Source organism: Lissotriton vulgaris, chromosome 2_2, assembly GCF_964263255.1.
Source record: "Lissotriton vulgaris chromosome 2_2, aLisVul1.2, whole genome shotgun sequence".
NCBI lineage: Eukaryota > Metazoa > Chordata > Amphibia > Caudata > Salamandridae > Lissotriton > Lissotriton vulgaris.
In genome coordinates, this window is record NC_141688.1 from 153,554,936 (window position 1) to 154,708,368 (window position 1,153,433).

At 44.4% G+C, this 1,153,433-nt stretch overlaps 2 protein-coding genes across 3 annotated transcripts; both read right to left on the reverse strand.

Moving 5' to 3' along the window:
• Positions 1 to 105,076: 105,076 nt before the first annotated feature.
• On the reverse strand, positions 105,077 to 674,542 carry BBOX1 (gamma-butyrobetaine hydroxylase 1). 2 transcript variants are annotated; one of them, XM_086959483.1, is made up of 8 exons: positions 674,474 to 674,542; positions 631,072 to 631,508; positions 582,238 to 582,352; positions 359,199 to 359,397; positions 226,998 to 227,103; positions 172,506 to 172,702; positions 148,854 to 149,020; positions 105,077 to 108,877 (listed from the first exon to the last, which is right to left on the reverse strand). In XM_086959483.1, the coding sequence occupies exons 2-8, from the start codon at positions 631,456 to 631,458 to the stop codon at positions 108,714 to 108,716; spliced, it is 1,335 nt and encodes a 444-aa protein (XP_086815609.1). In that variant the 5' UTR covers positions 631,459 to 631,508; positions 674,474 to 674,542; the 3' UTR covers positions 105,077 to 108,713. The 2 variants fall into 2 exon arrangements, with proteins under 2 accessions (XP_086815609.1, XP_086815610.1); XM_086959484.1 differs by lacking the exon at positions 105,077 to 108,877 and adding an exon at positions 125,619 to 125,732.
• Positions 674,543 to 992,963: 318,421 nt separating this feature from the next.
• Positions 992,964 to 995,501, reverse strand: FIBIN (fin bud initiation factor homolog). The gene has a single exon (XM_086959485.1). The coding sequence runs from the start codon at positions 995,114 to 995,116 to the stop codon at positions 994,499 to 994,501; it is 618 nt and encodes a 205-aa protein (XP_086815611.1). The 5' UTR covers positions 995,117 to 995,501; the 3' UTR covers positions 992,964 to 994,498.
• Positions 995,502 to 1,153,433: the final 157,932 nt, after the last annotated feature.

Sequence of the window (1,153,433 nt, forward strand, 5' to 3'; positions counted from 1 at the left end):
GCTGAGTTATTTAGGTATACAGAAGAGTATTATTTAAAAATTTATATTTTAAAAAGCAAAGTTATGATTTTTAGTTATCTAGGTTGTAAAGTCAGAAAAAATGTGAATTGGTTTCTGGGAAAAGAAAAATTGGAAGTAGTAAAATGTTATCCATACTTAGGAAAAATATTTACAAATAGGTGCTCAGCTAATAGACATATGGATCATTGCAAAGGTAAAGCGATTTCACAAGCCTTTGCAATTAATCGTCTGTATACATACTGTGGGAAAAGACATTTCTCACACATTATTTAAGTTTATAAAATAAAGATTCCACCAAGGGGGCCCCAGAGAGAGAGGAGGCAGCACAGAGCACTGCTCAGGGCCCTGACAAGGACGGGGGCTGGGGGCCCCAGAGAGAGAGCAGGAGGCAGCACAGAGCACTGCTCGGGACCCTGACAAGGAAAGGGCTGGGGGCCCCAGAGAGAGAGGAGGCAGCACAGATCACTGCTCGGGACCCTGACAAGGACGGGGGCTGGGTGCTGAGGGCCCCAGAGAGAGAGCAGGAGGCAGCACCGAGCACTGCACGGGACCCTGACAAAGACGGGGGCTGGGGGCCCCAGAGAGAGAGGAGGCAGCACAGAGCACTGCTCAGGACCCTGACAAGGACGGGGTGGGGCTGGGGGCGCCAGAGAGAGAGGAGGCAGCACAGAGCACAGCTCGGGACCCTGACAAGGACAGGGGCTGGGGGGCCCAGAGAGAGAGCAGGAGGCAGCACGGAGCACTGCTAGACCCTGACAAAGACGGGGCTGGAGGCCCCAGAGAGAGAGAGGAGGCAGCACAGAGCACTGCGCAGGACCCTGAAGAGGACGGGGGTGGGGCTGGGGGCCCCAGAGAGAGAGGAGGCAGCACAGAGCACTGCTCAGGACCCTGACAAGGACGGGGGTGGGGGCCCCAGAGAGAGAGCAGGAGGCAGCACAAAACACTGCTCGGGACCCTGGCAAGGGTGAGAGTTGGGCCCCCAGAGAGAGAGGAGGCAGCACAGAGCACTGCTCTGGACCCTGACAAGGAAGGGGGTGGGGGCCTCAGAGAGAGAGCAGGAGGAAGCACAGAGCACTGCTCGGGACCCTGACAAGGATAGGAGTGGGGGCCCCCAGAGAGAGCATTCTCCAGGGCAAAGCTCATATGAGAAGGGATGAGGCAGCAAAATGGTGCCCTCAGGTAAACACTCTTGTTAGAAGCACCATGTGGGCATCCGTAGGGGGGTCAAGGGGGCTGAGAAGGGTTCAAGGCATAGGGGGAAAGGGTGCAAGGTAGAGAGGAGAAGGGTGGAAGGCAGAGAGGAGATGGGTTCAAGGCGGAGAGGAGAAGGGTGCAAGGCAGAGAGGAGAAGGGTGCAAGGCAGAGAGGAGAAGGGTGCAAGGCAGAGGGGAGAAGGGTGCAAGGCAGAGGGGAGAAGGGTGCAAGGCAGAGGGGAGAAGGGTGCAAGGCAGAGGGGAGAAGGGTGCAAGGTAGAGAGAAGGGTGCAAGGTAGAAAGGAGAAAGGTGCAAGGCAGAGGGGAGAAGGGTGCAAGGCAGAGGGGAGAAGGGTGCAAGGCAGAGGGGAGAAGCATGCAAGGTAGAAAGGAGAAGGGTGCAAGGCAGAGAGGAGAAGGCTGCAAGGCGGAGAGGAGAAGGGTGCAAGGCAGAGGGGGAGAAGGGTGCAAGGCAGAGGGGAGAAGGGTGCAAGGCAGAGGGGAGAATGGTGCAAGGCAGAGGGGAGAAGGGTACATGGCAGAGGGGAGAAGGGTGCAAGGCAGAGGGGAGAAGGGTGCAAGGCAGAGGGGAGAAGGGTGCAAGGCAGAGGGGAGAATGGTGCAAGGTAGAAAAGGGTGCAAAGCGGAGGGTAAGAAGGGTGCAAGGGGGAGGGGGAAAGGGTGCAAGGGAGAGGGCGAGAAAGGTGCAAGGCAGAGGGTAGAAGAGTGCAAGGGGGGTGGTGATGAAGTAAAAAATGTGCCCCCCCTTAAAACATGTTCTGCAGATGCCCATGGCAATGCACACTACTTTGTGAGAGAGAGTAGAGTGAGAGAGAGAGTGGAGTGAGAGAGAGAGTGGAGTGAGAGAGAGAGAGTAGCGTGAGAGAGAGAGAGAGAGAGTGGAGTGAGAGAGAATGGAGCAAGAGAGTGAGCGGAGCAAGAGAGAGAGTGGAGCAAGAGAGAGAGTGGAGCAAGAGAGAGAGTGGAGCAAGAGAGAGAGTGGAGCAAGAGAGAGAATGGAGAGAGAGAGAGTGGAGAGAGAGGGTGGAAAGAGAGTGGAGAGAGACAGTGGAGAGAGAAAGAGAGAGAGAATAGGGAGAGAGAGTAAAGAGAGAGGGTGGAGAGACAGTGGAGAGAGAGTGGAGAGCGAGAGTGGAGAGCGAGAGTGGAGAGCGAGAGTGGAGAGCGAGAGTGGAGAGCGAGAGTGGGAGAGAGAGAGAGAGAGAGTGGAGAGAGAGAGAGTAGAGAGAGACAGTGGAGAGAGACAGTGGAGAGAGACAGTGGAGAGAGACAGTGGATAGAGATACAGTGGAGAGAGAGAGTGGAGAGAGTAGTGAGAGACAGTGGAGAGAGACAGTGGAGAGGGACAGTGGAGAGGGAGAGTGGAGAAAGTGGAGAGAGAGCGAGAGAGAGAGCGGGAGAGAGAGTGGAGAGAGAGTGGAAAGAGAGTAGAGAAAGTAGAGAGAGAGAGTAGAGAGAGAGTGGAGAGAGAGAGTGGAGAGAGTGGAGAGAGAGAGTAGAGAGTAGAGAGAGACAGCGAAGAGAGAGAGAGTGGAGAGAGAGTGGAGAGAGAGTGGAGAGAGAGAGTGGAGAGAGAGAGTGGAGAGAGAGAGTGGAGAGAGACAGCGGGGAGAGAGAGTGGAGAGAGAGAGAGAGTGGAGAGAGAGAGTGGAGAGAGAGAGTAGAGAGAGTGGAGAGAGAGAGAGAGTGGAGAGAGAAAGGAGATAGAGTAGAGAGAGAGACAGCGAAGAGAGAGGGAGAGAGTGGAGAGAGAGTGGAGAGAGAGAGTGGAGAGAAAGAGAGTGGAGAGAAGGGGAGATAGTGGAGAGAGAGAGAGAAAGTGGAGAGAGAGAGAGTGGAGAGAGAGGAGAGAGAGGAGAGTGCAAGGCAGAGGGGAGAATGGTGCAAGGTATAAAAGGGTGCAAAGCGGAGGGGAAGAAGGGTGCAGGGGGAGGGGGAGATGGGTGCAAGGGAGAGGGCGAGAAAGGTGCAAGGCAGAGGGTAGAAGAGTGCAAGGGGGATGGTGAGGAAGTAAAAAATGTGCCCCCCCTTAAAACATGTTCTGCAGATGCCCATGGCTATGCACACTACTTTGTGAGAGAGAGTACAGTGAGAGAGAGAGTGGAGTGAGAGAGAGAGTGGAGTGAGAGAGAGAGTGGAGTGAGAGAGAGAGAGTAGCGTGAGAAAGAGAGAGAGAGAGAGAGAGAGAGAGTGGAGTGAGAGACAGTGGAGCAAGAGAGTGAGTGGAGCAAGAGAGAGAGTGGAGCAAGAGAGAGAGTGGAGCAAGAGAGAGAGTGGAGCAAGAGAGAGATTGGAGCAAGAGAGAGAGTGGAGCAAGAGAGAGAGTGGAGAGAGAGTGGAGAGAGAGGGTGGAAAGAGAGTGGAGAGAGACAGTGGAGAGAGAGAGAGAGAGAGAGAGAGAGAGAATAGGGAGAGAGAGTAAAGAGAGAGGGTGGAGAGAGAGTGGAGAGAGAGACAGTGGAGAGAGAGTGGAGAGCGAGAGTGGAGAGCGAGAGTGGAGAGCGAGAGTGGAGAGAGAGAGTGGAGAGAGAGAGAGAGTGGAGAGAGACAGTGGAGAGAGAGAGTGGAGAGAGAGAGTGGAGAGAGAGAGACAGTGGATAGAGAGAGAGTGGAGAGAGACAGTGGAGAGAGAGAGAGAGAGAGTGGAGAGAGAGTGGAGAGAGAGTAGAGAGAGAGAGTGGAGAGAGAGAGTGGAGAGAGAGAGTGGAGAGAGAGAGTGGAGAGAGAGAGTGGAGAGAGACAGTGGGGAGAGAGAGTGGAGAGAGAGAGTGGAGAGAGAGAGTAGAGAGAGTGGAGAGAGAGAGGAGAGAGAGTAGAGAGAGACAGCTAAGAGAGAGAGAGTGGAGAGAGAGTGGAGAGAGAGAGTGGAGAGAGAGAGTGGAGAGATAGAGTGGAGAGATAGAGTGGAGAGAGACAGCGGGGAGAGAGAGTGGAGAGAGAGAGAGAGAGTGGAGAGAGAGAGTGGAGAGAGAGAGTAGAGAGAGTGGAGAGAGAGAGAAAGGAGAGAGAGTAAAGAGAGACAGCGAAGAGAGAGGGAGAGAGTGGAGAGAGTGGAGAGAGAGAGTGGAGAGAGAGAGTGGAGAGAGAGAGAGAGATTGGAGAGAGAGGGAGTGGAGAGAGAGAGTGGAGAGAGGGAGAGAAAGTGGAGAGAGAGTGGAGATAGAGAGAGTGGAGAGAGAGAGAGGAGAGAGAGGAGAGTGTGGAGAGAGTGGAGAAAGAGGAGAGAGTGGAGAGAGAGAGTGGAGAGAGTAGAGAGAGAGAGTGGAGAGGGTGGGGAGAGAGCGTGGAGAGAGAGAGAGAGTGGAGATAGAGAGAGTAGAGAGAGAGTGGAGAGAGAGAGATTGGAGAGAGCGTAGAGAGAGAGAGAGTGGAGAGTGGAGAGAAGAGAGAGAGAGAGTGGAGAGAGTAGAGAGAGTGGGGGAGTGAGAGAGTAGAGAGAGTAGAGAGAGAGTAGAAAGAGTGGAGCAAGAGTAGAGAGAAGGGAAAGTATAGAGAGATAAGGGAGAGAGAGAGAGAGAGAGAGAGAGAGAGAGAGAGAGAGAGAGAGAGAGAGAGAGAGAGTGGAGAGAGAGTAGAGACAGTGAGAGACAGTGGAGAGAGACAATGGAAGAGAGCCAGTGGAGAGAGAGAGAGTGGAGAGAGTGAAGAGAGTATAGAGAGTGTGGAGAGAGAGAGAGAGTAGAGGGAGAGAAGGGAGAGTAGAGAGAAGGGAGTGAGTGAGAGGCAGTGGAGAGAGAGACAGTGGAGAAAGAGTGGAAAGAGAGTGGAGAGAGAGACAGTGGAGATAGAGTGGACAGAGTTGAGAGAGAGAATGGAGAGAGAGAGATAGAGTGGAGCGAGAGTACAGACTGACTGACTCAGAGTCTGAATACTGACTGACGGAGAGACTGACTGGCTGAGAAACTGACAAAGAGAGAGAGACTGACTGACTGAGAGAGACTGACTGACTGAGAGATAGAGAGACTGACAGAGAGAGAGAGACCGAATGACAGACAGACTGACAGAGAGAGAGAGAGAGAGACTGACAGACTGAATGACTGACAGACTGACTGACAGAGAGACTGAATGACAGAGAGAAAGCGAGACTGACTGACTGAGAGACATAAACTGACTCATTGAGAGAGAGAGAGAGAGAGACTGTGATGGAATTGGGGTCACAGTGTGCATGAAGCTATGCAATGCCTCTTAAGATTGCTATTGTCTACTAAGAAAAATGTATTATCAAAATGTGCTCTTTGTAGTTCCATCTGGTTTTGAAATACTGCATTGTCGCTTTGTCTAATGTTTTAAAACGGAACGAGAAGGAGCAGTGGATGCACTTTTGTCAAAACTGAATGATGAGTGAGCCCGATGTATATCATGACAGGCGTCTGCATCAGAAAAGCCACCTAAAATTGGGCAAACTTCCCTGGCGTACTGATGGCAGCGACCCTGTAATGAATGGACCACCACTTTTGATAGCCTGCTGGCAGACTACGCCCAACCTTTAACTCCACCATCCAGTGTTACTTATAACGGCTGTATTGGTGACATTGGCATAACAATCACCCCGCATCCCCAGCAGTATGGCGGGTCGCTGGCCTGAGAGCTCTAGACTGCACGGAGGATCGGAGGGGGGCCCTCTCCATGTAGTTTGCAGGGGGGCCCCCTCAAGTTTCGTTACGCCACTGGCTGGAGTAAATCTTATCGAGAGGCAGCCCTTTCACGCCGACTGCTTGCGGCTACCTATGTTGGAAAAAGATGCTAGGGGATGCCAAATCTTACTCTTGCTCACATTTCTTAGGCCTCACGAGATAAAACTCCGCCACGCGGGGATTTGCGGAATTTGCCCAAAACTCTGCCTTAGTAATGAGTCTCCAATTTCAGCCAATTCCGCTGGTGGAATGAGACATTCCTCCCATTCCTTCTCTTTAGTAATTGGGAATTTGTGGTATAGATAAATAGACTCTAGCAATACGATGACCATATGTGGGTGGTAAGAGAGAGTACTCAACCAGTTCTCTATATCCACTTCTGTGTTTTGTTCCATTATCCCGAGTGGACCAGTCATGCAGGTTCTTGTGTTTCTGTCTGCAAAGTTGGTTGTGCTCCGCAGCATCCACACACCTCCCCCACATCCTTCTCAATGAACATAGAAAAAACAATACAGTCTGGATTTGGGAAACTGATAAAAGAATAATTTTGCCACATCAGTGTTTGTTTGTTCACCTGTGTTTGGACACACATCAGTGTTTGTTTGTTCACCTCTGTTTTGACAGGGACAGTAGCGCACAAATCAAGTAATGCATTAGAGATAGACTAAGTGGTATTTTATGTTGTAATTTGTGCATCTGTCCTGAAGTTGAAACAGCTTTCTCTTTCTTAAATTTAGAAATAATGAAGGAAAAAACACTTTTTGTAAATCGTCCACTTATTACGGATTCCAATAGTTGCATTTCATTTTAGGACCTACAACCCAAATTCACTAGGACGCTAGCTTTAGTAGGAAAAGTGATGTCTAGTAATGACAATCTAAACCACGAGATGGCAGCAAAACCTCAAAAATATATATCGCGAAACATTACAAAGTACTGTGAAAAATTGAAATTGCCTTTTAAGATCAGAAATATTACAGAAGAAACACAGATGCAATATATTTTTTGCTTCACTACCGCACACGGAAATGTTTGCTCGATTAATGAAAAAAGAAAGTACAACCGAACCCATAGATGGACATTTATGTGCAAGTGCATAGTTACTACTTTCTGAAATTCGGAAACAGTACTGGAAATATTCCAGGACAAGCTGCGCAAGCGCACATTTCCATATGTGCCACTGAAATGTCATGGGCCTCATTTATGAAAAGTGACGCATCGCTGCGTGAAAACAGCGATGCGTCACTTTTCACTGCGCACTCCTTGCGACACCAATGATGCCTCATATTTAATGTATGACGCATCATGTCGCAAGGACTTACAGATTCGTCAGTATTTCTGACGCATCTGTAAGCGCAAAAGTGACGCATTGCTGGGGTGTGTCACAAAAGTGACGCAACTCCAGCAATGCGTCCTTTCACATGGGGAAAGCCCCATGTGAAAGGGCTTGTGCCAGTCTTACGCCTGCTGTGAGGCAGGCGCAAGATTTTGACGCAACAGCATCCTAAAAGTGACGCAGTGAAATCTCATAGATTTCACTGCGTCACTATTACGAGGCTTTTTGCGGGGGAACGCCCCCTCTGCATACATTATACCTGACGCAGGTATAATGTGGCGCAGGGGTTTAAAAAGTGACGCATCTATCTAGATGGGTCACTTTTTAAATATGGCGCAACAAGGCGCATTTTGTACGCCGCTGGTGCGTCACAAAAAGTGAGACACCGGCGGCGCTAAACTGACGCAAGGCCTCATAAATAAGGGCCCATGTGACTAATGACAAGGGCCTCTGTTCTCCTCAATGGATTTATCGAGAGTGGATGACTCTGTAGAGAGGAAGTAAGCTCCCTGGGCAAATGCACACTGTTTATTCTTTTTTTCATAGGTAAAATATTATTCCCATGGAGAACTTTCCCTGACAGCATATGGAGGAGTCATCTGTTTACCCCCTTGGAACAGAGTTACTCCACCAGTTCAGGAAGGCCCTCAAACGTACATGTTTCTCTGCACCCATATGTCAGCCTTCCCTGGCGTGAATTCCTGGCGTGCTTTACAAAGGTAAATGCATGCTTACACGTAAGAGTGAATTTACCTTTGTTAATCAGGCCTTCTCTTTTCACATGTGGTGACATAAAGAAGCTTTACTGATACAACATAACTTAGCTTTAAAGATAAAAGTGAAGATATGCATTGCCCTTATTGCTGTTCATAAATTTATAGTTATTAATCTATCAAGCAGAGACTTGCCTTTATTTGAACTAAATTAAATAGAAAATCACATACAACACAAGTCTCTAGTCACTTTTATACTTCTTATTTTTCATACTAGAAGTTGTAATGATAATTTGTCTGAGTGATAGCAATTGAAGTAACATTGTAGGCTGACTTGACGGCGGAGAAGTAGTGGTAAGTTGAAGTAATAGCGTCAAAGTAATGGTAAGAAACCCATAGGTGCGTGCTCTGCCTATAGGTGGCACCTGCATCATGCATCATGCACAGACCTGTTGTGTTCTGTAACTAGTTTCTGTGTCTCTGGGGTGTGATTGCAATGTTATGTTATGTAATATTATCTCGATTTGTAGGGCACCCTTATCACCGGGGAGGGTACCCTGGCACCTGTGAACAGGAGTGCTGACGTGACTGGGGCCGACTGAAAGAGCCAGGGGCCTTATTTATGAAGGCCTTCCGTCAGTTTTGCGCCGCCGGTGCGTCACTTTGTGACGCACCAGCGGTGTAAAAAATGCACCTTGTTGCGCCATATTTAAAAAGTGACGCATCTAGGTAGATGCGTCACTTTTTAAACCCCTGCGCCACATTATACCTGCGTCAGGTATAATGTATGCAGAGGGGGCGTTCCCCCGCAAAAAGCCTCGTAATAGTGACTCAGTGAAATCTATGAGATTTCACTGCGTCACTTTTAGGACGCTGTTGCGTCAAAATCTTGCACCTGCCTCACAGCAGGCGTAAGACTGACGCAAGCCCTTTCACATGGGGCTTTCCCCATGTGAAAGGACGCATTGCTGGAGTTGCGTCACTTTTGTGACACACTCCAGCAATGCGTCACTTTTGCGCTTACAGATACGTCAGAAATACTGACGTATCTGTAAGTCCTTGCGACATGATGCGTCATACATTAAATATGACGCATCAGGAATGTCGTAAGGAGTGCGCAGTGAAAAGTGACGCATCGCTGTTTTCACGCAGCGATGCGTCACTTTTCATAAATGAGGCCCCAGGTTTTCAGTTTCTTCTGGAATTCTAGGATGAAGCTGGGGCCTATGATCACCATTGCACTAATCATTTTCTAAATAGTTTCTTTATAGCAAATCACAATGATTTTGCACGTGTGTGTATCTGTGTGTGTTTAAATGTGATTTTTGCTCCAAAGGTGCTTTAGAACATACAATGGTCTCCAAACTTCTGTTGACTTACGCCATAGGTGATTGTACAACTGAAAGCTCCTGCTGATGTTGCAAAGGAGAATTCTGTAGCCTTTCCCTGTCAAACATCCTCCCAGTCCGTCCTAATTTACTGAAACAACACCCCAGGAACTGATTCTCCACAGCAAGACTCGACCACCTATACATATGATTTAATGAAGGCACAAATGGTAGGCTTTCGGTGTGAACAGATGGCGCCTAGATTGGGGAGGGGCTGTTAGGAGCCATAATAGGTGTGTAGCAAGAAATAATGGGCCTCATTTATGAAAAGTGACGCATCGCTGCTGAAAACAGGGACTCCTTTGCACACCAATGATGCGTCATATTTTCAGTATGATGCACCATGGCACAAGGAGTTACAGATACGTCAGTATTTCTGACGTATCTTTTTGGTGCAAAAATGACGAATTGCTGGAGTGTGTCACAAAAGTGACGCAACTCCAGCAATGTATCCTTTCACATTGGGCAAGCCCCATGTGAAAGGGCCTGCGTCAGTCTTACGCCTGCTGTGAGGAAGGCGTAAGAAATTGACACATTTGTGTCCTAGAAGTGGCGCAGTGAAATCTTATAGATTAAACTGCGTCACTTCTTTGACCCTTTCTTGCGTCAGAACGCCCCCCCCCTCCCCCCCGCTTACATTATACCTGGCGTAGGTGTAATGTAGTACAGGGGTTTACAAACTGATGCATCTACCTAGATGCGTCACTTTGTAAATATGGTGCAACAAGGCACATTTTTTATGCTGCTGGTGCGTCACAAATAGTGACGCACAGGTGGCGTAAAAGTGACGGACAGGCTCATAAATGAGGCCCATAATGCTTATACCCCCATCTCACCAAGCACAGGTTGATTCCTACCGGAGGGCTCTATGAAGGCCCCAATGTTAGGCTGTGGTGTGCTCAGATGGAGGCTTGAGGCGGGAGGGGCTGCTAGGGGCCATAATTCGTATGTAGCAAGAATTATAAAGCTTATACCCCCTATCTTGCCAAGTTTAGGTTGAGTCCTACCGGAGGATTTGTGCTTCCCAGACCTGTTAGGGAGCAGGTACTTTAAAGATTATTGCCTGTGGTCTTATGCCCTTTATGTACTTTAATCTTTATAGCCCATTGGCTGCCAGATGAGGCCAACAGGCCGGTCTTATTTTAGCATTACTGTATCATTTTTGTGTGGATGCTTACTTCGTTTAAGCTTGTCATGGGCGTCCTTTAAATTTGTGGTCAAACTCTTGACGATAGCGCCTGTGTCAGGAGGGGATGTTGCTGCTTTTTGCACTTCTAGCACTTTAGGTTCTACTATGCACCTTACTTTGCATTATGCACCTTATAAAAACAACGGTTAGGCATTCATGTCTTAGGAGTCCTATTGTTAGTCCTTACATTGGGAGGTTTCCCTAAATCTTGTTGTTACTGTAGGTGGGCCAGGGGGAGGCCCTCTGGTATGATCCTGCTCCTTTGCACTTTGTGCTTTACAGGACTCTGGCTATGTTATGGGTCTTTCATATGGAGAGAGGCAAGAGGCCCTAGTGGAAGCTCGTCTACGAATAAGTGTGATGCATTATGTTTTTACATTTTAATCGACTGGTTATGTTAAATGGCTTTATGTATAACTTTTTAAAAATCGTTTTTATATTTATGGTTTTTATTAACTAATAAACTTAAGCTTACTACTAGACATGATTTACCTGAAACGAGATTTATTCCAGATATGTAATTACAGCTACTTACTCCTAGTCAAAGCACATATCTTCTATCCATTCCCAAAATAGAATTGTACCGAAGCTGCATCACCAACATGAGATGGTACAGAGTCTGGAAGCCACACGTGCCAGCTCTCAGCCATAAGCAATCTCTTCACTCAACACAATCCACAAGTACCATGCACACCAGCCTCAATGCTTCGAAACATTCCTCCATACACCCAGATGTACTCACAACATATCCTATTACTACAATCTACAATCTCTTATACACAATCAAACATCAGCCTACCTATGCAAGCTGAGGAAATCACCTCCTGTCAACCCAGTCACCCAGTTCGTATATATAAATCTGTATTATTTGTTTGCAACTTTTATATCTGTCCTGAAGCAAGACTTTAACCTTGAAAATATTGAATCAACCTAAACATTGTTCTTTTCCTCCGCTATTCTGTTATCCTACCTCCAGGAAATATTATACCCTCTCCGATCTCAATGGAACAAAAAACTATTGGAGGGTTGTATTTAAATGTAAACTAATTGTACAGTCTCTAAATCTTTGAGGCTGAACCTGTATACCACGTATGTGATCAAAAGGCGTTTTATTCATGATTTACATAACAGCACTTATCAAACCACCTACTTCAGATTTTCATAAGAAGCAGAGACACTTTCATCGCCCCACCAGACAGGAAATCTGTCGAGAAAGAACCAGCAGTCCTGACATATTCGATTAATCCTCCTTCTGTTAATAATGGATTTAGGACATTTAAATTGGCTTCAAATGAGGAGATAGTTAGAATGTTGAACAGTTTGAAAAATTTTTGTCTGTGTAATTGTTGGACCTGGCCCTTTTTGCAGGGTTATCCCCAACTTTTTTGCTTTCTTCCCCTTTTTTTCTGACCTGCTTTTGTTGGCTTTAGGACTCTGGGCACTTTACCACGTAGAAGCTCCCATCTCTAACAGTACTAATATTTGATCAGATGCCATTGAGTAGTTTTGAATTTATCTGTACAGTGGGAAACAGAGAAACAGTCATGAGTTGCAACAGAAACTAATCAATGCATTATAAAGAGAAGATGCCATTCAGGCCTGAAATCGTTCATCTGCCCCGAAGCAGAATTGGCACCACATATATGTGGATTACCACGACAGTCTACCATGCACGCCTGCTACGTTGAACATTCACCCTGGCTGCAAATGGAACTCTTATAAGTACATACAGATTTATATGTCGCACAGCAGTGCTCCAGAGGGAGAAATTCTGAGCCACAGTTCCTAACTGATGTATTGCAAAGATTTGCAACCCAAATAGGTTTCAGAAACTTTACAGTCCCAGAAAAATTGTTTTATATTTCGAAAACTTGTCTTTTCTTATCAGATGTGTCTTTTTACCTTTTTTGTCTGATTAAAAAGGATTATATGAACTGGAACACAAACTGCACTCTTGAGTAAGTTTACACATTTGAGAAAGTTTACTGCTTTTCCAGTATTCACAAACTGCAGTTTTGCAGGCACTTACACTTTTATAGTAAGTCCAACATCACATATGGTCAACCATTAGTACTGCAACACACTCCCATACAAAAATGATGAAAATATGTTAAATAAAACTAACATTATATTAACATTATTTTTCGGAAGTTTAAATTAAAAAATAAATCACCACCTAAAGAAAAAAAAAACAGGAATAATTATTAAAAGTAACACATACAATTAATTATGATTACTTTAATAATGTTTTAAAAATGTATTGTTACATTATTTATTAAATTCAAAATAGGTTATTAAAATACTTTACAATAAATAATAAATATGTACTACTTTTATATATTTTTTTTAAAAAAGGAATATAGATTTATTTATATATTTAACTAGTTTAAGGAATTTAATTTTGCCTAATAATATTTTCCAAGCAGTTGTATTTTCTGTCCCTAGCTCCATTATTTTCATTGGGAGGGTGTTGCAGTTCCAGTTGATGGTCATGTGTAGTGGTGGACTTACTACTATGTTTTTTTTCTTTTTTTAGTAGTAACTTTGAGCCAGATGTAGGTAATTCTAATTTACCGATTCTAAAATACAGAATTTTACCGATTCGGTATTTTAGAACCGATAAATGCTATGTAGGAAAAAATTCGATAAATATTACCGAATTGGTACGATTCGATATTTACCAAATCGGTATTTACAGATTCAGTAATTCTCATTCATTCCTGAGGCCCATAGGAATGATTGGGATTTACCGTATCGGTAAATACCGATTCGGTAATGGGGGAACACATTCAAGGGTGGCAGGGTGTCACATTGACACCCTGTTTCACCTCTGAATCGTGCATGTGTGCACATATGGCATACATACATGCCCTAAGGGCATGTATGTCTACCACATGGCACTTTTGAAAATTCACAAAAATGCTTTTCCAAAGGCTTTCGATATTTACCACCAACTTTTAGTTGGTTGTAAATACCGTATCCTTAACTATGCAATTCACTCATTTGAGTGCTTCCTACATTGCAGATTCGGTAATTTACTGATTCGGTAAATTACCGAATTTGTAAATTGGCCACCTACATCTCAAAAGCCTAATACTGGTCGGTAACGGCCGAAATTCGGTAATTTCGGCCGTTACCGATCAGTATTAGGCTACCTACATCTGGCCCTTAGACTCGAAATTTGTGAATACCGTAAAGTAGTAAACTTACTCAAAAGTTAGCCTTGTGAATCAGGTCCTTTGACTTTTTATATTTGTTGTGCCCAGGGCCGTTTCTACCAATAGGCTAAACTAGGCTGCCGCCTAGGGCGGCAAAAGGAGGAGGGCGGCAGAAAACGTGAGCTTGGGATTCGGAATGAGTCATTTTAATGAGTACCTGTACTTTTCATTTAAAGCACTGCTCACATGCATCTCAAGGAATGCTGCAGCGGGTCCTCCCTTCACCCACTTTTGTGAGCGATATATCATGCTTTTTATTGACCCTATTACCTGCATCGCACTGTGGGAAAAGCCACTCTGGTCTTCTCAGCTGGTGGACAGAATTCAGACCATTTGTCCTAATGCAGCCTTCACGATGACTTTAGCGCCCAAATACACAACGTGTACAACAGACTGTTCACAATAAAAGCCACACACTTCCAACCACACAGCCTACAGGCCGTAGCCTACAGCTCACGTAAGCGCGGGTTTCAGTGCCCTCCTGGCAGTTGAAAACCAACATAAATATTGCAACATAATAAAATACAACACAAGCATGCACAGACGGCCCAGGCTCTACAGAGTAATCGCTTCCGGGGCAGCAGAGGGTGAATTCTTCATTGGTCTGTGTCTTTTCCGGAGCGTGCTGTTTATTGCTAACCAATCACACAATTGTATGGGGCAGTGCAACCAAACCCCAATTCCCTCCCAGTACCGACCATGTCAATCAGAATAAACCAGATTTCCGATTTCCTCTACCTGTCTTCACTTATTTCAAGGCGGTTAAAGTTCTTCGTATATTGAAGTGGGTCAGTCGTAAGCAAGGCGTACGGATTTTAAAGATGCTCTTTATCGGACGACGAAAGGTAAGAACACTTTTGGGAACATCAAACCGCACCTGCTGCGGCAGGGTTGTTACGTGCGAAACTTGGAATTATTTTGACAACATCAGTGACAGGTATTTGTAAAGTGGAGAGTAAAGTGAAAAATCCCAGTGTAGAGTCAAGGGCTTAATTTGTCGCCTGTTCGTCTCTGAATGATGTGCAAAAGGTGCCTAGAAAAAAAATCCAATTATTTTCATATTAACAACTAATCGTGTGAGTGGGCGTGGTGCTTTGAATGCCTTTGCAAGGCGTTTGAGAATCTCATTGTTTTTACCTTAGAGAGTGTCTACACAGCACTTTAAGCAGCGGCAAGTGCCGTTCGTTTTTTTTTTTTATCGAAATGTGTGGTGACTTAGCTTTCATTTCAAATTCTTTTGGTAAAATTAATGATATAAATGGAGCAAAGCAAACATCTGAAACGTGCATACAGTGTTATAAATAGAGCAAAGAAAATGTGTCAGACAACTATAACAGTATGGAGTTTGACACTTCTGTCCATGAATATCTTCTTTTGAAGTACCCACTGTGGATTTTACTCTGTCTAAAAGTGGAGGTCAATTTCCAACCAAACTGGGAAAGATTTTTCAGTTTCCTAATTCCATATCACTATTAAAGAGTGTTTTCTGGCTCAGAAAAAAATTCGCTCCATCAGGGCTATCTTATGCTATTAAGTGAGGGACATGTTTAGAAATATAATTAACAGATTCTGCAAATTAAGACTTACTTAAGCACTTCTATATTCCTTATTTTCTTATTGTACCTGATTGGATGACTTGTTTACCTCTTCCTTATTATCCATAATGTTTGTTATATGCTGTTGCTTTTATTTTCGTCACATCTTGTTGACATATGTAAAGCGTTCTGACCCTCATACGTGTTACAAAAACTGCTAAACAGTAATGGGACACAAAGTTGAAATAATGTGGAGTATTGCCAGCTATACACGGGGGAGGTGTTCTTTGGGTTTAGCGTTCCATTTTGGTCTGTGACTGAGGCATGCAAGCCTGGTATCATTAAGAGGCCATGGTAGTAAAAGGGAGGGGGCGGCATTTTTCAATTCTTGCCTAGGGCGGCAAAACACGTAGAAACGGCCCTGGTTGTGCCAATTAGTACTCCGATCACATGAACCAAGAAAATGTAATTAAATCTAGGAGAGAAAGCCTACAAACTGTTGTGGTAAACCTAGTGGATGGGGTCAGTCAAGTTCTCAGTGATTAGCTGGATTGGAGAGGTTTTGCTGGAACTTGTTCAGCAGTTTCAGGGCGACTCAAAGATCGAGCCTGTTTCTAAATTTAACAAAACGTGTTGAGCAAGGAAAGACAAGACACAACATATACAGCATCTGATGCCATCTAGTGGCATTAGCTGCCTCATAATCATTATTCAGAACAAGTCTAATGTAAAATCTATCAATAAATCTGTCAATCTAAATATGCAGCCCTGAAAAAGCACAGGGTCTGGGGCAGCCACGGCCGCTGCAGAGCGGTGGTGCCGGGTGGGGGTGATTTCAAGAAATTACCACGAGGGAAAATTAAATAAATAATTATTTTTCCTTCCTGGTCGTCTCTCAAAATCCACCCTCACCTGGCCCCTGCTTTACCTACAGTGGCTGTGGCTGGTCTGGGGAATCAGAAAAATGCCCCCCCTACCACCTCCTTAATGATGGCCCAGGTGATCAGGTGCTTGCCCGTTTAGTGCCATAAAGGGCAGGTGGTGCTTACAAGGATAAGGTGAAAAAACAGGCTTCATATTCAAAAGGAAACATGAGTGGTATTTACAACCTGTTGTACCAAGATATCCTGAGATATGTGAATCGATTTTAGGCTAACTAGAAACTCAAGTGAAAGAGGCAGGCTTTTGGGCACTGACACTAAAATGATGGTGGGTTAATAGAAGATATTTTGGAAATGTATCCAATTAGATCGCTTTGCTGTGACCCGTAGTAAAGACTTTGCGCTCTTTCACTGGTTCCTAGATTTTCGATTGAGTAGTATGGCCCTGTTTTTATGCCTACAACACTGACAGCCCCAATAATCTAATTCATTCTATAAATAGTTTATTTATAGGTTGTAGAGACCATAAACCCTTCGTTTAAATAAAAACAATAGCTCTTACGCCCTACGTACTACAATTTGTCAGGACACAAAAATTTAAAATATGAAAAAATTTAACCAAGGCACCAAGATTTGGCATATTAATTAATTAAACACACTAATTCCAGCATCCCCACAAAGATCATCCAGGCTGCTAATAACTGAAGCAATGCATTTTCGCTTTGCATTATGAAGTGTTGAATACTTACATAGTCTACAATTATAGGTCTGGCACCAATTCCTGACCTTTTCCTCATTTCCCACAGAGTCCCTACGTGTTTTAAATCAGAATTGAGTAAAATCACAGCTGGCAGCTGTATCCACAATCATATCTCGATAGATAGCTGTAATGCCAACTACATAAGCTTTGCAGTATTGAATAGAGGACAATTTCCTCTACAAAGCACTTGTAGTGGTGGTGTAGCCGACTGAGTATTTCACACTTATATCACTGAAAAAATGTCTCAAAGCGGGCAGCTAGTTTCACAGTTCTACTTATCACAGGTCCCTCAATTGCTACAGCTGGGTCTTAACTGGCGCCACACTGATTTCAATTCATAAAAATCACACATCAGGATATTCAGTTTAAGTTTAGAAAAAAGCTCAAAGGAAGCAAAAGCAAAGTAATTCACCTAATGGAAACTAGCTGACAATCAACATGCTCTATGAGATTCCATGCATAGGTCCTCATTATGAGCCACCCAGTAAATGGGCTGGATTTTCCCTACCCCTGGAGATATTAATAACCTGGTTACTCCAGAGGTACAGCACATCTGGCCATTGTGAGTTGAAACCTGGGGGCCAGTAAAAAAAAAAAGAGGAATTTTTGGGAATTGGTAGTTTTAGGTCTGATTCCCCTGGTGATTCCTCATTTTGGGCCACACTTTGGGCCATATTATCAAGAAAGCTAAAGTGGCGATAATGGGCTTGATAATATGCCCTTGTGAATTCCCATAGAAGCCCAGGTTCCGGTGTTAACCTGGGCTTCTATGGGAATTCACAAGGGCATATTATCAAGCCCATTATCGCTGCTTTAGCGGCAGTTTCCTGCCGATAAAAGTGGCGATAATGTATCGCCCCTTTCTTTATAATATGGCCCTTCATTCCAGAGATTTTGCATGTTCGTAGCAATTGACCTCCATAAAACTCAAATGCTCCTATTTTGCCAATATGTATTCTAAATTTTAATAAATCATATTTCAAGTACCAATCTGAATAAGAAAATAGTTCAAAAAGACACGTTACGATTGACAATTTAAATATTTAAAAATGAATCAATATAACAAACGCTATTCAAAATAAGCAAACACTTTCTATCACATATAGGAAGATGATAACACCATAAAAACCATCAATATATAGACAGCAAATAAATAAACAAAATCATAAAATGAACATTACCTATTCAATAACCTTAGTTAGTCAAATTAAATAAAATTTTGAATTTCATAGCTTAAATTGTGGTAAGTGAATTGATGATCCAAAAATACAATCACTAACAAAAATTGCGATAAACAAAAAGCCCCCACAAAAAAGCAAAAATAAATAAGAGAATAATAGAACATCCAATCCGACTCCAATAACCCAGGAAAACCTTATTAAACCCATGAATATAGAAACATTAAATAAAACTTTCAGGTACGCAGTAAAAACAAGGAAAACATAAACTATAACTTTTGTTAAAATATAACTAAATTTGTTTTCCTTCAAAATGAATACATAACATTTAAGTTAAAAATATCATCAAACGTTAGCAAAATAAAATCTATAACAGGAAAAAACACCAAAAAAACACAACCCTCTTATGAAACAATACACAGAAAAAAAGCACTACATCAATGTTAAACAGCTGCAACAGACATATAATTACTAATAAACATAACATTTCACAATAGCACTTCACAATAACTCATAATATCACAAACTATCCAACACATGCTGCTACACTAAAAAGAATAAATAACAACATCCAACTACAAAAATTAGCCCAAGGGCCGGATGTATATATTGGCTACATCACAATGGTGATGAAGCATCCCAAGATAATGTCTCACTCACCAAATTTAAATACACGCAGATCTTAGGTTTAATTATGGTGGAGATTACTCCATCTCTGCCGTGATTAAATCCCTCCTTAGATGGGCAGAATTAGAGGACAGTTTTCACAGCCCATCACCGCCACGAAAACCCTGATGACAATGGGCACTAAAAACTATTGAAAACCATGGGAGTGGACTCTCATTGCTTGGGTGCATTTTTTTATTTTCATAAAGCAAATTTCACTTCGCAATTTTCTGTTTGTGTAAATAAAAAGGAAAACTGTTTGGTGCATGGATACATCATGTTGATGGACCCCTGCACCAAACTGTAAACAGCATTGACAGGAGGTGGCATGGCGGTGGTCCCTGCCAATGCTTTTGAAACGACCACCAGCCTGTGGTTTTGCGTTTCCTGCCAGAAGAAAGCCATAGGATTATGGTCCATGCATTGGTAACCTCTCGGCTGGAGTATGCCAATTGCCTCTACCTGGGGTTGCTTGGCTACCTGACACGCAGGCTGCAGATGGTTCAGAATGCGGCTGCGAGGCTAATCCGCCCCACACTTGAGACAGCTTCATTGGCTCCCAGTGGCCAAAAGAATTGAGTTTAAGGCACTCATGCTCGATTTTCGAGCCATTCATGGCAAAGACCCAGGCTACCTCAGGCTGAGGCTTAGACTATATCGAGAGGAGCGGACCTTGTGATCAAATCAGCAGCGTCTTCTCTGTGTCCCACATTTTGCAAAGATGCGACAAGGGGTCAGGTCCTTCACAGTAAGGACTGCCAAACTATGGAACACCTGTGTTTGTTAGAAACGGAACATGAGTTTAGAAAGGTCCTAAAAACCTGGCTCTTTAGGCAGGTGGGAGTAGTCTCATGAGGTGCTCAAGTCTCTCTAGTCTGTTTTGCTAGCACCGGGACACCGCAGTTGAGTTAGCCGTGCGCTTTATAAATGGCCATTGATTTATTGAATGAAATGAAATTTGATTTGTAGAGCGCATGGCTGCCCGAAAGCGTCCCAGCGCTTGCTTAGGGAACCTGTCCTTGCATTCCCCTGCGAGATAACCCATTACTGGGCATCCCCAAGGTGAAAGCCAGGCATCCCGCTGCGAGGGGCCATTGTGGAGATTAAGCAAGCTATTGCCCAGAGTTACAGAGTGGGACTCCATGATTGGAATAGGCACCGAGGCAAGAATTGTCAGGTCCGGGGAAATTTGAGCCCAAGACCCGCCGAGGCGGGGAATTGAACACTGGTCCGGGCCACACCTCTGCATCAGGGTCTGCCGCTCCAACCACTTGAGCCACACTTCTCCTATTGATTGATTCATGGCGTCACATCGGATCACCATGCTTCTACCACACGGTCAAGTGCTCATTTCCAGGCCATAGCCATGCGTCATTTGGCTAACACTAGGGCCAGATCCACAATCCTTGTACCAATTTATGTGTTTTAGGTCTGGGGAATAACCCTAGAATACAGGTTTCTAATGTACCCGGTAGAGAGTGCCCTAGTGTAGTGTTCAGTGCCTCAATCACCGCGTCCCAAAACGGACACATCTGAGAGCAGCCCCAAACCATATGTATGAAGTTGGCGTCCAAGTGTCTGCCTTGTTGACAAGCCTGGGGCCCAATGCTGTATACCACTTGGATCTTATGCAGTGTCATATATGTCATGGGCAAATAATTAAATTGAGTACATTTTAATGGCATGTTTTTAGGAAAAGCCAGCATCCTGCACCATTCAGGGTCTGTCATCTCACGTTAAAAGATCCTTTCCCGTCTACTCCTTAGGTTGGATAGTAAGCTTGTGTCATCTCCGAAAGATATCAGTAAAACAAGGTGACCAGTTGTCTAGCAGATCCCAGTGAGACCAACAGCTGAAGGACTGCATGAGACTTGGGTACGTCCTCAGAATGTTCATGTCATAGCCTTGTACATAAGGAATTGGCCTGGCTGTAAATCAGACTGAGCCATCAAGTCCTCCATTGGTAAGAACGTGCCCTGTTGATATCTGTCCCCAGCCATCACCAGCCAAGCTTTAGTCCAGGCCGACAGCTGTCTGGCTGTAAAACAGATACTGTTTCACCGTGAGGGTCCCACCAAAGGAAGCGGAGGAGCATACAGTGGCATACCCGCTGTCTTCAGCACACATCTGCACCAGCATCTCAAGGCCGCTGACAGTAGCAACCCTGGACACGTGATCAACTCCACCTGGCACAGCAATTTCCACAGAAGGTTTCCCAAATGGGTTGATTGGCCCATCGTTCCCAGCTACCCCCTGATTCACCCCACAGTGTAATTCACTGGAGCTGGGAAGCCAGGAAGTACAGTTCAAAATCTGAGATGCCTAGTCCAACCTCCAAAGGGGGCCATCGGAGGACAGCCAGTGATACCTGATGACAACCGCTATCCCATATCAGGTCTCGTAACAGGGTGTCCAATTGTTTAAACCAGGAGATTTGCACCCCCAGTGGTAGGCTGACGAAATAGAGAAGCTACGGGAGCATAACCATCTTAGACACCTGGATCTGGGCCATAATATAAGACTTGAGAGCACCAAAAAGGTATGCAAAACTATAAGGACCGAAGGGCTTTCCCTAAATTACCTTCTTGTAGGTCCTCCAGTGAAGAGAAAATCTGGGGGCATATTAGCAAGAACCTCGTTAAAATTATCGCCATTTTAGTGGCAGAAAACTGCCACTAAAAAGGCGATAAGTGGCTTGCTAATATATGCATTATAGAATTCCAATAGAAGCCCAGGTTAGATGTCCTACACATCTAACCTGGCCTTGTATTGGAATTCTATAACGCATATTAGCAAGGCCATTATCGCCATTTTAGCTGCAGTTTCCTGCTATTAAAACGGCAATAATTTTAGCGAGGTTCTTGTCAATATGCCGCCTGTAATCTTAAATAGGGGAAGGAGGTGGGGGTCCATGTTAAGTCCAGAGGGAGGTCCGGTGGATGAATTGCACTAGGGGCACCAGGAAAACATGTGTCTGAGCTCCATTAACTATGAGTCCTGACACGGTCTCAAAGTCCTTAAAAATGTCTTGCGCTTGTGTAATGCCCATGTTACCATCTCTTAAATAGAGGAATATATCATCTCTATAGAGACAACAAATGTGTTTGGTTCCATCGATCTCTATACCAGAACCTCAGCCTTCCTGTCTAAAGAGTTCTGATAAGGGCTCAATGGGCAGAGCAAATAACTAGGGGGATAACGGACACCCATGTCTAATGCCTCAATGCATCCCATATTGCGATGAATATGTGTTACGGGATACAGTCGGAAAACCGCAGGCTCAGTCACGCATTGTCCGACATCACAAGCGTAACCATGCTTGCCTTAATCATACATATGCCTTAACCACGCATTTGGTTGGTTAAAGCATAAGCATGGTCTAGTTTCTGGCTGGCTGGCGGAAGCAGGAAGAGGAAGGATTGGGAGAGGATGTGATACAATAAGGTAAGTGGGATTTTGCAGGGCGGGGGTAGTTTGTATGGGTTGGTGGAAGTTTTCAGAGCTGGAGGTCAGGTAGTTTTCAGGGCTGGGGGGTCTGGTAGTTTTCTGGGCTGGGAGGGTCGAAGGAGTTTTAGGGCTCAGGGCACGGGACCGGAAAGGGCAGTTTTCAGGCTGAGGGGGCAGTTTGACTGGGGCAAGGAGAGGTGGGGGTAGGTTTGGGGGGGGCTGGTTTTAGGGCTTAGGGAGTAGGGCTGGGGTCTGAGTAATTTTGAGTAGGCTGGATTTTAGGTCTTAGGGCAGGGGACAGGAAAGGGGCACTCTTCAAGCCGAGGGGGCAGTTGGGCTTGGGCAGGGGGGAAGTAAAGTTTAAGGGGGTGGAAGCTGGTTTTAGGGCTCATGGAGGGGGGCTGGGGTCAGAGTAGTTTTTTGGCATTAGGGGGTTGCGTTTTAAGGATCAGGATAGGGGGTCTGGTTTAGTTTGTAGGGCTGGAGCAGGTAGAATAGACTGCAGGAGGTACACATTTTAGGGCTCATGGCTGAGGGGCAGGAGTGTGATTTTTACCAAACACGTCCCTTTACCAATCACCCACACACAGAAGAGAACAGAAGTAACTTAAGACAAAATCCTAAACGTACTACTTTTGGTATTCACAGAAGTTAGGAGTTTGTCTTAGGACAAAGTTAAGACAGACTTAAGACAGACTTAAGATAAAATCCTAACTTAAGTTTGTCGTAAGTCTGTCTTAAGTTTGTCTTAAGTCTGTCTTAAGTTTTCTTAAGTCTGTCTTAAGTCTGTCTTAAGACAAACTTAAGACAAAATCCTAACTTCTGTGGATACCAAAAGTAGTAAGTTTAGGACTTTGTCTTAAGTTAGTTCTGTGAATCAGGCCCAATGTCATGGTTAAGATCGCATGGTTCCAGAAAGTGTTGATGAGCCATGCGGTGTTCCATCACACAACCATGTGTTACCAGCCTTGGTTGTGTCGCTGCTTATCTGCGGGACTAATCTGGGTTTTTCCTATTCGCGTGTTTGTTCTGTTGGTTAAGTGCCACCCCACACGTATTCTGTCAATCATTTAACTCAGGCCTAAATTGCAAGATATGCTTGACCACATATTTCTTACTCTGGGTTGATGGACTCTGGGTTGATGGAGAGGTCATATCAAATGATTTCAACGACAGAGATTTGATTTTGTTTGCATGCACACGTATCATTGCTTACATCTATATCAATATTAAACAAATATATTCTAATGAATAGAAAACATCTGAATCCAAGTAATGTAAGAAATTATGTGTTTGTTACTGAACAGCATTTTGGGAAAACTTGTAAAACTACAAATACAAATGTATGTACAATTTTATCATATGTGTAATTGTAATAATTCTGAAGGCAAACACTTTTTTTTTCTTGGAGAAAAAAATCTATACCATTTGCAACATAATGCATAGTTTAGAATGGTTTTATGCTTAAAGAGATGTTTAGAAAATGTACATACAATCAAATATAAAAATTGATACTTTACAAAATGATATGATTAAAACATTATTTATATTGTAAATTAGAGTAACTTTTTAAATGGACAAAAAATACAAATAAATGCTAACAGTTCATGGTTATAAAATGAACTATTCCTAATATAAATCTTAGCCACATTGCAGAAAGTATTATACTCAGGTAAAGGCTGATCTAGTAATCCCACTCCAAATGTGACCACATTTGAGGGTCAGATTTACTATTCGCACTACAAACTGAAGCACACTGGGGAATAGGTTAGAGTTTGCGGGTTCATTTTCCTACTCTGCTTCCGGTCCTAATCACATTGAAAGTGTTGGACTTTGCATGGGGTCATAATTACTATTCCAACTCTGAACCTTACCACACTGGGAAAAGTGTTGGACTTGAATTACCTACTGCGTTGTGCTTACATTTACCATTAACATTCAAACCTAACCGACTTGGGGAAAGTATTGAACTGTGAAGAAGTTGGTCAAATTCACTATTTCTACTCTAAATTGTTCAAATTTGGGAGTTTTAGGTTTATTACTTCCAAACATTAGGAAAGTGTTTGTGTTTGGGGTTAAAATGCAATGTTCCTTCTCCAAATTAACCACATTGGAAAAAGTGCTGGACTTTGGGGTTTCAGAATTACTCTTCCCACCCACTCCAAATGTAACATAGCATAACATGTGTATTTGTAAAGTGCAGATTCAGCTGTAGGTATCTTGGCACTCAATACCAGATGTGTATTGTTACCCAACTCAATGGTACTCACTATATCGACCTCCAATGGATGAAAGGCTGCTTGGGCCCACCAGGATTTGAACCTAGGACCATGAGATCAAACATAGGTCTCTGCAGTAGATGCATTATTCCAGTGAGCGGCCAGATCCAGGTAGGAAACAACATTGGAGGGGAAATTGTAGGACTTTGGGGGTTCAGATTTACGATTTCAGCACCAAATATAACCTCATGGGATAAAGTTTAGGCAACTGACCCTTGGAGTCTACTTCTCTTCCTGTGTCAATAAGGAGCAGGTACTAACCTTCAGATCTCCTCACAGCTCGCAGGCAGCAGATCGTGTTCTTTTCTAATCTTCGCAGGTACAGTAAGTTTTCTGAGGAGGTGTCTTGTGATACCACATTCATGTCTGGCACCAGCTCGTGGATGGGGGTGACTCCTGGAAACTCCCTAACTAATGGGGTAAAAGTTCCAAGAAGCAACTTAATCCACCTTTTCAGCAGTTCTAATCTGACCTACTGGAAACAACCCTAAAATATCCCCCCATTCCAAAAAAACAAGATGGAGAACGCTCCTCCTCTTGACAAACTCTCCCTGTTCACTCAGGGGAGTAACAAGTGTAATAAGAAGTCAGTGGTCATTTGAAACCAGTTCTGGGCATAGCATTCCCCCAACTGGGTCTGGTGTTAGCCTCACCAGGGAGGGCAAAGCCATACCTCTTTGAAGTAATTTGAGTTTCTGTGCCCAAGTCAGATGGTCGTCCTGCCAGGGAACGAAAATACCTCTAGACTCCCAGGCCACGATCTATGCTCCATGAGCAGATTCCACAGCTCTTTCACACATAATTCAGTCCAAGTATGGTTAGGCAGTCACCGGAGAGCTTATGCAAATTAACCTCCAGCAGCTTCAGGCAGGGTAATGGTAACTTTTTAAAAGTTGCATTTCCAATATATTTGACACAAATCCGACATCACCATTAGATTGCATTTTTATCAAATATAAAAATAAGTGAATATAGTCTGTAGCTGAAACAGGTCAAAAGCTATAGATTAAAGTAAATAATCTAAACTATGACTCTTCCTTTGTACCAGTTACAGCCTGATCAGAAACAATGTCAATTTGAGCCTAGTCACTGTGGTAACATGCAATTTCTAATGTCACTCATGTTCCACTTTTAAATATTATACACCCCAATCACATTTTTGAATAGTGATTATAAAATCATTATTAAAGTCCTATATCAACGAGTCACAACTTACGTATAAGATTAAAAAGGGTATATTTCCAATAGACAGCTATTTACAGGCACTCATTTTGTAGCAGAGGCAATTGATTATCTTTTTTAGATACAGAACCCTGCTGTGATCAATATACACGATGCAGAATAGTCTTTAGACCTTGTCAGCAGGGAAACTTTGATGGATGTTAACAAGAATGGGATTTCCCTTCCAGGTGCAAAGGATGGTTGCCGACTATAGAAGGAGTCAGCGGTGACTCTGATAATTAATATAATTTAGCAGAAGATATAAGAATTATTTGTGGGACCACACAGGGCAGTCCCATACCTCAAATTCTTTTGTGATGTTGATTGAACCTTTGGCCATTACACTCAGCAAATATCCTAACCTAGCATTAGGCCATCCTTCTGTAGCTACAAGATATACAGTTTTAGAAATTATAGCACATGTATTTGGCTGGAAACTATAAAATATATCCAAATGAAAATAACGTATTATTTTTGAACTATGCTTCTTCATAAAAAAAATTAATGTTTTGTAGAAAGATTGAATTTACTCCTATTTATGCTCATAGGAAGGGGGCGTGACTTAACTGCCTAAAATGGCTGCCTCAGCTTAGTGTGGCTATGAGATCACTCTTTGCATCGCTACTCTCATCGCAGAGCAGAGGCCTTGCATTCAAGTGAAGACTCTGTAGGATTCCGGGGCCTTTATCAGCGCTCGACAAATGCTGGTGCCCATCCATGTAAGGCGATAGTTACAGAGGTTACCCACCAGCACCGGTGCTTGGCTACATCTCTGGGCCATGCTCCCCTACTCCATAGGAGATGGAAAGTGGGGTCTTACCTCACAATTGTAGCACCAGCTTTTTGGAGACCCCTCCCGACTGGAGGGTCAAAGCCAGTGGTGCAGGGAACACCTGGAATCTACGGGTTCTCCTTCTCAATATTACGCTACCCAAGAGACCAGGACAACTTCGCTATGGAGGGAAGTAAGTTATTTTATTAGCTCGAGCCAAGGACAAGGTCCCAGAATGGCACTAAGACAATTCTACGGAGACTGCTGCTTCACTCCGCAGTGCACACACAATTATTGCACTAGCCACACCCTTTACACAATACAAGTTCCTCATCAGACAAATTCCTCATTGACCTTCACCCACCTTTCCCAGAGAGGAGTTGGTGGTGCCCAGACCCCCTTAGAGGGCATCACAAGGGCCCCCTTTGCACCTGGTGTTCAGACTAGTCTGGCCATCCCATTCTTCTGCATTTGGGGTCCTGACGCTCACGCTGCTCAGAGAGTTAGGCTTCTATGATCCGGAGCTTTTCCTACCTGTCCCCCCAGACTGACGATGGCGAGACCAGGAAGGTGCATCTGTGTCATAAGCTACCTACATGGATCCGAGAGGATTCCAATGGGGGGCAACACTAGTTCCCATATCCTCCTGAGACTTGACCTCGGTGAATAGGAGAAGACACTGCATTGGGTGACAAATTCCAGGGGGAAAGGTGTTGGGATGGAGAGAGTGTGAATAATCAAAGATGTTGTGGCAACAGGCATTCACACCAGTCTGATGAATGATACCAGCATATATGGTACCTATAATTAAACGAATAATAAAGCTGTAGTCTAGGATTAACTCTATCTCTTTTCAAATCTCAACCAACAATTAGTTTTGCTGTTGTTTTGTTTTCATATAGATTGTTTGTAGAGGCCCCTTCATCAACATTCTCGAAATTGTAATGAGTATGATTTCAGCACTAAGCCCACCAGCAAATTTGAATGGGGTTAGCTCCAACCACGTCCTCTCTGGCAGAGCCCTGCCTACAGTATGTACAAGTTGAACAAAAAAACTGGTTACCTTTTTTTGCAGCACAATGTTGCAACTGAGCTCAGTGCATTGTAAAAACATGTCTGTTAATGCATCTCTCCTTTTCTTCTTGTTCTTTTTTCCATCAAGGTGCAAGACTAATGCTGGCCGTTCTTAAGAGTGAGGCCAAGTTTCTGCTCACTTTGGCTCCTGACATCCTCTTAATTGGGCATCTTAGCCAGGCCAAAACATAGATTAGGCTAGTTACCTACTTCTACTAGCCAGTCATGTCCCAAAAGTTGTCGTAGTTTTGCAACTCTTGTGTCGCCTTCCAAGCCAGTGGCAAAGCAAGTGGCCACCTAAAGGACCCCTTAATTCGACTTCCAGTGGATGTAGTTCCCTTTGAAAGGATAGGGGTTGTTGTTGTTGGCCTCCTTGATCCTCAATCCGCATCAGGGAACAGATTTATACTGGTGCTAGCGGATCATGCCACCAAGTACACTGAAAAAATTCCCATTAGGAATGCTCCTGCAGTGGCTAGGCCCACCATTGGTATCTTTATCAGAGTGGATTTTCGTAAGGAGGTGGTGTCAGACAGAGATACATACCTCATGTATGGCTTCCTGAAAGCCATATGGGCTGAATGTTACTGGCATACAAGTTTATCACTCCCTATAATCCACAAACTAATGGTTTAGTTGAGAGATTCAACAATACCATGAAAGGTATTATTGGTGGACTGTTAGGAGATGGGATGTCTTACTGCCATGCCTGCTTTTCGCCTACAGTGTAGTCCCCCTTTGAACTTCTGTTTGGTCATCCTGTAAAGGGACCATTGTGTCTAATGATGGAAGGCTGGGAGAGACTTCTCAAAGAGCCTCAACAATCTACAGTGGACCATGTTCTTGTCTTTCGTTCAAGGTTGGCTGGATACATGAAAAAATTATCCAAAAACCTTGAGGCCAGCCATGAGCTCCAGAAGCTTTGGTATGACCAAAAGGCTGCACTGATGGAGTAACTACTGGGGCAGGAGGTAGGGGTTTTGGAGCCTGTGGTTCCTAGGGCGCTCCAGGACAAATAGAATGAGCCCTACACTATCCTAAAAAGAAAAGGGGAGGTCACCTATCTGGTGGACTTAGGCTCTTTCAGGAACTCCAAGAGGGTCATCCATGTAAACAGCCTTAAACCTTATCATTACAGGATTGAGGTGGCTATGCTGATGTTCACTGATGTATATTAAACAAAACAACTGCCAGTACTGCTCAAAACAATCTAAATGTTTAGCAACGAACAATAAACTAAATACTGTCCTGCAAAGACTAGCCGTTCAGTCTAAATTAATTCTTCAAATCAATTTATTTATTCCAATTTTTTCTTTTTACAAAATTTAGTATATTTCACATTGGTTTTTGAAAACTTAATTGGGTTTATTTACAAGGAGTGCTCCTATTTATATGTGTTTCTATATACAACAGGGTGTAACAAAAGTAATATCAAGGGAGGAGGGGTTATTGGTGAGGAATCGAACATTCATTTCACACTCATCCACTTCCAATCTCATGCATTCTCAAGATGTGGTCAAAAAGAAAAGGAAAAGGAAGAATTTAAAGAAGAGGTGTGTGTGAGCGTGGCCCTACCCTAATTGTTTAGAATCTTTTGGATTAGGCAGGGGCACCTAGTATATAGTCAAACTAATACAAGTATTTTTCACTATATAACAGCCATCACAAATAGTTCTTTTACAAAACATCCATAACAGTATGATTGGCTAACAGATAAACACACACAAGGTTGACACGTTTCAAATCCCCCAAGTATGGGGATAATCCTCAGGACCAAAGAAGAAAATGAATCTGACAAGATAAAAACAAGCATTCTTACTATCAAACATATACTTAGCGATCTTCAAATTAATGCTCAGTCTGACACCACACTGAAGAAATACCTGTGTCATCTAGTTGTGTGTAGGATCTGTGGATGGTAACAGAGAGGAAGATAGGGACAGTCAATTTAAAAAATCCCCACAGAAAACAGAACATGAGAATAAAAAACACATTGTCTCGAGTACTCACTATTTTATTGGAGGACACGGGTCTAGAGAGTGTCTCAACACTTCTGAATTCCGTTTGTTTGAATGCAGGAAAGCAAAGGGGATGGGAGGGAGTTTTTTCAAAAAATGTTGCCCCTTTTCATTCATTTATCTGCACGAGGGGAAGGAATCTGAAAAAAAACACAATTCGTCCATTGGAAATTTTGGTTGGGTGGTTTAAAAAGTTAAAAGTCCAAATCAAAGGAATAACGTTGATGTTACAAATAAAGCGAACATGGTCAAGAAGAACCGATAAACCGATTTTTTCTATTGCAGTGGACCTGCTTGAGAACTCAAGATGTTTAGATGAAACACTGTTTGTTTGAAACATCACATTACGGAAACGGAGGGATGTAAGCCCGTTTTCGAGTTAGGTTTGCTCGTGTAACGAGCCCTTTGTACACCACAGAGATTACAGCACTGACCCAGAGTCCCTGAGTGGACACAGCGCCGTTTGGACGAACCAGGGGACGCCAAGCACCGCCACCAGTCGCGCCGCCGCCTCGGGACTCCAACTCCCGACGGGCTCAGCGGCGGCGCGTTCCCCGACGCGTCATACGCGCCGGGAGGGGCAACATAAAGTCGGAAGCCCTCGGTGGAGCGGGGGGAGCCCTTTGTACACCACAGAGATTACAGCACTGACCCAGAGTCCCTGAGTGGACACAGCGCCGTTTGGACGAACCAGGGGACGCCAAGCACCGCCACCAGTCGCGCCGCCGCCTCGGGACTCCAACTCCCGACGGGCTCAGCGGCGGCGCGTTCCCCGACGCGTCATACGCGCCGGGAGGGGCAACATAAAGTCGGAAGCCCTCGGTGGAGCGGGGGAGCCCTTTGTACACCACAGAGATTACAGCACTGACCCAGAGTCCCTGAGTGGACACAGCGCCGTTTGGACGAACCAGGGGACGCCAAGCACCGCCACCAGTCGCGCCGCCGCCTCGGGACTCCAACTCCCGACGGGCTCAGCGGCGGCGCGTTCCCCGACGCGTCATACACGCCGGGAGGGGCAACATAAAGTCGGAAGCCCTCGGTGGAGCGGGGGGAGCCCTTTGTACACCACAGAGATTACAGCACTGACCCAGAGTCCCTGAGTGGACACAGCGCCGTTTGGACGAACCAGGGGACGCCAAGCACCGCCATCAGTCGCGCCGCCGCCTCGGGACTCCAACTCCCGACGGGCTCAGCGGCGGCGCGTTCCCCGACGCGTCATACGCGCCGGGAGGGGCAACATAAAGTCGGAAGCCCTCGGTGGAGCGGGGGGAGCCCTTTGTACACCACAGAGATTACAGCACTGACCCAGAGTCCCTGAGTGGACACAGCGCCGTTTGGACGAACCAGGGGACGCCAAGCACCGCCACCAGTCGCGCCGCCGCCTCGGGACTCCAACTCCCGACGGGCTCAGCGGCGGCGCGTTCCCCGACGCGTCATACGCGCCGGGAGGGGCAACATAAAGTCGGAAGCCCTCAGCGTCGCGGGACGCGAGCGGGACGCCCGGGGGCTAAGCCCGGGCGAAGGGCGGGCCCTCTACGGCCCTCCAAGGCCGGAACAGGCCGGGCCGGGCCACCCCCCTTAAATTGTGTCCCAGCCCACCAGACTCATAACTATGGCCAAAACAGGAATTGAAGCTCCATGCATGGGTGAAGGGAGCATAATCTCCGGCCCTTTGGATAAATTTTTCACCAAAGTTAAAAGCGACATTGACAGAGACCTTGCCTTGGCAGAGAGGCGTATGTTAAGACGCCAATCTATTGAGCTACTTAAAAACAACGCACTCATACCACTTCCGACACCCATTCCCGAGCTTAGCCCACTAAATTCTACCTTGAAAAACACGCTAGAGGATTTAATGAATACTGACAACGTGCCCTCGCTCTTTCAATCCTATTTTCCCCCAAACAATGGATCTCTGCATTCATCCCCTCCAAAAACGGATAATTTCACAACCAAGGCGTCCGCCGACCTTATAGATTTGGTTACGCCAAATCTCCCAAAAATAGCGGAGTTTGTGGGGCCTGATATAATAGACATTCCTTCCTCCCAGGTTTCCCCAAAGATTTCCATGTTCCACCCTTCCCCAGCGGTAGTAAAGTCAAATAAAGTGTCTAAAGGGAAACAGAAATCTAAAAAGAACCAGGTTATCATACGATCCCCACCAAATAAACGACGGAAAAAAATGCTAACAAAAAATAACACCAAAACTCAACCCTTGGCTAAGGACATACTCACAAAAGAACTACTACAAATTGCAGAAGGATTACCAAAACCACCACGGGAAAAATTAATTTCGTGTGTCCCGCCCACAATTAAAGACTTCGTGGATGCCATGGAACATCTTGTAAAAGCTTTATTATCACCGATACTCGAGAGAGTGAAAAGAATAGCTACTGAACTGCACACTCTCTCTGAGACTTTGACCCAAATCCAACAAATAAAGTCTGACCCCATGTTAAAAATTGGGGAAACATCCAAACAAGAAGTAAAAACAAAAACAAATACATTAAAACCCAATACCACCAAAATAGGGGGCGGGAAATCTACTGGTGAAAAATCGATCATAGATCAGATTCCAAAGAAGCAAACCCCGGTACTAAATCAAAATAATGCCCAAACGTCACCTCCCATAAAAAAGTCACTACCAACTCAAGGAACAGTTCCTTCTTCAAAAGCGCCTCCTCACACGCAGCCAAATGCGACACAAATAAATTCTCTCATTGCCTCAGCAAAAATGGGTAATAACACTCCTACCCGGGAAAAAACCAACCCTCTTCCGTCACAGGATAAATGGCCACGTAAAAGATACGTTGATCTTCCCCCGGCTGCATCGCAAAATGTTATTATACTAACGGGGGTCGCACCACTATCAAGCATAGGAGGCTATGAAAATCACCATAGCCTAAAAAATAAGGTGATTTTCTGGCTCAGGGAAAATAGGCCCCTACCCCCCCATATAAACGGGGATATAATCATGGTGAAAAGAACCAACTGGGTTGGTATTCGACCGAAAGATATTGATGGGGATGTGGTCATTATTACCTTTAAAGATCCTAGGGTCATTCCCCACATCACAGATTGGTTCTCGGGCCTCCATAAGGGACCGATTTTGCCAAAACCCTTAGCATATTTCTATCCAGAACCTTTAATGGCTTCAAAGACACATAAACCCTACTACCCTAAACACTCATTTGCGCAGCATGGAAAAAAACATCCTATTCCGCCAGTAAGAGACCAGTCATTTTTCCCCCCAAATGATCCTTTTCTACAGCTTATTCCACACTTTTATCCACAGGGAAATGTCAACCGCCCCTCTTTTTTCCATTCAAATTGGAACTTACCATGTTACAACTTTTTTGAGCCACTTCAAGGGATGGAGGATGTAGAATGACTCTCTCAAGAGAAGCAAGCAAAGGTTGGTTGTAGGAGACCTGAGAGTATTATCGCTCATCCCAATCATACTCAGGTTACTCACGCAAGGGGCCCAAATAAAAATTCCCCTCCAATTCGGGCAATAAATGGTTGCCAATCCACTGATAGGGGCAAAAAGAAAAGTCTAACTTCTAGTCCCATCAGTACAAATCTCAATTCATATGCAAATAATAATGCAGACAGGAAAAAAAACCCTAACTTACAGTTCCTATCGTGGAACCTAGCAGGACTTTATTCTAAAACTAGTTTACCGGATTGGATAAAGTTAGTCAACGAATTTTCAATCCTTTGTTTCCAGGAAACTTGGGCGATCTCTCCCATCCACCTACAAGGGTTTAAGACCTTCCACTCACCGGCCGTAGCGATCAAACAGGGCAGACACAAGGGGGGTTTATGTACCTATATTAGTACAGCAATCGGCCACAGGGTCAGAAAAATACTATTGAGAGATTCCTTCCAAATAATAGTACTGGACATTGCCCCGTCATTGTCATTGATAATTATCAATTTCTACAATAACCTCCCTGTAGATCAACTGGAGAGAGTTATGCACAATTTACATCAGGCCTTGTTCAGGTTCAAAGAAAAAACGGGTGGAGAGTCTGCAATTCTCTTAGCGGGCGATTTAAACTGCCATATCTGCCCAAACACAGAAAGAGATGCCTGCGATATCTATGATACTTACGCTTCAGACCCTGGTACTTCTACCTTCAGCCATTTCATGCACACAAAATCAGGGGATCTTATTAATACTTTTTTGACCTCTTTTAACTTATACCTGGTAACGAGCTCCTGCAGACCCCATGCCTCTCTAAACCAACCTTTCATGGGAGAGGTAGGAACACTATCATAGACTTCTTATTCTTTTCAAAAGCACACGCGTCGCTATTACTAGATTGGAACACACTGGACCATCTATATAGTGACCACTACCCCTTGACCATGATCATGGACTTATTGGGATCATCGGTGAGTTCTAACTCACACAAAGATACCTACAAACAACCAATTATGCTGGGAGCCAAAAACGGTTACTGTCTTAAATGGGATAAAATCAACCCAAAAAATCTCCTAAAGAATTTAGTCAACAAAAGGAGGGAGGAGATTGGCACTTGTCTCTCAATTAAGGAGAATCCCGAAAAAGTCTGTGAAGCTTTTATTAAAATTCAGGGCACCCTGAAAGAACTTTTAACGAGACAGTATAAAACAACCACATTTCTTCAAAATGGGTGGTTTGATTCAAAGTGTACAAAGGCGTTGAATTCCCTAAAGAACCTGCTGCGTGCCCATCCCAAACCTCTTTTAGAAGTACGCCAGGCAAGAAAAAAATATCACCTAGCTATTAAACAAAGAAAAAGGGAATTGAGACAGGAAGCATGGCATAACTTGGTGGAAACATCGAAGATAGGGGATATGTCAGCTTTTTGGAAACTCATTAATTCCCCTTTGCCATGGGTAAAAATGCCAGAGAGGAACCTGGACATGGCAATAGATGGAGAGATGTGGGCGGACCATTTTCAGAACCTCTATAATAAACCAGCATTTTTAAATTACTCTAACCGTGATCAATTTCCTATAACTTTAACTCAGGACACTCCGTTCCATATCTGTTTTTCACTAGAGGAGGTGGAATCAGCTATTAAGGAAAGTCCCTTAGGGAAGGCTCCTGGACCAGACGCAATCCCTGCGGATGTGTATAGGGCAGAGTTGGAGTTCTGGGCCCCCCTGTTGACCACCGTACTTAACTCTATAAATACCACAAAGCTCCTGCCAACCTGGAGAGAGGCCATAGTAATACCTATCTTCAAAAAAGGAAATAGGAACCTTCCATCGTGCTATAGGCCAATATCCCTCCTTGACACCTTAATGAAAATTGTTGGACGCATAATCCTCAAAAGATTAACAACCTGGATAGAGGAGCAAGACGTATTATCGAAACTACAATACGGCTTCCGGTCAGGCAGAGGTACAATTGAACAGGTCCTCAATTTACATCTAATCAAAACAAAATATATTGACATTAAAAGGAATAGTCTATATATAACATATATAGATCTTACCTCTGCTTTTGACTGTGTCATGCATGACCAACTATGGGACACTCTAACCCAGCTTGGGATGGATCCACCAATCCTTCTTTTCATTAAGGCTTTGTACCATGAGGCAGGAGCTAGAGTGAGATACGGACTGAGGGGAGAGTGCTCGCCACGTTTCACCATCAATAGAGGGGTCAGACAGGGGTGCATTTTGGCCCCTCTGCTTTTCTCCCTCTATATAAACGCAATTGGCGAGCATCTGAAAACCTTTGAGTGCGACTTCCCCAAAATAGGAGGCCAACCAATCCCAATTCTGCTCTATGCGGATGATGCTGCAATCATATCTCAGACAAGAATGGGCCTACAAAAGGCAGTATCAGCCTTCACGACTTTTATGAAAGACAGGGGCCTCAAAGTGAACATAGCAAAATCGTACACCATGCTATGCAATAAAAGACAAAAAGCCCAATGCCCCATTTTTATAGAGGACCAAAAATTGGGGACAGTAGAAGCTTTTACGTATCTGGGAATCTGTCTACATAGAAAGTTAATGTGGAAGGCTGCAATAGAGAAAAGGAAACTGGCCTTTGTAAGAGCGATTGGAGCCCTCCGGGATTTTGCTGCTAAGATAGGGGGCAGACCTGTTAAACAACTACTAATTATATACAGAGCTAAATGTGCATCGACTGCTATCTACGGGGCTGGCCTGTGGGGCGTGGATAAAAACATCTCAGCAATACAAACTTTGGAAAACAAATTTCTAAGGTATCTCCTTGCTGCCTCAAAGGGAACCTCTGTATATAAAATGCACATCGAGCTGGATCTCCCGTATATAACAGATATCATCAAAACGGAACCCCTCCTTCTCTGGCACAAAATTTGGACTACTCATGAGACTGCCTTTAATAGAGAGGTGCTACAAGACATTTTTAAATTGGAAGGGGCTAAACATTTTAAACAAACTAATTGGCTGAACTATGTGAGAAATCTCTTTTTTGAAATCGGTCGCCAAGAGTGGTTCATAGATCCACTTTTACTAGAAAACATCTCGCGAAAACACCTGAGAAAGACCTTAATGGACCACTTGGAAACAGTCAGATGGAATAAACAAAAAATTTCTGACCCCATCCTGGCATATCAAAGGGCGACACCTATTAAGGGGCTTCAATTATACCTATCATCAGACATTCCATGCTATTCAAGGATGTTACTTACTAGATTTAGAATGGGCTCCTTTTTTCGTTACGTAACATTCCCAGAATCCAATGACTGGTCACGGATTACTTGTCTTTGCCCCTGTGACTTTAGTTCACAACAATCAAACATTCATACCATCCTCTTTTGCAAGTACTATGGAGCTTTGAGGAAAGCCCTTTTATTACCCTTATTAAAGAAATGGAATATTCGGACATGTAAAACTGCTTTTGAGCGTTTAAAGGAACTTGAGGATAAGGAGGTGATAGCCATAGTAGAACAGTTTTTAAAGTTAGTGATAAAATTTAGGAAAACTTTGGATTGAGACTGGTGATATTGACCAACGCCTTCCTGTCGTTTAACTGTCTTGTCTAAATTTATATGTTTTTAACTTTGCTGGAAGCTTCGTATAGAATTTTAAACTGAAAGATTTTTTAACTAATTATTATATAAATGTATTTTTATTTTTAATTATGTATATGAGGCATGCTTATATGATATTTGTCTAAATATCGAATAAAGCTTATTTTGAACCTTGAACCTTGAGTTAGGTTTGCTCGTGTATCTTAAGGATTGAATTTGGCACCTTGTTTGCCAAAAGTATATTGCACAACAACGCGTAGCGTATCTCCTGATAACATTTTTGTCAAAGTAAGCTAAATCATATTGAGTTTCTCTCACCTTCCTCGAGTAGCAATATCTCTTGTGAGCGCCGGTTTAGTTTTGCTCCGATTGCCATGTTTCCTTGAACTCACGTGTTTTAAAGAATGCGAGATCCTGCATGGATTCTGGGAAATGTAGTAGATGTTCCTTTTCACAATGGCGAAACCCATTTAATTCATGGTTATCAACACGTCCTTTTGTGTGTCAATGGATTTGATCTTTATAGTATAAATATAAAAAAAACGATAAAATTGTGCGAAACCATTAGGCACGATCTGAGGGTGTCCTTGCTTTCCATATCAGCAGTTAACAAGTTTAAGTAAACAAGGTTGCAGTTTACTATTCTATAATGATTCCAAAAATCGGTTTGAATGTCGCCAACCATTAATTTGCTGAGAAGTTCATGGCTTTGATGTTGTAAACTGGGCATTTGACTTAAACGCTCAGTGGAGAAGTGTGGCTCAATGATTAGTGCGGCAGACCCTGAAGCAGAGGTCTAGCCCGGGACCAGGGTTCAATTCCCCGCCTTGGTGGGTCTTGGGCTCAAAAATTCCACGGATCTGATAATTCTCGCCTCGGTACCTATTCCAATCATGGAGTCCCACTCTGCAACTCTGGGCAATAGCTTGCTTAATCTCCACAACGGCCCCCACAACGCTAAGGATGCCTGGCCTGCACCTTGGGGGTGCCCAGGAGTGGACGCCTCACAGGGAAAGCCAGGACGGGTTCCACAGCGGTATTCGTACAAGCGCCTTGAGACCCTTGCGGGTGAGTAGTGCGCTATACAAGTATCAATTTACATTTACATGTAAGTAAAGACTGTACACTTTGAGGTATGTGCCTGTAGTGTCTTTAGGTAGATCCTATTGAAATCAATTCACAGATGGTAAAGTTCTGACATTTCGTTCAGTTCATTAGTTGTAGTGTTATATTTCAAAATCAGTAATGCCTCGCGCTTGGACAATCTTTCTTCAATATCGCCACCTCTTGGGTCTGGCTCAATTTTTGATATTACTGTCCACTTCAGGTCGGTTTCACTGTGTGCACAGTCTATCCAATGTTGGACTAGAGGTGCAGTAAGGACGTTTTGGCGAATCTGTGATTTATGTTGAGCGATGCGTTGTCTGATCTCCTAGTACGTTTTGCCTATGTAGAGTTTTTTTACAAGGGCAGACTATACCATTCTTTGTTTTACAATTCGTGAACCGTTCACTGATGAGCATCAAGAGGAAGACAGCGAACCTCTCCCTGACCTCCTCTCTCACAACCCCGAAGATGGGTCAATGAAAGGAGTTGTCTTTTTGGACTCCCTCTCTGCCCAACAGCAGGCTGACTGTAGGCACATCCTTCAACAGTATGCTGATCTCTTCTCTTTGACTCCTGGTCAGGCAAACAGTGTGAACATGATGTGGACACTGGGTACAGCCTACCTGTCAAAAATAAAATCTACAGTCAGTTTTACCAAGTCAAAGAGAGCATCAAAGCTGAAGTAAGGAAGGTGCTGTAATTGGGAGTCGTTTAACCCTCTGATAGCCCCTTGGCCAGCCCAGTTGTCTTAGTCCCCAAAACACATCCCAAGGGTGGTAAAACCAATCTAAGGTTTTATGTGGACTATAAGGGCCTTAACGCAGTAACCAAAACAGATGCACACCCAATTCCTAGGACTGAATAATTAATTGAGAGGTTTGGGGCAGACACATTTCTCAGGACTTTTGATTTGACATCAGTGATCTGGGAAATTGGTCTGAGCCAAAGAAAAATCTGCATTCTCAACCCCAGATGGGCATTATCAGTACACTATTATGCCCTTTGGACTAAAGAATGCCCCTGCCACCTTCCAAAGGTGAGAAAAGTCCTTGCTGGGTTGGAGACCTTTAGTGCAGAATATATTGCTGTCTTTAGCTCCACCTGGCAGGATCACCTGATCCACCTTAGAAATTTCTCTGAGGGCTCTGCAGAGTGCAGGCCTCTCTATCAAGGCAAGCACATGCCAGATATGGCAGTGCTCAGTTATAAACTTGGCCACCAAGTCCAACCCTTACAACCAAAGATCCAGACACTTGTGGACTGGGTAGCACTCTAAGAAAAAGCCAATGAAATTCAACGGGAAGGTGAGCTGTCAACATGCTTTTGACACTCTATAGAAGCGATCTGCTCAACATCCATTCCAAAACCTCCAGAATATTTTAAACAGTTCATAGTGAAGACATGTGCCTCTGAACATGGGATAAGAGTGGTCCTATTTCAAACCAATGATGATGGACATGACCAACCTGTTATTTTAATTAACAGGAGGAGACTGTGTTGAGCAGCTTTGGAGTGCCATTGGTGAGGGAAGCCTTTGCTGTGGTTTGAACACTGAAGAAGTAGAGACCATACTTGTTTGGCAATAGACTAACATTGAGCAACCAACGGTTTATTCCACCCCGGCACCTGGCCACCCTAGTGCCGCTGAAGGTGACCTACTGGTGCTGCCTTTGACCGTGCCCTGTACTCACCTCAAGTCATGGAGATTAGTCTCGTAAGTCTCAGTACTTTACCTGAATGCTGTCATTGTTTTTTTCTCCCCTAGGGCAACATTGCCGCTTCTGAAAAAACATGGACTAAGTGCTGACTGTTTAAAAACAAAAGTATTTCTCTTGCAAAATGGCATTACCTGATCGTATTGTTTTGGTTGCCTATTTGTATAAATTGGTATGGATCTCCTTATTGAGTCATGTGCATAATTGTTTGACTATTGTGTGTATTTACAGATGTCTAACACTCCTCTTTAATAAGTCTAACGCAGCTAGACCAAACTAACCCCCTAGAAGAACATGTTAGGATTGCTAGAGAAAACCCTTGTCCACTCATAAGGGAACCCCTGGACTCTTTGCACAATATACCTCATTTGGTATATCATATAAAGTGCCAGCGTCCTATACAAATAAATAATTGGTTGAAAAAAATGATGATAAAGATGAATATAGCACCTCTATGTCTACTTCTCTTCTCTACTTTGCCATGTATTATTTAGCCAAAAATTATGGTAATCCAATAAGCTCTTTTTTATGGAGCAAAATTAACTGAGAAGGAGTATTAAGAAATCATGGGCTAGATGTAGATAAATAGTATTTATCGATTCGTAAATACCGAATTTTACAGATTCAGTATTTACGAATCGGTAAATGCTATGTAGCTAATAATTCGGTAAAAATTACTGAATCGTTAAGATTCGGTATTTACCAAATCGGTATTTACCGATTCGGTAATTGCCATTCATTCCTATGGGCCTGGAGGCTCATAGGAATAAATGTCAATTACCGAATCGGTAAATACCAATTTGGTAAAAGAGGGAAATTATTGAAGGGTGGCAGGGTGTCACTTTGACACCCTGTTGCACCCCTTAATTGTTTATGGGTGCACATATTGCAGACACCTAAGATGGGATAAACACTCATTTAAGTGCTCCCTACATTAGGAATTCGGTAATTTTCCAAATCATATTAAAGAAATCGGTAATTTACCGATTCCTTAAATTACCGATTCGGTAAATTACCGAATCCTTAATTTTGGCCCCCTACATAAGAAAAGCCTATTACCGGTCGGTAACGGACGAAATTCGTTAATGTCGGCTGTTACCAACCGGTAAAGGGCCACCTACATCTGGCCCTAAGTTTGCATATTGATTAGGGTGGATTAGCACACCTGGATTTCCAGGACTATTATTAATATTATAAATCTGAAATAAACTATTATGATAATTATTTCTGATACCTAATCGCAAAAAAACAAAAAATTACACATTTGATATTTTTAAAAAGGAACTCCTTCATTCAAAATGAATGTTATCGCACACTGAACTGTTTGAAAATGCAATATATGCAGACATTTAGATAAAGGGAAGTTAAGTGCTGGAGCTGGGATGACAAAGGTAAAATTGGAAATTGGTATTTGAAGGGGTGCCTAGTCCAATGGGACCACGTAGCTAATAAAATGGAAAGCCAGGTGGGGTGGTATAGATTTTTCTATGTACAAATGATTACAGCGCTACATGATTTACCCTAAGGAGATATAAAACTCTCCTAGCATCACAGAGACTTCAAGTTTTCAAACGAAACAAAAAATACGAGTACTGGACAAATGGGGCAGAAAATATTCCAATGTAAATAATACACAGGATGAAATGAGGAATAGTTTATTAACTAAAAAGAAAAGAAAGACGGATCCTGGGATAAATCTTGAGATTCATAATAAGGAATCCTGGCATTGCCATAAAGCACTAAGGAGGAAATTTTAAAAAAATGCAGCTATTTCCTAAATGGCTCCTTTCTTACACTCCAGAATAGCTTTGAACGCAGAATGCGAATATCCCAGATCAGTGTTTGCTACATGGTTTATATCCTCTTGACAAGTCCATATTGAGGCCAATTTAGTAATTTTATATTTACTTACATCAACAATATGGTTAGACTGGTTCACAGAATGAATTTAAGACTCAATCCTAATCTTACTACTATTTTGGTATTCACAGAATGCACTTACTACTTTTGGCATTCACAGAATGAATTTACTACTTTTGGTATTCACAGAAGTTAGGATTTTGTCTTAAGTCTGTCTTAAGTCAGTTTCTGTCTTAAGTCTGTCTTAAGTTAGACTTAAGACAAAATCCTAACTTCTGTGAATACCAAAAGTAGTAAATTCAATCTGTGAATGCCAAAAGTAGTAAGTGCATTCTGTGAATATCAAAATAGTAGCAAGTTTAGGACTGAGTCTTAAGTTCATTTTGTGAGTCGGGCCCACTATAAATAACTCTCCAAATATTGCTAGTGTATTGGTATGTTCCAGACATCTAGGTTTTACAACGAATAAACTGAGTAAATGGTCTCTTATTGCTATTATGATAGCTTGGATTATCATAGTTCAATTTTGGGAAGCGAAAGATTCTCCTCAGTACAACATGCTAATTAATAAAATGAAAAACATATGTTAGAAGGTAAGAATGTATTTCAAAAGAATACGCTTTCTGTATACCTCTGATAGATACAACACTCTCCGGGCAGTTTGTATCCTTTGTATCCAGTATTGTAAATATAGATGATTGAAATAATGAAATGTATACGTGTAACTAAAAGTATAAAACAATTGCATCTTTATTTACATTTATTAGAAGCCAATTAAAAGGACAAAAAAAAAATGATCCCTTCAGCCTTGCATAAAAGGATCACCCTGTAAGGGGCCTTGCCAAAGGGCCTAATTTATGAGGCTGTGCGTCACTTTTACGCCGCTGGTGCGTCACTTTTTGTGACGCACCAGTGGCGTAAAAAATGCACCTTGTTGCGCCATATTTACAAAGTGACGCATCTAGGTAGATTTGTCACTTTGTAAACCCCTGCGTCATATTATACCTGTGCCAGGTATAATGAATGCAAGGGGGGCGTATTGACGCAAGAAAGGTCGTAGAAGTGACGCAGTAAATCTATGAGATTTCACTGCGTCACTTCTAGGACGCCGTTGCGTCAAAATCTTGCGCCTGCCTCACAGCAGGCGTAATACTGACGCAGGCCCTTTCACATGGGGCTTGCTCCATGTGAAAAGACGCATTGTTGGAGTTGTGTCACTTTTGTGACACACTCCAGCAATGCGTCACTTTTGCGCTTACAGATACGTCAGAAATACTGACGTATCTGTAAGTCCTTGCGAAATGATGTGTCATATTGTAAATATGACGCATCATTGGGGTCGCAAGGAGGGCACAATGAAAAGTGACGCATCGCTGTTTTCTCGCAGCAATGCGTCACTTTCATAAATGAGGCCCCATAAACTGGGCTTCTCTAATCTTCCCAAACAAAACTAACTACGCTTTTCATTTCCTCTTTGAGGCCTGGGGAGCAGGTGGAATGCAGCAGCTGTGTTATTAAATGTACACACAGATAACACCAACATGCTATGAGAGCCCACTGTCAGGACTGGCGGGGCAGGGCCCACCAGCACCCAGGTCACGCAGTGGTTTCCGTTGCACTTCAAGTAGCAACAGATATGTAGAAGTTGTAAGCACATAGCCTACTTCTCCCAGGTTACCAGATAACTTCATGAAACTCATTATGAAAATCAATATTTTCTAATGAGTCTAATTGCTTTGGTAGAAATTAACTAATCCTGCATATCCGCTTGTGCAATAGATTGTTAAAGGAAATACCAGAAGTACAAAATGCTGAATGATGGCATAAGCACTTCAAGGAAATATGCCATGTTCTTTTTCATGTTCTGCTACCCCTTCTTTAAAAACAAAACAGGCACACATTTTTTTATTCCTGCTCTATCCTTTCCGAGCTCAGAAAAGATATTTTGATTGTGTCAGAACTTTCATTCTAAAAGCTTATCAAATTAAAACAAGAGAGTGTAAACAACTTTGAGTACAGAAAGACTTAGATACATTATTTTGAAATGTGATCGGTTTTGGTGCATCAGTTGGTCAATATCAATAAATCTCAATATCTGTTAATAACTCCAAGTCTAAGTCATCAACTTTATTCGATCAGTAGACCATAAAAGCACAATAAAACCTCATTTGGGGAGTATCACATGACAATAAAATCATATTGCAATCGAGTTATGGTGACTGCACGACTCTTTGGCATCAAATAATGATCAAATATCAAACAGGAGGGAATGCCCATGATTATCAAATATTAAAATATCAAGAGGGAATGTTCATAATCAGTGCTTAAATTGTAAAATATTAAGTGCCGGGGCCTTGACCAGGAGGCCACTGCAGCTTCGGCCACCCATCGCCCTTCTCATTGCTTGCCAAAACAAATACTAACCATCTGTGTCGCATGTAAATGCGACGGTTCAGATTATTCCAGGTCCCCTAAGTTAAAGGGATGGCGGGGGAGGCAGGTATTAGCAATTTGAGTGCATATTGTAGTCCTAAACTACCGTTGTTCTGCTTATCTCTAAATTAGATGAGCAGCGTCACCATGTGGTGGACTGTTCTAAGTATGGTGTTGACATTTAAGTGCCGGTCCTGAGCACCGGAAAGCACCGGCTCAAATTAAGCACTGTTCATAATGCAATCACATGTAAAATATCACTTTACAGTGGAATTGTATCACAATTTAGTTTTGAGAGCTATACCCCCATTGACAATGTTGTCGCTTTGCTATAAAATCGCATCAACAACATACTATGCTTGTCATGCCCCCATTTAACATAGTGCAATTATAAAATTTTAGGAAGTCAAAAACAAATGTTCATGTTTAAAAAAAATCACTCCTTAAATCGATATGCATATTTCATTCTCAATTTCAGGGCTTGAGTAATAAAATTAAAGACTAAGGGGTATAATCACAAGGAGGTGTGATAACTACTGCAAGAGTAGTGTAACACAACTTTCAACATCGCAGCCTATCAAGAGAAAATAACCCCGGGCCAACGTGGAATTCACAACAAGGTGGTAGCATGCAATAGACACTAGATAATGCGCCAAATATCCACGTGGAAATCAATGGCACGCCCCAACAATACGGTACGCAAACGTAAGAAAACATGTGATGAGGCCAACCGCAGGACAAAAAGTAGAGGAAAACAGCCACAGGCCTGCTAATCCCACGCATCTGGCAGGAAAATGCACCATAAAAACCATAGATAAAATACACCAGAAACAAGCCAAAGCACACAGCAACATGGATGAACCCTGACGTAGCGCAGAGGCCTACTCAAACCCCACCTTGCGACTACCAGCAAGGAACAACGGAGAAGAGGGAGAGGAAGACGGGGTGCAGACCGCAGGAAAACAAGACCAGCGTCACTAAGGTAACAGAACACTACCAGCAATTGACCCACAAGCAGAAGAAACCAGCACCCCCAAACAGTCACAATGTACACTGCCAGACAGTCTGCATGCAAACTAGCACAATGCGTCAACGTATATGGCAACACAAAGGCAACACACACCTCCCCTTCACATCACAGAGGGGCACACAACACCTGCAGCAGAGCACATAATACAACGCATCAGTGATGCCGGAGAGGACCACCACATTGTCGATACCGACGCCTTACAACAGCCCATGGATATCCCACGTAACCCTCCACCAGGACCCAGACACCCAAGATACTCAGAGCAGAACACGGTGCCTGCATCAGACTACAGAGCAGAAAGCACCCGCAGGCACAGATGGCTCATGACACTTCACCCATCCACACATGGCACCCCTATGGCATGTGTCAACACGTCAAATGGAGGTGGCCTAACAGGTGTGTGTGGCGGCCGAACTGATATAATGCGAACCAGGACACATACGTATCGGTCTTTCACCCTACAGGGTCCACCCACACCCCACAGAAGAGACCCACGCTGCCATAGAGACACATGCAGATGCACATGCACAGCACAGGACCACGCCCAGGGGCGTGCAATTTGCTGTCACAGACCCATGTTGGTCCTGTGTACGATGGCCCTGACCTCACCCTCACGAGTGGAGTGGATGACGACAAAGCTACATGTCCAAGCCCCAACCCGCTGCCTCTGGTGACATGTCTGCATCCGTGGTACGCCGCACAATGCAAAGTCGCAGGGGCCGGGGAATACATGCATACCACAAGACCACAGGGACACAAGCAGAGATCATGTCATACTGGTTACGGGCACATGCGCCCGGCCACTTTATTGGCAGGGCCACATGTACAGTGACGTCTGTGCTGGATGTGTGTGGGGTGAGTGTAAGCCAACCCGCACAGAATGTCTGGTGTTGGCAACCACTTGGACATTGGACACCAGTGAAGCACAAACAGAAAACACATGCAATACAGAGTCAACTGATGAGCAACATGGGGTGAGCCGGATGAAGTCCAGAGGACATCCAACATGCAAACAGTAGTGTCCGTGAGTCGCAGTACACTGGGCTGTGGACATTAGAGATGAGTGTGCTCATGTGCAGAAAAAGTCTTGGATTGTGTCCCTTCGATATATTCCTGATGCAGGTGGAGTGTGTCAGACCTGCATCATCTTCACCATTAACGTCTCAGGGCCCCCAAATTGTTATAGGTGACATACCTGCGCAACCACTTCCCAGCACAAAACACAATCAGCTACAGACAATGGCCTGTAGTGCACTGAGTCACTGGGACCTGGCCGATGATGGCATCCACGACAGGCCTGAGCAACCACGAAGTCTGTCAGGACCACCACTTCAACTCTGGCAGATGGCGTTTGGAGGTGGTCCTTGCAGTGGTGGCGTGTGCCTCCTGCGGTGATGCATCACCCAGGCAGGTCTTTACTCGCTTTGGTGTGTGAGCCCTGGTGGGACACATTTGGGCCCAGAGGCTGCGTAAAGCACAAGGCCACAAAGTCATGGCGTTGATGAGCCCAAGGCCCTCGCCTCAGGGGCCAGCCTATGTCTTTGGAGAAGGGTCCCGGACTTGACCAGCACCGAGTTAGTGACCCCGGATTCACTGCATCTAGCCACGGGACGGTGACTTGCAGGGCAGTCAGATGGGCCACACGACCTGAGCGGGTAACAATTATTGTCCGAGGTGTATGTTTCTGAGTGTTTCGGGGGACAGTGGAAGGTGGCCTCCAGGGCAAGATGCCGAAAGGTTTGATTTTATCAGTAAGCAGCAACTAGAGGAGTGGAATGTGACAGCCTGTTGCCACCACCAATTCTGTATCAGCTGCATGGGTCTGAAAACTGCCTCCTAGTCCATAGGCTCAGAAATCACCACTGTTTGACCAGAGAGTGTCCATGAATGTCGGGAAATACAGTTAGTGGCACCGGGGCTGAGTGAGGATGTAGACTGCGATGATGTTGGTACACTGATATGGACTCCGCCATTGATGAATCATGACTCTTTGACCTACAGGACCACAGTGTAGGCCGTAGGCAGTGGTCAGCAGTGGCCCACACCTACGTTACGTTGGTTCACGATGAACAGCGCTAGTGGCACCAGGGCAGTTGTCGGTAGTGTACAAACACTTATGTAACGATAATCCTTTTCCCTCCGCCAAGTTCAAAGGCGACATCCTCTTAGGCCTCTCCTTGCGTGCAATGATGTGTAATCTGCCTTTGCATACTAGATGTTCAGTTCCAAATCTGTGGCCTACTCGAGCACAGCCTAGGCCGAGAGCAGTGTTGGCCGGAGGCAACGGACAGCACGGACCATTCACCCAGTGACGCCGGCATCGGTTGGTGACCCCGCTATCCTGCATAGTTCAGGTTCAGTGGCACCACGTGTTCAGTCACCTCCGTGACGGTGACCCGGCTTTCATCTGGACTGAGCCGCATCTTCCTCTTACTCCTCTCCATGCGTCCATGGGTGTGGACTCTGCCATTCGTGATCCGCGACTAGGTGCTGGATTTGAGACCTACTGCTCTGCAGGGTTGTCCTGGACCCTCATTCCCAGTTCGCCGGATGGCGTTGGACAGGGTTTGTGGCAGCAAGGCTTGCCGGATGGAGTTGGACAAGGTTTTGAGGCAGGATTTGTGACAAGATGCACATATGGCACTATGGTTCACTGATCGAAGAGAGTCTCGGGCTTGGAGCTTACATTGGCTCGTGGTGGGCCCTCCATGGCACACGGTGGTGTTGGATGCAGATTAGTGTGGCCTGGCTGCGTAGGGTTGGCCCCTGATTGGCCCCTGATGGGTTTGTGGTCTTTTGGCCCGGGATACAGGAGCACAGGATCTCAGGCAACTCCGCAAATGAGGACTGTGTCGGCCTTGTGGCGGGTTGGGATAAGCCGCCCTGGCAGAGATGTTGGGCTTTCCGGAAGACGACAACGCCCAGGGCTAAATTCTTTTATTCACACCTCTACGCCGGCCTGGCGTACGCCAGCCCATCCCACTCTGCTCACGCTTACGGGTAGGACGTAACAGGCAGGGTTTTAGTGTCACACAGCAGTACAGGCACAGTTCCTTTTATTTCCATTAGGAATGATGTAATGCTCAGGGCAGTGTTCTCCTTTTTGATAATCAGAACAGTTTAATTTAAAGAGTAAAAATAAAGAGGGGAGAAAGTGGTCAGGCTTACAGCGAACTCAGCCTCCTTACTACAATGAGCAACCAAGAAGAGTCCCACTGTATTCAAATTGACTATCTTCCCAGTAATCCTTATAGTTTTTAAGAAAATTAATACGTTTTCTTAAAATAACCCTCAGCCACTAAAGTGTCCCAGGATGGATTGCTTCATGATTGGGTTCTTCTGGACCGCTGTTGGACGGGGCGTGCTACGAATGACGGAGATGTGGGAGCACTTTCTAGGGTGTAGACTATAAAGTAAATGATAGTATAACAGTGGCAGGGTCAGACTAGTAAGTTATAAAATTCCTGGCTACGTGGGAAATCATGGGTTTATTTTATCCTATACCTAGTATTCTTAAAAGAAGATAGAGGAGAAACAAATGTCAATGTGTGTGCGTCTCACGGTCAAGATGTTTCAAGCCTATCCCCTAAGGCTTTTCATCAGGACCAAGTGAATGATCACATGTAGCACTCCTATTATGAACTCTACTTTGGTCTTCTTAATACATTCTAAGGAGCGAAATGCACGCAATACAATACCTAATTGGTATTTTTTCTTGTGAAAGATCTGGAAAGATATGACATTGCATTATACATGTCAATAAAGTTATATCCAAAACACATCACCATGTGAGGAATAAACTTGATATATTTGTCACTGGATTTGTGGTAATCCTAACATTAGCAATGATGATGTGGTGCTGCCCTTAAAAATATTCACAAACAAGACAGTACAAGACATATAACATAAATTAAATTACAAACTCCATGAAGTGTTTTTGCAAGTTGATGGAAGAACCGGGGTTGCTTCTCCTTTTGTGTGTCCATAATGTTTGATACGTCTAGTTTGATGCATGTTGGTGAGAAGATAATCTATTATAGTCATAAAGGGGGATTTGTATGTCAGAAAAATCGCACACACTGCCACTTTTCACCATGACTGAGATTACGGACCTTACCTTTTCAAAGGAAAAGTAGAAAAAATTCTCGCCACAATTTCCCTTTTGAGGGTCCGAGTAAGCAGGAAACCAACACAGATAACACAGACTGCGACGTACTGACTGCACTAAGAAGAACCCAGATCAAGGCAGCACTACATGATCTGATGATGACTGTATATCTGAGGGCAAATGCGGCCACATGAGGTCTTATAGTGAAGAATGAACCATTCATTTTCCAGCACGACAAGGCCTTTAAAAGGATTGGTCATTAATTGCACTGCATGCGAGACTGGCTCATTTATAATATTAAAAACTGCCACTCACATTTCACAGGAACTAAATACTGATATCGAGACAATAGAAGTCCGCCTGAAGAGCTACTTGTCGGTTAGCTCTTTGAAGAAAAGATTGGAAGAACTATACTAAATGATCAATGATTTTGAGAAACGCTCCAACAGAGCAAAATTGAAAAAAGACACCAGTAGTTTAAGCTACGAGCAATTATACCTTTAAGTTTGAGATGACTATGTCCCATCAGGCTGACATCAACACTACAATACAGATGGTGATACGTCGGACACTGGTTTAAATGGCTCTAGCTCCAGCAAAGACAGTGGAATAAATTACCAAGAGGGCAAGGGAGGCAGATGAAATTAGAGGACAAGTGGATGGGGTCCCAATCAAGTCCTCCCAATGTACCCAGTACCTTAATTCTATGGCCCTCCAACTGCACAAGGCCCCCAAAACCTTTCAACCATTGGAACAAGATGCCCTAGTTAGAATACCAACACTACCAACAGAATCCTTTTTTAGGGTCACGCCTGGGCCCCAGGAGGGGGGAACACGGAAGAGGAACCAAGTACACTGGGCAAACAGATGAAGAAGAAACCGGAGTGTCAACCAGGAGCATGACCAGTGCCCAGAACAATCAGGCCACAACAAAAAGACGAGTAGTCTAGTGGTAAATATCGCTGATTACGTCCTCTTGCCCACACAGATGGTAATCCTATAAAAAGGATTGCGATTTGTCCCCACTGAAAGAATGGATACATTCAGACTATGTAGTTAGATGACCAAATACATCAGAAAACTAAAACTGAGGGCTTTCTTCGCTAATAAGAAACCCAGCACCAGAGCACAAGATGACACAGGGTTGAGAGTGAAGTCAACTTTCATCCCTCCAAATGCTTTATTACCAGTGAAGATTTTAGCTTTTGAGAAAGCAGTAATACAAGATCTTGAGGAAATAAACCCACAATGCACCAGAGTATACCACAGCACAACAAAATACCAAAGACTATCAATAAGGGAGCTGGCTAACAACAGTGACTTGGTTATAAGACCGGCAGATAAAGGGGGAGCCATAGTAATTCATGGCTACATGCAAATTAGTCTGACCCTGTTCTTCGTGGGAACAGTCCAGCTCGAACTGCCAAGCCATGTCTTCCCTGGACCGGAAACAAGCTTCCGAGGACCGGTTTCTGGCATTCCAACCGTCTTCAGCCCGGCTTGCTTGAATCCAGTGGCAAAGTGAGCTAGGGACTCAGGTCTGAGCATACCCTGCCACACTTATGGCGGCCAAAAGCGGTACAAAAGGGGGTGGTGATGGACGGAGCATCTGAATCAATCAAACACTCACACCCAGTCAAAAGACCTAGGTTTAATCCATCACCGTTCTTTAGCCCACTCTGCCACCCCAGTTCAGACATGGCTATATGCAAATCAGTCGGACTGTGTGCCTCATGGGAACAGTCCAGCCCGAACTGCCAAGCCATGTCTTCCCTGGACCGGAAACAAGCTTCCGAGGACCGTTTTCTGTAATCCAGCCGTCTTCGGCCCGGGTTGCTTGAATCCAGTGGCAAAGTGAGCTAGGGACTCAGGTCTGAGCATACTCTGCCACACTTATGGCGGCCAAAAGCGGTACAATAGGGGGTGGTGATGGACGGAGTATCTGAATCAATCAAACACTCACACCCAGTCAAAAGATCTGCGTTTAATCCATCACCGTTCTTTAGCCCACTCTGCCACCCCAGTTCAGACATGGTTATATGCAAATCAGTCTGACCTTGTGCCTTATGGGAACAGTCCAGTCCGAACTGCCAAGCCATGTCTTTCCTGGACCGAAGGCAAGCTTCTGAGGACCGGTTTCTGGCATTCCAGCCGTCTTCAGCCCGGCTTGCTTGAATCCAGTGGTGTGGAGAGCATGGGACTCACGTCTGATTATACCCATCCCACTCGGGGGGACAAATGCAAAAAACCGCAGAACAATGTCATACATTCACACCAGTACAGAGATCTGGGCCTAAATGAAAATTTAATTCCCACATAGACAGGTATTTTTTGACCCACTAGTCTGACCCTGCCACTCTTATACTATCATTTACTTTATAGTTTATACACTACAAACTACAAAGTACTCCCATGTCTCCGTCGGTCGTAGCCCGCCCTGTCGCGCAGCGGGGAGGAGGAATCCAATGATGAAACATGGCACCATGGGACACCTTGGTGGGTGAGGGTTATTTTAAGAAAACATATTTTTTTCCTAAAGACTATAAGGATTACTGGGAAGATAGTCAATTTGAATACAGTGGGATTCTTCTCAGTTTAATTAAACAACAGGAACATTAAAAAAAAGTTGGAGGAGCATTCAACTAAATACGCAAAATATTACTCCTAATATTTACAAATAAAAGTTACATTAACACAAAAGGTTTTCTATGAAAAGTCTGCAGTATTTATTACTGGGAGTCTTTATATCTTTATATGGTCTCAAGCAAGTACTGGCATTGGTGATGATTTCCATCATTGTTGAGGTCTGAAGGAACAGACTCTTCTCTGGTAGCTGGGAAAACATGCATACTACCAGGGCCAGCACACCATCGATATTTGCAAGGACAGTACTGGGGCCTCACGCATAACAGCCTGCAGTGTAATTGACTTCATTGGGATGTGTCCATAGTCTCTGAGGAACTTGCACACAGACCATTCATTGTTCACATTTCTCATCTCAGCTATAGGTAGGACCTTGTTCAGAGTTTCCATTAACAATTCAGTTTCGCTGTTGGTTAAGGGCCACATAGGTGTAATCTTTCAGTATTTATTATTTACAGAGTTTAAGTAGCTGGTCAATTATTTTTCTTCAAACTTTGGTACATTGTCTGTAAAAACTTCTTGTGGGAGGCCGTGGATTACAAAACATATTTCTAGTTTGAGGATTACTTCTTTGGCCGTTGTGGACAACACAATTTCAATTTCGAGCTGAGAATACTTGCTGCAGTGGTTATTGACAATAAAATCTAGGTGCAACCGCATGATTAATGGAATGTCATCTCCTATAATTGGTACTGCCAGATATTGTAGTTTCCTTTATGTGGTATGGAAGGAGGTTTGTGATGGTTCGCTCTACTTAAGTGTCGAGATAAGGAACCCATACTTTCTGTCTCAGGCTCATCTTAGTCCTAATAATACCTTAATGTGTCTAATTTGGAGGTGGTTCCAGTTGGGGATTAGCACATGGAGGATGGCAAAGCACATCTGCCTTTAAGAGAGTACTTCTTTTGCATGAGTCTCCAACGTTTTCTCTAGTAAGAGCTACTTTTGTTCAATGAAAATCACCCCAATCTACAAATAATATTAGCTTTGTAATAGGGACCATATAAAACAGAATCACATTAGTAGCCACTCCATGCAAGGTTGTCAAGGGTGATCACCTCAATGAATTATGTAGGGTTGCTAACTGTTTTGTAAGAAGGCTTTATCCATTTGGAATGCCTCTACACTAGAAATAGGATCTATGACAGAATTTCGACAGACAGAATTTCGACCTACACAAATATCGGCGTAATTATATCGATAGCAAAAATATCGACGCCCTATGTACAACATGGTAAGTACCAAAATATCGAAAAAATAATATCGATGTTAAAAATATCGTTGTCAAATATATCGATTTTTTTATTTAAAATAACATAAAAAATACTATAAATAATACTTATTAATTACTTAAACATAGTTAAATATATGTAACAATGGTAAAAAAAAATAATAATACATATTTAATTAAAAAAAATAATTAAAAATCATATATAATATATACTTACTTAACAATAATTACTATTCCCACTCCAGTGGGTGCAACAGTAGGGAAAACTGACCCTGAACCCTAAAAATACCCCTTTACCCAAAAACCTAAAACTGACCCTGAACCCTAAAAATACCCCTTTACCCAAAAACTGAAAACTGACCCTGAACCCTAAAAATACTCCTTTACCCAAAATTAATTAATATTACAATTAAATTACTTCCCACCCTATTCCCCTACAAACCCACAACCCGCTCCAGTAGTAAAACATATAATTTAGTTAAAAATATACATAAATTATCAAATAATTATTCTATTAATCAATTAAAATAATTCATTGCCAATTAATATTTAATAGCAAAATAAATTAATCATTAAAAAATATTTATTTAATTACAAATAAATTACTTCCCACCCTATTCCCCTATAAACCCACAACCCGCTCCAGTAGTAAAACATATAATTTAGTTAAAAATATACATAAATTATCAACTAATTATTCTATTAATCAATTAAAATAATTCATTGCCAATTAATATTTAATAGCAAAATAAATTAATCATTAAAAAATATTTATTTAATTACAAATAAATGACTTCCCACCCTATTCCCCTAAAAACCCACAACCCGCTCTGGTAGTAAAACATATTATTTACTTGTATATATTATTTATTTATAAAAACATATTAAACACATATTATAACAATTAATTTAAATACTTAACTAAAATTTCTAACACATATTAATAAATCGAAATTACTTACATCGATATATATGCTATCGATATAAGTAATTTCGATGTTACTTACCTTAGGGTTGATATTCTGGCCATCGATATTCTGGACATCGATATTCTGTCCCATCGATATTAGCAACTCGATATAAGTGTAAGTCGAAATTAAAAAATCGATATTTTGACTGTTTACCCTAGAAATAAGGAAGAGCCATGGTGCAATTTCCCTTGCCTCCCTGACAATACATGTTTTATCACTCTGTTAGACCTGGCCATCACTGCACGGTCATCTTCAAACTTTCTCCCTTTGCTCTCCTGTTTTCTGAACTCGTTTTTGCTGGCTTTTAGGACTGTGTGCACTGTATCACTGTTACCAGTGCTAAAGTGCCTGTGCTTCCTCCTTGAAACATGTTAAAAGTGTCCTCCACCCGAATGGTGCATTTAATTTACTTATAAGTCCCTAGTAAATTGACACAACATGTACCCAGGGCCTGTAAATAAAATGATAGTAGTGGACCTGCAGCACTTGATGTGCCACCCACTTAAATAGCCTTTTAAAACATATTTCCGGCCTGCCACTGCTGCCTTTGTGCAGTTTTAAACGGACAATTAGCCTTGGCAAAATAACCCCCTTTGCCAGCCAGGCCTAAGCCTTCCTTATTAATAATTATAACTCACCCCTAAGGTGGGCACTAAACAGTCTTAAGGGCATGGTGCACTGTAATTACAATGTTGAACATGTACATTTAGGGGCAGATTTATGAAGGACTTGCGCCGCCGGTGCGTCACTTTTTCCCATGTTAAAAATGACGCACCAGCGGCGCAAGGCCTTCATAAATCTGCCCCTTAATTTTTAAACATCCTGTTCGTGAAAAACTCTCAAATTCGTTTTTCATTTCTGTGAGGCCTACCTCTCTCATAGGATAGCATTGGGTTACCTTATTACATTTAGTAATTAGCTAACTCATGATTGGGAACAGGTAGAAATGTCATTTTTTGTCTCAAATTAACTGTAATTTATAATCCTCTTTAAAGGCAAATTCTGATTTTAAGTCACAATTCAGAAAATGACACTTTTGCAAAAGGATTTTCTTGTCCTAACCATTTGGTGCCTGTAGCCTGTGTCCAGGGTCACATGACTATGAATAGAGTGGCAGTTGGCATGTGTTGATTCCTCCCAGACAGTAAGAGAAAGGGGGATCAGGTGAGGAGCTGATGCCTGCCCCACTTACATTTCAAATGGGCTGCCTTGAGAGGACTTGCAATGAACTTGACACCAGCCCATTCTCACCCTAGACCTCTTGGAGCCTGGGCAGGAAGAACATTTCCAGAATGTGTTGTGTGGCGAGAACTCTAGACATTTCTCCCACTTCAAAGGCTGCCAACCAGGTCTAAATATTGGAACCTCAGACCAACTATTCATTACACAGTTAGAACTCGAAAGACTGCCTTGTACTCAGAAGACTGCCCTGCGGCTACCACTTGACTGCTCTGCTGCTTGAGGCCTGCCTTGATCCTCAGAGGACTGCCCTGCTGCTTGAAGGAGAGAGAACTGTCTCCTTTTTCATAGGAATACCTGAGAGAGTCCAGGGATTCAGTTGGCTGACCTCCTTTTCTGAGCTCCTGGGACACAGTAAGCTCCAGAGACTTTGCTGCAACTGCCCAGCTGATCCCCTACAACTGAACCTGCCAGAACGCTGCTTGCCGCTGCTGGAGTGAGTCTCTGATCCCCAAGAGGTGCCTCCCCAGGTTCTGGACACTTGAATGGCAACAGAGTGCACTCCTCTGGAAGAAGAGGAGAAATCTGAAGTTTTGCGCTCTTTGCAACTGCGAACCGTCCAGTCTGAGTCAAGACTCTGCCGAGGCAACCACCCCTTGCATGAAGCTCCAGTGAACCAGACACTTTGTGCTACAGTGACTGTCAGTCACAACAGGCAACACAAGATTTGCACTTTGCACTACATCAGCGACAGTCCGCAATGACCACCAACATGAAGCTCCAGCAAAGACCCCGATCTTCATATTACAGCGATGGCCATCCACATCACCAGGCCTGATTTTCATGCTTCAGGGACAACCATCTTTGATGCTTTCCTCCCAGCATCCTCGCCCGTGAACTAGACTCTTTATGCTGAACTTCGAAATGGTAACTTTTTCAGCAGAACTAACCTGGTCCCAGTATCCGGCCCACACTCAAGTTCAGTTGATCTGAACTTGAGACTTTTGACCACTCTAGCACAACTAAAGGACCATGTTAATGCTGTGAGAAAGTGCCTCTTTTGACAAGGTTAGCCCCCACTTCTTGTCTGTACATTGATGTGGTTTCAATTGTACTGCACAGGGTCCCTGCCAAACAGGTACCCTGCACCAGTGCTTCTGCCCCAAATGCTATTACCCAATTGGCCCTTCAGGCCCTCTGTCGGTACCTCACAAAAGGTACCTGGGTACCAAGGGCACTGGGAGTGAAGAGGGTTCCCTACTGTCGTTGTACCTAGGTCATGCAGACTGCAACGTCAGACTGCATGGTCAGGTGCAGATAACCTAAGTCAACATGGCAGGATGAGCTTGGTGTCGTAAGCAAAAGAAATGATGGAGAGCCGGTGCAATCTGACGGTGTTGCTCAGAGGGTTCATGTACATGTTGAAGAGGGTGGGCCTGATGAACAATCCTTGGGGGTTGCCGCAGAATATTTTCCTGGGTTCCACGGTGAACGTTAGGAGACAGATTCTCTGGATTTTTCCAGTGAGATATAAAGCAATCCATTTGAGGGTGTGCCCCTGCATTCCGATATGGTGGAGTCTGTTCATCAAGATGTGATAGAAGACTGTGTTGAAGGAGGCTAACAAGTCCAGGAGGGTGAGGGCTGTGTTTTGCTGTGGTCCAGGATGGCCCTGATGTTGTTGGTTGCTGTGATCAGGGCTGTCTTGGTGATGTGATTTGCTCGGAATCTGGAGTAAGGTATCAAAGAGGTTGTTGTGTTCCATGTGTTCGGTGAATTGCCGGTTGATTGCCTTCTCAAGAACCTCTGCTGGGAAGGGTAGCAGGGAGATGGGCTGGCAGTTCTTTGGTTCTGCTGGGTCAGCTGATGGTTTCTTTAGGAGGTGCCTCACTTCAGCATGTTTCCAGTCTTCAGGGTAGGAGGCCGAGGCAATTGAGGTGTTTAGGAATTTCTTGAGCTTGTCGCCAATTGTCTTGCTCCCAAAGGTGAAGGTGTGGTGGGGACAGGGGTCCATGGGGGATCCAGAGTGCATGCAGTTCATGATGGAGATGGGGTTGTGAGAGGATCCCAATGGGTTGGCAGGTGATCGGGGTTGGGGTCATGGGTGTGAGCCAGATAATACTACCAGGGGCAGGGTTTTAGGGCTTCAACTTTTTGTAGATGACTGGAATCTTGTTGTGGAAGACGTTTGCCAGGGTATCACACGGTTCTTGGGAGAGGGTGATGTCATTCTTGGCGGCTGCGGGTTGTAGAGCTAAGTGCTCCTTCACGATGGCGATGAGCTCCTTACTGAGGTTTGTGTTACCTTCTGTGTGGTCTGCTAGGGCATTTTTCTTCGTTTCTTTCAGCAGGCGGTGGTACTGGTTGAGTACTGTCTTGAAGAAGGTATAGTCGTCTATCTCTTTGCTGGCGCACCACTTCCTTTCTGGGAAACCGATTGCTATTGATTACCCTACTATAATTCTGATGACTTGTGCTCCAGCTCTGGTCTAGAGCTTTCCATAACAAATTGGTGCGTACTAGGCATTGGGAAATTTGGGACACACACCTGATACAGCTCCTGGTAAACCAAGATGTAGGCAAGGTACTCAGGACAACACTCCACCAAGAGGCTGTGCCATCACTTAGATTTTTCTTCAGCCTTCCAAAAATAAATGAACAAATAAATAAATTAGGAACATTGTTAAGTACAGCAACGTGACATGAATTACTGCTATGCTCTGCCTGAGTGGTGTTGAACATGTTGAGGGGATCAAGGCAGTCTGATGGAGGTAAACCTTTAGGAAGTGTCTATTTCCAAATTCACATCCATATATGTGTAAGCGTGTGTACTTTCCAAAAATTCATGTGAGGGCATTTATGCAGGGAGGGGTAGGGTCCACAAGCACAAATCTATACTGTTTGATTGGCTGCAGCACATCCACAAATTAAAAAGAGGTGTAGCCAATTTCAATGTAGGCAGCAACTTTTCACTTGTAAAAAGGATGACTGGAGTTTTTGAATTTCACATGTACAGGTAAGACAATAATACTGCCCTGTAATCACATGCACACTACTGCATGCACCAGTTGCAAAGGCCATGACCTAGGTGAGTGTTTCTCTGGATTGCTTGGTCCACACAGCAAGGACAGCACTTGAACTGAAGAAGCATACACCATTTGAGCAGGGTTTTAGTGTCACACAGTGGCACAGGCGCAGTTCCTTTATTTATATTAGGAATGATGTAATACTCAGGGCAGTGTTCTCCTTTTTGATAATCAGGACAGTTTAATTGAAAGAGTCAAAAAAAGAGGGGAGAACAAGGTCAAGCTTACAGAGGACTCAGCCTCCTGACTTCAATGAGCAACCAAGAAGAGTCCCACTGTATTCAAATTGACTATCTTCCCAGTAATCCTTATACTTTTTAAGAAAAGAATACGTTTTCTTAAAATAACCATCACCCATTAAAGTGTCCCAGGATGGATTGCTTCATCATTGGGTTCTTCAGGACTGCGGTTGGACGGGGCGTGCTACGAATGACGGAGATGTGGGAGCACTTTCTAGGGTGTAGACTGTAAAGTAAATGATAGTAAAACAATGGCAGGGACAGACTAGTGAGTTATAAAATTCCTGGCTTCGTGGGAAATCATGGGTTTGTTTTATCCTATAGCTGGTATTCTTAAAAGAAGGGAGAGGAGAAACAAGTGTCAATGTGTGTGTGTCTCACGGTCAAGATATTTCAAGCCTATCCCCTAAGGCTTTTCATCAGGACCAAGTGAATGATCACATGTACCACTCCTAATATAAACTCCACATTGGTCTTCTTAATGCATTTTAAGGAGCGAAATGCAAGCAATACAATACCTAATTGTGTTTTTTCTTGTGAAAGATCTGGAAAGATATGACATTGCATTATACAGGTCAATAAAATTATTTCCAAAACACATCACCATGTGAGGAATAAACGTGATATATTTTTTACTGGATTTGTGTTAATCCTAACATTAGCAATGATGATGTGGTGCTGCCCTTAAAAATTTTCACAAACAAGACAGTACAAGACATATAACATAAATTAAATTACAAACTCCATGAAGTGTTTTTGCATGCTGATGTAGAAACCGGGGTCGCTTCTCCTTATGTGTGTCCATAATGTTTGATACGTCTAGTTGGATTCATGTTGGTGAGAAGTTAATCTATTATAGTCATAAAGCGGGGTTTGTATGTCAGAAAAAACACACACTCTGCCACCTTTCACCATGACTGAGATTACAGGCCTTACCTTTTCAAACGAAGAAGTAGAAAACATTCTCGCCACAATTTCCCTTTTGAGGGTCCGAGTAAGCAGAAAACCAACACAGATAACACAGACTGCGACGTACTGACTGCACTAAGAAGAACCCAGATCAAGGCAGCACTACATGATCTGATGATGACTGTATATCTGAGGGCAAATGCGGCCACATAAGGTCTTATAGTGAAGAATGAACCATTCATTTTCCAGCACGACAAGGCCTTTAAAAGGATTGGTCATTAATTGCACTGCATGCGAGACTGGCTCATTTATAATATTAAAAACTGCCACTCACATTTCAAAGGAACTAAAAACTGATATCCAGACAATAGAAGTCCGCCTGAAGAGCTACCAGTCGGTTAGCTCTTTGAAGAAAAGATTGGAAGAACTATACTAAATGATCAATGATTTTGAGCTACGCTCCGACAGAGCAAAATTGAAAAAAGACACCAGTAGTTTTAGCCACGAGCGAGTATACCTTTAAGTTTGAGATGACTATCCCCCAGATGCATCAAGCATACATTTTGCGATTCCTTATTTGCGCAAAAGAAGGAATCGCAAATAAGGAATCTCAAAATGCATTGCATCAATAAATTGCTAAAAAAATTGCAATTTCTTCAAATTCCTTAATTGCGACTCGCAAATTGCATCCCTGTTGCAATCCTGAAATTGATCTGTGCACATATGTTGCGCACACACATGCCCTTAGAGCATGTGTGTGCACAAAATGAAACTTTGAAAAATGCACTTTAGTGCATTTTTCAAAGTTTTTGCAAATTACCATGAAGTTGTAGTTCATGGTAATTTGTGTGCCCTATTAGCGAAATCGCTATTTTTGAAACTTTGATGCATTGCATTTAAGGAATCTCAATTTGAGATTCCTTAAATGCAAGTAATCGCAATTTAGCGAATTCTCAATTTGCAATTTTTGCATTTGGGATGATGCATCCCAAATGCAAAAATACTGGTCGCAAAGGTGCAAATTCTGAGAATCTTCCCCTTTGCGAGCAGATTTTTGTTAGATGCATCTGGGCCTATGTCCCATCAGGCTGACATCAAGACTACAATACAGATGGTGATACATCGGACACTGGTTTAAACGGCTCTAGCTCCAGCAAAGACAGTGGAATTAATTACCAAGAGGGCAAGAGAGGCAGATGAATTAAAGAGGACCAAGTGGATTGGGTCCCAACCAAGGCCTCCCGATGTACCCAGTACATTACTTCTATGGCTCTCCAACTGCACAAGGCCCCCAAAACATTTCAACCATTGGAAAAAGACGCCCTAGTTAGAATACCAATACTACCAACAGAATCCTTTTTTAGGGTCACGCCTGGGCACCAGGAGGGGGGAACACGGAAGAGGACCCAAGTACACTGGGCAAACAGATGAAGAAGAAACTGAAGTGTCAACCACGAGCATGACCAATGCCCAGAACAATCAAGCCACAACAAACAGATGAGTAATCTAGTGGTAAATATCACTGATTACATCCTCTCGCCCACACAGATGGAAATCCTAGAAAAAGGATTGGGATTTGTCCCCACTGAACGAATGGATACATTCAGACTATGTAGTGGGATGACCAAATTCATCAGAAAACTGAAACTGAGGGCCTTCTACGCTAATAAGGAACCCAGCACTAGAGCACAAGATAACACGGGGTTAAGAGTGACGTCCACCTTCATCCCTCCAAATGCTTTGTTACCAGTGAAGATTTTATCCTTTGAGAAAGCAGTAATAAAAGATCTTGAGGAAATCAACCCAGAATGCCACAGAGTATACCACAGCACATCAAAAGACCAAAGACTAGCAATAAGGGAGCTGGCTAACAACAGTGACTTGGTTATAGGAGCGGCAGATAAAAGGGGAGCCATAGTAATTCCAACAGCAGAGGCATATCGTCGAGATTGTTTGAAACTCCTTCAAGATCTTAGGAACTATGAGCTACTAACTCAAGACCCAACTAAATCACTATGCGTACATATTACTAGAATGACAGTAGAGGCACTTGACCACAATTGTATTTCACAAAAAGAAGGAGATTTGCTAATCAACAAGTCCCCCATAACACCACACTTCTATACAATCACAAACATACACAAGAACCTAACAGAGCCACCAGGACACCCAATTGTGCCAGGCACAGGATCTATACTGGAACCACTATAAAAATTTGCCGACTCCTTCCTTAGACCAATAATCCAACATACGGATACCTACCTGAAAAACACCAAGGATGTTCTCAGACTTCTTCAACAGAGATCCTTTGACCCCGAGACTAAACTGCTGATGGGTCTAGACATCCAAAGCCTCAACATCATCGAAGACGTACTGTTCAAAGTGGACTGGGAGTATCAAACCCCACGAAATATAGTGATGGAATGCTGTAAATGGGCATTAACCAAAAATGTCTTTCAGTTCAAAGATACCCTCTTTCTGCAGAACCATCAGACCGGCATGGGAAACACTTTTGCTCCAAGCATAGCAGGACTGTATGTACACCATCTACAGAAACATAGGATTCTCAGTCCTAGCAACCCTTTCTTGCCCCATATCCAGATCTGGAAGGGGTACATTGACAATATCCTGATTATACAGAAAAGCAATGAAGAAACAGCACACCAGTTCTTAACATGGCTGAACTGTCAAAATGAGTTTCTGAAGTTTACCCGCACCATGTCAAACAAAGTGCTAGTATTCCTAGACCTGAACATCAACTCAGAAAAGTGCAAAAACTACCGACCCATCTCTCTGCTCCCCTTCACGGCCAAAGTCACTGAGAAGATCATTAATGCTCAGCTGACAAACTTTGATGAGAACGTCGTCCTCGACCCTACCCTTTCTGCATTCTGCAGCAACAACAGCACCGAGACCGCCCTCCTCGCCGCCCCAGATTACTGCTGTATGCTCCTTGACCAGGGCAACACTGTGGCTCTCATCCATCTAGACCTCTCCGCAGCCTACGACTCCGTCTCCAACTGCAATCTCACCGTCAGACTCCACGACGCTGGCAATCAGGGAACCACCCTTGACTGGCTCTGCTCCTTCCTCACCAGCAGAACCCAAAGAATCATACTCCTGCCCTTCCTCACAGAACCCACAAAGATCAACTGAGGAGTACCCCAAGGATCATCTCTCAGTCCCACGCTCTTCAACATCTACATGCCCCTCTCGCTGCCATCGTCAGACAGCTTGAACTAAGAATAGTATCCTACGCCAACACAACCCTTCTCATCCTCTCCCTCACAAAGGAACCCGCCGCCACCAGACTTAGCTTCCAGGAAGGAATTGAAGATGCTGCATCCTGGATGAGCAGCAGCTGTTTGAAGCTCAACTCAGTGAAGAAATAAATCCTCATCCTCGGACCCACCCCCTTAGCTTGGGAAAATACTCAATGGACCATCATCCTCGGCATCCCCCCTACCTGCATGGACCACGCCTGGAAACTCAGCATCATACTCGACTCCTTCCTCTCCATGACCTGCCAGATCAACCCCGTAATGTCCACCTGCTTCAACACCCTCCGCATCCTTCGCAAGACCTTCAAATGTATGAATCGAGAAAGACCGTCACCCACACACTCGTAACAAGCGGACTGGACAATGGAAACGCCCTATACGCAGGAATCAACAAATCGCTGCTAGGCAAACCCCAGACAATCCAGAATTCTGCGGCCAGACTCGTCCTCAGCATCCCACAGCATAAACACATCACCCAACACCTGCAAAACCTCCAGAGGTTCTCTGTCGAGAAGAGAGTAACTTTTAAGCTACTCACCCACGCCAACAAATCCTTCCAAAACACTGGACCCAAATACCTCAACAAAAGAATTTCCTTCCACGTACCCAAGAGAAACTTCTGTTCCACCAGCCTCATCCTCGCTGAAACCACATGCATCTGCAGAACAAGAGTGGGTAAGAGAACCTTCTACATCGCAGCAAATACCTGGAATGAGCTCCCTATCAACATCAGATGCTCCCCCAATCTGCACACCTTCAGAAAGAGCCTGAAGACCTTGCTCTTGAGCTGACTCAGAGCACCACCTCTGCTCCCCAGCACACTGAGACTCCCAGAGGGTGAGTAGCACGATTCACAATCCCCTGAAAAAAGCAAAAAAACAATGACACACATAAAACCAACAGCATAAAACTGCCTTTTGGTTATCAACAGCTTCCATCAAAGACTAAGGAAAAATCTCCCTTTCTGCCAATTCCTGAGACTCAGGAGGAACTGCTCAGATCTTAAAGAATTCAAAGAACAAGCAGAGGATTTATGCCACAAACTGGTGAAGAGAAATTACCCTCCCAAAGTTATTGACAAAGCAATGAAAGGAGCCATAGATAACACCAGAGAGGGCCTCTTGGAGGTAATACCAGAAAAACCATAAGATGAAAGACCTATCTGTATTACCACGTATAACACAGCATCTAACCAGGTGAGCAAGATAGTCAACAGACATTGGCGAATCCTGAACAGTGGAACTCTGAATTTTCAAAACCCAATGTTTTCACACAAAAGATGCAAGAGTTTGAGGGATATGATAATACACACCAGACCCTGTAAAAACAAAGACGGAAAAACTTCAAAAGATTCCTCTCTCCCCATCACATGTCACTGTCCATGCAGTAACTACAGTGTTTTCCATTTGACCACCCGGAGAAGAGAATGATCTTCAACAACAATGCCAACTGGGAACAAAGTCTGTTCACGACCTGCAACTGAAAACGAGTCATTTACATGATCACTTGTGCATGCCAGCTCCATTACAATGGAATGACCAAATCACGCATCTGCGAACATCGCAGCAACCTGAATGTGATCGGGCCCAACAAAAGTGTCCGCACTTTACATTGAGAAACTACACAGAGTGCAGGAACTCCAATGGACCATTGTTGAGTAAATCTCCAGTGAACCTCCAGCTATTTAAAAAAAAAACATTACTGGGTTTTTCCATCTGGAAACATACACCAACTGACTGAACGAGGGCATACCCTGGAGCCAATTCACATGATCATGGATCAAGCAAAGGTAAAAACCTTCAACTACATCATGAGAACGACACAGCACATTAATCGCGGAATGGGCACAAATATAGGACAATGAACATAGTCCCCCATAACGACTATGTTTTCCTAAAACAACACTGTTTCTTTCTGACATACGAAACACCGTTTTTTTACTATAGTTGATTAGCTTCTCATCATCATGCCTCAAACTAGATGTATCAAACTTTATGGACATACTTGAGGAGAAGCGACCCAGGTTTCTCCATCAGCATGCAAAAACCACTTCATAGAGTATGTGATTATGTTATATGTCTCGTACGGTTTTGATTGTGAATATTTTTCAGGGCAGCATCACACCATCATTGCTAATGCTAGGATTAACATAAATCCAGTGAAAAATATATTGATTGATTGATTGAAGGCTTTATTCGATAAAACATATCTTACAGCAATTTACAACACAATTAAAAATACGTTTTTTTACAATACCCTATTAAAACATTAATGCTCAGTAAAAACAGACATTACAATTCGACTTAAAGACAGCCATTTAAATAGATAAGAAAAGCCTTTTAGTTCGGATGGACCATGCCCATCCTAAAAAGGTAGATACACCACATAAAAACAGAGTCCGGGTATCCGACTTCAGAATACATAGGGCCTCAATATGGTGCCGAGTTCCTAATTCACGGCATATTGGTTTCAACCAACAATGTCTTGGCACTTCATATGCCAGGCATTCGAACATCAGGTGGGCAACAGACTCAACCCGTGTCGTGCAAACTGGACAGTAAGGTGAGGTCTGAGGCGATGCCTTCCAGCGCGCAGTCAATTCACTTACTGGAAGGGTTCCCACTCTAAATTTAAAGTACAGCGCCCGGTCAGTTGGATTGGCTATGATGTCAAGGTATGGTTCATAGACGGCCACGTCCTTAATCCTCAGGAACTCAGTAGTGGTTCTACCTTGCATCGAATTAGAGTTATTACTACTAGTTATCCAATTCCAATACAATTTCTTAAGAGTGGCCTTCGGGGGAGCAGTTCTAGATTCCCAAACGTCTCAGAGGCCCAACTCACATAGTAAAAATTTAACATCTTTTAACCACTTAATTTGTGACCAACCATGCATTATCATTACCGCCAAAAGACCTTCCGCGTAAGAGGCCAATTCAGGGACTCGCCACAGCCGTGCCCAAAGGAGCAATGGGTGAATTTGGGCCTGATCTTTAATCGAGCGACACCCTATATCTAAAAGCAACGGTAAGGAAGGAGTACTCACTGGGAGAGCCATAAGATCCTTCAGAAATTTATTCTCAGATCTGGCTAACAGCACCGTATTGAATGTGCCCCAGAGTTCCGACCCGTACAGGGCCGCATTCACCACTCTAGCTTTATAGATTTCAACAACCGGGGCGATTGGTTTGGTTGTAGAAGAGCGCTGCTCTTTAAGGAGAGTCCCTACTATTCTCTTGTGGCTGATAAGCATTTTTTGAATGTGCGCGTTCCACTGCATGGAATCAGTGAGGCGAATGCCTAAATAGTCAAATTCCGAAACCCTCTCTAGAGGGACAGAGTTCAATGACGGAGGGCGACCTAATCGTTTGGGTGGGTTCAATACCAAAAACTTAGTTTTGCCTGTATTAATTATTAGACCCCTTTGAGTACAAAAGGCCTGAAAACTATCCAGGAGACTCTGCAAGCCCACAGGGGATTTGGAAATGAGGAGGGTGTCATAGGAGAGTTGGTATACCCTTGCCCGCCAGGGAAGGTGCATCAGATGGAATTTTTAGGAGGTGGTCAACCACTCCATTCACATAGAGCGAGAATAGAGTGGGAGCAAGCACACAGACCTGGCGGACACCCCTATTCACTGGAATCCTGTCGGTTTTTTGCCCCTGCGTGCCCCACCACACCTGGGCGTAATTGTCAGAATATACCGCCACCAACACGGACAGAATATACGATGGCAACCCCATTTCAGTCAGTACCCCCCAAAACCCCTCCCGGGGTACTAGGTCAAAGGCAGTCTTTAAGTCTATGAATGCTAAATAAAGACTGCCTTTGCCCAGTACCACCACCTTCCAATAAAGGAGCATCAATCTAAAGGCCTGCTCAGTGGTCCCTGTACCTGATCTAAATCCGGCTTGGTAGTCGGATAAGATGTTGTTTTCATCCGCCCACTGAAGCACCCTCCCCAAAACCCCTTTCCCTGCGACCTTCTGCGAGCAGTCAATAAGACTTATCGGGCGATAGTTGGCGGGGTCATCCCGACACCCCTTCTTAAAGATAGGGACGACCTCCGCCCCTTTCCATGAATCTGGGACTGGTGCACCATTGTTAACAGCATTAAGTAATAATGCAATTATTTGCCCCCACTCAATCGGGTTTGCGCGTAGCAAGTCACCCGGGATCCCATCCAGCCCAGCTGCTTTAAGAGGCACCAAGGATCTTATAACGTTCTCAACTTGCTTTAGCGTAAAAGGGTGCCCTGGTAATTCCCCTGGTCGGTCGATTGAGTTAAAATGTGACAAGGGCTGCACCTGGCTATCTTCCATGGTGATAGTGCATAGGGAAGAAAAGTGGTCAAACCAGCGTTGACCCGGGATGTTACACATAATGAGGGTGTTATCTGGCCTATCCCTGGTCCTCACCAAATTCCAGAACCCTCTGGAATCTCTCCCTGCACTAGCTACCTTTAGGTCAGACCAAAACCGGTCTTCACATTCTTTTTTTGCCTCATTGATAGTCTGCTTATAATCTTTCCTTGCTACCCTAGTCCTGACCGGGGATTTGCTTTTAACAGCAGCTATTAGCGCAGATTTCTTCCCCCTGCATTTTTGGGTAAACCAGCCCGGAGTATTCTTACTTTCTTTGCTCTCCGCCACAGTAGGATCCCTAGTTGGGACGACAAACAGATTTCCCAATTTCTTGACAGTCTCACAAAAAAGAGCCGCCACGTCGTTTTTTTGTCAAGGAGGGAGATTCCAATCTAGCCTGTGCCGTCCCCAGCAGTGCCCCTATGGCTTGGAGTTTCCCCTCGTCTAATGCAACCCTCCACCATTTTAGCCGTCTCCCACAATTTGAGGGACAAACTTCCTTAACGGTAACTGCTTTAGTGGGCAAGGTCAAGCCGGAGGCCCCTGGCCACAGATGGTATAAGGCCAGGGATAAAGGGTTACGGTCACTGTCTACTGAGGGCAAGACTTCCATGTCATGCATGAATCTCCATAGCTTGAGATCGAGTAGGATGTAATCTATCCTAGAGGTACGATTCACCCTGTTAAAAGTGTGGGCTCCCTTTGTGTCCGAAGTAGTTCTACCATTTGCCGCCCTCAGCCCGAATTCAAGGGACAGAGAATTCAACTGCATAGCCTGTTGGGACCACCTCCTTATCGGATCGATTGCTAAGGGGGGAATTCCTCTTCTAGAGTCCTCATCTGCAATTTCCAGAATGTCGTCCAAGGCAAGGGGTTTATAGGTGCAGTTAAAGTCCCCCACAACAAGGACATACGAGCTAGTAGGACACTGTCTGAGTAAGCCCTCAAGAATTGAAACCGTGGGGGACAAAGATCCTGCCTTAGTACCCCTGGCATAGATGTTAAAGATGTCGAAAGTTAGCCCTCTCTGTGGCCCCCTGACAGTGATTGTTAATATGTCAGGGGAATTTGTTGCACTCTGCACAATTTGGCAGCCCAACGATATATCAACCCATATAAGAAGACCACTCAGAGGCTGAGGAAACTGCTGGTACGTAATACGTACTGTAACCAACCTTGTAACAAGGCTCCCTGCTCTAGGTCTCTTGGAAGATACAGATAGAGTAAGCCTCTACCTGGGTATTCCAGTCAGGTTAGGCCAGATTCCGGGAAATACCTGCCACGTTCCAGCTGAGAATCCTAAGAACTGGAACCGTCAGAGCTGGTTCCACAACGGGCTTGTCCACCAAGGTACCAGCTCGCTGTGGATAACTTCTAGTATTCCCTCACCTGCAACCATCCCTTTGCCAGTTTGCATGAAGCAGATGGCATGAGGTATCTTCTGCCCAGAACTAGGGGGTGGAGGATTAAACCCACTACAGGGGTTAGGCAAGGGCCCAGAGAGTGCACTGACCTCACCCGGCTGACTAGACTTGGGTGCGGATAATAGCCTCAAGGATGTGCACATGTCGTGGTTATAGGCACCACGTCAATAGCTACAGCCCCTCCCAAAGCTTCCAAAGCTTATGCTTGAAGGATAATCCCGATACGAATCATAGCTACTGGGAAAAAAGGTATTCTGTTCTCTACCCCGGGGCTGGTAGGAGACATTCTGTTGTCCTACAAGATTGACATAGAAGTAACTTAGATCAACTGTACCCATACCTGGCCGACCACCCTCAACCTGCCAGTTGCAGATAAACTTTACAACCCTGACATCTTTAAAATTCACGACAATACAGTCCCCCTGACAGTCCTTGTACCTGTTGCCTACCCACCCCACCCTTCTGACATGGAGAATCTGACCCTCCAACCCTCTTGGTAGAGGTCTATTCTCCCTTAGCCAGTGCATGGTTTTGTTTTTAAGCTCCTGATGAGATTCCGATTGGTCTCCCTTCAGCCGCGAACTCCAATTAGCACCTGAACATAAGGCCGACAAGCTGGCGGGAGATCAATCGTTGGAAGTCTTAAGGCACCATTAGATTTTGGGAGGGTACGATGGGAATTCGCCACAGGATTGCATTTATTACTATCCTCGCGACTCATTTAGGGATGTTATTCTGCCTTGGTGTCCTCTGGTGAGTGGTTTTCTTCGACACACTATGGGAGGGGCTAGCTGGATGTTGCCCTCCCGCATTAGACAACTTGGGGCTAACTGCCTGTACGCTGGCGGAGGGTCCGGCTAAAACTGCACCTGGCATCCCTGTCTTAGCTGGCAGAGTTGCATCAGGGATTACTGGCGCCCGCACTATAGCTATGTCCTGGCCCGTCTGCGGGTTTCTACTCTGCTCGTGTACTGCCTGGGAACTCTTGGCGTGTAATTTAATTAGGGATTTAAGAGAAAAGAAGTTGTCCAGAGTATCCTGTTCGAATCTATCCAGCCTCTCAGCCACCGACTTCACCCTTTTCAGCACTGGGAGAATCAGGGATTTTACCAATTCCTCAATCTGAGCTACAAGTGGGTTTGAGGGTGGAAAGCCTAAGACAGGAGTAGGCTCGAAACTACCAATCCGTTCCTGTGATGTGCTGGTATGCTCTAATTGAGTCGGGTTCGTGGGCTGGGCACTTTCTGCAATTTGGTTTGGTGTCATTATCATTGCTTTCTTTCTCCCCTCCCTCCGGGAATTCCCTATATCCAGGGTAGCCTTAGGTTTAAACTTTTTGGCTAAATGAGTTCACCCCCCTTTTTTACAGCTTGTGACTTTCTTCCTTTGTTACCGGGAGAAAGTCTCAAGCCCACTGCTGCCGCTGTCTGCTGATTACCTGGGTGACCCTTGGGTGAGTTTAAATTGCCTGGCTGCACAATGGTTTCAGGGGGGGCCACTGGCATTTCAGGAGGCGGGGAAAAGGCTGGCCTGGGTGGCACTAGCCCATTGAGCCTATCCAAGCTTGCCCTGATGGCACCCGTGTTATTTTGGGTTTGCTTCGGCGATGCCCCGTCTGCGTGCACTATCACATTAGGAGGGGAAACTGTTGGAGCTAAGGGCCCTACGGAGGAATGCTTGTGGTTGGGAAGGTTAAGTGAAAGACGGCGTTCAGTAATAGCAATTTCCTTTTCTAGCACAGAAAATGCTCGGTGATGAGCTCATCCATCGTTCCACTAACACAGCCACCCCCACCCTCCTGAATTTCCCTGACCTCGTTGCCATTGGCATGGGAATAAAGCTGTAGAGAATGGGCCAATGCCCCAAAAAGCAAAAGTAAAATTTAGGGTGTTAATATAGTACAAATATAACCTAGGATTAATAACAAGAGGATAGGGGGGTGGCCCTGCCTGGCCTCCTCAGGCCTGTGACGGCCTTGGACGGTCCCGCCCTTGTCAGCCGCAAACTCCAATTAGCACCAGAACATAAGGCCGACAAGCTGGCGGGAGATCAATCGTTGGAAGTCTTAAGGCACCATTAGATTTTGGGAGGGTACGATGGGAATTCGCCACAGGATTGCATTTATTACTATCCTCGCGACTCATTTAGGGATGTTATTCTGCCTTGGTGTCCTCTGGTGAGTGGTTTTCTTCGACACACTATGGGAGGGGCTAGCTGGATGTTGCCCTCCCGCATTAGACAACTTGGGGCTAACTGCCTGTACGCTGGCGGAGGGTCCGGCTAAAACTGCACCTGGCATCCCTGTCTTAGCTGGCAGAGTTGCATCAGGGATTACTGGCGCCCGCACCATAGCTATGTCCTGGCCCGTCTGCGGGTTTCTACTCTGCTCGTGTACTGCCTGGGAACTCTTGGCGTGTAATTTAATTAGGGATTTAAGAGAAAAGAAGTTGTCCAGAGTATCCTGTTTGAATCTATCCAGCCTCTCAGCCACCGACTTCACCCTTTTCAGCACTGGGAGAATCAGGGATTTTACCAATTCCTCAATCTGAGCTACAAGTGGGTTCGAGGGTGGAAAGCCTAAAACAGGAGTAGGCTCGAGACTACCAATCCGTTCCTGTGATGTGCTGGTATGCTCTAATTGAGTCGGGTTCGTGGGATGGGCACTTTCTGCAATTTGGTTTGGTGTCATTATCATTGCTTTCTTTCTCCCCTCCCTCCGGGAATTCCCTATATCCAGGGTAGCCTTAGGTTTAAACTTTTTGGTTAAATGAGTTCACCCCCCTTTTTTACAGCTTGTGACTCTCTTCCTTTGTTACCGGGAGAAAGTCTCAAGCCCACTGCTGCCGCTGTCTGCTGATTACCTGGGTGACCCTTGGGTGAGTTTAAATTGCCTGGCTGCACAATGGTTTCAGGGGGGGCCACTGGCATTTCAGGAGGCGGGGAAAAGGCTGGCCTCGGTGGCACTAGCCCATTGAGCCTATCCAAGCTTGCCCTGATGGCACCCGTGTTATTTTGGGTTTGCTTTGGCGATGCCCCGTCTGCGTGCACTATCACATTAGGAGGGGAAACTGTTGGAGCTAAGGGCCCTACGGAGGAATGCTTGTGGTTAGGAAGGTTAAGTGAAAGACGGCGTTCCGTAATAGCAATTTCCTTTTCTAGCACAGAAAATGCTTGGTGATGAACTGATCCATCGTTCCACTAACACAGCCACCCCCACCCTCCTGAATTTACCTGACCTCGTTGCCATTGGCATGGGAATAAAGCTGTAGAGAATGGGCCAATTCCCCAAAAAGCAAAAGTAAAATTTAGGGTGTTAATATAGTACAAATATAACCTAGGATTAATAACAAGAGGATAGGGGGGTGGCCCTGCCTGGCCTCCTCAGGCTGTGACGGCCTTGGACAGTCCCGCCCTTGTCCCGTGCTTCTCCCGGGACACTCCCGCGCACTCCCGCGCAGCGGAATACCCGGTCCAAGATATAGAGCTCTCGGCGTCCTGTGGGCGGGGCTGGCAGCAAAGGCGGGACCAGGAAGGATGGGTCTAGCAGGGACTCCAGGGAGAGTGAGTCCAGGCTCGCGCCTGTCACAACCCACACGATGGTACAAAGCGCCACACAGTCCACGGCTTCTGCACTCCTAGGTGAGGTGACGCTCCCGCTGACGCTGCTAAACGAAGCGGCACCTGCGAAGCGGGTGCTGCGAGTTGTGGGTCTGGTCCACTGTCCGTAGTTCTCTGGCGATACTCCGCACCCGGCAAACAACAAAGTAGTAGTGTCCACTGAGAAGAGAAGGCAAGGTGGTTTAATCCTCCCGGCATCCTGTGGGCGGGGCTGGCAGCAAAGGCGGGACCAGGAAGTATGGGTCTAGCAGGGACTCCTGGGATAGTGAGTCCCTGCTCGCGCCTGTCACAGCCCACACGATGGTACAGAGCGCCCCACAGTCCACGGCTCATGCACTCCTAGGTGAGGTGACGCTCCCGCTGACGCTGCTAAACGAAGCGGCACCCGCGAAGCGGGACCCGCGAAGCGGGTGCTGCGAGTTGTGGGTCTTGTCCGCTGTCCGTAGTTCTCTGGCGATACTCCGCACCTGGCAAACAACAAAGTAGTAGTGTCCCACTGAGAAGAGGAGGCAAGGTGGTTTCATCCTCTCGGCATCCTGTGGGCGGGGCTGGCATCAAAGGCGGGACCAGGAAGTATGGGTCTAGCAGGGACTCCTGGGATAGTGAGTCCCTGCTCGCGCCTGTCACAGCCCACACGATGGTACAGAGCGCCCCACAGTCCACGGCTCCTGCACTCCTAGGTGAGGTGACGCTCCCGCTGACGCTGCTAAACGAAGCGGCACCCGCGAAGCGGGTGCTGCGAGTTGTGGGTGTTGTCCGCTGTCCGTAGTTCCCTGGCGATACTCCGCACCTGGCAAACAACAAAGTAGTAGTGTCCCACTGAGAAGAGGAGGCAAGGTGGTTTCATCCTCTCGGCATCCTGTGGGCTGGGCTGGCAGCAAAGGCGGGACCAGGAAGTATGGGTCTAGCAGGGACTCCTGGGATAGTGAGTCCCTGCTCGCGCCTGTCACAGCCCACACGATGGTACAGAGCGCCCCACAGTCCACGGCTCCTGCACTCCTAGGTGAGGTCATTCTCTCGCTGACGCTGCTAAACGAAGCGGCACCTGCGAAGCGGGTGCTGCGAGTTGTGGGTCTGGTCCACTGTCCGTAGTTCTCTCGTGATACTCCGCACCCGGCAAACAACAAAGTAGTAGTGTCTCACTGAGAAGAGGAGGCAAGGTGGTTTAATCCTCTCGGCGTCCTGTGGGCGGGGCTGGCAGCAAAGGCGGGACCAGGAAGTATGAGTCTAGCAGGGACTCCTTGGATAGTGAGTCCCTGCTCGCGCCTGTCACAGCCCACACGATGGTACAGAGCGCCCCACAGTCCACGGCTCCTGCACTCCTAGGTGGGGTGACGCTCCCGCTGACGCTGCTAAACGGAGCGGCACCCGCGAAGCGGGTGCTACAAGTTGTGGGTCTGGTCCGCTGTCCGTAGTTCTCTGGCGATATTCCGCACCCGGCAAACAACAAAGTAGTAGTGTCAGTGCACAGATAATGATGATTTTTGGATATAACTTTATTGACAAGCATAATGTAATGTCCTATCTTTCCAGATCTTTTGCAAGAAAAAAATATCAATTAGGTATTGTATTCCATGTTTTTCTCTCATGAAAATGTATTAAGTAGACCAAAGTGGTGTTTATATTAGGAGTGGTACATGTGATTTTTCACTTGGTCCTAATGAAAAGCCTTAGATGATAGCCTTGAAACATGTTGTCTGTGAGACACACACACATTGAGGTGTGTTTCTCCTCTCACCTTATTTAACAATACCCGGTATAGGATCACATGAAAATTAAATTTCCACATAGACAGGTATTTTTTGGCCCACTAGTCTGACCCTTCCACTCTTATACTATCATTTACTTTATAGTTTACACCCTACAAAGTACTCCCACGTCTCCGTCGGTCGTAGCCCGCCCTGTCCTGCACCGGGGAGGAGAAATCCAATGATGAAGCATGCCACCATGGGGCACTTTGGTGGGTCAGGGTTATTTTAAGAAAACATATTGTTTTTCCTAAAGACTATAAGGATTACTGGGAAGATAGTCAATTTGAATACAGTGGGATTCTTCTCAGTTTAATTAAACAACAGGAACATTTAAAAGTCGGAGGAGCATTCAACTAAATACGCAGAACATTACTTCTAACATTTACAAATAAAAGTTACATTAAAGCAAAAGGTTTTCTATGAAAAGTCTGCAGTATTTATTACTGGGAGTCTTTATATCGCTTGGACAACATAGAAGGAGGATGGATTTTGCATCAGTGAATATTGATAACTTCTTAAGTGGAAATGGTCTCAAGCAAGTACTGGCATTGGTGATGATTTTCATCATTGTTGATGCTTGAAGGAACAAACTCTTCTCTGGCAGCTAGGAAAACATTCATACTACACAGTGCCAGCACACCATCGATGTTTGCAAGGACATAGAATAGTACTGGGACCTAACGAACAGCCTGCAGTGTAATTGACTACATTGGGATGTGTTCATAGTCTCTGAGCAACTTGTACACAGACTATTCCTTGTTCACATTTCTCACCTCAGCTATTGGTAGGACCTTGTTCAAAGTTGTCATTAACAATTCTGTTTCGCTGTTGGCCAAGGGCCACGTAGGTGTAATCTTTCAGTATTTGTAATTTACAGAGTTTAAGTAGCTGGTCAATTATTTTCCTTCAAACATTGGTACACTGTCTGTAAAAACGTCTTGTGGGAGGCCGTGGATTACAAAACGTATTTCTAGTTTGAGGATTACTTCTTTGGCCGTTGTGGACAACACAATTCCGAGCTGAGAATACTTGCTGCAGTCGTTATTGACAATAAAATCTAGGTGTAACCTAATGATTAATGAAATGTCATCTCCTATAATTGGTACTGCCAGATAGTGTAGTTCCCTTTATGTGGTATGGAAGGAGGTTTGTGATGGTTCGCTCTGCTTGAGTGTTGAGATAAGGAACCCATACTTTCTCTCTCAGCCTCATCTTAGTCCTAATGATACCTTAATGTGTCTAATTTGGAGGTGGTTCCAGTTGGGGATTGGCACGTGGAGGATGGCAATGCACATCTGCCCTAAAGAGGGTACGTCTTTTGCATTAGTCTCCAACGTTTTCTCTAGTAAAAGCTACTTTTGTTCAATGAAAATCACCCCAATCTACAAATAATATTTTGTAATAGGGACCATATAAAACAGAATTACGTTAGTAGCCACTCCATGCAAGGTTGTCCATTTGGAATGCCTCTACATTAGTAATAAGGAAGAGCCAAGGTGCAATTCCCCTTGCCTCCCTGACGATACATGTTTTATCACTCTGTTAGACCTGGCCATCACTGCATGGTCATCTTCAAACTTTCTCCCTTTCCTTTCCTGTTTTCTGAACTCGTTTTTGCTGGCTTTTAGGGCTTTGTGCACTGTATCATTGCTACCAGTGCTAAAGTGCCTGTGCTTCCTGCTTGATACATGTCAAAGGGTCCTACACCTGAATGGTGCATTTAATGTACTTAAAAGTCCCTAGTAAATTGATATAACATGTACCCAGGACTGTAAATAAAATGATAGTAGAGGACCTGCAGCACTTGATGTGCCACCCACTTAAATAGTCTTTTAAAACATGTTTCCAGCCTGCCACTGCTGCCTTTGTGCAGTTTTAAACTGCCAATTAGACTTGGCAAAATAACCCCCTTTGCCAGGCCTAAGCCTTCCTTTTTAATGCATATAACTCACCCCTAAGGTGGGCCCTAAACAGTCTTTAGGGCATGGTGTAGTGTATTGACAATGTTGAACATGTACATTTAATTTTTACACATCATGTTAGTGAAAAACTCTCAAATTAGTGTTTCACTACTGTGAGGCCTACTCATAGGATAGTATTGGGTTACCTTATTACATTTAGTAATTAGCTAATTCATGAGTGGGAACAGGTAGAAATTTCATTTTTTTCTCAAATTAACTGTAGTTTATAATCCTCTTTAAAAGTAAATTCTGATTTTAAGTCACAATTCAGAAAATGACACTTTTGCAAAAGGATTTTCTTGTCCTAACCATTTGGTGCCTGTAACCTGTGTCTAGAGTCACATGACTATGAAAAGAGTGGCAGTTGGCATGTGTCGATTCCTCCCAGACAGTAAGAGAAAGGAGGATCATGTGAGGAGCTGGTGCCTGCCCCACTTACATTTTAAATGGGCTGCCTTGAGAACACTTGCAATGAACTTGACACCAGCCCATTCTCACCCTAGACCTCTTGGAGCCTGGGCAGGAAGAACATTTCCAGAACGTGATGTGGAGAGAACTCTAGATTTTCTCCCACTTCAAAGGCTGCCAACCAGGTCTAAATATTGGAACCTCAGACCAACTCTTCATTACACCGTTAGAACTCAGAAGGACTGCCTTGTGCTCAGAAGACTTCCCTGCTGCTACCAATGGACAGCTCTGCTGCTTGAGACCTGCCTTGATTGTCAGAGGTCTGCCCTGCTGCTTGAAGGAGAGAGAACTGTCTCCTTTTTCATAGGAATACCCGAGTGAGTCCAGGGTATCCGAAACCAGGAAGACGGTCACCCAGGCCCTCGTCACCAGCCGACTGGACTACGGAAACACCCTCTACGCCGGAACCACAGCCAAGCTACAGAAAAGACTCCAACGCATCCAGAACGCCTCCGCCCAACTCATTCTGGACATCCCCCGACGCAGCCACATCTCCGGCCACCTGAGGGACCTGCACTGGCTCCCCGTCAACAAGAGGATCACGTTCAGGCTCCTCACCCACGCACACAAGTCTCTCCACGACCTGGGCCCCAAGTACCTCAACGACCGCCTGACCTTCTACACGCCCACCTGCCAGCTACGGTCTACTAGCCTCACCCTCGCCGCCGTACCACGCATCCGAAGAGCCACCGCCGGAAGCAGATCCTTCTCCTACCTGGCGGCCAAGACATGGAACTCCCTCCCCATCCACCTTCGGCTGACCCTGGACCACCTCTCCTTCAGGAGACAACTCAAGACCTGGCTGTTCGAGCAGTAGCGGACCCCTTCCCCAAGCACCTTGAGACCCTTCCGGGTGAGTAGTGCGCTATACAAGTGTTATGATTGATTGATTGATTGAGGGGATCAGTTGGCTGACCTCCTTTTCTGAGCTCTTGGGACACTGTAAGCTCCAGAGACTTTCCTGCAACTGCCCAGCTTAACCCCTACAACTGGACCTGCCTGAACTCTGCTGGCCTCTGCTGGAGTGTCTGTGATCCCCACGAGGTGCCTCCCCAGGTCCTGGACACTTGGATGTCAATAGAGTGCACTCCTCTGGTAGAAGAGGAGAAATCCTGAAGTTTTATGCTCTTTGCAATTGCGAACCGTCCCGTCTGTGTCAAGACTCTGCCGAGGCAACCACCCCTAGCATGAAGCTCCAGCAAACCAGACACTTTGTGCTAGAGTGACTGTCAGTGACAATAGGCATCACAAGATTTGCACTTTGCACTACAGCAGCGACAGTCCGCAATGACCACCAACATGAAGCTCCAGCGAAGACCCCGTTTGTGACGCCCACCCCGATCTTCGTATTACAGCGATGGCCATCCACGTCACCAGGCCTGATTTTCATGCTTTAGTGACAACCATCTTTGATGCTGTCCTCCCAGCCTCCTCCACCGTGAACTAGACTCTTTATGCTGGACTTTGAGATGGTAACTTTTTCAGCAGAACTAACCTGGTCCCAGTATCCGGCCCACACTCAAGTTCAGTCGATCTGAACTTGAGACTTCTGACCACTCTAGCACAACCAAAGGACCATGTGTAATGCTGTGAGAAAGTCCCTCTTTTGACAAGGTTAGCCCCCACTTCTTGTCTGTACATTTATGTTGTTTCAATTGCACTGCACAGGGTCCCTGCCAATCAGGTACCCTGCGCCAGTGCTTCTGCCCCAAATGCTATTGCCCAATTGGCCCTTCAGGCCCCCTGTTGGTACCTCATAAAAGGTACCTAGGTACCAAGGGCACTGGGACTGAAGAGGGACCCCTAAAGACCTCTTACCTAGGTCATGCAGACTGCAACTGCAGCCTGCATGGTCAGGTGCAGATAACCTAAGTCAACAGGGCACACTACCTGAGTGCCATGCCAGCTAGCACTGCCTAACAAATGGGTATGTCACTACTCTAGCAGGCCTTACCAGTCCTAAGGTAGGGTACACTACATCCCAGGAGTAGGCATATCCACATGAACAGATACAACCCTACACTATTGATGTATATTTCTTAATGTTGTAAGTGCCAGGGAAGGCATAGCGAGTACATGGGCTGGAAACCCGACAACTTGAGTTCCACAGCACCATGATGGGTTCTCTTAACACAGTTGGTACCAAAGTACTCACACTGATGCCAGTGTGGGATTGATTGTAACATGTACTCAGAGGGCACCTCAGAGGTGCCCCTTGAAACCTACCGACCCTGGTGTGGGCACTCACTGGCTTTACGAAGCCTGCCACACACCAACATGTTTCTGGACCCCTGGGTGAAAAGCCTTTGCCCTCTGGGACCAGAGCAATGCACATCCTGGACAGAGGTGTCACACCTTATTCCCCAGGATGGGACAGTGCATGAAGGGGAAGCTACAAAGGCCTACCACCTTTGTAATGCGACCCCCAGCCTCTGCGGCTAGCAGCAGATGGCAGCCCCTGGTTTACACCCCCACTTTGAGTGGGAACACCAGTGGGAAAACTGAGAAAGGCTCTGAGGTTTGCCCACCTTTGCCAACTCCACCCCTCAGGCGGAGTAGGTGAAATAAAGCACACTTTTCCCTATCCTCCATCTTGAAGATGAGGGGACTCCTCCAATAAGGGCTAGAAGTATGCCCTGATTATAAGTAAGTGGTGCCAGAGACACATAGAGGCATGTGGGAACTATCTCCCTATCAAACTAAAGGACAGGGCACAAATTCCTAACCCGAGGAAACATAGCACACTGCAGGACATCTCAATCAGAAAGGCGCCGGAAAGGTGCGACTCATACAAACTGCTATCACAGTGGGACCACAAAAATACCGGCAAAAATACTGCTGCCCAATATGATTCTACCTGACTAGTCAGGTGTTGTGCCTGGCTGCTCAAGGACAAATAACTTGCGGACACCACTCTGCATCAATTGGACAGAAGTTTAAAGCACAATAGGAACATATGTTTATGGTGCTGTACCGCATGGGGATGGCAGTGGCATTCTTGCAGTGTATTCGCCTGCTCTATAACAAACCGGTAGCAAAAATACGCAATAATGGTTTGGTTTCAGATCCAATTGACATTTACTGGGGGACGAGACAGGGCTGTCCCCTCTTGCCCTTTTTATTTGTGCGAGCATTAGAGCCGTTGGCATGTGTGATATGACAGCGGCATGCATAGGCATCCCTGCGGTTCCGTCAACGCCCATTGCCCATCTCCCTCAATACAGACAACATGGTCCTATCGGTACGTGATTACGTGATCTGGAAACGCAACTGTCACATTGGTGTTTACCCTTACACAAGTTACGGAACCGCATATATTAGAATATCCTCTGGAGTAGAGCCTGGGGCTAGTCAAACACCTTGAAGTGTCAGTGCATAGGGACCCAGAGACGGTGATAATGCTAAATGATGGGACAGCAATTACTAAACTGACAGAACAAGAGGGTAGATAGATACGTCTGCCCCTCTCACTGGCCGACAGAATAGCGTCATGAAAATGTTCCTTAAAATGTTTGTCAACATCCCCATAGTACTGACCTCTGACTTATTTAAGTTCTACATATGATACATCTAGCATGGGCGGACAAACAATCTAGGTGCAGCTGAGCAGCCCTGACAAAGCCATATGACCAGGGAGGGTTTGGGGCCCCAGATGTGTATTTATATTACCTCTGAACACAAATGCAATTTACATTCCACTAGTATTTCCCTACACAATACCTGCCACACCTGAAAGCGGTGGACGATGCGCATCCAACAACCCTTACAGCAGTGTTGCTATAAGAGCGAACCGAGGTCACCAGACTAGAAATCTATACCATACGTAACACATTGAAGGTCTGGCAGGCACTATGTGCCAGGGTGGAAAAGACACCAATGTATGGACCGGCGCTGCCAATGCAATTCCAGCCAGACATATCAGCAGCCGAAGAACCAAAATCACTTGATATTTTTGCAAAGCCAGAGCTTGACATGCCAGGTGACCTTTTCAGGGATTGGACATTTCTGACACCGGGCGAATTTGGTGCCACACAGCCCCAAACACAGGGGCTATGTGGTGTTTACTTACATTAGAATAAGGGAAGTGTTAAGATCGTTATACTGTAGTAAAAAGCCCCAGCCAGGCCTACTAGTGCAAGGGATTCGCCCTTCTCTGCTTAGAGTCCTTAGACCAATGGTAAGAAGTTGGCACAGAAACTGGAATAGAAAAGACAGAATTTATTAAACCTCTTGAGGTGGAACTACAATCACACAACACCCTTCGGTATAGTATGAGGTAGCACACTGGAGCTTGGTCCTTTTATACACACACAAGGGCTTTAATGAAGGCGGTACAAGGCACAGAGTATTAGTTTCAAATACATATAAGGTCAGACAGAGAGTATGCTAGCAACAAGTGGGAAGGGCTGACAGTAACCTAATTCTGGTGGACATCTCTTGACAGTTACAAGTTAGGGACAGCTGTACGCTTTACTGGGCATGTGCAAAGCAAAGGAGACTAAACACATCTTGTCTCTAGGCAGATTTCAAGAGCAGTTGACAGGAAGGTAGGACAGAGCACATGGAATATAAAATGGCCGACAGAAATACCAAATGCATTCCGTAAAACAGGCAAGATAGTCTCAAAATACTGAATGTCTTCTGCTAATGCTTAATCTAATTGCTGTTAATTTACTACAATACCCTCAGTTTCCGGAAGAGCTGGACACACTAGAAGTGCTACAGATGATGCTAACTAGCACCTCACGTAGGCACCAGGTGACATGACTATACAATGACTCTCAGTGAGAGACGAAGTGTGGCCCGGTGGCTTCTTTTAACAGGTGGAATAAAGTTCTAGACTCACCCAAATCACAGAAGAATTTGGAGGCCTGCTGTGCACTCACAGGGAGACTCACTGCTAATTGCCATGTTAGAAGTTTAGAATAATACATTTTAAATACTCACAACAACATTATCACATACCACTGAAATTATATAAAATTGGTCTCTGTGCGGACTCAAAGTGCGCTAAATGCTGCGAAATAGAAGCAGATTCTCTACACTTAGCATGAACCTGTACACATGGCTGAAGAGAAAATAGACTGTACCCCGCAGCTCTGTCTACTAGGACAAGCTAACGCCATACAGCCAGGAAACAGTAAATTAGTAAGCATCATTATACTGCTAGCCAAGAGACAGGTGGCTATACACTAGGGCAAGAAGGCAGCTCCTAAGGTTGAATAATGGCTGAAGTATGTTGTGTATTGTAGAGATCAATTGAATATATATGCGGAAGAATTGCTGATGACATCAGGACACAAAGACGTTTGGGCCTATCACAGCTTTTCTGAAAATACTGCAAGATGAGAACTTATCACTAAGTTAGGAATAAATGGACTGTGAATCATGAAAGCGGAGGCATTGATGAAGGCAGATGGGTGGGCGCTGGGGAAGTGGAGGAGATACACTATGATGCCAGGAAATTATATGTCAAACTGCCATATACCTACATTGTTATGTGAGTTGGACATGCAATGTTACTAAAAGCATGAATACATTTATTTTTTAATGCATTGGGCTGAGCTCCGATTTTGACCTCAGCACCCGGCTGCCACTGGTGGTGGAGTTTTGGTACTCACCTGACCATTTCCCCATGGAGACCTCTGTTGTCCTTACCTATTACACAACATTGTTGTTTTCCCCATAGGATAACTTTGCACGGTCGACTTTTTAAAGTGAATATTATTTTTTGTTAAAAACTTACTTACCTTATTGCAATGATCTTGGTCTTAAAATAAAATACAAACAAAGCTTATTTTTATAAAGTTGGTGTAGATCTCTTTTTTGAGTTGTGGGTCCATTAAGTTTGTGCAATAAATGTCTTACACTCCTTTGTGTTAGGCCGCTTGCCCACCTTACCACTAATAGAGCACCATGGACTTTACATTGAGCGCTATTCACTTTTCAGGAACCCCTCAACTCTGTGTACGGCATTACCACCTAGTGGAATATTTTACACAGAGCCAGCTTTCTACCGGTGCTTTGTGCTTTTGGCCACTGTACTTACCTAAAAGTTGATCATTCTGGTCTCATTTTACTTATTAAATTTACTTTATTTTTCTAAAATGGTGTGGGATTTTTCGTGGGTTTTGTTCTCCGCTGCATAAATTATTTACACATTTCCTTTAAGAGAATCCTGACTACTTTTTTGTGCCACACTACAAGAATATTAAGCATAGTTTGATTTGGCGACTGTTGTGGTTCATACTGACAGGGACTGTAGTATTTGCTTGAGAGAGCAAAACACCTTCCATCAAAAATCCAATGCGCCCACACATTCTTTAAACATATTTTGCGTACTCAACCATTGGTATCCTAACATTAGCTTCTGAAAATAGTTCTAAAAATACATACATTTTTTTCTCAAATACAAGCTTTTCAATTTAGGTATATATATAATTCACTGAAAAAACCATAGGTTATAGACCATATATAGTTAGGAATTAGCATTTACAAAACCTTATTTTACTCACACAAAACCATTGAAATTCCATGTATAGTTAGTTGCATTAACTATATATCGCGCACCCGCAATCCACTGCTGATGATGTCACATATTACATCATTCATGACATGGTCAGTGACATCACTGATGACATCACTGATGACATCTCAAATGACATCACTGATGACATCACTGATGACAACATCCAGTGACTGTATGTTTCTGTAAAGTTAAAATATGTCTTACATATTGAAGAATGAGTGGATGTATAAGTGTCTGGATGAAGGATTTAGTAGGTGTATCAGATTTGCAATTTTATGAAGACGTGTAATAGCTTGGTATACTGTTGGCGCGTTTTCTGGGATGAAAACACAGCAGCTTGACCCGATGACCTTACAAGCTCCGCCTCTATCTGCCAAGATGACGTCAATAACAAGACGATTCTGAAGAACAACAACCCGCATGGCGGACTGCTCCTCTGTTAAGTTACCTAGGGCGGAGGCAGTTTCATTCACTACAGCTTCAAGTGTTCTAGTTAATCTGCGGATTAGTTTACTATTTTGGACGGGGCCTGTGAAGAAAAAGAATCCTTTATTGAAATCTGTGTATTGCTCCCATGCCGTTTCAGTATAGTCGACAATCGGGAGATCTCTTCTGAGTCTATTCTTTACTAGATTTGTATTTCTGTGATAATCAGGAGGAGCTAGAAAAACAGGTGGCAGAAGGAATGCAATGTAACAGGTACCATCCCAATCTGGAGGTAAGCGTATGTATGCGGTATGGCCACAAACAAAGTAGGAATGACGGGTAGCTCTAAAGGAAGATTTGCCTTGGTCACTGAATTCGACCACAGTAGTACATTTACTATGACCTAAGTGTACTGAACCCTTCTTACTGACACATAATTCACCAGTGACTGGTAATACTGACATAGCAGGGAGAACTGGTGCAGCTTCGGATTCGACAGTAAGAATCATAAGGTTAATTGTATAATTACCTAATCCATAAACTTCATTTTCTAGATCAGTTCCTATTCTAATGGGTAGTCCCTTCTTGTCAGGGTAACAGGCATTAAGCAGAACTAAGTTCAAGTTTCCCCAAACCCAGCTCCCTTTAAAAACAGCAATATCAGAATCTAAGGAATTAATTATTCTAAACCATGCACCACAGGAGCCATTGTGAGTGAACGGGTACGGAAAGAGAGGCAGAACTCCCTTGTATTTCTGATAGGGAGGGAGTCGGCCACATATCCAGCAGTTTGTAGCGTTGTTAGTCTGATGGGAGTGATGTAACATACTAATGAATGTGTTGTTGCGCAGTGCGAGTCTGTAAGATAGTTCGTGGGGAGGTAATTCACTAAAAGAATGTTCGGCAGTGACATTGTAAGCAGATTGTTCACGCTTGAAGATAGGGTAATATATGGGAAGCAATATACTTGCTACAATAATCAGAAGACTTAGAAAAAACATAATCAATAATGTCACTATACAGTGACTACGGAGTGATTTGCAATATGTACGTTTCTTGAGTTGTCTCTCTCTCTCTCTATCTCGATCTAGGGGATACATGTCAGAAATTATTTAACCGATTCACCTAGGGGAGGACTTAAACAATTAAACTGTCTGACTTGCTAGATCGGAGTTTCATGCGGTACTCCTCTTGGGGAGTTTTCTCTTGTTTCGTAACTTTAAAGTCTTTGGTATCGAGGAAGTCTTTGGAGGGGGTGGACGAGTCTGTTTCTGGCATCAGTTCATTGCATTTTTTTATATGACTCGTATGGATCCACCCCTTTCGGCCTTCCACCTTGATAGCGGTCCGTGTTGTAAGAAGGACGGTCTTCGGCTCTTTCCAGCGGGGCTCCAGCGGACTTTTCCTGTCGAAGTTCCTAATTAGCACTGTATCACCGGGACGGACATCATGCGGCTTTACATCAGTGTTGTCAGGAAAGGCTGCGGCAACCTGTGAACGACATGATTGGAGTGCAGACATCAAGGAGGCAAGGTAATCTGTCAGCATATTACAATCAACATCGGTAATTTTCTTAGGCATGGGCGTCCCCCACATATTCGGTGGTCTGCCAAAGACCACTTCATACGGGGATAGTCCTGATCTCGAATGGGCGACCATTCTCATGTAGAATAGTGCAACGGGCAGGGCGACTATCCAGTCGACCCCTTTCTCTTTACAAACTTTAGCAAGGCGAGTCTTTAGTGTCTGGTTATGCCTTTCTACAAGGCCAGCGGCTTCGGGATGTCGGACACAATGGAATCTCCACTGATATCCTAGCAGCAGGGAAACTTGTTTCATGAGTTCGGATGAGAATGGCTGTCCGTTATCTGAGTACACGACATGAGGGAAGCCGTATCGTGGGAAGAATTCTCGAACCAGCTGCCTGGCAGTGGTCGGAGCAGTGTAATCTGGGACTGGATATGCTTCGGTCCAACGGGAAAGTGCACAAACAATTACGAGGACGTATTTGAATCCTCGACAACGGTCCATCTGGATATAATCCATCTGGAGAACTTCAAAAGGGTGATCGGGAGGATGAAATCCACCTTGCTCTACAGGGACGCTTTTACCTGGATTGAACTGACAACAGATCATGCAAGTACGCACTTTCTGTTTTGCTGCTGCTCGTAAGTGTTTGTTGTACCAGAGATTCTGTAAACTGTCTAACATAGCTTTTTCTCCTAGATGTGCTGGACTATGTGCTGTATTTATTATGACTTGAACCATAGAGTCGGGGAGAAACCATGTAGATTTTCCCTTCGTCATCCATCCTTGATCTGTCTGGATCCCTCCTAGTTCAGTCCATTTCTTTATTTCATCTGTAGTAGCATGTGTCTGAATATCGATTACATCTAGTGTGGGATCCCTAACTGTCATACAATGTGTCGGTACTATTGTCTTTGTCATATCAGTTGTCTGGGTGTGAGTCAATGCTGTATGTTTTGCTGTCTGGTCTGCCAGGTCGTTACCCTGGGAAACGGAGTCTGTAACTTTAGTATGTGCTTTGCACTTCATGACGGATATGCCTGAAGGCAGATGTATTGCTTCTAATAGTGCTTGAATGAGGGGACCGTGCTGGATCTTGGCACCGTGAGAGGTCAAGAAACCTCGTTCTTGCCATAACATTCCGAAGTCGTGTACGACTCCGAACGCATAACGGGAATCAGTGTATATGTTAACATTTCTGTTCTTGGCTAGTATACAGGCTCGGGTCAGAGCGATGAGCTCTGCTGCTTGAGCAGACAGTGTATCAATACGATGTGTTTCTATGACTTCGGTTTCAGTGGTCACTGCATACGCGGCCACTAATTCTCCTGTACTTGTTCTCATACATGAACCATCCACGTAAAGTGTCAGGTCTGGATTTGTCAATGGAACATCTGTTAGGTCTCGTCGGGGCTTTGTTACTGCATTAATGATCTCTATACAATCATGCGGGCTGGATCTGTCATAATCGAAGGTAACAATGTTGCGGGGTTTAGAATGCTGCAGCGTCTGATTTCTATGTGTGGCTGGAATAGTGTCAGTTCATAACCTGTCAGTCGTGCTATAGTCAAGTGTTGAGTCTGAGTTCGGTTTAGAAGAACCTCTACAGAATGTGGGACTTGAACTGTTAATTGATATCCTAAAACAATTGAGTCGCTCTGTCTGATTGCTAGGGCTGTCGCTGCGACTGACTTTAAGCACGCAGGGAGCGCCTGGGCTACTGGATCCAATGTACTTGAAAAATAAGCACAAGGCTTATGTGAACCTGCTTGATCTTGAGTGAGGACAGACAACGCTGTACCATCACGTTCTGTAACAAAAAGTGTAAAAGGTTTGCTGTAACACGGTGTCGCTAAAACTGGTGCTTGGCATAAAGCTTTCTTTAATTCTTCAGAGGCCTGTGTATGTTCCTGAGTCCAAGGAAGAGCAGTCGAAGTCGCTGCCTCCTGTGTTGTCAACTGAATGAGTGGTTTAGCTAGAAATGCATACTGAGGAATCCATTGTCTGCAGTACGAGGTGAGGCCTATAAAGGCCCGCACTTCCTTTTGTGTCTGGGGTTGTGGCATATTTACAATTAACTGGATACGGTCAGGAGTGAGCTGTCTCCCCACTTTGGACAGCAAGTGACCCAAGTACACAACTTGCTGAACACAGAATTGTAGCTTCGAAGGAGACACCTTGTGTCCCTTGTCGGCCAGAAAATGTAAAACTGTCAGAGATGCTTGTTCACATTCGGGCTCACTTCGTGCGGTGATCAACAGATCATCGACGTATTGCAGTAAGGCGGTGTTAACTGGCATTTGAATACAATCGAGTTGTCTTTTCAGTGCTTGACTATAGATGCTGGGGCTTTCTGTGAATCCTTGAGGTGCGCGCGAAAATTTGAAACTTCGTCCATTTAAACTGAATCCAAAGAGATATTGGCTCTCTGGATCAATAGGCACACTAAAGAAGGCGTTCTTGAGGTCAATTACAGTAAAGAACGTTGCTTCTGAATCAATGGCAGTTAATAGAGATGAGATGTCGGGAACCACAGGGTACTGTGGAACGATGCATTTATTCAGTTCTCGTAAATCAATCACCAGCCGATATACTGGCGGTGCATTGGGATCAGTACGTTTAAGAATCGGAATGATAGGGGAATTACAGATATTGGAGTCGGTCTCTACGACCACTCCTTGGGCAATGAGCTCTTCAATGATTTCCAGTAAAGCCACTACAGCATCGGGTGGTAACTTGTATTGTCTGATTCGTGGCAAAACAACACCTGGCTTCAGTGTAACACGGTATGGTGTAATGTGCATGCAGCCTACATCGGTTCGGCCTTGTGCCCACAAGTGATCCGGTACATTTTTCAATCTGACATCAAACTCTCGTAATACATAGTGACCCTTGAAATCTCGCAAAAAGAGTCTAACTCCTTCCGGAGAACAACATATCACTGCTCCTAGAGCCTTCAGTGTCTTTATTCCTAACAGGTTTTCTGGACATGATTTCGTGAGTAACAGGTCTGTAACACGTGATAATGGACCCACAGCCAGGGGGACTGGTTTCGATACCTCATTTACGATAGGTTGTCCTGAAAAACCAAGGGAAACATTCTGTGAGCCTGAGAGGGGTGCCCCTGGAACTTCATCATGGCTGATTGTTGTGCGACTTGCCCCTGTGTCAATTAAAAACTTTCTGTCTTTTCCCAATACTTGACTGTGTACATAAGGACCCTCTTGATCTACAGGAATCTCAATAAGAGGCAAGTCAACCTCCCTCTCTAGGCTGTTTCATGTGTATCGTGGGTAATCGGGGTAATCAGATTGGGCATACTGGTACATCTGTTGTGAAACTTGCTGAGTCGCGGCAATGGGCTGTGGCTGTGACTGTGCCTGTGATACCGCTGCGTTTTCTCTCGTATGTGGTGGAGCATGCATAGGCTGTGTATTCTGCATGGGCTGTATATTCGGTGAAGTCTGTTGCTGGACCTGGTCTTGTCTAGGCGGATGCGGTCTTTCCTTAGTTTTACCTGTTGCTATATTATGTTTCAGGACTGTACATTCATGTACGTAGTGACCTGGCTGCTTGCAATAGTTGCATGTCCCTTTAACGGGAGCTGCTGCATTTCCTGTCTGGGCCGTACCCTTTCTCTGGCCGTCGGCTGGAACCGACTGGGCCACTAGCATTTTCATTTTCGTGTCTTTCATGCGTTTCTGTTCATGATCCTGTTCCTCTCTGATTCTGTTTTGATGGTATTGTAACATCTGTAACATCTGGGATGGCGTATTTGCTTGCCATGTACTTTCAACTTTATATACATGGTTCTTAACTGCTATCAGGGAATTCTCTACTAACTTTGATACAAAAAGATGCGGGTACGACTCGCTACTTGGTTTAAGACCACTATTAATAATGAAACATTTCTCGAATCTGGAATAGAAGTCACTAGTATCTTCATTGTGTTTCTGTTTACAGGCTGAGATTGCGTCCCAGTCTTCCTTTCTAGTTGTCAGTAATCTTGGCAGAACCTGTACTATTAATCCTGGTAATGCTTTAGTTTTCTCCCCAAGGCCTAACCCTGGAGTACGAAGTTTTTCTTCGTCTTCTATTTCTGCCCATATAATCTTTTTGTCCCCCACCTCCCATTCTCGTTCCTTAAGTTTCTCGTAGATGCCGGTGGGCAGCAATACCTTTAACATTTTCATGATATCTGCATATGTGTAATCTCCCATTAGTAACATGTCTTTAAGTTCTCTGTGAAAACCTGCAGGGTCTTTATCGTGACAGGGTACTAGCTTTTTCATTTCCAATAGTTCTAACTTGGTCAGAGGTGTGTGTACATACACACGTTTCAAATTATTATCGGTACCCATAACTGGATGTACTTCTCGTAAAGGGTTCTGTCTTTCAAGACGCTCCATATGATACATTTTTCTTTCTGGGGGCGGAGCGGAAACATATTGTGGGCCTAAGAAAGTGTTGAATCTATGCCGTTGTTCTAGAATTATTTGTATTAACTTGGTACTTAGACCTCTCCATCTATCCATGAGTAGTGCTTCTAATGTATCGTGTAAGGGACCTGGATCAGAATGTTGATTTCTGTATAACGTGAGGAGGTGCTGAATCATATATGTACCTGCTAATTTCTGCTCGTCTGGGGATAGGTTCAGAAATGTCTGCGCTACTGTGTCATCATTATATATGTTAGGATTGTCAGCCCATAGTACTGCTGACCGGGCTAGTTCTTGTTCATCCATAGAATTGAGTACATGGTACCCCATTCGTTCTCGAAGCATTTTATCAGTCTCTTGGAACTGATGTTCAGGAGAATTCGGTTTTGATATGCCAGAGAGAAAAACTCTCTTGCTTTCTGGACGAATGCCTTTCCTAAGGTAAGTTCCCTTACCTACATATGCTATCGTATCTGTAGTCTTTTGTGGTTCTTCAGGTACTTCCTCCTCCTCGGAGGAGTCATTCTCTTTTTCTGTTTCGTGTATGTCTATTACTGCTTTTCTTATTTTCTTGTACATGCTTGATATACAATTCTGTCTATCATGCTTTCCCTCGGATATATTTTGGCCCCACTTGTTTAGTGCTTCCATTTCATCCTGTTCTGTCTCTGGCCTATCTCGTTCTCTTATTAAGCAATTTATGAAAAAACGTAATATATATGCTTGAGTGTCAACTTTCTGATGTGCCAGGGCCTCCTTAATACTTTCAGGATCTTCCCCAGTCTGGACAAAATGATATATTCTATCTAGGTGCTCTTTCATTCCTGAGAATAATACTAGGTAATCTGTAGCTTGTCGCAAACGTATTGATGCTATCAACATTCTATCGTCTTTGCCGGGTACTGGATCGTACCTGCAAACTGGAAGCTGTTCTTTGAGTATGTCGAGACGGGGTGATTGGAATGTAGGGTGGTTCTGCATGTCTCTAAGGTGTAATCTGTGTGTTGCTGGCGGGGTCTGGAGACCCCCTGTCGCACCTCCTGAGCCAGAGGCTTGAGCATTATTTCTCTGTGGAGTCTGTATATGTACTTGAACCTGTCTCTTAGTAGGATCAGGCAGAAATGGATTTGGTATCTTAACCTTAGGTGTGAGAAGTGGTGGAGCTGGAGGAGGAACGACAGGCTGTCGGATGGGGGAACTTTGTTGCGGTAATGGCGGGATGTGGTCTGGTGGCGGGTTGCCATCTCCGTCACCGTCAGTAGGCGGGACGTGGGCACGTGGATTGGTGTAATCTGGTGCTACATCGTTTAGATAGGAATTCAGAAATATGTCTTTAGTAGTCCTGTGATTTACTTTAGTTGGAACCAATGGTGGCGGCAGATTTTTCGGTATTTCTGAAGTGGTTTCAGGCCACTAAGTACATGCCATTTACAAGATTGTTTCGTGCGCGGTCTACTTGTTCTGATTTTACTCGAATCCCTTCAGTAACTAATTCGTTTTCTCGGGCTTTATCTGACTCTTCTCTATGTCTGTCTTCTCTACGGAGTGCTTTTTCAGCACGTTTATGTGATTCTTTACGCCAAAATTCTATGGCGTCTTTCTGAGATTGTCTGGCTTTCTTTTTCCATAGTGCTTCTTCTACCTTCATGATGCACTCGGCATCCCATGTTCCGGTAACAGGCCATCTGTGTCTCTCGTCTAGATGCTTAGTATAATCGACCCATAAATCTAGATACAATATGGCATCTAAGCCATGCTTATGGTACATGAAATTTCCAGGAGTGTCCCTAGGGGGGATAGGAATTTCTTCCTCTAGTATCCCTTTCCTAGTTCCTATCTGCTTTAACTTATTGAAAAACGGCATCTTGTTTACTCAGTTACTGAATGCTCAATCCTTGCTACTTAATTCTGAACACAGCTAGTTACACAAAAACACAATAATGCACATTAGAAACAGTCACTCATACCACGACATTTATCACATGAAAGACATTTTGAGACATATATGACTACCCCCCTATACTGGATGTACTGCTAAACAGCACAGATACGCTGCTAAGAACAGTGCAAGAACTGGAATAACGGATATACTGCTGAACAGTACAGATACACTGTCTAAAACAGTGCAGACCGAATTCGTGTACCCAAACCCGTCTTTACCGGATACATAATAATGCACCCGTCTAGATACGTCCCAGCAATGGTACTCACCGGGAAGCACGGAAACAGAAGGCCTCGGAAAACTCGACTGGACTGGACCGGACTCGACTCGACTCGACACGTGGATACTTCGGAAACTGGTGGGCCTCTTGACACCTCGGACCTTGCTTCTTTCGGCTGGGCTCTGGTCGGGATCCTCCGCACTCCTCACCGCCTCGTCTGGGTGCTGATCGCAGACTTCGTCACCTCCGTGGGCCAGAGGGAGATACAGGAAATCCTGCCAGTACGCGTAGTTCCGTCTAACTGATGGCAGGGGACAGAGCTTGCAACGCACCAACCGGCGCGTGGGGTGGGGGAGGGGTCCCTATTCGGGCGCCAGAATAATGTGGTAAATATTTGATTTACCGTCCTAATTTCTATACAGGTAAGTACTTAATCAATAATAACTCAATCGGAAAGAAAGAGGCAGAGTCCGTGGTGTTAGAGTTCTTAGGGGTTTTATTCCTTAAAAAGGAATGGTCAGACCGGATATCATGTTCCTACCACCACTGGGGTGTAGGAAGGGATAAGCCCTATTTTATTGACAATACATAGCTTATATACTTAAGTCACATTATAGAAACCAATACAGTAGGCGTAACAGCTGAGAGAAACAAGATAACAGCATCCACGTGTTAGTAATACGTAATTAGAAGGCGTGAACTGGGCGTGAACACAGAGGTGTGTGCTAGAAACGTCACAGGTAGGTGTCACAAGTGGGTGGTAACAAAGCAGAATCTTGTAATGTCAGCAGAAATCTGAGGCCTGGATGCGCGCGCAGCTGCATGACGTGTGATTGACGTGAAACTGGAGGGTGCAGGGGACTTGACATTTACACTGGCGGAAAGAGACAGAAGTCTGGCATGTCAGATCAACTCGTACTTCTATCATATCTGATATCTGATGTTTGGGAACCATACTATCTAGAGGGAAAGGTCTCTGGGAAAGAAGCTATCCTATACTGACTGTGAGTGCGTGTATAAGCGCCTAAGTGTCTGCATGAGATGCGAGGGGCATGGGCCTTCCATGGTAACAGAGGCTATGAATTACTTGCACGGAGACAGGGAGGCCGGGCCCTTTGCTCTGCAGCTGGGGGGATGTTTACTTAAACTAGTAGGCAGGAATGCATTTTCGAGGAGCGGAACAGATAATTCGAAGGTTGAATACAGTCTTGGCAGGCAGCAGGCTGAGCTAAGCGCCGTTAGCCGCACAGGGAGTAAGGCAGAGGTCACGGGTACATAGCTGGCACAGGAGGGAAGTTACATGCACTTTAAGCTGGTACATGGAGACGGTGGGGTACACGTTAGGGAACATTACTTGACCATAAAATTTATATTTCCTCACTATCATGCACAGAGTTATCTCTTGCTCTAGCAGTAACATTTTTGATTGGTCTTTCCTTTCCATTTAAATTGCTTTTCTTTTTCTGGACTGAAACATTTTTGGGAGAAATACTTTTTTTACTACAAATATTTCTTACGAATTATTATTATTATTATTATTATTATTATTATTATAATTTGATTTCGTGCTCTTACCCGGAGCTTTCTTGGTGATTTCACAAATTTTTTGGGGAGAGGACTGCTGCAATAATTGATGATCCTGCTGTCTTTGACGTTTTCTAGCCTTTCTAATTCGATTCTTAGTTGGCATTTTTCAAATTTTGAAATGATCTGCAGTTGAATCTGTGGAAAAATATAATAAAAAATGTTATTAACCACTATTACTAAACAGTAAAGGAATAACAGTCATCAAAAACTTAACACCCTACTTATTATTTAACATACCAAATCTTTTGCACCACCACTGCGTCACAAAAGTGACGCACAGTGGTACAAAACAGGCATACACCTATCATAAATCTCTCCCTAACATTTTAAATGATTGATTCAGGATGACGATAAGGGGCCTCATTTATGAGGCCTTGCGTCAGTTTTGCGCTGCAGATGCAGCACTTTTTGTGACGCATCTGCGGCGTAAAACATGCGCCTTGTTGCGCCATATTTAAAAAGTGACGCATCTAGGTAGATGCGTCACTTTTTAAACCCCTGCCCCACATTATACCTGCGTCAGGTATAATGTATGCAGAGGTGGCGTTCCCCCGCAAAAAGCCTCGTAATAGTGACGCAGTGAAATCTATGAGATTTCACTGCATCACTTTTAGGATGCTGTTGCGTCAAAATCTTGCACCTGCCTCACAGCAGGCGAAAGGCTGACGCAAGCCCTTTCACATGGGGCTTTCCTCATGTGAAAGAAAGCATTGCTGGAGATGCGTCACTTTTGTGACACACTCCAGCAATGCGTCACTTTTGCGCTTACAGATGCGTCAGAAATACTGACGTATCTGTAAGTCCTTGCAACATGATGCGTCATACATTAAATATGACGCATAATTGGTGTCGCAAGGAGTGCGCAGTGAAAAGTGACGCATCGCTGTTTTCACGCAGCGATGCATCACTTTTCATAAATGAGGCCCAAGGTGTGGCCTATCTAGAGGTTTGTTTGGGCCCAGATCTTTGGACTGGGGTGAATGTGTGTCATTGATCCACATTCGGTCCATCACCTGTTTTGTTTGTTTGAGGTGAGGCCAACACACGGTTGCAGATGAGATTTTTGCTTGTTGAAGAAAGCAAAGGAGATAGTACATGTGAAGGCCTACGAATGAAGTAAGTCATGTCCACTTCACTCTTGAACAAAGGGCAGACCTCTTTTGAATCTGTGGTCACACCTAAACTTCATCTACACAATGTCATTCATAAACTTAGGAAACACTAGTGATGTAATTGAAAAATGTGGAGTTTCTTTTCCTCATTTCAGAATTACATCACCTGTGTTTCCTCATTGACTTAAAATGTCCTTAATACACATGAAAGTGTTTTTTAGATTGCCCTTGCACCATTTTTGGGTCATTTTTAACATGGCTATATAACTCCCATAATCAAAATCTAAATTTGCCAAGCACAGGTGGGAGCATATTTACAAGAAACTTGCCCCATGCAGAAAGCTCTTCAATTTAAATGGGAAAAATAACATCAGAGACACTTAAATGCCTTTTAAATATGCCCCAAACAACCTATGAAGCTCTAGCAGTACATATCCAGAAATGTAATTGATTTCAAAAAATCGTTTTTAAACACAGCATATAAATCAATTGTATACCTACATTCAAGATGAAATGACTGAAAATGTCCTTGACACACATGAAAGCGTTTTTTTGAATGCCCTTGCACCATTTTTGGGACATTTTAAAAAAGGCTATGTAACTCCCATAATCAAAATCTAAATTTGCCAAGCACAGGTGGGAACGTATTTACAAGAAACTTGCCCCATGAAGAACGCTTTCCATTTAAAAAAGGAAAAATAACATCATAGACACTCAAATGCCTTATAAATATGGCCCAAACAACCTATGAAGCTCTAGCAGTACATATCCAGAAATGTAATTGATTTCAAAAAATCGTTTTTAAACACAGCATATAAATCAATTGTATACCTACATTCAAGAGGAAATGACTGTAAATGTCCTTAAGACACATGAAAGCGTTTTTTTGAATGCCCTTGCACCATTTTTGGGACATTTTTAACATGGCTATGTAACTCCCATAATCAAAATCTAAATTTGCCAAGCACAGGTGGGAGCGTATTTACAAGAAACTTGCCCCATGAAGAAAGCTCTTCCATTAAAATGGGAACAATAACATCAGAGACACTCAAATGCCTTATAAATATGGCCCAAACAACCTATGAAGCTCTAGCAGAACATATCCAGAAATGTAATTGTTTTCAAAAATCGTTTTTAAACACAACATATCTGTTTCAGCTTACATGAGAGACCATGGAATGGGCTCCATGTACAACAATATCTTGTGTTACTGCATGCCAGAATGATAAACCGAATATGCAATTACAATTTCTCAAAGAAACAAAATCTATTTGTATATCACTTGAGACAAAGCCACATTTTAAAAACACAGCTTTCTTCATCATTTTCTCCTTAAATCATACTATTCTCTATCTAAATTAAATACATCTTTTCTCACCTTAGCAAATACTTTTTGAGTTTCAAAACAGTCTCATAAATACTCCAAATTGTCTTCAGCAGAACAAAGAGGATGCACTCCAGAGGCTGCAGCTATAGAAAGCACAGAAATGCAGATATTCATTACACATATCTCTCATATTAGCCAATCATAACTCTTCCCTCACTTTTTTCAAATCAAAACCCTTCCCCCCTCTGCCCTCTCTGCCTATTTTGCTTAGCAACCACCTCCTGAAACACCTCTCATGTTTGCAAGTTCACACAACAATGTTTCAATTGAACTCTGAACTCTCAGTGCACCTGCGTATCCAGTGCAATCTTTCATTAAATGTTTTTTCCTTGACCATTCAAATTACATCTTTCAAAGAACACATCCATGCACCCTAACTTTCTGTTTTCAGAAATGGAAATGCACCAATCACTGCTAATGAATCATTAGCACTGGAAATCCACAGTTTTTTTCTTTACAAACTCCTACTGTTTCAACTGCCCATTCATTACCACACTTCATCTGACTGCAGCCCAACCTTCTCTCACCATGTTTAATGTCTGGATTGTTGGACATAGTTACATCTACTAGGCTCAAAGGTATGCTGAGAACAGAAATTTACCTAACCTCAATTTACAAGATGTGGAAATTAAGTGGTTGGGCCAAAGAGGATTAAAATGTCACCAATTGATACCATTGGTGAAAACCTTTATGCATTTGCCAAAACCTGACCTGTTAATTGTGCACTGTGGAGGTAATGATTTGGGCACTTTGACTGGGGTAGGTCTGGAAATGCTCTTAAAGGACACCTTTGAGCAATTAATGGCACTTTTTCCCCAAACTGCCTTGGTATATTCCAATATATGCCAAAGACAGAAATGGAGGTGGTCCAACCAATTTTGTCCACAAATTGAGAAGTCGAGGAAGCATGTAAACAAATCTGTTTCAGCTTACATGAGAGACCATGGAATGGGCTCCTTGTACAACAATAACTTGCGTTACTACATGCAAGATATCTACAGAGGAGATGGAGTTCACTTCTCAGATGAGGGCAACAGAATTTTCATTTTGAATTTAAGACTGTGCATTGGTACCTACTTATAAGTACCAAAATGTACCATAAACACAAAAGCTCTTCTCAGAGCTACCCTACATCTGATCACTCACAATTATTATTTTTCTCTAACTTTTTTCTCTAATTTTCAACAAACTACGCTCAAAAAAGCGCTACCCGGTACGCGAACTGGAAGCTAACCGCGCAAAATTTCTAAAAAAAACGTTTTTTCCCCGCACATATGGTCCTCCTCAGCCACCCTCAGAAAACCTAGGGGGTCAAGATACATCTACCGTGCCCCCTTCTACCCATTCTGAACATTATTTGCCCTCCATCTTGTATCTTGATTCGACCGAAACACAAAATGGTGGACTCCCGTTACGCTGCTGGTTCGCGGACCGGGCCGCATACCGGGAAGCGGTCCAATAAAAAAGGTGGGAAAGTAATTCACAGAAAAACGACTGGAGACACTCTCACCAAATATAGATTAGCTCATACTACATAACAATCCCTTTCATTTTCACAAATTTGATTGAAATTCCATTTAGCCATTAAGCCTGTAGACCTCTCTAAATACCGTGAGGTAAATTACTTCACAAAACACTTCTGAAGTGTTGGAATTGACAACCAATGAAAATGTTACTTTCATTTTCTACTTTTATTACCTGACATTTGATTGGTTATATACCTGAATATATATAAAGGAAGAGAAGAAAACACAGCCATTTTGACTGCTACTTCTTGTTGTACATTACATTTCAATAGTTACCAAACACTTCAACTTGTTTGTGAAGGTAAGTTGTTATTTTTAAAACTAAAGTATATTGTGCACTATAACTTAATATGGTAAACTTTTTCTGATAGTTATATACTATCCCTCTGTAGTAGTTATAGATTTAGATAGACTTCTCTGTTATAGTTATGGATGGAGTTAGGCTTCTCTTGGTTAAATCACATACACTTTTTTATAGTCCTACTTCCACTCTGATACTATACACTGCCAAAAGATAAATTCTCTGATAAAAACTGCCTATCTAAAATTAATCCCAACAGTGCCCTATCTCTAGTAATATATATTTTTTTAATCCAAATTTCAGGCAAAATGGAAAGCGAGCAGCAAGTTCAATTTAAAATTGTACTGGAAGAGAGCAGCCAAGGAAACATTGATGAATTTATGGATGAAAGTAGAGACCAGGAACTACTTCAATGTGTGGAAGCAGTGGATAACCTGCTTAAAAATGAGGACATTTTACACCCTCATAGACTTCAAAAATATATTCAATGACAAATATGAAATTTCTGACAATGAAATGTTAGAAAATTTAATAAATATGAAACACAATCAAAATAAAAAAAAAATGCTTAAAAAATAAAGAAAAAAAATAATCAACAAAAACAACAAACAATTAACATACAGTATTTGAAAAGTCTATCATTCTTTTTTCCTTATAGTACGCTGCCCAGAACGCTTTCCGGTTCGCGGACTAGGCGCTCACCACGCAAAAAAAAAAAAAAAAATTTTTTTTTTTTTGCCCTGCTGAGCCCTTTTAAAACCTCCACATAAAACCTAGGGGGTCAACGAGGATCTACTATGCCCCCTTATGGTAATTTCCCCCTTTGTTTTGGCCTCCTCTTGTCTCTCGATCCGACCGAGAGACAAGATGGCGTCCGCTCCGGACTGTTTAGAATGTTGACAGACACCTGAGAGCCAATCAGCTTCGCATCGCAAAGTTCCGTTACGCGAAAAGTACGCGAACCGGAGCGCAGCCCGGAGCGCTGTTACAGATATATATCTTTTTTTGAACGTTAATTTCTCAAAATCCACTGAAGCACATATATTGAGACCCAGCAAAGGCACATCGGGCTAACAGTCCCTACAATTTTGCCAAGTTTCGTGCAATTCCATTCAGCCGTTCGGGCTAAAAGTGAGGCCAACCGCCCTATGGAAATTAACATGGGAAAAACGCGTTTTGGGACCCCCTTTTTTCTCGGCCCCCCCTTGATGAACCCCCCCATTTTCAGGGGTTGCTCAGAAACAAAATGTGCCATTTTCTTGAACATTTCAGCCGATTCCGTCCACAAACGCCAAAGTTATTAGACATAGAATTTTCAAAAATCCCATAGTGAAAAAATCCTAACTATATATACCTACTGGCGACCGCCAGTAGGTAATAATGAAGTCATGCAAATGCTTGGGATTTAATAGGCTGAGCTGCACACAGCGGCGCTACTTACATGTAGCTAGAGACCTACTAGTAGCCTACTAGCTAATCACCATTGAAGCCTTCTTTATTGCAATGGATAGTTTGTCCACTGCAATGTTGAAACCACACTTTAAACTCTAGCATGTAGTGCAGTTGTTCTTTCAAGACAGCCACCACTTAATATTCCCAATGGTATCCTTGACCTGGGGGAAACATTAATTGGTTACTGTCCCTTTGGCGATATCAGTTAAGGAATAAGGTTGTGAGTAGAGACCCTCAACAATGAGTCTGACATACTCCTCTGTATAACTTGCTTATTCAGCATCAGCAGAAGAGGCTGATTGGTGATGACGGGATAAGTGATCAGTACAATTATTGACAGGTCTGTATAAAAGTTTGAATGATAAGTCTGGTAATTATAAAATGCACTTTTAAACATGTTGAGGCAATTTGGACTGACAACAAGAAAGCAGAGAGCGTGAGGGGCTTGTGGCAATGGATAGTTTGTCCACTGCAATGTTGAAACCACACTTTAAACTCTAGCATGTAGTGCAGTTGTTCTTTCAAGACAGCCACCACTTAATATTCCCAATGGTATCCTTGACCTGGCGGAAACATTAATTGGTTACTGTCCCTTTGGCGATATCAGTTAAGGAATAAGGTTGTGAGTAGAGACCCTCAACAATGAGTCTGACATACTCCTCTGTATAACTTGCTTATTCAGCATCAGCAGAAGAGGCTGATTGGTGATGACGGGATAAGTGATCAGTACAATTATTGACAGGTCTGTATAAAAGTTTGAATGATAAGTCTGGTAATTATAAAATGCACTTTTAAACATGTTGAGGCAATTTGGACTGACAACAAGAAAGCAGAGAGCGTGAGGGGCTTGTGGTCCAAATACGTAAGTAGATACCAGGCAAGCAAATGTGGAAGTGTAATACAGCCCTTTTCAACAGCATTCACCTCTCTCTCAATCTGTGAGCACTGCATTTGGTCAGGGACAGCATTGTGGTGCCTAAAGGTAGCAGCATATACCCGAATCTGGCATTTATGAAAAAGGTATTGGTGGGCTACTTTAGTTAGAAATGTGGCAGCTAGTTCTAGTGGGGAAGAGCTCCTGAATGCGTAAACTCTGGTTATAGTTGGCACCAGTGTTGTGGTAAGATTTAATTTCTGGTAGTCGGTTGAGGCATGAAGCACAATGTTGCACTTGTATCTAACAGGCTATTTTGTCTGTATATCGTTAGGTCATACCTGGGCTATCATCTAGATTTCCTTTCTCCTATTTCATTGAAAGGTGAGATGAGCTCATTTCATATGACTGATATTGTGGGTACGGGCTCATGCTGTTTGCAGATGTTTTAAGTAGTCATAATATCGAATAAAAAATATCGAATGGACCAATATCGAGTTTTTAATATCAAGTGGACAGATCGACTTGCAAAAATATAGTAGTTAAGAATATCAACATGCAGGTAAGAAATATTGATTTTAACGATATCGAAGTTAGTAATATTGCTTGTCAAAATATCGTTGTTAATAATAGCAATTTATTTTTTGTGTTTTCTATGTTAGTATTTGTGTTAAAAGTATGTCTATATTTTGTAATGTGCGTTTGAATTGTTTTAAAATAATGAACTTTATGTTATTTAATTTTTGCGTAATTTAATTTCGTAGCGGCTTGTGCGTTTATAGGGGATAGGGCGGGAAGTAATTTAATTATAATATATTTTTTTAAGAATTATTTAGAATTAATTAATTATATGTTAATTACTTTTTGCGTAACTTAATTCTGTAGCGGGTTGTGGGTTTATAGTGGAATAGGGTGGGAAGTAATTTAATTAAAATTAATTCATTAATTATTTTATTAATTAATAATTGAGTGTGTAATAATTTATATAGTTAATTAAGTTATTTAAGTTATTAATACTTAATTATAAATTGATCAATAATAATGAATAATTAATTTGTAATTATGTTAAATGTGTTAAAAGTGTTGTTATTAATTAGTCATTCATTAGATATTAATTATTAATGATTAATGTGTGAACATGTTATTTGTGTACTTTATTATGAGCCTGTTGAGGGTTTATGGGGGAGTTCAGTGGGTAGTAATTCAAATTTGTATGTAATTTTTTATATTTTTTATATAATATTTCTTAAAAGTCAATTTATATTGTTAATTGTGTGAATTATTTAAATTTGATGGTTAATAATCCTATTGTTAATTGTTATCAGTTAATTAATTGCCAATTAAACATGTTAATTTATTAATATTTTACAATATTGTAGGTGCTGTAAATTCATTTTGAAAAATTTCCACCCGCTATCCAACACTTTCCCTACTGTTGCATTCACTGCAATGGGATTAGTAATTTTACTCTCCCGCTATCCAACACTAACCCTACTGTTGCACTAGCTGGAGTGAGAATAGTAATTTTTACCCTCCCACTATCCAACACTCTCCCTACTGTTGCACTCGCTGGAGTGGGAATAGTAATTTTTACACACCCGCTATCCAACACTTTCCCTCCTGTTGCACTCGTTGGAGTGGGAAAAGTAATTTTTACCCACCCGCTATTCAACACTTTCCCTACTGTTGGACTCACTGGAGAGGGAATATTAATTTTTACCCACACGCTATGCAACATTTTCCCTACTGTTCCACTCGATGGAGTGGGAATAGTAATTTTTATCCACCCGCTATCCAACACTTTCCCTACTGTACCACTCGCTGGAGTAGGAATAGTAATGTTATCCTCTATGCCACGGGTACTCATAGTACGGCCCGCGGGCCAGTGGCAGCCCGGCAAGCCTTCCCTGGCGGCCCGCTGACCTTCCAGACATCGTACACGTATTGTATTTTTAAAAAAAAGGAAATTGTGTCTTCAAACACTGCTGGTTGCTGCAGCGCAAGTCTAAGAGACTCTGCTGTTCTGTGGGGGCCGGCCGCCGGGTGATTCCAAGGATATTGGAGCTGCAGGGGCCTAAGAAGAGGTTAAGTACAGCAAGGCCTCATTAACATACAAATTGTATTTCTAAAGAGCTGTGAAGTGCTCGGGTGGGGCTGTGTGTGCCAGGAGGCTATCTCAGCCCAGGCTGAGACACGCAGGGTGAGGTGAAGAGGATGACAGAGGGAGGTAGTGGGACTTCCCACGTGGCATAAACAAAAGGCACACTTTGCATTTCTACAGACGTTTTGGATAGGTTTGTGGGTGTATGAAAGTGGTTGTCTGAAGGGTGGGAGTGGGCGTATACTTGTGGCTAATAGCACATAATGGAACCTGAGTGGTCATATATAACTTTTAGTGGGCAGCTGTACGATGGAGAATGTGCTATCCTAAGATGTTAGGTGGACGCATCTACAGTGAGTGTGATGGCATACTATAGTAGTGTGTTAGATATGATGAAGTTATTCATGTTTTATATTGTGTTGTGTGCTACATTTTGTTTGAAAAAGTGGGTAACATAGCAAGACTGTATTGAAGTTGTGAGAGGTAAGGTTAACTGAGTATGACAGAACTGTGATATAAAGCAAAGGTAGAACCTTAACTCAATAATTTCATCACTTCTTACATTTTAAGAAGACACTATTGTTAACATATTAGCTACCTTTAATTACCTTCTGACTTTACATTTTTCTGTGAATCTAGGAATTTTTTGTGCATATTTTTTCACTTTTGTGTGCTGGGTTACAATGTTGCTTTTGTGGACGTATGACCTTGTGTAGTTCTACATATATATGGTGGTGGGTGCTTTTGTGTATGTTGGTGGTTGTGTGGATGTATGAGGGTGGGTGTGGGGACTTATGTTGTTACACATGTTTCTGAGTTACATACACGCATTCCAAACTTGCCTGCAGTCAGTGCATGTTAAAGCGCTGGTGCGCTTCCGTTCGAGTAATTATGTTATTGCTGGCAATTCCTGTAGTGAAGGAGTATTGGGACCACTCAGTCCAATGCAGGTAAGCAATTGAAGCTGCCAAAGTATTGCGGTCCTTCAGACAAGCAGCGCTAGTGCTTAGGGCAGTGTCTTTAGAAACTACATTGTTTTAAAAACAGGCAATGTTTCTCAGTCCCGGCGTCGCAATGAACAAGATGCTGGCACTCCCTTTTAAGAGAATTATGGTAATGGTAGCCCCTCACAGATAAATGTGCTGGGGCACTGGGAGGGAGTAAAAGGGAGGGAGATAAAGGGAGAGGGAGGGAAAGGAAGAGAGAGGGAGACAGACAGAGGGAGGGAGGGAGACCGACCGAGGGAGGGAGACAGGCAGAGGGAGGGAGACAGACAGTGAGAGGGGGAGGGAGGGAGAGGGAGACAGAGGGGGAGACAGAGGGAGGGTGACAGACAGTGGGAGGGAGACAGAAAGAGGGAGACAGACAGAGGGAGGGAGACAGACAGGGAGACAGACAGAGGGAGGAGGTAGACAGATAGAGGGAGACGGAGGGAGACAGATGGAGGGAGAAGGAAGACAGAGAGAGGGAGACAGAGGGAAGGAGACCGAGGGAGGGAGACAGGCATATGGAGACAGAGGGAGGGAAACAGAGAGAAGGAGAGGGAGACAGGGAGGAAGACAGAGGGAGGGAGACAGAGGGTGACAGAAGGAGACAGACAGATGGAGGGAGGGAGAGGGAGACAGACAGATGGAGGGAGGAAGAGGGAGACGGAGGGAGAGAGGGGGAGGGAGGGAGACAGAGAGAGAGAGAAAGAGGGAGACAGAGAGAGTGAGACAGACAGACAGAGGGAGACAGAGAGGGAGAGGGAAGGAGTGAGACAGTCAGAGGGAGTGAGAGAGAGGGAGAGGGAGTGAGACAGAGAGGGAGAGAGAGGGAGTGAGACAGTCAGAGTGAGACAGAAGGAGAGAGAGAGAGTGAGACAGAAGGAGAGAGAGGGAGTGAGACAGTCAGAGTGAGTGAGACAGAGGGAGAGAGGGAGAGAGGGAGGGAGAGAGCTAGAGAGGGAGGACAGAGAGAGTGATAGAGAGAGATAGAGCGAGATAGAGAGAGAGAGAGAGAGAGAGAGAGAGAGAGAGAGAGAGAGAGAGAGAGAGAGAGATGTGTGTATGCGGGGTCTGGTGGCTCAGTGGACGAAGGCGTCCGCTACAGGGACCTGTGATCAACCTCATGGTCGCAGTTTTTTTTTTTGCTCTAGCCCTGCCCCCTCCCCCACTGACCCCGCCCCCACTGGTGCGGCCCTCGGACACAAACCACACTGTAAATTTGGCCCCCGAGAGAAAGTTTGTGAGTACCCATGCTCTATGCTATACAATGTTTTCAGTAATTTATTTGTTATATTTAATGTAGTGTAAAATATTACTTGTTAAAAAAATATTTCTTTTAATGTTTTAACATATAATATACAATTTATTTTTATATTTATATTATAGGTTTATATATATATATATATATATATATATATATATATATGTAATTATATTTTAAATGGTGTGTTTTATATTTTATAATTAAAGTTTTTGATTATTTTTTAATATTAAGTTACTATATAAAAAATATTGTTTATTTTTACTTTTACATTACATTTAATATTTATGAAATTTAATATTTTTTTAATATTTTTAAGTATGTTTTACTTAATTATATTTATTATTTTATTAATTGTATATTACTTTTAAGATATTTTAAAAAGTCGATTTTTTTTTAAAACTGTAATATTACCAACAATATTTAGGATTCGATAGTTTTGTACTTATCTGTTTTTAGATAGGAAGTTGATATTTTGTCACTCAATATTTTTTCCTCTATATTGTGGCAGGTCAATATTCTTCTCCTCGATATTATGTCAGTGATCCTTTACTGAGCTCTTTGATTTTGTCGTTGGTTTGTCCGGCCAGGGTTTTGTGCATTGTGAAAATGATTTTCCCTTGTGCTTTGCATGGTCAGCATCAGTGTTTTATTGAGTTCCCACAATACCTGGCCTGCCTTGCTTTTTGTCTGTTAATTTTCCGACTACAGTGGTTGGCTTTTTTAATTCCTGTTTCTACTAATTCTGTTTTCATGGAGTGGCCTGCAAACCATGACTTAATGTGAGCAGTGTGGGCACCCACCAGTTTTTGGGAATTATGTAGAATTAGCATGTCAGGTAACAACAACCTAGTTTGATGCAGGATATCCTGTCATAGTTTAGAGGAATTTCAGCCTTGGATTATCTGCATTCTTACCTCTTTATCTGTATTATTGAATTTATGTGCTCGCAAGGCGTAAATGCAAGCATAGAACATGTGGAGGGGTAAACATGGCCCTTGTTTTGCCTGATGCAGTGTAGGACAGTGGATTATTCTGGACATTTCTTGTCCGGCTGAACCACAAATGTCAAAATAACCTGTGCTTATCCTTCTGGTAGCTTGACACAAAGCAGACCGGCTTAACGGAGAGGCAATGAGTAAAGCATTTAAGCAGCACTCAAACAGGAAAAACCAAACCTATTGAGAAAAATAGAGTGAACGTTAATAAAGAAAATTACCCAAAAACTGCAAGAATCCCAAAAATAGGAAAACATTGTGACAAAAAGGCACAAACCGCTGATACCGCGCTGGGTCTTACAATGTAATTTCTTTGTCAAGTCATCAGAGATTTTTCCCCATTTACAGTATGGACCTTTGCTAGTTGACATTAAGCACTGGAAGGGAGGAAACAACAACATAACATTTCTAACTTGTCAAGCCAATGTGACTCCACAATAAGGTCCAAGAATCACTAAATATAGTTAAAGACTTTTATTTTGGATTAGCAATCAATCCAGTATATATGCAGACCAAAAATAAATTCAGTTAGTGTAGCAGTACAATAGGTACGCTAAAGTTCCTCAGCAGGTTAAGGAGCAATAATATGACATATTAAATTGCAAAAATCACAATTGTATAAACACAGGTTAAAGCAAACAGGTGTTCCATAAAGAAACTTCCCTACTCTCTTCTAAACATAGATCAGATATATGATCCTCTAACAAGGGTGTCTGAATAGGGAGAATATGAAAACAATGTGTCAGCATGATCAGACTTCGGTAGAAACCTAAAGAAAAGAGAAATATGCGTTACCTTTCTATGTATAAAGGAAATCTCTCCCAACAAAGTAAGTGTGAGAACACCAATTTAAAAGTAACAGGAGATTCAAAACATTTGTATCTTTATTGCACCACCAAGCACTGATCAGGTCACTACTTGAGTTCCTCTGCGATATCAACCGGTCTAGGCTCACATCGCATCGAACTTACACTTTAGATCTCAACCTTGAACACCTTGCCATCCTGGTGAATGATGAACAGAAGTCTTCTTTTGACCATTGTTTCTCCACGTTTGCTGTCAAGTTCCCATTTAGGCCTCTCTATCAGCCGTCTAATACAAACAACAGTGAGCCTTTCTCTAGCCGACAAAAATAACGGTAATAAACCTGCAAGTAAAGGGGAGAACATGCTAGAAAGCAAAATCATTGTAGTAGTTAGGCTAATTAAAGCAAGCATTTAGTATGTACTTTGAAAACATGGTTATACATGGTGTTAGCACTAAATATAAAATATGAGTAAAAAGAGTATATGTTTACATATGCAACTATGACTTGAAATGCAGATATAAAACGTGATTAAGAAATATATGCTTTCATTGTTTTAAATAATGTATATAAATCTCTAGTCTGTACAGTGAATACATTTCAGTAATCATTTTAAATCCTTCACACAAGTTAATAAAATTAAGGCATATAGTGAATATAATGTCAAGTGCATGTATATAGTTTGCATTTTGTAAAGTGCGAGGAGGAAGTCTAAATTGGGCTACTCAACTGCCAAATGCAGGTATCTGGTCACATCGGATTGGGACAAAGTCGCAAGTTCAGGCCAACAGCGATGGACTGCAGACCTGAAACAGGACTGGGTTCATCCCACTGGAAATTGTACATTCTGGGTTTGGCTCTAGCCTGGCCTGCAGGACAAATGGCAATCAGGCCCAGTTGTGAGCTGCATCTGCCAGTGACAGGTTAGGCTTCTTCCAAAGTCAGGAATGGATCGGTACAGCCCCCATGGCTACTCTTTAAACTAGAATCATGGCAGGGGCACAGGCCCTCCCCAACCATTCTGTCAGGAAGACACAGTACCCTGTACATCCAGGTCCATTGTCCACTATATGGTTCCAATAGATCATTTCCAGTGGGGGAGTAATCAACAGTTAGGAGGCCCTTGACACATTTAACCTAGGCAGAAACATATCAACTTTCTAAAAGTGTCAAATCTGACTTTACATTTGAAGGATTTTATATCACAATTATAATTAATGTAACAAGTGTTAGCCTAGTGTTTCCAAGCATAATTTAGTGCCTATTAGGTCTAATAAGGTAAACCGGTGTTCGTCTATGGGAGGCCAGCCTTGCCACAGTAAACAACTACATTAAGGGTTTTTCATTGCCAGGACAGGTAAAACATTAAATATACTTGTTATACTTTTAAGTTACTAAACAACACCCTGCCTGTTAGGGTTGTAAGTATTACAATGTAAGGCTTCAGCATATCAAAAGGTTTGTTTTTCCAGACTGAAATTGAGTTTTAGAACTGTACTACAGTCTGCAGTGGCAGGCCTTAGATATGTTTTACAGTGCTATTTTAGTAGTGGCACAATGCATGCTGCAGGCCACTTGTAGCATTTAATTTACAGGCCCTGGGTACAGGTAGTAACATATAATAGGGACTTGTAAGTAAATTAAATGTACCAATCAGGTGTACACCAATTTAACCATGTTTAAAAAGGAGAGCACTTTGCCACGGATTAGCAGGAGTAAAGTGCCCAGAATTCTAAAGCTAACAAAAACAGAGTTCTCTTAAAAAAGGGTAGTGCAGATAAAAATCTAGGCGAATATGACGCAAACAATGGTCATTTCCAACATGAAGTATGGAACTTTAACAATCAGGATTCGTTTGGGTGCTGGACTGTTTTGTGACGGCAGTCAGTGCTGCATTATAGTAGTCAGGCCCAGTGTTAGGCAGCGCCTGAACATCTTATGCACAGCAATAAAAAGGTTGATCCTGCTTTGCCTGAAGGTTCAACTGTTTAATTGCTGTGTTAGTCTCTTGTAGTGCTGTGAGGTAGTTTGCGAAGGGCCATGTTTGCACCTGGTGACAATGGTGTATCAAAATGCTGGGGAGCAAGGCAAAATTGTTACATGAAGTACAGTGTATAGATGATGGAGTTGATATATGGTAATGGTGGTGATCCCTGCACTTTACAAGCAATGCCATCTATTTGTGGACCATATTTCTCATTGTGACAGGTGCACTAATGGACTAGGATTAAAGGCAAAGGCCCGGCACAATCAGGCACACAGAGAGAAAGAGCCATTCCTGCAGCAAAATGTCTTTGATTCACTGTGTTGTCAGTGCCGTGGCCATAAAGCATGTGTGGGTGTCCTCGCAGCTTTGCATGCAGGCTACGGCATGATAGGATAGGCCACCTCCAGGTGCTGTTTGTCACCACTGTAGTCAGTATATGGGCCGCTGTACCAAAACACTGGATGGTGGGACCATGTGCAGCAAGCATTTGACTTACAGGAGAGATGACGTGAGGTGGTCAGCTGCGGACTGCGGACTCTGCCGGGACACATTTCTAATAACAGGTCAGGTTACATGGTGCATTCCCTTGAAAGCACTGACTATATGTTCTAGTGTCTGAAGCTGAAATGTTGGCACTTTGCTACCAACAACAAATGTAATATCTGAAGTGAAATTCAACCAGAACTTGCATTTTTAAATAGTCTGATTTTACCAGCGGAGTGTCATTTTACTGCATTTCAGAGTTGTTTTTCATACAAAATACATTTGTTAATTGTTAACCACACAAATCACATAATGGCATCCAACAGGTCAAGGACCTTGGAATTCACATAATGTCAGGGTGTTATGTAAACATAATATAAGAGCTGTCTGGTCTATCTAGATTTATGACTGGTGCAACATTGCCTAACACCTCGATCAATTCATATAGATCTGACCATTAGTTCCGAAGCGTGCTGTCAAACAGAAACAGATTTCAAAAAAGTGCAATGAAGATAATTTATATTTACATATTGAACAATACCTAGATTAAAATAGGAGAAACTAGAAGATCATGTAAGAAGTTCAAGTGTCTTTGGAAATTATTCACACCAGAATAAGATTCCTGAAAATAATGGAGCAGGCAGATAAAATCTAAACAAATGCCTCCTTGACAAATCAGTGCTTAGCCATTTCATGATGCTATTACTGTCAAGGGGGTAAAACGTCACCACTTCATGTATCTGAGGACAATAATAACTAACTAACACATTTAAAAAATGTTGATTTGTGTGAGAGGTGCAGTCATAAAATATGAGAGAAACATTCATTTTTCTGCATCTTTGAGTGCCTGCTTCAAGCAGCGCAGTCTGGACATGACCACGTCCCAGTCCAGGTAACATCCTTCGAGGTGCCGTTGAGTCTTGCTAGCCGGCTGGTAGCTGCGTCGCCCATGGAGGATTCGCCAGTTGTCAAATGTCACTATTTGTCCTACAACAAAAATAAGATGGGCATACATCATCAATAAACTCTTGGGGATTATAGAAAAGGACACAAAAGGTCATGTAATCACAATGAGCAGTTGTAAGTAGCAGCTCAATGCTTACACAAGGTTTCGAAAATATCCCTTTTAACTTACTTAAGGTCAAATATAAGGATTCGAAGTTCACAACCAAGAACGCAAGTGGACTGGTGCCTCTTATTGGAGGTTTTTAATAATAATGCATTTCAAAAAGGACATGGTAATATTACTTTTTTACTCCTTTCTGGAATATGGATAAACGCAGATAAAATGAGCAAAAATAAATATGGTTAAATACAGATGTAAATGTACAAACAAAATAGATAGTTCTGACCTTCTCATAAGACAGAATACACCAGAATACTAAATAATGCAATGTAGATATGTTTCTTCATATACAAGGCTTGTACGTTAGGATATAGGAGGAAGCAATGATTTCATTTGTATAATGTCAGACCTAGCCATGAACTGTTTTGTCTTGTAGAGAACTAAATAGTTGGGACTAAACTTCAACTTGTACAATGTTTTGATATTTGTCTACATTGTACCTAAAATCTGCAAGGGCTTTTTTAAAAGTAACTTAGACAGTGGAAGCTTTCCGTTCCCATGAAGACCGTTCCCTGATTGGAGGAAGAGTCCGGACTTAAGCAACATTATGTCACTTGTAGATATCAAAATGCCATAATAGTGTGCGTGCCTAGGCTATTGTGTGGCAGACTTCCCCGTTGTAGTGTCCTAGCAGACACAGTCTAGTTGTTCTGCATGTAATGATACACCTAACACCCATCCACCACTGATGTCATGAGACCACGTGACACAGCTAATAAAGAGAGCCGAGCGCACGTGTTCGAGGCTCACTAACCAACCATACATTTGGTGTCAGTGTCGCAGTTATTACGAGTATGCGGGCCTAGGGCCCCACGACTCGACAATGGCGACGAGGACTGGAGGCTGTGTCCACGTGTGCCACAGCCATTTTCGTCGTGGGTGAAAGAGGGAGAGGCCAGCAGGGCGACATCGTGCCCCCTCCCCCAGGATCGGCGCAAGCTGCCGAGTGGCCCGCGGGAAGTGTGCTTTGCCCCGGGCCCAGAGGTCCACATCGAGGTGACCGGGAGCTCACCCTGCACCTAGACCCCAGCGCAGGAGAAGAAGCGGACCGGGCAGTGCCCACCTGCACCGGCCGCAACTGTGCCCCAAGCGGACCGACCGGAGCCCACCCGAGCCGGCCGCAGCAGCAGGGATCCTCACCGGAGCGGAGTGCTGACCGGGCGGAGCCCACTCGCCATGGCCGCAGCGGAAGAATAGGCCCGTAGGCCAGAGGTGAGCCCGGGTACTAAGAATGGCCCCGGGGTCGCGGATGCCAGAAGCGACCCCCCTCATGTAAGCGCACGAAGCGGAGCCCACCCGCATGACATGGCGCATTGCCAAAATAAACTTTAAATAAAGCAGCGCCAGCGGAGCCCACCCGCGGCCTGCCTGAGGTGACGTACCCCCCTACGAACAATGATTACAGCAAAGCCAGCGGAGCCCACCCGCGGCCTGCCTGTAGCGTCTCTCCCGCCGCTCTGAGTGTGTGAAGTGCCGCGGGCGAGGAGAAGAAAGTGAAAGCAAGCAAGGCCGGACTGCAATGACGCCGACCGCTGCTGCCTACCCCCGAGAAAAAGAGTGAGGAGCGCTGTGAACTACGGCGGAGCCCACCCGCACACCAAGAGAGGACCAGCTCTAGCAGCAGTACTGGATCTCCCCCGCCCAGCGCAGCGTAGACACTAAGAGGCTGCTGCGGGCGGAGAGGACAACAAAATAAAGAGCCAGCGGGTGCCGACCAATTAAATATGGCCCATAGCCCCCCTGCCCGTGCGAGGACTGAGAGGCTGCCGGGCAGGGAGGGTGAAGAAAATCGGGAAAATAGCCGCTTTGACGAAAAGCAAATGTGCTCCACCTCCTGGGTCCCCGCAGGAATGAACAGTCTGCAAGCAGCCAGCGCTGCTTAAAACAAAAGGAGAAGCACTAAGTGCATGCCAGCAGCAGCCCAAGGCTAAAGAAAACGACTTACCTGAAGGTGACGTCCTGCTCCTGTCTGAGGGTCAGCAGTGGCTCCAGCCCCGTCCTGCACACTCCATAGCAAAAGCAAGTTCTGCAAGCCCAAACAACATGGGAAGGAAAGTCACCAAGAAGAGGCAGCCTACACTGCCATCTAGTGGACACTGGGCGGTACTGCATCACAAGAAGCAAACAAGCATTGGACAAACCAAGGAAGGTCCCCAGAGTAAAACAGAACTGCAGCAATCAGCCTGGAATAGATCCAATCAGTAAACAAGCACAAGACAGCACAAGGGAAAGCCTACAGAACGAGAACAAGCCTGCAGCAACGCGGACGAAGACTGAGGCCCATCAGCACTGCTGAAGTGATGCCTGTGGCCACAGGTGCTCACTGCAATCGCAGAAGACAACCTCACGCTGGACGGAGAGGGAGAGTCAAGACGTCTACCGCAAGCAGCAAGATTCACAGGCAATCGACTGGAAGAGCGCAAGTGTACCCTGGACGCGGACAGTACAGGACAGCGCCTAACAGAGAGGAAGCCACACCCAAAGCACCAGAAGACGTGCGAGGCAAGTACCCAAGTGTGAAGAAGAAAAGTGCGACACGCAAGTGGAAGAGCGACAACGCCAAAGAAACTCAAAGTGCAAGGAACAAAGCTACACTGAAGATGTATCACGACGGTACCAAGTGAAGCCAGAACTTGCCACTGCAATGCACACTGACGTGCAATGGAAGAGTAACACAAAGTTACCCCACAGCCAAAAGGAGGCGAAGCAACCAAGCACGGTCAACGCCCCAAGAAGCTAAAGAGCCTCACCGGAAGCGCGCACGAGAAGTGCACCCACCAGAGAAGGTCCATGGAGCGGTGAAGGTAACCCTCTGGAAACAGCAGAGCACACGAAGAGCGCAGGCGAAACTGCGCCAATGCAAAAGCACTGCAGCAGAACAAATAGCTCTCCCAACGATCGCGGATAGAGAGAAGACTCACGAAGAGAAAGCTGTCCACCACATCTGGTAGCAAAGAAGATCGCCCAAGAAGAAAGGGATGATCCGACAAGCCAGAGGGGCGCCCAAACAAAAGCCGATCACCAAGATGATCGCCCGTGAAGGTAAAAGAAGATTACCGACCTGCCAAGAGGTCGCCGGAATGCTGACCCGCCAGGAAGGCGCAGCGAAAGTATTCTGCCAAGAAGTCAGGATGAAGATGTCGTGCCGTAAGACGTCCGTGAACTGAGAGATCAGGAGAATGTCCAAAAGAAGACCCGGAGAGACGGACGCAACACTTAGAAGAAAAGAAGTAAAAGGAGGCAAGAGAGAAGAACGTAATGACCGGTCCAGTCACCGAAGAGTGGAGAGAAGACCGTGTCCTAATGACAGGACAAGACCAGACGGAAACTGGCGGAGTGCACGCTGCTTGAAGAAGCCTGGTCAGCAAGACAAAGGAAGAAAGGTGACCGCACCGTGTCGCGAAAAGGTGAAGGGAGAATGAGTGGCACAACGCCATGGAGAAAAGAATGAAGGAAGAAGTCAGACTGTGGAGTTGGAGCAACGCTATGGAATAATACCCGGCCTAGTGGAAACCTGATGCAAAGGGCCTCCGGTACATCTCGTGGCAGGAGAATACCCGCGAGAGGGGCATCCTAGTGAGAAGAATGTCCTTCAAACACTCTATCCTTGCAATGTGAAGCCAAGCTGCTGACAGTGAAGAAACCGACGGACCAGCAGAAGACAACATCATCCTAGTCTAACATCTGGTTATCCTGTTTGGCGTCACCCTCAAAAACAAGATCGTGTGGACTGACCAACACAATTCCGTGGTGTAAGTCCAGAAGCGCACGCCCACCGAGAACCAAGACGTCAAGCCAAGAAGAACTAAAGTTTCAGCAGCAATTTCCATCACCGTCATCAAGCAAGCAGCTGAAGAGAATCATTGTAAATTTGTAATTACTGTATATTTATGTACTTCCTCCCACAGGTCGGACTCTTGTTTTTCCTTAATTTTTATTAAAGTTGGGGAGGAATGTAGTGTCCTAGCAGACACAGTCTAGTTGTTCTGCATGTAATGATACACCTAACACCCACCCACCACTGATGTCACGAGACCACGTGACACAGCTAATAAAGAGAGCCGAGCGCACGTGCTCGAGGCTCACTAACCAACTATACCTCTGGTGTCTGTGTCGCAATAATTACGAGTATGTGGGCCTAGGGCCCCACGACTCGACACCTGTAAGCTCCCGTACTGAGCTATTTACTGAGACCCCTTTATTTCCTCTTTGCCAGATACCATGCTTTACTACTACGGAATGTTCTGACTGTCTCGTTAAGAGAAGTGCATTTAAGTTGCTTTAAGCTGTATGCTTAAACGTCGCAATTTGAGCTTTTTTATGGGTTCAGAATACCTTTCTCATCATAATATTTAAAATAGGGAACTACTTATAGAACACACTTTATGCTATATGTTCTTTATTGTATTGATAATTAAGTGATGCCAAATAAAAACATACCAAATGATTTTACCAAAACCCTTTGAAAATTCCATAAATCTTTTCATTGACTCTTACTTTGATTTGAAGCTCTCATCTTTCCTTGCCTGTGTCTAAGGCCCAGAGACCAAAGAGGCAAGAGAGCGCAGGGACTTTTTTTTATAGAATAAGATGACACAGAAATTCTAATATTGTAAACGAAATATTTATTCTAGTCCCTGCGCCAGCACTGGTGTACAAAAAGATGCATCTAATGTGCTCCTTACTGTACTTCTTGCAATATATTAAACCATACTCTGGCTTGTTAGTCTGCTTATAAATGAAAAGCAACGCCTAACTGTGTGAAATTAGCAAAGCACACTGCAATGAGGAAACACCGAATCTGCTAAAATCAAGTAAATGTTTATTGGAATATCAAAATGACCAGATGGAACAAAATGTCATACACTAGCTGCCAGATTATTACCACATCAAGTATATACGTACGCCAGAGGCCACATTACGTAGATGAAACTAGTATTACCGAATCACAAACAAAGCAGGGGTATTGATGCAATGACGTAATGAGTGACCGACATTTAAAATGTTGATGTGAAACTACACCACTACCAATTCATCCAATCCAATTTTAGGGCTCTTACCTTCCCTTTCCCATCCCATTTTGAGTGGAACAATCCACTGACAACATTTTAGGGCTCTTACCTTCCCTTTCCCATCCCATTTTGAGTGGAACAATCCACTGACAATTTTCCGTTGGGGAAACGAATGTAAAGGTGTTGGGAATACAAACAAACCTGACGATCTGTGGGGGTGCACGTGTTCCAGGTGTACTGCCATGGAATCCACCTATCCACTCAAATGAACAGATTTACAGGTGAACTTCCCATTGTACTTGCAGAATCAGATTTTTTAAGCGTGAATAAATTCATTTATGGGCGCAAACTCTGTTTCTCCTCTTAAATGCTGCTATTTGTGCAAATATATTTTCTCCAACCCTAATTTAACTCTAGCTTCGAAAAAAAGCGGAGCTGGAATGTGATTAAATAATTTGAGTAATTTAAGAGACAATAAAATTGCCCTGAGTCAGAGTGATTCTCCTACTTTCATGTTCAACATTGGCACTACACCAGACAGTGAAAGGAAGGGCTTTTAGAGACCTCAATAGTGTACTACTGTATCCCGTGTTAATACTTGGAACACAAGGAATAATGTACTTTTACATACTTGTAATTATTTTGCTTTGCCCGAACTGCTTATGTTATAACATCTATTAAAGATTTTTTGAATCACAATAGTGATGAGAAATGGATAAAGTGAAGGGGGCACCATAACCACATATTATTTATGACTGACTCGCATCCAGAGAAGTGATCTGGTCAGAGGAGATAGGAGGGGGTCTGAGTGAGAGAGACTCCGCGGCGAATGATTTACAAGCAGTTTCACAAACCTGCTTGAAGTGAGAATTGTAGGAAAGAATTCGCAAAGACGCTATGTATTTGCACCGCATGTCTGCAATCAGCCCTTGTAGGACAGAGTGGGGTCAGATAGCTGTTGAAGGATGGGGGCCCCAGAACTCTACAGCACATAATATGGTGTTAAACAAAATGGTAGGAGGATTTCCAAGCTGTGGACAAGATGTTTCATGTCCAGTCACTCAGAGAAGTGGAGGTCCTTTCTTCCTTAGATTGGTAGCGCTGAATGCAGTGGAGAAAACACAGAGGGCAGGGATGTAGGCTGTAAGAGTGCCTAGTTCCAACTACAGAATGCCACCAATGCATTTCCCTATCAGTAACTGCTAGAAATGGGGGTCTCTAGTTGGCAATGGTTTGCACCTTTGTCCAAATAGGGACCCTTGCTTCTAGTCAGGGAAAGGGGGATACACTTCTAAAATAACCCCTGTTCACCCCCATGGTAGCTTGGCACGAGCAGACAGGCTTATCTCAGAGGCAGTGTGTAAAGCATTTGTGAACACATACAGTAATTCAGTGAAGACACTACGAATGGAAACCAAACCAGTTTAGAAAAATAAGTAATCTTTATCTAAACAAGACCAAACGGCAAAAATCCACAATACAATATCCAAAAAACAAGACTTTCAAACGGTAGGAATAGTTCAGTTGAAGCAAGATGTAAATGCAACACTTTTCCAACAGAGTACCTGAGATGCGTCACGCAAAATAAACAGGGTCGCAGGGAAGGCGATGCGTCAGTTCCTTGCTTCAGGGGAGGCGGCGCACCTGTTCCTGACTGCAGGGGAGGCGATGCATCTGTTCCTTACTGGAGAGGAGGGGATGCGTCAGTTTCTTACTGCGTTCCTGTTACGATGCAACAAGATGGCGCCTCAATGTGTGCCGACAATCCGTTGCGATGCAGCAAAATGGCGGCTTAATGCGATGTGACAATCCGGAAGATGCATGAACATTTGCAGCGGCATGGCTGGTGCTGCGACGATCTTCACAGAGATGCGCCGGGGACTTGGTGTGGATGCGGTGCGCTTCTTCTCCGGAGCTCGGCAAAGCGTCTGGACCAGGTGCGGATGCGACATGCATCTTCTCTGTGACTCGGCGATGCATCGGGAATCGGTGTGGATGTGATACGTTTCTTCCTCGTTGTATCGATCTTCCAGCTCCCAACAACAAACAAGTCTCTAGAGGTCCTAAACAGAAGCAGGCACATCTTTGCAGGTTGGAATTCCCAGCAAGGAAATTCAGGAGAGCTGGTGGTGAAGTCCTTGTGTCCCTGAGACTTCAGACAGGAGGTAAGCTCAGTTTCAAGCCCTTGGCGATCTTCCTCGAGATGACAAAGCAAACAGAAAAGTACTCTTTCTCCTTTCATTGGCAACAAGTAACCACTGAGGGCCAACCACAAACAGAAAACAGCACAGGGGCAGCAATCTTCCTCAGCTTCCCCGGTTCTTCTACTTGGAAAAGGTTCCTCTTCATTTCTCAGAAGTGATCTAAAATTCTGGGATCTGGGTCCCCCTTTTTACACACACAAATCTTGGGTCTCTGAAGGCAGAGAGTGTCTGTACCCAGCCAAAACCAGTTTAGTTCACCCTGGTGCATCTTCCTGGCAGGAGTTGGAGACAGCATTTTTGAAAGCAGACCTGACCCAGGCAGGTGAAAGGAAATCTCCCCCCCTACTCTAAATTCAACTAAGGTCCTATTCAGCCCAGCCCTGACTCATCAGACTTCTGGAGCAGCAGCCCTCTCCCAGCTCCTGTCACTCACAAGCCGGACATGCAATACACAAACCTAGAAGAGGCACACTGGGTGGTTTGGTAAGAAAATACCCACTTTCTAAAAGTGATATTTTCAAACACAGAATGTTAAAATCACCCACACTGAAAGATGCACTTTTAACAGTTCAGGCATACAAAACTTTATTTTCTTATCTTGTTCCCCGGGTCAGTTATGTTCATTAGATGTTATAATCAAACTGCCCATTCTGGCCTATGGGAACAGATAGCCTTGCAATGGTGAAGGCTATCTGTTCCCTATCAGGACATGCCACACACATCAGGGCATGTCCTTCCTTTCACTTACAATGCACCCTGCCCACAAGGGTACCTTAGATCTACCTTAGGGGTGACTAACATGTAGAAAAGGAAAGGTTTAGGGACTGGCAAGTGTGTGCACTTGCCAAGTCGACATGGCATTCCCAGACTGCACACAGGATCTGCATTGACAGGCCTGAGTCACATTTTACAGGCTGCTTTGTGGGTGGCACAATCAGTTCTGCAAGCCCACCAGCAGCATTTGATTTACAGGCCCTGGGCACACATGGTGCACTGTACTAGGGTCTGACAAGTGAATCAAATAATCCAATCACGGAGTCACTAATCCGTTACAACCATTTACAATAGGAAGCACTTGCACTTTGGTACTGAACAGCAGTGCCAAAGCACCCAAAGCATCTAGACCAGCAGAACCATACGAGACAACAGCAAAAAAATGGAAGGGAAAACCCATACCAATGGTGTCAGGTCTAACAGTAACTATGCCACAATACATTTGCTGACTTATCTGCTTGCCTCCCATATCCCTACTAATGTCTACTTTAAAAAGAAAAGTTTTCCTGTCATTCCTCTGAACACCTCTTTTCTGTTTTCCAGGAAGCATGTTCAGAAGACGTGACAAACTTTAATGTTTCTTTCTATTTTCTTTCTTTTTGTGATATGGGTGGAGGTCATTCTAAATGTGTTCCATAGGTTCCTCTTTATACTTTTTCTCGTTTGTGCATTAAGAAGGGTAGAGGGACATCTAGTAACGACTAGTTGAGCTGCAGCTCTTTGCAGAATTATTTTGATATTGGATACTATAATATTCACTGCCCACTGCTAATCTCATCCCATAATGCTTTGCAGGGCCTTTGGTTGGGATTGTTTTTTTGCCATAACTGTGCTTGGGGTGGTCCTAAGAGGATAAGACCACCACGGAATCGTTCAACAAGATGTGCTTTTTGTTTTCAAGGCATCTGCTTGGGTCTCTCCCTAGGTTAGGGGATCCCAAAATCATCACCTCTCTCACTGCTTGCTAATTTTTCAGTTTCACTTTTGTGAAAGTACTATATGCTCTTTAGCATATAAAGATAGAGATACTCATTTTATAACAACTGGCACTTTCCAAGATGCCATTTGCAATTATTTCACAGTGCAGACAAGTACACAGTGCCATCAGCTACGCTACGCAGTACTACGTGTAGTTCAAAGTATACTATGTGCAGCGATGTGTAGTGCTACTACACAAACTACGCCCAGGGTTATGTGTAAGCACTGGTATGGGTCTGTTAAAAGTTATGTGGGAGTGGGTGTATGAAAGGTTCCATGCGGTGCGAGTGAATATGTCAGTGATTCTGTGGAGGATATCATAGGTGAGGTCATCAGTGATATCATGAGTTAAGTCACTGACCATGTCATAAGTGATTTAATATGTGAGATCATAAGCAGGGCATTGCAGGTGCATGAGTTAAGGTTATCTCAGCTAACTATAACTGCTGAATTTAGCTGGTTTTGTATGAGTGAAACCTGAGCCTAACTATAACTTCCGCATAACCTTCATTTTTTTCAGTGAATTTCTAAGTTTTTTTTTATTCCATTTTCTAACTATAACATCTCTGTAAACTTTGGTATTTTTCAGTGAAAAAAAAAAAAAAAAAATATATATATATATATATATATATATATATATATATATATCGACAGGAACTCTGCAATACCACCTCCAATCCCACAGGACCGGCGAAGCAGGAGACAGACCACAGCTTTTCCAGGTGAGTTTTATTTTTCCAGTTTTTCCATAAACCAACCAACCATGACGCGTTTCGGGCTTTGCAGCCCTTGTTCACATGCCATATTTATATATATTTTTTATTTTCACTGAAAAATACCAAAGTTTACAGAGATGTTATAGTTAGGAAATGGAATAAAAAAAAACCTCATACAAAACCAGCTAAATTCAGCAGTTATAGTTATATATATATATATAAGCGTCTTGGAGGTTGCTGCTTTGACCATCTTGCGGCCGCCTTCTGGAACTCCCTCCCTCTTCACCTTAAAACGTGTGGAAACATTCTCAGCTTCAGACACTCCCTCAAAACATGGCTCTTTTCCCAAGCGTTCTGTTGAGCTCCTCTATGCTTCCTCTGATTGATGCGTTGTGTCCCTGTCTATAGCGCCATGAAGCCTCCGGGCGAACGAGCGCTCTACAAATACATTTCAATATCAATATATATATATATATATATATATATATATATATATATATACATAAATATTATATCTATATCTATATTTAGCGCCAGGACACCCACGGGTAACAGAGCACTGTACAAATGTCAAAAATAAATAAATAAATATCCCCAATGGGCATAACGCAGACGAAGCCCACAGTGCACATCTGTAAAACTGCACTCCACAAATCACTTAGAAAAGCTTCCTCGCGCAGCTAAAGCAACCCGTCCTCCTGAGAACATCTTGCTTCACCATCTTTTTTAAACTCACACATAGCACGTAACAATGTAAATAGTAACCACTCACACACCACACTTCACAAGCACTTGACCCAGGTTAGGCCACATGATCACTAACACAGTCACAGAAACATACACACGAGATACGTAATTTCTGACCCTCGTTCTCTATTGCATGGCCTGGTGTTGGAATCAGCTGCAATTAACATGGGCGCTACCGGTCCGTAAACACGATACAAAGACGAATGAAGATCGACAGCGATCATGGGCAATAGACGCTCAAATAACTAGTCCGCTCGCCCACATGGGCCCGATCAAATGTTTCCCAAGCCTAACATTCGGTTGTAGAAGAGGTTGACTTCATTACTGCACCAAGTGCAGATCAAAACCCGCGCAACACCGGCACATGCCGATGACATTGTTCGTGGCTAGCAGCCTGAAACACATACCACATGCAGGAGCCAGTGTCACCACCCGCAAAGGGATCCCTGTCTCCTCACACCAACGCACCCTGTCAAATCCTACACGGTCACAGCGCAGCGCGCTATCCGCATCCATTAGCCAAACCTACCCCCCACCACCACTTGCGTGACCATCCCCAAATTGAGCGGCATTCCATCTAGGCACCGAGCGGGGAACTCATTCGTATACACATTGATTAACAGCGAACGACCATATCGGTAAAATTACGATAACACCAAGGTAACCAACACAACATAAACAGCCTAGGAGCTTATCTGCATGTCTGGCCTTACAGAGACCGCGCGCGCAGGATCCTCATATAACGGCCCATACAAGTCTTCCATGTCCATTACAGCACGTAAATGCACGTACAACATGCACATAACAGAGGGTCCCTGAAGTAAGTACCCAGGAGCCTATTATTCGGTGATTAAATGTGATAAGATTGTGATCATATGCAGCAACCAAACACAAGTATTTAAAACTCCAAATGTAAAGAGTTATTTACATGTCTTTTATTATTTAAACCATGACTTGCACCCTCTTACCTCACACCAACTTTTCCATGTCTATTGTAATGTCACATGTTACCTGGGTCAATCTCCTGACCTCCAATCGGTTACTTTGTTCCACTATAAATGAGCGCACTACCTAGGTGATGACAGATGCAGTGAACAAGGTGGACTTGTCCGCCGAACGTGTCTTGTCGTTTTTTGTGTTTTTTTTGTGTGATTAAAATCCTTTGATCTTTAAACCCACAAAGTCGGTGCCTGTTTTTCGAAAGACGTAAGAACCAGGATTTGATCTATATCTATATATATCTATATCTATATCTACATATAGACATATATATAGATATAGATATATAGTTATTTTGCACAAACACTGTTACCACCCTATACCCCTAGCCCCCCTTCAACCTATAAATCACTTATCCTATATATATTTACCTGCATAGTAAAGGTAGATATGTGGTAAATACATGCATTATAAAAAATGTGTGGTAAATGCATGCACAGTAAAAGATGCTTTTGTTGTACAGCCCCATTCAAGTGATAATTTGTTGGATAATTACACGGAGTTAGTAAATCCAACTCAACATACTTGGGACAGTAGAAACTCTGGGCAGACTAGATTACATACACACATGATTGCCCCATTAGTTCTCTGGTTTTCTGTCTACTTAAACAGCATGAGGATAGAATTATGCTATTACCAAGTAACAACGAAACTTTATTGAAAAAGAATATGAATGGATGGATGGATGGATGTGGATTTATAGAGCGCGAATTTCTGCCCAAAGGCGTCCAAGCGCTAGAATAACCGGGGACCTGCGGAGGGGCCTAACTGGGATTAGTGGGGCAAATTAAAAAGAATTTTTTTTAACTGTTTCCGGAATGTGGGCAGATTGCAATTGGCTCTCAGGTGCAGGGGGAGGTTGTTCCATGCCATGGAAGCGTTGTAGGCGAACGTCCTGCCTCCAGATCTGGATCTTTTTATTCTTGGTATCGTGGCCAAGAAAGTCTGGCTGGAGCAGAGGTTTCTGCTGGGGAGGTAGTGGATAATTAGGTCCCAGGTAATCCTGGGACCCGTATCCCAGAAGGCCTGATGTGCAATGCACATGGCCTTAAACAGAATCCTCTGGCGCACTGGTAGCCAATGAAGGCTAGCCAGCCCGGCCCTCACCGATTGTCTGCGCGGGATGTTAAGCAGCAGGCGTGCTGCGCAGTTCTGCACTATCTGGAGTCTGCGTATGGTATATTCTGGGGCACCGAGATAAAGCACGTTGTTGGAGTCCAGGCGTGATTGTATTAGACCCTGTACAGCCACCTGTTTTGCCTCCACGGGAAGGAGAGGGAAGATTTTTTTTAACATTCTCATGAGTCCAAAACAGGCGGCTGAGAGTTTTGTGGCCTGGGTGCTAAATGATAAGGATCTATCCAACCAAACCCCAAGGCTCTTGATGTTGTTTTTTGGGGTTGGAGAAAGGCCTAGACAGGGTGGCCACAGGGTGTTGGGGAAGTAGGGATCAGGGGAACCTAGGAGCATCAGCTCCGTTTTGCCCCCATTCAATTTGAGGAATGAAGAGGACATCCAGCCCTTGACCTTCTCTAGGCATTCTTTGAGACCGCCTGACGCAGGCATATTAGCCTCCTGCGCCAGTGAGACCACCAGCTGCGTGTCGTCCGCATAGGAGATGATCTTAATCCCAAATGGGTGGACGACCTCAGCCAGTGGCCTCATGTATATATTGAACAATGCGGGGCTCAAAGAGGAGCCCTGAGGGACCCCACACTTTAAAGGTCTACAGGTGGACATAGACTCACCCTCAAAGACTCGGAAGTATCTATCCTCTAGGAAGGATTTGAACCACAGCCAGGCTTTGTCCCTGATCCCGGCGTTGGATAAACGGTGCAGCAAGATGTCATGGCTGACCGTGTCAAACGCCGCGCTGAGGTCAAGGAGGATCACTGCCACTGAACCTCCTTGGTCCAGGATCTTTCTGGACTCCTCTGTGACCATAAGAAGGGCGGTCTCAGTCCCAGGAGATTTATAAATTTTTCCAGAAGCTTACTCACCCATGGGAGCAGGCAGACTGGACGGTAATTACCCAGGTCAGTCGGATCCAGGTTGGATTTCTTCAATAAAGATCTGACCATGGCCTGCTTCCAGGCGGGCGGGACAATGCCGGAGGTGATAGAAGAATTTAAGACATCTCTAATGGTCGGCAGAATGAACTGTGAGGCCGCCATAATGATGTCTGGAGGGGCTGGATCGTCAGGGGATCCGGACTTGACTTTTCGGGCTATGGATTCAAGGGTTACAAGGTCTAGAGAGGGGAAATGGGTCAAGGTAGATAGAGGTTGTGGTGGGGAAGAGATTGAGGTTTCATTGGGTTGGGCTGAGAGAGTGATGTCCTTATGGGGGAAGGCTGAGTAGATTTTATTCACATTTTGATGAAAGAACTCAGCAATGTTATTACAATGGGTGGAAGATTTAGTGATTGGTAAATCGGGTGGGGGTTTTGATAATTGTTTCACAATTTGAAAAATTTCTTTAGGCTTTGATTTAGCACTCATAATCTTGTTCGAGAAGTGGGCAGCCTGAGCAGTTTTAACTTCTGCTTTATATTTGCTAAGTGACTCTCGGTAGAGGGTTTTGTTCTCCTTCGAATAGTCCAAACGCCAGCGTCTTTCCGATTTCCTGCACTGACGCTTCATGTCCCTGAGAGCTTCAGTATACCAGGGAGCAGTTTTGTAAGAGCGTTTTAGCATGACTTTTTTTCTTTGGTAGTATGACATCCAGCGTTTGAGAAATCCAGTCAGCGTAAGTTTGGTAGGCTACGCAAGGGTCTTCATTATAAGGGGGGTGGCTGCTAGCAAGTTTGACGGACCAGTCGTCAATTACGAGGAGGGACGAAGCTCGCATGACCCTTGTGGTGGGTCCAGTCGGGGGGGCTTGAGTGAGGTCCATTCAAAGGGGACCAGTGAGTGGTCTGTCCACGGCAGAGGAATAGGTAGCCCAGCTACAAGGTCAGAACAATTGCTAAAAATCGGATCCAGCAGGTGGCCCTTAACATGTTTGGGGGTCTTCACATGCTGGGTGAGTTGCAGGGCTGCCAAATCGTCAGCCAGGGTAGTGGCTGTATAGTCTGTAGAGGAGTCAAAATGGAGATTAAAATCACCTAACAGGGTATAATTAGACGAAGTACTAGCCCGTTCTGCCAGGCTCGTAGGTAGGCACTCATGGAACTGCTTAGAGGGGCCAGGGAGACGGTAGATAAGAGTGCCTGAAAAGCAGCTATTAGGAGAGAGATCAATGTCAAAGGTGAGGCTCTCACAGCCTGGGATGGTTTCAGAGGTGACACGACATTGAAACCGTTTCTTGTAAATAATGGCTAGACCTCCTCCCCTGCCTTTCGGTCGGTCTTGCCGCGTAATTTGAAAGCCTGGAGGGAGGGCGACGGCTAAGGCGGGGTCGGACTCCGAGGTCAGCCAGGTTTCTGTCAAAAACAGGATGTCTGGCATATGCTCCTCTATCAAAAGTGCAATTTCAGCCTTATGTTTCGGCAAAGAACGACAGTTCAGTAGGAACATATGGAAGTCGTGGGTGAATTCGGCGGGAGGTTTGGGTTTAAGGGAGCACTTACATTTAGGACAGGCTTGTGGTAGAAGATCAACGCAGTAGGGATGCTGCGTACAAGCAGTGACAGGGGGTCTGAGGCTGTACAGAGTTTCCGCATTATAGTGCCTGAGCTCTGGTCTCTGTAATGCAGGGGTCATGGACCTAGGCACGGGCTCGGCGCGGACGAGCGCAGACGAGCTTGCCTTATGCGCGCCTTTGGCGCGCAATCGTCGCGCCCGCTGCGCTCGTCCGCTGCGCTTCCGGTAGAAGCACATGTTTATAGTGGAGGGGCGAGTGCAGGGGGCGTGGCCTCGAGGTGGGCGTGTCCCAAACTCGGCGTGGGCAATGGCGGGTGACTGGGATTTCCAATTCTGCCCTTTCCAGCGCTCGTTTTCCACCCACAAAGGTGCCTGCACACTGTAATCGTGTGTCAGGTTGGGGAGGTGAGTGGTATTAAAAACGAAATTTTTCAGGTTAAAAACAGTGAAATGCGCTAAATGGGATACTAGGGATAAAAATTGGAAGTCAGGGATCTAAGACGTCCAGTAAAAACGGTGAATGTAGGGAAAACTGAGGGAGTGGAAAATTGTACAGATTTGGAAAATGTACAAGAGGAAGGTTTTGTGGGAATTCAACAGAAAAAGAGGGAGAAACCCCAAAGATCAAATGAAGGGAAATTTTGCCAAGAGACACAGCTACTATATAAGGAATCCTCATGTAGTGATGAAAATTATATAATTGACTTTATACCCGTACATAATTCAGAAGGCTTCCACGATATATTAAATCATCAAAAATATATTAAAGTTAATAAACTGTTTTGAAAGTTTTAAAGAACTTAACTCAAAATCACTTGTTGCTGTCTTCTTTGTTTCCGATAATAAAGCCAATTCTGATTACAAAATCACTAGAACAACATGGGTATCTCAGAATGTGGCTCTAAAGATTCTAAATATTAAAGACTTTTTAACTGACTGGGGAATTATAATCAGAGAGCAGGAGAAATGTAAATATCCAACATTTTCTGAGAACTGCCAATAGACAAACAGAATATGAAAAACTGTTGTTAAGCACCAGATTTTCGTACAAAAGTGCTGAAGATAACATCAGATTTGAGAATTTTTAAATCACTGCAAAGAAAATACAGGATAATAATCAGCCATCTGTTGATGCTCCACGTTCAGGGGAGTGGCAGTATCTATACGAGGCCAAGAAGTATTCCTGAAAGGTCTAACATAAGGAAAGTCCAACAAAGTGAGTTTTCCATATTGTCTTGGAACATAGCGGGTTTTGAGCGACAAGAAAAAAGGCTGAGGATAAAATGATGAGCTTTCTACCCGATCAATGTGTAATATGTCTACAGGAAACTTGGCATTCAGGGAATTTTAAATGTAAAATTTTTTACAACATATGAAATCCAGGCAAAAAAAATCTTTGGAACATCAAGCGGGGGATTGTCAACATCAATAAGTACTAAAATATGCGTGATAAGCAAAAAACTTAAAACATAATAAAAATATATATTGTCAGTTATCTTAACACATTTATTTCCCGCCTCAATTGGTGAAAAACAAGTGCAGTTATCAGACATTGAATGAACTGGAAAAAATAATGGCAGCGAACTAAACATGGTAGTATTATTAACGGGAGATTTGAATCAAACTTTGTTGCCCTTGGTGGTCAATCATATAACCAGCGATGAACCAGACATGGCTTACAATATTCCGCGAGTAGTATTTCCTTTACAAAACGAGGCAAAAAAGATTAGTACTTCTCTTAAATACACATATGACTTGTTGACTTGTTGTCTGGCAATCCCTATTTAAAATAAATGTATTATCCAGTCTTGTGGCAAGTATGCTGGAGCTGGGATGAAACCCAGAGAATCTATGGTAAGAATAGGACATATATCATAAAACTCCCAATCTCAAATGAGCGCAATATGAAAATACAAGACATAAAGAAAGAATTCAAGGTTAGGAATTTACAGATAAAGCCGGATAGTGTGGACACCGCCTATGCTAAATTATCCCCTTCGATGCTGATGACGAGCTGAGCTCGTCATCAGCCATGGGGGCCATGTGCGAATGACGAGCTGAGCTCGTCATCTAACGGGGCTTTTTTAAAAAAGCCGCGTAGCGCGAAAATTACCGCTGCAGCGATGAGGTTAAATCATGCTATATCGACTATGAACGAGCGAGCATTTTGGTCCCTGGGGGCCCATGGAACAAATTCATATAAACAGCCAGATGACTTTTTTGTCTCCAGCAATAGGTGGGAAAATCACATAAAGGTTTTACATAAATCATCTGTTATATTTGAATATACAACATCTAATGCGGATGGTTCATTTGCAGAAATAATTCATAAAACAGAAAGAGAACCAGGGGTCTTAGTAAAGGAGCCAGGTCTAACCGATCCTACTCTAATCACAACTGCTGTTAGTTCAGTTGTGGGTATCAAATCACCATTCAGCTTAGGGACATCAAGGGTACATACTAGTGTAACTAAATCAAGAGCACAAGTGGTTGTCAGTGAGACTCACATAAGAGACAATAGTGGATTCACATCAAATGTCTTGCGATGATCTATATTCTCATCTGGTCATCCAAAAAGCATGGGGTGGTCTGTCCCTCGATCATTGGGACCATGTCCACACCCAGACGCTAGAAAAGTCTCAGTGAGTCAAACCCACACACACTGTGCTGACCATGAGATAGATGACAAAGTATGGGAATACGTGCAGTGCAAAGAATAGTGAGTAGTGTGGAGAGATAAAATAGAGTGGTGAAGACAATGGTAACTATGTTTTATTCAAAAGGTTGTATCACCCTCTCATTAAAACTAAGAACAGTGCAAATAGATAGGCAGACCTAAACAAATATCGACTGCCACAAAAAACGGCCAAAATGTTTCAGCCACAAGGAAAAAGAGGTTCCACAGGCTTTCTTCAGGACCTCTGTTCTCAAGGATTTGCTACTGCTAATGTGAATATACATCAAATTAAAGTAAGTGAAAACAGAAAAAGGAAATGAGTGGACTTATTAGTCCATCATCAGCTTGATCTGTATCAAAAGCTGGAGTGGTCTCACATCTAAAGAGAAAGGGACAAACACATGGCTCTCAGTCCAGAATGCACAGCATTAGTACCCTACTGTGTATGAAAGCATTTCAATAGTTCATCACTCACCCAGATTGACCGGGGGCTACGCCTCACCTCTCCTGGACCCTGCTCAGGAAGACGGAGGCCCGCTCTATGAGAGAGGAGTATAAGGTGTCTTGAGTAAAACATTTTGCTCCTAGAGCGTCTCCTGCTTCTACCCAATCCACACCTAATAGTACCTCCTCTCTCAATAGCGCTCATTCACACGTGCCCTAGCTCACTCTCATGGTGCCCTATCACACCCAGTATTATCAATATGACAGATTTACAACATTTCCCATGTTGCTATTCAAAGACCCGTCGCAGAGGTCCATAGTGGTTTAAGAGCCTGCTGCTATGAGTTTAACACATACTCAATTTTGTGTGGGACTATGTGATTTCCTATAGAAACTCACCATTTGTCCAAACCGGGATTAACAAACAGCAACCAAACAGGCAGCCAACCAAACAGGTGCTGAACCCACACATTCCACTTGCCTCTTTTTCTGTCATGCAAGGCAAAGACTCTCTGAAATGCAACCTGGAAATAATATATACAGTCCTGCCTCTTATTCCGTCATGTAAGAAAACGGTACTCAGAATTGCAGCAGAGAAATAATTCATACAGTCCTTCCAGTCCCGACAATGCCATTGCAATCAATACGAACTCAAGTGTGTTCAAAATTCGTATCATACACTCATTCCTTACTCGGCAGACTAACCTGTCTGTCGTTGCCTCGTTGTAGGCACTGAGTCAGGGGGGAGGCACCCGTCTGCTTAGAGAGGAAGTATTTGAATAGTGTCTTCATCAGGGGTGGAGTCTTGTAACACGGAGCGCGCCCACTTCTGAATGCACTCGTTTGTAATCATATCTCACAACTACTTGATTATCATGTCAGTCTTTATGATTGAGTCAAAGTTCATGCCAATGCCCGAGAAGAATATATTTGTGATGGTTAAAACTTAAGGTTTACCCGGGAAGCGTAGCCCAAATCTCGCGAGAGGACCAAGAACTACAAAATTACGTCATCAGATGATGAAATGTAGTCCTATAGATCCTCTGTGTTGTTCAGTAGTACAGAGTAATTGAACACATTATGAGGGTCATTATTCACTCACACAGGGTCAACTAACACAATGTATCAGAGAAACAACCCTTTTTACAGGCTATCCCATGGAATCTCATCATTTAACCCCAAGGAATCAGTAGAAAGTTTGTATATCCAACGTTGTTCTTTGGAAAATAGAAACTTAGAGACATCCCCAGTGTGTGATGGTATAAAGGGCTTTTCTAAGACTGTCCAAGAAAACTCCTCTTCTGTGTGTTTAAACTCCAAGAAATGTCTTGTCAGTTTGGTTACTGTCTTTCTGCATCTGAATGCACTCTTATGTTCGAGCATCCTGAGACGGACCTTACGCGTTGTCATGCCAACATACTTAATAGCACATGGACATGTCAATAGATATATCACATGTGAACTATTACAATTCGTAAAATGTCGCTGCTCCCAGGGACGTTCAGTACCAATCTCAATTTCAGTAGTATGTCTGGTTTGCGGGCACATCGAGCAGCATCCAAATGGATTATGTCCTGATACTGCTGGTAAGTCCCAGAGTGTGCCTATTGGGCATTTAGGAGTCTCCTTAGGGCGTGTATGTACCAGGCGATAGCGCAAGTTACTTGATCGCTTGAAGGTGAATAGAGGAGGTTCCATTTTATCAGCACTAGCATTAACGATACGCCAGTGGCGATTCACAATCTTTTGTACCTGGTTGGACTTAGTACTAAAGGTGCTCACAAACGTGAGTCGGTTGAGTGCTGGCTTCACTTGGGGAGGTTCTAACAAAGATTCTTTGTGGTTATTCGCTGCCCGTTTCCAAGATTGTTTGATCAGGTGTTTTGGATAATTCCGGGCTTCCAACTGTCGGGATAGACTTTCTGAATGTTCTAAAAAAGTCTCTTTTGTGGAACAGTCCCGTCGGACACGGAGAAACTGCCCGTAAGGCAAATTGTCTCGTAGAGACTTTGGATGCTGGCTTCCATATAATAGCAGGGAATTTCTTGCCATTGGTTTGCGGAACAGTTCGCTCTCGAGTCCAGTCGGGGTGGCATAGATCGATAGATCAAGAAAGGACAACCTTTCCTTGCTTATCTCCACCGTAAAGCATAAAAAGCAGTTCTGGTTGTTGAGCCACTGGTGAAACCGTAGGATGGAATCACGGTCCCCTCTCCATATCACTAGCACGTCGTCTATATATCTTTTCCACCACAGAATTGATGAAAGAAATGGGTTGGTGGGTGTCAAGACGTGCTGCTGCTCGAAAGTGTGTGATAGAGTTTAGCCATGGATGGAGCAAAAATGCTTCCCATGCTCGTCCCTGACACCTGAAGGTACATGGTCTCCTCAAATTGAAAGACATTTTCTTTCATCGCAAGCCTAGCCAGAGACATGATGAATTTCACCGGAGATGGGGAGTCCAAAGGTGTGTCCTCCAGGATGGACAGTATGGTCTCTAAAGTCTCATCCTGGGGTGTGGAGGTATACAGGGACTCCACATCAAATAATAATAATAATAATAGGGGGTTTTGTAAAGCGCTTGGTGACGCACAGTGGCGTGTCCCCGCGCTGTGGAGGAGTGCTTGCCGGGAAACTGCAGGGGAGCAGAACCTGTTACCTGGTGAATAGTATTGTTTTTAACTTGGCTCTAAAGATTGGTTCGGATGGCTCAAGACGCAACGCCGCAGGAAGTTTATTCCAGCTTAACGCAGCCAGATGCCTGAAAGATCTTCCGTCCATCCTTGCTTTAAACACCTTGGGCATGGACAGACGCCCCGAGCCGGAAGATCTAAGGGAACGGGAAGGCTCGTATTGAGTCAGCAGTCCCTGCAATGGAAGGGGTGCCCTACCATTGACGATTCGATGGCAAGTGCAGAGTGCTTTAAATTCCACCCTGCTTCTTACCGGGAGCCAGTGCAAGGTCTGAAGAGCCGCTTTAGAGGCAGCCCTTCTGGGTAGTCTGAGCACCAATCGGGCAGCAGCGTTCTGCAAGACCTGCAGGCGGCTCAGATTCTTCTCTAAGGTCCCTAAATAGAGAAGGTTGCCATAGTCCATCTTAGATGTGACTAGTGCATGCACTAGCGTTTGGCGTGCTTTGATGGGTAGAAATTTCAGCACCTTCCTAAGGCTCTTGAGAGTCCCGAAGCAGGATCCAACCACCCGATTGATCTGGGGGCCAAAGGTCAGGTTGGAATCAAACCAGATGCCCAAATTCCTCGCCTCCTGGCAGGGGGTAGGTGTTGGTCCCAGGCATGTCAGCCACCATGCTGACGTCCACGCCGCCTGGCCACCCCCTACGACCAGCACCTCAGTCTTGCCTCCATTGAGCTTGAGGCAGTTGGCGGACATCCAGACTGCAAGATCTTGCATGCACGATCTGAAGTTGTCCGCCGCGAGACTGGGCGCACGTGACAGGGAGATTACCAGCTGTGTGTCGTCGGCATAAGACACCATGCGCAGGCCGTGACTCTCCACTATAGTGGCTACCGGAGCAACGTAGAGATTGAAGAGAGTTGGACTCAGGGATGAGCCCTGCGGCACCCCCTGGTCCAAAGCTACACGCTCCGAATAGAAGTCACCCTGCCTGACTTGAAAGCCTCGGCCAGATAGGAATGATTGGATCCATTTCAGCGCTGCGCCTCTCACCCCTCCTTTACTCAGACACTGTAGCAAGATGGAGTGTGCCACAGTGTCGAACGCAGCGCTGAGATCCAAAAGTATCAAGGCCATAGTTTGACCTCGTCTGCACCCTGCCTGATGGTTTCAGTTGCCATAAGGAGCGCTGACTACGTGGAGTGACGTGGCCGAAACCCAAATTGGGTGGGATGAAGAAGGTTGGTCTTCTCCACAAAGTGCATTAGCTGCATATTGGCCAACTTTTCCGCCACTTTGGAAAAATAAGGTAGCAGGGAAATGGGATGCAGATTGTCCAGCTTCTCAGGGCTTATGTTGGGCTTCTTGCGGAGTGGGAGCACCACAGCCTGTTTCCAGTCCTCTGGCACAGAGCTGGACCGGAAAGAGACATCCAGCAAATGCCTGATGTAGGGTTCGAGTGTCATCAGGCTGTCCCCCAACCGCTTAGGAGAGGCTGGGTCCCGAGGGGAACCTGACTTCACTGATCTGTATATTTTAATTAGATCTTCTGATGAAGGGGTAATAAAGTTGAGAAGCAGGTTTTGTCCAGCTTCCTCTCCTGCTGGTACTGCTGATACTTCCGCGACTGAGGGTGGGACAGGGAAGGCAGAGTAGATCTTGGACACTTTATCCCCAAAATAGTTAGCAATACGATTGCAGGTGGCTACCGAGTACTCTTCCCCTCCTGTCGAGGTTTTCGGGATGGACAGGGATTTGTATACGCTGAACAGTTCCTTAGCTGAGTTCTCTGCACCCAGGATTTTGTCAGCATAATATGCGTCTTTCTCTATCCGGATCTTATTGTGATAAACCCGTCTATTGACAAGATATCTCTCTTTCAACTGGTTATCGTAGGCCACTCTCCACTGTCTTTCTGCACGTTTACAGTCCCTCTTGGCACGGCGCAACGCCTCGTTGAACCAAGGTGCAGTTCTTTGTCTATGGGCCCCCTCCTTTGACTGGCCTAATGGGGCCGTGCAATTCAGGGCAGCCGTGATATGGTCATTGAGCAGTTTGTTTGCCGTATCCGCATTGTCCCCTCCCGGGGGCCCCTCTGCGTTGGGAGCCTTATTAAACTCTGGCAGGAAGAACCTAGCCCATTTACGCCTGGGGTAGTTGAGGGGGGTGGGGTCCGTGGCTTTATGTTTAGGAAGGAAGATAGAAAATGGTACAAGGAAATGATCGGTCCAGGGCAGGGGCACCGGGGAAGCAACCAAGACTTCCTCCCAGTTGGCGAATATTGGATAAATGAAACCAAGAAATCTGATTCTGAGTTATATCAAATCTCTGGTATCAACCTCAAAACATCTTTTGTATCTTGGAGATAGGTAGGCATGGTGCGTACAATCGGCCGTAAAAAATGATCCACAAATTCCGAAAGGGGCTCCAACAAAGAGCCCAGGCCAGATATTATCAGTCTACCCGGTGGGGGTCTTTGGGCTTTGTGCACCTTCAATCAATCAATCATAACACTTGTATAGCGCGCTACTCACCAGGCATGGTCTCAAGGCGCTTGGGGGAAGGGGTCTGCTATTGCTCGAACAGCCAGGTCTTGAGTTGTCTCCTGAAGGCGAGATGAACCTGGGTCAGCCGAAGATGGATGGGGAGGGAGTTCCATGTCTTGCCGCCAGGTAGGGGAAGGATCTGCCACCAGCGGTGGCTCTTCGGATGCGTGGCACAGCGGCGAAGGTGAGGCTTGTCGAACGTAGCTGGCGGGTGGGCGTGTAGAAGGTCAGGCGGTCGTTGAGGTACTTGGGTCCCAGGTTGTGGAGAGATTTGTGTGCATGGGTGGGGAGCCTGAGCGTGATCCTCTTGCTGACGAGGAGCCAGTGTAGGTCCTTCAGGTGGCCGGATGTGGCTGCGTCAGGGGATGTTCAGGATGAGACGGGCGGAGGCGTTCTGGATGCGTTGGAGTCTTTTCTGTATCTTGGCTGTGGTTCCGGCGTAGAGGGCGTTTCCGTAGTCCAGTCGGCTGGTGACGAGTGCCTGGGTGACCGTCTTCCTGGTCTCGGTCGGGATCCATCGGAAGATCTTGCGGAGCATGCGTAGGGTGTTGAAGCACGATGAGGAGACGGCGTTGACTTGTCTGGTCATCGAGAGGGAGGAGTGCAGGATGAAGCCCAGGTTGCGTGCGTGGTCCGTTGGTTTGGGTGCGCTGCCCAGGGCCGGGGGCCACCAGGAGTCGTCCCAGGCAGAGGGTGATGATCCAAGGATGAGTACTACCGTCTTGTCTGAGGAGACGGCGTTCATCCACTCGGCTACTTCTGTCATCCCTTCGTGTAGGTTGGTTCTGGCGGTGGCAGGGTCGTTGGTGAGGGAGAGGATCGGCTGGGTGTCGTCGGTGTAGGAGATGATGTTGAGGTTGTGCTGGCGTGCGATGGCTGTGAGAGGTCTCATGTAGATGTTGAAGAGGGTGGGGCTGAGTGATGATCCTTGCGGTACGCCGCAGATGGCTTCGGTGGCCTCGGATCGGAACGGGGGGAGGCGCACTCTCTGAGTTCTGCCGGTGAGGAATGAGATGATCCACTCCAGTGCCTTCTCTTGGATACCGATGTTGCTGAGGCGTTAAACTAGGGTGCGGTGGCAGACGGTGTCGAACGCTGCAGAAAGGTCCCGGAGAATGAGGTCCGCTGTTTCCCCGTTGTCCAGCAGGGTTCTGATTTCGTCAGTGGCTGCGATGAGGGCGGTCTCGTGCTGTGGTTGGCTCGAAAACCAGACTGCGAGGGGTCGAGGGATCCGTTCGTCTTGAGGAAGGCTGCAAGCTGTCTGTTGACCTTAGGCAGTGTATAAAAATAAGGTACCGTCGGATGGTTTATCTGTAAGAACCGTGCTTCTTGATTGTTAATCCAACCTTCACTCAAGGCCTCTTCTACCAGAGTTTTAATTTCGTGGCTCAATCGAGTAGTGGGATCTTCCGATAAAGGTTCATACGATAACCTCGCCCCAAGTTGAGGAAGGCACTCTGACCTATAGTCAGATGTATCTTGAATCACGATCGACCCGCCCTTATCGGCAAGCTTGATCGTGATAGTGGTATCTTCTGCTAGTGCCCGCAACGCTAAATGTTCGCATTTGGATAGATTTTTGAAGGTCCTGCTCTCATTAGTGCCCCAGATTTTTTTAATATCATCAGAAACCGCTTTCTCAAAAGTGACAACCTGAGGGGGTGTCACAGCAGTAGGAGGTATGAAAGTGGACTTATTCCTCAATCCTGTATTCACGTTGTTGGGGACATTATCTTCCAAGGGCTTATCTTTAAAGAAGTAATGTAAACGCAGTTTGCGGAAAAAGGTAGCTAGTTCCATTTGCAATTGGAAAGGGTCTCCTTCAAAAGTGGTGACATACCCTAGACCTCTATTCGGTACCTTCTCCTCTGTCTCGCTCAATTTCCTCTTGCTCAAATTAATCACGAGGCTGGGTTCTGGTTGTTTGTTGGTTGTTCCTCCTGGTGTTGCTGCGGGTCCCCGCATGAGGCCCAGTTGTATCTTCCCAGTGAACCTGTGGTTGTTGGTTTCTGTTTTTGCCTCTCGACCTGCGTGGGCCAAATCCTAAAAAAGGTTGAGGATTATAGTGTGACTGATAATCTGGATAACCATGGTATGGACCCGGCATGGGCAGTTGGAAAGGCTGTGGAGGGGGAGCCAAATGCCCCCAAGGGGGAAGGGGCCACCTCGGCTGAAATTGTGTCTGGTGTTGACCTCTATTTTGTTGAAACCTGTTGGGCCTACCTCTACTTCTGCCTCCCTGCATGGACGGACCTGTGGTGTCAGTATCACTGCCACTATCAGAACTGGACCCTGAATAGTTTGATCCATATTTTCTGCCATTCTTCCTGAAATCTGGAGCAACATAATTGTCGTTAATGTAGGGATAGATGACATCATGCTTAAATTTCGCCAAATCTTTCTTAAATTTGTCTATCTTGATCTGTAAGATAGAATCTTTAAACTCTTTGTTATGTTTATTCGATTCCTCTTGTTGTTTCTTAAAAAGAGCTGGTGTAATGGTGGCTTTGATCTGTGATTCAAGTATTTGGAATTCCACCTTTTTAGCTGTATTAATGATTAAAATTAACCAGTCTCGCGTGCAGCGCCACGCTATGAGGGACCAGTCTTTCAAAAAAGATTTGTCATTCAAGAACAACCGGGGAGCATTTGTCACTATTAGGCTTGGTGGTGCACAGCCCGCCCTCATGTATTCAGCCATTGTTAGGCCATGTACTATTGTCCGTGACTGTGATTTCTTCAGGGTCAGGACTTTTGTCCATTCATCTACTGTGCCTGCTGATGGCGGAGGAAGAGCTGTCGAGGATAGATTGGTAGACGGAGTCATCAAATGCAAGACCTGCAAATTCTGCCATAATTGATAAGTAGAGTGACAAAGCCAAGGAGGAACCAAGACTGTCAGCCAAATGAGTGCCAGAGCACAACTCAAAAAGTCACACACTTCTTTGAGAGAGCTACCTATATTATGTGTAGCTACAAACTAAAAGGACCCGCAGCCGGAAGCTGCACTAAACAACATAACACCACAGGGAAAAAAAGGGGTCCGAGGGATGTTTTAAGACCTGCCATGGTTCATATCCCCCAAAAACAAGTCATAAAACAGAAAGAGAACCAGGGGTCTTAGTAAAGGAGCCAGGTCTAACCGATCCTACTCTAATCACAACTGCTGTTAGTTCAGTTGTGGGTATCAAATCACCATTCAACTTAGGGACATCAAGGGTACATACTAGTGTAACTAAATCAAGAGCACAAGTGGTTGTCAGTGAGACTCACATAAGATATATTAGTGGATTCCCATCAAATGTCTTGCGATGATCTATATTCTCATCTGGTCATCCAAAAAGCATGGGGTGGTCTGTCCCTCGATCATTGGGACCATGTCCACACCCAGACGCTAAAAAAGTCTCAGTGAGTCAAACCCACACACAATGTGCTGACCATGAGATAGATGACAAAGTATGGGAATACGTGCAGTGCAAAGAATAGTGAGTAGTGTGGAGAGATAAAATAGAGTGGTGAAGACAATGGTAAATACTTTTTATTCAAAGTTCAACATAACATTTTGGAGTGCGATGTCAAAACAGCTGTTTTCACAGGTAATTAAATGTGGAATGATTCCATCTTCCTGGAAAGGAACGATTGTTCATCCAATTTACAAGCGAGGCCCAAAAGTTGATCAGTCCAGCTACAGATTAATAGCATTGTTGGATTTTGAAGGGAAATTATTTTTGAAGCAAATCATCGACACTCGATAATATTGCTTCATTGGCCGTGCTAGGAAAAAACGCAAGCTTGTGGAAGATAATGTGATACGCCTGCTCTGTGAATTATTCCACAGCATTTGAAAAGGTCAACTGGAAAAGGCTTAGGATTAAATTAACAGCATGGGAGGTTGATCCGAACCTTCTACATTTATTATCAGCCTGCATTCGGACACATGGGTCAGGGTGAAGTTGGCTCACAATAATACTTTATTGCCAAAGGCTATTTTCTTTGTATATTGCAGATATAGATTTGGTGTTAAATTCAGATATGGGTGGGGCACCTAAATTAGGTGACAAAAAAATACCATACCTAGCATATGCCGATGATTTAGTTATTTTATCCTTAACGCCTACTGGATTAAGGACAGACAGATTGTTAGTCCCTGAGGCGTGAGCCGGGGACTCTGCATATTTTAAACTGTAATTCTTTTAAAAGATCGTTTTTTGTATTATTTGGTAAACACTCACCCCTGAGCACTTATTATATCCTGTGTATGCTCGCGCTCATTGCGCTGAAGGAGGGGATACTGCAGCTGAGTTGACGCTGCTAACAAAGAATTAGCGCCGCCATCTTAGGTGAGTGAGAGGGCGAGCAGATTGCTTGCTCGGCCCTCCCACCCTGACTGCTATAAAAATACGCAGTTCACGGGCGCTTTCAGCACTGACAGACAGATTGTTAGTCCCTAAGGCGTGAGCCGGGGACTCTGCATATTTTAAACTGTAATTCTTTTAAAAGATCGTTTTTTGTATTATTTGGTAAACACTCACCCCCTGAGCACTTATTATATCCTGTGTATGCTCGCGCTCATTGCGCTGAAGTAGAGGCTACTGCAGCCGAGTTAACGCTGCTAACAAAGAATTAGTGCCGCCATCTTGGGTGAGTGAGAGGGGGAGCAGATTGCTTGCTCGGCCCTCCCACCCTGACTGCTATAAAATGATACTCCCTCCCCGGAAGCGCAGCCGACGGGCGCAGCGGGCGCGCCGGCAGCTCGCCAAAGGCGAGCCCATCTGCGCCTGTCCGGGACCGACCGGGACCAGGGGCCACTCCCCCTGGCCGTTCTGTGGGAGATAGACGGTCATACTGTTCGAGCCTTCTGCATCAGCTTCGGCCATCTATGCTATCTAGCTGTGGCCACTCCATACATCCATTGGAGATCCCTCGTTGCTGCACGCACTGTAAAACGAAGCTAATTGCTACTACCACCGTCAGGTCTGAGGTGAAGGATTACTCTATGTTTCTGCTTAACTGCAGATCTTTAGTTAAACACTGCCTGGAAATCTCTTTGCTCCTAGATGAACACACACCAATGTGATCTTTTTAACCGAGACTTGGCTGAATCAAGACTCTCAGCCGGATCTGGCACAGGCTATCATTCCTGGTTATCAGATAGCGTGTGTAGATCGGTCTCAGGGCAGAGGCGGTGGCCTTGCAATTATCTATAAAGAGAGCTATTTATGCCGCTGCCTGACGGAGGAGATTGAGGATTGCGAGAGCCTTCCTTTCGTGATTGAGTTTTCCCCTAATACCAGTTTTACGGGTATTCTTATTTATCGTCCTCCTGGAACCATCGGACAATTCAACACCTCTCTCCTGTCGGTGGTTTCCCAATTGGTTACTTCCCCTTCAAATTTTACTTTACTTGGAGATTTTAATGTTCATTTTGATAAACTGTCAGACCCTACGTCACTAGAGTTGATGTCAAGTTTGGCTGCCATTCAATTAGAGCAATAAGTTCCCTCCTCTACGCATGAAAAAGGTCATCTCTTAGACCAGATTTTTAGTAATAGCGATCAACTTAAAGTGGGCACTATTAGTTGCCTACCATGGTCGGATCACTTTTGCCTTTACTTGGACCACGACTAAACCTCCTTCATCTACCTTTACATCTCGGAAAATCCGAAATTGGTCCAAACTCTCTGTAGATAATTGGACAAAGGCCCTTAGCACCACTAGACCTTCACTCTCCCATGACCCAACGGTAAATAACAACAAATACAATGACTGGATCACCACCTCTTTAGATTTAGTTCTCCCCTCATTCCTATCTGGGTCTAAGAGGCAGAGTAAATCAGCACCATGGTACACAGAGGAACTTAGGGACAAAAAGCGCTCCTGCAAGAGATTGGAGAGGAAATGGCGCATGACCTACAATCTCATTGACAAAACTACCTACAGGGATGCTATCAAGAACTATAAACTTACAATAAAAACCTCACAGGCAGCCTACTATAACGATAAAATAACAATGGCTTAATCTAAGCCGAAAGAAATATACCGGATAGTTAATTCCTTGATAAAACCCCTCCCGCTCGCGACAGACAACAGCAATTCCTTTTCGAGATGTAATGAGCTGGTTGACTTTTTCTTTCAAAAAGTAAACAAAATGTATCTCTCCTTTCCAGATCCAGCCATAGAATCATCTACTCAACGTTCTGACTCAGCTCTGGACACAGCAATTCCCCCTCGCAACAAGCTAGATTCCTTTCCACTGCTGAATTTGGAAACATTGGAGTCTCTAGCTCAACAAATAAAATCTGGTTCACCGTGTGACCCTGCTCCTCCGGGCTCGCTGGGGTTGGCCAGTGAAACCATTCTTCCTACTCTCATGGAGTTGTTGAACTCCTCCATGCTGAGTGGGATGGTTCCTATGGCATGGAAGCATGCAATGGTACGGGCCTTACTAAAAAAACCTGCACTTGACCCAGCTAACCCTAGTAATTACCGCCCAATCTCTCTGCTCCCATGGGCATCTAAGATCGTGGAGAAGCACATTAATACCATCCTGACTAAATTTCTCGAGGGAAATCATCTCCTCGATGCTTCCCAGACGGGCTTTCGCCCAAAACATGGGACAGAGACTGCTCTATTGGCTGAGGAGGCGAGACGGATCTTGGATCGGGGGGGGGTCAGTGGCAGTGATCCTCCTCGATCTGAGTGCCGCTTTTGATACGGTTCATCATAAAATTCTGTTGAACCGTCTCGCCGACCTAGGAGTGTCTGGAGAAGCCCTGGTTTGGTTCAAGTCTTTTCTATCCGACAGAACCTTCCAGGTCTTTGACGGCACATCCGTCTCAGTGAGCAGGCCTCTGGGGTGTGGAGTTCCTCAGGGCTCATCATTGAGCCCTACGCTCTTCAATGCATATATGAGGCCACTGGCTGGGATTGTTCGTCCGCATGGTATTAACATCGTTACATATGCGGACGACACCCAGCTGGTGGTCTCCCTTGTGCAGAAGAGTGACCTCCAATCACCGCCCAATTTAGCAGTGTGCTTGGAAGAGGTGAGGAGTTGGATGATGAGCTCATGTTTGAAGCTCAACGACGATAAGACCGAGCTCATGCTTTTGGGCCCGGCGGCCCCCTCCACCTTGGAGCTGCTATGGCCCGCGAGCATGGGGACGGCCCCTGCCCCGAGAGATAACATCAAAAGTCTGGGGGTATGGCTAGATAAGTCAATGAGTTTCAATATACAGGCCACCAAGGTGGCGGCACCTGCGTTGGCCTCCTTATGGTGATTAAAAAAATCCTTTTCCTTCTTCCATTTGAGGCCAAGCAGATTATTATACAGGGCCTCGTTCAATCCTGTCTGGATTTTAACAACGCCCTTTATCTTGGAGCACCGGACTACACCTTAAAAAAACTTCAGCTTGCCCAAAATTGTGCTGCTCGTGCGCTACTTGGAGTCCCACGAAGAACTTCAGTAAAAGCTGGGCTAAGAACGTTGCAATGGCTGCCTGTCAAGGACAGAGTAAAGTTTAAATCTCTGTGCATCGCTCATCAGGCCTTCTGGAAAATGGGACCAGAAATCAACTGTTCTTTGATTTCCACTTATCTGCCCAATAAGGCGCTTCGTTCCTCGTCTGCATCTCTGGCTAAGACTCCTAGAATCTTTAAAGCCAGACCAGGACGATCCTTCTCTTATAATGTATCAAGACTATGGAACACCCTCTCTCTGCACATGAGAAGCAATTCCAACCTAACCAGTTTTCGGAAGCAACTTAAAACTTTTTTGTTCCAGTAACCAGAATCTCTGTTGTTTGCCTGAGGGCAATTCTGTTTTTGTCACAGTGCCTGGACGCCTGAGGGCAACTGTAGCGTTTTATACATTTTATTTTCATTTCAATTCATTTCATTACAGCACCAACTGAATCAACTATACACATATAACAAAGTGAATGATTGATTGATTGATTACTAATTTGTCTAAAACAAAAATTGTGACATTTGGACAGTCTACACAATCAAAAATGTGGACTTTAGGAGAAAATCCAATCGATGTAGTGGACCAATATAACTACCTCGGTGTAACATTTACCAAAAAGTTATCATGGTTAAACCATATGGTTAGTAAAAGTGCAAGATCTACAACTATTACAAAATCAATTGGGAGATTCATAAAAATGTTCGGAGGGAATACAATAATTCCATCAGTTAAAGCTTTACAAATGAAAATGATTCAGTTTTTATGGTATGACTCTCCTGCCATAAACAAGAAAGTTATCTTTGAGCTTTAAAAATGTTTTATGAAATGTGCACACCATACTCCATCTACGACAGGCACTCCACATTGTATGATATGGTTGGAATTTGGCCTAAAATCTCTGGAAATGTTTCATAAGAAAAGTTGTTTTAACTATATTATTGACTGTGCTAAGGCCGATTCATGCACACTGAAACATCTAATAATGGAAGAACTCCGTAGTAAAAAAGTAAGAGATCTGCAACTATCAAGTATAATGATGGAAATAGACTCCTATCATCTGCCTGAAATACAGGAGATGAGGCAAATGATCAAGGATGTGCGAAAAAATTGAATACGTAAAACACTAAAGTTAAAAAAGTGGAATTTAGATCTTCGACAAGCCGGGAAACATAAACATACGGGCTTAATAATCGATACGTATACCTTGCCGGCTCAAGAATACTTGGGATGGAATCTGAACAATTATATTAAATGGAATACCTACGGTTTAGACAATTTTATATTCCGATTGGGGAGTTCAAATGGACTTGGAATCAGGCTTTCAAAGATACACAGGTTTGTCGTCTTTGTGGAATCGGCAAGGAAACTCTTGAACATTTAATATGCATCTGCCTGAGGCTGTTGCCTATACGGAGTACATATTTACGCAGCGTGTTTAATAATGCGAAAATAAGAACAACAATGGAGGCTGTACGTTATTGTTTAAGACTCACAGGGGAAAGTGCAGATAGAAGGATAGTTCATTTTTTATAACATGCCTATAAAACATTAAGGGGCCGATTCTGATTCAGTAAAATCCCGTCCGAATCGTTGTACGGAGCCTTATTCCTTTACGAATCGTACGGAGAACCGTACCCGTATGTACGATGTAGTACGATGTGTACCCAATGCAGTTCTCCGTACGATTCATACCAAAGATGTAAAACTCAATGATCCGTATGAATCGTATTCGGAACATGCAGTACGCGACATCCGTACAGTTCGTAGCAGCTTTTTCCGACCAAGCCAGTACGATTCGTGTCGACAGCACTCCGTACGACGCTTTTGCTACAGGAGTTTAAATCGTCCGGAAAACCAGATTTCAGCTCCAAATGCGTATGGAACGGACCCCCCGTGTACGGTACGTACACCTCATCATTGCAGGGGTACGGTGCATCGGGGTACGGTGCGTACACCCCTGGATCACAGGGGTACGGTGCGTATGTCCCCGTGCATACCCCCCATGAATGTAGGTGTACGGTGCGTAGGGGTACGGTCCGTACCCCCCAAGGTCGTACGTGTATGGTGCGTACACCCCCCTGCATGCCCCCCTTGAATTTAGGGGTACGGTGCTTATGCGATAGTGTATAGCTCCGTATGATTTGCTCATACCCGTCGTATCCGTACGAATCGCGTCCCATTCCCCGGTCCGGATCGTTCTTGGCAGGTTGTATGGCATGTTTACCATTCGTACGGTTTACTGTGCAGGTCTATATCGTACGGACTCACCTTTGACTTTCATACGGTTTGCGACTATTCGTACATATTTCGGGCCAACGGATCGTACTACGCGATTCGGACGCATTACTACGAATCGTACGGAAACGGCTTTGAATACGAATCGTCGTACGGATTAGTTTCCCGAATCGGAATCGACCCCTAAATGTTTAGACGGCTTTTACTATATGTATATGTATATAGATGCAAAAACAGGTATCATGATCTATGTATGTATTTTATAGGATACCACGCATGGAAATTATGTGATTTTTAATTCTATTTTTATGCCTGCTTATTCTCTATTATTGTAATCAAATGATTAATGCAATAAAGTATTTATACTACTACTAGTTAAACAGTACTACAAATCTTATTAAAAATGTATTAAAGCAATATTGTATAAATAATGTACAATAAATCTCTTCCTACAAAATCTGAGCCTAGCAGAGAGACTCTCTACAATTCTGCAAGACCTCTTTCATGGTTTACATGGCTTTTATATGGCAGGTGTATCTGACTTTCGTCAGCTGTAAGACAAGGACCATAGGACTATCCCCTTGTGCACATTAGGTTTACCAATTTGCCAATTTGCCAAGAATTCATGATTGATAGCATATTTCTTTATTAACTCATGAAGTTTCTAACTCATTGAGTCAGATTTATCACTGATGAACACATAGCCTTTCCTATTTGTATTGATTTTTCTTTCGCGTTGAGTTATCGACTGTCCTTGATCAGAGTAACACCGATACTCCCATATCCGCTCCTTGACTTGCTTTGGTTCTTCCTTCGCCCTCCCCTCTTGTTAACTCATTTTTGTAGTTATAGTTTCAAGTTGAATTCATTTTTTTATGGAATTGGGTTATTTTTCGGCAGTTTCCTTTTGTGAGTGAATAGTGAGTGAATACCCCATGAATTTTTCACTCGCTGAGTCAGCACTGTGGATAAGACAGTATAACTTTGAACTCAAAATGCACTGGTTCTTCCTTTACCTATTATATATTGAATTAAGGCCAAGATAATGTATATTTTTACTGATTTAAGTAGGTTCAAATTAATGCCACCCAGAGTGCATTTTTCTCATAGCAATGTAGTATGTTATGATTTGCAAAAATTCCCTTTGAGAGAGTGTGACAAACGTGCAACATATTTTAAAACATTACATGGTTTTGTATGTATTTTACTATACTTACATTGGAATTCTCTATCTGCTGAACAGGAGAATATTTTCCTGTGCTGCCTGTTTGTTAACCTGCACCACTCACCAGATACAGTCTAAGGAGACTGCAACGTTCCCGCCGGTCTTGCTGCAGAATCACCCAGGAGAGACGCGGCCAGTGGGGACTCCAGCACTTTCAAGGACTCGGTAAGTTGCGTACTATTCTGGGTGGTGAAAGTTTCACCAACAATGAGTATACCACTCAGGCTACCCATAGGTGAAATTGCAAGACAGCCAACACTGTCTACTTTATCCAATGCCCTTGTGCACTTGGGTGCGTCAGTGAAACTTCGAGGTCCATTCAGGTTCGGCTTACGGAGCATCGTTCTGCCATAAGAACCAAAAAATTGTTAGCACCCATGGTTAAACATTTTGTGGATTGTAACCATGGTCCAGATGACTTCAAATGGCGAATTTGAACAATTAACACCCCAGACACAAAAGGAGGTATGTATATAAGAAAAAAACGTGAAGTGTTTTAGATATTTCCTTTAAATGCTTTAAAAAACGGATTAAATAGCGAAATACCATGGGAAAACGATATTTTTTTAAATCATCAATACCTGCATTCACAGCTACTTAGTTCATTATTATCTTTATTACTGACAGGACTCTTAGTCTAGTTTTATATTCATAAAATTATTCCGTCCCCCTTTTCCGTATTGGCTTTTATATTGCGCGGTCCCCCCTCCTTCCCCGTGCTTCTTTTCAGTTATTATTCATACTTTACTCCTTTATAAATATTATTCGTTATTCGTACTTTGTTTAATCATTTCCCCTATAGTACGATTCAATTGCACCTAAGTAAATACTGCCTATGACTTCTGTGGTTGGTATATCGATTATACCAAATAACGTTTATTTATACAATGAGATTCCGTTACATTCTATGTATGTGCATTATATACGGATATGCCCCTTATTGCACTATGCGAAGGTTTTTCTTCACGAGCCTTCCGTTGAGAGTAATTTCTTCACCTCTATGAGAGGTCATGTGTCAGGTCACGTGAATTCATCCCTGTGTTGTTAACCTCCCACACACGAGTATTTAAGGCCTTGCATTAGAAGGTCTCGTTGATATCCATCCGCCCATCCGTTTCCTGTGACGTAGGACGCCGGGATTCTCAGTTTGCCTTCGATCCTCCATTGTGAATTATTATCCAAGGTGGGCTTTGTTTTGAGCGAGCATTTCTACTTTGTAGTTGCTTGTATTTCTATCAATTGACTGCGCCTTATGTGTCAGTTCAGATTCACCGCTTTTCAATCTCTTTGTTTAAATAGCCCCTTTTTTTACTTTTCATCAGCTTTTAGCAATATCGGTAAAAATCGAAGGCTACACTTGTCGCCAAGACTCGCTAGGTAATGATACTTTTATTATTGTGAGACATAATTTTTTTATTGTGATGTCTGATCTGTAAAGCGCTCTTACGGTGCAAGTTTAATAAAACTGGCTATTTTCTGTTTGTATCATTTTTTCCAGATTTTATCATCAGGCAGCTTGTGTGAGAATCTATAACGAAGCTTTCTTTATACTTCATTTTAATGATTTTGGGGATGATTATGTCGCAAAACTGAAACGTCTAAGGAACTTTTTCAACATAAAGTATCCATTTGTTTCTCGTTGTTGCACTCTTCAGTGCTCATAATGGATTTGCATTGGTTGAGTCCGTGACATAACTGCTCATTTAGAATAAAGTGTACTGATAATGTGGATACTATATCTGCAACAATTAATTAGAGTGTATCCAATTTTAACCTTAGAATTTCCGTTTAGAATTATCAGATTGCAGATTTTTGAATTACTCATTACAAACAATAAGTATTCATGACAAACAATGATTATTGAACCAATTTCTGAATTATATCGAAATCCTTTTTAACAGATAAGGAGAACGGGAATAATAGTTCCATTTTTGAGCTACCTCTGTTATATTCGACATCACGAATTAGACAGCGATTAATAAAGGAGCATTAAAATTAGAACATAAGCAAATCTTAAAACTGTAGTAAGTAAATATCTTGAATTATATATGGTTATTGAATATATTTGTTGTTTTCAATTCTGGTTTATACTGGTTTTTCCTTCCATTTCAGAAAACTTGATCACAAATGTGATATGCAAATATTAATCGTTTTCTGTTGAATTATCATGAATGTCTTTTAAGTAAGTATCCTGTTAAACTGAGATTTGCCCCGTTATTTCGAATAGGGACACTATTTAGGTTAAAAATAGAAGCAACTCGGTCCCTCGCCTATGTGAGCAAAATTGGTTACGGATCTAGATGAGTACTATAGTAAACCACATGTATAGACTTGATTTGTTTATAAGTCTTTCTTGTCCATTTTTGGGAGAATTTTTAGGTTGGTAAAATATGAGTTCTGTTGATATATGTTTCTATAATTGATGTAATAGAATATGTTTTTGTCAATAGAGAGTATTAATGTCATTTTGTGATACATTGAATGTAACACTATTTTACTGAAGGTATTTCATTTCCTACTTTCTTTCTCAGGTAATTAGTGGCTATTCCTGAAGAAGGCGCTGTTTCGCCGAAACACGCGTCGACTATTATTGTGCCACATTTTCTCGCTTTTGTTCTTATATTTTATTTACGCTTTTGATTTTGTTATAAATGAACTGGTTATTATAATATTATGTTTGATGTGCTTTATATTGTATGTTGATACAATTTTTTAACTGATATGTATATCACATAAAGTGTTTTTAAGTACTACAAATCTTGATAATAAAGACAGAACTCTATTTTTGATATGTTAATTCTTCCATTTAACATTGTGTAGACAAGAGCATACAATTGCCTAGGTGTGTTTCTTCTAATAAATAATTGTCCCTGACGTAGGAATTGAACTATTTGTTGATCCGGGGGTCCTTGTTATATACACTCTTTATGGACCTAACCTCAGCTTTCGATCTTGTCAATCGTTCAAAGCTGTGGGCGACCCTGCATAGTATTGGTTTAGATGTAGATTTGATTTCCTTCCTGTCGGCCATTCATGAGACCTCCACAGCCGCAATGCATTACAATGAAGATGGTAGTCTCACAGATTCCTGGGCCGTCAAAGAGGGATTAGACAGGGGTGTATTTTAGCACCCCTGTTGTTTACACTCTACATTAACAAATTAGGGGCCGCTTTCACTTCCAGTTGCAAAGACATCCCAGAGCCGGTACAAAAATGATTCCCACATTGCTCTATGCAGACAATGCCGTTTTAGTGTCAAGGACTTCGAGAGGGCTGCAAACCCTTTTTGTACTGTCTTATTAATTTTATGGACTCTCTGGACTTGGTTACGAACTTCAAAAAGTCACATTCTATGTCTATTGGTTCAGTTAGAGCAAGGAATGCCAAATTCTATTGTAAGAACATGGAATTAATTAAGGTCCCCGCTTTCTCATACTTAAGGGTTCTTTTTGATGATAGACGCTCGTGGGTCACGCAGCGCGTACACAAAAGGAACACATTAGCTCTAGCATCATGGGGCTATAGTAGAATTTGCTAAAAGAATTGGCTCCAAACCACTCCCGGCACTCATGGAAATTTACAACGCCAAGTGTCTCCCAATGGTGACCTAGGTGAGTGATATATGGGGATATATGGAGACGGGTGAAATCCAGGCGGTCGAAAACAGCTTCTTTCATAGACTGCTGTTGGTCCCGGCCTCTACCCCTGTTTTTAATATTCATGAGGACCTAGGAGTCTGTTTTATTTCGGACCAGATTGCGGTTGTCCCCGTAATGTGCTGGCTGAGAATTTGGGCCCAACCTTTCCCTAATTTAAATCAGCTGATCTTACAAGACTGCATTTCACTAAATAAGGGAGTAGAGATACCATGGGCACGCTACATCAAGTCTCAGATGGAATCTCTTGGCTGTCCTGACCTACTTTCGAGCCCTAGAGCTCTGGGTATGTCAGCCATTGGAGACCTGAAGCATAGATCAATGTTGCTTAGGGAGGAAAGGGAACTAGTAAAACCTACAGTGAGAAGTTTTGTCAAGCTGACCTTAGGTAGACAGTTGCAACCGTATTTATCCTATGTAAATAATCCTTACCATTTATTTGCTTTAATTAGATTCAAGCATAATGTGGTTCCCTGGCTACTAGCTTTCCTGAAAGGGTTTTTTAAAGAAGGGTTGTTAAGTCCCTGTGCTTGTGACAACTTCTCTGAACAGAACATCCTCCACATGATATGTTTCTGTGATTTTTATGTATCGTTACGTAGGAAATGTATTATCCCCCTCCTAAAAGGCCAACATTTTGAACAAGTCAGGCCAGCACTGGCATACCTGCAAATGTTGGCATCACCTGTGGTGTGCTTTGGGGTTGCAAGTTATATAATAGGAGCAATCAGGTGTAGGAATAGGCTCATGGACCTGTAGAGTGGACAGTGTTTTAAATTAAGTTATTTATTTACTATTTTGTGTTTTTTAATAATATTCTATATAAATAGTAAATCCTTGTTCAGTGTAGATTCATACTTTATATATTTATTTACTCCCTGAGGACATATTGTGTTGGGTAGTAGTGCTTAACATATGATGGTTTATCAAATATTTTGCTGAGGTGTGAAAATCGGACTAAATTAAATTATGTATCAATGCACTGTTTTGAATCATAATGCTCTCTGTCATGCACTTTGATGGTTTTAATCTAACCGAATAAAGTTAACTTTTGACTTGACTTGACTTGAGTTCATGTAGTTTCCTATTTTAAATGATTGGTTCACTAATGTCCTTCCTGCTGTTAAACCTATTTTAACTATGAAAATAAACTCAAAGTAATCATATGTGACTTACAGACCGAAAATTATTACACATGAATACCTATACATTGAAATACAAAAAAAAGATATAAATAATAGCAGAAGAACTAATTAAAGAATGGACCCAGTTGCACTTATGAGGCCCTATTCTTTCATGAGTGCATAATGACTTTAGTCTTTCACTAATCTTATGTTTGTGTTTGTAAATGGATTTACCCACCCAGTGGCTTTGAAGGAGTAGATCTCCTCATGTGGGATGAGAGTGAAGGTCACACAATGGGTAAGTCTTGGAAGTTTGAGACCACCCACATCATTTGCATTTTTGGGTATTCACAAACTGACCTCTGAGGCACTCCCACTCTGGAAATGGTCAGACATTTACTCCTGACAAGGGCAAAAGTAGACCCCTTTCCTGACAAGTAAGAAAGAGAATCCCTCGGAAATTGGTGAGGATGTAGGGGAAAGGATTTCTCCACTGGAAAAAAATACAATTGAAGAGCTGCTTTTTTTACACACAAGGACCTTGTAAACCAGCTGATGGAGCTGATCCAAACTGCCTCATTGTTCAAGGGGGATGTCCCAAAGCTCCTTTGCCTGTATTCTTTCTAGTGCGATTTTGTGATATTTTTGTACTATAGACTTCAGCTATCAGGGCAGATGTAGCTGCCAAGCCAGACCTAAAAAAAAAATGATCCTTTACTAAAATGAAGATAATAGTGAACCACTAAATAAATAAAAAAAACTGTGGAAATGCAGAAGAGACAAGCTTTTTAAAACAAGTGACCCTAATAATTACCAGGTTTCATCTTGTAACAGAATATATTGTCTGGTACATTCATGAGATTAACAAACTCCTTCAAAGCTGAATAAAATGGTTGAACTTCTTCAATTGGTATGTCGAAGATAGAATCTCTTGTTGCATTATTAAAATTGATGCGAAAGACCTGCTTGTTATCATCCAACCTATAAAAGAAAATCAGAACACATTACACAGTGTGTTGTACATGCTTCAGATTTATGTCTGATGTTTTTGTGATTTACACACTATCACCATATCACATTTGTTTATTTCTTTAATGACTTACTGCTCTGAGGGGCTTTAGCAGGATTTACATGAAACATTATTATTACACACAAGTATGGAGAAATCGAGCAGTACAGTGAAGTTACATATTCTATAAACTGTGAAAGGTAGTACAGTTAGAGTATGAAAATGACAAAGGTACAATAGATGAATTGTGATAGAAAAGAAAACTGACAGTTAGATGGCTATAGCATTTGTGTGCATCCACTGCTTAATTTGTGGAATAAAGAGTGCTGGTGCCAAAGCTCTGCTCAGCAGTCTGCAGCCTGTAAAATTAAACGCTGGCATGGCAAAAACTAAAGGGGATATGTACAATGAAGTGGAGGAGCGTGTCGTTAGCCTCCTGGGCTTAACGACATGCTCTGCCACTTAGGAAACACAAAGCTGCACCATATTTACGAGAATATGGTGCAGCCTTGCTTTACCCCCTAAGATGACGCTAAGTTTAACAACTTAGCGCCAATGCAGACACCCTTGCACCAGAGTCCAAGGGTGTCTGTGTGCAAGGGAGGATTGGTTATGTGTAGGAAGGTGTTCCTTCCTGCACATAAACAATCCTAAAATGTCTTCATTGTACAAAATGGCATTTTTTATAAAGGATTGTTTATATACAGGAAGGGACACCTTCCTGTACATAAACAAACCTTGGCATTTTGCTTTTTCCATGTGTGCTTCACAAGGCAGCACACATGGAAAAAGCAAACACGAAGAGAAATAATGCATTTCTCCTCGTTTCGCCAATTTAAAACTAGGATTTTCCTAGTCTTAATTTTGGCGCTGCCTCTTATATATGCCACCCTTGTACATAGGGGGCAGCTTCAAATACAATGGGTGTTGTGGTGAAACGCCCACCACAACACCCATTGCATTCCCCTTTCACGCTAAACATAGCGTGAAAGGGTGACTTATGTGCAAGGCAGCGTTAAGCCACGTTAAGTGGCTTAACGCTGCCATGTACAGAAAGCAAAGTCCCTATTGCCACGGGCACATCATAAAAAGTGATGTTCCCGTGGTCGTAGGGGCTTGTACATATGCCCTTAAAGCTGATAGCCTAAATCCACCTCGGACCTCTTTAATTCACTACCTGACAATCCCTGCCCCATTATCTCACTCTTGCAGGTTCCTGCTTTCACTTTTTTTGAAATTTTTTCCATCTTTCTCTTCTTACATCTTTCTGTTTTGTTTGTTATTCCCTCTCTTGCTCTAGGGAAATAACTAATGTGGAAAAATAAGTGCACTGTCCCCAATAATAAGTACTAGTGCCAGCCACCAGCAGCAATCCGTTCAAATTAAGCACCATGTGCGTCTCTGGAGTAACTTCAGGTATAATTGAAAAATCGCTTTTTCAGCATTTTCCTGACTGACAGGAAGTTCAATGAGTGGTCAAAATCAAAGATTTAACGATTCTGGTAATTGCGCTAGTTAAGGAACTGATTCAATGCAACATATTTTTCAAATATTTTACAGGTGAAATGTATGAAGTGATTGGCTCTCAAACCTTTTCTTTCTGCCCAGGCTGGTCACTAGAGTGATGGGACAAGAGATTTAGGAAAAGCTGTTTATGTAATGGAAGGTATTATAAATGTAATCACTGACTGAACCGGCACCCAGCAAGATTTGTTTTAACATTTATTATCTTATGCATGCAGCATAGCCAGGACCTCACCTGAATGACAGTGGTTTACATTCAAATGTCTTCAAGAGCAAAGAAGGATTGCATCAAGATGGGTCATAAATACCGATAGTAAAATCTTTTCCAAAATTTTAGCTTTACGATTATCTAACATTATTTCCCCTTTAGTTTCTATTTACCAACATGGCTTTATTCCTGCTAGAGACTCTGCCGATCACATTTGGCGTGTGATTTCTTTCTTGGATTGGTCTCAAGCAACTCGGTCTAATATTGGACTCGTATTTCTAGACGCTGAGAAAGCTTTTGACCGGGTTGCTTGGGGCTATTTTTGGGAAATCTTGTCCAGGAAGGGACTAGGCCAAGGCATTATAAAAGCTTTAAAAACTCTGTATTTGTCCCCTAGAGCGTATATCCGTATTAATGGGCAAATATCCTCACCTTATTAATTACTAGGGGCACCCGACAGGGATGCCCCTGTTCTCCGTTACTTTTTGCTTTTTACATCGATCCTCTAATTAATCGTTTTTTTTGGAACCAAATATTAAACCCATACACTTAGCTAATATTAATTATCGAGTTTTAGCCTACGCCGATGATATAGTGATTACTACTACGGACGTTCAAACAGCTCTACCCACTATTGATGAGATAGCTAAACAGTTTGGGTCCTTTTCTGGCTACAAACTCAATTTTGAAAAAACACAAATTCTTTGCTCAGGAGAAAACCCACCTGCAAACATCTCTACTACTCCAGAGGTCACATACTTAGTAATCAAAATTTCATTACCCATAGAGATGATACCAGAACGTAACTTAAACCCTATAGTAACTCAAATTAATACTTCACTGCAGTGCCTGGATCACCTACACTTATCTCTTTTTGGCAGACTTAACATTTTAAAAATGCTGATTCTACCAAAAGTATTATATCTGTTTCGCATAATACCATTAGATTTTCAACTGCTTTGCTTTAGAAATTTAGAGAGAACTATTTTTCGGTTTCTATGGGGTTATAAACGTCATAGGAAAGCTGCTAAGAAAATGATACTCAGCAATAAATGTGGCGGATAGAATGTTCCTTACTTTCTTTTTTATTATTTTTCTGCCGCTTTGCAATACATTAACCCCTTAATTATGGGAGGTAGAGTGGAAGTGCTTGATTGCCAGACTCCATCAATTTATCAAATGATTATGGGTGAGAAATTTAAGGGCAGCTTTTTGAGGATGGTAGAGCCCAGTTATTACAAGAAAACCAAATATAAGATACTGAAGTCAGCTTTTGGAGTCTGGCAAAAAGTCCGAAAACATATAAAACTGAGGAAATTAAACTTCTACATTCCCCTTACATCAAAGGATCTATTACCAGAAATTTTCTATGATTTAACCATGTATAGATGGCAGCAAAAAGGAATAAGGTATCTGGGTGATTTTTTTTCTAATGACCAAATTGTTTCATTTCAGGATCTAATGAATAATTTCTCTGTGGGAAGAAATGATTTTTTTAAATTTCTTCAACTCCGTAGCTTCCTGCAGAACCATCCTTTAATTCCTCCAGTTAAAACTCCATTGTTAGAGCTCTTGCAAAAAAAACCCCGTATAGGAATTATTTATTCAAGTTTAATGCAGGAATATGGGGATGACTTAGGTCAATGTCAGTTGAAATGGGCTAACAGTTTAGGTATACCCGATGTTGATACTTCATTGTCGATTAAAATGGCCGCAGATTGTCTTATAACCGGGATGATGAAATCCCAACATTTTATGTGTATCCATAATCTTTATTACACTCCAAGCAAAATTGTTAAGTGGAGCACGACGGCAGGTACGACCTGCAGTCGGTGTGGGCTATATGCAGCTGATGAATTACACATGTTTTTCCTTTGTCCTAAACTTTCAATGCTGTACCAACATATTGAAACTTTTTTTCCATTATTTTGAAATGTGAGATTAAGATAACTCCCAAATTGTTATTGCTTGGTATAGACCATACTGTTATTAGGCCAAGACCAATTTCTTACTTTCTTTCTCTCTGTATGGCTGCAGCTAGATCTTGTATCACTAAGGAATGGATTAGCCCGGATCCGCCCACGTTTTTTATGTGGCGGGAAAAATAATTATTTATGTACAACATTGAATCTGCTATATATAAGCTAAAGGGGGTCAAAAAAAGAGCCATGGGGGAAAAAATGTGGGCACCATTTGCCGAGTGAATTTAATTTAACTTATTTTACTGCTTGACTTATTCTTTCCTCTTTTTTCTTTTTTTTTCTCTTTTCCTTTTTCTGTTAAAATCTGTTATATATTTTTAGAACACATTGTGTTATTTTGCTTATTATGTATTGCTGTATTTCCTTGCAATAAAACAATAAAACTTAAAAAAAAAAAAAGATGGGTCAAGGAGTCGAAAATCTTACCAATTAACAAGGTACCGAACGATGATGATGAATGTATATTTTGATGACAGTGTTTGAATTTCTCTAGGACACTGGGGTATGTATTGCCTGAAAAGTTGAGCCTTAAGTTGTTTCCGGAAGGTGGTGAGAAGTGTCTAGAGTTCTGAGGTCACGGGACAAAGAGCTGCAGTTTGAGGCGGCAGAACAAGAAAAGGACTGTCTTTGAGGTTCTGAACTTGGGTGTTTCGAAATTATGAGAAGATCAGTAAGATTTGGGCCTGATGCGTCCATGGACGGCCTAGTGGATAAAGCAGCACAATTTGAATTTGAATGGGACTGGCTTGAGTCCTGAATGTATCTCGTGGAGTAAAGGGTAAATGTGCAGAGTTGACTAGAGAGCGTAGTACCACTTTAAACAGTACTAAAGATGACTGATTACCTCCTGACAAAATGACTAGCAAATGAAACGCTATTTTATTCGTGGAAAGTATGCAATGATAGATTTTGTAATGTAAGGAGGTCATAGTTAGCTGTTTTGCCAATTTGTTGATATGGGTGAACTAGAACTTATTCACTCGTAAAACCAGGGTAATTGGCTGATAGGTTTAGGCTGTGTGAACAGGGAAAGAGCCTTTACAACGAGATCTTTACCATGTTGTGCCTTTACCACGCATTTCTTAGAACGCATCTTTATACCACGTGTATGTTTTTACAACGGATGCCTGTACTACCCATTTAAGGTAAGTTGGGGGTGTAAAAAAATTGTGATTAAGGCATGCAATGTATTTCCTTGCATTGTGCACAGCAAATTTCCCACCTGTCCTGGTGACAAATGGGCTTCAGTGAATGGACTGGCAATCTCCAGGTCTGGAGAAAGTTGGGGTTACATATAAAAGGTGGTAAATGCTTTGCAGCCTCTAGCCTTGGTATTTAGATTCACTAGCCATCTTGCTAGAGGAGGTGGTAACATCTTCTCCTGAGCAGGCATTATTCCCTGACCACAGAGAGCGCTGCCTCTTACCTACAGGGGGTCAGAATCTCATCTGTGGTGGCAGTCAACCAGCACACTAGAAGACTAGTAGGGTTCAGGGGGCACCTCTAAGGGGCCCTCTGAGTGCCTGCCATAATAAATCCAATACTAGAATCAGTATGGATCTATTTAGACAAGGTGTTTGATACCAAACACCATAGGTTTAAGTGAAGCCATTATGATGCAGGGTAACTCATAATGACTAGAGCCCAGTACATACCTTAAGATGGATTCCCTGCTTACTTGCAATATAAATAGAACTAGACATCACAGGGGCATAATTGCTCATGTAGATATGTCCTCACATAAATCATGCCCTAGGGCTCTAAGGCCTGCTGTAGGGGTGATCCATATATATCATATGCAGTGGCATAGCACACAGTGAGTGTGCCAGGTTGTGTTTTCACACATGGTTCGTACCATACCATGCAGTCTATAATAGCAGTCTGCACACAATTTGTATGGGGTGTAGGAAGGTGGATATCTGACTATGGTTGCCCCCAACTTTTTGCCTGATGTTTTGCTGGTTTTTCGACTTAGTTGACCTGGGGCCCTGCTATTCAGGACCCCAGGCCCACTGCTCTCTCTGTAAAATGGCTTTCCATGTACTCTAGGTACATATCTAATTGGATACTGAGTCACCTTATCAGCCCCTGTACAGTGTACCTTAGGTACCCAGGGCATAGGTGCATCCAGGGCCTACCAGGGGCTGCAGCATGTATTATGCCACCCCTGGCTGGCCATCCAAATCTGACACAACAGGCTGATCAATCAGCTGGGGCAAGGTGGTGTAATCACCCTTTGCTTTAGATATAGTATCCCTATATCTAACCCTAAAATGGACACATATCCTCCTATCAGTCACTCCTATGGCAGGCCTTATCAATCCTGAAGGCAGAGTGCTTGGAATTATGTGAGATGGTGCTCTAGCATGAGCCGAGCCTGTCTGCAGCTTTCGGAACCAAGTCCTCTAGCTGTTTCCATGATAACGCTATACCATATACTGTTAAGTGCATTATAATCCTCGCGGTTATTGCCAACTTTGGTATAACATTATCAAAACATGTCGAGTAAGGTGTCATATGAATTGGAATACTACCCCCTCGCCAATTCTGGCGACGGGGGTAGCATTCCACCCTTCTAGAGGGACACAACATGTATGTGACTGTGAACCCCGGTTAAAGTTAACTCGAGCCTCAGCATCACAAAATGGATGCTGCCACCACAGACACAAGTCTGACCACCTGCTGCTGGGAGTCCTTCCAGCGAGGGAGGCTTGGACAAAGGATTTCCTGCCTTGGGAGGTGCTAGCACCACCCCAGACAGGATTTTGTGTATTAGGTAGGACAGGGATGAAAGGAATGAGACATGCCTGGGGCACACAAGGTGTCCCTGTGCATACTCCGGTCTAAACCAGTTCCTGGGGCACTCCTGCCCCAGAGCTGGTGCAAGACCGGACAAAGGATAGGGGGTGTAACCACCCCCCTTCCTGGTCCCACCCAGAGGAGGGACCTAGTCGTAGTACAGCCCCCTTTAGCTGGATAAAGGTAGGAGCTGGTCCCATTCTAAATTAGATTATCCTGAACAACTTTACAAGAAAAAACTCTGGACTTCGACGTGCTGCTCCACAGAAGACTGAAGAAATCTCCCTTGTGGCCAAGGAGTGTCCACCCTGCACAAGCAGGCACCATCAGCGTCCAGCGGCTTCCCTTTGTCGTCTTCCTGCAAGGATCCAGACTTCAGAGCCCAACGAGACCCGGATTCCCAGACCTCTCCGACCTCTACCTACATCTGCAGCACAGCTGAGATCCGTGGGTGCGACGAGACACGTGGGACCGGCCATCTTGAAAGACGCAGCACTTCGCTCCAGCACGACTTCAGAGGTATCCTCGTCCAAGTGCTTTGGGGACTGAGAAGCCCCGACCCCAGGCAGCTTCTGCACCGAAGACCAGCCCTCCAGCATCCACAAGATCTGCGTGGGGCCCTTCTGCCTGTTTGCTGCTCGACGCGTTGTCTGGTCACTTGCCGGCTGGCTAGTGGCCTCCTAGACGGCAAACTGCAAAATCTTCACTGCTGGTCTGGTTACTCCAGACTGGCCCTTGCTCCCTTCCAAAAGAGGAGCACCCCGGACCCTCCTGGTCCACTCCAGACGCCGTTTCCATTCACCGCGTGGGTTGCCTTTGCCAAGGCCTGTTGACTCCGAATCCAAAGCCGACACCGCCGACAGCGAGAGCCTGCGTGGGACAGCTTGTGCCTCCATCCTGGTCGTCGAAGACACCACCTGGTCCACGTGGCTGCAGAGACAAGCGTCCACCTTCTCCTGATCGCGACGACGACATCTGGTTCCACTCCTGGTTCCACTCCAGTCACTAGCTAGTGACTTTGAACATTGTCCCCTCTGCTTTCAGGTTCTTCTCTTCACTGATCCACCTTTGGGTCACACCGGACATCTTCCCCCTGACCGCCTACAGCGTCTTTTCTTTCAGGCTCCATAGACTTCAACGGCGGAACCCGACACGACTTGGCACCTATGCACCCGCAGCCTGTGGGTGAGGTAACACGAGCATTTCTATGCTCAAGGGTAGCTTGACTCTCCTAGTGTCCAGTTCCACAGTCATTTTAGTTCTACCTAGTCAGGATAGTCCGTACTTACCTTTTTCTTGAACTGTACTGTCCATAGACACTGTTACGCATCTCGCGTGTGAGTTCACACTCTGCACACGCGTTCCGTGTGCCTCCTATTACCAACCTAGAGTTAGTATAGCGTGGTCCCAGCGATCCTACAGCCTCTGGACAGCTCAATTCCTATTATCGATTTTCACATTCCACTTACTTAGTATATGGTTTGTCGTGCCCCTAGGGCACCATTGTAAATTGTGCAACTTGAACGTATTTTTCCTAAGAGTTTGTCATGTGCTTAGCCTTCTGATCTCATAAAGAGTTCAGAGGTGTATGTTAGTTAATAAATACTTGTTTATTTTCATAACAACCTGTGTGGTGTCCTTTCACTTGGTATTCAAGGGGTTATATGTGGTAAAACAGCTGGCTTCACATGCCAAAAGAGTTTAGCCTAAGACTGCTTTGTCCATGCTACCACTAGGATAGCTGGTCTATAAGGTTGACTTAAAACCAATCACCATAAGGGTTGTTTGGACTGATACAAGGTGATCACTAGAACTAGTGAGCATCATATATCAGGCAAACGTCTCACATGGGGGTCTCTTAAAGTGGTATAATAATGCTGCTGCCCTTAGGGACTCTCTTTATTACCCATGCTGTAGGTACCAGGGGTACCATTTATTAGGGAATTACGGGGGTGCTAATGTATTTGCCAATTGTAATGCAATTAGACGATCTTACCTTGTTCATATGGAAAGACCACTGGCACTAGGGCCTGGTTAGCAGGGGCCCAGTACACGTAAGTTAAAAAACCTCAGTACCAGAGGCAAAAAGTAGGGGTGACCATGACACAAAGGGGAGCATTCCTATATATAACCTTATAATTAGAAAGCCTTCCAGTGCCTAGCCAATGGTGACTTAGGCTGGGGTCAGATTACCGGATGTATAAATGAATTCTCAATACTAAATGGCTGATCAACTATATCTAAAGTCTATAGAAACATGTACTTGTATAATAACCTCACTGCATCTGTCCAGTCTGCTTATAGTATTCTCAATATAGTATAAAGATATGATGCTGAGATAACTGGAAGAAAGATCAGATGGATGCAGCTTCATCCACTAGAGATTATAAATGACATCACCAACAACATATACAATATTATAATAGCAACACTTATGTGTGCATTATTACATTGTATCCCAGTGTTGTGTGTACACATTTGGCAGTTAGCACTAATGAAGGAGTTGCTTACTATGCCACATCATTGTTTTTGTCACTCTCATGCTTGTCTCTGCTGACCTGTTTAGATAAGACACTGGTATAAGGAGACATGGTAAAAGCACATTAAATTAAAGTATTGATGCAGTGCAATGAATGTGCTCTATAAGGGAGCTGCTAACACATTCAGAAATCAATTTTTTGAATTTGTAAGCAAAGGTAGTTATATATAGATTTACGAAATACAGTAAAATATAAAACATTAATTTAACCATTGTTTGAAAATAACAGATAGGAAAATACCCCCTTTTCCCATTTTGAGGATAGTATGTAAAGGATTGGGACATTGTGGATTACATATCAATAACTGGGACATGTTGGGCACAGTAGCTGCAGCTAATACATTCATTTGCCCGGATCTCAATACTCAATATATTGTGAAACCACAATTCCAGTTAATGAGGCAAACCACTTTGTATGTGAAGAAAAAGCATACTTCTTCCTACCAGATGAGTGGGAAAGCAGCTTTTACTTGGCTTTGCTTCAGATATCTCATACACCATGTATCAGATAGGCCCTTATGAGGAAGGGCTCACTTTTAACCATCTCCCCAACAATCACGCCATAAAACATCACATACCCCTTAAAAAGCTGCCATCCACATTGACATTTCAAATACAAATGTTAGACACCATGTTCTTGAAAAATACTCATACCCTACCTGTATTCTAATGCCTCTCCAAAAGATACCCCAAAACTCCCTCAGATTTCCTATATTATAATGCACCTCCTAATTGTCAGGTATTTACTGCCATGCCCCTACAAATTAGGAGGTCAGGAGGCTCCATAATGTGAATCCGCCACAATAATCTCACTGTCATTTGATGCAACCAATATCTGCTTCCACCAACAAAGCATTCTAACAGCAGTGTATAACAGAATGGCAGATCAGCAGTAGTTGACAAAGCTGTCCTCTCAGTCCTACCAACAGACCAGGAACATGACCACCGTGTTTTTACAGAACATTTGGTTCATCCCAACTTAACCAATAATTACCTTATTACTTCCTACGGGAATATAAAATACTATGCATGCACAAATCTTCAGAGATTGGTGGTGAGGGCACTCCTCAATAAGGGCACTTCTGTTTTAAACTCATCTAAACAGAAATGTTGTCCTCCTTGGACTACCTTACCGCTGAACTATCCTTGACTACAGAGAACGACATAAGAATAAATGCCATTTGCCATCTGCCATACATGTCTAAAAAAAAGTTTTAGGCTTAATGGAGCTTCTTTGATCTTGTCATCTTGCAGGTTGTCAAGAGAGAATATATGGAGATAAGACCCTTTTAATATTATGTTGGTCCTATCCCTATTCAGGTTGCAAAATAAAATTTGGATGCTCTCATCATTATCTGGCTTTAAATAACGATCCCTTACTAAATTGTGGCTTCATTCCTGATCCTCTTAGATCAGGCTACAAAATGAAACTTCTCAAAAAGACTGACGTAACACAAACAGCCCACAATTACAAGCCTCTTCTACCTGGAAAAAACCTTCAAAACCTGTTGCCTGTAAGCTAATCTATAATATCACCAGCTAACACATCAGTCAGCATTTCCAGTCCTGGTTCATACTTGGTGGCATTATTGAAACCTCCTTTCTCAGAAATGGTTATGATAACTTTCAACTCTTCGACAAGGGATGCATATTGGTATATTGTGTTATCGATCTATTACCCTGTGTGGCTCTGCTCTAACTTACTCTTCTTCCTGTCTGTTAGTCCTTTCTCTATCCCCTATAGGCTGCCACTCCTATTTTCAGTAACAATGTTGTTGTGAGGAACTGTATTCACATATGTTGTCTTCTGCTACTCAACTCAAAGTGTCATCAACTTTTGACAGACCTAAATGTGTAAAAAGTGGGAACGTTTTCTCAAAACTCTTACCAGCACCTTTTGTTGTGGCCAAGGTTTCTTCCTCACCTATATGCTTGAACTTTTACATCGAACCACTAGAACTACTGGATAAGCTTGGGATGGCCTTACACCACATTGCAGACAATCTACCTATGGGTGCAGAGCATATATATTGACATGGAAATATCGAACTGCAGTGATATCGAACCAAGCATATCGATGGTTGAAAATATTGAGGTGAGTTTTCTAGTTGTCAAATATATTGAATTTAATGTGATGCAAAAATATTGATTTTGTAAATGTCGATGTCAAAAATAGAGTTGTAAAAATTATTGATTTTTTTCATGGTATTATTTTATTATTAAATTACTATTAGTTATGATAGGATTAATAGATACAAAAAATATGTGAAAAAGTTAGTTTTAGTTTATAGGTGATAAGGGTGGGGATTAACTAAAAAATTGTGTTTTACAATTTGAATATTTTTCAAATTTTTGCTAAATTGTAGGAGTGGGATGTTGGGTTTATAGGGGATAAGGTTGAGGGTAATTTATAATTTTTGGATTAAAATGTAAATGTTAAAAAAAATGTGGTTCAATGTTAGGAGTGGAATGTTGGGTTTATAGGGGATAAGATTGGGAGTCATTTAAAAATGTTGTATAAAAGTTTAAATATATACTTAAAATTTTAAGAGTGGTATATTGGGTTTATAGGTGATAAAGGTGGAGAGTAATTTAAACATTTTGTATTAAAATGTTAATATTTTTAATTATTTTGTAAAATTTAGGAGTGGGATATTGGGGTTATGGGGATAAGGTTGTGGAGTATTGAAAACTTTTTTTTAAAATTTAAAAATATTTATGAAATATTTGAATTATGTATTTATGTTATGTTGTATTTATAGTGGGTATGTTTGTGGTGCATTTTCAATTATTTAATAATGAGAATAATTAAAAAAAAATGGTATAGTACAATTAAATATAATTAAAAAATGAAATTAAATTTTTAATAATTATTTTGTAAATATGAACCTACAAATTTGAAAAAGAATATTGAGTTTATATTTATATTTGAGTACATTTGTCCACATTTTTGTACTTTATTTTGAAAATAAATATTTTGTAATAAAATAATAATGTTTGTAATTTTCAAATTAATTATACAGATATATTTTGGGAAAAATTTCATTTTTTTATTATAAATTTGAAGTTGTAACAGTTATTTATTATATTTTATTTTCTAGCACTTTCTTTGAATCTTTTTACTTTTGGAGTTATAATAATAATTTGTTATGTTTTATTAACCAGCACTTTTTTCTTTTGGAGTTGGATTAGTAATTTGGGGGGTCATTACGATAGCGGTGAATCCGCCACTGGCAGCCTGCTGTGGCGGATTCACCAAGCTGATCTGTCTGCGGCTTTCGACACGGTCGATCATTCCACTCTGATCGACCGTGTCGGAAAAGTTGGAATATCATCTGATGCACTCTCACTCCTGGCTTCCTTCCTTTCAAACCGAGAGCAATCAGTCTCCATGGGCACATTCTCTTCTGACTCCTTTACTCTACCTTGTGGAGTCCCCCAGGAATCCTTGCTAAGCCCAACATTTTTTAACATTTATGTGGCGGACTTAGCGAGGATCATTAAAGATCATCGTCTAGCAGTGACATCGTACGCAGACGACACACAGCTTGTTCTGGCCAATAATAATAATGGAATGGAGGTTGCTAACAACTTCCAAAAGGGAATGTTTGCCATATGTGAGTGGATGAATTCAAACTGTCTAAAGCTTAACTCGGATAAAACCGAGGTGATGGTGTTTGGGAAACTCACCCCTGCATGGTCCTCTATATGGTGGCCGCAAGATCTTGGCCCCCCACCCAATCCTGTTACTAAGGTTAGAAATCTTGGTGTTATCTTTGATAACAAGCTCTCATTCATTCAACAAGCTAATTCTATAGTTTCTGCTTCCTTTTATATACTTAAAATGATCAGAAAAATTCAGCCTTATTTACCTCAGAACACCATAAATACCTTGATTTCTACCTTACTGATGTCTCGAGTCGACTACTGCAATGCACTTATGCTTAACGCTCAAGAACAAGTACTCAACAAATTGCAGCTGGTCAAAACGCGGCCGCACAACTCGTCACAGGCACTCAAAAATTTAAGCCTATCTCTAATATCATTCGTAAGCTTCATTGGCTGCCAATTAGACAGCGCATCAAATTCAAAGCCCTTTGCATCACCTTCAAGAGTATTCATGGAAAGGCACCTGCTTTTCTTAAAGATGCCCTTCATCCCTATCGCCCATCACGTAATCTTAGATCTGCTGATGCAAATCTTCTAAATGTAATCAAAACCAAAAAAGCAACCTGGGGAGATAGATCTTTTGCAGTAGCTGCTGCTAAACTTTGGAACACCATGCCAGCACATCTAAAAAATGCTTCAACATTACTATCATTTAGAAAGCAGCTGAAAACCTGGTTGTTAAACTATTAATTCCCCCTATTTCCGGGCCCAACCTTCAATTTCTCTGTCAAAGCGCCAAGACACCCTTGGGTAAACGTGCGCTCAATAAATTGCATAAATAAATAAATCATCGTGCAGCCACTCTCCGCTTGCCAGATGAGGACGGCAGGCGGTTTGCTGGCGGACGGGAAGTCTGTCCTCCACGGGTCCGACACAGGCAATCATTACGATTGCCTGTCGGACCCACACCGCATCCACAAAATGGTGGCGGTTCCTAGCAGTCACTGGTCGCCAGATTAGGATGCTGCATCCCCACTATCCTTTGTATGGTGGTTCAAACGCCATTTATAGGCTGGCGGGGATGTAATTTGGGGGCGTGTTGTGGGCCCCCCTTTTGCAGGAGCATTTTAGATGTGTACTTGGGGGGCAGCCATGCTGCCCATCAACATTTCCTTACACCATGTGGCAGGCACCGTGTGGTGCCTGCCATGTAGTGCAGGGAAATGCACAACATACATTTTTACCATTGTGGAGGGTGCTGAAGCCAGCAGCATGGGCCCCCATGTTAAACATGCACAATGAGACCACCACAGTGGCAGTCGCATTGTAATTGCACTTGCGGGGCCGCCACCATATAGGCGGCGGTCCCAATCCCTGTGACGTTGGCGGACAGACTTAAGTCCATCCACCATCGTAATGACCCCCTTAATTAGGTTTATTATCCAGCACATTTTCACTGAGTTTTGTTGGCTTTGGAGTTGGAATAGTAATTTATTTAGGTTTATTATCCAGCACTTTCCCTCAGTTTACCTTGTTTTGGAGTTGGTATAGGAATTTAATTAGGTTTATTATACAGCCCTTTCCCTGAGTTTTGTTTGTTTTGGAGTGGGAATAGTAATTTAATTACGTTTATCATCCAGCTCTTTCCCTAAGTTTAGTTTGTTTTGGAGTTGGAATATTAGTTTGTTAGATTTTATTATCCAGCATTTTCCCTGAGTTTATTTTGTTTTGGAGTTGGAATAGGAATCTATTATGTTTTATTAACCAGCACTTTCTCAGAGTTGTGTTGGTTTTGGATTTGGAATAGTAATTTAATTAGGTTTATTATCCAGCACTTTCGCTGAGTTTTGTTGGAATAGTAATCTAATTAGGTTGATTATCCAGCACTTTCCCTGAGTTTAGTTTGTTTTTGAGTTAAAATAGTAATTTATTATGTTTCATTATCCCGCACTTTTGCTAAGTTTAGTTTGTTTAGGAGTTGGAATAGTACTATAATTAGGTTTATTTTCCAGCACTTTCCATGAGTTTTTTTGGTTTTGGAGTTGGAATAGTAATGTAATTAGGTTTATTATCCAGCATTTTCTATGACTTTTGTTAGTTTTGGAATTAGGCATATTATTGTTAATTAGTTATCTCATTATATATTTAAATATGCGGGGAGCCCTTTCTCTGCTTGTGGGGGCTAGATTCTGCCTCCTGGTGCACCCTGGTGGGAACTTTGTCCCAGGGAGAAGACCTCTGCCGTTTTCCTCACTCCTTAGCCCCGAACTGCACGCGCACAGAGCCACGCCGACCCTGGTAAGACTCCAAGTCCCAGGGATCACTGTGCCTCCACCTAGCTGACAGATGTGGGGAGGAGCCATCACACGCCTAAAAGCGTTGTTGTCTTTCCCGCGGCACAGGACACGCACAGGCCAAGAGCGGGCCCGTCCCGCGCCCGTCAGCGTTCAGGAAGATGCAGGGCAGGGCCACCCCCTTGAGCGGCTGCATTTTAGCCTACTTTGCTGCTAAATAAAGGGGTAAGAATTTCTCTAATTCGTATGCCTACTATACCTCTGCCTCTGCTCCAAAAGCCAAGAACATTTGTATGTCCCTTCGACCACATGGACTACTGCAGAGCCACTGTTTGAGCACTACCTTGGAGGAAACGTTTTGTTGTAAATGAACTGGGTGCATAACGGGCGACATGTTTGTATAATTGTGCAGACAGGTGGTTCACACTTTGAGTCTGAGCCCTTTCTGATCCCCCAAGGGTGTTTAGTTACTGTTCTACTAATATGTATTTCTTGTAATGAATGATTATATGTATCTTTTATGGCCTAAACGGCCGAAATAAAGAATTTTGGGATTGGATTGGATTGTTTAGTTACATCTGGGAGGTGGGCAAACGAGGCACCACATACAGAAGAACTGCAACGATACCTGCTGGGAAAATGGGAAAAAGGGTAGCTGTTAGCAAAAACAAAACAACATGTCAGCCCCCAACCACTGCAATAGATAAAATGCTCCAGAGGGCTATTGGAGTGGTGTCCACAGAAATTGAGCGCACAGAAAGAAGGCTATCCCTTACTCCGGATATTTGCATTCAAGAATCTGAGGCAACTCCGTCACCAACCACCACTCAAGCATTGCAGCATAGTTTATTGTCACTTCCCCCTCTGGTTATTCCCCCGTTTCGACAACTGGGGCCCAAGATAGGCAACCACATATTAGGGTGTCTTCGCCGCAGGTTACACAAACCAGGAAGCAATCACATAGGGCCAGTACGCTCACTAATACATCAAATAAAGGGAAACGTAAAGCAGCACCTGGTGTGGGGCCAAAAAATAAAAAAACATGTGCGTTTATTCAGGTTGACACACTGGGACCATAAGTACCAGAACAGTTAAAGGGCAAATCTCAAATAGATAATCCAGGTGCAGAACATCCAACGTGAGTAGATAATCTGATGGCTGACCTTCTAATTAAATTAAGAGCCGCCATCCAAGAAGAAATAGCGCCTTTAGTAGCCCGTCTAGATAGAATGGAGAGAGCTTGGGAGGGCTCAGGAGCTTTAGAGAGGTGTGGCTCACTGGTTAGAGGCGGCAGACCCGGAGGCTGAGAACGGCCCGGGACCAGGGTTCGATTCCCGACGCGGCAGGGTCGAGGACCAGGGTCAGCGGACTGATAATTCTCGCCTCGGTGCCCACTTTGGGCAGTGATCACACTTGGTAACTCTGGGCATTCAGCTTGCCTCATCTCTACAACGGCCCCCCACAGACGCCGGGGATGCCTGGCTTCACCTTGGAGATACCCAGCTTGGGACCATCTCACAGGGAAAGCCAGGACGGGTTCCCCAGCGGTCATTCGCGCCAGGATACTCTGGTAGTAATTGAGCGCGCTACAAAACACCTTACATTTACATTTACATTTACATTTACATTTAGTACGAACTGACCCTGTGACTAGGAACGTAGGGGGAGTGTCTGACACTGGAAGGCAAGATGCTACCCAGTGCACAACTCTCACTCAAGCTGGGGGAGTGCACACAATTGAGATACCCACACCTAGTGGTTTACAAAGGGAATCGAGCACTAAAACTACAACAGTCACCCAAGAGCTTAGCCACAGGGGGAGTACAATGGAAGCAAGTGGAGGGGTTAAGCCTAGGACTTTGAGTAGGAAGGTCACTAGCAAACAAACTGTGCCACGGCCCCAGGTTTCCACTAGTGAGATTAAGGTGACTTCCCTCCCTAGTATAAATCTTCCCTCCGCCTGTGCCCCCTATGTCGCTATAATGACAGGCATCCCTTTAATTGCACATAATTCAAAGGAATCTCAGCTTGACTTTAGGAACAAATGTTTATTCTTGCTCGCAAGGTTCAAGCACTCTGAGTATGCACAGGCGGGGGAGATAATTATGGTCCACAGAGTAGGTTGGCTGGTCGATGCCCGAAAAACTGAAGCAGGGGAGTGTGTCGTTATCAACTTCAACAAGCCTAATACCGCAAGCAGATTCCTATCCACCCCCATTGTAGGTCATCACACACCCACAGGCATAAGCCTTCGCTCGTTGGATTGCTTTTATCCCCAACCAAACTCTGATCAGAAAGGCAATGTATTTCCGTCAATCTTCCCTGCGGATCCCGGTCCCCTCATGGAAGGAAGGTGGAGTAACCCTCACAGGCGCCCTCGGGATAATGTTGCAGTAAACAACAGATATGAAAATCACAAGGAGGTTGACTGACTAGGGGAGGGTCAGCTCACTGGCGAAACTCGAGAGAAACGGCAACCCGATCAATCCACTGAAGAAGGCTGCACTGAGAACGGTGTCAATGGAATTAGCGGTCTGGTATTGGACTACTGGCATAGCACACAAGCAGTGGGTAGGCACCCAAGTGAGGATGCCATTTATATCTTTCCTGACACTCATTTAGGTCGTATCGATAGGGGTGGATCTAGTGTAGTACCTGTAAGACAAGATAGGGTCCAGCAGGTTGTATATCCCTCCCCCATTCTTTCTCCAGGGAGGCACCAATAGAGGTAGTACTGAGAAGCAATGAGCTACGAATTCTTTCATGGAATCTAGCAGGACTGAAAAGTAAATTACCATGTCCTGACTGGGGGTCTTTGTGGACAATCAAGACATTTGCCTATTTCAAGAAACCTGGGCCTGCGAAGAACATCATAGAGTAGGATTTGCCCTTTTCAACATCTTGGTCGCAAAGGGCAGGAGGGGGCGCCCGTCTCGTGGACTCACGATTTGGGTGTGCACGCATCTTGGGTGCAAAGGCAGAGCAGTTGACAACTCCTAACAACAACATTCAATGTGTCTTGCTGTCATTCCCCGACAAGATGAAAATCGCCATAATTAATGTCTATTCTAGACCTGTGATCAAAAGACTAGAATTTGCCACCATACACCACCTTGGCCACTATATTCAAACCCTGGATCCAGCAATTCTGTTGATTATAGGAGGTGACTTCAATTGTCAATTTGAACCTCTAACTGACAATGTCCAGGAAGATCCCTCAGAAGAAGACTTTCATTGGTCAATTCCTGAACCTCAGATCCTCCCAATCAAAGCCTGGCCCCCTTTAGCCATACAAGAATACTCATTCACACTTTCCCACTCACTGAGGGCATGCAATGGACGGACTAAGTCTGACCTTCCTGGTAAATGTACATTCAATCGCGATGGCCATCCCTTGTTAATTGAGTATATTATGGTGGAAACGAGAACGTGGGAGAAAGTCCAAGATTTCTATGTATAACAGAGGCAGGAGAGTGATCATAACGCTCTGATTGTAACACTGAAGAGAGGGAATCTGGGCACATCTGCCATCTGCTCAAACACGGCAACCAGCACCGGTGCTATAGTAGCCACCAATAACTGAAGGAAAGTTAGATTGATCATGTCCAGCAATCTCCCCCCAAACTGGCAAAAGTGTACCAGCTTGCAATACCTATAACAGCCAGAATGAGGGAGTTGAGACATGTGGAGACATCCGTAGAGGACAAAGACAAAGCTAAAAGAATCCATGAGGAGCTAGTAGTAAATCTGGCAGAGGCATTCTACCCGGAACACATCTAAGTGGCAAATAGATCGACCTAAATGCTCCTGGTATAACAGCAAATTCCGCAAAGCAAAACAGGAGCTTGTAAATGTGGTTAAAGGAAAGATAGGCCAAACATTAAGTTAGTCAGAATAAAGCATAGGAAAATCTTGCACCAGAAAAAGAAAGATTGGGAGACAGAAAGGTGAGAGGCCCTGGGGATTGCCCTGAAGGCTAACAATGTCAAACTGTTCTGGAGGCTAGTTAGCTCTGGTGAGGAGGGGGGATGTGCAGCTATGTAAATGTAAATGTAAATGTACAGGAATTTATATAGAGCAAATCACCGAGCGGTTTCTAAGCGCTTGCTTAGGGAACCCGTCCTGGTATTCCCCTGTGAGATAACCCCAGCAGGATATCCGCAAGGTGAAAGCCAGGCATCCCACCGCGAGGGGCCATTGTGGAGATTAAGCAAGCTATTGCCCAGAGTCACAGAGTGTGAACCCGTGAATCGAGTAGGCACCGGAGCAAGAATTGTCGAGTTCATGGACATTTTAGGACTCAAGACCCAGCCGAGCTGGGAATTGAACCCTGGTCCCGGGCTGACTTCTGCTTCCAGGTCTGCCTCCTCTAACCAGTGAGCCACACTTCTCCACTATAGAGCCTAACATAGCGCCCGAAGTATGGGAGTCACACTTTGGGTCCCTGTATTACTGCAAGGCGGAAAGTCACCCAAGCTCAGAAATCCCGAGTAACATCTTGGAGTACTGCCAGGAGGGAGGTTGGGATATTTCACTGATGGAGGTTCGAAATGCTTTAACTAGCTTACTCCCCAACAAAGCTCCGGGTCTTGACCCCTTGTTTATTTTTAAAGTGTATTTCAATGATTGTCTTGCTTTCTTTTAGAAAACTGAACTTGGTAGTATGTGTTTTTAACCGTGTACACACTATGAAAATATAATCATTGTATAAATTGTGTATAAATTTGGGAATTGCCTCTTATGCACTTTTTTGGCCTGAAAGGCCGAAATAAAATTTTACAACAATATTGAAATAAAAAGGGCTTTGTATGTTTGCATTTTTATACATTTTCTTACCATATTAAAAACATTATACAGGTATTTTGATGTAGTTCAAAATGTATTACAAAGTATAATATATTTTTAATCTACATTTCTTTGTACAGTTGGAAAATTAACAATATTTGTTAATGTACATTTTTCATATAGAATTGTAAAATTAACACTATTTTTCAACATACATTTTTCATGTAGAATTGTACACTTAACAATGTTTTTTAACATAAATAATAAAAAATATATATATATTTTTACAACATAATAGAAATGTTGTACTTTTTTGAAGAATAGTCATGTAATAGGAAAGTAAATATATTTATATTTTATTTGAAACAATTACATTTTCATTGTTTATTTTCTTTTGGATAAAAAGTATACATTTGTATTTATTTTTGTAAACAATGTTTTTTATAGATTTTATATAATCGTATTTTTTAATAACATGATATAAAATATATTTGACATATTTTTGGGATATTTTATGATTTAGTATATTGCATATTATTTTTATATAAATAATATTTAATATATTAAATAACTTACAAAAATATATTTCTACATATGTTTTTTCAGCATTCATTGTAATATTTTTGGTAAACTATGCCAAACTATGCGGGCAGATCCAAATCTCCTACCCTTCCGCAAACTGCTAAAAAACCTTCTATTCAACAACCCCCTCTAAACATCTGTACTCTCCTTCTGTCCACGTTCGTCTGCAGCGCAAGGATGCCTCAGGGTAGCTATCGTGCTATATAAATGTTTTTTTTATTTCATTCATTTCATTTCACAATTCTTTGCATATTTTTGGAACATTTATGAAACAATTTCCAATATTTAAAAATATACAAACATTTTTTGGTATTTTAATATTATTTCTCCATTCTTTTCTATAAGGAGTAAGTTTTTTTTTTCATTTTTATTACATGGCCATTTATTTTCTAGTTTCCTAACTTTTCTATCTATCTATTTCAGTTTAAGGTCATTTTGGAAGACAGACCCTTGCGGTTGGGAGCTGCCTTTTGTAGCTTAAGGTTTAAGTTAAGTTTATATTACTTAACTTTTAAGGTAGTTTTAGGGTGGGGTGAGGTAGTAAGAGTGTAGTCAGGTTTGTGAGAACCGTGTTTGTTCATTTTTAGTGTAGTTAGGCGTTGTTTTGGTAGCTTTGTGCTGTATGTGTTTACCGTAGTTTTGGATTAGAGTAGAGTGTTATGTAGTGTTAGTTATGTGTAGCTTAATTGTGTTATGTTGTGTTTATTGTTAATGTTAATGTTTGTGGGTTTGTACATTTTATTGTGGGTGGGTGTTGTTTTATTTATTTTTTGCAGGTTTTCCCTTACGTGAACGGATGGTGGACCTTTTTGTTTTTTTTACAAAAAAGGAAATGTTACTCTGTTTGTTCAAAACAAGAATTTTGATATTTCCCTTCATTTTTCGGGTTTGTTGGAGGGTTTTTTATTTAACACTATTTTTGGGGTTTTTGAGGGTTTTGTAATTTAGAGGATTATGTCATTGGAATTTTTAGTCTACTGTTGTATTTTTGCCTTTTTTGGGGGGGTTCCCTTTTCTAATGGATTTGGTTTTCGATTTATCTTCTATGGATTTATTGGATTTCCCAGATCGACTACAATACATAACTGTAAGTTATTTTTAATTATTATGGGGTGGGAATATTTTTTGGTTATGTTAATTTATTTGTATTTTTTTATTTTAATAATTATAGTATGTCATATATATTTGTGTTATTATTTAAATTATATATGGCAGTTCAAATTATTATTTAAAAACAATTTGTAGAATAATGTTGTTTACATATCTTGAAGTTTAAATGCTTATGGTGTTGGTATTGTTGTTGTTTTAGAGTATAGATTTAGCTAGCATTTCTAAGTATTCTAGACCTTTGGTGTTTGCGAATTGTCAAATTTTATGTTGCAGGTATTCATACACAGTTTTAGTTTGTTTACTTAGTTTAGGGCTGGTTTTTGTTAGGGATTGCTCTAGTCTAAGCTCTTGTTAACTTTGCTCTTTTTTAATAGCTTCTATAAGTTTATGTAGAGTTGATTGTCCTCTTCCAATTGTGGCTTGGAAGGCATTGTGCCACCCTTTGCATGCATTGTTTGTTTTGCCTTTTAGCCATATACGTTCCACCAAGGTCTTTAGAATTTGGGTTGCCTACCGTGCCCTGACCTGCGTAACCTTCCCACCCAAGTATCTTCCAAGTAGTCTAGGGAGTTAGTTTATTTTCATTTGCCTGATAGAAGGGGCCTTCAAGAAGTAGGATGTAATGGTTTGCTACTTCAGTTGTTGGTACATAGGCCAGGGCTAGTCATTACTTAATTTGGTAGGCAAGGTTGCTATTAGTGGCGTTCTCTATAGTAGATTTTTGTAGGTGCCACCAGATACTGTGATTAAAGTGGTAGTAGCAACCTTGTATTGCAGTGTGAATAAGAACAGAAAAGCACATGTACAAATGTACCTTTTGTCAACTGAGCACCCTGTCACTTTCACATTTACTTTCACATTTTGCACTATGTTTGGGCATGAAAGGATCAAAATATTGCTTTCCATTTACAGAGAACTGCAGATCTGACGAAGATAGCAACGGGTGATTATAGTGCAGAATGTGATAACGTAAGACTATGTTATCGATTTGGTTAGTTTTGAGATATTGTGATGAATAAATTGGCCCATCTCAAATAAAGCGGCCATGAAAGGCCCGGTGAAAGTGACATATAAACTATATAAGGAAACTTAGCTCCTGACACTTTGCATGTCATGTGCAGTCCTATTCTACTGCAATGGCATGCTTTTTACTTCTTAATTGTATTTATTGATTGAATGAGGGGCTATGTCACAGATTAATAACTTGATGAATCAACATGATAAAGATGACTCCTTACGACAAGTATGAAGAAGTTACGGTAAATACCAAATCATATATAAATTGCCCTGCCCACTTTATTAGATCTTTCTTTCTAGTTGCCATCACATTGTATTTTGTATAAGCTGCCTTCGCTTAAAAATATGTTACAAGTAATTGTATTTCGCACCTTCTCAGAAATTACTAGTGCTACAACTACAGAAATCTGTTTTTGCTGATTCTCATTTCAAATAGAGGGATAAGTGCAAGATGTAAGCACTTTATAAGAAATCACTTTGGTTTCATTATGGAATCTCGTTATTGTCGTTCCATGTTCAAAACTGACAGAGGATACATTATACAGTATAGATTGAACGAGTAGATATTTAGCAGTCTGAATGTTATATTACTTAGAGGATGCACTGTGTTATTTTTCTCGTATTTCATCATTTAAAGATGATTAGCTAAAATTTGGTGATCTGTTATCAAAAATGTGTATTTTAAAATGTACAGTGTGTTTCAGGTTTTTTAAAATCTTTTATCGCCTAATATTTTAGTTGAGTGTAATTATTGTAATGTTTCTTTTGCCTGATCGACATATCAGGCAAAATAAACTTCACTTGACCTGGCTCGACCACAAGGTGGCAGCCACAGACCATTCTAAAAATAAACGCTCGTTTACAGACATTTTTGTACTACTACAAGAAAGACAAATTGGAAGGGCCCACTGTCCGTTGCAACACGTATATACTTTACAAACGGATGGAATATTTCAACAGAAGTTCATGCCCTTTTATGCATCAAAATATAGTTATAATACTACTTACTCAATAATGTTTTGCTTAGATTGCAGAGCAAAATCACAGTAATCCACTCCAACGTCATTAAAATCAACCAAGGTGGAAGACAGAATGTGAAATGCTTCAGGGTTTTGTTCTCTAAGCTGGTTGCACACGTGAAATCCATCGATAACTTCGCTTTCACCTCCAGTTTCAGATTGCCTTAAACAGTGAAGAAACTGAACCTGCAGCGCATTTAAAATACATAATAAAGACAAATAACATCAGAATTACTGCAGATCTTCAAATATACATAAACACTGTCAAATGTTTTTATGCGCTTTTATATAGCTTGTACTTTACCTAAAAGTGTCAGAGCGTTTTACAATAGAACCAGTTACATTACATGAGGACTACCGAGAACATGGGTTATATACAAGATACGAAACAGAAGCATGCGTCTAAACACAAGGAAATGTTACAATGGTGTGTTCGAAAGATTTGCAAATTAAACTATCAGAAAAGACATAATCTACCAATAATGGCAGGAAGTGAGCACAAAGAATATTGGCAGGAAGTGAGCGCACAGAATATAGAAATAGCATAATAGTATATAGCATAGCATTATGATATACACAGGCAACAGTGTATACAAAAAAAAGTACACGAATGACAGTAAACGAATTGATGCTCGATGGAAGTATACGATGAGCCATTTCATACAGATGGTGCATGTGGATGTACACACATAGCAGTCCCCTTGACTGCAGGCATCAGGGACTGTGCCTCTCATGCATACAATATACAGGTTGTGTCAGACGCACATTACAACAGTTCCTCAAGAAGAAGCAGTAGTCCTTCAGTAGTTTTTGTGCTCTTACTGGAAGGGAGAACCTCCAAAATGGCTCAGTGGCTGAACAGATGGTGGTGTATAGTCCTACCCCAGTTTTTACTAGTTGGGGCATGTCCAGGCGGGAGGAGGAAAGATTGTGTTCCGTTTTCACTTTTAGGAATGCTAGAACCTCCAGTAAATGGTGTGGGAGTTGCGAAGGCGCCTTTATGCAGCCTTCAGCAAACATCAAGGCAGCCACAGGTCCGTCAGGGGGCCGTGGATGCTGTTGCAGTCGGGAATAGTATGCCGCAGCTGTCTGGTGGGACATTGCGGTAGGGGGATTCACCGGATTAACCTTAACTCACAGTGCGGGGGAGCAATTCCCGATCAAGAGGAGCCCAGCATGGGGACACTGCAGCGGTTTCATCCAGTAAGCCCCCTCGAAGCAGCGATGCAGAGTTTCTGGCCACGGTTGGGGAAATGAAGCAGGGTGTTGAAGGACTGGGTTTTCTTAAGACCCAGCGGTGCCAGGGATAACACCTAAAACCTTCGTGGGTAACCTGTTCCGGCGTACAAATGACAGAGACACGGGACACTTCCTTCGGCGTCAAAGATTCGAGGTTTATTTACTGCAGGGAACACAGAAGTCACAGGAAGTACAACACATGTAGGTTCGAGGAGTCTGCTTCAACTTGCCTCTGCGGATCGCTCCTTATATACAGTTTTCATGCATAGGATAACATAGTACACAAAGGTTTACAACTTGGTTCCCATCGTAAAGACCATAAGGGGTTGCTTTCATGTATTCAGGGCCCGGAACATAAGTACAGAAACGTTTGGTAGTTCCCAACTGTAAAAGCACATCTTCCCACCATTAGTACATTCCAATCAGCAATAAACAAATCGAGGAAGGGACAGAAACAGGTGCAGAGGAAGACAGAAACAGTGAGGAGATCGAAAAGGGTGTAAAAAGGGGGTGGTATCGGGAAACATGAGCTGCAGGCATCAAAGGGGACGTGCCTAATGAATGCACAACTGAGACAATAGACCGGCACGGCAAGATGAGCCTCGAGCGGGGCCATCTGCCTTACAGTATCATCCCCCTCATCATAAAGACACTTTCAAAGGAAACGTGTCTTCCGCAAAAGTTTGGGAATCCCAGGGTCGCGAAGCGGACAGCGTCCGTTCGCTGACTACTTGAGGGCAAGAAACAAAATGGATGCCGTATCTAAGATGGAACCCGTGGGCTCGGACAAGGAAACCTACGAAACAAACAAACGGTTTAGGCTAGCACAGCGAAAACGCATACACCCACTAAACTCGTCATTTGCGGTTCATAGATACCAGACTCGACCATATTCGTGCGAGTCGAAAACACCACTTACGATCGTCACGGAACCTCAGACGCTCCTTTTGCCCTCATGTAGGCAAGCACTAGTCGGAATCATAATCGATCTCGATATTCATCAGACCATCTAGATGTTGCTCTAACATAATTCTGTCCATCAGAGTTCCTTTGGTAACAGGCGGCTGTCTTATACAAGTTGTAGCACATAGGCCACATAAGGCAGGACCACACTGCACACAAAGACAACACGTGAACAGGAATGCTACAACAGCCCCGATGATCATCAGAATTTTCCAACCCCAAGTCGACATTAGGCCCCAAAACCACCCAAGTAGCGTCCAATCCCCTGCGTCCACGTGTATGGACTCAGAGATCTTATGCAACTTTGAGATGGCTTGATAGACAGTCGGAGCGTTGTCTGGAATGAAAATACAACAGCTCGAATGGATCACCTTACATACTCCACCTCGATCTGCTAAGACAACGTCTAAAACCATACGGTTTTGTAACGTCATAAGCCTATCCGCCTGACGCTCTGCCGTGATATTACCAAGGGCACTGGCAGTGATATTAGCTGTCGATTCCACCACTCGAGTCAACTGTCTCAGGTTCCTACTATTGACCATAGGTCCCCAAAACGGAAAGAAACCCTTGAAAAAGTCTCCTGCCTCTTGACCGGCAGTGTCCTCTTCGCTAATCACGCCCCTCACAATTCGGGTCTTGTGGTAATCGGAGGCGACTGTAAAAGTCGGTGGCAACAAGTTTGCAATATAACATGTGCCCGCAAAGTCAAGGGGCAACCATGTATATGCACGATCATAACAGACAAAGTACGTACCCTTGGCAGTCAGGAAAACAGGGGAAGAGAGCATTGGTAAGACATACGTCTCAGAGCAAGCACTCTCTCCAAGGTGAGCTCTCGGGCTTCGGCCACGACCTTTTAGACAGAAATTACCAAGGTGGGGTACGATCCATATTGGAGACGAGCTTTTAAGCTGTCTTTCACCTACGAGCGCACTATACTCAACCTCACTCAGATCCCTATAGGCTCGCACCTCTTCCTCTGGGATGAGCGACGGCTCATAGATATCCCTATCTAAATTAGCAATCGCTATTGCCAAAGGCTTGTGGTACGGACCGGGACCAAAGTGTGGACGACGTGGCTCTCGATTGGGGTAAGAATCTAGTGCGCTTCGAAACATTGTTTGGAATGCTCGAGCTGAACCCTGGGAACTATAAGGAAGGACCAAGTACGGAATTCCCTTATCGGTGGTATGTGGCATTAACCCACACACCCAACAATTGGTAGTGTTCACCACCAACTGATGCTGATGAAGGAGCTGAACGAAGGAATTATTCATAAATTCCGCACGTCTAACCTGCTCGTGTTGGGGAAGGATGTAGAAGGAATGAGGAGAAACAGTGGATGTAGGTTCAATCAATCAGTGACACTTATAAAGCGCGCTACATACCCGTGGGGTCTCAAGGCGCTGGGGGGGGGGGAGCCGCTACTGCTCGAACAGCCAGGTCTTCAGCTTCTTCCTGAAGGAGAGGTGGTCTTGGGTCAGGCGCAGGTCGGTCGGGAGGGAGTTCCAGGTCTTGGCGGCCAGGTGGGAGAAGGACCTTCCTCCTGTAGTCGCTCTTCGGATGCGGGGGACGGCGGCGAGGGCGTGGTTGGCTGATCGGAGGTGGCGTTTGGGAGCGTAGAAGTTGACTCGGCTGTTGAGGTAGCTCGGGCCTTGGTCGTGTAGGGCTTTGTGTGCGTGGGTGAGGAGGCGGAAGGTGATTCTTTTGTTGACGGGGAGCCAGTGAAGGTCTCGCAGATGTCCGGAGATGTGGCTGGTTCGTGGGATGTCGAGGATGAGTCTGGCTGAGGCGTTCTGGATCCGCTGGAGTCTCTTCTGGAGCTTGGCGGTGGTCCCGGCGTAGAGGGCGTTGCCGTAGTCCAGTCGGCTGGTGACGAGGGCCTGGGTGACGGTCTTCCTGGTCTCGGTGGGGATCCACCAGAAGATCTTCCGTAGCATGCGTAGGATGTTGAAGCATGCCGAGGAGACGTTGTTGACTTGCCTGGTCATGGAGAGGGAGGAGTCCAGGATGAAGCCCAGGTTGCGTGCATGGTCTGTCGGTTTGGGTGCGGTGCCCAGGGCGGGAGGCCACCAGGAGTCGTCCCAGGCGGAGGGAGAGGAGCCCAGGATGAGGACCTCCGTCTTGTCCGAGTTCAGTTTCAGGCGGCTGGTCGTCATCCACTCGGCTACCTCTTTCATCCCTTCGTGCAGGTTGGCTCTGGCGGCGGCGGGGTCGTTGGTCAGGGAGAGGATCAGCTGGGTGTCGTCGGCGTAGGAGATTATGCTGAGGTTGTGTTTGCGTACGATGGCCGCGAGGGGGCTCATGTAGACGTTGAAGAGGGTGGGGCTCAGAGATGATCCTTGGGGGACGCCGCAGATGACTTCGGTGGCCTCTGACTTGTACGGTGGTAGGCGGACTCTCTGTGTTCTCCCGTCGAGGAAGGAGGTGATCCACTCCAGCGCCTTGTCCTGGATTCCGACGTTGCTGAGGCGCCGTACTAGGGTGCGGTGGCAGACCGTGTCGAATGCCGCGGAGAGGTCTAGGAGGATGAGGGCCGCTGTTTCTCCATTGTCCATCAGGGCTCGGATGTCGTCGGTGGCGGCGATGAGGGCGGTCTCGGTGCTGTGGTTGGCTCGGAAGCCGGACTGTGAGGGGTCGAGGGATCCGTTCGTCTCGAGGAAAGCGGCCATCTGCTTGTTGACGGTCTTCTCGATGACTTTGGCTGGAAACGGGAGGAGCGAGATGGGGCGGTAATTCTTGAGGTCGGTGGGGTCCGCTGTTGGTTTCTTGAGTAGGGCGCTGAGTTCGGCGTGTTTCCAGCTCTCGGGGAAGATGGTGGTGTCGAGGGATGTGTTGATGATGTCTCGCAGGTGGGGTGCGATGACAGCGTCGGCTTTGTTGAAGACGTGGTGAGGGCAGGGGTCGGTCGGTGATCCGGAGTGGATGGAGTTCATCGTGCGGATGGTGTCTTCGGTGCTGATCGGGGTCCAGGCGCGGAGGGTGGTGGTGGGGGGTGGTTGTTCGGTCATGGTGTGCGTTGGTTGGTTGTTGAAGCTGTTGTGTATGTCCGCGATCTTGTTGTGGAAGTATGAAGCCAGGGAGTTGCAGAGGTCTTGCGATGGGGTGATGTCGTTGTTTCCTGCGCTGGGGTTGGAAAGCTCTTTGACGATGTTGAAGAGTTCCTTGCAGTTGTGTGCGTTGTTGTCCAACCGGTCCTTGAATGCTGTTTTCTTGGCGGCGCGGATCAGCTGGTGGTGTTTCCGGGTGGCAAGTTTGAAGGAGGTCCTGTTGTCCGGTGTCGGTTCCCTTCTCCAGACTTTCTCGAGGGCTCGGTTTAGGTTCAGAAGAAGGGGTAGGTGAGGCAGAAGGCAAGAACGACTGTATCATGTAATACACCCCACCCACCAATAGCGAAGAAACAGTTAAGAACAGAAGGAGCACCTGAAACATGAAGCATTTGGTACGAACAATTTGCTGCAACTTGAATCTTTGGGCCTGAGCTTTTTCCAAATCCAACAGCTTAGAGAATGTCATCCTCTAAAACCGTCCGCAACGTTTTTGACGCACTTCGTTCTGTGTAGCAGTAGTCAATCCCCAGGAGTTCCCAGGAACCGACGGTCTCCGACCTAGTGTCAAGACCTACTAACCAGAAGGAAGTACCCGCGCTGCCCTACGGTCCACCCGGATGTAAGGTATCTTTTATTTACAAGTATGTACAAAATCTCCTAACTGTGGAAGCAAAAACACATATATGGAAAAAGACTCACAATATTACAAAAATCACAAGTATACGAATGTGTTCAGACTGAATGGTGTCAATGGGGTAACGTGGATGTCAAAGGAGAAAGCAGAGCTTTTATTAGTCTTTGATATTGGATCGCAGAAAATATCGGCTTCTCCCAGGACGTGTCTGTTCGTCAAACAACTGATCCGATGGTGAGGCAGAGTTCTGCTGATCAGTCGATTGTTCAGATCTTGAGTTTCTCGATGACAAATGTTCAACAATGTCGTCCTGCTGCACTGAGGGCTCTCCAACAGGCTGAGCGTCGCTAAAAGGGACGAAAGTCTGCACGGCTTCTGTTTCGGATGAGGCAATGCCCTTCCTCACCCACAAGTCTGCTGGTAAAGGTATAGGTACCTTTTTAGTATGGGTGGCGTGCACCCAATTCTTGCGTCCTTCCAAACGAACAGCAGTCCTCGTGGCAAGAAGCACTTGGTAGGGTCCGGTGAAGCGGGGCTCAAGGTTGCGCTTCCGTCCAAAGTTTTGTGTCACCACCCAGTCTCCAGGCTGGAGCTGGTGGCCTGGACCCTCCGTCTGCGTCGGCAGTGCTTCAAAGACCTGTTGGTGAATTAACCTCCGTTTAGCAGTCAGATCATGCAGATAGTCGATTAACATTGGATACTCAAGATCAGAATACACACTCGGTCTAGGGACCCCCCAAACATTTGCAGGGCGGCCGAACACAATCTCGTAGGGGCTAAGCCCTACTCGGGAGTGTACAGTCGCCCTAGTTGACAGAAGAGCTAAAGGCAAAGCGTCAGGCCACGAGAGACCAGTCGTAGCCTGAATCTTCGTTAACTTCAACTTAAGGGTGCCATTATACCCTTCAACCAAACCTGCTGACTGAGGATGATTGGCACTATGGAATTTCTGTGTGATTCCAAGGCCCTTACACACACTCTTCATCACACTCCCCACAAACTCACTTCCGTTATCAGACCATACAATCCTTGGCATTCCATACCGAGGAAAGTATTCCTTCAGTAGGATTTTTGCAGTGGACAGAGCAGTGTTATCTTTGAGAGGGTAGGCTTCGATCCATCGGGAGAATGCGCAAACCACAACTAAAACGTACTTCAGGTTGTTGCATCGCTCCATATGGATGAAGTCTAGCTGAATCACCTCAAAGGGACATGAAGGGGGAGCAAAATGGCCAGGAGGTGTAGGGGTTCCCTTACCAGGATTGTACATCATACATATCACACAATTCCTAACCAATCTCTCAGCACACTTAGCAATGCCATCATTCTTCCATGCAGGAGACAACAACTTGCAGATACCTTTCACACTAATATGTGCCAAGCCGTGTGCCATCGTCACAACAGCTAGCACATACGCATCCGGCAACATCCACCTCTTATTCTCCGACAAATCAATCCAACAGCCATTCGCATCCAACTTTCCAGTACTCTCTTTCCACTTCGTCTTTTCAGACTCAGTGGCCTCGTTCTGAATCGCTTTCACACTCTCGATAGTGTCCTCACACATACCAGTCTCTGTAGGCCACCTAACCGAACTCGTCACATACATTCTAGTACTAAGATTCCGGGCAGTCTCCTTAGCAATCTCATCCGCAAACGCATTGCCACGACCAACATCGTCCGTCACCTTACGGTGTGCACTACATTTAATAATCGCCACCTGCTTGGGCAATGTAAGAGCATCCAAAAGATCATTCACGAGCTGTCCGTGCTGAATCTTCGTACCATGCGATGTCATAAACCCTCTCTCTCTCCACAAACGTCCAAAGCTATGGGCCACGCCAAATTTGTATTGGCTGTCCGTAAACACATTCACCCGTTTCCCTTTCGACAACACACACGCTCTAGTCAAAGCAATCAGCTCTGCCGCCTGAGCAGAGTTCTGATTCAATCTCGCACTTTCCACAACAGTACTCAATGTCACCACAGCATATGCAGTCGTTACATCACCATTCGGCAACTTAAAACACGACCCATCCACATACAGGGTCCCATCGGGATCTTCCAATGGAGTATTTTTCAGGTCTACACAACCTTTTGTTTCTTCCTCCGTTCGTAAGTAGCAGTCATGAGGTGCTACTTCGTCTGATTCCATACTGATTGGCAGCAAAGTCGCCGGGTTCAGGACGTTGCAACGTTTTATTTGAATGTGACTTGCCAAAAGCGTCAACTCATACCCAGACAACCTTGCACTCGTCAAGTGTTGAGTTTTCGTACGATTCAAAAGAGTGTCAACTGCATGCGGAACCATCACCGTAAGCATATTATCCATGACCAATCCTGCAGATTGTCGGATGGACACCGCAGCTGCCGCTGTTGCTCTCAAACAACTCGGCAAAGCTCTAGCTACTGGGTCCAAGGTCGAGGAAAAATATGCACATGGACGTTGCTTACAGCCGAATTGTTGCGTCAAAACACTCAACGCACAACCTTCCCTCTCGTGAACGTATAGTGTAAACGGCTTACTGTAGTCAGGGGTACCTAACACAGGAGCCGAACACAACGCATCACGTAGTTCAGAAAAACTTTTCTGACATTCTTCCGTCCATGGTAAAGGAGTTGGAACATCCTTGCACGTAAGAGCCACCAATGGTTTCGCTAGCAATGAAAATTTCGGAATCCATTGCCTGCAGTATGACGTGATACCTAAAAAGGCACGTACATCTCTCTGAGTTGTTGGCACAGTCATTCGAGCAATCGCTGCAATTCTCTCTGGGGTCAACCTTCTTCCCTCCTTTGACAATAAGTGACCTAAATAGGTTACTTCTTGACAACAATATTGCAGTTTAGAAGGTGACACCTTGTGATGTAAGTCACAGAGATGCTGCAACAACGACACCGTAGCAAGTTTGCAAATGTCCTGAGTATCCGCAGCCACCAATAAGTCGTCGACATATTGGATCAAGGCCGCACCGGCTGGCAACACGAACGCATCAAGTTGGCCCTTCAAGGCTTGACTGTATATCGATGGACTCTCACAGTAGCCCTGAGGAGCGCGTTTAAACCTAAAGCTGCGGCCACCAAGAGAGAAACCGAAAAGGTCCCTACTTTCCTCAGCAATTGGAATGCTGAAGAAAGCATTCTTCAGATCAATCACTGAGAACCAGGATGCAGAGGCTGGAATCAGAGTCAGTAGAGCCGTAATGTCAGGCACCACAGGGAACTGAGGAATCACAATTTTATTCACCTCCCGTAAATCGATAACAAAACGATAAACAGGAGGCTTTGATGGATCAGTGCGCTTCAAAATGGGCAGTACAGGGCTATTGCACACGTTTCCCCATGTCTCCTCAATAACATCTTTCTCAATCAAATCGTAGATGATTGCTAACAACGCTCGTTCACCATCAAGGGAGATACGATACTGGGGAATACGTGGCAATCGCACATTAGATTTCAAGTGAACAACATAAGGGGAGATGTCAAGCAGGCCCACGTCATTGGGACCTGTCGCCCACAAAGATGCAGGAAGAGAACTCAATTCCGGTGGAAGCTTATCGATGGATAAGTACATAGCAGAGACAACTCTCTCTCCCAACGTAAGCTTTACTCCCGCAGGAGAACAATACAAAGTCGCATATAGACGTTTTAGCAAATCCAGGCCCAAAAGATTTTCACCACAACCAGTAGTCAAAATCAATGGGGCTTTCAGTTCACGAGGCCCAATGGTAAGAGGCAAAGGGCACGAAACCGGATTGCTAACAGGGGCGCCAGAGAATCCAACGGAAACATTTGTTAAGCCAGACAAAGGTGCGCCAGGGAGTTTCGAATGTATGATGGAACTTTTTGCTGCACCAGTGTCCAACAGAAAAGGCTCAACGACGCCCGAGGTGGCAACTGTGACGTAAGGCCCTCTCTGATCAACCGGAACTGATACTACTCCCTCTCCTTGTCTATGGCTGTCCTAGTAATTACCGTCGTCAGCGTCCTGATCGACGTAATAATCGTCCACATTGTACTGAGCAGATCGCCCTTGCGACGATCCGCGCTGATCGAAACAATTATTAGAGTCAGAAGAATTGTTGGAACGATCATTTTGAGCACCGCGACCTCTACCACGTGATGTCTGTTGAGGACCACCACAACCTCCTCTAGATGAATTACCACTATTTCGATCACGTAAAACTGGACAATCAAATTTCAAATGACCCTCTCCCCTACAATAGGCACACTGATTGTACCCTAACGAAGATCTCTGCGAAGAGGAGTCATTTCGTGATTGTGACCTATTCGACTGAGACTGCGATCGATTCCGTTGTTGCGAATCATTCTGATTCGAACGTGAAGGATACGCTTGCTGCAACAACACTTTAGTTTTGAGTTCTTTCGTCTTTTTATCGGCCCGATCACTCTCCTCTTTCTCTCTATTTTCATAATACTGGGCCGTGGCCAATATTTGAGCAGAAGTGGAAACAGCCCACGCACTTTCTGAATTTCGTAATTTGTTGCTTAAGTCCGGCAACAAATTTGAGACAAACTTATCCACAAACAATCGCTGGCCTCCCTCAGTACCCATATCCTGACCACTATGATCAATGAATGCCTCCTCAAATCTCGTAAAGAAATCGGAGACACTCTCATCCTTCTTTTGTTTGCAAGCGGACAGCTTGTCCCAATTCACCTTCATAGCTGGCATAAGCGTTTTCATTAAAGCGATAATTCTCTGGGGCAAAGCCGCAATTAGCTGTTCCGGCTTGGCCCCACCAACTTGCAAAGCATCAGCAGCCCCTAATGCATTCCAATCACCGCCTAATTCCGCCGCATGGTCTTCCTGACGAATTTTAGCCCATACCGGTTGCGGTACGACATTGCCAAACAACATATCAATGTCGGCAAGATTCATTATCGTAGCATCCACTAGCTGCGATAATTCTTTATAATACCCTGCAGGATTTTTGCGAGGGTCAGGCAAAGATTGCTTCACCTGTAAAACTTCCGATCGCTTCCACGGAAGATGCATCCACACTCTCTGAAAGTGTGGCAGAACAATAGGAACAGCCAGAGCATCACCAGGCATCCACACTGGTGGAACTTCGCGCATGGGATACTGACCAGGCGCTGCTAGTGGTTCCTCAATGTCCTCTAAAAACAATGCCCGAGGCATTATAGAAGGACGAAAGGACAACAACTGCTCGACAGCACGTCGAACATTGGTGCCCACCAACATTCCGCTCGCAAACTGAAGCTGAAGATCAGTCAGAGCAGTCAATACATCGTCAGATGCATCAGCCGATATTTGGTCACGTAAAACCTTACACATTTCTTCAAACACGAACCTTTGTGTCGGTACGTTGAATTGACAAAACGTATCAAGCACCACACGTGGAGGATTTCTAAGGGGGTATTTCATCCAACCCATCGCCATATTATACAGTGTGTCGCGTTCCCTACTACCGGGAAGCTGACTTCGTCTTTGAGGACCGTCCGAACCAGCAGACTCAAGAATAGGTCCAAGAGAATTAAAGAAGTTAGCAGCAACAGAAGGGGTACGACGTCGAACAGATGGAGAAGAAGAGTAACACAACGGGGTAACAAGAGAAGTATCAGGAACAGAAGAGACAGCAGGAGTAACCAGAACGGCAGGAGCAGCGGGAGCAGGAGTGTGAGGCAGTACAAGCGGAGGAGCAGTAGGGACGGGAGCAGGTAGAGGAGCAGGAACGGGTTGCAGAACGGGGACAGGTTGTGGAACAGGAGCAGGAGCAGGTGGAGGAACAGGGGCAGGGGGAACCACAGGAGCTACGGTACCCTGTGCGTACGGAGGTGGTGACTTCAAGAGATAGGACAACAAGGGGTCCTCTACCGATTCCTCCTTCTTATCCGTACTCGTCGGTAAAGCGGGGTAACACTTATCTACAGTCATACGCTGCAATCTATCGAAAACTTCCTTTTCCTTTTCCTCCTTATCTCGCTGGAACTGCTCTGCGTTTCTTACCGTGGTAACAACTCCTTCTCTCTTATTACATTTAATTTGTTTGATTTCTCTCTGTTTGGCTTCTTTACGCCACAACCGAAAGGAATCAAACATGGCTGGCCTTGCTTTTCTCTGAAACAATTTAGCTTCAAGATTGTCTAAAATCGGGGTCTCAAAACTACCATGAGGTGGCCAACTAAGGACACCATCTTTTTTAGTATAACGAACCCAACACTCATTGAATGTAATTGGACCTAAACCGTGTTTACTGTACAGCTCATAAGTTGGAGTTCCAACCGGAGGTATCGGACACGAGTCTTCCAGTCGGGAATCCGCACCACAACTTCTAAAACAACTGAACAAAGTACTACGGCCAGGCATCTTGCACACTAACCGAGTTTCACAAACGTCAAGGGTTATAGGATTAACAATGTCCCTGCAAAGAGCAAAAACCCTTGGTTTTTGGCGACTGCAGACGTCAAATATCACAACAAAGAACCAAGTACTAAGAACCACAAATGCAATGGAACCATGCAACAACTAAGCACCCACAACAAAGGACTCTGGGAGCGACCCACAAATACTTAACTCAAAGATCGATGGCGTCACCAGGAAGGCCCGTCAATCGTCTCGCTGTACCAAGGTCTACGCCAGGCACCAAAACAGGTCTACAGTCAGGGCAGCAGTCTGTCGCAGCCGTCAGGAGGCGGGGATCTTCGCGGGAAAAGTCGTCGGGCCACTCGTTTCGACAACAGGATCGATGAAGCGGGGTGCACCTTCCCTCGGAGATTTCACACGAAGTTCCTCACGATCGTCGGGCTTGGACCGGTACCACTGATGCAGCCCCACGTGGGCGCCAACTGAAGGACTGGGTTTTCTTAAGACCCAGCGGTGCCAGGGATAACACCTAAAACCTTCGTGGGTAACCTGTTCCGGCGCACAAATGACAGAGACACGGGACACTTCCTTCGGCGTCAAAGATTCGAGGTTTATTTACTGCAGGGAACACAGAAGTCACAGGAAGTACAACACATGTAGGTTCGAGGAGTCTGCTTCAACTTGCCTCTGTGGATCGCTCCTTATATACAGTTTTCATGCATAGGATAACATAGTACACAAAGGTTTACAACTTGGTTCCCATCGTAAAGACCATAAGGGGTTGCTTTCATGTATTCAGGGCCCGGAACATAAGTACAGAAACGTTTGGTAGTTCCCAACTGTAAAAGCACATCTTCCCACCATTAGTACATTCCAATCAGCAATAAACAAATCGAGGAAGGGACAGAAACAGGTGCAGAGGAAGACAGAAACAGTGAGGAGATCGAAAAGGGTGTAAAAAGGGGGTAGTATCGGGAAACACGAGCTGCAGGCATCAAAGGGGACGTGCCTAATGAATGCACAACTGAGACAATAGACCGGCACGGCAAGATGAGCCTCGAGCGGGGCCACCTGCCTTACAGTATCATCCCCCTCATCATAAAGACACTTTCAAAGGAAACGTGTCTTCCGCAAAAGTTTGGGAATCCCAGGGTCGCGAAGCGGACAGCGTCCGTTCGCTGACTACTTGAGGGCAAGAAACAAAATGGATGCCGTATCTGAGATGGAACCCGTGGGCTCGGACAAGGAAACCCACGAAACAAACGAACGGTTTAGGCTAGCACAGCGAAAACGCATACACCCACTAAACTCGTCATTTGCGGTTCATAGATACCAGACTCGACCATATTCGTGCGAGTCGAAAACACCACTTACGATCGTCACGGAACCTCAGTGTGGTGATTCCAAGAAAGGTTGGTTGGCTCTGTGGTCAGGGCAGGGGTCGGAATGAGGGAGGAAATCAGTGGTGTCTCCCAGGCTGGAGAGAGGGGGGTTGCAGACGTACTGCTGGGTGCAACGTTGGTGCTGCCTTACAAGCACATTGGATTCAGGGAGAGCTGGGCTTTTCTACAGAACATGCACACAATGATTCACAACACATATGTATGCCTAAATATACAGAGAATCCACATGAACACAGACCAATATATCTTCAAAAAACAATTTTCACAAAATCCCAAAACCGTATTCCAGCAACAAAGCCTAAATACCAAAAATATATAGGCTTCAGTAAAGACAAACAAATAATAAAAGATAACCCTATGTAAAATTGGGCATTGAAACTAAGCCTGGGCGTAGTTTGTGGGGTTCTGCAATGCAGAACTCTGCGAAGTGCAAAAAATATCCACCACGCTACGCAGAGCTTCGCAAGTGGTGGAGTGCGTTAGATAAATGCTGTTTGTGATGATTTTCAGCGTCAGGTGTTTGTCCACGCTGTGCAATCATCACAATTAGCGGGCGCTGCTTCCTTTTGTGACGCTCGAGTCGATTTTTTACTGGTGCCGTAGCTTTCTCTATGCGAATGGGTGGTTTCTCAAAGCGAGCAGTTGCAAGCATACGCGACCATTCGCAATAAGAAATCCGACCGGTCGAGTTGAGAAATCTCGCCGGGAGGTTGAGTTTCCATGCTCGCACCCGCCTACTTGACGTTGACGATCGTGAACAAGGAAACATATCACTTGGAGGTGGATTGTCCTGACTCCTGCTCGCAAACTTGACGTTGAGGCATGCTTGCGAGGAAAACTCTGCAAACTCCGTGAGCAGAACGTAGTTCACCGCCCAGACTTTCATGCTACATTGGGGTAAAGGTGAGGAGCAGGACGGAAGCATAGCGTGGAGTGCACCAGCGGTGTTCAAAATAGTGGTGCGCCTCAAGGGGGCACTGGGTGATTCACTTCACTGGGTGCTGCATCTTAAGGGATCACTTAGTGGTGTGGCTCACAAGAGGACAAGAAGATGCTTTTGAAGTTCTAAGTTTGGGGAACTGCCCCAAGAGAAGAGTTTGCTCTCCAAGAAAAACCTCTACCATATTGCTTGGGATGAGAAGTCACCGATGGGGGGCGTGGCTACGCAGTGAAGCGAAATGGCCGCTGTGTAGTAGAGCTACAGTGGACCCATCCCAAACCCACATATCCGTTTCATAAATCCTGAGCTTCTGTGGAGAAAACTGACAATCGGAGGGCACCTAGACTTCTTCACAGCTAGAACGGAACCCGTAGCTCATTTCGGAGCTGAGATATCACCCTCTAAAGTGCTAGGCCTGCGAGACAAGGAAAGCCGGGAACTCGGGTTACAGCTGATGGTGCGTACGTGCTGACGCAGACAGCTGGAATTTGTGCCTGACTCCGGCCCATCCATCCCAGATCGACCATTCTCAACGACACACCTACTGCATACCTGACCGGGCGGGCTGTCGGCGGGATTGTGGAGAACAGGTGAGGAAACGAGGCTGCGGTGCCTTGAACATCGGACTTGGCATCTTTATTTGAAGGCGCTGAAGATCTGATATTGCACTCTGCGGTGGACATGGCTTGGGGGGCCTTGTGTGTGCTGGAGTGGAGCCTCTAGTTCCCTCACCGGTGTCGCCCCACATGTAGAGCTGGCCTCTGAGTGCAGACCTGGAGCGGACAATCCGCTGGCTGAGACCGAGACACCAGGAAGCAACTGGCTCAGCTGATCGGCGGCCCCATAGTGACGAAGGTGTGGATTGACACAGCAAAAAGTGAGCATTACCCTGCATGGTATACTCCGGTAGGGAGGTGGTAGCACTATTTAATCACCACATGAGCTGAGTTACCTGGTTACCCCTGGCAGGGGCTCTGAGGCGGCGTCCATCAGGCAGCGGAGGCTCACACATCAGACGAGCACTCCCTGCCCATATTCTCCTTTAATTTGGCTGGCATATGACATTCCTTGGTTTCAGCCCAGGGATTTTGGGGCTTTCTGTTAACAACAGCATAAAATAGAGTGATTACCTCTACTAGCAACCAGAAGACCCATCACGAAGTTCAGCAGACTATTAAAGGACTGCAACATGGCCTCCTCACGAGGCCTTAAATTAGCTCAGACAAATAAGTTGGACAAATACACTTTCACCAAATGGAGTATGCTGGAACAGTTACCTAAGCAGAAGACTACTGGGGACCAAGGAAACTCAGACAAAGACCCCACTCTCAAGGATGTGAAAGCAGGCATTGCAGAATTTAAAACCTCCCTCAAGCACAAAATGAACATCTTAACTATTGAGTTGAAGCTCATCAGAGCAAATTTCAACAAAAATAATGAACGGCTTAAGCAGGTGGAGCTCAAGACCAACACTTTGGTGGAGGACGCCTCCCAGATACAAACCGATATTAGCGAGCAACAGTGTTTCCGAAAATTCGCAGAGACTAAAATGGACGATTATGAAGGACGTCTCAGACGCAACAACGTTTGCATTTTAGGGATTCCAGAGAAAGTGGAGGGGGAGGTGGTGGATCTGTTCGTGGAGGACCTCATCCTTCAATATCTCAAACCCAAGGGACTTGGCAAATTCTTTGTCATAGAGTGAGCCCACAGAGTCCCCGGGGGTCGTCCTAAGCCAGGCCCCCCGCACCCGATCCTAGCCAGTATCCTTAACTACCGAGACCGCAACGCCATACTCCAGTGAGCAAGAACGGGCCCTGCTCTGTTTTGAAAACACTGATATCACCTTCTTCCTCGATTTCCCCCAGATGGTCCAGAAGCAACGAAGACCCTTCTTAGGTGTTAAGAAACTCCTTAGAGACAAGGCTCTTAAGTATGCAAAGCTTTTTCTAGCTAAACTTCGAGTGGAAGCAGACGGAAGGGCCTGGTTCTTTGATTACCCAGAGATGGAGGTGAATTCCAGACAACGGAGCCGAGGACACAAGTTCAAGTTCGGGGGGAGAGAGCCAGGCAATATTGGACTCTCTGCAACTCCATCGGAGATATGAGTGACCAGGGTGGAACCTCCGACGAATGCTGTGGTGCAGTATGGCAGCAGTAAAAAGGGGTGAAGCTGATCTGAACATTGGACCACATAATGACAAATTGTTTCCTCTCAGAGCCACATATTGTGCTTAAGGGTGGGGGAAACTTGGGGCATCACACACTCCAATTTTCTTCAATTAGTACTGCATTTGGGTGACAGGCACTCTTCCAGTTCAGTATGGGAAGTTTCAAGTCCAGAGGACAGAGAAGCAGTGGAGGGGGGGGGTTGTTAAAGGGGAAATTTTCACTTGCTTTTTGTTGCAGTTTTTTCGTTGACAGGCAATGTGATAGGCGTGACCTAAGTTTTGAATCTTTCAACTAGGTTTAATGCATACACAGTGGGATAAGGGCGCCAAGGTTCTAAGCTGGAATGTCAACTGGCTTGGAGATAAAGTTAAGCGCAGTATAGTTCTTCAATACATTAAGAAAAAGGGCCCCTGACATTGTTCTTCTTCAAGAGACTCACCTGATAGGCAGCTCATGTAAGGCAATGTGCAGATGGGGGTATACATTAGTGGGGCATGCAGGGTTTACAACGAGTTCCAGGGGAGTAGGCTTTATGCTTAAAAAAACATTCCCCCTCAGTGTAGGTTCCACCTAGATGGATGACAGAGGTCGTTATGTAGGTATCACTTGGTCCTGGGAGGGACGAACCATTACGTTAATGTCTATCTATTTCCCGCCTGGCCTTCTAACTACTACATTCCAGGACCTACGCACCACTCTCCTTTCGCTACCGGAGGGAATTCTTCTACTGGTAGGCAACTTTAATACGGTAGGGTCAGGTGGACTGGACAGCTACCCCCACGTGAATTGGGGCCCTCTAACAGATGGCTGCTGGATTTTCTGGAGGCCATGGGATTAGTGGGTGGCTGGCGTACTTAACACCCTGAAAAGGAACAATACACCTTCTACGCTTCTACTGTGGAGAAGTGTGGCTCAATGGTTAGAGCGGCAGACCCTGATGCAGAGGTCTGGCCCGGGACCAGGGTTCAATTCCCTGCCTCAGCGGGTCTAGGGCTCAAAATTCCACTGACCTGATAATTCTCGCCTCGGTGCCTATTCCAATCATGGAGTCCCACTCTGCAACTCTGGGCAATAGCTTGCTTAATCTCCACAATGTTATGTTATATTAGGTTAATTTCGATTTGTATAGCGCCAAATCACCGACAGGTCTCTTAGCGCTTTCTTTGGGAACCCGTCCTGGCTTTCCCTGCGAGATAACCCCTACTGGGCATCCCCAAGGTGAAGACCAGGCATCCCATCGCGGTAGGGCCGTAGTGGAGATTAAGCAAGCTATTGCCCAGAGTTGCAGAGTGTGAACCCATGATTCGAGTAGGCACCGAGGCGAGAATTATCGAGTCCGTGGACATTTTGAGCTCAAGACCCTGCCGCGTCGGGAATTGAACCCTGGTCCCGGGTCTGACCTCTGCATCAGGGTCTGCCTCCTCTAACCAGTGAGCCACACTTCTCCAAATGGCCCCCCCAATGCTAAGGATGCCTGGCTTCCACCTTGGGGGTGCCCAGGAGTGGACGCCTCACAGGGAAAGCCAGGATGGGTTCCACAGCGGTATTTATACAAGCGCCTTGAGACCCTTGCGGGTGAGTAGTGCGCTATACAAGTATCAATTTAAATTTTTACATTTTACGCTGGATCCCACAGCAGCCTATCCAGATTAGATTACATTTTGACCCTTGGCTCCCAAATCTCACACATTCATGAGATCAAGCACCTAGAGAGCGGTATATCCGACCATTCACCGATACAGGTACATATACTTCTAGATCAGTTTAGGGTGGGTAGAATTGTCCCAATTAATCCCTGGTATCTGCGAAACCCAACATTCGTAAAGAACTTATCAAAACTATGGACACCGATTTTAGTGAAAACTCAGGCACAGTAGACTCCTCCGAGACACTCTGGGAAGCTTTCAAAGCTGTGATTAGGGTAGAAGCTCTGTCACTAATATCTGGGCAGAAGAAGGAACAACAAATGAAGTGTCTAATGTAGAAGACAAGATCTACCGCTTAGAAAGAGACATGGAAACAGCGATCACACAGCTTTGCTCCACTTACTGCAGCTTAAGCAGGATGAATATAGGGCATTAGTTACAGAAAAGGCCGAAGCAATGGGAAGAGAAAGACTCGGTAGGATTTATGACCTATGTGATGAAGCGGGAAAATTGATAGCATGGCTGGATAAACGGGAATAGGCGAGCAGACTGGTCCCAGTTCTGCGGGATGCTAATAATGTTTGTATCCCTGACCCTCAGGACATTGCAAACGGCTTTGCCAGTCACTTTGAAGAGGTGTATACTGCAGTAGCGCCGCACACTGAGGGCGACTCTGCTGAATTGTTAAGGGACATAACGCTCTCATCCCTCTCCTTGACGGACCAGCAACTAATGGATAGCCCCTTGACGGCAGATGAAATAGCGCAGGCGATCAGATCACTGAATTCAGGAAAAGCCCTTGGTCCTAACAGCATTCCTACCGAGCTATACAAACTTAACCCTGATAAATTGGCCATTTATCTTACAGCCATGTTTGAGGAGAGTAGAGAAAGGGGGGAGCTACCCACAGACCAACGAATAGCAAACATAGGGACTGTACATAGGGATGGCAAACCCAAAACAGACTGTGCCTCATACAGGCCGATATCTCTCCTCAATGCTGAGCCCAAGATCCTCGCCAAAGTAATAGCTAATTGACTAGTTAAAATCTATTCTGATCTCGTGCACCCTGCCCAATCCGGTTTTATACTGCACAGGAACACAGCGCTAAATCTGCGCCAAATGCATGGGGTCCTCGGTAGGGCGGACACGATTCTGGAACCTGCTATCCTTGTCTCTTTAGATGCCACTATGGTGTTCAATACTATTGAGTGGCCTTATCTTATTACAGTCCTCCAGAAATTTGGGTTGGGACAGGAATTCATTCAGTGGATCCGCCTTCTATATTCAGCGCCACTGGCATAAGTCATGGTCAATATTAAAAAATCAGACACATTTCCTTTGAGCAGGGGTACCCGACAGGGATGCCCACTTTCCCCCCTCCTGTTTGCTTTAGCGCTGGAGCCTCTGGCGGCGTGGATCAGACGAGATCCAGTTATCAGTGGTGTGTGCTGGTCGCCTGAGTGGGAAGACCGCATCTCACTTTATGCGGATGACGTGCTACTCTATTTAACATATCCCAAACAATCCCTAACTGCAGTTCTAGATATATTGGCTGTGTTTGGCAGATATTCTGAATTTAGGATCAACTGGACCAAATCCCACCTCTATGTCCTGCAGGGGGGTCCACCTGACCTGCCCCGTAATTGTCCAATCCAGATGAGTGCCACGGGTATAAATATTTGTTTTTTTTTCTTTCCCGAGACCCTTTACTTCGATATGGAATACATCTCCTTCCTCCAATCCTACAGTTGAAGCGACATATAGCCAGCTGGAAATCCCTACCCCTGTCTCTCCTAGTTAAGGCTGCTCTTTTTAAGATGATGTCCTACCCCGGTTTTCTCTATGCCCTTCAAAACTCATTTGACACTGTCCCACTGAAATATTTCAAAGAATTTGAACACCTTCAAACTGACCTATTATGGACTTGGGCACCACGAATAGCCTTGGGTAAACTGACTTTAAAATGGTATGATGGAGGCATTAGGCTTCTGGATAGGAGGAAATATTATTGGGCTACCTACCTAGGTGCTATTAACCGCAGCACTTACGGTAACCCTGATGACCCAGGATATCGTATGGAAAGGTGGCTCCTCTGGGGAGGTAATTATAAAACATCACTCTATTCGAAACCTGGCCGGTTACGATTAACGGGCCCTACTGGCCACTCAGTGCAGGTGTGGCACACTGTGAATAGATCCATTGGATGGGCGTGTCGACTGAAGTTGGCCACCCCCCCCGGTGGGATTCCGCACAACTAGGTTACTTATGGACTTCGAAAGGATTCGATAAATGGGACTTGATAGGCATTTCACAAAATAAAGATTGAAAGGGAAAAGATAGGGTGAAAACATTTAGCGCTCTGAAGAACCGGATTAACCCACTTACTGGGTCTCGGCGGCGGGGGAACTGCCCAAATATTCCATACCTTTCATATGTAGTAAAAGGAGACACAGGAGCCTTTGTCTGCAGGAGGAACCCAGATTTATTCAATAGCCCGGGACAAGACAGAGGTGGCTGCTGCTTCACTCTACAGCTTACAAGCCTTTAATACTTTTTCATCCCAGTCTTTTGGCTGTTAGTTCATTGTTTAATCAGGGTAGTGTTTGCAGTTGATAACCAGATCTAGACGATGTTTGTAGATGGTTACCTGGTCAAGGCTTGGTACACAAATCATTCTTCACTCTGCTTTGATCAAGGCTCTGTCTTTTAGGTCATTGTTCAATTGCCTTGATCACAGCCTGATCTTTCAAGTCATTGTTTAATCACCCTGATCAAGGGCCAGCAGTCAGACCATTGTCCAGATAACCTGATCATGGTGTCAAGGATGTTTACCAAGCTGGGAGCAGGAGATGGAAAATAAATCCTCTACCCAGGGTGTGAGTGTCTCGTGGCTTTTAGTTGAACTGCAAAGAACAGGGGGGGTGGGTGTGTGACAGTTCCTGGGCAGAAATGCAGGTTGCAAGATGGTTTTTGTCGTGTCATTTAGACTTTCCTCAGGCAGCAGCAGAAATAACCAGGTGGGTCGTGTGGAAGTGTTTGACACAGGATGGTAATGAAAAAGCAATGGAATCCCAGTACAAATTATGCCGATCAGAAGAACACTTTTCCTCAGCTCTCCAAAATCAATATGAACTGGCTGACCCTGAGCTTTTTCGCTATACTCAGGCTAGCCTTGCTCTAAACTCACTCCTCCTGAAGGGTGCCTCCCTTCCCGAATCATCCCCTTTGGTGGACAAAATTCAAGATGGACACCTCCCAGATAAGACCATCTCTTTAATCCATAATAAATTGATATGTAATATGGAAGACCTTCTCTCTGCACTGAGGCAGAAATGGGTGGCAGACGGGATAGAAATGGATGATGAAGATTCGAGGGAAGCGATGTCCTCTCCTAGAGTGGTGGCTATTCCTGCGCGATTAAGGCTGGTTCATCTTAAAATTCTACACAGGATATATATAACCGGCCCGACTCGTACAGATGGGAAGAGTTGAAACAGGAGACTGTCGCAGAAGGTGTGGGCAGATAGGTACCTTTATGCACATCATATGGTAGTGTGCACACATTCCAACATAGTGGAGGGAGATACATTAAGTCATGAGGGAAGTCCTCACTATCACTATTCGCCCTGAAGCACGTTGATGCCTATTGAACATATGGCAACCAATTGACTTAAACGCACATCAAACGCAGTGGGCCACTATGGGGTTCATGCTAGCCAAAAGAAACATCGCTAAAGCCTGGGGAGCGGCTTTCCTCCCCACGCTGGGGGAATGGAAAAAGAGCATGGACTGGTGTATGTTCAGGGAAAAGACAGTGTATACTTCCCGAGGCTCTCCTAAAAAATGGTCCCGCATTTGGACACAATGGAATACATATTGTGGAGACATCTGCACCCCCGCAAAGTATTGCATTGGATGACTTGCTCCCTCCCTGAAATGTCATTATTATATATAATGTGAATGATTATGGTCTTAAATTGTCAAGCCTTGATTGACATTAAGTAGCTCCTGCAATTGCTCGTGTGTCGATGATTGTTAAATATAAAGGATTATAAAAAAAAAAGAAGTCACCAGTGACACAGGGATCCCTAACATGAAATCAAACCTCACAGTCTTTTTGTGAGACCATAATGTAGTAAAAAGTGGAGTGAGGCATTTCACAAAAAGCTAGTAATTGTATTTCTGATGCTCTACAATGTGATCTGAGACTGACCTGTTCAATGTTATAGACACTATCAGAAAAAATAACTAGGGTACCTCACACATGGCTACATATCGAACAATCTCCGATGGTAGAGATTGATTTCAAAAATGTTCTTTATGCTTGCTATGGTAAGTACCACAAAATGCACAGACCACCAGGTTTTCCGTAGAATCTAAGGGGCAAAATATTATATCTTTTACATGAGAAACATATAAGTTGGTACAGTTTATACCTTAGGCCATGCATTGGTGCAATGGAGTAACCTGGGAATACTTTACATAAACCAAGACTGGTGCAATGGCAAGATGTACCATTCACTAGAGTGCATTCAGAATACAACCTAGCTAAAGGCCAATTGTAGAATGAACGGTAAGACTCCCCTTCACAGATGGGTGTAGTAAGAGATTCCACTCACATGTGGGAGGATGCCTTCTGAGACGATGGTCACTAGGACTTAGGTGTCACCTGCCAAATGGTGCCCTCGCGCAGCACACTAACTGCACTCCAACTCTATTGTGGTACATATGCAATGTGCCTCCTGATAGTCTGTTTGCCTCTGTGCCCAAGTCTATAATACAGCTTAGGCATAGGGACAATGGCATTTCCTAATTTGCAACGTGCCATGCCACATGCAAATGAGAGAACACCTCCTTCAGAACACATGGGGACAAAGTGTGTATAGCCCCTTCTTTAATACTAAAGTGTCCTGGGGATGCCTCTGGAGCAGTTCCATAATATAGCCCATAATTTCATTCCTAGGAGTAGTTGGTTGTGAAACCCTTTACCTGCATAGTGGGACCCTGCATCCTGAACATGAAAGTGTTTTGCAGCTGACTGGTCCAGAAGAGAATTTAGTTCCTTTTGTCCTGAATGGTCCTAGAGACCTATTGTCCTGAGTCTAGTTAGGTTGGAATAGAACTTTGGACCAGCAACACTTTTTTATTGGGATTCATAGCAAATATATAGAAGTTGACTGGGGCTGTAAAAAAACAGCCAATGATCATTTATATAGTAGCGGTGTGACCATAAAAGTATAATCGAGTTGTAATCTTCGGTCTTAAAAAAGTATTCACTTTTTCTTGAGAACTGTTAGAAGACTGTAGCGATCCAGTGGTACTTATCTCAGAGAGACAACACCTGCTCAGATGTGATTACATAGTCTTTCTTGGTGAAAATTCTAATCCTGCAAACATGATACCACATGAGATTCTGCACACCTTCTGAAATCGTCCCCTGCACTTGCTTGAGATACAGAAACTCAGCAAAGGATCAAATGAGATACAGTCCTAATAGCATCTAGCAGCCTTGCCCTCTTCACTGGCTGACTAAATCAACCTCTGTTGATGGATACGTTTGTATTCAAGTTTTTTCTCATCATGAAGGTCTGCCTGTATTTGGTTACAGTGTTCATTCAGCCTCATCTGCTGGGGGGTGGGTGTAGGGCAGAGGTCAGGAGGTGGGGGAGGGGCACAACAGGGCAGGGCACTGCTAGGGCAAGCATTATCAACTCCCTGCATAGTGACGTGGGAGGGGCCAATGGATGCAATATTGCCCATTAGCCAGCAGACCCTGCCCAGACCTTCCCTGGTTGAAAAGGGTGTAAAATCATGCCTTTCCAGACCTGGGATTAATAAGTGAGTCCAGAAACATTGAGCTACTTGTAGTTTCAGGAGGTGGGTTACTGTCTGGAGGATGCTGCTCCCTGCAAATCATATTGAGGACCTAAGAGAACTGGTGAAATCCCTGGTGGGTTAAATATGTGATATAGCAACTTTATGCGTTCACAAGTTGACGCCTGCAGTCTCACCAATCATATCCATTTATAAAGAAAAGATGTTGCTTTTAGTGCCTATTGGAAAAGTTGAACTTATTCTTTCTTTGATCTTTGTAGTTTTTAGGCTTTAGTTTTTAAAACACATGCATTTGCCTTCTACTATAACTCTACACGTATTTCTGACTGAAGTGTCGGTACCGCTCATAACCTTATCATTTTAAGGATTAATTAGAATTTTCCATTCCATTCACCACCTGCCAGGGTGATGGAGTTTCCGCATTCATTTGCCTGGCATTACACTGCCCAACAAACTGACATATCTTTGCTGGGCTCTTTTCACTGACGCTACTATATCACACCTGCTGGACAGTATGTATTTCGAGCTTGCTAAATTTCTGCAAGACAAAAAAATCAATGATTTTGTTGTGCTCTGAAATTCCCCTCAGCATTTTGCTTGTGCAACTGCTTTTTGATCTGGTGTCAGCCAAGATCTTTTTATTTTACTAAAATTATATCTATTATATCTGTAATATATTTACTTAAAGAGGCTTTCAGACATCTATCTTCACCCATTGTTCTGTTGTTGTGTCATTCACCTTTTGCTTCTGCCTATTACTACAGCATACAGCATCAGACAATGGGTCAGCCTACTTCAGCCACTGCATTTAGCACTTTCACAAGGAGCACCTCCTCACACATTAGTTTTTTAGAGCCACTGATTTTTATTTTTTTACTTTCTTATTACTTTAGTGTTGGCTCTGTAGAGGCTGGTGTGATCGCAGGATGTTTTTTTTTTTACCAGAGCACAGGGCAAATTCCAGCCTTATCAGTTCCTGTCTCCTGCCAATGCTGTTATAAATTCCTTTTGAAGTGACCTTTGTTTATCTGACTGTGGCTTTTCACACCATACCAGCAACTCAAATGCACTCTGAATATAAGATCATGCAGGTGCTCTATCTCTGTGACTCTGCCTGTCTTTACTTCTTTCTTACTTTCCTTCCTTCTGTGTTCTTTCTTTCTTGCCTTCCTCTTTCATCCCCGTGTCATTCTTTCATACCTTCTTTCCCTTTTCTTTCTTGCCTTCCTCTTTCTAGCTTTCTTTTTTCTTTTTCCCTGCCTTCCTCTGTCTTTCTAGTTTCTTTCTTCTGTCTTTCTATTTTTGGCTTTCCCTTTCTTTTTTTGCCTTCTTCCTTCTTCATATTTATGTGCTTTCTCTATTTTTCTTAACTTTCTTGTTATTTATAAGTGTGCCTTCCTCTTTCTTTGTGTCTTCATTTATCTATTTCTCTCTTTATAGTTTCTTTCTCTTTACTTATTTCCCCATGTTTTCTTTTTATGCCTTCCTCTTTATTTCCTTTTTGTGCCTTCTTATTTTTTCTTTCCTTTCTGGCCTCCCTCTTTCCATTTTCCAATACCTCTTTTTTCATTTTTTCTTTCTTCATTGCTTTCTTCCTTTCTTTCCTGCCTTCTGTTCTTTTTTGCCTTCCATTTATTCATTTTTCCTGCCTTCATTCTTTCTTTCTATATGGCCGGTATTTCTTTCTTTCTTTCTTGCCTGTCTTTCTTTCTTTTCTGCCCTACTTTCTTCACATTGCTGAACCCCAGTGCCACTACACCTTCTGCACTCAAGACAACTACATTTCAGATTTTTGCACCAGTTGTTAATGCCTTACGTTGAAGTCTTACTAATGGCACAGTATGCATCTAGGCCATGCTAATCCCAGCCCAGGAAGTTGCTTAGACTCCAAATTACTGAAGAATGACTTCAACCGCAGCTGAAAACGTTTGACAATGTAAAAGCAGCATGCCATTGAATACATTTGCTTCAGTTAAGGAGAGTCCCTTTTATTTATTGACTACTGTGGTATCCTGTGGGCCGTAAAGGATAGGAGGTGTTTGAATATCTTTAACATTTGTCTGATGGTGATGCCTTTGTTATAGATGAATTCGAAATATGTATGAAAAACTGGATTTGCATTACTGCCTAAGATCAGCATGGTACTAGAACACTATCATTTTGGAAAGCTTATGCAAACCAGGTGTCTGTGGAGGAGTATATAACATTATATAACATTATTAAGAAAGTTAGCATGTACTTGTAATTTTGGTCCTTCGTGTGAAGAGTGTCTAAGAAACATGTTTATGTAGGGTTATACCATTGATAAAGAAAGGGAATCCTTATGGCGAAAGGACAACCCTTTGTTGAGTAAAGTGTTGACCATCTCTAAGACCTTAGAGCACTCAATGTTAAGGATTATAAAAAGCAACTTCATTGTTTTCGTTGCAACAGTTCATCACATGTAGTCCAAAATAGGGAATATCTAGGGTTGAAAGATACATGCAAAAAATGCAGTAGAAGAAGTCATTTCACAACAAATAATAGATTTAATACAGATAGATAGTAATTAAATGAAGTGGAATATGATCAGGAGTATGATTGTGACATTATAATGTTACAAGTGAAGGCTAATGTGAAGATGGGCCCATAGAATATGTGCATGTTGGGGGTGCAAAGGTGAAAATGTTGATTCAGAGTCCAAGATCACTCTTGTTCCTAAATTGTTTTTCGACAGAGAATTAAGAGGTAAGGTTAAGCTGATATTTGTCCTATGGGGCATGGGGAGAGAACCCATCGAATGTGTGGGATATTTTGTGGATGAAGTTGAGTTTTAAGGGACGTTTACATCGGGCAAATCATATGTATCTATCAGAGGCGATTCCCTTTTCAGCTGGATATATCAAAGAGAGTTGGATGTGTTTTGACCCATAGTAGTCTCCTGCAGTTAGGTTGAGGGAGATGATTGGAGAAGTTAAAACGGGTGTTTCTCCAATTCATGAAAGATGTATGAAAAATTCCACTAGTTTGGAAGTGAAACCGAATGTTGTGTTGTTGATTGTGGTGAAAACCAAATATGAGGATTATTCCTCAATGTTTTTAGAAAGGAATTGGGATGTTTGAAAAATTACACCCATTTCATTCAAATGAAACCGAGGTCTATTCCCAAGTCTTGTAAGGTTAGGGGTGTTCCTTTGAGGGTGAGAGATGAGATATGCCATGGGTTAGAAAGATTGGAATCTGAGGGCATTATTGAGAAGGCTGAAGGACAGAGTGGTTGTCTCCAGTAGTTATAGCTAAAAAGTTGAGTAGGGATGTGAGGCTGTGTGTGGAATTGAGGGAATTGAGTCGTTGTGTCATTGTGAATCGTTATCTGATATTCAATATAGCTGAAATGTTGTCCTCGTTAGGAGATGCCAAGTATTTTTCATCATTGCACTTAACGTCCTCATATCATATTACATCAGTTATCTCAGGAACTAACATTGTTCATCACTCCATCTGGTAGATTTAAATATGTTAGTATACCATTTGGCCTCATATCGGTGTCTTCGGTATTTCAGAGGATGATAGAAGATGTTTTAAAAGGTGTCCCTGGAGTTAAGATATACCAGAATGACGAGCTGTTCTGCTGTTTTTTTTAGCACATGACTGAGGAGAATGATCAATGGTTTTGAATGATCCTTAGGAAACTGCATGGTCTCACGCTTAAGTTGAACAATTTTATGTTTAATGTTGACTGTATAGAGTATCTAGATTATCAGATTTCAGGAGCAGGTATTCACCCCAGGAATGAGTTGGTAAATGAAATTAATGAGATGCCATCACCTACCAACAAGGATGAGTTGGTGAAGTTCTTGGGTATGTCTCAATACTATCAAAAATGTATTACAAACTTTGTGGAGAAGAGTAAATGCATGAGAAATCTGTTAAAAAAGAGGGAGAGATTCTCATGGTTGAGTCAGTGTACAAGGGAGTTCAAGGCACTGAAGACAGATATGTGGAAAGCCCCCAGTCTTTCAAGTTTTGAGCCGGATCGAGAGACCGTGTTGATGACAGACGCCAGTCCAAAGGGCTTTGGAGTGGTCTTAATGCAGGTGATTGATCAGCGGACAAGAACCATTCTATTTATTTCCATAAGTTTGAGAGAGGTGCCGAAATTAAATACTCAGTCATTGAAATAGAGGTGTTGGGTATTTGTTTGGTGGTGAGAAAACTGCAGAGTTTTGTGGGGCTTTGATTTCATAATCAAAATGGACCATAAACCTTTGAGGGAAGTGTCAAAAGGAATTGATGCAATTTCCAGCAGAATATACAAGTGGATCATCACTTTGCAGGAGTTTGATTACAAGGTGATCCATTTTCCTGGGTTGGAGAATATTTTAGCTGATTGTGTCTCTTTCTTGTGTAAAGAGACTAACAGTTGTGACGAAGAAGGGGATATTTTTGGTGGGGAAATATATGAGAAGGAACTTAAGGTGTGTGAAATAACCGGTGGAGCCATATTAGAAGGTGAGTGGATAAAATAATTAGAGAAAGACCAAGAGTTGCAGTAGGTGATTGAGTTGGCGATGCCTTCTGGCTAGGCAAGAATAAAGACTGTGATCAGGTAATGAGGAGCGACTGGGATGTGAAAGACTATTTATTGCTCAGAGTTGGTCTTCTTCTAAGATGCGATGAATTGATTCCGCCAGCAATTTTGATGGATCATGCATTTGTGTTAGCACATGAAAGTCATTTCAAAATTTCCAAGATGAAAATGAGTATTCCGGGCACCAATTTCTGGTGGTCAGGTGTGTATATGATGGAGGATAGGAAGGTAAGGGAAAGTACTGTGTGTCTGGAAAGTGATAAGATTTTAAAATGTAATCAAATAATTATTTCCACCCTGGAATAGCACATGTACTTTGCCATCTGTGAGTTCTGCCCTGCCAAGTGGTGCCAATCCAGTCCTGGGCCCTTAAAAGGGAAGAACCATAAAAATCATCACAGTGATAACTTTGCACTGATTGGAACCAACGCATTGCCCTACGACATTGATGCAGGAGCCGATTTACGACATCGCTTTCATGGACTGTGCAACTCGATGACGGACAGCACAGCTCGAACCGAAGCACTGAATCTTTGACGTCGATGCTTCCTACATCCACAGCATTTTGCCAGTGGGGATTGCGTGAGTCCTGTAGCCAGTCTGCCCTCCATCACAGTCTGCCTGAACTTTGGATTTACGCCTGGTCCAGCACAACCTCATATAACCCTTAAAGCTATTTGTTGGTTCTAAGCACTACTTTATGACTTATGTTTTAAAAATTCATAACCCCGGTTCTACTTATTGGATTTTTGGCATTTTGGTATTGTTTTACTCATAAAAAGATCTATTTTCTAACCATGCATTAAGTATTTTTTGTGTGTTTTAATTGTGTTACTGTATACGTGTGCTGCACAAATACTTTACACATTGCCTCTTTAGATAAGCCTGACTGCTCTGTGCCAACTTACCAGAGAGTGTGCACAGGTTATCTTTAAGGGCCTGTTTACTATCAGACCGCTAAATCCGGGTGGAGGTCCGGTGGCAGTCAGAGCCCGCCGCACCAATAGTCCGACTGCTGTAGTACAACAACGTCATACCTCCATGGCACCACCGCAACCACTAGCGATCTGCAATCCCTGGTGTGGCGTGGCAGTGTGAGGCCATAATATGCTTGTCAGGGCCGCTACTGCCTCGCCAAACATATTACAAGTTTCCTTCACCACCAGGATTTCACTGCGATGTTCATGCCATGAAATTCTGGAGGTGAGGAACCACTTAGGGCCCCATATTGCCTCTAGGACTTTGTGACATGCAGTGGGGCACATGGTGTGCCCCCTGTGTGCATGCACCCCCTTTCCTGCAAACATGGACTTAAAAATCGCGGCATTACACGAAGGGGCTTTGGAGCTCCCATTGCAATGTATTTTTCAAAGGGACTGCCGTGGGAACGCCAAAGGAATGCCCACCAGACAAGCAGATTACTCCTAATTTAGCGGGTGTCCTTTGCTCGAGTTTGGCGGTGTATGAGCAGGGCTGTGGCCTGCCGCTCTGCTCGCGCACTGCCAAACTCATAATCAGGACCCTAGAGTGTATCTAGCTTACCCTGACTAGAGGAGTGATCACTGCGTGTAAAGGTTGTCCACTCTGACAACCTGAAATCACAGTTCTAACATTGGTGGAAGCGGTGGGATAGGACGTGTGTTTCTGTAATACCATATAGTAACTTACTGTTCACTACAACTCTAAACTAAAATACATTCAAACATATTTGCTTTTTCCAAAAGTCTTTTTTCTCTATACTCAATATTTCCTGTAATGTTGGTGGCCTTATCTGGCAATATGGAATTCGAGCTGGCCAATCTGGAGGCTTACACAGTGACCCAGCTCAAGGGATTCTGCCAAAAAGGGAGTGTGTTCACTTAGTGAAGTGCCAAGAAGCTAGAGCTTTAAAAAGCCTTAAGAGCATTGGAAGCAGCCCACCACACCAATACAGATGAGGAGGAAGGATCAGAGTCTCAGAAGGAATTGGAGCAGGACTTGTCTAAAGGACTTGTCATGCAGCCTACTGATGTGGAGGGGGGTGGTAACATCGTTCCAAGATCACTCTCCAAGGAACCTGTTCCAAGAGGAGCTGGAGGACAGGAGGGGAGGGAGGAGAGAAATCTGAAGCTAGAGCTTGCAAAATTGAAATTGCAGAAGGAGCAGGCTCTTGCCAAGCTAGAAAAGGAGCAGGCCCTTGCTAAAATTGAGAAAGGAAAAGCTCTAAAGGAGAAAAAGCTGGCCATGGAAGAGACAAAATGGCCCATGGGCTCAGCACGAGAGACCTGCACATAACAGCCCAAAAAGTGGAGCCAAGTGACAGCAATTTTGGCAGCATGCTTGCAGTGTCCACTGGTGAGTCCAGAGTCCAGATCCACAAGGATTTGGTGCCAGTTATGTGGTAGGGATGACCAGGACGCATGGTTTACAGCCTATGAAGTGGCTCTAAGAGTGCACAAGGTACCATAGGAGTTCTGGGGTGGTAGTTTAAGGAGATATGGTCCACCGTGGGGAGGAAATAATCCTTACAATAGAGATAGAGGACAAGACATACTACACTGTTATGAAGGCCATTCTAGTCAGTAAGTTTGGGTTGACCCCCAAGAGGTTTAGGCTCAGATTCAAGGGCAAGCACAAGATCTCATAACAAACGCGGGTGGATTTCTTGGATTATGTCAGCAAGGCAATGAAGGGCTCGGTGAGGGGCATCAAGGCTGATGATTATTCAGGGATGCAGAGCTTCATTTTTAACGGAGCACATGCTTGACATTTGTTTTCCAGAGCTGCACCAACATCTCATTGATAGCAAGTTAACAGACCCCAGGAAACTTGCTGAGGAGGTGGATATGTGAGTCAGCACCAGAGTATCCAAGATGGCAACCGAGGAGGACTCCCAAAAGGGTTTTAAGGGTTCCCACCAGAAGGAGGGGAAAGATTATAACACAGAGCCGTCTAAATGCCCGCAAAACAACTCACAGGGGAAATAGTCTGATTCCTATTCCCAATGTGGCCACCAGAAGAAAAAATACCCTTACAAAAGTCAGCAAGTGTTCAAAATGAGCACCACCTCCCACCAGAGGAAAGACTCCAGGGGTGGCTAATGTAGTGTTCAGGGGGAGGAGTGTGTCCCAGTTATTAGGAGGGAGTTTAATAGGCTTACCCTAGTGTCCCTTGGGGACAGTGAGATAGTTCCTAAGATCCTTGTGCCCTCAAATACTACAAAGTATAGGCAATGGGTCACCATCAATGGGCAAGGTGTTGAAGCTCTGAGGGATACAAGTGCAGCATGACGGTGGTAAGAAGTCAGCTGGTGTCCCTAGAGCAGGCCATTCCCCATGCATTCCACGAGGTTGTGGTGGCTGACAACAGAGAGAGTCACTATCCTGTGGCCCTTGTTCCCTTTGAGGGCAGAGGCCATGGGAAACCAGTCCATGAATGTAGTCTCAGTGAGATGGATGGGCCACCTGTCTGTCCCGGGGTCCTCTGAGGATGGCATTGGTCGATGCCACTTGCTGAATGGCTCGTAGAAGAAGGACCTGCCAAGAAGGAGTTCTGTAGGGCACAATGGGAGTGTCCAACCCTTGAGGGCATGAGGCAACAGGCTGAGCCCAAGCAGCAGGTGATGCCACTGTAAGTTATCAGATTTAATGGTAGAACAACCTCCTTTACGTTAAGGCTCCTGTGCATGTAGCAACAAGGTCCCTGGTGGTCCCCCAATGCTACAGGGTCTTCCTACTGGACCTGGCTCATGAAATACTCCTGGGAGGACACCTAAACAAAGACATGATGTTTGCATGGCTTGTCCGCCACTTCTTTTGGCCTGGGATCAAGAATTCCTCAGATAAATTCTTTAGGACTTGTGTGACCTGCCAGGCCAATGGGAAGACAAAGCAGAGGCTGAAAGCTGCCACTTAATCCCTTGCCTTGACTGTCGTTGGCACTCCCTATGACAGGGTGGGAATCAACATTGTTGGGCTTATGGATCCTCAGGCTTATCCTGGTTCTGGAGGATCATGCCACTAGGTACCCAGAAGCAATCCCCCTGAGGACCATGATTTCATTTGCAGTGGCAAATGCCCAATGGGAATTTTTACACAAGTGTTTTCCCCAAGCAAGTAATGTCTGACAGGAGCACAAACTTCACGTTTGCATATATGTAATCAATGTGGAAGGAGTGTGGGGTAACTTACAAGTTCTCCACTGCTTACCATCCACAAAAAAATGGACTTGTTAAGAGATTCAACAAGATCCTGAAGTAAGTGATTAGAGGGCTACATGATGTCCTGAGGAATGAGTGGGACATCCTCTTGCCATGCCTGCTATTTGTTTACAGGGAGTTACCACAGAAGCGAGTAGGTTTCAGGCCCCCTGAGATTCTGTATTGGTACTCTATCAGAACACCTCTGAGTTTGGTCAAGGAAGGCTGGGAGCAAGCTCCCAGGAAGATTTCCCACGATGTAGTGAGCTACATGCTGGCCTTCAGGAGCCAAATGACTACGTTTTCTTTTCTTTCCCTTCATGTCCTTCCCAGCCCTGATGAGTCACATCTTCTACACGTTGTGACGAAACACGTGTCAGCTGGCTATTGTCAAATGTACTGATCAAGATTGACTTATAAATCTTCACAACAAGCGATACTTGTCCAGTGACTCTGTGGGTCGGATGGTGATTCAGACACAAAGTAAGCCAATTACTTATGACCAACAAGAAGTAAGCAGGGGAATCCCTCAGCAATCTTTCCTGGCTCAGTGCCACTTACATTACATTTCCCAACCTCAATATTTTCCAATTGATACAGTCAAAGCGGCATTCTTGTAGTCATAGTTTACCCTACACAATTATGCAATAAATGGAAACCACTTGCCTTTGCGGAAAAGGAATAAAGGTGACAATTGTACCTTACACCTCTCTTGTAGCACTTTAGCGGAGGACCAGTAGTGTGTTAAACCAAGGTGCTCTTGGCAATAATGGACAATGTTAGGTCATTATTGGATCAAGGGAAATCAGCCTATGATAGTCGGGTGATTATCTCTATTGGTGACAAGTGTAATTAGATGAAGGGGAATGTGGTTGACTGTCTTTCAGAGGTAGCAGGAAGTCTGCAGATTCACTGTCTAAAACTTAATGAAGACAAAACAGAGACTTTTCTGTTTGGCGGTGCAAGAAAAATCTAGAATGGTTCGTGGTGGCTAACGCTAAGAGGCCATTTATCAAAACCATGAAAGTGGTTACAAATGTGGGCTTTTTAATTGATGATGCAATTTTCTTGCAAGAACAAGTAACTCTGGTATGTGGGATTTGTTTTAGTCTATTACGTATCCTTCGGAAACTATTTTGATGGATCCCAGTTATATGGAGAAGGAATATGTTCCAAACCTTGATTATGAGCAGGTTGCACTATGGGAATTCACTGTATGTAGGCATCTTAGAGTACTTGTTCACATGACTCCAGACTATTCAGAATTCAGTGGTAAGACTTATCTGTAATAAGACCAACCAACTTTGTTGGTTACCAGTTCACAAAAGATTTCATTTCAAGCTAATGTGCCATATGCACAGAGCACTTTATGAGCAGGGCCCAACAATGCCACAGAAGAGAGTTACCTTTCATAAACCCTTACGGAAGCTTCAATCAATCAGGCTTTAATATCATGTAAAAGAATTAAGAAATTTAGAATGGGTGACCACTCTTGTAATTTGTTAGCAGCAACCCACTAGAATAAGCTTACTCAGAATGTATGTGCTGTGTCAGATTTGTTGGTCTTTTGGAAGAAACTGAAGACCTGGTTGTATCCACTTTAGGGTCTCGATTGGAACTGGCAAATGATAAGGTATAGTGCTAGATATCCCTTTTAGAATGAAAATTAGCTCTGAAAGTGCAAAATACAAATACATAAAGTTCACGCTTCTATTATTTTCTATGGGAGAGTGTTCCAGTACAAATGGCTGACCCTGTGTGATACTGTACTTACTCCAAGTCTCAGTGCAGTTTGTGAAAAGCAATGGGATAACATTTTTGTGGGTGGGTGCGTTTCTGCCCCTCCCTAAAGCCTTCGCATGCACGCCTTAAGCCCCATTACTCTTTCCTAAACCACTCCCATTTAAACTTGAGAATGCCTCTTTTCCAGCCACTCCCACGTTTACAATTAAGTATACGTTTGTGAATATTAGTGAGAATCAATCTTTATGAATTGTGACCAATTGTCATTTCTGTTTAACAATACATGAAATAGTTTATTTTGCCACATATAAGAGCACAGTATCCCTTATGTTTGACTTGGCCCATTTTGCAGGGTCATCCCAGAACTTTTTACTTCTTCCTGTATTTTTCCTGACCTGATGTTGGTGGTTTTAGGACTTTGGGCCAGATGTAGGTAAGTTCCATCTACCGATTCTAAAACACAGAATTTTCGGTAAATGGTATGTAGGTAAGTATTCGGTAAAGTTTGCCGAATCGGTAGTATTCGGCAATTACCGATTCGGTAAATACCAAATCGGTAATTCCCATTCATTCCTATGGGCCCGGGGGCCCATAGGTATGAATGGGAATTACTGAATCAGTAAATACTGATTTGGTAATTGGGGTACACGTTCAAGGGTGGCAGGGTGTAACATTGACACCCTGTTGCACCCCTGAATAGTGCATGGGTGCACATGTGGCACACATACATGCCCTAAGGGCATGTATGTCTGCCACATGGCACTTTTGAAAAAATACAAATTTGCTTTTTCAAAGGTTTTCGATATTTACAACCAACTTTTATTTGGTGGTAAATGCCGAATCCTTAACCATGCAATGCACTCATTTGAGTGCTCCCTACATTACAGATTCGGTAATTTACAGATTCGGTATTTTAAGGAATCAGTAATTTACGGATTCCTTAAATTACCGATTCAGTAAATTACTGTATCTGAAATGTAGCCACCTACATCTCAATAGCCTAATACCGGATGGTAACAGCCGAAATTCTGTAATTTCGGGCGTTACCGACCGGTATTGGGCTACCTACATCTGGTCCTTTATCACTGACGTGCAGTACTAAAGTGCATGTGCTCTCTATGGCATTTCAAATTTACCAGTCAGACGACTGATAGCCTGAAAACGGTCCCAGGATGCTTGTTTCCGGTCCAGGGAAGGCATGGCTTGGCAGTTCGGGCTGGGCGGTTCCCATGAGGCACAGGGTCAGACTGATTTGCATATGGCCGTGTCTGAACTGGGGTGGCAGAGTGAGCTACAGAATGGTGATGGATTAAACCCAGATCAGTTAACTGGGGGTGAGTGTTTGATTTGCTCAAATGCTCCGTCCATCTTCGCCTTTTGTATCGCTTTGTTCGCCCTAAGTTGGCATGGTATGCTCAGACGTGAGTCCCTTGCTCACTTTGACCCTGGATTTAAGATAGCCTGGCTGATGAGGGTTATGAACCCGAAACCGGTCCCAGGATACTTGTTTCCGGTCCAGGGAAGACATGGCTTGGCAGTTTGGGCTGTACTGTTCCCATGAGGGTCAGACCGTTTGTGTATTGACTGCCTGGCTTTGGAGTGACAGGGGCTGGGGAGGTGCAGTGGCTCCAGAGAGTCTGGATGAGTCAGTGCTAGGCTGAATAGGCCTGGTCTGCATTTGGAGTGATGGGAGGAATAGCACCAGCACCTGAATAGGGCTGTGCCTGCCTTCCACAACGACAGCTCCGACCTCCTGTGGTGTGTCTGGGGCCAGGGCTTACACTTACAATGGGGAGTGTTGTGTACGTTTTAAGTGCCCCCAGAACTGGCTCAACTTAGTCCAGGGCCCTGTACCAGGGAAGAACAAAGACTTTGTGCACTATTAATATTGCGGCTGTGATCCCATCTCTTTTGAACTGTGTTTACTTGGGAACTGGATTTGAAGAGCTCTCTAACAGGAGGAACCGCTGTGGGACTCAGCTGCTTCCTACTTGGAAGTTGGAGGAGCTGCCCTCTGCTGGGAGGCCCTGTGTGCTGGCCTGCCTGTGCCCAGCTATGCCTTGTGGATGCCTAGAAGTAGAGCGCTGCTTGCTCCCTGTTTGTGCCGTACAGGGGGAGACAGGCTGAGTGCTTCATGTTCCTAAATGCACTGGTGCTTTCATGCAAAACTGGCAAGTGCTGGAGCTCTAACTTTAATGTTCCATGTCTGGGGGCTGGTGGGGCCTTTGCATGCGATGGAAAACCTCGCTGGGCTTCCCTGACTGACGATCATTCATGCCACCCCCACACCTTTGCCTCAGGTGAGCAGTGACCGAGGCGCCGCCGGCCTTGCATTGCAGTGAGGTCTAAGAACTCCGAGGATCCGAAACCCAGAGCGTCCGATCTCCAGTTAGGTGGGCGCAGCTGGGCTGGCAAGCGTTGCCTGGCAACCCTTCTCAACACCGCACAATGTTCCAGGATTAGCCGCCCCGGAAGAGGAATCCCCAGGATGGGGTTCCCACATTTGCCGATCCATGTAAAGTATTGTGGGTGAGGCAACACTCGGGTGGAAGGCCAAGCATAGGAGAAGCAAAGTCGAACGAGACTTTGCTCCGTATCCTGCCACCAGCCTCCCACAGAGGAATCCTGAGGGCTGGGGGTTGAGACCCAGAAGAAGTAGTTTGGGCAGTGGCTGCCGGGGGCGGCTGCCAAGTAAGGCTGGGCAGCCTTCAGCTGCAACCTGCACCTCTCAGACCTCAACGATTGGTGGGTGGGGCTGAGCTTGCTGCCTATTACCGGCTGGACTGCATGCTGATGAGAAGCCACCCTTTTGTTTGGGAGAAAAGGTCACCTGCCAAGGAGGGGAAAAGGGGGCACCTCCACTCAGGTTATATCTACTTTCTGGGCCAAATCTTTACTGACATCTTGGGGCAAAAAGGGGAAACCTCAACGGAGGCCCCCAATTCCTAGATCTGAAAGGAATCTCAAGAACCTACTGTATTCCCTGTAATAGGGGCACAGATTCTCCAGTGCTACACGTTGAGGCTAGGAATTACTGTATAAAAGATAGTAGGCGGGCAGAAAAGCTACACCCAATGCATTTATAGGGATGGTGGATAACACCTGTTTTCCCTTCCTTGGATGGGCAAAGCACAGCACACTATGTCCTTAGGTTTTGATGTAGGCAGGTATGCATTGCTAGTCTTTGCATAATAACTGCAGCACATGATTTATGTGTTCCTAATCTGCTTGTGGTTTAGACCCCGATATATGCAAATTACCAGTAGGTTCTAGTCAGCCTAATATGATATGTCATGACAGTGGTCCGATTAGCCTAATGATTTATGTAAACCCGGTGAAGTAATTAAGTATGGGCGGAAAATTTGTTCCGCTTGCGGACTTTGCGTATTTTCCGCAATTTTGTGATCCGCGAATCGCGCGAAATCAAGGCAAAATCCGCGAATTCGGGAGCGGGACGAATTTTGCTCAGGAAGCAATTACAGGGTTACAGCAGGTGCCCAAGTTGAAGCTAATTTCTTTGTAACCATTTACAAAATGGTTACAAAGAAATTAATTTCAACTTGGGCACCTGCTGTAAACCTGTTAGTGCTTCCTGAGCAGCGATTCGTTGCCTACTTGCAACTATTCTCTGACCCTGCTCTGACCCTCGAAGCAGGGTCAGAGAATAGTTACAAGTAGACAACGAGGCTCCGTGAACAGGAAGCACTTACAGATCTAGATAAAGCAGGTGCCCGAGTTGAAGGTCAAATTCAGTAACTCCTTAATCAGCCCCAAAAAATCGTGCGCTTTGTCGAGGCTGGGCAGGTGTGCTTTCTCCCCATATCTACAGTCGAAAATTAGCTATGATGCTTGATGGAGGCCTTTGCATTTTTGACTTTCATGAGTGCAATCCCCATGCAATTCCTGTAACCAGTAACTTCTTTCTCCTCATCTGCTGCTCTGATCTGTGCCTGACCTTTTATACACATGAGGCATGTGAACTCGCAAAGAAGCCCCTCCCCGTTTGCGCCCCCACACACTAGCAGTGTGCACCGTCTTCCTGCCCTTTACACACTATGATGGAAAGCTCACTCAAGGGACCCCGGCGCCCTTCGGCGCAATGGCAAAGTTAATCAGCCCCAAAAAATCGTGTATGGGCAAGCACCGTAATCGGAGGCAGTTTGAGAGGAGGCGAGACAGTGGCGTCACGCTCGCAAGATGGGGCGGTGATGGGCACGCAGGGCAGTTTGGGGTAATTTAGGGGTAGTCTCATCTAAGAAGAAAGGCTGAGTGCAGGCACCATGGGAAGGGTGCCCGGCAACTCCAGGAGTGTCCTTTCAGTAATCAAGGACCCCAGGTGGCCACTTTTGCCAAGGGGTGGAGAGGGTCAGGGGTTTTCAAGTGGTTACCGCACTGAGAGGGGGCTGTGGGCTCAGGTCGGGTTTGGTCAACTTTAACACTGGGAGAGAGAAGACAGGTGGGTACAGAATGACGGGCTGGCACACGGTTGGGTACAGGTGTGTGTGTGTGGGAGGGGATATGAGGGGCAGTTTAGCACCTAAAAGCGGATTCTTCAAATACATAACAAGCAGACTGCCCAGCCGACAGCACGTGTTACAAAACATAGCAGCAAAGAATTTCAAACACAGTTCATGGGACATTCAGGTACAAATGCACGGCCCCTCGCTACAAGAGGCATGTGAACTCGCAAAGAAGCCCCCCCCCCCATTTGCCCCCTCCCCACACACACTAGCGGTGTGCACCGTCTTCCCACTCTTTACCCACTATGATGGACAGCTCACTCGAGAGACCCCGGCACCCTTCGACGCAATGGGAAAGTTAATCAGCCCCAAAAAAATTGTGCGCTTTGTCGAGGCTGGGCAGGTGTGCCTTCTCCCCATATCTACAGTCAAAAATTAACTATGATGCTTGATGGAAGCCTTTGCATCCTTGACTTTCACGAGTACAATCCCTGTGCAGTTCCTGTAACCAGTAGCTTCTTTCTCCCCATCTGCTGCTCTGATCGGTGCCTGACCTTTTATACATTCGAGGCATTTGAACTCGCAAAGAAGCCCCCCTCCCCCGTTTGCACCCCCCACACAGTAGTGGCCTGCATCGTCTTCCCGCCCTTTACACACTGTGATGGACAGCTCACTCGAGGGACCCGCCGCCCTTCGGTGCGATGGCAAAGTTACACACACATGGTCACTGGAGGCAACTCTTCAGGCCCTACGCAGCTGTAGTGTAGGAAAAGCACTATACATTTACCCAACGAGGTAGCACTTACTGATTAGCCAGTAGAAAGTACTTCAGTTAATTCGCCCATACTTAGAAGTCATGACGAGTGCCAGTGGCACAGTGTCATTTATGTGATTGAGTTCTAATGTGTTTTTATTAACCCTGGGGGTGGGTCGCGAAGTAGCGCTACGTATAGTTACGCGAAGTGCACTTCGCACTACGCGAGCTACTCGTAGAACTACGCGAACTGCGTAGTGCTATAGGAAATGCTGTTCGCAATGATAGCACAGTGCCAGATGCTTGTCTGCACTGTGCAATCATTGCAAATGTCATCTTGCAGAGTGCAAGCGGCCGTTTTCTGCCGCTCGTGTAGATTTGTATTCGAGCAACAGTTTTCTCAACGTGGTCTGGTAGTTTCTCATCGCGAGCGGTCGCGAGCATACGTGACCACTCGCAGTGAGAAATATGACCTCCCCGCGTTGAGAATCTCGCTGGGAGGTTTATTTTCCACGCTCGCGATCGGGAATTTGATGTTGCTGATCGCGAACGAGGAAAAAGTCTGTCTGGGATGTCCTTTTGCTCGCTTGCGGTCGCCAACTTGACGTTGAGGAACGCGAGCAAGCTAAAAATGGCCGTTACGCTACACTATGTGTTTTTGCACTGTGCTACGTGCAATTCGTGTAACGTGTAGTTTCGCAAACTACGCAAGCATAGCATAGTTTTCCGCCCAGACCTAGTTTTTATGGATAATACAAAGGTTATTTTTATATAACCTTGTGTGGAGTTTCTTTTGTGGTGTGCCTAGTGTGTCGCTGCTGTGTGGGTCTGCGGTGCAAACGCATTGTGGGGTTAATTTTATAGCCGAGATATTTCATAGTGAAAGTTGTTTTTCTGCATGTTTTTCTCCTCTGCTGGTGCAGACCAAAGGCATTTATTAGTTAGTGAAAGCACGTGTTATTTCAGAGATAGTGAGGCAAGGAAGAACTGGCAAGGATGAATGGTATTAATGAAGAACAAAGGGAGTGTTACCAGTTGGTACTATCAAACGAAGGTAGGAATCCAAGTTCTTTCTTGGGAACTGGAAAAGTACTGTGGTGTATGAAGTCATTTTTCTCGAATATTCGTTGTGCTTTTTCAAAAGTGACCCTACCTTTTGTTAGTGAGTTTCTCGTTTAGACTTGGAGAGGTACAGCAGTAGGAGATGTTCCATGTCTTTTCGATGAATGGAAAGACGGATTAAAATCATTAGTCGAGTCATCAAATCCTTTTCCTAATATTTTTGTATCGTTGGAACTGAAATTCGCATATGTTCTTTGCTGTACAGGACCAACATTGTAAGATGCTTTGCTCTCCCTTTGGTTATTTTATACTTCTATGCTTTTGAGATTGATATAACAGTCTGCTTTTGAGTTTGTAATAAACCTTTTAACTTCAAACTAATGACTTATTGTGTGGTCCTCATGATCACACTGTACCTCAAGATCTAAATTGTTGTTAACCCCTATTCCTCCTAGGATACTAAAAAGGTCTATTGACCAGATTCAAATTTGAAACTTCTCACTACTATATCTAAAGCCAAAACTCTTTTCCTTTCTATTTTCCACCGTAATGATTTTAAAATGCAGCCCAGCATGAGCACAAAGGTGCCTCATATCATTTCCTTTTTTGCCACAGATGTGTGATTACGGGGCTTAAAATACACGATGCAGCCCTTATATAACATTTAAATTCCATGGTACTGGTACATTTTCTACACCATTTACCATTGCCCTAAAGGGAACGTATGCCAGTTTGGTAAATCTAATGCAAAGTACATTTTACTAGGTAATCATTGGTGCTATACGGATGTATGTCGTTACAATGAATACTTTTACAACGCATACCTTTACAACGCTTTTTTAACAACGCAACATCCCTTACAACGCATGCCATTACAACGCATCTCTAAAAGCTACCTTTACAACGCATTCCACTACAACGCATACTACCTTTACAACGCATACCATTACAACGCATACCATTACATTGCATGTATCGTAAGTATTGGATAGTGTAGGGGTAAAATTTACTATTCTTACTCCAGGGGGGTGCAACAGTAGGGTAAGTGCTGGATAGTATAGGGGTAAAAAATACCATTCTAACTCCAGGGGGTGCAACAGTAGGGTAAGTGTTGGATAGTGTAGGGGTAAAAATTACTATTCTAACTCCGGGGGGTGCAACAGTAGGGTAAGTGTTGGATAGTGAAAGGGTAGTATGTGTATGCGTTGTAATGGTGTGCGTTGTAATGACTGCGGTGTAATGACATGCGTTGTAGTGGTATGCGTTGTAGTGACATGCGTTGTAATGGATGTTGCGTTGTAAAAGTTTTGTTGTAAAGGTAGTGCGTTGTAAAAGTTGCGTTGTAAACATTGTTCCCCATGCTATACTAATGTTAAGCAGTGGTATGGCACATAGCATTCTATATTCTGCAAAACCATAGAGGACAGGAAAAAATGGGGGGAAATACAAATATGAATGGAGTCCTTTTTAACAAGAACCAACTCCATTTTGAGGAGAGGATGTAACCTTACGGCTAGAGGGATCGCCCTTGTAGCTAAGGAACCGGGTTCGAGTCTTGGCAGGGACGCTCAACATCCTGTGATTCTGCGCAAATCACTTAATCCCCCTCCCCGTGCCTAACAAAGATGAATGAGTCGATCTGTAACAAAACTTGTGCTCATGTAAAGCGCTCTGATACCTGATATCTTCAGGTCGAGTTCGCACTATATAAACACTCTAAAAAAATTTTTTTTAAATTTGGGGCACCACTGGAAACGCAGCTTTCAATTTCCTTAATGCTAGAATGGCGTTTGGTGCTGCACATAAATAATAATGTATCACTACAAGCATAATGGTATGTGTTTTTGCTTTATGAGTCTTTTCTCGAAACTGTCAGTAAATGAATCTAGAAATTGTTTTAAAAAGGGAGACGAAACTCTTTAAAATAATCCAAATATACTTCTGTAAAACCATCACGATTCCAGCATTACAAGAACGCGCCGATAACATCTCACATCTCACCGTTCCCTTTTATGGAATAAAGAAGAAAATCCACTCTAGAAATGACTTTCATGTTTCTCCTTAGCCACATGTATTCTCGTATTTTCCTTACCATGAGGCTTTCATCAAGTAATAGTAATATGTGACAAACAGTGAAGCATTTTTGCTGCGTTCTCCTTATCCGGTCGAATGCAAGTAGGCCAAGTGTGGTCGAGTGTTCAGTTTTGCAGAAAAGAACTCGGGTTTCAAAACTGACTATCAATCCAGCACCAGGGGAATACAGCTCAATGGGAACTGCTTCCTTCAGTATCAAAGTTAACCTCCTCACTAATGACATGCACAGTCTTTACATATCCCAAAAAGGAATTCTCGTGGAAAATGTTTCACTTGTGGCTTGAAGTAGATGTGTTTTTGGAAAAGCAGGACTTGGTGGTCTAACAAGAATGGATTTTCCACATAAACCCTAACCAGAGCAGACCATTCAAACACAAAAAAGTTGGCCTCAGAACTGGGAAATGAATGTACAGCCTGTCTCTCTGGCGGTACCGCAGAACAACATCCAAACAGGGGCATTATGCTAACGCCGACATAATTGCTTGTGAAGTCTGAAAAGAAAACTCTCTGAGCAAAAATATGCCAAGATGTAAAAAAAATATTCGTGGGTATATGGAAGAAATTTCAAATAAATGCAACAGAAAATAAATAACTGAGGAGGTTCCCCACATCTCAGCCCAGGACCTGTTTTGAAACTGTTGTTATGATGTTCTATTGTTAGGTCGAATTATTTTTACTTGTTGGCACAGTATTTACGTCCTTAGTGGTTATGCCTCAGTATACGCAAGTCTTGCTGTATTTCTATTTCCCATGCCTTTTTGGAAACATTTTACTATTTATTCATTTTTCCCCTTTTTTTGCTGCTGTATAGTCTCAGCTAGGGCAGTGCGGGTTTGCCTAAGGTGGTGATGCTAAAGCAGTGTTCCCTCAGAAGAGTGAAGATATGTATCAATAAATCAATCACACATAATGTAAGAGAAGGAGCGACCACGGACGCTGCTGCGACAGATGCAGGAGTATGTGTGAGGAAGATTGAAGAGGAGCGCAGATGTCTAGAGGGTTGGTGGAAGTTCATTTGATGTTTGATCTAGGCAGATCGTAAAGGGCATTGTAGGCATTCATGAGGATCTTAAACTGACATCTTTTCTGGATGGTGAGCCAGTGGTGATCTCTCAGTTGGGAGGCGATGTGGGTGCATTTGGGGAGGTCCAGGATGAGTCTGGCTGCAATGTTCTGTATGGTCTTGAGTCTTCTGAGGAGCTGGGTGGAGATGACAGCATAGAGGGTGTTGCCATCAGTTGAGGCGGCTAGTGACCTGGGCCAGACTAGGAAAGTCTTTTTGGTGTTGGTTGAGATCCACCTGAAAATTCTGTGGAGCATGCAGAGTGTGTGGAAGCATGAAGAGGCAACTGCGTAGACTTGTCATTTCATGGTCAGTTTGCTGTTGAGGATGATGCTGAGGTTGCTTGCATGGTCAGTCAGTGTGGGTGTAGGTTCAAGTTCTATTGGGGTTTGAGTTGGAGGCAGTTGTTTCCCACTACGTTGGTGTCGCTGTCGCTGGTTTTGGCATTTGAGGAGTCCTCGGTGAGTGACAGGATCAGTTGAGTGTCATTTCCATAGGAGACTATGTTGAGTCTGTGGGATCTGACGACATCTGCGAGGGGGGTCATATAGTAGTTGAAGAGGGTGGGGGTTAAGGGATGATCCTTGTGGTACACCGCATATGATGTCTTTGGGTGCGGAGGTTAAAGGAGGCAGTCGGATGCTCTGTGTGCATCCTGCAAGATGGGAGGGGATCTACTTGAAGACATCTTGCTGATTGCCTATGGTGTAGGGTCTGTTGAGGAGGGTGTTATGGAGACGGTGTTAAATGTCGTAGAAAGGTTGAGAAGGATCAGGGCCTCAGTTTCTCCACAGTGGAGGAGTGTTCTGATGTCATCTGTAGCGGCGATCAGCGGGGACTCAGTGCTGTCGTTGACATGGAATCCTGATTGTGAGGCATTACGTAGGTGGTTTTGCTCCAGGAATTTGGTGAGCTGCAAGTTGATGGCTTTCTTGAGTACTTTTGCTGAGCAGGGGAGCAGGGAGATCGCACGATAATTGTCAAGAACGCTGGGGTTGTTGGAGTTTTTTTTTAGGGGGGGTCAGACGTCTGGGTGTTTTCATCTGTCAGGGAAGGTTGCGGTGGAGAGGTGGAGGTGTTGAGGATGCTGGTGAGTTGCGTGCTGATTGGGTTTGTTGCAAGGTTGTAAAGGTTGTGAGAGGAGGAGTCGGTGGACATCCCGGAGTGGATGGAAGACATGATGGCTGAGGTAGTGAGGGCGCTGAGTGGTGACCAGATGGTAATGCTTTACCAACAGTCGTGTATCAAGAGGGAGAGAGAGGACCAGATAGCTAGCCCGTGTCCCCGTATTATATATAATTTAATCAAAAAGAGGCTAGCTGAGGTGGGGGGGAAGGGGGTTGTTTAAACAATATTCTAGTTTAGAGGTATTCGTGACTTGGTTTTGTTTTGTCAGACGGTTGTGGCACCTGGTAGGTGTGCTCATGAAGCCCTCACCCACCAACCTAGTTGGTGGCATGCTTCATCATCGGGCCCACCCAGTGACACCTAACGTGTCCCGGGTGTGCTACGACGCCTGGTGACAGCGGAGCAGGTATATCACTGTGTGTGCGGTGAAGAATGTTTTGAATGTGAACCAGTTCTGCGAAGAAGGCACTACAGGTCCACAGCAAGCTCTGGTCAGTAATCCTGATCGACTACTTTGCCTCTTCAATAACCTTGAATAATTAATCCTTTAAACTAGCGTGGTCTTGAGAAGGGAATCCCCCCCTCTCACACATAGATACACTTTAGGGCGTGTAGACACATAGTCTGTATCACACGTCCACTAGTTTTAGTCCTGAAGAAAGCCAGCATATCCATAAGGCACTGGCTGAAACATGTTGACGTACCAAGGACGTGGGAGGTCGTAACCCGCCTCTAACGTCCACCTGCCTTATTTTTAACCGCTGACGGAGACCCAGGTATTAAAGTCTGTCCTCCCTTCGGGTACTGGGACCCCCGCCAAGCCGTTTTAAACTCACATTCAAAACATTCTTCACCACACACACAGTGATATACCTGCTCCGCTGTCACCAGGCGTCGTAGCACACCCGGGACACGTTAGGTGTCACTGGGTGGGCCCGATGATGAAGCATGCCACCAACTAGGTTGGTGGGTGAGGGCTTCATGAGCACACCTACCAGGTGCCACAACCGTCTGACAAAACAAAACCGAGTCACGAATACCTTTAAACTAGAATATTGTTTAAACAACCCCCTTCCCCCCCACCTCAGCTAGCCTCTTTTTGATTAAATTTTAATGCTTTACCAACCTCAGCCTTTTTGGCCAATGCTAGTGCAGGGAGGTGGCTGGCACTAACTGCAGCTATTGACAGAGTGGAGCTATAGACTACTAGGAAGGAAGAATTACTGTTGACCTAAGGACTTCTGTTCGGACATTTATGACCAGCTCTCTGTGCAATTAGATTCTGTATTCTTGGAAGTGTCATTAAACTTCAATAGATTATTTTGGACTTCTAGACACATAGCTCCTAGATTGGCACGGCTCCATATATTTTTAATCAGGCAGTTTACCTTCCAGAATAAAGTCAGTTCAAGGACTAATTGACCTGTTTTAACTCACTTGCACGATATCTACACTACAAGGACCCTCCCCCTCACTGCACCAAACGGCAGGAACAAAAGATCTCCAATAAAGAGACCCATATTGGGTGCCTGTCGGGCATTGCAGCGCCTGCCCGACGAGGAGCAGGCCCATATGATGAAGCATGACACCTAGCTTATTTGGTGTGTGATGGCTCTACTTCCGAAGAGGGACTTTCCCCTCTTGCAGGTTACACATTGTGACCCTGCACATAGAACCTAGTATACTTCTGACTCTATATATCTCCACGCCCTTAGGAACTGCATACCCTTTCTGTGTACAATAATATCTTACTTCCCATAAGGTAAAAGTATTTTTGGAGACCCTTTTGTCTCAGCGCCCCGTTGACGGATAGCCCTCAAATTTCCAGAAAGTAGCTGAGGTGGATGGACTCTTTTCTTGGAAAGTATCATGAAGATTATTCAAATACAAAAACAACAATTGATGGACAGAATGCATAACAATGTTATACATTCACCCCAGTACAGAGATCTGGGTCTAAATCCATTGTTATTTTGCTCACCATGCCATTCCAGTTTGTACCCAGCCATATGCAAATCAGTCTTGATACCCTGCGCCCAATGGGAACAGTCGAGCCCGAACTGCCAGGCCAGGTCCTCCCTGGACTGGAAACAAGCATCCTAGGACCGGTTTCTGGCTTTCAGCCCTCGTCAGCCAGGATAGATTGACTCCCATGGCATGGGGAGCACAGGACCCACGTCTGGGCATACCCGTCCCACTCGGGGTGATAAATGAAAAAACAATCGATGGACTGAATGCTAAACAATGTCATGCATTCACCCCAGTGCAGAGATCTAGGCCTACATCCATCGTTTTTTTGCTCACCCTGCCATTCCAGTTTGGACCCCGCCAAATGCAAATCAGTATTGACCCTGTGACCAATGGGAACAGTCCAGCCCGAACTGACAGGCCAGGTCCTCCCTGGACTGGAAACAAGCATCCTAGGACCGGTTTTGGGGTTTCAGCCCTTATGAGCCAGGATAGCTTGACTCCAGTGGCATGGAGAGCACGGGACCCACGTCTGGGCCGACCCGGCCCACTCGTGGTGACAAATGCAAAAACAACATTTGATGGACAGAATTCAGAACCATGTCATACATTCACCCCAGTACAGTGATCCCAGCCTAAATCCATTTTTTTGCTGCTTATCATGCCATTCCAGTTTGGACCCAGCCATATGCAAATCAGTCTTGACCCTGCGCCCAATGGGAACAGTCCTGGCGTGGCAGTTCGGGCTGGACTGTTCCCATGAGGCACAGGGTCAAGACAGATTTGCATGTAGCTGGGTCTGAACTGAGGTGGCAAAGTGAGCTAAAGAATGATGATAAATTCAACCCAGATCTGTGACTGGGGGTGAGTGTCTGAAAAGTTTCAGCACTCCGTCCATCATCTCCTTCTGTTTGGTCTCTCCATCCAAAGTTGGCAGGGTATGCCCAGACGTGGGTCCCTTGCTCACTTGGACACTGGATTCAAGCTAGCCTGGCTGATGAAGGGTTTTACCCAGAAACCAGTCCCAGGATGCTTGTTTCCGGTTCAGGGAAGACCTGGCTAGGCAGTGTGGGCTGGACTGTTCCCATGAGGCACAGGGTCAAGACTGATTTGCATATGACTGGGTTTGAACTGAGGTGGCCAAGGGAGCTAAAGAATGACTATGGAATCAACCCAGATCTGTGACTGGGGTGTGACTGGGAGTGAGTGTCTTAAAAGTTTCAGCGATCCGTCCATCATCTCGTTCTGTGTGCTTTTGTCACCCTATGTTTGCAGGGTATGCACAGACGTGGGTCTCTTGCTCACTTTGCCACTGGATTCAAGCTAGCCTGGCTGATGAAGGGTGTTACCCAGAAACCGGTCCCAGGATGCTTGTTGTGGTTCAGGGAAGACCTGGCTTGGCAGTTTGGGCTGGACTGTTCCCATGAGGCACAGGGTCAAGTCTGATTTGCATATGGATTGGTCTGAACTGAGGGGGCGAAGTGAGATTAAGAATGAAGATAGATTCAACCCAGATCAGTGACTGGGGGTGAGTGTCTGAAACATTTCAGAGCTACGTCCATCATCTCCTTCTGTTTGCTTCATTCTTCTAATAGCCACAAAGTTATTAGAAAACCCAAATCGCTCTTCCTAAGGAAACTCTGATGTAACTATCACTAGACAGGGAGAAGTGTGGGTACGTGCAAAAAAGTATAGCCTGAGGGCAAACAGTCCTGGCTAATTCCCTCTTCTGACAACCTTGGGTATCACCTTCAGTTGACAAAGAGTCTAGCCAGGCTGTATCCCAACGTACCTAATTTGTCATCTGGAAAAACATAAATACATAAAAATAAAAAATAAACAATGGGATACAAGGTTTCTCTTTCTTCTGCCTTTTTCTCTCCTCTGTAACAACCTGTACAAACTAGGCACTGCTCTCGGTCACTCTGCTTTAGTGCAGTACTTGCTCACCTGACACTGCTGACAATATGAACTACTACCATCAGACATGAGATATCATAGCTACTCCTTTCCTCTGCTGACACTTTAGATATACACTTGGGGAGCCTAACTTGTTGATTAGTTTTTATTTGAAGTCCTATTAGATTGCACTTTTCTAGGGGCATATAGTGGTTAACTGGTCGGAGCACCACATACAGATTTGTGTACACATACCACTGTGATTTTGTATCGCTGAGAGGCGTAAAAGTGTGCAGGCATCTGGTATCAGCATTTTCCATTTAGCAGCCATTTTTACACAATCTAGAAGACCATGAAGAAATGTTCTATGTGGCGGTCCTATGAAAAGTGTAAAATCTGTACCATTGTCCCTCTGTTGTAAAACACACCGGTGGGTGAGTTTTGAAGAGGGGTACTGCAAAACTATTCTACATGTCTGGCATTGATGCTTTATCACTCTAGACTTCTTGCAGAGGAAATCAGTGAACATGGGTTATTTTGTGAGATACACAGCACCTGCACAAATTACCTTACCTTGCACTCTTTGACTGTTAAAAGCAGACAGCTATGACTTTAACTGATAATTATTTGCTATCTGGGCATTATGTCACAACAGTGTAGGGTATATTCATGCTTCTGTCACTACAGAAGAGAGATGCCTTGCTCCCTATTGTGGAGACCAAACCCAGGACATGATTATTCTTGAAACTATTTCTTTCGGTTCCATAATGAAAGTGGCTGAAAAATACTGGTGCCCAGTAAATATTTTTAAGAAACAAGTTATTCAGGTTCTTAAAAATCTGAATAGTAGTGTGTCAAATTCAACCTACCTCATGAATATTACTAAGATAGGTTGCAAATGTTGCAAATAACTACAATTGGAGGCCATCGTAAGGACTTAGTCCCATTTTAGTTCTCATATCCATCAATCAATCAAATGGGATTTATAGAGCTCTACTTATCACCTGTGAGAATCTCCAGGCACTGGAGGGAAGGTGGCATTCTGTTGCAGTTTTGAGGAGCCAGGTTTTCAATCTCTTTCTGAACACCAGTAGTGTTGGTGCTGATTGAAAAGGTAGGAGGAGGTTGTTCCAGAGGTTGGGGGCAAGGTGGGAGAAGGATTTGCCACCATTTCTAGTTGAGGTAGACTGGGCCCTTGTTGTAGAGGGCTTTGTAAGTGAGGGTGAGGAGTTTTAAATGGCAGCATTTGCTGACAGTGAGCCAGTGCGGTGAGGGGTCATGTGGGTCCATCTCGGGAAGTCGAGGACGAGCCTGGTGGGCACATTCTATATTGCCAAGGAGACTGTTTTAGAGTTGGATGTTGACTCCTAAATGGAGGGTGATCACGTAGTCCTTGCAGCTTGTGATGAGTGCCTTGGTGATGGTGCTTCTGGTGTGTGTGGGTAGCCATTTGAAAATTTTCTTCAGCATGTGGAGGATATGGAAGCATGCTGAGGAGATGGCATTCATCTGTTTTTTCATGGATAGATTGCTGTCAAGAATAACGCCTTGATTTTTTGCATGTTCTGTGGGCTCAGGAGGGTGGCCTAGTTGGGTGTGCCACCAGACGTATTCCCAGGGGGAGGCAGTGCTCCCAAATATGAGTACCAGGGTTTTATCGGTGTTAAGTTTGTGGCATTTGTAACTGGGGATGCTGGTCAGGTTCTTGTGGAAGTTGGCTATGTTATGTTATAAACATTTATATCGCGCACGGATACTCAGGAGTGTTATGGCGCACTACCTTACTAGTGAGTTGTGGCTCTGACTGAAGAGATTATACAAAAAGCAGTGTTTTCAGCAGTTTCCTGAACAGCTTAGCATCTTGAATACAGCGGAGTTCAAGAGGAAGTGCATTCCAGGCCACAGCAGCCTTATAGGCCAAAGAACTGCTGCCCATTCTCACGCCGCAGAAGCGTGGAATCACTGCCAGGGACTGTGCTATAGAACACAGGTGTCTTGCGGGCACATCAAACTCTACTAGTTTCCTAAGATAACCAGGACCAGAAGAATGGTACAAAGCTGCATGAGCCATGGTAAGGGCTTTAAATCTCACCCTTTCAGCCACAGGCAACCAATGGAGATCATGCAAATGTTGTTTTATGCTTGATCTGTGAGAGCTATTCAGTAAAGCCCTAGCTGCGGCATTCTGAATAGACTGGAGTTTTTTCAGCTGGTAACCAGGTAAGCCAATGTAAAGTGCTATTGTGTTGGTAGGGTCGGAAGAAAGGGACAGGGTGAGTTAGGTGTCATCCGTGTCCGATATGACGCCCATGTTATGAGATTTAACCAGGGTGGCTTGGGAGGCCATGTAGGATTTAAAGAGGGTGGGGCTAGGAGAGGAGCCTTGTGGGACTCTGCAGATGATGTATTTGGAGCTGAGGAGTGGAGTTGAAGGTGGATGCTTTGTGTTCTGCCTGTGAGAAAGGAGGTGATCCATTTGAGGGCATTTCTTTGAATTCCCTTCTGGTGGAGGCCGTGGATGAGGGAGTAGTGCGACACAGTGTGCATCCATCCTGGATGGACGATCATCCAGCTGAGCAGTCCTGAAAGCTGTAGCCACGCAGGAGTGTACTAGTGTGGAAACATTCACTCCAAGTTCCTACTGAATCCCATTTTAGTGCAGCAAAAAGCTTAGAGCATGATTTCAGCATGGCAAAAAGCTCTGAGCTTGACAAACCTAGTGTATTTCTCGCTTAAGGTGTAACCTCTCTAGGCACAACTCAGCACCTTGACCTTGTAACCTGGAGATCGGGAAATTTGTTAGCCCCACTTTTCTCCAACTGCTGGGAAAGATCCCTCTGGTCACTCAGAGCAGGCTATGATTCCACTTCGCCTTATTGGTGTCAAAGGTCACGCTACTTTTTGTGTCCTTGGAGGGAGAAAGCAGGAGGTCAGCAAACTGATGCTTGTAGAGTGATTCCACTGGGTGCCAGGTTGACCTCAGGAGATTTCTTTCTTCCTGCACGGCCTTCCTGCAAGGTCGCCTTCTTCAAATGTAGTCCTTCCATGCCCAGGGATGTTCTGAGGAGGGGGTGGAAAGTCACCAGTACTAAGCCATGCACTAACTAGTGATTGGAGATTTTTCCCTACCAAAGCTAGTCTACCTTCCCTCCTTATAACCATCTCCTTTTGCAGGACTTTCTCTTTGCCTTACACACAAAAATATCACAAAAGTCTTTAGTGTAAGATGGAATAACCCATCATCCGCAAGGAGAGTCTGATTCTCTGCAACCAACTCCCATATTGTTATTAGGTCTTCTCTGCTCTGGGACTATCCAAACTGCTTCTCTCTCCTCTTTTTCTCTCTTGCTGGAGTTTTGCCAAGTGGTCTAGGAGGACTCTAGAAAATATAAGACGCAGTCCCAGCTGGCATCTCCAAGTCAAGTAGGGCCAAGGATGTATTTTGTTCCACCACCTGTTACTGCCTCCCTGGTGTCTTAGCCATGGTATGTGATCAGTTATTGCCAGCTCACCTGCATTCTTGGGCCAGAGGCTATTTTTCTCTGACAAAAGAGCCATAAATCCTAGTCAAAGAGTGTGCATTATTTTATTTATTTATTTATTAATGCTATTTGTAGAGCGCGTACAATTACCCTTAGGCGTCTCGGCTTTTGGAAGTATGATAAAACTGTTTTAAGCCAGGTATGGTTCAGGCAGCACAAAGTACGTTGTAAAGCTACTTCTCTATTAAAGTTATCAAAAATCTGATTCCAACATTAAAATAGATTTTGAAAGCTAAATTGAAAATTATTTTAAATTATATCTCAAACTGCTCTGTATTGCAAAGTGACGAAAACTGATTTTGCAGGAAAAGTTGGGCAGTTCCTATTTCAACCCCTATTATATTTCACTTCAAGAGCTAGAACTGATTATCTGAGCGATCTTATTTGCACAAGGCCTGTAATTTTGCGATTATTTGTTTGGCAGTCGAAGGCATAGTGGTTCACAAAAGATATAATCATCAATTCCTTGGCATGTGATAAAGGATTAATAATACCCTGGTTAGCTAATGTTAAAAAAGCACGGGGGAATTGGTACTGGTCATGCCTTTTCAGATCTCACCTCATGTTTAGATCTGGATAAGAAATGGGTGAGCTGTTTACTGTTGCCAAAGCTAGAGGAGGCCACTATGAAGGCTGAATCTTTAAAACCAATGGTTGCAACCTACATGAGGTTAAGTGCTGAATCCAGGACAATGACACATTATATAAGGGAGCCCATGAGTAACTGGGAGCACTCTTTATTATGTTGCTTTAAGGCTCACCCTCTTAAATACTTGTTATCCTTCCCAGCTGGTTTTCAACACAACCTCGATCTAAGGACGTGACCGTGTATGGGTACCTCAAAAGAAACAATTAAGCATTTTTTGTTTTCTGTAACTTTTATCAGCTGTTTGCCCAAAGGTAAAGTAAGGCAATACATTTTAGACGTTGTAGCGAGCTTATAATTTTCTTACACAACTTGAGGATGAAGAGTTCAAAATGTGCTTGGGACTCTTCCTTTCTGCAGCCATCCGCTCACGGGAATCAATGTTGTTTTTTTTTTAAGTGATTGTCTTATTCAAGTTTAGGCTTTAAATTGGAGATTTTATCATGTTGTATATGAGTTTATCAAGTCCACTGCTTGTTTTGCCCAAGAATTTAAAATCTGACAGATTAATGTATCTTATTGTACTGTTCTGATCGATTTTGCTGTTTATGCGCTTTTATGGCTGCTCACAGATGCATAAAGAATAACAGAGAAAAAAATAAGAGAGATAGACTGAAGATCACCATGACAGATACAACCAAAAACATCAAAGAAGGTCTTGTTAGAGCACAAGTTATGCTCTATTATTTGTAGGGGTGCATTATAATCATGGGTAGTCCGCACCCATATATGTATCCCGGCTCCTACAGATTAGAGTAGTGCATGCAACCAGCAATGCAGAAGAAGAACCAAAATAGCAGTTGTAATCTTTCTAAGTGACACAATGTCAATGAAAATAAAATAGCCTCCCTTGATAGAAAAAAACAATCCCTAATGGCATTTAGAACTACTGAAATATATAGATTGTATTGACCAAAGCCTTCAATGAAGAACCAGTAACTTTATATGCCTAGAGACTGTAGAAATAAAGATTTGTTCAGTTCTCAGATTACAAACCAACATCAATGTACAGTAGACAGCTAATAATACTGTTGACTTTAAATATGGCATACAACCTGGCTTAAATCTTTGCATAACCATGCACACCCCTCTACCTGGAGCCGCGCATATAACAATTTGCCCACTGCCTTGTACTTACCCCAGGCGGATATTGGAGAGCTGGATAGTCAGTGTGAAGGCTTAATTTCCCCGATGTATAAGCTACATTATTAGCATCGACTTTATCTTGCACTTGCCATGTGTACCTTTAATGAAAAGAGTTGAAAAATGAAAAGTGTTTAGTGCTAATTGCGATGAGTTAAATGCATTGCTTTGTATTCACAAAAAGGATGACCCTATTTCTACTGGGGAACCTAGGTACATACAGCAGAAACACAAAATGGATTACAGGTGGAAAGGTGTAACAAGTTCCATACTTTTAAGTATGTTTTAAAGTAAAAGTTGAGTAGCTTATTTCTGTACCAACGTCCTGAGAAACATCTAGATGTTGTGAATGCACACCAGAAAAAGGCCTCTAAAGGAAAATAAAGAAGTCCACGTATGTGCACAGACCTCAATTTGCATTGATCACCAACACTGAGTGACTGAAGTTTAAACCAGCAACCATGAATATAGGTGAAATAAATGACATTATAAACTATTATGGGAATAAGAACAGTCTTAGCAAACAACATTTTAAAACTGAAAACTATAATTACTCAACGTATGATTTCATGGAAAGGCTCACACAAGTGCAGGCTACATCAATATCTACATGCTCTATTGGGTCATGTTCTACTCTGTGTGTGCCTGCCTAATGTCTGTGCTTTCTTTGCTGCTGGTCTGTCGGTATCCTGATATCCGCCAGCAGACATATGTTGATGATCCAGGGGGATATTTCTGGGAAGTTTGTGATAAACTGCAAAAAGACACACACCTGCCCCAAAACCTTTCCAACTAGTTACCAGATGAGCACCTCTGCAACCGGACTCCTCCCTTATAATGCTGTAATGATGCTGTCAACAGAGCTAGTAAAATGCCATGACAAGGCCAGGCATAATTCAGGTATTTGTGCATTTGTCATCCCAGAATTCTTGAATCCCTTACACTTCAAAGTAACAAAGTGAGAAGAAGTGCAAGGGCAAGGAAACAAGGGTGGTGCCAAAGTGATAACCGACCAAACATCAGTTACCAATGTTAGGCCGTGCGTTTATTGGTATGCCGCGGAATCTCAGCCCTACATGATACTGATGATGACAACTCTAATGCTCATGGTGCTTACTGTGATGGAAGATACGTTGCCATGAATATGTGATATAAATTGCAACTATGTGGAATGTAGGAAAGGAATATGGCCAATGTACAAATAAAACAATCCACGGCACACAGGGGAAGGATATGGACTATAATCAAAACTAATTGTATAATAAAGCAGTGCATTCATGGGTGAGTCATGGGGAATTATTAAAACAAGCGAAATCTAGGAAAGAAGTTGCAATTCATACATGGGGAGTGATGGTGACTGAAGACCAAAATATGGTCAAGAGCTGGTGTGAATAAATGACATGAGCAGCAAGTGTTCACTCCTCTCCTTCATCTGGGAAGAAAGTCACTCCATAGGCAAGTCCAAGAGTTCGATCCTCTCATATTAGCCTCTCCAGCATCGGCTGTAGTGGAATCATTGCAAAGTCTAATATTAGGGGTAAAGTCAGTGAAGCACCTAATATTCTTCATTCACTTCTGCTACTTAAGAATTTCCATACCAAAACTACCCTTCATTCACAATTGGCAATCACTCATTAAACAGTGGAGGTGACTCACGGTTACCCACTCAGTGCTACAACAGGTTGAGGTGATGGTGTGAAGGCCCTGTGCATGGTGCCTTTAGTTTTCTAGCAGTTATTGTTGATATCACTGGGTTAACATTACACTTTTCTCAGCTGAGGGAATACTGTTGTTCATTGTACAGTGGTTGAAGGCACTGGTGATTATTCAAGGACAGTTACTTCACAGGTATATGTAGCTAGATCTCAAAATAATGATTTGGGTCTCAACTTCAAGTGGGATAAAGACAGTCCCAATAAAGGACTGATCATGAAGTGGACCAAACTAGATGCACATGTAGGATGCAGTGCTGGTAGTGAAAGTGGTAGGGGTTAGAGGAATGTCTCTGCTACTCCAGGTACAGTTTAACCACCCACTAGCTCCTTGACACTTGCAATATTGAAGACGGTAATGAGAAAGAATTTTGAGGCAAAAAATTCGAACTACATTAATATTGAGTTGTAAATATTGTGGAATGGAAATATTGAGTGCAAGAATATTGTTGTCAAGAATATTGATGTGAAGGTAAGTAATATCGATTTAAAAAATATAGGTAATTAAGATTGTTTGCAAAAATATAGTTGTTTAAAATATAGATTTTTTAATCAGTGTTATGTATTTTAGTATATATTTTAAATGTATGTCATGCAATTTTTTTGTATAAGTATTGTTTATGTTTTTTAACATATGAGTTAAATTTCTAGTAGTTTATTACATTTAATATAATTACATTTTGCGTCTTTTAATTCCCTAAGGGGATGTCTGTTTATTGGGGAATAGAGTAGGAAGTAATTTAATTACACTATTTTAATGATTATTTTTTATTTAATCATATTTATTTAATTGATATTTAATAGTGTCAATTGTGCTTTTAATTTTTTTGGGGTACATTTTATGTGCTGGATGTGGGGTTTATAGGGAAAAAGGTGGGAAGTAATTTATTTTTAATTAATTAATGATTAGTTGCTAATTATTATTAATTAATTGATAATTAATTATGGTGATTGTGTACCTTAATAGGTGTGGGTTGTAGGGCTAGTCGAGTACAGAGTGGGAAGTAAGTTATTTTTGATTCATTATTAATCAGTTGATAATTAATTATAATTAATTAATTGATAATTAATTATGGTAATTGTGTATTTTTTTAGTTGCGAGTTGTGGGGTTAATAGGGACAAAGGGTGGGAGGTATTTTATTTTTAATTATTTCATAATTAGTTGATAAGTATTCTTATTTAATTGATAATTAATTATGTTAATTGTTGAATACAATTTTTTGGGGTGTGGGTTTTGAGTTTATAGGGGTAAAGGAAGGCGAGTAAATACATTTTACTGAATTTATAATTAGTCAATAATAAAATGTATTTTAATTGTGTAATTAATGTTTTTAAAGTTCAATCTTAGGTGCGGGTTGTGGGGATTATAGGGAATAAGGGTGGGAAATTAATACATTTTAATGAATTCTTATTTGGTTTTTAAGGAATATTATTTGTTTACTTGATAATTAATCATGTTAATTGTGCAACTATTTTTTTTTTTACATTTTAGATGTGGATTCTGGGTTTTGTAGGGGTAAGGAATGGTAAGTAAATCAAGCAATTAATATTTGTTTTTAAATTAATATTATTTATGTAATAATTAATTGTGTTGTATGTTTTTTGGGGGTATATCTTGGGGAGTACATTAATTATAATTAATTAATAATGAATATGTAATTATTGAAAACTAATTAAATATTTATATTAATAGTGTAAATCTTTTTGTAGGTGCAGGTTATGACTTTCGTTGTGTTATACGGTGAGAAGCAACTAAACAAAATGTATGTAGTAATTAATGTTTTTGTTAATAAATAATTTCTAAATACAAATATTTATTTGTATCACAACATTTTTGTATATTATTTATGTGTAGGTATTTCTGATATGTATTTAACATTATAATATGTTTTTAAACAAAAAAATATATATATATATATATATATATTTAAATATTTATATATTATTTTATTTACTTTGTTTTTAAAATATTTGTATTTTGTTGAAGATATCTTGTTTGTTTTTAATGTTGAACTGACTGGAGTAGGAAAAGTACATTTTACCCCTCTGCTATCCAACAGTTTACCTACAGTTGCATTTACTGAAGTGGGAATAGTAAATGTTACCCTGCTGCAATCCAACACTTTCCCTACTGTTGTACTGACTGGAATGGGAATAGTAAATTGTGCCACTTTGCAATCCAACACTTTCCCTACTGTTGTACTGACTGGAGTGGGTATAGTAAATTTCCCCCCTCTGCAATCCATTGCGTTCTCTACTGTTGTACTGACTGGAGGGTGAATAGCACATTTTACCCATCCACAATCCAATGCTTTCCTTACTGTTGTACTGATTGGAGTGGGAATAGTACATTTTACCCCTCCACAATCCAACACTTTTCCTACTGTTGTACTGATTGGAGTGGGAATAGTACATTTTACCCCTCCACAATCCAACGCTTTCCCTACTGTTGCACTGACTCGAGAGGGAATTGCTTTTTTTTAAATTTTAAATGTTGTTGTTGTGTTAAGGGTAGTGGGAATAGTAAATTGTAATATATTTTAATGTTATATTTTATGTAATTTCATATGTATTGTAGTTAGAATAGTAAATCCTATTTTTGTACGGCAAAACATATTTTGTTACTATTGTGTTGTTTTAGGTGGGAGTAATTATGTTTACATTAATTTAGTAGAAACATTTTCACTTTTTAATGTTGTGGGAATTGTATATTTTAATTTGTAATAATTTATTTTATGGTGTAATTTATAAAATTATGTGTTTGATTTATAATAATAATAATATTATAGTTTGCAATATTTTTTGTTTGCAACTTATTTCTATTTACATTGTAAAAAATGTGTTGTTTATTTTTATTTTAAATTACATTGATCCCCTTTTTTAATATTTTATGCTTTGTTATATTTAAATATGTTTACAAATATTTGTGTTAAAATTATATTATTAATTAAAATATATGTTCATATATTTTGTTTTTATATATGCATAATTATATATATATGTGTGGTTGTTCATATTTTAAAGACTTTTGTTGCTGTATTTGTTCAAATATACATTTCCTCATATTTGTTTTATAAATTAAAATTAGTATTTAATTTATGTTTATTTTAATACTTTTAATTATATATATTTTAAATTCGATATTTAATCCAACCATAGTATTGTAAACTATATATTTTTTTAAATATTTTTGCACTTACCTGTTTAAGAATAAGGAGTCGACATTTTTATGTATTATATTTTTACCTCAATGTTTTTTACATCTATATTTTTGTGGTCGATATTCTGTCAGTGAACCACTGAGGACACAGTAAATGGACCTCACCTTCTTTATATATACTAATTTACAACTATGCCTTCTCATCTGTTCTGGAGCGAGCATCTTAGGGCCTATCCTATGTGTGTACCACTGAACTGAATATTAAGCGCCCCATTACGATGACGGGTGGACTTTGTCCGCCCCCAACCGTAACAGAAAATGGGAGCAATCGCCAGAGGTACGGCGGTCCCACGAGGCCAATTAGGATGCGCCAGCTACACTGATGAGCACATTCTGACCTTTAACATTGCGGAGGAATGAGCTGGGTGCAGCTCCGTCCGCAAGGTTAAAAGTGCATGGTTTGCATTGCCATGCACAATGTGACAGGCAACGCGCGGTGCGTACCATAAGTACCCCCCAAGTGCAGCCCCCCACGCCCCTGGGGGCCCTTAACGGGCCCCCAAAGCAATTTCCAACGGCCTTTCCATGGCGGCATCACCTCCCTGGAAAGGCTTTAAATTTGCACATTATAATTTGGATGACCATATTATGCCACAGATCGGCACGACAGGCAATCGTAACGATTGCCTGCCGGAGGAATAGTGGCGGACGGTCTTTCCTTCTGCTGCGGTACCCCCTGCCATACTAATATGGCGGGGGATAAAGCAGTTACAGATGGCGGGCGGATCGCCATCATAATAGGCCCCTTAGTCTGTAAACTTTGATTTGATGGGCTTCAAAGAATAGGATTGCTTGCAGATTTTTCATTTAGTGACATCCAACACTCGTTCTTCAGTCCATCTGGATGTCTTATCACAATAATGAGGTTTTAATATCATCCTACAAGAATATTCATTGCAGAATATTGTGCACCGCTGTAGCACAAGTATGCAGCGACGGCTCGTGGAGGGAGTTACGGTGGGGCAGGAGGGTGGGGAGGGGGAGGGGCAGGGTGGAGGTTGCTAAAAACCGGCATATGGATAATTGCAGGTAAGTAAACAATTTAATTAATAAAACGAATTTCGTAGCTCGCACTGCATTGCATTTTGCGATGCAAGGCGCACTACGAAATTCGTTTTATTAATTAAATTGTTTACTTACCTGCAATTATCCATATGCCGGTTTTTAGCAACCTCCACCCTGCCCCTCCCCCTCCCCACCCTCCTGCCCCACCGTAACTCCCTCCACGAGCCGTCGCTGCAAGTATGTATAATTAACTACAGATTTTGCATTCATAACCCCTCATCTACTATATTGTCTATGAAAATGTGTTACAGTAGGTGTAGATTTAGTACTAGTAACTCAATTCTACTTATCTTGAGAATTTATATCTGCAGTCAATATTCATGCAGGTGGATACTTTTGTCCTTAATTGTGTGAAACAGAACCTAAGTCTAAGACATCCACACATAAATGGCTATTGGTGAGGATGGGCAAAGTAACACGGGTACAGCCACTGGAGTGCTTGAAACACTATAAATAAGGCATCCCAACTGGTGGAACATTAATCGGTGTATAAGGAGGTGATCTTGTGAAATTATGATTCTGGGGAGTCCTACTATGCACTTAAAGGTTTATTTTAAGTTTGGACAGAGTGAGGGCAATTGTGACCTGCTGAATGTTAAGGGTCTGGGTACTTGCTCCCTAGTAAACACATAAACAAGAGATCATTAGAGGTTTTCAATGAGCCCTGGGTGGAATTTCAATAACGCTGGGGTCGTCAGAGTAATTCTGGCAATTCTATGTTACTCTTCAATGTAGAATTTCTGATAATAATGTGATTATGCCTACTTGTGTAATCAGACGTAATTTGGGGGAAACAATCCTACAGAGAAAGCACATTTACGGAACAGTTGCTCGTGCTGCTGCTTATGTTCCATTGCATTTAGCGCTATTTTCATTGCGCAAAATGCATTTGGGTGCATTGTTTACTAAGAAACTAGCACTTAAATGCCAGGAGTAAATTAATGAAAAACTCTACCCCAAGCGCACATTTAGGGTAAAGATGTTTGAGTGCATTATTCATGTTCTGTTGCATTTAGCACTATTTCTTAGTAAAAATGTATGCTCGCATCCATTTTGGACGAGAGTGGGCATTTGTGCACTAAGAAAATAGAGTTAAATGCCGAATTTCTGTTCTTACATAATTCCGTGGAGTCTCACAGAATTTAGAGAGAATTCTGTGTGATTACAATACTTGGAATTACGTGAGTTATGCCTAACCCCATTTTTAAAATAACATCATTATTTAATGTGAATATATAGTTCATCATTGATAATACATTGCAGTAGGGTTACAGGCTCCTTTAGTACTTCCAAAGAGTAAAATAAATACGCAAAGGCATGTTCATACTTTAGAATGGGCCGCAATATTATTTAGCCTGAAAATCAGTTCAAGTAGAAGATTGTGAGCAGAGACAAATGACAACAAACTGTATCCCAATATTAAAATAAATGTAGAAGAAGAAAATATGAAGGGGTTGTGATTTTTCATAATATTATAGAATGATTTAACAAGATTGACATACAGTTAGGGGGTAAGCTCTGTTATCCACATGACATTGAAATCCCTCATAACCGATCGTCTAAACTGTTCTGCAGGGCAAAAATGTGTGCGGCTTCTTTTAAATTAAACAAAATGTCAAGAAACGTTAGAATTTTAAGACGTGGCAGATTTGTTTTTTCTTGAATCAATTTTAAGCTTAGCAGTTAAGGAAATGCGGTTAGGATTCTCATACTTTAGAATATGAAGTCATACGTTAAAAAAAGTATGTACACCATCAGTAAACAGAACCCAGCGGTCGTCCCTTGGATTGGATGAGTCTTAGCTAAGTAAGTTATTTTGATTCCAGGAAGTGAACAGAAGAAATTCAGAACTACAAGGAACCTTCACGGCGAGACGTTTTCAGGTCTAAGCCTGCCAGACAGCTCAGCTGTCTGTTTGCGAAAGTCTGCAAAAGGCTTACTGGGGACAAGTCGATACATTTATTGGAAAGCAACTCTGACTATTGCTTTTCTTTGGCTTTTTGTTTTCACATTCTTATTTTCTTGTTTTCTATTCTATTGTTTTATTTGTTTTCGACTGTTCATCTTGTCCTCGTCCCTTTTGTGGAACATAGGTTGTTTACCTTGTCTCTGGATTCCTTCTTATACCCTTCCACAAGTATCTGCTTTCGGGAACTTTTTAAAAAAAATATTTCTCCATGAAAGTAGTAATGTTTGTAATGTTCTCTGTGTTTTCCACTTTTCCTAGCACATATTTCTTCATAACATTATAAAAATAAAATTGTTCATAACTTTGTCCTTCCAGCCACTCATTCACCTTTACAAACTTCGCCCTTCAAGCATGTCTCCCATGTGCTTTAACTCCATGTTGCACGCTATCTTGAGTTTGCCTCCACCCTCTATATGTTGCCCTGTCTCCGTTTGCTTCCCTACCGCGTACTACGTGTTGCTTCCCCCAAATGCGCCATAATTGTTGCTTTCTCCTGCCCACCCGTGTTGCTTCCACCTGCTCTTCATGTTTATTCTCCTGCCACCCTGATACTTTCCCACCCTCCGTGTTTCTGCCCTGCTTGTTGTTTTCCTATCTGCATTCTTTTCCCCCTGCATTCTTTAATCTACCTGCTTGTGTTACTTTTTGTTTTTTACCGATCCAACTTGAATCAGTAAACAAAAACAACAAAAAAACTTGAGTCATTTTGTAGATGCATGCATGCCTGGTGCATGCTTAGAAAATGCCGCAGCTCGCTGCCTTGGTTTTTTTCCCCTTGTTGATTAACCATTCTGCATACCATTGGAGATGACCCCAGCAAGGCAAAAACCATTGGCTTAGGCGTACTCTATTGGCTTGGCCAGTGCTTATTATTTGCAGCTTTTACTAATTATTGACGTCGTTTAACTTGTTTGCATTGGTTATTTAGGTACCAAGGTTACACAGGTAGTGCTTGTGTACAGAGACTTTAAGCAAGCCTGAGAGTTATAAACAGAGCACAAGTCCTAACAAATGTAGTGGGGGGACTGAACAAGTTAGGCAGTATGCAAGTGACCGCATGACGCGTGCCATCAAAGAACATGACGTCTCAACGTGTGACATTCCATGTAGTATCACAGGAAGTGTCCTCACTGGAAGTGTCACCACAAGAAGTGACATCAGACACTAAGGGGTCTATTATTATGGCGGGCGGAGGCACCACAACGGTGCTGGTGGTGGGGGAAAATGCATTTTTCCGCACACCAGCAGCGGTCCTCACGCCCGCCTTATTAGGATGGCCAAACATAGCCCATTTCCCATCCGCTGCGGTGCGTGGTGCACCGCCATCAAAGTGCGCCTGCCACCGTGGCGGTGGGAGCCAATGGAGATCCACCGTTGTGCAGAATGACGTCCCATCCGCCATACAAATCAGTATCCACCAAACATCCAGTAGCACCGCAGCGGAGAAACCGCCCAACCAGAGACGGCGGAAGTACAACAGTGGAGCGCAAAACCAGAGTACCAGTCCCTTCCACCCATTCTGACCGTAATGGACCCAGCTCTACACATCTTCCCGGTGCTGTACCTGATACATTACCAGCAACTCATGCACCGTCGCCGACAATGCCGCAGGTGCGCACATATACAATCCCACACACAACCACAACACACAACTCCAGGACTGATATGGTGTTCCTGGCCTCATCATACACCGCAGTGGGGACAGGAACACATCCACAAGTGCACCCACACATGTCCTACCTGACACAAAAGCACCCCTCCACATTCGGGACACCCATCTACCGAGATCTTGAAGTAATGTCCCGGTCACGTCATCACAGCGGTGAAATCGTGTAAAATCATGCGCACAATGCAGAAGGCAGGGTCGCCGTCAGGCATGGGCAGTGCGCAAAGACCACAGGGACACACCTCCACCCTCCACACACCAGACCCCCCACAACATAAAGGGACATGCCATGTGCCCCTCCTGTGCTCCCCCATGCACAATAACCAGCCATGTGAGTCCACACCCTGCACCACTCACCAAACAACTAGGGAGACAGCCACAGTAGGTGTGGCTGCAGAGGAACACACTGCATAGAAGCACCAGGCCAAGGCAACCCACACACCACAACACCAAACTCAAAGGCAAGGAAACTGAGTCCAAGCACAAAATGAAAACACACACAGATAATGAACAATCACCCAACTGGACATACAGCCTGCCAAGTCACACAGCCATACCCCACACTGATAGGAAAGGCAAAGTGAGGTGCAAACAAATGGAAGGCCAAGGAGTCAACCACCAAGCATGTGCACATCACATGCATGACAAGGAATATATAACAACACCCTCAGCCCATCAAATCACACTTGGCTGGCACAGTGAGTGAAGTCAAACCACAGTCATCTCAGTGCAAAAACTCAGGGAGACAACAAGTCAACCCATGTATAGGCACAGGGATGAAAGAAAGGGAATTACGTCAAACAGTGAACTGCCACACATCTGAATCCAACTACTTGACAGGAGTATGTCAGCAGCAAAATACACAGGGCTCATTGCAACAGACCATGACTGTCAAACACAAGTATGAATCCACACATATACCACCCCCTCACACCTTCAGCACACAACACCAGTGTCAAACACACCGAAGGGTGCCAATAATGTCCAGTCAAATCACTGACAATCAATCACATACCCTTGAGGGATCCACAAACATCACACATACACACGGAAGGTTAGACCGATGTATGCACAAAAACAACTGTGAAACACATAACTCAATAAAAACACACAAAACCACAACAAGACCAGACATGACTGGTGCAGCAAAACTATGGAAAGGCATTGAGAGCACAGACACAACAGGAGTACAAAACATCATCAGTCAAGAACAATGCACATACAGCATACCACAACACAAAACATTCATGGACACAAACTGGGAGAAATGGGCCTACAAAGACACACAGAAATACATACTACACCACCCATCAAGTCAACATGATGTCATAGTGTACCACATGCATGCACATGCACAAGAAAGACAAGAGACAGCTCAAATATGAGAGGAGGAAACACCAAGGACGCACCAAACACAACTACAGGAACCAGAATGGACTGAAGTACATGTGACAGACACACAAGTAAGGTACAACACACAGCAAAAACACATCTGAATGAAACACACCAACCAAATCATTCACACTGGCATGCAAATACAACACCACACAAAGAGCACCTGTCAACTGCAAGAGAAAACACAGCCCAAGCATTGCACAAAGCCACATCAGACACACAACAGATGCACATGCCAAGAAATCACATAGCAAACACAGCAGCACATCAGGAGATGCACACCAAGCAAGTACAAGGCTACATACACCCAAAGTACTGCATGCATGCCAAGCAGTGTGTGCACAACAAACGTACCTGATCCACACAGATATCAGTGACACACCATTAACATCCACGACAACAATCAAAACAGCACACAGACGACACCACACTCTGGAAGTCAATCAGTCCTTTAGTAAACACACATGCAGCTAACCCAACACCCGTGACTGCTATTTTGCATTCTGGCTCCCAGCTGCCCCGTATTTCTGTGTCCTTTTGCTCCTTGTGCCACTCGTTCCTCCCCCCATTTTTTTGTACCCCTCTTTGCTTCTGCACCACTCGTTTTTCCTGAACTTCTGTGCCCCTTTTGCTCTCTGTGCCACTCGTGTCCCCTTGTTTTGGGCCCTTCTTTGCCTTCTGTGCCACCCGTCTTTTATTGATTTTGTGCCCTTCTGCCTTTACTCCGTGCCCTTTTTCCTTCTGTTCCCTTTGTCATCCCTCGCCACCCCTGCCGCTGTGTCCCCTGTGGCCCAGCCCCCCCTGACTGCCCACTGCCCATTTGCTGCCCCCGCCTCCCAGCTGCTCCTCCCTCACACCTCCCAATATATGCCGTCCGCTGTGTGGCCGCGCCGCTGGCCCGCTTAAGGCAAGACTGTCTGCGCCCGTTCATGCCTGGACCACGCCCAGCGCCAGAACCCCTGGCCCCCGCACACACCACAACACCCGCCTCCGCTATGACTCCAGCACTCTCCACGCACTCAACGCCAAACGATCTTGCACCTGCTGCCAGGCTGCCCCGAAACACACCCAAGGACCCTTCTCCTGCCGGAACTGCAGCTTCACCAGCATCTGGCCCGCCAACCCGCCCAACTTAGAAACCAACTTTTTCAGATGTATCCTGCTCAACACCCACTCTGCCCGCAGACACGCCGTTGCACTCTGGGACCTACTCGACACCAACGCCCCAGACATCACCTTCCTGACAGAGACCTGGCTGACCCCCTCCTCGGCATCTGACATCGCCATCGCCATCCCGGAAGGCTATAAGATCACCCGCAAGGACCGCACCAACGGGGTAGGAGAAGGAATCATCATCGTCCACAGGAACACTCTCAAAGTCTCGACAAACACCGACGACACCCTTAGCACCGCCGAACACCTGCACTTCCAGAACCACAACGACTCCAACACCACCGTTAGAGGCACCCTCATCTACAGACCCCCGGACCCCGACTGCAGTTAAGCGACTAAATTACCGACCTCGTCAGCACACACACCCTCGCCTCTATGGATTACATCCTCCTCGGGGACCTTAACTTATACCTCGAGAACAACGATGACGCCATATCCTCCACCCTGATCGGCAACCTCAGACTCAGACAACTCGTCACAGCACCCACACACTCTGCCGGCCACACGCTTGACCCCATCTTCTCAGCGAGTACCCACGTCTTCTTCGACCACACCACCGAATTTTATTGGACCGACCACCGCTGCATCCACTTCACCTTCCGGAAACCCACCGCACACCACCGCACCCAGCAGATGCCTCGCCGCAGCTGGGGCAAGATCACCAAGGACCAGCTTACCGCTGCCCTCGCCCAGAGCTCACCCGCAGACCCAACCGACCCCGACGCCGCAGCACGCAGCCTCAGACAATGGATCAACAACTGCACCAACACCCTCGCCCCACTCAAGAAGCCCCCCAACACCCACACCAGCAAGAGAGCCAGCTGGTTCACCGAAGATCTCCATGCCTCCAAGCGAACCTGTCGCAAACTAGAGAAAAACTGGACCTGCGTAGGAACACCAGAAAGCTAGACAGCCCACAGGAACGCCACCCGCCAATACCACCAACTCATCAGATCCGCCAAAAAGACCACCTTTCGAGACCGCCTAGACCACAATGCACACAACAGCAAAGATCTCTTCAGCATCGTGAAGGAACTCTCCAACCCGAGCCCCAACTCCAACGACATCCCACCATCACAAGACCTATGAGACTCACTGGCCACCTTCTTCCATCGCAAGAACGTAGACATCCAAGACAGCTAGACACCGTCACCACCCCGGCAACAGCCTGGACCAACATCAATGACGAAAACACCATCAAGACCATGAACACCGTCCACTGATACCAGGAAGACCCCTGCCCACACCACATCTTCAACAAAGCCAGCAGCACCATCGTACCCCACCTCCGGAAAACCATCAACATCTCCTTCAAGACAGCAACCTTCCCGGAGAGCTGGAAGCACGCAGAAATCAACGCCTTACTAAAGAAACCCAAGGCCTATCTCCCTGCTCCCATTCCGGGAGAAGGTCATCGAAAAGGCATCAACAAACAACTGACCAGCTTCCTCGAAGAGAACAACATCCTGGACCCGTCCCAGTCCAGGTTACGCAGCAACCACAGCACTGAAACTGCCCTCATCGCCGCCACCGACAACATCAGGATCATGCTCGATAATGGAGAAACCGCTGCCCTCATCCTGCTGGACCTGTCAGACGCTTTCGACACAGTCTGCCACCGCACACTAAGAGCACGCCTCCATGACGCCGGAATCCAAGAGAAGGCCCTGGACTGGAACACATCCTTCCTCTCGGACCGCCTCCCCCCCTTCCGCTCCAAAGACACCGAGTTCATCTGCCGCATACCCCAAGGCTCATCTCTCAGCCCAACGCTGTTCAATGTCTACATGGAACTGCTCACCCACGTTGCCCAACAGCACAACCTAAACATCATCTCCTATGCCGACAACACCCAGCGAATCCTTTCACTCACCAAGGATCCTCACACCACCAAAACCAACCTCCATGAAATAATGAAGGCCTTCGCCGACTGGATGAGGAACAGCCGACTGAAGCTGAACTTGGACAAGACTAAGGTCCACATCCTCGGCTCCACCCCCTCGGCTGGGGACGACTCCTGGTGGCGGATGGCACTAGGAGCACCCCCTACACCCACCAACCACGCACGAAACCTAGGGGTCATCCTCGACTCCACACTCTACATGACAAAGCAGGTCAACGCCGTCTCTTCCACCTGCTTCAACACACTCTGCATGCTTTGCAGGATCTTCAAGTAGATCCCCACCAAACCTAGGAGGACGGTCACCCAGGCCCTCGTCAGCAGTAGACTGGACCACGGCAAAGTACTCAACGCGGGGGCCACGGCCAAACTCCTGAAGCGACTCCAACGCATCCAGAATGCCTCTCCACACCTGATCCTCGACATCCCCCGCCGCAGCCACATCACACTTCACCTGAAGGACCCGCACTGCCTCCCGGTCAACAAGAGGATAACCTTCAAGCTCCTCACCCACGCACACAAGGCACTCCACGACACCGGACCAGCATACCTCAACAGACCTGGCCACTACACCCCCGCCTGACCGCTCCGCTCCACAGACCACGCCCTTGCCACCGTCGCCTTCATGCAAAGAGTGACTGCCGGCAGCAGATCATTGTCCCACCTTGCCGCCAAGACGTGGAACACCCTTCCCATCCGCCTACGGCAGCCTGAAGACCTTCTAATCTTCAGGAGGCATCGGAGGGCAGTTAATTATGTATTTAAAGGGGGCGTATTAGAGCATGCACATTACTGAATTGTCGAGCCTCTGAGGAAGGAGGAATGAACCTCTGAAATGCATCAGGCTTATCGGCATGAAAGCTGCTAAATGGATTTGGCATGTTGGTGCACATTTGTACCTATCAATTGAATGGCCGCTTAGCTGCACCTAAGTAGGGTGTGTGCGTGTGCCGCTGGTCGGAGGAGCCGAGGCTGAAGCCTACCGATAACTGGTGCTTCTGCATTGTAGCGAGCATTCTGCAGTCATGTTCCGGAGGATACTGCAGTTGCAAGCGTCAGCGTCTGTGGAAGCCGTTTAGAGCATCGAGCGAGGAGCGAGGAGGCGAGCCGAGGAGCTGAGGAGCCGAGGAGAGGTGGGGAGAGGAGGACGCCATCTCACTCACCTTCGCTTTCAGCGAGAAGCGACTCAGCGTCCAGCCATTAGCCTCCCGACTCCTGCTGCCTGCCTGCGTGTATTCGGCGGTGGCGGCGGCAGCGGGGGAAGCTCCGTGTTCCTGCAGCCTGCAGCCTCAGCCACAGGCTCTCAAAAGAAAAACAGCGGCAGGCGGAGAGCAACAGGCAAGCCCTCCGGCAGCAGCCCGAGCTGCCTCGCGCAGCAGCGAGCCGCAGGCACACCGCAAGCGCCACACAGAGGGGGTCCATAGCGGTAGGAGCCGCGGAAAAAAAAACACCCACGAAAACACCCCTCCCTTCCTTCTAACCGGGAGCGTCCCACAGCGACAGGAGGGCTTCACAGGCCCTCATGGTAAGGTCTCCACAGCAGCAGGAGCCACAGAACCTTCACACTTGCCAGAGCCAGCGCCAGTGCCTTCAACAGCGAGATCCTTAATGAGAGTGCGGCGACAGGAGCAGTGTGAGGAGCCTCTGCCGAAGAAGAGGCAAGAATAACAGAGCTGCAGCCCTTGTTAGCATCGGCGGGAGAGGCAGGAAGAAACTGCCACATGAGACTCCCTCACACAGCACGGAGCAGAGACAGCAAACAAAGTAAGACACCCCAGCACCCCAGCTCCAGCACCAGCAACCTCGGAGCAATCTCCCCGCATAAGTCAAGGTAAGGCATGCTGGTCCCCCCAGGCCACACCGGTCCCCCTAGGGTGTGCACCAGAGGACCAGAGGCCTAGGACCCCCCTGGAAGTAGTAGTTACACGCCACCCGCCCAGCGCCCCTGAATCAGAAAAGTTGTTGCGCAAGAACACGCAACAGACCGTCATGAGATCAGGAAAAATAAGGGGGACACCGGGGGGTCAACACCCAAAACCTGAAAAGGAGGGAGAAGTAGGAGAGGACTTAATAGAAGACTCAACCAAGTACAAACTAGAATCAGAAAAGCCAACTAAGCCAAGAGAAAGGGAGCAGGAACAGCTCTTGGATCTAGACTACAAACAGGACACGGGGGGCAAAACAAAAAAGAATCAAACACAAACAAACAACAATACTCAGACCCCCACCGGGGCAACCGGCTCCCCTACCAAAACTATTAAAACAGACATCAAAAGCAGCAAACGGGCTCTTATTACTGATTTTTTAAAAGTATGTCGCAGTTTATCCCCAGGGAAGCAAAAGACGCGCAAGGCAGCCAACGAAGCAACGGAGGCAAAGGAGGCTACAGAAGCCAAGGAATACAAGTACAGGTGGGGCAGCGCAGACAATGAGACACATAAGGACAAAGTCAGTAGGTCAAAAAACACTGAGGACACAGAGCATTAGTTCCCTTTGTTGTCCAAATCAGAGGATGGAAGTTGTACTAATCCTATCAAGTGCCCCTCACTCGTTCATCATGGCCTCCGCCAACAGGCCATTCAGGCCGTAGTACACAACGAACAGGAATTTAAACTGGAGTCGGAACTTACTCCCAAACAATGGACCTGCCAAGCACAAACAAACCAACTAAGGCAGCAAAACCAACAGCTCCAAATAGTCCAACAAATTACTTGGCAGCCTTATGAAGAGCAGAGCCAGGATGGTAATCCGACGCTTGAGCAGGACAGTGACAACAGCCTTGATAGCTTGCACGCAATGCTAAACAACCCCGCTGACCCACAACTAGATCCATCACCTGTCCAGATCACGGGCCTAATAACCAACGTACAGGATCAACTTGCCACAAGTCCGAAACAACCAAGCAAGCAACCTCAATGCAAGATAAATGGATCACCTTTTAGACCACCCTACGAAACTGAACCAACTAAACTACTTACTCACCCAAAACCCCAAAAACCACCCTCACCAGGACGATGCACTAAGAAACAAGAGGAACAATACCCCAAGAAACATTGAGAAAGCCCATCAACAGGACCTTTTTGGGATCAGTTACTTGGCACCATGCAAACAATAGGATCAGCAGCAACTTATCATGCTGACAAGCTGGACACTCAAGTTGAGCTACTAAATGCACTAGCTTTATACGTGCAGGGAATAGATAAAAAACTACTCGATTTAAATGCCATGATAACAAAGGTACAACATTCTCGGGATTTCACTTATTACACGTGCCATTGCCACCAAATAATAGACAAGCTGGCAACCATCCCGACCATAATGTCAGAGTTGCTGGGGGCAGTAAGGGACACTCAATTAAATTCCACAACTTCAACGGAAGGAGAGTTTAAGGAGGTAGACGGAACTAAAAAGGATATCGTAATTCTTAATACTAAACCATTAAAAGAGGGAAATAACCCGCCAGCCACAGAGAAACACAGGGAACGAACAAATGAACATCTACAACCAGAAAGCTCAACACCTTCCCCAACTCAAAGCATTTCAATGAAGGAACCAATACAAAGCAAGGAACAAGAAAGCTTTGCAAAACCCCTTTCAAAACGGGAACGCAAACGCTTGAGGAAAGCAAGGAAAAGCAAAAAAAATGAAGTCACCACACAAGCTTCACTGACATCACCCCAGAAAAGACTCAACGAAAATAACGAAAGTGGCAGTGAGCCTATCAGCACGACAAATCATAAAAACTTGGCCTTAAAAGAATCTGCAACCACAAGAAAACATGACGGTAAAAATAAAACAAAAAATGGAAATTTGACAACTAACAAAATTTATGACATATTTAAGTCATCGGCTGAGAAGGAAAAGGACAAAGAAAAAAACAAAGAACTCGCAAAATCCGATACAACGCAACCCTCAAAGAACCAAACTATAAAAGAAAAAGAAGCCAAGGCACAGGATAAAATAACAAGTGTGAAAGGTGAAATGCGGACACAAAATCATACTAATGAAACGCAAAATAACCCAAAGCTTCAAAGCACAACAAAGCACATAGAAAAGATACAAGATCAAGTCAAACCAGCCCAGCTCGATAATATACACCAACAAGACCTAACAGAACCATTATCAGGTGTTCCAATCTATAATAATAAGGAACAATCATTCATGGCTCAAAGTCAGATAGAATTGATTCCACACTACAATTCTAAAGGTATTCAAATCCGTACCAGCCCTGAGTCATATAACATCCAGTGACCTGGAAAGAATTGAATTCAAACCCACCATTAGTCAAATAGGAGTCGAAAAAACAATAGCCACCTGGATAAACTATTCAGTCGCTGAACAGATTCTGAGGCATAAGGAGGTATTTGCAGAATGGGGAATAGAACTAAAAATGGTGGAACCTCCCCGTTACCCAAGTCCCCTACAACACCATCACTGTACAGAGGGCATGCTAAAGGGTGCAAAAGGCCCAGAGACTCATGATCAAATAAAGGACGATGTTAAATTCACAAGACAAATCACAATTACAATCTCACACCCACACAAAACCCAACGAGAGGTTAATCAACACTGGAGATCACCAAGTACACAAATAGGAGCCGCATGAACAAAATCCCAAATAAAATCAAACTCAGTGCAGGACATTAATATCTGTTCCTGGAACGTGAACGGCCTAGCATCTAAAATAGGGGAAACTGACTTTGCAGACTTTATTTTAAAGTATGACATGCTGCTGCTGCAAGAAACCTGGCAGACAACACATACTCCGTTCATAGGCTATAAAGAACATTTAAACCTAGCTAAAAATGAGTCAGCACACGGAAGAGCCAAGGGTGGTTTATCAATATATACGGCCACAGAAATCCGATGGAAAGAAGAAAACATCGACTTAGACTCGAGCTGGATGCAATGCATTAAATTCGAAGTTAACATCACATGCACTTTGATAATAATGAACATCTACATCCACCCAGCCCACAAGCATAAGGGGAGACACATCCAACAACTGGCCGCCGCCATCAAAATCCTAAAAGCAACACAACCACACGCCAAAATAATATTGTCCGGTGACTTTAATATGAACTTGATGCAAGCCCACGAGAAAAACCTTCCAAATGGAATAACAACCAGGAGCAATAACACAACAAGACGTGACACACTGGGCAAGAAATGCGCTGCATTGTTAGATAAACATGCACTATACACCTTAAACGGTCGAGGCCCGCAAGATAGCCCCGCAGCTTTCACAAGAGTGACGGCAAAATCAGCAGCAACCATCGACTTCACCTTAGCCGACCCAGATTTATTCTGCAGTATTACAAACTTTCACATAATTGAAAGAGTAGAAAGCGACCACTATCCCCAATCATTCACACTAATTGATTTCAGGGAAAAGTCTTTGCCATCAAATGCGCTGACGCATTTTACTCGACTGTACAATTTAAATCGTCTAACATGGAATGAAAACAGTGTTCATAAAATCATGGAGTCTTGCATAGATTACCTGACAACTACTGGAGCAAAACCAACGGGGATAGAGACTTGGGAGTCCTTAATTGAAAGCTTGCCCAGAACGTTTATACAGAGCTCCAAAAATCAAAAAGCGGCCCGGATCAACGTGTCAGAATGGTACACAAAAGCGCTAAGGATAAAAAAACTAAAATTAAATAAAGCATTGAGACAACTGTGAACTCACGGTCAACAACCCCACCAGGAGGCCCTGACAACAATTAAACAAATGAAACGTGACCTGAAAAAAGAGACTTGAGAAGCCAAACGCAAATACAACGAGCAGCTCTGGACCAAAGTGCTCCATGCAAGCCGACAACAAAATTCTAAGCAGTTCTGGGCCCAGATTAATGTCCTATCTAACGGAAAAAATCGGCACTTCAACTCTGATATAACCGAGCATGCATGGCGAGATCACATAGAAAATATATATAATTCACAAACGCCCCCCAGAATAATCACAGAAACCGAAACAGGGAAGGCGATACAAAAACACCATAGTACCATCAGCGAGATCCCAACAAGAGAGCAGAGGAAGGTAAAGACACCGCAATGAACCTCGCAGGTCCCACATTATACGACCAGCAACCTGTACCAGAAACATCACAGCAACCCACAAGAAAAACAAAAGGAAGGAAAATTGCAGCAAAAACATCTGGAAACATCAGGGTCAGTCCAATCAGTTGTTGACAGCCAGATCTCACAAAAACAAATAATGTGTATTATAAAAAAGCAGAGATCAGACGGGGCGCCGGGACCCAATGGTCTGTCAAACGCCCTATTTAAAAAAGACTCACAATTTTGGTCCAAACATCTGGCTATACTATTCGACAACATTTTGGAATCCCACACTATCCCCAACTCCTGGTGAGGAAGCATATTGCACCCAATATTCAAATCAGGGGCTCGTGCAAATCCCTCAAATTACAGGCTTATAGCCCTTATAGATGTTGAGGCAAAAATATACGCATCAAACTTGCTTAAGGACCTAGAAGATTGGGTGATAACATCAAACTGATCCCCAACACACAGACAGGTTTTCGAGCCGGAATGGGCATTTTAGCAAACATTTCTGCCATCACACTTCAGGCCAGTCAATCCATCACAAATTCCAAAGTATTGCATGCATGTTATGTAGACCTCAAGGCGGCCTTCGATAAGGTACCTAGACAAGCCTTGTGGGCAAAAATGGAATCTTGGGGCGTACCTACAAATTTATTGAATCCAATCATTGACCTCTATTCGGAAACATGGGTTCAAATAAAATGGGAGACGGTCGAAGCCTAACAAACAAAATCACTACAATCAAAGGCCTAAAACAAGGATGCGTTCTGGCCCCCTGTTTATTTAATATATACACAGCCGACCTAGACAACTACCTACGTTCAACATTAGGCGATCCTCCTAAACTGGGGAATGTGAGAATAGCAAGTTTACAATATGCAGATGACATAGTGTTGCTCTCCCAAACGGCCCGCGGCCTACAACGACTAATAAATAAATTGGCAGAATACATAGACGTAAACCAACTACAGATAAACTTTAAAAAAACAAAGGTCATGTGTTTTTCCAGTCCAAAGAAAAAAATACCAAAAGTCATTTGGACAATTAACAGCAACAGTTTGGACCGCGAGGAGACATACAAGTATTTGGGATTGACTTTGGATAGCCATCTTAATTACAAGCAACACCAAGAACATCGGAAAACAAAAGCTAAACAATTATTGTTTGCATTTAAAACCTTGCCAAAAAAACTCAGTGACAGTTCCACTACTCACTTATTAAAGGTTGTGGCATCAAAATGTTTACCTGCAATTACATACGGCTCTGAACTATTAAATGTAAAGGATGCAACATCCTTGAATATCGCCCAAACAAGTCTCTTCAAAAAACTGTTCAACATCCTGCGCAATATCTCACAAGACCGGATAAGACTTGAATTCGGGCTAAAGAATCAGACCATGGCAAGACAGGGAGCACTGGTCAAATATTATTGAAGAATGCGAGCAGCAGAGGACGACTCCCCGGTACATTGCTGTTGGCTGGAAGTCGAAAAGCAATCAAAACTGACCAACTCGATTCATTCGTTCCTAAAAAAATCGATTGAGGCTTTAAAGTTAGAGGAAGTATGGCAAACAATACCGTCCTACTCAGAGTTTAAACAACTGGTCAACAAAACAGTTAACCAAATGTCCTAGGACCAGGATAAAGCTACGCTGTCCAAGAAAACAAACGCATGGACGGTGCTCCCGACATATAAAAAGCTAAAGCCCCAACCTTCTGGAACACTTCGCAAACCGAATGAAACAGCAATTAATTCTACTGAGACTGGGAGTGTATCCTACCAAAGATTTAACTCCTAAATGGAAACGCACCAGGCTCTCAATGGATTGTCGCCTTTGCGGACATGGTGATGAATCAGTGCTCCACCTACTCTGTATTTGCCCGGCACTATTATCCGAACGGAAAAAACTGCTGCGGCCGTTGCTGAAAAAAGAGCAGATAAGGACATGCAGATCCGCAGTAATAAAATGTTTAGGAGGGTCAACAGTGCAACTGGCATGTAAATCACTAAAGTTTTTAAGACTCGCTGCAAAAGCGCTAGAAAGGAAAGATATAGAACTTGATTCAGAAAATGCTTAGACATTCACTACAAAGCAAACATAAGCAAAAGAATCAGACTCCTCAAGCCAGATCAACTTTATAAGACTAAAAGGCATTAACCGTACTATCTTCCTTTACTTATCCATGTTTTAATAATCAAATGTTTTAAATGGAATTTTATCAACTAACTAGTGTTTATACATGAATTTTAAATCGCAAGTGTTTACGTGTTTTTAGCGGTTAATCCGCTCTTTGTATGATTTAAACCAAATCAAATAAAGTATTACTTACTTACTGTACCTAATACAAGGCTTTACAGCTGCTTGCAGTCTGAGTGCATCCTTAAACTGTTGGGCAACCTTGGAGCATGAATTAATATATATATATATATATATTTTTTTTTTTTTTTCAAGGTGCACGGCTGATGAGGAGAATACAAAAAGTTATGGCGTCCTGGGGCCTACTGGTAGGTATATAAAAAACTTGACAAATATGAATGATGACACAGAACTTCCTAAAGGGAGCGGATCGCTCTAATTAAGGACTTCTAGTCCCGGCATGCACTACAGCGAGACTCACTAGCGCAGCCTATCAGGGGCAAGGCATGCAGCTAATAAGTAAATCAGAGCCATTTGCGCATCATACAAGAGTTGCCTATGATGAAGCCTCGAAACGCGTTAGGCTGGAATCTGAACTCAGAACGCTAATGCTGGTTTTCCTTTAAAAGTAACCCGAGGGTTTCATCAGCAGTGGAGTGCGTCCCCGCTCGAATGAGCACTTTGGGAAAAAAGTATTGACACAGCAGCCCTCCCATGGAGGGCAGCACAATCTCTGAACTTGTTGATAGGCTGTGGCTTGGAACTGTGCCAAACTTGCTGAACAGTACAGCTGATGAGGAGAATACATACCTATATGGCATCCTGGGGCCCACTGGAGGGTAAATAAAGCAATTTTTTTTTATGGAGCTGAGCTTTGGATACATAGATACATAGATTCATGATCTATTCAAAAGACATCGATGAAAACTAGTACATAATCAATTTGATAGCTTCCATTTTCAAGATAAAACTTTAAAAGCAAAAAAGAAAAGTATTTAACTGTAGCAGTAAATATCATCATCATCCAACACTGACCTTGTGCAAATCATTTAGGATAAAGTGCAATAACCAATGCGGTTACAAGTTTAAATAAAGTGCAGCAGTGTAAAGTGCAAATGCTTCTAAAGTGCAATACAATACAGCTACAGCATCGATATATAAAGTGAATACTACAATCCCTCCTTCGACTTTTCGAGATCAATAAAAAACTTCCAATTCTTTTCAAATTGCCTGGATGCCCGACCCGTCTGGCGTAAGCTTTTTCAAATTCTCGGGTCCTTTTAATTTTGGTAAACTATTTCAAATGTGAGGGTACTTCACTAGATTTCCAATTCTGGAGAATTAATGAACAAGCTACAGTACAAGAAATCAATAGAAAGGTTTTCTCAGCCTCCGATAAAATCATTCTATCTCAATAGAATCCGAATAACGCAGCCTCTGCCTCGAGTTAGACATTCTTCCCAATTGTTGACTCAATGGCAGCAAAAATTGCCTCCCGAAGGGTCTCAGCCGAGGACACCCAAAAAAATATGATGCCAACCACCTTCCCCGTCTGCCTGGCAGCGGAAGCACTTATTCTAAACTCCCGGAAATCTGTTTTTTTTTAAAGCGGCCGGAGTTAAATAGGAGAGCCATCGTGATAGGAAGGACATCATTTTGAAATACGCTGCATGCAAAGATTTGCTTCCTAAATGGCATATGGCCGCCCAGTCATTCAGGGAGAGGGTCTCTCTATCTATTTTAGCTAAATGGCTCTCCAACACAGAAATTTGACCCTGTTTATGTATTAACCGGTACCAGCTCCCCACACCGCTCACTCTAGCCCCATAGAGAACTATCATCAGTTGATCTGGGGTGTCCAAAATACTGTTCATTTTTTTAAAAAAGTGGACAATTTGTAAATATTCAAAAAAAGTGGGTTTGCAATGGCTTTCTGCCCTGGCCATTACCTCTTGCCAAGAAATCACCCTATTTTGAACTATAAAATGTCTCAACTCGAGTAGTCCACAGCTTTCGCAATTACTAATGTGTCTAGATCAAAGCTGGAGACCAAAGCTGGAAATTTCTCTCAATTTTAAATATTGGAGACCCGAGGAGCCCGTTTTTTAAAAAAATGACTGAAGTCTAGAAGCCACGTCCTTCAAGGTCTTATACCTAGTTTTTTTCGGGAGTTTGGTATATAAAAGACTTGACAAATATGTATGATGACGCAGAATTTACTAAAGGGAGAGGATTGTTCTAAATAAGGACTACTAGTCCCAGCATGCACTACAACGAGACGCACTAGGAAGGTCCACTGGGAACAAGGCATGCAGCTAATAAGTAAATCAGAGCAATATGCGCATCATACAAGGGTTGCCTATAATTAAGTGGCGGAAGCCGCGAAACGCGTTAGGCTGGAATCTGAACTCTGAACTCTAAAGCTGGTTTTCCCTTAAAAGTAACCGGAGGGTTTCAGCAGCAGTCGAGTATGTCCTCGCTCGATTCGGCACTTTGGGAAAAGAAAAAAATATGTATATAGAACACTCGCTAGTAGGTAGTTATATTTACGACCAAAGTTTCCATAGGAAAAGCATTTTTTGTATTGCCAATAACTTTAGTGCCGCTAGAAGAATCTTCATGAACATTTCAAAAATATTACCCTTTATGGTTCAGCTGCTGTGTTGAAAGATTCGGGATGATCTCTCAAGCGGAGGCTGAGAAAAAAGGGAGGTCCTAAAATGCGTTTTCCCCATGTTATGTCTATGGGGGATTTTTATTTTTGAACAGCACTACAGACCGATCTGCTGATCGTAATTACACCAAATTTAGCAGAAAGCTAGATGTTGCTCCTGAACGCATGTTTTTGTGATTTGGTTTTAATCCGTTCAGTAGTTTCGGAGATAATCAAGTTTAAACAATATAGATATATGGGAGCCCAGCTGCCCACTGGAAATCTACTGAAATTTGACTGGCTGCCAAAATTTCAACCAGGAAGTGTTTGTAGCCTTTTTGGGACTTGGCTTAAGGCCGACTCCCAGGAAAAAAAAGTAAAAGAAAAAAAAGGGGGCAGTGTAGGAATACCCTGAGCCCCCAGATATGGAGGCGGGGTCCCCGTTGGGGTTTAAAAGCTTTTTTTAATGTTGCAGTGGATTTGTGGGTTGGTCTGCAAATCTGTAACAAAATTTAAAAAAGCCCCTGGGTAGGCCAAATCCCAGGGGCATGCTAAAAATAAATGAGGGGGTGCATGGGGCCTCCCTCCTAGGGTTTCCTTAACCCCTTGCCCACGGCCGGAATTCCGCTCCTGTGTGGCACATTCCGATCATGGGCGTGGTCATGACGGCCCCCAGCCGTCATCAGCGCGCACGAGCACTGTGTGCCATGACGGCTGGGGACCGTCATCAGCATGGAAGGGGTTAAACAGTGTTAACTGCCACCTCCCCAGGATTTCCTATTGTATTATGTGTGGCCCGCACATCACCCCCGCACCATGGGGACTACAATCTCCCTGAGACTTGCTTCTTTAATAAATGTGGAGGCTCTTGGATACCATCCCGGCTGGGGGACCACCAACTCTGGGACTTTAACTGTTATTAGTGGAGGGCCCACATGGACCCCCCAGCTCTCTGGACCACCACCTCCATGTGGCTTCACATACATTGAATATCGGGGGCTGCCCGGGGACCATCACCTCCCTTGGGCATCCTCATACAAAGGACGGGGGCCATGTGGTCCTCCCTCATGGAGCATCAAGCCATAGATTGCCCTAGGGCCCGCCACCCCCCAGAGCTGGCCCCAGCAATGTCCTGAGATGCTCACCCCAGGACATTGCAGTTTGCTATGACCTGGCTGGAGCACCACTCCACAAAGCCATAGCAAACACTGCTCCGCTTTTAGTAAGCATGAGCTGAAAATGCTTCTCGCTTACTATAAGCAGAGCAGAATTGCTTTCACACACAGGGAGCTGCATGTTAGCAGCTCAATTGTAAAACCAATGCAGGCTCCGCAGGAGGCACGGAAATGGCAGGGACCCCAGAGGACTTCAGTGTCCCCCAGCAGTCCTCAATATTTAAAAAGTGAGTGCCCTGGGTGGGACCAGGGATCCCACATCACAGGCCAGGCACCAGTGGATAGAGTCCCCGGGGTCAAAATTGGCCCAGGAAGGGGGGCCCGAGGGCCCCCACCCTGTGAAAAAAAAATACAGACCCTCGGGGTGGGGTCCTGAGCCCAAATTCGGGTCGGGAGAGGGGCCGCATGGACCCCCTCACCCACTGAAAAAAGGTTGGGCACCGGGTCATGGCATCCCAGGGTGCGAAAAAGGCCCAGGGAATGGAGGGCCACGCAGCCATCCTCGCTTAATTATTATTATTTTTTAAATATCCGGCAAGATGCCAAAGGCTACGCCCCCTTCACCACCACTCTGCAAACAAGCCTCCTAGCTCAGTGGTGGTTGGGGGATAAAGTTCCCTTAGATGCTGAGGGTCCTGTGGTCCAGGTACCCCCTCTGTTACCTCTAGTAAGCCAGAGACAGTGGGATTGGTGAGAGGCCTTGGAGGCCACGTCCCCCTTTCTCCACCACTCTGCAAACGCGCCTCCTGAAAAAACCTTAGAAATACACTTAAAAAATCAAAGGTTATCGGGTTGTTATAGTTAGGAAATAACTTTTTTAAAACATAGAAATTCACTGAAAAAAGAAAGGTTACAGGGACATTATAGTTAAGATATAGAATTTAAGAAAACCCTTGAAATCCACTGAAGAAAAAAGGTTTCAGAAACATTTTATAAAAATTCAGCAGTTATAGTTACCACAGCTAACTATAACTTACACCCCTCAATGCACTGCTTAAGACCTCACATATTACATCACTCATGACAACACAGTTAACGTCTCAAATGACCTTTGCATTCTAGTAAGGTGGGCAGGGCCAAACTGTGAAATTTCTAAGTGAACTGTACATTTGAATATTTGTAGCAATTTAAGGGGTCAACAATGGTCTATGCTCTCACCAGGTAAGGATAAGAAAAAAACACTTGTCACAGTCACTACAGATGGCCTCCAATAGCTCAATGATGCATTCAACTCCATGAAGCATTTCAGATCATCTTTCAATTTCGTATTGCAGAGAAAACACAATCGCTTTGCCTTCGCCAACTCAGGAGTTAGAATAATTTATATTTTACAGAAGTGGAGCTTTAGCTGGGGTTACCTGGCGTCATTATATTTGTAAGTTCTTCCTGTTGGGGTGTAATTTGTTTGAAATGAGCATTAAGTCCAGAACGTCCCCGGTGACCCCATCCTCCAGCATTACTAGCTGCTCCCTTTTGTGGGCTGGGGCAATGACCCAGTGCCCCCAATAAGGATATGGTGGGTGCCCTGGTTTGGGCACTTTGGTATCCAGTTTTATTTTGCAGGGCCTCGGAGGATGTGATACACAATGTAAAGGTACTCCTGATGTAACGACCACTATATAATGCCACTGGATGGAAAGACCTGAAAAGTAATAATTGACATTCGCTCGTGAATTACCTGTTGGTCAATATAAGCAGATATGTTTGTAGGTATGTTGCTTTGTCTACATATATGCAGGATATGTGTTCAACATTTGCAAGGATGTCTCTGCATGCATGCGTTCAAGCATTATACAGAAAGTTGGGTCTTGTTTTTTGCAGCACTTGGGATAACAGCTTTTCATCAGTCCAGGGAGAGCATTAAAACCCAATGAAGTTGGGATTTTATGAGAAGATAAGCGCTGAAAGTTTAGGTTAACGTTTATTTCCATAAAAAGGTTTACGGGCTGGGATGGAATCTTTCATAGTTGTAGAACTTATAGCAAACCCATCAGTGTAATTAATAGATCAAAAGGAAGCCTTGAATAACAAGAATGTTTGCAACATGTACCTTTAAATTTATAAGATAAAACCGAAGTATTTACCAATAAAATGAAAAACAGATGCAAAGGTTTTTGGCTAATCCAACGAACTGGTATGAACCTGAACCATGCAGTCATCTAATTGTTTTGTTATATATTTTGAGAAATATAAGGAAAATTACAATAACAAAACTGAGAAAACAAGCACTGAATGAACCAATATGTAGTAATGTTATATTTAATCCGAACTGTGCTATGATCACCCTACTGATGGCAAAAGCTTACCGCCATTAAATATTAATATGTAAATGCGAGGTACAGCATCAAACATTAAGAAATGATCTGTTTAAAAGAGGATTCGGAGGCGTCTTAATAGATCATTAAGCTCGAATGTAAAGTATGTCAAATACTGCATCAACCCGAAAATACAGAAACAGTTTAGAAATCTGCTACATACAAACGATGCACGTTTCGACTAATAAAAGTGTGAGCATCATTCTTGTCGCCGTCCACTCATTTCTGAAAATGTTTCAAATTTAGAGACAAAGCTGGGTGATGTATGCTAGTGAGGTTTTACTAGATGGACAACTAGCTCATCTGCAACCTACCCCAGATTTCTGTCTTTCCGGAAGTGACCTCAAAGTCCTTATTGTCAACACCAGTATGTGGAATCCTTAGGTGTCCAGGATGGTTCTTCGCGTGTTGTGTATATTCTTGGAGTGGTTTTATGATTGCACATTGTTTATTACAGTGTACTATATCATTATATTAGGTTTTAAACACAATTGTACAAAAATACGGTAGCCAGAATATCGACTATGAATATATTGTCAAGGTAAAGTATATATAGGTAATTATAGATGTATTATTCTTAACTCTACACATATGTACTCTCTCTCTATATACATATATATATGTATAGAGATATAGATAGATAGATAGATAGATAGATAGATAGATAGATAGATAGATAGATAGATAGATAGATAGATAGATAGATAGATAGATAGATAGATAGATAGATAGATAGATAGATAGATAGATAGATAGATAGATAGATAGATAGATAGATAGATAGATAGATAGATAGATAGATAGATAGATAGATAACTGGCCCAGTCCAAGTCTTATGTCACATATTGATGATTTCAGAAACAATGAAGAAATAAAATGTACCAAAAAAATACAAATTACATTTTCTTTGGAAATTTGGTTTCATGAAATAGTCTCTGTTCCTCAACTGACTCATGAAACATTTTTATTTAGTTCTCAAAAAAATCATATACCTTAGTAAGTGTAACACAGTCCTGTATAAGTTTCCATTAGTTCAATATTTCAAGAGACCACGCGTGCCGATTCTACATTTTGTACCCAAGGTATCAAAAACACTGCAGGAGTTTTCCAGAAGTGGCATAATCCATGTTTTCACGAATATCAGGGAGGTTGTATTTTGTAGCAATGTCTTGTAGATTTCTAATGAACACAGACAGGCTGTGTGTGTTTCAGTCCTGCTACCAGGAAATGTTCTTTCAGCCAACACAGTAAAACAGTGCACTTTCCAGGAAAAACATAATTACAGGCGCACCAGTTAAGGGGAGCCGACATGCTGAGAAACCAAAGTTCCCTTTCTGGGACACATGCCAAGGCGTATCATCGCCTCTTCAGACTAGCACATAGTGTGCCTAGAGGAGCAACATGAAGCAGTAGGTCTGGCTGGATTGACTCATGGCTCATCTATTTCTGTGACATGTTCTCCAATATAGAATTTTTGAAAAATGTGGTAGCTGCTAGATGCAAACAAGGCTGCATGAGCTGGTACCGCAGCACTTTAGGAGACACTGAAGAATTCTTCAATAATGACATTTAGTCAACAGTCTTTGTCATGGGGTTGAGGTACAAGGTGAATAGGGGTGCAGTACAATGAGTCACCAGTATGCCTCATTGCGGCTGCCTCAAAACCCAAAACATATGAACCTATAAGGTTGTCAGAGTGTCGCCCCACTCTTGGGGAAGGGCTAACTAAATACCAGTAGCGTGCTTCTGAGTGTGAGCAGCTGCTTCTCACCAAGTTTACGATAACTCATATAGGTAAGTACGTAAAGACGACTTTCACCAAGTTGAACCCCTTTCTATTGCCAGAAGGTGCAAAATAATAAGAACTGAGTGTGTAATTTAGGGCTGAGTGGTAGGACTGCCAATCTGACAGGGTGGCCGAGAATGCACCTCTGCGACCCTTGGACAAGTGGGCATCATTCAGCTTGCTGCACTTCCTGATAAAGCTCCTAGCCTGAAGGTCTGAGTTGCGGGGGGAGGGGGCAGGGGGGGCGGGTTGGGGCAAAAATAAGTCATAGACCTGTCTGGCACTGTAAAATTATAACCACAAATGAGGTCACTAGAAATAGACACCTAAAAAGAGGGTACATAAGCGTTACCCATATTCCAAACAAACTGACAGCTTTCTCCAAGCACATCATGGACGCACAAAATGGCTGTTTGCTAAACTACAATTATTAACATGATGATCCTGCAAAGAGATGTGCCTGACAGAGATGACTACCCAATTTTGTGCCGGGTGATGGGGGTGGTTGGAGATGGGGGGTTCTGGCTCCAGGAATTACAGCTTCCACCACCTTCCTTCCTCCGCACTCTTAATGTGGGTTCGAATGGGGTCCTGGGAGGGGCGGCCGACCGAAGGGAGGCCTGCCCCGCCCGGGGGAATTTGGGGCCGGGGATAGGGGGGGGGGGGGGTAGAGATGGCGCCTCACGGAGACGGGGCTGGTGGTCTCGGTAGCTTTTGGGCTGGGGGCGGGGCTTGGTTGGGCTTTCTGGGGCTGGGCGGGGGTAACTGCCCGGCCACGCGGCAGAGACACCATTTTAGGTGAGGTGTCTCGGCTGCCGGGCGGGGGGTGGCGGTTTGGATGAATTTTGGCGGTTTGGGACGAATTTGGACTCTTGGGACGTTGTTTCGTCAGAATGGACTTTTGGACTGTGGGGCTTGTCGTTTCACGGACTTCGCAGGAGACACGAGGAGCTCGGGTGAGCAGCATGCGGCTCCACACGACCGAGCCCGATGGGCCTGTTCTGCCTGGTGCGGGCGGTCAGGCTCCCACGCGGGACTAGGTGAGGCCCGCTGCCCCTACCCGAAGGGTCCATACGGCCGCCGGGGTTTTGTCTTGGGGCAGGGGCAGAACACCTGCATGACGGACGACGGACCGACGTCAGGTTTGGGAGAGCGGCCGAGACTGTAACACCGAATTTGGGCTGGGTGATAATGCAAACCACTCTCGGGGGGGCACGGGGCACCCTTTAAAGTTTGCTGCATGTGTATCAGGGATGGGGGGGAAGGCTGCTGCATGTGTATGTGTATTCAAGGATCACCCGGGGGAATGAGAGGGGGGTGGGGGAAGGCTGTCTAGCAATGGCAGCTTTGAATTTTAAACACACGACATTGGGGTGCTTCTACAACGCTCACTTGGGTTTGTCTGCGCTGCTAGGACTAGCGTTCGTACGTTTGTACGGTACAAAGTTTAAACGTGAATACTTGCTCGAGCACGTGCATGTGAGCAAAAGCAGGCAACGCCGTGGGCGGATCGATTTAGGCTGCAGGTATACAGTTTGATGACGTACTGAGCTTTCATTGCGCCGAAGGTACTATACGGCAGGATGAATAGTGCATTTTGTTTTCTTTTTCTCAGATCCCGCCCCTGTCTGTTTGACTCATTGGAAAGTCCCTAACGCGTGTGTTACCAGTTTTATTAACCTGAGTCTGGCAGCAGTATACTGTACTTTCGCATTGATCTGGTGCCACTATCTGGAAGCGGTGGGGGTGGCGGCCTGACTGATGAGCTACGGGGGGACATGTTGGTGGCATTGGACGGTGCGGGGAGTCCGGGATAGCGACCCACGGGGTTAATTATTTGTTCCCTTCAGATACGGTTGCCGCCTGATCTGCACGTTTCCACGCTGAAAATTTTGCCTTACTTTTTCGGTTTGCTTATGTCAGTTGCGCGGGTAACCTGATTTTAGCGCTATTGTTTGCGCACTCTTTCACTTCTATCGTCGTGGCATGACCGACAGACGGGTTTCACTTTTGCAGCCATCTCTTATGTACGGATCCGCAACGTTGCACTGCTTTCGTTTGATAATTACTTTTTGCGCTGACGTTCACATGAGGCCAGTTGCGCGAGTAACCTGATTTTAGCGCTATTGTTTGCGCACTCTTTCACTTCTATCGTCGTGGCATGACCGACAGACGGGTTTCACTTTTGCAGCCATCTCTTATGTACGGATCCGCAACGTTGCACTGCTTTCGTTTGATAATTACTTTTTGCGCTGACGTTCACATGAGGCCTATTGCAATTAGAGGTGTTGTATTTTCTAGCTAGCATGTTGCACAGGCGTTTCTGCCTCGTCTTGTCGCGAGGTTGAGCACAAGTGGGGGGGCGGAATACAGTGGGAAGGGTTGTGCCAATCCTGAGGAGGTGCCTTGGTGGAGGTTTACGCGGAGGTCAGGGACAGGCAGCCGAGTTCAACAGCTACTTCCTGCTGCTTGCCTGATTTGTTTCGTTTGCGTGTGTTGAGCAGGGGGAGGTTTTATAATGTGTACCTCATTGTCGATGGGCGGCACACCTGGCAGGTAGGTGGGTCCGTTGGCGCAATGCGGTTTTGTTGGTGTAGCTCAGTTACTTGATGTGGACAGTCCTCTACCCTGCCACGTGTAGCATGGGGGCCTTTGAATTCCCCTATCTTCCTTGTAAAAGGGGTTTCAGAACGTGGAACGTTTCTTGGCGCGAGTCCCCTTCATGCGGATGAATTTGTAAGAGCTTAAAGATCCTACGTAAGCCCAAAATTTTACGCTTTTCCCCACCGCTGCTCGCTAAGCCCCTTTTTTCCCCATGGTCTCGTGCAGGCAGGAATCACGAATACCCACACTATGTCAAAGGGAACGAGCACACTTAGCCTCATGTTCCGTTTAATACTTGTGTTGAGGCAGCCTGGTGGGGCCTGTTGTGGTGCGATGCCTTTTTGGAAGGGACTGATTAGTATCGCAGCTGGAGCAGGGACATTATAGCGGACAGGTGCGTGCCATGCATTGCCTTTAGCCATGCCTTCCACCGGGGTGAACCACCGATGTGGTATGTTGAGGGACATTCGAGGCCTATTGGGGAATGGAACAAGTGGAACTGTGTGTCATCCTGGTCTTTTTTCCCATGGTTCCCCTCCTTGGCTTGAAGGTGTGAGGCGAATATAACTCACTAGCACAACAGGAAAGGGACCTGGACGCAGGGAGCTGAAATAGGGGGCAGTAGGTAACAGAGGCCCTTGGGTGACAGCACCTGGCACACACTACGATTGGCAATAGCCCAATGCTCGGCACAGTGCATCCGTTGATTAGCAGAGTTCATTCTTACTGGAATGGGCAGGAGTGTGTATTCAATTATGTGGGAACAGGGGCACTTGGGTGCAGCCGTAATGTCCGTGCTAGGTAGATCCAAGGCCACACATGAGCAATTCCGACCATGGGGTTAGTTTTCGGTTTTGGTTGGTGTACATAAGTAGTACCCGTGGAAAAGGGATGGGGGCTCACTGGAATGTAGTCCCAGGTAGTAATGCAGCTGGAAAACATTTGGCGGGGAAGTGTTTGCATGGGCACAAATATAGGCAAATCTTTAAACAAACTGGGTATTTGTCTGACAGTGGGACAGGGAGGGGGCACAAGGGGAGGGGAACAATCGGCAGATGCACACCGCCTCGTCGGTGGATCACATAGTGTACGAAAATCAAGTGTTGAGAAAAGGCTTTCCACATTTCAAAGGGTTTTCAGGATGGCTGGTTCAGACACTCAGTACACCTGGATCATCCCTAGCATCAGCTACATGAATATTACGGAGCACAACCACTGTAAGGTATACTGACTGACCTTGTCGTCAGTTAGGTTTAAGGGACTCAGATTAAGGACTCAGTTTAATGCAAAAAGTTTTTTCATTTGACATAGAAATCCTTTAAAGTCTGGGTTTGTTGAAACGAGGAGTATACCTTTTGGGGGTCGGCCTAGGGGCAGGGTGGGGAGCTCGAGCGGACGGTACGGGCGTTATCGGCGTGAACGGGGACGGCGGCGCGGTTAGGCCACGGGCATTTCAAGTGGTGTGTCGGTGAGCGGAACGTTCTTCGCAGTGGGCTTTTTCTTGGCGGACAGGCTCTGGAGGGTGACGCACGGTGTGGAGGACTTCTTCCGGGGCGCCAGGGAGGAGGCACGGTCCCATGTCGGTGTGGCATTCTCCGATTGAGCTCGACTCCGTGGCCAGGGAGCACGCCCGCCGGAGGACAGGGGGGGTCGCAGCGCGCAGGGGGATCTGGCGCGGGATGGTGACGCTGCCAGGTCGGGGGTTGCAGGGTATGGTCGGTGGTGGGGGGAGTTGGGGGGCACTGCGGCAGGGGTTTCTTCCTGGCGGACAGGCTCCGGTGTGGGACACGCATCCGGAGGGCTTCTCTCTGGTGGGACAGACGGCTTCAGCGGACTGCCGGCAGGCGCTGGGCGGTTTCTCAGGCCTGCTGTTGACAAGGGGGGGGCCTGGGCGCCAGAGAGGGGGCACGGCCCCGGTTCAGTGCGGCATACCTCGTGGGGAGCTCGACTCCGCTGTCAGGAAGCACGCCCCGGGATGGCGACGGAGGGCATGGCCCTATGCATTGGTGTCGGAGGGCATGGCCCTATGCATTGGTGACGGAGGGCATGGCCCTATACGAGGGTGACGGAGGGCAGGGCCCTATACGAGGGTGTCGGAGGGCATGGCCCTATATATTGGTGACGGAGGGCATGGCCCTATACATTGGTGACGGAGGGCATGGCCCTATACGTTGGTGACGGAGGGCATGGCCCTATACATTGGTGACGGAGGGCATGGCCCTATACATTGGGACAGAGGGCATGGCCCTATACATTGGGACGGAGGGCATGGCCCTATACATGGGGACGGAGGGCATGGCCCTATACATTGGTGACGGGGGGCATGGCCCTATACATTGGGACGGAGGGCATGGCCCTATACATTGGGACGGAGGGCATGGCCCTATACATCGGGACGGAGGGCATGGCCCCATACATTGGGATGGAGGGCATGGCCCTATACATTGGGACAGAGGGCATGGCCCTATGGTCAGGGGGGGAGGACGAAGGCATTGACCTGACAGCACTGTGTTTGAGGGGGGCCCGCAGCACGCGTATGGTTGGGGGGGTGTGGGCCTGCCGGCTGGGTCATGCGGCAAGTCCGGGTTTTAAGGGATGGGGAGTCCTAGGGGGGGGTCGAGGACCGTTAGCACGTCCCTCGAGTGGCGGTTCTTCCTAATATATGGGGGAAGAGTAGGAGAACTGTTTGGATTAGCGGGGGGTAGGTCAAGCATAATAAAGTATTTAGCCAGGTGGAGAGGCAAATTGACGTTATGCTAATTGTTACTGTTTGTGGATTGTGGGAATCAGTTAGGGGAGGGGGTGGGGGTGAGGCAGGAAATTACATATTTATGAGGTTTAGATTGTGCGGCGCAGGCCAAGGATGTGATTGTTTAGGATGCACCTGCTTCCAATAAAGCGGCCTTTATCACACTTACATTACGTCTCGAGTCGGTGCTTTCTCCCCCCCCCACCCCTTTCCCCAATGGGCCCCAATGCACGCGTGAGAGGCCAGGCGGCAGCCATGTTTTTTTGACAGGGGAGAGAGTCTGCTCTGTTACTGCTTGAAACACCACCTCCCGGTATCAAAGCCAGACCAACAAACAGCGACTTGGCAGGCTGGGGCTCTGGAAAGGTCACGCCGAAAACATATGGCAACGTAGCTACTGCTCTTTTGCAAAATGTCTACCATACGGAATAGCTACAGTGATTTAACATAGCAGGTTCTGAAAGAGGCAAATAAGCCGCATGCATGTTTGTTGAAGCCCCTCTGTAGCCCGTAGTTCGTGCGTCTACTGCACTGGCCCGTGTCCTCCGACATCCACCATATTTGCCCATTAGTTAACTTGTCTGATGACGTGTTATGCCACGTCCAGCCTGTACTGAAGGCAGTCTGTGACTCGGCAGAGCTCAAGGGAATACCCCCTTTGATATGCTGGAAGGGCAGGGGGCGACGGAGACATGCCAGGCCCCCTGAATTCGTCAATGACTTGCACTGAGTCCTACTGTGTTTAAAAAAGGAGTGTGTTTGCGAAAAAAAATCCTTTCCACTAGATATGCACTGTTATCGTAGTCAGTGTGTCTAAGCCAAACATGTAAGTGGCAGTCCCTGTACTATTGGGTGTGAAATTGAAGTGTGTGTGTGAAAAGTAATCACACATTTACCACTTGCTAAATCGGCAAGAGGAATCTGGAATGAACACATTTTCTTAAAACGTGAACATGCTGGGAGATTTCCAAACGAATCAGATGTATATGCTGCCTTAGAGAAGACATTAGTGCAGTGCGGTACATCTCAGAGGCAGTGGAGTAATCTGGAAGGAATGCAGCCTTTCTGCCAATGTTTTTTTTTTCATTCGCTTGAAATCTTTTTAGACAAAGGTAGAGACGAGCGCCGATGGCCACAGTGGTAACTTTTCAACTGACTCGGCATATATCAGCCTCCGCGCTGGAATTGATATTTACGGGACCAGGAAAGCTCCATTCTGGTCACCATGGATTTTGTGGGAAAAAAACAAAGCGAAACATGTGATTTATATGAGGAGACAAGCAATACGATTTAGCCAAGACTTACAGATGGAAACAATTTAACTTGGACATTGTATTTTTAGTTGGTGAACACACTGTAATTCAGTGCACGGCTGGCTTCCCACTCACACACACGTTAAAGGACTTGCTTCACTGAGGGACGGCATCGAACACGCCCACTAAAACATCCCGCAGAGGGCTGCGTAAGATCAGTGTTTATTTACATTGGCAGAAACCCATTACAGGGCTGATTTCCCTGTTTCCAGTACATAGTAAATGTACTTATACAATCCAGCCAAATAATTAGCTCATGAGTTGCCAACTGGAGTGTAATGAGAGACTTGGATTTAAGAAATAGTGGACATATTTTCAAAGTTCTTCTAACAAGCATTCAATCAATCCATCAATCGATCAATTAGGATTCAGGTTCAGGTTTCAAGTCTTTATTTCGATTTTTGACAAATCATAAAAGACACATTAAAATACGGAAGTAATCGAACAATTCAAATTTTTAAACAAAAAGACTGTTTGAAAATGAGGGAAGAACAAACATCAATGAACAGATACTAAACACATTTAAAACAAACCAAAAAAAGAGAGAACGAATAAAAAAAGCATTAAATATCAGTTAATGGAAAACCTGAGCAAAGTTAAAAAAAGATGAATTATATTAAAAATACATTACAATTCATATTCATTATCAGTGAACCATTTCTTGCTTAGTGTGCAAAGGATGCAGATGGAAAATACTGATAACAAGTGATTTAAACGGGTACATATTCTATCGAGTTACGGAACAGTATGAGTGGGCCCAGAGAGCTATAACATGTGCTTTAGCCTTAAGAGCCAGGCCCAGCCCAAATATTTTGCCAGACTTACAACAAAGAGTTCGGAGGTGTTGGTCTTAAGCGCCCAAATGGCTTCCGCAGATGTTTTAAATGGTAATTTTTGAAACAGAGGTTTTAACCATTTCTTTCGGGGTGCAGCATATCTAGGACAAGCAAAAAGAAAATGTCCCTCGGATTCTTTATGACCTGGGCAACATTTACAGTTAGTTGATGACCCTGTGGACCATTTGTTTGAGAAAGAGTTCAGAGGCAAAGACCCCACTCTAAACTGATGATACAGTTTTTTGTCTAGCGGTCTGGTTATTAGATCCCAATAGGGCTCTCGCAATAGGTCAAGTTTGAATGTTAGAAACCGGCCTGTAAGACTATTATTGCTAGAGAGTGAAACTCTTTTTAGACGGATCGAGGCCCAGTACAGGGATTTAAACTCGTGTTTGGAGGGGAAAACATTGGATTGGGGGGATGACCAAAGATGTTCTAAGCCCATATCAGTGAGGATGGTTTTTACAGCAGAAAACCATGGGATTTTCCCGGATCCAGTGATAGACCTGACTTCAGCCAATTCTTTTGCAAAAAGAAACAGATCTGGAGACGTCCATATACGTCTCCACAGGGCCACCAGCCTAAATCTAGCCATCTCGTTGATCGGAGGGCACCCTAGATCCAGGCAGAGGGGAATAGAGGGGGTCGACTGTGGAAGACCTACTAAGTTACGAAAAAAACTTACATTGGGTTTTGAATAAGTTAAGCAGGTCCATATAGCCCCAAAGATCAGCGCCATAAAGAATGGCGGTGGAGATTTTAGCGTCATAGATCCTGAGGGCCGGGAGAACCCGCTTGGTGGTCGATTCTTTTTGCTCTTTTATGAGGTAGCCAGTCAACCTTACAAATTTGAGATGTTGGATGTTAGTTTGGTCTTTCCATCTCAAACGGCTGTCAAGAGTAACCCCCAGGTAGGTCATGGTATCAACTTGCTCGAGATTAACTCCGTTCAACCTCACGGAGCTCCGAACTGGGTGATTTTTAGTAAAAACCATAAACTTCGTTTTCCCCACATTTACCACCAGGTTGTTAATAGCACAGTACTCCTCAAAGCGGTCCAAAGCCAGCTGGAGTCCGCTATGTGTTTTTGAGAGGAGTAAAGTGTCGTCGGCGAAGATGAGAAGGGGGAATCTCATCCCCGCCAGCATTGGGGCATCAGTGGGGGTATCCATGAAGAATTTAACAACTTGGTCAATAAAAAGGAGGAAGAGTGTTGGGGCCAGGACACACCCCTGACGGACACCTCGAGTTACGGGAAATGTTTCCGTCACTTGTCCCTGGCCACCCCACCTTACCCTCGCATAGTTATCCTCATGGAATCTAATAATGAGGTCTAGTAGTTCTAATGGACATCCCAAGTTTTCCAGCACACCCCACAATTTGTCCCTTGGTACCAGGTCGAAGGCGGACTTCAGATCAATGAATGCAGCAAAGATGGTACCGCCGCAGAGCCAGACCACCTTCCAATTGATCAGGCAGAGTCTAAACACCTGATCTATGGTGCTTATTCCCAATCTGAAGCCCGCCTGCATGGGAGATAGAATGCCCTCTGTTTCGATCCATCCCTGGACCCGTCCCAAGACCATACGTGCTATGATTTTTTGTATAGAATCGATCAAACTGATAGGGCGGTAATTCCCTGGCATGGACTTGTCGCCCTTTTTATAAATCGGGACTATCTCAGCTCCCTTCCACGATTTCGGGACCGTGGCTCCGTAGGCTAGGGAGTTTGCTATCATAGTTATATACGGGAGCCACACGGCGGAGTTGGATTTAAATAGGTCCGCCGGTATCAAATCCACACCAGGGGCTTTCCCTCGTAGGGTCAGGGCCAGCTCGGCCTCAGCAACTGAAAAGATTAATTTTTCCCCATGGGGAATCAACGGGGGTGTCCTGCCCAAGGGATTTATAGCTTTGGGGTCATCGGCTCTGAATTGGGCAGAGTAAAATAATACCCATTCATCAAGGGGCACATTGTTAGCCGGGGTGGAAGGGTCCGGGTTATTCCCCCATTTAACTAAATCCCAAAACATTTTTTGGTTGTTTGAGGTGGACGCCTCCAGAAGATCGGACCAGAACCTATCTTCCCACTCCTGTTTAGCTTCCCGGAGGGTTTTCCTGTAATGGAGCCTGGCCGCGTTAACTGCAACCATGTCCCGTGATTTAATAGATAAGATAAGAGCCGAATGTGCCTCCCTGCATTTTTTATTATACCATTTCTGGGGCAAGGGATTGGTTTTAGTAGAAGCACTTCGGCACGGGAGGGAAAGTAGGGATTTTAACTGGTCGAAGCATCTAGTATGTAGATTCATAACATTGTTAGCCAAACCCGGGTCTGCCCCCATCAGATCAATTTGCGACATCTCATTATACACGTTATTTGCCACTGTATTAACATTGTCCCATAAAGATTTGTCCTCCATGACCCGGGACCATTTCAGTCTCCTCCTATCGTTGGTTAGTAGGACATCCCCTGTATGAGAGGTGGTAGACTCCTCTTGTCTCTTTAGGCCTGGTAGTTTCAGTGATAATGACAGCGGGTTGTGGTCGCTTTCCGGGCGCTGTAATACTGCCATGTCAGTTAATAACGGCCAATGTTCCATATTTAGCAAGATGTAGTCAATGCGGCTCTGCCTCTGCCCATTGTCAAAGGTACAATTAGCCTCTTTGTCCGAGATTGAGCGGCCATTACATGCACGAAATCCCCTATTTAGGCAAAATGCCATCCAGGACACTGCCGCCTCTGTTTCTTTTACCCTCTTAAACCACTTTTAGATCGGGGATGTCCCAAACAGAGTCCTCAGCCATGCTCCAACTGTCTCCCATGTCGAACAATGGCTCTATGGTGCAATTTAGATCTCCAGCTAGGATAGTGACATTCTCGCTGCCCATTTCGGAGATTTTGTAGTCGATGATGTTCAACAAGGGCGGACTTCGACCACCGGGCAGGCCTCTATCGTAAATATTAAAAATATGCACATGTCGTTGGTTGTCTTTGCTTAGTTTAATTTGGAGGAGATCCGGATGTTGAACAGAGAGCTCAGTTGGGTGGAGACCCAGTGACTGTTTCACCCAAATCGTCAGACCACCTGAGGCACGCCCTTTGCCCCCTTTAATCGCAGGTTTAAAAAAGTTAATGAAACCCAGCTTGTAGACTGGCTCAGTTGCCCAGGTTTCTTGCAACAAGATGATGTCGTAGTTGTCCACAAAGTTCAACCAGTCAATAGAGGCGAGGCGGGCCTTAATTCCTGCTATGTTCCAGGACAAGATTTTCAAGTTGTCATTCGATTTGACCAAAGGGGGAGGTTGCAAAGATGAAGGTGGCGTAACTGCCTGTGGATACCCTCTATCATTTTTAACCGCAATGAGCCTGACATGGTCTAAAGGAGCTATAGGATCATCATTAGTCAAGGTCTCTTGAGCATCTCTATGGAGTGGTAGATTGGGTAGCCTAGACTCTGGGCCTCCGCCCACAACTACTGAGTTACAGAGTGGGTATGGGCTTGCCATGCTGTGCCCAATAAACTCTTGGGCTACTGCTTTAACAGGGGAAGGCTCACTAGGTGGGCCGAGGAGTCAATCGATGGCCTCAAGGTCAGAAAGGGGGCCAAAATGATTAAAAAGGAAAGGGCGCTGGCAGTCGAGAGGGGTTAGTGCCAAGGGGTGTCTTACGGCTGGAACCTGACGAAATAAAGGGTAGGGTTGGGGGGGTATTTGCCTATGTGGGTAGAAATATGATAGGGCTAAGGTTTGTACATCCCCCTGTCTTGCAAACCTAGGTTCTCTTCGGATGGCATCTACCACCCATATATCTTTGAACGAGATTAAAATGCAATCTCCTTCCAAGTCTTTGGTCCCATGACCCACCCAATCTACTCTTCTCACAAATAATATCTCCGTAGGAGAGGAGGGTGGTAAGGGGCGGTTTTTGTTTAGCCAGAAGATGACTTTATTACGAAGGTCCCCATATGACTCCTTACTGCCTGGTTTTAACGGGGCTACACCTGTCAGGACAATAGTGTGTTGAACTGCTTCGGGTGGTAAATCAACACGAGGGGTAGTTAATCTTTTACGTCCCCCCTGCCTGTGGTTATTGCTGATAGTGCGTTGGTCTCTTTGTATACTGGGGGGACAGGATTTGTAATAGGTTGTGGAGGAGGTCCCGTACTTTGATGCCCACCGGTATTTTGCTTGTCCATAGATTTTGACTTGGGCGCCTGTGCGAGGGTGCTACTGCCTGGTTTGGAAGATGTGATTTTTAGCTTTTCTCCCCCTTTAGGCGTGATGGTGTTTGGCCCTGAGGTTTTGTTAGGTGGTGGTTTACCCCTTGCCATGTTATTACTAACAGGGGCTTTAGTGGCTATTTGTGTTTTGCTGGCACCCGTATGTTTAGTGCCAAGTAAGGTTTGTAACATAGCATGGTTTGAATTAGTTATAGCCTCCATGCTATCAATTTTTGAGGTCATGAGCCTTGTACGCTCCAAAACAGGTAGTAATAAAGTTTTGAACATGGCCTCCATTTTTACTAACAAAACTTCATCGCTATTAAGGCACATGGGCAAGTGCTAGAGGAACCCAATGCCGAGAGGGAAGGGCATAGCATATTGGCGAATACAGAAGGGTTTAGAGTGTCTGGAGGAAGCTCAGACCCCTGACTCCATTCGTCTTGGGCAACATTTGTTTTAGGGATTTTCCGGTCTCTCTCCCCCGACAATCTGGAATCCAACTTTCTCTTTTTAACGTTAGGACCAGGATTGGGTGCAGGGTGGTTTGTGATTTCGGCAGGATTAGAGTTGTTAGAGTGGTTAAGGGGAAGGTATCCAGAAAGCTGGCTGGGATCGAGCCCCCCACTATTCCGTGACTCATCCCCCTGACTACATTGAGAGACATCTATACTGTACCCTTCTTCCTTCGAGATACAGGCTGTTGGACTCACCCCTACACTTTCTAGATGGACGATAGCGTCCGTGGAGGAGGTATGGACACAGTTAAAGGCAGCATGTGGAGCAGGGGGTGCAGGGGAGGTAGAAGTAGCTAGAGCCCCCAGTGAGGATCGCTTGCCACTAATAAGGTCTATTGAGAGTCTTTTCTCGACCATGGCAATTTCCTTCTCCAGGATCCCAGTAGCCCGTGAGATAAATGCATCAAGGGGGCCAGATACGACTCCCTTGGTGGTGTGGATTTGCACGGATCGTTCTTTGCCTGACCATAGCGGCATTGCGAGGGGCACGGATGAGAGAGTCTTACAAAAGTTTTAGGCTGTCTTTGCAACACCAAAGGGCAGGAGGAATAAGTGCAAAGCCCGAAGATGACAAAGACAGGCTCCCCCTCTCCTCCCACACAGAGAGAGTCACGCTACGCAGCGGGACCCGCGCAGCGGGTCCGGCAAGGCGTTGCAGGGCAGCAGCAAGACACACGAAGCTCCAAACGCCGGTAAGTTCCATGGAAGTTTCATAAAGAGTGGCTGGTCACCGAATAGGGTATCCAGGTTGCTTGCAGGTCCTGGAGGCTTATTTGAACAGCCAGATTTTTAGGGCCATTGGGAATTCCGGAAGTGAGGTGATGGTCTGGAGGTTCTTGACGAGGCTGTTCCAGGTCTTTGCTGCAATGTGGGAAAGGGAGCGTCCTCCACTACTGCTTTGGTAGATGGGGGATGTATGGGCAAGTGCAGGGTAGATGGAGCGTAGTCTTATCGGCAGTTGGTGTAAATTCAGGCGGTGGTTAATGTATGCGGCCGGTCCTTGGTTGTGTAGAGCCTTGTGTGCGTGGGCCAGCAATTTCAATTGGCATCTCTTCTATAAGGAGCACCAGTGGAGTTGCCTGAAGTGGGGTGTGATCTGGGTTCATCGGGGAAAGCTGAGGGTGAGTCTGGCCTTAGCGTACTGTATGGAAGTCTATGTAGGAGGTGTGCGGCGATTCCTACGTAGAGGGCATTGCCGTAGTCCAGTTGGCTGGTGATGAGGGTCTGTGTCACAGCGCCTCTCGTGTGTAATGGTTGCCCCTTGAAGATCTTACAAAGCATGTGCAGAGTGAGGAAGCAGGCAGACAAGACTGCATTGATCGAAGATTTCATGGTGAGATTATTGTCAATGATAATTCCGAGTTTCCCTGCGTGGTCAGAGGGAGTGGGTGCGGGTCCTAGGTCTGATAGCCACCAGAAGTCGTTTTGCTGCTGTTGACAGAGATCAGTACTTCCGCCTTGTCTGTGTTCAGCTGCAGGCAGTTGTTCTTCATCCACTTAACATCCACAACATAAAACATTGATTGGGTGGTCCTTTGATGGCACATAGTAGCAGATCAATTGGCTTCAACAACTACTGTTAGACATTGGGCTATTGTTGGAAGGGTGTAAACTCTTCTCTAGAACTGCAAAATTAACCAGTTCCAAAATCATGTCATACGTAACTATGAGGCAACGTGTTAAGTATTTATGCAGCACTCAAACAGAAATACATTGAAAATACACACAATTTAGAAAAATAGATTAATCTTTATGAGCCTACAACAACAGGAATCAAATAAGTAGAACTGGAGATATTTAATTTTAAAGGTTTATGTTAGAGTACTGCCAAAAGGCACCAAGCACCAACTGAGGGTATCTGAACGCACTGGACCTGGTCAAAGTCACAAGCTCAGACCAACTGCTATGGAACGAAGGCTGGGGAGAGGATGACGTTTGACCTGCTGGGAGTTGTAACTTATGTCCTTGGTGCAAGGTGTGTGTGGCGTTGCTTTGCAAGGCATTGTGTCGTCCGGGGTTGGTTCTGATGAGACTGTGTGGCTATGTTTTGCAGTGCTCTGCATCGCTTGGCATTAATTCCGATGATGTTTTCAGCTGTGCCACACGACATTGGGGGGCTTTGTGTCGCTCTGAGTTGGGTCCAATGAAGCTGGCAGCCGTGGGGTGTGGCTTTGTTTGGCTTTGCAATGCTTTGAGCCTGATGTGATGGAACCTACATTTTCAGTTAGGCCAGGAGCTGATCTCTCTGATGCCAGCCTAGGTTACAGGACATGGGGAGGCACCTTTTGGGGATGAGAAACTCACTCCAACAAAGACCAGCATGGTTCAGGCACGTCCAGTTGTAGGTTCAGGCATGTTCAGTGCGGTAAGTCAACTGGGCAGTTGCAGGAAGGCATCTGGAGCTTGTGGTGTCCCGGTAGCTCAGAACAGCAGGGAGGTTAACTGACCTTTTGAGTCACTCTAGTAGTCCTGGGTATAAGGAGATGGTCCTCTCTCCTTCAAGCAGCAATGTAGGCCTCATACAGCAGGGCAGTCTTCTGAAGAACGAGGTAGGCCTCAATCAGCTGGGAATAAATCTGGTAGCAGCAGTGCAGTCCTCGGAGAAACAAGGCAGTCCTGATGAAGTCTTCCACAGGTCCAGATGTGTACTGAAGAGGTGGTCTGAGGGTCTAACATGTATACCTAGTGCCAGGCTTTAAAATGGGAAAAACGTCTGGACTTCCCCCAACATCTGGTTTAGAAATTCCTTCCCCTCTTCCCAGGCACCAAGAGGTCTGGGATGACAGTGGAATGGTGTCAAGTTGTTTACGTGTGTGCAGAGACAGCCCCATTGAAATATAAGTGGGGTATGGAACAGCTGCACCCCTCTTAGCAGGATGGCCCATTGTGCCAACACCTAGTCCCCCTTTGTCTCACTGTCTGGCGGGGATACCCAAAGGCCAATTGGCAACTAAACCTGGGCATGTGAACAAGGACACAGGATATAGACTCCAAATGGTTAGGACAAGAAAATGGCAGCTTTCCAAAGGTGGCATTTCCAGAATTGAGATTTAAAAATCAGACTTTGCCATTAAAGAGTATTTTAAAAGATAATTCTTTTGAGACCAGTCATGACTTTCCTACCTGTTCCCAATCAAATGTTAGCACTTATTATACGTAATCTGGCAATATAATGTTATTCTATGGGAGAGGTAGGCCTCACTGTAGCGAAATGCAAATGTAGGATAGATCAGGGATAGGCCTGGCAAAAGGTTTATTTTGCCTAGTCCAATTGGCAGTTTAAAACTGCACACAGGCTTTAATGGCAGGCCTGTGACATGTTTTAAAGGGCTACTTCAGTGGGAGGCAAAATAACTGCTGCAGGCCCACTAGTAGACTTTAATTTACAAGCCCTGGGTGCATGTAATACTACTTTGCTTGGGATGCATATTAAAATTAAATGTGCCAACTGGATGTACGCCAATTTAATCATGTTTAAAGGAGTGAGCACAAGCAGTTTAGTACTAGTTAGACGTGGTGAAGTGCACAGAATCCAAGGCAAACAATAATTTACAGCAAACAGGAAGTGATAAGGCAAAAAGTTTGGAGAAAGACCACCTTAAGGGATGTCAAGTCTAACAACTAATAATTGTAGAGCCAAAAAATCCCAGGTACCTGACAACTCAATACTCTGAGAAACAGATGGACTGTGTTTTGAAACGGAATTTACTCTTGGCCAAATTTTGTCTGACTGCACATTGAATTTGTTTTCAGCTCTCAGGGAAGAATGCAACATTACTGAAGGACTGGCATGGAGATATGGCAATAATGTCAGATTAGTAAACATCAGGAAATGTCAACTTCACTAACACCCCAAGAGATGGTGATAATTTAAAGGAGTGGTCTCCAGTCTTTACTGACTACTGATTGAAAACATTCCAAAGAACTAAGACACTATCTCAACATGTATGGCAGGCCAAGCTCATCTCAAACTACACAGATCAAGAGTGGTCAGAACTAATAGAAACTCAGAACAAGTGCCTATAGGATAATTGTTTGGAGTTCTATTTCGTTAAACCACTGCACAACTGCCTCCACAAGGATAGCATGAGCTCTGAACTTGCACTTGCACCTACAATTTGGGTGCAATCTTCACAAACGAGTGGAGAGCTTTAGTTATCTAGAGTGTCCTTTCGAATGCGGAGCATGCAGGTTTCAGAGCATTGATATGCACCATGAGTCTATCAAGTCGGGTGGCTGCTTTGCCAAAATAGCAATAGAGACCACTTCCATCCTTAAAGAGACAGGACGCAAGTTAAATAAAACCCACACATATCCCAGACAAGAGTGGAAAGGCTTTCTCGGCAACGTCAGATCACTTCCGAAACATGCAATTGAAATATGGGATATGCTTGATTCAGAGAAACCGGATTTAGGCTTCCTGACTGAGACATGGTTAAAACCTGGCTCCACTCCTGCAATCACTATAGCACTCCCAGAGGGCCACAAAATTCAAACACTGGATAGGCAGCATAAAGTGGGGGTAGGGATGGCTATTGTCTACAGAGACCGGGCTACAGTTAACATTTTGGAGCAACGGAGTAACGAAAAAAATCAAAATTCTAGTTTTCCGGTTAGACCTAACTCCACAGCATTGCTGGAGGGGAGCTTTAGTTTATCGTCCCCCGGTCCTCATTGCGGATTTTTCAATTCATCTGGTGGAATTGATAGCACTGCATGTTATTTCTACCTAAAATTTGTAGGTGCTACTAAAGGAACTCTGAGGTAAGGTCAGTTAGAACCTGCTACCAGCGCATTTAGCTGCCGCGCTTTTTACTCGCCATAATTTTAAGTGTATTTGTTTCTGTATTTTAGATCCCGCAGCGCTTTAACGCTCACCTTGTCAGCGCTCACCTTCTTGGCTAGAATCTCCCTTTACCATTCTTCACTCTGTCGGCGTCCGCAGGCCGGGGAATTTTGTGAGGCATACCGGCACATAATTACTCACTTCCTCGCATTCGGCGAGGTTAGACAGACTTAGTCGGGTCCGACATCTTGGGTTGGGTAGTGAGGCGAGGCACTCCGCGGCCATCTTGCGTAAGGCAAGAGGCTAGTAGGCGGTCCTCCGCACTCTGGGGTGCTACTAAAGGAACACTGAGGTAAGGTCAGTTAGAACCTGCTACCAGCGCATTTAGCTGCCGCGCTTTTTACTCGCCATAATTTTAAGTGTATTTGTTTCTGTATTTTAGATCCCGCGGCGCTTTAACGCTCACCTTGTCAGCGCTCACCTTCTTGGCTAGAATCTCCCTTTACCATTCTTCACTCTGTCGGCGTCCGCAGGCCGGGAAATTTTGTGAGGCATACCGGCACATAATTACTCACTTCCTCGCATTCGGCGAGGTTAGACAGACTTAGTCGGGTCCGACATCTTGGGTTGGGTAGTGAGGCGAGGCACTCCGCGGCCATCTTGCGTAAGGCAAGAGGCTAGTAGGCGGTCCTCCGCACTCTGGGGTGCTACTAAAGGAACACTGAGGTAAGGTCAGTTAGAACCTGCTACCAGCGCATTTAGCTGCCGCGCTTTTTACTCGCCATAATTTTAAGTGTATTTGTTTCTGTATTTTAGATCCCGCGGCGCTTTAACGCTCACCTTGTCAGCGCTCACCTTCTTGGCTAGAATCTCCCTTTACCATTCTTCACTCTGTCGGCGTCCGCAGGCCGGGAAATTTTGTGAGGCATACCGGCACATAATTACTCACTTCCTCGCATTCGGCGAGGTTAGACAGACTTAGTCGGGTCCGACATCTTGGGTTGGGTAGTGAGGCGAGGCACTCCGCGCCCATCTTGCGTAAGGCAAGAGGCTAGTAGGCGGTCCTCCGCACTCTGGGGTGCTACTAAAGGAACTCTGAGGTAAGGTCAGTTAGAACCTGCTACCAGCGCATTTAGCTGCCGAGCTTTTTACTCGCCATAATTTTAAGTGTATTTGTTTCTGTATTTTAGATCCCGCGGCGCTTTAACGCTCACCTTGTCAGCGCTCACCTTCTTGGCTAGAATCTCCCTTTACCGTTCTTCACTCTGTCGGCGTCCGCAGGCCGGGGAATTTTGTGAGGCATACCGGCACATAATTACTCACTTCCTCGCATTCGGCGAGGTTAGACAGACTTAGTCGGGTCCGACATCTTGGGTTGGGTAGTGAGGCGAGGCACTCCGCGGCCATCTTGCGTAAGGCAAGAGGCTAGTAGGCGGTTCTCCGCTCAGCGTAATAGTATTTCAGGATGGATAGATCGCCGCGCAGCGCTTGCGCGCAGCGGGCGCGTCGTAGGCGCGCCGGAGGTGCGCCAGAGGTAAGCCCGTTTGTGCCCGTTCGCGCAACGGAAGCGCTTAGGGCCGCTACCTCTGGCCCCTCTGGCCCACTCCGTATTGCCTATTCTCGGGCTGAGCTACTCAGGCTCAGACCCTGTCAGAACCCGGTTAGGCAATCAACTATTAGGCAAATCTCCTGTGGGCTGCTTAACGTCAGATCCCTCTGCAAGCACTACATGGAAATTGCCTTCCTTATCGAATCAGAAAAACTCGATGTCCTCTTTATCACAGAAACGTGGACTCGGGAGGATTGTGAGGTTGAGCTGGGCCAAGCCTGCCCCTCAGGCTATAAAATCAGTCATACTCCTCGCCCACTCAATCAAGGAGGGGGAATCGCGTTCATCTATAAAGACTCGCTGACCCTTTCCCAGCTAAAGATTCGAGAGGTACTGGGATTCGAACTGATGGGTTTTACAGTCAAACAGCAGGAGCTGATACTGTGCTCGGGTGTCCTTTGCTATCGTCCCCCGGGACCGGCACCTACCATACCGCTCCTTATTGACCTGATCTACGAACTCTCTAGTTCCCACTCCAAGTTATTGATCTTTGGTGATTTTAACTTGTGGGCAGGCGGCTCACTGGACAACGCACTCTTTTCCCTCAGTCAAGCCTGCACGGACATCAAGTTGGAACAGTTGGTAAATGTCACCACGCATCGGAAGGGTCATATCCTGGACTTAATATTTGCGAATCCACAATGGGTATCAATAGAGGATATTAAGTGCCAGTTTTGGACAGACCACTTTCTGATTATGTTTTCTCTTTGTTCAGAGGATCACACCTCGCGGGAGGCCGGATTACCCCAAGCCAAGCTAGAGAGACCTTGGTCCCAAATTCTAAAAACCTCTCCACTGCCGAATATCTTAGGCAAAGACTTTAAGCTTGGCAACACAGCTGAGGAGAGCTACACTCTCTTCTGCCAGTCCATCTCGAGCTCACTGGATAAGTTGGCACCCCTCCGGAAGTCACGAGGGAGGGTGAATCGAGCTAGCCCTTGGTATATGAGCGAATTACGCCAGCTTAAACTTGACTGTAAACGTGCAGAAAGGGCGTGGAGGAAACAGTACTTAGAATCGGAGAAAACTGTGTTCCGGACCGCCATACAAAAATACAAGGCTCAGATCAAGATGGCTAAAGCGACCTATCTTGAATCCACCTTGAATCACGCCCCAAACAAGGCACAGGCCCTTTTCAAAATTGTCAGGGACCTTGCCCACCCTACGTGCGTGGCCAGCTCTGTACCCTCATCGCAAGTTCTTTGTGACTCACTTGCTGATGCCTTTGAGGAGAAAATTTGTAAAATCCTGGAGGGTCTGCAGCACCCAGCTAATTCCACCACTGGTTTGGGAGCTCCGGAGGCGATGGCCAGTCGACCCCTGCAGAGGGTTTCTCACCTCTGTTTGGAAGCTCCGGCCACACCTTCCAGTCGACCCCGACCAGAGGACCAGGCCCTCAGCCTGGGAGCTCCGGCGATTGAGGCCAGTCGACCCCAGCTGAGTAGCTTTCCCCTTCCCCCCTTGGACCAGGCCCTCAGTCTGGAAATTCCGGCGACTGAGGCCAGTCGACCCCAGCTGAGTAGCTTTCCCCCTCCCTCCTTGGACCAGGCCCTCAGTCTGGGAGCTCCGGCGATTGAGGCCAGTCGACCCCAGCTGAGTAGCTCTCCCCTGCCCTCCCTGGACCAGGCCTTCAGCTTGGGAGCTCCGGCGACGGAGGCCAGTCGACCCCAGCTGAGTAGCTTTCCCCTTCCCTCCTTGGAGGAGTTTGGCAGCCTAGCCCTCACGATCTCATCTGGCTCGCCTCTTGATCCTCTTCCTCCAAAACTTTGGAGGATGTTTCAGGAGGAACTCTTCCAGCCTTTGCATTCCATCTGCTGCCAGTCGTTTGAAACAGGGACTGTACCGGGTTGCTGGAAGAAGGCAGTGGTATCCCCTCTCTTAAAAAAACCTACGCTTGACCCTGCCTGCCTCTCCAATTACCGGCCAATCTCCCTGCTTCCTTTTCCAGTCAAAATCATGGAAAAACTGGTTACCCGCACTCTATCCGGCTTCTTAGAAGGGAACACCTGGCTGGATGAGACGCAATTCGGTTTTCGCCCAGCTCATGGGACGGAATCCGCGTTAGTGACCTTGTTAGACAACGCGTTCGACACGGTCAGCCATCCTACATTGATATCGAGGCTGGAAGAGTGCGGGGTCAAAGATAAGGCCAGGGACTGGCTAATCTCCTATCTGGACAACCGTCAGCAAAGGGTTTCGCTCCCCCCCTTCAGCTCAGAGGAGCGGAGAGTAGGACAAGGAGTACCTCAGGGCTCAGCCATCAGTCCTATACTCTTTAATATTTACCTCCACCCTCTAGTCCAGCTCATTAAATCATTTGGGATCTCCGCATTTAATTATGCGGACGATACCCAGCTGGTCTTTTCACTGGAGGGACAGGATGCAGTCCCATTGGAGACCTTCCACCGGTGCATGCAGGCTACAGCGGAATGGCTCCGTTTGAACTCGTTACAGTTCAATGGAACTAAGACTGAGGTCCTGCATTGCTCCAACGACCGAGTTCCCAGAGATCTCCCGAACGATTTTTGGCCCCCGTCATTTTCAGAGACGGTGTCAGCCACACAATCAGCGCGTAATCTGGGGGTCATTTTTGGGCCCAACTTGCAGCTGGATCTGCACGTAAATAAGACCACCTCAACGTGCATGATGCTTATCCGCATGTTGCGCAAGGTTTTACCCCTCCTCCCTGAGCAAGCCAGACCCGAAGTAGTGCGGAGCACCATCCTAAGTCGACTCGACTACTGTAACGCACTACTTCTGGAAGCCCAGGTAACACTTCTGGGCAAGCTCCAAAGGGTACAAAACTTAGCTGCCAAACTCGCCTTATCCCGCCCCTACCACAGTTCGTCCACGGCAGCGTTACAGGAACTCCATTGGCTGCCGGTTCACTTACTCGTTCGCTACAAAGCAGCGTGCATTGTGTTCAGAGCTATCCATGGCCTGGGCCCGATCCCTTTGCGGAGAATGTTTGCCTGGTACCTTACATCCCGAGCTTTACGTTCCTCTTCATCCAGGCTACTAGTAGTTCCGCGTTTCCAGAGAGTGAGGATGGGTGGCCGATCGTTCAGAGTAGCGGCGGCCAAACTCTGGAACTCCTTGCCAATATCCCTAAGGAGTCTTGCGGATCTCTTAGCCTTCAGAAAGGCATTGAAAACCTACCTCTTCCCTAGGACAGGCTAGTGGCTGAATCTGCTGGATCAGTGTTCAAAACACCAGGATGCCCTTGGTGGTGACAGGTTGCGCTATATAAGTATACCACAATACCAATACAATACAAGAATGCGGAGGCAGCGGCTTTCCTGGAAGACCTTGCAGCATTAGATATAACTAAGATCAATGAATGTCCAACTCATATAGTTGGCTACTCTTTGGATGTTATTTTCACGAAGTCTTCCCATAATATTTGTGAATCTCCACGACCCGTTAGTTGGTCAGACCATGCATTCGTTGATTTTCAGATTCAGGGACCCAGAGGCCAGGAAAAGATTGGCTTTCATTCCAAACATTTGTTCAGACAGTGGCATAATATCACTCCTGAGGCTTTTTCAGCCACTTTCCCAGTGTCATGGGATGGAGAACATGAAAAGGTGAAGATGGGGATTAGCCCGCTTCAAAGCCTAGGCAAAAACTGCAATTGACCAACTCGCGCCTTTGAAAACCTCCGTGGGTAAGCCAAGGCAGGTTCAAGCAACTTGGTTTACCACTGAACTACGCATTGGGAAAGGCCATTGCAAAAATCTTGAAAGGCGGTGGAGACTGACACATAATACAAGGGACAAAGAAAAATATAGGACATCTCTTGCCCATTATCATAAAAATATAAAAATAGCCCGGAAAGCTTTTATTGCTCAGCAGTTAACACAGGCAGGTAATGCTCCAAAAGCATTATTCCAGATCCTTAAATCTTTCATGAACCCCAAAGCGTGTGATCTGGAAGAACCTCTATCCCAATCTCTATGTGACAATATAGCGGAATATTTTGAGCAGAAAATTGATCTGATTTATAATAAGATCATTACAGCTGGTAATAGGAAGTCGGTCATGACCTATCACCACCTTCCCTGCAAGAGGGAGAAACCGTTGATGAGCTTTACCCCCTTCCGACTTGTGAAGAGGTAGACCCCTTATTACATACTGTAAAATCAGGTTCCCCACTCAATGTTATATCGGCCAAAATATCCCCGGACCTTGAAAAGCAACTTTCTGCTCTCATTTGTTCCCTCTTGAATGCGTCGTTAAAAGAAGGCCATTTACCATCTGAATGGAAGGCAGCACAGGTCATCCCACTATGCAAAAACACCAAAGCCTCCATGAAAGATCTTTCGAATTTGTGACCAATATCCCTCGTACCACTCCTGAGGAAAATCTTGGAAAAGCACATTAACAAACATCTGTCAGCTCATGTCGAAGCAGGTAGCCTGGATGTGTCGCAACTGGGCTTCAGGACTAAACATAGTATGGAGACAGCCCTAGTGGCTGTCACTGACAACCTCAGGTTAGCACTTGACAGAGGGCAATCCACTCTACTGGTGTTGTTAGATTTCTTGGTGGCTTTTGACACGGTCGATCACCAGATTTTGCTCAGGAGACTAGAAGAATCTGAGATAAAGGGAGAGGACTTGCAGTGGATGACTAGCTTCCTTACTGATCGCTCCCAGGCAGTTAACTTGGGACTCTAGGTCTAAGACCAAGAAGCTGACCAAGAGAGTACCCCAGGGCTCTTGTCTAAGCCCTACCCAATTTAATACTTATGTTGCTCCCTTGACCGATGTTCTGAGGACATATAGGTTCATGCCAATATCATATTCGGGTGATACCCAGCTTACCTTCTCTTTTGACAAATCCTCCACAACGGCCCAGACCACCTTCTCTACCGGCATGCTAGCAATATCTCAGTGGATGTGTAACAACTTTCTCCAATTAAATGCCGGGAAGACAGGAATTATGCTCTTGGCAGAGGCCGCGTTGTTGTGGATAGTAGAGTGGTGGCCAGGGGAGCTTGGTGTCTCTCCCGCCCCAAAGACATCAGTAAAAACTCTGGTGGATCGCACTGAGCAGAGTCTGAACATGAAGGAGCAGGTAACCCAGCTCCAAATTCCTTCTCAAAGTTCCCTGGATTAATAAGTCAAGGACCGGGGGGAAAGCTTTCTCTTATCTGGTCCCCCGGAACTGGAATTATCTCCCTATCACACTGAAGCAGTGTCCAGACCATCTTGTTTTTAGAAAGTCCCTGAAAACATTTTTGTTCTAGACGCTTCACCTAAAACCAGCACTTTCATGTTTGTCCACAAGCACAGAGATCTCTCCAGGGGTGATTCAGGCGCTATATAAACTTAATAATAAATAATAAACTGCTGAAGATGAGACAGCAAAGAGGTAGTTAAAGTGAATTAATCTGGTCCTGACCTAATCTATGCAAGTTCTGACAAAAGGTAATAACAACAATGAGAAACTGTGGCTCAACCCCTCACTATTTCTGCTAATACTACATTATACATTTCACATCCTAAGAATCATGAATCACTGGATGAAATGGACTGGAACAGGGCTAGCAATCAGTTTAATGAGCATCATGCAACTAGGGAAGCTACAGATATCTCTCAAGCATGAAGTCTTGCTTAGAGACTTACCAATGGTAGTGGCAAGTAAACAATTGATTTACAGTTTGTCACCCCAAAAAAATCTTTTTTGTTCAGACCTGGGATTCTTTCATCAAAAATGTGCAAACACAATTAATAAGACTAGTACACAGGAAGTATCTTATTGCTGTTACTATAGTTGATTCCTAATTCACCGTTTTGTTCCTTGATAGATTATGCTACTCAATATACTTGCCTACAATGTCCTTTCCAGCGAGTATTCAAGAGGATAAATATTCCTCATCGGAGACTATTTAATAGCCCTTTTTCCCACCTTTAAATATTCTTCTTCAGTCTCTACTATTACAGGATCAAGGGACTATGGCAGCAGACTTTTCAACGCCCTGCTAATTGAGAAATCATGAATAGACGCTGGGGCTGGATAGGTCACATTCTCCGCAAGCCCGCATCAAACACCATTTAGGCAAGCCCTGACCTGGAACCCTCAAGGCAAAAGGAAAAGAGGAAGGCCAAGAAACACTTTGTGCCTAGGCCTTGACGGGCCACAACTGGAGTCAGATTAAAAGAAAAGGCCAGGGCAAAGATTGCTGGAGAGGTCTGGCTGATAGAACATACCCCAGGAGGGGTAGTAGGCATAAGTAAGTAAGTACTCCTACAGGAGCTAACCGAGTGATTTCCACATATTTCTAGGCTCTGGAAATATGTACGTAATACAGTCCCCCTTGGCAATACAGCAATTTGATGGCTGTAATCATGGGGCTCAAAACCTCTATTCCTTGTTGGGGACACCTTGGTATTGACAACCTTCTTTTTTATTCTTTTTCAGTACCAATTAAGCTCCAATTACATAATATTGAGCTCAAAAAAATTGCAATACAATAATATTGAAGCAAAACTATCCAGGATAAAAATACTGACTTTAAATACTAACGTACAAATATATAGTAGACAGAAATATTGGCATTACATAGGTAAGTATATATATTTAAAAGTATTTACCATCTTAATACCTAACAAATATAAAACGTACCGTAAAAACTTAACTTAAAAATATATGTAATTTAAAGATACATTTATTAGTTTGGAAATAATATCGACAATGTGGCTTTAAAATGAATGAAAACAAAAAGTAAAAATATACAAACTTTAAAGTAAAAATAAACTAATACAATTTTAAGCTTTATAACAGCTATATATATATACTAGCAGCCCGCCCCGGCGTTGCCCGGAGCAGAAGGGGGCTGGGGGCAGCATTGTAGCAGGAGAGGCGCAGTAGAGCGGTCGGGAGCAGCAGAGCGTACTTACAGTGTTTCCTTGCTCCGGTTTGGTTGGTCCTGGCCGCTGCTGCCCACGCTCGTGTCTGCTGTTTCCCCCGACATCCCGACTTTGAGGAAAAGGCTTCCAAGCACTCATGGCCACCGCCCATCCCTCCGCCCATCCCTCGGTGCACACCCGCGGTTCTTGTCCGCTGTTTCCCCTTGACGTCTCGACTTTGAGTAAAAGGCTTGCGAGCACTCATGGCCCCCGCCCGTCCCTCCGCCCGTCCCTCAGTGTGCACCCGCGGCTGCTTCACTTACCTCAGCCGCCGCTCCTCCCTGCGCTGCTGAGTTTACCGTTCCCCTGCTCCTCCGCTTCTTGCCGCTCCTCACCGCTTGTCCGCCGCTCGTTGCTCCTCCCCGCCTGTCCTTAGCTCTTCCCCGCGCTCATGTCCGCCGCTCTTCTTGCTCCTGAACGCCGCTCCTCCCCGCGCTCCCGATGTCATCACGCACGTCGCGGCCGGCGCTACTTGCAAGGGACTACTTTTTTTTTATTCCTAAATTTTTTAAAGAACGTATATTTTTTATTTTTATATAGCCTATGTCCTTCTGCTGACCCTGAGGTTTTCAAAGATGTCTTGGGTGTTTGGATTGGTGGTGTACTTTTCGAGTTTACCTGGCTCAAAGAACACAGTTCTCTCTTTATAATAGTAGTATAGATATATATTGCAAATTCACTTAAAAAAACATAGGTTTCAGGCCTTATATAGTTAGGAATTAGCATTTAAAAAACCATTGAAATTGCTCCTATATAGTTAGTTGTACTAACTATATTTCGCGCACCCGTTATCCACTGCTGTTGATGTCACATATTACATCATTCATGACATGGTCAGTGAAATCACTGATGACATTTCTATAGACAAGCAATGTCGTTCATTTCATTGGGTCATGAGCAGCATATGCCTGACACACTCAAAGTCAGGATCAGCATACACCCTTGTATGGATTTTTATTTTCTCATTGTTCAGTAAAGGTAGGATTTCAGTGCACCCCAATCATATCTTTCCAGGTTCAAATCAATGGCCATATTGCCATGGGTCAACAGTTTCCATACACAGGGAGGTGTTGTCACTCACAATTTATCCTACCCGTAGATGGAACCCGCGTAGGCTCCCATCGGTAGCTGTCATTCGATTCATCTGTATTCATCAGTATTAAAGTGAAGCACAACTTACTTCTGTGACCGTGGTATTGTTTACTCTAGCATCATAGTCTATCTTGTCAACACTCCAGTATCAGGCCACAGGATTTCCTTTCCCTCACATGGGTATCTCCTGCTCAGCAGTTAACTTAGCAGATCTGCTACAGAGTTCCTGCCATGAGTTTCTAAGCAAGATCATGGCATGAAATCTGGTTTGATTTTCTCCTCCATCATTACATGTGTGGGGTCTCATTACCATTGAATTGTTTCTGGCAATGGTAAAGCCAAGGTGGAATTGGAGCTGAAATCTTGAGGCAGCAGTGGACCATCGTTCCACTCATAATCTCATCATGGCTAATGAGTTGGGAAAAACAGGCTAAAAATTGGGAATTAAGGGAAAAGGCTAGGAGCTCACTGCCTAGAGCTCCTTATCACACCAGCGCTGATCACATCAGCAAGTTCACCATATTAATTCCCTAGTACAGGGATAGACCCCTTCATCCAAAGCGATAGCACAAGATAATTAGCAGCTTTCTTATGGAATTAGGTACACTTGGTGAGGCACTGTTACTGACTATCCCACCAACTGAAGGGTCCCATCAAAAATAACATTGCATTGTAGGCTGTAGAAACAATTCTTCATGAAATGTCATCACCCCAGTGCAGCACTTCTTAACTGGAAGAGGGGCCACATCTCCCATGTTTTCTGGCTCGTTTGTTTTTATTATAACAAAAGTGAATAATTATCTATTGTTGGACCTGACATCATTGGCATGATTTCCCCCCAAATTGTTGCCTTCACCTTCCTGTTTTCTGAATCCATTTTGTGGGCATTTAGAACTCTGCACCTTTTATCACTGCTAACCAGTGCTAAAGAGCTTGTGATCTCTCCTTTAAACATGGTGCAATTGGCGTACACCTATTTGGCATTTTAAGTTACTTGTAAGACCCTAGCAAATTGGAACTACATGTACCCAGGGCTTGTAAATTAAATGTCACTAGTGGGCCTGTTGCGCTTATTGTGTCACCCACTTAAACAGTCTTCTAAACATGTCTCAAGCCTGGCATTGCAGCCTGTCTGCAGTTTTAAACTGCCATTATGACCTGGCAAGATACATCTTTTGACTGACCTAAACCTTCCTTTTTAATACATATCAGTCACCCATAAGGTAGGACATAAACAGTCCAGAGGGCAGGGTGTAGTGTATTTAAACAGTTGGACATGTACTTTTGACTTTTACTTTCCCCAATGGAGAACACTGAGTTACCGTCTTAGATTTAATAAGTGTCAGCACTCGATTGGAAGCAGGTTGACATTTTGACTTTGATGTCTAACGAATTGTAATTTAGAAAATCCCTCATTAGTGGCAAGTCAGATTTTAAGTAACAACCCAGAAAATGGCTCTTTTAGAAAGTTAGAATGTTCTTTTGATAATCATTTGGTGCCTGCAACCTGTAATCTGGGTCACATGACTAATGGACCGTCAGACCCAACTCTTCAGTGCACCTCTGAACCTGAGGAAGACTCGGAAGGACTGCTGTGCTGCTCTACTAGAAGGACAGCTACTCTTTTGAAATGGTGCCCGGCTGCCGTGCTGCCTCAGTGAGAAGGACTGGACCTGCATCCTGAGCTCAGGATCACCAGAGTGACTCCAACAGCTTGCTTGCTGGCCTACGGAAAAGAGCCCCAGGAACAGAAAAGGCTCCAACCACATTGAACCTAGCACCTAGTCTCTGTCTGCTGTGATCCCTACCCTCAAGTGATGCAACCCTAGTCCTGGTACCTTGGAAATGGGCTGGAAGATGCTCTGACAGGACAGCTCTGGTCCTCTGAGCAGAACTGACACAGAACACACATCTCCTTGCAGTTGCAGCAGAACAGCTACTTCATGATGCAACCTTGACGCAGGACCTGGCATTGCATCTCGTATATTTTTATGAACTACCACTGTGCGACGCATCCTCAATGCAGGCCTTCAATCACAAGCTCTCGTCAATTGCATCCTCAACCAACAGCGACGCAGCAATTTGCGAAGCATCAGCTGCCTGTTGCATCCTTGACACAGGACTTTGCATCGCAAGCCCCTAATCAACAGCATCCTCAGGACTTTAAAACACTCCATAAACCAGGATTAAAGGTACTGTGTTCAGCAGGCCTAACTTGGCTTAACTTGGTCCATCAAGGGTAGTTTGATCTTGTGACTTTGTCCCAGTCTGGCGCAACCAGATAACCACAGTTGGCGCTTTGCCCTTAAAATTGCATATATCCAATTTACTGTTTGGATTTTTGTCATTTTGGTCTCAAATAATTTGTATATTCTACTCTATTTTTATAAAATTAGTGTGGGATTTTTTTTATGTTGTGCTTTCACTTTATTACTGTTTGAGGTGCAGCATAAATACTTTACACATTACCTCTAAGTTACGCCTGCTTTATGCAAAGTTAGCTGAGGGTTGAGCACAGGTTAATTTGGGGTTGGCTTGTGTTTCGCCCCGACAGAGATTCTGGTTGCGGCTTGAGTAGGGGTTCACCCCACTGAACCAGTAACCAAATTACCTACATCTATTAATCACTCTAGGTATAATAAAAATGCAAACCTTCTGCAATAGTCTGTATCTGATGGCTTGTATAGGCACACAAAGGCACCTGTAAGGTAAGTAACAAGGTGTAAAGCTTTTAAATGTTGTGTGATTTGCCATCCCACCTGACTATATACTCTATAGACAGGATAGACCATTGGGTAGGGGTGGAGGGGTTGCACTTGTAGTCCAAAGATCTGTCAATTGTGTGGTCGTGCCATCTCAGTCCATCTCTGGCTGCAAACCCCTTGTCTTTTCCATCACTCTGTCCCCCCATCAATCGTTCTCTGGGCTCCTGATTTACAGACCTCCTGGCCTGCGAGGTCCCTTCTTTGATGAATTACAATCAGCTATTACCACACTTTGCTTGAAGGTTGAACACTGCATAGTGCTAGGGAACTTTAATATTCACATGGACGCCGAGTCAAATGATGATGCAATTAAAATCAATGACATCACCGCCCCCTTAGGCCTAACTCCCTATCTGTCTGGTGCGACTCATGATAAGGGCCACACTTTGGATCAAGTGTTTTCTACCATCCCCCTTGTCATGACCTGTCCCATCCCAGTTCTCTGGTCTGACCATTTTTTGATCTGTTTTCTAATTCCGGGCAGAAATAAACCATCCTGTACAAATTCTAACCATCTCCGGCACCCCAGTAGGCCATACCATAAGGTTACTCCTGAAAGTCTGGCCCAAGCCTATCAGGAACATCCCTGCATTTTATCAGGTAATATGGAGAATGACCTAGATACGTTACAGAGATGGCTGACTGAGCGGTTAGATGATCTTGCCCCATTCATCCATCAAACGTAACTTGGCACCATGGTTTTCCGAGTCTTTGGCTCTATCCCAGCATAATTGTAAGTTAGCCGAAAGATTATGGCGTAAGCAATATGATGCGGAAGCTACGTCCGCCTATAAATCATCTATTAAGTCCTATCACGCCGATATTCTGGAGGCAAAAAAGAATTATTTTTCCACCAGAATTGAGTCAGCATCCAACTCCTGTAAAGAAATCTTTACGATCGTCAAGGAGTTTGTTTCTCCCAAAGCCAGTGCAGTTCAGTATAAGTTCTCTGCATCATGGGTCACTGAGTTGGCTAACTTCTTTACTTCAAAAATCAAGCAGATCCAAGACTCTTTTTCCCCCTCTGGCCTTGGCTCAGATTTCATTGATAGTAATCCTTCAACCTCATTCACTGAATCCAGTCCTGTCTTATCGGAGTTTCCAGCTATGTCCACATCTACTTCTCTGGATCTCCTTCTCAGGATCAAGTCAGGCTCTCCTTTGGACCCCAGTCCTGCGACCTTTCTAGCCAGTACCGCCAAGATCCTGAACTCTTTAATAAACCCTGTTCTCAATCTATCCCTGACAAGCGGCACTGTCCCCCCCGCCTGGAAAAGGGCAATGGTTGTTCCACTGCTGAAAAAGCCTGGCCTTGACCCTGAGAAGCATGCAAACTACAGGACAATATCTTTTTTACCCAGTTTAGTAAAGATTGTGGAAAACCACGTCCACTCTGTGCTCTCCACTTTCCTGGAAGATCATGGTCTACTCCACCCCACCCAGTCAGGCTTCCGCTCCAACTTGAGCACTGAGACCGCTCTCTTGGAAGTAAACGAAGCCATCAAGGAAGTTCTCGACTCAGGTGGAAGAGCTATGCTGGTGATGTTAGATCTGTTGGCGGCCTTCGACACCGTCCCCCACGAGGGTCTCTTGAGTAGACTCTATGAGATTGGCCTCAGAGGGACGGTGTTGAGCTGGCTTAGATCCTATTTAGCGAGTCGTCGACAGGTGGTCTGGGCCCCCGTACTCTGCCCAAGTACCGCCGTTGGAGGTCGGAGTCCCTCAAGGGTCGGTGCTTAGCCCGACCCTCTTTAACATCTTTATGACTCCATTGGCGGTACTGGCAGAGTCTCTTGGTGCCCAGATAATATCATACGCTGACGACACCCAGCTTCTCTTCACCTGCAAAAAGGGTGCGGAGTTTGACGGAGAGAGCATCCGTGGTTGCCTTGGGGCTGTCTTCGACTGGTTTCAGCAAAGCAGCCTCAAGTGTAACCCTGATAAATCAGAGGTGCTCTTCTTTGGTTGTCAGGTAGACCCACCTTGGCAGGACTGGTGGCCGGTGAGTATGTCTCCTCCGTCATCTTCCTCCTCGGTGGCAAAAAATCTTGGGGTTAAAATCGATAACAACCTTTCTTTGAAATCTCAGATAACTGGCCTCACCGGTACCTGCTTCGGTCTCCTGAAAATGCTGCACACATTCCTCCCTTTGCTTCCTCTGGTCCATAGGAGACTAACGGTACAGGCCTTAATTTGTTCCAGGCTCGACTATTCTAACGTCCTTTACTTGGGTCTTCCGGACTATCTTCTACAAAAACTTCAAGTAGTCCAAAATTCTGCGGCGAGGGCCATTTTTGGCCTCCCCCGCCATGCTAGAGCATCGGAGTTGCGACTTGCCCTTCACTGGCTTCCTGTCAGGAAGCGGATTGTCTTCAAGGCTCTTACATTGGCCCATAAGGCACTCCACTCGGTTGGGGCCAACTATATTCAGAAACGGCTTACTTTTTATAAGCCTACTAGATCCCTCAGATCTGAATCTCTTGCTCTGGCTACTGTCCAAAACATTAGAAAAGCTAGGACAGGTGGCCGTTCTTTTAAATATCTTGCCCCCAAGTTGTGGAACTCCCTCCCCTGGGATCTCCGTTGCACTCCTGATTTGTTGGCCTTTAGAAAGGGCCTGAAAACTTGGCTCTATAGATAATAAGTGGTCTGTTTCATGTTTCCTTTACTCTCTTTTCAGCTATGGGTCAGAAAGCGCCGGGACACTCCTTGGAGTAGCCGAGCGCTATATAAAACACCCATAACATAACATAACATAACATAAAGATAAGTGAGTGTAATTTTGGGTAAAAGAGCGTCTGTGAGACACGGCATGTGTATGTGTCTGTGTGTGTGTATGTGTGAAAGTGAGATATCCAGTGGAGGGAGTCAGTGTGTGGCAATGACTGATAGAAAAAGTGAGTATGAGTGTGAATGAATGATAGTGAGTGTTACTGTGTGTACGACTTAATGAGGAGGAATTCGTGAGAATGATTGGGACTAGGTGAGTCAGTGAGATTGGATGAATCAGAGTAAGACTGATTGACTGAGGATGAGGGAAAATTAATGGGACTAAGTGAGACTGACTGAGAATGAGTGAGACCGAGTGAGTCAGTGTCTGAATGAGTCAGAGAATGAGTGACACTGAGTGAGTTAGAAAATGGAAATTTTGGAAATTTGGAAATTTGGAGGGGTATTTATAGAGCGCGGCGTTCGCTCCGGAAGGAGCATCATGGCGCTGTCAGTCCTTGAACAAGGTCGCAGAGGGAAAGAAGACGGGGACTAGATGGCCGCTTTTGTCCAGTCATCAGGAAGATTGAAAATCCAGGTTTTAAGGAGTTTCCTGAAGGGCTTCTCAAGAGTCTGAAGTCTGAGATGTCTAGGCATGCTGTTCCAGGCTTTAATGGCTAAGTTGGTGAGGGTTTTACCGCCTTTGGACTTCAGATTGAATTTGGTGGGAGTCATGAGGTTTTCATGAGAAGATCGGAGGGTGCGACTCGGATTGTAATGGGGGAAGCGTCTGGATAAGTAGGAGGGACCGGATTTGTTAAAGCCACGAAAGGCTATGATGAGAATTTTGAAGAGTATTCTCTTGTGTAAGGGGAGCCAATGCAGGGTTTTAAGGGCTGCAGAGATTGATGATTTGCGTGGGAGTTTCAAGACAAGCCGGGCAGCGGTGTGCAGAACACTTTGAAGTTTCGAGAGAGTGGACTTCTTAGTACCTGCAAGAAGGCCATTACAGTAGTCTACTCGGGAGAGTATAAGCGCTACCGCCACAGTCTTTCTGGAGTCTAAGGGGAGAAATTCAAAGAACTTTCTCAGGGACTTAATAATGCCGAAGCATCTTCCTGCTACGGTCGAGACGTGGAGGTCGAAAGAGAGGTCGGAATCGAAGAGGACCCCGAGGTTTCTGGCTGATGAGACCGTCTGAGGGGGGGCTGCGGAGTTGTCAGGCCACCATAAGGCAGGGCAGAATGAGGCATTCTTTCCAATAGGCAGGATCTCAGTTTTATTTGAGTTGCAGCGTAGGTGGTTGGCATCCATCCATTGAAAGACAGCTGTTAGGCAGTGCTTAAGATTGAGTTCTGCCTTGTTGGAATTGTTATCGAGTGGGATGATAAGCTGAGTATCGTCGGCATAGGAGGTAACGGTTATGCCGAACGATTCTATGAGGGTGAGAAGGGGAATGAGATAAATGTTGAAGAGAAGAGGGCTTAGAATGGATCCTTGGGGGACTCCGGAGGATACCTTTTTCTCATTGGATTGGAAGGAGCCAAGGGTGACGGTTTGGTATCTGTCGCTGAGAAAAGAGCTGATCCATGACAAGGCTGAGTTGGTGATGCCGATGTCCCTGAGTCTATTAATCAGGATGGAATGGGAGATAGTATCGAATGCTGCCGTGAGGTCAAGAAGGATCAAGATGGCCTTCTTCCTTTGGCCTTGAAGGATTTTAATAGTCTCGGTCAGTTCGATCAGGGCGGTCTCGGTTGAATGTTTGGCCCGAAAACCGGACTGTTGGGGATGAAGTAGGTTATGGGCGTCTAGAAAGGATTTAAGCTCTTTATGAACTAGCTGTTCAGTAATTTTACCCAGAGCGGGTAGTAGAGTGATGGGCCGGAGATTAGTCAGATCCGTTGGGGGTTTGTTCGCTTTTTTCATGAGCGGCTTGACCACGCCTTTTTTCCAGGAGAGTGGAACTGCACCGGAGTTGAGGGAAAGATTGATTATTTCGTTGATGATGGGATTGACTTCATCGATGATAAGGTGGAGGATCTTGGGGGGACAGGGATCGGAGGGGGAGCCTGATTTGCAGGAGAGGATCGCCTCTCTGGTCTGAGACAGAGTCACTGGGGTGAAGTTTTTGAGACTGTTAGAAGTCAGGCACGATGTGTCCGAGTCCGGGATTACATGTGCCGGAGGGGAGGGGGGAAAGTTTTTTTGAATGGAAGAGATTTTGTCATCGAAGTAATCAGAGATCTTGTCGCAGAGCTCCTGAGATGGAGGGATTTCAGGTTGGAGGGCTTTGGGGTTGGTGAAGGTTTTAACAATTGAGAAAAGTGTTTTTTGCTTTTGACTGGCGTCTTTAATGGCGTTTACGTAATACGTTCTTTTAGCTGCTTTGATGGAGGAAAGATAATTTTTCCTCTGTAGAGTGTAGTGACTACGGTCGTCGTTATCATAGTTTCTTCGCCATTTGCGTTCCGCCTTCCTGCAGAGTAGGTGTGCGGCTGCTAGGTCAGGTATGTACCAGGGGGCTTTGATTTTCGTATTTTTTGACGTATTGTTCAGTTGCTTAGGTGGGCATAGTTTGGTGATTTCTTGTGAAAGCCAGCTGTTTAGGCGAACTGCGTCACTATCAATGTTGCCGGAAAGGGGGGGGGGGAATTAGTGGGGGAGAAAGGATGAAGGATAAGATTTTTCTGAACAGTTTTCCAATTTATAGGGAGGGCGTGGTGGAAAGTGCGTTTTTTACTGGAAGGAGGGGGGTGGCTGGAGATGTGGAAAGGGATCAGGCAATGATCGGTCCAAATCTGAGGTAAAGGGGGCAGGGTGGTGATGGACGGGAAATTGGAGCATACCCCGTCCAGGGTGTGGCCAAGGGAGTGGGTAGGCAGGTTAACGTTTTGTGATAAATTGAAAATTTCCAATGTCTGCAGGAAGCTTCTAGTGTGAGAGTCGGTTGGGGTCTCGAGGTGCAGGTTGAAATCTCCCAGTAGGGTAAAGTGTGGGTAGCGGAGTAGGAAGTGCCCAAGAGCGTCGTTCAGGGAGTCGAGGAATTTAGTCGCATTGCCGGGAGGGCGGTAGATTAGGCCGCTGGAGAGGGAGAGAGAATGGCTGAGTTTGATGGAAAAGCCTAGTCCCTCTGCATCGGTGAGAGGGTCGAGGCAGAAAGTATGGCAGCTAAAGGTGTTCCTCAGTATGATTGCAACACCTCCTCCTCTACCTTTCTGTCTATCCTGTCTATGGAAGGAATAGCCTGGGGGGAGGGCCATGGCAATGTCAGGGTTACTGTCATTAGTGAGCCAGGTTTCAGTGATCATGAGACAATCAAGGTCATGGCCGGTGATAAGGTTGTGAATGTCCTGGCTATGTTTGCACATTGATCTAGCGTTTATCAGGCCACCTGTAAAGAAAGGTCGCTGGGTTTTGTAGGGGGTTGTGTGCTCGGCGTCGACGTTGAGAGTCCAGTGACCTTTGTAGCAGCTGGTAGAGCCAAGTACTCTTGCCAGGTCGAACTTACAGGGGCAGCCGGACCCACCTCGGAGTAGGTGAAGGTCGTTGGGGGCATACCTGATGGTGGGGGGGATTTGGGCAGGGGTTCCTGCGCCTGGCGCGGTCTTGGCGCGGACGGGCGCAGACGGGCTTGCCTTAGGCGCGCCTTCGGCGCGCAAACGGCACTCCCGCTGCGCTCGTCCGCTGCGCGTTCTGTGTAGGCACATTTATAGGGCGAGGAAGGGGGCGTGGCCTCAAGCGGGCGGAGTCTGCTTGCACGCCGCAGGTAATGGCGGCAGCAAGCGGTGAGCTGGTATCGGCGGACAGCTATTAAAATCAGCTGAGCGCTGAGAGGTAGGAGCGCGCAAGCGTTAGGTTCTGCTTTGTTTTGGTCATTTTTTAAAAAAATATGCAAATACGAAGGTGACACCACACGAAGAACAAAGTGCAGTGAAACGAACAAAATAAAAGCAATAGAGTACCTCCAACCCCGGCTTCCGCCTCAGGGTTGGGTCAAGGTTTGATGCAGACCGCTAGAAGTCAGCGGTATATGTAGGGCGAGGAAGGGGGCGTGGCCTCAAGTGGGCGGAGTCTGCTTGCACGCCGCAGGTAATGGCGGCAGCAAGCGGTGAGCTGGTATCGGCGGACAGCTATTAAAATCAGCTGAGCGCTGAGAGGTAGGAGCGCGCAAGCGTTAGGTTCTGCTTTGTTTTGGTTATTTTTTTTAAAAATATGCAAATACGAAGGTGACACCACACGAAGAACAAAGTGCAGTGAAACGAACAAAATAAAAGCAATAGAGTACCTCCAACCCCGGCTTCCGCCTCAGGGTTGGGTCAAGGTTTGATGCAGACCGCTAGAAGTCAGCGGTATATGTAGGGCGAGGAAGGGGGCAGAGGTAGTCGGAATGAATGGGACTGAGTGGAAATGGGTGAGACTAGGGCAATCAGAGTGAGATCCAGGGATGGGTGAGTCAGAGTGAGATTCAGGGATAGGTAAATCAGAGTTAGATTGATTGAGTGAGAATGAGTGAGACAAAGTAAGTCAGTCAGAATAAGACAAGTGAGAGAGAGTGAGTCAGAGTGGGACTGAGTGAGCCCCACTTGGCCCCATTGTGAGGTCAGGCTTGTTCACTGGAATTCTAGCCAAAGATTATACCCCACCACTTTTAAAGGGCACCAACTGCCATTGCATCCACCTGAAGATGCTGAGACTAGATGGTTATAAGTGTCATAATACACTCCTGCTCCACTAACACTAAGAAGTGCTATTTAATGCTCAAATATCATTAGGTAGTAGAGATTTTATATAGTCATACAGAACAACTTTAATCATACTACTCCTGTTACTCAGTAGCAGCCGACAGGAGACATGGTCATGCAATAAAAAACTCATGCAAACATAATAAATGTTTAGACACATAAATACACAAATAGTCTTCTGGGAAGTAATCTGGAAAGATGGATACAAAAATCAACAGTTGGAAGCTGTATAATGATAGAACACAAGGTACAGCATGATGATCTTTGAATGTTGATCCTTTTATTTAGGTGAATTTTGCGATATGGGTAATACGTTCCAAGATGTACTATATAATTGTTTTAGCTGTGGTGCTACAAGGGAGAATGAAGTCTCAAAACAGGATGTGGTTTGCATAGGTTATGGGGGTAAAAGACAAACATCAAGCTAATTGAGTGTGGTAATTAGAAAGTACTGAGCTGAAACTATAGGACTGTGTAGACCGTGAGTGTTGTGGAGTTGAGATATTTGAAAGTCATTTGAATAAGCATTGTATTAATGAAGGGGTTATACAACCAGTGTTGTGGTTGTCATTATGTTGTAGCAGCATGTGGGCATCTGGTACCAGTCAGCTCTTGTTAACAAATAGAACATAAAGTTTGTTGTGCAGTGTGGTATGCTTCTAGTGCCTGTTTTTTGGCATTCAGTAGAACGTTGAAACCCAAACTTTAGTGGAAGGCACTATACCGGATTCGACAAGGTGGGTATTCAATTAGAAGAAATAAGACTATGTTGATGATTGTTGCAAAGTCATCCTGTGCCGTGGGCACCTCCCAACTTGTTGCTGATGGTACTGGTGGTAACTGACTCTGACTGACCCTGGGCTCTGCCTTACCAGGCCCAGGGCTAGTGTTATGCTGAAAACACTTAAGAATACAGTGAAAACACCTACATACCCAAGGGTACACTAAGGGTTGGGGTACCCCTGTGATTGACCTACCCCATAGTACCCTAGCACATAATAGGGCATGTGTACTGAAACTATCTATCGGTCCCTAGTATAATATTAGAGCATGGCAGTTTAGAGGCCAGCAGCCCTTTCCGCACTTGCATGTGTGCACTGCTGAGGCCTGAAGTCTTTTAAAAGTGGCTCTGTGGTACAGGACCACTTTTAAAAAATACTTTTTTTTTTTAGAGTTTTATATAGCGCAATCTTGACCTGAATCGGGTATCAGAGCGGTTTACATAGCACCAGTTGCATTACATGAGGACACATTAATTTTTGTTAGGAACAGGGAGAGTAAGTGATTTGCCCAGAATCAAAGGATGTTCAGTGTCATTGCTGAACTCGTACCCAGTTCCCCAGATTCGAGGTCGACCAGCCTAGCCGTTAGGCCTATTGTTCCCAAACCAGACGTTTGTGTTTGGGGCACTTATAAATGGTTAACCTCCAATGTTTGGGCATATTAGGTACCCCCAGGGTATGCCCTAGTTATCCCAGGGATGGGAGGTCAGGTATCTATAAGTTGGACCCTTATAAAATGAGTTTTATAAACCCTGGGTAAAGTGAAATTGCACATTTCACTCCCCACATTGTGATAAAGTGCTGCTCACAGTCGATTTTGGTGGTAGGAGCACTGTGGAGGGTAGATCTGCAATATTTGTACATATTCAGAACCCCTAAAGTCTCACGTAGGTGTTTTTGAGGTGGGGGTCCTGCGGATATATGTAGAACACTTATAAATATGTTTTTATAAGCCCTGGTGCTGGAAAAATGGCCCAAGTCACTTTTCCAATTGCAAATCCCATGCCATAGGTTTACATTGGAAAAGATTAATAGTTGATAAATGGAGAAAGGAAAGCCAGGAAACTAGGATTAAAGGACTCAGTAGAAGGCTAATGATAATTCCAACAATATGGTATTGTTGAATTTATTGTAAAATATACAGACAAAAAGTTATAAGTCTGTAAGCAAAAATTCAACCCTTTACTGCTCTGCCCTGATTGGTCAGAGATAAGTGGGTGAGGCTGGCTGCTTTGAAGAAGTGATGAATGCCCCCTGCGGTTAGGAAGCCTCTCGGGGAGGAGAGGTTGCTGGGCATAGAATGCCAGAGCGGTGTGGGGGGTGGGTTGTAAACCATGGTCTATAAAGGAAAGTGTAGGCCTCAGTGTCATTTACAACTTTAAAATGTTCACTTGCAGCCAGATGCTAGGATTAAAGAAGGAATGAGCAGATGAAAGGGGGAGAGGCTATGGAGAATAGCAATCCTAGTGGTGTGCCTAACCAGATCTTCTCTGCCTGCTGAAAAGTCTGACATATTGAATTTCGGAAGAATAGTGGTTTCTGAATTAGCATTTTGCCACCCTATGCAGGAAGTGGTCAGACCTTTGGGTGGAACCCTGCAGCTCATTGGACAGGTGTGCCCTCCTGTTTCACCCGAGAGAACACTGAATAAGTATCTGAGAAGGGCAGAGCCCCTCAGATCCGCTTCTTGAAACTTAACAGAATAAGAAGTGTCTGCTGCTGAAAAGTGCATTTCCAAAGGCCTGAATTTTGAAGATTGCACCTTTTTGCACCATTTGAAATTACAGTGCTGTGGATTACACCTGCTACAAAATGACTACAGAGTAACAGGTAAACTACAGGTAAACAGAGCTCACCTGGACATCACCACAAAGAATCCCCAGCCTAGAGTGCTACCAATGGAATTGTAAGGGTTTTGTTCAAGTGGATTGTGTGAATTGTAGTCTCACACTTTCAAGGACCCACTTGGAGATTCCAGAACCTTGGATTGTGTGTTGGATACTTTGGGACTAGCAAGAAGAACTTCAGGAAGGAGATCTAACTGGACCCCGCCTGCTGGAGGTGGCTGCACAAGAGTTGTGAGAGATCCTCCAGAACACTTGCTAAAGGTGAATGTGTCCCTGTCAGAGGCAACACAATGACAAAAAGGGGCACTGTTGGTTTCTAACCACTAGAAAGTGACTAATCTTTAAAAATTCATATCTATGGTTCCCTACAGTGGATTTTTTTTCGTTTTGGTGTCATTTAAAAGATAAAAATATTTCCTATTTGTATACATTGGTGTTGGATTTTTATTTTGTGTTGTGTCTTAATTATTTACTGAATTGGTGTTTTTAAATGCTTTACGTACCTCTCTTTGTAGTTAAGTGTGCCTGCTTGCAGCCAAGCTACCAAGGGTTGAGCATAGGTATAATTTATTCTGAGCCCTATACTGTTGGAGCCCTATACTGTTAGTGGCCCTATACATTGCCAGTGGCAGACCTACATTTGCCCCTACCAATAATCCACGTTCCAACAATGATAGGAACTGGTTTTCCTTTTATGTGATATTGATAGGGTGTGAAATCTGTAGGGTTTTTTTAGTTGGTCGAAGCATATGGTAGTTTCAAGACCTAAAAGGCACACTCTCTCTCACATGACCACGTTTGTCTAATCAGATTAGAATTAGATTCCCCAGAAGGTCTATTAGGAGGGACTGGCTTGAAAGGCTCTTCTTTCCCAAGTTGAAAATACATTCTTTTTGGTCAAATGACCTCACCTCCTCTCCATCATTAAAGTATTTTAGATCAGTCAAGTTGCAGCAACAGCAGAAAGAAGGGCTGGCTGCAGGGTATTATTACATGGAGGAATGGTAGTGATTTCCAAAGGATATTGTGCTCCTAAGTCCATTCCAGCTTCAGAAGTAAATTGAAAACTTATCTGTTTCAGGGCTGATCTGAATTTCTGGTCTTTTAACTCCTTGGGCATTTTTGACCCTTTGTGTTTATCTTTTTTCTTCCTGTTACTCCTCTTTTCTCTCTTTGTGCTTTTGTCTTGATCTTTCGTATGCATTACTACCATTTAAGAAGGCTCCTCAGCGCAGAGATTCTCCCTTGTGGAGTCGATTCCAGCGCTTTACAAACCCGCTAATAATAATAATAATAATAAGTGTGAATGGGTTCCTTGCTCAAACTCAGCGCCATGGGGCTGTTAGGGAAACAAACCTTCTTCTTGGACACATGACCCTTATTAGTTGATCATCATCACATACCCATCCTAGCACAGTCATGGTGCAATGCTGTGATGGCAGAATAAGTCAAGTGTGGCTGCAGCAATGGTGAGAACACATTGGGAAGAGGATTGCACATGGTAAACGTTTAAGGGTATTTGCTCAACAAGATCAGCATGCCTTGCAAACAGTAGGAGCGCCATTAAAAACTTGGAGGCAACTGATATTTTGACAAGGGGACTTCCAAAATGTAAATGTGCTGTGCAAGTTGCAGTGATGGCAGTAGGCTGTGGGGTTGCATAATCATCGTCAAGTACTCTATCCCTGACTCAGTTTATGTGTAGAAATCAATAAAGATTGTAGTAAAAAGAGAAGTGAACCTCTTTGCCAACATGCATAAATGTGATTAGAGGTATACCTTCTCCTGCATGTGCAAGCTTTATTTGGTGGATTCCATACGTATGCATTGCTGGTCAAATAAGGTCAATTGGACCTTGAATATAATGAAAGGAGATTAGGAAATTAAAGATGAAGTTTAATTATAATGATGTCATATGCTAGCAGTTTTCAGCTGTATGTAGGTATGGTAAATTTACTTAAACAGAGTTTATGTGTAGATTGTAACTACCATTCTATTTTGAAATGTGTTAAGTTGCCAAGTGTTTTATAATGTTTCATGACTGTAATCAGCCAACAGAAAAATTATTTCTTGTTTTACTTTCTCTTTCAGTACAAGAACCAGAAAATCAAAAGAATATATTCATACATTTTTAAATGTCCCCTATATGGCTGAAAACAGGTGATACGCGTCAGCAGTTTGCTTCTTGGTGACCAGATAATGTGGAAGGTGCATGGATAAGCAGCAACCCTTGTCCAATAGTCACTGAACCGCAGTGAAGCAGGGTCTATTTTATCATAAAGTACCACAGGCCCATTCTGCCCACACCTGAGGCATGAGGGCCAGAAAAGGCCCCACCAGCTAGCATATAGGAATCTGTTAGGTTGACCAAACTGTCCCAGCTGTTCTTTTTCTTGCTTGGCCCCAAACTGTTTCTCTTACAAGACATCTCCTCAGCGAGGAGCAGCCCCCCCATGCCTGCCCCGCTCCCATGTACCAACCGACTCATTTTGGTCAACAACAGACCACAAATCCCCTCTCATGTCCTGCGCTTACCCACAGAAACCACAAGAGCATAGGAACTTAATAGCGGAAAAGGAAAACGTGGGGCAACAGGTTGCTTTCACATTTTCTACATTTCTCAATTTATCATAATTGTTTTCGCCAGCTTGCCTTATCTAAACTTACGACAGCTGCGTGCCAATAACATTTGTAAATCGTCTGCTTTTTTTAAGGGTTCTGAGAAATGATACTAAACGATTTCGATAAACAATATCTAAATAGAGACAGGATTTGCGTTTTATTGACGTACCATTGACGTATATGAAATGTCAAAATATGAATTGGCGGTCTAACTGTTCTGCATTAAATCACTATAAAACATCTGACCACTGTCCATTCGTCAAACTGCCTTGCTGAAATGAAATGTGTGGTTCCCCTCAGCCATCTATCTAGGATCTTTGGCTGAGGCTATAACTGCTTAGTGTATTTTAAAACGGTCTCTTACTCTCTTCTCTGTATTTCCACTTATCTAAAATACATTTGCATTGCATGAGTTTGTTCTTCATTCCAGTAATGTGTCTTTAAATGCCCAGTCTTTGCTCAGGCTCATTATTTGTTTTTAAATGCCCAGTCTTTGCTCAGGCTCATTGTTGAATTTTAAGTGTTCTTTACACTTCTTGTTTGAAGTATTTTCCTTGTAATAAACTGCACCAAAGCTTGACTCAACTACCTGTCTCTTACAAGTGTTTTTCTCATATTATGTAGAAGCACCCACTCAAATTAAGCTGCCTTGGTCCAGTACCCCAGGACCACAAAATTTCACCCTCGAACATTTTGGCGACAACGAAGGGACGTACAAGATCTCCAGCTGCATCCTGTGATAACGGGCTGAGTGATTACCTTCCAAGAGCATTCTTCCTGCCTGAGGAGCGACAACGCCCTTAGGTAAGTATAAGTTAAGAGTACCTCTCTCTCTCTCGTACTTGTGGTCTTTTCCCGGGCGGTGCTGATCATCTGTCTTAGCGGATCCTGTCCCTCTGGGTGCCCTCTGACCCCTAGTTACAGCTCTTTGCTTTTTGCTGATATCTTGCTACGTAAAATAATTTCTCATCTTAACACGTAGTTGAGTCAGGTGCCTTGTTTTACACTGTTCACATATGCTCAATATTACGGATGTATTTTTTACATGCGGCTTTGTGGTTAGCAGGTGTGTATATAGATTTTGCCCTCTGTGGCGTTGTATAATTAGGAAGATTAGTTTTACGCCTGGGAGGCGGGCCTACCTCGTGAAAACTGGCCACAAGTTTACTGTGTGGATGATAACTTGTGAAGACTAAATTATTAACGAACAAGGGACGCCTTCCATTCTGTTTGGCTACCAGAAAAAAGGAAGTGTTTTGTTTCCTATGTTTTTTTATGTTCAAGACTAATCGTGAGGATGTTTTATTTTTAGTTTAGCAATATTACTTTAAAGGACATAATTTTCCTTTTCCTGTCATGTTATATTAGTCAACATGTATATATTAGTATTTACATCCTGCACAGTATAGTTGAAGTGCAGGTGGTTTGTGATCTCATCCTTTTTTTTGTACCTTTTTTGCATGCAATGTGGTTTCTTTTTCATATATCTGTGCCTGGTGCATCAATTTTTTTTAATATATATTAGCGAGATCACCAACTACTAGAAGTATAAATGGTTTTTATGTTTAATATTGTTGCAATATTAAGAACAAGTAATATTATATAGTTACAACTTGCTCTTCCTTAGCCCAGCCTGACCTCTGTGGCGCAGCACCACATTTAACTACCTCCAGGTAATTGACCACGTTATGAACGACAACCCACCACAAATTATTGAAATTGTCTTGCACACTTTGAATGACTGCCCGTGTCCATTTTCAACAGCATAACATTGTCCCCCATAAATCAAAATCAAGGCAACCTAATTTCAATGGTGTGGAACATATTGGGAGAACATCCCGCAACGACCTCCACAGTAGAAGTAAGGCTGTCCACAATTGATTTAACACAACTACAAATTGTCTGCAGGGCTCTCGCCAACCCCAAACCTAATCCATAACTCCAGATACCACACATCCAGATCTTGTCTGGCCACATTACTCGCAGCTACTGACAATAGTGCCCAATTACGTTACTGAGTTGCATTCCAGGACACCTCTTTAAATGCAAGTCAAGTCAAGTCAAAACCACTTTATTCGATTAATTAAAATCATAAAGGTATTCTAGACATTTATAAAACTATTTAAAACATGTTTAAAAGTCAATTAATACAATTTTAGTCATAATAACAATTAAAACCCATTATAAAAAGATTACACAATTTCATTTCCATTTTTTTTTTTTTTAAATGCATTACGCACTGCAGTGAGAAGTGATCAGCAGGAACATCTGGGTACGTGCCAAGCACACCCATTTTAACTGGGAAAGTTTTAATTAGCGACCACACAACTGGTCCACGGTGCATCCAGTGAATACTGAGCCTAGTTACCAAGTAGCTGCCATCACGACTCTTAATTATGTCTTTTTGGGCATGGTTTTAATTAGACTCCCCTATTTAACTAATTACACCCTGAATAAAGTACATTCAGTCCCTTGACCGTCACACGTCACACTTCTCACCTCACCTTTCTGGCATGCTTGGACCCTTAGTAAAGGATCTTCCCACTTGAATATTGAGTAGAGTGGTAGAAAGAGGGGGAGGAAGGATTTCGCAGGCATTAATTGACCACGTCACAAAGCAACCTTTTTATGTTTGCTATTACCCCCTAGACTTGGCCCAGCATCAAATGATAGACCGGCCACACAAAAGAAAAACATGGCATAATAAGTTGAGGTCAAGGACTACCATTCCTTACCACCCAGAGCCCAGTGATAGAAAATGTAATACCAGGTAAAACGAAGCTATTCCCTTTAATATTTTTGGATCATAGGCTTAACATAATACATTCAATGTTCTATGGCCCACAATGTTAAAAGACTATAAAATGCCATCAATATAAGTAATATAGTTTCCTGGCCACGAAAGGGGCAAAAGGCAGACAATGCAGGGTGCATGGTGGAGAGGCCTAAGGACTTGGCCGTAGCCTGAGAGTCCTTAAAGCACTCTAGTGCACTGTCTGCCTTGTCGCCAAACAGGCTATGGCCATTAAAGGGCATGTCCATCAAGGTGTTCTGGACATCCCCAGAAAAGCATGTTGTTCTCAACCAGTGTCCTGTCCACAGCAGATGGTGAACTTTGCTCCATCTCTCCCCTCCACAACAGCAAGGGAGAGTACGGCCCAGGCCTCCTCCGGACACTGAGGCAGCACCTGTGCCACTGTATCCCACACGGAGTGGGAATAACGGCCCGAGAGGTATGCGGTGTTCATCGACCGCAGCCCTGAGCTGGAGAAAGAAAACAACTTCTTCCCTAGCTGATCCAGCTTCTTGGATTCCCTGTCTGGTGGTGTGTTAGGGAATGCTCTTTGGGGCGTTGAAGCTTGGACCACCAAGCTCTAGGGGAGGGGTGTTGGGAGAGGAAAGAGGGGTCACCCGGAGCCAGACGGTGGCATTGGGCAACCATCCTATCCACAGTAAGCATGGGCGAATGTTGCGAATTCGCGATCCGCGAATTTGCGGATTTGCAAATTCACGATCCGCAAAATTCGCGAATTTGCGGATTTTTGTTTGTTGCGTGTTCGCGGGGTTTTTTGCGTGTTCGCGAGGATTTTTGCGTCTTCGCGAGCCGCTTGCATAGCGAAGTTACCCATGCAGTTGTTTATGGGAGAGGGAGAGAGAGATAGATAGATAGATAGATAGATAGATAGATAGATAGATAGATAGATAGATAGAGAGAGAAAGAGAGGGAGGGAAAGAGAGAGGGAGAGAGAGAACGAGAGAAAGAAAGAGAGGCCGGATCTCTGAAGGGCCAGATTCCTGAGTTGCCCCTACAGAACATACAGCTTTTTATTTTTAGCAAAATGCATATGAAAATTGTGCTGTAAAGGTCTCTTTTAGTTTAACCCCTCCTGACAACTCAAAATGGGTGTATTTGCCATCCTCTCCCTTCTTCCTGTTTTTTATATCTGTAAGTGCTTCCTGATGAGGTTTAATTCCTTGGACAGGTGCCTCGTTTCCTACTTGTAACTATTCTCTGACCCTGCTTCAAGGGTCAGAGCAGGGTCAGAGAATAGTTGCAAGTAGGCAACGAGGCGCCATGAAGCAATTAGCAGCAGGTGTCCAAGTTGAAGTTAATTTGTTTGTAACCCTTTTGTAAAAGGTTACAAAGAAATTAGGTTCAACTTTTGCAACTGCTGCTGTAACCCTTGCTTGGCTGAAAATTCGTCCCGCTGATTCGCGGAATTTACCGCAATTTCGCGAGATTCGCGGATCGCGAAATCGCGGAAAATCCGCAAATTCGCCCGCGAAATGGATTTTACGCCCACCCTTAATCCTCAGGAGCCCCTGTGTTGTGCCTGGACCATGTGCCCAAAAGGATGTCCATGAGGGCTTCATTAAACGGCAGCAGGGGCTCCGAAGAGCACGCTGCCGGCAGCAGCACCTCTGTCAGGAGGTTAGTCCTGCCTGCCACAGTATGTAGCATGGGGTTTAGGGCCTCAGCCGCCCTATGCAACACCACTGCGTAAGACTCTCCCTCCTCCGTAGCCACGGTAGGAAGAGACAACATGCTAAGTTCTGGTGAGGTGTCCAGACCACCATCATCCCCCAGTTCCTCTCTGCAGTCCTGGTCGTACTGCAACTGGTCAGTTAAAGGGTCATCAGACCCCTCCCAGTCTTCCGACACCCTCCTCTGGCTGCAAAACATGCTGAAAATGGCCAGGGTGGAATACAGGAGCAAAAGTACCCATCCGCCGCGTCCAGCATCACATGGGGTGGAAGTCGGGGTCGACCTCCAGCTGGTGCCAGCTGCGGAAGTGGTGCTGGTGGAATTAGTGCCCGTGGAGGTATAATAAGGTCGACCAATGCTGATCCGGATCCAGGCCTGGATCCAAGGGGGCATTCCAGTGCTGACGCCGCAGCCGCCACCGTCGAAGGCCTAGGGCCACAAGCCGAGTCCGCGGGGCCCAAAGGCGCACCGGCGGAGTCAGGCTGCCCAAAGATGGCATGCATCGCATCGTAGAACTGACGAAGCTGAGCTGGGGTCGCACCCGGTCCCGGGAGGGGAGGGAAGGCTGGAGTCCACTCTGAAGGCTCCCCACACGGAGCCGCAAGAGGGGCACCACCCGCATCCTTGGTCGCATCGGCTGATGGATAAGGGGAAGTCAAAGAGCGACAAGACTTCTTCTTGTGCTTGTGCTTCGACTTACCTGACCCCGAATGCGAAGACTTAGTCGAGGAGTGGTGATGGCTCCTCGATCGGTCCCTCGACCTCCCACATGACCAGTTTTGATGCGTTTATAGAGTCTGGGGGTTCAGCCTATGTTTCTTGCTCCTTGGCCACTTTGGGCACCAGTAATAAAACCATAAACACAAATGCTGCGTGTGAATGCCTGTCACGAGCATCAAAGTTGGCAGAAGTGTAAGAGGCGATATAAAAAAGAAATTAAGCATGATAAACATCCGTATTTACAAGAGTTTGAGTTATTGGCATGGTAAATCACAATGCCTTTTATTTATGTGTTAATTATCAAAACAGAGAAATAAAAGTTGTTGTCATTTACAATGCCAATAGCTTAAACTCTCGCAAATGCGAGACCTATTGCATTGGAAATGCTTGTTCTCTTTTTCTTGTGCCTCACCCCATATCTTAAATTAACTATTTTCTTCTTCATTAAGTAATTGGCCTCTAGCCTTCTGCAACCTTGCGTACAGACAGTGTTTTCTGTCTACTATGTACAGTGTTATGGTGTCTTTTCAGGCTCTTGGTCTGCACCCTGTAATAAATCGTAATACATGACTTCAATAAAATCGAGTTTTCAACCTAGGTGAATGTTTTTCTCTAGCAAACTATTATGAACAAATGTACAGAGAAATTAAAAGCAGCACTAATACAATTACTGCAAAGCAGTAGCCAGGTTGCAAATTCTAATGGATGATTGAAGATTCAAGATACATTAGATACACCACAATATTTAAAACAAAATGATATCTTTAAAGCAAAATGTATCTTGATTGATGATTACTCCGCCTAAGAAGGACACATTTTCTAGTGTAATAAGGAGGACTCCAAGGTTACATGTAAGTGACAATTTGCCAGTGAAGACACATTTAAGTGCCCCTACATCGCTACAGTCGCAAACACTTTTTCGTGATAAAGGTGAACATTATAAACTTCCCCACAACCACCTACCACCTCTTACTGACTGTCGACGCTTGTGAAATATGCAGGCGTTTCGGAAGAACTATCTGTAATTAGTTTCTAGAAAGGTTTCATCAGCAAGCATTGCACTGATGGAAAAATCAGTCTACTCTGCAGACTAGTTCCTTTTCCAAGATGATGGGTTGACAAAGTACATTTCCCCTGCATCTGGACTGTATCAGGCGGTGTATTTCATTCTCAGAGCCGGAATGCCTCGGAAAAAGCGGCAGGATGCCGCACTTAACAGCAGTGCTCTGTCTTTCCAGTGGCTATCGGTAAGAAATACTGGTACTTTTTCAAAGAAGAAATATTATTTCTATCTCAAGGTTTATTTTACATTCGAAGACCGATATTAAGCAGCAGACTGAAAGATGGATGTCAAAAAGATTAGAGAGCTCTCTTCGGGATGAGGCTCATCTTTCCACTGCTTGCATTTTCATGGCATAAGTGAATTTACTTTTGCAATGTTTTTCCAATGTCACTGAAGCTCTTTTGAACAATTCTGCCCTGTTCAGTTGCCTAACAAATAGACAAATCGGGCATGATTACCGGAAGGCAACCTGTTCAAGGGGCTAGGTGATTGCATGTACAAAAGAACATCACTTTATTCCCAACCAACTCGGTTTTAGCTGGCCTTAAGGCACCTTTCATAAAAAGGCAATCCTGTTACATACTGATTTTCATATATGTTGCTTTCTTTATTGTAGTGGATGGCATTTCACCTGGTTTTCCTTAGCCAGTTTGAATTTAAAGCCTGAGCACCATTTTTGTCATTATATTTCTGTTATTCATTGCATTGTTGATGTATTATAATTTTATTCAAATAGGATTGAAATGCAGAATCCAAACAATGGACTCCTATGTAAGGGCCATCAAGGGCTCATAGAAATGGTCTAACATTTATTTTGGAAAATGTTAATACTGCGTTGAGGCAAGTCATCTTTTCTATGGTGCTTTGTAACTGTAAATGTAAATGTACAGGAATTTATATAGCACTAATCACCGAGCGGTTTCTAAGTGCTTGCTTAGGGAACCCGTCCTGGTATTCCCCTGTGAGATAACCCCGGCAGGGTATCCGCAAGGTGAAAGCCAGGCATCCCGCCGCGAGGGGCCGTTGTGGAGATTAAGCAAGCTATTGCCCAGAGTCGCAGAGTGTGAACCCATGAATCGAGTAGGCACCGGAGCGAGCTTTTAACTCGGACCCCATCTGACTGCATTTTCAACGAGTATATCTGGCACTGTCACATGGCGGTGATAGGGCTGGTAAGAAACCCCACCATTTACATGCTCACATTTCTTAAGTTGCCTTCTCTTTTACACACAATGACTTGTGACATACATTCGCATGTGTGACAATGCAGGATAACATTCTCTGAATCAGCATCAATTTCTACTTTGTAGGCACACTGTCACGACACCTTGAACATTTAGTACAAGGGATTAAGTTCGGAGCGCACATTTCATTACTGTTATTTATTGCCCGGTAGGCAACAAAGCTATCAAACTAGAATAAACAGTTGCGGCCTGACAGGGAATTCAACATAGCCACGTGGGAGTGGATTATTATATATACAGGACCACTTCCTTGTTTAAGGTAGAGGTGCACTCAGCTGGCACTGCGTGGTCACTTCATGCCGGAATTCCAGTTTAGCTCATTCCTGCTTACCAACGCAAGGGATGTTCAGCTCTCCATCGAGATTGACAGCCTGATGACACTTACCAGCAGGAAATGGGGAGTTAGACCACGCTGCAGGAATTCGACAATTCACCCCCGCCCCCTTGGCAAGACTAGGTTAGGGAGGGCTAGGCAGGAGTACAGTATACAAAAAAAGGAGAATAAGGGGGTTAATAATCAGGTCGCCCCCCCCACTCAGTAACTTGTAAACCAAAAGAGACTTGATTCATTATGAACAGATATCTTTTTTGGCATACCGGGGGAGTTTAAAACACTAAACTTCACTCAAGGGACAGACTCATTGCCATTCACCTCCTGGTCCAATTGTTCGATTCTTAAAGTTTGTCAATATACCACATATCATCTTGTGAGTGTCAAGAGAAAAAATGAAACAATAATGAAAAACTAGGTGAGAGGTCAGAAAGTACCCCATGTAAGAGTCACCAGGGGAGCTGCTGGTTGGTACTACTCACCCGTTTGCCCACGTTATCATCCTCTGTGACTTACAAGACCATAAAGTAAGAAAAAATGCGTCCAAATTTCTCAGAGGTGACGGGAAGCAAAGAAAGAAAGACAGTGGCCCCCATTGTGAAGAAAGAGAGATTCAGTTCAGTGAATTAAAATGAGGTATAACTCACTTTCGAAATCATAACTTTTATTTAGTGCTGTGAGTATCCTCGGATTATAAGAATGGCATGTATTTGGTCATTTTCAAAGACTGAAGTCAACATGTTTCGTTGCCAATTTATGTACGACAACTGCATCAGGGCTGGGAGGACCAGTCTTCACCTCAATGGTACATCATACCGAACCTGTGGTTATTACGAAATTGAAAGAGACAAATGTGTCAACTATAAATAAATGAAGCAGGGGTTTCAAAATGCACCCAAACATCAATTTATGCCAACTCCTTGAAATTGCATATTTAACGAGTGGTTGCTGTCATCTCTCGTACCTGTAAACCACCATTATGAGGATCCCGCACCTATTTGTCGTGCATCCCACTGATGACTGCGGTCGTCAAATATCAACCTGTAGCCATCTGTATATACATACAAAGAGCAGAGAAGCAGAGTCACACTTTCCAAATGCTTCCCTTGTACTACTTATCAATAAGGTCTCAAAAGCCATTGTGCCATGCGCATACTATTTGCGCCATCTCTTAATCATTGATTTATATGTGTATACCAATTTCTACAGGTTGAGATTTTACGACTGCAGTCATCAGTGGGATGAACGACCAATAGGTGCGGGATCCTCATAATGGTGGTTTGCAGGTACGAGAGATGACAGCAACCACTCTGTAAATATGCAATTTCTAGAAGTTTTCATAAATTGATCCTTGGGTGCATTTTGAAGCCCCTGCTTCATTTATTTATAGTTGGCACGTTCTTCTTTTTTTATTTCGTCAATAACCAAAGGTTTGGTGTGAAGTATCAGTGAGGTGAAAACTGGTTCCCTCAGGCCTGATGAAGTTGCCGTAAATAAATTGGCAAAGTAACATATTGGCCTTTCGTCTTTGAAAATGGCCAAATACATGCCATTCTTTTAATCTGAGGATACTCACTGCACCAAATAAAAGTTATGTTTTCTAAAGTAAGTTATGCCTCAATTTAATTCGGAGAACTGAATCTCTCTTTCTTCACAATGGGGGCTAGTGGGTATTGAATGGCCCAAGCACTTGCAGTGCATCTATACACATATCACTGTCTTTCTTTCTTTGCTTTTCTTCACCTCTGAGAAATTTTCTTTCTTTATGGTCATAAAAGTCACAGATGAAGATAACGTGGGCAAACTGGTGAGTACCAACAGGCAGCTCCCCTGGTGACGCTTACGTGAGGTACTTCCTGACCTCTCACCTAGTTTTTCATTATTGTTTATTTTATTCTCTTGACACTCACAAGGTGATATGTGGTATATTGACAAACTTTGAGAATCGAACAATTGGACCAGGAGGTGAATGGCAATGAGTCCATCCTGTGAGTCTCGTGAGTGAAGTTTAATGTTTTAAACTCCCCCTGTGGGCCACAAAAGATATCTGTTCACAATTAATCAGGTCTCTTAGGGTTTGCAAGGAGTACACTATACACAGTACTTCTATGCCTGCATATATTCACTGTTATAGCACAGTGGTGTAATCCTTTATCATTTTACTGTTCTCATAATGCTAATTGTGCTATTCTGTTTCATTCTACTGATTCTATCAGTGCACATATTTTATAAAAGAACCACAATGCTTCAATAAATATTAAGATGCCTTACTGAGTATTTCCTTTGTAGTTCTTTGGTAGGCATGAGAGTCCAAATAAAAGTGTTCTAGATCTGTTACCATAATTTCCTTGGGTGATCGGGGTTGTCATGTTCTGTGGTTGCACATTAATGTGTTACTCTGTAAGGTTAGGGGTCCAGATGGTGCACTGTGGGTTAGTAGGGATACAGGACAACAAATCCTAATTGTGTGCATGGAATCAGTCTGGTACAATCCTGATGTTTATGTTGTCCAACAAATGCACAGTTTTACCAGAGAGGTACAAGCCGTACGATCTGCATGACCCAGGCATGCATTATCTAAATTAAACCCCGATCTGGATAAATAGCTTCCTCATGTTAAACAGGAGTAAAACTGAATGTCTTCTTGTACCCAGAGCTATTTGCTTATTTGTTTGATTCTATAATGCCGCCATGATGCAGAGGCCACCTTGCAGCCCATGTTGAAATTGGATCAATCTCCAGGCTTGAAGTTGACAAAAGAGCTCAGCTTCTCAATATATCAGGTTCTCACCTCCCCATCCAAAAACCTATGAGAATCTTTATAATTCATTGTTCTACTTCCCCTTTTAGAGAAACAGAGAACTAGCTAGTGTAAGGATCACAATTATATGCTGCTATAGTTGTGTTTGATAGCTGGACGCACAAGTGACCTGACCAGATGTTGGAATTTTATATCACGCAGTTTTCCACGAGTACTAGTCGCCTATGTGCCAAGTTGGTGACATCCGGTCGACTGACTGTTACAGACATCAGGCTTTACTGGAGCTGGTACAGTCAGCCAACCTGGTCCTCTATTGCAATTTCCTATGTGATCACTGAATCCTCAGATCCACTGTCCTACAGGAAGAACCAAGAACCGGTAAACATGAGCTGAAGTTGAGTAGAAGAGGAGAGGGTGATGTTTGTGGGCTGGAGATCCAGGCAGGTGAGGTTGGTATGACAGATGGCAGGGGCTGTGGCAACACAATCACATCACAAATTAGGTTACTCTGCTCAATAGTTATCAATCTGATTTTCATCTGTAGTGGTGTCTAATCATGTGATGAGCATAAACGGATGGCACCTGGCATTTGGTGGACACTTGAGCCCATTTGTTTTCCTCTACTCAGAATAAAAGTGCCTAATCGCATACCAATATGGTTCCTTTTCCTTCAGTAGCTACAAGGATAGAGAACCCCCTTACTAGTTATTGGTTTAAACCCTTATTCAATTAAAACCTTGCCTAACATTTAATGACTATGACAGTTGCACTGGAGCTTGCATACAATGGCTCTGAACACGGCCACCAAAATCTCCTATGGACCAGTGCTGAGCCAAATACTTCACGTCAATCACACATCAAATCACACATCAATTTCGGCAGATACAACTAACCTAATGCCACCCTCTTGTCTGGCACAATCCCTGCCCCACTGAAAAATGCCACTGTTGCAAAGTCATCCTGTGCCCTGGCCACCCCAATTTTATTTAGGTGACTGGTGTTAGTTGACTCTGACTGTCCATGAGCTGGCTCTGCCTAACCAGGCCCAGGGCCAGTGCTATGCTGAATGCAGACTTAGAATACAGTGAAAACGCCTACATACACTAGGGTACACTATGGGTTAGGGTACACTATGATTGGCATGATCTCCCCTATAAGGCCCTAGTTCACAGTAGAACAGGGGGATCAAAACTATGTTTAAGTTCCTAGTATATAATAGGGCATGGCAGTTTAGAGGCCAGCTGCCCTTTCTGCACTTGCATATGTGCACTGTTGAGGCCGAAGATCAGTTTAACAGCAGCCCTGTGTTGCAGGACTGCTTTCAACATGTAAATTGTGCCCAAACTTGACTTTGATGTTTAGGGCACTTGAGAATAAATAAACCACAATATTTTTACATATTAGGTACCCCTAGGTGTCACATTGGTGGGGGTCAGTTACCAGGAACTTATAAGGAAGATCCTTATAAAATAGGTTTTATATGCCTTGGGTTTAGTGAAATTGAACATTTAATTTCCCACATTGTAGTAAAGTGCTTGCCAAAAAAGACTTTTGTGCTAGGAGCACTACGGAGTGAGAATCTGCAATATTTTGTAAATACGCAGAGCCACTAGTTGTTCCATGGGTGGGGTCGGGGTCTGCTAGATATAGGCAGGGTCTTTCTAAAAGGCATTTTATAGCTGTGGTAACATTTCCTGGTTCATTTTTCCCATTGCAGATCCTCATCCACGTAGATTAACATGACAAGAAGTTATTAACTAATAATTACCACCAGGAAAACCCCAAAAATATAATTGAAGGACTAGAATGGCATTGATAAATCCAACAATTTGCCATTGCTGATTTTATCCTAAAATTTACAGACAAGAAGTTATAAGACTTTCTTGTCTGTAAGGCAAAATTCAGCCTTCCAGTGATCTTTCCTGATTGGTCAGCCATAAGTGGATTAGCCAGGCTGCTTTGATAGGCGATAAGTAGCCCCTGGGTTGAGAGAGCCATTCTAGGAGGAGAGGGTTCTGCTGGACACGAATGCCAGAACAAAGAGGAGAGGTTGTAAGCAATAATTTTCAAGTCTGCTGTGACTAACAGCAACAGATGAAATGTGTTGGCTGAGGGAAGATGATTAACTAATGTCGAAATAAAGAACTGTTGAGACTGTTGAGGCGACTGACCAATCTGTATAATGTAGGTCTTCTGCATGTCAAGCAATCTACCTTCTACTCCTCAGATTTCAGTATGTGCAGGTGGTGTTTCCATCATTCCTGTGTTGATGCACAGATTTCTTCGAAGTCAAAAGATGAACTTGAATACCTGGATCCGAAGACTCAAACAGCAGCAGCTGGTAACATAAGTCACCTACAATATTTTGGAGGGATGATAACAAGATCAAGGCCATCTCGTTACAGGTATGGTTCAGCTTCGTAGTAGCAAATATCCAAAAGTGCACATTATCTCTAGTTTTATATTGACAGGCATCCCATAGTACCCAGGAAGTTTGTATATCTGACCCTATCACCCCTTCATCCAGCCCTTTCGTGCCCCTTAGCTCAGCTCTCATTAACAAAGATGGAAAAATGATGCAGGGGATGTGCAGAAAGTCCATCTTCATTGTTAAATTGTTTAACAGTCGCCATGACTTTGTAATCATAACTTTTTACATGTTCCCTTTCTCTGGCCGCAAGCTGACCTACAAGAACTGTCTGGATTCAGGAGGGGTAGATGAGGAGCGATCAGCAAGGGGGGGGAGGGATCAAGGAAAGGAGAGACAACATATTTTCTGGCTACCATTGTTCCTATCAGGCAAACAATACAGGGGAGCCCTTACTGAAGTACCTCACCTGTCATGCATCCAGGAACTCATCATACACACCACTCATATTTAGGTGCAATTAGGGTTTCCATTTGGAGATTCTACATCTTTGTTTTCATTGATACAAAGTAGGCAATCTCCCCAACTAAGGTTAACAGTAAAAAGGTCACTCTAAATGGATTGGTCTTGGGGATAGTAGTCACCCATGGAAATATGAGCTCTACAATCAAGGAGAGCCTAAAACGTTGCTGGGGAGCAACACAGTCATGTAGCACTCTTGCCAGGGGGCGCGAGACACAGAGCAGCAGTGCAAGAAAACATGGAGGTTAGTAAAAACAATGAGTGGGACATATGCATATGGCAACTGTGCCAGGGACTGTCATCTGTACAAATGATATGGAAGAAGGGCAGAAACACTCACTACTGTTGGCATAATGAGAAGATTGCAATATAAAGTTTTATTTGATTCAGGATGGAACATTTTCATATACATGTTGTTGATTTCTTGATGAGGGCCCACTGAATAGGTTGTCATATAAACTACTGAGGCACATCTGTTGTATATCAATAATCAATCATCATGCATACAATTTCCATTGGGTTTTGTGATGAATGTTTGAGCATGCGGTCACATGCCAAGCACTGAGAGGCATATTTACAGGAGGCTTGTGTCATGTTTGCACCATGCAATGTGGTGCATGCGTGATACAAACCTCTAATTCAGATTTATGTAGCCGCTTACAGCCACTTTGTGTGCTTTGAATGGCCTCATAAATCTGGAGTAGCGCTACTCAGCGCAAATCACTGTGTTGCAATACTCTGTCCTGGGAGACATTCTATGGGTGTTGCAGTGGGTGTTCCCAAGCAATTCCCATAAATGTTGGTGCACTACAACTTGCATTCCCAAATTTACAAGGACTTGAAAACATGGGCATGCACCAAAATCTCACGCCTTCCCAGGAGAGGTGTAACAAGGGGAAATATCTTTATTTCTACCAAAGAAATACAAGTAGCAATTAAATCGCTCACCTCCGGCAAAGCCCGGGGACCGGTGAATACACTGTATACTTTTATAAAACATTCACCTCTATCCTCACTACACCACTTCTCTCCCTATTCCAATAGTTCTCCTCAAAGGACAGTGTATCTGGCTCTGCATCCGAAACCACAATAGTGGTGATCCTGAAAGAAGGGAAGGATACACTAGATGTCAAGAACTATAGGCGTATCTCACTAATCAATATTGATCCAAACCAAAACATCAACTATTACCTATTCCACCCGTCCACTTCCAAAGCATGATGGCTTATATTAGAATCCTCTCCTTGAACACCATGGGTCTCTCCCATTCAATCAAATGGAAAACAATTGCTGACTACTGTAATAAACCAAAAAAAGAAATGTTATCCTACTATAGGAACCTCACATCGAGTCAACCAAAGATGCCAGATTCTATTGCCCCTGGGTTGCAGACATTTTTATCTCTTTCGCCAACGTAAGAACCAATGGGGTTATTACCCTAATCGCAAAGAAAACAGGTCTATCTGTTTTTCTCACCAACATGACAGCCAGGGCTGGGAAACAGGGACCTGGGAGTGATAAACATATATGCTCCTAACGATAACTCAGTCTCATTTTGGCAAGACCTAGACAAACAACGTAATAATCCCTGAGAATGTTGGTACCATTGTCAGGGGTGACTTCAACCTCCCTATGGATGGTGTCCTCGACAGACTGTCTGCCCACAAGGACTTGGGCAGCAGATCCCACGGGAAAATGAGACTATGCTACAAGAATAATAACCACTCTGACATATGCAGACTATTCAATCCAAAAGGCAGTATCTACACCTCATACTCAGCTGCACACCATACCTTCACCAGAATTGATTATATCCTTATAGATAAATCTCTACTCCTAGCTGCCCTAAATCCTAAAATAGAACCTATACTAATTAGCGACCACGCATGCACTTGACTCGACTTCTCAACCACAGACTAACCAATGCCTCCCAAAATTTGGCGTCTCAATAATGCATTCTTAGAAGATGAACACTCTAAAATGAAAATCATTGAAACAATACAAACATTTCTAGCAGAGAATAAAGAGGGCAACACTTCAGAGGCAGTCAGATGGCACGCGCTGAAGGCAACTCTAAGGTTAACCTTACTATCCATAATGGCTAGAAGAACTAAGATCCTGAATGAATGACTTGAATCCCTTGAAGCTGAAATCAGCTCCCTAATTGAATCAGTTAGACACTCCGCAGGGTCCCAAGTTATTACCAAACTGAGCAAATGGCAACCTGAATACAACCAAATATTAAGCCCCCTTGCACAGAAATGGATCAAAAACACCAATGCGGACAAACTGACATCCGGAAACAAAGCTGATAAAGTACTCGTGAGCTACTCAAAATACTCTAAAAATAAAAGTATAACTACTGCCATTAGAACCAAATCAGGCCTCACAGTGACCTCTAACAAGGAGATCTTAAAAGTATTCGACAATTACTACTCTGACCTTTACACCCCAAAAAATGATATTGAACCTCTCGAATGTATATCACATCTGGACTCCTGCTCTCTCCCCTCTGCCTCTCCCTCAGACATGAAGGCCTTCCTCAATGCTCCAATTTCTACCAAAGAAATACAAGTAGCAATTAAATCGCTCACCTTCGGTAAAGCCCAGGACCCAGTGGATACACCGTATACTTTTATAAAACATTCACCTCTATCCTCACTACACCACTTCTCTCCCCATTCCAATCGTTCTCCTCAAAGGACAGTGTAATAGGCTTCCTGAAAGGCAGGCTGGCGCTGACAATATCTCGAGCCACACCCTTGAAAAAGCTGCCCTGTGTACTCACCTGTATGGCTATGGTCTTCGATGTGGAAAAAAAGCAATTGATAAGGTCTCCTGGAACATTCTTCTACAGACTTTACGCAAATTCAATCTAGGCAAGAACTTTATCCATATGACGATGGCCTCCCCATCTGCATAAGTCAGGCCGTCTATCCAATCAATTCTCACTATCACAAGGAACAAGATGGGGTATCCCCTCTCCTCATTTTCTCTTTTTACTAGTTGTAGAACCCCTGCTATACCTCCTAAAAGACAACAATACCAATATGGGTGCTCAATTTCAATCGGGCAGACAACAAGTCGCAGCCTAAGCTGACAATGTCCTGATTTTCACTGAAGACGCAGACAAAACCATACCGCTCATCATGTCTGAAATTAATGGCTACTCAAAAGTATCTGACTACTCACTAAACCATTCTAAAACAGAAATATTCCCTCTGAAAATTCCCTACACACTATCTGTCTTGGGCACATTGGGACTGAAAGGCAATCAGATGCTCTCCAATATCTCGGCATATGGTTTAGCAAGGACCTCCATGAAACCATTTATCAGAGTATTTGGTTAGCGCCCAGCAGTGGAGATCCGGCCCATATGCGTACGACTAATAAGACTTATCAATGTCTCCAGGACTCTAGACCACATGAACACAAGAACTGATCTCCACACAGTGACTTACGCTACCCTATTAATTATCAAGTTGGAATCTATACCTATATCAGCGCAACCGTCAGCATCTTAATAAATAGGATCCTTAATATTATCACATCATACCTGCTTCGCCTTACTGATAAGAATATCTCAACAACAAGACCTGCCCATCCTTATCGAGATTGCCTTGAAAAAGCCCCCGAGTGGGCGAAACACGTGTCGGCAGTGCAAAGCTGGAAAACTTTTAATGTGCTTAAAATAAAGATTTTTGAAGAACAACGTACGGTTTTGGATCCATACTTTGAAGCTTCCTTACCACTTATGAACTCATGGTTGAAACTGGTGAAAAAAAAATTATGATATAACCAATGTGTTAGGAAAATTTTCTTGACATCGGACTTCTTAGAGGGTGCTTGTTGTAACTTGTTTTTTTCTTGAGACTCCATGAAACCATAATGATCAATGAAAATAAAACCCTTTCCAAAAACCGTTTAGCTTCATGGACTCTTAAAAGTTTAACCTGGTGGGGCAGAATAGACACAATAAGAATAATGCTCGCAACACTCATCAACTTCATCTCAAGTCTGCTTCTCATAAACCTCTCCTCTCCATTCTTCAAATCCGTAGATAAGGTTATCGCAAAATTTTTTATGGCAAGGAAAGAGAGCCAGAATAGCTGGTCCACTCTAAAACCGAACAGACCAAAGGGGGTCTAAATATGCCTGACTTGGAGGGGCGTGGTCTGGCGCACGGCAAGATGGCTGCACTGTAGTGTAGCTCTGCTGGAGGCCACTAACATCCTTCCATTATCCTGCTCTGCTCTGACCGCCCGTGACCACAGGCAGCTTCTGGAGAGTGGCGGAGAGCTGGGCTTTGCTCCGGTGCCGCTCCGTCAAACATAGGAAGCCTGGGGAGCCGGATTCCTGACCGAGGGTCTGAGAAGCCAGAAATCGTAATGGCGGCCGGGCGACTTTCATCGCGGCCGCATCTGCACTGAGAAATATCGCAACGCATCTGGGATCCCGCATGTGGTGTATCAGACAATATCGGAGGATGCACAGCTAGCGGGTGAGCAGCGCGGAGACAGCATGCTAGAGATACCGCTGAACATACACCACGCACCCCCCAGGAAACAGACGCGAGGTGCGTGCCTTGCACTGGGGAAGTGAAGCCACTCTAGCGCCTGGCTCCACAGGTCAGTCTAAGCCCCAATGCTCAAAATGGCTGGCATCGGCAGTTGATTGCACCCGGTGAGCTCCTCGCCCCAGAGTCTGCAATCCTGCTTTCTGCAACACCACAGATATATTAGGAGATCTGGCCTTATGTTAAGCAGCAGATGGACATCTGGCAGTCACATCTAGTCCAGGCCAGATATACCACTCGATTGTCAAATCTGCACTTCAGATCCAGCTTCTATCCCTCATCACCACAGCTGCGCAGAAGGTTCTTATTGCGGTATTCACACTTGCAACATGGAAAAAGCCAAAAAGAATCTACCCCGCTTGAACTTTGAATTGCGTAAAAGCGGCAAAGCGGCGCATAATGCAGCATCTGACTCGGATCTTGACTCTGCCTCACAGGCCCCGATGGTGCTGGATAAGACGCTGGCCGGGATCCAAGCCAGCTTACAATCGATCAATGGCAAGATTGAAGCTTTAAATGGCTGCATGGATCACATTAGATAAACAGGCACTAAGACTGGGGGAAGCAGAACAGAGAATATCTGACACCGAAGATGGGCTACAACATGTGGCAGCCAGGACCTCAGATATCGAGAAGATTCTGATCCTCATAGGAGACAAAAATGAGGATATTGAAGCGTGCTCACAGTGCAATAACATGCGCCGGAATCAACAAATGTCTGGAGGCTGGAAGATTAAGTTGAGGCACTATTTAAGGATGTCTGCGGTGCTGAGAACCTGTCAAACATGCTAGTTGTGGAAAGGGCCCACAGATCTCTAGCAGCCCGTCCGCCACCCGGAGCACCGCCAAGGCCCACCATAGCGCGGCTACTAAACTTCAGGGACCGCAACGCAGTGCTGAGCATAGCCCGACAGAAAGGCACCATCAAACACCAAAGGAATGAGCTGTAATTGTACCCCGACTTTATGGCCTCTGTTCAGGCAGCTCGCAAAGAATTTCAAGGGGTCAAAACACTTCTCATGAAAGAGCAAGTGCCCTATGCAATGTTGTACCCTGCTCACCTCAGGTGTGGAGGACAAGGCAAAAAATTTCAGTAATACACAGCTGGCCATAGAGTTTGCAAGAAACTTGCGGTGCAAGCAGCAGCCCCTGGAGGGCACTTCGGACATAGACGAATAATCCCACTGAACTTTGTGTAGATTTACCCGCCATTGTTGCCCGCATACCTGTACAGTACTGTCGGCTGCAAGGTCGCTCTCACTCCTCTTCGGCTATAAAACTGTTGCTGGAAGGTATTACGACATCTATAATGTACTATTTCAATGGATGTCACACACATGACTATATCCAGGCCTGTGGGTATGTGTATTCTTGTTTTTCTACTTATGGCTGAGTTGTTATGGTGTAGGGAATATACACTCCGGTGACACTGTGCCCAGGTTAATCCACCATTATTGATGCATAGGCGAGGGGAACTTCTCCTTACGAAGCTATGTTTATACATTGAGAGTGAAGGTTCCGCTTTTGTGCTGTCTATTATAACGCTCCTCAGAAAATATACTCCTGCTTGGTGTCTGTTAGGCCATAAGCAGAGTCTACTACCATGTTAAGGCTGCCCCCTTCCTCTTTCACCTGGGAGTGGTAGGTGCTGCTACATCCTCTCTATGGGAATACCCCAATATGCACTTGTTGTATTAGTTCAGTTGTTGGGGTTGTTATTGACCGAGGACTATGGCTTTGGCACATTGGGGTTGCCAAAGTGGGTTGGGTGGGGATGTGTTTGCATATAATCGATACGATTGTGGCGATAAGAAAGTCAGACATGATTACGGATCAGGCTAGGTTGCTTGTGTACTGTGGACTACTACATGTTCAGCAAAGGTACTTGTACTACTACAGGTAGGATGGGAGAAAGCTATAACTACCTAACATGGAACATCCAAGGCCTTAGCACTCCTAAAAAGATCAGACAGGTGATAGCATTCCTTGAGAGACACAAAATCCAAATTGCCGTGCTACAGGAAATGCACTTGTGTAAACAGAAAGAAATTAACATTGCACCCTAACGGGCAGGATGTACGTTAGCGTCATCCTTCTCTAATTACACTAGGGGAGTGGTCATTCTGATTAAAAGAGGGGGGCTCTTCCTCCCTATACTATCACACACGGATGAGGATGGTGGGTGGGCTATGGCACACGGAAAGCTAGGCAATACACTATTAACATTAATTAATGTATACAGCCCAGTAGTGGATGATCTGCACACTTTTATGCAGTTACTGAGACTGTTACGGACATGGACCGAGCTGCTGTTATCTGGGGACACTTCAATATGCATCTTGATCCAAGTCTAGACAAATCCAACCCACATGGGGCACAAATTGTCAAAGTAGCACAATGTGTCAGAGACGCCATGCATAGATGGGCCTGGTCGATGTCTGGCGATTCCGAATCGCTGAGGTGAAGGTGGGCACGCATATCACCCCTGCTCACAACAGCTGGTCCAGATTAGATTACTGGTTATTAAATATGGAGGCAAATTGCTGGGTAACGCACATTCAAAACTTGCCATTCACCCTGTCAGATCATAATCCGATACAGCTCAGCATTCAGATCCCTGCAAATGTGCACCACCCCTTCACATGGCGCTTCCAGGCTGATGCATCATTTGACCCTGTATATGAAGACGCCTTTAGGCAGGCAATAATACAGTACATTGACTTAAATGTAGGTTCTGTCGAGAGCGCTGCCACATTGTGGGAAGCATTCAAGGTAACAATTCGTGGGGTCTACGTCAGTACCACATTGGGCATCTTGAAGGACAACTCTCCAAAACTGAGATGATGCTACACAGGTATGCAGACAAAATATCGATATTTAAATATCGATATACAATAATATCGAAGTTTAAATATCAAAGGGACATAATATAGAAGGTAAGTAATATTGATAGATTTAATATCGATATTAGTAATATCGAAGTTTTAAATATCGATGTTAAGAATATCGATGTTAATAATTTTGATGCTACTAATATCGATTTTAAAATTATTTTTGTGTATATTATTATGTATTTATTATGTTTTTAATTTATTTTTATGTCATTTTGTATTTTAGTACTGTAGCGGGTTGTGGGTTTATAGGGGAATAGGGTGGGAAGTAATTTAATTATGTCAAATTAATTATTAATTAGTAGGAATTATAAATTAATTTTAATTAATTGGTAATAATTTTTAATTAATTGGTAATTAATTTTAATTAATTGATTAATTGATAATTTTGTTCTGTAGCGGGTTGTGGGTTTATAGGGGAATAGGGTGGGAAGTAATTTAATTATGTTAAAATAATTATTAATTAGTCGGAATTATAAATTTATTTCAATTAATTGATAATTATTTTTGCTTATTTGGTAATTCATTTTAATTAATTGATTAATTGATAATTATGTTCTGTAGCGGGTTGTGGGTTTATAGGGGAATAGGGTGGGAAGTAATTTAAATGTAATTAAGTAAAAAAGCTTTTTATTTAATTGTTTTGTTAATTATATAATTGTTAATTAATTATTAATTGGTAAAAATATTATTTTGGTATTTTTTATTAATTTTTAGTTAAATATATTTTGCTAATCATGTTTTTAATAATTATGTATTGGTATTTGTAAATGGTTTATATTTATTTAATAGTTAAGTTTTTTATTATTTAAAAAAATACATTTATTTATAAGTATGGTATTTTTACCCCTACGCTATCCAACACTTTCCCTAACTTTCCCTACTGTTGCACTCTCTGGAGCTGGAATAGTAATTGTTACCCCTACGCTATCCAACACTTTCCCTACTGTTGCACTCTCTGGAGTGGGAATAGTAATTGTTACTCCTACGCTATCCAATACTTTCCCTACTGTTGCACTCTCTGGAGTTGGAATAGTAATTTTTACCCCTACGCTATCCAACACTTTCCCTACTGTTGCACTCTCTGGAGTGGGAATAGTAATTTTTACCCGTACGCTATCCAAATTGTATTTAATTTTTTTATTTGTTTTACATTTTTATTAATTGTTATTTATATTATTATTTGATGTATATAAATTTATTTGTAATTTATTATATTTTCATTTAATTATAAGTTATTAAAATAATTTATTAGAGGTATTATTAATGAAGTAAATACTATGTATTATATCTTTATTATTATTACTTTTTACTACATTATTTATTAATGTTAAATAATATATTATATTTTTAACAATGTTTATTACATTTATAAGTATTATTTTGTTAATATTCAATTTTTTTATTAAAAAAAAGATATTTAAAAAAACCGATATTTTTTACATCAATATTTGTTTTCGATATTTTTGTACTTACCTTGTTAGAGATAGGATCTCGATATTAATGTAATCGATATTTTTGTTGCCATATTTTTGTAGGTAGATATTTTTTTAGTCGATATTTTGTCATAGATTCGCTACACGAGTTAGAAACGCCGTACTCAACCAACCCAGCCTCAGCCCCTCTCGACAAAATACAGGTACTGCTCAAAGAGTATGACACACTACCGGAGTCAGAGACACGTTATCTGACATGCCGCCAGACGGCTAGAACATATAGGGAGGCGGGGCACCTGGGCAAGCGCCTGGCTGCCAATCTGCGTTTCAGATCTGACCACCATCATATCACTATAATAATTGACTCTCAGGGTGTTGAACACTATCATCCACAAGAAATAGTAGACCAATTCAGAAGCTTTTACAGAGAGTTATACACTACATGGGGGACACTCGACGAGGCCGCAGTACGAGATTACCTTGATGATATAGCTTAAGTGTGGCTGTCAGACGGGCAAAGGGAATATCTTAGCAAACCTATAGAAGAATCTGACATTAAAGAGGTGATTATGTCCTTGCCCAACAGCAAGACGCTGGGGCCAGATGGGTTCACCGCCGAATTTTGTAAGCAATATGCAGACCTACTGATCCCTCACCTGCTGGAGATGTATGCGGAAGCACATGACTGTGATGTTCTGCCACCATATCTTAGAGAAGCTTTAAGTATCACTCTGCTGAAAAAGGACAACACACCTACACTATGTGAATCATACCGTCCTTCATCACTTATTAATATAGGCACAAAAATACTGCCGAAAATAATCGCCACCAAACTGCAACCTCGGCTTCCCACCATGGTTTTGCCTGATCAGTCTGGTTTTGTGTCAGACCGCTCTACGTCTAATAACTTACGTACAATATTTGCCATGTTCCACATACTAAACCCTGATCTTCTGGCGGCAGCAGTCATGCTAGACGCCACAAAGGCATTCGATTCGATTGAATGGGGATACATGTTCCACGTCCTAAGAAGAATGGGGTTTCCAAATGTTTTATTACTGTGGCTACAGATACTGTATACAGACACTTCGGCAATGGTGCGGGTGGGGGGCCTCACTTGTGAACCATTTCAAATAGATAGAGGCACTCGACAGGGGTGCCCACTGTCACCCCTGCTTTTTGCTATCATTCTGGAGCCACTTGCCTGCTTAATTTCTTCAAAGACATGGACACACTGAGCTCAATTCCAATCCCAGGCCTGTTGGTATCTCAATGTATGTGGACGACATGGTTCTCTACATTCGAGATCCACAGGTCCACCTCAATGCGGTAATTCGTGAGTACATCAGATTTGGCCTTTTTTCAGCTCTTATGATAAATTGGGATAAACCTGTAGTGATCCCTTTGACTGTGTGTACATCCCCTTCCACGATGGAATACCCCTTAATCTGGACAACAGACCCTGTTAAATATTTAGGGGTATGGGTGCACCGTGGCCCAGAGACAGTCATCAGGGAAAATTATGGGAGAGCATATCACACTTTAGTAAATCAAGTGGAGAAATAGGTTCATCTACCACTATTTCTTGCAGACCGAGTGGCTGTTATCAAAATGGTTATTCTCCCCCTCTTCTTGTATCTTTTTTGTAACATACCAATTAGTCTAACCAAACACTTCTTCTCCACGATAAAAACACAGCTCTTGAAATTGATATGGGGACTAAACAAGCCAGAATCAGCTGCACCATGCCGACACTTCCATACGCCCGGGAGGGGATTCGGTGCACCAGACTTGTACATTTAATATTTATGTGGGCAGGCACAGTATGCCTATTACTGGTTCAAATCACATGATTTTGTTCTGCACTTGGCCGTGGAGGACGGGGACGTACATCCCATACCTTTAGCAGGGATAATCACACACACCCACAGAGGCATACCCAAGGCTGAGATCAACACCGTAGACGCCACTATTGCGGCCTGGCAGGCGATTCTTAAGCTATCTAAATAGCTCCCTATTTATGATCCGGCCCTGCTGCTGTCTGGGCACGCTGCACTCTGTTGCACAAGAAGCTGCCCCGCTGCGAACCTTAAAGGAAGTAGGAATCACCCACATGAGTGATTTATACCCTGGGGGCACATATTTAGGCAATGCGGATCTAGAGTTCAATCCTACTTCGCTGTTTACATATACAACATACCGCCTGAAGCGTGCCATGAAAAGCCACTACACATCTCTCCAGGATGAGCCGCCAACTCTGCACTCTCTACAGCTCCTAATCGTGGCCCCTACCAAAAAAAAGCTAATCACTAAGTTATATAAGGCAGTGCAGGAGGAAACAGTGAGAGCAGCAGACAAGAGCCTGGAGAAGTGGAACTCCATCTTAGATCCACCAATAACTGTGAAAGAATGGGAAAACGTATGCACTTTGACAGGTAAACTATCACCCAATGGGAATTTACAGATTATACATTTTAAATTTCTGCACCAGTCATCTCACACCACTTCAAAACTGTACAAAATTGGACTTTGCAACTCGGATCAATGCAAAAGGATTGGGCAAGGAGGCACGGACTTCTACCTTTTGTATGGATAGTATATGGATACTGGGAGGAAGTACTTAATCACTTACACACCATGACAGGGACTTCTCTCTGATGCACACCACTCACATGCTTTCTCTGTTATGATCCTCAGCTGAAAGGGGTGATGGGCAGGTATGTTGGGGTCGCTCTCCTGCTGGCCAGAAGAAGGGTGGCCATGTCATGGGAGAGCAGACTCAGCCCTCAGATTGATGGGTGGATAAAAGATTTAAATACCGAATGTTACCGATTCGGTATTTAAGAAGTGGTAAAATAGAGGGGGGGATGTAGGTATTACAGAATCGGTAAATACCGAATCGTTAAGATTCGGTATTTACCGATTCTGTAAATACCGATTCGGTAATGCCCATTTATTCCTATGGGCATTGAAGCCCATAGGAATCAATGGGAAATACCGAATCGGTATTTACCGATTCGGTAAATACTGATTCCAGAAAGGGTGCAGGGGGTGTCCCTTTGAAAAGTAAATTTACAGAATCGGTAAAATTGGCCCCCTACATCCCAAAAACCCATTTACCGGTCGGTAACGGCCGAAATCGGCCGTTACCGCCCAGTAAATGGCCACCTACATCTGGCCCTTAGTGCATTGCAAGGAAACCCTGGAATTGTATGCGGAAGAATTGCCTGTATCCTCACGACCAAAGGGCATTTGGGAACCACTGAGGCAATATCTAGTGCACCAAGTGCAAAGGGAGGAAATGTCGCCCTAAACGTACCTGTGTAGCTGTACTAATAGACACATCCAACGATGAATCTCCCTTTATATGTCTAGACCTGTATTCCATTGTTCACGAGTGTAACTTAGTCCACATGCAATATTCACAAGCCTACTGATTATGCTGTTTTGAAGCATTGAGTTTTCTTTCTCTTTGACTTTTTATGAAAAGCCAATAAAGAAATTTTAAAAGAAAAACAATCTTTCCAAGCAGCGCAAGGTTACTGGTGGTTTAAGGACTCAATGGACTCCTATCCGCCTTGGCCGCAAATTGAAACACACATATTACACCTTATTCCACTAAAATCAACCTTATTGATGCAAAACATAAACAATCTGCACATTTCTCACTCCTACCCTATCAATCAAGGGTTTGTGAAGCACACTACTCACCCATGAGGGTCTCAAGGCACTAGTAGCGGGGGCAACTCCGGGTCGTTTGCAGCTTCGGATCAGTCGAAGAACCAGGTCTTGACGTCCCTCCTGAAAGTTTGCAGGTTTAGGGAGCGTCTGATGTTCACGGGGAGCTTGTTCCAGATCTTGGCTGCGATGCAGGAGAAGGCTCTACCGCCTGTTCTGGCTCTACATATGCGGGGGACCTCCGCCATGGCGAGGTAGGCGGAGCGGAGGTTCCTTTTTGGTACATGGAAGGAGACTCTCTTGTTGAGGTACTTGGGTCCAAGTTTGTTGAGGGATTTGTAGGCGTGGGAGAAGAGTTTGAAAGTAACCCTTTTCTCGATGGGGAGCCAGTTGAGGGCTCGCAGGTGTTGGGTTATGTGTTCGTGACGTGGAGCCCCAAGGATGAGTCTGGCAGCGGCATTCTGCATGGTGTGGAGTCTGTGTAGTAGAGCTCTGTTGATTCCGGCATAGAATGTATTTCCGTAGTCCAATCTGCTGGTTATGAGCGCATGGGTTAGTGTCTTTCTGCAGCCGGGGGGGATCAATTTGAGGTTCTTGCGGAGGATGCGCAGGCAGTTGAAGCTGGTGGAAGCAACAGCGTTGATCTGGCAATTCATGGAGAGGGAGGAGTCGAGGATGATGCAGAGATTTCGTGCATGGTTCATAGGGACGGGTGGATTCCCGAGGGTGGGGAGCCACCAGGTGTTTCCCCAGGCAGATGTGTTGGATCCGAGGATGAGATCCTCGGTCTTCTCTGAGTTGAGCTTCAAACAGCTGTCTATCATCCAGGCTGCCACAATCTTTATTCCTTCCTGGAAGCAGAGTCTGGTGTCTTCTGGTTTCTTCTTGGCTGAGAGAATGAGCTGGGTGTCATCGGCCTAGGATACAATGCTCAGCCCATGCTGTCTTACGATGGTGGCCATGTAAATGTTGAAGAGCGTGGGGCTCAGCGAAGATCCCTGGGGTACGCCGCAGTCGATGTCAGTGGGTTTGAAGATGAAGGGAGGGAGTCTAATCCTTTGGGTTCTGCCGCCAAGAAAGGATCGGATCAATTCGAGGGCAGTTCCTTGTATCCTTGCCTCATGAAGTCTGGCTGCAAGTGTGCGGTGGGAGATGGTGTCAAAGGCTGCGGAGAGGTCTACCAGGATGAGGGCCGCGGTGTGACCCTGGTCGAGTAGCATGCGGTTGTCATCAGTGGTGACGAGTTGGGCGTTCTCTGTGCTGTGGTTGCTGCGGAATCCAGATTGGGAGGCGTCAAGGATGGAGTGCTCTTCGATGAAGGTGGTCAGCTAGGCTTTCAAGAGTCTCTTGGTGACTTTGGCCGCAAAAGGGAGGAGAGAGATGGGCCGGTAGTTTTTCAGGTAAGTTGGGTCGGCAGTGGGTTTCTTGAGGAGTGGTTTCACCTTTGCCCGCTTTCAGTCCTCTGGGAAGATGCCGGACAAGAAGATGCACTGATGGTTAGTCCAAGTACGGGTGTAATGGCGGCGGTGGCCCTGTGGAAAATGAGCGGTGAGCAGGGGTCCATTAGGGCTCCTGAGAGGTGATGTGTTCGACCGTGGCAGGATTCCAGGTCATGATAGTTGGCTTATCGGCGGCACATGGGGTTGGGGGGGCCTGTGTCCGTTCCTTGAAGTTGTCGTAGAGGGCCTTGATCTTCAGTTGGAAGTATGAGCTGAGTTTGTTTCAGAGTTACTGAGAGGGTGTGATGTCTGTGGATTCGCTGGAGGGTTTAGTAAACTGCTGAATGACATTGAATAGTTCCTTGGTGTTGGTAGCGTTAGTCTGGACTTTGTTTCTAATGAAGGTCATTTGGTTTCTCTTATGCGCTGGTGGTTATTCCAAGTTTCCATAGTTTTCAGGTTTTGCCAGGTATTCTCTAGGTGTCTGCAAGAGCGTCTGGCTTCATGTAGTTCAGTGGTGAACCAGGCGGCCTTCAGAGGGTGTTGTTTGGCAGGGTGCGAGTTTGTCAGCGCAGCAGGAGATCCAGCGGTGAAGTTCTGTCGCTGCAGAGTTGGTGTCGGTCATGGCGCTGGGGGGTCTTGTAGGAGGGTGGCGATGAGGAGTTCCTCTGTGACCTTGCTCCAGCTCCTACATGGCGGTCGCGGTGCTGGCTTGGGTCTGGTGGTGGTTTTGAAGGTGAAGTGGACGCAGTGGTGGTCTGTCCAGAGGGGCTGGGTGGGGTGGCTGAAACGGATGTTTGTACCTCTCGCAAAGATTGGGTTAAGGGTATGTCCGGCTCTGTGTGTGGGCGTGTTTACTAACTGCTTCAGTCTGAGGTTGGCAAAGCTGTCGAGTAGCATGATGGAGTCGGGGCCGTTGCAGTTGTTGAGGTGGAAGTTCAGATCCCCGAGTAGAATGTAGTCTGAGGAGGTGATTGTGTGGGGTGTGCAAGCTCGGCGATGTTGGTTGCGGACTGGGTGCCCAGGACCCGGCGGTCTGTAGATTAGAGTGCCCCGTAGCGGGGTCCTGAGGCTGGTCTGGATCTGGAAGTTGAGGTGTTCAGTGTTGGAGTGGGGGTTGCTTGTGCTGGATGTGTAGAGTCAGTGGGGGGGTCTTGTGTGCGATGAAGAGTCCCCCTCCTGGGCGGTGTGGGCGGTCCTTTCTTTGGATCTTGTAGCTGTCGGGGATGACAGTGGCGATGTCGGGGCCAGAGTTGGAGTTGGTCCAGGTTTCCATGAGGAAGGCGACGTTGGGCGCACGGGTGTCAATCAGGTCTCAGATCTCTACGGTGTGTCGGTGCAGGGAGCCCACGTTGAGGAGGATGCAAGTCAGGGTATCGTTGGAGCATGCACCAGGCATGCCCTCGGCAGTCATGGGGTTGTTGTCGATGGTGAAGGATCTGCGGCATGGTCTGCATGAGAACTGTCCATGGGTGGTGTTCACCAAGCATCTTGTGCAGTCCTATGTCTTTCGGGCTTGAGTGCGTGGAGGTTGGTAGATTGTAGCAGTTGGGCCTAAGAGTACCAGGGTTCCTGGCGCTGGTCGCGGTTGGATCGCAGACAAGCGCTGACGGGCTTCCCTTAGGCACGCCTTCGGCGCACCAGCGGTGCCCCGCTGCACGTGTCCGCTGCCTGACCATGCAGCGGGCGCCATTAAGTAGGGGAGGGGGGGTTGGACTGGAGGTGGGGAAGCGGTAGTGGGGCTGTGAAGGTGAGAGGGGCCGCAGGGGCAGCAGCGGTGGGAAAAGGCTGACTGTAAGTGAATGGAGGGAGACATATACAATAAAGCTGAACTATGCCCAAAATTAAGACTGAGGATTACCTAAAGTATGAACTGCAAAATAGGTATGAACTGAAAAACGTGTCTCCTAGCAAGTCAGGATAAAACCAGGGCATGCTGGGTAAAAATCGCAGAGGCGGCAGACTGCCGGTGTGAACCCAGAAGGTGGGAGGGCTCTGGCACTGAGGCAGAGAGGCGCTGCAAGCGGAGCTGCTAGGGAGAGTACTTGCCAGGAGCAGAGTTCTGGGTGTCACAGGCGCTCCCCCGCAGCGGCCGCCATTAAGTATGGGTGGGGGCAGGACTGGAGGTGGGGAGGCAGGAGCGGCCTGTGAAGGTGGGGGGGTCGCAGGGCCAGCAGCGGCAGGAAAAGGTTGCCTGTAAGTGAACGGATGCAAAAACAACAGTTGATGGAAAGAATGCAGAACAATGTCATACATTCAACCCAGTACAGAGATCTGGGCCGAAATCCATTGTTTTCATGCTCACCGTGCTATTCCAGTTTGGACCCAGTCATATACAAATCAGTCTTGACCCTGTGCCCCATGGGAACAGTCCAGCCCGAACTGCTAAGCCAGGTCCTCCTTGGACTGGAAACAAGCATCCTAGGACCGATTTCGGGCTATCAGCCCTCATTAGCCAGGATAGCTACATTCCAGTGGCATGGAGGGCACGGGACTCACGTCTGAGCATACCTGTCACACTTGGGGTGACAAATGCAAAAACAGCAGTTGATGGACAGAATGCAGAACAATGTCATACATTCACCCCAGTACAGAGATCTGAGCCTAAATCCATCTTTTTTTGCTCACCGTGCCATCCCAGTTTGGACCCAGCCATATGCAAATCAGTCTTGACCCTGTGCCACATGAGAACAGTCCAGCCTGAACTGCCAAGCCAGGTCCGCCTTGGACTGGTAACAAGCATCCTAGGACCGGTTTCGGTCTTTCAGCCATCATCAGCCAGGATAGCTTGATTTCAGTGGCATGGAGAGCACGGGACTCACGTCTGAGCATACCTGTCCCACTTGGTATCACTTTGTTCGCCCTAAGTTGGCAAGGTATGCCCAGACGTGGGTCCCTTGCTCACTTTGCCACTGGATTCAAGATAGCCTGGCTAATGAGGGTTATGAACCCTAAACCGGTCCCAGGATGCTTGTTTCCGGTCCAGGGAAGACATGGCTTGGCAGTTCGGGCTGGACTGTTCCGATGAGGCATAGGGCCACACTGATTTGCATATGGCCATATCTGAAATGGGGTGGTGGAGTGAGCTAAAGAATGATGATGGATTAAACCCAGATCAGTTGACTGGGGGTGAGTATTTGATTTGCTCAAACGCTCCATCCATCATTCCCTTTGGTATCGCTTTGTTCGCCCTAAGTTGGCAAGGTATGCCCAGACGTGGATCCCTTGCACACTTTGCCACTGGATTCAAGATAGCCTGGCTGATGAGGGTTATGAACCCTAAACCAGTCCCAGCATACTTGTTTCCAGTCCAGGGAAGACCTGGCTTGGCAGTTTGGGCTGGACTGTTCCCATGAGGCTTGGAGTCAGACTGATGTGCATATGGCAATGTCTGATCTGGGGTGGTGGAGTGAGCTAAAGAATGATGCTGGATTAAACCCAGATCAGTTGACTGGGGGTGAGTGTTTGATTTGCTCAAACGCTCTGTCCATCATTCTCTTTGGTATCGCTTTGTAAGTAAACGGAGGCAGACAGGTACAATAAAACTGAACTATGCCCAAAATTAAGAATGAGAATTACCTAAAGTATGAACTGAAAAAACGGGTATGAACTCAAAAACGAGTCTCCTAGCAAGTCAGGAGAAGACCAGGTGGCGCTGGGTAAAAATCGTGGAGGCGGCGGACTGCCGCCGTGAACCCAGAAGGCGGGAGGGCTCTGGCACTGAGACAGAGAGGCGCTGCAAGCGGTGCTGCTGGGGAGAGTGTTTGCTAGGACCAGAGGTCTCCATCATAGGGTACACAGAAGCAGCTCTCCATCGCATTGACAAAACACTCCCCAACTGACTCAGGGACTCGGCCATATCTACCATAAATTCAAACTGGATGAAAAAACCTTGCTTTGAAAAACCTGGGCGGAAAAAGACATTAACTGCAGCGGCAATCTAGGCTCAACGACTAATCCTGTCTTCTTAACTGTCTAAGCTCATGCTACAATCTACCTCCAATCGAGTTCTACAATTTCTTAAAACTTTAAATATAAACCAGATCTCTCAAGAATCCACACAAACCAGCCCTATCTAACGTATCGGGGAATCTCAAGAGAATAGGCCACATGGCCTCCCGCATCAATAAAATCCAAGAGCCCCAAAGAAATGCAAAAAATTCAAAAACAAATGGCTGACGCAAATCCCTTCAACATTGACATCACATTTCTCAGAACCCATCTGGGACAGAATCTGACAATCCCCATATCAATCAAAGATTACTTCTTCGATTGCCAAAGCAAGACTTTTGGACTATCCACAAATATCATTGAACCCCCTCCAGACTACACAAACTGGGGATAAGAAAGCCAGACTTCTGCTGGCATTGCGAAGAGGCTTATAGAACACACAAACACATGTTCTTTGCCTGCAAAATGGTCCCCCCCCTATGGTCTAATGTACAACAGTCCATTCAGAACATCTTCCACATTTACTTACAGGGACCATACTCACACAACAACTCTTGACCTCAACGCACATCATCCACCCACCGCCCTATCGCAGCAAGATTACCTCCTACTCGACCTTATGCTTTGACTTGGCACCAAAACAATTCTGAAAGACTGGAAAACAACCACAGAATCCTCTTACGAGAAATGGTGGAATACTCTATGTGCCATCAGAGGGGCCGACAACATCAAATACAAAAAATTAAACAACACCAATGCCTCAAGAAGTCTTTGGAACTCTCTTGACCTTTTCCTCCAGAAAGCTGACCCCCCCTCATAGCACAAACAACTCTTACACCAATACTATATCTTGCAGACCTGCTCTTTCCATATCACACCTAGTGGTATCGACATTTCAAGGGATTCCACCTATCTGTCCTTCCCCACCCTCTACACGTCTCTCATATCTATATTTTTTCCGTTCTTGCACACCTAACTAACTCTCTGCAACTAGAATATAGACTTCAATCACATGTTTACAACCACACAATATCCCTAATGCAGAATTATGCACTCTTGTTAATAGGCTTGTTCCTACTCTTCCTAAAGATCTTTAAATGTACCTACAGTCCTGATCCTTAGAACTATTATCACCTAGAATGTAAAGCATTTAAAATCTAATGCTACATATAATATCTAATGCTACATCTAGAATGTAATTTAATGTAATGTAATGTAACGCTATATCTAGAATGCAACGCTACATCTTACATCTAGAATGTAATGTTACAACATTCATTGAATTTGTATAATGGAATTATTCAGTGTATGGCTGACAATCTTCACAACTGATCCAAAATGTACTTGCTGTTCGCTCTGTTTTTTATCCTGTAGTGTGCAGGTGTCTCGCACCTTATATATGTCTCCTCTTAACTTATGCCTTGATTACAAAAAAAATACAATGTTTGAAATAATAAAAGCCTCACCCTGGTAAAGACACTACATTTTGATTACTTAGTCTGTCCTTTTGCAATTGGTTACTGCAGTTCCTCCCCTCCTCTCTTTTCTCTAAACCATCGTTGACTGCAGCATCGACTGCTATGTATGCACTGCTCTCCTCTGCCTTTAGCAGGTTTGTGCTCTACGGAGCACAACAGGCGTATATTCAAGCTTCATCTTCGGTAAAATGACCAAACCTCAAGCCCTTCTAGGTCACACTGGTTGCAAGCGCAGGTACATGAAATAATCAAATTCAGGGCCTTAGGTAATGTGCAATGGCACCTATGTATCAGAACATACCGCTCTCTATCCAACATATAATCATGCTATGAGCCGGCAAGAGAACTATGGGGCATATTACCAAGGGCATTATAGCCGCTTTAGCAGGAATTTTTCCCGCTAAAGCGGCGATAATTGTATCGCCCTATTACCTAGCTGTCGCTAACACCAGTTAGCGACAGCTAGTAGGAGATAGCGGGCATTTAGGTCCCCACTTTGCATGTCAGCTATAATTATCGCTAATGACATGGAAAGTGGGCGTGCCAAGATGTTAGCGACTGGAAACATTCGCTAACATCTCTTTCTCCTATTACCAATTTTTGGAAATAATCGCGCTAAGCGCGAATATCTCCAGAAGCTAACACCTGCCCTGAGCAGTTCTTAGCCATGTTATCCAATGGGAGGTGGATAACATGGCTAAGAGCATTTGCTCGGTAATGCATGAATATCGCTGACTTTACAGCAATATTCATGCCTTTCGGGCGATTTTTATCGCTTAGGAGATAAACCTTGATAATAGCAAGGCTCCTAAGCAATAAAAATCGGCGGAGCTCGGCGATATTAATATTGCCGCTAAACCAACATAACAATAATCATCACTAGTTGTTGGTAATATGTCCCAATGCCCTTTGGTACTATTAAACTGATATGCAGGTTGTCATTTACAAAAGGCCGAGCAGTGTGAAAAAATCAACCTAGATGAGCATAAAGTAGATCTTCGTGCATTTTATATAAATTCTATTTTCACTGAAAAGTGGTATAAGAAATGTGGCAGCTAATATTACTACTCGGAGAAATGTGTGCCTTTTATCATCAGCAAAATAAAGGTACTGACCTGTTACACGTGGAAGTGTTTTAAGCTAAACACATGCATGGGATTTCCACAAACGGCACAATCTTCACTAAATGAGGATCACCGTATCACAATATCCTTCAGGATTACTATCATTATTGTTTGCATTGCCAATAGGACACTGTGGCGGAACACACTGTGCTCAGCAATAATGACCCTAACACACAGTGTGGGTGCTGAGCTCATGTCCTGGGAAGCTTATGTCAAAGGTTACTTTTCAACACCTAGATCCTGTTTCATGTTTCCATTTTTAATTTTCAAGGAGTGCACAAAGGCATACAGCATAACATTCTGATGAAAAAGAGGCATATCTTGTACGACATCAATGAATCAAGTGGAATTTCAGAAATGTAAACGGATCATTCACACTTGCCTCTTGGTCCAGCACTGCGGGAAATAAAAAAATGCTTCCTCTCATATTATCCATCATTTATATTTCTGAACTTTTAGTAAAAAGATGAAGTGCTGTGAATAGGGCAGGCAGAAATATGCAGTACCTCCATGGGCACGCTTCCTTTTCGTCCATTGGACATGCTAACCAAGACGCATGAAATAGAGAATAACGATACAATTTTAATAGTGATATTCTGTATAAAAGTGTGTGAAAATTACTGTGTGGTTTCCGTGACGCAATAGTTCGTCATTGGGATATTACTGTTCATCCAGGGTTTTCTGGGAGTTCTAGTCCTGGCTCTTTGTAAATGGCCTACAGTTCTGGATTGCTATGGCATTCAAAAGGAAATACTGGAATAGAATATGTTGAACCTGATAACTTGAGACATCCTTAAATCTTAGTTGTCGCCAGAAAAGCGGATCAAAGTCACCACAGGATGACTGCCACAGCGCACACAGCGCAACGAGTTATTCAAATCAGTGTGCACATGGTTTATGAAGAGAGCGAAAACAGAACTGAAAAGATGTACACACATACATTTTATTTTAACAAGAGTCTATTGAAGGTAGCATAGGTGGCTGCCCCCTCCTAGCTGTATGTCATCTGACACTGTTCAGGGCATGTGAGATGATTAAGACAACAGCTGTAAGATTTCGGGAACCCAATACCACAATAACTAAACCTGCAGAGCAGAGACTAATACTTAAAAAAAACGTTTCCTGAGAATATGGTGAAAACATCTGGTCCTATAAATTAGTTGTAGAAAGGCTTGCATGTTCTAGCCAGCACTTGTTCAGCAGCAGCCTGGAGACAATAAACACATAGGCCTGGGCAAGGGATTCCCTTTCAATCGTTTTACATCCTTTCACAATCTAAGTCACCCTGAATCATACCCAAGCGTTTCTGCACCTGCTCCTTCCAAACAGATGTTAGGCTGATTACATGGTGGTGTTCCTCTAACATGAGGGGCCCTTGGAACAAGGCACTTTAGGAGCGGCCAGCTGGTCAATACTAGTGTTGGAGGATGACCTGATGAGCTCTGTCAAGTACATGTATCTTTACTTGTCAATCACTGGCACGGTTGAGAGTGCATCGCGCGACATTGTGCATTACCAATGTTATCCATGCACAGTATGATGCATGGCTCGTCATTGCTTCTACTGTATTTCATAAATAAAGGACATCTGCTATACAACAGCCTATTCTATCATAATTCCCTCACAGGTAAAGTCATTGTTGTCACCATTCGAACTACTACTTCAAATTAAAAGTCAGGTGATCGAATTGTTGTGCTTGTGAATGGCTGCAATTATTACAGCAATACGGATGCATAATCCTCGTGTCCCGTCCTGCCATAGAATGCTTTCTGTTCCACAACTTCTATTCCAACAACATGGCATCGAGAATTGCCTGACTTTGTCAATAATGCAGAATGTTAGCACTATTGTTTGTAATTACTCTGTGGTGAACCGGCAGTAGAACACTGGGCAAATCAACTGACAGGCACGTTTTATGTAGTACTTCAGACTTTTCATCATGACTGAGGAAGCTATTTGGGCATTTATAGAAAGTGCTTTATCATTTTTGCTTCTGGAGCACATTCCACGACTTCCACAAGAAAATCATGAGAGAAAATAATTTCCTTCCATATTAGGTTCATCAAATCCCAGCAGAGAATCAGTATTTTTCACAGGGTGACTATCACCTTAGAACTCACTACAATTCCGAAAAGGAGTATGCCGCTACCAACAAACGAATTTTATTGTGACTAAAGTCTGTCATCACCCTTTATATTTATTTATTTTTTGTGACAGCCAAAAGTATGTATTCACAACCACTACAATTCCAATTAATTTCAATGGGGAAAAGTAGCAGTCTTATAACCAGAATAAATCAAACAGTTATGCTTCTTGTTATCTAACACCTAAATAGTCCCTTGAAAAATATAACATCTAAAAAACAATTTCGTAAATTTAATCTCAAATGTTAAGTGTCTCATTTACAACAATAAGGGTAAGGACACTCCCACATAGTTATTGACCGTTGTGAAGCGAGACCCTCAGCTTCAGCTCAGAAACCTCTGACTCCACCTCACTCAATGACTACCTGGGCGCGCCCGCTCCCTTGTATAACATTTCTTAAGTTGAACATTTGTTGACTGCACTGCTTCTCAAAATGAACAGATTTCAAGTGTTATACAGTCCTTTCTCTTTGTTGAACCTCCCTTTATATGGAAGCAGCAGTCTGTAGCTTACCTATTAGCTGGATGCTTTGATTTGTATGACTCACGTTTCTGATGCTCAATTCTGACTCAAATGGCAAATCTTAACTTTATCATCAATCTGACCCTGTCCAGATTATCATTCCCGGGTTGGCTACTCACCTTGGCATGCGTGAGTTTATGGTAAGGAGAGAAGAATTGGAATATCTATGTTACCTCAGTGTGACCTTATAAGTGCTTAAATAAGAGGTAATGAAAACTGAGTATTTTACGTGTATAATCATGAACTGTTCTCTAGCAACATGTTGATCATTACAGCAACATTGATATGATAATACAATTTACTGCCTCAACGATTGCATGTTACGATGACTTTAGACAGGGAAAAAAAGAGTTCTTTATAGTCGTCAGAGGGACTCCTGAATGTGATGTTGTCTAACTGCACAAATTGCAAGGGTGTTTTCATACTTTATTTTTTTATTAGTCATGTTATTACACAGCAATTATCTCACCTCACAAGCCAGATGGTCCACATTGCTTTTCTATTGGGGAGAAGGTGAGAGAAGAAGCTTAAAGTGGATTGTGGAGGATATTTGAGGAATATGGACAAGGGTACTATTAAAAACCAGTGCTGTCCATTGATGTGGAGGAGAAGGTAGATTTGCAGACATTCACAGAACTTTATTCATGAGAGGCAAGTGCTTTGTGATGATAGGCGTTTCCCATGGAAATACTTGGTGCTGGATCATCAGCCAGTAAAGGTTTTGCAAGTTAGTATTATGTGCTGAAATTGTCTCAGGCCAAATACCAAGCAAAAAGCAGGAGTTTGTGCTATTTGTTCTAAGACTATCATGTTGTCATCAATCGCAAGGTTTCAATAACCATACATTAAGTTTCAAAAACACAATTGTGTGACTGATACCACTAACTGGTACTACTAATGGCATCTGTATAGTGCCTAATGCCAAGTGGCCCGAGGCCTTGGCCATCTGACTAATGGCTTAACTCAGGGTGAGATGTAGTTGGGCTGCATTTGAAAAGATATTTTAAGAAGGGATCATCCAAGTATTTGTTGCTGAGAATGAGATGCGTCTCTGCATTCTGGGGAGCAACGTATGATGAGGAACTACCAATTATGAACTTCGCTGGAACTTCTAAGTGAACAAACCAGTCTACAGGAAGTAGACCATCCATCAGATAAGTGGGAACTAATTTATGCAGACACTTAAAGGGTAGATATCAGAGCTTAAAACAATGCACTGTTTTATTGTCAATTCTAGTTATTGAAATATTTCAGTTATTATCTACAAAGCCACCGCCTACATCCCAGAGGCTGGCAGCAAGATAAAGAAAAGCGTACCATACCCCTACTACGCTCCACCCACCTCTTCCCATTCACTGGCTTACAAACACATCTTCCGCTAGTCTCTCCCCACACAAAGTAAAGTTCTGAAAAAGTGGCTACATGTAACTGTAGGCAATTAAAGACCCAGTTGGGAGAGTCATTTAGCTCCCGTTAGTTCCCAGAACTTGTTAGAGGGAATAACAATATATGGAGAACATATCTCCGGAAATGTCTCACTTCTAATTTCCAATAAGAGTGTCAGTTTCTCCATTCCTGGTACGTTATAAATTTTATGTAGAATGGTTTTGTGTTGGGGAACTCGACCCATCCCCCTAAGGGAGATAACCACCCAGTGAGATGCACATATTGCAATGGTGATTTTTCCGGCTTTTAATGGTCTCACCAGAAATGTTTGTTTATTCGCTAGTACCCTTTTACATAGATTAGTGTAAAGAAAGCCTGAATGCTGAGACATGATCCAGTTTTTCAAACTGAAAACAAAACCGAATCACTTTACACCAATTGAGATTTGATAATCGGGTAGATGGAAAACCATCGAATAAGGGATTGAAGTAGTCCAGCACAAATGTAATGCTCCTTGAAACTATGGGACTGAGGTAGGAGTTTTCTCCAACGGTAGCAAAGCCTTGGAGCTTTTTTATCCTAGTGCATTTAATGAGCGAAGGAGTCTCTCACAACTGTTTTATTACTTTCATGAATTAAGTGATGCGCTCAATACAACATCAATATGTCACTTTGAGTGAAATTAGGTTTTATCCATGAATACAAGGAACATTTGCTGTGAGGCTCATGAGAAGACCTGCACAGCTGTGCAGTTCACAGTTGGTGGTATGAAACTCACACTGGTGATATATGTGTGGTGGGCACTTCTCACCCATGTAGTACAAGTTAACAGTTTGGGAATACAGAGAAGAGGGCGAGGATGTGGCTTAACAACAAAAGCTGCTAACTTTGGAACTTGGCTCAACATCCTGTGACTTTGGACAAATAGCTTAATCTCCCAGTGCCTACAAAAACAATTGTTTCTTTGTGTAATGTAACTGGTGCGCATGTAAAGCACTCCAATAACTTTGGATCGAGTTCCCACTATACAGAACAGCAAGAAAAAAATTAGAGATTTTTCACATAGATCGAAACAGAAAAGAAGTGCCTAGGCAGTGCCATGGGATCCTTGTGTGAGAAGTCTAATATTTGTTCTTAATGGGAAATGGCCATCTACGCAGGACCCTTGTATCTGACGATCTGCTCAGCCAGTTGTTGTCTGCATTTCCATGATGGCTCTTGCAGCTCAATTATAAAACAGACAATCCTTGTGACCTGGCCTGCTCCTGAGGGGGAAAAGTATCCTTTGAGGACAGAATTAGACTACTGACCGAACATGATACATAAATATCTGGGATGGCAGTAACATTTCACATGGGAATATATGAGGTTGGAGACAGAGATATGGAAATAGGTGTTAAAAAACAGCAAAAAGAAGTCTCTCTGTAAGCTATTTCCACCAGTCAGAGCTTAACAAATGATCATTAAGGAAGTGCATAAATAAATAAAATAAGACATAAATAATAAATACACACATAACTTACTGAATACGTAAATTATATATTAATCCTCAGACATTATTTTGTTGTATTTTGGGTATTTGTACTGAGCGGCCTTCGAATGGGAAATATTGGAACACAATCGAATTAGAGAAAATAAAAAGAGTTTTCCTCAATGACTATAATAACTTTGGGAAGGTGTGGTGTGCTGTGAAGGGGGGCAGAGGCACGATTCGGGGATCAAGTTAAGGTTTCTGTGAAGGGAGATATAAAAAACATCGATTGGATGTCAGCGTTTTCTCAGCTCGAGGTTTGATTGAGCAGTGATTGTTCATTTATGGACGAGACCTCTCTTGGCGAGGCTTCCCTCAGTGTTGTTCTGGTATATAGACCTGTTTGTTGACCCCAGAAGAAGCCGCTGAAGGCTGAAGCTCCACCAGGATGAGGGTGATGTCATACTGACGCGCACATCTTAGCAGCTGCATAGAGGGCTCTCTGCATGTCTCAGTGGGACACCTAAAAGGCTGTCGACTTAGTGTTATCTCACCTACAGATCATAATACAATGGACTTATCTTGGATCAGAGGTTTGTACAAAAAAATGTATTATGTTATTTTACATACAAGACTGAGTAAGAATCTGGCAATTTCTTTCTATTCGGCAATCTAGGTGTTAACGAGAAGTGGCTTATGTTAGACGAAAGGTATTTAGGGCATGGTGTGAGCTGGGGGGAGAGGCAGCGTTATGTTGCTCTGTATAAGACTCCATATCGTATTTTTCTGAATTGAAGAAGAGGACACCAACAGTTTACATTTACCACATGAAGTAGATGAGTGGCATTCATATTTGGGGGAACGGCTTGTTCTTGATTTCAGAATGTCACTTGCACATGGCATTTAGAGGTGCAGATTAGTGCCACCAGATATCTTTATGGCACTATCTTTCTTATCAATGAGCATAAGCAGGGGATTTTTGGATATAGTCTTTCCCTACTAAAGATATTAAACATTGTCATTTGAACTCATCTATAATATGACCCTTTTCACAACATGATTGACTCTTTTTATGTCTATATAACTCACATTCAGTTAATATCATTAACAATCTTGGAATAAAGTATACTGCGCATTTTCACAAATGCAATTAAATTTCATCTCCCTCTAACAATCATATTGAATTATTCAAGTCTAGGTTAACTGTTCAGTTTTGTAGACAACAATTAAAATTAAGATGTCCTTGGTGACCCGTCATAGGAGACTGTTCTCATTTCCTTTATCTTTCAGCAATGCATGTCCATAGGAATTTATGAACGCTATACACCTGTTCGAATTATTTACCATAAACAGACAGCCACAATAATTCCACAGACGTTTGTAAAAATGTGAGTTAGTTGCCCCTTTGTTATGCAAAAATGTGGTCATTTTCTAAGAAGACTGTTTCGTATTCCTAGATTGTCCTGCTCTGTATACTATAAGCTCTAATTCTGAAATTACATGTTGCTACATATTTAAATAGGCAGTTTTTATTGGCTGCATTTGTTATTTAATAAATAATATCACCTAGTGTTTTTGTTCTGTTAGGCACTACTTGAATGTTAGCTCTTTCAGACATTAGTGCCGCTCTCCTCACCACTGGCAGCAAAAACCAGCTATGTTCATACTAAGAGCCGGCAGGATTCTCCAGCTCCATCTCTTCAACCCATCCGTGCGCCTTTACAACTCATCTCTGAGCTGGAGCCTCGTAGGCATCACTACTGTTATGTGAAGATGGCAATGGTTTACTCTTTTACCTAAACACCAATGGCACCGAGCCATATCTATGCATCACAACAAACACACACATTACATGGCTCTTTACTTCTACCTGTACGACGTTGAGTTATGGTTGGCTCAGTCTTTTCTGATAATAAGTGTGAGGTGATGTGATGTGATTTGGTACTTGTATAGCGCGCTACCACTCCGAGGAGCATCTTGGCACTGTGACTCCCTATGTCAAGCAGATGACCATAGCTAGACCGTCCGAGAGAAGGAAAAGGATCATATTAGGGTTTTGCATACTGTGTCTGGCAGTGAATAGATCCATGTTTTTAGCTTTTTCCTAAAACTTGATTCTGTATTGGCTGCACGGAGATGTTGGGGTAATTTGTTCCATGCTTTTGCGCCAATAACAGATAGGTATTTACCTCCCTTGGTCGTCAGCCTAAAATTGGGGACGATAAGCAGATTTGCTGTGGATGATCTGAGTTCACGTGTCGGATGGTATTGTTTGAAATATTTCCGTAGGTAAACTGGGCCTTGATGATGAAAGGCCCTAAAGGAAATTGTCAGAACCTTGAACAGAATGTGTTTTTGTATCGGGAGCCAGTGCAGCGCATCTAGAGCAGCAGAGGCCGAGGATGTTCTTGCCCAACCTAAGACTAACCTGGCCGCAGCATGCTGGACCATCTGAAGTCTGTGCAGGGCAGATCTGTTCAGTCCTGCATACAGGCTGTTGCAGTAGTCCGATCTTGATGTTACCAATGCTACTGCAACCGTCCCTCTGGCACTGAGAGGGAGCAACTTATAGAATTTTCTCAAACCTCTAATGATGTTAAAGCAATTTCCGGCCACTTCTCTAGTTTGTTGGTTAAAGGACAGAGTGTTGTCAAATTTAACCCCCAGATTTCTAACTGCATTGATGGTGTTAGGTGGGGCCTCTGCCTCCTTAGCCACCAGGACTGAGGGGAGAAGCAGTTATTAGGACCAAAAGGCACAATTTCTGTTTTGGCAGAATTACATTTTAGATGATTGCTGGTCATCCGTAAAAATACTGCCGAAAGACATTCTTTCAGAATTGCTTCAGCATTCGAGGCATTTTTGTCCAGAGTTAGTACCAACTGAGTATCGCCGGAATATGCAATCGAGCCGATGCCAAACGAAGAGATTAGTTTGATCAGGGGGACCATGTAAAGATTAAACAATGAGGGGCTCAAACTTGAGCCCTGCGGGACCCCTGTTGTCAGCATTTTCTCCTCGGAACGGAATTGGCCCAGCATGGTGACCTGACACCTATGTGCCAGAAAACTCCTGAACCATTCGAGAACGGTTCCTGCTATGCCCGCATTAGCTAGGCGATGTAAAAGGATAGCGTGAGACACCGTATCAAATGCTGCAGAGAGATCTAATAGGATCAAACTGGAACATGAAAGAAAAAACAACTATCCTGTGCACTGGAATCCATTTTTTCTACACTCAACATCCTATGAGCAACTATTATGATGAATTTCCCCTTCCTTCTATCCCCAGAGAACCACCAAGAGGTAGTTGGTACCAGTATCAACTCCCAACTTGACAGTGCAAACTTCCTTTACCTCTGTCTGTCAAACACTATAGCACACCTGTCTCTGTAAAGTATACGCTTATAGGGATGGAAGGTAGAAATAGCAAAAAGAGTGGCAAAATATCTTTGAACTCCAAAACAAATATACTGAAATCACTTCATAAGTTACGCATGAGCACCAGATTTACCCCCTAAAGTATCAAAATCATCTTCAAATGCCTACTGGAAACACCATCAGTATATGCCTCTCCCACCAGATACAACCTAGAACCCTGGGTGAAATACGGTCATTCTCAAAAATATATTTTTTTGCATCCCACCAAATATGCTTCAGCTAAAAAGAAAGGTCATTAACATGTACCTGCTATAGGTGACCATCAAGATCACATACAACCATTTTGGGTCCCATAAAAATATAAAAATGAAACTTTTCTCAATCAGACTTAATTTAATCAGAGAGAACCTACTGATGCAAATCGTTCTGCAGAGTCATGCTATACAGGGTTAAGTTGTTATTTTCAATCATGTTAGCCTTATCTGCTTTTACATCTATGATTGGTATCTTGAAACTGGTGGGATACGATGACTGTAAACAGGTCGGCTTTCCTTTATAATTCAATAAACCTAATTTAAGGGTCTTTTCTTAAAACTGAACCCTTGTAATGGCAGTTTAAATTTATAGAATTTTTTCACACTAACTCTCCGAAAAATATCAAAGAATTCATGTTCAGGTAATAAATTGGGCAACGGGCACCCTTACAAAATTAATCGGCAAATCCCAGTTAGGTCCCAAAACAGTTCTGAGAGAAATTCTACTCAACTCCTGGCAGCTGCGGGAAAAGCAGCAAGCAATTCTAAAGAGAAATGTGTGTTACTACAACTTGCATAGTAGTACCAACAGTATTAGAAAACAACAACACCAAAACAATCAAAGTTTTAAGGAAAAAAGTAGCTAGAAACCACTAAGTATCAATTCAAAGGCCAGTTTACAGTTGGTCAGGACCTAGTTGCGATTTAAGTTTGAGTGGGATGGAGCAGGTCACACCAGTTGAAGTTTGCACCTTGGGAGTTTGCCCAGTTTTTGGAGCTCAAAGTCTTCCAATGGGGCTAGACCCAAAGCTGAGACTGGCGATTGCCACTTCAAAGTCGGCAGCCATCGTCAAACTCCCACTAAAGCTGTGATTTGATGCTAAAAGCTAGAACAAAGCAGCAACAATCTGGACCATAGCTGCCGGGGTCATTTCACAACTGGAGTAGATTTATCTCCTTGGCCTGGTCAAAATGTTTACCTTTGGACTTAATCCGTTTTTTTGGGTGGCAGTATCCACCAGTGAGGCATGGCTGGAAGCTTTAGCTAGGCAAGAATCAATGACAGCAGATACCTTTTTTGTGAGATCCCAATCAAACAGTTTTCAGCAGGCCAAAATTCTCCAAGCAGTGCAAACTTGGTTTTCTTGGCTTTCATGATGTTGACTAAGCACCACGTTCTGGTACCTCACAGGTGAAAAAAATTATTACAATTTGGATGCACCTGGTTTTCTTGCCCACTCCTTGGTGGAACTTAAGGTGCTTGTCCAGGTCTCCTAGAGGTGGAAAGTACAAGTCTTCTAATTGCAAAGTTGCTCCTATTCAATTTTGTAGGCCTCAGGTCCTAAGGGCAAGCTTCTAGGTATCAGGTCTCCCTCCAATCAGGGGTTTAAATGGTGAGCTGTGCATTCCCAAACTCATCGGTTCTGCTGTTTGTGTACATGGAGCAGGTAAGCGGAGGACAACTGCCTGACCCTTGGAGAACAGTTCCGGTCCCTGTGTGCCGATAGGAGGAAGGCATCCTTGGGTATAATACTTCCAGAAGTCAGGCAGAGTATTCCTTCTTTTCTTTAAAAAAATAAAATTCTCAGATCCAGGAATTTTTGAGGTGGTGCCAGTCTTATCCTGCAAACTACCCAGTGAACAGAGAATTCCCTACACAAAGTCATAACTATTTTCTTGTAAACTCCCCATCCTCCTTTACAGGACTTCATCTGTTGCTTTACTGCAAATTGTCCGGGCAGGATTAAAAAAGATTGCCTACCCCATCCTCTACTTGGATGAGTTCTGGTCTTTCTTCTAGTCTTTTCCTCTGTCATGACAGAAACTGGTTTTCCTTTTGTTTGGGATGGATCCATAAAGTCTACGGTGGCCCTGGAACTGAATGTCAGCAGCTTCTGTAGAATCATTTGACATCTCCAAGTCAAAGGAAGATCTGCAAAAGCAGCCCTTTGTCAACTGTTCTTGTCCGCCTGACATCTGGCTAATCAATGCTAAGTGACCACTTGTTGACAACACCCCTACTATACTGGTGTCCGGGTCCAAGCCACTGTCATCCAGTAGCTGTGTTGTTAGCAGCCAGCAGCATGTGTATTATGCATAAGGATTAGAGCTGCACCTGATAGTAATAATTTTACTCTTAGGAAGAACAACGTACACATTACCCCCAGGTCCCTACTGTCCTTGTCCCATTCCTTACTAATTTGAGATGACCATCCAGACGACAGAAAAAAAAATAAGGAGCATGCTGAGATACCCTTCCCACTCCCTCCCACTGGGAGTACATTAGTGGTACCAGCCAGCATGCAGCCTGTTCTTTTTTTCTATCTTCCAACAGATTTGGACGTGTTGGACTTACCTGATGGGTTCTTCTCTGGACGTCTCGTCGGGGCTGCTGGGCTGTCCTGGACGTCCTCTTCTGCCTTCTCCTGGCCTGCCGGTCTTGCCAGGAGCCGCGTTGTTGCCGCCCGGCCCTTTCCAACTGAGGTGCCGTTCCTCCACATCTCTTCTGGATTACAGTGCGCGTCTCCCTGTGGCTTGGCCGGTCTGGGGGACCCGCTGCTGGTGCTGTTTGGAGGGTCCTGGAGTTCTGCTGGGCGCTGCTCCTGGGCCCCCTACCTGGCGTTTGATGTCCTGCCAGCCTTCTCTTCTTCCTACGGCCCCTGCTGCTCAGTTGGGTCAGTGCGGGGGCAGACCTTGCTGTGTCCTCTATGGCCAATTCTGCAGCCTTATCAGCCCGGCGCTGGATTCCCAGTGCGCGCCTGGGCTGGCTGTTGGGGGCAGGGGGCTTGTGGTGCACCCTTCCTGCCTCGTTGGTGAGGACCGCATAATGGTCCCTTTGTTTCCTTGCTGTTTGGGGATCTGTTGGCTGACTCTCCTTCTGGGTGCTGTCTGGCTGGGGGGGCTGTGACTCCTGGTGATAGTGCCCGGAGTCCCGTGCAAGAGGTGCAGGGGGTGGGCTGTTGCCGGCGGCTGGTTTGCTCCTTCACACGCATGCTGGTTGCTGCTCCTGGAGTCCCCTGCCTAGTGCGCGCCCTGGCTGGCTATTAGCGGGCAGTGCGCTTGTGGTGCTCCCTTCCTACCCCCTTGGTAAGTACCGCATATCGGTCCCTTTTTGTCTCCTTCCTATTTTGGGGTATTTTGGATGGCTAGTCTACTGGGCGATGCCCGGATGGGCGGCAGTGGCTCCTGGAGTTGCCGCTCTGCCTCTGGGCTGCTTACCCTCTTTTGCCCTCGCCTGCGTCTCCTCTGGCCACTTATCTGTAAGCAAGGTTGTGGAATATGGCTGCTGCTGGTGACTTTCGAGCCGGTGGCAGCAGGTTTGGGCCTGGCATCCGCTCTATGCCCTATGATTCCAGGAGTTTATATGCACTTCCTTGTGTAATGTGACTCATGTTTGTGTATTTGACGCTGTGCTACGAGTCACTTTGCGATGCCTTCCCTACTGTTTTTGGTTTGGTGGGTTCGGGCAGTGGGGCTGTTTGCCGGAGTTTAGCGCTGGGGATTATGTTCCTGTGGATTTGATGCACGCTCTTGTAGTTTCCCTGCTTACAGCTGCTTCTCTCTTCTTTTTCGCCTGGGTTTCCGGGTTCGTGAGGCTTCTGCTTTCCATGGGGTTTGCTGTCAGCCCTGAGTAGTGTCTCTTCCCCATGCCCTCTTATAGTATTTGGGTTGCTGCTTGCCGGCCTTCTGGTCGCTACCGCGTTGTTAGCCTGGGCATCTGGGTGGTGCGGGGATTTGTTCCCTTGGCCTCCTGCTTGTGCTTCTTCCGCTCTATGCTTTCTTTCCGGTGCTGTTGGTTCCTGTCGTCCTCAGGTCTCTCCCGGTGCTGGTGGTTTCCTGATGGGCTTATCTTTGCTGGCGCCTTGCCTACGGTGTCTTCGGCGACGTGCGGCATGGTCTCCCCTACCTTCGCTGTCCTGTCCTGGGCCTGGTTTCCCCTGTGTGGCTTCTTCCTTGGGTGGTGTGTTCCCCGGCCTTCTGGCTTTTGCCTGCTTTTTGCTGGTTGGTGTCTTGCCTGGGGGTCAGTCCCTGTGGGTCTGCTATCGGCCTGTCCCCTTGGTGCATGCATATTGGCTGTTACTTGCTTGCTGTGCTCTCCTGTTGTGCTGGCCTGTGGCCTTCGCTTCTGTTTCTCCTGCTGCCCTCCTCGTGGTTTTGCCAGATGGGTCCTGGCTCGTCCCTGGTGTGGTGTCTGCCTGTTGGGCCGTGGCTGGCTTTGGTGCTCTCTCCCGGGACTTTTTGGCTTCTTCTTGTGGCCTCTTTGCTCTGTCATCTGGGTCTCCGGTCGTCCTGCCCTGCGGGCTTCTGTTGTCCCTGGTCAGCACTGGTTGGTTCTTGGATGGGGGTGCGCCTGGATTTGCCTACTCTTTCCTGATCTGGTCAGCCCTGGATGCTTGTCCCTGTTTCCTAGCGGTTCTTGGGCTTCTTTTGGCTGCCTGTGGCCCTTCCGCCCCTTGGTACTTGCCCTTCTGTGGGTTCGGGCCAGGTGCGTACCTTTCTGGGTTCTTGCCTGCCTGCCTGCGGTTTTCGCTGTTGGGAGCTTCTTGCTTCTTCTGGGTTCTTTCGCTTGCCCCGTGCTCGGGGTGTCTGCCTTCTGCTGTGGGGGGGGGCTGTTGGGCCCTCCCTCTGTCCTGGTGGGCCTTGGCCATGTTGGGCTGTTGGCTCCGGTGCAGTGCTGGTGGTGGCCCTGGTGGGATTCAGCCAGTGTTGGGTTTGCTTCTCGCCTGCTGCCTGCTGCCTGCTGCTTGAATTTCTGGTTTTGGTTTCCTTCCCCCTCTTGTGATTTCCTTGCTGGCTTGTTGGGGTTTGGACTTGCCTTCCCGCCGGTCACTTCGTTTCCCTCCTCTGGTGGCTGGGGTTCTTTGGTCTTCCTTGGCCTCTGCCTTGGGTGGCCTCTGGTTCTTCGGGTGCTCGGCTCTTGTGCCCTGCCCTGTCTGCTGTGCCCTTTCCTTGTTTGTGGGTGTTGGGTGGTGGCTTCCCCTGTTGTGTGGGCTGCTTTCCTGCTTCCCGCGATGGTGGGAAGTACGGTGTGTCCTCCCCGGGTGCTAGCTCCTGTCGATGTTGCCTTACTGGCCCTGTATGCGCTGTGGGTCTCCCGGGCATTCAGTGTTGTTGTGGTACATTCTACTGTGCTGTTCGGTGGGGTACTGTGGTGGTGTGTTTGCTACCCCACCGTTCTCACTCCTCTTTGGGTTGCGGTTGGCTTTGCCTCGGGTCTGGGGCTCTGGCCTTTTTCCTTTAGGGGCCTGTCGTTGGTCTTGTGCTCCAGCGCGGGCTGTTTTTCTGCCTGTGGTGTCTGTTGCCCTTGCTCTTTTGTTGGCTCTGGGATGTTCATTCTCCCATTGTTTGGGTCTGTTCCCGCGCCCCTGTTGGGTGGCGTGCCTTCTGCTTCTCCGGGCTCCTCTCCTTTGCTTTTGGTGCCTGGGTTGTTCCGGTATGCTCCGGGGGCCTGGGCTTTGCCTCAGTTGGTTTTGCCCTTGCAGTCCCTGTGTTTGGCCTCCCGTTCGCTTGTGCGTTTGGGTTGCTGGGGGGCCTCTTGGCTTGTTTGTGTTAGGCTTTGTGCTGTGGAGCCCTGGTTTGCTTGGGGTTCTCTTTCGCTCCCTCCTTGTGTCCTTTCCTGGCCACTCATTCTCGTGTGCCTTGTCGCGGTCCTGGGCTGGTCTTCTTTCTTTTCCGGCACCGCTCCCTTCAGCTTGGTGTGGCGCTGGGTCTGTTGTGTTGGCTCTAGGATCCCTTCCTCTGCTTCTCCGCTCTCTGGGTGGCCTAGCTGTGGTTGTCTGCTGTGCCTTTCCCTGTGCCTCTTCGTGGTTGGGGATTCTTTTTGCCTCTCCTTCCGGGTCCTGGTGGTGCTGTGTTGTGCCTCCTGGCTGGTTGGCCTGCCGGTTTTCTGACTGGCTTCTTGGGGTTGGGCTGTTGGCCTCCTTGTAGGTTTTTCCTGTTTTGCCCTTCTGCCTCTTGGGGTTCGCCTTCCGTGGTTCCTGGTGTCCTCCTTTCTGCTCCTGGTGGTTGGTCTGCTTTTGGTTGGTATGGTCCTCCTTTCCGGGTCTTTGGTTTTGGTTTCCCCGGTTCCTTGTGGGGCCTATTTGTGCCCTGGTGTTTGCCGGGCCTGCTTACAGGTTGCACCTCGTTGTTCTCCCTGGCCTCCGTTGGGTGGATTACTGGGTGTCTTGTCCCGGTGTGTCCTGCTTTTGGAGTGTGCCTCTGGCCTGGACTTTTCTTGTTCCCCAGGGTTTTCTCCCGGCGGGGTGACCTTTTGGTTGCTGCAGCGCTTTGGTGTCTTGCATGGGGTTGGCCGTTGGTCGGTCCTGTCCTGCGGCCTGATCCTTCTGTGGGTGTCTGACCTCCGGTTTCCCTGTTGCTGCTGTTGTCTGTGGGGGGGGCCTTGCTTGGGTTCTCGGACCCTTCTCTTTCTGGCTGTTCCTCTGGGCGGGTGCCTGCTTTCTTGTCCGGTTCTGTCCTCTTTGCAGCTCTACTGATGGCTTCCCCTGGTGCATTGGGGTCGTCTGGTGGGTGGTCATGTTTTGCTTCTGTCTTTTTCCTTCCTGGGCCTTCAGCCCTGCTGTGCTGTGCGGTCTGTTTTCCTCCGCTCTTGGCCGTTGGGCTGGGTTGGCCTGTTTGGTCCCTGGGTGGGTTGCTGCCTGGTGGTGCCTGGGTCCGGGGGCTTTGCCCGGGGGGTTTCTCCCAGGTCGCTTGCCCTTTCTGGCTCCTTTTCTCCATTAGTTTTGGCCCCTCTGGTTGCTCCGTTGGGGGCTTGGCTCTGCGTGCCCGCTGGGTTGGGGGCATGCTTGGTTGGGTGCCCCTTCCTGTGTTCCTCTCCTTCTTGTGGGCTCCTTTTGCTCCTGTGGGGTGCCGCTTTTCAGTCTGCTACCTTTAGCGTTGGTGGTGCTCCAGAAGGCCGGGTTCTCTGCTTTGGTATTCTCCAATTAGTAAAGAATGGGACGAGGACAGGAGGGACCTGGGGGTAATGTCCTATTACTTACCGGTAATCTTCATTACTTCTGGTCCTGTTGTCCTCGTCCCATTCCTAATGCCCATCCCTCCCTGGCGGCCGGCCTTCCAGTTGTTGGCTTGGTGTTTTCAGACTGCATGCTGGGCTGGTACTGTGGAACAGGAGCCCAGATTACTACCGATGCCCAGGCTGCTGGCGCAAGACGCCTCTTAGTTTCCATTCTGAATAGTTACCAAATAAAGAGACGGGCGCTGGAAGCAGGAATCAAGAGCAGAGTTTATTTCTCATGAGGAGAGCCTGTCATTTCAGACACGAAACAAGGTGCCATCGGGAGGTGCTCTAACAAGTGAGCTGAGACTCCGTCTTTTATACCTTACAAAACACTTGGCATTACAATCAGGACATTGTGACACAAAGAAAAGACATCCCTATAATCCTCGTGTCAATCCTACCCCACATATGTTATCAATAGAGACCCTTGAACTGTAGATAAGAGAGGGGGCAATGACGCAGCTGAATGTTCCGCTGATTATTAGGATGTGTGCGCCTGATCGTAGCCCAGGGGGTGGGGAGGCCAGGATCAATAGTGGGTCCTTTGAAGAGGAGTGACTCCATACAATAAAGGGCAGTAAACAGTGTCTCCCGGCTTAGGCGATGGCCTCGGACATGTGTGGACAGTCCATCGCGGAGGGAGGGTTTACTAACAGAGGGGTTATTCATGAAAGGAAAGGAGGTGTTGGTCAGGCGCGGCCGTGACTCCCAAGGACAGGGTCTTGCAGAGGAGGAAGGTTTATGACTTGTCCATGTGAGGGAGAAGGAGGGGGTCAGGGTGCGCGCAGGGTCAGAGTCGCACAGAGAGAGAGAGGTCTTATGACCTGTACATGAGGGAACAGGGGCAGTCAGATACAGCTGGGGGGGGCTATGTCAGCTGAGGCGAAGGATGCTTCTTCAAGAGGGAAATGGGGGGGGTGCCTGGGTCAAGCAGGAGGGTTGCCTTTCATAGCAGGGTCGCGCAGAGTGCTGGGTTTCATGGTCTACGCATGTGAGAGTGGGAGGGGGGTGCTCAAATGCGCGCAGGAGGGAAGCCGGGGATTTTATAAAAACGGACAGAGAGGCCATGGCCTAAAATGGCTGTCATGTACATATGGGCACAGGCTTTCATTGGCAGAATGATGCGGTCAACATTTCAGGGTATACGTGGTGCCTACAGGGAGGGGGACGGGAGAGGGCAAATGAACGCCGCTTAGGTACATTAATTTTGCTAATTTCCACAGTCGCCGCTTTTAACATAAGCGAGTTCATTTTCCTATTCTTCCTAGTTGATGGGCGTACATATAAACAACAAAGTTCATTTTCCTATCCTTCCTAGTTAAGGGGCGTACATATAAACATGTGGTTGATGAAATAGCATTTGTCAATACTAACATATTGCACAAAAATCATGAACAGTTGATGTGGTGGGCAGAATGCAGCACATAGGAAATTGCATTTGTCGAGTTCCTATCATTCCAAAAGCACTACATAGCATAAATGTTTCTGACTTAAAAATGTGACCAATGAACATTTTGGCCAAGCAGTTGAGGGCGGAATCAGTTCAATATACAAAGTCTCTTCGTCACAGTGTCTTTTAGCAGTGAGCCATCACTGGTAGGCTCTAGTCCGTGTCCTTTCGTTGGCGCTGTTGAGCACCGGCGGTGGAGCTATAGGTCCAGCTCGGTTCTATCCTTACGCGTTGCAGGGTGCGGTCAGTCCTCTGCTGTTAGACCACAGTCCTGTTCCCTAAACAATCCGTTTGGCGGCGCCTTATGCTCGGCACCTATATTTCCGTGGCAACACCCTATTCCCACTTGAATGCAGTTCTTCCCTTTGGCAAAAAGTCACGTGGAAAAGAGGGTGAGTGTGGTTCAAATAGTCGATAGGAGAGAGAGCGGAGTTGGGTCAGAGTTCCTGGGACACACAAAAGGGACCAAGGGAGCAAAGGATAACAAGCAGGCAGGCCCATCAATCGGGCCCAAAGAAGGGGGACAGAGACTCCAGGCACACGTGGGTTAGCAGACGAAGGGCTTCAAGGCGGCCCGTCATTTTTCATTTTCCACGTTGAAATTGCGGTCTCGTCCCGTATCTTGTTGCTCTGCAGCTCCACCTTTGGTCGAGGTCACACGTGTCCCAAGATCTGCAGCCAGGCTGTAAGTCACATCTGACCCTTCTCCTTCGGTGATCGTGAATCTTTGAATAGGTACAAAACAAGCTTTAGAGAACTGGTCAGGGGAAGACATTTATGCATGTGAATTCCTCCCTCAATCCAACGCACTTGGGAGATACGCTCATTGGTCACAGTCAGAGGTTCATTTACCAAGCAGTGCATATGTCAGCATTCCTATTGAGTTCATGCCAAGTTTATTCACCATCTATATATACCACATATAGAGAAAAGTCAGACTCTTATCAACTGTTCATTTCATCAAATTCAACATTTCGGAGCCTCCAGGGAGACTCGTCTTTCTAACCTGAGCCTTAACAGTCTAACATTTCCCTTCAAGGCTGGCTAACCTTTTCAAACAGGGCGAGGTGCCATCATCGAGAGTCAGGTAAAACAGGTTTTTCTCGAGGGACGACAGTTACTCATGGTCATCATGTTTATATCCGGGACAGCAGCTGGGGTCAATCAAAATGGGGCGGGGATGCTTCGGGCGCTCGCGCTTGGGTGCAAAAAGGGGGGTGGGGCAATCTGGGCATTTGGGGGTCAATCTAGACGCTGGCGTTCGTCTCTGATGAACAGAAATAAGGTGCCATTGACATACAGTTCCCCTATAGATGGCCAGATTTGGGGGACCTTAGTCGTCTTACCTGTCCTTTCCTTCTCAGCCAATTCGAGTTCATTCATTTTGCAGAAAGGAGAGGCAGTAATATGGCGAGATACAATCATTTTAGTTTCGGTCAATTTTCGCTGAACACCTTCGCGTTCAATAAGTATCCAATCAGACTGGTGCCGGTGGGGCACAATTTTACCACAAAGAGGGAGAGAAAATAGGGAGACTCTCATAGAGAGTGAGAGTCGTCCGCAATCTAAACGAGCCATTCGGTACACGTATGACATGTAGAGAGAGGGAGAGAGAGAGAGAGAGAGAGAGAGAGATAAGGGGGTGGTGAGAGAGAGAGAGAGAGAGAGACGTGTACGAAAATAGGTCATTTAGTGCGCTCACAACACAGAACAGCAAAGGTCAGGTAACACGCAAATACAGACAGAGGGAAGACATAAATCCGTACATTACATACACACAAACTCAGACAAGGAAGACAGCACATGTATTACATATATATAAGACATTCACGACAAAACAGAAAACAACAGGTGGCCAACAAAATCCATATTATATCCTACGTATCTTTACTATCCTATTTATCTACGTGCTTAGCTCTTTCTACCCTTCCCTCCTTTTCCTTCTCGCTTGTTATCTCTGCGAGCGTTCTCAATTGCCAATACTTACACCTCGGTTAGTCGATCAGAAATTAACCTGGTCGCGCTATTTACCCATGGTTGGATCTTAAACCATTTTTCAGTTTCTTCCTTTGGTGGGAAGTTCTCCAGGCTGAGGCAACGGCAAGTATTGATCGGGAGAACAGTCGGACAGCTTGGCTAGATCTAACGGAGAGTGTGAGAAGGGGGCAGTACATTTTGAACATCAGCGACATTTCTAACTTCCCAGACGGGTGGTGCCTTGGTAACCCTTACCCGTGCACCTTTCTTTGTCCTTTCCCTACCTAGTCAAACGTCTAGTTACATTATCTAATGTGTTATTTCTAGTCAATTTTCGTCATACAGTAACCGTCAAGTTTCTATGTCAGTCCATCCTCCCAGTCACTATGTTCTAAGGAGGAACAGTCATGTTTAAGTCTACGTCTTTTTGAAAACTTATCGTCATAACGACTACACACATATTCCCTCTTTCCCTTTTCGTCGGTGGTTTGACCATCGCTCTCCCACACTTCAGCCGACGTTCTGACGTGACCTGCAGAAGGGAGGAGAAAGAAGGGGTGGGGCGCAGCATTCAAAGCACATCAGCATGCAGTAGTCCGAAAATGTTTTTACCTACCACATACTCGACCTATCTCCACGCACTGTATTTCTTTACCATCTCGGCGTTTAAGCCCAGAGGGACCAGTAATGTCAGATAGATAATCATTGACGATCCGCGTATCTACATGAGTTACTTTGTCGCAACCCCTTTTGCTGGGTGCAAGGGTGGCGGTCAGGTGGCATTTCTGTGGTGTCGTTTTAAGGGCGTCTAAAACACTTTTCCGGCTGCCTGTGACACATAATGTAGCTGCTAAATATCTGGTCCTTTTTAACCTTCAGCTTTCATCATACTTATTCTTCGCTCACAGTAGCAAAACATCCAAAACTCATTAATGCAACCGCTACAACTATGCTTTCTTTTTCAAAATACTTTTAATAAAAAGTGTTGGTGTATAAATACAGGCCTACAACCCAGTGGACCGGCCATGGAGCAGATTGAAACTGTACATAAGAAGAACGAAGTTGGTGGCAGTTCATTGCATAAAGTGCAGCAGTGCAATAAAATCGTATTAAACTTCCCTACAGAGCAAGCATGATGCATGTCAGTAATTCATTTTTAATTAATTCATAAATTCATTATCCAATACTCATTCTTTATCTAAATTACACCAATTCATTTTCCAAATCATAATCAGTACCCACCCTAAGTCAGTTCTTTGTTCGAGCACATACTCAATATCCTTCATATCTACTTTCATTATCCAAAAAACTGCATACATATCTCGGGACAAAAAGCTGTGCGGTCAGGATGCAACAAAGTTTATTCAAAAAGTCTCATTTTGTGTCGGCGCCATTTTGGGCGAGGTCAGGCTGGTTCCAGCATAGTCAGAATGTCTCCAATGACTCGTGGTTAGACCAGAATCTTCCGTTGGTAGTTCAAAAAGTTTTTGCACAATGTGGTAACAGTCTAACAATAGTCAAAGAGTGGGGAGGGCGGCAACAATTTTTCCTACCGGGTTATTCTGGTGTTCCTCCGGAACTGAACAAGTCTGTGCCGTGGCTGCATTTTAGCCATTTCCAAATCGAGGCTGGCGCCGGCAGGAGTGCACCGATGTCGTGGTTCCCAGTGAGGGGGGCGGGGGCGCCCATGCGGAGGGATCGGGGTGCCCCCCGGCTCTCATAGAATCTTCAAAGTTGAGGAGAGAAGGCATGGGGCGTGTGCCCGTCCTGGGCAAAAGACCGCTTTTCGATGTTGACCCTCTTTAAGCAAGAGCATTGGGGCGTCGCTGGAAGCCTCCACCTGGAGGGAGGTGGGGGAGGCTCGTTCGCGTCACCTCCCCCTTCCAGCGACCCCGCGCCGTTCTCCGGCTCCAGTTGTTTTGGTAAGGCCGTGCCAGGCGATGAAGATGGGGGGGGGGGTCGGTGGCTGAGGCAAGACATCCCCCCTTTGACATGTGGCGGGACTACCTGCAACTATCCAGGCGTTGGCATGTGGCGGGACTACCTGCAACTGTCAGGCGTTGGGTGTAGTTGCGGCCATTATAGCACAAAGAAATGCCGCCATCCTCGCTTTGGCTTCGGCCTTCGACGAAAGCCGGATCAGGTGAGAGAGAGGGGTGGGCGGTGGCCGAGGCAAGACAGCCCCCTCTCTCCCCGTGGCCTGCAGGGCGGCAGAAGAGGGAAAGGTGGAGAGGTCCTTATTATTCTTTGGGCCGCCTGCCCAACAGCGTCTCCTTCTGACCGCGGCCAGGCGAGTCCCGCATGCCTCGAGGCCTCGCCTTCCGGATGGGCGTAACCGCGGACATGTTGCACTTCGGGAGCTTCCGGAATGGGGGTAGGTACCTATTGATTTGTATCTATTTCATGTGACCGTTATTTGGGCGTGGTGGGCAATGAGGCAGACATGTTTGGGGCAGGAATAGGCAACGGAACCTAGCTACCTCGTGGCTGCCTTGGTGTCAAGCTTGTCTTCCCTCGCCATTTTTGTGTTTCTTATTGCATGTTATTTCTAACGTTTCTTATTTTATTTTTAGCGAAGTTGATAATTCATCAGTGGCCTACTGATTTCGCTCGACTCTTTTTCTTATATTTTTATGCCATAACCTATTATAAGCTATAGCGACTAGTCCACACTTAATGAACATGTCCTTATTAGGTGGGGCCCTCCAGTGGAGCTGGATGGTTCATCACTAATAAGTGGTCCGGGCTAAACAGGCTACCAACCAGTGGGGAGAAGATAGGCATGACGGATTACAACGGGGACAAAAGTCTGCACTACCTATCTTATCACGGCGGGCAAAGACTAGACAGAATATTTCTATTCTCCGTTGTTTGCCGGCGGTGAATACCTCAAACGAACCAATACCGAATAATCGGTCAATCAAAACAATTCAGTGGGGAGAATAAGTGGGCACGAAAAGTTATCGTTACCCACTCTTTCTCTACCTGCAAAGAGAGACCTTGTTCTTCCCTGTTTGCAGACAAAGAATCTCCAGACAATAATCCACGAACGACAGTTCGGGAAACAGTGGGGGAGGAAGATAGGCACGACGGATTACAATGGGGACAAAAGTCTGCGTTACCTATCCTTCACTGCTTGCAAAGGGAGAGCCTGTTGTTTTCTCCGTTTGCAGACGGTGAATCTCCAGAGGTTTCAACAAAGCGTAATACTAGTATTATCCAAACCAAACAATTATTTCACAATTTGTCGCATTTACGCGACCTTACCCGGACCGGACCGTGTGGGCAGTTCTTCGCCTTCCTCCTTCCAGCGCCCGATCGTTCTCTTACTCCATGATTTTACCGCAGCAGTCCTGTGGGATTCCAGTCAGGACAGTAGGTCACTCAAGAGAGGTCCGTTCAGAATAGGTGAAGTTCATTCAATCGGCAGCCGGACGAGGGCCCTCTCAAGGCAGGTATACTCCGATCATTTAGATGTTCACCTCATCGTCTGGATCTCTCTTACTGGACCTTATGTCACTGATGGACCCCGCGTTGGGACGCCAATTGTGGAACAGGAGCCCAGATTACTACCGATGCCCAGGCTGCTGGCGCAAGACGCCTCTTAGTTTCCATTCTGAATAGTTACCAAATAAAGAGACGGGCGCTGGAAGCAGGAATCAAGAACAGAGTTTATTTCTCATGAGGAGAGCCTGTCATTTCAGACACGAAACAAGGTGCCATCGGGAGGTGCTCTAACAAGTGAGCTGAGACTCCGTCTTTTATACCTTACAAAACACTTGGCATTACAATCAGGACATTGTGACACAAAGAAAAGACATCCCTATAATCCTCGTGTCAATCCTACCCCACATATGTTATCAATAGAGACCCTTGAACTGTAGATAAGAGAGGGGGCAATGATGCAGCTGAATGTTCCGCTGATTATTAGGATGTGTGCGCCTGATCGTAGCCCAGGGGGTGGGGAGGCCAGGATCAATAGTGGGTCCTTTGAAGAGGAGTGACTCCATACAATAAAGGGCAGTAAACAGTGTCTCCCGGCTTAGGCGATGGCCTCGGACATGTGTGGACAGTCCATCGCGGAGGGAGGGTTTACTAACAGAGGGGTTATTCATGAAAGGAAAGGAGGTGTTGGTCAGGCGCGGCCGTGACTCCCAAGGACAGGGTCTTGCAGAGGAGGAAGGTTTATGACTTGACCATGTGAGGGAGAAGGAGGGGGTCAGGGTGCGCGCAGGGTCAAAGTCGCACAGAGAGAGAGAGGTCTTATGACCCGTACATGAGGGAACAGGGGCAGTCAGATACAGCTGGGGGGGGCTATGTCAGCTGAGGCGAAGGATGCTTCTTCAAGAGGGAAATGGGGGGGGTGCCTGGGTCAAGCAGGAGGGTTGCCTTTCATAGCAGGGTCGCGCAGAGTGCTGGGTTTCATGGTCTACGCATGTGAGAGTGGGAGGGGGGTGCTCAAATGCGCGCAGGAGGGAAGCCGGGGATTTTATAAAAACGGACAGAGAGGCCATGGCCTAAAATGGCTGTCATGTACATATGGGCACAGGCTTTCATTGGCAGAATGATGCGGTCAACATTTCAGGGTATACGTGGTGCCTACAGGGAGGGGGACGGGAGAGGGCAAATGAACGGCGCTTAGGTACATTAATTTTGCTAATTTCCACAGTACCGCTTATGTACTCCCAATGGGAGGGAGTGGGTAGGGTATCCCAGCATGCTCCTTTTCTTTTTTTCTGTCGTGGAGATGGTTATCTCCAATTAGTAAGGAATGGGACGAGGACAATGGGACCAGGAGTAATGAAGATTACGGGTAAGTAATGGGACATTCATACTTACTTTTTCACAAAATCTATCAAAGTTAAGGGATTTTTTAAAGTAAGTGAAAAATAAGTGCTTATCATTGCTCTATAATTTTTCGAGGTAAAGATATGACATTTTTGTTCGTAGGTCGACCTTCATAGAAAATGCAGCTTTACGTACACCTACAAAACAGGGTTTGGGTAATTGTTCACTGTGTGGACATACCATTCCCAATGTGTAGCATTCCATATTTATATGATATAGTAAGTGCTATGAGACAATGTTATTCTCAATGTGTATCAGACACCCAGTATGTTGGGCCTACAAGGCACGTTTAGGAGTTACTTAGCTAAAATAATAAAATAGGTTTTCTAAAGGGCAGATGAACTTCTGTTTACTGAGTTTATCTACAGAGCTTTTAAACTGCAGTCAAGCCAGAAAACAATGGTGCTCACTGAAGCCTTATCTTTTTAGTTGTAGATGTGGGTGGCGTAAATACTCACTTTAGCTTATATAAGAATTCTAACTTCCTTGCCATTTATAAATTTCTTACGCTATTTACTATAGCCTTACAGGAAGGTTAAATAAGCAAATTGGAATAAAACATAAAACAATTCTTGGTTTATAAGTTAAGGGAGAGCACTGATCCTTTGTCTCTGAGTTGCATTGGAAAGGCACACACAGTGCTAAAACAGCAGGCCAGTAAAAAATTAGGGTGGGGGGGTTATGATAAAAATGATACCCTTTCTTACACAATGCCTTTTAAACTAAACACCAGTGAATTCCTGATATAATTAGTCTTACAACCCAATGTAATTCAGTCTTGTTGGATAATCCTTGACTTTTAATTGAGATGTCCATCCTCATGTTTAAACGTTATTTAAAAATTATACAAAGAATACATATTCCGGTATACATTCAATATATAAATTGATTACACATATAACTGTCAGCCATATTTGTCACTAGAAGTTATTTGCGTCATACCTTCCAAGTATCTAAATATTTCTGTTTGTATTCTTATAAGTTTGACATACAAAATTATATATTTAATATTGAAAATAGATTAACATATTTTGATAGTCCCCAATATTATTGCTACATTACCAGCTGTATGTATTTTGAGTCAAAAATAGAGCAACAGCAATGAGGGTGATCACTGATTCTCTGATTAAAACAATGACAATAGATATCAACAAATCCACCACTAGCTTACATAAGCAAAGACAAATGAATGAGAAATGTCTTCTCTTAACACCATACTGATGCTTGCTAATTCAGTTACTTTATGGAATTTACATTAATCTATTTTAAAAAATGCTCACATGCTTGAACGTTCTCAAAGCCTGTAATCTACATAAATGGACAACTAAACATTAAACTCACCCATAAAATGTGAGACGCATAAAGCCAATCCTTTTGCCAAGTGTAACCAGCTCTCCTTGACTTGTGGGGGCTCCATCTAAAAGCACAATTCCAGCCTTCTTCATTGTAGTCAACCACTGCAAGGCATGAGCATCACTTGTCAGAACATCTTGATATGACATGGTAGGCATCTGAAGATCTGATCCCCATAACTGGCACTCTGGAAGACAAGGCAATTGACAACATGGGCATACGTGCAATGAAGAGAAAAATTGACAATAAAGTTCAACTGGGCAATTTTAATGCTCGGCTTCCGGGTTTACAAAACACTTTTCAACTTTTATTTTTTTGTACTATTAAGGCAGTATATTAATGCTTGAGATATTGATGCTTGATACATCGATGCATGTAGAGGATACTACGGTTAACTATTTCATTATCCGATTTAGATCAATTGGAAATTATTCATTGAGGTATATACAGCACCAATTTCTACAGGATTGAATTTTATAGAGTCCCATGCTACTGGTAAGGATGTTTCTACAGGTTATTTCCTCTTGCATTATGTCTCCTAAGCCCAGACTGATCACATTTTCTGGCAAGAACTTTGCCTGCCAAGTTGCGTGTCAGTATTATTAGACGAGTCATTAACAAACACCTCTGGTCCAAGACTTAACCTATACAATAGCTGTATTGCTTTTTATGGCATAGTTTCTTCAAGAGCCGACAATCAAACAAGAGGAGCTCTAGGGGGAAAAAACATGGAAGAGGCCGCCCCCCCACTCAATCAATATTCAACAATAAAGGCCTCACCCACCTCACACCTAATCTCATTGACACTACTGGCAGAGGTATATAACAATTTATACTGCTGTCCACAAATGTGTTTATTAGCACTATTCTGTTAGGTCATCAAGATGTCAAGATGTCACATCGAGGTCTTGTCTCACTCCAAAAATGTCAAATAAAGTGAGCAAAGAGAGAGCACCTCACGGTAGTGACACCCGAGGGGGTTCCTGGCGGTCAATTACCAGTTTACCCACTTGTCATCATCGGCAACTCTCTCTTTGTGGTGAGTGAAAACTGAAAAAACAAAATAGGTGGATCCCTAAACTAATACTGGTGTAGTGCAGGAATCGTGGACTAACCCTATACATCCAATTCTCAAAAATAATGTGAGAATATGTGCACCTAGAACCCCCGTGATAGCCAAAACTAATGATGAATGTATTAGTAGAACTAACACCAGATTGCTGAAGCCTTACTCTATTATTCAAACTCTATTGACATACCTAGCCACCAATTCTGGATGTTTACTGCTGAGAGCACACGTTGAGGAAAAGTAGTGCATGTGCTGCGTACCTGCATTCTCTTATATTTAATGTCACCAAAAATCGCGAGGATACTACAGAAAAGCAAGGTGATCTGCCACTTCACCGCGTAAAAGCAAAGCGGTGAATGCTACCTCATGCCAGCGCCACTGAAATTCATTACAGATTCACAGAAAGTGGCAGACCAGTTTCATGCTCAGAAGCTGCTATAATCATCATTATACTCACTTTCGCGACATTTTGGATCACATTTGTAATGAAAAGGTTAGCAGAAATCATTTTCAGTCATATCTCCAATTAGAGAATTCCACGAAACGTTTTATCACTGTAAGCAATGATTTCCCCAATGTATCTTTTTAAATGTAAAAATGTTTGACTTTCATATTTATTCTCACTATATCTAGGCACAGTGCCACCTACGAAGACATTTTCTTTATTGTGTATATATTTTTAATTGGACATTTTCTTACTTGTGTATATATTTTTAATTGATTTTTCAAATAAGCTGATACTGTGAAAAATATGGCCACGCGTCATAAACTGGAATTACATTCTAACCTCTACCAGTAATCAGTGGAGCAGCAGGATTTTACAATTTCTAAGATTTTATTGCATGCCTCAGGGGTTTCCTCTGTTTATTTTTCTCATTTACGGTTTATGTGGATGCTTGAGAACAGGGTTATCTAAGGAGTGAGATTTGCCCAATCTCAGATACAAATGCGTGCATCTTTTTTTTATAATAATTTTTAATTGACTCTTTTTTTTGTATAAAGAGCAACAAAGGAGAATGAAGAATACCGCAGCAAAATTACCAGAATTTATGATTGGCAAAAGTTAAAAAGACAGACAGCATTAATCAACGAAGAATAAAGATGCTGTCGAGTTCCGGAAAGGAAGGATAGGTGGGGAACGGAAGGACAGGAGGAAACGGTAAAGGAGGGTGAGTGGACAGGATTAAAGGACGTGGAGAGGCAGAAGGAGCAGGACATGTTGTAGGAGAGTAGAGGATGTCAGGAAAGTGATATGAAGAGGATACAGAGAATACTGGGAAGCTATCTTATTCCGGTAAAACTCTACGTCCTTCAAAACACAAGCATTGACCAAGCCAGTAGGTCTTACCTTTTTGACTTAATTCCTTTCCCAATGCATTTTGCCAGTGCTGTGTAGCATTGCCAAAGGAAACAAGCATTAACAATGCAATAGGTCTCGCATTTACACGAGTTTAAGCTATTGGCATTGTAAATGACAATGCCTTTTATTTATGTTTTAAAAATGAAAACAAAAATAAAAGGCATTGTCATTTGCAATGTAAATAGCTCAAACTCGCGTAAAAGCGAGACCAGGGCTCGAGTCGGGGTACCACGCGGGTGGACGGCTTCCCCCCACTTATTTTACCAGTAGCTCGATAACTGGAGAAAATGGAGCCACACATTCACTCTTTGGCCTCTCTGGTCGTGTACACCTTAAGGGGATGAAGCATACTATTGGTAAAGATTTATCGGACCGGGCCGACGGGAGCTTTTTACTTCTTGTATACAGGACGGGTTAGTGTTACTAAAGTTAGGTCTCGCTATGGGAAAATAGAGCAAAATTGTTAACAGCCTAATAAAAAGCTCTTTTTTGTTCAATATTGAAGTACCCTTAGGTATTGGAGTTCTGGACTTTTTGGTTCCGTCCAGAGGTGTCAGGGATAACACCCGAAGACCCCGGAGTTCTACCTGTCTTGGTGCACAATTAAACAGAAACACGGGCTTCTCGATGGTGGCGTCAAAGACCAAAGGTTTATTACTGCAGGGACACAGAAGTCACAGAAACTACACACGGGCAGAATCTAGGAGCCTGTTCGATTTGTACAAAGAGGGTTGCTCCTTATATACTAAAAATTGGGCTTGAGGCAAATTCTTTACATGTTAGTACATTCCCAAACCTTTGTGTCCTAAACAATAAATATTTGGCGTTGCACAGGAATCGTCAACAATATCTGATGTCAAAACATTACGAACGAGGGGTTCCCACTGTTCCATCATAATCTCATGTCAACTTTTCATTCAAGACCCGGACCGCCTCATCGTAAATTTCGTTACCTCCCCCTAATAAAGGCCCAGAAGGAAAGGAGCAGAGCCAGGTGCAGAAGATAGAAAGGCAGGATAAGAGATGTTTGTGGGTCGTAAATGGGCAAGGCTACCAGCTTCGGCTGCCTAATCATGATCAGGCCAACGAACACGAGAACCAGTATAGCAGGACTGGCCTCGGGCAGAGGAGGCAGCTTCTGCCGAGTCATGCAGCCATGGCGTGTTCTGTTCTAAGGTGCACGTGTCACTAGCAAGGTGAATCTCCGGCTAAAGCTTACGTGTCCTTAGGTGAAAGGGGTCACTGCGTGTCCATTGTCTACGTGAGGGCAAGAAACACAAAATGGCTTCCGTGATCTAAGATGGATGCCATGGGTAGATCAGAAATGTGTTCATAACAGGAGTGCTCTTGCTCGTAGCATAGCGAAAACACTAGGATATGCTAAATGGATCATTTGCGGTTCACTGATACCAAAATTATGTATTTACGACAATGTTGAAAACACGGGTTCAAATCGTCATGGAACCTCAGACCCTCCTTTTGCCCTAACGTAGGCAATTACTCTATGTCCGAGTCTATCTCTATGCTCATCAGGTCAGTGACATGTTGCTGCTTCATCATTCTTTCTCGCGCCTTTTCTCCAAACGCAGGTGGTTTTCTGAAACATGTTGCAGCACAGAGACTACACAAAGCGGGACCACACTAGATAATCAGGCAGCATGAGAATAGAAATACTAGGATGACACCAATGACCATCAGAACCTTCCATCCCCACGCTGATATCAGAGTCCAAAACCACTCCATGAAGGACCAGTTTCCCTTGTTTACGTGTATAGAGTCGGAAATCTTGTGTAGCTTAGAGATCGCCTCATAGACAGTTGGAGCGTTATTGGGAATAAAAACACAGCAGCTCGATTGGATCATTCTGCATACCCCACCTCGATCTGCAAGTATTACATCTAGAACCATACGGTTCTGCAACGTCATGGGTCGATCCGCCTGAAGCTCAGCTGTCAAGTTGCTAAGGGCACCAGCAGTTTCGGTAATAGTAGATTCAACTACCCGTGTTAGCTGACGTAGATTTCTACTATTGGCCATAGGCCCCCAGAACGGAAGGAAACCTTTGAAGAAGTCTCCAGCTTCCTGACCAGCGGTATCTTCCTTGCTGAAAACACCTCTTGCTACTCTGGTCTTGTGATAGTCTGAGGAAGCAGTGTACGTTGGAGGCAACAGTCGAGCAATATAACATGAACCTGAAAAGTCAGCAGGCAGCCATGTATATGCTCTGTCCTGACCAATGAAGTAGGTACCCCTAGCAGTAAGGAAGGCAGGGGAAGAGTTAGACGGAAACACGTAAGTCTCAACGCACTCACTCCTCCCTAGCTGAGCTCTCGGATTTCTCCCATTTCCTTGCAAACACACCTGACCTCGGTGGGGCACGACCCAGACTGGAGTGGAGCTTTTACGTTTGCTTTCTCCCAAACTAAGGCAATACTCTGTAGAATTCCAACTCAAATATACCCGTAATTCGTCTCTAGGGTAAGATGGAGTATTATTGACGTCCTTAATCATGTCAATAATTCCCTGGACTAAAGCTTTGTTGGCAGAGTTGTATTTAGTGGAACGTGGTGGACGCGGAGGATAGGTCTCAAGGGCATAGGCAAAAATAGTCTGAAAGGCCTGAAATGATCCATTATAGCTAAAAGGCAAAACCAGATAGGGAATGCCTTTATCCATAGTGTGGGGTATCAAGCCACACACCCAGCAGTCTGTAGTGTTAACTACCAGTTGGTGTTGGTGCAGAAGCTGTACAAATGTGTTGTTAATGAATTCTGAGCGTCGAGCTTGTTCGTGTTCAGGAAACGAGTGAAAAGAATGGATAGAAGAAACAGTAGAAGTAGCAGGATCAAGGGGAGGTACTGTAGTTACTGGCATAAAAATCAAATTCACACCAAAGACGATTCCACCCACCAACGTTATCAAAACAATTAAAAACGTAACTGTACATTGCATTAGAAAGCATTTGCTGTGAAGAATTCTGTATAATCTATTTCTGCGAACATAAATTACATTTTCTCGTTGCAGCTCAGGAAGCTCCATCTTCTACAATCCGCTCGCGACCACTGATGATGTGTACGTAGATGAAAATGCCTCTATCAGCCCTGGGAGTTCCCAGAACTAACAGAAAGATCGACCTTGTGGCTGACCCCCGCAGATTCAACTAGGCACACAGCCACGACCCTACGGCTACCCAGACGGCAAGGCAATTTTTAAAACAACAAAACAATAGCAAACTTCCTGGCTGGAGGCAATGTCTGGTATTCAAATTTAAACTTGAAAAATAGGCAGTTTCCTGCTTTATTTGTCCATATTGCGAGATCGTAAATTGTATCTCAGTTTAGCAGGAACTGTTTGATCTGAAAACAGTGTATTTTCAGCAGGTGTTGCAATGTTTAAGTTCGCAGATGGCAAAGTTTCTTCTGATGCAGAGGACAAATGTTCAGAATTCAAAGAAGCAATTTCAGGAGGAGAGCCAGAGTTTGATGTGTCAGTTATTAGTTCGGCATCGCTGAAAGGGATAAACCTGGGTATTTGTTCAAACTCAGAGGCACCGATTCCCTTCTTCACCCAGTTATCGTAAGGAAGTGGTAGGGGCACACGTTTGACGTGCGTTGTGTGAATCCAGTTCTTCCGTCCGGCCACACGAATAGCAGTTCTCGTCGTTAGCAGCACCTGGAAGGGGCCAACGAATCTGGGTTGAAGATTTTTCGTTCTTGCAAAATTCCGTACAACAACGTGGTCCCCTGGTTTCAGCTGATGACCTGGACTCTCCGGTGGCTTTGGCAATGCATCGAAAACCTGTTGGTGAATAAGACTCAATTTAGCAGTCAAGTCGTAAAGGTAATCAATCAACATTGGATATTCCAGAGAACAGAATTCTTTTGGCCTTGGCACTCCCCAAACATTAGCGGGACGACCAAAAACTATTTCGTAAGGACTAAGCCCTACTCTAGAATGCACAGTCGCTCTCGTGGATAACAAAGCCAAGGGTAGTGCATCTGGCCAAGACAAACCCGTGGATGCCTGTATTTTAGCAAGTTTTAGTTTGAGGGTGCCATTGTAACCCTCAACTAAACCAGCAGACTGGGGATGGTTCGCACTGTGAAACTTCTGCTTGATCCCTAAACCGGCACACACACTCTGCATAACTTTCCCTACAAACTCACTTCCGTTATCTGACCATACAATCCGTGGCATCCCATACCTAGGGAAGTATTCCTTGAGAAGAATTTTGGCAGTTGACAAGGCAGTATTGTCCTTCAGTGGATATGCTTCGATCCATCTAGAGAAAGCACAAACTACCACTAGGACGTATTTTAGATTGTTGCAACGATCCATGTGAATGAAGTCTAACTGGATCACTTCAAAGGGGCAGGAAGGAGGAGCGAAGTGACCAGCGGGTGTGGGAATTCCCTTTCCAGGATTATGCATCAAGCATACCATGCAATTTTTCACCACTCTCTCTGCACACTTACTAATCCCATCATTCTTCCAGACTGGAGCCAACATCTTACAGATCCCTTTAGAACTAATATGCGCTGCTCCATGTGCCATCGTTACTACTGCAAGCACGTACGCATCAGGCAACATCCAACGCTGTTGTTCCGACAAATCAATCCAACACCCACTCGAGTCCAATTTACCCGTACTCTCTTTCCATGCAAGCTTTTCCTCCTCAGTCGCTTCCTTCTGAATTTCTCTCACGCTTTCTACTGTGTCCTCACACATTCCAGACTCCGAAATCCATCTTGCAGACGTAGCAACATACATTCTACTCATCATATTTCTAGCTGTCTGTTTAGCGGTCTCATCAGCAAAAGCATTCCCACGACCAACATCATCCGTGATTGCTTTATGAGCGCTGCATTTCACAATCGCAACTTCAGTCGGCGAGGTTAGAGATTCCAACAAGTCGTTAACTAGCTGACCATGTTGAATCTTAGTCCCATGGGACGTAATGAAACCTCTCTCTTTCCACAAACGGCCAAAACTATGGGCCACGCCGAACGCGTACTGACTATCTGTGAACACATTCACTCTCTTTCCCTTAGCTAAAACACACGCTCTTGTTAGCGCAATTAATTCCGCAGCTTGGGCAGAATTCTGACTCACTCTTGCGGTCTCCACAATAGTACTCAAAGTCGTTACTGCATAGGCAGCAGTCACATCACCATTCTCCAATTTAAAGCAAGACCCATCAACATACAACGTGCCATCTGGATCTGACAACGGAGTGTCTTTTAAATCAATTCGTCCTTTTGTCTCTTCCTCGGTTCTGAAACAACAATCATGGGGTTCAGAATCACTCGACTCCTGATTAGTCGGCAACAATGTTGCTGGATTCAAGACATTGCATCTTTTGATTTGTATATGACTCGCTAGCAGTGTCAGCTCGTAGCCTGATAATCTAGCACTGGTAAGGTGTTGCGTCTTGGTTCGATTCATGAGTGTGTCCACAGCATGAGGAACCATGACCACTAGCATGTTATTCATCACCAACCCAGCAGATTGTCGAATGGAAGCCGCAGCTGCCGCTGTAGCTCTCAAACAACTAGGCAAAGCTCTAGCTACCGGATCTAATGTTGATGAAAAATACGCACAAGGGCGTTGTTTATCACCAAATCTCTGAGTCAGAACACTCAACACGCAACCTTCTCTCTCGTGAACATAGAGCGTGAATGGCTTACTGTAATCGGGTGTACCCAATACAGGAGCTGAACATAGTGCATTTCGTAACTCAGAAAAACTCTCCTGACATTCAGCAGACCATGGCACTGGACTCGGAACATTTTTCCCAGTCAAGGCTACCAATGGTTTTGCTAAAAGAGAAAAATTTGGGATCCACTGCCTACAGTAAGAGGTAATACCTAAAAAGGCACGTACTTCTATCTGTGTGCGGGGAACATCCATCTGCGTAATTGCTTTTATTCTCTCTGGGGTCAACTTCCTTCCCTCTTTTGACAAGAGATGACCTAGGTAGGTCACTTCTTGGCAACAATATTGCATTTTCGAGGGTGACACCTTGTGATTCAAATTAGACAAATGATGCAATAACGAAATTGTAGCTGCTTTGCAAGTTTCCATGTCATCGGCAGCCACTAGAAGATCATCTACATACTGCACTAAAGCAGAACCAGGAGGAAGTACAAAGGAATCTAACTGACTTTTTAATGCCTGACTGTAAATGGACGGACTTTCACAATACCCTTGTGGAGCACGTTTAAACCTGAAGCTTCGACCTCCTAAAGTGAAGCCGAAAATATCTCTGCTTTCCTCGGCTATCGGAATGCTGCAAAAGGCATTCTTCAAGTCGATAACTGAAAACTATGTGGCTGTTGCAGGAATCAACGTTAACAGTGCAGTGATGTCTGGAACCACAGGAAACTGTGGAATCACAATCTTGTTAACCTCCCAAAGGTCTATTACAAACCTATAGACTGGAGGCTTTGAAGGATCAGTACGTTTCAGAATTGGCAATACAGGGCTGTTACAGACATTTCCTCTAGTTTCTTCAACTACGCCTTTCTTAATCAAATCTTGCACAATCAATAAAAGTGCACGTTCACCTTCACTAGATATTTTGTATTGTGGGATTCGTGGAAATTTGACATTCGCTTTCAAAGTACCTACATATGGTGGAATTTCTAAAAGACCTACATCATTAGGGCCAGTCGCCCAAAGAGTATCAGGGAGAGAACGCAGCTCCGGTGGGAGCGCATCCATCGACAAGTACATTGGAGAGGTGATTCTTTTACCCAACGTAAGCTGTACTCCTTCCGGAGAACAGTACAATGTCGCATATAGGCGTTTTAACAAGTCTAAACCAAGCAGATTTTCATTACAACCTGTCGTCAAAATCAAAGGTGCTTTTAATTGACGAGGTCCAACAGAAATAGACAAGGGACCAGATACGGGGTTGTAAACAGGGGCGCCTGAAAAACCTACAGAAACATTTGTTAAGCCAGACAAAGGTGCGCCAGGGAGTTTCTCATGTATGATAGAACTTTTTGCTGCACCAGTATCCAACAGAAACTGTTCGACTACACCTGATGTTGCTACTGCGACATAAGGCCCACTCTGATCCACTGGAACTGATACTACTCCCTCTCTTTGTCCATGGCTGTCCTAGTACTCACTTTGCTGAAATCCTTCATTAGTTTCACAATAGTCCTCAACATGATACTGCTGAGATCTATTTTGTTGAGCAGATTGTCCATTTCGCTGATCAAAATGATTAGAAGGGCGATCATTCGTTTGTGGAGGCATAGCACCTCGTCCTCGACCCCTTGAATTTTGCACAAAACCACCACGACCTCTCTGAGCTGCTGCAGCATTATTTTGCGCTAAGACAGGACACTCATTTTTATAATAACCTTCTTTCTTACAATACGCACACTGATTCCATTGGTATTGCGGTCTCTGAGAACCATAATCCGTCCTTTGATATGACCCTTGCCGTGTATTAGTCTGATTCGTGCGAGGCGGATATGCTTGCTGTAAAAGAACTTTAGTTTTTAAATCTTTCGTCTTCTTCTCTGACTTTTCCTTTTCCTCTTTATCCCTATTTTCATAGTACTGGGCAGTTGCAAGAATTTGCGCAGTCGTAGAGACAGCCCACGCACTTTCGGAATCTTTCAGTTTATTACTAAGGTCTGGCAACAAATTGTGTACAAATTTATCAACAAATAGTCTCTGTCCTCCTTCTGTGCTCATATCCTGACCACTGTGATCCACGAAAGTCTCTTCGAACCTTGTGAAAAAGTCGGAAACACTTTCGTCTTTCTTTTGCCTGCATGCGGACAACTTGTCCCAGTTAACGCGCAATGCTGGCATCAGAGTCTTCATTAAGTCAATTATTCTTCCGGGCAAATTAGCAATTAGAGGTTCGGGTTTGGAACCACCTATTTGCTGACCATCCGCTGCAATTATAGCTGCCCAATCACCACCTAGAGCAACTGGATGATTCTCTTTACGAATTTTAGCCCAAATTGGTTGTGGAACTACATTCCCAAATAACATGTCAATGTCCGCTAGATTCATCACACAAGCCTCAACTGTCTGTGCTAACTCCTTATAATATCCGGCTGGATTTTTACGCGGATCTGGCAAGGCCTGTTTCACCGCTAACACTTCGGCTCGTTTCCACGGAATGTGTATCCATACTCTCTGGAATTGCGCCGGAGCGGCAACAATACCATTTGGTACATCAGCTTGTACAGCTTCGCTCCAAATTGGAGGAACCTCCCTCATTGGATATTGGCGATTCTGCTTCGTACTACTTTTCTCTAACTCCCTCGGTGAACGAAGGGATGGATCATTCCTATAACTTAAAATTAGTTCCATCGCTTCTTTTATATTCTGACCAACTATCGTACCAGCAGCAAACTCTTTCTAAATTTGATTCAGAGTCATCTTCTTCTAATTCATCACGTAAAAGGTAGCACATTTCGTCAAACACATATCTTTGTGTTGGTTCATTCCATTGCATGAATGTATCTAACACATCTCTAGTACTATATCTCCTACTCTTCGAAATCCATCTAAGAGCTGTGGAATCTAATATTCCCCGTTCTTCAGTACTGGGAAGCTGACTACGTCTCTGTACAGAGTCAGAAGTAGGAGTCTTAATCAAAGTTTTATAGAAGGGAGATAGAATATTCGAGACAGAATCAGTGATTCTCCGACGAACAGAAAGTGGAGTCATAATACTAGCAGAAGTAGAAAACACAGTAGCAGTTGGAACGGATAAGACAGAAACAGTAGGAGTATCAGGCAAAGTAGCCTGTGAACTAGCAGGTGTAAGTGATACAGGTATAGGCAAAGAAGCCGGCAACCCTGGAAGAGGGGGTGCCGAAGGAACATTGACATTGACCACAGGAGGTACAGGAGCTTGATTCTGGGGAGCAGGAGCAGGAATACCAGGTTGTCCAGCAACCGGTAAAGGTGGAGCCGTAGCACCCTGTGCATACGGTGGGGGTGACCGTAACAAGTAAGACAACAGAGGATCATTTTCGGGGTCCTCTACTATCTTAGCTGTACTCGATGGTAAGGCAGGATAGCACTTGTCTATCGCTAAATTACGCTCTCTGTTGGCCATCTCCATTGCTTTCTCGGATTCGTTGACTTGCAGCTGCTTGACAGACTGCTCTAAAGTCAACTCTTGCTCTTTCTGTTCTTTCTTCAACTTTTTAATTTCTCTCTGTTTAGATTCTTTTCGCCAATAACGAAGAGAATCAAACATTGCCGGCCAGGCTTTCTTCTTGAACAATTTCGTTTCTAAATTGTCAATAACTTGTGGTTCAAAACTACCATGCAGTGGCCAACTAAGGACACCGTCTTTCTCTGTATAACGGACCCATACCTCATTATACGATATAGGACCCACACCAAACTTACAATAAAGATCATATAGAGGAGTCCCGATCGGAGGAACCAGACATGAGTCTTCCAACCGGGAATCACTGTTGCAACCAAAACACGACAACATACAATTTTTCCGACTTACCATTTTATAACCCGGAACACAGAACAGACAAAAACACGAACAGAAATATGCACTCGAACCAAGAACTTAGGCCTACCAAAAGCGAACAAATGTATCGATACCCAAAACTAAACCAAATGATTATCGTAACTAGAACAACCAGTGATAATCTTACGAAACCAAACCAAACCAAGAACTAAAAGGATTTTATCCAAACAGGAACTACCCTTACGAGATAGCCAACTAGCAACCACTTAATACTTAACTGAGGCACTGAAGACGTCACCAAGGAGAAACCCGTCACGTCTCGCCGTACTAAGGACTGCACCTCGGGTCCTAGACAGGGCGACGGTCAAGGCAACGGACCACTGCAGCCGTCCTGAACGGGAACCCTCGTGGAAGAGAACGTCGGGCCACTTTTGCGATATGCCGGGATCGATGAAGTGGGGCGCCTCCCTTAGGAATCTTCACACGAAGCTTCTCGAACTCTTCAGGCTTTTGGACCGGTACCGAATGACGTCGCCCCACATTGGGCGCCAATTGGAGTTCTGGACTTTTTGGTTCCGTCCAGAGGTGTCAGGGATAACACCCGAAGACCCCGGAGTTCTACCTGTCTTGGTGCACAATTAAACAGAAACACAGGCTTCTCGATGGTGGCGTCAAAGACCAAAGGTTTATTACTGCAGGGACACAGAAGTCACAGAAACTACACACCGGCAGAATCTAGGAGCCTGTTCGATTTGTACAAAGAGGGTTGCTCCTTATATACTAAAAATTGGGCTTGAGGCAAATTCTTTACATGTTAGTACATTCCCAAACCTTTGTGTCCTAAACAATAAATATTTGGCGTTGCACAGGAATCGTCAACAATATCTGATGTCAAAACATTACGAACGAGGGGTTCCCACTGTTCCATCATAATCTCATGTCAACTTTTCATTCAAGACCCGGACCGCCTCATCGTAAATTTCGTTACCTCCCCCTAATAAAGGCCCAGAAGGAAAGGAGCAGAGCCAGGTGCAGAAGATAGAAAGGCAGGATAAGAGATGTTTGTGGGTCGTAAATGGGCAAGGCTACCAGCTTCGGCTGCCTAATCATGATCAGGCCAACGAACACGAGAACCAGTATAGCAGGACTGGCCTCGGGCAGAGGAGGCAGCTTCTGCCGAGTCATGCAGCCATGGCGTGTTCTGTTCTAAGGTGCACGTGTCACTAGCAAGGTGAATCTCCGGCTAAAGCTTACGTGTCCTTAGGTGAAAGGGGTCACTGCGTGTCCATTGTCTACGTGAGGGCAAGAAACACAAAATGGCTTCCGTGATCTAAGATGGATGCCATGGGTAGATCAGAAATGTGTTCATAACAGGAGTGCTCTTGCTCGTAGCATAGCGAAAACACTAGGATATGCTAAATGGATCATTTGCGGTTCACTGATACCAAAATTATGTATTTACGACAATGTTGAAAACACGGGTTCAAATCGTCACGGAACCTCAGTATAGGAAGTTTATAGAAGCAGGAACAAACCGTGTATTATTATAACGTTCTTGCAGAATCCAGCACTGCAAGGGTGAGTTTTCATTTCTCCATTGGGGTAACAATATTAATTTCCAATTGGGGCCCGATTATGTGTAACACACATTTTGGTTTTCTCTCATAGCTTACATGCTGCTAAATAGAAGTTAATAGGAAAAAGATAAAAAAACAGGAGCAACTTCAAATAAACCTTATAATAGCTATTGTAGTGAGGGGTGTGTGAATATTACATTTTTACAAAACATGTCGCTCAAATAAATGATTGGAAAGTATTCATATTATTTAAACTCATTTGATGTAGGCAATTTTGTGAGGGGGTTCGCTCCTTGTAATTAACATTAGATATTTCATAGCATTAATAACTTTTTAGCATCTGGTTCTAAACGGACAATTTTGATTAGGACCACTCAGAAATATAATCTAAGACGTTTGATTATAATCGCAGTATTGTTTTCTCTCTCCATCCATAGATATATAATATTTAAAAATCGAGGCACTAACTTAATAAGGATTCATAAGGAGACAGATACAGATTGAACACTTGAAATGTTCAAGGTGAGGACTTCCTTCATTATTTTCGCTTTCCTTGGACGGTCAATAAAAATGTAGATTACAATAGGATACTATGAAATACATTCAAATGATAAGAAAGGATTAATTAAGGCAGGGGCCTAGTGTAATGATATTTGATGCAATGTTGGCTTCAATATATTATGGAAATATAGGGTCGATGTACAATGATTTTACATTTATTTGGGTTCTTCCTCTATCTCAGTATCATTATTAGAATGGATATAGGCAGGTGGTAAGAGCATGGGTTAACTACTTGTTGATTACAGTTTGGTAGGATAAATTTAATGTGTGATCATGTAAATATATGGATGTGAGTTTTCTTGGTGTTGATATATATTTTTTTATTACTATTGTATTTCAGCCCTGATTATGTCCGCTACGGACGAAACGCGTTGGCTGATCAAATACATTGAAAGGATCTGTGCTTGAATATATATAATAGAGAAGAAAAGAAGGCAAAGTATATTTTTGCTGATTGAATATTGTGGAAAACAATTTGTGATTCTTGAATTAAAGAAGAAGAGAAAGAAAAACTTTCTTGGTTTGGAACTGAACTTACTGCCTAAGGACTGGTTATTTGAAAAATTTCCAATTAATGGATTATTGTATGTTTTTGAAATTATTTGGCGCTACACCTGTTTACATTTATAGTCCTATGTACTGGTTGCATGCCAGTCCTTCTCACACAAGCAAGAGGGCAGCAGGGCAGCACAGCAGTCCAGCAGATTGGCATTCCTTTCTGCAGCACAGCAGTCCTTCCTGGCGGAGACTTCCACAGATCCAGAAGTGTACTAAAAAGTTGGGTCTAAGGGTTCAATATTTATAACTGGTACCCAAGTTCAAGTAGGAGAAACTTCCAGAGGTTTCCACCACACAGAGGTGCTTGAAATTTCCTGACCCCTACCCTTGTCCCAGATTGTCTGGGGTCATGATATACTAGTATCAAACCCCTTTGTGAGAGTGCTCAGGCAGGGCTATTGGTATGTGCAAGTGTGGTCAGTGACAGCTCCCCCCCTTGTTAACGAAGAGTGGCCCATCCTGCCAACACCTGGCTTCCCTTTGTATCAGTGTCTGGGAGCAACACACAAAAACCAATTGCCAACTACACCTATTCATGAGCCCCAGGATACATGCAGCAGACACCAAATGGTTGGGTCAGGAAAAGGCCGACTTTCTAAAAAGTCTAAGAACAAAAGGGAATAGGTCCATAAACATGTGGTGGGGGCTAGACCCTTTGTAGAATATATAACACAAATTGCCCAGAACCACAAAATCTCCACAAGCTTATTAGGAGGGAAAAGATCAATTTATTGGGATCCCCTCGACATCCTACTTAATGTCAATGTTTTTTATCTTTTTTTTAAGTTATGACAAGCTATATGACAGAATAGCTGACCTATAGCTTGTCATAACTTAAAAAAAAGATAAAAAACATTGACATTAAGTAGGATGTCGAGGGGGATCACAATACATGTATCTTTTCCCTCGTAATAAGCTTGTGGAGATTTTGTGGTTCGGGCAATTTGTGTTATATAGACTTTCTAAAAAGGGCATTTTGAGAAGAGTGATAAAAATTCAACTCTACCATTAAAGAGGGCTTTTAATTAAAATTCTTTAGATACCAGACTTGCTCTGTCTACCAGCTCCCAATTGGAAATTACAGCTTATTAAATATAAAAAGGTAACTCCAATGTTATCCTATGGGTCAGGTAAGCCTTGCTGTAGTGTAAAACGAATTTAAGAGTTTTTCACTACCTGGACATGTAAAACTTAAAAGTGTATGCCCAACTTTTTGAATGCACTGCACCCTGCCCTCTGTGCTTTCCAGGGCCTACCCTAGGGGTGATCTATATGTATTAAAAGGGAAGGTTTGGGCCTGGCAAAAGGTTTATTGTTCCAGGTCAAAATGGCAGTTTAAAACTGCATACACAGGCTGCAATGGAAGGCATGAGACATGTTGATAGGGCTACTTAAGTGAGTTGCATAATCAGTACTGCAGGCCTAATAGTAGTATTTCATTTACAGGCCCTGGGCAAATGCATTTCCACTTTACTAGGGACTTACTGGTCAATTAGACATGCCAAGTTGGGTATAAGCCAAGTCTACCCTGTTCAAAGTAGAGCATAAGCACTTTAGCACTGGTTAGCAGTGGTAAATTGCGCAGAGTTTTAAAAGCCCAACAAAAATGGGTTCAGACAACAGTATGGTGAAGGCAAACACTTTGGCACTGACTGCAGAAAGGGTAAAGTCCAACAACAACTGTGAAGCCTACCTCTCTCATAGGATACCATTGGGTTACCTTATGAAATTTAACAGGTAATAATGTTGGATTGGGAACAGGTAGACATGTTATGTTTGGCCTCTAAGAAATTGTAATTTTAAATTCTCTTTAATGGTAAAGTCGACTTTTAAGTCACAGTTCTAAATATGCCACTTTGAGAAAGTTTGCATTTTCTTGTCCTAACCATTTGGTGCCTGCAGCGTGTGTCCCGAGTTACAACTGTGATTAGAGTGGCTTTTGTATATTCCTCCAAGACAGTGAGGCAAAGAGGGTCTAGATTTTGCCAGGATGGGCATCCTACCAGGACGGGAGGGGCAGAGCTGTTTCTTGTCTCTCTTACATTTCAAAGGAGCTGCCTCAGCACACACACATAGAATTTCACACCAGTTTTTTGTCACCATGGCTCTCTTTGAGCCTGAACAGTGAGGATGGAAATTGTGGAACAAACTGTGGAGGGAAAACTCTTTCTTCAACTTCAAAGCTGGCACCAGGTAAAAAATTAGGACCCTCAGACCCACTCTTCAATTTACTCCTATACCTGGAAAGGACACTCAGAAGGCTTGCCCTCCTGCTTGAAGCCTGCCTTGAACCATCAGAAGACTGCCTTGCTGCTTGAACACATGACTACCAGAGTGTTTGCAAGGACTTATTGGCTGGCCTCCTGTTTTGAGCCACAGGGTCACAAAAAGATCCAACAACTAGAATCTTGCACCTGGACCCTGTGAGTCCTACCTTTAATGTGGTGCCCAGCCAGTCTGGATGATTGAAAGTGGTGCTAATGGTGCCCAAAACAGCCAAAACTCAAAACACAGGACTTAAAAAAGTTCATCCAAAATGTGCTCTGAGAAGACCAAGACCAATTTGCTCGCCGGTCCGTCCAAGGTGCACTGGTGGTCAGTCCCACTTTACAGTAGCTCCTGCAATGTTCTCCTCTGCAGCAGCAACTCCTGTTCAGTGGCTACTCGCAGGAGTATCCAGCCTCATGTAGTCCTTGTTGGCTACAGTCTGCAGCTTTATCCTGCTGGAGATTTTAGATTTCCAAAAAAGTGACAGAGTCCCAACATAGATATCTTCACCTCTGCTTCGTCCAGCAGCTCTCCAACGACGATGATGCCTCCTCCTTGGACACCGCTGGCTTCTTTGCCCTGCTAAACTTTACCTTCTGAGACATTTTTCTTCAAAATGTCTTCTAAGTCTAAAGGTAAGCCAAAACCTGGCCCAATCCACCTCGTGTAGCTGAATCTCATTCCATCATGATCCGGTCTTAATTTACATTTCCTTTAGACTGATTTACACACGTATGATTCATTGTCTCTGTATAATGTGCGTGTGATGTAAAGTGCCCTGACACCCTATACTGGTTTGAGTAGCATTATAAAACCAATTAAATGCTTGTGAGAGAGGGGCTATGGAGAGATGAGGGGCACTGGTGGAGGGAAGTAGTGAGGGAATTCGTGGAGCAAGAGTTCATTAGGGCGGTGCCAAAAAAGACTGTTGTACTGGGCACCACCGATGCTAAAGCCGGCCCGTTTACCTTCAGAGAACAGGCTGCTTTGGCTAGTTGCCAGTCACAGCTTCCATCATGTCTGTAATCCAACTCTCCAATAAACTCTTTGATTTCCTACATTTATCATTCAAGGTGTGGACAAAGAGGGTATCCAGACTGAGCCTTTGATCAGGCAGGACAGTAAATAAAATATATTATGTGGCAAGTAGCATCTTCTGTACAGATCCCTTAATGTATATTTCCCAAGTTAGAAGTTAGCCAGTCATTCACTAGAAAACCATCAGAGAGCAATATCATATCTAGCAAGAAATACATTTGTCATTATTTTCTTCTTCGGAAAAATTGACCTGGATGTGTTGCATCTGATGTAGATGATTTTCTCTGGGCTTTGAAGGTATTTCCTTGCAGAGCCCATAGTTCTGTGAGGATGTACGTCTGTGGTGTTCTGCTGCATAGCCCACAGTAACATATATGCCAACATTTCAAAAGAGGAAAGAGAGCAACAGTGTAAAAAAACACAGGGATTTTATTTCCCCTATTGACTAACATTGACATTGAACCAATTTTAGGCTGCAGACATTGAAAATAAAGCTGGTTATGGCTTTAAAAGTCGGAATCCTCCTGCTTTAATTAGATCTGTTGATATGTATGCAGTAGTGCACTGCGCCCCAGTGCTGAAAACTTGATGAGTTTTATTGTAATAAGATGGCCTGGGTTCGTAGCCCATCCTCGTCGCCAAAATTAATGTGATAATCAGCGCCACGCTGGTAAGATGTAATTCAAGTAGATTTATTCAGGTAAGTAGACAGGTAGTATGAATCCTCAGTAAGTCCTTATCAACAGATAGATGTATGCTGTAGGACAGCCTGTAAGCCATCATTAACAGCCCCACCAGGAGCAGCTTGCGAGCTGCTCAGCCCCTCTCACCAACTGTCATCACTCATCCAGTCACACAGGCATTCCACACATAGTCCACACACCAACGTTCCACTCAGATCACTCACACAGGCTGAGCAGCTAGGGATAAGATAACATGTGAGATAACATAGGAGAAAAACATAACATCAGAATACTACACAGTCTCCCGTACATCAGGTGTGGGCCAGCTCCAGGGCTGGACTGGTGTTGTGGGTAAAAGAAGATATAATCACAGGTAGCCGGGTAATGGGTCCAAGTAAGAGGTTTATTTGTAGTTCATCATAAGTTCCATAGTAGATATAGTTGTAGTTAAGAAGATGAATTAAAGGGTCCCACCAGGAGCTAGAAGGTTGTTGCTCAGCCCACTCTCATCAACTGTCATTCTCCACACACAACCAAGCACACTCACATTCTACTCTCTCTGACATCAAGCACTCCAACATTCCACGCAGACATCACACTCATTCTGGCTGAGCAACTATGAAGGAGATGATTCTAGGTACAACAACTGGCCTATAGGCCAAACAGGTAGTGGCGGATGGGCTGGTCGATTAAATAGGTGGGTGGGCTTTTTTTGTAATTTGTGGGCCTCTTTTATGGCTAGGTGAGCAGGTTTTTACTGTTGATTTCTCGGATATTACCACATTACCTGAAGCAAACACAAATGTATGCACTCTCCCATACTCTGCTAAACATTCATACATGTTGTTTTCACAAATTCAAAACGGACTTGATTGACAAATGTGGGCCACTTTGTTTAGCTATCGGATTCACTAATGGTGGGCCACTTTTATTTTGGCGTCCAAGCCAATTTTATATCCTAGCTTGACAATGGTTGGTTCCGTCTAAAAACACCGCAGGGCGAGAACAAACAGATATTTTCTAATTGACTGGGGGATTTTATAAATATTGTTATGCTTTTAAATTGCAATAGTATTAGTAATGTAGCATGAAACTAGGCTCAATAAATAACCTGGTTGAGCATTCATACATACAAGGAAAAAGAATGAACAAATGCAAATAGGACTATGTGTACCTTTCTGTTTTATTCATACATAAAACTGTTTGAGTCAACAATAAAATGTAGGTGCCCCAATGAGCAAAGTTAAGAACTAACTGCTGAAGCATCAGGTTAACTTCTAAAGTTAACCTTTGAAATTACTGTGGGTGTATAGTTAATAGTAATGTTTATAATACCCATGTTGATTTCGTTAGAGTCATTAAAATGCACATTACTAACGGTCACAGTTCATTCCGCCAAACTGTCTGTTAGAAATTACAAAAAAATAAGTAATCAGAAGCTTATATACTTTTGTCTCCCTTTCAAATAATACAATACAGGCCTGCATACTGTTTTGGTATAGGGCCCGACTTTTACAGAGATTTAATAAATCCAAACCATCTGCCTGAGACATGGCAGATTAAATACAGAAACTGGCTCAAAAATGATTACTAATCCAGACAAGATGGAAGTAGCAGGCTGCAAGAGAATCTTCCAACTTGTCTTCTATTTATTTGTTTTTCTTTTGATATTAATTTAGCATGCATATTTACAGGACTTAACATTCATTTAATGTCTGAAACTGTAAGCCTTAAATGTGAGGCCAAATCATAAAATGTGTGCATAACACACTCCGTAAAACGTTCACAGAAGAAGTGTTAGATGTTGAACGATAAAAAAAATCACCGAATTTTTGTTTCTTCAACAGCATAGACACAAAATATTCCTTGAAAAAATGATTGAAAAAGAACTATACCAGTTGATTTTTGTGGTCAAATTATAAACACAATGAAGTTACTGGGCTCTTTCAGGGTGAAGTGAATTTCCACAACAGCTGGAAGCAGCACATATGAGAATCAATGTTTTTTTTTTTAGGTCAGTGGCTGCCCACAAGCTAAGGGCCCGATTATGACTTTGTTACAGTTGCACAACAACAACAAGTGAGGAGGGTCTAAGGGCAAGTTTATCGACCAACCAGATATACGCCCCTAACACAATCTATCACAACAATTGATATCTGGGGGTCAGAAAGAGAAAGGAAAGTTTTGACAGTAGGATCCACTATACCAGACAGTAACAGTGAGAAATAGTAAAAGTGTGGTCGAGTCAAGACTCAAGGGTACCAGGAGGGAAATATTGTTCCCATCAGAAGCCACACTGTACCGCCCTTATTATCATCATATGGGATCTCCTTACCCAGGAGGCAAGACGGCCGGTAAAAATTACCGTGACCGAGATGTAATATGAGGTATGAGAGCAGAACAGAGAAGTGTAGTGGTGGCTGCTGAAAAAAGCAGTGTGTAGTGATGAAAAAAGTGAAGGGTACTAAAATTAGGTGAATGGGTGGTAGAGAAAATTTTAATAATAACCCCCAAACCCTAAGGTTAAAAGGCAGGTGTAGGTGCAGGCTTTAAATAATAACCGCACTTAGTGGTCGACATGTTTCAGCATATTGTAAGATGTTCTTAATGCATTCCTCAGGACCTGTATATTTAATACACTACTGCTTTCAAAAAATAATAAATAAAAGTGTCACCTGAAAGTCCAGGCGTTCTCAACCGTAAACTGTCAATGAAATGGTTAGGGATCCAACATGTAAAACAAAACGACAGACAAACAAACAAATAATACAATGCACGTTATTATTTGTATTCGTAATGACATTACAGTATGTTCAATCATGCCTGAACGTTATTTCAGGCAAGCACTCACCCTTATGTGTAGGCTGAGGAGCTTCACCCCACCTGGCTGCAGCGCAGGTAGAAGGAGCACCGCTCTGTGAGAAATCACATGACGTTTAATAGAGCGGTCAGTGATAAATCACTAACACATTTGAGTAGCATAAAAGACTTTGAGATGGCAGATAAACCGGGCTATTAATAACCAGGCTGTGCGTGGGCGCCGTGTTCTGTCATAACTCAGGGGCCGTGGCCACACGCGGGGGACAGGTGATACGATGGGGCCGTACAGCGTCAGTTAGGAGGAACTGACGGAGGTCGCTTTAATATTTAAGTTACAGAAAAGCATTAAACAGCGTGTCAGTTTCAGAACGCGCACAGAAGAAAACCGCTGCGCATTGTAAAAGCGGCGTTCAGGATTGAGAGAGGCGCCGCATATGCTTGATGTTAGGCTGTCCTCTAGCGGCAAGAAAAGTCGAGCGAGGCATCAGAAGACTACGCATAATGCGTTAGCTTACCTGGCCGTCGGCGTCTCCAGGCAGTCTTCAGTACTGCTCGGGGGGGCGCCGACCGCCGAGTGAGCCAGCGTTTTGTTAGATTCACGGAACCAGCGCGTTGACGAGCAGTCACGTGATGGTGAGACTGCTGGGAGTTGTAGTCCGCTCTAGGAGCCCGCTACATAGGACCAAGTATACTGGTGTTACCAAAGTAATGTATGGGTCCTAAGTGATTTACAGAGATGCGCAAAAGAGTATAAAGTAGTTTTTACGAGTACATTCCAAAAACCAGGGCCTCGCTCTAGGGAGGAGAGTATTATTGCGCAATGGATGGACATCTACTAACAATGATGATAATATGAACGCGCTCTGCGCTCTTGGAGCTGATGCACATAAGCGCCGTGGATTTAGAAGATGACTACTACTGCTGATGTTATTATTAATGCGCTACAAGGGAATAGTGATGCGCTATTAATATTATAAAGCATATTTTAAAGGGGGGACAGTGGGAACAGATTTCCAAAGGGTATTATGTGCAGTGCTAAGGTATATAATGATTACGCACAATCAGAGGGACATCCAAGGTATGGGTTCGTTAAGTCCATCCTTGTCACTGTTGATGCGGTATACCCATTTCTGTTCTATCTTGAACAGGAACCTGCTTATATCTGCACATGAGTCTGGAATGTGCGGTTGTTCAAGAACTGTCCAGTAAAAATCTTCTGGACCATGGCCTTTCTCCAGGAAATGTGCGGTAAGCCTGGTTGCTTGTTTGCGGCAACGCACCGTGCTTTTGTGTTCCTGGATGCGTGTGCGTACCTTTCTAGTCTCTCAATCCTGAACGCCGCTTTTACAATGCGCAGCGGTTTTCTTCTGTGCGCGTTCTGAAACTGACACGCTGTTTAATGCTTTTCTGTAACTTAAATATTAAAGCGACCTCCGTCAGTTCCTCCTAACTGACGCTGTACGGCCCCATCGTATCACCTGTCCCCCGCGTGTGGCCACGGCCCCTGAGTTATGACAGAACACGGCGCCCACGCACAGCCTGGTTATTAATAGCCCGGTTTATCTGCCATCTCAAAGTCTTTTATGCTACTCAAATGTGTTAGTGATTTATCACTGACCGCTCTATTAAACGTCATGTGATTTCTCACAGAGCGGTGCTCCTTCTACCTGCGCTGCAGCCAGGTGGGGTGAAGCTCCTCAGCCTACACATAAGGGTGAGTGCTTGCCTGAAATAACGTTCAGGCATGATTGAACATACTGTAATGTCATTACGAATACAAATAATAACGTGCATTGTATTATTTGTTTGTTTGTCTGTCGTTTTGTTTTACATGTTGGATCCCTAACCATTTCATTGACAGTTTACGGTTGAGAACGCCTGGACTTTCAGGTGACACTTTTATTTATTATTTTTTGAAAGCAGTAGTGTATTAAATATACAGGTCCTGAGGAATGCATTAAGAACATCTTACAATATGCTGAAACATGTCGACCACTAAGTGCGGTTATTATTTAAAGCCTGCACCTACACCTGCCTTTTAACCTTAGGGTTTGGGGGTTATTATTAAAATTTTCTCTACCACCCATTCACCTAATTTTAGTACCCTTCACTTTTTTCATCACTACACACTGCTTTTTTCAGCAGCCACCACTACACTTCTCTGTTCTGCTCTCATACCTCATATTACATCTCGGTCACGGTAATTTTTACCGGCCGTCTTGCCTCCTGGGTAAGGAGATCCCATATGATGATAATAAGGGCGGTACAGTGTGGCTTCTGATGGGAACAATATTTCCCTCCTGGTACCCTTGAGTCTTGACTCGACCACACTTTTACTATTTCTCACTGTTACTGTCTGGTATAGTGGATCCTACTGTCAAAACTTTCCTTTCTCTTTCTGACCCCCAGATATCAATTGTTGTGATAGATTTTGTTACAGTTGCGCCAGCTCTCCGCCGGCACAGCTGCGCCAAAGTCGAGCACGGATCGCCCGCCTTTTTACAAGTTGAACTCATGTACGGTGGACGGTCCTTTGCCTTTCCCATGGGGATGCCTGGAAAACAGGCACCACAATGAGAACGGCAAAAAAAGTTCCAGCACGGTATGGACGGTGACATCCATCCCGTGCTGGAACTTTGGGGGAATGCAGACATATTGTGCTCCCATGAATTTATTCCCATGGTGGGGAGGGCATGGGGGCCCATTAGGGCCCCCTTAGTTTCTGCACCCCCAGCCTTTTCATGGCAGGGCTCCCACCATAAAATGGCTGGCGGTGCAGGAACTCTTAATATACTCACATTTTATATTATGGCACAGCTCTGCCACAGGCAGTAAAATGGCCGTACCCAGGCGCAGCTAGTGGTCCACCATCAGTATGACTTTCAAAGTCGGAATACAGTGGACAGTCGACCTCCACTGCTGCGCCCCACAAGTGTGGTGGTCCGAAGTCCGCCGCACTCATAATCAGGCCATAAGGCTACTTTATCCACAACATGGCCCTGAAAGATTGCATACAAACAGACAGATGTACAAAAATACGATAAAACGATTAAATAACTGCAACTTTTGGGAAATCACAATTAGGAAAGCGCTATTCCTACTGAATAAAACTCATTTTATTTTCATTAGTGATTCATAGTAGTTCGCAAGTTGACCAACCTCAAGAATATTAATGTGGTAGGATGCAATGTGTGACCCACTGGGATTCGCTGCCAGCACAGGGATGGTGGCATGCTGGGGTCAGCAGACCACCATGTCTATAATTGATTTTAAATAAGTCAATCATTTTAGAATTTGATCATAATGACCAAATAGATTAAGTTGAAAAAATCTATCTGATAATGCCTACAAAGTGTAAAGCAAGGTACTGAGGCACGAATAGGAAATCCCACACACGTTGTAAGGCTATCGCAACTGCTTTACACAACTAAGAAATAAAAATCGAGCATTCCAGCATACTGTTAGAAGCTGTCTGTTAGAAGCTGTCTGGCTTTTCCGTGGGAAGAGATCTATCTTGACAGAAGAGATCGTATCTTGGCAGTGAATTGGGTTTAAACAGTGTGTAAGAGCTTCTGTAGAATTATACAATGAAGGGAAGTTAACAAAATAAAAAGTTCCACTCAAAAAAGAATGAACACAGTAGAATCGTGATGGTACCTGATAAGAGCCCCCTTCTAAGATATATTAAATACATGAGATTTCACAAGAACGTGTGCAGGTGAACTCTAAAAAGGGCAATAATAAGCTTTTCGACTAAGTCTAAATGTGGCTAAGAAATTCTAAATTTCAAATGTATATTATAGGAGGAAAACTGTGAATCGTAGATATATGGTTTTCTTAGAAAGGTATCAGAATAGACTCTAGTGTTTGTTGTCCAGTCTAAGACCCAAGCTAGTTGGCAAAGGTATAAGTGGTGGTCCACCTGGGTGACCAGCCACCTAGAAAGATCAACATTTGCTGGACTGATGCTCTTTGTGCTATCTGCGTGTTTATTTTAAATCGCTATGAAGCTACCCTCTCTAATTTCCATGAGGATTCAAAGGCATCTTTTTTCTTCGGCGGCATCTGTTGAGGCTTGCAGACAAATTATAAATATGTTCAAATGCGAGCCCTGGAACTGTTAATCCCCCTAAATCCCTCACTTCCTTATGTATTTTTCCTGTACAGTCAGTGTCGACTCGACACCGACCTCACAGACTTGCAGTAGTGATCTTGGCTAGGCCTTGTTTCTGTTTTCACCTCCTAGAAGGCTGTTACAAATTACCTTATGGACAGCTGCCTGAAACATGGCATGAAGAAACATCTGCTCAGAGACTCTCTTGCTCCTTTCAAATGACAGGAAAAGTCGTTCCACCCTTTAAAGGAAATAACCTTTCAACACAACTTAGCACTGCAGTGCTTCGGGTTCCTAAAATAACACCGCTGGAAGGGCATTCTGCTATTGTGCATTAATGTAAACTGTATTTTGAATTCTGATTCACTCCAGAGACTCCTAATCGACGCAATGACAGCGTCCAATCCTGAACACGGATATAAAATGTCTGAAATCAGACCGAAGGTCCCAGCACGCGTTAATAGTAACTGCATACAACCTGAGAGGACAGGAAATTCATCACAGGACAAAAAGTATAATATTCTGAGGTGGACTTTTAGGAGCCGGTGCCTTGCTGTTAATGGATTCTGTTGCTACCTAGAACGCGGCTCTGGCTATGTCTGCAAGCGGAACTCCGTGAGCAAGAGGTCACATATCACTTTACACGCTTTCAGTATGATGCTTAAGAGTTAGAAGCAGTTACAGCTGTGACACAGATGTGAATATCAACACCTCCATCTTGATCAAGTACTGGCGTGGGAGGGCGCACAATCTAGAATGAATAATTAAAGTGGGAAAGTGGTCTCGGAGGCGTACAATGAGACTCCCACTTCTCTTTGTTTTTCAAAATATTTTTTTTGTATACACAATACATATATCTTACATGTGCGGCTGATCAGCTGACACGCTTACCCAAAACAATGCAAACTAACCAGAGGTGGCACAACACCCTGCCTCAGCCAACAATCAGAACTCTAAATTGACAACGTGTCACCTTCAACATGTGTCCAGCCTGTCGTTCAACCACAACCAGATAATCAGAATCAGGCCGTCTTTCCTTCACAAGCACTTCATACCTACGGGTAACCTCAACTAGGCGCTCCCACAAAGGCCGTATAAAGCCAATTGGGAGTTCTCTTTATTATTTTTTAGGACCTGAAAACGTCAAAGGCCAGACACCTTGTCTCTCACACAAGCTATTATCGGGTGCTTTTTTTCAACAAAAGTTACCTGTAACACACAAACACAGTTACAAACACACCAACAACTGTGCAGTAAAATTACCATTCGCTTTTATAATGCACACATGGGATTGCTTTTCTTTTTATGTTCACAGCAGTGTTAGACCTCTCATCCTCAGGGTGGCCTTTTCCCCAACTTTTTGTTTTTTGCCTTCCATTTTTGCCTTTGCTTTTTGTTGGCCTTAGGACTCTAAGCATTTTACCACTTCTAACCAGTGCTAGAGTGCATGTTATGTTATGTTATGTTATGTTATGTTATTAAAATGTATTAAGTGCACAAATTACAAACTGTGTCTTGGCACTAGCAGTCTTGAGCAAGCTGGGCCTCTATTTGTTAACTAGCCAGGTCCTAAGGGCTTTCCCAACGGCTGTCAGAGAAGGGGGAGTTCTGATGGAAATGGGGAGGCTGTTTCAGAGCTTCGTGGCCCCCACCGTTAAGCTCCTGCTGCCCCACTTGGATTTACGAAATATGAGAGGGAGCATCAGTTTCGCCCCTTCCGAACAGAGGTATCTATTTGGAGAATACCAGTGCAGTGGCCACCTCAAGAACTGAAGAAGACCAGTACCATGAAGTGCCTTATATGTAATTCATAGGTCCTTGAAATTAATATGATTCTTCACTGGAAGCCAGTGTAGCTTCTGAAAATGCTTTCCTACAGACTGAAACTTGGGGATCCCTAACAGAAGCCTTGCAGCAGCATTCTGAATCATCTGAAGCTTATGTAATTGCTTCTCGAAGGATCTGATTAGGGCTGCTAATTCTGAAACATAAATATTAAAAAGGGTAGGGCTCATTGAGAAGCCGTGTGGGAACCCACAGGGGACAGCAAAGGACGGAGATTTGTAGCAGCCCAAGGCAACCGAATGTGTTCTGCCAGATAGAAAGGAAGAAACCAATGCTAGTGCATTATCCATGACATCAAGAGTATTCAGCAGGTTAAGTAATAGATTGTGGCCGACAGTGTGGAACGCTACCGACAGATCGAGCAAAATAAAGGCAGCAGCACCTCATGAATCCAGAATTTCTTTGATTACATCTATAACTTTTATTAGGGTCGTTTTGGTACTATGCTGTGCCCTAAGACCAAACTGGGACTCATCTAGGAAATTATGTACATGAAGACAGAGTGTAAGCAGGTCATTCATTCCTTTTTCCACCAATTTAGCCGGGAGTGGAAGACGCAAGTTAGGCCTATAGTTGTTTGTTTCGGTCAAGACTGGATTTTTTCAGAAGGGGTAGGATTGATGCCCTCTTCCAGATGGAAGAAAAAAACTTTCTATGAACATAGAGTTGAAGATGGTGGTTAGACTAAAGCTGAGAATCTCCGGGACCTGTTTAAATATCCTGGGAGGAAGAGTGTCATAGGGAGAGCCAGATTTGGCCTGTAGGATAAGAGTTGTTATCACATTGTTAGTTACTGGTCTAAATTCTGTGAAAACTGACGCACTAGGGGATTACGGATTTACCAGAGGCTGTCTATCAGATCTGGTCCTGTTATCAAAATTTTTCAACATAATCTCTGTGATTTACACATTGAATGTGTAAATCGCAGAGATTATGTTGAAAAATTTGTGTTATTGTAGAAAGGTATAACCCAAAGCTACAGTTTGTGGGGGTCGGGACCTTGGGTCTCGAGATAGGGAGGTTCATAGTAGAGGCACGGGAAAGACAACCGCTCTACCCCTGCAGCACGCTGATTATAGTCATTTAGACACAAAAAAGTTGAATAAAAATACAGGAAACAAGTAAGAAAGGAGTGCATCTCCGTTTATTTTCAAGTTCCTGTTATCAAAAGTGACATAGATTTGCTCCATTTTGTTTATAAAATGCTAGGCTATTGCATTACAGAAGGCTTGGGACTGTTCATTCACATTTTTTGTGCACAATTTGGCTACCACCTGGAAAAGTTCCTTAGTTGAGTTTATTGTCTCCTCGATTTGTTTATCTTAATAGGAGCGCTTTTCCATCAAGATCAGATTTTTATATTCAGATACCCGGCGAGCACATTTCCATTATAGTTTGATCTCCAACGTCTCTCCAGCCTTCCGCAAACTTGTTTTTGTGGATCTAAGTGCTTCTGAAAACCAAGCTGCTGACAGGACTTTCCTGTTACTTGAGGCTTATTTGTAGGGAGCTATATTAACAGCTGCTGACATGAGCAAATGATTGAACTGAATGAAGGCATGCTCTGTGTTCTCAGGCAGTTTAATTTGGGAGCACGAAAGTTGGAGACTGAGCATGTTGTTGTCCACATGCTTCCAGTTGTGGAAGGATCTAGTAGAGCATGTGCTTTTTCCCTAAACTTGGTGACATTGGTGTATAACTGATTGGCATATTTAATGTACTGGTGAATCCCTTATAAAGTGGTTTACCATATACCCATGGCATGTACTTCCAATGCTACTAATGGACTGCAAAACTGATTGTATCACGCACAGAGTAGCCTTTCAAACCTGTCTCAGGCCTGCCACTGCTGTGCCTGTATGTGCAGTTTACTGCCACTCCGACTAGACATTTAAAACTACTTGCAAGCCCTAATCTCCCCTTTTATTACATATAAAACACACCAAAGGTAGGCCGTAAGTAACCCTAAGGGAAAGGTGCTATGTAGGTAAAATGTACATGTACCTCTATGTTTTGCATGTCCTGGTACTGACAAACAGTCTATTTCGTTTTTTCACCACTGTGAGACCTACCTCTCTCAAAGGTCAGTATTGGGAATTCCTCAGTATATGTTTAAGCTATAGTTCCTAATCAGAGAGGAGCTGCTTTTTCATGTTTGTTATGTTTGGAATGCTAATGAGAAATCCTCATTACTGGTAAAGTTGGATTTAACAATACTGTGTAAAAATGGCACTTGTAGAAAGTGGATATTTCTCTATACTTACTGCTCTTTGGGCCTGACAGCCTGTCTACAATATACGCCTGGGCTGGGTGACAGCTACAGTTTGTGCCTTCCATCAAGTTAGCCACAAACACAGGAAGGGCTGGGTGTGACCGAGCACTCATCTACATTCATATGCATTCTGATAGCCTTCCTGTATAGGAAGGTGGAGAAGTGGCTCCCACTTACATAGGCGGTGTTCTGTCCCCACACAAAGCACTGATTTATCCCCAATGGTTAGCCTGGCAGACAGGACTCTGTCGAAAAGGATCCTTGTGCATTTCAGAGAGTCCCCTTGAAATCACCTCCTACATCAAACGCACATTTGTGTATAAGTGCTGAGTCTCTGACCCCCTAAAATCAGACACTTCTGGATCTTGAACTGAACCTCTGTCAGAGGAACTGCTGTGCTGATTAAAGGACTCAACTGTACTGCTTTCCTGGAAGGACTTATTTTCTGCTTGTTGGCCTGCTGTTCCCTGACTCTGCTGGAATGGACTCTGCCTTCCTTTCAAGTGATCGTCAAGAGCTTATTGGCTTGCTTCCTGCATTATGAAGTCTCAGGGACACAAAAGACTTCCTACAATTCTGTTGGTGCTGCTGGGCTCTGTGTTCTGTGAGTCTTACCCTTGCCTGAGGTGCCTCATCCAAATGCTGGGCCTCAGAAGCGGATTCTGCAGCTGCTTTCATCACCTACAGCTCCTGGGTTTATACTGGCACTGCGCTGCTCACACGAAGAATCAGTGTGAGCTGCCATAACTTCGTCTCCTTGCACAGCAAGCATCGCCCGCCGCGAGGCCCCATCCACCATCCTTCATTCCCCTTGATTCTTCGCACCCGCAGTATCATCAGTAGCGACTCTCTACTTGTTCTTCTTGCTGCTGGCGACTGTTTCCTCCGCGAACATGGCTCTTGACTCAGTTTGAGCAGATAAAACTTCAGCTGGACCTGTTTAGAACAGTATCCGACCTGCGCTACATCACGGTCGGCCTGAACTTTGGATTTACCCCAGTCTAGTGCGACCTAAAGTAACCTTTTAGTACTACTGACTTCTAAACACTGCTTTTGATTTATTTTTTAAAAATTTATATTTCTGGTTCTACTTATTGGATTTTTGGTGCTTTGTTCTTGTTTTATTCATAAAATTATAATCTCTATCTTTAATCTGGTGTGGAGTCTTTTTGTGGTGTATTCAGTGTGAGTGTGTGTTGCACAAATACTTTACACATTGCCTATAGATACGCCTGACTGCTCTGTGCCAAGCTACCACAAGATGAGCTAAGATGAATGTGTATTTAGCTTACCCTGCTAGAGTGGTGGTTCCAGCCTGGCGTGGGCTCATACCTCAGCCAACCAGGAATCCCATTTCTAACAAACAGCCTGTGATATAGTGGGTCTATTCTGGCCCAGTATTAATCACATTGCATTACAATGAAAAAGACTCCTGATAAGTTTCAATGTGAGTTTTAATTAGGTGTTGCATTTAATTTCTATTTTCATGTGGATATACAATTTATCTTTGAGAAACTGCAGAGCTCGGAAACAGGATGCAAGAATATTTATTTATATTTACATTAATACACATACTCTTATGACTTAAGAATTTAAATATTTCTATTAGTACTTCTGTGGAGCTGCACCATCCGTAGTTTTCTGCGGAGTACTTAGGGGAATTTGACATTTTCTATTTCCCCATTATTGACCTGTAGAACTCAAAAAAGGGGAAAGACGCACAGAGGGTTAAATGTAAATCATATTCTACAAAGGGGAATACATTGTTTTCCATTAATAACATCCTCACATTACATCCCACAAAGTTCAGGGGTGCAGCATTCATTCCCTTTCAACTCTGGTCAGGAAGTTTCACCATGACGTTTCATGATGGGACAGGGTGATGAAGCAAGGATTCGCACGTAGAGCGACTTGCTTGTACTCAACCCTCTCTAATAAGTCATAACGTAATAATAAACATGTTTTGTGTACTAATAATTGCACCACATAACGTTATTAGTATCCAGGGGAAGCTTGTCAATGAGCTTTTACTAACTATAATCCGCTTGCACTAAAATGGTTGCTGCTATGTGGGATTTTCTACTGCGCATGCGTCTGTCATACTCACGTGACATGACGTATCTTTCGCTTAGAGGGAAATTTTTGCTTCTGCGCACTAAAACTAAGATAGCTGCTATGTGTTATTAATGTGCAAGAAGCTTGCATAGCTGCTTTTGTTAAGCTGTTCGTTCTGCCTAATTTCTAATGCAATAGTTAAAATAAAATAATGGGAATAGAGTAGTGATAAGTGGTATACAGAACATTCATTTATTCTTTGTTCTAAAACTGTTTGTCTTTCATTTTTCACATGTAACATTTCGGGCCTGATGAAACCCAACTGCACCCATTTTGAACATGCGCACAAGACTCCAAAAGCTCAAGAGTAATTGGCATTGAATGGAATCCACGTCCAAACTTGCGAAAAGATGTGCCTGGGAGCCTGAACTTTCAACCCCAGGAGAGGAAGCTTTACTGTACCATACTGAACGCTATTGTTACCAATTGATACATTCATTGCCGGGTAGAATAAAAGTGCATGGGAAAATAAAGTTATGGGCTGGAACGTAATTTTAATATCATCAAGAAAAGTTACATTTTTGGTATGGTCTGATGACCTCTCCTCTCTTCTTGTCCAAATCAAAATTGGGGATTCTTGCACTTGCAACCTTGGGGGGTGGTACACTGACCTGGAAAATAGTATAACTAGGGTAGGCTTAGTTAGCTAATTTGTCCGACTTGTCCGAATAGCTGACCTGTCACTGACCCAACGCACTCAATAGGTGATCGAGAGCAGAGCTGATGGCGGAGCACTCTGTCAGAAGATTCGATAACCCAATCGGGTTTTGGGAGCAAGGGTGCTGGCAGAGCACTCTGACGGAAGATTCGATAAACCAATCGGGGTTAGGCTGTTAGCTGCAGAGAGGGTTGTAGCGCTGGCGTAGAAACTTCAACTGTGGGTGTCGGTCTTAGCCTGTGGTGGTCCTGTCCTGATCCAATTTGGATGCACCTGTCCTGATTTCTGGTTGGCACCTGTTGTACTGCTGGCACCTGCACTTTTGGGGTTCTATCTTCTAACTGACCCGTGGCCAGGGTTAGTTCTTCACACCATTCTAGGTAAATAACACTATGTGGGTATGTCATTGTACTGTTTCCTTCTCTCTTTCCACCCTAATGTCAGATGCGTAAAGACTGCCTTATAAAATCTTTGCATATTCTCATTCTAATCATTATTTTCCTGATCGAAGGTTTTCTGGTTACAAATGTTTGGATTATGACTTTTAAGAATTCTAGATAAAGAGTTTAAACTGTTCCTGAGTTTGTGGTTATTATATGAGTGCAAGTGTTATTTTTCTACCTATTTTCTTGCTAACTCCCTGATTCTTTAGGACTTTTAGGTACCAGTGACAAGGATTGGTAAGTCAATGGTATAGGTCTGATGTACTAATGAAATATGCAGTTGTAAAAGCCAGAAATAGTAAAGTCCAAGGACACAATATATTAAAAGTACATTGTGGTTCGCAACTGCCTTAGCATTTCACAAAGTTCACTTTGTGATTCATTATGAATAGGTGATTAATAATTAGTGTATCAGTGGTCAGTCAGTACAACTGCAGTCACCAACCACTGAAGGGACTCCGCAAGGGGGTGCTTTCAAATTTGCAAAGTAGAAGATGCGCTTTTGTAATGTTACTGAGGCTCTGGAAATTGTGTTGACAACAGAGAGGTCCAGGGAATATTATAAGACGATCACAGTAATTTCATCTGCTGTAATGCATCGCACTCATTAGGTGGTGTTTGTGCTGTTCACCGTCATAGGGGTGCCTACTATGGGGAAGAGTGGAGACAGGAGTTGGTGTTGGAGGACTATATTTCATTTGCTCTGTGAGGAAGACGTTCTCAAATCTATCAGCCGGTCTCTCATGTGCAGTGGTAGTAAGAGTAAAATAGATTTGAATCTTGATGAGGTGCAGAGTGTACTAAGATGGTAAGATGATGCATTAATGATCAAAGGTATGATCAGGTGCGTAGAGCAAGGGGGGCATGGCCATACTAGAGCATCGGAATGAGACACCTGTGCTCCCCTCTGAGTCAGTCTGCCTCATGTGTACAGCTGAAGGGTCGGATGGGTTATAAAATATTAAACTGGATGTAGGGGAAAGTGGCAGGGCTTTTTGAAGAGTTTAGAAGTAGATGGAGATGGAATCATTTTGGGAACACGAATAAAAGAAAGTTAGGACAGTAAGAGAGGAAGGCTTTGGTGTCAACAGCCAAGAGGTGGAAGGAGAAGCCTAATGAGATGTTATCAAAGAGACTCAATACAGGAAAAGGAAGAGAGGGCACAGAGCGAGCCATTAGCAACGATTATTGATATTGTGACTTTCAAAGTTGCAGCACTCGGTTGCACTAGGGAAGGAGCTATGCACAGAGCCTTCTCCTGTTCTCATCCCCTGGGCTGGTGCTCTTTAAGGCTGCCTAGCACTACGCATACACCTTTGCACCACAGTAGATAGGTGTGTGTGTGTGTGTGTGTATGTGCATGTGTGTGCATGCATGCGTCCGTGTGTGTGAGCATTGTAGGAGAACTCCAGTGCTAAATCACGATGTAGTGGACTGTGGCCCACAATCCATGCCCCACGAGTCTACAACCTGTGATAAAGAAGTGTCCACGATTTCAGTCAGGATCGTGGCTCAACGCTTGATGAAAACGAATCACCTACATAACTGAGCAGACAAATTATTCCTCAAAAAGCCATACAATTTACTTGCATTAAACAGTCTATTAAAGTGTACACCAGCCATAATGTGGAAGCGTGATCCCTTATGGCTGGCATTCATCAGTGTTAAATGGGAGGCACACAGGTGAGGCGTGGCATAGAGTATGAGAATAGCTGCAGTTACACATGCCAATCATTTTCTTTTTATTTCGTTTTTAAATTGACATAGAAGTAGTACAATAAGGGGCGCAGGGGCAGCAATCTCTCAAAGTTAATATGCTACAATATAAAACATCTTGATGGTAGCATGTCTCCAAAGAAGCCCTCCCTGGTCATCAACCCCTCAATGATTCATTACACCATAGAGTTAGGGGTGCTCAACATGAAATGGTTATACGATATAATACGAGGTATTGGTGCACCATCACTGTAAAACAGATTAATTACACTCACTGATGCATGGAACCCCTCACTCACATGGAACATGTATTTTAATTATAATTCAGTTTTAGTTCATATAGATGTTAACCTCTAAAGTAATTGCAAAAAGTCCACTTTACTGCGTGATATGTACACTGTGCAGCTGGCCTTGATGAAGTAATCGCAATACTACGTTACTACTACGTTAATAGAGGTAACATGATGTGTACATTAATTCAGAAAACAGTGAGGAAATGCCCTCCCATGTGGCCTTAATCTAATACTCAGACACTGACCATCTGCTTCCCATATTAAGGAGGTTCTGCAAGAAGCTGCCAAATTCACATGAATGGACTTCCATGTGAAACGTCCTCTTTTCAAACATGAATTGCGCGAGCAGTAGCTTCAGATACAGTGAGACTTAGATGAGGAGACCTCCCCACAAAAGGGTTTCCACTTTATTTCGGATCTTCTCTGATGGCCCTCACATCAAAGTAACATCAAACGTTAAATCAGAAAAGGATACATGCACACATAGAGGACATGGAACTATTATAAACAATTATAGCAAGGAAGCACAAATACTTTCCATCTAAAGGATCAGACATCCATTACTTTCCAGGATGAAGATGTTTTTTATGATGCAACACTGCATGTTCATCACATTCAAAACAATGTAGGGAAATGCCTCGATTTGCATGATCACCACCCTTTCTTTTTCACTGATGCTTTTATAGTTTTTACTCTTTGCACTGGGGGCCCCAGGGAATGTGCTCAGACCGCTAAAACATGTTGAATTGGATAAATCTCTGATTGGCACACATAAATTATTTATGAGTTCCAGTGTAGCCAAGGCTTGTATGTTAACTGTCACTAATGGACTGCAGCACTTATTGTTCCACCACCAAATTGATAAGGTAAAACATGCCTACAACCTTCCACTGCAACCTGGTGGTGCTGACCTGTCAAAGTCAACCTTTTCACAGGTTTCAACCTTCCTTTTTAATACTTATAAGTCACCCCTAAGGTAGCCCTTAAATGCCTATAGGGCAGGGCGCATGGTATTTAAAAGTTGGACATGTATGGTTCATGTTTTACATGCCTTGGCAGTGAAAAACATCAAAAGTCTTTTTTCAGTGTGGCAAGGCCACTCTCCCATAGGATAACACTGGTTTACACTATTACCTTTAATAAATGTTAAGTACTGTTTGGAAATAGCTAGACAAATAGTTAGAGGACTAATTTTAAAATCCACTCCAATTGTAAAGTCGGATTTTAAATCATTATTATTTTACTATGAAAAAACAGAGACTTTGAGAAAGATATGTGCTTTCTGCCCAAAACTAAAAGGTTTATCTGCCAGTGTCCTGTTGTCACTGGACCCATGATGGCTGTCCTGGAGTGAGATGTTGAATGCTTGCAGACAGTAGACAAAGGGCCTTAGGCGGGGGGAGGTGTCTTTCTTCTTTGAGCAGGATGGTCTAGGAGTTGTGCAGTGCCCCTTTCTGCGTTTCAAAGCATGCCTACCTTGTCACTGGCATATGTAGCTCATACCTGAGCCTGACTCCCTTTTTCCTTTTAGCTAAGCTTGCTCCAAACCCAGTGGACCAAAGATTGCCCTGCATTCACAGGCTGGCATTGGGCATAAAAGGGGCACCCATGAATACAATTTTTTTCAGAACTCTACTGGACCTGTGGCAGACAGAAGAAAGACTGCACCTGCTATAGAAACATGTGAGAAGACCTGAAAGAATGGACCTTGTTCCACTTGTACTGAGAACTTTGGTTGACCTCTTGTTAAGCTACAGGGACACAAAAGCTTGAAGAAGTCCACTTCCAAGAGCCCAGCTGACCAATTCCAACTAGACAATCCCTGCTCTCTTCCGGAGATTGTCCTGACGCCTAAGGGCTGTTCCTAATTTTCTGGAACCCATGGCTGGTGTTGGAGTGTACTCCTCCAGCCTGAGCCTAAAAACCAGGGACTTAAACACATTTTGTTAATGATTTGTCTGGAGAACCATCTTTGGAGCAAGACTACTAAGCCAGCTGATCTCCATCGGGTGTATCACTAGTGGGCCTGAATTCTCTTCAGCTCCAACTGTGTTCTTTTCCACAACAGCAAATCCAATTCAGTGGGCTCAAAGCCGACTGGCATCTGATGACGCGGATCCCTCCTCAGCTAAAACCTGCATCCTTGCCCACTGAGGAAATCTGCAGAGTAGCATCTGATTGACATTGTCAACTTCCTGGGTGAGAACACCAGACTTTTCCTGCTCTAAGCTTTTCCCGCCTTTGTTGACAGCTTCACTGAGACCTTATCATTCAGCAACCCGTCGTTGACAAACCTGTCTTTGGATCCAGCCTGCAGCCTTGTCCTGCTGAGAACTCTACTTTCTTAAATAGTTTCTAACTGCAGGCTTGACGTGGCATCTTTAGCTTAGTTTCCTCTGTTTTTTTGCCTCAACCTCCTATATTTTGACTGTATGCTGGACTTAGTTTTTGCTAGTTTTTGAACTACTGATCAGTGCTAAAGTGCAAGTTCTCCTCCTGTGTAATTTGTGAATACGTTTGGTTATCCATGATTGGCATATTTGATTTACTGGTAAATCCCTAGTAAAGGGCACTGCGTGTGCCCAGGACCGACAAATCAAATTTTATTAGTGGGCCTGCAGCACTGTTTGTGCCGCCCATATAAATAGCCCTGCAATAATATTTCAGCCATCTCTGCAGTGCCTGCAAGGGCAGTTTTTAAATGACATGTCAACCTGAAAAGTAGGCTCAAGATAGCCCTGTGGCAGGGAGCATTGTATGGGAAAGGTAGGACATGTACTGGTGTCTTTTATATGTTAAGATAGTGAAGTATTGCTAATTTCATTTTTCACTTTTGCATGGACTATCAGTCCCATAGGTTATCATTGGTAACATCTTACAAGTGTAGCTTTCAAATGGGAACAGATGGAGATTTGGAGTTTGGGTTACCTGTACTCAATACTCAAAAACAAATTTTTCTGTGAAGGTGTTTTTTAAATTGTGTGTTTGAAAATGCCACTTTTAGAAAGTGGGCATATTCTTGCTTAACAATCCTGTCCCTGTCAAATGGTGGCAACTCTAGTTTTCTGCTTCAAGAGCAGAAAATCCACGAATGTTTTTCCCGCCGCAAGTTTGCAGTGCGGTTGAAAACCCAACGTATCGCTGCAGTCAAAAAATGAATGCAGCGCCTATTCGTGGCTGGAAAAACCGTCGCAGCCCAAGACCGGAGCACCATGTCTCTGACATCCAAGACCTACTCTCCGACTCTGGTATAGGGCCTGCTGTGAGGCTGAAGGAATCGATGCATCACCTGCTCGCGGCTTGAAGAATCAACGCAGCGCATGTTTCGCCAATGCAGCATCAACCTCAGCGCATCTGGTTCTTCCACGCATCGCACCAGGGCACCAAGTTTTCAGTGCATCACCCCAGATAAGGAGCTGCTTTCGGATTTCGACGCATTGGTTCTCCTCGCACAAAAAAAAAAACTGCTTCTCCTGCGTGCAACAGAACTGATGCCTCCATTCTCATGGGACTCTCAAGAATTGACACATCACTTGTGTTTTCGCGGGCTTCCCTCCTTGGCTGCTGTTTTGTTTTGGGGCATCAAAGGTACTTTGTGCTAAAAACAACACATCCTTAGCGGTCTATGGACTGAATTGCTTAAACTTTTAAAAAGAGAGATCTTTGCTTATGAATGTTGGATGTTTGTCGTTTTGGCTTGTTTGGTTTAGATAAAGATTGCTTATGTTTCTAAACTAATGTGTAGTCCATTTGTAGTGTTTTTACTGTGTTACTGTGTGTTTTATGTACCAATGCTTTACACATTGCCTGTGATATAATCCTGACTGCTTGTGCCAAGCTACCAAAGAGGTGAGCAGGGGTTATTTTGGGTGTGTAACTCCCTTACTTTGACAAGAAGTAAGGTTCCCTATTTATACAGGGTGCATACCACTGCCAACTAGGGACCCCTATTTCTAACACTGTGAAAGTGACCTGGACCAATCTGAACTCTGCAGTGGAGTAAGATTATCCCCCGCAGCCCCTTGCAATGCGGGGGACCCCTGAGCTTCAATGGGCCTGCTTTGACACTGTGAACATCGAGGAGCCCTTGGCCTGAGAGGTCCTGACTGGGTCCCTGGAGAGGGTTCCCCTCCATGTACTTTGGATGGGGGCCTTCAAGTTTCGTTATGCCACTGTGACCTGGGCTACATCGTGGTTCGCCTTAAACCTTAACCTTCTCACGGTTTAGCTCAACTCATTTCTTGCATTTTGTGTGTTGCACTTTTTGGTGCTATTTGTATTTAAAAAAATATTTAAATCATTTCCTTGATTCACCTCATTGGATTTATGCAGTTTTGGTGTCATTTTCCTCATTAAAATATTCCCTGTTTGTATAAATTGGAGTGGCATTTTTATTGTGTTGTGTTTTCAACTTTACAACTTGTGATTCTGGGCAAATCACTTAATCTCCGTGTGCCTAACCAAAATATAAAAAATGAATATCTCCGTCTGTAACTCAACTGGTGCTCATGTAAAGTGCTCTGATACCTTCGCGTCTAGTTTGCGCTATATAAAACTCCCCCCAAAAAATAAAACTGGTTTGGTACTTATAAATTCTTTACACATTTTTTTATGTTAAGGCTGTCTGCTCCGTGCCATAGCTTCCAGGAATGGAGGTCAGGCTATAATTTAATGAAACCTTTAATGGACATTATTACTTATGGTGGATGTAGGAAGCTGCCTCTGTATATGGTATACCACTAAGTAGTTATACTATGCACAGAGGCCAGAGATTCCCCCAGAAGTGTACAGGGCTCAATGTAAACCCAAACTGCTCTATTAGTAGTAGTGTGGGTGAGCAGCCTTATGCTTGAAACAGAAAAGTGTAAGACATTTATTGAGCACACATTGACCAATAGCTGACACATGACCCAAAAAGGAGGTCCACACCAATTTTATAAAAATAATTTTCGTTTGAGTTTTTTTAAAGACCAAGATCAACCCAGAAAGGTAAGTACATTATTCAGGAAAAATACTTCAGTCTTTCATCAGTCGACAGTGCAATTTTGAAACAGTTCATTGTTAGCCAATAGAGGAAAACAACAATGTGGTTTCATGGGTGAGTACCCAACTTACAGTTCCATGCTCTGGGGTTTAAGATCAGCAGAGGGATAGATTCAGGTAAGCACAAAGTCTGCGGCATTAGAGAAGCGGACGGGTGCAGAGGTCAAAGGCTGAGATACAGCCAATGCGTTATAATGGAGACTGGAGGTGCTTGAACCTGTGCTGCTTTGAAGTGAGTAAATTGGTTGCAGGGGTCAAGCTTTGGGGGTTGGAGCAAGCACAGGGGGAGGGGCACAAGGCAGCACCAAACATACACCACCATCAGCACAGGGGCATCCGGGTGCAGGGTGAAAATACAGAGTCAGGTGCCTAATGCTTTTTAATGAAGGAACTTGGAGTTGAAGACAGGCTGCAGGTGACGAGCTGGAGGCTACACACAGGAAACCAGCAACAGCAGAGGTAGGTTGAAGTGTAGAGGGTCATAGGGACAATGTCAGTCAAGCTCCTCAAGGCCCAGGGGCTTTGTGTGTAGGGTGTCCTTTGACATCGTATTCTTCTTACCGAAGCTGGCCGCCGTCGTGCAGGCATTTGGATTTACACTGCAGGCGTCGTTGTTAAGTCCAGCAGAGGTCAGCCAATACTGGACTTGAGGTCAGGATCACTGAGGAACCTGTTCTGGATCACTGGGCCACCTGGACAGGGTCTGGAAATGACGGGTCCAGGGTGGTCAGGATTCAAGGTTCCAGAAGGCCACAGAGTCCTTGGTGTAGATCTCTTGGGGACAGGTCCACTGTCCTTGTGAGTTCTGGTCTTTATCAAAGGTCAGGCAGTCCTTCTAGAGTTCTGAAGGTCGCTGGCTGCAGGACAGGCATCATCTTTTTTAGCAGGGTCTTTGAACTGGAGACAGGCCGGTAGGGCTAGGGTCAAGTAAGTAGGTGTCTTCAGGCTTAGTTGCATGGTATCTTCTTCGTCCTACTTCTTAGGTCGGTAGGAACTAGTTTCAGGTTCTGAGGGGGGCCCCTAAATACTAGATTTAGGAGTGTTGCATGGGGAATAGCCGGTAGGGGCCAACAAATCGCTTACTTGGGGTGACTACACCCACTATTATGCCACCGGTCAGTGGGAGGGGGCATATTCCTAGCGCCGACTGGAGGAGTCCCCCCATCTTCAAGATGGCGGGGACTGAAAGGTGTACTTTAGGGGTGGATTTGGCATAGTTGGCACCTCCTATTTTTACTAGGTTTTCTCGTCCAAAGTGGAGTGTAAACCGGGGGCTGCCATCTGCTGCTAGCAGAAGAGGCTGGGGGTCACATTACAAAGGCAGCAGGTATTTGAGGCTTCCCTCTCGAGCACTGTGCCCATCCTGGGGGAGAAGGGGTGACACCTCCACATAGGATGCACATTGTTTCTGGTCCCAGTTACTCAGGGAACTATCAATGCAAGACAAGCCTAGGTGAAGGAAATACAAGTAATGTGTCACGAGGCTCCTGATATTCATCTTAGCTTCACAGGCTAGAGTGTCGGACTTTAGAAGGCCAACACCATTTATTCAACCAATTTTTCAAGAATGGAGGCATACACAATATTTTTTAAGTGAAAAGTGCATGCAGGAACACAACTTAGAGCAAATACAACAGCCACTGAAGGGCTGAGCTATCATTTAGAGAGATATTCCTTTCTCTAGGGATGAGTTCTCTAATTCAGCCTACAAACCTAACACATTTATGGAGTAGATTATACAAAAAGCTGCCTATGGTATTTCGAATTGCTTAAATCTAGTGCTATACAGTGACTGTATACTAGCAAAGATAGAGTTATGCATTCTGTAAGCCTGGGTTCTCAACTCTCTTGTGTGCCTTTTGTTGCCTCTGGATAACTTCCTGGCACATTTTCTTTGAATCTTTAGAGAAGAATTTGAATGTCATTAATCCTCTTAATGAAACCAAAATACATCTGTTGTAGACAATGACAGATTAAATAATTTCCTCTTCGAAGGGAAATTACTGAACATGTGTTTAATGAATTCCATACAAATATGTGTAGTTTGCTACTGTTATTAGCAGGCTGAAAAGTTGTCTATATTGAGGTGTTGGCAGAAGTGGGTGTGTGAGAGGCTCATGAAAGAGAACACTCTTTATTAAGTGAGAAAGAGCTGCAACGACTGCAGATGCATGAATATTCCCAAACCCAGCCAAGCAACATTCTCCAACCTCAGTTTCACTGCATCCTCTCACCACTTACTCAGATCTATACCAGTTTATATGTTCCCAAACTTTCAGCCTTCAGAAAACATCTATGAACATATTCTTTTTAAAGTAGTTATCATGATTCTGAATTATCTCCAAGATCCTGTATATGATTTTGTTGAAAACTCATTTATCAGTTATTTGATTTTTAAAGCTGTATGCTGCGTTTTTATTTTATGTACTATTAGTTTACAGTCATGTACTTTATAAACATTTACTTTTGCTTTTTTATTTGTAGATCACCTTGCTGCCCTTATTTACAACTGTTCCGGAGAAATATTTTACGTATATGTAAAATAGCAAGGTGAAAGCGTACATTATAGTCACAGCTAACACTACATGTTTTATTAGGATTAACCTCCTTCCCTGCCTGTTTGTCCTGCTGTGGTAAGAACAGAGAGCACGAATATCATAGTGCCTACAAGTTGTAGACATAGTCCAACAATTTCTATATATTTACCCTTTTTAGGAATCATAAAAACGTTTTAAAATATGCCTGGAATTCTTTGCCTGTTTCCACTGATCTTATATGTGTCGTCTAGTGTAGAGGTAGCAAAAACCTCCATTTGCACATTAAGTCCTATTTTTTCTGTTCTCAACATGCAATGCATGCTTCCATGTGGGGAAATATTTTCCCGATCCTTTTAAAACATCAATCGGTTATTCAGGGGTTTGAGGAACGCACTACTCACTCGTTAACTTCTCAAGGCGCTAGGGGATAGGGGGTGCAGCTCTGTTGGGGTAATTCAAACAACCAGGTTTTGAGGTCTTTCCTATATTTGTGTAGTGTCAGGTGAAGAGGAAGCTCCTTCCAGGTCTTGGCTGTGAGGTAGGAGAAGGACCTTCCACAAGCTCTGTTCCTGTAGAGATGTGGTGAGTGGCTAGGGAATGGGTCGGCTGGACGGAGGTTAATCTTGGGAGCATGGAAGGAGAGGCGGTTGTTGAGGTATTGTGATCTGATATTGTGCAGGACCTTCTAGGTGTGCGTGACCAGCTTGAAAGTGATTCTTCTTTTGACAGGGAAACAGTGGAGGTCACAGAGGTTTTGGGTGATGTGGTTGTGCCGTGGGATATTGAGGATTAGTCTGGCTGCGGCGTTCTGGACGGTCTAGAGTTTGCAAAGGAGTATAGTTGATTTTGGAGTAAAAAGCGTTGCCATAGTCCGGCCTGCTGGTGATGAGGGAGTGAGTGAGCATTTTCCTGGAGTCGGAGGGTATCCATTTGAATGTTTTACGTAGTATGCAGAGGGTGGTGAAGCATGCGGGGAGATGGCATTGATATGGCAAATAATGAGATAGGAAAATGGTATTGGATAGTTTCTGAATATTTCCAAATCTTCAGGTTAGAGGACGATCATAAAATTTCCACTCTCCACACACCTCGCCTACAACACACATGTTCCCACCTTTATAAATCTTATGAATTCAGGAATTTCAGTAAACCTGCTGGGCTTCTTCAGATCGAACATCTTTGCGCGAGACCCCAATCACGAGTTGGTTAAACTGGCATTGTTGGAAATGGCCCTTTTTGCAGGGTTATCCGCAAACTTTTTGCTTCTTCCTCCCTTGTTTTTCCTGACCTGTGTCCGTTGGAAATAGGACTCTGGGCACTTTACAACAGCTGATCAGTGCTAAAGTGCATATGCTCTCTCTGTAAATTGTTATTGTGATTGATTATCCATGATTGGCATATTTGTTTTACCAGTAGGTCCCTAGTAAAGTGCACTGAGCGTGCCATTTGAATTCTACTAGTGAGCCTGCAGCACTGATTGTGCCACCCACATGAGTAACCATAAATTGGTGTCTCAGGCCTGCCACCGCAGTGCCTGTGGGCAGTTGCTAACTGCCATGCTGTTCTAGCCAGTGTACACACTTGGCAGGCCTGACCTTTCCCTTATCTTACACATTGGACACCCCTATTGTAGGCCCAAGGTACCCCCCTGGGCAGGGTGCAGTGTATGTGAAAGGTAGGACATGTTCTAGTGTAGGCTCAGGAGTGATTTTGTCTGATGAGATACCATCTCTGCACAAGTGTCCTTTGTAACACTGAGACTAAACTGTTGAGCCCACAAAGTTTGCTTAAAGTCCTAAAAGATCTACACGTTTATTTAATTTTCCTTACCAAGAACCTTATCAAAGACATTCCTAAAGAAGAGCTTATTATGTATGTTGGATTTACGTTATTTTGGTCTTGCCTAAATTCATATAAAGATATTTATTTGTATTTTATTTTTCTATTTTTTTATAACTACCTGTGTGGAGTCCATTTGTGGTGTTTCACAGTGTTATTGTGGGTGTTGGTGCAAATACTTTACACATTGCCTTGGGGATAAGCCTGTCTGCTCGTGCCAAGCTACCAAGGGGGTGAGCAGGGGTTATCAACATTGTGTGTTTCCCCCTTGCCCTGACTAGAGTGGTGGTTTCTTCCTGGCTGTGGCACAAACCTCAGCCAACCAGACATCCCATTTCCAACAGGCATGATGTATTTATCAGACTTGCAAAAGACAGATGCAGCAGGTTGAATTTTTTTACCAGGTAAAAACCTTTTATTCTGGCTTTTCACTTGGAATACAAGGCTTATCCCACGGAATTGCATATGTATCAGTATTTAGCAGACATTTTATCTAAAAAAATTTCAGCAGTTTCGATCTGCAGAAACTTACCTGGGTAAATCTTGGACAGTATGGTAATGACAGTAATAGTCGCATTCCCAATACAAATGGTAACACTGATTAAACCGCATAGTGCATGATCTGGGCCTAAATGTATGTACCTGCTAATTCTATGACTCAAGATCTGCACACAATGTTCTGCACCTCAGACGCCTTTCACTTGTTTTGAAACTTTCTTGACTAGAGTTTGTGCAACGGAACGTCCTGATAGAAGGAGATACAGGAAATGAATGCAACTGTTGTTTGCAGAAAGTCTCTATTATTGATCATCATATCTGTCACAGTGTCACTTCCACTAGAATGGCGTAATGTAGTGGCATGTGCAATGGTTGCCAACCAAGATGTGGGCCACAACAGGAGGCGCCTATTTATCATAGGGGGCCTATATTGCTGAAGCTCAGTACAGCTATCGGTTCCCACAAGGGAGAGCCTACTAAATCCAAAAACTAGTGGGCGTGGTACCTTAATTCTATAGTACAAATATCGTCTGACATAAATATCATGTTTAACTTATCATTTAAAAAAATAGGGCCTGTTAGAAATGGGTTCCCTAGTCGGCAGAAGTAGGTACCTTTGTCCAAGTAGAGACCCTTGCTTCTAGTCAGGGTAAGGGGGATACACGCTTTAGATAACCCCTGCTCACCCCCTGAGTAACTTGGCACGAGCAGACAGGACTATCCCAAAGGCAATGTGTAAAGTATTTGTTCTAAAAACACAGCAATACAGTGATAACACCACAAATGGACAGCACTTCAGGTCAGAAAAATAAGATATCTTTATCTAATCTCAACAAGACGAAAACATCAAAAATCCAACATACAAAAATTAAGAATATGACTATAAACAGGTTTTACAGCAACTGGGTCCCATAGAAAACTATGTATTTCTCTCAAAGTACCTGTAGTTGCGACAAAATTCACAAGGCCAAACAGCCGCAGAGATGGGAAGCGTTGGGAACACAAATAGATGTGTCAGTTCCTAGGACCATGGGTAGGCGATGCAATAGTTCTATTGCAGGCAGGAGAAGTGATGCGTCGTGTCCAGTCTGTAGGGGGAAGTGATGCGTCGATTCCAAGACGATTCTTGTTCGCAGGTGATACTTCGGGAAAACTTGCCGCACAGGTACGACGAGTGGAAATCCGGGATGCATTGCCGATCGATGCGGCGCCGTGGAGCGGCGATGCGTCAGTTTCTCCAGCTGCGATCCCTCTAAGTGTTGTGCGCTGCGTCAATTTAGGCAGCGGCGAGGCGATGCATGGAGATTCTTCTCGCACAGCGGTGCTGCATTGGGAAAACAGCCGCAAGAAGAGCGATGCATCCATTTTCTTGTATTTGCGTAGCTTTTCTAGCTCCCAACAGCAGGAACAACCACTAGAGGCCCAAAACAGTCACACGCACCTCTTGACAAGTTAGATCTCCCATTGAAGGAAGTTCAGGGGAGCTGGGGGTGTAGTCTTTTTGTCCCTGAGACTTCAGAACCGGAGACAAGCTCTACTCATACCCTTGGAGATCTTCCTCAAGCAGGGAGACAAAGCACACAGCAAAGTCCTTCTCCTTTCCTTGGCAGAACCGGCTACTGCAAGCCAACCCCAGAGAGCACACAGCAAAGGAGCAGCACTCCTCCTCCAGTTTCTCCAGCTCTTCTCCTTGGCAAAGGATCCTCTTGAATCTATAGTTCAGGGGTCTGGGCCCCACTTTTTGGCAGAAAAGCTCTTTGCCCAACCAAAAAAAAAAGTTCTATCCTTTCTGGTGTATCTGCCCGGCAGGAGGTGGGGACCGTATTGTCCAAGGCAGACCAGGCCCATTCAGGTGATGGAGCGCGATGGTGTATTGTAATTTGTAGGGGTGCATCATAATCACGGATAGTCTGCATCCGCATATACTCCTGTATTGTTTTAACATTTGAGCATTAGAAAGTGTTCAGTAATAACAAGTGAAAGTGTAAGTGGTAGGAAAGCTGTCGTGCCATGTAAAGAGACAACTTAGCATTCATGTTAGGATATTGTAATCCATGGTATTTAATGTCATTTTTCTAATGGAATATGATGTGTTTGAAAAGCCTATGTGTTTCACTCTTATGTTGGCCGTTTTCTGTAGGCCTGAATTAAATTTTCACTGAGAGCTCTGAGCAGGGTTGTTAGAAATTTCATGTGTATGTTGAATTTGATCTGTTCTCACGTTTCTGCTGCAGGTGGGGAAAGTCGTCTTTGTTAGTTAGAATAACGTCTTTTGTTTAGGAGAGTTGGGCTCGGGAGGATGTGATACATTTTGGTGAGGAGAGCTGATAATTGGGAGCCAGTGTTCTTTCTCATTGAGGGAGGCCTAGGAATCAAGGTCATCAAGCCCGGAGCTGGGAGCATCGAGACGGCATGAAACATCACCTATGGGAAGTGTCCAGTGAGATGAGGAGATCTGTGGGCGTGTTCTATGTTTTTGTGTTTTGCATTAGTGATAGTGTCCCGGGGTAGAGTCAGAAGAAGGGGTGAGGAGATTGAAGGAGAGAGAAGGACCATCTTAGAATAAGCTCTCTAGCTTTGGCTACTTGACCCATACAATGTGAGTGTACTTCTCAGGAAGTCTTCACTCGCTGACACCTTTATCCTCATCTCGCCTGGGAATTGCCAAGTCTGGATGTCACAATACAGGTACTGTAAGGACAGACTAATGCTTTTTATTCATTCTCCGCCGATGAGACCTATGGGTGATATACGTGCTTAATAAATACCAAATACAAATGCAAATGAAGAAGGAACTTGACATGTGGGTAATTATTGCCTGCATTCTGCTTCTGCAGAGTGTCATTCTGTTTATTATTCATTGGCTAAAATTACCCATAGGTTTGGATTTGTATTAGTTCTCATGTACTTCTACAACCTCGTAATGAGGTGCTTGTACATCCAGTTGTTTTTGGCTTTGTAATAATCCCCACTAACTTGGATTCCGGAGTCTTCAGAGTCATGTTTCTTGCAAATTGTGATACTGTCTAAATTAATTGTTTCTCCCTTCTCCACTTCTCAGCAGACAATAAAGGCCCATCTGCCATGAGTTCCACAGTAATTTGGTACGGAGTAACTATGCCCTTTTCAGTAGGTAGCAGAGTGACGGTTGCCTTCGCAGTGAAGGGAGAAGCTAGGAATATTAGGGAAAGTTAGTCATAGAGTCCCAAAAAGCCCAGAGGATGAAAGGTCAGATTATTGAAGGCGGAGGACGACAGACTTTGGCGGAGACCAACGGAGGTTAACAGTGCAGCAGTGACAGCAGTTAACGGTGGAGTGAGTACAGCGTCATCCTACTTCCTGCCCCCAAGATCGTCCTGTTTGTGGTTTGCCTTCGCTGCCATTTTCTTGTTTACTCTTGTTTCCTGTTGTGCCTCGTAGCCAGCCTCTCCACCCCGCTCCCGCCTCCCAGCTGCTCCTCCCTCCCACTGACTGATGAGGCTCGTCCTGGTGGCTTTAGCGCTGTGTCCGCTCTGTATCTCAGAGAAGCGGTCGCTCCCCACGCTCCCTGCCTCCTTGGATACTGAAGCGCTTTGCCTGCTAGAACTGGTGCCTGGGTATCGTAGCGCTTTGTTCGGTCTTCTAATTGCTGCTTGCATTTAGATCTGTGTTATTGCCTGATTGTGCTCACTGCTGCTGCTCGCATTTAGATCTGTGCTTCTAGTTTTATAATTAGAGCGCTCGCATTGCCTGTTTAGCCAAGTACCTAATATTGCCTGATTGTGCCGGCGCCACTGCCCATAGCATCATCCTACTTCCTGCCCCCAAGATTGTCCTGTTTGTGGTTTGCCTTCGCTGCCATTTTCTTGTTTACTCTTGTTTCCTGTTGTGCCTCGTAGCCAGCCTCTCCACCCCGCTTCCGCCTCCCAGCTGCTCCTCCCTCACCCCTCCCCCCTCCACTATCCATTTATGACAGATGCTTTTGCGCGCAGCATTTCACGCGCAGCGGTCGCGCCCCATGCGCGCCGAAGGTGCGCCAAAGGTAAGCCCGTCTACGCCCGTCCGCGCCTGGACCGCGCCCAGCGCCAGACCCCCTGTTCCCTCTGTTCCTCGCAAAACCCACTCCACCCGCATAACATATGACACCGCTACCCTCTCAGCCCTTAACCCCGGCCGCACACCACAATGCTACCATGCTACCCCAGGACACACCCATGGACCCTTCACCTGCCACTCCTGCAAATTCGACTGCATCAGGACCCACACCAAATCCACAAACTCCAAACAGAGCTCCGACACCAACCATCTAAAGTGCATCCTGCTCAACACCCGCTCGGTCCACAGACACTCCATTGAACTCTGGAACCTACTTGACACTACTTTACCAGACGTCGCCTTCCTTACAGAAACCTGGATGAACGCCTCTTCAGCACCCGACATCGCCATAGCCATCCCGGACGGCTACAAGATCATCCGAAAGGACCGCATCAACCAAACTGGAGGAGGCATCTCCATCTCCATAAGAACACCATCCGCTTCACATCCAGCTCCGATGATAAGCTTGCTAACGCCGAACACCTCCACTTTCAGATCCACACCAACCCCAAGACCACACTCAGAGGCACTCTCATCTACAGACCACCAGGGCCCTGCACACAATTCAGTGAAGACATCACTGACTTCATCAGCCCACATGCCCTCACCTCCGAGAACTACATTCTACTAGGAGACCTCAACTTCCATTTGGAAAAGAAAAACAACAGCAACACCACCTCCCTTGTGGACAACCTGAACAATCTCGGACTCAAACAACTGGTCGACACCCCCACCCACCTGGCCGGACACACGCTCGACCCTATCTTCACCTCCAGCAAGCACATCTCCTTCGATCACACCACAGCCCTCCATTGGACGGACCACAGCTGCGTTTATTCCAGCTACAAAAAGACCACGACCCACAACCCCCCACATCCTATTCCTCGAAGAAACTGGAACAAAATCACCACCGACCAGCTCTTCACTTCGCTCCACCAAAACCCCCCTGCCATATCCTCGAACCCAAACCAAGCAGCCACCAACCTCACACAATGGATCACCCACAGCGCCGACGTCTAGCACCCTTGAAGAACCATCCTTTCAAACAAAGTAGCAAAAAAGCCCCCTGGTTCAACGATGACCTCAAGAAATCCAAGTAGATCTGTCGGACTCACAAGAAAGCCTGGAGAAAAAACCCAACCTCTGACAACCTGGCCACCTTCATGAACGCCACCCGCAAACCCCACCAACTAATCCGATCCACCATGTTATCCTATGGGGCAAGATCGCCTTTCAATGGTGAAAAACGAAACTGGCAGAATTTCACTATCAGGACATGTCACACACACCAGTACATGTCACACCTTTCACACACACTCGACCCTGCCCAGCGGGGTACCTTGGGCCTACCATAGGGTGCCTTACATGTAAGAAAAGGGAAGGCCAGGGCCTGACAAGTAGGTGCAATTGCCAGGTCGACATGACAGTTAACAAACTGCGCACAGACAATGCAGTGGCAGGTTTGAGATACCTTTTCAGGGCTACTTCGGAGGTTGGCACAATCAGTGCTACAAGCCCACTGGTAGCAGTTGATTTACAGGCGCTGGCACACTCAGTGCACTTTACATGGGGCTTACCAGTAAATCAAATATGCCAATCTTGGATAACCAATCATGTTCACAATTTACACAGAGAGCATATGCACTTTAGCACTGATTAGTAGTGGTAAAGTGCCCAGAGACCTAGAGGCAACAACAACAGATCAGGAAAAAATAGGAGGAAGAAGCAAAAAGTTTGGGTATAACTGTAAAAGGGCCAAGTCCAACAGGGCCCAAATTGAGTTAACAATACAAAATCTATACCAGAAGAGACCACGTTTTAGCCAGCGATATTTAGGGGAGAATTACTTTGGAAGATATTTGTTATATAATATTTTGACAAGACTGGGTAAGAAGACCTTCATTTCAGAAGACGGTTTCACTAGTTTTCTGCTCAGTGCTTGGATGAGCATTTCTAGGTGCACAGCACTTCAAAAGTAAATCAAACAGAAAACGCAAATCTATAATAGTGGAAGCTAAAAATAAAAAAAAGAAAAGATTATGTGTCTATACAGAAAGGCAAAACTTAATAAAATGTCAGCCTTACAGGTATTAGGTGGTATAACTCGTACACATGCTTCACACAAGACCAACCTGAAGTTTAACTCCCAATGAGCCTACTTTTCACTGTTTTTCAATCGATTCCTTAAATGTTTTGGTGTAGGCAATTTCCATGAACTTTTACCCGTAATTCCAGTGCCTTCTTCTTACATAAACATTTATTTTGCCCAGTGTGAAACAGACCCCTTTCTCCACTCGGGTCTGCACCGCCAGTTCTCCGTGCAGAGCGTCAGAAAAGGCTATAGGCGCTAGATGTTCGGCCCAATTTTATGTCCCCCTTCCTTTGGGGCCGCCTGCCAATTTTACATAGTTTTTACCCCTTGGGCGTTCTGCAAATTTTTCTGTTACTGCTATGTAAATACCATTAACTCATGAATAAAAAATATACGTGGAAAGCAGAGCCTGAAAACACACTCACAGGTCACCTGGGGCCCCGGGGGTCGCTATCAACACAACCGTGCCTGGAGCTATGATGCAAATCGCACATGTTCGAAGTGTGTGCTGTCAAAACGGAATTCACAACTATTTTGCCAAGTTAGATAAAAATGCCTGCCAGCTAAAACCTTTAACATTTCCACTGACTGTGAAAATTACAGCGCATTTGGCTTTCTAGTGCAGGCGCTCTCGGAGCTGAAACTGGACTCCAAGTGTATCTGCTGACGCTGCACACCGCTCACAGCCTGGGCTCTGCTGGTTTTGAAATACATATTTTCATTGGTACCAGGCATATAAAACCTGCACAAATGTTTCTTTCTCACAGCACGCATATGCACATATCAGCGCTTTCTCATTTCTCTTTTACATACACAAACATATATCTGGGTACACAGGCACAAGCTCACTCACTCAGGCAAACACTTGTCTTGCTCAGATACACAAGTTTGAGCGCACATAAATATATACAATAGAAGCAGCACAATAGCATATATGAATATGTCCACACACATGGACACATCATGGTCTCTCTTTCATACGCACACGTGAAAACATATGCGCACACTTAGCGAGCAAACACTTGTCTTAGACAAGTACCCATTCCTGGCTCTCCTCCATACACATACGTGTACACACGTGTGCACGCTCGAACAAGCACACACTTGTCTTACACAAAAACTTCTGTCGGTCTTCCATACACACACGTGTATAACACGCGCACATTAAAGCAGGCACACACCTGTCTCTCTCAGGCACACACGCACACAAACTCACGCACGCATACATACAACACCGTTTGTGCTACGTAAATTTGAAAACGGTAGCAGCCCCAACAAACCATGTATGTGCAGGTCTTAGCCGAGCTGGGCTCAGAAAATACTTCGGACAGAGGATTACCTCACTGACGGCGGGCCCACATGGCAAGAGGCATTCGCCTATGAAAGTCCTGTTGTCGACAACTTTAGCTCGGCTCAGTCCTGACCCTTAGACATCGGACGGAAACCTAACCACGAGGGGCACATCAGCACAGAAATAGGGGAACCCTGTAAGGCCTGAGCTAGGCAGACCCTCATCAGGGACGCACCCTCAGTGCACTGACATGGCAAAGAGACAACATAACAACGACAGACAAAGCACCGAAATCAATACATAACTATCACGATTCAAATGGAATGAATGTTATAACCATATAATGAATCAGATAGATACACATTGTACTAAACCTCAGTAGAGACAATTCTCTGTGAAAATAAAAATCTAGTTTATATGGAACAAACGAAATCTAACTTAGAGAAGGAAAGGGGTTTCTCAGCACACCGCACAATTTACAAGAAAATAATGTAGTGGCATGAGTGTTTTGGGAGCACTAGACTCAAAAAGTAAATACATTCGCTAAAATGATGTTTAAAGTTGCCCAACTAGCAGGAGGGTTTTTTCTGGTAGCCAGTCAGAGGATGAAGTTTGCCTTAAGCCCACTTACCATCGAACAGTCCTAGCAATGATGAAAAAAACGTGGTATCTGCTCACAAAATGCCAGCAGTACTCCAAAAATTCTGATGCCTAACATACATAGTTTACTACGTATGACAATGCATTTTCTAAGTACTGTATGTAGGTTTTTAAACCAGACCTTTTTGGACACGGATATGAATACAAGTGATATTGTCATTTTAGGTCTATCTGTGACTCTTGTTCCATACCATAATACTAAAACTGTGGCACTGATCCTCAGATCGCTGCTCACAGAATAACTGAATTCAGCCTTAGTGCCGTATATATAGTTTGGTGGAGGGGGTACTCCATGATGAATGTGGCGCCTGACTCAGATATATTAAAAGTGTATTGTAGCCTATGGTATCTGTAATACTGTGGACAGGATGTGCAACAAGTTTGTGATGGAGTAACCTGGCCGCCAACTTCTAAATATTGACCTTGTACTTTCTACAATTCCAAGAGGACCATTCTGATCACCATTTAAAGAACCCCTCGTTCAATCCTATCATATATTAGCAGTAGTACTCAAAGTTTATTTCCAGAGAGTGGCCAAAAATAAAATAAAACAAAAGATACACAAAATATATACCCAAGAACATCATCAAAAATGTTAGAACAAAATAGCTAAAATCCTAGCTCCTTCTCAGAATAGAAAAAGGATTGTGCCATAGTTATTAAAGTGCAACAAAATATGTACTGTGATGTGTGCCAACATTCATGATCAGCTGGGTTTTGAAAATTACGTTGATAATAGAAAGGCATTAAGATTCTCATTAATGATTACTTTTTAAATTACGATTTGGAAATAAAATAAATCATTTAGCAGCTACTAGGGATAAGGATAAAAAAAATATACATTTTTCCATGAAAGTAACACAAACTTTGACCCTGGAAATAATAATAATGCTGAGTTTGCCTAAATGCTAAAAATGCCCCGCTCATTGTTTTAACACCTAGGAGTGTAACTCTGGGCATAGTTTGCGTAGTAGCGCTACGCGTAGCTACGCAAAGTGCACTTCGCACTACGTGAGCTAAGCGTAGCTACGTGAACTGCGTAGTGCGGTAGGGAAAATGCTGTTTGCACTGTTTGCACAGTGCCGAATGCTTGTCCACACTGTGCAATCATTGACAACCGTATCTTGCACAGTGCAAGCAGTCGTTTCCTGCCGCTTGAGTAGATTTGTACTCGAGCAGCAGCTTTCTCAATGTGGACTGGTAGTTTCTCATCGCGAGCGGTCACAAGCAAGGGCGACCACTTGCAATGAGAAACCTGACCTCCCCGCGTTGAGAATCTCGCTGGGAGGTTTATTTCCACGCTCACGATTGGCAGCTTGATGTTGCTGATCGCGAACGAAGAAAAATACTTGTCTGGATGTTGATTTTGACCAATCGAGGTCGCCAACTTGATGTTGAGAACCCAGAGCAACAAAAAATGCCCGCTACGCTACTCTACTTGTTTTTGCACTGTGCTACGTGCAATATGCGAAGCGCATAGTAGCACACTCTAGTAGTCCTACGCCCAGGGTTAGACTATATCACATTAAGCGAGCACTGCAAGTGCTAATGAAAGACACAGTCTCTGCCACAGTCTTGGCTCGATGCTATATTAAAGAGTAGCATCATTTTAGCACAATAAAATACACAAAGCAAAATATACAAATAAAACCTTACAGGACATAACTCAAAAAACAAACTCAGTCAAAACAAAACGCAGCAACCACACACCACATCAACTCTGCATTGCAGTAATGTAGCACAAAAACAGAGTACATCACCAACATAACAAAATGCCACACAAATATGCACACATGTACTCATCACATATTATCACCTCCAAAAACTCCATTCTTAAAATGGTGGTTTTCAGACCTGGCATTTTTGGCAGGTGTATTCACAGACTTTTTGCTTTGTGGCCTCCTGTTTCTGACCCATTTTTCGTTGGTTTTAGGACTCTGGGCACTTCACCACTGCTAATTAGTGCATATGCTCTCCATGTAAATTATTTTATGAATTGGTGTTTCCATGATTTGCTTATCTGATTTACAACTAAGTCCCTAGTAATGTGTACTTGTGTGCCCAGGGCCTGTAAATCAAATGCTACCAGTGGGCCTGCAGCACTGGTTGCGCCACCCACACAAGTAGCCTTTCAAGGGTGTCTCAAAACTGCCACTATAGTGTCTGCGTGAGGTTTTTACTGCCATGTCGACCTGACAAAGGCACCCACTCACCGGCTCCCAACCTTCCCTCTTACTACAGGTAGGCCCAAGGTAGCCCCATGTGAAAGGTAGGACATGTAGTAGTGTGTTTTACATGTCCTGATAGGGAAGTACTGCCAATTCTGCTGTTCACTTTTGAAAGGCTGTCTGTCCCATAGGTTAAAATAGGAACTGCCTGGTAACATCTTACAAGAGTAACTTTCAGTTGGGATAAGATGGAGAAATGGAGATTAGATTCCCTAGGCTCATAATTTAACAACACATCTTTTAGTAAATGTGTTTTTTAAATTGTATGTTTGAAAATGGCACTTTTAGAAAGTAGCCATTTTCTTGTTTAACCATCCTTTGTGCCTTAGAATGTGTGCGTATTCATGGTGCGGTTATGGAGCGACGGGAGCTGGGGATGTGTATTCACTCTACACAGTTATAAGGGGGGTTTAGGTGTATCGTTACTTTCCTGGGTGACTCATAGCCAGGCTGAATAGACCTTTCCGCATTTAGGGTGGTGGGAGGAGTTTTCACTAGCACCTGAATAGGCTGTGTCTGCTCTGTACAATGCTGTCTCCACAGAACATGTTTCTACTGAGCAAGAGGGACCTGCTGCCTAAAACTTAATAGGGAAAAATTGTATAAATATTGGGTCCCTGACCCTAGGAATTTAAGATTACTGCTGAACTAAGAAACCTACCAGGAAGAAGGGCTGGAAAAGCTGTAAGGAGGAATTGCCACTTTGCTGCGTGCTTTGTTGTGCTAGCCTGCTACCTGCTGCTTCTGTCTTGGGCAGGGACGTTCCTCCTCCTGCTGTTAGAGTGTTAGAGTTTTCTCCAAGAGCTTGAAGGAGAGCTTGCCTCCTGTTGGATGTTTCAGGGAAATGAAAGACTTCATGAGAACCCATTTGGGCTAAGGAACCTGTCATCAAGAAGTAAAGTTTGCCTCCTGTTGAAAGTTTCAGAGAAATGAAAGACTTCATGAGAACTCGTTTGAACTAAGGAACCTATCAATATAAAGAGCTGGATAAGCTGTGAAGAGGACCTGCTACTTTGCTGTGTTGATCTGTAGTGGCTGCTTCTGACTTGGACAGTGAAAGGACTGGATTGGACTTCCTGCAACCTATTTTCCTGAGTTTCTCCAAGGGCTTGAGGTAGGGCTTGCCCCCTGTTATAGAAGCCTCAGAAAAAGGAAAGACTTCAAGATCATCTGCTACCAGCACTAGGAACTGTGTGTTTTGTGCTGCAACAGCAGAAAAAACAACCTAACACCATCAACGGCACTGCTGCTGGCTCCGTGACCTGTTGCCACCGCAGACAGTATCACCCCGCTTCGCACTGCAACTTGGTCTCACTGACAACAATGCCCGCTGCCACCACCGAGCTGGTGCTAGAACCACGACCTGAGGGCACCACACTTCGAACCGCCTCACTTCACATCGCCACCCTGGTATCCCAGACACCGCCACTTCACGCCAACATCGATGGCGCTGCCAGCACTGTGGCCTGGGGGCACAGCTTGTAAGTTCCTCAGTGTACCGCCCCATCCTACACCGCAGCCATGGCCCACCGACGCCGGCGCCATCAACTCCAGATCATCTACCAACTAAAGCGCTTCAGCAAAGATGATGGCACTGCTTGTACAATGAACTGCCAGGAATGTATGCCGTTACAACAGATACATTTACAATGCATACATCGCAACATCTCTTACAACACATACATTTACATCACATGCCATTGCAACGAATTTTTTAAAATAACACTTGCAGGGCATTCCATTATACCGCATTATACCTTTACAACGCACACTATTACAACGCATACCATTATATTGCATTTAAGGTAACTGTTGGATAATGTAGGGGTAAAAATAAATACTATTCTAAATCCAGGGAGTACAACAGTAGGGTAAGTGTTGAATAGTGTAGAGGTAAACATTACTATTCTAACTCCAGGGGGTGCAACAGTAGGGTAAGTGTTGGATAGTGTAGGGGTACTATGCATTGTAATGGTATGCGTTGTAATGACATGCGATGCACTGCCTGCGTTGTAGTGTCATGCGTTGTAGTGTCATGCGTTGTAGTGACATGCAATGTAATTGCTGCGTTGTAGTGACATGCGTTGTAAAGGATGTTGCAATGTAATGACTGCATTGTAAATGTAGTGCGATGTGATGACTGTGCCATAAAGGTTCTTTACCACCTGCCAGCACTGCAATCAGCACTGCCTGTTTTGCACCGCAGCCCTGGTATCACCGACACCTAGCCGCTGCCTGCATCGCGATGTGAGGGCATCACGCGCCTCACTGCTGCACTTCGCACCGCAGTCTTGACACCTGCTGAAGCCGGCATGCCTGACTTTAACCTCACGGAGTTTGATCTGTAACATGTGTAACTTTAAGGGCCTAATGACTCCTACCCCGACCTCCAGGACCGACTCCTGCTGATGCGCCCTCTACGGAGCTCATTGCAAAGTCCACGAAGCCCTGCATTTCATAGGTACTCTTTGTGGGTCTCCCTGAGAGCGAAGCTGGCCACAGACACCGTGGTTGGCCTCAACTGTTGAATTTGTTTGTTCACGACGCCGTGGTAGCCCCGAACAGAGCTATCTGCTACAAGGAAATGTATTTAAATCTATTTTTGCAATCTTTTTATTTTGATTATTATATGTTGGATTTTTATTATTTTTGTCTTATTGTACACAGATAAATGTGGGCTGTTTTGCTAAAACTGGTGTGGTGTATTTCTGTATTGTTTTCACTGAATTACTGTATGTTAGGTGCAAATGCTTTACACACTGCCTCTGAGATAAGCCTGACTGCTCATGCCAAGCTACCAAGGGGGTGAGCAGGGGTTATTTTAAAAGTGCAAAACCCTTATGCTGACTAGAAGGAAGGGTCCCTACTTGGACAAGCTGCAAACCGCTGCCAACTAGGGCCCCCATTTTCTAACCGTGGTAAAAAATGTTTGGAGCAAGCACAGCCTTGACTTATCAACAAGGACATGAAATAGCACCAGCCTGAAATTAGTATGTGATCCGTTCCCAGCAACCACTTCTTCTGACAGGGAGTAGAAGCAGGGCAGGCAAAATGATAATGAGCCTCAATTTCATGAGAATCCTTGTAATAAGCACATTTACAAAAAAAATCTGAGTGCTTGTTTATCATGGTAAAATGGGCCATTGCTAGTCTACTCTATCTTCCTTGGTTGTTGGAGGGGGATAATACATGACAGCTTGAAGGATTTCTTGGAAAGAAACAATCTGGTGAGATATTTTTTGGCAGGGATCAGACCCGGTCTGAATCCGTCCACATGGCCCAGAGCAATGAGCTTCAGCTGGAAGCCTATAATAATGTGCCAGTGACTTAATACTATTGAAGCCCTTCGGAGTATTTAACACTCTTGGCATAACTTACATTTCGTGAAGTAGATGTTCTCTTACTTTAAACTATTCACTCAGTTACCCCTAGGATGCGTTCAGGCTCAGGACCCAGTTTTTTGACCATGTGAGCCAAATAGAAACAGGATACAGTTTCAGGACAAACCTTTTTAAAACAATTTGCACTGAGACCATAGTATTTATTTATTTGTGGTTTACTGTATTATAGATAAGACCAAATAGCACAGTACTTTTCAGGATGAAATGTTATTCTGTTGTAGAGAAACAAATTTACTGTGAATAGTGTCTATAAAAAAGTAAATCATGCAGTAGGTAAGAGAGCATGGGTTACGGCTGGTAGAACCAGCGGTGCCATGCGGATGATAGTTCATGAGCTGCAGTGTCAATCTAAGACTTTTGAACTTCAACCCTCCTGTTTCTGAACATGTTTTGTTGGCTTTAGGACTCTGGGTACTTTACCACTGCTAACCCATGTTAAAGTGCTTGGGCTCTCTCCTTTAAACATGCTAAAAATGGGCTTATACCCAACTGGTACATTTAATTTACTTATAAATTCCTAGTAAAGTGGTACCACATGTACAGAGGGCCTGTAAATCAAATGCTACTAGTAGGCCTGCAGCACTTATTGTGCCATCCACTTAAGTAGCCATTTTAAACCTGTCTCAGGCCTGCTATTGCAGCGTGTGTGTGCAGTTTTTAATTGCCATTTCAATCTGACAAATTAGCCTTTTGATATGCTTAAATATTCTTTTTTAATACATATAAGTTATCCCTTGGATAGGCCCTAAACGCCCCTTACGGCAGGGTGTAATGTATTTAAAAAGTTGGACGTGCCATTTTAAGTTTTTCATATCCTTGAAGTGAAAAACTCCCACATTCCATTTTCATTATTGCAAGGCCTACCTGTCTCCATAGGTTAAAATGGGATAACCTCAATACACTTAATAAGTGATAGCTTTTGATTGGGAGGCAAGTCATGGTTGGTGTTTGAGGAATTGTAATTTAAACCCTCTTTAACTGTAAAGTTGGATTTTAAGTCACAGTTCTGAAAATGCCACGTTTAGAAAATCTTTTTCTTGTCATAACCATTTGGTACCGGCAGCTTGATCCTGGGTCATATGAATAGGTGTAGTTGGCTGTTGAAATTCATGTATTTTTTTTTTTTAAACCTTTATTTGGAGACAAGCAAGGACAAAGGAAGTGCATACACGATACATACAGTCACATATGGCCATCACAGTGGTACGTCAGACTCGAAAAATGTGATAGAAACAAGTACAGGGTAGCATATCAGTCAATACATATAACCACATCGAAATGTACAATGCATATAAGAAAGCAATGATCCAGCTTGCACATACAAGCTAATAAGACAATACATTATGGACACACTCTATTAGCGCTTAGAGAATAAAACAAAGGAGAGTCAGATAGAAGGGCCAAGAGAAAAAAAAAATAAAAAAAACCTGACAGGGGTACGATCTCAATTCCCAACCATCCAATTGCCATAGGAGGAGCCACAGCTCCCAAAAGCTCGCAGTAAGAGGAAGCAGCCCAGACTTTCCCCCGATACTTGAGGATCAACAGGTGTAAAATGAAAACCCAGCCCACCATGCTACCGTCAGCCAACCCCAACACGGTCCTCATGTTCAGAATCAGAATCCTGCACAGCTCTAGTTAGGAGATACACCTGGAGCGGACTCCAAAAGTCCTTCGGTCTGCACCTGACAGGCATCAATTCAGAGTAGATATTATATTGGTCCTGACAGTATATGAGGTCAGTCAACCAATCCTGGAAGCGCGGTACCCTGCCACGACCCCAGCAACAAGCAACCCTACGCTTAGCCAGCAGCAGGGCCACGTCAACAAATCTACGATGAGGGGCAGGCACGTCCTTAGAATAACCCAGCAACAACACCAAGGGGTCAAATGTCACCCCATCCTCCGCCATAATCTGCAGGGCTTCATGGACCTGAGTCCAATATTCCAGCACCCCCGCACAACTCCAAGCCAAGTGCAGAAAGTCAGCGCCTTCTGCACGACACCTAGCGCATCTGTCATCCTCCGCTAAGTGAAACCGAACTTTCCTCGCCGGGGTGTAATAGTACCTCTGAACAAATTTGTAATGGATAATTTTAAGGCGACAACTGGAGGAAACATTGGCTGTGAGTCCACAGCAGTACTTCCATTGCTCGCCGTTAATAGGGGCTCCCAACTCAGCGACCCATTGCTCGCGCACCCGATTGGCCGGGACCGAACGCTGTCTGCGAATAGCACCGTATAATTTCGACACCAGGTGTCGCCCATCTGATACCAACAGCACGTGGAGGGGGAGGGTAACCTCCGGCTCCGAAGGGAAATCTGGTAACAAAGCGCGCATGCCCTGCCGCAAGCGGACAAAGTAGAACAGCTCTAAAGGGGAGCAGGCAGCCACTCCGGAGAAATGAGCCTGCGTACGGAAGGTACCTTCATGAAACAAGTCACCCCACGCAAGGATACCGAGCCGCCTACACATTCGTTGAAACCCCGTTTCCAGCAACAGAGACAAATCAGGGTGATAAGACAGAGGCAGGGCCGGCGAATAAAGAAAGGAGACGCCCAGCACTTGAGCCACCCGTTTCCAAGCATCCACCGTGCACGTCACCGTTGTGTGAGGCGTTTCCACATCTGACACCTTGCCCAGTACCATCCCCTCTAGTGGGAGTGGGTGGGCAACCCAATGTTCAGCAGCAATTTGGGGCATAAACGGCATGGGGCGCATCCAGTGATAAGCGTAATGCGTCTGAGCGCTAAGATAATAAAGCTCAAAGTCAGGGACATCGAAACCGCAATCAGAATAGGGTAATGTAAGGGTAGCCCAAGCCACCCGCGGCTGCTTGCCCCCACAGAACAATCGTATGAGCTCAGATCGAAGTCTGCGAAAAAAATAAGCACCAGGATGGTACGGAAGGTTTTGAAAAAGGTACAGAAAGCGAGGCAGAACTACCATCTTGATAAGTGACGCCTTGCCGGCCATGGATAGAGGCAAGGACATCCATCTAGTGACATCATCTGCAAGTTTACTAATAGCCACTCCATAATTAAGCCGAACCGTTTCTTCCCTATCCAATGACACGACAATGCCAAGGTACCGTAGCTCCGAATCACACCATTCCAGAGGGTAATCAAGGGGAAACCTAGCTACAGCAGGAGTGAGGGGGAAAAGTTGGGACTTCCGCCAGTTGATATGGACACCGGAGACACCCCCAAAAGCGACCAACTCTCGCAGGAGCGAATTAAGGTTGTTCTCAGGGTCTTTAACATAAAGTGTAACATCGTCAGCGTATAAAGAAATACCGACCTGCCGCTGAAGACAATTAAAGGCGCTCTGCTGGTGAAGCTGACGAATCCTGCAGGCCAGCGGCTCAATGGCAATGGCAAACAAGAGGGGCGAGAGGGGGCATCCCTGTCGGGTCCCCCTTGTGAGAGGGAACGAGGGGGACAGCACCCCATTCACCACCACCCTCGCCATCGGATCAGTATATAAGAGCTTGACCCATGAGATGAAGATCCGGGGGAAGCCCATCCGACAAAGAACATCAATAAGATAGCCCCACTCAACGGAGTCAAACGCCTTAGTGGCATCCAGAAAGATGGCGGCAACCGGGATATCAGGAGCAATGGTCGACACAAGCGAAAACAAGGTGCGAAGATTGTGGGAGGTAGCACGGCCGGGCACAAACCCCGACTGATCAGGTAGTACAATAACGGGCATGAGCTCGGCAAGTCTCACTGCCAAGACTTTCGCGAGAATTTTGACATCGCAGTTGAGCAATGAGAGGGGCCTATAGGAGCCCACATCCACCGGATCCTTCCCCGGCTTGAGCAGCGACGTAATGGCAACCTCCCGCATGGAGCACGGCAGCCGCCCCTCCTCCAGGGACTCCTCAAAAACCTCGCGGAGAACAGGGGCCATGGTGTCCACATAACACTTATAAAATTCAGCAGGAAGGCCATTCAGACCAGCGGCCTTCCCGTTATTCAAAGACATGATGGCATTCCTGACCTCCTCCACCTCCAGGGGTCTACCTTAGAACGCTCGATGATCATCCGATAGCCAGCAGAGTGCCAGCTCATCAAGAAATCCGCCATACCGTGTCTCACCCGTCTGCTGTGTCGTGTAAAGGTGTGAGTAATGGTCAATAAAAGTCCGCTGAATCTCAGCAGTGTCCCGACAGCGAGTGCCATCAGGCGACACCAATTCCAACACGTCTGACCCATGCCTTGGATGCCTAGTAAGGGCAGCGAGGATCTTACCGGGCCGCTCCCCCTCACAGTATCGCCTCGCCGTCCAGTACTTTCCCCTATGTCTAGCCTCTCTAGCAGCCTCCTCTTCGTACTCGGAGAGTTTAGTACGGAACTGGGCCAGAAGATCGGGATCAGAGTCAACCTGCATCCTGCGTTCTAAGTCTCGCAAGTCAGCTTCCAAGCCCTCGAGGGTCCGAACAATGAGTTTAAGGATTCCACAACTTTTAGAAATAGTGACTCCTCGGATCGTAACCTTGAACGCCTCCCATATAACCTCGACGCTGTCAACAGAGCCCTTGTTTCTAGGGAAGAACGCCTCTACCTCCTCGCCAAGCTCCTCCTTGAACAGCGGGTCAAGCAACGCAGTCGGAAAAAGGCGCCAAGGCGGGCGCGGCCTATGCAGCCTGGGGATGGATAGAGCAACCTTCAACGGACAGTGATCAGAATATGTACGAGCCAGATGTGTAGCCTCCGGCAGGCCAGCCACCAACCCTCTAGACAAAAACACATAGTCCAGTCTCGCCCATGAACGAGCATGTGTAGTGTAATGAGTACCCTCCTTAATGGCAGGGTGGGTGTACCTCCAGCTGTCGATCAACCCAGCCTCCTCCACAATCCCACGCAGTACTTCCCTAGCTTGCACATTATACTGAGGGCTCCCTTCCGATCTATCCGACTGGGCATGCAATGCAAAATTGAAATCCCCCCCCACACAATGTAAGTGGCATCCACAGCAAGCACATGACCCCACAACGTAACGAAAAAGGTTGGCGTATCGACATTAGGAGCATAGCAATTAACAAACAGTACAGTGTTCTGCCCAAGCCGCCCCCACAGTAGCACATAGCGCCCCTCAGGGTCCCCCATAGATCCCAGTTCTTGAAATATGAGCGATCTTTTAACTAGGATGACAACCCCACAAGCATAAGAAGAATAGGAAGCAAACATCCTGGCCGTAGCCCACCTCCCACCAAAGCTGGGGGAAGGGGCGGGGCGCAGATGCGTCTCCTGGAGGAGGGCAACATGAATAGCATGCCTGTCCAAATACTGGATCACACTGCGACATTTCCTGGCATCATTAAGTCCCCGTACATTCCATGACACAATCGATATCTGGTCTAGAACAGCAGTCGACATTAGCCAGTTTCCGGGCCCCACAGGACCCAATAAGCACATACGGAACACCCAACTCCCAGCAACAGCCAGCGACAGGACCACACCCTAGGGAGCAGTCGTCCTCCCACATACACTCCACACACATCCCAGCCATCTCCAAACCAAACAACCAGAACCACAACAACCCCCCCCCCAGCTGAACCATCCATGCAACAAGCACTCAGCAAACACTACGCACAGCACGCAGCCAATCCAGCCCATGCGGCCCGCACCTCGCACACGCGTTCCTCGTGCAAAGCACTCTACGCCACGCGGCTGCCAAAGATGGCGGCCGTTCCTTCCGGGCACAAGGCGGACGGGGGCAAGGGCCCCAGGAACAATTCCGCAGAGAAGATAAATAGACCAGCCTAGGTAGCGGGCACGGAGCCGCGCCTGTGCGAACAGACAATAGCAGCAACCCCTGAGGCCTGGGCAAGCAAGAGTGGTCAGCTTCATCCCCACCCCACCCACCCACCTGATGCCACCCCAACTATCAGGCCATGCGCACCCCCTCCCCCCCCCCGTTCCCCAACACACATCCAGTCAACCAACAAAGGACTAGAATCCAAACCAAAGATACAAGTGGGGCACACCCTTCGGGGAACCTTCTAGAGGTGCACGATACCACTCCCTCACACCACACCAGTGTCCGAGCCAACGAGTGTCAAACGGCCCCAGGCGCAGCGCGGGGGGGTGGGTGCCCAGAGCGCGACACCAGATGGCACCATCCTGCGGTTCCACACCGACCCCAAGAAACAATACGTACACTCTCACCTCAGGCAAGACACGACCACCGCACCAACAAAAAATAAAAGCGGATACCAGTTAGGCCACCAATGCGGACAAGGAAGTCAGTAGAAGTCAGTGTAAAAGACAGACGTCCGGAATGTTCCAACACCAGAAAAAGAGAAACAAAGACCAAAGACACCACAATCAGGCGACCTCCTCCTCAGCCGCCGAATGTTCATCCTCAGGGTCTCGATCGCCTCTCCGATCTGCAGCCGCTCGTTCGCGCTGGAGGCGCTTTGCAAAATCCTCAGCATGCTGTGGGTTGGTGAAAAAATGTTGCTTAGCCTGGTGCGTCACTCTAAGTTTGGCAGGATAAAGCAAAGCGTAGTCCACTTGTAGATCCCGAAGTTTCTTTTTCACCCCCAGAAACTTACGACGCTGGTCCTGCACCATCGGCGTGAAGTCGGGGTACATGGTGAAAGACACCCCATCGAAGGAGAGGGCCCGATTAGTGCGGGCAGCCTGGAGGGCAGCGTCCCGATCACGGTAGTTTAAGAGGCGCGCGATGATGGGGCGCGGTGCGGCCCCAGAGGCCGGCCGAGGTCCCAGTGACCGATGCGCTCTCTCAACGATGAACTGGGACGAGAATGCTTCCGCCCCAATGGCGCCCACCAGTAGTCTCTCAACATAAATTTCCATTTTGCCCACATTTGTGGACTCCGGCACACCTACAATGCGAACGTTATTGTGCCTACTCCTCGCCTCCAACTCCTCATTCTTAGCGGCAATAACACGCAATACATTGTCCATTCTCGCCAGTTGGGTGGTATGGGTGGCCGCCGTGTCGTCGTGGTCCGAAATGCGCTGTTCCGCCGTTGTCAGGCGCTCCTCATGCACGTCCAGCTTCTGGACGACCGCATCCATGCGCGACGATATCTTGTCCACCTTGTCCACTATCGTGGCAAACCCCTGCCTCATCTCCTGCATCATCTGGGTAAAGTCCGGTGGTGGTGGCTGCGGCACGCTATCAGCGACAGGCGGGGGGGGGGAGACCCCGAAGTCCCAGCATCCTGGAGCAACCGCGTACCCCTCCTAGCTCCTCCAGAGTCAAAGGACAACTTGGATTGTTTAGTGTCCGGCTTCCCCATAATGGTGTGCTAGTAGGGCAGCGGGGGACTGGAGCAAATGAGAATTAGGATGTAGGCCGGACACAGGGCACGGACAACAGCCGAAACCGTGGGGGCACGAGCAGGCCAGCGCGCCCCGCCACTCCCATCGACTAAAAGAGGGCCGTCTCCGCTCCCAGACCCAAGGAGCGATTCCCCAGACAACCAGAAGGAGATCCGCTATGACTCCGTGAGCAATGGTATCTGGACAGGCAGATGTAGGAGCCAAGAGAGCAGTCCAATGGCACAGAAGTAACAAGCAGCCTGCCCGGCCAGCGAGCGGGCCCGGTGAAGAGGGGCAGAGCAGGGCCTACACCCCACGTGCAGAGCCACGGGCCGGCATGAATGATGACGCCGGGCTGAGGGACACCAGACCTCCAGAGAGCAAGTCGGGGAAACTTGGAATCCTCGTAACTTTGGCCAGCAACCTCCGAAAGGCCCAGGAGTTGGACCGTGGGTGGTCAGTCGGTATCCCAGTAGATCTATAGGGTCAGATCAGGGCGCATCAATGGTAATCAGGATCCCCAGACGGATAATAGCTCCGGGCAGCAGGAGACTCACGACAGTGCGGCCATTCTGCAGTGCGCCCTCTAGCGCCCCCCAATTCATGTATTCCTCCCAGATAGCATCACATTGGAATGTCTGAGTGGTGGCAGGATGGCCATTCTGGCTTAATAGGGAGATGGAGGTGTCACCTATCACACTAGCAATTCAAAAGCCCCAGCCCAGCTCACACACAAAGGACTTCACACTAGCCTGTTGTGCCCCCTAACAGACTGGTACCACGACAGGGAGGCAGGACACTCTAGATAAGATAGCTCTGAAGTGAGAAACTCCAGAAACTTCTCCCACTTCAAATTAGGCGCCCGGTATAAAAATGGGATGCTGAGACCGACTCGTCAGTATACTTCTTGACCTATGGATACTATAGGACACCCTGCTGCTTGAGGACTGCCCTGCTTTCTGAGAATGAAGACATGACCTGATCCCCTAATTCCAGGCAGAGTGACTCCATGGGTCAGCTGACAGACCTCCTGTTCTGAGATACAGGGACATAACAAGTTATAGAGACCCCCTATATCTGCTCAGTTGACCTGATGCCTGGAGCTGCAACTGAAATTGCCTGAGCCCTCTTTGCTTCTGCAAGAGTGAAGGCCTGATACCGGATCCTTCGCTGGATTAGAGTGCACTCCTCTGCCTTGAAACAGAGAAATCATCAAGTTTTGGGCTCTTTACAACAGCAAACATGCCAGTTCACACCAAGATCTTTCTGCCTGGCAACGCAATGCTTCAGTGAACCAAACTCTTCATGCTACAACAACCACCAGCAACGATGGGAAACTCACAATCTACACTTTACATTACAGCAGAGACAGCCCACAGTGACAGCCAATGAGGCCCTCCAGCAATGAACGTCTGCGATATTCGTCAGGATGTTTGCGCTACAGCTACGATCATCTACGATGCCCCGCTTGCTCTGCGCTACAGTGTCAACAGCCTGCAATGCTCTGCCTGCTTGTCGCTGCTTCCTTCAATGCAAAGGGAGGTTTTTGCTCTGGAAAAGAAGGTAACTTTTTCAGTGGGAATAATCTAGTCCTTGTATCCGGCTTTCCCTTTATTGCTGCCGGCTTTCACCCGGTCTCACAGGACCAGATAACTAGCACTTTGTGCTTTTAGGTGCTATACTTACCTAAAACCTTTGAAATTGCTTATCTCCGGTTTTATCCACTGGATTCTTGTTGTTTTGGTGTCAAATAGTTGACTATATTTCACTCTATTTTCTACATTAGTGCAGTATATTTTTTGTCTTGTATTTTCACGTTATTACCTTTTGTGTGCTGCATAAATACTACACACACTATCTCTAAGTTAAACCTGATTGTTTTTGTGCCAAGCTACCAGATGGTTATGCAAAAGGTAACTAAGTAACTGTTTCTGGTTCACTCTGACAAGGATTATGGCTGTTGCTTCTTGACCAACAACCCAATGTCTCACAGGGAGTCTAAGAAGCACTAAGTTAGAGCCACAGTTGGCATGAGAGTTTAAGGTAAGAGTGCCACTGAAAGAGTAAGAGTTTGCATTTAGTTTTGAATGATTCAGAGTAGGAGAAAATCTTAACTATGGTGCTACGGATAGAGTAATATATAATTGGTGCACTCTCAGAATAGCATTGAAAGACAGTCCTCATCATTTAGAGGATGGGGCTGTCCAGTAAGGGAGTTGGCATTTCTGAGTGATTGTAAGCAACTTGAAGATTCATCGACTCAGTGGTCTTGCTAGTGGTCTTGCTAGTGGTCTTGCTAGTGTTTTCGTTAAGTATCATCACACACAATGTCTGCTTCGCTGTCTCGGCTTCTGCTGAGTTTTTTTCCCCTATTAAGACAGGGGCTCCCGTCATAAGTCCCATAGCAGTCTTAGGTTTGATAACGGACCCCCCCGCAGGTATACCTGGTTCGTCGTGTTTCGTTGTTTTGCCCATCCTGCCGGTTCTAGTGGAGCGGGTTGCCTGTCGTGAGGTCATCAGCGCGGCAGCAGCGAGTTAGCCTGAATCCGCTAGCAGCGTGCGAGGAGGCGTCGTCTGATCCTCAGCAAGTGCAGGCAGCTGTGCGAGGGTTAGTCCGAGGCCCGCCCTGTAGCCCCTCAGACCGAGCACTCGAAGGGAGTCGGTGTTTCGGAGTCTCCAAATCGGCACCAGCCCTCTGCACAGATGATGAATGAATTGTAGCATCCAGGCTAATCCACGGCTCCGGTCGCAGTGTCCCTGAAGTAGCAAGTAGGCGCTGTACAGAAAATGCCCTTACATTTTGATATCGCTCCGATATGCTTAGAGAACGCCGCTCGTGTTCACAGGCATTCAGAGTATTGCAGAGTCGCTTTGTGCGCTCTCCCGGCTCTTTCCCAGCTCTTTTCCTCAAAATTCTCCCCAAAGTGCGATATGGAGCGACTCCATGCAAGCTCCTTCACTCGGCGGCTTCAACCCGCCATCTTGCTCCGCCTAACCTGCTTGCAGTTTGGAGTGAAAACAGTTGTGTCGATGAATCTTCAAACGGGGGATATAAATTCACAGATTTAACAGAACTTCTTCTCTCCAAAAGATCTAGCTGAGATAGGCATCAAAAAATCAAACAGTATTGGAAATACAACTAAAAATACCCACAACTTAGACTCCAGGTCAGCGAAGGATAAAGAGAAAAATCAACTTCAAAGCGTAAACGTTGATAAAATCGATAAACCAAACACCCATGCCAATAAATACTCTATTCCGATAACTGATGGGGTTAACGTTATGGACAGAGATGAAATAACTCTCTCTCGATATTGATACTACTGACTCTGCTGATGGAGATATCTCTAATACTGATCACATTGATAATACTGCCAATCCTCAGATATCAAGCCTAAATCTGGGAAACGATACTGAAACGAGCATATTAACCTGCAACTCATCGCTCAACCAAGAGATTGAGACTGAGACAGCCATGAGTAAAACTATATTTGAGAAATCAGGGGCGGACAACCTAACTGCAAAGAATGATATGCTACTAATCGAGGAAAATGAAACAGCGGAAGAAAGCTCCAACTACGAATACGAATACGAACAAATCTCTGAAGAGGGCGAGCAAGAAAAGGAGATACCTCACAATAGAAACAATGTTGGACAAGCTTCTATCACAAGAAAAGCAAAACTTAAAGCTAAAACCAAGCTAAAACCTACGACTCGCAAATCATTGACCAAAGACACGACCTCAAATAAAAAAGGGCGTATGGCCATTGTAGATGATAGCCCATTAAGGAAATGGATTGAAGCCAAAGGAGGAGTGAAGGGCATGGCGCTGAGGATATCTGGAGCAAGCTTTGACGACTTACATGTACATGACAAAAAGGTGCTCTCTAGACAAGAGAATATGGAAAACACAAAACTCAAACCAGATGCAACAACTTCAACAACTGGGAACAGCTTGATTACCAACAAAACTATAACTGTTATACAACTTACTGCACCAAATACTTCGATAACTCCTTTATCTGATAACTCGACTAAGCAGTCGGATATAGGAGAGCTTGTCGATTCACCTACCGTTCTAATAGAAGCTAGCACAAGGTCAATACCGATTGAAGCCGACATCCACCCACTGATGGTTTCAAATGATGCTTCTTCTGAAAACACGATGGAGACAATGACTCTAAATTCAAGCCAGATCACACGGGTCACCAATGCCTTGACTCCAACACTAGAACCCAGTCCAAGGATGAACCAAATACAAAATTCAATATCCGGGCTTGGGGAAGAGACTTATAATCAAACTGATAATATCTCAATGGGTCTAATTATGCAAACTCTTATGGCTCAGAGGCAAGAAAGCCACCAACAACACTTACAACTGAGAGAGGACAATATAAAAATACAGGCCGTTATGAGTGAAGTTTGTCAGAAACTTGGCAGAGTCACACAAGAGATGGAGGACTTGAAGCAACGAGTGGTGGGAGTCGAAGAAGGAACCTCACTCTCAGAAGAAACTACGAGAACTCATTCAGCCTGCATTTCTCAACTAGAAACCAAGGTCGAAGATTTAGAGAATAGGGCACGCAGACACAATCTAAGACTTTTTGGGGTCCCCGAGGGCGTCGAAGGGGGTGACCCCCGATCTTTTGTTGTGAAACTTTTCCAAAAAGCTTTCTGCGACCTTTCTGACTGGGATTGGGACTCCCAACTCCAACGGGTACATATATTACCCTCCTTTCAAAGGAATCAAAACAATAAATTCCCTCGCCCTTTTCTAATCTACTTTGGAAACTTCTTATTAAGACAAGCGGTTGCTCTCAAAGCTAAAGTAAATAACCCAGTCACTGTAGACAACATTACTTTTTTTGTACGCTCCGATCTGTGTAAGGCTACAATGGATCGGCGATGGGAACTCCGCAAACTAATAGACTCTTTCAAAGCCATTGGTTGCACTGTGTACTTACAGGAACCTGCTCGCCTTAAAGTCATTAGGAATGGCCAGTCACTATTTTTCACGGACCCAGATGAAGCCATTAAACACTTGGAAAAACTCACTAGAGAGAAAGCCTAAAAAAAAATAAAATAAAAAAATGTGTGAAAAATATCTAACTAGAATTAACTAGAATTTACAAGATATAAATTTAACACATGTTTATTTGAAACCCAATTATTAATGGCGATGTATCTGGACTAGAATATAACTACTCTAAAATCTCTCTAGGGTTTCTTTCCTCCTCTTTTATTCTTTAAATTTTCTTCTCGCTTCTCCTATTGTCTTTTTTTTCTTTCTCTAGTTCTAGTGCACCTTTTAACACTTCTGAAAAGGAGTAGACTCCGTGCTCACAACTTCACTATGCTGCCCCTTCAGCGGCAGCAAGGGATAGAGGGGTGCTCCCCCCTGGGAGCCTTTCAGATGGGGGGCTGGTTGGGTGGGTTAGAATTCTCTGGGCGGGAAGGGGCTAAAAAGGGGAAAAAAGTTATTGCAAGAGAGAAAAGGGGGAAAACTCATTAAAAGTTGCTACAACACTAATGAATCTATTATGCGAAGGAGATTATACGATATTAATTTAAGATATGTTTTTTCTTAGATGCATGGTTTGGAACGTTGCCGGTCTTAACAATAAATGTAAAAGAAAATTGGTACAAGAAGAAATGAATTTATACAAACCACATATGGCATTTATCACAGAATCGCATATCAGATATCATGACCGCAAATTACTATCACAAATGGGCTATGACCTTGTTGTTTGCTCTACCATGGGTGCATCAATTCGAGGAGTTGCTATTTTGAAACAAAAATGGCTAAAAATGAATGTTACTAAAACTGTTGGCGATGATAAAGGCAGGTGGGCAATTGCCCAACTACAATTTAACCAAAAAAGCTATGTATTTTGTATTATCTATGGACCAAATGTTGATATTCCCAAACTGTATGAAAAATTGATTATTGAGCTACTTGATTGGGAAGGGGAATTGTTAATAATGGGAGATTTTAACTGCGTCATGAATTATGCTATAGATTCTACAAGTAAAGGAACTAGAAATAGAATGGCTAAAATGAGATCTGCTATAGAGGAACTAGCCAGGGTGCACAACTTGAAAGATGCTTGGCGTACTAAACATCCTACCACCCCCGGCTTTATATTTTATCCATCCCCACATCAAACTCTTTCTAGAATCGATATGGTATGGACAACAGCTAACATTCTAAAAAACTATGAAATAGAGATCTGCCCTAAAGTCACCTCAGATCATAACCCGATACTGTTTGAATTTAAAATTCTGGACTACAAACAAACTACCCGACAATTCACATTTCCCAAATATTTACTTACTGACTCTAAATTCATCCTTGGTATTAAGAACCACATACAAGAATATATATCATTAAATACTAATTTTACCACTCTTAACTATGTATGGGATGCATGTAAATGTAGCATCAGAGGCTACACACAACAATATATCTTTCGGGACAATGCTGAAAAGCGAGGGGTAGTAAAATCTGTCACAGCTAATATCCTAATAGCTGAACAACAACTTTCAGATGCTATTACTCAAGGCAAAACAAATATCAGAGATCTAAGTTTAATATTAGTTTCATTAAGAGCAGCATTAAAGAAGACTCTCAGGGAAAAATATAGCTGCAAAATGCACAATTATAAGCTTTCACAATATGAAGGGGGAGACAGGATTGGAAAAATTCTAGCTTACAAAGTAGCCGACAAGAAGGCTAAAACTACTATAAATATAATAAAAGGATTAGACTCTAAAAATTACAACGAACCAGAGCAGATTTTGGAACAATTTGCTAAATATTATTGCCATATTTACACCCCAGAGAACACTCCCACTCTAGAAGCAATAGAATTATATCTAGAAACACACAAACCCGAAATAAGGGACCAAGAAATACCTAATCAACTTGGTACTAAAATCTCTACTGAGGAAATAAGAAAGGCTATACAATCACTTCCCCTAGGTAAGGCCGCAGGAAAAGACTGCTTACCCATGGAGATCTATAAGATATGTGAACAAGAATTACTCCCTCTATTCCAACAGGTGATAGACTATATTGGGGAATCAGGAAGTGCTCCTATTTCATGGCGCACTGCTAAAATAATTTTCTTTAAAAAAAAAAAAAAACACCGGAAGAACAGGGATCATATAGACCAATTTCATTAATCAACCCCGACGCAACATTTTTTGCCCAAAAAAATCGTCTCGCCCCTATAATGCCCGATTTGGTCAACTGCCAACAACACGGATTCGTGGTGGGGAGAGACACCACTGCTCACATTAACACCGCGGTAACTGCTTTTGATGTTGCGTCCATCACTCATGCTCCACTCGGAATGGTCATGCTAGATGCAGAGAAAGCATTTGACCGAGTGGGGTGGGAGTACCTATGAGCAGCACTAAAGTCAACTGGCATACGGGGCCAATATCTGGGATGGATCCAATCTCTATATGAGACACCAACTGCTGTAGTTAGCTATCTTGGAAATAATTCAGATAGTTTTCTAATAAATAGGGGCACGAGACAAGGGTGCCCTCTTTCATCAATGCTATTCGCTCTAGCTTTAGAACCCTTCCTAAATGCATTAACAGCTCAGGAGTATATTACCCCAATCGAACATGAAGGCAAGTGCTTGAAAATCACCGCCTTCGCCGACGACATCGCCATATACACCACCGACCTGGTACAAGCAATACCCAATATAATTAAGGAAGCCATTGATTTTGGAAATGTCTCAGGCTATCGGCTAAATGTTAATAAAACTCATGTGATAGCAAATTATCAACCTGTACATCCAATAATAGGGCTATGCTCTAATGCTACCTACTTAGGGGTAAAACTTACCTCTAATATCGACAAAATTATTCCAATAAACTACGATCCTCTACTTAAAGATATTAATCTATACTCAAAAATTGGCACAAAATCCCCCTTAGCTTGATCGGACGCATTAATACAATCAAAATGAAGATAATACCCAAAATACTTTACCTTTTCAGATCCATCCCGCTACAATTAAACAAATTATACATCAAGAAAATAGAAAGCATCTGTAGCAACTACATCTGGGAATACAAAAAAGCCCGTAGATCATTGACAGCACTCAAATTGCCAATCGAAAAAGGGGGACTAAACTTCCCAGCTCTTAAAATCTATTTCTTTGGCATTTAACACATACGCAGTCTCTTGTCCAAAGAAGCTCCTCTATACTACCACCAATTCATGCTAGGGCCACAAAGCAATCAGTTTCTATTCCGGGTACATGACCCAAATTACTTCAAGAGAGTTAAATTCAAGACTGCCAGAGCAATCAAAAGAATTTGGGAACAAATTATGGACATTGATAAAATATCTTTTTTTAACGCCGAATTACCATTATCGGGGAACCCAGGGATGCCAAACATTTTCTCTGATGGTGCTTGTGCCCAATGGATTGATCAGGGTATTAACACCCTAGGGGATCTCTACAGCCCGGAAGGTTTCCTAAGCTTTCATACACTAAAATTACTTTATAAAATCAAAGATACTGCATATTTCAAATACATGCAGATGCAAGACTTCTTGATTAACAAAATCAAAATCGAAACAGTTGAGCGATCGGATATTCTCCAATGTATCTATTCGAATTACACTAAATCTCTCATTAGCAAAAGCTACACTCTTTTAAATAGAGGACAAATGGGTGACTGTGGGAAAATGTCGGATAAATGGACCAACAGGTTGGGTATTAATACCAACCCTAGCCAGATTGCGGGCTCACTTAAACAATTAAATCGGGTGGTGCATTCTTCAAATCTAAGATTACAATTTTATAGGACAATCACACAAATATCCTACACACTGCAAAGAATTGCTAGTTGGACCTCTCGTAATATTTCAAATGAACGGACCAAATGTTTAAAATGTAATAAGGAAGCTGCGGGCATAGAACATATGCTCTATCACTGTCCGAAACTCTCGACTTTTTGGCTAGGAATAACCGAGGTTCTTAACAAAAAACACATAATATCACCCGCTCTCTCCGCCCATTTAGTTCTGCTAGATATACAAGATATCAGTAGTAATTTCATATTTGCTTGCGCCAGGTTGGCAATTGCGCGGACCTGGATATCAACAGAACCCCAAGTGCTATGGAATGGTGGTATCTAATGCATGAAATTTATACCATGGAGCTTTCATTGGCTAAACTAAGAGGCCCAAAAGCACTGAAAGGAAGGGAAACCATATGGGGACATTTATGGATTAAACAGAGGATTTTATTGTGCGACCGGCATGCCAATCTTTCTCTTACTATTTCTTTTTGCTATGTTTTAGAACCTTGTGAATATTAATTTTGCAATCTCCTGTCTCTTCTTCTTTTCTTCCTTTAAACATAAAGACTTAAATTGTATAGATAACTATATTTATATGTACAACTAATGTGTTTTCAATATTGTGTTTCATTTCTCCTCTTGCAATAAATAAAAACAATAAAAAAAAAAAAGGGATTGTAAGCAACTTGATGGGAGCAGTTTCAGGGTCAGGTAGTTGGGAGTACCAGAGGGTACTGCTTTGTGAACAATGCAGGGTACTTTAAAATGGGAAACAACTCTAACAACGCGGGCATCACATTGTGATGCCATTACAACGCGGTCGTTACAACGACCGCGTTGTTACCACGCAATGCCATTACTACGCAAGTCGTTATATCGACTTGCAGTAGATGGCGTGCTAGCATTAGAAATAGTATAGTTTACTATTCCAACAACTTCCCTACTGTTACGTAGGCTGGAGTTGGAATAGTAAATTGTACATTTCTAATGTCAGCGCGCTATCTATTGCAAGTCAGTGTTATGACTTGCTTAGTAATGGCACCCAGAGTAATGGCTCGCGTTGTAACGAGTCATATTCCTTTAAAATTGTTGCTGGCTTCAATGGAACAAAAAAATTCAGGGTGATCATAATAAGTGAAATGTGATCAAATCTACTTCTCCCCGTTTCCTATTTTTGGTGTGAAACAGTTCGGGAACAATGATTTTGGGCTGTGTCGAAATGATGCCTAAGAAATCAGTAATATGGATCTCCTGATGGATGGAGTTCTGTTTTGTTCTTTTCAAGTACTTGCCGGTCCCATCCTCAAGCATTCATTTACTCATTTCCCATCCTCAGATGTGTCCTGAGCCATCATCCAGAATGTAAATGTTGTGAAGCTATACTCACAATCATATTCTCTTCCCTTGATCACTAAACTGGCATGTGGGGATCACACAATAATGAGCCACTCAGCTGTAACAGCTACCGAATGCTATAAAAAGGACATTTAGCAACTGTGAAAAAGTGGATTATTAGTTGGGGTGGAGACTACGTCAACCTAAGTAATAATTTCACTAGTCTTGTTAGAACCAGTAAATGTTTCCCACATTAAAGCCTCTGGTAGCTATTGCGCAATGCAGGTAGGCTTAACGTATGAGAATGTGAAAAAGCATTTAGAAGTTCCAAAACAGTTATAAAGTCAAAAACGCAAACACAATAAAATCCCACAACCATATCATAAAAATTAAGCATATTTTAATGAACCAAATGACACCAAAACAACATAAATCCAATACCAGAGGGGCAAGAGTTTTAAAGTCCGAAATATAAATAGCGTAATAAAGTGCAAAGTGCCAACCGCAATTGGTCGCCCTAGATTGTGATGAGGGTAAGGATTTAGGCCAACCAGGAAGGAGAAGCAGTCTGACATCAGATTGGTCCTGGTCGAAAAGTTATCTCACAATTAGAAAATTTCTATAAAAAGTATATTCCTCAGTGGAGCAAATTTGCGGGTTGGATCTGAGAATTGGCTCGTCAACAAGGGCTTGACATAGGACAATGTGTTTATGAAGCTGTTGACGAAGGTGGGAAAATCTTCAGATTTTGCATCCAAGATGCTGCTCAACATCAGACCCAGTGAATATTTCTATTGTTGGACTGAGACTCTATTCCAGAAATCAGATTTCCTCAAGGGGGAAGGTTAAAGGCTATAGCCAAGCAGTGTTCGATATTGCTGTAGTGGAGGAGAAAGTAGCGGGAGCTGTGATGAAGGCAGCCCTACAGGTGAGGCACCCTCTGTGCATCAGCTGACAGATAGATCCCGGCCCCTTGAAATTTCTCCAGGCAAAGAGCTAGCAAAACGCTTTTCTAAGTCTCTGGTTTCCAGGTTTAGTCAGGTGGAGTATACACTGACACTAGCCAAGGTTTCCAGCACCTCAAACAGCACTTGGGGGTCAGGACTCACTCCAACAGAAGACACCAGCAGGGTCCAAGGCAGGTCAAGTTGAAACTAGTTAGCAGGAGTATTCCAGGAGAGTGGGCTTCTTGTTGCTTTTGTGTCCCTATAGCTTAACATGAGATCAGCCAACTGATACTTTGTCCTGGGTAAAAGTGGAAGCAGTTCCAGCCTCTTTGGTTTACCTACAGGTCTTAACAGCAGGTGCAGTCCATCTCGGTCCTCCACAGGTCCAGTAGCAATCTAAAGAGGGTGCCCAGGGGTGCCACATTTATACCTGGCACTAGCTCTCCTTAATTAGTAAGGAAAAAGTTCTCTGCAGCAACCCTATCCACTTTTGCAGCAGCTCTTGTTTCCCGGCAACAAACAATCCCACACTATTACATCCAACATAGCAGAACCTTTCTACCATTGTGTAGAACTCCATGTACCCACCTTCAGGTGTGGCCACGGAACAGCAAGAGTGGGCTGCCACCATGTCATGGACTCCTGTTGACTTCCCAGTCTAACTTTACCCTAGTCATTGGCCTTGTACATTAGGGCATATACAATTCAGCCATTATAACCTATATCCCATTCAATGGTGTCATAGGCCTTTCCAGTATCTAGTACAGACAAAGCATACTTCTCCTTTGCCATCATTGATGAAAATGACACGAGCATATCTACTCAGATTGTATTTGGTAGTTTGCACGGCATAAAATATAATTGGTCTGGTTGTATACAAGTTTAAATTACTCTCATCATCCTGTTCACCAGGGTCCTACTTGATATTTGCATGTCTGTGGAAATCAAAGACAATGGGGGATATGATGATCAGTCAGTCAGGTCTCTCTCGTTTTGGAGTTGTGACTAATATGGAATTTCTCTTAGGGTATGGAAGCACTTTAGTGCCCTCTTCTCTAGGAAAACATCCAACACATGCTCCAAATGCATGCATGGAAAACTGTGGAATAGGTCTGCTGTAAAACCATCACTTGCCGAGTCAATTGGCATTTGTAAAGTTACCTATTGCTGCTACAAATTCATATTTGGTCAGCGGGGCATCCAGTTCTCTCCTCTGCTTCTACGTAAGACTTGGATGTCCAATCCCACTGAAAAAAGCATGTATACCAACGCTATTCTCCTGCAGTAGTCTTGTATATAACATTTCCAAGTGACCGCCATCCTACCACTGCTTTCTCTAAGGCAATGATCACTGTGTGAGGCCTCTCAAAACCTTGCTGTTGTATTCAATCTCTTTGGAGTTTCCGCCTAAATATGATGTGAGTGAATTTGTCAAATCTTTGTTTCTAATTATTTCCAACCCCCATTATTTGCAGTTGTGTGACAGTCTCTGTCTTAATAGCAATTTTGTGCTCCAGATAGACTCTAGAACCGTATACTTTACTAAGGCATTCCCACCTCAATGCCAACTTCAGTGTTTCCCAGAACCACTCTGTCCTTTACTTCTCTCAGTGCAGTCACCATGCCTGCCTTTGTTCCGTCCTTAAGAGGCTCTCTATGAAACACACTATCCAATACTCAATAAAGGGCATATATCTCATATATATGCAGATATATATAAAGAGCATGACAGCTTTTAACATTTTCAAATAAAAACGTATGTGTTTCGTATTTCGCGAAATGTACTTTTTTATACACTTCTCGCTTCCATCTGTTTGCACATTTACAAGAACATGTCTCCACCAACTGGGACTAGGCTTTCCAACAGTGCCTCTATGGTGGGCACCAAATTCATGGTCACACATAAGATGTAGTGTCTTTGTTACATGAATTTGCCACCAAGGTAAGGTGCTAATGTAGTATTAGCTCTTCATTCTATTTTTCCATTCGAGCTATTACATTGCGTTGCTCGTAAATACCGGTCATTAACTTGTATAAATTTTGTCTCCATCAATCTCAAAGTCAGTTTTTTTGCTTACTAACCTAGCCAATCTCCTCAACTCTGGTTTAGTTCTTCGGATGCCCCCTTGTTCTCTTCATGATTGGTGTTAGTGCCTTCAGACATTCAGTCAATGAAAATTCTTCTGCTGCCAGCATCCACAATGTAGAATTAAGGTTGCACAACTTTGAAGCACCCCCCCCCCCCCTTGTCCCGAAGTCCACGAAAAATCCCAGTGCAAGCTGGCGAGTGGTGGGGAGGTTTAATAAAGGGCACAGATACCAGTTTACTCACATAATCCCATAAAAGAGGGAGATAAGGACCGCACACAGCCACAGACAGAGTAGGTTTGATGCTCCCACATGGCCATTGTGATTCCTCACGGCAGGGGTACTGAGGGAGCGAAATGGCAGGACGCAGTCTCAGACAGAATATATGAAATGCTCACACAGGGTCCTTAGGATGCCACATGGCAGGGGCCCTGAGGATCAGGCGAGGGACCAACAAGGGGTCCAGAGCAAGCGGACCGGCAGTTGCAGCACAGGGAGTCCTGACGGACACACGCTAAAGTCGATAGCAGGTTGAAGCCTGGACGATTCCACTCCCCCTCATCAATAAGCTGTCTGAGAGAACATAACAAAAAGGAATGTACAAAGATGATTACAAGGACAGTGAAAGTATATGATAACATGGATGTTTATGAATGACCATTAAAATTGCGAAATGTACAACCATGTTATGTTTGAATAAACTGTGACCTTTTAGGGCACCAAGCACGTTCTCAGTGGTGTAATTTAAAGGGCAAAATGGACGCAGTTAAAGTTGAGGGAGGGGGCGTGGCTTGGCCGTCTGCAAGATGGCCGCACTTTAAGTGGGCTCTGCCGGCCAAGCTAAACATCCGACAACATCCTGCATGCTGACAACACCATCTCGGCCACAAACCTGTTTTCCTGACGCAGCACTGCATGAGGAGTCGATCAGTGTCGCTCTGGCTCCCGGGCGACCCACTGTGTTTGAGTTCTGAGGCCCGTCTGCTGCGCTGGGCCTAATCGTGCGAGACGGGCCCTACCCGGCTCCCTGCTGCCTGCATCCCGGCTGGCCGCCTGCGGGACCCGCACTGCTCTGAGAACATCGGTGATCTGCCCGATTCCTGCCCCGGTAAGTGATGCTGCAGCTGCAGGGACTTGTGGCGATGTTGGGGGTCTGTGTGCGATTCGCCCCGTCCCGGGTCTTTAATGGTTGCATCACCGCTTTGCTCCTCAGCTGCTGCGCTTCCTGGCGGGCGCTAGGGCCAGGCCTGGTGTCGGGCGCACATGTCCCCGCCGCGGCCGCCGCGGCTGCTGCTGTCTGTTGAGCGCTACCGGGAACTACCAGGAGGAGCTGTGGGGGGTGCCCGATGAGTGAATGCGCCCCGGCTGTCTCCCTCATTGGCCTGACGTGACCTGGCCTATCCGCTCCTCGGCTTCACACCTAGGCTGCACACCCTTCTCCCCTTCAGCTCAAGACCGCGGGCACCCGGTGGTGGCCATTGCACACATTGGGCGGGCGGGTCGCCTTGTTTCATCTGCCCGGTCCCTCTCCTTCTGCGTAACACACAGCAAGTAAGACAGGCAAGAAGCCCTGTGTATGCACGTTTCCTCTGCTGCCTTTCCCCTTCTGCTACCTCTGATTTGTTCTGTCTCTATTACTGGAACCCGGGGAATTCCCTGCTGCATGGGCGCGCTCAAATTTGGGCCACGGAGGCCCCAACACGCTGCTTTGCGAGCCCCTTCCACCACATCCTCTAGTGTTGTTTTGGAGCCAGAGCCTGCATCCCTCTGGTGGTCTGGGCCGTGGCGTTACCACTGGCCTGCATTTCTACCCGCCCTGGGCTTACCCCTATGGTGCAGCACTGCGGCTGGGCTCAGTGAGCCTCCCAGAAACCTGTGCCTCCCTCTACTGCCTTTTGGTGCCCTTCTGTGCCCGCTACCGGTTGTGGCTGGCTGTGACTTCTCTTCGGCGCTGGGCTGGCTGCTGGGGTTCCCACACTGATTGCGTCTGCTGAGGAGTGGTACCCCACCTGCTGTGTCCTGCACTACGGCTCCCCTCGACCGCTACTCTGATCTGCAGCTCCTTGATGGCGCCTCCCGCCTCAGACAGTTCGCTATGGGGAAGACCGAACCTAAGCAACCCAAACTTGCCTTTGACCAGCGCAGATCCACCTAGCACATGATGATGATCTGAAGGCGATTATGTTGGACGTTAAATCTACGGTCACCGGAATCGCGGCCCAACTTGATCAACTTTCTGCACGCCTGGATTCGGTCAAGGCCCGGGTGGACTCCCACTACAACTGCCTTTTTCACGTGGAGTCCCGAATTTCGGACATGGAGGATGCCGCCACTCGAGATCATCAGAAATTGCTGCAGATGGGCAAAATACTGGACGTTATTCAAAACAAAAATGAGGATTTGGAGGCGCTCTGCCGCCAGAGCAACCTCTGCATCACGGGCATGCCAGAATTGACCAATATTTCGAGCATGGAGGACTTCGTTGAACAGCTTGTCCGGGAATTGTTTGGGGGCATTCTCTCTACAGTCTTCATTGTGGAGCGCGCTCCCCGCTGTCTTGATCCACGTCCAGGTCCTGGTCTTCCTCCACGTCCCATTATTGCTAAAATGTTGAACTTCAGAGATCGAGACGCAATCCTACGAGCAATGCACAACAAGGGCAAAATCACCGATCAGGGTAACTCGCTCTCTTTTTATCAGTATATGGCAGTACAGGTTGCTTGCAGTAAATTCCTCCCAGCAAAGCGACATTTTCTAAAAACACGATGTTGCTTACTCACTGGTCTTCCCAGCAAAGCTGAAAGTCCGACACGGCGCTAGGACACTCATGTTTCCTGATCCCAGAGACGCCTGTGCGTTTGCCAAGAAACTTGACACCTCCTCCCGTAAATCACCCTCCGGCTCTCAGCTAGCTGCATTCGACCACCTCAGTGACAATGACTGATTTTGTGGCGACTCTTGGTGAATGTTTCCCTGTTTGCTGTCGGCTACATCCATAGCTTGGCCACCCTGCTTCACTGTGGGGTTGTACGCTTAGCCCTGCCATGCCCTCAGGGGATGAGCCCCTTCCTTATTTTTGCTTTCCTTCTTCCTAGTTGTGGTTTCCTGGGATGGGTATGGGTGGTATCCCAGCCTCATTGGGGTGTTGGAGTGGGTGTGGGGGTGGTGGGTCCTCAGGTACTGTTTACTGGTTTGCTATGGGGGGGTTTGGTCGGGTGGGGGTTCCGTTGGATGTTGGACCCGGCCCTTTTGGCAGGTTCACCCCGAGACTTTTTGCTTTTTCCTAGCCTGTTTCTGTGACCTGGTGTTGGTGATTTTAATCCTCTGCACACTTTTTTAATGTGGTACAGTGTAGAGTGCTTGAGCTCTCTGTGTATGTGTGGTGAGTGACCTGCCCTCCCATAGGAATGAATGGGGAATATGTATGCCCATGGTAGTTCCTAATGTGTGGGGAGTGCAGGGTCGAGTTTGGTATGTGCAAACTCGTGAGATTGAATGCTGCTCACTGATATGTGCAGCATGGTTGTGTCTAGTGTAGAAGTGCCACTTTTAGAAGTTGGCATATTTGTGTAAATTGTGTCTGGTGTGTGATTGGCTGGAGCCTGGCTCCAGGAGTGAGCCTGGACCTGCTTGTGGATTGACTGTCTGGTTTGAGGGTCCTGAATGGGGCTGGGTTTTCCCCACACAATGCTGGCTCCATCCCCTGGGGTGCGTCTGATGTCCCTAGCCTGGACAGTGAAAGGAATTCCCTATAACCAGTTCTAGCTGGTTCTCACATTGCCTGCACACTGCTAGACAAAGGAATTCACTGTATTAAAAGGGGCTGTGTCCCCTTCCAAAATGTTCTTGTTTCTGACTTGAATCCTGCCAGGGGCGTGCTGCTGCTTGGGCTCAGGGGAAGGCTTGCCACCCTGGGCCCTGCCCAGCCCCTGGATACCTGATGGACTGCTGGAGGACTTCTTCCTGGGGGCCCTTTTTGCCTGGCCTGAGGATGGCTGGGAGACTTCACTGGCCCTAGAAGCCTTGTCCTATAATGCCCTGCAGCTGCTGATACCCTCCTTGCTGTGTGGGTCCTTTCTGGGGCGTTTTGGGGATTTCTGGGCTCCCCAGCGCCTCGTGGGCGCTTTTATCCTGATTTCTGGCAGAGCGCTTTGGTTATCCTGTGTGGGAAGCGCTCCTGCACTTTGTGTGCCCCCGAGTGCTTCGTGTTCACTTTATTTTTATAGTACTGGTATTCTCCCGTTTATAGGCCCCTCTGCGAGTGCCCACATCGCTGGTATGTTTTATTTTAATACCGAGGGTGCCCACCCCTCCTTTCTGCGCTTTGAATCACCGCCGCGGCCCTCCGCGAAACCGGAAGTCAGGCATCTTCTGCCGAGATGGTGGCGGGGCCTGCAATCCGGCAGGAAGTCCCGCCCGCCGCCGGCCGAGGAAGAAGTGTGGGCTGTTGCGGGGCTCCCGTGTGCGGCGGGAGCCCCGAGAGAAGAAGAGGAGCCAAGAGGTAGCGTGGCCGGGGCTCGAGTGAAGAGCCCTGTGTGCGGGCAGAGCCCCGGCCCACGACCTGTTTGCAGAAGAGTCCGGGTAAAGAGGAAGGCGGGGCTCTCCTGTGGAGGAGGGAGAGCCCCGCGCACGCCGCTGTCTGAAGGAGCTGCTCCCGCCGCGAGTGAAGCAGGAGCCCCCGCCAGAGGAACAGCCCGGTTAGTAAAAAGGGCTGGGGGGCTCTGTGGGGGCTGCTGTTGGTGCCGGAGAGAGGCACAAGGACGAGGGTGGAGGTAGGGCGGCCCCAGATAGCAGTGGGCCGCTCCAACGTTTCGACGGAGCCCGAGTGCTCCAATGCCCACATTTGTGGTAGAGCCTAGATAGGCTCTGAGGGGCATTTCAGTGATTCCTAGTCCCCCGAGAGGGACTGCAGCGTGCAGGGCATTACTTTTCGAGCCCAGAGAGGCTCGTGAATGCCATTCTGGTCGTTTAGGGCCACCAGAGGACTTGGGGGCATGTGTATTTATAGAGCCAGATGGCTCCAACGCCCCACAGCTGTTTCAGAGCCTGTGTGTGTGGCTCCAACTGGGGCTATATTTCTTTGAAGGGCCCAGGTTCTTGTGCCTATGTTTTGCCTCAGTATGCTGTTAGAGCCAGAGGGCTCAGTTTTGCGCAGTCCTTGTGTTGTAGGAGTCAGAGGGCACAAGTAGTGTCCTAGAGCCTCGAGGGCTTCTACTTTGGCGCAGTCCTGTCCTAGGGCCAGTGAGGGCCCTGGCACAGTTCGTTGATTTACAGCTGCCCAGCAATTAGTGGGCAGCTGCAACGTTTAGGCCCCTGACTTTTGGACACAGGGCGTCCTAGCCCCAACAAGGCCAGTGGCCTAGGGACTGCCACAAGTGGTGGTTTATGTAAGTTTTTGCGCTATTGAATTGCGTTCTGGCACCTCTGAATGTTTTATGCATCATGTGTCTTCCTTGTTCTTACACCTCTGAACTAGTGAGAGATTGCCTACTGTAGTTTTTACTGGTTAGGCACAAATGTGAGTTATGAGTAATGTGCTATGCCCCTTATGCCTGTGACACCTCTGAATGTTTTTATGCATCATGTGTTTCCCTGTGCTGCACCTCTGAATGTGTTTTGATGCATCATGTGCCATGTTCTTACACCACTGAATGTATGTTTTTTGCATCATGTGTTTTTCTTCCCTACACCTCTGAATGTTGTGATGCATCATGTGTAATGTGTTCTTGCTTATACCCCTAATTGTACTGTGATACTTAGGTGGTTGTTCTTTCTAGTACAGGTGGTCCTAGTGAGGTCCTGGTTCACTGTTGACATTCTCCTAAGGTGGTTAGGGTTGCATAGGTGGTAATTACCTGTTACCAGTGTTTACTTGTTGTGTGCTATATTTGCTAATTTGTGCTACAGTGATTTTATATCCTATATTCTATGTTCTAGAAGTGCTATTTCTACTAAGTGCTGATTCTGACAGTGGCCCACGCGGTTCTGCCCTGGGTAAATAATCCCTTGTGAATATTGCCCGTGCCAGCTGGCACCATGTATGTGTGTGATTACTATCTGATGTGTTTGGCAATACAGAAGTTATTTTTATATAACCTTGTGTGGAGTTCCTTTTGTGGTGTGCCTAGGATGTTGTTGCTGCTGTGTGCGTGTGCAAATGCTTTACACATTGCCTCCGGGATAAGCATGTCTGCTCGTGCCAAGCTACCAAGGGGGTGAGCAGGGGTTATCTTGGCGTGTGACTCCCTTGCCCTGAATAGAATGGTGGTTTCTGCCTGGCTTTGGCGCAAGCCTTAGCCAACCAGAAATAGCCAGTTCTAACATTGGGATACTGTCACCTGCATTCAATTGGTTTTTCATTTGCCAGATCTTGGTTTCCAGATCATTGATTGAGCGGGGGATCAGGTGGGTTCCGGGTGAGGGGTTCTGTGGGCTTGTCCATAACTTTTTAATGATCTTGTTGCTGTTCTCTTGTCCTTATTTTATGCTATCAAACAAATTGCATCACTGTATCGCTAACCATACTTACCACAGTAAGATTGTGCACTACTCCCTCCTCTACCCGATTGGCACTGCCTCTCCCACCCTCTTGTGCCCATTGTGCCGTGGCAGCTACCCCTAAGCCTTGGCCTTTTGGTGCTGTAGGCCACCTGCTTTATCCACCATTGGCATTTGCCCTGCTCCCCATTTGGTCTGCTCATTATCGCCATAGCGCTCCCTCTGGCTTCCACTGCTGCCCGGCCTCCTGCTGTGCCATCCTTTGCACTTAACTACAGTACGACATGACTGATATCATTCACTGGACTTGTAACATCCGTGGTCTTAATGACCACCGGAAAGCCAGGCTCATCCACTCACACTTGCAACGGCACTAGGTAGTCATTTTTCTCTTGCAGGAGACCCGCTTGTTGCCAGGGACCTCCTCCAGACTGCAATCGTGCTACTGGAGTGAATCGCATTCTTCATTTTATTCCTCTTACTCTTGGAGGTGTCCATTTTGATACGTAGGGGGCTCACCTGGCAAACTATTCAGGTTCTTACTGACCCCGACGGACAGTATGTGATTCTGCATGGCTCCCTATTGTCACAGCCCATGATATTTCTGCAGTGTACGGTCCCAACTCGGAAGATCCCGATCTCTTCACTCATATTTGGCACCTCATCTCTTCCCTGGGCCTGGCGGCCCTTCTCTGGGGGGTGACTTCAATGTTGCTCTTTCTGCTGTCTTGGACCGCTCTGGCCCCTATTTCTTTCACCCCCGCTCCACGTCCCTCCTTCAGTCTATACTTGCGGACAATTTGCTATTTGATGTCTGGCGTCACATGTGGCCCGAAACCCACGAGGGCACTTGCGTCACTGGAGCTAGGGGCTGCTGGTCCCGCATTGATTTATGGATCGCCTCACCGGATGTTCTCTCTAGGCTCACCTCCGCCACTCATATGGCACCAGTACAAATCTGTCTCTGTCTTCCTCAGTCCCTACAGCGCGCTTTGACATAGCAGCTCCCTCCGAACGCCCTGCGTGATTCCGTCTTCTGTGTCGAGATCCAAACAGCGATTACCAACAATTTTGATCTTAATGTCGGTTCTGTGGATTCTGCGTCCATCCTGTGGGAAGGCTTCAAAACAGTAATACGAGGTGAGTGTATGTCCAAGGAAACCAGAGTCCTTCGGTCCATCTGCTCCGCATTGGCTAAGCTGGAGTCGGAAATTAAGGCTTTGGATGCTGCTTAGGCGGCCCACCCCGGGCCTGAGACTCTAGTGCATTTACAGGAAAAGCACACTGAATTTGCTGAAGAGGCTGATAGGGAACTCGCTTTCCTTGGTAGAGAGGCCTGTGCCCGTCGCTTCCGTGAGAGGATCGGTCAGAAAAGACCTTGGCCAACCTGCTGTGCCCCCCTCATGCTGCGCTGTATGTCGCGGCTCTCCAAGATAGTGGTCCCACTAGAACCACCTCCCCTGACAAAATCAAGACTCATTTTATGGACTATTATTCGCAGCTTCACACCGCTGGCTCCCCTCGCGCAAGGTCTTTGAACAGTTTTGGTACCCTCGAGTTGGTTTGGCTGGAAGACTACCATCGTAAATTATTGGATGTGCCCTTTACTAAGGAAGATATTCTCGCTTCCATAAACAGTCTACCAAGTGATAAGGCCCCCGTCTCGATGGCCTTCCCGCCTCCTTTTATAATACTGTGGCCACGCTCCTGGAGCCACACCTTGCTGCCATTTATAATGATTCCTCTGACAATGTCCTCTTCCCGCAATCTCTCCGCGAGGCGATGATAATGCTACTTCTTAAGCCAGGCAAACCAGCTGACTGCTGTGATTCCTACCGCCCCTCTCTCTTATTAATATTGACAATAAGATTTTTGCTAAGTTACTTGCCTCCCGCCTTCTTCTCCTTATGCACCTCATTGCTCTCCCCCATCAGTCTGATTTCATACCTGGCTGCGCCTCCTCGCACAGCCTCAGGACTATCTTCTCGGTCCTTCATCAAATTAATCCCAGCCTCCCCACTGTGGCTGCGCAACTAGATGCCACAAAGGCTTTCGATACACTGGAGTGGCCTTTCTTATTTTTTCTGCTACTGCGTCTTGGATTTAGTAATATGTTTCTGTGCAAGATATCTCTCCTCTACACTCGCCCCTCTGCCTAACTTCGTATCAACGGTCAGATATCAGATCCCATTTCGCTTGAGCGTGGCACTCGGCAGGGATGACCGCTATCCCCCATGCTATTCGCCATCGCAACGGAACCACTTGCGGCCAGACTCCCGCAACACCATACTCAGCAGGGCATAGGTATTTTCGGCCTGCTCCCTCCTGGTCTCCATGTATGCGGACGACATTACACTGTAAGTCTGTCACCTCCAAGACAACCTCAACCCTCTCGTTTGAGAGATAATACGATTTGGTGGACTGTCTGGCATACAGGTGAATTGGAGCAAATCGGTGCTGTTCCTTCTTACTTATGCCACCACACCATTCACGCCAGATTTCCCCTTTGCTTGGGCATCTGGCCCCACCCGCTATCTCTGTATCTGGCTGAGTAGGGACCTAGATGACCACAGGAGCGCATTCAACGTTCCTCCAGCCCCCGCCTTCTATGCCAGCTCATGACTTTATTTATACATCCCCCACTTCTTGTAATTTGGTGACTAAATTATATGCCCTCACGCTATCGTCCACCTCCATCACTACTGACTGCTGCAACCAGACTAAGAAACTTTCACCTTACATATCGGCTTCGTTTTATACATTTTAAATATCTGCATAGGCTGTACCGTACTCCTTTTCAGCTTCATAAACGGGGACTCATACCTAACGATAGGTGCGTGCGCTGCGCTGCCCCTGCTGCAAATTTTACTCATCTAGCATGGTGTGCTCTAAGGTGTCGGAGTTCTGGCAGGCAGTATGCGTTGCCATCTCTGAGTATATCTCTGCACCGGTACAGCAGGACCCGCCGTTGTGCCTACTGGGTTTTGTCAAATTTTGCCCGGACTCATCCTGACGCCTGATCGCAATGCTGCTCGTCCTGGCTAGGTGTAGAGTGGCCATGTGCTGGGGTCGCAGACCGACGCCTCAGCTTTCTCTCTGGCTTGTAGATGCTTAGAGATGTCAGACCTTGCTATCCAAATTCTGGGACCTACTGCCTGCATGCTCCCGTCCAATAGACATAGTCCACCTAGTGACATGCCTTCACTGCCGACCTCATCAGATCCGTGCTGCCTCCCCTGCGCCCCCCACCGGCACTCCGCCTATGGCGGCTGCCAGTGCTGGTCAGTAAATGCCCCCTTCCGCGTTCCTGCCTCCCCCTTTTTTAAAAGAGGTGACATTCTCTCCTTTAATGTAGTGTTGTTTATGATGCCATTGCCGTGCTGCATAGACTAAGGCCTATGCTACACTGTTAATGATCTGCTGCATACGATGCTCTGCTCTGATGCTAAAGTGTATTTTGTATATGCTGAATTTGTCAATATAGTTTTATGAAAATTAAAAAATAAAAAGTTGAGGAAGGGCGAGGAGAACTCGACTCCTGGGAGGGGTTTTAACGAGTGCCTCTCTCCTACTCGAAATAGTGAACTTTTTTCATCGGGGTACAGAGTGTCTCACATATAATGCTGCAATTTCCTTGACTATTGACCTATAGCTGCAAATTTCAAGAGCTTAAACCTGGAGAATGGATGTACGTAGATTCAAACTACCGAAGAGAAATAGAAACTATTGGGCAACCTTAAAAAGACTACATTATCTGCCCCCTAAAACCTATGGCCTGTGGCAAATGCTTACCGTGGATGATTACTGATGGACTCTGCAGATGCACGAAAACAAGACTTGTTGCATTAACAGCTCTTGGAAGCAGACATAAAGGACGCCACCAATAGATATCCTCTCTACCCCTCATTGAGGAGTCTGCATCTCCTCACAACAAAAAAGTATGAACTTAAAACTGAACTTACAAAATAATCAGAAAAGGCTCTCCACCGCATCAACACTACAAGGGGCACCACTATGAACATGAAGAAAAGTCTGGCTGACGCCTACCTACTCAAGGAGAGAGCAGCACAATCTGGTACACCCGCCCTTTTACCAAAGGAAGGCATCCAACTCAATTGCTCTAGCAACATATTTTTCAGCTCTCAGTGGTTCCCAAAGATACTACTGCAGAAAGCCTATTTTTCGAACATCTCACGATATGCAGCACACGCCAGTGGGCAGAGTAAACCTGGAAAAAGAAATATCAGATGATACTATAGAAAAGGCTCCTAAAGATAAGCTGACAATTTAACGCTCATGGAGTAGACGACGCTCCTCCCAAAATCACCTTCCTACATTGTCTCATCTCGCACGACAAAGTGTGTCCACGCAGATGGCCCTGACCCTCGATATTCAGAAGTCCTTTGATCAGTTCCGTTCATGGAAACAATGGATATAGGGCTCCACCTTTTTGAAACTGACTCGATGGCTGTGCTGAGCATCCAACAGCGGTGATCAATTGTAATGGATTTCTATAAAAAAAAACATAGACATTCACAAGTAGATAAGACAGCTATCCCCTTTGCTCTTTCTCGGCGCTCTGAAACTGCTTTTCATTGCAACATATAAGACATAAGAAATAAAAGGTGTTGCTATACCAGCAGGAAATCTGAAAGTAATGTTGTACATGCGTGACATCTTCGTGACACCGTCCTCGGCTGCCACTTCTATACCTGCATTGATGGAACTCACTCATTATTTCTCGGATTTTGCTGGCTACAAAATTAACTAGTCGAAGACCAGTAAGGTGATGTGCATTTCATCTGCCGCAACAGTACATTACATGAATGGCATTCAATTCTGCTGGCTGCTGATGTAAATTACCAACAACGTGCACTTGATGAGTGATCCTTATCACCCAAAAGGAATTTTAGACTTAACATCTTCATCTGGGAAAGGGTAAATATGTTCAAAATGGTGATGGTACCGTGCTTCAATAACATCTTCGGAATAGTACCCATTCCTCTGGCACCATTTCATCAACTAGATGCTCAGATCAGGAAACCTATTTGGCATGGGGAAAGCAGCTAAACTGCATGTAATTACAACATCAGAAGGCCTGTATCTCCCCAGTATTGAGTTAAATCACATGGTCATCCACCTATTGCAGTTTATTTACTACTTCCACCCTGCCATAGAATTACCAGATAGGGCATTCCTGGAGAATCGTGTACACAGGAGCTATGGAGGCCTCTCCTTTCTATACACCAATCTCTGATTCAATGATTACTAATCAGATAATGTCCGGATCACAAAAAAATCTTTGAAACTAGTCATTAACTCAGAAAACAATATGGATATGTACATTCAGCTGCCACTATATGGGATAAAGCAGGAATCAAAGTGAAAAATGCCCCTTCTGCCGGGCCTCAATGGATCCAGAAGGGCATACTCTTGGTAGGACAACTAGTAAGAGATAGAACATTCATACCCTTCTAAGAACTTCAGTCAGACTTTTATCTGGAACTGGTTAAATTTCATTGATATCAACAGAAATCCAGCGTGATACACAAACTGGAGAGTTGCCCAGAAAACATGGGGGTCTGCTACAAAACTACCTGGTGAAATGGGGAGCATAAAAAAATTAAAATATGGTCTTAACAAAATCCTAATCGACTTTTCATACCCTGAGCCCACTTTGACTTACCTTTTCTGTAGATTAAAGGGCTATTTGACAGAATCTTTTGATGAAATTCATTGGCATGCTGCCATGCTTGCCAAGGTAAAAGCCTGAGAGAAACAAGCTAAAATTTAGTTTTTTCCCAAATCACACGATTGGCATTGGTCATCCTTCAATTTAAACAGAGCAAAATTGCCCACCCGTGTGCAGTTTTGGCAATGTGTACACATCAGGGGAGACTCAGCAAACATTCTATTGGAGTGTTCGGTTGTTCAGTCCTATTGGGATTCCAAATGGGAAGACTTCCACAATAGTACAGATCTGCTCATACAACCGTCACATGAACTAGAAATATTTCATGCCACACATAACGTCCAGCATTTTCTCCTTTTGCTCTTGTCGCCCTAAGTGGGAAGGGCATGCCTAGACATTGGTCTCCTGATCCCTGCATAACTGGATTCAAGCTAGCCTGGCTGATATGGGGTGAGGACCTGAAACCGGTCCCAGGATGCCTGTCTCCTGGCATGGCAGTTCAGATAGGACTATTCCCTTGGGGAGCAGGGTCAAGATTTATTTGCACATGGCTGGGTACAAACTGCAGTGGAGTGGTAAGAAAAAGAATGATGGATTAAACGCAGATCTTTGTGACTGGGGGGTGAATGTTTGCACTGATAAGTATTCCGTCCATAATTTATTTCTTTTACATATAACATTAACAGCATCTCTAACCATCAAAAGAGATGGCTGTACTCATTCACAGCGGTGGCCAAAGTATGTAAATCAAAACACAGGAGGATGGAGACACCACAGACAGTAGAGAAATGGTCTACAGCTATGGAGCATACATCATCCCACAAGCGAGTGACGTACAAGCTGAATCATCAGCTGACTAAAGTTGAGAGCATTTGGGGATTCTTCCTGTGCTAGAATGTTGTAGTGTCATTGTGCTAGCGTTGCCAGTAGATTAACTATTATGTTCTCTTTTTGTTCTGGTAAATTGATCTTTCTCTATTTTGCACTTCCTCCCAGTACTGTTTGGGCGAATATATTTATGCTTATATTAGACACAACGCTTTCATTAGGTAATCTTGTTATCAAATTGCTATGCTAATTGGCCTACAGTGGTACTGGTCAGACTGCCTATTGAGTCTAGGAAGAAAATCATACGTCTTAATTACCGTACAAAGCTCTAGTAAGCTGATTCTGTCTTTTGAGAACCCTTAAAAGGCATGACACTGGAGAAGGTATTATAGACTGCAGGGTCGCTAGACATTATGTTGGACTCATGTAACGTAATATGTTTGAATGTCACTGTCTATCATCACATATATGGATACTCTGATATATGTACCTCGTGCCTGATCATCTATCTATATATATAAAAATAAAAGTATGTCTGTCTGTTTGTCCTTTATGCATTACTACACCATTCATCCGATCAGCATGAAACTTTGGGAAGTTGTTGAGTACACTCCTGCGAAGGTTTCTGGCAAAAAAAAGAATTTTTTTAGAAGTTGTTGAGTACACTCCAGCAAAGGTTTCTGGCAAAAAAATAAAATAATAATAATTGTTAAATATCGGCCCCCGGCCCCCTAGGGCCCTCATAATCTTTCCAATACTGAACGTTTACAGTTTCCGGTGCGACGCGCTTTTGCAATGACAATCAACAAAGCACAAGTACAATCGCTGCAAGTGTGTGGACTAGATTTGGAGAATCCGTGCTTCTCACATGGACAACTGTATGTGGCCAGCTCACACGTCGGAAAACCTTCTGCTTTATTCGTGTGCGCACCAGACGGAAAAACAAAAAATACCGGGTATCCACAAGCACTCGAATAAATAAACAGAATTAAAACAACACTTTAAAATGTTTTCCATATTAAAATGAATAAGTTTAAATAAAAATGACACAATGTGAATTGAATGTTATCATAACAAGTTTCCTTAAATTTCCTTTCTTCTGAGATCGCAGCAATGTGTAACGGGTAAGCTAGTCTATATATATATATAAAAACGAAAGTATGTCTGTCTGTCTGTTTGTCCTTTATGCATTACTACACCATTCATCCGATTGCCATGAAACTTTGGGAAGTTGTTGAGTACACTCCTGCGAAGGTTTCTGTCAAAACATTTTTTTAAAATCGGCCCCCCAGGGCCCTCATAATCTTTCGAATACTGAAATAGACAGCGAATTTGCGAGCATCGTCGACAGTTATGAGCCCCAAACGGAAATCGATTGGTCAATCTACATCAGAAGCACGAAAGAAAAAGGCATTACGAGCTTCAGAAACAGACGAGCAACGGGAAGTAAGATTAGAAGCTGTTCGAATACAAACTGCTCAAGCCCGTAATTCTCAAACAAATGAGCAACGAGAATCAAGATTGAAAGCCGATCGAGTACGCACTGCTCAAGCCCGTTCTTCTCAAATGAACAAGCAACGAGAATCAAGATTGGAAACAGATCGATTACGCACTGCTCAAGCCCGCTCGAATGAAACAGGAGAGCAACGAGAATCAAGATTTGAAAATGATCAATTACGCACTGCTCAAGCCCGCTCGAATGAAACAGGAGAGCAAGCAGAATAAAGATTGGAAGCCAATCGAGGACGCACTGCTAAAGCCACACTTAGAAATGTTTTCAAAAATAAAATGAATATGTTTTAATAAGAATGACACAATGTAAATTTAATTTTATCATAACGAGTTTCCTTGAATTTCCTTTCTTCTGAGATCGCGCAACGCGCGATGGGTAAACTAGTCTCTTATAAAGGTAATAAAAATATTTTTTTTTAAAAAGAAATGAGTCCCTATGTTAGCCTTGATTAGTTATCCTGAGAAGTTCTGTTTTGTGGATGGTAGGGGATGAGCGCAGTCACTTTTGTGAAAGGTGACAAAGATTTTAGATATGGCCTACCCATCTGTCTGCCCGAGTACTCCTACAGCTGAACTGATGACAGTTTGGTGCAGCTGACATCGTTTTGTGTATGGGTTGTTGGGTCCCCAGGCCAGGGACATCCCCAGTGCTACCTACTGTTAGAAGCATCACCTCACAAACGCTGTGCTTAGAGATCAGCCTGAGAAGTACACTTGACAGTAAACCTGGTCCTACAGTTTGAGATATCCACATCCCCTCTTTGGAAGTTGTGTATACAAGCTGGTTCCAGGAGAAGAGAGGCCCTGCATGTTTCCACTGACTTTGAGACATCCATAGAGAGCTACCTGCATGAGAGGTAGCTACTGAGGACCTGTGTGTCAAGTGCCCCAATGGTATCTCATCACAGTTCAGTCTCTAGCAGGAACTGCAATGATGTGATTGTCATAGGCCCATTAGGGGGCTGAAACTGTATAATCTTCCTAGGCCTGAAAGGGGGATAAAGCTGCTTTCGATTATCCTGGGCCTGGTGGGGGCCTCACATATCTCAGGTCTATTCAGGACGTCAAATGAATTGACCACCGCTAGTGGACTCATAGGACTGAAGCTGGGCACACACACACACACAGATTCTACCAGCATCCAACTTCCACCTACAGCTGAGTAAACCTTCTGCTAGTCGAAGAACCCAGCAGGAGGGCTCCCCAAGGCTGTAAAAGAAAATCGAGGACATGACCTATTGGCTAGTTTGTTACTAGGCTGGTTGCCTCCTCCCCTATCCCATCCCATCCTTGCCACCACACGGAAAGTCGTTCCTGGAATGTGAAACCACACTGGATGAGATAACTGAGGATGCTGGCAACATTCCTACCTGCATCTCCTGGGGGTATGGTTTACTTGGAGATTTTTATGAAATAGGGACCCCGCTGCTGACACTATGGTAAATGTTGCCTACAAAGAGCGTGCCTCACAAACAGACACATTCAGACTCATTCCTAAAGAAGGAATGAACCCCCTTGATTGGGGCAGCTGTCACCCGATAACCTTGATTAACACAGACGCAAATAATTTAGCTATGATGATAACCTCCAAACTATAAAAAACAATCCACTCTTTAAATACATTCAATCCAGGACAGCTTTTTACCTGGCTGTGCATTCAGGAATCATGTGCAGGTATTAAAACATATACAATGACTGACCCGCAAAAAATCCAATGGATGGTATCATGTTATCTCTTAAGTAGGGCAGCAGCAGTTTCTTCGCGAGGGCTGGGGAGCATCTCCCCACTGCCCGAAAATGGCAATGAAAAGACTTTATCGCCATTTTTTTACCTTTATGCACACTACAGCAACCAGCCTACCCGGAGCCCAGAGACTAGAGGGGCGTGTCCTCTTGTCCTTTTCTGCTGATTGGCAGTACGTAGGAATGAGGCAGTGGCTGGCCAGACACTTTGAAGTGCGCATGTCATTTTGGCTGACTGCCTTGCGCCGTCCAAAGTGACATAACACTTTGAAACTCTCAACCAAGATGTCTTAGACAGCTGGGTGGAGACCAAGCACAGGCTTCCAGGGACTGATGGAGCGTTCAGCAAGTCTGCTCCATCCAATACAGGCGCTTCATTCATGCTGCTTAACAGCATGAGAGAAGCGCCAGGATTGGTTAAGGGAGTTGGCTGGACCCTTGCTGGAGCAGAGAAGATTAAGGCCAGAGCAAAGACATGCAGTCATATAAGTGACTTTGGGGCATATGTATCAACCAAATTTTTTGTCGCAAACGCTGCAAATCGCAAAAAACAGCGTTTGCGATTAAAAAATTGCTATTTCAGATGTATGAGGTACAATCGCATCGCAAAATATGAAATCGCAAAAATAGTGATTTCTTACGTTGCGATAATATGAAATCTGCGAATATCCTTGCGATTTCTTAGTTTGCGATTTTCTCTGTTAGCGAAAGTCTCAAACAGGATATTGCAAAATATGAAATCGCAATGAAATGTAACAAAAAAACACAAATTGCGAATCTGAGAAAATCGCAAATTAAGAAATCGCAATTACCACCAAGTGCATGCAGGTGGTAACCAGGTGCAAGGTATAAAAAGCAGCCCACAATGCAACTGAAACTTCCTCAATGGCAGCACTATATGTGATAGCCAGCAGGCTGCGTATCCGTGGCCTTGCACAGAGGAGACTGAGACAGGAACGTATTTTCAGGCTGCGCATCATGCTGTTCCAGCAGACTGTAGAGGACATCCATGAGAAGTACAGGCTGCACCCACAGACCATCTTGGACCTGATTGAGGAGCTAAAACCCTTTTTGGAACACACAAAGCGCAGGACACAAACAATTCCCACCCATGTGCAGGTCCTTTGCTTACTGCACCTCCTGGCCTCAGGGAGTTTTCAAGGAATCATAGCAGAGGTTGGCGGGTGTCACAGAGTTCACTATCTCGCTTTTTCCATGCCTTTCTGGGTGCAATGCTGAGAGGCTAGCACATCATATATACTTCCCCAGCACCCAACAGGCATTACAGCAAACCAAACTTGACTTTTATCAAATTGCACGTTTCCCCCATGTCATTGGCTGCATTGATGGGACCCATGTGGCCCTCACCCCCCAGCAGCAACAAAATATGTGTTCAGGAACTGAACATGCTACCATTACCTGAATGTACAGATTGTGTGCAATGCTAAGTACATTATCAACCACATTGTAGCAAAATACCCTGACAGCACACCCAACTCTTTCATCTTCAGACATAGTGGGATACACAGACGTCTGAGTGATGGAGAGTTTGGAAAGGGATACCTGCTAGGTAAATCAATAGCACACATACATTCATCCACTACATCTTTAAGGGGGGAACATTGACGTACCTATTATTTGTATCCCTACAGGTGATAGTGCCTACGCAGTGCAAGACTTCATCCTAACCCTGTATCTGGATCCAGCAAATGCAAGGGAGAGGAGGTGTAACAGGGCACACAGATCAACGCGCAGCATCATAGAACATACCTTTGGAATACTAAAGAGCCGGTTCAGATGCCTACATAAAAAAGCCCTGAGACATGCTGTAAAATCCTGACAAGCTGCTCAGTGCTCCGCAACATGGCTATGGGGAAAGGCACCACAATTGAGGTGAGCGACACAGACACATCGGATGATGATTGCCCACCTCCCCCTGGCATGGCAGCAGCAGGAGCCGGGGCAGCTGCTGGACGTCAGAGACGGACTGAGATCACACAAAACTACTTTTAGGTAAGAAATGAAGGTGATAAGCCAAATGCTTTTTGTTACATGTGATGTGTTTATTCACACTTCACACTCAATATTTGTTGCAGTACCCAGCACATGTTTTGTACACAGTGAAGGTACTGATCAATAATGTGCAAAATTCTGTTTAGGTGGGTTGCTTCACCCATTGCCACAAAAGGTCAATGTTTAGTTCACCTCCTCCGGTGATGGTTTGGTGCAGGTCGGTGTTCAGCCTGAGTGCCCTCCGTTGTCTGCCTAGCTATTGCACCTTGTCTGCCACTGCGACGTCGTGCATCAGGCAATGTAGGAGTGTTGCTACTTCTACTGGAGGTCTCTTTGCTCTCCCCAGAGACCATGAGTGTGCTGCCACCAGAGTTAGCAGTTTGCATTTGTTCCACTGTGTTTGTGACCTGTTCCAGCCCTCTCGCAATGTCCTGGCAGCAGTGTGTCATTTGCAGCTGCATTGTAATGCTGCAATGGGTGAAGTTGCTGGTTGTGGTGTATAATTGTGCAGTCGTGCATTGGCACTTTGGGCAGCCCTGTCCCTGGCAATTTCATTACGTTGTAGAGTGTCACATAGGTTTTGTACGGCACTTGCCATGGCCATGATGCCCTCCCCACGTACCACTGATGTTTGTTGAGGGTGCTCAGATGCCTGTTAATTGAACGTAAAGCTTTGTGTTGCAGGTGCTGAACATCAAGGATGTTGTGCTCAAGTCCAGCAAACAGAGTATGTTCCTCTTCGGTGCCAGTGCTCCTCCTGGGCCTTGACCTCTGTGCCTCAATTGCTGCCACACTGTTTTGTGGTCTTTCATGTCCATGACTGTCAGACACTCCCTGCCTTGCCACTCTATCCTCACTTGCCTCCCCTGTGGCGTCTAAATCGTCCTCCAATGGAGCCAGTGGGGGCACATATGTGCTCTTCCTGCGCATAATGGTTGTCTGATGTGAGTCATCACTTGAGTCCCCATCATCGGAGAGCTCCAAATGAATTGGTATGTCTTCTCCCTCTGCATTGTCCTCAAGTGCCCTGGATTGTGCTGTGGCGGTAAAGGTGGACACATGAGTTTGTGTTTTGTCTGCATTTTGGACTCAATAAAGTTTAAAACCTTTAAGTTGTCTGACTCCTGACACTGTCTTTTTGGCTTAACTGTAGCCCACATTTTAGGCATGATTTCCTATGTTTCATTCGCAAACTATCCTACATCCAACTACAACTCCCATGATGCATTGCTGTGTTCATTGTAAGGAGTGGACTGGAGTGACAAGTGTTGTCTTTATTTTACACATTACACCCAGTGTGCATGCTATTGGGAGGTGTACAAAAATTATTTGTCATGCATCCTACCTTGACTGCTGGATGCAGGGTCGGAGCTGTCAATGTCAGCCACACCACTTCACTCTCAGGCAGGAGAGTGGACTCCACCAGCTCTTCATGGGGTGTTGGCTGTACTGCTGTTGATGTTCCTCCCCCGGTCTTCTGTGACATCTTTAGTCTGGCTGCCACCCTCTCCTTGGACCTTTGGTGCATATTGTACCACCTCTTGCGCAGTTCTTCGATGGTACGATTGGTCACACCCACAGCATTCACTTTATCCTGTATTTGCAGCCATATCTTCCTTTTTCTTGCTTCTGGTACTTCCAGGGTTTTCTTACCAAAAAGGAGCTCATGGCTGTGGACCATCTCCTCTATGAGGACCTCCAGCTCGTTCTCTGAGTATTTAGGTTTCCTTTTCCTCTTCTCACCCTCCTTGCCCTCCTGTCGCCTCTGAGACTCCAGTGGGGTTCTTGATGTGCTGTGCAGCCTCCTAACACACTCCAAACTGCCTCTAAGTGTGGCTCAGGTAAACAGGTGCAGCTAGTCACTCCCACTTCCTGGTTGTGATGTCAACAAGCTGCACCTGTATTGCAGATTCCCGTCTTTTGCGATTTCTTAATTTGCGAATTTCGCTATTAAGGAATCGCATATCAATATTCTGAGAATTTTTTGCGAAGTTTATGAAATCGCAAAACTTTAGCGTGTTTTTATATACATCCCGTTTTGCGAATCTGAAACTGCGAATCGCAAATTCTCGAAATTTGAGATTCGCAAAACGGGATACTGATACATATGCCCCTTATTTTCTTCGATTGGAAATGTATTGTGTTTGTATGACTATACGAAGGCTGTAGGTATAACACAACAGGAATTATTATCTTAAAGTAATGCAATGCCGTTCATTGCACTTTTGTATTTTTTGTGCGTGGGAAGATAACGGTTACTACAGTGAATTTTTAATTGTGTTTGCAAATGGGTATCGTGATGACCTCACCTCACACTATTTTAAATGCTAAAGAGATATTCTTCTTGCAGCGAAGAATGACCCAGGTAATCCTAGTAATGACACACTTGGCACGCGACGATAGGCTTGGAATCTGTAGCCCTACCTGCTCACGAGGTCACGCAGGGGCTCCTGTGTGGGTGCGAAGAGGAGTTCGAGCAGGATTCCAGGCAGATGTTGAAAAGATTAATTTGATAGGCAAAGAAAAAGGATGGTGCAACTGCCCATGAAGTGCCACATGACGCAGCTTGCATTCCTGGTGTGGGAGGACAGTTATCTTGTGAGGTGCTGCAGTTTGCTTACATGTCGTTGCGGATAAAAAGCAGTGGCAGATTGTCCGGACCACCACTGCCCATAGCCGTCGGCCGCCACTGAAGAAAGGGTATGTTAAACGATCATTAGACAGGCAGGCCTCAGCTGCAAATGAATTTTGAATATAAATTGGCTTGTTAAAAGATTAATTGTGCAGGTTACCTGCAGGACATTTCTATCAATAATGTTCATCTTTGCAAGTGGCATGCAGCCGGGCAATCCACTACCCCCACTGCTTTTTCTGCTAGCTCAGGTGCCACTCTCAGCTGCTATTGGGTTATCCACAGCTTTTACAAGAGTACACATATCAGCAAAACAGGTGGAATTCTTTTTGTATTCAGATGACATACTCTTTACTCTTATTAATACAAGCAACTTACTTCCAACTGCTTTGTCTAAATCTGGCTCAGTTGGAGATGCCAAGCCCTCCACACTAGACGACCCTGAGTGTACAAAGCTGTCAGCTTACATGTTGATGTCCATGGCTACCCCATCACGTGATTTTCCCTTCCCATTACTCCCTACCAATTGTTGGGTTAGAGGTGCCATAGAGGGAGAATTCCCGCTGGGCCCAGTAGTATTTTGACATATAACAATGGCAGTCTATCCCATACCTTGTTGTAGATCATTTGCCATGCTCAAATCAACACTCAGGGAAAGGAAACAAGGGAACCCTACTTACTTGGAGCCTGGGTATAAAGTTTTAAGAAAACAAAAGCGGCTACTGTGGATAAATATATCTCTCTTATGGTAAGTATACGGCACAATGGCAATGTGGGTGGTAAGTAGGACGTCAAAGAATGAAGCTGTGTATACACTTCGCGAGTATGGTCAAAAATTTGCATAGTTTATATGAACAAAGGTAAACACATTTTTACACTTTTACACAGCATCAGCAATATTACATATATAATATAACAAGCGATGGTGTGTCCCAAGTGAATACATAAAAAAGAACCTACACTACTGAAGATGAGAAGTAAAAGTGTATAGAAAAAATAGGTTTCTATTTTTTCATTCTGTTTCATTGAGTGAAATACATGTCTATTGTTTCACACGACCCTAGAGATTGACTCTTGATCTGAGGAGCAAAGTTGTCATGTTGCACGGTTGTTGGAAAGCTGAATCCCTTCTTGTCTGTGCCAGGGAAGCTGATCACTTCCCATGCAGAGAAGAAAGTTTCCAGTGACCTCTAAGCTAGTTGGTAACACACCCAATTAAGTTTAGCATAGTCAGTGGAGGCCTGGAATATACGCAGTTCCACGTCGATACTACTGTTTATGTTATTCCAATGCGCAGGGCCTAGTGGGAAACTAGGAACTACACTACATCGTTGCGTGTTTATCTAGGTTCCTGATCGATACTGCGACCTTATGCCCCTATTCGGCTATAAATCCATGTATTCCCTATATTGGCATAACCGTTCAAGTGCGATTTTCAGAAAAGTCATCTCTGGCCTCACACGAACAGAGCCACATTCCAGCATAGTTTTCTGCCACTTCCTTTGCAACCAATTAGTGCAATGACAGAGCAGAAGTCACTATCTGATATTCCTAGATTAACACTCCGAGTTCTTCAACAAGATAAAAACTCAGCAAACCTGGAAATCCCCGCTTGCTGTGTTTTGATTAGTAATGGAACTCTAATGAGCAACTGATAACTATCACTTCCTAGTGACATCTTTAATTGACGTCTTATGTCCAGCAAACTTGCGTCAAACCCGGCACCTGTCAGGTATAAATATTACCAACGTTGCCTTAAGCAATAAGCTGTCGTGCTGTTGTATGCTGCCGTGCACCCTGTTGTGCATCCCATTGCTGCTGCAGGCAGTACGCTGCTGCTGCTGTCCCTTGGTGGTAAAGCTACTGATACCATTATCGCTGCTAAAGCGCGAACGATGGTGCAGTACGCTTAGGAGCTGAACAGCCGTCCCTCTGCGAAGAGCCTAGCAGATTCCAGCTGCCGCGGACGCTGTCCCCCGCCTCCTCCTCCCGACGCGCTGAGAAGAGAGCCGCTGCCTTTCTCCTGCAGAGAAATCCAGCTCCAGCGTTTCTAGTCTGCCCTCGCGGGTGACTGGGATATCGAGTGCCCCCTGAAGGAAATACCAGACTTCCATCATTCTATTCAGAGGTATGGTGTTGACTGAACCCTTAGACGAGAATTCTTGAAGCAAACCTTGGCAAAACCAACTTAACTTAAAGCTACTTACTTACTCCCCTTCCACGTGTTAGGCTTAGGTCAGGCACACTGGGGTAGGCGTAGTTAGAAGCACCAGTTGAGTATTTTAGCCTAATGTATATATGAATGTATATATGTTTTATTACTTTTAACCATTGTATGGCTAAGAAACCATATCAATGCTTTTACAGTATTATTTCGCAATCCTTATCTTACTGTACGTACTTTTTATAATAACAAGTCTTGCAATCGTGGCAATACATTTCTCTTGTACGAGAAGAAAGACTGTTCAATAAATGTTAACCCTTTATTGACAAACACCCGTCTCTCTATTCTCTACATATCGTGAAAGTAAACTGCACTAAACTGACTGAGTGAAATACATGTCTATTGTTTCACACAACCCTAGAGATTGACTCTTGATCTGAGGGGCAAAGTTGTCATGTTGCACGGTTGTTGGAAAACTGAATCCCTTCTTGTCTGTGCCAGGTAAGCTGATCACTTCCCATGCAGAGAAGAAAGTTTCCAGTGACCTCTGAGCTAGTTGGTAACACACCCAATTAAGTTTAGCATAGTCAGTGGAGGCCTGGAATATACGCAGTTCCACGTCGATACTACTGTTTATGTTATTCCAATGCGCAGGGCCTAGTGGGAAACTAGGAACTACACTACATGGCGCCCAACGTTTGGTAAGGCGATAAACTAACGCAAGACGTTAGAGTAACTCAGTCGTGCATTTTTCACACAGACCCCTTTCTCCCGTAAATACTCCAATAGACGTCTGGAGTGGGTGAAAGGTTAAAATCCGCCCGACCTTAGTAGGAAGAGATTCCTATGTAAAGCTCTGGTTTATTCAACATTGAAGGATACAGTGTTCCAAAATATTGTGCACCTAATCTTTGTCTCCTTGGAGACCTACTCTGCAAACCTTGCATTTTAACAATGCCAGGAGAAAATAACGGAACCACTGGGGCCGCAGTAAATGCAACTCAGCAGGATTCCGACGATATGGTACCGGGTGCAGTAATCATCCCGGCACATTTAAGAAGATCTATAACATTAAAACTTATAGAAAACGGACTGACACCTCAAGGTGGAACAGTAATTTTCGTGATAGAGGCTCACGAATATCGGCAGACAGAGGTATTCTATTCATGGATAAACTTTCCAGCTGTAAACGCTATAACGAAAGAGTTTCACTATTACAAAATAGAGAAACCCCCGGAAGAGTACGCTCCTTTCGAGGAGATTGAAATTCCACTCAAATTTCAAGAGCACCTGCTCTGGTTTAACGGCGCCCTAAAACACAATGATCACATAACTAGGCTCGGTCCACTAGGTAGCCCAGGAGCAACGTGGCCGGTTCTAGCCAGCTACACACCACATCCTGACATTGTAAAAATGTCAAAGGAAGAGCTGTTAGTACAGCTAAAAACACTAATTAAAATACATAGGCAATTAGTCCAATATGTAATGCGGACTGCAACAGTCCAACCAGCTGTTAATGTACCACAGCTGACCCCTCATCAGGGGAACACTAATAAAATTACACCACAGAACATACAGTCATGTCTTGGTAAAACACCCGTAAAACGGGAACAAATTCCTTTCTGGTTAGCACAGAAAATCACCCAAATAGAGGCAGTATTTCCTGATACTACCCCTATTGAGAAACACAGAATCTTGACCATCTGCCTTCCTATGGGAATCGCACCACACGTGAAGGACTGCGACACTTGGGGTACAGTCTTTGCTTCCATTTACACAAAAACACACGGTGTTCCATCTATGGCGGTAATACCAGAAGTGCTAAAACAGATTCAGAATGAATACGGTCCAGAGCCCGCTTTAACTCTTGGTATGAAATTACTGAAAGACTTCAAGCAGGTCTCGGCTATATTATTAGCCAATATAAAAGGAGAAGCAGCATCTGTGGCGATTCGCCAGAAGTTGAAGGAAACAGTTATAGAAGATCCTGTTGAGCTTGCAAAAATCATAGAGAAATGCTATGAAGAATTAGGTAGAGACAGCTTGGGTGGGAAACTGGTAAAGCCCCAACTGCTCGAAAATCCTGAAAAATTATTTATTAAAAATAATTCAAACACTCCTAAAAAGAGCTGGGATGGGAATAAACAATCCACTCCCAAGGAAAAAGTTTTCCAGTCCAGAGGAAGGCCTCCTCGACGGAGGGAAAGAACTCCGACTCGAGAACGCCAGTCTCCCCAGAGGGAGCCCTCTGAGAAAAGATATAACCTTAGAAATAGGGATAATCTGAAAAAACCTGATAGATATCAAAGTATTGATACACGTCCCTCTCGATCTTTTCCACAGAATTCGGAAAGAAGAGGACGGTCAGACCCAGGAGAGCACACCAAGTCCAAAGACAAGGAACCTGCTCAGAGTAAAAAATCTCAATTTCAGAAAAAGAAGGTAGCCAGTATTAGAGTAATCAACCATGCCGAGAATACTGAGGACACAGTTGAAAAACGGGGAGTGGGCATTGACAATGTTGGACAGTGCAGCAGAAATCAGTATAGTGCGCAAGATCTTGATGAGTCATCTGGAGACAGTGGACACGAATGAATACATTCAGGTTGAAACTGCCGACACCAGACTTAGCGAGCCCCATAAAATATACGAAATAACATTGCGTATAGAGGGTGATAAGACTAGGAAAATTAGGGGTCTATTTTGGGATAAGCTCTTAAAAGGCTATGATATTCTGTTAGCGGAAAAAGATTGGCCCCCAGAGTTTGTCAGGGAGTGCCCTCGTGGCGAAGAAGTGATTATGCCTGCCTTCTCGAATCACATTCCAATTCACAAAAATATACATATGCAAGGAAATGGGCAGTAGCCCAGGCACCTGCATTATATAAAAATCATGTAGGATGGGATGAGGACTCTCCTCCTCACAAAATCCAATTAAAAAGTGAACCAACTGCCCAACGGCAGTATCCCATTAAGCAAGAAGCTAAAAAACAGGTCAGGGAGATCTTAGATCAACTTGAATACCAGGGGGTGATTGAAACATGCACCTCTCAAATGAACAATCCTTTGTTTCCTGTCTCCAAGCCAGACAATTCATATCGTCTAGTTTTGGACTACAGACATCTTAATACATGTTGCAAAACTTTTGCAGTACAAAACTCGCATAGTGCAGCCCTAATGAATAACATAGTTAGGAAAAAATATAAAACGACATTAGACATATCTAATGGTTTCTTTTGTCAAAACATTGCACCAGAAAGCAGATATTTGACCGCTTTCTCTGCATTTGGGTCGCAGAAAAAATTCTGTCGACTCCCACAGGGGTTCAAGAACAGCCCAGGACTATTCTCAGCTAGGGTAACAGAGTTACTACAAATATATGATGATGAGGCATTATCTTACGTAGATGATATCTATCTCACAGACGACGACTTGGATACTCACTTGAAAAGAGTGAACACCATTATACTTGGGTTCGCAGCAGAGGGTTACAAATTCAACTTTAAAAAGTCCCGAATTGCCCATCTGACAGTACTATTTTTAGGGTACGAATTATCAAGTGAAGGGAAAAGCCTAGCGGACAACTTCTTAGAGAAGTGCGCTGTACTCCAAGCTCCAAAAACGCTGAAGAATTTACAATCCATTCTAGGTTTTTCTGAATTTTGGAATAACATACATTCTAAATTACGCAGAAAGGGTTAAACCACTCTACGAACTAATTAAACCTGATTTTAAACAAATCAATTGGACTCAAAAACACACAGAAATTTTGAGATCACTGCAAACAGACATGTTAGCAAAAACAAAATTAGATACACGTGACAACACACGTGATCTTGTAATCCGAGTCATCCCAGGAAGATGCGGATTCACGTACCTAACCTCTAATGAGGGAGAAAAGGTACCAATTTCAATTAAATCTCACTTGTACACACAAGCAGAAAAAACATTCAGTCACACAGAAAGAACTGTGAAAGCAGTGCAAATCGCATTAGCAAATGAACGAGAACTAGCACACGGCAAACGGATTAATATCCTTACAGCGGAATCCGCCTTCGAGGCGCTATTCAGCCCAGTAAACCTGCCTACAGTGTCACTGGATCCGAAATGGATACAGTGTGTAGATTCTCTAGGAGCCGAAGATGTGAAATACTATTTCGCCCCGCAATTTGAAGAACTGAATGATTTAGAGTATGAAGAAGAATATCCTCTGCCAATCGAACTTCTGCCTCTCCCACAATACGCCTGTATAATCTATACAGATAGCTTTGTACAACATTTCAACGTAGAAAGAAAATCCTACGATGCAGCATGTGCGATCATTAAAGGTCGTTGGCTGTGCGGTAAATTCAGACCGAAAATAACGAAAACTGAATCTGTAAGAAACTGTTCGGTTCAGAGAACTGAAATCAGATCTTTAAAGATGGCGCTCGAAAATGCAGAACATGAATTCCCGACACTTATCGTGTGTGATTCTCATTTTTGCGTCAACTCTTACAACAATAAACTGCAGAGTTGGATTGAAAACGACTACAAAGATGACACAGGTGCCACAATAAAGCATAAATTGCTCTGGAAACAGGTAGCTCTTTTACACAAAGAACTACAAAAGACTCACGTGATTCACGCACAGAGTCTTCAACGTGATGGCGTTCACGTTGCAGGGAATTCATTGGCTAATACAGCCACAGCGGAAGCAACTAAACCGGCTTCCGTAGCCACAAAAAAGCATACAGATAAATACATAGACGGGGAAACCATGCTGGCAGTAAAAACGACCGTAAAAGGCGACTGTGCAGCGCTACCCGTAAACTATCCACTCAATTATGCATACATAATCGATGCAAACTCCGTTCCTTTTGCTCGAATCCCTGGAGTGGGGGACAGAGTAATTCCAAACAGGAGCAGGAGGGGCTTCCTCTTACTGGAAGCACACATGGGGTTGGGTCTGAGACACCAAACAATCAAGATTTCTCTGAAAGAATTACAATCAGAGTAATGGTGGCCAGGAATGAGCATAGATATTCAATGTTTTGCTCAAAATTGCGAAGACTGCAACAGAGATCGCAGTAATGAACAGGCCAGTGTAGTTTCAGGATCCCTGCTAGACAGCATAAGGCGGTCTATCTGCGCAATCAAAGAAGAGAAGCGCGTCACATTGTACACAGTTAAGGCTAAACACACTTAAAAATGTGGCCTCCAGCGCTCGGCTGACGCTAGAACGGTTATAAAAGATTTGCGAGTCTTTATCGGCACATACGCAATTACCACGTTCCATTCTGACCAGGGTCCTGCTTTCAGCTCTCGAGCTTATAAGGAGGCCATGGCCAGCATGGGAATTGGGTTGCGGTATTCTTGTCCGTCGCACCCCGAAGGGAACAGTGTGGTAGAAAGAAAAAACCATGACATAAAGCAATCTATAACAGCGAAGGTATTAGGTTCAGGCGCTGGGTGGGTCAAACATTTAATAAGTGTCCAGACTAGTCTTAACAACATGCCAAGAAATTCTCTAAAAGGTTTCAGCCCATACGAACTATTGTTCGGAATTAGAATGCGTATTCAGGACCTCGATAGTCAGATGTCAGTGGTACAAGAAGAAACAATGCACTTTGATGTAAAGGATCGTTTGGCTGTTTTACAGGAACTGAATGAAACTAAGCATGAGCGAATTTTGCGGATCTCGCGTTCGCGAATTTTGCGGATTTGCGGATTCGCAATCCGCAAAATCCGCGAATTCCCGCGAATTTGCGGATTTTTTTTTTTGTGTTCGCCCGTGTTTCTGCCAGTTCGCGAGGGTTTTTACAATTTCGCAATTTGCGAACTTACCTGTCGGGTCGCAAGTTTTGCGAACTTGTTGTTTCTACGTGTCCAGCCTGTTTGGGACACTCTTCTTCATCACTGCCACTCTCTGTCACCACTGCCACTCTCTGACTACTCATGCCACCCTCTGGCCCACCCATGCCACCCTCTGTTTCATCACCACACCCTCTGGTTGTCCAGTGTACATTATTTTCGGCAAAGCAAAGCACACCTTCCCTGCCTCAAGTGACCTGAATTAATTTGGGGCTGATTAATGTGTCACAGAATATTTTTTTAGCTGGCACCTGCTTCCTTAGTGCGCCCTGATTAGTGATCTTTTGCACTTGCTAAGTGCTTTCATTGTTGCAAAATTAGTTACAACACCTGCCCTGCCCCAACTGACAATAATGAATTAGGGGCTGATTAATGGATTTTAACTTCCAGCCTGGCTCCTGCTTGTCTCCCTTAGCTGTAATTCAGGACCTTTGTGGCATATGTGTAACTATTCTGAGGTTCAGAGCAGGGTCACATAATAGTTTCAACTGGCAACTGAACTCTGGAGGGGCCCCTCAGGAAGCACTACAGGAAATGGCTACTAATGATGAGCCTGAACTTTTGAACCTGGTAAGTAGTTACTTTCAGTTTTGCTAAGATCGTATTTCTGCAATTTTGCACTTATTCGCGGGGCGCGAACTCACGCGAACAGTGCGAGCAGTGCGAGCAAAATCCGCTGCTCGCGGATTTGCGGATTTTGCGGGAGATTCGCGAATCTCGCGGATTGCGAATTTCCCGAAAATCCGCAAAATCCGCGAGCGGAACGGATTTTCCGCCCATGCCTAAATGAAACAAGAAAATCATTAAGCAACATAAAGTTAAAGCAACAGCCAAATACCACTGACGAGGCACCACCAGCAACAGCCCCAGCAAAGCCTGTCTGGATTCCAAAGATTGGGGATCTAGTCAGAGAAAAGATCGCGGTTAAGAAGGAATTTGGGCCTTCTTACAGAAAAGTAGTACCTGTCTTAGCAGTCACCGGAACAAGATCAGTTGTGCTACCGCCCCTTGCTGGTAAAAAGGAGAACAGAGTCGTGTCTATCGACCTGGTAAAACCACAAGCATGTGGCCTATAACCAACAGTAGGCCCAGTGGACTCCCAAGAAACAACAGAATACCCAAACTTGCAACAATCCAAGAGGTTCAAACTGAAAGACTAATCACATTCGATCAGCCTGCAGTGCACAATGAAGGACTATGCAATAATGCCATGGAACTCGTGCCTCTTGAGACACAGATTGAAATAGTTCGTCAAGAAACACCAGTCTACAATGATGTGGCATCAGAAAATGCTACCGAAAGACAAATTGGAAATCCAATCCCATCAATTGACAGAACTGCCTCTGGTTATTTCATCAACTTCGACAACTTCTCTGAAGTTCAAAACGACCCCGAAGTGATGCCAGAAACAAATAAGACTTTTAAAGAAAAAGCAACGGAACTCTTTCATCAACTGAAGGAAATCTACCTTGTTTCCCCATGATTAGAGTTCTGGTTCGGTCTAGGTGTATTTTTCCTCCTGCTTTGGCTCATCATGGTACTTTGTTTGGGAAAATTCATTGAGGGAAAATATATTACAATGGACACAGCAAGTCAGAACATCAACCTAGTCCTGAAACCACACAGATCATCCCATGTGAAGAAAAGAGAACTGTCAACAGTAAATGTCACAGCAATTCCAATACCTGGTGGGGTAGTATGGGAGAAAACAGACTATGAAATATATGGTCCGGTCGAAATCCTGAAGTATCCTCATCAACTGAAGGTTTCCTTGAGTGACTTTGTAAAACCTAGTACATTCTCTGATGATTGGGACTTTAACAGTATTAATGACATGATGTCTGATTTAGTAATGTCAGCTAGATTCACAGATCATGATTATTTACAAGGTTCATCTAGTTATGAGCAGTTATTCTGCTACACACATTATGGTGATCATTAGTTGCATAAATCTGCACAGCCTAGAAATGTGTTTATGTATAATCAATGGGAACATTGTGCTACACCACATAAAAGCAGTTATAAAGCATTTTTTGAGAAATTTAAATACTTTTCAGGGTTTAACACCAGTGATGCAGAAACGTTTTATTACAAACTGTTAGATAAAACAGGAATGAAAACAATGCTGACAAATTCTAAATTGATATATTCAGAAGCATTTTATGATAAAATGATGACATTTGGTTTTGATTATTGGAAAAATAATATTGAAACGAAAACAATTTGGGGTACAAAAGATTGGCAGGTACAGGGCATTGAAGCACTATTTAGAACCTGCATGATACCGGAACAAATGTTGTTTTTAAATGACACAATACACCAAACATCCTGTTTTGGCCTAGCTAAGATCAAAGACCTTAAAAAACCGTCTATTCCAAAGCCAATACCTGAAAATACAACTACAGATATTGAGTTAGACGTGTCACAAATTTTACATTTTAACAGAACACATCCTGATTGGAAAAAGTGGTTAATCTGGCCTACTGACACAAACAGTTGTCAAGATAGATTCCTGAATAAAACACAGGGGTTAAAAATGACCAGATTAGACTCGAGATATTCCCAGAGACAACATCCAGGGATAATAACAACATACAGTGTAGGGAAACTCTGCCTTGAATGGCTAACAACATCCACACTGGCTGAAATTAAGCAACACTTGTCTTTACTAAAAGATGGTGCTGATTTGCGCGATTTCATTCTTGGACCACGCAAACAGCGCAAAAAGCGTTTCATAGCGACCAGTATCTATGCTGCTTACAACGAGGCTTGGAAAGTCAAACAAATTGAAACTGCTGAAAAAATACGAGAAATTGATCGTATTAATTTGGAGAAATCACTTTCTGTGGTAGACAATGGGTTAATGACTCTGTCTTCCAGAATATATTCGTTGGACAATATTGTATCCTCTGCCTTTGATGTGATAGATAGAGACTTGCTAATGTTACAACATGGCCAATCTCAATTACGTTCTATTATAGAATTAGGCTGGACGCTGCAAAATCTTCGTTCAGGCTATGTGCCTTGGCGTTTAATCAACACAACGTCATTATTTTCCATTTTTAACCTTACTGATAAACAGATCAGTTTGGCACAGAAAGGAGCAGACTATACAATCCTGAGCATCGAAAAACTTGAGAGATTACCATTGACAATGTCAGAGAGTCCTGTCATTGAATGGATAATACACGGAATTATCACAATTCCAATAACGACTTTCCGATTTAAAAAGTGCCTTGAGTACATACCTGCTGGCCAGTATGAACAATTGGGTAAAGGATATGTAAAATCTGAATGGAAATTACCATACACACATTCTTGCTATAGTGACAGCGACAAAAATGTATTTCTTAGTGGTGAGAACTGTAAACATTCACTAAGCGGTATACTTTTGTGTCAAGGTATTAATTTACACGGAGCATGTGATGGAAATTCAAACAACCTTTCATGCCACCAGCTAGTCACACCTGCAACTCAGATAGAGCCCTTCTTTATGCAACTTTCAAACGGGAGTTACATTCTTAGAACGGATCACAGATGTTGTGGCCTTGTGCCAGGGAAAAGTTATCTAGTAAGAGTAACATCCATGGTCAAATACTGTATGCAAGCATTGTTTCCGAGTGGGCCTGCAGACACAGTGACTCCCATCTGGCCTCGTCTGAATCTCTATTCTATACGAATTGATACATTAAGCAAAATGAAATCTGTACTTTTACAGACAACAGTGCCTATAACGTCATCAAAAGAGACGTATGATCTTCTAGTTGCAAGGACAGCTACTGAAGTTGATGAACTTTTATCAACAAATTGCCCCGTGCATTTTGCAGAAATGTTGAGCCAACTTCTTAACATGTCTAGTGCCACGAGCATCCCAGGCATATTTAAGACAGTCTTTACGGGACTGCTAACACCTTTCCAGGCAATTTTGGGAATCGTTCCTAATTTTGTACACTCTGTTTTTGGCGGAATACCATTATTTTTGGGACTTGTAGCCGGGATTTTATTTTTGACCCTCCTGCTTCGTTATGGCAAGCCGAAACTCAGACATAGCTCCCATGGGAATGGAAGAGACCATCCTAGCAATGCGCTACCGGGACAGGATAACTAACGTCCTTGGATTGGCCAGGCTGAGAGATCTAAACATGACCTGGTTCCTTTCATTCAGACCTATATGGCAGGACTGTATCTTACCGGTACTAAGATGTATGCTTTGCGGCGATGAATGCGTGTTGGACATCTGTCTTTCACTTCCATCAGCAGTACCAATGGACGTCGATACTTTGCTCAGTCCAATAACGGCTCACGCATTGTGTTGTCCCCAGGGGCTACCAATCCTGATGACAGCATTCGTTGAGACACCTGTACTACAACTGGGTGGTAACAGTGGAGCGAGTGACAAAAGCAACATCACCCAGGTACGGCCTTCTGTGAGCATTGCTGCTCCTGACTACGATGACAGCAATCATTCTCACACCTGCCAAGTTACAGCGCTATCGAATTTGGTTGAACTGTCACCTGATTTTGTAGACCAATTCTTTGAGAGCCTGTCTGATACGATGTTCTCACCCGTACAGAAACAATACCTTTGGAGAAGCTTTCCGACACACAGCGTTCCCATGAACTCTGAATTCGGCCTTCAGTTTTGATCAACAAAAACTGCCAAAAGCTCTATTTTTCCCCGTTCAAGCAATAATTCTTTTGAATTGGACATTTTTAATATTCACTTTTTTTTTGGCACGAACAATTCTTTGCTTAACGTAAAAACTATTCTTAGAGAACAGAAGCTTCAAACTTCTATTTCTAAAATACATCTAGAGACATAACAAACTTACATAAGCCTCTAGCACATGTTATTACAATGCATTTATATGTGATGATTTATCTCGCCCTTCTTCTGTCAGAGATACTTCATGTGTAATTCTTTCTGCATAATCGTTCATTGATTTCATATGCAATAATTTTTGAATGATTTCTATGCTTCAAAAACGTACAGTACCTATATTTCACGTATTACAATATACGCCTATTTCGAATGCATTTATGTATTTTGGGGTGGGCAATGTTACACATGCATCTAATTGCTCTAGTTTTAGTAATTTGATGGACATGAAAACGTGGAGTGGGTGTTGCGTGTTTATCTAGGTTCCTGATCGATACTGCGACCTTATGCCCCTATTCGGCTATAAATCCATGTATTCCCTATATTGGCATAACCGTTCAAGTGCGATTTTCAGAAAAGTCATCTCTGGCCTCACACGAACAGAGCCACATTCCAGCATAGTTTTCTGCCACTTCCTTTGCAACCAATTAGTGCAATGACAGAGCAGAAGTCACTATCTGATATTCCTAGATTAACACTCCGAGTTCTTCAACAAGATAAAAACTCAGCAAACCTGGAAATCCCTGCTTGCTGTGTTTTGATTAGTAATGGAACTCTAATGAGCAACTGATAACTATCACTTCCTAGTGACATCTTTAATTGACGTCTTATGTCCAGCAAACTTGCGTCAAACCCGGCACCTGTCAGGTATAAATATTACCAACGTTGCCTTAAGCAATAAGCTGTCGTGCTGTTGTATGCTGCCGTGCACCCTGTTGTGCATCCCTTTGCTGCTGCAGGCAGTACGCTGCTGCTGCTGTCCCTTGGCGGTGAAGCTACTTATACCATTATCGCTGCTAAAGCGCGAACGATGGTGCAGTACGCTTAGGAGCTGAACAGCCGTCCCTCTGCGAAGAGCCTAGCAGATTCCAGCTGCGGCGGACGCTGTCCCCCGCCTCCTCCTCCCGACGCGCTGAGAAGAGAGCCGCTGCCTTTCTCCTGCAGAGAAATCCAGCTCCAGCGTTTCTATTCTGCCCTCGCGGGTGACTGGGATATCGAGTGCTCCCTGAAGGAAATACCAGACTTCCATCATTCTATTCAGAGGTATGGTGTTGACTAAACCCTTAGACGAGAATTCTTGAAGCAAACCTTGGCAAAACCAACTTAACTTAAAGCTACTTACTTACTCCCCTTCCACGTGTTAGGCTTAGGTCAGGCACACTGGGGTAGGCGTAGTTAGAAGCACCAGTTGAGTATTTTAGCCTAATGTATATATGAATGTATATATGTTTTATTACTTTTAACCATTGTATGGCTAAGAAACCATATCAATGCTTTTACAGTATTATTTCGCAATCCTTATCTTACTGTACGTACTTTTTATAATAACAAGTCTTGCAATTGTGGCAATACATTTCTCTTGTACGAGAAGAAAGACTGTTCAATAAATGTTAACCCTTTATTGACAAACGCCCGTCTCTCTATTCTCTACATACCGTGAAAGTAAACTGCACTAAACTGACTGAGTGAAATACATGTCTATTGTTTCACACGACCCTAGAGATTGACTCTTGATCTGAGGAGCAAAGTTGTCATGTTGCACGGTTGTTGGAAAACTGAATCCCTTCTTGTCTGTGCCAGGGAAGCCGATCACTTCCCATGCAGAGAAGAAAGTTTCCAGTGACCTCTGAGCTAGTTGGTAACACACCCAATTAAGTTTAGCATAGTCAGTGGAGGCCTGGAATATACGCAGTTCCACGTCGATACTACTGTTTATGTTATTCCAATGCGCAGGGCCTAGTGGGAAACTAGGAACTACACTACAGTATGACTATACGAAGGCTGTAGGTATAACACAACAGGAATTATTATCTTAAAGTAATGTAATGCCGTTCATTGTACTTTTGTATTTTTTGTGCGTGGGAAGATAACGGTTACTACAGTGAATTTTTAATTGTTTTTGCAAATGGGTATCGTGATGACCTCACCTCACACTATTTTAAATGCTAAAGAGATATTCTTCTTGCAGCGAAGAATGACCCAGGTAATCCTAGTAATGACACACTTGGCACGCGACGATAGGCTTGGAATCTGTGGCCCTACCTGCTCACGAGGTCACGCAGGGGCTCCTGTGTGGGTGCGAAGAGGAGTTCGAGCAGGATGCCAGGCAGATGTTGAAAAGATTAATTTGATAGGCAAAGAAAAAGGATGGTGCAACTGCCCATGAAGTGCCACATGACGCAGCTTGCATTCCTGGTGTGGGAGGACAGTTATCTTGTGAGGTGCTGCAGTTTGCTTACATGTCGTTGCGGATAAAAAGCAGTGGCAGATTGTCCGGACCACCACTGCCCATAGCCGTCGGCCGCCACTGAAGAAAGGGTATGTTAAACGATCATTAGACAGGCAGGCCTCAGCTGCAAATGAATTTTGAATATAAATTGGCTTGTTAAAAGATTAATTGTGCAGGTTACCTGCAGGACATTTCTATCAATAATGTTCATCTTTGCAAGTGGCATGCAGCCGGGCAATCCACTACCCCCACTGCTTTTTCTGCTAGCTCAGGTGCCACTCTCAGCTGCTATTGGGTTATCCACAGCTTTTACAAGAGTACACATATCAGCAAAACAGGTGGAATTCTTTTTGTATTCAGATGACATACTCTTTACTCTTATTAATACAAGCAACTTACTTCCAACTGCTTTGTCTAAATCTGGCTCAGTTGGAGATGCCAAGCCCTCCACACTAGACGACCCTGAGTGTACAAAGCTGTCAGCTTACATGTTGATGTCCATGGCTACCCCATCACGTGATTTTCCCTTCCCATTACTCCCTACCAATTGTTGGGTTAGAGGTGCCATAGAGGGAGAATTCCCGCTGGGCCCAGTAGTATTTTGACATATAACAATGGCAGTCTATCCCATACCTTGTTGTAGATCATTTGCCATGCTCAAATCAACACTCAGGGAAAGGAAACAAGGGAACCCTACTCACTTGGAGCCTGGGTATAAAGTTTTAATAAAACAAAAGCGGCTACTGTGGATAAATATATCTCTCTTATGGTAAGTATGCGGCACAATGGCAATGTGGGTGGTAAGTAGGACGTCAAAGAATGAAGCTGTGTATACACTTCGCGAGTATGGTCAAAAATTTGCATAGTTTATATGAACAAAGGTAAACACATTTTTTACACTTTTACACAGCATCAGCAATAATACGTATATAATATAACGAGCGATGGTGTGTCCCAAGTGAATACATAAAAAAGAACCTACACTACTGAAGATGAGAAGTAAAAGTGTATAGAAAAAATAGGTTTCTATTTTTTCATTCTGTTTCATTGAAAAGAGGCGACCTAGGCCCAGATGTAGGTAAAATTGATTTACCGATTTTTAATTACTGAATTTTACCGATTCGGTAATTAAAAATCGGTAAATATAATGGGTAGATATGTAGGTATTCCAGATGTGCTGGAATACCGATTTGGAAGAATTCGGTATTTACCGATTCGGTAAATACCGAATCGGTAATGCCCATTCATTCCTATGGGCTTTGAAGCCCATAGGAATGAATGGGCATCACCGAATCGGTATTTACCGAATCGGTAAATACCGATTTTCACAAGGGTGCAGGGGGTGTCACTTTGACACCCTCTGGCACCCCCAAAACAGGCTCGGGTGCCATGTGGCAGGCATACATGCCCTAAGGGCAGGTCTGCCTGTCACATGGCATAGGTGTGCATGCACACATGTGCATGCACACCGGAATCGGTATTTTACCATCAAATTGGATTTGATGGTAAAATACCGATTTGGTAAGGCCTCTGGGACTCTGAAGAGTCCCACCTACATCTGGGAGCCTCAGAATCGGTAAATTTACTGAATTTTTATTATTTTACCGAATCGGTAAAATTACCGAATCGGTAATTTTACCGATTCGGTAAAATAATGCCCCTACATACCTGTCACCCATTTACCGATCGGTAACGGCCAAAATCAGCCGTTACCGCTCGGTAAATGGCCTCAAACGGCCACGTACATCTGGCCACTAGTAACGTATAGTCAATCAATATACAATAGTTGGAGAGTTTGAGGAACTATTGTGCACGGTCTGTCTCGTTTTAGCTGTCGACGATATTTCGACCCATTGTGGATATCGAGTCTCCTCAGGACTGGTCAATGTGGGAACACCTGAAGGGGGTTTGCACCGCTCGGTATCAAAAATTGCGAATTTATGACCATACTCACGAAGTGTAAACACAGCTTCTTTCTTTGATATCCTACTTACCACCCACATTGCCATTGTGCTGTATACTTACCATAAGAGAGATATATTTATCCACAGGAGCCGCTGTTGTTTTCTCAAATCAACAATCAGCCATACTCCAGATCCTTTTCCCCAGTGAAGGTTGGGCATTCAACTACTCCTGAGACCACTGTGGATGCCCCATTGATGCCCCAGCCTTCCTGCACAGCGCTGAGTAAGGTATCAACCATTTCAGAGGTTGGAGTGGAGTTCTCTGAGCCCCAGGACTGGAGTAAACCCGATGCTTTTCCTGATCAGAGTAGCTTAAGGATGGGCTCTCCCAACACTGAACTGGGAGCGCCATCAGATGTCCGTCCGTCCTGCGCTGCCTGCAGGGATAACATAGATGCCATCACCATCTTCACTGCTACTGCAGAGACCTCCAAGCCCGTGGCTGCCACTACATTCTCTGCTGTGTGCCGCTGGGCGATGCGGGCCATTCTAAAAGCAGCCGCTGACCTTCCAGAGCCCGAGGCGGCATCAAATGCCCCTATTAGCTACCACGCCTCCCTGATCAGCTGGTGGTGGCCGTAGGTGGTTTAGACGTATCTCCAGCACAACAGGTACAAAGTTGCAGCTAGAGCCACTCAGCCCTTAAAGCATATCAATGCACATCTGCCAGTCTGTGGCGTGGGGCAGAGGTGCTGAAGCAGGTTATGTGAGGTGCTTCCCAAGGCAGAGTCAATCCGCCATCTTCCCTTGTCCCTAAAACGTAGACAGCCCTGCATTTACCTTCTATGAGTTCCCATGTTATTGTACACTCGGAGCACAGTCCTAGGTATATCTCTGACTTGGCTAAACTGGCACCACTCCTACTATGGATTAGTGTGTGGTCTAATACCTCGTTAAAGGTGCATGAGGACATTTTTCAGGACTGTTTGAATTCAGATAAGGGCCTCTCCATCCCCCGGCTTACTTATGTACGCAAAACTTGTGAAGTGCTGAATGTGCCAACTTTGTTTGATTCATCTCTTCTGATAAGAAGAAGGTAAAGTCATTGTTTGTGGATTTCTGTCATTCTCAGGGACTTGAAATTGAAATGAGTAAGAGCATGTTACAATGTACCGTAGCTTTCATGAACCAGAGAATTCTGTGTTGTATCTTACAATACCATTGTCACGTTGAGAGCCATCTTTACTTTTTGGCTTTAGGGCTGGTACAGTGGTCCAGCTTTTGAATATGGCGGGATGATAAATGCTCATCTTGTGTCGTGTTGCCAGAGGTGGCCTGCCCATGTGATGGTCACTCCGAGCAAACTGTGATGCACTTCATGTTATTTTGCTCTTTTTATATATTCTATGTTAAATTATTCGTGACATCTATCATTGGGTTTTAAGAAGTGCATGGACGCACTTTTTTACCTTTAACTTATAGATATTCGTGACGTTTGCCATGGGGTCTGTGCTTTCCTAAAGCAGCAGTGAGATCCGGGAGATTGATGGAGGGTTGGGTGGTGTATTCGTTTTTACTGTGGGGGGTCGATAATACTGATTATAGCATATATTATGTCTGGGCGGTTACTAGGGCTAAACACGGGGGCTGTTTTCTGATTTGCCTAACTCTTATCAGTATTTTATGTGTGCTTTATTGATATTGATATTTTATTGTTGCAAGCTTCTTTATGTATCTTTTATGTCTATTCATGTGCCGGATAAGGTAAATCATTGATTGATTAATAGCCATGACTACTGATTGTGTTAATAAAGCTGTCCCTATGAAGACAATGAGTGCCTCTTCCATGGAGGTCCGTGTGGAAAGATTGATCTAATATAATACAGTATGCTACTAAGATTAATGCTTCCTGTACTATCAGTCAGTAGCTGGGTGAGCGCCAGCAATAGCAACATTTGCTGCCAGTCAACCAAATATCTATAACTGCTTTGCAAGCTATGCACATTTTTCATCATCTCTTCTTTATTCCCTTCACTTAATCAAAAGCAAATGCGCTCCGGAGGGTTTAAAATAAATATGCAGTAGATGACCGAATATTCACCCAACCAGTCTATCATTTATTCAGCCTCAGATTTTCAATAACCCAGCGTAGTTACAGCTAGCAAGGGAGGTGTTCAGAGGTGTTGTCAGTTAATATTCTTCTTATCTCCATTTAAACGAAAATTGAAGTTAGCTGAAGGATTTTAGCCATACTTAAGTATTTAAATAGAAAAGGGTCTACCAAAACAAAATTTCAAGCAAAATGAACAGACAACGTTATTGTGGAACATTTCCATTCCCAACACGTGGCATGAGGGCAGGGGCGGCTCCTCCGCTAAAGCAAGAAGGAGCGCCGCCCCATAGAGCAGGTCAAACTCAGTATTTTCATTTTATTTTTCCATTGTTGCTCAGCTGGGTAGGGCCAGGGCAGGGCTGGGCTCTGACTGAGGAACTGGAGGAGAGAGTTCGCACTCTCTTAAGTGCATATGACGGTTTGACCGGGCATCTCTGGGACGGGCCAAACCATCATACGCATTTTGTATTTTGTCCACCCAGGCTGCATTGCGGCCTGGATGGAGAACATGCCCAAGCTCTCTGTCCCCATGTGAGCGCTGAACCACGTCTCTTTAGACCAGAGGTCTTCAATCTGTGGGGCGCGACCACAAGGGGGGCCGTGGAGGCATGGAAAGGGGGTCGCGCACTACATTTGCAGATAGAAAATGTCCCAGAGGATTCGTTATAATGCTTTCCTGTGCTGGGAAATCTTGGCCAGGCAGACAGCTAATCATGCATTTCTAACAGTGTGTTGCTGGCCTGAAAGAAATGCAAATGTGCACAATGAGTTATTCTGAAAATGTAAAGAATTTGCAGATTAACTCGTTGTGCACATTTGCATTTCTTTCAGGCTAGCAGCACACTGGCAGAAAGGTGTGTTTAGCTGTCTGCCTGGCTTGATTTCTCGTGACAGGAGAGTGCTGTTGCAGTTCATTGATCAAATCACTTGAAGCTTTTTGAGTGGTAGAGCTGCGAAGTGCTTGTGTTTGATAATCTTTGTATTTACTTAGTGCTTTCTATCCCTGAGAATGTGTTGAAGGGACACTTATGTAAAAGAAATTGCATTACATAGGGTCTGGATGTTACTAAAATCTATGGGCGTTATTTACAATGAAATGGTGTAACACAGCTCCGCAAATATTTTTGCTGTGCTTCCCCCGCCGATTCAAAAGAGCAGGAATGGACTATATTTACAAGATAAGGAGCACTCCTGTCCTTTCTGCCGTCGCACAATTTGGTGCCTAGCACCAGCGCAGGCACCTTTGCACCATGGTACAAGGCCGTCTACATTGTTGGCAGGGTTGTTTTTGTGCAAGAAGGCTTGCCTTTCTGAGCAAAAACAACCCATGGAGGCTTTTACCTCTTTCTATGTGTGCTACAGGGGCAGCTTACAGTTTTGACGCATCCTTAGGTTTACAGATCCTTGTGAATCTGGGAATGTGTCAAAACCCAAGGGAAACCCCACCTCAATGCCCTGATGCAGTGTAAGAAAACGAATTGACTTGCCTTACACCATATCTAGAAGGCCCTGAAAAGCCACGCAAAGTGACTTTGCATGGCCTCATCGATATGGGTCTGCACTCTGCGCAACCAGTGCGCCATAAAAAATGATGCACCTGCAGCGCAAGGGGCTTATAATTAAGCCCCTATATTCTGGAAGCAGCCCATATATTTTGGAAGCTCCATTTTATAGTAAAATGTTTGCCCATTTTGTAGTGGTCTATCTTGTACTGTGTGTAATGCAAGTATAAAATAAAGACTTACATATTCACAGTGCTTTCTGTCATGGGTTGTGACCTCATTGTACTAAAAATACACAGGTCATAATTCTCCATTGCACCAACCACGATTTAGTTCTGTGGCTCTCTGGTTTCACACAGACATTTGCAGTGCATTAACTAATAGAGGTTTCATAATTTATTATAGTGCAATTCCCACTGAGTAACAACGTCTTAAAATGTATTTATTATTCATTGAAGCTGCCCAATATTTTAGATGTAGCTACCTCCTGGTGAAAGACCTAAAAATATATGTATGTTTTAATTATGATAAATGATGTTTAGCTACCTCCAGTTACATGCAGCTGTAAATGCCAAGCTGTCAGCATCCCATGAAATATAGTATGGTTTTCCTCTAATGTCATGCAATAAAGTATTAGCCCATGCATTACAGCTGTTATACCAAGGGCCACTGGAGTTATGTGATTGTGCGGCTGCAGCAATTTTAGCATAATTATAGATTTGCCGCATTTGCCACATAAACCATCATCTGCCGCATAATCTGCTGTTTTAAAAAATATATATATATTTACTCAAAAGATTCAAATGTTACTTAACGGGTGTTGCCGCTCTGTAGGCCTTTCGTGAAGCTGTACTGGTCACCTTTTTGTTGCTTATTGCATATTTGGGTGTCAAACTGGTACGTATGAGGTGCAACAAGGTTATAGAAATTTTTGTCAGGAGGGGATCCTTAAGCCTAAAACATTTTGATGGTGGGGTCTCGGCATCAAAAAGTTTGCAGATCACTGCTTTAGACCAATCACAAAGCTGCATTGCAGCATTGTAATTGGCTAAGGGGAGCCTGGAAGCCTGGGTGCTTCCTGGTCCTACCCTGGAAGCTGGGGAAGAGGACCGAGAGGTGCGGCGACCCACAGGTAAGTGTTAAAATATTTTTTCATTCCCTCCCCCTTCTTCCCGGTGCCACCCAGGCCATGAAATAGCAGGCGCCACTTGCTGTCAGAGAACAGGATGAGCATGAAAAGAGCATGAAGCAATTATAATTTTACAAAATGCTAACATTTCTTTATTTCCCACATAGTTCTCATTTTTTGTCTGGGTATAGCCAGATTTTGGCATTTTTTTTAAGCTCATAGTATCAGCACACAAAACATACGGAGAGGCACTTTGTGTCAGACCCCTTCAGCCATTGGTTTATTTGGGTCAGCCTACAGCATCCTCAGCTTGAAATAAGATTCATTCACATCAGGATGAGAACACAGAAGTATTCAAACTCATCATTAGCTACTGGTTATTAGGTGAGTTTGTCTAATACATAAAAAATAATTGCTTTCTAGCCTCCATGCACTTGAGTGGGGATGCATGTGTGCTCTTAAAAGTGTTTTCACACTCCTGTTGATGCTGTGCAAATGGTGATTTAGAACCTGACTGTGATTTACTCCTACATGTGAGCTGGAATCCAAACAGGATACCACAGTCCAGCCCGTGTTGCAGAAAAGTTTGTTTTGCGCCAATAAGTGATTTCAAAAATATACATTTGATTCTGAATGTGATTTTTAATCCTACTGATTTGCCATCTGAACACGATTTTGACCCTGAAAGTGCTTTTATTCATAAAAGTGACTTGTCCCCCTGAACGTTTTTTACATTCATGCTGACGTCGTGCACCATTGGTGATTTTGCACTTTGAAGTGATTTGGCAGCTAAATCGGATTCTGGTCCAACAGGTGCTAGCAACATGCTGTTTATTATGCATCAAGCAGGTTTTTAGCTCTTAATATAAATGTATTTAGTCCTTCAATATGAATATCACAATTATGGTACACGATGCTGTCAACCACAGTTATTATCACGCCGTTGCACACTTTTTACATATTTCCCCTTTGAGTCAGTGTGTTTATACCTCTATGTGATAGTACACACGTGCTGACTTTGCACCACAGGCGATTTTGCCCCTAACTGCACGTAAATGTAATTTTCACAAATAAATACGTTTTGCCCCTAACTGCACCTAAATATTATTTCCACACATATGTTTTGCTCCTGAATATGATTTTGCAACTACTGTGTTTTTTTTCATCTAAACATGTTACTGCGCTCCTAATGTTGCATCTAAATGTAAATGAGCGCTTAAGTATGACTTTGCACCCAGGAGTATTATTACAATTGTTTTTTTTGTCATGAAACTGTGCTTTTTGTTTCCTCAAATTTGTTCATATTCATGCTGATGTAATTCTTAAGAGTGTTACTGAATCTGTGATTTTGCAAGTATATATTCTATTGTTGTTAAAAGTACCACAATCCTGCTCACTTTCCTCCAAGCTCCAAAAGTGAATTTTGAATGTTATATATATCAGTGGCGTAACGAAACTTGAGGGGGCCCCCCTGCAGGGTACATGGAGGGGCCCCCTCTGGACTCAATCTGAAAACTCTCTGGCCGAAGTGCGGTGATGAGGGTACCCACTGGAGCTTGGGGCCCCGCACCGCTGAGGCTGCGGGGGGGGGCCTGTGTTACGCCCCTGGTAAGGGCAATGACTACCCACCTTTGTATTTACAACTGGTTGCGCACTGTGGTCACATGTGCCATGCAAAACACAAACGCTGCGGCCAACATAAAATTGAAGTAATGTTATACCGCAGCGAAAAGGCTATTGGGGAGCATTTTGTGTGATTTAATGCAAATGACACAACGTGTACTCTGGCAATTTGCATCTGTTATCAGGAACTTCTCACTACGTCACACAATGCCATTTAAGCCTCTGGTGTGGTGCGTTTATGTGCAAAAATAGCTTATGAAAGTTGGTCAGTACTATTGTTTTATTAAGCGAGCACAGCACCCACTTGACTAAATCACCATGCCCCTGCACTGTCAATGTACCCCAAGCTCCCCCCAATCTCTATTTGCCCCCGGGGCACTTATATTTTGCACCCCCAGAGCTCCTTATGCGGTCTAAGATTTACGGGCTATTCACAAAGTGTATGTTGTCGTCACACCAGCGTGTCTCCCCCAGGCCGGGTCCATAGATAATGGAGCATACCATTCAATGGATGCTTTCTGTTTCACAGTCCAGCGCTGATGATTTATCTATCTCGGAAGGATGAAAGTCTGAACGGATCCACCACGATTCAAACCTGTGAACAAATGGTTACACACTGTAGCCTAATAATAGAAAAGGAGAGTACCCTGCCTCAAGATGAGTAGGCCCTATCTATGGGGTCCTGGCTGATAGATATGGAGGGGTGGTTAACCAAGGGGTTGACAGAACATAGATTAATCACATGGTCGAATTGAGAGGACTAAACAGTTCAATTTTATGAAAATATATCTTTTTATTTTTATTTTTATTTTCTGATACGAAGAGTTAAAAAAGCTTTTTTCTGAGAAACAATATATATATGTTTTTTTTGGGGATATATCACAAGTGCATATACGTCATAAATAAAACAGACAGATATAGAGACAACAATGTCACAACAATTCGTCCTACCCAGTAACAGCCTCTATTCACACTCACATAATCATTCACTTCATCCCTACTCTTACTCTCTCTCCTAATTTCATACACCAATCACTCTATCATTCATTCTACTTTCCCTTGCAATTATAGCACATAGGTGGTCAAGTCGGGATGTTCATCCGGGTAGTTGGTTTTAGCTACGGGTCCTGGTGTAGTGAGGACAATAACTGTGTTCCAGGAGACAAACGCCGACGCGCGTTTCGGTGACCGGCCAAAGGGGCCGCACCTTCGTCAGGGCAAGGGGCAGTATACTGGGGCGGGCACAAAGGTAAAAACTCTGCAATATAGAGAGCAGAACAAAATTCATTTTTACTATTCTGTTTGGTTATGTATATATTCAGGATACTGATGATCTTTTTTTTAAAAAAACATAACTTCATTTTTTAAATGTTTAGAAAAACATGCATTCAATATTTATATCAGTTACTTTTTCAATTTCAATAGTTTTGGAGCAAAGCTCCTACATTTGGCCAGTGATCGCTATGCCATGTCAACCCACTTAAGACACTCCCTAGTACAGATTCCCTAATAAGTGGACTCTGGAAGGCATCATGGTAGCCTTGACTGTATGGACCATGGAGCACATTTAACACAACACAGTAACATCTTCACTTACAGACAGCTGTATTTTCCTTTTATCACACACACTCACTTGTATTTAGATTTCTTTCCGTACTCCTCTAGGGTACACGCATGACTTGTTGTTACAGTCCCAGATAAATTTTAGGACAGCCCTATTGTTAACTAATCTTGGTTAGTTAGAGTAGGTCATATTGGCGAAGGGCCAGGTGTATGTGACCAATAGTACCGTAGTTATATACTTTCTCTGCCATATAAGTATATATTTTCAATCTTTTACCTGATTCCTTATTCGGTTCTGCTGTTCAAAAATAGTAGACTTAAGATGGCATCAGAAGGTGCATGAGCGTCTACGTTGTAGTTATTTCGCAGGACAGGATAATTTTAGTTCGATTCCTGTGGGGACCAGATGAAAAACCCTTTTTTTAAAATTATTTAAAATATTTCTTAGACTAGTCAAGATTAAAAAAACTTTTCCTGAACCTTACTCTTTGCTAAGCTTCATATCATATGGAGTTTCTATGAGTCTCTCTCTTCCATTTCTTTCATTTATTTAGCTAGACGGAGACTGTTTGTATAGACTCAAACTTAGAGAAAACCTATCAGCTGTTCATCGCGCTCAAACTGCACTCTATGATGTTCTAATCACCTACCACAATAATATGGATTCTCGGCGTTATATTTCAAGACACCTTTCGATTTTAGCGTTCATCTGGTTCCTAGATGGCAGTTCAGGATAGCAGTTTGGCAGGAACAGGGCCTGTCAAGTAAAACATAGTTATCTCATTTTGGTGTACTGGCTGCTCCCAGTAGATAGCTCTCGCTATGAGGGGTTTTATGAGGACATTTTTTAACACTTTCAAAAACTACTCCCCGTGGCAGATGTTCTAGTCAGATACATAGCTGGGATCCAAGATATTAATGTTACTCCATTTCTTTTCGAGTTGTCTAATGTCCAGGGGTAAACACTTGTATAGAGCCTAGACATTCTACATTGGTGGTGAAAGGGTGTTTCCAAGAACTAATCCTGCCACCCCTCGTGGTTGTAGTGCCTATAAATCTTTGATTCGGTTTGTTTACCTTTCAGAATTCAAAGCGTAGTTGGAATTCTAGAATGCCACTCGTATTCAGAAATAGGCGTTCTCCCTCTAAGTAGGTTTCCCGGGGCACAGGGATGCAATATTCCAGTTGGCGCCTATACACCTACAAATAAACACAGCGATGTAGGGCGGCTAGTAGCCTCAATTGTCCCTCTTTCGTTGTAATTGCTATCATATTTACCTCTTTGTGGGCGGGATGATCGTATCTGAAAGCGGTTTCAATATTATTCTGTTTCCCTGTTATTTGAAAAGTGAACAAGTCTCGTAGTTCCGGGCCACTCTCAAATGGAGCTGACTGCTACATTACCTAAAGGGGGATAGTAGAGAGAGTTAGAACGCGGAGAATATCCCTAGTTCTGTTCCGAACTTCGCGAGACTAAGTCAGCGCGCTTACCTTTTTCCCGGACGTCAGTCTCCTCACATTGGGGTTCCGCCGACTTAGTCTGCCAGCCAGTTTGGTCGATGCCGGTTCCCTCACGTTTCTGGCGTCCTATTTAAATGTCGTCATGTTCGCGCTTCATGAGCTTTCCTCCTCAGCTGGCCCCGATTAAGGAGATAGAAATAAAGGGCGGACTCTCACTACCATAGGTTTCTCAGTCGCCATATTGAGTATACCAGCGGTGATAATGTTGTTAATGGTCTGATGGAATACGGCGGCCATCATGATGTAACCGATCGTCTTTTGTCACAATGAATATTTTTGTATTATTAAGTTCCTGTGGGTTATAAAATCCACATCAGTGTCATAAACTGCTAACGCGCTATCGACTGCGCTATAAAGTTTTTATGTGATATAGAGGAACAGCTATTATAGTGAAACCAGTTGTTAAGTTTCACACAGACTCAATCTAAGCAGTATGTAGTTCCATGATAGTTGGAGAGATAAGTGATCTTTAAATCGGTTGTATAAGCATACTAGTGAAACTAGTTGTTAAGTTTCACACAGATTTATTCCAGGCTACTTATAATTCTGTGATTATTAGAGGGCAGAAAGATCCTAAAGTCAGTTGTTTACACATACAGGTAGGACTACTCTCTTAATAGCCACTAAACTGCCATTATGTTGTTAGAGAAACGCCTGATGCCAGGGGCATTCCTCATTCAAGCCTTTTTTGACAGAGTCCAGATAAAAGATCCAGAAGACCTCCCGTTTCTTTCGGAGGCATGTAGGATCGATTCCAGGGTTGGCCTTTATCTTTTCTAAGATAAACCAGCGGATTTCAATATCTGTATGGCTTTTTTCTAACCAATGGGTCACAATAGGAGCAGCCGTCTTTTTGTTTCTTATATTGGACTTATGCTCACCTATGCGCACCCGGCATTCTCGACCAGTTTCTCCAACATATGGGAGATTGCACGGACACAGGATAAGGTAGATAATGTTGTTAGTGCGACAATTGGTTAACGTGGCATTCCTATTGACTGAGATGGTACGTGTATTGGTAATAACTGTATCACCCACTATGGCCTGTGGGCAAATGTGGCAAGTCCCACATTTATGATTGCCGTATATAGGATCCATTCCTGTTAAGGAGGTTTGTTTGTTTGTGGGAAGTTCCTGTATTTTTCCTTTTACTAAATGGCTTCTTAAGTTTTGGTTTTTTTTGAAGGCAAAGATGGGTCGTTGAAGGTGTGCTTTATTCTCCTCCAGGTTTAGGATATGCCAGCTTGAGTTTACGGCCTGCCTGATTTTATGATTCATTTCGGAGTGACGGGTAACGCACACCAGTTGGTTCACTTTCTCCGATTTGTTCTCCACAAACATAGCTTCCCTGTTAGTATATCTGGCTCTTTTGAATGACTCTCTAATCAATCTTGGGGGGTATCCACGGAATCGTAGTTTTTCCTGCAGTATGTCCGCTTGAGTCAAAAAATCCTGTAGGTCCGTACAGTTCCTTCTAATCCGAAGGAACTGACTGTAAGGGATACTGTCCCTCTGGCTGCGTGGATGGAAGCTACCATATTGGAGCAAGGTGTTTCGCGCTGTTGGTTTGGTATACAGCGATACTTTGATGACATTGTCTTGATGTTCAATCCAGATGTCTAGAAATTCAATTCTAGACCTACTGGTGTGGCTGGTAAATTTCAGGTTAGTATCCGCCACATTGAGCCAATCAATGAATTCAGTCAGTTGTTCTTCTGCCCCCTTCCAGATAAAAAAGATGTCGTCAATGAACCGTTTCCAGTTCATGACGTTCTCGAAGAAGGGGGCTATTTCGTTAAAGATATTCATCCTTTCGAATTCCCCCATATACAGACAGGCAATGCTTGGGGCACAGCTTGCTCCCATGCTGACCCCAGAGGCCTGTCTGTATATGGTGTTATCGAATTCAAAGTAGTTTTCAAATAATACTACTTTCAAACATTGTAAGATGAATTCAGAATTGGTTATACCGGTGTTTCTGGACAGTACAGTCTCCACTGCATTGTATGCTCCTTGTTGTGGTATATTTGAGTACAAAGACTCCACATCCAGCGTGACCATTATTTCAGATTTTTCGAGAAATGGCATCCCTTCCACTTGCTGGATAAAGTGCCCAGTATCTCGTACATATGATTTTAGTTCTGTCACCATAGGATTTAAGAATTTATCGATATACTTCGATAATGGCTCGGTGGCAGAGCCAATGGTAGAGACTATTGGCCGCATAGGGGGATCTACACTATTCTTATGGGTTTTTGGTAAGCCATATATAATAGGTATTTTGGTGTTAGATGGAGTCAAATATTCTGCCTCGGCTTCACATATGTGGTCTTGGTTAACCGCTTTTTGGACCATAGTCAATATCCGTTTTTTAAGGGCATTTTCAGGGTTCCTGGTGACACGTATGTAGTGGCCTGAGGATGATAAAAGATCATTCATTCTCCTTTTGTAGTCAGTTGTATCTAGGACTGTTATCCCACCACCTTTATCACAAGGTTTAATTGTGATGTTTTTGTTCATTTCCAAGTCCTTAAGTGCTTTCTTTTCTTTAATAGATAGGTTTGCTTTAGGTAGGGGCACATATTTGGTCATTTTATTGATCTTCTGCATGACAGTTTTTTCAAATATATTGACCTCAGGTCCAACCATCTCTAATGAAGGTGTGAACGAAGATGGAGGTTTGCAACCAGATCTATTGCTTCCATTGTCGGTGGGAGGGGCTTCCAGGAAAAACTTCTGAAGGCGTATTTTCCTAAAGAATAGTTGTAGATCTTTATTTAATTCAAATTTATTGAAGTTGGAAGATGGCACGAATGAGAGGCCCCTAGATAGAAGTTGAATGGCCTCAGGATCTACAGTTTCGTTGGATAAATTGAATATAGGGAGCCCCCTTATGTTCTCCAATACTGATTGTGACGAGTCTGCACATACATCTGCGGCTGTCCGCGACCCTGATGGTAACTCCTCGTTTGGGGGGTTCTCGGTGGGGGACGGGTGTTGCCCCGGCGATTCCCTAAAAAACGGTTGGGTTGGTAGTTGCGTTCATATCCTCCATTTCTATTCCCCCTGTTGGAATTTTGGCCCTGATTAGGGTTATGGCCTTGTTCATAGCTCGGATCATATTCCTCTGGGGTATCCCCCTCAGAGTCAGTTGTTTCAGAAAAGGTGGTGACCTTTCTTCCCTGTCCCCACCTTGATGTCTGTCCTCGAGGGGCATTTTCTTCTTGGTTAGTGTAGAAGTTAGTCCCCAAGTAGGGATAGGCCCTTTCTTGTGAGAACATTCGGACATCCTTCCTTAGTTTTTCTGTTTTCCTTTTTAAAAGGTAGTCTGAGAAGGATTCCAGTTCAAATTGGATTTCTTCAAGTTTCCTTTTTCCCTCATCCACTGAATCTCCCTCCTTTAACTTATCTTCCAATTCCCTAATTTCTTTTTCAAGGATCTCCATCACAGTTCGTGCTGTTTCCACAATCAGCATCATCCAGTCCCTGGAGCAACGGTTAGAAATAAGGGCCCATCGCTCCAGGAACTGTCTGATTTCGATGAACATCCCAGGGATGTTCCGGACTCTAAGCCCAATGGGGATTGTACCAGCTCGTAAATAATCTAACATGAACTTAGCATGTAGTTCTGTTCTCTTTGATTTTTTTCGGAGATTTAGCAATTTGTTCCAATCTCCATTTAGTCCTTTGGGTACAGTGAAATCTTGATTACCATCCACTGGGAGGCCTAACATTTTAGCAAAGTCATCATCCGTGAAACCGAACGTTTTTATGGTATCCATTCTAGTTTTTTCTTTTTTTGGTAGAGATAGGAGTAGGGCCAACCAGAGTTTAACTAGTTTGTAGGGGTCAGTCAAAAAGAGACCAATCGTCTGAATATGATGTTAAATTATTTTTCTTCCTAATATACTAGGCCTAAGATGGTATTAAATACAGGTCATGCGTGTATCACTTTGAAGTCTCAAACAAGTTATCCTAACATTTACACACAATCATTCAGATTTCACTCATACGTTCTCTAGGTCCATTCAATTGGAAGACCCCAGCTAAATTCATTACACACTGTAGCCTGAAAGGGACGCTTCAATCCCCTGAGACCCCTCTTAAATTAAGCTATAGTGCGAAGTCGCTACGCAGCGCTCCCCTCGATGATAGCAGGAGGCTAACAAGGTAGAATTCCACCTTTTAGCTGTCATTGTTCAGGCATCCGGGAAGCCAAATAACAGCCTTCAGACTCATCCTACACATTTTCAATAGTATGGTGAGAAAATGTGTGGAATGGCAATTGATTTTAGAGGCATATTCAGTGCTACCAACCACCCCTTCTTCTCTGCCCCTCACTGGGATATCTGAGGCTGTGGGAGCCCCACTCCACTCAATCAGGACAAGTATTTGCAATGCAACAGGTCTCGCATCAGTTAGAGAAAGAGTTATTGGCATTATAATTACAATTGTGTTTAATGTTTTTCTTTGTAGTGTAGTGAATGTATTTGACAGACAAAGAGCTGCATGTATGTGTGGAGTAAGTATGTGGATTTATAACTTATGTTTCAGCTAGTAACGGTGGCAAGAGGAGTCGGTAGCAGTTGTGTGCAGTGTTTGAGTATTGCAATGAATAGTTGCTGTGATTTAAAAGCATTTGTAGCATTAGCAAGGGTAGCAATAATGTGGAATGACAGTTGTGTTAAGAGTATCAGTTGTAGTACTGTGTAGTGGTGTAATAAGTAGTAATGTGTTTATGTATATCAGTATAAAGTGTAGTATATGTGTCTGAGCGTTATAGGCATGAGTTGCCTGTATATTAACAGGTGCAGTACAATTGTTGCGTATTTTAATATTGTTTCATTAGACATATTTTGCATGTAGCGAACAAACAATTTGTAGTAAATAGTTAGCGAATTATGTTTAGATACAGTTTTTATTGCATTTGCGTTACGTTAAAGCTGCTAAATTATTTAAGTAAAGGAATTAGCAGTAAATGCCTGATACAAAAGCAAGAATAACATTTGTAATATACGGCAAGCTATTCTATTAAAGCATACATAACATGAACAAAAACAGTGCAGTATAACAGCATAGCGAACGGCCCAGGAAAAATATATGCGTCAATCCACAACATTTTACGGGTATTTGAAACAGCAAGCAAAACTTTGCAATTGGCATATGAAAAAATAACAATTTACATGTTTGTACAAACCGTAACTATAGCTATATTTTTGGACGGGAGCTGAAAATTATTTTTGTGGGTTGACAGATTAATTCACATGTATAAAGGAGAACAGCTGCAGGCATTTAAATATAGGATTTAAAAAAATATGCAGTTTTATGGGTATTTGAAACAGCAAGCAAAACTTTGAATACTCTCCTTCTACACCAACACCTGATGCAATGCATCACTGTGGCGCACCACATAGAACATTAGGGGCACAGTAGCCCTCTCTGCAACAGAACCGTACAACAACAGAGCATAGGAACACAACACAGCAGTAGTCAATCTCCCTAAAGCAAAAGGATGCGGCGTAATGACCAGAGCTGCTTGACGGGAAGCTGGGGAACCAGGTTAGAGTCACGGCGTTGGCTCACCATCATGTGATTCTGTGCAAATCAGTTTCTCTCCCATGCCTTCTGAAAGGCAATGTGTTTTGTGTTAATGTCTACTTGTATTATTACTGGTTGTCCTGTAAAGCTCTCCTCTACTCTCGGGTTCAGTTAGCGCTATATAAAACTGCAAACAACCAGCCAGCATAGGAGCTCACTACACCTGCTGATCCAGCGCACGCAGAGCAATGAGGGCTCTGTACACTCCAGTACTGTCCGTGGGGCCACTGGGGTGGTATTTCCCACTACACACACAAGGCTAGCAGCGGTCAGTGTTCAGACACACACCGAGTTAGTATACGTACCTTAAACCTGAGAGGTCACATATCCGAAGACACTACAACTCCCATAGAACTGGTGTGATGACTCCTAGACACACAGAGACACCGCATCTTATACAGCACTAAAAGGCCACATCACCTAGAACCTGCAACTTACAGAGCACGGGTGCGGTGACCCTTGACCCATTGAGCCTCTGCCACCCACAGCACTGAAAAATCACATTCCCGCAGCCACTGCAACACAAACCGCACTAGTATGGCCAACTTTACAAACTGAGACACCGCAGCCTACGCGCTTTGGGAAGTCACATCCTGGTGGACACAACACTCCAAACAGTCCTGGGAGTTTAAGTTCTTGTCCTCTGATACTGCAAGTTGCACAGCACATGGGCGGCTACTTTTAGACACACACACACACAGACACTGCATTCCCACACAGCACTTAGGTCACAGCACCACGGACACTACTCTTCATACAGTATTGAGGCCATATGCTTGCAGACACAGTTTCCCACACAGCAGTGCGTCGGGCGGTCTCATACTGAAACAGATTGAAACCAAGAGCAAAACTGTGGCCCAGGAATGGTCATATGTTGACAAAAACCTGTGGCGTGGGGGTATTTTCCTTGCTTGCACGAGTGTTTATAACACACTTAGTATGCCAGCGTTAGAGGTACTGCACTTCACGCACGTCTGGGGCTGTCCCATTGCCAAACACTCCCAGACAATGCATCCACCCCACACACGGAAGGAGGGGATGGGGGTCACATCCTCAACATGGTGAAGCCGGTCCTTCTCAGTACAGTAGTCCTTGGATGCCTCATCTCACAAGTCACACTGCAGTGCACTTTTAATTTGTGCTGCGCAATGCACATGACAAAGGCATTGGTCACAAGCCCCACCCTATGCCCCACCATGAAGACCGTGCAGTCGCGGAGACAACTGCGCGCCTCAGAGGCCCGCCCGGGGTGTGAACACTGCGCACCAACCATTTAATTAATTAAGAAGCCGGCAGGGAGTATGCGCCGCACGCGGCACCATAGCTGCCAAGGTTCCAGATTGCGAAGTGTAACATTTTCATAATTTCAGTGTAATTAGGAGTGACATTTCCACCACTATGAGTGACACTTTCTCACGAACAAAATCAAGGAAGGAAATAAAGCCATGAAGACGAGGGAAACAAATATTACAAATTACACAATTTAAGCCTTGGCTTTGCGACTTGAGTTGCCCCCTTGCACTTCCCTCGTAATGAATTATGCTGATGAGCATCACTACAGAACCTCTCTCCTACTTGGGTCTTGAACTTGGCCCCAACAAAACAGTGGTACAGTGCGTGCCTGCCTAGTGTTGCCCTGGACTGGCCGGCAGAAAAACAAAACAGATTGCCAGCCAATGGCCCCGCTCCACTCCCTGCAAAATCAATTTGGAGAGTAAAATGTCAGGACTCGGGCCTCTGTGACGCAACCCGGCCCAATAGCAAAGATGAGAGAGACCTCAACAATTTCTCAATTTAATCACGGATGACGGCCTATACCTCCTTGAACCGTGGCTAGGGCACACACTGTCTGCAGGCTGAGGCAGCAGCTCATCGAGCGCTGCTACTGAAAATGATTTGTTATAAATATTAACAGTCAGTGACACACAGGTGACACGTGCCTCTTCTACACACCATCCTGAATGGCATGATGCGCCACACCCAGGCCAGACTCAGAGAGGAGGCTAGCTAGCCAGCTGCCAGGCAGGACACAGTGACAGGGCAGGGCAGGGGCCGCCGGGGCAGGGCAATTTAAATCAGGATTATAAGGCCCTTAGGCCCCACAGCACGGCAGCAGAACAGGTCAGTGTCACTGTCAGGACGGTGACGGCAGGGACAAACTTACTTCGGACAATCTGTCTGCCGGCGGGCCTGGCTGGCTTTTGTCTTCTTCTAAATCGATCTCTTCTCTTCTAAGTTGTCTTGACTATGGGCGGGCCGGGCGGCTGCTTGGCCTGGCTCCTTGGGGTGGGCGGGCTATGCGCGCCCCTGGCCCCTGATGCCACACCTTGTGTTTGCGGATTGCGCATGTGTGCTGTGTGCTGACATTGACAAATGTACTCAGGGAAGGGCATCATTGGTCACCTCTCCTCGCCAGCCAGTCCTACCCCAGCCCCCCCACCCGGCACGCGCATACGTGGCGGAAATCGCAAATGAAAGTGAAAGAAGAATTAAAGACAAGTCTGGAGTAAACAAGTGTGTGCGCGCCGCGCATCCACAGTCTGTCCGTCCCCATCCCGCCGCCTGATTAATCGATTGATTCGGCACCAGCGCCACTACCATTCCATTTATACATTTTATTTGCATCAGAGTGGCGTGCACTGCCACTGACTGCACTGCCACACTGCCGTGTACCACCCTGCTGGCTGGCCCTGCCTCGGTCACGGTGCCGTGCCTCCCCTGCCTGCATCAGACAGACGGCCGGGCCCGGGGCGGGCCCCGGCCCCCCCCCCCCAAAGACTGTCGCACTCGGGTCGGGCCCGGGGGCCCCCAGCCCGCCCTCCTCGTCTTCCCTCACAGTCACAGTAGTCAAGATTAGAAGTCACTCACACACTCACTACTGACGGCCAGTCGGCCAGGGCCCCGGCGGCGGGCCGGGCCGGGGCCCCCGGCGGTCGGCCGGCCCGCGCCCCGCACCATAAAAGATGAAAGTCCAGCCTGAGACTCGCAGGGGCCCCCTGGCCCGCCCCTGTCGGGGCCCCCAACGCCATGCGCCGCCACCATTTCAAACTCCGGCCGGCCCACGCTGCTCATTTTGTCACAGCCAGCCCTTAGCCTACTACTGTGTGCGCAAGCAGCATCTTACGTGAGGGGCCCCTGGGGGCCCCCCGGAGCCAGTGGCCCTCGCGTGGCCCCCCGCAATGCGGGGGCTGCGGGGCCTTGTGTTACGCCCCTGATATATATGTATTTGTTATCCTAAATATTCTCCACTTTCATCCTCAAAGATCACCGAGGCTTCTACTGAACCTAGTTTAAGGGAAAACAAGTGTGAGGTGATTCTTTTGAAGGCGCTTTACAACTAATGTAGCATTTTCACAATTAACTGAATGAGTGAAGTGGCAGGGGCCAAACGTTTTGCCCTAAAGCCAGTGGCTGGTGCCATCAAAAAACATCCGAATACCAAGGCTGCATTGTCTGGATTCCACATTTAGTCTCCTTAATCCACGATCAGGCACTGCCACCCAGTAGACAGAAATATTCATTTTCTCAGATAGTATTTAATTTTGAATGTTTGGGAAGTATGTCTAGGATGCAAATGCAAAGTGACGCTCCATGTGAATCCCAACCAGGATTTTTTGACCTTCCCAACCAAAGGCCACTTGCTAGGAAAGTTCACCCCCAGAAAAACAACTGGAACAGATCGTGAATAGTGCAGCACACCAGATTCCGGACTGCGCTCAAGCCATTCCTAAGAGCATGAACTATGCACTCCTGATAGGTTCTCTTTAAAACAAAAAAGGTTTAACAATTTTGATTTCAAATACCGAGATTCAAATACCGAACAATGGAGTTGAAAGGCTTACCAACAAATGTCAACAATGAGCTATGTCTGACAGCCACTACAAATTGGCACCTACCGGTACCATTGGTTCAACTATCACCATTGCTTATGCATGTAGAAGCATTAAGCACAATCAAGTGTATGAAAAGATTCATGTTGGCACTGTAAAAATAAAATAGGTATTCTACCCTCCCCATCTATCTTTCGGATTATATTGAGAGTTTTTTAAAGAAAATATGCATTTTGTTTTGTCCAAGTTCAATAGGTCATTTTTTATTTATTTATATTTTACTAGCTTACCCGTCGCGCTTTGCTGCGATCTCAGAAGAAAGGAAATTCAAGGAAACTCGTTATGATAAAATTAAATTTACATTGTGTCATTGTTATTGAAACTTATTCATTTTATTTTTGAAAACATTTCTAAGTGTGGCTTGAGCAGTGCGTCCTCGATTGGCTTCCAATCTTGAATCTGCTTGCTCCCCTGTTTCATTCAAACGGGCTTGAGCAGTGCGCAATTGATCGTTTTCCAATCTTGATTCTCGTTGCTCTCCTGTTTCATTCGAGCGGGCTTGAGCAGTGAATAATCGATCTGTTTCCAATCTTGATTCTCGTTGCTTGTTTGTTTGAGAAGAACGGACTTCAGCAGTGCGTACTCGATCGGCTTCCAATCTTGATTCTCGTTGCTCATTTGTTTGAGAATTACGGGCTTGAGCAGTTTGTATTCGAACAGTTTCTAATCTTGCTTCCCGTTGCTCGACTGTTTCTGAAGCTCGTAATGCCTTTTTCTTTCGTGCTTCTGATGTAGATTGACCAATTGATTTCCGTTGGGGGTCATAACTGTCCGCTGTCTATTTCAGTATTCGAAAGATGAGGGCTCTGGGGGGCCAATTTAAAAAATAAAATTGACAGAAACCTTCGCAGGAGTGTACTCAACAACTTCCCAAAGTTTCATGGGGATCGGATGAATGGTGTAGTAATGCCTAAAGGACAAACAGACAGACAGATATACTTTCGTTTTTATATATATAGACTAGCTTACCCGTCACGCGTTGCTGCGATCTCAGAAGAAAGGAAACTTGTTATGATAACATTCAATTTACATTGTGTCATTTTTATTGAAACATTCATTTTAATATGGAAAACATTTTAAAGTGTTGTTTTAATTCTGTTTATTTATTCGAGTGCTTGTGGATACACTGTATTTTTAGTTTTTCCGTCTGGTGCGTACACGAATAAATCAGAAGGTTTTCCGATGCGTGACCTGGCCACATACAGTTGTCCATGTGAGAAGCACGGATTCTCCAAATCTAGTCCACACACTTGCAGCGATTGTCCTTGTGCTTTGTTGATGGTCATTGCAAAAGCGAGTTGCACCGGAAACTGTAAACGTTCCGTATTGGAAAGATTATGAGGGACCTGGTAGGCCGGGGGGGCCGATATTTAACATTTTTCTTTTTTTTTACCAGAAACCTTCGTGGGAGTGTATTCAACAACTTTAAAAAAAAATTTTTCAATTGATGTGTTTTTTTTTGGCTGAAACCTTCGCGGGAGTGTACTCAACAACTTCCCAAAGTTTCATGCCGATCAGATGAATGGTGTAGTAATGCATAAAGGACAAACAGACAAACATACTTTCGTTTTTATATATATAGGTATATATATATATCCCAACGCTACATCAAATAAATATATATATATAGTTGTTTTTTTTTGTTAGACACAGGGTTCCCCAGCTTTGAGGTTGACCGCCCTAGGCATTAGGCCACATCCTCTCCAGAAAAAAAAAAGCAGCAGCATGACTTGAAGAAAAAGTAGCTCATGGTTGAAGGATCTAAAAGGAAAACGTAAATCAATCTCATTGGCGTTGCCAAATCATTTAACTAGAAGTTTAAGAACACTACTAAAAGTTACCCAACTTATCATAAAAGTTTGACCGTTTATGAGAATAAACGTGTCATCGTTAGGGCTACCTAAATCTGCTTGTTTATTGGTAAAGTAATTCAGGCAATCAACATGTTTCAAATATGCCTGGGACGACCTAATATAAACAGCTTATATTAAGCCGCGGCTGGTAGTGGGACTACCTGCCGGGCGGTGACGTGGGGAGGGGGAGGGGCAGAGTGGGGGGTAGTAATGTATGGATTACGGAACTTTACAAGTAAGTAAACATATAAATAAATAAAATGAATTTCGTTGCACCCATTGCATCACCAAATTTGATGCAGTGTGTGTACCGAAACTAAAGTTCCGCAATCTGTATGGGATCCACAAATATCCCAGGACCTGGGGTTCCGACATGTCTTACAACAAAAACAGTACCCCTCTTTTGTTGTTGGGTTTAGGGCCCTTACAGTTATTTAAAAAAAAGTAAATCACACAATTTGGCTGCAGTATTTGGGCCTGGGCTTGGCAGCACCCAAGAGAAACTAATCAATCCCAGGCATTTCTTAAAACTAGACACCTGGGGGAGTCCACATTGGTGTGCCTTACATGGATTCCATGATGCCCTGTAAACCTCAAACGTTGCCTATAATCAATAATTCTCCTTGTATTTCTATGACAGAAACTTCTGGAATCTGCAGGGGTGCACAAAATTCCTACCTCGTAGCATTTCCCACATGGCCCAGGTGCCACAGCTACCCCAATTGCCGATTTCTCCATATTGCATTATGACTTCTTTTGTGTTGCGGGTGCTTCGGCTCATCCACACAAGTGGGGCAGCCTTTTAGAAGGACGGTTAAGAGAACACTGGATGGCAGGAATTTTGTGGATTTCTGAAGCTTTTATAACAGAAATGTGAGGACAATTCGAATTCACCTCTACTCTACTGGCCCAAATGTCAAAGCTACACACAAAAGAATCTAACATTTCCTCTTTCTTGTTATGTGAATGGGGATGCACTCCTGTGGGATCACACACTTAAAAACATTTTGTTTTGTATTTTGGCCTCGGGGCAGGGTATCCCTTACCTACCCTCACATATATAATTTGGTTTACAATGTCAGGACAGGGAACCAAGCATCTGCGTTCTCTAATAGCTCTAATTCTCATGCTGCAGCCAGCCAGTCCGAGTACTCGCTCCCACGGGAGCCTTACTCCATCGAGAGCGATTTTGCCCAATGGACAAAAAGCTACCTAAGCCAATCAATAATCAATCAATAGTTATAGAGTGTGACTACTCACCTGTAAGCGTCTCAAGGCGCTGGGGCGGTGGAGGGGTCCACAGCTCAGCTGAAGAGCCAGGTCTTGAGGTCTTTCCTGAATTTAGGCAGTGATGGTGATTGCCTGCGCTGCAGAGTTTGAGAGTTCCAGGTCCTCGCAGCAAGGTAGGAGAAAGATCTTCCTCCAGCCGATATCTTGCAGATCCGTGGTATGGTGGCCAGGGAAAGGTGAGCAGAGCAGAGGTGTCTGAATGGTGTGTGTAGAAGGAGAGGCGTTAGTTGAGATATTCAGGTCTGGTGTTGTGCAGGGCTTTGTAGGCGTGTGTAAGGAGCTTGTAAGTGATATTTTTGTTGATCAGGAGCCAGTAGAGGTCTCTCAGGTGACGGATTGTGTGGTTTCGATGGGGGATGTCCAGGATAAGTATGATGAAGGCATTCTGCATGCACTGCAATTTCTTTTGGAGTTTGTGGGTTTTGCCAGTGTAGAGTAGGTTGCCGTAGTCGAGTTTGCTGCTGATGAGTTCCCAGGTGATAGCTCTCCTAGACTCGGACGGGATCCATCAGGATCTTTCGGAGTAGGCAGAGCGTGTAGACGCAGGAGGATGATAGGGCGTTGATTTGGGTGTTCATAGATCGTGAGGAGTCGAGGATGATGCAGAGGTTGCGTGTGTGGTTGATGGGTTTGTGGGGGTTCTGAGTGCTGCTGGTCACCAGGAGTTGTCCCACACGGAGGGAGTAGAACCCTGAATGAGGACTTCGGTTTTGTCAGAGTTGAGTTTTAAGCAGCTTTCCTTCACTCAGGTAGCTACTGCCTTCATCCCACTGTGGAAGTTGCCCTTAGCGACTGTAGGTTTGTCTGTGAGAGAGAGGATCAGCTCTGTGTTGTCAGCGTAGGAGACGATCTTGAGTCCGTGGTTTTTGCAGATAGCTGCAAGTGAGGCAATGTAGATGTTGAAGAGGGTGGGGCTCAGGGTGGGGCCCTGGGGGACTCCGGAGCTGATCTCTCTAGGCTTTGAGAAGAATGGTGGGAGCCTGACTCTCTGGGTTTGGCCGGTGAGGAAGGAGTGGATCCATTCTAGAGCTTTGCAGAGGATGCCGGCATTGAGGATTCTTGTGCACAGGGTGTGGTGGGCGACGGTGTCGAAGGCAGCAGAGAGGTGCAAGAGGATGAGGGCTGAGGTTTTGCCTCAATTGAGGAGAGTTGAGATGTTGCCAGTTGAGGCGAGGAGTGCAGTCTCAGTGCTGGGATTGCTCCAAAAGCCAGATTGGGACGGGTCCAGGGTGTGGTTTTGTTTCAATAAATTCTGCGAGTTGGGCGCTGATGGCCAATTTTTGACGACTTTGGCTGGGAAGGGGAGGAGAGAGATGGTGTTTAGTTCTTGAGGACTGTTGGGTCGGCAGAGGGTTTCTTCAGCATGGGGTTGATCTCTGTGTGTTTCCAGTCTTCAGGGAAGGTGACAGATTCGGAGGAGCAGTTGATGGTGCGGCAGAGTTCGGGGGCGATAGCAGCGATGGCGGCGCCTGCTCGTTTGAAAATGTGGTGTGGCACGGGCCCAAAGGGGCCCCAGAGTGGATGGTTTTCATAATCCTTAGGGTGTCGTCAGTGGTGAGGGTGTTCCAGTTGATCTGAAGGCTCCAGCTGGGATCTGGAGCCTTCGGTGTGGTGGTTGCGGTTGGGGTGGGTGGGTACTAAATTGTGAAGCTGTCGTAGATGTCTGAAATCTTGCGGTGGAAAAAGGTGGTGAGATTGTCACAGAGATCTTTTATCTATATCAAAGCTCTATTTTTTTTAATTGGACTCACTTGATAGTACTTTGAACCCAACCGTCTAGATATAAAGGTATTTGGATCCTTCATTTCAAGTCAAGTCAAAAAAGTCTTTATTCGATATTTCATCATAAAAGACATACTACACAAATCAACCATAAAAACAATTCAGCCCATAAAAATGACCAATTAGAGTGGGTACATTACCCTACAGTACAATGGTTTAAAACAATAAATTAATGTTTATTAAGAACAAACTAAAAATAGCATTACATCACAATATACAAGAATTCGTTTACAGTAAAAGACCTGTATAAACCAAACATTTATAATACAACATAACGTTCCTAGGTACGTCAAACCTGTGCCCAATCTGGCATATTATGGGACAATTAATAAAGAATTAATCAACCTTAACCGTAGGATCTAGGCCCAACTAATGAATTTAGCAACCCCAATTACCACCAATAATGAGGTGTCGGTCTTTAGAATTCTGCTAGCTGTCTTCGCCGAACGTGTACCCAGTGTCCTGCAGACTGGGCGTAGCCACTTATGTCTAGGAGCATGGTACACAGGGCAGACGACGAGAAAGTGGTCAACTGTTTCTTCCGACTCTGTACACAATGGGCAGTATCCATTACCACTGTTGGCCCAAGACTTTGTTAGACCCCTGAGCGGTAGTGTCCCTACTTTAAGCTGGTGGAATAGCTTATGATCCAGAGGCCTAGTGATGAAATTCCAGTAGTCTTCAAGGTGACAGACATCCTTCACCAACACAAAGGATGCCGTCAATGAGCCGTCTGTCAGTGTAGCAAGTCTTTTAGAGACGGCCTATCCCCAGTACAGATCTCTCAACAGCTTTTTCGGGGGAAAAGTAACTGTGTCCGGATTACACCAGAGTTCCCCCAACCCCATATCAAACAGTGTGGTTCTAAGGTCTCTCAACCAGCCTATCCTGTAAGAACCCTGAAGATCCCTAAATTGCTAACAGGGCTTTCGCATATAGGGATAGTTCAGGCGCAGTCCACAGGCGCCGCCAAAATCCTATATCACGCAACATCCGCAACTAGTTAGCACCCTAAATCCTATAAAAGGGGAATGCGGGGTGTAGATTGCCGAAGGCCTATAGCTGCCCTAAGGAATTTGTTTTGGGCCACTTTAAGGGGGTTCAAGTTACTATAACCCCAAAGCTTTGCGCCATACAGCACCGCTGGCAGGATTTTTGAGGCGTAGATCTTCATAAGTGGGGACATGGGTTTTGTTTGGGAACATTTATGTTCTTTGAGGAGAGCTCCACCTAATTGAGCATACTTTAAAGCAAGAAGGTCTATCTGGGGGTTCCAGCTAAGATTATCACTAAATGTGACACCAAGATATGTAAAGACCGAAGTCTGTTCAAGGGTAGCCCCACCCATTGTTACCTTAGCTGTAATTGGGCTCTTCCCTTGTAGAACCATAAACTTGGTCTTGGCCACGTTAACCTCTAGCTCATGTTCGCGGCAAAACAGTTCAAACCTAGACAGGGCTAGCTGAAGTCCCTGTCTCGTTTTAGATATTAAAAGCGTGTCGTCCGTGAACATGAGCAGAGGAATTTTCATACCGGCCAGGGATGGAGCATCTGTAGGGTGGTTTTTTAAATAGTTTAGGACCCCGTTAATGAATAAAGAAAATAAGGTAGGGGCCAATACACACCCTTATCTAACACCCTTGGCGACATCAAATCTATCAGTAACCTCGCCAGGCTTACCCTAGCGAACCTGTGCATACGTGTGTGCATGTACATTCACCAAAAGCCTCACCAGTTCTACTGGCATGCCCTGTTTTAATAAACATTCCCATAGCTTTTCCCTTGGTACAAGGTCAAATGCAGACCTTAGATCCACAAAGGCCATATATAGTTTGCCACCCCCAATGAAGACTACCTTCCAGTAAAGTAACACAAACCTAAATGCCTGGTCAAGGATACCTACATGGGTCCGAAAACCCGCCTGTAAGGGTGTTAGTATATCAAACTCAAGCATCCAGGACTGAATACGTCCCAGACCTAGGCGGGCCGTGATTGTTTGTACCGCGTCTATTAAGCTGTTCGGCCGATAATTGGATGGGACTGAGCGATCACCCTTCTTATATATCGGTAAAATCTCAGCCCCGAACCAAGAATCGGGGACCAGCGCAACATTAGCTAAGGCGTTGGCCAGGATATCCTGATATCCTGTTCTTGCAGGAATAGGTCCGCCGGGATGCAGTCAGGGCCTGGGGCTTTTCCACTCGGGATAGATTTCATAACCGACTTTACCTCTGAGTAATATTAGGGGTTCATCAAGGTTTGGGGGTGGAAGAACCACCACAGCCCCATTATTGGTCCTAAATTGATTTTCGAAGAAACTGACCCACTGTTGTTGGTCCACATAAGCAGACCTTGGCCGTTCGCCCGGACATTCGCCCCATTTAAGATGATGCCAAAACTGCGACAGATTCCTACCATCACAAGGCTTTGTGAGGACCCTCCAACGTTCCTCATCCCAATTTTTTTTGCATTTTTCTGTGCTAATTTATAGGTAGCTCTACAGGTCTGTATTAAACCCTGTACTCTATATTTAATTGCGGCAATCAATTCATGTTGGGCCTGCCTACACTTATGAACGTACCAGGAAGCATTCCTCTGAATTCCCTTCCTACCCTGGTTAGAGATACTCTTAATAAATAACTTTTACAGCCCCTGAAATAACTCTCTATGTGCACTAGGAATTCTAGCAATAATCGAATCCTGGGTGTCACTGCTCCCCAGGGTTTCCATGGTTTGAGTGACTAGTGATCTTGTCTCGGCTCTAGCTACTTCATCTGTGGCTATCTTAGGCCACCGAACCCTTCTCAGATCATTTTTTAAAGTGACCTGAGCTTGGGCGACGTTAGAGTCATCGGGAGGGAGCCTCAAAAAGCAATAATCTAATAGGGGCAGCACTAACGGGTTATGATCACTTTCTGATCTGGACATAACTTCCATATCAACAACAGCAGACCATAGCTTCACATCGATCAGAATATAATCAATTCAGCTACTTTGTCTGCCATTGTGGAAAGTATTTTTGCCCATCCTATCTGATTTTACCCTTCCATTAGCTGCCCTCAATCCTAGGTTAAGACACAACCCTTTGATATACATAGCGGATTGTGTCCACTTCCTTATGGGTACCAGTTGTAGCTGAAGAATTCCCCACATCATGTCCTCAGCCTCAGTGAGCTTTCCGTCCTCTCTATCCAGCGGCTCAAAACAGGTATTAAAATCTCCCACCACCACCCTGTTCCCCTCACTCAGTGTGTTAGTAAGGAAGTCCTCCAAGACTGTAATAGTTGGAGAGACTTTCCCGCCCTGAAGACCCCTTACATAAACGTTCACAAGCAGAATGTTAAGACCCTTGGTCGAGCGGATCCTAATAATCAATATATCTGGACTATCAATTGTGATTTCTTCCACTGTGACTCCTTCGTGCTGGCGAACCCAGGTTGTCAAACCGCCTACTGGTCTCCCTCTATGGCCTTTAGCTGCCGGTTTAAAAAGGTTTAGGAAGCCAGTGCGAAATAAAGAAACAACCGCCCAAGTTTCCTGGAAAGACCAAACATCCCCTTGTTCTATGAATTCCACCCAATCAGGTACACAAAATCTAGACTCCAACCTGGCTATATTCCAGCCAGAGATCTTGGTGTGGTGGGTGGCTGGCAAATGCTCATTTTTAGTCATAGTGGGAATGTTTGATTTCACTAGTGTAGTAGGACTCAAATTTACTGAGGTGGGGTACAATACTGGATCATCATTAAGCCCTAGGCATGGGGGGACTGGTGAAACCAGTAAACATTTCTCAGCTAACACAGTAACATAGTCTACCCCTGGCAAAGATGGACCGTTACCAACCCTCTGTCAGTCGATTTTTTCGAGGGATGACAGTGGTGCATATCTGTTATGAGTCAGCAGGGACTGTATTGGAGCAGGTCCAACATTACCCATAAGAAGAGCATTTTCTAATCTAGGTCCTACGGATGGCATGAAATGAACTTTGGGGTAAAAATCAGATAGTTCCCATGTTACTATGCAACCATCTCCTATTTGTGGTTGCCAGCTTCTTAGGAAAGGGATCACGTGGTTATTCTTGAAATTTACTATGACCAAGTCTCCTGGTATATCCTTGGTCATATGGCCTAGCCACCCGACCTTTCTAACATTTAAGATTCTCCCATCAATATTAGGGGGGAGCGGTCTAATTCTGCTTAACCAAAATGCAACTTTACTTTTTAATTCTTGATGTCCCTCTATTTTCCCGATTGGAAGCTCTGGAACCCCAGAGAGGACACACACAAAGGGTGCAGCCTCTGGCGGTAGGTCAATACGAGTGTTGCTTCTGTTACTTCTGCCATGATCAGCACTTACACCATCTACGTTATTGCAAATATTAGGCTGCCTTACTATGGGGGCTGAAAAGGTAAGTTTGCCTTCAAGGGAATTTGAAGGCAAACTTACCTTTTCAACTTTATTACCCAAGCCCTCAAGGGTATTTCGGGTCGCTCACTCCTTCTAAACTCCTTACTATGGGGGCGCCATTCTTTGAAGGGGTAAGACCTTTATTACGTTTTGGGTCCTGTATGTTAGGAGGAGTAAATTTATGAGCTACAGATTGACTTGTATTTGTTATTGAAGCCCCATTTATTTTAGCCACTGTAGTTACTGCTTGGTTCTCAATATGATTGTTTTGAGCCAGTTTCTTAATTTCTACATTATTGGCATTAGTTACTTTCTTAATATTCCCCACCATTTCTCCTAGTCTCTTAGGTCTTTCTACCAGCGGCAGAATTAGTGATCTCACTAGATCTTCAATTTGTGCCAGAAGGTCTGGTGGAGGGGTTAATGGGGGCACTTGTGGTCCCTGATTGGTCTTCACAGGTCTTGGGGTATTATTAATAACCTTAGGGGGACTTAGATACAATTTAGCTTGTTTCGCCGACCTACCCCTGTGCTTGGCACCCTTACGCTTCCTTTTTGTGGGAGGGACCTGTTCGGATACAGTAAGTTTAGTATTATTTTTGTTTGGTGTGGTGGATGGAGTTCCAAGAATACTTTCCTCTGATAGAATTTGGCCATCTGGTGCAACACTTGTATTCCCCTTCTTTAAATCAGGGCTGCCTACCATATTTGGACTTTGGTCTAGCTCCACAGAGATCCCAGAAGCATTGATAGTGTTAATGGGCTCATTTACACCCCCTGGTATTGGAGGCGTTTGTGAAAGTTCGGATGGCCCTAAAGAAGATCATTTATTAGGTCATGTTTCTAAGGATAGCCGTTGTTCAGCCCTCACAATTTCCCGTACAATGGCAGATGATGCCCGAGTTAAATAATGATCAATTGTCCCCTTAAGATTCCTAACTTGGGAGGTAACATTTTTAGGGACGCCTTTTGTGGTCATAGTGATGGTAGTATTAATAAACGTGTCAAGATGATATCAGACACAGAAGTAAATGGAAACCCCTGCTACCTTAAGAAATTGTTTTAGCAAATACCATAGGGTACGATAGGCAAAACACCAATTTAAGCTTACTTAGAGATGTTCAGATAGTGTCCAGGTCAGTATACAGAGAGAAAGGGAGGGGTGGCCAAGCCCAGCCTCCTCTGGCCTCTGAGGGCCACAGAGGGCCCGCCCTTCGCCCGGGCTTAGCCCGGCGCACTCCTGCGCGCTCCCACGCAGCGGGGACAAGTCAGATAAATAGGCCACGTGATGACCGGAGGGCGGGGCCGAGCAATGAACGCAGACCAGGTGTTAGAGGTCTCGCAAGGACTCCTGGATAACTGAGTCCCTGCGGCGTTCAGGCAGCCTGCTCCTTCTCCTCCACGGTCTACAGCACCACAACACAGGCAGCAACGAGAACACCTCCCAGTGTCCAGTGACGCGAAGCGGCACCGACAAAGCGGGTTAGACGAGGTGCAGCGCCAGAGACAAGCAGTCAAGCACGGGTAAGCTCAGGCATCGTCCTCCACAGATGCGGGCTCCACTAGGTGCGACGACAAATCCCAGGTTCGGTTTGTGGGACAGCAGGATTTCTAGTGCGTGGTGACCGGTGGGCGGGGCCGAGCAATGAACGCAGACCAGGTGTTAGAGGTCTCGCAGGGACTCCTGGATAACTGAGTCCCTGCCGCGTTCAGGCGCCTGCTCCTTCTCCTCCACGGTCTACAGCACCACAACACAGTTCAGCAACGAGAACACCTCCCAGTGTCCAGTGACGCGAAGCGGCACCCGCGAGGCGGGTGTGGCGAGGTGCAGCGTCAGGGACAAGCAGTCAAGCACGGGTAAGCTCAGGCAGCGTCCTCCACAGATGCGGGCTCCACTAGGTGCGACAACAAATCCCCTTAATTTCTCAAAAACTACTGATCTGATTTAAGGCGAATCTCAAATAGCACACTTTCCGGACCAAAATCTAACTTTCTGCATATTTGGTGCAATTCAATGTACCATTTTTTGCAGTAGTTCTATTTAAAAAAAGTCTATAGAAAGTGCATGGAGATTTTGCCTTTTGGAACCCCTCCATTCCCTCCCCACACCTCACACCCCACACTTGACGGATCACCCAGAAGATCCTTGAAAAAGTTGGCAAAAAAGAAACTCTTTTTGGAAAGTTTCAGGAAGATTTGTCAAACAGTGCCAAAGTTATTTGCAAACTCAAAAACGGCCTTTCCAATGGTAACGCAGACCTAAGTAGGCCTACCCAGTGATGACTTCCACTGAGTAATATATACATACATATACACATATATTTTAAATCAAGGATTAGTACAATGATACCTAAGCTTGTATTAGGACTCACTATCTCTACTGTCAAACAAGACATAGAATGGCCTAAATAACAAATAACACGCTATTACCAAATTTTACTCTACCGGCAGAGTCCTGCAGCATCTGAACTGTAATGCAACAATGAGTATTTAGAAAAAATATTTCATAACTAGAAAGTAAAGGTCCAAAGAATACCTTTATATTGTTATTCGGAAAGGTAAACTCCAGATTTCTAATTATGCCATTTCTAATTATGTACTTTATATTCAATGGGTTGACTAGTAGTTACGTTTCTAAGAAATGCCTAGTGTTGTTAAAATGATATTTGAAACCTTCGTAAGATCTGCATCCAGAAATGGTCTGTACATTTACATTTTGGCCCATCTTACATCTCTTGCTTGCGCACGACATACTATTGGCAAGTGGCTTGGGGAGCCGTTTCCTTTGTGGTTTTCACTTTACTCCATCAGTAGAAGATTCCAGGAAAATGAACAGAGTTTTCCACATTGAAATTCGACATTGACAAAATACATCTGATCCTCCTCTAAAGAAATATTTTCAAAGACGTTTTAAAACAACAGAAGCTGGAGAAATGAATGTACATAGTGTCTCTGAGTAAAGAGGAATGTTGGCAGCATAATACTTTAAAAGGAAGCACGTGAAGCTTTCTGTCTCATGGCCATTGGAAAGAATGTTTCTATGTATTACTTGTTTTTTAGAGTCCTATTACACAAAAGATTCATAATAAATAGAAATTACTAGAATAGCAGACTTAAAACAAATCAATATTGTAACAGCTTTTGTACGAAACTGCACAAAATGTGCGACAACGCGTTTGGATAGTTTAATAAATGAACAGCTTCCACAATTGTACCAGCCAGGGCAGAGACAAGAGTCCAGGTGATGTACTACAGAATATCGTGCAAGGATCCATTTTGCAAATGAAAGTCCTGGCCAAAACTTTCGCTTGCCAAGAAAATATGGAGGTGTGCCTTGCAATACATAAACAAGCAGCCATGTGCCCCTAGAGCATGTGATGGTCTGTGGCTTTGCTTTATGGGCACTAGTATAGCTATTCAACACATAGCAATATTATTATATAGGCTTACTGTGTGGCCAGTTAAATAATAAATTGCACTCGACTGTTCCTTGAAACGTCTGTGGTGAGAATGTCCTTAAATAGGAGGGGCTTGAGTTCCTGCCAAATTTTACATTTTGAGGGGTTCGCTGTCACTTCTTACCAAATAGTAGTAGATGTACTGAGTGATAATACTAACTGATAATTATATAGCACTTTCTATTAGATATTTGACATTTTAGAGTAGGGAAACTATCACCCATATCACATTCAGCAACCTTGGACTAAGCAAAGACTGAGCCAGCAGAACCTGATTTAAACATCTGAATGTAGATTAAACACAGATCCCTACAGAGCGAAAAACTCACTAGATTTTCTAACCAGGATGTCACATGTTTTTATTATGGCTGATGTAACAATGTATGGTATTGGCACCTATATGAAGAAGTGGGTGTCCAGTTAGTATGAGGTCTGCTTTTCCTCTAAGAAGATACATCACAAGAGAAATGAGTAGCTACATTGGTGTGTCTTCTACACATAAGAACAAGCATTTGCAATGCAATTGGTCTCGCCTTTGGGACCTTATATGTATTTAGCCATACAGCACATTAGCCTGAGTGCTGAAACATCTACTGTTCTTTAACATTGAGGGAAAGTAAGCACCAAACTGCGTGACACGCCAGATATGGGAACACATATCGCCTATCAGTGGGAAATGGTATAGTCCAAAGCTCTGCTTTTAATATAAAATCAGGGCCTTCATTGGTCATATCACTGAAAATACCAAATGTGCAAAAGATATTATTGTCTACGGGTTCTTGTGGAAGACAATTTCTATGGACTTGAATCTAGAGAATGCTAAAGTGATTCGAATATTTTACTGACCTTTTCTGATCGTTTTCTTTCAAGAAAGTTACATTGAGGTAGTTGCCAGAAAAATGTACTAAAGAAAGTCCCTCAGCAGAAAGGAATTCTGGTATTTTACTGACCTCTGCTAGTCGTTTTCTATCAAAAATGAGGTATTTGAACAGCAAAAAGTCCCTAAGCGGAAGCAGACAAGTTTTAGGGCTGATCTCCGGAACCCACAAAGTACATACACATATAAGTATAGACAAGAGGTCTTGAATGCTCGACCTACAAACGGGCACTAGAAAAGCCAGTAGTACTGGTGTTGGCCGACAGCTTATTGACTTTGACAGTTCTTTTTTTTGTCTTGGTTTCTGCAAACCTGTATTGCTGGAGAAGCTGCTGGCCCTCAGAAATGTTAAAACGCATTACACTACCTAGATGCAATTTTTTTTTTGTAAATGCACAGATTACCATAGTACCTGTAACTGAAGGGAACTACTTTGGGAATGTATGTGCTCCTTGTTAAAGGGAAGCATGCCATAACTCGCAGTGAAGCCAGTCAATAGCTGAAGTGGATTGGTCCATTACCCAAAGATGAATGCTGGAGGGAATTAATCTAAAATGTGAATGACACAACAGACTAAGAGATGATGTTTAACTGAAAACCGCCATAACCAACTTTAAGTAAAATCAAAGGTAATGACTAACATAGATCTAAGAAAAAAATGATATCTGTCTGATTTTGGCTGCCAACCTGTTCCCTTTGCTAATCATTTTTTTGTAATGTTTTTGTAAATCATTATTACTAATAGATAGAAAAGGCTGAAAAGATAAATACACAGAGAGGCTTGCACAGACAGATATATGGAGAGGGTTGTATAGAAAGGTAGTGTTTCAATGCTAGATACAAAGATAGAAAGAAAGACAGCTAGATGGATAGGTGGATGGTTGCATAGATGGCAATGGTTGCAAAGAGAGATGGCTACATAGATAGAAAACACAAAGCAAGAACAATTCCACACCAAAAAATGAGTACATTTTAATAAATAAAAGAAAATTGTGAACTTTTAAAGTTTTTAGTGAAATCTAGTGCTTAAGGGATGAAAGTGTCAACTGAGTGTTTGAGGTCGGGACAACGTGGATCGCGGTTCGGATACAAGGGGTGGACTGGGCTAGGTGTCGGCTAATCATAGCACTTAAATATAATTTCTAAAAAGGATCTTGAGAAGGTAGAGTCTCAGCCTGGCAAGGGACCACACTGTATCAGAGGACGGGTTGTCAACTACAGGAAGCCACTGGATGAGGTCATGGTGAAGCTGTTGATGAAGGCAGGTAGCACACCGAGTGGGAGAAGTTGGATGTCCAGGCCGAGAAGGTCATTGTCATCATTTGGTGCTGGTCGTCGTCGAGCACAGAGAAGATTTCTTTCTTCAGACTTAGACGTTTTTCTGGAGCTCAGATTGACATAGCGGGAAGAGGATGCAGGCTGAAGCCTAAGAGGTCTTTATTCTGCCAGATACTGATGCTGGGGGGTCCCATTGAAGAGGATTTTCTGCTGCAGAGAAAGAGGAAGTGGGAGATGTGGTAAAGTTAATCCCACCAGCGATGCACCTTCGACGGACCGGTTTGCAAATAGGTCCTGGTATCTTGTTGGTTAGCAGAGCATTTTGTACTAGAAAATTTTCCCAGGTTTTGGATTTTGATTGGGAGAGGGGACCTTAACACAACACCAGGGTCCAGGATCTGGTGGGCACCACTTGGTGAATATGACTTACTTCAGAAGGGACCAGCAGCAACAATTCAGTTGCAGGGTTTCTGGAATTTGCTGTGTAAATGTAAATGTAAATGTGGCGTATTTGTATAGCGCGAACAGTGACCCGGAGGCATCCCGGCGCTTGTACTCCTACCACAAGGGAACCCCTCCTGGCTTTTCCTTGTGGGGTGTCCACTCCTGGGCATCCCATGGTGAAACCAGGCATCCCTTGTGCATCGGGGGCCTTTGTGGAGACTAAGCAAGCTATTGCCCAGAGTTGCAGCGTGGGACCCATGCTTAGAATTGGCACTGAGGCGAGAATATCCAGTCAGAGGAATTTAAGCCCGAAACCCGCCGAGGCGGGAATCGAACCCTGGTCCCTGGCCAGCGTTCTGCATCAAGGTCTGCCGCTCTAAGCATTGAGCCACACTTCTCCACTGTAGCTCACACAGGAGGCCAGGCAGACTGCTCTTGGAGTCCCTCTGGTGGTTCTGAGTTCAATAAGCAGGTTCAATCTTTCTTCCTCAGGCAGCAGGGCAGCTGGACAGTCCTTCCAGCATAAGTTCAGCAGAACTGCAGTGAAACCCTTCTAGCAGCAGAGCAGGGTAGTCCTTCTTTTGATCTTCCACAGGTCCAGATGTGATCTGAAGAGTTGTTCTAGGGGTCCAATATTGATGCATGGTTCCAGCCTTAGAGTATGGGGTACATTGTGTCCTACTCGCAGATCTGGTTCTGGAAAATTCTTCCCCTCCCCTATTAAGGCTCTAAGTTGGATGGGGTGACAAATGGCCAGTGTCAAATTCCTTTGTGTGTGCTGGAGGCAAGGCAAGGCAGGGCCCTTTAAAGTTTACGTGGGAGATGGTACAACTCTGCCCAAGGCATCATGTCAGAATGGCGCAAACTGCCCTGTATGGGAGGAAATCGCAAACTCATGACAAGAAAATGTAAACTTTCTGGAAAGTGGCATTTTCAGAAATGTGATTTAAAATCTGACTTTAACACTAAAGGGAATTTTAAATTACCCTTCATTTGAGTCTACATAGTATATCTCTATCTGATCCCAATCCAAAGTTAGCACATCAAGGAATGTTTCATTGCCAGGACATGTAAAACCTTAGTACCCATGAGAGAGGTTTTAATTATCAAGCACCCTGCCCTAGGAGATGCTAGGGCTTACCTTATTAGTGATGTCTATGTATTACAAAAGAAGGTGTAGGTCTGGCGAAGAACAGCACGAGAGGCTGCAGTGGCAAGCCTGAGACATGTTTTGAGGTGCTCCATTAATGGGTGGCACAATAGGTGCTAAGGGCCCACTAATTGCATTTAATTTACAGGCCCTGGGTACATGTAGCACCATTTAACAAAGACTCGCAATCAAATTAAATGTGTCAATTAGGTTTAAGTCATTATTACAATGTGTTAGGGAGAGAGCACAGGCACTTTATCACTGGTTAGTGGTGGTAAAGTGAACAGTCTTAAATCCCCCAAAAAATAATTCAGCAAGATAGGAAGGGTACAGATAAAATGTTTGGGGGACTGCCACCCAAGAATGTCAGTTCTAACAGCTGCAACGATATAGATTGGATTTCAAAGAGCTCGATGGCTAGATAGATAGATAGATAGATAGATAGATAGATAGATAGATAGATAGATAGATAGATAGATAGATAGATAGATAGATAGATAGATAGATAGATAGATAGATAGATAGATAGATAGATAGATAGATAGATAGATAGATAGATAGATAGATAGATAGACAGACAGACAGACAGACAGATAGACAGACAGACAGACAGAGTAAAACATTGGATTACTGGTTGAGGTGGGGTGAAACCCTACTCAAGCAGCAACCACAATTGTTGTCACGGTGAAGTCACAAGCAAACCCCAAATTAAACTTTGCTTAATCCTCTGGAAGCTCGGCACAAAGCAGTCAGGCTTAACTTAGAGTCAATAATTAACATATTTATGCAGCACTTCAAACGGTAATGAAGTGAAAACACAACATAAGAAAAATACTACACCAATTTAGAAAAACCGAATAAAATTAAAGAAAAATATTCGAAACCAAAATGACATAAATCCGGTTAGTAGAACCAGAGATATGCATTTTCAAACATTTAATTAAAAATAGTGCCTAGAAGCCCAAAGCGCGAGCTGTGGCCATCTGACCGATCACCACTCACAAGTTCCGGCTGACCGAGAAGCACTACATGCTGGACAAACAGGCCAAGTTAGGACCGCTGAACAAAGTACCTTAAATCCAGGTTGCAGACCCTTGCAAGATACCATCTGGAGGATGTGTCACGAAGCGCTGGTTCCGATGGGGTGCATACTGCAATGCAAGGTACTGATTGAAGATGAGCTGTGTAGCAGTGATTCCAGGAAGCAGTGGGGATACAATGCGAGGTCATGCACTGAGGATGCGTTGTGCAGCAGCGATTCAAAGGAGTTCCAGGGCTGTGATGCGAGGTACAGCGCTGAGGAGGCATCGTGTATGGCGATTCCAATTAGCTGCAGGGTTCTGTGTCAATGATGCATCAAGAAGCAGCAGTTCAGATGCCGGGCTACGAGGTACTGCGCTGCACAGTGTCGGTTCTGCTTGGGCCACAGCTGAGCGGGGAAAGCATCTTCAGGCCCACTTCCAAGGGTCCAGAATTACGGTGGTGCCACTTGGGGGGTTCAAGACTTACAGCAGATGGAGTCCAGGTGATGTGTTCAAGGTGGTTGGAGCCTTTTTGTATCCCTGAGGCTCTGATTGAGAGGACTAGCCTTGCAGTCACTCTGGTGGTCCTTGGTTCAAGATGCAAGTCCAGTCCTTTTCACTGCAGAGGTGTACTGAAGAACATGGTATAATAATAAAAATAATAATAAAGTAGTTTATAGAGCGCTTGGTGACGCCATCCCGGCGTGTCCCCGCGCTATGGAGAGAAGTACAGCAGGCGAACATATAAGAGGTAAACAATTCAGTCATCCACAGAGCTTTGTGAGTTGTACAGGTAAGTTTTTAAGAGACTTCTGAACTTGACTTTAGATTTTTCCAGTCTGAGGCAAATCGGAAGTTTGTTCCAATTTTGAGCAGCTGACACTCTAAAGAATTTGCCCCCTAGGCCCAAGGGCTCTTTTTGGCTCGTAGCTTTGTATTAGGTCATGGAGATAGGAGGGAACATTCTGCCATAATATCCAATGGCATATGAGGAGAGCTTTGTACATAACTCTCTTTTTTACTGGCAGCCAGTGAAGGGCCGCCAGAGCAGTTTTAGACGCTGCTCTTTTCGGAAGTCTCAGCACTAGACGAGCAGCCACCTTTTGGAGGACTTGTAAGCGTCCCAAACTTTTTCCGTGGCGCCCAAGAACAGGACATTCCCGTAATCTAAACAGGACGTCACGAGTGCTTGTGTCAAGGTGCGTCTAGCTTCGAGGGGAAGTAGATCCAAGGTTTGATTGAGTGTTTTTAGCACCCCAAAGCACTTGCCCACTAGGCGCCGAATGTGGCCCTCGTAGGATAGAGTGGGGTCAACCTATATCCCCAGGTTCTTAGCCTCCTTACAAGGGGTGGGGTAGGACCCAGACAGGGTGGCCAGTTGAGGCTAGTGCCACCAACCACCAGTACCTCGGTTTTAGACCCGTTTAGCTTTAGGCAGTGCGAGTTCATCCATGTGGCCAGATCCTGCATACAGGCCTTAAAATTGGATGCTGCTGTAGGTGCTTGAGATAGGGAGATTAGCAGCTGGGTGTCATCAGCGTAGGAGACTAACTCCACTCCATATGCCTGCACCACCTCGGCCAAGCGGGCCAGGTAGAGATTAAATTGGGTTGGGCTCAGGGCGGAGCCCTGAGGCACTCCCTGTTCCAGCGCTAACTCGGAGGATCTAAAGGAGCCTCGTTGAACCTGAAAGCTCCGACCTGTGAGAAAGGATTTCAACCACCCTTGGGCCGAGCCTGTGACAGCCGCTCGGTTTAGACACTGTAGCAAGATGTAATGAGCTACAGTGTCAAACGCTGCACTGAGGTCTAACATCACCAGCGCCATGGTGTGTCCAGCATCTGCCCTATGTCTGAGGGTCTCAGTCGCTCTCAGAAGGGCAGCCTCAGTCGAGTAACCCGACCGGAAGCCCGATTGGGAGGAGTGTAGAATGTTGGCTGTTTTTAAGTGAGCCATCAGTTGGGAGTTGGCCACTTTCTCAGCCACTTTGGCTAGATAAGGCAGTAAGGAGATCGGCCTCAGATTCTCAAGCATTTCATGGCTAACATTGGGTTTCTTTTTTATGGGGAGAACTACGACTTTCTTCCAGTCATCAGGAAGTGTCTGGGAAGAAAAAGATGTTTGGAGTACATGCCTGATGTAGGGTTCTAGAGTTGCCAGGCTCTCTCCCAATACTTTCGGGGGGGGGGGGCAGGATCACGAGGGGAGCCTGATTTAATCCCTCGACAGATTTTACATAGTGCCTCCGGGGAAGGGACCGTGAAATATTCCAAAGAGTATATAGAATTTCTAACACCAGTCTTTTCTACAAAGTCTAGCCCATTTTCAGGCTTGTTAGAGAAGGAAGCGTAGATGTCCCTGACTTTTCCTGCGAAGTATTCTGCTACCCTGTTGCATTCTGCTACAGAGTCATTCGCTGGGGTGTTAGAGCTCGCTACCAGGGAGATCTCTTTAAAAATTTTAAAGAGTTCTTTCGAGGAGTTTTCAGCCTCCCCGATACGATTTTTATAGTGGGAGGCTTTGGCTCCCCGCACTATGGTTTGGTACTTCCTTTGTGCCTCCCTATAGGTTATTTTGAATTGAGGGCAGAAGTCAACCCGCCACCTGCGTTCAAATCTTTTGCTTTTGGATTTAGCATTTTGCAGAGCAGGCGTAAACCATGGGGCTGACTTTTTGCTTCTAATTATAGCCTTGGATGAGTACAACGGGGCCGTAGCGTTGAGGGCACACAGAATGCGTTCCTGAAGCCTGTAAATTCGCTCTCTCGCTATCACCACCCCCCGGTGGACCACCTTCCTGTAGCAATCTGCTAAAGTTGGCTTGTGAGAAGTGCTTCCATTTGCGACGGGGATAGCTCTTGTGCTGTACTTTTTGTGTGTCAGTCACTAAGATGTGTAAACTAAAGGGAACTAAGTAGTGATCTGACCAGGGGACCGGAAGCTGAGCATCCGCTACTACTCCGTCCCAACTAGCAAACACTGGATCCAGTAAATGACCGTGCTTGTGGGTCGGGGTAGGATTTTTCAGTTCCAGTTGTACAGCCTGCATCTCTTGTCTTAAGTCTATGCCTCCTTGTTACGCTCATCCTCCAGATGAAGATTGAGGTCTCCTACCACCAGAAGTCTGCTCCTCCGCATCGCTAAGTGAGCGACGCCCTCCATCAGACTTGTAGAGAACTCTTTAAGGCCCCCTGGGGGTCTATATACAAGGATACCAGAGACAGAGTTTTGATGTCCTAGTTTCAGATTATAATATCCTGCCTCACAACATTCAATTTTTAATGGTTCTAGAGTGCATTCCAGTGGAGCCTTCGTAACTATAGCAATCTCCCCTCCCCTCCCCCACACCTATCTATTCTGACAATGTTGTAATTAGGTGGAATAGCTTCTATAATGACCAGGTCAGAGTGGTCCCCTAGCCAAGTTTCCGTCAGAAAGAGTATGTCTAACTTCTCGTCTTCAAGGAGGTCCCAGGTTTGAATACTGTGCTTGCAGAGCGATCTGCAGTTCAGCAAACCTCCCCGGAAGCTCCTGTTACAAGTCCCGCTAGCTGGTTACCTCCTTCCCTTAAAGGAGCACTGTTGGCAGTCTCGGAGTGTCAATGCCTCCATAGAGTGCCGGCATGTCTCTGGTATGGGCGGACTTAGGTCTAACAAATCTTGTCTCCCATAGTAGTACGTAGTCCATACGGTTTGACCAGGGGTCGTGGCTCCCGGCCCCGGCGCAGAGGGGCTTGACTTCGGAGCGACTTTGGCGCGCTTCCGTCGCGCCCGCTGCACGCGCCCGCTGTGCGGACGCTGTCCCATGCACATATATGACGGGGAAAGGGAGGGTCAGCTAGAGCGCTGACCTCACTGCTCTGTGCCCGGAAGTGTTGGGCTCCTCCTCACCCTCCACAACAAACGCCCAGAATGGATGCGGCGGACCGGGGCGGGAGTGCAGGAGGAGAGTGACCCCCCCGAACTATTATTCAGCCCAGAGTGAGATACACACAAGATTAAAATTATTTTTCCAACTCAAGTGCAGTGACAGTTGTATAGCCTGCCCGCAATTATTCGCTCACACCATGTGTTAAAAAGCATTACAGTCGCTTACAATTAAAAACGATCTCTAACCAGCGCCCACAGTGAAAGCACGTAGCTCACAAGCAAAGGGAGTCAGCCTCTGCCATCGGCTTCCTCTTCTCCACAATGTGGCCTCGTTCCTCCCCTCTTGTTAAGTGGAAGTGAACAACGCAGCTAGAGCGCTGACATCACTGCTCAATGCCCGGAAGTGTTGGGTTCCTCCTCACCCTCCGCAACAAACGCCCAGAATGGACGCGGCCGACCGGGGCGGGAGTGCAGGAGGTGAGTGACCCCCCCCGAACTATTATACAGCCCAGAGTGAGATACACACAAGATTAAAATTATTTTTCCAACTCAAGTGCAGTGACAGTCGTATAGCCTGCCCGCAATTATTCGCTCACACCATGTGTTAAAAAGCATTACAGTCGCTTACAATTAAAAACGCTCTCTAATCAGCGCCACAGTGCAAGCACGTAGCTCACAAGTGAGGGAGTCAGCCTCTGCCACCGGCTCCTCCTCTCCTCTGAGGGTCCAATTATATATGCCCACCCCCAGAGGTGTCTGGAATTTCCTGCCTCCCTGCCCTAGCGCCGGCTTGTCTAGTGGCACAAAAGACAGGAGTCAAACACTTTGTGAGTGTGGTCAGGTAGATGCATTGCGATGGGCAAGTTTGGTAGTTGCCAGCCTTTCTTTCTCATAAAGTTAGAGATAACCCATCCTGCCAACACCTATTCCTATAAAGTGCCAGCTACACCTAGTCATGTGACCCAGGATACAGGTGCAGGCATCAAATGCTTAGAACAAGAAAATACCAACTTTTTAAATGTATTCTGCATTCTGTCTATCATTTGTTAGCATATCACTTGTCACCCTAAGTGGGATTGGTATGCCTAGACATGTGTCCCCTGCTCACTGTGCCACTGCATTTAAGCTAGCCAGGCTGTTGAGGGGTACTACCTCGAAACCGGTCCCAGGATGCTTGTTTCCAGTCCAGGGAGGACTTGGCTTGGCTGATCGGGCTGGACTGTTCCCATGAGGAGCAGGTTCGAGACATATAGATGAGTCTAAACTGGGGTGGCATGGTAAGCAAAACAACAATGGATCTAACCCAGATCTCTTGACTGGGGGTGAATGCATGATATATTCAGCATTCAGTCCATCATTTGTTTGCTTAACTTTTTAAAAGTGGCATCTTCAGAATTGAGACTAAAATTCCAACCTGACCATTAGACACCAAATTCAACTTTCCCAATTGCTTCCAATTGAAAGATATAACTTATTCAATGTAAGAAGTTAACAAGATGTTATCTATTGGGAGAGGCAAGCCTTGCAGTATTGAAAAATTAAGTGTTATTCACTACAAGGACATGTAAAACTTAGACACACATGTGCAGCTTTTCAAATACACTCCACAATGCCCTAGAGGTGACTTTGTATTAAAATGTATATTTTGGGTCTGACAAAAGGTTTACTTTGCTCGGTCGAAATGGCAGTTCCAAATCGCACACACAGACTGCAATGGAAGGGCTGAGACGTGTTTAAAGGGCTATTTAAGTGGCTGGCACAATCAGTGCTGCAGGCCCACTAGCAGTATTTAATCTACAGGCCGTAGGTATATGAAGAACCACTTTACTAGCCTTAAAAGTAAATTAAATGTGCCAATTGAATATAAGCCAAAGTTACCATGTTTAAAGAAGACAGCACAAGCACTTTAGTACTGGTTAACAGCGGTAAAGTGTGCAGTCATAAAAATGAGCAAACACGAAATCAGCAAACACAGGTGGGTTGCAGGGAAAAAGTGGGGTGACAACCACTCCAAGGATGTCAGGTCCGCTAAATAGACAGGTATATAGAGAGGTAGATAGACAGATAGATAGAAAGGTAGATAGCCAGGTAGACAGACTGACAGACAGACAGACAGATAGATAGATAGATAGACTAATAGATAGATAGATAGATAGATAGATAGATAGATAGATAGATAGATAGATAGATAGATAGATAGATAGATAGATAGATAGATAGATAGATAGATAGATAGATAGATAGATAGATAGATAGAAGAAACAGCACTGATCCAATAGGTAATATGATATCTAAATGTATATATAAGCATGGCATATAGGGCCACCGAAAGAGAAACAAGAAAGCCGTGCAAACAGGACATACAGACTAAGTCCGTGCAGAGCTGGAGTAGTGCCACTCTACGAAGTTCCACAGAGTTGAAAGAAAACTCTGTGGAACTCCGCTCCTCTCCCCTCCACCCTCCCTAATTTCATTATTTTTAAAAAGGCAATAACTGCTGTGGTGTCTCCGGGCTGCCTCATCCTTGCCATGGTCTCTCTCTCCTCTTCACCGTCCACATCCACGGAAACCCCTACGTTGTATGTCTTGCACACGCAAGACATACAACATAGGGGTTTCCATGGATGAGGAGACGAGAGAGAGGATGAGAGCGAGACCATGGCAAGGTGGAGGCAGCCCAGAGACGCCACAGCAGGTTAGTGCCATTTTCAACGTAATAAAATTAGGGAGGGTGGAGGGTCCAGCTAACTCCGCTCTACCATGGAGTCGGGTTTTGCCTGAACTCTGCATTCTCAACGGGGCATGAAGTAGGCAAATCTCCGCTGGCGAAGCGGAGTTCTCGCCCGGGGTTAATACAGACTACATTGAGTTACAAACTATAGTCCTTAATTAAAGTACCAGCATGACATACAGAAGTGCAGTTATAAATGCACTTTATTGTGTGCATGCTACCAAAGAGGGTTAATTTATACATAACAGTTTCAAATGGACAAAATCAGTTACGCTGTTAGATAGTAGCCATCAGTTAAAAAAAGGTCACTACAAAAGCTATTTACAAGTATTAGCAGGAGAAACAAACTGATAAATCTGGAATATGCTTTGTGCATGCATCAAAAACATCCTGCTTTCACAAAAGGCTCCAAACACATAGGCAAAACTAAAGCAAACGTAAAGTAAAAACAAAAACACTGACACAGCAGGAAATTACCTTGTGTGCGGATGTGCTCTTTGTTAAAGAGAAACATGCAGTCACTCAAAGTGAAGTTAACCAGTGGCTGAAGTAGGCTGACCTGCTATTCCATGCTACATGCTGCAGTGGGCATGTGAATGACATAACAGCAGGCCAATGGATGAAAAGAGCTGGCTGAAAGCTCATTTAAGTGAGTATACAATAGATATAATTTTAGTAAATCAAAAGGTCCTGGCAAACACCAGATCTAAAAATGTACATTTCAGAATAGACAGTTTATATTCCTCGGAGTGCAACAATTGCTAGTGTAATGCTAACCTCAAAAGGTGAAGGACTCTAGAAAGCTTTGATATAATGAGACTCGCACTGTCATACTAAAGTAATTCAAGTGGCTAACGTGAGCATTTAAAAGTGGGTGCAAGTTGGGCATCAGCCTGATCCTCTTAGCTCCTCGTTCATGCACCTTATTTAAAAGAGAGGGGTACTTGTTTTTGCTGGTGGAGACTATGCTATATCAGCTGTGAAACCCTAAAGGCCCACTGCCTGCTGCTCCCTGGCTCTTTTCTGACCAAGAGACATAGTAATGCTGGCTCCCGGTTATTGGACTCTGGGGCCTGTATCATGAGGGGCTCTGCTCGCAAATCGCTGAGCACCGGTTTTATGCATCTGCAGCACATAAGGCTAAATCACTCAACCCAAAATTTCTCCAAGTTAATGTTTTAATATTAAATCGTGCAGCTTGGACATAGTGAGCAAGGTACCTCTTTTTGTTTCTGACCTGTACTGTTAGAAAATAAAGCACTAACCCTGTGTAGTATTAGGCTAAATGAATTTACTTAATGCACTGCAGGCGCATCAAAAAGGTATTTCTCTGAAAGCTGTGAAAGCAAAGTCAATCATGATGCTGCCGCTGATCTGTTTAGCTTCTACATATTCTAGTACAAAGGATGCACCCACAGCTCTAGGCATTGCTTCTCAGTCCTAATGCGCTTCACTCCCTGTTAATCATGTGCTGCGACTCACTGAAAGATTGGCCAGGACACCTTCTTCCTACCTACAAGTTGAGCCAGGTGTATCATTACTGCAAGTGCACCTGCTGGACCTGGCCCTTTTTGCTGGGTTATCCCAAAACGTTTTGCCTTCCTCCTCCCATTTCCATGACCTTCTTTTGTTGGCTATAGGACTCTGAGCTGAAGGGCAGGTCCACTCTCCTTTAAACATGGTACGATTGGTTTATACCTATGTGGCATATTTAATTTACTTATAGGTCCCTTGTACAGTGGTATCCCATATACCAAGGGCCTGTAAATTAAATGCCTCTAGTGGACCTGTTGCACTAAGTGTGATAGCCACTGACGTAGCCTTTCAAACCTATCTCATAACTGCCATGACAGAGCCTGTGTGCGCAGTTTACTGCCACTTTGACTTGGCAATTGAACCTACTTGCAAAGCCTTAAACTCCCCTTTTACTACATATAGGCCATCAGTAAGATACACCCTAGGTAACACTATGGACATGGTGCTGTGTAAATAAAAAATAAGGTAGGACATGTGCCTTTGTTGTGTAGCATGTCCTGATAGTGACAAACACCCTATGTTTTTCTCACTACTGTGAGGCCTACTCCTCTCATAGGTCAGCATTGTGAATTCCCTTATATATGTTTACATGATAACTCCAGATCTGAAAGGAGTAGAGTTTCCATGCTGTGTCCGGCCCTCACAAGGTGGGCTGTTTTACCCCCTACTGATATCTGGAGCCAAGGCAGGGGTTGAAAGGGACTGGAGTGCACATCTAAATGTTTGAAGTCACCCCCTACATTAAAAAAAATGTTTTAGTATAATTACAGGGGCTCTGACCCCATGTTTTGAACCACTGTGGGGTCTGGAACTGAACCTCTGTCAGAAGGGCTGCTGTGCTGCTTAAAAGACTCATCTCGAGTGCTTACCTGCTTGTAGCCCAGCTGCCCGCTAACTGCTGTGCTGCTTGAAGGACTCAACTGGACTTCTTTCCTGCTTCTTGCCCTGCTGCCTGCTGCTCTCTGGCTCTATTCTGACCAAGAAACACTGTGTGGACTGGTGACCAGATCCTGCTGGATTTACAACCTGTCCATTGCTGTTCTGCCAGGGTAATCTGCCATTGTGTCAACCTGCCTCCTGTGCTGGCCTGATTTCTCCTTTTGTAACCCAAGTGTTATTTATAATTACAGTGGGTTAGGGGCCCCTGTGTGTAACACAGCATAGTGTGTGCGCTCCGTGTTCCCTTAGTCTAGAGCTGTCTTGGTGTGGAAACGCTAACTGCTGTGTGTATTAATGAGAGTGCCCCGCGGCTGCCTTGGCGATCATAGATCAGCTGCTCCTGGCACCTGCCATGGGACCAGATCAAGACCCCAACCTGCCCCTCCATAAAGGACCGGAGCTATTCTCCCAGCGCAGACTGTACCTGCATCTTTGTGCTACAAACAGACGATTGTGTCTGCTACAAGTGCGGGCCTGAGTGGTCCACCAATTTCTCGCCTTCCATCAGAAGAGTTCACGTGGCGAGGGACCTCTCATGTCATTTCTCCACAAATTGGGCCAGATACCCAGAAAGTACAGTGTTGAGGCGGGGGCACGTGGCAGGACTAACCTATGCTATTTCAAGGGTGGCCCAGTAGTCCATTAAGGAACAGCATGGTGGGTGTAGCAGCTGCACTGTGTACTCAGGGACAGCTGTACTTGAGCGGCATTGAAACCGCTGTGGCTAGTAAAAGATTACTGTAACCCCCTAATAGGGAGGCAGGGCTCCAGTTGCTTACATGGGTTAACTGGCACTGATGTGTTTATGGTGATAGTTTGTGAGTTTGGTGCTAGTGGTGATATTTGATGATTATGTGTTATGTCTCTAACCGAACTGCTGCATTTCATGCCCTGATGTTCTAACATATGTCGTTTTGATTCTTGTACTAACTTTTACTGGAACTGCACCCATCACCCTCTTGAACAGTTATTTAATCCACAACAGTATTTGATATTGGTAAACACAAGCACATATCAAGTACAGATCATATGTCCTTGTACAGGGACAGGTAAAAATGTATTCGCAAAAATTGTAAAGTACAGTTTCTGTTCCAAGTTTTCAAAGTGTATTTATTCTGTGGTACAATACTTCCAGCAAAGCATCAGCCAACAAGTGTTTCATCTCATTAGACTTTTGCAAGGCAGATAGGTGTTACTGATCTTGATGTTTTGTAGTACTTTATCAAAATCGTCGCACAAGGTTGTTTTTTTTTGCGAAGAAATTTCTTGGTACAGTTCAAGAAACCTCTCCAACACTTCAAAATTGTTGCCAAGTGAGTCACATTTCCCCAAAAAGTGAGAAGACAGGAGTTCAAAAATGTAAACTATAATCTGTCTGTAAGCTTCTGCGCTGTCTGGTACTAGGGCAGCATGTTCATCCACCAAAACCATCTTATTTCAGTTTTTTAGATGGTCTCACTGCTGAGAACGAGGAGATTTTTTGTTCTGAGCTGCCTCCAGCTAAACACGTCGGCAACGAAAACCTCCAGAATATTCGACGACATATTTAAAAACAGACTAGCAGCATGGCGACTGTCTGATGGGTTTGTGTAGGAAGGTGGCTACCTGACTATGGTTACCCCAGATTTTTTGCCCTGTGTTTAGCTGGTTTTCGACTTAGTTGGCCTGGTTCCCTGCTAATCAGGGCCCCAGGCTATCTGCTCTCTCTGTAAAATGGATTCCATGTACCCTAGGTGCATAACTAGATTGGCTTGGGTCACCTTATCAGCCCCTGTACAGAGCACTATAGGTGCCCAGGGCATAGGTGCATCCAAGGCCTACCAGGGGCTGCAGCATATCTTTTGCCACCCCTGGCTGGCTATCTAAATTGACACAACTGGCTGATCACTCAGCTGGGGCAAGTGGGTGTAATCACCCCTTGCTTAGATATAGTATACCTATATCTAAACCTATATCTGGACACATATATAGCCTGTAAGCCACTCCTATGGAAGGCCTCATCAATCCTGGAGGCAGAGTGCGTGGTTTTATGTGAGATGGTGCTCTGGCATGAGCTGAGCCTGTCTGCAGCTGTCGGGAACAACTCCCTAAGCTGATCCGGGATAACGCCATACCATATACTCTTAAGCGCCTTATAATCCTCGCGGTTATATAGCAACTTTGGTTTGGCTTTATCAAAACATGTCGTGTAAGGTGTCATACGAATTGGAATACTACCCCCTCGCCAGTTCTGGCGACGGGGGTAGCATTCCACCCTTCTAGAGGGAGAAGACATGTTACTTTGCTGAAACACGGTTGATTTAAAATGAGCCTCAGATCCACAAAATGGATGCCCCTGCCACAGACACGGGTCTGGCCTCCTGCTGCTGACCGAAACCCGGCAGAGGAGGCCTGGACAAAGAGTTTCCTGTCACAGGGCGGTGTCAAACCACCCCAGACAGGAGATAGTGGATTGGAGTAGGGAGGTTTCAAAGAAACCAGACACTGCATGGGGAGCACAAGGCTGCCCCTTGCATAATCCGGCCAAACCGGTTCTGGGGCCTCCCAGCCCCTGTCCCAGCGCGGCCAGGATCAAAGGAGAGGGGTGTAACCACCCCCTTCCTGGGTCCCACCCATAGGAGGGGACCTAGCAGGATGTCCAACCCCCGAGATTCGAATAAGAGGGGGAGCAGTCCCAATGGAACTCAGATCATCCTGAAGAAACATAAGAAACGAATTCTGGACCCTTCGACTTTCTACACGACGTGAGAAGACTGAAGAATCTCCCTTGTGGTCAAGGAGTGACCACCCTGTGCAAACAGGCACCATCCAGCCCTCGACCCTTGCTTTGTTGCAGTTCCCGCCGGAACTCGAGCGACAGAGATCGACGAGATCAAGCTTGCCTGCCTTCTACCTGCCCGATCCACAGTTCCTGCAGAGCTGAGACCCGTGGAGGCGACCGGAAGCATGGGGCACGCCATCTTGAAAAGGCCACGAGACGCTGACCGTGCAGCCCACGAGTGATCCTCGAAGCTGTGCACCGGGGTTTGAGAAGCCCCAGCCCCGAGCTCCACTTGCACCAAAGCTCACCCCTCCACACTCGACGAGTGCTGCGTGGGGCCCTTCTGCTTGTGTGCGCTCGACGCGTTGGCCCGGTCACTTGCCAGCTGGCTTGTGGCCCCTGTGCCGACGAAACTTGAAATACGACTCGCTTTTCTGGTTGCTCCAGATCTGCACCAGCTCCTGTGAAAAGGAGCACCCACTCTGACCCTCCTGGTTCGAGTGATAAGCAATCTCCCGGTTCCGCGTGGATTGCTTTTGCCAAGTGCTGTTTGCTGCAATCTTGAAGCCGACGGTGCTGACGGCGAGAGCCTACGTGGGACAGATCGTGACCTGCTCCTGGACGTCGCAGATGCCCCAGAGCCCACGTGACAGTGGAGAGAAGCCTATCGACAACCGCCTGATTGCGCCCGACATTGCCTGGTTCCGTCCTGGTTCCACCCTGGTCACTGCTGAGTGACCCAGACTCTGTCCCCTCTGCTTTCAGGTACTTTTCTACTTCGATCCACCCTTGGATCGCACCGGACACTTCTGCTTCACAGCGCCTGCAGCTGCAACAGCTTCAAGCACCAAGAACCTGCGTGACAGAACCCGACGCCACTTCGACCCTGTGCACCCACGGCCTGTGGGTGAGGTAACATTGCAACGCCGGTGTTTATACACTGGTACACACCTCTAGGGTCTGTGTCTAAAGTTTTATGTTCCTAGGTTCAGCGGAAGTATCTTTTAATTCACTTTAACTGACTTTTACGCACCATTGACAGTGCATTGGTGCGCGCCGCACTTTCCGTGCTGCACCCGTCTCCTGTGGGCTACTCCCGACTTCATCATTGCTAGTCCTGACTGCTCCCAGCGAATCTCTAGGCCCTAGGCCTATCTATTGTTCGATAAGTGTTACTTATACCACTTTTTTAATATATGGTCTGAGTGGCCACCCGCCCTCATCCATAATTGTGCAACTTTATATGTGTAACAGTGCTTTTGATTTAACGCTTGTCCCCCTTTCCTCATAAAGAGTACTGGGGAGTAATTTAGAAATAAATACATATATTTTTATAATATATACTTGTGTGGTGTCCTTTCATTTGATTACAGGATTGTATGTGGTAAAACAGCTCGCTTAACACGACCTCTTAAGTTAAGCCTTTAAGGCTGCTTAGTCCATGCTACCACTAGGATAGCTTGTCTAACAAGGTTGACTTACAACCAGACATCTTTGGGGTTTGTTTGGACTGATACCCAGTGGTTCCAGAATTGGAAACACTACATATCAGGCCAACTTCTCACATTGGTGTGCAGCGGTGCGGATTTGAGCTTGCTGTTTGTTTTACCATTGCAATCTTTATCAAATTGAAAGATCACATCAAGTACCTCTAGGTACATATAAATCAAAAGCTTAGCATATTAAGTTCTACTGAACTTAGTAGTTGTAGATTAAAGGGATTAGCACACCCTGACTACAACTCACTAGCAAGGTACAGTAGGAAACCACTCAGTGTAGGTAAGTGCATCACTTACACCTCACTAGCAGTCATGTCTGATACAGGTAGAGCCTCAGGCTCTGCTCCTGTAATAGTTGATCCTATAGGGACAACATCCAGATATGACAACCTTAGCCACAAAGACCTGAGTGCCTTGTGCACAGCCAGGGGGCTAAAAAAGGGCAGAGGCCCTACCATTCCTTCCCTAGTAGCTCTCCTAGAAAAGGATGACCTAGATAAGGTGAGTCAGGCTCCCTTAGAATCAGGTGAAGGGATACACTCCCCTGAGAATGAGAATCTTCCAGAAGATGAAGAAGAGGAGGAGGAAGAGGAAGAGGAAGGCTCTGATTTAGAAGAGCCTGAAGATCAGGATCAGAGGGGAAACCAGGTACAGGTTGCCAGGCTTAACCAGGCCAACTTGGACCTACATGAGAATGGAGAGGGCCAGCACCACTCCAGATCTCATAACCAAATTCTCCCAGGCAACAGGAGGGTGAGATCTCTGTCAGGGGACTCTCATCTTTCTAGTGCCTCAAGAGAATCTCAAAGAGGGACGACTTCCTCCCAGAGAAAAGAGCATAGGGCCAGAATGAGGGCTGTCCAACTCCAGATAGAGAGGGAGGAGGTAGCTCTGGCTCAAGCTAAACTTACCTTGGCTCAAGCTAAACTTACCTTGGCAAGGGAACAGAAATTAAGTGGCTTAGATGCCACTGGTGGCAGCAAAGTTCCTAAAGAGAAACCCAGGTCCTATGATAGTAGAAACCTGACAAAGATTGTGCCCCCCTATCAGGAAGGGGATGACATCCACAAATGGATGACTGCTCTGGAGAGAGCCTGCATGGTACAGCAGGTTCCTGAGGAACAGTGGGCAGCAATCTTATGGTACTCCTTTTCAGAGAAAGGGAGGGATAGGCTCCTCACTGTCAGACATGAGGATGCCAGCAATTACAAAGTCCTGAAGAGTGTTCTGATAGATGGGTTTGGCTTAACCACTGAACAGTACAGGTTAAAGTTCAGAGATACCCAGAAGACACAGACTCAGGACTGGACTGATTTTGTTGATTGTGCAACTAAGGCTCTGGAGGGTTGGCTGAATGGCAGCAAAGTACATGACTTCACAGGATTGTATAATTTGATTATGAGGGAGCAGATCCTTAGTAATTGTCAGAACCAGCTCTTACACCACCACCTGGTGGACTCAGATTTGACCTCTCCCCAAGAATTGGGAAAGAGGGCAGATAAGTGGGTCAGAACCAGGATTAGGCCTAAGAATCAGACAATAACCAGAAGAAGGAGTCTACCAAGCCTCAAGATAAGGGTGGGGATAAAAGTAAAGAAAACACTTCCCCAGGGCCCCAAAACTCCAAGAAGGGGAGTGGGTCCCAAGACACTTCTTCAACAGAGAAAAAGCCTTATTGCCATGCCTGTAAACAGGTTGGGCATTACAAAACAGACAGCTGTTGTCCCAAGAATGGCAATAAAGAAAACATACCTCCAAAGCCAGCTCCAACACCTCCTGTTACTGTCAGCAGAAATCCCCCAGGAAGTGGTGTCGTAATTGGCCCGTTCGGATTAGCGATTAGCTGAACCTACACGTTGTCCTCCTTATCTTGGCTATATACGATAAACGCCATTTTGAATGTTGCAGCGGCCATCTTAGACCATGAGCGGCCTCGTGGCCGACGTACCCTTTAGTCCTTTGTCCGTTCCACTGACCACTCTCATCTGCCCAGCAACAGGCTATTTTTAGTACTGGTCAAGCCACACATGCGCAGTTCTCACTGACCCGTAAACCTTCAGGAATGTGCCGCTAACTGACCAGTGGGTTTGAAACTCTCCAATGAGCTGGCAGTATTCCAAAACATGACCATATATGTCTCTAAAACTGTGTCTTAACTTGAGCCGCCTAAACTTTTATTGCCCCAAAATTGTATATAAACGGGGTCACACCGGTGTTCGGTGTGATACCTCTTGCATTACCGAAGGGTGCTGTTTGAGTGTACCACCACCCCATGGGGTTTTAATAAACTTGTTCTTTGCATTTTACAGTTTCCGTGCCAACAGTTCTTGTGTAAGTGGGTAATCTCTGGAGTGTGTAGGCCTTGGGAACCCCGAAATACTTCAATTGGCGACCACGAAGGGACTCATCGGCGACTCGGATGCCCGAAGGAGAGGTCGTGACGAAGGCTTGGAAATCCGCCATGGGCGCGCGCTGCCACGAGTGACCCGAGTCTTGGCTGCCACGGTGTTTTTTCCTTTCCTTCCGATCTGACCTTCCAGGTGGCGCCGGTCTCCGACTGAGTTTTCGAAGTGTCCGCATTGCTGAGAAAGTGCCGTTTGGCTGATTTGGCTTACAAGACCTTGGCAGTTGGAACCTGGATCTTTGGGAATTTGGTAAGCTTTGTGTTCGGTAAGGTAGTCTTCGGACGCTTACTGAAGTGATTTGTGTTCGGTAAGGTAGTCTTTGGACGCTTACTGAAAATCTGTGCTTTGTGATCGGTGAGGACGCTTGCCGAATTCTATGAACTTTGATTTGAGTTAGCTAACATTGTGAATTTGTGATCTTTGAACTTATATGTGTAGTGCACTTCACATAGGCAGGCATGTAGAGATGTTTCTCTAACTTTGTTTTTCCCTTTGAGCGGCACAATCGTGAGAAGAACTGTAAGTGCCATTTTGCCCGGTGTCACGCTTTCGTGATACTTTTTGAACATGCCTGTTTTTAGCACACTTTGGGGAATGTGTTGTTTTGGAGACGGTACCTCAATTAGGTTAGCGGAATCACAGCCGGCTCCCCCAGAGGGGACACCAAATAGGGAAATGTATATCAAATTCGGCCTTCCACCTATTATGTACAGTAAATTATGGCATAAGTACACTAAGGCCGATCCCGAATTGCAATGGCCCCTACACGGGTCGTACGATTTGAGTAAAATCCAATTTGTAGAGCAATGTATGTTTCAACGCAGGTCTAGACAAAACATGTTTGATTGCGTGCGAATGTGGGAGAAAGCGGCGCGTGAGCGAATGAAGCGTGAGGTTGCCTTGGCGGACAAAGAGCAGCGCAAGGCTGCTCGGGATAAGGCTTTACAGCTTGAGGAAAAGGAGGCTCAGGAGAAGAAAGAAAGGGAGGAACGGGAGCGTAATTTGCAAACGACTGGTCAGTTTCCTATTCGCCGACCACTCTATCCTGTCCTTAATAATGAAATTGATGATTTTTCTTTGTTAGATCGGTCACCGCCTCCGTACGTTCTGCCGACGGCTCCGGCTGCGGATTCCGAGGATGATGGACAGGATAAGTCGAACCAAAAGGGTGTATCTGCTCTCAGGTTTACTGCGGATAGGTCCGCTCATTTACGTAGTTGGGCTCGTAAAGTGAATAAGCATTGTGTTACTCAGGAGCAGTTGTTAACAGAGAAGAAAGGGTGGTCGGATCTTGAATTAATGTATTTTCTGTCCAGTTTGGCGGATGAAGTTGTAAACGCATATCGTGAACTTTCTGATACGCTTGAGCCTAAAGTGTTGTCGGTGTATCGTGAGAATTTAGCTAAAGGTGATTTTGATCTTACAGATGTTGACGACCTGTTCAAGCAATTGATCAAGCTGCGGGACGAGACAACCCAATTGCGACAGGAACGAAAACGGAGGCAAAAGGAGTCCGAGCCGGGAAATAGCGGGGAGGCTAAGGAGTGTTCTCTTCGTGGTTCAGATAAGAATTCTGCGTTGCATGTTATGCCTATGCGTGAAGCCGCGCCTTTGTATGTTCCACCAAAAGGGGAAGGTACGGATGATGATAAGTTGTCGAAGGATGCGAAAGGGTATTTTGTGTATAATTGGGTATATACGCCATGGAATAGAGCAGATGTGATGGCCTTGAAAAATTCTTTACCTGATCTTCGGAAGAATCCGGCGGCATTTTATGAAGGGGTGGAGGGGGCTATATCGTCTTGTGTGATGACTCTTGTAGATATAGATTTGTTTTTTGGGCTAATTTTACCACCTGATATGTGGAGGAAAATTCGTAAAACTAATGACGAAACGATTTTGGGGGGGACATGGAAAGAGATAAATGCTGCAGATTTAGATAGAGAACCAGCATGTAAGCCTTGTCAGCTAATTCTAGATCTCCCGGCAGCTATCTTGCATAAATTAAAAACGCTTGTTCCCTCCAAAAAGATTGATTGGACCATGTTAACGTCGTACAAGCAGAAACCCGATGAAACGGTCTCAGATTTCTTTACACGCTTCGAGGAGGCATTTCATGATTACAGTGGTCAATCTTTAACTGACGATACGGGTCGGCATTTGTTTGTAGATAAGTATGTGGCTAATCTCCTACCAGAGAATGCAAAGCGATTGAAGTCGAGTGAAAGTTCCTGGGCCACGGCGACCCCTGCGTCCTTGTTAACTATGGCTCAGTATTATGAGCGGCAGGAAGTGGAGGCTAAAGAAAGTGTAGAGAAAAAGACGAAGGAATTGAAAACGAAGGTGATGTTGGCGCAGGTTCGGGGAACACAGAGTAGAGGGAATGATAGAGGTAGACGAGGTGGAGGAAACGCATCGTATGGTCGTACGGACATTGCGGAGGATCAGTGTGCTTATTGTAAGGAGTTTGGGCATTGGGCCGACGATTGTCCGGTACTTCGTGAACAGCGTAGTCAGCGTGGTCGAGGTAGTGGAAGGTCAAGAGGAGGTTATACTGGAACGAGAGGTGGCGGAGGTGATCGTAGACAGGTTGAGGAGAGGGGCCGTGGCCAGGACGAACGAAATACGTTTGATAGACGGAATCAATATCAGATTTCGGAAGGAGAGAATGTGGAACATCAAGATTATGTGCATGCATAGGATTGCGTAGGATGGGGTAAGGAATCAGTTGAAGTGCCAGTAGATCAGCAAGGTCCATATGTAACAGCGGGTATTTTGGGTTCTACTGATCAGTTTCTAGTCGACACAGGAGCTACTCGTAGCGCTCTGTCGAAAAACTTGGTTCCGAGGGCTCCCCTGTCTGGCGAAATGATTACGTGTGTAGGGTTTGATGGCACACCCTCCCCCAGCCCATTGTCCAAGCCCCTTGCACTATGCATTGACAAATACTTTAGTTTTGGCCAATTTTTGTTATCGCCCCATACCCCAGATAATATCTTGGGCATTGACTTGCTTAAATATTTTCGAGCAACAATACGCTGCGCTCCAGAGGGAGTGCGGGTTATTCTGAATGACAACTACCCTGACCCTGATGATTGCCCTGACCCTGACAGATTTTGTGTCATTTTAGATATTCCCGCTTTGGCCTCTCTGCCGCACACGTTGTGGGCGACATCAGATACGGATGTGGGAGAGATGCGCATTCCACCAATACACATTACTGTTAAGGAGGGGGCCCCTCTACCACGAGTGCCACAGTATAAGATCTCGAAGGAAGGTGAAATTGCACTGACGCATATTGTTCAGGATTTGATTTCTGCAGGGGTGGTGGAGGAGGTCCCTTATAATGTTTGTAACAGCCCTATTCTACCGATTCTTAAGAGAGACTCAGATGGCAAGATCTATCGATTTATTATTGATTTGCGTGAAATAAATAAAATTGTCATTCCCCAATACCCAGTGGTGTCTGATATCACGACTTTGCTTACTTTGGTTCCACCGACAGCCACCACTTTTAGCGTTATTGACCTAAAGAATGCGTTCTTTTCTATCCCTGTTCACCCAGATAGCAGATATCTGTTTGGTTTTACGCTCAATAATAAATCGTATAGATTTTGTCGTGTTCCCCAAGGATATACTGAGAGCCCTAGCATCTACAGCCAGGCTTTGAAACGTCAACTAGATTCCTTTAAATTGCAGTCTGGTGTGGCGCTCATCCAGTACGTGGATGACCTTCTGCTCGCCGCCGACTCCTATGCACAATGTGAACAGAGTACGCTTGCGTTGCTTTCCTTTTTGGCACAAAACAATCACAAGGTTTCCAAGAAAAAGCTTCAATACTGTAGACCCCAGGTGACCTACCTCGGTCATCTGTTGTCTAAGGAGGGGCGGGCATTAACATCTGATCGAATTCAGGCAATTTTAGACACACCAGTCCCCCGCACGCAGAGAGATGTGCGTGCCTTCATAGGGTTGACATCTTTTTGTAGACAATGGATCATGGGTTTTTCACATATCATAAAACCTTTGCTAGCATTATTGTCCAAAACTACACCGATGCCTCTTGAATGGACAGACGAATGTCAGAAAGCCTTTGAGCAGTTGAGACAGGCCCTTTGTTCTGCACCCGTGCTAGGAACACCAGATTACACGAAACTTTTCACATTGTACGTGCACGAGAATGATGGGTGCGCGTTGTCAGTGTTAGTGCAGTTACACGGGGATAAGCAGAGACCATGTGCATACTTCTCTGCCATTTTGGATCCTGTAGCACGAGGGTTGCCTGGGTGTTTTCGAGCGGTAGCGGCAACAGCAGTAGCCATACGACAGAGTGAGGGCATAGTGTTATCACACAAACTGTTGGTGTTAGTTCCTCACGCAGTAGATGCCCTGTTAAACCAAACAAAGACCCAATACCTCACGAGTGCACGACTTACAGGATATGAGCTGACACTTTTAGCGCCACACATAACATTGAAAAGATGCGCTACTTTGAACCCCGCGACTTTATTGCCCTATCCGGCCGAGGAGGGTCAGGAAGAAAAACATCATGACTGTGTTTTCCTGACTGAGGAACAGACAAAGGGTCGTGTTGACTTACAGGATGTGCCACTTCCTGATGTGGATGGGGAACTGTGGGTTGATGGATCGTGTTTGAGGCTACCAGATGGTACGACTTCCGCAGCATATGCGATCACGACTCTTAAGACGGTGGTTGAAACAGCTAGGATACCACAAAAATCGGCTCAGGCAGCAGAGCTGATAGCTTTAACAAGAGCCTGCGAATTGAGTGCTGGCCTATGTGTGAACATATACACAGACAGCCGGTATGCCTTTGGAGTGGCCCATGACTTCGGACTTCTCTGGAGGGAACGCGGGTTCTTGACGTCACACGGGGAGCACATTATGCACGGAGAGTTAGTGCGTGATCTCCTAAACGCGTTGCTTTGCCCCAAGAAAGTAGCGATAGTGAAGTGCAGTGCCCATAAAAGATCACGGATAAAGTGGGTCAAGGAAATGCCTTTGCAGACAGCATAGCAAGGCAGACGGCTATGTCCCGAACTAGCTCCCCTATGTACGTGGTACAATCACAGGCTGAGAGATGGAGTGATGCTAGAGCAGAGATACGGGATATTCAAAAATCAGCTACAGAATCTGAACTTGCGGCTTGGGCAGCAGATGGGGTACTAGATGACGAGGGTTGTTGGAGAAGCAAAGACATGGAGAAGTGGAAATTGCCCGCGGCTTACTTACAGGCGATGGTCCAGATGACACATGGATTGGCCCATGTCGGGGCTCTTGCAATAACTCGGCTTTTAACACGAGTTTGGGAACATCCTGAGATTGCGAATACTGCAAAGAGAGTAGTGCAGACCTGCCTGGTATGCTTGCAACACAATCCTGGGAAGGGGACCTATACTCCGAAAGGAGGGTTCGTTCCACCTTCTGCACCGTTTGAAGTGCTTCAAATGGATTACATCCAACTCGAGCGCTGCAATAACCTGAAGTATGTCCTAGTGGTGGTGTGTGCTTTTAGCAAATGGGTTGAGTCCTACCCCACGAAAGACAATACGGCTTTGACAACAGCTAAGGTGTTGCTTAAGGAATTCTTTCCTCGCTTTGGAGTTTGCAGATTTTTGTGGAGCGATAATGGGCCCCATTTTGTTGGAAAGATTGTGGAATATGTACTGAAGGGGTTGGGGATTCAGCAAAAGTTCCATGCTGTATTCCACCCTCAGTCAGCAGGTTTGGTCGAGCGGTACAATGCAACGTTGAAACTTAAGCTGGCCAAGATTGTGGCGTCTACATCGTTGAAGTGGCCAGATGCGTTGCCGCTAGCACTGCTCTCTCTTAGATCAGTACCCCACTCACGAACTGGCCTTACGCCCTATGAGGTGGTGTTTGGCCGCCCTATGAATATCTGGGGGGTGCCCAAGCCGCGATTAATACATGATGTGCCTTGTGTTATGATGAATCATTATTTGGCACGATTAACAAATGATTTGCTCTCTATTCATCAACAGGTTCGAGAAGCGCTCCCTGATAACTCCACTGGAGAAGGCCACGATCTTCGCCCTGGGGACCATGTGATGATCCGCTCGTTTGAGAGAGCAAGCAGTTTGGAGCCCAGGTGGAAAGGCCCCGAGCAGGTCCTCTTGGCGACCCGCACCGCAGTACGAGTGACGAACAGGAAGCGGTGGGTGCATTCGACCCATTGTCGCCATGTCTCTCCGGACCTGGTGACTCCTGCTGTGCTGACTGACTATAAGGAGATCTTGGAGAAAGAAAAGAGCCCAGCTGTGACGTCGGCCGAAGTGGAGGGAGCCTTCCCGGACCAATCTGCTACCGGAAGAGAGCGCTACAATCTACGCCCGCGATAAGAAGATTTTTGTTCCTTTTTTTATGACTGGTTGGTTACCGCTCCAGGTTTGTGAAACGGAAACCGGGAATTCCAAGGGGGGGGGATCAGTTCTGCCAGAGTAGCGACACCCGTCTTGGCCTGGAGAAAAAAACGGCTACCTCGGAGTTCAGCACCGCATTTTTCTTTTTTTTAGGTATACACGCACGTGTATCTGGGACAATTTGCGAACAATTTGTGAACAATTCGTGCTACTTGAGACGCTGTACAAACTTTCTTGAACTATGGCATCAACGGCATCTCGTGACAAGAAAATATTGGGTGTCTTTCTCTTTGTTCTAACCATTGTGGTGATAGCTGTTATAGCCTGGGTAGTCGAACTTGTGGTGCCTGTACGAGAACATTTGCTGCCGACTACCCCGGCACCGTCTGAACATTTCCATTTTACATTGCCATTCCATGAAGAACGCCATCGCCAAACGTACTTAAATAACAGCTTCATTCAGATTCTTCACCACACGCATAATATGACCAATACCTCTAACTGCTGGGTGTGTGGAATGTTGCCTGGGCACCAGAAGAGAGGGGGCACCCCACTTATTCCACTCCCGTTTTCGCACAATGGGTCATGCAATGCCTGGTACACCCTCCTCTTTACTTTGAGATGGCCAACCAAAGGGGGGGTGCTTCTCCGTTTGAATAAAGTATGTTCCCATGATAAGGATGGGTTTCCCCGGGCTGAGGGTACACGTTTCGAGTGGGAAGAATACAGGCCTGATAATGTATCTGCTCCACGAATATATAGCAATCAGCGAAATGTGAATGTATCCAGCGCTCATGTCATAAATGTCATTGCCACAAAAGCCGATTTATGTATCCGAAACAAGGGCACGATTGCAGTGGGGAAAAGCGAATGTAATATTACTCTCACGTTTGATAGCCCGAATGGCATTTCATTTGTTGCATCTCGAAACACCTACTTCATCTGTGGAACGAAGGGGTACCATCAGCTTCCAGCGGGGTGGTTGGGCACATGTTATGTATCGTTTGTGCTACCTCCTGTATTCATTGCCCCTCCGATGTACCACAACGACTATACTCTGTACCACGATTTTGTTTTGAACAGAGTTAAGCGAACTGTTGCTCTAGAGGACATTGATCAAACGGATACTGCATTACAACAGTATGTGGATTTCAATCTGGGACTATTCTCCTTTGTGGGGGCTGCATTGAACAGCCGGAAAATCAGACGGCTGACTCGCGTTGTCGAGGCTGTTGCGAATGACACTGCTATTGCCCTGGTGCTTTCTGGATGGTTTTGGTCTATGATTGTAACTTGGGGCTGGAAACTGTTGACAATTCTCTGCATACTTGTGGGAGCAATGTTCTTTATATGCTTGTGTATCCAATGTGGCCCTGCCTTATGTTCAATGTGTCTATCAGCTTGCTTACCATCGAGGCGAGCTCTTGCCCATGACAAAATGATGCTACACAAAGAGGTGACACAAATTATGTTAATAGACATCGAGGACGAACATTCAGACTATGTTTATTATGAGGTAGATTCAGCTAAACGCTAAAAGGGTCGTCTGTCGTAATTGGCCCGTTCGGATTAGCGATTAGCTGAACCTACACGTTGTCCTCCTTATCTTGGCTATATACGATAAACGCCATTTTGAATGTTGCAGCGGCCATCTTAGACCATGAGCGGCCTCGTGGCCGACGTACCCTTTAGTCCTTTGTCCGTTCCACTGACCACTCTCATCTGCCCAGCAACAGGCTATTTTTAGTACTGGTCAAGCCACACATGCGCAGTTCTCACTGACCCGTAAACCTTCAGGAATGTGCCGCTAACTGACCAGTGGGTTCGAAACTCTCCAATGAGCTGGCAGTATTCCAAAACATGACCATATATGTCTCTAAAACTGTGTCTTAACTTGAGCCGCCTAAACTTTTATTGCCCCAAAATTGTATATAAACGGGGTCACACCGGTGTTCGGTGTGATACCTCTTGCATTACCGAAGGGTGCTGTTTGAGTGTACCACCACCCCATGGGGTTTTAATAAACTTGTTCTTTGCATTTTACAGTTTCCGTGCCAACAGTTCTTGTGTAAGTGGGTAATCTCTGGAGTGTGTAGGCCTTGGGAACCCCGAAATACTTCAGTGGGAGCACATCCAGGAATCTGGGTGGGTTTACTTTTGGAGCCCAAGGGGACCCTGGCCTATCCAGGTCTCCATCCCCAACTGATCTTGTCTATGAGACTGGCATGGGGTTTGCCAACTTCTCTGTTTGCCCAAATACCTTGAGCAAATATAGACAAGAACCCATCATCAATGGTTTGAAAGTTGAAGCTTTTAGAGACACAGGGGCTAGCATCACCATGGTGGCTGACTGTATAGTCCCCTCTAAGCAACTTTTACCAGGTGCCACATACCAGGTAACAAACATTGATGGCATCCAAACAAATCATCCCATGGCAGTAGTAAGTCTCAGCTGGGGAGGTGTCATTGGCCCAAAGAGAGTGGCAGTGTCACCAAACTTGCCTGTAGACTGTCTACTGGGTAATGATTTGGAAATCTCAGCCTGGGCTGAGGTTGAACAGGAAATCCATTCTAGAATGGTAAATTCCAATGGAAAGGTTAGTGGGGCTGTACTGGCTATAGCCCCAATTCAAGATGTCCTTCCTGAAAAGGTTGGTAGGGCTGAGCAACTCTCTGCCCCATCTTTACCAGAAGCTCTTCCAAGACAGAGTAGCAAAGCTGTTATGATAACAGCAGAAACCCAAACTGAGTCTCCTCCTGAAAAGGTTGGTGGGGCTGTGATGGCCACAGCCCAAACTCAAACAGATATGTGTGTTGTGAAGCCTGAAATGATGGATCACTCCACCCAAACTGAGAGCATGGAGGAGGAAGAGAAATCTCCCCCTCACCAGACATTAGGACAGGATCAGCCTCCTCAGGGACCTGATCTTACCCCTGATGAAGGAACTGCCCCAGAGGTTGTTAGGCCTGGCCTGACAGAGCCTCTGATGGCAGTGGACCCTTCTCAGGTGGGATCCAGTCTGGAGCAGGTAACCTGCCCCTCTCTACCTTGCCTTAGTCAGCCCAGGGCTGCAGAGGACAAGAAGGACAGTGAGACCCAGAGGGCCCCCTGTCAAATAAAGCACCCCCATCAACAGATTAGGGGCACCAAAACTAGTAGGCCTAGTAAGGTGAAAACTTTAAAAACTCCTGAGGGAGCCCCCTTAAAAACAGTTAGGGACCTCCCACAGATGGATTCTGTTGGGCACAGCCAAACCTGGGACCCAAAGGGCCCAAACCTGAACTGTCCCTCCAGCAAGCCAAACAGAGGGACCCAGCCTCCAGCTTTAGGTAGCCAGAGGTTGACCCTGAGAGCTCAGTGCAACTCAGTTGAAGAAAGAAAGGCACACATGGTGGAAGATAATTGGAGGAAGTTGAGCCCAAAAATAGTGGAGCCTCACTTCAATACTCCATATCCAAACCAGCCTTTAACTTTGCATAAACACACCCAAGGTAGTGATTCCCTATGGTGGAGACCCTCTAATACCCCTAGGGTGAGGGACTGCTTAGTGGACCATGAGACAGGGGGTACCCATGCTAGTGCAGGTACTTCCTTATATGGCCACTCAGGCAATAAAGGCTTACCTGGCCAAGGATAGCCTTATCTCCTTTCGTTTGGGGGGGGGGTTATGTAGGAAGGTGGCTACCTGACTATGGTTACCCCAGATTTTTTGCCCTGTGTTTAGCTGGTTTTCGACTTAGTTGGCCTGGTTCCCTGCTAATCAGGGCCCCAGGCTATCTGCTCTCTCTGTAAAATGGATTCCATGTACCCTAGGTGCATAACTAGATTGGCTTGGGTCACCTTATCAGCCCCTGTACAGAGCACTATAGGTGCCCAGGGCATAGGTGCATCCAAGGCCTACCAGGGGCTGCAGCATATCTTTTGCCACCCCTGGCTGGCTATCTAAATTGACACAACTGGCTGATCACTCAGCTGGGGCAAGTGGGTGTAATCACCCCTTGCTTAGATATAGTATACCTATATCTAAACCTATATCTGGACACATATATAGCCTGTAAGCCACTCCTATGGAAGGCCTCATCAATCCTGGAGGCAGAGTGCGTGGTTTTATGTGAGATGGTGCTCTGGCATGAGCTGAGCCTGTCTGCAGCTGTCGGGAACAACTCCCTAAGCTGATCCGGGATAACGCCATACCATATACTCTTAAGCGCCTTATAATCCTCGCGGTTATATAGCAACTTTGGTTTGGCTTTATCAAAACATGTCGTGTAAGGTGTCATACGAATTGGAATACTACCCCCTCGCCAGTTCTGGCGACGGGGGTAGCATTCCACCCTTCTAGAGGGAGAAGACATGTTACTTTGCTGAAACACGGTTGATTTAAAATGAGCCTCAGATCCACAAAATGGATGCCCCTGCCACAGACACGGGTCTGGCCTCCTGCTGCTGACCGAAACCCGGCAGAGGAGGCCTGGACAAAGAGTTTCCTGTCACAGGGCGGTGTCAAACCACCCCAGACGGGAGATAGTGGATTGGAGTAGGGAGGTTTCAAAGAAACCAGACACTGCATGGGGAGCACAAGGCTGCCCCTTGCATAATCCGGCCAAACCGGTTCTGGGGCCTCCCAGCCCCTGTCCCAGCGCGGCCAGGATCAAAGGAGAGGGGTGTAACCACCCCCTTCCTGGGTCCCACCCATAGGAGGGGACCTAGCAGGATGTCCAACCCCCGAGATTCGAATAAGAGGGGGAGCAGTCCCAATGGAACTCAGATCATCCTGAAGAAACATAAGAAACGAATTCTGGACCCTTCGACTTTCTACACGACGTGAGAAGACTGAAGAATCTCCCTTGTGGTCAAGGAGTGACCACCCTGTGCAAACAGGCACCATCCAGCCCTCGACCCTTGCTTTGTTGCAGTTCCCGCCGGAACTCGAGCGACAGAGATCGACGAGATCAAGCTTGCCTGCCTTCTACCTGCCCGATCCACAGTTCCTGCAGAGCTGAGACCCGTGGAGGCGACCGGAAGCGTGGGGCACGCCATCTTGAAAAGGCCACGAGACGCTGACCGTGCAGCCCACGAGTGATCCTCGAAGCTGTGCACCGGGGTTTGAGAAGCCCCAGCCCCGAGCTCCACTTGCACCAAAGCTCACCCCTCCACACTCGACGAGTGCTGCGTGGGGCCCTTCTGCTTGTGTGCGCTCGACGCGTTGGCCCGGTCACTTGCCAGCTGGCTTGTGGCCCCTGTGCCGACGAAACTTGAAATACGACTCGCTTTTCTGGTTGCTCCAGATCTGCACCAGCTCCTGTGAAAAGGAGCACCCACTCTGACCCTCCTGGTTCGAGTGATAAGCAATCTCCCGGTTCCGCGTGGATTGCTTTTGCCAAGTGCTGTTTGCTGCAATCTTGAAGCCGACGGTGCTGACGGCGAGAGCCTACGTGGGACAGATCGTGACCTGCTCCTGGACGTCGCAGATGCCCCAGAGCCCACGTGACAGTGGAGAGAAGCCTATCGACAACCGCCTGATTGCGCCCGACATTGCCTGGTTCCGTCCTGGTTCCACCCTGGTCACTGCTGAGTGACCCAGACTCTGTCCCCTCTGCTTTCAGGTACTTTTCTACTTCGATCCACCCTTGGATCGCACCGGACACTTCTGCTTCACAGCGCCTGCAGCTGCAACAGCTTCAAGCACCAAGAACCTGCGTGACAGAACCCGACGCCACTTCGACCCTGTGCACCCACGGCCTGTGGGTGAGGTAACATTGCAACGCCGGTGTCTATACACTGGTACACACCTCTAGGGTCTGTGTCTAAAGTTTTATGTTCCTAGGTTCAGCGTAAGTATCTTTTAATTCACTTTAACTGACTTTTACGCACCATTGACAGTGCATTGGTGCGCGCCGCACTTTCCGTGCTGCACCCGTATCCTGTGGGCTACTCCCGACTTCAACATTGCTAGTCCTGACTGCTCCCAGCGAATCTCTAGGCCCTAGGCCTATCTATTGTTCGATAAGTGTTACTTATACCACTTTTTTAATATATGGTCTGAGTGGCCACCCGCCCTCATCCATAATTGTGCAACTTTATATGTGTAACAGTGCTTTTGATTTAACGCTTGTCCCCCTTTCCTCATAAAGAGTACTGGGGAGTAATTTAGAAATAAATACATATATTTTTATAATATATACTTGTGTGGTGTCCTTTCATTTGATTACAGGATTGTATGTGGTAAAACAGCTCGCTTAACACGACCTCTTAAGTTAAGCCTTTAAGGCTGCTTAGTCCATGCTACCACTAGGATAGCTTGTCTAACAAGGTTGACTTACAACCAGACATCTTTGGGGTTTGTTTGGACTGATACCCAGTGGTTCCAGAATTGGAAACACTACATATCAGGCCAACTTCTCACAGTTTGTGAAAAACTTCCTATGTTTCCACTCAACAGGTAAACGTTAAAGTATCCTGAACTGTAAATTAATGAATAAACTGTGTTCGATAATTAAAAAACTAATCATCAAAGCACACAATCGTGAATTCTACAATGGCCTTACCATGTATAGCCAGACAGTGAGATTTAAGATTTCTAGGCCCATAGGTCATAAAAAAGGTTTGGTCATAGTTGCAAGATTCAGTTGGGCCATAAAATCAACAAAAGTATCCAACAAGAGTTTAAGCCCATTGAAAGTTGTCAACAGCAACACAGCGTCAACCGCCTTGTTCTTAACCATCGGCATGTTACTTCTCAGTTACATTAGAGCTGCTTCAAGTCCATTAATGTACAATAGAATCAGCACATGGGTGAGCATACACCCCTGCTTGACCCCCAAGGTAGCTTGATCAACTCTACACAGCCACCATTCAACCAATATCTGACTGTTGTTTCAAAATCTTAATGAAGTGCATGTAAAAAATGCAACAATGCTCTGAGGAAACCTCATACATTAAAAAACTTCGAACAACTTTCATTTCAAAACACTATCAACGGCGCATAAGAGATCCGTGAAGGCCAGGTATATGTAACTACACTAAGTGATTGTGTACTTACCAATCGATCAGAAGATATACATTAAGACATTGTTGCATCGCACCTACACCCTCACGGAACCCAAACTGCACACTGGATAAGACTGGATTCTCATCCATCCAGGTTGTAAAACGATCAAGCACTCCCCTCTCCATAATCTTTACAATGGAATCTAGCAATGAGATTTGACTACAGCAACCGGAACTCGCACGGTTTCCCTTTTAAATAAAAAAAGGTACAATAATCGCAAAATACCAGGAATGAGAGAAACTGGACTCGCAGGCTGTGTTTATAAAATTAACAAGTAATGGTTACCCAAGTTCTATTTTTGCCTTATGTAGATCCATAGGGACTCCATCTGGCCCAAAGGCTTTATTGGCAGGACTATTAGTAACATCCCCAAAGACCTCATCCAAGGTAAACACAATTTTGAGAGGAAAAAAAGAAAAGGAATGATCAGGAACCACGGTTACACAATTCGGTGGGTTATATAAATTACAAAAATGCTCTACCCTTCCTGAACTTTAATAGAGTCATATGAACGTTAACTTATTCACTCTACAAAAAATCTGTGTGCTTAGTTTTTCCGAAAAATAATAAAATGTGTCTTTTGTGCAATACCACAACACAGACCTCCTGGTCAAGACATTTTATTTGGATTTTCAAATTTCGTGATCCTGCTGATTTATATATAATTCACACTAAAGAAAATCCTGCTTACTTTCATAGAATGACTAAACAAATAAGGGCATACACCACCCTAAATTGCTAATTTGATAGGAACAATAAATATGTAGTTCAAATATGATACTTAATGCATATGGCTGTATTAATTAAAGTATTAAATATTCTTAAATATAATGTTATAATTAATGCATGTTATAAAACTAAAAGACAGTGGGGATTAAAGACAGTTTAAATGAAAATATATTTTCAGCAGGAGTACTATGATGTTAGTATTAAAATTCTCTAGTAATGGACAGTGATGACATAGGAGCCAGCACAACCTCAACATCATCTCCTACGCCGACAACACCCAGCTGATCCTCTCCCTCACCAAAGACCCTCACAACGCCAAAACCAACCTCCACAAAGGAATGAAGGCTGTCGCGGAATGGATGAGGAACAGCCAACTGAAGCTGAACTCGGGCAAGACGGAGGTCCTCATCCTTGGCTCCACCCCTTCAGCATGGGACGACTCCTGGTGGCCGACTGCACTGGGAACAGCCCCGACACCCACTGACCACGCACCCAACCTGGGGGTCATCCTCGACTCCACCCTCTCCATGACCAAACAGGTCAATGCCGTCTCCTCATCCTGCTTCAACACCCTACGAATGCTCTGCAGATTCTTCAAGTGGACCCACACAGAAATGAGAAGAACAGTAACCCAGGCCCTCGTCTCCAGTAAGCTGGACTACGAAACTGCCCTCTATGCAGGAACATCAAAAAAGCTCCTGAGACGGCTGCAACGCATCCAGAACGCCTCAGCAAGACTGATCCTCGACATCCCCAGCCACAGCCACATTACACCCCACCTGAGAGACCTAAATCGGTTCCCCGTCAACAAGAGGATCACCTTCAAGTTCCTCATCCACGCACACAAGCGCCTTGAGACCCTCACGGGTATGTAGCGTGCTTAACAAATATCATGATTGATTGATTGATTGATTGAGGAGGTGAATGAGAAAACTATGTAGATAATCACTGTGTAGAACATCACAAGGATAATACAGACTCCAGACTAAGAGGAATGTAAACTGATAGAATTTATAGTTTCATTTAGATTTGGTCACAGCTAGATTCAGTGGTAGCGCTGCGTTTACACCGGCGAAGCTACTGCTGGCTTACCAGTGTAAATGTCTGATATGGCGGTCTGTCTTTCAAGTATCCCCAAGTCACAGTGATGGTTTCCCCACTATACTGAGGGATGGCCTACTTCCACTGATCTTCCAATGTAGAATGGCCTCCACGAATAGGGAGAAAACTGCCTGCACAAAAAAGTTTCCTCAGTAGCTAGAAACAAAAAATGTTTCCTAGGAAGGCACTACAAACATGGTTCCTGCCCAGCAGACCCGCAGTACTCTGGGAGGAGCCTCTGCAGCGGCAGGTCCCTTCACAGCACAGTGCTTCCTGCTAACCGGACAGTGATCTTTAAAGAGGGCAGATGGTCCTCCAGCAGGGTGGGATGGGCTCTAGCCTCCATGGCCCTGGTGGACTAGCAGACCTAGATCTAAATGACCCACTTTCTTTGGTTACTGAAGCACAGAACTCTAGCAGAAGTAGGATAGTTCATCCTCAGAAAAAACATACTCAGAAAGTATAAGATTTAGACAATCTATTTATTAATTGTGCATGAGTTTAACTGCTGACATATGTGACTTGGGATATAAGCAGCCAAAGAGTTGTCGTGAGACATTACAGTCTTTAGATTTATTAATAATTAGTGGGTGGCGTCCTTTTCTAATCACAATATTGGGTGGTTTACAGGAAGTGTTGTATAGCATTTTAGGACCCTAGTGTAATTTTCCAGATTCATGCCCTTATATAGGAATAGATCACCTTGTCCTTATATAGGCATAGAAATCATAACCATATTTAGACATAGTCCATGCAGTCCAAATATGGCATAGCTACTTCGACTAGTTCCAAAAATCTACAAGGATTTCTTGGAAAACTCTGCTTCAGCAGTTAGGGACTTCCCCTTGCTTAAATATTGATTTGTCCAAGAACTCATAGAGTTTTCAAAGAACTGAGACTCTTTGATGATGTTATTATGTCCACCTTTACGTCAAACTCGGCACCTTCGAGGTATATATATGCCCACACTTGCCCTAGCAAACACACGGTGGTTTGGAGCAGTTCGACTATCTACATGCCCGACGCATCTCGCTACAGCAAGTGCCGAAGGAAGCCGACCCTCCAGCAGACGCACTGAGAGAGACGCTGTCTTTTCTCCTGCCGTAAAATCCAACTCCAGTGTTTCCAGGCTCCCCTTGCGGAGTGTTGGGAAATCGAGTCCTGAGACAGAGAGATAACGACCTCCTTCATTCTAATCAAAGGTACTGAGCTGATTAGACCCTAAGAGAAATCTTGGATATATACTTGGCAAAAACAATATTAAACTTATGCTACACCACATTTACTTCTTCCCGCGCACTAGACTTAGGTTAGGTACATCGGGGTAGGCGTATTTTAGAAGCACCAGTTGAGTACTTTTAGTCTTTTATTTATTTATATATGTATTTTATGGCTTAGAAACCATACCATGCTTTTACAGTATTATTTTATAATACTCTTCCTGCTGTACGCATTATACTTTACAGCCAGTTTTACGATTGTAGCAGTTCATTTCTTCTGCATGAGAAAGAAGACTGTTCAATAAATACTTTTATTGAAAACGCCTGTCTCTCTTTTTCTCTGCACCTCTGGTGAAACGAAGCATGCACAAATGGCTGAGTAAAACAACTATCTATTGTTTCCACGACTCTGAAGATACGTTTTATCTTGAGGAAACAAAGTTGTCATGTTTATGCGGTTGTCAGAAACTAATCCATTCTTGTTCATTCGAGAAACTTTCTAGTGATCTCTGAGCTCGCTGGCACTCACAATTAAGTTTGATATATTTGATAGCGACCTAGTAGACATAAGTCCTACCTCACATCTATAGGATAAATTATTTCAATGTGCAGAGCCTATTGGGAATACAGGAACTACACTACATGGCACCCAACGTTTGGTAAGGCATTAATTCAACGCTAGATACTAGAGGAACTCAGTCGTGCTTTTCACGGTGACCCCTTTTTTCTATAAAATACTCCAATAGGCATCTGGAGTGGGTTAAAGGATAAAATCCGCCTAAATTAAGTAGGACAAAAAATCCTATTTATTAGTATTTGGTTTTGTTCAACGTTGAAGGATACAGTATTCCAAAATATTGTGCACCTTATCTTTGTTTCTTTAAAACTTGCTCTGCAAATTTACAGTCAACAAATTGGCCGACGATGATAATCCCGGGACCAGTGGAACTGCAGTAAATGCAAACCAAGCAGGTCTTTACATTACTGGTTTCCAATAAGATGATGCGGATGCTATAATCGTCCCGGAAAACATTACAGAAAACAATAGCTATACAGCTTATAGAAAATGGCCTATCACCAAGAGGTGGTAGGGTAATTTTTGTCATAGAGGCACACGAATATCGGCAGACAGAGGTATTTCATTCATGGATTATGTTCCCTGAAGCACATCCAAGAACACATGTGTTCCATTTCTATAGGATAGAGGAACCTCCAGTGGAATACGTTCCTTTCGAGGACATTGAAATTCCACTGACTTACCAAGAGCATCCGCTCTAGTTTAAAGCCACACTACAACATCGAAATCACATTACCAAGCTCGGTCCACTAGGTAGACCAGGAGCAACATGGTCAGTACTAGCCAGCTATATACCACATCATGCCATTGAAGAAATGTCAGGTCCAGAATTATTAGCTCAGCTAAAACAATGAATTAAAATACATAGACAATTGGTACAATATGTCATGCAGACTATGACAGTCCAACCTGCTATAAGAATTCCACAGCACACCCCTCTTCAGGGTAACACAAACAAAATTGCACCACAGACTTTACAATCGGTCATTGGTAAATTACCCACAAAAAGGGAACAAATTCCATTCTGGTTAGCTCAAAAATTACTCAAATCGAGGCAGTATTTCCCGATAGTACACCTCATGAGAAACACAGGATTCTAACAATCTGTTCACCAATGGGGATCGCACCACACCTGAAGGACTATGACACTTGGGGTACAGTCTTTGCTGCAATCTACACAAAAACACATGGTGTTCCATCCATGGCAGTAATACCAGACGTCCTGAACCAGATTCAAAATGAATACGGTGCAGAACCTGCTTTAAATCTCGGTATGAAGTTGCTTAAAGATTTCAAACAAGTCTCAGCTATAATATTAGCTAATATTAAAGGTGAAGCAGCATCTGTGGCAATCCGCCAAAAGCTGAAAGAACTTGATGTAACTGAGCAACCATATGAACTGGCCAGAATAATAGAAAAATCATATGAAGAACTAGGTAGCGATAGCTTGGAAGGGAAACCAGTAAAACCCGAACTAACAGAAAATCCTGAAAAAGTTTTTATTAAAAACAATCTCACCACTCATAAAAAGAATTGAGTAAATACTCGACAGACACTCCATAAAGAGAAGCGTTCTCAATCCAGAGGTAGGTCTCCTCAAAAGGAGCCTAATGAAAAGAGGTATAACCTCAGAAACAAGGATATATTGAGAAAACTTGATAGATATCAAGATACTGATACACGTTCCTCTCGTACCTTTCAGACTTCCTCGCAGAAATCCGAAAGAAGAGGACGATCAGAACACAAGGAAGAACGCGTGAAGTCCAAAGACGATCAACACGTTCAGAAAAATAAGAAAACCCAATTCACCAAAAAGAAGGTAGCAAGTCCTAAAATCAGATATGCCGAGGATCTTGAGGACACAACTCAATAACGGGGAGTGGGCCCAGACAATGCTGGACAGCGCACCAGAAGTTACCATAGCTCGCAGGATCATGAACGATCATCTGGAGACAGTGGACCTGAATGAATCCATTCAAGTTTAAACTGCTAATACCAGGGTTAGTGTACCCCATAAGTTATATGAAGTAACACTCCGGATAGAGGGGGACATGACTAGAAAAATAAGAGCACTCTTTTGGGAAAAACTATCTAAGGGTTAGGACATCCTTCTGGCTGAAAAAGACTGGCCACCTGAATTTGTCAGGGAGCGCCCACATGGCGATGAAATGATTTTGCCAGCCTTTTCAATCCATATTCCTATTCATAAAAAATACACTTATGCCAGAAAATGGACTGTAGGCCAGGCTCCAGCATTATATAAAAATCATGTGGGATGGGATGAGGACTCTCTTCACCATAAGATCTAGTTAAAAAATTAACCTACTGCTCAGAGGCAGTATCCAGTTAAGCAAGAAGCTAAACAAACTAGTCAGGGAAATCCTAGATCAACTTGAATACCAAGGGGTGATTGAAACATGCACCTCATCAATGAACAATCCTTTGTTTCCTGTTTCCAAACCAGACAATACATATCGTCTAGTTTTGTACTACAGACATTTAAACTCTTGTTGCAAAACTTTTGCAGTACAAAATGCACACAGTGCAGCACTGATGAATAACATGGTGCACAAAAAATATAAAACTGCATTAGATATTTCCAACGGTTTCTTCTGTCAAAATATCGCGCCTGAAAGCAGGTATTTGACCGTTTTCTCAATTATGGGGACACAGCGTCACTTCTGTCATCTCCCACAGGGATTCAAGAATAGTCTAGGGTTGTTTTCAGTCAGAGTAACAGAGTTACTACAAACGTATGATGATGAGGCATTATCTTATGTCGATGACATTTATCTTACAGACAATGAATTGGACAAACACTTGAACAGGGTGAACACCATAATACTTGGCTTCGCCTCTGAAGGGTACAAATTCGATTTTAAGAAATCAAGAATTGCCCACCTCAACGTCCTATTCTTAGGATACGAGCTTTCAAGTAAAGGCAAAAGCCTGGCAGCAAACTTTTTAGATAAATGTGTGCTGCTGCAACTTCAAAAAATGCTGTAAAACCTACAGTCAGTTCTAGGATTCCTGAATTTTGGAAGAACTTATATTCTAAACTACGCAGAAAGGGTTAAACCTCTCTACAAACTAATCAAACCTGATTTCAAACCTACTAATTGGACTCAACAACATACAGAAATTCTGCGTTCAGTGCAAACAGACATGTTATCAACAACCCATTTACAGCACGCAACCTTGTAATCCGAATCATCCCTGGAAGATGCCGATTCACGTACCTAACCTAAAATCAATACGATCTATGATAAAATTATGATAGCCTCCAGTAAGATGAACAGCTCTCCTAGTCCACCTAAATCATCCACACTTGGGAACCATTCACTTACCACCTTTCCACCGATTAATGATACTGACTTCTTCAATCTTATCAGTCACATAAAATCTGGGTCCCCGGACAATTTTCTACCTGCCAAGTTGATTGCCCCCTTGAGTACTTTGATTGGACCTGTGGTCACATCTGTATTAAATCTTTCTCTCAAGGAAGGGCAGGTACCTATGGAATGGAAGAGAGCGGTGGTGAACCCTATTCGTAAGAACACAGCACACCCATGGACGGATCTTTCCAACCTCCGACCCATCTCCCTTTTACCATACTTTAGCAAGATGGCCGAGAAGCATGTGAACACCTGTCTGTCAAATTTCATCGAGACAGCGGGTGGTCTGGACCCCTCACAATCGGGATTCAGACCCAATCACAGCACCAAATCTCTGCCCTCCTCTCAGTGACCGATACGATCAGGATGACACTAGATGGAGGGGGCTCAATGATTCTGGTGCTGTTAGATTTGTCCGCGGCCTTCGACACGGTGTCACATGAGATTCTTCTTGGGCGCTAGTGGGAGGTGGGCATAGTGGGTGTGGCACTGTCCTGGGTAGAGAGTTTTCTCACAGGCCGCTCACAAGGTGCCAGATTGGGCTCCCATCAATCCATCTCTAGGGAGCTCACCAAGGGAGTGCCACAAGGCTCATGCTTAAGCCCTACACTATTTAATGTGTACGTGGCACCCCTAGCTGACATTGTGAGAGAATATGGGTTCACCCCGATGTCCTACGCTGATGACACCCAGCTCCTGTTTCCTTTCCATTCCCTCACTCCATCAATAAGGAAATCTTTTGCGGATGGCATGATAGCTGTTTCTACCTGGATAGCTGCAAACTGCCTTCAATGCAATGTAGGCAAAACAGAGGTGATGTTATTCGGAGAGGCCCCTCTTCTGTGGTCCCCAGAATGGTGGCCTCTAGATCTCGGGCCAGTGCCAAGTCCAAAACTTACCGTTAAAAATCTTGGAGTGCGTTTGGATCAGGCACTGGTGCTCAAAGAGCATGTCAATCAAGTTGCCGGTCTATGTTTCCACACCATTGGACTCCTGCATCGTGTTTTTCCACTCTTGCCTGACCACCATCGTAAGACCTTGGTCCAGACGTTGGTGATCAGTAGATTGGACTACTGCAATGGCCTGCTCATCTTGGCCAACAAGGAACAACTTAACCGTCTGCAAGTGGTCCAGAACACCGCAGCAAGACTGGTACTCAATGCCCAGCCCAGAACCTCTTCCCGCCCGCTTCTGGATAGCCTTCATTGGCTGCCGGTTCGGCAACGGGTTAAATATAAAATTTGCTGCACCATCCACAAATGCCTCTTTGGTATAGGCCCCAAATACCTAACAGATAAGTTCATCCCATATAGTCCCGGACGCTCTCTCCGATCTAGCAATCAGCAACTGCTTCAGGTCCCCAGGATTAAGAGAGTGAGACAGGGAGGACGTGCCCTCTCCTACAAAGGCCCCATTCTCTGGAATTCACTTCCACTTGCCTTAAAAACTAATTTAAATTTTCAATCCTTTAGGAAGGGCCTAAAAACCTATCTTTATTCGACCTCATAGTTCTCTGGTAGCTCTACATCTCTACTATCAGTCTAGCATTTGCACCCAGGCGCAAGCGCAGAGATATCCCCTTGGGGATCGAATCCTGCACTATATAAGAAATAAATAAATAAAAAAATAAAATAAATAAACCTTTAATGAAGGTGAAAAGGTACCAATAGCTTATAAATCACACTTTCACACACAAGCTGAAATGAAATTCACTTCAACAGAAAAAATTCGGACAGAGGTTCAAACTGCAGTAGCAAAAGAGAGAGCCCTTGCACAGAAAAAACGCACAATGGTCGTTATGCTGTACCTGCCTCAGAGGCAGTGACAAAAGCGAGCATTCCGAACGCAAAAGCTTTACATCCAAGGTGGATACAATGGGTTAATTCTCTTGCTGCAACAGACGTTGAATGCGTTTTTGACCCTTACTTGAAAACTCAAGAATTTCTACAATACAAACATCAATGTCCTCTGCCCACTGAGATTCTGCCTCTAGAACATTACGAATGCATAATTTTTACAGACGGATCAGCACAGCCCGCAATTGGGGGAAAACAAGCTTATAGTGCAGCGTGTGCAATTGTTGAAGGTCGCTGGCGCGATGGTAAATTCAGATCTATGGTCACAAAAACTCAGTCTCTAGGAGACTGTACAGCTCAGCAAGCTGAAGTACAGGCTTTCAAGATGGCACTTGAAAATACCGATCGGGAATTGCCCACACTCATTTTGTGCGATTCGTATTACTGTGTCCAATCTTACAATGAATACTTGCAGAACTGGGTTCAAAACGGTTTCAAAGAGGCAAAAAGTGGCACAATCAAGCATAAACTGCTTTGGGAACAAGTAGTTCTATTACAGAAAGAACTACAAAAGACTCACGTGATCCATACACTGAGTCATCAACGTGATGGCTTCCGTAGCTGCAATCACTCGTACAAAAACAAAAATAGACAGCGAAATAATGCAGGATGTCACCGCTTCCAAAAAATACAGCGGTATAACATTACCAAAAGGCTTTCCACTTAAGTACTCATACATAACTGATGCAAATATTGTTCCTTTTGCTCAAATCCCTGGAGTCGGGGACAGAGTAATCTCAAACATGGAACACAGACTAGGACTAATTTTAGCAGCAGAATGAAAGTCTTGCCTCTGAACACACAGGTGTTTCTGCCACAGTATCATTATTAAAGCAAAGATATTGGTGGCCGCGCATGATGAAACAGACCAGAAACTATGTTTTGGAAAGTGAAATCTGCCAGAAAATGAAGGTTTCAACGGTGAAACGCCCGGCGCAGACACCCCTTTTAATTTCAGATAAACCATTAGCATGTGTTTAACTGAACCACTGTGGTCACTTACAGAGGGATGGCAACTATAAATATATCATAGTCGCAGTTGATTAATGCTCAAGATTAATTTGGATGTGGCCTCAGCGCTCGGCTGATGCCCGAACTGTTATAAAAGATTTGCGAGTCTTTATCGGCACATACGCAATCGCCACGCTACATTCTGACCCAGGACCTGCTTTTAGCTCTCGAGCTTACAAGGAGACCATGGCCAGTTTAGGCGTTGCATTGCGATTTTTGAGTCCATTCCATCCTGAGGGAAATTCTGTAGTGGAAAGAAAAAAACGGGACATAAAGCCATCTATAACACCTACGGTATTAGGTTTGGGTGACGGGTGGGTCAAACATCTAATAAGTGTCCAACATAGTCTTAACAATATGCCAAGAAATTCTCTGGGTGGAATCACTCCGTATGAAATCCTTTTTGGTACTAGAATGATAGTCGAAGACCTTGATCGTCATACTTCAGTGGTAGAACAAAAACCCTTTGATATCAAAGACCGTTTGGCTGTTTTGCAGGACTTAAATGAAACAAGAAGAAGTCTAAGCAACACAGTACAGAAACCAACGACCACTGAAGAAAAACCACCTGACACAGCAAGGCAGGTCTGGATTCCAAAGATTGGGTATCTGGTCAGAGGGAAAGTAGCTGACAAGAAGGAATTTGGGCCTTCATAAAGAAAACCAGTACTTGTCTTAGCAATCCACGGATCAAGAACAGTGTTACTGCCGCCCCTTCCTGAAAGAAAGGAGAACCGGTAAAACCACACCATGTGGCCGATAATAAGTAGCAGGCCCAGTGGACTCCAAAGAAGTAGCAGACAACCAAATCTTGCTACTATCCGAGAGGGTAAAACTGAAAGACTCATCACCTTTGATGAATCTGCAGTGAGAAAAGAAGGACTATGCAACAAAGCCATGGAACTTGTGCCTCTTGAAACCCAAATAACAGTTCGTCAAGAAACTCCAGTCTACAATGATGTAGCATCTGACTATACTAACATGTCAAGGGACCAAGCAGCTCCAGCGATTTCAAATAATCTGGATGCAATGCCAACAATTGACAGAACTGCTTCTGGCTATTTCATCAACTTTGATACCTTTACTGAGGATCCCAGTGAGCCCGAAACAACGCCAGCAAATAAAACATTCAAGGAACAAGTAACAGAACATTGTCAACAGCTTGCAAATACATATCTGGTTTCACCATGGGTTAAATTTTGTATTGTGTTAGGTGCACTTTGTCTCCTACTGAGGCTCATTCTTGTTTTAAGTTTGGGAAAGCTGATAGATGGAAAATATAGTAAAATGGACACAGCAAGTAAGAACATCTACTTGCTCCTGAAGCCACACAAATCATCTCATAGTGAGCAAAGAGATCTGTCATCAGTAAACATCACAGCCGTTCCTATACCTGGTGGTATAGCATTGGACAGAACTGATTATGACATGTATGGTCCAGTCGAGCTATTGAAGATTCGACACCAATTTAAGGTTTCCTTGAGCGATTTTGTTTCATTCAGTACATTTTCTGATGATTGGGACTTTGAGACTGTTAATAACATGAGGGCAGACTTAGAAATGTCAGCAACATTTACAAAACATGAATATTTAGAAGGTTCATCAAATTATAAATACATGTATTGTTTAATCATTATGGTAATCATTTTTTGCACAAATCTGCAAATCCTAGAAATGTTTTACTTATAATAATTGGGAACATTGTCAGACGCCACCAAAGGGTAGCTCAAAATCATTTATGAAAAATGTCCATACTTGTCAGGTTTTAATGTCACAAATCCAGAAACATTTTACTTCAAAAATGTTAATAAGACAGGAATGAAAAGTATGTTGACTAATACTAAGCAAATTTATTCTGCAGCCTTTTATGCTCAATTGTCCTCATTAGGTTTTGACTTTTGGAAAGACAACATTGAGACAAAAACTGTCTGGGGCACAAAAGACTGACAGGTGCAAGGTTTAGAAGCCTTATTCAGAGCCTGCATCATCCCAGGGCAAATAATGTTTTTAAATGAACTGTTCAACAGACATCTTGTCTTGGCATAGCTGAGATAAAAGATTTAAATAAACCGTCCATACCTAAACCTAGACCTGATAGTAATGGAACTACAGATGAGGTAGACGTAAAATATATTTTACAACAAAACAGAAATAATCCTGATTGGAGAAAATGGTTAATCCGGCCCACAGACACGAATATCTGTCAAGATAGATTCCTGAACAAGACACAAGGGTTTACAGTAACTAGGCCAGATCAAGCTATGTCCAGAGACAACATCCAGGGACAATTAGTCAAGTCAAGTCAAGTCAAAGAATTATATAGCGCACTACATACCCAGAGGGTCTCAAGGCGCTTAGGGAGGGGAGGAGGATTACTTGTCAAATATCCACGTTTTAAGTTGCTTTCTGAATGCTAGGTGGTTCTGGGTAAGGCGAAGGTAAGTGGGGAGTGAGTTCCATGTTTTAGCTGCCAGGTATGAGAAGGATCTTCCTCCCATGGTGGTCTTGTTGATGCGGGGTACAGTGGCGAGGGCTTGGCTGGAAGAACGTAGTTGGCGGGAGGGGGTGTAGAAGGACAGTCGTGAGTTGAGGCATTCTGGTCCGATGTCGTAGAGTGATTTGTGTGCGTGGGTTAGCAGTCGGAAAGTGATCCTCTTATTGACGGGTAGCCAGTGGAGGTCTTTCAGGTGGGTAGAGATGTGTTCGTTACGCGGGATGTCTAATATGATCCTGGCTGAGGCGTTTTGGATTCGTTGGAGTTTCTTCTGGATTTTAGCGGTAGTACCTGCGTAGAGGGTGTTTCCGTAGTCCAGTCGGCTCGTGACCAGAGCATGGGTGACTGTTTTTCTGGTTTCGGTGGGGATCCAGCGAAATGTTTTTTTGAGCATGCGAAGAATGTTGAAGCAGGATGAGGATACGGCGCTGACTTGTCTGTTCATTGAAAGTGAAGAATCCAGGATAACGCCTAGGTTCCGTGCGTGGTCTGTCGGGATGGGTGCTTTTCCAAGGGCTTCCGGCCACCAAGAGTCGTCCCATGCAGAGGGGGATGTACCTAAGATGAGGACTTCTGTTTTATCTGAGTTCAGTTTCAGACGGCTGTGTTTCATCCATTCGGCAACTTCTTTCATTCCTTCGTGTAGGTTGGTTTTGGCGGTGCTGGGGTCATTGGTGAGAGAAAGGATCAGTTGAGTGTCATCCGCGTAGGAGATGATGTTGAGATTGTGTTGGCGAGCGATGGCCGCAAGGGGGCTCATGTATACGTTGAAGAGGGTGGGACTGAGTGAGGATCCTTGTGGTACGCCACAGATGACTTCAGTGGCCTCGGACTTGAATGGTGGAAGGCGGACTCTCTGGGTTCTTCCGGTGAGGAACAAGGTGATCCATTCAAGTGCTTTTCCTTGTATTCCGATGTTTCTGAGTCGTTGTAGAAGGGTGCTGTGGCAGACTGTGTCGAAGGCTGCAGAGAGGTCAAGGAGGATGAGGGCGACTGTGTCTCCATTGTCCAGTAGAGTTCGAATGTCGTCTGTTGCTGCGATGAGGGCGGTTTCAGTGCTGTGTTTTGCAACTTATAGTGTGGGAAAACTGTGCCTTGAGTGGCTACAAAAATCCGCACTCTCAGATATAAAACAACACTTAACTTTACTGAAAGATGGCGTGGATTTGAGAGACTTCTTACAAGGACCTCGTAAACCACGTCATAAACGTTTCATGTACGCCGGTATATATGCTGCTTATAATGAAGCAGGGAAAGTCACGCAAATGGAAACTGCAGAACGAATACGAGAAATTGATCGTATTAATTTAGGGAAAGCTCTCTCTGTAGTTGACAATGAATTAACAACTCTGTCATCCAGTAATGATTCTATTGGCAGCAGTGTATCCTCTGCCATAGACATAATGGAACAGGACTTGCTCATGTTGCAACATGGACAGTCTCAATTTCGTTCTATAATGCTGCTAGGCTGGACATTACAAAATCTTTGTTCAGGCTATGTGCCTTGGCGTCTAATCAACACCACGTCATTGTTTACTGGATTTAACCTTACAGATAAACAATTATCTTTGGCACAAAGGGGAGCAGACTATACAGTGTTGAGCATAGAAAAATGTAAAGATTACCATTAACCGTTTCTGAGAAACCAGAAGTTGAATGGATAATACATGGCCCCATCACGATACCGGTGACAATTTTCCAGTTTCAGTATTGCTTGAAAAACACATACCAGCAGGCCTGTATGAAGGGTTGGGTAAAGTCGACCTGGGATTTACCATACACACACAAATGTTGGAGTGGGGAAAAGGAGGTATTTCTTAGTGGTAAAAATTGCAAATCCCGATTGAGCGGTACACTTCTATGTCAGGGTATTAATTTACATGGAGCCTGCAATGGTTCTTTGACCAACTTATCCTGCCACTTGCAGGGTTTCCTGGCAGCAGTGATAGATCCGGTTTTTAGGCAAATTTCCAATGGGAGCTACATAATGTTGAATGATCACAGCTGTTGTGAAATAATGCCAGGAATAGCCTATCTCGTTAGTGTGTCAGCCTGGGTCACTTGCTGTATGCAAGTATTGTTTCCTAAAACTAAGACAGACGGGGAGTCACCGCTATGGCCTTCACAGAACATCTCTTCTATACGAATTGATACTTTAAGAAGAATGAAAGCCATTCTTTTGCAAAAAACTGTGCCACTGGCCTCGTCCAGAGAGACGTATGATCTGCAAGTTGCAAGGTCCTCTGCAGAGATTCATGCCCTATTATCAACAAACTGCCCTATACATTTCACAGAAATGTTAGGTCGTATCTTAAACATGTCTGATACCAGTCGTATTGTACAAGTATTTAAGACGATTTTTTCTAAACTGTTAGCACCCTTTAAATGTAAATGTAAATTGATACTTGTATAGCGCACTACTCACCCGCAAGGGTCTCAAGGCGCTTGTACGAATACCGCTCTGGAACACTTCCTGGCTTTCCCTGTGAGGCGTCCACTCCTGGGCACCCCCAGGGTGGAGGCCAGGCATCCTTAGCGTTGTGGGGGCCGTTGTGGAGATTACGCAAGCTATTGCCCAGAGTTGCAGAGTGGGACTCCATGATTGGAATAGGCACCGAGGCGAGAATTATCAGGTCCGTGGAATTTTGAGCCCAAGACCCGCCGAGGCGGGGAATTGAACCGTGGTCCCGGGCCAGACCTCTGCATCAGGGTCTGCCGCTCCAACCATTGAGCCACACTTCTCCTCAGGGTCTGCCGCTCCAACCATTTATTTATTTATTTTATTTATTTATTTATTTATTGCTATTTGTAAAGCGCAACATATACCCGTAGGTGTCTTGGCGCTAGTTGTTTGCAGTAATCTGGATGATGTTAGGTTCTCTAAAAAATACCCTTGTTGAGTTATTGAGTAAACAGCCATGTTTTGAATCTCCTACGAAATTGGAGCAGCGTTGGACAGGTTCTAATGTCCAGCGGGAGGGTGTTCCACAATTTTGGTGCCGCGACCGTAAAACGACGGTCGCCCCACGATACTGTTTTGACGCGGGAAATCACTAAAAGATTGTTATTAGAGGACCGTAGTTGACGGGAAGGTTGATATGGTTTCAGTTGCTCACTCAGTGAGTGTGGGCCTTGTCCATTAAGTGTCTTATAGACAATGCATAATGATTTAAATTTGATCCGGTTCTGGATCGTCAGCCAGTGAAGTTGTGAGATTGCATCTGAAATGGATACATATTTAGGAATTCCAAAAACCAGGCGAGCTGCGGCATTTTGCACTGATTGTAATTTCTCAGGACTCTGGATTGTGTATTCAGAAATAAACCGTTACAATAATCCAGTGACGATAAAACCAGAGAGCTAACTAAGGTTTTGATAGCCGTCACTGGAAGGTAAGGACTGATTTTTTTAATCATGCGGAGTTTATAGTGGGCTGTGGAAGCCACTTTATTTGCATGATCCATGAAATTGAGGCCATCGTCAAAGATGACACCCAAGTTTCTAACCTTAGGGACTGGTTTGGGAATGGCTCCAAAACTAGCTGGCCACCATTCGACTGACCAGCTCGGTGAGAGAGGGCCAAATATTAGTACTTCAGTTTTTTCTGAATTAAGTTTTAAGCAGTTAGTTGCCATCCAATCTCCTATCTCCGTCATTCCCCTCTGAAAGCGTTTGGCCACTTCTAGTCCGTCTCCCCTTATGGCCATGACCAATTGCGTGTCGTCAGCATATGAGGTAAGGCCCATCCCATGTGCCTTGATGACATTAGCAAGGTCCGACACGTAGATATTGAATAGTGTCGGACTCAGGGATGAGCCTTGAGGTACCCCACATGGCAGCGTCAGCTTAGCAGATTGGTAAGGTCCTAGGGTGACTGCTTGAGTTCTCTCAGAGAGAAAAGTGGCCAGGAGTTCCTTGGCTGTGTGACAGATGCCCATCTTCTCGACACGGTCGACCAAGATCTTATGGTCGACCGTGTGGAACGCCGCTGAGAGGTCAAGCAGTATCAGTACTGCAGTTCCACCAAGATCTCTAATTCGGCGTACATCGTCAGCAGCTTTGATTAGAGCCGTTTCTGTCCCATGATGTTTCCGAAACCCGAACTGGGTATCGTCCAGTAAACTATGCCTCTCAATATATTCTGATAATTGAATATTCATGGCCTTTTCCACCACTTTGGCCAGAAAAGGCAGGCTGGCAATTGGCCGGTAGTTTTTTAACTCGGTCTTGTCTGCTCCTGGTTTCTTTAAGAGCGGTTTAAGCAGCGTAGTTTTTAAGAACTGAGGATAGTTACCTGAGCACAGTATGGAGTTACATACCTGTGTCAAAACAGGTATTATTGAGTCCATCACTGGGGGGAGGACTGAAAATGGGCAAGGATCAAGTGTAGATCCTGACTTAATAGTTGATACAATGCTCAATATTTGGTCATCCGTTATTGGTTTAAAATTGGGGAAGATTGGAGTTTGGTGCTTTCTCAGGGTCGAGGGTCTATTGAGATGTGTGAAGTATCAGTAGATTTGCAGGAAAATGCCTGGTAGATGTCATCTACTTTAGAAAAAAAGAAATTCGCCAATGCATCACACATAATTTGGGATGGTGGTGGTGTTAAATCTTGGATATGGCCTGAGAGGGATTTAGTAATTTCATAAAGCTTTCGGCTAGAATTTTTTGCTTGCTCTATTTGATCTGAATAAAAGGATTTTTTTGCAGCTATAATCATACTTTTGTAGACAGCAAGAGATTCTTTATAGCGTGTCTTAAATGTCTGGTCATAATTTTTTCTCCATTGCCTTTCAAGTTGTCTATTTTGTTGTTTTTGTGTTTTTAGTTCTTCTGTGTACCATGGTGCTGTGGGAGCCGATCTATTCTTAGAGATGGTCTTAGTGGGAACGAGAAGATTTATGGCCTGACTCAGCCAGTCATGGTACCGCTGTGTTGCTACTGCCGAGTCGGCTGGTATGCTCGGTCTGGTGGTCTCATTGAGCCACTTTGAAGCAGCCCTAGGCATTTTTCCTAACTTCGTGCACTCTGTGTTCGGTGGCCAGCCTCTCATCTTAGGACTCGTAGCAGGGATACTATTTTTGTTCCTTCTGCTCTGTTATGGCAAGTCCAATCACCAGCGATACCCAGATTACCATGGAGAACACTCTTCTGGCAATGCAGTATTGTGAGCGCATAACACAGATTATTGGCTTGGCTTGTTTGAGAGATCTGAATACCACATGGTTCCTTTGGTTTAGACCAATCTGGCAAGATTGCATCTTACCTGTTCTACAATGCCTGCTTTGTGGAGAGGAATGCGTGTTGGATATTTGTCTAACACTGCCATCAGCACTGCCAACGGATGTTGAAGCTTTGCTTGGTTCAGTAATGGCTTATGCATTGTTTTGTCCCCAGCGGCTACCAATCCTGATGACGGCATTCATTGAGGTCTCACCAGCGACTCCAGCTGATGGTGAGATACGTGAGATCCGTGGACCAACAGGCACACAGGTACCATCTACTGCGAACATTGCTAATGCGACTGACGCTGATGGCGATGCTTCTCATCTTTGTACTCAATAAAGTGGTTCAACTTTCACCTACTGTGGTAGATGATTTCTTTGCCAGCTTACAAGATTTAATGGTTTCTCCTAACACAAATAATAACTTTTGAAGTTAGCACACAGCGTTCTATCAACTTTGAATTCGACCTTCGTTTTTTCAAAACAAAAAACTTCTAACTTTGGAACTCTACTTTTGAACGATTGGATTTGACTTTTTTCCAAAATTGAACTCTGGCACAAAGTAATCTGCTTAAAGTAGCACTATTCTTAGAGAACCAGAATTCTTTGACTACTTCCGAGAAATAATATTGACCATATCCACAAACCAAACCAGTTTATATATTCTGCTATGGGATGGTCTCAACCTTTTTTCTTCTGTATTTAAGAGCCATTTCATAAATGTAATTTTCATGATTCATTCAGTTAGCATTGCCAATATCATATTATATGCTTACAATGAAATCATTGCTTTTTAATGCGTACTGTACAAATGCTCATTTTATGTCTACAACTATTTCCAAATGCATTTTATGTATTTTTGGGTGGGATTGTAAACACATGCTTTAGATATGTTTTAGTGCTTACATTTAGTAATGTTGACCATAATAAAGTGGAATGGGTGTTGAATAGGACCCTATTGTAAATTTCCAGATTCAAGCCCTTATATAGGTATAGATCACCTTGTCCTTATATAGGCATAGAAATCATAACCATATTTAGACATAGCCCATGCAGTCCAAATACGGCATGGCTACTTCCACTAGTTCTGAAAATCCACAATGATTTCTTGGAAAACTCGGCCTCAGCAGTTAGGGACTTCCCCTTGCTTGAATATTGATTTGTCCAAGAACTCATGGAGTGTTCAAAGAACTGAGACTCTTTGATGACGTTATTATGTCCACCTTTACGTCAAACTCGGCACCTTCAAGGTATAAATATGCCCACACTTGCCCTAGAAAATACACATTGGTTTGGAGCAGTTCGACTATCTACTTGCCCAACACATCTCGCTACAGCAAGTGCCGAAGGAAGCGACCCTCCAGCAGACGCACTGAGAGAGACGCTGTCTTTTCTCTTGCCGAGAAATCCAGCTCCAGTGTTTCCAGGCTCCACTTGCGGAGTGTTGGGAAATTGAGTCCTGGGACAGGGAGATACCAGACCTCCTTCATTCTAACCAAAGGTACGGAGCTGATTAGACCCTAAGAGAAATCTTGGATAGATTATTGGCAAAAAGAATACTAAACGTATGCTACACCACACTTACTTCTACCCTCGAACTAGACTTAAGTTAGGCACATCGGGTTAGGCGTATTTTAGAAGCACCGGTTGAGTACTTTTAGTCTTTTATCTATTTATGTATGTATTTTATGGCTTAGAAACCATACCATGCTTTTATAGTATTATTTTATAATACTCTTCCTGCTGTATGTATTATACTTTACAGCCAGTCTTACGACTGTAGCAGTTCATTTCTTCTGCATGAGAAAGAAGACTGTTCAATAAATACTTTTATTGAAAATGCCCATCTCCTCTATTTCTCTGCCCCTCTGGTGAAACGAATAATGCAGAAATGACTGAGTAAAATAACTATCTATTGTTTCCACGACTCTGAAGATACGTTTTATCTTTAGGAAACAAAGTGGTCATGTTTATGCAGGTGTCAGACACTAATCCCTTCTTGTTCATTCGAGAAACTTTCTAGTGACCTCTGAGCTAGCTGGCATTCACAATTAAGTTTATTATAATCGATAGAGGGTTATTAGACATAAGTCCTATGTCACATCTATGGGATATATTATTCCAATGCGCAGAGCCTATTGGGAATATAGGAACTACACTACAGAAGAGAAGTTTTACATTGATTTTGCATCACACATTTAACAAAAACTGGTACGTGCACCAAAAAAAAATTCAGTAGCAATTTATTATTCTATGAATAATTAAGCTGTTTTATCAGTGCCCCTACGAGCAACTAAGCAACAAAAATCTCTAGTTATGTCCTATTGCCATTAAAACCAACCTTAACTAATTAAAACATCCTGAAGAAAAATGTATTACCATCACAACATAATTAAGGTGTTCTTCTAGAATATTTCCCAGTCTGGTTCTTTTTCTTCTTGAATGTCCATAATGTCATTTGATTTAATGGTGTTGCTCTAGATGATGCCCAATATTTAAAAAAAACCTTGAAAAAAGTCATACTTCAATTGCTCCTATAAGAGCGAAACATGTGTCAGCAGGTATCAAAACTGACAATACTCCGACTTTTCAACAAAGCTTGAATTGACATGGCCATTCACAATATTAAACATTTCCAATCTACAGCAATAAATCACAAGGAAATCAAAAACGCCAGAATTATTTTAGTGACAATAAACGAGTGTGGGTGGCAAATCAACATATTCTATCCACTAGCAATGGTGTCCATTGGTTGCTAAGCTGACTTACTATGTGAGTAAAAAGGCTACCCTTGAGGGAACGTCACCATATACCAACATAAGGAGTAAGTAAATAGGGAACACAGTAGGTCTAATGTCACCCACTTTATCATGCCAAGATAAACCTGTTTATGTCCGTCGTTACTGATTCACTGTTAATATAGTCACTTTTTGGGCAAATGGATGACTCACATTGGGAGTTACTTTTGGGCTTGAATGTGCATTTTGCCTCATATTAGAATACCCAATCATTTCTCTGAAGGAGAAGAAAAGTCCCAATGCATGCTTCTAGGGCATTCATACAGAAACGGAATCGTATAAGGAATATTTCCTAAAACCAATTCATTAGTAATTGAGCAGGTCTTCAAGAAAGGTTTATATACTCATGCACCTATATACTCATGCACCAGAGTCCATTGCATACTGCAAATGGTCTGTTCGTTTGGAACTGATGTTTAAGACTTTACAGGACCCTTATTACTGTACGATGGGCCGGGTAATAAAAGGTACCAGGTCCAACAGAGATTACAAGTAATGCAAAAACCTGCATCACCATGCAGTTTCCCCCCAGAAACTCCAGATACTCAACATAGCTAAATTCCCACGTGAAAAGGAGGCTGTACATGAGGAATAACCAGGAATCTCATTGCAGTAAATCTGATTCCCCAGTTATTCCCCATTATTAGTAGACCCTCAGGGTCCTCCTCGAAATGGCACATTTTTACGGCCCCCAGAACTGCTATACTTATGACAGTAATTCAAGATGCCAGAATTTCCAGTCCTATTATACAGGGGATCGCATAGTATGACTCATATGCCCTTTAGGTTCAAACATGCAATATCTGCTGAGCTGCAGCCAAATGCAAGGACACCTCACAACAGCCCCTTACAGAGGACAGAGGGGCCAAAGGCTTCCAGGATGTCAGAAACATCATAAAGATTTCTGAGAAGCAATTATCCGCTCATCGTATAGCCCGAACAATGCTACAATTCCCACCTTGGTACCAGAGGGTACTGGATAAAATGTCGCAAGATCCAGAGATCAGGTAACTGGGGGATTGTGCATGTTTATCTGCATTAATGTCTTTCACATGATGCTACTGGGTATTTTTAACCAACAATGTTCGCTGCACTCTTTTTACATTAGTGACCAGAATCAAAATATTGGAAATGGAGGTGCCACACCTGATGAGCAGCCTGAATATCTACACTTCACGTATAGAGAAAACAATTCCCTTTTGCATTGAGGATTTACAAGTAGTGATATATGCATAGTCTCTTGCAGCAGAACGATGATGCAGTTAGCTAAATTGGTGGAGTTTTGGGACATAGACGAATTGGCCAATGTAACACTCTTCCCTCCTTGTATTTCGACTCTTGAGTCTCTTACGTCAGCTATGCTACTGGAAGGGTTTTCCGCTTTCTCACCAATTGTCTCATTGCAGCTCTTGTCCTTCTTTATACTTTTGCTGCTCCCATTCCCTGGGAGAAATGGCAAAACATCCAGTGCTTAATTTGAGCAGGCGATTGCAGGTAGGATTCACCAGCACTCATTTTGGGGAATGGTACTTATTTTTCCTCATCAGATATTGACCGCGAGCAAAAGAGGAAAATATAAACAAACAGGGAAAAGGGAGGAAGAGAAAGACATTAAAAATGTCACACAGGAGAAATCAGGGACCAACAAGAATAAGCTAAAGGGGAAGCAGGGTCTGATAGAGGAATATAGGCCTGAGGTGGAGTCAAGACTATGCAGACTGGGTATGTGGCATAACAATTTTCAATAGCACCACAGAAGCAGAGTTTTGTGCACTGTCACTCATTCGATTCTTCGCAATGTTAACTCTAACGTTGCATTTTAGTGTCAATTATTGTTGCAACAACTTTTAATAGCAAGGTCAGAGGCTGAAAAGCACCAAACTGGGATTACACAAGTAGTTCATGGTGAGTGACATCGTATTTGACAAAACACCATTAATATTTGCACAAATCAATGATAGTCTAAAACCATTCCTTCCTCAAGAGGACTTCAAGCAGGTGGCTCGAGCACTTGGCCTGCCGAGGCTAGACTATGGTAGTTCGTCACTCTGTGGCCTCCCCAATTATACCTTGGCCCCACTCAGAGCTTCTTTGAATGTTGCTGCCAGACTGCTTACTGGTACAAAAAGAAATTAACACATATCCCCAGCCTTACCATCTCTAAATTGGTTACCCTATGAAGCTAAAATACAACTAAAGATTGCTTGTTTGACACACAAAGCCCTCCATTTCAAAACCCCTGGTTACCTGGCTCAAAAACTAGAACTATCGGGAGGGGGTAGACCATCAAGAAGTGCAAATTCTCTCCTATTTAAACCTCAGACCTTTTGCAAAAAGAGAACGAGGCTCAGAACTTTCTCTGGCTTGGCACCGAAAATCTGGAACTCTCTTCCACTAGAAATCTGCAGAAACCCCTACACGGCTTCTTTCAAACATGAAGTAAAATAAATCCTAATGAACAACTTCTTGACTTAATTGGCCATGGTTCATATGCTTTCTAAATGTCCTCTGATTACACTCCTTGTTGGCCTAACAACTGTAATGCTCAGGGTTGTCTGTCATACCCTAAGAAGTAATGTTTGTTCTCATCCTGGTAGATTGTTATTAGTTCATTATGTTATCCTGTTACCTTCTCTGCAATTTCCTCTTTACTTTGTTCTTCCCTTCCTTTTTGTGTAGTGCTCTGATACCCTTCGGGGTCTTGTTCATGTTATACAAAACTTTATAAATAAATAAATTAAATAAGTTAAAGTTAATATCTAGTATAGATTTTGTACTAAAGCAGAACCCTCCATCGTGCAGGACAAGATAGCACACTGCTGTTCAGTGTAGCACAAATGGATTGTGGGACAAAATAAAGAGGATACAAACAATCATGTTGCCTTGTTAGTGCCTGCCTTGAGGAGATGCAACTTCTTGGTGCAAAGTCCTGTCTACAAGTGTTGTTAAATAGGTCTTTGTATTAAAACCCATAGGTGGTAGTGTGACATCCATGGGATGCCACCTTGAAACAAAGTAGCCAAAAAGGCATAAAGCACTATTTGCATTACTTTTAGGGCTAGTTTCCAAAGCAAAAAAAGTTTTGCATTGCAAAGTAAATACTTTATCATCAATGTGCAGCAGCTTACGTTACTTTGTACCAGTGCAAAGTGTTCCTACATTTGCAACAAAATGCTCTAGAAATATAGCTTGTGCCAACCGATGTACTTCTGTGAAAGTTTTTTGATTTAGAAGAAGGGGGCCCCTATATATCTAATAGACTCGCTCTACATAGGGAAAAGAGCATTATAGGTAAAGGTATATAGCTGAGTCAGTCACATTGTTGACAAAAGTAGATACAGGTCTAGAAAAGTTTAAATGCGCCACCCCACTGTATTTACCCAGATTATACCATAAAGCCAGGAATTTAAGGCCAATATATTCAAAAAACTTATATTATTTTATTGTTAAGTATATTTTCAATATTTTCTGTATTTTAACTTTTTGTGCAGATTATATAGTATATATCATGATTCACAATTTTTTATCAAACATTAGTATTCATTTAGACATTCATTGTACAAAAAATGAAGGACAGTACAACCAAAACTTAGGCAAGTTGATGGAGGCAAGGCGGTAGATAGGACTACGCGCGTTTCATCGGGTCACCGTCTTATTGTACTGAAAACTGATCAAAAGTTTGGTTATCTAATCCAGATAACAGATACTGATGAACAGATAGTCCACGGCACATAGAAAGGTGTCAAACTCCCACAAGATAGTTGAGATTTCACTGTATGTATGCAGAAATCATCAAGATATGGAGAAGGATATCCCAAAAGTGATAAAATTACAGAGGCTATTGGGGCATAGACATCTTAAAGATATACTATGGTGTAAATCAGGATCAAAATGGGAAAAACAGTCTATCTTGTGGGAGTTTGACACCTTTCTATGTGCCCTGGACTATCAGTTCATCAGTATCTGTTATCTGGATTAGATACCCACACTTTTGATCAGTTTTCAGTGCAATAAGACGATGACCTGATGAAGGCGATGCTATCCTTAGGCATTCTGATCCTTTCCCAATCACCAACTTGTACTTTGGAGATCTTTACTCTTCTTCTCTCATCAAACCATTTTATTTCTCCATTTTCTTCACCTTCCTTTCTTGTACTGTCTCACTCTCATTCTTTTCCTCACATTTAACATTCACCCAATAATGCAAAGTCCCACTTTTAGGTTTCCTCCTATTGAACAGTTCAAATGGAGATTTCCCAGTATCTGATACGCTTCAACATTACTTCATTTTTCTTCTCTCCACTCCACCTTATTGTCTCTGACTATCCTGATGGTCTCCTTCAGCACCCTGTTGAAGCGTTCTATAACGTTGGCCTCTGGGTGATGTAATGCACATTTTTTGTGTTTGAACTCTTTCTCCATCAACAATTCCTCCATTTCTCTAAAAAAAATTGTACCCCATTGTCTGCAAGTAACACATTAGGAATTCCCTCCCTACTTATAAGTTATGTGATAAAATCTACAACATGTCTGGTTTCCAATACCTGGGTAAAAGTCTGTCCATCTCAAGACTATGTCCATCAGTACAATGATATTTGTGGATCCTGACTTCAAGTGAATTGGCCCTAGGTTGGCAAGCACAACTTCATCGCATGGTCCTCCCAGTAACTTCCTCACAACCATTAGTTGAACTCTGGGTTTAAGTATTTTGTCACTCGTCATGCATTGTATAAACACTCTCACTATCCTTTCTGCCTACATGTCCACCAATACACTGTTCCTAATCTGCCCTATGTTTTCAAGATCCCTGGGTGGCCTTCATGTGCCAATTTCAAAAATGAATCCCACAAGAACACCAGTGAAACCAACCTCGTACCTTGAAAGAAGAGTCCCTGCTTCTCTGAAAATTCACCCCTTACTGTCCAACATTTTTGGCATTTTCTACTATCACCAACAAATATTGCATTACCCAGACCTCAACAGTTTAAATAAAACCTGTATTATTTAATTCTCAACAGTTGCTATTCTCTACTCCTCTTCCAAAATCGTCATACCCTCCATGGTGCACAACTGCACATTTCTTCAAATTCATCATCTCCACTCGACATTTCATGCTCACTTGCCCCAAACCTAGACAAAGCATCCTTCACAACATTTCTTGATCCTGTGAAGTATTCCACAATTAAATTATACTCTTGCTATGCTACAATCCATTTGGTGATTCTCCATGCCCCAGCATTGATTCCTTTCTTAGAGAAAATCTCCCTCAGAGGCATGTCATCCATCTTAACCTTGAACTCACAACCCCATAGAAAAGTCCTCATTATTCTTACTGCCCTGTATATACCCAGGGCTTCCCTCTCAATCACTGAGTATATTGTTTCTGGTCCCTTTAGGCGCGGTGACGCAAACATAATGGTCTTGCCCTGATTCTGTCCATAATGGATCATTGTAATATGCTTTACCTGGACATTAACAGGGGATCTATTCATAAGCTAAAACTTGTTCAGAATGCCAAAGCGAGATTGATTATGGATCTTCCCAAATTTTAGCCAATCTCCCCTGCCACTCAAAAATTGCATTGGTCCCAACCGAGAAGCGAATTCTGTTTAAGGCCCTATGTATTGTCCATAGGGCACTTCATAACTCAGGTCCAGAAGGAATTAAACACATCCTCCAATGCTACGTCCATGCCAGATAGCTGTGATCTGCCAACAAAAATTGACTGGTTGTGCTCAGGTTTAGGAGGGCAAGGAGGGGAGGAAGAGCCTTTGCTGTGGCTGCATCTAAACTCTGGAACACCCTACCCACATCAATTTCCTGTCTCAAATCATTCCTTCTCTTCAGTAAATCTTTAAAGAGTTGGCTCTTTGCCCTCCAATTTTTCTATTAGAGTGTTGATACTTCCTTCCCTTTGACCGGGTTTCCGTTTTCAGAGCCCTGATGCCCTTGGGCATTTGTTCATGCTCTACAAGTTAATAATTAATTAATTCATTAATTTATTCATTCATTCTTGGAAAAATCCACCTCTCCTAGTATTGATACTGCTCCCTACCCCTTCACACTCACGATTAATGTAGACTTCATGTTACAATCAAAACTTCTCAGATTGGGGGCTGCAGCTAGTTCAGATTTTATCAATTTGAACTCCTTTTCACAATCTTAGTTTCATGCAAAATCTGCTCCCTTTTTTAATAGTCCCCTCATCTTCACACTCTTCATGGCAAAACTGGGTATGAACTTGCAATAATATTCAGTCATCCCTAAACATTTGAGTAGTGGCAAAATCTAACGACCAGAGCCGTGAGGGAAACAGCAATACCTTCTTGCGCACTGACCCAGGGCAGGAGTGCTGCAGCTACCATCCTCGCCGCCACCGCCGAGAGGGCCGGACTTCAAGCCCCAGGTGCCCCGGCGGTAGTGGATGCAGCCGCCAGTCACAGCTGAGCGCCCGGAGGCGTGATAAAACAGCGGTACGCCTCTCGCCTCGCGAGTCGCGCGCGGGAGACGCCCGTGAGAAACCCGGGACAAGGGCGGGGCCGTCTGTGGCCGTCCGGGGACGGTAGGGTTCGGGTCGGGCCCCCCCCCTAAGCAGGTCTACAAAATGGGTAAGCGAAAACAACCTAGTAATGGCGAGTCAGAAGGCACAAAATCTAAAGTGCCCAGACATTCTGAAAGTATATTAACTTACTTAACTTCTGCTGTTGGGGCACTATCCAAAGAAATTGCTCATGCTGAAATAGAACTGGGCCTGACACCACCCGCAAACGACTACGCACATGTGAGCAGTAGTAGCATTATCCCTCCGGTGTCCAATGTACCCCTGGATCCGACTATCATAATTGACAATTCAGTGAGAGGGCCCGATGTGGTACGGGGACCAACGGAGAGTGAGACTGTGTCAGATCCGTTGGGGGAAGAAGGTGATCTCCTAGGGTCTCCTGTCTCACAGAAGAAGAGAAAAACAAAGACCTTGAGGAAAGGTGCTAAAGCTCTAAAACCCATACCTAGCTGCGAAAGGAGTGATCCACAACTTCTGCTTAATCTTGAAGCTTTGGTGGAGAAAATGTTTACAACACGGCTGGAGCCATTATTAGTGGGCATAGCTAAAGACATTGTAGACACACTGAACACTTGTGTAGAAGGCTTGCGGAAAAAATGTGACCAAATTGGTAATTTTATGACTGAATATAAGAACCAGCAGTCCGCCTCTGAGCCCAGAAAAGTGGGTAGGTCCAAGAAAGTGGGTGCAAATGTGCCTATGCCTGAGGGCCAGGAATCCCTAGGTGACTCTCTAATGATATGTAATGATGGTCCCACCACTACCAATACTGTGCCCCCCACTGTAGGAGTTAATGACCCCCTGCCTATTATGCCAGTAGGGATCACTGAAAATATTGGTGTGGAAACTACAGGGAGAAGACCTGAGGATTTAAAAGTGAAATATGGCTCATATGCAAGGAAAAAACTGGACTTACCCCCTCATGCTGCTCCCTTAGTACCAGTATTTACAGGAGTCCCAGCATTTACTGGAAGCAGATCTGAAACGCCACAGGAACTATTATTACTTGCAAACAAACTGTGTGCGTGCTACAGTAGTGGGGGCCCTGACATAGCAACAAATGTAATCATGGCTAGAAGAGTGAGATGGGTGGGCCATGTTCCTAAAAACATCCCCGGAGACTGTGTGGTGGTGAATTTTGATAGACCTAACATAGCCCACAGACTCTTTTGGGATGCTTCTGAGCTCGGCTCCCCTGGTATCAGACCGCTACCTTTGGGTTTCTTCTATCCCCCCATAAACAGACATAGCAAAACCTCTGTCCCATCAGCATCTACTTTAATAGATCACAGTGATCTACTGACACCGACTGTACTCCCAAATGGTCTAATCATTAATCCTAATCCCAAAACAGGAGAAGTTACCACCTCTCCTTTTAACAACACATTTGACCCAATTCCACTTAAACATTTCACTAGAGTCACAGAGAAGGCAGACATACAATTGTACAATCAATTTGCCCCACTGTCGGATCTGGAGGAGGTTGATTGACTAAGGGAGGGCAGCCAACTACCACTAGAACCCTCAGATACTTCACCACATGCTGATAGTAAGACAATATGCCGTCTGGTGAGTTGGAATATAGCAGGTTTGAGGGCTAAATGGAATGATCCTATCTGGTTGGATTATATAATTGGTTTTGATATCATCGCCTTGCAAGAAACCTGGGATCCCTCAGTCAATTGTCACTTGAATGGGTATTCTAGCTTTGTTGTCCCTGCTACCACGGGGAGAGCGGGTAGAGCTAAGGGAGGGTTAGTTCTTCTCATTTCACTTAGGTTGAAGGGCTCTTTTATAAATGTGGGGTCGAACTCAAAAGATTTCTTGATTATTGAGTGGGTGTTGCCAAACCAGAAAAGAATATTGTTAATTAATTTTTATAACGCTAAAGAGGGTGCGCTCTTGAATGAGCACATCTCTACTTTAGATAACTTTTTGTCAGATTACAAAGCTACACATAATTCAATTTTAGAAATTATTTTAATGGGGGACTTTAATACACATCTATGTGACCTATACTGTCAGACAGAAGATGATTTTGGCCCTCTGGGCGTGCTGTTCTCACACTTTGAACATAGTATACATGGTAATGCTTTAGAAGAACTTTTAGCCCCCATGAACCTCAGCGAGCCGGAGGTAAACGAAGATGGTGTCAGGACTATAACTTTTAAGGGTTCAGAGTTGGGATCTGTGATCGACTATATATTTGTATCACATTGGGTCCTGTCATGTACTATGTCATATAAAGCTATACCATCTGCTTTTAGTGACCACAATCCCGTTACTTTGGAAGTGCAGTTAGATTTGGGTGGAGGAAGGGGCCCACAAGACCCATTGACGCTGGAACTGGGGCCCTTGAGAGTAAACGATCAGGGTAGGAGGCTGAGGTGGTCAAGGGTAGTCCCTGAAGAATTTTATGATGACTTTTTTAAGAGGACTAATGATCATCTGGCCACCTGCCTTGATTCGTCCGCCAATAGCACTGCAATAATCGAGGCCTATACTGCCATCTGTCAGCAGGTTGCAGAAGACCTGAGGGTAAAAAAAGGGAAACCATCACCTAAGGTGGTAAGGTGGTTTGATAAAAACTGCTCACAAGCCCATAGCTCTTTACTTAAAGAGCTAAAGCGCATACCTAGAAATAAAGAAGCAGTCAGGGCCTCGAGGAAAGAGTATAAAAGGGTATTTGAGGCTCGGAAAAAAGAAATTAAGGAAGAGGCCTGGGAAAAACTCCTCTCTGTTGAGGTGCTGCGCGACAGTAGCAAATTGTGGTCTACCGTCAATCATCCTTTTTTCTCGGAGGACAGTAACTCAGTGCTTGACTGTGTCATCCCTGATGAAAAATGGTTAACACACTTCAGGGGGATCTACGAGCTGGACTCTTGCTCACTGGGACAGGAGCATATTCCTAACCTTGCAGGAACACCTATTATTTTTGAAAAAACTGAGGTTGAAAAGGCCATACGGGACATGTCTAAAAATAAAGCACCGGGCCCTGATGGGGTGCCAGCTGACTTTTATGGCCACTTCCCTCAATTCTGGGCTGGAATCCTTTGCAATGTATTTAATGCCATAACTGTTAGCAGGGTTCCTGTTTCCTGGCTGACATCAGTCATTGTGCCGGAGTTCAAAAAGGGGGATAGAGGGGACCCCACCTGTTACCGCCCCATCTCCCTGATAGACTCATCTGTTAAGATTCTGGGGAGGGTCGTGTTAGGGAGACTTAGGGAGTGGTTAGACGGCAGGGGGGTATTGTCTGACTTCCAATATGGTTTCAGGAATAACAGAAGTACTCTGGATCAGTGCCTAAATCTCCAGCTCTTGATAGGCAAGTACACAGTTGCCAAGGAGGGGTCCTTATTCTTGGGATTTATGGACCTCTCCTCGGCATTTGACTTAGTCAATCGGTCAAAACTGTGGACCATCTTAGCAGAAATTGGTGTTGACCCTGCATTAGTAAATTTTCTAGCTGTTCTTCATTCCAACTTATCTGCATCAGTGAGAGTAAATCAGGAAGGAAGGGTTACAAGTCATTTTAACTCTAGGAGGGGCGTGAGACAGGGCTGCATCTTGGCCCCCCTATTATTCACCTTGTATATTAATGCCTTGGGGGAGTGCCTTAAACAAGTGACCAAGGACGTGCCGCATATAGGGGACTCCTTGATACCGGTCCTCCTTTATGCGGACGACGCGGTCCTTCTTGCAAGGACTGGAAATGGTCTCCAGAGACTACTGGACTCTTTTGGAGAGTTCATGGAGTCCCTGGATCTAAAAGTTAACATCAAAAAGTCACATGTCATGGTGGTGGGTAAACATTGTGGATCCCGAACAAAGAAAACTTTTCTTTGCAATAACATAGCTATTTCTAGGGTCCCGATGTTTATATACCTAGGGGTTTTATTTGACCAAAGGGGGACATGGGGACCTCAGCAGCTCCAAAAAAGTAATGCCCTGACTAGGTCATCCTCTGCTGTTTTGGCATTTGCAAAAAAACTAGGAGCTAAACCAATAAAAGCTCTTCTTAACATCTACAAATCCAAATGCCTTGCAATAGCGTCATATGGTTCCTGTATCTGGGGATATACTGCCCAAAATAAAATTCAAACATCTGAAAACAAGTTCCTAAGAACACTGCTGGGTCTTCCACATTCCTCACCCACCTTCTCAGTGCATACTGAGCTAGAAGTAGGATATGTGATGGACGAGCTCAAACTAGCTCCTCTCATTTGCTGGGCTAAGACCTGGCTTAACCAGGAAATATCGCTAAACCATCAAATCCTGACGGATTGTATTGCACTAGACAGGGCGAATGCAATCCCTTGGCTGTTGTATCTTAAATCCATGTTTACGCAATTGGGACGCCCTGAGATTTACACCACCCCCAATTGTATTACTAAAGAGGATGTTGGGTGGATAAAGGTACATTTCCTGGACATGCTCAGTATGGAACGAGAGGAGCAGGAGCTTAAGAAAGTCTCTGTGAGGGCAAACTTTTTACTATTAACATCCCCCCTAACTGAACCGTATCTAATCATTGTCAATCGACCCTTCCACAGACAGCTTTTAACGAGGTTTCGCTTCAATATGATACATTTAACTTTGGGTGATTTCCCAACCTGGGGCAAGCCGGAAAACTGTAACCCTTGTAAATGCGATAATTTTTCAAACCAGGACACGTTGCATTTCGTCATGTTTTGTGACTTTTATCAAGAAATGAGAGGTAAATATCTGCTACCGTTGTTGAAAGAGGCCGGCTTCATACAAGTTAGACCAGCTCTCTTATATTTACAAATGTTAAGTTGTCCTCGGGTCATGTTCTGTGTTGCGAGCTTTCTGGTGGCTGCTGTCCGGAAAAAGAATACATTAGATAGACTGGTAAATGCTATGTAGGGGATAATATTATTTTATTGATGTGATTTCCCCTGTTTACCTGGCACCTTGCACTTTGTTTACCTGGTACTTTGCACTTAGAATGCAAATGACGAGATCAGGCCTCCAAGAGGTATTAAATGACGAAATGTGTATTATGTCCTTATGAACTATCTCTAGTGTAATTTATATTTTTAGCCTGAATTTTAATGAAATACTGTTTTATGTAATCAGACATCTGAATGTATTGTGATTTTGTACATTTTCAAGCACATTGTACTTAAAAATCTTGTCTGTTTCTTGTATTTAACTGTGTGTATATATATGTATATATGTTCATGATTGTCTTTTTATGATTTTTAATAATCGAAATAAAATGCTTTGACTGACTGACTGACTGAGTAGTTCCTCTTTTTTATGGGGTGATGATAACCCACTGATTGCTACAGTCAAACTAGCCTTAGGTTTTATACCTTTATCTGAAAGTTCATGCCCCAGATATTCAATTTGTAATTGCCTAAATGTTCTCCCTTTATGGTTAAGTTCACAGCTTAAAACCTCCTGAGGACTTCTCTCACTCTCTTATCATGTTAAATTATGTTGGAGCCACAGACAAGAATGTCAACCTGGTATATCTTGCCTCCCTCCAATCCTTTCAGAACCCTCTCCAGTGCCCTCTGAAAAAACGAAGCTGCTAGCACTAGCCCGAACGTCATTCTCTTATACCTAAAAGTGCCAAAAGGTGTCACAAAGACGGTGACATTCTTAGACTTCTCATGCAGCTCTATCTGGTGGTACGCCTATTTCAGATGAATGGAAGAAATCAAAGATTTTAGAATGTCTGCTATAATTGGAAGGGGCACTTATCCACCACAACTAGGCGTGGGCTTGAAATTCCACTCCGTTCGTGTAGTTTTACCCACTCCGCGCTCCACTCAGCACACAGACTGCAGAGTGGAGTTTTTTCCTCGCTCGCCAACTTAACGTTGGTGAGTGGAGAGCGAGGAAAATCATACTCCACATGACGGCGAGATAGGATGGTTGGAAATGGCCGCTACTGTTCGCATTGGGAAACCTTCCTTTCATGTTGAGGAACCTGCCGCTCGAGTAGAACATCTACTCCAGTGGCAGATAGAAGCAGCGCCTTCTTGTGCTGCGCATGGTGCCATTCACACTGATTTTCCAGTGTGGGACAAAAACCCAACGCTAAAAATCTGCGTGAACGGCGTGATCTAACATACTCTACCACTTGCGGAACTCCGCGTAGGCCGCAGAGTTTTTTTTTGTCCAATCTATAACACCTGTGTTCAGAACCCAAAGGTCCACACATAACCTCACCTCTCCACTGCTCTCCCATGTCACTATGACTAGAGCCAGTCATTCTGTACCTTCTATTACTTCTATCACACCTTTTTCTAACTTGTCCTTCTCCACTCGCATGTCCACTCTCACCGCTAACGGCACATTGCATGCTTTTCCATACTCCTTCCCTTATTATGAGCATGTATACATACCCTATGAGGATACCTAATTCCGCTCTAAACACTGATGGAAATTCATTTATAAAATTTGGTGTGAAATTCTCATCCAGGAGATCATCATCTCCAAGTTTCACCACTTGAACCAATTCTTTGATAACTGTATGTGGATCATTGTTTGGATCCAGCATTACACACAGATCTCTTTGGAAGAGATCCTATTGCATTTCGCAGAAACATATATTGTGTACTCAAGCACACCTACAAAAAAACCTTTTCGTTTTATCAGTTCCCCTCCGTAGGTTTACTAACTGATATCAAGTTTCCTAGGTTTCACTTTTCTCACCAACTTCTGATTGGAGAAAATATTGGACACTAACGATATCTTAGCCCCTGAGTCAAACAACAGGTGTTTCTTTCCCTTCCGCTATGAGGTCATCTTTCGCATACATATTATAAAGGAAGGTACAGCAGATGCAACAATCAATAAAAAGGTGCCGAAATTCCAGTGATAAACATGCGACAGTGGATGACTGCATAACGGACACAGGTAACCACTATAATTTAGAATTGACCGCAACAGAATTGTATTATATACAGGGTTTCTCAAAGGGAAGTTGTGGCCTTGTTTGTCGGTCCCTGTGGAGTGATTTGAAGGGGTATAAATATTTATATATAATCCTCTACCTCCATCCCCTGAATATTCAAACTCCTTTGAGGTTTGCCAGGAGTTTTTGCTCATGAAAAATAAAGGTATTTTTTCAATAATACTCAAGGGTGAGAGCTTTACCTGGGTGTTGGAACATTATTTTGAATGTGTGAGTTTGTGATATGGTATGAACTTTGTAATATCACCAGGATATAAATGTTTTACAGTGGGTGCCATTAGTAATTTTATTTTTATTTTTCTGCATATTGTTTAGAGAACAATTGTGGCTGGTAGATATCACTTTTCCAGAAGAAGGTGGGTGTCAAATTCTAGTACCCACTGAAATGTGTCAATGCTTCACAAGATTTGATATACTAGATATTTGGGACATTTGTTAGTCGAAGAGAACTAAATATAAGAAATATTCCGACTTAGAACAAATGATTTGTCACAGACAGGTTTTTTAATGACATGATACAACTGTCTAATGTATTCTCCCACTGGGTTTTCTGTCTAATGAGGGTTTACTGACTATGAAACACTGTGTGATTTAGTTAATATGATGAATATTTGTTATGATCTTTTTTAATGGCATCCACCAAATTGCTGTATTTAGTAATGACATTTCTGTATTGCGTTTTTAAAAGAATACATATTAAACTGTTTTAAGAATTGTGGCCAACACTGTGTACATAAATATGCACTCATTTTAATTTTAATTTATGTTTTGGTGATATTGATTGAGTATTGGTGTGTGCGTTTGGGAGTTGAGTCATTGATCTTGTCGAAGGGGGTTTTATTTTTTTACCTTGACAAAGTCATAAAGAGACTGCAATGTCTCAGCAGAATTCTCAATGGGCCCATAGTGGCCCACAAAGTTGTCCTCAGATCTTCATCTGAATCCACAGTCACCTGGCACTATGATCTCTATGTACCATCATGATTTCATACTGTAAGATTTTGACTACTAGTATCGCTACCCCCCTTATAGCAGCACTGGAGGAAGCATAACATTCAAGTTGGATAAAGCCGGGGGCTTTATCAACATGTGAACCTTCCTTGTAGTGTGTCTCTTGTAGGAACATTATATTAGCCTGAATGGTTTTAAACTATGCCAACATAGATCATCGCTTCACTGTTATTGAAGCCATTTACATTACACAAGACTACCTTTAACAGCGTAAAAGACATCTTGGTTGGACAAAGAATATCAAGTAGAATATTTTACTCCCTCATATTTTTACATTCTTGCTGCATTTTTTATTTTTCTCCCCCATTCCTGTGGCCCCACCCCCTCAATTCCTACGCTCCCCGGTGCCACCTCTTCTCCTCACATGGTCCCACCAACTACCAGAACATCCCCATCAGGGGCTCCCTGGGTGGCTCCTCCTCGACCCCATGTGCACCTTCCCACCACCTTGCCCCCTGCACCGTGACCTTACCTGCCCTCCCCCTTTCCTATGTTGGGGTGCTGTGACATGGCACCCAAGGTAGTAGGTAGGTGACTGGTGGGCTACAGCATCAATCCCAAACACTCAAGCCCCCCTTAAATATCCATGAGCGCCTATCACGTACTGGGGAAAAGAGATTACACATTCATGAGTCTAAAACCATTTAAATGTAGAAAAAAGTGGAGCCCCACTGCTCCCTCCCTCTTGGTGTTATAGGGACTGGAGAAATGCTTGTGCCATCTCAATTGACTGAAAAATATGAAACTTTCCCTTATGGAGGGCTATCAATTTGGATTGGTGGATAGTACCAGAGGGACCCTGACCTGCTGAAATCAATTTATCATGCATTTAAACTCCTTTCTATGCCTAGCAGAAAAATCAGACATATCTAAATAAAATCTTAAATGAAAAGTTATCTGTGGTTTGATACACTTTGTCACAAATGGCAGATGCCAGAATCTCTTCTTTAATTCTGAAATCCCGAATATTCATGATAATCGTTCTTGGATATTTGGCGTTGAGGTACTGGACAGTGGGTACACAATGAGCCCAAGCAATCTCTGGGCACACATACTTAATGATAAGATCAGAAACAACTTCTGCCACTGATTGTCCATTCTCGCAGCCTTTGGGGGCTCCAGTTTTACATAAGTTGTATCTTCGTGACCTGTTTTCTGAATCATCCACCTTGATTTGTTGATTTATTAATTCTGTTTGTAGCTTGACTACTTGGTCAGTTTGTCGAAGTACGCTATCTTCCAGATCTGAGATCCGTTGTTCTGCTTCTGTAATGCGTGATGTAAGCTGTTGGATATGGGATTGATTGAGGACAGTTGAGATTTTCTTCTTATTTGTGCGTGTTGCATGAGACAATATCATAATTTTTAGCTCTGCCAGGATCTGTTGTAGTAGGGTATGTGATGAGTCCTCTAAATTACCCATACTCTTTGGGAATGTAAGTGTCATTGAAGATTGCAAAACGGTCAAATTTACAAGAGGTATTATTGGTAGGGCTTCAGTTGAACTTGCCCCCATCTCACCAGAGGAACGCTCATTATGTATGTCAAGGCTTGCGACTGTTTGTCGTTTTAACCTGATGTTTTGCATTAAGGCCAGAGAACAGTGGGTACGCTGACTGCTGCTTGATGAAGGCCCCTTGCTAATGAATGTTCAATTGGTATAGAGTGGCTTGCTTGTAATCTCAAGAGAGATGCATAGTTTAGTACGTTTGAGGCAGAGTCTAGGTTTCTTTGAGTATCTTTAACTAGCAGGGATCTCCATTTATCAACAGAATCCTTGGGCCCCAGGAGGCCATTCATTTTTGTTTAGTAAGGTGTCCAGATATTTCATTAGAGGAGTCTTTCCTGGGCTCACTGTTGGATAGCCTATATTCCATCCCTTTAGAAGAGGAATTACCACGTCGGCGGGTCTTCGAGTTCCATGAGGAATTTGCTCCACGTTTAGGCTTTACAAAGGTGTCCCGAGCGATTCTAATAATAGTCCTTGCCTCTTAGCCGATAGGAATGTGGCCTGGGAGGAGGACGCAAGCTGCACCCAAAACCTTGTTAGACCGCTTCTACACCTGCTCCCCTGGTCACCACCACAGGGGCAGCCAAATGCCAACCCACTATGGAAAATAGGGCCACAAACAGTTTGGATCGACCAAATATGCATAGTCAAAGTAATGTTAATGTAGTGACACAATCCATATAGCATTCAGCCAAGCAGAAACATCTGACCAGATTTCAACTGTGTAAAGACGTCAGACTTCGAAATCTCCTAGGCCAAAGCTCCATCGTTGTGCACCTCCATTTTGTGAGCCTCGCTTCTGCCTCTGTCTCCCTGTGGCTCTCTATGGCTCCATGAGCCGACAAACACAGCAGCTCAACCTCAGCTGTGCTTTGCCGTCTACACTCCTACGGGCTGCTCACAACTTTGTTCAGGCTCTCCATTGTTTTTCCTGCTCTCTTGGTTATGCCGTTCCCCGCCAACTTAGAGTGGCTGAGAGCGGACTGACTATCATCCAGCCGAGTGCGTCCTTAGTCAGCTGGCGCCACAGCACGCTGGCTCACCGTCCACCAAGCCCATCCCACCTTCAGCCAGGGAGCATGACTGGAACTCCTGTGACCATCCTCCCAGTTGTAAGTCAATTAATAAAGTTCCCTTGAGAACATTCCTCACCATGATGTTCCAGTGAAATGTGACACAGTCAAATTCCACCTCAAGCCTCACAAGCCCCAAGTTACCACAGATTTGCTGTCGACTCTGTCAAATCCAAGTACATTGTAACTGGTAATATTTGATCACGTATTTATGGGGCAGTTTACATAAATATACTAACAATTATAGAAAATTAATTTTCCATAAAATGTAATTGATAGGAAGAGCTACACCTGAATGTTCAATAAAAATGATAATATTTTATTCAAAGTTTTCAAAAGATTTCAGAACAATGTTTATTTAGGAAATAACATATTTTCAGATAATCGCATAGGGGAAGGTGATGGGAACCAGATCTTTTTTCAGAATCATCATATATCCAGTAAAAGAGGATGTATCAGCTTCTCAAACACACAAGTCAACCATAAAACAATTATTGTGTTTCCTTGGAGATTGTGACATCAGGATATGACACCACAAACTTTTAAAATGGTCTAGCCTGAAAAGTATAGCTTGGAAGCCCTTGGCATTTAGTCTTTGCCCATCATTCAATGACATAGTTATGAGAGATTAAAAGCATTGCAGCTTAGATAGAATTTGAAAATCTCTTGAGAAGTCTCAGATTACAATATTTAAATTAATGTTTACATTCAGACCAGCTTGGTAATAATATATATGTAATCATGCAGAGACAGTAATACTGGATTCGTGTAGGAATCCTATTTCCAAATTGTTTGCGTACAGGGAAAAATGTATGTTTTCACTTAGCATTTAATGGCTTTTCCTTTTCACACTAGTACCTCAAGTACAAATGACTAACCTATGTGCACAGGGACAGCTATGAATTTGAGTGGTTATACTTGAAAGTACAGCTAGCAAGATGATTGTCATCTTAACATCACAAAAATTGGCAGTCTACAATTGCCAAGATGGATTTGGAAAAATCTACCACCCAAGGTTTGATCTAACCCATTGACCCATGTCTTTAAAAAAGAGGTGAAAAAGATCCTAATGAACAGATTCCTCTCCGAAAAGTCATGATGAGCCTCCAGTGCAGGGCTGAAGCACATCAATCCTTGTAGAACCCACACAAACATTGTCCCCGGGATTCCTGTAACAGAACTGATGCAAAGCAGAATTATTAAACACTACCTTGGCGAACCCATTCCAATGATTGATACACAAATTGAGGTTGTCTATTAATAACTCTGTTACCACATATCTTACTGGAGTTCTTGAAAGTTGCTATTTGTTTTTATTAGATTTTCTTTCTATGTATCAGCTCTTCGTTTATGTTTATCTATCATATGCACAGCACTTTAATATCCTTGGGTTATGTTTATGCTTAATAAAACACCAAAAACATATAAATAAAGAAAATTGACTTTTTGAAATAGATAATTGTTGGAGAAAATGCCATCCTGACCTCAACTAGTGAATGCATGTCGTAACTGTTTGTTAGGAGTCTTACGATTGGGAAGAGATTTGACTTATATATACATTTAGATTAGGGTCAAAATTTCCCACAGTTGCTAATGACTATTATTTTCACCCAAAAAAAGATACAGTTTACATGTAAATTTAATCACAAAAATTATTAGTTGTCTCTTGTTCTTCTACTTATGTGTTAGTTTCGAATCTTTGGTTGCCTTACCATGGCTTAAATACTTTTTTACAGTTAAACAATTGATTAAGTTACATTTCAGTGAAATTGAGCTAATACAAGTCAATGACTTCTAAATAATAAAAAATAGGACACATTTTACTGTTGAATTGTCATTAAAATGCTAGTAGAGCTAGCAGCCTGCTGTTGCACACATAATATTGAAAACTCAAATTTAATTGGGGTAACAATATTAATTGGAGGCCATAGAGATTGAGATATTAGAAGAGATAGTCTTGAACAACTCATTGTTGTCTGTAATAGTGCACATGTTTAATGCAGATAATTATCATCATAGTGGACCTTAAAGACAGTATTTCAGTAAATGTATAACACTGTATGATCATTTACCTTTAACATAGTTTTCCAATTCACTATAAACTTACGTAGTATGTTTGTACTATGGCTGCTCATATATGAAAATTAAAATTCCAATCAAATAACGTCTCTACTCTGAGTGATATCAAATACTTAAAATATGCAATTTCATTAATTCACAATATATAAATACAAGTTCTAAAATCAGGTGTGTGGCAGTGTAGAAGATAAAAACAAGTTTCTTGAGGCAACTGACCATAGTAATGGAGAAGATGTATTTTGAAGTTTCCTCCCATCTCCCATCTGGTGAGAATCAGACTTATTTAAAAATACTCAGTTCACACAATAATTGTTTCTCACTGTCAGACTGAAGGTAGCTCACAATAACAAGTAATTATAGCTATGACCAATTAGTGGAAAGCTGTCTGTATACATCTATGAGAATATGATGAACAGTCTTTGCATTGTTAAGTATCTACTCCTAAATAGTAGCCTTAGAAGGAAGAGAGAAGGGAAAAACCATGCGTATGATTTCTTCAAAACCCTTTATGGGCTGCATAGGTAGCATGAACTGATTTAACACTAATTATCTTTGAGAAGTTTAAGGATTTGAAAATATAGACTTTTATAGAACAGATTATGGTTATACTCTCCGATGATATGCAGAATGAAAAAGTAACAGTGAAAGTTAATTAGCAAACTAATTCTTAAATTCTTATAACACTCACACAGCAGTAGTGTATTGATCTATCTTATTTTACAAGTGTAAGCAATGAAATTGAAATAACAGGTTTACCTAGATGACTTAATTCTTCTTGCATTTGAGCTCTTGATTGCTTAGAGAAGCATCTTTTCTTCAGCCAGTCAGCATCAAATTCACTAGTGTGTCCATCGGGCCAAGTAATACATACCTTTAAGAAAATAAATACAACACATTGATAAAAATGGAGTTGGATACATGTGACAACAATTGTAGAAAGGAAAATCGATGGATTATTATACTTCTGGTGCATGTAGTGCATTGAAAGTATTCAGATAAAATCTTGAAAAGATAACAATAACCTAAGAATAAATAATACTTATTTTCAGATGGAACACATTATAGTCAGGGTCACATTGTAAAATAGGGGTAGCATATCAAGATATTATTTGATATTATTTGACAAATTGCATTCTTCTTAAGGAAAAAAAATATAGCACCATGAAACATTATGAAAATGTTTTTATTTATAAGATGAAACGTTTTCCCTTGTCATAATTTGTTGTTGGCCTTATCACAAATCTACCTCCTTTATGAGTCCACATTTCGTTACATAATAATTTGTCACCGGCCTTATCATAAATCTTCCACCTTTTTGATTCCTTAGCTTTTAGTCATTCCACTTCAGTATTGAGCTTATTTTTACAACATCTATGATAACCAGGTCGGGTAGTCCTTCAATATGGAATGATGACTGAGTGTCTGTCACGACATTGTAGGAGCTGTACAAATCTGTGTTAATATGTGTCAAGCTAACAAGGCAACTGAAAGAGAATGATATCCATGTCCACACATTCCTGATATGATAACCCAGCTGAATGGTACCTAAGTCTTCTCTCGCCTTGATCTAAGCAAAGGAAACCATCAGTTGGTTTGTTCAGATATAAGTGACGAAGGGCCAGATGTACGGCCCTTTTTAGCGGTTGCAAACAGGCAATCAGCCAATTCACAACTGCTAAAAAGGCTTGTGGTATGTACAAACCCTATTTTCCAAGTCGGTAACCTGTGACCGACTCGCAGAATAGGGTGTGCAAATCACTATTTGTAAGGTGCATGCCAAGGGTGTCCCTTCCTAATAGCGAGTCGCACTGGTATGAACAATTGTTTTGAGACAGATTATTACAGTTACCACCTACTTTAAGTAGGTGGTGAGCCAGTCACCAATGAGAAGTAGCTACTGTTCTCGGTACATCCATGATTTTGCCACAGTAAGTGCCTCATTACCCCTTCGACGCTCATGACGAGCTCAGCTCGTCATGATACGCGGGTTTCCACAAAAGTGCTAGCGCGCATAGTGTTAAGAGACTTCACTAAGCAAAATGCTTCACCTCAATGATCACACGAATGTAAATAAAGCTTCAAAAAAATCAAAAATGCAATAGAGAACGCCCCTGAAAAAAGCCTAACTTTGATCCAGAGCTACATACTGAAATTGTTATTGACACTAGCCCGGTAGGGTTAGGCTAGATTCTTGCCCAACACAGTGTACATCCAAATGCTTGCAGGCATATTGTGGTATATTCTAGCAGATATTCGTCACAAACTGAACATGCCTAGTCACAACCTGAAAAAGAAAGCCTAGCTGTGGTGTGGGCTTGCAAAGATTTTCACGTGTTTCTATATGGAAAGCTTTTCACTTTTGTCACAAATCATCAAGCATTTGTTAACATCTTTGGTAACGCTAAAGCCAAGAGGCTCCTTGCATTGAGAGGTGGGGTTTGCGACTGCAAGAATATGAATATACTACTGTGCCCCAACCAGGGAAGGATCAAAACCCTGTTGACTACTTTTCACGAGGGCCAGAACAATGTCATAGTATCAATTTCGAAATAGGTGAAGCTTACATTAACTTCACCATGAAGTCCAATACGCTTGCCACAATATCAGTAGAACAGATCATTGCTGCCATGAGCATACACAGTTTTATGCTAATACTCAAAGACATTATTGCACATCAATCCTGGAAACAGCACGCTGGACCTCTTACAAATGACAGTGAATACGACAGTGAATATTAGAAGTTCAAAAATGTGAAAGATGAACTTTCCGTTACCCAAGAAGATATTGTCTTACGAGGTCTAAGAATTGTCATACTGAAGAGTCTGAGACAGCAAGTCATTGAAGTTGCACATGAGTAGGCCTTGGCGTAGGACTACGCTACACTCGCGTAGTTTGAGTAGTTTGCGCAACTATGCGCTACATGAATTGCACGTATCACAGTGCAAAAACGTGTAGCGTAGCAGGCATATTTGCTTGCTCATGGTCCTCAATGTCAAGTTGGTGACCTCGAGCGAGCAAAATAACATCCCAGCGAGACTTTTTCCTCATTTGCGATCAGCAACATCAAGTTGTCGATCACGAGCGTTGTAAATAAACCTCCTGATGACATTTTCAACAAGGGGAGGTCAGGTTTCTCATTGCGAGTAGTTGCGTATGCTCGAGACCGCTCAGGTTGAGACACTACCAGTTCACGTTGAGAAAGCTGCAGCTTGAGTACAAATGTACTTGAGTGGCAGAAAGCGACCGCTTGCACTGTGCAAGATGCGGTTTACACTGATTGCACAGTGCGGACAAGCATCCGGCACTGTGCAATCAGTGCGAACAGCATTTTGCACAGTGCACTACACAGTTTGCGCAGCTAGGCGTAGCTTGCGAAGTGCACTTCGCGCAACTATGCATAGCTTACTACGCGAACTACGCCCAGGGTTACACATGAGGGACATCATAGAATTGTCACCAATAAGCAAGCTCTCTGAGACCAAGATTGGTTTCCTCATCTTGATGAAAGAGTAGAACGAAAAATAAAGGCCTGTCATCTGTGCAACGGTTTCTCTCCGAAAATAACTCTTCCAATGAACATACAATACAACACATGTCTAGAGTGCACAGTTACCTCACAAAGGCGTCATAACGCTAATCATGCCTGAACTGCCAAAACAAGTGTGGTAGAAATTTACTGTTGATTCCTCTGTGCCCTTAACAATGGACATCATTTAATGGTAGGCATTATTGAGAATTTTTCGTTTTCCCTTGGCAGAAGACCTCTTGCCGAGCTGTCACAAAAAGTCATTGAGAGGCTACAAGGTATTTTTGCAACAAGGGGTGACCCTACAATTCTAAAGTCAGACAATGGCCCACCTTTTAATAGTCAAGAATTCAAAGACTTCCTAACTAATTTAAACGTTAAGCAGCAGACAAGCACACCTCTTTGGACACAAGCAAATCGTGTTGTTGAGCGTTTTATGAGCACCCTAAAAATGACTGTTCAGAGTGCTGCGTTGGAAAACCAGCTCTTCATTCAGCTCTTCATGCTTCTTGGTCAACTCCCATTAAACTAAAGGTAACTGTCCTGCAACCCTGATGTTTGGGAGATCCCATGAAGATTAAGTTGCCACAATGGACACTACATGAGTGATTGCTGATGGTGAACTTAGTCAAACAGATTCATGGCACAAACACAAAATGAAGACCTATGCAGACAAACGCCGATGTGAGAGGAACACCGTCTTTACAGAGGGAGACAGAGTAGGTGTCAGACAGAAACAAAAATGCAAGTCTGCTGATAGTTTTGATGCTAACCCACTCAGGGTTGTGACAAGTAAAGGACACATGGTGACTGCTCACCATCCTGGGCAGCACAGGTTGTATTTGGTGAGTAACTCACTTGCCCTGACTAGAGTGGTGGGTTCTGTCTGGCTTAGGTGCATGCCCTAGCCAACCAGCAACCCCGTTTCTAACATAGAGCTAATAAGGAAGTTTTCAGTATACCAAAACAGAAAATACTGTGAAAGAAGCCGGGGAATTTGTGGGAAAATAGTTAGAATTGGGCAGAAGGAATTCTACGCTCACTGGTTATTGTACATGACCTTACTACCACGTCATTAGAAAACTCCTGGATGTGGCAAGAGAACACACATCCTTCAAGAAGAGAGTGCTGCCTGAAGGCTGGAAGAAGACTCAAGCACTCCTGTCTTCCTGGCTACCATCTTCCAGAACTGCTCTACAAGGTACAGATAGTTGGCCTCCTTTTATCTATTCTTCTTCTACAGATACAAAGAACAGAATGACCCCTAACTTCAAAAAAGGCCTGATTGCACAGCTGTCTGGTACATAGAAGCTTTACCTTGTTGTGTTCTATCTAGGACCCCGATCAATATTGTGACCCCATGCCTCTATACGGCTATAATCAATTGATATCCCTATAATGGCATAAACGATCAGAGCCATATTTCAGCAACTCGTCTCTGCAGCTCATTACAGTACATGACACAGCAGAAGCCACTTCCTTAGATTCCTAGATAACACACCGAGTTCTTTCAACAGATAAAACCCCCAGCAATCTGGGAAAGCCCCGCTTGCTTTGTTTTGATTAGTAATAGAACTCTAATGAGCACTGTAAGAACAACCAGTTCTTAGTGACATCTTTATTGACGTCTTATGTCCAAAAACTTACGTAAAACTCGGCACCTTTCAGGTATAAATAATACCAACGTTGCCTTAAGCAAACACAGCGATGGTGGTGGTGAATACAGGAGCAGAACAGCTGTCCCTTGCAGAGCCCAGCAGATGCGAGAAGCCCACGGACGCTGCCCCTCCTCCTCCTTGACGCGCTGAGAGAGACGCTGTCTTTTCTCCTGCTGAGAAAATCCAGCTCAGGCGTTTCCAGCCTACCCTTGCGGGTAACTGGAATATCGAGTCCTGAGAGGAGATAACAGACCTCCAACATTCTATTCCAGAGGTACGGTGCTGACTAAACCCTTAGAGAGAATTCTTGAAGCAAACCCTCGGCAAAACCAACCTAACTGCTACTTCCTTACTCCCTCCCACGTATTAGGCTTAGGCCAGGTGCACTGGGGTAGGCGTAGTTAGAAGCACCATGAGGACGTTAGCCAAATGTATATATCAATGTATATATTTTACTCATTTTACCTATCATATGGCTAAGAAACCATATCAATGCTTTTACAATATTATTTCGCAATACTCATTTTACTGTACGCACTTTTTATAATAACAAGTCTTGCAATTGTGGCAATTCATTTCTCTTGCATGAGAAGAAAGACTTTTCAATAAATAATACCTTTTTATTGAAAACGCCCGTCTCTCTATTCTCTGCATCCAGGTGAAAGTAATTTTTCACAACTGACTGAGTGAAATAGCTGTCTATTGTTTCACACGACTCTAGAGATTGACTCTTATTCTGAGGAGCAAAGTTGTCATTTTAATGCGTGTGAGAAGTTGGCCTGATATGTGATGTTTCCAATTCTGGAACCACCTTGTATCAGTCCAAACAATCCCTTATGGTGTCTGGTTGTAAGTCAACCTTGTTAGACAAGCTATCCTAGGGGTAGCATGGACTAAGCAGCCTTAAAGGCTTAACTTAAGAGGTCGTGTTAAGCGAGCTGTTTTACCACATACAATCCTGTAATACCAAATGAAAGGACACCACACAAGTATATATTATAAAAATATATGTGTTTATTTCTAAATTAATCCCCAGTACTCTTTATGAGCAAAGGGGCACAAGCGTTAAATCAAAAGCACAGTCTAACATATAAAGTTGCACAATTATGGATGAGGGCGGGTGGCCACTCAAACCATATATTAAAAAAGTGGTATAAGAGATACCAATCAAACAGTGGTTTGGCTTAGGGCCTAGAGAATCGATGGGAGCAGTCAGGACTAGCAATGCTGAAGTCGGGAGAAGCCCGCGGGATTCGGGTGCAGCACGTAAAGTGCGGCTTGCACCAATGCAATGTCAATGGTGCGTAAAAGTTACACAAAGTTAGTTTAAAGATACTTCCGCTGAACCTAGAGGAACAAAACTTAAGACACAGACCCTATAGGTGTGTACCAGTGTTGGGACACCGGCGTTGCAATGTTACCTCACCCACAGGAAGTGGGTGCACAGGGTCGAAGTGGCATCGGGTTTTGACACGCAGGTTCTTGGTGCTTGGTGCTGGAGAAGCTGCAGGCGATGGGAATCAGAAGTGTCTGGTGTGATCCAAAGGTGGATCGAAGTCGAGATGAATCTGAAAGCAGAGGAGACAGAGTCTGGGTCACTCAGCAGTGACCAGGGTGGAACCAGGAAGGAACCAGGCAATGTTGGGCGCAATCAGATGGTTGTCGAGAGGCTTCTCTCCGCTGTCACATGGGCTCTAGGGCATCTGCGACATCCAGGAGCAGGTTACAATCTGTCCCACGCAGGCTCTCGCCGTCAGCACCGTCGGCTTCAAGATTGCAGCAAACAGCACTTGGCAAAAGCAATCCACGTGGAACCGGGAGATTGCTTCTCACTCAGACCAGGAGGGTCAGAGTGGGGGCTCCTTTTCACAGGAGCTGGTGCAGACCTGGAGCAACCAGAAAAGAAGTCGTTTTCAAGTTTTCGTCGGCACAGGGGCCACAAGCCAGCTGGCAAGTGACCGGGCCAACGTGTCGAGCCAACACAAGCAGAAGGGCCCTACTCAGCACTCGTCAAGTGTGGAGGGGGTAGCTTTGGTGCAAGTGTAGCTCAGGGTTGGGGCTTCTCAAACCCCGGTGTACAGCTTAGAGGGTCACTCGTGGACTGCACGGTCAGCGTCTCGTGGCCTTTTAAAGATGGCGTGCCCCAGGCTTCTGGTCGCCTCCACGGGTCTCAGCTCTGCAGGGACTGTGGATTGGGCTGTGGGAAGGCAGGCAAGCTTGATCTCGTTGATCTCTGTTGCTCCATTTCCGGCGGGAACTGCAACAAAGCAAGGGTCGAGGTGCTGGTTGGTACCTGTTTGCACAGGGTGGTCACTCCTTGACCACAAGGGAGATTCTTCAGTCTTCTACGTTGAGTAGGATGTCGAAGGGTCCAGAATTCGTTTCTTATGTTTCTTCAGGATGATCTGCGTTGCATTGGCACTCCTCCCACTCTTATTCCAATCTGAGGGGTGGATCTCCTGCTAGGCCCCTCCCTATGGGTGGGACCAGGAAGGGGGGCGGTTACACCCCCTTTCCTTTGTCCAGGTCACACTGGAGCTGGGGCTGGTGTGCCCCAGAACCGGTTTGACCGGATTATGCAAGGGGAAGCCTTGTGCTCCCCAGGCACTGTCTGGTTTCTTTCAAACCTTCCTGCTACAATCTACTATCTCCTGTCTGGGGTGGTGTGACACCTCCCTGCAACAGGAAAGCCTTTGTCCAGGCCTCCTCTACTGAGTTTCGGTCAGCAGCAGGAGGTCAGACATGTGTCTGTGGCAGAAGCATCCATTTTGTGGATCTGAGGCTCTTTTAAAAATCAACCGCGTTTTAGCAAAAGTAACATGTCGTCCCCTCTAGAGGGGTGGAATGCTACCCCCGTCGCCAGAACTGGCGAGGGGGTAGTATTCCAATTCGTATGACACCTTACACGACATGTTTTGATAAAGCCAAACCAAAGTTGACATATAACCGCGAGGATTATAATGCACTTAAGAGTATATCGTTTGGCATTATCCCGGAACAGCTAAAGGAATTGGTCCCGACAGCTGCAGACAGGCTCAGCTCATGCTAGAGCACCATCTCACATTAAACCACGCACTCTGCCTTCAGGATTGTTAAGGCCTGCCATAGGAGTGGCTCACAGGTTTATATGTGTCCAGATAGGTTTAGATATAGGCATACTATATCTAAGCAAGGGGTGATTACACCACCTTGCCCCAGCTGAGTGATCAGCCAGTTGTGTCAATTTTAGATAGCCAGCCAGGGGTGGCAAAAGATATGCTGCAGCCCCTGGTAGGCCTTGGATGCACCTATGCCTTGGGCACCTATAGTGCTCTGTACAGGGGCTGATAAGGTGACCCAAGCCAATCTAGTTATGCACCTAGGGTACATGGAATCCATTTTACAGAGAGAGCAGATAGCCTGGGGCCCTGATTAGCAGGGAACCAGGCCAACTAAGTCGAAAACCAGCTAAACACAAGGCAAAAAATCTGGGGTAACCATAGTCAGGTAGCCACCTTCCTACACAACCCCCCCCCCCCCCCCAAAATGAAAGGAGATAATGCTATCCTTGGCCAGGTAAGCCTATATAGTCTGAGTGGCCATATAAGGAAGTACCTGCACTAGCATGGGTACCCCCTGTCTCATGGTCCACTAAGCAGTCCCTCACCCTTGGGGTATCAGAGGGTCTCCACCATAGGGAATCACTACCTTGGGTGTGTCTTTGCAGGTTAGAAGGCTGGTTTGGATATGGAGCTTGGAAGTGAGGCTCCACTAATTTAGGACTCAGCTTCCTCCAATTATCTTCCACCATGTGTGCCCTTCTCTCTTCAACTGAGTTGCACTGTGCTCTCAGTGTCAGCCTCTGGCTACCTAAAGCTGGAGGGTGGGTCCCTCTGTTTGGCTTGCTGGAGGGACAGTTCAGGTTTGGGCCCTTTGGGTCCCAGGTTTGGCTGTGCCCAACAGAATCCATCTGTGGGAGGTCCCTGACTACTTTTAAGGGGGCTCCCTCAGGAGTTTTTAAAGGTTTCACCTCACTAGGGCTATTAGTATTGGTGCCCCTAATCTGTTGATGGGGGTGCTTTTATTTGACAGGGGGCCCTCTGGGTCTCACTGTCCTTCTTGTCCTCTGCAGCCCTGGGCTGACTAAGGCAAGGTAGAGAGGGGCAGGTTACCTGCTCCAGACTGGGTCCCACCTGAGAAGGGTCCACTGCCATCAGAGGCTCTGTCAGGCCAGGCCTAACAACCTCTGGGGCAGTTCCTTCATCAGGGGTAAGATCAGTTCCCTGAGGAGGCTGATCCTGTCCTAATGTCTGGTGAGGGGAAGATTTCTCTTCCTCCTCCATGCTCTCAGTTTGGGTGGAGTGATCCATCATTTCAGGCTTCACAACAAACATATCTGTTTGAGTTTGGGCTGTGGCCATCACAGCCCCACCAACCTTTTCAGGAGGAGACTCAGTTTGGGTTTCTGCTGTTATCATAACAGCTTTGCTATTCTGTTTTGGAAGAGCTTCTGTTAAAGATGGAGCAGAGAGTTGCTCAGCCTTACCAACTTTTTCAGGAAGGACATCTTGGGTTGGGGCTATAGCCAGTACAGCCCCACTAACATTTCCATTGGAGTTTACTATTCTAGAATGGATTTCCTGTTCAATCTCAGCCCAGGCTGAGATTTCTAAATCATTACCCAGTAGACAGTCTACAGGCACGTTTGGTGACACTGCCACTCTCTTTGGGCCAATGACACCTCCCCAGCTGAGACTTACTACTGCCATGGGATGATTTGATTGGATGCCATCAATGTTTGTTACCTGGTATGTGCCACCAGGTAAAAGTTGCTTAGAGGGGACTATACAGTCAGCCACCATGGTGATGCTAGCCCCTGTGTCTCTAAAGGCTTCAACTTTCAAACCATTGATGATGGCTTCTTGTCTATATTTGCTCAAGGTATTTGGGCAATCAGAGAAGTTGGCAAACCCCATGCCAGTCTCATAAACAAGATCATTTGGGGATAGGGACCTGGATAGGCCAGGGTCCTCCTGGGCTCCAAAAGTAAACCCACCCAGATTCCTGGGGGTGCTCCCACTTCCTGGGGGATTACTGCTGACAGTAACAGGAGGTGTTGGAGCTGGCTTTGGAGGTATGTTTTCTTTATTGCCATTCTTGGGACAACAGCTGTCTGTTTTGTAATGCCCAACCTGTTTACAGGCATGACAATAAGGCTTTTTCTCAGTTGATGAAGTGTCTTGGGACCCACCCCCATTCTTGGAGTTTTGGGGCCCTGGGGAAGTCTTTTCTTTACTTTTATCCCCACCCTTATCTTGAGGCTTGGTAGACTCCTTCTTCTGGTTACTGTCCTGATTCTTAGGCCTAATCCTGGTTCTGACCCATTTATCTGCCCTCTTTCCCAATTCTTGGGGAGAGGTCAAATCTGAGTCCACCAGGTGCTGGTGTAAGATCTGGTTCTGACAATTACTTAGGATCTGCTCCCTCATAATCAAATTATACAATCCTGTGAAGTCATGTACTTTGCTGCCATTTAGCCAACCCTCCAGAGCCTTAGTTGCACAATCAACAAAATCAGTCCAGTCCTGAGTCTGTGTCTTCTGGGTGTCTCTGAACTTTAACCTGTATTGTTCAGTGGTTAAGCCAAACCCATCTATCAGAACACTCTTCAGGACTTTGTAATTGTTGGCATCCTCATGTCTGACAGTGAGGAGCCTATCTCTCCCTTTCTCTGAAAAGGAGTACCATAAGATTGCTGCCCACTGTTCCTCAGGAACCTGCTGTACCACGCAGGCTCTCTCAAGAGCAGTCATCCATTTGTGGATGTCATCCCCTTCCTTGTAGGGGGGCACACTCTTTGTCAGGTATTTTCTATCATAGGACCTGGGTTTCTCTTTAGGAATATTGCTGCCACCAGTGGAATCTAATCCACACATTTTTCTTTCTCTTGCTAAAGCAAGTTTAGCTTGAGCCAAGGCTATCTCTTACCTCTCTATCTGGAGTTGGACAGCCCTCATCCTGGCCCTATGCTCTTTCCTCTGGGGGTAAGTCATTCCCCTTTGAGATTCTCTTGAGACACTAGAAACATGAGAGTCCCCTGATGGAGACCTCACCCTTCTGTTGCCTGGGAGAATTAGGTTATGGGATCTGGGGAGGTGCTGGCCCTCTCCACTCCCTAGTAGGTCCAAGTTGGCTTGGCTAAGCCTCCCCACTGGGACCTGGTTACCCCTCTGACTCTGAGCAGGCTCATCTACCTCTGAGCCTTCTTCCTCCTCTTCCTCCTCTCCTTCTTCCTCTTCTGGAGTTATCTCATGCTCAAGGGGGTTCACTCCATCTCCTAAATCTAAGGGAGCCTGACTCGCCTTATCTAAGTCATCCTTTTCCAGGATGGCTATCAGGGAAGGAATGGTAGGGCCTCTGCCCTTCTTTAGCCCTCTTGCAGTGCACAAGGCACACAAGTCTTTGTGGCTAAGGTTGTCATATCTGGAAGTTGCCTTGGTAGGGTCAACTATCACAGGGGCAGAGCCTGAAGCTCTTCCTGTGTCAGACATGGCTGCTAGTGAGGTGTAAGTGGTGCACTTACCTACACTAAGTGTTTTCCTACTGTACCTTGCTAGTGAGTTGTAGTCAGGGTGTGCTAATCCCTTTAATCTACAACTACTAAGTTCAGTAGAACTTAATATGCTAAGCTTTTGATTTATATGTACCTAAGGTACTTGATGTGATCTTTCAATTTGATAAAAAGATTTCAATGGTAAAACAACAGCAAGCTCAAATCCGCACCGCTGCGCACCAATGTGAGAAGTTGGCCTGATATGTGATGTTTCCAATTCTGGAACCACCTTGTATCAGTCCAAACAATCCCTTATGGTGTCTGGTTGTAAATCAACCTTGTTAGACAAGCTATCCTAGGGGTAGCATGGACTAAGCAGCCTTAAAGGCTTAACTTAAGAGGTCGTGTTAAGCGAGCTGTTTTACCACATACAATCCTGTAATACCAAATGAAAGGACACCACACAAGTATATATTATAAAAATATATGTGTTTATTTCTAAATTAATCCCCAGTACTCTTTATGAGCAAGGGGGCACAAGCGTTAAATCAAAAGCACAGTATAACATATAAAGTTGCACAATTATGGATGAGGGCGGGTGGCCACTCAAACCATATATTAAAAAAGTGGTATACGAGATACCAATCGAACAGTGGTTAGGCCTAGGGCCTAGAGAATCGCTGGGAGCAGTCAGGACTAGCAATGCTGAAGTCGGGAGAAGCCAGCGGGATTCGGGTGCAGCACGTAAAGTGCGGCTTGCACCAATGCAATGTCAATGGTGCGTAAAAGTTACACAAAGTTAGTTTAAAGATACTTCCGCTGAACCTAGAGGAACAAAACTTAAGACACAGACCCTAGAGGTGTGTACCAGTGTTGGGACACTGGCGTTGCAATGTTACCTCACCCACAGGAAGTGGGTGCACAGGGTCGAAGTGGCGTCGGGTTTTGACACGCAGGTTCTTGGTGCTTGGAGCTGGAGAAGCTGCAGGCGATGGGAAGCAGAAGTGTCCGGTGTGATTCAAGGGTGGATCGAAGTCGAGATGAATCTGAAAGCAGAGGGGACAGAGTCTGGGTCACTCAGCAGTGACCAGGGTGGAACCAGGAAGGAACCAGGCAATGTCGGGCGCAATCAGATGGTTGTCATGAGGCTTCTCTCCGCTGTCACGTGGGCTCTGGGGCATCTGCGACGTCCAGGAGCAGGTCACGATCTGTCCCACGCAGGCTCTCGCCGTCAGCACTGTCGGCTTCAAGATTGCAGCAAACAGCACTTGGCAAAAGCAATCCACGCGGAACCGGGAGATTGCTTCTCACTCAGACCAGGAGGGTCAGAGTGGGGGCTCCTTCTCACAGGAGCTGGTGCAGATCTGGAGCAACCAGAAAAGCAAGTCGTTTTCAAGTTTTCGTCAGCACAGGGGCCACAAGCCAGCTGGCAAGTGACCGGGCCAACGCATCGAGCCAACACAAGCAGAAGGGCCCCACGCAGCACTCGTCGAGTGTGGAGGGGGTAGCTTTGGTGCAAGTGTAGCTCAGGGTTGGGGCTTTTCAAACCCCGGAGTACAGCTTTGGGGGTCACTCGTGGGCTGCACGGTCAGCATCTCGTGGCCTTTTCAAGATGGCATGCCCCACGCTTCCGGTCACCTCCACGGGTCTCAGCTCTGCAGGGACTGTGGATCGGGCTGGGGAAGGCAGGCAAGCTTGATCTCGTCGATCTCTGTCGCTCGAGTTCCAGCGGGAACTGCAACAAAGCAAGGGTCGAGGTGCTGGTTGGTACCTGTTTGCACAGGGTGGTCACTCCTTGACCCCAAGGGAGATTCTTCAGTCTTCTACGTTGAGTAGGATGTCGAAGGGTCCAGAATTTGTTTCTTATGTTTCTTCAGGATGATCTGCGTTGCATTGGCACTGCTCCCACTCTTATTCCAATCTGAGGGGTGGATCTCCTGCTAGGCCCCTCCCTATGGGTGGGACCAGGAAGGGGGGCGGTTACACCCCCTTTCCTTTGTCCAGGTCACACTGGAGCTGGGGCTGGTGTGCCCCAGAACCGGTTTGACCGGATTATGCAAGGGGAAGGCTTTTGCTCCCCCGGCACTGTCTGGTTTCTTTCAAACCTCCCTGCTACAATCCACTATCTCCTGTCTGGGGTGGAGTGACACCTCCCTGCGACAGGAAAGCCTTTGTCCAGGCCTCCTCTGCTGAGTTTTGGTCAGCAGCAGGAGGTCAGACATGTGTCTGTGGCAGAAGCATCCATTTTGTGGATCTGAGGCTCTTTAAAAAATTCAACCGCGTTTTAGCAAAAGTAACATGTCGTCCCCTCTAGAGGGGTGGAATGCTACCCCCGTTGCTGGAACTGGCGAGGGGGTAGTATTCCAATTCGTATGACACCTTACACAACATGTTTTGATAAAGCCAAACCAAAGTTGACATATAACCACGAGGATTATGATGCACTTAAGAGTATATGGTTTGGCATTATCCCGGAACAGCTAAGGGAATTGATCCCGACAGCTGCAGACAGGCTCAGCTCATGCTAGAGCACCATCTCACATTAAACCACGCACTCTGCCTTCAGGATTGTTAAGGCCTGCCATAGGAGTGGCTCACAGGTTTATATGTGTCCAGATAGGTTTAGATATAGGCATACTATATCTAAGCAAGGGGTGATTACACCACCTTGCCCCAGCTGAGTGATCAGCCAGTTGTGTCAATTTTAGATAGCCAGCCAGGGGTGGCAAAAGATATGCTTCAGCCCCTGGTAGGCCTTGGATGCACCTATAGTGCTCTGTACAGGGGCTGACAAGGTGACCCAAGCCAATCTAGTTATGCACCTAGGGTACATGGAATCCATTTTACAGAGAGAGCAGATAGCCTGGGGCCCTGATTAGCAGGGAACCAGGCCAACTAAGTCGAAAACCATCTAAACACAAGGCAAAAAATCTGGGGTAACCATAGTCAGTTAGCCACCTTCCTACAAAGCGGTTGTTGAAAAACTGAATCCCTTCTTGTCTGAGCCAGGGAAGCTGATCACTTCCTATTCAGTCAAGAAAGTTTCCAGTGACCTCTGAGCTAGCTGGTAGAAACCCAATTAAGTCTAACATAGTCAGTAGAGACCGAGGAGACCGCACTCCTACGTCTACACTGCTGTTTATGGTATTTCAATGCCCAGAGCCTATAGGGAAAATAGGAACTACACTACAACCTTAAGGGAGTAATCGTGACTGCATGGAACTGTTTAGCAGCTAAAGAAAGTTGTTTTTATTCTTTAGATGATAGGGAGAAGGTGCCAAGGCTTCCTAAAGGGAGAGCCATTTGCAGGGCTTTAGCATGGTTCAGCAGGACATTCTGATAAAGATATTTGGCCTCTATGATCAGATTCACGTCTTACCCTGCTAGTGGATTCTAAAACTAAAATGCTGAATATGTCCAAATGTAAAACATCAGCCTCGGCGAGGTGGAAAATCTATCCCTGCAGTGAAGTATCCCATTTTGAAGGACCTCAGTGGTTTGAGCTGTAGACCCTGCTACACTGGAAGACTGCACTCCAAAAAGCAGTGCCAAGGTAAAGATATACATTGGCTGAGCTCTGTGAACTGCGTGCATTTAAGCACCTCTCTTCGAAATTGCCTACTGACTTTACCACAGCTATCACAAGTTGTTCACTGATGACTGCACTGGGATCCAGCCAGATTGTGTTTATTAAGTTGGTAAGGTTACCCCTTCTCACTTTAATAACCAGGTTTCTGGCAGCCAGTATGGCAATGCTGAACAGAAACATTCAGCAACAAAAAACACTCAATAAAGTACATTATCACAAAATTTATCAAGGAAGTTGTGTTTTTCACAAAAAGGCTTAGGTTGAAAAAGATTCGGGCAATGAAGCAGGTATATTTTGGAGGCTTCTATATTATCTAGATTTCCACAGGGAACATGCATTTTTGTTTTTTGTGATTATGACTTAAATTCTATCACACACTTGTGTTTCTTTATTGGATTGGGTTTTCACTTCTAAAATGACATAATATGGAATATTGCAAGTAATTGGATTGTTGGTTGACTGGGGTGGGAGTACTGGTCAAGCAGCAACCACAATCCATGTCAGGGTGAGGCACAAGACAACCCTACATTAACCTGTGCTCAACCCTCTAGTAGCTTAGCACAGAGCAGTCAGTCATAACTTATAAGCAATGTGTAAAGTATGTGTGCAACACCTCAAACAATAATAAAGGGAAATACACCACACAAAAAAGATCCCATACCAAGGCAAATAGAACATCCTTTAATAAAATAAAAAAGACCAAAATGACAAAATTCATATCCGTAGAACTGGAGATATGCAATTTTAGAGATTTCAGTGAAAGTAGTGCCAAAAAGCACAAAAGGAATTCTTTAGAAACAATGTTGAGATCAGCTAGACAATTTTTATTGTTTCACACAGGTTCCTTTAGGTATATTGACAGTTTGACATTTAAAAAAATAGAGAGAGAATTTGACACTGTTATATCGCAACAAGGGATGGCATTGATGCAGTATATATTTGATTTGTCATTGGCCAGCACTACTAAAGAACAGCCTACCACATATACTGGAAAGGTACTGCATGTCTTAGCTGCCAGGGGACACAAGTTTTATTTTGATAATATACAAATTTGTTCAACAAGTGGGGTTCTACTTGTGACACCATTTGTCGACAGACAGACAAAACTGGAGAAAGAGCACATAAAATACATTTTGGCAGTGCCACCTTCAATCACACAAAAACAGGTGCACACATTTTTAGGAATGGTTTGTTACTACCAACACTGGATTTCAAATGTTTACTATTGGCAAAACCATTGTTGGCCCTTACCCACAGGGACACACTTGAGCCATGGCCTTGGACAGTAGACCATGAATGTAGCTTCTTTGCTATTTGGCAAGTTCTGTGTGAATATCTTGCTTAGGGGTTTAAGAATAGTGGGCGATATGTACAAACATATTTTTCCATAGACACAGAATGGATAAAACCCTTTATACATCTAGCCCAGTATTTATCTGCATGACTACTCTTCACCCTTTTTGTTTATGAGTCTGATAGGTGTACTCTTGCGGTATTCATCACGCAACGGGTGATTACAAAAGATCATGCACATATTTCTCTGCCACATTTGATGAAAATGCAATATTTTGAAGGCATCCATAATACCAACTCATGTTGAAAGTGCAAAATAACCCTTTGATATCATGAGTGCATTCACAGAACGGAGATGCAGACAAAATGTGTGATAGGCATGCAAGATACGTTATTTGATGATGCTGAAGGGGCGTTATGTCATGGTTGAATGTGTTTGTGCATGTAAAACACTGGAACATTTGTATTAGTGTGCACCAAGACCATATCTCTCAACTCCTCAACAGGGTAAAAGCTCTAGGGATGGCATATAATGTTGAGATCCAGAATACTACTAAACATCAAGTTGTTACCATCAGAGTACATTTCAGCTTGGAAAGGGAAGACAACTGACATGACTGTTTCACAGGGTTGATGTAACTGAGTTGTTATTGAGAACTATTTTGAACTACCTGACAACTACATAATCTATGACTTGTTATAGTTCTTTACTTCATTTACACACAGGAATCCATAGGCCATGAAGATTTATTTTCCTAACATTTTCTACCATTAAATAATTGTGTATTTATAAGATAGAAATCTATAACAGCCAGTTTAGTAGGCTTGTTATTTTGTCTGATCACAATTTTATGAATAGGCAAAAAGTATGCTTCCTAATTCTGCATATATTTATTATTTTTCTTGCTTCAGTCTCACAAAATGAAAGTTAACGCTTTCATCATCTCCATCTATAACAGTCTTGCAATAAACTTTTAAAAAACTGTAATTGTTATGTTATCTAAATTTGCATTCAGGGTGACAAAGTTCATAGAGATGCATCGATTTTTACTTTAAATTAAACCAAATAATTCTTCATATTCTATTGGTGTAAGTTGTAGCCAGGAGTCTCCCCCCGCACCTCTGACTTGAGGGCCTCCCAGACAAAACCGATGAGAGCTGTCCCTCTATTAAAACAAAAAACTGCTAAACCCGCTTACGCATATGCTTTAAACATATTACATCTGCTAAAAGCTTCCTAACATATGTCCAGAATCTTTGAGGCCTGATTATACCTGATACAGGAATTTCTAAAACCAGCAGATCCGATAGAGCCCTAAGGAATAGCTCTATCTCAGCTTGAGCCAAACTAGAAAACTCAAATAAAAAAATCCACTGAACTAATTTGTTAATAGGAATTAGGTCAAATATAATGCCTGGGTCTGGGGCCTAGCGCTTAGACCACATATCTATAAGGCCATGATTCTTCACCTACCATTGCACTGCCCTATACATCCTAGGTTTCCTTCCAGAATATAGATCACTCCCCATTAAATTATCATACACATCCAGATTGATGTTAAAATCCCCATATAAGATGAGTGGGGCAGGCCAAGCAGGAAATTATATATTCATGTACTCAAAAATAACGTCATCTATATTAGAACCATATAATGAGCAAAGTGTAAACTGGTCAATGACAACCCTACACTCAGCTATTTCCCAGAACCAAGATTTATAAACTTTTACCTGCTTAGTAGCGCAATTATACGCTTTTGCTAATACTGCCACTCACCTTGAAGCTACCCCTTGTCGTGAACAGGCACAAAGGGAAAAGCCTTGATGATTGAATTATCCACGTTTATCCCTTGGGACATGTGTCTACTGGATACAAAAACGATCTGATGGCATAGCCTTCAATCCCAACGCAACTGTTGCTCTCTTGGCACTATCATTAAGGCTGCCGATATTCATAGAACATATCCGTAGTTTAATTCCTGCCCTTAGTTCCAACAAAGAAAGGTCTCCCCGATATTACCTCCATCAAACATGAAAGTTACCATAACACTGGATGTCACCCTAAAGGAAATCCACCACTTATGAATACCCACCAAAACAACAAAAAATCAGAAAAATTAAAATCCTGCAGCCCTAAGACCAAATAGCACCGCCGTTAGTACTGCTGCCCCAAAAAACAATATCTCCATAGTTGCTGCACAAACGTTTACATGTCTATCTGTCATGCTCGCTGTAACAATAAAACAGTAGATCCTGAGTATTCACCCTTCCCCCAACCCTTGAGCAGCCCACCCCCGCAGCCAAGTACCCCATCCCCATACACCTCTTCCAGACCACCCTCCCCCTGTCACCTAGTGTAACCTCATGGAGAAATACTGTCCCCCCTGCACCCCAATGAGCCAAATCCTTTTAATGCATAGCCGAACACCTTACAAAGACAGAAAACATTTCAAAACAGTCTTATACCATCCAAGAGTGATAGATTAGGCAAAAGCTTTAACCCAGCACAAAAATAATTCTATCCTAGACCCTGTAAGATTTCGGAAACAAAGAAATGGATTGTGTCATGCCAAATTAAAATAAGAAGGCCTGGGTCCTTTTTTCCCGGAAGGCTGTACCAATTGGCAAATACGCTTCCACCTTTCCACAGTGATGTGGCCAAACTCTGACTTACGAAAGAAGATACAGCCATCAATTGATCATTTCCGGTCTGGAAGTGTCTTATCTAAAATGGTTTGGCGCAACAAAATATTGTAGAGGTAAATTAGTATTGCCTTGGTCTTCACAACCTCCTATGACTGTCGAAAATTCTGCCCAAATGGGAACCTATTCGCCCTCTAAACTTCTGCCATCCAGTTCCACTCAAAGAATTCCAGAAGGCTCCCTTGAACGCTCCAACAATAAACTTACATTCATCTTCCCCCTCCTTCACTTCGGAGATCCCCAGACCTCTTAAATTATTCCGTCTAAGGTCATTGTCAAAATCATTGCGTTTCCGATGGGTGTTCCCCCTTTGAGTCTCCACATTTTCCACTGCTTTCTTATAGCTAAAATTATTTTTCTCAGAAGATGAAATCCTAGTCCCAGCATCACCCATCCTTTCTGAAAACTCAGAACACGTTTTAGCAACATGCCGGCTTGCACCTTGCATTTTCAGACAAGCAGATTGAGTTCTGTGGCATTCTGTTAGTGTCTCCTCAGGGTACGCCATTTTACTTTAAAAGTGTACCTCGATTGACGCAGCTTCTTGGGAATTAGAAATACCCCCTGCACCAGTGTAAGGACCCTCAAAATGAGGAGGCACAGAGTAGTCCCTAATTAGTTCCTTTGCACCCTCTAGCACCTCCTTCTTCTGTGCCAGTAGCATCCATAGATGGAGACCTACGTCCCTCCTCCAAACTGCATTTATCACTTGGGCCACTACCAACTGAGTTAGCTCTAGAACGTTCTCCAGATAAGTGTCGGTTCATATCATCTGTGCAATCTGAATGATCAGAGAACACGAAGAAGTGATTGCCTGTCTCCAGATCTATATGTGCCTTAGTCTGAGTACCATTAGGAAGGGGCAAGCATAGTGTGAGATCTTCAACTGGTCGATTGGCTGATTCACTCTCCATGACAGATATCAGTGTCTCCTGAGGCCGAGACCCCTCACTCCCACTCTCACTCATAATAGCCCCAAGAGCCACAATGACCGGCAATGCCATAGTCACTACCAGCTATGTAGCAGAATGTAGTGCATAGAGAGTATCCTTGCCTATCAAGGCAACACTTGGGGATCTCTGTTGGTTACTTGCTTGGAGGGTAAGTCTGTACTCTCTGACTACTGCTAAGCCACCACCTTAGATTTATTCTTATTACGCTGCGCATCCAGGTAAAACAGGAAGCCAGAGGCTGCACCTGAAGGGACAGGAGGTACTGAGGTTGCAAGTGGTGTTAGACTCGGCCATGTCTCAGAATCAGTCAGTTGTGCTGGCTTTTTAAAAGTCTGCCACAGAGGCCACTAAGCTCAGAGCAGAGGATGTCTTAAGGAGACCCGAGCCCAGAACCCTTGTCTCCAGGTTTGGATTGTCACTTATCTATTTCGTCGAGGCTGCAGCTAGCTCTCATCGCCAAAGGATCTGTTCTATTCTGGCTGCTGCATAAGCGGAACTCCCCCTGGTCTTCGTGCCTCTAGCAATCTTCAGCAACATTCTCCTTGGATCCAGAACACAGCAGCCCCAGGTTCCGGATGCTGGTCATGCCACCCAAACAGCCAGCTGAGCCACCAGCCGTCTCCAGGTATATTGCGGCAAAATCCTCATTTATCCTTGATGTATCATTAATCCTCGACGTGTTTATAATTGTACGCTATTTGCCATGAGCATGGAAGGTAAGAGCCACTAGAAAATAAAAGGAGGTGATGGAAATCTTAGGTGCAGATTTTCTGTACTTTTACATGACTTAATGAGGTGAAAATTAGTTTTAGAATAAGTTAAGCAGTAACATAAATGACCCATGTTGTAAATATAACAGATTGCAAATACATTTAGAGGGATAAAACTTGCTGCCAATGTATAAACAGATGAATATTTCACGGATTCAGCTGGCTTATCAAGCACCAGAAAATAATAGTGGCATCATATTTAAACTGATTAAAGGATATGCTTATGTAAGCATTTTACCATTTCCAGAGGGATGAAGATATGACATTTTAGTATGCATAATACCTCAGTCACAAGAGTCAAAAGCACAATTTAACAAGTAGCATTATTATAAGAACCAAAATAGTATGACTTATAAGTTAACAACAGTATCTGTCATGAAGGATTTTCTTCACTGGGAAAATTTATTTTCCAGGGAAGAAGAAAAATAATATCAAATAAAAAAATACTATTTCTCATCAGGGCTACCTTTCCATGATGCAAATTGGTGTACTTACGGACGAGTATATTAATTACAAAAAGCAGTACTCATATTCATAAGAATTGTTCTAATAAGAGACATTTCTGGCCTCTTGTTTGTAACATAGGTACTTATACAAGAGAAATAAAGAAAGATCTGACTAAGAAAGTACAAAGATAATGGTCTGAGACTGGCACACATTTGAATGAACGATGGATGGATGTAAGAGAAACACAGTACATGCTGCCAGACAAGTGTCTTTATCCAATGACAGTAACATTGGACAGCCTAGCACGCATCATTAGAGATGAATTTGTGAACTGTATGACCATGTCCTGGGTTAAAAAGAACATTAGAAAATATGCAACGGAGATATGTCAGAGTTGTATGGTGTGTAAAAGCTCTAGGTGTGAGCCAAAGTTATACTGTGCCTATCACCTAGAAGTAGCGGGCGCGTTGGGGAGGAAGATTGGCATGCTCAAAATGTAAGATTGCAAAATATGTGTAGAAACATAATTAACATGGATGGATACTTTGCTGATTGCACTTATGAGCATGAGAACCACCGTGATGCAAGACAAAAATTAAGTCCATGGAATAGTTACTGCCAGACCAATGACAGCTTGGGGGGTTACGGAAAGAGAAATGACAGCTATGTCACACAAACTGATGGGAGACTATTGTTTTGAAGCAGGGTCGGATTGGGATCACAAAGTGGCCCGGGCACTGATGAAAAAAGTGGCCCATGTTCAAGGGGCGTGGCATACATTTAAGGGACGTGGCCTACAGTTAAGGGGCGTGGCCCACATTCAAGGGGCGTGCCCTTTCATGAAACACTATTTGGTTACTCTTTGAGGTCTAATTCGTAGAGAAATAGTTAGTAAATTAAGCCTTTTAAAGCTTACAGAGCAAGTAACATTGGTAAAGACTAGGAGCACTGCAGGTCTGATAACTGAATACTTACATGCAGTCTTAACGCCCTGCACAAGGTCGTTATATACTCTTTCCCAATCAGCTAATCATCACATAAATCAGAAATCTAGTACAAAGTCAAGGAGAAAGGGTAAGACTGGAATCTCTGGGAACAGAACATGTAATAACAAAAGTAAGAATTCACAAATGAGGAAAAGGCAGTCTGGGGTGTAAAGAATGCTGAAAAAATGTATCTGTACAATCTAGTCATACATTTATTTCACAGACAGCAAGTGATGTCTATATACAAAAAACACAGTTTTATTCACATCTGTTGCTGCCTTCAAGTCTGGGCCATGAGAAGACTGAGGATTACTCAATTAACCATGAACATGATACAAAATCTGCAAAAAGGAATTCTAACCTGAACATGCTAGAAAAGTTCATTCTTCTGCACAGAGAAAGAAGTGCCAAGTTTGCAAATTTTGCTTAGGCCTCGAACAAGGCCTAGCATAGAATGAGGCTAAACAGCTCTCTTTTGAGAAATCACATTACACAAAGTCTTAGACATGTCCTGAAATCAACACACAAACATGTTGCCACATTTTGGCCTAGGACCTAAAATAGAGTGCAGTCAGACCTACACACTAAAAACTGACACTAACCAAAACTTACTAATTAATATTTTTGGCATATAGAGAAATATGCCCCTTGTCTGCATTTTGGATGAGGCCTTTAAAAATAAAGTTACATTATTAACTGGCACACAAATGAATCAGTAAATTGAGGAAGACTTACTGTACTGAGTCTAGTGCAGTATTTTCTGGACTCGGTGGGATGACAATTGAGGCACACTCGATGTAGCTTTGAGTACTGCTTTACTCAGCCTACTTTGGTCAGCCCTGTCGAGAGTGGGATGCCAAGGGGATTAGATGGCCCCTCTTGAGTTAGAGCTTGGCTTGGCAGTGTGGTGCATCTGGTTACAAGAGTAACCAAATAGAAAAGGCAGGGTGAACACTCTGTAGTTCTGTATGGGAGTGTCAGGACTAGGGTGACCAACTGGCATGGGTGCAAATTCAGGATGGGGAGTGTAAAAATTCAGGACAAAGGATTAAAATTCAGAACAAACCTTCTGGACAAAAGGTACGTTTTACAGACCCATCAGAGGAGGTTGCGCATTATTATGTAAGTAAGTAAATAGACAACCATTTAAGCACTAGTCAAAATAAGTTTATATCAGGTTGAACCAATCGTGTACTTCACGTTTTTTCAGTCTGCACGCAGCTTTAATCAACTGTGCAGGTCTTTTTGTGATATTTCATATGATAATAATCTATATATATGGTTACAGCACTGGGTTGTCCAGTCTGATATTTTGTTTACAATTCATGGTTTTGAGCAGGCATGTTTGGTGAGAGAAATGGTCGGGAAGATCTGCTTGGATAGTCATTGTGAGATGTAAAGTGGCAAACATAGGATGCCGCTAATCCAGATCCAAACATATTCAACCATTTGCAAACCTATCCATCATGTATTCTTCCATCCATCATTTCACTCACTCACCCATCCCTCCATCCACCCTTTTATTCATCCACCCATTATCCACCCATTCATCCACTCTTCCACCCATGCATCCATTCACTCATCCATCCATTTACCCTTTCACCCATCCAGCCACCCTTTCACTTACTCATCCATCCACCCAGTCATTCACCCTTAGACGCATTCACCCTTTCAGTCATCCACACATCCATCCTCACTTTTTCTCTCCATCCACCCTTTCACCCAATCCATCTCTTCACTCATCCACCTAGCCATTTGCCCTCTCACCCATCCAGCCATCCTTTCACGTTCTTATCCATCCACCCAGTCACTCATCCTTCCACCTATTCACCCTTTCAGCCATCCATTCTCCCTTTCTCTCTCCATCGACCCTTTCACTTAGCCATCCATCCTTCCTTCCATCCACCCAACTAGCCATCTACTCATCCACTCATGCATCCATCCATTGACCCTATCACTCATCCATCCTTTCAACCATCCATCCATCTCTTCTCTCATCCATCCTTTCACTCCTTCACTCATCTATCCAATCTTTTGCCCATGTACCCTCCCTTTCACTCACTCATCCATCCTTACGGCCACCCTTTCACACATCTGTTCATCCATTCACACTTTCACTTATCAATTAATCAATCCATCCATCATTTCACTCATCCATCCACCCATTCTCTCTCATCATCCATCCATTCACCCTTTCACTGATCCATCCAGCCATCCCTTCACTTACTCTCTCACCCACCTTTTCACAATCATTGTGAGCTGAGCCTTTGTACGCAGAGTTGCAGACAGAAGAGACTCATCAGGAACTCACCCCTAGCTGTAGTTCCTAAAGCAAAGGGAGGTGTTCAAGATGCCCCTGCACATAGTCAATCTGAAACCTTGGAAGTCATGAGTCATGCATGATGCACAGTGCCAGGCCCTGAGGTGTCTGTGACATGGTGTTGTTTCCAGGGCTTTAAGTGGGATGACAAAACTGAGGGGTCTCTCCAAAGGGGGTGTTCAATGTAATTATGGGCGTAGCTTAAAACACCTAAGCTACAAATCTGTGCTTAGCATAGTGTGCCGCCCGACTGGTATTTTGCTGCTTCTGTCATTGCGTTTAGATATATAATACAGAAAGTAATGTTACACCTACAACAAGCCAGAACTATAGGTTTTGTCAATGGTTGTTAGTTGCATAAAATAGAAAAGCTGCAACCATGACTTCCTTGAATGTAATATTGAAAATGCATCAGTTCTAAAATGATGATACCCAGAAAGAACTATAACCCTTTTTTTGTTAAACTTCTTGCACGGGGGGGGGGGGAGCTAAGGTGAAGATTGTGCGCTTTCAAAACATCACCTGGCCCCCACAGCCAGACCCATTCTTCCTCGCCCACTGTGCCCTGGTTGTGAGGGGCTGTGGGCGAGGTGTTAAGACTATCACTGTTTCTCCGGCGTCGTGGGCCCCAGGGGGGCCATGGTGAAAATGGCTCAAAAGGCCTGAGAAACACCTGGCCCCCAGGGAGGCCGATTCTTGTAAACAATCAACCCCTCCCCAGTGTGATTGCTTTGCAGGGCAGGGGGTGCAGTAGAGGCCACAGCTGATAATCACTGTATGGCGCACAGTGAAGCGCTTTCATTTCTGTCTCTGTCTCCGTGATGTGGGCCGTTTTTTTTCTCCCATTTCCCAGTCGACAGAGAGCAGACAGCAGAGAGTACTCTCTGTGGACTGGGAAAGGAGAGAAAAAAAACGGCCCACAGAGGGCACTGAAACAGCGGCCCTTTGGCCGATTCCCGAATGCCCGCAGTGCCAATCCGCCCCTGTTTTGAAGTGACTAAATGCCTTGCTTCTATTAACCAGCAGGTGAAGCTGGACTTTGCATTTTTAAGGTAGTGGGTACTGCTTCAAGAGATCCGACTGTCTCTGTCCCCGGTGGAAGGGACAATAGTAATCCCCGCTGGCTACATAAACTGCTGTCAAATGTGCCAACAACAGAAATTGAATTCATGAATGTCATCTGAAGAGGGTGCCGCTGCTAGCAGCACTGTCACTATCTGCCACGATCACAGTAGAAGAATTTCAGCAACACCACTCAACAAAAAGATAGCACCATACAATCTGAGATCACAGAGGAAGAAGAACAACTAAGAGACTTACTTGGATCACATTTTTTAGCTTACACAAGAGGAAGAGCAATCCATACGAGAAGGCACAGCCCTAACCCAGCCAACACTAGTAAAACCATCTACTCTTAAAAGAGAAAAGTGCGTACCTGTTCTTCAGTTACTGCAAATGGAATAAAGGCTGTAAATATTGAGGAAAATTATGAACAGACACTCGGAGAGATACTGAATGTGCTAGAGAAAAACAAAGACCTTGGAATTGGCCTAAATGTTACACGTTTAAATATTGACAAAATAAGAGATCAAAAGTAAAAGCTGCTAAAAGTCCATCGACTAGCTGGTAAGTGCTTGTACCTCTTCCAACCATTGTGATGGTGGAGAAAATGTACTCTCTTATCGACCCCTCCAATAGTTATTGGCAGATCAGACTTGTTGCATTCTCCAACGGATTGTACCCCAAGCAGCCCCCGTACCAACTACGTCTCCAGGCAAGACTGTGAAGGACCTACCACAGGTACTATTTCTGAATTCTGATGACCCTAGAGAGATAACTGTTGTTTATCTAGATAAACTGTCACTGGGCATGGTATCTAAAATGAAAGTGAGAGTGACTCCTCAGATGGGACTTCTGTGTGTGCCTTAGCCGCTGAAGGTCCCAACAAAGGACATTTATCCAAGAACTGCCCTACAGTGAGCACTTGCCGCTGTAGCTACCAGTAAGCGACACTTGCATTGCTCCCCTTAGGGCAAGTTGTGGCATATCCCTAGCAAACCCCCTTCAGGTCATTAGTGTGGCCTGGAGCAACCTCTGCCATAGTTCAAAATGGGGCATGGAACAGGCAAATCATGATCACTGATCTATCTGCATCCGTAATACAGAGGCCAGGCACCAAGAAAGAATTAACAAGGAGAATGTTGAAGAAAGTGTTCTGCATCCCACTTGTTTTTGCTTTGGTAACTGTATTAGCCATCAATGCTATTTATATATATGAAATGTATTATTCACCTGTACAGAGCCCCAAGAGTAGAAAAACGGGTTCAGACGTGCATGCCCATCACCCAAAAGATTATCATGAGAATGTGGCATTACAGACTATGAATGCCTATCATAGGGAAATGAATGTCTCTAACTGTCGGATGTATTTAAAAATGCCAGAGACAGTAGAAAAACAAATGCCTTTCTTACATCTACCTTTGCCATACAATAAATCATGTGTTATTATATATGTAATGTTTTTTACCAGGGCCCAGGAAGAGAGCAAGTTGACCTACAGTAGAGATGTAGGACACAGGTTTAATTCCCTCTGGATGTAGGAATCACTTAAAGAGGCCACTTGAGGATGCGGAGGAGGACTCAGCCTATGCATCTTTGTTAAATGTTACTATCATGTCCAGGAAACCTAGGAACTTCCTTTTGCAGCACAAAAACTTAGAGGTAAAAGACATGAATACTCCATATCTTACATTGACAGATAACACTAAGAACCCACTTAGCGCCATACCCCTTGGCCCCCTTACACCCCACCAAGGAGGTAAGGTTATTACTTATACCAGCAATCATTTGAGGGGCATAAGGAACACCATGGGAGGCTCGCGTTGTCCCCACTTTAATGCAGACTTTTTAATTAACCTACAAACCGTACAATGCTCAAACTGTACGTATAATTTGACACTCCAGTTTCCTCAACAGATACAACATTTTCCCCAAAGAAACACCAAGGCCAAACTTACCCAGTGTGCGCTTATCAATGCTCGCTCACTTACAAAACATAAAGAGGATATCTTTGAATTCATACTAAGCCAAGACTTATACCTCCTCTTTATAACAGAAACTTGGACAGATCAATCATCCGGTCCCGATCTCTGTACAGCAGTCCTGGATGGATATTATGTGGTCAGGCAGGATAGACCCCCAGGGAAAAGAGGAGGCGTTATTGCTATTGTATATAGAAAAAACCTGGTTACAAGGATAGAACCAATCGACCTTGATTCAGCTGAAGCACTAACTTTCTACATTAGGCTCTCCCCCGCGCAATCCTTCAAAGGTACTCTTATTTACCGTCCACCCTCCCCTCGAACCCCCTTTCTAGCATCCCTTAGTACCTTACTAGAGCCCATAGCAGCCAACCCATTTTACACTATATATGCGATTTCAATTTTCATTTAGAATATCTCAATGACAGAGATTCTTCAACATTAGTCTCTGACCTTTCCTCAGCAGGTCTCAAATTACTGATTACCGCCCCTTCCCACCAGGCTGGTCATACACTGGATGGCCTTTTTTCTAATAATCCTTACATCACCTCACCTTCAGTAAAACCACTAACATGGACAGACCACACTGCATTAATGTTCACCATTATAACCAGAAATGTTAAAAACTCATACACGACAAATCGCTCTTATATACAATTTAGAGACTGGAAGAACTTGGATGACCTAACTTTACAGTCTACCCTGCTCTCTACTCAACCAGGGGATACAATAGATCCCCACATTGCTTTAGAAAATTACACTGTCTGGCTCAATAATGCCTTCAATTCGTTAGCTCCTGCAAAAAACATGCTGCCTAATCGCAACACACCTTCCGCTCCTTGGTTTTCTGAAACCCTTAGATTGGAAAGGCAATGTTGTTGAAATTTAAAAAGACGTTGGCGTAAACTCTATAATAACAACGATAGAGATGCTCACAAAAAAGCTTTGGCCATTTACAGAACGCTATTAACCACAGAAAAACAAAAATATTATCTGGAGCAAATAGAGTCAGCCAAAATTCCACTAAACAACTTTATCAAGTTGTCTCGAATTTGTCCACCCCACCAATGTGTACTACCATAGAACCATCTCAAAATCTGTGTAATGAACTGGCAGATTTTTTCAAACTCAAGGTTAATGACATCTTCTCCAACTTTTCTACAAAGACAACTTCAGAACCCACCAGTCCCAATACAAATTATCCCCCAACTTCTTAAGCTTTGTGCGAATTTACTCAAATCACCCCTACACAGATAAAGGAAATTATGACAACCATCAAATCGGGATCACCACTGGATACATGTCCACCTTTGATCATCAAGCCAGTGACTAACTTGATAGCTCCCATTCTAACAAACATCTGCAACGCTATGTATTGCTCAGGCTCCTATCCTTTGGTCTGGAAGAAAGCAATCATCAAACCCTTACTGAAAAAACCAAGTCTGGATCCCTCAGAATCCAAGAGTTATCGACCCATCGCATCCCTCCCCTTCCCGTCAAAAATGTTCGAAAAAATTATGAATCATCAGCTGGCCAATTACATCGATCAGAATAATCTTCTTGATGATACCCAATTCAGATTCAGGAAGGGTCATGGGACTGAAACTGCCCTGATAAAGGCAGCAGATGAGGTCAGAGTGATTATGGACCAAGGAGGCGCAGCAATTCTGATATTATTGGACCTGTCTGCGGCCTTCGCACGGTCGATCATAACATCTTGATCGACCGTGTAGGAAAGATTGGCATTCAGGACAAAGCCAAATCACTGCTGACTTATTTTCTGTCTGGCCGTGAGCAGTCAGTTAAACTGGGTGACTTCTTCTCCCCTGTTTTCACCTTACCGTGTGGTGTTCGCCAGGGATCCTAATTAAGTCTGACGCTATTCAACATCTATGTGTCGGTACTGGCTGTTCATAACAACGGAGGAGCAGTTGCGGCCAACTTTCAGGATGGTATGATGGCCATCAGTTCCTGGATGGATCACAATTGTTTAAAATTAAAATCAGACAAGACGGAGGTCATGATCTTTGGTAGCCTGACCCCGTCTTGGTCTCCAGCATGGGGGCCTTCTGATCTAGGCCTTCCCCCGACACCGGTTAATAAAGTCAGGAACCTAGGGGTTTTATTTGACAGTAAACTGTCATTTGTAAGCCATGCCAATGCGGTAGTCTCAGCATCTTTCTATACTTTGAGGATGGTCAAGAAACTACTGCCGTTTCTTCCAGCCAGCGCGGGCAAGACCTTGATGTGTACTCTAGTTCTATCTAAGGTTGACTACTGTAATGGATTATTACTAAATGCCCAAGAGCAAGTCCTAAATAAGTTGCAACTCGTCCAAAACGCTGCTGCCAGAATCCTGACCGATACTCCAAAATTCTCGTCCATCTCCCCGATTATCCGACAACTTCACTGGCTCCCGGTTAGGAGCCGCACCAAATTTAAGGCGCTATGTATCACCTATAAGGCCAGGAATAACATAGGGCCAGAATTTTTAAAGAAAGCCTTGTCAGCTTACACTCCCAAAAGAGCCTTGCGCTCATCCACAGCTAATCTGCTTCCAATTCCTCGCACAAAAAAAGTGAACTGGGGGGACAGACGCTTTACAGTCGCTGTCTCCAGGCTATGGAATACGGTCCCCCTCCATATAAAATCCAGTCCTTCTCTGATGACGTTTCAGAGACAATTAAAAACATGGCTTTTTAATCAGTAAGAACTTGACCTCTCTATGCACTTGATCTGAACAGCGCCTAGAGTAGACACCTTAGGGTACCTGCGCACTATATAAATTGTATAAATAAATAAATAAAATAAGGGAACACTTTGCATACAAGCTAAAGGATCACGAACAAAAATGTGCGATAGTAGTAAGTAACTGAGCTTATAAAGCGCCTAGTTACACTAGCCAGTGTGTCCCCGCGTTGTACCGCTGAGGAACCCATCCGGGCTTGTTCCTGTGAGGCGCCCACTCCTGGGCACCCCAAGGTGAAGCTAGGCATCCTTAGCGATTAGGGCCGGTGTGGAGATTAAGCAAGCTATTGCCCAGAGTTGCAGAGTGGAATTCATGATTAGAGTAGGCACCGTGGTCAGAATTATCGGGTCCGCGGACATTGAGCCCTAGACCATGCCGCGACGGGAATTGAACCCTGGTCCCAGGTCAGATCTCTGCATCAGGGTCTGCCGCTCTAACCAGTGAGCCACACTTCTCCACGTGTTTCGAAAGCTCAATTTTTACTTTCCAATGATTCTTGGTTTAGCATACCTTTGTATGCTGGGAATTAAAGTTATTGGATATGTGGGTTGAAAGTCTATTCTTGGTTACCTCTAAATTGGGCAGGTACTTGCTCCCTTGGACTAGTATTTCCATATATCCGGCACCATCCCACAGAACATGTCCACAAACATAGACTACACAATAGTCTGGCAAGAGGAAGAATGTGATTGGGCCAGAAAGATACCTCGGACCATGAGACAAGGGATGTGGTGCTGGGCTATTCACACCAATAGGTGTAGCCATTAATTCTAGAAGGTTGCAGCAGTTAGGTTGCCTGTATGAAGCAACAATAAATGAGACAACTAGTGCATTAGAGAACATCACAGTAGAGGTGCTAGCAATCAGACAACTTGTACTCCAAAATCATATCATTTTAGACAAGCTCCTTGACGAAAAGGGAGGTGTCTGCCAAATGATTTAAACTGAATGCTGTACTTTTATACCCGATAATGCTCCAAATGTTTATAAGGTCATCGAAAATGTACATGACATCATGATTCAAGTGCATGATTTCACTGGACGAAAAATGTGGAAGGACATTTCTTCACTAGTTTGATCATGGGGATGGACCATTCTTAAATGGATAATAACAGTGATAACAGGGTTATTACTAGTCTTCTGCTGTGCATAGTTTCTTCCTGCATTCATCAGGTCCTGTTTTTCATCTCCTTTTGCTTCTCTATGGTCCAAAGCAGTTAACGTTTCCATGACCAATGCAATGGTAATGCAGGATGTTGTAATAGAGGAGCTGTATAAAATAGAAATTGATTGAGAAATGATGGTACTGATGTTTGAACAAAGGATCAAAGGGGTTTGTGTGAGTCATAGAGAACATATATAAGTGAAGCATCATTCAATCATTTTGAAACTGGTCCTCCATTATCAGTCTGTTTCAAGATTGCCTTTTTGAAAAGGGCTTGTGTTTTGTAAAAATCTTACTTGGAAACTTGTGAGTTTCTACTTTCTGATTGTCTTTTGTGAAAACACAGGTGCAGGCAACGCGTGGGCTGAGCCCAGATATGCAATCTTGGTAGAAATAGTGTTTTTGCTTTAACTAGGATCTTGAAGATTAAGAAAAGTGTGCAGTGGTATGAATAAATCATTCCTTGAACTTTGTTGGAACATTCTGAGACTGACCCTTCATTCACCATCTGCTTGGGGTTGTTTTTCCATCTGTTCCTTAGGCAGAAACTTGTGAGTTTTCACTTTCTGCGTGCAATTATCAGATTGCAGATGCAAGACATGAGTATGCCCACTCAACTAAAAGAGGTGTCTACCCCTTTTTGTGAACTGAAAGAAAGTAGATGATTTAGCTCTTAACATGTATTTCTATGAGTGACTTCTTCTTTATAAGACTCAATGTAACACTAGTAAGGCGGAACACTTGGCAAGTGATCACTGCGTGGGTGTTTCCGCTGAAGCTAGGGCAATAAACATTGTTCTTCATTATCTCCATGAGTGTGTATTGACTATTCGTGTCTTTCCATATGAACTGTACTTTTACAATTGCTCCCCTTCACTCGCTTGACAGTCTACAGCATTCATCTACCTTTCGGCTAATTGAAAATAAGATATACATACATATACTCATGAATTTGAAGCCATCACAATGTGACCCAAGAGAGACAAAGCAGTCTAGAGATTACAAATGCATGACTGTTTGTACTTTTAGGGGTCATTTTTACGTAAATCTTCTAAATTGCATATATCGGGTACTACTGATTGGATTTTTGTCATTTTCATATGAAATAATTAATTACAAATGTACTCTGCTTTAAATTGGGGTGAGGTTTTTCTGGTGTTGTGCTTTTACTTTATTACTGTTTGAAGTGCTGCATAAATACTTTAAACATTGCCTCTAAGTGAAGCCTGGCAGCGTTTGTGGCGAGCTACCACAGCGTAGAGCACAAGTTAATTTGAGGTTCGCTTGGGGTTCGCCCTGACAAGAATTGTGGTTGCTGCGTGGGTAGGGCTTAACACTCCCTTAACCAATGACCCAATTTCCTAGAAACACCATAAAAAAAGAGAATTATTTATGCTAGCGAATTAACCATCTGCCTCTTTAGAAACTCTAGCAGCCACTTACCAATCACAGTCTTGCTCAAAAAAGGACACCTCTTAGGAGATATTGGTCAATACCATACATTTTCTTTTTTAACCTAATGCTACACCACATAATCTGTCACTATTTTAATATTGAAAAATGTTTGCCACTTCACTGTGTAAATATGGCATGTTGTTTCAATAGTCATGGGCATCATATCTGCTTTACCTCTACCTCGATTATGTATTGTCAAACACACAATCTACATCAAGATTAAACTGTGGAGGTTCATGATTATCCCTGAACACAGCAAGGATAACTAAGGTTTGCCCATGAACATAAAACCTTCACCTATACCAAACTGTGAGCCAAACTTACAAAGCTTTTTAGGTACAGTTAGTTTGACAAAATGCATGATGAAGTTGTTGATTACACATGCACAACTGTGATGATATTCATTCATTTGGAAACTCAAAAAACTCAAAAAACAAAAATGCCGCTAGGGAAATCCTTGGGCTGGATATGCTCTACTCCCTATTAATAAAATTGCACGAAGGGCAGAGTCCTTTTTCTATGTACTAACTGTATATTTATTATTCCTGAATATCCCAAAGTTAAGTTTGTTGTTGTGGTCAATTCCCAAAGGCACCTATGAGTATGTGGAGTAGTACTCCAGTAACACGATTTCACACACACATAAATGTAATTATCTTTTTTTTATTTGTTTATTATAGTTTTTTCAATAAACATAGTATAATGCACAGTAATGTACTAAGCGATGTACCAATCCCCAACTTACCAACCCCTTCCCGCCCCCGGGAATGGCTAATGAAATTACTGAATTCAATTGAAGGAACATGAGCATCACACAATATCCACAATATGACATACTAAATAACCATGACGATGAATGTAGGAGCAGCAACAGGCAGGCCCATTTGCAGTACAGAGCAGCGGCTAATCAATTACAGCATTACAAATCAGGGTGGCTGAGCAAATATACAGCGAGCGTGCCCAATAACCTTTAGGCCGTAAAGATTTTGGAATTTCATCAGCGTAGGCCACCAACTGCTCCCTGCAATATACTAAGTCGTGAATCCATTTTTTCACAGTGGGAATAGTTTACGCTCCCCAGTTCAGTGCCACCAACCTCTTGGCCATCAGGGTCGAGACTTCAACAACGTGCCTATTGCAGGGCTTGAGACTTTTAACACTACCCAGGAGACACACATCCGGAGTACAACGCACAGGCTCCATAACAACATCAGTTAGCACCTTCATCACCCATGTCCAAACACACCAGCTCACACCCATGCCAGATGCAGAAAGTCGGCGTCTGCCTGTCCACACCTCACACAGTTAGCATCTTCCCGCAGCCAAACCTTACAAAGTTGCAATGGGTATAACACAATTGGTGCAAGAACTTCAAGTGAATCATACAGAGATTGCAGTTTGACATGAGGCGCCTAGTGAGTGCACAGCAGGTTTGCCACTGCTCTACCGTTAATGCGAGTCCCAGCCCCACATTCCACTTTAAGTAAGAGGGGTGTTCTCCAGGCTTATTTTCCCTTTGCGGAGCATTGTAGAGTCTGGTAATTAGGCCCTTTGTCTCCAACACAGCCAGCACTGCATGCAGTGCTCTCATCGGCACAGATTCAGCTGGGAAGGCCGGGTAGATATCCCTAATTGCTTGCCCCACCCAGACATCTACGAACCCTAGCATAAAGCTGCGACTCCGATTCCCTTGTATGTCTTGCAATGAACAAAATTGCCTTTTTTTATAGAAGTCCCCCAAAGTAGTAATGCCAACAGCCGCCAGTGCACGCAGTGCAAGTTTCTTCCGGGCTGCCAAGATATCTAGGTGTGCTGCCAGCGGCAGCGAAGGAGCATTCAGTGGGGAAGCTGGGACCTCTTGGCCAATGCCCTCCAGGCCCACGCTGTGCACAGTGCAGGATTTATTTTGGTTCTAAGCTCCTCCATCCCCCTGGAGAGGGCAACTGCCTGCAGCGACAATGGAAGCACTGCATCTACCTCTATTGCAGTATGGGGTTGAAAGCGCTGTGGAAAGTACCAATAGTGTGCAAACCACACCTGTGCGTGGAGATAATAGAGCCGTAGGTCAGGCGCCTCGAAGCCCCCGTTGTCAAAAGGCTGCACTAAGACATCCCAAATACATCTGCATTTCTCACCACCCCATAAGAACGTGAGCAGGGCAGACTGAAGTGTACTGAACAATGCAATGTTCAATCTAATCGGGACATTTACTTAAAAGTAAAGTAATTTGGGCAAGATAGTCATGTTTATCACCGCAATGCGATTGGCTAGCAAAAGAGGCAGGTAAGTCTATCTCTTCGTCTGCTCAATAATCCGTGTGATCACCCGACCATAATTCTCAGAGATCACCCGATCAGGATCTCTGTGCAGCCATACCCCTAGATACTTCACCAGATCCCAAGTCCACGCCAGCGGGAAGTCCATCTCTACCTCCGGAGTCCCAGCAGTGAGAGGAAACACGACAGACTTCACCCAATTAATACCCAGCCCAGAATACCTCTCAAACTTAATGTATTAATGATGAAGTGCAGGTTCCCTCGCATGCAACAGCATATCATCAGCATACAGCGAAGCATGCCGTTGCCGAAGTTTACAGGCTAACGGCTCTAATGCGAGTGCAAAAAGCATTGGTGACAAGGGGCAGCCCTGGCGCGTACCCCGCTCTATAGGGAAGGCTGAGGACACCAATCCATTAACACGCACTCATGCCAGAGGCTCAGTGTACAGCACCCTTATCCACTGCAGAAAAAACAGAGGAAGGCCCATTCTAGTGAAAACGGTAAACATAGTCTCACTGAAGGGAATCAAATGCCTTTGCTGCATGTAGTAACACAGCAACTGCCTGGAATGCCGGGTCAAAATAATGCAGTACAGAGAACACCGTATGCAAATTGTGAGCAGTAGCTCTAGCTGTCACGAAACCCGACTGATCAGGTAGGACCAGAAGAGGAACAAGAGGCTGAAGCCTGATGGCTGTCATTTTGGGGAATATCTTAGCATCTATATCAATATTAGAGAGAGGCCTTTAGGATTCACACCGGTTGGCAGCCTTATCAGGCTTCAGAAGTGTCACCAATACATTCTCTTTAAGGGAGGGCAGGAATGTTCCCTTTTCGTATGCCTCTGCATACATCTCCAGCAGCCGTGGGGCCAATTCATCTACATAAGCCTTATAAAATCCACTGTGAAGCACATGCAGCCTCTCAGCCTTGCATGTAGGGAGGGACATGATAGCTAACTTAACATTGAAGGGCTGTGTGATGTATTCCCTCTGTCTCTGAGATAACCACCCCAGTGTGACATCATCAAGATAGGAGTGTATCTCTGGCAGCGGCACTGTAGCTCCCCTTGCATATAAGTTAGTGCAGTACCTAATGATAATATCACTGACCTCGGGAGTTGTATAGTAAGCCACTCCATTCTCATCAAGCTGTTCAGTAATATGTGCCCGAAAACGAGGTGCCGCAAGCTTCTGGGCCAAAGACCTACCCGGGCGACCCCCCTCCCCATCAGAGCGAGCTAGACTGCACCTAGGCCTGTGCAACAGCTCTTGATCCACAGTTTCGTTATGTTCCGTAACCAGATCCATTATCGCAGCTAATCTAGTGTGGGAAAGGGACTTATCGTATTGTCATTCCAATGTAGAGATATCAGACGCCAGCTTATGAATCCTACGTTTAAGGTCCTGCAACACTTCAGCCTGCGCCCCCATGCAAGCGCCCCTAATCGTCACTTTAAATACGTCCCATAGTAATCCAGCACTGTCAACCAATTCATCATTTTCCCTAAAAAAATTACGGATTGGCATACCAATGGTCTGCTTAAAGAAGGGGTCCGTCAGTGATGATGGCTGTAGTCGCCATGTAAACGATGGATGCTCACATGTTGGAACCTGAAATTCAAGAAGCACCGGGGAATGATCAGAGAGTGACTAACCTTCATTGTCCAGGTGCAAACATTCTCAGTGACTAGCCAGAAATCTATGCGAGACCATGTCCCGTGCACCGAGGATACGAAGGTGCTTTGCTGGTCCCCGGGATGGCGAATGCGCCATACATCATGTATGTTTCCTGCATCCATGACCCACAATAACGTCTACGATGCCTGCTTGGGCCAAGCTGCACCTCTACTCATGCGGTCCGGTGCTCCATCTAAACATACGTTAAAATTGCCTTTCCAGAGGATCTCAGCCGAGGGGAACCAATCTACACGGTGCCTTAAAAAAGGAAGGGTCACCCACATTCTGTCCATAAACATTCACCAATATCCTCTAATTGATCATAAACCATCGGCACCCTTCCATGCTCATCCATTTCATTCCGCCAGGCGGTAAATGGGACTCCCTTCCTTACAAGAATCATTACCCCCGTGAGTAGGTAGAATACGAGGACGCTAAACGCACATGTGCCCACCTTGCACCCACATTGCGATGATTTGGTGAGATGTGTTTCTTGAAAACGCCACTTGCACATCCATCCTGTCTAAGTATGCTACCACTGCACTAATTTCTTTGGGGTATTCAGATCCCGCACATTCCAGGTCAAGCATTTTATTTTTCAACTCATACCACTTGCACCATGATACATTCCCAAGGAAAATATATACTTCCGCTCTTCTGATTGCCATGTGGTGCTGCATCTCCACAACCTGCATCAAATGAAAAAATATCGCCATTGCCTTCCTCTCAACCACAATCCCTCCAACCCCCTATCCACTTCAGCCTCCTCAACATGCAAAAGCCATCCCACAATGATACAGAATACCCAAACCAAAAACAAACAAAGAAGAGAATTTTGTTTGTTGGGAACACCCTTTTGAGGGGGACGTCAGAGCGCTCCTAACCTCTCATCTAGGAGGAGGCAGCTGAGCACGTCTAGGGACTATGCCACAAATAACCATTCTGGGACCTCCCAGCGTTTTTACCATTATGAACTTCTTAAAACTCTGTAAAACACCAGAGACTTGCCTGTTCTGTCGCCATCGGGCGGAGCTGTGAGGGGAACGGCGGTAGCTGAGCAGACGCCGGGAGCGGCAAACCACAATCCCCAGCAGCCAGTGGGGCGGCAGCGCGCTCGTGACGCGCAGAGAGCGCCCGGAGGCGCCTGTAAAAGGCTGACCCCTCGGGAGCCCAGGGGGGAACACCAGAGACTTGCCTGTTCTGTCGCCATCGGGCGGAGCCGTGAGGGGAACGGCGGTAGCTGAGCAGACGCCGGGAGCGGCGAACCACAATCCCCAGCAGCCAGTGGGGCGGCAGCGCGCTCGTGACGCGCAGAGAGCGCCCGGAGGCGCCTGTAAAAGGCTGACCCCTCGGGAGCCAAGGGGGAAACACCAGAGACTTGCCTGTTCTGTCGCCATCGGGCAGAGCCGTGAGGGGAACGGCGGTAGCTGAGCAGACGCCGGGAGCGGCGAACCACAATCCCCAGCAGCCAGTGGGGCGGCAGCGCGCTCGTGACGCGCAGAGAGCGCCCGGAGGCGCCTGTAAAAGGCTGACCCCTCGGGAGCCCAGGGGGGAACACCAGAGACTTGCCTGTTCTGTCGCCATCGGGCGGAGCCGTGAGGGGAACGGCGGTAGCTGAGCAGACGCCGGGAGCGGCGAACCACAATCCCCAGCAGCCAGTGGGGCGGCAGCGCGCTCGTGACGCGCAGAGAGCGCCCGGAGGCGCCTGTAAAAGGCTGACACCCCCTCTCGCCCCGCGAATCGCGGGCGGGAGCGACCGGGAGAAGCCTGGGACAAGGGCGGGGCCGTCTGTGGCCGTCAGGGGACGACAGGGGACGGGACGGGCATCCCCTCTTCGATCTGCACTCCGGAAATGGGTAAGCGCAAACTACAAACATCCAGCAATGGGGGTACAGATAACCACATCGATGCTAGGCATTTTCCCCTGCTGTGCTGGGGAAGATCCAAAATAATAGTTTCATGACGAGCTCAGCTCGTCATCAGTGTACCAGCAGTACACTGCATGACGAGCTGAGCTCGTCATGAGTGTCGAAGGTGTTAAAGCTAAAATTGCGCGAAAAGCACCTGCATCATCTAACATAATGACATTCCTGACATCAGCTGTGGGCAAATTGAATCAGGAAATTGCTGACAAAGAACGTGAATTAGGTTTGGACCCAATATCTTTGGATAGCCAACTATTGCCTACACTGACTAGACTACCTATCCCTTTTGATAAGGTAATTCTGATTGAAAATGCACCCATTACTAGGCAACAAGACACAGCCAACGCACCGGAACAAGAGGGTCAAGTGAACTATAGTCAAGTCCCTCAGCAACCCATACATGACTGTACTCAGGAGCCTGAACCTCAGACTACCAAGCGCTCCAAACGGACCCTATATAAATCAAAGGCTCACGGCGCACTGTGTCGAAAGCAACAAAGAACCCCATTGAGTGCCCTGGAAATCTCTATTAAGGACATGGTGGAGAAGGTCCTTGTAGACAAACTTGAAGGGGTACTCATACAAATCTCCACTGACATTATAGACACACTTAAGGAATGTGTTACCGAAATTCTGGGGAAATGTGATAGGATTAATGAATACATAACATCTTTTGAGAAAGATTCTCGGGGCCCATTATCCAAAACCACATCACAGCCTTTTCCTAACCAACAGAGACAACCCCAATCCCCTATGGAGCAGGGGAATACTGTATCAACATGTCCTCTGATTCCATCTGCCCCACCACTAGCGTCTAATGGTTGTGGCACTAGGCAAATGGATAGTAAATCTACAACTAAGGTACATTTGGCACTCAAACCATGTCCACCTCAGGCTAAACCTATGGTACCCCTTTCAGATGAGCATAACTCAGCAGGGCCTAGGAGACAGCGCCCCAGACCTCCAGTTCACCTCCCCCCGGAAGCTACACCCTAAGTTGCTGTTCTGGTGAATGTACCTGTATTAAAACCAGGGGAATTTGAGTCAAATGGTACACAGCTGGCTAATATTAAGACATGGTGTGATGCTAATTGTACTGGCCCGAATAATATCTCTGAGTGCATCCAGACAGGTAGACGGGTGGATTGGGTGGGATATTCAAAGAAAAAATTTTCTGGTGACTGTATGATTGTCAACTTCAATAGACCCCATGAGGCCTCCCGTTTATTTTGGGATGCTACAGAGGTCAAATAAGACATGATTAGAGCGGTCCCTCTAGGTTTCTTCTACCCTCCACCCGTGCCACCCAAGATGCTTCCTGGAAGGGTTACCCACAATGTCACTCCAACTAAAATTCCCTGCACTAGCTCTTGGGCGACACAAACAACTGGCATGCTACCTAAAACCCATGATAATCAGGAATGCGAAGCAAGAAGTAGTCTGGTGCTAACAAATAGGTTTTCTGCTCTATCTAATTTAGAGGAAATCGATTGACTGACTCCTTGTGACAATACTTGCAGCCAACTATTGCCCACACCCACTACTAGAGAGGAAAAGGGTATTGTTGTTAAATTAATGAGCTGGAATATCGCAGGACTCCGCTCGAAAAGGGATGACACAAGATGGCTGGATTTATTAAAAGAATATGATGTGGTAGCTTTACAGGAAACGTGGGATAGGGATTGCGATTTCTGGTTAGATGGGTACACATCCTATTTCTTAGCAGCACAGACTTCGAACTCAGGCCGTAATAAAGGAGGGTTGCAGTTTTTTATATCAGTTAAAATGAATGGTACTGCGAAGGTATTACACACATTATCCCAAAACTATTTAGTTCTGGAAGTCACAATGACTAATAAATCTAAATGTGTTTATATCAATTTTTATAATGCCACCCAAAGTACAGGTGCCAATGAAAATGTCAATTCTTTGAATGAGTTCATGTATAATTTTAAAGAGAGTCAAACCACTTCGGTATATTTCATACTGATGGGAGATTTTAATGTACATTTATGTCAACAGAATTGCCAGTTAAGAGATACTGTAAATACAGATATGTTCCCACTCCCACACTTTGAACATTCTGTAAAAGGGGCTGCTCTAGAAGAACTTCTTTTAGAGAATGAATTATTTGAACCGGAGTTTTTTGATAGTAATGAAAGGGTCCCAACCTACAGTGCTAGGGATAGCAACACTATTATCGATTATATATTCATTTCTCCGGCTATGTTACATAATGTTATTTTTTATAATGCTATACACACTACATTTAGTGATCATAATCCGGTTGTGTTGAAAGTAGAGGATAACAACCTGTTTTTATTTAATAAAACTTCTGAAGCAGATTTTTCTGCAGATGTAATTCCAAAGGACCAGGGGAGACATGTGAAATGGAGCAAAGTTATCCCAGAGGATTTCTTTCACTCCCTAAATGAGAAAGTGGGTAAGGATATTAACGTCTGTAGGGAACCACTTAAATTTGAGGGGAATATTATTGGGTCTTTTGAATCTGTCTGCTGTCAGGTAGCAGATGATCTAAAATGTAAAACGAAAAAGAGAGAGAAAAAGGTAGAGGGGTGGTTTAATAATGAATGCTCCAAATCACATCGAGAATTACACAAAGCTTTGAAAATGGTACCCCGAGACAGATCTGAGGTGGCTAGGCTTAGGAAACAGTATAATCTGGATATTCAAAAGAGAAAAAAGGAAATAAAGAGACAGGCTTGGGATGATTTGTATGAGAAGGCTACCCTGAGGGATAGCGCAAAATTCTAGACCATTGTTAATACCCCCTTGTTTAATGGGAAAGAAAATGCGCCACTAGAGGTAAATATCCCTGAGCAGGACTGGCTGGATCATTTCCAAAGGATTTATGGCAGTAATCTTGATCTAGGACCAACAGACCCAATATCGATTGATACACATGACAGTTTACCAAGTTTTACTATTAAAGAGGTACAGAAGGGAATTGAGGATATGGCAGCACAGAAAGCCCCCGGCCCAGATGGCGTACCCGCCGACATGTTTAAAGCAAACTCGGCCATGTGGTCAGTTGTACTCACAAATGTCTTTAATGTAGTCAGTATAGACAAGACAAGACCCCCAACTACATGGTCACAATCTGTCATTATCCCCATATTTAAGAAGGGCCAAAGGGGGGACCCAAGATGCTACAGGCCCATATCATTGCTAGATTCTTCATTTAAAATCCTAGGTAAAGTAATACTAGAAAGAATCTCAGCTTGGGCCACTAATAAAGATATTTTGTGCGAGGCTCAGTATGGCTTTCGATCTGCCAGAGGTACAGAAGACCAATGCCTCAATTTACATCTCACACTGAGCAAATATACAGTAGCATCAAGGGGGATGATGTATCTGGCTTTCATGGACTTGTCCACAGCCTTTGACCTAGTCAATAGGTCAAAGCTGTGGACAATACTCCTTGAGAAGGGACTGAATCGAGCACTTGTGGATTTTTTGGCGCGACTTCACAGTGACTTAAGGGCGACTATCCGTATGTCCCAAGAGGGGAACTGTACCGCTTTCTTTAAATCTGGAAGGGAGGTGCGCCAAGGGTGCATCTTGGCCCCTATGCTCTTCTCTCTTTATATTAACTCATTGGGAGAGTCCCTAGAAGCGGCCTCTATTGACGTACCTCGCATGGGTGGCTCCATGATGCCGGTACTATTATATGCCGATGATACGGTACTGCTGTCAAGGACCCCTAAGGGTCTACAACATCTATTAAATGCATTTGGGGCTTTTATGCAAGATCTAGATCTAGTAATTAACGTAGAAAAATCACATGTTATGGCAGTGGGCAATCGCAAGAATAACATCAAAACCCTGTCTTGTAATGGCTCCGTGCTCTCTAAAGTCAAAGTAATCACCTATCTAGGAGTGGTGTTTGATGAGAAAGGGACATGGGCACCACAAATCCAGAATAAAGCCTCAGCAGTAAAAAGATCATCTGCTACTGTTCTGGGATTCGCAAAACGACTTGGCGGCAAACCAGCAGAGGCTATTCTATCTATCTACAGAGCTAAAACCCTGGCAATAGCCAGGTATGGAGCCCCTATATGGGGTTTTAAGAACATGGCCCACATTCAAAGAGCGGAGAATGTGTTCTTACGATCCCTTATGGGTCTGCCGCAATCCACCCCTGCTTTCTCAATCCATATGGAACTGGGGTTAGGGTATATTGAAGATATGTTGTCCTTGGCCCCACTCCTGTCATGGATTAAAACATGGCTTAACTCCAACTTAACCCTAAACCATAAGATCATTAGAGATTGCATGGGGCGGGACAGAGTGGCGGAGATCGAGTGGCATACATATATCAAAACAACAGCAGGATACCTGGGCCGCCCTGACCTATATACCAATCCAGAAGGTCTAAAGAAAGAGGACATTAGTTGGGTCAAGTCCCAATTTATAAAGAAAAGGGAAGCAGAAAGAGAGTCATGTGAAATAATGAAGCCAACTGTAAGGTCTCACTATATGACAATAACAACTCTAGCTATCGAACCATATCTGATGATAGTAAATAAACCATTCCACCGGTGGCTCCTTACGAAATTTCGTTTCAACCAGGCTCACTTTCTGCTGGGTGAATACAATAAGTGGTGTAGGCCTCATGAGAATGCTCCCTGCAGTTGTGATGATTTCTCCGATCAGGATTCATTGCATTTTCTGTTCTTTTGCCCTTTTTTAAAAAATGCCAGAGAGAAGTTTATTAAGCCTATATTGAAAAAACAAGGGTTTATACAAGTTAAACCGGCTTTTTTGTTCCTGCAGCTTATGGAAACACCTTTAATAATGTACGGGGTAGCCAATTTCCTGACAATGTCTATTCGGTCCAGACAAAAAAGACTCCGGCCACCACTACCCTGATAGTATGGGAACTGGCTTACTGATCTAGTTCCCTGAAAAAGTCTGCATACCCTGTCAGGTTATTGTTGTAAATTGATTGTAATATAGAATTGTAAATATAATTGTAAATAGACCGCTAGCAAATTCATTTGTACAAACTGTGTAAATCTCCTGAAAAACCTGAAGAAATCTATAGTGAGTGTAAAAATGATGCAGCTGTATATAATTCCTGTACAGTTACCTTGATCACCATTAAAGATTTGTACATAATGAATTCCTGTTTTTAAAGTTTTTTTATAAAATCTTTTTATTCTTGTGATCAGAAATAGATGTATAGCATACTTTTATGATTTTAAAATAATAGAATAAAGTGTATTTGACTCTGACTACCATTATGAGCCCAACTTCCTAGGAGAGCATATACATATATAGTATAATGTGTTCTTGCTACAGTGTGCATCAACAAACAGAAAAACTTAATAAATCAATAGTCCAGGTCCTGAGACGACTAAACGCCCCATTACAGTTCCTCATTGCTGCGTGCTGCGCTGGACTCCTGCTGGTTCCTCTTCAGCTGTTTCGCATGTTCAAGAGCCGCCTTTGGATTCAAGAACATTTTGGAGTGTCCATGAGGGCCTATCCGCAATCTAAAGGGATATAGCATCGCGTATGGGACTCCTCCAGCTTGCAGACATTTTTTCACATTGCCAAATTCTCTGCGAGCAGCTTGCACAGCGTCTGTAAAGTCAGGGAAGAATGCCAGAGCATTGTCTTATTGGACAATAGAACACATCTGTAGAATGGCATCACAATCCCTATAATTTAACAACCTAGCTATTATTGGGTGGGGAGGGGCCCCAGGGACCAGACGCGCTGAAGGAAGCGGTGTCCGTGCTCTACAATAAACATAGTTGACAACTGTTCTGTACCAAAGATGTAATAAATTAGGTTTTTTATGTAGGTCTCCATTTTTCCCACTTTGGTGGATTTTGGCAGCCCCGTAAGTCTTATGTTATTGTGCCGGGACCACCCCACCAAATCCTAATTCTTGGCCTGAATGAGGGCCAGTACCTTCTCCATATTTGAAGTCTTGCATGCGACCTTGCTAAGGCCATCCTCTGCCGCAGAAACGCATTGTTCCACCTCTCCCATGCAAGTGTTTTGTTTCACCAACGGCGACGACATATGGTCCAGGCGATGTTTCACCGCTGTCATTGTGCCCTTAATATACTGGCAGCGTGGGCTCAAGGGTAGGAGGTGCATCACACAGGGCATCCGCCTCAGAATCAGAAGCTGCTTTCTGTGTTGTTTTTGTTGATTTCCGCACCTCAAAAGTAAGGCGAGGTTGTGATTGATCTGTCCTCCTCATGTTAAATCACCAGGGTGTGAGCTGCCCGCGTACGAAGCGCAAGGAACACACCCCGCACCGTCACCCCCTGCAAACTAGTATATGTAGACTGATGACAGTAAACCCACTCCCAGACGTAATGCCTCAATCGTTAAGATCGGCCTCAACCAGACTTCTGCACAGCTGCACCAAGTTTTGAGGCATAGAGAAACTTGGCCCCCAAACTAGACTTCTCTGGCCCCAGTCCTAAAGCGTCTATCCCACGCAGACCCTGACAGCGATCAATCCCAAGCAAGGGGGTGATAACTCCAGAACCTATATCCCCAGCGTGAGACCAGCACAACAGTAGGAGACAGACCCATCCACGTTCAAACAGTCAGAGCCAGGCCGCAAAGTTTTTAGCACAACTTTTCCTCACATATGTCGCCTCAAGCAGCAATCCACTTGATTCAGCTACACGATCCTCACAAGGCACTATTCAACGGGTCCCTCCACACTCAGTACACACAGGCCCACTGGTACTCCGATCCTCTCAGTACTGTCCTCACAGGACTCCGCTGACTGCACCCTCTGTACCCGTGCCTCACTCCCCCCGATGCTTCCCACAGCCCACAGAGCGTGACCCGCACCCCCGGGCCCGTACCCACCTCTGCAGTCTGCAGTCACTGCCCCCGTGTCAAGCCCAGCCCCACTTACCATGGTAGGCACCAGGAGGACGTGGCAGGCGGCGGTACCCTCCAAGGCAGCCCAGGCCAGTAGCAAATCTTAGGCCACCGCTCCTCCTCCTCACCCTGCAAGGCTCCGTTGCGTGTGGCCTCCGATGTTTCAGAGCCAGTCGATTGAACGAGCAATCCACCTCAGGCACAGCCAATACCAATTTGTGGCAGCAGCCAGTTCAGCAAAAGGCCTGCAATCCTCCGTCCCTCAGCTTTAATCTCACAACAGCGGCCACAGCAGGAGAGCTTAAATTTCAGGCCACACCACGGTCGCTATTTTGCCTGCACTCGCTAGAACTTTTCGAGAAGGATACCCAGCGCGGAGGCAGAGCTGGGCTCTTCACGCTTCCCAAAAGGAATGCAGGGGAATAGTATCTTGCAGTTCCGCTGCAACAGCCTCAATGATGCAGCGATTTGGTGGCAGATTATGGACGGATAATGGCTCAGCCGGTCAGAGATACACTAATGTGCGGCCATCTGGCCGTGCGCCTTCTAGTGCACCCCATAAATGCAATTATCTATTGCCCCATTGTTACTAATGCATAATTTACTCATGATTGGGATATGTTTAAGTGTGAACGGGTGGAGTTTCAAAGTGCATAACAACAAAGAGAAGTGTCATTGGCATGGTCAGGGATATACACTGCAAGTGTTGTAAATTCTCACAAAGTACTATGTTTTAAGTACAGCAAACTTTTTCTGAGACTGCCTAATTTACATATGAATGGATCTGATACAAGTGGTAAGACAACAAAAATGTAAATTCACATTGTGTGTGTGCGTAATAGTTTGCAAGCAGGATTTTTTTAGTAATTTGAGAATATCAAAGAAGAAACAGAACTCCTTATTTTATTTTCTAATCCTATGCATGATTAAATTAGGCATGTGTTAGGTAGCTGTAAGGCTACTGAAAAAGGCATAGGTGATTATCTTTAGAAATAATATACATTTTAATAATTTTTTGTGTGTAATATCTACATGATTAGAGGAGAATGTCATATGTTACTCATGTGAATATAAATATCTCCTTAGATAAGTCTTCTACCTTAGGTTTTGTGTTCTTTCTACTGCCTACATCATATTTTTATCTATAACTATGTTATATAACAGAACAGGCTCTGAAAGACAGAACTGCATGCAGAATTACTTCATACCATTTTTTCCCAGAAGCAGGTTTTGCCACAGTTCAATTGATAGATTTAGTTATAATGATGTGCTCAGTTTGTGAGGTGCTTTAAGGTTCAGTGGATGATTGAAATTAACCCTTGTGAATAGGTCTCATGAAGCTCAAAGTAAGAGGGCTGAAACGCGGCAACTAACCTTATTAGGTGGAGTTCCGAGATTTGTGAACATGTGAAAATATTTGACACCAACGGATGGGGATAGAGCGCAGACCGCACTCTAATTGTAGGGGTGCATCATATTCATAGTTTGAGCGCATCCATATGTGTTTTCAGTATCACTATGTATTATGTCTTAAATGCATTTGTTATACATGTTAACCAAGAAATGCAATGTGCATGTTACATAGAATTTGTATGTAATAGAAGACATCATTATCTCTATATACACCTGTGTAGGAAGACATTATATTCATAGAGATGTAATTGTGTGTGTTAAAGTTGCGTGCAGTCTAGGACCCAAGCTGCAGATTGTTTACGGTTTCACTTCCTCAGCTACTGAAGAATTAATTGAATGTATCTTTGTTTGTGCTAGAACAGTATGCTCTCATCCCATAGTAGGTAGAAGGAATTTATTCTCATTATTTTAGTTTAAGGAGATAAATGGAATGTCTTTGAACAGCCCCAGAAGCAAGAAGGGAGGATACCGTCTGTGCCTGGCCTATCTACACTTCAAGGTCACATGAAGCGAAGAAGAAATCACTGAAACCCTGAAAAGTGAAATAATATGTCACGTGATACATTTAGGAGGGGGATGAGTGTATTTTATTTGTATTGTGCACCGGGACATAAAATTCAGACTTTTAGATTTTCGTTGGAGAAGGAGCATCTTGAGAACGAGCTCCCTAGCTGTGAGCTATTTGACCGATTTGATGTGAGTACTTCTAAGGAAGTCTACACATGCTGACAACTTTGAGAACTAAACTAGGGGAACCAGCTAGAACCATCATTATGAGAGTAGTGTAGGGAAAGATATTTCATGCTTTTTTCCTAATGAAAAGGGATTTGGACTGCGCCTCCATCTTGGGTTGTGTACTAATCTTGGAGTTTATAGTTTTGTGTTTCTTCTGCTGAATCAAATATGTGCATGGGTTTAGCTCTGTATTGATTTTCCTGTACCTATATTCACTGATTTTGCGGTGTGTATATATCAAATTATTTTTGGCCTTATAATAAAAACACCATATTTGGAATTCGGAGTCTGTGATCTTTACAGCATGACTACATTGTAAGTATAATTTTGATGTGTTTCTTCCTCTCAACTACTTTCAGCAGGCAAATAAAAGACCATCGTAGCTGAACTTGGGTAGTAAGGCAAGGCCAAATGTTGGCTAAATCAACTGTTTATGGAACATTGTAGGACCCTACATAGGCACATAAAGTGCCATGAGGGTCAAAATATATGGACCTATAGGGAACTATAATACAAGTAGAATCAATTTGGCAAAATGATTTGAAGGATTCATACAAATGTAAGATAAATGGATTATAAGACCGAAATTAAGATGGGGACAATACGTGCCATTGATGTATGTATGCATATGTTGTCAAGATATATGTTTAATGTGTAATGTATAATGTCCAATAAATATATGTTTATGGTGCAGCAATGCATTTTTTAAACAAAGCAAACTGAAGGTGCAAAGCTTGTTTCTTCAATAGTGAAGTAGTTCTCTATTGTAGAGTTGTAACTAAGAACACAATCTATTCCTATAGTGAACCGTGTATTTAAAAATATTTTGTTGGCCAGGTGCGCATAGGGTAATCATGGCAAGCCTCTTACTAGCCTTCAGTTTGAGAGGTAGGACTTCACCATTTTTGTGAATTTCTTTTTCAAGTCCTTGCCATATAACTTCAAAACGTTGTCAAAGTTTAAAAATATATACATCTAGGGTTCGTACGAGAAAAATACATCAAAACCTACTGTTTTAAATGGGAAATTTGCCCAACAGCAAAACTTTCAGCTTTACAAGATTACAATTTCTGACACAATGCTATTTATCAACATCATAAAGAATGTACTTAAGAAACATGTTATATAAAGGATACTACTGACATTAATGATTTCTAAAAAACAGCAGTATTATAAAGCCAACACTAAAGTAATAGCAAAAAGACAGTTCTTAAGGACAAGATCATTGAGCAGATCTAATTACTGATATGTTCTGGGACAGCAGCAGACTGTTGTGGTTAATAATATAGTAAAAGGGATTGTGACAAAACATACCTTTAAAAATTATATATATTTACATATAGTATATATCAAGCAGAACATAAGGGAGATGTGGGCTATGTTAAGGTGAGTGTGGTTTCTAGTGAAAGAGAAACGTTCGAAAATGTGTTGTTAGGAATAGAAAGAGGAGATACACATATTAGTTTTCTACATAAGAGGTTATTTTGAAGTACCTTTCCTGTATTTGTTAAGATCACATTCTTCACACCAGTATTCACATCCAGTTCATCAAGGGTTAACTTCCGTGCTTTAGCCGAATCTAGGAAACAGTTTGGGCACTGGCAGTTATCTCGTAGCCATACAAAGGGATACAAACTTTCTCTGCCATCTTCCCACGCGATACAGATAAATCTCTTGCCATCCAAGGCCTCCACTCTTTGGATCATGGTGTTGATGTTAAAAGGAGGAGCTTCCTGAATGGCCCCAGCAGTGTGCTGCCAGCGACTCCAAGAGACAGGGCAGCCTGGTGGGACCCGTCTGTTGGTACATCTCAATACAGTCTTTGCAAAATTGTCCTGCACTTTGAACTTCAGAAGGCATTTCACCACAGAGGTCCACATTTAGGAAAACCTTCAAAAGCAGGATGCTATTTCCTTTATTGAAAACGTACCTAAATAAGAAAAATACTGAATTAGAAGCAGAATGATCTAGAACAAGCAATTTAGTAGCTTGGAATAGTATCATATATTTTAGAGCCTTAGTGTAAGAGAGCACCGCCAAAGCTGTATTTTAGCACTGTAACATATGCTTTTTGTTATTCAACTCAATAGACACATTTTTTCACTTCATTACAAACCTCACATCTTCAAAGAGTGACCCCTGGAGTGATTGCATCAGTAGACAGAGCCACCATACAAGTTGTTATTACAAACTGAAAATGGGTGGCATATGTATAACACAGCCAGTATCCAGTGACAAAGTCTCTCTGAACTATGCATGACGTTATCCTCCATTCTATGGGCAACAAGTGAATATAAATGAAAAGAGAGTTCAAAATATACAAAGTATGTATGCAAATACTGTTTCTGCTGGTAATCACTACTTGAACAATATAAGGCCCAAGTATTTACATATATGTTTTAAGCTACTTCAAAGTGCTATGGAGCATAACCGGTGCTCAGTTAGATATAGGGTAAGTGTCTATATTTGATAATGGCCAATCACAACCCTTGTTCAGTGAAAAAGCTTACTAATAGTGAAATACTGCTAATTTAATTTTTCACTATTACAATGAGTATCTCTTCCATAGGGTGACACCGGTATTTCCTTGCAATATAATGTGTCAGTTAGTTATGAATACTAATTCACATTACTGCTATATTATATGCTAAGGCAACCAGTTGCATGTTGTAGCACTTTCTCATTTCACAACATCACAGGTCATTCATCCACAGAATGCAGACTGTAAGAGTATTCAACAACAGCTACTTATGGGGCCATTTCAGATGTGGCGCATTGAAAAAGAGGTTGTTTCGATGTGGCATATTTATCAGAAACTTTTAAGTATGAATGGGAATAAGATTTTTTTTATGAAATCCAAGCATTGGCATGATTTGAGGCAATTGAAAAAGACAGTGGAAAAAATTAAGAGAGGTTCCTGTGAAATATACAATTGAAAGGAATAGAACTTGAAAATGCCATTAAGCAACTTCATTTTGGAATATTGGATCGCTTACTGAAAATCAATCAGCATTAGATGAGTGCTATAACATTGTCTCCTGAAACTACTAACACGTATTACCTTAATTAAATGTGGTCATTTATCAATTCAGTTAAATATTTTATTGTGTTAGCTTGATATGTCAGATTATTATTGTTAGACCTAGCATCCTTGGCGTGGTTTACTCCCTAACATTTAACAATCAACCCACCTGTTTGCCTACTTTGATTTTGCTATCTTGGGAACTCTGTGCACTTTACCACTGCTAACCATTGCTAAAGTACTTCTCCTCTCAACATAAAACATGGCAGGATTGGCTTATACCATATTAACATATTTAATATATTTGTAAGTTTCTAGTAAATTGCCACTACAAGTGCTGTAATTTAAATGCTACTAGCCAGCCTGCATCACTGATTGTTTCACCCACTCAAGTAACACTTTAATCATGACTCATGCCTGCGATTGCAGCATGTGTGTGCAGTTTTTAAACTACCATTTTGACCTGCCAAAATAAACCTTTTGCCAGGACCAAACATTTATTTTTAAAAACATGTAGGTCACCCCGAGAGTAGGCCCTTCACAGTCCAGAGGGCAATATGTAATGTATTTAAAAAGTGGGACATGTACTTATTCGGTTACAAGCCCTGCTAGGCCTACCAGTCCTACAGGGTAACATTTGAATTACCTAATTACACCTAATAAGTGATAATGTCCAAATTTGAGCAGGTAGCCAGTTCATGTTTATTGTCTTTGGAATTGTAATGAAAAATCCTCTTGCATGTTGAGGTTGGATTTTTAATCACAATTTAGAAAATACAACTTTTAGAAAGTTGGCATTTTCCTCCTTTAGCAATTTAGAGTCTGCCACCTGTCTCTGATTCACATGACTGGGTGTAGTAGACATTTGAGCTTTGTGTATTCCTCCTAGACAGTCACACACAACAGAGAGCGTAAGTGTGCCTGGATGGGCCATCACTAGCATGATGGGAAGGCGGAAATGTGCACAGCCCTATTTACTCTTGAAAGAGGCTGTGTCCTGCTTCAACAAAAAATGACTGCATATCCCCTGTAGTTAGACAGGAGCCTGGGCAGGGAAGCCAGGATTCCTGGGGTATTCAAAGGGAAAGTTTTAGAAGCTTCTGCCCACTTTAAAGGTGTAAATAGTGGACCTCAGAAAAAACTCTTCCATACGCTCCTGGACCTGTAGACACTATGCCAGGAAGAAGTACTGATGTGTGCTGAAAGGCTGCCACTCTGCTGGACTGTGGCTCTGAAGGACTGCTGCCCTGTTATGCTCACCTGCTGCCCTCTGGCCTAAGTGAGAAGGACTGGACCTGCATCAGTTGAATCCAAGACCCCAGATTGACGCCAAGGACTAGTTGGTTGGCCTCTTCACTAGAACCTCTGGCATGGAAGGCTCCTCGCGAATTAACCAGCTGCCTGGACTCTGCCATCTGTGAGTCTACCTTGCCAAGTGGTGCCATCCAGTCCGGGACCCTTGGGAGTGGACCTAAGGTGTTCTGTTAGCCTCTGTGCATCCAGCTTCTTCTCTGCGATGCAACACAACCCCCAGCAGAACCGACCCTTCAACCCCTGTTGCATGGAGCACCCTGTCGCAAAGACTGGCATCACATCACAGGCCACAGCCTCATCAGAAGTGCCACTACATGATGCATTCTTGGTGCAGGCCCTTGTACCCCTCGTCAAATGCAGTCTTGATGCCTGACTCCACATCACAGCTTTGTACTTCCTTGGAACTAGCGCATTTCTCTGACTCCGCGATGCAACCCAGATGTCCGACTCGCATTGTAAGACCTCGTTGATGAGATCCTTCATGATGACACAGGCATCACAGCCTCCCAGCAACTCAGAACAAATGAATTGCTTCAGCTGTGTGACGCATCTTCGAGGCAGACCCTTGAAATGCTCCGCAAACAGGGATTTAATGTAGTTTGCTCAGCCGGAGTAACTGGGTTCCTCATTCCCACCTACACCCCATCACGGCTGGCCTGAACTTATGACTTTGTCCCAGTCAGGCGCGACCAGATATCCACAGTTGGTGCTTTGTGTTCTTTGGCTCTATTTTCACTGACATCTTTAAAATTGGATATCCCTGATTCTACTGATTGGATTTTTATAGTTTTGGTTTTGTTTTATTTATTATAAATCTCTAATGTCCTTTAGTGTGGACTCCTTTTTGTGTGGTGTTTTTCATTTTTTACTGTTTGAAGGGTTGTACAAATACTTTACATATTGCCTCCGAGTTAAGCCTTACTGCTCTGTGTCTAGCTTTCAGAGGGTTAAGCACAAGTTAATTTAGGTTTGGCTGGTGCCTCGCTCTGACAGAGACTTCGATTGATGTTTGACTCTGGCACTCGCATCCCAGTCAACCAACAATCCAATTTCTCACAGTTATATTCAATAATAGTTGTAAAGCAGGCCATGCGTAATTTGCAGAAAACATAGCAGCAGCCAGTGTGTCTGCATAAAACCGCGAACTCACAATCTATCATAACAATTAAGTTATAAAAAAAAATACATGAAACATAAATAATACGTCCACTGAAATATCTTAAAAACCAACAACAAATCAATATTCTTTGCCAAGATTAGACCATAAAATGAACTATGCATACAATATCAAAAACAAATATGACATCAAAAATTCAATAAACACTAAAACAACTCAAAATAATACATCACCATTAAAAAATTACATCCCCACCTTCTTCTTCAGGATTACAACAACAGACATAAACTATAAGCATGTGTGCAAATATATTAAATTTGCAATAGCTTCACATTAAGTTACATAGATACTGCCAACAAGTCAATAACCCTTGCAGAGATTCGACAATGAAATGATTTGTGCAGAAATAAAGAAAGAAAACAAATATGACATCAAAAATAGAACATAGGTTAAAACAGCTCAAAGGCATACCACCTCTTTAAAACGTCGAAAACAACTAATGGACCACTGTGTAAAAAAGTTTACTTTACAAATGCTGCAAATAGAATAGGACTGGCCTACACCTTCTAATATTCCAAATCCCAAGAATTGGGATTAAAATTGTTTGATTGGTACAATGTATAATGTGCAAAAAACCAAAAAAATGTAACATTGATTGAGCTATGCATGAGTCACGGACATATTTCAAGATATGAGTTACAATAGGCACCACTTGAATAAGCAACCAAAAAATGAATTATGTTAATTAAATCAGAACTTAAGCGGATAAAATCCCTGTAAATGGTGAGGTGGAGGATAAAGTTAAGGCTCCATGCCATGTGTAGTTACTGATAAGTGGTTGTCAACCACTCTTTCTTTTTTAAACTCTTGGGATTCTCTACATCGGCCTCACAGGGAAAGAAATTCTGGGCTACATGTATCAAACACTTGTGTCGCCCTTGCACCACACAATGGGGTGCAAGAGCAATGCAACTATTAAGTTAGATTTATCAAGCCAAGCAAGGCCACCTTGCATGGCCTTGTGTCGCATGATAAATCCATAGTAATGCAATGCAGCGTAAATCACTGTGTTACGTTACTCTGCCCCAAAGAGGTGTCACTTTGGGGGAGAGTGGGTGTTCTCACACATCCACCCATGGATTTTGGCGCATTCTGAGATTTACTGGTAGACCTGGGAATGCGTCAAAATTCTATACCTACTCTGGTGAGGAGTAACAAGGAGAAATGTCTTTATTTCTCTTTGTTACTTCCTCTTTCTATGTGTGCTGCATTCTCTGCAGAACACATGGTAAGAGTAAAAAACCTCTCAGGATTGTCTTTGTGCAAAAAACTGTCTCTTCCTGCACAAAAACAATTGTGCTTACAACGCAGGTATCCTTACACCATGTTGCAAGGGTACCCGTTTTGGCACTAGGAAGCACAGGGACTTGCTGCACTGCACGATTTTTTAATACATATGGCGGTCTGTCTTTAGTTGCCTTTTAGATTGAGTGGTGACATCCGGTGGGTAGCTCCACTAGTGAGGCAAATTGTTCTTTTCCATTCCTCAGCAGTGGCATCTTAGAAACATATTGAAGCTGTAAAAAGTCAGTGATTGCATCCTGATTAAATAGAGTTTCTTGTTTTGACCAAATGGAATGCCATAATATACAGGGAGCTAATTAAGTACGGTCCTCCACATACGGTAAGCCCAACTACATATGACAAAGAAAATGGACAGACAAAAGTCTTCTCAAAAATACATTCTCCATATCCTGTAAGTGCGACGTGCCACAATCACCCCGAATACCAGCACTGGAGTTATGTCAGAGTAACAACGCACTTTATAGATGTTAGCCATCACAACCAGGAGTTTGGAGCCTACCTTGCCAGCAAACCTCAGCTGTTTGTTTGAACTAGGATTCCCTAACCTTCATTAGGTGCATCCAAGGAACCTTTGCAATCAAAGGGAACCCCCCCACCCCAAGTATGTGAAAGCTGAGAGCTAAAGGTTTGTTACCATTAATAAAATGAGGTCTCAAGTTAGAGGATGATCATCCACAAACCATGGTGTATGACTGGGCTATATTTGTCATTAATCCTAGCTTGCTCATAAATAAGACAAATCTATCCAACAGTGTTAGACCTGTCTGGCTTTTTGGCGAAGTCCCTCCTAATTTTTATTTGTTTTGTCCCCTTTTTGCCCCTCATACCCTTGTTAATTTTTGTGTCTACTGACTTTTTGTAGGTGTTGGTCAGGGGGATAGGTGTTTTCTTCCCCCCTCATAATCTTTTACCTCAGGCCCAGAGGCCTGTTCTGACAGGAAAGTTGGCACCACCTAAAATGGTGGCCACCAACTGCCCCAACTGTCACCAACAGAACTTGGCCATAGCCTAACATAGGGCATTCCAGAACCTTCTGGTCCATTCTGGACCACTGAAGGGCAGCCTATATAAGGCGGAATGCGAGGCAGCCATTTTGTCTACCTGTGGAAGTCAGCTGGAGGACAGGCTGTAGCTAAGGGTGGGAAAAGGTTAGACTTAGGGTTGACCTCCTGAACTGGGAAGCTGCCTATTTGGTCCAAACCCCCAATTCCCCTTTTGAGTTATTTGTCCTGACCCCGCTGTGTAGGGTTACTGGAGACCCTGGGCGCCTAGCTTGCCCCTTGTCCAAACTGTACAGGGGAGGTTTGAGGAGAAGGAGACTGCAGTGCTGCGGTGCGCAGTCCTCTGCCCAGCGGAAAGAGACTCAGAAAGGACATCCCTCATCCCTAAACCCCAGTCTCCAACCAGATTAAGTAAGGAAAAGGGCTTTGCGACAAAGGAACTGGGTACAAAAGCGAAATAGCGCTGTTCCTACCTTTCTGGGTGCTGAGGAAGGATTGTGACCTGAGAAGCCCTGGTGTGGGGTGCCAGTTTCGATGGAATAGCGCCCCCCGGGATCCACTGAGTCTGGAAAGACTGGCAAGGCTTCCCGTTGGCGAGCGGGACCCCAGGGGCGCCTTCCGCGCTTCTGCCGCACTGTGGAGGAGCGTCCCGGTATCAGGGGAAAAGCCAAGGCGAACCGCTACCCGAGGGCGCCTTCGCGCATGAGCACTCCGCGTTGATCGCTTTCCCAGGAGGGGCCTAAGATCGAGCAGGCCCAGTGCAGGAACACTATACATCCGCGCATGCGCGGAAGCCTCGCGTGTGGAAGGAGACGAAGGCTTCGTGGCTGAGGAGAAGCGTCTCCATTGCGCGCCGAGGGACAGATCCCTTCAGAGGAGAAGCGTCTCCATTGTGCGCCGAGGGACAGATCCCTTCGGAGGAGGAGCCGCCGCTGAAGTGATTAAGCCTTCTCTGGTGAGAAAGGGGGCGGGGAGGCCAGCCACCGAGGAAGGAGCGTTTTCAGGACCCGACAGGAGAGCGAAGGACTGGCCTGCTGCCTGTACATTCAAGTAAGCTGGGGAGAGTGAGGGGTGGCGCAGGAGAATTGACTCGGCCTCCGGTTCGTCTGCTTTCTTCCCCCGCAGGGCAGCACTACTTTCAGGGGCTCTTGACAGTGCAAGACAGTTTGCCCTACTTGAGTGGAAACGAAGCCCTGAGGAGCAAAAGAGAAGTACACCTGGTACTTAACTGGCCTGAGTGGGTACAAGGGTCACCTGCCATATATTGTGAGTGCTTGTCTAGGGGTAATTAACTTTAAGAGCTGGTGATAACTTGTGATACAGGTCAAAGGTGTTATTGCAAGTACGGAGTTTAGTTATCAAGTATAAACCTGGTTGAAACCTGTTTAAAAACTATGCCTAGTTAAATGCTGGAACTTCAAGTGATTTAATGTAAAAGTTGGTGACTTAAGTAACGCCTTAGCAGGGACTCTAGTACTTTCCCTTACCAATAAGATTGTGCTTTAATCTCGAAAGGTCATCTGCTTGTATTTAGGTGTTGCTAGGGTTTTTCCTCCCAAGGTTCTAGCAGAAGGGATAAATAACCTGATTGATTCTAAGGTACAGTTTATCCTAATGTACAAGTGTATAGGAATCCAGTGATATAGCAACTGCTTTAAAGGCAAGGTGTTAAACTGCTATTAATTTCAAAAGTGTAACTGCTGATTTTAAAAGTGATCTGAAATGTTTTTGAGCTAATTACATGTGAGATACTTAAATTTGACAACAGAGAGAATATTATTTTTACATAAAGCAGTCCGTATTTTCATATAATTTTGGTGTGGTGTTTTTCTTTTTGAGTGCTATTGCGTGAAGTTACTTTTGGGTGGTCTGCAACCTTTACACTGTGCCTCTAAATGTTAGTCTTGCCCTAGGCCAGGCTACCTAATTCCAACATATTGGTGCCTAGCGGTGGGATTGCGGACTTGGTTGCAGCTACTTACTAGTAATTTGGCGTAATACACCCAACCTACACCAGGAGTTTTCTCCTTGCGGCCCTCCCAATTAGTCTTTTTGTTTTTTCTAAATTTATTCCTGGTGGTGGGTGGAGTTGGTTTTAGGTTACCCTAACCCCTCTGAAATTTCTGGTGTGTATCCAGGTTTGCCAGATTCACCATGGAGTTTGCGGTGGAAAACCTGGAAGTCTATTCTGTGCCCCAATTGAGAATGTTCTGCCAGCAGATGGGGGTCTTTTTCAAGCATGGTGCTAGGAAGGGGGAGCTCCAGACTAGCCTTAGGGCCTGGGTGGAGGCACACCAAGAGACAAAGGAGGAGGATGAAGAGGTTGACCAGGGCACAGAAGGGGGGGTGGAGGAGTTATTCCACCATGAGGGGGAAAACTTGCTCACCGGACCAGTGTCCTATTCCAGAAAGGGCAGTAGCATTTCTGGGAGAAGCCTAACAGAAGCTGAGCTCACCGACAGGAGGGAGAAAAGACAACTAAAGTGGGAGCTGGCTAAGTTGGAACAGGAGAAAGAGGAGAGGAGGATGGTCCATGAGTTTAGGCTAAAGGAACTGGAGCTCCAAAGTCTACAGCGGGGGTCCTCTCCTGTTAGGAATGGTGGCAGCGAACTGAAAGAGTCAGCCAGGGAGACCAAACCCTATATCCCAAAGGACCTGATAGCGAGCTTCAGTCAGGGGGATGATGTTGCTAAGTGGCTGGCCGCTTATGAGGTTTCTTTGAAGGTTCATGGAGTGCAGGAGAAGCACTGGGGGGGTAGTTTGTACAAGTACATGCCTCCTGCTGGTCGGGACACTTTGTTGGCCCTGGAGCCAGAGGAACAGACAAACTACCCCACCATGAAGCTGGCGTTATTGAGGAAGTTCGGGCTCACCCCAGAAAGGTACCGACAGAAGTTTAGGGGGAGCCACAAGATGGGAACTCAGAACTGGGTGGACTTCCTTGATTACGCCAGAAAGGCTTTAGAGGGTTGGGTCAAGGGCAGTGAGGTAAAAGATTATGAGGGGCTGTATGATCTGTTTTTGAGAGAACACCTCCTCGAGAAATGTTTTCCCGAGCTGCGCCAACACCTGGTAGACAGCAAGCTGACCAATCCCCGGAAGCTTGCAGAGGAGGCGGACATCTGGACCAGTACCCGGGTGTCCACCAAGGGGACTGGAGGGGAATCTCAAAAAGCCGGACAGGGCGCCCCCCAGAAGAAAGAGGGGGGGGAGAAAAAGAAAGAGTTCTCTAAAGGTCCCCAAAATAACTTCCAAGGGAAGGGAGCAGGTTTCACCCCTAGGGCAAACCCGCCCCGGAACCCTCATCCTGGCCAGAGCCAGCAGCCCAGGGTTCTCCACTGTTTTGAATGCGGTGGCGTTGGACATTATAAGGGAGATGTCAGATGCCCAAAGAGACCACCCCCTCCCACCGGAGGAAAGTCACCGGGAGTAGCTAGTGTAGCGCTCGGGGAGGAGTTGCCCTTAGATAAGGGGGGTGAGTGGGCGGGTGTCACCTTAGTGTCCCTGGGAGAACGGGAGATGGTGCCAAAGATCCAGGTGCCCCCAAATACTACAAAGTATGGGCAATGGGTTACCATCAATGGCCAGAGAGGGGAGGCTCTGAGGGATACAGGAGCCAGCATGACTATGGTGAGAAGTCAGCTGGTGTCCCCAGAGCAGGTTGTTCCTAATGTACTCCACCCGCCGCGATGGCTGACGGCAGAATGGGCCACTATCCAGTGGCTGAGGTTCCCTTTGAGTGGGAGGGGGTTGCAGGTTCACTTCGAGTTGCCGTAAGCCCTGCCGTGCCAGTCGATTGTCTGTTGGGTAACGACATGGAACACAATACTTGGAGAGAGGTGGAATACCGGACGCATTCTGCGATGCTGGGTACACCTGACTGGGCCTGTGTCAGCACACGGTCTGCGACTGCCCGGAGAGGGAGTTCGCCTGGGTTGGAGCCTGGAACAATGGCCCAACCCGCTGCTAAGAAGGGACAGACCCGGAGACAGAGAAAGCCTGCTCCGGCTTCCACACCCCATGAGACAGATCGGCCACCTGCGGTGGTGGACCAGGAGTCCGTGGAGGGGGAAGTAGACTCTCTGGAGGATTTGCCCATCCCTGCGGAGTGGCATGTGGAGGGAGGTCCTACCAGAGAGGAATTCTGTAAGGGGCAGAGGGAGTGCCCCACCCTTGAGGGACTGAGGCGACAGGCTGAAGCCCAAGCAGCAGGTGATGTTACGGGACATTACCATATTTACTGGGAGGATGGACTCCTCTACAGTGAACCCAAGGTACCCTCGCCTGGTTCATCGAGGGCCTTGGTAGTCCCGCAACAGTACCGAGCCTTTCTTTTGGAATTGGCTCATGCCATACCCCTGGCAGGACACTTAGGCCAGGACAAGACCTTTGCACGGCTTGTTCTCCACTTTTACTGGCCTCAGATGAAAGCGGCGTCCAACACATACTGTAGGACATGTGTAACCTGCCAGGCCAGTGGGAAAACAGGGGTGAAGCTAAAAGCTCCCCTGGAACCACTTCCAGTCGTTAGCACCCCCTTTGAGAGGGTGGGCATCGACATTGTAGGGCCTTTGGATCCACCAACAGCAGCTGGTCACAGGTTTATCCTGGTACTGGTGGATCATGCCACACGGTACCCAGAGGCAATACCTCTGAGGACAGTCACTGCACCTGTGGTGGCAAGAGCCCTAATGGGAATCTTTACCCGAGTGGGATTTCCCAAGGAAGTTGTGTCCGACAGGGGAACCAACTTCCTGTCAGCTTATATGCGGGCCATGTGGAAGGAGTGTGGAGTGACCTACCGGTTCACCACTCCTTACCACCCCCAGTCGAACGGACTGGTTGAGAGGTTCAATAAGACCTTGAAGGGCATGATCAGAAGTCTGCCCGAGAGCCTGCGGAGGAAATGGGATGTCCTCCTACCCTGTTTACTTTTTTCTTACAGGGAAGTGCCCCAGAAGGGAGTGGGCTTCAGCCCCTTTGAGCTTCTGTATGGGCACCCTGTACGCGGTCCTCTCAGCCTGGTGAAGGATGGTTGGGAGAAATCTCCCAGGAAACCCCCCCAGGATGTGGTGAGCTACATGCTGGCCTTCAGGAGCCAAATGGCGAAGTTGTGGAAGCAAGCTTCTGACAACTTGGAGGCCAGCCAGGCAGTCATGAAGGAGTGGTACGACCACAACGCTCACCCGGTGGAACTGGAGCCTGGACAGAAAGTGTGGGTGATGGAACCTGGAGAGCTTAGCGCCCTCCAGGATCGCTGGACAGGCCCCTTTGAGGTGTTGGAAAAGAAGGGTAAGGCCACATACCTGGTGGACCTTAAGACCCCTCGACAGCCCCTACGGGTGCTACACGCCAACAGACTCAAGCCCCACCATGAGAGGCCCGAAGTCATGCTGATGATGGTGACTGACGGGGGAGAGGAAGCGGAAAGCGAACCTCTCCCAGATCTCTTTTCGTCCCAAGAGAAGGATGGGTCAGTGGAGGGAGTGAATCTCTCTCCTACTCTCACTCCTGAGCAACGGGAGGACTGCCGCCAGATACTGGAGCAGTACTCTTCTTTGTTCTCCCTTGTCCCGGGAAGGACCCACCTGTGTACCCATGATGTGGACACAGGAGACAGCCCACCAGTGAAGTCCAAGACCTACCGGCTGTCTGACAAGGTGAAGGCTAGCATACATGGAGAAGTTGCCAAGATGCTAGAGCTGGGAGTAATTGAACCTTCCAACAGCCCTTGGTCCAGTCCGGTGGTGCTCGTGCCAAAAGCCGCACCACCAGGCACCACACCTGAACTGAGGTTCTGTGTGGATTACCGAGGACTGAATTCAGTGACAAGGACTGATGCTCATCCGATCCCTAGGGCGGATGAATTGATTGACCGGCTAGGAGCTGCCCAATATCTGAGTACCTTTGACCTCACTTCAGGGTACTGGCAGATCTCCTTGACAGATGGAGCAAGGGAAAGGTCAGCCTTCTCCACGCCTGAGGGACACTACCAGTTCTGTGTGATGCCCTTTGGGCTCAAGAACGCCCCTGCCACATTTCAGCGGCTGGTGAACCAGGTCCTCTCTGGAATGGAGAGTTTCTCTGCTGCTTACTTGGATGACATCGCTGTCTTCAGTAGCAGTTGGGAGGACCATCTGCAGCATTTGCAGGCCGTTCTCCAGGCGCTGAGACAAGCTGGATTGACCATCAAAGCCAGCAAATGCCAGATTGGACAGGGGTCGGTTGTGTACCTTGGACACTTGGTGGGTAGGGGGACTGTGCAGCCCCTGCAGGCGAAGATTGAGGCAATCATGGCCTGGGAACCCCCCAAGACACAGACTGAGGTCCGAGCTTTCCTGGGCCTCACAGGTTACTACCGACGCTTTGTGAAGGGGTATGGCACTATTGTTGCGCCCCTCACAGAGCTCACCTCCAAGAAACAACCTCGACGGGTAGTTTGGACCAAGGCTTGTCAGCAAGCCTTTGAAAAGTTGAAACAGGCAATGTGTGCGGCACCGGTCCTGAGGGCCCCAGACTTCTCCAAGGAGTTCATTGTCCAAACGGATGCATCAGAGCATGGCATTGGGGCAGTGCTATCGCAACTCAACGAAGAGGGCCTGGATCAACCTGTAGTCTTCTTATCCAGGAGGCTGCTTCCCCGGGAACAGAAGTGGAGTGCCATTGAGAGGGAAGCTTTTGCGGTGGTGTGGGCTCTGAAGAAGCTGCGGCCATACCTCTTTGGCTCGCACTTCCTGGTTCAGACCGACCACCGACCCCTTCGTTGGCTGATGCAAATGAAGGGGGAAAATCCCAAGTTGTTGAGGTGGTCCATCTCCCTACAGGGAATGGACTTCCGGGTGGAACATCGGCCTGGAGTGGACCACGCCAATGCAGACGGTCTCTCCAGGTATTTCCGCCTTAGTGATGAGGACTCCCAAGGGGTTGGGTAGTTCTCCCCACTTTCAGCTGGGGGGGACGCGTGTTAGACCTGTCTGGCTTTTTGGCGAAGTCCCTCCTAATTTTTATTTGTTTTGTCCCCTTTTTGCCCCTCATACCCTTGTTAATTTTTGTGTCTACTGACTTTTTGTAGGTGTTGGTCAGGGGGATAGGTGTTTTCTTCCCCCCTCATAATCTTTTACCTCAGGCCCAGAGGCCTGTTCTGACAGGAAAGTTGGCACCACCTAAAATGGTGGCCACCAACTGCCCCAACTGTCACCAACAGAACTTGGCCATAGCCTAACATAGGGCATTCCAGAACCTTCTGGTCCATTCTGGACCACTGAAGGGCAGCCTATATAAGGCGGAATGCGAGGCAGCCATTTTGTCTACCTGTGGAAGTCAGCTGGAGGACAGGCTGTAGCTAAGGGTGGGAAAAGGTTAGACTTAGGGTTGACCTCCTGAACTGGGAAGCTGCCTATTTGGTCCAAACCCCCAATTCCCCTTTTGAGTTATTTGTCCTGACCCCGCTGTGTAGGGTTACTGGAGACCCTGGGCGCCTAGCTTGCCCCTTGTCCAAACTGTACAGGGGAGGTTTGAGGAGAAGGAGACTGCAGTGCTGCGGTGCGCAGTCCTCTGCCCAGCGGAAAGAGACTCAGAAAGGACATCCCTCATCCCTAAACCCCAGTCTCCAACCAGATTAAGTAAGGAAAAGGGCTTTGCGACAAAGGAACTGGGTACAAAAGCGAAATAGCGCTGTTCCTACCTTTCTGGGTGCTGAGGAAGGATTGTGACCTGAGAAGCCCTGGTGTGGGGTGCCAGTTTCGATGGAATAGCGCCCCCCGGGATCCACTGAGTCTGGAAAGACTGGCAAGGCTTCCCGTTGGCGAGCGGGACCCCAGGGGCGCCTTCCGCGCTTCTGCCGCACTGTGGAGGAGCGTCCCGGTATCAGGGGAAAAGCCAAGGCGAACCGCTACCCGAGGGCGCCTTCGCGCATGAGCACTCCGCGTTGATCGCTTTCCCAGGAGGGGCCTAAGATCGAGCAGGCCCAGTGCAGGAACACTATACATCCGCGCATGCGCGGAAGCCTCGCGTGTGGAAGGAGACGAAGGCTTCGTGGCTGAGGAGAAGCGTCTCCATTGCGCGCCGAGGGACAGATCCCTTCAGAGGAGAAGCGTCTCCATTGTGCGCCGAGGGACAGATCCCTTCGGAGGAGGAGCCGCCGCTGAAGTGATTAAGCCTTCTCTGGTGAGAAAGGGGGCGGGGAGGCCAGCCACCGAGGAAGGAGCGTTTTCAGGACCCGACAGGAGAGCGAAGGACTGGCCTGCTGCCTGTACATTCAAGTAAGCTGGGGAGAGTGAGGGGTGGCGCAGGAGAATTGACTCGGCCTCCGGTTCGTCTGCTTTCTTCCCCCGCAGGGCAGCACTACTTTCAGGGGCTCTTGACAGTGCAAGACAGTTTGCCCTACTTGAGTGGAAACGAAGCCCTGAGGAGCAAAAGAGAAGTACACCTGGTACTTAACTGGCCTGAGTGGGTACAAGGGTCACCTGCCATATATTGTGAGTGCTTGTCTAGGGGTAATTAACTTTAAGAGCTGGTGATAACTTGTGATACAGGTCAAAGGTGTTATTGCAAGTACGGAGTTTAGTTATCAAGTATAAACCTGGTTGAAACCTGTTTAAAAACTATGCCTAGTTAAATGCTGGAACTTCAAGTGATTTAATGTAAAAGTTGGTGACTTAAGTAACGCCTTAGCAGGGACTCTAGTACTTTCCCTTACCAATAAGATTGTGCTTTAATCTCGAAAGGTCATCTGCTTGTATTTAGGTGTTGCTAGGGTTTTTCCTCCCAAGGTTCTAGCAGAAGGGATAAATAACCTGATTGATTCTAAGGTACAGTTTATCCTAATGTACAAGTGTATAGGAATCCAGTGATATAGCAACTGCTTTAAAGGCAAGGTGTTAAACTGCTATTAATTTCAAAAGTGTAACTGCTGATTTTAAAAGTGATCTGAAATGTTTTTGAGCTAATTACATGTGAGATACTTAAATTTGACAACAGAGAGAATATTATTTTTACATAAAGCAGTCCGTATTTTCATATAATTTTGGTGTGGTGTTTTTCTTTTTGAGTGCTATTGCGTGAAGTTACTTTTGGGTGGTCTGCAACCTTTACACTGTGCCTCTAAATGTTAGTCTTGCCCTAGGCCAGGCTACCTAATTCCAACAAACAGCCTCTATAAACCCACACCAGTTCTCGTAAGTAGGACACAATCATTCCCGTATAGCAGTGCAGGAAGTTTCTTTAGTCCAACCCAGGGTGTATAGCTCCTCAAAAGATAAAAAACATATCTAAATCATTAATATATAAACACAAAATGAAGCCAGCACATGCCCTCGTCTCACACCAAATTTTATTTTTATAGGGGCAGTATGTTCACTAGCAGCATTATACCTAATGCACCAGGTAACTTCTTTATACAGCTGAGCCAAAAAGTGCACCAAAGAGGCCTCCACGCCCATTGCAACATCTTCGACCAAAGCGTCCCTCTCTTCACACTATTGAACGCTGAGGTAAGGTCCATAAATGCTAGGTGCAGGCAGCTCCTCTTTGCCTGCATACATTGCTTTACAAATGCTGCAAATAGAATAGGACTGGCCTACACCTTCTAATATTCCAAATCCCAAGAATTGGGATTAAAATTGTTTGATTGGTACAATGTATAATGTGCAAAAAAAGAAAAAAATGGAACATTGATTGAGCTATGCATGAGTCACAGGGACATATTTCAAGATATGAGTTACAATAGGCACCACTTGAATAAGCAACCAAAAAGTGAATTATGTTAATTAAATCAGAACTTAAGCGGATAAAATCCCTGTAAATGGTGAGGTGGAGGATAAAGGTAAGGCTCCATGCCATGTGTAGTTACTGATAAGTGGTTGTCAACCACTCTTTCTTTTTTAAACTCTTGGGATTCTCTACATCGGCCTCACAGGGAAAGAAATTCTGGGCTACATGTATCAAACACTTGTGTCGCCCTTGCACCACACAATGGGGTGCAAGAGTAATGCAACTATTAAGTTAGATTTATCAAGCCAAGCAAGGCCACCTTGCATGGCCTTGTGTGGCATGATAAATCTATAGTAATGCAATGCAGTGTAAATCACTGTGTTACGTTACTCTGCCCCAAAGAGGTGTCACTTTGGGGGAGAGTGGGTGTTCTCACACATCCACCCATGGATTTTGGCGCATTCTGAGATTTACTGGTAGACCTGGGAATGCATCAAAATTCTATACCTACTCTGGTGAGGAGTAACGAGGAGAAATGTCTTTATTTCTCTTTGTTACTTCCTCTTTGTATGTGTGCTGCATTCTCTGTAGAACACATGGTAAGAATGAAAAACCTCTCAGGATTGTCTTTGTGCAAAGAGCTGTCCCTTCCTGCACAAAAACAATTGTGCTTACAACGCAGGTATCCTTACACCATGTTGCAAGGGTACCCGTTTTGGCACTAGGAAGCACAGGGACTTGCTGCACTGCAAGATTTTTTAATACATATGGCGGTCTGTCTTTAGTTGCCTTTTAGATTGAGTGGTGACATCCAGTGGGTAGCTCCACTAGTGAGGCAAATTGTTCTTTACCATTCCTCAGCAGTGGCATCTTAGAAACATAATCAAGCTGTAAAAAGTCAGTGATTGCATCCTGATTAAATAGAGTTTCTTGTTTTGACCAAATGGAATGCCATAATATACGGGGAGCTAATTAAGTACGGTCCTCCACATACGGTAAGCCCAACTACATATGACAAAGAAAATGGACAGGCAAAAGTCTTCTCAAAAATACATTCTCCATATCCTGTAAGTGCGACGTGCCACAATCATCCGAATACCAGCACTGGAGTTATGTCAGAGTAACAACGCACTTTATAGATGTTAGCCATCACAACCAGGGGTTTGGAGCCTACCTTCCCAGCAAACCTCAGCTGCTGGTTTGAACTAGGATTCCCTAACCTTCATTAGGTGCATAAAAGGAACCTTTGCAATCAAAGGGAACACCCCCACCCCAAGTACGTGAAAGCTGAGAGCTAAAGGTTTGTTACCATTAATAAAATGAGGTCTCAAGTTAGAGGACGATCATCCACAAACCATGGTGTATGACTGAGCTATATTTGTCATTAATCCTAGCTTGCTCATAAATAAGACAAATCTATCCAACAGCCTCTATAAACCCACACCAGTTCTCATACGTAGGACACAATCATTCCTGTATAGCAGTGCAGGAAGTTGCTTTACCTATAAAAAAGGAAATTTGGTGTGAGACGAGGGTATGTGCTGGCTTATACCCTGGGTTGGGATTGGCTCTGTTCCCCTTCTTATAGATGGTTACAATGACAGACTTGGACCATGACTTGGGTGAGCCCACAGAGACTGCGCTCCTTAACACATTGACAATAAGAAGTAGACAGATCAATAGTATCAATTAAAAGAATGGCATGAACCCTGTCAGGACCTGGGGCATTGTTCCTCATGCTCTGTTTTATCCCCAACAAAACCTTCTCTAGAGTAATGGGTGCCAAATCTGAGCCACCCACTAAATGGCCAGCTCCTGCAGCATTAGAATGATTGTGTGTGTTCAGTACTGCTGTCATATACCCATTTTTGCGGTAAGATTTCTGCGTCAAGGGCAGCATTATTGTTGTCTCTAAAGAATGGGGCATTAACTGTTTTCCAGACAAGGCAGTTGTTATACTCTATCCTAGCCTCACCTAGCTGAGCCCAGGCTTATCTCCTTATTGCTATATTTCTATTTGAGATGGCCTGCATATAATTCTTTCTACATAGCTTTACTACCTCCTCCTCCATTGGTGCCTGCTTGAGGGCAAGAATAAGCTCTCTATGTGCTAGTGAGCAAACCCTGTCAAACCACTTCTGAGTTCTTGGCTCCCTGCATGTCTTTGTAGATGTTATCAGCTTAGTTACAGTGTTGCATATCCCAGTATATGCCCTCAACATATTGAAATGGTCCAACTCAGAATACAGATATAGGGATATCCGCTCCCTATTTCTAGATACAAGTTCTACTAACAGGCAACCTGAATCCACTGCTAGCCATTTACGAAGGATACCCTTATTGCGGTTTGCCTCTATTGGTAAATGCTAGTCATAATTTGTTGCTGCATGTTAAAGAGCAAAAGAGAATTATCAGGGGAATCTGGTCACTCAAACCACTCCATAGGATTGAGAAATCGACAACCTTGTATCTATATTTCTCTGAAAAGGCATACAAATCAATGAAACAGCAAAGACCTTTACCAATAAAGTTGCTATGTTTATAAGTAGGGGTAATGATAAACTAAGGATGGAAGAAGAGAGAGCTTACTCATGATGGAATAGAAGACATCACTGGACTGATTGTGTTAAAAATGCGAATAATCCTCAACATGATGGTCCTATGCACCACAAACAGATTTCTGTCATGGATTGCCATTGTAATGGTGCTCCAGGATGAATTCCCGGTACACAGACAAAATATCGATTTTTAAATATCGATATACAAAAATATCGAAGTTTAAATATTGATGGGACAAAATATCGAAGGTAAGTAATATCGACAGTCTTAATATCGAAATTAGTATGACATCAGTAATATCGAAGTTTTAAATATCGATGTCAATAATATCGAATAAATAACTTCGATGTTACTAATATCAATTTTTAAATAAATTAAGTGTATATTATATTGTATTTATTATGTTTTATTATTTATTTTTAATGTAATTTAATTAAATATTGTCTTTTACTTCTGTAGCGGGTTGTGGGTATATAGGGGAATAGGGTGGGAAGTAATTTAATTATGTTAAATTAATTATTAATTAGTAGGTATTATTAATTAATTAATTAAAAATAATTTTTAATTAATTTTAATTAATTGATTAATTGATAAATATGTTCCGTAGCGGGTTATGGGTTTATAGGGGAATAGGGTGGGAAGTAATTTAATAATAATTAATTAATTAATATATGTTTGTACATATTTTAATTAATAATTAATTGGTAATTAATGTATATTAATTAGTTAATTCATTAATATAATTTTGTACATATTTATAATTATTAATTAGTTGGTAATTAATTAATATTAATTATTTAATTACATTATTATAGTAATTTTTTTATATATAATTTTTTGTTATTCTTAATTAATTAATTGGGAAAAATAATATTAATTATTAAAATAAATTAATTACAGCTAATGTGCTAATATATTTACTTTATTGTTATTGTTAATTAATAATTAATTGGTAATTAAATAATATTAATTATTTTTGGGTAAAGGAGTATTTTTAGGGTTCAGGGTCAGTTTTCAGTTTTTGGGTAAAGGGGTATTTTTAGGGTTCAGGGTCAGTTTTCAGTTTTTGGGTAAAGGGGTATTTTTTTAGGGTTCAGGGTCAGTTTTCAGTTTTTGGGTAAAGGGGTATTTTTAGGGTTCAGGGTCAGTTTTCAGTTTTTGGGGTAAAGGGGTATTTTTAGGGTTCAGGGTCAGTTTTGGGTTTTTGAGGTACAGGCGTACAGGGTAAAAACAAAAAAATATTACATTAAATCAAATACATAACATTTAAAAAAAAAATTACATTAAATTATTAAGTGTTTTATTTATTTTAAATGTATATGTATTAGTTTTAATATTTTTATTTAATATTTGTAAAATTATATGTATTTTAAAATTATTTTTACATTATTATTAATACATTTAAAAAAACGATATTTTTGATTCCGATATTTTTGTACTACGATATTATTTTTTCAATATTTTTGTACTTACCTTTATGAAGATAGGATTCCAATATTTTTGATGTCGATATTTTTGCTCCGATATTTTTGTATTTCGATATTCTGTCTGTCGATATTATGTCAGACAATCGAATTCCCAGTTTATGAGAAGGATAAGATAAGTCACAATCAGACATTGATAAAAGTCTTGACTAGACTGAGAGACAAGGTCCTTATATTAAAAAGAGAAACATTGGGGCGTAGCTAGCAGCCGACCAAGATGGTTGCGTAGTCGTAGAGCTCCAGAGGCACATCGGCCCTTCACATAAATCCGCATAGTAATCCGGCAATCAACATAGCTCCGGGGGCTAATTCCTTGGTCCAGGACCAGGTGGCGCAGACCAGTAAAAATCCAGAACCGCTCCGGAGCCGGGAACTGTAGTAAAAGAGGAACAAAAATGTGCGGCCTAAGCAACTGCCAGAGACTGCGTCCTAAAGTAACTCAAGGCCCGGGGCGGAAGTGAGGGAGCATCGGACTCCGGCGGATCAGCAAATCAACACGCCTCAAACACGATCGGCGCTACCGGGACTACTCTGCAGCAAGCAACGTCATATACATAACACCAAGAGGCGAAGAGGGAGCAGGAACCCTCGCATAGTGCAGCGGGAGAGACTAATGCCAGCGACTTAACGGGTCCAATGCGCAACAACGCAAGGAATAAAGACATATCCTGCGAGGACTGGGCACAGAAGGAAACTCCCCCTTCCAAAGGTGAGCAGAGAACAGCGTTCATAGTGGGGGACAACCCCGTTGTTGAAGGGAATTAGCTGGGGAGAGGGATGGGAAGACCGTCTCTCGCTCTATGCTGATGATATGTTAGTATTCCTGATGGACCCGGAGCACAGTAAACCGGAGCTCCTTCACATTTGCAATACACATGAGAAAGCATCGGGATATAAAATAAATTGGTCCAAATCAGTACTTTATGCTCTACAGGGACCAGAGCCATTGCTCCCCGCGGCGTGCCCATTGGCGCTAGCGGAGGGCGCTTTCAAATACTTGGGAATTCACATTACTAAAGACTCGACAGACTTCTTTGCTAAAAATCTGGCTCCGCCTCTGGAACGATTGAAGCGCGATGTCACACACTGGGCTTCTCTACCCCTGATGCTTCTAGGAAGAGCAGCGTTATACAAAATGATGGCATTGCCGACATTTCTTTACGCACTTGATAATACACCATACCCGGACCCACCCAGGTACTTTAAACAAATAGCAGCGCAGGTCTCAACCCAGTTGTGGGGTAACCGCCCAGCGTGTATAGCACAGGTAAAGCTGAACAGAGGTTGGTATGACGGCGGGATTGCACTACCAAACTTACAACTATATTACTGGGCAGCACAACTTAAAACCATTAATCAGTGGATTCACACAACTCAAGAAGAACCAGCATACAGGGCGGATAGGGCGCAGTTGGGCACGAACAATATGTTGGCCGTGCTTTACAACAGAGGACTCGCATCGAAACTAGAGGGACCCACAAAGCAAACGGTCACATTATGGTACACGGCACAGGCAAAACTGGGATGGAAAGGGGTTATTACTAAGCTTACCCCACTCTGGGACACCAAGGCTCTGGGACAGCTGAGACGCAGTAAGGGATTCACACAGTGGGACAATATTGGTATCTCCACAGTGGGAGACTTATGGGATAAAAGTACAGTAATTTGCAAAAACCGAGAAAGTCCTATGAAAGGAGGAGGAGTTGCGTTCCTATATAACAGCTGCTTGAAAGCAGAAAGAATTTGTGCAGAGAGTCTGGAGGGTGCTGAGGTGCTTAGGGTTAAATTCCATGCTGGTGATGAATGCTTGGTAATACTCTTGGTTTACCGACCCCCACGTACCTCACCAGATTTCATGGACTCCTTCAGGGAATTGGTACACGACTTTCGGTCACGTTATAACAGACTGATGGTTATGGGGGACTTTAACTTTCATTGGGAGAAGTCTCCCAAAGACTGTCAGACGAACCAGTTAGAGGAGGCACTGACTGCACTGGGTCTTGCGCAACAGGTGGTTGGTCCAATCCACGACAAGGGTCATATCCTCGTTCTAATTTGGATGACTACCCCGGAGTCCTATTGTTACTCTGCCTTGTTCGTGGTGAGATCACCATCTTCTGCATGGTCAGTTAGCAGCCCCAGGGAAGAGGGAACAGCCAGGGCTGGGCTGGAAGGCTATCAGAAGCTGGAATAAGATCAGAGAGGAAGATTTGGTTGCTAGTTTGCAAACCTTACCCTCCTATAAAATGCATGATGGTAACCTAGAGGCCATTTGTTGTAATCTGATAACGAGACTTGAAAAAGCCTTGAAATTGTTGCCCCTTCACGGAAGGTGAAAATCGTGGACAAGGGAATAGGGGCCCCCTGGTTCAATGACACACTTAGGCTAAGGAAGCGGGCCTTGCGTAAAACTGAGAGAGCCTGGCGTAGAGGGTATGATCCTAGTGCACAAAGTCTGTACTTACAAGAATTTGCTCTCTACAAAAAGCAATTCTGTCTAGGAAAGCGGAATTCTACGAGAATAGAATCGCGACGGCTAGAGACCCCCAGAAGGAAGTCTTTAAGGTCCTGTCAGAACTAGGGAAAGCTAAAGAGCAGAGTCCTTCTTTCTCGCAGGATGACTGCCATAAATGTCAGGACTTCTTTTCGAAGAAAATTGCTGATTTACTAATGGAAATGTCGCATACCCCAATACTTGACTGTCCGGTTCAATTTACCCCGGTAGCGCCTTTGATCATCCATCCCTTGAGTACATTGCCCCCGATTACCAAGGAGTCATTGGCTAGCCTAATGGGGCGAGTAAAGTCTGGGTCGCAGGGGGACCCCTGTCCCCCTAGGGTATTTAAGCTAGCGCTACAAGGAATGGAGGATGATGTCCATGCCCTTCTTAATAGTTCTTTGGAACCTGGATTGGTTCCTACCATTTTCAAGGAGGCACGTTTATTCCCTCTCCTTAAAAACTTAGGGGCGGATACAAAAAACTTCAGGCCCATTTCCCAGCTGCCGTTTCTAGCAAAAATACTGGAACAACATGTTCTTGCATATCTCTCTAGTCATCTTGAAAACAATGAACTGCTAGAATGGAATCAAGCAGGGTTTAGGGCACATCATAGTACGGAGTTGGTGAAGCTGTCCATTCTTGACGATCTGAGCTGTAGAGCAGATAAAAAGATCCCGGGCGCCCTGGTGCTGTTGGACCTCTCCGCGGCTTTTGACACGGGAAATCATAGTCAATTGCTGGAGCGGCTGGGGGAGTTCGGCGTTCAGGGAACTGCTCACGCCTAGTTAACTTCCTTTCTTCAAGATCGTGTTCAGAGAGTGCAGTTGGCAGATCTGGTTTCAGCATCAGCCGGCATTTCGTGTGGAGTGCCGCAAGGATCGGCACTTTCACCTCTCCTTTTTAATGTGTACCTGCAGCCATTGATTGCTACGTTAAACCAGATGGAATGCCAAATCTACAATTATGCAGATGACACTCAGATCGTCATCCAAATTGAGGATTCACCCGGTACACATGCTAGACTGCAGAACATCTTGAAATATACGGTCAACTGGATGACTGCTATTTCCTTGAAGATAAATCCTGATAAAACTGAGATGCTGCCAATTACCATCTCTGGTAGCCCTTGGAACGAGCTTTTCTTCCGCATGAATTAGGGCTGTTTCCAGAACCAGCAGTGGATGTGAAAAGCCTGGGCATCTACATAGATGGTAAATTGACTATAATGAAGCAAGTGTCTTCAGTTACTGGAACGTGTGTAGGCCTTTTAAGACAACTCAGGAACATTTCTCATCTTTTGTCCCCAACAACTTTGAGGCGGGCCATATCAGCCATGATTCTGTCACGCCTAGACTATGGTAATTCACTGTACGCTGGCCTACCCCAGCATCAATTGACTAGATTACAAACAGTCATGAATGACGCAGCTAGGTTGGTATTTAAAAAACCAAGGAGAACATATGCAACACAATTACTGCGTAAATTACACTGGTTACCAATCAGACAAAGAATAATGTTTAAAGGACTCTGTATCACGCACAAAGCCCTATATGGTAATGTGTCAAGCTACATTAAAGCGCGTTTGGTCCCCTACACTCCTAGTAGGGTGCTCCGTTCAATGGACGCTACTCTTTTGGCACGCCCACGTTTCAGACTTGCTACTATGGGTGGGCGTGCACTCTCAAATGCGATTCCAGTGACCTGGAACAACTTGCCAATACATCTGCGCAAAGAATCAGGACTCCTGCACTTCAGGAAGATGCTTAAAACGGTGCTCTTTCGGGAGGCATGGGGCTTGATCTGAGGTTGCGTTGTTGCAGGAACATTCTGTATGTACATTTGGACAAGTGCTTAGAGACCCCTGGGTGATTATGCGCTATATAAATCTAAATAAATAAATAAATAAATAATTCTGTTTGCCTAACTTCAACAACAATATGAACTGGGTCCGACTGAAACATATAGATATGTTCAAATTAGGCAAGCATTATTAACAGCACTTCTGCCAGACACTGCCGTCCCGGAGGTCTCCCCATTGGAGGACCGACTACTCACTGACTACATGCAAAAACGAGCAACGTCTCTCACATACCGAAAATTACTCAACAACCTCCCTGACTCCACAACCATACTGCGGGAGAAATGGGTGGCGGAAGTAGGAGACATGGAAGATACGGAATGGTTAGAGGCAATGGCATCCCCCAGGGAGGTGGGAATTTTGGCCAAGCTTAGATTGGTGCAGTTTAAAATCCTACATCGCATATACTATACTAGGACCACCCTACACAAGCTACAAAGGGCTCAACATCCATTTTGCCTTCGGGGTGCGGGGAAGTGGGTACCTTTTTCCACACTATGTGGGAATGTCCAGCAATAGTAGAATACTGGGGACAGGTGCTGCGCACAGTGTCGCAAACATTGGGGATATCTCTCCTGCCAGAGCCACGGAAATGTCTCTTAAACATATGGGATCCAATTGACCTCACTCGCCATGGACAGACCTGGGTCACACTAGGCCTCATGATTGCTAAAAGGGATACAGCGCAGAAATGGGGAGCGACAGACCTGCCCACGCTGGCGACGTGGTGCGGGAACATGGATCTTGTAATGGTAACGGAACGCACAGTGTATGCGAACAGGGGATGCCCACGCAAATGGAACAAACTCTGGGCGGCATGGAATAGTTTCCGGGGAGAACTATGTGAACCTCCGCCGGAAGATGAAGGAGATAGCTCAGACGTAGAGATAGAGGGGGAATGAGGATAGAGATAAAATGCGAGAAATAGTAAAACTGTTACAAGAAAGCATGAGGTACTAACGTCATGGTAAGAATTGTATTTTCAACCGTGTTACTTTGCAGCAAAATTATTGTCTACGTATTGTCATGATTGCTGATTAGATGTTTGGTTTAATAAAAAACATTTCAAACAAAAAAAAGAGAAACATTTAAATTTAGGATAGGATAATAGGTTTCCTTAATGGAGCCACACTCACTATAAGCTTAATTTAATACTCATTTTAAACACTAACCACCAGTATTTTACTCTTAAAATTAGGCACACTACTGTAAAACTGGGTTACAAAGCTCTGCACAGGTTACATGTGATCATGTACATATACATAAGTGCACACATGTGCAGGAAAAGTGATGAAGTCAGTTGCCTGACTTTTGAATTGGTGCCTAGGTAGCATCATGGCAGATGGGAAAGTATGGCAGACTGAAGCATTTCTTGTCAATTGGGAATAATACAAAAATAATGTTTTTTTTGTTTTTGGGTGAAGTGTAAATTCAGTAATGTTGAAACCGGTTTTATTATTTGGCTAAAGTATGCCTAAATCATAACTTTTGATGGGCATGAATTAGAAGGGTAATTGTGACTTTCCCTACCATAATGTAGACCACAAAGTAATATGCATAGTTAGTTTTACTCTCTATAGATATTTTTGTGCAGGTCAAGTACTGTGCATATTTCTCTGATCCAGCCTTAATAGAATTTGTGCTTTCAGATACCCTGCAGGTTCAAGTGAATAATTACTCTGCTGGCCAGCTGGCAGTTCAAAACTCCACCTCAGCACTGCACCCAACCAGAGGGATTAACATCCCACCAGTAGAGGAGCAAGCAGACGAAAAATGCCCATAAGGTAATTAGTGGCCTCTCTGTAACTAACAGGATCCTCCCAAAGAGGATAAAGAGAGAGCTAGCAGACCTCTGTCACCAGTCACCAACTAGAAGTGGGGTCTCTAAACTCTTGGAGGGAAGACACTAGATATGATATAGAGGAGGATGACTAAATGAAGAGACATTTCCCAATTTTTCCTGAAGCTGACATTCTGATTCTTCCCTGAATGATGTGCAGGGGGGTGGAGAACCCACATACATGAGTAGGCGCTAAGGGCATCTACAGAGGCACCCTGTAAGTGGCAGAAGGTCTTGGGTGCTTGGGGTGGAAAGGCTGGGAGAGTAGTCTGCTTTGAGGACTGTGGGGTGCGCCTGTTGAAGACCCAAGAACAGCACACTATTAGGAGCTAGACCCAAGGACAGGTCCAAAGCTCTTTAAGCCTACTGTGACGCAAAGGAGGCAAAGTTCATGCTGGACATATCCTGCTGGAGTAGGGTCAATATTGATTTTCATGTGGGTAATTCCTGTCTGAAATGGCATAGTGAGCAAAAAAATGATGGTCTGGAATCCGGCCCAGAGTAGTTACCAGTGGCTGGGAATAACCCAAGCATTCAACCCATCACTTGATTTCCACAAAGGAGGAAGCTGCAGGGCCCAAGGGCTCGAAAAAGTATCTGAAATAATCAGAAAAATCGTATGTATCATTTGGGGACCAGGATGGCCTGGCAACTGGAGCACGGTATAAAGGAACAAGAAAAAACATTTGATTGGTCCACTGGGAAAGGGAAATCCTAATTTAAAGGAGACGTTTGTGTGTGGCACTGAGGGAACCATCGACAAGTTGCCTCGAGGCCACCAGCCACTTCATCTGATTGCAGACAAGATCTCAGGATCACCCCTAGAGAGTTCCCCAAGTGGTTTTCCTAAGGGACCGAGGTGCTTAGGCACCATCAGCCGGAGAACAGTTGTTCCTCAATATAGGTGGAGTATTGCCATTTATCCCACTCGAATAGAGTTCACAGGTCTCATATGGGAGGCCCCAAAATGAGGGGGTGTTCCACAAACACAAAGAATTTCACTGTGCTCATCTCCTACTCCCTATGCCGGAGTCTTATGGGATTGGGCTGAGAAGGACAGCTGACTCCTTCAACTGCAAAACAATTAGCGTATAGAATCGGAGTTGACAAGAACATAATTCCTGTGGTCACAGAGGGTATGTGTGGGGTTGGATCCAAGAAGGAGGGGAAGAGGCACCAGCACTCCAAAAGTGCAGCGCATACATCAAATCTTTATCAAATCATGGATAAGTAGGAATAAACGCAGCTATTGGAAGCATCCAATGACGCACCATGGGCACAGAAAGAGGACCCGATAAGGCTTGAGAGAAGACTCAAGGAAATGTCCATATTCCTTTGTTGGTGCCAAAGGAGGAACATTACCAAAAGAGAATGGTTGTTTCTGTGCCTCCCACTACATAACCTTTAAGCAGAGGGTCACCCAAAGTCTTAACTATGACTGTTGAATTTCAGTTCACTGGTCGTGATTGTATAAAATGTTATGTTTTAACTAACATTTTCACCTAACTAGAATGTCTTTTCAACCTCTGCTTTTTTTCTTTGAATTTCTATGTTTTTTAAAACTTAAAGTAAGATGTCCATCGCTGGGTGGGGTTGGGCACAGAGCCTGCGCCATACTCCCACAGATGCCCAACCTTCCAGCTCTGCATGGTCGAAGGCTTGGGGTTTGACGGACAGACTATGCCCCCAAACATCCCACAGGCATCCGACTTGCTTCCCACATAGACCTTCACCCAGGTGCGCTTAGGGTTGGGCACAGGGCCTGTGCCATACTCCCATGGATGCCCAACCTTCCAGCTCTGCATGGTCGAAGGCTTGGGGTTTGACGGAAAGACTCTGCCCCCAAACATCTCACAGGCATCTGACCCGCTTCCCACATAGACCTTCACCCAGGTGCGACTTGGGGTTAGGCACAGGGCCCAGCTTCTAATGAGGCCCCGCATCCAACTCCACGCAGGCACCAAATACCCTGTGGAAGACCAACCTTTTGTGTTTTTTCTTGCATCCCAGATCTGCCACAATTCTCCAAGGGGGCGGGCTGGACATTGTGGTGTAGCTGCTATTCCATGGAATCACAAAAAACAAATAAAATAATACATTTTGGACCTCAGGACCCTCCCCCTTAAGAAAGCCCATGGGGTCAGGGTAACCAGACACTGCCTTTTTATAGCCAGTTTTGATTTGTTGTGTAGGACTCTGGACCATGTTCCCAAGCCCTAAGATGGTGGCTTCAACTTACATTGAGGTTGCAGCCAGTCATCTACAATATATGGGTGACCTTAGTAGATTCTCCACAATGGCTTCATGACATTTACAAAAAATTTGAAAAATAATTTCTCAAAAATTACTGAACAGATTTAGACCAAATCACTAAAAGCACGCTTTCCAGATCAAGATCTAGAGTTTTGCCAAATTTGGTATAATTCCATTTAGCAGTGTTTGCTGTATCACTGTTGAATTTTATGTCATGACACAGAGACTAACATTTTGGAAATCTCCTTTATTACCAGCTCACAGCAACAACTTAAGAATATAGAACTTCAAGAACATTCTAACAAGATATAAAGTCCCCTCACAACCAGCCTTCTCTCTACTTAGTTTCTCCTGCTCACAAGATAAGTACTATATCTTTTTTCTGTACTATCTTCTTTGTTCGAATTACTTATGCCTTATCCCCCTTACCCCTCACTTGTGGGAAAAATACTTCATGGTTTGTTCTTTTTATTGAATAAATACTAGTATTTTATTTAATTAATCCTTTTCTGATCAATTCCCTTAGGGGGAGGGTGGTTCTACCACGTTATTTTTACCCAGAGAGGTATTTTTTCTTTCTTTAATGACGGGACGGTGTTTTTCCCTCTGTACCCGGCATATCTTTTTTACAGCTATTCCAGCTGAAAAAAAATGATTATGCAGCAGGCCAGTTTTCCTTTGAAAGCCGGCGCTACGCCTCTATTGCCATAGCAGTGGGAGCCTCTGTGAGGAAAGCATTGTACGGCAAGCCGACTTTCTTTTGAAAGCCAGCTCACAGAGCGTGCCTTCCGTTTCAGATGACTATATACGCAAGCTCACTAACCAGCTCACGGTTGCCTGGCAACCAGCACAGCACTTCTACAGTGTCCCTCAACCTCTAAGCAACCGCTGATATCTGATTTTGTAGCAGCTGCCAGCATATTCTGATTTGCTTTCACTTTGGTGGTATGACGTGTTACGACCGTACCACCCAAACATTAAAAATAAAGAAAATTAAAACAAGAGAGCGACGATTTATAAAATGCGTGTGGCAAATTGAAGGCTTTAATAAACAAGAAAATTGGAAGCCTTCACAAAGAAGGGATTACCAGTTGCTGGCACAGGACATCCTGAAGGTTCAGATGGGGCAGTTAAGGCCCAGCGGAAGAGGGCTGCGGGGAAAAGCCAGCCTAAAGGAGCAAAAAAGCTGAAAGCCACTAGCAACTTTCTACCATGTAGACGTTAGGAGGATGGGAAGGTCAGATGAGGCATGGAAGGCCTCAATTTCTAAAATGGGCAATGTAGATCCATTTGGGGAAAATATGTTTGATCCCCTTCTTATCTAACACCCTTTGCCCCCAGAGTTGGTGCCTTCTCAACACACTGCTGACTAACTCTAATTGTGACTCTGGAAAGAAATTCCAAAAGAAGTTAGATCTTACTTGAGATCTGAATGCCTGCGCCCCTGCCTCCCGCACAAGGTTCCAATGACCCCTGATCTAGATGCAAAAGTGATTTTATTCATTGCCAAGGGGTGGAAATGACCCTCGAAAAGGTTTCGACAAGGGCCTGTAGTCTTGTCAGGACCATCTCTTAGACATTACTGGTCCTCTGACTAAAATGTTTGAGATGGCCGAGGTAGCTTTTCTCAGCGACACCCTTATTAACTGAAGGAACTCTGCCTCCTAGTGAATACAAATATTGTGCTCTCAAATGAGAGGAGTAGGGCATTCTTCTCAAAAACGACCCTAAACTGGTTGAGTTGGCCACTAAGGAAGGAGGCCCTGTCTCTCAGGGGCTACTATTTGGTGACGATTTCATAAGGGACATGGACAAATATGTGAGAGTATTTAGTGTCATGCAAAAGTCCCAGAAGGACATCAAGAAGGTGTTCCAAGACAAGGCTTTTGGCAGTGGCAGAAGAACAAGGGTCCTGTTCCTCGGCCGTGTTCAAGCTTCAACAAGACCCTTCCTGGGTTGTGGTTCAAGGATCCCGTATTTAAGCTTCACAACCCATGTAAGAGATTCCACTGACGACCCTTCATAGGCGATCGAAAGCAGAGAGGATTTGCCACAGCTACAGGTTTTAAAAGGTGGGAGGCAGATGGGTTACATTTTGTGGGAATAGGAACTTAGTGACTTAGGATTCTTGGGTTATGGACACGGTCAGGGGGTACAAGATCAAGTTTGGAGGAACCATGGTACAAATGAGGATTCCTCAGGAAATGGTGTTCTCACAGGAGGACACAATCCTAATGTCACAGGAGGTAGATGATTTATTGGTCAAAGGGGTAATACAAAAGGGAACAAAGTCAGGTTTTGTCAGCAACATCTTCCTAGTAGAGAAGGACAAAGGTATGAGGTGAGTGATGAATCTGAAAGAAATAGATGAATGGGTGGCCTACCATCATTTCAAAATGGAAGGAGTTCACCTTTTAAGGGATGTACTGAGAAAAAGGGATTGGTTGACAAGGCCAGACCTCAAGGATGCGTATCAGACCAACCCAATTTGACCTCGCATCAGAAATATCTCCCATTTACTTGGATGGGCAAGCTTTGACAGTTTTCCAGTCTCCCTCTCAGGCTCTCTTTGGCTCCTTGGTATTTCATCAAAGTCTTTCGTCCAATAGCGGCCTGGCCCTGAGAAAGGGGAGTGAAACTAATAATATACCTGGACAATATTCTGCTAATGGCTCGGTCCACAGAGGTGGTTTCTCATCATACAACTTCACCATACACTTACTAGAACACCTGGGTTTCATCATAAACAGGAAAAAAATCATGTCTGGTGCCGAGTCAGGAGACGCGGTTTCTGGGTTTTGTCGTAAACACAATACAGACAGAATTAAGGTTACCAGGGCAAAGGCTAAGGAAGCTTTGCAAGGAGTTAAGGAAAATACTTTTGGCGAGGATCCTGGGTTTCCCGTCCTCGGCGAACCAGTCAATTTTCCAGGCGGGTCCACTGTAATATGGGCTCTCCAAAGACTCAAGGCAAGAACGTTAAAAGCAAACCAGGAATCAAGGGAGGAACTACTATGGTGGGTCAAGATTGCTGAAGCATGGAATGGCAGAGCTACTTTTGGAGAGGAGTTGGAGATAGTAGTAGAAGCGGATGCCAGTTTAGAAGGATGGTGTGTGAGATGTGGCAACTAATCAGTAGGGGGACACTGGACAATTTAAGGGAAGGCACTTCTTAGAATTACTGGCAGGTTCACTTGCAATTCATTGCTTCTCCAAGGACTTCATGAAGTGTCCTATGATGCGAAGTATGGACAACATATCGGCAATGAGGTACGTCAATAAAAGGGGGGCCCTCATTCCAAGGGGCTTGTAGATCTAATAATGGTTTTCTGGGGTTACTTCTAAACAAAAGGAAGTTTGGTTGTGGCAGAACATATCAGTGGGTCATGCAATGGTGACTTTTCTCAAAATTTCAGAGATTCCAGCAATTGGAGGATGGACAGGGACATATTTCTGAATATCCAGTCGAGAAGGGGGACCTTCAGGGTGGGCCTCTTTGCAGACCCAGCTAGAGGCCAGACCCTCAGGCTTGGGGGTCGATACATTTCCTTCAGAATTGGAGGGGCTTAACACCTTATGCTTTCCCTCCACTTGCCATGCTGCCAAGATTACTCCGGCATGTACGCCAGAGCGGAGAGACCACAGTGGTGATAACATCCCTCCGGAGGTCACAGGCCTGGTTTCCAATCATGCTAGGAATTACTATAGATTCCCTAATTTTAATACAGATATTCAGGGACGTAATTCTAGGCCCAGAAGGAGAGTCACAACCTCTCATAGAGCATGGACTACTGGTACTGATGGTCTGGAAGATTTCAGGAGACCGTTTCGTCAGACGGTTTCCAACTCATATCTGAGTCACAGGGACCTGGAACAAGGAAAGTATATAGACTGGCTTTGAAGAAATTGGTTTGTTGAGATCTTTGACAGAATTATGAACCTGTTTCAACTGAACTAGTACATGTGGTTAATTACCTATCAGAATTATTCGCATCACAGCTCTCCTATAGAACAATTAATGTCTACAGATCAGCTATAGCAGCGGGGCATTGTTTTGTGGATGGAGACTCAGTGTGTGAGAGCTTACTGACTAAGAAAATCATGAGATGTGAGTACTAAACCAACCTACTGCGAAATATACTGCTTTATGGGATGTTAGAGATGTCCTATGTCCTATGGGTCCTAGTGTGTTGGAGCGAGAACTCTGGTCTGTCTCTGAAATGCCTGGTATCTTTTAGATGGATTTCGGACGTGAAGGGATTGGATGTCACTAGTAGGGCCTATCAACCTAAAGGGGCTTGCTTTTATTTTAAAAGGAGAACAAAGACTATGTCAAGTTCTGTACTCAATCCTTTTTGCACAGAATGAAAGTCTTAGCGTAGTGAAATGCTTGAAGGAGAATGAAAGGAGAACTAATGGTTTGAGAGGAAATGCAGCACAACTGTTAATATCTCATAGATGGCCTCATAGGGCTGTTTCTTCTCCCTCCTTAATGAGATGTGGGAAGGAGGTTATGAATGAGGCCAGTGTGGGTGTCACTGTGTTTGGTGAACATTCCCTTAGAGGAGCATCAGCTTCCAAAGCTTTTATATTGGGGGAGGTTTGCAAAATATGCTTAGGGCTGTACATTGGTCCGAAAGAAAACATGTTTAAGAGTTGTTATTTTAGACCTACCGCAAACGCAATTGATCATGTGTTAGATGAACTTTAAACTTGAGTTTTAGCTGCTGTGTCATGCCATAAAATTTGGATTTTTCACAGCCTGGTGGTCCGAAAATCTGGGTTTTATTAAAGACACGGAGGCTAAAAGTATCCCTCCACATTGATACCCTCCCTGATGGGTTAAAAGTTTATTTCAAATTAATTTAGTTTTTTCTCTCAGAATAAGAAGCCGCCTCTGTTTGGGATTTCAACTGGTGAAATTTTTTGTACTGAAGTTTAAGTTCTTTGGTGTTATCTTGTTTGCAGCGCCAAAAGAAGGGAGAAAGCTGTGTGTGGGGGGACTTTATACCTTGTTATAATGTTCTTGAAGTTCTGTTTTCTTCAATTGTTGCTGCTGTGGGCAGGAAAAAAAGGAAATTTGCCTAATCTTAGCCTCCGTGTCTTTAATAAAATCCAGATATTTTGCTTAACAGGCTGTGAAAAATCTACATTTTCCTATGGAAAATCGCACAGGGCAAACATTCTGGAAACCCTCTTGTGGGATCTGACATATGATGGATGTCAGTGGCGGAACCAGAGTATGTAATGATTGATTTGGAATGTCTAATGCCTTTGGCGTTCTTGGTTTGGTAGTTGTGAGAAGACCCTGGATCTGACGGGTGGATGAGGCATTTGTTATTTACATCTTACAAAAAAGATATTAAAAGATAATTCCCGAAGGTGCCTCTTCATTTCAATGGGGATGTGTTGCAGGAACAACGCATGAAGAAGGGGATCGCTGTGACAAGTTAATCAAATGAATCTGATGACTCAACCCCAAGGGTTTTGTTTCATGGTATCTGGATTCGAGTGGCGTGCGGTCTATTCCAGCCCTTAGACTCTATGTGAAGAGCTTGCTCCACATTTGATGGATTTTGGGTACAATAAGCGAAATTGTGCCTGTTTTGCGGGCACAAGGAGGTATGAGGTCAGTGCGTGCCTTGTGATGTGTCAGGTTCATGAGCGAGGAAGGTCACAGAGAGCTACGCACCTGCGAGGAGGAGCAGGACAGGTTATGTGGGAGCCGAGGTATCTATTGTTTTCGGACGTTCTATGTGACGAGAGCAAGTGTTGTTTTGGTGGAGCTCTGGAGACAATATCTCTAGCGAAGTGTGCAGTGATGAGAGGAACAGACATGCTCTCACCGTAAACTGGAGTCCTGGCTAGTCCTGACATGCCTGAGGTGATGTGCACACCTCAGAATATCTAGACTGCTCGCTGGGCAGTGGAGTATAGGCATGCTGGCGATGACACACACAACAGTAGTGATCTCCTCTGAGGTTGTGTGTAGGCACAGGCATTCCTGCAGTAACACGATCACCTGAAGTAATCTTGTCGCACACTGGATGTAATCTTCTCTGTGTTTGTGTGTCGGCATAGGTGTGCCTGCGGTGACACGCACACCTGAAGTAATCGCATCTCCCATTGTGTGCAAATTATCACTTTGTTGAATATTGATGGGCTTTCATTTTGGAGCGTGACTAAGCTGGAGTAGCTCTAGCGTCCCAGCAGTAATATACACACCTGGAAAATTAAAACCTGATGTTGAAGGATAGTTAATTGTGCAGATGTATGATCAGATCACTGGCCTGCTCAGGAGTGTGCATATGCACCTAGTCTACAACATTCTGGCTGGCTAGCTTGTCATCAGGAGACAAGTACTTTGTAGAATTCCAGGTAATGTAGAGAGTTTCAGGTACTGTGGCGTGTTCCTTCTACATTATTCCAAGCGGGTGAGGGTTATAGTTGTAGAGTGCTATGCAGAACATATCTCCTATGCAATTTTCTCTGTATGTCACCAGGAAACCTGTTTTAACATGGTCAAATTGGAAGCAGGTTTTTTTGCACTATGTAAGGCTTTGTGGAGCCTCATTAAGTGCGGAAAGAATAAAACGCTCTCCTTCTGCATTATCTAGGCTCAGAAGGTCAGGAGGAATAGGAACATCTAACTGATCTGCAGGAGGAGGAGGAGGCAGACGGCTTTAATGAATATGAGGTGTGCATAAAAAAATGGAAAAACATTACCAACCAATGATTAGTACCATACTGGAGAGATACCACTTTGGTAAGAAGGTACAAAGGTCACAAGAGTCAGTGGAGGACAATGTAAATGACCTGATAAACCTTGATTCCACATGTAAATTTGGAGGAAGTATTGAAGAGAGAATAGGGATACATTTATGTTAGAGTGAGCGACGAGATCTGGCTAAAAGATTATCCAAAACCGGAGGATATTTTATCGGGAGCAAAAAAATTAACATTCATTAGAATCTAATTAAAAGGACCAGTGTGGGAAGGAAGCGGAACCAAGGGTTACTAAGTAACATTGGAGGACGTCAAAGGTGAGAGTGGACTCAGAAAGAAACTCACTGGAAGATGCTTTAGGTGTGGTATGAGTGATCATTTGGCCAATAATAAAAAATTGTCCAGCCTTGGTCGTGATTTACAGAACTTGTGTGTCATTGTGCAAAACATTTTAGAACAAAGAAAATGAAAAATAAGGTAAAATGGTGGGTTTGGATAGTGACCAAGATGACAATTGTTATGGTGAATTACAATGTGGACAAATTGTATTGCAGGATCATGATCCTGGAAAATGGGCCTGGGTGAATGGCATAAAGTTGAAAATACTGTTTGATTCAGGTGCAAAAATGACTTTGGTTCTGAAATCATTCTATGACAAACTGCTGGCACCAAGGGTGAAAATGTTCAAACCTGACATAAAGCCATTGGTATATGATGGCCAACCAATAAAATTAGCAGGTTATTTTTTGGGTGAGTTGGAATTTTAAGGTCGGTTAACTGCAGGAAAAATTGATGTTTCATGTAAAGCATAATTAGTTAGGTCACCAAAGGGATCTGGAAGTTATGCTAGATTCCAATAGTGAAGCATCTATTGTATTGAGAAGGAGGACGGAGGCGCCATACAGTGCTGCAGGATGTCAGTTTGGGGTTGTGCAGGGTGTGGGAGAAAGGGAACAATCACATGGATGGGCAGAGGAAATCAAAGATGTTTTTAACAATATGTTGGGTTGTCTCACTGGGTATGTGCATAAGATTGAGTTAAAGGATAATTCTAAACTGGTGGTGTGCAAGGTGAGGGGAGTTCCTCTATCTATGAAACAAGCCATGAAGGAGGAAATACACAGACTTTAAGGGAAAGGCATTATCCCGGAGGTGGAAGCAACAGAATGGATTTCTCCAGTAGTTTTGGCGAAATAACCCTCAAGGGAGATTAGATTTTGTGTGGACATGAGGGGGCTCAATAAAAAGGTTGTTTTCAACTGGTACCCTTTGCCTAACATAACCAAAATGCAGGCTCAACTGGAAGGTGTGTGTGTGTGTGTTTTCTACCCTAGGCCTGTGTAGTGCATATAATCAAATAGAGTTGGAAGAGGGTTTTATATCTCTTGTGGCCTTTATAACACTTTGGGGTATACAACTTTAATCAGATGCTGTTTAGTTTGATATCTGCTGCCTCAGCCTTTCAGAGAGGGATGAAGAGTGTGTTGGAGGGGGTCCAGGGTGTCAAGATTTATAAGAACAATGTGCTGGTGTTTGGTGCTTCAAGAGAAGATCATGACAGGAGGTTATGGAAGGTACTGAAATGTTTTAGGGAGAGAGGTTTGACCCAGTAGCAGAGCAAATGTTGGTTTAGGTGTGAGGACATTGCGTATTTGGGACTTAGGTTGTCTGGAGCTAGGGTGGAAACAAATAAAGCATTGGTGGACACCATTAAAAACCTTCCTATCCCAGAAAATAAAGAGGATTTAATGTAGTTCTTGGGAATGGGAGAAAATTAACATAAGTTAATTCACATTTTTTTTAGCAGAGCCCATAACATGAGGGGTTTGTTGAAAAGGGAGGTAAAATATGTGTGGTCAGAGTTATGTGGAAAAGAGTACTGTAATATGAAGGAGGCACTAGCCAAGGCACCCTCATTGGAAAGTTTTAAAAAATTTGATAATACATACCTTATAACAGATGCAAGTCAGAAGGGCTTGGGGGCGATGTTAACACAGGAAAAAAATGGTAAGGAAAGAACACTAATGTTTATTTCAAGGAGTCTCAAGGGTTCAGAGTACCGATATTACGTGATGGAGAGAGGAGGTACTTTGTATTTTTTGGGCTGTCAAAAGTAATTGAGGACATTTTTGTGGGTCTGTCAATTTGAGGTGTTATTAGACCAAAAAACTCGTAAGGACATTTTGGGATATAAAGACTTGATGCGATGTCAAGCCAGATTAGTAAATGGGTGGTGTCATTGCAGAATTTTGATTTTAGAGGGAGGTACATTCCAGGAGTGGAGAATCGGGCAGCAGACATCTTGTCCCAGCTGGTGCAGATGAAAGATCATCAGGATGACGATGATAGTGATGGTTTGACGGAAGATCAGTGGGATCTGGATGAATGTAAAGTGTGTGAGGTAACAGATGGAGTTTTATAGGAGCATGAGTGGAAGGAATATCTGGGTAATGATGAAGTATTGAAACTGGTTTCACAACAGATGGCACAGGGTTGGAGTCTAGGAAAGAAAATGGTACCGTAGGTAAGACACAAACTTTCATGGCATCATGGACTATTGTGGAGAGGAACTAAACATATTCCGCCTTGAAGAATGAGTACTAAGTTAGTAGCTCTGGCTCATCAAGATCATTTGGGTTTTACCAACACCAAGGAGAGGGTAAGGCTGGATTTGTGTTGGCCTGGATTAGACACACAGGTGGAGAGAGTGATCAGGAACTGTTTTGAGTGCAGAAATAGCGATAAGGGGTGTGTGATGAGATCTCAACACATGGTGATGGTGAAACAAACAGAGAGTCCTTGGGAACAAGTGGTAGTGGATAGACTGGGTCCTGTATGTAATTAGTTTTGGCAGTATTAAGTACTGGTGACAGTGGTACTATACTCTAGGTGGCTGGATATAGATGTTACTCAGGGTGTAGAGAAAAAAATGTAGTAACATTTTTGAGTGAGGTTTTTCGTATGGAAAGCATAACTGATTTGTTATTAATGGCTAACGGAGTGCAATTAGTCTTGCGTGAGATAGAGGAGTTTCTGTGTCAGAGGGGAATTAAACATAAGAGGTGCGCTCTTTACCACCCTGAATCAGGTGGTGTTGTGGAGAGGTTCAACCATGTTCTCAATGAAGCCATCCAGATAGCAAAACAGGAGGCAAAAGATTGGAGGGAGGTGATTCAAGCACAGGTGGAGATACATTGCCATACTCCACATTCAGCTACAGGGAGATTGTTGTTTGCATTGTTCTGGGGAAGATGGCCATACTCCCTGGTATGTCCTCCATAGATTAGTCAGTTTGGTGAGAGGGTGTTGAAGGGGAATGATGAATAGATTGAGAGGCAGCAGAGAAAATTGCTGCAAAGTGAAGAGAACAGTGGTGACAGTGGGTGATTGGGTAAGGATATGGTTACCAGTAGGGTGAAGCAAGGAAGAAGGTTTTGACCAACAATGAGGGTGTTCAAGTCACTCAATAATGCGGTCACAGTAAGTGGAGAGCGCATTTGAAATTTGAATAGGGTGATGGTTTTGAGGGATGGTCAACCGTGTAATTCTTTAAGGTTGTGGGAAGAAAATGAAAGTGCCCTTTGTGAAAATGAACGAAAAGGAGTAAAAACTGCTGTTGAGGAAGAGAGAAGGGTTGGAAAAGGGTGCTCTATGAGGGTAAAGAATGCACCAGCGCATCTCAAGGATTTTGTGAGATTGAACTTGGGGGGAAAGATTTCAAGGTCTTGTAACCTAGGTATGTTTATGTATTCTTTTAGGGTAGAGTGAACATTCCTTCATTGTATGGATTTTACATTATTACAAAGTTTTGTATAAAGGGCCTTGTAAATGTGTTGTTCATGCAGTTTGCCAGAGGGAATTTCATGAAGGAATTTTGCTCTGTATTATTATTATTGATGGTGATGTGTGACATCTGACATAAAATGGATGTCAGTAGTGTGGTCAGTGTATGTCATGATTGATGTGGAATGTAGAATGCCGTTGGCAGTCTTGGTTTGGCAGTTGTGAGAAGACCCTGGAGCTGACGGGTGGATGAGGTGTTTGTAACTTACATTTTTCAATATTGATATTAAAAGATCATTTCCAGAGCTGCCTCTTCTTTACACCCCCCTTTTTTCAGCCCTTGCTTGATGGATCACCTCAAAACTTTCCAGGAAGGAGCTGAGGTGGATGAGACTTATTGGGGAAAATGTTGTGAAGATTCGTCAAACACACACTCGAAGTTATTAGCAAATCAAATTATCCGTTCATGTGGAAACGTGGCCCTAACTATACAGAACCTAGTGGCACAGCAAATTCATCGGCTATGGTGGTGGAACCCAAAAAATATTGTGTTTCCGGACAAATAGAGCATTAACACAGGCCCCACCAGCAAACATGCCAACATTGTAAAACTGAAATGTTGGCGATTTAGGGGAAAAACAAAAATTGGGTAAAAGTATTTCCCCATTGACATATATAGAAGCAGAGGCAATTTTAGGTGGGAACCATCTAAAAAAAAGCTATTTTTTGCTTAAAAATAAAATCATGAGCCTTTCGCCTGAATCAGGGTCTGTTGGCATGTATGCATCTGGCCCCATCTAGAGACACTAATGCTGTATGTGTCTTGTAAATGGGTGCTTCTATGTCTTGTCTGTGATTTGCTTTCAAGGGCGTAGCTTCAGGGGGGGGTGTTTGTGGAGTTACAACCCTCTAAAAATATATTATGGAGAAAATAGTTGGGTGCAAGGGCCTGTAGTAAGGTATGATAAAGTGGCTGTCGGATATTTAACCCCTTCTGTGCTCATGACGAGCTCAGCTCGTCATGACCACACCCATTTCTATTATGGCCCAGCACAGCAGAAGATCATCTCAAGCAGCCAAGGTGTTAAAGACCCACACTGACAAAAACACATACACAACAAACACTCTCTCTCTCATCTCTGTTTTTAAGGCCTTAAAAAAGGTTGATTCATTTGTAAGATGTTGTGTTTTAAGTGCCCCCTAACAATCCACCCTCCTCTCTCTATCCAAGGCCTCTTAAGTTCCCTCATGTACTGCTTCTCCTATAATGTGTTTTAACAAGATAACGCAGCATGACAGTTGGGAAATCTGTAGCTCACCCCCAATCTTATGTGTGACTGCCTGTATGTAAGCTTGTTGGTCTCTGTTTGTAAAGCTGCGTGTGTAAGGCAGTATGTGTGGTGTTGCTATATGTGTAGGCTGTGGGGTTTTAGGTTTAAACCTATAAAAACTGATAAAACCCCACTGAAAGAGAAATAGCCCTCACCAGTGAAAACATATAAACACTGAAAAAACACCGGCACAACCACAAACTAAATGCTTTTCGAAGAAAGGAAAAAGAGAGTGAAAGAGTGTTTTTTTTTCTTCCTGAAGGGGCCAATACCACGTAACTTTGTTATACAAGCTAGCAGTAAGAAAGACTGGGCTAACATTTTTCTGCATATAATATGTGATAACATAATGCCGCAGTGCTGCGTCAATATTTGTTGACATACATGCATGCATTTGTCTCTGCTAGTGAGGAATATTGCCTGCAGGTACTGTTCCTAAAGAAGCTGCACTCACTTAGGACCATATTTTTGAGCAAGTCATGCAGGTCAGCAAGACACCTTGCTGCACTGCACTTTGTAACAGTGAACGGTTAGGAGTAGTGGCAGAATACAGCACACATAGAAAGAGGATAAAACGAGGAGAAACACCACTTCTGGTGAATCTGGGAATGCGTCAAAATCCATATATGTTGTTTCAGAACACCTACGCAAGGCCCATGGAAATGTATCCCTGGGGCAGAGCAATGCAGCGCAGCTATTTGCACTGCATTGCATTGCTCGAGATTTAGGAAGCCACTTTTAGCCACACAAGGTGGCCTTGAGCGGCTTCATAGGTTTAAAGGCCATATTTATGGTCATCACACAGCGCAGTATGTCACCTTGCTGCACTGAGATGCTCTGCACAGAGCATCTTCCTGCACAGAAATTATCCCCTTAGGCTTTTTTTCTGTTTTTTTGTGTGCATCACACATAGAAAGAGGAAACAAGCATTAGCAATTCATTTGTTTAAACTATGTAAAGAATAAAGAGGTGTTTTCATCAATCATCGTACAGAAGAAGGAAAGAGGTTCCTGACAGATAACACAGTAGTGGGGAGGATGTGGCTCAGTGGCCAGAGCTGATGACCTAAGAGTTGGAGATCCCGGTTCGAGTCTCAGCGGCGCCACACAACATCCTGTGATTCTATGCAAATCGCGTAATCTCTACGGGCGATAAATTGTTAAATAAATATGTTGGAAGAATAAAAAGGCAAAATTGTATGAAAATATAGTTACACCTAAGCAGATGATAACAATATTTCAGCGGCGGGAAACTGTGGGAACAAGCATTGGTAAATGCAGGAAAATGTGCTACTGCCAATGGAAATGGAGGAAAGTTAAGTGGCATGCAGAGGATCCAATGAGAAGTTAGTAAAGAGAGGAGGCGGGTTGTAAGTCCCTTTTAAGTTTATATTAAAAACAATAGATTTCTCAAGCACAGTGCAGGCCAAATTAAAAATGAGGCAAAATGACATATTTTGCCTCGTTATGAATCACCTGGGGAGGCGTATGTTTTGGTGCATTCCCAGGTCTACCATTTCTCTTAAGTCTGGGAATACGTCAAAATCTATCGCAGCCATCGCACGCCAGCACAACCTCAACATCATCTCCTACGCGGACGACACCCAGCTGATCCTCACCCTCACCAACGACCCCGCCACCGCCACAGCCAACCTACACGAAGGGATGAAAGAGATAGCCGAATGGATGGAGAACAGCCGCCTGAAACTGAATGCAGACAAGACGGAAGTCCTCATCCTGGGATCCTCACCCTCCGCCTGGGACGACTCCTGGTGGCCCCCCGCCCTAGGCAGCGCGCCCAAACCAACAGACCACGCACGCAACCTGGGCTTCATCCTGGACTCCTCCCTCTCCATGACCAGACAAGTCAACGCCGTCTCCTCGTCGTGCTTCAACATCCTACGCATGCTACGCAAGATCTTCCAGTGGATCCCCACCGAGACCAAGAAGACGGTCACCCAGGCCCTCGTCACCAGCCGACTGGACTACGGCAACTCCCTCTACGCCGGAACCACCGCCAAACTCCAGAAGAGACTCCAGCGGATCCAGAACGCCTCAGCACGTCTCATCCTGGACATCCCCCGTCGCAACCACATCTCCGGACACCTCAGAGACCTGCACTGGCTCCCGGTCAACAAGAGAATCACCTTCCGTCTCCTCGCCCACGCACACAAAGCCCTGCACAACCAAGGCCCAGGATACCTCAACAGCCGCCTCAACTTCTACGCTCCCAAACGCCAGCTTCGATCGACCGGCCACGCCTTCGCCGCCGTCCCCTGCATCCGAAGAGCCACCACAGGGGGAAGATCCTTCTCCTACCTCGCCGCCAAGACTTGGAACTCCCTCCCTACCCACCTCCGCCTGACCCAGGACCACCTCGCCTTCAGGAAGCAACTCAAGACCTGGCTGTTCGAGCAGTAGCGGACCCCCCCCTCCCCTAGCGCCTTGAGACGCTCCGGGTGAGTAGCGCACTATACAAATGCTTTGATTGATTGATTGATTGATTGATGCTGCTTGGGAATACCAACGCAAAACAACTGGAAAGAGCTCCATTGCACATGTTAATGCAACTCAGCAATTTGCACTGCGTTGCTTTACTCGAGATTTATGAAGCCTCTGAGGCTTTATGAATCAATTTTTTTAGTTGGTGAAAGAGCGACCCAAAGAGGCCTATAAATATGCCCCCTCATTTTTATTTTTCCACAGGGGCTCGTAAATATCCACCCGAGTCCAAGGCTCAGCTTCCAGAGTGCAGCACCTGAAGCACGCCCCATGAGCCTTAAATAGTGGGCTCTTGCAGGTGGACAGCAAGCTTCATATTATCATTTTAACACACAGGCTGAGATGTTCCCTCTTCCTTGCTGTCACACCAGAGACAGGCGAAGAGGATCACTTTTTCCTGCACTTGCACACGCCTTCTCAGCCACCCGTCTTTGCAAGAAGAGGCAAGAACAGCGGCTATTCAGTGTAGGGGCCCCTCGCCTCCCACAATTCCCTCATATGACACCAAAGGATACAAGTGACCGTGTTACCTGTAGCTCCTCTGAGATCTCGCTGCTGGAAGCTCGAGCTGCAGGTTGCCGCTGACGGCCCGAAGTTAAACTGAGTTCTTGGTACAGTATATTCAAGCCCTTCGTCACACGGCGCTGCCAAAGGGGAGTTACCAGATGAATCAGTGACAGCAGTTTAATAATCTTCCATCAGCTGCCAGAGCGACACTGTGACGTAACGCGACCAGGAAGCGGAGGCAAGCTGCTAAGTGGGTGAAAGGTCAGCCGCCTCGAGCCCGGCGTCCTTGCAACGCTGCCCGCGCATGGCGATAAGCCCTGCTCTTTTCTCAAAATGTTTTTTTTCGTCGTGGAGAGGCAGCTGGGCTAAACTAATTGTCACCTAACAATTTTAGGCAGTTTTTTTAAGGCAATATTGTCACATATTGAGCCGCTTGATACACACTATCAACGGCAGCACGTTACAGAAAGGACAGCCTGACCTGCAGTGCACCCAGCAGCGTGGAGTGACCTGAGGGGGAAACTTAATAGCCAGAGACGTTCAGGTCAAGGCTTTTTCAGCATACCTTCCCGCTGTTCAGTACAACTGCTTTATCGACGAGTGTCTTAATGTTTTATGACTCAAACCTGTAATTGAACTTTGTTTTGACAGGCACGTGTTGTGTTTTCCCTCCGAGCCCCTTCTAAATATTATTAGTGGGGGGCGTGGCCAAGATGGCGGCGGGATAGGACGAGTTTCTCTGTCCCTCCGGCGCCGCCTGATTTAAGCTTTGTATGTCACTCCTATTCAGAGGCGCAACTAGAGCCACATTTCGGGGGGGGGGGGGGGGGGGGGGGGCTAAGAAAAAATTTCGGGGGGGGCTGAACTTTAATCAGTAGGCAGAGTGGAGCGCAGAGTCGAGCTGCAGGGGCTCTTACAAGGGCTGAAACAATAACAATGCCTAATTAACATTCAAATGGTCTTTAAACGACCTGTAAAACGTTCGGGTGCGACTGTGTGTGCCCGGGATCTGTCTCATCCCGGGCTGCCACACACGACGGGGGGCTGAAGCCCAGTGAGTTCAATGGGTGTTGCGCGCCTGCTCCTATTGCTGCCCAGCCACGCTGGACATTGAGCGCTGCAACCCCCGCAGACCATCTTGCACCGGTGGGGTGCATATTTAGGTGCTTTGAAGCGGATTCTGGCACCTATCTGGGACGCCCAGCCCCGGCCTTGCTGCGGCCCTGCGGGCCTAGCGGGGGTTTGTGGCTCCCTTGGCTTGCTGCCCGGAAGTGCCCTCGGCTGCTTGGTGGGGTGCCTGGCGACTTACCGAGAGTGGCGGCGGGACCGAATGACTGTAGGTCCGATGGACGGAGCTACCGGGAGCGGTTAAATCCTGGGTTGCTCTGTGGCCGCCATTTTCAGGAGTTGGAGGTTTCGGGAGCCAGGATCGGGCAAGGCCCGGCGGTGTCTGGCGCAGGTACCTCCCTTGGGCGCGCTGGCAGCAGGTGGACCCCCGGTGGGCGGCTGATTTCTTCTGCGCTGCTGCTGTGGGGGTCTGCACTGCTAGGAGCACCGGAGACCGGCGGAGAAGTGACGGAGGCCCGGGACCTTGGAGCTGAGGTGAGGAGGTGCGGCGGGCCTCCAGCTGCGGGACTCGATCTGCGTTTCCGCGAATGGCGAACCCATCCCCGGCTGGAGGTGATGGGGGAGCACTGATAGCGCATGGGGGAAGACCTTGCTGTTTGCCGTGCCTCCCGTGCTCTCCCGTGCCTGGCGGGGAGCTCCATAGGAAGGCCCAGCTCACCTCCCTGTGCCAGCTTGCGGGGGTCTGGCCTTGCCTGGGGGAGCCGCGTGGAGTGCTGCCTTGCAACAGCTGTGCTGAGCTGCAGTACTGGCTGTGGGCGCCCCCCCTGTATGACCCTATATTGGACTCTTTGGTGGTGTTGGGACCTGTAGATATACGTGGCTGAGGGCGCTGGGCCTACCATCGGCCCGAGAGCCAGCGGGGGGGGGGCTGCTCGCCCCTGAGCTACGCTTTGCCTGGCCTTGGTGGACTGGGGTGGTGGCTCCTGCAGTGTGCTGGCCCAGGCGGAGCCCATCAGCCTACATTTAAGAGGCGGGGAGGCAGGTGGGGGAGCCAGGCGGTGGAGGACTCTCGCCTACCCCCCGGGGGGGCTGCTCGCTCCGTGTGTCGGCGGACAGTGTGAGGTGGCGGTGTTGCAGAAGCAGTGGGTACGGGGGTGCTCCCAGTCAGTGCGGGGCAGGGGGTCCCCTCTTTGATCTTTGCCCCCTTCTGTGACCTTGGCCCTGGTTTGCCCTCGGTGGATGTGTTGATAGAGAGCTACTGCGGTCCTGTGGGTTGCTGTTTGGAGTGTGGGTTCTGGCTCCGCCGTGACTGGATCCCAGCCGTGTGAAGTTGATGCTGTTCGCCGATCGGTCGGTGGCAGGCTGGTTGGTCCTCCAGGGAGAGGATTTCCTGAGTGTCCTCACTGTCTCTTCTGGCAGCCTTGCCTTGGTCTGCGCTTGGGCCCCTAGTTGAAGAGCCATGTCTTAATTCAGGAATAAAAAGGTTAAGCCCCTGAAGGATCTTCTACAGAAGGCGAAAGGTCACGCCGCTTCTCAATCGGAATCTAAATTGCTGCAGCTTGAGGACAGTGATTCGCCTGCGACTAAGGCTTTCATGCTTGACCTGTTCTTGGCTCTTAAGGAGGACATCCTGGAGCTTCGCTCCCAGCTCTCTTCTGATCTGCGAGAAGTCCAGCGAGATGTGGACGCCATCGGAGAGCATGTTGCGACCCTGGAGGAACACACATTAGGGCGGAAGGATGCTCTCCATCAGCTCCAGCAGGATGTGATCCACCTCACGGAGCAAAATCTAGACCTCCAGGCCAACGCCGAGGACCTAGAAAATCGGCCCAGGCATAACAAAATCAGAATCCGGGCGGTTTCTTGGAAAGGAGAAAGAGATGATCTTCGGGGTTTCTTCAGCGATCTATTTAGTCAGATCCTGGGTGAGGAAGAGGAGCAGGAAATACTGCTGGATTGTGTGCATTGTGTAGGTCTGCCACGTGGGCCTAAGGTGTCCCCCCCCCGGACATACGTGTGTGTGTCCATGATTTCCAACTTAAGGAGCGGATCCTTCGCAGGGCCAGGGATCTCAGCTCTGTGCAGTTCCGTGGTCACCGGTCTATAATTTTTCTGGATTTGGCGGCTTCCACGTTGACCAAACGTAGGAACTATAAGCCCATCACTAACCATCTTAAGGAGCAAGGCATCCCTACTCATGGGGCCATCCATTTAGACTCATTTTTAAGCATGAAGGCAAGCTCCTGCAGATTCGCTCTTTGGATGTCACTTGGGCCTAAGGTGTCCCCCCCCCAGACATACTTGTGTGTGTCCATGATTTCCAACTTAAGGAGCGGATCCTTCGCAGGGCCAGGGATCTCGGCTCTGTGCAGTTCCGTGGTCATCGGTCTATACTTTTTCTGGATTTGGCAGCTTCCACATTGACCAAACGTAGGAACTATAAGCCCATCACTAACCATCTTAAGGAGCAAGGCATCCCCTACTCATGGGGCCATCCGTTTAGACTCATTTTCAAGCATCAAGGCAAGCTCCTGCAGATTCGCTCTTTGGATGTCACTTACAATGTTCTGGGTCTGGAGCGGCATTCCCCTCAGTCTGGGAATAGCAGATCTACTCCAAGGCAATGTAGGCGCTCCTCGGACTGGCAATGTGTTGGGAGATCGCCCCCTCCATCGAGGCCGGACACGTCCACTAGAATGTTGGAAAGGGAGGCGGCACTTACCTCGGTGGCGCAGGTGACGGACAATACAGGCGGCCCGTGAACTACATATGCTTGGCATCAGTTGGGCTCTTATCTGGGCACCGGAGGCGGGGAGCAGTCCAGTGGGGAGTTGTGTCATCACTCACCCTTTGCTCGGTGGTAGTACCTGGTTTCAGGTGAGGGACTTGAACTAGGATGGCTCCATGTTTCCCTACACGTTTGACTCACAGGACTGACTGTTGTTATTCTCTTCGAATCTTGTTTTGTTTTCTTTTTTGTGTATTATTGCAGCATATGTTCGGGCAGTGGGTTTTGTGGGTTTTGTGGTTTTTTTTGGTTTTTTTAGGGGCTCCGCTTCAGATCTTTGGCAGGTAGAGCAGGCTTTTGGATCAGGGTCATCGACGCCTCTTGGCGCGAGTACTATTGAGGTTGGGCTACTAGATGTCTTTTCCTCCTCCCTTGGCTACTATGGGTAAGGATCTAAAAATTGTAAGTCTGAATGTCAGAGGGTTAAACAGTCCAGTTAAGCGTTCCGCTATACTATCACTTCTAGAAAACGCTGAGGGCGATATCTGTCTGCTCCAGGAAACCCACCTACTTAGCAAAGGCACTAAGCAGATGAAGGATAAGCGTTTTCCGTTACAACTATGGTCCTCAGGTCCGGCTAGGAAGCATGGGGTGGCAATTCTGTTTAGTGCATGCGGGCAATGCAAAGTACTCTCTAATGTGGTTGACATCAGAGGCAGGTTCCTTGCTGCTCGTATCCAATGTGGAGATACGCAGATGACAATATGGTCACTATATGCCCTGAACGAACGACAAGAATCCTTCCTGCGCTCAGCCCTTTTCGAAGTGCTTGCTTCTCCCGATGAGGCAGTACTAGTGGGTGGTGATCTGAATATAATAATGGATCCAGAGATGGATAGGTCAGAGCAGCGAATGCATCAGACGGGTACCATGTCACAGGGGGGGAAGCAGTGGTTGATTGATGGAGGACTGAGCAATGTGTGGCGTATCCAGAATTCTAATGAGCATGACTATATCTACTATTCCGCGGCGCATAAAACCTATGCACGCTTAGAGCACTTCTTAGCCACATCCTCTCTCCTTCCCCACTTACATGTAGCAGATATTACTCCTAGGTCCTTATCGGATCATGCCCTTATCTCAGTCCTGCTTACCTCCCATGGCAAGCGCCCACCGCCGCCTGGCTGGCGTCTACGCGACTCCGTGCTCCACTCGGAGTCTGTAGTTACTCGTATTAGAGACACTATAGTTCACTACGTTGAGGACAATGATAGGGACGGCGCATCCCTTGCATGGGAAGCCATGACATAAGTGGTACGGGGTGAGTTCATTGCGCTTGTGGCGTCCTTTGTGCGGTTGCACAAAGAAAAACACGCAGAGCTGGAGAGGGAGGTGGGTACCTTAGAAGCAGCGCACAAGCGGACAGGAGCCCCAAGAGTATGGAGGTAATTAGGGACGAAACAGCGCCTGCTGAAACACTTGGACTTAGATAGAGCCAAGCATGCCCTGCTGCTCTTGCGTCATAAGTTCTACCTTAGCGGGGATAAAAGGGGGAGGATGTTGGAGCATAGGCTAAGAGCACGAGCGCAGCTGTCGGCTATCCAATCCATTCGGGACTCACAGGCAGTGGAGCACACCACAGACACCCATATTCTTGATACCTTTCGTCAGTTTTACCAGCGCCTGTACACGCGGGGACACTATCCCGCAGAGTACGGAGGCGTATCTCAATTCTTACCCCTATACTGAAATCTTCGGCGGACGTGCTGGATGTCATATCAACCATTTGAACGTTTGAAAGTGGCCAAGTCCCCGGACCCGGACGGCTCCTCTGCTTTGTTTTATTAGACCTTCTGCGTGCAGCTGACTCCTCTTTTAACACAACTTTTTAATTCCTTTCTTGATGTTGAGGAGGTGACTCCCTCAATGACAGAAGCAGCAAACACGGTCATTCTTAAACACGGGAAGGACCCTAAAGATTGTGGGTCCTACCGACCAATTTCCCTCTCGAACATCGTTGCGAAACGTTTCCTGAGCATTCTGGCAGCACGGCTTAGCCCCCTGATGGATGGCCTTATTGATCCGGACCAGTCCGGCTTCATTCTGATGCAGTAGGGAGGGGATAACACCAAACGGCTCCTCCACCTTATGGACTTAATTCATTGATCTCGCGTTCCAGCTTTCTTGCTCTCAATCGATGCGGAGAAGGCCTTTGACCGCATTGATTGGGAGTACCTATTTGCGGTTTTGCGGGCTTTTGGTTTTGGCGAAAACGTTGTCTGATGGGTCCAGTGTCTCTCTTCAGCCCCTAAAGCAGCAGTGCGAGTAAATGGGAGTAAATCAGCTCCCTTTCCCATTTCCAGGAAAACACGGCAGGGGTGTTCCCTTTCCCCACTGCTATTTGCGTTCTACATGGAGCCTTTTGTCCAACGCATTCGGTCAAACCTAGATATTGCGGGCATCAAATTTGGTGCTGAAATGCATAAAATGAGTATGTATGCGGATGACGTCATTCTGTCGCTCAAGCAGCCCCACTCCACGCTGTGGTCTCTGGCAGGAGAGCTCCTCAAGTTTGGTAAGATTGCAGGGTTTAAAGTAAACTTTTCAACATCACTGATCCTCAATATCTCTATCACTGACGTAGAGGTCCAGGATTTACAGCAGGATGTTGCCCTACAGTGAGTGCACACTGACATTACGTACTTTGGCGCCCTCTATTGCTAAAACGGTTGCACTCAACTATAAATTGTTGCTGGCGCAAACTGCCAAGACATTGTCTGATTGGTCCCGCCTCAACTTGGCATGGAATGGTAGATTGGCCGCTGTGAAAATGACTTTGCTGCTGCGCATCCTTTACTTGTTTTAGATGCTTCCAATGTCCCCTCCACAAGGCATCTTACGGAAGTTGCAGGGACTCCTCAACAAATTTTTATGGGGCAATAAAAAGCTGCAACTCGCATTATCACTTGTCACTTCACCGAAAGCCTAGGGGGGAATGGGCTTCCCGTTAGTGGGGGCGTCCTGTCTCCGACATATTATAGAATGGAACAGGCCCTGGATCAGCAAACATTGGAAATTTATGGACCAGACAGTTGCTGGCTGTAATATCTGGGGTGAACTTTGGTTGCCGCGCAAGCACAGGGCGTGGGGCCTTTATTCCTCTCCGGTGACCTCACAGACTCTTACTGTATGGGATCACTTAGCATGGCTCAAAGGCTGGACTACGTGTACCTCCCCCATGACGCCTGTTGTGGACAACCCCGAATTCCCTCCATGAGTAGCGTCTCCGGTTTTTCACCGTTGAAGGGAGGTGGGCTGTAAAAGGGTAGGTTCCCCATTTGATATTGATGGCTTGATCCCTTTCCCTCAACAGCATACGGACTATTACAACTTACCGGAGTCGGACGCTTTTCATCATGCACAGCTGCACATTGGGTGACCCAGCCCCCTAATTTCGCATTTATGTCTTGCCCTCTGAACTCCTTTGAAAAGTGGCTGATCTGCAAAAAAGATGATTGTAAGCTTATATCTGAACTGTATGCGATGATCATAGCTCACCGCAAGAAGCAGCGTACGAGGGCACAGGTCTGCTGGGAGACTGAACTAGGGCGCCCTTTAACACACAAAGAATGGGAACACATTTTTTACCGGGCTACCCCATCATAAATCCTTCCCTCTGCGCTCATTGCGAGGTAGGCAGATAGCCCTATCATTGCTTGCAGCGTGGCAGGTTCTCCTTGTCCATTGGGGTTCTTCGGCTACCCTTGACCCGCAGGACTGGATTCAGAGGCTTTGGCACCTCTTGCAAAAGGAGCGCCTCTCGCTCAGCTGCGATGGGAGGGGGTCGGAATATGCGAAGTTGTGGGCCCCATTCTTGCAACTACTTACCAAGGAAATGAGGCAAGGCACGTGCCAGAAATATCTGCATATCCTACAGCTTATCCTTCTTGTACCACCAGGGGCCACACCAGTCTAGCCTGATGTCTTCGGCCTGTGATCAGGAGTTATGGGGTTGTAGGAGTGCTGTTTAGAGACTGATGCGGAGAGGGGTGGGGATTTGGGGGGTGGAAGGGTGGGTTGTTTGTCTGTTTTCTAGTTTCTATACTTTTATAAAAGTGATATTTTAGCTAGCTGGCTTGTCTCAGCACTGTGATCTTCCTGTTTTCGCGGGGTCGCCCTCCAGGGTGTAGACCTGTATGCTGTGTACTGATCTTATCGTACCGCTCTGCCGGCAACTGGATGTAGGCAGCTAAGGTGTGTATAATGAGCTGTTACCATGCAATAAAATATGATTGATTCTAAATATTAGTAGTTCTACTCCTTTTTAGCCCTGTCCTAGCGCATGTGCCTATAAGTGCTTTGTATATAGTTGTGCAATGAAAATTCTTGCCAGCAGTAACTGGTGTGCTTCTTCTAACAGTGCCCATGTAAGATGCTTCGATCTTACTGACTAATCAGAGACCAGCTGCAACAGCCACCAAGACAATCGAGTCACAAACCACTGTCAATCCCATGAGTTGCTAAATTTGTGATGGAGCAAGGTCTCGCGAAAAAGGAGACTTGCTCGGACACAATCTTCTCATGTAACTACTAACTTCGTATTAAAATTAGTTTGTGGAAATAACAATGCATTCACACGACATTATAATATTAGAGGGAAGCTTGCCTATGTGTTTTACTAACCAGTAACCCGAGAGTGATGCTAAGATGGCCGCTAACTGAAATTCTTTAGTGAGCATGTGTCTACTGCACCTATGTATTATGACATATCTATGCTTGGAGGGAAACTGTCTGCACCTGTGCAGTAGTTAACAAGATGGTTGCTTGAAACTCACATGTTTGCTGAGAACTAATTCCAGCTACTCTACTAATGCTAATGCGGGAAGAGTAATATTAAGTCAATGGGATTAGAGTAGAGAAAGGTAGTATACAGTGAAATCATTTATTTTTGATTTTAACATTTGTCTTTTTGACTCTTTTTATCGTGCTTATTATTGGCCTGCAGTCGTGAGCCACAGTCTATTCCCTCTCATTTGCTACACATGCGCAATGCAACCTAGCTGGAAGACGTCAACTTGAACTTAGTCCAAGGCTGAAATCTACTACATTCCTATGAACCGGAACGACAGTCCCTGAGAACTACTGTTTTTTTCTTCTAAAACGTGACAATTACATTTTGAATACCGGTGGGAATAAAACTTAAGGGGTGGGATTTCAAACAAAGAACTGAAAGAAATAATTAGAAATAAGCATGGTGAGATGATCATTTTCCCTTGCCTGTCCAATCAGAATTAGGAGTTTCATAATTTTGAAACAATAATGGGTGGTCCAAGCATACAGAAAGGTTATTTAGTTTGTTTTTAGACTGTGATGCTGTTGGAGAGACTAGTGATGCTGAAAAAGAATCGATTTACAGAGCCAATTATCTAAAGAAAATTAATTTAGAAGAAGATCATGGTCGAATCTTGAGGAGGAAGAGAGTGTCAAGGAGGTGTGCTACACGAGCGTCGGGGATGGAGAGGTCATCTGTCCTGTCCTGATTCCTGTCCTGAAGCCTTTGTTCGCCAGATATTTCCTGGGGGACCCTCCCCAATTCCTAGGCCTGGGATTTGGTTTCCACACCATTCTTGGTAAATATTTCTACAATTGTGTATGTATTGTATTGTATTGTAATTGCATTTATATAGCGCTTACTACCCCTGACGAGGCGAAGTGCTTATGTGCTTTTCTCTCTGTCCTCTCCTTTTCATGCAGCGTCATTGCAAAGTATTAATGAAAGCATATGATTGATTTTGAATCTTCCTTCCTGTGAGAGTCGGAGTTTGTTCTGTGCTGTGTAAGTGGTTCACATGAATTTTACTTTAAGATAAAAATGTAAAAGCTGTCCCGACTCTGTGATCATTTCTAATGTTTAAGTACATTAAAAGCTTATGTCATTTCACCATCAACCAGATCTAACTAAATTGGTTCATTGACCAGAAGAAAGAACTTTTGATCAGTGAAAGGTTAGTTAGGGACTAGAGATAACTAATCTTGAGAATTACAAAAACATGACTCCAGCGGATATTACCAGTGTTTTGTGAATGAATTTATGAGTCCAGGTGAGTATGTGGTGTTAGATTACCTGTTGCTGGTAATGCGATGGATCACTAGCTTTAATAAAAAGCTAGCACAGCCAAGTTTCCAAGGCCCATGCGTGATTTATTAGTCCATTCCTGTCTTTTTTCTTAGTCTTCTGGGATTTGGAATACTGTTTTTATACTGTTTTAAATAGGACTACAAGTCCCAGAATTCTAAGAACCAGGACTGGCCTCACTAGTCTCACCTGGAATACGTAGAGCCGAGTTCATTCAACACAGTGCATCCTCCCTGGTGAGAATACATGTACACAATGATGCATTTTTGCGTCATTGACAATTTGTCATCCCTTTTATCCCTGTTCAGCACAAAGCTCTTTCCTTTGAGAAATTAGTCTCTCAAAGGAATTACTAGACGTTAAATAACCAGTTCCAGTTATCAAGCGACCCTGTCTGCCTAACAAAGATGTAGTGACTGCTATTAGTCTAGGGTGGAAGGGGGATTCACAGCAGCTAGCTGCCAATTGTCCAGTTACATTCTAACTTTCCTTTCCAGTTGGCATTTTCTTTTCATCAGATGACTTCTAACTACATGGCTATGGTGACCAAATTGCTTTACTTCACCGGGACACATCATTTCCTTTCCGGACTTTGCTTTTATATTGGTTTTATATATTGTTGTTATGACGTGTGTTGGGCATATTGGCTCAAGATTAAAACTCCCTGAAAGCCTCAACATGGAAACCTATGGAGGAACTAGCACAGAAAGATCCGACATTAGTGATATTCTCACTGTTGTTGACCCATCCAGTGGGGGAGCATCGAACATCGCTATTCCTGCACTCTAAATTAGGTAGGAGATGCCAGAGGTGAGTGGACGGGACTGCTGACAATTCTGCTTGCACACAGGGGTATGTGATTTCATGTACACCTCAGTGGTGATGTAGTTTTTCTGGGACCTGGCATTGTTGATGTTGGCAGGTGCTTCTTGTTCAAGTCAGTGGTGCTGGACAGGGAAAGGTGACGATGGGCCTTTGCACTTTGGCTCCTCTGAGTTGGGATGGGGTTAGTGCATCTATTGGAGATTGATGATTTCCTTTAGTTAGATGGATGGTGCTTTTGTGTTGATTGGAAAGGAGCAGTGTTGCCAACAGTCGGGATGCTGTGGTCCATTTGAGGCTTGTCCAATTGAAGTAGTGGTCACCACAATTGACCATCAACTGCAAAAGTGCAGCTTGCTCACTATGTGGTTGGGGAAAGTGCCCAGCTCAGTTGCTAGTGCTAAAGGTACCATCAGATGTGTTTGACACCAAGGTGGTGTGGGGAGTCTACCCACTTGCTAGTGTTTCAGAATGAGATGCATAGAGTTTCTTAAATTGACATAATGATGTTGATCACAGTTGGGATAGTAGAAATTGTAAAGAGCTCTAGTGAGTAACATAGCAATTGGTAGTTGAGAGGTGGGTGATGAAGCTTGACACGGCACAGAATTGTCCTGGTGGGATGTCCTGCGCTGTAGTTGTGCTTGAAAATACACAGTCCCAAAAATAAGACTCCCTCTGTTGGTCGTGAAGGTTCATGTTTATGATGGAAAATAGTTTGGTATCAAACAGGAACGGTACTGATATCCTGGATTCTCACTGTTGACTCTCAGGTTAAAACTTGTAATAAAATAATAATACTGCAGTTGGCAAATATCACACCCTGTGGTCTCAGTAAAGAATGGGTGCATTATTATCACATTGAGAGCTTTAGGTTACTCGTAAGGAGGGTCGCAGAAGGGAGCTCTCAGGGAAAATAGAGAGGAGTTATCATGCTTCCAAGTGTAGCACATGGGGAAGGAGCAGCAGGTGCAAATTAACATGACAGAGCAGGAGCTTTGAACTCTCAAGAATGAGTATTACATTTCAGAAGAACAAAATCTAACATGTTATGTGTCAGAAGATATATCAGTTTAGTATGGGGCAGGAGGCATAGAAAGGTCATGGTATTTCAACAGCTGAGCAATTTTTGCACATGCCCAATAAATGTTTCACTTAGGCCAAAGTTGGATAATGGCCTTCTCTGAAGGGTCACCCCAAACTTTCTGCCTTCCTTCTACTATTTTTCTGACCTTTTTGTTGCTTTAGGACTCTGGGCACTTTACCACTGCTGACCAATGCTAAAGTGCACGTGCTCTTTCCCCTAAACATGGTATAATTGGTTTACAAACCTGTTTGGCATATGTGATTTACTAAGTCCACTTGATTTACTTTAAGTCCCTTGTACAGTGGTATACCATATACCTAGGGCTTGTAAATTGAGTTATTATAGTGGGCTTGTAGCACTTATTGTGCCCGCCACAGAAGCAGCTTTTCAAACCTGTCTCACTCCTGCCACTGAAGTGCCTGTGTGTGCGCAGTGTACTGCCACTTCGACTTGGCATTTAAAACAACTTGCCAAGCCTTAAACTCATCTTTTATTACACATACACCACCCTAAGGTAGGCCATGGTTAGCCCTAAGGGCAGGCTGTTATGTAAATAAAAGGTAGGACATGTACTTTTTATGTTTCCCATGTCCTGGTAGTGACAAACAACCTATTTTGTTTTTCACTCCTGTGAGGCTTCCTCCTCTCATAGGTTGAGAAATCCTTAATACACTTTAAATATGTAATTCCTAATCAGAGAAGAGAATGTTCTTTTTGTTTCATATGTTTAGAATGGTAATGGCTAATCCTCCTTATTGGTGTAGTTGGATTTAAAAGTACATGTCTTCGCTGGGTAACAGCTTTACTTTGTGCATTCCCTCTAGACAGCCACAATCACAAAAAAGCAAGGCTCATCTGCATTATGATGGGTCTTACTGGTCAGGGAGGAATGGGAGGGGCTGACACTTACACTTCAATAGGTAGTGTCCAGTCCACACACAAAACACTGATTTACCCCACAAAAATAGCCTGGCAGACAGGATTGGTTTGAAAGGGATCCTTGTGCACTTCAGAGAGGTGATTTGAAGTCACCCCTACATAAAAGGCACTTTTGTGTACAAGTGCTGGGTATCTAACCCTCTAAAATCAGACACTTCTGGATCTTGAACTGAACATCTGTCAGAAGGACTGCTGTGCTGTTTAAAATAATTAACTGGGCTGCCTTTCTAGAAGAACTGCTTTCCTGCTTGTTGCCTTAATGCCTGCTGCTCCCTGACTCTGCTAAAGGAGAGCTGGACGTTGCATTCTATCCAAGTGATCTCCAAGGGCTTGCTGTTTCTGAAGTCTCAGGGACACAAGACTTCTTGCAATTCTGCTGGTGCTACTGGTTTCTGCCATCTCTGAGTCCTGCCCTTGCCTGAGAAGCCCTCTCCAGTTCTAGCCCTCAGAAATGGCTCTACAGATATTTTTCTACAAACTCAACACTTCACTACCACTGTGCTGATAGCAATTGACACGTGCCCTTCAACACCGAAGCAGTGCTGATCTGGAGATAGCCCTGAGCGGCTCTGCAACGTGGTACCTGACTGCGAGGTACAACGCTGACATTTACCCAATGCATTCATCGGAACCAGCATATTGCTGTTACTGCATGGAGAAGATCAACGCATTTTGTTGCTTGCAACCAGGAAAGATACTTTATTCACTGGGGCCTGCACGGGGGCCTGCAGCTGGCCTGTGCTTCAATGATGCCGACCCAAACTTTAACTTTGTCCGAGCCAGCACAACCTGAGGCAACCTTTTTAGGGCTACTTGCTTCTAAGTGCGTTACGGCATTTATTCCTTATATCAAATTGTTTACTTTGTTTTTTTGTTGGTTTGATCTTGTTTTGTTCAGAATATAATCATCTATTTTATGAACCTGTGTGGAGTCTTTTTGTGGTGTATTCACTGTGGTACTGTGTGTTTGAGTGTTCCACAAATACTTTACACATTGCCTCCTTAGATAAGCCTGACTGCTCGACTGACGAGGGCCTGGGAGACCGTTCTTCTCGTTTCAGTGGGGATCCACTTGTAGATCCTGCGGAACATACAGAGGGTGTTCAAGCAGGAGAAGGAGACAGCGTTGACCTGTTTAGTCATGGAGAGAGTGTAGTCGAGGATGACCCCTAGGTTGCGTGTATGGTCGGTTGGTGTTGGGGCAGTTCCCAGTGTGGTCGGCCACCAGGAGTCGTCCCAGGCCGAAGGGGTGGATCCGAGCTTCAGTCGGCTGTTCCTCATCCATTCAGCGACGGCCTTCATTCCTTCGTGAAGGTTGGTTTTGGCAGTGTGGTGGTCCTTGGTGAGGGAGCGGATCAGCTGGGTGTCATCGGCATAGGAGATGATGTTGAGGTCGTGGTGGCATGTAGATGTTAAACAGAGTTGGGCTGAGGGATGAGCCCTGGGGTACGCCGCAGATGATCTTGGTGGCTTTGGAGCGGAAGGTGGCAAGGCGGACGCTCTGTGTTCTGCCGGAGAGGGAGGAGGTGCTCCAGTCCAGGGTCTTCTCTTGAATTCCGGCAATGTGGAGGCCTGTTCGCAGTGTGTGGTGGCAGACTGTGTCGAAGGCAGCTGACAGGTCCAGGAGGATGAGGGCGCAGTTTCTCCGTTGTCCAGCAGGGACTTGATGTCATCCAGGGCTGGACTGGTCATGCCGAGAACCAGGCAATCCCCCGGTTGGCTAGATGAGGGTAGTGGCCGGTTTTGTGACAGGTAGACGGTCGTGAGTCAAGGTCGGTCCAAATAGGCCCCAAGAACAGAACACAGTGCATACATTAAGCACAATCAGGCCACCTGTCTGACTGAGGCCTGGTGTGAGCACAACGAACGATACTCATGCTGCATGACGAGTCATGCTGACGCTCCAAGTCCCGACGTGTGTCAGTTGATTTGAAATCGAATACAGCAATACTACAACCACCTGACCTGTCAACTGACCATGGTGATGTGGAGGACGCGTGCAGTGTGCAGATGTCACCGCCTCCGCTCCGTCTGCGCGCCATATTTTTTTAGGGTGGGGTCTACTAGGAAAAAGTGCGTGTGACTCAGTCTCTGAGGCGAGGTCGAGGCACGGAGGCAGGCATTCAGAGGCAGGGAAAGAGAGCGGCCGTAAGCATGGGCTAAAATTCGTTCCGCTGGCGAAATTTGCGGATTTTCCACGATTTCGCGATTCGCGAATCTCGCGATATCGCAGTAAAACCTGCAAATCAGTGGGACGAATTTTCAGCCAAGAACTTACAGGGTTACAGCAGCAGGTGCAAAAGTTGAAGCTAATTTTTTGTAACCTTTTACAAAAGGGTTACAAAGAAATTAACTTCAACTTGGGCACTTGATGCTGTAAGCCTGTAAGTGCTTCCTGGCGCCTCGTTGCCTACTTGCAACTATTCTCTGACCCTGCTCTGACCCTTGAAGCAGGGTCAGAGAATAGTTACAAGTAGGCAATGAGGCACCTGTCACGAAAATTAAACCTCAACAGGAAGCACTGACAGATATCAAAACAAGCATTTTCAATGCAATAGGTCTCGCATTAGGAAAGTTTGAGCTATTGGTCTTGTAAATGACAATATTTTTTATTTATGTGTTGGTTTTGAAAACAGCTAAATTAATAGCTTTGTCATTTACAATGCCAATAGTTTCGCAAATGTGACACCTATAGCATTTGTAATGCAACATGTTTTGTATTTACGTGACTTAGATGTATTGATATTACAAATTACAATGGCTTTTAATTTTATTAAAAATAATTAATACTTAAATAAAAGTGATTTTAATTTATAATGGCAGTAGCTTAAACATTTGTAAATAACTTTTGTGAAGATTATGTTCAGTGTATTTTATTGTGACGAAAATCCAAGAACAGAAGTGAAATATTAACATCTTTTTGTGACATTTGTAATAAAGCTTGTAAAAAATTGAGAGAACATATTTGAACCAGTTGTTGCTGAATGGTTGCGCAGATTGATGCTGGGGTGGCGCTTAGTGGTGCTGTGGTGGTGCTGAGTGGTGCTGTGGTGATGCTGACTGGTGCTGTGGTGGTGCTGAGTGATACTGGGGTTGTGCTGAGTGATGCTGGGGTGGTGCTGAGTTGTGCTGTGGTGGTGCTGAGTGATGCTGTGGTGGTGCTGAGTGATGCTGTGGTGGTGCTGAGTGGTGCTGTGGTGGTGCTGAGTGATAATGTGGTGGTGCTGAGTGATGCTGTGGTGGTGCTGAGGGATGCTGTGGTGGTGCTGAGTGGTGCTTGGGTGGTGCTGAGTGATGCTGTTGAGGTACTGAGTGATGCTGTGGTGGTGCTGAGTGGTGCTGTGGTGGTGCTGAGTGATAATGTGGTGGCGCAGTGTGATGCTGTTGTGGGGCTGAGTGATGCTGTGGTGGTGCTGAGTGGTGCTGTGGTGGTGCTGAGTGGTGCTGTGGTGGTGCTGAGTGGTGCTGTGGTAGTGCTGCGAGATGCTGTGGTGCTGCTGAGTGGTGCTGTGGTGGTGCTGAGTGATAATGTGGTGGTGCTGAGTGATGCTGTGGTGGTGCTGAGTGGTGCTGTGGTGGTGCTGAGTGATAATGTGGTGGTGCTGAGTGATAATGTGGTGGTGCTGAGTGATGCTGGTATAGCGCTGAGTGATGATGTGGTGATGCAGAGGGCAGAAAGGCGGCACATAAAGCAGTCTAACAAAGGGCAGAAGGGCAGAAAAACAAGGGAAAAACGAGTCTAACAGAGGGCAGAAGGGCACAAAAAAACAATCTAACAGAGGACAGAAGGGCAGAAAAACAAGGGAAAAACAAGTCTAACAGAGGGCAGAAGGGCACAAAAAACGAGTCTAACAGGGGGCAGAATGAATCCCGCCCTGCGTGTTTGTCCACGAAGATGCCACTGCCAATACCTCTACTCAACTGGAGTACTTTCTATTGTCTAATCAGTAAGTGCTCCCTCGTTGGCTAAATGTATAGGTGCAGATTTACAATAACTGGCGCATCCCCAGGGATGCGCCAGTTATTGTGCGCCGCAGCTCCGACACCCATGGTCGGCCGCATTTACAATGCGGCGCACCATGTTGCAAAACCGGCACAGATGCGTCACGCATCTGTACCGTAAAAGCAGCTCATTGCAGGATCTGCGTCGCAACTCCAGCAGTGCTCTGGGGGGGCCCTATTTCCCCAATGCTGCGTCAAGCCTTGCGCCTACTTTAAGCAGGCGCAGGGTTTTGACGCAGCATTGGCCTAAAAGTGACTGAGTGAAATCTTGTAGATTTCACTCAGCCACTTTTAGGAGGCGTTCCTGCGCAGGTATGCCCTCCCCTGCGCCGGAACGCCTCTAATGGCACAGGGCTTTACAACGTGACGCATCTCTTAGATGCGTCACGTTGTTAATACCCAGCACCATAGCGCATCTTTTGTGCTGCCGCTGTGTCACAAAAGTGACGCAACTGTGGCGCAAAAGAGGCGTAAGCGGCTTGTAAATCTGCCCCATAGTGCTTTTACTACAGTGTAGCTGCATAAAGGGCCAGAAGATGTGTCTCCAGTGACCATGTGTGCCTGTGCCTGTGTTACAGGCACACATGGTCACTGGAGACACATCTTCTGGCCCTTTACGCAGCTGCAGTGTAGTAAAAGCACTATACATTTACTCAATGAGGGAGCACTTACTGGATTAGCCAGTAGAAAGTACTCGAGAAAAAAATCGCAAAAAAATCCCCGATTGCGTGGTAAAATTCGCGAATTTGTGGATTTTTTTTTGCGATTTCACGGGGAAATCCGCGAATTTGCGGAACGCAAATTCACAAATTTCGCCCGTGCTTATAATTTAATTGCTTTGCCCGTGTGGGCCGCCCGCCGGCAGGTGAGTCAAGTAATATTTGTAAATAATTTGTTCCTGAGCCGTCACTTGGTCCTCACCCCTCCGAGGTCGGAACAGCCTGCAAAGTGAAGAAAGAGGGAGCGCTGTATTGCTTCCCTGCTTTGGAATGGGTTGGGGTCTTGGGACGATTATATGCGCTTCGCTAGGATTTAATTATAAGCTTTTAAAATGCAATGTGGCGCGTCCGGTCACTCTCCAGTATACAGACTAGTGGCCCACTAAACAGCTCAGAGTCCTCCAGAAGCCCCAGAGCGTGGAACAGGACACAGGGCCAAAGGAGTCCTGAATGAAAGAGGCAAGGTCCCCCGTCCTAGAGTGGAACACTGACCACACTTTTCCGGTTGGAGCAACTTGGTCAGAGGCGCCAATGTTCGAATCAGTCACCTTCACGCCTAACTGGGCAAAAGGTTGTGCTGTAAACGCCCACAGTGAGGGGTTGGAATAAATGAAAAGAAAGAAAGAATAAACAAAGAAATGTAAAAATCGCAGAGTTAATGACTGCACCAATGTTTTTTTTAACATTTGCCCTATTGACAATCTGCAGTGCTATTCTGTGGGGCTGGCTCCAAACACGTATCAAGGCTGCCAGGCTTCCTTCCACACTGTTAAGGATGAATTCCAAACAGAAACTCGTAGTCATATTTAGGAAATATACCATTAGATGTTAGTTAGGAACTATTAGGTTAAAAGACTGAGATAGGAACCCAACATCGCTGTAGTGATGAAATGCGACCACTCCCCATGAGGCTGTGCTGCATCCACAGATGGATGTACGATACCAAATGACCATAGGTTTCACACACGTCATAGTTAGGAATTAGCATTTAAAAAACCTTGAAAATTCACTGAAAAAAACATAAATTTCACACATGTTATGGTTAGCTGGACATTTCACTCATACAAAACCTTTGAAATTTCCCTGTTATAGTTAGTTCAGCTAACTATAACTCGCCCGCCCGCAATCCACTGCTGATGACATCACATATTACATTACTCATGGCATGGTCAGAGACATCACTCATGACATCACTGATGACATCTCAAATGACATCACTGATGACATCACTGATGACATCATCCTTGTGAAAGAGTGGCAGACCTCCTCTCAGCGTAATATAATCTTTGATACACACATTCAAAAATAGAAACTAACATTTTCAAAACAATGGAGATACCAATACCAGTTACAACAACCTATTCAGTAATTCCACCATCTACATACACATCCACTCATTCACCAACAGTTCTATATAGTCACTCATACATGTACTCACTCATCATATGTACTCATACACCTATACATCCTGTTACACACCAACACTCATCCGTAGAGTTACTCACACATGCAAATAAACTATCAAACATCCATTTATTTGCATATACAGCTATACACACACCACTACACTTACTTTTACAGAAACGTGCACATACTTACTCTCTTAAACGATCACTTATATAAACACATACTTATTTATACAGGAACTCTTCCAATCTCTCATTCTCACATATAATCACTTATACATCAATACTCACATATACTAGCTTAAAACATATGTAGTTACTAATAAAGATACTATTGAGACAGTCATTCACTCACTAACACACCCATACACACACTCATCCACCCATATAGTCCTGCACACATGCTGTCTTCAAAACACATACAGTGAGTCACTCATTCATGCATTTATGCGCTAAGTAATACCCCCCACCGAACCATACAGACACTCATACTGATACTGAAAAAAACAACTAATAACCCATATAGACACTCATGTAGCTACTCACCAACCCATGTAGCCACTTATAGACAAAGTGAGACACTGATACAGATATCTATATATTTAAACATTACTCGCTAATACATGTATTCCCTAAGATACACCTAAGAAGTCAGTTATGCAATAATTTTTACAAAAAACATCCATTTAGATACTTATTTACCCATTTATTCTTCCATCAACCTTTAGTTATACATATATAAAAAAGATTTATTTTTCAGAAAGACACACATTCACTGGATGATATCACCAGTGATGACATTTGAGATGTCATCAGTGATGTCATGAGTGATGTTACTGACCATGGGCCTGATTCACAGAATGAACTTAAGACTCAATCCTAAACTTACTACTGTTTTGGTATTCACAGATTGCACTTACTACTTTTGGTATTCACAGATAGAACTTACTACTTTTTGTATTCTCAGAATGCACTTACTACTTTTGGTATTCACAGAATGAACTTATTCATTTCGGTATTCACAGAGGTTAGGACTCCTAACTTTAGGACTCCTAAATGCCTTCTGTGAATACCGAAAGTCCTAAAATTAGGATTTTTCTCAATTTAGTAGTAGTAAAGTTAGGACTCCTAACTTTAGGACTCCTAAATGCCTTCTGTGAATACGGAAAGTCTTAAAATTAGGATTTTTCTCAATTTGGTAGTAGTAAAGTTAGGACTCCTAGCTTTAGGACTCCTAAATGCCTTCTGTGAATACCGAAAGCCTTAACATTAGGATTTTTCTCAGTTTATGGGTCCTAAAGTTAGGAGTCCTAACTTTACTACTACTAAATTGAGAAAAATCCTAATTTTAAGACTTTGTTTTCCTCTTTTGATCGTGATCAATACATCGTTTCATGGGAATTCTCCTACTTGACACACGATTCGAAACAAACCGGACTCACGACCTTGATATTGGGTTCATTTTTGAAGCTTTCTGGCACCTCTACGATCTCCATACAATTTTTCTCACCTGATCTGTCCAACGCAATTTCGGTCGAAAGTGACTTTTTTTCACAGTTCTACTTATACTTCTATTGGTCAAGGGCCCCACCGGGTCGGAAGTATCACCGGCAGAGCGACCTCCTTTGCGCACACAGTAGCGTTCAGGCCCTGAAGATTCGCGTGATCAATGAAACACGTTTCGGCTGGCTGCTGTCTTTTATCAAGAGAATAAAGAAACTGAGGATTTCAATCTACACAAGACTCCTACATTACTTTGCTACCTTACCCTTTGGATTTATGTTCTTATCCAATGATATTATTATTGCCTGTACTTACAAATGTGTGCGTATAGGGTATCTTCTCTAAATCTTTAGGTGTATAAGTATATTTGATAATGTTCTATTGATCACTGACAACATGTATGAGTGAATCTATAGGTAATTGATTAGATGTGTGTGTAGATCTAGGAATCACTGAGTGAGTTTTTGGATACTTGTATTGCTGTGTCAATGGATTCAAATATGGTACTCTGTATTTTACAGTGAGTGATGAAAGGTTATACTAGTGTATGATGAGGTGTATCTCATTGTGACGTGGATGATGTTATCAGTGATGTCATTTGAGATGCCATTAGTGATGTCATCAGTGATGTAACTGACCATGTCATGAATGATGTAATATGTGACATCATCTCCAGTGGATTGCGGGTGCGAGAGTTACAGTTAATACAACTAACTATAACAGAGAAATTTCAATCGTTTTGTATGAGTGACAACTAACTATAACACCACTGAAACCTATGGTTTTTTCAGTGAATTTCTAAGGTTTTTTAAATGATAATTCCTAATTATAATGTTCATTAAGCATATCTGTTTTTTTCTATCTTTTTTAATTATCATCCCGTTCTCAACGTAGTAAAAACTGCAAATATTACCACTCTTCAATGTATTCCTTCCTCCAAGATAATCGCTACAAACCAGAACCACAACTAACGTTAATAATATACAAATTAGGCGATCTACTAGAAAAAAACAACAAAAAACACCACTTCCCATATTTTCAACAACAAACTAAATCTACTATGCTACCTAAAAAACAAAAACAGATAATTCCATTTACCACTAACAAATTAATATCAACATTTAACTAGTGTATGGACGTCGACTATGTACTGTGTGAATTACATCCAACTCACACCCATATCTAAAGACAAGTATGTAATAGAGGTACTAATTATGCACCTCTAACACCCAACAAAATCACAACACCTAGCACCACCACCACTACAACCACCCCTCCTGACCCCTCCCCCTTTACTACCTCACAGGCAGCGCAAAACAGGACAACAGATCTTCCCTAAATAATATATCCCCTCAACAGCACAGTAGCTCAAAGTTCAGAGATGTGGCAATCAACTATGTATAAGGGAAGGAACTCGCACATCAACAATAATATATACAATGCTAACACTACCGGTGATATGCTATACACAACTCACTATACAAACTAAAAACTTTTCCGTGTGTAGATATACTAGTGATACCTGTAGTGTACTGCACAGTGGACGCAACCATATTATCTCAGACTCTGAGGAATATCTCAGTCATGTAGCTGTATTGTCTCCCCACCCCTTGAAGCAGAAGCGGTGTGGGCTGGTCCAACGTACGCAACTCCAGCGTAAGAGTATAAACGCTTTGGGCGTATAAACGCCTTGTGCGTGGTTCACTTCTGCAGCGAGAAAATACTCTGCCACAGCGAAGGTCCTTACTCTGCCACTTGGCTGCCACCATGACCACGTGCCTCCTTTATACTGGCCCATTGCGAACTCAGCACCACAGCACCGCAGACGTATGTCTGTATCGACTACTGCCTTCGATCTACACTGCGGACAGCAGGGTTCACAACTCAAATTCAGTTTTGGATCTACACTACGGACAGCATTGAAGTTAGCCTTGATTTATGTAAGGCAGTGACAATTGTACTCGATGTCCTCAGACTTTCTTAAAATAAGTGACAGAAATTCTTTGTAGATATCTGTGCTGACTACTGCTTTCGATCTACAGTGCGGTCAGTAGAGTTTACAACTTGATACCAGTTTCGCATCAGCACTACAGACAACATTGAATTCAGTCTCAATTTATTTAAGGCAGAAAAAATTGTACTCAGTCCTCAGATTTTGTTAAAGGATGCGACAAAAAACATTCCTCAATGTCTATACTGACTACTGCCTTCGATCTACACTGCAGTCAGTAGAGTTTACAACTTGATACCAGTTTCGCACAGCACTACAGACAACATTGTATTCAGTCTCGATTTATTTAAGGCAGAGACAATTGTACTCATTCCCCCTTTTTTGTTGAAGTAGGTGACAAAAAGCCTTCCTCGATGTTTGTCTTGACTACTGCCTTAGATCTACATTGCGGATCAGAGTCACAACTTGAATTCAGCTTTGCATCTACACTACGGACAGTGGGGAATTCAGCCTTGATTTATTTAATGCAGAGACAGTTGTACTGTATGTGTTCAGATTTTGTTAAAATAAGTGACAAAAATAATTTGTCGATATCTGTGCTGACTACTGCCTTCGATCTACAGTGCGGATAGCAGGGTTCACAACTTGAATTCAGCTTTGGATCTATACTATGGACAGCATGTAATTCAGCCTTGATTTTTTTAAGGTAGAGATAATTGTACTCTGTGTCCTCAGATTTTGGTAAAGGATACAACAAAAATCATTTCTTGATGTCTGTACTGACTACTGCCTTTGATCAACATTGAGGACAGCAGGGTTCACAACTTGATTTCAGCTTTGGATCTACACTACGGGCAGCATTGAATTTAGATTTGATTTATTTAAGGCAGAGACAATTCTACTCTATGTCCCCAGATTTTGTTAAAGGATGCGAAAAAAAACATTCTTCAATGTCTGTGCTGACTACTGCCTTGGATCTACATTGTGAGGGCTCACGATTCAGGTGGAATGGCGATTGCACATGACGCATTCCAGTAGGCAAGAGACAATGTACCGGTGTGACCCACTCAAACCACGAATCATCGCAGGGTGCGGACACGCTGAGTTCTTCAGGTACACTAACTCACTGCACCACAAGTCATCTCCCCGTGGCCTTATCAAGGCAGAATTCACTAGGCTAAAATCATTGCTCCCAGTGCGGCCTGCCCGGACCATGCATCATCGCAGGTTACGTACACACTCAGTACCAAAGGTGCTACTAACTCAGTGCACCATAGTTCATCGCCACGTGGCCGTATTTAGACAGAATTCAACAGACAAAAGACATTGGTCCGAATGCGGCCCCCCTGAACCACGCATTATCTCAGGGTACGTACAAGCTCAGGGCCAAAGAAACTACTAACTCAGTGCACTATAAATAATCGCAAAGAAGAGTGAACAGTTTTATATCAGCAATGAGGCATACTATCACTTTTAAATGGAATTCAAGCAGAATTCAATCGACAAAAGACATTACTTCAATCACTGTGCCTCCCCCGACCACGCATCATCGTAGGTTACGTACAAACTAAGCGACAAAGGTACTACTAACTCAGTGGACCAAAAATCATCGCCACGTGGCCTTCACAAGACAAAAAACATTACTATCAGTACGGCCTGCCTGGACCACGCATCATCACAGGCTCCACAGAACCTTGTTATTTCGGGTGCCACTAACTCAGTGCACCACCTATCATCACTGGCTGCACACATGCTAAATTACCAATACTGTGCAGCTCTACTCAACCCCATGTGGCCGTGGGCTTTTGCTATCTGATGCCTCCTGCCTACACTGCGGTCATCAGAGCTCACAATTAAATAGACTGTTGATTTGTTATTTGCAGAGTGCAATACCAAACTAAGTATAACACCCATCAAACTTACACAATATCCCTTTAGTATGCTTCCTTCAAAAACTTCTTTTATATCACTAATAAATTTAGTTGAATAATAAAATTCGCGCTGCAAGTGCAAAGGCACACTTAATGACAGTCTACACTGAGGACAGCACAGATCACAATTTGAACTATAATGTCCCTGAAAAATACATATTTCAACAATGTATTCCATACATGTTTCATCTGTTATTTCAATCGTGATTACACATGATGCAGTCCAGCCTAAGATCTACACTGCGGACAGGAGGGTTTACAACTTGAATTCAGCTTTGCATCTGCACTACAGACAGTAGGGAATTCAGCCTTGATTTACTTAATGCAGAGACAAATATACTGTATGTTTTCAGATTTTGTTAAAATAAGTGAAATTAAGCATTCTTCTATAACTGCTAACTACTGTCTTTCATTTACACTGCGGACAGTAGGGTTCACAACTTGAATTCAGCTTTGGATCTATACTACAGACAGCATTAATTCAGCCTCGATTTATGTAAGGCTGAAACAAAAATATACTCCTGTGGCACTGCTAGTATGCACAAGCACCTTCAATCCCTGCATCCTGTGAACTATGCTCAGAAAGAATGTAGAAGACTGCGCCAAAATGTACTTCCACCACTGGCAATACCAAGTAGCTCTGGGGCATCACCTTCAACATCGCCACCAGACATATTTACCCATTTTGAGAACGTTAGAATGCACTGAGTGTAGTGCAATTGTTTAATTTGTTATGGGGAGCAATCAGTAGACCTAGTTTGCAGAGCAATTGATAACCATTGATGGTACTTTTTTTCCCCTCAAAGTTCATGCAGTCCAGTATGCAACAGTCAATGGTTTGAAGACGAAGACGGCTGAAATGCCAGAAACCGGTCCCCGGTAGCTTGTTTCCTTCCCAGTATAAGAATTGGCTTGGTAGTTTGGTCTGCCCTGTTCCCATGATGCACTGGGCCAGGGTCAGACTAATTTGCATATAGCCAAGTTCTGAGCTGGGATGGTGCAGTGAGCTAAAAAACGGTGATGGATCAAGCCCTGATCTTTGGACTGGGTAAGAGTGGTCTGCTTAATTCAGACACTCTGTTCATCACCACCCCCTTTTCTGAATCATTTTTGTCCACCATAAGCGTGGAAGGGTATACTCAGATGTGAGTCCCTAGCTCATTGCACCATCAGGATTCAAGCAACCCGGGCCGAAGACGGCTGAAATGCCAGAAACCGGTCCCCGGTAGCTTGTTTCCTTCCCAGTATAAGAATTGGCTTGGTAGTTTGGTCTGCCCTGTTCCCATGATGCACTGGGCCAGGGTCAGACTAATTTGCATATAGCCAAGTTCTGAGCTGGGATGGTGCAGTGAGCTAAAAAACGGTGATGGATCAAGCCCTGATCTTTGGACTGGGTAAGAGTGGTCTGCTTAATTCAGACACTCTGTTCATCACCACCCCCTTTTCTGAATCAATGGTTTGAGTGCAGCCCGTTCAGACCACGCATCATCGCAAGGTGAGCAAACGCTAAACACCAGACGTACCACTAATTCAATACACCAATAGTTCCCAAACTTTTTCGACTTGCGGCTCCCTTGACCCATTGGCCATTGCCCCTGGCTACCCACTGTTCCTTTTTTGGGAGGGCGGGGGGGGGGGGTGTAAGCCCGGACTCAGGAGTACTTGCATTTTTCTCCCTGAAAATAATTGGGTAGCTGATGAAGGTATTATAATCATATATGCAGGGTGTTTGTTATTACTAAGGCGGCGACTCTAATAAAATATTCCTAGTTGCACCTCTTTGCCCATGCCTTTTTTAGAGTACCTTTCCTAAACTTTTTTATCCCACTTACAGTGCTAGATAGAACCCCTATGCATATAGGCCAAATTGCCAAAGTGTTTCTGCGCTTGAAGAATATTTGCATGCACTTCCATTTCTACCCATGTCATACGTGGAAAACACACCTGTCTCGGCATGGTGACTCACAATTTTTTAATCCACATACAGCTTTATTTTTGCCATCTCCTCCCTAAAATGTTGTCCAAATCAATGCTAGTAAAATAACTTCCTCAGATTTTTTTTTTAAACGTCCCTCCTTCTTGCTTCGAATGTTGCCATTATGCCATATATATCATTTTACTTCCCTGTGTTCAAGGAGAGAGCGGGCCTGTCTGCAAGTGTGTGTACTGAAAGAAATGTGTATTGGAAGTACCTGTGATTCAAGTACAAATGTCAATATTTAATAATACCTAGTATGTTTAATAGACAGGCAACTGTACTTTCCTGATGACGTGCATTGGTGTAAAATGCATTTGAAAAAAAAATAAACTATTAATAAATCTAACAAAATAAATCAGGGATCTTCTGCCTACTTTGGGGGTATTGGAATGTAGGGATCCAGTGAAATATGGAGGTCATCTCTCTCGAGATTCCATCATTTAACTACTACGTTTACAGCGTTAGGCATGTCACTTACAAATCATCAACATCATATGTTTAAGTCTTATTAGTTTAACTGAAGCCAACAGCCCCTTCAACGTTAAATTCATTAAAGTGCTTGGTGTGTGGCTTCCCTGGCTAGGCTTGACGGCTCCAAAAACAACAGTTGATGGAAAGAATGCAGAACACTGTCATACATTCACCCCAGTACAGAGATCTGGGCCTAAATCCATCGTTTTTTTGCACTCCACACCACCCCAGTTCAGACATGACAATATGCAAATCAGCCTTGACCCTGTGCCTCATGGGAACAGTCCAGCCCGAACTGCCAAGCCATGTCTTTCCTGGACCGGAATCAAGCATCCTAGGACCGGTTTCTGGCTATCAGTCGTCTTCAGCCAGGAAAGCTTGACTCCAGTGGTGTGGAGAGCATGGGACTCACGTCTGAGCATACCCATCCCACTTGGGGTGACAAATGCAAAAACAACAGATGATGGACAGAATGCAGAACAATGTCATACATTTATCCCAGTACAGAGGTCTGGGCCTAAATCCATCGATTTTTTTCACTCCACACCACCCCAGTTCAGACATGGCCATATGCAAATCAACCTCGACCCTGTGCCTCATGGGAACAGTCCAGCCCGAACTGCCAAGCCATGTCTTTCCTGGACCGGACTCAAGCATCCTAGGACCGGTTTCTGACTATCAATCTTCTTCAGCCAGGATAGCTTGACTCCAGTGGTGTGGAGAACATGGGACTCACGTCTGAGCATACCCATTCCACTCGGTGTGACAAATGCAAAAAACAACAGTTGATGGACAGAATGCAGAACAATGTCATACATTCACCCCAGTACAGAGATCTGGGCCTAAATCCATCGTTTTTTTGCACTTAGCCAGAAACCGATCCTAGGATGCTTGATTCGTTCTCCCTCGGCCACAGTCGCGAGTTTGTAAACTCGAGACTGTGACCGAGGGAGAACGAATACGCTGTGAACATTCAAGTGATCACAGATACCATGTGAATTGGTTGCGAATAATGGCACCATTCTGATGGCTCACCTACTAAGATGAACACCCAATGTGAAGAATTTAGAACAAGGCTATTGTTGCCACGTATACTTGAAGCTCTGAATACAAAAAATTCTGGAGAAGAAAAAACTTCTGATACATTCTCAATATCTTTTGCCCTGAAGAAGTCCTTTGGACGAAACGTGTTGGCTACGCTTTGTATGAAGATTTTGAATAAAGCAAGAAAGAAAACTTTAAGTTCTATTGAATTGATTCTTTTATATTATTGATCTGACCACTATTGTCACTGCGTATTGTGTGGGGTGCTGAACCATTGTGTTTTATTGCAAAAACACCCTCAATACTAGGCCACTTCAATTTAAATAACCTAAAAGGATACACACCTGTAGTGGAATGTGGGGTGAATCTATAGTCCTTCACCTTGTTTCTCATGCCTTCCTCCCAGTTCATTCCACACATCAATGATTGCTGTAACCCTTCCTTCCAAACCTTAATGAAGCATTCTACAACTCAGTTAGACTTAGCATGATAGAAAGCAGCCCTTTTCTGATTTACCCCACTCACACTCAGAAATTCTTCAACAATCACAGAGGTCAATTGAACCCCATTATCTGTGGGAAATCCTTCTCTTTCAAAAAACTCTTCTGAGAAACTCACCACATCTTTTGATTCAATAGAATTAACTACTTTGATCTCTGGACACCGTGAAAACTTGTCCAGACACAACAAAACATATTTGTCATGGGAACCTACTTTTACTTGTTCAAGAATGTCCAGAGCAATGTCAACCCATATATCCGACATTTGCAACCTGATCATCATGGGTTGTGTCCTGCACCTTAACACCTTGTCAGATTGCTTGCATTCTATGCAATCACATACCTCTTTTTCAATGATTAAGTCAATTTAAGGCCACTTATAGCCCGCTTGATTCTTTCTTTAGTGTTAGATATGCTCATGTGACTAGCATGACCACTATTAACCAGTCTATCTCTCAAACCCAGAGGTGGTACTAGTTTGTTTCCTCTCAAAAGTACACCATCCATCATAGATAATTCATTACACACCTCCCAGTATCTCTGGGCATGCTGGTCAAACCTATTCTTTGTTTGATCATCCGTCCAGAACCCCTTTCACAACATATTGTAAACGCTCATCATCTTGCAACATTCTTTTCCATTCTTCTTTCTGTACAATACCCTCAGAGACGTCGGCAGGCGTCGGGGTCCTGTTTAAAGAAAGATGGAATTTGGCTCCATTTCAGGTCGAAGAGGTTGCAGGGATCAAGCTACTAGGCTTCTTATTACAAGGTAAAAGGGGAAGCCTTCTAACTGGAATGGTCTGTTATAGACCGCCGGGCCAAGAGACACAGTATCTAGAACTGGCCGACACCAATACTACCCTGACTCTAACACATTCCAGAATGCTGCTCCTAGGAGATTTTAACCTATGGAATAACGGGACCCTAGGAAATCATTTGAGAGACATTTGGCAAACCTGTGAAAATCTCCGCTTAAGTCAGTTAGTACGCAATCCCACTCACCTAGGAGGGCATGTGCTAGATTTATTATTCGCAAATCAGGTGGACATGGAGGTAATCAGTGTACTACCTCAAAGCTGGACTGATCATTCACTCATTCAGTTCAGGATGGTTCTGCCTGAAGCAGCACATGACAATAGCTGGCTCAGTGACTTATCGTAGGGGTAGAGATTGGACCAGATTAGTAGAAAAAATAGACAAGACCCCATATTCTTGAATCAAAATTTCTTTACTCCTGATGACTCGGTGGATAAGAATTATCAATCTTATTGTACACATATCATTAATACATTGAATATATGTGCCCCTATTTAACAGATGAAGAATAAAAGGAAGCCATCTGCCACATGGTACAATGAGGAGCTGAAACATTTGCGCATTGCATGTAGACAGGCTGAGAGGAGGTGGCGAAGGTGCTACTTAGAAGGAGACAATAAAGTGCTTAAAGCAGCACAGACTTGATATAAAGAGGCCATCACCAAGACCAAAGCACTTTTCTTCACTAAGACCATTCTTCATGCACCTAAGAGCACAAAAGCCCTTTTTAACATCATAAGGGATCTCTCTGGCCCTGCCTGCATGTGTAATAAAGTAGTCGCCTCACAGCAACTATGCGATGAGATCGCTGCTCACTTTGAAGAAAAGATAGCTAAAATTGTTGAAGGTTTTGATCCAGGCATTGTCAGTGGTCTGGAGGAGCTACCCCAGATAATGACTGAGGAACCCCGGACAGAAGCAACTCTGGAGCACTTTCCACCGATCACCAAGGAGCTGTTCTACAGTTGTGCTCAAAGTGTTTCATCTGGGTCTCCTTTAGATCCCCTCCCTCATAACATAAGATCTGGAAGGATTGTGGGCAAGAACTACTTCCCTGGATGCACCAAATGTGCTGTCAATCACTAGATGATGGGGTGGTACCAGAGGCTTGGAAGCAGGCAGTGGTAACCCCCCTACTCAAGAACCCCTCTATAGACTCTACTAACCCGGAAAATTTTAGGCCTATATCCCTTCTGCCATACCTTGTAAAAATACTGGAAAAAGTGGTCAGCAAGTCACTATCAGGTTTCCTTGAAGAGAATGATCTACTTGAGAGAGACCAGTTTGGCTTCCGCACAGGTCATGAGACAGAAACAGCCCTCGCCACCGTATTGGACAATCTGTGAATGCGTGCCGACAATGGCAAAACATCGGTTCTAGTGCTACTAGACATGTCGGCCGCATTCGACACTGTGAGCCATGAGGTGCTGCTGGGCAGGTTGGAACGAATGGGGGTGAAAGGCCGAGCCCTGAAGTGGTTGCAACCATACTTGTCGGAGAGACATCAGGTGGTAACTATGACCCGGTTTACCTCCGCCAAGTCCTCGGTACGACATGAGGTGCCACAGGGCTAAGCAATAAGCCACATTCTCTTCAATATATATCTACGCCCGCTGATCCCCATCATAAAGTCATTTGGGGTTGACCAGGTAAACTATGCTGACGACACTCAACTGGTGTTTTCTTTGGAGGGAAAGCAGGCAGTGACCATGGAGATCTTTCAGGAATGCATGTGTCAAACTGCAAGCTGGCTTATTTATTTATTTTTATTTTTTGCCATTTGTTAAGCGCGCGATTACCCATAGGCGTCTTGGCGCTAGATTGTTCCCTAGATCCTCCCTAGAGCTCGCCAAGTGCTGACCGTTTATTGATCGAACAACCACGTCTTGAGGCCCTTACAGAACTGTAGCAAGGAAGGGCACATCCTAATGTGCAGGGGTAGAGAGTTCCACAGCTTAGATGCTGCAACCGAAAAGCGACGGTCCCCCCAAGAGACAGTTTTTGATCGTGGGGTGGCTAGTAAGTTTAGATTGGCCGATCGAAGCTGTCTGGTTGGTTTATAGAATCTGAACTGGTCCTTAAAGTACCGAGGTCCTGAATCGTTCAATGTTTTATATACAATACACAGGGATTTAAATTTAATTCGATTGGAGATGGTCAGCCAATGATATTTCCTGATGGTGTTTGCTATGGAAGTGAACTTAGGTGTCCTAGAGAGCAGGCGTGCAGCTGCATTCTGAATAGTCTGAAGCTTGGTGATAACCCTTACCTGAGCATTTAGAAACAGTCCATTACAGTAATCTAGGGACGATAGCACTAGGGAGGTGACCAGGGTTTTGGCAGCAGAGTCCGGTAAAAATGGGAGAATTTTTCTGATCAGCCTTAGCTTGTGGTGGGCTGTTGCTGCTACCTTGTTTGCATGAGCTAGAAAGTTGAGGTCACCATCAAAGATTATGCCCAAATTCCTAACCTTAGAAGCCGGCCTGGGGGGGTCACCCATAGCTGCAGGCCACCAGGTTGCTGACCAGTCAGGAGAAAGAGGTCCAAAAATAAGCACCTCCATTTTTCCGGAGTTCAGCTTAAGGCAGTTCGCTGCCTTCCATTCTTCGATAGCTAGCATTCCACATTGGAAGCGCTCTGCCACCTCTGGTCCATTGTTTTTAATGGCTAGGACCAGTTGAGTGTCATCGGCGTATGAGGTTATGCTCATCCCGTATGCTCTGATGACATTGGCAAAGTCCGACACATATATATTAAATAGTGTCGGACTTAGGGATGAGCCTTGTGGGACCCCGCATGGGAGCGACATCTCAACTGATTGATATGGGCCCAGGGTGACTGCCTGGGTTCTGTCAGCCAGGAAGGATGCAATAAGATCCCTTGCAGTAAGGAGAATGGCATTCTTTCCGACACGGTCGAGTAAGATCTTATGGTCGACCGTGTCGAAAGACGCAGATAAATCCAGCATTACTAAGATTGCCGTTGCTCCCTGGTCTCTGATGGTCCTAATATCATCGGCTGCTTTATTTAAAGCAGTTTCCGTGCCGTGATATTTCCGAAAGCCGAATTGCGAATCATCCAGGAGGGAGTGTTTCTCTAGATGTTCAACTAGCTGGTGATTCATGGCCTTTTCTGTCACCTTGGCTAGGAATGGAAGACTTGCAATGGACCTATAGTTCTTTAAATCTGATTTGTCGAGGTTTTCTTTTTTCAGCAGGGGCTTCACCAGAGTATTCTTTAAGGAATCTGGGTAGATTCCAGAGGCTAGTATCGAATTGCAGAATGCGGTAATGACCAGGATGAGAGTGTCCATCACCGGAGAGAGTACTGATAGAGGGCAAGGGTCTAATGACGATCCAGATTTGATGGTGGAGACCAGAGCCTTTATTTGGTCTGTATTGAGAGGGTTAAAATTTGTCAAGGCGTTATCCATAAGGGGAGCCAATGAGGCAGATATTGTGGGCCTCGAGGAGAAGGCCTGATAAATATCGGTCACTTTCGAAAAGAAGAATTTTGCCAATTCATCGCAGAGAAATTGGGAGGGAGGCGGGATTAGATCGGGGGCATTGCCTGACAAGGATCTGGTGATATCATACAGTTGCCTACTTGAATTTTTAGCATTTTCAATTTGAGCTGAGAAAAAAGTTTTTTTGGCTTCTGTTATCATGGTTTTATAAGTACTCAAAGACTCTTTGTACTTTGCCTTGTCCTCCATGTTGTAATTTTTTCGCCACTGCCTTTCCCTGTTTCTATTCTGCTGTTTTTGTCTCCTTAATTCTTCTGTGTACCATGGCGCGGTTGGGGTATTTCTGTTACTTGATAAAGTCTTGGTTGGTACCAGCATATTCGTGGCGTGGGCAATCCAATCATGATATTGTTGGGTAGCAGTTTTTGGGTCCATAGACGGCAACGGGCAGGTGCTGTCCAGAAGATTTTTTAGTTCAGTCTGGTTTATGTTTTTCCAGACTTTAACAGATCGTGGGGTCTGATTATTGCTCGCATTCTTTTATTTTTCTCCAATATTGAGTCTACTGAATACAGCATAGTGGTCGGTCCAGGACATCGGTTGGATGTTAGATATGTGTAGACTCTTCATATTGGAGAAAATGCAATCTAAGGTATGTCCGGCTTGGTGGGTGGCATCTGTAATCATTTGTCTTAGCCCCCATGTGGCCATATCGGTAATAAGTGCTCGGTGTCCCTATCATTTTTCCAGATGGAAGTTCATGTCCCCCATTATGGTGAACAACTCTTCCGTAATTAATGATTCCATTAAGGTACCCATGTTGGCTAAAAACGCCGCCCTTGCACCCGGTGATCGATATACCAGTATTCAATTGAAACTGATAAGGGGGGTAAGCTTGATGGCAAACTGCAAGGCTTCACATGTAATAATTGGAATGGGGAGTGTTTTAACTGAGAACCTTTCTCGAGCTATAATTGCTAGTCCTCCACCCTTTTTCCATTGTCTATCCTGTCGGTGAGCCTTATAGCCCTGCGGCACAGCGATTACTAGATCGGGGTCAGATGCATCGTCCATCCAAGTCTCTGTTATGAACAGAACGTCTAGATTGTTATCAGTAATTAAGTCTGCTATTTCCTGACGGTGTTTACAAGCAGAACGTGCATTAATTAGTGCCATGATGATGTCTGTTCCTCTGGAAAATTCTTTACAGTTTGATAGAGGGAAGACAGAGGTGGTGTATTACTCCAGTGGCAAAAGGTTACAGCATTTGCCACTGGAGTTTAAGCAATCCAGGACAGGAGGTAAGGCCTTCGGCGCAGCGGCTGCACGCCTTTGGAACGACCTTCCTCTGAGCATTAGACAGGTGACCGCCCTGTAAGTTTCAGAAAGAGCCTAAAAACTTGGCTTTTACGCAAGGATCGGGAACAGTGTCCTCACTGATAATCTGGCTCATTGCCCTCCGTCACTATAGGCTAAGTTGCAGTGCCAGGATACCCTTGGGGTGACGGTTGCACTATATAAGTTCTGCATACATACATACATACATACATACATACTACACATACCTTTACCTCTTCATCAAACACTGCCCCCAAAGTCCTGTTCTTCTAACATAATGTCAGTATCTGGAGTGCCTTGCTACCTTGAAAGATAGTCAACTTGCAAATTACTTGCTCCGGATACATGCATGAGTACAAACTCAAACTCCTGAAGCGCAACCACCCATCTTCTAATGCAACTTGAAATTTGATCAATCCATTTTTTCCCAAAAACTTCTTTGAGAGCCTTATGATCTGTCTTTATCTCAAATGTATGTCCCCAAAGAAACTTTATCAACTTCCCCACAGGCCAAAATACACCAAGAGCTAACTTCTTTATAACCGAGTAGTTAAGATCAGCACCCCTCAGACAGAAATAAAAAAATTCTATACAACCCCTTGGACCTCTGCAACAAAACAGCCCCTAACCCTGTGGAGCGGGTACCTGTCATTCCTATGACTTAATCCCTGGTACCAAACGTTCCTAAATCAGAAGTCTTCTCCAATCTAAGTTTCACATCCCTAATTTGCCTTTCACAAGCATCACTCCATACAAATTATTCTCCCTTTTTTAACAGAGATATGAGCAAAAAAGTTCTCTCAGCAAACCTTTGCACAAACTAGTTTTAAAATTCCACCATTCCCCAAACTTTCACAAGTTGCATTCAGATGAAGACAAACTCTTAGTGGTGTCTACTGATCCTTTCTTTGGCCTAACCCAGGTATGTTGAACCTACATTTTTAATTTTAATGTAAGACCTGCCTTTTGCAATTTTCCAATTACCTCATGTAGTCTATCATTCTGCTCTCTTATATTGGACCTCAAAACTGGTATATTGTCTTCATATACCTTGACAGCCATCACTCCCTGCAATACACTTTCCATCATCCTCTGGAACACAGAAGCCGCTGAATAAGTCAAAAGGCCATCCGTGAAAAAATTAAATGTTCCATAGGGCGTGGCAAAAGGCATCTAGTCCTGCAAAGATTCAGTCATCATAATTTGATTATACGCAGCACTGAGGTCCAGAAAAGAAAAATATTTGCACCATTAGGCAAACACAACATTTCACTGATGCTGGGGAGGGGAGGATGGTCCTCAATCACCGTCTTGTTCAGTTCCCTCAAATCAGCACATAACCTTGCATCACCATTGGCCTTTCAGGCTATCACCACTGGTGCAAGCCACTCAGATGCTTCCACCTCTTTAATTATCCCCCAGCAATCAACATGCAATCAACATGCCCAGCTCTTCCTTCATACTATCTTTGACTGCCAAGGGCACATTCCTAACTTTGGCCACTTTTGGATGAGGATTGGCTTTAAGCCTAATCTCATGTATATAGTACTTCAGACACCCAAGCTCTTCTCGAAAAACATCTGAAAATTAATCTTACAAATCATTACATCTATCCATGACACTGCAAACAGATGATACATATTTTACGCACACCAAGGGATTGGGATTTGGGTCTAAGAACACACAGAGATCGCATTGATGAACCCATCTTATTAATGAGTCACCCTCCATTGATACATAAATCTTTCCAGGTATCATGCGATCTTGGAATTCTACAGTCCCCCAAAAATATCCAGCCATCATATTGGCTCCACACCATACCCTCGAGGTTTTATATCTGGTTTTGGGAGTTTAACTTTGTCTTTTAATTTATTCTCTTAAAATGTGCGTGGAATCAATGTTATTTTAGCCCCTGAGTCAAACAACATCTTGACTGCTTCTCCATGTTCCCTGGACTCTTTTCTTCTCTAGGGGTTTTTGAGGTAGAGACATAAGGCTGGCACTGCAGCAAGATGATGAGAGGCAGCTGCCTAACCCCATCCTCACATGGGAAACCACATTGCAACAAAAGGTCTCAAATGTCTCCCTGAACTAAGAGAAAACTTTTGCACCAGAGTTGCTGAGTTGTACTCAGGGTACACAACCTCTGTTTAGGAAACTATCTTTCATCTGAGCCATGTTCCTTGGACTCTTTTCTTCTCTATGGGTTTTTGAGGTTCTCCACCTGCCATACTCCGCATCTCCTTCACAGATCAGATTAGAGATAGGGTTATTGAATTATGACGTCTCCTGTATTCGGGTATAACCTCTGCCGCAAACTACGACATTCCAACCCAGGCACACTAGAGTCCCTAGTCTGGAAAGAAATAACTGAGAAAAACCCAGGAGGATCATTCGGTTGACTTTTTAAGGTCTAAATCCAACAAATTTCAGCAGACGGCCTCTGGGCCCTCAATCTTAGTCAGTCCGCATTTAAGCTTGCTATCAAAAAATGTGTAAGATCGCTATCACTCATCACCGACAAAGCACTGTTTTCAAAACGAAGCCATGCGTGGGAAGTCATTAATTCCTACAATCGGCTAACCCCTGACACTTACTTTTCCAGTCCTTACTCATTGTACTTAAAACGCAGTTTCATCACTATTAGAATGGGTGACTGGCGATTCTTGCAAAATTTACCCCCTTGGCGTCGCGGGAGGAGGACACAACTTGTAGAGGGTGTGGTGAAGCAGCTGAAAAGCTACTGCATGTGGTCTGCATCTGTCCCACCTTCGACCCCCAACGCAGGGTTAAGCTGAGGGGGGAATGGAATTGGCTGGCTGTCCGGACCTGTAGGCAATCCATTATTGCAGAACTGAGTCCAGATAATACAGACTCAAACATAAGACTAACAAATCTGATCCAGCATGCTTATCGTAATTTTAAACAAAAACAGCTTGTCACTGCTTTACCCCTACCTGTTTTAAATTAATCAATGTATTTTAAATAACCCCAAAGTACTGGGCAAACAATGCTAACAATGGTTTAAATAGCAGTTCGCGTGCATGGGGCTTTTTTATGTATGGATTCGCAGTTCAGGGGTGCAGTTTTAACAATTGACTGCTTGTACCGTTTTATTGTTATGAATAATGTGAACCTGAAATTCTCTTTTAAAGATATTTGTTTTATACCTAAATAAAGATATTTTTGATTTGATTTGGGTTTTGAGGTATCATTTCATAAGGTCATTCTAAACCTTCAACCTTATTTTGAAGCACAACCACCTCCTCCACCAGGTCAATATCACAATCTACTTCCCTCACTTTTTTTACATTAGATTTTTTACAGTATTTGGTTACATGACCTTCCCTCCTGCATTGCTTAAAAGGAGCCTCCCATCCCGGGCACACCTCACTAATAGCCATGCAACCTATCTCCCCACAGCAATAACATTTGTCTGAAATGTGTGACTTGGCTTGCTTCCTGTGTCACTTTTGCCTTGAATAGATTTATTCTCATTCCCTTTTTCCGTCGCCACCTTGACTGAAGCACCTTAAATCTTGCATGCTTGCACTATGTCTTTGTGAGTTACTTCAACACATGCCTTTGAATGTTCCTGTGTATTGGCTACAGTCAATACTTCATGCAGCGAACACGTTGTCTTTCTACCACATTTCTTCCTTAGCATTTTCTATAGGGCAACCCAACATGAATTGGTCCCTCAAATGTTCATCCATAGAGTTACCAAAGCTACAAGTTGAAGCTAACCTAGGTGGCTCAGTTATGTATTGTTCTGCACTCTCGTTTTGACGCTGTATCCTCTTTCCAAAATGGTAGCGTCAAGCACTGTACTCATCTTGGGAAGATAATGATGTTCAAGTTTCTTTTTTGCAAATCTCATACTCATACAGTGCATTAACAAAGAAGTTTTCCTCTCAGCGTTAATAGAAGCGCCACACACCTTAGAGTAATGTACAATGTACATGTATTGGTGGATCCCCAGGGGAGGTGAGAAAAATGGAGGTGCTGTCACATTCTGCATATTGACAACAAAATAAATAATTTAACCCATTGCTGATGAAACAAACTAAGAGAAAAATAATCTTAAATAACATATAAAAAATACAGTCAGACCCAACGAGTTAGTGAAATAGCTAAAGGGTAACAAAGAGTAAAGACAAGGTGTGTACAGCTGTCACTGTACGCTGGCTACAAGCCTGTAAAGTGAGATATTGAGTTATACAGGTGTGCTGAACCCAAACGAATAAAATACGTTGTTGTTCGACCCTGATGAACTCCTGGTTTACCGTACCAACTCGATGTCCACCAATCTATTCCAGGCTGGATCATTGAGAGCCTTGACCTTGCCCTCAATCACAACAGGACCAGCACACAATATGGTGCTCGACGGTCCCCAATCCAATATGGACACCATACATTTGTGTTGTGCGTCGTGACGTTTGAAGCTATCCTGAAAACTTGGCAAAGAAGTAATGTTCCATGACGTCAGATGTTCTCTTGATGTGCACTGAGGTCTGGTCACTAGGGTGAAAAGGCAGACCTCAGCCCATTCAGGGTCCACCTTAATGGCTGGGGCCCTGGGTCAGAGCTCTACCTGGCCACAAACTGTACCATACATGCCCTATTCAAATATCTTCCCAAGTATCTCATGCCAGGGGGTACACACTGATGCCCTTGCCCTGCATGTATGTCTCAGAAGAGTCACTGTATATATCTGTACATGAGGTAAGGTGCACTGCTGATTGTGCACCTAACTTAAATGTAAAATGCTAAGTAAAAATATACCTTGCTCAAAACTTGAATATCAAGCTAGTTTTTCTTCTTTATGAAAGAAAGACAACCTTTTATTGTGCTAAAGTCGAAAGTGCTCATGCCAGCTATACATACCCCTAATTTAAACTACTTGGTGTATTCAGTAACATAATTTGTTGCACATTCACATTTGTTTGCTGAATATTTGTGAAATAGATCATTTGCATCTAGTACTGCTCTGAACATCCCAGTCTTTAAACAGTCATTAAAAGCAATGATTGTACTTGTAAATTGTAATTGTTATTATAAATTGTATTTATATAGCATTTACTACACATGGCAAGGTGTAGATGTGATTTATAGTGAGAAGCGCTCTACTTCGGAACCTAAGGTTAGAGGTGAATAGATTAGCTGTGCAATGTCTGTGCTCGCCGTGCATTTACTCTAGTGTTTTGAATACAGAGAAATTAATTGAAGTGGATAAATAAAGGGAATATCTGAGATGCTATTGGAAGCTGTGGTCATGTGTGCCTGTTAGGTTGATGAGTAGGTAAATAGAGAGAAGTTCTAAATGACTGAACCTGCTCAGTCTCGTACCCAGGGTAAAGAAGTGAACTCCCCGGGTCATAATACTGACCTCCTGTTCAAGCCAGAGAAACACATCAAGCTACTAAAGGCCATTCTTGGAAAAGCCTAGCTGCCCAGTTCCATCTAGACCTGTTTTTAACTTTGCTGTTGGCCTCTACTGAAGTGAGGTCTGACCCCCAACTGCTGTTCCTTAGATTCCTAAACCCTTCACTGTGTTTGCCTGGAGATCTCCAACCACCCATGGGACTTAGAAATATTTTGGCTCATAAGACCTCTGGAAGACCAGGGCAAACATGCCAAGCCAATTTGACCAAAGTGGGTTGCAGATGGGATGAAGATCCTGTTTTCATCCGCTTGGAGTTTTTCACAATGGTATTTACCATCATGGAACCCTCTTTAACTGTGGCCTGTCGCCTTGCCTCATTGGTGGAGTCTGAGCACCCAAACATGACTAAGTGCAGACAAAGAAATCTTGACCAGGTAAAGGCGCCAACTGTTTCCAGCCATCAAGGGACATTTCCTATGCAGGAAATTCAAATTTCCCCTGCTGAGAGCTTTCCCCACAAGAACCAAGACCTTATCCAATGGCTATCAGGTGACATGGAGCCCTCTTCAGCTACAGCATAGTGCCTTGTCATGCTGAACATTTTTTACTTCCATTTTTGAGACTATGTACTAAGGTAAATCCTCTGACCGTGTGCAACTTGGTTGGTGTATCCGAACCACGCTCCATTTCTGTTAACTTCAAATCACACCTAGGTCCTGGTCTACCGTAACCAGTTGATCACAGTTTGTGCTCAAATCTTTATGGTGTTAATCAGGGTGCAAAAGTATTTCTCTGACACAAAGAACCGGAACCTGGATTACCTGGATACTGATAGGTAAGCGTAGGAGCTCTTGATGACAGCTGCTGAAGGAATGGTTCACAGACATGGCCTTTATAGGGTTGGTTCCAAAATAATTGTTTTCTGAGTGATTCAGCTTCTTTCTTGTATATTTGATTTTTGGGGGATTCTGTGTTTTCTTTATTTGGCGCACAAAACACTCCTCTTATAACAGATGTGGTGCACAAAAGTCCACAAAACATCTATGCTTCTAGGTGAACTTTGTGTTTTTTTACATACAAAGCTTTACACCAGTGTTTCCCAAACTGTGCATCGTGGCTCCCTGGAGAGCCATCAAGTCTAGCCAGGGGAGCCACACACCAAGCACTTTAATGCATTTAACGTTAAAGGGGTGTCGTGGGGCTGTGCCTTGCATTTACACTGTGTTAAGTTGACATGAGCTTATTAGAAGTTTAAACGCCATTTTTCCTTTCTGCAGCCTTTTTGCACAAGGCATATTATAATAAATGTTTAGAGTCTAGCAGAGTGTTTTGCTTCACACGAGAATAATTTGTTTTTTTATATTAGCAGCCTTGCTTGGTAAGCTTTGTCTGTACAGTGAGTGCTGATGCCTTTAAGGTTATTTCAACACAGTGATTGTTGTTTGGACTGATCAGCGCACGTTCTAGACATAACATATATGCAGCTGTGGCCACCTCTGATTTTGGCGCATGTAATAATGCACTGCGTAGGCATTATCACACACACTTGGAGAACATTTGCATGCTGAGAGCTGGTGCAGCATCTGATGTGATCCATTTCTGCTAAGGACCAGAGGTATGGGGCCGCCCTTGTAATCCCAAGAGACCTTGTAGATATAAAATAACCTACTAGCAATGGAGGGTGAAATATAGGTATATTTAAACCTGTTTCAATTTAGCATTGGAACATGCTTTCCTCCTTTGTATTTTATGGATAAGTAACTATGCTGACTATCTTGTTGCTTATAATATGTCTGCTTGTATCAGCTAAGATACTGCACATTAGAATACAGCTTAGAAATAAATATTTCAAACGTGCTTGTGTCATCTTTTACTCCCTGTTTTGGACTGGTATGAGAGTATAACGAAAGAGTGTTAATGTGTTCCACATTGCCTGAGGTAATCTAAGTTCCATGTTCTGGGTTGTCTAATCATTGGTGGTATGGAAGAACCAATGAGATACTGATGCTAGTCTGGTAAAGGGATATTGGGTACTAAGGTTAGTTTTGGCACACCCTAATTCATTGAGGTTCTAAGTCCGTATGCATAGTTCTGCGTAGGAGCAGAATCCCTGCTAAAGGGGTTATTGGCTTCAGTTAAACTAATTAGACTTAAACATATGCTGTTGATGTTTTGTAAGTGACATGCCGAAAGCTGTAAAAGTAGTGGTTAATTCATTGCATTGAGAGAGAGCTAATTGCCATATTTCACTGGATCCCACACATTCCAACACTCCCAAAGTAGGCAGAAGATGCCTGATTTATTTTGTTAGACTTGTTAATAGTTTCATTTTTTTCCAAATGCATTTTACCAGGAAAGTAAAGTTGCCTGTCTATTAAACACACTAAGTATTATTAAATATTGACATTTGTACTTGAATCACAGGTACTTCTAGTACACATTTCTTTCAGGATACACACTCCCAGACAGGCCGGCTCTCTCCTTGAAAACAGGGAAGTAAAATGCGATATATGGCATATTGCCAAAATTTGAAGCAAGAAAGCGGGACCTTTAAAAAAAAATCTGAGGAATTTATTTTACTTGCATTGATTTAGAGGCAATTTTCGGGAGGAGATTGCAAAAATAAAGCTGTATGTGGTTAAAAAAATTGTGAGTCACCATGCTGAGACAGGTGTGTTGATATGTATGACATGGGTAGAAATGGAAGTGCATGCAAATATTCTTCAAGCGCAGAAAAACACTTTGGCAATTGGGCCTACATGCATAGGGGTGCTACCTAGCACTGTAAAAGATACTCTAAAAAAGGCATGGGCAAAGAAGTGTAACTAGGAATACAAAACACCCTGACTATATGATGATAATACATTCATCAGCTTCATCCCAATTATTTTCAGGGAGAAAAATGCAAGTACTCCTGAGGCCGGGCTTACACGCCCCCCCCCCCCCCACCCTCACAAAAATTAATAGTGGGGAGCCAAGGCAATGGCCAATGGGTCAAGGAAGCCGTGGTTCGAAAAAGTTTGGGAACCACTGCTTTACATCCTTATAATCAAATCTGCAGAAACCTGATAAGGTTTAGCTTTGTGCACTCAATCTATTGTGGAGGTTGTGACACTACCAGGGGTTTGAGCTCAGGTTAATTAACATGAGTTAGGGGTTCACTGATGTAGTGTCATGTGAGTTTGCAATGACAGAACCCTTGTGGCTCCTGATGGACTTCGTAGAACTGTGTTATATGTGTTAGAGTGTAGTGAAGTAAATGCAGGTTTAGAATGTGGAATGCATGGAAACACACAGAAGATTAAAGACGTGTTATACGAAGCTCCATGTGTGACAAAGTCTTTGATGAATACCCAGACTGGGGAGGATGTGACAAGAATGACAAGGTTTGTGCTTATTACTTAGAGTGGGTTGTCACCCTCTAACAAAGAACCCAATTTCACTGGTCAACCCCAAATAAGAAATACTTTTCCTACAGGTTTGTTGTCCAAAACCTAAGTCTGTAAGATCTGTGCAACCTAGACAACTATTTTCTGTCAGATGCCTTGCTCTAGAATATCAATCTATTATCAGGAATAGCTAATGGGTGGAGCTGCACATCGGTCTGGCCCAGTCCTCCCCAGGACATCATGGGAAATGCAGTTCAAGACAGTCATTAACTTACCATTTTTCTTGTGGTTGCTTAAGTATTGAAGTGCAGCCAGTCTTGTTAGGTTTTGACACATTGACACCATTGTTGTTGTTCTTCTGAACACTTTAATAGTGCAAAGGATTTAGTGGTTGGAACACTAGCTGCTGCTTAGTGTCTGTTAATGACTGCCAAACAGTTCCAAGGTGCAGAATCCTGACTCTGGAAGCCAATCACCAGGTCCCTGAAGGGACAGGAGATATGCATTACTAAGGGGATGAGCCATCCACTAGTCAAAGGTTTTTCACAGTCCTTTCCAGTGCATCATGCTAAATGTGGTCCAAGACAATCAATAGCTAACATTTTTCCATCTGAGGTAACATCAAGGATATCTGTACTGCATGAGGACTGAGTCTGTAAATAGATGTAATCTGGTTGGTGGCTCTGCTGTTTATAAACTGGAGCCCATTTGGTCTGTGTAGCCAAGGAACAGATATCCTAACAGATGTTTAACACTTCGGGCATTCGCGCGCTATATAAATTGAAAAATCAAATCAAATCAAATCAAACTGTAAGAGCTCTATAACTTTATAGCTATCCTTGCAGTCGTAGGCCTAGGCTTGTAAAACATGTAGAACATGACAGATAACATCAGATTCCTAAGTCTTTAGGATACCTTTGCCTTGAGTGATAGCAGTGTTGTGGCAGATCTGAACTTCTAAGATATTTGTAACTTGAGGTGCCAGATACCCGGACTTGTATGCTCTATCTAGAGTGATAGTATTTTTTTATTTTTTTATGGAATTTTATTGAAACATTTCACAGTGAAACACTATCAGTCGCATTTATTTGTACAAAGCACAACGAGAGAGTATAAAAGGCCTGGAATTGGCATACAAATTACAGAGGTGACAAATATCACCATGCTGAGCATCTAAGAATGTTGAACAATGACCACACTTAGTTATTGGCATTCACACTATGAGTTGTAGTCAGCCATAGATAATGTTGTGACACTACCCCAGTCGCACACCTAATACTTACAGCCTAAAATCAATATGTACTAACTGTGTGTATTCAGTCTTTTTTAATGCGCTGCTGATTCACCTGATTCTTTTTCTATAAAGTATTGTTTATATATTTACCAGAAACATTTAGGTGGATTTGAGGGGGAAGCAGTTCACTATATAACTCAGATTGTGTGTTACAGTACAACATATCCTTTGCCCACTGCCCTTGATGGAGCTGGCCCTTGTTCGCAGTGCATCGCTATTCTGTGCTTCAGCTGGAGCAGCTCCATCGCCACTAGCTTCCTGACATCTTTTTGTAGCGACCTAGTGTAACCCAGTAGTGCACAGCTTGGGTCAGGAGAAAGTGCTAGCCCTGCTACTTTGATAAGCGTTTGAAAGATTTGCTTCCATTAATCCACGACCCGAACACTGCCATTCCATGTGTAAAGAAACTGCATCGTATTCTCCGCACCACTCACAGGAGGAAGAATTCATCAGATCATAACAAAACAATTTAAAGTGTTTTAACCTGTGTCTGCCTTTGAGCAATACATTTTGAGTTACCTCGGAACAATACCCCCATTTGCCATCGTCTAAAGTAATTCCCGAATCTGTCTGCCACTCTAGCCTGGCTTTGATATATTGTGTTCTCCTAAATTCTTGCGGGATACCATATATGGTAGACACCAGTTTAGTGGGGGATTTTGTTTGTAAGAGAAATGAGAGGGATTGTAATTCTTGACGTTCTTGAAGGTCGTCACCAAGCAGCGCACGCACTGCATGCCTGATCCAGTAAGAATGAAACTGAGCAAGAGGGGTACTGCATTGTCCCGCTATATTTACCTCAACCCACGTCCGAGCCCTACCCTCTGAGAATAAATCACCCATGAAGGAGATGTTGAAAGTCTTTAAACCTGTATGTCCTCTTTATTTGCCCCCATAGGGAGCCAGTAGCATCATTCCACTGGCAGAAGGGGAGCGACAGTTGTCAAGGGAGCTGTCAGGTCCCACTGCTATCTTTTCAATTTGCAAATGAGGAAGATTTTGGGAACCACGCATCCAAAAATGTGCATGGGAGCATCGGGCGGCTCTTTAGTATCACTCAATGTCTGGGGCACCAAGAGCGCCCATAGAGTTAGGCAGTGTGAGTATATCCCATTTAACCTGCAGAGTCTTGCCTGCCCAGACCAGCTTCACCATTAGCGTGCGAAGATGCTGTAAAATTTGTTGCAGGGGTACCATTGGGATGTTAACAAAGAGGAATAGCAATCTGGGTAGAACAATAATTTTTATCAAGGAGATGCAGTCCAATAGTGACAATGGAAGGACTGCATGACACCCCCGCACCGCACGGCCACCAGCTGCTGTGTGTGCCCCCCTGCCCGACTGCCGCTCTCAGCCTCGCTGAGCCTGCCGCCTCTTCCCCGCCCCCGCTGCCCCAGCGGGATCGCTCTCCCTGCCGGTGGGCTACCGCGCTTTCCTGTTACTTTTCGCCACTGTTTTGCATCTGTCCGTATTTTTTCCCCCTGAGCCTGTGTTTATATTTGGTCTATATTTTCTCCCCCTGTGCCTTATTTGGTTGTACTCTTGTTCCCCGTGTTCCCCTGTGCCCCCCGCCCGCTTCCCGGCGCCGTGCCAGCAGCCACGCCCCCTTTCCTTTGTGCACCCTCCCCGCTCCCCGCCTCCCAGCTCCTCCCTCCCTCACACTTGGCCATATATGTCGACCGTGCAGTGCAGGAGAGTGTGACCTGCTCGCAGGACACCCCCGCACCGCACGGCCACCAGCTGCTGCGTGTGCCCCCCTGCCCGACTGCCGCTCTGAGCCTCGCTGAGCCTGCCGCCTCTTCCCAGCCCCCGCTGCCCCAGCGGGATCGCTCTCCCTGCAGGTGGGCTACCGCGCTTTCCTGCTACTTTTCGCCACTGTTTTGCATATGTCTGTATTTTTCTCCCCCTGAGCCTGTGTTTATATTTGGTCCGTATTTTCTCCCCCGGTGCCTGTGTTTTATTTGGTTGTACTCTTGTTCCCCGTGTTCCCCTGTGCCCCCCCGCTTCCCGCCGCCGTGCCAGCGGCCACGCCCCCTTTCCTTTGTGCACCCTCCCTGCTCCCCGCCTCCCAGCTTCTCCCTCCCTGACACTTCGCCATATATGGCGACCGTGCAGACGCGCAGCGGGGCGCCGATTGTGCGCCGAAGGCGTGCCAAAGGCAAGCCCGTCTACGCCCGTCCGTGCCTGGACCGCGCCCAGTGCCAGGACCCCTGGCCCTCGCAGACCCCAGCCCACCCACCGGACGTACGACGCCGCCACCCTCAACGCACTCAACACCGGCCGATTCCCGGGATGCTACCGAGCCACCCCGAGACGCACCCACGGACCCTTCGGCTGCCGCTCCTGCGAGTTCACCTGCATCCGGACCTGCACTACACCCGCACCCACCAAGACCAAGACGAGCAACAACAGCAGCCACCTGAAGTGCATCCTACTCAACACCCGCTCCGTCCACAGACACGCCATCGAGCTCTGGAACCTGCTCGACACCACTTCACCAGACGTCGCCTTCCTAACGGAAACCTGGATGAACGCCTCTTCACCGCCCGACATCGCCATCGCCATCCCAGACGGCTACAAGATCATCCGAAGGGACCGCATCAACCAGACCGGAGGAGGCATCGCCATCATCCACAGGAACACCATCCGCATCACGACCAACACCGACGACATCCCGACTAACGCCGAACACCTTCACTTCCAGGTCCACATCAACCCCAAGACCACCCTCAGAGGCACCCTCATCTACAGACCCCCGGGACAACGCACACAATTCAGCGAAGACATCGCCGACTTCATCAGCCTGCACGCCCTCCTCTCCACTGACTACATCCTCCATGGGGACCTCAACTTCCACATGGAGAACAACAACGACCGCAACACCACCACCCTGCTGGACAAACTCGCTAACCTCGGATCAAGCAACTGGTGAACACCCCCACCAACTACGCCGGACACACACTCGCAGCAAGAAAGCCCCATGGTTCACCGAAGAACTCAAGAGCTCCAAGAAGAACTGCCGAGCCCTCGAGAGAACCTGGCGCAAAGACCCAACACCGGACAACATGACTGCCCTCAAGCTCGCCACCCGAAAACACCACCAACTCATTCACGCAACCAAGAAAACCACATTCAAGGAACGACTCGACAACAACGCACACAACAGCAAGGAACTCTTCAACATCGTTAAAGAGCTCTCTAACCCCAACGCCGGAAACAACGACATCACCCCTTCGCAAGACCTCTGTAACTCCCTCGCCTCCTACTTCCACAACAAGATCGCGGACATACACAACAGCTTCAGCACTCTACTGACACACGTCACGACCGAACCATCGCCCCCCACCACCATCCTCCGAACCTGGACCCAGATCAGCACCGAAGACACCGTCCGCACGATGAACTCCATACTCTCCGGATCTCCGACCGACCCCTGCCCTCACCACGTCTTTAACAAAGCCGATGCTGTCATCGCACCCCACCTGCGGGACATCATCAACACCTCCTTCGACACTGCTACCTTCCCGGAGAGCTGGAAGCACGCCGAACTCAGTGCTCTACTAAAGAAGCCATCAGCTGACCCCACCAACCTCAAGAACTACCGCCCCATCTCGCTGCTCCCGTTCCCTGCAAAAGTCATCGAGAAGACCGTCAACAAGCAGCTGGCCGCCTTCCTCGAGACAAACGGATCCCTCGACCTCTCGCAGTCTGGATTCCGGGCCAACCACAGCACCGAGACCGCCCTGATCGCAGCCACCAATGACATCCGAGCCCTGCTTGACAACGGAGAAACAGCAGCCCTCATCCTCCTAGACCTCTCCGCGGCCTTCGACACTGTCTGCTACCGCACACTAGTGAAGCGACTCAGCAACGTCGGAATCCAGGAGAAGGCACTGGAGTGGATCATCTCCTTCCTCGCTGGAAGGACACAGAGAGTTCGCCTCCCCCCATTCAGATCTGAAGCCACCGAAGTCATCTGCGGCGTCCCTCAAGGCTCCTCGCTCAGTCCAACCCTCTTCAACGTCTACATGAGCCCCCTCGCAGACATCGCACGCCAGCACAAACTCAACATCATCTCCTACGCCGATGACACCCAGCTGATCCTCTCCCTCACCAACGACCCTGCCACCGCCAGAGCCAACCTCCACGAAGGGATGAGAGAGGTAGCCGAATGGATGCAGAACAGTCGCCTGAAACTGAACTCGGACAAGACGGAAGTCCTCATCCTGGGATCCTCACCCTCCGCCTGGGACGACTCCTGGTGGCCCCCCGCCCTAGGCAGCGCACCCAAACCAACAGACAACGCACGCAACCTAGGCTTCATCCAGGACTCCTCCCTCTCCATGACCAGACAAGTCAACGCCGTCCCCTCGTCGTGCTTCAACATCCTGCGCATGCTACGTAAGATCTTCCGGTGGATCCCCACCGAGACCAGGAAGACGGTCACCCAGGCCCTCGTCACCAGCTGTCTGGACTACGGCAACTCCCTCTACGCAGGTACCACTGCCAAACTCCAGAAGAGACTTCAGCAGATCCAGAACGCCTCTGCACGACTCATCCTGGACATCCCCCATCGCAGCCACATCTCCGAACACCTGAGAGACCTGCACTGGCTCCCGGTCAACAAGAAAATCACCTTCGGTCTCCTCACCCACGCTCACAAAGCCCTACACAACCAAGGACCAGGATACCTCAACAGCCGCCTCAACTTCTATGCTCCCAAACGCCAGCTTCGATCGACCGGCCACGCCCTCGCCGCCGTCCCCCGAATCCGAAGAACCACCACAGGGGGACGGTCCTTCTCCTACCTCGCCGCCAAGACATGGAACTCCCTCCCGACCCACCTACGCCTGACCCAGGACCACCTCGCCTTCAGAAAGCAGCTCAAAACCTGGCTGTTCGAGCAGTAGCGGATCCCCCTCCCCTAGCGCCTTGAGACCCTCCGGGTGAGTAGTGCGCTATATAAATGCTTTGACTGATTGATTGATTGATCGAAGGCGGCACCATCGGTCGATATTTTCTTCGAGTTTGGCGATAGCATTACCATAATTTTCTCGAATAAAGAGTTCAGAATCCATGTGGACTTGTACGCCTACATATCGCACCGGTCTAGTTAGACCTCGGATCCCGGACTTATAGCAGCATGTCATCCGCAAATGCAGACACTATAAGATTGTAGTTTGGGAAGTGAATCCCTTGTATCCATGGTATTCTTTATTTTATTTTTTATTTTATTTGAAAAGTTTTATATAGCGCTGGCTAGAACCGGAGGGATCAGATCGCTTTACATAAGTTACAGCGAGTTACAGGTTACATAGTTACATCACTTAAATCAAACAGTCACAGGGGGAGGAGGAGGGGGAGGGTTGGGGGAATACACAACAGGAAAAGTGAGGCAAATAATGTCAGATGTCCAGCTGGGTAGGTAACGGCCAAGGGGGTAAAACCAGGGCCAGACTTCTCTTTAGCTGCTTACGACAGCTCCACCAGGCATTGACCAAGGTATTTCTCTCAGGGTGCATGCCAAAGGTTCTGCTACAATAGCATACAACAATGGGGATAGGGACATCCCTCTCTAGTGCCTCTCAATATTGCGATAGGGGATGTCACTACATCTCCAATTCCTACTCTGGCTGCAGGTTGGTTATAGAGAACTGCTATCAATTTAAGAAAAACATCCCCCACTCCCATTCTTTATAAAACCACCAACATAAATGCCCATTCCATGGAGTCAAACACTTTCTCTGCGTCTCAAAAAACGGCTGCAGGCTTGATTTCGGGATTTACATGTTGAATAACCCCTAACACAGTCCTCAGGTTGTACGATAATGTCCGACCCTGCACAAAACCCGCCTGTTCTGGGCCCACTAACATCGGGAGCAATGTAGCCAGCCTATTTGCTGGACTTTTGCAAATATTGTGATTACATTATGAAGAGACAAAGGTCTGTAGGACGCACACTCCTGTGGGGGGTTCCCAGGTTTAAGCAAAGTGACTATTAAAGCCTTTTTCATGGTTTGGGGCATTATACCCTTCTCACCGATTTTTTCGAACAGAGTACTGAGATGTTCATTATAAGCTCATAGTTCATTATAAGCGTTTGAAAGGACACCATGAGTCCATCCTGTTCCAGGGCCCTCTATAGAGTCCAAAGGCCTGATTAAGTATTCTCAATGCCCATAAGTGAGCCATGGCAGTTTTTTTTTTTTTTTAATTTTTGGAAGACCTTTATTCAGAAAAGGGTGCACACAGCTATTCAGCCAAACATCCCGGAGGCATGGTAGCAAAATTAGAGCATCAAACTGTTTCGGCACACCCAGGAGAGCTGCTCAGGATAAGGGAGGTCAATTTTCAAAATTAAAACAGGATATACACGGTAAATACGTAATACAGTACCATATGTTAACGAAAAGAAGAGAGAGAAAAGAAAACAGGAGGGGGTTGGCTACGGGTTCTAAGGTAGATACAATCACCAGGTGGGCAGGAAAGCACGTCCAACTGCAGAGACACCCACATTTGGAAGCGAACAGTATAAGCAAGCATACACAGTCCCAGCACCGCCCAAAAAGTCCAAACAGTAACCCGACATACTGACCCCCCACCCAGGGAGAGAGGAAAAAGGAAAGTCCAGTCAAACTAAAAAAGAGAAAAAGGCCTTAGAAACAGAGAACGGAAAAACAAAAATACCCCACACCCTACCCCCCACCCTGCACCCCTGCAGATGGCTATGGCCTACCCCCCTAGCAGCGTGCCTATCGCCCAGCGACCAAAAACCCAAAATATAGTAGAGAAGAGATTTATAAAGAAAGGAAACACGGAAAAAAAAAGAAAAGAAAAGTTAAGGGAGGAGGAGAATCACACAATCCCGGTCACACTGCCCCCCTCCTGCGACGTACAGTCCTGGTCATTAAACAATAAGCGGCAAAGCAAAGTAGAGTCGGTAGAACCCAGGAAAGACGTCCTACACCGCCCCGCCTCAATACAAGAAAATGGCAGATCCCGGGTCCCTCACAAACCCCTAGCATCCGAGTCGAATTCCAGTCTCACCCTTGACCTCTACGAGTGTTCACCATGAGTTCCGCACATCGCATCCGCCTATTCACAGGATAAATCAAAAGTCCAGCCAGTCCACAAATCTGTGCGGCAGGTCCAACGGATATCCACAGTCCACCACAATCCTCAGCCGCCATGACACTCGGCGCGGTACGACCAGATCCCGACCGTCCCATACTCCACCACACTGCACAGCTCACACGATCGATAGATGTTCGCTTTTTCCGTCGGGTCACAGTTTAAATAAAGTTATTGGGGGATGAGCTTGTGAACACGACCACAGGCGGACTCTTCATCGTGGGTGGGCGATACACCATGGCAGCGGATTCAGCCGCACACTGCGGTACAGACATTGCTACCCATGCTTCGACACTAGATGGGCCTCGAGTCGTAGATTCCGAGATCAAAGTCGGGGAAACGGCTCGCTTAGGGGGACCAGACAGATCAGAGTCATTATGTGATCGGGCAGTTTCGGTGGCATCCGCGATCAACTTATGCGAAAGAGCAACCATGTAGGTGCACAGACCCTGAATGGCGGCCATCACGGTTCGCAATGATGGCTCTTCTTCACCCCGCACCGCCGCGAACTGATCGACTCCAGACATCAGTGCGTCCTTCGGGTCACCCGATGCTCCCAGGGACCGAAGTGTGATGAGGGCAGGCGGGGGCAGGAGGCACACAGTCCAGCAGCGATAGGTTCACTCGGACGGGGGCCCCACCCCGGCGGGAAGGGAATGCCGAGAAGGGGACTCCCGGCCACTCAGCCACTCACAAGATCATTACACCCCCTCAATGCGGGTAGAACCGCAGGCTCGCCAACAGTCCAGGGGCAGGTTGCTCTCCACTTCTATCGACCGGACCGTGTCTGGGTCCCCCGTCTGCCGTTGTTGCACTGCAACCCGGCAGGGTCAGTACTCGAGGTCCCGGCACTCGGTCAGCGTTAGGCCATGAACTTCCACTCGATGCAACTCCGGCAATCCGGGTCGAAAGTTTCCGAGGACCACACCGCCAGTATCAGCAACGGGTCACCCACACGGGGGCGCGGCGAAAAAGCAGGATTTGTACCAGGATATTCAAGCAGCAGGAGGAGGTCGACGGAGCCGAGAGCTTATGCGGCCATCTTTGTTCGTCGCTAGGCTCCTCCCTCGAGCCATGGCAGTTTTATATGTGCTAGATAATCCAAAATAGTATTATTATCTGTCACTACCTTGAAGCTATATACATCTTCTTAGTATCTGCTAAACCCGCTGGCTATTTATGATGAGTCACTCAGTATCACTCCACTGGGATCTAGTAACTCCGTTACCAATCCAGTTGTTCTTTGGCGGTTAAACAAGGTCGCAAGCACTGAGCCCAGTCTCTCGCCCTCCTCATAGGATTTGGCCACATACTATTTACCCATGTGTTTCAGCTCGCTGTCTGCCTCTTTGTGGTATTCTTCTGAGGTTTTTTTTAAAAGCTCAGAGGAGAGAATGTCCCCCCCCCACCCTTTTATTGCATTTTGATCTAGTTCGCCCACTTGGGCCTCCAGAGATGACAACCAACCCCTGATTGATCACAGAACCCCCGAGTGTTTGGACATTGCAACCCCCCTTATGTACACTTTAAATGTTTCCCACACTGCGGAGAAGTTTTTCACTGAGCCTATATTTTTTCCAAAATATCTGCTATTGCAGTAGCTAATTTAGCTCTGAACTCTGTGACTAAAAGGGAATATGGAGGGATTCTCCACATGAAGGGAGAAACTCTCTGTGGAGGGGCCTCAACTTCCAACATAATAGGTGAATGGTCAGAAAAAGAACATGGTAGTACCTTGCATTCTCGCACCTGGGGGAACAGTGTACTGAAAATGAGCCAGTAATCAATTCTGGTATGAATATCATGGGGGAGGGGAATAGTGTGTGAACCCATCCACTCTGGGAGATCGGGCTCTCCACACATCAACCAGATCAAGCTGTGCAGCTATGTCACGTATGGCTTTATCTGCAGCTGATGAGTCCCAGGGAGGGCCCTCTGAGTGATCCAGCTGCGGATCTAGCACACAATTAAGATAACCCACCCATAATAGTGCCAGTGTATTGTCTTTGTGCAGTTGTGTAAATAGTTTGTTATAAAACTGTGAAACATCATAGTTGGGAAAATCTAAGCCCTTATTATGACACCCTGTAGTTACGTATCTGCAGTTAGGGTCGGATCTCGTTCCTCCAGTGTTATTTTAGATTTTGGGTTCACCCAGGTCAGCACCCCTCTAGGATGTGTGGTAAACCCTGCAGCCGGATAGGAACCGAGCAGCCTCCTTCTGGTGAGCATATTACTATTTTGGAATAGGTGAGTCTCTTGAAGCAATGCCACATCAACGACATGCCTTTTAAGATAAGCCACAATTTTATGCAATTTCCTAAAGTCGTTCAGGCCTCTCACATTCCATGTAAGAAAATGGACTCTGCTGTTCTGACTGTGTGATAGCTCTTGTTGCGTCACTTGTACCTCACACTGTCTGCATACACCTTACTTGCTATTCCTGTCATCCCTACTACTTTGCATTCATGCTCTTACATATGCATACTGTGAATTCAAAACCTGGAACATTCCCTCCCCCTCCCACGCCATGCCAACCCCAAATTGGCATAAGCGGCCCAACTCCCTCTCTCACCTTACTTATCAATACCCTAAATAAGACAAAACAAGGAAATAGTGTGGAACACACTCTGGGGCAGATGTTACCAGACTCAACCCGTTCCATATTCTGCACTGAGTAGTATCACATATAGATTCTGATTGCATGTTTAATATTAATTTCCAACAACTCTACCCTTAGAAAGATATCTTATTAGAATTTAGCGTTAGCTATGAACGATCCCCTAAAAAAGTAGGAAGTAGTTAGGGCACAGAGGTCTGCAATACCCTCGGGGAACACCCACCAAGCTGGTACGGGACTATTGACTCAAAGTGAGTTAAACATCCTACGTGACATTTATATCTCTGGGAGTAATTTTAGCTTGTTTGGGCCACTCCATGCTTCATGGCAGGAACGCATTGCAGCTGGGAGGACCAAGGAAGTTAAGACATAGCTATTTATTCCACATTGGGAGTCTATGATAAAAGATTAATCTGATCCAGTTGAAGCCTCTTCTTCTCTATTTTTGGAAGGACTTTTCTTGGAGTGAGATGCACTCCGCCGCTTTAATAACTACTTTGCCTGTGCCGGTTCCATGAAGATTTATGTCTTCCCTTCTGCTGTAATGTGCAACATAGCAGGACATATCATAATATAGTCCAATTGGAATTCGCAGAGTTTTCTCTTAATAGGCACACAATGACACCAGGCACCTTGTACTTGCTGTGTGAAGTCCAGATAAAGTGATATCGCCTTGCCTTCGTAGTTCAAAGACTGCAGTTCACCGGTCCTCCTTAGCGCATTATCCCGGTCTCGGAAATTGAGAAGTCTAGCAATTATCCGGTGTGGGGGCACGCCTGGCACAGGTCTGGGGGCCAATGAATGGTGCACCTGTTCCACTACAAACATTGTGGAAAAATTGTCTCTTCCCCTCAGCGTAATAAAGAGCTTTTCTAGGAAGTGTTCCATGTTGGATATACTTGTAGTCTCAACTACGCCCACCACACAGAGGTTGTTCCGGTGTGAGCAAGCTTCCAAGTCTTCAGCCTTGGCCTGAACCTGACCAAACTGATTGTCTATCCCAGTTAGTGAAAGTGAACTAGTATGCAGAGTGTCTTCAGCCTCTGAGACCCTCTTTTCAACTGTCTCTATCCGTTCTGCGTGCTTGTTTGTCAAGCCTTACCGAGATTCTGTCCATCCGATACAACAGGACGTCATTCTTGCTATTGATCTTATTCAGGCTGCTTTGCATATTTGCAAGAATTTGCTTAAGGTCAGAGTTTGGTAGAGCATTTCCTGCTTCTGAGCCTTATTCAGAGGCCATTTTATCTTGATCATTCTGCCCCCTGGCTTCCTTAATTCAAACTTTAGTTTTGTTTCAGATTTTTCTATTTTTCCAATTGCATAATTATGCAGCCAGATGTAGTCAACCTGTAACCCAAACTAGCTCCTGCAGTCGCTGCCCTATTTTTAATTTTTGGTATTTTTAGGAGCAGTGCATCCAATGGCAAAAAAAATCAGACCTTGAAAGGAGACCTTGTTTGTTTCTCCTTAGTGTGGTGCATGTCAGTCTGCCATCCAACAACTTCCCCTCTAGCATGGATTCCTCTTGCGTTTCTTCCTCCGCTGGTATGCTGTTGTGGACATGTGTATCAACTTCCTCTACTGCAGCCATTGTGTCTCTGGCATTCTTTATACTGCCTGTAAATGTTCGAACTGGACCATTCCATTTGCATCCCAGACATCAGTGAGTGTAGAAATGTCGATAATGTCCCATTCGCAAAAGTGCTGCAGTGTGGCCATCTGCGGCAGCCTAGTACCTTCCCACAGAGATGTTTTGGGGGTGAATCACTTGTCGCACTTCATTTTCTTATTCAATGTGGACCACATGTCTACTACTGATGGGGTGGCATGTCCAGCTTTCACAACAAACTTTCCCTCGTACAGCACCTGGACGTAACTCTTTTCTCCCATACTTTCTCTATTCAGCTAAAATGCTGGGTCATCCCAGTCCGAACAAGCCCACTTGTTAACCAACCCCACCTGTGCGGTTTTGTAATATTTCCTCATGTTGGGAAGGGCTATGCCTCCATCGTATTCACTGCACTGAAGAACCCTATGTCTCCATGCTCATGATATTGTTCTGATAATCCCATCTATAACTGAGAAGAAAGTGTCTGGAACTTTATACAGGCAGTTCTGTAGTATGTACAGTAACCGTGCCAATGTGTTTGTGTTAAACATAGCAGCCCTACTGAAAAGAGACATCAGCAGTTTATGCCAGTTTCTCACATCCCCTTCTAGTCGCTTAAGCATTGGTCAACAGATTAGTGTCATAGTGTATGTCACTCGCTGTGCGATCCATATGCCAAGATATTTGAAGGTTGGATTTCTGCTCATAATGGAAGAGGCAGCACCTCTATCTATACCCATCCTCCCACCGGAAATATTAAGGATGTCTGCAAATTGACTGAAAACCCGGAGTACCTACAAATTTCTAAAATATCTTGTTTAGTCAGGCAAATAACTGTACTGGGTTCGTAAGGTAGAGTAATGCATCATCAGTGTACAGAGAAATATGCTCTTCCCATTTCAAATCTCCCAACCATCCATGCCCACATAGGGCAAGCAGCATCAGCGATTGCGGGAACCCCTGCCTGGTGCCCCATCGTTTCAAAAAAATTTGAGAGATACAACCATTGCCTTTCACTCTCGCCCTAGGTCTTACCCACCAGATACATTTTGGGTCGAACCCCATTCTTGACAGAATCCCAAACAGACAGAGCCACTCCACTGAGTCAAATGCCTTGTTTCCATCTAAAGACACTATGTTTCTCAGATCCCCTGCCTCTACACATTTGCAATTATTGTGTAGGCATCTCGAGTTCAGTTAGGTTTAGCAACCTGGCATGAACCTGTTCTGGTCTGGGTGCACTAGACCAATTATTACCACCCGCAGCAGTGTAGCTAACGCTTTAACTAGAATTTTGGTATCTGAGTTGATCAGTGAAATCAGCCTCTATGACTCACATTTATCATGGCTTTCATTTCCAGGGGGAGTAATACAATTGTCGCCTTGCGCAGATCATCCGATAATGCCCCACTTTCTAGCACTTGACCCGGCATTTTAGATGGCTTAGAACCTGAAGCTTTTTCGTGATTTCTCCATAGAGTGCATTGCTGTGATAAAGTCTATTGGTAAAAAGGGTCTGAATGACTGTTTTTCTAGTATTCTCTGGCAGCCACTTGAAGATCTTTCATAGCATCCTTAGGATGTGGCAGGATGAGGAAGTCACTGCGTGTCTGTCATATCGATCTTATCTTCTAGGATAATTCCTAAGTTCCTGGTGTTGGTGGTGAGTGTAGATGTGGGGCCGAGGTCTGCTGGCGACCAGGTGATCACCAAGCTGAAGTATTTTTACTGAATATTACCTATTCATTTTTGTCTGTGTTTAGTTTGAGGCAGTTGGATTTTATCCAGGTGGCTACTGCGGTCATGCAGGTGGTGAATTTGTTTTTTGTTGTGAAGGTCTTGTCTGACAGGACAAGTATAAATTAAGTGTCATCTATGTAGTAGAGAATGCTGTTGCTGTGTTTTTTGATGAGGTCTGTCAGTGGGGTCATGTAGATGTTGAATAAGGTTAGACTGAAGGAAGATACGAGGGGGACTATGCTACTTGGGATATGACATGTAATAACAAACATAATAAATATTATATTGGTGGCAGGCTGACTTTTTTGTTGATCCTGTTAGGAAGGAGCCATCCAGTTGCGGGCATGTCCTTGAAAGCCTGTTTCTTGTAATTTTTTTATTAGGATGGTGTGGGAAACTATGTCAAAGGCCACTGAGAGGTTGAGCAGTATGAGGGCTGCTGTTTATCCATGGTCGAGGATCATCCTGGTGTTGTTGGTTGCTGCAATGAAGGCCGTCTCTGAGCTGTGCTTTGGCTGGAAGCATGGTTGTGTGGTATGGAGCAGCTGGTGTGTGTTGACGTGGTGTGCTAGTTATTTGTTGATGGCTTTCTCAATGGCCTGGGCTGTGAACAGTAGCGGGGAGATTAGGCAGTAGTTTGCAAGTTGAGAGGGGTCTGCCAAGTGTGTCTATCTTAAGTGTACGCCTGTGATAACTGTGAAACCTGAATGATAGTTCCTCCATATAAAATCCTAGCTTGAAGGCCTCTGCAACAGGAAGAGTAATACTGATTATAAGAACAAAGTGTTATACAGTCCTTAAGCCAGCATTTTTTGCAATGTAGTTAAAGGGAGTTACTTTTACCGAGTTTATTTGCATTCAGTGTATCTACCCCAGAAAGAAGAAAGGCTTAGGTGGCTTTCGTGAAGTTATTACAAATGACCTGATATTTAAGCAGCAAGGGCTTAAAACATTGTTTTGCTATTTGATCATACATAACCTCCTAAGGGGTAAATTTGGGGGCCCTTTCAGTGCTACTCTTAGCCAATGTTGATGGCATGATTAATAGCTATGAAATTACTACTGGCACATGCTGTGTCATGTACAGTGAAATAATATAACATAATTATGTAATTTCAACCATTGTCGATGCAAGTTCAAATGATAACTTACAGTCAAAATTGGCTCCTGCAAAAAATGTGTAAGGGGGAGTACATATTTGTGTGTTGTAGTATGAACTCTTATGTTGCAAGACATTCATCATTAACCACTGTGCATTCTTGACTACATTCACCACCAATGTAGTATGGCCTCCTTGTTTGCCATAATGACAATGGGCAAATCTGGTAGGTATGATGATGGGACGTGCAACCATGAGTAACGCATGTGAATAGCAAATGGAAGAAACACCTTTTCTGACTCCTGAGGTGTCACCTGTTATGCTATTTGTAATTTTAGTTGCACCAACACAATAAACACTTATGTTGGCAGATATTAGATGATAGAAAATGTCAGACATGATGTCCTATATATATATCTTGCTAATGTTCTCTGTTGTTGATGGAAAATTTATAATATTGACTCTTACCATCTTTGGGCCTGATTACGAGTTTGGTGGCATGAGAGAGGTACTCGAGCATTTTAGAGAGCGATGTGTGTAGGTAGTTTTGAAGCTAATTCGAATTAGTGTAAAAGTTATCACAAAATGTGCAGCTGAATAGTTTTTTTAATGTGTTTTCTTTCACAGTGGCCCTTGAGGAAGGGACAGGCGTCCCAAAATGCATCGGATCAACCATCATCAATCATCGTTGATTTGTGTAATCATGTTAAATTCACATTGATATGAATATCATGTTATGTAAACAAAGAATGTATGGATCTAACAAGAAAATCATGAAGAAATGATTTTATAAACATTGTTAGAATATGCAAAGTATGGAAAAGTGATTATGACTGAAAAAAGATAATCACATCATTGAGAAATTTATAATCAGTTGATTGAGTATTTTTTCAAACAACATTATAAAAGTGAGTACAAATTCATGGTAGAAGTTTGAAAAAGATTCACCCAAACTGTGCACTTGGTTGGGTCTTGCATCGTCACTATTTCATTAGGAAGGTACTGGCACACCGGCTTCCGGATCCCACACTGCCAAACCCGTGTGCACACCGACTTCCGGACTAAGGGCTTTATTATGACTTTGGCAGTGCGGGAATCAAACTGCCTGCTCATACACCACCAAATCCCATGTACAAACTGCCTGCCAGATCAGGAGTATTCTCCTGTCTGGCGGGCGTTTTTTGGGCATTACCAAGGAGGTGCCTAAGAAATAGGCACCACAGTAGGAACGTCAAAAGCAGTGCCTGCACAGCATGGATGGCTGCAGTCCATGCTGTGCAGGTACTGCTATGAATGCACACAACCCTCTCCCCTGTGCGCATCTACCTAGCATGAGGCCCTGTAAGACCCCCTTTGTTTCTTTAATGCCACACTTTTCATGAAGTCGCTTCATCATGAAAAGTGTGGCAGTGGGGAAATTCGTAACATATATTGGGGTCTCTAGACTGTAGCGCCTCTCTGATCCCTGTTGGTTGCAATGGTTCCAGGGCAGGCTGACTGCCCTGGTTATAACAGGGAGGTCAGGAGACTGCCAATGCTGCGCCCCCATGAGTCTGGCAGTCTGTGGATGCACCTCAGGGCCCCCTTTGTTTCCTCACTGCCACTGTTTTCATGGAGTAGGAACTCCATAAAAACCGTGGCAAAAGTGGAAACTTGTATTATGTGTGGTGGGACTGCAGCGGTCCAGCCAGGCGTATTGAAACCTCAAGACCGCTGGTTGCAGCGATGCAATGGCTGTCCCAGTCGACTTGAACGGTTGAAATGCTGTTGTGGCTGGCTGGACCACCAGTGCAGCGCCACTGTGAGTCTGCAGTCCTTTTACCGCAAGACTTGTAATCAGGCCCATTGTGTCTTATGCATGTGAGCAGGCAACTTTGACAAATGTTGGCCTAGAAGATTTTGGTGTAATATATCACCTGAAAATGTATGCAGTGGAATTGTTGTCAGTTGTTGTTTAAATGTTCAAGTGTATTTGTTCTGATATGTGCCATGTAGGGGCTGTAAATGGCTCGGGACACATTTGTGTACCTCTGCTGTAACTCACCTAGAATTTACTGAGTATTCTCATACCAAGAAAAGTATATTTATTGCTGATCCCAGAAGTATACATCCTGCCCTGTACTAAGGGGCATCAGTTGCTTCCTAGGCCCCCATTAGGATGGTGGTCAGATGTGCATCTGGCTGCCATCATTGTGGAATAGAGACCACCCCACATGTAGTCTGCTGTTCAACCCACCATATTATGATCTGACCACCGTCAATGCGATTGGAAACATGCCATTTCCAATTGTGGCATGTGCTGCAGAACAAAAAAGGGCCGCAGCACAAGCCTCAATTGGAAAAGGCATGTTTTTAAACATTGACGCATAACGGGGTCGCTGTTTGGGGCCAACACAGTCCCTTTCCGTCTGCCTTTACATGGCAGTGGAACACCATGTAAAGGCTGAGAGAAAGGAACATCCTAATCCCTACAACTGTGCAACCACTGGTACCGACCCCATTGTAGGGATTAGACTCCAACCCCCACCGACAGGCACCTTGAGCCTGTTGAAGAATGCGGTATTCCCCCACCCCAATCTCTCTGACCGCTGGAATTGTAAAGTGCCAGTCAGACAGTACACTTGATGTCGGGTGGACTGTCTGTTGGAGGCAGCCCACCCGGCATTGGAATGAGTCCCATAGTTTATACACTGAATACAGCATGCTAACCACACCCAAACTGTATAGTACCTGAATACCCAAAGTACTGTTGTGCCAGAAAATCATGTGAAAAATGTTGTGACTATAAAATATTATGGGACATAATATCCAACGTAAATATACTGTTACTTAATATTATTGATGTGAAAATATTGATATCAAAATATAGTTAAACTATGATTAAATATTAAACTAGTTAATATCCCTACATTTTTTATTAGGCATTTTTATTTTATATTTGGAGATGCGAACATGTTTTGTGGGTTTTGGGTCATTTTGGAGCGTGTTTGGAAAAGGTTTTTTGATTATTTTGTTTACGTATATTATTCAGTGCTTATACTTTTATAAATTTTATTTAATTAAATATTATGTAATTATTATTTAATTATGTGCTATGTGTTTAAATATTATAGCTCAAATATTTTATAATAATGGATTATGGATTTGGAGTTTATTGGATGATCATGTGGGTAATGTTTGAGTGTTAGGGAAATGTTTTTGGTGGTTCAAATATGAATAATGCTGTTATTTATTTATTTTTATTATAAATTAACTATTTTTGACAATGCCTAAGTGTTCATTTAGAGGTAACTGTTTATTGAAAATTGTGGGCACTGGCTTTGATTTTTAAAACCATTTTGACATATTTTGGGGTTCTGCTCTTGTGGGAAAGAACACTATGGGGTTGATTACGATAGCGTTCGGAAAGGCTCCGAACGGGAGTCGGATTCGACTAATCTGATTCGGAACCTATGTTTCTGACCTAATCAGATACATGTCCAAACAATCAATTACGTTGCAAGGAAACTGTTCGGGCTGTCCCAATCGGTTCTGATCGTTATACAGACAGACCGAGTCATTCAGAGCCGTATCATACAGCTCAATGCATACTGTTCCCGACTGAGCGATTACGATGTCCGCTTCTGACAGCCGTTCTTAATCGGTTTGTCCGACAGGAAATGGCTGTTGGTATCTGACTTTGGGGGCCAGTAGCAGGCCCCCTTTCACCCATAGGCCTCCGGATGTGGCCCGTGGGGATACCCATGGGACCCCTGTCACAACCATGCACAGTGTGGCAGGTGCCATGGGGTTCCTGCCACAAGGTGCAAGGTTTTCTCTAGCCACCTTCAATGGGAGCCTGTGTTCTTGCTTGGAACACAGGCTCCCATTGAAGTAAATGTCAGTCCGACCGAAAAATATTCGGAAGCATCGTAATCAGTCGGACGGACTCGCAGTACCTGATTAGGTCAGAAACGATTCCAAAGGGTTTCCGAACGACATTATTATCGGCCCCTATTTCTGAACTCTCCAGATGTTTATAACAATTAAAGCATAAATTCAGGTTTTATGTTAAAATTATATATTTATTGCCACATAATTTAGACAATTGAAAAACGTTTTTTTAAAATGTAGTAAAGATTGTATATTTGTAGATCAAATGCCCACAGTTTTAATTTTTTCCCCATTGTTTGTATGACTGGACTTAGAATAGTGCATCACCTTCCTCATTTTTCCACTTCCAACACTAATTGTTGAATTGGAGTTCAAACTGTAAAGCTTACAGCACAACCTGCTCCGTGTTTTGCATTGTCCTCAATGTTTATGGGAAAGGATTTACAATAGCATGTGTAATTAATTCCCTTATCATTTATGCACCTACACCAAATTATGTGGGTTTGGAGGCGGATTATTATTCTTGCCCCTGTCATTTATGCACTTTCGAAAATGTTTGTGGAATTAGACTAATAATAGTTTATTTACCTCCGCCGCATGTATGTACGTTACCAAATATTTTTACAAATGTTTACTGGAAACTCAAGTTAAAATATTGTATTGTGCTCCCCCATCCCCATATATTCCAATGTCGCCAGTGATTAGTGTTAGAATATCATATTTTCCCAGTCCTATTTATACATTTACCCAAATATTTCTGAGACTGATGTTAGTATAGTAAATAGTATCTCATTAATATGAACATTTCATTCAATGTCTGTGGGACTACAATGAGAATAGTACATTTAACCACCCAAGTATATTCTTTTTTTCTAAATATAGATAGATTTCATACATATTAGAAAAATGATACATTACTATAAATTAAAAAAATATGTTTAGTATTAATTTAAAGTGATACAGAAAAATAAAATAACCTAAAGACTGCTGTATTTACATTTAAACTCATTGACCTCACTTCAATGAAAGTAAATATTTACATGATATATTAAAATACAAATACAAACATATTTATTGGATGCTGAAAAGATTGAAACATTTAAAGCAATACATGGCATAACGTAGGTGCATTCCAATGTTAAAAAAAAGAAAGGGAATGTCATATTTAATTACACTAAACAGAAAAATATTCAATTTTCTGCTCACAGTCAAACATAAAACAAAGTTAGGTATGGCAATTAACTGTAAAGATTTTTTAAATGTTTAAAGGTTAACCTTTCAATGTATATTATTTATAACACCTTTAATACTTCATTTTTAAAAAGTATATAACCTTTAAAAGAATGTGTTTTTTACATATTTTATTAAAAGTTATACAAATTATTTTAAAGTTTATATGTTGATTGAAATGTTTAGTAGTATCTTTTCCATTTTACTATGGCACCATATTTTGTCCCATTAGCTCTTTTTATTGAGGAATGGCCTACTTGGATTTTCTATAGCTTCAGAACTGCAATTATATTGATTTAATATATTGTGTAGTAATTTTTAGTAATGTTGTGTATTTATTAATTTAATGCATTATTTGCAATATCTTTGGGTTTGTATGTTTATGGGTATTGTTTTTAGATCCCAATAGTACATTTTACTGCAATGTTTTATATATTTCATAGGATATGTAATGTATTGCTTTGATAAATTCATTTCATTGTGTTTTACATTGGAGGTGCATAAAGTCAAAATTTTTAGTAAATGGTTAGGTAACAATATTTTTGAATTGCAATATTTTTGTTATTGATTTTGTGACATAGAACTTCTGTCCACCAGAACCAGTGTCTTAAGCATTGGTGACATCTCGGTGAATTTCAATACTTGTAACCACTTCTGGGCTTAGTCCTTGCAATGATGCTTGTGCAGAACTCACAGATCTTGACAAAATGGTACTGATGTTGGATTGCTGGACATAGGTGGGGAGATGTGTCACAGGGTGGGGTATGGGTATGGTGAGAGTTAAGCCTGCGATTTGTGGCTTCACTGACAGAATATTGACCACCAATATAGAGATGTAAAAAATATTGAGGGAAGAATATCGACTCCCTATACTTAAAAACGTAAGTACAATATAGCAAGAAAAGAAATATAGTTTACAGAAATATAGTTGTATTAAATGTCGATTTTAAAATATACATAATTTAAAATATTAAAATAAGTATAAATTAAATACTAACTTTAATTTAAATAAAAAATATAAATAAATGTATATTTTAACATATTTAAATATTCCAAAAACATAAAATATTCATAAAAAGGAGCAATTTAATTTAAAATGAAAATGAAACACATTTTTGGCAATTTATAAAAAAAAAGCTACAAACAAAAATATTTGAACTTTATATTAATATTTTAAAAAACACATATTTATATAAATTACAACATATAATACATTGTAAAAAATTAACATAAATACATATACATTTCCTACCACATCAAAAAGAAAACATTTTTCTACTAAATAAATATAAAAATAATTACTCCCGCCAAAACACAACACAAAAATACCAAAATAATTTACTCCACACAAAATATAAGAATGACTATTCTAACTGAAACAAATATGAAATTACATAAAATATAACATTACAATACTACAATTTACTATTCCCGCTACACTTAACACAACAATAGCATTGATAATTATAAAAAAAGCAATTCCCAATTCATTCAGTGCAATGTTGGGGAAAAGTGGATTGCAGAGGGGCAAAATGTACTATTCCCACTCCATTCAGTGCAATTGTAGGGAAAGCGCCGGATTGCGAAGGGGTAAAATTGACTACTGCACCTACAATAAATGCAACAGTAGGGAAAGCGTTCGAAAGCAGAGGGGTAGCATTTACATTGCCCACTCCAACCAAATCAATATTAAAAAAAATATATATATCTTTATCAAATTACAAATATTTAAAAAACGGTAAATACAAAAAATATAAATATGGTAAAAAATATATATACATATTTGATATTAAAAATGTAAAAATATTAACATAATATATTGTTAAATACATATTACAATGTATTTGGGACTGAAATGAGAATAGTACATTTAACCACCCAAGTATTTTCTCCTTTTTCTAAATATTGATAGATTTCAGACATATTAGTCAAGTAACAAATTAATATAAATAAAAAATATGTTATACTATATATTATACATTAATGTAAAGTGATACAGAAAAATAAAATAGCCTCAAGACTGCTGTATTTACAATTAAACTCATTGATTTCATGTTAATGAAAGTCAATCTTGACATGATATATTAAAATACAAACGTATTCATTGGATGCTGAAAAAAATGAAACATTAAAACAATACATAAAAGGATCAGATACCAATTTTCTTTTACAGAAATGCAAATGTGGTAAAATATACATGGCGTAATATCTGTAAATTTCGAAGCAAAAAAAAATAAGTCAAATGTACTGAATGTCAAAATTAATTACACTAAACACAGAAAAACATTCATTTTTTTTGTTGACATTCCAACATAACACAAAGTTAGGTATGGTAATTAACTGTAAATATTTTTTTTAATATTTAAAGCTTCTCCTTTCAAAGTATATTATTTGTAATACTTTTAATACTTTATTTTTAAAAAGTGTAGCCCGTTTACAAGAATGTGTTTTTTCCACAAATTATTACGTACAAATATTATTATAAATAAAATGCAAATAGTAATTTTCAAACAAATATAACAATTTTTAATTTATTTATTAAATTGACAGGTACATACAGTGGTGAGAGTCTCAATCATATTGCAAACAATGATAAAAGAGCCGAATAATGTACAGCAATATTTTTGTTGTATCCCCACCCATTAAAAACAATATTTTTCCATAAATGTAGCTTATAAAACTCACAACACAAAACCTGCAACTAAAAAATTATTTACAATTTTAGTATAAATATTCACTAACAAATTATTTTTCATTAATTAAATATTAATTATTAATTAATTATAATGAATGCACTTCCCAGAATGTACTCCACAAAACACAATTAATTATTACATTAATAATAATTATTATTAATTATAAAAATATTAATTGCTTAAAATTGATTTACTCCCCACAAAACCTGCAACCCTCATCTAAAATGTAAAAAAAATATATTTTATCATTTAAACAAATATTATAATTCATCAAAATTAATTACCTTTCAAGACTATACATCTAAAATGCCCACAACCCACACTTAAAATGTAACTTTAAAAACATGAATCCCTCAATTAAAACTGATTTTCAGTTAAATAACTAATAACCATTAGTTATTTGATTGAAAATTAATTATAACTAAACTCTTTGGGTTGGGTAGCCTAGGCTCTAACACACCCTTTCTTCAACCTCAGAGAGTTTAGTTCACCTTAGGTTATTGAGGTGCAACACCCCACAACACTAAGGGGCCCATTTGGATGGCAAGCGGATCGTCCCCGACGGGATGGCGGTAGTCATCACCGCCCAGCGGGGGCGAACCGCCCGCCATCCAGACAGCAAAGACCCCCTTCATATTTTGATGGTTGGGGGGTCTGCGGTGGATGGAAACACTGTCTGCCGCTTTTCCGCAGGTCGACTTGTCAACCGGCGGAAAACAAGGTTAAAATGGTGGCAGTGTCTGCAAGACATCGCCATCCAAATTACAATGCCTGCTGCGATGTGCCTTTCCATGGCGACAAGCATGTGATCTTTGCTGTGAGCACCACCTGCCACAATGCTTGGAATAGGGTTTGCCACAGCCACGGTGGCGGTGGCTTCCTAATGTCAGGTGTGGACCGCCGCACCCCTTGTGGACGTTCCCCCCTTCCATACAGAACTTTGTCCACCCACCATCATAATAGGCCCTTTAGTATGTCTTTAAGGAAATGCCAGTGGCTCTCTGACTGCTAGATACAGTGAAATTTCGTTTTAAGAACTAAAAGCACTGTGTGCCTCTAGAAAGCTGAAGACATAGAAAGGAGCCAACACTTTATGCCTCCTAGAGGTATTACTGTTAGATGACCTTAGGAAAACAAGTGAGTCAGATGAACAGAAAGAGTGAGTGGGCAGGGGAATGAAGATAGGCCAGGAGAGGAACCTCTGTTTGACCTTGAATTTAACCCTTACTTAATAACAATAGTTATTTAATTGAAAATTAATAATGAATTAGGTTAAATTATTATAATTATAAATAATTAATTATAAATTAATTCAAACTAATTTACTCCCCACCCTTTACCCCTATAAACCGAAAACCACACTCACAAAAGTAATTAAACAACTAACATAATTAATTCTCAATTATTAAATGAATTAATATTAATTAACAACCAATTTAATCATTCATTACTTCCAACCTTTTACCCCTATATACACCACAACCCGCACCTAAAAGAATTGCACAATTACCATAATTAATTATCAATTACTTAATTAATATTAATAAACAACGAATGAATAATTAATTACAAATAAATTACTTCCCACCCTTTACCCCTATGAACACCAATATACACACACACAAAAATAATTACACAATTACAATACTTAATTATCTATTAATTAATTAATTTATATTAAGTAACAACTAATTAATAATTGACTTAAAAATAAATTACTTACCACCTTTTACTCTCGTAAACCCCACAACCTACACTTAAAATGTACCCCAAAATTTCAAAGCCCAGTTAGCACTATTAAATATCAAATAAATAAATATTATTAAATAAAAAATTATCATTCATTTATTAATATGAATTTTTTCTTCACCGCCTATTCCCCTACAAACCCACAACCCGCCACGAAACGAAAAGACGGAAATGCCATCTATATTTTAAAAATTGATGTTACTTTCATTAGAATCCAATACTCTTGTCCACAATTTTCATGTTCATGATATTTCTGTGTCATGATATTTCCAACTCGATAATTGTGTCATACAATATTACTGACTCAATATTTTGTCTCAACACCAAAATTGTGTAAACTGATGTCCACAAGGTTGGGGCTCAATGCTTGAGATTTCATTGAAATATTCTGTAGTTATTCAGCAATAAACATATAAGTGTCCGCTCTAATATTAGTGCTAACAATGATGAACATGGGCAAAACTGAGGCATTTGAGAAGCCTCCCCCCTTTCCCATGGCTTGTTCTCTTTCGCATAAAAGACACAAACTCTCCCTCACAAACCATTACATCTTCAACAAAGTCTGTAATCAGCTTTCACCTTTCTAGTCTTTTCCAGATTACTTTTTGCTGCCTGAAGCTACTAGTATGCACCTCAGCGCCAGATAACCATGGCTTCATCCTCAGAACATCTTCTACCATTGCATCTTGTTCACTGTCATTGAACCTAGAAGTTCTTCTTGTCAAGAGGACCTCTACATATTCAGTGCCAAAACCTCTGATCAGGTATTAGCAGAGCAAAGGTAGTGGTGTGGTTGATTTATCAGTGTTGTAGATGGTGGGGCTGTGTTCTAATTATAGTTTTCATTTGGTGCAGAGATCTTTCATTTTAATATGAGAAGTGTGTTTTTAAACAAATGACAACTAATTGATGGTAATTTCCTTGAATGCACATTTATAGCATGCTCTTCCATGTTACGCATATGAGCAAGTCATTATTATGTTTTAGTTATACACAGAATTTCTAGAAGGCTGGTGATTCCAGGCTTCAGTCATTGATTGTTAAGTTTGTGAACTTTCAGAAAAGAATATTGCTAAACAATCCTACAGTACCTGCAAGTACTCTTTTGTTTAATGTTCAACAATTCTAAACAACCTCTATGGGTAAGCCTTGTTTATTGTTCATTTTTACAATGTTCGACAAGCTCTCTGGCTATGTCAAAATATGTTTTGCCAAAAGATGATTTGCCAAAAGATGATTGAAATGTGTATTATTTCAAAAATGTGTTTGCAAAAATATTTAATTTTTTTTTACTTTTAAATGCAGACATGTGAGCTTAGGGAGTGAGGAGATGACAGCCTCATGTTCCGAGACCATTTCCAGACCTTGCCGCCATAGAAGAATGGGAGATAATATTAAAAATCTGATTAAATAGGCAAATTATTAAGTGTGGGCGTAGTTTGCAAAGTAGCACTTCGCACTACGCGAACTTCACTTAGCACTACGCGAGCTGCGTAGTAGCATGTTCGCACTGTGCAAGATGTGTTTACAATGATTGCACAGTGCGGACAAGCATCCGGCACTGTGCAATCATTGAAAACGGAATCTTGCACAGTGCGAGCTGTAGTTTTCTGCTGCTCGAGTAGATTATTACTCGAGCTGCAGCTTTCTCAACGCGAACTGGTAGTTTCTCATTGAGAGCGGTCGCTATCATACGCAACCACTCACAATGAGAAACCTTACCTCCCCGCGTTGAGAATCTCTCCCGGATGTCATTTTGCTTGCTCGCGGTCCCGAACATGACGTTCAGGACCGCGAACAAGCAAAAAATGAGCGCTGCACTACGCTACGCTGCACTACGCATGTTCGCACTGTGCTACGTGCAGCTCGCGTAGTGCGAAGTTGCGCAAACTTCGCAAACTCTGCGAGCGTAGCGTAGTGCTTCGCCCAGGGTTACAAATTATTCTTGATGTATGTCATCAGCTGGAGCCAGATCTTCTGCCTTACAATAGGAATCCCGCAGCAATAACACCAATAGTGAAATTAATGTCAGTACTCAATTTTGTGGGCACAGGATCATTCCAATACACAATTGCAGTATCTTGCAGAATGTCACAATCAACTTTCAGTGCTGTGCTACATTCAGTTTCCATGAATTAGATTTTTGCCAATTTAAGATTTTTATACACCCCAAACACCCTCCTGAGGCTTCATTCCTGGTGGCCATAATAGGTACTGTTAATTTTTCAAATGCAAGTGTAGTGTGTCTGTGAGAATGCCAGGATAAACAAAGTTGCTGATTACTGGTACCACTATATTTGTTTGGAGCCCTGGGTAGCATACTCTGCACCACTATGCTTGCCTACCCTCCAGAAGCTGACTGGCGGTTGAGCGGGTGGAAGGGTACAGTAAGCTCACCCAGCTTACACCCCCAACGTCCGAAATAGATCTATGTATGTAAATCCCAGTCAGTGAAAGTCACAATATTCAATGCATGACATATCTGACCTGTTCCTGTGTAGTCTTACCATATTGAAGGGACATGCTGTGGCAGTCCTCCTTCTTTTACTAATTTATAACCTCTTCAAATTAAGTTGGAAAAAATCGTTTTTTCAGGAGAGAGCTCAAAGGGAGCCACATCATAGTTTTGACCTGATGATATTAAAAGTGAAAGTGATAAACAAAAAATGTTAAAGACCTTTGCAATGTGTTGTAACACATTTTCTTATTTCCAAGCATACCTCTGTTATGGAATCATCCTCTGGAATGATTGTCTTTTGCTCCACATTGCAAGCTTAAATCACTGGTAGGACATATGTTAAGACAATGTAACCACTACTTCACCAAGGAAAGTAAAAATGTGGCTATGTCAGGGAAAGAAAGCTCTATACCAAATATAAATCCCATCATCCCAGTCAACAGGGCATTGAAGCATGAGTGATTAGTAGGATATTTTGAAACACCCTCCAGCAATTTCAATATGGAACTACATTATTAAGAACAACAAAAGAGGTAAAACAGTTCAGAACTTTCTACATGAACCTTATCTAAGTGTTGATGTTGAAGTGCCGGATTAGCAGGGAGATGGTCTACTATCCAAGAAACCTTGTCATCTAGTATGCAAGAGATTTCACTCCGTTTTCTACAGACCGATGTCCAGAACTCTTGGGGCCACGTTTATCCTGCTTTCCATGGAAGAATGTAAGTACATTCTTATCTAATACATCAAACCATAAGGATCAAGATATATTTTATCAGCATAATTTTATTCCTGACCTTTGAAAAGGGGACATAGAAGGGTAGAAGGATAAATAAGCCAAACCTTCTGAGCAAGGCATTGTAGAGAATACAAGGTTTTCTAACTTGTTTAACTTAATAAACCTTCAAACTCATCTTTGTCAGTTAGACATCCTATTCATAATGCAAGGCATACTGCATGGTATTATGGAAGCATTTGGTGTTAAATAATGACTCAATTAAATTACATACTTGGCTTATGAATGTAATTTAATTCAAATTAATTAAACTAGATAAGCATGGTAAGACCATTACAAAAAGTAATAAAACAACAAATGTATAAATGGATGATATAAATTTAAGTTATAAAATGATCCCAAAAGGAAAAGAAAAGAGATATCTAATTTTCTATAGGCAAAAATGTTTGAAATCCTTAATTATTTGTAAGTCTGATTTTGAAAGCCCTGTGCTGCTATTGCTCGGGCCTAGTGAAATAAAGGGGAAGGGCGATATACTGTGTTCAATGATTTTCAGGCCACAGAAGAATCCCATTAAAGTCTACTCAAGGGTATTTGTCTGCTGTAAAGGGTCTATGGAAATCTTCTTAGCTTATCTAATTTCGGGGTACAATGAGACCTGGGAAGAGAGGGAGAAACATAAGATCACTGAAATAATCACTGATTTGGGAATTGTTAGCAGAATATCCACATTTAAATCAATTTCCTCTGGCAATTTAAAACAGGTTAATTTTATCTTTATCAAGGAAGGACGGAAGTTAACAAAGGTAAAGAATTGATTATGAAGGTCACACAAATGTTTTTTTTTTCCACCCCATAGCCCTGAGGGACAATCTCCCATTTGGGCAATTCCTCAGGGTCAGGAGGAACTGCACAGTAAGATCAGAGTTCCAAAGGGAAGCGACCCTACTCCAATATAAATTGCAGGACAGAGGTTACCCCACCAGATTGCTAAACCAGTCATGAAAAAGAGCACTTAACAACCCACGTGAGAACCTGTTGGAACAACGAATTAAACCTCCAGATAATCAGATAACATGTGTTACTTGTTTCACTCCAAATTCGTCCTTCCTGAAAAAAACTATAAATAAACACTGGCCCATATTGAACTCTACTGGACTTGAAATTCCTAGTCCCAGATTTGCCTTTAAAAGAACAGCTAACCTTAAGGATGCCTTAATACACACACGTCCTAAGAAAAACACGACTGGTAATCAGAGAACACTGTGGGACCTACCTCCAGTGGTGGGACACTTCCCCTGTGGTGGCTGTGCCGTTTGTCCACAGACAGTTCAGTGTAAAGAAGTGCGAATTTCAGAAACCTTCTTGTGGCAACTACGTAAACACACGAATTGCAATAGCACAAGGTGTATCTACATGATCACTTGCCCATGTGGAAAGAACTACATAGGGATGACTATGCGGCAGATAAAAGTGAGAATAATGGAGCACAAAAGTAACATCAGGTGCTCCAAAACACATACCAGATTGTATGAACATTACTGCTTAAACAATCATTCCGCAGACAGTCTCACATGGCTGGTTTTGGAGTCCCATCCTACTATTTCCAAACAAGCTCTATTTAGGATAGAGCAAAGATGGGTCCACCGTCTCCAATTGGACTCCCTGGGTTTGAATGATTCAGTTCCATGGGCTTCCCTGAATATGTAACTAAAACGCTCCTGCCACTAAGCCTGAGGTTGAATACACTCAGTTCCAGGGACCCTCCAAGGCATGTAATCATATTGACCTTGTCATTTAATCTTGTTTTCTCCCTAGGATCATACACTGTTTGAAAAATCCCCACTATACCTTATCAGCCATTACATACTCTGTGCAAATACATCCTGTCAGCACACACGATTTGTATGTATACTTTTAATCTTGCCGGGTGCTGAGTCCTCCACTTCTCCCTCGATTGTTCCTCTGCTGTATGAATCCCCGTTGCATCCATTCTGTATCCATACCAGACACTCTCTTTCTTTGGAGAGCTAACTACATGGGCATCAACGTACACCCTCGTAGAGATTCTAATTTCCATGAAAATCCCCACTCGAGAACCACCCTAAGCGATCGAACGCTCCCTTCTAATATGGCCACCGCAATAACTAGTGGATTCAATACTGAGAATGCAGACTCATTGCGCGTGCGCGAGTGTGACCACGGGGGCGGTACACAGGCGGCAGGACTCAATTACGTATGCGGAAGCTGGATACTTAATCCACGGTCTCCTAACACTGACCGTTACCAGCTGCTCCGCGTCTTGTCCTAGACGCTGATCGTGGGGTAGGTGCACCGGCCAGGACCGGATGCGTACTTAGGTAAGAATTAAGCGTTATGCTCTACGAAATCCCGGACCCAGACAGGCGGTGAGTCTTGGCCACTTGCTCTCTCGGTTCGGCGGGGTGCAGGTTCTCCTGTGTAGCCCGTCGCGACCATGCAGCGGTGTTTCTATGTGGACCGGTACGGAGGCGGTGTGGGTCTGCGAGCTGTCCGGGGCTGTTTTGTGGCTCCTTGTTGTGCTCCTTTTACTTTGTTTCTGGGGACGCGACTCGGTTGCTGCGGGCGCCTGGCGCGGCGCGTGCTCTACCGCATTGGCCACTTTGCCTGACCTGCTCATACCATGCAGGGGAGCATGGGATATTTACGGGGGTACCTTGCCAGCTTAAGTGAGAGGCAATCTGTCAAAACCTCCATGCCCATGTTGGTGGGGAGCCACACGATCCCATTAACCGATGACCCATTGTTCTGCATTAAGAACTCCCTGACAATGTACAATGATTCCCCTCCTACTAGGTACCTTACCTATCAGCCGGTCCCACGGGAGCAGACTGTGAGGTACCTCAGGGAATCTTCCAGGGTAAGCCTGTTCCCTACTACAACCCTGTCCTTCATTGCAGCTATTTTTACCTATATATCTTTATCGTCATTACCGTTGCATGGTGTGTCGCATATAAGTTGATCCTGTAAATCCAACAACAACTTGTTTTGATACATGCACGGTTTCTATCTTTCACAATAGGTTTGTGTGTGTGCCTGCACTACAGTTGGGTAAATCTTTCACTTTGAAAGACTTCACTGACGCTGTTAATTTTGTGAATTGTTTTTCATCTTTATCTTTACAGGTTTTAATACTACAGCAGGACCAATCGGCCTGCCAACCCAATATTATCAACAACATAAGGTTGTATACCTCACCACAAAATTGTTCACTCACCATTAGCTATCAGTGTGTGGTACTGTTTTATTAAGGTCCTGAAGAATTGCCATCAGGCATAAAACATGTTGACCATACTTTAGGGTAGTAGCTAAGCCGGCTCTGACAGTTTCAGGGCATCTTACCTCCCCTTACACCCCTTTTAACTAAGGAAGCCAACCACAGGAATAAAATAGGTTGTGGACTGACTTACCTTTTTTATCCTCACATTCCTATCACGACCACACTCCCCCTGCCCTCTCACACACATGCACCATATGGCCGGAACAAAAGATCTCCGATAAAGAGCCCCGGTTTCGGGAGCCCGTCAGACATTGCAGCGCCAGTCTGACGAGGAGCAGAACCCATATGATGAAGCATGACACCTAGCTTGCTGGGTGTGTGAGGGTTTTAGTTCCAACTAAGGGATTCCCCCCTCTTACTGGCACACACACCTTCTTTCCTTACCACTCTTCCCGGGGAACTTTGTACCCTCTTCTTGTTACTAGTGTCTGGACCAGTACACTGGACCCCGTAAAATATTGTCCTTTTTCCGTCCCTCTTTTGTTAAAATATTCTGCGCAAGTGCATTCTTGCGGGACTTTTTGAGGTTACCTACAGTAATTATCTATTACTGCGAGGACCATAAGTTGCCCACTGACACAGTTCTGGTACAGTTGGGTCCCTCTCTTTCTTTTTTCTGAGATTTCTACTCTCATCTCACCACCAGTCATTACTTGGATTGGTACACATATTCTCTCACCATGGAGGATATACCAGGTCTAAGTTTCGATGAAGAGACCACAGAAGAGGCACTCAGATCGGCTCCCTCACTCTTTGGAATGGGTGGGGCCTCTGCCTCGAGTTCTGCTAATGAGGATTGGACTACGGTTACCTCGCTTAAAAAAGAATGGCTAAGAATTACTGTACACGGGGCAATGATGACAGAGTACCTCAGGGCCAAGATTGCCCCCCAGGGATTAATAGTGAACATCATGCCAAGGTTGTTCCTTGAAGATGGTCAATTTAAAATTGACTGGTGTCATATCTCTTGGAAGTGTACTAAAGACCTTCTGTTCCTGATTGTCAAAACGGCCAAAAGATTAGCTGACGCTCTTCTTGTCAAGATCGCAGCAATCGAAACATTGCTTCAAAGCACAATGAAGAAAACTCCGTTCACAGCCAAACTGGCAGAGATTAACCAGGAAATCACTGATAACCAAGAGTTGCTGATACAACACAAAATGACAAAACTGCAAAAGGACATAGCCAAGTTCGACAAGGAGAAGGTTTATCCTTATCTCAAGGAGGGTTACACCAATAATAAGACCAGCTACTCTGCTGATGAGAGCTCGGGTAATGACAGTCGGAGGGGTTCCTCTGGAAGTGACTCCAGTGATAGCTATCCGCCCAACAATAGAGGCAATCAACGCCGCCCCAGATGGAACCAATGGCCGAACAATGGCCAAATGTACCAAGGGCATCCACAGATGCCACCTCCTTGGCAATACCCCCTCTATCCTCAGGGCCCTCCACAGTTCTATCCAGTTAACCCACCTTTTTTAGGCAGAGGTTGGGGCAGAGGAAGAGGGCGCAAGCGAGGAGGACAAAAGACTGTCCAATGGCAAGACCAACCGACTGCACAGACAGCGGTAGAGACCAGGAGCACAACCAGAGGCAGGAAAGTCTAATAGTGAACCTATCCAATAGAACATTGAACAGACTGGAGACAGAAATCCTTGAGAAGGGATTAGGTTTTGTTCCCACTCCTTCACCCGATAGCTTCACAGAAATGTGCGAAGTGAAACAACTCTTTAGGAAGGTTCGCCTTCGCTCATTCTTCGCAGACACACCTGACCTAGACAGAACAGATACGGGATTACATAAACCTTCTACCTTCACCCCTTCTGACTCAATGGTACCCCCTGAAATACTAGCCTTTGAGAAGGCAGTACTCAGAAGTCTCGACAACAAACCCACCACCAACTCGTACCAAAACCTTAGCAACGCTCAGAAATTGGCTGTCCAAACACTGGGTAATGACACCAGCATAGTGATTAAACAGGCCGATAAAGGTGGGGCTACTGTTATCCAGAACAGTATCGACTATGATATTGAATGCAAACGCCAACTGTCCAATACCACCTACTACAGACCACTCATGTCAGACGCCACTAAACGACTTAGCGGTACAATTGCAAGCCTTGTTTTGGAAGGCGAGACAAATGAGTGAATCTCAAAGAATGAGGCAGCATTCCTAGTCACCACAGACCCTGTCATTCCATATTTCTACACCCTCCCGAAAATTCACAAAGGGACATCACCAGTACCCGGGAGGCCTATTGTCTCTGGCATTGGCTCAGTGCTTGAGCCACTGTCAAAATGTTATGACTATTTTCTCCAACCAGTGGTAAGAAAAATACCATCCTACTTACAAGACACCAGGGATGTCCTCCGCCTCATCGAATCCATTGAGGGGAGGGAAAACGTGGATCTCCTCCTAACCATGGATGTTGAGGCTTTATATACAAACATTCCTCAGCAGACCACATTGGAGGCTTTTGAATCCACTTTGCTATTGGAGGAATGGTCATCCCCTACTCCTGTTTCGTTCATAATGGCATGCGCTTCCCTGGCATTGACTGAAAATTTCTTTCAATATGGGTCCCAACTTTACCACCAGATCCAGGGGACATCTATGGGTTCAACTTTTGCCCCTAGCCTGGCATGTATCTATATGGCTACTTTTGAGGAAAACAAGATAAGGTCTGAAACCAACCCCTACCTCGCCAATATCACCCTGTGGCGTAGGTATATTGATGACATCCTCATCCTCTGGAAAGGGGACCGAATCACTTGTGAGGCGTTTTGTGCCTGGATTAATCTTCAAAACCCCTACCTCAAGTTTACGGGTACCATCTATGAAACCACCATCCCTTTTTTTGACCTCTGTGTCAATCTCAATCCTACTGGGCTGAGTACAACCCTCTATTGCAAAAACACCGATAGAAATAGCCTGTTACTATACAAAAGCCATCACCCCAAAGCCCTGAGGGACAATCTCCCATTTGGGCAATTCCTCAGGGTCAGGAGGAACTGCACAGAAAGATCAGAGTTCCAAAGGGAAGCGACCCTACTCCAACATAAATTGCAGGACAGAGGTTACCCCACCAGATTGCTAAACCAGTCACGAAAAAGAGCACTTAACAACCCACGTGAGAACCTGTTGGAACAACGAATTAAACCTCCAGATAATCAGATAACATGTGTTACTTGTTTCACTCCAAATTGGTCCTTCCTGAAAAAAACTATAAATAAACACTGGCCCATATTGAACTCTAGTGGACTTGAAATTCCTAGTCCCAGATTTGCCTTTAAAAGAACAGCTAACCTTAAGGATGCCTTAATACACACACGTCCTAAGAAAAACACGACTGGTAATCAGAGAACACTGTGGGACCTACCTCCAGTGGTGGGACACTTCCCCTGTGGTGGCTGTGCCGTTTGTCCACAGACAGTTCAGTGTAAAGAAGTGCGAATTTCAGAAACCTTCTTGTGGCAACTACGTAAACACATGAATTGCAATAACACAAGGTGTATCTACATGATCACTTGCCCATGTGGAAAGAACTACATAGGGATGACTATGCGGCAGATAAAAGTGAGAATAATGGAGCACAAAAGTAACATCAGGTGCTCCAAAACACATACCAAATTGTATGATCATTACTGCTTAAACAATCATTCCGCAGACAGTCTCACATGGCTGGTTTTGGAGTCCCATCCTACTATTTCCAAACAAGCTTTATTTAGGATAGAGCAAAGATGGGTCCACCGTCTCCAATTGGACTCCCTGGGTTTGAATGATTCAGTTCCATGGGCTTCCCTGAATATGTAACTAAAACGCTCCTGCCACTAAGCCTGAGGTTGAATAAACTCAGTTCCAGGGACCCCCCCAAGGCATGTAATCATATTGACCTTGTCATTTAATCTTGTTTTCTCCCTGGGATCATACACTGTTTGAAAAATCCCCACTATACCTTATCAGCCATTACATACACTGTGCAAATACATCCTGTCAGCACACATGATTTGTATGTATACTTTTAATCTTGCCGGGTGCTGGGTCCTCCACTTCTCCCTCGATTGTTCCTCTGCTGTATGAATCCCCGTTGCACCCATTCTGTATCCATACCAGACACTCTCTTTCTTTGGACAGCTAACTACATGGGGATCAACGTACACCCTCGTAGAGATTCTAATTTCCATGAAAATCCCCACTTGGGAACCACCCTAAGCGATCGAACGCTCCCTTCCAATATGGCCACCGCAATAACTAGTGGATTCAATACTGAGAATGCAGACTCATTGCTCATGCGCGAGTGTGACCACGGGGGCGGTACACAGGCAGCAGGACTCAATTACGTATGCGGAAGCTGGATACTTAATCCACAGTCTCCTAACACTGACCGTTACCAGCTGCTCCGCGTCTTGTCCTAGACGCCGATCATGAGGTAGGTGCACCGGCCAGGACCGGATGCGTACTTAGGTAAGAATTAACCGTTATGCTCTACGAAATCCCGGACCCAGACAGGCGGTGAGTCTTGGCCACTTGCTCTCTCGGTTCGGCGGGGCGCAGGTTCTCCTGTGTAGCCCGTCGCGACCATGCAGCGGTGTTTCTATGTGGACCGGTACGGTGGCGGTGTGGGTCTGCGCGCTGTCCGGGGCTGCTTTGTGGCTCCTTGTTGTGCTCCTTTTACTTTGTTTCTGGGGACGCGACTCGGTTGCTGCGGGCGCCTGGCGCGGCGCGTGCTCTACCGCATTGGCCACTTTGCCGGACCTGCTCATACCATGCAGGGGAGCATGGGATATTTACGGGGGTACCTCGCCGGCTTAAGTGAGAGGCAATCTGTCAAAACCTCCATGCCCATGTTGGTGGGGAGCCACACGATCCCATTAACCGATGACCCATTGTTCTGCATTAAGAACTCCCTGACAATGTACAATGATTCCCCTCCTACTAGGTACCTTACCTATCAGCCGGTCCCACGGGAGCAGACTGTGAGGTACCTCAGGAAATCTGCCAGGGTAAGCCTGTTCCCTACTACAATCCTGTCCTTCATTGCAGCTATTTTTACCTATATATCTTCATTGTCATTACCGTTGCATGGTGTGTCACATATAAGTTGATCCTGTAAATTCAACAACAACTTGTTTTGATACATGCACGGTTTCTATCTTTCACAATAGGTTTGTGTGTGTGTCTGCACTACAGTTGGGTAAATCTTTCACTTTGAAAGACTTCACTGACGCTGTTAATTTTGTGAATTGTTTTTCATCTTTATCTTTACAGGTTTTAATACTACAGCAGGACCAATCGGCCTGCCAACCCAGTATTATCAACAACATAAGGTTGTATACCTCACCACAAAATTGTTCACTCACCATTAGCTTTCACTGTGTGGTACTGTTTTATTAAGGTCCTGAAGAATTGCCATCAGGCATGAAACATGTTGACCATACTTTAGGGTAGTAGCTAAGCCGGCTCTGACAGTTTCAGGGCATCTTACCTCCCCTTACACCCCTTTTAACTAAGGAAGCCAACCACAGGAATAAAATAGGTTGTGGACTGACTTACCTTTTTTATCCTCACTCTCCTATCATGACCACACTCCCCCTGCCCTCTCACACACATGCACCATATGGCCGGAACAAAAGATCTCCGATAAAGAGCCCCGGTTTCGGGAGCCCGTCAGACATTGCAGCGCCAGTCTGATGAGGAGCAGAACCCATATGATGAAGCATGACACCTAGCTTGCTGGGTGTGTGAGGGTTTTAGTTCCAACTAGGGGATTCCCCCCTCTTACTGGCACACACACCTTCTTTCCTTACCACTCTTCCCGGGGAACTTTGTACCCTCTTCTTGTTACCCCTGGTCACACAAATGTTGTCAAAATTAGGAATTGTTATAGTATCATAAACTGAGATCACTGAAGACCATCCTCCCTCAAACATTTCTAAGAAATCACAGCGGTCTTATCCCATATAACATTTTTGCTCCTTCAAAATTACTCGGTATGGTATTCAATACAAACCGTGAATTTTCCCCCAATTACTCCAATCAATCAAATAATGTTGCATGTTTAGGAATTTAGGGCCAGATGTAGGTGGCTAAATACCGGTCGGTATCGCCGAAATTCAGTAAATTTCAGCATTACCGACCAGTATTTAGCCACGTGCAATGTAGGTATTACCGAACAGCATCGGTAATAAAGAATCGGTAAAAATAAGGGAAACCAGTTACCGATTCCCTATTTACCGAATGGTAGACAAAAATACCGACTTGGTAAATAAGGAATCAGTAAAAAAACAATGTACCAAAAATCGGTAATACCGAATTTCCTAAAAATCGGTATTTAAGAATCAGTAATTAGCACTGACTCAAAGCAAGTGGTAAAAATGAATGAAATAAAACAACCTAGGCACTATGGTATTGCAAATTGTCAAACTAGGAAATAACAAAGAGGTGGGACTACACAAAAATTAATGTATTTTGCCACTTTTTATATTTGTGATTTTTGTGAGAAAATTATAATTGTGATATTTATGATAGTGTTTTGCTAATTGATTTATTTTAAGTTTGAATTCTCATGTGTTGTGATGCATTTTTTCAAACTTTTAATTCAGATTATTCTGTCTAAAGCCTTGTCAGTTTTTAATATGTATATTATTAAATGTTAGAAACTGATCCTTTGTAGTCCCTTCTCTTTGTTATTTCCTAGTTTGACAATTTGCAATACAATAGTGCCTAGGTTGTTTTATTTCATTCATTTTTCCTTGACCTAGGACTGGTGCATTCATTCCTTCAGGGATTCCTTGATAATTAATCATATACTCAAAGCAGGTGGTAATCAGGTGCACTGCATATAAACAGCCCAAAAATGTAACAGTGTGAAAACAATGGTGGCCCTCTACGTGATGGCAAGGCGTCTACGTTTGCGAGCAGCAGGAGTGAGGATCTGGAGACGGGAGGAGCGCGTGTACAGACTGCGCGTTACACTGTTCCAACTGACTGAGGCTGAAATCCATGAGAGGTATAGGCTATACCCAAACACCGTCCTGGACCTGATATAGGACCTGCACCCACTCCTGGAGCACCAGACACCAAGGGCTCACGCAATACCCACTCATGTACAGGTGCTCTGTAGCCTGCACCTACTGGCATCTGGCAGTTACCAGGGTGTGATAGCTGCGGCAGGTGGTGTGTCACAGAGTTGCCTGTTCCGTTTCTTCAACTCCTTTTTGGATGCCATGATGCAGAGAATGCATCACTACATATGCTCCCCCAGCACACAGGCGGAACTGCAGAAGACAAAGCTGGATTTCTACCAAAAGGCACAGTTCCCACATGTTATAGGGTGCATTGATGGGACTCATATTCCAATCTGCCCACTTGCAGCTACAGAATACATATACCGCAACCGCAAATCCACGCATTCCATCAACGTGCAGGTGATATGTGATGCAGACTACATCATTACTGAAATTGTGGCCAAATTTCCAGGGAGTATCCATGACTCCTACATCTTCAGGAACAGTGGGATCTACACACATCTGGCTGCTGGTGAATTCAGAGAGGGATATCTGGTAGCTAAATCAATGTGACACACCCTGACGTATACCTTCCATGAATGTATTGGTGACTCAAATTAATGGCACTTTCTTTCCCATTTACCTCAACTCATCCACCCTAAGTGAGAGGAGATACAATGTGGCACATAAAGGCACGAGCAACCTTGTGGAGCGCACCTTTGGACTACTCAAAAGCATGTTCCGTTGCCTCCACAAAAGTGGAGGTGCACTTCAGTACCTCCCCATCATCTGCTGCAAAATAATAGCAACATGTGCAATGCTGCATAACCTTGCCACAAAGAAATGAACAGCATCGGAACTAACTGTCTCTGAGGACAAGGTTGAGGACTGTCCACAGCCAGAGCACAGTGCAGCAGGTGTGCCAGCAGCACCGGATGAGAGACACAGACGGTCTGAGATAATATGCAACTATTTGTGAGTCAGTAAGGAGACAAAGCCGTCACTGTATTTGAGTGATGGTGTTTGATGATCATAGCACACCACCAAGATCAAAAGCAGTGTCCAGACAAACATGGGTTACGGCACCCATTTCAGTACAAACATATCGTGGCTGGCTCTACTTCTTGCACCCACGCGCTGCACTGCCATGTTCCTTTGCCCCACTGTCCGGACTGCCAGTCTTTCCAGAGCCAGCGCTGTGGCATTCCCTGCGCCGCCTGGACTCTGAGGGAGGGGGCGTGATGCTACTACGGCTTGTAGCCTCTTCACTTTCCCCCCGTCACCTGTAGTGGCCAACTTGTCTGTTTGGAGCACTTCAAGTGCAGTGGTCACTGTGACCAGCCCCCATAGCCACATCACAACTGCAGTTATGGCCACCGAGCGCCTGCACATGAGAGAGGTTGCAGTGGACAGGCGGTTCACCGCCTTGGTGTAATGATCAAGTTTCTGCCTCTCCCTGCGCCTTGGCAGGCGGTCCTCGTCTAAATTGCAGCACAGCAGCCTCACAGCCTGGGCCCAATCACTCATGCCCTTAGCCATAGTGGTGTTCATGGCACTGATGCCCTTCTCTATGCGGTGCATGTGGACATTTATGTGTGCCATCTCCCGCTGCACTGACCTTATTGCTCTTCCTTGCAGGCACTGGACCTTCAGCATGTTACCTTCAAGCCCAGCAAACACACTGTCATCTTCGCCCTGGAAGTGAGTACTGTCCTTGCCCTGCGGTGTCTGGAAGATGTGTGGGCGCGATCTGCCCTGTTGACATCTTCAGCCACTGTGGACTGTTGTCACCGTGTGCTGTCCTCCTCGCACACCTCCATCTGCTGGAGGGTGGCCATTGCATGCCTCCTGCCTGACGGTGGTGGTGGAGTTGATGGTGGCGGTTGTGGTGGTGATGGTGGCGGTGGCGGTGGTGGTGGTGGGGTGGGGTGGTGTGCCCTGCATGCGACTGGAAATCCTCCTCTGGTCTCGTCTCTGTCCTGGGTGAACCACCTCACAAGAGGAAACATGCCTCTCTCTCCACACAAAATTACATAAACTTTCAGCAGGAGCAGACAAGTCCTTCCCCACCTACAATCAACTCATAGGTCCATGCATGACAAAGATGTGATGGTCTCCCCACTTTTACCCAAACTGGTCATTTCAGGTGAAGGGCAGAGAACATTTAGGAAAGCCACAGATATTGATAGCATGGCACAAGGACAAGCAAGGAACCATCACATACAGGAATGTTTTGTTTGGAAGGAAGAGAACAAATTACCTGCCAATAAATACAGAAAACCCACCAGGTAACTGACAAAGTAATTCACAAGCCTGCATTTGTACTACACTGTGATACACAAAATAATAGTGCAATAGGTAAGTTGTACTGTACTTCTGAGTACTGTGCGGGAAATCTGTAAACGGACATCACTGGAACCCATTTCAAAATAGTGCTGGATGATTTTGCACTGATTGTCATTTAGTGGAGGTTCCCTGAGTCATTTTACTTTACTAAACTGACTGAGAGGCACTGTATTGACATGCAGATGTGGTGAGAGACATAACACTTGTGCAGTGCATAGTAAAGTGCTAGATATATGGTGTTACTAGCAGCTGCCTAAAGCTTAACTACTGTAATCAATCCACAACCCATACATGTTTTATTTGTACCTGTTTTGTAACAAGATACCCTTTTTTTTAAAAATCTACTTATCTTCAATTATCTCTTCTGTGACTTGCACTTATTATTTTAGTCAGTTATTTTTTCTGCATGGTCTCAGCTTCACCACAGCATCAACAGGCAGTTGTCTTTATAGTTACCAGCCCTTTCCCCGAGCCAGTTTATGTCCAAATACTTGTAAATAATATACGAAAAAAACACCCTGAGCTGCTGCCTCCTGGAAATCAATTCCTGGAGAACATTATTATGCAATTCAAATTAACATGGCACAGCAGGCTTGTACCATCAGATAATCGTTGTTGTTTAGCCATTGTATAGCTGTTTCCATGGCAACATAATACTGAAAAGTACAAGTCAAACCTTTAGGCGCAGTATGGAAACACATGGAGAAGAAAGGGTCCCCAGATACATTTCTGAGGGAAAAAATAAATAAATCAGCCTGCTTGGACTCTACTACACACACTACTGTTCCCGTCCACCTTCGACAATATTAGCTCTGGCAAGAAGAAATGCGCTAGAAGAGTGAGATTGAAAAAAACATATGGAAAACATGTGGAATTCAGAAAAGATCTCAGTGAGGAACATAGGAAAGAATCTCTCTCTATCAAATGAACCATAAAACAGACTGAAAATCATCAAAACACTCAGGGCCCGATTCACAGAACTAACTTAAGACAAAATCCTAAACTTACTACTTTTGGTATTCACAGAAGTTAGGATTTTGTCTTAAGTTTGTCTTAAAACAGATTTAAGACAGACTTAAATTAGGATTTTGTCTTAAGTCTGTTTTAAGTCTGTCTTAAGACAAACTTAAGACAAAATCCTAACTTCTGTGAATACCAAAAGCAGTAAGTTTAGGATTTTGTCTTACGTTAGTTCTGTGAATCGGGCCCTTAGTCGTACTTGTCGGCACCTTATTCGTTTCTATTTTGTTCTGCTGGTTGACAAGTTCCTTTCAGAGCCATTACAGACCTTCTTCTAGATTTATGAATAATTTCAACTAAACATGTGGCCTTCCATTAATAGAACTGACTTTATTGTTAGTACACCTTAAACAGGACCTGATATTTACAATATAGTGCGTTCTGTCTAGTTTCAAACAAACACGGTTTACACAAAACTAATAGATCTGGTCTTGGCAAACTTGTAGTGTTTATTTTTCCTAATTTGTTTGCAAATGTATTCAATAGGCATTGAAGGTGTATAAATATTAATAACGCTACCGTTTAAAATTGATTTGCATTTTTTTTTAAATATATAAAAGAAATACCGTTAAAAAAAGGGAAGCAGAAGCAAAAACATGGATTGACATACCAGATCTGGCACTGAGGAGGACCAAATTATTGGCAAATATGCACAAGTGTGCAAACAAAATGCTGTCACTCATAGTGGAGAGCCGGTAGCTGAAGTGGGCAGACCCATTGCCCTATGCTGTCTGTTGTAGTGAACGGGAGCCATATGTGGATGAAACTTGAATTGACCAATGGATAAAGAGACCATTCTGAAAGTTCCTGTTTGCATTTTAATGCTAGTTTGCCAGTGAATTATTTCCAGTTCCATGTCAACGCGAAATATGCAATTTAGACTTTACCATAGATAAAGTTAACATTTAGGCACATAAGAATAGAGCTACAACCCATTATTATGTTTACTCTCTTAACAAAATCCTTTTGAAAAGGTGTGAGACTAGCAGTTCATCTTTTCTGATCTGTTGTTGCACAGGGAAGTATATTAGTTGGTCAGAGAGACTACTTTTTCCCAATTTCAACCTGGTGATCACTTTCTTTAAAATAAATCAATTGTTTTTAATAATTTGGATCTTTCTTAAATTCTGCAAATCTGTTATGTAGCAGGAAATTTGACATCTTTGACTTTTAGAATCTTAAAAAAAATTCTCAACTACTTCTGGCCTTTTCAAACAACTTCTTTATTCACTCTATAGCTCCTAGACGTTTTCCCAAGAAAAGTCTTTGTGGTATGTATACAGTCTATTTCCTTGTCGCTTTCAGGAAACTCGGGTGTCATTCTCCAGGTGGCACTATAAGCTAGATAGGCTGGGGACGCCAAACTCCGTTTTTCTATTCTAATGCAGTTGTTTGTGAAAAGAAGCACCTTCTATGTGTGCCCACGCAACTCCAGTAGCGGTTGGTGGTAGGAGTGCTGCTGAGCGGTCACGTGGGGCAGGGGACGGGCAGGGTGGGGGGCGGAGTAAACTATGGAATACAGCCAAATGCAGGTAAGTAAACATATAAATAAATAAAACGAATTTCGTTGCGCCACTGCATCGGCAAATTCGATGCAGCGCACGCAACGAAATTCATGTTATTTATTCATATGTTTACTTACCTGATTTTGGACGTATTTCATAGTTTAATACCCCCTACTCTGCCCCTCCCCCACCCCACGTCACCGGCAGTACTCCTTCCACTTATCGCTACTGTCTGGAACCCTCCCCTCATGATTATAGTGATAGACAGGGCTCGAGAGGCTCGCACTTTACACTTTACATAATATTTTTAGGTACATTCAACATACTTAGCATATAATAAATTGCTGTGCAAGAGTTTGTTGTATTAATTTTTCTATGTTCATAGGTTTAGAGCCTCCATTCTTTGTTCATAGAACATGTTTTTCGCCACCTTTGTCACAACAGTCTTGATTTCTTGTAGTTCCGGCGAAAAAATATGCTATGAGCACAATGCGAGAGGTACTGAAGGAAGGGGGGCAATTTCCTCTTTCCAATGGTACCTCTACATGGGGACCACCCACTAGCCAAAAGGGATAGTTTGAAGAGGGCAAGCAACTCCTGCCAGGAATGGCCAATTGTTTCTACCCAAAGACAATATTTTGGTCTTTTTGCCCCCTTGGAGTAATTAATTTGGAGGGTTTAACCCCCAAGCTACTCTCCCCTGGGGCAGAAAGCATACCAGAAACATATGTAAATCAAGATCAAATCACATTTAAGTGGGCACATTTATCGCTATACTGTTTAGTCATGTTAATGCTTCAGTGTCTGCAAGTATTGTTTCATTTTAGAAATATGAGATAAAATATGTCATTTGATACTATAAAAATCAAGCATTTGCAATGCAATTGTCTTTCGCCTTTGGGACCTTATATACATGGAGGGAAAGTAGGCACCAAACTGCATGACATGCCAGGTATGGGAACACATGGAGAGACATATTGCCTTTCAGCAGGAAATGGTATAGTCCAAAGCTCTGTTTTTAATACAAAATCAGGGCCTTCGGTGGTCATATCATTGAAAATACAAGATTTGAAACAAATATTATTGTCTATGGGTGTTTGTGGAAGAAAATTTCTATGGACTGGAATCTAGAGAAGGCTAATGTGATTCTCATACTTTACTGACCTCTGCTTGTTGTTTTTTTTATAAAGAAAGTTAAATAGAGACAGAGGCCAGAAAAATTGAAAAAATAAAGTCTCTCAGGCAGGGTGTCCCACAAGTTTCAAGTTTCAAGTTTATTTATTTGTTTGATTAATTAAAATCTTACAAAAATGCTCAAAGTATCAACCAAGTATAAAAAAAATTAAAACACCATATACATGATTTTTCTAATATCGCATAGTTAATACAACACAAAAATGTTCTCTTCAAGTTTTTTACCAATAACACATAAAGGTTTTACAAATGCAGAATTCATAAATACGTCTTTCGGATTTAGGCATGCCATCAACGCTTGTCTACATGTCCTTACTCCACGAGCATTGGATAGTCTCTTAAGGATAATTTTCCTTTCAACTTCTATTTCTGAACAAAGACATAGTAGATGTATAATATCCTCTTGCCCACATTTACATAGCCTACATATAGTATTGTCCTCACTACTCTTCCATGAGGGTAGATGACATAAACCCGGCCATAATCCAAAACGAGCTCTCATAAAAAATGTGTTTACTTTGCTGTGACCATGGTGTTTCAAGATATTCTTGGACTTGTTTTAAAAAAAAATCTATTTATAATTGTCCATGCGCGCCTTCTTTTTATAAATACCTCTTTGTCTTTTATCAGCGACAGGTGATTAGTCAGTTTGTTAATTGTTCTTTTGAAACTTTCTTGGGTAATTGTATTCTCCCAAATTGATATTACACCGAATTCTACCTTCGCTTTATTTAGATGGGCCCAAGCTTGCAATTTCCGGTTGTCTTTGACTTCTTGCCACAGTATCTGGGACATTTGATTTCCAAGGTAATTTTTTATATGGTTCCATACTTTAAGAATCTGACCTTTTCGTACGTATAGCTGGTTATTTATCCCAAATTCCAACCTCACCTGTGCTTGCGAGGCATTATACAGTAGATGAAATAAGATCTTGTAGATTTTAGCAACTACATTATTAATTATCTCCGCATCTTTCCCTTTTAATACTTCAGAGCCATATGTCAAGGTGGGTAATATTTTGCTGATATGACCTTTAATAAAGGGCTATAGGATAGTGCTGTTAGTTTTTTTTGTATAATCCTAAATGCAGCAACCAAGCTATTAGCTTTCCTAGTAATATCCTTTTTCTGTGGGAGGAAGTTTCCGCTGTCATTAAATATTACACCGAGATACCGGTAATAATCAACCTGTTCTAGTTGAGTTTGTTTTAGCATCCACTTGCATTTCTTTTTTAGTCTTCTGTTTTTTGTAAATCTTTAAAGTTTTATAAAGCAGCTATACTTGATGAAAAGGAAAGATACTTTTCCAACATCATCGGGGGGTCTCACCTCCCCCAAGGAGCTTTTTAACATCTTCAATGGTCTTGAATCTCACCTCAATTCACATTTGAGCTCTTACCTGAGGGATCATCAGATTTTAGATGACTCCCAACATGGTTTTAGATGCTCTCACAGTATGGAGACTGCACTCACAATGATGCTGGATAATATTTGAGTTCAGGTGGATGCGGGTCATACCACTCTCCTGATTTTACTCAACCTTACCGCTGCCCCCGCAGAGATTGGTGGAACGCCTCAAGGAGATAGGGGTTGGGGGCCGGGCACTGGATCTCCTTGCTTCTTTTCTTAGTGAGCGGTCCCAACTAGTCAGAATGGGGAGTTTCTCCTCAGAGCCTTCCCCCCTTGCCTGCGAAGTGCCCCAGGGCTCCTCTTTGAGCCCTACCTTGTTTAATATCTATGTGGCCCCGCTGGCAAGGCTGGTGAAAGCCTTTGAGCTTGAGGTGTTATCCTATGCGGATGATACCCAGATCATGGCATCCATTACGCAAAAGGTCAGGAAGTACGCGCAAAATTTTAAAGACTTTATGATAGAAGTCTCATCTTGGATGGTTCATAACTATCTTAAATTGAATGGTGAAAAGATGGAAGTCCTGATCTTTGGGGAAGGCCCGGACATCTGGTTGGGTGAGTGGTGGCCTGACTCCCTGGGTACCTGTCCCATTCCTGTTTCCCATGGGAAACACCTTGGAGTAATTATGGATGAATCCCTTTCTATGACTCTGCAGGTCTCAAGGACTGTGTCCACCTGTTTCAGGCTTATTTGTATCATAAGAAAAATATCTCAGTTTTTGTCTTTTGAAGCCCGTAATAAGGTGGTTGTGGCCTTAATCCTGGCCAGACTAGACTATTGTAATGCCCTTTATTTGGGCATCAACAATAGTCAGATTCACCGCCTGCAGCTGGTCCAAAACACTGCCGCAAGGCTGGTTTTGAATCTCCCAAAGCATCATTCGGTCTCATCATCTCTCAGTCTTTTGCATTGGCTTCCGGTGGACTGTAGAGTTTTGTTTAAGACCCTTTGCCTCACCCACAACGCATACTATGGCCTGGGCATATCTGGCCTAAAAGCCAATATTAAAAGGTATACGCCCTCAAGGAACCTTAGGTCAGCAAACCCTAATCTCCTCGTGGTTCCGAGGTTTAAAAGATTGAGGTGGGGGGGAGAGCTTTCTCGCTGACAGCTGCCAAGGCGTGGAACTCTCTCCCTGTTTCCCTTTAGGGGCAATAAGAACATTCTGTTTTTCGCAAGTCCCTTAAGAACTGTTATTTTTCCCTAGAGGCAGGTCTAAGTATGATTTCCGAAGTTGTTTGTGGGCGGTCCGTACACAGCACCTTGACGCCCTTGGGCTTAGTTTGCGCTATATAAATTGCTCATTCATTCATTCATTCATTCATTCATTCATTCATTCATTCATTCATTCATTCATTCATTCAGCATACAGCAACTCTTGTATTTTAATGACCTCTGCTGGTCATTTTCTATCAAGACAGTTAAATAAGAGGGAGTTGAACAGAAAAAAAGTCCCTAAGCGGAAGCAGACAAGTCCTAGGGCTGATCTCCAGAGCCCACAAAGTACATACACATAAACGTATATTATAGGTATATACTAAAGTATATACAAGACGTCTTGAATGCTCGTCCTAAAGAGGTATCTGGCCATTCATTTGAGGGGATTTACACTAGACCTATCAAGCCAGAGGACATGCTATTTTGCAGTGACAACCAGCCTTGGTCGGTGCTGCTCCGGGAGCGGTACTTCAGCCTAAAAATTCTTATCATTCGCAGGCAAGAGCTGTGATAGAGAATAGAAAAAACAGCTATTTATACTAAGAGTAGGTATGCTGTCGGATCCATCTTAAGAAACTTGATTGATGGGATTGCTATTTTCTGATTATGCTAAAACTTTAGCATAGCTCCTAGAAGTGATTATAGGGTGCTTGGATGTTTGGAACTAGCAAATCATGTTATGAATGTTTATTTTCTTTTTGCTGGCCATGTTGTGCATTGCTGCAGTTATTTTCTCATTCTGTGTGCTTACCGTTCATATTTTATGCCTTATACTTGGGTTTTAGAAATAAATATTTGAAAGTTCATTTCCTGTTTCTCTGTGCTATTTTGAGTGTATGATTTGGAGTGTTATTTATTTACAAAGGAGGTTTGGAGTTTCATTTTCTCCCTGAACTAATCTAATGGGACTGATGTTGACTTCCTATACAGTACTGCTCAGTGGCTCACTGTTAGAGGATGGATTATTGGTAGGGTTAAGTATGCACCTACCACTAGCAATAAGACCACCCACGCAACATAAGGTCCAGACAAGGTGTCAGTACATTACACCCTGGCTCAATCCTTGGTAGCGGTCTGCGAGCAGGCAAGCTTCACTTAGGAAACAGGTATGAAAGCATTTAAATACACCGATACACTAAATAAGTAAGACACAACACACAATAAATCCCACACTAATTTATACAAACAGGAGATATTTTATTTAAAATGGCACCAGAATGACAAAAATCCAATGTAGGGAACCAAAGATGTGAATTTTTCAACTTTAACCACTATATGGTTTTAAGCACTATAAGGTTAAGCCACTTTTTAGTGATTAGGAACATATTCCCCCAACCGGGACACAGTCAAAGTTTGAGGCCGACCATGATGGAGCTCTTGTCAGGTACACTGAGTGGGAGGCCCCGTTCAAAATTTTTCCTGCGGACTTAGAAACTTTTCTGGAGGATTTTCTCTCGATGTCGTGTCTTCCCCTCCAGCAGGCTGATTTCGATACAGTGTAGTTGGATTGCTTTTCCATGAGGTCCCAGTCTAATCCTGGAAGTTGGGAGCTCCAGAACTTTTAGCGGGACAATCCTGAAATCCAGGCAAGTTCACGGTTAAAGGTAGTCATCTTGACTCTTGAAGCCCCGCTGGCCCACTTATGGAGGTTTTTGCAAAAGTTCCTCCAAACTTCTGGAACTTTTTTCTCTTGAGGGTTCAAAGTATCCAGTACACAAATCCAAGGATTTAGAAGCTCTGAAATGGTCCTTGGAAGTTCAGACAACAGTTCCCATAATGCAACTGGCCAAATCCTTAATAGTCGACTAGACGCACTCCCTGCTGGGGTCATCTTGAGGGAGATGGTGCACGGAAGCTCTGTTAGCCTGTTGCTTTCAGAGTATTTACTCTTTAGTCCATTTTGAATCAAATCAAAGTCCTCAGGCTGTAATTCAAAGTGTGCAACAGGAGTAGTCCTTCAGAGAGCAATCCTGTGTGGTGAAGACAAGGGTTCCAGCACGGCAATCCTTCTTCAAGTTTTAGGCAGTTGATGTGAGTTGCTATATAGCTCTCACATATTTATTCAATGATCTGGGATAACAAGCAGGGGAGCACCTCTGTCCAATGAGGTGCTGGGTGCCACCCAAAAGCATGTCAGCTTCTTCCAAAGTGTGGCATATTCTTGTCCCACAAAGCACTGCACTTTAAATTTTAAAATGGAGAGCTGGCTAAACCAACCTACTAGTATGGCTCATTTTTATTAACGCCCCCTCCCCCTCCTGCAAATCCTATTCGTGGGCCTGCCATCTGTCTTGTGGTACAGGAAGAGGGGGTAGGCCTGGCTAGCATTACTTACTGTGCTGCTCTCTTCGAAACGTAGTTTTATTTACCCAACCCGGCCTGTTCTGTGCAGCTGCAGAGCTCTTCCTATCAGATATCCTCTGCTGTATGCAGCCAATTATCACCTGTTCAGGCTGTCCAATTAGAAAAGGCTGCTTGACGGCTCGATTTTGGTTCACATAAAGGAAAGTTTTTTAACTTCTTTTCTGTACTAGTTAAGATAAAGTCAACAGTGGCAAGTTGTTGAATTTATCATTGCCCATCTTTCCAGTCTTTGAATGGCATGTTAAGCCCCTTCCTAGCAATATTTATTAGTTATAACATATTACAATGTTACCCTATGGAGCTAATACTCTACAATTGGGAAAACAGAATTGGCAGTTTTTCCCTCACCAGGGCTAATAAAAGATCTCTTATAATGTCCCTGCTTATAGTTACATGACATCTCACACCTGGGGTACCCAGGGGAGACCTTAGGGGTGACTTATATGTAATAATAGGGTAGAATGCCTCTTTGGAAGTACCTTTAATTCCAAAGTCAAATGTGCATGTAATTTACTTTTTAAAGAAGTCTGCTAAGCAGGCTGCTTTAAAATGGACAGCAGACAAAACAGCAGTGCACAATCCAGCTCAGGAAATCTACAGGATCTCTTAAACCCCCAGCCCTATTATATATGAGGGACTTACAGGGTCTTTCATTGCCAATTATGATTAAACCTAATCACCATTTACCTAGGCCTGGTTAGCAGAACCCAGTGTCAGTTAACACCAGCATCGGTCAAATAATGGAAGTGAGAGGGCAAAAAAGCATCACTTTCTTACAGTCGCTGTCCAACTGGATTTCTAATTCGCATTGGTAGATTTAACTGAGTCCTTGCACCAGGGGGTTAGAAAGCTGACCTTTAGGTTCAGGGGTGTGTGGTTCAGATCGTAATTAGAGTTGTGAGGGGCTATGTGTGGCAGTTCGTAATTTGGGCAGAGGGATTGAAATTCAAGAATGGGATGGAAGCTGGTCCATCATGGCATGTGTTTTGACTTCTCACAATTGAAGCCCAAATAGTCTGTCTAACCTCCTTGTGGCTCAGGGGCCACATAGTACAGCAAGTAAGTGTGGGGCAATCTGTATCTATAGGGCTTCAATGTTTACATTTGAGCAAGCAGAGGGGTTCTGTTCTATCCCCCCTGGGTAGCACAAAGACCATTAATACCTAGGTGTAAGACCTGATGCCAAGATGCTCCAAAGCCCTACATCATTTCTCTTGGTCATCAATACCTGATGTCTAATGGGCTTTCAACCCCAGAGGCAAGTATTGGAGGTGAACCCTCCAATCTGTCTATTCAGGAGGCAGAAATTCTCACTGGTGCAATTAGGCAGGGGGTGTAGCCCCATGGGAGTCGATCCACTAAAATGCTAGGGGTAGAGGAAGTGGCATTACATTCACTTTCACCTTAATGAACAAAATATGACACTTGACCCTGTTATTTTCTAGTAAGGCATGTTAAAGTACCCTAACATCACATTCATACTCTCTTACATCCACTTACACTCATTCGTATTCATATGGCCGGGATGCCCGCCACCCCCTCCCAACACCAATTCCCCATGGGAGGAGACAGACACAAGTTTGAGCTTCTGGAAGGCGGGGGGGAGTTACCCCCCCGGCCGTATTTATTAAAATATGAAACAAAATTTAAAACTTTAAATTAAAACGTTTCATAAATTATGTACAATTTTACTTTCATTACATTTTGATGAAGACATGTTCTTTGGCTAACCTTAACAGATCTCTAATACAAAGGTTTCCTAGCTGAGTCTAGCATCCTGAAAATGCATAACATTCTAAAATAAAATTGTACATCCTAGAATTAAGGGCCAACGGCAAGGTCTTAACCGGTGTCAGATCCCTACTACCAAATTCCCGCCATCACGGTGTGAGTGGCGCATGCGCAGAGGACTTTACTCTCATTGCCAACTGTAACTTCCCTTGTCGTGGGGGCCCCCCTTCACTCTACGCCATCTTAAAGGTCGTCCGAGTTCCCGTGTGAGGTATCTGTAAGAAGGACAGCGTGGACTTCCCCCCTTCCCCACACTCTCTTCCGCCGGAGCGGATATCCGGCCCCCGGGAAATTCGTAGGAGGGGCATATAGCCATCTCCCCCATGGGAGGGGCCCATGGCTGTCTCCCCCTAGGCGACCCATCCGTAGTGGGTGCCGCCTCCCTGTGGGAGGGGCCAATGGCCGCCTCCCTCCGGGCACTCCCATCCATACTGGGTGGCGCCCCCCCTAGGGACCTTGAAATCACTGCTCACCGATCATGACCTTACCGCCTGACCAAAATAAATACGACAGTTGTTTACCTACTAAGAAAAGTAAAACGCCTAATCTGCACAGCTTGACGATTCATCCACTTTCTCATTTCTACAAAGGGAGAAAAAGCCCTAACGCACAAGAAAATGTATTATCTGATACACTCCTTCATTTATCTACAAGGGAAAAAAGGCCTACACATACCTATTCAATCAAAGGCATATATCAGTGCTGTAAAAAATTGTGACTGTATCTCTTTAATACATTCGAATATCACCAACAAGTACTTTATTCAAACAAACATTGCAAAAAGGGGCTGGTGGGTGGGTCAAAATTGCTGCTTGTTCCGTCGAGGGCTTACGAGCAACGGGTGGTGCAGCCTTCCAAGCACAGGAACAAGAGGCCGCTTCATTGGATTTCCGCTCTATTTATCCATCAGCGGGAGGGCGGGGGCCATCCTCGGGTACGCCCCTTGGGCGCGGTCTTCCGGGCGGGTGTCTAGGACAACCCCTTCTGGGCGGGAAGGGCGTGCTCCAGCCACACCGCTTTGGGCATACCAGCTGAACCACGCCCCCCGCCCAAAATGGTTTCCCGGGGGGATTGGGGCACCCATCCATACGTTCGGGGGGACCGAGTGGTCTTCCCTTTCCATATGGCCGGGATGCCCGCCACCCCCTCCCAACACCAATTCCCCATGGGAGGAGACAGACACAAGTTTGAGCTTTTGGAAGGCGGGGGGGAGATACCCCCCCGGCCGTATTTATTAAAATATTAAACAAAATTTAAAACTTTAAATTAAAACGTTTCATAAATTATGTACAATTTTACTTTCATTACATTTTGATGAAGACATGTTCTTTGGCTAACCTTAACAGATCTCTAATACAAAGGTTTCCTAGCTGAGTCTAGCATCCTGAAAATGCATAACATTCTAAAATAAAATTGTACATCCTAGCATTAAGGGCCAACGGCAAGGGCTTAACCGGTGTCAGATCCCTACTACCAAATTCCGGCCATCACGGTGTGAGTGGCGCATGCGCAGAGGACTTTACCCTCGTTGCTTACTGTAACTTCACTTGTCGTGGGGGCCCCCATTCACTCGACGCCATCTTAAAGGTCGTCCGAGTTCCCGTGTGAGGTATCTGTAAGAAGGACAGCGTGGACTCACCCCCTTCCCCACACTCTCTTCTGCCGGAGCGGATATCCGGCCCCCGGGAAATTCGTAGGAGGGGCATATAGCCGTCTCCCCCCCTGGGAGGGGCCTATGGCCATCTCCCCCTAGGCGACCCATCCGTAGTGGGTGCCTCCTCCCTGTGGGAGGGGCCAATGGCCGCCTCCCTCCGGGCGCTCCCATCCATACTGGGTGGCGCCCCCCCTAGGGACCTTGAAATCACTGCTCACCGATCATGACCTTACCGCCACAGGCCGGATAGTTGACCGACTATCCGGCCCCCCCACACCTCCTAAAGGTCATGCCTCCTCAATCCCTTTAGCCATGCTATGAAGTCTCCTATGAGTAAATCATTCCCCGCCCTGGACAGGTGAACCCCATCATTCAAGTAATAGTGATCACCCCGAATACACCCATGGGGAATGCTTTGCAAATGTGCAGAATGAAACAATTTCCCAATTTTATTGTTGACCCTCTTTACCGAGTGGTTCAACGCTGCTACAGAGAAACCCCCCTGCCAAACTCTCCTGGGGATCATGTGGGACCAGGCAATTGTACACCCCGGGAGCCTCCTAGCCAACAAGCTGACTGCCGATAATATGTGTTCCACTAACACTCGTCTTCCCAGTCTTTCCAAGTCATTGCCCCCCAAGTGCACTATAATTACAGATGGCGGTGACCTCTGCCGCCCTAAAAGTCCCTCCACAAACGCTTGAAATTAGTCAAAACAGAGCCCTCCCTTCGCATGGATGGTCACTCTGAACCCGTATTCCCCAGATGCGTGAGTCGCGTCACCTGCCATGAATACGTCCCCAGCACGCCTCACGTATGAGTGGCCCACAACTCATACCACTTGATCTCCAGACGGTGATCCATGACCGCTGGTCCTCTGGTGTTGGGTCGATCCCAAATTCCGCCCCGCGTCACAGGCTTGCGAAACTGTAATTCAAACAAAAGACAATCAGCGTGAGTGCATTTCATCAGTCTTTTACAACATGTGCAGTCGCACATACCTCTTGAAACAGTTCGAGGACCAGCGGCCCAACTGTTTCACTTCTTCCGCACCCAGACCCCGAGCCGTAGCCTCAGTAGCGGCCCCTATTCTGAAGGAGCAATTGTAAGTGCCAGCACCCTCTGAAACTGAAATTTCGTCAACGGGGTGCCATCCTTGTGTCTAAGCAGGCCCCCCCCCCATGTCGCCGGCCTCTGTGCCAGGTAGTCCTCTAAATACCTTATCGGGCAACTGGGACTCCCTCGAGCGCGCTGTACAATAACACTACTCCCCAGAGCTTCCTGGTCTGTCTTGGACCTGGCTATCGAGATTAGCATCGAATCACCCCGCATTTGAATGTGATCCCTGCATAGGCCTCCCTCCATATCCTTCTTGTTCCTTGCCATGAGTTCACTTACCCGCATGGCCCCATGGAATGCCAATGCGAAGGCCGCTCGGAACAGAACTACCTCGGAAGGGGAGGAGCATGTCTCATCAAGCTTTGCTAGTAGCAGAGACAATCTCTCTAAACCAATCGGGCGCCTTGTATCTTGTCTGCGACCCTCAAGGCGCTGCCAACCGCGGAGTGCCTTTCTGACTAAGAAGGAACCCGTCGGGTCCCGTGTGCCGTGGAGCTGTGCCATGAATGATATGGCCGCCCTATGTCTGTTGGCAGTTGCAGCTGATCGGCCTTCCTTATGAAGCGCCACTAAGAACCCCAGGAAGGATTCGTACTGCCCCCAGTTATGTCTCCCTGCCGGCCCTAAAAAGGCGCAGTATGAACGAAACGCTCCCTCATAGGCTTTCCTCGTCCTGGGCGCTAAGCTGGCTGCCACGAGGTCCTGTAATCCGGGGCACCGATCAGCCATAGTGCTTCAGGGAACGGTGCCGCCACTAGATCCGCTGTAGGTAGATAGCCCCTGAAAGCCTGCATGTGTGAACGAGAGAGTGCATCAGCTGCATTATTCAGTACACCCGGCACATGTTTTGCCCTGAACTGTACATTCAATCTCATGCAACGTAATACAATCTCTTTCAACAGCCTCAAGATCCACTTGCAACGTGCTGCCTGTTGATTAATGCACTCGACCACTGTCATGTTGTCAGACCAAAACACTACTGAGCGGTCTCTAAACTCTTCTGGCCATGCCAACAGAGCCACCCAAATGGGAAATAGCTCCAAGAACCCAATGTTAACTGTCAGGCCACTGGAGTGCCACCACGCCAGCCATAATTGTGCCGACCATCGGTTACCAAAGATTGCGCCAAATCCCACGCTCCCAGCTGAGTCGGTCCATAAACCCAGTTCATCAGACGATGCTGGGGTTTGTTCCACGCCACCCGACCGTTGAAGTCCGCCAGAAATGCCAACCAAATGCGCATATCCTGGCGAACCTCTGCCGACAGTCTCGTGCGGTGGTGTCCCTCCTTAAGGCCGGCCATAGCCTGTGCAATGGAACGTGAGAAGGGGCGAGCCATCGGTATTACTCTTAATGCAAAGTTAAGCTGGCCCACTGTTTGTTGTAACTGGTGCAGAGTCACCTTCTCTTTACCCAGGCATTGTAGTAAGGAAGCCCGGAACTTGGCCACCTTCTCCATTGGCAGACGGAAGCATCCCTCCACAGAATCGAGCTCAATTCCCAGAAACTCCAGTGAAGTAGATGGCCCCACTGTCTTACCTGGTGCCAATGGGACCCCAAACTCCTGCATGAGAATGCAGAAGTCCTGCAGTGCTTGTGCACATTTCGTAGCGCCTGCCGGCCCTAAGAACAGGAAGTCGTCTACATAGTGCATCACCTGTCTATGCCCTGTGGCCTCGGTGAACACCCATTCCAAAAAACAGCTGAACATTTCAAAATAAGCACAAGATATCGAACAGCCCATGGGCATGCATTTATCCATGTAATACTTCCCTTGGAACGTAAACCCCAGCAAGCGCTGGTCCCGCGGGTGTACCGGGAGCAACCTGAATTCTGATTCGATGTCTGATTTTGCCATCAGAGCACCGGGGCCCAGGTCATTCAATAGGTCGACGGCATCGTCGAACGATCCGTATCGAACTGAACAGACTTCCGAGTCAATGGCTTCATTCACCGAGGCCCCCCTCGGGGCCGACAGATTGTGAATGAGTCTATACTCCCCTGGGTCTTTCTTCGGCACCACTCCTAGGGGTGAACATACGAAATCCGCCACTGGCGAGCATGGAAAAGGTCATGCTACCCGTCCCAAGTTGACCTCTTTGGTAATTTTCTTGGCCGCTACTGCTAGGTTGTGTTGAACAGATAGCTGATTTTTACAAGAGGGGCTTCCCCGAAAATTCCCCACCGGGATGTTGAAGCCATATAGGAAACCATTCCTCAAAATCCCAGCGCATACATGATCAGGGTATTTGTTCAGCCAGGGAGTCAAAGCCATGATATCGATGGGTGAAGATGATTGCTTCCTAAGCATCACATCAATCCTGCTTGGATCCCCCTTTCCTCCCGAACTACCGCTCTTGGACCTACAGCTACTTTCTGGGTGTGAGGAGTTCCCACAGCCCGCACAAGCATGCCGGAACCTACATGTTCCCTGGGGCCTGTTAAAGTTACCTCTGTTGAAACCCCAACAAACCCCACGCTTGCCCCCATTCCCGCCGATCTTGGGCTGGGATTCCCCACCGGCGCTCGCTCGAAAGGGCTGTGCCGGTCTATGCTGAACTGTCCGAGACCCGCTCCCGCCTGGCGAGGACGTACCCGCCGAACCAGGCAAGAGCTGTTTGTGCCATGACACCGTGTCGAGACAATCCCACGTCAAAGTCACATCAAACTCTTTAGCTTTTCAAAAGTTAACATCGTAACCCTTCCATTCATTCCCCCCCGTACATTGAATAAAAATCCATGATCCTGTTCTGGTAACATGATAGATCGGTCAACACTTCGTGTTTCCGTTCCCCCATTACTGCTGTAAATATAGAAAAGGCCTTCACCCAGTTCGCTATGGTCTCGTCGACCCTAAATTCCGCCATCTTGGCCCGACATACGCTGGGGTGCCATAAATCTTTCTGGGTCTTTACGTACTCTATCTCACGATGGTCGGTCAACAGTGAAAACATATTAATATATTTGTCCCCCCATATCATTTCCTTCGTGGTCGCCGGGATGTGCTGGGCCAACCTTTCCCGCCTCGAAGGCACTGAACTCTCCCCCACCATTGGCAATGGGCTCTTACCGGGTTCAACCGCCGTGTTCGCTGTCTTTTCTCGGCCATCCGCCGTCACTCCCGGTGCCACCTGTGGGGGAATATAAGAAACATTTGCCGTCCCGGCTTCCCTTGACTGCCGTAACTGCTCAATTATGATTCTGGCTTCTTCGGCCGGATCCCCCGCAGCCACTGCCCCCCCTGTTTTCTTCTTCAGCCAGGGTAACACTGCCGCTAACTGAAGGGCCAGTTCTGGGGGCATCTGATTATCCTCAACCGGGGTTATCACAACGGGGATTGGTAAACCCACATCTGGACCTGGTACCGGGCTGTCTACCGGCGCTACTGGGCCAGCCGGGGGCCCCTCCGGGACTGGGCCCTCCCCGGAACCCGCCCTCTTCTTACTACGCTTCCCCCTACCCTCTGGGGCGACGCCAGGCAAGGCCGGTCCTATCACTTTCTTAGGCCGCCCCCCGAGGTTGTTCTGGGCTGCTATATGTTTCTTAACCTCTGCCAAGCCCCGACCGATCGAATCCACTTTACCCAGTTTTCGGTCCATTACCGCCATTCGGTTTACCAAGGTGCGTAGCATTTTTTCCATCTCGGAGCTCTTTCCCACCTTTTTGCCAGACATGCCTTCGGTTACTCCGTCCGACTTGATCAACAAGGTCCTAGATCCTCCGCACGCCTGACACAGAAAGAGAAACAACAAAGATTACAAGTTCTCAAAATTGCTGCTTGTTCCGTCGAGGGCTCACGAGCAACGGGTGGTGCAGCCTTCCAAGCACTGGAACAAGAGGCCGCTTCATTGGATTCCCGCTCTATTTATCCGTCTGCGGGAGGGCGGGGGCCCTCCTCGGGTACGCCCCTTGGGCGCGGTCTTCCGGGTGGGTGTCTAGGACAACCCCTTTTGGGCCGGAAGGGCGTGCTCCGGCCACGCCGCTTTGGGCATACCAGCCGAACCACGCCCCCTGCCCAAAATGGTTTCCCGGGGGGATCGGGGCACCCATCCATACGTTCGGGGGGATCAAGTGGTCTTCCCTTTCCATTCTCACTCACTTGCATTTACCCTTAATCACACTCATACTTACTTACATTCCAACACAGGTTTACAAATGCTTTGTACCTTGCTTGCATCACTTTTGTAATACAAACCTGGTGCAAAGTGTGATGGGCGAGATTTATAATCCAACACAAATCCTGATTTGCTGTGGATAGTATCCCATTGTAACTCACAATTGCGCTATGCAATGCTTTACGTTATTTTGGGTCAAGTGGGCGTTCCATGGGTGCTCCATGCGAATTCCTATGCAATCACCCATGGGTTTTGGTGCACATCTCTATCTACAAACAGGACAGGGAAACCTTTGTGCAAAAATCTTAAGACTCCTCGATGTAGGCAGAATCTTTCAATTTCTCCTTGTTTTTCCAGCTTTGCATGTGTGCTGTATTTTACAACACACTTAGACACTGGGGAAAAAACCTTGAAGCATAGTTTTTGTACTTGAAGGTTTCCCTTGCAGGACAATATCTATGCTTCAGAGAACACACACATTCTTGCACTATGGCCAGTAGCGGTCAGTGGTGGGAGTGCTGCCTGGCGGTGACCTGGGCCCGGGGAGGGGCAGGGTAGGGGGTAGTAAACTACGGAATATGGCCAATTACGGGTAAGTAAACATATAAATAAAAAAACTAATTTTGTTGTGCGCACTGCATCGCATTTGGCGATGCAGTGCGAGCAGCGAAATTCGTTTTCTTTATTTTTATGTTTACTTACCTTTATTTGGCCATATTACGTAGTTTACTACCCCCTACCCTGCTCCTCCCCACCCCACGTCACCGCCCAGCAGCATTCCCACCATCAACCGCTACTGACTATGGCGCAGGGGCGTGTACGTTGGGATGTGGCTGCCAAAAGTGCAAATCGCACAGGGAGAGAAATAATGTGCCATATCTGTTTGTTAGATGCATAGCAGTGCAGCAACTTTGGTGCAGCATTGCTTTGCATCAAAGAATAGTAACAATGTACCTCAATCTTACTCACTACCTGTCACTGACTCTCACTCACTTTCATTCACACACACATTCTTACACATAGACACATGTTCGCACATGCACATGTTGTCTCTCACATAAACAAATTCTAACCTGCAGCACGAACACAACATACATTTAAACACATTTTTACTTACCACCACTCTCACCAAAAGTCCCAATCAGCTAAGAGTGAAACATTTTTTATTTCACTAATAGTGACTAACAGGATATTATTAACTATTATTACAAAAAAGACGGGATGAAAATAAGGAATGGCAGCTTCCACTGTGCTCTTTATATTAATGTTGCCACCTCTGAGACCACAGGTCAAAAAAGCTGGGCCAGGGACCACCAGGGATAAGCCAGGGGTCGCCACTATGACCTCTGGTGACCCATAAATGATGTCCATTTGTAGTCCATATATAGTCTAGTGCTAAGACTGGCCATCCAGCCCTGTGTCTGATTCTCACTGTTTTTCCCTGGTAGTGTAGTTTGCTTTCTGCCTGGAGTGGACAAATGGTACAATCCTCCCACCCATGAGGCCAAAAAGCCCATGAAACTTTGAGGCCAAAAACAAAAAAGATATAGAGGCCAATTTTGCCATCAAGGGATTTGTTGGGTCCCAGATAGTTATGTGTTCACCCAGGCACCGAGGAAAAAGTGAAAAAAAGTAATAAGGTGGGACCTGGACCATCTAGGTTTTGAGCCACACCCCCTGACAACACACAATACGGAATCCCCCAGGCATAGTTATGTCTCTTTCATGGGAGATGGCTGCAGTATTTAGATCCTGGAGGTGGTCATCGCCTCACAACCCTACAAACCCTGGCCTTTTCTAAAAACTACAGGGTGGAGTGGCTTGCTTGGATCCAAGTAAATTTGCATTTTCATCCCAAAAATGTCAATGCATTTGAATTGATAGCTTTTATTTGTTCACCCAAATGTTTTTAAACACTAATGTTAATACATTTTAGATGACACCAGAGAGATTATAGTGGGCATTGAACGGTTGAAGTACTGAAGTCTTCTTTTGTAGGTTTGGCTATGTGGCGGAGTGACACTGTCCTGCTGTAATTCTTTTTGAGGAAGTATTTGTGGCATATTTTTACTGTCTTTAAATTGGAAATGTGTTCCTATTTTTTAACTTTTGTTAAGTTTAACTTGATAGGTTACTTGGATTTTTTTGCACCATTTGTCCTAAAGAACCAGCTGTATGACCATTTTTGCATGTGCAAACGGGTTTGCGAACCTGTTTGTACATGCAAAAAGAGCATGGGGTATGTACTAACCCTTTTTGCGAGTCGCATTTTTTTCAGACTCCCAAAATAGGGTTTCGGGAGTCGCTATTAGGAAGGGGCGTTCCCTTCTTAATAGCAAGCACAACCCTTTGTAAGAATGTTTTGTGTCCGCAATTGCGGGCGCAAAACACTTCCAAAAAACCACCCTCTTCAAGAGGGTGAAAATAGGATTGCAAAAGAGAAGGGGTCCCCAGGGGAGCCCTTCCCCTTTGCAAACGCAGGGGAAATTATTTTTTAAGTGCAGGCAGTGGTCCCAGAGACCACTGCCTGTCCTTAAAAAATAAAATAAAAACGTTTAATATAAAAAAAATCACCAGTTTTCCTTTAAGGAAAACAGGCTGCATTAAAAAAAACTGCTTTATTTAAAAGCAGTCCCAGACATGGTGGTCTGCTGAGCCCAGCAGGCCAGCATGCCTGGGGGGTTCTGCCATTCCCAATGGGGTCGCAAATTGCGAGAGGCTCATTAATATTCAGGACAAATTTTAATATTTCAAATATTTAGTAACAAAGAAAGTGGGGACACAGTCCTGCATCCAGCAATGTGTACATATAACAAACCAAAACAAAACAAAAGGCTCAGGCCGAACTGAATGCTTGTGCATAATACTATATTTTAAGCAAGCATAGACGTAAGGAGACACCGTTACACATGAGCAATGATATGTAAAACCGTGTTTTCCGTATCAAAACAGTCAACGGCGTTTTGATCCCATGAAAGCATTGTGGATCATCATCAGGACATTACATTACATTTCTGATTGAATGCCATTGGCTAGATTTATGAATAAGGGGATGTAAAGAGAATGGGCTAGCCAGCGCGTCGATCCAGTGAGGAAGTAGCAACTGTGAGGAGTTGCAAGCAGGATTACTGATATCCGATAGGTGTGAGGCAACTGGAGTGGGTTGCCTGCTTAAAATGGCGGTTTTAAAGAACCGTGGGTTGTGCTAAGCATAACAATGGAAGTGCCTTAATGTGGACTGCTGTGGTGTGTCCAAGCGGAAGGCAATACAATAAAAGGGTTCGCTGAAGGTGAGTCCCTTAGAATTTGGGCAACTGCAATGGGTTGCCTGCTGAAAAAATGTTCGATGAACTATAGGTGGTGCAGGGCATATCGATGAAAATGCCTCAGTGTGGGCCGCGGCGGAGTGTCCGAGTGGGAGCCACCTGCTGAACCTTTCTTCAAGTATTGACTCCTGTGATACTCCGGAATTCAACTTCAGGACTTTTGATGAGTGTGAACCCATACCAACTAAGTGGTTCACTTCGTTAAAACGTTTTGAAGTAATTTGTAAACAAAACCTGTGACCTGAAGCCCTGCAGGAGTTCCAATGACACTTGATGTTCAAAGGTATCGAAGGCCACTGAGAGATCCAGCATAATCAATGCCACCAGAACTCCTTTGTGCATATGCATTCTTAGATCATCTACTATGGCTGTTAACATATTCTCCATACTATGACTGGCACAGAAACTAGCTTGCATAGAATGTAGTAGCTCTTGGGATTTTACAAATATGCATAACCGGTTGAACATTTCCTGCTCAAATAGTTTTACTATAAATGAGATTTGGGAAAGTGGTCCAAAATTGCCTACCTGATCTAGGTCTAGAGCCAGTTCCTTTAATGGACAAATTGATGCTATTGTTTAGCCATCTGGGAAATAACCAATCTCTAATCAGGAGTTTGTGATAGCCTTGGCATATGGATGTTCACTAATCAGCAATTCTTTATATAAATTAGCAGGTATCACATTTGCTCCTGATCATGTTGAATTGCTATTACTTATTAGGGTCTTGCACCACAAGCTTTTTGGTGGGCCTAACATATGTGATAGGTATGGAACAAAACTGTAAGTATGTGAAGACCACTTTGAAATTGCAGTGATATTACATGGTCCACGTTTTGACTGGTACCTGTCCAGTATAATAGACCCACTCATGTTTGTGGTGTACATTTTTAATTGAAACAAGTTTGGAAACACTGGGTGCTGATACTTTTGTGAATTCCATCAGATTTCAGAACTTTCTCATTCAGAATCTTGATGAAAATAAATTATATTGGCCAGAGTTTGATGCTTGCAGGGCATTTTCTGTACAATAAATAGGCGGGATCTATGTAAACCACACCACAATGGACTAGACTTTAGCAAAAAAAGAAAGTTATGAAGGATATGCCTCAATGTTCACACATCCCAGGCTTTATACAAATTTATGTTAATCATTGTACATAAAAATAAAAGCGCAGAGTTAGTATTCGTGCTCTCCTGGTATAGACACCATGCCATCTGGGGTGCAATAGCAGAACCAGAGCAACCCCCCGTTCGGCAGATAAATAATCAAAGAGATACCAAAGCACACAAAGAAGTCCAAAATTGAAAAAATTTGGTCATTGAAGAAGAATGGTCAGATTGTGTTTCGTCATAGAGACTTTTTCAAGGCTGAAGTGTATGAAAATGCCAGTATTTTAAGTAAGCGTGTGACAACAATGTGGTACTCCACCATGTACTGTCCTTCATTGGCAGACTAATTTACTATCGGCAATAGAATAAGTAAGGTTCTGATACTTCTTAAAGGCTTATCAAGGCTATGCAAATACATTTCCCTCTCCCACATACGACTTTGTACATGCTACACTGACAGACTACAGATTGCAACGTACACAAACACATGAAGCTTCTTTGTTCGCTATGGCTCTACAGCAGGCGTCCTTACTTACCATCTTCTTAATTTGATACTTAATCCAATTTCAAATGTGCTTGTTTGACACAACGTCCGTTATCTTGACTATGAAGGATACCATATGTGGAAGTCACACATTGTTTTAGATGTTGGCCATCCAGAGACAGCCCCTGTAGATAACGTGATACAAAAAGATAACTTCAGGGAAGTAACAACACCAAAATGTTCTGGAAAATTATCGTAGGTGAATATAGTGCTCTGGTCTAAGTAGTTGGGAAGTTTAAAGGTGTATAGAAACACACAACAAACACTTTCAATATAGGTTGCACAATCCATTGATTTGGAAATGTGTTTTTAGTACTTATGGCAGTATCAGACCTCCTCTTACTACACAGTAAGGACTGTCCTAGCCCGTGTGCTGCTAGAGGAAAAAATGGGCTGAACCATTCCCAACTACAGTACAGCAATACTTAACCCAGTTGAGGAAGAACGAAAGTAAAAGTCAATTAGCATGTAGATTAGTCAGCACCATGGACACATGACAAATTAGTGACCTATTGTTGTGTGTGCTATTATAGAAGTGGCAATATGCCTATGAGTCTCTTATACTTTGTCTTTTCTGTGTGTAAAGGCTGTGTGATTTTCAGTACTTTAGTTTAGTATCTCATCTTTCTGTAGAACTGATATTTCTGCATGATAACAAGCATCCCAGTTAGCTTGAGTCATATCAATATCTTTGACTGGGATGAGGGTCAGAAAAGTTTCAGCACTCCGTCCATCATCTTCTTGTGTTTGTTTGCTTTGTTTGCCCTAAGGTGGCAGGTTAAGCCCAGACCTGGATCCCTTGCTCTTTTTGCCACTGGATTCAAGCTAGCCTGACTGATGATGGGTGTTACCTCGAAACCGGTCTCAGAACGCTTGTGTTCGGCCCAGCAAAGACCTGGCTTGGCAGTTTACGCTGGACTATTCCCATGAGGCACAGGGTAAAGACTGATTTTCATGGGTCTGAACTGGGGTGGTGAAGTGATCTAAAGAATAATGATGGATTCAACCCAGATGTGTGACTGGGGGTTAGTGTCTGAAAAGTTTCAGCGCTCCTTCCATCATCTCTTTGTGTTTACTTTTAGAAAGTTGATATTTTCTTACTTTAGTCATTTGGTGCCTACTTCCTGTCTCTGAATACACATCTGGGGTGCATTCCCTCTAGACAGCCACACGCGAAGGGAGCTTAGGTGTGACTCGTCGGCCATCCACATCCTAATGGGCCATTCTGGCCAGGATAGGAGGGAGGAGTTGAAGTTGATACTTACACTTGAATAGGCTGTATCCTGTCCCCAAACAAAATACCTGTAGTGAGTCTAGAGCCAGGGCAGGAACCCTGGTACCCTGTGCCCTTCAAAAGGCCTCTCTTTGAAGTCTCCTCTCACTTCAAAGTTACAACTGGGACATTGGTACTGGAACTCTGACACCCCCAACTCAGTACACTTCTCGACGTGTGAATACTCTGCCGGGAAGAAGGACTGCCATGCTACTGAAAGGACAGTCATTCTGCTGCACTCTGCTGGACTCCTTCTCTGCTGTGCTGACCTGCTGCCTGCTGCCCTTGTTGCCTGGGAGTTGGAGAAATGCAGGACTTGACCTGCATCTCTCCAACCCTGAACCAAAGTGACTCCAATGGCTTGCTGCCTTGCCACTTATTTGTAGTCTCTGTTAAATCAAAGACTTCAAACCACCCACCTACAGCACCTGGACTATGCCATCTAAGAACCATGCCCTGCCAAGTAGTGACAATTTAGCTCTGGGCCCTTGCAAGTGGGTATTTGTTGTATTTATTCCTGCTGCTCAGCCTAGAATGTTTGGTGTGAGAGCTGGTTAGAATGTTGAGTGTGTAAGTGTAGTACAAGGAAATTACTGCAATGAGATTCCAGTTGAGATAGGAAAAAGCTTTATTGAAGAATGCTGACTGAACGTCCACCTCGCCAGCTGACCGGACTTCAACTATAAAGTCTGGAATGCAACTTGACTGAGGTCAGACATTGGAATTGAGAATACATTCTAAAAGAGATTGATTATAACAACATAAAGAAAGGGCTATATGAGATGCCATATTAATGGAAGATAATATTTACAACACATTTCCTTTCCTTCGGATGGTGAAGAGAATAGACTATCAGTAATATAAAATATTACCAAATATAATCATTCAAATAAGCAGGAGGTCGTCAATATCTTAAACTTCTAGTATTGTCATGAGCTGAAACCTCTTGAGAAATAACATTATAAGTATGTGAGACATTACCTTGGTTACCAAACCCATGTGCATTCATATGCTGCGAAGCATCACCATTACCTACCTCCCTCCTAACACTGGTTGTTGTAGGTGATCTTTATTCTTCTTGATCAGACAACATGTAGCCACTGTTATACACAGTTTGATGAGACTTCTCTATATATCTATTTTTCTGAGTATTCTTGTGATACAGAGCAACTCTACGATAGTTCCATTTTTTACCATTATGTAATACCACATAATGTGGATAAACATGTTTTACTAAAAATGGACCTCTAAATATAGAGAGACCTTTAGTCACTCTGCCTGGTTTAACCTTCACCAAATCTACAACTGATATTGAGCATGACACACTGTCTTGACTATGCTGAGAAGAGATGTCAAACGTATAATTCTTTAACAAGGAAGGTGTAAGTTTCGTACCAGGGCTTCTACCAAGCATGAGTTCAAAAGGAGATTTAGTGTCTTGTTTGTGCTCTGTTGTGCGATAAGCCCAAACCATTTTTTGAACAGTCTCATCAGAAATACCCCCAGATGAACAAGTCATCTGAATAACTCCTTTCACTAACCTATTAGCCCTCTCACAAATGCCATTTCCTTGAGGGTTGTACAGTGTTGTGCGATGACGTGTTATTCCACAGTTGGATAAAAAATATTGCATTTTTATGGAAGTAAGTTATGTACTGTTATCCGTTATGAGAATAGAAGGGAAACCTTCTTCCTGAAACACACCTTTAAGAAAGTTAATCATACAATCTGTGGTTATTTCTTTTACAAAATTGACAGTAAGCCACTTTGAATATACATCAATGACAACAATCGCAAAATGATGACTCACTGGTAATTCATCCATGGGTCCAATAACGTCTAAGCATACACTGTTTCAAGGTTGATCAACAGAAGTAGTTAGACTTATGCTTGGAGTAGAAGCAGAAGCTATTTTAAGCCTTTTTTCGCTTTCTTTACAACATACACAATTTTCAACCCAAGATGTTGCCTGTGCATCAATTGAGGGCCTCTAAAAATTTTCTTTTATTCTGCGTTGTGTGAGAGTTTGCCCTAAATGTCCCTTGTGTGCAATTTTGAGTAATTTTGTCCTGAGAGTAAATGGCGGAATATATTTGTCTCCCTTCATTAGAATTGTATTGTTTAAAACAGACAATTCATCCAGATAAGGTTGTACTGAAGGCACAACACAACTTTCACGTCTGATACCCAACTTAACCAGATCTTTAACTTTGTTGTGAACCAAATTGTTTCCCATAGCAGAACACCATTCTTCCTTCGAAAATGTACCATCACCCAGAGCTACAACATCTTAAATGAATGCAACAGCACTCTCTTCTTGATCTCTATAAGCTAAGGCCTCTTTTTCTATGACTGAGAATGACGTTCTGAAATGGTGAGAGGTCGAGAAGCAAAGGCAATTGTTTTCTCACCATCTTTATGTTTCTGCAACAAAACTGCACCCAAACCAATGTTACTCGCATCCACCATTAAGATGGAATGTAATTTGTAATTTGATATCAAAAGGTGTCAAAACCTTCGCCTCAACACATTTCCTTTTCAATGTTATTATAACAATGAGTATTTTCTTCTGACCAGCACAACTTTGCCCCTTTTATTAATAATGCTCTAAGAGGGGCTGTTTCTCCACAAAATGTTTTACACATTTTGCATATAATTCTATCAAACCCATAAAGGATTTGCGCTGATCCTTGTTTGAGAGGCAAGGAGATAACTGTATGGCTGCCTGTTTCTGAATACACATCTGGAGTGCATTCCCTCTAGACAGCCACAAGCAAAGGGAGCTTAGGTGTGACCTGTGGGCCATCAAACATCCTAATGGGCCATTCTGGCCATTCTGGCCAGGATTGGAGGCAGGAGTTGAAGTTGATACTTACACTTGAATAGGCTATATTCTGTCCCCACACAAAATACCTGTAGTGAGTCTAGAGCCAGGGCAGGAAGGGCATGTACCCTGTGCCCTTCAGAAGGTCTCTCTTTGAAGTCTCCTCTCACTTCAAAGTTACAACTGGGACATTAGTACTGGAACTCTGACACCACCAATTCAGTACACGTTTCGACGTGTGGATACTCTGCCGGGAAGAAGTACTGCCATGCTACTGAAAGGACAGTCATTCTGCTGCACTCTGCTGGACTCCTTCTCTGCTGTGCTAATCTGCTGCCTGCTGCCCTTGTTGCCTGGGAGTTGGAGAAATGCAGGACTTGACCTGCATCTCTCCAACCCTGAACCAAAGTGACTCCAATGGCTTGCTGCCTTGCTACTGATTTGTAGTCTCTGTTAAATCAAAGACTTCAGACCACCCACCTACAGCACCTGGACTATGCCATCTAAGATCCTTGCCCTGCCAAGTAGTGACAATTTCGCCCTGGGCCCTTGCAAGTGGGTATTTGTTGTATTTATTCCTGCTGCTCAGCCTAGAATGTTTGTTGTGAGAGCTGGTTAGAATGTTGAGTGTGTAAGTGTAGTACAAAGAAATTACTGCAATGAGATTCCAGTTGAGATGGGTAAAAGCTTTATTCAAGAATGATGACTGAACGTCCACCTCGCCAGCTGACCAGACTTCAACTATAAAGTCTGGAATGCAACTTGGCTGAGGTCAGACATTGGAATTAAGAATACATTCTAGAAGAGATTGATTATAACATCATAAAGAAAGGGCTACATGAGATGCCATATTAATGGAAGATAATATTTACAACACATTTCCTTTCCTTCCGATGATGAAGAGAATAGGCTATCAGTAATATAAAATATTAACAAATATAATCATTCAAATAAGCAGGAGGTCGTCGATATCTTAAACTTCTAGTATTGTCATGAGCTGAAACATCTTGAGAAATAACATTATAAGTATGTGAGACATTACCTTGGTTACCAAACCCATGTGCATTCATATGCTGCGAAGCATAACCATTACCTACCTCCCTCCTAACACTAGTTGTTGTAGGTGAACTTAATTCTTCTTGATCAGACATCATGTAGCCACTGTTATACACAGTTTGATGAGACTTATCTATAGATCTATTTTTCTGAGTATTCTTGTGATACAGAGCAACACTATGATAGTTCCATTTTTCACCATTATCTAATACCACATAATGTGGATAAACATGTTTTACTAAAAATGGACCTCTAAATTTAGAGAGACCTTCAGTCACTCTGCCTGGTTTAACCTTCACCAAATCTCCAACTGATATTGAACATGACACACTGTCTTGATTATGCTAAGAAGAGATGTCAAATGTATAATTCTTTAACAAGGAAGGGGTAAGTTTTGTACCAGGGCTTCTACCACGCATGAGTTCAAAAGGAGATTTAGTGTCTTGTTTGTGCTCTCTTGTGCGATAAGCCCAAACCATTTTTTGAACAGCCTCATCAGAAATACCCCCAGATGAACAAGTCATTTGAATAATTCCTTTCACTAACCTATGAACCCTCTCACAAATGCCATTTCCTTGAGGGTTGTACAGTGTTGTGCGGATATGTGTTATTCCACAGTTGGATAAAAAATATTGCATTTTTATGGAAGTAAGTTGTGTACTGTTATCCGTAATGAGAATAGAAGGGCAACCTTCTTCCTGAAACACACCTTTAAGAAAGTTAATCATACAATCTCTGGTTATTTCTTTTACAAAATTGACAGTAAGCCACTTTGAATATACATCAATGACAACAATCGCAAAACTATGACTCACTGGTAATTCATACATGGGTCCAATAAAGTTTATGCATACACTGTTTCAAGGTTGATCAACAGAAGTAGTTAGACTTATGCTTGGAGTAGAAGCAGAAGTTATTTTAAGCCTTATTTCGCTTTCTTCACAACATACACAATTTTCAACCCAAGATGTTGCTTGTGCATCAATTGAGGGCCTCTAAAAATTTTCTTTTATTCTGCGTTGTGTGAGAGTTTGCTCTAAATGTCCCTTTTGTGCAATTTTAAGTAATTTTGTCCTGAGAGTGAATGGCGGAATATATTTGTCTCCCTTCATTAGAATTGTATTGTGTAAAACAGACAAGTCATCCAGATAAGGTCGTACTGAAGGCACAACACAACTTTCACGTCTGATACCCAACTTAACCAGATCTTTAACTTTGTTAAGAACCAAATCGTTTCCCATAGCAGAACACCATTCTTCCTTCAAAAATGTACAATCACCCAGAGCTACAACTTCTTGAATGAATGCAACAGCACTCTCTTCTTGATCTCTCTAAGCTAAGGCCTCTTTTTCTATGACTGAGAATGACGTTCTGAAATGGTTAGAGGTCGAGAAGCAAAGGCAATTGTTTTCTCACCATCTTTATGTTTCTGCAACAAAACTGCACCCAAACCAATGTTACTCGCATCCACCATTAAGATGGAATGTAATTTGTAATTTGATATCAAAAGGTGTTAAAACTTTCGCCTCAATGTTATTAAAACAATTAGTGTGTTCTTCTTCCCAGCAGAACTTTGCCCCTTTTTTTAATAATGCTCTAAGAGTGGCCGTTTTCTCCACAAAATGTTTTACAAATTTTGCATATAATTCTATCAAACCCATAAAGGATTAAAGGATTTGAGCTGATCCTTGTCTGAGAGGCAAGGAGCTAACTGTATGGCTTCAAGCTGGGTTTTTTTTGGTCCGACACCATCAGCCGATACCACATAACCTAAGTATTCTATTTCTTGTACTGAAAAGGAACATTTCTCCTTACGTAAAGTTAACCCTGCTTCATCCAATCTTTCACTTACCATGCGTTGAAATACACTTGCGGCAGATATGAGACCAAAGGGCAACCTAGTAAATTGAAAGGTACCCTCAGTGGTGATAAATGCCGTAAGGTGTTTAGACTCAACATGAAGGCATATCTGATGGTATGCACTCTTCAAGTCTAGCTTGGAGAAGAATTTCACACCTTGTAAAGTAGATACTAGTTCACCTATGTTGGGAAGTGGAAAAACATCTGCTACTACATTCTTATTTAGGGACCTCAAATCCACACAGAATCTTATTTTTTAATCTGGTTTTTGGGTAATCACTACCGGAGACACCCAACTTGAAGCTTCAACAGGTTCAATTATACCTCCTTGCAACATCTCATTGATAACATTTTTTCCTTCTTCCCTGACTGCAAGTGGTACTCTTCTTAATTTGTGTTGTACTGGGATGACATTATTTTTAATGTGATCTTATGTTCGTAACCTTGCAACTCACCCAACTCCGCTCTGAAAACATTTTTGGGATTCATTAAAATATCATTAATGGTATACTCATCCACTACCATAACCTGAACAGAAGCTCCTGGATTCACAATTATGTGCAAGTCATATTGATGAATCCACCCTAATATTGCTAGTCCATCTAATGAAACATACATTGTACCCCTAGTAGACCTATACATGAAACAAATTTCACTTTCAAAGTAGCCAATGAGTTCTATGGTTTCTCTTTGATATCCTGTCGGACATATGTCAGTATCTAAAAGTGACTTATTACCCAAAACACTTTTGAACAAGGATTGAGGAATAATTGTCCACCTCGAGCCAGTGTCAACCATAGGGGTAATATGTTGTCCATCAATTATGAAATCCGCTTTAGGTCTATTTTCTCTTTTCTCATCACAAATGTTGATGTCTAGATCATCAACAACTAGAATCTTATTCAAATCTATTTTTAGCTCTATATTATCATTTTCAATAACAGCTACTCTTGCTTTTACCTTCGACATACACATCCTTGAAAAGTGTCCCAAATTACCACATTTTAAACATTCCTTGTTGTTTGCAAAACAGAATTTCGCATCTGATGTGTGTGTATTGCTGCCACACCGCGAAGAAATCTTATTATGTGTCTTACTAATGTACCTTTTCCTTTGAAAACTGTTGCCTTTAGATTTAACCACAGCTATCTCACCACTTTCATTATCATACCACTCTTTTTCAGAAACCTCAGAAACTTGTTGTTGTGAGCTACATTTTTCTAACTCTTTCATACATTTTTCCAATTCTTCCACAACTTTAGCTAAATCTATAGCCAGTTTAAATTGTGGATTTTTGGCTGCCCACAACCTCTCCTGTATTTTTCTATTGTTGCACTGAACAATTAATTGGTCCCGAATTAACTCATTTGAACAAAGTTGCATTTAACTGAAAGTTCACGTAAACATCCTACAAAATCTTCAATTGATTGCTCCGGGCGTTGTTTGTTCTTATAAAACTTATATCTGTTCATGACTAGGTTTTCTTCTTTTGCAAATCTTATTTCTGACCTTGATACAGCTTCTTTAAATTCATTCAAAACTGACTGTCCACTTGGTTGAAGTACTTGAGGAAGATATTTAAACACGCATTGTCCTTCTTTCCCTAAGGCTGTTAAGAGCAAGGTCTTTTTCTTTTTTGAAGAAAAGTCTTGGCCATCTAAGGCTTCAATATAATTGTCAAACATGACAATCCAATCCTCCCAAGCTATTGATGGTGTGCCAGGTTCGCTGAGAAAAGGTGGAGGTAGTGTAACATTGACTTGTTGAGCCATTGTAAATAGTAATGATATACACACCCCAAGTTCACACACTGATGTAATATGATGATAAGATGCTGTGAGTCCTGATTAGAAATGTGGCTACAAATGCACACTATAAGACACTGTGGGCCAGATGTAGGTAATTTCATTTTACTGATTCTAAAATACCGACTCATACCGAATCGGTATTTCAGAATAGGAAAATGAGATGTAGGTAAAAAATCGGTAAAAGTTACCGATTCAGAATCACTCGGTATCTGAAATCGGTATTTACCGATTCGGTAATTCCCGAATCGGTAAATACTGATTCGGTAAAACACATGCATTCCAATGGGCCACACGGCCCATAGGAATGAATGAGTTTTACCGAATCGGAATTCACCTATTCAGAAAATACCGAATCAGTAAATACCGAATCGGAAATTTGAAACTGACAAACATGTGAGCCTGTGAACCAATCAGAAACACCAACCACACCCAAAAACAAAGGTACCGGGGAATCAACCAATCAGAATCAAGCACCCCTCCCCAGTACCTGGTAGTGGCCACACACATGCAGGTGCAGAAACCAACAGGCAGGAGAGCAGGAGGACAGACTGAGGAGCAGGCTTCCCTGAGCTAAGCTGAACAGCACCATGGAGAGTCAGGAGGGACAGAGGGATGCAGCACAGCGCAGAAGAACATTGAAATTCAGCCCTGAAGAACTGCAGGTGCTTGTTGCAGAGATTGTGAAACATTACAGCAAGATTTTTGGGAAACAATCTCTGCATGTTGCAGAGTCAATCAAGCGCACCACCTGGATTTAAATACAGGCAAAGGTAAATGCCATTGGTGTCACCCACCGTGAAATTGACGATTTGAAAAAAGGTGGTATGACTTCGCATAATAACGAAAAAGAAACTAGCTGCCCACAGTAAAGAGCTGCAGCAACAGGGGGAGGTAGAATCCGAGCACCACGACTCACTGACATAGAGGAGCTGGTGGAATCCACCCTTGGGTCTGAATGCATCCATGGCATTGGTGACGCTGACAGCTCCACAAGAGCTGCAAGGAAACAAGGTAAGATGCATGTACATCATCATGAACACATTTTCCTATTCCCCTTCCCCACTCTGTGTGCCCACATCATACTCCAGAACAGGTATAACTAATGGCCAGCAATGCATCATGGGAGACGTAGTCATAGGTAGATACCTCAATGCAGTCAGCATACCACACAGCAAGGGATGCGACACACATGTAGCATAAGCAAATGAGGGACAGGCAAATGTGTGATATTAGTGTGATTTAATCAAGAGACACAGCTGAAGTACTCCACTGACACAATGTCCATGTCTGTCCACAGGAGAGTCATCGCGCAGCACAGCAACTGAAAGGGAGAAAAGGAGAGAGGAAGCTGGTCCCAGCACAGTACATGGAGGGAATGACACAGAGCAGGCAGCCAAGACACCTGAGGACACAATCACACCACAGCCTCTGTCTCCTCTACTGTTTGGGAGTCAGGAGTCAGGAGCAGCTGTCCCCCACACCAACAAGTCCGTCACCTGTGCGGGAAAGGGCAAGGCGGCTGGATGTGCCCCCTCCCCGCATACTAGAGACATCTGAAGAGGAAGAGGATGAGGGTGAAATGGCAAGCAATCCACCAGAGTCAGCCAACGCTGAGCAGCAGCCCACTCCTAGGGCTGTGCGGGCCAGTGTCCGAGGACGAAGGTCACGGGAGAGGGCTGAAGGGCGTAATGGTCAGGGGGTGTTCTGCGGTCTGGAGGCCACCATGGTCAAGGTCCAGCGCCTGCAGGCAAAAGCAATGATGGGAGTTCAGAGGCAGGCACGCAGCACCAACAACAAGCTGGATAACATAGACAAGGGCATAGAAAACATTTCTGAGAGCATGCAGTCGCTGGCAAATGGCATGACAGACATGACCCAGTGCACGACTGTCCTGTGTGACAAGTTGGACAGGGACCACTTGGAGAGGCGCAAGGCTCAAGTGGATGTGCGGCAGCAGACAAAAGCCTTAAACAGATTCGCAACTGCAACCTCCCGGCTGTTCAGACGGTCAGTAGTGATGCAGTATGCTACTGTTCAGTGCTGCACCAATTTATCCTTGGGCATGGGCAGAGTGACCTCTGCCATTGAGCTCATGCTCGCACAACAGACAGCCACTCGTGGCGAAACATGTGTGGCTGACAGTGAGGAATCCACCAGCAGAAGTGGCCCAAGCACTCCTGTACCAGAAATACGCAGGAGCGGCAGGCGTCATGCAACAGAGACAGCCCACACCGAAAACCATGACACACAGCCCCAGCAGTCCCACCCTGTAATCCGTGGACGTAAACATTGACTATGCCTTCCACCCAAAGGAAAGGTTACCGTGGTGCTTACTGTAACCAACTAGTCATGGACATCGATATTTCCTGTGACCATTGTGTGGTATCATACCACTTGCGTAATGAAAATAACCCACGCACATCATGATCTTTGCCTGTCTGTGTCTCATTACTCACTCAGAAATATTGCTGTGTGATCTCGGCCCGTCTCAGTCTCCCATCTGTAGCTGGTGCTCCTACTGTAGCATGGGGCTCTGCCTGTTCAGTGTCATTGTAAATGTCCTCATGATGTGTGATCTCCACCTCTGTGCCTTCCTTGGTGGCGAGATTGTGTAACATGGCACAGGTAGCTATGATTTTGCAGCACAGGATTGGAGTGCACTGGCGTGCCCCTCCACTCATGTGGAGGCAGCGAAACCTGCTCTTCGGGAGCCTGAATGTGCGCTCCACAACGTTGCGTGTGGATCTGTGAGCCACATTGTACCACCTTTCACTCCTAGTAGATGGGTTGAGGTAGGGGGTGAGCACAAAGGACCGCAGGGCATATGCACTGTCGCCTAGGCGGGAGAAGATTGACATTAGTTGCATGTACATGATACATTAATCTACTCTTTGTGTCAGGGTGTGTCAATTTCATTTACCTGTTAGGAAGTTGGGAAAAGGTGTCCCTACTGTGGTTGGGAACACACTTGTTGTTTTTGGGTACCCCTCACACACCAACAGGCCCCTTGGTGTCATGCTTCATCATTGGGGTCCTCGCATCCCTCTACGGGATGCGGCGTGCTGCGACCGACGGTTACGTCGGAGCACTGATTTGACTATGTGTGATGTTAGTGAGGGAGAGTGTAAGTGAGTGTTGTGGTGGGGTTTAAATAGTGGGTGAGATTAAAAAGTGCCTGGCTCGTGGGGTAGCAAAAAAACTTTAATTGGCCCCCGGGCTGGTACTATTAAAAAGGATGGAGGTATAGGCTTGACCTATGTGCGCCACCTCCTATGTGTGTGTTAACATGTTTCGATTCAAAAACATCTTCTTCAGGACTGGGGTACACAAATCCTCACCTTACGCACGTTTTTCTATTTCCGCTTTTTTTATTACTAAAAAAGGGAAATTTACGAGTGCAGGTATGTCAATGTACCTACTGAACAACCGCTATTTAGCTGACCTGGAAGGAAAAGGACAAAACATTTTTTTCAGGTGGTCCATCCCTTGAGACACCATAGGTATGCTTACCCGTGGATATAGTCACAAAAAGGTGCGGTTTAAAAATTGTTCTCTAGACACGTTTGTGTCATTCTACACATGATGAACGTGCCTATGGTGAAAAAAATAATTTGATTTAAAATAAACACATACTAGACAGACACACATGTAACATAAAACACACACTCTAATGATCATGGTATAACCGTGTTGTAGTCAGCCCATGTGGTACTTGTTAAATCTTAAAATTATTGTGAATATTAAGAAGGTTAAGCTAAGCTCACAGTGGGCATAACATACTGTTTTGTTTTGAGTTTGTTACTCCATGAGTCCGTGATAACGTATGGGTTACTCGTGCTTCCTTGCTGCCTGTTAGGAAAAAATGCGCATACTTCTATTTATCATGCTACTTACATTTTGGTAGAGGTGGTAAGTTCTTTCATTTTGCACTTCTTTTACTCACGAGTCTATCAGGAGAATCCTTCTTCGCTGCCCCTTACGCCGGCTCGGTTGGTTGTGCCGGTGTGTCTGAGCGCGGGGCCCTATATATACTCTATCCTTGTCACGCCCTTGATTAAGTTATTGGTAGAGTTTCTAACCGGGATCACCATATTTGGTTTGCCGGTATCTAGCCCTTAATTAGTTAATTCGTAAGGTTTGTAACCGGGGATACCCATATTTGGATCGCCGGTAATTGGCTTTGCCTTTCGCTTCTCTGTTAATCCGCGCATGCACGATAGGTAGTTGTCCATGGTTTGCGCATGCACGCTAGGCTATCGGGACCTCATGTCCATAGCGCATGCCTGAAAAGAGGTTTCTACTCGTTTGGAGACTTATCCTCAAGGGCTCAGGTTCGCGCCTGCATTGAGCCGATTGACTGTTTTTATTTTGTTAATCATTAATTATATTTAAACATGTTGAGGTGACGCAAGGATATAGCGAACACTTCTGAGGTTCGGATATTAGTGTAAAAAGTCAATTTAGGAGGGGAATGAGAGTTGTTCAGAATTTGGCACATTTTAAGTTTTTACTTGAAGAATGTTCATATGGAATATTCATTCAAACATTAAAGCGAGACAGAGTTTTTCTTGTGTATAGCGGGAGGAAGACTCTTAATTCAGGATCTATTTTTCTTTCTTTTAAGGTTTTAGTTGGCCCCAGGGAATGGCATCGTTCAAACCAGATATGTGGGTACCTGAGCAGAAAACCCAACGTTGCTCTTTTTCAAAGAGTCCTTGTTCTGTAGGTAACTGCTCAATCACAGTCCAGTAAATGTCATTGACACAATGTTCCTTCTCAAGGAAATGTGCCGCCATTTTTGTTGTACTCTTTTTGCAGCGGATATTGCTCTTGTGCTCACTGAGTCGTGTCTTCACTGCTCTGGTGGTCATGCCAATATATTCCAAATTGCAGGGGCACACAATCATATAAATAACATTTTTACTGTTGCAATTTGTCATTTATCGTTGGTCCCACTTCGTGCCGTTGGCGAAGGTCAATTGCTTACTCTTTTTGGTTAGGTGGCAGCTAGCACTGTTCCCACAAGGGAAATGTCCCTGTATTCCTTGTATTGGGAGTTGATGTTGAGGGGTGGGTTTTGGGCGTGTGTGCACTAGGATGTCCCTGAGGTTTTTCCCACGTCTATGGGAAAACATTGGTTTTTCAATCTCCAATGCCCCACTTGTCAAAATGCGCCAATGTTTGTTCACTATTTTCAACACCTCATTTGACTGAGGGCTATATGTAGTGACACAAATTGGTCTGGTTTGTTTAGAGACTGGTTCAGTTTTGTCCTCCAGGAGGGCGTCTCTGTTATTGTTCCTGGCCCTTTTCATGGCAGCATTGATTATTCTGTCTGTGTAATGTCTAACTTGTAGCTTGGTTTTGAGATCTTGGGCCTGTGATTTGTAGTTATCCACTTGGGTGCAGTTTCTCCTGAGTCGCAGAAATTGGCCATATGGAAGGTTCATCCTGAGGTGACGTGGATGGAAGCTGTCGTATCTGAGTAGGCAGTTCCTTGCTGTTGGTTTGAAATGTGTGGTGGTTTCTAATTTTCCCTCTTGGTGGTAAATATTCAGATCCAGAAAAACTAGTGTTTCATTTGAAACTGTATGCGTGAATTTGAGGAAGCGGTCTTGAGTGTTTAGCCATTCCATGAAGTGGATGACCGTCTCGTGGTTCCCCTGCCATATCACAAAGATATTGTCAATGTATCTTTTCCACGTTTGTATGTGTTGTCTGTAGGGTTTGTCAGGGCTGAGAATTTTGTTAGATTCCAAATGATGTACATATAGTCCAGCTAAGCTCGGCGCAAATGTGCTCCCCATGCTAGTGCCATGGTTCTGTAAATAAATGGTCTTATCAAATTCAAAGAAGTTTTTTGTCAAGGCTAAAGCAATACATTCCGTCACTACTCCTCTTGGAGTTTGGTATCGCCAGTTTGTGCTATACAATACTTCTTCAATTATAGCCAGAGTTTCATCATGAGGGAGGCTTGTATATAAGCTCTCAACGTCCAAGCTGAGCAGGAGTTGGTTCTCAGGGTTAAAGGTGAGGTCTTTTAGCATTTGTAGAACTGCTTTTGTGTCCTTCAGATATGTATCTGTTGCTTGGATAAGGGGGCGCAGGAAAGCATCAGAGAATTTAGAGAGGGGTTCTACGATGGAACCTATACCAGAGACGATGGGTCTCCCTGGTGGATTGTCCAGATTTTTCTGGATTTTCTGGATACAGTAGAAGTATGGTATTCGTGGATTTTTTTGAATCAAGAATTCAGACTCTTTTTTTGAGAGCCAGTTGTGTGCCAGACCTTCCTCCACCATCCCTCCTATGGTTATCCTCAGGGATTCGGTCGGGTCGTCAGGCAATACAGTGTAATTTCATCTATCTGACAATAGTCTTAGACACTCCTGGTTGTATGCTGTTGTGGTTTGTATGACCGTAGCTCCGCCTTTGTCGGTGGGTTTGATGGTGATATCATGGTTACTGGTCAATTCTCGAATGGTCGCTTGTTCCACCTTGCTTGTGTTGTTGAAAACTGTGCGCTCCGAAGATTTTAATTGTTTGAGATCTGTCATGACTGCCTTCTCGAAGGTCAGAACCTCTATGGGTAGTAGGGCATCTGGTGGTGTGAAGGTCGACTTAGGCCTCAAGCCTGTGTCCGTCACTGGGACACTCTCTTTATCCTTGAAAAAAACTTGTAACTTAATCTTTCTCAAGAATTCCTGCATTTCTGTGTGGAGTTTGAATGAGTCCAACTTATTCGTTGGGAGGAAACTCAGGCCTTTGTTTAGTACATCCTTCTGGGTGGGTGTAAGTTCCCATGGAGTGACGTTTACCACTAGGTCCCCCTGCGGCTGGTTGATTGGTTGCTCTGCAGGGCTCCTGTCATGCTTCTTGTGTTCACTCTGGGGTCTCCCTGGTTGGGATCTTGCCACATCACGGTGTTGCCTTTTCTGTTCCATCCCCTGTTTGTTCCTAGGCGGGAGCCTAAAAAAGGCTGGTTGTTGTAAAAGCTCGGGTCGAACTCAGAGCTCCATGGTTGATACATGGGTCCTGTTGGTCCTTGTCCAAAGTTGAAAGGTGTGAACGGTGTTGGACCTGTGAAGTGTGGAAAGTATGGTTGCGGTTGGTACCCTCGCCATCCTCTTTGTCTCGGATATGATTGTCCTTGACGTCTCTGGTAGCCCCTCTGTCGTTGGTTGCTGCGGGTACTGGAAACAGAGGAACCGCTGTCGGATCCATTAATTTCATTGTCATTGTTCACATTACCTGAGGTGTAATCATCCTTAGTATAAGGATATGCTGTCTCGGGAGTGAAACGGTCCTTATCCTTGCCCAATTTTTTAAATTTGCTTTGTTTCAGTGTGGCTTCAAAGTCAGCCATTTCATGGTTAAGTTCATCCAGCCTCCTTTTGATTTCTGCAGGTTTTATATAGGAGGCTGGATGAACTTAACCAGCAAAAAATTGGGCAAGGATAAGGACCGTTTCACTCCCGTCAAGGACAATCATATCCGAGACAAAGAGGATGGCGAGGGTACCAACCACAACCATACTTTCCACACTTCACAGGTCCAACACCATTCACACCTTTCAACTTTGGACAAGGACCAATAGGACCCATGTATCAACCATGGAGCTCTGAGTTCGACCCAAGCTTTTACAACAACCAGCCTTTTTTAGGCACCCACCAAGGAACAAACAGGGGACGGAACAGAAAAGGCAACACCGTGATGTGGCAATATCCCAACCAGGGAGACCCCAGAGTGAACACGAGAAGCATGACGGGACCCCTGCAGAGCAACCAATCAACCAGCCGCAGGGGGACCTAGTAGTAAACATCACTCCATGGGAACTTACACCCACCCAGAAGGATGTACTAAACAAAGGCCTGAGTTTCGTCCCAACGAATAAGTTGGACTCATTCAAACTCCACACAGAAATGCAGGAATTCTTGAGAAAGATTAAGTTACAAGTTTTTTTCAAGGATAAAGAGAGTATCCCAGTGACGGACACAGGCTCGAGACCTAAGTCGACCTTCACACCACCAGACGCCCTACTACCCATAGAGGTTCTGACCTTCGAGAAGGCAGTCATGACAGATCTCAAAAAACTTAAAATCTCCGGAGCGCACAGTTTTCCAGAACACAAGCAAGGTGGAACAAGTGCCCAGTCGGTAATTGACCAGTAACCATGATATCACCATCAAACCCGCCAACAAAGGCGGAGCTACAGTCATACAAACCACAACAGCATACAACCAGGAGTGTCTAAGACTATTGTCAGATAGACGAAATTACACGGTATTGCCTGACGACCCGACCGAATCCCTGAGGATAACCATAGGAGGGATGGTGGAGGAAGGTCTGGCACACAACAGGCTCTCTAAAAAAGAGTCTGAATTCTTGATTCAAAAAAATCCACAAATACCATACTTCTACTGCATCCCGAAAATCCACAAAAATCTGGAGAATCCACCAGGGAGACCCATCGTCTCTGTTATAGGTTCCATCCTAGAACCCCTTTCTAAATTCTCTGATGCTTTCCTGCGCCCCCTTATCCAAGCAACGGATACATATCTGAAGGACACAAAAGCAGTTCTACAAATGCTAAAAGACCTCACCTTTAACCCTGAGTACCAACTCTTGCTCAGTTTGGAAGTTGAGAGCTTATATACAAGCCTCCCTCATGATGAAACTCTGGCAATAATTGAAGAAGTATTGTATAGCACGAACTGGCGATACCAAACTCCAAGAGGAGTAGTGATGGAATGTATTGCTTTAGCCTTGACAAACAACTTCTTTGAATTTGATAAGACCATTTATTTACAGAGCCATGGCACTAGCACGGGGAGCGCATTTGCGCCGAGCTTAGCTGGACTATATGTACATCATTTGGAATCTAACAAAATTCTCAGCCCTGACAACCCCTACAGACAACACATACAAACGTGGAGAAGATACATTGACGATATCTTTGTGATCTGGCAGGGGGACCACGAGAGGGTCATCCATGTAAATGTAAATGTATAGGCATTTATATAGCGCACTACTTACCCGTAGGGTCCCAAGGCGCTTCGACCGCTGCGAAACCCTTCCTGGCTTCCCTGAGAGATGGTCCCTTAATGGGTATCTCCAGGGTGAGACCAGGCATCCCCGGCAGTCTGGTGGGGCCGTTAGTGAAGATGAGGCAAGCTAATGCCCAGAGTTGCTGAGTGTGATCGCTGATCAGAGTGGGCACCGAGGCGAGAGAATTATCGAGTCCGCTGACCCTGGTCCCGAAACTTGCCGCGCCGGGAATCGAACCCTGGTCCCGGGCCGTCCTCTGCTCTCGGGTCTGCCGCCTCTAACCAGTGAGCTACACTACTTCATGGATTGGCTAAACACTCAAGACCGCTTCTTCAAATTCACGCATTCAGTTTCAAATGAAACACTAGTTTTTCTGGATCTGAATATTTACCACCAAGAGGGAAAATTAGAAACCACCACACATTTCAAACCAACAGCAAGGAACTGCCTACTCAGATACGACAGCTTCCATCCACGTCACCTCAGGATGAACCTTCCATATGGCCAATTTCTGTGACTCAGGAGAAACTGCACCCAAGTGGATAACTACAAATCACAGGCCCAAGATCTCAAACCAAGCTACAAGTTAGACATAACCCAATCAGAATAATCAATGCTGCCATGAAAAGGGCAAGGAACAATAACAGAGACGCCCTCCTGGAGGACAAAACTGAACCAGTCTCTAAACAAACCAGACCAATTTGTGTCACTACATATAGCCCTCAGTCAAATGAGGTGTCGAAAATAGTGAACAAACATTGGCGCATTTTGACATGTGGGGCATTAGAGATTGAAAAACCAATGTTTTCCCATATACGTGGGAAAAACCTCAGGGACATCCTAGTGCACACATGCTCAAAACCCACCCCCCAACACCAACTCCTGATACAAGGAATACAGGGACATTTCCCTTGTGAGAACTGTGCTAGCTGCCACCTAACCAAAAAGAGTAAGCAATTGAGCTTCGTCAACGGCACGAAGTGGGACCAACGAAAAATGACAAATTTCAACAGTAAGAATGTTATTTATATGATTGTGTGCCCCTGCAATTTGGAATATATTGGCATGACCACCAGAGCAGTGAGCACAAGAGAAATATCCGCTGCAAAAAGAGTACAACGAAAATGGCGGCACATTTCCTTGAGAAGGAACATTGTGTCAATGACATTTACTGGACTGTGATGAGCAGTTACCTACAGAACAAGGACTCTTTGAAAAGAGCAACGTTGGGTTTTCCTCTTAGGTACCCACATATCTGGTTTGAACGATGCCATTCCCTGGGGCCAACTAAAACCTTTAAAGAAAGAAAAATAGACCCTGAATTAAGAGTCTTCCTCCCGCTATACACAAGAAAAACTCTGCCTCGCTTTAATGTCCGAATGAATATTCCATATGAACATTCTTCAAGTAAAAACTTAAAATGTGCCAAATTCTGAACAACTCTCATTCCCCTCCTAAATTGACTTTTTACACAAATATCCGAACCTCAGTAGTGTTCGCTATATCCTTGCGTCACCTCAACATGTTTAAATATAATTAACGATTAACAAAATAAAAACAGTCAATCGGCTCAATGCAGGCGCGAACCTGAGCCCTTGAGGATAAGTCTCCAAACGAGTAGAAACCTCTTTTCTGGCATGCTCTATGGACATGAGGTCCTGATAGCCTAGCGCGGATGCGCAAAACATGGACAACTACCTATCGCGCATGCGCGGATTAACAGAGAAGCGAAAGGCAAAGCCAATTACCGGCGATCCAAATATGGGTATCCCCGGTTACAAACCTTATAATTTAACTAATTAAGGGTGAGATACCGGCGAACCAAATATGGTGATCCCGGTTAGAAACTCTACCAATAACTTAATCAAGGGCGTGACAAGGATAGAGTATTTATAGGGCCTGCGCTCAGACACACTGGCACAACCAACCGAGCCGGCGTAAGGGGCAGTGAAGAGGGATTCTCCTAATAGACTCTCGAGTAAAACAAGTGCAAAATAAAATAACTTACCACCTCTACCAAAATGTAAGTAGCATGATAAATAGAAGTATGCGCATTTTTTCCTAACAGGCAGCAAGGAAGCACGAGTAACCCCTACGTTATCACGGACTCATGGAGTAACAAACTCAAAACAAAACAGTATGTTATGCCCACTGTGAGCTTAGCTTAACCTTCTTATTATTCACAATAATTTTAAGATTTAACAAGTACCACATGGGCTGACTACAACCCGGTTATACCATGATCATTAGAGTGTGTGTTTTATGTTACATGTAAGTCTGTCAAGTATGTGTTTATTTTAAATCAAATGATTTTTTTCACCATAGGCATGTTCATCATGTGCAGAATGACACAAACGTGTCTAGACAACAATTTTTAAACCGCACCTTTTTGTGACTATATCCACAGGTAAGCATACCTATGGTGTCTCAAGGAATGGACCACCTGAAAAAAAATTTTTGTCCTTTTCCTTCCAGGTCAGCTAAATAGCGGTTGTTCTGTAGGTACATTGATATACCTGCACTCATAAATTTCACGTTTTTAGTAATAAAAAAAGCGGAAATAGAAAAACGTGAGTAAGGTGGGGATTTGTGTACCCCAGTCCTGAAGAAGATGTTTTTACATCGAAACATGTTGACACAATCATAGGAGGTGGCCCACATAGGTCAAGCCTATACCTCCATCCTTTTTAATAGTACCAGCCCGGGGGCCAATTAAAGTTTTTTTGCTACCCCACGAGCCAGGCACTTTTTAATCTCACCCACTATTTAAACCCCACCACAACACTCACTTACACTCTCCCTCACTAACACCACACATAGTCAAATCAGTGCTCCCACGTAACCGTTGGTCGCAGCACGCCGCATCCCGTATAGGGATGCGAGGACCCGATGATGAAGCATGACACCAAGGGGCCTGTTGGTGTGTGAGGGGTACCCAAAAACAACAAGTGTGTTCCCAACCACAGTAGGGACACCTTTTCCCAACTTCCTAATGGATTCCTCTTGGTAATAGTGTATAACTTAGGGAGAACAAATCCATTTCAAAGGAATACCTTCTCTCTCTCCCTCCTTTTGTTGATAATAATTAATTTCATTTACCTAGCAGGTATCCGTTTCCAAATTCTCCAGCAACTAGGGGTGTGTATATCCCACTATTCTGGAATATGTTCAAATCATGGGAACTCTCGGGGAATTTCGCAACTATGTCTGTGATGATGTTGCCAGCGTTGCATATGACCTGCACATTGATGGAGTGCATAGACTTCCGGTCCTGTATATGTGTTCTGTGGCTGTAGGTGGACAGATTGGTACGTGGGTGCCATCTATGCAGCCTATCACGTGAGGGAAGTGTGCCAGTTGATGGAAATCAGTCTTGGTCTTAGCAAGTTCCGCAGGTGTGTCAGTGAATTGTATATAATGCTCCATCCTCTGCATCATGGCGTCAAGGAACCTCCTGAAGAAGCGGGACAGGCAGCTCTGGGACACACCGCCCACTGCAGCTATCACACTCTGGTAACTCCCAGAGGCAAGTAGGTGTAAGCTACACAGGACCTGCACATGGGGTGGGATGGCGTGGGCCCTGGGTGTTGGGTGCTCCAGGAGTGGGTGTAGGTCCCTGATCAGGTCCTGGATGGTTTGGGGATGTAGCCTATACCTCTGGAGTATTTCAGGTTCTGTCAATTGGAAAAGTGTTATCCTCTGCCTGTACACTTGTTCCTCCCTTTGCCATTCCCTCTCTTCTTCTGCCTGCAGTCTCTGCCACCTTGCAATGACGTAGAAAGCCGCCATTCTGCTTACACTGTTGCATTTTTTGGTCTCTATTTATAGCCTTCACCTGGTTACCACCTGCATTCATTCCATGGTAAATACCGACTCATAAATACTGAATTTCTGTGAATGCAGGTATTTTTAGGGTTACCTACATCTCCATGGCCATTATTTTACCATTTCTTATTTACCGATTCGGTAAATATGAATTCAGTAAATATGTATTCGGAAAATTCCGCTTCGGTAAAAAACCGACTCTTATTTACCGAGTCGGAATTATTCCGACTCTTAGTTTCCGAGTCGGAATTATTCCGACTCTTATTTACCGAGTCGGAATTATTCGGTGAAAAATAGGCTCCTACATCTCATTTCATAGTTACCGGTCGGTAACGGCCGAAATTACCGATTTTCAGAGGTTACCGACCGGTAATTGGCGACCTACATCTGGCCCACAAATTCTACAATATTGAACATAACACCAGGTTACATCGACAAGTATTAGATCATGTGAGTATTCCTATAAGAAGAAATATACTTTGTTCAACAAAGGTATAGTTCTCACCAAATATAATTTGTTAATATGCCCTCCGTATTGTTGCACATCCACTCAGGTTTCGATGGACAAAAATCTGTGGCCAATAGAAGTTGCGTTCACTTTCCGCTCATAACGATGTAAAAGTAAATCTTTTTTTTTTAAATGGCTGCCGCGTAACTACGTAATGCTGTATGACGTGAAAACGTCAGTCGAAGCAAATTGCAGCAATGTGCTGTTGCAGTCGAAGTCAATCGCGGCAATGCGTCGTTGCTAGGAAACGTTTCTGAAGAGCGCTTTGACCACATTAGTTTCCTTCCGTGAATTGTGGAAAGGCACTCGTACTTAGCTACAACAGTTGTTAAGCAACATGGGCCACATCACCGGGTTCGTTGCAGCAAAGAATATTAATGCTACTCACCGTTGGAGTGATGGCGTAGGTGTTTGTTCATATGTCTGATTTATTTTCCTTAATCAGCGATATTTACTGATTTCCTTTGTTCGTGGTTATACCACACTGCATGAGTTCCTTTTTTGGTGAGATGTCGTCAGTCTTCAGTTTTATCTTCGATTCTCCTCTTTCCTTATCTGTTGTTGGAGAGTGGGTATCTGCGCTTCCCACACAGTCTAATCAGCACATGACTCCGTTGGCAAAATGTAGTACAAGGAAATTACTGCAATGAGATTCCAGTTGAGATAGGTAAAAGCTTTATTGAAGAATGAAGACTGAACGTCCACCTCGCTAGCTGACCAGACTTCAACTGTAAAGTATGAAATACAACTTTGCTGAGGTCAGACATTGGAATTAAAAATACATTCTAGAAGAGATTGATTATAACAAAATGAAGAAAAGGCCTTCATAAGATGCCATATTAATGGAAGATAATATTTACAACAGTAAGACAGTCAGTTGGATGGATGGCTGAGCGGCACTAGGCTGCTCTTGTTAGGGTTTTCCTATCATTTTCTTAACCTACCATCCTACATGAATAAAGAACTTACAAGGAACTACAAGGACTACGCTACGTTTATTTACAACAGTATTGCTTCCATGCATCACTGTCATTGCGCAGCTCGGAATTAGTGCATCTCCTTTGATGATGACGCATCACTATGGCTGAGAGAATTGAGTACAGCGAGTCACTGTTGGCTTGGCGTGTCACCTACAGCTACGAGGCATCTCTGACTTTGTGCGGCATAGAATTGATGCATCGCCTACATCAATGACAAAGCATTGCCTCTTCTGCTCCATGCATCGGGTCTTTGTGAACAAAGCAAGCTAGGTACTTTGCGCGTGGCAAGGTTGATTCCAATATCTGACCTGTGATCCATCATGGCATGCTATACTGTGGCCCGCTACACTACCCCACCCCACGACTCATCCTTCTTCTCAGGCACATTGCAGTGCTGCACAGCGGCCCACTGTTACTGGTCAGGCATCTCAGTGAATTCCACAACACTGTTTGCACTTATTTATGGGTTATTTCCTTCCTTTCCATTCCTGAAATCTCCACCCTCAACATAGGTTTTTCACTATGTTTTTTTTCCCTCATGGGACTCCTTTCGGAAGGCACAGTTTGCGCTGCCTTTTCATTGTCGATTCAGAAAAGGGGGTGGTGATGAACAGAGTGTCTGAATTGAGCAGACCACTCTTACCCAGTCCAAAGATCAGGGCTTGATCCATCACCGTTATTTATCTCACTGCCCCATCCCAGCTCAGAACCTGGCTATATGCAAATCAGTCTGTCCCTGGCCCAGTGCATCATGGGAACAGGGCAGACTAAACTACCAAGCCAATTCTTCACCAGAAAGGAGACAAGCTACCGGGGACCGGTTTCTGGCATTTCAGCCGTCTTCGGCCCGGCTTGCTTGAATCCTGATGGAGCAGTGAGAAAGGGACTCATGTCTGAGTATACCCTGCCACACCTATAGTGGCCAAAAACGATTCAGAAAAGGGGGTGGTGATGAACAGAGTGTCTGAATTGAGCAGACCACTCTTACCCAGTCCAAAGATCAGGGCTTGATCCATCACCGTTATTTATCTCACTGCCCCATCCCAGCTCAGAACCTGGCTATATGCAAATCAGTCTGTCCCTGGCCCAGTGCATCATGGGAACAGGGCAGACTAAACTACCAAGCCAATTCTTCACCAGAAAGGAGACAAGCTACCGGGGACCGGTTTCTGGCATTTCAGCCGTCTTCGGCCCGGCTTGCTTGAATCCTGATGGAGCAGTGAGAAAGGGACTCATGTCTGAGTATACCCTGCCACACCTATAGTGGCCAAAAACGATTCAGAAAAGGGGGTGGTGATGAACAGAGTGTCTGAATTGAGCAGACCACTCTTACCCAGTCCAAAGATCAGGGCTTGATCCATCACCGTTATTTATCTCACTGCCCCATCCCAGCTCAGAACCTGGCTATATGCAAATCAGTCTGTCCCTGGCCCAGTGCATCATGGGAACAGGGCAGACTAAACTACCAAGCCAATTCTTCACCAGAAAGGAGACAAGCTACCGGGGACCGGTTTCTGGCATTTCAGCCGTCTTCGTCTTCGTCTTGTCAGCAGCACCGTGCCTACCAGAAAGGGTCATCCTTACCTCGGACAAACCAAAACCCTCAAGAACTGAAGTCGAGAACCTCTCCAACACACTAGAACTGGCAAGAATATTACAAGTCGTGATAATGGTCAGCCTGAACTTTTGGATTTGACCCGGTCCAGCTTTACCAGATTTAAGGCTTTTAAGCACTACATTTCAGTTTAATTTAAAAAAAATCATAACTCCAGTTCTAATTTTAAATGTTTGTCGTTTTGGTATTGTTCTGGTCATTAAATTGAGCTCTATTTTTCTAACAAGGTGTGGTATATTTTTGTGTAGTGTTTTCCCTGTTTGACTATTTGAAGTGTTGCACAAATTCTTTACACATTGTCTCTTAAGCTAAGCCTGACTGCTGTGTGCAAGGCTACCAGAGGGGGAAGAGAGGTTAATTTATGGTGTGTATATGACTTACCATGACTAGGATCGTGGTTCCTGCTTCAACAGGGTGCATACCTCTGCGGACCAGAAACACAATTTCTATCATGTGTCATTTGCCAGAATGGATAACTTATCCTCAGGTTGCTGCACTAAAGCATATAGTAGAGGAAAGAGTAGTGAGACCCAGGCAGAACACATGAGTTTTCATTCATTTAATGTTACAGTTTTTGTTGAAGCTGTATCCCTATAATCCACCCAGTAATGACAGAAAAACAGCTACTGGCATGCACTGAATACTGGAGGCTTTGCAGTTTTGCAGTAAAACTCACCAGGAGACCCCACCCTACTCATCACCTCTTCCACCTCTCCCCAAGGCATTCAGGTAAATACCAGCAAGATTAAGAAGTTTTCTCATGGCCTCATCCCTGTTTGGCCTAGATGGTCCAGTTCCTATTTTCCTCTCCCCATTTCACCTTTCCTTCTTGCCTTTTTCTCCAACGTTCCTGCTGAATATGGATTTTCACCCAAATCGGTGTGTTTGCTGTATTAGGCCATAATTCTTGTCTGTTCGAATCCAAATAACCTGTTTTTAGGTAGGCAACTCTTCATGTGGGTCATACCTTTGTCTGTTTCGTCTTTTGCTCACAGTATTTATTAAATGGTTGGGTTGTTGGAAGCTGTACCTTCACGGTGTACCCCTGCCTGCATTTAGCGCTACCTTTTATCTCAATTCTCTTGTTTGCTTCCTGGAGGCTGCTTCTACCAGTCCACTTATCCTCTAGTTTGTCCCCTTAAATTGTACCGCTCCTGTTCTGTTTGATGCTGCATCTCCCAGTGAGATGCAGATTCCTTTCTCCTGAGTGAACCTTCTCAACTTCCTCACCTCATATTCTTTTAGTGGCTTTAAGGATAAACCTTCCAGTGGGCTGCTGCTCCAGGTGGCTCTGTATATTGTATTTGAGAATACTGGGGTTTTGTGAGGTGTACATCTGTTACTTCCAGGTGCCCTCCCTGGACTCTAATGGTCAAATTATAGTTTGGCAAGCGACATCATCCAGTGGAGAGTATCACCACTGCTCCTAGGTGGACCTCAGAGAATGATAGCATAACTCATGACGTTTTGGAAACCACATCCTCCAAAAGAAGGAGGTGAGCCCATATCTCACATAGTGGTTTGGGGAAATATGCCTTCCTATGAACTGCAAACCCACTTCTCCTGGGTGGTCTCACAGCATCATATTACTCTTGTTTGGATCAGGAGGCTGAACTACTTGTCCATTCACTGTTTCTGAGTGGACTTAATATTATTATTGTTAGTTTCAGAGTGTGTCTTTCAGTGTTTTGACTTGTTAGACTCGTCCCAATCTTTTGGCTTGGAACGCTACATATTCTAATTGTTTGAATTCCCACCATTCGTAGATGGTCCTATTCATTCATATTACCCCTGTTTCGATTGGGAAGTTGACTTTGCAGCAGGATGCTCATCCACTACTCATGTGGGGACATCAGAGAAGATGTGCCATCTTGTGCATGACATCCAACACTGCACACGCAGGCCAGACTACAACCCCTTTCAATGTAGCGCAGGCACAGCCATTACTGGTCTCTCAAAAAGAGTTAAGTATGGTAAGCATATGCAAAAATAGCACTATCTCTCATTTATATGCTTTTCTTCATGCTTAATTGCAGTCAGGTGTGTGCTTAGACACTCATCAAGCACCATTCAAAGCCTCAAGCAGGGTAACAAAATGCTGCAGACATAGGCCACTCCTGACAGCACAATCTGCGAGTGCATCCAACAAAGACAGCAGCCTCGATCTTCAAGACGACGCGCAATAAGATCATCTGCACGGAATGAAAAGGCACGTGTGAAACTCGATAAAAGTGAAACTAGACGATGATTCAAGAGATCAAAATCGTTTTAACATGAATTTGTGGGTGTGTGGACCTTCATAAACTCCTATTCGACCCTTTCTTACCTCGGAAACAGTTACAATTTTATCACAGCGAAGTGATAGAGTAACTCTGCTGAATGCTGAAGCCATTTTCTGGAAGAGGGGAAACGTAGAAGTGGTGAGAGCAGAGGATTTCTGCATAGGGAAAATGGATCCCCTATAGGGATCACAAAAAGCAAAAAAATGCACAATTGTGCTTTGGGGAACCTTTCAATATGGCATAATCGTACAATTCTGCAATGGTGAAGATTGACTCATGTTTATGTAGATTTCCAACTTGGTTACAATGCACTTACATTGATTACTGTCCTTCAAACGTAGTAGTGGTGAGAGGAAAGGATTTCTGCATAGGGAAAATGGATCCCCTATGGGGCTCACAAAAAGCAAAAAAATGCACAATTGTGCTTTGGGGAACCTTTCAATATGGCATAATCGTACAATTCTGCAATGGTGAAGATTGACTCATGTTTATGTAGATTTCCTGCTTGGTCACAATGCACTTACATTGATTACAGTCCTTCAAAGGTGTAACTTAAACTTCTGATGTCATTGAGCAAATGTATTTGACATCAGAAAAGGGAACAACACATGCTAGGCTTTGTGTTTAATTTACACTGCACAGGGATTGTGTTCTGTCTCTTTTCCTCTATATTGAGTGGAACAAATTTGTTCCTGATGTCAGGAAGGAGCCAGACAGAAGGAGAGGCCTAGAGGTTTCTTGGATATAAAGTGCTTTTATCACTAGAAGTTTCTTTACAGCCTCAGAGGCATTTACTTCTAAGTATAACGGAGAAAGACACAACATGCACATTAAATAAATCAATAAACGAGTAAGTGGGCCCATATGCAACATCCAAACATTTTCCATTTTCAGAAAGAAAATATGATTATTTTGAAGCACAATATTACCAAACATTCCTGGGTCGCCTCATAAGAATATTTATTTCTGTAGCAAATTAGTATAATTTACAAATTGATTAATACTTATTTATCTATACTTTTGGAGCTGATAGAATCATTCCCTTACATGGGAATACATTTCTAAAGTGCTGCTTTTTATTGAGGCTGTGCTAGTTTAAGTGCAAGAATACCGGGGCAGATTTCTCAAACTTTCACATTACGCAATACAGCAAGACAACTTGCTGTGCTGCAATGTGTGACATAGAGTGGGTGGAAATGTGCCATATTTTCCAATATATGGAGCATTCAAGGGGTTCTCCTCCACTGTGGCGGAGGATTATCACCCCACTGCTGCCGTTTTTCCTCTCATGAACTTTGGATATTAAATATCAGATTTCAACTAAGCATGGGCGGAAAATCCGTTTCGCTCGCGGGTTTTGCGGATTTTCGGTAAATTCGCAATCCGCGAGATTTGCGAATCTCCCGCAAAATCCGCAAATCCGCGAGCAGCGGATTTTGCTCGCACTGTTCGCGTGAGTTCGCGGCTTCCCAGTACAACTTCGCGCCCCGCGAATAAGTGCAAAATTGCAGAAATACGATCTTAGCAAAACTGAAACTACTTACCAGGTTTAAAAGTTCAGGCTCATCATTAGTAGCCATTACCTGTAGTGCTTCCTGAGGGGCCCCTCCAGAGTTCAGTTGCCAGTTGCAACTATTATGTGACCCTGCTCTGAACCTCAGAATAGTTACACATATGCCACAAAGGTCCTGAATTACAGCTAAGGGAGACAAGCAGGAGCCAGGCTGGAGCTTCAAATCCATTAATCAGCCCCTAATTCATTATTGTCAGTTGGGGCAGGGCAGGTGTTGTAACTAATTTTGCAACAATGAAAGCACTTAGCAAGTGCAAAAGATCACTAATCAGGAAGCACTAAGGAAGCAGGTGCCAGCTAAAAAAATATTCTGTGACACATTAATCAGCCCCAAATTAATTCAGGTCACTTGAGGCAGGGAAGGTGTGCTTGCGTGGCCACAATAATGTACACTGACTGGACAACCAGAGGGTGCTGTGATGAAACAGAGGGTGGCATGGGTGGGCCAGAGGGTGGCATGAGTAGTCAGAGAGTGGCAGTGGTGACAGAGAGTGGCAGTGATGAAGAAGAGTGTCCCAATCAGGCTGGACACGTAGAAACAACAAGTTCGCGAAACTTGCGACCCTACAGGTAAGTTCGCAATTTGCGACATTGTACAAAACCCTCGCGAACTGGCAGAAACCCGCGCAAACACAAAAAAAAAAATCCGCAAATTCGCGAGAATTCGCGGATTTTGCGGATTGCGAGTTCGCAAATCCGCAAAATTCGCGAACGCGAGATTCGCAAAATTCGCCCATGCTTAATTTCAACCCAAGAAGATTCGTTTGGATGCTCTTTTGAGAAGTGTTGGGATTTAGAAATTCACTGGATGTTAAGATTTCATGGACTGTTCTATACCAAAAAATGTTCTTCTTATATCACTTGATCTGTTACAACAGTATGGTGTGCTCGGGTGTTGTATATATAAATGTTTGACCTAGGTTCATCTGAATACTAGGACGGATTGACACTTTGGTGGGTAGGTGTCATACATCTTAGGAGCACCCCAGCCATAGTTGCTTTTTTCAACTCACTTTTGTGTATACTATCATTGGCTTAACTCATTGATGTGCGGTGGAAAATAGCAAACCCATTTGTCCCTTTTGTGAATTACCCCACTGCTGCTATTCAGCAGAGACAACTGTGAAAAATAAAATGATAATAAAATAATATTATTATAATGTTCTTTTTCACCATTGCCTCTCTGTGTAGCCGAGTCACAGGGAAGTGTGGATGAACATTCCTAAGCTTCAGGAGGAGTTGTGGGCACTACTAAGTGTGCATGACGGTTTGGCAGGCAGTCTCAGGCCAGCCAACCCAGCAAACGCACTTAGCATTTCTCCACCTGGCTGCGTTGTGCAGAATGTAGGACACTTACAAAGAGGAAACAGGAAGAACAAATAAAGATATTTCTCCTTGTTGCGCCTCTGATTGGGTGGCGTACAATTCTGTTGCATTCCCAGTTCTACCATTGTTGCTAAATCTGGGAATGTGTCAGAATGCATGTGTGGATGCATAGGAACACCCGCGCCCCACTCATGTAATGCCCCAATCACACAGAGTAACACAAGGCAGTGACTTGCTCTGCCTTGCGTTACACTAGATTTTCCAAGCCACGCAGGGCCTTGAGTGGCTTGGTAAATCTGAATCCAAGGTTTGCGTTGCCATGCACCTCCTTGTCCTTGCATGGTGTAAGGGCGACGTAAAACTATGATAAATCAGGACCACAATGTGTGAGGACATGAAGATCTGGATGACATGCATTACACCAGCCACTGAGTCATTATTCACTGGTAAATGGGCAATGTGCACCAGCCTTCGCACTTAACGACTAGTGCACAATGACATTTGGAATAAGCAAGCCATGCAAGAGAAGTATGTGCATTGACAGAAAATGACATTTTACTCTGGTCGGTCTGTGGAAATACCAGTGTAAAATTGCTGGGTCAGCTGTGCAATGCATGCTGTTTTCATCTAACAGGTGCAACATGTACAGTAATAAATACCTAGATACATATCTGTGCAGAAAGAGAATGTCAGACCACTCTACTCTCTTCATTTCTTTGCAGGCTGAGCTGGCCTGACCGACAAACATCTTGATTTAGACCCTTAAAAGTAAAAAGGTGATGAAACTGGGTTGCAGCAAATGTGTACAGCACAGCAGGCATGTACAGAATAACGCCAGAGAAATGCTGACTTCTTGCTTACAGTATCGCTAACAATAACCCGACTCCCAGGGAGACACTGTTTCAGGGAGCAGAAATCCCCAGCAGGAAATACAGATTTATCTCTAGTGGTAGGACATATGTGTTTAAGCTCTGATAAAAATAAAAATATTTCTGATTTGGGCACTAGCACCTGATTACTAACACCCTAAAACAGTGAAGAAAACACATTTCTCGCACATATTACCATACAAGAAATAGCCACACCACTAGTTCCCCGCAGCATATATATATACTCTTGATGCTGAGAAATGATAAGCTTATGAAACTTGTCATAAAGTGGGGAATAAGGAGTACTGTCAAAATCTGTAATAAAAACTCATACCGACAAAAATGAGTATCTAGTATATACATACAGCTTAGCGCTTTGACACACTATACACAGTGCATCTTGGCACTCATGGAGAATAACCTGCAGCCAAATGTCAGCTGATGACCATAACACGCCCACGCCAGTGGCTGCTTATACCATGTAGAACTGTGGCACTGGTACCAAATAACACTCTATGGAACTAGAACAAGATATTTCCCAAACTAGTAATGCAACATGTGAGGATGCATGCCTTGCTAAGAAAGGTGGGGTGATACATCAACTTGCCCAGTGACAGGAAACCTACCAACTTCATTAGAGGATATGTCAACCCCATAGTCATCTTTACTGTTATTGATTGTGTTATTGACTGTTCCCACAAGAAGCCATTGTCACCAAAAGCCAGTTTATGTGACCTGCATCAAAATAAACGTGCCTGTGGGAGGTGATATAGAGGTTCCCATTCAGTGTTATGTGCCCCATGCCCAGAAACATCACCCAGTTCAATGATCCTGTGAAAATCTTCAACTTTGACATCCTCATGAGGAGACACTCCTCTTCGTTCTGGATAAAGGACGCCCAAAGACCATCCATGCAGTGTTTTTGGAAGGTGGATTCTATGCAAATCACAAAATTCCCACGAAACTTGGCACATTAATTCTTTGGGATTATTTTTATTTGTATATTTTACAATAGGCCTGAAAAGGGTGCCGAGTTGAAGTGTTAACCGTTTACATCTGTGTACAGAATGAATGCAGAGAGGAAGTTCTGCACCTGAGAGCAGATGTATTAACTTTTCCTCCAGTGCAGCCAAGCAGCAGAAGATGATGAGCTGCCTTGAGTGAAAGGGAGAGCAGAACAGAGCTGCTGCTACTTTCCTCTGTCCTTGCGTTTGCGGACTTTAGCCTGGCACTCGGCAATGCACACACTGGGGCCTTCAATACAAAAATGAGGCTTTAACTTTCTTATCACATTGTATGTGTGCTGTACAGGACATTGCAACTGCAGGATGGGAAAAAAATGTGAAGACTTTTAAAGTTGCTTCACTGTGATGCTTGTCTAGTTGTGCATACTTTTTTTGCACAAATCACTTTCTACAAACGTGAGGGATTTGCATCAAACCCCATGAGTGATTCGTTGAGAAGGTCCATGAACCACCGATGGTATGCACTCTTGATGCACTGTGGGGCTTTTCTTTAGTCACCTTTCCTTTGCAAATCATGATTTGCAATGGAAAGTAAATGCATCCACAGCAATGTGTATTGTGTTTGTGCCACATTTTTGATGGAACCTGGTGCAATGTTTTTGTAAATCTGCACCTTGTATAGAGGGTAAACGGGAGTGGTTGCACACCTACAGGTAGATTCCTGAAAGAAAAATCGGCTCGCAAAGGGGCAGATTCTGCGAATCTGGCCCTTTGCGAGCGCAATTTTTGCATTTGGGATTCATCATCCCAAATGCAAAAATCGGTAATTGCGAAATCGCATATTTGTGAGGAATTGCATTTAAGGAATCTCTATTTGAGATTCCTTAAATGCAATTCATTAACCATTTTTTTTTTGCGAATTCGCTATTTCTGGCCGCTATTTTCCGCGAGGTCAAACCTCGTGGTAAATAGCGAAAACTTAGAAAAATGCATTTAAATACATTTTTCTAAGTTGCATGTTACACACACACATGTCCTTTGGACATGTGTGTGCGCAACACTAATGTAGATTACATTTCAGGGGTGCTACAGGGTGTCCTTTGGTCGCCCCTGGCACCCTTGAAATTGCATCCTTTTTGCGATTAGCCTTAGGCCCTTAGGAATGAATGGGGAGTTATTCCTTATTTGCGATTAGCAATTTGCTAATCGCAAATAAGGAATGTGTAGGAATCGCAATTTATTTAGCGATTCCTACATGAATTCCCATTTTGCAAGTCCTTAATAGCGATTCCTTAATAATCGCTATTAAGGACTCGCAAAATGGCACTATGATATTTGATATTTTGATATTTATGAGTATTTGTAAAGCGCAGACGTTCGCTCCCAAGTGAGCATCATGGCGCTGAGCAAACTGCAGAGGATAACTGAAAAAAGTAGGGTGTGATGAAAGATTGAAACTAGATGGCAGCCAAAACAGAGGAGTCTGATTGTTGGTAGACCCATGTCTTGAGAAGTTTTCTGAAACTGTTCTCATTTTCTATAAGTCTAAGGTTGACAGGCAGGTTGTTCCAGGCTTTGGCTGCCAGAACAGTGAATGATTTCCCACCTTTAGTCTTGTATTTGAATCTGGGGATCGTGACAAGATTTGTCCCGGAGGATCTCAAGCAATGCGGGGGATTATAGCGCGTGAAACGATTTGCAAAGTAGAGGGGCCCTGTGTTTTTCATTGTTTTGAATACTGTGAGGAGCAGTTTAAAGAGGATTCTTTTATGCAACGGCAGCCAGTGCAGAGATTTTAGTGCTGCTGACGCTGATGACCTTCTAGGGAGTTGTAAAACCAGTCTGGCTGCAGCATGTTGTATGCTCTGCAGCTTTCTGAGGGTAGATTTTTTCACTCCGGCCATAAGACCATTGCAGTAATCAAGTCGGGAAAGAATGAGGGCTACCGCGACTGACTTTCTGGCTGCAATTGGAAGGAAATCGAAGAATTTCTTCAGGGATTTTATTTGTCCAAAACAGCGACCGGCAGTGATCCTAACGTGGTCATCGAAAGAGAGAGATGAATCGAATTGCACGCCAAGGTTCCGGGCTGATGGTACTGCACTGGGAGGGGCTTCTGATCCTAAGGGCCACCAGTCTTTCGGACAAAAAGACAGATTTTTACCCAGTGGGATGATTTCTGTCTTGGCACTGTTGCATCTTAGGTGGTTAGTATTTAACCATTTGAAAACATCAGAGAGACAGTTTTTGAACCAGAGGTCTGCGTCAGTCCACTGTTTGTCAATGGTGACGACCAATTGAGTGTCGTCAGCATAGGACGTGACAAGAATCCCATGTGATTCTATCACAGCTAGGAGGGGTGCCACGTAGATGATAAAAAATAGAGGACTTAATATGGACCCCTGGGGCAATCCAGATGTGATGAGTTTTTCGCAGGATAGATAGGGACCAAGGGACACAGTCTGGGACCTATTAGATAGGAAAGATGAAATCCAGGCCAAGGCTGTGTCTGTCACGCCAATCTCTCGCATTCTGTTGATTAAGATGGCATGCGAGATAGTGTCGAACGCTGCTGTGAGGTCAAGCAGGATGAGGACAGCTTGCTTACCCTCATCCTGCAGGAATTTGATGGAATCAGCAAGTTCGATCAAAGCTGTTTCGGTGGAGTGACCGGAGCGAAAACCCGATTGTTGAGGGTGCAGGATGTTGTGGGCCTCTGCAAATGTTTTAAGCTCCTCATGTACTAAGTGCTCCGTGATTTTGCCAAGGACAGGAGGTAAAGAGATGGGGCGCATGTTGGTCAGGTCCGTTGGCGATTTATTCTGCTTTTTCAACAAGGGTTTTACGGTGGCCTTCTTCCAGTCATCCGGTACAAGTCCGGATTCGAGGGATTCATTAATAATAGCATTAATGTAAGGGTTAACTGCCTCAGTCAGGTGATGTAAAATGATAGGAGGACAGGAGTCAGTGGGCGCTCCTGATTTACAGGCCCGAATTGCCTTGCTTGTTTGTTGCAGGGAGACAGATTTAAAACTGGAGAGAGGAGGATAGTTAACTGTTACCTCTAAGGGGTTTGTCGGAGGGGGAGGAAAATCTTTCTGGATGTTGACGATTTTATCAACAAAGAAGTCTGCAATTTGGTTGCATAAGCTCTCTGAGGGGGGTATTTCAGTAGTGAGGGCTTTCGGGTGAGTGAAGGACTTAACTATAGTAAAGATAGTTTTTTGGTTTTGGTGGGCTTCAGTTATGAGCTTAGTGAAATATTCCTTTTTTGCTGTTTTTATGTCAGCGAGGTATAATTTCCTCTGTTGTACATAACATGTTCTAGAGGCCATGTCGTATGTTTGTCTCCAGTGTCTTTCTAATCTCCGACATAGAAGGTGACTATCGGATAAGGTCTGAGTGAACCAGGGGGCATTGGGTTTTTTCTTATGACCTTTTTCCTGATGGTTTTTGGACTCGGTATTGGCCGAGACAATTTGGTTCATCCAGATATGGAAATTGCAGGAGTCAGTTTCAACATCTCCAGTTACTTTAGGGGAAGGGGGTAGCGGTTTTGACTCCAGCTTTATGCGTTCGGTCACCTTCTTCCAGTTGACTGTAAAGGGGGCCGAGGTACGCCTGGTGCTGGGTAGGGTAGGAGGAGGTATCATAATATCAAACGGGATAAAATAATGATCGGTCCAAATTTTAGGTAACGGGGAGGACGTGGCGAGGGTTGTGAGATTGGAGCAGATGCCATCAAGAGTGTGTCCAGCACTGTGAGTGGCAGTAGTGATACGTTGGGAAAGTCCAAAGATGTTTAAGGAGTGTAGGAAGGAGATGGTGTGGGGGTCGGTGAGCGATTCCATATGTAGGTTTATATCACCTATAAGAGTGAAATTGGGGTACTGTAGCATGAGCGCTCCGAGGGCCTCATCTAAGGAGTTAAGGAAGGGAGTAGGATTTCCAGGAGGACGATATAAGAGCCCCCCCGAGAGAGAAGAAGAGGCGTTGATTTTAATTGAAAAACCCAAGCCTTCAGTATCCTTGAGGTGGCATAGATCAAATGTGTGACAGGGAAAAGTTTCCTTAATGATTATAGCAACCCCGCCACCGCGACCAGAAGGTCTGTCCCGCCTGAAGATGGTAAAGTCAGGGGGGAGGGCAGTAGCCAGATCGGGGTTGGAGGAATCATTGAGCCAGCTTTCGGTAATGAACAGCTATGCTATGCTAAGCTAACAACTATGATGAATCTAGCTGTAGATGTTGTATCCCTGTCTCGTGTCTTTCAATCTGCATTGTATTGTCATGTGTGAATTTGCGGGTTGATTTAGTTAAAGGGTACCTCAATTGTAATGCAGAGGTTCATAGAGGGAGAGGTCCCCTGGGAATTCCTAGATATAGAAGACTGGATACTTGACAACTCAGTGCCTTGTGCATAAAATGGAAAGCTCTGTCGACTGATAATGCTCTGTAGGGTTCCAGACAGCATGTTGCTCATAATCGGATATTCCACTATTCTGAGACACTGATTGTGAGAAAAGAAATGGTCTTTCTTATTTGCCGGAAAATGGAATACCCTGACTATTTTGCACTCGGACTCATTGGGTTCTTCTACCTGGCTATGGTGCCCTGTATTTGTTCTATTGCACACGAACAGGAGGTTCCATATTGAAGACATGTAAGTAGATGATACATTTGGACTAATAGGAAGAAATAGCAAATCACTCTATGATGCTGAAATGGCGAGAACATATACATCAACAGAAATCTTGTCAATGGTGCGTTACACAGGGCTTATAATGTAATGAATCCTCTGTAATGTGCAGTTTTACTGATGTTAGCAACAGCCACTCAACCAATATGGAACTCTAGACCTGAATAGGCAGATTTAAAGGGGGGAATGGAAGAAGCCCGAATATTCGTAGCCCAAAGACAGAAGCAGACCCTCCTCAAAAATAGCGTCATCCGAACATAGGACGTTTACTTAGTAGATCAGGTGAATCTAGTTAGTATAGAAAGGCAGACAAGACTAGTTTGAGTGATACTTAACTTGTTGGTGAATTGCCGCTGCAGCTCCCATCTCAGTTGAGAACCATTCAGGGTTTGTGTTTTGAGTCCATAAAACTCTTCTCCATAGCTCATGCTTTCCGAACAGCATTCACTGCCTTACTAGTATAGCAAACATTAAATAGATCCTAGAAGGAATCGATCCTTTATTCACTGACAGAAGGGCAGAGGCTTGTACAGACGTTTCCCACCAGCAAAAAGCAATGTAGTTAGCAATCTTGATACCCAGGTATCAATCCCAGCCTCAGAACTTGGGTCAAAATGTTGTAATTCGAAGCGAATCACTTAACTTCGCTGGAATGATCTAACCCCCTCTTGATGTACACAATCCGCTCCTCCACTTAAAGTAATATACACTGATCTGTTGCTTCTAAGCCAGGTGTGTGCTATATATGATACCAACACAACTAACAAATCTATAAAAAGGGGTGGAGTCTACCTCCACAGAATTTACAGCTGTAAGGCTTTATATTCACTGTCCACCTACTCTCAGTCTCCAGTTGGGCCGCCACTGGAGCTGAGACCTCAGAATGAAAGGGAGTGGGAAAAAGATTATACACAAGTCCCACATCACATGCACCTGACACCCATTCGCTTCAAAACACATAAATACAAACCAAACCCTCTGCTCTTTTTGAACTCTGTGTCTAGGTGACCCTGTGGTCAACAGGAAACACATTCAACTTCGTGGTGTAGACCACACTCAGGAGAATGAGTATTTTACTGAGGAGTGCACAGCCTTTGGGAAATGTGTGATAAAACAACACAAATAACTACATGGCCGTCCTCCATGCTTAACCAGTAGAGCACAGAAGGTAGCCTTGTGGCAGTAGATCATTGACTCAGCCAATTCAATGGGGAGGAGGCCCGCACCATGCAGCATAGTAAGAGAAATGGCAGGATGAGCGGATGCAGCTGGAGGAAAAGTTCTGCAGGATTCAGCTGGCACAAGCTATTCCTGAAGGTGCACCTGGATCCTATCTCTATCTCACACCCTTCGAAGAGGCTGTGTTATACACAATGCACCCTTGGCTACTATATGGGCTAAGTGTTGCAGAAAACAGTAATGTTACGCTAGGGGTTGAAATCTTATGTAACATAACATAAATCTCTATTTATGGGTCTTATGGTTTTATATGTATAGTGCCTCAAATCCCCAGATCCACACATTTTCATATTAAATGTGATTGCTGACTAGTGATATACGTTGTCAATTTTAATTATTCTTAGACCTGGCACTGTAATGGCAGCACAAGAATATTTGTTAGGCTTTGTGTTAACCTCTAGGAAAGGAATCTGTGTGTGTTTCAAACTTACTAAGTCTGTGACTATCTGATCTTTACTAATATATCTGCTCCTTTTTCCTTTCTATACATGTTCTGAATGTTAATTGAAATGTAAATGTAAATGTAAATGTATGTAAATGAAGATGGTACTTTAAATCTGATGTATTATTGCTTATCTTTCAGTTATTTATCTGCACGTTGATATAATTTGTGTCGAATGGGACTATTATATTACGATTCACAAATCTTTATTTAACAATTTACATTAATTTTCTTGCAGATCCTGGATAAGTGGTACCTTACCAACTCCAACTTCAAGGGCACCAGTTCAGCAGCTGCTGTCAATCAAGCGCTTCATCTAGAAAGGAAGGATCCATGGCTACAGCCAGTGAGTTGAAATTGCATATATGTAATAATAATTCTATGCAATGATCAACCTCTAACTCCCTATGTTTATTTCAGTTCTTATTCTACTGACAATTTCTAATTTATTTCTCAACTTTCATTTTCAGATAGTCTGTAGACGGATTGAGACAAAACTTTTCCATGTTCCTCTTGTGGCTATTCCAATTATAAGGTCTCCTGATGTTGCCTTCTTTATGTACCACATACTTTTTACTTGAACATTTTCCTTTGTCTTGCTATCCCGTGATTCTCATTCTTCAAACATGGTGCCCATCCTTCCACCTAGTAGTTAGGTATTCCCTATCTCATCATTAAAATGGGACTCTATCTGTCCTTGTTATTTGAATATGGCGCTCATTATGAATGCCCCTGTGGATGCACCATAACTTTTAGCAGATACATTATGCCACATAATGTCAGTGCCAACCTGCATCATTGATTTCAGTCTTCATCCCTTTTGTTTCTTTATTTCATGTCGATAGCTCTTCCATGCTACCTCTAATATTGTTGTGTCCTCTGTTTATTTTCAGCGCCTATGCTCCACTCTCCTATAGCACGCTGCTTCTTGTGCCCTAAAGGAAGGTGCTCAGGCTGTATGTGGCCATGTGTGGGGCCTAACTTACTCCAAAGCTTGCTCTGAATACATTTGAGCCGATCAAATATATTTGGGTCCAGTAACTATTGAAGTGTGGTTTGTGAACAATTGTTGTGCTCTTTTGTAGATGAGATTTTTTATTAGCATGCTCCTCCCTAAATTTCTTCAATTTCCCCTTAATCTCGCCCTTTTTAGGTTGCGCATTCGAGATCTCTTGCATATACTTTAGTATATACCTATATGTGTTTGTACTTTGTGGGCTCTGGAGAACAGCCCTAGGACTTGTCTGCTGCCGCTTAGGGTCTTTTTGTTCTGTTCAACTGCCTCTATTTAACTTTCTTGATAGAAAATGACCAGCAGAGGTCAGTAAAATACCAGAATCACTTTAGCATTCTCCTGATTCCAGTCCATAGAAATTGTCTTCCACGAGCACCCGTAGACAATAACAATATTCTCAAATCTTGTATTTTCAGTGATATGACTACCGAAGGCCCTGATTTGATATTAAAAACAGAGCTTTGGACTATACCCTTTCCCACTGAAAGGCAATATTTCTCTCCATGTGTTCCCATGCCTGGCGCGTCACACAGTTTGGTGCTTACTTTCCCTCCATTTCAAAGAACAGTAGATGTTTCAGCACCCAGGCTAATGTTCTGCATAGTTAAAAGCATATAAGGTCCCAAAGGCGAGACCGATTGCATGCAAATGCTTGTTCTGTTAGGTGTTGCATCCATGTTTATTATCACAACATGTACCTAGGTGAGTGGAGAATCAGTACATATGGTGGAGACCTCCATACATAAAACAGAGGTGAGGTGGAGGGCTACTGTTGTAGGTTTGTGAACAGCATTGATTGCTACATGAGTGGTCGTATTGTAGTTCTACTTTAGATGCTACAACATGCTGTTTGTAAATCGAGCCAAAGGACGCCACTATTGCTCATTTTAGCAATAATTCTTTATTTTTGACGCCTAGCCCGCACAAGCCCGTCACCTACACCAAGGACAGGGCATGGTCCAGACTCTCTGCAGAGGAGTGGGCCAGAGCCTTGAACGCTACGACCCCTAGCCTACCGGAGGACCCTGTCTCAGCGGACAGCAAGTTCAGGGAGTGGATCTCCACCTCCCTCGATTCTATCCTCCCCATAAAAACCCGTGAGGATAAAAACGGGAAATTAGGATCAGCCCCATGGTACAGCCCGGAACTCAGAACTCTCCGCAAAGAATGCAAAAAAGCGGAGCGACTGTGGAGAAAGGACTGGCTTCATGCCAGCAAGGACGCCTATCGTAGGTCGGTAAGAACTTATAAAACCTCCCTGAAATTCACTAATGCCTCATACTATGATGCCAGAATAAAAAATGCCACCAACTCGGCGAGAGAATCCTACCTCATAGCCAAAGAGCTTCTGAAAATACCCGCTCCCCCTTCTTCCAACACATCCCCTCCGGACAGAAGTGATGAACTGGCAACCTACTTTGACTCCAAAATCTCCCGTATCCTAGCCTCACTCCCACCTCCCAGTCCGTCTAACCATACGGACTCAGATTCATCTGTTAACCACAAAGGTATGACCCCACATCCACAGTTGACAGCATTTAGGGCGGTTTCTTTAGACGAAGTAGGAAAGACTCTGGCCAAGATGAAAAGCGGCTCTCCCCGCGACCCCGCTCCCATCAGATTCCTGAAAACAGTGGCCCCTGCCATCGTGCCCACTATTACGGAGCTGATCAACATCTCGCTGGCCCAAGGCTCTGTTCCTCCGACCTGGAAGAGCGCAGTAGTCAAAGCTCTTCTTAAAAAACCTCAACTGGACCCCACCGATCTGGCAAACTACAGGCCGATCTCGCTCCTCCCAGGCATTAGCAAAATGGCAGAGAAACTGGTCAATGTACAACTGTCCCAGTTCCTCGAATCCAACAACCTTCTGCGTCGGTCCCAAACTGGGTTTCGTCCCGGCCACGGCACGGACACCGCCCTCCTCGCCGTCATCGAGGAGGCAAGGTGCATTCTGGATTCAGGAGGGTCAGTGGCAGTGATCCTCCTGGACCTTAGTGCAGCCTTTGATACGGTGAACCACCGTGTTTTACTCCACCGCTTGGCCGAGGCAGGACTCGGGGGCTCTGCGCTCGCCTGGATAGACTCCTTTCTATCAGGCCGCTCGTTCCAGGTGTGGGACGGCAACTCCCGCTCAGCCCCTCTCCCCCTATCCAACGGAGTCCCCAAAGGGTCTTCGCTAAGTCCCACCTTGTTTAACGCGTATATGGCCCCTCTGGAGGATGTAGTCGCCCCATTAGGGATCAAGATAGTGAGCTACGCGGACGACACGCAATTGGTCATCTCACTCTCACATCTTGACAACCACCCAGACAATCTGTTAAACTGCCTCCAGGAAATCCATCACTGGATGTGCGAGTCATCACTTAAGCTCAACGGATCGAAAACCGAAGTCATGCTCCTGGGCAAAAACTGGACCACCATCCCTCCATCAGTTTGGCCCGATGTTTTCGGCGAGGTACCCACCCCGAAGAAGGAAATTAAGACTCTGGGAGTCTGGCTTGAACCTGAGCTGTCCATGAAGAGCCAGGCAGCCAAAACAGCAGGAACCTGCTTCGGACTCATGCGCTCCATCCGCAAGATCCTTCCTCTACTCCCTCTCCTATCAAGGAAACTCTTGGTTCAAGGTCTGATCCTTGCTCGGCTAGATTATAGCAACGCTGTTTATCTAGGAGCTCCCGAATCCACCCTGGCAAAACTTCAGCGCACCCAAAATGCGGCTGCCCGGCTCCTTATGAATCTCCCCTCCAGTGCCTCTGCCAGACCAGCGCTCAAGGCTCTGTGTACCGCCCACAAAACTCCTCAACGGTCTTGGCCCTTCTATCTTGAGAGACATGGTCACCCCATACAAGGCTCCGAGACTCTTGCGCTCGGATAATGAGCGTTTGGCCAATGTCCCTAGATTCAGGAAGGTGCGCACTGGTGGTCGACGCTCCGCAGTAAAAGCCTCCTCAGGATGGAACTCTCTCCCCCGCTGCCTGCGGCTGGAACCCTGCCACCTGCTCTTTCGCAAAAAACTGAAAACTCTCCTTTTCCCTAAATAGTCCCTCTTCCGCCTTGGTCACTACTAGTTCTTACAGCGCGGGGATGCCTCCGGGTCACCAGGCGCTCTACAAATCGTTAAATAAATAAATAAATAGATAGATACAACTTCAAATTGTGGATTACACATCTCTATGTGCAGAAGTTGTATTTGGTAATAATTTGCCTCACTGTTCATACTTTGTTGTTGAACTACATACCTCTGGACACCATTTTTTTCAAATACATTGTATTGTAGTACATTTGTGGTGAAAGTTTGTGTTGTCTTTTACAGAACATTGTTTCTAGCTTTACAGAATATTTGTTTCATTTGTGTAGTTTAATAAAGGCTAGCTAGATTGCTGATTTGCTACTTGTAGTTAATTTGTAGGTATTCTTTTCTGGCGTGTCGGAGTAGTTTTCCTCTTCTAAAGGTGACATTTGTTTTCAGCTGATTCTCTTCCAAATGGCAATTGATTCACCCATGCATTGTCTGATAACCTCCTCTATTTAAAAGAATATAACAATCTGGAAAGTATTTCTTATGTGTGTAATTAATCTAAAGCTGGGTTAATTCTAATGAATTGTGATTACATTTTGATATTCAGTCAGCGACATTTTTATAAAATCAGTTTTCATAAAGATCTGACAGATTGTTCCCTTGTCCCCGGAATCAGAATTAGATTTACGGTAAGTGAATTATTATAACATCAGGTTTCCTCAAGTAGTTGTCCTTAGGCTTTGGATAGTCCCTTAAGAAACCTGTAAACACTGCCATAACTCACGTTTTCAATGCATTGAGTTCTTGCAAACCCTAATTCCTTGTGGTACAAAAATATTAAACAAAAAGGGTGAAGGGCACTGAAACCACATGAGGATACCCATGGCATGTATATACACAGCTGTGTCTGCTGAAATAGATTTACACATGGCAATGCATCTTTGCGTGCACTGTATTTGTCTTACACTTGTCTGTTGAGGCTCTTTGCAGTAATGTGTGCCGACAACCATTTGTCAAATATGAATAGCCATCGAGACCTGACACAGTCAACATACATGTACACAGTGTAAAAAATTGTATTATTAAGCACAGTCGTTGTTAGGGTGAACCACAAAAGTCCTTAAATAAAATTGCGCTTAACCCTCGGGTAGCTTGGCACAAAAGCAGTCAGGCTTAAATTAGAGAAAATGTGTAAAGTATTTATGCAGCACGCAACCAATAATAGTGTGACAGCAAAGCACAAGATAAGCATTCAATTTAGAAAGCTAAAGTAAATCATAATAAATAAAATAACACCTGGATGGCAACACTCCAAACAGTAGAACCAAAGATATTGAACTTTGAAGTTTCTAGTGAAAATAGTGCCAAGAAGCAGAAAGCATAACTCGCGGTTATCTGGTCATTCTGCACCTGGGAAAAGTGACAAATTCGGGCTGACCATGATGGAGCTCAGGTCAAGTACAGGGACCAAGTTAGTCCTGCTGAAGAGTTACCTTCTCAAGTCCGGCACAAAGAGTTCTGTTCACGTTGGAGGATGCTGCGTTGAGGAGGCTTTCAGGGCAAAGAGCAGGTTGAGCATTGCAGCATTGTGGACGGTTGTTGCTGTAGCGCAAAGAAACGATTGTCCATGAAGCCTCACTCTGGTTGATCACCGAGGATGGTTGCTGTCTGCACTAAGTGCAGGTCTTGCAATACCAGTCGTAGTGAACAGTCACTGTTGGCTCAAAGAACACGTCCCACTGGTGGTCCACAATGGCGGGTCTCATAGATGGCAGAGTTTTAGCATGAACAGGCCTATTCAGGTTTGAGAAAAGTCAAAATTTCCGGATTTTCACCATATATTTCAAGAGGAGTTATCACTGATACTAGCCAAGTGTCCAAGACCTTAAGGGTCCCTTCTGGGGCTCAGGAAATACTCTAGCAGTGGTCAACAGCAAATTCCTGGCTGGTCTTTTTGCAGCTGGTCAGCTGATCACTTGCAAGGAGGTATGTCTGAGGTCCAACAACTGATCCTCGGAGTCACTCTAGGGAGGCTGGAATCAGGCAAGCAAGTCCAAGTTTCCTTCTTCTAACAGCAAGGCAGTCTTTCAAACAGCAGGGCAGTCCTTCTAGCATCAGGGCAGTCCTTCTTCTGAATCTTCCACAGGCCAGGAGTGCTCTTTTGAGTGGTTCTGGGGTCCTATTGTTATCCTTGAAGCCAGTCTTTGTGTGGGGGAATTCCCTAACTTACCCCCAAACTGCTTACGGTCAGGTCTTCCCCTTCCCATGGTCCATGCTCCAAACTGTCTAGCGTGACAACAGGCAGGGCAGGCCTGGCATCCTTTGAGTGTCCTGCAGGCATGGCCCTTCCAAATGAAATCAGGGCTGAGCATATCTACACCCCAGTTATCCTGTCAGGATGACCCATCCAGTCCACATCTAAGCCTCCTTTATCTCACTGTTTGAAAGCAATACACAACCCCCAGCAGCAGAGCTATTCACAGTCATGTGACCCAGGACACTGGCAGAAAGGCACAATTGGTTGAGACTTTCTGAAAGTGGCCTTTTCAGAATTTTAACTTAAAATCCAACTTCACCATCAAAGATGATTTTAAATTACAATTAATTTCAGTGTATACAAGATGTTGGTGTCTGCTTCTAATCTAAAGGTAGCACTTATTAACTGTAATAAGGTAACCCAGGGCTAATCAATGTGGGAGATGCACCTTGCAATAGTGAGAAACAACTTTAGGAATTTTTCACTACCAGGACATGTAAAACATTAGTACACATGTCCTGCTTTTTAAATACAACTCACTGCCCTTTAGGCTTTTAGTATACAAACGCGATGAAAGAAATGCTTCAACTAATTTCAGCCAATGGTTATTACTTGGTCCTCATCTCAGTACATCGTTATTTTGCACACAGTGCCACCTAAATTTGGACTCAGACACATGCAAATCAGCCTTGACCCTGCTCCAATTGGAATAGAGAAGCCTAAACAGCCAGGTCAGGTCTTACCTGAATCAGAGCGCAAGCAAACCAGGACCACCCTACATAGGGCTAATCAGCCAGGTATATCTTGTTTCCAGTGGGCATGGGACCCAAGTGTGGGCATACCTGTACCACTGAGTGTGACACACTAAAGTACACAATAGTGATGGATAAATTAATTGAATTAAACACAGCCAATGGTAATTACTCTGGCTGCATCCAAGTCCATTGCTATTTTTTCACACCATGCCACCTAAGTTTGGACCTAAGCATATGCAATCAGTTTTGACCCTACTCGAATGGGAACAGTCCAGTCCAAAATGCCAGACCAGGTCCTTCCTAATACAGGACACATGATACCCAGGACCATTTTCACCCTAGTTAGGGCTCATCAGCCAGGTACAGCTTGGTTGCAGTGAGATAGTATACATGGGACCCACGTCTAGGAGGCACAATAAATTACACAAAAGTGATAGAAAGAATGCTAGAATTAATCTCATCCTATGGTAACCAGTGACCACTAGGAACTGTATCCCAGTTCATCATTATTTTGCACACCCTGCTACCTCAGTTTGAACCCAGCCATATCTAAATTGATCTTGACCCTGCTTCAATGGGAATAGTCCAGTCTAAACTGCCAGGCCAGGTCCTCCCTGAACCGAAACTCAAGAACCCAGGGGCAAACATGGCGGCCTCGTAGCACGCCGGTTTCAGCTCCAAAGACTCTCAGCTCCTTACAAACAATGGAACCCGCGCTAAGCTAAAATATGCTTAATATTTATTTCGATATCGAACTGACTCGGATAGCGTCCGGCAAATAATTTAAAAACACTGCGCTCATTATGAACGCTTTATTTTTTCCTCGATGTGCCTGGTGGTTGAGATTGTCCCTGCTCAGCGACATTCAATCCCGGGTTGATTGCCTTCACCTGCCGGTCCGCGCTGCTTTACAGCCGCTCTGGAGATCAGGAAGAGCCTCAGGGCAGGAGCACGAGGTTACCTCCAGGGGAGTGGAAGCAGCGCCAGTAAATGCACTGCGGCTGCACACCCAGGGGGTTTGGATGCTAGATCTTGGGGAATACAGCCGGTTGAAACACATGACGAAGGACATCGAGGACTTCAAGCTCTAAGAGGTAGGGGGGCTAAAGAGGGGGGTTTGTCTTGACGGGGAGTTAAAAGGGCAAGCAATAGGAGAGCTCCAAGAGGGAAGAGAGGTGTTATGCGGGGGAGGTAAAGATAGTAAAGAACAGGTCCCCACCCAGAGTGTAGCTACTTGGGTTAATTTGGTTTCTTCTGCCGAGAAATCAGTAAAAAATCCACAAAATTGCCCTCCTACGGAGAGACTAAGATTAGAAGTATAAAAAGAGAGGCAGAAAACAAAAGAAAAAAGCAGAACCTATAGACTCTAAGCTTAAAATCACTCCATCGCTGCGTTTGTACAACCATCTATCCTTAAACTAAAAAGACCATCTACAATCGAAGTAGAAGGACAGAAAGACAATGGGGAGAAAAATAATAAGTAACAAACAACCATAGTAGATTCTACAATTCTCAATATCGATAGTGGTAGTCAGGTCAATAGAGGTAAGGGGGGTAGCACCCAAGATACTCAGGACATTCAGGACATCCAAGGTATGCAAGATAAGGGAGATATGGAGGAAAGTGGGCATGGGGGGCACATGCCAGAAACCCCAAATACCTCAGACTTACCAGATAAGAGCACAACTGTCCCTGGTGTTAAGGATCCAGTTGATCCAATAGGCAGCTCTTTAGAGGCATTGATTGGAGATTTAACTACAGAAATCAGGAATGGTTTTTCATTATCAGAGGCAAATCAGCGTGAAATTCAGGGGTTCTGTGAGACCCTGGAAAATAAATTGGATTCACTATCCGACTAGACAGAAATCCTCGAAAACACTGGCCTGGGCTGTAAATTCTCTTCCGTTTGCGGAATTTGGGTAATTTTGCGTTCCGCGGAGAATGCGAAATTGCCCAAAATTGTGCCTTCAGGGACTTCGCGCAAAATTTGCTAAATACTAAATAGGACTATTAGAAATGGGACTGAGAGCAATCAGAGCATAGACTAACTTGGACTAACACCATGTCTAAGGAGAAGAAGCCGGGGTGGGTTCTCCAGGGTAAGATGGGAGGGAGGGGAGGTGGAGGGGCACAGAGTGGGGAGCAGAAGGGCAAAAAAAAACCTCAAGATCCTCAGTTTTATTTAAAATAAAAAAGACATGTCCATTCAAATCTTAACCTGGAATGTTAATGGTTTACGTGTGAAGGGTCGAAGAGATAAATTACTCCAGTACTTGAGAGACTCCCCGGCACATATTTTAGTTTTGCAGGAGACATATCTGTTGAAAATGGAATGCGTTGACCTCTTTGAAAAACAAAGATGGGCAGAACAAGTCTTCTGTACAAATCAGAGTTGTAATATAAGAGGAGTTGCAATAATAGGGAAGAAACAAGCAAATGTATGGATGACAGAAACAAAAGTGAACAAAAGGAAAGATGGATTATAGCAAAAGTCAAGCTAAACGATAGGCCATTGAAACTTGTAGAATATTATGGTCCAAAACATCACGATTGCGAGGCTGTAACAAATCCCTTTGCTAACCTCTTGGATTTCCCTGACCCTATAATCATGGGAGGGGACTTCAATGTTGTATTAAACCTTAATCTAGAGAAATCAAGTAAAACTAGAACAACTCCAACACCTAATTCACATTCTTTATTTAAAGCTATGATGGCCCAGTATACACTGTGTGACCTCTGGAGAGAAAGCGGTACAAAAGGCAGTGGTGATGGACGGAGCATCTGAACCAATCAAACACTCACACCCAGTCAACAGATCTGGGTTTGATCTATCACCGTTCTTTAGCCCACTGTGCCACCCCAGTTCAGACATGGCCATATGCAAATCAGTCTGACCTGTGCCTCATGGGAACAGTCCAGCCCGAACTGCCAAGCCATGCCTTCCTTGGACAGGAAACAAGCTTCACAGGACCGGTTTCTGGCATTTCAGCCGTCTTCAGCCCGGCTTGCTTGAATCCAGTGGCAAAGTGAGCAAGGGACTCACGTCTGAGCATACCCTGCCAACTTATGGCGAACAAAGCGGTACAAAAGGGGGTGGTGATGGACGGAGCATCTGAACCAATCAAACACTCTCACCTAGTCAACAGATCTGGGTTTGATCCATCACCGTTCTTTAGCCCACTGTGCCACCCCAGTTCAGACATGGCCATAGGCTTGTTTCCGGTCCAGGGAAGGCATGGCTTGGCAGTTCGGGCTGGACTGTTCCCATGAGGCACAGGGTCAGACTGATTTGCATATGGTCTGTCTGAACTGGGGTATGCTCAGACGTGAGTCCCTTTCTCACTTTGCCACTTTCACACAGCGTTGATGGGACTCACGTAAAAAGTGAAAACCATTATTGAGTGAGAAGCCCCCTGTAGAGCTGTCTATGCTCTTAGCATTCAGCAAGTAAATACTCTCTGAACTATTTGTACCAGTAGTGTGATCCTTAGGGGAGCAGGAGAAATTGCAAAAATTGCAGCTGACTCCAAAGGTTAGATGGTTGCAAATTTCAGAATTTACCTCAAAGTCTTTGCTCAGTTGTGCATAAGTTGCAGACAGTACAGCTCCGAAACAACAAGCAATGACTGCGTGTCTCTTTTACCCACGAGGTGCGTTCTGCAACTCCATAGTTGCCAACTGTCCCGTTTTTGCAAGGACAGTCCCAGTAAGTTGGAGTCTGTCCCGGGTAATATTGTTGCAGAAACTGTTCCTCTTTATTACACACAGATACGTAAACAAGAATTTTCTATCTGCGACGGCCCAGTGTTTCAAAGTGTCCCGGGATGTATTTTTAGGTTTCGACCTGGCCGTAGCACCTGCGAAGCAGGTGCTCCGCCCAGGGTGAAAGCTTATGTCTACGGTATGGGGGACTTGAACTCGCCCCTTCTTCCATTGGCTAGCTCCATAAATGGAGGCTAGCCATTGGAAGAAATTGGCTGTCAGTCACTATTTCCCCGTCGGAACGCGATTCGAGGGCGTTTCTCAGTGTTTTTTTAAGCCCCGCCCCCCTTGTTGCTGTGTGTCCCGGGCCGCGCTGTGATTGGCTGCCTACTGCCGGCCCGGGACACCCCCGTGACGTCATTCCCGGGCCGCGCTGTGATTGGCTGCCGGCCCGGGACTGACTTGTTTATCATGAAATAGATGTGTCTTCGAATGTAGTACGAGGGCACATTTCACGCTAGCGTATACCATTAAAACATTGATTTTAAAAAAAAGTAAATAGGCATCATTTCGAAGAAGTTCCCTGAAATTTCACACAATTACGTAAATTTCACAAAATGGGCTTTAAAATCAGCCATTTGTCCCAATGTAAATAAAATAGGAAGGGGATAATTCCCCTAAACTGATCCTGACAAGGAGGGCTCACTTCGTTCGATCGCTTGTCTGATAATCTCCATTTGTAAATAAGTAGCAGAGTTTTTTCTGGCAACTCCCCTGGGTAAGAGTGGCACTTCGTTTAAACTGAAATCATATTGCATTTGCCTGTGCGCGTGCTGTCCCCAGGCAGAGTTAATGAACGTCGGTGATTGGCTAAAGCTGGTGCTCGTGACTTTGTGCACAGCTGCCTGAGCCCTGAGGTGAATTTCCGCACTGACTTTCACCACTGTGCACCTGGTGACTGCAGGCTCCAGAACAAGCCGGGCAGGGCTGTTTCGCCTACTTTTCAGATCCGTTGTCCACGACATTTGGGGAGGCTTCCAAGCGCTTAAAAGTGAAACAACGAAACACTAATAGTGTTTTACAGAAATGTTTTCAATGGCACTCGGATTAAGCGTTCGCTGGTTCTTTGTTGCTGCCTGGACAAAGGCCTTGGAGAATAGTCTCATGGGAAGGTGGGATAAAGTACTTGAAACGGTAACCTGTTCCTAACGTTTACTGATGAGGAAGAAACATATTTTCAAAGTATGACGGCTGCAAATGGCATGGCTGGGAAATGTTTTCACCTGAGGCTGCCTTGGAGAGGACTAATGATTGTTAACAGCCCGCATAAGGGTCAAGGTATTGTTTTTCATTGTATAGCTTATAAACGGATTCAGCATTTGTATCAACAGTATTTTAAGCTGCATTCGGTGAACCCAAAGAATCGTCCTGGTCACTGAGCGGAAGTAGTTTTGTAATCCTTTTTACATTTTGATGAATGATAAGCAGACTTAAATGTCAATTTCACTTCATTTGTGCCCCATGTACAACCGAGATGGACAAAACCAGAGCTCTCCTAGTTTAACTCAATAGAGCAGCTGCAGCGTAGCTTTGTAAAATACAAAACTGCATGCCTGAAGAGGCGTTTAAATGACCGATGTGTACCAAATAATGTACTTTTGCTGTGTATGGGTTCAGTATTGAAGAAATTATGCGGTGGCTTGGTTCTTGAAAATCCACACGGAGTTGTTACAGGTCAAAGATACAAATCTTTGAATAGCGCATTCACTTGCATTATGTAATCAACAGAAAATTAGATTTAGGAAACACAACGGATTGCATTTGATTAGGCGAAAAGTGTGTTCTTCCACTGAAAAATAGTACTTGCATTGCCATTTTTGTGTGGTAGAGAAATATATGATCAATTTAGCAAGACTGATTTGCTAATGGTGACCAGCCAAAAACCAAAGCCATAGGTCAGAGCCATTCCTCCTCCTGTTGCTCCCCCACCCCCCAACACCATATCACAAAAGTGGATCTGTTCCTGTAAGGATCGTGTTGTAACGGCATGCGATGTATCGCATGCGAACTAATGTCATGTATTCAATTCTTACAAAACACTGCTCCTGTGGTTGAAACACAAGTTTAGGGCTTCCCCTTGCGATCTGTATTTTACTGAGTTTCCTTAGAGACATTAATATTATTATAAGTTGCCAGCTTAGGTGCAGGGCCCCGCCTAGATCAGGTCACATACACATAGCCCCGGCTGCACCCCTTTGTAGCAGCCGTAACCATAGGCGCCCCTTCCTGTCAGTCACCAGGCTTGTCTGGGCGGCCATCACCACACAGAGTCTCAGAACTTTGTTCTTAAAAGGCATGTGGGGATCTTGTTGTGTCCTCATGTCACACCTTCCTCGCGCCTGTGTCTTATGTCAGCATGAGCCGCTATATTCGAGGCGCAGCCAGGGTCAGTGGGAGAGCTTTCCTCTGTACAACCACCCTCGAGGCCTTCCCCATAAAGGGGTGCTACCCAATGCCCACCTCGCATTAGTCTGTGACCCAGCCAGGGGCCAGTGGATGGCAGATATCTGAAAAAGGTGCTGAACCAACAGAGTTATATTATAGGCTAGTATCAACGCGCACCCCCATCTGCAAAGCGCCCGTTCTTTCTTGGGTCTAGTCAGCGCTGTGCCCGGCGCCCTGGCCCTCCCATGCCCGCTGCACGCCACTAAACGAATGTTTACCCAACACCCTCCCACGGCGTCTATCTGCTGATACCATCTTATCTGTGAAGCAATAGGGCTCTCGGGCCTTGGCTCTCTGCTCCTGTGCTAATAAAGAGTGGATGTCTAGGGCGGTTCAATTATGCGAGGAGAACAGCTGTCATGCCTTCTTGCTGGCTTGTTAGTCTGGGTGGTTCTCCGGTGTGTTTGGGTCAACACTCCCTCCCCCCACCCCATCCCTCCTAGGCTTCCTATCCTCTGCAGGGCGCGGCGCAGAACGGCCTGTGAGCCGCTCCCAGGTTGGAGAGAGCGGGAGACATTCCCTCTGATGAGCACGATGAACCTTGGCCCCTTCCCTGCCGATCATAAGTGGGAGGACGAGGGCCAGTCCTCCCTCCTGCTGGCGTGCAGTGGTACGAGCCTCACTGCCCCTCCAGCCCCCTCACCCCCCTTCCAAGGAGCCACTCTGCACCGCCGCATTCCTGCGAGGAGAAAACATGATCGCCTACACTCTCCAACTATTCAAATACTAGTTCCAAGGCTGGGGCGCCTCCCTCCAGTTCAGAGGCTCGACGTTGGGACAGCACCACCTGCCACGCCCCCCACTCTCCCAACCCACAAATGATTTTCTGGCAGGTTGCAAGTGCAGAACTTGTACATTCGGCGACCCTTACTACACTCAGTGAAGCTGAACCCCTGATGATGTGTTCCCTGGTGTGTTCCTAGGACTTCCCCACCTTAGGCCTGGTACCTGTCTCTCTCTCTCAATTGTCATTGCAGATTTTTATTAAACTGCCTCTTCATTGCAGCTGAGCACCATTCAGGGATCAGCAGCATAGGACAGAGATGTCATGTACCCGAAGAACCATTCACTACATGTCATACATTCAATTTTCTGAAGATAGTCCTGAAGCCTTGCCAGGCATCCAAAGTCTTGCTGGTCTCCGATATTTGCAAATTTGGCTGAAAATTGTAACTCCCTTTGGCATAGGGCGCGCTGAGGGTTTTTCGGAGGGCTGAGGAGGGAGCGTGGAGAGGCGGACCGCGGACATTGTCCCCTTCTTTACAAGGGTACAACAGTGGCGGTGTGAAAGATTTTTCTTCTGGATGCTGTGGTAAGGAAGGGGGAAAACAAGAGCTCGTTTCTTGGCTTTTGAACGCTGTTTCTGGTTCAGTGGAAGCACCTACAGACGGACCTGCGAGGATGGCACAGAGAAACCTCTGTTTGGCCCTGAAGTTCCACTGAGCTTGAAGTGGAGGAGGGGGTGAGCCTACGCGTGAAGGGATGGCCGGAGGCCCCCATCCTGCCCTGGAGGGGATGTCCTGGCCGGGAGGATTCTCCGAGAGGCCGCGGTTTCCCGGATTTCCCACGCCGGCCTGTTGAGGATTGTTGCGCCCCCCTCGAAGCATTGGATGGCACGAGGATGAGAATCGGCCCGCTGATGGGTAGCGAGATGGATGCAGCGCAGGCTGTAGACGGCTTTTGGGGTTCCCTTTACACCGTCCTATGGTGAGTGAGGTGGAACGGACTGGGCCCGGTGGGTTGGTAGGATCCCTGGGCTCCAGAGAGAAGAGTGATGTTACCAGAAGGAAGAAGGATTTGGAGGGGTCCCCCTGGGACCTCAGACGGGTCGAGGAGGTGCGACTGGGGCCAGCCGGACTTGCTGGGTTCTTCAAGCCTCCGATGGAAACGAGGAGGGCCAGCCCCGGAGACACCTCGGGTTAGGTGGATCCCGGAATCTTCCACAGAAGAACAAGGTGGGACATCATCTGAGGACCGTATGGAATGAGGGCGCCCAAAAGCTTGTTGGATTTCGGGGATACTCAGACCATCCAGCAGGAAACAAGGTGGGCTGTTGGGGGTCTGCTGTACTTCTGGTTGAGATAAGCCAGAAACTCTGTACTTTTGCAGTTGTGGACCCCCGGGGTCCTGCCCACGTGAAGAAAAGGACCCCCAAAATATCTAGGGAGAGCAGGTCCTGGCGAGGGGGTTCTGGCTGCTGTGGGTGTTGGTGCTTCTGCTGCCTCGACAAGCGGGTGCCCAAGCTGGCAACGAGACTTTCTACTTTGACCGGTGCAAGAAGACGGCCACCTGCGAAGCCTTGAAGTACAACGCCTGCCTGGGGTCCCACCTGCCATATGGCCTCACCTCCACCGCCCTGGCCGAGGACTCGAGCTCCCAGGAGGATGCGCACGACAAGCTACTTCTCTGGTCAGGTGAGCCTCCCACATCAGTGCATGCATGGCATGAGTTGTCAATAAGGCCACAGCTGCTGAGTGACCTTATACCACGTGTGTCCTTTTAGCCAAACCCAAGAACAGTTTGCATGCTGGGACTTGTAGGCCCTTACTGTGTGCATCCTGAAGGCTGCAGGCCCGAATCGCTCTGCTGGCCCACCTAGTCTCCTATTCTTCAGAAATCGAGAATGATTGCCAATGAGAGTTATACCAGCATCTTTTTGTTGGATGCACTTTGAGGAGCAAGCAGTATCACTACATGTACTCATTATTAGAAGTATGTTGTCTAAAAGGCAACAGAACCAATGTTGTGCGAAACAACATTTGTATCTGTGGGTGCATTGTGCTACAAAACAGTAGTGATTAGTGCCCCTTCACATGGCTCTCAGATATACCCTAATTTAGCCCAATTTGTCCACTGCATAGCCAGATCCACAGGCCCTCATTTTAACCTCACTCACAGGGCTTCATTCGTGTTGCTTGCTCGGATAAGCACCCACATGAAGATGCTTGCACACCCCCGCAAACCTCTAAATTGCCCAGACTTTTAAATAGCGCCTGACAGTCACATAGCCTCTATCTGTCCTTCACATAGCTTCCAGAAGCCCCTTAGATGCCAACAGATGCTCGCCTAGTTGCCGCCCTCCCCACAGCTCCCTTGAGACCACCACACATCCCCAAACTTAAGAAAGCCCCGAGTGGATCAGACCACTCGTGATGTCTCACACGGCTCCTTACAGGTTGGCTGATTCTGCTCATCCAGAGGCTCAAAGTGTGCTACTCTTTAAAGAGAGTGATGGCTTAGGATTGACCACTTGCGGTGTCTGTGGGCAGCCTTCAGTTACTTTGCGTCTTTGCTTATTATTCCAAACGTGTGTACGTTAGTCATGACCTCACTCCAAAGACTATAGCCCTGCCCCATGGCTGTGCTTGCTTCCCTGCCTGTGCTTGCTTCACTGCCCCCTGGCTGTGCTTGCTTCCCTGCCCCCTGGCTGCGCTTGCTTCCCTGCCCCCTGGCTGCGCTTGCTTCCCTGCCCCCTGGCTGCGCTTGCTTCCCTGCCCCCTGGCTGCGCTTGCTTCCTTACCCCCTCACTGTGCTTGCTTCCCTGCCCCCTCGCTGTGCTAGCTCTCCTAGGTGTGTGTGTGTGTGGCTCTGGGTGTGTGTGTGTGTGTGTGTGGCTCTGGGTGTGTGGGGGTGTGTGTGGCTCTGGGTGTGTGGGTGTGTGTGGCTCTGGGTGTGTGTGGCTCTGGGTGTTTGGGGCTCTGGGTGTGTGTGTGTGTGTGTGTGTGTGTGGCTCTGGGTGTGTGCGTGTGGCTCTGGGTGTGTGTGTGTGTGGCTCTGGGTGTGTGTGGCTCTGGGTGTGTGCGTGTGGCTCTGGGTGTGTGTGTGTGTGGCTCTGGGTGTGTGTGGCTCTGAGTGTGTGTGGCTCTGGGTGTGTGTGTGTGTGTGTGTGTGTGGCTCTGGGTGTGTGTGTCTGTGGCTCTGGGTGTGTGTGTGTGTGTGTGTGTGTGGCTCTGGGTGTGTGTGTGTGTGTGGCTCTGGGTGTGTGTGTGTGTGGCTCTGGGTGTGTGTGTGTGGCTGGCTCTGGGTGTGTGTGTGTGGTAGTAATTGCTGTCTGCTGAGCTCATCCAGTAGGGTACAATAGGTCTTACATTTGCGAGAGATTAAGCTGTTGGCAATGTAAATTACAATGCCATTTATTTATTTGTTTTTCAAAACCAACACATAAATAACATTTTTGTCATTTACAATGCCAATAGCTCTAACTTTTGCAAAGGCGAAACCATTGCATTGTAAATGCTTGTTTCAAATGTTGGCAACTCTACAATTCATGTTCGAACTTGGAGAAATTTTCAGTTAAATGTATTAGCTTTAGAGAATGATATGATCTCAAATGCAATTGCCGAAAATGCTGAGGAGTAACTTAAAAAGAACCTTTGTAAAAACTGGTAACTTCAAAGACTTGGCAATCTAAGAGCAATGCTTTCAGTTTCTGAAACTTTATAATTCTCAGCAATTGCCCTTATTTTTATTTAAATGAGTAGTTGTTACAACATCTACAGTCACATAGAAGTGCCTTAATGTTTAACTGTGCATAATGATTTATGGGTCAATACGTTACCTCACCTGATGCTGATATAATCCAAACACCTCCCAGTGTTTCTCTGATTTTGCCGGCTGACCGACGAGCCCATCTCCATGGATCTCATTTTACAGCTATAACAGTTTTAAAGCTCTTTCATAAATAATTATCCTTGCAGTTTTAAGTCTTTAGCTGTTTGTTGCAGCGTTTTAGACAGTATAGAATTGGTCAAAGTTACTCAAACAAAATGTCCACTTTCATACCACCGGCCAGACGGACCTTTGTGGTTTGGGACTATGTCATCTTCGCCGCTCTTCTCCTGGTTTCTGCCAGCATTGGAGTTTTTTTTGCTGTCAAGGAGAGAAAGAAAAAAACCGCTGGTGATATTTTTAGTGGCCGGTAAGCAGCTGACATGTGGCCCAGTGGCTCTTTCCCTGACCGCCAGCTTCATGTCCGCGGTTACGATTTTGGGGACACCAGCAGACGTTTATCGATATGGAGCATGTTACGCTGTTTTCTTCCTTCCCTACACATTCGCCATCATAATCACATCGGAGCTCTTTGTGCCAGTGTTCTACAGGTCTGGAACTACCAGTACATATGAGGTAAGGAAATAAAAGATATCCTACGACATTGATATGCTGAAAAGGTATTTGTGCGTGATAGCCTGTTATATATTTCCCTAGATGTAAATTGATGCTTGAATGCAGAGTGTAATATTTATTATGAAGTTTGTTACCGGAAAAATTCTTGTTATAAAAGTTTAATTCGCCACTTTTATGGGACAGCTTACATTTTAGTACCATAAATACCCAAGTAAATGTCCTCCAGCAGATTGCTCAGTTTATACATTATGTTATTCAATGCTATTTATTATTTCTATGAACATGTGGAAAGAGCTTCTTAGGAGACGGGATAGCTGAATCATCAAGTGTTTGAGACACTTTATCAACTAGATCAGACACAACTCAGGACACACAACAAAGGTAAAGCATTCCAGCATCTGCCTGAGACAATAGAGAAGGCCCTGTCTGTAAACATAGGTACGGCCTAAAGAGATTGCCATAGTCCAAGCTTTAGGAGCAGTCAAAATACCATAATAGTTTTGAACATTAAAAACATACCTTTGTTATGATAATTGCAGGGTTGACCAACACTGTTCCCTCTTGGTGGCTACAAGGGAAAAAAAAACGGGGGTCTGGCATGGTATCCCCTGTCTTCTTGATTCTACCTCCTGTATTTTTGAGTGTATGGTGGGCTTCATTTTTGCTAGTCTGTACTCCATGCTAAACTGTAAGTGATCCCTGTATAAATTGTGGTCATAATTGGTTATCCATGATTTACATAGCTGATTTTCTGGTAAGTCCCTATTAAAGTGCACTGTGTGTGTCCAGGGCCTATAAATCAAATCAGTGCTAGCAGGCTTGGAACACTGATTGTGCCATCCACATTAGTAGCTCTGCAAACATGTCTCAGGCCTACTACTGGGTTGTCTATGAGTGCAGATTTAAACTGCCATGTTGACCTGGCAAGTGCACCCACTTGCCAGGCCAAAACCTTCAATTTTCTTACATGTAAGACACCCCTAAAGTAGGCCCTAGTTAGCCTCATGGGCAGGGTGCAGTTATGTGAAATATAGGACATGTACTAGTGTGTTTTACATGTTCAGATAGTGAAATTCTGTCAATTTTCTTTTTCACTATTGTAAGGACTATCTCTCCAATATGTTATCATTGGAGCAGCCTTGAAACATCTTGCAAGTGTAACTTTAAAGTGGGAAAAGATAGAGATTGATAGTTTGGGTTCCGTGACCTCAGGATTTAAAAAACATCTCTGCAGTTGCTGCTTCTGTCTGTTGGCAGTGAAAAAATTGACTTTCCTTTCTTGTTTCCTGCTTTTCTAAAGTTCTCCAAGGGCTTGTGTGTTCTTGCCCCCCCCGGGAGTCTCAGGGCCATAGAAGACTTTATCTGTAGCATCTCTGAGATCCACTGCTGTGTGTTCTGACCTGCCAAGCAGTGGCAATCACAGCTCTGGGCCCTTAGTGGTGGTACTGCTGCTTCAAGACTTGAAAATCCATGCATCATCCTTCCAGCTCCGTTTTTTCCCACCACAAGCTTGCCGTGAAGTTAAAGAACAACGCATCCCTGCGGTACAGCTGAAAAGTTAATTCATCACCTGTTCATGGCCCAAAGAACCACACCAGCCTGTGTCCAGAGCACCGTGTCTCCGGCATCTGAGACCCCTGCTCCGAATTCGACGGAGGTCCTTCTGTGCGACTGAAGGTATCATTGCATCATCAGTCTGCGAGAGTGGAAATTGACGCAGAGCCTGTTTTGTCGCCGCATAAACCCGCAGCTCCTGGATTTTCTCAAGCATCGCACCTATGTGCCAAGTTTCCAATGAGTCTTCCTGCTGAAATGAGTCGCACCTGGAAATCGACACATCGCTTTTCCCCGCAGTCTAGTATCGACAACACTTCTCCCGCGTACAGCAGAACTTACACATCCATTCCTCAAGGACTCAATACCTGACGCATCTCTGTGTTTTTTTTATGCTTACCTCCATTGCGGCTGTTTTTCGTTTTGGATTTAAACGCATTAAAGGTACTTTGTGATCAAATCAAAGCATCCATAGAGTTCTATGAACAGAAATGCTTAACCCTTTAAAAAGTGATATTTTGTGTTATGTGTGTTGGATTTTTGTAGTTATGGTCTTGTATAGTTTAGATAAAGATTGGATATTTTTCTAAACTGGTGGGGTGTCCATCTATAGTGTTTTCAGTGTGTTACTGTGTGTGGTATGTACAGCTACTTTACACATTGCCTATGAGATAGGCCTGTCTGCTCTTGTCAAGCTACCGAGCGGGTAAGTAGGGGTTTTCTTGGGTGTGTAATTCCCTTACCCTGATTAGAAGGACATGGTGCATACCACTGCCAACTAGAAACTCCCATTTCTAACAAGAGGGAAATGTTTAACTTGAGAAAGTCAGTCTCTGTTGAACACCTACAACTTGAACTAAGATTTTGATTCAGCAAACATGTGTGTGGGTATGTATGCATGTTTGTGTGGGTGGGCGTGTGCATGTGTGTGTCTGTGATATTCTGTTATACTATTGTGAGATGTTGTCACTGCCTGAGAATACAGAGTGTTGACTTTCATTCAAATGGAGGAAGGTAGCCTTGTTTTGAGCAAAGCTTTGCAACTGTTTTAATCACTGGACCCTAGAGGATTTAATTAAGAAACAACAAAGTGTGTGAAGCCAATTTAAATAGGGTGTTAGAAGTTACAAAACATGGTGGCCAATTTAAACCTTTTCTACTACAGGGAGTCTTATATATCATATATATAAAACTATTTAGAGTATGATGTTGCTTTCAGAAATGTACTATAGCCATGCACTAGAGGAGAGAAGGTTGTATTCGTTGCTGTTAAAACTGTGATTTTCTATTGTGCCAATATTGGGGTCTTGTACCGTGTCCCCAAAGAAGAACATCCATGGCGCTTGTATCAAGTAGAGCTGGAGACCTCCTCCCAGGTCCTGGTATAGTACCCTAAGGGAAATATTTAAATATGGTGATGGCTGATACAGATAAAGACCTCCTTTAAGAATACTTTTTCTTTTATATTGAGGCAAGGCCTCAACACAAGGAGCTTTGTAATGAAATGAGGGATGCTGTGCAATGTGGTGAACAAGAAAAGCTTGTTTCTTATTTTTAAAATTTTATAATGCTAAAAAACTGATTATATTTCTTGGTTTGTGTTATATTCCTCATAACATTTATATCACTATTTAGCTTATACCACCAGTATTACAAACATTTCAGAGATTAAAGTTTAAGGGCCAGATGTAGGTAAATCTTATTTACCGACTCTAAAATACCGAATTTTACCGATTCGGTATTTTAGATTCGGTAAATAAGATGTAGGTAATTATTCGGTAATTTTTATCGAATCGGAATGATTCGGTCATTACCGAATCGGTATTTACCGATTCGGTAATTGCCATTGATTCCTATGGGCCTTGAGGCCCATAGGAATCAATGCCAATTACCGAATCAGTAAGTACAGATTCGGTAAAATTACCAAATTGTCAAGGGGGAAAGGGTGTCACTTTGACACCCTGTTGCACCCCTGATTCTGGCTTGTGTGCCATGTGGCACACATACATGCCTAAGGGCGTGTATGTCTGACACATGGCACAGGTGTGCATGCACAGATGTGCATGTACACAGGAATTCGTTATTTACCACCAAATAGTATTTGGTGGTAAATAACGAATTGTTAAGGGCCCGAGGCACTGTTTAAAGTGCCAATTACATCTTGATTTACAGAATCGGTAAATTTACCGATTCAGTATTTTACCAGTTCGTTAAATTTACAGATTCTGTAAAATGTAGGCCCCCTACATGTCAAATACCAAATACCAGTCGGTAACGGCAGAAATTGGCTGTTACCGACCGGTATTTGGTGTCCTACATCTGGCCCTAAGTGGTTTGTCATTTCACCGAATCATGTTTGAAATCTCAATATTTGAGCACCATGTAATTGTTTTCGGGCCTAGTTTTCACTCACCATATTTTTCAGAAACACTATACTTTGTAATTCTATCTCTATATGTGAATACTTCTTGACTGCTCTCAGAGTCTATACCGTAACCATAAAGCTGCAACTGTCTCTACATTGAGCAGCATGAAAACATAGTGATGACACAACCTAAACATTATATTCAGTGATGGTTTCTAGGTCGCGTCTAGCAGAGGATTGCATCATCCAATGAAGAGGCAGTTAAGAGAAAGAGAGATGGGCAAAGTAAAGTGGAAAGAGAAAGTGCAAGAGGAGTAAAAAGTAGAGTGTGGAAGAATGATTTTGCAAGAAAGAAAGAGGGGGTATTTCGTTTTTTTGGCCATGCTATAGTTAAACTTTGATTTCAGGTTATCCGGTAAATTACCAGGACTTCTATTTGTGTATTGGGAAATATAGCATCCCTATAAGAAATTGTGTAGACAGCGAGCATAAATAAGTTATGGCCAATTTGTATAGGCACCTTACAAGGCATATATAATACAATACTTAGTGGTTAAATATTTCATGTACATGACAGATTATCACTTTATAACCTGGCATTAGAGTTAGGCTGGCATCTATAAAACCTAAGTAAGATCTTAGTTAAATCATAAAAAGTGGAATATTTGGTTAGTTCACTTACATCGGTATTTGACCTAAAACAGTATTTACAGGTGAGATTGAATGAGAAACGTTTTTGTTTAAATTCAGGGGAGAGTGGGTTCTGAAATCTGATGATATGTAGAGTGGTGTTGGAGACATTAGAAGACAGATGAGTTGTCCAAGACTTTACGTGAGCTGTGTCAAGCATGTCTTCTGTCTCTATGTTTAGTGAACAGAGACATAGTCAAGTTGGTTGGCAACAGTAGACCAAATAAACGTGTCAGTCAGTGGATGTCGGAAAATATACTACTTCTGTCTTTCAGGAGTTCAGTGTGAGTGAGCTCAGCGCCATACAGAAGACTCGAGTATCATCGACATTGAAGTGGTAGAGGAATCTACTTAGGTCGTCAGTAAATTACATCTCACTCATGCAAGGTGTTCAGATTAGGGACAAACCTCATTACATTTGTGCTGTGTTCTTGTGTTTAGAGAGTACAACTTAATAAATGGAATTTAGGGGGAGGTAGATTCTTATGTGAGCATTCCAAGGCGAGTCAGTTGTTAGCTGACGCCCGGAAATTCGATGGGGATTGTCGTTGTGCTGTCTGGATGTACTTAATTAAAGTGACTTCTTCACCTGTGTTCCTGTGTCTAATTATACTGCTCAGAAGAACCCAACAGAATTTGCCTATGAATGGTCCCAGACAGCACCGTCCTTCAGCACAGCAGGGGTTTTCATCACTCCCGCTGGCAACAAGAGTAACAGGAATTACCTTTGATCAGCACCATGCAAAGGTAGGGCGGCAAAGGCTCTACATTGGACTTCAAGCAGCCTAGATGGCCTGAAACAAATGGCCAGAACGTCGGTGTGTTGCTCGTGAGCTAACATCTTGACTCTCGCCTGCTTTATACACGACAGCCGCTAGCCTGCATGCATTGCATCAGCTTTTATTTGCATGTCTTCGTGGAGGTTTTTTGCCATGCACACCTCACGCGCCAATGCCGCTGAGCCATAGAGCTCCCTATGTGCAGCCTCATCTCTGGCGCTATGTACTGTCAAGAGCTTGCGTTCATGCCGGTCTGGTTCTTGTGAAGCAGGCAACTCGCAACCACATCCTGGGCCGCCACATCGCACAATAAGGAAGTGAACAGGGTTCAAGTCCTTTGATTGGTTCAAGCCCTTGTCAATCCTGTGCTGTCATTGGTTCATCACCTATTCAACTGACACAGGCATAGAACGCTAACCTTGTTTGGTGTGACATTTTAGTGATTATAGTATTATTATGAAGTGGTACACAGACTACATAGGATCAAGTTCACTCTTCTTTGCCAATAATCCATATTTTTGTTCCATGTTTACCATCATTACCAGGTGAATATAATACAAAATATAAATTGTCCAGGATATTTTTTAGTGGAGTCTAGAGTCCAAAAAACTAAATGGAGACAATGATTCAAAGGGTTTGACAGCTAATTGCAACTAATAACTCCAAGTTTGAACCAGTTAGGAAGTTGGCACTCTTATACAATTCTTTAGGATAAGAAGGCCCACATATTTTTGATCATTTACCTGCAGCTACTTAACCCTATGAAACTGACTGGAAAGTTTCAAGGATGACCCATGCAAAGAGATACCGCTTTTATACAAGACATCAATTGCAACATGAGTCTATTGATTGTTTCTTATCTGACCTTCGTATATTGATATTCACTTGTGAATTAGAAGTAACATTGACTCTTACTTACTGGATCAATTGGTGGTTAATTGTTTCAGCAAAAAAAAAACATAGAGGCTTCTGTGTTGTAGAAACCCTAACTTAAATTAAACACTAGAGATCGCATGGGGTATTGAAAGATTAGTATTAGCCTCAAAGGAATCCAACAAGTGCAAGATAGAGTTGGATATAGATTTGTTCAGTCAATGCTGTGGTGATGAAACCCAAAACATTTACACCAAAGTTCCAGAGGGCAAGGCAACTGCTTTAGATGTGGTTCTAGCTCCCACTTAGCTAATATGCAGAATTGTCTGGCCATAGGTAAAACATTTGTGAAGCATAGGAACAGTGAACATTTTGCACGTGTGTGCAAGAATACCCAGGATCCACTATGTACAGTTGCAATACGAGATGTAGACACTTCAGGGGCTGTTAAGTAAATATGCATTTCTGTTTCAGGACATGTTGTGTACGGTACAGGGTTATTAACATAAAATAATACTAAAAAAGGATGCAGTGCCTGTCATCCATAAGGTGCGGAATGTGCCCCTGAGTGTTTGTAGTCAATTAAAGAAGCATCTAGAAAATGTGTGCACAGAGAAGGTCATTGCACCTATTGACTCCTTGCAATGAGTTTCACCCATTGTAGTAGTGAAAAAGAAGACAGGGACATTAGATTCTGCATTGATTTGAGGTCACTCAACAAGAATAATTTAATTGACTGTTTCACATTGCCTAGGATATAAGAAATAATTGCTTGCCTGGGTGATGCCAAGATATTCGCATCCATTGATTTCAGGACAGCATATTATCATATGGAATTAGTGGAAGAGTCACATTCAGCATTCAATACACCTGTTGGGGATTTCAGGTTCTTAAAGATGCCACTTGGTCCGGCCTCTGCGGCTTCCTGTGTATCAAAATTTTATGTTTAAATTGTTTGGGGAATGCAAAAATGTATTGGCATATCATCATTATATTCTGATCTTTTCCAATACTACTGATGAGAATTTGGGTGTGCTGAGTGGCGTATTGGGTATGCGTTTCAAACATGGATTCATGGTTAATAAAGAGAAATGTAAGTTTATGGTTTGAAGTCTAGACTACTTAGGGCACCACATTTCTGGAGGAGGAATTGAGCTTAAGGCAGATCTAGTGGAAGCCATTTAAAACAGTCCTACACCTGAGAACAAGGACCATTTGAGGTCCTTCTTGGATCTGTGAGTAATATTCTTGGTTTATTGAAATATTTGCACCCCAGACCTCTTCTCAGGACGTTGCTGTGGAAGGGTGAGTAATTTGTAAGGGGGAAGTCCGATATGTCTGCATTTGAAAATTTGAAATGATGTGTAATCTATTGTAACAGTGGATGCAATTGGGGTGGGTCTTGGAGGTCTCCTAACACAGATAGTGGAGGTCAAGGTACGCACCACTTGGTTTCCTTCAAGGTGCCTTTCTTTCACTATACACACATACAGTGCAATAGAGAGGGATCCTTAGCCTGTGCATGAGCAACCAAGCATTTTGAGACCCTTTTATGGGGCAGAAGGTTCATCGTTGTTACTGATCACAAGCCTTTGGTGTACATGATGGCATAGAACACTGACAATAAGGTCAGCCCAATGTTAGTTAGGTTGTTATCTAATATGTATGAGTTTAATTTTGTGGTTAAACATATTCTGAGTGGGAAGAATTCCAGTACAAACTTTCTTTCCACATGTCTCATTGATTTAATTCAGAGTAAACAATAGGAAGAGGAGGTGGAATGCGTGGTTGGTTTGGTTGATGGGTTAGTGATGCTAGAGGGAGCTATTGGCGAACATGAGTGACAGGAACTCATTGTCAGGGGTTTACCTATAGGATGTTTTTCAGTCCTATAATAAGGTCAAGGGTTAAATAACCAGCAAGGAGGATGCCATTATGATAGGAAATGTACTAGTTCCCCCTTTGGAACTAAGACTTAGATCAAATAATCTGCACCATCCGGGACATCTTCGAATGACAGGTACCAAGGATCATCTACATTTGTATTACTGGTGGCCAGGGACAGATGCCAAAGTGGAGACATATTTGGGCAGGTGTTAGAGTTGTCAAGAAGCAGACAAGACAGTGTGTGTGCTCAATACCCCTTTTCACCCCCTGAAACTTCCCAATGGCCCTTGGGAGAAGTTGGGGATGGATTTTGTTTGGCCAATGTATAATCTCAATTCTGACTTTAGGCACGCATTGGTGATGGTGGATTATTATTTGAAAAGATTCGAGTGCAAGTATTTAGAGAAAGAACTAACTCAGCGTTTATGAAAGGACATGTTTCGTAGGGAAGGTGTTCCCCGAACTCTAGTTACAGATAATGGTGTCCAATTTAAGTCATTCATAATGCAGTTATTTTTTAAGTTGTTAGGAGTTCAACACCTGTTGGTGGCCCTGTATAGACCACAAATTAATGGTATGGTGGAGAGAGCGATGTTGAAAGAGGCAATTAAGTTGCCTACCACGGTAGATGTAGATATGACTTAAACTGTGCAAGAGAGGTTATGGAGCTGTCACAATCAGAGACAGGTGCACATAAAGGTGGAGAGTGCGCAGCCCTAAAATCAAAATTAATTAGCTGATGCCCGGAGCTTTCGATGGGGATTGTTGTTGTGCTGTCTAAATGTATTTCATTAAAGTGATTTCATCTTCACACGTTTTCCTGTGTCTTATTGCACTGCTCAGTAGAACCCAACAATTTTGTATACTTAGAGGGGCTGATTCCGATCTGGGTCGGAAAGCACTCTGACCGAGCCTGATCCGGGATGTTTTCTGACTGATCCAGACTACAGCAGTCCAACCGAGCGAGTACGATGCAGCCGTATTCTGTCAGACTCGGTTTGCTCGGACTCCCATAGAAGTCAATGGGAGCCGGTCGTACGAAGCGTACATGGGCTCCCATTGACTGAATGGGTATGTCGCGGTCAAGTGCGACCCCTACAGTGGGTACGCATCGTTGCCATCTGCACCGTACATGTTTGTGTTGGGGAGACACATGGGTCTCCCCCTAGGACAGAGTCGTAAGGTTGCGGGTAACAGGGGGTCCGCCGCGCACCCCCGAAGTCCAACTCTGGGAGATATTGCGAGCCGGATGCTCCTACTACGTTTGTCCAAATCAAGCATCATACTAGCTCGGTCGGGAAACGTCTCTATTGCGCGTTACGGTTTGCTTGTGACCGAGTCGTAAGGAGCGGTTCAGACCCGGAAACGATTCGGTCGCAGATTTTGCGCTTCTTCACATCGTACTTTGATGTCCGGACCCATGTATGACTCGGACGGAAATTCAGCCTCCGATTTGGATCCGCTAATGACAAACCCGATTCGGTGCCCTACCGACCAAGATCAGAACCAGCCCCATAGTGTCACTTAGGGGCCCAAAAATAATCATTGGTGTCTGTAACCTCGGACATGTCATGGAATTAGGATCTTCTGATCTGCTGTAACTTCCTAATGTTGTTTAACACTCTCAATGGAGTTACCCTAATGCCAAGAAAAGGGACAGGATATGAATCAGACAAACAACAAGGTAACCCTTTTCCTTGTAGACTGAAGACTGAATGTGAGGTTTATGTGACAAACCGGCAAACCTTGGAGTACAAGTAAAAATGTGATGTGGTATTTGAAAACTTTGACAAACACAGCAAAAAATGTTTTACATACAAATCACAGACATAAATGGTTACTAGATGAGCAGTAAGAATGTTTTTTTAGATGTCAATCTGAATGGGCGCACTGCCAGTATGGAAGCACTATTAAAGGTAGTATGTGGTGCAACTGGGTGAGTGGAAAACCCTGTAACCACCCAATGGAGATGTCAGCAAGCTGTACAAGTCCTAAAGTTAATGGAGAGACGTACCCTGTGCACACACTCAGTGATATTAAAGACGTTGGTCAATGTATGAATTCCTGATAGTTAGACAAATATGCAGAGGAACAACAGTAGAAAACAATGATATCAATTGAACAGTAATATCAAGTAAGTATGATGACAAGAAAGAATCGTAGTGTCCTCATTTAATTATCAAAAGCTTGACAACAACCAGCCGACACGTGTTTCATCGCATGACGCGAATCTTCAGGGCTGGAAATAATACAGAAAAAAGCTTTTTGTGGACAGTATATGTTATATGTTATGTTATAAAAGCTTTTATATCGCGCTCCGTTACTAGCAAGTATCCTGACGCGGTGAGTGAGGCTGCAGAAAGTAGTGGGGAAAAAAAGCTGACAGTTAAAGGATCATATGGAACAAATGAGTTTTCAGCCCTTTCTTGAAAGCAGCAACGGTCGGGGCAACCCTAAGATGCAGAGGAAGAGCATTCCAGGCTCTAGAGGCCCTGACAGAGATAGACTGGCCTCCTAATCTAGTGTACCTAAATCTAGGCACAGTCATTTGGTACTGGTTGGCCGAGCGGAGGCAGCGGTTCGGGACATATAAGGTAAACCTTTTCCTCAAGTACACAGGGCCAAGCTGATGGGTCGCACGAAAGGAGAGAACCAGTGATTTAAACAAAATTCGGTGGGCAACCGGAAGCCAATGGAGACTGCGTAAGTAAGGGCGGACGCTAGATCTCCTGGGGAGCTGAAACAGAAGTCGTGCGGCCGCATTTTGGATAACCTGAAGCCGTTGGATCAGATAAGCAGGTAAGCCACTAAACAGGGCATTCGCATAATCAAGCCTTGAAAGTATTAGAGCACGTGACACCGTCTCTTTGGCCTCTCTCAGGAGGAGGGGAAAAACCTGCGTAAGGCTTTAAGGGCCAGATGTAGGTAAATTTTATTTTCCGACCTCTTAAATACCGAGTCATACCGACTCGGTATTTCAGAGGTCGGAAAATAAAAGTACCGAGATGTAGGTAAATGCAGATGTGCAATTACCGAATCGGAAACAGTCGGTATTTTCCGATGCGGGAAATACCGACCAGTTAATGCCCATTCATTCCTATGGGCTTTGAAGCCCATAGGATTGATTGGGCATTTACCGGTCGGTATTTACCACATCGGAAAATACCGACTGTCACAAGGGTGCAGGGGGTGTCACTTTGACACCCTCTGGCACCCCCAAAAGAGGCTCGGGTGCCATGTGGCAGGCATACCTGCCCTAAGGGCAGGTCTGCCTGTCATATGGCATAGGTGTGCATGCACACATGTGCATGCACACCAGAAACGGTATTTTACCATCAAGTAGTATTTGATGGTAAAATACCGATTTTGTACTGCTTGTGGGACTCAGAAGAGTCCCACCTACATACCAATTTACCGGAATCCGTAATGATACCGACTCGGTATTTTACATACTCGGTAAATTTACCTATCGGTAAATTTACCGAGTCTGTAAAATACAGGGGCCTACATGTCAAATTGCTCTAACCGGTCGGTAACGGCCGAATTCGGCCGTTACCACCCGGTAAACGCCTACCTACATCTGGCCCTAAGAGTGGCGAAGCAAATGCCCGTAAGTTTTTTAATATGGTCCTCAAACTTAAGATCATTCCCAAACCAGACCCCCAAGTTCTTAGCTGGGCCACCCATAGAATTGGGACAGGGCAAATCTGGTGGCCATAGGAGGTCTCTGAAGTTATCGGGAAAGGAGCCATAGAACAGAACCTCCGACTTGTCTTCATTACACTTGAGCTGGGCAAGTGCTAACCAGCGAAAAACAGATAATAGGCAAAGCTGAACCGTTGACGTATCCAAATTATCTTTTGACCAAGTGAATAAAAGTTGGGTATCGTCGGCGTAGGCCATTATTTTAGCCTCCAATTGTTCCACCAAGTAAATCAAAGGAGTCAAATAAACATTAAAAAGCAGGGGGCTCAAGGTAGACCCCTGTGGGTCTCCTGTAGTGAGTTTTTTTGGCAAGGAGGCGTAAGGTGGCATCCAGACCTGTTGCGTCCTATTATCCAAAAATGACGTCAGCCAATCAAGTGCTGATCCAGCGATGCCAACGGCAGCTAGTCTGGCAAGAAGTAGGGCATAGGGCACCGTATCGAAGGCGGCAGAGAGGTCTAGTAAAATCAGAACCACTCTGCCACCTCCATCAAGGCACTCCCGGATCGCCTCGGACATCTCAACCAGTGCCGTTTCAGTAATATAAGCAGCCCGAAACCCTGATTGAGCAGGGTGCAAGGCCTGAGATGACTCAATAAAATTATCTAACTGTCTAAAAGCAATATTCTCACAGACTTTCGCCAGGGCCAGCAGCAGCGAAATAGGCCGGTAACTAGAAGGGGCAGCCGGATCTGACCCGGCCTTTTTTAGAAGTGGCAAAAGTTTGGCTTGCTTCCAGCATAGCGGAACAGTTGCAGACGAAAAGGAGAGATTAACAATCTGAGTAACCTCTTTGCATATTGTATCAGCCACCCCCCCCAAGAACCCTTGCAGGACACGGGTCAGAGGGGGACCCCAATTTCAGGGCCTCAAGTACTGCCAGAGTGTCAGACTCAGTGGAAGGAGAGAAGACAACAAACTGCTCTACTGACCCAGGCATCGGAAGAAAGGGTAGTGCTGGAGAGGACTTGAAGCCGTCACAGACGACTCGCAGGTCCTCTTGGATCTTGGCAATTTTGTCTATAAAGAAAGAAGAGAGCTCTTCACACCAATGATCGGATGAAGGCAGCAAAAGTTGCGCAGGTCATGGCAATAAAAAGCTCTGGACAATTGAAAAAATGTCCTTGCTGTTATTATTCGCTTTTTCAATTCTTCCTGCATAATAGCTGCTCTTTGCTGACCTAATAGCAGCATAGTAATCCTTTTGAGCCGCACGCAAATTGCTCTTTGCCTCTGGCGTGTAAGCTTATCTCCACACCCGTTCCAGCTTCTTACATCCAAGTTTCAGTTCCCGTAAAGTGTGGGAAAACCATGGTTTAGAGGGGGTAGAACGCATCCTACGAATACATCCCTTGTTGACGGAAGCAGCAGACCCCTGTTCTACCCATGTGTTGAAAACACTAACCGCCGTCTTGATCTCCGAAGTCAATATGGGGCGGTTTCGGGATAAAGACTCATTCATGATGGCTAGATTGATCCTCTGTAAATGTGCAGATGGGGGAATACTCCCGGCCCCCGTAGCTCTATCCGGGATAAAACTCTCATGGTTAACTCATAACCGGCGTTAAAGACAAGTTCCAAGCAATATCCTGTCATGCATAAATCTACATTCCTGAGAAGGTATGTGGAAGACATCCTTAGGTGCAGTGAACACGAAGGGAAGAATGATAGTAACCCGTGGTCATGCCACATTAACCCTATCAATATGGTGATGTCATATCCGCCGCTAATGCTCGAGAGAGATGTCATGCATGTAAGCATGTGTGCGGTGATCAGTGAGTCTGTGATGTGATCATCATACAGTGAGATTGAGCACTCTTATTAGTGACCTAAGTGACATGCGTGAAGATTGTGAGCCGTGAACAGATATATACAGTCCGACACATACCTCTAGGTGGCTGTGCTTAAGCCAATTGGTCTAAATAATTAAAAAGTGAAGCGGGAAAGAAGAAGGAAAAGGGAGAGACAAAAAAATGGGGGAAAAAGTGGCAAAGTAAGTATCTGACGGTTGAGAAAAACTCAGTTGTTCAAATACTCATTGAGTAATTAAAAGGGCCTAAGGCCTGATGAGCTAATCAATACTCAGGCTTAGTAAGAAAAGACAGACGCTCACCGCACTTCCGGTGATAATTCCGACCCGGAAGGGCCCAAGACCAGCAAATGTTCTAATATCCGATGATTGTTATTAGACTGGAACAAGGTAAAAAACAAACTGAATATTAGATGAGAAAATGTAGCCAAGTGCTGCTACTCACTCTAAGAAGAGATTCACAACGGTAATTCACGCTATATGGGGAGCAAACTGCCTAATTTAGATCGAACAAATCGTATTTCATAAGTGGTACACGTCTCCAAACATATATGGGACCATGTTCCCTGCTTACCCGGTAGGTTTGTAGTGTGTAGAGGAGCAAAAGAGGTAGCTCTATGCTCACGAATAAAATGGTTATCTGAAAAACAGTAATGTAAACAAAAGCTGTATAAGCTAAGTTTACAACTTGTTAAGGGAAATCACACATCCACGGTAAAAAACGCTGCTTTAAAAGCTGTTCAATCAACTCACATTTGGAAGTCTTATTAAACTCGTTTCTCCCGGGTCGCCGTGTTCCTGGTGTGGACACGTGACACGGAAGCAGCATCATCGTTTTATAGGCGTGCCCCTCATGACGTACTCCCAACAACTAGACAGTATTCTGCAACGGCGTCAACCCGGAACTGAGACGTGTATGTTACAAGTCCTAAGCTGGGTCATAACATCTATAATATAAATTCATTTCTCGCTTGATCCACCCAATGACCCTCATTGGCCTAAATCGATGTTTTTAGGTCTTTTGTGCTTTCATTCCCTTCATGATTACCTCCAATAACATAATGGTTTGCTTTCCTATGTGATTATGTAATACTGTATAAGAGTGAATACATAACTTTTTTACTAGTCCTTTCGGTCCTCATCATATAACACAGTTATTCTTTGTCAGAAATATCAGCATGTCACGCTATGCAGTGATATCTCATGGATACTTAGCTGACCGACATGGGCCCCACTTGGGTCTTCAAGTCATGAATCACATTGTAGTATAAAACGTAGCGCACGTAACTGTATGCAGACTTCGAGAACATATCTAAACAATAGGAATTAGGCAGTTTGCTCCCCATATATCGTGAATTACCGTTGTGAATCTCTTCTTAGAGTGAGTAGCAGCACTCGGCTACATTTTCTCATCTAATATTCAGTTTGTTTTTTACCTTGTTTCAGTCTAATAACAATCATCGGATATTAGAACATTTGCTGGTCTTGGGCCCTTCCGGGTCGGATTTATCACCGGAAGTGCGGTGAGCGTCTGTCTTTTCTTACTAAGCCCGAGTATTGATTAGTTCATCAGGCCTTAGGCCCTTTTAATTACTCATTGAGTATTTGAACAACTGAGTTTTTCTCAACCGTCAGATACTTACTTTGCTGCTTTTTCCCCCATTTTTTTGTCTCTCCCTTTTTCTTCTTCTTTCCCGCTTCACTTTTTAATTATTTAGACCGATTGGCTTAAGCACAGCCACCTAGAGGTTTGTGTTGGACTGTATATATCTGTTCACGGCTCACAATCTTCACGCATGTCACTTAGGTCACTAATAAGAGTGCTCAAACTCACTGTATGATGATCACATCACAGACTCACTGATCACCGCACACATGCTGATTATAAGTCTGCGGGTGTGCTTATATGCATGACATCTCTCTCGAGCATTAGCGGCGGATATGACATCACCATATTGATCGGGTTAATGTGGCATGTCCACGGGTTACTATCATTCTTCCCTTCGTGTTCACTGCACCTAGGGATGTCTTCCACATACCTTCTCAGGAATGTAGATTTATGCATGACAGGATATTGCTTGGAATTTGTCTTTAACGCCAGTTACGAGTTAACCATGAGAGTTTTTATCCTATTGTACATGTATACTGTCCACAAAAAGCTTTTTTCTGTATTATTTCCAGCCCTGAAGATTCGCGTGATGCGATGAAACACGTGTCGGCTGGTTGTTGTCAAGCTTTTGATAATTAAACGAGGACACTATGATTCTTTCTTGTCATCATACTTACTTGATATTACTGTTCAATTGATATCATTGTTTTCTACTGTTGTTCCTCTGCATATTTGTCTAACTATCAGGAATTCATACATTGACCAACGTCTTTAATATCACTGAGTGTGTGCACAGGGTATGTCTCTCCATAAATGGTTACTAGATTGTGTGATAATTATTCAAAGGAGTCATTCCAAATTAGATTGTCTATATCTGAATATTATTTTTGCTGATGCAAACCATGAGATTTTTAAAACATTCACAATTGTTTAAATCAAAACAATGCAATTAAAATATTTCATAGTTCAAGTGCAAATGCAAACCCAATGATACTCTCAAATATTAAAGTTCATAAGCACCATCCAATTCACATAGATGCCCTAATAATTGCATGAAATCTTTCCTCATTCAAAGAACCTTCTCATGTAGACAATCTAATTTGGGATGACTCTGTTGAAAAATTATCACACAATCTAGTAACCACATATGTCTGTGTGCACAAAAATACATGACTACCCTTACGAACTGTGATAAGGCATGGAACCATGAGAAAGTTATCATGTGATGTGAGAAGAGTTCTAAAGGGAATCTATTTACTGAAATCTTTCATCATATAGTGAAGAGAAAGGTGATGAATAGCTCAATGGCAGCAGAAAAGTGCATCCTTAAATGTATACCACTTCTTCACAGTGACCTCTTCTTCACAGTGAGATAATGAAGTGGGCCAAGATCAGATGAAATATGCCATATCTTGAAAGCAACGTGCAAATACATTTTGAATATGCGGAATCCAGTTCGTGAAATGTAGACAAGATATGCATTTAAGCAAACACTACAGTTGGTGGACATGAGATCACTATTGGGGACAATGATTTTCAGTGGAAAAGATAGAAATGTTTAATAAGGTACATAATATAAAAAACAGTTGTTAGAGAGCTTGTTAATTTGACTTTTGAATGAAAATTCACTATCAAACCTTTCCCTCAAATGTTGTGCACCTGAGATGGAGAATTGAGTTCTTCTAGTTCACCTGGCCAGCATGTCGGGGACCAGTAGGAGTATTCCTCAGAGACAACCATTTAGTCTTGTCAGTATTATGCTACAAATATCTGTCCCAAGAAAGTGTTTGAAATTGTTACAGAGCTGGTTGTTTCTGTAGTCTAGACATACAAGCTGTCTAGTATGATATGCAAAGGAGTGAACATTTATTCCTTAGGTATGTTTAGTAATGGCTAATTCTGCCACAAGAATTTTGAGTAAAGTAGACCTCCATGCCAAACCCTGTGGAACAACGTAGATCATCTCTTTGATTACTGACATAAAAGCTGTCAAAGAGACAGCCTAATATGGCTCTGTTAAAACAATAATTTCTTGTTTAAGGCTTCATCGTTGATACTAATACCCTCAAGTCACTGTATGATAACTGGGTGGGATGCTGTATCAAATGTTGATGATTGATTTTTGTAACATTTCTTTATTGTGAACTTTAGAGGATGAACAGTTGGAATCAATCAGGGAAGCATGAAGGGGCTGTAACATACATGTGTATGAAAGAGGGTCAAAAAAGTTGACAAGTAACAACCAATTAGTCCTGCAGGGTTCAGATTACAGACTTTCAAGACCTATGATATTTCCACGATTGCTTTCAGTTAAATAGACAGAATATATAACAGTAAACTATGACAGGGCAAATGTCCCCATTGATTCAAGCGAAAGGAAAGGGAATGTGTTGAACATTGCCCTCTTTGCAAGTCACCCCTAAACATTTTACCTTAACTCCTCCTATTTTTCTGAACTTGTTTTTGTTGGCTTTAGGACACTGTTCACTTTACCACTGCTAACCCGTGCTAAAGTGCTTGTGCTTGTGCTCACTCCATAAAACAGGGTAAAATTGTCCTACACCTTATTGTCATATTTAGTTTACTTGTAAGTCCCTGGTGAAGTGATATACCATATACCCAGGGCCTGTAAATTAGATGCTACTAGTGGGCCTACAGCACTTATTGTGCCACCCACTTCAGTAGCCCTTTAAAACATGTCCCAGGCCTGCCATAGCAGCTTACGTGCAATTTTAAACTGTCAGTTCGCCTTGGCAATATAATCCCCTTGCCAAGCCTAAAGCTCCCATTTATTACATATGTCACCCCTATGGTATTTATTTTTATTTATTTATAAAGTTTTATATAGCGCGAACTTGACCCTAGAGGGTATCAGAGCGCTTTACATTTAGAATCATTGCGTTACAAGATACATCAGATACAAGAGCATAGAAAGGTACAGTACACATAAACAATGTTTCAATAATTTGTAGGAGGGAGGGGAGGAAGGAGTAAAAGCGGGGAGATGAGGAGGAACTATGCCCAATGTCCGGCTGGGTTGGTGATGGGTAAGGGGGAAAACCAGGGCCAGACTCCTCATAAGCTGTCAAGCAGCTCCACCCGTCATCACCCATGCTGCTCAGGTCTCAGCGTTCAGGAAAAAACAGTATTAGTTTATTTGGATATGCAAAAGTTATATAGCGCTATCTAGACCTGGAGGTATCAGAGCACATAACCAGGGGAACGTTGCATTAGAAGGTACATCAAAAGGATTATAAAGCACTGGCTAGACCCGTAGGTATCAGAGCGCTATAGCAGAGGAACATTGCATTACAAATTACTTCAGTTACAATAGCGTAGTAAGGTACATTAAACAAACAACGCGGTTGAGCGAATTTATAGGAAAGGAGGGGAGGAAGGAGCCGTAGCAGGGAGACAAGGAAGAACTGTGTTCAATGTCCGGAGAGACAAATAGAGAGGGAAAGGGGAGAGGTGGAGTGAGAAGGGAGAGGACGAGGGGGAAGACAAAAAAGAGATAAAGGGAAAGTCAGCCCCAAGACCAAGTGGCTAGGTGACGGCCAGGGAGATAATCCAAGGCCAGTTTCCTCTATAGCTCTCTTGGAAGCTCCAATGAGCATCAGTCAGAAAAATGGAAAGAAAGGAAGCAAGGAAAAGGCAGAACGGCAGAAATATGCAGGGAGGAGGGCGAGATAGGGAGAAGGGGAGAAACAGTGTCCAGTGTCCTGCTAGGCAGGTGACGGTCAGGGGATAAACCAAGGCCGATCTCCTCAATTAGCTGAACAGAGCAGCTCCACTGGCGTCGGACAAAATGCTCAAACTCTGCTGTCCGGGTAGGGGTCGAGTGAACTCAGGGGAATGTCAGAGTAGTGCAGGTGGGGGGTAGAGAGCCATGATCCGAGGAAATTCCAAACATCCTCTTGAGGTCAGGCACAGTCCTGGCAGGGTTTTGTAATTAAAAGTAAAGGATCAGCAAGGGGCAAGAAAAGGTCACCACTGTTGGCCATGTTGGGGTTGGGCATCCTGGGGCCCTTTTACACACTGTGAATGTGCCGAGAATGACAGATGTTAACAGGGAAGGAAGGGCCAGACACCCAATAGTTCCTAAAAAGGACACTAGGTCTCACCATTGCCCTCAACAGGGGGTGGAAGGGGGTTTGGCGAGGTAACATAGGGGCAGAGAAACACATCTTCCTCCACTGGGTCACAAGCCACTGCTCTGGATAAAAGCCTCCCAGGAACTGTTGAGACAAGTGGGTAGTGTGCTCCCAGGGAGCCTGGCTTGTGTGTAATAGCTAACACTGTGGGCACCCTCGTAGGGTCAGGGGCCTGCAATGTGTCTGTGTCCTGAAGCCCATGTAGTCAGCGCCCTAGCTTTACTGGTCAGGACAGGTTCATTGAGGAGTGCGGCGCAACCCCAAGTGCTCCCTCATGCAGCATAATTCTATAGAGGACAGGCTAGATTGTATGGCAAGGAGAAGTACCTTTAGGTCATCTGTGGACGTGGGTTGATCAGGGGTGCGGGTATGTTCTCCGTCCAATTCAGCCTGCATTCTTGTGGACTTCCTGGCCTCAAAATTAAGTTTGGGCTGCTTGCCATCAGTCCTCCCCATGGTGACTCTATTGTCCAGCGGGGAGAAGGCGACGGGGGATCCTTTGGGGTAGTGATGCGGTGCAGCGAAAGGGTGGGCGTGAACCAGCTGAAGTGTGTGTGTGCCAGATGGGGTTTACAGTCACCCACAAGTCATCTCAGGAGCCCAGCGGCACGCATGTCTAGAATATGGGGGGTCAGGGGACTCCATAGGCGGTCGCAGGTCGACGGTCAGATGAGAATGGCTCCCTGCATAGTGAGTGAGGCCTGGGGATGGGAGTTCCCACAGACAGTGACCAGATCACAACATCAATCTGAGCAAAGGCAGGTGGAGAGGTCAGTATCTGGAGTGGCAGGGAATACAGCCAGCTGGACCCAGTAAGAGAATCCACAAGCAAGACGAGGTCCCCAAAGTATCGAAGCACCCGCCAGGGGGGAAGGCCAGTTTCCGGGAGGAGGGCACCACCGACCGCCAGGCCAACGAGGGTCCAACCAGCCACAACAGCGCAGGGGGAGCGGCAAGGTGCGGCCAGGTGAGGTGGTCAGCTAGGCCCCAGGGCGGCCAGGGGACACCTCACCCTCAGGAATAGGTGGGGCAAGGAGGAAAGCTTTGCGATGGGGGATTAGGCCGAGCCTCCCAAGCAGGCCCCAGGGACGACGCCATGCAGAGCCTGCCCAGTGAGGCCCAGGTGGTCGAGGTGGCAGCTAGTGCAGTCCCATGGCATAGGCCGGGGGAGTACAACAGGTGAGGAGAGTGAAGGTGCTGGGGAGCGCCGAAGCGTGCATGCTGCCGCATGTGGTGACTCACCAGTGCAGAGAAGTGGATTTGTGGGGCCGCTCCAAATGACAACAGCAAGCACCAGATGCGCAGAGGGGGATGCGGGCTGCTCGATGTACGGCAATCCGTCAGATGCTCCGTCAGTCAGGCTCCCCGCAGCTCGGTCCAGAACTCCCGGCCTCTCCGGCGCACGCCCCCGCAATCGAGGCAGCCCAGATCGGGTGCCGGTTCACGCCTCAATCTCAGCAGCTCAATTGGATCGCTGAATTCAGAAAAGCATAAATCAACCTAAATCATACCAATCAACAGACAAGAACTTTGCAACTCTTTTGTAGAACCCATGACTACAGAAGCCTAGACTCTTGAGAGCTACACAACTATGCCAAACTGGCCATACTTTCTAGAGCAATAATCAACCAATCACACTCATCCACAGAGTTTCCCAGTGAATTCAAAATGTCTTATATCAAACCAAACCGTGAAGAAACTAGGACTAGGCCTTGAAGACCCAACAACTTACAGACTTATAACGAATAAGTAATTTCGGAGTACACTGATAAGGCAGTATTCGTTCAGAACTCCAATTTCCTTGAGGGAAACCACCTCCTCCCTGACCAATAAACAGATTTCCAGCATAATATAGGCATCGAATCAGCATTAAGCACAATTTTGCGTGACCTCAATAACACAGATTTCAACTTAGTAGCCACACTCCTTTTACTGACCCTCTCAGCAGCTTTTGACACAGCAGATCAACAACTACTAATCAAATGATACAGGAATAGAGAGTGCTACCATAAAAAGGCAATTAGTCATACTTCACAGGCTCAAATCTTATTTAGTCCCTATCATTATACCGAACAGCACCTAGGCACTGCTAAGCTCTGCTGAGATGGCAGTATAGTGAACACAGTGTACGCATCGCATTTTACACATGGAGTTTTCCGATCTCCTTTATTTTTTACCTTGCTTCAATGGCACATGAAAATGTCAGCAATAGGTGGGTGAAGTAAAGAAGAGCAAAACAACGAGGGTGATAGGCACATCCCCCCTGCTTGTGTAAACATAGTCCTCAGACCGTCACCTTCCCAGGCCAAACACCAACCACTGCAACTTAAATAGGACAAGTGCTCAGAACTAAAAACAAGACTACAATTAGCAACCCTCAATCAATGGAAAAAGAAATAGGACTACACTGTTGAATAGGAGGCTTATTACAAATGAGGCGGCCATATTGGAAAAGCACCACCACAAGGATATATTTCAAATCCTACGCCAGTCGATCATACTATCGAGCCAAAACAGGCCAGAATGTCCATGTAACTCCTTTAACACTTCACCAATAGGCCTATCATCCATTATTTTATATCAATATCTGTCGGCCTGCTGTTCCTTTTTGCCTACACTATTTTTCGCCCTGCAGATCTGTTAACTCTCATCTTACCAACAGACCTTATACTCCATTACTTTATATCCCATTATTTTAGCTTTCTACTCACTACCACTATACCTCACGCCCTACCTCATACCCACTCACCTCCTCAGGCCTGACCCCCCACATCCCTCTCTTACACCCATATTAGTACCCCGGCCACACCCAGATATCCATCCACCTCCTTAAGCCTGACCCCTCACATCCCTCCACCACACCCAGATTAATACCTAGGCACTACTACAACCGACACCCTCCATCATTTCCTCCCACCTCCCTAAACCTGACCCCATCTCCCTAAGCCACGCTCCACACAATATGACACGGACTGCTTATAGAAACCCACACACAACACTTCACAAAGTATTGAACTATTCTATGCTTATGATGGAGCTCATAGGCACACACACTTACACCATCACCTACCACCCCCAAACTCTCTAAAAATGCAGCCAAACGCTTCAAACACAATCTTATAAAACATCATCCTGAAACACCAATAGTGGATCCCTAATACACAACAGACACACAACTAATGATATCATTTTCCATACGAAGCGAAGAGCGCAATGTAGAAAAGCATTTCTAACCCTATTTACACTCTCCGCCACCAGGAAAATACCACATGGTCTAGTTATCTTTATCGCCCCCTCCCAACTTTTCCAAGCAAAGGCAACCATCACTATCTATAACAATGGAACCATCCTCATGAAATCTACAGATCGTAATCTAAGCCTCTTAGACAACCTCTTCCCAGTCATCAAAGAGCAAGTGTCTAAACCCCATACGGCCACTCAGCCCACCCCTTCCGCTAATACTCAACATACCACACGTCCTAAACTTACCGACAACAATGCTACTCCACTCCGACCTTTACCTCCCAATAGACGTCAAGCCACCACACCTAACCCCCAACTCAACATAGCTGAAGCTACCTACGCACCCCCAGCAAACACTGATCACCGCTTAACCACCACAACTGATGCCCCTTTGGATAACCCCCTCTCGTCCCTCAATAACACTCTTGCCTCTGCAACCTTCCCTAACATCGTCACCCATAGTAACCACCCCCCCACGCCAAACCCCCACCCTTACTTCAGCTGTTAGACCATAGTACGACACTCCACCCAGAGGACATAGAGGGCACATGGCCCACTGTTATCACCTTGCCCCGAGCATACTTCCTAAACCCACATCCCAGCCATCCACACCCACAACCCACCCACCACCACACATAACTCTACCCACTCTATCAGCCCAGCTATTCTTCTCCACATTACCCACATCCAACCCAACACACACACTCCCACCGGCAGTACCCCTCCCATCCACACTCACACACACAACAAACTGTACACCACGCCAGACCCCACTGCATGCATCCAAACCTGCATCCAAACCCACACCCATAACACAGCCACATACCACACGCCCGCCTGCACATTACCCCAGACATGATGAGATCATAATTTCATTGAACCAAATCAAAGAAGAACTCCAAACACTCAATGATCGTTTAGCAAAACAACCATGGGGTATTCGAGCAACTAAACACCCCAAAATCAGCTGGCCCAGAAAACAAAATATCACCAACATGAATCCCTACTGTCCCTACTGGTCCTCAGTCCCCTCCTACAACAACTCATCTCGACCAATTAGAAGCACCAATCTGCTCTCAGAGAGCGATTTTCTCTCCCTAGTGAGCTCTTACGATCCCGCTCCCATGAAGCCTACCACACCGGATCATCGTTGATTCCTACAATCCCCCCAATCCCCATAGGACCACTAAACCAAACACTAGAGGCGTCACAAACAACAACCTTAGAAGAATCCCTATCACTCAGGAACGCTCTTCAACCATCAGCACACCCAAACTCAAATGTAGTCTCCTAAACTGCAGATCGGCCGCTAGACATGCAGCGAACATAGCTGACCTCAACCTCACACATGAGCCAGACCTGATAATGCTAACTGAAACCTGGCTAAAGGAATCCTCCACGCCAATAATTGACATTTTATTTCCACCCAATTACAACATCATCAGGCTGGACATAGCTAGAGCCGACAAGTCGGGGGGAGCCATAGCCTGCATACATCGTGTTAATATCTCTGTAAGCAGAGCCATCTCCCCATTATTCCAATCATGCGAATACATGTGCCTTAACATCACTAGCAAGGGTAAACCTGTCTGCTCTCTGCATATCATCTATCACCCACCAGGTGAGAACCTCGCCTTCACCGAACACTTCATGAACATGGTATCATCATACACTTGGTGATAAAATACCCAAATATTCCTTGGAGACTTCAATCTCCATTGGGATGATTCTAATGATACAGCAGTGAACAGTCTTAAGAATTTCCTTGCTGACCTTGCGACAAAGGATCGATTCTGGACTTATTAATCTCTAAAACAGGCTCCATTCAGCTAGAGTCGATCCTACCCTGCGACTGGTTAGACCATCACATCATCACCTTCACCATTAAAGAAATGGTGAAACTGAACTCAACTCAATCCACAAGACCAAAAGTGTGGAAAAGAGACCTGAAAAACTTAATCCCAACACCTTGCCTTCCTCCTGTTCCAACCTACTATTGCCTCCTATAGGATCTTCCACAGTTCACGATCTCACCAGCCACTACCTCTCGACCATGACAGCAATAATAGACGAGGTAGCACCTCTGCAACTAAAAAGAGTCTCTCTGAAAGATACTAAACCTTGGTATAACGGTATACTCAACGAGGACAGGCGCTCACTCATAAATTCAGAACGGGTCTGGAGATCCATACCATCAGCCATCCACCCCAAGATTCTCAGGACAAAGAGAAATGCATATTTCCGTAAGATCAAGCGCATCAAAGCCAATTTTTTTAGCCTTCAACTTGACCAGGCAAGAAATCATCCCCAAAACTCTTTGATCTGATTAAAACCCAATCTAAGGAGGCACATCATCGTCCACAAGATATAGAATGCTCGTAGCCAAACTGTGAAGAATTCTCCACCTTCTTCACCTTGAATACCGACTCCATCAAGAACGACCTCCTAAAGGATCTAACCTTATATGCGAGACCGATTACACTAACCTCTCCTGCTCCCAGAACCACGCCATGCCAACTCCCATCAAAGTACAGCCCAAAAAATAATGCAGACTCGTCATCATTTTCCTCCTACTCCGAAGATGCTTTAGGCAAAATTCTCAGTGCCTTGAACCCAGCCAACCACTTTTCTGACCCGCTTCCGGCAAACGCAGTCAAAGACCTTACTTCACTGCTTCTACCTCTCTGGTCCAAGATCATAAACAGCTCACTTCAAAAAGGATGGATCCCATATACCCTCAAAGTAGGCAAGGTTTCACCCATTCTAAAGAAGCCAACGGCAGACCCCACGGACCTAAATAACCATTGCTCTATCTCCAATATACCTACCTTAGTCAAGCTAATGAAAAAATGTGTGCATCTACAGCTAACGAAACATATTGATCACTTTGACCTTCTCAACAAACACCAATGAGGTTTCCGTGCTGGCCATAGCACAAAATCAGCCATGACACACATCATTGACGATGCACTGCAAACACTTGACCAAAATAGATCCTCTTTACTCATCCTACTTGACCTCTCCTCAGCCTTTGATACGGTCAAGCATGAGAACCTGTTAGACCTCCTGAAATACAGAATGGGCCTATCTGGGGCTAAGCTGGTTCACTTCATTTCTCCAAAACCGTACACAACAATTCAAAGTCAATAACACCCTGTCCACCCCGTCCCAGTATCCTTGGGGGTACCGCAAGGATCCACACTATCCCCAACACTGTTTAATCTCTTCCTGGAACCGCTCACCTAAATTTTACGAACCTCTAACGTGCAATATCACATGTACGCAGAAGACACACAGCTACACCTCAAGATACACACCCTAGGGGACATCAAACTACTTAATAAAGCTCTTAGGAATACCCAAACTTGGCTGGCAGAAAATCATCCTAAATTGAACGCCCTAAAGACTGAATTCCTACTAATAGCTCCTCAGGCTCAAATCCCAAAAATGCAAACATATTACAGCGTTCAACGTTGAACCTACCATTGTGGACTCAGCAAAATCACTAGGAATAACTTTAGACAGTAACCTCAACATGCAAAAACATATCAGCAATGCTGCAAAGGGAGCTAACCTCCAGATAAACACATTGAGGAAACTGAAACCCTTCCTACCACACAATGACTTCAAGCAGGCAGTACAAGCTCTGGTTATACCCATAGTGGAATACGGCTGTGTCTCTCTCTGTGGCCTACCCAAAGCATCAACTGCACCTGTTAGAGCCTCAATCAACGCCGAAGCAAGACTCATAACTGGATCTAAACCTAGCTCCCACATCTCCCCGGACCATCAATCCCTGAACTGGTTACCCCTAGAGATGAGATTTCAGTTGACAATTGTGTGCCTGACGTACAGAGCCATGCATCAAAAGACACCCAGTTACCTGGAACAGAAACTGACGATCTCTAGTGGGTCCAGATCCTCAAGAAATGCAGAAAAATTACTACTGAAACCATAAAAATTCCATAAGAAAAAACCTTATAACAGCAGATCCTTCTCTGGGATGGCACCCAGAATTTGGAATTCCTAACTCCCAGAAACTAGACTTAACCTGTCCACTACCCACTACTAAAGGAAGTTAAATCCTTCCTCATGGCCAAATACACATGAGTAGGGTCTGCTGACACCCTGTGACGAGATACATACGCGCTCCCAAAAAAAAGACACTTATTGATGCTAAATCTAACTATGCTGTTTTTTTACTCTATGCTTTGTACATTTGTTTGGATCTGCTCTTATTTTCTGTATAAGTAACATTTACTGTTTGTATAGCGCTCTGATATCCGCTAGGATCTAGTTTGCGGTCTATAAAACTTTCAAAATAAATAAATAAATTCCATCAAAAAGTAGATGTTCATCAAGATTCAAAGATGTAACGTTTTTTACTCAACCTATGCTTGGACCCTGAGCTTATAAACACTTTGTCACAAGTATGCCAATAGCATCCAGATGGATATATGATGTTACAACGCGTACTTTTAGCACGCATACCATTACAACGGATTTATTACAACGCAAGTCATTTTACAACGCATACCTTTACAACGCACATACTATTACAACGCATACCATTACAACGTAAGTATAGGTAAGTATATAATAATAATAAATAATTTTAAAATATAATGTAAATATTTATTAATGTATTATTACATTTAATTATTTCTTATTTATTTAATGAATAAAATTATTAATTAAATTAATTTTAATGTTATTATTTGTAAAAATAGGTTAAAAATACCCCTGTACCCCAAAACCCAAACCCAACCCTAAAACCTAAAAATACCACAGTACCCCAAAACCCAAACCCAGCCCTAAAACCTAAAAATTCCACTGTACCCCAATACCCAAACCCAGCCCTAAAACCTAAAAATACCCCTGTACCCCAAAACACAAACCCAGCCCTAAAACCTAAAAATACCCCTCTACCCCAAAACCCAAACCCAGCCCTAAAACCTAAAAATACCACAGTACCCCAAAACCCAAACCCAGCCCTAAAACCTAAAGATTCCCCTGTACCCCAAAACCCAAACCCAGCCCTAAAACCTAAAAATACCCCTGTACCCCAAAACACAAACCCAGCCCTAAAACCTAAAAATACCCCTGTACCCCAAAACCCAAACCCAGCCCTAAAACCTAAAAATACCTCTGTACCCCAAAACCCAAACCCAGCCCTAAAACCTAAAAATACCCCTGTACCCCAAAACCCAAACCCAACCCTAAAACCTAAAAATACCCCTGTACCCCAAAACCCAAACCCAACCCTAAAACCTAAAAATACCCCTGTACCCCAAAACCCAAACCCAACCCTAAAACCTAAAAATACCCCTGTACCCCAAAACCCAAAACCAGCCCTAAAACCTAAAAATACCCCTGTACCCCAAAACCCAAAACCAACCCTAAAACCTAAATATACCCCTGTACCCCAAAACCCAAACCCAACCCTAAAACCTAAAGATACCCCTGTACCCCAAAACCCAAACCCAACCCTAAAACCTAAAAATACCCCTGTACCCCAAAACCCAAACCCAACCCTAAAACCTAAAAATACCCCTGTACCCCAAAACCCAAACCCAGCCCTAAAACCTAAAAATACCACAGTACCCCAAAACCCATACCCAGCCCTAAAACCTAAAAATTCCCCTGTACCCCAAAACCCAAACCCAGCCCTAAAACCTAAAAATACCCCTGTACCCCAAAACACAAACCCAGCCCTAAAACCTAAAAATACCCCTGTACCCCAAAACCCAAACCCAGCCCTAAAACCTAAAAATACCCCTGTACCCCAAAACCCAAACCCAGCCCTAAAACCTAAAAATACCCCTGTACCCCAAAACCCAAACCCAACCCTAAAACCTAAAAATACCCCTGTACCCCAAAACCCAAACCCAACCCTAAAACCTAAAAATACCCCTGTACCCCAAAACCCAAACCCAACCCTAAAACCTAAAAATACCCCTGTACCCCAAAACCCAAACCCAGCCCTAAAACCTAAAAATACCCCTGTACCCCAAAACCCAATATTTATAAAAAAAGATAAACTTACCAATAATTAAACTTACGATGTAATGGTATGCGTTGTAATAGTATGTGCGTTGTAGTGTAATGCGATGTAATGGAATGCATTGTAAAATGACATGCGTTGTAATAGTATCCGTTGTAATGGTATGCGTTGTAAAAAATCTGTGGTAACAGTAACATACCATCCAGATTATTCATAAATGAAAAGACCATGAGCTTGAGACAATGAGGCTAATAAAATGTCTGCAAACAGTTAGCAAATGGATGACAGAATAATATCTGACCCTGATTCCCTCCAAAACCAAGAACTTCTGATGGTGGAACATGAAAAGCATAAGGTCTAAGAAGACGAGCCTTACCCTACCATGTCGACGTAAGTAAAGAACTTGGAAATGATCATGGACTCCAAACTAGGGGCCTCATTTATGAAAAGTGACGCATCGCTGCGTGAAAACAGCGATGCGTCACTTTTCACAGTGCACTCCTTGCGACACCAATGATGCGTCATATTTAATGTATGACGCATCTTGTCGCAAGGAGTTACAGATACGTCAGTATTTCTGACGTATCTGTAAGCGCAAAAGTGACGCATTGCTGGAGTGTGTCACAAAAGTGACGCAACTCCAGCAATGCGTCCTTTCACATGGGCAAAGCCCCATGTGAAAGGGCTTGCGTCAGTCTTACGCCTGCCGTGAGGCAGGCGCAAGATTTTGACGCAACAGCGTCCTGAAAGTGACGCAGTGAAATCTCATAGATTTCACTTCGTCACTTCTACGACCCTTCCTTGCGTCAATACGCCCCCCTTGCATACATTATACCTGACGCAGGTATAATGTGGCGCAGGGGTTTACAAAGTGACGCATCTACCTAGATGCGTCACTTTGTAAATAGTGCGCAACAGGAGGCATGTTTTACGCCGCCGATGCGTCACAAAAAGTGACGCAACAGAAGCGCAAAACTGATGCAAGGCCTCATAAATGAGGCCCTAGCAATCTAACAACAGCCTGTTAAAAATGCTTTCTAAAATCTTAGGAACAGTACAAAGAATTTCCCCCAACATTCACTTCTCCCATAACGTCCAGGATATAACAGCCCTAGTGCTGTCCCATCTAGACTACTGAAACGGGTTCTACATGAGGCGTAAAAAGTATTTAAACAACAACTCCAATGTGTAGGGCTGTGCGTATTTGTAAAACTCTCAGCATCACACAGGCTTATGCACTGATGAAGTCCATCACACCATGTCTACCTTGCCTACAATCCTCACCTATTGCCGCAACTTTCCCCCCACATAGGCAAAGCTACACACAGCACACATTTCAGCCATACACCTGAAGGTCACTCAGGAAGCGGATGACAATTGGAGTGCTTTTGTTCCCTGGTCAGACTACAAAGCGCAATATAACGTAAAAATACACAGTATCTACTTGCATAGCAATCGGCGAAATACCTTAGTGATGTCTTGCAAGGCGTATTAAAAGTACTATTTAAATATCAATACAATACATGCAATTAAACAAATTGTTACTTAAAAGTTTAAACAAATGGAGCAGAACCGAAAACCACTCGAGTGTTACACCTAAATACTTTCTAAAAATGACATAATGCAATTTAAAAAAAGTTAAATCACACACACAATTGACAAACTTTTCTTCTATAACCACCATTAACTTAAACAATGTACCTGAATCAGTTCTATGTTTTTCCTTATATTTCTACGTTGCTAATCAGCAAAGAGAAACATGCACTGGTAAAACCATTAGGTGGCCTGACCTTGTCAATCTGGTGCAATGGTTACGTCAAAAGCGAAGGGACTTATTTTCAAGATGCATGCGCCACCGGACTGTCACTTTCTGTGATAGACTGGTGCCACAGGCCTCTTAATCATATCTAAGCGACTAAGCAAAACCACCCTGCTTGGCTTGCATGGCTGGATTGAGGCAAGGCAGCACAAATCGCTCCCTTGTTTTACTCTGTGTCAAGGAGGCGTTACATGGACGTTGCAGTGGGTGTTCCCACGCAAAACGTATGGATTTTGAATTTGCCCCAGATTTACAATATTATGTAAACCTGGGGCAGAGCCAAAACTTTACTCCTCTCCAGAGCAGGAGTAACAAGGAGAACTATTTTCATTTCTCATTCTACAGCAAATACAGAACAAGGAAAACGCCCCTCAGGATTGTTCTGGGCAGGAAGCAACCCTGACAACAACGCCAACACCCTTGAGAGTGACTACGGTAGTGCTAGACACCAAACTATGCGATGGCTGAAAGGACAGGAATGCACCCTATCTCGTAAATATGGTGAATTCCTACTCTTTCAAATTGGCGTAGGGCAGCACAGCAAACAGACTTGCAGCGCTGCCCTATGCCAAATGTTTCTAAACGTGTCCCGAAATCTATTGAAAGCATATGCCATAGAAAATAAATAAATAAAACATGCCACTCGAAGTGGCCCCCATAGGGTTGCAGCAATTTATTTACATTTAACACGCATTTAATGATGTAGCCATTTTACTAGTGATATTTTCTTTAAATACCAACCCTTTCAGCTGTGCCATGCATTTTATTATTATTAGAGAAGGAGGCAAGAATACCACACAACCGAGAACTCAAATTATATGCAGTTGCAATGTTACTTAAAAGCTTTACAGCATCAACTTTAAAAAAGGAAACATTAAATAAATCACCATGTACCTGGGCAAGCAACATGCAAGCAAAGGAAACTGTTAGGTAGGTCTTAGACAATTCACAGAGCAGGCTGCAATGTAATTAAAAAGCTGGACATGTATTTTTAGGTTTTACATGTCCTGATAGTGAATAACTCCTTAATTTGTTTTTCAACTGTTAGGTAGGCCTTAGACAACCCACAGAGCAGGCTGCATTGTATTTAAAAAGTTGGACATGTAATTTTAGGTTTTACATGTCCTGATAGTTGAATACTCCTGAATTTGTTTTTCAATACTGTGAAACCTACCTCTCCCGATGGATAATATTGGATTACCTAATTACATTTAATAAGTGGTAACTTTTGTTTGGCAGCAAGTAGGAAATTCTTCTTTGGAGTATGCACACCATTTGTTTGGGGTGTAAGCACAGGGGTGGGCACATGTTGTGCCCCACTGAATGCATTCCCTTTGCAGAGGGGTATGGGTGTCCTCTTTTTTTGCCCCACTGCCAGCCTTTTCGTGGCAGGCTCACTGCAATGAAAAGGCTGGTGGTTTAGGAACTCGTAATATGTTTGCCGGGACTGTGTCAGTTCCTCTCAGCATATTACATTGCCCCTCTCCTGCTGTGCCACCACCAGTGAACGGCTGTTCCCTGGCACAGGCAGCAATCCACCGCCAGTACAGCAGTGAAAGTCGTAATATGGCAGATGTTGGCCCGCCACTGCTGCGCCACCACGAGTGTAGCAGTCAGAAGACCACCGCACTCCTAATCAGGCCCTTAGTTTCTGTACAACTTTCATGAAAATGTCTTCAAAAAGTCAGGCTGCTCCGCATAGAACCCTGATTTGCGGACTGTTAAATCAAACCCATAGAACGTCATTACAGTGTCTGATATTATTATTTAGATATTATTATTTAAAACCATCTATTTCAATATAGTTTTTCTTTCCCTGTACAATCCTGGACAGCAGCAGGTAATATGGGCAAGTGATTCTTGATCATAGTCACATAGTCTGCACCTATAATCCTGTGACTGCAGACACTTCCAGCAGTGTCTCACTTTTTTGATGGGAAATAATAAGAATCACATGCAAATAATGGATAGTCTCACTCAATTACACAAGGACTCTGGTAAATATTGCTGTGGAGCCATAGTATTTTAAGAAACTATAATCTACTGTGAGTAATTGTAGGTATCTAAAACAGTTGGATCTACAAGTCCACTAAGCAATAGGACCTGTATTTTCAGGGCTAATTTAAAGGCGATGTGTAAAGATCATGATACCGGATTGATCTTGCCTCCAGATCTTTTATGCAGGGCAGAACAAATGTGTGATTTGAGGAGTGAACATCCTGTAGCAAAAGCAACCAAATTATTACTTTCAATTATCCAGGTTTTGCCATTGGCTAATAGCCTATACCTTAGCTTACCCCCATTTGCTCAGATGAAAAATGGATTTTGACTTATCGAGGAATTCCTAGAGCAGTGACTGAGTAATCACCTCTTTGAAAGTCTCATACACTCATCCAGTGACAAGCTTTCACATGTTTTCATGTGTGAGTTTATTGCATACAGATTCAGTGCTTGAATCCATTCAAGAATTCATGGCACTCTCTCTTCCAACAAATAATTGAACATCATGTCATATTTGTAATAAATGAACTTATCCTTTGTTAAAGTGGGACTCGGGCATAGGCTGTATGTACAACATTTGTTTGCACTAAGCCACCCATTAAAAAAATCACAGGCTTTACAACTGCAAACTGGTAGGTCACAACTTATATAATTTGCTTTGTGAGTCAAAAGTTTAAAAGCTCACTGCAGTGCCTAACTTGAGCCAATGGTCTCCGGTGCTGGGCACCAGTACTTAATTGTCAACGCCTGAACTTATGACATTCTTCCACAGGGGGAAGCTGTTTGTCTATTTTAGAGATCAACACAACATCTGTTGTTTATTAAATCAATATACATTACCAATTACTAATACCTGCTACTCAAGCCATTCATATGGTTTTGAGGGCCTGGAACAGTCTAAAATGTCACACTTGTAGGTGTTGGCACTGTCACTGACCCGCTGGTAGGGGCAATGGGTGGAGCAAGCCGCAGTGGACTCTTGATGAGTACCCTGGCACTTATTTATTCATTGCGTCATTTTTTTGTGAAGCTGCAGTGGCATAATTATTGTGCCACACTGCGCCCCATTTACAAAGCCGCACATCTAGGAGGATACTTCACTTTGTAAAGGCCTGCGCTACATCACACCTGCGTTAGGTATAATATATGCAGAGTGGGCGTTCCCCCTTAAAAAAGCCTTATAGAAATGGCACAGGGAAATTTATGAGATTTCACTTCGCCACTTCTACAACTTGACTGCGTCAAAATCCTCACGCCTGATTCAAGCAGGCGTAAAGGACTGACGCAGGTCCACGCAGGGTTACGACTCATATCTGAAGTTTCATCTGTTTTCCAACACACTCCAGCAATGTGTCTTTTTTGTACCACCAGATACGTCAGAATACCTGACGTATCTGTAAATCCTTGTCTCATGTGCCATATTGTAGATACGGTGCATCCAAGGTTTTTTAAGTATATTGCTATGAAAAGTGACACATCGCTGTTTTTAATCAGTGTTCAATGAGTCACTTTTCATAAATGGTGCCCTGAATCCTTTCTTCCATTAAAAAACGCTTATGCTGATAAACTGACTTACAAGACAAATAAGCTCAGTTAATAATAAGCACAGAACTAAGTACCCTGCACAAATATGAGAGCTAAAATCGCTGCTGAATCTCCACATAAAATTGTCAAAATGAAAAACCTCATTTTTTATCAACTAAATACTTCAAAGGCTAATATTTTATGTGCATTTAACCTCACAGCAGTCAGTTTTATTATGGGGTGCTTGTATAACTATTTTCCTGCCTGCTCACAGTTAACAGATGCCTTATTTGCCAGAGGGACTCCTGTGACACCGGGACTGCTGCCTACGACGCTGCTCCACCGCTGCCTGTCATCCCCCCGCCGCAGCCTCACTCCAACAGCGCTGCCGCAGTGTGGGGGAGACACAGAGAAAAACCACAACTCCCAGCGGCCTCCGCGACCGGAAGTCGCGTTGAGGCGGAGCGCGCCAGGAGGCGCTATAAAACGGCACTCACCTGCTGAGGAGCGGGTGCTTGTATAACTATTTTCCTGCCTGCTCACAGTTAACGGATGCCTTATTTGCCAGAGAAACTCCTGTGACACCGGGACTGCTGCCTACGACGCTGCTCCACCACTGCCTGTCATCCCCCCGCCGCAGCCTCACTCCAACAGCGCTGCCGCAGTGTGGGGGAGACACAGAGAAAAACCACAACTCCCAGCGGCCTCCGCGACCGGAAGTCGCGTTGAGGCGGAGCGCGCCAGGAGGCGCTATAAAACGGCACTCACCTGCTGAGGAGCGGGCGCTTGTATAACTATTTTCCTGCCTGCTCACAGTTAACGGATGCCTTATTTGCCAGAGGGACTCCTGTGACACCGGGACTGCTGCCTACGACACTGCTCCACCACTGCCTGTCATCCCCCCGCCGCAGCCTCACTCCAACAGCGCTGCCGCAGTGTGGGGGAGACACAGAGAAAAACCACAACTCCCAGCGGCCTCCGCGACCGGAAGTCGCGTTGAGGCGGAGCGCGCCAGGAGGCACTATAAAACGGCACTCACCTGCTGAGGAGCGGGTGCTTGTATAACTATTTTCCTGCCTGCTCACAGTTAACGGATGCCTTATTTGCCAGAGGGACTCCTGTGACACCGGGACTGCTGCCTACTATGCTGCTCCACCGCTGCCTGTCATCCCCCCACCGCAGCCTCACTCCAACAGCGCTGCCGCAGTGTGGGGGAGACACAGAGAAAAACCACAACTCCCAGTGGCCTCCGCGACCGGAAGTCGCGTTGAGGCGGAGCGCGCCAGGAGGCGCTATAAAACGGCACTCACCTGCTGAGGAGCGGGTGCTTGTATAAATATTTTCCTGCCTGCTCACAATTAACGGATGCCTTATTTGCCAGAGGGACTCCTGTGACACCGGGACTGCTGCCTACGACGCTGCTCCACTGCTGCCTGTCATCCCCCCGCCGCAGCCTCACTCCAACAGCGCTGCCGCAGTGTGGGGGAGACACAGAGAAAAACCACAACTCCCACCGGCCTCCGCGACCGGAAGTCGCGTTGAGGCGGAGCGCGCCAGGAGGCCATATAAAACGGCACTCACCTCCCGCGTCGCAGGAGCGCGCGGGGCTGCGCCGGGCTAAGCCCGGGCAAAGGGGTGGCCCTTAGGGGACCGAGGAGGACGGGACGGGCCACCCCCTTGACACTTTGTGCCGCTTAAACCAACTAAGGTGATCTTTTGTACTTTTACCAACCTAGTATTTACTCAAGGGGTAACTTATTATTGTCAGACCTAAGAAAATCAAGTTAAGATGTCTAAAACTAGAAAGACCCCTGTGGCCACGAGATCCAAAAAGTGACTCCAATACCCCTCTTCCCACATTAACTGCTATCGATCTAATGCTACAGAAAACGATCAGTGTAGTGGCAGATGCCATCCAGGATACAGAAAGACGCCTTTCATTAACTCCAGACCTGTGTTTTCCGGACCTCTCTTTACACACCACTGAAAACGTCAACACTAAGGACAATACAATGAATTCTCAAGAGTCCATTTTAATGTTGTCGTTTACGGGGCTTCCTAGTCCCCAAACCAGAGATAACACACCAATAGCCCTGTCTATACCCTCCATAGGCAACAGCAGGGAAAACAGTCTTATGCTGCTTAGCGAAAACGGTACCAACACATGTCTGTCGCCCATAGCCCATCTAGAACCAAGGGCTTCACTTGCGGGAGGTTCAACATCTATAACAACAAAATCTGCCCCTGGAAGAAGTCAAGTGATAAAAAATACAACTAGGTGTCGTGGAACACTAAGCAAAAAAACATCTTTAGTCAAAAAAATGTCTCGCCTTAAGGCCAAACAACATTACTCAGCTAAGGACATTTGGTCTACTTTTAGACTGGCTAATCCTGCCTCCAAAATAGTAAACTCATGTCCATCTACAACCAGTCAAGATTCAGGTCCGCTTCTGAGTAAAAAGCAGACAGTCTTTACAAACACGTCTATACACCACACAGATCAGACAGATCACACATTGATAAATAATAAATTACTTTTGGGTGAACTAGAAACCCTAGTCAAGTCTCTCCTGTTGCCTATTAGTGAGAGAGTTATTAACATCGAGAAGGCATTAGGGAAATTTGAAAGGGCCCAAAATGATGCATCTTCCACCTTGCTCAAAATATTGAATGCACCTAAATCAACTTCCACTTTTGTATCAGCTAGTAGTTCCCTCGTTTCAACTAGCAACAAAAATGCACGGGCAAAGAAAGCCACACATAACACTGCTAACAAACAAAATGTGCCAACTCGCCAGGAAAAAAACTCTCCCACCAAACCTGTAATAAACTTAGACGTCGAAGTCAATCCACCTCACATAGCGGCTGCAACCTTGAGTAATGCCCAAATTCTACCTGATATTGAAATTGAGGAATGTGAATGGGCCGCCGAGAGCTCCCCGGTCAAACTAGTACCAACCCACATAGAACCATCGAGTAAAATTAAAACATCAAACCTGAGTATACCTACAAATCAAACAGGAGATAAATTGTCAAAACCGGTGGTAGCTAAAAGACCACTACACATAAATCTTCCACCTGAATCCAGCCTGTATACCATCGTTATGATTGGTGTACCCAAATTAACGGGTGAGAGGACAGAATCTCAAGTGGAATTAAAAAATAAGGTGAGCCATTGGCTGACAACCCATAGACCGATTCCCCAACATATAAATGGTCACATCTCCCATGTGAGAAGGGTAGACTGGGTGGGAACCAGATTTAAATCGACTGAGGGTGATTGTATCGTGGTAACCTTTGGTGACAGTCGTGCAGCTAGTTTTATTAGCAGTTGGAAAAGCGGTGTGACAAATAGTCTGATTCGCACTATGGACTTGAGTTATGTTTACCCTTCTAATAACCCCAGCCAAAATATAACACAACTACAGTCAACCTATGGTCAGGGGGGGCTGCTTGAGCCAACGGCTCATTACCAACCTAGGGAAACCTCATGGCCTTATGGCCCGTCCACCTTAATGGACTTCACAAACTACAGGCAGGAACACGTACGGCCGAGTAGGCTAAATATCTATCCCATAAGACAACAAGAGAGAAGGGAGTTCTCATCTCGCCCACAACAGCAGTACTACTCATACCCACATCATCTAAATATGCAATATGGGGTTCACATTTCAAATAGATTTGACGCTCTCTATGCCCCAGACTATCTGGATGAGATTGATTGACAAACCGTACTCCCCCCTTCTACCCCTCCTAAGTCCCCAAACAGGGAAGTACTTTCCCATAAAATAGTGAGCACCACATTAGAGTGTACACACTTTTCTATCGAAGAGTCAGGTGAAACATCTAAGGTAGTTCCACCAGTAAACCAATTAGAGAGCATGCTGACTCTAAATGGGCTTAGTCCATCACATTCTTCCATTCAAGTCTATTGCCCAGTCCCCAGTGACGCAAACCCTTTATTCACCATCAATGAAACGCAAGCAGATACATTGACTATTCGAGGGGATCAAGTGATATCTCCATCCACAAACAAGGTCCAGGAAGCAGGTCCAGGCCATACATTACCACGCATTATAAAACTTCTATCCTGGAATGTAGCTGGTCTGGCCGCCAAGGTAAAGGACCCAACATGGGTGGCATATATAAAAAAACTACACCGTTCTGTGTTTTCAAGAAACATGGCTGGAAGACGTAAATGTACATATTGAGGGCTTCCAAAGCTTTTTCCAACCGGCAGCCCCGTCGAACAGTGGAAGATCAAAGGGGGGTTTGGCAATTTACATCAGCCTCGCACTTATCTGCCAGGTTTCAAACAGAGAATCCGATAACAGACATATCCAAGTCCTGGTGCTTAGGAGTGGTAAAAGGGCACTCACCCTCATTCATTTTTATAATGCTGTACTTCCAAACAGGGAGTGTAACATCCTCAATCTACACAACTTCTTAAAAGTTAAAGCAGCAAGTCTGCCTCGAAGCACCCTCATTGCTGGAGACTTAAATGCGCATCCATGCGGCAATCCTGTAACGACACCTATTGGCCTTTTAGGCTGTAACAACAGGTCTGGTTTCCATTTTGACCACTCGATGCGTGGCACCCATGTCAACAACCTAACTGATGACAGGAACTTAACTGTTGCAATGTCCATGTCGGAGGATTCTCGCATCTTTGATGCTCCCACGTACAAAGGCTCTGGAAATGGTTCTTACATAGATCACATTCTTCTTTCTAGAGATTCTGTCGATTTAGTCACTGATTTTGAAATCCAAACAAGTATCTTCAGTGACCATAACCCTATCTCTATTCAAATTGGAGGAGGCATCTTTGAACACTGGAAGCCCCGGAATGATTGCGGCTCTCTAAAACCAATAAACGGAAATCGACGTTTGAAATGGTCAAAGGTTAACAGTGACACTTTGTACAGCTCAATTAATACTAGCTGTGGTCAAGAACTAGGTCTTTGTGTCTCTCCCACCACCTTGCCTGAAGCAACCTTAATCGCCTTCTCCGTTGTGGTCGATAGAGTTGGTCAATTGCTAACCATACCAGCGAAGGGTCATTATGAACACCAACCAAGATGGTTCAACCAAGTATGTTCTAAGGCCGGACGAAATTTAAAAAAAGCACTAAAGGCTATCCCAAGAGATCCTGTTCTTATAAAGACATTGAGAACTAAATATAAGACAGCCTTGGTAGCACGGAAAAAAGAAGTGAAAGCAGGCATTTGGGAATCCTTGTGTGACCCCGCAATCCTGGGTAACAGTTCTAAGTTTTGGAACATTATAAACAAGCCTCTGTTTGATGACCCTAGCAATCTTACGCTTGGGGCCAACATACCAGAGGAAGAGTGGATATCACATTATAGTACAATTTTCAAAAGTGACGAGCCACAAGCAGATTTTGTTTTTAAAACTTCTGATGAAGAATTGTTGTGCTTTACAGTGGGGGAGGTAGAAAAGGGGATTCAGGGTTTAACTAGCAACAAAGCACCTGGCCCTGACGGCCTTCCTCCTGATTTATTTAAATCAAACACCCATCTATGGGCCCCAGTCCTTACTGCAGTAATAAATGCCGGAATCTCAATTGGCTGCCCAAAGTCCTGGGGGTCCTTGACCATAGTGCCTGTATTCAGGAAGGGCGACCGTAGCAGTGCAATATGTTACAGACCTATATCGCTGATTTAGTCAGTTGCCAAGGTGGTGGGGGGTATCATTTTAAATAGGCTGGTAGCATGGGCTAACGAAAACAACATATTGTCGCCAATACAATACGGGTTCAGACCAGGTCATTCTACGATAACTCAATGTCTGAACCTGTATCTAATAAATGGCAAATATACCATGGCAAGAAAAGGGACCATTTACATGGCCTTTATGGATTTATCGTCCGCTTTTGATTGCGTTGACAGAGGCAGGCTTTGGGAGGTCCTGCAAAAAATGGGAGTGGAGCAAAACCTTATTAACTTTCTAGCCGATCTCCACTCGGACACAAGAGCAAACGTCCGTTACACCCAAGATATGAAAGTAACCAGGGATTTTAGGATAAATCGGGGAATTAGACAGAGGTGCATTTTAGCCCCGTTTCTTTTTAACCTTTACATCAATGAACTGGAGGAGCATTTATTAAAAACTGGTACAGACTACCCATATATAGGAAGGAAGGGCGTGCCCGTCCTGCTACATGCGGACGACGCCGTCCTAATCTCCAGAACGGCGATTGGTCTTCAAACCTTGTTAGACTCTTTTTTTGCATTTATGAATTCCCGAGGCCTGAGCATCAATATTTCGAAATCCTTTGCAATGATGACAGGTTTAGGTCCAAAAAAAATATACCCCCACTCTGTAAATGGCGAAAAAATACCGACAACCAAGACTTTTTCGTATCTTGGTGTCTTTTTCGACCATAAATTAACATGAGCACCTGCAATACAAAAGAAAAAGGGTGAGGTAGTGCGCGCTAACGCAGCAATAATGGACTTTGCAAAGAAAATGGGTAACAGCCCGGTGGCTGCTGTTTTGAAGCTATACCAAGCCAAAAGCACTGCAGTTGCGTGCTATGGGAGTGAAATATGGGGATCTGAACCCTTAGATGCCCTTGAGGTTACTGAAAATAACTTTTTAAAGCAGGTTTTAAGAGTCCCTAGGGTTACGGCAAACTTTTCTGTTCACGAGGAACTTGGTATGCCATATCTAAGTGATAGGATAGCTGTAAATCCCTTGCTGTGCTGGCTAAATAGCTGGCTAAACACAGATATACCCCTCACCAGAAATATCTTGCAAGAGGCACTGGAGTGGGAAGGGAGGTATAAGATCCCGTGGATAAAATACATTAGAAGATGTCTCCTTGAACTAGGTCGGCTGCATCTTTTTCTAGCCCCTGAGAAAATAACTAAAACTGATGTAATTTATGTGAAGAATACCTTTATGTTATCCAGGCACTTGGCGAGGGAGGAGAGCGAGTATAAGAAAAACAGTGTGAGATTGCACGCTCTCACAAAAACGTGTCTACTTATGGAACCCTACCTAGCTTGGCCTTTGTCGGGATATGAACGCTTTTTGTTGACAAGGTTTCGATTCGATATGATTCATCTATTGTTAGCTGTACCAAGTGGGGCACATAGAGGACAAGTGTTGCCAGCTTGCGGCTGCGACAATAAGTCTCCGCAAGATCTGGCACACTTCTTATTTTTTTGCTCGTATTATATAGTTCCTCGTAATCTGTTTTTAAAACCTCTACTAAAACAGCTGTATTTTGCACATTTCAGACCAGCACTTTATTACCTTCAAATGCTAAACAGTGAATGTACCATGTTTGTATGTAGCTTTTTAAAACTAGCACTTAAACATAGAAAAAGTATGGAAGGTTAATTAATTTTGCTACTGATAGGAATATCTTTTTGACTCAAATTGTATTTTTATCTCTTTTAATTATAACTTTGTAACCCCGCTTGTGTTCGAGTCCATGTGGTAACACTCTTCTTATAATTTTATTGTGTGTTAAATGTTTATGAAATGTACTTTTATGATTGTTATATGTAAACAATCGAATAAAGATATTTTACTTACTTTACTTACTAATATGTGTTCTAGCCCATGTTCTAGCCTGAGATATTCCTTCAAATTATCTTTGAGAAAAGAACACGAGAACAGTAAACAAATATAGAAATAAACAGAGATCGTAATTGTTTTTGTAAGCAAACTGTTTGCAATATTGTATCTGGCTTGTGGATGTCTGCATGTTCTGTGGCAAATGTGAAGGTTTTGATTTATAATGAGCTTAAACTATAATTCAATTATGCGTGAAATAGTTATTATTATTCAATGTAACCTGTGTAATCATACCACAAATACGGATGATTCGCTCTTTCAACATGAGTCTGGACATTAACGTTCATTATGTATATTGGTTTCATATTTTCATTTACTGAATGCTACATCAATGCCACTATTGTTCTCTTTTTGGGATATTATTTCAACATCTCTTATGTCATTTTTTCTACTGTAGTTATTTATTCATAAAAGAATGCAATGTTTTTTCCTTTGATATTGTTGTTTTGCCATAATTAAATTTTTTACATGTAATAGAATTAAGCAATTCAGAAATAATTTAATTGAAATAGTTTACATTTGACAACAAATGGAATTCTTTTTGAGAGCAACCACGAATATGATTTAACATCCGAACTCAGAGCCAGATCCATATACCATTTAGTTCACCTAAGTGTACATCAGTTCGCAAAAATAACTTCCAAATTCTGATTGGCAAATTCAGGAATATTGGATTCGCCTCATTTGCAAGGTTAGGTTTGCGGGTGTATTGTGGATGACTATTTGGTCAGCACAGGGAAAAAGACCAGCATATGTTTTAAATTGTGGGTGTTAGAAATTGGGTTACTAGTTGAGGTGGGGAGAACCCCTACTCAAGCAGCAAAAACAATCTCTATCATGGTGAAACACAAGCAACCCCAAAATTAAATTGTGCTTATCCTTCTAGTACATTGGCACAACGCAGTCAGGCTTAACTTTGAGGCAATGTGTTAAGTATTTATGCAGCTATTCAAATAGTAATAAAGTGAAAACACAGGACAAGAAATGGGACTGCATTCGCAATTTGCAATTACCAATTGGTAATTGCAAATTGCGAATGCAAATCCAAGGGTACCTGGTGGCCTAAGGCCCCCCTGATGCACCCCCCAAAAATGGTAAGTTTGCACATGTGTAGCAGACATATACCCTAAGGGCATGTGTGTGCTCTACATAGCGCATTGAAAAATGCAGTTTTTGTGCATGCACAAATTACCATCAACTTGAAGTTGATGATAATTAGCGTTTTTTAAATGCACAGTCGCATTTAGGAAATGCTACATGCATCTCAAATTAGGAAATTGCAAATTGCGATTCCCTAAATGCATTCACAATTTCGGTAATCGCAAAAAATTGCAATCTAAAAGTTTAAATAAATGTTAGTTCTTTTGTGTATTTAGTGTATTTTCCCTTTCCTTTGCCTAATTTCGCACTTCGATGGTACCCGTCAGTTAGAGCGGGTTAGCCATCTTGCTAAAACACGATCTAGTGGCGAGCTATAAAAGCAGCAAGCTGGGGCAACCACGCAGCGGGAGCACGGAGCGGATGCACCGCCGGCATGTCAAAGGCAACTTCGTCTGCGCATGTATGTGATCTGCCTGTGTTCAGCACCAGCCATGCTGTCTGTGAGAATTCATCCCACCACGCTAACAACAGCTACACCCACAACAAACTGCTACATATCAGAAAGAAGCCTATTTTAGACCACACAGTTGCTAAAATCAATTTAAGAAGCAATGTTGATAAAGCAGAGTCTACGAGTTTCTTGAAATGTGGTCTAATGAATGCTAGGTCTGTTCCAAAACATGCAGAATGGATTAATTTAATGTTTGACTTTGAGGAGTGTGATGTTTTGTTTATCACAGAGACATGTACCACCCCAGAGTCTACTATTGATCTTGACAGAGCCTGCTCAGATGGATTCAAACGTTTTCAGAAAACTCGAGCCATTGGAAACGGGGGTGGGACTGGTATTTTCTACAGGGATAAGTGGAATTTGTCTGTTTTCTCCTTAGATGAAGTAGTTGATATTGAAACGTTAGAGTTCAAGTTGAAAGGGGAAAGGGGAATGTGGCTGTTGGGGTCCTTTGTTGTAGGCCGCTAAATAATCCAAGCTCATCCCTCACCCCTATTCTGGACACTGTAACTAACGTGGCGCTAACACATGCCAACCTTTTTTTGTTAGGGCATTTCAACCTCGGGGTGGAAGGAGACTCACTCCAGACATATAAGGAACTGATGATCTCTTGTGAGAACAATGGTCTCTAGCATCTGGTATGAGGCCCTGCACATATTGGTGGTTGTACTCTGGACATCATATTCTCCACAGAAGTACTGGTATTAGTCAGGGAAATCACTCCTCTGTGCTGGATAGATCACTCACTTATTACCTTTCACTTAAATGTGGAGAAAGTAGGGCTTCTCTAGAATATCACTTTGTCTAGATCCAAAAATAGAGCCTGGCATACACTTTCTACACCTGGACCAGAGCCTGTTTCTAATCTTTCAAAACCCTAAGACTCTATAGAAGAGAATTGCCAAACGTTAGAATGTGAGATTTTAAAAGTACTCCATAAGCAGAGTACCTTTACGACTCAAAAAACCTTCACCGATATGTCCGCCCCCTGGTACAATACAACCGTAAAGGAGGCAAAACTAATTTGTAGGCAACTTGAAAGGAAATGGCAGTGGCATTAACTAGATGAAAACAAGATCCGTTTAAATATATCCTTAAATGGTCACAAAAATAAAGTCAGGAAATTAAAGTTGATTACTACTGTCAGTTAATTTCAGCTGCCTCTAATAAAGCTAAAAAGATATTTGAAACACTTCCAGATCTCACAAATCCTTCCTGTCTCAAGCAAGAGAATACAACATCACAGAAATGATGCGATAATTAAACATGGGCGAATTTTGCGAATCTCGCGTTCGCGAATTTTGCGGATTTGCGAACTCGCAATCCGCAAAATCCGCGAATTCTCGCGAATTTGCGGATTTTTTTTTTTTGTGTTTGCGCGGGTTTCTGCCAGTTCGCGAGCGTTTTGTACAATGCCGCAAATTGCGAACTTACCTGTCGGGTCGCAAGTTTCGCGAACTTGTTGTTTCTACGTGTCCAGCCTGTTTGGGACACTCTTCTTCATCACTGCCACTCTCTGTCACCACTGCCACTCTCTGACTACTCATGCCACCCTCTGGCCCACCCATGCCACCCTCTGTTTCATCACAGCACCCTCTGGTTGTCCAGTCAGTGTACATTATTGTGGCAACGCAAGCACACCTTCCCTGCCTCAAGTGACCTGAATTAATTTGGGGCTGATTAATGTGTCACAGAATATTTTTTTAGCTGGCACCTGCTTCCTTAGTGCTTCCTGATTAGTGATCTTTTGCACTTGCTAAGTGCTTTCATTGTTGCAAAATTAGTTACAACACCTGCCCTGCCCCAACTGACAATAATGAATTAGGGGCTGATTAATGGATTTGAACTTCCAGCCTGGCTCCTGCTTGTCTCCCTTAGCTGTAATTCAGGACCTTTGTGGCATATGTGTAACTATTCTGAGGTTCAGAGCAGGGTCACATAATAGTTGCAACTGGCAACTGAACTCTGGAGGGGCCCCTCAGGAAGCACTACAGGAAATGGCTACTAATGATGAGCCTGAACTTTTGAACCTGGTAAGTAGTTTCAGTTTTGCTAAGATCGTATTTCTGCAATTTTGCACTTATTCGCGGGGCGCGAAGTGTACTGGGAAGCCGCGAACTCACGCGAACAGTGCGAGCAAAATCCGCTGCTCGCGGATTTGCGGATTTTGCGGGAGATTCGCGAATCTCGCGGATTGCGAATTTACCGAAAATCCGCAAAATCCGCGAGCGAAACGGATTTTCCGCCCATGCTTAGCGATAATCTATCAGACTTTTTTAAAAAGAAAATCAATTTGTTTTAAAAAGGTATTGAAATGCCTACAAATTAGAGACTTAAGCCTCCAATACTAGTGCCTCACCACTGCATGTCACCCACCTTTAGCAATGGTATGAGTGTTCTTCTCAATGTTTGGAATAATATACTATATTCTTCCGACTCCTCTGAAGCAAAGTTAAACAGTTTTGACCAAATTCCCACAGATGTATTCAACACACTGTGTAGTTTGATCACGTCTGGATCCACTCTAGACCCCCTTCCTCCAAAGCAATGGAAAAGGTGGGAAGATGAACTATCATGACTGACATGGTCAGCCCTCCCCCCACGCAGCTCCACCAGCAAGTGCAGCCTCGTAAACCCTGGGCTCTTCATCTGGACATAGGCTTGAGGTTCCTGCCTGCGCATCATTCCTGGTGGTCCAGTGGGAGAGCACTTTGCTCCTATGCTGTTCCACTTTGCTTTGCTTTCTCTCTGCCCCCTTTTTTATTTCTCTTTTACTCTCCATTTGCTCTCTCTTTTATTTCCTTTTGTTGCACCCTTTGACCCCTTTTTCATTGCTTGCTCTCTCTCACATTTACTTTTTTACTATCTTTTTTTAACTCCCCGCCACCTCACCCATTTCCAGCGTGTCCTTTCCCCCATCCCCCATCATGATCCTACTATTGAGAAATGTCTCTCTAGATGGACTACTTTTGAAATGTTTGATAAGGACACTACCATTAAAATTGGGCAAAAGATTAAATCAGGCTTCCCGTGTGATCAACTACCCCCGAAACTATTTACCTTACTTGCCCCGGCTCTAGTAGACTGTCTCACCAGCCTCCTTAACAAATCTCTGTCTGAAGCAGAGGTCCCAGAGATTTGGAAGGCGGCGAGAATAAGACCAATATTGAAAAAAATCAGGAGCTGATGTAAACATCCATGTAAACTACCGACCCATCTCCTTGCTCCCGTATTTCGGGAAAATATTGGAAGCTTCGGTCAACAGACAGTTGGTCAAATATCTTGAAACGAATGGCGTACTTGACCCATCACAGTCAGGTTTCCTCGCTGCTCACAGTACGGAGACAGCACTGGTTGAGGTCATAGACAACATAAGAATTGCCTTGGACAAACACCAATCTTCCATTCGTGTCCTTTTGGATCTGTCTGCGGCTTTCGACACCATCTCCCATCGTATTCTGATTCAGAGACTATGGGAGATTGGTGTCAGAGGACAGGTAGTGGAATGGCTCAAGAGCTACCTCTCAAACCGTACGACCACAGTTCAGATAGGCAAAATCTTGGCCAGTACTCGGCCTGTAAAAAGGGGGGTGCCACAGGGCTCTATCCTGAGCCCCACGCTTTTTAATATTTATATGGCTCCCCTGGCCAAAGTAATCAGAGCGTTTGGCTTCGATGTTATATCGTATGCCGACGATACTCAGATTCTAGCTACTTTTGGCCCGGACATTAATGAAACTAAAGACTGTTTTAAGAACTGTCTGATGGAGGTGAAAAACTGGATGGGACAAAATCACCTACAGTTGAATGGCAGCAAATCAGAGGTCATGTTGTTTGCTAAGGCCACTGGACATTGGACCCAGGACTGGTGGCCTACACAACTGGGCGAATGCCCAGTCCCAAAGGAATCAGTCCTCAACCTAGGTCTCCACATGGATAATAAGCTTTCCATGAAAGCCCAGGTGAACCACATTGTTGGCACCTGCTTTGGCATCATGCGTAGCTTACGAAAGATCTTTAAGTGGATTCCAGCTGAAGCATGTAAGCCCTTAGTACAAGGCCTTATTATAAACAGACTTGACTATGGCAATTCACTGCTACTTGCCACAAATGAATGTCACATCAGGAAGTTGCAGGTCCTGCAGAACACGGCAGCACGCTTTGTCCTGGACCTGCCTCGTAGGTCCCCCTCTGTGCCGTGCCTAAAAACCTTACACTGGCTTCCTGTGAAAAAACGGATCACGTTTAAAACATTATGTATGGTACATCAACATATGTATGGAAGGGGCCCAAAATATTGGACCATGAAACTCACATGGTACATGCCAAGGAGGCAGCTGAGATCAAGCACTGAATCATTACTCACCCCTTTGAGAATCCAAACGGCCAGAAATGGAGGTCGTGCTTTCTCCTATATGGCTCCATCTCTCTGGAACAAAATGCCTTTTAGCCTTTGTATAATTTCTGATCACACTAGCGTCCGAAAGAAGCTTAAGACCTGGCTTTTCGGCTAATCTCGCTACCTACCCTTTTGGTCACAATCGTCTGCATGCGCCATGAGACTCCTTTGGACGTGATATGTGCGCAATAGAAATATCCTGACTTGACTTGACTTGACATCCCCCAACCCCTACTTAATGGCAGCTGCTATGTGGCCGCGGGCCTGTCTACAACCCAACCACAACGCTCCAAACGACAATGGTCCCCTAACCTGTCTCCACTACGACTCCAGCACCCTGTGCACGGTCAACTCCGGACCCAGCAAGAAGTGCCAGCTTTTGATGCCGAGAGACACCCAGGTCCCAATCTCCTGCCGACACTGCCACTGCACTTGCACCCACCTCCGGACCCCAGCAGCAACACCCAGCCCAAAGGACATCATCACAAACAAACAGACAAACCGCTGAACTACATCCTCCTCAATGTGCACTCCCTACACAGGCACGCCATAGAAATATGGGACCTTCACAACACCCACACACCCGACATCAAATTCCTCACAGAAACCAGTACAAACACTAACTCCGCGCCCGACATCGCTTGACCCCATCTTCGCAGGAGGAAACACCGTCTCCTTTAGCCACACCATGAAACTGCTCTAGACCGACTACCATTGCATCAATTTCTCATTCAAAAAATCCACCATGCACAAACATGCGCACTGACGCCAATACCGTGGCATGTAGCATCCACTGCTGGATCAACAACTCCGCAGACACACTTCCTCCCTTCAAAAAAGCCACAGGGTAACACATAAAGAATGAAAACTGGTTCACCCCTGCAATCCAGGAATCCAAGCCATCCTGCTAACAACTTGAAAACTACAAAACCCCAGAAACACGCACCATATACAGAACAGCCATCACAGTACTCCACCAACTCATTAAATCCACAATGAACTTCCTCCAAAGACAGTATCCTCACCAAAGCCAATAACTCCAAACAGCTATTCTTCATCATCCAGGATGTTAACAAACCCAAAACTACAGACATCACACCTCTCAAGACCTCTGCAACAAACTCAGCACCTCTTTCCACAACAATATTAAGACGCTCTACGACAACTTCGCCAACCAAGACCTTTGCATCACCTCAGCCCCTACCGCCAACAACCCCACCCAACAGACACTACCCACGTGAACCCCGGTTATGACAGAAGACACCTTAAATATCATGAAGAGCATCCACTCCGGAGCACCCTCAGAACCCTGTCACCCCCACATCTTCCACAGAGCCACCTCGGCCATCTCACCCGAACTACACCAGACCATCAGCTGCTCCTTTGACAATTGGAAACACGCTGAAGTCAACACCCTCCTGAAAAAAACCCTCAACAGACAGACCTCAAGAATTTCAGGCCCATCTCACTGCTACCATTTGCAGCTAAAGTCACTGAAAAGGCAGTCAATATCCAACTAGCAAACTTCATCGAAACCTATGTCTTGGACACCTCCCAATTTGGATTCAATTTCTCGTTGCCTCTGATGACGTCTGCACCCTTCTCCACCAGGCCCAAGCGGCAGCTCTCATCCTCCTGGACCTCTCAGCTGACTTCGACACCATCTCCCACCACACACTGGCCACCAGACTCCATGATGCCGGCATCCAAGGAAAGGCCCTAGACTGGATACGCTCATTTCTCACAGGCAGAACTCATTGAGTCAGACTCCCGCCCTACCTCTCAGAACCAACAAAGACCAAACGTGGAGTACCCCAGGGATCCTCCCTCATCCCCACTCTCTTCAACATCTACATGGCCCCCCTCGCAACCATCGACAGAAACCACAAGCTTAATATCGTCTTCTATGCTGACCACACCCAGCACACCCTCTCGCTCACCAGGGACAACTTCCAAGAAGGGATGAAAGCTTTCACCACCTGGATGAAGGGCAGATACCTGAAACTCAAAACTGAGGAAACAGAAGTCCTCATCCTTGGCTCCAACCCCTCAGCATAAGACAACACCTGGTGGCCCTGCCCTCAGAAAACCCCCACCCCAACAGACCACGTACGAAACCTCAGCATCATACTGGACTCATCACTCACCATGAACTACCAGTTAAACACCCTATCCTCAGCCAGCTTCAACACCCTCCTCTTACTTCGGAAAATGTTCAGATGGATCCCCTCCCAATCCAGAAAAACGGTCAGAGAAGCCCTCATCACTAGCAGACTGAACTATGGCAACGCCATCTATGCCGGAAACAACAAAAAACTCCTTAGAAAGCTCCTGAACATCCAGAACGCCGCAGCCAGACTGATTCTAGACATTCCCTGCCACAACCACATCACCCAAAACCTCTGTGACCTCCACTGGCTTCCCATCGAAAGAAGAATAATCTTCAAGCTCCTCACTCACGCATACAAGGCCCTCAACAACATCTGACTAGAATACCTAAACAACCGCCTCTCATTCCACATACCCATGAGAAACCTCCAATCAGCCGATCTCTCTCTGGTCACCATGCCCACATCTACAAGACCAGAACGGGGGAAAAATCTCCCCCTCTACCTCCGGCAAAACCCTAAACTGATCCAGTTCAGTAGAGACCACAAGACCTGGCTTTTCAGATAGCCACAGCACCCTAAGGAGTCAACACCCCCGCGTGTTGAGTCCCTTGCGGGTGTGTAGTTGATATATATATATATATATATATATATATATATATATATATATATATATATCAATATTAATCTTAAAACTGATGGAAATCGGCAGGCTGCACAAACAGAGCTGGATGGCTGGAAATGGTTGTGTGTTCTCCCGAGCCCCAGGGCATTTGCTTAAACATATATATATATATATATATATATATATATATATATATATATATATATATATATATATATATATATATATATATATATATATATATAAATATCGAAAACAGTCCTGTCTGCTATCCACGCGGACTTCAGTAGGCGCAGACATTTTTCCCCCACAAACAAATCCAAAGTCTCAGTAAGACGCTATCACACCAAAATCGGGTCAGCCGTGGTAAATAATTTATTCAGCAATCATGGAGAGAGTGCTCTCCTCGACGCGTTTTGCTCCGTGGACGGAGCTTGGTCACATGACGCGCCAGAAGCAGGTGAACCAATTTAAAGTGTGTTAAAAGACCCATCACCCAAAGAAAAAGGGATGAAAGGTTTACAGTGAAAGAAAGGCATTGTAGTGCAAAATGCAACGATGGCAGGGGGATATACAAAATACACATTATAAAAGTGCATTTTAAACAATAAGAGCATAGTGCTCATATCCCCAACTGATACAATGGCCAAAATATATCTTAACAAATGATGGCAAGTGCCTCATAATTATTAATTTCAGCAATATAATCATAAATGAATAAATAATAACAGTACACATGAAATATGGAGAATAAAGTGCTAATGCAATACTCCATAGGAGTATAAGTCAGATCCGCTAAAAACAGAACAATATATTATGTAAAGTGCTGATACATTCAATATGGCCACAAAATATCCTACAAATACATTGTTTCAATCCAAAGTGATAAATTGATTTTTAAATCACAATCAGCTACATGCCAAATCCTCTAAAGTGCTAGTGCTTAATAAGTGAAAGAGTGAACTAAATATAAGAAAAAACTACGGTTTCTGAGGCTCAAAATTACTATCCTACACAATAAAACATGTTAAATGGACTCTCATGATAGTAATTTCTAAAGACATAGATGACTTTGAATAAACAGTTAAAGGACCAACACTACAGAAACAGATCAATATCTACAAAAATGCCATTTTTAGAAAAAGTGATGCAATTCATCAATGATGTTTAACACATTTGGTGCTCTTGTATCTAACAGTAGAATGAAATAAGTCTCTCTTTGCCTAAGTAATTTTTCACGGTCACCCCGCCTGTCCGGGGTTAGGGACCGAACCCAAAAGCGTGTATTGCAAATTTTTGAGTTTGTTATCATGGACAGCTTTAAAGTGGCGAGCCACTGGATAATTACTATCCGAGTTTACTATGGCTCGCACATGTTGCAGGATGCGTTGGTTCGCCGGCAATTTAGTGTGGCCCCCCTCCTAAAGAATAAAAAAAAAAAAGGCTGGCCTTGGAGGATGGGGTCCCTGGGGCCAATAGAGGCATGAGGAGGGGGGCCACACAGCCCCCCTCCATAATAAAAAAAAAGAAATTTGGCCATGCCCGGGGAATGGGGTCCCCAGGGCGGAATTGGCCATGGGAGGGGGGCCCATGCGGCCCCCTTGCACTTAATATATATATATATTTTTTATGGGGGTCAGGCCCTGGGGGATGGGGTCCCCAGGGCCCAAAAAAAGATAAGAGGGGCCACACATCCCCCCTTCCAAACAAAGATGATTTTAAAAATCGCCGGATTGTGCTGGAGGCCTCGTCCCCTCCCAGCAGCACTCTGCAAATGTGACCTTGGCATTCAAGCCCCCTTGAATACTGGGGGTCCCTGGGGGGCAACTAGCCCCCTAGGTACCTCCAGTATGTGCCAGAGAGTTGCGTTGCAGAGAGGTGTTCAGAGGATACGCCCCTTTTTACACAGATCTGTGGCGCTTACTGGAGATACCTGGTAGGCTAGTTGTACCCCAGGGACCCTCAGGATTCAAGGAGGATTATTCCCCCAACTTAAAACATGCCACAGGTGAGTTTGCACAGCGGTGAAGGGAGTGGGCGGGGCCTGAGGTGACATATGTGTAAACACGCCCTGTGGTGCATTTTAAGTTAGGGAATTAATTCCCCTTCAATCCTGAGGGCCCCTAGGGGCCAACTAGCCCATCAGGTACCTCCAAAAAGTGCCAGAGGAATGCGTGTCAGAGAGGTGGTCCAGGCCATGCCCCTTTTTACACCTCTCTGCAATTAAGCTCTGTGGCCCTTACTGGAGGTACCTGGGGGGCTAGTTTGACCCCAGGGACCCTCAGGATTCAAGGGGACTCAATCACCCAACTTAAAACACACCACGGGCGGCGTTGGCACAGTGGTAAAGGGAGGGGGCGTGGCCTGAGGTGACATGTTTGCAAACATGCCCTGTGGTGCGTTTTAAGTTGGGGAATTCATTCCCCTTCAATCCTGAGGGCCCCTGGGGGCCAACTAGCCCATCGGGTACCTCCAAAAAGTGCCAGAGGCCTGCGTTGCAGAGAGGTGGTCCAGGCCACGCCCCTTTTTACACCGCTCTGCAATGCAGCTCTGTGGCGCTTGCTGTAGGTACCTGGGGGGCTAGTTTGACCCCAGGGACCCTCAGGATTCAAGGGGACTCAATCTCCCAACTTAAAACACACCACGGGCGGCGTTGGCACAGTGGTAAAGGGAGGGGGCGTGGCCTGAGGTGACATGTTTGCAAACATGCCCTGTGGTGCGTTTTAAGTTGGGGAATTCATTCCCCTTCAATCCTGAGGGCCCCTGGGGGCCAACTAGCCCATCGGGTACCTCCAAAAAGTGCCAGAGGCCTGCGTTGCAGAGAGGTGGTCCAAGCCACGCCCCTTTTTACACCGCTCTGCAATGCAGCTCTGTGGCGCTTGCTGTAGGTACCTTGTGGGCTAGTTGGACCCCAGGGACCCTCAGTATTCAAGGGGACTTAATCCCCCAGCTTAAAACATTCCACGGGGCGCGTTTGCACAGTGGTAAAGGGAGGGGGCGGGGCCTGAGGTGACATGTGTGTAAACACGCCCTGTGGTGCATTTTAAGTTGGGAAATTAATTCCCCTTCAATCCTGAGGACCCCTGGGGGCCAACTTGCCCACAGGTACCTTCAGTAACTGCCAGAGGCCTGCACTGCAGAGAGGCGGGCCAGGCCATGCACCTTTTTACACTGCTCTGCAACGCAGCTCTGTGGCGCTTACTGGAGGTACCTGGTGGGCTAGTTGGAACCCAGGGACACTCAGGATTCAAGGGGACTTAATCCCCCGAATTAAAACGCCCCACCGGGTGCGTTTGCACAGTTAGGAAGGGAGGTGCGGGGCCTTTCTGCACCTCTGACTTAGAGGTACTTTAAATCCCCCTGCCCTATTATGTACTAGGGCCTTACAGAGAATGTCATGCTAATCACAGGGGTACCCCAACGCATAGTGTTCCCTAGTGTATGTATGTGTTTTCACTGTATTCTAAGTGTCTTTTATCATAGCACTGGCTCTAGGCCTGGTTAGTCAGTGTCAGTTACCACCAGTACCCGTCTGAAAGAATTGAGGGCACAGGATGATTTTGCAACAAGGCCTCTTTCTGCTCCTCTGTTTGTTCTTTCTGCACGTCTTGCTTCTTCCTGCACGTTTCTTCGTTTTTGAGGACTTCTGTTGCTTCTTTCTGCATTTCTTTTGCTTCTTTCTGTGCGTTTTTTCTTTTTTCTTCACATGTTCTACCTCTGTAGGCAAAGTTAGAAACTAGCATTTAAAAAAACCTTAGAAATTCACTTAAAAACCATAGGTTTCAGGCATGTTATAGTTTAAAATTAGCATTTAAAAAACCTTTAAAATTCACTTTAAAAAAAACTATAGGTTTCAGGCACGTTATAGTTAGAAATTAGCATTTTAAAAACCTTTTAAATTCACTGAAAAAACCATGGGTTCAGGCACGTTATAGTTAGAAATTAGCATTTAAAAAACCTTAGAAAGTCACTGAAAAAAACATAGGTTTCAGGGGCATTATAGTTAGTTGGTCATTTCACTCGTACATAACCATAGAAATTCCCCCGTTATAGTTAGTTCAGCTAACTATAACTCGCGCTCCCGCAATGCACTGCTGATGTCGTCACATATTACATCACTCATGGCATGGTCAGTGACATCATTCATGACATCACTGTGGATATCTCAAATGACATCACTGATGACATCACCCTTGTGATAGAGTGGCAGACCTCCTCTCACCCTAATCTAACCTTTGATACACACACTCAAAAATACAAACAAACATTTTCAAAACAATGGACATACCAATACCAGTTACAACACACCTATTCAGTAATTCCACGATCTACACACACATCCACTCATTTACCAACAATTCTATATAGTCACTCATACATGTACTCACTCATCATATGTACTCATACACCAATACATCCTGTTACACACCTCCACTCATCCATAGACTTACTCACGCACATAGTCACACATGCAAACAAAGTATCAAATATCCATTTACTTGGATATGCAGTTGTACACACACCACCACACTTACTTCTACAGAAACTTACACATACTTACTCTCTTAAACAATCACTTAAAGAAACGCATACTTATTTATACAGGAACTCTTCCAATCTCTCACTCTCACATATACTCACTTATATATACACCAATACTCACATATACTTGTTTAAAACATATATACTTACTCATAAAGTGTCAGGATCCGACCTGTGCCTACCCAGTGATAGTTAAACTACAACTCCCAGAAAGCTCAGCGAGCATCGAGTCGGAATGAGATCATAAAAACCCGTGAGAACCGGAGTGCGGTGCACGTAATTTTGTCTTTTCGGAGATCAGAGTCGGAAGCTTCTGGGACTGTCTTCTGGATTACTAGTGCTCTATAGTGTATTACCGTAACCCGCGGCTGCGGGGTTACCTATCCTGGGAAATCGAATCTTCCCGAACCGAGAGACGCAGGATTGCACCCTCTCGTGATTTTTCGGGAACTTTGTTTGAACGCGTTTCTTTTGGCATTCGGAGAGACGCCGGATTTCCCCCTCCCGAGTGCGGCACTGTTTTTGAATATTGTTTGTTCACTGGTGGTGGGATTTTGGGTTCTCGGGAGAGACGCTGGATTTGCACCCTCTCGAGTGACAAGAAGCAGATCTGTTCTGGAAACCGATCGAATTCGTCCGACGTGAGAGACGCAGGATTGCACCCTCTCATGGTCGGGGTGTCATGGTATGTTTCGGAGGAACATTTCTTCAGATCCAGTGACTGGTAAGAGTCGCAAAACTGATGGGGTGTGTTTCAAGAAATACCATCCGAATTAGCTGGTGAAGAGGGTACTTGGTATCAAACCAGAACAGTCGAACATTTTGTAATTCTTGTTTCCGATTGAAGTTTGTGGCATTGGTATCCATAACCTTTACGCCAAAGTAGAACCTTTTAAAGTAAGGGACTGGAAAATAACGGGTAGGTATAGGAACACCAAGCCAAGATTTATAGTCAGCTTTACGGGAGGGAAGTGTATGTAACCTGTGTGTGTATTCTTGTGTTTTCCAGAAAACTCAGTTGTTGAGAGAAAGTATCTCGTATTTAGAAGGCAGAGGTCCTGAGAAGCATCAGGTAGGAAAGAGGTCAGAAGGGAGAGATTTCATAAGAAACAGGAAGAATAGGATTCTCTTCTTACTGTGTGTTCTTTGTGTCTTTGCAGAAACCTCGTCTACCCTCGTTTCCAGTCCCGGACCTTTTATCCCTCGCCTGCTTACTATCGTGCTCTGTGAGATATTATTCCCGGAGCACGGAGAAAGCTGGAGGTGGAACCCATATAGCATCTTTCGATCCGGAGGAGCCGTTGGACCGTGACATAAAGACACTATTGAGACAGTCATTCACTCACTAACACACCTATACACACACTCATCCACACATACAGTCCTGCACATATGCTGTCTTTAACACATACAAACAATGAGTCACTCATTCATGCATCTATGCACTAAGTAATACGCCCCACCGAACCATACAGACACTCATACACTAATACTGATACTCAAAAAACCAACTAATAAGTAATAACCCATATAGACACTCATGTTGCTACTCACCAACCTATGCAGCCACTTATACACAAAGTGTGAGACTGCAGATATTTACATATTTAAACATTACTCACCAACCCATGTATTCACTAAGATACACTTAGTCAGTTATACAATCAATTTTAAAAACAAAAAAATCATCCATTTAGACACTTATATACCCATTTATTCTTCCATTGACCTTGAGATATACATATATAAAACATATTTAAATTTCAGAAAAACACACATTCACTGAATGATGTCATCAGTGATGTCATTTGAGATGTCATCAGTGATGTCATGAGTGATGTCACTGACCATGTCATGAGTGATGTAACATGTGACGTCATCAGCAGTGCATTGCGGGCACGCAAGTTATAGTTAGCTGAACTAACTATAACAGGGGAATTTCTATGGTTTTTTATGAGTGAAATGTCCAACTACCTATAACGCCCCAGAAACCTATGGTTTTTTTAGTGAATTTCTAAGGTTTTTTAAATGCTAATTTATAACTATAACGTGCCTGAAACCTATGTTTTTTTCAGTGAATATACATATATATACATATATATGATTGATTGATTGATCATCCTTTTTGTTACAGCTCTGTAACTAGTCTCAGGAAACAAGTGTGGTGCCAAAATGGTGGAAAAGGGCTATAGTCAAGCCACTATTAAAGAAAGTCTCAGCAGATCCTACAGTCTTGGCCAACTATAGACCAATTTCCCTCCTACCTTTTCCAGTAAAAATACTAGAATGACATTTTAGCATAAGTTTGTCCCAATTCTTGGAGAATCATTCATGGTTAGAGAAAGATGAATTTGCCTTTCGTTTTTGTCATGGCACTGAGACCGCATTACTTTGTGCCACTGATGAAATGCGTAGGATGACAGATAACGGGCACACAGTGGTACTTTTCCTCCTTGATCTGTTTCTAGCCTTTGACACAGTGAACCACCACACTCTACTTTCTATACTATCCTCAGTGGGTGCTGGTGGTCTCGTGGGAAAGTGACTAAAGATATATTTACAAGACAGCTATCAGGCTGTGGCTATGCCCAACCTTCTGCTCCACATTCAGAATAATTTAAAATAGAGTTTCCCAGGGATCCTCACTCAGTCCAATTCTGTGTAATGTCTATATCAAGCCATTATTCTCACTCATCAAATCCTACAAGATCAAGGTTATCAATTATGCAGATGACACTGAACTGTTTTTGTTACTCAACAATAATCAGATGGACTAAACCAGTAATTTTCAGGCCTGTATATTAGACATTTCTAATTAGATGAGTGTAAATTCCCTCATGCTAAATATAGGTAAGACAGAGCTCCTTTGTTGTCCTCACAGTAAAATCCCAAGATCTGTACACTCCAATGTTTGCCCTTTGCCTACAGAGACCCCTCTTGGCGTTTCAACGATGGTCTGGAAACTGGGAGTAATGCAGGATGACGATCTTTCACTTGAGAAGCAAGTGAATGGAGTAGTTGGGGTATGCTTCACCCTTGTCCGAGGAAATTGTATCCAATGCTATCTTTCCAAGCAAGATCCCTGATTTACAGGTGCATAATACTCAGTAGGTTGTATTATTGTAATGCCCTCTTTCTGGGAGCCCTCAGCTACCTGTTAAAGAAATTGGAATGAGTCTAGATAGTTACAGTGAAATTAACATGAAATAGACCTCGGAACTCCTACCGCCTCTGGTGCTCTTTTGGCTACCCATAAACAGAGGATTATTTTCAAATCACTCTGTATTGTTTTTAATGCTCTACATAGTAAAGGACCAAAGCCACTGCAGGCTAGGCTGAGGAAATACAGCCCTGGAAGGACGCTTCATTCAGCCACACTCATTTTTGTCCAAGAACAGAGATTTAGCAAAGTGCTGCAAGGAGGACGTGCCTTTACTGTTGCAGCTTCTCACAATTTCAGATCATAACCAGTTCCAAAAAAAGCTTAGAACCTCCCTATTCTAACTGCCCACCCTCCTCCTTTCAGCCCATCTATCTTCGCCTTCACCAGCATTCGCTGCAGCGCTTTGAGACCCCTCTAGGTGATATGTGCTCCTGATAAAACCCTATGACTATAACTAAAGCGGAACAGTTGTGGAACAATTTACTATCCCAAGTAAGATACCAGACTGACTTTCTCAAGTACAGGAAGGCCCTTAAAACTTGGCTCTTCCCTAACTAACTTTAGGAGGACATTTTGGACTTTGGCTGCCGGACCCTATTTTCACAATTTCTGCTTCCATCTATTAGTTTTAGCAATATTGGCATTAGGATATCATTCTGGTCACAGTGCGCTCTATAAATAACCAATACTAATACTAATACTAGGTAAAAATAGTGCCTAAAGGTACAAAGCACCTGTAGTGTTATGTGAGTTTGTAACGACGGAACCCTTTTGGCGCCAGATCAACTCGGTAGAACTGTGATATAAGCAATAGAGCATAGTGAAGTGAAGCAGATTTTAGAATGTTGAGATTTCTGTTACAAGCAGAAGAATAAAGACGTGGAATACTGAACCCCGCTGAAAGCAAAGTCATCTGCGAGTACCCGGGCTGGTGTAAACGCTACAACTGGCGACGAGGATGGGATAAGTAACCCAAAGATCAACAACACTCTCCCAGATAGTTTGCTGCAGTCCAGAAAACTACTTGTGCGTGTCACATGTGCCTCAAAGTGCGTAATCGGCATGTGGCACATGTGGAGTCAAAGTAAATCTCTAGTGGCATATAAAGCATTTGAAGTTTTTGAAAGCTTCACTGAGAAGTCTACACATCATTGGCCAAGAACCTGCTGAGAAGGCTGCAAACAGAGGTACCGCACTATTATGCAAATTAAAGCTATACATTCATATAGAGCGATAACCCTGCGAACAGTAGCACTGCAAGGAAGAGATCAACCAGGTGTCAGAAAGTTCAAAGATACGCTTACAAGCAATGGAACTCAAATACAGGAAATGATCAACTGCTTACAAGAACTGAATGAAGAGAGTCATTCCCTCAACGCGCTCGAGGAAGTAACCCCAGAGGAAGCATCTGGGGTTGTTGCTGTCGGGTGGTAGCTCAGAGCAACTCCCAAGGTCTCCTGAAAGCAAAGGGCTCCCAGGGAGAACAGGGAGAACAAGAGGGAGGTCAAGGTTCTGCAGGCTGTTGAAGATGACCCATAGACCAGCACAGCGCAGGGGCTTATGAAATAGTATGGATGAAGCAGGTCCTAGTGGTAGCGGAAGGAATTCCACCCTCAGTGTCAGCCAATCTCATAAATGGTTACAATGACACCGCCTTCTTAAAACCACCACCCCTATTCGATACTGCAAAAAATATGAACATTGGTGACAGATGGACTGTCCGGACAGAGACAGTAGATGATTTCATTGAAGCAATTAAAGAAGCAAATTACAAGAAGATTATCAAGTACCTTAAGAATCTTCCTGGAGAACATGTAAAAGAAGTCATAAAGAAAATGCAGGAGCTGATGAAATTACATTAAGTCAAATCCAAGCAGCCTTGCATCTTAAATTCAATCCAATGTCAAATGTAGATAATGAGAGGTACATCTTCACTTAAGAACAACAGACAGCCGAGTAGACCATTAACAAATCCGTTGAGAGACTGGACATGCTCATCAAACACTGTAGGGACTTTAATGATGAGGAAGCTTTATGCCTTAGAGTGATTGACGGATGCTTGTCAGATTTGTTCAGACTACGAATGCAGAGAGAAACTCTTATTCTGGAGTGAGCTCTCATGGCTGCCAGAGCTGACGAGCCTACTGAACAACAAGCTTCCTACAATGAGTCCAGAGTGGCCCAGAATGAGTCAGTCATGAAAGTGAAAAGTAAGCCAAAGCACAAGGCTGAGGGAGGCAGAGTGAATTCTCCACTGGAAAAGAAGCTCTTTGGAAAGGAAAACCATGTTTTGATGGTTTGAAAGTTGAAGGAAAAAGTAAGTGTGTCAAGACGCAAAGACAAAATGGCTGCTCGAACATTTCAGAAGCGACGTTTGATGCACGCCCATATGGCCAAGTAACCACATCAGTTGAGGGACATCAACACCTAACAAAGTCAATTGACATCTAAATCTTTGTCAAACAGTTCTACCTTATCATAATTATGTGAAAGTGAAGAAGATAATTGTGTCATGTCGATGATTACCTCAGAGAAGTATGCGCATCTTGGACTGGCCACCTGTGAGAAAGAATTCTGGTCCAGGAGAAGTCGACATGATAAAGCACCAAAGTCAGTCAAACATTGTCCAAAAATCACACTAAAAGTCAATGGTTGTTCAATACCTTGGATTATTGATAGTGGGGCGTCAATAAATATTATGCACCAGGAGAAATATAATGAACTGTCTCCATGACCCTGACTTGAGCCATCAAAATCTACAGTGTATACGTGGTCTGCATCAATAGCACTAAACATACATAGTTCATTTGTAACAACGATGAAACATAAGAAAACAAAAATACAAGCATCCATCCCATATTGGGTCAAGCGCCTCTATACTCAGCTTCACAACAACAGCTGATATGGGACTGATATTCGTGAACTATAACATGAACGCTCATCACAAAACAGTGAGTCAATTCCCTTCATTATTTCTTGGTTTGGGAAAACTCAAGACTATGAAAGTCCAATTACATATTAATGAGGACACCCGTCCTATTGCTCAAAGATGCAGTCAAATTTCCTTTTACTCACAGGAAGTTGTTGAAAAAGTGTACAATTTTCTATTGATTGAAGATCTCTCATTTATCATTCAAGAACGTGTATTTGAAAGATTAGACAGCATCATCGCGACCTGAGGTTTTCCTTCAATCTTAGAATCGTACACCGGCTTACCTTTCAACAGACGACAATTCAGAGACATTCTCAGTCATCTTAATATGAAGTATCAGAAGAGCAAACCTCTTTGGCCACAGGCCACTGGCCTTATCGAATGTTTCATAAGTACTTTAAAGAAAGCTGTCAAGCATACTGTACTGGAAAAGCTCAACCTTTAAGCTGTCTTCAATTCCACTCTTAAAGCTTACCGTTTGACCCTTTACTTGACCACGTGCAACAGCCCTGTAGCCTGTTCTGGAAAGCCAATGGACCAAGTTACTTGAATGGACCAACAGACGATCAAATACTGAGGAAGAAACACGCATAAAAGTTTTGGACCACAAGAGAAAAATGATGGCCTATGCAGACAAGTGTTCACATACAAAAGATGTTATGTTCACTAGAGGAGATCAAGTGCTTGTTCGTCAGAATAGGAAATAAAAGTCTGTGCTCCTTTCAATGCTGAACCATTTCATGTTGTGACCAGCAAAGAACGCATGGTGAGTACCAAACGTCCCTGAAGTCCATTACTCAAGACTCCTCGCATTCCAGACTAGTGGCTCATTGCTTGTCAGGCAATGATGACATTTTAGAGAGTGGGTCTGGAAGGACAAGTGCAGAACCCCTGACTTTCTACATCACCAATGCCGGTCATGGGCATTTCCACTGCCTGTCCACAGTTTCTAAAGATACAGTTGGGACGTGTGATCAAAGTGGCGCGAAGCCTCTTTAAAGACCCATGATTGTGTATATATTTGTAAACATTTTTTATTTAACAGAAGATGTGATCTACTCTTGTGTGAGTTTGTAATGACAGAACCCTTGGGCTCCTGATGGCCTCCATTGATTTGTAACATAAGCATAGTGGAATGAATGCAGGTGATAGAATGTTGAGTTTGCAGCTACACACAGATGAATAAAGACGTGTTATACTAAACTCCATGTGAGTTGTAGTCATGGGGAAGTCCACATGCTGCAGAGAATGCTACAACGCCAACTGTGGTTTACTGGTCGCGCCAGACAAGGACAAAGTCATAAGTTCAGGGCGACCACGATAGAGCATGGGCCGGAAACAGGAACCAAGTTAGGCGTGCTGAATAATGTAACTTAAATCTTGGTTTGCGGACCATGGAAGATCCAATGACGTGGATGCATTGCACAGCAGTGAATCAGTAGAAGCAGTGGAAATGCAGAGTTTTGCATTGTTGTTGAGGATGCTGTTGACAAGGGACTTGTGATGCGAAGTCCGCGTTTAGGTACCGTCATGCACCTGCAGTTACAAAAAAAGCAGCGGACTGCAATGCCGAGTCCTGCATCATCATCAAGGATGCTGTTGACGAAGGGTTTGCAATGCGATGGCCTGTATTGATGAAGTGTCGTGCAGCTGCGGTTCAGAGGCGATTGCGGGCTGTGATTTGAGGTCTGGTGTTGGATGTGATGAGTTGTGTCACATTGCGTCGGATGTACGTCGTTACAACGCATGCTTTTACAAAACATGCCTTTACGACGCAACTTTTACAATGCAAGTCGTTACAACGACTTGCGTTGGGGGGCGCTGGATAGTGAATAGTTTAATTTACTATTCCAACTCCAGTCCCCGTGGATAGTAGGGAAGGTGTTGGATAGTAAATTAAAACTATTCCCTATCCAGCGCCCCCCAACGCAAGTCGTTGTAATGACTTGCGTTGTAATGGTTGCGTCGTAAAGGTACTGTGTTGTAAAATTTGCGTTGTAAACGCTGTTCCCCCATTGCGTCAGTTCTGCTACAGGATAACTGCTGGGTGGCAGATTCCCTTCAGGCCAACTTCCAAGGGTCTAGGATGGGTATGTCACCACCTGGGGGGCAAGACTTACGACAGTTAGAGTCCAAGTTCTGGGTTTAAGATAGTTGGTGCCTTTTATTTCCAGGAGGCTCTAAACAGGAAGCCTGCCAATTAGCCCTTGGACCCACTCTGATGGTTCAGGGGTCAAGATGCAGGTCAATTCCTCTTTCTCAGGCATCCGGGCAGCAGGGTAGTATGACAGCAGAGTGGCAGTCCTTCTTGCAGATCAGCACAGCAGTTCTTCTGAGTCTTCCACAGGTCCAGAGATATACTGAAGAGTTGAGTCTGATAGTTCAATATTTATACCAGGTACTCGCTTTGAGGTAACAAAATCAGCAAAACTGGAGGAGTAAGGCAAAAAGTTTGGGGGACCACCACCCTAAGGCTGACAGGTCTAACAGTGGGTAGTCACATTCCTTTTGTGCGTAGCTTCTGACCTGGCAGTGAATATGTATTTGCTCCTAGATGTTCAGGTGTGGCAAATGGAAAAGAGCACCCCTATATTCAAAGAAGCATATGACAAAGTGTATTGCCTGATGTGGAAGAAACTTGTGCCAATACAGATTTTTGCTTTATTTATAGATTTTGAATTTTTGAGTTTAAAGTACAGTTTTGAAAATCCAAGAGTTGGATAGATTGCCTGAACTATTCCTGTGATTTTTATTGGATCTCTAAAAACTCAAACATTTGGCCAAACATAGGAGTAAAGATAAGGACATTTCTGACTTTTAACATGTTGTGAATCAGGTCATTTATGAATTGCGAGTATTGAAGAGGAATCATTATTAACAATAGCAATGTCTTTAACTAAAGGTTTTGAGTCCCATAAAAGGTTAACTTTTCACAGCTACTCTTAAAGTTTGGGGTTCCACTTATGGTCCATTGATTATGAGTTACACCATAGTGACTGGGTGGTAACTCCATCCTTGTAAACACATGAACCATGCTGTAACACTCACCAGTGCTGTGTAATTTTGAGTTAATCCTTACAATATGGTTTTACTCGTCAAAAATCTGTATGACTGTAGGAAATTGCTTCATTTATTTTTACTCTTTGCACTGAGACTCTGCTAGGCAAGCTCCACTACATGTGCTCTGTCCCCTAAAACATGTTGAAATTGGCGGAATGTACCTTACCTATAAGTCCCTAGTATGTGATAGAAAAGTAAACCTAGGGCCTGCAAGTTAAGTATCACCAGCGGCCGGCGGTACATACTATGCCCCCATTAAGTTAACAATGTAAAACCTGACTTCAGGCCTCCCGCCGGAAGTGCAGACCTAAACTGCAAATCCGACCTGTTAAAATATCGGCTTTTATCAGGCCTAAGCTTTCCATTTGAATGCAAATGTCACCCCTTAGTCAGCCTTAATGCGCAATAAGATAGGATTCACAGTTTTTAAACATAGGACATGAAAAAGTTCAATGTAAAACATGTCCTAACAGTGGCAAGGCTGAAAAAGCTATTTTCACTGTAGCAGTGTTAACTGCTCCATTGGAAAGCATTGGGAGTTGATATTAAAATTAAATTATATTATGTCCGGCTAAATACAAGAATAAAAAGTCCATTCTTAGATTCCTCAAATAGAGATTAGAAATGCAATGCATTGGTAAAGTCAGATTTGTACTAAATGTGTTAGTACTTTTAAAAAGTCACCACTTATGTTCCTCAATCCGCGAAGAAACCCAGTGGCATATGTACAAGCCCCTATCTCCACCACAATATCACTTTTCCGATGTTGTGGTCACGATAGGGGCATTGTCTTATTTACAAGGCAGCATTAAGCTACTTAACGTGGCTTACCTCTGCCTTGTAAATAAGCAGTGGGTGTTGCGGAGGACGTTCCACCGCAACACCCATTGATTTTGACACTGCCCCCTTTGTCCAAGGGCAGCATACATAAGAGGCAGTGCCAAAATTAAGACCAAGGAATACCTGGTCTTAACTTGGTGAAACGGGGAGAAATGCGTTATTTCTCCTCGTTTTTGCTTTTTCCATGTGTGCTGCCTTGTGCAGCAAATATGTAAAAAGCAAACTGCCATGGATTTTTTATGTGTAGGAAGTTCCCACTTCCTGTACATAAACAATCTGTAAAAAAATGCCATTTCGTGACTTTCATATGTGCTGCATGAAGCAGCACACATAAAAGTAACAAAATGGCATTTTAGGATTGTTTTTTTTGTTGAAATCTTTTTATTCAGAACATAGGCTCTCTTGACAATGACATATTACATAGCAATTGATGGCAGGTGTACATTCAGGCGACAAATAGGTATATACAAATCAATGCGAATATCGTGATTCTGCATAATCAAACCGCAATCCATACATAACCTTATGACGGCATAGAGGCAGCTTGAGTATCCCACACTTCCCCTCTATAACTCCTCCACGCCCCCCATATCTTTTCCTATTTCCTAGGACACCCCCTACTCTTATAAATCAGTCTTTCAGCCCTTTGGCACCAGTCCAGGTCGTGTTCCCATTCTTCCACAGTCGTCAGGATGACACTGCCCCACAAGCGGGCTATGATTTGCTTGGCGACCCAGCTTGCCAACGGCAGCCAGATCTTATCCCATTTAGGCCAAGTGGTGTCATTTGTCACTCCTAAGTTATGCCGTCTGGCCTCCATCGGGACCTCCGCCCTGATCGCCTCGGACATTATGGCAGCTAGGTTGGACCAGTAAGCCCGTATCCTGGCGCAATCCCACAAAATGTGGAAGAAGGAGCCCTCTCCACCACAACCTCGCAGACAGAACCGTGAGTCAGTATACCCAATACGATATTGTGTTGTGCGGGGGGGTAGGAGCGATGCAGGATGCGCACCTGAACCAACCTCAACCTTGCACGGATTGCCACTTCTGAGGGGCTCTGCAAAGCCTCCCGCCAGTCATCCTCCTCTAACAGCCCAACATCAGACTCCCATTTTTCTCTGAGAGGCTCCAGGGGATCGGGGAGATTATTGATAAGTTTTTTATACGTGAGGGAGATGGCCTTGTCCATCATCGGGTCTAACAGCAATCTATCTTCTAACGGGGCATATTCCGGTAGCTGATCCCCCTTCCGGAGATGTCGGAGGACGGCATGTCGGACTTGCTGATAGTGAAGGAATTTCCCCCCCCCCCAATCTGGAATTCCTCCTGCAATGTAGAGAACTCTAGCACGTCCCTTCTTTTCCATAAATCTCCTCATACGTCAATACTAATCAGACTCCACACTGGCCAAGGCCCTTCAGTTTCATTACCTCTGGAAGGTAGTCCCCGGCCCACAGTGGGATTTCAGCCTTGAAATTCACCTCCCAACCCAGCACTTTTGTTGCCTTTCTCCAAGCTCCAACAACAGTAGCCGTCTGGGGCAGCAGAGGCAATCCACGCCTGCCCTTACGATAGAGCGCATCCAAGTAGGTAACCCTTCCTAGGACCATCCGGTCTACTCTATATGCTGGTTCATCCATCTGGGCGAAAACCCACCCATTAACGTTCACCAACGGTGCCGCCCAATAGTAGAGCCTAATGTCAGGGACAGCTAACCCCCCCTCGTATACCCCTCTTTGGAGCTTCCACAGTGCGATTCCTGGACATCCACCTCCCCAAAGCAATGCGCGAATCTCCGAATCAATCATCTGGAAAATCCTCTCTGGGACCAGGTAGGGGGTGCTCTGCAAGACATAGACGAGGCGGAGAAGGGCCATCATTTTGAATAGGACGGCGCGTCCCATCAAGGAGAGCAGGAGAGTCCTCCAATGCGCCATGTCTCCACGTAGTTGCTACAATTGGGCCTGGATATTCAAATGCATGAACTCCGCCTCTGACGCCGTAATCCATATGCCCAGGTATCGGAAAGTTTCTCTCCATACCAACCCTCCACAGTCCTCAACCAAATCCAGGGGAGGCCCTGACAGCCGATGTCCCAGAGATTTATCCCAATTAATGCGATATCCAGAGTGTTCCCCGAACGACTGCAGCAGCAGTATAAGTCGTGGAATGGAGACCGTCGGATCCTGTACATAAAGTAGCACATTGTCTGCGTATAACGAGATACGCTAATCCCAGTCGCCTCCTAAGTCAATGCCTCGAACAATGGGATCAGTTCTTACCCATGCGGCTCGAGGGCCAGGGCAAATAGCGTCGGGGAAAGCGGGCAGCCCTGCCTTGTCCCCCGCCCCAACTTGAACTCCCTGGATAGGGCACCGTTTACGCGGACCCTCACAAGCGGTGCTGTGTATAGGAGCTTTACCCAGGCCTTAAAGGTATCACCAAAGCCCATTCTGGCCAAGACCGCATATATATAGTGCCATTCCATGCTGTCAAAGGCCATGTGGGCATCTAATGACAGGAGAGCTGTTGGTACCGCAGGTCGAGTGGACACTGCCTGGAGCACCCCAAACAAGCGCCGTAAATTGAGCCTAGTGTTTCTGTGGGGCATAAAGCCCGACTGATGCGGATGGATCAAGGATTGAATTACCGCCCCTATTCGAGTGGCCAGAACCATGCCAAGGACTTTGGTTTCAAAGTTAAGCAGGGAGATGGGTCTGTAGGAGCCACATAAATCTTGTGGTTTACCCGACTTATGTATTACAACTATCGTGGCTGACCTAAGATCTCTCGGGAGCAACTCATTCTCCTTGGCTGCGTTAAACATACTCAGCATGTGGGGGGAGATCCGTCCCGATACACACCAAAACGACTCAGCGGGAAACCCGTTGGGACCCGGTGCCTTTCCTGCCTGCAAATCACTCATGGCCACCTCCACCTCCTCCACTGCTATGTCAGAATCTAGGAGGTCCCTATCCTCTGGGGCCAATACCAAAAGGGGTATATCACTTAGGAAAGCAGCGCACTCCTACTCCTGCCTCTGGGTGTGCGGTTGATAGATTGATTCATAGTATTGCGCAAACGCCTCAGCTATTTCCGCACCAGCATCCCGCATAGCTCCGTCTTCCAGCCAGATAACCGGCACCCAATTATGATCATGTGGGGGGCGATCCGTCCCGATACACACCAAAATGACTCAGCGGGAAACCCGTTGGGACCCGGTGCCTATCCTGCCTGCAAATCACTCATGGCTGCCTCCACCTCCTCCACTGTAATGTCAGAGTCTAGGAGGTCCCTATCCTCTGGGGCCAATACCGAAAGGGGTATATCACTTAGGAAAGCAGCGCACTCCTACTCCTGCCTCTCGGTGTGTGGTTGATAGATTGATTCATAGTATTGCGCAAACGCCTCAGCTATTTCTGCACCAGCATCCCGCATAGCTCCGTCTTCCAGCCAGATACCCGGGACCCAATTACGATCTCTATCTCGCTTCTCAAGCCAGGCTATCATCCTATTAGCTTTATCCCCCAGATCATATACACGCCACTGCGTGGCAAGAGCATGTGACCGTGCCTGGTCAGTCAACACATTCCTCAGTTCTTTTTCTTTGAGGCGTAGTGTGTGCCTGTCCAGCTCCTGCTCCTGGGTTTCCCCCCTAGCCTGCTCCAGGACCTGAATCTCGGTTTCTAGACCATCAACCTAAGCCTGCTTTTCCTTCCTCCTCTTTCAAGTTTCTGCCTGCACAAAATCCCTAGCTACTGCCTTAAATGCCTCCCAGAGAGTACAGTGAGACCTAACCGAACCCACATTCTCATCAAAATAGAGATCCACATGGTCTCCAAACCGTTCCTGGAACTCCTGGTCTTTAAACAGGAAAACATCCAACCTAGGAGGGGTGGACCAATCTCGCACGGGACCTCTCAGCTGCACTCTCACCGGGGAGTGGTCAGATATACCTCTGGCTTTATGACAACTGTTGTGAAAGAGCCCCAAGTGCCCCACCTTCGTGAAGAGGTAGTCAATCCTGGACCCGACCCATGTGCTGCAGATATGTGCGTGTACTGTCGAAGGAGGGGGTTATGTGCCCTCCAAAGGTCCGCCAAACCCATTGCATTTACAAACTCCCCAAGATGGTGTCCTTCCCCCCTGAACAGGTGGGAACCCTGGCCTGTCTACTTCCCTCACCATCACATCATTATTAGGACTCCATCCGGCATCTCCAGAAACAGTCTCCCCAGATCCGGAAGCGTAGTGCCGTGCAGCCTTGGTGGGATGTAAACAGAGCAAAGATTAACCGCGTAGCCCTCCCACCGCCCAGAGATAGCTACATAGCGCCCCAGCAGGTCAAACCACCTCCGATTGAACACTAGCACAAGCAAGTTTTTCCACAAGGATACCAGCCCCCCTGGAGCCCGTGGTGAAGCCCGCGTGTGCCTGCAGTGTGTATCCAAACCTGTTAAGTGCCTTATAATGGTTTCCCAACAGATGCATGTCCTGGAGGAAGACTATATCTGGGGCGTGTCTGTGGAGGTATTGAAGGACCATGGTGTGTTTGATTTTGTTTTGCAGACCATTGAAATTCCAAGATAAAATGTTAATCTTCTGTCTCATTGATGTATGTGCCATAGTGTATCAATAAAACACAGTAAGAAAACATTCGCCCAACCCTACCGCCACCCGCCTCCCTCCTGTTTGTCAACCATACTACTGGAGCCCCTCGAGCTCAGTTCTGTAGAAAGCAAAGTACAAAGATCAAACAACCAACTACTCACCCCCAACTCCCCACACCCACCCTCCACCCTGCTACCCTGCTTCTCAGGTCAACTTGACCCAATTTACCCCAACCAGCAGAGCGCCTGTCGCCCATGAAAATTAAAACTTTGGGGATGTGAGCAACGACCAAACAGGCCGCCCGGGGATGACAAGCAGCCCATCAATCATAGAAATAGAAACCACAGAATCCCAACCTAGGGGAGATTAGACAAACAGTAGGAGCAGATCAAGCCAAGGTGTCAATGCAGCCAATCTGGCCGGTTCCCACTCCCCTGCCCAAGCCCACTTTTAGAGCCAAAGTAGGGCCAAATGTCTCACCTGTCAGTCAGTCAGGATAGGTACCTCCCTGCACAGCAACTTCCCACAGTGGAGTGTTCATACATTACGTGCGCTTCCACGCGATTCTCCAGTCTGTGCTTCTCTCCGTCACCTCAGCCAAGATCAGGCGAGGCAGACAGGCTCCATGCCCTCACACCACAAGGCCTCCGAGTCACGCCCTGGCGCCATCTCCCTCTCTCCACCGATTTCGTGGAGGAGGTCGGAGAACGCACCACTCTGTCCCTCCGACCATCTCCCGGTCGTTGACTGTCGGGATGTTTCTCCAGCCACGTGAAGACTTCCTCGGGGACGTGAAGAAGTAGGATTTCCCATGCAGCAGAATCTTAAGATGCGTGGGAAATAACATCATGTACTTGATGCCACGGGTTCGTATCTCCCTCTTGACGGCATCAAACGATCTGCGCTCCTGCTGGACATTGATGGTAAAGTCCAGGAAGAATCAAAGTGTAGCATTTTCGATCCGCAGGTCCCCATGCTGTTGAGCGGTTTGCAAGATGGGGTCGCGATCCCTATAATTCAGGATTCTGGTAATAATCATCATGGGAGTAGCACCGGGGCGAAGAGGGGGATCGGGGCTCTATGTGCTCGTTCAATAACAAAGAACTTAGAGAGCCCCTTGGGCTTTAAGTGATTCAGGATAAGGTCCTCCAGTAATAAATCGACACTCAACCCCTCCATTTTCTCCGGGACCTCTACCACTCGCACTTTGTTCCTTCGGGCCCTCCCTTCTTGGTCCTTCAGGCGAGCCTCCACGTGCCTCTGCTGCTGAGTTAATCACTGGACCTGGCCCTGCAGCTCCTTAGTGGTCCGCTGGAGGTCCTCAATTGCCACCGCGTTTTGAGTGGCCTTCTCGGAGGTTTTATTCAGATCAGCCTGCTGGAGGGCCATTTCTATTCTGACAATATAGAAAACAGTTGGTCCTCGACGTAGATTCACCATATAAAACAATTATTGCATTTGGTTAGGTCAATTTTTTGTCAACCCAAGAGTAAATCTGTACTGTTGGTTAAATAGGTATACTAGCCCACATTGTCAAAATATTATACAAAAAGTCTTTCAGAGTGCAACCAGGTTAAAAACCATTGTCATTGGGCACCCTTCTGTAGTGTATCAACACACGTGCGACGTTTCGTCCGCACTCAAAAATTTGTTGTTCACAGATTGACACCACCGCTTAGTTCGGGGATGCTTTCCAATGAAAAAATAAGTTGAATTGCTAAATTAGCTGTCCAAAGCACGGAGGAATTAATCTTCTACCAAACGTGCTGCACGACTTGCCTGCTCCTCTTCGCGTTATGGAATGCGCATTCCATAACATGAATCTGTGAACAACAAATTTTTGAGTGCGGACGAAACGTCGCACGTGTGTTGATACACTACAGACGGGTGCCCAATGACAATGGTTTTTAACCTGCGTGCACTCTGAAAGACTTTTTTGCGGCCCCTCCCCATTTCCCGTCCTGATGAAGACCCTGTGTTGAGGGTTTGAACTACCCGCTTTATGGTTGGGTCGAAACGACGACAATTCCCTGTGGGAGCGTGCACCTATTAATCTCTGCCCTCTCCCCATTTCCAAATCCCTTTGCCAACTGTGCAAATGAAGGATAACAGAGTTTTGTATAACTACAAGCTAGTAAAAAAGAAGTACATTTTTTGCAAGCGTTCTTTAGGGCAGGCTCAATTTCTTGTATATAAGTAATCTGCACTTTGTTTCTCTGATCTCCTTGATCATTCACTTGAGCACACACTTTGACCTTTCTCTGTGCACGCCTCTCTTTTATCGTAGGAATATACCTTTGTTTATTATTAATGTAAATATGTGTATAAAGATATGCTAAATTCTCTCCTTTTTTTGAATTGTATATTAAACAAGTTAATCCGATTGGATTCTTTTCAAATCCCAAGGTTTTTGGTGCTTTTTGTATAATATTTTGACAATGTGGGCTAGTATACCTATTTAACCAACAGTACAGATTTACTCTTGGGTTGACAAAAAATTGACTTAACCAAATGCAATAATTGTTTTATATGGTGAATCTTTGTCGAGGACCAACTGTTTTCTATATTATCAAATACCCAGGTCCTTTGACTAAATTGGGTCAACCCCTGTTCTATAACAATTTCTATTGTGACGGCGTCTATCTTGGCTTCCAAAGTCGCCCCCAGGGACTGAATCGCCTGCATGATATTGGCCAGGGACGGCTCTGTGCTCCCGGTGACTCCAGGGGGGCCAGCCTCAACCCCCCCCAGTCTGCGCCATGTAATTGTCCATGGTGTTCGTCTGTGTGGTGGTGGATTTCTTGGGGTGCATTGCATTCCCAGTAGTGGCCCCTGTCACAGGCACTCCCCGTGGTCCCTGCGCCTCTCTGGCTGGCTGGAGCAGCAAAAGGGAAGAGGGTCGCGATGTGCGCTATCTCTGCCACGGAGGTTAGGTCTCACCACAGCAGCGCCAGAAGCACTAGGTCCAAGGCTCCCCTGCACGACTGTCCACTACCTCTCTTGGCAGGGTTTCATGCCCGGCACTCCGTCTTCACAGAGGTGTTTAGCACCAATGTCAGCCTGCCACCGGGCCACCTCTCTTTCTTATCGCACCATCTGGGAACCTGGAGCAGGGAGCCGTCGGGGAGTCTCTAGTTGTTCCGGCCCTTCCACCACCTGCGGGCAGTCTCCGTCGGAGGTAGGCCAGCTCCCGGCCAATGCGGGCCCTCTCCCGCAGCCGCTACGTGGATTTGCGGCCTTCACCAACTCAGGTTGCCCACCCGGGCAGCTCAGGGCACCAAAGAGGTCGGCGCAGATCAGATTGACTCAGCCTCCCTGGGGGCAGGCAGCAGCCGGGCGGGTCCATCCGCTCTCCACCGCCGGAGCCCCGCGCCACCAGGAGTGTCAGTTCCGGCACGCTCCTCCCCCAGCCGGCCCGTGCTGGAACTCAAGGTCGGTGCTTCTAGCCGCGATAAGGCCCCGCAGACCTCAAAACTGCCGGCCCGTCACCAAGCCGTCCGGTAAGCAGGAGAGGATCAAAGCATACCTCCCGACTCCGGAGCTCCCACGGAGTCGGGGAACGCTAACGAGCGATTGCTGCAGCAGGATATATGGACGGATATTCGGGGCTTTTAGTGCATCCCCAGGCGCGCGTCGGTGTTATGCGGCCATCTTGATCGCAGCCAGGCCACGCCCCCTTTAGGATTGTTTATGTGCAGGAAGGGACACCTTCCTACACATAAACTAACCTCCCCTGCATGCACAAATCCTGGCACTATGGTGCCTGCTTTGGAGCTACACTGCTAGGTGAAGCGCCAGCACATGGGGAAATGCAAGGCTGCACCATATCCTCGTAAATATGTTGCAGCCTTGCGTTTCTGAAGTGGCGGAGTGAGGCATTAAGCCATGACGATTAATGCCTCACTCCGCCACTTCCTCAGACAAATACCCTCCAGTTCATGCGGATCCAACTGTCATTCAGGAGCTAAATAGCTCCTGAATGAGGTGTGAAATTTCTCCGGGAGCTAAGACAAAAGACCTTGAGTGGGGGAGGTGTTGTGTTCATCTGACAGGATGACCATCTTGGTTGTGCCCAAGAAGGTAATGATCATCAAAGGGGCCCACTTTCTCACAGGCAGATGTGGCTAATACCTTGGCTTGCTACTACTTCTGCCCTTCTAGCCAGCCAGGCACCAATCCTAGTGGGAGAGAAGCTTCCCCAGAACCGGCTTTGAGTGACCAAAGAGGAGGGGTTGCTCTTTTGGCTGCCCACACCTCTAGGATGGGCACATAAGCTCTGCAGGAGGGAAAGGTTCTACCTGCTCAGTTATAGGTAGAGAGGGGAACTATGGGATAGTTTTGCAGTAAGCCACACAGGCACCGCTGAAAAGTGGGTAGGATTACCCTAGGACCTTTTTCTCTATTGGTTCAGGAGGTAACAGGAGTCACCCCCACCCACAGACTAGTGCCAAGAACAAATGTGGCACCCCTGGGTACCCCCTGCAGAACGCTAGAGGCCAGTGCAAGTCAGACAAAGGACTGGCCCTGATGTTGTGACCTGTGTAGAGAAGCCTAAAGGCTGGACCCAGGACAAAACCGTAGGTTCCAAGGATCAGTTAGCTGACCTCCTCTTAAACTCAGGGGACACAAAGCTGCAAAAAGCCTGAACGAGCCCAGTCGACCATTTTCAACTGGACCTGCCCTGGACCATGCTGGTGGCATCTTTTTGAGTGAGTTCAGACCCCAAATTACTCTTTCGGAGGTCCTCAAACCCTTTGCTATGATCTTCTCTACTCCAGCAAATCTTTTTCAGTGGGTCCAAAGATGACCCACATCTAAAGCATCAAACTCTTTTCGGCAACAGCCTGCAACCTTGCCCCACTGAGGAAATACAAGTTACAGAAAAGAGTGTAAGTGAGAAGGTAGAAATCTTCACTAGGCCCTATGCTGAGCAGCATCCATTTGACATTGAGAACTCCTTGGGGCAGAACCCCATACTTTTTCCATTCCATAGCTTTTCCCACCTTCGTTGATGGCTTCACCAAGACCGCATCCATCTTCAGTTCCAGACTACAGCCTTGCATGTTAAGGATCGCCTTTGTGAATATTTTCGAAATTTGCAAGTACCTTTTCGACCAGGATCAATCCAGTCTGTGCTTCTGACCCGCACTCCATCACATAAGCTTGACCAGTTGCCCGCGACTAGTTGCCTGTGCTTGATGTTTCGCGCTTTTTGGTGAAATTTTGATTTAAATGTATATCTTTGATTCCCCATATAATATGTTGGTTATTTTGAGGTCATTTTGTTCCTTAAAATATCCACCATTTTTATGAATTAGAGTGGGATTTTTAATGATTTGTGCTTTCAACTTTTTTAATGCTTTACACATTTTCTTTAATTAAGTGTCTGCTCTGTGCCATAGCTATCAGGGTTTGAGTATATATTAAAATTACTAGAACTTTAACTTGACCTAACAAGAATAGTGATATTCTTACTTGCAGTGGATTACCAGCCACCCCAAAAAAGAATCCACTTTCTCATGATGGTGGAGAAGTGTGGCTCACTGGTTAGAGCAGGCAGACCCTGAAGCAGAGGTCAGACCCGGGACCAGGGTTCAATTCCCGACGCGGCAGGGTGTTGAGCTCAAATGTCCACGGACTCGATAATTCTCGCTTCGGTGCTTGACCTAATCATGGGTTCACACTCTGCAACTCTGGGCATTAAGCTTGCTTAATCTCCACAACGGCCCCCCGCGGCGGGATGCCTGGCTTTCACCTTGGGGATGCCCTGTAGGGGCTATCTCACAGGGAAAAACCAGGACTGGTTCCCAAGGCAAGCGCAGAGATACCCCTTCGGGGGTCGATTCTGGCGATATATAAGAAATATAATAATAATAATGATGGTATCACTATTTCTGTTTGAATTAACATTCACATTGTCCGACTGCTCTGAGCATGAGAATAGTTTCATCGGGTGGCTGGTAAGAGTAAATAGGAGGAAGATTTAAGGACAACACATTGTTAGGTAGAGAAGAGCAATGCATGCTTCCCAGGTGCCTCAGAAAAGGGTTAGATGGGGCTACTTGTTCCAGATACAATGTTGTCCAGCTTTATGTCCTGACTGATAAAATTGTGTTATTGTTCCTGCACCCAGCAAATCTGGGTGCAGGGAATAATCCACTCTTGAGTGAGCAGGGCAGCATTTCACACAGTTAATCCACTCCACTCGGCTTGTAACCGGGGCCTTGCTGTGCAAATGACATAAGCTAAGAATATTGAGGAAGAGTACAGGCACAGGACATTTTTTCAAATATGATCAGCAGCTTTCAAAGTCATTTTAGAACAATGAACAAGTAATCTGGATGTTTGTTGTGAATATATCATGCCAATGAATAACATTTTCATACTGGTTTCACTTTGTGATAGTGACCAATAAACAGGAAACATAATGCAACATTCTGAAACAGTTACTAAGGAATTCACAGCAGAAAGCCCTGAAGAGAGATCAAGGATGATAAAAATTCAAGAGATCACATAAAAATGCAATTGTGTTGAATGATAGAATTGTTGGAAGATTGTTGGGGTAAAGCTGCGTCTGTTTCTGACTATGCAAAGATTTTGAAATAAGAAGCACATAGGTAAATTATTACCAAAGAAAAAGAGCTCCCTCTGATATTTTGCAATTAAAGACATTGTATATTGTATAAGATACCTTCTGCTGTACATTATTTCGATATTGCAAGTCAAGTAGGAGTTCCATGACCATACAGGGCAACAGGCCAAAGACCAAGGGGCATATTTACAAGTTCATAACGCCACTAGAGCATCACCTTCTCTGACACTCCGTTGGCGTTGCGCCATTCCCCATATTTACAAGGTGGCGCTATGCCACTTAATATGGTTTCACGCCACTGTGTAAATATGCCCCTTTCTGCCGCAGTCTTCTACTACACAGGAGTGGGCAATGGGTGTGGGAGTGGGCATACAACCACAACACCCATTGCTTTTTGATGCTGTCCTAGATTTACAAGGCTGGAGGAGCACCTAAAACTAAGGACACATAATACCTGGTCTTAGAATGCTGATATGAGGAGAAATGATCATTTATCCTTGTTTTTTGCTTTTTTCTATGTATGCTGCATTCTGCAGCACACATAGAAAGAGCAAATCGCCATTATTGATTATTTATGTGCAGGAAGTTGTCCCTTCCAGCACATAAACAATTGCCCCTGCAGCGCAGGTACACTTTCTAGCATGCCGCAAGGTTGCCTGTGCTGATGTTGGGCAGCTTTTTTAGCACCAGCACTAGGGGAAACACAGGAGTACACCGTATTTTGGTAAATATGGCATATCTCTGCATTTTGAAAATGTCAGAGGTCGGCGATGCCAATTTTGACGTAACATGGCACTCCTGCATTTTCGTGTACATATCCCTGCAAATTCCTTAATAAGGTATTGGCTCAGCGAAGAGACTAGCAATATCCTAATCATGTATGGCACAACATACTTTATTCATTATAATACATTTTCACACCATCACTGTAAGAAATTGGGTTATTAGTTGAGAGGGATGGAAGTCCCACTGAAATAGCAAACACAATCCTTGTTATGCTGAACCACAAAAGTCACTACAAAAACATGTATCTAATCCACTGGTAGTTTGGAAATAAAGGGGCATATTCTATATACTATTGCAGAGTTATCTGCACTTTATTGCAGCCAAAGTGGCTATAAATTTATCTCCCCATTCACAAACTGGTGATAACAGCCCATACTACCATTCTACCTGCGATAGCCGCTGCAAAAAACATCGCCACATATGACCCCACAAATGAGATGCAGAGTAGGCGTTCCCCTACCAAAAGCGTCGACAACACCACTCCGCAACATTCTCAATGACCAGCCAGAACGGCGCTAAGAACACCAAACAGGTGATAAGGTGCCTTAGCAGCAGGAAACTAATACCTGCTCTGACCTGGTGTAAAGGTGATCGACAGCCTGCACCACAAAAGGGAGCCCAGCCCACAGCCACACATGAAGAACAACAGATGCCACTGATCATGCAGCTCGGAGCCCCAACAGGGCCAAAACACCCACTGCAACCACCCCCAGGAAACCCTCTCCCCGGGCACCTCCCCCCCGGGAAAAGACATGGCACATCAACCACACAGAATCATGTACCAAATAATACACCTGATGTCGCACAATCACATTTGGTGACATGCATGTGTCGTCACAAATGAGCATCACACATTCACCCTTCAATGTAACAAATAAAAATGTATTCAAATAAACACAGAACAGAAATGAAGACACATGGTGGCTCTCCTGGGGACAATCTGTAGGTCACAGCCTGCAAGACAAAAATACAGATGAGAAGGTGTGTCTAGCGCTCATCAAAGGACAGACAGAGAGCAAAGGAGAGAGAGAGATACAGAGAGGGAGAAGGAAATAAAGATGAAAAGAGAGGGGGAGAGAGAGAAAGGCGTAAAGAGATTGGGAGAGAGATACAGATAAAAGAAGAGAGGAAAGGGAGAGAGAGTGCCGACACTGCGCACCCTGCTGACACCGGTGTGTCTCCAACCACGTGCCGGTATGTAGTGCAGTTCAAAAGGTCCCACATCTGAAACAGATCCGTCATCCGAAATAGAGTCCAGATACATGAATGGCAAAGTACATACAATTGCACACAACTTCATCGCCTCTCCACCCCTGCGCACCCAGGCAGCTGCACCCCAGCCCCTCCCTCCGCCCAGCATGCATGCCAGCCCCTGTGCACCCAGGCCTCACTGCTCACTTTTCACCACCAGCGTGTCGCAAAGAGGGCCCACCTCGTGCCCGGGGCCTGCGAACATGGCACCCTCCACATCATGCAGCCCCGCTCCGCAGGCCACCAGGTCTCACATTTTATTCTGGGTCTTGCTTTAGCTATGGCAGAGGACATACCGGTGCACAGGGCATCTTCACAGGCTGCACACCCGCTCAGCCCTTGAGGTGCCACTAACTCTGTGACCCACGAGGCCACACCATGTGGCGGTGGGTACACACTGCACACTGGTTCAGGCATACACTGTGGTATGCAGGGCTCACATCGATCGACACCAGTCCGGACCGCCAGGACGGGGCATCATCGCAGGCCACACACCTGCTCAGCAGTTAAGGTGCTCCTACCTCAGTGCACCGAAAGTCACCGTCCCGTGGCAGTGTGCCTGTGCCCGCCGCACTGTATCCAGTGCCACCAAGTCTGTGCCCCAAAAGTCATGGCCCCTGTAAGATTGGCTATTGTGGTGTGGATAACAGCATGTCACCTCCGGTCCTGGGAATGTGACGTTGCCGGGCCCTAGGCCCTCTTGCCTACATGTACACCACACGGATGCACCCAGATAGAGAGTGGAAATGGCATCCACCATGTGCGCCCAGCCCTTTTTATTGGCAGGGTCACATGTACTGTGACGCATATGCTGGATAGGTGTGGTGTGGGTGTAAACCAGCATGAGGGACTGTCTGTGGCATGCTGACAACTAGACCTGTGATCTGCAGATCACTACCGGGAAGACCTAGCACATGTAGTGTTCTCATCCCCCCCTGTGAGCGTAAGTGGAGTGGGCTGGCCTGGTGTATGCCAGTACAGCGTAAAGGTATGAACAATGACCCCGGGCGTGGTTTCATATTGGGCTGGACAAGGAAGTAACTTATGCGTGTGTCCCCGTTGTTGTATCGGCGCCACCTGTACCGCATTCAGCAATGTGTCACCCTGTGACCCAAGTCCCACAACTTGAGCGAAATAGATGTAAGTGCCAATCACTGAGCCTACATTCATCCATACTTCCACACTTGGAAGACCAGAGACATGACACATCTGTGTGATTATATATGTTTAATGCACATTCATTTCAGTATTTCAGCTGGAGCAGTACAGGGCCATGCAAATTCCACTTTACAATGTTGGCCCGTGGAGGGCCAGCCCGCGTCCTCAGGGAATGACAAGTCCAAAGTAAGAGGAAAAGTTTAGTCCGCTGTCTGATTGCTGTGTCATTGGCGATCAAACGGGATTTGGCAGTCCATGTCGAGGTCCATGGTGAGTGTTGCAGGGTGTACCGGGGGACAGTGGAAGGTGATGATGCAGAGGGCTGAACCAAGCAGAAACAGGCCCTATGGCAGAGATGCATGCTACTGCGTCCTTCTTACCATGATGACTGATTCATCCGCATCTTAATTCTCTGCAGTTTCATGTGCCTCACGTCTGAGTGGTGGTTTTCTGTCTCCAGCACTGTGTGGCAGTGGCACTTCAGTGGGCGGAGATGTGGATCTAGTGGTAGCAGCAGCATGCATCAGTGCCACCACTTGTGGCAGCAATGCCATGAGAATGGTGCTGAGGTCATTGAGGAAGCCAGCTACCTCTCGCTGGTGTGCAGCCGTGGCAGCCGCTGTTTCCGCCTGCGCCCGCTCCATGGTCTCCATTGACCTCCGCATGTGTTCCAACACCGCTCAGGCCACTCTAACTGGATAGTTGTTCTAGTCTCTGAGTCAGGGCTCCAGCAATATCAGCCATGGTCCATTGGAGAGCATGGAGCGGACTGTGGGTGTCCGTTAGGGACCGTGAGTGGTCCCTGATGGGACTTAGAATCCGACATATGGCATCTAGTTTGGCTGCCATGTGGTTGATGCCTACCTGCACCTACTCAGCCAGATTCTCCTCGCCCCACAACAAACGGCGTTGGAAGGACATATGCTCTTTATGGAGGACCCTGGGAGGCAGCCGTGGTGGTGGGTGCTGCCTGCTGCATGGTCTGTGCAGGGGGTGGGTTCTCTTCGTAGCAACTTGCCTGCCCTGCTCCAGGAGGTGGGTTGCAGGGGCTCTCCACGAGCTGTTGAAGGGCGTGGGAGTCGAAGCTGTGGTGGTCCTCTATGTCATCAGAGAAGGGAGATTCGGGCTGCTCTGCAGGAGGTGTTGATTATCCCTCTGAAATGTGAAGAGTAGATGCAGTTTAACAACAATGTGTTCAAATGTATGTTGTTGCATTGTACATTTCTTCATTCGGACTTCATGACTGTGTACATTGTGGCTGTTTGGGGGAGCTGCCTATTTGATGGGGACAGTGGACATTTCGACAACATGACGGATGTGTGTTTGTACTTGTACATTCTCAACTCACATTTCCCTCAATGCCAAATGTGATTGACCAATTTCTACACACAGGCGGCACCTGTTATATCCTGTGTTTTGTTGTGGACGTGATGTGGTTTGTACCACATGGTTGTCAACGTTGATGTGCCCTGCATGTTATGAGTGTGTGTGCTGCATTTTGGGGGAGTCGCACCTGCAGCTCTGATTTTTTTGCCCCTTCTCCCTTACATGCAGACTGCCTTTGACTTCTGTGCTTATACAGTGCTGAGAAGTTGCATACTTGGGTACATTGGTCTCTTGGTGGGAGTTGGTGGTCTGGGGTATGGTTTGTCTGCAGATATGCTGTACTTAATTGTGCATGTGTTCCATTGTGCTCATCTCCCCCGGTGCCCCCAGTCCCTGGTCTTTACTCACCCTAGTGCTGTTGTGTCCAGTCATGTTGAGCAGTGTCTGGTCCACCAACTCCTCCCACCGTCTCCCCACTGATGACTGTGGACACCATTTCCTTCATATCGTCCAGGTCCTCCTGTGGTGCAGGACTGCTGCCTCCAGTCTGTATTGCTGCCTTCCGGTTGTTGGCGAGTTTCAGCTTGGTTTTGCGCTTGACATCATTCCAGAGCCTCTTGACCTCTTCCATTTTCTTTTTCAGCATTCCGACTACATTCACTTTGTCCACGATGGACTGCCATAGTCCATTTTTTGTTGCCAATGACAGTGGAGGTGACGAACAGTTGTTGACGGTGTTCTACCACCTCCGTTATCAAGATCCTGTTTTCCTGCAGATTGAAGCGCTTCTTCCTACTCTTCTTCTCCTTGCCCTTCCCTGACCCCGGGGTCCCAGGCTGGTCCTCCGGAGGGCTTGTGGGGTTCTGGTTCTCCTCTGTGCTTGCTCCGGCAACATCCATTGTGCTTCGCTGTTGTTTGGAATTTATTTGTCTGTCTTTTTTTTTCTTTTATGGTGATTTTTCCCGCCTGATGTGTGTAAGTTGCAGGCCTGGCCATGGTTTGCGCTGATTTTGGATCACGATTGACCTCATCGCAACTTTATTTGTGTTTCGCATTTTTGCGGCGTCCCGTTGACTTCATCTAATAAGCTAATTTTACGGTAATTATTACAGGTTTTTGATAATATCCCCCAATGTGTGTTCTATTTATGAGGTACTCAAACAGTAATAAAGTGAAAATGCAACAAAAGAAAAATACCAAACCAATTTAAAAAATTGTGCACATTTTAATGAATATAAGGAGATTAACATGACATAAATCCAATCAGTAGAACCAGAAAAGGAGTTTTTAAGTTTAAGGTGAAAATAGTACAAAAAACACAAAGGGTCACTTGCACTTATCTGTTATCTGTTTCGGCTGACCGCAATGGAGTGCGGGTCAGATAAGGGACCGGGTATTCCACTGAAGAGTTACTGTTAGACCTGGCTTCATTGGTGTGGGTTCCCCCTGTATTTTTGCCTTTGCCTCTTGTTATTTTGCTGTTTGTTGTACTTTGTTTTTGCTGTTCCAGATGCGGTAGGCACTTTGCCACTGCTGTTCAGTGCCAAAGTGCAAGTGCTCCCTGAGTAAAATATTGGTATGGATTGGTGATTCCATGATTGACATGTTTGATTTACTAGTCAGTCCCTAGTATGGTGCACTCAGTGTGCCCAGGGCCTGTAAATCAAATGCTGCCAGTGGGCCTGGAGCACTGATAGTGCCACCCACATAACCAGCCTGTAAATGCAACTCACACCTGCCCCTTCAGTTTCTGTGCACAGTTTGGTACTGCCATGTTGATTTGGCAAATGCACCCACTTGCCAGGCCTTAACCTTCCCTTTTCTTATATTTGAGTCACCCCTAAGGTAGGCCCAAGGTACCCCTGTGGACAGGGTACAGTGTATGTGAGAGGTAAAACATGCCCTAATGTGTGTGGCATGTCCTGATAGTGAAATACTACCCATTTTGATATTCACTATTGAAAGGCTATCTGTCCCATAGGATAGAATAGGAGTTTATTTTTAAAATCTTATGAATTTAACTTCCTATTAGGACAAGATAGGGAAGTAAAGTTTAGTCTATCTGAACTCAGAATATAAAGATGCATGTTTTAGTGAGGAAGATTTTTACATTCTGTCTTTGAAAATATCACTTTTAGAAAGTAGGTATTTTCTTGCTTAGTTATCCAGTGTGCCTGTGCTGGGTTTGTGTATTGACTGTCTTGCTTTGGAATGCCGGGGGCTTGGGATGTGCATTCTGTCGAGACAGCCACTTGGGCGATGGTGAGGTGTGTCCTGCCTTTCCAGGGTGAGTCAGGGCTGGGCTGAATAGACCTGGGCTGCTTTCAGAGTAGGAAGAGGAGATTTCTTTCACACCTGAATGGGCTTGGTCCGCTTTTGACAATGCTGTCTTCACCTCTTGCCAGGAAGATGCATCAGAGAGGACAGAACTGGTTTTGACTGGGCAAAGAGCTTCTCTGCCACCAGAGAGCAAAGGAGTTTGTGCTATAAAAAGTGGGGGGCCATAGAAACTGGAGAAACTAAGGAGAAGCTCAGCCCCTTTCCAGTGTGATGTCTGGTGTTGGCCTGCAGGGGCTGTTTCTGCCAAGGAAAAGATAAGAGCTTTGCTGTGTGCTGTGTCCCCTGCTTAAAGAAGTTCTCCAAGGGCTTGATTTAGAGTTTTCCTCCTGTTTTTGAAGTCTCAGGGATACAAAGACTTCACCCACAGCACCCCTACACTCCCTTGTGTTGGTAGCTGGAAATGCAACGAGGAGAAGCGGGATGCATCCGTACCTGTTTCTGACACATTGCCGAAGAAACCAATGCAGCGCCTGCCCATGGGCTCAAGAAATCGCTGCACGCCGTATCGAGTACACCAATCTACTAAGGCCGAGATCACTGCACCCATACTGAAGAAGGCCCTGCTGTACGGGTGCAAGAACCAACGTATTGCGAGACTACGGCAAAATAAATAAACCCAGCGCCTTTGCTGCTGCCACATCAAGAATCAATGCATTCCTGATCCACACACATCGCACCGGAGCGCCATGTCTGCAAGGAAGCTGGAGCTGCAGTAACAAACCGATCCATCACTTACCCGCACAGTAAGAAGCCAACACATATCCTCCCTTTCAGTAAGGAACCGGTGCATCACCTCCCCTGCGTGGCAGTAAGGAACTGACGCATCACCTCCACCGGAGTAAGGAACAGATGCATCACCTTCCTTGCATGTAAGGAACCGACGCATTACCTTCCCTGTGGCTGTTCTTACTTTTGATTTTGATGCATCCAAGGTACTTTGTGTTAAAAGTGTTGCATCTATAGTTTGCTATGGACAGGACTGTTTGTACCTTTTAAAAGTTATATTTGTATTACTGTATTGTGGATTTTTATTGTTTTGGTCTAGTTTGGTTTAGATAAAGATTACTTATTTTTTGGTCGAGCCTAGCATTGCAGCGCATGTGCTGCTCGCTCTGCGAGGCATGCCATAGTCCAGTTGGGGAGATAAGCTGCCCTCAGTCTCCGCCCATATTTTTCATTGGCTTCTGTGTTTGCCCTTCGTAAATTCTGCCTTCTGATTGATAATGAGGCTTGTTGGTCCCGCCTTACTATGTCATGTTGTCATTTGTATCCTTCTGTGGCTACTGTCCCCTTACTTCGAGTGGTACACTGTACCCTACAAAGCACAATTTTTCTTGCTCCCCTGCCTGCCGATAACTACTTGAAAAAAAAAGCTTCAGAAAACGAAAGTGTGGCAGCAGGAAGGGCCATGACTGGAAGGGAGGGCCTTGCTGCAAAAAAACAGCCATCGCTGCTAGTGCACCGGAGGAAGTGACAAGAGCCCAGGCGTGCTGCACACAACACCAGCGCCACAGCTCAGCAGCTAGTGGGTCCCTTGTTCCTGCCAGTGCAGCGCGGACCCTCTGTAACGGCGCTATGGCTGGCATCAAAGGTTCTGGGGGCCCAGGGATGCATCTGCAGGATGCAGTGGTTTGCCTAAGCTTATCTTTATTTTCAGGCATCTCCTGTTTCTTTGTAGTGTCGGCGCCCAACAAAGGCTGCAAGTTATTGAGGGTCTTTGTCTGGTGCGTGTTGGGGTTTGGGCAATCTGGGACATAAGGCACAACATCTGAAAGTAAGTATTCATGGAACGGAGGGGCTGGGGCAACGATCTGTGAAATGGGACCAGGAAATTCTTCAATGGCTCACCTTTTGTACTGGATGTTATGACCTGGATTTGAATGGCTCTGGCGTTGCATGTTTATCAGTAATCACTGTGATTTTCGGTGTTCTGTTTATGTTTTGGAGTGACTGTGCAAATGCACTTGTGTCACCAAAGTATGAAGTGTTTGTTGCCTCTGATGAGGGTTTTGGACATCGACGTATTACGATATACGTATCTTGCTAGTTGGATACGTTATTTAAAAGAACATCTGTCTCTTTTGATGGTGCGCTCACTGTTAATATATATATAAATTCTTTATTCGGTTTTTATCATTGTAAAACCATAAAAGCGACAGTAGGAAATTACAGCATAGTACATTTTTTTAAAAAAAAGATATCTGAAGGAAGAATAAAGTACACACATTTTTAAAGATTCCTCCGGTGCCTAATAATACATTTTAAAAAGTTCAATATATGGTAACAGGTGCGCTCGGAGTCTAGCATCTGTAAGGAAATCATGGCTGGGCGGCATTGTCTGAAACCCCAAAGTTTTAGTAATGGAAATAACCAGATTTTCCTGTGAGGATGGAAATATTTACAGAACAGTATCGTGTGCATGCACGTTTGTAAGGAAGTCTCATCGCAAGGGCATAAAGTCAGTTTTGATTCCCAAGTGTTCGTTTGCGGGAAGGCCACTAATCTATGAAAAAGGTTGAGTCTAAATCTGGTCAGAAGCATCTTGTCGTATGAGCTGATTTCCAGTGCAAGATAAGGCTGAATTTGTGGCGTTAACTGTACCATGTTTGCGTGTTGTACAGATTGTTTATTTGAAAGCAGAGCAATTCTGAGTGTCTCTAGGTGGCTCATTGCTTTCTGTTTCAGCTCTTTCTTGCTTATCTCAATCAGAGATAGTGGAGTGAGGTAAAATCTTTCTAGGCCCATGTCAGTAAAGAACCGTTTGACATAGGTAAGCCAGGCTATTCTGTGCGCGTGATCCAAAGCCATTGAATCCTCTAGAATGGCCTTGGTCAACATGTTCTTGTCAGATAACCAGATACGCCTCCAGAGCAGCAGTGGCTGAACTTTTATAAGGTCCTCTATGTAGGGGATTCCCAGTTCCATATGACATGCATATGTAGGTGAGCACTTGGGGGCAGATAGAAGAAATCTCGTGAACGAGTTCTCAGCTGTCTGGAGGGATCCAACGTCAGCGTGTCCCCAGACACCGGCTCCGTATAAGGCGATGGCTAGGCATTTTGCAGAATAGATTTGTAACAACTCGACTGGTGGTCTCTTTCCGAGTCTTTGTGAAAAGTTAATCAGAGCAGTGATGGCTCTCCTAAAAAGATGTCTCCTGGACTCAAAATACTGTGAGGTTCTCTCAAGTTTTTGGTTATTTAAAATGATGTTCTTTGTTCGTTTTCTCCCTCCACCAGCCACCATTACGAAAGTTTTTTTAACATTTATGTGCAAATCTAATGCGCCTATAAATGCGGCCTATTTGTTTAGGGATTTCTGAAGTTCTATAGGTGTACGAGCCAAAATAACTGCGTCATCCGCGTAGAGCAGTGCCGGAATCATGCGTTGTTTTAGTCTTGGCAGATCCTGCCCCCCCTCAGCATCTTCTCTTCCAGCCCGTTTGTGTACAGGGAGAAGAGGAAGGGGGCTAGGACACACCCCTGCCTGACTCCTCGCTCTACCTTGAATGACGCAGTAAGCTCTCCCTTTGTCCCATAGCGCACTCTCGCAGAAGCGTCCGTATATAATTCCCTTAAGAAGTCTAGTAGTGGGGGATCCACCCCCATATTTCGCAAAAGAGTCCATAGCTTCGAGTGGGAGACGCAGTCGAAAGCAGAGGACAGGTCCACGTACACCATGTACATTGTCCCCTGCTTTGCATGGATGTACTTGGACGTGATTAGACTTAAATTAAGGGCCTGTTCTCCGGTTCCGAACCCTTCTCTGAAACCGAATTGTAAGTCCGATAAAATCTTTCTGTCATCTGCCCATTGTTGGAGTTGTTCCAGGATTACTCTGCCAACTACTTTTCCTACGGAATCTAATAAAGAGATTGGTCGATAGCATTTGACATCTTGGCGGTCCCCCTTTTTAAAAATAGGTACCATAATGGAGTTGGACCAAGACTCCATTAAGCCCAGTTTCGCTGTTGCAGTGCATACTCTAGTCAGTATAGGGGCCCAGAGATCCTGATGATGTTTGAAGAGATCCACAGGGACCCCGTCCGGTCCTGGCGCTTTGCCCCCTTTACTTAAATTCAGGGCTTGCAGTACCTCGAGAATATCAAACTGTATATTAATTGGAAAGTCGACGGGAGGATGAGGGTAGATCGTTTCTTCGGTTGATGATGTTAGTTTAAATATGTGGGAGAAATGATTTACCCAGGTTTCCTCTTCTATTGCTACGTCGATCTGAGGTCTGTTAGAGTCAGAAAGGAAAGGGGTTTTTACTATCCGCCAGAAGGACTCGCTATTTCTTGTGAGTGTGCTTTTGTGTAAATCGTTCCATAAAGTCTGTTTCAACTCCTGTTTCCTTTGTTTCCTGACCTTTTTATACTGGAGTCTTAGGTGTTTGATCAGTTGTTGGTCTCTTTTTGGTTGTCTGAGGGCCTCTTTTAACTTCGTTAGTGACATGGTGCAGTCATGGTTGAACCAACCTGGAGTTGTTACATTATTTAATTTATTTTTCCTGGTCAGCATTACTTTTATTTTGTCCAGAATAATCTTAAAATTTTCGAGGATGGTATTATCGTCTGACTCCAAGTCTAGGCATTTTATTATGTTGGAATATAGAGCCTTTATTATGTTGTTGCTTAGTTGGATTGGATCTATCTTCCCCCATTTCACCGTAAATCCATTTACTCTGCCCATTTCCAACCGGTTTTGGGATAGAGTATGTGCGATTATGGTTGTCTGCGTTGGTTGATTTAGAAGATCCATATCCACTCTGAGCGCTGAGTGATCGCTTAAGCTATTTGCCAGTAAAGTGAAGTCCGTGATTAGATGTCTCAACCCATCCGTTGAGAGGACATAATCGACGGTGGTCTCATGTCCCCTCCCTAAATATGTGGGGTAGAGAGTGTTATTAGCCGGGTTTTTCTTGTTAATTATTGACAATTCCAGGTCTGTAAGGAGATTGTTCATCGCTTCCCCTGTTCCGTCGTGAAGGAAATGGGCAAGGGGATTATCGTGCTCATCCACTATCCCACAGTTATGATTGTTAGAACGTGAGCAGGGGTGTAGAATAAAGTCCCCTCCCCATAATAGATGGACAGTTGCCTTTTTTCTGTATGATTTGCTGTATTTGGCAATTTTTTCCTGAATTGTCAGAAGAGTTTTGATGAAGTGGTCCTCTTCTAAATTATTATAAAGATTTACTAGGATGACAATAGTTTCTTTGCCGACTGAAAGGGAGAGTAGTTGAAAGTTTGGTGTATTTTCTGTTTTAAGTAATTTCAGACTAGGAATAGTGTTCGCTATATATGTAATCAAACCCCCCTTGGGCCTACCCGCAGTACTAGGGAGAGCTGGGAAAAAAAGAGTTTTATAGCCAACAATGTGTAGCTCTTTCATGGTCCATGTTTCCTGGAGGCATATTATTTTGCCATCTTCAAGAAACTGAGCTGCTGAACCATCCTCTATTTTGGGGCGAAGACCCGCTATATTCCAAAAAATAACGGACAGAGATTGTGTCCTGTTATTTTGGCCTATAGTCATTTTCCTTTCCGGGTCCGGAGATGAAGTGATTTGTTCATCATTGGTGGAATCCGGTGATGGTCAATCGGCCATTTCTAGGCTACTAAACCGGTTCATAGTTGGTATGCCCGGCCAGTTTTCCCAGTATGGTGGTTCTCTATTACTGGGTCTATATGGCCGCTGCGGTGGTACATCCCATTGTTCCCAGTCTCTTCTTCTGTTACGGGGTCCCATTATCTGCCATGGGCCATCCTGTTGGTGGTAATTGGGGTCAACAGACCACCAGGGGGACTCATGGTCGTTCTGCTGTGGGGGGATTTTTGGTCTAGCGGTAGTAAAATCCCAGGGCTGTGGGACGGCTTTACGCCACATATTGTCCTGTTCGTTAAAGCGGTTGTTATAATGCTTTTTAGGATAGAAAAATGAAAGACTCTTTGTGTCTATTCCCCCACTTGTGTTATGTTGTTCCCAGGAACATATATATTCGACAACTCTAGGGTCCTCGAAAGTGATCACAATACAGTCTCCCTGTATTACTTTTTTTGTGTGTCCCACCCATGGGGTCCTACTTACTGTTGCTATCCTACTGGACCAGTTGGGGGGAGAAGGACAATTTGTATTTAGCCAATATTGGACCTTATTTTTTAAGGACCAATTGGGCTCTGTTGTCTCCCCCGTTAATTCTGGTACCCCCGTCATCACCACCACGAATGGTGATGCTTCGGGTGGCAGATTCATATAGGATCTGCCCTCAAAAGCCCCTCTCGTGGTTCCTTTATTCGATGTTGGGTTTGATTTATTCTGGGCAGTGTTTGTGATGGCTGGGGTTTTAGGGGCTGGCGTATTTATGGTTATTGTTTTTGTGACAGGAGCTTTTGGGAGTGTGTTGGTACTAGGAGTTGATAATATTGTTTCCGGGAGCGGTTTTCCCGCTACAGGATCTTTTGCTACTGATTGTTGTTTTGTTGCAGAGCAGGTTTGGGTAGTTTTTTTATTTTGTAGGACAAGTGCGGGTTGGTTGTTTGTTCCCTTTTTTTGGGGTTCACGGGTTGGGTTGGGTTGCAAGTATTTGGTTATTTTTAACAATTGGCTTTCAATATTAGTTAGTCTGCTTTCGAGAGGTTGGAGAAAAGATTTTAGTACAGAGGTGATTTTATTTACTAGATCCAAGGGATCTGGTTCGCTGCTGTGAGGGATGATGACAGGTGAACCTGTAACAATAGTATTTGGGTTACTATTAGGTGAAAAATGGTGTACTAAAACCTGATGATTGGTGATATCAGCCGTTTTTGAAGAAGGGCCAGCCAGGTTTGGGGGCATAATTGGATCAGTTGTCTCAGCCGTTTCAATACCATTGGCTTTGTCTACTTTTCCCTTATCCTTCCTTTTCTTGACGGCCCCCTCCCTCCTCCCGCTTGCTTGTCTTACTTCTTCTGGAGTATGGTTGCGTAAGATTTCAGGGTTTTTTTCTAAATCAGAGTTAGTAAGTGATAGGGAAAGTTGGGAGGCTGAGAGGTCTACGATATTCGTGACACTAAGCCTTTTGTTACCTTGCAGTGATTGTGCTAGGGGACCCTCTACCTCTGGAGTTCTTGCTGTAGCCAATGGTCCCATAGAGGATCGCCTCGCAATCGCAAGGTCTGTAGATACTCTTCCCTCTATCAGACTAATACTTTGATCAATGAAGGTGTTTGCCTTGGTAATGAAATCGTCTATTGGGCCTAACAGGTGCTCTCCAATTCCTCCCTTTTTTGATTTCTTCAGCTTGTTACTCCTAGTATTCATTTTCACGTGGGTGGTTCGCGGAGGTCTGTTACGTTGGTGGGCAGAAATTGGTGTAGAAGTACGTTTACTGTGGGACTTAGAGGGAGGGCCCGGCCCGGTCTCCTCACGTTCTCGAACGGCCTCAAACGGCCCGCTCTTTGCCCGGTCTTCGCCCCGGGCTGCGACCCGCGCGCGTCCCGCGGTGCGCGTCACTGGGCTTACTGATATTCTCTTGGGTGGAGAGGGGGCGTGGCACTGGGAGGGGGCGCGGCTCGCCCGGGAAGAGGACACAGCTGTTGCTGTTGTATGCTGGTCCTCGCAGTCCCGGGGCCGCACCTCTCGCCTCCTCTGCGGCCTCGCTGATGGACACCTCCTCACGCCGGTCAAGGAAAGAGCAGGAACACTTGTAGGCTACTCCTGTAGCAACGAGCACAGTTCAGGCAGTAGACTCCTCAGAGCGAGCGGCTCCCGCGAAGCGGGGGCCTCGAGGAGTAAAGAGCGCTTTGGTGGGGGCGGGCACTGGGAGGGGGCGCGGCTCGCCCGGGAAGAGGACACAGCTGTTGCTGTTGTATGCTGGTCCTCGCAGTCCCGGGGCCGCACCTCTCGCCTCCTCTGCGGCCTCGCTGATGGACACCTCCTCACGCCGGTCAGGGAAAGAGCAGGAACACTTGTAGGCTACTCCTGTAGCAACGAGCACAGTTCAGGCAGTGGACTCCTCAGAGTTAAACTAATCATTTATTTCAACTTCCTTTATTGGACCCCTCGTCTTGCCCTTTAAACAGATTTTTGTAATACTTAGGAAATGAAAACTGCCAATAAAGAAGTCAATTGGTGTTTCGAAAGATGTGAGGGTGCAATTAACACTCTCAAACCACATGTATTTTATGGTTACGTCGGAAGTGCTTTCTGTGAGGAAAAAAATAAACATCTTCTGAAAGAAAAAAAAGTACTGTGGTTGTTAAAGCTTAAGATGAGGGCACTACGTCCTGGGTGATCTTGAGTCACCCAGTATCCCTCTCTTATTTTGCTAATTTGGAGGAAAGCTGGTTGTTAATTGTTGTTGATGCATATGGTTTAGTTATGTATCCATTGGCATTCCTAATAGTGTCTCTGCGATTAGAGGGAATGCAGCGCATACCGTATAGAATGTGTATTATTTCGTTGTTTGGTCATCCTATTACAGTGTGTTATTGTGTCTGTCTCTTATTGACAACACGTTGTTAGAGCTCACAGATTTGGTTCTGTTCGTTATTTTTTTTAACTATTTGTTGTAGTCCTCGTTAATACACGAGATAATACACAGACTTATTGGTTTGCGTGTCTACAGTCCTAGAATTACTGTTCTGTCAAAGATTGGTCACAATGTATGGGAGCAGACTGTCTTAATTCCACCTTTGACCTCTTTCTGTGGCCCATAGTTTTAAAGGCGGTATTGCTGAAATATTCATGTGGTTACGTGCAGTCATTTGTATTAGTGCGGGATGTGCTTTCAGTCGCATGTATATATGGGACATTAATGTGTATTAGGGCACCGTTTTTTTTCTCAGTTTTTTCTCCCCACAAGTTTTGAAATAGGTGTATTGTAGGTCACCACCATTCAGAGGAGGCAACATTGCCAACAATTGCTTACGTGTCTGTATATTAGTGTCTTTATTAGGTGTTATAATATTATTGCATGGCTACAAACTTATAAGATGCATAAAGTGAGACCTATTGGCCATGCCAATGCTTATTCTAAACTACAGTGGTGTTCATTTGTGGTGTTTTCACTGTAGTACAGTAAGTGTGCATGAATACTTTACACACTGCCTCTGAGATAAGCCTGTTTGTTTGTGCCAAGCTACCAAGGGGGTGAGCATGTTTTTTTAGAAGTGTATCCCTCTTAAACTGACTAGGAAGAAGGGTCCCTACTTAGAAATAGGTGCAAACCATTGCCAACTAGAGACCCCCTTTTCTAACAGTTACATTCTAAAGTCTGTGCGAAGAGTCAGGCATCACTAGAGCTTCACATTGGTGTTCGACATGGGCTGAGTGGTCTGTGCGAAGTGCATTTCTTGCTGTAGCTTTGCTTTGGTGGTCTTAATGGACCGTTGCTGTTGGCATGATGTGTGGGTCCTGCTGGAGTTTCATCTTAGTGGTCCTTGCAGGCGGTAATTTCTGAGCATGAAGAGGCCACTTTGGGAGTACAAAGTGTTCAAAACGTCTGTATCTTCATTTTGAGTCCAGAAGGAATACACTCTGCTGCCAGCCAAGGGTTCAGGACTTTGGAGGCATATCTTGGGGGTTAGGGCTCACTCCAGCAAAGGCTAGCAGCAGAGTTCAGGCAGGTCCAAACAGGTCCATTTGTTGCTGGTCAGGTGGGAAGTTGCACAGTCTTCTGAAAGCTTGGTGAGTCTCAGTAGTTCAAACAGTAGTTAGCTAAGTGACCTTTGGAGTCACTTCTGAGGAGCTTGTGCTCAAGGCAATCAGGTCCAATCTTCATTCTTCAGACAGTAGGGCAGCCCTTCTGAATCGAAGGTAGGATCCTTCTAGCATGGTTACCTCCACTTTTTGCCTGGTGTCCATGTGTTTTTGGCCTGGTCTGCTGTGATCCTGCTAATCAGGACCCCAGAAACTGTACTGTCTCCGTTAAATTGACATGGTAAGTACTTTCGCTCCTCCACAGTTTGCTACTGGTGTATCATTATAAGCAGCTTGTATATGATACTAAGCTACTGAGGACACAGGCACACCAGGGGTCTCCCATGGGTTGCAGCATTTATTGCGCCACCCATGGGAGCCCACTTAAACTGTGACTGCTTCCCTGTCATTGCAGCCTGTGTGAGTTGGTGCACCCCTACAAACTCTGGAGTCAATTCTCTCGGTTTTGTAAGTGCGATCAGCCATTTTAAGACATTTAGTGGACATCTTTCATTATGAAATGTCGAACTATATAATGAATCTACTGAACCCGGTCATGTTTGGTATCAAACACATTGGAATCATACCCCATACTGAGTTCAGTGTTTGAAGTATGATCCCATGGAATAATGGCTCCCTTGGGTACCCCCAGTACTCCGGGTAATGGCATTTCAGGGTCTGTAAGCAAGCTAGTGATGCTGCCGAGCACAGACACAAATGTGCCATCCAGCTGCTGAGCTGAGCTCGAGCAGGGGAAGGTGGAATAATAGGTTTCCTGTCACAGGGAGCTGTGACTACCCATCAGACAAGACGTAGTGTATTGGGCTGTGGGGGAGTCGCTTGCCACCCCCACCAGACTGCTTTGAAGGGCTCAAATGGTTCCCTCTGTGCACACTCTAGTTTCAGCCAGTTTAGGGAGCTGTTGGCTTCTGCTCTGGTGTGAAACTGACAAAGAGCATAGGAGTATCCTCCCCTTTTTCTAGCCCCTACTCTGGGAGGCACCCCCGAGATGTTCCAAGATTTTTCTTAGGGTATTTAGGGCCTAACTGTGAGTAGGCTCTTAGATGTGTTGTGGGACGAGACTCAACCCTGAAACTACATTGCTCTTTGATCGTCTGGACACTTGGACTTCATTGGACAACTGAAACTGAGACTGCACCAAGGAAGACTCCTGCTGCTCCTGGTCTCACTGTTCTTCAAGTCCTCTTCATTGTCTTTTATCTGTTATGTTATGTTATGTTATGTTATGTTATGTTATGTTATGTTATGTTATGTTATGTTATGTTATGTTATGTTATGTTATGTTATGTTATGTTAAGTTATGTTATGTTATGGTGATTCGTAGAGTGCACAGCTGCCCCAGCAAAAGGGCGTCCCAGCGCAGAGAACACAAAACTGCAAAGCTGGTAGCAGAGCAAGACAGCTTATAACGGAGGGAAGAGGAATGTTTTCATAGCTTTACGCAAAGGTAGGTAGGATTTTATACTGCAAATAGAAAAGGGAAGCACATTCCAGAGCTTCAATGCCAACACATGGAAGGAACGCGCTCCAGCACGGGCCCTCCTCACCCTAGGGACAGCCACAAGATTCTGTCCCATGGAACAAAGTTTACGAGAGGGAGTTTAGAAGGTATGAAGATTGGTCAGGATACATGGAGATGAAAAATTAAGAATTTTAAAAGTAATGCAAAGGGCCTTAAACTCTAAACGCTTGGCCACGGGCAGCCAATGGAGGTGGCGGAAGGCATTAGAAGTAGAACAGTCTGTGCTACTGTCAGTTTAAATAAACAAATAGAATCCACTCCTCGTGTTTAGGGTGTATCCTCCGCAATGGGGAACACCCTCCTTGTTTTTAGGTCCCCTCACTCACCAACAGGCCCCTTGGTGTCATGCTTCATCATCGGGGTCATCGTACCCCTCTACGGGGTACGGCGTGCTGCGACCTATGGGTACGTGGGAGCACTTGATAGACTATGTGTGGTGCGGATGAGGGGTTGTTTTATGTGAGTGTATGGTGGGGTTTAGAACTAAGTGAAGGTTAAAAAGGACCTGGCTCGTGGGGTAACTAAAATGTTTTATTTAATAAGCCCCTGGGCTGGTGCTGTTAAAATTAAAAAGTGGGAGGTTGCCACGCAGACAATGTGCGTTACCGCCTCTCTGTGTGTGTCAACATGTTTCGGTGTAAAAACACCTTCTTCAGGACGGGGTACACAAATCCCCACCTTACTCACGTGTCTCTAACTCGTATCGGAATCTCCAATAAAAAGTGAGAAATACAGTGCAGGTAAAACAATGTACCTAGCAAAACGTTGTTTTTTAGTCAACCTGTAAAAGAATAAGAAGACAATAAATATTTTTCTAGTAGTCTACTTCTCCAAATCCATAGGCAAAAAGACCAGTGGTTACAGGTGACAAACTTGTGGTCAAGACTATTACTATAGGTGCCAATAGTGCCTATAGTGGGATAAAAATAAAGACAAACTAGACTCACTGACAGAAAACAGAAAACACACACTTTTGTATTGTAGTCATGGTGATTAGCATGGTTTCAGAGCGCTACACCATTTGTGGTAAAACAGTATGAGCAAGGTTGTATCGTGCCCCTGTAAAAAGAAATGCGTCATGCTTTTAAGTTTTCACAACATACTGTTTGGAATGGAAGAAAAGACTATATGAGTCAAACGTCAGGATCTGGTATGCTATTTAGCACCTGTTTGGAAAAAAGGATATTCAGATTCCTATTTTACTTACATCCTCGTCGTGGAGACACTGGCCGTGATTTACCCCATGTTACTCACGATTTCAGCAAGGAAATTCCTCCCGATCCATCCCTTCGTGGCTCCGGTGATAATGCCAGAAGGAGTCTTAGGACCGGGTTTTTATATCCTTCCCCGAGGTTGAGTTAATTGCGCGATTAGTTAATTGGTGTTTCCTTATGCTCATATAAGGATATGCGCAGGTTCTGCTCGCGACTCGTTGAGTAAGTGTCTTCGGTTCGCGCATGCGCAGTGTTCGCGCATGCGTACATGTAAGTGTAGGATTCAGTGTTTTGAGCGCATGTGTTTCCATTGCAGTAGTGTCGTTTTCTTGATTGCAGCTTGGATGGGCAGTGTGACTGAAAGGTGCATGCGTTTCGGGACGTGCCTGTCACCATGCTGCTACTGTTATTTTGGCTGTGTGCGTACGATGTTTAAACACACAATGGGTCACCTTTTTCATCTTGGTAAAAAATAGTTGCTCTTTTGACAAGCAAATGCAGCAGATTTCAGTGATATTTCTGAGAGAATGGCCAGATAGTGTTTATGACAAAGTATCTGTATACACCAGCCAGTGTTTATGACAATGTTTCTGTATACACTCGGCTAGTATCTCCAGTGGTCCTAAAACTCTATCCAAAGCTGCAGTAGGGAATCTCAAGGAATACTGTCTAGGATAAGTGACCCCAGGGAATATTGTCATTGAGGCCGGCAGTATTAGTCCCATGTCTAAAACCCCATCTTTGTTCCTTCTCAAAGAGTCCTTGTTCAGAGGGTAGCTGTTCAACTACTGTCCATTTAATGTCATTGACACAATGTTTATTTTCCAAGAAATGCGTGGCCATTTTTGTTGTTGTCTTTTTGCACCGTATATTGCTCTTGTGCTCCCCAATTCGCACTTTCACTGGTCTTTTGGTCATACCAATGTATTACAATTTGCAAGGGCAGGTAATCATGTAAATTACATTCTTGCTGTTACAGTTTGTTAGCTTACGTTGCTCCCATTTGGTACCATTTGCAATGGTCAAATGTTTACTCTTCTGAGTGAGGGGGCAGCTCGCACAATTACCACATGGGTAGTGACCTCCTAGACCATGTTGTGGGGGTTGTGTTTGTTGTTGTTTCGGGCGTGTATGCACCAGCATGTCTTTGAGATTTTTGCCTCGTTTGTGGGCAAATAGAGGTTTTTCAATGTCTAGACTGCCACTCGTCAGGATGCGCCAATGTTTGTTTAGGAGTTTGGACACTTCATTAGTTTGGGAGCTGTAAGTAGTCACACAGATCGGTCTGGTGGCTACCTGATTGGTCTGGATTTTGTTTTCTAGTAAAGCTTCCCGGCGGTTGTTTCTCGCCCTCTTCATGGCATTGTTGATGATCCTCTCAGGGTACTGCCTTTTCTGTAGTTTGTCTCTCAAGTCCTGTGCTTGTGCCTTGTAATCTTGGATTTCGGTACAGTTCTGTCTTAACCGCAGAAATTGTCCATACGGTAAATTGGCTCGTAGATGCCGTGGGTGGAAGCTATCATAGCGGAGGAGACAGTTCCTCGCGGTTGGATTGAAGTGGGTATTGGTATGTGGTTTGCCATCCCTGGGAAAAATGTTAAGGCCAAGGAATACCAATTTCTCCCTAGAAACTGTATGGGTGAATTTTAGGAAACGGTTCTGTAGATTCAGCCAATCCATGAACTCTGACACAGATTCTTGGTTACCCTGCCATATCACAAGCACATCATCGATGTACCTCCTCCAGGTGTTTATGTGTTGTCTGTATGGGTTATTGGCGTGTAGGATTTTTGTGCTTTCCAAATGGTGCACGTACAGACCCTCCAGGCTCGGCGCGAAAGTACTGCCCATGCTGGTACCGTGGCGTTGGAGGTAGAGGGTCCCCTCATACTCGAAAAGGTTTTTGGTTAATGCCAGCATGATGCATTCCATTACCACGCCTCTGGGGGTCTGATATTTCCAGTTGGCACTGTTCAGAACCTCCTCAATGATAGCTATGGTCTCATCATGTGGGAGGCTCGTGTACAGGCTTTCCACGTGTAGACTAAGCAATAGTTGGCTGTCTGGATCAAAAGTGAGGTCTTGTAAAAATTGTAGGACAGATTTGGTGTCCTTCAGATAAGTGTTAGTCCCTTGTACTAAGGGGCGTAAAAAGGCATCAGAGAATTTTGACAGGGGCTCCAGGATGGAGCCTATCCCTGAGACAATCAGTCTGCCAGGCGGACTTTCCAGGTTTTTGTGAATTTTAGGGATGCAGTAGAAATAGGGTGTCTTTGGTGTTTTTTGGACCAAAAATTCAGCCTCCTTTTTTGATGGCCAATTGTGTGCTAGGGCCTCTTCTACCATGCCTCCGATGGTGATCCTGATTGACTCTGTTGGATCTTGGGGTAGGATGGTGTAATTACGTTAGTCTGATAACAACCTGAGGCATTCTCTTTTGTAGGCTGCTGTGGTCTGAATTACTATTGCTCCCCCTTTGTCAGCGGGCTTGATAGTTATGTCCTGGTTGTTGGCCAACTCACGTATGGCTTCCTGTTCATGGCGGTTAGTGTTGTGGAAGACCTGGCGATTCTCTCTGTCCAATGCTTTTAGTTCGGTCATTACAGCATTTTCATAGGCTAGAAGCTCAATGGGCAGCGTATTGTCTGGTGGGACAAAGGTGGAACATGCGCGAACCTAAGACACTTACTCAACGAGTCTCGAGCAGAACCGGCGCATATCCTTAAATGAGCACAAGGAACCACCAATTAACTAATCGCGCAATTAACTCAACCTCGGGAAAGGATATAAAAACCCGGTCCTAAGACTCCTTCTGGCATTATCACCGGAGCCACGAAGGGATCGATCGGGAGGAATTTCCTTGCTGAAATCGTGAGTAACATGGGGTAAATCACGGCCAGTGTCTCCACGATGTGGATGTAGGTAAAATAGGAATCTGAATATCCTTTTTTCCAAACAGGTGCTAAATAGCATACCAGATCCTGACGTTTGACTCATGAAGCCTTTTCATCCATTCCAAACAGTATGTTGTGAAAACTTAAAAGCATGAAGCATTTCTTTTTACAGGGGCACGATACAACCTTGCTCATACTGTTTTACCACAAATGGTGTAGCGCTCTGAAACCAAGCTAATCACCATGACTACAATACAAAAGTGTGTGTTTTTTGTTTTCTGTCAGTGAGTCTAGTTTGTCTTTATTTTTATCCCACTATAGGCAGTATTGGCACCTATAGTAATAGTCTTGACCACAAGTTTGTCACCTGTAACCACTGTTCTTTTTGCCTATGGATTTGGTGAAGTAGACTACCAGAAAAAAAAATGTTTTTTCTTTTACAGGTTGACTAAAAAACAATGTTTTGCTAGGTACATTGTTTTACCTGCACTGTATTTCTCACTTTTTATTGGAGATTCCGATACGATTCTATTTGTTCATTTACATATGTTTAGGGAGAACAAATGCATTTTGATTTATTTTTTCTCTCTCCCCCCTCTGTTGTTGACACTACTGTCAGTTTATTCAACCAACCTTGGGGCATCAAGTTCACCCAAAAATATCTTTATTGGAGTGCAGGAGTCACTCCTCTGCATCTGCAGCCACCGCAATGAAGCTAGTAGGCTTGCTGCTCCTGTTGTCCTATGGACTTCCAGAGGCCAAGCAACATAGGTGGTGATTCTGCAACTCCTTCCATGCCTGACTTGTCATCTCTGCAATTTTGAGGACAGTATCCCTTATCGGAACCACTAGACCAAACCACTGTGCACAGCATCGACTTGCCGCTGCCAAGGCTTATTGTCTCTGCACTCCAGAGATCCTTGGGCTACTAGAAGGTCCAGCCTCCAGCATCTCTTCCCTCCAATAGCAGTATCCTCACCACAACCTCTGCACCATGGGTCTTCATAGTTGGAGAGCTGCTTGAGATCCTCTTGCAACTTTTGTTCCTCCTTACTTCTATTGCTTCGATGGCAGCAGTGGTCTATGCAGGTAAGCATGGTGGGGTGTGGCTGGGAAATCAATAGACTAGGGAATAGGGAAAATTAAATAATAAAGAATTTGCAATCTGTCGCCATCCTCCCCGTCCTGCCCCACTCCACTGTGCCTACCTGCACAGACTGCTGCTGTTCAGTGGGCTCCCCTGCTTGCTTGCGGCTTGCTCTGACTCTGCTGCTGTAAGTGAGTCACTTAGACCTTTCTGCTCCCAACATACTCCTTTTTCATCTTCATTGCCAGTTGCGGCTACCAAGGCTTGTTGGTGCTCCCACCGGACACCGATCACCTAGTCACCAGCATTTGTTGACTCTTCAGAATCTCCCGACATCTGTGGGCATTGTGTCTCCGTGCTTCCTGGTCACTCCAGAGTGGTATAGAGTAGACACTGTACTCTCTGCTTGCAGGTTCTTTACTTTCAGAGTCTACCCTTAAATTCCACCAGACTCCTTTACAGTCTTCTACAGAGGCATCTTCTTCAAAGTCTCCCATTGCTGTCTATGCTAGGTTTCGAAGTCACTTCACCCATATGCACCCAGCTTCCTGGTGTAGGTGACTTGGTTCCTGGAGCAGAATGAAAAACAATTCCGAGGTTCCTCTGAAGTGGAAGACAGGGAGAGGAGATACTAATGAGGTGTGAGTGGTCAAGGGTGACCACACACCTGATAAAGTGTGAGAAAAGGGGGAATTCCCTTTGTTGGAACAAGCGCTCCCACACACCCAGCATGCTAGGTGTCATGCTACATTATTTGAGCCTGCCCCACGTCAGGTCGGCGCTGCAATACCTGACGGGCTCCCAAACCGGGTCTCTTTAGCGGGGATCTTCGGTTCCTGCCGGTTGGTGCAGTGGGGCTGAGGGGCCTAGTGTGTGTAGATGTCGGGGAAAGTTCATTAAAACAGGTCAGTTAGTCCAAACCTTTATTTTATTCATAAGGTAAACCGCCTGATTAAAAATGATATAGAGAGTGGCAATAAGCTACATGCAATGCGTCTAGTTGTGTAAGCCCTACTCTCAATTGATCGACATGTTTCATGCCTCTAATGTCGGGGGGATCTGGGCACTTCTTCAGGATCAAAAGTGAACACTATCTACACTACGCGGTCAACTGAAATCTACGTACCACGTTCCCAGGTCAATTTTATTTATTTATTTTAATTTATATATTAGCGCACAGCTACCGACAAGGGTTTCCCGGCGCTATACAAAACAGCAGAAGTTAGAAAGATCGATTGGCTGAAAAGCAGTGTTTTAAGAGATCTACGGAATAGAAGAAGGTTTGATTGCAAGCGGAGAGGCAGTGGCAGGGCATTCTATAAGGTGGGGCCCATGTAGGCAAATGAGCGGCCTGCCATACGAGCAAGTCTAACTTTAGGGACTTGGAATTTCTCTTGGGTGGAAGACCAGAAGGTGCAGGAAGGGACATAGGGACATGCTAGATGTTGTTAGTAACAGGGAGACTTTGCATGCTTAATACGAAACATATAGGTCAGAGCCTTGAACTTGACCCGTTTCTCCATAGGAAGCCAGTGGAGGTCTACCAGCAGCCCGTCGGGGCAGCTTTTGGTGCACGGCAGAGCAGTCTAGCAGCCGAGGTTTGTACTCATTGCAATTTGTGTGTTACCTCTTTGTTGGCTCCCAAGTAAAGAATATTTCCGTAATCCAGCCTGGATGTTACAAGGGCTTGGATTACGGTACGCTGGGCGTCAAGTGGGAGCATCCACACAATCTTCCTCAACAATTTTAAAATGGTGAAGCAAGTGACAGCAACCTTGGTGGCTTGTTGCCGCATAGAGAGTCATCGATAGTGAAGCTGAGGTTGCGTACTTGGGTAGAGGGTTGAGGAAACGTGCCCATTTCTGGCGACCAATGTTGAGGGCCCCAGAGACCTCGATCTTTGCCCAGGATCAGGACCTCAGTTTTGTCACCATTGAGTTTTAAAAAGTTGGTTTTCATCCAGGCCACAACTTTGCTAAGGCCTGATCTGAGCGCAGACGGTTCAGAGTTTTTTTTGGCTGAGAGAAAGAAGATGATTTGGGTATCGTCAGCATATGAAAAAAGCGACAGCCCAGATTCTTCAACCAGAACTGCCAGGCGTCTGATGTAAGTGTTGAGCAACAGGGGGTTGAGAATAGAACCCTGGGGGACCCCATAAGGTGAAGAGTAAGGCTTGGATTTGGAAGGGGCATGAAAAGATCTGAAAGGTTCGGTCAGAAAGAAAAGAACTATGCCAGTTTAGAGCCAACCCAGTGGCACCAGAGGATTGGAAGACCTTTAAGATTATGGTATGGGAGACCGTAACGAAGGCCGCGCTCAGGTCAAGCAATACCAAGACCATTGTTTCACCCGCATCAATGTTGTGTTGAAGCATTTCTGTAACCCCTAAGAGGGTGGACTCAGTGGAGTGGCCAGTCCTAAAGCCGGACTGGGAAGGATGCAACAACCCATTGGTTTCAATAAACTTCGATAGATGCCCGCTATTATGTCTCTCGAGAATCTTAGAGAGGGCTGGCGGAAGTGAAATTGGACGGAAATTAGACGCGAGTGCAGGGTCAGAGTCCGTTTTTTAATAATGGAACAACCATTGAATGTTTCCAGTCAGGGGGAACAGTGGAAGTCGCAAGGGATGTGTTGAGAAGATGAAGGATGTGATTGAGTGCGGGTGGTTTAATTTCCTTTAAAACTGCAATGGGCAATAAGTCACAAGGGGATCCGGATTTAATTTGACTGAGGTGTTGGGTGAATGTTACAATATCCAAGAGTGGCCAGGTGTCATGAGTAATCATGTGTGATTGAGCAGTGCAGGTTTCGTGCACTGAGGCAAGGTAATCCACGGTAGCATTAGGTAGGGGAGAAGAAGAGGGGATGGTGCTAGCCAAATTGGAGTAAATAGTTTCCACTTTATTAAGGAAAGATTGGGCAAGATTCTCACATTGAGTTGTATTTAGACTGGGAAGGGGTTGCGTTGTAGCAGAGCCAGATAGACCTTTGACCATGTTAAATAAAGTTTTAGGGCAATTTTTGCCCTGGATGATGGGTGTGGACACATAAGTGGCACGTGCCGACCTACAATGAGAATGATAAGCCCGTTTATAAACGAGATAGGCAGCTTTGGGAATCAGGTGCATAGGTCTTTCGCCATCGACGCTCCAAAGTTTTTACATTTGTTCTTTTCCATTTTTAGGTCTTCGGAGAACCAGGGGGCGGGAGGGCGATGACTGTTTAACTTCCTAACTGAGGTTGGAAGGCAAGTATCAATAGCCAGTTGAATCCAATCTTGAAATGCTACCTGGTCCAGCGCCACATTGTTTTGGAAAGTAGGAGCATTATTGGACAGGAATAGATTAAACTTGGTGAGGTCAAGATTTTTCCAATTCCTGGAAGGTATAGCAGCGATATGACTATTCGCCTGTGCAAGGCGAGGGACTTATAGACTGAAGTCCACTAAGAAGTGGTCAGACCAGCACAGCTTAACGGCTGCTGGGCAGTGAAGGGAACGTAGATTTGAAAGAATGGGGTAAAGTCTGCTTTGTGTGTGGGCCCACTATTATGAAGTAAGATGTTCATAGCTGCTAAGTCATAGACAAAAGTACTACAGGTGGTACTGTTGGAAGCCTCAAGGTGGAGATTAAGATCACCTATAATAGTAAAATTAGCTGAGTGGAGCAGTAGAGGGGTGACATGTTCAGGGAAGTTTATTGCCCAGGAACCAGCAGGGCCTGGGGTCGGTATACCAACAACCCGGAGAGAGTGAAATGAGGAGTCAGATTTAATTAAAAAACTGCAGCTTCACAATCGGGAATCAGTACTTCTCAAAACTTACAGCCAAAGGTGTTATAAAGAAGATGGCAATCCCTTCTTCCAACCTATCTTCTCTGTCCTTCCTGACGATAGTATAGTTAGATGGCAAAGCGCTAGCTACGTCGGGTCCTGAGCAGCTGTTAAGCCAAGTCTCCGTTAAGAAGATAGCGCCAGGTTGTGAGCCCACTAGGAGGTCGAAAATATCTGCCTGATGTTTAGGGAGGGAGCGGCAGTTGATATTGAAGAAAGAGTAGTTAGTAGGGAGAGATTGCTTAAGTATCCTCACATTTTGTGCTTGCTGGTGGACTATGGAATCAGGTATAGTAGCATTACCTGGCTTATCTAGGTGAGTTTTAAATTTGAAGTTGCAGCCCAGTCAGGCAGAGGAATTAGCGTCTGCTTCAAGGCGAGCGCAGTTAGGAAGGAAATTTGTGCAGTATTTCAATAGCTGGGTGGAAGAGAAATGTGTCTTACTGCTACTGCGAGAGGCAGTGGTTTGGGCCCTGGGTCCCGGCCTGGCGCGGACGGGTGCAGACGGCTTGCCTTTGGCGTGCCTTTGCTTTTGAAGGGCACGCCTCGGGAAGGGAACGCAACCACTACAGCGTCCCTTGGTGGTGGACTATGGAATCAGGTATAGTAGCATTACCTGGCTTATCTAGGTGAGTTTTAAATTTGAAGTTGCAGCCCAGTCAGGCAGAGGAATTAGCGTCTGCTTCAAGGCGAGCGCAGTTAGGAAGGAAATTTGTGCAGTATTTCAATAGCTGGGTGGAAGAGAAATGTGTCTTACTGCTACTGCGAGAGGCAGTGGTTTGGGCCCTGGGTCCCGGCCTGGCGTGGACGGGTGCAGACGGCTTGCCTTTGGCGTGCCTTTGCTTTTGAAGGGCACGCCTCGGGAAGGGAACGCAACCACTACAGCGTCCCTTGGCTGAAAATGGCGGTAGCGAGTGGCACAACCCGGAAGTGGGTTGGGAAATTAGTGTGTTGAGTTGCCTTGTGACCTCCCACCACTCAAACAGTCAGCTCTTGACTGCGGTGGACCGGGGGGGTCACAGATAACAGCGCACAATCCCTCACAGGTAGTAGAGCCAAAAAAATGTATACAGAAGCAGTCGAATATTTTTAAAAATCAAAGGAGCACCTTTCCAACAAATTAAAAAGAGTGCATAATCCTTCCCAAACAATATGTTAAAAATAGATGAAAAGCAGAATTTAACAGCAGCAATAGGCAGCTCACAATGATTAGCTGCTTCAGGGGTGAAATTCGAATGCGCGAGGCCCACCGCCTCCCTTTGAAGGGCCCGCCTCGGGAAGGGAACACAACCACTAGAGCGTCCCTTGCCTGAAAATGGCGGTATCGAGTGGCACAACCTAGAAGTGGGTTGGGAAATTAGTGTGCCGAGTTGCCCTGTGACCTCTCTCCACTCACTACCACCATTTTCAGGCAAGGGACGCGCTAGTGGTTGCGTTCCCTTCCCGAGGCCGGCCCTTCAAAGGGAGGCGTCGGGACTCGCGCTTTCCAATTTCACCCCTGAAACATGTCAATGACCTGAAATACAAACAAAAGGTAACAATAAATTAACAAGAGGTGTCTCCAATCATGTTGTCTCTCATCAACATAGAAAAACCTTTAAAAACCATTATTTAGGGTGCCCTGGTAGACAAGCGATGTGTACCACGAGGGCCAAAATCAATGCTGTAATAGTAATCATATATGAATGCTGCAATAGTAATCATACATTCCTTACACCAAATTGTGGTCATGCTCGTAGTGCTGGAAAACTAATTTTCAAGTACATTTAAAAACTTATGGAGGTGGGGCCTGAAAACCACAACAGCGGAAGAGACAGTTTCAAGGACTCACCTATACTGTTGTTAAGCACTGCTTGCAACAATTACGGCGGTTAAAAATGGACACCGATGTGGGTCCTGTAAATAAAAGCCAAAACGATAAGGACGTTCAGGGTTACTGATCAGTACATTGAGCTACACATTGGCAGGAAGTAAATGTACCAACTCGAGGTTGAAAAGCATGAGGATGCCACAAGGAAATCAAACACACCTCGTGAGGTCAGCCATGGTTCCTGGTAAGTGGAAATACACTGGGCAGCACAAATCTAAGCGGTCACAGCGGGGCACACAGCCAAATCAATACCCAAACTTGTGTCCCACAGTAGTAGGTGTGCCGGTGTGCAACCTAAAATGTAGTGTAGTTCCTAGTTTCCCACTAGGCCCTGCGCATTGGAATAACATAAACAGTAGTATCGACGTGGAACTGCTTATATTCCAGGCCTCCACTGACTATGCTAAACTTAATTGGGTTGTGTTACCAACTAGCTCAGAGGTCACTGGAAACTTTCTTCTCTGCATAGGAAGTGATCAGCTTCCTTGGCACAGACAAGAAGGGATTCAGCTTTCCAACAACCGTGCAACATGACAACTTTGCTCCTCAGATCAAGAGTCGATCTCTAGGGTCGTGTGAAACAATAGACATGTATTTCACTCAGTCAGTCTAGTGCAGTTTACTTTCACGAGATGTAGAGAATAGAGAGACGGGCGTTTGTCAATAAAGGGTTAACATTTATTGAACAGTCTTTCTTCTCGTATAAGAGAAATGTATTGCCACAATTGCAATAATTGTTATTATAAAAAGTACGTACAGTAAGATAAGTATTGCGAAATAGAACTGTAAAAGCATTGATATGGTTTCTTAGCCATACAATGGTTTAAAAGTAATAAAACATATATACAGTCATATATACATTAGGCTAACATACTCAACTGGTGCTTCTAACTAAGCCTACCCCAGTGTGCCTGACCTAAGCCTAACACGTGGAAGGGGAGTAAGTAAGTAGCTTTAAGTTAAGTTGGTTTTGCCAAGGTTTGTTTCAAGAATTCTCGTCTAAGGGTTTAGTCAACACCATACCTCTGAATAGAATGATGGAGGATTGGTATCTCCTTCAGGGGTCTCTCTCGATATCCCAGTCACCCGCGAGGGTAGACCGGAAACGCCGGAGCTGGATTTCTCTGCAGGAGAAAGGCAGCGGGTCTCTTCAGCGCGTCGAGGAAGGAGGGGGGACAGCGTCCACGGGCAGCTGGAATCTGCTGGATGTCTTCGCAGAGGGACGGCTGTTCAGCTCCTAAGCGTACTGTACCATCGTTCGCGCTTTAGCAGCGATAATGGTATCAGCAGCTTCACCACCACAGGGACAGCAGGCTGCAGCGACAGGGTGCTAGCTTCACCAACACGGGGTCTTGCAGGCAGCTTGCATCAGCAGCTCGTACAACAGGCAACAGGCATTGCTTAAGGCAACGTTGGTAATATTTATACCTGACAGGTGCCGGGTTTGACGCAAGTTTGCTGGACATAAGACGTCAATTAAAGATGTCACTAGGAAGTGATAGTTGCTCATTAGAGTTCCATTACTAATCAAAACATAGCAAGCGGGGATTTCCAGGTTTGCTGAGTTTTTATCTTGTTGAAGAACTCGGAGTGTTATCTAGGAATATCAGATAGTGACTACTGCTCTGTCATTGCACTAATTGGTCGCAAAGGAAGTGGCAGAGAGAACTATGCTGGAATGTGGCTCTGTTCGTGTGAGGCCAGAGATGACTTTTCAGAAAATCGCACTTGAACGGTTATGCCAATATAGGGAATAAATGGATTTATAGCCGAATAGGGGCATAAGGTCACAGTATCGATCAGGAACCTAGATAAACACGCAACACCCACTCCACGGGTTAATGTCCATCAAAATTACTAAAACTAAAGCAATTAGATGCATGTGTAACATTGCCCACCCCAAAATACATAAATGCATTCGAAATAGGCGTACTTGTAATACATGAAATGTAGGTACTGTACGTTTTTTTAAAGCATAGTAATCATTCAAAAAATTATTGCATATGAAATCAATGAACGATTATGCAAAAAGAATTACACATGAAGTATCTCTAACAGAAGAAAAGCGAGATAAATCATCACATAAAAATGCATTGTAATAACATGTGTGCTGGAGGCTGGTGTAATATTGTTATGTCTCTAGATGTGTTTAGAAATAGAAGTGTGAAGCTTCTGTTCTCTAAGAATAGTTTTTACGTTAAGCAAAGAATTGTTTGTGCCAAAAAAGGGTGAATATTAAAAATGTCCAATTCAAAAAGATTAATGCTTGAACGGGGAAATAGAGTTCCAAAGCTTTTTGCAGTTTTTGTTGATCAAAACTGAAGGCCGAATTCAGAGTTCATGGGAACGCTGTGTGTCGGAAAGCTTCTTAAAAGTTATTGTTTCTCTACGGGTGAGAACATCATATAAGACAGGCTCTCAAAAAATTGGTCTACAAAATCAGGTGACAGTTCAACCAAATTAGATAGCGTTGTAACTTGGCAGGTGTGAGAATGATTGCTGTCATCGTATTCAGGAGCAGCAATGCTCACAGATGGCTGTACCTGGGTGATGCTGCTTTTGTCGCTTGCTCCACTGTTACCACCTAGTCGTAGTACAGGAGTCTCCACAAATGCCGTCATCAGGATTGGTAGCCGCTGGTGATAACACAATGCGTGAGCCGTTATTGGACTGAGCAAAGTATCGACGTCCATTGGTACCGCTGATGGAAGTGAAAGACAGATGTCCAACACGCATTCATCTCCGCAAAGCATACATCTTAGTACCGGTAAGATACAGTTCTGCCATATAGGTCTGAATGAAAGGAACCCGGTCATGTTTAGATCTCTCAGCCTGGCCAATCCGAGGACGTTAGTTATCCTGTCCCGATAGCGCAATGCTAGGATTGTCTCTTCCATTCCCATGGGAGCTATGTCTGAGTTTCGGCTTGCCATAACGCAGCAGGAGGGTCAAAAATAAAATCCCTGCTACAAGTCCCAAAAATAATGGTATTCCGCCAAAAACAGAGTGTACAAAATTAGGAACGATTCCCAAAATTGCCTGGAAGGGTGTTAGAAGTCCCGTAAAGACTGTCTTAAAGATGCCTGGGATGCTTGTGGCACTAGACATGTTAAGGAGTTGGCTCAACATTTCTACGAAATGCACGGGGCAATTTGTTGATAAAAGGTCATGAACTTCAGTAGCTGTCCTTGCAACTAGAAGATCATACGTCTCTTTTGATGACGTTATAGGCACTGTTGTCTGTAAAAGTACAGATTTCATTTTGCTTAATGTATCAATTCGTATAGAATAGAGATTCAGACGAGGCCAGATGGGAGTCACTGTGTCTGAAGGCCCACTCGGAAACAATGCTTGCATACAGCATTTGACCATGGATGTTACTTCTACTAGATAACTTTTCCCTGGCACGAGGCCACAACATCTGTGATCCGTTCTAAGAATGTAACTTCTGTTCTAAAGTTGCATAAAGAAGGGCTCTATCTGAGTTGCAGGTGTGACTAGCTGGTGGCATGAAAGGTTGTTTGAATTTCCATCACATGCTCCGTGTAAATTAATACCCTGACACAAAAGTATACCGCTTAGTGAATGTTTACAGTTGTCACCACTAAGAAATACCTTTTTGTCACTGTCACTATAGCAAGAATGAGTGTATGGTAATTTCCATTCAGATTTTACATATCCTTTACCCAATTGTTCATATTGGCCAGCAGGTATGTATTCAAGGCACTTTTTAAATCGGAAAGTTGTTATCGGAATTGTGATAATTCCGTGTATTATCCATTCAATGACAGGACTCTCTGACATTGTCAATGGTAATCTCTCGAGTTTTTCGATGCTCAGGATTGTATAGTCTGCTCCTTTCTGTGCCAAACTGATCTGTTTATCAGTAAGGTTAAAAATGGAAAATAATGACGTTGTGTTGATTAAACGCCAAGGCACATAGCCTGAACGAAGATTTTGCAGCGTCCAGCCTAATTCTATAATAGAACGTAATTGAGATTGGCCCTGTTGTAACATAAGCAAATCTCTGTCTATCACATCAAAGGCAGAGGATACAATATTGTCCAACGAATATATTCTGGAAGACAGAGTCATTAACCCATTGTCTACTACAGAAAGTGATTTCGCCAAATTAATACGATCAATTTCTCGTATTTTTTCAGCAGTTTCAATTTGTTTGACTTTCCAAGCCTCGTTGTAAGCAGCATAGATGCTGGTCGCTATGAAACGCTTTTGACGCTGTTTGCGTGGTCCAAGAATGAAATCGCGCAAATCGGCACCATCTTTTAGTAAAGACAAGTGTTGCTTAATTTCAGCCAGTGTGGATGAAGTTAGCCATTCAAGGCAGAGCTTCCCTACACTGTATGTTGTTATTATTCCTGGATGTTGTCTCTGGGAATATCTTGAGTCTAATCTGGTCATTTTTAAACCCTGTGTTTTGTTCAGGAATCTATCTTGACAGCTATTTGTGTCTGTAGGCCAGATTAACCACTTTTTCCAATCAGGATGTGTTCTGTTGAAATGTAAAATATGTGACACGTCTAGCTCAATATCTGTGGTTGCATTTTCAGGTATTGGCTTTGGTATAGACGGTGTTTTAAGGTCTTTGTTCTTAGCTAGGCCAAGACAAGATGTTTGGTGTATTGTGTCATTTAAAAACAACATTTGTTCTGGTATCATGCAGGTTCTAAATAGTGCTTCAATGCCTTGCACCTGCCAATCTTTAGTACCCCAAATTGTTTTCGTTTCAATATTATTTTTCCAATAATCAAAACCAAATGTCATCATTTTGTCATAAAATGCTTCTCAATATATCAATTTAGAATTTGTCAGCATTGTTTTCATTCCTGTTTTATCTAACAGTTTGTAATAAAACGTTTCTGCATTACTGGTGTTAAACCCTGAGAAGTATTTGAATTTCTCAAAAAATGCTTTAGAACTGCTTTTAGGTGGTGTAGAACAATGTTCCCATTGATTATACATAAAAACATTTCTAGGCTGTGCAGATTTATGCAAGTAATGATCCCCATAGTGGGTGTAACAGAATAACTGCTCATAACTAGATGAACCTTGTAAATAATCATGATCTGTGAATCTAGCTGACATTACTAAATCAGACATCATGTCATTAATACTGTTAAAGTCCCAATCATCAGAGAATGTACTAGGTGTCACAAAGTCACTTAAGGAAACCTTTAGTTGATGAGGATACTTCAGGATTTCGACCGGACCATAGATCTCATAGTCTGTTTTCTCCCATACTACCCCACCAGGTATTGGAATTGCTGTGACATTTACTGTTGACAGTTCTCTTTTCTTCACGTGGGATGATCTGTGTGGTTTCAGGACTAGGTTGATGTTCTGACTTGCTGTGTCCATTGTAATATATTTTCCTTCAATGAATTTTCCCAAACACAGTACCATGATGAGCCAAAGCAGGAGGAAAAATACACCTAGACCGAACCAGAACTCTAGCCAAGGGGAAATAAGGTAGATTTCCTTCAGTTGATGAAAGAGTTCCGTTGCTTTTTCTTTAAAAGTCTTTTTTGTTTCTGGCATCACTTCGGGGTCATTTTGATCTTCAGAGAAGTTGTCGAAGTTGATGAAATAACCAGAGGCAGTTCTGTCAATTGATGGGATTGTTCTTTCAATCTGTCTCTCGGTAGCACTTTCTGATGCCACATCATTGTAGACTGGTGTTGTTTCTTGACGAACTGTTTCAATCTGTGTTTCAAGAGGCACGAGTTCCATGGCATTATTGCATAGTCCTTCATTGTGCACTGCAGGCTGATCGAATGTGATTAGTCTTTCAGTTTGAACCTCTTGGATTGTTGCAAGTTTGGGTATTCTGTTGTTTCTTGGGAGTCCACTGGGCCTACTGTTGATTATAGGCCACATGCTTGTGGTTTTACCAGATCGATAGACACGACTCTGTTCTCCTTTTTACCAGCAAGGGGCGGTAGCACAACTGATCTTGTTCTGGTGACTGCCAAGACAGGTACTGCTTTTCTGTAAGAAGGCCCAAATTCCTTCTTAACTGCGATCTTTTCTCTGACTAGATCCCCAATCTTTGGAATCCAGACAGGCCTTGCTGGGGCTGTTGCTGGTGGTGCCTCGTCAGTGGTACTTGGCTGTTGCTTTAACTTTATGTTGCTTAAGGATTTTCTTGTTTCATTCAGTTCCTGTAAAACAGCCAAACGATCTTTTACATCAAAGTGCGTTGTATCTTCTTGTACCACTGACATCTGACTATCGAGGTCCTGAACGCGCATTCTAATTCCGAACAATAGTTCGTATGGGCTGAAACCTTTTAGAGAATTTCTTGGCATGTTGTTAAGACTAGTCTGGACACTTATTAAATGTTTGACCCACCCAGCACCTGAACCTAATACCTTCGCTGTTATAGATTGCTTTATGTCCCGGTTTTTTCTTTCTACCACACTATTCCCTTCCGGGGTATGACAGACAAGAATACCGCAACCCAATTCCCATGCTAGCCATGGCCTCCCTATAAGCTCGAGAGCTAAAAGCAGGACCCTGGTCAGAATGGAACGTGGTAATTGCGTATATGTCGATATGGACTCGCAAATCTTTTATAACCGTTCTAGCGTCAGCCGAGCGCTGGAGGCCTCATTCTTTAAGTGCTTTTCGTCTTAATGGTGTACACTGGGACGCGCTTCTCTTCTTTGATTGCGCAGATAGACCGCCTTATGCTGTCTAGAAGGGATCCTGAAACTACACTGGCCTGTTCATTACTGCGATCTCTGTTGCAGTCTTCACAATTTTGAGCAAAACATTGAATATCTATACTCATTCCTGGCCACCAGTACTCTGATTGTAATTCTTTCAGAGAAACCTTAATTGTTTGGTGTCTCAGACCCAACCCCCTGTGTGCTTCCAGTAAGAGGAAGCCCCTCCTGCTCCTGTTTGGAATTACTCTGTCCCCCACTCCAGGGATTCGAGCAAAAGGAACGGAGTTTGCATCGATTATGTATGCATAATTGAGTGGATAGTTTACGGGTAGTGCTGCACAGTCGCCTTTTACGGTTGTTTTTACTGCCAGCATGGTTTCCCCGTCTATGTATTTATCTGTACGCTTTTTTGTGGCTACGGAAGCCGGTTTAGTTGCTTCCGCTGTGGCTGTATTAGCCAATGAATTCCCTGCAACGTGAACGCCATCACGTTGAAGACTCTGTGCGTGAATCACGTGAGTCTTTTGTAGTTCTTTGTGTAAAAGAGCTACCTGTTTCCAGAGCAATTTATGCCTTATTGTGGCACCTGCGTCATCTTTGTAGTCGTTTTCGATCCAACTCTGCAGCTTATTGTTGTAAGAGTTGACGCAAAAATGAGAATCGCACACGTTCAGCATTTTCGAGCGCCATCTTTAAAGATCTGATTTCAGTTCTTTGAACCGAACAGTTTCTTACAGATTCAGTTTTTGTTACTTTCGGTCTGAATTTACCGCACAGCCAACGACCTTTAATGATCGCACATGCTGCATCGTAGGATTTTTTCTCTACGTTGAAATGCTGTACAAAGCTATCTGTATAGATTATACAGGCGTACAGTGAGAGAGGCAGAATTTCGATTGGCAGAGGATATTCTTCTTCATATTCTAAATCATTCAGTTCTTCAAATTGCGGGGCGAAATAGTATTTCACATCTTCCGCTCCTAGAGAATCTATACACTGTATCCATTTCGGATCCAGTGACACTGTAGGCAGGTTTACTGGGCTGAATAGCGCTTCGAAGGCGGATTCCGCTGTAAGGATATTAATCCGTTTGCCGTGTGCTAGTTCTCGTTCATTTGCTAATGCAATTTGCACTGCGTTCACAGTTCTTTCTGTGTGACTGAATGCTTTTTCTGCTTGTGTGTACAAGTGAGATTTAATTGAAATTGGTACCTTTTCTCCCTCATTAGAGGTCAGGTACGTGAATCCGCATCTTCCTGGGATGACTCGGATTACAAGATCGATCGTGTTGTCACGTGTATCTAATTTTGTTTTTGCTAACATGTCTGTTTGCAGTGATCTCAAAATTTCTGTATGTTTTTGAGTCCAATTGATTTGTTTAAAATCAGGTTTTATTAGTTCGTAGAGAGGTTTAACCCTCTCTGCGTAATTTAGGATGTAGGTTCTTCCGAAATTCAGAAAACCTAGAATGGATTGTAAATTCTTCAGCGTTTTTGGAGCTTGGAGTACAGCGCACTTCTCTAAGAAGTTGTCCGCTAGGCTTTTTCCTTCACTTGATAATTCGTACCCTAAAAACAGTACTGTCAGATGGGCAATTCGGGACTTTTTAAAGTTGAATTTGTAACCCTCTGCTGCGAACCCAAGTATAATGGTGTTCACTCTTTTCAAGTGAGTATCCAAGTCGTCGTCTGTGAGATAAATATCATCTACGTAAGATAATGCTTCATCATCATAGATTTGTAGTAACTCTGTTACCCTATCTGAGAATAGTCCTGGGCTGTTCTTGAACCCCTGTGGGAGTCGACAGAATTTTTTCTGCGACCCAAATGCAGAGAAAGCGGTCAAATATCTGCTTTCCGGTGCAATGTTTTGACAAAAGAAACCATTAGATATGTCTAATGTCGTTTTATATTTTTTCCTAACTATATTATTCATTAGGGCTGCACTATGCGAGTTTTGTACTGCAAAAGTTTTGCAACATGTATTAAGATGTCTGTAGTCCAAAACTAGACGATATGAATTGTCTGGCTTGGAGACAGGAAACAAAGGATTGTTCATTTGAGAGGTGCATGTTTCAATCACCCCCTGGTACTCAAGTTGATCTAAGATCTCCCTGACCTGTTTTTTAGCTTCTTGCTTTATGGGATACTGCCGTTGGGCAGTTGGTTCACTTTTTAATTGGATTTTGTGAGGAGGTGAATCCTCATCCCATCCTACATGATTTGTATACAATGCAGGTGCCTGGGCCACTGCCCATTTCCTTGCATATGTATATTTTTTGTGAATCAGAATGTGATTCGAGAAGGCAGGCATAATCACTTCTTCGCCACGAGGGCACTCCCTGACAAACTCTGGGGGCCAATCTTTTTCAGCTAACAGAATATCATAGCTTTTTGAGAGTTTATCCCAAAATAGACCCTTAATTTTCCTAGTCTTATCACCCTCTATACGCAATTTTATTTCGTATATTTTATGGGGCTCGCTAAGTCTGGTGTCGGCACTTTCAACCTGAATGAATTCATTCGTGTCCACTGTCTCCAGATGACACATCAAGATCTTGCGCGCTATGCTTATTTCTGCTGCACTGTCCAACATTGTCAATGCCCACTCCCCCTTTTTCAACTGTGTCCTCGGTATTCTCGGCATGGTTGATTACTCTAATACTGGCTACCTTCTTTTTCTGAAATTGATATTTCTTATTTTGAGCAGGTTCCTTGTCTTTGGACTTGGTGTGCTCTCCTGGGTCTGACCTCCTCTTCTTTCCGAATTCTGTGGAAGAGATCGAGAGGGACGTGTATCAATACTTTGATATCTATCAGGTTTTTTTCAGATTATCCCTATTTCTAAGGTTATATCTTTTCTCAGAGGGCTCCCTCTGGGGAGACTGGCGTTCTCGAGTCGGAGTTCTTTCCCTCCGTCGAGGAGACCTTCCTCTGGACTGGAAAACTTTTTCCTTTGGAGTGGATTGTTTATTTCCATCCCAGAGTGTTTTACATTATTTTTAATAAATAATTTTTCAGGATTTTCGAGCAGTTGGGGCTTTACCTTTTTCCCACCCAAGCTGTCTCTACCTAATTCTTCATAGCACTTTTCTATGATTTTTGCAAGCTCAACAGGATCTTTTATATCTGTTTCCTTCAACTTCTGGCGGATCGCCACAGATGCTGCTTCTCCTCTTATGTTGGCTAATAATATAGCCGAGACCTGCTTAAAGTCTTTTAGTAATTTCATACCTAGATTTAAAGCGGGCTCTGGACCGAATTCATTTTGAATCTGTTTTAGCACTTCTGGTATTACCGCCATAGACGGAACACCGTGTGTTTTTGTGTAAATGGAAGCAAAGACTGTACCCCAAGTGTCGCAGTCCTCCACGTGTGGTGCAATTCCCATAGGAAGGCAGATGGTCAAGATTCTGTGTTTCTCAATAGGGGTAGTATCAGGAAATACTGCCTCTATTTGAGTGATTTTCTGTGCTAACCAGAAAGGAATTTGTTCCCGTTTTACGGGTGTTTTACCAAGACATGACTGTATGTTCTGTGGTGTAATTTTATTTGTGTTCCCCTGATGAGGGGTCAGCTGTGGTGTATTAACAGCTGGCTGGACTGTTGTAGTCCGCATTACATATTGGACTAATTGCCTATGTATTTTTATTACTGTGTTTAGCTGTACTAACAGCTCATCTCTAGACATTTTTACAATGTCCGGATGTGGTGTGTAGCTGGCTAGAACCGGCCACGTTGCTCCTGGTCTCCCTAGTGGACCGAGCCTAGTAATGTGATCATTGTGTTTTAGGGCGCCATTAAACCAGAGCAGGTGCTCTTGAAATTTAAGTGGAATTTCAATCTCCTCGAAAGGAGCGTACTCTTCCGGAGGTTTCTCTATTTTGTAATAGTGAAACTCTTTTGTTATAGCGTTTACCGCTGGAAAGTTTATCCATGAATAGAATACCTCTGTCTGCCGATACTCGTGAGCCTCTATCACGAAGACGACCGTACCACCTTGAGGTGTCAGTCCGTTTTCTACAAGTTTTAAAGTTATAGATCTTCTTAAGTGTGCCCGGATGATTATAGCATCCGGGTCTGTGTATTCGGGACCTTGCTGAGTCGCATCTGCTGCGGCCCCATTGGTTCCGTTATTTTCTGACATTGTTAAAATGCAATGTTTGCAGAGTATGTCTCCAAGGAGACAAAGATTAGGTGCACAATATTTTGGAACACTGTATCCTTCAACGTTGAATAAACCAGAGCTTTACATAGGAATCTCTTCCTACTAAGGTCGGGCGGATTTTAACCTTTCACCCACTCCAGACGTCTATTGGAGTATTTACGGGAGAAAGGGGTGTGAAATATGCACGACTGAGTTACTCTAAAAGTCTTGCGTTAGTTTATCGCCTTACCAAACGTTTGGGCGCCATGTAGTGTAGTTCCTAGTTTCCCACTAGGCCCTGCGCATTGGAATAACATAAACAGTAGTATCGACGTGGAACTGCTTATATTGCAGGCCTCCACTGACTATGCTAAACTTAATTGGGTTGTGTTACCAACTAGCTCAGAGGTCACTGGAAACTTTCTTCTCTGCATAGGAAGTGATCAGCTTCCTTGGCACAGACAAGAAGGGATTCAGCTTTCCAACAACCGTGCAACATGACAACTTTGCTCCTCAGATCAAGAGTCGATCTCTAGGGTCGTGTGAAACGATAGACATGTATTTCACTCAGTCAGTCTAGTGCAGTTTACTTTCACGAGATGTAGAGAATAGAGAGACGGGCGTTTGTCAATAAAGGGTTAACATTTATTGAACCGTCTTTCTTCTCGTACAAGAGAAATGTATTGCCACAATTGCAATAATTGTTATTATAAAAAGTACGTACAGTAAGATAAGTATTGCGAAATAGAACTGTAAAAGCATTGATATGGTTTCTTAGCCATACAATGGTTTAAAAGTAATAAAACATATATACAGTCATATATACATTAGGCTAACATACTCAACTGGTGCTTCTAACTAAGCCTACCCCAGTGTGCCTGACCTAAGCCTAACACGTGGAAGGGGAGTAAGTAAGTAGCTTTAAGTTAAGTTGGTTTTGCCAAGGTTTGTTTCAAGAATTCTCGTCTAAGGGTTTAGTCAACACCATACCTCTGAATAGAATGATGGAGGATTGGTATCTCCTTCAGGGGTCTCTCTCGATATCCCAGTCACCCGCGAGGGTAGACCGGAAACGCCGGAGCTGAATTTCTCTGCAGGAGAAAGGCAGCGGGTCTCTTCAGCGCGTCGAGGAAGGAGGGGGGACAGCGTCCGCGGGCAGCTGGAATCTGCTGGATGTCTTCGCAGAGGGACGGCTGTTCAGCTCCTAAGCGTACTGTACCATCGTTCGCGCTTTAGCAGCGATAATGGTATCAGCAGCTTCACCACCACAGGGACAGAAGGCTGCAGCGACAGGGTGCTAGCTTCACCAACACAGGGTCTTGCAGGCAGCTTGCATCAGCAGCTCGTACAACAGGCAACAGGCATTGCTTAAGGCAACGTTGGTAATATTTATACCTGACAGGTGCCGGGTTTGACGCAAGTTTGCTGGACATAAGACGTCAATTAAAGATGTCACTAGGAAGTGATAGTTATCAGTTGCTCATTAGAGTTCCATTACTAATCAAAACATAGCAAGCGGGGATTTCCAGGTTTGCTGAGTTTTTATCTAGTTGAAGAACTCGGAGTGTTATCTAGGAATATCAGATAGTGACTACTGCTCTGTCATTGCACTAATTGGTCGCAAAGGAAGTGGCAGAGAGAACTATGCTGGAATGTGGCTCTGTTCGTGTGAGGCCAGAGATGACTTTTCAGAAAATCGCACTTGAACGGTTATGCCAATATAGGGAATAAATGGATTTATAGCCGAATAGGGGCATAAGGTCACAGTATCGATCAGGAACCTAGATAAACACGCAACAAAAACGTCGGCGGCTGTGGACCCTACGGGGCAGTAGAGATCAAGGTCTACAGCCAAATGTGCCTTGTTAGGAAGGCTTACCTCTGTTGTGGTGCAATGCGGTCCGCCACTTGTACAGGAACAAAGAAAGACTACTCACCTGCGTGATGAAACGCCGAGCCTGCGACATATCCTGCCACCGGAACTGGGATGGTGCATGGTGTCCGGACTGACAGGCAGACATAGTCGTTGCTAGCTCAGTTTTGGGCGAAGTAGCGTAATCGGGGTTGATCTTGTGAGTTTTACACAGCCAGTAGCTTACTCAGCGAGAAGAAGGTAATACCGTGGCCATCTTATAGTGGACCGTAATATCAGTACATCGGCACAATGATGATGGGCCGAGTTGAAAAAATGTATTTAACACCTTCGCTGCTAGGTGTTTTCCCCTCCGGTGCTGGATGATGCCCATTTCCATTGTTTCATGACGAGCTCAGCTCGTCATCAGCACAGCTCAACCGTGCATCATGACGAGCTGAGCTCGTCATCAGCATCGAAAGGGTTAAAAAAAACTTAAATGCTCGAGAATTTGTGTCAACAGGGTTGTATATACAATATCGAGTCACCCTACACAAAATGTAAATGAAGTTATACCGTACGCTTCAGTGGTCAAATTGCTGTGTTCCATCACATATTTATACACCTTGAACACTACTCGGGAAAAGACCTGTTCTAAAATCGTAGGCTGGCTAAACAATGCCAGTGTATGGACCCACCCGTGTGCCCCTTGAATGTAGTGATGGAAAACATCTTGGGATGGAATATTTTGAGGTGGGTTGCGTCCAATTGGATGTAGGTGTATAATGTTGTGATGTCAATGTGTTGCTCTCTATATCTTGTGCAAGAGTCTGATATAGAGCAGTATTAACACCATGAGTTGAATCTTCATGGTTTATGTGTACTCGGCAATTGTCGAATCATTACTGACTCTGGATTAGGTTAACACTTAGATGAGGGAGCCCCATGGAATATCATCATTTAGTCCCTCAATGTGTGTTGAAAGTCTAAGGACCCACCTCTGTTCGATCCTAAATAGGGACGATTTGGAAATCTGTGTATGTGCTTCCAACACAATCCAGTGTAATGAATCAGTGGGGTATTCTGTTTCTTTGTAGTGTCTGTACAACTTAGTTGTGATCCTTTGGCAACGTATGTTGCTCCTTTGTTCGGTTATCCTGGTTTTTACTGTCCGCATGGTCATCCCTATATACTTCAAGCCACATGGGCAGGTGATCATGTATATGCATTGTTTGGTGTTGCAGTTTGTGTGTTTTTTAAGAGACCATTTGAAATTAGGAAGTACAGAGATCTCTGTGGTTGCAACTGTGAATTTGCACCCTGTGCATGAACCACAAGGGTGGTGTCCTTTTACTGCTGGGAGGCTCCATAGGTGTCTCTCTGTAATGGTAGTTTGCAGTTTGGATCTTGTGTGTATAAAAATATCCTTCAAGTTCCGAGTTCTTTTGTACGTGAACCTTGGCTTGGATATTTGCAGATTACCTGTGCACAAAATGCCCCAGTGTTTCAGAATGATTCTTTTTATTCTAGCAGATTACCTGTGCACAAAATGCCCCAGTGTTTCAGAATGATTCTTTTTATTCTAGCCGAACTTGGGGTGAAGGATGTCACACACGTAAGTATGTCTGTGGCCATCACCTACCCAGCTGGACTTTGGGCAGACCTCACTTTGTCTCTCCGTCGTATTCTCCCTCCAACTCCTTTACTCCTCCCACTTTCTCCCTTACGATTCATTTATACCTCCTCTTTGCTCTTTGATTGTTTTCCTGTTGAGACCTTGCTATTTGGCCGCTGCCCGGTGGAGCTACCTGATAGCTCTAGAGGAGATGGGCTGTGGACTTCCCCCCTCAGCCGTCACCTACCCAGCCGGACTTTGGGCAGACTCTCCTTCGTCTCTCCATCCTATCTCCCTCCTACCCCTTTACCCCACCCACCTTACCCTTCTAAGCTCCATTTTTTTTCCGTCTTCTAAGCTCTTTAAATATTTTTCTAGTAACTTATGTAACTTTTTAACTGATGTATGTAAAGCGCTCTGATACCTCCGGGTCTAGCCAGCGCTATATAAAACTCAAATAAATAAATAAAATAAATAAAAGTAATCATTTTACAATTGCGCCTGATGCGCAAAAACTGCCCAAAGGTTAGATTATCTTTCAGTGCCCTTGCATGGTGACTTTTGTACAGGAGCAAGCAGTTGCGGTCAGTAGGTTTCCTATATAGGGTTGTGTTAAGTGTACCCTCCGTGAGTATAATGTTGAGGTCAAGGTGCAGAACACTTGTTCCTGAAATGGTGTGAGAAAATTGTAGGTAGTCATTCTGGTCATTGATCCACTCCACAAATTCTTCACATGTGGCGCGGGTCCCATGCCAGAAAAAGAGTATATCATCTATGAAACGTTTCCATAGTTTCAAGTTGTGGTAAGGGTTGCTGTTATTGTTGACAATTTCCTTTACAAATGCTGCCATATAGAGGCAGGCCACACTGGGAGCAAATGGGCTGCCCATTGAAGTACCCTGGCTTTGATGGTATAGTTGTTGCTTGAACTCTAAGAAGTTCTCAGTCAGAGCCAGGGTAGCCCACTTCATAATGAAGGAGACGGGTGTTGGAGATGACCACTTCAAAGAGCTCAATGCCGACTCTATGACTGTCAAGGTGGGTCCCTGTGGAATGTTTATATACAGGGCCACCACGTCAAGAGTGACGAGGAGGTCAATCTCACAAGTGTCCTGCGTTTCCTTGATGATTCTGAGGATGTCCGTGGTGTCTCTCACAAACGAGGGTGTATCCTTCACTATTGGCTGTAGAAAATAGTCACAACAAAACTTGGAAAGTGGCTCAAGTAATGAGCCAATCCCAGAGTCTATGGGTCGTCCTGGGACCGGGGTAGTGCCCCTATGTATCTTAGGTAGGGTGCAAAAGTACGGAACCTTTGATTTCTTAGCGATCAGAAAATCAGATTCTTTGTGACTAATCCAACCATTAGTCTCAGCTTCATACAATAGTGTTGAAATAGTGGTGGTCAAGCGTGCGGTTGGATCTACTGTAATAGGGTGTAATACCTATTGTTGGAGAGTTGACAGAGGCATTCTGCATCGTAATCGGAGGTGGATTGGTTTACAGTAGGCATGAGCGGATTTTGCGGATTGGCAATCCGCGAATTTGCGGATTTGCAAACTCGCAATCCGCAAAATCCGCGAATTCCCGCGAATTTGCGGATTTTTTTTTTTTTTGTGTTCGCCCGTGTTTCTGCCAGTTCGCGAGGGTTTTTACAATTTCGCAATTTGCGAACTTACCTGTCGGGTCGCAAGTTTTGCGAACTTGTTGTTTCTACGTGTCCAACCTGTTTGGGACACTCTTCTTCATCACTGCCACTCTCTGTCACCACTGCCACTCTCTGACTACTCATGCCACCCTCTGGCCCACCCATGCCACCCTCTGTTTCATCACCACACCCTCTGGTTGTCCAGTGTACATTATTTTCGGCAAAGCAAAGCACACCTTCCCTGCCTCAAGTGACCTGAATTAATTTGGGGCTGATTAATGTGTCACAGAATATTTTTTTAGCTGGCACCTGCTTCCTTAGTGCGCCCTGATTAGTGATCTTTTGCACTTGCTAAGTGCTTTCATTGTTGCAAAATTAGTTACAACACCTGCCCTGCCCCAACTGACAATAATGAATTAGGGGCTGATTAATGGATTTTAACTTCCAGCCTGGCTCCTGCTTGTCTCCCTTAGCTGTAATTCAGGACCTTTGTGGCATATGTGTAACTATTCTGAGGTTCAGAGCAGGGTCACATAATAGTTGCAACTGGCAACTGAACTCTGGAGGGGCCCCTCAGGAAGCACTACAGGAAATGGCTACTAATGATGTGCCTGAACTTTTGAACCTGGTAAGTAGTTACTTTCAGTTTTGCTTAGATCGTATTTCTGCAATTTCGCACTTATTCGCGGGGCGCGAACTCACGCGAACAGTGCGAGCAGTGCGAGCAAAATCCGCTGCTCGCGGATTTGCGGATTTTGCAGGAAATTCGCAAATCTCGCGGATTGCGGATTTCCCGAAAATCCGCAAAATCCGCGAGCGGAACGGATTTTCCGCCCATGCCTAGTTTACAGTAGGGTGGTAAATAAAAAACTAGTTATTTACGCCGTTCGGAATTTCTATAATTACCCAAGAAAATGGTAATGCATAAAATGAGGAGCAGAGTCCGTGGTCTTCGAGTTGAAAGGGTTTTATTCCAGAACTCGAGTTAAGGGAGAGCTCCTTCACCAAGCGGGTTCAGGAGTAGTCTACTTTGCTTGAAACATAACAGCACTTATATACAGTACGAGTACAATCAAAAAGAAGGAGTTTCTGTCAGGAATCACCTATGGCGCCTACAGAACTACAACTCCCACAAGCGAGAGGTGACCAGAGGTTATATATTGGTGGTGGCCACTAGATGGCGTTGTATCTAATTATTCCTTTGAATCGGAGAAAGAAGTGTGGTCGAGTTCCCTGGAGAGGGAAGCCTTGTTCTTAGACCAGAGACATTGAAAAATCGCCCGTTTATTGTGGACTTTGAAACGGTGTGATGAATCCCGAAGATTAGGAGTGGGGAAGGCTTTCCCTTCTCCGCTGTTCCTGCGCGAGCGGCTGCCGCGAGGAAAAAAGCCGTGTTTGTTGTTGAACGCTTCCCGAAGACATTTCCTGTTTAGAAGCTGAGTTTTTCCCTGTGCGCGAGCGGCTGCCGCGAGGGACGATTCCCTGTGCCTGAGCGCTAGAGTGGCGCTTATTCTGTGAACTGGGGAGCTTGGATTGAGCAGATCAGATACCAAAGCAAGTCCGCGTTTGGTGTTTCCTTGTGTGCGGCTGCAGCAAGAAAGAAGTGGCGCTTATTTGTTACCGACAGAAAGTTGGTGCAGCTTTTATTGGGAACTATGTTAAACCCAGAGAAAAGGAAGTCGGTAAGCCTCGGATGAGGACGCTTTCGCATTGAACTATTTTTGTTAGTGTTCCACTTGTAGTTGGGCCCAGCTAGGAATGCTAATACGATTATATCATTTTTTGTTCTTGAATGACATGCAAAGTACCCATCATATATATCAAACTTTGATCTTCAGTGAAGTGAACTGAGGTTTCTGGTGACATTCCTGTTTATCCACTGGGTTACTGGAGAGAATTATTACGATTGCAAGGGAAGCAGTTAAAGGGTAGGTGAGGTGTGTGGTTGATCCGTGTGATGCTTTGCAGAAGGTGGTTGAACTGTTGGTAATTTATGGTTTTCTTCCAGGTGGCACTCAGAGATAGAGAAGTATCTATATTTTTAGAGGAAAGAGTTCCCCTCCTGATTTCAGTGGTATGTATCGTTCCTCTAGCGAGAATTGAATGAGAGTAGGGAGAACTGATGTGATAATCTTTCTTGTTCTTGTCGTTTCAGCTATCCCATCCGTTCCAGACCCCATCCCTACCTTCCCTGTGTTATCCCTCGCTTGATTACTCTTATGCTCTGTGGTATATGTACAGTCAGAGTGTGGGGAAATCAGGAGGTGGACCCCTTTCAGCATCACCCTGATCCTGAGGTTTTCCAGAATCCTGACAGAATTAGATACCCAAGAAATAATTGAACCTCCCGGTCAGGGTCTGCTGAAAGATGACCACACTTGATGAAGTGATGCAGGCTTTGGTTCTTGTTCAGCAGGAGTTGGTTAATTCCAGGGCAGAAGTTACTGCGCTTAAAGAGCGTTTTGACAGACAGGCTAGGAATCCTTTTGATGCCTCTGCAGGGGTACCCCAAATCCAGGTTACAGTGCCTCCACCGATTCCACTAGCTAGTCCGGAGCGTTATGCAGGGGATCCCCTTAAGATACAGACATTTTTGACGCAGATTACCTTGCACTTTTCGTGTAGACCAGCTTCCTTCCCTACCAATCATTCTAGGGTAGCGTTTGCGATATCATATATGACGGGGGAGGCCGCGAACTGGGCTGTCCCTTTAGTGCGCAAAGATGATCCTTTGTTGACGGACTGGAATGCCTTCCGTAGCGAGCTGGAGAGGGTATTTGATAGACGGGCTACCACTCTTAGTGCAGATCGTGATTTGTTGGGGTTACGTCAAGGAAAAAAGGATCTAATAACATATATGACAACATTCAATAGATTGGTGGGGGAAACGGCATGGCCCGAAGAGAAAAGAATGGCACTGTATTATCAGGGGTTGAATGAAGACATGAAAGATGTCTTGGCCCAGATCGATCCGCAGCCCACGAGTTGTTTAGCATTGATTAATCTGACCCTGCGCTTGGATCACCGCCTTTCGGAGAGGGGAGGTGAGCGAAGAAGAGGTGGGAGAACATGGAGTGGGTATGAGGTGGAGAGTAGTACACACAAGAAAGATTCAGGTCCCGAGGCTATGGAAATAGGGGCGGTTCGCCCTCCATTAACCAAGGCAGAAAGAGAGAACAGACGTGCCCTGGGTTTGTGTATGTATTGCGGCAAAAAGGGGCACTATGTGAGAGAATGTCCGGCTAAACCCCAGAAACGGGGTTTGTTTTTTCCTGCCAAAAAGATGGTGGCAGTAGTGGCAGACAACACCTATGCTGTACAGGAAGATCAGGAGGGGGCTGAGAGTAGTCCTGCTCCTCCTAAGGAATGGAGAATACCGTCCTTGGGAGAGTGGATAGAATGGAAGCAGTGTCTCATGTGATATTGCCCATGTATTTGGGATCAGGACAGCAAAGGGTATCGGTGAATACAATGGTGGATTCCGGGGCTACTGGAAACTTCATAGACTATGGGTTGGTGCAGAAGCTAGGATTAAAGAAAGTACCCACTCAACTACCAGAGCTGGTGTTGGCGGTGGATGGCACCCCTCTTAAGTCTGGTCCCATTGTGGAACATACTGAAGCCTTAGAATTAACTCTTTGTGGACATCCCTGGGATCATGTAGAATCTATCATATTGAATATGATCGAAGCTCCTCAATATGAAGTCATTCTAGGGATGCCGTGGTTGTGGAGACACAATCCTTTGATGGATTGGAAGTTGAAAACTATCCAGTTCACTTCGGAGTATTGTGTATCCGAATGTTTGCAAGACAATGAGGGGTCACATACTCTATCCTTGGCCCAGAGTTATAGGGTGGCTACGGCAGCGGAGAAAGAGGTGACGCTACCGGTAGAATATCATCAGTACCGAGCAGTGTTCAGCAAGGTGGAGGCAGAGAAACTTCCACCTCATCGCGACTATGATTGTCAAATAGATTTGGTGGAAGGTTCCAAGATTCCTACATGTAGGGTCTATGCGTTGTCTGACTCGGAGACGAAATATCTAAAAGAGTACTTGGAACATCTGTGCTCGTTGGGGTTCATCAGACCTTCAAGATCCCCAGCAGCCTCGCCTCTTTTCTTTATTTCTAAAGCAAACGGTGAGCTGCGCGCTTGCATAGATTTTAGACAGCTGAATAAGATCACGATTAAAAACCGCTACCCTCTTCCGCTCATTCCCGTCCTGTTGGACCAGGTAAAGGAGGCCAATATATACACCCGGTTAGACCTACGAGGGGCGTATCATCTGGTGCGAATTCAGGACGGAGATGAGTGGAAAACGGCGTTTAAAACGCGCTTTGGGCTGTTTGAATATCTGGTGATGCCGTTCGGGCTCTGCAATGCCCCTGCGGCATTCCAATTTTTTCTCAACGATATCATGAAGGAATATATCGATCGTTTTGTAGTTATCTATATCAATGACATATTGATTTATTCCGATGATCCAACTCAGCATGTCAGTCAGGTTGAATTGATCCTTCAGAAGTTACAGGAACACTGCTTATATTGTAAATTAAGTAAGTGTGAGTTTGGAGTGACTGAAGTGGAGTTTTTGGGGGTGATCTTGAATCCTCAGGGGTTTAGGATGGCGGACAGAAAGGTGAAGGCAGTGCAAGAATGGCCAGTACCTAGGAGTGTAAAAGATGTGCAATGCTTTCTAGGTTTCTCCAATTATTATCGGAGATTTATAGCCCATTTCTCACAGTTAGCCTCTCCAGTAACCCGGTTGTTGAGAAAGGGTGTTACCTTCTGCTGGACTTTGGAGGCAGGAGAGGCCTTCGAACAGATGAAAAAGGCCTTTTGTACTGCCCCTATTTTGAGACATCCGCAATCTGATGTCCCGTTTATTGTAGAAGCTGATGCCTCGGACATTGCCATAGGAGCAGTCTTGTCACAAAGAGATAAATCCACCGGTCAGCTGCATCCGGTTGCATTCTTGTCCAAAAAACTGAATCCCGCAGAGGTGAATTATACAGTGGCCGAAAAAGAACTGTTGGCAGTCAAAAGAGCCTTTGAGGAGTGGAGACCTTACTTGTGGGGGGGTCAACATCCTGTTACGGTGTTTTCGGATCATCGAAACTTGCAATTTATGAAGACTGCTCGGCACCTTTCACAACGCCAAATGCGTTGGATGTTATTCTTCGCTGAATATGATTTTACCATTACCTTTCGCCCTGGGGCGGACAATCGCAAAGCTGACTCTTTGTCCCGCCAATTGGATCCCGGAGCCTCATCGAAGGGAGAACAGTTGTCGATTCTGCCTCCAGAGAGAGTGGTGTGTGCCACTACTGTTGAAATGTTCCTGGAAGCTGTCCGTAGACAACGTCCTTCCTCACAATGGCAAATTTGGGCGAGTAAAGAAAAACAACGTACCTTGAAACATGGACTGCCTATGCGGAATAATGCCCTGTTTCTTCCCACGCATGAATTGCGTCTGATGGCCTTTAATTGGTGTCATAACGCCATGGTGGCAGGTCACCCGGGACATACCAAAACCTTACAGGCGCTACAAAGACAATTCTGGTGGGAAGGAATGATGACCGATGTAAAGTCTTGGATTGAGCAATGTGAGATCTGTGCAAGAGCCAAGAGTGAACAAACCCGGAGTAAGGGGTTGTTGATGCCTCTTCCTACCCCCTCCAGACCTTGGCAAGTGATAAGCATGGACTTTGTGCTGGGACTACCACTGGATAAGGGTTGCGACGCCATTCTGGTAGTGGTGGATAGCTTGACCAAAATGGGTCATTTTATTCCTTGTCGTAATCTCCCTACAGCTGCGCAAACCGCGCAGTTGGTGTTGACGGAAGTGGTGCGGTTGCATGGAATCCCCAAGACCATCATATCGGATCGTGGCCCGCAGTTTGTCGCTAGGTTCTGGCGTACTTGGTGTAAGGCTCTGCAAGTAAAGGATGCTTTGTCTACGAGCTTCCACCCACAGTCTGACGGTCAAACCGAGAGACTTAACCAGACCCTCAAGAAATATCTGAGATGTTACGCTGAAGAGGCCAATGATTCCTGGGTCTCCTTGCTGTGGTTAGCCGAATTATCCTATAACAACGCATGGCACAGTTCTACGGGGGAATCCCCTTTTAGGGCCAACACGGGTTATCATGCTGACATCTTGCCTGTTACCATCCCTAGTGATGTGCACAACCATCCTACCGTGGCGGCTCGGATGAAGGCCTTGCTGAAGATACATCGGCGAATACAACAGCACTTGGAAAAGGCGAAAACATCATACAAGAAGTGGGAAGACCGACGACGTCAGAAGGGTCCAGTATATAAAGTGGGGGATAAGGTGTGGCTGTCGACCAGAAACATACGTTTCCGCTTCCGCAGTATCTTTCACCCTAGGTTCATCGGACCCTATGAAGTGCTGCGGGTAGTGAATCCTGTGGCATACAAACTGAAGCTACCCGCATCCTTACGGATCCATCCGGTTTTTCATTGCAGTCTTTTGAAACCTGCCAGAACTGGGAGACGTCAAGCGGTCCCTCCAGTGATGAGAGACGGTCAGCTGGAGTATGAGGTGCGTCGTATCTTGGACTCCAAATACCAACGGGGTAAGCTGTGGTACTTGATATCTTGGAAAGGATACGACTCGGAAGATGACTCCTGGGAACCCAGTACTGAAGTGCATGCCCCTCTTGCGATTCGTAGATTCCATGCTCAGAATCCTGGGAAACCTGGTGGTAGAAGGCTCCGTTAAGGGGGGGCATACTGTCAGGAATCACCTATGGCGCCTACAGAACTACAACTCCCACAAGCGAGAGGTGACCAGAGGTTATATATTGGTGGTGGCCACTAGATGGCGTTGTATCTAATTATTCCTTTGAATCGGAGAAAGAAGTGTGGTCGAGTTCCCTGGAGAGGGAAGCCTTGTTCTTAGACCAGAGACATTGAAAAATCGCCCGTTTATTGTGGACTTTGAAACGGTGTGATGAATCCCGAAGATTAGGAGTGGGGAAGGCTTTCCCTTCTCCGCTGTTCCTGCGCGAGCGGCTGCCGCGAGGAAAAAAGCCGTGTTTGTTGTTGAACGCTTCCCGAAGACATTTCCTGTTTAGAAGCTGAGTTTTTCCCTGTGCGCGAGCGGCTGCCGCGAGGGACGATTCCCTGTGCCTGAGCGCTAGAGTGGCGCTTATTCTGTGAACTGGGGAGCTTGGATTGAGCAGATCAGATACCAAAGCAAGTCCGCGTTTGGTGTTTCCTTGTGTGCGGCTGCAGCAAGAAAGAAGTGGCGCTTATTTGTTACCGACAGAAAGTTGGTGCAGCTTTTATTGGGAACTATGTTAAACCCAGAGAAAAGGAAGTCGGTAAGCCTCGGATGAGGACGCTTTCGCATTGAACTATTTTTGTTAGTGTTCCACTTGTAGTTGGGCCCAGCTAGGAATGCTAATACGATTATATCATTTTTTGTTCTTGAATGACATGCAAAGTACCCATCATATATATCAAACTTTGATCTTCAGTGAAGTGAACTGAGGTTTCTGGTGACATTCCTGTTTATCCACTGGGTTACTGGAGAGAATTATTACGATTGCAAGGGAAGCAGTTAAAGGGTAGGTGAGGTGTGTGGTTGATCCGTGTGATGCTTTGCAGAAGGTGGTTGAACTGTTGGTAATTTATGGTTTTCTTCCAGGTGGCACTCAGAGATAGAGAAGTATCTATATTTTTAGAGGAAAGAGTTCCCCTCCTGATTTCAGTGGTATGTATCGTTCCTCTAGCGAGAATTGAATGAGAGTAGGGAGAACTGATGTGATAATCTTTCTTGTTCTTGTCGTTTCAGCTATCCCATCCGTTCCAGACCCCATCCCTACCTTCCCTGTGTTATCCCTCGCTTGATTACTCTTATGCTCTGTGGTATATGTACAGTCAGAGTGTGGGGAAATCAGGAGGTGGACCCCTTTCAGCATCACCCTGATCCTGAGGTTTTCCAGAATCCTGACAGTTTCCCTTAGACTTGATTCAATCATTTCATGATGTAATCATACAGAAGACATAGCATACTTGTTCTCGTTTAAAGAATAACCTGAATAGCATTTACACATAGACAAACATATTGCATCGGGCGATTGTGGTGACAAGTTACAGAGTTGCTAGTATCTGAGGACAGAGAATCGAGGCATTGTCACAGGGTCATTTCTGTCAGAAAGGTAGAGAGGACGAGGCATTGTGCGTTCTTTACTTCGTACACAAGGGCGGTGATGTCTCACAATGGTATGTGTGTGCAGCTGGGAAGAAAGAGAATGGGCTGTAGTAAACTATTCTTCTTCGTGGCGGTCTCGTGTGTTTGTTTAGGTTTTCCCTCGGTTGTTAACCCAACCCGTGGCTGTCCTCGCAAACTAGGAAATCATTGATGAGCGAGAGCTGCTCGGTCGGTGACAGAGTTAGGGAGGGGGGGTTTTCCGAGTCACCCATCCGACTGACTCCGTTCTTGTCTAAAGAAAATATCGAACGGGACGGAAACCTGTAGGTTACATGGTAGCTGGACATTATTCTTTGCATGTGTCAGTTTATCAGAAAGGGAGCAGGCAAGAGGGGGTACAACGGGGTTTGTGCTTGAAGTAGGAGGATCGGCTTGCCTGGTCGATGTCAGGGTGGATAGGGTGCATGATAGGACACCAGGGGAAAAGGGAGCTTTTTTAGTCAAATTCCACAGCTCTCGTTCTCTCTTTGTCAGCCTGTTTAATCGTTATAGTTGTGTCTTCTGCCAGGCTCCTAGCTGTCATTACCTCCGCATTGGAGAGATTCTGGAAAGTAGAATTGTCCTGTGGTAGAGCCAGTTCCTTCAGTACTGCCTGTTCAAAAGCTAATACCTCTATGGGAACCATGCTGCTGTTGGGTGTGAGAAGGAAGGGTTCCTCAATCCCGAGTCATTCTGTTCGGTGCAGAGTTGGACCTGGAAATAGGACTTCAGTTGTATTTTGCGGAAAAGGTTTTGCACCTCGCAATGATCCCTAAACTTGTCCTCCCTGGATGTAGAAACAAAGCCTAGGCCCATCTGCAACACCACCTTCTCAAGTTCTGTGAGGATGTGCTGTGACAGGTTGACCACTAGTTCCTCTTGCCTTGTGTTTTGCTACAGGTGTCCAGGCCTCCCTTGGGCGGGTCTTGCAATTGGACCTGCTTCTGAGATCCTCTTCTGTTGCGCCCTCTTGCAATGCCCCATCCTCTGTCTAAAAAAGGGGGGTTACTGTGGTTGAGGAATTGGGGTGGGCCATGTTGGGATGGTGGGAACTGTCAAAAGGGCGGTGCTGGGCCTTGGTATATGGTTCCTGGAGCATCCACAGGTGGGCTCACTCTCCAACCTTCTGTCTTCCAAAAGGTTTTTTCAGGGTTCTCCAGGAAGGGCCTTTTTCTTCAAAACTGCAATCATAACTGCTCTATTGACTTCCATTGGGCAAGTTGCTGTGTTTCCACTCTGCACGCAGCCTCTGTGGGGTTCCAGGGTACTTACCTTAGAATGGCAAAAACACTACAGGCTTCTTTCGGCACCAACTCAAGAACAGAGAAAGTAAACAGGTAAAGCCCATTTTCCATAACATATACCACCAGCAGTGGAATATCAGAGTTAATTAATACCACCGGTAGAACACTGAAACATCAGTTAACAAAAAGTGACTTTTAGAGTGGAAAGACACTGCCTCAATGGATTAATGCATCCACATCAGAGACCTGATGACTACAGGTTTAATGTCTACAGGTCCCATTAGGCCTACACCCCCCCCCCCCACGTTGAGAAAAGAAGTATCATTGAGCTAACCCGCTCACACCCCACAAAAAAAATCTGTTACTCAGCCCCAAGAAACCCATAGAAGAGTGCGCTCGCCAAAAATACAGGTAATGCAGAAAAAAAGTATTCCTACATATTGCAGCAATACATGTCTTTTTAATACAAACGTCAATAAGGAACAATGTCTGCTCTGATTTCCGTTTTTAACAAAACAAAAGCTTAAGACTGCAAATATTAGCAGATTTTAATTTTGCAAACAGTATCTGGAAATACCAAAACAAAAAAAAACACAAAACCAAGAGGCCTTATTACAGCACAGTGAATCTCTGGAAACAAACTAATCAAGTGTTCTTTCTTTTCAAAGAATAATGAAAAGTTACCACTCACCCCAGGAAATACTTTCGGGTTTTATTAGAACATTGGAATGTTGGAAGCTCCATTGCTCTGGGCTTATAATGGCTGGTATAAGCCCGTAGCGCCAACATTCCAATGCTTCTTTGTGGCTGTGAACATAGGCTTCAGGGAGTGGATTTCAATCCCCTCGTGCTCCCTGAAGCCTTTGTTTATTTTGTTAGAACATTCGTCCCTCTAGTGGCAGAATGTGCTAATAGCCTTATAGCCCTTCGTAGCAGGGCTATACTGGATATTAAAGTCCCGCTCCCTTGTTAAAGTCCCTTGCCTTTGGCTAGGGTCTTTAACGCTGCAGCGGGCCTTTAATAGCCGATATAGGCCGCTACGGCGGGCTATAAGGCTATATTTATCACCCATAGTGCTTCGTGTAACAGCTTCATAGCACTGGCCCCGACTAAAAGGTACTCCTTTTACCTCTCTTGGAAGATAAAGGTTGAGTAGGAGTTATTGGGTTTAGTTTTCAATCCACCACCAACCACTTCACTCATTGCGCTGTTTTCCTAAATTAATCATATTCATTTGGTATTGTTTAACGGTTACAAGGAGTTGTGATGTTGCTAATTTGGCATTGTTTTGTTGTTTTTCCTGCCTTGATAAAGTTACTGTTATATATGTAACAATTTTAGCCACCTCTATTTTTCACACTATTTTTACAATAATGATATAATTGAAGAGGGTGGCTAATTTCTGCAAAGGAACACATACGTAAATCATAAGCAGAAGATTTTCATGGCAAAACAGCACTGTGAACTATTGTGTTGGTACCAGAGCTGCCGTCTTTGGAAATGGTGAACCAGGCTCATTGTTAACTCAGCATACTGTAATTATGGGCAAATCAGTTAATCTCCCTCTGTCTAAAAAAATAGAATGCAAACTTGTAGAAGGTATCCAGCTCCAAAGCATTTGGTTCATTGCTGTCATATTTTTATACCTGGTGCCAGCCTTTGTGTTGGGCAACTCACAGACATACCCCCAAAATAGCTTCTGGTCAGTTCTTCCTCTTTCCCTGGTCCTGCCTTCCTCTGACCTGCCGCCAAACTCTCAGGAGTTTCAAAAGGAATGGCAAGCATGGTGTCAGGTTCCTTTGTGTGTGCTGCGGGCAGGGCCCTTCGAAGTGCAATTAGCACAGGCCACAACTCTTCTGCCATCCTGTCAGAAAGGTCCCCTCGCCTCACACCTAGGCCTTTTTGTCCCAATTTGAGGAAAGAATACACCACCCGTTACAGGAACACCATTGGCAGTCATGTTGCCCAGGATACTGGCAGAGAGGCCCAGTTAGTTTGAGCAGAACAATGCCAACTTTCTAAATGTGTCATTTTGCAAAATTGTAACCTAAAATCCAACTTTACCATAAAAGTGGACTTTTAATGACCATTGTTTTGAGTTGAAACAGCATTTATCTATCTGTTCTCAAACTGTCATTATCACTTATTAAGTGTAATAAGGTAACCTAGGGTTAGTTTATGGGGACACAGCCTAACAGCTGTGAAAAACGTCTTTAAGAGTTTTTTACTGAATCTTTCAATGTCAGAACATTTAATACTGCAACCCACATGTCCTACGTTTTAAATTCCATGAACCCTGCTTTAAGGATGGTTATGGGCCACCTTAAGGGTGACCTATAAGTATTAAAAATGAAAGTTTAGGCCTGATAAAAGGATTTTTATGCCTGTATATATGGCTACTTTAAACTGCACTACAGACTACAGTGGTGGCCTGAAACGTAGTTTTCAGTGTCATTGAAGTGGTTGACACAATGGGGGCTGCAGCTTACTGGTAGCATTTCATTTACATGCACTGGGTACAGCCTGTACCATGTACTAGGGACTTATAAGTACATTAAATATGCCCATTTCACCATGTGTAAAGGAGACAGCACAAGCACTTACTAGGGGTTAACAAGAGGAAACTGCACAAATTCTGAATGACAACCTTTGGGACAACACAAAGGAGTTCAGAAAAAATGAGGGAGTGAAGGCTAAAAGAGTGATGGAAAACCATGTCAAGGATATCGTGTCTAGCAATCACCTTCCTCACAGACCACTTAAATCTTTGGTGCACAAGTCTTTCATATGAAAGAGTGACCCTGGAAATGCAAAGCATTAACGTCTTGCCATAAATATCTCCTTTCTGTTTGTCGCTGTACAGTTAGCAAGGTTGCAGAAGAAAGACAAACAATGGGCTTGATTCACAGAACTAACTTAAGACAAAATCCTAAACTTACTACCATTTAGGTATTCATAGAGGGCACATACTCATTTTGGTATTCACAGAAGGCACTTACTCATTGATGAGTAAGTGCCTTCTGTGAATACCAAAATGGTAGCAAGTTTAGGATTTTGTCTTAAGTTAGTTCTGTGAATCGGGCCCATAGTTTTGTTTTCCTTCTTTAAACATCTGCTTTAATTATGTTCCCTGGCTTTACCTTTCTTTCCCTTCAGCTGCTAGCTTTGATAGCAGGTATTATGAAGTCAGAACGTATCTGTAGTAAGTTAATATAGTTGAGTGTCTACATAATATCTTTATAATAGTCGACAGGGTTCTTCACAAGTTACTTATTATATATAAATGGAGTAATACATGATCACACTACTACCTTTCCCACAAAATACTTAAATCCTTGTTGCATAGGGCCCAATTAACAGTACTAACTTAAGACAAAATTGTAAACTTACTACCATTTTGGTATTCACAGAAGGCACTTACTCATTTTGGTATTCACAGAAGGCACTTACTCATTTCGGTGTTCACAGAAGGCATTTAGGAATCCTAAAGTTAGGAGTCCTAACTTTATTACTCCTAAACTGAGAAACATCCTTACTTTAAGACTTTAGGTATTCACAGTAGTCATTTAGGAGTCCTAAAGTTGGGGGTCCTAACTTTAGGTCTCCTAAATGCCTTCTGTGAATACCAAAAGTCTTGAAGTTAGGATTTTTCTCAGTTTATGAGTAGTATATTTGGGAGTCCTAACTTTAGAACTCCTAAATGCTCTCTGTGAATACCGAAAGTCTTAAAGTTAGGATTTTTCTCAGTTTAGAAGTAGTAAAGTTAGAACTCCTGACTTTAGGACTCTTAAAGGACGTCTGTGAATACCGAAATGAGTAAGTGCCTTCTGTGAATACCAAAATGAGTAAGTGCCTTCTGTGAATACCAAAATGTTAGTAAGTTTAGGATTTTGTCTTAAGTTAGTTCTGTGAATCGGGCCCAGTGCTCTTACATATGAAAGAGAGACCATATTTCCAAACATGAAGAATGAAAATAGAATATTGAGTGCAAAAGTATACACATGCAAAAAAAGATTAGAATCAGTTCAACACAAGTATTTTTTTTTAAAGTGCAGTAGCTTCCAATGTGTAGAAACATGCAGAAATATTCTGCCTTTTCTATAATTACCTACGTAATGCAAAAAAATATTTTGTCTTATATTTCTCCTTTCTGGTTGTCACTGTAAGCTAGAAAAACAGAGCAGGAGAAAGAAAAGCAATATTAACTATACTCTATGACCTCACCATCCTATCCAAGTGGCTGCTGTAACATCAACGTATGACTATAATAAGCTATTACTAAAAATGAACATACATGTGTCTGGTCAATCCACAGTAAAGATAAACAGTAAAAAAACTACGCCCATGTGAGCTTTGGAGATAAGATCACTGAGATCTAACACTAAGGGGCCTATCACGATGTCGGTCGAAAAGCCTCCGACCGCTGGTCAGAAGCTTTCTGGCCGACGCTGTCGGTTTGCTGTCCGACCGCCCGATTACGATGTTGTGGTTGGTCCAAGATGACTTCCAACCAACAATTTAATAAGCCCCTTATTCCTAAAATTCTGGGTCTTGTTTGCACAGATTCTAAGAAAACCTGCCATACACGGTTTCCTTTCAGGGACCTTTGAGAAGTTTAAAACCTGTGAATTGTGTTTTTTTCAAATTCTATCCTTACCTATAATGTCCAAAAAATGGCAAATATTTTGGGAACTCATTATTTATTTATATGTCGAAATTAATGAACATTGGAACTTGCTGGCAATTGCAAACGTCCTACCATGCAGCGTTTTCACACTCCTACCAATTAATTAATTAACTATTAATTATAATGAATTAATTGTAGACCTATTATATGAAGCAGGAAAGGACTAAAACTGTGGCAAGTGAAGACAATATTTACAGCATTTGGTGAACGGCTACTGCTAAGGCCAGTAGGTAAACTGGCATCCAGACAACGTCAAAACCTCTGGCGTTACTGATAACTGCAGACCAAAGCAGTGGCATAGCTAGACCTGCTGACACCAGCGGTGGCCTCTAAGTTTGCCACCCGGTGCAGCTAAGAGTGGGGGGTTTTGGCAGATGAAGGACTTGCTCTTGGGGGCAGGAGGATGGTGTCCCCAAAAAGAGTTTGACCGGGGCTGCCCGCCCCGCACTCTCCTAGCTATGCCACTGGACTCAAGGGAGTGCATGAAGGTATAAAATGCATGGATTCTACAACTTTTTCTAACCCAAGTAACCTTACCAACTCAGTCTCTGAGACCTGGGGAATCCAAGGATGTTTGCTTTCCAAAGATCGCACAACATTATTCCACTCACAAGTCAGTCTAACTGTAAAACACACTTTTGGCGCATTAATGACACAGCACAGGTCCAGAATAGGCAGCCCAAGGAGAATGTCTTCCCATCATACATTCCCAAACTTCTGTTGAAAACAATACCCACATGGTGGGTCTGTCGCATGAGACAGCAGAAAGACCAAACAAACACCATGGGGCATTCACATTGACACTTAGTTTTTTGCTTTTGGTATTATCATTTAATTTCATGAAGGTTGTTACATTCTAGTTGTTAGTAACTAGCCATTGAACCTATATTTCCTCAAACTCCCTCTGAATTCTGGACTTTTATCCCTTACCTCACAATCCAGGGTACAACTGCACTTTATTTCTTAATGTCTAATTATTTTTAATTTTGTTTATTTGTAGCAGCCCATCCCGACGTTGTCCAGGTATGAATTGCTGCCGGCCAGTAGTATATTGTTTTGTAGGATTTTGTTTTGATAGCATTTCTTATCTGTGACAGGCCTGTGAAACGCTCCGATTCACAGTGCACTGCTGATGCACTTAAGAATGCACGTTCAGTAGTGTGTGTACTCGAGTTTCCCTACTTTATTTTTCCTTGCAATATTATATAGCGCAAACTGGACAACATGGCATGAGCACAATTTACATTACAGAAGAACACATTCATTTGTGGTAGGCACCGGGAGACAAAGCGATTTGCCTGGAATCACAGAGTGTTGAGCTGATGCCGAGATTCGAACGTAGCTCCCCACAGGGCCGGCTCTAGGCTCATGGTGGCCCTGTGCAGGGAGCGTAGGTGGGGGCCCCGGAAGAGTGGGTCCGGACGGGCGGAGCTCAGGAAGGTGACACTAGTTAAGCCAAGTAATTAGATATTTTAGCATTATTCACTTTCTCATAATTTCCATTACATATGATTCTTAGATGACAGCTGAACCCGCGTTTTTGAACGGACGTACTGGCAGTGTAGCAATCCAGAAATCTGCATCCCGAGAACCTCTATTTCCCCATCCCCTGACGTTTCCGCATGCCGGGCACCGTCTCTCCGAGGTCTTGACAGGTTACATCCATCAAACCCTCCGTGTTTTTGATCGTTGTTTATTTAATATCATTCATTTTCATTAATGCTTTAGATTGAGGGTCCTTGTAATGTGGTATTTTTGCTACATATTTTTTCTCAAAATCCCTTGGGGCATACCATAAATCTTCCTTGACTTTGTCTTTCAGTCTGATCTAGATTTTACCAATGTTTCTGGTGCAAAGTGCATCAAAATGCAGTGTTTGATTCTAATTTGCCTCTAACAATCTTGGGAGAACCCCAAACCTTACTTTAAAACATTGATTAAATCATATTTCTTTTCACAAATTTCGCAGTTTAATTGTGCACCTAGAAAAGTATTTGCGATTGCCACAGATGTCCCTGGAATGCGACTGAGGGACAGCAGGACACAAAATCGTCTGCAACGTTGTTTAAGCTCCATCCAGTTTTGACCAAACACACTGGGCAATTGTGCGATTCCACAAAATAAGTAAAAAATAAGTAAAATACTAACATGACACTATCAAAAATAACAATACAATGCTTTACATATTATCTTTCTACATTGTTAACTGTTCTCAAAAATCCAGGCTGAGAATCACCCTTCCACCTCCTCCTGACCCCCCCTCCTTTTAATTTGAAGTTGCTGGCAGCTGTGCTCCCCAAAACCTACACCCCAGGCTCAGGCCATGTACAGAAGCTTGAGGCCTCGGTTTTCATGTGGCCTAACCTGGCTTCCTTAACCCTCTAATATTGCCATGCTAAAATGCACACTGGCTCTGTCAATGGTCTTCTGTCTAAAGGTTGAAGCCCCCACCACACTTCTCCAAGCCAGAACCCTCCCACATACAATCCAGAGTGCCTCGCATACCCCATGCCTAACTCCAGGATAATCTTTGACTCTGTTCTGCACGTTGCTAGATGTGCTTCCCAATGCCACGCAGGTCTCATCGTTACACTGCATACCTATGTTAAAACAAAGAACATCTGCCTTATTTATACACACCTTATCCAAAACGGGCTCATAATTCTTGGGGTTGGAGTTTACATGTGCATTTCTTGCTCAAGATAAAACTGCCTGCTATGGTGCAATTAAGATACTGGAAGCAATGCTGTAATAGACGTCATGTATTGTAAGTGACTACAAAGCAAATGGAGAGGAGGCGGGCGCTTGTGGAGCACAGTACACACAAGTGCATAGTCAGATGCACAAAATTGAATACACAAAATTGAATACACAATAACTGACTATTCATTTCCTCAAACCAGAAAATGCCACCCTCCAATGACTGACACCCATGCCTCATGCACAATCAACCACTACGTCTCATGCAGATTTAACCACCCATTTAACATCAGACTGCTTAATTAGTTGTATGCATGTAAATATTTCTGCAGGCTTCTCTATTTACCTTACAGAGGGGCTGGAGAAGGATTTCAAACTGTCCGCATAATATTATAAATCCAATACCGAAAACTAGATACACAGACTGACATAGTGGCCTCTAAAACTGCTAACCTGCATGCGCCAGGACATGGAGTTGGAAGAAGGGCTGCGTAGATTAACCTATATGATGCTTTAGATTTCGTTTTACAAATAGAGCTAACTCGAGCATTTCAGAAGTAGGGAGGCGGTACAGCAAGAACTGGACAGGCTCGAGAAGGAAGGGGTAATCAGGGCCATAGAAAGTGCAGAGTGGCTTTCCCCCTTGGTGGTGGCCCAAAAACCCAACGGCAAGGTCAGATTATGCGTGGACCTGAGAGAGTTGAACAAAAACATACTCGTTGACAAATTCCCCCTGCCACGCATAAACGAGATGTTGTCCAAGACCAAAAACATCAAATGGTTTTCGACAGTGGACCTGTCCTCGGCATACCATCAAGTAAAGCTACACCCTTCCTGCACACACCTCACCTCCTTCATCACGCCATTTGGCTGCTACGAATTCCTAAGGATGCCATTCGGCCTAGCTTCAGCAGCGGCAGTCTTTCAAAAGATGATGCATAAATTGTTGAGAGGAGTGGTCGACGTCCAATTCTTTCAGGATGACATTTTGGTAATGGGGAAGTCCATGCACGACCACAATGAGAAGCTCCACAAGGTGTTCAAGATCCTACAGGACAACGGTCTGACAGCGGAATGGTCAAAATGCAGATTGGGAGTGAAATCAGTCACTTACTTAGGCCACGAAATAAGTGAAGAAGGAATCAGACCCAAAGCCACCAACATGAAGGCCATTCAAGACGCACCCACCCCGAGCAAAAAGGAGGACGTTCGGTCATTCTTAGGAATGGCCGAATACTACAGCAAATTTGTGCCACAGTTTGCCTCCAAAACGCACCACCTACGACAGCTGCTCAAGGAGAGGAACGGATTCCAGTGGGGTCAAGCGGAACAAGGAGAGTTCGAAAATTTAAAGAAGGAAATGAGCACCACCATCCCGCTTAAAGGATTTGATCTCCAGGCAGAGACAATCCTCACGACAGATGCAAGTGACCGAGGACTGGGAGCAGTCCTAATGCAGCGCTCTGAAAATGGAGACTTGCACACCGTCAGCTTCGCATCCAGGTCTCTGGCCCCCAACGAAGAGAAGTTCAGTGTGGTGGAAAAAGAGATGCTGGCAGTGGTATGGGCCATGGAGAGATTCCGCCAGTACCTGTGGGGAGCGCGATTCTTAGTAAAAACGGATCACAAACCCTTAGTCCGTGTGTTGACATCAAGCGGCCATGCGCATGCCACACCTAGGATCGCAAAGATGACCCTGCGCCTATTAGACTTTCTCTAAGACGTGGAACACATTCAAACAAGGTGGCGGACTTCCTCAGCAGGGCAGCTGCCATGGAAGCGAGGAGTGACCATGAAGATCAAGAATGGGCAGGCTATGTGGTCGCCACGATCCAGGAGACAGAGAAGGCAATAAGTAGACAAGAGTGGGAGGAGGCGTACAAAGAGGATGAAGATCTGGAAGCTATCAAGGGGTATGTAGTCCACGGGTGGCCGGAAAAGAGGCACCTAAGAGAAGAACTCCGAAGATACTGGGAGGTCAGGGAGGAACTATCTCTGGCAGAAGACTCCATCTTCCTGTTGAGAGGAGATAAGGTGATACCACCCAAAGGAGTACTGGAACACCTGATGGGGTTACTACATGAAGGACACCAGGGCATCACCAAAACCAAAGCCCTTGCCAGACAGGCTTACTGGTGGCCGGTAGTCGACATGCAAATAGAAAGGCACGTGAGACAGTGCGAATCTTGTGCGAGGGCAGACAAATCTCAAAACCTGATCAGACCACCCCTTGGGAAGTTCCCCATACCGGATGGCCCGTGGGAAGTGCTGTCAGTAGACATCTTGGGACCGGTCCTAAACAAAACAGGGACTCAGAAATATGTGGTGGCGCTGGTGGACAAATTCTCCAAATGGCCTGAAATCGAAGTAAGGGAAACCATGGACACAGAGGCCGTGGTGAACTTCTTACAATCCACATTCCTGAGAGAGGGTATTCCCAAGATCATCGTTAGTGATAACGGTCCCCAGTTCACTTCGACAAGATGGACAACCTTCACCGAAAGGAATGGGATTGAAGTAAAGCACCCACCCATTTACCACCCTGCAGGGAATGGCCAAGTGGAGCGGTTTAACCGCGTGATCATGGGAACCATCCAAGCAGCCATCAACGATGGTTTGGATTGGGAGAAGGAACTGGAGAAGATGGTATGGGCATACAGGATCACCCCGGGCAGCACCGGGTACAGCCCGTTCAAAATTTTGCGAGGGAGAGAAGCGTTCACCAAGGACAATCAGGCGTGGAGGAAGTTGGTGATACAGAGTAGATGGTCTCCGGCAATAGTAAAAAGAAACCTAGAAAGAGCACAGGAGATCTATACTACTCACTTCAATAAGAACCACAAAGTAAAGGAGGCAGAGCTGGACAAAGGGGACTGGGTTAGAGTCAAACTGGCAGTCCATAAGAAGAAGGGTGAGAGCAAGTTTTCGCCGCCATTACAAGTCTTGGTACCGTATGACCGATCAGCCTTGCTAAGCGACGGAAAGGTATGGTCACAGGACAGGATGGCCAAGTGCAGTGGGATGATCAAAGAGGAACGTGATGTGGAAGATGGTCTAGAGAACGTCGGAAAAGACGGAGAAGAAGAAAGTAACAGAGGAAGGTACGTGGATGTGGAAGAAGGACAGCAGGAAGTAACCGAGGAGGAAAACGGAGCAGGAGAGCAAGAAGAGCAGAGGAGCGGAAGGAACGGAGAGATGGACAAGGACATGAAAGACAAGAGTGGTACGCAAACTAGTGAGAGCATGGAACAGGAGTGCAGAGAGGGAACGATGAAGGTGAGAACCAGAAGGGGAAGAGAAGTGAAGACACCAGCGAGATTCAAGGACTTTAACATGGACTGGAAGTAAGAACTTTTATTGTTGAGTTACGATGTGTAAAGGGGGGAGATATGTGGTGACGCACTTGCGTCAGCGCACTAGTGTTCCGCTAGGCGGAACAGGAAACACGTCACGCGTAGACGGAAGGCGGCCGTTGTAACCATTGGCGCCGACCGTTTCACCCGGAGCAGAAGTGTGTACCCGGCGCTCCGTCCTGAAATAAAGAATCACTAAATCAACAGTGAGCGTCACTCTTAATTTACAATTCTACACCACAGAGTAGCTGGTGTGTTGTAACCCGAGCAGTGGTTAATGCAGTGATGCCGCTAATGAGGTGTCCTTTTACTGGGCTCCAAATTTGAGAAGTGGCAGAGATTTTCACGTGCATGCTAGTAAACGGAAAGCTTGCTGGGAGCAATTCTTACCCACGAGCGCGGGCATTAACAATAAGGAAATTGTGGGGCTCGGCTACCCTGGGGTCTGTAAATACAGCACCTTCACCGCAAAACGTGATTGTAATATCGTGATGACTTAGTTTAGTTCACTTGTCTCACCTGTGACCTGCAGCTTCTGTAGCGGGAACAGACTGCTGCCAAATTATGGTCCACCACCCCCGCACATGTGCAGTTTACATCGAGCTTGACACAATATTGTCACAACCTGTGCCCCGCCCTGAAGACCACGCACTGACGCGCAGCTTGCAGTGCACCATGTGTAACTAATGGCTCATGTGAATCTTTGTTGTGATGCACATCGTGGGACATGTGCGCAGGAGCATAACTGTAAAACGAACTGGTCCCAAATCCAGTCAGTGAGCACGCTGTGCCTAGGGGCACCCCGGAGCTCCTGATACCCACCGCACTGCGGGGCTGCACTGTCTGCAGGGGCCTTTCTTACGTCCATGGAGACGTGCCAGAGTTTAAGAGCGAGAGAGGAAGGACAGAGCATGTACACGGAATACATTTAAATGTGCCTAAAACATTAAGTAAATTGACCTCGGTAAACTTTGCTGCTGAGAAGGCATATCTGTTACAGCAAATATGTCTGTTTTATTTTTCTGAAACGTTGTCTGTCAGTAAAACTTGACATTGAAGAAATTCCTACCCGAGACTGCTGGTGCTGCACACTTCACGACATGCTCCTTCTGCAAATAATAGTGGCGGACTGTCGGTGCGTGTGTGCTTCGTGATCATAAGGCGGGCTGGCATTGTGTCATTTTAAAAAGGTTACGCACGCACGCAGCCGCTGCGCCTGCCGCAGCCACACATGACCAAATCCAGCCAATCAGAGGCCCGGCCACCGGCAACACAAAATGGATTTATAATTGTCTCAGCTCTTCAAGGGAAACAACGTGAGAGTGCGAATCTTGTGCACGATCGATTTAATTAATTTTTGATGCACTGTCAGTTTGTTGATATGAGATGACAGTGGCAAGCTGGTCTAGACCCAGGCCTGATAAATAAGTGCCGGTGGTAAGCCCCGGAAAGCACCGGCACAAATCCTCGTCGTGGCGGCCCCTGGGGTTTGGCGGCCCTGTGCAGGTGCACAGTTTGCACATGCCTAGGGCCGGCCCTGCTCCCCAGCTATAAAGTTTGCAATTCTAGAACTTGTTGCGGGAGGTGTGTCTAAAAGTGTATGTCGGTGCTGGCCATCAATGAGAGAGACCTGTGCATTTTTCAAATCGGTGGTGAAAAAATATGAGTATGTTGCTGAAGATGTGGGCCGCCGTGCCACCAATGTACTTACCGGGGGAGGGTAAACACACATTATTCCGCAACTTTCTTTCCGCATACTTTCATTACGAAAGTACCATGACTCCGCAATGCCATTATAACGCATGGCATTACATTTTATATGCTTTTACCACGCATACATTTACAATGAAGTTCGTTGTAAATGCATGAATGGTAAAAGCATGTTTTTTTTAAATGTTTGGATAAGGTATGTATGGGTATGGGGGTATATGTTTTGGGGTGTTTGGGCATTTTAAGGGTTCAGATATAGTTTTGGGTTTTGGGGTAAAGGGGTATTTTAAGGGTTTAGGGCTAGGTTTGGGTTTTGGGGTACAGGGGTATTTTTAGGGTTCAGGGATAGGTTTGGGTTTTGGGGTACAGGGGTATTTTAGGGTTCAGGGGTAGGTTTAAGTTTTGGGTTACAGGGTTATTTTCATGGTTCAGGGCTAGGTTTGAGTTTTGGGGTACAGGGGTATTTTTAGGGTTATGGGGTAGGTTTTGGTTTTGGGGTACACAGGTATTTTAAGGGTTCACGGTTAGGCTTGGGTTTTGGGGTACAGGGGTATTTTAGGGTTCAGGGGTAGGTTTGGGTTTTGGGGTACAGGAGTATTTTTAGGGTTCAGGGGTAGGTTTGGGGTTTGAGATACAGGGGTATTTATAGGGTTCAGGGCTAGGTTTGGGTTTTGGGGTACAGGGGTATTTTTAGGGTTTAGGGATAGGTTTGGGTCTTGGGGTACAGGGTATATTTATAGGGTTAAGATGGGTTAGTGTTTAAGGGTGTTGGGGTGTTTTAAGGAGTAAGGGTGGGTTACGAATATGGGGTGCAGGGGTATTTAAAGGGAGCAGGGTGGACACCCAGAGCTGGAATGTACAGAACCGTGGAAGAAAAAAACAATGAAATATTGGGCACAACGATCGCCTTTTTTTCCATAATCCTGCACACGCCCCCAGCACACGCCCACAGCACACGATATGAGACATGGCATGAAGGGCGGAACGTATCACACGCCCCCAGCATTTGTCACGCCCCCAGCACACGCCCACAGCACAACGCAGACACGCCTTCAAGGGACTACTTTGCTGGCACGGTTCTTTTACCTTTTAAATGTATATGGTGGGGGTCTGCATATCCTATGTCCTTCTGCTGCAACTGCCCTTTCCAACGCTGTATTGGGTGTTGTGATTGGTGCTGTGGTTCCTGAGATTACCCGCCTTAAAGGTTTGGGCTCTCTCTTTATTATATTAGTATGGATTCCCAAGTGCTTCATGGCTGGTATGCAATAAATATATATAGTACATGACAATTTAGTTGTTGGTTCTCAGCGTTGCGTTTTTTGGACAAACCATTGTGCGGGGGTGCAATTAGACACTACTAAGCTTAAATTATGCGTAAGGGTCTAGCTCTACAATTGGGCCCAGAACTGATCACCATGTAGCACTTGATCCTAAAAGTAGCCAGACAGAGCATTCTAAGACTAACTCAGGGTAGTGGTGTGTGTTGCAGAAAGAGAACTCTGTCAAGCAGGAAACCGTAATTAATGCTTCATTATCCACCCAGTGCTTTTACTTGTAAATTAAATGCATACTTGATCATCACTGACAGCTACATATTAATGATAGAAAATAGGACCAATACGGTATGAAGCTTCCGCCAAATTCTTACATGTAGAGATGTCATGATCAAAGCATCAGTGTGGGGTAGGATAAATCATCCTTCAGGGACCTATAGGGTATCCACTCCCATTTCTATGGCTTTGAAAAACACCAGTGCAGCTGTTTCCAGGTCGTAGCGCAGCTGCCTCGTTGTCTGTTACTGGATGTAATACTCAAAACATTATAGTCTTTTCAGTGTTCAGTGGATTGATCCAGTCAGATGACTTCTACATTCTCAGGAGTTTGTGAAGAGAAAAATGTGGGAAACTTGATTCTATATTATTTATGAAGAAACACTTTCAATGCAAATGTAAGCATTGAGCACACGTCTCCATTTTCCCGTTTACATTCACTATTTATTGATCAATTTCTTTGAAAAAACCTTCATGATTTCGAGTGTGGGTTTAACATCCATTTCCCCATAAACAGCAAGCTAGTAGAAACTACAAAACTTGGAAATAATGACCATTACATACAAAAATGCTAAAACTATGGTAAAAAAACAAAATGTTCTTGCCAAGACCTTCTTCCATCTTAGAAAAAAACAAAATGTTGTCATATTTTCTCAGTAAATCACAATTCGCAGCCCCAGCTAGCGGCCTGATTGCAAGTGGGGAGAAGGGGGTAGGGGGGTCAAAAGTCCAGGCTGCATGATAGCTGACACCAAGAGAGGCTCAGTCCAGGAGGAAAGACCTGCAAAATCTTTCCATATAGGCACATGAAAATACAGAAATATATAATGCTCCTTTTGAAATGGCTCATCGACTGTTACAGCAGAGCTGAGATCCGATGTGATTGAGGCTATCTGCGGCACACGCAGTGTGCCCACTTAGGAGTGCGGCCACCCTAGTGCTACATTAGGTACAACAACATGTCTAGTGGTTGGGACCCTCCGGGAGTCCCCTAAGTCCAGCGTGGGCCTCTCGTTACGTCAGGCGATTCAGAGGTTGGGTGCAAGCTACTTATACCTGCCCCACCCATTTGGCATTCTTTTTGTGCCTTCTAGTCAAGCCGTCTCCCTTCCTACCATATACCTGGCTTGTTGGCTGGGGTGCATAGCTAGGGTAGGAACATGTTAACGTGTTAATTTGTGTTGTAGGCGGAGTTACAAAGTGATCCACAGGCTGAATGGTATATAGGGGTACCCTCTTCAGGAGCACAATAGGGAAGCAGAAGCCAAACAACCCCAGAAGTCTTTACTGCAGGACCCCGAAGGAAAGTGACAGCACCCTGCTAGTCCTTTGGGCAGTTGTAAGCCTGAGTAACCGGGGGCTTGCCTGGACACGCTCTGCCCTTAAAAAGGTATGAGTAAAGGGGTGGACAGGTGGTCCACGGTATTTAAGGTGTATAATACCTAGAAAATGGTAGCACTGATTGGGTTGGCCATGGTACACTTGGCTCATCAGGCGGGCAGGGCAGGTTAGGTTAGTCACCGCTGCCTGCCCTTGAATCGCCTGTAAGATAACCCACCACGTTGGCATATTTCTGGTATGAAATAAAACCTGCAGCAAAATGTTTCCCAACAAACATGTCTTGTGTCTTTATTTATTGATGTGCATGCTATGTTCTTCATATTGGGTGAGTTGCCTATATTGGCACTATGATGCAACCGCTGCTCTGCAGAGGAGGAGGAATCTGCCCCAGGTCCACTCAAGCCTGTCTGACAAGACAGAGCTGCCCGCAGGGCTTCGGAGGATCACTGTGGAATGGCTTGAGGATCTTCGATGCATGGTGATCTGGAGGCAGTGGGGCCTGCAGGGGGCTCTAGCTGGTGCTGCTGGTGAAGTTTCAGAGCAGGAGGCTGAAGTAGGAGGGCACTCAGCACCCATGTAGGAAGGCCGCTTGAGAGGAAAGGTGGCTACGGACCAGTGAACAAACCACAAGAAGTTTATTCCTTGGATGAGCAGAGAAATGTACCCCTGAGCGAGATAACAAACTGTAGTTGAGCACAGAGGGAGAGAACATGAAGCACCACCTCAACTGTTGCAAGGCAGAGTGCGCCCATATGCTGCCACCTCCCAAGTCCCACCCCACTATGATGTACCGGCTGGGGGTCTCTCCTGGCTACATCGCAGGTACAAGCACACTCTGAAGAATAAATTAAGGCATTAAACAAATGAAGGAGTAACCAAGAGGGTACTAAATACCTGTACAGTTATTACGGTATTGAGGTGCAAGCCCTGTGACCCAATCTTGGACAATCCTTTGTCCTTAGAAGACCCCCTCACTCACCAACCTAGTTGGTGACACGCTTCATCATCGGGGTCCCACCCGGATATCCGAATGCCATCCAGGTGTGCTGCGACACCTTATTACAGTGGAGCTGGTTATTTTTTTGTTTATATGTGATATGAATAGAAAAGTGTGGTTAAAAGTTGTCTCAACACTACCCACTCGAAGACTTTATTCTGGAGTGGTTGGACAACCAGTAAAAATATATATACAATTATATTTACATGTGGCACCTTTGCCTGGTTAGGTAGGCTGTGGTGTCAAAAAATAGACATAAAGTGCGTTAAAAGGATAGGTCTACATGTTTCAACCTTCGTGTGATTGTAGAGGTTTTCATCAGGACCAGTGTAACCTAGGCTGGGTGGTCTACACACGCTAAGGTGTATCCTGCCCTAGCCTAGTGGTGTAAGAGAAATCACAAACAGGTGATTTCTAAAAGGTGTTCTTCTCCGTGTAGTTTCGGATAAAAACCTGTGAAAAAAACGGGGAGACAGGGTGCGGTGAGGGCGTAGTAATCCAGTGCAAACATACAGAGAATTGTGCTTTGTGCACAGTGTGGGGATGTGTCCGTTTTTGGACTGGATCAATCGTGACTGGAGCAGGCTTACGTGCTGTTTGTGGAAAAAACAAACGTTTACTGCCATCAGGCTGTTATGCCACATTCAGACTTGTGTTGAACCGTGACTTGCCGAAATACGATTGCCGCTGTACCCGTGAGTGCCAGAAACATGAGTGGGTACGGCTCATGAGGAATAAACATTTTCTGTGTCTAAGCCCCAGTATCGGAGCGTGCCGTGATTGAACAATAAATAAAGTAATGCGGCGCAAAAAAGATCTTAAGTGCTGTATATTTCAGATCTAGTTAAAAACACACACACCACTAGCATACAGGCAGCACAAGCAGTCATACATATGCGAACAGATAGACAAAACATTCTTACTCAAAGCACGCTGATTCAGGGCTTCATGAGCTCCCCCGACCCTGCTTTACCGTGCAACCACCAAATAAAACGGAAAGTGGTAAGGATGTGAGAGGGTCTGTACGGTTCCGTGGCCTAGCAGCAATTCGGTCGGGAGCTCCGTGGGAGTGAGGTACGGGCTCTAACGCGAAGCTTAAGTGTACTTCCGTGTTTGCCGGGAGTGGGCGGGGCGTAGTCACGTGAGGCCCATTTGCTGGGGTAACTAATGCTCGAGTTAGACGCTAGGCTTGCGCAGCCTCAGACGGTCGCGCTGCCCTGGTAGCGTTGTGAGCATGGGATTGAATGAGTTTAATCAGTTTGGGACAAAAGGAGATGCTTGTCAGCCTGGTGGTGGACCAGAGGCGATCCATAGTAATGGAGTTATCAGAAAAGGAAAGAGGGATCACTAAGTGATCCTACGGGAGACGGAATCTTGTAATGGGTCAGTGTTTATGAACTTCAATAATCACAGGATAGTGAGTTTAACTGGCGAGCACTGTGTTCCGGGGGATATTGTCGTTGAGACCTGTACTCTGGGTGGACAGTCTATAAATCCAACGTTGCTCTTTTTCATAGAGTCGTTGAGAAAGTCTGTCGCCCGGGGTTAGCTGTTCTATGACAGTCCATGTCATATCATTCGGCGTGTGGTTTTTGGAAAGGTAGTGCTCAGTCAGTTTAGTCATAGATTTCTTGCACCGAAGAGTGCTTCTATGTTCGCCAATTTTTTGCTTAACCCTCCTGCTGGTGATGCCTACGTAGCGAAGTTTGCAGGGACAGGTGATAAGGTACACTACGTAAGTGCTGTTACAGTTGGTGTGGGACCTGATGGTCCGAGATTTTCCTGGTTCCAGCGAAAGAGTTTTCGTGTTCTCTGTCAGGTGGCACACGCTGCAATTGCCACATTTATAGTGCCCAGTGACGTTGGGGAGGCCCCATGCATTGAGGACTGTAGGTGATGGTGTTCCAAGGTTTTTAGATCTAGTGTTTACGACCGCGTCTCTTATGCTTTAATGGGTTCTTGTGTGTAAACGTCCATTTTCCTTGTTTATGACCAGGTCCAGAAAGACCATGGTTGTGGGGTCTTTTGTGTAGGTGAACCTCAAGTTGTTGTCCCTGGAGTTGAACCAATCAAAGAAAGAAAACAAGGAAAATGGACGTTTATACACAAGAACCCATTACAAACCTACAGCAAAGAACAACTTGCTTAGGTTTTATAGCTTTCACCCTAGACCACTGAGAGAAAATCTGCCATACGGGCAATTCCTTAGAATACGCAGGAACTGCAGTAACCTGAACAACTACCGAGATCAAGCAAGAGACCTTACTTCTAAATTAGAGTCTAGAGGTTACCCAACAAAGATTCTAAACAAATGTCAGAAAAGAGCCAGAAACCAGCAACGTGAGACACTAATGGAAGATGTCACAAAGACCAACAATGAAATTCCATTGACCTGTGTGACTACCTATAGCCCGGCATCAAATAGTGTGACCAAAGCCATCCAAAAGCATTGGAAAATACTGAATACTGGCAATCTGAAATGGGAGGAACCCCTTTTCTCCTTCAAACGGGCCAGGAGGATAAGAGACGGGGTCGTAAACATTAGACCTAAAAACCGCTACATCACATTTGGCGATGCAGAGTGGGCAACGAAATTCATTTTTTTTTCCGATACTTACCTCTAATGGTCCTTATCCCATATTTTACATCTCCCAACCCTGACCCTCCCCTGCCTGACGTCACTGCCCCAGTATAATGCCCGGCACGGGCCGTGCCTGGCAGGGTGGTCTATTGAGGCAGTGCATGCCAAAGTTGTATATTGTGATTGTTTAGGTAATGTTTCATGGTCGTGGGGCGGACGCTGGCTTGGTGGTTTTCAGCAACGTTATTCCATTGCAGTAGAGGCTCGCAGCTGGTGGATGCTCCCAGTCATGGGTGTATCTATTTCTGGAAATAAACAAGATTTTCACTACGTGCTGTACCCTACCTCGTTACTACATATTCGGTGAGGAGCGGTTAGTTTTACACCCACTGAATATTTTCCAGTTTGCATGCTTTTTATAGTGAAGAGCGTTTTTGGCTCTTCATTGGAGCATTGTGCACCTTTCTGCTATATGGAGCATTCGTTGTAGTTACTCATCATACCCATCCCACTTAGGGCAACACACTAACGTATACAAAAGTGATGGATGAAATGCTTGATTAATTTCAGCCTATGGTAATTACTTGGGCCGCATCCCAGTCCATCATTATTTTGCACACCATGTTTGGGTTTGAACTCAGGTGGCATGGTGTGCATGCTGAGCCCCAATGCAGAATAGGACTATGCCATTTTTTGAAAGGAAAACTTTGCCCTCATGAGATGCCACTGCCATTATAGCCGCCACCTTGTAACTGAAGGCTGGATACTTAAAGAAGGCTGGTACTGCGGTCTCTCTGTAGCTTGCAAGATTTCTCACTGAAATCTTTCCAAGTCTCAAATCAGATTAGTACTTACAGCGATAGGAGGCGGACTGCGCATTCCACGGCCGGCGTCTTTTGGAATTATGTCAGCTTGCTTTTGGCAAACACGACCATTTTTCACCTATCAGAGTGAAATTCTACCTGGTTATGTACAGTTGCTACTGCTTTTATCTCCTCAATTTTTGATAAGTTATGTGCCTATAAATGGAGTATGTTATAACGTTGCTAAGAAGCTGATGCTCTTTTATTCAATATATGCAAATACTGCCCTGATGAAGCCCTATTCAGGGTGAAACGCGTTGGCTGCATGTGTTTGTCTCGCACCTCAATATTTTGACAATAAAAAGAAGCAAAGAGAGACACCGAAGACTTCTGATCTTATTCAGTGGCATTATAAGTGTATCAAAAAATCTTCCCTTTTGGGTTGCCTCTCCGTACTTTGTTTTCTTTCTTTTTTTTGTTTGTGGAGGTGGGGACATCTGCACAGGAGAACAAGCTGGAATTAATTCGACTCGGCGATGCGGCGAGCGCAAAGTAAGTTGTTTTATTTATTTTTTTATTTTACTTTCCCTATCCCATTGCCTATCCACTTCCCTCCTACCAGCCGGCCCCACCCCTGTCTCACTGCTATTACCTGTGCCTGCCGCGCCTGAGTGACTATTGAAATTACTAGTGTCATTCCACATCTAACATTAGAATTTAGTTTGAAGCAGGCCCCTGACCCACAAACAGAAAATGAGTCAGAAGTCTAATAAAACCAAGCTGAGTCTTTTAGTAACCAGGCAGGAGATTTAGAAGAATTGTGATCGGGGTCTTTGCAAGGGTGCAAAGTTTTACTTTAAGCTCAGACATGACTGTCATCCAGAATTTAACACTGTTGTGCCTACAGGAAGGTAAGCATTCTCAATTGTGAATATTATGCTCAGTTCAGATGGTTCATCCCTGCCCATTCAGATAAGCTTGTCAATCAAATTGGTTGATTGTGCAGCCCCTATTAGGAATTTCATGCCTTATTACAGACCTAAGAGAGCTGTCCAGCAGCTGCAGACTAATTAGCCAATAGTGGCTCAGGCAAGTTAATATCACTTTTTTCAACTAGTTAGAAACAATCCGACTTTAACGATGAATGGGATTTTTAAAAATAGTTAGGGAAAGTTCTTCAACTTTTTCTGCAGCTGTTTCCTATAGATAATACAGAAATGGGAATTTCATCTGTTTTACCAGTATTTCCTTTGGGACCTGCTAAATCCAATTCTGTGAGAAAAAAAAATGGAGATGTCATTACTGTAGCTACAGGATAACTTTAATTTAAGTATGTACCACTTCTAGACACTATGCACCCTACCTTATGGGCATAAGGACATTTTAGTGTTGCGATATTTTGCACTTAAAAGCTGTTTTTCAGGCTGGACCTCAGTGGAGGCAGGTGTCGTGTTTGCAGGGTCACAAAGTAAATGACACAATATATTGCTTCAGTGCACACGAAGGATTTAATTTTACATGCCATCTGTGTAGGTTCAATGCATATCCAATGGGGCTGATTCACAGAACTAATCTGAGATAAAATCCTAAACTTATTTTTGGTATTCATAAAAGACATTTAGTAGTAGTAAAGTTAGGATTCTGTCTTAAGTTAGAATTTTGTCTTAAGTTAGGATGTTGTCTTAAATTAGGGTTTTGTCTTAAGACCAAAACGTAAGACAAACTTAAGTTTAACCTAAGAGAAAATCCTAACTTAAGACAAAATCTTAACTTAAGACAAAATCCTAACGTTACTACTACTAAATGCTGTCCCTGAATACCAAAAGTAGTAAGTTTACGATTTTGTCTCAGAATAGTTCTGTGAATCAGCCCCAATGTTCTTATAGTAAAATAAAATATACCAAATGGGGATTTAAACCAATCTCGACTTTATGTTAAGGGTTAGACTGCATACACCAGGTAATGAATACCAGAGTGCCAGTGTTAGAGTTCAGAATTACCAGCAAGTGAGTCTAAAACAAAAATGAAAAACTGGGGGCGACAACCAGAAAGAGGTCACTTTGCAGCTATATTCAGCACATTTTACCTCCAACAGATCTTCATGCGACAATATTCACACATATTCACTTCTATAACAAAACACTGTGCCTCAGCACTCCTGATGTTCTTTTTTAAGTCTTAGCCAGTGAGCATAAAATCCTCAAAGAAAGTCCTAAACGTGCTCACAAACACATGTCAATTCTAGTAAATCATACAAGAAATGTCTTTTTTGATCATTACTAAAACGTTTTAATTATCCGAAATCAATGCTTCACTTGGCAATCAGAGATCATATTTGAATGATGATATATATCAGTCCAGGGAAGTAACACAAACAATATTTCAACAGATGGAATTAATGTTCCTGATGTTTCCTCTGTGTCAAATAGATGATGGCAGCCGACACGTGTTTCGTTATTTACTGTAACTTCTTCAAGGATGCAAACAATTTCAAAATATGCATAAATATCACAGCCAATAAACATCATGTCTCCTTAATAGCTCCAGAGACAAGGAAGCATTATCGTGCAAAGTAAAAAGGAAAGGAAAAAGAGTGAAGCATTACAAGACTGCCACACACCAGCCCTCGTCACCAGCCATCTGGACTACGGCAACTCCCTCTACGCCGGAACCACCGCCAAACTCCAGAAGAGACTCCAGCGGATCCAGAACGCCTCAGCACGACTCATCCTGGACATCCCCTGTCGCAGCCACATATCTGGACACCTGAGACACCTGCACTGGCTCCCGGTCAACAAGAGAATCACCTTCCGACTCCTCACCCACGCACACAAAGCCCTACACAACCAAGGCCCAGGATACCTCAACAGCCGCCTCAACTTCTACGCTCCCAAACGCCAGCTTCGATCGACCGGACACGCCCTCGCACGTCCCCCGCATCCGAAGAGCCACCACAGGGGGACGGTCCTTCTCCTACCTCGCCGCCAAGACATGGAACTCCCTCCCAACCCACCTCTGCCTGACCCAGGACCGCCTCGCCTTCAGGAAGCAACTCAAGACCTGGCTGTTCGAGCAGTAGCGGACCCCCCTCCCCCAGCGCCTTGAGAACCTCTGGGTGAGTAGTACTCTATATAAATGCTTTGATTGATTGATTGATTGAGCATGCACAAGCAAAAGGAAGGCCAAAAATAAAAATAGCAACCCAATATGTGCGTAAAAAAGAGGAGCACCATCTAGCAAAGTGGTTTCCAAAGAATTATTAAACCCATTCCGTGAAGACTTCCAGTTAAATAAAGATGTCTATCTTGAGTTCTGAGGTTCTGATACCTCTGTCTGTGACACTTCGTATCCAGGAGCACCGCCGGGACCCCTCACTCTGAGGTCGTCGCTGCGCAGACGAACGCGACTTCGCCCTCTCCCCGTTATCCACCTCACCGTACCTATGGCCCATCCCCCACCCTTTGACTGGGTTGGAAGTATCACCGGTCCTCTGATTTTCGATCCATGCCATATGCAGCCCTGGTGAGTCACAGGTATCGCCCTGTTTGACGAAACACGTGTCGGCTGGCGTTGTAAAATCTGAAGAAAAGATCTACATAAAACAACGTGTTTTTACCATACCACCGGTATAAAACCTACTTTGTTTAGACTCATTGCCTATCTAAACTGTTGATTATACGTGTGCCCAGTAACTGCTATACATTCACAAAACACCATCTCGAACAAACAACTGGTCTCAGGTATTTTCACCATTATTATATTCTCAGACCAACACCTTTCAAAGCCCTTTATCAGGTAGTACCAGTATCCACATATCACTCTTTATTAAAGCTTGATCTGGTGGCTTAGTGGACTAATGTGTCCACTTTAAGGGCTTGTGTTTGAGCTCATGGTCACATGTTCAAATCCCAAGGCTTTGCCAGTACAGGTAAGAGCAGAGGGGCCTTGGGAAGCCGACATACGACAGGATAGGGAAAATAAAAGAAATAGAACCATGTACTTTGTGTTCGCTGATACAGGGAGAGCAAGATAAGTGGTTTTATTTATTTCTTTTATTTCTCTATCACGTTGTATGCTGACTTCCCCCTCGCCTGCCCCACCTGTACCAGCCTCACCTGCACAACCCAGAGGGTCCACTCAGCCTTTAATCCTTCTGAGGTCGATAATATGAGTACCGTTGGGTAACAATAAAAAGCTGTTATTCAGCACCAAGATGCCCATTGGTGAACAAGAGCTTTACAAATACACATGTTATGTTAATCTATATAATATTTGAAACACCGCCCTTTCCCATATCCCTTTGTCAGCTTGTTTCCTCATTCGCAGACCGACACTATCCCCCAAATGTTTTTTTCAAATGTTTTCACCATTCACATCTCCTGCATGCCTCACGGGCACTTATCAGGGGCTTTCACAATTCACACATCTTCAACTCCGAAAATCCTTTATAATTTTGAGCCCACATTCACGCATCACAGTTACTGAAAGTCATTTACCACTGACCCAGCATCACCTCAAGCAAAGCATTGTACCTTTGTGCGGCTCTCAAAGAAGTAGCTGATACCGAAAACTTTTCTTGGAAATAGAAGAGGTGAAAAGCGAAATAAACTTGCCACTGCAGACAGCAAAATAAATAACGTAAAAAAACAGCAACTGTGATCACACTCACAACCCACTGTCAACATTATAGAAAGGTTTTTCACCCTCAGTTGTTCCAAACAAAAGTTGAGAAGTGTGCACCAAATGCAGCCATCAGTCTTTAAAAGTAGTGTAGACGGCCAGTGGACGTTTGGTAGTGTCTATTTTCCAGCCTCATGCTTTCTAAAACACAGCTACTGTGCCACTGTGGTGAGTAGCAGAACGCAGTAATATCTGTGATTGTTGAACGACTCTGAGGTGTAGCTTTTTTGTGCATTTTTGATGTATTAGTAACATGGTGTAATTTGAAGACACCGCCTTTATTGCTGCTGCTTTCTCCATAAAATGGAAGGTAGTGCATAAAATGTTGTTGAACGCCTTTTGGCATCTTGCAAGTATTTTCAATTAAACAGCTTTGTAATCTTATCCAGCCCTGGATCTGACTAGCTCACTTATTTGTAGTTCAGTGTGCCAAACACACCCCATTGGCAGCCAGCCTCGACTTTGACTATGCATTGTCTGAGACGGTTATCGACAAAAAATCAGGATCAAAGTTAAACATCGTATTTTGGGAAACAAGTTTCCCGACCAGCCTGAAGGTAAACTAGACGGTCGCAGTTGGAATAACATGAAAGGTGGCGGTATTATTACGATCTGTCAACTTTAATTTACCGAACAGACGCTCATTGATGCCTGAAACAATATGGGTCTTATTGACTAAAAGGGCTTTAACAGTTTGAGAGCACATTTAAAATCCTAAAAAACACAAGTCCTTTGAGTATAGGTAGGCACATGGGAGCAAGCATCAGAAAATTGGATACAGAACAACTTGAAAACAACACTTACTCTAAAAAATGTGTGAATGTTGCTATCAATAATTATGCATAAATGTGATTATAGACCGTATATAGATATGGTGAAAGACTAAAATACTATTAAAATTTGGATTCCAATATTTACTAAAAAGGAAAATAACACCATGAAACTGATTTTCGGTTTCACAAACAATGATCCTGCCTGCAGTACCTCTTAAAAAACATATTACCTCTCATACCATCACTGACTGAAAACTAGAGAAGGACGATTAAACAAGGATCGTTTTTCTTTTTTTTAAATCAATCAATGCACTTTTGCAATTTTCTTTTGCCACAAATCATTTCTTTAGCAGGCTTAAGTACAGACTGATCTAAAATAGTTCTTGGTGTGCAGACTTCTTTCAGATTCACGAGAACTATTCCCTTTCTCTGAGCTTCTATAACCTGACCTACTCCAGCTGGCTTTTGTTTTTTATGAACGTAGGCAACACTGCAATAAGGAAGCCCATAAAAAGGAATGTAACTATCTGCCAAGAGGATTTACTCTCCAAGCACAAATGAAAATCTCAGCTTTCAGTCACTTAATCTAGCCCCAGCTATAGAAGAAGACTTTCGGTGCATTTTACAATAAACCAAAAACACGTAATCCTTTGCTGTTGACTGATGTTCGAAGAAGCGAAAGACAAAAACACAGCAACCTGATATACACCATTAGCAGTGGAATTTAGATTAAGGTGAAAAAAAACATATTAAGAATAGACTTAAAATTTGGAGAAAGAAGGAGAAAAAACTTTTATTTGGGTTAAAAGTAATTTATATTGCAAAGTCCCCAGTATCTCTAATACTTTCTGTAACTCTAAAGTTCTTGTCTATGTTTAAGATTGTTGAACTACTTTTTAATGGCATTAAAATAAGATGGCAGAACATAGGACATGGCTGGCAAAGCATAAACAACAGGCTTAGTATATTAAATACTATTTTCTTTTAACTTAAACGTGTTCAAGGTATACAATTGTATATACATGTTTGTGCTTGATATATTTTTTACAACTTTTACACTAACAAAATGTATAGACCTGTGTGAACACAGCTAATAAATATTTATCGTAATAACATAATAGAAAGCATGTGTACATTAGCATATATGCAGGAAGCATAGCATTTTCTCACAGATTGCTAACACGTTCAACTCTTAAAAATTCAACAAAAATGTTGATAATTTCTGAATGTTTAAATATTAAAAAATAGACTCTGTAGATCAGTACACGATGCACTGTTTTTCTTTCTTTATTCACGGGCCATACACTCAGGAAGAAGTGGTGCCTTGGTCCTTAGGACCTTGTTGGAAATACCTGTTGGCCAGTGGCAAATGGACATAATTCTGACATAACGTTTTATTTTTGAATATAGTTGACAATATGTTCTCAGCAGAGGAAACGTATTCAAATTAGTATGGGTGAAGTGAAACATGACTACAACTCTCAGAATGCACCGATTTCCAAATTAAAACACAATGCTGAGAAATCAGCATCACAGTAATATAGAATTTAGCAGACTTACTAAACCGGGTTACACTACAATATTCTTCATAGCAGTTCTCTGTTTTGTGCAAAAATCACATCTGCTATAAGTTGGGAAAGAATAGTGAATGTGCAACTGGTCAATTAGAATTTCCATCCACGCTAGCACACCCTGTTGTATTTGGCTTGCAGGTAAGTACACACGTTTAGATGAGAAGGAGCATCATATTCGCTGAATACTTAACATTTTAAGAGACATACTGAATATGTATTTCATCATAGTCTGTTTCTGAGTCCCCTACACCTTTAAATATTCGTTTTTGAGCCGGCTGAGCCTGGTCCCGTGGCTCCGGATGGTCATGGACAGGAGGTCGTATTTGTCTCGCAGGCCGACGGAAATGTCTAGGGTTTCCTTCAGGAGAGCCCGGGTGTGGATCATCATGTCCACAAAGTCGTGGTTGAGGCTCCGCTCCTGCCTGCTCTCGGTGTCCTGGTTCTGCTTGAACTTCACCTCCAGCTCCGTCAGAGACTTGTCCGAGCTGGAGAAGGCCTCCGTGATCTGGCCGGACTCCCGCCGCAGGTACATCCCGTAGCTCTGCTCCCCGTCCAGGTCGTAGGAGATGCTCTTACCGAGGCTCTGCAGGACCCTCTCGGCGTCGTCCACTTGCCTCTTGATGATGGTGAACTCGTCCTTCAGGGAGAGCCCCTGGACCTCCCCCGCGGGGCACTTCCGGTTGTCCGAAACTTTGAAGAGCATCTGGCACTTCTCCGGGTCATCATTCTCCTCGTAATTCCCATCCGGGACGAAGTAGTGATGGAAGCTACCATTAGACATCTCCGGCAGGAGGGGACCAGTGTAATATCCATGGCACAGGTGGCACAGCACTCCAGCCCATAGCACAACCACCCCTACCATCACTGGGATCTGGGGCTCCGGGCGCGTAAACGTAGTCCTCGAGGCTGTCAGACGTCTTAACGTTCCCTCACAACCCAGACGTCAAACTATGTCCACGCGCAGCAACGTATTTCCCGTGAAACCAAATGCGTCTTTAAAATCCAAGCATATCTCTTTACGAATTGCTTATGAGCTCGGGATATAAAAAGCTGCACCCTCCTACTGCATCCAGCGCCAAAGAGCGCGCACTGGCTCTAGAAAGGGCACCAGCCAGGCTAGACGGCCGGGGGCCCGATCTGGCAGCAGCAGAGAGGTAACTCGGTCTCCCGGTGCCTTTTGCTACTGCAGCAGTTCCACATCTGGATTGCTAAAGCGGAGCTTTTCTTTTGGCTAATGACACACTTCGGTCCTATTTGCTCTCAAATTACAACACGTCTTCGTCCCCATAAGCCAAGAAGCCGTCTTGTACAGACTCCTCTTCGGGGTGACTTGCTATTAAAGCTACAGTGTCCCTTTTCCTTGGCGAAGTTCCGCCTGTGCTTCCAAATGGAGCGCAGTGAAAGCCGCTGGTGGCTTGAAATATATAAATTGAAAAACCGACCCTTTATCAAGGCACACATTTTCCATATAGAAATTATGCAGACGCAGCATTTAGTAAGTTGTCATTTTTGCTTCCTTTCGAGTTTTTCCAGACTACATTTTGCAAAGGGAATTTTGTAATCTTTCTTTATCTCAGAATTTCTTTCAGACGTGTACATTTTCAGATACCCCTCACTCAGATCGCATGAATTCACAGAAAAAGTACAGCAATGAACATAGCAAGTATAATTCCAATTTGCTTCGAATTCACTTTTTTATACATTTTTTAACGAGTTTCTTTTTCATGAGTTTTTCTTCTTGCTTTGTATCTTAGAACGGTGGAATGTCAGAATCCAGACAATCTTAAAGAAAATAAACATCCCACTTTACATCATGGCATGGTGTAAAAAACATGATAATGTTTGTTCAAGCACATGTAATAATAATCTGAGTGAAGTTAGTCAACGGGGACTGTTTCAGCCACAATAGTGCTTAAGCTGTGAAAACAACATAAGATATCTCAGCAAGTTAACTGCTCGCATCTGAGAAGCCAATACAAATTGTGAACCAGTAAGTACAGATACTATAGCATTTTTATATTCTGATGTGGGGATACTTTTACTAAAATTTGCGCAGTGCTGCAATAAAATCAGAGGTGTTCCGTTGTACAATTGATCAAATAGTGCACAGTCATATTCAAAAAATGTTGTGTCATAACCCTTTCAGAGGATCAGAGGGCAAGCAGGGGATTCTGGGTTCAACTTTGGGGATTGTGGCCTTTTAAACTTGCTGTCCTGGGGCTTAACGTGCTATGGATATTGGGTAACTGGACCAAGTACTAACGTGCTACCCTTTCAGCACATGACTCTCAATGATACTGATGGTCGAGCAGTTAAAGGCTCGAGGGGGAGGTAGGAATGAGGAATGCACAGTCAAATTCTTGCACATATGAAAAAAGTAGTATTTTAATATACGTAGACAAACCATAGAAGTAACACACTAATTAGTCTTATAAGTTCAGCCCTCTAGCATCGGCCTGGGCGGATCCCACAAGCCCTTCTGCTTCTCTAGCGAAGCAGGTTATTCCCCATTCAATACATAAGACGGCTTTCAGATGTGGCCCTCGCTAGTCCCCATGCAGTTGTTGTTTTGGGTACTGGTTATTGTTCCTGTATATGAATATTGTATGTACACCCCTTATCTCTCCATGCTCCATTGCATAGCCCATTCCTACTCGTGCAGTGAGGTTATATTGAGCTGTTATGTTTGTACTAGTTGATTCTATGCCCATTAGATTCCTCATGTTAGACTAATGTTCTGATTTGTTACCTTTGCCTCAAATAGTAAAGCGCTCTGATAGCCTTCGGGATCAAGTGCGCGCCATATAAAACTTTATAAATAAATAAATAAAACAAACTCTAAGTATGGCCATAAGAGTTAACTATTCAGCACTATGTGCTACATTTGTGCAAGTCCACACCAAGCATACCCGCCTCAAACAGTCTTACCCGGCCCAATGGCAGCCAGAAAGTAGATGCGTACCAGGGCACGTTCATTTGAGCTCCAGTCTCCTAATTCTGAGGACCTCTTTGTTATGGTTATTGTTAGCTTTCGTTTATATAGCGCCAACTCACCGGCAGGTCTCAAGGCGCTCATGACCGAAGGACAGAACAAACTATTAGCATATCGGAGAACAATCACATAATGCAGACTAAAATGACCCCAGAGCCTCCCTTAATAGAAGTGTTTTTAACGATTTCCTAAAACGCAGAAGATTGCCTTCTTTGCGAAGGGACTCGGGAAGACCTCAATCTTCGTTCAGGTTTATAGACCTCCAACCGTTCTTTAATATAGGAAGGTGCTTGCCCAATGATTGCCTTATAGGCCGTGCATAAGCTTTTGAACTCTGCCCTTTGCCTAATGGGAAGCCAATGAAGACTCTGTAACAAAGGAGAGGCATGGGATCTTCTCGGGAGTCTGAAGATGAGTTGTGCGGCGTCATTCAGAACAACCTGCAGTCTATTTGTCAAGATTTTCGGTAGACCTAAATAGAGAGTGTTCCCTTAGTCCAGCCTCGAGATGATTGTAGCAGAAACTACAGTGCGAAGCATGGACGGGGAGAGAAGAGGAACTAACTTGCGCAGCTGTCTAATTAGACCCGTGCACATCCCCACGACAGAGGAAATCTGGCTGGCCATTGACAGTTCGCAGTCAATCTTGATACCAAGACTTTTCACATTGTCACATGGTGTTGGGGTAGGACCTAATTCCTGGGGCCAATATAAGTCACTCCAGGGGGAGCTTATAGTCGAGACCACTAAAACCTCAGTTTTTTCAGGATTAATTTTCAACAGATTTGCCGTCATCCAGCTGACTGTATATCTGAGAATATCCTGCGCGTAGTTCTGCGCGGGGACTGTATTATCTATGCTAAGTAGCAGCTGGGTGTCGTCGGCTTAGTTAAACACGCGGCAACCCATATTTGCCAGAGAGTTAATCAATGGTTGTAGATAAAGATTAAACAACACTGGAGATAGTGCGGAGCCCTGTGGGACTCCACACCTCAGGTTGCCCACCTCCGATAAACTATCCCCCAGCTGAATCCGCTGTGTCCTTCCTGACAGGAAGGATTGAAGCCATTGAAAGGCCGCGCCCCGAAACCCGAGATTGGCCAATCTACCCAAGAGCAAGGTATGGATGACAGTATCGAACGCCGCTGAAAGATCTAAAAGTATCAGGGCGCTCTGTTTCTTGCTGTCAGCCATCCCCCTAAGCTCATCCAGCACCGAGAGCATCACCAACTCGGTGCTGTGGTGTACACGAAACCCCGCCTGACGTTCCTGGAGGAGATGGTGTGACTCCAGAAACGGGGCCAGGGACTTCAGCACATGTTGTTCTAGGATTTTGGACAAGAACAGGAGTTGGGAGATGGGCCTATAATTTTTCAAAATAGTGGGGTCGGCTCCTGGCTTCTTTATCAGGGGTTTCACTCGAGCTTCCTTGAAACTGGCTGGTAACAGCCCTGTTCCCAATGAGTTTTTCAGAAGGGAGGTGATGTGGTCTTCTAGAATAGGACGTGCCAGACGGAAAACACTAGGGGGGCATGGATCTGCCAGAGAGCCTGATTTAGTTTTGCTCATAAGTTGCTCAAGACTCATCGGATCTATCAATGGGAACTTTGAAATGAAGACTTCCGGAGGGATCTGGACATCCTGTGACATGATAGATCCAGTCACAGTACCATTCCTAATATCAGAGAGGATGGTGTCCACCTTCTCCAGAAAATAGTCTTGAAACATATTACAGCTAATTGTTATCTCAGTATTTTCAGGTTTTTTGCTCAACTCTGCTAATATTTTGAATGTTTCTTTCTGGACATTCTCAGCCTGGTTTATACGGGTTTCGTAGTATTTTGCTTTAGTAGCCAGAATGAGTTTTTTATATGAGTTGAGCGAGTTTTTATACTGTTCTCGATCCTCTTCGTCTTTTGTTCTCCTCCAGATTCTTTCTACATGACGGAGCTTCTTTTTATATTCCCTCAAAGACGGTGTAAACCATGGAGCCCCCTTTCCTGCTCCTTTAGCTGTTTGTAGCCTCTCCGGTGCAATCTGGTCAACCGCTTTACTCAGACTGCACACTATATCCCTGTAATCCTGATCTAAATTGCCATTAAGGGCCTTTGGTTAGACGAGTTCTGAGAGGGTATCCGTTAAAGTTTGTAAATCAACTTTCCTCCATTGACGGACTTTCTTCATTTTAGGGCGTGGTTGTGTTGGCTTAATATCAATAGAGTTATCACAATAAATCAGGTGGTGATCTGACCAAATGCAAGGTAGGATGTCCAAAAGAGCCACCTTAGGATCTGAAGTCCAGATAAGATCAAGGATGTGTCCCTTTATGTGTGTAGGAGCTTCTGCCAGCTGCCTAAAGCCCAGTGAGGACATGGTTGTCTCCAAAAATCGGGCCGCCAGCTCCTTATGGGCCTTGTCCCAATGTAGATTAAAATCCCCAGTTACCACTACTTTTTTATATCTAGAACAGATGTCAGATATAGTGGACATAAATAAATCGTTGAAGGCTGAGGTAGAATTGGGTGGACGATAAACTGTGAGGATCACCAGACACAGATTATCTGACCTCTTGTGGCTCCTCCCTGATAATGCTTTGGGTCTCCTCAGTCTCCAGATGGATGTACTACTCTGTTGCTCGTCGGTAATCGGTAAGTGTTCTTCAGAACAGCCTGGGCACAACGATCAAGGGCAATGCCCCCGTCCTGGCCCCCGGGGGCAGCTGACTTGCTCAAAATATGGGGGAAGGTCCTTACTTCATTACCGTAAAAGGGTCCTGTTTCAGTTGCTGAAGAGTGACAACCCTGTACCTCCCTCCCGGCTCAGGGGTTACCAATTTCACCCGCTTAAGGACGACAACCCTTTTGTCACAGTTGGCCCTCCAGGCACAATGGGTTCGCTGACTTCATCTGTGCAGCATTCACAATGAGACTGGGCATCTCACACTATTCTTCCTGAGAAAAAAAACTGTGCCGCAGAGCTGCAGGGTAGCACAGGAGGAGGAGTCACGTACTTGCTGCCGAGACGCAGAGCCACCAAGGTTGCCGAGCTCTGGGCTATCACCAGGCTATCGAATACTCCCGCTCCCACTCCCTCATAAGATCGCCGCATCACCCATCTCACCTGATTTTTCACCTGACCGCGGGTTTACCGCTACCCGCTAGCCCCCACCCGCCACCCGCCACACCCCGATGACTGCTGGTCGCTGTGCCTGCCCCATTGCCTCTGCTTCACCTCGCCTCAGCTCGGAGGTTTTGGCGGTATCGGCGATTGCGGGCTGGGCGCTCAGGAAGCGAGCAGACAAGCAGGGGTGGCGGTGTAGGTCCGTAGCGTGGCCCTGGAGAAGCGCGAGCGTGGGTGAGTGGAATAGCCTTACCTGTTCAAGACCCTAAGGCGTGGCGTGCAGAGAGGAGAGGAGAGGAGAGGAGGAGGTGAGGAGCCGGCGTGCCGGGGCAGAGTTTGAACACTGTTCAAACATTGTCCAGCGGTGAGCCACGAGGAGTGTGACGCGGTGCGGTGGGGGCAAACCCTCACCTGCTGTGAGTTGTTGTGGGTTGTGAGGAAGGAGTCGCCCTTTGAGACCGCCTTTGAAGGGGGTGGCCGGGAGTCAGCGTGCAACAGCTGGGGTGGTTCGCACAGGGAAGAAAAGAGAAGCGCGGTACAGTGTAGAGGAGGCCACTACCAAGTGTTTAAGTGAGCCCGTGTTGGTCCTTGTGTTGGACCTTGCATTGGCCCAGTGCTCCTGGGATCAGTTTGCATCAGGGTTGCGCCAATCAAAGATCAAGCAAAGACAGTGTGCCCGTTCATTTCCTTTCTTCTTCTACTTTGACATAATACAAACCTTAGTCTGTGATCTGTGGATATGAGATCAGGCCGTCAACGTGGGGCTCTGCCTAAAAACGACAAAAGCCAGAGGAGGTTATGGACTTTGCAACCCAAATCAAGCGAGGTCAAGAAAATGAAAATGAAGGAGGTCCTGGTGCTTGTGCTCCGTTAAGGGATACAACTGGGTATACAACTGAGCCAGCTGAGGCAGCGCCATCGGTCTTTAGAAAGCAGCATTTAAATGACAGGCACAATTGGTGGTTGCCCCCGCTACCTCAGGACAAGACGGTAAGAATTTGCCACACGTCACTCATGTTATTCAGCCATCTATTAAGAGCTTTTTCTTTAAGTATCAACAAAATCAGTCTAAAAAATAACAAAGAAAAAACAATAACAATTGTGGGTCTGTTGATATCTATGAAACGCACCCTTTACCTTCCGTGCTATTGGGTAAAAAAGGTGCTCACCCATGTGTATTGAAAGAGTCCTCATTAGAAATAGATGAGCAAAAGGAGGATGTAGTTTGCCACAATAAGATCATTTCTGATAAGGGCAAAAAGGGGAATAGTGTTGAAAATGTTGAAATAGCAGGGATATCATCTAAGTTCAAACTCTCCTTTCTGTCTCCTGGTCAGATTGGGGCAAAAGCTCAAATTCACAAAGCTCAAATTCACTCGCATAAATCTGTAGTATGCTGCACGGAGTCTACTGGGGGTCGTCAGTAGCCATGATGCTTTCTGCAATCAGACAGCCGGAAGGCAAAAGGAGCAAGGTTCAGTCATTGATATTTCCTCAGGTTTAGAACAGAACACAAGTGAGGAGGTTTTTGTATCAGATAGGGCACTAACCACCGCTAACTTAGAATCTAGCCCAAATGGTCAGTCCAAAAAAAATGGTAATGTAAGACCCCTTAACCTGGACCAGTCAAGCATAACTTTGGAGAATAGTTTTTTCTTGAATCAATCATTATTGGTTCCAGGTGTGGTTGATGTTGAAAAAGACCCCATTGTTAATGATTGAAGAAAATCCATTAATACAGACTCAAACGATCGGTTGAATTCATTGGATCTTTCTTTGCTAACCAAATTTGACGGGAATTTTCAGGTAAGATCAGGGCAAATAGAAAAAAAAAGTGGTCCTGAGGGTGGATTATGGGACAGTCTACTTCATACTATGGACTCAATTACTAATGCCCTTAACTACCATTCAGACAAATTAGACATGCAGGTTGACATTTTAAACACACTGGCATCACATGTAGATGGAATAGATGAAAAGCTACACCATCTATCTGATCTGATTACTAAAGTGCAAAAGGACAAAGAAGGTCAACTAATAACCTGTACCTGTGCTCAACTGATTGACAACATCTCAGAACTACCGTCAATTGTTAGTTGCTATTTGCAAGAATTTTGTTAACAAAACTATCTGAATGGGTGAGGGAAACAAAGAAATTGCCCTTAAACCAAACAGGCTTTATTCAAGGCCTAGGAACAACAACAAACATAATAGTTCTTGCACTACTAATGGATAAATCAATCAGACTCATTCAACCCCTGTAACTATGTTTTATAGATTTTAAATCAGCATTTGACTGTGTCAAAAGAAACCTTCTTTGGAACAAACTAGAAAAAATGAATATCCCACTCCCCCTCCTCAAGCAGATTCGCCTTTTATATACAGAGACATGGGTAAGTGTGAGGATGGGGGACGGCCGAACGCTATCAAAGGAGATTCCAGCAAAGGAAGACCTGAAACAAGGCTGTGTTTTAGCCCCCCTACTTTTTAATTTGTTTCTTGCGGACCTAACGGAAATACTGGACTATGAGAATGTGCACCCCCCGAAACTAGCTGATAAGCGCCTCACGAATTTGATGTATGCGGATGACGTCATACTATTGAGCCATACCAAAGTGGGACTACAGCGTCTAATCAGGCGGACTCAAACATACTCGAATGAGAACGGGATGGTCATAAACGAGACTAAAACACAGATTATGGTAGTGACCAAAAACAACAAGAGAAGATATAAAAGTAAATGGATTATGGATTCAAATGACTTGGAGCAAGTAGAGGTATATAAATACCTGGGTGTGCTATTTGATGCGAAGGGAAGCTATCAACTGCAAAAAAGTGAGACCTACAGAAAAGCGAACTCACTAACTGCAGCATTCAGAATTGTGCAAAGGTCACTTCCCAGCCTAACCTATGGTCCTCTGCTGAATGTAATTGCCGCAAAACTCCTACCGACTATCACATATGGTAGTGATGTGATAATGGGCAAGGATAGCAAAACTCTGAACAAGATCATAACCAGAGCCTATCGAGCCATATTCCATTTACCAGCAAATGCGTCCCCCGCCCAAGTAAGGCTGGAGTTTGGACTGACCAATCAGCAATATGCAAGGCAAGGCCACTTTATAAAAGTATGGAATCAAATAAAAAATGACCATCAAAATGAAATATAGCAACTGTTATGGAGAGAAATAAATAAGGACATAAACTCTACTGAGTGGATCTACCTTAGGGAAGCAATAAAAGATTTTGCAATTACGCCAATAAGGGAAAACAATATAATCAAGTCATTGTTCAAGAAAATAATGAATAAAACTGTAAACCATCTATCCATTGTAAACAATAAAGCTATCCTCACCAAAAGAAAACACTCATGGACGATAATTAATGGATATTAAAAGAAGGAAATCCAACAATACCTGGTAACACCATGGACAGATAAAAACAAACAGGTCCTCCTTAAAGCCAGATTTGGAATAATGCCAGGCCTGTGTCACCTTCCCCCGTGGGAGAGACCGGAAACTCAAATGAAATGCAGACTGTGTAATAACGGTGAGGAGGATATGCTTCATCTTCTCTGTACCTTCCCTACGCTTCTACAGGAGAGAAAATCATTACTAAAGTTTCCCTTCAAACTACGTGGCATAAGGACATGTAGACAGGCCTTGATTAATTGCATGAACCCGAACGACATTATTTTAAATGCTAAATTTGTAAAGTTTTTAATGATAGTCAAAAGGAAATGAGATGCCATGCCTATTTTAGATATTTATTCACCTACAAACTTGATGCAATGACATTTTTAGTGTTTTTATTCGAGAACACAGTTTTTAGTCTTTGTCTGAGATGTGTAATATTGTAAGATTTTAAATAAACATCACAATAAACTATTTACTTACTTACTTACTATGGTACAGGAGGTAAAATTGTTGTCTGTTAGAAAGGTTCAATGTATCGAAGAGGGTATCAATTATCTTGGTAAACAAAATATTATTAATGACCCTACTGATGGTGGGGGGGACTACTATAGATAAACTAGCCTTTTCACACGAAGGCAGAAACAGCGCAACTAAAGATGGTACAAACAAGTCGCATTTGATGCCTGATGAATTGACAAGTAAGAGCCCGGAGGGAAATAAATCGCCAAATGTTATCATCAAAAATTCCAAAGCCAAAAAGATCTCAGAAATTGGCCAAGTTTTAAGTGCAAAAGCTAACCCTGGGATCCTATCAAAAAGGGCTAGAAAAAGGTTGAGGAAAAATCATAACAAAATCCTTCAGGTAATTGAACTCCCCAGAGAGGAAGCAACCATAAACCCAAAAAATATCAAAGAATCCGAAAGAGAGGAAGCAACTACAGACCCTAAAAATATCAAAGAATCTTGAAAAAAAACCCTATTTTCAATATTTAGACTTGTAGAAGTCCCTGAATCTAATTTAAGAGATAAACAAAATGGCCATTCCACTAATAACCCAGTGCAGGGTGAGGCCTATGCTAGCATGTGCCCCGAGGTTTCTCAAATAAGAGACTCCATGCCTGATCAACAATATGTTGAATCGTTGGAACAACATGGAGAGCAAACCACCCCCAATTGGGAAATTGTAAACTGATCCGCATGGCTCAAGAAATAAAACTTATGCTGCTCCCTCATGCACTCTAGCCCAAGAAAAGTGCTTCAGGTCCATCAACCGAGCTGAACTTGCTTCGTGGTATTAAGATCAGGAGCTGTCAGTCAGGCTCACGAGTATGTGAAAAACTAAGGACTACCCCCAACCCAATTGAGGATTGGAGTTGGCTTCCTTCAATTCTATCAAAGGCTAATTCTGCACAGAATGATTGATGCCGGCCTTTCCCTGTAAAAACATTAAAACCTTTGAAATTCTGTTCTTGGAACACTAATGGTTTTAAAACACTTCTTAAGGACTCGAGTGTAATGAGTTTTCTGAATTCCTTCGATATTTTAATACTATAGGAGACTTGGCTCATGTGTAGTGAACCTATTATCGGCTATTTCGAATACTTGAATGTGGCAACTCGTGAGGCCACTATAGGTCGTCCTAGTGGAGGCCTCTCTATATAAGTTTCCTTAAACCTTGATATAAAACATTTTCAGATAGATCTTCAAGTAAAATGGATATTGTGTGTCAAATTAATTGCCAAACAATCAAATATTTTTCTAAATGTTTATTTGAGTTCAAAGAAAAAGATCAGGTCTACACAACTCGTACAGTTATGGGAAACGGTGAAAGTGTTATACTATGACCATTTGGACTCGATGATCATCATTACCAGGGATTTTAACATGCACCTTTTTTCATATAAAATAGGGATCCCACCGTCAAATATTTTATTAGAATGGGCCAACTGTAAGTTCATAAAATATAACCTAAATATCCTCAAAGACGCAGATAATACACCAACATTTAGCAAAAGTGTTAGTCCTTCCATAATGGATTACAGCATAATTTCGGAAAAACTTATGAAGGCAGTCCAAAGCTATCAGGTAGTACCAAGGATTGAGAGCGACCATAACTCTTACTCTTGCTTTTGCCTTTGATTATCTGCCAGAGTCGAGAGTAATTAAAACAGTGCCTTCCGCCTTCAATCTAAAAAGACTTATATGGAGTGATAAAATTAAAAAAGATATCTTAGTAGTGCTGGCCGGTCTAATTGTAGATCTACAAGATGCGATTTCAGAGGGTAATTCGATGGTAGAACTTTGGCCTTGTTTATGTGCTGCGCTTTTGACACATTTTTCTTATCTAAAAGCTTCAGGTGGTAAAACGTTAATTCCCAGGAATCCAGGATGGTTTTCCCATCGCTTACAATACCTTAAAGGTAATCTTAACAAAACAATAAGATCAATATATAGGAAAGCGAACGGATCTCCATATGTTGTTGTAGCTGAACAAATTAGAAAATTAAAAAATGTTTACAGGAATGAAACCTGGAAGACTAAACAAGCATATTAGGAAACTATTTGGCCCAAATTACATCATGCCTGCAAATCGAAAGATCCGAGGCTTTTCTGGAGTATTATTAACAATATAGAAAATGGAAATAATAGAAGCAATAACGCAAATATTGCCGAATCAACTTGGGTGACCTTTTTCAATAACTTTAAAAGTGTTAATTTAGGCCCTCGGTGTATTGGTGGTAAAACTATTTTTACTCGCAATAACCGTCCAGACATAATAGAAATATCGGGGCAAGATAAAGTAAAAAAAGTGATAAATAAGATTACAGCACATAGTAACTTTGTGCCCAAAACTGCTTGCAGAACGAAAGATGATTTTAAAGCCGATTTTTAAGGAAATGGGAGTAAGAACCTGCAAAACTGCAATTATTGTATGTTAAAGAGGTATTACAGCTACTTTAATTCATCAGTTTGTTAAGTATATCCTTATAGCTGAAACACAATTATGTAAGGAAGACATCCCTGTTATGAAAGTTAACTAAAATGTTGATGACATAATAATTTTAAATGTTTTTAGGGACCGCTGGGCTATTTTAAAGCACCTTTAAGCATAATTACTACAATTGTACCACCTCACTTTAACGTTTCCACCCTATAGTGGATTATACCTTCTTTACGGATAATATCTACTGGTAGCACTTGCCACTTTAATCCTCGGTGTTACTTGATTAATAGTAACAGTATCTGCTTTAGTACGTACAAGTCGAGGTATAACCTGCCCGCTCGCACATGACACTTTAATAGTTTAATGTCCCGAATGCTGTTAGTACAAAGTACATCAAATTTGGTTGGTGGACAGTGTATTATGCTTATTTTTAATCTAAAAAGGCTTTATCAGAAATATTTGCTGCTTATTTTACAAGCATTGGATCTTGATCCAGACTGCACATTGCACTTTATTCCTTTTGCTGCTAAATTGCTTATTAGAAAACTAACTTACTCCAATTGAGCCAATTATGTATATATGTTTCTATGGAGCTCATCTCAGATTTAATAATGTGCTGGTTTTGTATTTTTTATCGTTCTTTTTTAATCAGATTGTAAATTGAATTTGTTTCCTGCTGTTTGTAATGATTTTAATTAATCAACAAATAAACTACTACTACCTACCTACCTACTATGCTTCCTGGGATCTGCTTGTCAGGATCTCCACTTGGCCTTGCTCCCTCCAGGTACTCGCCTCCACCTCACTGGTTCCACTGGTCTTGGCAGGCATAAGGGTAGTACTCCAGGCTACTTGTATGACAGTACAATGCATGCCTTTATCATGCATCATTTACCAAGCATTGCCTTTACAATGAAATGTCCTTACCACAAATATTCCCTTACCACGCATGCCTTAACAATGCAAGGTGAGTATTTGGTAAGGTGAGTGTAACATATATAATGTTAGTAATTTAAAAATAATGTTTTTTGGGGGCAAGACCCCCAACCCCCTCTTTTTATGAAATAATTTTTAATTTACGTTTTTTATTTGAGGGAGTCCCCCTAACCCTTGTTTTCAAAGTATTTTTATTCCCCCTTTTTTAAATGTACTAACCTTTACCTGTACATACCCCTAAACCCTAGAAAAAACATTATACTCCTACCCATTCTTAAACCATAAAAATACCCTTATCACACTATACACATACTCACACATAAACGCAAAAAATGCCCATACCACTTTATACCCCTACCCACTCCATACCCTAAAAATACACTAATCAATCTATATCTCTGCTCGCCTGTAAACCGTAATAAAATATGCTTATCACCCTACACCTCTACCCACCCCAAACCCTAAAATTCCCTTAACACCCTATATACCCCTACCCACCAATAAACCCTAAAAATACCCTTATCTCCATATACTCCTAATCACCCTTAAACCCTTAAAACACCCATGCCACTCTATAACCTTACCCACAACCTAAAACTCAAACTATATATTTCACTGAAAAAACCCAAGGTTACAGGGACATTATAGTTAAGCTTAGATTTCACTTGTACAAAACCAGCAGTTATAGTTGGCTGAGATAACTATAAATTACCCCCCGCAATACACTACTTATGACCTCACATATTACATCACTCAAATCCGCAGAATCGCTGAAAATTCTATACATTATTTGAAATATATGCACCCCTCCATTTTCATTAATGACATCAGTGTGAACATATTTACTAGTATATAAAAGGTATGCTTTGTCTGTTTTCCAAGAAAGTAGCCCATTTTACAAGTTTCACAAATCTGCGAATATACAGACCAGAATTGCGAATTCGGCCAATGATACACCCACACCTTCCCTTTTGATTGGATATATTAGGGATCCACCCATATACATAGAAATCCAATCTCAAAAGCTGTTAGTTCTCCAGTGAAGTCTCTAGAAAGAGAATTGAGAACCAGTGGTGCTCAGCTCGTAGAGAATGGCTGAACATCCAAAATCTCTTGAGGATGAGAAGGAAGATACACCACCTCGAAGAAAAGAAAGTGATATCTGGAATCACTTTACATTACCGTCTGGGGAAAAAAAGGCAAGAGCAAAATATATGCATTGCAATATTTGAGGGAAGCAGTTATCCAGAGGCACTACAATGAACTGTGCACATGGTACAAGTTCCATGTGGAAACACTTAAAAACAATTAATGGAAGAATCTACAACTGGGGAATATTGGGAGAAAGCAGGTGCAGCAGAACAGCCCACCTCTACAGCACCCTTGGGAGAACCATCATCAGCTGCAGTCATTACAATACCAGCTGCCTGCGTAGATATGAGTGAGATGGTTACTCACTCTGTGAAGTGTCACATGCTTGTTGCTGTAAAAATATGCTCTGTGGATGTCTACTTGAATACAGTGAAGAAGCATCACTGTTAGTTTTCTTTTTGCTTCCAGATACAACGTAATGTTTTTTGAAGACTGAAATGAGTTGCATCTTTGTATTTCCCCACCATTACCCTTTTACTACCCTGTTCACTTTTTGTTAAAAAAAATAAATGTGAAATATATTTAAAAACTGCTAAAAAACCCTTCCAGGAAAAAAAGGATCATTTTAGAACCACCATCAGCTCAAACAAAAAGCTTACTCTGTGTTTTTAATGTGTCAGTGTATGCATCAGTGTTCACCTGGTTGTGTTATTGGATGCATTAGTGTCTGACTGGGTGTGTCAGTGTGTGCATTGCTGCATGCTTGGGTGTGTCAGTGTCTGCACTGGTATATCTCTGCCTGTGTAAGTGTACGCATCAGTGTGTGCTAGGTTGTGTTCTTGGTTTCATTAGTGTTTGGCAGGGTGTATGAGTGTCTGCTTTGGTGAGTGTCTGAGTGTATCTGTGAGTGGGTGTGTGAGTGTCTGTAAGTTGGTGTGTGAGTGGGTCTGTGATTGGGTGTGTCAATGTAATTGTGAGTGGGTCTCTGAGTGGATGTGTGAGTATGTGATAGGGTCTGTGAGTATCTGAGTGTGTCGGTGAGTGGGTGTGTGAGGGCCTGTGAGTGGGTGTGAGAGAGGGTCTGTAAGCAGGTGTGTAAGTGATTTGTCTGTAAGTAGGTGTGTGAGTGGGTCTGTGAGTGGGTGGATGAGTATCTGGGTGTGTCAGTTATTGGAAAGATTGTTTTAACTTACAGCCAAATTCACGGATATGCTGCGATTTTACTCGTGGGCTGTGCTGAGCATCACAGTGAATCCACAAATTTACCCACATAAAAAATACTCTTAGGGCAATTTGTTTTCAATAACAGGTCTCTCATACACTCCTATATTGCACACATGGGGTCCATGTACCACTACCTTAAACCCTTCTATTCAATTTTGTGGGAAATTGTCACAACCGGCGACTGTTCCCTGTTATCTAAAATGGCAGCCGCAACTTTGTGAGTGGGTAAGTGAGTATCTGAGTGAGTCTGTTAGTGGGCATGTCTGTGACTGGGGTGAGAGTGTGTGAGTGGGTCTATCAGTGGGTATTTTAGTGCAAGTATGAATGTGTGAGTGAATGCATGCGCATCGGATGGGTTTATCAGTAGGTGCATGAGTCTGTCTGTGATTTGGAGTGAGCATCTCAGTGGGTCGATGAGTGAGAGTGTGAATGGGTCTGTGATAGGTGCATGAGTGTCTCAGTAGGTCTGTGAGTGGGGGAATTAGTATCTGAGTGGGCCTGTTAGTGAGTGTGTGAGTTGGTCTGTGACTGGGTGTATGAGTGTATGTCTGTGAGTGGCAGTGTGTAAGTGGGTCTACAAATAATTGTGTGAGCGTCTGAGTGGGTCTGTGAGCGGATGCACGAGTGTCTGAGTAGGTCTGTGAATGGGTTCATGATTGGCTGAGTGGGTCTGTGAGTGGATGTGTGAGTGTCTGAGTGGGTGTGTAATTGCCTGTGTGGGTCTGTAGGTGGCTGTCTGAGTGTCTTTGAGTGGGTGTATGGGCATCTGAGTGGGCCATTGAGTGTATTTAAAAAAAATTACAACAATGTTCAGATCTGCAGCAATTTTACACGGGGCCGAGCTGAGGATTACAGTGGATTTGCAAATTCCCACACATGGAAAAAATACATTTTAGCCCATTTTTATTCAATCATGGGTCCCTCATACACTCCTTTATTGCACACATGAGGTCAGGGCACCTCCACCCTAACCACCTCTATTAAAGGTTTTTTAAATTCTCACAACTGGCGACCTTTACCTGTTATCTAAAATGGCAGCTCCAACTTTCCACTCAGGTTGCAGCCAGCCAATCATGGCATTGCCGTTGGCAGGTGAAGTCACAGATCCACCGCAGGGGATTTAAGGAGGGTCTGCATCCCTAAATAAATATATTTCTTTTTTCTTTAATAACTCCAAAACTACTGAACAGATTTTCACCAAATAACAAAAAATAAAAAACTTTCAGGAGTAAGAGCTACCTTTCTGCCAAATTTGGTGCAATTCCGTCCAGCAGTCTGAGCTGTAGTTATGTTTAAAATATCTAAGGGAAATTGTATGGTGAAAATGCATTTTGGGGCCCCCTTTTATCTCGGCCCCCACTTAACGGGTCACCCCATACCTTTTTACACTTCAGATGAATCGAGGTGCATATAAGTTCTGAATACTTTCATCAAGATTCATTAACGGTGCCAGAAAATTTGGAAAAACACTTTTCCTATGGAAACTAGGGCCAAACTATAATTACCAACTGGCGACTGCCAAATGTGTCTGGCTTTAAGAGGACTAAATCAGATACAGCTTCCAGGCTTGCCTCGTTGTAGGATTTTAAGTTCCAAAAAGAGACTGTAGACCGTATTTAGAGCTTCACAGGTAGAATACTCCGTCACAAATGTGGTGGATGTCCCTCCGCTGTATTACAAGTATATCAAATCCTATGGCACTTCTAATATTCCAGACAGAATATGTGTAACATTTGAATGGAGTATTCCATCTACTAAACTCTAAAGCCCTATGATGGACGGAAGACAGGTTGTAAAAAGTATCCAACCGAGTAGAGGACATCCGTATTAGCAAAACATGCATGCTCAGAGTTTGCCCTACCAAAACCAGCTACAGTGGGACCTCATTTAATTTCTATCCAATTAAGCCTCTCCCCTTTGTGCACTAGCTACCAAATGGTTTACCCAGGTTTATTTATTGAAGTTGTATGTTGGCCCTAACAAAGTTTTAGGCTTATTTCTTGGGAAGGAGTCATTTCCCTACCACGTAATAACCCACTTTCTTGCATTCGACATCCAGTAGCCGCATTCTCTCACTCTCATCAGTGCTTTATAGTAGTGGCACCCATATTTCTCTAATGCATAACTTCTGTAACAGAAAAGACTCTCTACCACCAGAACAGCATTTAAAATGTTGCACACTCTCCACTCTTTCTATCTTCCCCACATAATTCTAACTTACTTAACTCTTACTTACTTCTTCTCCAGTGAAGTTGCATCTTGTACTCACCTTCTTTCTTAAAGTGGCACATCATTGTAGCTTAGAACCTAAAACGCTGAAAAATCTAGTTAGTATGTAGAGCCTTGCTCCCCTACTCACAATACATCCTGCTGGAATTCTAAAGCCAAAGTTGCTTTTTCATCCTCGCTCCTCACATCTCTATACAGACCCATTGGATGTAATCTCACTAACCACTTTCTGAGCTCATACTATTTTACCTTTCACTCTATCCATTTTCTTCGGAATCAAATCTAGTTCCTCCTCATTCAATAATCAAAGCATTGCATTGTCTACTCAGTGGCACACAATTTCTTTTAAATTCTAGACATATTTATTTGCTGTTGCCTAGATATTCTATGCCTGACAAAAACCGGATTCAATGGCACCTGTATGGTTATGATTGCAGATGTGGTTCATCAAGACTTTAGTATTATAAGCCTGTGTATAATTTTTGTTAAGGAAGTATCTCACATGATTATTGGACTACAGGCATCGCACACAATTTGTTGTTATTCCCACTAAGGCAGCTTCACTGATCGCTTCTTGTGAGACCTGAAGCAAAAATAGTTTTATAGTTTTTTTATCAAAATCGAATACAAACCCTGTGCGCTGGTTAGCAATGTTCACCAATTGAGTTACAAAAAATGGCCAGAGGTACACACTTTTTTGGTCTTGATAATTTATCACAAATTTCTCTGCATATATTTATTTCATTCGCTGGCTTGTTTGTTTGTTTATTTATGTATTTTTTTAGTGGAAGTGCAATAGAAACTATTGTGCAAAGAGTTGCATCTTGCTCTTTTGATCCTCCAGACTTGCAGATGCCTGTTCACTCTTTGTTTTTTTTGGATTCAGATACAAGAAGCAACATATTACTCTTCTTTTCTCTGCATCATCCTTTGCATTATTTGGAAATTTAACTATCTTATGAGCTCATGCTCAAAAGTCATAAGGGTCAGTATCTGAAGGCCCTGGGAACTCTGGATACTTGACCATTCAAGGCCCATGTGAGAAGTAAAGATAAATATTAATAAAAGAATTCTAAAGCATAAATATCTAATACAAAGGTCATAGTTCAGGGAAAACCTACTGAAACAGCTTTCCCGTCAACTAGTAAAAAGCACAGGTTTTTTAGTTATACGCTCAGCAGAAAATAACAAACCAGAAGAGGAAATGGCAGAAGAGTTCTTGGAAGTCAGAATACAATTTAGTCATTAAAATATTCAAGTACAGCAAAAGCAAAGAAGTAATGAGTGTAGGAGGAAAAGAGCAACATCTTTTTGTACCCTCTTTGAATTCCAATCCTTTGGAAACAGAGGTAACATTTCACAAATTATTAAGAATATTAGAAATCAAAAACAATATACAGCCACAGAACAAGAAATATGACAAATTAAAAGAAAGTCATACATTTCTTGACACCATTGCCAGCTTACTTCTGAGAAACCTGAGAAAGATTTCATACATAAATAAAAAGAAACATATTCATGTGACAAAAATAGAAAAAATATGCTTAACAAATTTGCCAGTAATACTGACATAACACTGCAGGTGGTAGCTAAAGGAGAATAATAGAAGAGTAATTGTGGTCCTGTATCTCAAAAATTAAACAAGTTAAGAAAGGGACAATCTAATGGGCAGCAAAACTTTCTTAATGCTGGATCAGTATGCTACACTTGAATTTAAGAAATCACATCAGATTATACTCAATGAAGCCATGGACCAATGTGGATTATCAATCAAACAAAGACCTTCTCAACAAAAATATATCCAGGATGTCCCATTATGTACATGTTACCCAAGATACCTGCAGACCTTGAAAAATCCACAACTCTGATCCATGATTTTTAGCATACTGTTACAGCCATTAGGATAATATTTGACTTTTGTTTTACAAATCTTATGGAACAAAAGAAGTTGGATGTCATGGATACACGGATATCAGTGACTTCATGCATTATATATGAGGAATTAATACTACACTACGGGAAGAAATCCTACTTTGCAGGATAGATGTAGGGTGCGTATATACATCGATACCACATAATTAAGGCTGATGGTAGGTATAACATTAGCGAACAACATATTCCTATTACAAATGGTGTGTTAAAGTTTGTGCCACATTTATTTTCAACATGGAGAAACATATTTACACTCCAGTGAGAAAATCATATCTAGTTTGATGAAGAATATAAAAATAAATTACAACACAGATATAGGAGGTACATCAATTACATTTTCTAAATTTGGTAAGAAATAACATATAACCTGTTAAAATCACACAACTGAACCAGAAACATGCAAAGATTACATTTCATACAAAAGCAGACTATAAACTTTTTTGAATGTTGAATTAACACTCAGTGACGGTGGTATGAGCCCCTATATATGGGCTAAGACACCAAGAAAACAGATAGTGTCAATAAGTTGTGCTGTCAAAGTTTCCATAGCTGTCGACCCAGAGAAAATCTATCATATTATCAATGCCAGCGGGTACAAATGAATCAGAGTACTCAGAACAACCAGAAAAGATGTGCAGTAAATTTAAAGTAAGATGATGTTCCATTGACATAGTATTGAGACCTGTAAGGCACACACATGCAGCTATGAAATCACAACATGATTTCTAAAAACAAAGAGGCAAAGTTGGAACAGCAAACAAAGAATACTGACACACTGGTCAACTCTCCAGACAAATCTGACTAAATGCATGTTTGAATGATCAATATTGTACACTTTTCAAAGAAGCAAAATGTAAACACAAACAAAATTATGAAAAATACTGAACAGTTTATTCATCACACAATACAATGTTAATTTAAAAAAAAAAAAAATTAAAAAGAAGGGAATAGACAGTAAAAATAAGGAAACAATAGATTCCTGTTCATACAAAGGAGGTATAAACAGAAAAATGAATTCAGCAAAACGTCAGAATTATTCTCCAGTTAATTTAGGACATAATCCTCCTTTCTCTTATGCGATGCGTTTCGTTGGATCATCTAATAAGACCACCTTCATCAGGAATACATGTAATGTCTTCCCAGAAATTTCTCAAGGACTACTTCCTAGACATAACGTCTCGGGGTAAATACCTCCTATATCTTAAAAGTGTCTCTCGTCCAGCGAGATGAAAACTCCTTATCACCGGCAATCTTACTCGGTGCTTGTAACAGCAGTGTAGTTAATATACCTGGACAATCTCTCAGGTACTACAGCAATGGGCTGATACGGGTACAAAGTTAAAATCTATACATTTTTATAGATCCTTCAATGACATACAGTAAAGTAAAAAGCATTATAGTTCTTCGCAGGACTTCATCTTCATCAGTCACACTCATAAACGGCGGTATATTACAACAACAAAATGGTTCCTTCATGTATTTTACTTGGATACCACCGGAGTTGTCAGGATACCAGCGTCCCGTGTGTCAGCCACCTCCAGCCTACCTATCTGAGTCATAATTTCCAGAAAGGGCAGCGATAAGAAGAAACAATGTACCTTGATTAAACAAAAACAAATGAAATTTTCCCATGTTTAAATTGAAAAAGCTGTAATAACATAATAATTGGAAATTAAGTTGTACCCCCCCGAATAAGGCAAAACATTCAAACCAAGAAGTTAGGTAGCAAGCAAAAGAGATACTTAGATTTATTGGTTGAAGTTCCAAAGGGACAACTAGTAATACTGAGTGAAAAATCAAAAATAGACTAAATGAACATAAGTTGTAAGGTCACAACAGAAAAAATAAAATTCTCAAAAGAGGCATGTAAGAAATTAGATTATTGTTTAGGCTGAGGGATCATCCAACTCAAGGTAAAATAAATAATACTTGCTTGTCAAGGTGAAGCCTAAAGTGACTAAGTTAACCTGAACTCAACACTCTAATAGCAGCAGAGAAGACAGGTTTAATTTAGGGCAATATATAAAGTATTTATGTAGTACCATAACAATAATAAAGTCAATATACTAAACAATAAAATCCCAAGCCAAGTTGGCAACGCAGAGTCAAATTTAATAAATAAATAGATATAAAAAGGACACAAATCCGACAAGAGAAACCAGAGATACAAAAGCAGTAAGAGACAATCACTGTATGGGGAAGTGGTAGACCAGGACCTAGACACAATTTTAGCCCATCTACCATAGATTGTGAGTTGGATACAGGGAGCAGGTTCATCCTGGTCAAAGATTTTACCTTCTGACTCTGTATTTTTTATGGATCTTAACATTCTCCAGCTGTGTAAGTCTTAAGCTGTATCCAGGGTAGGTTAATAGAAATTGTAACCTTTACCACAAGATCCTTCTGATGGCTGGAAGTTCTTGGAGTACAAAACATCTTAAGTCCCAACTTCAGAGTTTTTGTAGAAGCTCGTCTGGGTTACATCTAAAACTCTTCCACATGTCCAGAAAGTGTTCTGAGAAGGGCTTTCTGGAAAGGCACACTTGTGCTTGGCACTAGTCAGTGGGTGGGGGTGACTTTTGGACAATAGGAAAAAGTTCCTAAATGCCAGCATACCATTATTTTCAGCAGCTCCTGTTTGCCCTGCTGCAAACAATCCCACATTGCCATAAAATCTGAAATGGAGAAACCCTTCCTCCCCGGTGCAGTGCTGTTGTATCCAGGGATATGAGTAGTCCCTGTTCCTGTGTCCACTCCAAGCCAGTTCTGGGGTTAGCTTCCCTCCGACTGGGTATGGTGCCAAGCTGTCTAGTATGAGCCTTAGGGACAAATGATTCCCTTTCTTAAGGTATCCACTTCCACTAAACTATGAATAGGTAGGTTTCACCTCCATCCTTCTGAAGATAATGAAGTATAGGATCCACCGCAACTGTCCTTTCTGAGCTGATAGGGATCAAATGTCCTAGTCCCAATCCATCCTGTCACCATACATAAGCTGCTGTCCTGCTCTGGGCGTAGTTTTCAAACCTCATTGACGCCAAGCACTGGGTCAGCAGCTACTAGCAGTCATATACAAATTATCATCCAGTACCTTCAGGCAGGGACAAGATAACTTCCTAAAATATACTTTTTCCAAATATTTATTATAATTCTAACTTCACAGAAGGATTAGACATATTATTAGATAGGACATTATTAGATATAAAAAAATAGCCTATGAATGACTATTATAACAATGTCCTATCAATAGTGACATAGTAAAGTCTGTAATCTGTATTTTGACATTTTCTAGGATCCAGCTCGCACAGCGAAAATAGCATTACTGGAGGAATAAGCAAAATTATTTTAGTTCATGTTCCACTTTTAAATATCAGGCACCCTACCTTGTGACTGATAAGGTGTACCAAGGGGTGACCTATTAATATTAATATTTAAAAACAGGGTTATCCCCTGTCAAAGAGGGTTATTTTGACAGATTTTACAGCAGGCTTTTAGGCAGCTGCAGTGTGGCTACACATGTTAGACATGTAGCAATGTTTAAGAAGCCGACCCTGTTGATGGCAGGATAGGTGCTGCAATTTACAGGTGACATTTAACTTCTAGGCCCTGTGTGTATTTCCTACACCATGTATGTGTGGAATGGGGTTTCTGGTACGCTAGGGTATGCACCTAAGCCAGGCAGAACACACCACTCTAGTTAGGGAAAGGGAGTTACACACCCAAGAAAACCCCTGGTTCCCCCATGGTAGCTTGGCACGAGCAGTTAGGCCTATCCTAGAGGCTCTTGTAGAAGCTCGTCTGGGTTACATCTAAAACTCTTCCACATGTCCAGAAAGTGTTCTGAGAAGGGCTTTCTGGAAAGGCACACTTGTGCTTGGCACTAGCCATTGGGTGGGGGTGACTTTTGGACAATAGGAAAAAGTTCCTAAATGCCAGCATACCATTATTTTCAGCAGCTCCTGTTTGCCCTGCTGCAAACAATCCCACATTGCCATAAAATCTGAAATGGAGAAACCCTTCCTCCCCGGCGCAGTGCTGTTGTATCCAGGGATATGAGTAGTCCCTGTTCCTGTGTCCACTCCAAGCCAGTTCTGGGGTTAGCTTCCCTCCGACTGGGTATGGTCCCAAGCTGTCTAGTATGAGCCTTGGGGACAAATGATTCCCTTTCTTAAGGTATCCACTTCCACTAAACTATGAATAGGTAGGTTTCACCTCCATCCTTCTGAAGATAATGAAGTATAGGATCCACCGCAACTGTCCTTTCTGAGCTGATAGGGATCAAATGTCCTAGTCCCAATCCATCCTGTCACCATACATAAGCTTCTGTCCTGCTCTGGGCGTAGTTTTCAAACCTCATTGACGCCAAGCACTGGGTCAGCAGCTACTAGCAGTCATATACAAATTATCATCCAGTACCTTCAGGCAGGGACAAGATAACTTCCTAAAAGATACTTTTTCCAAATATTTATTATAATTCTAACTTCACAGAAGGATTAGACATATTATTAGATAGGACATTATTAGATATAAAAAAATAGCCTATGAATGACTATTATAACAATGTCCTATCAATAGTGACATAGTAAAGTCTGTAATCTGTATTTTGACATTTTCTAGGATCCAGCTCGCACAGCGAAAATTGCATTACTGGAGGAATAAGCAAAATTATTTTAGTTCATGTTCCACTTTTAAATATCAGGCATCCTACCTTGTGACTGATAAGGTGTACCAAGGGGTGACCTATTAATATTATTATTTAAAAACAGGGTTATCCCCTGTCAAAGAGGGTTATTTTGACAGATTTTACAGCAGGCTTTTAGGCAGCTGCAGTGTGGCTACACATGTTAGACATGTAGCAATGTTTAAGAAGCCGACCCTGTGGATGGCAGGATAGGTGCTGCAATTTACTGGTGACATTTAACTTCTAGGCCCTGTGTGTATTTCCTACACCATGTATGTGTGGAATGGGGTTTCTGGTACGCTAGGGTATGCACCTAAGCCAGGCAGAACACACCACTCTAGTTAGGGAAAGGGAGTTACACACCCAAGAAAACCCCTGGTTACCCTCATGGTAGCTTGGCACGAGCAGTTAGGCCTATCCTAGAGGCAATGTAAAGCATTTGCACAACACACACACACCAATGACACAATAAATACACCACAAAAGAGACACCACAAAGTAGTATATACAAATATGTATCTTTATTGCATATAAACATAGACCAAAACCACATAAACCATTAATCATTTTGCCAACTAGGCAATTGTCATTACATCACAGTTAGTGCAATAAGGTAAGGGCTTTTATGTTGCACACATCATGAAAACACCAAGGGGTTAAGAAATCTCACAAGATGTTAGGTCAACACTTAACCCATTCTTCATTTTAGTTATTGTTAATCCATTTACTTTGAGTCCCGAATCCTATGTATAGGATGGAATCACTGTTTGACTGGATGGAGATGGGTAGCTATACATTGATAACTAGTACATTTTTTGTATGTTTGATCTATTTTTCCGTCATCAATGTATGTAAGAGTTTTCTGTTGTTTTTTCTGTACCCCCAATTTCATGTTTTTGATACACCCGGTTGTTGTAATTGATTAACTGATTAATATGTGTAAATTTGATTTGAGTTATTACATATGGTGCTATTAGATGTGACTTCATTTAAGTTATTTAAACTGATACCCTTTGAATAAATCCCTTGTAGGCACCTTTACCTATTTCACTTTCTCAAAGTAGCATTTCTAAAATAGTAATGAAAAATCGACCTTCACCAATAAGCACTATTTATTGCCCCTATTCCATACATACCAAACATGGCAATACTACTCATTTCAGATTGGAAATTACCACTGAAAAACATATCATGGAATCCCCAGTGCAAACCTATGAGAGGAGCAGACCTCACAGTAGTGAAAAACCAAATAGACTGTTTGTCACTACCAGGACATACCACACAATGAAGGCACATGGCCTACCTTTTACCTACACAGCACGTTCCCCATAGGGCTAACCAGGATCTACCTTAGGGGTTGACCTACATGTAGTAAAAGGGGAGTTCCAGACTTGGCAAGTAACTTTAAATGGCAAGTCAATTGGTCAGTAAACTGCGCAAACATGGCCTGCAGAGGCCTGAGGCATGTTTTAAAGGCTTCTTCTGTGGGTGGTGAAAGCAGTGCAGCAGGCCCACAAGTAGCATTTAATTTACAGTTGTACTGTCTTGCATTGTGAGAGAACAGACTCTCTCGTGAACAGGAGTGGCATTTAAAAAAAAAATCATATTCCGTTTTGCCTTCTCCTCTTTGCATTTACATTAGACTTTACAATTGTTTATTTTACCAGGTGTGCTGCTTGTTTAGTTTTGAAAAATATTGTTTTTAAGTCACCCATTCACAACACACTGCCTTTCGGCAACTATGTGTGGGCAGAAATTGATAATGAACTCGTAATTAGAGTTATTTTATTTGCTTGAATCCGACACAGACATGTTCTTGGCCCATCTACAATAAGAAGAGAAAACATTTATATCTCCAAGTCTAAGGTTTGAGGAGTCTACTTGATTTTGGTTGTGACAGACAATATTATACGTTTTGGTAGACTTTGTTTACATAGGTCTTTTCCCTACATTTTATAGGATGGAAGATTAGTATTACAAGAGTTCATACAAACACAACCACCGAAGACAAAAGGGACCCCTTGTGTTGCATTCTCCATACATAGGAGTACAGCACTGTTCATAGTTCAGCTTAGATTTTTCTTGACACATTGCATTTACAGATTTTTGAATGATCGATAATGGAAGCCTCCTGATAAAAGGTTTGGCAACTCAAAATGTGTTGAGGCATAAACTAGTGAATCAAATATTTATTGAGCAATTTCGTGTAATGAAATCTTTGTTTTGAAATGATCACTGAGACAATGATGAGTGCTTATGCAATCATTGATTTATATTTGTGCCACATGGTGAAGAATCAATAGATCAAGAAACACAATCATAAGGGTGGTTCACATTTTTACAAATTTGCAAAGCATATTTCACTGTGCCCTGAGTTACAGCGTGAGGGCCTGCGCTATGTGTAGTTGTGAATAGCTCATCAGTGTATAGACCCCGATAGCAGCAAAATTAGAAATGCCTTACATGTAACATTTAGATATGGCCTCAGCTATCACCATAAAAGTATCAAAGGACCTGATTTATATTTTGACAGACTCCCCGTCGTTCCGCCATGGGGACTGAGTAAATTATTCCATCTCCATGGTGGGGGAGAGGGGCACCCGCCGAATTTCTAAACGACTACCAAGCAGGCAGTCATTTAAAATACATTGGTAGGAACCGATGTCACGACAGGTCCTTTCAAGGCATCTCCATACGTCTGTGAGTCCCATGTTTGTAATCATTCGGGACAGGGGGGTCCGGGTCTGGTCTCTGGCCGTCAGTCCCGTCCGATCCATCCCCGGGTCCATCACATCATTAAAATTCCCACCAAGGATTTGTATGGTGTCAGCCGTATCTGGGAGTATGTCTACTACCTTCTTAAGCATGTCGGCCTGCAGTTTTGGGGAGGCGTGGAGAACCGGGCCTTATGGGCCTGGCGGCGCAGGGCACACCTTAAATCCCCGAGTTCACCTGCCTTGTCGAACAGAGACACGAGACACTCCGTTGAGCGTGGAAAACCAGGTTTATAAGCTGCAGCCAAGCACAGTTGTCCTAGAAGTACAAACAGAGTGTATATTCTAAGGAGACTGCCACTTCAATCCGAGGCGCAGTCTTTTATAGCAAACATATTTAAAGAGTTTACTCCCTACACATACAAAAACGAACCAATAAGAAAAGTTGGAAAACAAGCTATCAGGTGTCTCAAATACGCCCCTCTCTCAGACTCCTGTGTTACCCCTCCCAACAAACTAATCAGTGCTAGTACCGACAATCCAATTTGCAGGCGGCAGGACGTATTTGTGTGCCTCAAAGGATAGTTGTGTAACAAGAGAATACAAGGAGAGAATAGTGAAGGCCAGTCGGATAAGATAATATAAGGAAATAATAGGAGAAGGCAAATAGTCAGTCGAGACAGGGATCAATCAACCCAGACATGTAACTAACAAATCGTCCACATACTGAATAAGAGTAGCACCTGGGGGCAAAGTGAAAGCGTCAAGCTGAGATTTCAAAGCCTGACTGTAAATGGAGGGGCTCTCACAATAGCCTAGAGGTGCACGTTTGAACAGGAAACTTCGGCCTCCAAGAGAGAAGCCAAAAATATCCCTATTTTCCTCAGCAATAGGAATACTGAAGAAGGCATTTTTTAGATCAATAACTGAAAACCATGCCGCTGAAGCGGGTTTCATAGTAAGCAAGGCAGTAATATCTGGGACAACAGGAAACTGGGAGACAACAATCTTGTTGACCTCCCGAAGATTGATCACAAAGCGATATACAGGAGGCTGAGAAGGATCCGTGCGTTTACGAACAGGTAGAACAGGACTGTTGCAAACATTACCTCTTGTCTCTTCAACCACACCCTTCTGAACCAGATCATAGATAATAGCCAACAAAGCTCGTTCACCGTCAATGGAAATCTTATACTGGGGAATGCGTGGTAATTTAACATTAGGCTTAATAGTAACCACGTAAGGTGGAATCTGGAGCAGGCCAACATCACTCGGACCCATCGCCCAAAGTGTAGCAAGGAGAGACTGCAATTCAGGCGGGAAACGATCTTTAGATAAATACATAGGAGAAACCAATTTCTCACTCAAGGTGAGATGCACACCAGAAGGGGAACAATAGAACGTTGCATGAAGATGTTTCAACAAGTCCAAACCCAACAAGTTCTCTGCGCAACCAGTACTTAAAATAAGCGGAGCTTTCAAATGGTAAGGACCAATCGAAAGAGGTAAAGGACAAGAAACTGGGTTAGCAACTGGGGTGCCAGAAAATCCTACAGAAACGTTTGTTAAGCCAGACAAAGGTGCCCCAGGGAGTTTGGAATGAATGATAGAACTTCTCATTGCACCAGTATCCAAAAGAAATTGCTTTGCAACACCCAATGCAACAACTTCAACATAAGTCCCATTCTGATCCACTGGAACTGATACGACTCCCTTACTTTGTCCATGTCTGTCCTAACTAGAATGAAAATCCTGAACCTCACCCTCAGCACAATAATCATCATGATAATATTGTGCAGACTGAGTATTCTGCTGATCAAAACAATTTAAAGAATTCTGAGGGGGAAAGGAACGCTGTCCTTGAGGCAACGCACCTCGCCCTCTACCTCTAGATGCTGATTGAAAACCACCACGACCTCGCGGCCCTGGGAATCAACCATTACGCTGCAACAAGACCGGACAGCTTTTTTTTAAATGGCCTTCCTCTTTACAATAGGCACATTGATTAGGAACAAGCAAAGGTCACAAAACAAAAGGTTCATGTTTTTGTAACAACCTCTGAGGCTGGGGAGGCTGTTGAAACTGACGCTGAGCAGAACGAGGAGGATAAGCCTGTTGCAAAAGAACCTTTGTTTTTAATTCTTTAGTCTTCTTCTCAATCTTATCTTTCTCTTCTTTATCCCTATTCTCATAATACTGAGCAGTGGCTAATATCTGTGCAGCCGAAGAAACAGCCCACAAACTTTCTGAGTCTTTCAACTTATGCGATAATTCGGGAAGTAAATTAAATACAAATGTATCCACAAATAATCGCTGTCCACCTTCAGCACTCATATCCTGACCACTGTGATCGATAAACGTCTCCTCAAAACGAGTAAAGAAATTGGAAACACTCTCATCTTTCTTTTGCTAACACGCAGCTAACTTATCCCAGTTAACGCGTAAGGCAGGCATCATCGTCTACATTAAAGCGATGATTCTACCAGGCAATTGTGTAATCAAATCATCTGGCTTAGCACCATCCACTTGTGCTGCATCTGCGGTGGCTATAGCTGCCCATTTACCACCTAAAGCTTGGTCGTGGTCTTCCCTACGAATCTGGGCCCACAATGCTTCTGGAACTACAGTCCCCATCAGCATGTCAATATCGGCCAAATTCATAATACACACATCAACAGTCTGGGACAGCTCCTTATAATACCCAGAAGGATTTTTACGAGTGTCCGGTAGAGACTGTTTGAGTGCTAAAACTTCAGACAGCTTCCAGGGGACATGTAGCCAAATACGCTGGAAATGAGCAGGGACACCCTGAACAGCACCCGCTTGCGTAACCGCTTCTCTCCATATTGGAGGAACTTCTCTCATAGGATAATCTTTCATTGTCTGTCTAACTGCAGGATCAGGCTCAAGAATAGTCTGAGAAGAAAATAAAGACCTGAAAGTGACAAGTGACTTCACAGCTTACTCAACTTCGGAACCCACAATAAGTCCTTTATCAAACTTATCCTGTATATCCAACAGATCCTGAGGGGCTAAATCCAACTCCATATCCTCCCATCCTTTGACAAGAATGTCAGACATGACATTAAAAACATATCCATGGGTGGGCGCATTCCACTGGAGAAAGGTACTCAGAATATCAGGTACACTATACTGTGATTCACTCATGATCCATTTATGAGCAAGAGAGTCCAATGCAACTCGTTCGGCAGAATATGGAATTTGACTAAGGGATTGCCTTCGAGAAAAAGCAGGAGTTCTATTAAAAGGCCCAAAAGGAAGGGAGAAAATGCCAGAAACAGTATCGACCAACCGATTATGAGTCGGGGAAAAAGCAGACAGTAAAACTGGAGACGCGGTATTGAGCAAAGGAAGAGAAGGACTAGCCGTCACAAGAGGGACAGAAAGTGAAGGGGACTGAGGTACAGAAGTTGGTGGCAAATGAGGTGCAGGTGGCAATGCAGGAAGAGGCAATTGTGGAAGAACTGGACCACCTGGCTTAACAACAGGCTGCTGGACAGGCGGCAACAATACAGGTGCATTGGCTCCTGGTACATAAGGCGGAGGCAATGTCAACAAATGGGACGTTAAGGGATCTTCGTCAAGAGCCTTACTCTGTGGAGAAGTAGGCAACACAGGGTAGCATCTATCTATTGCAATATGATGTTGTCTGTCTGAGACTTCAATCGCTCGATCAGTCTCATCGTCCTTCAACTGCTGGGCAGCCTGTATAATCGTCATATCTCTCACTTTTCTATCTCTTTTTGCCTGCTTAATTTCTCTCTGTTTGGCTTCTTTACGCCAAAGGAGGAAAGAGTCAAACATTGCCGGCCGGGTTTTTCTCTTGAACAATATTACTTTCAAATTATCTAATATATCAGGCTCAAAGCTACCATTTTGTGGCCACCGTAAAACACCATCTTTCTTCGTGTATCTGATCCATGCCTCACTAAAGGCAATGGGACTAACACCATGTTTAGAATAGAGCTCATAAGTGGGAGTTCCAACCGGAGGAATCGGACATGAGTCCTCAAGCCGGGAATCCCTATTACAACCAAAACAACAAAACTTCCTAAGTCTACTAAAACCAGGCATCTTACATTTACTGGTTCATTTACCAACTTCAAGGAGTGAAAACAAAGAACACAGTACAAATGTACTCACCGCTTGGCTTCTGCTATTGCAATGGTCGAATAACAAAACTCAAAAACAAAATAAAGAAGTGGGCGCTACCCACAAATACTTAACTAAATGGTCTTCTCACGTCAACAGAGGTCCGTCTAACGTCTCGCAATATCAGTCATCAACAGAGGGTCCAAGGCAGGGCGGCAGTCAGGGCAGCAGTTGTCAGCAGTCGTTGGAAAGGAGTAGCCAAGCTGCAAAAGACCGTCGATCCACTTCGACATACAGGGGTCGCTTGACGTGGCTCGCGAATCCTCCTGAATTTTCTTGCGGGGCTTCTCACGACCCTCGGGCTAAACCGCTACCACTGAAACCGCCCCACATTTGGTGCCAGTTGGAGAACTGGGCCTTATGGGCCTGTCGGCGCAGGGCACGCCTTAAATCACAGAGTTCACCTGCCTTGTCGAACAGAGACACGAGACACTCCGTTGAGCGTGGAAAACCAGGTTTATTAGCTGCAGCCAAGCACAGTTGTCCTAGAAGTACATACAGAGTGTATATTCTAAGGAGACTGCCGCTTCAATCCGTGGCGCACAGTCTTTTATAACAAACATATTTACAGAGTTTACTCCCTACACATACAAAAACGAACCAATAAGAAAAGTTGGAAAACAAGCTATCAGGTGTCTCAAAATACGCCCCTCTCTCAGACCCCTCCCAACAAATTAATCAGTGCTAGTACCGACAATCCAATTTGCATGTGGCAGGATGTATTTGTGTGCCTCAAAGGATAGTTGTGTAACAAGAGAATACAAGGAGAGAACAGTGAAGGCCAGTGGGATAAGATAATATAAGGAAAGAATAGGATAAGGCAAATATTAAGTCGAGACAGGGATCAATCAACCCAGACATGGATTAACGAACTCTGCCAGACCCTGACATCAGTTTCGGAAACAAGGGCAGGGGGTTACTCTTTAACAGAAGAGACACGTAGCAGCCAAGAAAAGCAAAAACACTCTGTTCGCCGTGTTGCCTGAGTGAGGGCAACACAAAATGGCTTCAAGACCCAAAATGGTGACTGAATACTGAACGAAGTCAGAAACTGAAGAACCTCAGGGGTATACCAAGATTATCGTGTACTCACGTCTATTCCAAGTCCCCTTCACCCCCACGTATGTCCCCTGTGTATCTATCCATGTTTGGGCTATGTGGAACGGTGTAGTCTTCTTCAGAAGTATGGCCACTCCTCTCGATCCCATGGTGTAACCTGCATGTGCTAAAACCTTGTAGTGTCCGCTAGCTAGAAATGCACAGTTTGTCCCTTTGAGGTGTGTTTCCTGCAATAGTGTTATGTCAGGGCCTATCCGTTTAGTGTATGAGTTCACCAGCCCTCTCTTCACTTTACTGCCAAGCCCATTCACGTTCCACGTTAGGACACTGAATCCCCTATGATCTGTGGGGTTTCTCCTATTGTCACCTGGGAATCTGGCGTGTTTGCGGCGTAATGCAGTCAGCCTCTTGCAAGGAGGTGTCGCCCGGAAGACTTGTATGTGCAAGTAGTATGACATGATCGTTCCCCCCTTTCCGTCTCCTCACCTCCCCTTCCCCCCAACTCCCCCCACCCCCAAGTACCTAGGACCCCATCAATAAGAAACTTTGAACATCCCCAACTGTCCCCCGCTCCCCCTCCCCACCTTCCTCCCCCCTCAGTCCCACCATCTACCTCCCTCCGTGATAGGACTTATTGGCAGGAAAAGGTCTGTCGCCCCCCTGGTGTCTCTTCCCTCTTCTGTCCTACCCCAACTTGGCACCCCACCAAACTCGGAAGGATACTTTCTTACTGTGTCCACAGTTCTATGAGGTAGTCCATAATCAGAAAAGGAAATATACAGTAATGATAACCAAACAGTACTTAATGGAAATTAACAATTGAGAGGCATGGGAGCTACTTGCGTGCTGTCCGCCAGTCCAACCAATCTCTCGTCCATCCAGCATGTTTCCTGTTCAAGTATTGAGTTTCTTGTCCTTGCCCTGCACTGGGGCATTGCCTATAGGCGGGTCCTTTACCATCTCGTTGATAGAAACCACTATCGGATGAAGTGACTGATCTTCTTCGTCGTCGCTCCCTGTCGTAGCCCCACCGTGTCATCCTCTTCCTCAGGACGATCCTTGGCGGCTAGGGCGCGAAATCTATATCCTGCTTGGCTTTCCCGACCCGGGGAGGCAGCATCCTGGAGTCCTCTAGGAGACCTATTCTGCGAGTGGTACGGCGTCATTTGTGTCTTCCTCGTCCCCCGCAGTCTGTGCTGGCGCTGTGATTTCACCAGTTCCCAGAGGTTGCCAGTGGAGGGGGCCTCCCTCACCTTGCTCAGCTCGCAAGTGCCATGCGTAGTCCGGATGAGTGAAGAAGTGGGTCTTTTCCTTATAGATCACCTTAAGTTTGGCTGGGAAGAGGAGCATATACTGTATTTTCAGATCCCTGAGTTTAGCTTTTATAGTGTCAAAGGGGCACCTCATCTTCTGTACCTCTTGGCTGTAGTCCGGGAAAATCATTATGTGTGAGTTTTCTACTCGCATCTCACCCAACTTCCTGGCTTCTCCCAAAATCGTGTCTCTATCTGAGTAGTTCAGGAATCTCGCTATGATCGGTCGGGGCCTTCCCCCAGCCTGAGGTTTCGCATGAGTGCTCTGTGGGCCCTTTCGATGATGAAGCAATTGGAAAACGTTGCTTGGGGTAGCGTGTCGATCAGCCATTTGCGCCGGAACTTCGCCGTGTTAGACCCCTCGATTCCTTCCCTAAAGCCCACAAAACGGAGGTTGTTGCGTCTTGCCCTGTTTTCGGCATCATCAACCTTCCACAGTAATTGCTTATGGGAGTCCGTCAGATCTTTGACATCTTTCCGTAGGGCATGTATGACTTCCTCCGCTTCGCTCAGCCTCGTTTCCGCCGTAGTGACTCTTTCCGTGAGGTTTCGGAAATCCTGCCGTAGTAGGTTAACCTCCACTCCCACCTCTCCTATTTTCACCTCTAGGGCCGCTCTAGACGCCTGGATGTCTTCCCTGGACACATGTATTGCTCCCAGCAGTAGGGCCGTGTCCGAGTTTGCCGTCATTCCCTCCATAGCGTTAGTGGAGGGCGCTACTGCAAACTTATCTATGGGTCCCTGCTTTGGGGCCTTGAGGATTGCGTCCTTCTTCCACATGCTGGCTCGGTCTCGCAGCTGGGGAAGGGGGAGGGTGAAGCCTGTGTTCCTTGCGGCGCTCCGACTTCCACTCTGGCCCTCCACTGCTCTGCTCCTCTGTGGGCTTTGTCTGCCCCTGTGAATGCCTGCTTTGTCCGTCGCCCCCCTCTGTCCCAAGATGCCGGGGTCTTTGCCCCACTAGGGGTCGCTTCCGCAGCGCCTTGATTCTCGCCTTGTCCAGTACTCGCAGTGCGGGGTGGCCTTCGTGCGATACTAGTACCTCAACACAGGTGATTGCGTAGTGCGGCCAAGTTCGTAGCCCTTTCCTGGTCCTGCGCTGCCAACATTCCCTCTGCCTCGCTTGCAAGAGTGTATATAACGACCGGAGGATTCGGGAGGAATTATAGCGTCCCAGTAATGCAACACTTTTTTTCCATTTCCTCCTCTGAGTTGCAGCGCTTCAGTTCTTCTAGGCCCATCGCCGGTGACTTTTACAGCACCAGACCATGCTGTGCGCCCGTAAGCCTGGGGTGACTTGCGTGAGACCAGTGGCACCCGGCTCTGGTCGCCCTCCTCACACTCTGGGGAACGCCCAGGCCTTCACTCGGGCCTATATCCCTCTGTGCCCCGCCGCGTCTCCGATGTTCAGCAAGGTGGAGGAGGGGCGAGGGGGGACAAGCAGGCACTAGTCTGTGCCCCCCTCTGATGTGCTGGTAAGCCTGTAGTAGGTGCGGGGGGCGCGCAGACAGAACTCCCTCTGCCACCTCCACAGGAGGCGTCCGTTGCTCGTTGGGCCGTTCCCTCCGGCTCCCTCTATGGGGAATGCCCGCGCCCCGGTCCAACTGCCTTCCCTTGCTATATGCACACTCATGGGTGTATGGAAAAGCTCCCCAGAGCTCACCCGCCCCAGGCCGCAATCCGGGGAGTGCAGTGCTGTACTCTTCTGCCCCCTCCGATGTCGTGATCAATCCAGCCCACTGCTCAGGACTAGGCTGCGATGGGTGCCACCATTTTGGATCCGGGGTCGGGTTGGGGCGCTGAGAGTATCCCGTCGTGTTTCTTCCTCCGATCAGCACCCCGGTGTCATCAAGGGCCACCTCTGGGGTCCCTGGATTGCCCGCTTTCTTGTGTGAGGCTTGAATGTTCGCTCGATGGGGTAAGGATAGTCGGATCATATACGGCTTAGCGGAGCTCCGGCAAAGTGCGGCTCACTTGGCCATGTTGCTGGCCATGCCCACTCCTTTGCAAAATGAATTTTGACACTATTACCAACCTTACTGATTCTGAAGCTGAAACATTGGCATTTTCAACTGATTATGCTGCAAAGATTTGCGAGCTCATACAGGAAGATACCTCGACTCCGGCAAACACAAGTAGAAAGGAGAGTAACATCAAGCAATTATTATACCTACTTAAAAAAGAGTCTAATCAAAAACTACATGCAACCACGCTCGTGAGATACCATCGTGCACAGTGGATCCCGAGGGGCCGGAGGGTCCCGCTCAAACCTTTACTATGGAAAAACAACTCTCGCTTTGTTGATTCTCAACAAGTGCTCGTTAGACTTGATTCTTTTAATCATAGAGGAGCTATCTAAAGCTTTGGAAGAATTATCCACGGAGATAACTACCATTAAGTCGAAGTTAGCTAGCAACATGGAAACCACTGTTTTCACTACAGTTCTAGAGGACATCAACACCCAACTTAATAAATATACCCAAGAAATTCAAGAACGTAAGGTACGCAAATTTAAACGGGACACAATTGACTGCAAACTCGGCGAGGTCTACACTTGGGCATAAGTGTATGCCCGCCGATGCCAACATCGTCCCTACAATCCATATTCAGAAACGGACACCTCATCTTCAGATGGAGATGTCAGATCAGAAGCTGCACAAAGACCAGAGCGTTGAACCTCACAAACAACAAAACCGTCAACAGCTGCGGTTCATTTTTTAGAGGAAGGTCAAGGCGAGCAGGCCGACCCAGGCGGGGCAAAAACCGCAGACACATCAAAAACTCTACTGGAGGTCAAGAAAAAGAGCAACCGGAGAAAATAATGGATTTTAATAATCTTGTAATCAACATATCATTTTACCAATTAACCGAACATGAGGTTCGGACTCTACAAAAGGGACAAACTTTTGTACCCACTACCACAACTAACACCCTAGAATTGGAAGTAAGTTTCTTCAAACTAATGAGAAACATTAGATTGAGACATTATTTTGAAAACATAATTCAAACCACTACACCAGATGATGACATTGTTTTAGGATTACGTCCTCGCAGCACTTTCATGGCTCTCATTAGCCACAAAGTCATTGACACTTTTGAACAACAAGTTAAACATGAGATTTCCACACTACCTTTTCAAGCTACCACTACACATCACAACCTTACCATGAAGGATCGAAACATCTTGAGAAAACTGGCAAACAATACATCTATCACGTGTCAAAATGCGGACAAGGGCGGCGCCCTAGTCATTATGGACAGTGCTTATTATCAAGAACAAGTTACCTTACATGTATCAGACATGAACACGTATGTGGAATTGGATGGAGACCCCACTAAAGAGTACGCATCCCTACTTTTGACCATCGTGCAAAGAGCAGCAGACAATGGCACCATAAATGAGAGAGCTAAGAAGTTCCTCATCAAAGAGAATCCCAAAGCACCTTACCTCTATATGCTGCCGAAGATTCATAAAGATGCCTGTAAACCTCCATTCAGACCTATTGTGTCAACCAGGGGCTGCATCCACGAGCCTGTCGGGAAATTCCCAGACAGACATTTACAAACACATGTGACTACCGGCAGATCCTATATCAGAGACACCTCTGATTTCTTGTACAAACTCCTGCAGATTCAAATACCTGAAACAGAGGAACTGTGGCTGTGTACAGTGGATGTTAAATCCTTATACACATCCATACCCCACAACCTGGGAATTGAAGCCATCGAACAAACTTTGCTCAATTCAACCAATCTTGCTGATGGAATTACTGATGTTTACGTTGTACCACAGCTACTTCAAGTGGAATGACAAATGGCACCTACAACTATGTGGTACTTCCATGGGCAATTGTGCCGCTCCGGCGTACGCTAACCTGTTCATGAGACACTACGAAGAGCAACATATACTACACCAACATATCTGGCAACAACACGGAAAGCTGTTCCTAAGATTCATGGATGACATTTTTATTCTATGGTCAGGTCCAGGTCAAACTCTGGTCGAATTTTTACATCATCTCAACAAAATAGACGATCGTATAAAATTTACGTGGGAAATGAACCAAAGACTTATACATTTTTTGGATGTAGAGATTCAATTCAAGGAAGGCAAACTCTCCACTACCTTGTTTCGAACAAGCACAGATCGCAATAGCATATTGCATTACAACAGTTTCCACCAAAAGGGCCTTAAAAATAACTTACCTTTTTTGCAGTTACTCAGAGTCAAGCATATAGTATCTTCCCCGGAACAGTGTGATCAACAAATTGATGCTATGTTGACAAGATTCAAAGACAGAGGATACCCAGAAGAGATCTTGAGATCGGCTAAAACTAGATGCAAATCATTAAATAGACAAGATCTATTGACCGTTAAGAAAAAGGAGAATAACAAGAGAATAGTAGTGGTTTCTAAATACTCCACTTCAAGCCATCGTTTTCGCAACATGATACTGAAACATTGGCCTTTACTCAGCAATGAAACTGACTTTATGGGAATATTTGAAAACAAACCCATTTTTGCTTACACTCGGGGTAGTAACCTCAAAGAACTACTCACTAAACCTATGGAACTCGACACGCCTCACCAATACACAGGTTTTTTACCATGTTATAACTGCAGCAATTGCTACAATGTCATAAGAGGCAACACTTTCAACCATCCTATGAAAGGGACAAGGAACAACAATTAAACTCAGAGTGATTGCTACCTGCAATACTTCAAATGTCCTTTACATGTTAAAGTGCCCATGTGGATCTTGCTACGTGGGACACACAGAAAGAAAAATTTGCATCAGAATACTGGAACACAAAAGCAACATCAGGATTGGTAATCTGCGATCTACTGTTGCCAGTCACTTTTTGGAAAAGAGACACAGTGTTGCCCAATTAAAATTTTTGATACTTGAGACCATCAAATTCATTGAGGGCATGAACATCAAAAACAGACTACTCCAGAGAGAGAACTACTGGATTCGCTATTTACGCACCATGTAACCTCACGGCCTCAATGACAGGATGGAGTTTCTTTTCTTTTCTTTTTTAAATATATTTGATTTTTCCATCAACATCAGATTTACAGATTCATCATATATTGCCAGAGAAACAGAAACAAAAAAAAAAAGATTTTTTTTTATCTTACAATTCAGAAAGTATAATCAATCGGTTTAAAACAAATATCGTAAATTTAAATTGTCTCAAAAATAATAGAGGGCCATCATTAAGAGATATCTTGTAGTTTTAATTGCGTTTGGTTTTCCCCTTAATTCATCTTAAGTCTCTCCCAGTCTCCTTTTCCATTCTGTTATTGGGGCCCATATCCTCTGACTGGCCTCTTTTTTTTACCTCCCTCTTTTTTCATATAAGGCCATTTATAAGGTGTATATCGCCAGTACGCGTGAGATCTATTGCTGTAATGTTGGGGGGTTAGGATCCTTCCAAAGTGTGGCTATACATAATCTGCTAAGGGTCATTGCTAAATACAGGAATTCGTGATGGAGAACATCTACACCCACCCTCGCTACGCCCAAGGTCATAACTTCGTCTGTCAGAGTTAAATGTATCCCTAGAGAGTCGGCAAAAAATTGTTCCAACGATTTTTTATATATCCAAAGAAGGGCATGATGCAAACATGAGTATTGTATCTGCTTGTGTGGATTGGCATCTCGGACAGATTCCCCCACTATTTCCCCCCCATTGCGCTATTTTATGAGGAGTATAATAGAGTTCAAACAAAGTCTTGTAGTGTTAAGATTGTAAATTTGCCACACCTAAAACCGAATTCGATAGTTTTATTGACTTCTCTACCTCGTTTCCCGTTAGACCTAGTTTGTCTCTCCACTTCTCATACATTCTTTCACAATCGTCCTTTTTATGTTTACAAATTTCTTTGTATAATTGCAAGATGGATGTTCCCCCTTCATCCCTTACACACTCCAGCAATTCGATTCTTTGAAAATTCATGTCTCCTCCCTGCTTCTTTATCAGAACTGACCTCACCTGTAGGTACTTAAAGAAGTCTCTGCGCCCTAGGTTATATAAGCGTTGTGCCTGCTCAAAAGAAATCAAACCGGTTGCCCCTATAAGGTCCCCAATAGTTTTAACCCCTAATGCATCCCAGCTCTTCATAACTGGGTCATGAAATACCACCGGCAGTGATGGGTTCCCATACAGAGGGGTATAATAATTCATTCTCCCTAGTTTTAATTTTCTCCTTATCCCAGACCAAACTGATCTTGCGGCCACCAAGGTCTTAAACCTCACTTTTTTATGATAGCTCCTCTCCTCGTATGTGAGTAGCCATTGATTAGAGTTTTTCACTACTAGTTCATATACGTCTGTACAGGATGGAGTTTCATATTAAACAATTATAGGTTTCATAGAGACAGGATGGAGTTTCTATGTTACCTATAATTGTTTAATATGATTCTGTGCTTCAATAATCTTCATTGTTTTTCAGGTTTTTCACAGACTTATTATGTACACTATTTTTGTTTATATTTCTTCAAATGGATTCTGCCATGTTATTTCTTGTAATATTGAGTGTTTCCCTCTCTACGTCATATTTTTCTCCTTTGAGAGCACCCCTCAGGGCCCCTCACCTTTCGTCATCTTTCTGCTCCACACTATTTCAAGATGGCGCCCGCGCTTTGCTGCCGAACAGTCTCTTCTCTATGTTTATCACCTTTCACTATTAACTCGGCATAGCTAAGTTGATCACACGCCGTTCGGGAGCTCCCCACTAGCTGATCGGACTAACTGTTGAGGAACCCTTTTCCTCCTCTAACACGCTTCACAACCGTAGGTTCCGCCTCCCGTGGACTTGTTGACGATCTTTACGCGCCCGCACGTTGTTTGTGAGACTCCTAAATGGGGTTCTTGTTCATTCATTTTTCAGACAGAACGCTGAGTTCTCAACATATATGCCCACACATGAGAACTTGTTTCTTGATTTCAGTAACATCACGTCTTGATAATTGCACTATTTATGTCCAACGTCGCACTTCTCTACAAACACCGGGACTGTCCTCTACTCACCCGCCTCGTATTGTTTGGCACCAACTTATGTTTTTGACACAGGTTTTCCGTTTACTGTGTTAACACATTGAAGATAGTCACGTGATTTGTCAGTTTTAATTTTCAATGTATAATGGAGACATTGTGTTCCTCACCTCTGTTCACTAATTTTTATGTAATGTGGCATGATTGTTAATCCACACCTCCATTCCTATTCAGTCACGTCGTGTGAACTTTCTTCCACCTGCATGCAAATCTCTAAGCCGATTTTTAAGCCCAATTCTAGATTCTCCCCATTAAGAGCCCTCCATTTTTGTTTTTTCCTCCCTAGATTGATCCCCTGACGAAGGGCAACATCAATGCCCGAAATGCATTGGGATTATGGCTATATGATTTTGGAGCCATGTCTCGGGCGATATCCAAAAACCCGGGACATGTATTGGGTCTAGAGATCATCAGTTCAACAAGTACCTACTTGCACCCACAGGGATTAACCACTCAAGAAATCCATGTACCAGAGTCCCTAGGGGCGATCCGGAGGAGGGGCTTGCGGTGTGCGTTCCATTGCGATTGTTTCTACAAATTGGCTCCCTTGAGCTTTGAGCTGAGGAGCTCCTGGACGACGCACCTGCGTGTCGGTTTGGGCATCGAGGCCTTTGACGGTTGCTTGGCGGCCTTCTCTTCCACCCCAAACTATTTTCTCTACTGATGACGGAAGTTATCCCGAAACCCGAGCCATGTCTCGGGCGATATCCAAAAACATGGGACATGTATCGGGTCTAGAGATCATCAGTTCAGCAAGTACCTACTTGCACCCACAGGGATTAACCACTCAAGAAATCCATGTACCAGAGTCCCTAGGGGCGATCCGGAGGAGGGGCTAGCGGTGTGCGGTCCATTGCGATTGTTTCTACAAATTGGCTCCCTTGAGCTTTGAGCTGAGGAGCTCCTGGACGACGCACTTGCGTGTCAGTTCGGGCATCGAGGCCTTTGACGGTTGCTTGGCGGCCTTCTCTTCCACCCCAAACTATTTTCTCTACTGATGACGGAAGTTATCCCGAAACCCGAGCCATGTCTCGGGCGATATCCAAAAACCCGGGACATGTATCGGGTCTAGAGATCATCAGTTCAACAAGTAAATACTTGCACCCACTGGGGTGAACCACTCAAGAACTCCATGTACCAGAGTCCCTAGGGGCGATCCGGAGGAGGGGCTAGCGGTGTGTGGTCCATTTCGATTGTTTATATGATTTTGGATTTATTCACTCAAATGTTATATGTTGTGAAAATATTAAACAATGAGAAAAAAAAGGATCATTGAAAATAAGTGATATTCGAATAAAAACTTACCAGTATCAAAAGACTTTGCTATTCGAATCTGGTGAAAATATTTGACTAAAACATTGTTTTGCTCCTTTTACCTATTCAGGGGTTGCAACATTTGGTACATTTTCTCTAACACTGTTTGGTTTGGACACTGAAGCCTTGTTTGCACGCAACAGCCATTCATTGTTTCATCTTACGATTACAGGCTATGCGTATCCACAATCCTCATTGTCGTTTCAAAGGTGCCAAGCTGCAAAAATTGTTGGTCCAGGTCTGCCTCATTCAAAAGGATCCAATGACCACCTCCGCCGTGGCGGAGCACGCCTACCGCGATTTTCAAAACTCCATGGCGGTGATACACCACAGGGGCCTGGTGTGCGCTACAGAGATGGTGCATCTTTCAAAAGCATCCAATGACCGTATCCACGGTGGTGGAGCACGCCTACCATGATTTTCAAAATTTCATCATGCCACCGCAATCATCGTTCCCATTGGCTGTAGGGCATGCTCCATGGCAGTGATACACTACAGGGGCCAGTTGTTTGCTACAGCAATGGTGCATCTTTCAAAAGCATCCAATGACCGCATCCACGGTGGCGGAGCATGCCTACCATGATTTTCAAAATTGTATCATGCCACCGCACTCATCGTTCCCATTGGCTCTAGGGCATGCTCCATGGCGGTGACACACCACCGGGGCCAGGTGTTAGCTCCTGCATTTTGGGGGCCATACAATGACATGAGGCACCACAATTTGTGTGGCGAAGCATGCAAACCGCCATTTGGGCATGTCTCCATGCCAATGACTACCACACCTGTATTAGGGCGTGCCGGTGACACACCACCGGGGCCAGGCGGTAGCTAACGCAATTTGGGGGCCATACAATGGCAATGGCCATCTGGCACACTTCAACAGTGCACAGTGGCCACATGGTCAAGGGCACATCATTGTGCACACAATCCCAATGTTCCATTAAATCCACTGGTGACTATACATGCCATATGTGTGTCGTAGATTGGTCTGTAATCCCTCACATGTTACTTATGAATTAGATGGTTGATAAGGCTGGACAGTGTTGTAGTGTACTCTACAATGTGTACACATGTCAATGTGTTGAGGTGCAGTGATAATCACAGCAATGCTCGTTTCACTGTATGATGTATGTTGTGGATGTGTGCCACGTTGAAATGATGCATTAAGGTGTGAGAGGTATAGCAGCTAAGTATGAGTCAGTGTTGTTGATTTGTTACACATTGGCTGGACGCCATGCTCCCAGGCGTACACATGTGAAATGTGGCCATATCACTATGTGCATTCACATTGACCTATGTGGTGTTTGAAGTACTTGTGTTTTGTAAATAGAGAGGTGTGCCCTCTGTGTAGCTCAAACATCTACACATGTAAGCTGGTGTGTCACTCAATTATTCAGTCTTTGTTTTTGCTGTGTCATCCAGAACGTTATATGTTGTGCCCATCTCATGATGGATTGCATTGACATGTGTCCACTTTCATCTCAACTAGGAGGAGGCCAAATCTGCTTTGTCACTTGACAGTGCTAGAGGACATGGAGGATGTGGCAATCATCCGCAAATTCTGTCTTGATAAAGCCACCCATAAAACACTTTGTGATATGTTGGAGCCCCACCTGCAGCCTCGCGGGACATATCCAACAGCTTTCACACCAACTTATAAAATGATGGCAGCCCTCCATTTTTTTGCCACTGGATCATTCCAGGAGACAGTGGCCAGCGCTGGTCGGATGTCTCAACCAATGTTCAGCATGGTGCTGCTTGATGTTATGTCCGCCATGATGATATACAGGGACAGATATATCCATTTCCCCAGGGGTGCTGAATTTCCCGCTGTGAAGGGAGACTACTATCCTTTTGGGCACAACTTCCAAGTTGTTGGTGCCATTGATTGTACACGTCGGTCTTGTGCCACCGCAGGCAAGTGAGCATATATTCAGGAATCGCAAACATTACCACTTTATTAATGTGCAAGTGGTGGGCCTGGCAGACATGATCATCTCAAATGTGTGTGCCAGATTCCCATTGGTGGACCATTATAAAATACAGGGACATGGACCAGACTGTCTCAAGTGGGTCGTCTTGGAGAAAGTGAACCTTGAACCCAGGGGTGGTAACATCAGCTCATTCTTGAATCTGCGAGAGATGAAATGGATAACCCGTTTCAATTCCATCAATGAGGGACTGAATGAATTGGACAGTAGTTTCATACAAATGGCTACAATGTAGTGTACATGTCACCCTACCTATAAGTTACTTCCACACATATTATAGGGTTCTGAGATTCTCTAATATCCTCAACTTTACCCCAATCAACTAACTGTGGGTCCATTCTTTACTGTCAGGGATATTGACGTTATGTATATGTAGTAATACATTTTATTTTGCACAGACTGCTATAACGCCATGTGAGGTAATTAGGCGGCCTACAAACCAACGAAGTGCACATTTGGTTGTTATCCTTCTGGACTACTATAATACCCTGTGAGGCAGTTTAGTGGTCTAGCTCATTAACGCAATGATGTGGGATTAAGATATGATGCGTTTTGTGAATCATTGAATGTCTTCCTAATGTTCTGGAGAAATTGAATGTTAAGTAGTCATGCGGCCAACGAATATATTGAGAGCCCAACAGGTTACCTCCTCTCTAGACTACCTTAATACCCTGCGAGGCAGTTACGTGGTCTAGCTCAAGACAACACTGGGTCCTAGTCGATATGCCTATCGATCATCAATATATATGATTATCGGAAATTCTATAATTGAATACGGGTACATTTGGCACGTTTTTATATTTATCTTTATTTTAATATAGGTCAAACTTTACCTACGGCTGTCACTATACGCCGTATTAGACATAAGATAATGCCAATATTCCATCACATTATATGACTACCGAATCACTTCCTGAGCAATTAATGGGGTCCTAATGTCGACAATTTCGGCACGCATGCTTTAGATACCTGAGTATGGGTTTAACTTCACTCAGTGCCCGACTATATATTGGAGATACATACAAATACTATGCCTCTTTTTCTGAGGCTACTCTAGGTTACCATAGAGATGTGATTCCAGTCTTTCTACCATTACAATCACGTGATGCGGAAGTCTACCCGTTTCTACATACGTGGTGCCTAAAACGCCAGACGAGCTCCCGATCATCCAGGAGACTGCCGGGGACGCAATTCCTTGACCCCATTCCTTCAGGTACTGATGGCTGGTTTATTTGTTGGACTCCGTTTAGGAATATATATTTTAGGCGGGAGGTCGTTAGACTAAATCCTGCTCCGATTTTCTTCCCGAGTGGCTGAGTCAAAAAGTATTACGGACCCTGGCTCACGCACGCGCGCCCAGAAACAGGTAATCCTCCCTTGTTTCCACTTGTCGAATCACCACCTAGCAACGTGTGACCAATATGATGATTACGGCCCTCTTTCGTTCCCTCTAGGTGTACCACAATAATGAGGACCTAATGATCACCAGTAAGGTAAACAAACTCTGTATATCCCCAGTTTAAATTGTAAGATTAGAACTTTAGGACATAGATTCTACAACTAGTGTCCATATAACGTTTTTCAGGAAACGTGATTTTGAGGCAGCTCCATGATTCGAGTATAAGGTAAATCTTGACAATAAATACCAGTGCCCGTACAATGTTTTCCACTAAGTGCAATGTAGAGGCCACCCCATGTTCAATAACCAAGGTATATCTCGACTATCTCCGTTGAGACCAGTCTGAATGACTTTTTTCAATCTCATTCTTATAAATCAATTCTCTGACTTTTTTGGACGCTAGACAGAACTCAGTAAGTTCGGTCCACATTAGACAGAATCTTTGCTCCTTTTATAATCCTACTTCAAGGGCCTGACTTGCATATGGTCCCGTACCACTGTATGATGTATTTTGATGTACCTCTGTGTACATTTCCCCATTAAGTGAATTTTTCAATAATTTTAATAATCTTTCCTTATAGAACATGCCCACCCTTTCCCCCTTGTCCTGAAGAAGACCCCCCATGTAGGGGGCAACATCCCTACAATGAGCGTTGAAACGTTGACTTTCATACTGGAACACATAACCAGAGTGTGATTTTGAACACCGGTTGCAATGTGATGTTATCATTATAATACTGCCAACAGATCTCTGGATGTACTTCTGTATGGCTCTTTTGAGAAGCCAATGTCTATTGTTTAAAGTAATTTACAATTGACTTGTCACTTCACTTACCTGCACCTATCCCGATCACTGCACAAAACCCTTCTCCCTTTCCCTGTATAGTGGGCACTACAAAATGTTATTTATGTGTACAATAATGTAAAAACTAAAAAGAGAAAATACCATGAAATACGTATGAACACTATGTGAATGAACAATAGTATTTTGTTAAATATTTTTGTCATTGAATGTTCTTTAGAAGTTTTGTATTAACTCTAATCTGGTCAGGGACTACTCTATCTATACCGCGAGATTCCCAGGCTCAGCCCATGACTCCTACATCTTGCGGAACAGCATTGTGCCCCGGCTAATGGCTAATCTGCTTCCAGAGCGTGCATGGATTGTAGGTGAGTATGCCTAGTCGTATGGCGTGCTGTGTATGTGAGCTGCTGCCCTCTGCCTGTGCAACATTGCAATGTCTATTTGTCATACCTAGGTGACTGCATATCCCAACCGTCCATGGCTGCGGAGCCCACTGCGGAATTCCAGGACCCCAGCTGAAGTGCGCTACAATGAGGCCCATGGAAGGACACGTTGTGTGGTGGAGCGTACTTTTGGTCTGCTCAAGTCACGTTTCCGCTACCTGGACAAGAACGGAGGTGCACTGGCATACTTGCCCAGGTAGGTGTGTTAGATCGTAGTGGCATGCTGCATGTTCCACAACCTGGCCATTCCCAAGGAGATTCCCCTGCTCCTGGATGATGATGAGGACCCAAGGTTAGTCTAGTGATGAGGACAGTGATGAGGACAGTGGAGAGGAGGAAGGTGGTGACATGCGTCAACAGCTCATCACCCACTACTTCACTTGAAGTAGGGTGACAATGTACAACATTTCCATTGTCTGGTGATATTGCTGTTGTCGTGAAGGGGTATGTGCGAATAGTAACAACATCCAGTTGTAAACTCGCCTGCTATGTTACTGGGACATGTCATTTGTGAACGTATACGAGATGTGTATGTTGACACTTGTTGCCCATTGTGACGTCTGCATGTTGGCTTATGTAGATGGTAGGTGTTGTGTAATGTCTGTGATGCCACACTCACACCAGTGATTGTGGTTCTGTTGTGTTTGCCTAGGTGCCTTAAACTTATCCTTGTCTACATACAGTACACACTCCTGATACAGGTGGGTAGCCATCTTCCCTGGGCTGGCTGTTTGGGGTGGGAGTCCTGCACCTCTACTCCTACCATGCCCCCTGGCCCACACCCCATCAAATGGAGCACTCCCCCACCCACAAGCCCTTGGTAGCCATTGCAGTATATGGTGCATGGGGGCATGGTGGGAGTAGTGGTGCAAGCCCCCCACACCCAAACAGCCCTCCCAGGGAAGATGGCTACCCACCTGTGAGTTTGGTGGTTGTACTGCTGTGGCTTCCAAGTGCTTGTGGGTGGGGGAGTGCTCCATCTTGCTGTACTGGGACACAAGGGAGCATGTTGGGAGTAGTATTGCAGGCACTGTACTAGGGTCTTAGTACTAAATCAAAAAAGCCAATTATGGTACTACTAATCCATGACAACAATCTACAGAGGGAGCGCTTGCACTTTGGCACTGAGCAGCGCCAAAGTGCCCAAAGCATCTAGAACAACAAAAACGAGGTCCAACACACAGTCATATCACAGGAGGCAATGGCAAAAACACAGGGGAAACCCACGCCAAGGATGCCAGGTCTAAGACTTGTGAATTGCATAAGTCAATAGTTAGTACCTAGGTGATTAGATGACTATATAGTTAGTGCCTGCATAGTTCAATGACTACATCGTGTCCACCTCCCTGATTACAATAGTACATGTGTAGTATGTGGGTAGGTGAATGACTCCATGGATAGGGAATAACTGATGTGATGACTGCCTGAATAGTGGCTGGGTGATTGCATGAGTGCCTGAATACTGCCTGACTGACTGTGAAAGTTCCTTGATTGCAGTTTGATACACAACACTTGTCACTATATCAGTGAATCATTGGTTATCTCCTTCTGGCAGTCTCAAACTATCTGTTTTACTGTATATATGCCTTTCCTCTGAGCTATTTGTGAATGAGATCTAGGTTTCACATTTGATATATAGTTGCACACATGGCTCTCTAGAAACATATATTGCTTTGTTACAGAGCATGCCCATGTATCAGTAAGTTTCTAAAACAGAAAATAACATTTTTAAATCTTTCAAAGCACAAAACCTTTTGCACATGGCATACTTACATAATTTTTCAAATACTTCTGCTTCTTAAACATATATTCAGCACATCTCAAACAAAAGTTTCACTCAAAATGAAGCTAGCACAATTACTGCCAAGACCTTATGCCCTATTAAACCTTCTTAATTTAAAACAAACCATGTTTAAAGAAAAGCACCACCATCACCATCTACATGACATTATTATCAGGCCTTCTGAACATAGATCACCATGTAAACATATATGCAATTTCTTAATAGATGTACACTTTCAAGCCATCTATTCAAAAATATATACCTCTCTGCATCTTTAAGTAAACTCAAAAGCCTCACCATATATGCAGCTATGTGCAAGCACAAAAACCATATCCCATAATCTAAGCACATGCAAGTGGTAATATAAGTTAAAAACCACATTGACAAACACTTCCCATTAAATACCTAATAAGAATTATTTATTTCTAATTCATATACAGATGGACAACATGTTCTCAACTTTTATTTCTCACTACACAAGTCCTCATTTAATAATGTTACTTAAAGTATTACACCTCCCAGAATGCAAATAACAGATGTATCTATTCTGCACAAGATTGTTAGACATTTAAAACATTGTTAGTCCCTCGTTGCAACTTTCCACAGGACTGTCCTGTTATTTTTGAATAAAATACACAATGTAATGAAGAGGCACTAATTCACTTTTCTGTTACTTCACAACACTTTTACAAATAACCTCTTAAACACATACCCTCTAAACATACAGTTCATCTCATATTTTTTTCAAATCACTGTGATACTCCTATTAATCAAACTCCCATATACATCTCAATTTCAAATGCACATTTTTAAAATAATTACTAAGTTATATACATACCAGTGAATTTAGTGAAAAACCATAAGTTTGACACCAGTTATAGTTAGCTGGAAATTTTACTGACATAAAACCAATGAAATTCCACGTTATAGTTAGTTGGACTCACTATAACTTGTGCGTGTAATGCACTGCTGATGACATTACATATTACATCACTCATGACATGGTCAGTGACATCACTTATGACACCATCCATTGAATGTGTGTCTTTCTAAAAAATAAATATGTTTTATATATGTATATGTAAAGGTCGAGGGAAGAATAAATGTTTAAATTATTGTCTTAATGAATGTTTTTTTCAAATAGAAATGATTGGATAACTGGCTTATTAAGTGTATCTTAGTGAATACATATATTAGCGAGTAATGTTTAAATATTTAAATATATGTATCAGTGTTTCACTTTGTGAATAAGTGGCTGCATGGGTTGATGAGTACCTACATGTGTAGGTATTTGGGTTCTTAGATGTTTTTTTAGTATCAGTATGAGTGTTTGTATGGTTTTGTGGGGGTATTACTAATCACATAGATGCATGAATGACTAACTCTCTCTTTGTATGTGTTTAGAAGACAGCATATGTGCAGGACTGTATGGGTGGTTGAGTTTGTATATGTGTGTGTTAGTGAGTGAATGCCTGCCTCACTAGTGTCTTTATCAGTAACGAGATATGTTTTAATTTAGTATATGTGAGTATTGATATATATAAGTCAGTATATGTGAGACTAAGAGATAGAAAGAGTTCCTGTTTAAATAAGTATGTGTTTCTATAAGTGATTGTTTAAGAGAGTAAGTATGTATAAGTTTCTTTAGAATTAACGTGGTAGTGTGTGTATAGTTTTATATGCAAATAAATGGATGTTCAATAGTTTATTTGCATGTGTGAGTATGTGTGTGAGTAACTTTTGGATGATTGTCGGTGTGTAACAGGATGTATAGGTGTATCACTACATATGATGAGTGAGTATATGTATGAGTGACTAAATAGAACTGTTGGTGAATGAGAGAATGTGTATATAGATGGTGGAATTACTGAATTGGTTGTTGTAACTGGTATGGGTATCTCCATTTTTTTGAAAATGTTAATTTCTATTTTCCAATATGTGTTTTAAGGGTTACATTACACTTAAAGGAGGTTTGTCATCAGTGATGTCATGAGTGATGTCACTGGCCATGTCATGAGTGATGTAATATGTAATGTCATCAGCAGTGCATTACACGCGCAAGTTATAGTGAGTCCAACTAACTATAACGTGGAATTTCATTGGTTTTATGTCAGTAAAATTTCCAGCTAACTATAACTGGTGTCAAACTTATGTTTTTTTCAGTGAATTTCATAGGTTTTTTAAATGCTACTTCCTAACTATAACGTGTATAAAACCTAGGGTTTTTTCAGTGAATTTCATAGGTTTTTCAAATGCTATTTCCTAACTATAACGTGTGTAAAACCTATGGTTTTTTCAGTGAATTTCATAGGTTTTTTGAATGCTAGTTCCTAAGTATGAAATCACGTTCGTAACTAGATAGTGTCACCGCCTACACATCCTGAGAAGCGCATGTAAAGTCATGTGACTTGAAAACAAGACTTCCAATTGGTTCTTAGTAGTTTCTGTTCTGGAATTTACATGAAGCACTCCACCCACTTTCCTCACAATCTTTTCTACTCTCAAGAGACAACAACATCGAGCATCTTCCTGAAAACTTTGCTGAAATGGCTGCCCTTTCGCATTCATCTTCCGAATCTGAAGGAAATGAGCGACCACCGTTAAGAAGAAAAAAGGAATCTTTCATTTGGCAATTTTTCACTTATCCTGAAGATCAAAAGAAAGTGAATGCGCCAAAAGTAACCTGCACGATATGCAATTCGGAGCTCTCAAGGGGAAATCCAAATAGAAAATATTCCTTTTCTATACACACCATGCTGCGGCATGTTAAACAAAGGCACCCTGAGCATTATGCAAAAGCATCGACAAGAGCCCTGGCCACGCTATTACCATCAGAGGTGGCCAGCACATCTTCTGGTGGACGACCTGTATCTCCATCGAGTACTGAGATGGACTTGAGACCATATCTTGCGAAGGTGCACATGAAATTCAACGAGTGTGGAGAAATTCTTTTGTATGGAGAGCAGAGCCTCATTCTTATTAAACTCAAAATTGAAAGTCATAAATGCCCCAAGAAAAGATAAATTTCTTCACTTCATTTTCATAGTATTACATACTGAAAAATGTAGTAGCAACTTTAAGAAATCGAAAGCATCATAACACTTGTTTCCCAAAAAAAAAAAAAAAAAGTTCTTTTCAGAACTAACTCCACCAAAACATGCTCCAAGAGCATATTATAAAATGTGTTTTCGCCGCTTTATTTTAGTGCGAGACCGGGTGCGCGCACCCTCCTATCGCGTACAGGACCTGACACTTGCATGTGAAGTCATGTGACTTCAAAACAACACTTCTAATTGGTTCTTGGTAGTTTCTATTCTGGAATTTACACGCAGCACTCCACCCACTTCCATCACTTTCTTTTCTACTCTCAAGAGAGAACAACGTCGAACATCTTCCCAAAGACTTCGCTACAATGGCTACCGTTCCGCATTCATCTTCCGAATCTGAAGGAAATGAGCGACCACCTTTGACAAGAAAAACGGAGGCCACGCTATTACCATCAGAAGTAATCAGCACATCTTCCGGTGGACGACCTGTATCTCCATCGAGTGCTGAAATGGACTTGAAACCATATCTGGCGAACGTGCACATGAAATGCAAGAACTGTGGAAAACTTCTTGCATACGGAGAGCAAAGCTTTATTCTAATTAAACACAAAATTGAGAGTCATAAATGCTCCAAGAAAAGTTAAATTTCTTCACTTTATTTGGATAGTATGACATACTGAAAAATGTCGTAGCAACTTAAGAAATCAAAAGCATCATAACACTTGTTTCCCAAAAAAAAAAAAAAAAAAAGTTCTTTTCAGAACTAACTCTTTGCACCAAAACAAGCTTCAAGAGCATATTACCTGATATTTTCTCGCCGCTTTCTTTTGGTGCGCGACCGGGTGCGCGCACCCACCTATCGCGAACAGGCGTTGAGACACGCATGTGCAGTCATGTGACTTTAAAACAACACTTCCAATTGGTTCTTACTAGTTTCTATTCTGCAATTTACACTGAACACTCCACCCACTTCCCTGAAAAACCATTTTTTTGAAAAACTTTTAAAGCCTCCCCTTAAGAAAAAATTACAATTATAAAGTTTTATTTCCTAAGTCTCTGATCTCCAACTGTGCAACGTGGCTCCCCTGTGTGTCGTACTAAGGTGCATAAACAAAAACTACAGGGCCAGCATTATAAACATGCACAGAACCACAAAACGACAAGAGCCACCATGTTGATATATATCCTTAATATAATAAACCTCTGAGAATAAATACATATTTCCGTGGCACCACATAACAGAAATGTGGCGTCCTCTGACTCTGCTCCATTACCAAACAAACTAACCCCCCGCCCCCCTCACTCTTCACTAAACTCCGCACTCCACCCCACCCGGACCCCCTATTACAAACCCCCAACCTACCCTCCCTGCCCAAACCCACCATGAACCTCAAACCGCCCCTGGAAAACTTATAAGACACAGGATTACTAAAACTCAAAGAATAGGCAACAGGCAGATAATGTTAATAGTACATAAAGGCACATATTTTTTCCATAATACTATTTAAAAACATGTTCTATTTTTTATAAATCTATCATGCATCTGACCCTCCAGAACTGCTTTCAAAACGTGAACTATAAACCTCTACTTTTCATTTTCAAACCATACACTTTCAATTACATTATTTTTTTTCACAATTCATGTAATGTTACACACCTTTTCTAAAATACACCAGTCCCTGTTATTTATAAGGATTTATTTTCAGTCTTCATCAGCGACACTTTCTTAACATATAATGGAAATCACTGTAACTTTTTAAACGACAATGCTAACGCGGTAAAAATAACCCTTCATTTGCTTTCCTTTAAGAATGCAGACTATCTACCCCACGCATGCGTTTCTTGATCTTTGTATTTGGCAGCGAATACCGACCTTGAATCGGAAGACATGAACAAGAGCGCCATTGTCACATTTAAGACTGAACGTTGCATCTGCTCACACACATATCTTTCACTTAGCTAACATTCACAGAAAACAGCATTGATGTAAAAAAAAATTGACCTTGCTTTACAACTTCCTCAAATCACTCCCTTATTTTTTAACGCATCCTCCAGTTCAAGAAAAGCTACTTTTTTGATAACTACTAAGCAATATATAAGTGACTAGACTCCTAGAAAATGTATCAAGTCATTCTGCTCCTCTCCACTGCATAGCCGGCGACCTAATTCTGTGGAGTTGCTATACAACCGGCAGTGCTGCGCCGTTTCCTTTGCCATCTTGGGAAATTCAAAATGGATGTCCCTCCTGCCTTCGCAAACGAGCCGGACCACTTAGAACTATTTCGACAGAGAATGCTTCTGTTCTACGGCACCTTACCACTCTCAACTTTGAATACTTCATATCGATTATCATTTCGATATTCGTATTTCACCTGTGTGCAGCCTGTATTTCATTGCCTGAGCTGTGATTTCACGTGGGCCCTGGATTTATGTCTCTGCAATTTGGTACCTCCTGAACCGAATTACAATCACCTCATGAATCCGTTACTTGATCATGAACAGCTTTGTTACAATGGAGGGTTTATGGCCTTTGCAGCGATACAAGGAGTTCTGGGTCATTGGAATATATTCGCAGCGGCGCAAGATTTCCTAACAGAGAGCTACATCGAAAACCCACCGAGCTGCCCTATGATGGTAAAAGACGCTCCAATAATGACAGATCATGAATGCTCCTTTCCTCTTCTCAATTGGATGGCTGACATGTTTTCAGATGATAACAGTGATTTCCTGTTAGAAGCACTTGCTGCATACTTTGCCTACACAATGGACGGTTAACTCTTTCCTAACAGAGAACTACATCGAAAACCCACCGACCTGCCCTCTGATAATAAAAGAGGCTCCGATTTTAACAGATCATGAGTACTGCTTTACTCTTTTCCATTGGATGGCTGACATACTTTCAAATGATAAAAGTGATTTCCTGTTACAAGCAGAAGCTACCTATTTTGCCTAAACAATGCTTCAATAACTCTTATACAAACCATTGACGTCCTCATTTCCTTTTGCTTCTATATATTCTTCACGTTCTTTTCCATATTTTCTTTTGAAGAACAGACCTATTGGCTTTACTAACAGTGGACATTATGATTTCGTGTTGTTTAAATTTTGATCTTTTTTGTGGACTACATTTGTTTCTTCAGCTACTCGATTTTCAACTTTATTTTTTTACAGTCTAATCTCAACAATTCTATTGCATATCTTATGTAAGGTTATTTCAAACATACTCGATGCAAAACTCGCTAATATATGCTACATGTACCCTAATTAATGTGTAAATTTTAAACTAGTTTTTTATAACTGTAAACGCCATTTCGCATCTCAACTGCTTATTTCCGCCTCACACGCCTCTGCTCCTTTAATTTTCTATAAAATTATTAATTTAAAATACTTTACAGAAAAATATGTTCTTTCAACAATATTTCCATTGTTACTTGTGCTGTATTTCAAATGCAATACTGCAACCTTCAAAAGATATATCAATACAGTAGTTCTCCTCAATACTGATTTGCGCACCATCCAACAGATTACATACATGCACCTCTCGCCATTTTGTCGCTTTTGGCGCCTTTTTTTCCCCGTACACAGTAACATAACACAAACTTGATAGTGCTTCGCATGTAGACAGCTGATTGATAAAGTAATGATGTATAACCACTTGCATTTTCATATATTGTTCCCTAACTGAAAGGCCAGAGACCTTCTTCCATTTATTAAAATATGATATACTTCCTTATAAGAGTGTACAATGTTTTTTTCCAACTATATTCATTTTTCTTCAACTATAGCGTTTGTATTCCATGTACTACTGACAATACCAATTACTGTGTTTTTTGCAATTTCTGTACTCATATTACATAATGATTTGCCTTTAAAACAGTACATTTCTAAATAAACATTTCAAATATTCACGGTTTCTCTTTTAATCCATAATCTCAACTGAAATGATTTCATATTGAAAAACTATTCATGGGTTCCACATAACCTTAACTGTAGACACTGAGGACCTTATTTATGAAGACCTTCCGCCGCCGGTGCCTCATTTTTTAAAATGGGAAAAAGTGGCGCACCGGTGGCACAAGGCCTTCATAAATAAAGTCCTGAATGTTTTCTTTTCTCGACCTCACTTACTGATACTAGAACCTGCAAGCCAATTACGGCCTGTGAACTCTTTCTTAGTAGGTCGCGCACCGTACAGACAGTTATACCACTGTTAACATTTTTTTTTTACTGTTACCAAGTAACCACAGTTCCGCTTCACTCAGACTTAATCACTGCTCCCACGCTTCTACAGGCCAAACGCTATGTCGAATTTCTCTCCTTATCACCCTTTCATCTCCACAATAACAAACAGTTCTCCGCCAGCCACCACAGAACAGAGTGCAGATGCAGAGGCACCAAAGAGTGAACCCATCACCAACTGCCATCTCCGGCTGTTTCCATGGTTACACCTCATTCTGCACCTTGCTGAAGGCACAGGTCAAAAGTTCATGTCTCAACGTTCTACAACAAACTAAGAAGACTATTTTCCCTCCAGAAACACCTGCCAATCCACAGCTCTGTTACATGTCTTGTTTTTTCACACCCAATAGTACTTTTCGTTTAACATAAACATTAACATGCAACGTACTGTTCAATCTCCACTTATTACAATCAACCAATCATTTTTATTTTTTTAACCACACCCAGCCTCTTCCTTTTTCTTTATTTAAAATTTCAACTTCTAACTCCCATTCCATTTCCAGAACCGATCGGAGGACGACTACAAATCCCTTGAAAATGAAGGTCTGGCTAATAGGACACAGTTATATTCACTGGAGTGAAAAATATGCAGTAAGCAGACGAATTTGCAACCTCGGCTTACCAAATGTACACATAACATGGATTGCCAAAAGAGGATTGAAATGTCACCAATTGATTCCATTGGTGAAAACTTTTATGCATCTCCCAGAACCAGACCTTATAATTGTGCACTGTGGTGGGAACGATCTAGGCACAATCACTGGGGTAGGTCTGGAAATGCTTCTAAAAGACACCTTTCGACAATTGATGACACTTTTTCCTCGATCTGCCTTGGTATATTCCAATATATGCCAAAGACAGAAATGGAATTGGTCCAATCAACATTGTGCACAATTTGAGAAAGCAAGGAGACATGTAAATAAATCTGTTTCTGCGTTCCTCAGAGATTATAGCATGGGTTCTATTTACCACAACAACTTGCGATACCACATGCAAGACGTCTATAGGAGAGACGGTGTTCATTTCACGAATGAGGGAAACAGAATCTTCCTCTGCAACATCAGGCTCTGCATCGGTACTTACTTATAAATGCAGAATACACTCAATTAACACAAGGGCTCTTTTCAGAGCCACCTTATATCTAACCACTCAAAATTCTGATTTATCTCCATTTTCACACTCTTGTAAATAGGTGTGCGCGACCGGGTGCGCGCACCCCATATTTTTTTTTCGGGAAAAAATTATATCTTTTTGCGTTTAACGCCCTTACTGCACACCCCGAGAAAAGCTACGCAGCAAAACAATCTCTACCTTCTCCCCTTTCCATGTTTCAACGCGTTGAAATGAACAATATATTTACTCGCAGTGACAAAATGGCGAACAAACCTTCCTGATTTCCTTCGAAACGAACGTTAACAGACGTCACGCAGCAAAAAAAATTCCGCTCACGCGCAGTCGCTTGAGTGCGCGCACGCGTGCGCGCCTATAGATATATAATTGACTTTAACTTTAATTTTCTCAACAACTACTGAACAGATTTACACCATTCCGAAAAAAGCGTAATCTGCGAACCGGACTCTACAGTTTTGCCAAATTTCTTATAAATCCATTCAGCCGTTCGACCTGTAGCCGAGTCTAAAGGTCCTATGGAAAATAACATGTAGAAAACACGTTTTGGGACCCCCCTTATATCTCAGCCCCCACTTGACCAATCCCCCCCAAACTTTCAGGGAAGGAGCGCAGCGGACCGAGCCATCTTCTATGAGAAATTCGCTAAGATTCTTCAACCAGGGCCAAAGTTATTCCAAATAGAATGTTGAGGATTTCCTATGGAAAACAATCCTAACTATAACTACCTACTGGCGACCGCCAGTAGGTAATATATATATATATATATATATATATATATATATATATATATATATATATATATATATATATATATATATATATATATATATATATATATATATATATATATATATATATATATATATATATATATACATATATATATATATAAAATCTTTTTTTTGTTTACACCAGTTGCATTTGAACTGTTTTTTCTTCTAAAACTACCACATTCAGCTCAAGTCTTCTCCTGACTACTATTGCTCCTTCACTTTAAAATGCTTAGAGTATGGATTGTGGACCACAGTTATATCTATTGGGCTAAAGAGGCTGCAAAAAAAAGAGGTAATGACAAGAACTTGGGTTTGGTAAATGCATAGATTACTTGGTTTGGACAAGAGGGTTATAGTTTCATCAGTTGTTGTCTTTGGTTAAATCCATTGAGGATTCCCAAGATCCTCACCTTATAATTGTGCACTGTGGTGGCAACTAACTAGTCACATTGAGTAGGGTAGGGCTGGAAATCCTAATGAAAGAAAACTTTGCAGAACAGATGTTGCTTTTCCCTCACACTGTCTTGTTGTACTCAAATACAGAAATAGAAGTGGTCAAATCAATTCTGACACACAGATTGACAAAGCCAGGAAACATGTTAATAAAACTGTTTCTGCATTCCTCAACGACCATCTGATAGGCTGTGTCTATAACAACAATCTGCATTTTGATATGCATGGAATTTATGGAAATCATGGATTGCACTATACAGATGAAGGCAACAGGGTGTTTCTACGTAACCTGAAACTCAGCATCCGGTCTTACGTGTAGCAGCCATATACACACAACCAACTCAACGGCTCTTGTCAGAGCCAACCTAGTACCCGAAATATTGTGAAGTTTTTTTCTAAAGGTTTTTTTCTTTAGATTTTGGAGATCTTTGCGACAACATCGTGATCCCCGTGGACACATTGCATAAACGGAAAACGAAAGCAGATATTCAATGGCCACCAACACATCCAAAAATAATATGTAAAAAAATCCATTCTGAACATTGCGTACACACATTACCTCATACATACTTCTTTCACAGAATAGTATAAACTCATATTTCTGTACTAAGTTTCTTTAAAAACCATCTTTCAGAAATATTTTCTGTTTTTGCAGTTATTCGGGACGTTGCAACTTTGCCGTTAATCACGAGTGTCACGCCTTTCACATGAAGTGAAAACACATACATGCACACACATTACAGTATTCACACTAGAGGTTTATTATTATACACTTCAAACTCATGTTTTTCTACTGTATTACTAGAACAACCATCTCTAAAACCTTTTTTCTATTTTCGCGGTGTGGCCGGAGATCGCGATGATGTCAAAGATCGTAATGACCGCGTTTGTCGCGAAAGCAGAAAGCAAAAGCAGGAATTCAATTACCACCACCACAATAAAAAATTATAACCATATAATGAATTCTAACCTTCACAGTAATTAACTCACTATATAAATAACTCTATAAAAACATTTATCAAAATCTCTGTAACAATACATACTAATGATTCATTTATATATTTATTAAATATGTTCATCAATATATATTCACGACAACGTTGATAGACTCGTTGTCCCCGCAATGGTACACATGGGGCCATGCTCACCATCACGGCATCATCATGAATCAATTTTGGACATATAACTTCTGTTACTAACACCACCATTTCCCTTATGTGGGCTTTCACACAGATTTTCAGGAATAAATTCAGCACTGGTATCTGTGTGGGTTTATTGGTCTGAGAAGTTTTATACCAAACTCCTTAGCATTCAGTAAAGCAGTCATGGAGCTGTAGAGTTCATAATGATAAACTCCCAGAACATGTACTCAACATGGCTTCACTGCACTTGCAATGTCTAAGAATGGACTGAGACACTGTAGGGCCTTATTGCTAACGCAGCTATGTCCTCACCTGTGGTATTGTGCACCCTGCCTTTGGGCTGTGAGGCCTGCTAGACAGGTGACTCACCTCTGCCACAGGCAGTGTTTGGGGACATGGTAAGCAGGGATGTGTGCCATGTTGACTCTAGGGGTGGGTAAAGAACTTGCAGAGTTTTTCTCACTCCGCATTCGGAGGGGAGTGCAGAGTTTTTAAAAATGGTATGTTGGTGAGCAATTGCGACTAAAAATAATGCACTAGACCTCCTAGCGAGATTTCTCATCATGGGCTGTGACGGCAGATTCGTTTACTCAATTCTAACAACCATTATATCTTTGACTATTAAAGAAGCTTGATTCGGCATTGGGATATGAGTATTCTCACAACCAGAGGCTTCTTACTGAAGCTCCTCGAATTTCTTACTGAGTTCACTAATCTGCACCTCTAAGAACACTGCATCTTGATTAGACTTTATTGTCATGAGGTTATTAGGCACTGTGCACAAACACTTCCATATAATGTTTTAAAGTTGTCATCTTTTTAAACGACAATGTTTAGCACACATTTGTTTGCACACCTGTGTTAGATAGTATATTCAGAAAAGGTTTGCTTACATTTACATTTCCTCTTAGGGACATTATCATACCTTAGAACATTTTGTTCAAGGACTCATTACACTGAGCACACAGGCCGTGTTTGTTGTTGTCTATTCAGCAACAACTCTGAGTGGGTAAATTCAACATTACAAGTGGACCAGAACTCAGGCATAGAGTCAATTGGTTCAGTTGTATTATTTAAACTGCACCAAGCCTTTGTTTAGGCAGAGCTGCATTTTGATGGATCCTTGCAGTTGCCCTGTGCCTGAATTCTAGCCCACCTGAATTTCATGACCATCTTAAGAGAGACAGTGGCCTGCTTTACACCAAGACTTGCAGCTAGATGACCCAAATGTGCAGGTAAAAGTGGAGTTAAAACACTTGGAGGTATCTGGCAGTTTAGCATCCACCCTATCCCCTCTAGGCTCGGCATTGCTAGGTAGGAGTACATTTAAAGGTATTCATATATTCACTGTAAATGCACAATGGTTAAATTGTTAATCTTTTTTACCATTCTCATAATGCTGGTTACTTTGCTCTGCTTTATTCTACTCATGATATCAGCATACCTATTTTACAGAAGAATCCATATTGCTTGAATAAATGCTTAAAATGCTAATTTGTGGATTCCTTATGTCTCCCTATGGGCATGTCTAGGTCAACAATGAAAGGTCACAGCTATTTCCAGAATTTTCTTGGGGACATCAGTGTCATCATGTTCTGAAGTTGCAGTTGTCAGGTTTAGAAAGTCCAGATGGTGCCCTATGAGTTAGCCAGGAACTATGCCAACATTTTTTGATGGCACAGTGGACTCAGTCACCCATAGGTTTGAGGCGTATGTTACCCAAACTCGCAGTCTTACTGAATTAGTAGGGATCATACAACATTAACGTTTTAACTTCTCTGTACAATGAAAAAAGCAACTGTTGACTGGATTGGTTTTGTCCTCTTACGTTATGTTCTAAAAAAGCGTCTGCACCGCAAGCCTGAACTACTGCATCTATCTGCTCTCGCAAAGAATCACCTGAGTTGCACAAGATATCTTGAGAGACCCTTTGTTGGCAAGAAGGTGGTCTACCATCTTTACTAAGGAATTCATCAGGCACAGATGGAACATGAGTTGAAAGCTCACTTGGATCTCCTTCTTACCAACATCATCCTTGACTGTAGCTTCTGATGCAGACTGAGTCTTATTCTGTTTTGATTTGATTTCCATAATTAGGGGCAGCACATTAATACAGAGTAAATTGAGATCTCTATTGTCTTACTCCATGGGCCCTCTGATCTTGTGTTGGAATGTGTAAGTCAATAAAACCTGTATCTAATTTTGCAGTTGACTGGAATGCAAGAGCTAGAAGCTCATTTTGAACCTGATTCTCATCAAGCCTTTCCAGTTGCTATGGGTTTACCTTGTCCATTACCGTTTATAGAGAAGACAAATGCAAAAACAACAAGGTAATGGATGTAATGCTAGCAATAACCTCCGCCACTGGTAATCACTTGAGGTTGCATCCCAATCCATCATTATTTGTCCACATGCCACCTCAGATTGGACTCAGCCATTTCCAAATCAGTCTTGACCTTCTCCTCACGAGAACAATCCAGCTCAAACTGCCAGGACATGTCCTCCCTGAACTGAAACACGAGCAACTCTGGACCAGTTTCACCCTCTTTAGGACTCTACAACCAGGTATAGGTTGGTTCCAGTGGAACAATGAGCCCAGGACCCACGTCTGGGCATACCATTCCCACATAGGTTGACACACTAAAGTATGTAACAAACAATGGATAGGGAGGCCAGAGAAAATTCCAGTGGCTGAGATTAATTGAAGCATTTCATCACCCTGTTTATATTTGTATTTTACACCGCGAGATTAGAGAAACAATATGATGGTGTCGACCTTTCAAAGCAGTGCTGCATACTAAGTCCGCGAAGCTCCACAATCAGCTAAGCTCCCGCACTCACTCACTTCTACTGTACTGCTGCCTCACTTGCTGTCTGGCCAGAATTTATAATAACAGGCAGCATAGACAGACAGGCTCAGGGGGAATAGGCCAACAGCTGTGGTGCCTACTCGCCTGACTTCACTGAGTCTCAGGGCTCTAAGCTCTTCAGCAAATTACTGCTGTATCCTCTGGATGCCACCAAACCAAAATGCCAGTGAAGGGAGTGGGTCTCTTGTGTGCTCGGTAGGCTGATGCACGCATCCCTCCCAGGGAAAGAAACCTGTTGTGTGGTGGCTACTTTCTCTAAATGCAGCTGAATCAGTTTACTACATTGACTTTGGTAACCACCAGAAGGCGTTTCTTTGGGCGAGCATGTATACCAGCCTTTTCCCAAAACTTTTATATTTTAGTTAATGATTCAAGGTGCGAACTGAAGCCCTATGCCTTATATCATCAAGTGAGTCCTTATAAGAGCCAAGATAGTGACTCATTTCTCTTCGAAATATAGCTGAAGCTCCATACAAGCTGAAGTGTGGAATTCAGAAATGTTATAGTCCAATGGTTGTAGCGAATACAATGTTCACCCTATTTTAACTGCTAAAGGAAGCTGTCAGGCCCCTTTCATTGGGTCAGTTGTACATAGGTACCTAACTGATGCCAACTGTTCATCAGTACCAAGCATTTGACAGCAATTAAACTGTGGTATTGTGTTTACTTATCGAAAGTCATTACAAAATAAGACCATTCATTGGATTTCAGGCTCATCACAATGGGTTAATTCTAGGAAGCATAGATGATGCCTATTTGCAACATTTTCTATACTTTTGGGCTACTTTCCACCTAGCCCTGTAATACAATAAGGCATTTCACATTCTATTTTTGGGTCTCTGTGATTATTTGGTGTTCTACCATCTAATCAACCCTTAATCCCTGAAGAAAGAACAGCATTCGGTCAGAAATTGCGCTGGGTGGTAGAGAGAAACAATACTTAAAATGTGGTTTTCTCTTTCTATTTTCCACTTCATTTTCAGTTTTTCCTTCGTTGATAGTGTGCAACTGTTTCCTTGAACCCTGCTTAAGCTGAGTGGGTCTCTGCCTTGCTCTTACACCTTTCTGCTATCGCTTAAAAGCCTAGAACACATTGACCCCGTGAAGAAGTGCTCTTTAGCTCGAAATGCATCTGGGATATTGACCCATGTTGTTCATATTTACTACCACAATGTATTGACCTTTTCCGATTATGGAATGATTATGGCACAACCAATCATAATTCAATTTAAACCATTTTCATAAAAAAAAAAAGTTTTTGATTCAGAAGGATGAATCATGTTGACAAAATTACGAAGTGAATAAAACTTTGAACTTTTGAACACTACTGCGTAATTTGCATTTATATTGCAAACAGGAGTGCGCAGGTTTCTCACCTTACGCCTGTAGGGTCCTTTTTCAAATATTGCTACCTTGCCCCTCCCAGACAGAAAGGGGTTCACCCTGAGCACCCTAAACGATTGAACTCCATTGATTATCATTAAAATCATCATTATTACCACGGAGTGCCGCGGACTTCATCTTCTTGTCCACTCTCTTTTTAGAACTTCAATGTTCGGAAATGTGGTTACTAGTTCAAGAAAGAAGTAAAAAGACATAGAATAATCTAAAGACATACACTAGCCACAACTGACAATGCACATATAATAACTCACTGCCACTGTTTGATTCCTGCTGCCACTTTGGGGGACTGCATTGCCCAAAATTCTGTATTCTCCTAGGAAGGAGGAGCAAGCCAGCACTGACGAGCTTCATAAAGCGCTCGTGAACCCTGCAGCGTGGGATGCAGTCCGGGGCAGGCCCGTTCTTGCCCGTCATTGCCAGGAAGAGGCAGGGCAGGATCACCCCCCTTAAAACTGGCATTGGGTTCCTAGTTTACTGAAAGACGTTGGATACATGGTGCCAGCTATGACTTGTTCAGGTACTGTTTAAGCAGATGATCCCCGGTATATTGGGACTTTACATACTGACAAAAAAAACTTTCTCGACCTTCTATTGCTTATCCCATTGTGTGATTGTTATAAGAGTGGCTTGTGGGACTTTTTTGAGGGATCAAGGGGCCTATTAGCTCCATAGCTTGGGGAGAGGTCGTCCTGGACATAATTTGCTTATTTTGAAATGAAGAGTTGGAATGGGGAAAAGGAAATCCATGGAGGGCAGTGGCGGTGGGGGAGGTTTTGGGAGGGACTATGAAGGGAAAAAGGCCAGGATAACACAGAAACATGCAGGGAGTAACTGTGTATTAGACAGGATAAACACTCTTATTAGCGAGTGTGAGGATATATTAGAAGTGGATTATGTTGTATCTTGGTCCCTTCTTGTACGTCTCTTATTGTTCTATGTTGCTATGCCATGTTCACTGGATTCTAGAGTGTGGAATCCAGGGGGCAGATCAGAGATGTACAGTTGCTGAAGAACCACTCAAGTAGTAATTGCTAAATCACCACAATGCCCCACCCAATCTGCTAGTACAATTAACCTCACTATGTCCTGCCAACTAGCTATTCCAGTTATTTTCCGCAAACCATCTCGGAAAGGAGGCTCAGAGCCACGTGGGGAGGGAAACCCAGTTGTAACGAAGGGCAGTCTAGCCCCAAATAAGTCCCCTGGGAGTGACTCACACAAGTCGGGATATGAAATCCCTTGCTCCAAGAGGTTTTCACCCCTGGAGGAGCGGCCTGAGGGGGACACAGAAACAGGGCCTCGGCGCCCCCCTCTTCCTCTTCATACACTGCCTCCCCAGACATGTACCACAGAGCTGGCTGAAGCTCTACTACTGACTCTCTGGACACTTTACGTCTTATTAATACTCTTAGACTAGAGGTTAAGGATATGAGAACTATTATTGAGAGTCTCACCTCCATGGTTAAACTGCTATTGAATAAGGAATTCTCATGTCCCTCTCGCGATGTATACACTGACCTTACATCTCATCAGGCGATCTGCCCAGAGCTTGAGGTATCTACTGCAAGTGAGGCCTCCAGTCCTAAATCCTCTATTCAGCTAGCCCCTGTTGCCACGCCTTGTGTAGTGGTTTCAGCAACCCCCAGGCCAGAGCGCCTAATAGTCCCCAGTCTTGGTCAACACAAGGCAAATTGTAGTAGTGTATTACCAAAACAGGCACACCCACTTGCCACTAGAACCACCCAATGAACCCTGGCATATCGTTCTCCTCAAAATCTAAATGCACAACCGTCAGTCCAGACTAATCCTAATTTGCGTCATAAAGTCTACATGGTTAACGTACCCAAGTATGACGTAAGCAATGGCCAGAAAACAATGTTTCTTTGACCAATAAGGTCATACATTGGAAACACCATGTTAGAAGCCAGCCTGTAATTCGGGAAGATATTTTAAGGGCCTACAAATTCACCTTCCGAGGTCACCCACTAGATTGTATCAAGCGTACACCGAATGGGTGTGATATGGCTGAAAATCCCCTTGCCCTGGAATATTGTACTTGTCCCCCAGAGGGTTCCTCTATTCAATTTAGACAGTTTTTACTGAACAGCACATGCCATTGAACATCAGAACAAACATCTCCTCAGCTACAGGGCTATTCTTCCCTTGAGGCTAACAACTGACTGTATAGTAATGCCCAAAACCAATCAGAATGTCTTTCTGTCTACTCTCTGTATAGGGACATTTTTCCTTTATTCTCTCCTGGTACACAACCCTTTTGTTTTTACCCCGGTTGGGAGGTCAGCAACACTCTGGTAGCATCCCCTTCACTTGTAGGATTGCCGGGTCTTATTGGTGAATTTACCAATAGCCGAAATGGACAAAGGCTAGGTTCTCCTACCACTCATGGGACATCCATGCTATCCTGGAATGTGGCAGGACTGAAGACTAAGGTTACCTTCCCTGATTGGCTCACTTTTATTGAACATTTTGATGTCTGTCTCTTTCAGGAAACCAGGCTAACCGACCCCTTCTATTGCTCAGGTTATTTAAATGATGACATTCCTGCAACTTGTGGGGGCAAGGGCCGACCTTCAGGGGTTATGGTAATCTGGGTGCGCCAAGAGATTGGGTTGTCATCCAGGTACTCGAAACGCAGAGCAATGATATCTTTGCGGTGAGGTTGAAGTGGGGCCAGCAAGGGGCTGTGGATGTTTATAATGTCTACGCTTGGGGTTCCAAGGGTAAGAAGTCGGAAGTTATAGCGGCTCTCTGCTACTTATTAGATCTTTATTCCAAAGTCTCCAATATCCTGATTGCGGGAAATTTTAACGTGACTTTCGAGCCCCTTACCACCGAGTATTGTGGCTTTACTGTAGATGAAGATGAGCCTTGGGGGATCCCAAAGTTAGATCTGCCACTTATAAAAAAGTGGTCTGATGTGGCAATTCAAATCAATGCCACATGCCTGGAGAAGGGAGTCCGGGCGGCTAATGGCAGATCCCTATCCGACAGACATGGAGCTAATACCTTTAATAATGGCCACTGTGCTAGTCGTGTAATTTATTTATTAACCAACCTGCAGCTGTGGCATGCCCTAAGTGATATGGTAGTGAGAGTGCGGCCAGAGAGTGACCATAACCCCCTGTGTGCGACCTTTGATTTGTTACCACAATGGGAACACAAGCAACCAGGGAATAATTTGCTTACTCGTGATGTGGTCTCAACAAACAATATGAGACTCCTAAAATGGCTAATATACTTGAACATCCCGAAGCTCTAGCTTCGATATCCTTGGACGTTGAAGGAGCGATCACTGAGTTGGAATTATGCTTGGCATATTCAACAGCCCTAGAGTCCATGATTGACAACCATGTTAGATTTTTTGCTAAGCTACATACACATTCAATTAGACATCACAAGGCCAAGGTCCACAGTGGTTTAATATGGAATATAAAGAGGTGCATAGGCAACTGGGTGCCATGATGAAAGAGGGCAATCCCGGCAATATATGGCTACTAAGGTAGAACTATCGAAGAGCGCAAGTGAAGGCCAAAAATTCCTGGAACGAGGCTAGGTGGCAGGACCTTCAACTAGCATGCGCCAACAAAAACCCTAAACTCTTCTGGAACATAGTTAAGTGGGATAGTAGTGGCCAGCCGACTCAGCCGCAAAACCATGTATCACAGGACCAATCGGTCACCTACCTCAAGCCTCAATATGCCTGTAGTGCAGACGAGGGGATGGTGGAGAAGCCCCTGTGCCAGTACTATTTAGGTACAATTTTTAATGAGGCTGATGTTAGTATGGCCCTGTGGGCAGTAATGGGGGGCAAAGCACTGGGCCCAGATGGTATACCGGACGATATATTTCTGCATGAAAAATCCACATGGTGCCGATACATTGTAATGTTGGATAATGCAATCGCTCAGGGTGCTCCAGTTCCTGATTCTTGGAAAGGGGCTGAGATCATCCCTGTTTCCAAAAAGGGGGATAAATCTCAGCCTGGTAATTATAGGCCGATTAGCCTAATAGATTCACTCCAAAAGATAATGGGGTGCTTAGTTTTAAATAAAGTGCAGGATTGGTTGGGAGAGACAGGCAATTTACCCCACTGCAGGCAGGTTTTAGGGCATGTACTAGTACCATCGACCAAGTATTTCTATTCATCATGGTTTACTGGAAGACGGTGGTCTTGAACAAGGGCAGACTTTATGCTGCCATTGTGGATCTTAAATCAGCTTTTTCCTCGTCTCTCGTAGTACTTGTACTTCAAGAGATGGGGATGTCCTCAGAGTTGTTAACCCCTATTGCTGGACTTCATGAGGAGTTCGCCCAAATTCGGTGGGAAGCCCAGGGCGAAGTCACCACTCCCTTTTCTATAGAGAGAGATGTGCAACAGGAGTGTGTAATGGCTCCCACACTTTTCTCTTTATTCATAAATAGGATTGCAGATTTTTTAGCCTCCACCCCTACAGATGCCCCTTCCTTAGCAGGTGTGAAAATCCCTATTTTAATGTTCGCGGACAACACTTTGATTATTTCAAAAACACCAAGAGGCCTGCAGTGAGCCCTCAACTTCTTCGAAGAGTTTTGTCAATTAAGGGGCTTGGAAATCAACGTGTCGAAAATAACATTTATGTCTTTTAATCCGCATAAAGTTTTTAAAAGAGGCACCGTGCTAAAAAACCGGCCTTCAGAACAAGTTACAGACTTTGTATGCTTGGGGGTCACCCTACAGAGAGACCTGAGTTGGAAGTGGAAACTCGAGTTGGCTTCATTGAAGCACCGGCAACTGGTAGGTGTTTTGAAATCTGAGTTTGGCTCCTCTTTCACAAAACCAGTAAGTCCAGCGCTCCAAATATACGTCTTGAAAGTTGTCATCTCTACCCTATATGGGGCCGAGCTTTGGAGTTTCGAGAACCTCCTACAAGTGACGTAGCAGAAAACAGGTTCCTACGCATCACAGATCACTAGCCTCCCACAAAGCACTGCGGTGCGTCCACCGCTGTACGATTTGGGTAAGAAGGCACTGGCCGATATAGCAAGACTGTGACCCTTGCTTTATTGGCGGAGGATCTGGTGTACCCCAGAGCTGGTCAATTATGCTGCACGGCTGAAGGACCTAATTAGCGCTAAACGATTTCATAATATTAAATGGTTGCGGGGGATTAGAGCCTCCTTGATAAGTCTTGGTATGGCTCCTTTATGGGAAAATCCGGCAGGCACTCCGTTCCCCTCTAAAGTGGTTTTAAAAGCGAAATACTGGGAATGTGGCCCAAGGTGCTTACTGGAATTGTGATACTTCCTCCCTTACAAGGAGTTTCCTTGCTGTAAAGCCAGCACCGTATTTTGAGCATTACTGGGACATTATTACTGCGGGGAATGAGATTTTAATATCAAGTTATGATTGTGATCAATTTAATAATTTATCTCATTCATCTGTTTTGGACCGCTCGTATCTGTCATTGAGGAAAGGACCACCCCCGCATAGGTTAGACAAAACCCCATTAACTGACGCCACTCTGAAAAACCACTTACAACTGATAAAGTTTAAAGAGTTTTATATAAAGTAAATTTTGAATGCAATACAATCCACTCAGGATAAAATCTCAAAGTATACAAAATACAAAATCAGTTACAATATCAGAATCTTAAGCTTCGATGTGAAGTGGTTCCTTCTGCGTCATCTGCAGTAAGATAAAATAATCAAGTTAAAACTGTCCCTACTCTGTTATATGTGACATCCCTACTTCGCAAGTTTCTTCCCTAAAAAGGTGTCAGCAGTTTGACTTCCAAAGAAGTTCAAACTCTCTTAGCCTCTAAAGGAAATCTTAAGTTTCAGAAGCAGTACCCTATCTGCCTACCCCTCCGCTCTTTCTAAGGGTCCTCGGCCTACTGCTCCCTTGCGCTCTGATCTCTCAGCGCATCTGCTCAAGGCATCTACCCTTGCCTTCGCTCTCTGAGCTCCCTGCTGGGCTATTCGCTCGCCTTCGCTCTCTTATCCCCGGGGTGCTGTCCCTAAAATACACAATCACAGTGTGGGTGGAACGCCCCTTGACGCCCACCACGGACTTTCCCCGATGATGTCAACTTCCTGCTTCTTCCATTGGTCCACTCCTTGCGTCGTTCGTTAAGTTGACCTTTCTCCTTGGATGTCATCTTCATCATCTCATCGTCGACTTTTATTGACACTTTCAGATCGGATGTCATATGAACTTAGACAAGGCTTTAACTTATCTCTACAATTCTTTAACCTTCCAGATCCTGTGAATGGTCTTCTCAAAACATAGTTCACATACAAAAGCGTCTCTCCTCACGTACGAGCAATAAGCTCCGTCCGACATTGTCACCTTAAATCTAACAAGTGCTAGACTTCTCGGCTCTCACGTCCACATCAAGCTATTTACGACTTTTACAAGCCCACTAAATTACATACATTTGACTATGCTCCTGCGAACTCTTGGTCAGTTAGGTTACAAACACAAATGACCTAAACTCTTCCAGCATTCCTACAGGAACCCTCTACACAGTATAACCTTTGGCATACTTTTATATATTCGTACTTTAGCAAATAGACTTAGTTATACTTGAATACATTCACATCGAATATATAATACATAGAATACGACTGCGTAGAGTATAACTTATGCACTCTCCTTGGTTACATCGTCATGTAAGTTCTTTATACATTTATCCACGTTACATTTCTCTATGTCTTTCCATATGCAGTTACACACGTACACGAATTCTACTGTGCACGTTCTACGTTTCCTAAGCATTTCTATATTTATCCATTATGTATACGGGCCTTCTAAATCTAATGCGTTTTAACACGTAAATACATTTACATTTCCTATACCATGTTATCACATTAGTTGGCCTTTATGCTATAATTGCCAACTTAACATTACTATATGCATTTCATTCCTACGTTTATAACATATACGTCTAGATATGGCTATGATATACTTTATATTCAAATTGCGCTCTCTCAGTTCCCCCCTTTGATGACTTTTAGGAGTCATCACTAAAAGCAATTTGAATACATCTCTTATACAGAACTAGTTACATCAGTTCCTCTTTTTATCGATTCGAGTGTTCTCAGACTTTTATACTGTTGATCTTGTAGAACAGCCAGTCTCCTTTCCTGGTCTCTCATCGATCTTTGTAACTGGTTCGACCTATACCATTTATACAATTTTACTAATCCTGATAATGTAATTATACAAATTAATACTATTAATACAGGCTTCAAAATATACCAAACTATACTTTTGCCAAGATTTGCAAACCAACTTCCAACCTTTCCCACTCCATTTCCTACTTTTTCCCAAACATTTATTTTTGATAAATCTTCGATTTCTTGATGAATCTGTGTAATGTTCCGTATGACCTTCTCAAGTGGTTTTGAATTATCAGGAATATATGTACAACATTCCTGAACTTTCAAAGCTTTACAAACTCCGCCTTCTTTTGCTAATATCACATCTAAAGCAAGTCTGTTCTGTAAAACCATAGCTCTAATCGACTGCATCTCACCTTCTACTAACATTAATGATCTTGCAGTACTGGCAGACAATCTATCCACGACTGTCGCTAACCTTCTAATCTTAACATCGTTAAGAATCAAACCTAACAACGGAAACATCGCTCCAAATACATCTCCTACTACTTCTGCATCTCCTACTTCCCTTTTCGTTCTCCTCGAAGCCTTTCCTTCTATTATCGCTAAATCCTTTGCATGATATATTTTGGGGAAGACAATTGCCAAGTAACACGAACCATACCAATTGTCAGGTAGTTTTACATAGGCATTTCTCCCACATACAAAATACACATTCGGAATAGCTTGCATCCCTTTCATAAAATCTTTCGTGTAGTACTCCAGTTTAAAAGAGTGCTCGCAACTAACTTCACCTACAAATTCACTCTCATAATATGTCTTGCTTCGAGCTAAACATAACTTTCCCTTCTGCGTTCTATCCAATGCTATTGGACCATTGCTACCTTTCTTTTTATGTGCCTTCTCTTCCTCTGTCCAATCTGTTTTCCATTGTCCTGACATTTTTAGAATCTTCTGCCGTCTGCATCGGTCATCTACTTGTGCTATAAACCTTTTCTCTACCTCTGATACCTTGCAAGTCAGATTATTTCTACGTGCATACGACGTATCTAATGTATCCCAAGGAAGAAAGAATTTAGCCAGTCTATCCTCCTTTTTGTAATAGTCCCACTTATTCATTTGCTTATAATTCGGGACTTCAGGCAGTACCGAATCATAATTTGAAAAGTAGTACTCAAATCCTTCTCTACCATAAAATATACTAAGCAGTAAACTACATGTTATCCCATAAGTCAATGGGAGATGGTGATATCTAATGCCCTCGTCTACAGAAGCCGGCAATTGCATACAAACGTAGCAATCTTTGGCCTCCATGGCATCGATATATTCGTACAATAATTTAGCATATGCATTTGACCTAAAGTTTCCCTGTGACTCGTCTACGTGTAATCTACGAGTTTCATCTGCAAGTAACGTCTTTTCACGTATAACATTGCTCTCCTCCTTCTTTCCCACAAGAGCAGGTTTCAAAGTCGTTACAGTTTTTACATTCGCTATTTCTTTATCATTCTCATCCCCTGCCATGTAAGATATCATCACTACTATGATTATGAGGAATATCACTATTGCTATAAGTGTACCTACTATACATCTAGCTTTTCTGTTTGGGTTGCCGTTCTCCATGTCATCAAACAGCGTACCTCGTTCTCCAGCGAAAATTCTCTTTCCAGTCTTTGGTTGCTTGTTTGCTTTCTTAGTTTTTTTAAAGTGCTCTTTATCAACAAAGTCTCTTTTTCACAAAAATGTCATTTCTCCTTTTTAGCAGCAGACAACCCTAGCCCTTCTCCGTCCTCTAAGTGTAATCCCTAATTTTATTCTTCTTTCCACTCGATGCTAGGTTATCTTCTTCCTTCTAACATACGTACAAAAGTCTTTATGCATCAACAATTATTTTCGGACCTGCAGCTTTCACAACAATTATTAACAGTTCAAAGCGAATAACTTTTTCTTCTTCTTCTGACATTTGCTGATCAACTGTTGGAAATTGTAATCTTTTTAGCACTAGATCTTGAATTTTACTCAAACGTGGGGGTATGGGAAGTGTGAAAGTCAGTAACCCCTCAGTCTCGAGTCCAGGCGCCAACAACCATATCTCCACTGCCACAAATGGATCGAGATCGATTACTTTCACGCTCTTCACTCTCCCAGATTTCTGTCCCCAATACATCTGCTAGATAAGTCCACTCTGGGGTGGCGTACCTTCTGCAGGGCACACGTACCCTTCTCGATCTTCGTGGACTCTCAGTTCCTGAATCTGTCGTTTCTTCCTCCTGATCCGATTCTTCAGCGATCGGAGCAAGAGTTCTTTCTTTCTTTCCTTCCGAACTTGGCCTTTTCCTTCTTTCCGGCCAACTGGCTTCGTCACTCTTTGTCTTTCCGCTCCTTATTCTAGGACCTGTCTCTTGGTCACTCTCAGTCTGCTCGATATCTGTGTCGGACTCCCAATTACTTTCTTCTCCTGAGGCGACTTCGGTCCCACTTGTGTCCTGACCTTCGTCGTCCTGTTCCAACACAGTTTCAGCTTCTTCGATCACCTCCACAGCTTGGCTTTCCCCCTCTATGGCTTCTCCGCTTCCCGCCGGATTCTCATCCGAGAGAGGAGCTGTGTCTTCTGGAGGTGTTGGCACTCTTCGGGTGTGTGAGGCATGTATCCAGTTTGGCAGACCTCCACACTTCACTGCGGTATTCGTTACAAGTATGACTTGAAATGGTCCTCTCCAACGCACGTCTAAGCAGTTCTTCCTGACATGCTTCTTCACCAGGACCCAGTCTCCTGGACTCAGGTCGTGGCACAAGTCTTGTACTGATGGAACCTCTGCAGCCTGGACCTGGAGGGACACAGAATTAACGGCATCAGATAGTCCCTTGCAGTAGTCCAAGATCAAATCGTCTGTGATGTTCACTAGCGCTGCAGTCGGAACCGATGGCAATCTCATAGCTCTCCCCATTAGCACTTCATGTGGAGAGAGGCCTGTTCTTCTATCAGGTGTGCTACGTATGCTCATAAGAACTACTGGAAGTGCGTCTGGCCAACTCAGGGATGTCGATGAACAAACTTTAGCCAGTCTGGACTTGATGGTACTGTTAATTTGTTCTACAATCCCTGAAGCTTCTGGTCGATAGCTGCAATGTAACTTCTGATCGATATTCAAAGCTGAACATAGCATTTTCACCACTTCGCTATTAAAATGAGTTCCTCTGTCCGATTCCAAAGAGGATGGCACCCCAAACCTCGGTATCAACTCTCTAAGCAACAATTTTGCTACTGTAAGTGTATCGCACCTACGTGTAGGGTAAGCCTCAACCCATCTAGAAAATATACAGACAATCACTAAAACGTATCTGAGTCTGTTGCATGGAGGCATTTCTATAAAGTCAATCTGCATCCTATTGAAAGGCCCCCCAGACCTCCCAATGTGACTCAATGTAACTGGTGTTCTCTTACCCACATTTAGTTGCTGACAGATCGCACATCGCTGACACACTGCTTCTGCCGCTACTTTAAACTTAGGATTGAACCACGTTTGTCTAAATACTCTCACCATAGCATCTCTTCCTATGTGTGCTGATCCATGCAATTTCCTTGCCATTGGACTAACAAGTTCATTTGGTAAAACTGCCCTTCCGTCGGCAGAAACCCAGAAATTCATCTCACTTTTTTCACACCCTGCTGTTTCCCAGCTCCTTTTCTCATCATTTGGTGCATTTTCCTGTACAGCTCTCAATTCATCCCATGTATCCACAGTGTCTAACAACATGGTCAATTCAGTTCTTTCCTGGATTCCCCCCACCTTTACATCAGTGTGAGAATATCCCTGCTCTGCGCAATAACGCGCTACTTCATCTGCATATTTGTTTCCTAGTGCTACAAAATCAACGTTTCTAGTATGCGCAACACATTTGACCACAGCTATGGCCATAGGTTTTTGCAATGCGTCTAACAGAAGTCTCACGAATTCTCCATTCCTAATAGGAGAACCCGAGGAGGTCATGTAACCTCTTTGAGACCATAACTGCCCGTAATCATGAACTACGCCGAAACCATACTGGCTATCGGTGTATATAGTGACTCGAAGTCTGTCGCCTGCTAAGCAAGCACGAGTCAAAGCAACAATTTCAGCTACCTGTGCGGAGTGTACTCCTTCCAGGCAAGCGGCTTCTATGACTCTGGTAATCGTGCATACTGCATAAGCTGCTCTCAGCTGACCGACATCGTTTCTTACGCATGAACCATCAACGAAGAAAATTTCCTCTGGGTCTGTCAATGGCTCATCTACGATATCAGGTCTCGGTTTGGTACATAGTTCAGTCACATCGAGGCAGTCATGCTCTGTACAATTTTCATTATCCACCTCATTCGGAAGTGGCATCAAGGTTGCAGGATTCAAGACGGAGCATCTTTTTAGGGTCACATTCTCGGCAGCCAGTATGACTTGCTCGTAGCGTGTGAGCCTGCTATTCGTTAGATGCTGAGTCTTAGTCCTGGTCATTAACAGTTCTACAGAATGTGGTACGTACACCTCTAACTGATGACCCATAACTACGCTTTCAGATCGTTCAATGCTGACACCCGTTGCAGCTACGGATTTGAGACATCCGGGCAACGCTGCGGCCACTGGATCTAATGTAGCCGAAAAATACGCTACTGGTCTACGCGCATCTCCGTGGATCTGAGCTAAAACCGCTAAAGCGCATCCCTCTCTCTCGCAGCAGTAAAGCAAAAAAGGTTTGGTGTAATCTGGCATTCCTAAAGCCGGGGCACGACATAAGTCCTCCCTCAGCTGCAAAAACGCCATCAAACAATCTTTGTCCCATGGTACCGGATCACTTACTCCTTTGTGCATCAGTTGTAATAACGGTTTAGCCTTCAGTGAAAAGTTTACTATCCACTGTCGACAATAACCGACCATGCCTAGAAACATCCTGACTTCTCTTTGTGTCGTAGGCGCGTTCATTTTCATGATCGCCTCTATTCTGTCTGGAGACACCTTCCGCTTTCCCTTTTCAATCCTGTGGCCCAAGTATTGCACCTCAGTCTTACAATATTGCAATTTACTTGGAGACACCTTGTGTCCGTTCTCGGCCAAGTGATTTAACAAGGTGATGGTGTCTTCTCTGCAAGCTTCCTCAGTTTCTGACGCAACTAGGAGGTCGTCTATGTACTGGACCAGAACTGAATTCTTGGTCAGTACTAGACTCTCAAGATTTTGTTTCAATAACTGGTTAAAGATTGATGGGCTCTCTGTATACCCCTGAGGGATACGACACCATGTTAAGACGCGATCTTCCAGCTTGAAAGCGAAAAGATACTGGCTCTCTTCGTCTAACGGTATCGAAAAGAAAGCCTGGCACAAATCTATCACCGTGAACCATTCAGCTTGGAACGGTATCTGAAATAATATCACTGATGGATTCGGTACCACTGGACAACATGAGACAACAATGTTATTAATCTTTCGAAGATCCTGCACTATCCTGTATTTTCCACTAGGTTTCTGCAAACCCATGATCGGGGAGTTACATGGACTACCCACGATCTCTTTCAGTATTCCCTGCTTAATCATGGAATCGATCACAGGCTTTATTCCTGCAATCGTCTCTGGCGTGAGCTTATACTGTGGTGTTCTTGGATACTCAGCATGGGGTCTTACCAAGATTTTTACCGGTTCCACTCCTTTGATCAATCCTATTTCTTCCCCAGTAAAATCCCATACCTCAGCTGAGACTTTCTCTCTCAAATCTTGTGGAAGCTCCTCCACTGTTAAGGTAGGATAAAGTTCCACACATTCTTTTGAGTTTACGACTTTAAAATCAGCATCCTCATCATTGGTCTGCACTTCTACTCCTTCTGGTGTGCAATGTATCGTGCAATTCAGTTTGCACAGCAAATCTCTCCCTAATAAGCACACAGGACTAGAATCGCAGATCACAAATTGATGTTCGTCACTGTAATTCCCTATCCTTACTGACACTGGTTCGGTCAAGGGATTCGTCATCCTTTTGTTCGCGACTCCTACCACCTGAACCATTTCTCCTGATATTGGCAGACCTGGGACTACCGCAGATCTTAACGTGGATCGAGTGGCCCCTGTATCCACCAAAAAAGTTGTAGGACATCCCGCTATTTCAGCCTCTACGTATGGTCCTCTCTGATCTACTTCCAAGGCGGCTCCTAGAGTACAATCTTCCTCCCTATTCGCCCGCTGCCCTGTAAGTGGATCAATGTAGTAGCATTCCTCTCCTCCTACAAACAATGGCATCTGTCTGTAGGTTTTCCCTCCGTTTGAGATGCGAGGTGGTTGAGGAAACGGGGCTCGAGGAGTCTGAGTCCCCCCTTTGACAAACCTGCCCTTCGGGACTGTGGCTCCCTTAACCACGTTGTTCTGAACCTCTTCCTCCTCCTGCTCAAATTCCCCTGACTCAACATTGTAAGGACACTCGCGTCGCCAGTGTCCCACCTCGTTACACTGATGGCATCTCGTCGTCTTTTTCAGTGTCGCGATATCCATTCTCGGTCTCGGTCTTTCTTCCTCATCTCTGCTCTGATTATTCTGTTTCTTTACCTGCGTTCCTGTTCCCTGCTGCCGCGGTTTATCCTTTCCAGCAGCTTGCATTTGCACTAGCATTAACTTTTCTTTAAGCTTCTTGGCCTTAGAATCTATCTCGTCACTACAGTATCTTGCATACCTCAGAATTTCATCTAAAGGCTTGTTCTGCCAACAGATCAGATGCTGCTGGATCATTAGGCATATTTCTGGTCTCAATCCGAGGACAAACTTTGAAACAAACTGTCCAATGTCCTTAGGATCCATTACATCTAACCCGCTGTACTGCTTGAATGCTTTCAGTAATCGCTCGTAAAACTCATGAACTGTCTCTTTCGGCTCCTGAGTAGTTCGATCTATCTTTACCCAGTCTATGTCTTGCACCGGCACTTTCTCTTTTAGCCATGTTATTACCCTCTCGTATTTTTCCATGACTCTAACTGATGGACCATTTGTCCGAATATTTCTCGGTGGCTCGCAAGTAGGCCATTCGACACTAAGCTTGCACGCCGTCCACAAATCTCCGGGTACCACGATATCGAACAGTGTGTTCAAATCGATCCACAGTACCTTCGAGATCTTCACGAATCTTTCTACCTGTTTGTACCACTCGACGGGATTATCCCTAAGCTTTGGGAAGGAATTGGTAAATGCCGCCAAATCCCCCCTACTCCAGGGCACATGAACGTAGCTTCCATTCGCGATTTCTCGCAAAGGGAAGGCTTCCATTCGCATCAAGCCTGCGTCCTGGGACTCCTCAAGCACACTCCGTCTAACGGAGCCCTTTCTGGACCATCTTTCCTCCCATCTATCCAGATCTCTCCATATTCTGATACTTACGATCAATTCCCTTATGTGTACTTTCAGTGCGATCGTTCTGCGATCATCCAAATCCTGATCCGTGCAAGTTAGCCTATGGTTGCTCTGTAAAGCCTTAGTTCGCGACAGGTCTACCATGTACCTGTTTGCCAAATTAGACAAGTTCTCATGAGCTGACCTCGCCCTCCGAGTAATGTCCTTGGATAAGAACAATATTTCGTCTGGTGTATACGAGGCTAATCTCTCTAATGACACTGTACCATCAATCAATTCATCCAGATCTGCCTTCAAACTCATCACGTCAAGCCGTTTTGCTTTTATTTCAGCTTTCAGCATTTCAGTCCTATGTTCTTCTCTCATATCCCTCTCACCTCCACTATGCGCCCTACGCCTGAGCACAGGTGAGTTATGAGGAGTCTTCCTTCCATCTCTTCGTTCCCACCCCTCTAGATCCCAAGCCTTCCCATCTCCACGTGGGGTATGGTGGAATAAGGCTCCGTCCCCCAACCCTACGTTCCGATTTTTAGGCTCGGTTTCTCCAGATGTGAGATAGGATCCACCGTTCTGCTCTAACCCACTATAACTCGCTTGCTGTCTGGTGTCGCTTAATAAAATGAAAGGCCCTCGCCGGTCTTCCATGTTCCCGTGATCTCTTTCACGATCACCGGATGGATGGCGAGACGTTTCGCGACTCTCCATGTTTCCGTGACTCCAATGTCTCACATTCTCACCTGGGGCATGGTGTGTGCACCTAAAGGTATTCTGGTACTCCTGTGTCCTACGTTCCCCTTCACTGAAGGTGACGCGAGGCACTTCGCCACACCCTGCACTTCTGTCTTCGCACATTAGCCTATTGCCGCTAATGGTAGGACAAGTATCTCTTCTGCTTTCTTGACTCCCTCTCTCCCACTCGGGACTGCTTTCTCCAGCTCCACAATGAGAGAGAATCTTATTATCCTGCTCTCTCCACTCAGGTCCCGTTTCTAAACTTCTATTCCGAGCCTCTTCGGCAGTGTCCCAATCCTTCAAATATTCCCTTAACTCCTTAAAGGACTTCGGTTTAGGACCCCTCAAATCCATTGGCCCTCTTTGATCTCCCTGTTCTATCCTGGGACCCGTTGCAGAATCTAATGGGGTACTCCTTCTTATCGGTGCTAGTATTTGCCTTTGGGGATTCATTGTGGCATTCCTATTCTCCACTTCTGCTCTTTCACTGTCCCATCGTGCCCGTTCATCCTGCTGGACCCCTTCTGGGTTATAGATTGACACAATAGGCCCTATGGTAACCGGAACCTGCAAAGCGTCTGGCATTTGGTACGACCTTGCGCATTGCGTCTCTGGAACCTTCTGGACCACAAATCTTCCCACTACTCTCTGTTCAGAACTAGTTTGGGGTATTTCCTCAGTCTTATTAGCGTCCCACTCTGTTACCGGGATCGACTTATATTCCCCCCACCTAGCTCCGTCTGTTTGCGGTAATATGGGACTCGCAAGTTCACCGCTGTATGGAGGTGGTCTGTCTGTTAATAGTCTCTCTATCAGATCCTCCTCCGACTCGCTTTCCTCATCTTCCTGTTCTATAGGTTTCCTTTCTCCCGTAACTTCCAACATCGGGTACAGTTTATCTGCTTCTATCTTCTGCACCCTCCATTTCTTAGCTTCATCGTCCCATTTAGCATCCTGCACTGCTTTTACCGATCTTCTCACTCTTTCTTGGCGCCTCTTTACGCCCCTTTCGTGTGCTGTTCTAAACCACACACCAAGAGCTTCAAATTGTGTTGGCCTCGGTAAAGGTCTCATTGAAAGCATCGTCGCCTTCAGTTGGTTCAACACTTCTAATTTAAACGTTCCGAATCTTGGAAACGCCAGTTCTTTTTGCCCTTCAGTTAGCCTATGCCACTCAGAAATCCATAATATCGAATGTAAGCCTACATTTACTGCCATATGATATGCTGGTGTGCCTTCTGGTGGAGCTTCTTCTCCGGCATATAAATTTCTCCTTTTCTTTTTAAAGATTTTTCCTAAACCCTTGAAACACTTCATTTTGATCCTTGCTAATTCTTTTCCTTGTTTACGTCTTGATAACAACCACCAATCCCTGCACGACTCTCGCTAATCAGCCTATCCCAGCACAGTTCTATGCTAACCGACCAATCTCAGCGCGGCTCTACGCTGACGTCACTTGTCTCTTCTTCAGCAGCTTCCCTCGTTTCTCAACTCGTCTCGCGATCTCACATGCGTTTTCATTCATACATTGAAAAATGACTACTCCCGTCCAAGCGATCACTTTTCTCTGACTGTACGGCCACAGTCTAACTGTAATTGCTACCTCAACTGGCACAGCGTCTTTCCTCTTACGGTCAGACACTTGCCTCGACTGATAGGTTACTTACACACAGTAAACGTACGACCAGCGTCCGCTACTCATTCACTCACACATACGCTCCCCCTATCATCGGTCTGTCGGGAAATCAATGGTACCTCATGACCCCCTTTCAATGGTAGACAAATTACTCTGGGTGTTCGATACACCCGAACCACTTAAGTCCTCTGGACATAAGATTTCATCCGGTTGCGCGCGCTCACAACCTTCCCCCAATCACACTACAGGCATTCAACTCCGCTTGACATTACAACACAGGAACAACATAAAACACCGCAATCTTACAACGCATGACCCTTATACTCACTCTCGACCGATTCTGCTGCTTTTCTCTCGACACACCGTCAGCACCGTCTTCGGCTGCGATTCTTCTTCCGGTCGACGATGACTAGGGACCTTGGGGTAAACTAACCTGGCCTAGGTCGTCTTCCTCAAGAAGATAACCATCATTACTCTGCTACCAACTGCGGGGAATGAGATTTTAATATCAAGTTATGATTGTGATCAATTTAATAATTTATCTCATTCATCTGTTTTGGACCGCTCGTATCTGTCATTGAGGAAAGGACCACCCCCGCATAGGTTAGACAAAACCCCATTAACTGACGCCACTCTGAAAAACCACTTACAACTGATAAAGTTTAAAGAGTTTTATATAAAGTAAATTTTGAATGCAATACAATCCACTCAGGATAAAATCTCAAAGTATACAAAATACAAAATCAGTTACAATATCAGAATCTTAAGCTTCGATGTGAAGTGGTTCCTTCTGCGTCATCTGCAGTAAGATAAAATAATCAAGTTAAAACTGTCCCTACTCTGTTATATGTGACATCCCTACTTCGCAAGTTTCTTCCCTAAAAAGGTGTCAGCAGTTTGACTTCCAAAGAAGTTCAAACTCTCTTAGCCTCTAAAGGAAATCTTAAGTTTCAGAAGCAGTACCCTATCTGCCTACCCCTCCGCTCTTTCTAAGGGTCCTCGGCCTACTGCTCCCTTGCGCTCTGATCTCTCAGCGCATCTGCTCAAGGCATCTACCCTTGCCTTCGCTCTCTGAGCTCCCTGCTGGGCTATTCGCTCGCCTTCGCTCTCTTATCCCCGGGGTGCTGTCCCTAAAATACACAATCACAGTGTGGGTGGAACGCCCCTTGACGCCCACCACGGACTTTCCCCGATGATGTCAACTTCCTGCTTCTTCCATTGGTCCACTCCTTGCGTCGTTCGTTAAGTTGACCTTTCTCCTTGGATGTCATCTTCATCATCTCATCGTCGACTTTTATTGACACTTTCAGATCGGATGTCATATGAACTTAGACAAGGCTTTAACTTATCTCTACAATTCTTTAACCTTCCAGATCCTGTGAATGGTCTTCTCAAAACATAGTTCACATACAAAAGCGTCTCTCCTCACGTACGAGCAATAAGCTCCGTCCGACATTGTCACCTTAAATCTAACAAGTGCTAGACTTCTCGGCTCTCACGTCCACATCAAGCTATTTACGACTTTTACAAGCCCACTAAATTACATACATTTGACTATGCTCCTGCGAACTCTTGGTCAGTTAGGTTACAAACACAAATGACCTAAACTCTTCCAGCATTCCTACAGGAACCCTCTACACAGTATAACCTTTGGCATACTTTTATATATTCGTACTTTAGCAAATAGACTTAGTTATACTTGAATACATTCACATCGAATATATAATACATAGAATACGACTGCCTAGAGTATAACTTATGCACTCTCCTTGGTTACATCGTCATGTAAGTTCTTTATACATTTATCCACGTTACATTTCTCTATGTCTTTCCATATGCAGTTACACACGTACACGAATTCTACTGTGCACGTTCTACGTTTCCTAAGCATTTCTATATTTATCCATTATGTATACGGGCCTTCTAAATCTAATGCGTTTTAACACGTAAATACATTTACATTTCCTATACCATGTTATCACATTAGTTGGCCTTTATGCTATAATTGCCAACTTAACATTACTATATGCATTTCATTCCTACGTTTATAACATATACGTCTAGATATGGCTATGATATACTTTATATTCAAATTGCGCTCTCTCATTACTAAGCCGCATGATCAGAAGCTTTACTTCCAATTCAGGGTGGGTTAATTGTCAGTAAGATCATTTACAGCAAGATGGGGGACCTTAAAAGATGACTCTTGTCCCAGCTATCCCACTCACTCAGAATCTTTAGCTCACTTATTATTTGCTTGCCCAGTCTACGCTGCCGCTCGTGGAGCATGGCTGAAGCCAATCTGTAAATCTCTAGGCACCAGAAGGAATGAAGTTGCCCTGGGACTATAACACTCTGCAACAACTAGTACCATTATCATTGCCTTGGCGAAGTTTCTGATTTGGGCCTGGGCCATTAGATCGCATGTCCTCTCTTCAGGCTGATGGATGCTGTTGTTGTTTTCTACACTTTAGGTGCTGGCAACATGTAGGGTGGCCTGTGTTATAGATGATGATGATGAATTGCACGATGCTAACAAGGATTTTATAGTTGCATCAATTGTATGTGTGCACATTTTATCGTACCTATGACTAGTTTCAACTTTTTACAAAAAATAGGTATTTTTTTATCTTGTGCACATTTGTATCATATTTGCATTACCTTAATTTGTTCTTTTGTTCTTATGTGTGTTTCAAGAATTCGTGTTCCTGTAGTATGCTTTAATGACATATTTGTCAAATAAAGCTATTTGGATTGGAATAACTCACAACATAACAATAAAATGGAACGTTACACAAACTCATCCGACAAGAAAACATTCAAATTACACCAACACTTACATACTTTGAGCCTTATTACGAGTAGCCCTGTAAATGATCTGGATGTTCCCCAACGACACAGTTATCAATACTTGGGGTACTGGTACTTGGGTACTTGTGGTACCACTAACTCTGGGGGTGGGGGAAATGCGATCCATTATAAATCGGACTCTTAGGGTCTACTAAGAAATGAAAACTACTGAGGTCATTCATAATTCTGAGTCTGACACCCACAGGTGAAAATATAAAAAAAATGCAAATCCGATTTAACAGGCCACTTTTAATGATGGCCTATGTGCTAACCCAAAAGGGTGACCAAAGCAAATATGTTCTTTCAATCCAGACAATATGAATAAATAGGCTTTTAACCAAACATTTTCGAAAAAATATCGTGATTCTTTAATATATTAGCAGAATCTTGCACTGGTCTATGAGCCATGACAAATAACATGATAGATAATAGGCAGAAACAAAAAGTGTGAAAACAGATGGAAACAGAGAGAGAGAGAGAGAGAGAGAGAGAGAGAGAAAGAAAGAATGAAAGAAAGAAAGAGAGAGAGCGAGCGAGAGAGAGAGAGAGAGAGAGAGAGAGAGAGAGAGAGAGAGAGAGAGAGAGCACTCATGTAAAGGGACAGGTCTTCATCAAGTGCCCGATAAAACAGCAGGGCAGCAGCAAATTCAGACTAGACTCGAAAGAAAGAAAGAAAGAAAGAGAGAGAGCGAGCGAGCGAGAGAGAGAGAGAGAGAGAGAGAGAGAGAGAGAGAGAGAGAGAGAGAGAGAGAGAGAGCACTCATGTAAAGGGACAGGTCTTCATCAAGTGCCCGATAAAACAGCAGGGCAGCAGCAAATTCAGACTAGACTCGTGATTCATCTGCGGCTGACATGTCACGGACTAGAGCTGTCTGTCTCTGCCGGATCAAGGATATTTAGAATCAAGATAAATAGCAAACATATTAGTAATCACTTTACACATGTGGTGTCTTCAATGGTTCAGGGAAGAAGGATTTACGAGAGGGGAAGTACAATTCTCCGAGGATCACATGAATCATCTGCTGATAGCATTCATCATCTGTGTGTCTTTTTGCGGATGGGAATAAGATGTAATAGCTAATATCCTGCACACCTGCCCTCGCCCCTACTTTAAAATATGAGACGAACGCCCACAGTACTAGAATGTGTTCTTCAGAATTGGATCCAATTATTCGTAGAAAATGATCTCCTTCATGTGCATAACTCTCTAGTTTTAATTTCATGCATGTATTTGTTATCTAGCATAGTGATTAGAACAAAAAAAAATAAACAATCAGAAACACATATAAAGCATACACACACACAGCCATGTTAAGAAAGGCAATAACAATGGCAATAGGTTTGGATTTTGAGTAGTAAAAGGTTTGCTCAAGCTTACATAACAGTGTAAGGTTCCATCTCCCTAAGAAGGAAGTAGGTATGCACGATGAGCAGAGGTAAGTGGCAGAGTGAATGGACCAACTGGGAGAAGGGGTAGACAGGGAGAAAGCTGGGACCAAGAGATAAACAGAGACGCTGTGGTGAGAGAGAAATGGATATACGTGAGAATAGGAGGAAAGGGAATTGCTGCTCCCATTAGAGAGAGAACAGCTTAAAGCGCACGAGAGGACGGCATATAGAGAAAGAGTTCGGTCACATAGTGGAATATATTACCCTCTTTCAAGCTCTTGATGAGACTCATTTCCAAATAGACGTAGACAGAAGCTGAGACATGAAAGTGCTTTTTGGGTTGAAGCCTACCAGACCGCTGAGCTGTCTGGTTTGCTAAGATCCTGGGGACATTGGGATGCTTCCCTACGAATGCATTTCACCCATTGCTTACCATTAGCTGTGTGGTTTTGTAACTCACACTATCTTGCTTTCTATTTGATGGCTTTCTTTGCTTTAGGGTGTCCAGTATGAGTTTGTTCCTTCCTGTGCCCAAACCCTATTTACTGTATTCGTACACCATTCCTGAATTTCTGTAAATAGGCCTTTAAATCTCGTACTACACAGGCGCCCCCCCTCCAACCGCCCTCCCCTTACCCACCCCGACCGTCGCCTAGGGGAGGGGCGTCCTTAGTTGGGCCACAGGGCTGAGCGTCCTTCAGGGCCCCTGGGCAAGGAAGGGGGTTGGCTGGCTGTGGTGAGGTCATCATGAGGCACGAACAAATGAACCCTAGCAGAACCGAAACCTAATGGGTACCATATGAGACATAAAGGCTGTAGGATGTTATATTTTTTTCTAGCTGGATACTCGGGTTGTGTTGTATGTATTCATTTTGTTTTCAAGCACAAAACAAAAATTAAATGTCTATAAATTAACTGTGAAGATATTCACAATATGGAAAGCACAAATAAAACGAATGTTTAGGTAATTCTGCATTGTGGTGGAAACAAATATTTTAATATGACCAGAACAAGTCAATACACTAGGTGATGACATTTCCACACATTCTCGTTTGCTCGCTGTATACTTTTATCAGTAAAACTGTACGTCTCAGTTAATGTAATGGTCATTTCAAATGAAGATGTGTTGTCTGTAATGGCAGTGTGTAATCTCATCATGCATATTCAGCTTCACTCCACTCTAGTCTGCACCACTCCACAACACTGCACTCTACTCAACATTACTCCCCAGTATGCAACTCAACTCCACTTCACATCACTGCATTCTACTCTGCACCACTCCACTTTACGCCGCTTTAGTTGACACCTCTCTACTCTACACCACTCTACTCTATGCCAATGCACTCTGCCATACTCTAAGCTATTCTGCATCACTACACTCTACAACACTGTACTCTGAAGCACCCAACTCTATTCCACTGCACTCTACATCATTTCACTCTATTCTGAAATACTCTACTCAACGCCACTTTATTCCATTCTACGCCACTCCACTCTATGCCACTGCACTCTATGCCACTCTACTCTATGCTACTGCGCTCAAAACCATTACACTCTATGACACTGCACTCTACTCTGCACCACTGCACTTATTGCCACTATACTCTACTTTACAACACTCTGCTGTATGCCACTGCACTCTACTGTACTCTACAGCATTGTGCTCTATGTCACTTTACCCTGCACAACTCTACGCTAATGCCCTCTACACCAGAGCACTCTATGCCACTGCACTCTACAACCCTCAACTTTGCACTCTCTGCCACTGAATCTATGCCACTCTATTCTTTACCACTACACTCTACATGGAACCACTCTACTCTACGCCACTATACTCTATGCTTTTACACTCAACACCAATCCACTGTACACCACTCTAATCTACTGTGCACCACTGTACTCTGTGACACTGAACTCTACGCCACTTCACTATACACCTTTCTACTCTGCCCTACACCATTCTGTTCTATGTTAGTGCCATCTACCCCACTATATCATGCACCACTGCATTCTTTGCCACTGCACAACTATACTATGACCACTCTACTATATGCTAATGCACTCTACACCAATGCACTCTATTCCACTGCACTGCATGCCACTCTGCTCTCCATCACTCCACTCTACATTGTTCTAATCTATTCTGCACCACTGCACTCCATGCAACTGCACTCTATATCACTCTGCTCTATGCCACTCTATTCTACACCTCTGCACTCTACTCTGCACCATCCCTTTCTACACCACTGTACACTATTCTGAAACAATCTACTTTAATTCATTTTAGTCTATCCAAATGAATACTATCCGTATGAGGACATTGGAATTCTCCTCTTCTGCCAGGAGCACATAAACTGGTTTAAAGGCACCCTCCCCCATACAAAAGACAAATTCAGACATGTCCACTCTGAAGAGATGGAGCTACTTGGCCAGTCCTTGCTGCTTACACACCGAATCCAGACATTGACACAATGCCAGTGGCAGACTAACATACACTTCATAAAGAAATAATACAAGTTTACAGAAACCTGACACAGTTTGCGAGGAGAACACTCACACTTCAGCCAGCAAGAGCTACACAAACAAGTCGAATTCAGGGTTCTACAACAAAACAATACAAAATATATACACAGTTATGGGTAAAATGCCCACAAAATGTGAGTGAATGCCATTCTGGATATCTCAGAAAATTACACAGCTAGAGGCAGTATTTCCACACACAAGTCCTCAAAAACAACACAGAATGCTAACAATCTCTGCTTGCCAATAGGGATAGCTCCCCAGATAGAGGATTGTACCACTTGGGGTACATTTTTTGCTACCATATGTACCAGAACTCATGGTATCCCGTAATTAGCAATAATACCTGATTTATTGATACAAATGCAAACCGAGTATGAAACAGAACCTGCTCTGAACTTAGGGTTGACATTATTAGGTAATTGTGCCCCGGTATCAGCTATAATATTAGCAAACATAAGAGGGGAGGCAGCAGCAGTGGTAATACGCCGACGCCTGAGGGATTTCACTCCTTTACAACAGGAACGTGAATTAGCTAAAATTATCACAGACACCTATGCTGAATTAGGTAGAGATAGTTTGCGAGCTAGAGCAACAACACCAGAAGCAAAAAAAACAGGTCAGGGAGATCTAAGATAAACTTGAATATCAGAGTGTAATAGAACCTTGCCCCTCTGCAATGAATAATCCCTTATTTCCTGTAATGAAACCCGATAATTCATATCGTCTAGTTTTAGACTAAAGACATATGAACACATGCACTAAAACATTTGCACTACAGAATGCACACAGTGCTGCATTGATGAATAACATTGTGTGGAAAAAATACAAAACAACATTGGATACCTCAAATGGATTCTTCTACCAAAATAATGTGCCTTTAGGCAGATATCTAACAGCATTTTCCACGCTGGGTTCCCAGCATCGATTTTGTTGACTCCCCTAAGGGTGTAATATTAGCCCCGGGTTGTTCTGAGCTAGGATCACAGAATTACTTCAGGATTTGGGTAAAGAGGTATTGTCCTATGTAGATGATATTTATCTGATGGCTGATCATTTGACCCGGGTGAGCCCCATCATTTTGGGGTTTGCCTCTGAGGGCTACAAATTTAACTTAAAAAAAAATCAAAAATAGCCCTCCTCATTGTCCTATTTTTAGGATATGAGGAGGGCCTTTTTCGATTTTTTTAAAGTCAAATTTGTAGCCCTCAGAGGCAAACCCCAAAACGATGGGGCTCACCCGGGTCAAATGATCAGCCATCAGATAAATATCATATACATAGGACAATACCTCTTTACCCTAATCCTGAAGTAAATCTGTGGCCCTAGCTAAAGGAAAAAGCCTGGCAGCCAAATTTTTTAGAAAAGTGTGTGGTGCTTCAACCTCCTAAATCTTTGAAAAACTTACAATGCATTTTGGAATTTTCAGATTTTGTCAGAACATACATTTTGGATTGCACAGAAAGACTAAATCAAACCTGATTTTTCAATTAGGCAATGAGCACAAGAAAACACAGATATCCTTTGTTCCCTACAAGTGGACATGATAGCGTCAAAACACTTGCAGACACGAGTAAACGTACGCAATCTAGGGTCCGTGTTAAAGCGGGTCAATCTGGGTACACTTAACTAACCTTCAATGAAGGCGAAACAGTACCCATAGCTTATAAATCACATTTGTACACAAACGCTGAAATGCGTTAATCTTATACAGAAAAAATACTGAGAGCAGTACAGACCACTGTAGTAAGAGTACTGGCACAGGGAAAACGCATAATAGTAATAACACCAGTACCCACCTTAGAGGCTGCTACAAAGGCAAGCGTTCCTAATGCTAAAGCCTGACATCCCAGATGGATACAATGGGTTAATTTTCTCACTTCAGTGGATATAGAATACATATATTATCCAAGGTTGCAGTATGAACAAGAATATCCTCTACCAAATGAAATAATGCCTCTAGTTCAGTATGAATACATTATTTACACTGATGGATCTGCTCAGCCGGCTGTAGGAAGCAAACAGAAATACAGCTCCGCTTGTGCGATTGTAAAAGGTCGTATGCAGGCAAGTTCCAGCCCAGCGATACAAAGACACAGTCTCTAGGAGACTGCATGGCTCAGATGGCAGAACTAAAAGCCCTAATACTGGCACTAATAAATACAGATCAAGAATTCCCCACACTTATAGTGTTCAATTCTTTTTACTGTGTACAGTCATATAATGAATATCTTCACTACTGGGGTTAAAATGGGTTTAGAGACTCAAAAGGTGGCACAATTAAGCCAAAGGCTAGCCCGTCTGCGCCCGTCCGCACTGGTCTGTCGCCAGTTGCCAGGATCCCTGGTTGAGAGTTATCCTGAATGGCCCTATTTGCCCGGGAGGAGCTGCTCGCTCTTCAATGTCAGGCGGCCTGTGCGGCCCATCACAATACCTGCGGTGTGACCACTGCAGTTTTGAGGCCACAGAGGCCGTCCTGACCCCACTGGCCACAGCCTCAGTGGAAAAAACTACCGCGAACTTAAATATATTGAGACTTAATTGCAGGTCCCTAGCTAAATACCACGAAGATGTCCATGAGCTCCTTACAGATCGATCCCCTGATCTGCTATTATTAACGGAAACGTGGCTACCCAACGATTCATCGGCTATCTCGGCTTTGGCCCTCCCCCCTGGCTATCTAATACAAACTCAGAACAGACCTAAAGGAAGGGGTGGGGGACTAGCGGTGATTTTTAAAACCGTCTAGTCCTGTACTCTTTCCCCCACAAACATAGCCAACTGTGAAAGCACTCTATTTAAGTTAAGGTTCTCAGACATCTTCACCCTCACGGGGCTTTTGATATATCGCCCTCCTGGGCCAGCGAGCGCTTTTCAGGAGTCATTAGTCTCAACCGTCTCAGCATTAGCCTTGCAGTTAGCAAACTTCAGCATATTGGGGGACCTTGAGTACCGCGAGTCCCCTGCTATACTGAAGTTCCTGGGCGACCTAGAGTACTGCCAGCTATATCAGCTGGTTGAAGGGTCTTCTAATCTGGGGGGCCACCTGCTAGACCCGGTGTTAATAATAATAATAATAATAATGATAATAATAATAAGGTAGTTTATAAAGCGCCTGGTGATGCCATCCCGGCGTGTTCCCGCGCTGAAGAAAGCAAGTTCTCAGAGACATACAGACCTTCCAAACTCCCGCCACCTATCCTACTGCTTATAATTTATATAAGTGCGTTTTTAGCATTGTTCTAAATTTTGTTTCAGATTCTTCCAGTCTTAGGGATGTGGGGAGAGCATTCCAGTTTTTTGCTACTACATATCTAAAGGAGCGACCACCTAGTTTTGCTCTTTTTACACGGGGGATCGTCAACAAACCCATCCCCTCTGATCGGAGGGCTCTGGTTGGATCATACCTAAGTACTAGATCAAACAAATAGGGAGGGGCTTTCCGTTGGAGTATCCTATGGCACATTAAGAGGGCTTTAAACATTACTCTCTTCTTGATCGATAGCCAGTGTAGAGCCGCTAATGCTGGTTTAGATGCTGCTCTTCTAGGGAGTCGTAATACAAGACGAGCTGCTGTATTTGGAGGACCTGTAGGCGCTTTAAACTGTGTTCTGTAGCCCCCAGGAACAAAACATTCCCGTAGTCCATACGGGCGGTCACCAACGCCTGGGTCATAGTGCGTCTGGCCTCCAGTGGTAGTAAGTCCAGGGTGCGATTTAATGTTTTCAGGACTCCAAAACATTTACCAACGAGGCGACAAATGTGGCCTTCGTAGGATAGGGTGTGGTCCATCCATATGCCCAGGTTTTTGGCTTCTTTACAGGGAACAGGTGTGGCACCCAGACACGTCGGCCACCAATCTGGAGACCAACTCAAGTTGTTTCCTCCCACCACCATTACCTCTGTTTTAGATCCATTTAGTTTTAGGCAATGAGCGTCCATCCATTCAGCTAGTGCTTGCATGCAAGCCTTAAAATTAGATGCTGCCATTGCTGGTGCTTGAGACAGCTAGATCAGCAGTTGGGTGTCGTCAGCGTAGGATACCAACTCTACTCCGTACGCCTGCACCACTTCGGCCAAGGGGGTCAAATAAAGATTGAAAAGAGTTGGACTCAGGGCAGAGCCCTGAGGAACCCCCTGTTCCAAGGCCATCTCTGCTGATCTACAAGAGCCTCGTTGCACCATAAAGCTTCTGTCTGTGAGGAAGGATTTCAGCCATCCCAGTGCGGAGCTGATGACACCCGCTTTGACTAGAAACTGTAGTAAAATGGAGTGGGCTACAGTGTCGAATGCCGCACTGAGGTCAAGCATCACCAAGGCCATGGTGTTGCCGGCATCCGCCCCCTATCTAAGGAACTCAGTTGCTCTCAGGAGAGCTGTCTCCGTGGAGAAGCCCGCCAGGAAACCAGATTGCGAGGGGTGCAGGGAATTAGTTTTTTCTAGATGAGGCATTAGTTGACCATTTGCCACTTTCTCCGCAACTTTTGCTAGATAGGGGAGCAGAGAAATAGGTTTTAGGTTTTCCAGTATATCTTGGGTAATGTTGGGTTTTTTCTTTATGGGGAGCACAATAGCTTTTTTCCAAACTTCTGGGAGGTGTTCCGTGGAAAAGAGACCTGGAGTATGTGCCTAATATACGGCTCCAGTGTCGTAAGGCTTTCTCTCATTACCCTAGGAGGGGCCGGATCGCGAGGGGAACCTGATTTGATTCCCTGACAGAGGCTACAGAGCATCTCTGGAGGAGGAACTGTTCTCGAACATCCAGGGAACTACAGCCTCTACCCCTAGTCCCCTCGGCTGGTCGGATCATTTTCTGGTGCAGATTTCCATGAAGATCCCAGCCAGTTCTAGGGAAAAGCTTCCTCCCCCCCTCTGGAGGCGCCCATGACATAAACTAGATGGTGCCTTGTTTGAGGCCAGACTAAAAAATTCCCGTCCAGATTGGTCTGGCAACTTGGAGGAGGCCGACTTAGCTTACAGGGAGTGGATTAACAAGTCATTGGATCACTTCATCCCTAAGAAAATGTAGAGGCCCAAACGCGAACAATCCCACCCATGGTACTGCGAAGCACTCGCTATTTAAAAAAAGCAATGTAAGTTACTTGAGCGTATCTGGAGGCGATCTTATAACCCTCTGGCTAAAACCAACTTCAGAGCCGCCACTAAAGCCTATCATAGGCTTATAAAAAAGACCAAACCCAGCTACTACACTGATCTGATCAGCTCCAGCACTAATCGCTCTAAAACTATCTTCTCGCTAGTGAAGGAGATGACTAAGTCACCTGAGGGAACTATCAGCACAATAATATCTGACTCGCAGTGCGAAGAGCTAGCCTGTTTTTTTGTCAATAAAGTCCAAGCGATCTACAACTCATTTAACCCTGGTGGACCTATCATGACCCCTAGCCCTATCACAGGCCCACCGGATCTCTCCTATTCACTCCAAACCCTCCACTCATCTCGCAGGCAGACATGGAACTTCTGGCTTCAAAAGTTAAGTCTGGGTCCCCGGAAGATCCCGTTAAACAAGAGACGTTTAGACTATTCCACGACCCCATCATAATGGAATGGCGGGAGTTGATCAACAGATCACTTCAGTCAGCTACAATCCCTAAATCTGGGAAACATGCCAAGGTTGCCCCCCTGTTAAAAAAACCTACTCTGGACCCTTCCAAGCCAGAAAGCTTTCGACCTATTTCCCTGCTCCCGTACCTGGCCAAGGTGGCGGAAGCACACGTGAATTCCATCTTGACAGGTTACTTGGAGACTAATGGGATTCTGGATGAGTCTCAGAACGGATTCCGCGCCAAACATAGCACGGAATCTGCCCTACTGGCCGTTACCGAACAGCTAAGGGCGACACAGGACATGGGCAGCATCTCAGCTCTGGTCCTGCTAGACCTGAGTGCGGCGTTCGACACGGTCTCCCATGGGATCCTACTTAGGAGACTTTGGGAGATAGGAATCGGAGACAGAGCTCTGGATTGGTTTGCGTCATTTCTATCTGACCATTCCTTCCTGGTCCATGCTCCGCCGTACTCATCCAGCCGGTTCCCTCTAGGCTGCGGCGTCCCGGAGGGGTCTGCCCTCAGTCCCACATTGTTTAACGTGTATGTCCGTCCCTTGGCCATGTTGGCCAGGGAACATTAGATCAAACTAATTTCATACGCGGATGACACGCAACTAATCTTCACCTTTTCTAATGACATCGCGGTGGACCGAGCCAAATTCCAAGAAGATATCCTGGCCATTTCCAGCTGGTTGACAGAGAACTGTCTCCAGCTGAATTCATCCAAAACCGAGGTACTTCTTATTGGCAGCGACACTCAGAAGTGGGATGAGCACTGGTGGCCCACTACACTGGGCTCGCCTCCTACTTCTAAGAAGGAAGTCAAAAATTTGGGTGTGATTATAGATAACTCACTTGCCCTTGAGTCTCATGCTAAAAGAGTGGCAGGCCCTTGCTACGGCCGCCTACGCTCTCTTAAGCCCATCCATGGCTTCTTTGAAACCCCCATTCGTCAGATAATTGTCCAAGCTCTGATCTTATCCCATCTAGACTACTTTAATGCCCTCATGCTGGGTTCCAACTTGACAGTCACTGACAGACTGCAAAGTGCTCAGAACGCTACCGCCCGCATTCTGTTCGGACTGCCGAAACACTGTCATACCTCCCAGTCTTGCGAAGGTTGCATTGGCTGCCTGTTAAACAACACATTCAATTCAAAACCCTCTGTCTCATTCACAAAATTCTTCATTGCCTTGGTCCCCAAATCTTGCAGGGACTTTGTTCCTTCTATGTCCCTTCCCGTGCTCTCCGCTCCGCTGACCTTTTTCTTGCCCGCACCGTCAAGATCCGGAGGTGCAGAGCCGGGGGCCGGTCATTTAGGTATCTGGCTCCGAAACTCTGGAACTCTATCACTCTAAGAGCACGTGCTACTACGAACCACCTGCTCTTCCGAAAACAAATTAAAACCTGGTTGTTTTCTTCTGTTTAGGGTCCCCCCGGGGTTCGGCACTCTGTCGTCTCTATTCTTGCCGTCCTGTAATTAGGCATGTCCGCAAACGCTGGGATGCCCCGTTGCTGGGGTAGCCATGCGCTATATAAGATAGCGTAACATAACATAACATAACAACATAAAATGGTATGGGAACAGGTAGCTGAGGTGTAAAACAAACTACCAAGACCTTACCGAAAGGTTTTCCACTCAAGTACTCCTACAAGTTAGATGCAAACATCATTCCGTATGCTCAGATTGCAAGAGTGGGGGATAGAGTAATACCAAACATGGATCACAGATTAGGCTTAATACTAGCTGCACATGCGGGTCTAGGTTCTGCATGCGCAGGAATTACCACAATGGTTTCTTTACTCAAACAATGCTATTATTGGCCTGATTTAACAAAACAGATGTAAAATTTTGTCTTAAAATGTGACATCTGTCAGCAGATGAAGTGTTTCACCGTGGCCCGTCCAGCAGAGACACCTTTACTAACATCAGACAGATCACTCGCTTGTGTCTCTTTGGACCACTGCGGCCCCTTACAATCGGATTTGGCGTACAAGTATATCATGGTGGCAGTGAATTCAAACCCTAGATTCCTATGGGTATGGCCTCAGTGCTCAGCTGACTCTTGAACTGTTGTAAAAGATTTGCAAGTCTTTATAGGGACATACAAAGTTGGCACATTACATTCTGACTGTGGCCCCGTGTTTAGCTCTAGGGCATACAAGGTAAAAACACGTATCCTGCAACATTGCAGTTGAGTACGTTGCAAAGTCCAGGGTGCACCCCTGGTAGAACACTTTTTGAAATTTGAGCACCCACCTGAGAGTTTGAAGTGGTGGGTTATTGAAAAGATAACAAAGAACCCAAGTGGTGGGAATTTTGCGAGCATCCTAAGAACCCGTGAGTGCAAATGGATGCATGTTATTGATACAGTGAGTAAAGGGCTGAATGAATATGAGGAAGTCACTAGGCAGATGTCATCTCTTCATAATGGCTGAAAGGAAAGACCTTGTACATATGTATATTATATCTTCACTACAGCTTCATGGGTCATTAATTTCTTCATGTCCATGTAAATGACTTCAAATTAGGTCTCACGAGACTGAGACTGATACAATGTGAGGATTGATATTGTACTGAAGTTTATAGATAGATATATGTTTCACACTAATTGGACCAATGATTTCGAATTATATTGCATGATATTGACATTGAACCTAATTGTAGGTGTATATGCGGCACAGTAATTGGAATAATGGGCCATATGTATCATCAAACTATTTTGCATTTCCTAAATAGCGAATTTTAAGGAATCGCTATTTAGGAAATGCAAAATGGTATGTATGAACAAAATAGCATTTATTTAGCGATTCCTTAAGCTTCCTTAATTGCGAATTCGCAATTAAGGAATATTTTCCAATGCATTCCTATGGGCCAGGAGGCCCATAGAAATGATTTCCAAATAATTCTCAAATTGCGAATTTGCAAATTGCTAATCGCAATTTGAGAATTTTTGCAAGGATGCAGGGGTGTCTCAAGGACACCCTGCTGCACCCCTGTAAATTACATGTGTGTGCATATGGCGCACATACATGCCCAATGGGCATGTATGTGCGTCATATGCCACCCTCACAAATGCACAATTGTACATATTTACAAGAAATTGCAAATTACCACCAACTACAAGTTGGTGGTAATTTGCGATACCTTAACCAAAATTTGCTAGCCAACAATGCTACAAAATTGCGATTCCCTAAATGCTATGGCAAAATAAGGAATCGCACAAGTTTGCAATTCCTTATTTTGGGAATGTTTCATACATCCCAAAACATGCAAAAAGGCCGTTTGCGATTCGCAAAGGCCGAAATTCGCAGAATTTCGGCCTTTGCGAATCACAAAAGGCTTCATACATATGGCCCAATGTCTGCTATTGGTTTCGTTCAATTTTGGTGTGACACAGATATGTATAAATGATGATATACTGCCCTGTTCTACCCAATGTGTAGCATATCATTCATGTGAGGTGGATTCCAGGTCACTATATATGTTTTATTAGACTGACCATTGCATAGGAATATTGAGCGATTTATCTCAATTTGAATGTATGAATATCTATCTTCACTGTCGATGACCATCTGTCCAGTGTCTTTCTAAATATTTTCCTTCTCGGCAGTCTTGCCGTCTTTCATTTTGAAGGCCGACCTTTTATTTTGAAATCCGGATTCGTTCTAGGGACTCTTAGTTTGAAATCATGACGTGCGCTGCACGTCGAATTCAGCGCCCGTGCTCGGCGCGCTTCTTTTTTTTTTTTTGGAGAACTTTTATTATTACAAGTATGGGCCTACAACTACCCCGGCCGGCCGCTAGTCAGAGCAACAATACAGCAGAACAATGTGGAGAATTATAGCAGTGCGGAACCGGGGTCTTACAAACATCCAGAACACGGCTTGTATTGAGGCGTACAGGTCCGAATACAGGATTGTAAAGGTTCATTTTATAATAAAGGAAAAACTAAAAGTAAGTGTCATACAGCCATACATGGTCCCACAATAGCGAGCAAAAATCAGGATATCCGCAAATAGTACAAATACAAATGAAGCATTGCGGGGAAGGTAAGCAAATCAGGATAAATGTAGGCAGTAAACCGTTACGTAGCAAAGCTCAGCCCCACCCCTCAATACGAAACATATTGTAGGAGACATGATGATCGACGACACTAAAGAAGGAAAAAGACTAAAAGGCCATAGAAACAAATAACGGACAATTTAACAAACCCCATCCCCCCTACCCCCCACCCTGTACCCCTGCAGAAGGCCACGGCCTACCCCCCCCAGCAGCGTGACTGTCGCCCTAACGGAGACCCGAAATATAGTAAAGAAGAGAAAGAGGAAAAGAAGAAAAAAGTGGAGGAGGGCCCTTGATCTTGCCACCCGGCCCCGCCCTACACCCTGCGCCCAGGAGACATCCCAAAAGCAAGAGCAGGATATACATGGAGAACGTCAATCATCGACCTAACCAGCCTTATAATCCCGTTCGAATGTCCCCCAAGCACCGTCAGCCAACAATAAGTTCACTAAACCCTGGACGGTATCATCCCTGGCCTTTTCTATCGATGGAACCAACATACGTCCACTTGTCAATCGGTACACAGAGCGGTGTGGAGGGTCCAAGTGATCCGGGCGGACAGGGTCGAATTGCCGCTTCAGAGGACTGCAGCAACCCAAACCCATCCAAACATGTATGGCGGAAATCCGTTTGCATCGGCATTGACCCCGCGAACATCCCCAAGGCCGAACACAGTCTCATCATCCAAGGAGGAAGAGTCACACAACCCGGCAAGTGCCGAGACAGCACCGGGGCAGTCCAAAAAGTAGATCAGCGTTGTTTCCCCAGCCTCCAAGTAGACATGTGCCCCGAGGAGACACTTGCATGCACCACCAAGCTGTCCAGGGCGATAACAGGAGCCGGGTCTTTCAGCGGCTCCAGGAACCTAGATGTAGCTGGAGCACTCCGCATGGACACAGAAGCGTGCGTGCCGGCACTCCGTTGAGGTCGAACTGTGCCCGCGTGGAACGGCGGGACAACAATGGCGGCCATCCTGCTTACCAAGTCCCGGGCATTACAGGTCAGGGTTTCGTGCATATTCGTTAGTGCAGCCAGTACATCTTTGGACGTGGGCTCCTTCTCGCGCCACCAGTCCCCTGATCCCATCCACCCGGCAGCTGTTTGACCTGGATGTGGGCCACATAATGGGGCGCCGGCCACCATCTTAGCCGATCCGGCCACGTCTTCCTGCACCGCACCTCAGGGACCGGGCCCCAAACCAGGGCGCTACAGGATTCACAACCGGGACTCAAAAATGCAAGGCAGGCTCCCAGGAGAAGAGTCACGGAAGGGCTAAACAAAATCTCTGCCGCCCCCCGGGAGCCGCCCGCCGATTCCGGGGATAGTTCTTGATTATGCCCAGACACGGAACTGGGGAGAGGGGGCCAGATACTGTGCACCCCCCTCGACCCTGCTTTGCCACGCAGTCCCACGAGGCACTCCGTTAAGTGGACTGGGTCGTCACTGCCTCCATCGGCCCATCAATTCACCGGCGCCCTCCGGCCGTCTCCTCACCACCACCAGTGGCCGCTGTTGTCGCAGTCGCAGCCGGCTGCTCCTCTCAAGCGACACCCCGGTCCCAGCACTGCGAGGGCCTCAGAAGAGTCGGGGACATAACTCTGGGTCCGCCGCACGCAGAGGTCTCAGGAGCAGACGGTAAGTGGTAGTCCTCCTTCGCCTACTTAAATACGCTGTTACGGCTCAGGATAATAGCCAGGATGTATGCGCGGGGTGAAAGGGCTCACGGAGCCGAGCGTCTATGCGGCCATCTCAGTCGCTGGCTTGGCTCCTCCTCCTTGGTGCATTTCTTAAGCTTTTCCTGGTCGCTTACTCCTCGCTCTGGGATTTTGTGGTGATCCCGAACGTAGGAAGGCAGTGATACCGGATGAGGTTGTGTCAGGTAATAAGTGTTCGTTTTCGTTTTTGTGTATAAATAATTGCACTAAGTGGGCCCCGAGTTTAGGAAGGATGTCCATTTAACGTTCATTACCAACTGCAGGTTTTTAGTTCAGTTCCCGACATGGATTAACAGCTGCACCTCATGTTCACTTACCGAGTCTTGGTGAGGGTTTGGTTCTTTAAATAAGGATTGAATATGTGACAATGTGGAGGTTATAAGCTCTGTCTATACGATTTAGTCAGTCTGTATTGTGCGGCTAGCTGCATCACATGGTTACTTGTAGCTATCATTAAACTAATGCAGCTCAGTGTCAGCTTCTCTTTTGTAAATATAGTTTTTTATGCATCAGAAGTGCGTTTTTGGGCATATACACATCGGTTTTCTAACCGGTGTCATGTGTATCCATTTATTTTCAGAGCTACACCATGGACACACTGTGTGGTTACTGAAAATTTGATTTGCATTATTGTGTGGTGCAACTATCAAGAATCATTGATTGGTGAGTGCTCTCTTGTGATTGAGTGTAGTTGTTTTGTACATGATATGTTGGCAATGGACTGCATATTGATTTTTGTTTGTATGTTTGTTTTCAGTAATTGGGAATACGTTTCCCTGTGTTGTGAATTCTACACTAAGGGCTGAGTGATAGACCCTTGCTCCAAGTTTCTTGGACCATTTGAACCCATCATTTATTGGTGAGTGTCTTCCCGTTGATTGGATCATATGAAGCTTATTAGTGAGATCCCCTTTGGGATCTGAGGTGTCAGTAATTTGCTTCTTGGACACTTAAGCCATTTGCGTTCCTTTGTTTGTCTTTAGGTGGCCAACCTCATTACTGGGGCGCTGCCCTTTGTTGCAATCTAGGTAATGTACCCAACCAATTGACTGGGTTTTTATGTCTTTTAAACTATATCGTAGTGATCTGTCTGTTTGACTCTTAGTATGGTTTTTCCCAGGTCTCTCCCCCCTTTTCCTGTCCTGAAGAAGACCCGCAGCTGAGGTGTTGATCCTCCCTCTACAGCAATAGGGTTGAAACATCGACAATTCCCCCCAATCTGACGCCTGTACCCCATGTTTCCATCCCCCTCCCCATCATTGAACAACTTTAGATTGAGCGTATGATTAAAGTACGTGGGGCAGGCGCTATATACTAAGTGAATAGTACCTTAGTAATGTTTGCAATTATTGGATTACTTTTTTATTTACCTTTTTTCTTTTCACTTGAGCACATACTTTTACACTCTTTACTGCACCTGGCAGTTTCCTCCCGACTCTTGGGACTTTATTAACAATTTGTAGATAGGAATGTGAAATAAATTTGCAGACTTTTTTGCTGCTTTGTAAATATTGTTGTGTATAATTATTTGTTGCGTAGCATTATTAAGACTACTAACGCATTTGGCTTTTCTGTTGCAGTTTTCTTTTATAATGCAGGATTAAGTCCTATGGAGTAACCCAGATTTAATATGAGTGTTGCATTTATTGATGTTTAATGAATTGTGTCTAGAACCATTTTTATTTATATCAATACTGAATAGGAGGCCTTCGTGGGCTCCTGGGTAGCCAACTCTTTCCTCTCTCTGTCATTACCATACTGGAAGTTTAGATAGTGAGAGTCATAGCATTCGAAGAGGCACCCATTCGAAGTGATGGAATTTCCAACAATGAAATAGAACGCGTTCCTCTAGAAACAGAACTTCAAACTACAAATGAAGGACAAATTTCAATTCGACCAACCACCAATCTCTACATCAATATGCCTTTACAGGAGACACCTGCCAATTCAACACAACATGCTGAGCTACCAAAGATACATCAAACTGTATCTGGCCACTTCATCGATTTTGATACTTTCTCTTTTGATCCAAGTGAACCCGAGACAAGGCCAGCCCCAGTTTCCCGGAAGCAACACATTTGTGAATTCTACACTTTTCTGAAAATTACTTACTTAGTGTCACCATGGCTCCAACTCTGGATCATAACTGTATTTTGTTTACTCATAAGTGGAAGTTATCTCACAGAACTCTCTACAGTTTCCAATGCCAACTTGGTCTTGAATAATCAAACATCATCTCATCGTAAGAAAGAGACTTGTTTTCTGTGAACATTACAGCTGTTCCAATTCCTGATGGTATCGTTTGGCACAAAGTTGATTATGATGTATTTGGCCCTACTGAACTTTTGAAGCTTACAGATTTATTTAAAATTTCTCTAAATTATATCCTTACCTCTAGTACATTAATTGATGATTGGGATTTTCTAACTGTAAATAATATATTGTCTGATTTGGAGCAATCAGCTACATTTTCAAGCAATGAAATGTTAGAGGACACATCTGACTTTTATAGCATGTACTGTTACCACCATTATGGTCATCACTTTTTACACAAATCCAGTATCCCACGAAATGTTTTCACATACCACCAATGTGAACATTGCCCGACACCACCAAAAGGTAGTTTGAAAACATTTACACAGAAATATTCCTATTTTTCAGGGTTTAACACTTCTGAACCGACATCATATTTCTATAACGTTGCACCAACACCTACACAGAAAAAAATGCTGACTAACACCAAACAGATTTATTCTGCTTCCTTTTATTTCCCAACTGTCTAAACAGGGTTTCGACTTATGTAAAGACACTATAGGCACAACATCAGTCAGGGTTTCTAAGGATTGGCGAGTGCAGGGAACAGAAGCCCTATTTAGAGCGTGCCTCATTCCGCAACAGATAACATTTCTGGATGAAACAGTGCAACAGACTTCCTGTCTTGGACTAGCAAAGAACAAGGATTTGAACACACCACGGATTCCCACACCTTCACACATCAATTTTACAACATATGGAGGGGATATAATTGAAGACATATTGAATTTCAACACATCAGACCCCAATTGAAAGGGATGGTTAGTTTGGTCCACTGACACAAAGAGATATAAATCAAGATTCAGGGGGTACAACCGAAGGGTTTAGTATCCGTAGGACAGACCCAAAATGTGTATGAAGAGAACATCCGGGGGTAGTGACATCCTAAAGTTTTGGGAAGTTGTGCCTAGATTGGCTAAAAACCTTGGGCCTGATTCACAAAAGTTATCTGAGACAAAATTCTAAACTTACTTCTTCTGGTATTCACAAAAGGCATTTAGTACTAGTAAAGTTAGGAATCCTAACTTTACACTACTAAATCCCTTTTGAGAATACCACAAGTTGTAAAGTTAGGATTTTGTCTCAGTTTAGTAGTAGTAAAGTTAGGAATCCTAACTTTACTAATACTAAATGTCTTCTGTAAACACCAAAATTAGTAAGTTTAGGATTTTGTCTCAGAAAAGTTCTATGCATCGGCCCCATAGACACTGTCCCAGGTGAAACAGCACTTATTCTTACTCTCAGATGAGATGGATTTAAGGGATTTTTTATGAGGTCCCCGAAAGCCACTTCAGAAATATTTCTATTACTCTGTCTACAATGAAATCTGGAAAATCTCTCAACAAGAAGCTGCAGAGAGACTTTGTAAAATAGAGAGAATTAACCTATAAAAGGCGTTATCTGTAGTTGACAATGGTATGACTACATTAACATCCAGGATTTATTCACGGAAAAACAGATAACAATGGCACACATGGGAGCAAAATATACAATGCTGCATATTGAAAAACTTGGTAAGTGTAGCAGAGTCACCATCCACAGGATGGTTAATCAATGGCCATATAACACTACCAGTCACACCTTCCCAGTTACTGTATTGCCTAGAACAACAACAAGCAGGCAGATATGAAGCGATAGATAGGAAATTCATCAAGGAATCTTGAAAATTACCATACAGATTTAGATGTAGTAATTGGGACATTGAAGTGTTCCTTAGCTGTACCAACTGTGAGGATTTCTTAAGTAGATCTCTCATATGCCAGGATATCATTCTTCACAGGGCCTGTAATGGTTCAGTTGCTAACTTATCCTGCCACTTGAAAGAGCCCCCAGCTGCCTTGATTACTCCACTGTTCAAGTTGCTTTCAAATGGGAGTTACTTGATGCTGAATGATCAAGGTTGTTGTAGGATGCTCACAGGTTACGTGCTGTATGCAAGTACTATTTCTACCGACCCATACAGTCAGAGAGGCACAGTTATGGCCTTCATTTAATGCTTTCTTTATATGGTTTAATAATCTGAGCCAAATGAAAGCCATGCTTCTACAGCAAACCGTGCCCTTAACCTCCGCCCGATAAACTTATGATCGGCAGGTTGTAAGGTCCTTGGCTGAGATAAAGGCACTAGTACGAACAAACTGCCCTTTCAATTTCACAGAAAGGGTACAACGTATCTTTAACAAATCTGATACAGCGGGTATTGTCCACCGACCTATTTAAGACCCTAGGTTCTGGACTGTTAAGCACTTTTTAGACAATCCTCTGTGTCATTCCCAACTTCATACACTCCGTATTTGGAAGGATTTTTGGAGGTTTCCGCAGAATCTGTTTCTAATAGTAGGTATCCTGATTGTCATTTTTCTGCTTCGCAATGGGCATACAAGTCACTAATGAGATGGAAAGAGCGCTCTTGGAGCACGGATATCGTGAACACATGGTAATTCATCTGGGCACACCTCGTCTTCGAGAACTAAGCGAGTCTTGGTTTTTGTCATTTAGACCAGTCTGGAACAACTGCATTCTGTCTGTCCTTGATGCCTGTTCTGCTGACAAGAATGCATGTTGGACCTCTGTCTAACATTTTTATTGCTCTTATTAATAGTTGCGTACCACATTTAGCCGTACGTGAATATTTTAGTATGTCATCCAGTCGGATGGGGAGTGGGTGTTATGTTCCATATGGGTGCTCTAATATAGGCTCAGGTAGTCACCTAACTTTTCGCCTACATTCTCCCCTACCATTACACTACATAACGGTTCGAAGTACTGATCTTTTACCTAGTTACGGTAATGCCCAAAGATGACATGGGGTTTTCTCAGAAAAGCTTAAGCCTCATTCAATATGCAGGAGGATTCTTGGAATCAAAGCAGGACAGCAGGTCTACCATCTCTAGCATAATAACTATGTATAAGGGTAATTCCTTCTGTCATCCTAGCCTGACATGACACAGCAAGGTATATCCCCAGGGGATACCACATTATGTATATATACAGCATATCTTGCTGAGGCAGTCAGAGGAGAAAAGGACATCCAGGATGACACACTGAAGTGAGACGCTGAGGTTCCTGCATGCAGACACTCAAGCTCGCCGTGGTATGACATCCCTTGTGGGGTGTCCATCTCAAGACTAAGACGGGGTCCCACATTCTCTCACTTCAGGTAATTGGTTTGACTTTTTCCTAGAGGGATTCTTGGCTTTACACCTACATACATGCTAGGTACATTTAGGTCCATCTAGTTAGGGTTGCATCGTAGGAATAAGCATTTTACTGTCACGTATTTTATATACTTGCTTCTATTTATTGGGATACATCTACCATCCTTTGACTCTGTTAGTGCTTATAATCATTTATATCTGTTAGTGTCTACTGGCTGTTTCCGCACACATATTTCACACTAGAATAATGCAGGTCCAATAAATACTTATCGAAAAATGTCCCCACTGTTTATTCTAGGTGTCTCTCTCAGACAAAGTGAGACTGAGCAAAAAGTAGTACACTGTTTCTACGATCTTGAGGGATCAGGGTTGTCATGTTCAATAGTTGCCAAAAACTATTCTCTAGTTTGGTAAGAGGAGTTTCTAGTGGCACTGTGAGCTAGCTGGTATACAGGCTAACATCCCCTGTAGGGGTGTCTGTAATCAGTCTGTCACCAATCCTACATTCTATGTTGTCTAAACGTGCATATCCTATATAGGTTTATAGGAACTACACGACAATGTCAGGTGCAAATCTGTGACCAAAAGGTTGCAAACACACCTCCAAAAGCAGGGCAGAAGCCCACTGAACTGTCCATTCTCCAGGTAGGCCTCCATTTTCAACCACTTTTGAGAATTTATTTAGACAATGTTTTATTTTACAACAATACAAGATGAGCAGGTTATCTTCCCAACGCACATACTTGTTACTAAGAAATAGGAAATGACAATGCCTTTTATGTACTTTTTGGATTTTAAAACATAAATAAAAGGCATTTTAATTTAAAATGTTAATAGCTCAAACTCTCGCAAATGCGAGACCAATTTTTTTGAGCATACTTGTTTGCTCTTTTGGGTCAGCCCATGTAAAAAGCAACAACTCTCCTAATGCCACCAATGCTGCTCGGCACGAAACACCTTTGATTCACTTTCTTATATCTATCAAAATAATGAGGCAAGCGCTGGAACTGGAAGGCAAGAAACAAGTTTATTACTCCAGAGGAGAACACATCAACTCGGACACCGGAATGTCTTCGGGAGGTGCTCTAACTGCATCTCCGTGGCTCAGTATTTTATACACGTTTGCACCAGTTAATTGGTAGGTTAAACATCCTCAGAATTCCCGCCTCAAGCAGGTTCCTACTCAAACCCAGCAGCAATGGTCCGCCACCCAGATCTAACAGATGATCGCTATCTCGCAGCTGGACATTTCAGGATCAGAAAACATGTGGGATCGGTCAGATCTAAGAGTTCGCGCCATTGATTGAATCAGTCCTCTTTGTCAGTGCAACAAGTCCTGCTGGCAGGGCAATAAACTACGTCCGCAAGGGTTGGTTAGTGACTGGGACCGGATTGAGCAGCTTGCCCGTGTACGGAGGATGAAAGGACGAGCGGGTGTAGGGAGGAAAGTGACTCCGGGACCTTGTCATGATGACAAGGCTTTACAACCCCAATACATTTGTCCGTGCTTAGTCAGGGTGCTGGGGATCACAGCGAGGTCAGGGTTAAATATAGGTGACCAGGAGAGTATGAAATGGGCGCGATGTCTAAGATGGTTGCTGCTTACGCGCTTGCAGAGGCTCTCGCTAAGCAAGATGGCTCCGGTAATGTTCATGTATGTCGCTTTACATTTTTACAGTCGCCCATTTGCACATATCCTAGCCAGCTTGTCAGTTTACTTCAATGTCCATAATGTCCTGTATCTCTCTGTCATATATTACTCTCATTTTTGCGAGTTGAATGTCCACAGCCTTAGGGCACAAAGAGTTCAGACAAAGAGAACACAAGGGCGGTATACAGTGTATCCCCAAACAGCAGCCACATATTGCAAAGATTGGTACCAAGAGGATCATCATTATTTTCCAACCCCATTCTTTCAAAATGCCCCACAACCGGCTACCAAGTGTCTAAGTCTCTGACTCTTGGTGGATCTCTGATGCCAGCCTGTGAAGATGTTCAATTGCCTTGTAGACTGAAGGTGAGTTATCAGGGATGAAAGTGCAGCAACTGGACCGATGATGCGGCATGCTCCTCCACGGTCCGCTAGTACCACGTCCAGAACAAGGCGGTTCTGTAAAGCCACCAGGCGGACTTCCTGAAGCTCGGCAGTGTTGGTGGTGAGGATGCCAGCTGTGACGTTTAGGGCTGTCTCTACTGCTTAGGACAGATATTGGATGGCACGGCTGTTTGCCATCGGACCCCAGAACAGGACAAGTCCTTTTGCTGCATCGAGGAACTGGGATGCGGCATAGTCCGCCTGGTCTGTGTCTTTGGACCGGCTTTCTCGGTGGTGTCCTGCAGGTGCTGTGTAGGTTGGAGACTGAACAAAGGCGATGTAACATGTGCCCCCCCAGCCTTTTGGGAGCCAGGTGTAGGCTTTGGTACCGCAGACGAAGTACATGTTGGGTGATGTAACAAATGAAGGGGGGTCGGCAGTGTTCAGAGTCCTCGTTATTTGACAAGTGCTGTGACTCACAATCTTAGTCCCGTGGCCTTCGATGCAGACAAGGCCTGAGACGTTCACCACAGATAGGGCCACTGTCATGGTTGCAGCAGTTCTTTTCTTTAGATAGGAAAAGGTAGGTCTCGCTGGGTTGTTGAAGACTTGCATTTCTACTCGCTCTTTGGCGGGGATGTTCATTGGGAAGGTTGCATTTGAAGTGAGAGGGCAAAAGGGGGCAGTCGTTCTTCCTGTTTTGTTCAGCCAGAACTCATTGTAGAATTGCTTGATTGTCCCATCGGATTTGGCATTGTCTTTGTAGCTCTCTTGCAGGAGCATTAACCAGGCGAGGCAGGACCCATGAACAGAAAAGGGCGAAGGTATTGAGGGGAATGGAATGTTCAGTGGCATGTCGTAGCACCCCACGACCGAACAGTTGGTGGTATTTGCATCAAGATTGTGCTGGTGCAATAGTTGTACGAAAGAATTATTCCAGAATTCTTTGCGTCGTTCTCGGAGGCGTGGTGGCAGTGATACCAGGTAGTGTTCTTTCTTAGTGGTGGGTTGCATGGTAGGTGACATTGTTCTGTATGCCGGAGCACTCTCTTCAATGATCCAGACTGTGGCCATTAGCAAGAGACAGGTGAGAGATGCTTATACGAGTGCGATTGTCTTTGTGCTGTGCAATTTGGCAGTTTTGGAGTCTTTGCAGTGGTTCTTTGGTCGTCCGGGTTCTTTCATCATCTTCAAGGGGCTCGATGACTGGCAGGACCACATACTTTTGTCTAGCGGTTCTCCTGGTAGCATTTGTAGATTTTAGCTACAGATCTGAGATCTTTGACTCAGTTAGTGGCCTGCTTGTTGAGGCACCCTTTTTTTCGTTAACCTCAAGTTTTACCCTTTCTTGGAGGGTACTGTTTGGTCGTGAAACTCTGCCAGTTCAAGTGTCTCCGTTTGTGGGTAGCAACTCAGGGCTGGTCGATCTTTCGTCAGGATCTCTTCTTGGACGTCCACTTCCTCGCGGGTTGTCAGTGTCGGGGAGATCTTTTTACAGTGATGTGCATGAAGCCAGTTTCGCTTTCCTTCCACTAGAAGAGCAGTTCGGGTGGTGATCAAGACTTGCCAGGGGCCCGTCAACCTGGGTTCCAGACTTTTTGTCCTCTGGAAATTCTTGATCAGTACGAAATCTCCAGGTCTGGAATCATGTCCCGGGCCCCTGGATACATCTGGTATGGCTTGCTGCACCTGTTGGTGGATAAGTGTTAGTTCGTTCATCAATTTATACAAATAGTCGGACATTAATATGTCCGGGACATCATTAATGGAGGTTGGTTTTGGTGCCACCCAAATGTTCATAGGCTTGCCGAAAACCTCTTCATACGGGGTCAATCGGTGTTTGGTTGGGGTGGAGTGCATTGATAGCAATGCCAATGGGAGGGCGTTGGGCCATTTCAACTAAGTCATTGCTACTATCTTTGCCAGTTTCAACTTTAGTGTGGCATTGTGTCTTTCTACCAGGCCCGCTGACTGGGGGTGGAAGACGGCATGGAAATTTTCTTTCAACCCCAACCCAGTATATTCTGTATTACTTCTGCTATGAAGTGGGGGCCATTGTCACTCCATAAAATTCTACAAAGGCTGTATTAGGGGATAAACTCCTTCAGTAATACCTTTGCAGTAGCCAAGGCGTTAGTGTCGCGATTGGGGTATGCCTCCACCCATTTGCTAAAGGCGCACACGATCACTAGAACATATTTTAGACCATGGCACCTTTCTAGTTGGATGTAATCCATTTGGAGGATTTCGAAGGGTTGGTCGGTGACTCCAAACCCTCCCCGTGGTACTACTGTCCCTTTCCCTGGGTTGTGTTGTAGGCATACTATGCATTGTTGCACTAGGTGTTTTGCTGATTATGCTATCCTGCCATTATGCCATACCCTGGTGATTAGTTCGGTCATGGGGGCAGATCCTATGTGTGCAGGTAAATGTACCATGGTCAATATGGGGATCAGATAAGCATTGGGTAACAGCCATTTTTTCCCATCTTTAGTCCTCCAGCAGCCTTCCTCGTCTTTTAGTCTCACCTGTGTCCACTCAGTTAATTTGTCTTGTGTGCCTGTCATTTGTCTCTCTCTTACAGTGGTTCTAGCATCAGTCCATTGTTCTGCTTGTGACCTGGTCACATACATTTGCGTCTTAGTTCTGTCCTCGGCTGTGGCTCGGGCAGTGACGTTGGCTAGTGCATTTCCCTGACCAATGAGATCTGTCATTTTCTTATGTGCTTGGCATTTAATCACTGCTAATTGCTTGGGGAGGAGGACTGCTTCCGTCAAGGCGGAGACTAGATCTCCATGCAGGATGGGTGTACCGTGTAAAGTCAAGAACCCTCTCTCTCTCCACAGGAGCCCAAAATGGTGAACCACCCCGAAGGCATACTGGCTGTCGGTGTATATGTTTACTGTCGTTCCAGCGGCTCAAATACATGCTTGTGTGAGGGCAATGAGCTCTGCTGCTTGGGCGGATCGTTGGGCAATGCGGGCTGTCTCTAGAATGGTTCGGGCTGTGCTGACAGCGTATGCAGTGGAGGTGGTGCCGTCGGGCAGTTTGATGCACGAGCCATCTTCCCCATCTGGTTCTGAAAAGGCTGTGTCTCGGAGATCTACCCTTCTCTTTGTTTGTTCGTCAGTCAGTGTCACGCAGTCGTGCAATGGAAATACACCAGGGTCATTATCTGTTAGGGGTAGCAATGTGGCTGGATTGAGGGTGGTGAATCATTTCAGAGTGATGTGTGGTGCTACTAGGGTCAACTCGTATCCTGTCAGTCGGGCGCTAGTCAAATGTTGTGTTTTGGTCTGGTTCAGTAGTGTGTTGACTGCATGAGGTACTTACACTTTGATTGGGTTGGAGAGCACTATTTCTTTGCTCTGGAGTATCGACACTGCTGCAGCTGCTACAGCGCGCAAGCACGCCGGCAGCGCTTTGGCTACGGAGTCAAGGGTGGCAGGGAAATATGCCTAAGGGCGTTGCTTGTGACCAATTGACTGTGTTAAGACGGGCAATGCACATCCCTCCCTTTCGTGTGTGTAGAGGGAGAATGGTTTGGAGTAGTCTGGGATTCCCAGAACGGGCGCTGAATAAAGGGCATCTCGTAATTCTTTGAACGCCGTCTGGCATTCGGGTGTCCATGGGAGTGGTAATGGGATGTCTTTGGCTAGGAGGGAGAGAAGGCGTTTGACAATGAGGCTAAAGTTCGGCAACCATTGTCGACAGAATGAGGTGAGGTCTATCAAAGAGCGGACTTGTTTCTGATTGTTGGGAACGGGAGTGTCTAGAATTGTCTGGATCCTATCGGGCGTGAGTGTCCTCCCTTCCTTCGATAAAAGGTGACCTAAATATGTTACTTGTGGTTTGCAGAACTGCAATTTCTTTCAGGAAACTTTGTGGTCATTCTCGGCAAGGAAATGTAGTAGTTGGATTGTGGCTGCGACAGCTATTGGAGTGGTGTCTGCTGCTAGCAGGATATCGTCTACATATTGTATCAATGCTACCCCGTCTGGTAATTGTTCGGCATCCAATTGTCTTTTGAGCGCCTGGCTATAGATGCTCGGGCTTTCTGTGTACCCCTGGGGTGCTCTACAAAATCTATATGAGCGTGATCTTAGGATAAATCTGAAAAGATAGCGGCTGTCCTTGTGAAACTGTTAAAATCTAGCTTGCAACATCAACATTATCGGTGCCATCTTTTCCCTTTTCAGGCTCATATGTGCGCATAAGTAGCAGCCATTTTGAATGCCATGGCCTCTCTGCCCACTGCCGATAGCCAGCCCGTCTTTCTCTCTCTCCCTCTGACCTCGCAAGCATCCCCCGCACACTGGCAGCCCCCGCTTTCACATGCTTGGGCCATAAACCCCCCTTCAGCGCGACCCTGCCTCGGAGCCACATCCCGTCCCCAGCTAACACCTCCCTTCATCCCTTTCATGATCACGCATCCTTTGATGAACCCCCTTCCTCTGTGCCCGATTGTCCGGCCTGATCCCAGGACACCACCTGGCCCTGCAGATGCAGTTTATTGCCCCCTACAGTATGAAGCTGCCCTCTTCAAAGGATCTACAACTGATCAAAGCCCCCACCCCATGAGATCTGATCAGCCGCACACATTCCGGGAACCGGCGGAATGTCCAGCTGCGCGACAGTCATCACCTACTGGGGAACGGGCTTGAAGTGGGGATTCCGAGGATGTCTTTCCATACATCAAAGTGTTGACAAAGAAGTTTTTCATGTAATAAAGCCATAAACCTGTGTATAAGAGGCCAGGCCTCAGAGATGCGGTTAGAGCACCTCGAGAAGATACCCTGTTGTCTGATTTGATGTGTTCTGCTCCGTCGGAATAAACTTCTGTTTCCTGCCTTCCAGTCTCCAGCACCTGCCTCTTTGTTTGATCATTTTGAGTGGTATGAGAGGCGGATAACGCCAGGCAATAGTCAAAGGTTATCGGTTGAAATCGGCCTTACCTTTCACAATTGGCGTCCCAAACGTGGGGCCCATCAGCGACACTTGGATATAGTGGGAGAGGTCCTGACGACAGAGTGAACGACTGCAACGATCGGGAGTGCACCTGCCCGATAGACCCTCGTCTGGCAGCCGATCATCCGAACTTCACCCGTTCCGAGCAGACCTCTCTCGAGTGATCTACGGTCCTGACTGGGAACCATCAGGAGTGCCGCGGCAATTACGGAGAATAGAGGACGATCGGGTGCTGGAAGCGGAAGACGAGAAACTGTCCATGCGGTCCGGGTAAGGTCGTGTAACACGACAAATTGCGAAACGATTGCTTGATTGTTTGAAAAATACTAGTATTGTTCATTGATTGTTATTGAGATATTCTCTGCCTGCAAACGGGGAAGAATAGAAATATTCTCTCTTCCTTTGCAGATAGTGAAGGGTAGGTAACGTGGACTTTTGTCCCCTGTTGTAATCTGTCATGCCTATTTTCTCCCCACTGATTGATTGATTGTCCGAACATTGATTGTTCGAAGTTGGTTCTTTTGAGATATTCTCTGTTTGAAAATAACGTAGAATAGAAATATTCTGTCTAGTCTTTGCAAGTAGTGAAGGATAGGTAGTGCAGACCTTTGTCCCCCTTTGTAATCTGTCATGCCTATCTTCTCCCCACTGATTGGTAGTTGGTTCAGCCCGGACCGCTTATTAGAGATGAACCATCCAGCTCCACTGGAAGGCACCCCTAATAAGGACATGTTCACAAAATATGGATTAGTCGCCGGAGCCTATAGCAAGCTATGGCACAAGTATACGAGAAAGGATCAGGAAAGTCAGTGGCCACTGATAGGATCCTTTGATGACGATAAAATAAACGTGCTGAAAACAGCCCTTCGAAACAATAAGACAATGCCCATTATGCTCGATAGTCTCGGCATGTGGCGCAAGGAAGCTGAACAACGGAAAAAGAGAAACGAAGTCAGATTAGAGAAAGAGCTACAAAAAGCAGCTCACCTAGCTGCCAAAAAGTTAGAGGAAGAGATAAAGGAGAGAGAGGAAGCCAAGCAGAAGCAAGAATCCGAAACATCGGGCCAGTGTCCCGTTAGAACACCCTCTACACTCTACCCTGAGTTACCCTCGAAACAACGAGCGAACGATGATTTATTGCTAGGTCCCCCAATCATCTACATGCCCCCTCCATATGCCCCTTCCCAACCCTTAGTACAGCACCCGCAACCCCCAAGCACAGGTGAGAATAGTGCCAGGGCCTCGGTCCTCACGGACTCCGCGCCGGCCGAGCCCCTTGTACTCAACTTCAGCGCAGGCAGCAACATTAGATAACCCTGAGACCCGAAAGAAAGATTCCACTAGAATGAACCGGTTGAGCAAGGATGAGCGAGCAGGGATCGATAAGATAGTAAGGACACTGGTGGAACGGAAGGAGAGCGAGGAATACGTAACGGATATGTACAATTCATATGCCGATAGCCACAGATGACACTTTGTTGTGCGATTTTATCACACCCTCAATGCCTATGAGGACCGATACCAAGACAAAGGTCCTGAGAGCCTAACGACCCTGTATAGGAAAGTTGACATTGGGGATGAAGGCGAGTGTGATGTGACAGACCTCTTCACGTGTACGCTTGAAGTTTTCCGCCACCTCACTGAACAGAGGTTAGAAGCTAAAACTACGACTCCTGTAGCGACCGAACCTCGAACAGAAAAAACGAACACAATGATGCCTATAAAGGAGGCCGCTCCCTACTGGGTTCCCCCACGAGGACAGGGAACGCATAATGACATTAACCACCAAGATGCGAGAGGAAGGGTAGTTTATAACTGGGTCTACCAACCATGGGATCGACAAGATATCCTGACTTTCCGAAAATCCCTGCCCGATTTACGAAAGAACCCCACTGCCTTTTATACTGAATTAGGTACAGCCTTGGGTTCGACGATTATGACCCTAGCTGACATTAATTTGTGTGATGGCTAGTAGGGATGTGTTGTCCCAGAAATGGGATACATATGCTGGGAAGGATTATCTCTTTGGTGTTGGTGGTTGCCATATAAGATGACTCGTACCCCGTCCAGTGAACATCTGATAGTTGCACGGAAATGCTTCAACAAATCGAGACCCATAATGGCGTCTGGGGTGTTGGAGGAAAAACTAAATGTCGTGTCGATAACATTATTTTCAAGATTAAAATGGATCGGTTTGGACAAAGGGTTGGTGGAGGGCGTACCATCAAATCCTATTGAGGTCACATGTGAGCCAGACAAGGGTTCCCTTGGAATCAGTCATTTGGATAGTGCACAATGTGTTGCTCCTGTGTCTACCAGAAATGGCGACTTTGTGCCTAGGACCTTTGCGGTAACATAAGGGCCTTGCTGATCAACATAGAGCTTGACTGGATCCCTCCCTTGCCCTTGGCTGTTCTATGCAAAGTCGTACGTGTGGTCGTAATCTGACTGTTGGTACTGATTGGTCTGGGATGATCAAATGCATTCGCTCTTCCTGGCCTTTCTTCGCTAGCGTCATTCATGTACCCTCTCCCGCGTCCTCTTCCCCTCTGTTCATTTACTGTTTCCCTCGCCCCTCTGCCCTACCAGTTCCTAACACAACCGAGCATTGGGACTTCCAGTGTCCATACTCTTTACAAAACGCGCATTGATCCTGTCCTAAGTTCCTAATTCTGCACGAACAAGTGGTGTCCGGTTGCAGTGGACATATCTTGTCCACTGTAATCGGAGAATACAATTTTTGAATCGGGAGAAATACTCCGAACCATGTTCTTGTGGTTTCTGGTGGCACGCGGTTACTATGGACCAGTCTATCTTTTTCTCCGGGATCATAGTTTTTACTTTCTGTACTATCTTGTTGGGGAGGTCTAATATAGCTTTTACCGGTTTCTGACCAGGGTTTCGTTGTTTGTCTAGAACACCGAGTTGTTCCGAGGAGTGACCGAGCATCTCTGTGTGGTCTATCCTCCTAATTTGTTTCCACTCATCTGCTGGCAAACATAGCCCAAAGAATAAGTCGATGTCGGCATGGTTGATCCCGGCCATGATGGTTGATCCCAGGGCGATACCTAACTCGGTGTAAAATGCAGTGGGATTCTTTCGTAAATCCGGTAAAGATTTACGAAACGTCAGAATGTCCTGCCTGTCCCAGGGTTGATATACCCAGTTGAAGACCACCCTTCCTTTAGCATCCTGGTGGTTTATATCGTCGTTATTCCCTTGCCCTCTAGGGGGGACCCAATAAGGGGCAGCTTCCTTTATCGGCCTCATGTTATCTGGTTTTTCTATCGGGGGTCCTGCCATTATAGATGTCCTGTCCTTAACTACCCGTCCTTGTTCCATGAGGTGGCGGAATACCTCTAGTGTGTACGAGAAGAGATACGCCACATCACGGTCACTTCCATCTGCCGTATCTATTTTCCTATAAAAAGCCATGAGTCGTTCGGGCCCTACATCTTTGTATTTTTCTTCGTAAGCAGTGAGAGTGTGATAAAAGAGACCTTCAACAAAGTGTTGCTTGTGATTCTCGACATAGGAGTTGCATATGTTGGTTATGTATGTGGAGAAGTGTGGCTCACTGGTTAGAGCAGGCAGACCCTGAAGCAGAGGTCAGACCCTGGACCAGGGTTCAATTCCCGACGCGGCAGGGTGTTGAGCTCAAATGTCCACGGACTCGATAATTCTCGCTTCGGTGCCTGACCTAATCATGGGTTCACATTCTGCAACTCTGGGCATTAAGCTTGCTTAATCTCCACAACGGCCCCCCCCCGCAGCGGGATGCCTGGCTTTCACCTTGGGGATGCCCTGTAGGGGCTATCTCACAGGGAAAAACCAGGACGGGTTCCCAAGGCAAGCGCGGAGATACCCCTTCGGGGGTCGATTCTGGCGCTATATAAGAAATATAATAATAATAATGTACTCTTCTGTCTCCTTTCTATCTATGAGGGATTTAACTATTTTCTCAATGCCTGCTCATTCATCCTTACTCAATCGTGGGACCCTCGGCAACCCTTTCTCTTTTTATTCGACTCCTACTGACGTGTCTTTTGATGAGGCATTCGGCACAAGAGACTCGGTCAGCACAGAGGCCGTGGAGACCGAGGCAATGGTGCTACCTTCGGCTATGCTTTGGGGTTCCTGGCATTGTACTACAGGATGAGTAGGGGCATAAGGAGGTGGCATGTAGATGATTGGTGAGCTTAATAACAAATCATCATCTACTCTTTGTTTCGCTGGTAGCTCGGGGTAAAGAGTTGTGGGTGTTCTAACAGGGTATTGACCTGAAATCTTTGACTATTGTTCCCTTCTAGCGGTTTCTCTTTCTTTTATGCCTTCTTCTAACTTTTTGCAAGCTATGTGAGCTGATTTTCGCATTTCTTTATCTAATCTAGCTTCATCTCTTTTCTTTCGTTGGACTGCTTCTTTCTGCCACAAACCGAAGCTATAAAGCATAGTTGGTGTAGTTTTCTTTTTGTTAAGGGCTATTTCTAGCACTTCCATTTTAGCGGGGTCGAAAGATCCCGTCAGTGGGCACTGACTTTCTCGGTCCTTCCTAGTGCATTTATGCCACAGTTTGCTGTAAGCGACAGTGGTTAATCAATATTTTACATACATGTCCTTATTAGGGGTGCCCTCCTGTGGTGCCGGATGACCGACCTCTAATAAACAGTCCGGGCTGAACCAATTATCATATAATCCAGAGAAGATAGGCATGACGTATTTAGCAGTCAAAAATGAATATCTCAAACTCAGGTAGACAAAAGTCTGCACTACCTATCCTTCGCTGTCTGCAAAGAGAGGGAATATTCCTATTCTTCGTTGTTTGCAAGCAGGGAATGTCTCAAATAACTCAAAACGGAATATTAGTATGCAATCAAAACATTTCCAAGACAATCAATCAAACAATCAAATAACAGTTGTTTTTTTTCTCACGACCTTACCCGGACCGTATGGACAGTTCTCTGTCTTCCCCTTCCAGCGCCCGATCATCCTCTTACTCCAATTTTTACCGTGGCACTCCTGTGAGGTCCCAGTCAGGAATGTAGGTCACTCTAGAGAGGTCCGTTCAGAACCGGTGAAGTTCAGTTGATCGGCAGTCAGACGAGGGTCTTTCTCAGGCAGGTGCACTCCAATCGTTTAGATGTTCACTCCGTCGTTAGGGCCTCTCCACCGGACCCACGTGTCGCTGATGGGCCCCGCGTTGGGACCAAAATTGTGAAAAACAACAACTCTCCTAAGGCCACCAATGCTGCTCAGCACGAAACACCTTTGATTCACTTTCTTATATCTATCAAAATAACTAGGCAGATGCTGGGAACTGGAAGGCAAGAAACAGGTTTATTACTCCAGAGGAGAACACATCAACTCGGACACCGGAATGTCTTCGGGAGGTGCTCTAACTGCATCTCCGTGGCTCGGTCTTTTGTACACGTTTGCACCAGTTTATTGGTAGGTTAAACACCCTCGGAATTCCCGCCCCAAGCAGGTTCCCACGCAAACCCAGCAGCAATCATCCCCCACCCAGATCTAACAGATGATTGCTATCTTGCAGCTGGACATTTCGACAGGATCAGAAAACATGTGGGATCGGTCAGATCTAAGGGTTTGCGCCATTGATTGAATCAGGCCTCTTTGTCAGTGCAAGAAGTCCTGCTGAGTGGGCAATAAACTATGTCCACAAGGGTCGGTTAGTGACTGGGACCGGATTGAGCAGCCAGGTGTGGGGAGGGAGGTTATCAGAAGGGCTTGCCTGTGTACGGAGGATAAAAGGACGAGCGGATGTAGGGCGGAAAGTAACCCCGGGGCCTTGTCATAATGACAAGGTTTTGCAATCCCAATACATTTGTCCGCGCTTAGTCAGGGCGCTGGGGATGACAGCGAGGTCAGGGGGAAACATAGGTGACCAGCAGAGTATGAAATGGCGCGTTGTCTAAGATGGTTGGTGCTTACGCGCACGCAGAGGCTCTCGCTAAGCAAGATGGTGCCCGTAATGTTCATGTATGTCGCTTTACATTTTTACACTCAGGCTTGACGAATCCCACTAAGATACAAACTAAGGAGGGTGTTGCGGGGTTGAAGAAACAACAATGCATATAGGCTCATTCTATAGTATGTTCTCAGGCTGCTAAAATTCATATTTTGCCTAAATATATGGACAGTGAATATATGATGACTAGGGGGCATATTACCAAGCAATAGCGATAATTATCGCTATTGCTTGGTTAGAGACAAAAATTTATCGCCGACCTGCGGCGATTTTTTTATCGCAGATAAACCTTGGTATTACCAAGGTTTATGGCAAATGCGATGAAAATCGGCCGCAATGCATGAATATCACTGAAAAGTCAGCGATATTCATGCATTACCGAGCTAATGCTCTTAGCCATGTTATCCACCTCCCATTGGATAACATGGCTAAGAACTGCTCAGGGCAGGTGTTAGCTTTTGGAGATATTCACGCTTAGCGCGAATATCTCCATAAGTTGGTAATAGGAGATAGCAATGCTAGCGACTGTTTCCAGTCGCTAACATCTTGGCGCGCCCACTTTGCATGTCATTAGTGATAAATGTCTCTGACATGCAAAGTGGGGCCCAAGATGGTCGCTATCTCCTAATAGCTGTCACTAACTGGTGTTAGCGACAGCTAGGTAATAGGGAGATAATTTTATCTCCGCTTTCTTGGCTTTTAAAGCCAAAAAAGCGGAGATAAACCCCCTTGATAATATGTCCCAAGGTTTCCCTTCTATAACAGAAAGGAGGGTCGTTAGGACCTGTGAAGAGTGCATGCAATTTATATGGAGGAACAATGGACACAAATGAAGATTTCTGTCTATAAAATATGTATCACCCCAGAAATAGAGTTGTTAACATATTCATCGTTTTCACATTGTCACAGCAGTATGTTTATGTTTCACAAAAAAGAAACAGATCTTCACAGAGCCGGGAGTAATTATGCTCTGAAACAACGGGTTCAGAATGCTTAAAGAGTCTGTTTTCAATTTATGAACCATGTACACATGTCCAAAATGTCATCAATGTTATTAAGGCTTGAGAAAATAATACATATTCAAGTTCAGAATTATTTCTGCATATTTTAAGGAGCAAAAATCTATCCTAGCAACTCCAGCATCCCATAGAAAGGGATGCTGGAGTTGCAGCCACGGTTAATAGTTATGTTATGTTCGACTATAGTACATATTCTACCAGTATTATGACCTCTGCGTTCTTATTGGTTAAAATTATGCCTTTGCAGACTGGGATCTCATTTACAGTGCTTGATTAGCATTGCCAGAGGCCTTAATAATAAAATAATTGCATGCCCTACACATAGATTAAAGGAATTGCATGCAGAGGTTGCTGTTGAAGTGCGGGCTCAGATTTGACATGTTAGAATTCATATTGGTTGGCCTTCAGCTCTTGTTTTCAGGAAAAGATTTGATTGGATAAGCATGACCAACCTAATTCAGAAACTATTTGGAATAACAGGAAGGGCACATGATACCCACACTTTGATTTGATGCCCTGAGCAGGGTGGAAAAATGCTTTTGTTCAATGATGGTAATTCACTCTGCTCATCCACAAAATACAACAGAATTGCGCTGTTATAGTATTTACTTGATATCTTTTAATACTGAGTTCCATCTGCTCCCTCTTTGTAGCAATACCTGGCCCTTTTACTCCTGGTGTACATATATATAATGATGTTTGTTTTTCACTATCCTGTCAGGGACGCAATGGAGTGCTCAGTGATGTACAACAGCATAAGTGTACAATTCAGGTTGTATAGAATGAAGATGGTTGTCAGAAAGTATCACAGTTTAGGGAATAGTGTTCTTTGAAGAAAGGGGGTACAGAGTTTGTCTTCTCCTGCAATTTTTTCCTGCTTGTGCTGGGGTCAATCATCCTCAACTCGTCTCCGCCCACCTATTCAGGCTTTATGGACTCTCACAGCCACACTTCAAGCCGCCACACTTGTCCGCTCCACTTTATTTGATAAAATAACATCATAGCTGCATTTGGTTCAGGTGTGGTGTGTAGACAGAGGGCTGCTTTCAGGTTTTGTTTTTACCTTCTTACACCACTTTGTTTCCAGTTCGGTAATGTGCTGGATTTTGTTGTCACGATGTCTGCATAATGCATGTAAGTTCAGGGTGCTTATGTTGGAGTATTATTTCTCATGGCTTTGTGGGTGAGGCATTTGCCCTTGAAGGTGATGCAAGCAAGGAGTGTAGCCAATTTAGTTTCCTGAGCAGTGTGGTCATGTGGTCAAACTACTTCAAGCACTTCATGTGCCTCAATGTATAAGATATTTTTCATGGGTGCCAAAGTGGTGTCTAGGAGCCTGTTGATCAGAGCACTATCTTTTTCCAGGATGGACAGACAAGTGTGTACCCTGTTGTTTAATGAAATCAGATACTAGAAGAATGAATTTCACTTCCTACATGCGGAGGAGTTGGTGCCATGCTGTCATGGTTTGCTTGGTGAAGTGTTCTTTGAATTTGAGTTCTGAATATAGTGTGAATCCAGTGATTTGTTGTTGTTTGTGAACTGGATGGAGTAGTCATCCAGGTTGTCAGATAGGTTCTCTTCGGTCTGTGGATGTTTGGAGCAGTACACAAACAAGATAAATGTAATATTTGCAAGGTTGAATGTTAGATAGGTACTTTACACCCAAGTCTATCTCGAGGCAGATTTATACTTGAGTTTCTGGATGTCATTTCTAGATGACATACTGGAGGATCACAATGTTTGTGTCAGTGAATATGGATTTGAAATGTTCATTCCTAGGTGGCAGCTGACTGGGGGATGTGTGGAGCCCTAGTGTGCTACGCATGACACAGTACATTTCTGAGATGTTGCTGCTGCCATTTGTACGACCAGATGTCAGATGGTGAGGTAGTATTATTTCATGTTTGCTCTTCTATGAAGTGTTATCTACCAGTAGAATGTTGATTGTGAAGCTACATCCAACATACACCCTTAATTATGCACCATTGCAACTAATGGAACATGTTAAGTATGCCTAATTTCAATCTGAGTATAAATTGATCATACAAACAGATGTATCGAACATACAAGGAAGTCCACAGGTCACTGTATAATGGAAGTAATGAGGTTCTTCAAACTCCATGTATGTATTGTTCGTATTTAGTCCTCCCAGTATTTTGCCATAGTTCTTGTGGAGCCCAACATGACATCACAGAAAAAGCATCAGCTGACACTTGTTTGGTCACACAGACTTTTTCAAGGCTGCAAATGATACATGTAAGAACACAAGAAATGAGAGAGGCAAATTTGTAACAGCAAACAATCATAGGGTTCTAATCCCACAAAGGATATAAGACAGCAATGACAGTAATAATGATTCTTTCACAGGAAGTCTGAAACCGGATATCTTTCGTATAGAGATCCGTAGTCACTATCTCAGTCAGAACCCAGGATGTGTGAAGTGTTTCTTGTTTAATCACTGGCCTAATCACGTGGCCATCATTGGAATACATTTTATTTGAATCATTGAACGTGAAAGGATTTCCCTTGATGGCCGCATGATTAGGCATTTACTGAATCACTAGGCAACCTTCTCCCACCAACATTGCCTAGCGACCGCAGAAGCCTCAGCATCGCCCACATTACCCCTCCTTCCTGCCTCCCACCAGGACCTGCCAAATGCCCTTCCCATCCCAGTGACCTTTAATGAAGTGCGCTGTTTGGCAGCAGTTAGCCCTCCAGTCTCTGGGCTTAGCAGCATCTTCATCTCCTGCACTCTGCCACCCTTGAGCCTGTTCTTCAGCAAGCCACTGCATTTACCGAATCGTAAGGCAATGAGGCAGCCTTCTCCTACCATCTCACTTCTCCCATTTCCGGCGAACGTCTTTGAGAAAGCGATCAACCACCAGCTCCCAGACGACCTGGAGAGAAACAACCTACTAGGCTCCTCCCAATCAGGCTTCAGCTCGAACCACAGCACCAACATGCCCCTCATAGCCACCGCGGATGACATCAGGACCATCCATGACCATGAAGATTCAGCTGCCCTCATCACCACTCTGCAGCCTCCGACACAGTATCCCACCACAGCCTGGTCAACAGAATGCATAACATCGGTGGAAACACACTGAAACTTATCACCTAATTTCTCACAGGATGCACGCAAAGAATATGCCTCACAACCTTCACCTCTGAACGTAAAGACACCATCTGTGGCGACCCCCAGGGATCCTCACTCAGCCTCACCCTTTTCAATACCTACATGACTCTACTGCCCACCAGCGTCCTTAGCTATGGACTCAATATTATCTCATACTCCATTTACATCCAGCTCATCCTCTCTCTCACTGAAGACACCTTCACCACCAGAGCAAACTTATGGAACACTATAACTGCTGTAGCGGACTGGATAAAGACCAACTCCCTAAAACTGAACACAAACAAGGTGGGAGTGCTCATCTTTGGTTGAATCCTCTCCACTGGGATGACTACTAGCGACTCTCTGTCCTCGAACCTGCTTCAGCTGCCACCACCCACACCAGGAATCTGGACATGACACTGGACAGCGAGCTCTCCATGAAGTGCCAGGTGAACGCAGTAACCTCCTCAAGTTTTGACATCCTCTGAATGCTTTGCAAGATCTTCAATTAAATCCCACCCAACGCCAGGAAAACAGTAACACAGGCCCTCATCACCAGTCGACTGGACTTCGGGAATGCACTTGACACTGTAATCACAACCCAACCACTGAATTGAATCCAGGCCATCCAAAACACAGCCACTAGACTCGTACTAAATCTCCCAAGATGATCAAGCATAACCCCCACCTCAGAGGCCTCTACTGGCTCCCCATCATGAAGAGATGCCACTTTAAACTACTCACTAACGTGTTTAAGGTCCTCAGTAACCTAGGCCCCCCCTACATCAACCACCCACTGACATTCCACTAGTCCACCAGACAACTCCACTCAGCCCACTTAGCCCTCGCGCAACCCACGCATCCATGGAGTCTGAGGAGGGGGCAGATCCTTTGCTTGCAAAAAATCCTGGAATTACCTGCCCCTCTGGACCTCCTTTACCCTCGTTGACTTCAGGGGAGCACTCAAGACCTGGCTGCTTGACTAATTGGCTCACTCTCAAATCCAAAGTGATTGATTGAACAACCTTCAACAATTTTCATTCTCAAACATTCCCAAAGTCCATCAGGAAAGGGGTGCAAGGCCCACGGTTCTAGGCCTACTTCCAGGAATGCTAAGTGACTTTTTCTGAAATCTCTTTTTCTACATTTATTACGTGGAGGCATCTATTGCATTTTTATTGATTTTATCACTCTGGGCACTTTACCACTGCTAATCAGTCCTTAAGTCTCTATGCGCTCTGTGTAAATTGTATCATGTATTAGTGTTTCAATATTTGGCTTATTTGGTTTACTGTTAAGTCACTAGTACAGTGGACTGTGTGTGCACAGGACCTGTAAACCAAACACTGCTAGTGGGCTTGCAGCACTGATTGTGCCACCCACATCACTGCTAAAGTGCATATGCTCTCTGTGTAAATTGTATCATGGATTAGTGTTCCAATATTTGGCTTATTTGCCTTACTGTTAAGTCACTAGTACAGTGGACTGTGTGTGCCCAGGGCCTGTAAACCAAATGCTGCTAGTGGGCTTGCAGCACTGATTGTGCCACCCACACAAACAGCATTGCAAAAGGGTCTCACGCCTGCCATTGCAGTGTCTGTGCAGTCTATTACTGCCATGTCGACTTGGCAAGTGCACCTAACCTTCCTGTTGGACTTGGCCCTTTTTGCAGGGTCATCCCTGAACTTTTTGCCTTCCTCCTAGCCTTTTTTCTGACCTGATGCTGGTGGTTTTAGGACTCTGAGCACTTTAGCACCGCTGTCCAGAGTAAAGTGTTTGTGCTCTCTGTGGTAAAAATGGTAAGATTGGTCTCCACCTGTTTGGTGTATTTAATTTACCTGTCAATCCATTGTAAAGTGGTATCTCAGATACCTGGCCCAATAAATGAAATGCTACTGGTGGGCTTGTAGCACTGCTTGCGCCACTCACCAAAGTAGCCTTTCAAACCTATCTCAAGCCTCTGCCACTGCAAGGCTTGTGCACGCAGTGTTACTGCTGCTGTGACGTGCCACCTAAAGTGTGTGCAATGTCTGTGACCCCCCTTTTACTGCATGTCAGTCACCCATAAGGTAGGCCATAGCAAGCCCTATGGGCAGGGTGAATTGTAGGTGAAAGGAAGGATATGTACATTAAGTGCGTGACATGTCCAGGTAGTGACAAACAGCCATTTTTGTTTCTCACTGCTGTGAGGCTGCCCTCTCATAGGAATGCATTGGGGATTCCCTGCTAAGTGTTTCAATGGTAAATCCTTATATGAAAGGAGCAGCTGGTCAAGTTTGGTATGTTCGGAATAGTGATAATAAATGCTGCGTAATGGTGTGCGCAGATTAATTATCACTATTTTAGGAATGCCATTTTTAGAAGTTGGCATTTCTATGTGCTATGTGTCTGCCTGCCTGATGTGTATTGCAGGTCTGGCTCTGGAGTGACAGGGGCTGGTGAGCTTTGTGGCTCCAGGGAGTGCAGGGTGAGTCAGGGCTAGGCTGAATAGGAGATCTGCATTTGGAGTAGTGGGAGGAATAGTCACCCAACCCTGAATAGGTCTGTGCCTGCCTGGGTGAATGCTGCCTCTGCCCCCCTGATGTGTGTCTGATGGCCGAGCCCCCACCTGACAAAGGGGAGTAGAAGCACTCTATACAAAGTGCTCCAGTACCCCCAGAGCCAGTTGAAACTTGTTCCCCAAGCCCTGTGTCAGAGTAGAACAAAGGATAATGTAGTATATATACTGGGGCAGTGACCCCATGAACAGTGTGCTGTCTTGGGTGCTGTTTTGTACCTGCTGGGCCCCAGAAGGAACAGCCACGAGATATTGTCCCTCTGCTGGAGGGCCCTGTGAGCTGGCCTGCCAGTGCTTGCATCCAGCATACCGGTGTGTTTTGTGGCGGTCGGTTCCCGTTGTGAGCTCTCATATACCAGGAGCGTAAACATCTTTAGCATAGCCTATGGACAATATTATGACCAGATCCTCCTCCATAGAGTTCTCTTCTCCTGGGACACCATTTCCACTCCACTTTTAGATGGATAACAAATATTCGCTTTGACAATCAGATACTACTATTTTTCACTTCCGGATACTTTATCTACTTGTGGAGATAAAATACTCATTTCCTGTCCCATCTCTTTCATCACCTTGCCGTCTGTTCGAAGTAAATCATCCTTGTGGAGATTTCAATATAAGCATCGATCTCAATTAGAATTATTCCCATTATCCTTTTGGAATCATAATATCATATGATAATTTATAGGACTATATCCTTTTACATCTTGAGATTTTGAGAAGCTGTTTTTACCGACTGACCTATCTATTCCACGCCACACCAATTTTGAGTTTCTGACTCTTTGAAATCCTAACAATAGACGGTCACCTGAAGAAGGCTCAAGAGCCGAAACGCGCGTAGTGGTGTCTACCGCTTTGCCTTCATCACTCCATATACGTTTCATGTCTATTGATTTTGTATTTTCTCCTATGTATTTTTAATTCAATATTATATAACCAAAACAAATAATCACCCAAAAATATAAAATTATAAAAAACAGTAGAAAACAAAGAAAATAATAGTTTAACAATACTTATATATACATAGAAACAATAAAGTTATATCAGAAATAATTTATGCTTATTGGTTTCTGTATACATTTTTATCAAGCTTGAAAAGCACCGCTTAAGAGTTTAAATCTCCACCGAACGTGGGTGATAGAATGCGTAGTCAAAGACTGTCCCAAATGAAAAGACGCTGAATCGTAATTGCAAAAAAGTTCAAGGTTCTTTTAATAGTCCATTTAAGAAACCAGCCAACGCGTTTCGTTCTGTCAAGCGGAACTTCTTCAGGGCGCAATAGGTGTCATCACACGTGTATATGTTCCAAGGCAAAACGTCGAGTTAGAATATATCTGTTCCCTCTATGCGGGTGATCAAAGATGAAGTAGGTCCAAATTGAAGGGAATATTTTTCTCAAGTGGTATCTCTCACAGATTTTTTGAAGGATGTGAAGATGTGATATTCGCCTTACTATTTAGACGAGCGTACTTCTCACAATCCAAACGATCCTACTTCTTCTGCCTAGCTTCGTGTGTGCTGCATAAGTCACTTTGAGGTAGTAACCTTAATAATGTGACGTGCACGTTTTGCACCGTCAAGTGCTCCTACTCCTAATTCTTCGGTTGACACACAATTTCAAAGTCACTTTGAGGTAGTCACCTGTCAGGGTCGGTCCCGATACCCCCAGTTGGTGTCTCAAAAATCCACACGCCAAGTTCTTTCGGCAAGTGCTACCTCAAAGTGACTTATGCAGCACACACGAAGCTAGGCAGAAGAAGTAGGATCGTTTGGATTGTGAGAAGTACGCTCGTCTAAATAGTAAGGCAAATATCACACCTTCACATCCTTCAAAAAATCTGTGAGAGATACCACTTGAAAAAAATATTCCCTTCAATTTGGACCTAGTTCATCTTTGATCACCCGCATAGAGGGAGCAGATATATTCTAACTCGACGTTTTGCCTTGGAACATATACACGTGTGATGACACCTATTGCGCCCTGAAGAAGTTCCGCTTGACGGAACGAAACGCGTTGGCTGGTTTCTTAAATGGACTAATAAAAGAACCTTGAACTTTTTTGCAATTACGATTCAGCGTCTTTTCATTTGGGACAGTCTTTGACTACGCATTCTATCACCCATGTTCGGTGGAGATTTAAACTCTTAAGCAGTGCTTTTCAAGCTTGATAAAAATATTGACCTTTTCCCAAGGCTTTGGGATATACTCTTAGGACAGGGAGTATTTGAAAATGTGCACGCAATTCTAATGAAAATTATATATACGTATTTGTGATATGTGGGTTGGTGCTTTGAGAGTGTAAGAGTGGTCCACTGTCCAAATTGTGTTGTACAAAATTTGGTTTCTATATACAGTTGGACTTAATATACCACTCATTTTAGGTTTTCATTTCCAGAAAACTATAAATTAAATTATTTAACCATTGTTTGTCACTTGGCTATAGACCTTTCCTAACTCTGTTTCTTCCCTATGTATAGCAAGTGCAACAATATTATATAGGGGTCCCCTTTTTCCAAATATGGGCCCAGCTTTGCACCTGCACTGCCTCCCTGGACTGAGACCTAGTACTTCGGGAATGATACATCCTAATTGCTGGTGTGAGGTCGGGAGGAGCGCTTATGCCCTGCAGCGCTGGGCTGCAACCATGTTCTGAGGGAATTCTGGTGAAGGGATTCCCCCGTTATGCAGGAAAGCAGAGCGGGAGCCTAACCCACATTACGCACCACTAATAGAGCAGGAGCCTACCCCGCATTGTGGCTGAGCGGGAGCCCACTCTGCATTGTGATGGAGCAGGAGCCCACCCCGCATCTCTGCTTTCAATTGGTGCTAAGAGGCCACCGCACCACGAGCGGCGACCCGGAGCCAGGTGTCTGTGCCTGGTTGGGGGCATGGCCGGCCGTCAGGAAGGAAGTTGCCAGAAGAAAGGCCGGGCGTGCCTGGAGGAAGGTGGGCCCCTGTGTGCCAGTGGGAGCTCCGCATGTTGTAGAAGAATCAGAGCATTGCAGGCTCCACCTCATGGAGCAGAAGCCAGGCGGAATCCTACCCCATGCTGGCAAGCGGCCAAGAGACGACAGAGCCCTTGCCCCATGAGTACAGGGCTGGGGAGGAGCACCGTCGGTGCATACAGAGTCCCGCGGAGTCATTGGCCAAAGGAGCCCCGTTGAGGGGGGGCTCCACAAAGCATTCTTGGTGCTGGGAGTGGCATCAGAAGAGCCTGGTGAGTGGGGCTGAATTTGAAGCATTGTGGTGCAGAGAGGAGGCAAGGCCAAGGCTAAAGTCACCGCAAGAGAGCGGAGAGCTGCAAGGACAGGGGCATGTTTATTGTAGAAGCAGGGAAGGAGTGAGAACAATCCGCCGCCCCCAGTGCATTGCACACATTGGTTTCGCTGCCAAGGCAGCCAGAAGGCCTGGTGGAAGGCCCAATGAGTATTGCGCCCTGACTTTTGGGACAGACAGCATTTGGGCGCCAGTGAAGGGCAGTTGGCCTGGGGTCATCTTGGTGATATTGGTAGGGCGCAAGGCCTGGCAAGGATGCATGTGCTATGCCTGAAGGTGATGTATGCACCTAGGGAGTGTAACTACGGTGCACTTCTAAATGTGATTTATGCCAAATGTCATGCTATGATGTTGTACGCCTAAAGTGATGCAGACATGATGCGTTGATGTTGCTAATGCTGAGTACAGTATCTTACCAGAAGTTACTGGTTGTGTTATTACTCGTGCTTTCTCATGGTTCTGATCGTGGCCCGATTGGCCCGGTCATATATATAATCCCCTGTGAATTTCTACTTGGTACCGGTTGGCACAGTGTATATTGTGTGATTATGATCTAATGTGTTTATGATAATACAACGGGTATTTTAATATAACCTTGTTTGGAGTTTCTGTTATAGTGTGCCTAGTGTGTTGCTGCTGTGTGTGTTTGTTGTGCAAACGCTTTACAAATTGCCTCTGGGATAAGCCTGACTGCTCTTGCAAAGCTACCAAGGGGGTGAGCAGGGGTTATCTTCAGCATGTAACTCTCTTGCCCTGACCAGAGTGGTGGTTTCTGCCTGGCTTGGGCGCATTCCCTAGCCAACCAGAAATCCCATTTCTAACATGTCTCTATTCTTACATGAGTCACCCCTAAGGTAGGCCCAAAGTACCTCTGTGGGCACGGTGTATTGTATGGAAAGGTAGGACATACCACGATGTGTGTGGCATGTTCTGATAGTGAAATACTGCCAAGTTTGTTTTTCACTATTACAAGGCTATCTGTCCCATAGGATAGAATGGCAAGTTTACTTATAACAACTTATAAGAATAACTGCCCATTGAAACAAGATAGGAAAATGAAATTTAGTATGCCCAAACTCAAAATCTAAAGATGCATTTTTTAGTAAGGACAATTTTTACATTATGGGTTTGAAAATATCACTTTTAGAATGTAGGTATTTTCTTGCTTAGCCATCCAGTGTGTGTCTGCTAGGTTTGTGCATTGACTGTCTGGCTTTGGAGTGACAGGGGCTGGGGATGTGCATTCTGTTCAGACAGCCACTTTGGGTGGTGAGGGGTGTCCAGCCTTTCCAGGCCGAGTCCGGGTTGGGCTGACTAGACCTGGGCTGCATTCAGAGTAGGTAGAGGAGATTTCGTTCACACCTAAATGGGACGGTCTGCCTTGGACAATGCTATCTCCACCTCCTGCCATGTAGCTGGACCAGAGAGGACAGAACTACTTTTTGCTGACCACAGACACTCTCTGCCTCCAGAGAACAAAGTAACTTGTCTATAAAAAGTGGGGCCCAGACCCCAGACTTTTAGACCACTTTTGGATTTCCTGAGGCAATTCTGCCACAGAGAAAAGCTGGAAGAAGCTGGAGGATGAGTACTGCCCCATTGCTGTGTGTTCTCTGGGGTTGGCCTGCAGTGGCTGTTTATGCCAAGGAGAGGAACTGTGTGTGTATCCTGCTTGGCAAGGTATCTTCAAGGGCTTGAGGTAGAGCTTGCTCCCTGTTCTAGAAAGCTGAGGAACAGCAAAGGCTTCACCATCCTTTTGGGCACCGTCTCTGGAACCGCTGGTTTCAGTCGCCACAGCAGAAAAGAGCCGTCAACTCTTTCACCGAGTCCATCGCTTGTTCCATATCCTGAAGACACCGCAGAAGGCACCGCCGCACTTCGCACTGCACCCGTTACTTGCACCTCATTGTGTGCACCACACTCTGCACTGCCTCACTGCACTCTGCCCGGATGTCACTGACACTGTTGCTGCCTGATCCGAACATCGACCGGCTACACTGCCTGAACCGTGACCTGCCAGCACTGCATTGAGCACCCCCTCACTCTGCATCATAAGCCTTTTCCTCACCGACGACGTTAGATGACAGTCTCCAAGCCTCTGCCCGCACCGCCACGGCCCAGCACGCTGCACCACTTCCACTTCACATCGCAACCGGGCGGTTGCCCCGACTGGCCTGCAAAAACGTGTCAGCCACACCAAGAAAGATACAGTCTATGAGTCTGTCAACACTTTAGATGACCCATATCGATGCATTTGGCTAGAAGTGTTAGACTCCGTAGTTTTCAGTATCACAGTAGCCCCGGACAGAGCTACCGACCCAGAAGAACTGTTTTTCAGCTATTTTTGCAAATTGAAGGTTATCCTACAAAGTAACTATTCTTACAGTATTGTATGTTGGATTTTTGTCTTATTTGGTCTTGTAGGTTTAGATAAAGTTTTGTTTATTTTTCTAAACTGGTTTAGTGTCCATTTGTAGTGTTTTCACGGTGTTACTGCTTGCATGTTCAAATGCTTTACTCACTTCCTATGAGATAAGCCTGTCTGTTTGTGTCAAGCTACCAAAGGGATGAGCAGGGGTTATTTTAGTAGTGTACCCCCTTACCCTGACTAGGAAGAAGGGTCCCTAATTGGACAAAGGTGCAAACCATTGCCAACTAGAGACCACCATTTCTAACATTGGTGGCAGCGGTAGGATCTGGACTTACATTTGCACTACTAGTATAGTGTAGACCATTGCGCGACCACCTACTGTCTTTTTCTGTTTTCTGATGTCCACCTGAAAGTATTTATAATACTGGGACTCTGGTTAGTTGTTGCACATGTGAAGTCTTTACAAAATGAAACTAGACTTCTGCTTCAGCTATACAATGAGGGAGCTATGTGTGTTCTGCAAAGAAAGGGGGCTGCCTGTGAAGAGAAGGCCCAGGGAGGATCTAGAGACAGCCTTATTTCATTATGAGTTACCCCGCTGGAGGCTAACACTACCAGATTAATCCGAGGAGGAGGACTTCTCTGAAAATGAGGGAGAAACAGAGAAAGATGAATGGCTTCTTGCTTTTGAGCAGAGGCTGAAAGAGCTTGATGAGGAGCTCAATTGGGCTTAGACCAGGAGGGCCTTAGACCATGAAAAGGAAATGTGTATAGCTCAGGAAGTGAACTTGGCTGGGCTGGAGGTAGAATCTAGCTCAGATGGTGGAAGCAAATGGTGTTATCTAGTGCTGAGGGGTTAGTACACACACCCAGAGATGTGGCACCTGACTTGGAGGAGGGGTTTCAGGTTTATGAGGTAGCTACAGTGCTGTGCAGTGTCCTCAAACTGGATTGTGGAGCTGGTACAGGGGATCATATTCCTAGTGGTGGGAGGGACACACTACTGACTCTAGATGAGAGGTGCAGGTAGAGGGGTTCCCCCATGGTAGAAGTCATGGTCTGTTAGTGTGGAGACCGCACTAAACATTGTGGGTTGAGTGACAGAGACAGCAAATACTGTTTTGCCAGTCTCAGAGGTTGATGTAGCACATGTGTCTAAGGCAATGGATGGTAAGGCAAAAGGTAGCTTACTTAACAACTGTGTGGGGCTGTGTGTTTAAAATGTTGGAGAGCTTATTTTAAGTCCCTGTTTTCTAGAACTATGCCAACAAGGGGTCTGGAAAAGCATCTTGGGGTAATCCTGAAAGAGGTGGCTCAGGTTTTCCCCAACCAAGTGAGGTAGGGGAAGGTTGTGGTGGCCCAGATAGGTCCCAGAGGAATGGGAGGGGTGTAGGATCCCAAGTCATGTCTCAGAGGAGAAGGAGTGGGAGTGGGCCCTGTCTGGAGGTGCCAAACCCCAATCTCAAGACCTGGTTGGTTCCATGACAGAACACCAGGAGGAGGGCCTGGTCTGTACCGGGAGACAATCCCCTGAGGGGGATTCCAAGGTATCATTTGAGCTGGGGGATACTGCTGTAACCAGCATTCACCCTGCTCTGGTGTCTGTCAGCACCTCTATAGTTGGAAGATGGATGTGTCCAAAGATAGGGGTGAGGGGGGAAACAGTACCCAGTGGAAGGACCAGTGGGTCAGGGGATCACAGCTCTGAGGCCAGAGCACCCTACGACTGACCGTGGTGAGGCTGCTCCTAGCCTGGGGGTCTTCATGCTCTGCCCGATGGTCAGTAGACTGAAGACCTGCCCTAGGCAGACTTGCACAACTCCAGAGGAGTGTGTTTGCCTTGTGGGGGATTGGTGTACTTCCCTAGAAGTCCTGGGTTGCCAAGCACAGGTCCACCCTAAGGGTACAGGCCCTGGGTTGGAGGAGCAGGTTCAGGGTGTCTCCATCTGACCAGGAGGAAGGGGTGACTACTAACAATGACCGTACCTGTTTGTCTTCTGGGGGCATCGCTCCAGGTGGGAGGGTGCAGGCCCCCAGTAGGGGGGGCAGGGAGTGGACAGCCTCACCCCTGACCCCTGCCCAGTCCAAGGGTACAGACCCTAGGCTGGGATCTCAGTTGCAGGAAAGAACCTCTGAACTGGTGGGAAAATTGTGCAGGACACCTGCTACAGTTGCCCTGACAATTCTGTAAGGGGGTGATGTTCCAGGTGGGCAGGCGCAGAGCCCCATGAAGGAGGACTTGGAGTGGGAGAGCCCACCCCAGTTCCCTGTCCAGTCTCAGGGTACAGACCCAGGCCTGGTGGGTCAGTGTCAGGATGTCATTCCTGACATGACAGGAAGGAGAGTGGACAAAGGGTTCCAGGCACCTGTGGCTACTGTCCCACACTCTCTGATGCCACAGAGGTTCAAGAGCCCTGAGAGGCACAAGGCCTGTGTCTCATCACTGACAACTGTCTGTGGCCACTGTGGTTTGCTCTTGTGGGCCAGGTCTAGGTTCTATCACCCCAAGCAGGGAAGTCCCTCCAGGGATTAATTAGTCTACCCAGGCTTTAGGCTGGTAGGGGTTGTCTTAGACCTAGCTTTTCAAGCAGGTTTAGCCCCAGACTTTTTGCTTTTTGGCCTCTTGTTTTGAACCCTGTTTCTGTTGGTTTTATGACTCTGGGCCCTTTACCACTGCTGATCAGTGCTAAAGTGAATATGCTCTCTTGTATCATGGATTAGTGTTTCCATAATTGACTTATTTGCTTTTGTTGGTTTAGATTCCATTTTGCTTATTTTTCTAAACTGGTCTGGTGTCCATTTGTAGTGTTTTCACTGTGCTACTCTATGCATGCAGTAATGCTTTACACACTGTCTCTGAGATAAGCCTATCTGCTCGCGCCAAGCTACTTAGGGAGTGAGCAGGGCTTATTTTAGAAGTGTACCCCCTTACCCTGACTAGCAAGAAGAGTCCTTACTTTGACAAAGGTGCAAACAATTTCCAACTAGAGACCCCCATTTCTAACCTCAGTCTGTGCATGGATGTCTCAATATATCTAGCAGTGAGTCGCAGAGTGTTTTACTGTGTGTACGAGTAACTGCATAAATATGCCAGTGAGTGCACCAGTATATATATGTGCTGTGTCAGTGTATGTATGAGTCAGTCCTATTGTATCTCCAGGTGTGTGCTAAGTGTCTGAATGTATCAGTGAATGTATCAGTGTGTCCCTGGGTGTCTCGATGTATGAATTAGTGAGTTTTAGAGTGTCTCAGTGTCTGTATAACTAAGTGGGTGAGTATGTAAGTGAAAGCATCTGTGTGTGCATTGCTGTGTTAGTGTGTTTCTCAGTCAGTTTGAGAGTGTATCAGTGTGTATATAAGTCACTGGGTGAGGTAGTGAGTAAATGCATCAGTGTGTCCATGAGTGTATCAGTGTATGTATGAATGTATGATGGGATGTTTTAGTTTATGCTAAAGGGACTAAGTGTGTCTGTCAATGTATGAAGGTGTACCTGTGTGTCAGCGTAAGTATTAATATGTACTTGGGTGTGTTACTGTGTGAATGACTGTGTAAGTGTTTTTATCAGTGAATCGCCGATTGTATTAGTGTGTGTATGAATGAGAGGGTGAGTATGTCAGTGAATGCATCAGTGTGTCCATGGTCATGTCAGGTATTGTCTCACAGGATCAACTTTTAACTAGAGAGCATCCTGCCCCATCACCTATCTACAGCCTAACTCAGTGCTCTATTTTGGGTACTAAAAGGTTAGTTTAAGAATTCTCAGGGAGCGTCTGTAATGGCAACTGGAGCTAACAGCAAAACAAAACACAAACACTTTGTAGTAATACATCTCAACTATGTTTAAAGTATTATTTCAGTAGCTGCATGAGCAGATTCATTCAATCCTCCCCTGTAATTCTGCCTCAGTATATCAGGTCCTCTATCAGTGCCCCGCCAGATATATAGGTAAATATACTGAATGTAATAAAACACCAGTTTAAGCATTCATAAGTAAACTTTCAACAACAAGTCAATCTGAGACTAAAACTGCACACTCACATTCTACAGTAGAAGCACTCAGGTATATGTTAACTACCACGTATATGGGTATCGCTGAAGGTTCTATTATATTAGATACATAATTGACTTAGTGCATCAGTACCTCTATTCGTATCTCACCAGATATTTAAGAAAATATGGTAAGTATGCAGATATCTAACTGCGTATGCAACTACTTCTAATAATATTGTAAACATAAGAACTGTCTGGGTGTGTGCATGAATGTATAAGCAGGCCTTACTGCCTGAGTGTCTGAGTGACTGTGTCACTGGCTCTCTCCTTCTGTTAATAGGTATATAAGTTGCAGTATGCATCTCAGAATGCATATATATCTGGGTATAAATGTCTGCAAGTCCACCTCTAACTCAGTTAAACAGAGAAGAACATATTTCACCTTTCATTAACGAAGTACCCTACTCCAAACCCTACTTATAGCCTACCTAAGGGATCATTTTTATTTGATAAAAAGTAAATCTAACCTTCCTCTGCTGATTATTCTACTTTTCCTTATTGCTATTACATAGCTATTATTAATATTCCATTTTCGTTATAAACATGCTTCCGACCTTCATTCACCTTATGTATAATGGTCTCTGTACTAATACTTTTTCAATGCAATTAATTTTTTTACACATACCTGTTAACTGTGTTTGAAAGGAGAACGTAATTAATGTTTGCAAGTTATTTTCAAACAATTCCATATATATACTCATCTTTCAATACAAAAATATCTTCACACCTAATCATTGCCTCGTTTACATTTTGTCCTAGAACAACAAGTTCTACAAAGTCACAGTCTAGTGTTTTTAATTCCCTTCACCCCATACGCCTGTAGTTCTGGTACCATGGTAACATAATTTGAAACGTTCTCTAGGCCCAGTAGGACAGTTTTTGCAAGCACCATGCTCATTTGCAAAGCAAATATATCAGGTGTGGTTGAATTTTTCAAATAATACACATATCTCAAACAGCAACACGTTCTCTACTTTCTCAAAAGCCAATCCAACATCTACCTACTTTTCTTAAAAAAATCACTACCTAGCTTCATGCGCCAACATATGGACAACAATTGGTAAAATGTGTTCTTTCAGATACTTCCTACTACACTTCATTTTCAACTGCCTTTCACTTCAAAGTTGCCTCATTAAGCTACAGCCATCTCCTGTCTGATACTGCTCCATACTTCAAAATGGTTAGAATATGGGTTGTGGGTTACAGTTTTGTGTTCTGGGCTACAGAATATGCTAGAAAGAGTGGCATAAACAGGGACTTGGGTTTGCCCAATGTGAATATCAGTTGGTTTGGCCAGAGCAGGTTAAAGTGGCACAACATCTAAATCTCATAATTGCAAACTGTGGTTGTAATGACGTGGGTACACTGACTGGACACTGACTGGCAATCCTAATTAAAGACATAGGGCCATATTATCAAGAACAGGCGATAAAATTATCGCTGCTTTTTTGGCAGGAAACTGCCGCTAAAGCTGCGATAATGGGCTTGATAATATGCCCTTGTGGATTCCCATAGCAGCCCAGGTTAACACAAGAACCTGGGCTGCTATGGGAATTCACAAGGACAAATTATCAAGCCCATTATCACCGATTTAGCGGCAGTTTCCTGCCGATAAAGCGGCGATAATTTCATCGCCTGTTCTTGATAATATGGCCCAAAGTGTTTTTAAGCAACTTGAAACTTTGCATCTGCACGTATATGTAGTAATCATAAACCTATAATGAACACAACAGCTCTTCAAAGAGCCAGCCTATATCCCAAACAGTTGTTATTTTGAAATGTAATTTTTTTTTTGGCTATGGAGCCACAAACAAAAACCACAAATTCAATGCAAAATAGCAAAATTTTTATTTCTAGTAGCGAGTTCTGAATGAATCTCACAGTGGATATAGGAGGCTCTAAATGAGAATTATTTTATGTGAATAGGTGTCTCTATGCTTGTCTTAGTGGCTGTAACAGTGCCTCCATGGATATATCAGAGGGTGTCAGACTCTCTGTAACAGTTTATGAGTGGCTTTGAAAATGTATGTATGGGTGTAACTGTTGGTGTGAGAATCTCTGTATGAGTTTATGAATGGCTGTAATAGTGTCTGTAGAGTATATGAATGGATGTAACAGTGCCTTGATAGGTATATCAGTGGGTGTGAAAATATATCTATATGTGTAAGTGTGGGTGGAAGAGTCTCTGAATAGGTTTGTGAATAGGTGTGCCAGTGTATGTATGGGTTTGTAAATGAGCGTGAGAGTGTCTGTATGGGTGTAAGTGTGGGTGTGAGTATGTATATATGTGAAAGTGGGGGTGTGACAGTCTCTGTATAGGTTTATGAATGGGTGGGACAGTGTTTGTATAGATTAGTAAACGGATGTACTGGTGTCCGCATGGATGTAACGGTGGATGTGAGAATATCTGCATAGATACGTTAGTGGGTTTGAGAGTATCTGTATGTATACTACTAGCTGTGAGTATGTGAGTATGGCTGTGAGAGTCCCTGTATAGGCTTTTGAATGGGTATGACCATGTCTGTATGGGTTTGTCAATGGATGTTTCACTGTCTGTATTGTTGTAACACTGGGTCTGAGAGGATCTCTATGGGTATGTGAGTGGGTGTTAAAGTGTCTGTAAGTGCATATGTATGGGTGTGAGAGTCTGGGTATGGGTTTTGAATCGGTGTAACAGTATATGTAGTGTGTATGAATAGGTATAACAGTGTCTGGATGGCTATATGATTGGGTATGAGAGTATGTCTATACATCTAAATATGGGTGTGAGAGTCTCTGTATAGGTTTCTGAATATGTATCAAAAAGGGACTAGCTTGGAATGGGGTTGGTATGATATTATATTATAATCATCATGGTGACTCAGTATTGTTTTGTCAATTGGTGGTGGCACCTGCTGGGTGTCTTTTGAAAGCCCTCACCCACCAACCTAGTTGGTGGCATGCTTCATCATCGGGCCCACCCAGTGACACCTAGCGTGTCCCGGGTGTGCTACGACGCCTGATTACAGCGGAGCAGGTATGTCACTGTGTGTGCGGTGAAGGGTGTTAAGTTGGTGAGTTTAAAATGGCTTGGCGGGGGTCCCAGTACCCAGAGGGTAAGGACACTTTATTAAATGGGCCTCCGCCAGCGGTTAAAAATAAGGCTGTGGGACGTTAGAGGCGAGTTACGACCTCCTACGTCCTTTGATATGTCAACATGTTTCAGCCAGTGCCTTATCAGTAATCTGGCTTTCTTCAGGACAGATAAAAGTATGTGTAATTAAAACTAGGGTGTGTGTAGTGCAGGCTCTGCGAAGGAGGCACAACAGGTCCCACGCCGGGGCTGGCCAGAAATCCTGGTCTACCCCTTGCCACTTCAATAACCTTGAAGCTAAATCAACCTAAAACTAGCGTGATCTTGAGAAGGGAATCCCCCTCTCACAGTTAGATACACTTTAGGGCGTGTAGACACATAGCCTGCACTACACACCCCCTAGTTTTAATTACACACACTTTTATCTGTCCTGAAGAAAGCCAGATTACTGATAAGGCACTGGCTGAAACATGTTGACATATCAAAGGACGTAGGAGGTCGTAACTCGCCTCTAACGTCCCACAGCCTTATTTTTAACCGCTGGCGGAGGCCCATTTAATAAAGTGTCCTTACCCTCTGGGTACTGGGACCGCCGCCAAGCCGTTTTGAACTCACCAACTTAACACCCTTCACCGCACACACAGTGACATACCTGCTCCGCTGTAATCAGGCGTCGTAGCACACCCGGGACACGCTAGGTGTCACTGGGTGGGCCCGATGATGAAGCATGCCACCAACTAGGTTGGTGGGTGAGGGCTTTCAAAAGACACCCAGCAGGTGCCACCACCAATTGACAAAACAATACTGAGTCACCATGATGATTATAATATAATATCATACCAACCCCATTCCAAGCTAGTCCCTTTTTGATTAATTGACATGTAAACCGGGGATCTGGACTAGCTATCTGGTCCTCTCTCTCCCTCTTGATACACGCACTTCTGAATATGTATGACAGTGTCTGTATGGGTTGCTGAACGGGTGAGTGAGTATCTCAATGGGTATGTCAGTGGGTGTGACAGTGTGGGTATAGGTGTAAGGATGGGTTTAAGGGTCTCTATAGGTGTGTCAATGGATATGACCATGTCTCTATGAGTTTGTGTTTGAGCGTGACAGTGTCTGTATGGGTGTAACACTAGGCTTTAGACAGTTTGTGTAGGTATGTGAGTGGGTGTGAAATGACTGTACAGGTGTAAGTGTGGGTGTGCGATTCTCTGTATGGGTTTGTAAATGTGTGTAACAATGTCTGTAGAGTATATGAAAAGCTGTAACAGTGTCTGTATAGGTAACTGAGTCAGAATGAGAGTATATGTATACATGTAAGTGTTGGTGTGAGAGTATCTGTATAAGTTTGTGAATAGGTGGGACTGTGTGTATGGTTTTGTGAATGGGTGTGAGTGTCCGTATGCATGTAAATGTGAATGTGAGAGTCTGTCTATGGGTTAGTGAATGGGTATTTTTTACCTCTAATATCTCTGGTTTTGGATTTACACCAAATCATAAAAAGCGTTATCTACATAGCCAAATATACACTTCTTTCAAATTTGTTGTGATTCTGTCCAGCAGTACGAGCTGTAAGGTCCAATGGAAATTAACACCATCGGTGTGGCGCATTTTCCCGCTGTGCGCTGAAGATTCGAAAATCACGCGGTTCATGACGAGCTCAGCTCGTCATGAGCGTACGAGAGGTGTACTTCATGACGAGCTGAGCTCGTCATCAGCGTCGAAGGGGTTAACATGGGTAAAAAGCGCTTTGGGACCCCCGTTTTTCTCACCCCCCCTTCCCCGCTAGATACATCATCCAGAAACTTTCAACACAGGAACTGAACAGACTGAAGTATTAGTACTGAATTGTCATGGAGATTTGTCAAGCACGCCAGTGTTCTTGGCAAAACAAACAATTCTCCACCTATGGAAACTAGGTCCTAACAATGACTACCTACTTATGAACGCCAGTAGGTAATACATATATATACAGTAGGGTTTTGAATTACATTTTTTAATACATAAAGTAGTACTCCTGGACATCTACTTTATATAATGCAGCAAATAGTCAGGCTGCACTCTCCAGTGGAGAGGATAACAATGAAAAATATTTGGAAGTTCATATTTAACAGTTCGGTTCTCTTACCATATAAGTAAAACGTATCTTGGTGTTCACCATTGTGTTTTAAGGCGCAAGCAATATAGTAAAATACATACATTCCTAAAAAATAAAACAGAAGATTGTTATATATTTATTTCTACCATTTTAGGCCTTTTTACCATCCCTTTCCTATGTGCCCTTCAACAGTAACGACTTTGAATGATACATGTCTGCTAACACTTGCTCTATAATTTAACTGATCCCAAATGTTGCATCGATATCTGTTCAAGTTATGGATTTAAAAATCCAATTTTAGGGTATTTCAATCTCATGTCTCAAGTTTGCCGGGCAGACCAGCGTGAATGTTTTCTTTGCATAGATCTTTCGAAAGCATTTAGAGTCACCCTCTGCATAGCAATATCACACATTCTCAAGTTATAAATGTCATAAAGTGCACATGTGGTTTCATTTGAAGCATACTCAGAAGGCCTAGTGAAACCACTCTCTTAAAAAAATATGTCCTAATGAAATGAGTTATGTGTGGTGTATGTTCGAAGGAAAACAGGTGGAAAATAAATTTAGAACTTAACATAATGTTTATTATTTTTATTTTTTCGAACTAGCCTTTACATAACAGACTTTGGCGAGCAGATACAGTGCCCTTATTCAACCAGCGACCACTTTATTTTTCTGTAGTACCTGTGGTTTTATATAAAGGGTGCTTTGGGAATCCATGCTTCCTGGAACAAGTTTACCTTCAATACCAAGGGGACCTAGAAGTCTTGGATATGATTACCATACCAGGATTTGCTAAAGCGTCTTTGTGCTTCATGGGTGGAAAATGTCTGATGGATGATGCGTACATGTCAATGCATTTATGAAATATTGATGTTTACATTAAATGATTGTTTTTACCCTATTACAGACCATATTGACTCTTTAATGTCATCATTATGTAATTCGACTTGAAAAATATGCAAGCTGTTTTTCCAAGAGGCTTTAATCGTTGCTCCAGATCAGCTATCATTCCTCTTAGGGCCCATGATGTGTGCAACAGTAATGGCCAAAACAGTAGTGCACGTGCCCCTGTATTTGCAAGAACGTGCTAATCCCACCTCCAGATGAGAGAACTTGGAATCAGCTGGCACAGATATGATAATAGCGCCAGGCATGAGTGGTACCGGTGTAGTATTGCTGCGCCATGTTACCGGACCACCTATGATTGACCCCTTAGGAGCCTTCCCTTAAGTCCTACAGTGACCATCATCTGATGCTTTAATGCACCAGTGGACAATCCCTCAGTATAAGGACTTTGTACTTTTTTTCTAAGATTTAAAGAAATCACACTTCCACAAAGAGGGAACGTTCAGACGTTTCATTAATGCAATCAGTACCATCTAATGAGTGTTTGGGACTCGAGGCTTGAGGCCTGTGACCCACCAGCTGCATTTTACTCTCGAAGATACCACAGGTAATCGATATTCTTGACATGGAAAGCTCTTTCCAGTGCAAATATCTAATTCACGCAGGTATGCACAAGGGTTACAACACCCTGCCTGGACTTCTCTGTGCTTAGACTGATGAGGTCCTGACACATTAGTGCAGGGGCACGTGTAGATAAAAGAAGGCATTTCTAAATGTCGCCTGCTGTGCACAGCCCATTTAGCTACCCAAGAAATACACGTATTTAGCCACTTGCTTTAGGAAGTGATGTATGCTATTTTCTAACCTTCATAAATCGGTTTGTGAAAACAAAGCAACACAATGGAAAAGGAAAATCAACTTTTTGCAGACGCAGCCAGTCACAGAGTTCACTCATGATAGTGGAGTATGACTGGCTTCTTAGTTGGGAAGATATAGCTTCTGATTACAGTGTGCCCTTTTCAACCTTCGAGAGTATACAAAGAAATGATGGGTTAAAGGTTACAATTCTCTGCCAGTGCATTGTTATTTTGCATACCAGTTCACTGTGATCCAGCCATATGCAAATCAGTCTTCACCCTGTTCCTACAGGACCAGACCTGAGCCTCTTCAGTCACGTGTAACTTGGTTCTCGTGCTCGCTCTGCCACTGCACCCAAGCTGCCCTTACTGAGGAGCCCCAAATAGGGTAGAGCCGGTCTTGGGTTGTTTGTGTTCCAGTACAGGGGTGATCCGGCTTGGCAGTTCGGGCTGAACTTTTCCTATTGGAGCATGACCAAGATTTGCATATGGCTGGATCTAATATGAAAGGGGCACGGTGGGCAAAAAGTCAATAGACATGGATGGGGACCAAACAATTACAGGTGACTGAGCTTATTTTCAGCAGTCCCCCAATTATTGTTTAGTTTACTTCTATTATCCTTTGAAAGGCATCACACACCTGTGATCTATATGTCTGACTTTTGCATGTAAGAAGATGCCAGCTGATGGACAACTCTAAGTATATGACTTTTGAGATAGAGTCAAGTATTTTGGATTCGTAGTGTTCCTTCTACCTTTAAGGAGAATCTGGTAGGCTTTACACTTTCACACGTCTCCCTAAGTCTACTTCAGTCATAAGAGAAGTGGAAGGATACTAATGAGCGTTGAGACCCAGGGCCAGATGTAGGTAAATCTCATTTACCGATTCATAAATACCAAATTTTACCGATTCGGTATTTATGAATCTGTAAATGAGATGTAGGTAAACCGAATCGGTATTTTCTATTGAATCCTATGGGCCTTGAACCCCATAGGATTCAATAGCAAATACGATTAGGTATTTACCGAATCGGTAAAAATACCGAATTGCTAAGGGGGACAGGGTGTCACTTTGACACCCTGTTGCACCCCCTGTAACTGGCTTTTGCGCCATGTGGCACACATACATGCCCTTAGGGCATGTCTGTGGCACAGGTTCATGTACACAAGAATTCGTAATTTACCATGCAAATTGTATTGCATGGTAAGTACCGAATTCTAAAGGCCCTGTAGCAGTGTTAGAAGTGCTACCTACATCACAAAATAAATTTTCAGTATTTTTACCGAATGGTAAATTTACCTAATCAGTAAAATGTACAGAATCGGTAAATTTACTGATTCTGTAATTTTACCGATTCGGTAAAATTACCGAAAATGTACGTTTTTTGGCCCCTACATCTCCATAGCCCTTTACCGGTCGGAAACGGCCGAAAATCAGTATTTTCAGCCGTTTCCGACTGGTAAAGGGCTACCTACATCTGGCCCCTAGATCCCAATTTGCAGGTCACCCACTCATTTAGTTGGAAGTGCAGCGCCAGGGTACTGGTGACGGAACCTTAGATGGTTCTGTCATCAGAATATTCTGTTCGACTAACCATCAGGAACAAAGCCATTGGTAAATGTACACCAAAAACCACTCAATAAATATGGTAATCCTTCCAATGTATTTTTGTTCTGTTCGAGACTGCCAAAAAAATTCTGGTGGCCTTGAACAGGAAAAAACACAAATTACCCCATGCACTGATAGTAAATTCCGAGTGTGTACTAGCTATTTGTTGATCACAAGAAAACCCTTGCTGTGGTTGTTTGTTTTTGAAAAACAAACCAGTTTGCAAAGTGGGGCAAAAACAAAATGGCAACTGCGCGGCAAACTCCTTTCGCCTCTCTGCTTAAGCCTCACAGATAGATGAGACGAAAGCAATGCTATCTCTTCTATGAAGGTGGGATTCTCATGATACAGTGGGGTTTTCTCTGACAGGCAGGCAGAACTAGTAGTGCAAGTAAACGACTTTATTGAGACAATCACGTTTTTTAAAGTTCCAAGTGCAGTAAACAAGGAGTTGTGCCAGCAGAAATAAGTTAAAATGACAATTGTGCATATAAGTACCATTTCGTAATGTGCTATCTTTAAAATTCGACTGCTAAGATAAAAGATAATGGTATTTAATTACAATTAAAACATCTGCATGCTAAATAAATAGGTCAAAACCCTACGGCTGTAGCTAAAGTGCAATATTGTAAAGTGCTAGTATCTAGGAATATAAAAGTGTCCATTAAAGATGGAGTGTAAACTATGTCACAAATTGTCTCTGAGTAATGGTTCGTGCTCGTGTTCACCCATACAAAGAAATTGCTTACATACCTAGCACCCTGCTCTTTTCCCACAATTTTTAGTAAATTGCGGCTGCTGGCCCCAGTGTTGGGCTAGCCTCAAGTTGGAGCCTGTCGCCTTCGAAGAAGAACTTGCCAAAGTGAGCTAATTGCTTTGGAATCACTGTGGTGTAGATTTGCCTTTGTGCCTCTTTGCATGTTCTTGACCCGTGCTGTTAGACTGTGAGAAGATTGGCCTTAAATACTTTTGCCTCTGTTGTAACAGGCAAGCGCAGCAGCATGCTATGTGAGAAGCGGTTTCTGAGGGGAATCGACACAGCCTGCATTGCCCGGGCCTCTGTATCAAGTACTTTCAGTGCGCCTAGTGTTCCCATATGGGCAAAGTTAAGAGCCTAAATGCTAGTATGTTCTCAAACAATCTGCCATTATTTTCCAATGGCTGATCTCAAGTATGTTTGAGAATCTGTGGCTTCATTTGATGCCAAGAGCCCCTCTGCTTCTGTAATATTTCTGACTTGTTTTATATAATGTTCTCTTGAGGCCCTGTTCCTTTAGCTTTTTTCTTTAATTGTTCTATAGTAATTGGGGGATAGGTCGAATTTTCTGCATCCATATTTAGTGTAGTTCTGTCCGAGCCAAAGTACTTCGCCAACCTGCTTTTTTTTGTTCCAGAAATATTGTATTTAGTGCTCCCGCAGGTTTTCTGGGTCTTCCCTGGTCACCATCTGAATTTGATTATATCTTTTTTGCGTTCAATGTTCATGCTTCCCAGATTAAAGTCAAGATAAATTATTTAGCGTCAGGTCTTTTTTGAAATGTCAAATATTGTTCCCATATGCGGCTACATGGCAGCACTCTAGTGGCTCAGTAAGCCTACCAGGGAAAGCAAGTCAGCCATCATTTATTGTTGGTAATAATTTTGCCCCATGACTCTACGTATTGCCTCTGCCGAGTGACTGTTTAGTTTATGGTATAGTTTAGATAGGGCAAACATGGCTGATTTCCTGCTAACGCAGTTGCCTGCAATCCGAGTTTTCCGGTAGGTGCAAGCCAGGCTCCGAGGTATTTGTATTTACTAGTTGTGCCTATTTTAAATGGACCAAGTTGCCATTCAAGTCAGTATTTTTTGGCTCTGTTGCCAAAAATCAGTATTTTAGTATTCTCTGCATTCGCTTGCAGAGCATTCAGTGCATTGAATGAGTACTGTATGTCTAGGACCCTCCTCATCCCAATGCGGGTTTGATCTAATAGTACCATATTGTCTGTGTATTGTATTATTGGAAGTTTCATATGGCCCGATTTTGGTGGGAAGGTTTTTCCTTTCATTAGTTCCTCATCTAGATCTACTGTATATAATCTAAACAATGTGGGGGTGATGACATAACTATGTTTAATGATTCGAACGTGATTCCAGTGGGTCACTGGGACCATCCCTGAGGGAACACTCGATTCTCTTCTTTGTAAATAAGAGGATTCCACACAGTTTTATCAATGATGTTGAAAACGATTTGTTTATTCTTTGTGATTTTTTTCAAAAAAGTTCATTTGAATTATCCCATATTTCATAAATGAGGCATTATTATATTAATATCATATCCAATGCATTTCGGGCTTGTGCATAGCCCTTCATCAGGGAATAATACTGTTGAAAAAGTAAAAGTATAACATGTTTGTGGTCATTGGTAAATTAATGGTGAAATCATATACCAGTTATATACATTCTCTAGTATCAAAAACGTAGTGAGAATCAAGCTTAAGATTAATGTGTTCTGTTATGGCGAAATCCTGTAACAATTAAATACATTCTTTTATATAAACGCAGTAGACATCCATAGAAAAAGCATTAATGCTATAAGACTGAAAACTTACATGCCTGTTCTTGTTCGTTGTTGCTTAAACGCTAAAAATGAGATGAAAAACGAGGTTTGTAACTATCTAGAGTTCACATGCCATCGTGCGAATGATATCTGATGTATTATTATGATAAACTAACCTGCCACGCATGGTTGAATAATTTAGTTGCAGCGGTACGGGTTCCTTCTGTTAGAAAACGCCACTCTGAGGAGTGTTCGCCATGGTGTTTACCTATTCGAAGTTAGTTGCGATCACATGGTGTATGGCAACTGAAAACAGACTGTTCTGTGAGAGGTTGGCTCGATCGTAATTAGTATATTTATATTGGTGTTAACAATGATAGTGATAAGGTAGATAACAAGAATTTATTGGTGATAAAAACTGATTCAGTAGTAAGAAAGGAAAAAATGGGGAGGAGCTTCGCGCGGATCCAAGATGGACACGTGAGCACAGGGCTCCTGAGACCCTCTTTGCCTCCCGCATCTATCCTGCCACAAATCCTGATTTGAACGACGGGTACTTGTCGACTATGCCCTGCTGATTCTGAGGCCATTTTCTGAACTTAAATCGGACGCCGACAACCGGACTTGCTGCGTCCTGGAGTTTGCGGCCTACACCGTAGACCATCCCCGGACTTGAGTCCCCGAGGTACCCAGGTGGCAACTCAACAACAACGGCCAGTTGGGCACGCCCACAGCCCCTGTGGTACTTTCGGTTTCGCTTTGGGCCATTGTTGCCGACGATCTACGGCTGCCCCATTTTGCTTCTCGTCCCAGCTAAGTTTGCTCTGGTTCTTCGCCCTCTTGCCCTTGAGGTCCATCGAGAGCAGGATCATTCTGACCAGATCACAATGACTCCGTGGGAGTTCAAAGCCCACTATGGCGGGCAAGGCGGATGCAGAGAAGCGGAACACCAAGGGCACGCATCGTGGGGGTCTTATTCAAACTCAGACCATTGAGCGCTACACTCGCCCGAAAGGATCCCCAGGTGGAGCAACCAAGGCTCTTGAAGGGACTGGAGATGGTACTCCTTTATCGGAAGAGCCGACACTAAAGGACATCATGGGCGCCATTACTAGTGTTCGGATGGATATGGGCCAACAATATGAAACTCTCGCTGCAAAGATCGACACGGTGGCGATCGAAGTTAACCTCTATAGGGCGGACCTGGGTAAGACGAATGAACGGGTCAAGTCTCTGGACATTAAAACTGCGAGCTTGACCACTGATGTCTCGGACCTCCAGGCTGAGTTTCGCGCTCTCCATACCTCCAACGACCAGTTTTCCCGCCGGCTGGAGGATTTTGAGAGCCGGGCCAGGCGCAACAACGTCCGCATCGTGGGGGTTCCGGAGAATTCTGCGGACGTCCCCACGGACCTTCTGGTGGAGGACCTGGTCCTTAAGCATCTTACACCTAAGGGCCTCAGCAACTTTTTTACAGTGGAGCGAGCACATAGAGTCCCCGGCGGGAAGCCCAAACTGGGGGCCGCACCAAGACCTATCATCGCCAGGATTTTCAATTTCCGGGACCGGGACGCTATCCTGCAGGCTTCACGAACCACGGGACCCACCAAATTTGACAATGCCTCGGTCAGTTTCTATCCAGACTTCACCCAGGCGGTGTAGAAACAACGCACGGGTTTCACCGGGGTGAAGCGACGGCTTCGAGATATGGGCCTGAAATATGCCATGCTGTTTCCTGCCCGACTGAGGATCGAATATGAGGAGCGGGCGTTTTTCTTCGATCGCCCCGATGTGGCCAGTGACTGGTTGGACACATTGCCATCAAATCGTATGAGCGGCGAGAGCTCGAGAGGTGCCGAGGGGGGCCTGGCTGAACAGGAGTAGTGAGTCTGCAGCAGCGAACTGGTTACTTTGGACTACTAGCAGTGGCTTTTTCATAGATCTGCTTAATAATGTGGATACCCGGGGGTGGGGGGAATCAGGCCTCCTCTTCCTCCTCTGGGGGCTTTCTCTCTCTTCTTGTAGGTTAGTTTAATGGGGCGACAGGCACACTGCAAGTTGGAGGGGCTTTCTGGTCAAATGCAGGGGTGCAGGGTGGGGGGGTGTTTTTCAGGGTTCTATGGGGGCGGTGGGGGGGTCTTTTCCTTTTTGGTTTGTTCGAGGCTGCTTTCTATCCTTTTTTTTGTTCTGTGTGCTTATTCCCGGGCGGGGGGGGGGGGCTGGGTGCTCAGTGCGGGGATGGGGGGGGGAGCTTAGGGTGCTGAGTTGGAACGTTAACGGTCTTGGAGATAGGATAAAGAGGGGTATTGTCTTGCAATATTTGAAACGTTGTACCCCAGATGTGATTTTGTTCCAGGAGACACACTTAGTTGGAAATGCATGCCGCGCACTAAACAGATGTGGCTACCGTATGGTGGCACACTCAGGGTTCACATCTGGTTCGAGAGGAGTGGGGGTCATGGTACGAACTTCCCTCCCCTTGGAGATAGATGAAGTAGTGTTGGACGATAGGGGCCGCTATGCGGCTTTTACGGGTCGGTGGGAAGGGAAAATGGTTTCCATCTTGTCTGTGTATGTCCCCCCTGGCCTACAGGCTACCACTTTTGCAGAATTGGGTGATGTGATCCTTGGGCTTCCTGACGGCATACTGGTAGTGGGTGGCGATTTTAATTCTGTAGTTAGTGGGGACGAGGATCGTAGCCCCCCCAGGGTTCTGCCTGCGGCCCAGCTCTGGCTCGGAAAGCTTCTGGATACGCTCGGGCTGGTTGACTGTTGGAGGCAGCTACACCCTGGTCAGCTCCAATATACTTTCTACTCAGGTGCACACAGTAGTCTGTCGAGACTAGATTATATTTTTGTGCCAGCAGCGCAGATGGTTTCTGTGCGGGAGGTTAGACACTTGGCTAGGGGGATCTCTGATCACTCTCCGCTTAGGCTTACAGTTGACATGCAACTGGGTACCGAGGGCCGTATCGCTCCAATCAACCCCTGGCACTTTCGTAACCCTAAGATTAGATCAGAGGTAGTGAAATGTATGGACTACTATTTCGCTGAGAATGAGGGATCGGTATCCTCCCGGCTATATTGTGGGAGGCCTATAAACCAGTGATTCGAGGTCAAGTCTTGTCCCTCATTGCCAGCGAAAGACGGCGTAAGAATGCAGTGGTGGGGGAGTTGGAAAATGAGATCACTGACTTAGAGGGGCGAATGGAGTCCGGGGTCACTCCGGAGGTGATGCATTCTCTGGCTCTGAAACAATCTGATTATAAGGCGCTGGTCACTGATGCGGCCAAGTCTATGCACCGTGAGCAACAGGGACGTCTGTATGATGTTGGTGATAAGGCGGGAAAGTTGTTAGCGTGGTGGATAGAAAGGATAGATTGAACCGAGTGGTGCCTGTTGTTGAGCGTATGGATGGTGTGCGTGTCGTGGACCCGATTGATATAGTCCAAGCATTTGCCCTTCGTTTTCAGGCGGTTTATGCGCCGGTCTCTGATAGGCCGGAAGAGGATTCGCATCTCCTGCTTCAAGATATCGCCCTCCCTAGCCTGTCGGACTCGGACAAGGAGCTTATGGAGGCGGATTTTTCCACCGATGAAGTAGCGCTCGCTATCCATTCCCTTTGTTCTGGCAAGGCCTCGGGTCCAAATGGTTTACCGGTGGAACTGTATAAACTATGCCCCGACAAAATGGCGCCGTATCTTCATCGGATGTTCCTGTCCTCGCGAGATCTCAGCTTACTTCCTCGAGATCAGAGATTGGCATCCATTGTGGTCATCCATAAAGATGGCAAGCCCCGTGATCATTGCTCGTCGTATCGGCCGATTTCGCTCTTGAATGTTGAGCCCAAAATTCTCGCTAAACTTCTTGCAAATCGGCTGGGTACGGTGATTGCAGACTTGATCCACCGGGACCAATCTGGATTTATACCCCACCGAAATACCGCGCTCAATTTACGTTGCCTCCATGGCGCTTTAGCAAGGGCGGAGTCTCTCTGAGACCCGGCCATTTTGGTTTCTCTTGATGCCTCGATGGCCTTCGACACGGTTGAGTGGCCATATTTGTGGGCTGCTCTTGCTAAGTTTGGTTTCGGCCCTAAATTCATTGGGTGGATTAGGCTATTGTATGAGCAGCCGCTGGCGCAGGTGGTGGTTAATGGTAGGGCTTCGGAGCCCTTCACCCTCGGACGGGGAACGAGACAGGGGTGCCCCTTGTCGCCGCTCCTCTTTGCGCTTGCCCTTGAGCCCCTGGCTGCATGGTTGCGGTGGGAACCATCGCTTAAGGGCATCCGATGGTCGCCTGACTTCGAGGATCGGATATCACTTCACGCCGACGATATATTGTTGTATCTTACCTCTCCTCGTAAGTCGTTGGGTGTCCTGTTTGATGTGTTACGCTCCTTTGGGAGGAATTCCGGTCTGGTCATTAACTGGGCCAAGTCCTGTATTTATCCACTCACGGACGATGAGCCTCTTCTTCCCCGCAACTGTCCGATACCGGTTTCTAGGTATGGCTTTAAATACTTGGGGATCTATATCTCACTGGACCCCAAAGCCCGCTATGAGCGGAATTTGTTGCCTCCGCTCTCCCGGCTTCGGTCGGATGTTGCGGCGTGGTGCGGCTTGCCACTCTCCTCCTTGGGAAGGGCGGCCCTGTTCAAAATGATGTCTCTCCCACGCTTCTTGTATGCCATTCAGAACACACTTGATTTGGTACCTGCTAGCTATTTCCGAGAGATCGAGGGCTTGCAGAGGCGGTTGGTATGGGGCCGGCGACCACGTATCGCACTGGCGAAATTGACCTTGCCATTGTATGATGGAGGTATCGCATTGCCCGACATCAAGCGCTACTACTGGGCTTCCCAGTTGTGGGCTGTGAACCACGCTATGTATGGTCCTGTCCCGAACCCTACGTTTGAGATGGACAGATGGCAACTCCCTGGGGAGGACTACTATTGAGCGCTCTATTCTAGAGCCGACCGGAAGCATCTCACAGGCCCTACTGCAGTGGCGGTGCGAGTTTGGGGAAACGCTACCGCCGCCACGTGATGGACGGATAAATTGACGAAATCGACCCCATTGTACGCGGCGGAAGCGCTAGGTGGCCTGTGGGCGTCGAAGGGTTTTGATAGATGGGATCTCATCGGCATCAGCAGGGTGGGCGACCTCTGGGCCAAGGGCAGAGTCAAGACCTTCGAGGCACTCCAGCGGGAATATAAACTGAGCGACAGGGAATATTACCGGTACCTCCAAATTAGCAATGCGATCAACTCTGTTTTCCCGGCTGATACTTCTATCCCTGAGTCCTCCCCTCTTGAGGATAGAGTGCTTGATGGATACGTCCCCGACAGCACTATATCTCTCATTTATAAGAAACTGATCAATGATCGTTCGGATCTCCTTCTACAACTGCGAAATGCTTGGACCAGTGATGGGTTAGAACTGGATGATGAAGACTGGCAGGCGGCGATATCTTCCCCCAAGGAGGTTGCGATTCCGGCACGTCTTAGGCTGGTGCAACTCAAAATACTGCATCGGGTGTATGTCACGGGTCCACGACTGATACATATGGGCTTTTCTATGGATGGTTTGTGTAGGCGCGGATGTGGTATGCTGGCTACCTTTTTGCATATCCTCTGGGAATGTCCGGAGGTGGCGACGTTTTGGCGCCGAGTGCATGCGGTTATGGGTGAAGTGACTGGGGTTGTGTTGTTGCCTGAGGCCAGACGTTGTCTGTTGAATGTCTGGGAACCAAATGACTGTACTGTTGCTCAAACTCAATGGGTTAAATTGGGTAATATGGTTGCCAAACGGGACATTGCCCAGTTATGGGGTTCCCCAAGGCCGCCGACGCTCCTAGCGCCTAGCGTGGAAAGAAAATATGAACTGGTCCATGCTCAGAGAGAAAACAGTATATGTTTCCCGCGGCAGACCCAAGAAATGGGGTAGGATCTGGGGTCAATGGAACGCATACCGTGGAGAGATCTGCACCCCCCCATTCACCGACCTTCCGGATCCACTTCTTCTCCCTTGACCGTACGTTCCCTGTACTTAGTTTTTGTTGACTACACTGTATGATTTTGCTCCCGCGGTCGTCCCCCCTACCCTCCCAGATATCTTTCCTCTCTTATACTGTAACACGTCTTTCACCCGCCTCCCACTGCCTTGAGGGACAGGCAGTTTTTACACAGTAATGCCTCGATCTTTTTTTGTGTTTTGGTTGTGATTTTATTTATATAAAAGATAAAATGTGAAACCTTTCAGTGATCCCAGTTATACCACCTGCTTCTACATGATCACGACTTATCGCTGCCGGACCCCGGGTTGTCGGCTGAAGAGCTGTGTATTTTGATGTTGATGTCGTTGTGTTTGACTGACCAGCCTCCGTGGTTGTAGGTCTGTAACTGTCTCCTTTTTTACATAATAAAGGTTTTCAAAAAAAAAAAAAAAAAGAAAGGAAAAAATTAAATTAAATTAAATTAAAGGTGATGGGTGAACTTGAACCCTTTCAAAGGGAAAGATGTGTATGTCTTAGTGCGATGAGCTACATGATGGTTTAGATCACAATGGCCAATTCACGTGTATATATGTAAACAGTATTTAGACGTTCATAACAATCACAGTCGTGCCAAGTGGCATCCATGGAGCACATTTATAGATAACACGAAAATTCTATTCTATTGTTAAGTCCATATGGCTTTTGAGTACATAGTTTATATATCCAGAAATGTTCTCTCTGCAAAAGATGTTTGGTATTGTCTCTCCCTTCTGTTTTCTTGACACTTTCCAAAATCAGAAATTTAAGTTGTGCATTGTTGTGCTTTTCTTCCATGAAGTGCACTGCTACCGATGATTTAATGTTTTTAAGTCGAATGTTGGACTTATGCTCTGTTATTCTGACTTTTATACGACGCTCAGTCTTTCCAATTCCCTGCTGCCACAATGTATAAGCTCTGCAGCTTACAAAGATTGCAAATTTTGAAACAAAATCAGTGAAATTGCAAGTCATCCAGCTTTACATCTTAATACACCTATAGGCCCAGCCTCTCAAGAGAGCAGACCCTTGACCCTCCACAAGCAGGTCGCTCCCCACGCCGCAGCAGCACCACCTGTCTGTCTGTGTCCCCAGCTCGCTGCTGTTGTCTCTGATGCAAGTTCGAGGTTCTCCTCCACCCGCAGGCTACCACCTGCACCTCATCCCTGGTGGCCAGTGGTAGGTCATAGGTTACTTAATTTTATTGCATTGCCTTGTTGTATTGTTTATTTTGTTTTTGTTTTTGCTGTATTGTTTATTTTGTTCTCGCTTTTCATTCTCCTGCTGCATCTTGGGCTTCTGTGCCCTGGCCTGCCTCTCACCGTTCCTCCCGCGGTTCCCGCCACTGCATCCCGTGCGGCCCCGCCCCCTGCTCGCCACACCTAGCCTTAGTGTTTTTGTATTTGCACTTTGTTGTATTTGTCTATAGCTGCTTCGCCTCATCCCCCCGTGCGCTATACTGTGCCCTTTTTTTTCCTTCTGTACCCTTCGTCTTCCTCCCCTCCATTTTTCCCGCCGCTGCGCCTCCTGCGGCCCCGCCCCCTGCTTGCTCATTTGTCCGCCCCCACCACCCAGCTGCTCCTCACTCCCACCTCCCCTTTTTATGGCCGCCGCTGTGCGGTGAGGAGAGTGACCCTTAACCCTCTACAGGCAGGTCGCTCCCCAAGCCGCTGCAGCACCACCTGTCTGCCCGTGTCCCCAGCTCGCTGCTGCTGCCTCTGATGCAAATTTGTAGCCCTCCTCCACCCACAGGCTAACACTTGCGCCTCATCCCTTTTGGCCAGTGGTAGGCCGTAGGTTACTTAATTTAATTGCATTGCCTTGTTGTATTGGTTATTTTGTTTCTTTTTCGTTTTTGCTGTATTGTTTATTTTGTTCTCGCTTTTCATTGTCCTGCTGCCTCTCGCCGTTCCTCCCACGCTTCCTGCCACTGGATCCCCATCCCCTGCTCACCACACCTCGCCTTAGTGTTTTTGTATTTGCACTTAGCTGCTTCGCCTCTTCCCTCCATTTTCCTCCTGTGCTATTCTAGGCCATTTTTTTCCTTCTGTACCCTTCGACTTCCTCCCCTCCGCTTTTTCCCGCCACTGCGCTACCTGCGCCAGGCCCCCCGCTCACCCAATCATCCGCCCCCACCTCCCAGCTGCTCCTCCCTCCCTTCTCCCCTTCTTATGGCGGCCACTGCACAGCAGCGCGCAGTGGGCGCACCTAAGGCAAGCCCTTCTGCGCCCATCCGTGCCTGGACCGCGCCCAGCGCCAGAACCCCTGGCCCCCAAGACCGACACAACACCGCTACAATGCCAGCACCCTCCAGGCACTCAACACCGTACAATCACACACCTACTTCCTAGCCACCCCGAAGCTCACTCAAGGACCCATCTCCTGCCGGAACTGCAGCTTCACTAGCACCCGAACAGCCAACCAGCCCACCTGGAAGGAACCCAACTACCTCAGATGCATTCTTTTCAATGTTAATGTTAATGTAATGTTATGTATATTTGTATAGCACATGGCTGCCCCAGCAACAGGGCGTCCCAGCGCTTGCAGACAAGTCAGCCAGCGGGGTGCTGTGGAGTGTACAGAGGGGTGAACAAAAAAGGAAGGTTGGCCTAGAGAGGCTCGTGCTAAATGGATGCAAACAGCCAGGTTTTTATTTTTTTCCGGAAGAGCCAGTGGTCTTGCGTGGCGCGTTCCTCAAGGGGAATGGAGTTCCATAGAGCAGGAGCCAGGGATTTGAAGGACGGTCCACCTGTTCTGCTTTTGCGTACCTTGACGGTGCGTGCGAGGTGGAGGTCCGCAGAACGAAGGGCACATGTGGGAACGTAAAAGGAGCAGAGACCCTGTAGTATTTGGGGGGCCTGGCCATGTAGGATTTTGTGGATTAGACAGAGTGTTTTAAATTGGATTCTCTGTTTCACCGGCAGCCAGTGAAGACGGCGAAGAATGTGTGATGTGTGGCAGCGTTTAGGTAGGGCAAAAAGAGTACGCGCTGCTGCGTTTTGAGCCCTTTGGAGTCTATTCATGGTCATCAAGTTGGTACCAGGCAATAGGCTTTTACAATAGTCCAAGTGGGATAGGACCAAGGACTGGACTATTATCTGTCTGGTGGGTGGCTCAAAGAAGCCCAAAATGGGCTTAATGGTGCGTAGTCGTCCGAAACAGGTGCCAGCCACCTTTTTAGTATGTGACTCAAAGGAGAGAGAGTTGTCCATTAGGACTCCCAGATTCTTAACTTCCCTCTTGGGAATCGGGGGAGGGCCCATCGTCGGAGGCCGCCATTGGTCGCCCCATTTCTGTGAGTCCCGACCGATCAGGAGCACCTCCGTTTTCGAGGAGTTAAGTTGGAGGCAGTTCTCTGTCATCCAGCTTGAGATGGCTAAGACATCTTCCTGAAATTTTACCTGGTCCGATATGATGTTATTGGAGAAGGTGCGTGTCGTCAGCGTACGAGGTCAGTTTGATCCTGCGTTCTTTTGCTAGCAGGGCCAAGGGGCGAACATACACGTTAAACAGCGTAGGGCTGAGGGCAGAGCCCTGGGGAACGCTGCATTTGAGAGGAAATTTGCTGGATGAGTAAGGTGGAGCATGGATCTGGAAGGAACGATCAGACAGAAAGGATGCGAAACACGCCAGAGCCTTGTCCCTGACCCTGATCTCCCCGAGACGTTTGAGTAAGATCTCATGGGAGACCGTATCGTACGCTGCACTCAGGTCGAGCAAGATCAGAGCCGAGGTGAGTCCAAGGTCCTCCCGCTCTGCACGCAAACACCTCGTTGAACTATGGGACCTACTCGACTCAACCTCCCCAGATGTCGCCTTCCTGACGGAGACCTGGCTGAACCCCTCCTCAGCACACGACATCACCATAGCCATCCTGGAAGGCTACAAGATCACCCGCAGGGAACGCACCAACGGAGTAGGAGGAGGAATCGCCATCGTCCACAGGAACACTCTCAGAGTCTCGACCAACACCGACGACACCCTCAGCACAGCTAAACACCTGCACTTCCAGATCCACACCCACCCCAACACCATCCTCAGAGGAACCCTTGTCTACAGACCCCCTGTACCCTGACATAGTTCAGTGACTCCATCGCCGACTTCGTCAGCACACATGCCCTCGCCTCCACGGACTACATCCTCCTCGGGGACCTGAAGTTCCACCTTGAGAACAACAACGACACCAACTCCACCACCCTGATTGACAACCTCGCCAACCTCGGACTCAGACAACTCGTCATAACACCCACCCACTCCACCGGCCACACGCTTGACCCCATCTTCTCCGCAAGGCCCCATGTCTCCTTCAACCACACCACCGAACTCCACAGGACTGACCATCGCTGCATCCACATCACCTTCCGAAAACTCACCATGCACCACTGCACCCAACAGATCCCTCGCCGCTGCTGTACCAAAGCCACGAAGACTAGCTAACCACCACCCTCACCCGGAGCCCACCCGCTGACCCCACCGCCCCGACACTACCACCGGCAACCTCAGACAGTAGATCAATGACTGTGCCAACACCCTCACCCCGTTCAAGAAACCCTCCAACAGCCACACCAGCTTGAAAGCCAGTTGGTTCACTGAAGACCTCCAGGCCTCCAAGCAAACCTGTCGAAAGCTAGAGAAGAACTGGCACCATGCACGAACACCGGACAGCTACGCAGCCCACAAGAAAGCCACCCACAGACACCATCACCTCATCAGATCCTTCAAAAAATGCCTTCTTCAAAGACCGCCTAGACAACAATGCATACAACAGCAAAGAGCTCTTCAACATCATGAAGGAACTCTCCAACCCCGGCTCCAACACCAACGACATCCCACCTTTGCAAGACCTTTGCGACTTGCTTGCCACCTTCTTCCATCGCAAGATCGCAGACATCCACAACAGCTTCAACGCCACGACCGCCTTGACAACCACTGAGACCTGCACCCCCACAACTACCATCCGTACTGACCGCCACTCTCCTGGACCGACATAAACAACGACAACACTATCCAAATCGAGAACACCTTCCACTCCGGATTCCCGTCGGACCCATGTCCACACCACATCTTCAACAAAGCCAGCACCACCATTGCACTCCATCTCCGGAAAGCCATCAACATCTCCTTCGAGACAGCAACCTTCCCGGAGAGCTGGGAGCACGCCGAGACCAACGCCTTACTCTTGAAAGAAGTAATTAGCAAACTCCTGTCCTTTTACTCCCAAATATATTTGGAGCTAATTCATAAGCGCTGATTAGTTGAATATCTTCTACCTTATTATGTCTCAAAGAATAGGCTACACCTGCCATACTATACTATTTATACAGTGGAGCCAGACCTAGTTATACCTAGTTCCACAACATCTTAGGCAAAAGGTGCATACCAACCTGTGATCAGACCATTGTGAGCATGAGGGCCAAAGTATCTTTCTTTCCAAAAGTTCCTCTTTCGAACTGTTCAGGTACCATCATCGAATTTAGTAAGCAATCTGCCTAGACATTTATTTTGCCTGCACAGCCATCTTGATATGTGATCCTCAAGCTGCATATTTCTAATCTTTAGCCTCTATATTTTATAAGTCTAGCTTTAAGGACAGTGGATTCAGTGGTACCAAGTAAATAGAGTAAAAAGGTAAGGTATACTTGATTTAGTTTTAACAGTATCCTTAAGATTATGAATTAAAAGATATTGGTGAGTCTGGATTGATTTCCCTTTTTTGTGGGGTGTTCTTTAGTAATGTGGGTTGCTGGAGCACTTTCACGTAGTCTATTTTGTTGAAGAACAGTACTAGGGATTATGCCATTTTTTTCAAGTATCAACTCATTTGAGATGATTCTCCCAGCTCTGCTCAGTCCAATTATGGCTCTAGGGAAAGCATATAGCTGATAGATCAACACTCTAAATATTGTTAAAAACTCTTCAGTTGCATATTTATAATTATGCCTGATTTTTATCATAGACTGTGAAGGCCCCAACCCTACCTATGTTTGTGGCTGATACATTATGCCAGATTATCTTTCTGCATTGCAGTCAGAAGAAAAACTTACATCTTTCCTGGGTTCAAGAGTAAGCTAAGGTCTGATTGCCACCCGATGCCCTCAACCTTTCTAAATTTAAGATTTCATAACGTGATGTAAAGGCTGTGGATCAGCTGCTTCCAACCACTGTCAAGGTCTTCTTTTATATCAGTCTAATTGTATGTGGACAAACGATATTCTGTATTAAAATCTGTGAAAAATGTATACTTTCGTATGCAGTCTATTGTATCACTTCTTGCATTTGAAAAGAAAAATGTAGCTAAGAAAACTTAACAGTGCATTTCTATTATTATATGTTTCTATATAATTATAGATGGCTAACAGTGAATTATGATGAGTTTTTCGACTGTGGGGTTTTCTGTGAGGTAAAATAGACAATGAGAGCAAACCCCGAAGCTGACCACCCCAAGTGGAAAGAAATCCCTCTTAGTCACTAGGGCCAGCACCAGCATCGGGGTGTGCACTCTCTCCATAAAGGCCACAATAGTCTTTCTGCCGCCCCGGAGGAAACTTGGGGGGTTTATCTCAATCTGCTTTTTCCATGGGAACAGAAACACACACCCTCACCTACCCATACTTCACAAAAACCATTTTGGCTTATTTTGCTATTCCCACTGGGAACACAGACACTGACCCTAACCTGCACAGCGCTCTACATGCATCTATGCTGTGATATTTCATCTATTCCCACCTAGCATGGCTGACTCTGTGGTGGAAGAGAGAAGCCCAGACTTGATCTGTGCTCTAGGTGAGCACTCACGTATCATGTGCAGATGGCCACACAGGGGTAAATCAATATTTACACCCACTTTATCTTCTAAATCACATTTGGTAGCTTCAAAGAGCACAAAGCCTACTCCTTAAACATGTGTATAGGATTTGAGAGGAAATAGCATATTACACAACTAAATAGTTAAAGGTAACTAATTTTGAGGCCCAAAGGATGGTATGATTAAAAAAAGTTTAAAAAAAAGTAATACTCAGATATCATTTTGTGCTTTACAACTGCTAACCAGTGCCAAAGTACTTGGGCTCATTCCCCTAAAACATGGTTAAGCTGGCTTATACCCAATTGGCATATTTATTGTATTCTTAAGTCCCTTCTATAGTACTATACCATATACCCAGTGACTGTAAATCAAATGCTACCAGCGGGTATGCAGCACTTATTGTGCCACCCACTTAAGTAGCACCTTAAACCATGCCCCCGGTCTGCCACTGCTGCATGAATGCAGTTTTAAACTGCCATGTCGACTGGACAATAACCCCCCCTTGCTAAAGCCTAAGCTCCCTTTTTGTTACATATAAGTCCCCCCCCCCCTAAGGTAGGGCCTAGGTAGCCCATAGGGCAGGGTGCCTTGTACTTAGAAGGTTGGACATGTACTGTTTAGTTTTAAATATCCTGGCAGTGAAAATGCCCTAGATTTAACTACTGTGAAGCCCTACCCCTCTCTTAGGATAACATTGGAGATTCCTTATTACATTTATTAAGCTGCAATTTCTTATTGGGAACAGATAGCTATCTTATGTTTGGTGTCTTTGCAATTGTAATGAAAAACCTTATTTAATGGCAAAGTCTGGGTTTTGATTACAATTTTGAAAATGCCTCTTTTAGAGAATGCAAAAACAACAGTTGATGGACAGAATCCAGAACAATGATATACATTCCCTCCAGTACAGAGATCTGGGCCTCAATCCATAGTTTTTTTGCTCACCATGTCATTCCAGTTTGAACCCAGCCATAGGCAAATCAGTCTTGACCCTCTGCCCCATGGGAACCGTCCAGCCAACTGCCAAGCCATTTTACAGAAATTAATAGCTGATGGTTATCAGTTTACTTTCATTAAGTGTCTGCAGCAACATTGCACACATTTTAACAACTTCTGATCAGTTGATCCTAACAACATTTTTTACTGTTAAATTCTGCAAATTACATGGATGACGGACTATGTGGTAAGTGTGGCAAATTCCTTTAATGGAGAAATTGCCATGGACGCACAATATCGTTTTTCATGCACACTACACCTTTATTTTATCCCTGAAACTCTGCTGTCCTATTCTAGAAGTGCTGTACCTACAGGGCACACATTTGAGAAATGTACTTTTGTGTAAAAGCAAAATCGTCAAAACATTCCTTTGGGGAAACATCCTTAACAATGCGGTCAGTACACCACAATGCTGTTACATCGCGGTCGTTACAACGACCGCATGTAACAACGCAATGCCATTACAACGCTAGTCTTTACATCGACTTGCGCTAGATGGCGTGCTAACATTAAAAATGGTGTAGTTTACTATCCCAACACCTTCCCTACTGATAAGTCGACTGGAGTTGAAATAGGAAATTACACTTTTTTAATGTTAGCACGCCACCTAGCCCAAGTCGATGTAAAGACTTTCGTTGTAAAGGCATAGCGTGGTAACATGCAGTCGTTGTAACAACTACGATGTAACAGTAGGCGTTGCAATAACACGCGTTGTTACATCATACATCCTTCTTTTGCGTGCCAAGAACAAACAACGCAGTTTAAACTTCCTCCAGAGGGCTCAAAACTCGTAATCTCTTCCACGTGGACTTTCGTGCTCAGAGTCC

What these genes read in the sequence shown, in the direction of transcription:
- BBOX1 (XM_086959483.1), bottom strand. Translation starts at nt 631,458, where the DNA reads ATGTGGACCTCTGTGGTGAAATGCCTTCTGAAGTTCAAAGTGCAGGAC. An exon ending in CTCTCCAATATCCGCCTGGG is followed by an intron (nt 172,703 to 226,997) that starts GTAAGTACAAGG and finishes AATGCGCTGCAG; the next exon opens with GTTCAGTTTCTTCACTGTTT. An exon ending in TCTAAGCAAAACATTATTGA is followed by an intron (nt 149,021 to 172,505) that starts GTAAGTAGTATT and finishes TTTCTTTTATAG; the next exon opens with GTTGGATGATAACAAGCAGG.
- FIBIN (XM_086959485.1), bottom strand. Translation starts at nt 995,116, where the DNA reads ATGGTAGGGGTGGTTGTGCTATGGGCTGGAGTGCTGTGCCACCTGTGC.